This window comes from Panthera tigris, chromosome D2 (genome assembly GCF_018350195.1).
Source record: "Panthera tigris isolate Pti1 chromosome D2, P.tigris_Pti1_mat1.1, whole genome shotgun sequence".
NCBI lineage: Eukaryota > Metazoa > Chordata > Mammalia > Carnivora > Felidae > Panthera > Panthera tigris.
Window position 1 is genome coordinate 8,717,318 of NC_056670.1, and position 1,153,433 is coordinate 9,870,750.

Below are 1,153,433 nucleotides of genomic sequence, written 5' to 3' on the forward strand. Positions count from 1 at the left end.
GCGATAATCATTTTCCTCATTAGAAGTTTTCAAACTCCTTCATTTTGGACAAAACAGTTTTGACCATAAAGGCTTTAGTCTCTTTAGTGCAGAATCATCATTTAATGGAGGCTGAGCATACTGGCCATGTAGCAACCTTTAAGCACCTGGAAATCAGACATCTAGAAAGATTCTGTCTGTCTACAGTATTCAACATCAATTTTAATTTCTTGGTATTACTCTAATGAATGGAGTTATTTCAGTCTGTAGGACGTTTGTGACTTAAGCCGTTTTATCCATTTGTTCCAAAGTCAGAAATAAATGGATGACCTATTCTGGTAATTTTCCTCCATGCTTTTATTCTTGTAGCATTTAAGAATATAAATATAGGAAATGGTCATTTTCAGTGTGATTTTAAGACTAACATTGATTGGTGTCTCTTTTAACATATATAATATCTTTGTAGACTTTGTAGGTGTTCTGGTGACTTTACTGTTAGAAATGCAGTTTTTACCTTTCAGGCATATGACTGTGTACATGACATTGGCTATTTGATAAATCTAAACTTAAGCTTTATGAGGGGAAAATTCAAGCCAAATCTCAGATCATTTAGTAACAATTTTATGAGAATTTATAGGGATTTTATTTATTTAAAATTTTTTTCAGTGTTTATTCATTTTTTAGAGAGAGAGAGAGAGACAGAGCACAAGTGGGAGGGGCAGAGAGAGGGAGACACAGAATCCGAAGCAGGCTCCAGGCTCTGAGCTGTCAGCACAGAGCCTGATGTGGGGCTCGAACTCAAATCGTGAGATCGTGGCCTGAGCTGAAGTTCGACGCTTAACTGACTGAACCATCCAGGCACCCCGTGAACTTATAAGGATTTGAAAAGTATAGGGGCACCTGGGTGGCTCAGTCGGTTAAGCGTCCGACTTCAGCTCAGGTCACGATCTCACCGTCCGTGAGTTCGAGCCCCGCGTCGGGCTCTGTGCTGACAGCTCAGAGCCTGGAGCCCGTTTCAGATTCTGTGTCTCTCTCTCTCTCTCTGCTCCTCCCCAGTTCATGCTCTCTGTACCAAAAATAAATAAACGTTGAAAAGTATAGATCACATTGTCATTATCGTTAGTAATAGTTGTAGAACTCTGGGCTAAGGAATACTAAGCATTTCTCAAAGCATCGTGTATTAATCATGTTTTTTATTTTCTGTATTTTACGTTTGACAGCTTAAAAAGCTTGTTGGCCAGGGAGAGTCTGCCTCCCTTAGAGACCGCACAGGGCTGGGCCTGGAGCACCTCTTGCATAGGCAGACCAACTAGTAGCAGCCCCAGCCTCCTACTCTCTCTCGTAGAATCCAGTTCCCCTGCCCTAAATCAGCCAGCTAGAAATACCCCTTTGGTCCAACGCTATAATGCTCGAAGAGGGAGGGCCCCTAGCCCCGTGTGAACTTTACAGATAAAGCATGATCTGGTCAACTGTTAAATCTCGTAGATAGAATCTTTATTGTAGGACAATGTCTGGACAGTTCCCCCCCTGCACTTGGGTTTAGTCTTTCTAATACTCAGCATACAGCTGTGGCTGGGGCAGCAGCATGAGACAGTCTAGTTTAGCTAGGATCGCTTCTTTTTCGTGGCAATAGATTGTGGTGTGTGGGCAAATCCTTGTTAGGTGTCAGATTGAATGGCGGTCATTGTGGTGTTCTTCATGGCAGCAAGACTGGCGCTGCGTGTACCGTGAAACTTTTATGAAAGAAGAGACTGGTCAGTACCTGAAGCAACTTGACTTCTGGCTCCCTGTCGGTTTCACTCATCTATTACTATGTGACAGGAACACTCAACTTCATGGCTTTTATAGTGATTTGTTCTTGTAGGTAGAGTAGGTGGCTCCTGCACTTGGCATTAGCGGAAGTCTCGCTTGGCTGGGCCAGAAGATCTAAGAAACTTCGCTTCTGTGTCTGCGATTATATTGGGCTTTCACCTCTGGTAGCCTGAGTTTCTTCACAGCTTGGTGATTCCAGACTGCTTGGACTTTGTGCACAATGATTAGCTTCAAGAAGGAAAGAGGAAACTGCCACACTTCTGAAGGGTTGGCCTGGAATCTGTCACATTCTAGTGAAGCCACAGTAAGTCAGGAGGCTAGTCCAGATTGAAGGGGATGAGGAAAAAAAAGTATCTTTTTAGAACGGAGTAAGGAAGGGATTGATTCTGTCCACCGTTGGCCACCATACTAACCAGAGAAGGGCTATCCTCATAAGTCAGTCTGGGAAAGTAAAGTGATTCAGGGTTTGGGAAATGGATTCAGGGATTGGCAGGCTTTTAGAAGCAGAAGTGTTGGGGGACTGACTTGCTGGCTTTCAGTTGTAAAGGTTTGGTCACTGGAGTGAGGCTGCACCTGACTGACGTTCCGAGCACGGGCGAACTGAATGCTGGTGCTGATTGGCTTTCAGAAATGTGGAACTGTCAGGTTGGCTGGTCGTCTTCATAAGCATGTGTGGTGACAAGACACCGATCGTTTCTCTCTGATCCATCGATTCTCGTGGTTACTAATTCGTGGCTTGAGGCTCTTGCCAAGAAGCAGTCCAGTTCCCATCTTGAATTTGAAGACCAGGAATATTTTATTCTCATCAGAGTATTTTTAGAAGATTTTCATTAGTACAGACTTTATCCTTTTTTCCCTTTTTCGTTTTTTAATGTTTATTTTGAGAGAGAGAGACAGTGCGAACAGGGGAGGAGCAGAGAGAGAGGGAGACACAGAATCCGAAGCAGGCTCCAGGCTCTGAGCTGTCAGCACAGAGCCGGACGCGGGGCTCGAACTCATGAACCGCCAAGATCATCACCTGTGCCAAAGTTGGATGCTTAACCGACTGAGCCACCCAGGTGCCCCAGTACAGACTGTATTCTTTTTTTTTAATATGAAATTTATTGTCAAATTGGTTTCCATACAACACCCAGTCAGTGCTCATCCCAACAGGTGCCCTCCTCAGTGCCCTTCACCCACCCTCCCTGCCCTCCCACCCCCCCAGACTTTATTCTTAATTACAGGTTTGGCAGAGTTACTGGACTTTCCCCACAAAATACTAATTTTTATTTAACTTTTGGTTGCGAAGCCAGGGGAAATTTAGAAATATATTTGCTTTCAAAGCAGGTTGAAATAAAGAACTACCTTAAAGATGGCAGTTGTCAGGATGGCATGCTTATGTCAGTGTTGGGTAGAATATTGGTAACAATATTGTATTTGAATATTCGGAAGTTATATAGATCATGCAGTCACTAAATATAGTAGGTATTCATTAGTGGTGAACATTAGACAAATCAGAAGGAGGCCTGCGTAAGAAGTTGAGCATCATGAAAGGGCAGGATATAGATTGGAGCAGCATTTGACTACTGAAGGAAGTTCGGGCAGTTCAATGATTTTACTAGTAATGTGGTGATACTAGTAATGCAGATTACTGGTAACGTACCTGGTGGGATTGGCTTGGGTATTGTAAGGGTTTTGTTGTTACTAAATCACGTCAAGTGTGACATAAAGATGGTACTTTCTCATGGGACAGTGAGAAAATTATAAAATGATACAGGGAAAGCGGGCCATAGACTTGTAATAAAGTAAAGGAATATTTTAAGTAGGGACAAATTAACAATTCTGTTTAATTCAGACAATGTTTATTTCATACGTGTAGTGCTACATTCCATCAGAAGATGTTTGCATTTTATGATAGTTCAACAAGTAAAACACATTTCTTTGAAAAAAAAATTCTAATGCTTAGGCTTTTAACATATAAATACAATGTACAAAATAAATACACCACAAAAACCACCCACCCACAAACTGCTGTGTGCATCACTCCTGGAACATGTAGCATATATAAAAGTACACTGTATACATTGATTGTGATGTCTTCAGTCCTAAGTAACAGAAAAACTTGACTTTGTAAAGTGCCAGACAGTAACTGTCTTAGGCTCTGTGAGCCATATGGTCTCCCGTCACAACTACTCAACTCTGTTCTTACAGTGCTGAAGGCAGCCTCAGGCAGAACAGAGACAGCGGTCTCTGTTTTATTACTTTATTAGTGTTCCAGTAAAACTTTATTTATGGACACAAATCTGAATATAATCGGCACATGTCACAAAATATTTTTTTTTTTTTTCAACCATTTAGAAACGTAAAACCACTGTTGGCTTGTAAGGCTACAAAGACAGGCAGCGGGTCACACGTGAGTATCTGAACCATTCGTAGGAAAATGCACAACCAAGCCAAAGCAAGGCACTACAGCAAGAAAGTGAGTGATGAATGCTGGGAGCCAACCTTTTTGTTTTCCAGCATCATTCAAGAAATACAATTACAATGATAGTCGTAGCCAACTTACGCTTTTCTCGTGTCTCAGACGCTATCCTAAGTGCTTTAAAAATATTAACTCATACCTCCAAGCAATGCTAACATTCTCACTTCTCTTATAGAAAAGGAAACCGAGGCACAGAGAGGGTAAGTGGCATGCCCCATGGGATCTGAGCCTTGGCAGTGGGAGTCCAGAGTCCACACTCTTAACCACTGCCATGTTGTGTGAAGAACATCCTTCCTCACACAAAATTCTCCTGCAGACACCTCTGCACCCTCCTAAAACATCAACGGTAGGACACACACTACTTCTTCACACAGCACTGTTTATCATACAGACTGTTTTCATCAGCTGTTTTCAAAAATAAACTCAGTCTTTTCTTAGGAATAAATGTGTCCCTAATGCAAAATTTGGCTGACCACGAGACAGCTGGAGAATTTTACAAAAAGACTTTTAGCTTCTTTCCGAAGGATCAGTTCAGGAACACCTGAATTCACTTAAAAATGCCAGGAAATAGAGATGCGTTAAATTTTAAAAGAACAGTACACTTAAAATACACACTGGAACAACAGGAGTCGATGCCGAGGGTTGACGTGGGATCTCCTCACGCACGTGAGAGCTGCGGAGCTGAGGTTACGGATTTTCCTGTGTACACTTACGGATGGGATCCGTGCACGCACAGACATCTGTGATCGGCCTAGCAGCACGCGGACACACATCAGCTCCACTCAAGGACTTTTCACGTGAGTTCAAGGATGTCACCTGGCTTCTCAATGTGTTTGTGCTTTTTAAAAAGCTTCATCTATCTATCTATCTAGACATTTGCAGGTTTCTTCAAAGAAAAAAATAACCCAACCCTCACAATCCAGTCGCTGCAACATGACTTCTGGCGTAACTGTCACTCTCACCCGATACAGATACTGAGTTTTTGTCAGGAAACGGACGTATTTGAGATGTCTGCGATGGTTCTATCCTGGCATCGCTCATCTCAAGGTCACAGAGACGTCGCTTCTCAAGAAGGGCTTCTGGATCTGTTTCGACGTCTAGTCACCCCTTTGAGCGTTCGGAGTCCACCTGTTGTCAAGTATTTCTGAAGCTCAGGATGGACACGGATCGGAGGCTCTCATTCACGTGAGCTTTGGGAGATCTAGTGATGGCTGCCCTGACCAGAAGGTTCCTGACCTTCGTTTTTTTTTATTTGTTCTTCTCTCATGTGATTTCTGTGTTGTACAGTATACCGTGACTTCTAAAAGAATGGTCTCTCTCATGCTTTACAATTTGTAGGGTGTCTGACACTAAAGTCTAACATATGGGAAAAATTTCTTCCTTCTAGATTCAAAGAATTTTTGTGTATTTCCTGTCAAGAAAAACTCTTGTGACTAAAACTTTTAGATGATATTCCTAAGTTTTTTGGTCTTGTGTGAATTATCTGATTATTCTGAAGGATGAACTCAGAAAAAAGTTCCCAATTCATACTGTTTATAAGCTTTTTTCCTCTGTGTGTGTCTTCTGATGGGCAGTGAGTTTTGATTTCTGGATAAAAGTTTTCCTACACTCCTGACATTCATAGGGTTTCTCCCCTGTGTGTTTCCTCTGATGTATGATAAAATGTGACTTCTGAGAGAAGGATTTCCCACACTCCTTACATTCATAGGGTTTCTCTCCTGTGTGAGTCCTTTGATGTAATCTGAGGACTGAGTTCACAGAGAAGGATTTACCGCATTCTTGACATTCATAAGGCTTCTCCCCTGTGTGTTTTCTCTGGTGTTTAGTGAGGTCTGATTTATAGTAAAAGTTTTTTCCACATTTATTACATTCAAAGGGCTTCTCCCCTGTGTGAGTTCGCTGGTGCACTGTGAGAGCTGACTTCTGATAGAAACACTTCCCACACTCCTTACATTCATAGGGTTTCTCTCCTGTGTGAGTTCTCTGATGAGTTTTGAGGTGTGAATTTCTAGAAAAGAATTTCCCACATTCCTTACATTTATAGGGTTTCTCCCCTGTGTGGGTCCTCTGATGTACCGTGAGGTGTGATTTCTGGGAAAAGGATTTCCTACATTCCTTACATTCATACGGCTTCTCCCCCGTGTGTGTTTTCTGATGTACCATGAGGTATGCCTTAACATAGAAGAACTTCCCACACTCGTTACACTCATAGGGTTTCTCTCCTGTGTGTGTTTTCTGATGTTCCACAAGGTGTGGCTTCTGGTAGAAGGATTTCTCACACTGATTGCATTCGTAGGGTTTCTCCCCTGCATGAGTTCTCAAGTGTCTACTAAGAGAGGACAGGTGGTAGAAGGTTTTCGTACATTCTTTACATTCATAGGTTTTCTCTCTGGCTTGACCTTTCTGTTGTCTTGTGAGGTCTCCATTCCTAGGGACCGATGTCCCACATTCCCTGGGTTTGTCCTTTGAGTGAATATGCTGATGTATTAGGAGGATAGACTTCTGGCAGAAGGACTTTCCACATTCACTACATTTATAGATTTTCTCTCTGGCAGGAGTTTGCTGGTGTTTTGTGAGTTCTCCATTCCTAGAGAGAAATTCCCAAAGTCAGTAATACATAAGGTACTCTAGCTGAGAACCCATTTCTAGAGATGTTCCCATACTGATTCGATTCATGGTTTCTCTATTATGAATGTTCTGACACACACTGTGGTTTAACATTAAGTAGCAGGAACCTTCCTTTGCATTGTATGCAGTCTCTTAATTGCCTGAGATCTGCTTTGGGTAACAAAGCCTCCCTTCCTGTGCAACTGAAGAAATGAAAGACTGCTTCAAAGTTTGAATCTCCTGGTCCTACAGAAGATCTCCACTGGGGAAGAGGGCTTTCCCATTTGGAAAGTGAATTCTTTGGAATTCACTCCAGTGTTTTAGTTTTCTCACGTTTAGTATGAACTAGTGCCTTCCTACTTCCAGTACTCCCATCAACACTTTTTTTTTTTTTTTTTTTTACAAGTCTTTTCATCTTAAAATCAAAATCTTGAACTTGCCTTGAATTTTCAGCTTGGCTTCCCTGGGATCTTGCTCCTAAGTCATGAATCTTCCAAAGGTCTTCTACAAAGGAATTCAAAATTTAATACCATTTAAATCTTAACATATTATTATGGTTGTAGGGCTGATTCTTAGGCTTCAGGCCAATCTCCCCAAATAAAGGAATTCTTATATGCAAATTTCCTCTATGCCTTTGGTTTAGAAAAAATATAAACACTGAAGACGGTTGGAGCAGACAAGGGAAGAAATGTCATTATAAACCCAAGTACTCTGACACTTTACAAACATTTTAAAAACCTGGAGAAAAAAGTTAAGGAAAAAAGAAAAAGAATGGGGAGCAGAGAACAAAAGACATTCAGAGTGGTGCACAAGAATCTGGGACTCAGAATGCGGTAAGCCCATTACAGACAATGAACAGTAGGTAGGGTGACAAGAAAAATTAGTAGACGACTGTGTCCACTGGAAATATTGGGGAAAGATGAAACTGGATGCAAAGCTAAGCCTTTGTCAGCCAGAATTTAATTTACTGTTCATTAGTGACTACAAACTTCTACTTTATTTCCTCTGTACCCACACACGACAGTCTAGATGCCTAGTCTAGTCCCTACAGTGACTACATCACAACATGTGTGGAGGAACAGTTCCACACTCCGGGCTCTCTCCGTCTCACTGGTGTAATTTTCACCGGGACGGAAGACCCAGGAACACATACATCCCAAAGGAAAGATGATTAAACAGCAGTGTGCAAGTCATTGTACAACAGGATGAGTTTCCATTTGTAGCACAGACGTTTTCAAGCCTGACCACCAAAAAATACTGCATCTCCAAAGCAGCGTTACCACGACCCAATGCCAGTCTTCCACTGCTTTCCTGTCTTAGTTTCGACATTTCTGCTTCAATTTACTACATGATCTTTAAGGATTAATTATTCAACATGATCCTGGAACCTTTACTGACCTTTAGATTTACTCCTCTTTATTTTTTTTATTCTTTTATTTTTTAACGTTTATTTATTTTTGAGACAGGGAGAGACAGAGCATGAACAGGGGAGGGTCAGAGAGAGGGAGACACAGAATCTGAAACAGGCTCCAGGCTCTGAACTGTCAGCACAGAGCCCGACGTGGGGCTCGAACTCACAAACCGCAAGATCATGACCTGAGCCGAAGTCAGCTGCCCAACCGACTGAGCCACCCAGGCGCCCCAAGATTTACTCCTCTTTAAAGGCCTGAAAGGAAGCGAAAGATAAAGAGCAGGGGCTTGGGGTAGGAATTTCATGGCCTTTGCGGGGAAGATGTAAGAAGTTAACGTGACGGGACATGTGCAAGGTTAAGTGAGATGCACAGGAAACAAGAGCCTGTGTGTCTTTGGTCTTAAGAAAGGATGAGCCCTTGCAGGAGTGACTGTGAAGGGCACAGAGCAGAGGAAAGGGTCTGTCTCTTGTGAGTTCAGATTGAATATTTCCACAAACATCTAGTGAACAACTAAGAAATACCAGGCATTGTTCCTAGTCCTGGCAACGCAGAAGCTCACAAGTACAGGAAAAGCATTTAAGGAGCAGAGTGAGATCATCTTAGTGGTTTTCCTGTTTTTGTTTTTTTATCTTAGTGTTATCACACTCCAAATAAGGTGCAGATTTTAGGAGGGATAATCAGTACCTGTGTGAAAGACAAACACTATCTAAAAGGAAGTATCAACTCTGGAAATAATATAACTGATGAAAGGCATAATGACTTATAACCTAATTTCAGAGTTTAAAGAGAGAATAGGAAGTTAATAAACTGGTGCTGAAAATAACTGAGGCACATTTCATTGTTAATAAAAGGAGGGAAATGGCATTCGAAGAAAAATTTATGGTCAGATTTAAGATCTAACACTTTAGGGGTGCCTGGGTGGTTCCGTTGGTTAAGCATCTAACTCTTAATTTCAGCTCAGGTCATGATATCACAGTTTGTGACATTGAGCCCCACATTGGGCTCTGTGCAGACAGCGCGGGGCCTGCTTAGATTTCTCTCTCCTCCTCTCTGCCCCTCCCTTGCTCATGTGTACACGCGCTCTCTGTCTCTCTCTCAAATAATAAACTTAAAAAAAAAAAAGAATTGTTAAGATTTAATACTTTAAGATTATAGTGTTCTAGAATTCCCACTTAATTCCCAGGTACTGGAATAATGGGAATTCCAGAAAAAAAGACAAACATCTAAGGCAAGGTTAGGCAGGAATTAGTTTTGTATATAGGAAAGAAAAGCAAATCTATTTTACAAAGTCTGGCAAAGGACGAATTTATGTGGAAAGAATGACGACTGGAGGTGCGATTTATGTTGCTTGCATATGCAGACCAAGTGTCCTCAGTCATTCCCAGATGTATAGGGCATTTAAAAAAGAGATTCCTGAAACATATTTCAGAAGGCAAAAGGCACCAACCACCTCACTAGCGACAGGGGTTCTAATTTCTCACTCACCTGGGTAGTTCCGACGTGGAAATTCCACCTCCAGTATCCACGGTTCTTTTCCTTGCTTCAGCTTGAAGACCGCATTTGGCTTATTCACACAGTAACCTATGAATGGAGAAGAAAACACGGTTTACTTGGGATTTAGGGCCTGTGAAGGATAAGGAAGTACAGTTTGAGAACACTCAAGTCCTACTTTGGCTCGGCAAATTTAGATTCTTTCACTGGCGAGGGTGGGGACGCACATTCTTTCTGGTGCCCGAAACGGCCTCATCACATTTGACCCCTGAAACAAAGCCAATATGGCGCCGCCCTACAGGGACCTCACGTGTTGCAGCAACTGGGGAAGGAAATGCGAACTACTGGCAGTTCCATTCGGGGAAGTTTTCCTCACCCACTGAGACTAGGTGACCATAGTTCTCCCGCATCACTTCCTTGTACAGGGTCCTCTGAGCAGCGTCCAGTAACTGCCACTCCTCCCGGGTGAATTCCACAATAACATCCTTGAATGTTACAGGTCCCTGTAACAACATATTTTGGTTGAAACTGAAGTATTCAGAGTGGAGTACCAGGAGAAAACCACTTGTGAACTAGCTCTTCATGTGCCATCAGGTTTACTCTAGAAAGCTGGATACATTGCTACTCTGTACATAGATAAAATATCTGCTCACTCTATGTGCTGAGCTGTGGCTCCACGCCTGGAATCCTGCCAGGAGATACACAGATGAATGAAAGCAACTGTTCCTGCTGTGAAGGAACACACAGTCTGACCAGGAGGCAGAGACGTAAATACTCAAATGCGATACATATGGCAGGTGCCCTGACAGAAACATGTACGAGATATAAAATGGTCACAAGAGGGAGTGGTTACTTGAATTTTGTATTATCAAGTTAGATTTTCTAGGTTAAGCTGACTAATGGAAACTTTGGGAGCAAAGAAGACAGAATTGACAAAGACACGGATGGATGCATGAAAAATGGCAAGTTGAGGAAAATTACAAAGAAGACAGTCTGATACGAGAATAGGGTGTTGGACAAAGATCGGTTAGAAGGTAATACAGTCCGGTCCAGGTGACAGAATATGGAATAATTCTGAATGTGTCTCTGGACCATTAAAATGTATTTTGCATACCCACTGAATTGGTACCTGCTTATTAATTTATATTTGTAATAATCTGTTTATTAAAAGTTGGTAAGTTTTATTTCTATTTATAATTAAAAAACTAATTCTAGTATTATTTTATACTATGTGGACTGTCTTACATGTTTTTGGGGTGTTCACCCCTTCACTTTGTAGATGCGAGTATGGATAACGGAGCTACCGATGTGATACATGTGGGTGGCAGGAGAGCCACAGGAGTAGACCGGTAGCTTAGAAGAAAACACTAACGGGGCACCCAGGCGCCTCAGTCGGTTAAGTGACCAACTCTAGATTTCGGCTCAGGTCATCATCTGGTTTGTGAGATCGAGCCCTGCCCCGCGTAGGCCTGCTTGGGATTCTCTCTCTCTCTCTTCTCTCTGCCCCTCCTCCACTCGTGCTTTTTCGAAGTTAAAAAAACACGAAAGAAGAGGCAAGAGCACATCAGAAATATGGAGTGTTACAAAATTAAGAGGCATACGTGAGCAATAAACATTTAAAGCAGCAGCAGTGGGGGCACCTGGGTGGCTGTCGGTTAAGCGTCGGACTTCAGCTCAGGTCGTGATCTCACGGCTGGTGGGTTCAAGCCCTGCGTCCGTCTCTTTTCTGTCAGCTCAGAGCCTGAGCCTGCTTCAGATTCTATGTCTCCCTCTCTTCTCTGCCCCTCCCCTGCTCACACTCTTTCTCTTTCAAAAATAAACATGAAAAAAATAATAAAGTAGCAGCAGTGGGTAAAAAATAACTTCCTTGGAAATTAATTATTGAGAGAAGGGGGAGGTTACGTCCCATAGTACTTCTATAGTTTGATAATGGCTAGAACTATAATGCTAATTATTTTCATTCTCTCATTTTTATTGACAGGACTGTTTAGGGCTATGAAATTTCTTCCAATCGTTGCTTATATTTCATAAAATCTGAAATGTGAAAATCTGAGGAACTTCTTCATTGGCTATAAATTCTTGCTTCACATTTCTTTCCTGAAAACACCATTCTATTCTTTTACATACAAGTTGCTAATAAGAATTATGTCCATTCAAAAAGAAAAGAGTTATGTCAATTTTATTTTCTTTCCTTGCCAAGAGATGTAGACTTTTTCTTTGTGGCCTAGAGGACTCTTTTTTTTCCCTCTGCTTTTAGGTCTAATAGTTTTACTAGACTCTCTCTTGGTGTTTACCATTCTGGGTCAGTTCTCTCTGGCACAGAGTCTTCTCAGTATGTAATTCAGTTTTCCTTTTCTTTATGGAAAGTTTCCTCTGATTAAATATTAGTTTTAGATTTTGTTATTGACGGATCCTACTTCAGCTTCTACTTCTGTTACCCTGTCTTCCTCTTCCAGTTAATTCTTCCCCCTCCCACTCCCTGGGGTCTCTTTTCCATTTCTCCTGTGTATCATTTATCAGGCGTTCATTCATCTTCTCCCCAAGGTGCCCTGAAATTTAATCTTCTATTCTGAGATGATGTGCTGTTCTACCATTTCTTTCCTGAGTTAATTTGCTTGCATTTTATATCTCCTTGTTTATCCATTTCTGTTCTGAGGCTTTAATCTCTGGGGTTCAGGTTCTTTCCTGTCTGAAACACGTAATATTGGACGGCTGTACTCTCCTCTACTTTGTGTGTGTTTGGGGGAGGAGTATTGACGTCAGCTGAAAAAATGTCAATTCACAGATTCCACTTTTTCTTGTATTAGCATTGTATACATGTTGAGTAATATTTTTGGTTCATGATCAGACGAAGAGCTTATTTTATGTTGGGGAGGGGTGAGAGTGTTACTTAGTTCAAAAATGTCTCTATTGGCATAGTATGTTCACATTTTTTTTAATGTTTGTTTATTTTTGAGAGAGAGCACAAGCTGGGGAGGGGCAGAGAAAGGGGGAGACACAGAATGAGAAGCAGACTCCAGGCTCTGAGCTGTCAGCACAGAGCCCGACGCAGGGCTCGAACTCACAGACAGGGAGATCATGACCTGAGCGGAAGTCGGATGCTCAACCGACTGAGCCACCCAGGAGCCCCATATGTTCACATTCTTGAAGAAAGCACTACTGGGGGAGGTATCTTTAGATTCTGTGTACTGTTTTGTTTTTTTTTTTTAGGGCACCTGATTTCCGCTGCTGGTTTTCTTACGTGCTTTCAGTACGTAAACACAGGAATTCTCTTTCTTTTCCTCTGAGTTGCTGATGTTCCCGCACACATTCTGAGTCCCTTCGTTTTTAACCCCGGTGCCAGTACTTGGACCCCACGATTGCAGACTTTCCCCCCATCTTTCCCCAATCAGGGTGAGCGCCTCTGCTTGTGGCAGAGTCCACTTGATCTTCTGTTCCTTTGCAACTGTGACCTCACCGTCCTCTGTCTTTCATCAACCCCCCCTGACCTCCTGCTCTGGGGGCAGCTCCCAGCTGCTTCAACTTATACATAAACTGAAGTGTCCTGCCTCCTAGCTATATAGCAGGATCAGGTTGTGGTGTGTGGAGATGTTTGTATTTTGCCAGCTAACATTATTCTGTAAAAGAAACTGGGAAGATGAGAAAAAGAATCAGTTGGGCAGAAAGAGGCAATGAGTTGAATTTTGTTCACACTGTGAAGTGACCGTTGAACACACAGCTGGAACTGTCCGTTTTGGCAGATACATATGTAAGTGAATTTCCACAAATAATATTGTCATATATATTTAAGCAGAGTTCTGGAAGAGTCCAAAGAAAAAAGAAAAAAAAATCTGTGGAAATAGGAATTTTCAAGATGATGGTAGGAGAAACTAGGCCAAGACCGAAGCCTGACGGAACTTCTCTAAATAGAAGAGCAGGCCAGGAGGAGAGCGCTCAGAAACCAGAGACAGAGAGATTCACAACAAATGGGCAGTTCTACTGTGAAGCCAAATGTAAACATCCAAGGTAGAGTAATTGGGTAAGAGCACAGCAAGGGAGTGAAAGCTGTAATCATTAAGCACGATGATTGGAGAAATTTTGGGAAGACTTAAAATTCTTCAGAGAAACCAGCTTTTGGATGCACATCCTAACAGCTCGGGAAAACAAAGGCCTGGAGTTTGATAAGGACAGAACAACGGATTTGGCAGGGAAACTGATCAGAGTCAAGCTTCTAGGATTCCTTGTCCTCACCCCCTTTTTAACGAGCATTCAGTTGAAGGCAAGAACTGGTGAAATGAACTGACCACATAAAGCAGAGGAAGACACTGGCTCTAAGTGTGGGAACAAAACAGCCAGAAAGAGAAACACAAAATGGTGTCATACACATTGTATTCCTTTATAATACAAAAGGGTTTTTGTTTTTGTTTTGTTTTGCTTTACAAGGCAACACCTGTGATGAAATACTTACAAGTACTGTTTTCTTATAGCAATATCACTTCGGCAATTAAGAGAATATCTAAGATAATAAAATGGACATGTGACTTTTCATATGCGGAACCAAATGCTGCTAGACAAAGAAGGAACACCCACAAAGATCTAATGAAAACGTTTTGAATCTAAAATCCCATGCCTTGCCAGATTTTCAATCAAGGATAAATTTTGAAAAAGATGTCTTCTTGGGCACCTGGTGGCTAGGTCGGTTAAGCTTCTGACTGTTGATTTTGCCTCAGGTCATGATCTCATGGTTTGTGAGTCAGCCCTGTATCTTGGGGCTCCTATGCATCTATGTATGTATCTTTGTATGGAACCTGCTTGGGATTCTCCTCTCCCTCTGTCTCTTTGCCCTCCCCCTGCTCATGCTCACTCGCTCTCTCTCAGACTTTTTAAAAACAGATGTCTTTGTAAACATAAGGATACTAAAAGCATACAAACTATGCAAGTATTCTCCAAAGTACTTGGATACACTGGAAAGGAAACAAGAAGGAACAGCACGTGGTAAGCCAGAAATGACAGCTAACAGATATGAGATCACTAAGAACTTACTTCTGGTATAGCCATAATAGGAAGCTGTGGGGAGTTAAAATGGATTGCATTCAGAGACCATGAAAAGGAATAGACTATTGTGCATACTAAACAATCACACTGTCCTTTCTAGATACTGATTAGTATGTTAACAACGTGCTCACGTCTTTTCATGGAATACTGACAAGATCATTTTCTGACCAGAAGACAAATCTGAAAATAACTGAAATCATATAAAATAAATTCTCTGACCACAGCTGATTTAAACTTAGAAATCAATAACAGAATTATGTGGGAAAGTGCCAAATATTTGGAAATAATATTTGAGCACTTTTGTTTAGTGTTACTGGAAAACAAAAAGTTCTCTGAATGATCAAGAAAATTGATAAAATTATATCCAGAATGATGAAGAAAACAAAACAAGTTAACAATATCAGAAATGAAAAGGGTGACAATTCCTATAGGCCTTGCAAATGTGAAAATAATAATAAAGAATACTGTGAACCATTCTAAGTTTCTAAATTGGACAACTTCAATGGAATGGACCAATTCCTGGAAAGAAAATATTAAATCTCACTTAGAAATACCTAGAGCTGAATAGTCCTATGTATCTATTCAGTGAATTGCTCTTGCAGTTAAAAACCTTTCGATGTGAGTGATGGTAGAGAGCTTCAAAAATTGTTCCCTCCAACTGAGGCAACCACTGACAAAACTGGCAAAAACTGCCAGTTTTAAGCTGGCAAAAACTGACAAAATCAACTTGTTCAGAACTCTAGAATCTAAGTCTAAAAACTAATGAAAAGCTTAGAGCAACTAGTGAGGTACTTCAGAAAGAGGATGCTAGCCATGAAGAAAGCACTGGTATTTCTGCTTGCCCACCTACCAACCCCCTCTCCAGTGTAGCAAGGGCAGTAGGGACAGTGCCTATGTTCCTGGTGCAGATTGACAGGGTGAGACAATACAGATTTTGTGTTCAAAAACTGCTAAGCATATTGATCTGTCTAGTGGTTTCCTGGTGGGTGAGTGCAGAGGCTTGCCTGCCTTTTGCCCTTCTAGGTCTGGAATGGCATCCTGGGCCAGACTCGATGGAAACTATGTCATGACATGTACGGTCTGTGGCACGGTGGTGGGAAAAGCAGAGACAACTCCAGATGCCCGGGAAGGTGGAAGCTGAGGAGGAAGACAGTAGGGAGAAAAAGGGCCTGCACAGACTACAGTGCATAAACCAGGGACTCCAGAGAGCAATGTGCATGCCCAGGGCTGGACACAGGCTCAGAAAACACTTGAGAGGACACTAGGCTGACATCCGTCTCTGGCTAATTTTAGGGCTCTCCAAAAGAGGTGGAGGGTAAGGCAAAAGGGTAGACAGCATGGTTAAATGGAGAAGGAGTGCCCCAGTTTAGAGCCAATATGTAAATAACGAGTGAGTATTTGATTTTTCTTTTCGGTTCCAGAAGTTTAAGGAAATCTCTGTCACATCACCAGCTGACCACTGAGATAATGGAACAGAAATGGCAACGACCACACTTGACAAGAAACATAGCCTTTGAAAAATTAGAGAGTAGACAAATGAACAAGTCCAGCCTTCAGCGAGCAGCAAAAGCAAACCGTGGGGAGGGGGACAACCTGCTTTCCAGAGTTAAGCACATTATAATGTTTATTCATATTACAAAGCTTCTAACCAAAAGGTAAAGGCATAAACAAGTAGGCCCATTCACAGGGGGAAAGAAAAGGAAATTGACAGGAATCATCCCTCAGATAATGCAAATATTGGATTTACTAGACAAACAATTTAAATCAACTCTCTTAAACATGCTCGAAGGGCTACAGGAAACCATTGACAAAGAACTGAAAGAAACTAGGAGAACAATGTATGAACAAATAATATCAAAAAGATACAAGTTATAAAAAGAAACCAAAAAGAAATTATGAAATTCAAAGGTACAGTAACTGGAATATAAAATTCAATACAACACATCAAAACAGATTTGAGCAGGCAGAAAAATCTGTAAGACTGAAGACATTTGAAATGAATCAGTCTGAGGAGAAGGAAACAAAGAATGAAGAAAGATGAACAGAGCCTAACAGGACCTGTGAGGGCACCATTAATCATACCAACAGAAGCAAACTGGGAGTCCCAGAGGAGAAGAGGCAGGAAAAGAGACATAATATTTGAAGAAATAATGGCCAGGAACTTCCCATATTTGACGCTAGACATAAATGTGTACACACAGGAAGCAGTGAACTCCAAAAAGGAAAACTCAAAGAGCTCCATACCAATATACATTATAATTAAATTGTCAAAACCAGAGACAAAAAGTCTTTTAAAAGCAGCAAGGTCCTCACTATGATTAAATCCTCAACAGAAACTTGGGAGACCAGAGGCACTATGATGCATTAAATTCCTGGAAGAAAAAAACTGCCAAACAAGAATTCTAGCAACACCGTCCTTCAGTAGTGCAGGAGAAATTAAAAGGTATTTGAAGATAAAGGCTCAGGGACTAGCAGACTTGCCCTACAGGAAATGTCAAAGGGAGTTCTTCAGCTTGAAATGAAAAGACATTAGACAGTAATTCAAGGCCACATGAAGAACACAGGTAAATGTGACTGTAGAAAAATATAAAAGCCTATATTATTGTATATATTTTTAATGTTTGTTTATTTTTGAGAGAGTGAGACAGATCTGAGAGAGGAAGACAGAATATGAAGCAGGCTCCAGGCTCTGAGCTGTTAGCACAGAGCCTGACACAGGGCTAGAACTCACAAATCACGCTTACGGACTAAGCCACCCAGGCGCCCCTATTGTATTTTTTATTATAACTCCTCTTTATGTGCTGTATGGTTTAAAGTCAAATGAATAAGATAGTTAGCTGTAAATCTAGGTCAGTGGGCACACAAAATATGAATATATGTGACACTAACAAAATGAAGGGGGAAGAATGAGCTGTTTCAGCAGTTGCTGTTACGCAAGTGAAGCTAGATTTGTATCACTTCAAATTGTTAGGAATTAGGGATATTAATTGTAATTGTCAGGGTAACCACTAGAAGATAACTTTTAAAAGGCGAAAGATTTATACGATCTGAAGAGAAACCAGAGTATGAAGATAACTTTTAAAAGTAACAGAAAAATAAAAGGAAATGAGTAAATCAAAATGGTACACGAGAAAAAATTAAACACAAAAAAATAAGACAGTCTTAGAGAAATTAAGGGAAATGAAGGAATACACCCAGAATAGATGTCAAAATGCAGAAGAATTTAATTTAGGGTTTATGCTGGGTAAGCTGAAGATTATAGGTTTTGAGGGAGAATAACAAAGAGTCCTCATCATAATATATCAGTATGGGGGCGTCTGCTTGGGATTCTCTCCTCCCTCTCTCCGTCTCTCCCACTCACGTATGTGCACATACCCTCTCTAAATAAATAAAACTGAAAAGTGTATAAAGTATAAAAGTATATATCAGTGTGGGTACATAATACCACTGGTGATGATAACCTAGATTACTTTGTTAAGGTAGTTTTTGCCAGTTTTCTCCACTGTAGAGTAGCTTTTTCTTTTTCACACTGTATTCTTTAAAAGAAATTTACTAAGACCAGCACATACTCAAAGAGGGAGTAGGCCCCACCTGTAGAAGTTGGCACTATCTACATATATTGTAATTTTTCACAAAGAATATCCTCTTCTCCCGGCTTACTTATTTGTTCAGTCATTTTTTTGTATCACTATGGCTTCAAATATTTAATGTTTCGCGTTAGAATCCAATAGTGTGTGGGGCGCCTGGGTGGCTCAGTAAGTTGAGTGTCCGACTTCGGCTCAGGTCATGATCTCGTGGTTCGTGAGTCTGAGCCCCGTGTCGGGCTCTGTGTGCTGACAGCTCAGGGCTTGGAGCCCGCTTCGGATTCTGTGTCCCTCTCTCTCTGCCCCTCCCCCACTCATGCTCTGTCTCTGTCTCTCTCTGTGTCAAAAATAAACAAATATTAAAAAAATTAAAAATAAAAAAAGAATCCAGTAGTGTGTTATTTTGTTGCTCAATTGTTCCAGCTGAGCCTACGAGAAGGTCTTTCAGGCTGGCTCCATGTCCACTTGACACGTCCTCATCTTTCTGAGCACGTACGTTGTGACACTACAAAATTATATGGGCTTATTTTAAATTTCTATTACCTCATCCCTCAAATCAAACATTTCTCCATGTTATTCTAGTTCCCTTTCATTGGAGGATGGTAGTTAGAAATCAACACCTGTGAACCAAGTATGATCGTTGCTACTAGACTGTCGTCACTGTTTACAGGCACTTCACAGAGTTAGAAAATATATGTGTATGAACTCGTGTATACACATCCGTAATCATTTCTCTAAATATATATATGTCAAGCTAGTATATATTAAGGTAGTGTATATACATTTGCTTTTCAATAAATGGGAGCTAGAATAAATGAGCATCCATGTACAAAAAATGAACCTCAGCCAATAGCTTATACTTTATATACAAAAATCAACTCAAAATGAATTATAAACCTAAATGCAAAGTGTAAAACTACAGCATTTTTAGAAGATAGGAAAAAGTCTTCATGACTCTGAGCTAAGCAAAAACTCTTTAGATACAACACCACAAAAAATTTAGAAAGAAAATCTGGAAGTCAGAAAAATTTGCTCTGTGAAAGATATAGTTGAGTGGAAAGAGTAGGCACAGAAAGCGAGCAAATATTTGAAAATCACAGAGCACTCTCAAAATGCTTTGATCATATAAAGAACTCAAAATTCAGTAAGAAAATAACCTAATTTAAAAGATTCGGGCAGAGAAGACATATAGATGGCAAATAAGCACATTAAAACATTTCCAGTATATTAGTCATTAGGAAAAATGCAAATTAAAACCATGATGGCATACCACTACATCCCCATCAGCATCCCTTTTTTTCTTGGAAAAAAAAAAAAAAAAAAGAAACTGACAATACCAAACGCGGACAAAATGTGAAGTGAGCAGAGCTCTGCACATTGTGGTGGGAATACAAAACAGTACGGCTACTCTGGAAACGGTTTGGCAGTTTCTTATGAAGTTAATCAAATACTTACAACATGACCAAGCAAGCACTTGCCTAGGTACCTACCCAAGATACATGAAAATCTAAACATACGAAATCTAAGCACAAAAATCTAAACACAGATATTTGTAACAGCTCCTTTCATAACTGCCAGAAACCCAAATGTTTGTCAGCTGGTGAACAGATTAATGAATGGGGTACATACATACCAGTCCGTAGTCTCTGGCAATGAAAAAGGATGAGTTGTTGATACTTGGAACATGATTAAATCTCATGCATTACGCTAAATGCCAGTTGGTAGTCTTGAAAAGCTACATACCATTTGGTTCAATTTATACGACATAACAAGAAAAGGCAAAATTATAGGGATAAAGAATAAACTGGTGATTGCCAGGAATTAGTGGTGGTGGGAGGGACCAAGAAAGTTTTGAGATGATGAAACCGTTCGATATCTTGACTGTGGTGATGACTGTGCCTTTATGCATGTGTCAAAACTCACTAAAATGTATACCCAAAAAGAATGGATTTTGCTGTTAAGTTAAATAAGGAAGATAAGAACACAGCACAAAACAAAAACGACTTTACACCCCAGAAGATACCAAGTATTCACAAGGATATCGAGAAACTGGAACCCCTGTCCACTGCTGGTGGGAATGTGAAATTGTGCAACTACTACAGAGGATATGTGTCGATTCCTCAAAAACCTAAGCCTGTAATTACCATATGATCCAGTAATTCCACTCCTGGTTATATATCCAAAAGAACTCGGAGCAGGGACTCAAACAGATACTTGTACACAAGTATTCATAGCAGCATTATTCACAGTAGCCACAAGGGGCAAATGTCCCAGTGTCCACGAAGATGAACGCATAACGGAGAAGCTGAGAAGATGGAGTAGGAGGACCGTAAGCTCGCTCCATCCCATGGATACAAGCAGGTAACACATCACCGTGAATAACTCAGCAAACAACCAAGACGAGCAGAACAAACTCCACAGCTAAAAGTAGAGAAGAGGCAGGTGCCTGGGTCTGTTAAGCATCTGACTTTGGCTCAGGCCATGATCTCACGGTCTGTGAGTTTGAGCGTGCGTTGGGCTCTGTGCTGATAGCTCAGAGCCTCGAGCCTGCTTCTGATTCTGTGTCTCTCTGCCCCTCCTCTCCTCATGCTCTCTCTCAAAAATAAAGACACATTAAGAAAATAAAATATTTTTAAAAGTAGAGAAGCAGCTCCATCACAGAAGTCGGCTGAGAATATTATCAGAAGTGGATGCAAAAGTAAAGATGGAACTCGTTAACTCATTAAAAGTTATAGAATCTTGATTTTTAATAAAACATCAATAGCAAAAAAAAAAAAGATGAATGCATAAACTAAATAAATACAAACAGATGAATATCATTTTAAAGTCTTTAACAGGAAGGAAATCCTGTCACATGATACAGTGATGACACTATGCTGAATGAAATATGCCAGTTAAAAGGGGCAAATACTGTATGATTCTACTTATATGAAATGCCTAGAACAGTCAAGTTCATAGGTGAGTAGATTGGTGGTTTCTAGGGGAAGGGGGGAGGGGAGTTACTGTTTAATAGGTAGAGTTTTAGTTTTGCAAGATGAAAAAAGTTTCAGAGATGGATGGTGGTGATGGTTGTACCATGATGTGAATGTACTTGATGTTACTGAACTATGCAATCAAAAATGGTTAAAATGGTAAATTTTATGTATATTTTGCTACAATTAATAAAAGCAAAAGCCAATACCCACAAAACGCACTAAAAAAACTATGAAAGTATCAAACGTTGGCATACACACCAGACTTGGATCAAAATCCCAGAAAAAAAGAAATTGATTGGAATGAGTCCTATGCCTTTAATTCGTATTCTCAGGGCATTTTCAAATTTCATAAGCAGGGGAAAAAAGGGCAGAAAATATCTTAGAGCTGGCATCTCAGGAATAAGGATAAGAAGCTAGTTCTGAATAGAATGTAGAAAAGGAAAAGATAAGCTGATCTCACTATAACCATGAGAACAAGCCCCTAACCTAGAAAATTACAAGTTTTCCAAAACCTCTAAGAGAACCAAGAATCCAAAGATGAACAAAGGAAAAAAACTCAGAAGAGAAAAGAAAACCACAACTTCTTTCAGTTTTGGGGGCCAGTAGGGGACAGAGAGAGCCAGGCCAACTTTTCGCAAAATGTTCATGTTTGCTTGCGGGCTTCTGTGACGTATTAGAATCGCTAAGAGCTTTAGTCACAAAGCAAGTGAACGCCAACCTGCCATTTGACACTATCTGGTTTCACATTCAAAACAGAAGCCTAGTGTCTGCAGCACTTTTACTTCCCAAGTGTCTCAAGGTGATCAATTTACTTTGAGTTGGAGAACCAGGGAATATTTCAGCAGCACATATAGTAAGTTGGGGAAGCAGTTTCTGGAACCAAATAGGAAGGTCCATAACAGACACGGATGCTCTGAAGTACAAACAGCCACCAGTTTTCCCCTGAGGCCTCTACTGAGTACGTGGTGTCAACCCTCCAATGGCTGGGGGCAGAGACGATGGGCAGGACGAGAGGTCTCAGTTGGGGAAGGCTCTGCAGAACTTCTCAGTTACTCCTCAGTAGCCTAGCTGGTGGCTAGGCTGCACAGCAGATCACTGGAGACCTGGTGGCGCTCAGAGCCCAAGCTGTGCTGAAGAGAAAGCCTGCATCCTGCCCTTAAATCATCTGAAGCCAGTGGTGAACTGACCCTAACGTCCAGGGTCAGCTCAAGTATATCTTAGATCAGTTTAGCAACCAGACTGAAGAAGGGACGTGCCTTTTTCTGGAGCTATTATTTACTTTGACCTCTACTGTCCCTTTATAAAATGTCTAGCACATAATACAGAATTAGGGGACATGCAAAAAAGTAGAAAATTTTGATACATACTAAAAAAAGAAGCCTAGGGGTGCCTGGATGGGTCAGTTGGTTAGGCGTCCATTCAGGTCATGATCTCAAGGTTAATGGGATCAAGCTCCATATCAGGCTCTGCATGGACAGTGTGGGGCCTGCTTGGGATTCTTTCTTTCTCCTTCTCTCTCTGCCCCTCCCCAGCTCACACGCATGCACACATTCTCTCTCTCTCAAAATCAGTAAACAGACTTAAAAACAAAGAAGCCTATTGAAGCAGACACAACCTAGATGTTGGGATTAGCAGATAAGGACTTCAAAGTAATTACAATAAAATGTTAAATGACTTCATGAAAAAACAGACTGGAAATGAAAGAATGGGGAGTCATAGCAGAAAAAACAAAAACCCAGGAATTTTTAGAATTAAAAGATACAGTATCAGAAGTGGATTCTGTGGGCTTATGAAATGAAGAGAATTAATAAAACAGAAGGAAACTATGAACTTGAAAAAAAACTGTTCAACAGAAATATTCAAACTAAAAAACTAAAATAGCCTCCAAACTAAATACAGCATTTGAAGATATTCAGGACAATATGTACATGGTGTCTAACATTTGTGTAACTGCAATCTTAGATCTTAGGAAGAAAAAGAGAGAATGGGGCAAAGAAAATATCTGAAAGTGTTCAAGAATTTCCTGAAATGATAAAAGGAACAAACCATAAATCTTTATCATCCCAGAGGGATAAAACAAAATTGTACCTAAGCACATCACAGTCTAACTGTCAAAAACTAAGGATAAAATGGAAAATCTCTTTTGTTTTTTAAGTTTATTTATTTATTTTGAGAGAAAGAGGGAGAAAGAGTACAAGTGGGGGAGGGCCAGAGAGAGAGGGAAGAGAGAGAGAATCCCAAGCAGGCTCCCTGCTGTCAGCACAGAGCCTGATGCAGGGCTCAAACTCATGAACTGTGAGCTCATGACCTGACCCAAACCAAGAGTTAGACACTAAACCGAATGAGCCACCCAGGCGCCCCAAGATAAAACTGAAAATCTTAAGCACAAGTGGAGGAAAAAGACACATTATGTTCAGATGAATAACAATGAGACTGACATCTCAGAAACAGAAGACAAAGCCATCCTATAAATGCAGAAATGAATAAAATGCTCAGCATAGAGGTCTATATTTGGCAAAAAAATATCCTTCAAAAACCAAGGTGAAATAAAGACATTATCAGAAAGACAAATGAAGTGAATTTGTCGCCGTCACTCCTGCACTACATGAAATGATAAAACAGGCTGCTTCGGCTGAAGGGAAAAGACATCAGAGACAATCCCAGACCTGTAGGAAGGACTACAGATACCTGTATATACAGATATTTGTATAAACATGAAGCAGTATTTTATGTGCATACACACATGCATACTCAAGTTACTTAAAAAAGTCAATACCGTTTAAAGTAAAAATAACAAATATTTGCAGTTAAAACTGTATGTAAAAGTGAGATATAAGACAAGGACCAGAAAAACCAAAGTGAGAATTTTCCACCAGCAGATCCTCAGTAAAACAAGGAAACAAGCAGAATAAAAACAATAATTATAAGGGCACTTGGGTGGCTCAGTCGGTTAAGCGGCCGACTTCAGCTCAGGTCATGATCTCAGTTTGTGAATTTGAGCTCCACGTCGGGCTCTGTGTTAACAGCTCAGAGCCTGGAGCCTGCTTCAGATTCTGTGTCTCCCAATCTCTGCCCCTTCCCTGCTCATGGCTCTGTCCCTCTCTCTCTCAAATGTTTAAATAAACATTAATTAAAAAAAAAAAAAACAAACAGTAATTATAAAGGATGTTTTCAAAGAGAAGAAATTTATGCCAACACAACTTTAGGGATAAAAAAGATCTAATTTGACCAAAATGGCTATGAACAAATAAAAAAATACAGTACCTGCAGAAAATGAACTTTTCTAAGAGTTGGTCGTGATGACTGTACTCAAAGTTACTTCAAAAAACAAAAAGGCTCGCTAGTCCTTTGTGCTGTCCCAAACTGACCGTTCAACTCAGCAATTAGTTACAGAGCCTAAGGGAAACACTGTAGCACCATTGAGTGAATTCTGGATCAGGAGAATGGCACATAAATATACATTCAAAAATGACTGAAGCAGAACTGTAGAGTAGGTAAGTTTGGTTTTGTTTGGTTTTTTTTTGAGCTTCCTCCTACATTATTTCTCCCTCTTTCCAAAGCCTCTTTCTCCCACTATCATGCCCAAAAGCTACGATTTTTAGTTAATGACAGATAATGTCTACATAGCGGGGGTGCCTGGGTGGCTCAGTCGGTTGAGCATCTGACTTTGGCTCAGGTCATGATTTCACAGTTCGTGAGTTCAAGCCCCGCATCAGGTTCCACGCTGACAGTGGGGTTCTCTGTCTTTCTCTCTCTCTCTCTCCCTGCCCCTCCCTAGCTTGCTCACTCTGTCTCAGAATACATAACAAACTTAAAAAAAAGAATCCAATACCAACAAGCCCTGTGTAATAACTGGCTGTAAAATGTTTGGGGCACCTGGGTGGCTCAGTCAGTTAAGTGGCCAACTCTTGGTTTTGGCTCAGGTCATGACCACACGGTTCATGGGTTCAAGCCCTGCATCAGGCTCCACACTGAAGCTGGGGGCCTGCTTGGGATTCTCCCTCTCTCCCTCTCTCTCTGCCACTCCCCTGCTCATGCTGTCTCTGTCTCTCTCAAAATAAATAAACTTAAAAAAACTTCAGCTTAAAAAAAAAAAGATAATGTCTGTTCAAAAAATTTATGATACAGTAGAAATACCATGTCAGAAGGTGGGCTGTGAGAGTTATGTAAGACAGACTATGTCAAGTGCTTACCAAAGGGCTGGGAATTTAAAACAAAGATATGGTTACCACAGAACTCAGCATTCATTTTTCTCTGGGTAATGAATGGTGAGAGGAGATTAAGGTGGGGCACACAGGGGCTTCCAAGATCCTAGTAATAGTCATTTCTTAAGCCAGATAGGGGATACAACTGTGTTTCATTAATATTCCCTAAATTTTACATATACATTATGCACATTGTTTTGAACGACTTTTAAATAAATAAATAAATAAATAAATAAATAAATAAATAAATAAATAAATAAATAAAATTGAAATTCAGTGTTTCTCCAGCCCACAAGGTCCTACATATTCTAGCCCCTTCTTCATCTTTGATTTTACCTCTAGGTCATTCTTCCCTAGGTTGCCTCTAGCTTCAATGTGTTGAATACTGTTTCTGGAACACGCCTCAAGGTGCTTGTATTTATTGTTCTTCCTATCTAGAATGTTCTTCCCCTAGAATTCTACTTGGTTCCCTTATTTAATTTAGGACATTTCTCAAATATTACTTTTAAAAATTTTTTTTTAATGTTTATTTATTTTTGAGACAGAGAGAGACAGAGCATGAACAGGGGAAGGGCAGAGAGAGAGGGAGAATCTGAAGCAGGCTCCAGCTCTGAGCTTTCGGCACAGAGCCCGACGCGGGGCTCGAACTCCCGGACCGTGAGATCATGACCTGAGCCGAAGTCGGACGCTTAACCGACCAAGCCACCCAGGCGCCCCTCAAATATTACTTTTTAGAGCGGCGTTCCCCAATCAACTTATCCCCTGTTCCTCACTTCTCTGTATCATGCTGTCCTTGTAACTGCTTGTTTACCTCTGAGCACATACACGAGGAATATCACTCAAATGCTGACACATATAGAAAATATATCACATTTATTCGTATCCCCACCAATCTCCTCAGAAAAATCTTATATATTAGAAGTTGTCCGCTTCACAGCGGAGGATGCAAGTTTTCCAAAATTCTAAGTTTCACTTGAAACCTCAACTTTTAACATTGGCAATAAATACCAAGAGTCATTTTCCTTGAAGTGACAGGCTCACTTCAGCCATTTTTGGGAAAATGGTAAATACTTCTCCGAATAACTATAGTTTGTCTGACAGTTGCTCTTTCAAGCAAAAAAGGTGTCTAGGAGAGCTCACAAATCAGTTGCACAAGTGCTTTTCCTAAATGACCATCATTCCTCAGTATGCAGCAAAAAGAACTGTATGTGCACTTCCCATTTGGTCATACTGAATAGTAAAAAGGGGGGTGTTTGGGGGGCGCCTGGGTGGCTCAGTTGGGTGTCCGACTTTGGCTCAGGTCAGGATCTCACTGTTCATGAGTTCGAGCCCCACATTGGGCCCTGTGCTGACAGCTCAGAGCCTGGAGCCTTCTTCGTTTGGATGCTGTGTCTTCCTCTGTATCTGCCCCTCCCCCACTTGCACGGTCTCTCTCTTTCCAAAATGAATGTTAAAAAAAAAAAAAAAATGTGTATTCAGGGGTCAAAATGTAATAAAATTAGTTACTTTTACTGTTTTATCAAGGCTGTCCTTAAGGTGAATTTTTTACTGTTGAGTACACTGTTGAATACAGTCACCTGCTATCATTGCCTCATTCATGTCCAACAGCAATCTATTCACCACTGCTTTTACACCATCAGTGTAAAAGGCAATTTGCATCTTAGTATTAGGTTCTGACCTGATACACTCCTTTGAAAAGGTCTTGGGGAAGCCAGGGGTCTGCATTCTGGAACTGCTGTGTTATTCAAACAGTATTTTCCCTGAAGGTGATTTTTAACTATTTCCACTTTTCTAGTTTAATATATGGGCTCTTTTTCATAAAACTCACTGAAAATACACACACACACACACACACACACAGGGCTAAATAAATGACTCACCTGATACTTGTTCATTTTCTGCTGCTCTTGGGAAAGGATAGAAACTATGAAGCCAGAACAGGGAAAGGTGGAAGACAGAAGTCTTAAGAGACCTTATCTTGCCGCTCAGGAATCACCTGTGAGAAATTTCCATACATTTTAGTCAAACATAAACCCCTAGGAAAATATCCCTTTGAGCCATGAGAAGGAATAGAAAGGGGCATGATAAAGGAATACCCACCTGTCCATTGGTGACTCTGATACAACCTCGATGAATCTGGGAAATTTTTGAGTGAATCTAAACATTTCTTTCCTACTAGCTGTTTTGCAAATTATGTACCCATTTACTAAATAATACAAAAGAATTGAAAACTTAAGCATCCAGTAAGAGCAAGTTAGGCACAATGTATGACACATGTCCAAAGTGTGGATCCCTATGCTGGCATTACAAATGATGTTGAAAAGCACTGATAGAGAAGTGTTTGTTACATAACAATTGTTCCTATTAACATTATAAACCCCACGACGTTAGAAAGTCTTCAGAGCTCTCAAAAATTAACACGTCTCTTCTCCCTAAATTGCAGTTTCTCAAAAATCACTTCTCTAAGACACCAGTTTTGACTTAAGCGTGGTGCAGTGGACCTGGAGACTTTGGTGCCGTGCTAGTCTCTGGCATCAACAAACCTAGTGACTTCGTTTCAGTGCTATTATATTTAACGTGAGGAGGAATTAGATCTAATTTTGAAACTTTCACGTACCATTTTGATTCTGTAAATTTTCACTCAGTGCCACAAATCCCGACAGGACCCTGGAATTCACTGTCCCCTCCAAGCCTGGGCTGGGCCGAGGGTAGAATTTAATTAGGCCTCGAAGAATTACGACAGGGACACAAATCTAACTTCTAAAATAACAATTTGACACCATAAATCCCAGAACAGGCCCTTGATGCAGGTAAGCAAAAGGTAACTAGATGCCATAATGCTGAGATAGCAGAAAGCTCTTCCCGATGGCCTGATGCTTACAAAATGCCTAATAATAAGCCCAGATACACCAGCCAGAGGCATTATGATAGCACCTTAATAACACGGAGCAAGGATGAAATTCCAGTTTTTGTCTTTTTAACAGAGTGTGTCCCATTCCCCCTCTAGAAAGTAGTCTCCGGCTTGGAGAGGATTCCCAGCTTCTCCAATAACACGTAAGATTCAGGGCTCAATTTACATATGTAACAGTCCTCTGAGAATTCAAATAGGTTGGAGAATGAGGGAAGGGCCTTAATTATCATTTTGACACAAGGGTTCTGAGGAAACCTCGAGAATTTTTGTTAATTGAACACTAGGTTAGGTCCATTACTCTCCAGTTATGTTTAGGGGCAATTATTGTACTAAATACAGCCCAAGGCTGTAGGAAACAGCAGGAACCAAAGAGTAAATAAAACGAATTTACCCACCCCCGTCACCGCTAATGCTGAGTAAACCAATCAATTTCCGACCTTTCGTACTCCTGTCTATTAAAATGGAGGTGGTTAATGCCGATTCAAAGGATGGTCATGATGATTATGATTAAATGAGCCAAGAATGAAAAGAACAGCATACCTCGGGAATAATAAAAGCAGCTCACCTTTATTGAGTCCTTATCAAACTTTATATATATGGCCCTATTTAATACAGCAAACAACCCCAGTAGTAAGTGTGGTTATTATACAGATGAATGTCCGAGTCGTACCCAGGTCATCCTGCCCAGTTAAGTGGCGGGCACCGGACGCGCGCAGGTCCCCCGGGGCTGACACCGCCGCGGCGTAGACAGCCACGCCAGCAGCCACGCCAGCAGCCACGCCGGCGCGGACGCGGCGGGCCCGGGGTCCACGTCACAACAGCCGTTCCCCCCCGGCGTCCCTCCCCGCTGCTCCCGCGCCCCAGGCCAACTCGGGCCGCCCGGCTCCGCAGGTCGAGAGCCAGGCTTCTGAGGAGGGACGGCAGGTGGACAACGGGCTTCCCCGCCAAGCCCCCTGCCCGGCCCCCTCCCCAGTCCTCGGAGGCCAGCCGGGCGCTCAGAGGGGGGCGGCGCCTTCCAAGTTCTCCGACTCGTCGCAGCCGCGGAGACCCGGCTTCCCCCCGCCCCCGGCCTCGCACCCGCAGAGAGGCCTCCGACACACCTGCAGGGGCTCGGCCACCGCTCCCGGCCCGCGCAGGTTCCAGGCCCCGCCCTCTGCCGCACCGCGGACACCTGCAGGCCCCGGAGTCCTGTCCCGCCCTGGGGGCAGGAGACAGAAGATGGCGACTATCAAAAGGAGGTGGAATTGCGCATGCCCAAAAGCCCCGCGCGCCTCACTCTGGAACTACGCTTCCCAGAAGCCTCGATAGCAACTCCATTTCGGATGACATATGATAATAAGGCCTGGCCTCCTCCAGCCGCCTGAGCGCTGCTGGGATTTTCAGGACGCTCCCCCCGTGATTACTCACAGTGACAGCTGGTGACAAGTGGCAGCCCGCAGTGAGGGGGCTTGAAAAACAGATAACTACCCGGAAGCGGTGCGAATATTGACCAGGCACTTGGAACCAAGTACAACAATACATTCAAATAATAATGTCCACTAACATCTGACTTTTATCTTAGGAATGCTAGTTTTCAAAATTATGCAAATGACACGTGAAATCTGTAATAAGGAGAAAATACGTATAGGCTAAAACAGAAAACTAGTACCACACATACCATTGCCCCAAAGAAAGAAAAGTTTAATGTGAGTGCACAGTCTGAGATTTTTTTCTTATTCATTTTATGCTAATAGTATATAAAATAACTCCTTTCACTAGGGAATATGCACTGAATATGCAGTGATTTCCTGGTCAGTCACATTATGACATTAACTTAGTTTTGTGCCAACAGAACTGTGAGTTTCCATTCAGTGTAATGACAAAAAATTTTTTTTTGGTAAGATTAACTTTAAAACCTAAAATCCATGTAGACAAAAGATACATACACATTTGAGCATGTGTATATTATGTATACATACACACATAGCTGGCTTGCAGGGTGGAGCAACTGGCTGTGGGAGCCCAAACAGACCGGGTTCAGCCACCGACTGCCGAGAAAATCCAAAGGCAGAGAGACCAGCGGTAGTGAAACAAGAAAGGAATTTACTTTTAGTGAGGCTAACACTGGGAAGACAGCGTGGACTAGCATCTCAAAGACTGTCCCCCAAGTGCTAAAAATCCTTCCAGGTTTATTTTTCAAAATGTGGGGCAAAGGATGGTGGGCACTGCAGGGAGGCAGTGAGAGTCCAGTGATCATTGTCTTGGAGTCAAACATGGGTGGGGTCTTGCAGACTCGGGGTAGTCCTTATTCCTTAAAGGGGTACTGTCAGGTTTGGGGGGGGGGTGGATGCTTGGTCCTCAGGGTCCTCCACCCGAGCCATGAGACCAGTTGGAAAGAAGGATGCGACTAGAAAATCTGAGGTCAAAATGGAGGCAGCCCGGGTCCTCTTTCATATACCCCAGTGTTCTGGATGGGAGGTGTTGGAAAAATAATTAAAAATAAAGGGTCATCTTAATTCTGTCCAAACGAGTGATTTCAGATTTTGGCCTGCAGAACCATGGATGTAGTTACTATTTACCGATGAAGGATAATTCACCCATAGATATACAAGTATTTTTACACAATAAATGTATCATTTTTATTTACTGTTATATTTTATGACTATATATATATATATATATATATATATTTCTTTTTTTGTAACTGTTTTATATATTAAAGTACCTGCCTTATGTGCTCGCTTCGGCAGCACATATACTAAAGTACCTGCCTTATTCTCAAGAGAGTCTGTGGTGGTCACACCCACAAGCGATGGACACACACAAATATACAAGTCATACAGAAATAACCTCTTTAACAAAAATGCATACACCCAGACTCACTGACACGATACATACACTTACATAGCCTGACTGGAATGATGTCTATTTGAGTCCTTACCTTGTGACAGACACTGTCATATCTCCATGAATACATACATACGTTTCATAGATTGCTCCATGTTACTGGCGTGTTTCTTATTTTATTTATTTTTTAAAAAAAATTTTTTTTCAACGTTTTTTATTTATTTTTGGGACAGAGAGAGACAGAGCATGAACGGGGGAGGGGCAGAGAGAGAGGGAGACACAGAATCGGAAACGGGCTCCAGGCTCCGAGCCGTCAGCCCAGAGCCCGACGCGGGGCTGGAACTCACGGACCGCGAGATCGTGACCTGGCTGAGGTCGGGCGCTTCACCGACTGCGCCACCCAGGCGCCCCTGTTATTTTTTATTTCGGAATATATTTTGAATATCCCTTGTATGATTTAGTATACTTCTACTTTATCACATTTATTTTTTTTAAGTTTATGTATTATTTTGAGAGAGACAGAGTGTGAGCAGGGGAGGGGCAGAGGGAGAGAGAAGGAGACAGAGAATCTTAAGCAGGGTACTCATGGTTCCATGCACAGAGCCCGACATGGGGCTTGAACCCACAAAACCGTAAGATCATGACCTGAACGAAATCAAGTGTCAGATGCTTAACCAACTGAGCCACCCAGGTGCCCCCACTTTATTACATTTAAAGGCTGCTCTTTGAAACATAACAGAAACCCATGGGGGAGGGGAAGGGAAAAAAAAAAAAAAAAGAGGTTAGAGTGGGAGAGAGCCAAAGCATTAGAGACTGTTAAAAACTGAGAACAAACTGAGGGTTGATGGGGGGTGGGAGGGAGGGCAGGGTGGGTGATGGGTATTGAGGAGGGCACCTTTTGGGATGAGCACTGGGTGTTGTATGGAAACCAATTTGACAGTAAATTTCATATATTAAAAAAAAAAAAAAAATAAAGGCTGCTCTTTGTCATTGTACTTCATGGATTAGCGTATTTACCATAAAATCTACTGAATATTTGTATCGACTCCACTAAACTGTGAAGGACATTCTTTATATAAATCTTTGAATTATATTAGCATATAACCCAATAAGTGGAATTACTCGAGTGAATTATTGCTTATCTAAAATCTTTTTTATTAAAGTATGCATATATTTTCTGGCTTATTTAAAAAAATATATTGCGTCCTTAATTTAGAAAAGTTATTTTCCTTTTCTTCAATTTCGAGACCAACTCTGCTTGGTAGAGATGTTATTTTTTTACTGTATTGCTGGATTCCATTTTTTAACATTTTAATTAAATTCCCTATTCACAAGAACTGATAACTGATACATGCTTTCCTATTAGTTTTGTGTCTAAATGATACTCCTAGTTCTTTTTAGTTTTGCAATCTTTTATTGAAGTTTCTATTTTCAATCACAGAAAAAAGGGAGCACTCACATACCATTGTCTATATTGGACAAATTTCACCTTTTGCCGTATTTGCTTTATCTTATGTTTGCTGAAATATTTTAAAGTAAGTTAGGTATATTTCACTCCTTAATACTTCAGTATGTATCTCTAAAACTAAGTACATTCTTTAATAGCGCATCTATACTCAAATTCCCATAATTGTCCGCAAATGTCTTTTAAAGATTTTTTTTTTTTCCAAAACCAGGACGCAGTAAAGGACCACAAATTACATTTAGTAGTTCTTCTATGTAGGGCCAGAACCACAGACCTGCCAGAGTAACAATCTCCATACCCTTTGAATGGGATAGGTTTCTTTACATTTTTATTTACAGGAGTGCACGCGAAGGATTATGGTAGACGTAGTCTTGAATTTTATTTGCTTACCCAGCAGTACTTGCGCCCTAGCCGTGGAGAGTGCTGCGCACGCGCAGCTCCGCCATCTTCCTGGTGCCCCTCCTGCGCCTACAGGTTTAGCGAAGCCCTGTATTCCGTTTCCAGATTTCCCAATAACTCTCAAGGTCCTGGTTGCCCACCTTCTTAACAGCAGAGGTTAGAGCGTGGGCCGGGTGGGAAGCGGCGTTGACCCGCGGTGGGGAGGAGCGGGACCCCAGACAGCGGGCAGGGGCGTCCAGGTTCGCACCATTGGCTTGAGTTCGAATGGCCCCCCAGCTCTAAGAGGGTGGTTCTGCCGGAGCGTCCGCGGGACGGGGGTGGGGGGCGTGCGCATGCGTGAGGCTGCGCTCTGTTTGCGTGGAGAGCCCCGTGACTTTTGAACTTGGCTTACAGCTCTGTAACAAGTGCCGTGAACGTCATCACCTTTGTTTTTGTCCTCAGTGGCCCCAGTATCTAGGGGGACAAGAAGTTCCAAGAGGTGCAGATTTGGGGTCCTGGGTGAAGGTTCCAAATATGAATTTGCCTTCTAATCTTATATCCTAATTTCTAAAGAACCCGTGGGTTCTTGTGAAGTTAAAGACCTGGGTCTCCAGAAACAAATCGCATCCTGAAGAGACCCTTGGGACATTTGATCCCTCCCCAGAGTTTCAGTCCCAGAAAGGGGTAGATCCTGGAACTGCAGGGCATAGCATAGGAATTCTTTGTTTTCCTGTTGCGTAAGGTGCCACTGTAACCGAACTAACCTGAGTTCACTCGTTGGCGAGTGACAGATGCAAACTACACCAGGTCGAGTTGTACAAAGGAAAATTTGCAGCAGATAAGGAGCTCATGAGGCATAACTTTCAAAGCCTTGACTCCCTGAGTAAGGTTGAACGGGTTCCTTTTATTTAGGGTTAGGATGAATATTTAGAAAGGGGATCTTTGTCATTGTATTGTAGGTGGAGTAAGGTCCTGCAGTCGCCTTAAGGCAACCTACCTATACTCACACACATTCTGTGTTATGTAAATGGTACTCCTATTTGAACCAAGATGTTAGTATTATAATATGGTGGTTGCCCCACCTTCTAGAGGTCACTCCATGATCCCGCCTGCTCAGGGTTAAGCTCAAAGTGGTCCTGGCGGTGTTGGGGCAGTTGGTATTGGGGCATTCGCTATCCCTTGACAGGTGATTCCAATTTCCATTTGCCTGCGTTTAGAGAGGCCGGAAAGAGCTTAAGGAAAAATGTGGGACAGAGATTGGTGAGTACAAGCTGGTAAACAGTAAAGGTTAGGTGTTAGGGTCTAGCAGATGACAAATCCCTCCTCTAGTTTTTTTTGTTTTTTTTTTTCCCCCTCTTCATTCTTGAGGGGCACAGGGCAAAGGCCCATCTTCTGTAGTTGTTTCCTGGTGGACATGGGCTTGGTCATTAGGATTGTTAGTGGAGTAGAATTTTCCCTTAGCTCATTTTAGATATGTCTGTGGATCACCAGGTTTAACCTCCAACTACTCATATATTTGTGTTATGACCATCTGTAATTTTTGGCCTTCCTGAATTTGCATTTGAATTGTACCAGCCAGTTAACTGTGCAAGGTCCAAACAGCAGTAAGAGCAGTCGGATTATTAGTGGCCACAAGAAAAGGTGATCAACAAATTAAGGTGTACATACCCTGGGTGTCCTGGGTGTGCACAGGCTTTGCAGGCTCTACTGAGGTAAAGCCAGTTAAGCAGTTTTGGGCTCCAGGAGACTAGGGTCCATTCCCTGTATTACTTCGTGATTTACTGGATCTCAGGCCCTCATCCTCAATGCCTTGGGTGGCAAATAAAGCAGTTCCCAAATCCCCTAGGTCTGGCCAGTCCTGTTCATGCTCTCCATTTGATTTTTCCATGTCCCAGCAGTACTGTGATATTTCTTTTCTGCACACTAATGAGTTTTGTTTGGAGAGCAATCATCATTAACGTCAAAGGTAAAAGGAACTGTAGTTGTTGGCTCTTGGCTATCATTCCCTATCTCAGGAGTGTACTTGTAGCATGGCCTTTGCTTTGAGGTGGAATTTAAGTATCATGTTATCCTCTCTGCATCATTAATAACTGGCGTAAGGTGGACACTTTGAATTGCCCTGTGGGAATGGCTTAGTTGTATAGCTATGGAAGGGGGGTTTTCAAAGGATTTAGGGGAGCTCATAATGAAGTTAATGTTATGGTCATTTTTTATCGGGTGGAACACAGGCCATACGGTTCTTTAGTTTGTTTCCGTTTGCTATGATCCTCCTTATATATATTTTTTTTTAATTTTTTTTTTTTCAACGTTTTTTATTTATTTTTGGGACAGAGAGAGACAGAGCATGAACGGGGGAGGGGCAGAGAGAGAGGGAGACACAGAATCGGAAACAGGCTCCAGGCTCCAAGCCATCAGCCCAGAGCCTGACGCGGGGCTTGAACTCACGGACCGCGAGATCGTGACCTGGCTGAAGTCGGACGCTTAACCGACTGCGCCACCCAGGCGCCCCTGATCCTTCTTATATTTACTAGAGAATTTCGCTCCCAGGGATGCTTCTCTGTGTTTATGGCTTTTGACATCTCTAGCATATTGGTGACAAGAACTAATATTAAGAAGGTATTCGTTATAAAAATCAGAACAAAGTAGATTGGGCTAGATCATTAATAATCACGGAGATAATGATGGTCTATTATGGGACCTGACAGCAAACAATACAGGCTGAAGAAAAAAGAATTATTTAGAGTTGGGAAGCCTTTTTCTTTTCTTTTTTAAGTTTATTTATTTTAGAGAGCAAGTGAGCGAGGGGTAGAGAGAAGGAAAGAGGGAGGGAGAGAGAATCCCATGCGGGCTCTGCACTGTCAGCGTGGAGCCTGAAGTGGGCTGTAGTTCACCCAAGCTCAAAACTCTCAAACTCTCAAACTATGAGAGCACCACCTGAGCCGAAGTTGGTCGCTTGACCGACTCAGCCACCCAGATGCCTGGAGAACTCTTATTCTTTGAGGCTGCACTTATCTTGTGTCTCTGGAACAGAAGTCTCAGGCCCGTGAGTGGTTCACTGGAGTATCTGTTGTCATCTGGCACTGGTGGCATCTCCTTCTGGGTCTCTGGTGCAGACGCCTTCTTTACCATGGTGGATCTAAGGTACGACTCCCTCTAATTTTAAGGAGGGGTGTGTGGTTCCTAGTACTGGGTGGGGCCCTGTCCATATAGGGTATAGGTGATTCTGAGGTGACCCACTTTTCCAAGTTTGAGGTACACCCAGTCCCCAGGGTAAAGCTTGATCTCCTTGGCTAGAGGGAGGCCGAAATTCCCGTATTTGTTGAGCATGTCCATCACCTGTCGGGGATTAAGTATATGCTTAGTGTCTACAGAAACCTCTGGGTCTGGAGGTAAAAAAAAAAAAATCAGAACCTTTTGGGAAGGGCCTCTTGTAAGTCATTTCAAATGGGTTGAGCTTTAGTTTGCCCTTTGGGGCAGCTCTCATTCTGGTGAGAGCTTTTGGTAGTATCTTTAGCCAGTTTTCCTGTGTTTCCTGGCATAACTTTGCCAGGGTGTTTTTCGGGGTTCTGTCAGCACATTCTGTCTTCCTAGAAGACTCAAGTCTCCAAGCACATTGTCACCTCCACTTGATATTTAAGGTCTTGGCTATCTCAGAAATAATTATTGATGTAAACGTTGACCCGTTATTACTTCGGATTGACCGTGGCAATCCAAATCGAGGAATTATCTCTTATTACGGCCTTTCTTATTTCATTAGCTTTTTCTTTCCTACAGGAAAAGGCGTCAGTCCATCCAGTAAATGTATCTATAAATTCCAGAAGGCATTTAATCCCTCCAGGGGCCATTGGCATTACAGTGAAGTCTGCTTGCCACGCCTCCCCTGGCATTGTCCCCCAGATTTGAGTTGCTCTAACCAGAGGGAGTACCTAAGGTCTGGTTTGTACATTTTGTCCAGCAATAGGCACATTGGTTTGTTATTTTCTCAATAATTTCTTTCACCTTCAGGATGCTCATGATCTTTATTAACCACAGGTATAAAGCTCCTTTACCATAATAGGTTGAGTCGTGTGCACTCTTAGGGAGGACCCAGGCAGTCAGCTTGGGTACCCAGATTCTTCCATTGTTATTTATCATCCACCCTCTGATTAAGAGACCATTGGTAGCCCAATTTTAAGCCTCCTCTATCTCCTGGGGGTAGGTGGAGAAAACTTATTTAGTGATAGAGACAGAATTAGAGCTAGCTGCAAAATCTCCCTACTTGGCAACCCTTTTTGCGGCTGCATCAGCCAAATTATTTCCCTTTGTTATCTCTGAATTTCCCTCTGGATGGGTTCTACAATGAACCACTGCCGCTTCTTTAGGCTTCTGTACAGCTTCGAGCCGCCTGTGCATTTCCTTGCCATATTGAATTTCTCTATGGTTGCTGTAGTCCTCTTTCCCTGCATGTGGCTCCATGGACATGCATTATAGAGAAGGCATATTTAGAATCAGTGCAAATGGTTAACACCTTGTCTTTACCCAACTGGAATGCTCTGGTTAGTGCGGTTACTGCTGCTGCCGTTTGGGCTGAGGTGCCTGGGCCCAGGCCTTTAGCTTCTCTAGGAGGGTTTAAGGGTACTACTGCATATCCTGCCTTCCTAGTCCATTTTGTGTAAAACTGATTTCTTCTGCACTGGATAGACAGGTTCACTCTTGAGATCTTTGTGGCTAGAGTAAACTTGATCAAACACTTATGGACAATCATGGATAATCATCATCAGGGAGTAGGGTGGCTGGATTTAAGGTGTGACATGGCCTCAGTTGTGTCTGGGGGGCATCTCTCAGCATGGCCTGATACCATAGCATTCTGTTTTGGGACAGCCACTGGTATATCCCTTGCTTTCCAGTAAAGTGGAAACCTGGTGTGGGGTCCAAACAGCCATAGGTTGGCACGTAGTTTTTCTTTTTTTATCAAGATACACTGCTACAGCTCTTAGGCAAGGGGGCCAACCCTTGGCCATCATGTCCAATTGCTTAGAAAAATATGCCACTGCTCTTTTTACAGGCCCAGCATTTGTTTTAATACCCCTACAGTTATTGGTTGCCTCTCATTAACATGCAAATCAAACGGCTTAAGATCTGGCAGTGTGAAGGCTGGAGCCTTCCTAAGCAGGGCTTTAAGTTTATTGAAGTCTTGGCCCCAGGACTTATCGCATGCAGATGAATCTGTTTCAGATCCCCAAAGCTTATTACTAAGAGGTTTTGCAGTCATCCCCAAAGCAGGACTCCAAACACGGCAAAAGCCAGCCATTCCCAAAGACTTATGCAGTTGTTTGCGGGTTTTTGGTGGGGCTAGCTGACATACTACCGTTTTTCTCTCTTGGAGGAGGGTTCGCTGTCGTCTTGAAATAAACCCCAAGTACTTTACAGGTTCCTTAGAATTTTGGGCCTTTTCCTTTGAGACCATATACCATGTCTGCCAGGAAATTTAACATGGATCAACTGTTTTTGTCAGAAACTTTCTGGGTGGGACTAGTTATTGAAATATCATCTACATATTATAATACAGTGCTGTTTTTCTAAATTTAACTCTCTTAAATCTCGTCCCAGAATTTTCCCAAAGATGGTGGGGGAACAGTTCAGCAGTACTGTTGTGTTTGATGGGAGCCAGGATCTTCCCACTCAAAAGCAAATAGTTCTTGGAATTTAGAATCTAGTGGGATGCAGAAAAAGGCCCCCTTTAGACCTGACACAGTGTAATATTTGCCGTTACTCAGTAAGTTGGTCAGTAGAGTATAGGGATTGGGTACTATAGGATGTATGTCTCAAACAGCTTCATTGACAGCTCTGAGGTCTTGAATAAATCTGTATTCCCTACTTCTGGCTTTTTAATAGGTAAAATTGGGGTGTTACCTAGGGATCTACATGGCCTAATCAACCCCTGTGTTAAGAAGATCCCTTGTATAACATCTGGTTTTAAAGGGTATTGCCTTACCTGGGGCCAGCAATCTAGCTGTCTCAATTTTACTTTTACAGATGGGGCATTAATGGCATGCCCCCACCTGCCCTTACACCCAGACTTTTCCAGTTGACTTGGCTTAAGGTTTTTTTTGGGGGGGGGTGGTGGGGATTTCCTCTCTTTTAAATACTGGTATATGTTGTAATAATGCCATGAATTCGGTTCCTTGGTATCTAGGGAGTTGAATTTGTAATTTGCCCTGTCCTGAACTTAGAGTGACCCCTGTTTTGGCTAAAATATCTCATCCTAAAAGAAGAATGGGACATTCTGGCACAGATAGAAAACAGCGTTTTAACATGTTTTATCTTATTTCACAAGTCAAAGCCTCTAAAAACTTTGGTATCTTCTTTTCCCGAGACTCCTTTTATATTACAGTTTTTGTTAGAAAGGCTACCCTTCTGGGTGTTCAGTACAGAGAAAGCTCTGGAATCAGGTAAAAATTCAACTAGCTCTCCTCCTATTGGTAAGGTCACCTGGGACTCCTCGTAGGAGATGAGGATCTAATGGTCCAAGACCAGCTGGGGAGCCCCATGGCCCTCTCATACCTTCAGTGAGGGACAAGTGAACTGATTCAGCTTTGTGCTTCTTCCTTTCTTTCCAAGAGCAGTCTGAGCAATCCTGTTTCCAGTACCCTTCCTGCTTACAGTGTGCACATTGATTGGACCCCAACTTTGTTTCTGGTCTCTTGGTCCGCGGAGGGGGCTGGGAGCACTCACTCTCGGGGTGTCTTTCCTTCTCTTCTGTAGGCTGGAGAGCTACCATCAAAGGAGACCTTGCTTTCTCATTTTCTGGTCTTAACGTCTTCCATCACATTCTTTCTATTGAACACCTTGAAAGCTAGTTCTAGAAGCTGAGGGGTTAGTTTTGAGACTCACTGCCAAATTCTGGAGTTTCCTTTGAATGTCTGGAGCAGGTTGAGGTATGAACTAGGTTATTAAGGACCATATAAACTATGCTGAGTCTCGGGGTCCCAGTTTGTATTTCATCTTGAGCAATTTTGCAGCCTTTTCGTAAAGGCTAATGGATTCTCATCTGTCCCGTGTTGAATCTCCCTTAAATTTAAGGGACCAATTTATACGAGATATGCTTATCTCCTTCATAGCTTTTTATAAATATAATTTATTGTCAAATTGGCTTACATACAACACCCAGTGCTCATCCCAACAAGTGCCCTCCTCAATGCCCGTTACCCACTTTCCCTTCTCCCCCAGCCCCCATCAACCCTGTTTGTTCTCAGTATTTAAGAGTCTCTTATGGTTTGCCTGCCCCCCTCCCTCTCTGCTTGTAACTTTTTTCTTTCTTTCTTTCTTTTTTTTGTCCCTTCCCTTCTCCCATGGTCTTCTGTTAAGTGTCTCAAGATCCACATATAAGTGAAAACATAGGATATCTGTCTTTCTCTGACTGACTTATTTCACTTAGCATAATATCCTCCAGTTCCATCCACGTTGCTGCAAATGGCATGATTTTATTCTTCCTCATTGCCAAGTAGTATTCCATTGTGTATATAAACCACATCTTCTTTAACCATTCATTAGTTGATGGACATTTACGGTCTTTCCATAATTTGGCTATTGTTGAAAGTGCTGCTATAAACATTGGGGTACCTGTGCCCCTATGCACCAGCACTCCTCCATAGCTTTTAAGAAAAGCCCTGATATGCCCTAAACTTTGTCTCCCATCATGGGAGTGGGGATCCCACTCAGGGTCAGCTCTTACCACTGCTGCCTCGTTCGGTCTTCGAGGATTTGATCCTGGCTGATTATCAGCTTCTTGTCTGGCTTATGCTAACAAAGCAAATTTCTCTCGTTAAGACAGTGGTTAGCAAAGCTTGAATATCTGCCTACATTGGATTGTTGGTAGAAAAGACATCCTGCATTAAATTTGTAAATTAATCAGGTCAGCCCATAGCCCTTTAGTGTGTGCCTTCCGGTTATACAGGTTTGAGGTAAAAAATGGGATGTGAACATTATAGAGACTCCTGTCTCTTTCAGACTCCATCGGTCTCTGTCTGTCTCAATGGGAACATCCCATCCCTGGCTTAAAATTGATCCCTAATCTGGTAGTGCTATCTGGCAAAGGAGGATAAAGGGATACAGGAGACATAGGGGAAAGTTTGAGGAGGTTAGTCAAGGTTTAAGGGCTGGTGCTTATAAAACTGGGGGAGCCAAGGCCTGAGTACCAGAGGAATAAGGCAGAGGCTGATTACGATCTAACGACTTGGAGGAGATGGCAATCTGGGCAAAGATTCCCTGACTTTAGGTTTTCTGGAGCAGGTCTTCTCCATCAGAGAATATAGGAAGCATTTTTAGGGTTTTAGGTTCAACCGTCATTTTCCAAATCTTAGAATTCCTTTGCAACCCCACATTTTGATACAATGCCATAAAACACTGACCATATGAAATCTCTTCCCATTTTCTCTCTTTTACAGAATAAGCTCAGAAGAAAGTCCTATGTTTTCAGGTTAAGGGAGGGTATTTGAATAAATGCTTTCCATTTCTGGAGGTTATAGCCCAATGGCCTCTCCTTCAGAATAGAATTCATCCCTCCCATATTCTGGGTCTTTCTTAGGGTTTCCTCTTACCCTCCACAAAGTAATTTATAACGGTTAGTGGTGACACAAATGCCAGGCAACCTCACCCACAATATGTATGAGACTCGGTTGACTTAAAACCAGGCTCACAAGGAGAGAAAGTTAATGCTAAGGTGTCTGAGTGCGTGTGGGTAGTTGTGCCTTACAGAGTAGCGGCTGGGGCACAGGCTGCCTCTTCCATCCCCTCAGTGTCCAGGTGGTCCCAAAGGATTTATTGGCAGAGTGACTCAGGGAGAACCTGGTTTAGATTCAATAACTCAAGGCACACTTCCCTTTTTAAGAGGAAAAACAGAGCAGTACAGGTGTCCCCAACAGACAGATCAAACAGGTCAAACGGGTAAGATGGAGATATCCTTTACCATGACTGATTCTAGACTAGTCTCAGATGAGCCACTTTCTCGTTTGCCAGGCTGAGGCACTCAGCCTCTGAGTGGCCAGGTCTTGTCCTGTGCCACTCAGGGATGTCTGCACCCGACTCTAATTGAGTGTTCAGTCCCCCAGAGTGTTTACTGGAGAGGCCCTGTTCTTAACTGACTGCCGGCCTGCCAGGCTTTGTGAGACAACTCAAAGAAGATGCTCTTCTAGTCACACCATAGGATCCATACCACCTACCTACCTCTGTGGAGAGATTTCAGAGCAAGAGGCTCAGGGCAGCCACAGTTCTTCAAGGGGTCAGCAGTATCAGTCCAGAGGCACAGACCGCACAAAGGGAGAGTCCCCTCCAAGAATTCCTCTCCCAGTCCCCAGGGTGGATGCGTGAGCCCGGATGAACCGCTGCCAACTGCTCCATCGGTGGGGAACCAGGTAAGCAGACGGCAGGACCTCAGAAGGACAACAGTCCCATCTGCATTGCCAGATTTGTAACCCAAGTAACAAGAGTTTGCTCCTTGGTGTGTCCCAGATAGAAACTACATCAGGTGGAGTTGTTGCACAAAGAGGGCCATGGGGAGTGACTTCCAAAACCTGATTCCCCAAGCAAGGGTAAATGGGTTCCTCTGTTTAGGAATAGGATGAATATTTAGATAGGGAAGCCTCGTCCGCCACAGCTCACACACACACACACACACACACACACACACACTCACACACTCTCTCTCTCTCTCTCTCTCTCACTCACTCTCTCTCGCACGCACTTTCACTTTAATAAACTTTCCCACTGTGTTGTGTCTGTCCTTGAGTTCTTTCTTGTGATGACACCAAGAACCTTCGGCGACATCTTTGGGAGGGCTCTGGGGTCACGGCTCCATGGCCCAGGATCTCCCCAGTTCACCCAGCAGCAATTTCTATATATCCCATGTTAATTTTCCCTATTTTTAACATCTTACATAAGTGTGGTACATTTGTCCCAATTAATAAGCCAATAAAGTCTGTATTTTCTCATATTTTCTCAGTTTTTCTGTAATGTTCTTTGTTCTGTGTTCCTTTCTAGGATACTGTACTACATTTAGTAGTCTTATCTGCTTAAGAGCCTCATGGCTGTGATCAGTTTCAAAACTCTCACTTCCTAATTAATTTCCTTCCTTTTACTCATATCTCAGTTCTCTAGGCTATTTATCTATCAGTATGGTAAAAATACTATATTTCTTTTTTTTTGTTTTTTTGTTTAATTTTTTTTTTAACGTTTATTTATTTTTGAGACAGAGAGAGACAGAGCATGAACGGGGGAGGGTTAGAGAGAGGGAGACACAGAATCTGAAACAGGCTTCAGGCTCTGAGCTGTCAGCACAGAGCCCGACGCGGGGCTCAAACTCACAGACCGTGAGATCATGACCTGAGCCGAAGTCGGCCGCTTAACCGACTGAGCCACCCAAGCGCCCCAAAAATACTATATTTCTTCCCAACTCTATGCAGTGACATCATGTGGGTAGTTTGAAATTGGCCATGGCAGGAGTATTTATGCCTCCAAAATTGGCAAAAAAGTCAGAGCTTTTTAAAAAAAAAAATTTATTTTTTTGAGAGCCTGTTATTAGATATTTTCCTCTGTTGGCACTACCTCTATGTGGCCATCTCTTTTCAGGAGCCAATAGGACAGTGTCCCATTGGAAGGCATTTTACCCACTGGTGTACAGAGTATTTGTAGGAAGGTAAATCCAGGAACTGTAGGGGAGGCAAGATGTAGGGGAGTCATTTATGACTCATCTCTGTTTTGTTATTTCTCAGTTGTATCTGCACAGGACTCTCTGCTTTTGTAAGAACGGCAGAAAATGGACAAATCCCAGGTGAGTTGTTTTTTATTATTATTTCCTACTTTGTTTACACTAGATCTTCTGAATAAGGTATAGCCATTAAGATGTAAATGTAGAAATAGGTACATGTCAACTTAGGAGGAAATATGGAGTAGCAGATTAGTAACAGAGCTAAGGGCACAGTGTGGCAGTAACCTTCAAGTGCTTGAAGTTTCTATGCTGAGCTCTACATTTGTCTTGGATAGCAGTAGCAACCATTACTATAGGAAGTAGCAAACATTCTTACAGGAAGTGCAATGAAAATAAGAATAAACCATAATGATTCTTAATGGGACATAAAGACTGTCCTGAAACTGAAGTCTGAGAACATGGTAGAAAGAGAGGACATATTGCCAAAGCATAACTGGTTTAGATTATCAAGAGATCATACTACTCCGATGTAAACAATGAGCTGTTCATGGTTCACTCAAATCTGGGATAAAACCTTCTAGTATCTTGAGAAGTGATGAAGGGCAATAGAAATAATTTACTGTAACTCTTCATGAAAATGGTTTTGGTTTTTGTTTAGAATTTCATGTGCCGGTTTTCAGCAGGAAGTTCAAATTATATTCCCTGGAAAATATTTCTGCACCTCATGTTTCCATTTTAACCCATTGCGTGCAATTTTGGTTCTTTCCCACCACCTGCCTGAATTTGTTCTGGTGAAAATTCACCAGTGAATGTGATCTTATTGCTTGGCAACATTTCTTCTTTTCCAATAAAGCATTTAATATTTTAAATTTCCATCTAAGCACTACTTTAGTTGCATCTCACAAGTTTTTGTAAGTTGTGTTTTCACCTTGATTCTACGTAAAATATTTTCTATTTCTTTTGAAACTTCTGTTCAACCTTTTGAACTTCTGTTCAAGAATTGTGTTACTGATATCCAGAGATTTTTCTGTTACGGATTTCTAGTTTGGCCAACAACAAACATAATATGTATGATTTCCTTCTTGTAATTTCATCGAGATTTGTTTTATGGCCCAGAATACAGTCTATTTTGATGACTATCTCATTTGCACTTAACGTATATTCTACAGTTGTGGGGTGGCATGTTTGGTAAATGTCACTTAGGTTTAGTTAAGTGATGGTGTTGTTTAGGTCTTCTGTAGTCTTTCCAATTACCTCTTTACTTCTGTTAATTACTGAGAGAAATATTGAAGTCTCCGACTATATTACTCTGTTTCTCCTTTCAGTCTTATCAGTGTTTACCTCATATTTTGAAGATCCTTTGATAGGTGATATATATTTGATTTTGTCTGGGAAAATTGACCCTTTATCATTAAAGTAATGTGCCTACTTATCTTTGATAATATCTCATATAGTCTATTTTGTCTGATATTAACATAGCTACTCCAGCTTTCTTTGGATTATTGTTTATGTTGTATTTCTCCATTTATCTTTTTTTTTTAATTTTTTTAATGTTTATTTATTTTTGAGAGAGAGAATGAGACAGAGCGTGAGTGGGGTAGGGCCAGAGAGAGGGAGACACAGAATTGGAAGGAGGCTTCCAGCTCTGAGCTGTCAACACAGAGCCCAATGTGGGGCTCAAACCACGAACCGTGAGAACATGACCTGAGCCGAAGTCAGACGCCCAACCGACTGAGCCACCCAGGCGTCCCATCCATTTATCTTTAATGTATGTATTTTTATAGGTAAAGTTGAGTTTCTTCTAGACAGTATGTAATTTGTCCTACTTTTTTTAAAATCCAATCTGACAATCTCTTTATCTGGTATGATCAGAATGTCCACATTTAAAAATTGATTATTGACATGGTAGGTTAAAATCTTCCATTTTGCTAGCTATTTTTCTATTTGTTCTTTATCTTTGTCTTTTTCTTTTCTTGGATTTTAGTTGAGTGTTTTCTATTATTCCATTTTATCCTTGCTATTAACTTATTATTTATATCTCTTTTTTTAAGTTTTAAAATAACCAAGGACTTGGGTGCCTGGATGGCTCATTTGGTTGAGTGTCTGACTTTGGCTCAGGTCATGATCTCACCTTGAGTTTGAGCCCCGCATCGGGCTCTGTGCTGACAGCTCAGAGCCTGGAGTCTGCTTCAGATTCTGTCTCCTTCTCTCTCTACCCCTCCCCGCCCCTCACTCTCTCTCACTTTCTCTCTCAAAAATAAATAAACATTAAAAAAATTTTTTTTTAAATAGCCAAGGACTTATAACACACATTTTTAATCAGATTTATTAATTTAAGCCAAATATGAAACCACATGATGGATATAGTATAATGACCAGACAACAGTATATTTCCCAGTTCTTCCTTCCTGTCCTTTGTGTTATTTTTTACTTTACTTTAACATATTTTATTTTTTACTTTAACCTATGCTATATACCCATAGTACAGTTTTACTATTTTTCCTTTAGACAGTTTAGCAACCTACAGCCCCCGTGCAACCACCAGTTTGTTTTCCATGTTTATGGGTCTGTTTCTCTCTTTTTTGTTGTTGTTAGGAGTCTTTTTTTTTCTGTTGTTTGCTCGTTTTTTAGATTCTACATGTAAGTGAAATATAAATGAAATTATATGGTATTTGTCTTTCCCTGTCTGATTTCACTTAGTATAATACTCTTTAGGTTCAACCATGTTATCACAAATATGCAAGCTCTGATTCTTTTTTGTGGCTGAGTAATATTCCATTGTGTATGTATACTACATCTTTATCCATTCATTTATCAGTGGACACTATTGTTGCTTCCATATCCTGGCAATTGTAAATAAATATGGGAGTGCACATATCTTCTTGAAGTAGTATGTTTGTTTTCTTTGGGGGGATACCCAGTAGTAGAATTACTGGGTTGTATAGTATTTCTATGTTTAATTATTTGAGGAACTTGTAGATTGCTTTGCATAGTATGAAAAACAGTGGCGGCAACGCTTTACTTTCCCACCATTCTGCCCACTTTTTGCTTGGATTATTTAGGGTTTTTTAATGTTTTTAAGAATGCTTTATATATTTTGGATATTAACCCCTTATCAGACATGTCATTTGCAAATATTTTCTCCCTTTTATTTGGCTGCCTTTTTATCTTGTTGTTGGTTTCCTTCATTGTGCAAACGCTTTTCAGTTTGATGTATTTCTGTTTATTTTTGCTTTTATTTCCTTTGCATGAGGAGATTGATCCAGAAAAGTATTGCTAAAGTCAATATCCAAGATATTACTGCCTATATTTTCTTTTCAGAGTTTTATGGTTTCAAGCTTTACATTTGGGTCTTTAATCTATTTTGAGATTATTTTTGTCTGTAGTGGTCCAGTTTCTTTCTTTTTTGTGTAGCTGTCCAGTTTTCCCAGCAGCATTTATTGAAGCAGATGTCTTCCCCATTGTATATTCTTGCCTCCATTGTCATAGATGAAGTGGTAGTGTGTGTGTGTGTGTGTGTGTGTGTGTACACGTACACACACACAGACACGCACATACACATATAGGTTTGTCTCTGGACTCACAGTTCTGTTCCATTGACCTGCATATGTATTTTTGCAACAGTATCATACTGTTTTGATTACTCTGTCTTTGTAGTATTTCTGGAAATTTAGGATTGTGATACCTCTAGCATTGTTCTTTCACGACATTGCTTTGGCTATTTGAGATCTTTCATGGTTCCATACAAATTTTAGGATTTTTTGTTTTAGTTTTGTGAGAAACAGTATTGGTATTTTGATAGGGATTGCAGATCTGTACATTGCATTGCATAGTATGGACATTTTATTTTAATTTTTTTTAATGTTTATTTTTGAGAGAGAGACAGAGCATGAGAGGGGGAGGGGAAAAGAGAGAGCAAGGGAGACACAGAATCTGAAGCAGGCTCCAGGCTCTGAGCTGTCAGCACAGAGCCCGACGCGGGGCTCGAATTTATAAGCTGTGAGATCATGACCTGAGCCGAAGTCGGATGCTCAACCGATTGAGCCACCCAGGCGCCCCGTTTTCTGTTTTGTTATTAACGCAACAGATTTATATGATTGATTTTGTATCCTGCAACTTTACTGAATTCAATTATTAGACCTAATAGTTTTTTGCTGGAGTTTTTAGCTTTTTCTATATGTAGTATTATATCATTTGCAAGTACTGACAGTTTTATTTCTACCTTACCAATTCAAATGCCTTTTATTTCTTTTACTTGTCTGATTGCTATGGTTAAGAATGCCAGTATTATGTTGAATAAATTGATGAGAGTGGACATTCTTGTCTTGTTCCTGATCTCAGGGCAACAGCTTTCAGATTTTCACCATTGACTATGACATTGATTGATTTGTGTATATTGAACCATCCTTCCATCCCTGGAAGAAATCCCACTTGATTGCGGTGAATGATTTTTTGAATATATTGTTGGATTAAGTTTGCTAGTATTTTGCTGAGGATTTCTTTTTGTGTGTGTCTTTGTCTGGTTTTTCTATCAGACTAATGCTGGCTTCAGAGAGTAAATTAGGAAGCATTCCTTCCTCTTCTGTATTTTGGAATAGTTTGAGAAGGATAAGTATTAAGTCTTTAAATGTTTGGTAGAATTCACCTGTGAAGCCATCTGGTCCTGGTCCTGGACTTGTGTTTGTTGGGAGTTTGTTTTTTTTTTTTTTAAATTTATTTTTGACAGAGAGCTTGCATGAGCCAGGGAGGGACAGAAAGAGAGAGCATCCCAAGCAGATTCCATGGTGTCAGTGCCGACCCTATTGCAAGGCCTGATTCTATGAACTGTGAAATCATGACCTGACCAGAATCAAGAGTCGGATGCTTAACTGACTGAGCCACCCAGGTGCCTCTGTTGGGAGTTTTTTGACTTCAGTTCAGTTTCATTTCTAGTAATTTTTTTACCAGGTTTTTCTATTTCTTCCTGATTATGTCTCAGAAGATTGTATGTTCTAGGAATTTATTCATTTTTTTCTAGATTGTCCATTTTTTCTAGGTTGTCCAGTGTAACTTTTATAGTAATATAATCCTTTGTACTAATGTGTCATTTTTAACTTAGCTTCATTTCTGATTTTATATGTTGGAGTCTTTTCACGTTTTTTTCTTGATTAGTCTGGCTAAAGGTTTATCGATTTTGCTTATTTTTTCAGAGGACCAGCTCTTAGCCTCATTGACATTTTCTTTTTGTTTCTTTTTAGTCTTTATTTCATTTATTTCTGCTCTGATCTCTATTATTTCCTTCTTTTGTGCTAACTTTTGGGTTTGTTTGTTTTACTTTTTCTAGTTCCTTTAGATGTTGGATCATTTATTTGAGTTACTTCTTGGTTTTTGAGATAGGTCTTTATTACTATAAATTGCTCTTAGTATTGCTTTTGCTGTGTCTCAAAGATTTAGGACTGTTGTGTTTTCATTTCTGTCCAGATATTTCTTGATTTTGTCTTTTATTTAGGTTATTTAGACTTGCATTTAGATTTTACATATTTGTGTTTCCTCTAGTTTTTTTCTTGTAACTGATTTCTAGTTTTATCCTTTTTTGGTTGGAAGAGATACTTGATATGATTTCATTCATCTTTAAATTGTTGAGACTTGCTTTGTGGTCCAGCATGTGATCTGTCCTGGAGAATGTTCCATGTGCACTTGAAAAGAATGTGTATTCTGCAATTTGTGGGTAGAATGTTCTATAGATGCTGTTGTGTCCATCTGGTCTAATGTGTCATTCAAAGCCACTGTTCCCATATTGATTTTATGTTCTAGCGATCTATGCATTGATGTAAGCGAGTTGTAGTCTTCTACCATAGTATTAGTGTCAGTTACTCTTTTCATATGGTAATATTTCCCTTATGTGTTTGGATCCTCTTTACATTGGGTGAATATATTTTTTCAATTGTTATATCCTTTTGTTGGGTTTGATCCACATCCCTTTGTTATTGTGTAATGACTGTTTTTGTTTTTTGTTACCGTCCTTGTTTTAAAGTGTATGTTGTTTGATTTTGATAATCCCTGGTGCTTTTAGAATTATTATTTCATTTGCTTAAAGTATTTTTTCCATTCCTTCACCTTCAGTATCTTTGTTTCTTTAGTTCTGAAGTGAGTCTTTTTTTTTTTTTTCTTTTGACGTTTATTTATGTTTGAGACAGAGAGAGACAGAGCATGAAGGGGGGAGGGGCAGAGAGAGAAGGAGGCACAGAATCGGAAGCAGGCTCCAGGCTCTGAGCCATCAGCCCAGAGCCCGACGCGGGGCTCAAACTCACGGACCGCGAGATCGTTACCTGAGCTGAAGTCAGACGCTTAACCGACTGCGCCACCCAGGCGCCCCTGAAGTGAGTCTTTTGTAGGCAGCATATAGTTGGGTCTCATTTTTTTATCCATTAAGTCACCCTATGTCTTTTTTTTTTTTTTTTTTTTTTTAATTTTTAACGTTTATTTATTTTTGAGACAGAGAGAGACAGAGCATGAATGGGGGAGGGTCAGAGAGAGAGGGAGACACAGAATCTGAAACAGGCTCCAGGCTCCGAGCCATCAGCACAGAGCCTGACACGGGGCTCGAACCCATGAACTGCGAGATCATGACCTGAGCCAAAGTCGGACATTTAACCGACTGAGCCACCCAGGCGCCCCCCCTATGTCTTTTTATTGGAACATTTAGTTCATTTACATTTAAAGTAATCGTTGATAGGTATGTACTTACTGCTGATTTGTTAATTGTTTTCTGGTTGTTTTGTAGTTGTTTTCTGTTCCTTTCTTCTCCTGCTCTCTTTCTTTGTGGTTTGATGGTTTTCTTTAGTGTTTTGCGTGGATTCCTTTCTCTAAGTTTTTTTGTGCATCTGTTATATGTTTTCAGTTTGTGTTTACCATGGGGTTCAAGTACAATATCCTGTGTGTATGGTACTCTATATTATGTTGAAGGTCGCTTAAATTTGAACATATTATAAAAGCACTAAATTTTTACCCCCTCTTCCGTGTTTTACGTATGTGATGTCACATACCTTTTTATTTTGTGTATCACTTGAGTAATTTTTGTAGATATAATTGATTTTGCTATTTTTGCATTTTAACTTCCATAGTGACTTTATAAGTAACTAATCTACTACCTTTACTATATGTTTGCTTTTACTAGTGAAATATTTTTCTTTCTTAATTTTCCTACTTCTACTTGTGACCTTTTGTCTCTACTTAAAAGAGTTCCTTTAAAATTTCTTTTGAAGCTGGTTTAGTGGTGATGAACTCTTAACTTTGTTTTCTTTTGAAAACTCTTTATCTCTTCAATTCTAAGTGATAGTGTTTCTGGGTAGAATATTCTTTTTTGTAGGTTTTTTTCTTTACAGCACTTTGACTACATCATACCAGTCTCTTCTGGCCTGTAAAGTTTCTGCTGAAAAATCAGTGATAACCTTATGGGGTTTTTGTTATGTGTAACTGCTTTCCTCTTGCTGCTTTTAAGACTATCTAGGGGCGCCCGGGTGGCTCAGTCGGTTAAGCGTCCGACTTCGGCTCAGGTCATGATCTCACAGTTCGTGGGTTCGAGCCCCACGTTGGGCTCTGTTCTGACAGCTCAGAGCCTGGAGCCCATTTCTGATTCTGTGTCTCCTCTCTCTCTCTGCCCCTCCCCTGTTCATGCTCTGTCTCTGTCTCAAAAATAAAAAATAAACAGTAAAAAAAAATTTAAAAAAAAAAAGACTATCTTTTATCTGATTTGTGTCAATTATGTGTCTCAGTGTGGGCCTCCTTGACTTCATCTTGTTTGGGGCTCTCTGCATCCTGGACCTAGGTGTCTTTTTCCTTCTCCAGATTACAGAGGTTTTCAACTATTATTTCTTCAAATAATTTTTCTGCTTCCTTGTCTCTCTCTTTTTTTGGGTACCTCTATAGTATAAATGTTACTTGGCTTGATGATGTCACAGAGCTCTTTTAATTTACCCTCAATTTTTTCTTACACTTTTTTATTTTTGCTGTTTGGCTTGGTTGCTTCTGTTACTGTCTTCAGGATTGCTGATCCATTCTTCTGCGTCCTCTAATCTATTGTTGAAGAAGTATTCTAATGTATTTTAAATTTCAGTTATTCTATTCAGCTCTGAGTAGTTCCTTTTCATATTTTATATTTCATTGTTGAAGTTTAGGTTACTTCATTCACTCTTCTCTCAAGTTTGGTATCTTTATGACCATTACCTTGAACCATATGTAGCACATTGGCTTATGTTTGTTTCAGTTAGCTCTTTTTCTGTTGTTTTGTCTTGTTCTTTCAAATTTTATTTAAAAAAAAAAAAATTTTTTTTTTTTAACGTTTCATTTATTTTTGAGACAGGGAGAGACAGAGCATGAACAGGGGAGGGTCAGAGAGAGGGAGACACAGAATCTGAAACAGGCTCCAGGCTCTGAGCCGTCAGCACAGAGCCCGATGCGGCGCTCGAACTCACAGACCGCGAGATAATGACCGGAGCTGAAGTTGGTCGCTCAACCGACTGAGCCACCCAGGCGCCCCTCAAATTTTATTTTTAATGTTTATTCATTTTTTGAGAGGCAGAGAGACACAAAGCACAAGCAGGGGAGGGGCAGAGAGAGAGGTAGACACAGAACCTGAAGCAGGCTCCAGGCTCTGAGCTGTTAGCACAGAGCCTGACACGGGGCTTGAACTCATAAACCGCGAGATCATGACCTGGGCTGAAGTCAGATTCTTAACTGGCTGAGCCACCCAGGTGCCCCTGTCTTGTTCTTTAATTTGGAACATATTCCTCTGTCTCCTCATTTTGTCTACCTGTCTGTTTCTATGTAATGGGTAGGTCAGCTATGCATCCTCATCTTGAAAGTACTGGCCTTGTGTAGATAGGGTTCTTTTCCCTGTTGTGCAGTCCCTCTGGTCACTAGAACCAGATGCTTCAAGGGTGTCCTATTATTGCTGAGCTGTGATTGCTGTGAGCATGCTGATAGGTGTATCTTGCACTCTGTTCAGCTACCTGTAATGACCCGCTTTGCCTGCTGCATGCACACTGGGGTGGGAATCTTTCTCCCTGTCTAGCCAAGAGGCTTAGCTGCACCATGCCAGCTTGCTCACAGGTTGAGCCAGTACTCAGCCTGATTGTCTGCATTTAGCTGCTGGGACAGCTTGGGTGCAGTGATCACAGCTCCCTGCACGGCCGACTGAGAGTCTCGGCAGCTTGAGCTGTAGGTGCCTTGGTGTGTGCGGTTAGCTCCCCACCTCCCCAGGGCTTGAAGCACTTTCCTCACCGGGGCTGCCTGCCAGGTGGGTGGGCTGGGAGCGGTTTTGGAGAAGCACCCTCCTGGGTGGGTTGATGGAGTAGGTCTTTAGAGGAGCACTGGGTGGGGTACATTGTGGTAGAAACATAGATGCAGAGTGTTTGTACTGGCTTGTATAAATGTCTGGCCAGGCTCTGGGAGGGCAAAGAAAAATAGTGCCTTCTAGCTTCCTCGTTTTTGGAAAAAGCTTATGCAGATCCCCACCCTTCCTGCACACATCCTAAAATTAGTCAATAAATTTTCATGTATACCCCCAGGTGCTTTTCAAATGACTGCTTTTATGGTGGGATTATAATAACAGTGATTTTCTTCTAACACATTAGGCATGTCACTTTGTTGTGTTCTAGTTTTTATGGCTCCTGGTGAAATTGTCTTTATTCCTTGTCTGTAATGTTTCTTTGTTCGCTGGCTGCACTTAGGATTCTCATTCTTCTCTCTCTCTTTAGCGGTTTTAATATGTTGTGCATTGTTATGCTTTTGGGAGGCATTTATGCTACTTGGTATTGTTGAGCTCCTTGGATCTTAAGTTTGTTTTCTGTCATTAATTGGGAGAAATTTTAAGACACTATTTCTTGGGGTTGCCTGGGTGTCTCAGTCGATTAAGTGTTCAGCTCTTGATTTTGCTCAGGTCATGATCTCACAGTTCCGTGAGTTCGAGCCCCATTGGGCTCCATGCTGATGGTGCAGGGCTTCCTTGGGATTCTCTCTCCCCTTCTCTCTGCTCTTCCCCCACTCATTCTGTTTCTGTCTCTTTCAAAATAAATAAACTTTAAGACACTATTTCTTAAAGTGTTTTTCTGTTCCATTCTTGACCCCACCCCCCAGGTCCCAATTATGCATATGTCAGAACATGTTATTATATTTCACAGCTATCTAATGTTTTGTTTTCTGTTTTTCATTTTTTTCTTCTCTTTCAGTTTTAGTTGGATAATTTCTATTGACCCATTTTCAAATTCGTTTATTCTTTCCTTACTGGTGTTAACGGCTGTTCAGCCTGTTGAAGCTTATTTTTCGTCTGTTACTATATTTTTATTTCTAGATTTCCATTTAGTTCTCTCTGCTGAAATTATCCATTTGATTTTGCATATAATCTTTTCTATTAGAGTCTGAAACATATTAGTTATAAGTAAAATCTTGTTAGGTAGTTTCAACATCTCTGTATATGTGACTCTGGTTCTGACGGTTGCTTTGTATCTTAGTAGTATCTTGGTAGTTTCTTTTCGTATGCTTTGTAAATATGTTTTGAAATGCGTATATCTTGGGTCAGTCTCTAAACTGAGGTAACTAGATTCCTGGAATCTGGGCATGACTTTCCTGCTAGGCCTTTAGCCCAGGGGTTTGTTTAACTGTTAGGAGTTGGGCAGCATGTGAGGGTTACTGTTTCTGCTATTACTCATAATGCATCACAGGCTTCAAGTTTCTATAGAGACACCTTGTGTTTTAGGATACGGGTTTCTTTACAGCTGTGTCTGTTCATTTCTGAGTTTTAAGGGTTCTTTTTGCTTTCTGTCTCAGAGACAGTCTCGTTCCATGTATTTATTTATCTCCTGTCCATCAGCAATATTCTATTGATACTTGTTACCCCACGCTTGTTAGCTTGGTGGTGAGACGTCGTTGACAGAATGTGTCCTCCTTCTCCAATACAGCCTCAGTGTTAGGTCTGACCTTGTGGCCGTGGCCTTCTTGGTTCTCTTGCCCCACCCCCAACCCCAGCTGTACTTGGAGACTCAGTGCATAATCCTGCCCTTCCCCCAGGAGTAGTGTAAGTGCCCAGTGGGGTTCGCAGAGACAAAGCTGGTAAGAAGGGGCAAGTCTCAACGTCTGTGGTCTGAAGGGGTTTCACACTGTCGTGTCAGTTCACACTCAGTCTTCATTAATAAATGTGACCCCTATTCTGGTTGAGTTCTTACCTGTGGTGCACCTCAGGCAAAAACATACATTTTGTCTCTTCCTAGATTTGGGACACTTGGGTGCTTTGTGACCTTGGCTCTCCTGTAAGTTAGGGGGGAAAAAAGTTGTGAATTTGAAGTTAGTCTGGCTCATTTTCATCGTAGGAATGAGTGGTTTTCTTACTTGGTTTATATATCCTGGGGTAGAAGCTGAAGTCAACCCATGTTTTTAATGCTTTCAGTATTTTATGTATACTGTGTTGCTTCGTAATCATAAAGAACATTTATCCATCATGTTTCAAGCCCTACGTCTCTAACTCTTTAATTAAGCATAAGCTGTGACACAAAATAGTTAAATTTTTGACTCCAGTATACTTTTTACATATTCTAATACATTCTGGTAATAACCTTATTTTCAGTTTTGGAGTATGTCATGTTTGTATAATGTTTAACTTTCTAGGGAAAAAGAACAGTGTTTTATTTTTTTTAGTATTTATGACACCCAGAACATTTCAAGGCATAGGGTATTAATAAAGTAAAACAAGCATGATGTTGTTTCATTTTTCTTTCTTGTACAAAACCTAACCCAAACTAATGTACACAGTAAGCATATTGTAACAGATACTCAACAATGAACCTGACAAGAATTAGTTCCCATGTTTCTTTCCTGTGCCACTCCAATTCTGACCGCTTCAGACTGAGCAAAAATGTGCTGTTTCAGGGGTCGCTGTCATTCGGGGATGTGACTGTGGACTTCTCCTGGGAGGAGTGGCAGTGCCTGAACCTTGCTCAGAGGACCCTGTACAGGGACGTGATGCTGGAGAACTACCACAACTTTGTCTCAGTGGGTAAGCAATTTGCATGTCGAACTTTGTATAGCATGCGTTTTATTTCTTAGATACCAAAACGTTTGGTCTTTTGTGGTTAATATTGTTGAGACTTTTGCTTCAGGAGTCTGAGGTGGTTAATCTCTTTTGAGCACGAGGAAGAATATTTGTATTTTCACATCCCATGAAAGGTTTAAATGAGCCTCATCATGGTCCACCTCCTGAAAGTATACCTCTTCCCTCCTTTAGAATTGCTGTACCCATGCAGCTTTGCCCAAATTCTGTGTCATTTTTCCTTTTACAGGGTTTCTCATTAACAAGCCAGAGGTGATCTTCAGATTGGAGGAAGGGGAAGAGCCATGGATAGTAAAGGAAGAATTTCTGTACCAGAACTACCCAGGTGAGTTAGTGAGTACCAGGAAGGTTAGTGAGGAAGCCAGGAGAGATTACAATCTAAGTGGTCAGCTTAGGAGTTGGACATTTCAAATGTTTTCTAAGAATCTCTTAGTGGCACCTACTTTTCAAGTAGAGAAAGGATATGTATATGATAAAATTGAAAGCGAAAAGGGTAATGCCTGAGAATGTATGCTGGTTTTCTGATTATTCAAAGCTCGGGGTCCAAGGGTATCATTTATGCAGACGAGTCAAGTGATAAAGGGTTTTTTGTGTGTGCTTAATAGCACAAAGCTAAAACTTAGAAAGGTAATAAAATCTAAAATTTGGTTCTTGAGGAGAAGGGAGGAAATAATATTTTCACTGCTACGTGTAGTACTTGATACTATTTAAATAAATAGGCAATAAATTAATGGGATTACAAGCTTGTATTAGATTAACTACTGTAACAAAAGCACAGCCGTTGTTATTTTACAAGAGTATATCTTTGTACCTAAAAACAATGGGAAAAAGACCGATTATGTGCCCGAAGAACATTGCTAAAATGAAACCCTCAGTAAATCCTACAAAGTAGAAATAGGACGTTCCCTAGTTGTAGTCTGATAAAACCAGAAATCAGTAACAAAATTATGAAGCTCAGAAGACAAATTAATTCTTTTTCTTTTTCATTTGTATTTCTTCCTTGTAAACTTCTAATATTTCTCATGTTCTTACTTTACATCAATATCAGGTAGAACTACATTCCCTCATACTTTGCTTTATTCTAGTTCCTAATTGTAGTTGGTGAGAGGTTTTTTTGTTGTTGATGGTGGTGGTTTTGTTTGCCTTAGAACGTCTTTTCTTTCAGTAGTAAAAAAGACAAAGTAAATCTGTGTTACCCCTATTATTTATTTAAAGAAATTTAAATTAACTTGCCTTTTGCATTATGGCCACACTTGCCATACTCCATTATGGCCTTATTTGGCTGCTGCAATCTTATTTTTATCTTGCTTACACTCATGCTAAACACCATTTGATCCCCTCATCAAATATCACTTAAACATACTCTAATCATTCACACCTTTCTTCATTGTGTGCTTTCTCTGACTGAATACTAAATGAGCTAATGAATGAAAAGTCCTCAGAACAGTGTTTAGTATATAAATAAAACATTTTTATTGTTATTATGTTGAATAATATAATATTATAGTGTAGGTTATAATATAAAAATAACCTATAACAGTATAATAACCTATAATAGTATAGGTTAAGTGTATCTGCTTCCAAGAAACAGACCTTGAATGTTTGAGCCAATGTAATCTCTTCTTTCTCAGAGTGTCCAGCATGCAGTGGGTCTTTCACAAGAAACAAAAGCAAAATCATGATGTTTCCTTATTGTATCTATCTTTTTTCACACCTGATGAATGATATTACAGAAAATGGCAATCATGGTACTCTTTCTTACTTTGGTATATAACCTGAAATAGACATTTGATAAGCACGTGTTGATTGGAATCAAGTAGAAGAAAAATTTCATATTCTGAAAACATTGTGAGGGAACTCATTCTGATTACTTGCATGAACCTATAGTTCTGATTCATCGGGTATAAAAAGGCATAGTGTCGAAACATTTGTGTTTGAAAAAATTATCCAGCTGATACGCACAGCTTGTTGAAGTTATTAATTTAAAATTACTCAGGTTCAAAGGAAATCAGAGAGTTAACAGCACTTGTTATGAGTGGTTATAAACTATGGTCTGCAGACCTACCACATGTTATTGTAAATAAAAGTGGTTTTTTTGCAACACAACCATACTCATTTGTTTACATATGATCTTTGGCGGATTTCATGTACTAATAGCAGAACTCGATGTTGTGAAAGGCAGCTATGGCCTGCAAAGCCTAAAATGTGTACTGTTTTGCCTTCTAAGGATGTTTGCCATCCTCTGGATGGAAAAATGAGGATTAAATTACCTGAAACATTTCAAATTCAGTGTTTACTTAAGAAAAATTTGTTGTATTCCCTCAAATCTAAGAAGCCATAGTTTGTAACTGGACCATTATGTGATGAATCACTAAGGTAAAATACTATATTGTGACTTGTTGATCACAGATATGTGATCAGTTATAACATGCATTCTGAGTTTATAACTTAAATATATGTGTATCGTATTAGGTGAGATACAGTATGTTACAAAGCAGTGGTATTGTTGTGTTAAAACAGTTGATCTACGTAGGAACTACTTTTAGATTTAGGATAAATTTTGAAAGTCTTGAAGAAGATTTGAAAAGGAATTCTTGAAATTTTGGAAAAATAGTGCTATTTTGTCTTTTTTTCTAGATACTAAATTGACTATATCCTAGCCTTGGCTCTGAATGAGGGAACACATTTTGACCTTGTAGTCATGAATGAGTACTTTAATGAGATAACTGACTAAACTGGAGCAAAGGATATTGACTGGGGAGTTGTAGAATGGCAGCTTGAAAATCTGATATGCAGGGGGCACCTTGGTGGCTCAATTGGTTAAGCTTCCAACTTTGGCTCAGGTCATGATCTCACAGTTCATGACTTCGAGCCATGCATCGGGCCTGCTGCTGTCAGCTCAGAGCCTGCTTCGGATCCTCTGTCCCCCTCTCTCTGCCACGCCCCCGCTCACGCCGGCTCTCTCAAAAAGGAATAAACATTAACAACAACAACAAAAATCTGATGCGCATTTAGTTGGTGTAAATTTTGTTTGTCTGAATGGTGACTTGTAACAGTTTTCCATGTAGTACATGCTTCAGGCCAGTGGCACTTTTTTCAGCTCGGGGCAGACTTTGTTGCACTGGGCAGAAAATGTGGACAATACTTTTTAAAATGGTAAATCAACGTAAACATTACTCATTTTCTGGGATTTGGTTGAAAAAATATGATCCTTAAATTTTGATGATAAATAGAAATGTGGAAATGTGAGCTGTGAACTGTAAAGCAAAATTAAGTATTAGTATTTTGGCACAAGCAGTGTTGTTTCAAGCAAAAGCAAGTGAACATAAACGTGTCATGGTAGGTTCACCTATTGAATAGCTCCAGTAGAGGGATATGAAGGTATCAGAGCCAAAACAGGGTGATACATCCAATCTATATTGGCGCAAGATTACTTAATGTTGTCATTGTTTTATACTTTCTGTTGGTTGTTGGTATTCCTGTAAATCATAGTTGGGAGGGGAGTTATAATGCAATTCAGTGACTCTACTTAAACATCAGCCAGTTGGCTCATTCAGCAATTTACCTTGCTATTAATGCATAGGAGGAAACTTCAGCTGGAAGAATGAAAACTTGTTTAGATGTTACTAGAACAATATAGGTTTGAGAGTATGAGGTCTACTCTGTAGTCTCTCTCCTTAATGTCTCATGTTTTCCCTCTGAACACCTTTGTCTACTGGTTTTTCTTGTCGCTCCAATTACTTTTTATTAGCTCAGTTGGACCCATCTTATTTTCTGTGACTTTTCTCCTACTGAATCTGTCACTCCTATAGAATCTTCCATCCTCTGTACACTGCTAATTGCATTTATATCTTCATTTCTGTTTTAAATGTTTTATTTATAAAGGGCTAAATAATTACATGTCCTTGTGTTAATAGCTTTTCTCCCTTTTTCCACTTACGTTTTCTTGAACTAGATGGGAAAAAAGGCACTTTGATCCTAAGAGACTACCAAAGCCAAAAGTCAAGTATATAATAGGACATTTGTATCTTAGTCCAGTTCCATTAGACTGTGAAATCTTATGGTCTGTTCAATATTTTCATTTCTAGAAGACAACAAAGCTCATTACCTAACAGAGAGAATCCAGGAAAACCAAGACAAATATTTGCCACAAGTTGCATTTAAGAACAAAACACTGGCCTCAGAAAAAGTTCATGCTTTAAGACAACCATCTAATACGAGTGCAAACTTTGTTCCTTCGAGAAAAATGTCCTGTAAATACGACTTACATGGAGTGAGTTTGAAAAATATTTTAATATCAATTGGTAGTAATAGAAATTCTTCAAGAAAAAAATATGGCATTTTAAATGTGTATGAGAAATTACTTGATATTAAGCAGGAAAAACCTCATGCTCAAGAGATTTCTTGTGAAAATAATCAGGATGAGAAAACCTTTGGTCATAAGAATGGTATTATTCAGCACCTAAATACTCAGACTTCAGAGGAGACTTTAAAATATAATGATGGTGGAAAACCCTTAGGAGAAGAGACCATAATAATTCCACACAGGCAAAATGACATAGGAGAGAAACTCTGTGAATATAAGGAACATGGGGAAACCTGTGAGATATCTCTGTTGAAATATCATGCGGTCTACACAGAAATAAAACAATCCAAAAGCAATCAAATGGAAAATAATTTCAGTAAGATGTCACACTTCACTCAAGTTCAGAAAAGCCAGAGAGGTGAGTGTCTATTCAAATGTAATGAATGTGGGCAAACATTCAACTACAAGTCAAATCTCACAGTGCATCAGAGAACACACACAGGAGAGAAACGCTATCAACTTAATTTACGTAGGAAGACCAGTCACAAATCAGTTCTCACAGACCATGGGAGGACACATACAGGGGAGAAACTTTATAAATGTAGTGAATGTGGGAAGTCCTTTTACAAGAAGTCATCCCTCATTCGACATGAGAGAACATATACAAGGGGGAAGCCCCACGAATGTAATGAAAGTGGGAAAACTTTCTGTGAGAAATCCACCTTCACTCAACATCAGAGAACTCATACAGCAGAGAAACGCTTTCAGTGTAATGAAGACAGGAAAACTTTCTGTCAGCAGTCAGACATGAAGATACATCAGAGGATTCACACAGGGGAGAAACGCTTTCAGTGTAATGAATGTGGTAAAACTTTCCATTGGCAATCAGACATTAAGCTACATCAGAGAACTCACACAGGAGAGAAACCCTTTCTCTGTAACAAGTGTGGTAAAACTTTCTATCGGCAGTCAGATGTTAATGCACATCAGCGAATTCACACAGGAGAGAAACGCTTTCAGTGTAATCAGTGTGGTAAAACTTTCTATTGGCAATCAGACGTGCATGCACATCAGAGAACTCACACAGGAGAGAAACCCTTTCAGTGTAACAAATGTGGTAAATCTTTCCATAGGCAGGCAGACGTTAATGTTCATCAGAGAACTCACACAGGAGAGAAACGCTTTCGATGTAATGAATGTGGAAAAACTTTCTACCGGCAGTCGGACGTTAATGCACATCAGAGAATTCACACAGGAGAGAAACCCTTTCAGTGTAATCAGTGTGGTAAAACTTTCTATCGGCAGGCAGACGTTAACGTGCATCAGAGAACTCACACGGGAGAGAAGCGCTTTCAATGTAATGAATGTGGTAAAACTTTCTATCGACAGTCAGAAGTTAATGTACATCACAGAACTCACACGGGAGAGAAGCCCTTTCAGTGTAATGAATGTGGTAAAACTTTCTATCGACAGTCCGATGTCAATGCACATCAGAGAATTCACACAGGAGAGAAACCTTATAAATGTAACGAGTGTGGGAAATCTTTTTACGAGAAGTCATCCCTCACTCGACATGAGAGAACTCACACGGGAGAAAAACCCTATGAATGCAAGGAGTGTAGGAGAACTTTCTGCCAGAGGTCAGCCCTCACTCAACATCAGAGAACTCACACAGGAGATAGACCCTTTCATTGTAACGTGTGTGGCAAAACTTACCGTCATCTCTCAGCTTTTAATGTACATCGGAGAACTCACACAGGAGAGAAACCCTTTCAGTGTATTGAATGTGAGAAATCTTTTCTTACAAAGTCGACTCTTATTAATCATCAGAGGACTCACACAGGGGAAAAGCCCTATGAATGTAATGAATGTGGGAAGAGTTTCCGTCATAAATCTACCCTCACTACCCATCTGAGAACTCACTCAGGAGAGAAACCTTATAAATGTTGTGAATGTGGAAAAGCTTTTGGGCGGAAATCAGCCCTTACAAATCATCAAGGAATTCATGTAGGGTAGGAACCCTGTAGCAGAAATGTGCTATGTTTTCCCCAATACCCATTTCTCTTTCTTTATGGTTACACAACTAGTCCAGATTTGCTAGCCTGTCTTCCATACACATGAGGCCATATGACCTGTGACTCACAATATGGGCACAAATTCCAAGCCTGTAAAAGACCTCATTTGGAATTTTTCCTACTTTCGTTTTTCTTTCCTTATCAGGGGGTAATGGAGATATCCTCAGGACAACGTGGAAGCTAGTCATTAGAGATTACAGATTCTTAAGTTGGGAGAAACCAGGGTCCTGGGCAGAGTTTTGCCTTCACTAACATCACTTCGTAAGTCTTGTCATAGACGAGAAATAATTTTTTTTTTCAGCCATTACATGTTTAGAGCTTTCTGTTGTCATAGTGTATGCTAGCCATGCTTTATCCCATCTATCCTGTGAATCTAATGAAGGTATGAGAAACACTGTAGGTCAGAGAATTCATTAGGGGAGAAACCGCTCTCAATATCCTGCATTTTAATAAACCTTCATCAACAAGCCAAACATTTTATAAATCAGAAATTTACAGTGGAAAACCCCAAAAATGAATGTAGGAAAATTTTCACAGTCTGATTGTCCAGTAGATAATTGAGAGTAGAATAAAGCTAACAACCTGAAAAACATTTCAAGATTTATATATCAGAATACGTAACAAAAGAAAATTGTCAGTTTAGGAAACGAGGAAAACATCCTTACCTAGAAATGATCTTATTCTAGAAGCGATGTTTCGGATGCAGTATTAAATAACTTACAAATAATATGACACAGGATGCTTATTTAACGGTCTTGCTCATCAAGGAACACATCAGTTTGAGAAAGGCGTGAGTGAGTTGAGTCAAAGCAGCGGCATTAAATGTGTATGAGTAGCGTCTGTGCTAGGTCAGGCTTCCACACAGCAGTGCTCTTTAACAGCTGTTTTCTGTATCCTTGATTTTTGTTTTGTACTCACAGTAGTTACAGTAGGGGCATTGCACCCTTACCTAAGTAACTTTTGTAGCATACACTAGGATTTCTGACACTAAATACTATTGTCCCATCACATATTTACACCACAACATATATGAATTTTAAAAGGAACATTGAATGCGTGAATGTCATATGTGTTTTCTGCTTTTTGGTGGCATATATAACTCCATATAGACATTGTGAAGAAACTGTCCTTTTAGTAAATCACCCACATAACATTTAATAAAGTCAAGATTTATTGGAAATCTGCAACGATTCAGCACACAGTTGTTTATGATACACATATGAGTTAATTTTCAAAGGTGGCCTTGAACATTAGTACTTAGTACACTGTACGGATTGAAAGCAGGGCCCATTGAAGACATTTCCCCCATTTTTGTGTTTTCTAAAGGGTATGTTTAGTAAGTTTAAGTGCAAAGTGCAGATATTGTGAGCACAACTCTCTGCATTTGTATTTTTTGTGGTAGGCTGCCACGTTTCCGCCCTAGAATTATGCATGGTTTCTGCAAACTGTTTTATGCCTGTCACTTACTATTTGAGTGACCTGTATAGTGATTTAATCTTTCTGCTTCAATTTCATTATCTACCTCACAGATAGTGAACAGTTTGGGTTGATGTTTTCTGTTATTAGAGCCAAAGGCAGTTATGTTTAGAACTTGAACATTAGAAATAAAATAGTCATTCCATAGTATGAAGTGTATTTCTGCTTCTTGAGTTGATACAAGAAGATTCTTTTTAGAACTTTGTATTTTGTCAGGTTTGTCTTTAAAATATATGAAACAAATCTGTTTAGAATAAACAGAATAATCTATTGACCTCTTTGTGTTGTTGATTAAATGTGGTGTGAACTAAAAATCCAACTTTTTTTTTTTTGCAAATGACTAGCCAATGGATCTTTCACCGGTTCATTCATTTGCCCTTACTTCACTGATTTGAAACCCCATTTTTTGTATAGACACCCTTTGGTGTGGCTATTGCATTTCTAGGCCCTGCGTTCTTGTCCCCGTTCTTGTCGTGTCTACTGCTGGTCCATAAGCTAAATGGACCAACCACAGGACACCACCCTCCTACCCTACACTGAAGATTTCACTGCTGTTCACTCTCTGCTTTTTGCCACTGTGTATAAACTCAATGTGAATTTCAGTGGTTCTGGTAACATTTTGTCATCTTCCACACTGTGCCTTGAACACCATTTATTAAAACCAGCAAAATGGTTTTGAGTTATGACCATGTTTATATATGTAGCTTTTGTTCTTTTTAGCATCTTCTGCTCCGTTCTATTAAAATAACTTCATTCTGTTGAAAGGCATCTTGTTTCTAATTTTTCATTGTTCTGAACAATACTACTTTGGACACTTTGTGTTTATGCAGACTACAGCTGCATCCTCAACCCACAGTAAGAAACACATTTCTGTAAATACAGCCGAGCACTTGTTGATTCAATAAATATTAGTCACTATGTAGAAGGCGTTGTACAACAGTGAATACAACAGAAGTTCTAATCTTCCCAAGTTTAAATTCCAGTGAGACATAATCAGCGTTGTCGGAAGAGAGAAACCACAGCAGTGATTTGAACAGAAACAACATGATACAAGGAATTGTTAGCTTGGTGTACAGTTGTCTAGGGATCTGAAAGGGTATACAGGGAACCCTGAGATATGAAGAAGAATCTGAAAGGGGAAAATAAGAGTCAAGTGTATCCCTAGGATAGCAACTGCAGGCAGCAGCTTCAAGCTCTAGGCTGGTAAAATGAAGGGAACGGGGTAGGCGTCCCTCAGAGCTGAAGTGCAGAACTCCAAAGGAACCTGTTCCACTGCTGGGGGTATCTGAGCCCAGAGGAATGGCCCCACAGGTCTGGGACCCATATTGGCTGCCTGACGTTGGTACTTCTGATGGGGAAACACTGTAAAAGTGAATTCAGTGCCTTGTCCTCAGAGGACATTACACCTGACCGGGTGAAGAAGCATTGGTAAGGTGCTGACAGCACAGGACATAGAGGGGAAGCCCACAGGAAACAGGAGGAAGCATGTCCCTCTTCCCTCCACCCTTGCAACCCGCCAGCATATACTATTGGCAAAGTATGACAGCTGGCGAAACAGAAGTGTGGTTACAGTAGAAAAAGTCGGCTCAGCCAGCCTAGTCAAGCGATTAAAGTTAACATAAATAATACCGACAATTAGTGTCATTCGATAGTATTTAATTTGTGTACCATCTAATAGGATGCAGTGAGAATACAGCCAAAGATGCATAACCTGAGTCAAAGCAGAGAGGAACATCAAACCCATGTTGAGGCACACTCTTTAAAATAAATGACTTGTGGGGCGCCTGGGTGGCTCAGTCGGTTCAGCATCTGACTTCGGCTCAGGTCATAATCTCGTGGTTTGTGAGTTTGAGCCCTGCCTCGGGCTCTGTGCTGACAGCTCAGAGCCTGGAGCCTGCTTCGGATTCTGTGTCTCTCCATCTCTCGGCCCCTCCCCTGCTCATGTTCTGTGTCTCTCTGTCTCTCAATAATAAATAAACGTTAAAAAAAATTAAAAAAATAATAAAATAAATGACTTGTGGCATGACTGGGTTGCTCAGTCGGTTAAATGTCCAACTTCGACTCAGGTCAAGAGCTCGTGATTCATGAGTTTCAGCCCCATGTTGGGCTCTGTGCAGACAGCCTGGAGCCTGCTTCAGGTTCTGTCTCCCTCTCTCTGCCCCTCACCCGCTCATGCTCTTTCTCAAACAGTTAAAAAAAATTTTTTTTTTTAATAAATGACTTGTGATCTTCAAACATGTCATGATCATGCAAGTCAAGAAAACTAAGAAAGTGTCCCAGGTTGAAGGAGACTGAAGAAATAGCAAATTACAATGCAGGATCCTGGATTAAATCATTTTTCTGTAAAGGGAATTATTTAGAAAATGGGTGAAACTTGAATGAGGTCTGAGGATGAGGTGGTAGGTATTAGTGTTAGTTTCCTGATTTTGAGGATTGAAATGTGATTATGTATTCTTGTTAATAAAGTATATGAGGTGTTGGAATATGCTGACAACCTACTCTCAATAATTCAGAGAATAAAAGGTTATTTGCGCTACTCTTGCAAATGTGTTCTGAGTTTAAAATTATTTCCAAAGACTAATGTAGCTTGTACTTGATAAGTAAATCACCTACTCTTTAACTTAGTTAATAATGTTAAGCTACAAGTTAAAACACAGACTTAGTTAAAAATTGAACTGATTCTAAGAATCTTCCCTAGAGGAAGTCCGTGTATTCAGGGCAGAAGAGACAGGACTGTGAGCTGATTCCTGTGTGCTTATAACTCATACGTGGATCTTTGGGTCACATTCTTTGAAACAATAAAGGAAATTGGAGGGCATTGGCAGCTATAACTGGTAACCATGTTTACTCCCGAGTTGATGGTCTCTCGGCTCAGGCATTTTATTCTTGGGCTGACACTAGCCATCGTATGGGGAGGAAGAGGCATTGTGGATGTCCTGTGGGGAGGAAGGAGTGACTGGGTTATCTTAAGTAAACTTCCCCTCTGTGCCCTCTATATAATTACTAAACGTATGTTGTCAAACATTTACTAAGTATCAGGCCCTGTGCTATAAGTTGTCAAATTTAACTTTTAGTAAGCCAGGGGAGTGTGAATGAATGGCTATATTAGTGATGATGAGAATGTGGATCAGGGAGGAGACATCACTCTATCAACGTCATGTGGAACGTAGGAGCTATGGGTAGGAACCTTGTGGCATCCTTAATGTGACTAGAAATTAGACCCTGTAGACCGTGTTGTCTAATTGTACATTTTAGTTCATTCAGGCTGGTATAACAAAGTCCATAGACTGGGTGGTTTATAAACAGCAGATACTTATTTCTCACGCTTCTGGAGCCTGGGAAGTCTAAGATGACCGCCCTGGCAGATTTTGTGTCTGGTGAGGGCCTGCTTCCTGGTTCATAGAGGTCCGTTTTCTCCCTGTGTCCTCACATGGCAGACGTGGTGAGGGATCCCTTTGGGGCATGTTTTCTGAGGGCACTAATCCCATTCATGTGGTCTCCGCTCTAATGACCGAATCATCCCCCGAAGGCCCCACTTCCAAGTATTACGACATTGGGATTAGTTACCCACAAAATGATTTTTTTTTGGAGGGAAGGTGACATGGGGCATAAACAATCTATAGCATTATTTCATTTTTATTATTTTTTATTTTACAAATAATATTGGAATACATGTATATATTTTTTAATTACAACTATTCCTCTTTTTCTTCCTCCCCTTCCCAGTACAGGGACAGCAGTCCCAATGCAGGCCAGTGAGGGGAAGTGAAGAGGAACAGAATAGTGTGGCTGTTCCCATTACGGAAACACAGGACACTAGGGAGGTGAGGGTTAAGGAGATTATAGATAGAGGAAATGGTTGGCATGGGTGGAGATTGATTACATTGAGGGCAAGATGAAATGTATTGAAACTGATAGCCAAATTTCTCCCTGTTGAAAGTATTTACAAATATAGAAAGGCAGAAGACTAAGCAGAACCCTGAGGTGTTGACATAGAAATATTTATAGGTGCCTATGTCCACATATGTGTGTAGACACATGCATGTGTATATGCAAATGTACGTGTGTGTGTGTGTGTGTGTGTGTGTGTGTGTCCTCCATACATGTATTTCCTAGCTCTTTATACTGAGATTGCTTAGAAGCAAGTACATCCTCACAGCAATGAGCAGTACCTTCCAGAGTCTGGTGCCTAGATACTACCTTCCACTTAAAGGAAACAGAACTCTTTTGTAAATGGCTGATTCCAAACTTGGGCCAGGGAAAGCGGATGAACCTAAAATATCTTCTCGAGGGAGAAGGCAAAGAGCTGCTCAAGGAATAATGGGGGCATAGCAAAAGTACACAAAAGCCATCTCAAAGATGCTCCTGTTGGCCAAATCTGAAACAATTTGAGCATGAAAACAAGTAGTAAGAATGGAATATAATCTTTGGTACAAAACAGAAAACCATGAATCCGTACTGATACAGAAATAAATGAATGGGAGAAGGGGAACCTTTTCCTTACTAATATATGTATGAGGAATAATGGAAATAAAAAACCAGTATTTGGTAGTGACTGATTCAGGTGAGATTATTAACAGATACTAAGATTGGTGAGTGGATGAGGGACAGATTATTGGCATAATCTCAGAATATATCTCCACAAATACCAGTTTCAAAGGGGAGAATGGTGATTTTTTTGGCAGGGAAACCTACCAGACACCAAAATGACAAGATAATCAAGGCTAATATCACCACTGTCAACACTGCGTGTCCCATGACGCGACGCATTGATCTATCTTCTCTGTGGTTACTACCAAGAAAGCATGACCTAAGTCTGGTGATGAAACATAGGATAGACTCAGACTGGTGGCATCCAGGACCAGGAAGGAGAAAGATGTTGGGACAGCTGTTGAGATTTGAAGGGGGTTTGTGGATTTGACAGTAGTGTTCTGTTAAGGTTGATTTCCTGGCTTGCTTGTTTGGATGGTGGTTCTGTAGGAAAGTGCCCTCATTTTAGGAAAATGCATAATGGAGTACTTAGGAACTGTGGTGTATGGTGTCTGTTGTTTGATCTCAAATAGGAAAAGAATGATCATAAGAGGATAGTTGATTAAATAGATACATGCAAAAAGAATGCAGTGGAATGTTAACAGTTGGGGAATCTAGGTAAGGAGGATATCGGAATTTTTGCATTGTTCTTGGAACTTTTGTGAAATTTGAAATTATTTCAAAATGATTCATTAAAGAATTAATTTCTTTGGACCCACCACCTTTACATTGGTAGCCTGCCATGCTTTAACCATTGTTATTAGTTCAATGTGTAACCTTTTACATCTTCCTTTACCGTATAGTTAAAACCCACATATATGTATGTAAAAAGAATGTATAGTAAGAGTACTGTCTTACGTTAAGATTGTTTTAGTTACGCAAATTTTAAATGACCTCATGTAAACATTGATGAAGTCTGATTTATTATCGTAATGTTGAAAGAATACAAGTTCTGAATTATTATTAGTTGTCTGGAATAACAAAATGTTAAAACTGACATCTCAAACGAAGTAGAGATTGTCCCTCTCGTTGCCATATGGTAATGATACTTTAGCTAGTAAGCCGAAATGCATTCTGTAATTGGTTGTATCTTGTGAATGAACCCCACTCTTACATAAGTGCATAGGAAGTTTTATGTGCTGTTTGATGATTTGGGCTTCTTTTATTTATTTTTAATTTATTTTCTTTTAAATGTTTATTTTTGAGAGACAGAGTGCAAGTGGGGGAGGGGCAGAGAGAGAGGGAGACAGAGGGTCCAAAGCGGTTCTGTGCTGACAGCACAGAACCTGACGCAGGGCTCGAACCCATGAACTATGAGATTATGATCTGAGCTAAAGTCAGACGCTTAACACGCTGAGCCACCCAGGCGCCCTAGACTTCTTTTAAATTACAAATTGAAATTGAAAATATCTCTAAAAAAGGGAAGAAAGAAAATATTTCTTTTTAAAAAAAAATTTTTTTTTAACGTTTTATTTATTTTTTTTAATTTTTTTTTAACATTTTTATTTATTTTTGAGACAGGGAGAGGCAGAGCATGAACAGGGGAGGGTCAGCGAGAGGGGGACACAGAATCTGAAACAGGCTCCAGGCTCTGAGCGGTCAGCACAGAGCCCGACGCGGGGCTCGAACTCACGGACTGCGAGATCATGACTTGAGCCGAAGTCGGCCGCTTAACCGACTGAGCCACCTAGGCGCCCCAGAAAATATTTCTTAAAATCTTTAAAAGTCAGGTGCCTGGTTGGCTCAGTTAGTTAAGCGTTCGACTCTTTTTTTTTTTTTTCCAATATATGAAATTTATTGTCAAATTGGTTTCCATACAACATCCAGTGCTCATCCCAAAAGGTGCCCTCCTCAATACCCATCACCCACCCTCCCCTCCCTCCCACCCCTGGCATTCGACTCTTGATCTCAGCTCAGGTCTTTTTTTTTTTTTTTTTTTCCTTAATGTTTACTTTTTGAGAGAGTGTGAGCGGGGTAAGAGCAGAGAGAGAAAGAGGGAGACACAGAATCCAAAGCAGGCTCCAGGCTCCAAACTGTCAGCACAGAGCCCGATGTAGGGCTCAAACCCACAGACCGTGAGATCATGACCTGAGCCAAAGTCAGATGTTTAACTGACTGAGCTACCCAGGTACCCCTCAGCTCATGTCTTGATCTCAGGGTTGTGAGTTTAAGCCCCGCATTGGGCTCCATGCTGGACGTGAAGCCTACTTTAAAAAAGAACCGAAAAAAACCCAAAGCAAACCAAACAAACAAAAAAAAGCCCCCAAAACAAAAAACTTCAAAAGTCATCTAAATAAAGGAAATAAAAAACCATCATTAGGCAAACAACACATCAATGATTGCTGTAGACACTATCCATTAACAGATACTAATATTAGAAGGCTTTACATTTGAAGAGAAATGGCATAGTTGCATGGCCTGAAATGATCTCCTCCAAGATACTCACAATGTGAAAAATTGTAACCTTACAGCAGAGGACCCTGGCAGACAGAACTTTACCAGAGTGGTTAACGTCTCCAGTAATAAGACACAGCAACATGATGAACCCCGTGACCGGATGCTCTGAGAAGCACAGGTCTCTTCTGTGGTATTCTTGCCCAAAACATACAATATCCTCCCAATCATGAGAAAACATCAGCCAAACACATTGAGGGACATTCTACAAAATAACTGACCAGTATTCATCCAAGTGTCAAGGCTGTGAAAGATCAGGAAAGACTGAGGAGCGTCCCTCCAATCAGGTGGCATTTCCTGCACAGACTGCAGATACCACGTCTTAGAACTCCAGCTCATACTCTCTTCTGAATCTAGGACCAAACCTTCCACAGTCATAGTCCTCGATGGCTTCTGAGAATGGCAACATCTTCCAGGTTTTGCCCACTTCTTGGGAGATGAATCACAAATTCTGATCAGAAATATAAAATATGCTCATTTTTGGACTTCTCTTACTGCTCTTTAGCTCTGGAGAGGGAACTCAGGCTAGAGAGTGTTATCTTCCAGGTCGAATTCCTGTTCATTGTGCTGGGCCTTGGGTCCTTGAGAATGATACACTTGCGTAGAAACTTCATCCAGGGTGCCAAAGTCTGACTCTCTAAGGATGCTCAGTTCCCTAGAAACTCAGACTGTATTTTGTATAAACTCAAATGCCACTGGGGACACAGCGTGGTGGGACAGTGCAGGTATGTCCTAGGGACTTCAGTTATGCTGTGTTCTAAGGACTCTGAAGAGACAGCCAGAGATCACAGAAAGATAATGCCCATTTAGTAATCCCTGGTCCCATATCCATCCCAGCACGTCCTGGGGAGCTTGGAAATGCTAAGTGAGCTGAGAGCTCGCACAATGGACCTGTATTCTATAACGCATAGGGATTATATATATATACATACATACGTGTGTGTGTGTGTGTGTGTGTGTATATATATATATAGCTATACGTATAAAGATATATATATAGCTATATATATAAAGCTATATGTATAAAGCTATATGTATAAAGCTATATATATATAAAGATATATATATATATATATACACACATAAAGATATGTATATATATATATATATATATATTTAGAGCTTGGTTTCTGAACATGGGGCACTGTTGCCTTTAATCCTTTTGGTTGGGTCTTTCCTGGGTCTTGGGCACTTCCCTCACACACATGCTTATCGTCTCAGCCGCTTCCTGTCTGGGCCGCTCTGTCCTTTACCTTGGCCCTGCAAACTTGAGCTGCTCTCATGAATGCTATGTAATCGTGCCCTTTTACCTGTAAGAAGGTAACTTCATCTGGTATCAAAAACTTACAAATTAAGTACAAGCTTATTTTCTGTGCCTCGGAATCTTTTCAGATGATCTATTGAATCATTGTGGTTTCAACCTTTAATACCATTCTGATTGAAAAAAAAACAAACCTCTGGAGTAGAATTTTGATGCGAACATGATGCATAGAATGTGAATACCCCACCATTCTGCAAGTAATAATTTAGAGGAAGATACTTTGCATAATATACATGAAATGTTGAGAAAATAAAGTATTAAAATACAAGTACCTTATAATGCTCATAGATTAATGTTTTTGAAAACTGCACCCATCTTTCTTTGCATTTATTCTTGTTGTGGCGGAATAGTGGCCCCCAAAGAGGTGCACATCCTAATCCCTAGAATCTGAGAATATGTTACCTTACCTGGCAAAGGAGACTTAGCAAATGTGTTTAGGTTAAGGATCTTGAGATGCGAGACTATCTTGAGTTATCCCAGTGGGCCCAATATAATCACAAGAATTCTTCCAAGCAAAGAGGGAGGCAGGAAAGTCAAAGTCAGAGACATGTGACAACATGGGCAGAGGTGGCGGTGATGCAGGATGACAAGGCAAGGACAGCCTTTAGAAACTCGTAAAGGCAAAGAAGTGGATTCTCCCTCCCATAGAACATCCACAAGGAATGCAGCCCTGACACCTTGATTCTAGCCATGTGATACCTGTTGTGCCCTTCTGAATTCCAAGAGCATACTCAACTTGTGTTGTTTTAAGCCACTATGCATGGGGCGCCTGGGTGGCTCAGTCGGTTGAGCGCCGACTTCGGCTCAGGTCACGATCTCGCCGTCCGTGAGTTCGAGCCCCGCGTCGGGCCCCTGTGCTGACAGCTCAGAGCCCGGAGCCTGTTTCAGATTCTGTGTCTCCCTCTCTCTGACCCTCCCCCATTCATGCTCTGTCTCTCTCTGTCTCAAAAATAAATAAACGTTAAAAAAAAAAAAAAGATTTAAGCCACTATGCAGTAATTTGTTACAGCAGCAACAGGAAATTAAAACACCTCTAAACGGTTAATTTTGAATTATGAGGAGTATGAATTTGTTTTTCTTTAGGATAAGTGGGTACGTTTTTCTTGAGATATATAATTGACATATTAACATTGGGTTAATATGGACTTATATATCTACCAGCTGCTAAGTTTGTACCCTTAAACAACATCTCTCCTGTTCTCTGAACGCCCAGCCCTCAGTAACCAACATTCCACAATCTGTTTTTGTGAGATAAGCTTTTTTAGATTCCATATAACTGTTATCCTACAGTATTTGTCTTTCCCTTTCTGACTTCACTCCCATAATGACTTCAAGGTCTCTTCATAGAGTTGCAAGTGGACAAGATTTTCTTTCTCATGGCTGAGGAGTAGTGTGTTTTATGTATTTACCACACACCTTCTTTATCCATGCATCTGTTGATGGACACTTACATTGTTTCCATATCTCGGGTATCGTGAATAACAATGCAGTAAACATGAGAGTGCATGTATCTCTTCAGTGTCCTGTTTTCATTTTTTAAAAAAAATTTAATGTTTATTTTGATAGCGCATGCACACGAGTGGGGGAGGGACAGAGAGAGCGAGACAGAATCCGAAGCAGGCTCCAGGCTCTGAGCTGTGAGCCCAAAGCCTGACATGGGGCTTGAACCCACAAACCGTGAGATCATGACTTGAGCCAAAGTTGGACCCTCAACCGACTGAGCCACCCAGAAGCCCCCGAGAGAATATGCTTTTGTAAAGTACATATTAAAGTACACAAAAATCAAAGAGAAAAAAATATGTACAAAAATTTGTTCAGATTCTTAGTGGAATGTTGTCAAAGAATATTGAGCCTTTCATTGAAAGGGTCGATCTCTTGGGGTGCCTGAGTGGCTCAGTTGTTTGGGCGACCAACTTCGGCTCAGGTCATGATCTCACCACTTGTGAGTTCGAGCCCCGCTTCAGGCTCTGTGCTGGCACCTCAGAGCCTGGAGCCTGCTTCGGATTCTGTGTCCCGCTCGCTCTCTGCCCCTCCCTCGCTCCTGCACGCGCTCTCTCTCAACAATAAAACGTTAAAAAAATAAATAAATAAATAAATAAAAAACGGTCAATCTCCCATTTCTTCAAGTAATTTTAACGTCACAGAAGAAAGAATATGTAGACGAATAAAGAAATTTTGTTTTGGACTGTCGATTTTCTGATGTATCCTCAGTTATCATTCATTGTTGTCGTGATTTTGATGAACAAGCTTTCTTGATACCGCCCTTGACCCCTGGCTTTTTATTTCCTGAGAGAGTTGCTGATGGTGACAGATCCTAATTTTTTTCATATATTCTTTTATTGTGTTGATGGAGTCTATTTCATAGTATTTCAAAAAGTGAACTCGACAAACAGGTTCCTTTCCTTGACAGCTCTAGTCTAAATGGCACACTGGCGTCACATAGAATTCAGCTGCAATCCGCAACTTTTGGGGAGTCCCTGACGGGCTCTGACTGCTTGGGTAACTAGGTCAAGCTCCCCAAACTTCCCACGTGCTAGGTAAAGACTGCACTCTCAGCCACCCTCCAGCCACTGGTCGGTGAATCTGCAGGGAAAGGTAGTTTTCTGCCTTTCGGCGCGGACTGCTCACACTGTCCGGTTCTGCGCATGCCTAGTTCTGCGCATGCTTAGTACAGCCTTCTGCCTCTGGGCACTTCCGCCAGGCTTTTCCTCCCCTCCCGTTCTCCTCACTTCTCGCGTGGGAGGCGGTTCCCCGGCCGCCGAATCTCTGCGCTTTTCTGGGGTCAGTGCCTGATGACGAGGGAGCGATAGGTGAGCGCGGGACGGTTGGACGAGGGCCGAGGGGGGCGCTGCGCTGACTGGGAAGTCGCGGGCGGCTGTAGGCGGTCGGTGCCCGATCGCGTGGAGGAGGTCCGTGGACCGGTGACGGCGGGATGGGGACGTGTCCATCAGCACTAGAGGTCGGGCCGCCCCGGTGCTCAGTCCCTGCCGGAGCGGCCGGGGCCGTTCGCGGGGCCCGGTTCTGGAGGCCGCGGGAGGAGGGCGTGTGCCCGGAGGCGGTGGGAGAGGGACGGCGCCGCGGCCGGGAAGGGGGCGCGAGCGCGTCGGGCGGAGGCGGGGCGGTCCGGGAAGACGGGCGCCCCTGCCTGGGCTGAGTCGGTTACCGCCCCGCCTCTTGGTTCTCCTTGTCTCCTTCCTGGAGTCCCCCGAGCGGCTCTCCAGTCGGGTGCGCGACTGCTTCTTGAGGTGTGGTGTTACTCAGTCCGGCATTAGGGAAGGATCTCCAAGAATCCCTTACTTTTTGTCTCATTGAATAGAAACATTGTTTGTTTGTTTGTTTGTTTTTCTTCTCGAAGGTTACTGACTTGTTCAGAATCACAGTTAGTGGCGAAGCCTGGAAGTTGTGTCTCCCGACTCCAGAGAGACTGCCTGCTTTTCCACACGAGGAAAGGCAAATTGCTTTATAAAAAGATCCTTGTTTTTAAAATTTTTATTTTTGAGAGAGAGAGAGAATGACTGTGAGTGGGGGAGGGGCAGAAAGAGAGGGAGACACAGAATCTGAAGCAGGCTTCATCCAGGTTCTGAGCTGTCAGCACAGAGCCCGATGGGAGGCTTGAACTCAGGAAGTGTGAGGTCATGACCTGAGCGAAGTCAGGCGCCTAACCTACTGAGCCACGCAGGTGCCCCTGTAAAAAGATCCTTTTGAGAAAACCCAACCAGGACGAAGAAAACATAGACCTGTCCTTAAAGCACTGCTTTTTACCATTTTCTGTGGAATCGCTAACCAAAGGTTTAGTAACAGTAGGAAAATTGATAAACAGATCAGTCAGGAGTATTTTTTTGTAAGTTTATTATCACGACAGAGAGAGAAATAGAGCGAGTCAGGAAAGGGCAGAGAGGGAGAGAGAATCCCAAGCAGGTTCCACACTGTCAGCACAGAGCCTGGTGCAGGCCTTGGTCCCACGAACCCTGAGATCGTGACCTGAACCAAGAATCGAGGCTGAACTGACTGAGCCCCCCAGCTGCCCCAGGTCGGGAAGTTTTTTGTTTTTTGTTTTTGTTTTTGTTTTTGTTTTTTTTTCTTTTTACAGTAGTTTGGTGAAGAGTTAATGTTGCTTCACTGAGTATATTGTTTTATTTAAACTAGCTTTTTTATTTAAATTTTTTTTTTGTTTTGTTTTTTGTTTTTGTTTTTTTGTGAGCATCACGAGAGGTTTAAACTGTGAAAAAATCCCCAGGAAGCAAATATTTACATTTAGGTGTTCTTTGAGCATCTGCTGTCCTTTCTGAAGGTGAAGGGTACTGACACGCTTCCTATCTATTGGGTTGTATAGTTTTATAGGGCAGGAGCGTTCAGGAGCCACCAGGCAGGCCAGCTCTTTTAGGACCTCATTCCTCCTGTAACTCAGCACAGCACCAGAGTTGTCTACACTTTTCCAAGACAGCAGAAAATGAACAAATCCCAGGTAAGTTGTTCATTCCCCACTTTATTTTGCGACGGACTTGGTGAATCCCATTGCAATGGGAAATTAGCAATAGATAGAAATCTACCTTTACAGAAAATACAGAGTCACAGATCAATAGCAAGACTAAGGTGGTTTGTAGATGCATGCTGATCATTCTATATTTTAGAGTTTCTAAACTGACCTACAAATAACATCTCTGTTGTTTCTGATAACCATGGAGAAAGGAAGACACAGTCTTTTGCATACAGACAATTCTTTCAAGACACAAAGACTTCTTGGATGATATCTTTTTTGGTTTTAACATAGGGACGCATAGTGAATATCCTTCCTGTGACAGCCTCGAAACGAGTGCCTAAAACTGTTCCTCACTGAGAGTAAAAGGGTCTGAGAGATAGTTCAAGTAGTTAATTTAATGATGGTCATGGTCGATCCTGGTGTCAAACCCGATATGTTCAGAGGAATGAATGGTCTACATGCCTGTTAACAAAAACTCTCCATAACTACTTTAGCCAGGTTGTGTCTGCGAGTTTTATAGCAGATGGTTCAAAGTTAAATTCTCTGGTAAATGTGTCTGAGCTTCTCAAATTCATCCTATGGATTTCTGTCTTGGTTTTTCCCTTCCACTTTTTTGGGGTTTGTCCAGGTAAAATTGCCAATGATTTAATTGTAATTGCCTTCCTTCAAGAACTGCTCCATTACTCTTCTGACAGTCTCTCCTGGGGAGTCTGCTTTGTCTCTTCTGATGGCTCTTTCCTGTAGCCTTCCTCATTGTACCCCATCGTTCAGTTCCAAGTTTGTATCCTTTGTCTACCAGTCTTAACGTTTATCTCTACATGTATCCTGGAAAAATAATACTGCTTATTATTTTGAGCACTTCTAAAAATATGTAAATTATCTTAATGTTTATATGACAGGCATTTTCTCCCCTCAGTACACTAGTAATTTGAGATCTATCCATAGGAAGTGTATTTATTTACTTTTTTAAATAAATAGTTTTTTAAAAATTTTATTAGAGTTTGTGAGTGGGGGAGAGGGGCAGAAGGAGAGAGAGAAAGAGGGAGAGAGAGAGAGAGAATGAGAATATCTTTTTTTTTTAATTTTTTTAACGCTTATTCATTTTTGAGACACAGAGAGAGACAGAGCATGAGCAGGAAAGGGGCAGAGAGAGAGGGAGACACAGAATCCGAAGCAGGCTCCAGCCTCCGAGCTGTCAGCGCAGAGCCCGGTGTGGGGCTGGAACTCACGAACCGTGAGATCATGACCTGAGCCGAAGTGGGACGCTCAACCAACTGAGCCACCCAGGCGCCCCGAGAATGAGAATATCTTGAGAGAGAATATCTTAATCAGGCTCCACTTAGGGTGGATCTTGACCCAGAGCTGACTCTCAACAATCATAAGATCATGACCTGAGCTGAAATCAAGAGTCCGATGCTTCACCACCTAGGCACCCCTGTAGTTTGTTTCTTCTAATGTTGGATTTTCCTGCTGTCTGGACACAGTGTATCCTAAATACTATATTTCATTGGTCGACATTCAGGTAATTCCATTTTTCATTGATATAAATGCTGCTGTGAATATCCTTGACATTCTCTGATAAATGCAAATGTATCTCCACTCATGAACATTGCTTCTCAGAGTGAGGATCTTTGGCCAGAAATGGCAGCGTCCCCTCGAAACTTGTTTGACATGCAGATTGTGATCCACCATCCCAAACCTACTGGAAGAGAACTTTTGGAGGCCAGGCCCAGCAATCTGTGTTTTTAACAGGATGTCCGTGTGATGGTGTTAAGTTTAAGAATCATTGCTCCAATGTCCAGTGATTAATATTTTTGAGTTATAGGATATGAAGATTTCTAATTTTTCTAGGTAAATTGTTATTTATTAGAAAACTACTTTTCCTCCTTTCTCTCCAGATGTAAAAATTATTTTTACATTAAAGGGTGAAGAACTTCATTGTTTAATTTCCACGGGTCTGATTATTTAGTTTGTGCAACTTTCATAAATTTATGGCTTTTTAGGTTGTCTTATTCCGCTCAGTTTTGTAAGAATTCCTGTGTATTTTATTTTATTTATTTATTTTTTAAAGTTTAAAGGGCATTGAGGAGGGCACGTGTTGGGATGAGCACTGAGTGTTGTACGGAAACCAATTTGACAATAAATTATATTTAATATATATAAAAAATTTATTTATTTATTTTGAGAGAGACATAAACAGCGTAAGTCGGGGAGGGGCAGAGAGGGAGACATAGAATCTGAAGCAGGTTCCAGGCTCCGAGTTACCAGCACAGAGCCCGACTCAGGACTCAAACCCACAAACCGTGAAATACGACCTTAGCTGAAGTTGGACACTCAAGTGAGTGAGCCACCCAGGTGCCCCACCAGGCAGATTTCTAATGCATTAATTAAAAGCTTAAAATTCTACCTCAGTGGAGATTTAACATGCCAGTGTGATTTTCCAGGTACTTGTCAAAAATTGTTAAATTTCCCCCAAATCCTAGAGTCTTCACAATTAGATGGTAATTTCAAACAATACTACTTTCGGAAATCTCTTTTATTTAGAAATCCTGCACCTCTTTCTTTTGATCAGAAATTACATAGCTTTTCTTCAGCTTATAAAACAAATTCTACTTAAAATAAGTTTTATTTTTAAAATAACAAGTAGATTGCCAGCTTACAGAGACCTGGGGGAGCAGGTTCCATCCTCAGTTCTCTGCAAATGCTGCTGTCACTGTCGGTGCCCCGATGTCCCTCTCCCTGAAGCTACCAGTTGTTCCGTCTCCACATTTAATGTATGTGTAAGCCATTCCATTGCTTCTCGGCCACTCTTAGCATTTGCAGATGTTGTACTTACTGTCAGTCCTTCAAGGTAACTGCTGAGACAGACTCCTTTCACAATGATTATGGCTTCTTGAGTCAAAAGAGTTTTTTCTGGGTCCTGAGAATGTGGTTTGTATAGAAGTCTGTCATCCACTGAAACCATATTTGTAAATGAGATACTAGCAGACCTAAGTTCCTTGTTTTGTCTATGGGAACAACTACAGAATGTTTTTGCACATATGTTTTAGTTCTGCCGCACCAATAAGAGATCACAGTGGAAGGCAGTCCTCGCTCTGTTCCGAGAAGTCTTTGGCTGTGAAACTTTCCAAAGGGATCTGTATGTTCTGTCCAGTACATCAACTCCAACCTAGCTTGAGGTCATAGGGTTCAGGTATTTCTGCACTGCGACTGTTGAAACAGTTTCCCATGGGTGATTAGAAATGCGCTCTGAAGTCCGTATCTTCATGGTGCTGTCAGCCTGCATGATGACCCTGGCGTCCTGTAGGAGACAGACATCAGGTCACTTTCTTCCCATACGATTTGTCTGAGAACTCTTTTTGAAAACTTGAGTTTCCCCACTGTTTTGCAGTGTGATGTATGTCATAGTGCATACATCTATGTCTGGGTCCTTTCGCGCTCTATTCATTTCCACTGCTTAGTTTGGCCCTTCTTAGGCCAGTACCACATTTGATAAAAAATATTTCAAGTGAGTGGTGTACATCCTTCCACACTTTTTTCGTCTTCAGCAGGATCCTGGCTTCAGTTGGCCCTTTGTGTTCCTGTACAAATACTGTTAGCATTCACAAAATAACCTGCTGGAACTTTATTTGCAGTTGAATTGAATCTATAAGTCAATGTGGGAAAAATTGCTTATTTTCTGATATTGAATATTCTGCCTGTGAACATGATGTATTTTCTACATTTATGTAAGTCTTTAGTAATTTTAAAAGATTCTTTGTGTGTGGAATTCTTGCACACCTATTGTTAGAGTTATTTCTATGTGTTTAGCATTTTTATTAATATATATGCTTTTTTTTTTTTTGAGAGAGAGAGAAAGAGAGGGTGAGAAAGAGAGGGGAGAGGGGCAAAGGGAGAGGGAGAGAGGGAATTTTAAGCAGAGTCCACACTCAGGGCAGAGCCTGACAGTCCTGGATTCCATGACCCTGGGATCATGACCTGAGCCTAAATCAAGAGTTGGATGCTCAACCAAGTGAGCCATTCAGGATCCCCTAATATACCTGTATATATTTTTTTAATTTTTATTTTTTAAATTATTTTTTAATTAATTTATTGTTTAATTTACATCCTAGTTAGCATATAGTGCAACAATGATTTCAGGAGTAGATTGCTTAATGCCCCTTACCCATTTAGCCCATCCCCCCTCCCACAATCCTCCAGCAACCCTCTGTATGTTCTCTATATTTAAGAGTCTCTTTTTTGTCCCCCTCCCTGTTTTTATGTTATTTTTGCTTCCCTTCCTTTGTGTTCATCTGTTTAGTATCTTAAATTCCTCATATGAGTGAAGTCATATGATACTTGTCTTTCTCTGACTGACAGATTTCGCTTAGCATGATACCCTCCAGTTCCATCCATGTAGTTGCAAATGGCAGGATTTTATTCTTTTTGATTGCTGAGTAATACTCCAGTGTGTGTGTGTGTGTGTGTGTGTGTGTGTGTGTGTGTGTATACACACACACATACACATACATATACAGATACACACACACACACACACACACATACATACATACACATACATTCATTTTGCATCTTCTTTATCCATTCATTCATCCATGGACATGTGGACCCTTTACATACTTTGGCTATTGTCAGTAGTGCTGCTATAAACATTGGGGTGGATGTGCCCCTTTGAAACAGCATATCTGTATCCCTTGGGTAAATACCAAGCAGTGCAATTGCTGGGTCTTAGGGTGGTTCTATTTTAAATTTTTTGAGGAACCTCCATACTGTTTTCCAGAGTGGCCGCACCAGTTTGCATTCCCACCAGCATTGCAAAAGAGATCCTCTTTCTCCGCATCCTCGCCAACATCTATTGTTGCCTGAGTTGTTAATGTTAGCCATTCTGACAGGTGTGAGGCGGTATCTCATTGTGGTTTTGATTTGTATTTCCTTGATGATGAGTGATGTTGAGCATTTTCTCATGTGTCTGTTAGCCATCTGGATATCTTATTTGGAAAAGTGTCTACTCATGTCTTTTGCCCATTTCTTCACTGGATTATTTGTTGGGTGTTGAGTTTGATAAGTTCTTTATAGATGTTGGATACTAACCCTTTATCTGATATGTCATTTGCAAATATCTTCTCCCATTCCATTGGTTGCCTTTTAGTTTTGCTGATTGTTTCCTTTGCTGTGCGGAAGCTTTTTATTTTGATGAGGTCCCAATAGTTCAGTTTTGCTTTTGTTTCCCTTGGCTCCAGTGACGTGTTGAGTAAGAAGTTGCTGCGGCTGAGGTCAAAGAGGTTTTTGCCTGCTTCCTTCTCTAGGATTTTGATGGTTTCCTGTCTTGCATTTAGGTCTTTCATCCATTCTGAGTTTTTTTTTGTGTGTATTATACATATATTTTCAATTGTACTTTTTAATTGCTTGTTGCTGACATGTTATTTTTTATATATTGACCTTAAATCAACAATTTTTCTACACTAATTTACTATACCTAATAATTTATCTCAACCTTATTTGCATTTTTTATATATACACATGTGTAATCTGGTATTAGTGACACTGCTGTTTACTTTTTCCAATTCATAAAACCTTTTTTTCTTTATTGCCCTCTTAGGTCCTCCAATATATGATACTCAATAGATGCAAAGAGTAGGTTTCCTTGTCTTTATTCTGTTCTCAAAGGGGAAGTTTTCCTCTCAATATGCGATTTTTGCTGCATTTTTTTTTTGCATTTCTTACCACATCAAGGATGTCCACTTCTATTCCTAGTTACCTAAAGTTTTTATTTTCTTCATGAGTGCCTTTTAAACTTTATTAAATGGTTTTGGACATCTATTGAAATCATATTATTTGTCTCCTTCATTTTCTTAGTTGGTGAATTACATTAATTTTTAAATGTAAAACTACCTGGATATTTCTGAAATAAATCTAACTGGGTCATGCTAATATTTTGTTTCGGGTTTTTGTTTCTATGTCTATGAGAGAGATTGACCACTAAGTTTTTGGCCAGGGGGAGATATGTTCTTCGTAGGTTTTAGTATTTAGCATCAAAGTATGTTGAATTCATAACATGAATTCTTGAGTGTTTCCTCTTGGTTTCTCTACAAGATTTTGTTTTATTGCTACTTCTTTCTTAGATATACATCCATATGTGGCACCATCTGTGCATGGAGTTTGTTTCTCCTTCCTTCCGTCCTTCCTTTCTTCCACACCCAATCAGGGGCTCATTTTATACTCTGTTTGTATGATGTTGGCCTTTTCTTTCAGGAGATTCTACATGTAAGTAACACCATATGGTGTTTGTTTTCTCTCTTGACTTACCATAATGCCCTCAAGGTCTGTCCATATTGTCACAAATGGTAGGATTTCCTTTTTCCTTTGTTTTTATGGTTGAATAGTATTCCATTGTGTGTGTTTACACACCACATTTTCTTTATCCCATCCATTCCTCTGTTGATGGACACTTACACTGTGTCATGCCTCAGCTATTGTAACCAATGCTGCAGTGAACAAGGGATTAAGGTGTGTTTTGCAATTTTGATTCCATTTCTTTTGGATTTGTGCCTAAAAGTGGGATTTCTGGATCATCTGGTAGTTCCATTTTCAATTTTTTGAGGGACCGCCATAGTGTTCTCCAAGGTAGCTGCGCCAATTTACATTCCCACCAACAGTGAAGGGTTCCCTTTTTACGCCACATTCTTGCCATTTATTATCTCTTGTCTTTTTGATGGTAGCCATGCTGAGAGGTGTGAAAGTGATATTTCATTGTGGTTTTGGTTTGCATTTCCTTGATGATTCGTGATATTGAGCACCTTTGCATATACATATTGGCGTTTGTAGGTCTTTGGAAAAATGTCGGTTCAGGTCCTTTGCTCATTTTAATTGGATTATTTGCTGGTTTGCTTTTTGAGTTGTATGAGTTGTTTGTACATTTTGGATATTAACGTCTTATCAGATACATGATTTGTGAATATCTTTTCCCAATCTGTAGGTTACTTTTCAGTTTATGGACTGTTTGCTGGGCAGGGCTCTTAAGTTGGATGAAGTCTTGTTTGAGCTTTTGTTGCGTTCCTTTTGGCATCTTATCCAAAAAAACATGATCCTAGAGAACAATGTGGAGCTTCTCCCCTATGTTTTCTTCTAGGAATTGTATGGTATCAGTTCTTATGTTTAAGTCTGATTCATTTCAAGTTAATTTGTATGAGTGGTGTAAGATAGGAGTATAGTTTCATTCTTTTGCATGTTGGTATCCCGTTTTCCCACCATCATTTACCGAAGAGACTATCCTTTCCCCATTGTGTGTTTTTGGCGCCCTGTGAAAAATGAGTCGACCATATAAGCGTGGGTGTATTGGGGGGTTTCTCTTCTGCTCCATTTGACTGCAACTGTTTTTATCACTGAAATAAGTGTCCCTTTCGCTGCAGTTGGTATTCCCTGTAACGTACCTTAATTAGGCCTTCCTTTGCTTCGTTCATTAACCATTTATGAATAGTTAGTACGTGTCCTAATGTGTGCCAGCTGGTGAGGATTCTAAGAATGAGACCGCTCTTTATAAGGAGAAACTCTTAGAACTGTGTAGGGCATTAAAAGAAACTCACGTGATTTTGACGCTACTGTAAGTCCTACGGTGGGGATCCTGTTTTGTTTTCCTCATGATTTTTCATTTCTGGTTAAAAATGAAAAGACAAGATTTTCAAGGCTAAAATAACATAATTGTTTTTTGTATTGGGTGACGTACCCCATTTGTATTTGTTCTTGTGAGGCTTTAGTCCCTCCATCTGACAATGTATTTATTCCCTATGCTTTTTGTTGGTTGTGTGGGGCACCCCGATTGAGTGGGAGCCGGTAGGGGGTGCCAGTGAAGAATTCACTCAAGAGAGAACAGAGGAAATAGAAGTTTACCGGATACCCTGCAAGGGAGCAGCGGGCGGGATGGCAAAGGGGAGACCGTCTGCTACTAGGCGGTGGTGAGGGGCTGTAGTTCTAGAGTAGCTGTAACTTTTCCCCCTTTTTTGGTAATCTTAGGCCTGTGCCTGCCGTGGGCAGCCCATTGGTCAGTGAGGGCCTGTGGCTTAATGAGCCTGTTCACGTCAGCTTGGTGGTCGTGGTCGTGGTCGCTGTGGGTCCTTTTGCCTTGCTCAAGCTTTGACTGCTCAAGCCTGTTGTATACACAAGTGGTCTCTAGAGGTTGTTCGTTTGTATTTTATTGGATTATTTTGTTTTGTTTTTTCAACACTGCATCAGTCAGCTTGTGTCATAACAAAGGATTCCTAAATTTATTTTTTGTTTGTGTCTGTGATCTTAGGGGCTAAGGCGTGGCTCTGTTCCCTGTGCTGTGCATTGTGGGGTCAAGGATGAAGGATGATGTCTCTGAAAACTTCTCCCTGAAGTGACACATTTCCCTTGTACTACTTTTCATTGGACAAAGCAAGTCACGTGGCCCAGGTTCATGTCAGGGGCAGGATTTCTAATGTACCCTTATGGGCAGGCTGGGGGGCCAGGACTTAAAGTTTACTCCTACTAGAGTGGTTCAGTATTTAAGTTTTATTCTAATATTAATTATCATTTAAGTTTAAATTGTGGTTATAGTTTGTAATTTTCTATTAACATATGAAAGGACCTTTATTATTACTGCAATTCGACCTTTACATTTACTTCAGTCATCTTCTGCTATCCCGTATTTTGTGGAAGGCCTCTGAAGTATTTTGTTTCCCTTAATGAAGAATATTTGTAATACTGTTTTTCAGACAGTTTCATGGGGCACCTGGGTGGCTCAGTGGCTTTAGCATCCTTCTCGTGATTTCAGTCCAGGTCATGATCTCACGGTTCCTGGGATGGAGCCGTGCTTGGGGCTCCACACTCACAGCATGGAGCCTGCGTGGGACCCTCTCTGTCCCTTTCTCTCTGCCCCTCCCCTGCTCGTGCTCTTTCTCTCTCTCAAAATAAAGAAAGAAACCTAAAAAAATTTCTTGAAGCAGTTTCATTAAAGGACAGAGCTGGTATGTCAGGAATGATTTGGAATCGAATATATCTCTTGATTGGTGAATTCTAATTATGTGCCCGGATAATACTACGTTAAGTAAGTTTTCTGGATTAGCTAGTGCAATCCTACACCACCTTTATGCTGTAGGTACTGAAATTACAGAAGCGTATAAGGATTTACGTTCGGGATCTCTATAGAATAGTTCATTTGCAGAAAGTGCAGTTTGAGAAGTGGACAAATTTGAGATGTCCTGACTCCTAGTCGACCGGAAGATGCCTCTTCTGGCAATTTGCTACTTGAAACGTGGGAACCGGAACTCACATTACAAACGATACTGGAAGTGTTCTCAGTGGTTCCCGAGGTGCCTCCTGGTTTTGAAAATGACTCAGGAAGATCTTTGTGTGCTGCTGATTTTATCATCTTGCTCCCCCTCACTTCTTCATAGACTTGTCATGTCTCAGTGTGTTCTCCCACTTCAGATACTTAAGGAACCTCAGCCTTTATACTCACGATATGTAGCTGCATCAACAGGTAGAAACATGTTATTTACATATATTTTTTAACTTTTTTATGTTTATTTTTGAGAGAGAGAGAGAGACAAAGAACATGAGTTGGAGAGGAACAGGGAGAGAGGGAGATACAGAATCCCAAGCAGGCTTCATGCTGTCCTTACAGAACACGATGCAGGGTTCAAACCCGTGACCAGGGAGATGATGACCTGAGCCGAACTTAGCCACCCAGGCACCCCGTGGCTTTTACCTTTTAAACTGGAGAATAAAAATTTGTAACAAAATGTATTGATAGTGTATTTATGTAATTCATAAATATCAACTTCGATAGTACTCAAAAGTGTTCTTTTTTTTAACGTTTTTAAATGTTTATTCATTTTTGAGAGACAGAGAGAGACAGATCATGAGCAGGGAAGGGGCAGGGAGAGAGGGAGACACAGAATCCAAAGCTGGCTCCAGGCTCCGAGCTGTCAGCAGAGCCCAGCGCGGGGCTCGAACTCACGAACTGCGAGATCATGACCTGAGTCGAAGTCGGACGCTCAACCAACTGAGCCACCCGGGCGCCCCAGTACTCCAAAATATTCTTTAAAGTGGAACGTGATCACACATTGAAGACTCGGTCTAATTTACTCTGTGATCCATTCCATGAATTCCTTTCTGGCACTTCTTGTCATCACAGATCCAGGCTGGATTCTCAACTTTTCCTCCACCATTTGCCCTCTTCTCATTTCCCGAACGTGTTAATGGAGCCCCGCCTTTGCTTGCACCGGGGACCACGACCCTGTGTTCATGAGAGTACGGGTTTCCTCTTCTCCACCAGCCGTTCTTCAGTGAGGCCCCATAAAGAGCTAATTTTGCTGCTCGTTTGTTTTAGTCTGTCTTGTGCATACCTCACCTTAGCGATTGTAACCTGTTACTGCATGTTTTCTTATCAGATTATGTGCTCCTTGAATACAAGAACAGTTTTATTAATCTTAGCATTTCTTTTTTTTTTTTTTTTTAATTTTATTTATTTATTTATTTTTTTTTTTATTTTTGGGACAGAGAGAGACAGAGCATAAACGGGGGAGGGGCAGAGAGAGAGGGAGACACAGAATCAGAAACAGGCTCCAGGCTCCGAGCCATCAGCCCAGAGCCTGACGCGGGGCTCGAACTCACGGACCGCGAGATCGTGACCTGGCTGAAGTCGGACGCTTAACCGACTGCGCCACCCAGGCGCCCCTAATCTTAGCATTTCTAAGAATTGGAACAGTTCCGGATACGTTGTGGGATTTGGTGATTTTTACATTAATAATACCCTGAAGCAATGGCATAGTGTTTGTTAGATTTCTCGTCTTCCCTCAAAGCCTAAAGCCAAACACGCCTTCTGCAGACTGTTTTGGTAATCATGAGAAGGATTGGTTCCCATACAGCTTTTTCCATGTCACCCAATTCTGAACATTTCAGATTGAACAGAGGTTCCAGGGATCGGTATCATTTAAGGATGTGACCGTGGGCTTCACCCAGGAGGAGTGGCAGTGCTTGGACTCAAGTCAGAGGTCCCTGTACAGGGACGTGATGCTGGAGAACTACAGCCACCTTGTCTCAGTGGGTAAGGACTGTTTTTATATAATTCCAAGTAGCATGTTTTGATTGTGTTAATTATGAGGCGTATAGGCTCTGTGCCGCGTTGAATGATATTTAAGATTGGAATTCAGGAGTCATTGCCGATTGACCACTTTTGGGCGCCAGGAAGGTAGTTGTGTTTACCTCTCCAGTGAAGTGTTCCGTGGCTTCTTCACCGAGCAGCTGCAGCGGCTTCCTCCTCTTCCAGAGGCCCTGAAGTCTAGGCCACCTGGTCTGAATCCTGAATGATTTCACGTTGACAGGGTCCTGTGCTACCAAACCAGAGGTGATCTTCAGGCTGGAGCAAGGAGAGGAGCCATGGATATGGGAGGAAGAATTCCCAAGCCAGAGCCTCCCAGGTGAGTGGATACATACGGCACCGATGAACATCAGGACATTTATTATCTTCCCATGATTAACCCAGGGCTGGACAACTTTGGAATGTGTTTTTAAGGTACCTGTTTAGAAGTCATAATCCAGTGAGTGACTGAGAATACTGGTTATTGGACCAAACCTCCAGATTCTGCTCTCACGAAAAATCTTCTCCTGTTTGATTCACGTTTTGAATATTCACCATTCTTACATTTGTCAACAGACCAGTCTTTGCCTCCTCCCCTTTGCCATCGTTTTCCTGCATGAGTGTGTGTTTCTCAAAGCAGTGTCAGCCTCCGACCTTACCGGTGTTGTTGCACTGCATTCCTGCTGTTCCCAGGCATTGTTTCATACACTGATTTTCCGACTCAAATAATTTTTGAGTGCTTGCTGTTGTCTAAATTCCATCGTAGTGAGAGGCGCTTGGGTGGCTCAGTCAGTTGAGCGTCTAACTTCAGCTCAGGTCATGATCTTGCTATCCATGAGTCGAGGCCTGCATCGGGCTCTGTGCTGACAGCTCAGAGCCTGGAGCTTGCTTCAGATTCTGTGTCTCCCTCTCTCTTGGGTCTCTACCACTCATGCTCTGTCTCTCTCTCTCAAAAATTAATAAAGGTTAAAAAAATTTTTTTGATTAAAAACAATTAATAAATGCCATAGCAGTGAAAGAATAATGTGCCAGTGACTTTATACAAGTAGCACTAGTGGCCAAGAGATACATGCAGAGGTGGTCAACATCACTAACGTGAGGGACATGCACCCCCGAGCCACATCACACCATTTAGAATGGCTGGCACCAAGAAGACAAGAGAGAACAAGTGTTGGCGAGGATGAGGAGAAAAGGGAACTCTTGTGCACTGTCGGTGGTGGTGATGTAAATTGGTTCACCTACTGTGGAAAAGGGTGTGGAGATTCCTCAAACATTTAAATATAGAACTGTCCTAGGATCCCGCAGTTGTACTTGGGAACATACGCAAAGAAAATGAAAAGAGGATATCGAAGAGAATATACACATTCATGTCTATCACGACCTTATTCAAAATAGCCAGATCTGGACACAATCTGCGTGCTCGTCAGTTCATGAATGGCTAAAGAAAGAAAAGAGAGTAGTAGTATTCGGTCATGAGAAATGACATCTTGCCACTTTAGGTTAAAGACAGTTACCTTATGGTGTCACTTATATCTGGAATCCGGAAAAGGCAAACTCATGATAACAGAGGGTACTGTGGTGGTTCCCAGGGGATGGGGAGTGGGAAAGGAGCGATGGCACAAGATCGGAAGAGATAAGTCAGCTCTAGAGATGGCGGATACCATATCAAGAATGCAGACAGTATCGTATTGTGATAACCACACTTTCCAAGACACCAGAACTGAATGGTTCCAGTCACTAATAAGACTTGGGAATTGTGTAACATAATAAAGGTGCTGATTACTGGTACAGTAGCAGTCATAATACAGTTTATAATTGTCTGAAACTAACATGTGCACCTTGAATTTATATAGTTATATGTCTCATGCATTTAAAAAGTAGCACTAGAAAGAGATACTTCTGCATATTAACGCTGTGTAGTGGTAAAAAATGACCATGGAACTTAGAGCAGAGTTAAATTGTGCTGCTTTAAGAAGAGTAGTCAGGGGAGACCTGAAGTAGGAGATCAGCCACCATTAGAGCCGGATTTGAGTGAAATGTTTGTGTGAGTCGGGCGGTTTCTGCCTCTTCTCAGCAAGGGGAATAGCACCCACTAAGCCAATGAACAGGAATGTGTTTGGTGTTTTTTGGGAAATAGCGAATAAAAAAAAAAGTACAATGGCCAAAGGGGAGTGAGTGATTGATGAGTGTGGGACAGGAAATGACGTCAGGCAGTTGTGGTCCACAAGGTAAATATCATAAATCTTATTAAAGTTTTTAATGTTATCCTTTTTAGTATATTTTGGTTAACAAGCAATGTGTGGTTTATGTTTATAAGATCTTTCTCGCCCCTGGAGAAGATATTGGGAAGAGCATAAGCACTACAGATGTCGCTAGAGGACGCTTGTCGTTTTCCTTTAGGGTGATTATGGTCAGTCCAGATTGGAAGGCATGGAGGTAACGAGAGGAGGGTGGATTCTCTGTGTGTCGGGAAGAAGAGTAACAGAAAGGGAAGAGAGGGTGGGACTTGAAGGATTTTAAAGAATAATGGTTGAAAACTTCCCAAGTTGGGCAGTAGAGCTAAAAGTACTCATTGAAGAATCTGCGTGAACTGTAAGTAAGAAAAACGCAAAGGGATCCACGCCAATGGCATGTCATGTTTACATTTCTAAAAACAAGAGAATGTTTCAAAGTAGCCAGAGAGAAACATCTCCTTTTCTTTGGAAATGATAGTGGATGTTTCAGCCAAAAGCATGGAAGCTAGAGGGAAATAATGCCTTTTTTTCTGAGTACTGAAGGAAAAGAACTTTCAGACAAAACTGGTATCTTGTGAACATATATTCATGAAAGGAGAGCTGAAGATACCATAAAAAGGAAGACTAAGAGAAAGTGTTGTTAGCAAACAAAACTTTTAAAAATGGCTAGAGGACGTTCTCCGAATCGAAAGGAAATAACACTAGAAAGGTGGAACTTCAGAAAAGAAAGAAAATGGAAGTGGCAAAAATAAGGGTAAATATAATGGAGTTTCCTTCTCATGAGTTTCTACCATCATATTTGATTCAGGCAAAATTTAGAAATATGATTTGATGCTCTATGTGTGGAGAAATTAATATAATTACATTTAAAAGATAGAATAAAGGGCTTTAAATGGAATTAAAGTGTTACATTTCTCTTGAAGTGATAAGATGTTTTGATCCGAGAAGACTATGATAAATTATATATGTGCCTTTTACCTAGAAATGGTCTCAAATACCTAGAACAACCACTAAAAGATTATATGAAGTGGTACACTCAGAAATAGTGTAAACGGAAAAAAACAAAATAGTCTAAATTAATGAAGATGGAATGTTTAAAAAAATGTTCAGGTAACCAGTAAGAAAATAAGTTAGGAAGAGATGAATGAGAAACTGAGAAAACAACCGAAAAATAAAATGGCAGACTTAAACCTTGACGTTAGCAGTGTTCACCATCAATGTAAATGAACTAGATATACCAATAGGCGTATAAATTGGTAGACTGCATGAAACAGAAAACATGATGCAGAAATATGTTATCTACAAAAAATTCACTTCACACGGAGCATAGGTTGATAAGGAATAGAAATAGATGGGGGCGCCTGGGTGGCTGGGTTAAGCATCTGAGTTTGGTTCAGGTCATGATCTCACGGTTCGTGAGTTTGATCCCCACGTCAGGCTCTGTGGTGACAGTTGAGAGCCTGGAGCCTGCTTCAGATTCTGTGTCTCCCTCTCTCTCTTCCCCTACCCTGCTCATGCTCTGTTTCTCTCTCTCTCAAAAATAAACAATAAAATTTTCTGAAAAAGATGTACTATGCAAATATTAATGAAAACAAAAGCAAGATTGACTCCATTAATATCAGATAAAGTAGTCTCGACGGCAAAGAAAATTATTAGAGAAAAAGAGGCAGTGATCCAAAAGGTGACCCCACCAAACAACAGAACCTCCTAGGACACAAATCAAAACTGACTGAACTGAACGGATAAATAAACAAACCTTCAATTATATTTGGGGAATTCAGCACCTTACTCTTAGTAATTGGTAGAACTTGTAGACAACAGATATGAATTAATAGCAGATGTGGAAGAGCTGCAGAGCACATCCCTGAACAGGATTGAACGAAAAGGTAGAATACTACCTAACAGATTGGGGTACCTGAGTGGCTCAGTTGGTTAGGAATACTACCTAAAAGAGCAGGATATGTGTTCTCCTCCAGTGCTTGTGGAGCATTCAGTAAGGGAAACCATATACTGGGCCATGAAGAAAGCTTAGGAAATTTTGCAGAACTGAAATCATGCTATGTTGTCCATACATAAAGAAATCACACGGTGGGGGCACCTGTGTGGCTGAGTTGGTTGGGAGTCTGACTTCGGCTCAGGTCATGATCTCTCGGATTGTGAGTTCAAGCCCCGTGCTGGGCTCTGTGCTTACAGCTCAGAGCCTAGATCTTGCTTCAGATTCTGTGTTTCCCTCTCTCTCTGCCCCTCCCCGACTTGTGTTTTGTCTCTCTTTCAAAAATAAATAAAAACATTACCCCCCCCAAAAAAAAACCCTCACAAAACAAAAAGAAATCAAACTGAATCAGTAACAGGAAGTCACCAGACCTTACGAATTAAACAAGACCCATGTAAGTAAAGCATGAATCAAAGAAGGCTCAAAGGAAATTTTAAAAATACTAAGAACTAAATGAAAAAGTATACCAATTTGTGTGAAGCAGCTTAAAGTGCTGTTATGGAAGTTTATAGTAGTAAATGCTAACATTGGATAAGATGAAAGGTCTCGAATCCATAATGAACTTTCTACCTTAAGAAAGTTGAAAAGAACAAAGTAAATCCACAGCAAGTAGGAGAAAGAAAATGAAAAAAGCAGAAATCAATGAAGTTTATAATAGGAAAACAGTAGAGAAACCTAATGACACAAAGCCAGTGCTTAGAAAAAAAATAAAATTGTTAAACCTAGCAGTCTTCACACACACACATGCACGCACACCCCAAACCACCAATATCAGGAAGGAAACGGGGCTATCACTTCTGCATTCATTAACAGGATGATACTGTAAATGTTATGCTCTTAATTTGACAGTCGAGAAGAGCTGGATTAATTCTTTAGAAATCCTAAACTACCAAACTCAAGATGACATGGACAATTTGAATGGTCCATACATTGTCATAGAAGATGACGTAGATAATTTGAATTAAAGAAATTTAATTTAAAATAGATTAAAAAAACTACAGATGTTTTTACCGTCTATCAAACATGTAACCATTTAAGGAGGAATTAACACTGATTTTACACAATGTCTTCTAGAAAAATAGAAGGAAAAAGTTCTAATGGAGTTTTTTCTTATCCCGATACCAAAACCATGTAACGATAGCCCAGGAAACAAAATTAATCTATAGATCGATATGTCCCATAAATTTACTAGCACAATTCCTTAACAAAGTATTAGCAAATAGAAACTAGCCATGTACAAAAAGAATCCTACACCGTGACCGAGTGGGATATATTCCGAGTATGCAAAAGTGGTTCAACATTCCAGAACCAATCAGCGTAATCTACCGTAGGCTGACAAAGATGCTGTTATACATAAAATTGCTTTATTAATTTCCTTTCAGATTGTTGATTGCAGTTGCATAGAAGCCTCACCTGATTTGGGGGTGGTTATATTGTGGCTTACGGCTTTTCTGAATTTATTTATTATCTCGAGTGGCCTTTTTGTAAATTCCTAGGGATGATTTGTAGTTAGAGGGAACTTTTCCACTCTTTCTTTAAGGCCAAAGAATTGTTTCCTTAATCCCAAAAGCAGATGGTCACTCTTGGAAGAAAAACTACAAATAATTCTTAGGAATGTAGATGCAGAACTCCAAATAAAGTCCCAACAGTTAGGAAAAGAATTATATGCCATGACGAATTAGGATTTATTCCAAACCTGCAAGCTCATTCAACATTCAAAAATCAATGAACATAATCCATCCCATCAGTAAGCTGCAGAAAGAAAAATTGTATAATCCTTTGATAGGATCCTTTGATGCAGAAGCAGCATTTAATAGAATCCATGTATGATTAAAATTCAGCAAACTAGGAATAGAGAATTTCCTCAAGTTGATGAAAAACATCTACCAAAAAATCTGTTAACATCACTTATAATAAAAAACTGGGTGCTTTCTCTCTAAGATCAGGAGCAAGTCAGGGCCATGCGGTTTCACCACTCTTATTTGACATCTTAGTAGAAATCCTAGGTAATGCAACAAAACGGGTATGAAACGTGACAAGGGAAGAAATAAAACTCCTCTTTTTGCAGACATTCAATTGTCTAAGAATCCTAATGTGGCACACTCCTACAACATAGAAGTCATTTATAGGAAGGTTGCCGGATACAAGCTTAATATTCAACAGGCATTTGCCTTAATATTTTAGTTGTAGTTGTTTTTTTATTGGTGAGTTGTAAGCGTTCTTTACATATTCTGTATACCAGTCCCTAATTAGGTATACTCTTTACAAATATTTTCTCCCGTTTTGGCGTTGTCATTTTACTATCTTGGCTGTGTGCTCTGCAGCAAAAGAGTTTTTTGTTTCATGAAGTACAGGTTATCTGTTCTATCTTTTGTCACTATTGGTTTTGGTATTGTATCTAAAAGGGCTGTGTCTATCCCAAGGACAAAAACATTCACTCATATTTTCCTTAATAGTTGTTACATTTAGGTCTGTTACCCATTTTTGTGTATGGTGTGAGAAAGGGGTTTAATATTTTTACGTGTAGATATCCAATTGGTTCAGCATCAGTTGAAAAGGATTTGTGGGTGTGTGTGTGTGTGTGTGTGTGTGTCCGTGTGTCCGCGTGTGTGTACCCATTTCACCTACCCGCAAACCCACACCTCTGGAACCAGCAGTATGTTCCCTATATCTATAAGGTCCCTGTTTGCAGTTTTCATTTTTCAAATTCCATATATAAGTGAGATCATACAGTATTTGTCTTCCTTTTTCTGACTTGTTTCACTTTGCATAATGCCCTCAGGATCTGTCCATGGTGTCCCCACATGGCAAGATTTCATTATTTTTTATGGTTGAATAATATTCTACATGTATATAATGTTTGTAAAATGTATAGTAAATATACACATATATACGTATGTAAAATATGTATAATGTATATGTAATTTATGTAATTTAATATATAACTATTTACATGTTTATTCTTCATTTATTTATATAACGCTGCAGTGAACAAACGTGTGTATATCTTTTCAGGTTAGTGTTTTCATTTTCTTCAGATAAATACCCAGAAGTGGAATTGCTGGATCATATGATAGTTGTATTCTTAATGTTTTGAGGAACTAACTACCATGTTGTGTTCTATGGTGGCTTCACAATTTACCTTCCCACGAACAGTACCCAAGGGTTTCCTTTTCTTCACATCCTTGTAAACAGTGGTTATGTCTTTTCTTTTTGATAATAGTCATTCTAATCGCATGAAGTGATATCTCATTGTGGTTTTGGTTTGCGCTTCCCTGATGATGTAGTGTTCCTTTTTCAAGTACCTGTTGGTCGTCTGTATGTCTTCTTTGGAAACAAGTCTGTTCATATCCTCTGCCCATTTTAAGTCAAATTTGATTTTTCTTATTGAGTAATATTAGTTCTGTTTTGGATATTAACCCCTTATCAGATAAATGGTTGCAAATAATTTCTCCCGTTCAGTGGATTGTCTTTTGACTGTGTTGATGGTCTTTTTTGGGGTACAGAAGCTTTAGTTTGATGCTGTTCCGTGTGTTCATTTTTCCTTTTGTTGCCTTTGCATTTAGGGTCAAATCCAAAAACTTATTGCCAAGATTGATGTGTAACCTACTGCCTGTTTTCTTCGAGGACTTTCATAGTTTCAGGTTTTGTGTTCCAGTGTTCAGTCCATTTTGAGTTAGAGTTTGTGTATAGTGCAAGATAGCAGTTTAATTTCACTCTTTTGCATGTGGCTGTCCATGTTTCCTAACACCGTGTATTGAAATGGTGACTGTCCTTTCCCTATTGTGTATTTTTGGCTTCTTTGTCATAGATTAGTTGACTTAGATGTGGGTTTATTGTGAACTCCCTATTCTGTTGCATGGATCTGTGTGTCTGGATTTATGCCAATACTATATTGTTTTGATTACAATAGCTTTGTAGTATAGTTTGAAATCAGTGAGCATGCTACCTTTTGCTTTGTTGTTCCTTCTCAAGGTTGCTTTGGCTATTCAAGATTTTTTTGTGGGGGCGGGGGGGCGCCTGGGTGGCTCAGTCGGTTGAGCGTCCGACTTCGGCTCAGGTCACGATCTCGCGGTCCGTGAGTTTGAGCCCCACGTCGGGCTCTGGGCTGATGGCTCGGAGCCTGGAGCCTGCTCTGATTCTGTGTCTCCCTCTGTCTCTCTGCCCCTCCCCCGTTCATGCTCTGTCTCTGTCTCAAAAATAAATAAACGTATAAAAAAAAATTAAAAAAAGATTTTTTTGTGGGGGTGCCTGGGTGGCTCGGTCCATTAAGTGTCTGACTTTTGATTTTCGCCCAGGTCATGATCTCATGGTCCGTCAGATCGAGCCCTGCATAGGTCTCTGCACAGACAGTGTGGAGCCTGCCTGGGATTCTCTATCTGCCCCTTCCCTGCTCACATGCATGTGTCCTCTTTCTCTCAAAATAAATAAACATTTTGGGGGCAGGGGGAACGTCTTGTGGTTCTACACGCAAATTTTAGTATTATTTCTTCTAGTGTGACAATTGCTTTTGCCCTTTTCATAGGGATTGTATTAAGTCTGTAGGTTGTTTTGGGTTGTAAGGACATTTTAATGCTAATCTTCCAATCCAAGAGCATAGTATATCTTTCCAGTTGTTTGTGTTGTCTTCCATTTCTTTCATTGGAGTTGTATAGTTTTTAGAATACAGATCTTTTATATTCTTGGTTAAGTTTATTCCTAGTTATTTATTCTTTTGGTGCAATTGGAAATGTATTCTTAATTTTTATTAAGAATGTTTTCTTAATTTTACCTCTGTTGTTTTTTTGTTAGTGTATAGAAATGCAGCAGATTCTTGTATATTGATTTTTTTTTATTCTGCAATTTTACCTAACTCATACATCAGATCTAATAGTTTTTTGGTGGACTCTTCAGGGTTTTCTATATATAGTATGACTTCTTCACATAGTGATAGTTTCACTTCTTTAGCAATCTGGATGCCTTTTAGTTATTTATTTTTGTTCTGTGATTGCTGCAGCTAGGACTTAACTTCCATTACTGTGTTGAATGAAAGTAATGAGAATGGATGGACATTATTGTCTTGTTCTTGATGTGAGAAAAAGCTTTTAGTTTTTCACCATTGAGTATGCTGTTAGCTGTGGGTTTTTAATATATGGCCTTTATTATGTGGAGGTATGTTCCCTTTAGCCCCACTTTGTTGAAAGATAACCTTATGATTTTTATTCTTTATTTTGTAAATGTGTGTGTCATGCTAATGGATTTGTGGATTATGGACCATCCTTGAATCCCTGTAATAAATCCCACTTTGTTACCGTATATCATCCTCTTATTATATTGTTGCATTCAGTTTCCTAATATTTTCTTGAGGTTTTTTGCATCTGTGTTCATCAGGGATATTTTCCTGTAATTTTCTGTTCTTGTAGCATCATTTTCCGGTTTTGGTATGACGGTAATGCTGGCCTTGTAAAATGAGTTAGGAAATGTTCCCTCTTCTTCTATTTTTTGGTGGAGTTTGAGAATCGTATTCTATTTTAGGTGATTTGTGGAATTCACCAGTGAAGGTGTTTGGTCCTGGGCTTTATTTGGTGGGTGTGGGGAGGGGGCTTTATTTTTAGGGAGGCTTTTTTTCCTGATTCAGTTTCCTTAGTATTAATTGGTCTGTTCAGATGTTTTATTTTATCATGATTCACTCTTGGTAGACCATTTTTCTAGAGATTCATGCATCTCATCTAGAGTGTCAAATTTGTTATGACATAATTGTTCATAGTAGTCTCTTAAAATCCTTTGTGTTTTTGTGGTACGAGTTATAATGTTTTCGTTTTCTTTTCTGATTTGAGTCCTCTTTTTTTTGGCGAGTCTAGTAAAAATTCAGATGATTTTATCTTTTCAAAGAACCATCTCTTAATTTTATTGATCTTTTCTATTGTCTTTTCAGATCATATTTCATTTATTTCTGCTCTGATCATGATTATTTCCTTCCTTCTGCTAACTTGGGTTTCATTACCTCATCTTTTTCTCGTTCCTTGAGATGTAAGGTTAGGGTTTTGTTTTGTTTTTTTGTTTTTTTTGTTTTTTTTTGAGAATTTTCTGTATTCTTACTGTAAGTATTTATCACTATGAATTTCTGCCTGAGAACTGCCTTTGCTGTATCCTGTAAGTTTTGATATATTGTATTTCCATTTTCATTGCCTCAAGATATCCCTTGGTTTCTCTATTGAGTCATTGGTTGTTCAGGAGAGTGTCGTGTAGTCTCCACATATCTGAATTTCTAGTTTTTGTACTGGTAATTGATTTCAAGTTACATGCGGGAAAGAAGCTTGATAGGGTTTGGGTCTTCTTAAATTTGCTAGGTTTTGTTTTCTGTCTTAATATATGATCAGTTGTTGAAAATCGTTCATTTGTACTTGAGAATTTTTCTTTGTGGATGAAATGTTTGTAAATGTCTATAAAGCCCATCTGGTCTAACGAGGCATTTAAGGCCAATGTCAAAAGTTGACAACACCTGATGATTGAACATATTCTAAAGCTCTGTGTTTGTATTCCCCCCTCCTTGTTTTATGGTTTTGATGTCAAATCCATAACTTTTAATCTCCTGTATCTCTTAACTAATTATTATAAGTAATGTTTTTGTTTTGTACTTCGGTCTTTTATGTTTCATACTGCTTTTGTAAGTGATTAACCCACTATCTTCACAACATTAGGATATTCTGAATTTCACTATACATTTGTTTTTACCAGTGCGATTTATACTTTAATATGTTTTCGTGTTACTAATTTGTATTCTTTTGTTTCAGCTTAAAGAAGTCCCTTTAACATTTCTTCTGAGGCTTTTCTGGTGTTGGTGAATTCTAGCTTTTGTTTGGGAAACTCATTTATTTGTCCTTTGATTCTGAATGACAGCTTTGCTGTGTATTGTTGTCCAGTAAAGGTTTTTCTTTTCCCATTCTTTGAATATACCATGCCACTGCCTTCTGACTGGAAAAGTTTCTGCTGAAGGATCTGATAATCTTATGAGAGTTCCCTTTTCTAGAACCAGTTGTGGATTTTTTGCTACTTTTAACATTCTCTCCGTGTCTTTATAGTTTTTGGCACTCCATCTCATAATGTTTTTGGTGTGGGTTTTTTGAATTCATCTTACATGGAAATTTCTGGGCTTCCTGGGTATGGATTTCTTTTTTTCCCCTCAATTTGGGGAAGTTTCGGCTATTATTTCTCTCAGTGAATTTTCTGCCCCTTTCTTTTTCATCCCCTTTTGTGATTTCTATAATGCAAATGTTGGTCTGCTGTATATTGTCTCATATGTCTCTTAAGCTGTGTTCACTTTTCCCCCTGCTCTCATTGGGTGAGTTCCACTGTCTGACTGCAGATTACTGATTCATTCTGCCTCATTGTTCTGCTATTGAATTCCTCTAGTATTTTTCAGTTGTCTTACTGTATTTTCTGTTTGGTACTTTCTTGTACTTTCTTCATGTTGAGGTTCTCACCGTGTTCATCTCTTTTCTCCTGAGTTCGATGAGCATCTATATGACTATTATTTTGAACTCCTTATTAGGTAAATCACTTGTCTCCATTCCATTAAGAACTTATTCTTAGGCTTCTTCTTGTTCTTTTGTTGTGAACACACATTTCTTTGTGTATTTTTCTTGATTGTCTGTGTTGGTTTGTGTTCATTAGATAAAACAGCCACCTCTCCTAGTATTGGAAGAAGGGCCTGGTGTAGGTGATGAACCTTGTCATTCGACCCTGACTTAGCTCTTGGTTGCCTGTCAAATTTTCATGTTGTCTAACCAGCCTCTTTTATTTGTAGTGGCTTTCAGTAGTTGAGGGTGTTCCAAGACCTGTCACTGTCCCAAGGGGAGGATCTCACTCGGCATCTAGATTCAGGCTGATTGGAAGGGAGATCTTCAGATGGTATCTCTTAAAGTATGCAAATGTGTACAGTCCTGTGAGACCGGAAGCAGAAGTGATGCTGGCCACCAGAGCTGGGGAACCTAAAAGTGTTCACTAGTAGTAGGCGCCCAAGTATGGTGGAGGAGTATACACACTGCTTTCCAGAAGACCCTGGCGAGCTGGAGTGAGGCAGAGGGAGAACGCGGAGAGAAGATACCCTCCAGCTCGAGTGAATCAGAGGGAGAGTGCACTGTTGGTGCTCACTTACCATCGTCGGATGATAAACCCGCCTTGCGTTAGTAGGATAAATCTCACGGGGTCTTTGTGTGCAATCCTCGTAATGTGTTATTCGATAACATTTGCTAGTATTGTGCAGAGTATCTGTGGGTCTGTATTCCAAAGATGTTGCTCTTAGTTGTTTTAGACATTGAACTGTAGTCGTCTTCTCTCATCATGTCTGAGTTTAGTGCCGATGTAATATAAGGCTCATATAATTAGGTGGGAGGTGTTCTTTTCTATTGTTTGCAGGAGTGTTTGAATAATTAATATTATTATTTAAACGAGTTTAAAAATTCACCAGTGAAACCGTCTGGACCTGGGCTTCCTTTATGGGCAGTTTTCAAATGACTGCAGTGTGTTTACTTCTTACACTTTTTTTCAGATACCTTATTTCTTCTTGAGTTGTTATATTTTTTCCGATTCTAGGAATTTTTGTATTTCAGCCAAGTTATCAAATTAGTTCAAAACATTCACTTACATTTTGTTTTTGTAGCGTAGAAAACATTCCAGGTTTGTAATGTGAGTACATTCTATCCCTAGCGTGTGTACTGTCTTTATTCCACAGCTTCAGTAATTTATTTTTTTTAGAAACATTTATTTGTTTGTTTTTGAGAGAGTGCACATGAGAGTGAGCAGGTGAGGGGCAGAGGGATAGGTGGACAGAGAATCCCGAGCAGGCTCCACGCTGCCAGCACAGAGCCCAATGCGGGGCTCAGTCACGCGAATCATGAGATCATGATCTGAGCCGAAATCAAGAGTTGAATGCTCAACTGATTAAGCCACCCACCCAGGCTCCCCGTAACTTCAGTAGTTTGACTCTTATCTCTCTTATTTCCATGTCAGCCTAAATACAGTTTAGTCAGGTTTATTGATATTTTAAAAGAGTCATCTATTCCTTTTCTTTGCTGGTTGATTAATTTTTACTCTTCTCTCATTTCCCATCCCTGCTTGCTTTGGATTTATATTACTTTTTTTTCCCCATTGTTATCAGTTGTATAAGGCAGATTATTGATTTGGGATTGTTCTTTTTTAATGTGGTTTTTGCAGGATAAATTGACTTCTAAGTACTGTATTACTGTTTTGTGTGTGTCTCAAGTTTTTGTATATTTGGTCTTCATTTTTACTCAAAGTGTTTTCTTAAATTTCCTGGATATTTTTCCCCTCTATTTTATTCAGAGATGCATTGTTTAATGGTCAGTTTTCTTCATTCTTATTTCTTTCTAGTGTTTAGACTGTATTATAAGTTTACTAATTCTTTCCTTTATAACATTCAGTCAACTGTTGAGCCCATCTAAGGAATTTACAGTGTAGTTACTGTAAATTGTCAAATTTAGAATTTTCACTTAATTCTTTTCCTTTTTTTTTTATATTTTCTGTGTTACAGGGTATCAACACTACCTTCCTTTATCCCGTAAATGTGGTTCCCTTTGTTTTTAGTTTATTTTTGAGAGAGAGAGAAAGAGAGAGACAGAACATGAGCAGAGGAGGAGCAGAGAGGGAGAGACAGAATGCGAAGCAGGTTCCTGGCTCTAAGTCAGCACAGAGCCCCCTGCGGGGCTCGAACTCACGAGCCATGAGATCATGACCTGAGCCAAAGTCGGACACTCAACCGACTAAGCCACCCAGGCGCCCCAGTGTGGTTCCCTGTTGAACATGTTTATAATAGCTGCTTGGAGGTCGGCTAAATCCAGTATCCAGACCCTCTCAAGGACAGTTTGTTGCCTATTGTTGCCCCCACGTATGTGAAATTTTCCCGTTTGTCTTGTGAACCTGTAATTTTGGACGAAAGCATATTTTAGATATTTTGTACCGAGTCTGATAGGGCTTCTTGTTATTTTTGCTTGCTTATGTATTTGTTAAGTGACTTGATTGTATTATTTGATTGAAGTCTTTTCCTCTTGCAGTGTACTGTTGGCTGATGTCTCTTGTCAGAGGGCTCTGCCTTGGGCAGTGCACATGGTTCGTAGAATGGCAGTCGTGTTGAGAGGGTGCTCTTTGAGTGTGTCTATGATGATTAATTCTGGGTGTCAACCCGAGTGGCCTCAGGGATGGCCAGACTGGTCAAAGTGTGTCTTGGGGGGTGTTTCTGGAAGCAGCATTTGACTCAGTAGACTGAGTAAAGAGATCCACCCTCACCATTATGGTCAGATATCCTCTAATTCGTTGAGGACCTGAACGGAACAAAAGGCAAAGAAGGACAAATTCTCTTTCTCTTTTTGCGCCGGCACGTCCATCCTCTCTGGACAGAATCAGTGCTCCTGGTTGTGGGGCCTTCAGGCTCTGGGACTTACACCACCAACCCTCTAGTTGGCAGGCCTTTCATCTTTGCTGGGAGTTACACCATCACCTCCCCTAGTTCTCAGGCCTTTTGAAATACAGTTGGCTTTCCTGGTTCTCCAGCTTTCAACAGCAGACTGTGGGACTTCTTGGCGTCCGTAAGTGCAAAAGCCGGGTCCTTTAATAAACCTCTTCCTTTGTCTGTGTCGCTCTCACACGTACGTATAGTACCTGGCTCTGTTTCTCTGGAGAACCCTGATTAACAGTCTCTTTCACTGATCTCTGTGTTAACCTCCCTGCCTCTAATGGTGTCACATTCTGCCCTTAGCCTCTACTCATTGTTGGCTCTTTGCTCAATGTTTCCAACGTTGTCCTGAGTCACACATTCTTTAGTTTGGTCCAGTTAAATGTGAGTCCTTTCAGAGAGTAGCGTGTGAGGCGACTCTTTGGTACTGCCCTTCATGCCACCATTTTTGAAATCATCTCCTGGAAAACACAGTTGGAGGAAATCATTAGAATATCTTCATCTATCATAAGTGTATTTGTGTGAATGGTTCTGGTGGCTCGGAACAAATGCAACGGCCTGGGATGCCTCTTCTTTGTCTCTTTGCCTTGTTCCTTCTGGTGTAATGTCTCTTGTGTTCCAGAGCTGCACACGCCACCAGCTGAGTTTGCCAGGAGCCCCCAAAGAACCAGGTTTTTTTTTAAATTAATTTCTCTTTTTGTTTGTTTCTTTTTGAGATAGAGTTCACGCGTGAGCAGGGAGGTGCAGAACGAGAGGGAGACACAGAATCTGAGGCCGGCTCCAGGCTCTGAGCTGTCAGCACAGAGCCCGACCCAGGGCTTGAACCGAGCCCTGACATCATGACCTGAGTTGAAGTCAGAAGCTTAATCTACTGCGCCACCCAGTTGCCCCCCAAATGACCAGCTTTTTGAGTTAACACTCGTACAACTGTTTTTCTGTTTCTGTTTTATTAACAGAAGGGATCATGAGGGGCCTGGGAAAACTGACCTGGAATGACTCACTCTAAGGCATCCTTTAGTAAATCTGCTGGGCCTTAATAATGAATAAAAAGTTTTATCTGTATTATTATTTTTTAAGTTAATTTATTTTGAGAGAGAGAGAAAGAGAGCACGTGCTCATGAGCAGGGAAGGGGCTGAGAGCCCAGAGGGCTCGAATTCAGGAACTAAACCGTGAGATCTTCAAGTGTCAGAAGCTAAACAGAGTGAGCCACTCAGGCCCCCTCCTCTGTATTATTTTTAAGTTTATTTTTGTATTTCAATGTTTTTACCTTTATTATTTCCCTCCTTGTGGTTTCTGCTTCTTTCTTTTACATTATTGTTGCCTTTTTGTACTTTTTTTGGGGGGGCGGGTCAAGGATTCAGTTGTTTTTCATTCCTTTTCACTGATACATGTAATGCTATGAAATCTCTGATCGGTACGTGTATTCCACATAGACTCATAAGTAATATTTTCAGTGGTTTTTTTGGTGTAGCGATTCAGCTTTGGTCTGTGTTTCCTTAAGAAACAGAGTAGTTTAGGGGCGCCTGGGTGGCTCATTTGGTTAAGTGTCTGACTTCAGCTCAGGTGATGATCTCACGGTTCGTGGGTTCGAGCCCCGCATTGGGCTCTATGCTGACAGCTCAGACCCTGGAGCCTGTTTCAGATTCTGTGTCTCCCACTCTCTCTCTGACCCTACCTCACTCGCGCTGTGTCTCCTATTGTCTCAAAAATAAATAAACATTAAAAAAAATTTTTTTTAAAGAAACAGAGCAGTTTACTAGACAGTCGTTTGGTTTTGAAGTCCTGATGGAAGATGTTTGTTCTTCCTAAGTTCTAGTTTCAGTGCATTGTTCCCTGAGTGTGTTACCTTTATCAAGTTTTTATTTTTAAATGTTTTGTGCATCCTTGAGATGTAAGTGTATTTTGTATTACAAGTTTTCATATGAGAAAATTGTATATGGGTGATAATACATGTCTTCCTGATTGTTTGTCATTGCCTCTTCTATACCCTGACATTGTACTTTCTGATCTTTCTTGAAATACTCTTTTTTGTATCAGTGTGTTTTATTTTTTTCCTTGCTTCTCTGAGTTTTGCTTCTCTGAGTTTTGTTTGGTCTTTCCGTACTCCTCACTTTTATTTGTACATTCAGAGTTGTGGGTGTTAGCCTTGCAAAGTGTTTTGTTTTTCTTTTCTTTTTGTCCTTCCTGATAACTAGATTGTATCTGTTTCCTTATTGTTTCCCTTTTACTGGAATAATATTGCCCATTCCTTTGTTTTTAGCTTTTTGAGTCATTTTCTGTGAGTGTGTTTTCACTTTGCAGCAGAGATTTGGGATTTGTTTGTGACTCAGTTTAAAGTCATTTTATTAATTGGTGAGTTAAGCCCATTCACATTTACTAACGTGATTCCTGTTTGGTCTCATATCTGTCATTTTGTTACATTTCATGAGTGTATAATTTTTATAGAATCATTTTGTTTGAACATGTGTTTTTTTGTTTGTTTGTTTGTTTGTTTGTTTGGAGGCAGCCAATTAGGAAATATTGATGTTTTTGTTCTAGTAGTTAACTTTTACAGTAGTGTCTTTTATACTGGCCTTAGTTGCTCATTTCCTTATTTAACCTTTCATTTGGTGTTTCAGCTTTTAGTGACGTTCTTTAGACTATTCTATGGCTCTCTCTAACCTTATTCTTTTTTCCTTTTTTTCCTGTTTCCTGTAGGCTTTTTAGTTGCATTATTTCTGCTTCACTGGAATATGTAACATTTATATATTACTCTTATGTTCTTGTTCTCAATTTTCTTTTGGTCTTAGTCCTACACTGCTCAGCTTTTCTACCAGTGTTTCCTATCAAATACTGGTTGCTTGAAGTTTGTCCTCTTCTAGAAGGTTCCGTGATTACATTATTTCCTGATTTCTTGAATCTCTAATATGAATGACCTCTTCCCAGAGCCTGGATACTTTTAAAGGATCACGTGGCTGGATATACAACCCTTGACGTCTACTTGGTTATTTGTTGAAAAGGTTGCTGCACTGACCTCACTTTGTTTATTGGTGACAGAGTCTCTTGCCCAATCTACATGTTTGTTTGCTTATTGAGACTTGATCTTTCTGTCCAGAGGAGACTTCTTCACTTTTAAGGTTTACAGTTTCCTTAAAGCATGTCTTAGGAAGGACTGTTTCAGGTCAGCTTTCCTGACGGAAAAGGAAAGTTCATGGTGGTCCTTAAAATATGCGGGTAAGATCTCTTTTTATTTCTGGGCAATTTTCTTAGATAATGGTTTTTAATACTGTATTTATTCCATTGTTTTCTTTTTTTCTCTTTAGAGACTACAGTCACACATATAATTTTAATTAAAAACATGTATTTTATTATTTTGTAGATCACCTGCTTTATCCAGAACTTTCTCTGTGATCCAGTTTTCTTTCTTTGGTTTTATTGTCATTCTTTTTTCTGCTCTATTGTCATGTCTTTTTTCCATGCTGTTTATTAAAATTTCATTCAAGTCTCTTTTCTCTTCATGCTTCCTATGAGTTGTCCTGACCCGCTCTGACAAAACACCACAGAGTGGGTGGCCTATGTAGCAGAAATTTATTTTTTACTCATCTGGAGGTTGTAAGGCAGGATGAAGGTGCCTGCAGGGTGCCTTCTGGTGAGCCCTCTCTCTCCAGCTTGTGGCTCTCTCCTCACATGGCTTTTTTTCTGTGCACACAGGGAGAGCAGGCAAGTGCTGGTATCTCTTCGGCTTCTGATCAGGAGGTCATTCCTATCCGATAAGTGCTACACCCTGATGACGTAATTCAAACCTTAATTAGCCTCCTTAAAGGCTGTGTCTCCGGATGCAGTGACATGGGGGATTAGGGCTTCAGCATACGAGTTTGGGAGGGGGACAGCTGAGCTCATAACCAGGTTCTTACAATTTGAGTCATATTCTAAGATCACTCTGGCCTTTTGACAATTGAATTCGTCACCCGATCAGCCCTTGCCTCCGTAGTTCCCATTAATACTCCAAGTCCCTTGTGTTGGAGTTCTCGGTGGTCTGAGCTGTCATCTGTCAGAACGAAGATGTCTGCTCCATATTTTCCCTCTCACGGTGGGACTTCTCCTTTGAGGGAGTGATTTTATTTGCATTTAATTATCTGTACGTTCTAGGGGCGGCTGGGTGGTTTAGTCTGTTGAGCGTCTGACTTCAGCTCAGGTCAGGATCTTAACGGTTCGTGAGTTGGAGCCCCATGTCATGCTCTGTGCTACGAGCTTGGAGCCTGGAGCCTGCTTCAGATTCTGTGTATCCCTCTCTCTCTGTCCCTTCCTCGCTCACACTCTGTTTCCCTGTCTCTCTCTCAAAAATAAGTAAGTATTTAAAACAAAGGACTTTAATTATCTCTAAGTTCTCTGTCTCTTCCTCTACGTGTAGTTGCCACGGGCTCAAGCTCTTTCTATAGATGTGAGCTCTTTTATCAGTTTCTTCTGTATTAAATGTTTATTTCCTCAGTGGTGGTTTGAAATCAGTAGTTTTTGTATTTCCCAGTTATGCTGAAGTCACGGGTTGTCGATTGGTCATTTGATTTGCTCTCCTTATGTTGATCCTTAGAGGTATTTGGAGGATAGATGGAGACGTTCCGAATTTAGTAGCTGCCGTTACTCCTCAGACGTCAGAATGCAGATGTCTGGTTGTAGTAATTTCCTCTCCTTTCTTCCACCATGCCAGGCCTTTTGTTTCTTGTTTCCATTTTTGTATTTTCATGTCTAACAGAAGAAATCGAAAAAATAAGTACTTGTAGTTATTTTCTTCCTTGGAGACTAGACAAGAAATCAAAATCCGCTAAAACATAGGGCATTTGTATATATGTTGGATTCCAGAAGAAATGTGTTAGTATTTATGTGTACGGTTAATTTTTCCTATCTTTAGAAGTCTGGGAAACTGATCACAAGAAAGGAAGGAGGCAAGAAAACCAGCGTAAACCTATGTGGGAAGTTGCATTGATCAGGAAGAAAACGCTGACCAAGGAACGAGGTAATGTAATAGGAAAACCATTTAACCTGGACACAAATTCGTTTCCTTCCAGAGAAAGCCTCTGTCAGTGTGACTCATATGGAGTGAGTTTCAGCTGTATTTCTGAATTGTGTATCAATAAGAAAAGACGTTTGGGAGAAAAGACTGGTGAATTTAGTGCCTATGGAAAATTGCTACTCAGTATTAAACATGAGAAAACTACTAGCGAGAAAAGTGAATTTTTTAAACATGGGGAAACTTTCAGTCAGGATGAGGACCCTGTTGATCGTGAGAAGATTCAAAGTGTAGAGCAAAATTTTGAATATTACATGTATCAAGAAACCTTCCCCGAAAAGGCAACATTGAGTACGTACAAGAGAGAGATCACTGAAGAGAATCACTCTGAATGTATTGAATATGGGAGAACCTTCTTTCCTGACTCCTCTTTCCTGTTACATCACATGAATGCCTCCGAAGAGAATCACTGTGGACTGCGTGGTTGTGGGAAATCGTTATGTGTGAAGTCTACCCTTTTGAAACCTCATGGGGCACGTATGAAACCCTCGGAGTGTAGTGAGAGTGGGGATCGTTTCCGGGGGATTTGTGCCTTCCACAACTTGAAACAAATCATAAAGGAGAGAAACACTTTGAATGCAATGAATGTGGAAAAGCCTTTTGGGAGAAGTCCCACCTCACTCGACATCAGAGGATACACACGGGAGAGAAACGCTTTCAGTGTAATGAATGTGGAAAAACTTTCTGGGAGAAGTCAAATCTCACGAAACATCAGAGATCACACACGGGGGAGAAGCCCTATGTGTGCAACGAGTGTGGTAAAGCCTTCAGCCACAAGTCAGCCCTCACGTTACACCAGAGAACACACACAGGGGAGAAACCCTATCAATGTAGTGCCTGTGGGAAAACTTTTTACCAGAAGTCAGACCTCACCAAACACCAGAGAACACACACAGGGTTGAAACCCTATGAATGCTATGAATGTGGGAAATCTTTCTGTATGAATTCACACCTTACAGTGCATCAGAGAACTCATACAGGGGAGAAACCATTTGAATGTCCTGACTGTGGGAAATCTTTCTGTCAGAAGTCACATCTTACACAACATCAGAGAACCCACGTAGGGGATAAGCCCTACAAATGTAATGCATGCGGGAAAACTTTCTACCACAAGTCAGTTCTCACCAGGCATCAGATAATTCATACAGGGTTGAAACCTTATGAATGTTACGAATGTGGAAAAACCTTCTGCTTGAAGTCTGACCTCACAGTGCATCAGAGAACTCACACAGGAGAGAAACCCTTTGTGTGTCCTGAATGTGGGAAATTCTTCAGCCATAAGTCTACCCTCTCTCAACATTACAGGACACATACAGGAGAGAAACCCTTCGAATGTCACGAATGTGGAAAAATCTTCTATAATAAATCGTACCTGACTAAACACAATAGGACACACACAGGGGAGAAACCCTACGAATGTAATGTATGTGGGAAAACGTTCTGCCAGAAGTCTCAGCTCACTCAGCACCAGAGAATCCACATAGGAGAGAAACCCTATGAGTGTAATGAATGTGGAAAGGCTTTCTGTCACAAATCCGCTCTAATTGTGCACCAGAGAACTCATAGAGCAGAAAAGCCATATAAATGTAGTGAATGTGGGAAGTCTTTCTGTGTGAAGTCAGGACTTACTTTACATCAGAGAAAACACACAGGGGAAAAACCCTATGAATGTAACGAATGTGGGAAGTCCTTCAGTCACAAATCATCCCTCACAGTGCATTATAGGGCTCACACAGGGGAGAAATCTTGTCAGTGTAATGAATGTGGGAAAATTTTTTACCGAAAATCAGACCTTGCTAAGCATCAGAGGTCACACACAGGCGAGAAGCCCTATGAATGTAACACATGTGGAAAAACCTTCTCTCAGAAGTCAAACCTCATTGTACATCAGAGAACACATACAGGAGAAAAACCTTATGATTGCAGTGGGTGTTAGGAATGGTGAGCTGTGGTTCAGTAGCCGCTATGCTTCAGAGAACGCACGCTGTGGAGGAAGTAATGTCGATGTTCTGAATGTTGAGTAACCTTCATCCACAAACTGGCCTTATTTTACCCCGAAGCAGACTGCAAAACATATAGGACAGTCTTGTTAAATATATTCCGTTGAATGTACCCTAGCAAATGTGGGTATAAAACCTTGCAGAATTTTGCTTTTGTGAATGTTTTTTTTTTTTTCTTTTTTCTTTCGTGGCAAAAATACAAACTAGGTTATGTCAGAATTTCTATTAAGGAGAAATCTTCAATTTGAGACGTATAGCTTGAAGATTGTCTTTAGAAGTAATATAACATTGGAACTTGTGGTTTGGTTTTGATGCCATATTTGTCTTTAGGAAACATGAGAAATTGTAATTTATAGTTGAATATTGTGCAATGTACAAACAAAAAAAAGTAGTAAAATGAAACAATGAATTTAAAAGAAGTTGCAGTAATACAGAGAATTCTCATTTGCCCTTTCTCGAGCTACCTCTTAAGCTATCTTACATAAGTATGGTATATTCTCTAGCAGAAATGGGGATGGTACCATAATGCTAAGTCACATACGTCATTCACACTTTAGTCATTTTTACGTGCACTTTTGTGTATGTGTAGTTCTACAAAATATTGTCGCTTATGGTTTGAGTACCTGTCGATACAGGCTACAAAATCGAAAAGGAATCTGGAACCTGTGTTGCATTAGGATTACAAAGGAATCAGGATTTCACCACAAGAAGTTCCCTGGTGTTAATAACCATACCGTTTCTGCAATCTTAATCCTGGCAATGGATGAGAATATGAAGTTTTTAAAAAGGAGATATAATTCAAATATTAGGGCAACAGCGTTAAATGCTTACATGAAGTATCCCTTAAGTTTACAGGACTCCTGTATCTACACATGCTGCCTTCTATAAACTTTGTGTGTTCCATATGCATAATGGTAGTTAATATGATTGTGAATCGAAACCAGACACTCCTAGTTCAGCATCTCCCAGGTATGTCAGGGCCTGGAGGAACCTCTGGAAAGGAGGCCCCCAAAGCTAATATGTAAACGCTTAAAACACATAAATCAAAATAACAAAATGGTAAATAAAATGTGTTCTGTGCAGAGGGATATCTAGTCCGTAATCTCATTTTTCCCTTTCAAGCCGTGGGGTGCCTTGAGTGTACATATGTGAATTATCCAGCCCTCATCCTCAGTTGTACACACCCCTGGAAGTAACTGCCCTCTAAGGCAGACTTCAGAATAGAAGCCACAGACAGGCTATATGTCACTCAGGGTTGTAAACTAGGCTGTAAAATCACAAGTCCAGTGTACCCAGAAACATATCTGGGTCATGGGTTTTTGATCATATGAGAAGGTGGGTTGAGACTGGAGAAGAGCCAGAGTAAGGTCAGAGTGAGACTTTTATGGACCGACAGGTGTAAAGGTGGTATACTACATTTCATTATCCGATTTCATAAATCAGGTTACACAAACTAATGATCTTAAATTGCACAGATATTCTAAGTGTTCACCTTAGGAAACTAGAAACAGAAGAGTTAATTGAATGAAAAGGAGCAAAACAAAAGAAATACTAATTTTAGAGCAGAAATCAGATCTTTAAAAAGACAAAAACAATAAAATGAAAAGTTAATTATTTGAAAAGGTCAATAAAATTGATAAACCTTCAGCAAAGTTAACTACGAAAAAGAGTAGGGGCGCCTGGGTGGCTCAGTCGGTTGAGCGTCCAGCTTCAGCTGAGGTCATGATCTCACAGTCGGTGAGTTCGAGCCCCGCATCAGGCTCTGGGCTGACAGCTCAGAGCCTGGAGCCTGCTTCTGATTCTGTGTCTCCCTCTCTCCCTGCCTCTCCCCTGCTCATGCTCTACCTTTCTCTGTCTCAAAAATAAATAAAAACATTAAAAAAATTTTTTTTTAAAATAAAAAAAGAGTAGATACAACTCACCAATATCAGAAGTGAAAGACAGACATAACAATTGATTACATGGACATTAGACGGATAGTAATGTTACGGACAACTCTGCCCACAAATTTCATAACCTAGATCTATTCCTTGAGAGACACAATCTGCTTAAACTCACAGAAGTATAAATTTGTATAGGCAAATATCTATTAAAGAAACTGAGTTCATCCTTAATCTTCCAAATCAGAAAGTTCAAGCCCAGATGTGTTCACTGGTGACTTCTAGCAAACACTTAAGGAAGGAAGAAATGACACCAGTTCTCTACAACCTCTTCCAAAAAGGAGGAGTAGAAGAAATCCTTCCTAACTCATTCTGTGATGCTTATTATAGTAGCAAAACCAGACAGAGACATTATAGGAGAGGAAAGCAACAGGGGTGCCTGGCTGGCTGAGTCAGTAGAACACGCGACTCTTAATCTCGGGGTCCTGAGTTCAAACCCTAGGTTGGGTATGATTACTTTAAAAAAATTCTGAAAAGGAAAGCTAGATGCCTGTATGTCTCGGAACATAGATGCTGAGATCCTCAATAAATCGTCACCAAGTTGAATCCCACAATATATAATTAGGTGCCATGACCATGTGGGATTTATTCCAGGGGTGCTGTGCTGGTTCAACATTTGATAGTCGGGTAGTCACCTGTCGCATCAAGAGGCAAAAGAAGAAATAATCATATGATCTTATCAGTAGGTGCAGAAGAGCCTTTCACAAAACGTTAACCCACATCCACAATAAGAAATCTCAGCAGGCCGGGAGTATGGGAAACATTAACTTGGTACAGAACATCTCCAACAGCCCTACAGCTAACGTTGTACTTTCATGGTGAGACACTAGATGCTTTCCCAGTGAGAAGAGGAGAGCAAAGAGGTCCCTGTCCCTGCTCTTTCACCCTCCTTCTGGAAGTCCTCGCCGACAGAGCAAGACCAGAGAAGGAGAGAGACTTGGATTGGGAAGGAGGAGAGAAAACTGTGTACAGTCGCACATAACGTGATTGCCCATGTAGGAAATTTCCAGGAGTCGACAATAAGACGCGCTGACGCGAGTGAGCCAGGTGTTAGGATACGGTGATTGGGTGGGTGGTACAAAGAAAGGAGCCGTTCGGTAACAGGAGACATGCAGGAGCCTTTACGTGCATATTGTTGAATGAGACAAGCCAATCGGAAAGGCTTTCCACCTTACATTGCCAGTTGTAGTGCGTTCTGGAAAGGCACGTGGGGAGACAGTAAAAGGATCGGTGGTCGCCAGAGGATTGAGGCAGGGAGGGAAGGCTGAATAGGTGGATTATGGAGGGCTTTTAGGACAGTGGGAGTATGCTGTAGGATATTGTAGCGGTACGTGGCGTGCGGATCCTTTGCCAGTGCCCAAAAATGTAACACGGGGTAAGGCCTAATGTAAACTGTGGTCTTCAGGTAGTACTCCTGTATCGGCATTGACGCATCAGTTGTAACAAACGGACCACACTACTGCAAGATATGCATGATGGGGGGCTGCAGGGGGGAGGAGTGAAGGGGTGCATAGGAACTCGACTTTCTGCTCCATGTGTCTGTAACTCTACGACTACGCTAAAATGCAAAGTGTGTGAAAGAAATGAACCATCCTGTCTGCCTATAGCAATATAGAGGATTCTGCGAGGGCGTTTCTTCTATAATTACGAAGTTAGAAACACAGTATTCAGTACCACTTTTCCCATGGTGGGAGGCAGAATGCATTCTCAGAAATCATATACTGACCATCACTAAAGCCTATTTTCAGCTGTAGCTTCCTGTTGTTGTAAGCCTCCTTGTCTTTTCTGCAAGTGCCGTAGATTTCTCACCTCTCTTCATAACATCTTGTTTCTGTACTAAGTTTCCGTTGGTCCCGTGTTCCTGCACGACAAATATAATGGCCACTGATGAACATTTGAGCTGTGTCTATAGTCTTCAGAATATTTTTAATTACAGTAACTGTGGTCTGAAGTTAAGGCCCAGTGTCCTAGACTCTTGACATCTGAAACCAACATGGAGTGAACCCTCCGAGCAGGAGGCAGTTAACACCGTGGGCATCACTAAGAGGATGGTCCATCTAAGACCCGGGTCACCACATAAGACCTAGTTCACCCAGTTGTCATTAAGTGATTGTTGTTGACTAACGAGTTCTGAGATAGGACAAAGGCCACCTGGGACCGAGCTACCGGTTGCTGCAGACAGCCTCTTGCTGTGGACTGTGCTGCCTGCTTTGGGTGTCACTGTTCCCTCCCCTGGCAACAAGCTCTTGGCCCTAAGAATTGTTAATTGGCTGTACCCCAGGTGCCTGGGCTCCGGGTTCAGTCAGTTTGGCTGGTGTCGTGAGACGCTCCGCCTGTAGAGGCAGTGACGACACCGCACTTTAACTGGTGAGCATTTGAGCCCCAGGTACCCAGGGTCGAGGGTCTGGCTGGCACTCTCCGGTTACTGTGTACCGTGTGTTGGCCGTTCCCGGCTGTTGAGGGTAGCCACGCTTACCAGTTTTTGTCATTGTGCCCCAGCGGGGAGGGCATGCAGATGGCCCTTGGTGAAAGTTTGGAAAGCTGGGCTGCCCTGGCCCCGGGAGCATGAAGCGTGCACGGCCCTCGGTGTGTGATGAGCTGTTGTTCACGTGCGGGCAGCGGCCGTCCCCATCTCTTGCTGCCCCTTCCCCTGCTGCCATTGCACACACGCCTCACGCCCGAGGGTGCCGAGGTGCACACCTGTGGTGTCCTGTGGCCCAGAGGCTGATGAGAAACAAAAGGGGACGTCTTCCAAATGGCCAGAGGAAGGACCTCAACTGCGCTAATGCAGAACCCTCAGCCAGTGAACCTGGGGTTTGCGAGGCGCTGGGGTTTTTTCAGTTCACCAAAGGACTACCCTTGGAGTCCTGGGGCTTGATGGCCTTGACCCTTGCCATGACAGAATGACCTTATTGTTTGTGAACCGTGACCCCAGAGAGATTGACTGGCATTCCCTTCGGTAAGCGGCAGCTGCCTATGAGGTGGACTGCCGGGCTGTAGTCCTTTCCCTTGTAACCACCCAGGCCCCCGCCACAGGTGTCAGGATGGCGACAAAAACTGAACGCTGTCACTTCCCAAAATACTGTGAGGGAATTTGTAGAGAGAGAAATGAGAGAGAAGAAACCTGCACTGTTGTAAAAAGGCAGCCCTACAGAAGACATTCGGTCAACCGCCGGGTTATGGGCCACGCTTGCTCCTTGCAGCTGTGCTCTGCTGCCTCTGTTGAGAAAAGTTCTCATCCTCCTGCTCAGAGGGGAAAGCAGTCACCCTGTGCCACAGCAAAGGGGACCATTGGAATGCAGCGTAAGCCCAGGATCCTTAATCCGTATGAAGCAATGTAGCCGTTGCCATAGAGTGGGCTCTTGAGCCCGTAGATCCTCCCCGGAGGCTCTCTGGAGAAGGCAACTTGTACGTGCGATCAGAGTCAATAGAAACCCCCCTGACGTATATTGAGTGACAACAAAAAGGAAAGAATTGGCAAGAAAGAATGAGGGGTGGGAGGAACTTAGGTACAGGAAAAGGAAACAAGGAAATGACAGAAATGAAGGTGCACAGATTGCCCCAGCTGGGAGTCCAAACTATACGAAGATAACTTACGCAACAGAAGATCAAGGGCACTAACTGGCTTTTGTACCTTCGCTAGATCGTTTGTGAAATGACTTAAATATCTGCTGAAACGCACCGTTGACAAATTGTCATGACCTTACACAAGGCTTGAATTACAGCTGTATTTGGGCCTTCGGCTAAATTTGATCATATCATTCCCTAAAATCTTAGAGGAGTTACTGACTACAAAATGGAGTGCGGGTGACTGTTTCCTCAGAACTTATATGTTGAACTGCAGTCCTCAGTGTGATGGTCTCTGGAGGTGGGGCCTTTGGGATGTGATGAGGTTCTGGGGGTAGAGCTCTCATGAATGGGAGTAAAGCCCTCAAAAGTGTTGAGCGAACGCCTTTGGCTTTTGCACAAGTGACGACAGAGCAAAAGGACAGCTATCTGCGAACCAGGAGGCAGGCCCTCCCCACGTGCTGATACCGCTGGCCCCTTCATCTGTCTTGGACTTGAGGGCCTCCAGAACTGTGAGAATAAATTTGTGTTGTTTGTAAGCCACCCGGGCTGTGTTTTTTTTTTTTTTTTTTTTTTTTGTTTTTTGTTTTTTTTTTTGCCAGTATGAACAACCTGAGACATTCGGTTGAGTAGGTATGTTTTCTCCTAATCCAAGAACTATTGCCTGAGTTCTCCGTGGTCACAGCACCCATTGACTTAATTATAGCCCATTCCCATGGTGGGTTCCAGTCGAGTGAATATGAACTTTTGGCACGTAGAATTTGGGTTGTCAGAAGGGGACCCCCGTGTACTGTATGTCCCGGTTGAAAGCATGGTAACCACCTGTTCAGAGACGAAGTGATTATCACTGCTGCTTCTCCATTTAGTACTCCAGTTTACTGTGTTCTTAAACTTGGAAATAGTGTTGGCATGTCACAATGGGTCACCGCATCCTCAATGCTGTGGCCAGTTGTCCAGGACTCAACACCACTGTTCCTGAAATAACTGCCTTCGTCTAAGCAGCAACCAGTCCGTATTTTGTTACTATGGGTTTTGCCAGTACATTCTCCCCAGTGCTGTTTTCAGCAGCCTCAGCCACAGTTTGCCCTCGCCTCCAAAGGGTCCTGGTACACCTTCAGCAGGCTGCCAATGGGATATCCCAACAACTTTTTGCCATTGCACATTGTCTTTGCAGGCAATACCTTAATTGCACCCAGATTTCTTCAGGAACCCAGGTTTGATATATTGATGACCTCATCCTCCAAGGAGATCCTTCACCCATGTATTAGGCGTTCACATACAAAAGTTGTGATAATTCATTTTCCCATACATACTGCAAAGATCCACCTCAGGTAAATTCCCTGAAAATTACTTGTAAACCTTGGACTGTTGCATCCCTGCCACTGTGATGAAACTGCTACTGACTGTTCTTTGTCTTGTGTGTTCTTAGCACACAGAATGTTAATACAAATGTGTCTTTTCTTCTTGGGTTCTGCAAGCGACATATTCCCCACTTACACAGTTTGCTCAATTTTATTGATGGCTTCACCATCAATTGGCCCAACTTGTATAGGACCCCCTCCAAAAACAGGCTCTAGAATCAATCCACATTGAAGTCAACAGGCACTCCTGTGAGTGCCTTTCTTCACTGCAGAAACTTTGCCAGTATCCCCCCATTCCTCCTGGAGTTTGTAGACCCCCGCCTCCCCAGGGTGGCCATAGGTTGCCCAGTGGCTTCTGATGCAAGAAAGTACCTTCTTCAGCCTTGCAGTAATCCCCATTGGAGCATCAGTTGTTGGTCATATACTTGGTGCCCCAGCACAAAGAGGCTCCCTGAGCCTGGGACCCTCCATACCCAACTGCCTGTTGTAGCTTGGCAACAACAGTAGTAGTCATTGGAAGCAGTACCTTGCAAGCATGGTTACTGACGCTTCCTTGCTGCATGATGGAGCCAAACGTGGGGTCTCTGGAGTATCCCAGCTGCAAGGGGGCTGTGCTCTTCTGCTTCAGCCCAGCTGTGATGCTGGAAGATGTCTCCCTTCTCATGGACCCCGTTATGGGGACAGCCCCTTGGAATGAACTGAATGAGCAGCAGTAGCAGTTCGTAGACTTCACAGATGCCATCATCATCCTGACACGTGATGGAGCTCGGGGGAATGTTGCTGGCTTTCATCCCTTATCCAGGATGTCCCTGATGAAGGGAAGGACCCAAGAGTCTGCATAAGTGGCCATACGTCAAGTAGTCCTCTTAAGACTGGCGCCTCTGGCCAACAAGTGGCCCCATCTGCAAATTTTACGTACTCTTGGGCCATTAACCCAAGAGGTGCCCCACCGTGGGGTAAGGAATTCTGGAAATGTCTTGCCTCACAGTACAGCCTGAATGTAAATCACGGTAACAGATGTTTCTCCAGGTCCTATGGCTATGATACAGGAGCCGACCAGGATATTCCCGTTCCCTTCCTAGTTCCAGACGTTACTGATAGTGACCAAGGCACTCCTGTCACTTCTCAGTATGCACAATCCTGGGCTCTTGAAAAAGGCGTTCGTAGAACGTTGCTTCCCCTGTAAGCCGCCGGCGTTTTGTTTAATAGACCACCTCTCGCAGGTGGGATGCGAGTACGCCTGTGCAAGTGTCGCTATTTAAAGTGCCTGCTCAGTGCTGAACTTAGACAAATGCTCACAATTCTTGCAGTAGTGCTCATACATTTGCAGTTAATAAAACCTCAGGAAGTTTGAGATGTTTTTAACCTCCCAGCTCCCCTGCATCTTCCGTTGGGGAGATGAAAGAAGGCACTATTAAGTGGTCCCCTAAGTGTAAAGGTTTCAAAACATATTTGCAAATCTTTTGACCCTTATCTCATTGAGAGGGAAGGTATGTGTCCCTTTTTTTTTTTTTTTTTTTTTTTTTTTAGTATATTTATTTTTCAAGGAGAGAGAGAGAAGCTAGGGTAGGGACAGATGATGTGGGTGATAGAGAATGCCAAACAGGTTCTGTGTCAGCAGTCCAGAGCCTGAAGTGGGTCTCAAACTCTTGAACCATGAGATCATGATCTAAGCCAAAGAACGGTGAGATCATGACTAAGCCAAAGCCAGGAGTCAGACATTCAACTGAGTGAGCCCCTCAGGTGCCCCTGTGTCCCCTCCTTTTGAATGTGGGCACATTTGTAGATCATGACCTGAGCCATAGTTGGATGCTCAATTAACTGAGCCACCCTGGTGCCCCTGTTACATTCACTTCTAAGAACATTTTGTTTGTTTGTGGATTGCTTAGTGCTAGTGTATACAAATTCATTTGCTATTAATATATTGGTCTTGTGTCTTACAAACGTGTTGCAATGGTTTATTCTGATGTTTGTTGTCTGGATCGTAAGAATATTCTATATAGAAGCTCATGTCATCTGCAGGGAGAAAGAGTTTTAGCACTTTATTTCCAATCTGGATGCCTTTTCTTCCATTTTTATTGCCTAATTGTCCTTTCTAGGACCTTCAGTACCATATTAACTAAGTGGTAAGAGTGTGTAAAGGCATTTACAAATTCAAAACAAGAGGCTTAATATTCTGCTAAAAATGAAGAGACATCCCTCCTTGTAGATTATTTTCTTTTTTCAAGTTGTAAATTTTTTCTCTGCACCATTGAGAATAAACAATAAATCTTGTTAAATGTCTTTGACAGTTTTACACTTAGAATATCTTTCCCAAGGACCTCAGAACCATCTGTTTGGGAAGTAAACTTTGAGGGAGCTGGCAGTTCTGTATCCCATATTCTATGAGAGTGTAGAAGCCTAAACTTTGGTAGTGGGGGTCTTGATCCATGTTGCAAAACTACTTACTGTCATAAGGATATGAGAATCTTGTTTTTTAACTTGTTGTAACACCAATAAACTAACACAGGTGGTCATTCTAATTACCAGTTAAATTTAGGGGAAAGAATGTGTCACAAAATGATGGTGTGAAATCCTCCTGCTTGAGACTAGTTATTTTTTATCTTTGCAACATTTATGTGATGGGTTGTATCTGCTTGGCTATAAAGAAGGGTGAGCTTTCTTTGTCTTTGGATTGTATCTGATATGTATCCTGGCACTGAATTTTAAAATTGTTTTCTTTGTGTTCTCCCTGAGTGTTTAAGTTTATAGGTTTGGAGAAGATTTTGTTTCAAATCATATTCCCCTAACAATGTTGGTGATACGAATGGTGATTCTTGACCACTCATAATGCTGAATTGAGTATGCTTTCTCATCAATGATGTCTGAAAGGGCGAAGAACGAAATAAGAGAGGGATGGTACTGTCGATATTAGAATGGTTGCATCCACACGACTCCTGAAACAGAATGCTACGGGCACCAATGACAGTTGCAACAAAGTTTATTACAATGAGAGGCAAGGCTGACCGATCGGGACCAACACTCTTGATAAGAGTGTGGCCTCGAACGGCCGGGGTACAGAGTTTTTAAACCCGATCACATCGTTTTATCATTATCTGGGAACAGAACAGAGAAACAGTTCCCAGATGAGTTAGAAACAGTTATCGAATGAGGTGATTATTTTAGACTTTCTGCTGCTAAGTTGCAACCAGTGGATCTCCTTGTCCTCGTCTCTGACGCTCTTTTTTGAGCTTTTGTTTCCTTCATTGGTAAAGCCTGATTCACAAGAGTATGAAGTATGATTTACAAGAGTTAAAAGCAAGGCTGTTATCTTTTGACCTGCAGTGCTAGAACAAAGTTGTCATCTTTTAAGCTAAGCCTTAGCCCTACAGTACAATTTAACCCTTACACAATATAAATGGAATTCAAACTGTCCCTGGAGAAATTCTGCAGGTGTATTCTGCAAAAGAAGCAACCTCTAGGAGAGCCAATTCATCAGTGATATAGAATTAATGAAAGAGGTGTATGTTTAGGTACTTAGCATTCATTTCGGATAAACAGTGAGTCAAACTGTAGCATCATTGCCTCCTGCTTGTACCTAATTTGCTAAATCGGGCAGTTCTATCCAATGTCGCCTAAGAATGAAAGGTGTTTTCCAAGGAGGTGGCGCCAGGGACTTGGGAAACTCAGCGTGATCACCCTGGTCAGGCACAGGAACCGCTCGGGCCTTCTGCGCATGTGCACTGCTCTCTTCCCGGTAGTTCACGTTGGTGTACGCAGCATCGCGAGAGGACTGTCCCTGTTGCTCTCGCTGCTGAGCGCCTGGACGCAGGCGGGACTACCCCATGGTGAAGAAGTCGGGTGGCTGTGGTTGAATGTGGGTGACCCGTGGGACGGAGGCCCCGCGCGGGTGGGGCCGGTGACAGAGGAAACGGCTCGGTGCCTGAGCGCGGGGTGAGTCCTGCTCCGTCTGTATGCATCGAATGCGAACCAGCGCGTCCCCGCGCTTGTCACCCAGCGAAGGTTCGTGTTTTCGTCTCCGAGGTGAAGGGTCGCCCGCCCGAGGCCTCGGTGAGACCGGCGGAAACTGGCCCGGGGGCGCTCGTGGGTGGTCGCTTCTCTCCTGGGGGGAGGGGGGGAACCACGTTCTCCTCCACTCGGCTCCGTCTTCGTCCTCCCAGCCACCGGTGGTCAGTGTCCCGTCCCCATGGTAACCGCGTAACGCCTTCTGGGAGGTGACGGGAGCCACTTCAGTGGTATTAGATACATTCACATTGTTGGGCAAATGTCGCTACCATTCATCCCCGTACTCTTTTCATCTTGTAAAAACTGAAATTCTATACCTATTAAACAATAACTCCCCGGTCTCCCCTACCTCCAGGCGCTGGAAACCACCGTTATACTTCCTGTTTCTGTAATTTTGACTACTCTGAGGACCTCGTATTAGTGAAATCCTGTAGTCTTTGTCCTTTTGTGACTGGCTTATTTCGCTTAGCATTACGTCCTCAAGATGCATCCATGTTGTAGCGTATTGCAGGGTTTTTTCCATTTTTAAGGCTGAGTGATCTCCCATTGTACGTATATGCACATTATGCTTGTCCATTCACCTGTCCGTGGACACCTGAGTTGCTTCCATGTTTCCACTATTGTGAATAATGATGCTGCCGTGAACACGAGTGTGCAGACATGTGGTTGAGACCTCCTCTTGGGTATATACCTCGAAGGAAAATTGCTGGGCCGTAAGGTAATTCTAGTTTCACTTTTGAGGAAGCTCCATCCTGTTTCTACAATGGTTGTACCGCTTTACCCTGTCAGCAGCAGAGCGTGGGGGTTCCGTTTCCTCTGCATCCTTGCCAACAGTTGCTTTTTCTTTTTTTGGTAGTAGCAATCTTAATGGGTGTGAGGTGGGATCTTACTGTACCTTTGACTTGTATTTCCTTTGGTATCTTTTCTTGTGTATTGGCCATTTGTGTATCTTCTTTGGAGAAGTATCTGTTCAACTGCATTGCCCATTTTTGAATTGGATTGTTTTGGGTTTTGTTGTTGTTGCTGAATATAAGAGTTGTCTATATATTCTGGATATTAATTCCTTATCAGATATATGAATTATAAATATTTTTTCCTGTGGATTGACTTTGAACTCTGTGGATAGTATCTTTTGTAGTGAAAATATTTCCATTTTCATGAAAAGTTTGTCAATTTCTTCTTTGTTACCCATGCCTTTGATGTCATCGCCAGGAAAACCTTGCCAAGTCCAGTGTTGTGGATCTTTTGTCCTATGTTTTCTTCTAAGTTTTGTTGTTTTAGATCTTAAATTTAGGTTCTTGGTGTGAGTTGATTTTTGTCTATGGTGTTAGGTAAGGGTCCAACTGTATTCTTTTGCATGTGGCTATGCAGTTTTTCTAGTGCCATTTGATGAAAAGACTGTCATTTTCCCACTGAGTGGTCTTGACAGCCTTGTCAAAAATCATTTGACAATATGTGTGAGTGTTTATTTCTGGACTCTTTTTTTCTATTCCATTGGTCTTATTTGTCCCTTTTTATGCTGGTACCATCCTGTTTTGATTGCTGTGGCTTTGTACTAAGTTTTGAAATCAGGAAGTGTAAGTCTTCCAGTTTTGTTGTTTTTCAGGATTGTTGGGGATAGTCTGGTTTCTTTGAATTTTAGGATGGGTTTTTTTTTAATTTCTGCAAAAAACGTCATTGGGATTTTGCTAAGGATTTCATTGAAACTGTACATCACTTTGAGTAGTATTGACATTTTAACAAGAAGTTGTCTAATCCATGAACATGGGATGTGTTTCCATTTATTAATTCCTTCTTTAATGCCTTCAGCACTATTTTGTAGTTTTTATTGTGCAGATCTTTTACATCTTTAGTTACATTAATTCCTAAGATTTTGTTTGATGCTTTGGTAAGTGGAATTGGTTTTGTAATTTCCGTTTCAGGTCGTTCATTGTACCTATATAGAAATGCAACTGAATTTTGTGTGTTGATGTATCTCGCTACTTTGCTGAATTCATTTAGTTGATGCAGCCGCTTTTTTTGTGGAGTCTTTAGGTTTTTCTACATGTAATATTATTTCATTTGCACAGATGCTTTTCCTTTTTCCTTTCTAATTTAGATGCTTTTTATTTCTTTTTCTTGTCTAATGCTCTGACTAGAACATCCAGTACTGTGTTGAAGACAAGTGGTGAAAGCAGGCATCCTGACCTTGCTCCTGATCTGACAGGATTAGCTTTCTACCTTCTCATCATTGAGAATAATTTTCTTGTGCTTTTCTTTCTTTCTTTCTTTCTTTCTTTCTTTCTTTCTTTCTTTCTTTCTTTCTTTCTTTCTTTCTATATATGGATTTTATTATGTGGAAATGTGGAAGTAGTTCCCTTCTTTTGTTGAGTGCTGTTACCATGAAAGATTGTTGAACTTTGTCACATGCTTTTTCTGCATCACTTGAGATTGTCATGTGGTTTTTTTATCCCTTCATTGTATTGATGTGGTATATTATATTAATCGATTTTTGTATGTTGAACCATCCTTGCATTCCAGGAATGGATCTACTTGGTCATGGTGTATAATCCTTTTTGAAAACTTGAATGAAAGTAAATTAAATGTTATTAATTTTTTAGAGAGACAGTGAGTGTGGGTGTGAGCAGGGAAGAGGAAAACGGAAAGACAGACTCTTAGACAGGCTCCATGCCCAGTGTGGAGTGTGACATGGGCTTGATCTCATGACCCTGGATCATGACCTGAGCCAAATACAAGACTGGGTTGCTCAACTGACTGAGGTACCCAGGTGGCCTGGCCCTATTTTATTTTATTTTTTAATTGAAATATAATTAACATACAATTTTATTAGTGTAAGGTGTACAGCATACTGATTCAACAATTGTTTACATTAGTACTTACCACAATAAGTGTAGTCACCAGCTGTTGCCATATGTTATTACAATATTACTGACCTTATTTGCTGTTCTGTACTTTTCATCTCCATGATTTATTTAGTAACTCGAAGGTTGTAACTCTTAATCCTCTTTCTCGGTTTCACCCATCTTCCAACACTTTCCCTTAGCAACCACCAGGTTGTTCTTTGTATTTATGGGTCTCTTTTGTTTCTTTGTCCATTTGTTTTGTTTTTTAGATTCCACATAGAAGTGAAATCATGTGGTATTTTTCTTTTTCTGTCTGTTTTATTTCACTTAGCATAATACATTTTAGTGTCATCCATTTTGTCCCAAATGCCAAGATCTCATTCTTTTTAATGCCTATGTAATATTGCATTGTGTATATATACCAAATCTTCTCTATTCCTTCATGTATCAGTGGACACTTGGGTTGCTTCCATATCTTGGGTATTGTAAATAATACTGCAGTAAACATAGGGGTGTATGTGTCTTTTCAAATTAAGTGTTTTATTTACTTTGGCTAAATGCACGGTAGTGGAACTACTGGGTCATATGGTATTTCCATTTTTACTTTTCTGAGAAACCACCATGCTGTTTTCCACAGTGATTGCACCAGTTCCATTCCCACCAAAAATTTACATTTTTCTCCACATCCTCGCCAACATTTGTTATTTCTTTTTGATACTAGCCATTCTGACAGGTGTGAGGTGATACCTCATTGTGGTTTTGATTTGCATTTCTCTGATGATGAGTGACGTTGAACATGTTTTCCTGTATCTGAGAGAGAGGGTTACAGAGAGCAGGAGCAGGGGAAGGGCAGAGAGAGAGGGAGACACAGAACCTGAAACAGGCTCCAGGCTCCAAGCTGTCAGCAGAAAGCTCAGTGTGGGGCTTGAACCCACGAACCGTGAGATCGTGACCTGAGCCAAAGTCGGATGCTTAACTGACTGAGCCACCCAGGCGCTCCTGTATGTCTGCTTTAATCAGGTGTATAAGTTCTTCATATGTTTTGGATATTAACCTCTTTATTGGATATATCATTTGCAGATATTTCCTCCCATTCACTGGGTTGCCTTTTTGTTTTGTTGATGGTTTTCTTTATGCAAACACTTTTTATTTTGGTGTAGTTGCAACAGTTTATTTTTGCTGTTACTTCCCTTGCCTCATGAGACATATCTAGAAAAGTGTTTCTATGGCCCATGTCAAAGAAGTTACTGGGTGTAGTTTTCTTCTAGGAGTTTTATGATTTCAGGGCTGACATTTAGGTCTTTAATCCCTTTTGAGTGTCTTTTTTGTGTATAGTGTAAGAAAGTGGTCCAGTTTAATTCTTTTGCATGGAGCTGTCCAGTTTTTCCGGCACCATTTGTTGAAGAGACTGTCTATTTCACAAAGTTTATTCTTGCTTCCTTTGGCATAGATTAATTGACCATACAGGTTTTGGTTTACTTCTGAGGTCTCGATTCTGTTCCATTGATTTTTGTGTCTATTTTGGTACCAGTACCATGTGTTTTGATTACTATAGCTTTGTGATATGTAATAATCCTTTTACTATGCTGCTGAATTCTGTTTGGAAATATTTTGTTGAGGACGTTTTACATCCATGTTCATAAAAGATATTGTAGTTTCCTTGTTCTCTTGAAGACAGTTTTTTAAAGTAGAAAAGGATTCACCCATTTTCCCCACCCCACCCCCCACCAACTTGTTCTCTGTATGAGCTTGTTTTTTGTTTTTGTTTTTTTTACGATTCCACATGTAAGAGAGATCACATGGTACTTACTTGTCTTTCTCTTCCTGACTTATTTCACTTAGCATCATGCCATAAAGTCCATCCATGTTGTTGCAAATGGCAAGGTTTCATTCTTTTTCATGGCTGAATCATATTCCGTTGTATATACATACCACAATTTCTTTATGCATTCATCCATCAGTGGACAGTTAGGTTGTGTCCATATCTTGGATATTGTAAATAATGCTGCTGCAAACATGGGGTGTATGTACCTTTTTGAGTTAATGTTTTTATTTTTTGGGGGGGGTGGGTAAATACTGGAAGTGGAATGCCTGGATCATATGGTAGTTCTACTTTTAATTGTCTGGACAGCCTCCATACTGTTTTCCACAGCACCAGTTTACATTCCGACGCACAGTGCCCAGTGTTCCCTTTTGTCTGCATCCTTGTTAACACTTGTTCCTCCTTGTGTTCTTGATAGCCATTCTAACAGGTAGGAGGTAATATCATTGTGGTTTTGATTTGCCTCTCCCTAATGATGAATGATGTTGAGCATCTTTTTTATGGGCCTGTGTGTCTTCTCTGAACAATGTGTATTCATGTTTTTTTGGCAAGTGAGTTATGTGAGTTCTTTATATATTTTGACTATTAGTCCCTTATGAGATACAGGAGTCAGGAATATTTTCTGTGTTCAGTAGGTTTCCTTTCTATTTTTGTTGATGATTTTCTTTGGGGTGCAAAGAAACATTTTAGTTATGATGTACTCCTATTTATTTCTTCTTGTGTTGTTTTTTTGCTTTTGGTGTCAAACCTAAAACCATTGCCAAGACCTGTGTCAAGGAGCTCATTAGCACCTCTGTTGTTTTTTTTTTTAGGAGTTTTATATGGTTACATGTTTTCCTGTTTTCTTTTATGCCTTGTGATTTTTTGATTAAACATTGGGCATTTGAGTTTAATAATGTGGTGGCTTGGAAATCAGATTCTCCGCAATCTGTGATGTTTGCTGTATTTTCTTACTGTTTTTGTTTCTTCTTACTTATTTATTTTTATGGTGGTAGGCTCTCTTTGTGCCAAGGATCAGCCTGGTGTATAAATGTAATGCCTTCTTAGGTGTGGGTTCTTTAATTCCTGTGGCAGGTATGTCTTTGCGGGTTTCCTTATGAGAATATCTTCTTTGAGATCAGAAAGAGTATTTTATTCCACTTGGAATTGTCAGAACCAGGGTAGTTCCAAGTACATGTGTGCACTCAGATCGTTTGCATTAAAGAATAAATTGATTCGTCAGTGGTATTTCTACTCTAATCTCTTTTTTACTCGCAAAGTCTAACACAAAACAAGGTATATATATATATATATATATATATATAGTAGAGGTTAGTAACATTATCTGGTCAGTTTTTAACAGCAAAATATGCAAGAATTTGTCTTTGAACATCTTTTTTTTTTTTTTTTCATATTTCCTGATTCTGACTACTTTAGACTGAGCACAATGTGCTTTTGCAGGGATTATTGTCATTCGGGGATGTGACTGTGGGCTTCACTGAGGAGGAGTGGCAGCGCCTGGACCCTGCTCAGAGGACCCTGTACAGGGACGTGATGCTGGAGAACTACAGCCACCTTGTCGCAGTGGGTAGGTAGTGCTTGTTTCTCAGGCAGGCCTCCAGTTTTTTATTTACAGAAACGTGTAGAGTTTTTGTAGACTACAGTAATATTTAGCTTTGGAATTTGGAGGCCAAGGATGGTTTATCCCTTTTGGTTGTCACAAGGAATTTGTTTCCCTCTGTCCCATAACAGGGATTAAATTAAATTTTTTTTATTGTGTAGTCTTTGAGTTATACTGTCGTCCACCTTGAGGAGTCCTGAAACTCCTCCAGTTTGTCCCACGTGATCCGATTCTTATTCACAGGGTTATCCATTCCTAAACCAGAAGTGATCCTCAAGTTGGAGCAAGGAGAGGAGCCATGGATATTAGAGTCCCCAGGCCAGAGTGACCCAGGTGAGTCCGTCAGTGTGAGTCAGTTGGAGTTTAGGAGGAAATTAGATGACAAAGCGTTAGTTCAGAGCTTAAGACCATTGAAATGGTCTTTGAAGTGGTCTTCAGGAATCACTGTTTAGAGGCTCCGATGAACCTTTGGAAGTGGCATGTTGACTTGACTCAAATGTTCAGTGTCCCTGAATCACCCAGAATCTCCTACTGTCACTTTTATACACAAATGTTATCTTTTTTTTTATTGGAATAAGTTATGTTGAGTTAAGACATCTTAAGACATACTACCTAAAGATATGTATACTCTCTATAGTATATATTTCTATTTCTATCTATACTAAAGATATCTATACTATCTATAAAAAGATCACACAAATGTTATCTTTTTTTTATTGGAATAAGTTATATTGAGTTAAGACATACTGTCTGTATATGTGTATAACAACCATGTGTATTTTATATGTGTGTGTATATATACATATAGTACTGGGCATCTTTGGTTCAGTAGTGTATCTTTGAAAAATACCCATGTTGTGTGTATGATTAGTTAATTGCTGTATATGTCTGTGTAGCATTCCATTGTGACTATCCCAGAGTTTATCTCCTTATTTTTATGCTACATCTTTAGGATACGTATTGGAAACACACTTGTTTTGAAACTTATTTCTTTTGAGTTTTAAGGTATTTGAAAAACCTTGATGTAAATATTCTTCTGTGTGTGTTTTGGAGGACACAAACTGTTTTTAAATCTTTGAAATCTTTAAATGAAGTATATTCATTAATTTTGAGAGAGAGAGTGTGAATGTGACAGGGAGAGCAGAGAGAGAGGGAGAGAGAGAGTCCCCGGCAGGCTGCATGCTGTCAGCACAGAGCGAATGTGAGGCCCAATCTCATGAACCGTGAGGTTATCACCCGAGCTGAAACCAAGAGTTGAATGCTCACCTGACTGTGCCACCCAGGCACCCCTCAACTCTTATGTGTGTTAGATGTGTGACCAGAAATGGACTTGCTGGGTACAGAGTAGCTACATCTCTAGATTTATCAATGTGTGTTAGTTTTAACAGTTTTCCAACGTGGTTGTACTAAATCATATTGCCACTAGCAGTGTGTGAGGAGTTTAATTGCAGTTCATCCTTATGAGCACTTGATATTGTCGGTCTAATTAAATTTAACCATTCTGGTCGTTGTGTTGCTCTATCTCGTCAGGTTTTAATTGCCATTTCTCTGATGACTAATGATGTTGAGTATGCTTTCATATGTTCATTGGCTTTTTGGATGTCCTTTAGCAAAGTAACTGTTCAGGTCTTTTGCCGATACTAGTTTATTGGGTTACGGTCTTATTGAATAATTCTAGAAGTTTGATGAGAATGCAAACTGATGCAGCCGCTCTGGAAAACAGTGTGGAGATTCTTTAAAAAATTAAAACTAGAACTACCCTATGACCCAGCAGTAGCACTACTAGGAATTTACCCATGGGATACAGGAGTGCTGGTGCATAGGGGCACCTATACCCCAATGTTTATAGCAGCGCTTTCAACAACAGCCAAATTATGGAAAGAGCCTAAATGTCCATCAACTAATGAATGGTTAAAGAAGACGTGGTTTATATATACAACGGAATACTACTTGGCAATGAGAAAGGATGAAATCATGCCATTTGCAGCAACGTGGATGGAACCGGAAGGTATTATGCTAAGTGAACTAAGTCAGTCAGAGAAAGATAGATACTATATTTTTACTCATGTGGATCTTGAGAAACTTAACACAAGACCATGGGGGGAGAGGAAGGGAAAAAATAGTTACAAACAGGGATGGGGGGGGCAACCATAAGAGACTCTTAAATACAGAGAACAAACTGAGGGTTTATGGGGGGTGGGGGAGAGGGGAAAGTGGGTGATGGGAACTGAGGAGGGCATTAGTTGGGATGAGCACTGAGTGTGGTATGTAATCCATTTTGACAATAAATTATATTAAAAAAATTCCCTAACAATGAATTCTAGAAGTCTTAAAATATATCTTGGATATGATTTGTTTGTAGAAATATGTATTTATTGAAAATATCTTTTCTGAGTTATGTCTGATCTTCTCCATGCCTTCTGATGACGGTTGAAAAGACTGTCCTTTCTCCTGCTGATTGGTGGTTTTATATTTGTCATTTATTGGGTGAGCATGTATTTGTGGTTTTGTTTCTGGGCTTTCTGATTGTTGTATTGGCTGAGTTATCCTTCATGACAATACCACTGCGTTTTATTTATCGTAACTTAATTATAAGTTATGATATCTGGCAGCGTCACTCTTCTAGGTTGGCTATTTTCTTCAGGGTCGCGTGGGTATAACGAATACAGAAAATTGCTAAGAACATCTTTTGAGTTTTATTTATTTAGACTTATTGACTTTGAGGGAGCGAAAGAGAAAGTACGAGTTGGGAAGGGGCAGAGAGAGGAGTCTGATTCTGAGCTGACTCTGCACCTCCAGGACAGAGGCCGTCAGGACTCAGTCTCACAGAAACGTGAGATCATGGCCTGAGCTGAAACTCAGAGTTGGATGCTGAGCCACCTAAGCCACCCAGGTTCCCCATTTATCTTTTTTTAGTGTTACTGACTTATTTTTTAAGTACCTCTTTTTTTTTTAATGTTTATTTTTGAGAGAGAGAGCGCGTGGGGGCGAGGGTCAAAGAGAGAGGGAGACACAGAATTCGAAGCAGGCTCCAGGCTGTGAGGTGTCATCACGGGATGCTTTCCTTAACATCACCCCAGCGATGGCCCTGCACTTTGGCCACTAGTAGTAGACTACAGCTTCTTTTTAAAAATTGTTTTAAAAATTTCAAAATAGGTGAGATATAATTCACCTACCATTAAATTCACTCCTTTAAGAGTGGAAAATTCAGTGGGTTGTAAGTATATTCACAAAGTCGTGCAACCATCACCACTGTCGAATCCCAGCATGTTTTCTCACCAGCTTCTTTTAGGTCTCCCAGGTGCAGCCATATTGACCCCTCCCCGATGGGCACACCAGCTGGGAGGCGTGAGCCTCAGAGGCGTTATCCCCCCCCCCCCCCCCCCGCCCTTCTGAGCGGCCTGCGGTAACTGGACGACACCGCTCTGAAGGTCTGAAGGTCTGAAGGTCCGAATTCCAGTTCTGCAGGGCTCTTCTCTGAGTATCTGTAGTATCAGCATGACCCAGCACCTCCTCCGCTTCAGGTGTGGAATCCCAGTTCTGTGGGGCCGCTCTCCTGAGTGACTTCTTCCGTCATGGTACCCTGAGATGGGAGCTGCGCTCTGCCCGTGTTACGCCTGTGTTGCCTCAGTGTCCACTTTTGCCTTTAAAATGCCTGTTTTAACCTGCTCTATTAAATTCCCTCTCTCATAACATTTGGGTGGACCCTGACTGATGTAAACATTCTTGTACGCACATCACTGAACGTTAACTTTATGATAGCGTCGCGTGGAGTCGTGTACGTGCTGGACGTGCCAGATTAACAATCCGGTAAAATTTGATAGAAACGAGCCTCCAGGGAGTTTACATGGATTAAACTCAGAGTAACGGTGACTGGGAATAAGTATCTCCTCAACCACATACCAGAGAGAGAGAGACAGGGTGCAAGCAGGGGAGGGGCAGAGAGAGGAGACAGAATCCGAAGCAGATTTCAGGCTCTGGGCTGTCCGCAAAGGGCCCGAAGTGGGGCTCGAACAAAGGAACCATGAGGTCATGACCTGAGCCGAATTGGAACGCTTAACGGACTGACCCACCCAGGCGCCCCAAGGACTTGGGAAATAAAAACCAACAATGTATGTGTATTGATACATAAAATAAGAAGGATGAATCTGAAGTATATTGTACTCAGTCAAAGGTACAGACTCAACAAGATTACATACTGTAAGATTCTATATGCACGGGACTTTCCAGAAAAGGCAAACGTGTAGGCATGACGTGTAGATAGTAGCTGCCAGAGGATAGAGCGGTAAGGAAGTTTGACTTCAAAAGAGTAGCACGAAGGAATTTGAGGGCTGTGGTGAAATAGTTTTGGATTTTGGCTGTGGTGGTGGTTACACAGATCTCCGCATTTTGTCACAATTCCTGAAACTACACCAGAGTGAACTTCTGTGTATAGAAGTAAAATGAAAAAATTTTCTCTCAATAAATGATAGGTTACATGTTTTTACTTAAACATTTGCATTCTTTTAAATTCTCCTAATAGACTTTTACATACATTTGTCATTCACTGTCATTTCTTTTTTATCATGAGTGCTTAGTTACGTAGCCGGATTCACGTTTCTATTGACTTAAAGATCTCTTTATTAATTAACATATCTTTTCTTTCAAATATTAAAAATATATTTCCTTGTTTATTTGCTTTTAACTTAAAATCGAGCTGAACTACTTGTTATTGCTAATACTAAAACGCATCGGATACTAAATTTATGGTTTTTATTTTTGGTGTCACAGCTTGTCACCTTTATTTTCCTAGTGGTTTATTTTACACATTTCAAATCTTGGATCCCTGTGAATTATGCCCTGTGTGAACTATGTACCTAAGACTATTCCAAACTGTTGCGAATGACTTGCTGTTTGGAATATTCCATTCATTTCTCATTGCCTTGAAATGCTGTATTGATTAGACTACATTCAAAAAAACACTCTTAATCATGGCCATGTTTCCATGAAGCAGATGCCAGACTACTTGTAGTGGAGCAATATTATACGTGTTGATATTTCCTGGGAAGTTTTCTTTTTGAAATGTTGTCAGTTTAGCTTTTCATGTGTTACAGATGAAGTTACGAATGCTTTTGTAAAGTACCTATTAAAGTACACAAAAATCAAAGAGAAAGAAGTATGTACAAAAGTTGGTTGACAGTGTTAGTGGGTTTTGTCACAGAATAGAGTTTCAGTGAAAGGGTCTATCTCCATTTCTCCAAGTAATGTTAGTGTCGTAGAAGGAAGAATAAGATTATGTAGACGAATAAAGACATTTTCTTTTGGACTGTCGATTTTCTGATTTATCTACGATTTTCGTTCATTGCTTTCATGATTTTGATGAACTATCTTGCTTGATCCCACCCTCGTCCCCTGGCTTTTTATTTCCAGAGAGAATCGCTGGCGGTGTCAGATACTATTTTTTTATTTTAAAAATTGTTTTATTGCTTGATGGAATCTGTTTCCTAGTATTTAGAAAGTGAAGTCGACAAGCAGGTTCCTTTTCCTGACTGCTCAGCTCTGTGTCCAAATTGCACACTGGGTGCACATAGATCTCGGCTGTAATCTGCAACTTTTGGGGATTCCCTGACGCGATCTGATAGTTTGGGTAACTGTTTGGGTAACTAACAAGCGCCCCAACCTTCTCACGCTAGATAAAGACTACACACTCTCCACTAAAGCCCATCGCCGCTCAAGGAGTCTAAAAGGAGCGGTGGCTCTGGCTTTCAGCGCGGAACGCTCCCACTGCCCGGTTCTGCGCTTGCCTAGTACCGCCTTCTGCGTCTCTGCACTTCCGTCCTGTTTCTTTTTTTCCTTCCGTTTAACTCAGTTCTCGTTGGGAGGGGGGGTTCTGCACCCGCCGTGTCTCTGACCTTTTCTGCGGATTGATGTGCAGGGATCGATAGGTGAGCTTGGGACGATTGGACGAGGGCCAATGGGGGCGCCGTGTGCCCGGGAGTCTGTGCCCCGGCGGTCGGTGCCCGATCGCGTGGAGGAGGTCCGTGGAGCGGGGACGGCGGGATGGGGACGTGTCCATCAGCACTAGAGGTCGGGCCCCCCGGTGCTCAGTCCCTGCCGGAGCGGCCGGGGCCGTTCGCGGGGCCCGGTTCTGGAGGCCGCGGGAGGAGGGCGTGTGCCCGGAGGCGGTGGGAGAGGGACGGCGCCGCGGCCGGGAGGGGGGCGCGAGCGCGTCGGGCGGAGGCGGGGCGGTCCGGGAAGACGGGCGCCCCTGCCTGGGCTGAGTCGGTTACCGCCCCGCCTCTTGGTTCTCCTTGTCTCCTTCCTGGAGTCCCCCGAGCGGCTCTCCAGTCGGGTGCGCGACTGCTTCTTGAGGTGTGGTGTTACTCAGTCCGGCATTAGGGAAGGATCTCCAAGAATCCCTTACTTTTTGTCTCATTGAATAGAAACATTGTTTGTTTGTTTGTTTGTTTGTTTGTTTTTCTTCTCGAAGGTTACTGACTTGTTCAGAATCACAGTTTGTTAGTGGCGAAGCCTGGAAGTTGTGTCTCCCGACTCCAGAGAGACTGCCTGCTTTTCCACACGAGGAAAGGCAAATTGCTTTTAAAAAGATCCTTTTGAGAAACGGCAACCAGGATCAAGAAATGAAAACATAGACCTTTCATTAAAGCATTGCTTTTTATCGTTTTCTGTGTAATCAGTAATCAAAGGTTTAGTAACAGTGGGGAAATTGATAAGCAGTTTAATCAGGAGTACTTTTTTAAGTTTACTTATTTTGGGGAGAGGGAGAGAGAGAGAGAGCCCAGAAGAAGCAGAGAAAGAGGGAGAGAGAATCCCAAGCGGGTTCAACACTGTCAACGCAGAGCCTGATGTCGGGCTCACTCCATCCCACCATCCCTGAGATCTTGACCTGAACAAGAATCCAGGCTTAACTGACTGAGCCACCCAGGTGCCCCAGGTTGGGAGTATTTTTTGTAGCAGTTTTGGTGAAGACTTAATGTTACTTCACTGAGTATGTTTTATTTAAACCTACTTTTTAATTTAAAAATTTTTTGTGAACATCGAGAGAGCTTTAAACTGTTAAAAATCCCCAGGAAGCAAATATTTAGGTTTTCCCAGTGAAAACTTTTATGCCCAGCAGCCATTACATGATTAAGTCAGAGTCCTATTAGATAGTTGTTCTTTGAGCATCTGCTGTCCTTTCTGAAGGTCAGAGGAACTGACACTCTTCCTATCTATTGGGTTGTATAGTTTTATAGGGCAGGAGCGTTCAGGAGCCACCAGGCAGGCCAGCTCTTTTAGGACCTCATTCCTCCTGTAACTCAGCACAGCACCAGAGTTGTCTACACTTTTCCAAGGCAGCAGAAAATGAACAAATCCCAGGTAAGTTGTTCATTCCCCACTTTATTTTGCAGTGGACCTGGTGAGATTTGTGAGTCCCATACTAATGGGAAATTAGCAATAGATAGAAATCTACCTTTACAGAAAGTAGTGGCAGATCAATAGCAAAACTAAAGTGGCTTCTAGATACATACTGATCATTCTATAACTTAGAGTTTCTAAACTGACCTACAAATAACATCGCTGTTGTTTCTGATAATCACGGAGAAAGGAAGACACAGTCTTTTGGATACAGACAGAATTTTTATAAGACACAAAGACTTCTTGGATGATATCTTTTTTATGTTTTAACCTTCCTGTGACAGCCCTGAAATGAGTGCCTAAAACTATTCCTCACTGAAAGTAAAAGGGTCCAAGAGATAGCTCAAGTAGTTAATTTAATGATAGTCTTGTTCGATCCTGGTATAAAACCTGATACGTTTAGGGGCGCCCAGGTGGCTCAGTAGGTTGAGCTTTAGAGTTTGGCTCAGGTCAGGATCTCACACTCCGTGAGTTTGAGCCCCACGTCAGGCTCTGTGCTGACAGCTCAGAGCCTGGAGCCTGCTTCAGATTCTGTGTCTCCCTCTCTCTCTGCCTCTCTCTCGCTCACACTCTGTCTCTTGCTCTCTCAAAAATATATAAACAGTAAAAAGAAAATAAAAACCCTGATACGTTTAGAGGAATGAATATGGCCTGCGTGCTGGTTAACAAGAACTCTCCATGAGTACTTTAGCCGGGTTGTGTATGCGAGTTTTATAGCCGATCGTTTAAAGTTAAATTCTCCAGTAAGTCTGTCTGAGCTTCTCCGTCAAATTCATCCCATAGCTTTCTGCCTTGGTTTTTCTTCTTCACTGTTTGGGATCTGTCCAGGTAAAGGTTGCCAATGATTTAATTGTATTTACTGACCACTCTTTCCAGGAGACTCTTTGTCTCTTTTGATGGATACTGGAAAAATGGTTGAATAATACTGTTTATTGTTTTGAGTACTTATCTTAATGTGTAATTGACAGGCATTTTCTCTTCTTAGTTCCCTAGTAATTTGAGATCTATCCATATGTAGCTTATTTCCTTTTTTTTTTTTTTTTTAATTAGAATCTTAATCAGGCTGCGCTCTCAGTGCAGAAGTCAGTCTCACGACAGTGAGATCATGACCTGAGCCGAAATCAAGAGTCACATGCTTTACCACCTAGACACCCCTGTAGTTTGTTTCTTTTAATGTTGGATTTTCCTGCTGTGTGGACACAGTGTATTCTAAATACTATATTTTACTGATAGACATATAGGTAATTTGCATGTTTCCTTAATATAACAGCTGCTGTGAATATCCTTGTCATTCTCTATGGTAAATGCAGATGTATCTCCAGACCCTGGAGCATTGCTTCTCAGAGTGAGGATCTTTGGCCAGAAATGGCAGCGTCCCCTCGAAACTTGTTTGACATGCAGATTGTGATCCACCATCCCAAACCTACTGGAAGAGAACTTTTGGGGGCCAGGCCCAGCAATCTGTGTTCTTACGGGATGTCCGTGTGATGGTTGATAACACATTAAGTTTAAGAATCATTGGTCCAGTGTCCAGTGATTAATATTTTTGAGTTACAGGATATTAGGATTTCTCATTTTTCTAGGTAAATTGTTACTCATCAGAAAACTGTGTCTTCTCCAGATACAGAAGTTATTCCTACTTCAAATGGTTACAAACTTCACTGTTTAATTTGTATGCGTCTGATTATTGAGTTTGTGCAAATTTCATAAATTTATGGTGTATAAGTGTTCAGCAATTTCAAGAGTGGGTGGAATTCTTGCACACCCATTGTTAGAATTATTTCTTTGTGTTTAGTGGTTTTTTAAAAATATACATGTATCTCCCCCCACCCAAGAGAGGTAGCGTGAGCTGGGGAGAGGGGTAGAGGGAGATGGATGGAGAGAATTAAGCCGACTCCACACTCAGGGTAGAGCCCGACATGAGTCTGGATCCCACGTCCCTGGGGTCATGACCACAGCAGAAATCAAGAGTCTGATGGTCAACTGAGCCACCCTGTATTATGTATTAATATTTAAATATATTTTTATTTGCACTTTTTTAACTGCTTGTTGCTGGCATGTTATTTTTTATATATTGACCTTATTTCCAACAAGTTTTCTACACTAATTTACCACATCTAATTGTTTATCTGTATATCCAAAAATTTGGATTTTTTATGTATACACATGTATAATCTGGGAATAGTGACACTGCCATATACTTTTCCCAGATTTTGTACTTTTTTTTCTATATTGCCCTCTTAGGTCCTCAAATATATAATATTAAATAGAAGCAAGAGTAGCGGGGAAACTTTCCTTTCAGTATGGATTTTTGCTGTATTTGTTTACATTTCATAATGGCATCAAGGATGTCCAATTTTATTCCTAGTTACCTAAAATTTTTCTTTTTTTTTAATGAGTGCCAATTAAATTAAAAAATAATATTAATGTTTATTTTTGAGAGAGAAAGAAAGAATACCAGCAGGGAAGGAGCAGAGAGAGAGGGAGACAGAGAATTCAAAGCAGGCCCCAGGCTCCTAGCTGTTAGCACAGAGCCCAACCTGGGGATCGAACCCACGAACTGTGAGATCATGACCTGAGCCGAAGCTGGATGCTTAACTGACTGAGCCAACCAAGCGCCCCAATGAGTGCTAATTAAATTATTTAAAATGGTTTTGGACATCTACTGAAATCGTCATATGATTTGTCTCCTTCATTTTCTTAGTAAATTACATCAAATCTTATGCAGTTAAATTTAATGTAAAATTAATTACAACAAATTTAAATGTAAAACTAACAAGATATGTCTGAAATAAACCTAACTGGGTCATGACAATATTTTGTTTTAGAATTATGTATCTGTGTCCATGAGAGACATTGAGCAGTGAGGTATTTTTTCCTGGTGGGGGACATGTTCTTGTTAGGATTTAGTGTTTAGTGTCAAAGATATGTTGAATTCATAACAAGAATTCTTGAGTATTTCCTCCTGCTTTCTCCCCAAGATTGTGTTTTATTTTGTTTCTACTTCTTTCTTAGGTATTCATTCATAGGTAGGGACATCTTTACCTGGAATTAGTTTGTTTCCCTCCCTTCCTTTCTTTCTTCATTGTTAAGTAGGCTCTGCGCCCAGTGTGGGGATCGATCTCATGACCCTGGCTTACAACATCCCATTTTTTTCCTCTTTTCTCCCAGCCTCTGGCAGTCCCCATTTTATACTCTGTTTCTATGAAATTGGCTTTATGGTGAGTTATAGTGTATGATATTTGTTTTCTCTCTGACTTACTTCATTTAGCATAATGCCCTCAAGGTCTGTCCATATTGTCTCAAGTGGCAGGATTTCCTTTGTTTTTATGGTTGAATAGTATTCCATTGTGTGTGTGTGTGTGCGCGTTTATATATATATTTATTATATATGCATGTATGTATACACGCATTATCTTTACCCCATTCCTCTGTTGATGAACACTAAGCCTCATGCCTCAGCTACTATCAATAATGTTGCAGTGAACAGGGGATTACAGGGGTCTTTTGCAGTTTTGATTCCATTTCTTTTGGATTTGTGCCTAGAATTGGATTGCTAGATCATCTGGTAGTTCCATTTTTAATTTTTTGAGGGACTGCCATAGTGTTTCCCAAGGTGGCAGCACCAGTTTACATTCTCACCAACAGTGAATGAGGATTCCCTTCACGCCACAGTCTTGCCATTTGTCATTTCTTGTCTTTTTGATAATAGCCATTCGGAGAGGTGTGAAAGAGACATTTCATTGTGGTTTTGATTTGCATTCCTTGATGGTTCATGATATTGAGCACCTTTGCATGTACAATTGGCCGTTTGTAGGTCTTTGGAAAAATGTCGGTTCAGGTCCTTTGCTAATTTTAATTGGATTATTTGCTTTTTGGTTTTTGAGTTGTATGAGTTGTTTATACATTTTGGATATTAACGTCTTATCAGATACATGATTTGTGAATATAGTTTCCCATTCTGTAGGTTACTTTCCAGTTCATGGACTGTTTGCTGGGCAGAGCTCTTAAGTTCGATAAAGTCTTGTTTGAGCTTTTGTTGCCTTGCTTTTGGCATCTTATCCAAAGAAAACATCATCCTAGAGAACAATGTTGAGCTTCTCCCCTATGTTTGCTTCTAGGAATTGTATGGTATCAGTTCTTATGTTTAAGTCTGATTCATTTCAAGTTAATTTGTATGAGTGGTGTAAGATAGGGGTATAGTTTCATTCTTTTGCGTGTTGGTATCCCGTTTTCCCGCTGCCATTTACCGAAGAGACTATCCTTTCTCCATTGTGTGTTTTTGCAACCCTGTCAAAAATCAGTCGACCATATGTGCGTGGGTTTATTGGGGGGTTTCTCTTCTGTTCCATTTGACTGCAACTGTTTTTATCACTGAAATAAGTGTCCCTTTCGCTGCAGTTGGTATTCCCTGTAACGTACCTTAATTAGGCCTTCCTTCACTTCGTTCATTAACCATTTATGAATAGTTAGTACGTGTCCTAATGTGTGCCAGCTGGTGAGGATTCTAAGAATGAGACATCGCTCTTTATAAGGAGAAACTCTTAGAACTGTGTAGGGCATTAAAAGAAACTCACGTGATTTTGACGCTACTGTGAGTCCTACGGTGGGGATCCTGTTTTGTTTTCCTCATGATTTTTCATTTCTGGTTAAAAATGAAAAGACAAGATTTTCAAGGCTAAAATAACATAATTGTTTTTTGTACTGGGTGACGTACCCCATTTGTATTTGTTCTTGTGAGGCTTTAGTCCCTCCATCTGACAATGTATTTATTCCCTATGCTTTTTGTTGGTTGTGTGGGGCACCCCGATTGAGTGGGAGCCGGTAGGGGGTGCCAGTGAAGAATTCACTCAAGACAGAACAGAGGAAATAGAAGTTTACTGGATACCCTGCAAGGGAGCAGCGGGCGGGATGGCAAAGGGGAGACCGTCTGCTACTAGGCGGTGGTGAGGGGCTGTAGTTCTAGAGTAGCTGTAACTTTTCCCCCTTTTTTGGTAATCTTAGGCCTGTGCCTGCCGTGGGCAGCCCATTGGTCAGTGAGGGCCTGTGGCTTAATGAGCCTGTTCACGTCAGCTTGGTGGTCGTGGTCGTGGTCGCTGTGGGTCCTTTTGCCTTGCTCAAGCTTTGACTGCTCAAGCCTGTTGTATACACAAGTGGTCTCTACAGGTTGTTTGTTTCTGTTTTACTGGATTATTTTGTTTTGTTTTTTCAACACTGCATCAGTCAGCTTGTGTCATAACAAAGGATTCCTAAATTTATTTTTTGTTTGTGTCTGTGATCTTACGGGCTAAGGCGTGGCTCTGCTGTCTGTGCTGTGCATTGTGGGGTCAAGGATGAAGGATGATGTCTCTGAAACTTCTCCCTGAAGTGACACATTTCCCTTGTACCACTTTTCATTGGCCAAAGCAAGTCACGTGGCCCAGTTTGATGTCAGTGGGCAGGAGTTGTGATGTACCCGCAGGGGCAGGCTGGGGCGCTGGACCTACTGGAGAGGGGAAAAAATATTTTGTGAGTGGTTTGTCAGTGGTCACATGATTTATCAAGTGACCTTTGATGATACACTTTTAAAGTTACTCCTTCTAGAGTGGTTCAGTATTTAATTTTTATTCTAATACTAATCATCATTTAAGTTTAAATTGTGGTTATAGTTTGTAATTTTCTATTAACATATGAAAGGACCTTTATTATTACTGCAATTCGACCTTTACATTTACTTCAGTCATCTTCTGCTATCCCGTATTTTGTGGAAGCCCTCTGAAGTATTTTGTTTCCCTTAATGAAGAATATCTGTAATACTGTTTTTCAGACAGTTTCATGGGGCACCTGGGTGGCTCAGTGGCTTTAGCATCCTTCTCGTGCTTTCAGTCCAGGTCATGATCTCACGGTTCCTGGGATGGAGCCGTGCTTGGGGCTCCACACTCACAGCATGGAGCCTGCGTGGGACCCTCTCTGTCCCTTTCTCTCTGCCCCTCCCCTGCTCGTGCTCTTTCTCTCTCTCAAAATAAAGAAAGAAACCTAAAAAAATTTCTTGAAGCAGTTTCATTAAAGGACACAGCTGGTATGTCAGGAATGATTTGGAATCGAATATATCTCTTGATTGGTGAATTCTAATTATGTGCCCGGATAATACTACGTTAAGTAAGTTTTCTGGATTAGCTAGTGCAATCCTACACCACCTTTATGCTGTAGGTACTGAAATTACAGAAGCGAATAAGGATTTACGTTCGGGGTCTCTATAGAATAGTTCATTTGCAGAAAGTGCAGTTTGAGAAGTGGACAAATTTGAGATGTTCTGACTCCTAGTCGACCGGAAGATGCCTCTTCTGCCAGTTTGCTACTTGAAATGTGAGAACCGGAACTCACATTACAAATGATACTGGAAGTGTTCTCAGTGGTTCCCGAGGTGCCTCCTGGTTTTGAAAATGACTCGGGAAGATCTTTGTGTGCTGCTGATTTTATCATCTTGCTCCCCCTCACTTCTTCATAGACGTGTCATGTCTCAGTGTGTTCTCCCACTTCAGATATTTAAGGAACCTCAGCCTTTATACTCACGATATGTAGCTGCATCAACAGGTAGAAACATGTTATTTATATATATTTTTTAACTTTTTTATGTTTATTTTTGAGAGAGAGAGAGACAAAGAACATGAGTTGGGGAGGAGCAGGGAGAGAGGGAGATACAGAATCCCAAGCAGGCTTCATGCTGTCCTTACAGAACACGATGCAGGGTTCAAACCCGTGACCAGGGAGATTATGACCTGAGCCGAAGTTAGCCACCCAGGCACCCCTCGGCTTTTACCTTTTAAACTGGAGAATAAAAATTTGTAACAAAATGTATTGATAGTATATTTATGTAATCCATAAATATCAACTTCGATAGTACTCTGAGTGTTCTTTTTTTTTTAACTTTTTTAAATGTTTATTCATTTTTGAGAGACAGAGAGAGACAGATCATGAGCAGGGAAGGGGCGGGGAGAGAGGGAGACACAGAATCTGAAGCTGGCCCCAGGCTCCGAGATGTCAGCAGAGCCCAGCGCGGGGCTCGAACTCACGAACTGCGAGATCATGACCTGAGTCGAAGTCGGACGCTCAACCCACTGAGCCACCCGGGCTCCCCAGTACTCCAAAATATTCTTTAAAGTGGAACGTGATCACACATTGAAGACTCGGTCTAATTTACTCTGTGATCCATTCCATGAATTCCTTTCTGGCACTTCTTGTCATCACAGATCCAGGCTGGATTCTCAACTTTTCCTCCACCATTTGCCCTCTTCTCATTTCCCGAATGTGTTAATGGAGCCCCACCTTTGCTTGCACCGGGGACCACGACCCTGTGTTCATGAGAGTACGGGTTTCCTCTTCTCCACCAGCCGTTCTTCAGTGAGGCCCCATAAAGAGCTAATTTTGCTGCTCGTTTGTTTTAGTCTGTCTTGTGCATACCTCACCTTAGCGATTGTAACCTGTTACTGCATGTTTTCTTATCAGATTATGTGCTCCTTGAATACAAGAACAGTTTTATTAATCTTAGCATTTCTTTTTTTTTTTTTTTTTTAATTTTATTTATTTATTTATTTATTTTTTTATTTTTGGGACAGAGAGAGACAGAGCATAAACGGGGGAGGGGCAGAGAGAGAGGGAGACACAGAATCAGAAACAGGCTCCAGGCTCCGAGCCATCAGCCCAGAGCCTGACGCGGGGCTCGAACTCACGGACCGCGAGATCGTGACCTGGCTGAAGTCGGACGCTTAACCGACTGCGCCACCCAGGCGCCCCTAATCTTAGCATTTCTAAGAATTGGAACAGTTCCGGATACGTTGTGGGATTTGGTGATTTTTACATTAATAATACCCTGAAGCAATGGCATAGTGTTTGTTAGATTTCTCGTCTTCCCTCAAAGCCTAAAGCCAAACACGCCTTCTGCAGACTGTTTTGGTAATCATGAGAAGGATTGGTTCCCATACAGCTTTTTCCATGTCACCCAATTCTGAACATTTCAGATTGAACAGAGGTTCCAGGGATCGGTATCATTTAAGGATGTGACCGTGGGCTTCACCCAGGAGGAGTGGCAGTGCTTGGACTCAAGTCAGAGGTCCCTGTACAGGGACGTGATGCTGGAGAACTACAGCCACCTTGTCTCAGTGGGTAAGGACTGTTTTTATATAATTCCAAGTAGCATGTTTTGATTGTGTTAATTATGAGGCGTATAGGCTCTGTGCCGCGTTGAATGATATTTAAGATTGGAATTCAGGAGTCATTGCCGATTGACCACTTTTGGGCGCCAGGAAGGTAGTTGTGTTTACCTCTCCAGTGAAGTGTTCCGTGGCTTCTTCACCGAGCAGCTGCAGCGGCTTCCTCCTCTTCCAGAGGCCCTGAAGTCTAGGCCACCTGGTCTGAATCCTGAATGATTTCACGTTGACAGGGTCCTGTGCTACCAAACCAGAGGTGATCTTCAGGCTGGAGCAAGGAGAGGAGCCATGGATATGGGAGGAAGAATTCCCAAGCCAGAGCCTCCCAGGTGAGTGGATACATACGGCACCGATGAACATCAGGACATTTATTATCTTCCCATGATTAACCCAGGGCTGGACAACTTTGGAATGTGTTTTTAAGGTACCTGTTTAGAAGTCATAATCCAGTGAGTGACTGAGAATACTGGTTATTGGACCAAACCTCCAGATTCTGCTCTCACGAAAAATCTTCTCCTGTTTGATTCACGTTTTGAATATTCACCATTCTTACATTTGTCAACAGACCAGTCTTTGCCTCCTCCCCTTTGCCATCGTTTTCCTGCATGAGTGTGTGTTTCTCAAAGCAGTGTCAGCCTCCGACCTTACCGGTGTTGTTGCACTGCATTCCTGCTGTTCCCAGGCATTGTTTCATACACTGATTTTCCGACTCAAATAATTTTTGAGTGCTTGCTGTTGTCTAAATTCCATCGTAGTGAGAGGCGCTTGGGTGGCTCAGTCAGTTGAGCGTCTAACTTCAGCTCAGGTCATGATCTTGCAGTCCATGAGTCGAGGCCTGCATCGGGCTCTGTGCTGACAGCTCAGAGCCTGGAGCTTGCTTCAGATTCTGTGTCTTCCTATCTCTTGCCCGCCCGCCCCCCCCCCTCCCCACTCGTGCTCTGTCTCTGTCTCTCAAAAATGAATAAACATGAAAAAGGTTTTTTTGATTAAAAACAATTAATAAATGCCACAGCAGTGAAAGAATAATGTGCCAGTGACTTTATACAAGTAGCACTAGTGGCCAAGAGATACATGCAGAGGTGGTCAACGTCACTAACGTGAGGGACATGCACCCCCGAGCCACATCACACCATTTAGAATGGCTGGCACCAAGAAGACAAGAGAGAACAAGTGTTGGCCAGGATGAGGAGAAAAGGGAACTCTTGTGCACTGTCGGAGGTGGTGATGTAAATTGGTTCACCTACTGTGGAAAAGGGTGTGGAGATTCCTCAAGCAGTTAAATATAGAACTGTCCTAGGATCCCGCAGTTGTACTTGGGAACATACGCAAGGAAAATGAAAAGAGGATATCGAAGAGAATATACACATTCATGTGTATCACGGCCTTATTCACAATAGCCAAATCTGGACACAATCTGCGTGCTCATCAGTTCATGAATGGCTAAAGAAAGAAAAGAGAGTAGTAGTATTCGGTCATGAGAAATGACATCCTGCCACTTTAAGAGAAAGACAGTTACCGTATGGTGTCACTTATATCTGGAATCCGGAAAAGGCAAACTCATGATAACAGAGGGTACTGTGGTGGTTCCCAGGGGATGGGGAGTGGGAAAGGAGGGATGGCACAAGATCGGAAGAGATAAGTCAGCCGTAGAGATGGCGGATACCATATCAAGAATGCAGACAGTATCGTATTGTGATAACCACACTTGCCAAGACACCAGAACTGAATGGTTCCAGTCACTAATAAGACATGGGAATTGTGTAACATAATAAAGGTGCTGATTACTGGTAAAGTAGCAGTCATAATACAGTTTATAATTGTCTGAAACTAACATGTGCACCTTGAATTTATATAGTTATATGTCTCGTGCATTTAAAAAGTAGCACTAGAAAGAGATACTTCTGCGTATTAACGCTGTGTAGTGGTAAAAAATGACCATGGAACTTAGAGCAGAGTTAAATTGTGCTGCTTTAAGAAGAGTAGTCAGGGGAGACCTGAAGTAGGAGATCAGCCACCATTAGAGCAGGATTTGAGTGAAATGTTTGTGTGAGTCGGGCGGTTTCTGCCTCTTCTCAGCAAGGGGAATAGCACCCACTAAGCCAATGAGCAGGAATGTGTTTGGTGTTTTTTGGGAAATAGCGAAAAAAAAAAAAGTCACAATGGCCAGAGGGGAGTGAGTGATTGATGAGTGTGGGACAGGAAATGACGTCAGGCAGTTGTGGTCCACAAGGTAAATATCATAAATCTTATTAAAGTTTTTAATGTTATCCTTTTTAGTATATTTTGGTTAACAAGCAATGTGTGGTTTATGTTTATAAGATCTTTCTCGCCCCTGGAGAAGATATTGGGAAGAGCATAAGCACTACAGATGTCGCTAGAGGACGCTTGTCGTTTTCCTTTAGGGTGATTATGGTCAGTCCAGATTGGAAGGCATGGAGGTAACGAGAGGAGGGTGGATTCTCTGTGTGTCGGGAAGAAGAGTAACAGAAAGGGAAGAGAGGGTGGGACTTGAAGGATTTTAAAGAATAATGGTTGAAAACTTCCCAAGTTGGGCAGTAGAGCTAAAAGTACTCATTGAAGAATCTGCATGAACTGTAAGTAAGAAAAACGCAAAGGGATCCACGCCAATGGCATGTCATGTTTACATTTCTAAAAACAAGAGAATGTTTCAAAGTAGCCGGAGAGAAACATCTCCTTTTCTTTGGAAATGATAGTGGATGTTTCAGCCAAAAGCATGGAAGCTAGAGGGAAATAATGCCCTTTTTTGAGTATTGAAAGAAAAGAACTTTCAGACAAAAGCGGTATCTTATGAACATATATTCATGAGAGGAGAGCTGAAGATACCATAAAAAGGAAAACTAAGAGAAAGTGTTGTAAGCAAACAAAACTTTTAAAAATGGCTAGAGGACCTTCTCCGAATCGAAAGGAAATAACACTAGAAAGGTGAAACTTTAGAAAAGAAAGAAAATGGAAGTGGCAAAAATAAGGGTAAATATAATGGAGTTTTCTTCTCATGAGTTTCTATAATCATATTTGATTCAGGCAAAATTTAGAAATATCTTATGATTTGATGCTCTGCGTGTGGAGAAAATAATTAGATTTAAAAGATAGAATAAAGGGCTTTAAATGGAATTAAAGTGTTACATTTCTCTTGAAATGATAAGATGTTGATCCAAGAAGACTGTGATAAATTATATGTGTGCCTTTTACCTAGAAATGGACTCAAATACCTAGAACAACCACTAAAAAATTATATGAAGTGGTACATTCAGAAATAGTGTAAACAGAAAAAAACGAAGTACTCTAAATTAATGAAGATGGAATGTTTAAAAAAATGTTCAGGTAACCAGTAAGAAAATAAGTTAGGAAGAGATGAATGAGAAACTGAGAAAACAACCGAAAAATAAAATGGCAGACTTAAACCTTGACATTAGCAGTGTTCACCATCAATGTAAATGAACTAAATATACTAATAGGTGTATAAATTGGTAGACTGTATGAAACAGAAAACATGATGCAGAAATATGTTATCTACAAAAAATTCATTTCAGAGAGAACATAGTGAGGTTGATAGGGAATAGAAAAAGATGGGGGCGCCTGGGTGGCTGGGTTAAGCATCTGAGTTGGCTCAGGTCATGATCTCACGGTTCTTGAGTTTGATCCCCACGTCAGGCTCTGTGGTGACAGTTGAGAGCCTGGAGCCTGCTTCAGACACTGTGTCTCCCTCTCTCTCTTCCCCTACCCTGCTCATGCTCTGTTTCTCTCTCTCTCAAAAATAAACAATAAAATTTTCTGAAAAAGATGTACTATGCAAATATTAATGAAAACAAAAGCAAGATTGACTCCATTAATATCAGATAAAGTAGTCTCGACGGCAAAGAAAATTATTAGAGAAAAAGGCAGTGATCCAAAAGGTGACCGCACCAAACAACAGAACCTCCTAGGACACAAATCAAAACTGACTGAACTGAACGGATAAATAAACAAACCTTCAATTATATTTGGGGAATTCAGCACCTTACTCTTAGTAATTGGTAGAACTTGTAGACAACAGATACGAATTAATAGCAGATGTGGAAGAGCTGCAGAGCACATCCCTGAACAGGATTGAACGAAAAGGTAGAATACTACCTAACAGATTGGGGTACCTGAGTGGCTCAGTTGGTTAGGAATACTACCTAAAAGAGCAGGATATGTGTTCTCCTCCAGTGCTTGTGGAGCATTCAGTAAGGGAAACCATATACTGGGCCATGAAGAAAGCTTAGGAAATTTTGCAGAACTGAAATCATGCTATGTTGTCCATACATAAAGAAATCACACGGTGGGGGCACCTGTGTGGCTGAGTTGGTTGGGAGTCTGACTTCGGCTCAGGTCATGATCTCACGGATTGTGAGTTTAAGCCCCGTGCTGGGCTCTGTGCTTACAGCTCAGAGCCTAGATCTTGCTTCAGATTCTGTGTTTCCCTCTCTCTCTGCCCCTCCCCGACTTGTGTTTTGTCTCTCTGTCAAAAATAAATAAAAACATTACCCCCCCCAAAAAAAAACCCTCACAAAACAGAAAAAAGAAATCAAACTGAATCAGTAACAGGAAGTCACCAGACCTTACGAATTAAACAAGACCCATGTAAGTAAAGCATGAATCAAAGAAGGCTCAAAGGAAATTTTAAAAATACTTAGAACTAAATGAAAAAGTATACCAATTTGTGTGTGAAGCAGCTAAAGTGCTGTTAGGAAAGTTTATAGTAATAAATGCTAACATTGGATAAGATGAAAGGTCTCGAATCCATAATGAACTTTCTACCTGAAGAAACTGGAAAAAAACAAGGTAAATCCACAGCAAGTAGGAGAAAGAAAATAAAAAAAGCAGAAATCAATGAAGTTTATAATAGGAAAACAGAGAAACCTAATGATACAAAGCCAGTGGTTAGAAAAAAATGATAAACCTAGCAGTCTTCACACGCACGCACACACACCCCAAACCACCAATGAACGGGGCTATCACTTCTGCATTCATTAACAGGATGATACTTTAAATGTTATTCTCTTAATTTGACAGTCGAGAAGAGATGGATCAATTCTTTAGAAATCCTAAACTACCAAACTCAAGATGACATGGACAATTTGAATGGTCCATACATTGTCATAGAAGATGACGTAGATAATTTGAATTAAAGAAATTTAATTTAAAATAGATTAAAAAAACTACAGATGTTTTTACCGTCTATCAAACATGTAACCATTTAAGGAGGAATTAACACTGATTTTACACAATGTCTTCTAGAAAAATAGAAGGAAAAAGTTCTTTTTTTTTCAATATATGAAGTTTATTGTCAAATTGGATTCCATACAACACTCAGTGCTCATCCCAAAAGATGCCCTCTTCAATACCCATCACCCACCCTCCCCTCCTTCCCACCCCCATCAACCCACAGTTTATTCTCAGTTTTTAAGAGTCTGTTCTGCTTTGGCTCTCTCCCACTCTAACCTCCTTTTTTTTTTTTTTTTTTTTTTCTAGAAGGAAACAGTTCTAATGGAGTTTTTTCTTATCCTGATACCAAAACCATGTAACCATAGCCCAGGAAACAAAATTAATCTATAGATCGATATGTCCCATAAATTTACTAGCACAATTCCTTAACAAAGTATTAGCAAATAGAAACTAGCCATGTACAAAAAGAATCCTACACCGTGACCGAGTGGGATATATTCCGAGTATGCAAAAGTGGTTCAACATTCCAGAACCAATCAGCGTAATCTTCCGTAGGCTGACAAAGATGCTGTTATACATAAAATTGCTTTATTAATTTCCTTTCAGATTGTTGACTGCAGTTGCATAGAAGCCTCACCTGATTTGGGGGTGGTTATATTGTGGCTTACGGCTTTTCTGAATTCATTTATTATCTCGAGTGGCCTTTTTGTAAATTCCTAGGGATGATTTGTAGTTAGAGGGAACTTTTCCACTCTTTCTTTAAGGCCAAAGAATTATTTTCTTAATCCCAAAAGCAGATGGTCGCTCTTGGAAGAAAACTACAAATAATTCTTAGGAATATAGATGCAGAACTCCAAATAAAGTCCAACAGTGTAGGAAAAGAATTATATACCATGACGAATTAGTATTTATTCCAAACCTGCAAGCTCATTCAACATTCAAAAATCAATGAACATAATCCATCCCATCAGTAAGCTGCAGAAAGAAAAACTGTATGATCCTTTGATAGGATCCTTTGATGCAGAAGCAGCATTTAACAGAATCCATGTATGATTAAAATTCAGCAAACTAGGAATAGAGAATTTCCTCAAGTTGATGAAAAACGTCTACCAAAAAATCTGTTAACATCACATATAATAAAGAGAAACTGGGTGCTTTCTCTCTCTAAGATCAGGAGCAAGTCAGGGCCATGCGGTTTCACCACTCTTATTTAGACGTCTTAGTAGAAATCCTAGGTAATGCAACAAAACAGGGATATGAAAGGTGACAAGGGAAGAAATAAAACTCTTCTTTTTGCAGAGATTCGATTGTCTAAGAATCCTAATGCGGCACACTCCTACAACATAGAAGTCATTTATGGGATGGTTGCCGGATACAAGCTTAATATTCAACAGCCAGTTGCCTTATTAATATTTTAGTTGTAGTTGTCTTTGTATTGGTGAGTTGTAAGCATTCTTTACATATTCTGTATATCAGTCCCTAATTAAGTATATCGTTTACAAATATTTTCTCCCGTTTTGGCGTTGTCATTTTACTATCTTGGCTGTGTGCTTTGCAGCAAAAGAGTTTTTTGTTTAATGAAGTACAGGTTATCTGTTCTATCTTTTGTCACTATTGGTTTTGGTGTTGTATCTAAAAGGGCTGTGTCTATCCCAAGGACAAAAGCATTCACTCTTATATTTTCCTTAAGTAAATAGTTGTTACATTTAGGTCTGTTACCCATTTTTGTGTATGGGATGAGGAACGAGTTTAATTGTTTTGCATGTAGCTATCCAATTGCCTCAGCATAAGTTGCTGAAGAGCGTGTGTATGTGTGGGGTGTCATTTTGACAATACATCATTTTGATACACATACACACACACACACACACACACACACACACACACACACACACCCATTTCACATACCCCCAAACCCACACCTCTGACAACCACCAGTATGTTCCCTGGATCTATAAAATCACTGTATTTGTGTTTTTATTTTTCAAATTCCATTTAAGTGAGATCATTCGGTATTATTCTTCCTTTGTCTGACTTCTATGACTTTACATAATGCCGTCAGGATCTATCCATGGTGTCCACAAATGGCAAGATTTCATTATTTTTTATCGCTGAATAGTATTCCTCATGTATATCATGTTTATAAGATACGTATACATAATATATACATATGTAAAATATATGTACTTTAGTATACATAACGTATATAACTTAACGTATACCTATATATTCTTCATTTATTTGTATAGGAGCACAGTGAAGAAATGTGTGTATGTCTTTTCAGGTTAGTGTTTTCATTTTTTTCAGATAAATACCCAGAAGTGGAATTGCTGGATCATATGATAGTTGTATTCTTAATGTTTTGAGGAACTAACTACCATGTTGTGTTCTATGGTGGCTTCACAATTTACCTTCCCACGAACAGTACCCAAGGGTTTCCTTTTCTTCACATCCTTGTAAACAGTGGTTATGTCTTTTCTTTTTGATAATAGTCATTCTAATCGCATGAAGTGATATCTCATTGTGGTTTTGGTTTGCGCTTCCCTGATGATGTAGTGTTCCTTTTTCAAGTACCTGTTGGTCGTCTGTATGTCTTCTTTGGAAACATGTCTCTTCATATCCTCTGCCCATTTTAAATCAAATTTGATTTTTCTTATTGAGTAATATTAGTTGTGTTTTGGACATTAACCCCTTATCAGATAAATGGTTGCAAATAGTTTCTCCCATTCAGTGGATTGTCTTTGATTTTATTGATGGTCTGCTTTGCTTTTTAGTTTGATGCAGTCCCACGTGCTCATTTTTGCTTTTGTTGCCTTTATATTTAGGGTCAAATACAAAAACTTATTGCCGAGATTGATGTGTAGCCTACTGCCTGTTTTCTTCGAGGACTTTCATAGTTTCAGGTTTTGTGTTCCAGTCTTCAATCCATTTTGAGTTAGAGTTTGTGTATGGTGCAAGATAGCAGTTTAATTTTACTCTTTTGCATGTGGCTGTCCGTATTTCCTAACACCGTTTATTGAAGTGGTGACTGTCCTTTCCCTATTGTATATTCTTGGTCCCTTTGTCGTAGATTAGTTGACTTAGATGTGGGTTTATTGCTGGACTCCCTGTTCTCTTGCATGGATCTGTGTGTCTGCATTTATGCCAATAGCATACGGTTTTGATTACAGTAGCTTTGTGGTATAGTTTGAAATCAGCAAGCATGCTATCTTCTGCTTTCTTGTTTCTTCTCAAGATTGCTTTGGCTATTCAGGATTTTTTGTGTGGGCTTCTGGCTGGCTCTGTTGTTTAGTGTCCAACTATTGATTTCAGCTCACGTCATGATCTCATGGTTCATGAGATTGAGGCCTGTGTTGGCATCTGCGCTGATAGTGCAGAGCCTGCTTGGGATTCTCTATCTGCCCCTTTCCTGCTCACATGCATGTGTCTCCTTTCTCTCAAAATAAACAAATATTAAAAAAAAAAACAAAAACCTCTTGTGGTTCTACCTACAAATTTTAGTACTATTTCTTTTAGTGTGAAAATTGCTATTGGTATTTTCATAGGGATTGCATTGAGTATGTAGATTGCTTTGAATAGTAAGGACATTTAAAAAAACTTTTTTCTTAATGTTCGTTTCTGAGAGATGGAGAGAGAGCATGAGTGGGGGAGAGGCAGAGAGACAGGGAGACACAGAATCCGAAGCAGGCTCCAGGATCTGAGCTGTCAGCAAAGAGCCCACTGCAGGACTCGAACTCATGAACCATGGGATCATGACCTGAATTGAAGTCAGTTGCTTAAGGGACTGAGCCACCCAGGTAGCCCAGTAAGGACATTTTAATGCTAATCTTCCAATCTAAGAGTATAGTATATCTTTCCAGCTGTTTGTGTTGTCTTCCATTTCTTTTATTGGTGTTTTCTAGTTTTTAGATTACACATCTTTTTCCTTCTTGGTTAAGTTTATTCCTAGGTATTTTATAATTTTTGGTGCAATTGGAAAGGTAAATGTTTTCTTAATTGTTTATTATCATTATTATTTTGTTATTAGTGTATAGAAATGCAGCAGATTTTTATATCTTATTTTTTCTTTTTATTCTGCAATCTTAACCTAATTCATACATCCGTGCCAACAGTTTTTTGGTGGAGTCTTTACGGTTTTGTATATATTATATGACTTCACATAGTGATAGTTTCACTTCTTTAGCAATCTGTATACCATTTATTTATTTATTTTTGTTCTCTGATTTCTGCAGCTAGGACTTAATTCCATTACTGTATTGAATAAAAGTAGGAAGAATGGACATCCTTGTCTTGTTCTTTATGTTAGAGAAAAAGCTTTTAGTTTTTCACCATTGAGTATGCTGTTAGCTTTTGTTTTTTTATATATGGCCATTATTATGTTGAGGTGAGTTCCCTTTAACCCCACTTTGTTGAAGGATAACCTTATGATTTTTTTCCTTTATTTTGGTAATGTGTGTCATGTTGATGGATTTGTGGATGTTTGACCATCCATGCGTGCCTGTAATAAATCACACTTGGTTACAGTATATCTTCCTTTTAATGTATTGTTGCGTTAAGTTTGCTAATATTTTCTAGCATCTGTGTTCATCAGGGATATTCTGTCATGTTCTGTTCTTGTAGCATCATTGTCCGGTTTTGGTATGATGGTAATGCTGGCCTTGTAAAATGAGTTAGGAAATGTCCCTCCTCTTCTATTTTTTGGTGGAGTTTGAGAATGGTATTCTATTTTAGGTGATTTGTGGAATTCACCAGTGAAGGTGTTTGGTCCTGGGCTTTATTTGGTGGGTGTGGGGAAGGGGCTTTATTTTTAGGGAGGCTTTTTTTCCTGATTCAGTTTCCTTAGTATTAATTGGACTGTTCAGATATTTTATTTCATCATGATTCACTCTTGGTAGACCATTTTTCTAGAGATTCATGCATCTCATCTAGAGTGTCAAATTTGTTATGACATAATTGTTCACAGTAGTCTCTTAAAATCCTTTGTGTTTCTGTGGTACGAGTTATAATATTTTATCTTTTCATATTTAATTTATTTGAGTCCTCTTTGTCTTGGTTAGTCTAGTAAAAATTCAGTTTATTTTGTTCGTCTTTTCAAGGAACCAGCTCTTAATTTTATTGATCTTTTCAGATCATATTTCATTTATTTCTGCCCTGATCATGATTATTTTCCTTCCTTCTGCTAACTTGGGTTTCATTTCCTTGTTTTTTTCTAGTTCCTTGAGATGTAAGGTTAGGTTTTTTGTTTGTTTGTTTGTTTGTTTGTTTGAGAAGTTTCTGGATTCTTATTGTGTTTATCACTATGAATTTCCGTCTGAGTACTGCCTTTCCTGTATCCTTTAAGTTTTGATATGTTGTATTTCCATTTTTATTTGCCTCAAGGTATCCCTTGGTTTCTCTGTTGACTCATTGGTTGTTCAGGAGAGTGTTGTTTAGTCTCCACATATCTGTGAATTTTCCAGTTTTCTACCTGGTAATTGATTTCTAGCTTCATGCAGGAAAGAAGCTTGATTGGGTTTGGGTCTTCTTAAATTTGCTAGGATTTGTTTTTTTGTATTAATATATGGTCAATCCTTGAAAATTGTTCATGTGTACTTGAGAATTTTTCTTTGTGGATGAAATGTTTGTATATCTCTGCAAAGTCCATCTGGTTTAATGGGGTATTTCAGGACAATGTCAATTTTAAAATGACAACAACTGAGGATTGAACATATTCTAGTGCTCTGTGTTTGTATTTTCCCCTCCCTATTTTATGGTTTTGATGTCAATTCTTGTATCTTTTAATCTTCTGTATGTCTTAACTAATGATTATAAGTAATTATGGTTATTTTTTTGTACTTTGGTCTTTTATGTCTCATACTGCTTTTGTAAGTGATTAACCCACTATCTTCACAACATTAGGATATTCTGAATTTCACTATATATTTGTTTTTACCAGTGAGATTTATACTTTAATATGTTTTCATGTTACTAATTTGTATTCTTTTGTTTCAGCTTAAAGAAGTCCCTTTAACATTTATTGTGAGGCTTTTCCGGTGTTGGTGAATTCTGGCTTTTGTTTGGGAAACTCATTTATTTGTCCTTTGATTCTAAATGAGAGCTTTGCTGTGTATTGTTGTCCAGTAAAGGTTTTTCTTTTCCCATTCTTTGAATATACCGCGCCACTGCCTTTGACTGGAAAAAGTTTCTGCTGAAGGATCTGATAATCTTACGAGAGTTCCCTTTTCTGGAACCAGTTATGGATTTTTTGCTACTTTTAACATTCTCTCCGTGTCTTTAATTTTTGGCACTCCATCTCATAATGTTTTTGGTGTGGGTTTTTTGAATTCATCTTACATGGAAATTTCTGGGCTTCCTGGATATGGATTTCTTTTTTTCCCCCCAATTTGGGGAAGTTTTCGGCTATTATTTCTCTCAGTGAATTTTCTGCCCCTTTCTTTTTCATCCCCTTTTGTGATTTCTATAATGCAAATGTTGGTCTGCTGTATATTGTCTCATATGTCTCTTAAGCTGTGTTCACTTTTCCCCCTGCTCTCATTGGGTGAGTTCCACTGTCTGACTGCAGATTACTGATTCATTCTGCCTCATTGTTCTGCTATTGAATTCCTCTAGTATTTTTCAGTTGTCTTACTGTATTTTCTCTTTGGTACTTTCTTGCACTTTCTTCTTGTTGAGGTTCTCACCGTGTTCATCTGTTTTCTCCTGAGTTCAATGAGCATCTTTATGACTATTATTTTGAACTCCTATTAGGTAAATCACTTGTGTCCATTCCATTAAGGACTTATTCTTAGGCTTTTTCTTGTTCTTTCGTTTTGAACACACATTTCTTTGTGTATTTTTCTTGATTGTCTGTGTTGGTTTGTGTTCATTAGATAAAACAGCCACCTCTCCTAGTATTGGAAGAATGGCCTGGTGTAGGTGATGAACCTTGTCATTCGACCCTGACTTAGCTCTTGGTTGCCTGTCAAATTTTCATGTTGTCTAACCAGCCTCTTTTATTTGTAGTGGCTTTCAGTAGTTGAGGGTGTTCCAAGACCTGTCACTGTCCCAAGGGGAGGATCTCACTCGGCATCTAGATTCAGGCTGATTGGAAGGGAGATCTTCAGACGGTATCTCTTAAAGTATGCAAATGTGTACAGTCCTGTGAGACCGGAAGCAGAAGTGATGCTGGCCACCAGAGCTGGGGAACCTAAAAGTGTTCACTAGTAGTAGGCGCCCAAGTATGGTGGAGGAGTATACACACTGCTTTCCAGAAGACCCTGGCGAGCTGGAGTGAGGCAAAGGGAGAACGCGGAGAGAAGATACCCTCCAGCTCGAGTGAATCAGAGGGAGAGTGCACTGTTGGTGCTCACTTACCATCGTCGGATGATAAACCCGCCTTGCGTTAGTAGGATAAATCTCACGGGGTCTTTGTGTGCAATCCTCGTAATGTGTTATTCGATAACATTTGCTAGTATTGTGCAGAGTATCTGTGGGTCTGTATTCCAAAGATGTTGCTCTTAGTTGTTTTAGACATTGAACTGTAGTCGTCTTCTCTCATCATGTCTGAGTTTAGTGCCGATGTAATATAAGGCTCATATAGTTAGGTGGGAGGTGTTCTTTTCTATTGTTTGCAGGAGTGTTTGAATAATTAATATTATTATTTAAACGAGTTTAAAAATTCACCAGTGAAACCATCTGGACCTGGGCTTCCTTTATGGGCAGTTTTCAAATGACTGCAGTGTGTTTACTTCTTACACTTTTTTTCAGATACCTTATTTCTTCTTGAGTTGTTATATTTTTTCCGATTCTAGGAATTTTTGTATTTCAACCAAGTTATCAAATTAGTTGAAAACATTCACTTACATTTTGTTTTTGTAGCGTAGAAAACATTCCAGGTTTGTAATGTGAGTACATTCTATCCCTAGCGTGTGTACTGTCTTTATTCCACAGCTTCAGTAATTTATTTTTTTTGGAAACATTTATTTGTTTGTTTTTGAGAGAGTGCACATGAGAGTGAGCAGGTGAGGGGCAGAGCGAAAGGTAGACAGAGAATCCCGAGCAGGCTCCACGCTGCCAGCACAGAGCCCAATGCAGGGCTCAGTCATGCGAATCATGAGATCATGATCTGAGCCGAAATCAAGAGTTGAATGCTCAACTGATTAAGCCACCCACCCAGGCTCCCCATAACTTCAGTAGGTTGACTCTTATCTCTCTTATTTCCATGTCAGCCTAAATACAGTTTAGTCAGGCTTATTGATATATTAAAAGAGTCATGTATTGCCTTTCTTTGCTGGTTTATTAATTTTTACTTTTCTCTCATTTCCTATCCTTGCTTCCTTTCAATTTGCATTGCTTTTTTCCTCCATTGTTCTCAGGTGTACAAGGCAGGTTATTGATTTGGATCGTTCTCGTTTAATATGATATTGTAGGATAAATTGTCTTCTAAGTACTGTTTTCTGTTTGTTTCATAAGATATGGTATATTTTGTCTTCGTTTTTACTAAAAAGTGTTTTCAGTTTCCTGAATATTGTTTCCCTCTATTTTATTCAGAGATATGTTATTTAATCTCCAATTGTGAGTTTTCAAAATTCCTTTATATGATTGATTTATATTTTCCTTCCATTTTGGTGCAAGAACCTTTTAAAATGTATTTTTGGGAACCTTTTGTGTGTACTTTTGAAGAATGTGTAATCTGCTCTTTTTGAGTGGATTGTCTTATATATATTTGTTAGTCTGGTTACTTCATAGTGTTTTTCTATCTTTTTTTTTCTCTTGTTTGTATTCTATCCCTTGTTTTATCCATTACTTAATGGGGGATATTAAAATCTGTAATTGTTGATGTGTGTATTTTTGCTTTGAATTTTCTCAGTATTTCTTGAGACTCATCGTTAGTAGCGTATAATTGCTTGGATTTTTGTCTCCTTTACTGATGGACTGTTTTCATTATGTAATGTCCCACTTTATCTCTAATTATGTATTTTGTGTTAAAGTGGATTTTGTCTGATATTAGTATAGCCTGCCCAAACTGCTTACTGATGCTATATACTTGATTGATCTTTCTCTGCTTTTAAAATTTTCTACCTGTTTGTGCCTTTGAATACAGTGTGTCTTGTAGATACCATGTGTTTGAATTTACATATTTTCTACAAGCTGACAATTACTGCTTTTTAAAAAAAATGTTTTTTTACATTTATTTATTTTTGATAGAGACCGAACAAAAGTGGGAGAGGGGAAGAGAGAGAGAGAGACAGACACACACACACACACACACACACACACACACACACACACACACAGAATCCGAAGCAGGCTCCAGGCTCTGAGCTATTAGCACAGAGCCCGACGCGGGGCTCGAACTCACAAACCGTGAGATGATGACCAGAGCCAGAGTCAGACGCCCAACCACCAAGCCACCTAGGTGCCCCTATGCTTTTTGATTGGATTTCTAAATCCATTCCCAGTTTTCCGTTATTGATACGGCTGGATTTACTCCTGCCATATTACGTTTTGACATTTATCTGCCCTACCCAGCCTTATGACCTTGTAGTTCTTTTACATTACTGCCTTCATTTTCATTAAGTGAATATGGTTTAGCATAATATTTTAATTCTACGGTGACCATTTCACTCAATTATTTTCATGATGGTTGCTATTAAAATTCACCTAAGAAATTCACCCTATCACCATACTTCAGGTTTATACTCCCTCATCTACAGTGAATTATAGAAAGGTCATTCATATGTAATTCTACTTCTTCTACTCTATTTTTGTGAGGTTCCTTTTGTACATAGTAGATCTGTATATGTTTAAATTCCAGCAATACATTGTTGAATTACTACTTTATATAATTGGATGTCTTAAAAAGAAACTGAGAGAAGAAAGGATAGCAAATATCTCTTTGTGGAGTTCATTATATTAACTTTCTTATTCACCATTTCTGCTTCATTTGCTACTGTGGATTCCGGTTACCATCCATGGTTATTTTCTCACCCCAGTTTACCTTTGTTTTTCTGCCTCATTTTGCCTTATTGTCAAATACATTTATTTCTACGGTTACAGACCCAACAGTATCGTTATATATATAAAGATTGTTGCATGGCCTTGGCCAAATGGTTAGAAGAAATACTTCTTTATCCTAAAATAGTTTACTTTTAAAATAGTTACTTTTACCTACAATCTTTGTGGATTTGAAGTAATGACTGGGAATTTATGGGTTAATTTATATCGCCTTCAGTTTTGAAAGCAGTGCTGTTATTTTGGTTGACTGTTTTGGGGTTTTTTGTTTTGTTTTTGTTTTTGTTTCTTTTATTCCCCCAACACACTCTGTCATCCTACCTCCTGGATTCTGTGTTTCTGATGAGAAGTCAGGTGGTCATCTTACTGGAGTTCCCTTGTATGTGATGAGTTGTACTTCTCTTGATACTTAAGAAATTTTTTTTCCTCTTTGCTTTTTAATATTTTTACTGTGATGCTTCTTGACGTGGATCTGTTTATCCCACGTGGTGTTCGTCTATCATTTTGTGTTTGAATATTCTTTTTCTCTAAATTTGCAAGATTTCACCATAACTTTGTTGAACAATTTTTCTGCCCCTTCCCCTTTCTTCTCTTCTTTTGATATTCCCATTATGAGTATGTTGGTGCAGATAATGGTATCTTTCATATATTTGAGGCTTTGGTCAGTTTTCTTCATTCTTATTTCTTTCTAGTGTTTAGACTGTATTATAAGTTTACTAATTCTTTCCTTTATAACATTCAGTCAACTGTTGAGCCCATCTAAGGAATTTACAGTGTAGTTACTGTAAATTGTCAAATTTAGAATTTTCACTTAATTCTTTTCCTTTTTTTTTTATATTTTCTGTGTTACAGGGTATCAACACTACCTTCCTTTATCCCGTAAATGTGGTTCCCTTTGTTTTTAGTTTATTTTTGAGAGAGAGAGAAAGAGAGAGACAGAACATGAGCAGAGGAGGAGCAGAGAGGGAGAGACAGAATGCGAAGCAGGTTCCTGGCTCTAAGTCAGCACAGAGCCCCCTGCGGGGCTCGAACTCACGAGCCATGAGATCATGACCTGAGCCAAAGTCGGACACTCAACCGACTAAGCCACCCAGGCGCCCCAGTGTGGTTCCCTGTTGAACATGTTTATAATAGCTGCTTGGAGGTCGGCTAAATCCAGTATCCAGACCCTCTCAAGGACAGTTTGTTGCCTATTGTTGCCCCCACGTATGTGAAATTTTCCCGTTTGTCTTGTGAACCTGTAATTTTGGACGAAAGCATATTTTAGATATTTTGTACCGAGTCTGATAGGGCTTCTTGTTATTTTTGCTTGCTTATGTATTTGTTAAGTGACTTGATTGTATTATTTGATTGAAGTCTTTTCCTCTTGCAGTGTACTGTTGGCTGATGTCTCTTGTCAGAGGGCTCTGCCTTGGGCAGTGCACATGGTTCGTAGAATGGCAGTCGTGTTGAGAGGGTGCTCTTTGAGTGTGTCTATGATGATTAATTCTGGGTGTCAACCCGAGTGGCCTCAGGGATGGCCAGACTGGTCAAAGTGTGTCTTGGGGGGTGTTTCTGGAAGCAGCATTTGACTCAGTAGACTGAGTAAAGAGATCCACCCTCACCATTATGGTCAGATATCCTCTAATTCGTTGAGGACCTGAACGGAACAAAAGGCAAAGAAGGACAAATTCTCTTTCTCTTTTTGCGCCGGCACGTCCATCCTCTCTGGACAGAATCAGTGCTCCTGGTTGTGGGGCCTTCAGGCTCTGGGACTTACACCACCAACCCTCTAGTTGGCAGGCCTTTCATCTTTGCTGGGAGTTACACCATCACCTCCCCTAGTTCTCAGGCCTTTTGAAATACAGTTGGCTTTCCTGGTTCTCCAGCTTTCAACAGCAGACTGTGGGACTTCTTGGCGTCCGTAAGTGCAAAAGCCGGGTCCTTTAATAAACCTCTTCCTTTGTCTGTGTCGCTCTCACACGTACGTATAGTACCTGGCTCTGTTTCTCTGGAGAACCCTGATTAACAGTCTCTTTCACTGATCTCTGTGTTAACCTCCCTGCCTCTAATGGTGTCACATTCTGCCCTTAGCCTCTACTCATTGTTGGCTCTTTGCTCAATGTTTCCAACGTTGTCCTGAGTCACACATTCTTTAGTTTGGTCCAGTTAAATGTGAGTCCTTTCAGAGAGTAGCGTGTGAGGCGACTCTTTGGTACTGCCCTTCATGCCACCATTTTTGAAATCATCTCCTGGAAAACACAGTTGGAGGAAATCATTAGAATATCTTCATCTATCATAAGTGTATTTGTGTGAATGGTTCTGGTGGCTCGGAACAAATGCAACGGCCTGGGATGCCTCTTCTTTGTCTCTTTGCCTTGTTCCTTCTGGTGTAATGTCTCTTGTGTTCCAGAGCTGCACACGCCACCAGCTGAGTTTGCCAGGAGCCCCCAAAGAACCAGGTTTTTTTTTAAATTAATTTCTCTTTTTGTTTGTTTCTTTTTGAGATAGAGTTCACGCGTGAGCAGGGAGGTGCAGAACGAGAGGGAGACACAGAATCTGAGGCCGGCTCCAGGCTCTGAGCTGTCAGCACAGAGCCCGACCCAGGGCTTGAACCGAGCCCTGACATCATGACCTGAGTTGAAGTCAGAAGCTTAATCTACTGCGCCACCCAGTTGCCCCCCAAATGACCAGCTTTTTGAGTTAACACTCGTACAACTGTTTTTCTGTTTCTGTTTTATTAACAGAAGGGATCATGAGGGGCCTGGGAAAACTGACCTGGAATGACTCACTCTAAGGCAACCTTTAGTAAATCTGCTGGAGCTTAAAGATGAAGAAAAACTTTTATCTATATTATTTATTTACTTAAAAAAAATTTTTTTACATTTATTTATTTTTGAGAGGGAGAGACAGAGCACAAGTCGGGGAGGGGCAGAGAGAGAGAAGGAGACAGAATCTGAAGCTGTCAGCACAGAGCCAGGTGCGGGGCTCAAACTCACAAACCGTGACATCGTGACTTGAACCGATGTCAGACACGTAACCAACGGAGCCACCCAGGCGCCCCTGTATTATTATTTTTTTTAATTTATTTGTTTTGAGAGAGAGAGAGAGAGAGAGAAAGAGAGAGAGAGAGAGAGAGAGAAGAGTGTACGCGTACTCATGAGCAGGGAAGGGGCTGAGAGCGCAGAGGGCTTGAACTCACAGACCAAACCGTGGCATCATCAAGTGTCAAAACAACTTAACCACTTGAGCTCCCTTATCTATATTATTTTAAGTTTAGTTTTGTATTTCTCTGTTTGTACCTTCATTATTTCCCTCTTTGTGCTTTAACTTCTTTCTTTTACATTACTGTTGCCTTTTTGTAGTTTTTTTTTAGTTACGGATTTGCTTTTTTCATTCTTTTTCACTGATGCAAGACATTTAATGCTATGAAATCTCTGATCAGTACGTGTATCCCACATAGACTTATAAGTAATATTTTCAGTCGTTTTTTTGGTTTAGAAATTCAGCTTTGTGTTTCCTTTTTCAACAAAGAGCAGTTTTCTAGACAGTTGTTTGGTTTTGAGGTCCTGATGGAAGAAGTTTGTTCTTCCCAAGTTCTAGGTTTAGTGCATTGTTTCCTGAGCATGTTACCTTTATCAGGTTTTTTTTTTTAATGTTTTTTGCACCCTAGAGACGTAAGTGTATTTTGTATTAACGTTTTAATATTCGAAAATTGTGTATGGGTCATAATACATGTCTTCCTGATTGTTGTCGTTGCGTCTCTACATCCCGACATCGTACTTTCTGATCTATCTTAATACTCTTTTTATCAGTGTGTTTGCTTCATGAATGTTGTTTGGTGTTTTGATACTCCTTACTGTGACTTGTACATTCAAAGTTGTGGATGTTAGCCTTGTGCTTTGTTTTTTGTCCTTCCTGATAACTAGATTTTATCTGTTTCCTTATTGTTTCCCTTTGCCTGGAACAATATTGCCCATTCCTTTGTTTTTAGCTTTTTGAGTCATTTTCTGTCAGTGTGTTTCCCCTTTGCAGCAGAGATTTGATATTTGTTTGTGACTCCGTTTGAAGTCATTTTATTAAGTGGTGAGTTAAGCCCATTCATATTTACTACCAGGATTCCTGTCTGGTCTCATATCTGTCATTTTGTTACATTTCATGAGTATCATATTCACTAAATCATTCTGTTTCATCACTCCTTTTGTTCATTTTGAAGGAGTCCATTAGAAACTTTAGATGTTTTTGTTCTAGTGGTTACTTTTACAGTAACGTCTTTTATACTGGCTTTAGTTGCTCATTTCCTTATTTAACCTTCCATTTGGTTTTCAGCTTTTAGTGACCTTTAGAGTGTTTAGTGACCTTTAGACTATTCCATGGCTCTCACTTAGCTTACTGTTATTTCTTCTCCTTTTTCCTGTATCCAGTAGTCTTTTTATGTGCATTATTTCTGCTTCACTGGTATATATAGCATTTATACATTACTCTGGTATTCTTATTCTCAACTTTCTTTTGGTCTTAGTCCTACACTGCTCAGCTTTTCTACTAGTGTTTCCTATCAAATACTGGTTGCTTGAAGTTTGTCCTCTTCTAGAAGGTTCCGTGATTACATTATTACCTGATTTCTTGAATCTCTAATATGATCGACCTCTTCCCAGAGCCTGGATACTTTTAAAGGATCACGTGGCTGGGTATACAACCCTTGACTTCTACTTGGTTATTTGTTGAAAAGGTTGCTGCACTGACCTCACTTTGTTTATTGGTGACTGAGTCTCTTGCCCAATCTACATGTTTGTTTGCTTATTGAGACTTGATCTTTCTGTCCAGAGGAGACTTCTTCACTTTTAAGGTTTACAGTTTCCTTAAAGCATGTCTTAGGAAGGACTGTTTCAGGTCAGCTTTCCTGACGGAAAAGGAAAGTTCATGGTGGTCCTTAAAATATGCGGGTAAGATCTCTTTTTATTTCTGGGCAATTTTCTTAGATAATGGTTTTTAATACTGTATTTATTCCATTGTTTTCTTTTTTTCTCTTTAGAGACTACAGTCACACATATAACTTTAATTAAAAACATGTATTTTATTATTTTGTAGATCACCTGCTTTATCCAGAACTTTCTCTGTGATCCAGGTTTCTTTCTTTGGTTTTATTGTCATTCTTTTTTCTGCTCTATTGTCATGTCTTTTTTCCATGCTGTTTATTAAAATTTCATTCAAGTCTCTTTTCTCTTCATGCTTCCTATGAGTTGGCCTGAACCGCTCTGACAAAACACCACAGAGTGGGTGGCCTAAGTAACAAATTTATTTTTTCACACATCTGGAGGCTGTATGGCCAAGATGAAGGTATCCTCAGGGTGCCCTCGGGTGCCTTCTGGTGAGCCCTCTGTCTTCAGCTTGCAGACAGCACCTTGTGGCCCTCTCCTCACATGGCTTTTTTTCTGCAAACAGGGAGAGCAGGAAAGGGCTGGTGTCTCTTCGGCTTCTGATATGGATGTCTTTCCTGTCGTTAGTGCTACACCCTGATAATGTAATTAAACCTCACGGCTTCAACATACGAATTTGGGAGGGGGACAGTTGAACTCATAACCATGTTCTTACAATTTGAGTCATATTCTAAGATCACTCTGGCCTTTTGACAATTGAATTCCTTACCTGATCAGCCCTTGCCTCCGTAGTTCCCATTAATACTCCAAGTCCCTTGTGTTGGAGTTCTCAGTGGTCTGAGCTGTCATCTGTCAGAACGAAGATGTCACTCCATGTTTTCCCCTCTCACTGTGGGACTTCCCCTTTCAGGCAGTGATTTTATTTGCATTTAATTATCTATACGTTCTAGGGGCGCCTGGGTGGTTCAGTCCGTTGAGCGTCTGGCTTCAGCTCAGGTCAGGATCTTACAGTTCCTGAGTTTCAGCCTCATGTCGTGCTCTGTACTACAAGCTCAGAGCCTGGAGCCTGCTTTGGGTTCTCTGTACCCCTCTCTCTGCCACTTCCTCGCTCATGCACTGTTTCTCTCTCTCTCAAAAATAAATATTAAAGAAAAAGAACTTTAATTATCTCTAAGTTCTCTGTCTCTTCCTCTACGTGTCGTTGCTACAGACTCAAACTGACTCTTTATATAGATGTGGACTCTATATCAGTTTCTTCTGTATTAAATGTTTATTTCCTCAGTGGTGGTTTGAAGTCAGTAGTTTTTGTATTTCCCAGTTATGCTGAAGTCACGGGTTGTTGATTGGTCATTTTACTTGCTCTCCTTATGTTGATCCTCAGAGGTATTTGGAGGATAGATGGAGACGTTCCGAATTTAGTAGCTGCCGTTACTCCTCAGACGTCGGAATGCAGATGTATGGTTGTAGTAGTTTCCTCTCCTTTCTTCCACCATGCCAGGCCTTTTGTTTCTTGTTTCCATTTTTGTATTTTCATGTCCAACAGAAGAAATCGAAAAAATAAGTACTTATAGTTATTTTCTTCCTTGAAGACTAGACAAGAAATCAAAATCCGCTAAAACATAGGACATTTGTATATACGTTGCATTCCAGAAGAAATGAGTTAGTATTTATGTGTATGGTTAATTTTTCCTATCTTTAGAAGTCTGGGAAACTGATCACAAGAAAGGAAGGAGGCAAGAAAACCAGCGTAAACCTATGTGGGAAGTTGCATTGATCAGGAAGAAAACGCTGACCAAGGAACGAGGTAATGTAATAGGAAAACCATTTAACCTGGACACAAATTCGTTTCCTTCCAGAGAAAGCCTCTGTCAGTGTGACTCATATGGAGTGAGTTTCAGCTGTATTTCTGAATTGTGTATCAATAAGAAAAGACGTTTGGGAGAAAAGACTGGTGAATTTAGTGCCTATGGAAAATTGCTACTCAGTATTAAACATGAGAAAACTACTAGCGAGAAAAGTGAATTTTTTAAACATGGGGAAACTTTCAGTCAGGATGAGGACCCTGTTGATCGTGAGAAGATTCAAAGTGTAGAGCAAAATTTTGAATATTACATGTATCAAGAAACCTTCCCCGAAAAGGCAACATTGAGTACGTACAAGAGAGAGATCACTGAAGAGAATCACTCTGAATGTATTGAATATGGGAGAACCTTCTTTCCTGACTCCTCTTTCCTGTTACATCACATGAATGCCTCCGAAGAGAATCACTGTGGACTGCGTGGTTGTGGGAAATCGTTATGTGTGAAGTCTACCCTTTTGAAACCTCATGGGGCACGTATGAAACCCTCGGAGTGTAGTGAGAGTGGGGATCGTTTCCGGGGGGATTTGTGCCTTCCACAACTTCAGAAAACTCATACAGGAGAGAAACACTTTGAATGCAATGAATGTGGGAAAGCGTTTTGGCATAAGTCCCACCTCACTCGACATCAGAGGATACACACAGGAGAGAAACGCTTTCAGTGTGATGAATGTGGAAAAACTTTCTGGGAGAAGTCAGACCTCACGAAACATCAGAGATCACACACGGGGGAGAAGCCCTATGTGTGCAACGAATGTGGTAAAGCCTTCAGCCACAAGTCAGCCCTCACGATACACCAGAGAATACATACAGGGGAGAAACCCTATCAGTGTAGCGCGTGTGGGAAAACTTTTTATCAGAAGACAGACCTCACCAAACACCAGAGGACACACATAGGGCCGAAACCCTATGAATGCTATGAATGTGGGAAATCTTTCTGTATGAATTCACACCTTACAGTGCATCAGAGAACTCATACAGGGGAGAAACCATTTGAATGTCCTGACTGTGGGAAATCTTTCTGTCGGAAGGCATATCTTACACAACATCAGAAAACCCACGTAAAGGATAAACCCTACAAATGTAATGCATGCGGGAAAAGTTTCTACCACAAGTCAGTACTCACCAGGCATCAGAAAATTCATACACAGTTGAAACCTTATGAATGTTGCGAATGTGGGAAAACGTGTTTGAAGTCTGACCACATGGTGCATCAGAGAAACACAGGGGAGAAACCCTTTGTGTGTCCTGAATGTGGGAAATCCTTCAGCCGTAAATCTACCCTCTCTCAACATCACAGGACACATACAGGGGAGAAACCGTTCGAGTGTCATGAATGTGGAAAAATCTTCTATAATAAATCGTCCCTAAGTAAACATAGTAGGATACACACAGGGGAAAAACCCTACGGATGTAATGAATGTGGGAAAACTTTCTGCCAGAAGTCTCAGCTCACTTATCACCAGAGAATCCACATAGGTGACAAACCTTATGAGTGTAATCAATGTGGAAAGGCTTTCTGTTATAAGTCAGCTCTAATTGTTCACCAGAGAACTCATACAAAAGAAAAGCCCTATAAATGTAATGAATGTGGGAAGTCTTTCTGTGTCAAGTCAGGACTTACTTTACATCAGAGAAAACACACAGGGGAGAAACCCTATGAATGTAATGAATGTGGAAAATCTTTTGTCCAGAAGTCTAGGCTCACTCAGCACCAGAGAATGCACATAGGAGAGCAACCCTATGAATGTAATGAATGTCGAAGGGCTTTCTGTGATAAATCAGCTCTAAGTGTGCACCAGAGAACTCATACAGAAGAAAAACCCTGTAAATGTAATGAATGTGGGAAATCTTTCTATTTGAAGTCAGCACTTCTTATACATCAGAGAAAACACACAGGGGAAAAACCCTACAAATGTAACCAATGTGGGAAATCCTTCATTCATAGATCTTCTCTCACAGTGCATTATAGGGTTCACACAGGGGAGAAATCTTGTCAGTGTAATGAATGTGGGAAAATTTTTTACCGTAAATCAAACCTTGTTAATCATCAGAGGTCACACACAGGCGAGAAGCCCTATGAATGTAACACATGTGGAAAGCCCTTCTCTCAGAAGTCAAACCTCATTGTACATCAGAGAACACACACACAAGAAAAACCTTAGGATTACAGTGGGTCTTAGGAATGTTGAGCTGTGGTTAAGCAGTCACTACACTTCAGAGAACTCACGTAGAGGAAGCAATGTCGATGTCCTGAATGTTGAATAACCTGCGTCCACAAACTGGCCTTATTTTACCCCAAAGTAGACTGCAACACATAAAGGACAGTCTTGTTAAGTAACATTCCTTTGAATGTCCCTAGCAAATGCGGGCATAGAACCTTGAAGATGTTTTGATTTTATAAGATTTGTTTTTAGCTAAAATACAAAGTACGTTATGTTAATTTCTATTAAGGAGAAATCTTTCAGTTTGAGACATACAGCTTGAAGATTGTCTTTAGAGGTAATATAACATTGGAAGTTGTGTTTTGGTTTTGATGCCTTATTTCTTTAGGCAACATAAGAAGTTGTAATTTTTAGAGGAATATTGTGCAGTGTACAATAAAAAAATGTAAAATGAAACAATAAACTGAAAACAAGTAATTAGTAGTATTTATTAGTAGTAATACGTAGCATGCTCACGTGCCCTTCCCTGAGCTTTAGCTAAAGATATCTTACATGACCGTGGTATATTCTAGAGCAGAAATATGGACGATACCATAATACTCACTTACATTCACATGTCAGTAGTTTTTATATTCACTATGTGTATGTGAAGTTTTATGAAATGTTCTTGCTTATAGTTTAAGTATCAGTTAACACCGGTTACAAAATCAAAAGGGAATCTGTAATCTGTCCTAATTGCATTGGGATTGCAAAGCAATCAGGATTTCACCACAAGAAGTTCTGATGTGTTAATAACCATATCATTTCGGTGACCTTAATCCTGGCAGTTCATGTGAATATGAAGCTTATAAAAAGGAGAGATAAATTTAATAATTACGGCAACCCTGTTAAATGCTTCTGTGAAGTGTCCCTTAAGTTTACAGAACTCCTGTATCTTCAAATGCTACCTTCTGTAACCTGTGTGTTTCATATGCCTAGTGGAAGTTGATATAATTGGGAATTGAATATAGACACTCCTAGTTCAGCAGTTGTTTCAATATCAGGCACAACTCCCATGTATGTAGCAACCTGGAGTAATGTCTTGAAAGGAAGCCCAGAAAGCTAATAGGTAACCACTTAAAATATATAAATCGAAATAACAAAATGGTAAGTGTGTTCTGTAATCTCATTTTCCCCTTTCAAGCCGTGGGGTGCCTTGAGTGTACATATGTGAATCCTCCAGCCCTCAGCCTCAGTCGTACAAACCCCTGGAAGTAACTGCCCTCTAAGGCAAAGTTCAGAATAGAAGCCACAGACAGACTATATGACACTTAGGGTTGTAAACTAGGCTGTAAATTCAGGGGTCCAGTGTGCCCAGAAACAGATCTGGGCCCTTGGAGATTTTTGATTATATGAGAGGGTAGGTTGAGAGTCTAGCAGAGCCAGAGGAAGCTCAGAGTGAGGCTTTTATGGACCGACAGAGTGTAAAGATGATATAATACATTTCAAGCTCCGATTTAAAAATCAGGTTACACAAACTATCTTAAATTGCACAGGTAGTCTGAGCTTTCATCTTCGGAAACTAGAAAAAGAAGAGTTAACTAAATCCAAAATGAGCAAAACAAATAATAAGAATTAGAGCAGAAGTCAGTGAGATGTTTGAAAAGAGACCAATAAACCAAAAGGTAGTTATTTGAAAAGGTCAATAAAACCGATAAACCTTCAGCTAGGTTAACTAAGAAAAAGAGTAGATACAAGTCGCCAATATGAGAAGTGAAAGAGAGACATAACAACTGATTACATGGACATTAGAGGATAGTAATGTTACAGACAACTCTGCCCACAAATTTCATAACCTAGATCTATTCCTTGAGACACACAATCTGCCTAAACTCACAGAAGTATAAATTTGTATAGGCAAATATCTATTAAAGAAACTGAGTTCATCCTTAATCTTCCAAATCGGAAAGTTCAAGCCCAGATGTGTTCACTGGTGACTTCTAGCAAACACTTAAGGAAGGAAGAAATGACACCAGTTCTCTACAACCTCTTCCAAAAAGGAGTAGAAGAAATTCTTCCTAACTCATTCTGTGATGCTTATTATAGTAGCAAAACCAGGCAGAGACATTGTAGGAGAGGAAAGCAGCAGGGGTGCCTGGCTGGCTGAGTCAGTAGAACACTCGACTCTTAATCTCGGATCCTGAGTTCGAACCCTAGGTTGGGTGTGATTACTTTAAAAAAATTCTGAAAAGGGAAGCTAGATGCCTGTATGTCTCGGAACATAGATGCTGAGATCCTCAACAAATCGTCACCAAGTTGAATCCCACAATATATAATTAGGTGCCATGACCACGTGGGATTTATTCCAGGGGTGCTGTGCTGGTTCAACATTTGATAGTCGGGTAGTCACCTGTCGCATCAAGAGGCAAAAGAAGAAATAATCATATGATCTTATCAGTAGGTGCAGAAGAGCCTTTCACAAAACGTTAACCCACATCCACAATAAGAAATCTCAGCAGGCCGGGAGTATGGGAAACATTAACTTGGTACAGAACATCTCCAACAGCCCTACAGCTAACGTTGTACTTTCATGGTGAGACACTAGATGCTTTCCCAGTGAGAAGAGGAGAGCAAAGAGGTCCCTGTCCCTGCTCTTTCACCCTCCTTCTGGAAGTCCTCGCCGACAGAGCAAGACCAGAGAAGGAGAGAGACTTGGATTGGGAAGGAGGAGAGAAAACTGTGTACAGTTGCACATAACGTGATTGCCCATGTAGGAAATTTCCAGGAGTCGACAATAAGACGCGCTGACGCGAGTGAGCCAGGTGTTAGGATACGGTGATTGGGTGGGTGGTACAAAGAAAGGAGCCGTTCGGTAACAGGAGACATGCAGGAGCCTTTACGTGCATATTGTTGAATGAGACAAGCCAATCGGAAAGGCTTTCCACCTTACATTGCCAGTTGTAGTGCGTTCTGGAAAGGCACGTGGGGAGACAGTAAAAGGATCGGTGGTCGCCAGAGGATTGAGGCAGGGAGGGAAGGCTGAATAGGTGGATTATGGAGGGCTTTTAGGACAGTGGGAGTATGCTGTAGGATATTGTAGCGGTACGTGGCGTGCGGATCCTTTGCCAGTGCCCAAAAATGTAACACGGGGTAAGGCCTAATGTAAACTGTGGTCTTCAGGTAGTACTCCTGTATCGGCATTGACGCATCAGTTGTAACAAACGGACCACACTACTGCAAGATATGCATGATGGGGGGCTGCAGGGGGGAGGAGTGAAGGGGTGCATAGGAACTCGACTTTCTGCTCCATGTGTCTGTAACTCTACGACTACGCTAAAATGCAAAGTGTGTGAAAGAAATGAACCATCCTGTCTGCCTATAGCAATATAGAGGATTCTGCGAGGGCGTTTCTTCTATAATTACGAAGTTAGAAACACAGTATTCAGTACCACTTTTCCCATGGTGGGAGGCAGAATGCATTCTCAGAAATCATATACTGACCATCACTAAAGCCTATTTTCAGCTGTAGCTTCCTGTTGTTGTAAGCCTCCTTGTCTTTTCTGCAAGTGCCGTAAATTTCTCACCTCTCTTCATAACATCTTGTTTCTGTACTAAGTTTCCGTTGGTCCTGTGTTCCTGCACTACAAATATAGTGGCCACTGATGAACATTTGAGCTGTGCCTATAGTCTTCAGAATATTTTTAATTACAGTAACTGTGGTCTGAAGTTAAGGCCCAGTGTCCTAGACTCTTGACATCTGAAACCAACATGGAGTGAACCCTCCGAGCAGGAGGCAGTTAACACCGTGGGCATCACTAAGAGGATGGTCCATTTAAGACCCGGGTCACCACGTAAGACCTAGTTCACCCAGTTGTCATTAAGTGATTGTTGTTGACTAACGAGTTCTGAGATAGGACAAAGGCCACCTGGGACCGAGCTACCGGTTGCTGCAGACAGCCTCTTGCTGTGGACTGTGCTGCCTGCTTTGGGTGTCGCTGTTCCCTCCCCTGGCAACAAGCTCTTGGCCCTAAGAATTGTTAATTGGCTGTACCCCAGGTGCCTGGGCTCCGGGTTCAGTCAGTTTGGCTGGTGTCGTGAGACGCTCCGCCTGTAGAGGCAGTGACGACACCGCACTTTAACTGGTGAGCATTTGAGCCCCAGGTACCCAGGGTCGAGGGTCTGGCTGGCACTCTCCGGTTACTGCGTACCGTGTGTTGGCCGTCCCCGGCTGTTGAGGGTAGCCACGCTTACCAGTTTTTGTCATTGTGCCCCAGCGGGGAGGGCATGCAGATGGCCCTTGGTGAAAGTTTGGAAAGCTGGGCTGCCCTGGCCCCGGGAGCATGAAGCGTGCACGGCCCTCGGTGTGTGATGAGCTGTTGTTCACGTGCGGGCAGCGGCCGTCCCCATCTCTTGCTGCCCCTTCCCCTGCTGCCATTGCACACACGCCTCACGCCCGAGGGTGCCGAGGTGCACACCTGTGGTGTCCTGTGGCCCAGAGGCTGATGAGAAACAAAAGGGGACGTCTTCCAAATGGCCAGAGGAAGGACCTCAACTGCGCTAATGCAGAACCCTCAGCCAGTGAACCTGGGGTTTGCGAGGCGCTGGGGTTTTTTCAGTTCACCAAAGGACTACCCTTGGAGTCCTGGGGCTTGATGGCCTTGACCCTTGCCATGACAGAATGACCTTATTGTTTGTGAACCGTGACCCCAGAGAGATTGACTGGCATTCCCTTCGGTAAGCGGCAGCTGCCTATGAGGCGGACTGCCGGGCTGTAGTCCTTTCCCTTGTAACCACCCAGGCCCCCGCCACAGGTGTCAGGATGGCGACAAAAACTGAACGCTGTCACTTCCCAAAATACTGTGAGGGAATTTGTAGAGAGAGAAATGAGAGAGAAGAAACCTGCACTGTTGTAAAAAGGCAGCCCTACAGAAGACATTCGGTCAACCGCCGGGTTATGGGCCACGCTTGCTCCTTGCAGCTGTGCTCTGCTGCCTCTGTTGAGAAAAGTTCTCATCCTCCTGCTCAGAGGGGAAAGCAGTCACCCTGTGCCACAGCAAAGGGGACCATTGGAATGCAGCGTAAGCCCAGGATCCTTAATCCGTATGAAGCAATGTAGCCGTTGCCATAGAGTGGGCTCTTGAGCCCGTAGATCCTCCCCGGAGGCTCTCTGGAGAAGGCAACTTGTACGTGCGATCAGAGTCAATAGAAACCCCCCTGACGTATATTGAGTGACAACAAAAAGGAAAGAATTGGCAAGAAAGAATGAGGGGTGGGAGGAACTTAGGTACAGGAAAAGGAAACAAGGAAATGACAGAAATGAAGGTGCACAGATTGCCCCAGCTGGGAGTCCAAACTATACGAAGATAACTTATGCAACAGAAGATCAAAGGGCACTAACTGGCTTTTGTACCTTCGCTAGATCGTTTGTGAAATGACTTAAATATCTGCTGAAACGCACCGTTGACAAATTGTCATGACCTTACACAAGGCTTGAATGACAGCTGTATTTGGGCCTTCGGCTAAATTTGATCATGTCATTCCCTAAAATCTTAGAGGAGTTACTGACCACAAAATGGAGTGCGGGTGACTGTTTCCTCAGAACTTATATGTTGAACTGCAGTCCTCAGTGTGATGGTCTCTGGAGGTGGGGCCTTTGGGATGTGATGAGGTTATGGGGGTAGAGCTCTCACGAATGGGAGTAAAGCCCTCACGAGTGTTGAGCGAACGCCTTTGGCTTTTGCACAAGTGACGACAGAGCAAAAGGACAGCTATCTGCGAACCAGGAGGCAGGCCCTCCCCACGTGCTGATACCGCTGGCCCCTTCATCTGTCTTGGACTTGAGGGCCTCCAGAACTGTGAGAAATAAATTTGTGTTGTTTGTAAGCCACCCAGGCTGTGTTGTTTTTTTTTTTTTTACCAGTATGAACAACCTGAGACATTCGGATGAGTAGGTATGTTTTCTCCTAATGCACAGAACTATTGCCTGAGTTCTCCGTGGTCACAGCACCCATTGACTTAATTATAGCCCATTCCCATGGTGGGTTCCAGTCGAGTGAATATGAACTTTTGGCACGTAGAATTTGGGTTGTCAGAAGGGGACCCCCGTGTACTGTATGTCCCGGTTGAAAGCATGGTAACCACCTGTTCAGAGACGAAGTGATTATCACTGCTGCTTCTCCATTTAGTACTCCAATTTACTGTGTTCTTAAACCTGGAAATAGTGTTGGCATGTCACAATGGGTCACCGCATCCTTCAATGCTGTGGCCAGTTGTCCAGGACTCAACACCACTGTTCCCGAAATAACTGCCTTCGTCTAAGCAGCAACCAGTACATATATTGTTACTATGGGTTTTGCCAGTGCATTCTCCCCAGTGCTGTTTTCAGCAGCCTCAGCCACAGTTTGCCTTTGCCTCCAAAGGGGCCCGGTACACCTTCAGCAGGCTGCCAGTGGGATATCCCAACAACTCTTTGCCATTGCACATAGTCTTTGCAGGCGATACCTTAATTGCACCCATATTTGGTGGAAGAGATTCCAGCATTATTCCTGAAGGCCACAGAACTCACTGCCTTGTTCGCTATTAATACTTGTAATGGGAGCCCTTAGCCTCCATGTGAGTAGTACACCTGCAGTGAGACCTTCGTGTCAGAGGAAGCCAAGCCACACAGGGAGGTTTTGCATAGGAGTTCTGTTATATCCAGTCTTTGTTCTCCCAGATAATATATTGTGCATGGTAGCAAGCAAGTCTTCAGATGCCTGTAGCCCACCTCTCAGTGAAACCAGCTTTTCCTCAGACATCAAGGAGCAGGGAAAAGTTTTGTCTAGTATACTCTTGCTGCATTCTCCGGTGTAAGAAAATGGCGGATGTTTTAGGCCACTGTGGGATGGTTAATATTACACAACAATAGTAACTGGGTCACCCAGATCACTTGAAATCAGATGATCATCTTTAATCTGTGTGTATCTTTTTTTGTCACCTGAATCATATTTTATATAGATTTCCAGAGGCGTGTTAATGACCGCGATACAGGGGTATAATCCAAAAGCCCTAATACTGCTTGTTCATGTAGGTCAGGCCCTATCTTCAGACAACTGTTTGAAACATGATTGTTAGTGATGGTGGTAGTGGTGTAGCCTAGGAATCCTCAGCTTGCTTGGATCCGTAGGGTATATGACTCTTTCCTTGTAAATTGGGCACATAGTTCGTTAGGTGTTGATCATATACACAAGGCGTGCGAAGGACTGTTCAAAACTGGAAATATATGATGACTATAAATACATGAGCCAGAAGTAGTAATCTTGATTATATTCTTGAAATCACAGGTTTTTAAACTGCGTGTTCAGAATGTAAATGTCAGAGTTCAATCAGAGAAACAGAACCATTAGGAGACATGTAGACACAGATTTGTTACAGGGATTTGACCTTATGCATTGTGGGACCTTGTTAAATAGTCCCTGGAACACTCTTGTTTTCGTGTCTGATGCTGGAGCTTGAAAGTAACGGGGTGGGAGTGAGGAGCAGTTGAGAAGGGAAGACAGATGTGAGGTGGGAAAGCAAGAACAAACTAGAACTCACAAGTAACAGCTGGAACCTACAAGGGTGGACTGAAAGCCATGTTTGTTTGTTTCCTCTGACCTCAGTAAAGGACTTGTGCAGAAGCCAGGGTCCTTCTTAAAGCAAAACCTACCTTCCTGGCCCTGGAGTCAGCCCCAGGGAGGAGCCCCTGGAGGCAGCCCAGGCACTGCCTCATACCCATAAGTAAGTCAGTACATCCCCGACATAGGGTGCAAACTTCAACATGGTGAAAGCTTCACTTCTTGTGAAAGAATCTGTTGTAGTGAACCTTAGGTAGAAACGTTCAAGAAATGGAACTTTGGAAAGTGTAGTTTTCCCCAGCCATTGGCACATTACCATGCAACCTCAGTTCACCCTTGTCAAATTGAGCCCATAAAAACCCCTAAACTTAATCTCCAAATAAAACCAAAACAAAGTCATGCTTCCACTTAATGTGATCAACTATCTTGCAGACAACCAAAAACATGCTTATGCTTTTCTCAGGAGAAGGTATGAAGTCTTTCTTGTTTTTGTTGCTTTCTTTCTTTGGATGATGTATATTTTTCTGATTCATAGTCATCCACTGATACCCTGTAACTTAAATACTGGCATCCTTAAGTTGTAACTTGATTACTATTAACACATACGATGTTAAATGATACAGGGGTGAGAAAGGGAAATAAAAGAAAAAATATTTGGTTAATATTTACATAATTGGTCATTTAAAAATAAAGGAGGGGGCGCCTGGGTGGCTCAGTCAAGTCAGCATCCGACTCGATATCACCTCAGGTTTTGATCTCGCAGTCGTGGGAGTTGTGCATCAGGCTCACACTGAGCATGGAGCTTGCTTGGGATTCTCTCTCTCCCTTTCTCTCTGCCCCTCCCCAACAAATGCACTCTGTTCCTTAAAATAAATAAACATTAAAAAGTAGTAACAATATTGGGTGAGAGGCATTAAGGAGGGCACTTTGCAAGATGAACACTGGGTGTCACATATAAGGTAAATCACTGATGCCAAGTCAACTGTATGTTAACTAACTTGAATTTAAATTAAAAAATTACAAAAATAAAAAGTATTCATAACCATACAGTGCTTGTTTCTGCTATTGATCACATGGTTATAGCTGGCATTTATAATGACCCTCTAGTACATACCTACTGTGTTGTCCCTTTGTCTTCTGCAAGCACCCTAGCTTATCTTGGTTCTTTGGGTTGACCCAAACCTTCACTTCTCTTAATGATAGGACACAGAAGTAATATGGGGCAGCCTAGAGGATCTCTTGCAATCCAGGCATATTCCCCATTACTCCCACTGGGTAGAAGCTAACCAATTTCCTGCTAATAGTAACCAGTCACTCAGCCATTCCAGTAACCCAGCTCCCTGTTGATTCAGTGGCTTATGAGCACCAAAGTGGCTAGCTAGCAGTCTCAGATTCTAGGTCAGTGGAAGTGTTTCATGGTATATTCTTCATCTTGGAATAGGACTTCTAGACCAACAGAGCCTAAAGCTGAGGGAATTGGAAGCAAGGAGTTTGCTAGTAGATCTCTAGGAAAATGATAGGGCTGTTCTCCCATTTCCACCTCTTTGATGCCAGGCTCCATAAATTGTGGCTACGGGAGAAACAGGCCCAAATGTTGGGCACTTATTTAAAGCATATATCACATCTTGGAAGACATTACACAAGCCCAAAAAGGTGTTGCCACCTAGCTTGTGCTGCAACTGAGTCTTCAAAAGGCCACTCCATGTTGTATCACTCTGGATGCTTCAAAATGATGGGGAACAGAGTAAGAACACTGATTCCAAGGGCATGTGAAATGAGTTTCCCAGTATAAAACAGAGGTGTATGAGATACCATGGTGATGGGTTCACCGTTTTGTAAATCCACTGATGTTAGTTTTGACAGATGCATTGCAGATGGGGAAGGCAAATCCATGTACAAAGTAAGTATCTTCACCAGTATATACAAAGTATGGTCCCTTTGGTGATGGAAGTGATGTGATATAATCACTCTGGTATCAAGTAGCCCCTGATCCACCCAGGGAATGGTGCCAAGTTAGTTGTTAATTGGTGGTCTCTTCTGTTAGCAGTTTGGAAACTTAATAGTAACTTTTGTCAGATTGGCCTTAGTGAGTAGAAGTCCATGTTGCTGACCCCATGCATGATCTCTTCACTGCTACCAGGAATCTATCTTTGATTCATGAACCCACTTGGCAATGACAGAAATGGCTGGGGAAAGGGGCTGACTAACAGAAGGAGAGTCTTGTCCACAGAATATGTGCTTCCCTGCACCTAATTATTAAATGCTACTCTGACAAGATTACACTTCGGTGAACATTCACATGGTTAAACAAATGTCTTTATACACTGTGCCAGATTGGAAAAGTCTGTGCACACACTTCTTCTCCAGAACAACTTGTCACAAATTTTCCAATGTACTCCTTCCAAATCCTTGATCATCCAGTCAAACCATTAGCCCATGTGTATGAATCAGTGTAGACCTATAACTATGGCCATCTCTCCTTCCCTACAACATAAATAACCAGGTGCCCTGCTCAAATTTTTGCCCACTTGGATGATATCCTTTCACCACTGACTTTCAGGACCACCTCAGAATGAGGTTGTAGTTATGCATACCATGCAGAATTATCTAGCTCAAGCCTGAATTCTTTCTTTCTCAGTCATCTGGTCATAGGGAACTCCTTATGAGACTATAGCTGTGAATTGAGGGAAGTATATAGCAGCAGTAGGGGTCATGGGCATACTTGTGTTTTCAGGACCTGCTGGAGATGAATCGTGTATATCCCATTTCATTTCACGATGAAGTGCTACTGTGAACGCCCAAGTGTATGGCTTGATGGATGAGACAACACCTAGTTCTTGATGGGCGGTTTAGGTTGCATGGTAACTTGGTAGCCCATGGTTCGGTGTTCAGTCTCCACTATGACCCATTAGCAGACATGTCAAAAGGGGAATAGATGTTGACAGCGAATAGCATGGCTTTGCTTAAAGAATCCTAAGGGTATATGCTGTGATTCATGGATAGTTGCCTGCTAAAGGTTCTTAATGGGATCCTCATCCACTGAGACTTCAAGCAACATTAGGCCTTCTGGATAACACAATCCAAATGGCATGGCAGTTTGCTTGGCAGCTTGGATCTATTGCAGAACAGTCACTTCTTCTGGACTCTCTTCAAAATTGGTACCTTTTCTGTTCACTTAGTAGATGGCTTGGAGTAGCAGGCCCAGACGTGGCACATGCTGTAATCCAAGGTGGCCCAATAGCGCTTGTACGTCTTCCCTGGTGGTAGAAGGAGTAACTCCTTCTTTACCCTAGAAAGATTATCTTGGCATGCCCTCCAACACTGGACCCTTAGAAATCTTACCATGGTGGCAGCCCCCTGCATTTTTGTGGGATTATAGTTCACCCTCAGGCTCACAGCGACTTGCCAATAGGTCTTGAGTATTTTCTATTTCCTGTACATTAGGTTCAACCAGCATTGTATCATCAAAGTGATGAATCAACAAGACAGGTGGAAGAAAAAGACAATCTAGCAGCCTGTAGCCTGGACTATGATATTGGGCTGAAGAATTGATAGACCCCTGAGGTTGGACAGTGAAGGTGTATTCCTGGCCTTGCCAACATAAAGCAAACTGCTATGATGGTATTTACTAATAAGTATAGTAGAGGGGGATAAAAAGCATTTGCTGATAAATAGCTTCACACCAGGTGACAAGAGAAGTGTTGCTTTGTTCCAGCAACAAAACTCCATCTAAAAGCTCAGCTACAAACAGAGTTACTACCTGATTAAATTTATGATCATCCACTGTCATTATGTAAGATTAATATACCTTCTGCACAGGCCAAATAAGTAATTGAATGGAGACAATCACCACTGCTCTATCTTTCCAGGCCTTGAGGCTGACACTAATATCTGCAAACCCTCCAAAAATGCAGTATTGCTTTTGATTTAGTATCTTTGTAGATAGAGACAGTTTTACTGACTTCCATATGGTCTTTATGCCATAATAGCTCTCACTTGAAGGGTCAAGGAACCAGTGTGGGAATTCTGAAAATATCTGGCGTCTCTATTCCAATTATGTGTTCCACAGTTGAAGAAAGAACCACCCTTTAGACTTGGGCCCAGTGGGCCCACTGTGAGATAGACCTGAGCTAAAATCCCTCAATCACTTGACCCCCATTAGCTCCTTCTCTGGGTAGTGCACTACAAGTGACTTTTTGGGTCACTAGGCATTAACATCAGCTGAAAGCCAGTGTTTGGGAATCTTGAAAAGTCTGATTCCCCCTACCCACCCGCCCAAATGCCTACTCAGACTGGTAAATGGCTGGCTGTTCCTCTGGGGAATGCTGGGAGATAGATGAACAGTATACATTTTTGGCATTACTGGGTTTTTCCTCAAGAAGACCTGGAGACTCCTCTCTGAGTCTGTAAACTGGCTCAAGGCTGGACGTTGATTGAGAGGGTATGACTCCTTTGGTGGTTCAAGTCAGACTTCTGCTCATTACGCCTGCAGGTTTTCCACTTAGATGAAGACTATAGTGGACTTCCCATCTATTTTATTTCTGCTTACACCATGATCAACTAGTGAACACCAAATATCTGCAAGCCGAACTATTTTGCTTACTGCTTTGGCTCCACTGTCCCTAACAGTAACCATGTCCATGTTTTTGATGATTAAGTGCCATGTGTCACCCCTGGCACCTCAGCATCCTCATTGGACTTACACATCCCCATTTGAAGGTAGCAATTCTCCCTGTAATTTCTGATTCATAGAGAAGAGCAACCACAAGGCTCTTGAAGGATTCTGGGGCTTGCCTGATAAAAAAACATGTCCTCTGGACCTTCTGAGGTCGCTAAGCAAGCCTTACAGAAATCCACTTTAACATTCTAATCTTCCTGAGCCTTTGCATAGTTTTCTCTACAGTATATCAAGGAAGTTTTGGCATTTCAACTGCTTTAGTGCAGTAGGTCAACCAAATCAAACAAGAGACATTACTAGCCCCTCAAGCTAAATATTCAGTCCAGAATATCAATTTAGTGGGCCCGTGTCAATAAATTCAGCCTGATCTGACCTTATATTCTTTCCATTCTGATCCCAAACATATTCCCCAGATTCCTGTTAATATAAAATTATACATTTATTTTAGTGTGTATCACACCTCTTTATGGGTTGCAGTTTGTACTCTTTGACGTCTACTGGGACTTATGTCCAGTTACAGATCTAGAAGCAAGGGGAGATAATGTAAGAAAGTCCTGGAGAGAATCAGAAGATCTTTATGAGGGGCACCTGGATGGCTTGGTTGAGTGTTTTACTATTGCTTTTGGCTCGGGTCATGATTTCAGGGTCGAGGGATTGAGCCCTGCATTGGGCTCCATGCTGACCATGGAGCTTGCTTGAGATTCTTTGTCTCCCTCTGCCCCTCTCCCTGTATGTTTTCTTTTTATTTTTTAAAAATGTTTATTTATTGTGCTGTCAAAAATGAGTCTGAGCTTTCAGCACAGAGAATGCTGTGGGGTTCGAACTCACAAATCATGAAGTCATGCATGTCCTGAGCCGAAGTTGGATGCTTAACTGACTGAGCCATCCTGGTGCCCCTTCCCTGTATGTTTATATACACATGCTAGTATACACAAAATATATCCTTTTTGTGTCAGCTGACACAATATAAGCGCACCAGAGTCCTGGAAGGAACATGCACACATAGTGCCCAGATCTTGGTTTCTAATACCATATCCCATGTTTAATCTCCAAATAAAGACAATAAGAAAGTCCTATTTCCTCCATCTAACATTATACAACTATCTCCAGGGTACAATTAAAAACCATTAAACCTGTCCCTGAAAGAGGATGCAAAGTCCTTCATTGATGTTTACTTTTTTCCTTGATAACCCATAACTTAAATACTATGATTTAAGTTAACAGTACTTAAATACTATGATATAAAATCAGTACACCATATATTACAGATACAGGGGTAAGAGAAGGAAATAAACAAAGATATCTGCTTAATATACATACCCAGTATATTTTAAGTATATATTATACTAAGTGTATGTTAAGTAAATATTTAATATATACCTATATGTACATTAAGTACATATACTTAAGGTATGGGCACACACATATTAATGAAATAAAGAAGAAATACTCCTCTGACAATTATAGTCCTTATTTCTGTAACTGCTCATGCAGTCACAGCTGATATGTATTATGATCTTTCATGACTATGTTTATTTCTCTTATCCTCAGCAAGAACCTCAGCTGGTCATGGTTCTTTACCTGGTGGGGTGATCCAGACCTTCTTTCCTGAAGGGTCTGGGCCACTAGTAGTCTTTCCTGAATTGGGTTGTTGTAGTTTTCCATTGATTTTAATCACAGATCATGCTAGTACTGTGAGATGCCTCAAGGGATCTCCTGTATTCTAGACACACTTTTCCTGATCCCCAATGTGTGGTAGTAGTCCAGTTTCTTCTTAGTAGGATCAATCGCCTCAGCACAGTATCTCCCTTCTCTGCCTGTTGATTTGAAGGCATGGGGAGCCCAAATTCGCCAAGTGACAATCCTAACTTCCAGTTCAGTGGAATCATTGTTGCGTCTCCTGGTGGAAGCATTCCTCCATTTGGAACTAATATTTCTAGGCCAGCAGAACCAGAAGGTCTTGTGGACAGGAAACAAAAATTTTGCTACTGGACACTAGGGGTAATAATGCTGCCAATCCCATTTCCTCCCTGTGATTCATGGACTTGCGAATCCTGGCAATGGGAGAAATATCACCATATACTGGACACCGATTCAGAGCATATACAGCCTTCTGGAGAACTTGCCCCAGCTCTGTACTGTATTGCCACCCAGTGGCACTGTGCATTTTCAGAAAGTTATTCTGACATTCAATCAAGCTGGCTTCTTCGGGATGGTAGAACAGGTGATAAGATGAGTGAATTTCATGAGCCCTGGGTCCATTGCTTCTCTACTTCCTCTGTGAAGTGGGTTCCTTGATCAGAAGCAACACAGTGTAGAATCCCATGACAGTGGGATATTCTGTTAGCCCACAGATGGTTGTTTTGGCAGAAGCATTGTGTGCAAGGAAGGCAAGTCTATATCCAGAGTGTCTGTTCCAGTAAGGACAAAATGCTGCCCCTTCCATGAATTTTTGTCAGATTTATTTCTCATTCTTGGACACACAAATACATTTGCTTCTTTCCTTCTCTTGTCTTCTGGGACTCCCATTATGTGTATGTTGATTTAGTTGATAGTATTCCATAGGTCCTATAGGCTTTCTTCACTCGTAAAAAAAAAAAAAAAAAAAGTTTTTTTTCCTTTATGCTCCTCTGGATATTTTTAAATGACCTGTCTTTGAGTTCACTGATTTTTTTCTTCTGCTTGATTGTGTCTATTTTTGAAGATTTCTACTGAAGTTTTTCACTACAATCTTTGTATTCTTTGGCTCCAGAATTTCAATTTGGTGCTTTGTTGTGGTTTCTGTCACTTTGTTGAAGTTCTCATGTTGTTCATTTGTTGTTTTCCATGATCTCATTTGGCTATCTCTCTGGGTTCTCTTGTACTGAGCTTCTTGAAGATGATTATTTTGAATTATTTTTATTGATTGAGAGTTTGTTACTGGAGCTTTATTTTGTTCCTTTGGTGGTGGCATGTTTCCCTAATTTTTTGTGGTCCTTATAGCCTTGTGTTGGTGTCTGTACATTTGAAGAAGTGGTTACTTTTTCTAGTCATTACAGACTTGGCATCGTCAATAAAAGCCCTATACAAGTCAGCATGACCAGATATTCTGGGTGGACTGGTTGGCTGGGTCTGGGGGTGAATGGACCCAGTGCTGGCTCTACACTGAACTTGGATCCCCACTTTGCTCTCTTTTTTCCTACAGGAGAACTTATGGACTGAGGGGATCTCTTTGGATGCTGCACTGTGTGGGTTTTGGGGAGGAGTGATGAGGGTATAGTGAGACTGTTGTTCTCACTCTTTTCAATTATGTCTTTTTTGTTATTTCTGTGCTCCACCAATGTGCTTTAACCTCTCATCTAGATTCTGGAGATCATCTGAAGGTATTTTTATCTACGGGTGGTTGTTAAATTGGTGTTTCTGTGAAGGAACAAGGACTGGAACTTCATTTTTAACATCTTGTTGACCTCTCTCTTGATTTCCCGTTTATTTAGATCTCCAAAATCTTTCACTGAAATTTTTATTATACAAATCTTGTATAAACCGTGCAACTTTAATTGTAGAAGCCTTACGCTCATTTTTGTTCATTTCTTTTTTTTTATGCTTATTTATTTTTGAGAGAGAGAGAAGTGAGAGCAAGGGAGGGAGAGGGGGGCAGACAGAGGATCTAGAGTGGACTCTGCACTGACAGCAGAGATCCCCATGTGGGGCTTGAACTCACAAACCTGTGAGATGATGACCTGAGCCAAAGTTGGATGCTTTCAACTGAGCAACTCAGGCGCCCCTGTTAAATTCATTTCTAAGAACTTTTTGTTTGTTTGTTTGTTTGTGGATTGCTCAGTGCTATTGTGTACAAATTCATTTGCTGTTAATGTATTGATCTTGTATCCTGCAACCGTGTTGCAATCATTGATTAGTTCTGATGTTTGTTGTCATGTTCCTAAGTATATTCTACATAGAAGCTCATGTCATTTTACCACTTTATTTCCAATCTGGATGACTTTTATTCCATTTTATTGCCTAATTTCCCTTTCTAGGACCTTCGGTTCGACATTAACCGTAAGTGGTAAGAGTGGTGTAAGGGCATATACAAATGAAAAATAAGAGGCTTAATATTCTGCTAAAAATGAAGAGACATCCCTCCTTGTAGATTATTTTCTTTGTAAAGTTGTAAATTCTTTGCGCTTTTGAGACTGAACCATAAATCTTCTTAAATGTCTCTTGGCAGTTTTACAGCCTAGAATGTCTTTCCCAAGGACCTCAGAACCATCTGTTTGAAATGTAATAGGGAGCTGGCACTTCTGTCTCCCAGAGTCTGTGAGAGGGTAGAAGCCTAAACTTTGGTGGTTGGGGTCTTGATCCAAGTTGCAAAACTACCTCCTGTCATAAAGATAGGAGAAGCTTGTTTTTTTAACTTGTAAAACCAATAAACTAACACAGGTGGTCATCCAATTACCAGGCAAATTTAGGGCAAACAATGTGTGATAAATGATGATGTGAAGTCCTCCTACTTGAGAAGTAGTTATTGTTTATTTTTGCAACATTTATGTGATGGGATGTATCTACTTGGCTGTAAAAAAGGGTGAGATTTCTTTCTGTCCTTGGATTGTCTTTGATATATATCCCACCATTCAATGATAAAATTGTTTTGTCTTCTGCCTGAGTGGTTAAGTTTTCTAGGTTCAGAGAGGATGTTTAAAAATTTTTTTCAACATTTATTTATTTTTGAGAGACAGAGCATAAGTGGGTGAGAAGCAGAGAGAGAGGGAGACACAGAATCCCAAGCAGGCTCCAGGCTCTGAGGTGTCAGCACAGAGCCGGGCCTTGGGCCTCCAACTCATGAACTGTGACATCATGACCTGAGGCAAAGTCCCATGCTTCACCGACTGAGAAACCCAAGCGCCCCAAGATTTTGTTTTCAATTATATTTCCCTAACAATTTAAGGATGGGCTGAGTCTGGTGAATCCTGACCACTCATAATGCTAAATTGATTATGCTTTCTCATCAATGAACGTCTCAAAGGACGAAGAATGAAATAAGACAGGGATGACTACTGTCGAAGTTATGTTATAACATAAATGGAACACAGACTGTCCCTGGAAGAAATTCTGCAGGTGCATTCTACAAAAGATGGAACGGCTAGGAGAGCCAATTCATTAAGGAAACAATTAATGAAAGAGGTGTGTATTTAGATACTCATTTCGGATAAACAATGAGTCAGACTGTAGTATCAGTGTCTCCTGCTTGTACCTTATTTGCTAAATCGGGCAGTTGTACCCAACGTCTCCTAAGTCTGATGCCTGATTCCCAACAAGGTTGCTCCAGGAATTTGGGAAAAGGCCTGCACTAGCGGGTCCGCCACATGAGCCGCTCTGGGCCTTCTGCGCATGTGCACTGCGCCCCTCTCGGTATTTCGCGTCGGCGGCCTCGGGAGAAGACGGTCCCGGATGCTTCAGTTGCCGAGTGCCGAGGCGCAGGCGGAGAGGACGCGATGGTCGAGCCCCCGGGTGGCTGTGGTTGAATGTGGGTGACCCGTGGGACGGAGGCCCCGCGCGGGTGGGGCCGGTGACAGAGGAAACGGCTCGGTGCCTGAGCGCGGGGTGAGTCCTGCTCCGTCTGTATGCATCGAATGCGAACCAGCGCGTCCCCGCGCTTGTCACCCAGCGAAGGTTCGTGTTTTCGTCTCCGAGGTGAAGGGTCGCCCGCCCGAGGCCTCGGTGAGACCGGCGGAAACTGGCCCGGGGGCGCTCGTGGGTGGTCGCTTCTCTCCTGGGGGGAGGGGGGGAACCACGTTCTCCTCCACTCGGCTCCGTCTTCGTCCTCCCAGCCACCGGTGGTCAGTGTCCCGTCCCCATGGTAACCGCGTAACGCCTTCTGGGAGGTGACGGGAGCCACTTCAGTGGTATTAGATACATTCACATTGTTGGGCAAATGTCGCTACCATTCATCCCCGTACTCTTTTCATCTTGTAAAAACTGAAATTCTATACCTATTAAACAATAACTCCCCGGTCTCCCCTACCTCCAGGCGCTGGAAACCACCGTTATACTTCCTGTTTCTGTAATTTTGACTACTCTGAGGACCTCGTATTAGTGAAATCCTGTAGTCTTTGTCCTTTTGTGACTGGCTTATTTCGCTTAGCATTACGTCCTCAAGATGCATCCATGTTGTAGCGTATTGCAGGGTTTTTTCCATTTTTAAGGCTGAGTGATCTCCCATTGTACGTATATGCACATTATGCTTGTCCATTCACCTGTCCGTGGACACCTGAGTTGCTTCCATGTTTCCACTATTGTGAATAATGATGCTGCCGTGAACACGAGTGTGCAGACATGTGGTTGAGACCTCCTCTTGGGTATATACCTCGAAGGAAAATTGCTGGGCCGTAAGGTAATTCTAGTTTCACTTTTGAGGAAGCTCCATCCTGTTTCTACAATGGTTGTACCGCTTTACCCTGTCAGCAGCAGAGCGTGGGGGTTCCGTTTCCTCTGCATCCTTGCCAACAGTTGCTTTTTCTTTTTTTGGTAGTAGCAATCTTAATGGGTGTGAGGTGGGATCTTACTGTACCTTTGACTTGTATTTCCTTTGGTATCTTTTCTTGTGTATTGGCCATTTGTGTATCTTCTTTGGAGAAGTATCTGTTCAACTGCATTGCCCATTTTTGAATTGGATTGTTTTGGGTTTTGTTGTTGTTGCTGAATATAAGAGTTGTCTATATATTCTGGATATTAATTCCTTATCAGATATATGAATTATAAATATTTTTTCCTGTGGATTGACTTTGAACTCTGTGGATAGTATCTTTTGTAGTGAAAATATTTCCATTTTCATGAAAAGTTTGTCAATTTCTTCTTTGTTACCCATGCCTTTGATGTCATCGCCAGGAAAACCTTGCCAAGTCCAGTGTTGTGGATCTTTTGTCCTATGTTTTCTTCTAAGTTTTGTTGTTTTAGATCTTAAATTTAGGTTCTTGGTGTGAGTTGATTTTTGTCTATGGTGTTAGGTAAGGGTCCAACTGTATTCTTTTGCATGTGGCTATGCAGTTTTTCTAGTGCCATTTGATGAAAAGACTGTCATTTTCCCATTGAGTGGTCTTGACAGCCTTGTCAAAAATCATTTGACAATATGTGTGAGTGTTTATTTCTGGACTCTTTTTTCTATTCCATTGGTCTTATTTGTCCCTTTTTATGCTGGTACCATCCTGTTTTGATTGCTGTGGCTTTGTACTAAGTTTTGAAATCAGGAAGTGTAAGTCTTCCAGTTTTGTTGTTTTTCAGGATTGTTGTGGATAGTCTGGTTTCTTTGAATTTTAGGATGGGTTTTTTTTTAATTTCTGCAAAAAACGTCATTGGGATTTTGCTAAGGATTTCATTGAAACTGTACATCACTTAGTGTAGTATTGACATTTTAACAAGAAGTTGTCTAATCCATGAACATGGGATGTGTTTCCATTTATTAATTCCTTCTTCAATGCCTTCAGCACTATTTTGTAGTTTTTATTGTGCAGATCTTTTACATCTTTGGTCACAGTAATTCCTAAGATTTTGTTTGATGCTTTGGTAAGTGGAATTGGTTTTGTAATTTCCTTTTCAGATAGTTCATTGTACGTATCTAGAAATGCAACTGATTTTTGTGTGTTGATGTATCTCGCTACTTTGCTGAATTCATTTAGTTGATGCAGCCGCTTTTTTTGTGGAGTCTTTAGGTTTTTCTACATGTAATATTATTTCATTTGCACAGATGCTTTTCCTTTTTCCTTTCTAATTTAGATGCTTTTTATTTCTTTTTCTTGTCTAATGCTCTGACTAGAACATCCAGTACTGTGTTGAAGACAAGTGGTGAAAGCAGGCATCCTGACCTTGCTCCTGATCTGACAGGATTAGCTTTCTACCTTCTCATCATTGAGAATAATTTTCTTGTGCTTTCTTTCTTTCTTTCTTTCTTTCTTTCTTTCTTTCTTTCTTTCTTTCTTTCTATACATGGATTTTATTATGTGGAAATGTGGAAGTAGTTCCCTTCTTTTGTTGAGTGCTGTTACCATGAAAGATTGTTGAACTTTGTCACATGCTTTTTCTGCATCACTTGAGATTGTCATGTGGTTTTTTTATCCCTTCATTGTATTGACGTGGTATATTATATTAATCGATTTTTGTATGTTGAACCATCCTTGCATTCCAGGAATGGATCTACTTGGTCATGGTGTATAATCCTTTTTGAAAACTTGAATGAAAGTAAATTAAATGTTATTAATTTTTTAGAGAGACAGTGAGTGTGGGTGTGAGCAGGGAAGAGGAAAACGGAAAGACAGACTCTTAGACAGGCTCCATGCCCAGTGTGGAGTGTGACATGGGCTTGATCTCATGACCCTGGATCATGACCTGAGCCAAATACAAGACTGGGTTGCTCAACTGACTGAGGTACCCAGGTGGCCCTATTTTATTTTATTTTTTAATTGAAATATAATTAACATACAATTTTATTAGTGTAAGGTGTACAGCATACTGATTCAACAATTGTTTACATTAGTACTTACCACAATAAGTGTAGTCACCAGCTGTTGCCATATGTTATTACAATATTACTGACCTTATTTGCTGTTCTGTACTTTTCATCTCCATGATTTATTTAGTAACTCGAAGGTTGTAACTCTTAATCCTCTTTCTCGGTTTCACCCATCTTCCAACACTTTCCCTTAGCAACCACCAGGTTGTTCTTTGTATTTATGGGTCTCTTTTGTTTCTTTGTCCATTTGTTTTGTTTTTTAGATTCCACATAGAAGTGAAATCATGTGGTATTTTTCTTTTTCTGTCTGTTTTATTTCACTTAGCATAATACATTTTAGTGTCATCCATTTTGTCCCAAATGCCAAGATCTCATTCTTTTTAATGCCTATGTAATATTGCATTGTGTATATATACCAAATCTTCTCTATTCCTTCATGTATCAGTGGACACTTGGGTTGCTTCCATATCTTGGGTATTGTAAATAATACTGCAGTAAACATAGGGGTGTATGTGTCTTTTCAAATTAAGTGTTTTATTTACTTTGGCTAAATGCACGGTAGTGGAACTACTGGGTCATATGGTATTTCCATTTTTACTTTTCTGAGAAACCACCATGCTGTTTTCCACAGTGATTGCACCAGTTCCATTCCCACCAAAAATTTACATTTTTCTCCACATCCTCGCCAACATTTGTTATTTCTTTTTGATACTAGCCATTCTGACAGGTGTGAGGTGATACCTCATTGTGGTTTTGATTTGCATTTCTCTGATGATGAGTGACGTTGAACATGTTTTCCTGTATCTGAGAGAGAGGGTTACAGAGAGCAGGAGCAGGGGAAGGGCAGAGAGAGAGGGAGACACAGAACCTGAAACAGGCTCCAGGCTCCAAGCTGTCAGCAGAAAGCTCAGTGTGGGGCTTGAACCCACGAACCGTGAGATCGTGACCTGAGCCAAAGTCGGATGCTTAACTGACTGAGCCACCCAGGCGCTCCTGTATGTCTGCTTTAATCAGGTGTATAAGTTCTTCATATGTTTTGGATATTAACCTCTTTATTGGATATATCATTTGCAGATATTTCCTCCCATTCACTGGGTTGCCTTTTTGTTTTGTTGATGGTTTTCTTTATGCAAACACTTTTTATTTTGGTGTAGTTGCAACAGTTTATTTTTGCTGTTACTTCCCTTGCCTCATGAGACATATCTAGAAAAGTGTTTCTATGGCCCATGTCAAAGAAGTTACTGGGTGTAGTTTTCTTCTAGGAGTTTTATGATTTCAGGGCTGACATTTAGGTCTTTAATCCCTTTTGAGTGTCTTTTTTGTGTATAGTGTAAGAAAGTGGTCCAGTTTAATTCTTTTGCATGGAGCTGTCCAGTTTTTCCGGCACCATTTGTTGAAGAGACTGTCTATTTCACAAAGTTTATTCTTGCTTCCTTTGGCATAGATTAATTGACCATACAGGTTTTGGTTTACTTCTGAGGTCTCGATTCTGTTCCATTGATTTTTGTGTCTATTTTGGTACCAGTACCATGTGTTTTGATTACTATAGCTTTGTGATATGTAATAATCCTTTTACTATGCTGCTGAATTCTGTTTGGAAATATTTTGTTGAGGACGTTTTACATCCATGTTCATAAAAGATATTGTAGTTTCCTTGTTCTCTTGAAGACAGTTTTTTAAAGTAGAAAAGGATTCACCCATTTTCCCCACCCCACCCCCCACCAACTTGTTCTCTGTATGAGCTTGTTTTTTGTTTTTGTTTTTTTTTACGATTCCACATGTAAGAGAGATCACATGGTACTTACTTGTCTTTCTCTTCCTGACTTATTTCACTTAGCATCATGCCATAAAGTCCATCCATGTTGTTGCAAATGGCAAGGTTTCATTCTTTTTCATGGCTGAATCATATTCCGTTGTATATACATACCACAATTTCTTTATGCATTCATCCATCAGTGGACAGTTAGGTTGTGTCCATATCTTGGATATTGTCAATAATGCTGCTGCAAACATGGGGTGTATGTACCTTTTTGAGTTAATGTTTTTATTTTTTGGGGGGGGTGGGTAAATACTGGAAGTGGAATGCCTGGATCATATGGTAGTTCTACTTTTAATTGTCTGGACAGCCTCCATACTGTTTTCCACAGCACCAGTTTACATTCCGACGCACAGTGCCCAGTGTTCCCTTTTGTCTGCATCCTTGTTAACACTTGTTCCTCCTTGTGTTCTTGATAGCCATTCTAACAGGTAGGAGGTAATATCATTGTGGTTTTGATTTGCCTCTCCCTAATGATGAATGATGTTGAGCATCTTTTTTATGGGCCTGTGTGTCTTCTCTGAACAATGTGTATTCATGTTTTTTTGGCAAGTGAGTTATGTGAGTTCTTTATATATTTTGACTATTAGTCCCTTATGAGATACAGGAGTCAGGAATATTTTCTGTGTTCAGTAGGTTTCCTTTCTATTTTTGTTGATGATTTTCTTTGGTGTGCAAAGAAACATTTTAGTTATGATGTACTCCTATTTATTTCTTCTTGTGTTGTTTTTTTGCTTTTGGTGTCAAACCTAAAACCATTGCCAAGACCTGTGTCAAGGAGCTCATTAGCACCTCTGTTGTTTTTTTTTTTAGGAGTTTTATATGGTTACATGTTTTCCTGTTTTCTTTTATGCCTTGTGATTTTTTGATTAAACATTGGGCATTTGAGTTTAATAATGTGGTGGCTTGGAAATCAGATTCTCCGCAATCTGTGATGTTTGCTGTATTTTCTTACTGTTTTTGTTTCTTCTTACTTATTTATTTTTATGGTGGTAGGCTCTCTTTGTGCCAAGGATCAGCCTGGTGTATAAATGTAATGCCTTCTTAGGTGTGGGTTCTTTAATTCCTGTGGCAGGTATGTCTTTGCGGGTTTCCTTATGAGAATATCTTCTTTGAGATCAGAAAGAGTATTTTATTCCACTTGGAATTGTCAGAACCAGGGCAGTTCCAAGTACATGTGTGCACTCAGATCGTTTGCATTCAAGAATAAATTGATTCGTCAGTGGTATTTCTACTCTAATCTCTTTTTTACTCGCAAAGTCTAACACAAAACAAGGTGTATATATATATATATATATATATAGTAGAGGTTAGTAACATTATCTGGTCAGTTTTTAACAGCAAAATATGCAAGAATTTGTCTTTGAACATCTTTTTTTTTTTTTTTTTCATATTTCCTGATTCTGACTACTTTAGACTGAGCACAATGTGCTTTTGCAGGGATTATTGTCATTCGGGGATGTGACTGTGGGCTTCACTGAGGAGGAGTGGCAGCGCCTGGACCCTGCTCAGAGGACCCTGTACAGGGACGTGATGCTGGAGAACTACAGCCACCTTGTCGCAGTGGGTAGGTAGTGCTTGTTTCTCAGGCAGGCCTCCAGTTTTTTATTTACAGAAACGTGTAGAGTTTTTGTAGACTACAGTAATATTTAGCTTTGGAATTTGGAGGCCAAGGATGGTTTATCCCTTTTGGTTGTCACAAGGAATTTGTTTCCCTCTGTCCCATAACAGGGATTAAATTAAATTTTTTTTATTGTGTAGTCTTTGAGTTATACTGTCGTCCACCTTGAGGAGTCCTGAAACTCCTCCAGTTTGTCCCACGTGATCCGATTCTTATTCACAGGGTTATCCATTCCTAAACCAGAAGTGATCCTCAAGTTGGAGCAAGGAGAGGAGCCATGGATATTAGAGTCCCCAGGCCAGAGTGACCCAGGTGAGTCCGTCAGTGTGAGTCAGTTGGAGTTTAGGAGGAAATTAGATGACAAAGCGTTAGTTCAGAGCTTAAGACCATTGAAATGGTCTTTGAAGTGGTCTTCAGGAATCACTGTTTAGAGGCTCCGATGAACCTTTGGAAGTGGCATGTTGACTTGACTCAAATGTTCACTGTCCCTGAATCACCCAGAATCTCCTACTGTCACTTTTATACACAAATGTTATCTTTTTTTTTATTGGAATAAGTTATGTTGAGTTAAGACATCTTAAGACATACTACCTAAAGATATGTATACTCTCTATAGTATATATTTCTATTTCTATCTATACTAAAGATATCTATACTATCTATAAAAAGATCACACAAATGTTATCTTTTTTTTATTGGAATAAGTTATATTGAGTTAAGACATACTGTCTGTATATGTGTATAACAACCATGTGTATTTTATATGTGTGTGTATATATACATATAGTACTGGGCATCTTTGGTTCAGTAGTGTATCTTTGAAAAATACCCATGTTGTGTGTATGATTAGTTAATTGCTGTATATGTCTGTGTAGCATTCCATTGTGACTATCCCAGAGTTTATCTCCTTATTTTTATGCTACATCTTTAGGATACGTATTGGAAACACACTTGTTTTGAAACTTATTTCTTTTGAGTTTTAAGGTATTTGAAAAACCTTGATGTAAATATTCTTCTGTGTGTGTTTTGGAGGACACAAACTGTTTTTAAATCTTTGAAATCTTTAAATGAAGTATATTCATTAATTTTGAGAGAGAGAGTGTGAATGTGACAGGGAGAGCAGAGAGAGAGGGAGAGAGAGAGTCCCCGGCAGGCTGCATGCTGTCAGCACAGAGCGAATGTGAGGCCCAATCTCATGAACCGTGAGGTTATCACCCGAGCTGAAACCAAGAGTTGAATGCTCACCTGACTGTGCCACCCAGGCACCCCTCAACTCTTATGTGTGTTAGATGTGTGACCAGAAATGGACTTGCTGGGTACAGAGTAGCTACATCTCTAGATTTATCAATGTGTGTTAGTTTTAACAGTTTTCCAACGTGGTTGTACTAAATCATATTGCCACTAGCAGTGTGTGAGGAGTTTAATTGCAGTTCATCCTTATGAGCACTTGATATTGTCAGTCTAATTAAATTTAACCATTCTGGTCGTTGTGTTGCTCTATCTCGTCAGGTTTTAATTGCCATTTCTCTGATGACTAATGATGTTGAGTATGCTTTCATATGTTCATTGGCTTTTTGGATGTCCTTTAGCAAAGTAACTGTTCAGGTCTTTTGCCGATACTAGTTTATTGGGTTACTGGTCTTATTGAATAATTCTAGAAGTTTGATGAGAATGCAAACTGATGCAGCCGCTCTGGAAAACAGTGTGGAGATTCTTTAAAAAATTAAAACTAGAACTACCCTATGACCCAGCAGTAGCACTACTAGGAATTTACCCATGGGATACAGGAGTGCTGGTGCATAGGGGCACCTATACCCCAATGTTTATAGCAGCGCTTTCAACAACAGCCAAATTATGGAAAGAGCCTAAATGTCCATCAACTAATGAATGGTTAAAGAAGACGTGGTTTATATATACAACGGAATACTACTTGGCAATGAGAAAGGATGAAATCATGCCATTTGCAGCAACGTGGATGGAACCGGAAGGTATTATGCTAAGTGAACTAAGTCAGTCAGAGAAAGATAGATACTATATTTTTACTCATGTGGATCTTGAGAAACTTAACACAAGACCATGGGGGGAGAGGAAGGGAAAAAATAGTTACAAACAGGGATGGGGGGGGCAACCATAAGAGACTCTTAAATACAGAGAACAAACTGAGGGTTTATGGGGGGTGGGGGAGAGGGGAAAGTGGGTGATGGGAACTGAGGAGGGCATTAGTTGGGATGAGCACTGAGTGTGGTATGTAATCCATTTTGACAATAAATTATATTAAAAAAATTCCCTAACAATGAATTCTAGAAGTCTTAAAATATATCTTGGATATGATTTGTTTGTAGAAATATGTATTTATTGAAAATATCTTTTCTGAGTTATGTCTGATCTTCTCCATGCCTTCTGATGACGGTTGAAAAGACTGTCCTTTCTCCTGCTGATTGGTGGTTTTATATTTGTCATTTATTGGGTGAGCATGTATTTGTGGTTTTGTTTCTGGGCTTTCTGATTGTTGTATTGGCTGAGTTATCCTTCATGACAATACCACTGCGTTTTATTTATCGTAACTTAATTATAAGTTATGATATCTGGCAGCGTCACTCTTCTAGGTTGGCTATTTTCTTCAGGGTCGCGTGGGTATAACGAATACAGAAAATTGCTAAGAACATCTTTTGAGTTTTATTTATTTAGACTTATTGACTTTGAGGGAGCGAAAGAGAAAGTACGAGTTGGGAAGGGGCAGAGAGAGGAGTCTGATTCTGAGCTGACTCTGCACCTCCAGGACAGAGGCCGTCAGGACTCAGTCTCACAGAAACGTGAGATCATGGCCTGAGCTGAAACTCAGAGTTGGATGCTGAGCCACCTAAGCCACCCAGGTTCCCCATTTATCTTTTTTTAGTGTTACTGACTTATTTTTTAAGTACCTCTTTTTTTTTTAATGTTTATTTTTGAGAGAGAGAGCGCGTGGGGGCGAGGGTCAAAGAGAGAGGGAGACACAGAATTCGAAGCAGGCTCCAGGCTGTGAGGTGTCATCACGGGATGCTTTCCTTAACATCACCCCAGCGATGGCCCTGCACTTTGGCCACTAGTAGTAGACTACAGCTTCTTTTTAAAAATTGTTTTAAAAATTTCAAAATAGGTGAGATATAATTCACCTACCATTAAATTCACTCCTTTAAGAGTGGAAAATTCAGTGGGTTGTAAGTATATTCACAAAGTCGTGCAACCATCACCACTGTCGAATCCCAGCATGTTTTCTCACCAGCTTCTTTTAGGTCTCCCAGGTGCAGCCATATTGACCCCTCCCCGATGGGCACACCAGCTGGGAGGCGTGAGCCTCAGAGGCGTTATCCCCCCCCCCCCCCCCCGCCCTTCTGAGCGGCCTGCGGTAACTGGACGACACCGCTCTGAAGGTCTGAAGGTCTGAAGGTCCGAATTCCAGTTCTGCAGGGCTCTTCTCTGAGTATCTGTAGTATCAGCATGACCCAGCACCTCCTCCGCTTCAGGTGTGGAATCCCAGTTCTGTGGGGCCGCTCTCCTGAGTGACTTCTTCCGTCATGGTACCCTGAGATGGGAGCTGCGCTCTGCCCGTGTTACGCCTGTGTTGCCTCAGTGTCCACTTTTGCCTTTAAAATGCCTGTTTTAACCTGCTCTATTAAATTCCCTCTCTCATAACATTTGGGTGGACCCTGACTGATGTAAACATTCTTGTACGCACATCACTGAACGTTAACTTTATGATAGCGTCGCGTGGAGTCGTGTACGTGCTGGACGTGCCAGATTAACAATCCGGTAAAATTTGATAGAAACGAGCCTCCAGGGAGTTTACATGGATTAAACTCAGAGTAACGGTGACTGGGAATAAGTATCTCCTCAACCACATACCAGAGAGAGAGAGACAGGGTGCAAGCAGGGGAGGGGCAGAGAGAGGAGACAGAATCCGAAGCAGATTTCAGGCTCTGGGCTGTCCGCAAAGGGCCCGAAGTGGGGCTCGAACAAAGGAACCATGAGGTCATGACCTGAGCCGAATTGGAACGCTTAACGGACTGACCCACCCAGGCGCCCCAAGGACTTGGGAAATAAAAACCAACAATGTATGTGTATTGATACATAAAATAAGAAGGATGAATCTGAAGTATATTGTACTCAGTCAAAGGTACAGACTCAACAAGATTACATACTGTAAGATTCTATATGCACGGGACTTTCCAGAAAAGGCAAACGTGTAGGCATGACGTGTAGATAGTAGCTGCCAGAGGATAGAGCGGTAAGGAAGTTTGACTTCAAAAGAGTAGCACGAAGGAATTTGAGGGCTGTGGTGAAATAGTTTTGGATTTTGGCTGTGGTGGTGGTTACACAGATCTCCGCATTTTGTCACAATTCCTGAAACTACACCAGAGTGAACTTCTGTGTATAGAAGTAAAATGAAAAAATTTTCTCTCAATAAATGATAGGTTACATGTTTTTACTTAAACATTTGCATTCTTTTAAATTCTCCTAATAGACTTTTACATACATTTGTCATTCACTGTCATTTCTTTTTTATCATGAGTGCTTAGTTACGTAGCCGGATTCACGTTTCTATTGACTTAAAGATCTCTTTATTAATTAACATATCTTTTCTTTCAAATATTAAAAATATATTTCCTTGTTTATTTGCTTTTAACTTAAAATCGAGCTGAACTACTTGTTATTGCTAATACTAAAACGCATCGGATACTAAATTTATGGTTTTTATTTTTGGTGTCACAGCTTGTCACCTTTATTTTCCTAGTGGTTTATTTTACACATTTCAAATCTTGGATCCCTGTGAATTATGCCCTGTGTGAACTATGTACCTAAGACTATTCCAAACTGTTGCGAATGACTTGCTGTTTGGAATATTCCATTCATTTCTCATTGCCTTGAAATGCTGTATTGATTAGACTACATTCAAAAAAACACTCTTAATCATGGCCATGTTTCCATGAAGCAGATGCCAGACTACTTGTAGTGGAGCAATATTATACGTGTTGATATTTCCTGGGAAGTTTTCTTTTTGAAATGTTGTCAGTTTAGCTTTTCATGTGTTACAGATGAAGTTACGAATGCTTTTGTAAAGTACCTATTAAAGTACACAAAAATCAAAGAGAAAGAAGTATGTACAAAAGTTGGTTGACAGTGTTAGTGGGTTTTGTCACAGAATAGAGTTTCAGTGAAAGGGTCTATCTCCATTTCTCCAAGTAATGTTAGTGTCGTAGAAGGAAGAATAAGATTATGTAGACGAATAAAGACATTTTCTTTTGGACTGTCGATTTTCTGATTTATCTACGATTTTCGTTCATTGCTTTCATGATTTTGATGAACTATCTTGCTTGATCCCACCCTCGTCCCCTGGCTTTTTATTTCCAGAGAGAATCGCTGGCGGTGTCAGATACTATTTTTTTATTTTAAAAATTGTTTTATTGCTTGATGGAATCTGTTTCCTAGTATTTAGAAAGTGAAGTCGACAAGCAGGTTCCTTTTCCTGACTGCTCAGCTCTGTGTCCAAATTGCACACTGGGTGCACATAGATCTCGGCTGTAATCTGCAACTTTTGGGGATTCCCTGACGCGATCTGATAGTTTGGGTAACTGTTTGGGTAACTAACAAGCGCCCCAACCTTCTCACGCTAGATAAAGACTACACACTCTCCACTAAAGCCCATCGCCGCTCAAGGAGTCTAAAAGGAGCGGTGGCTCTGGCTTTCAGCGCGGAACGCTCCCACTGCCCGGTTCTGCGCTTGCCTAGTACCGCCTTCTGCGTCTCTGCACTTCCGTCCTGTTTCTTTTTTTCCTTCCGTTTAACTCAGTTCTCGTTGGGAGGGGGGGTTCTGCACCCGCCGTGTCTCTGACCTTTTCTGCGGATTGATGTGCAGGGATCGATAGGTGAGCTTGGGACGATTGGACGAGGGCCAATGGGGGCGCCGTGTGCCCGGGAGTCTGTGCCCCGGCGGTCGGTGCCCGATCGCGTGGAGGAGGTCCGTGGAGCGGGGACGGCGGGATGGGGACGTGTCCATCAGCGCTAGAGGTCGGGCCCCCCGGTGCTCAGTCCCTGCCGGAGCGGCCGGGGCCGTTCGCGGGGCCCGGTTCTGGAGGCCGCGGGAGGAGGGCGTGTGCCCGGAGGCGGTGGGAGAGGGACGGCGCCGCGGCCGGGAGGGGGGCGCGAGCGCGTCGGGCGGAGGCGGGGCGGTCCGGGAAGACGGGCGCCCCTGCCTGGGCTGAGTCGGTTACCGCCCCGCCTCTTGGTTCTCCTTGTCTCCTTCCTGGAGTCCCCCGAGCGGCTCTCCAGTCGGGTGCGCGACTGCTTCTTGAGGTGTGGTGTTACTCAGTCCGGCATTAGGGAAGGATCTCCAAGAATCCCTTACTTTTTGTCTCATTGAATAGAAACATTGTTTGTTTGTTTGTTTGTTTGTTTGTTTGTTTTTCTTCTCGAAGGTTACTGACTTGTTCAGAATCACAGTTTGTTAGTGGCGAAGCCTGGAAGTTGTGTCTCCCGACTCCAGAGAGACTGCCTGCTTTTCCACACGAGGAAAGGCAAATTGCTTTTAAAAAGATCCTTTTGAGAAACGGCAACCAGGATCAAGAAATGAAAACATAGACCTTTCATTAAAGCATTGCTTTTTATCGTTTTCTGTGTAATCAGTAATCAAAGGTTTAGTAACAGTGGGGAAATTGATAAGCAGTTTAATCAGGAGTATTTTTTTAAGTTTACTTATTTTGGGGAGAGGGAGAGAGAGAGAGAGCCCAGAAGAAGCAGAGAAAGAGGGAGAGAGAATCCCAAGCGGGTTCAACACTGTCAACGCAGAGCCTGATGTCGGGCTCACTCCATCCCACCATCCCTGAGATCTTGACCTGAACAAGAATCCAGGCTTAACTGACTGAGCCACCCAGGTGCCCCAGGTTGGGAGTATTTTTTGTAGCAGTTTTGGTGAAGACTTAATGTTACTTCACTGAGTATGTTTTATTTAAACCTACTTTTTAATTTAAAAATTTTTTGTGAACATCGAGAGAGCTTTAAACTGTTAAAAATCCCCAGGAAGCAAATATTTAGGTTTTCCCAGTGAAAACTTTTATGCCCAGCAGCCATTACATGATTAAGTCAGAGTCCTATTAGATAGTTGTTCTTTGAGCATCTGCTGTCCTTTCTGAAGGTCAGAGGAACTGACACGCTTCCTATCTATTGGGTTGTATAGTTTTATAGGGCAGGAGCGTTCAGGAGCCACCAGGCAGGCCAGCTCTTTTAGGACCTCATTCCTCCTGTAACTCAGCACAGCACCAGAGTTGTCTACACTTTTCCAAGGCAGCAGAAAATGAACAAATCCCAGGTAAGTTGTTCATTCCCCACTTTATTTTGCAGTGGACCTGGTGAGATTTGTGAGTCCCATACTAATGGGAAATTAGCAATAGATAGAAATCTACCTTTACAGAAAGTAGTGGCAGATCAATAGCAAAACTAAAGTGGCTTCTAGATACATACTGATCATTCTATAACTTAGAGTTTCTAAACTGACCTACAAATAACATCGCTGTTGTTTCTGATAATCACGGAGAAAGGAAGACACAGTCTTTTGGATACAGACAGAATTTTTATAAGACACAAAGACTTCTTGGATGATATCTTTTTTATGTTTTAACCTTCCTGTGACAGCCCTGAAATGAGTGCCTAAAACTATTCCTCACTGAAAGTAAAAGGGTCCAAGAGATAGCTCAAGTAGTTAATTTAATGATAGTCTTGTTCGATCCTGGTATAAAACCTGATACGTTTAGGGGCGCCCAGGTGGCTCAGTAGGTTGAGCTTTAGAGTTTGGCTCAGGTCAGGATCTCACACTCCGTGAGTTTGAGCCCCACGTCAGGCTCTGTGCTGACAGCTCAGAGCCTGGAGCCTGCTTCAGATTCTGTGTCTCCCTCTCTCTCTGCCTCTCTCTCGCTCACACTCTGTCTCTTGCTCTCTCAAAAATATATAAACATTAAAAAGAAAATAAAAACCCTGATACGTTTAGAGGAATGAATATGGCCTGCGTGCTGGTTAACAAGAACTCTCCATGAGTACTTTAGCCGGGTTGTGTATGCGAGTTTTATAGCCGATCGTTTAAAGTTAAATTCTCCAGTAAGTCTGTCTGAGCTTCTCCGTCAAATTCATCCCATAGCTTTCTGCCTTGGTTTTTCTTCTTCACTGTTTGGGATCTGTCCAGGTAAAGGTTGCCAATGATTTAATTGTATTTACTGACCACTCTTTCCAGGAGACTCTTTGTCTCTTTTGATGGATACTGGAAAAATGGTTGAATAATACTGTTTATTGTTTTGAGTACTTATCTTAATGTGTAATTGACAGGCATTTTCTCTTCTTAGTTCCCTAGTAATTTGAGATCTATCCATATGTAGCTTATTTCCTTTTTTTTTTTTTTTTTTAATTAGAATCTTAATCAGGCTGCGCTCTCAGTGCAGAAGTCAGTCTCACGACAGTGAGATCATGACCTGAGCCGAAATCAAGAGTCACATGCTTTACCACCTAGACACCCCTGTAGTTTGTTTCTTTTAATGTTGGATTTTCCTGCTGTGTGGACACAGTGTATTCTAAATACTATATTTTACTGATAGACATATAGGTAATTTGCATGTTTCCTTAATATAACAGCTGCTGTGAATATCCTTGTCATTCTCTATGGTAAATGCAGATGTATCTCCAGACCCTGGAGCATTGCTTCTCAGAGTGAGGATCTTTGGCCAGAAATGGCAGCATCCCCTCGAAACTTGTTTGACATGCAGATTGTGATCCACCATCCCAAACCTACTGGAAGAGAACTTTTGGGGGCCAGGCCCAGCAATCTGTGTTCTTACGGGATGTCCGTGTGATGGTTGATAACACATTAAGTTTAAGAATCATTGGTCCAGTGTCCAGTGATTAATATTTTTGAGTTACAGGATATTAGGATTTCTCATTTTTCTAGGTAAATTGTTACTCATCAGAAAACTGTGTCTTCTCCAGATACAGAAGTTATTCCTACTTCAAATGGTTACAAACTTCACTGTTTAATTTGTATGTGTCTGATTATTGAGTTTGTGCAAATTTCATAAATTTATGGTGTATAAGTGTTCAGCAATTTCAAGAGTGGGTGGAATTCTTGCACACCCATTGTTAGAATTATTTCTTTGTGTTTAGTGGTTTTTTAAAAATATACATGTATCTCCCCCCACCCAAGAGAGGTAGCGTGAGCTGGGGAGAGGGGTAGAGGGAGATGGATGGAGAGAATTAAGCCGACTCCACACTCAGGGTAGAGCCCGACATGAGTCTGGATCCCACGTCCCTGGGGTCATGACCACAGCAGAAATCAAGAGTCTGATGGTCAACTGAGCCACCCTGTATTATGTATTAATATTTAAATATATTTTTATTTGCACTTTTTTAACTGCTTGTTGCTGGCATGTTATTTTTTATATATTGACCTTATTTCCAACAAGTTTTCTACACTAATTTACCACATCTAATTGTTTATCTGTATATCCAAAAATTTGGATTTTTTATGTATACACATGTATAATCTGGGAATAGTGACACTGCCATATACTTTTCCCAGATTTTGTACTTTTTTTTCTATATTGCCCTCTTAGGTCCTCAAATATATAATATTAAATAGAAGCAAGAGTAGCGGGGAAACTTTCCTTTCAGTATGGATTTTTGCTGTATTTGTTTACATTTCATAATGGCATCAAGGATGTCCAATTTTATTCCTAGTTACCTAAAATTTTTCTTTTTTTTTAATGAGTGCCAATTAAATTAAAAAATAATATTAATGTTTATTTTTGAGAGAGAAAGAAAGAATACCAGCAGGGAAGGAGCAGAGAGAGAGGGAGACAGAGAATTCAAAGCAGGCCCCAGGCTCCTAGCTGTTAGCACAGAGCCCAACCTGGGGATCGAACCCACGAACTGTGAGATCATGACCTGAGCCGAAGCTGGATGCTTAACTGACTGAGCCAACCAAGCGCCCCAATGAGTGCTAATTAAATTATTTAAAATGGTTTTGGACATCTACTGAAATCGTCATATGATTTGTCTCCTTCATTTTCTTAGTAAATTACATCAAATCTTATGCAGTTAAATTTAATGTAAAATTAATTACAACAAATTTAAATGTAAAACTAACAAGATATGTCTGAAATAAACCTAACTGGGTCATGACAATATTTTGTTTTAGAATTATGTATCTGTGTCCATGAGAGACATTGAGCAGTGAGGTATTTTTTCCTGGTGGGGGACATGTTCTTGTTAGGATTTAGTGTTTAGTGTCAAAGATATGTTGAATTCATAACAAGAATTCTTGAGTATTTCCTCCTGCTTTCTCCCCAAGATTGTGTTTTATTTTGTTTCTACTTCTTTCTTAGGTATTCATTCATAGGTAGGGACATCTTTACCTGGAATTAGTTTGTTTCCCTCCCTTCCTTTCTTTCTTCATTGTTAAGTAGGCTCTGCGCCCAGTGTGGGGATCGATCTCATGACCCTGGCTTACAACATCCCATTTTTTTCCTCTTTTCTCCCAGCCTCTGGCAGTCCCCATTTTATACTCTGTTTCTATGAAATTGGCTTTATGGTGAGTTATAGTGTATGATATTTGTTTTCTCTCTGACTTACTTCATTTAGCATAATGCCCTCAAGGTCTGTCCATATTGTCTCAAGTGGCAGGATTTCCTTTGTTTTTATGGTTGAATAGTATTCCATTGTGTGTGTGTGTGTGCGCGTTTATATATATATTTATTATATATGCATGTATGTATACACGCATTATCTTTACCCCATTCCTCTGTTGATGAACACTAAGCCTCATGCCTCAGCTACTATCAATAATGTTGCAGTGAACAGGGGATTACAGGGGTCTTTTGCAGTTTTGATTCCATTTCTTTTGGATTTGTGCCTAGAATTGGATTGCTAGATCATCTGGTAGTTCCATTTTTAATTTTTTGAGGGACTGCCATAGTGTTTCCCAAGGTGGCAGCACCAGTTTACATTCTCACCAACAGTGAATGAGGATTCCCTTCACGCCACAGTCTTGCCATTTGTCATTTCTTGTCTTTTTGATAATAGCCATTCGGAGAGGTGTGAAAGAGACATTTCATTGTGGTTTTGATTTGCATTCCTTGATGGTTCATGATATTGAGCACCTTTGCATGTACAATTGGCCGTTTGTAGGTCTTTGGAAAAATGTCGGTTCAGGTCCTTTGCTAATTTTAATTGGATTATTTGCTTTTTGGTTTTTGAGTTGTATGAGTTGTTTATACATTTTGGATATTAACGTCTTATCAGATACATGATTTGTGAATATAGTTTCCCATTCTGTAGGTTACTTTCCAGTTCATGGACTGTTTGCTGGGCAGAGCTCTTAAGTTCGATAAAGTCTTGTTTGAGCTTTTGTTGCCTTGCTTTTGGCATCTTATCCAAAGAAAACATCATCCTAGAGAACAATGTTGAGCTTCTCCCCTATGTTTGCTTCTAGGAATTGTATGGTATCAGTTCTTATGTTTAAGTCTGATTCATTTCAAGTTAATTTGTATGAGTGGTGTAAGATAGGGGTATAGTTTCATTCTTTTGCGTGTTGGTATCCCGTTTTCCCGCTGCCATTTACCGAAGAGACTATCCTTTCTCCATTGTGTGTTTTTGCAACCCTGTCAAAAATCAGTCGACCATATGTGCGTGGGTTTATTGGGGGGTTTCTCTTCTGTTCCATTTGACTGCAACTGTTTTTATCACTGAAATAAGTGTCCCTTTCGCTGCAGTTGGTATTCCCTGTAACGTACCTTAATTAGGCCTTCCTTCACTTCGTTCATTAACCATTTATGAATAGTTAGTACGTGTCCTAATGTGTGCCAGCTGGTGAGGATTCTAAGAATGAGACATCGCTCTTTATAAGGAGAAACTCTTAGAACTGTGTAGGGCATTAAAAGAAACTCACGTGATTTTGACGCTACTGTGAGTCCTACGGTGGGGATCCTGTTTTGTTTTCCTCATGATTTTTCATTTCTGGTTAAAAATGAAAAGACAAGATTTTCAAGGCTAAAATAACATAATTGTTTTTTGTACTGGGTGACGTACCCCATTTGTATTTGTTCTTGTGAGGCTTTAGTCCCTCCATCTGACAATGTATTTATTCCCTATGCTTTTTGTTGGTTGTGTGGGGCACCCCGATTGAGTGGGAGCCGGTAGGGGGTGCCAGTGAAGAATTCACTCAAGACAGAACAGAGGAAATAGAAGTTTACTGGATACCCTGCAAGGGAGCAGCGGGCGGGATGGCAAAGGGGAGACCGTCTGCTACTAGGCGGTGGTGAGGGGCTGTAGTTCTAGAGTAGCTGTAACTTTTCCCCCTTTTTTGGTAATCTTAGGCCTGTGCCTGCCGTGGGCAGCCCATTGGTCAGTGAGGGCCTGTGGCTTAATGAGCCTGTTCACGTCAGCTTGGTGGTCGTGGTCGTGGTCGCTGTGGGTCCTTTTGCCTTGCTCAAGCTTTGACTGCTCAAGCCTGTTGTATACACAAGTGGTCTCTACAGGTTGTTTGTTTCTGTTTTACTGGATTATTTTGTTTTGTTTTTTCAACACTGCATCAGTCAGCTTGTGTCATAACAAAGGATTCCTAAATTTATTTTCTGTTTGTGTCTGTGATCTTACGGGCTAAGGCGTGGCTCTGCTGTCTGTGCTGTGCATTGTGGGGTCAAGGATGAAGGATGATGTCTCTGAAACTTCTCCCTGAAGTGACACATTTCCCTTGTACCACTTTTCATTGGCCAAAGCAAGTCACGTGGCCCAGTTTGATGTCAGTGGGCAGGAGTTGTGATGTACCCGCAGGGGCAGGCTGGGGCGCTGGACCTACTGGAGAGGGGAAAAAATATTTTGTGAGTGGTTTGTCAGTGGTCACATGATTTATCAAGTGACCTTTGATGATACACTTTTAAAGTTACTCCTTCTAGAGTGGTTCAGTATTTAATTTTTATTCTAATACTAATCATCATTTAAGTTTAAATTGTGGTTATAGTTTGTAATTTTCTATTAACATATGAAAGGACCTTTATTATTACTGCAATTCGACCTTTACATTTACTTCAGTCATCTTCTGCTATCCCGTATTTTGTGGAAGCCCTCTGAAGTATTTTGTTTCCCTTAATGAAGAATATCTGTAATACTGTTTTTCAGACAGTTTCATGGGGCACCTGGGTGGCTCAGTGGCTTTAGCATCCTTCTCGTGCTTTCAGTCCAGGTCGTGATCTCACGGTTCCTGGGATGGAGCCGTGCTTGGGGCTCCACACTCACAGCATGGAGCCTGCGTGGGACCCTCTCTGTCCCTTTCTCTCTGCCCCTCCCCTGCTCGTGCTCTTTCTCTCTCTCAAAATAAAGAAAGAAACCTAAAAAAATTTCTTGAAGCAGTTTCATTAAAGGACAGAGCTGGTATGTCAGGAATGATTTGGAATCGAATATATCTCTTGATTGGTGAATTCTAATTATGTGCCCGGATAATACTACGTTAAGTAAGTTTTCTGGATTAGCTAGTGCAATCCTACACCACCTTTATGCTGTAGGTACTGAAATTACAGAAGCGAATAAGGATTTACGTTCGGGGTCTCTATAGAATAGTTCATTTGCAGAAAGTGCAGTTTGAGAAGTGGACAAATTTGAGATGTTCTGACTCCTAGTCGACCGGAAGATGCCTCTTCTGCCAGTTTGCTACTTGAAATGTGAGAACCGGAACTCACATTACAAATGATACTGGAAGTGTTCTCAGTGGTTCCCGAGGTGCCTCCTGGTTTTGAAAATGACTCGGGAAGATCTTTGTGTGCTGCTGATTTTATCATCTTGCTCCCCCTCACTTCTTCATAGACGTGTCATGTCTCAGTGTGTTCTCCCACTTCAGATATTTAAGGAACCTCAGCCTTTATACTCACGATATGTAGCTGCATCAACAGGTAGAAACATGTTATTTATATATATTTTTTAACTTTTTTATGTTTATTTTTGAGAGAGAGAGAGACAAAGAACATGAGTTGGGGAGGAGCAGGGAGAGAGGGAGATACAGAATCCCAAGCAGGCTTCATGCTGTCCTTACAGAACACGATGCAGGGTTCAAACCCGTGACCAGGGAGATTATGACCTGAGCCGAAGTTAGCCACCCAGGCACCCCTCGGCTTTTACCTTTTAAACTGGAGAATAAAAATTTGTAACAAAATGTATTGATAGTATATTTATGTAATCCATAAATATCAACTTCGATAGTACTCAAAAGTGTTCTTTTTTTTTAACTTTTTTAAATGTTTATTCATTTTTGAGAGACAGAGAGAGACAGATCATGAGCAGGGAAGGGGCGGGGAGAGAGGGAGACACAGAATCCGAAGCTGGCTCCAGGCTCCGAGCTGTCAGCAGAGCCCAGCGCGGGGCTCGAACTCACGAACTGCGAGATCATGACCTGAGTCGAAGTCGGACGCTCAACCCACTGAGCCACCCGGGCTCCCCAGTACTCCAAAATATTCTTTAAGGTGGAGAGTGATCACACATTGAAGACTTGGTCTAATTTACTCTGTGATCCATTCCATGAATTCCTTTCTGGCACTTCTTGTCATCACAGATCCAGGCTGGATTCTCAACTTTTCCTCCACCATTTGCCCTCTTCTCATTTCCCGAATGTGTTAATGGAGCCCCACCTTTGCTTGCACCGGGGACCACGACCCTGTGTTCATGAGAGTACGGGTTTCCTCTTCTCCACCAGCCGTTCTTCAGTGAGGCCCCATAAAGAGCTAATTTTGCTGCTCGGTTGTTTTAGTCTGTCTTGTGCATACTTCACCTTAGCGATTGTAACCTGTTACTGCATGTTTTCTTATCAGATTATGTGCTCCTTGAATACAAGAACAGTTTTATTAATCTTAGCATTTCTTTTTTTTTTTAATTTTATTTATTTATTTATTTTTTTTTTTTTAATTTTTGGGACAGAGAGAGACAGAGCATGAACGGGGGAGGGGCAGAGAGAGAGGGAGACACAGAATCGGAAACAGGCTCCAGGCTCTGAGCCATCAGCCCAGAGCCTGACGCGGGGCTCGAACTCACGGACTGCGAGATCGTGACCTGGCTGAAGTCGGACGCTTAACCGACTGCGCCACCCAGGCACCCCTAATCTTAGCATTTCTAAGAATTGGAACAGTTCCGGATACGTTGTGGGATTTGGTGATTTTTACATTAATAATACCCTGAAGCAATGGCATAGTGTTTGTTAGATTTCTCGACTTCCCTCAAAGCCTAAAGCCAAACACACCTTCTGCAGACTGTTTTGGTAATCATGAGAAGGATTGGTTCCCATACAGCTTTTTCCATGTCACCCAATTCTGAACATTTCAGATTGAACAGAGATTCCAGGGATCGGTATCATTTAAGGATGTGACCGTGGGCTTCACCCAGGAGGAGTGGCAGTGCTTGGACTCAAGTCAGAGGTCCCTGTACAGGGACGTGATGCTGGAGAACTACAGCCACCTTGTCTCAGTGGGTAAGGACTGTTTTTATATAATTCCAAGTAGCATGTTTTGATTGTGTTAATTATGAGGCGTATAGGCTCTGTGCCGCGTTGAATGATATTTAAGATTGGAATTCAGGAGTCATTGCCGATTGACCACTTTTGGGCGCCAGGAAGGTAGTTGTGTTTACCTCTCCAGTGAAGTGTTCCGTGGCTTCTTCACCGAGCAGCTGCAGCGGCTTCCTCCTCTTCCAGAGGCCCTGAAGTCTAGGCCACCTGGTCTGAATCCTGAATGATTTCACGTTGACAGGGTCCTGTGCTACCAAACCAGAGGTGATCTTCAGGCTGGAGCAAGGAGAGGAGCCATGGATATGGGAGGAAGAATTCCCAAGCCAGAGCCTCCCAGGTGAGTGGATACATACGGCACCGATGAACATCAGGACATTTATTATCTTCCCATGATTAACCCAGGGCTGGACAACTTTGGAATGTGTTTTTAAGGTACCTGTTTAGAAGTCATAATCCAGTGAGTGACTGAGAATACTGGTTATTGGACCAAACCTCCAGATTCTGCTCTCACGAAAAATCTTCTCCTGTTAGATTCACGTTTTGAATATTCACCATTCTTACATTTGTCAACAGACCAGTCTTTGCCTCCTCCCCTTTGCCATCGTTTTCCTGCATGAGTGTGTGTTTCTCAAAGCAGTGTCAGCCTCCGACCTTACCGGCGTTGTTGCACTGCATTCCTGCTGTTCCCAGGCATTGTTTCATACACTGATTTTCCGACTCAAGTAATTTTTGAGTGCTTGCTGTTGTCTAAATTCCATCGTAGTGAGAGGCGCTTGGGTGGCTCAGTCAGTTGAGCGTCTAACTTCAGCTCAGGTCATGATCTTGCTGTCCATGCGTCGAGGCCTGCATCGGGCTCTGTGCTGACAGCTCAGAGCCTGGAGCTTGCTTCAGATTCTGTGTTTCCCTCTCTCTTGGCCCTCCCCCACTCGTGCTCTGTCTCTGTCTCTCAAAAATGAATAAACATGAAAAAAATTTTTTTGATTAAAAACAATTAATAAATGCCATAGCAGTGAAAGAATAATGTGCCAGTGACTTTATACAAGTAGCACTAGTGGCCAAGAGATACATGCAGAGGTGGTCAACATCACTAACGTGAGGGACATGCACCCCCGAGCCACATCACACCATTTAGAATGGCTAGCACCAAGAAGACGAGAGAGAACAAGTGTTGGCGAGGATGAGGAGAAAAGGGAACTCTTGTGCACTGTCGGTGGTGGTGATGTAAATTGGTTCACCTACTGTGGAAAAGGGTGTGGAGATTCCTCAAGCAGTTAAATATAGAACTGTCCTAGGATCCCGCAGTTGTACTTGGGAACATACCCGAAGAAAATGAAAAGAGGATATCGAAGAGAATATACACATTCTTGTGTATCACGGCCTTATTCACAATAGCCAGATCTGGACACAATCTGCGTGCTCGTCAGTTCATGAATGGCTAAAGAAAGAAAAGAGAGTAGTACTATTCGGTCATGAGAAATGACATCTTGCCACTTTAAGAGAAAGACAGTTACCGTATGGTGTCACTTATATCTGGAATCTGGAAAAGGCAAACTCATGATAACAGAGGGTACTGTGGTGGTTCCCAGGCGATGGGGTGTGGGAAAGGAGTGATGGCACAAGATCGGAAGAGTACTAAGTAAGCCTAGAGATAGCGGATACCATATCAAGAATGCAGACAGTATCGTATTGTGATAACCACACTTGCCAAGACACCAGAACTGAATCGTTCCAGTCACTAATAAGACATGGGAATTGTGTAACATAATAAAGGTGCTGATTACTGGTACAGTAGCAGTCATAATACAGTTTATAATTGTCTGAAACTAACATGTGCACCTTGAATTTATATAGTTATATGTCTCGTGCATTTAAAAAGTAGCACTAGGGGCGCCTGGGTGGCGCAGTCGGTTAAGCGTCCGACTTCAGCCAGGTCACGATCTCGCGGTCCGTGAGTTCGAGCCCCGCGTCAGGCTCTGGGCTGATGGCTTGGAGCCTGGAGCCTGTTTCCGATTCTGTGTCTCCCTCTCTCTCTGCCCCTCCCCCGTTCATGCTCTGTCTCTCTCTGTCCCAAAAATAAATAAAAAAACGTTGAAAAAAAAAAATTTAAAAAGTAGCACTAGAAAGAGATACTTCTGCGTATTAACGCTGTGTAGTGGTAAAAAATGACCATGGAAATTAGAGCAGAGTTAAATTGTGCTGCTTTAAGAAGAGTAGCCAGTGGAGACCTAAAGTAGGAGATCAGCCACCATTAGAGCCGGATTTGAGTGAAATGTTTGTGTGAGTTGGGCGGTTTCTGCCTCTTCTCAGCAAGGGGAATAGCACCCACTAAGCCAATGAGCAGGAATGTGTTTGGTGTTTTTTGGGAAATAGCAAAAAAAAAAAAAAAAAGTAAAATGGCCAAAGGGGAGTGAGTGATTGATGAGTGTGGGACAGGAAATGACGTCAGGCAGTTGTGGTCCACAAGGTAAATATCATAAATCTTATTAAAGATTTTAATATTATCCTTATTAGTATATTTTGGTTAACAAGCAATGTGTGGTTTATGTTTATAAGATCTTTCTCGCCCCTGGAGAAGATATTGGGAAGAGCATAAGCACTACAGATGTCGCTAGAGGACGCTTGTCGTTTTCCTTTAGGGTGATTATGGTCAGTCCAGATTGGAAGGCATGGAGGTAACGAGAGGAGGGTGGATTCTCTGTGTGTCGGGAAGAAGAGTAACAGAAAGGGAAGAGAGGGTGGGACTTGAAGGATTTTAAAGAATAATGGTTGAAAACTTCCCAAGTTGGGCAGTAGAGCTAAAAGTACTCATTGAAGAATCTGCATGAACTGTAAGTAAGAAAAACGCAAAGGGATCCACGCCAATGGCATGTCATGTTTACATTTCTAAAAACAAGAGAATGTTTCAAAGTAGCCAGAGAGAAACATCTCCTTTTCTTTGGAAATGATAGTGGATGTTTCAGTCAAAAGCATGGAAGCTAGAGGGAAACGATGCCTTTTTTTCTGAGTACTGAAGGAAGAGAACTTTCAGACAAAACTGGTATCTTATGAACATATATTCATGAAAGGAGAGCTGAAGTTATCATACAAAGGAAAACTAAGAGAAAATGTTGGGAAACCTTTTACTTATTTATTAAAAAAATTTTTTGTAACATGTATTTACTTTTGAGAAACAGAGAAAAAGCACAAGCAGGAGAGGAGCAGAGAGAACGGGAGACACAGAACCCAAAACAGGCTCTAGACTCTGAGCTGTCAGCACATAGCCCGACATGGGGCTCAAGCTCACAGACCATGAGATTGTGGCCTGAGCCAAAGTCAGACGCTCAACCCACTGTCCCAGCCAGGTGTCCCTAGCAAACTTAACTTGTAAAATGGCTAGAGGAACTCCTCTGAATAGAAAGGAAATAACACAAGAATGTTGGAACTTCAGAAAAGAATGAACATCGGAAGTGGAAAAAATAAGGATAAATATAATGGAGTTTCCTTCTCATTATTTTCTGAAATCATATTTGATTGTTGAAGCAAAATGTAGAAATATCCTATGATTTGATGCTCCATGTGTGGGGAAAATATATAATTCCATTTAAAAGATATAATAAAGGGATTTGGATGGAATTGAAGTTTTACATTTCCCTTGAGTTGGTAAAATGTTGATCTGAGAAGAATGTGATGAATCATATATGTGCCTTTTACCTAGAAATGGACTCAAATACCTCGAGCAACCACCAAAAAAATGTATGAAGTGGTACACTTAGAAATACTCTCAAGTAGTTACCTGTATAATCCTTGGCAAAATATTAGCAAGTAGAAAACAGTGGTGTATAAACAGAATCCTACACCGTGACTGAGTGGTTTATATTCAGAGCATGTAAAAGTGGTTCAGCATTCCAGAAACAATCAGTATAATGTACCATAGGCTGACAAAGATGCTGTTATACATAAAATTGCTTTATTAATTTCCTTTCAGATTGTTGATTGCAGTTGCATAGAAACCCACCTGATTTGGGGGTGGTTATATTGTGGCTTACGGCTTTTCTGAATTTATTTATTACCTCGAGTGGCCTTTTTGTAAATTCCTAGGGATGATTTGTAGTTAGAGGGAACTTTTCCACTCTTTCTTTAAGGCCAAAGAATTGTTTCCTTAATCCCAAAAGCAGATGGTCGCTCTTGGAAGAAAAACTACAAATAATTCTTAGGAATATAGATGCAGAACTCCAAATAAAGTCCAACGCTGTAGGAAAAGAAATATATGCCATGCCGAATTAGGATTTATTCCAAACCTGCAAGCTCATTCAACATTCAAAAATCAATGAACATAATCCATCCCATCAGTAAACTGCAGAAAGAAAAATTGTATGATCCTATCAATTGATGCAGAAGAAGCATTTAACAGAATCCATGTATGATTACAATTCAGCAAACTAGGAATAGAGAATTTCCTCAAGTTGATGAAAAACATCTACCAAAAAATCTGTTAACATCACATATAATAAAGAGAAACTGGATGCTTTCTCTCTAAGATCAGGAGCAAGTCAGGGCCATCCAGTTTCACCACTCTTATTTGACATCATAGTAGAAATCTTAGGTAATGCAACAAAACAGATATGAAAGGTGACAAGGGAAGAAATAAAACTCCTCTTTTTGCAGAGATTCAATTGTCTAAGAATCCTAAAGTGGCACACTCCTACAACATAGAAGTCATTTATAGGAAAGTTGCGAGATACAAGCTTAATATTCAATAGGCATTTGCCTTATTAATAGTTTAGTTGTAGTTGTCTTTGTATTGGTGAGTTGTAAGCGTTCTTTACATATTCTGTATATCAGTCCCTAATTAGGTATGTAGTTTGCAAGTATTTTCTCCTGTTTCTGGGTTGTCATTTTACTATTTTATCTGTGCGCTCTGCAGCAAAAGAGTTTTTTGTGTCATGAAATACAGGTTATCTGTTCTGTCTTTTGTCACTATTGGTTTTGGTGTTGTATCTAAAAGGGCTGTGTCTATCCCAAGGACAGAAAGATTCATTCCTATATTTTCTTTAAGTAAATGGTTGTTACATTTAGGTCTGTTACCCACTTTTGTGTATGTTGTGAGAAAAGAGTATAATTGTTTTGCATGTAGATATCTAATTGCCTCAGCATCAGTTGTTGATAAAGGTGTGTGTGTGTGTGTGGTCTTGACAATACATCGTTTTGATATACACACACACTCACGCATCCATTTCTCCTACCCCCAAACCCATACCTCTGTCAACCGACAGTATGTTCCCTGGATCTGTAACATCACTGTGTTTGTGTTTTTCATTTCTCAAATTCCATGTAAGCAAGATCAAACAGTATTAGTCTTCCTTTGTCTGACTTCTGTGACTTTGCATAATGCCCTCGGGATCCATCCATGGTGTCCCCAAATGGCAAGATTTCATTAATTTTTATGACTGCGTAATATTCCACATGTATATCATATTTATAATATGTATATATACATAATACATACATATGTAAAACATACAAAATATAGTATGCATAATGTGTTTAACTTATAACTATGTATTCTTCATTTGTTTATATAGTGCTACAGTGAAAAAACATGTGTATGTCTTTTGAGGCTAGTGTTTTCATTTTCTTCAGATATATACCCGGAAGTGGAATTACTGGATCACATAATAGTTCTATTTTTAATGTTTTGAGGAACTGCCATGTTGTGTTCTATGGTGGCAGCACAGTTCACCCTCCCACGAAGAGTACCTAAGGGTTTCCTTGTCTTCATATCCTTATAAACACTTGTTATGTTTTGTCTTTTTGAGAATAGTCATTTCGGTAGGTGTGAAGTGCTATCTCATTGTGGTTTTGATTTGCATTTCCCTGATGATGAGTGTCGTAGAGTACTTTCTTCAAGTACCTGTTGGCCATCTGTATGTCTTCTTTGGAAAAATGTCTATTCATATCTTCTGCCCATTTTAAATCAAATTTGATTTTTCTTATTGAGTAATATTAGTTGTGTTTTGGACATTAACCCCTTATCAGATAAATGGTTGCAAATAGTTTCTCCCATTCAGTGGATTGTCTTTGATTTTATTGATGGTCTGCTTTGCTTTTTAGTTTGATGCAGTCCCACGTGCTCATTTTTGCTTTTGTTGCCTTTGTATTTAGGGTCAAATACAAAAACTTATTGCCGAGATTGATGTGTAGCCTACTGCCTGTTTTCTTCGAGGACTTTCATAGTTTCAGGTTTTGTGTTCCAGTCTTCAATCCATTTTGAGTTAGAGTTTGTGTATGGTGCAAGATAGCGGTTTAATTTTACTCTTTTGCATGTGGCTGTCCGTATTTCCTAACACCGTTTATTGAAGTGGTGACTGTTTCCCTATTGTATATTCTTGGCCCCTTTGTCGTAGATTAGTTGACTTAGATGTGGGTTTATTCCTGGACTCCCTGTTCTCTTGCAAGGATCCGTGTGTCTGGATTTATGCCAATAGCATACTGTTTTGATTACAGTAGCTTTTTGGTATAGTTTGAAATCAGCAAGCATGCTACCTTCTGCTTTCTTGTTCTGTCTAGTTGATTTCTAGTTTCATGCAGGAAAGATGCTTGATTGGGTTTGGGTCTTCTTAAATTTGCTAGGATTTGTTTTTTTGTCTTAATATATGGTCCATCCTTGAAAATTGTTCATGTGTACTTGAGAATTTTTCTTTGTGGATGAAATGTCTGTAAATCCGTCTGGTCTAATGGGGCATTTTAGGACAATGTCAATTTTAAGTTGACAACAACTGAAGATTGTACATATTCTAAAGTTATGTGTTTGTATCCCCCCCTCCTTGTTTTATAGTTTTGATGTCAATTCTTGTATCTTTTAATCTTCTGTATGTCTTAACTAATGATTATAAGTAATTATGGTTATTTTTTGTACTTTGGTCTTTTATGTTTCATACTGCTTTTGTAAGTGATTAACCCACTGTCTTCACAACATTAGGATATTCTGAATTTCCCTATATATTTGTTTTTACCAGTGAGATTTATACTTTAATATGTTTTCGTGTTGCTAATTTGTATTCTTTTGTTTCAGCTTAAAGAAGTCCCTTTAACATTTCTTGTGAGGCTTTTCCGGTGTTGGTGAATTCTGGCTTTTGTTTGGGAAACTCATTTATTTGTCCTTTGATTCTAAATGACAGCTTTGCTGTGTATTGTTGTCCAGTAAAGGTTTTTCTTTTCCCATTCTTTGAATATACCGTGCCACTGCCTTCTGACTGGAAAAAGTTTCTGCTGAAGGATCTGATAATCTTACGAGAGTTCCCTTTTCTGGAACCAGTTATGGATTTTTTTGCTACTTTTAACATTCTCTCCATGTCTTTAATTTCTGGCACTCCATCTCATAATGTTTTTGGTGTGGGTTTTTTGAATTCATCTTACATGGAAATTTCTGGGCTTCCTGGATATGGATTTCTTTTTTTCCCCCCAATTTGGGGAAGTTTTCGGCTATTATTTCTCTCAGGGAATTTTCTGCCCCTTTCTTTTTCATCCCCTTTTGTGATTTCTATAATGCAAATGTTGGTCTGCTGTATATTGTCTCATATGTCTCTTAAGCTGTGTTCACTTTTTCCCCTGCTCTCATTGGGTGAGTTCCACTGTCTGACTGCAGATTACTGATTCATTCTGCCTCATTGTTCTGCTATTGAATTCCTCTAGTATTTTTCAGTTGCCTTACTGTATTTTCTGTTTGGTACTTTCTTGTACTTTCTTCATGTTGAGGTTCTCACCGTGTTCATCTGTTTTCTCCTGAGTTCAATGAGCATCTTTATGACTATTATTTTGAACTCCTATTAGGTAAATCACTTGTGTCCATTCCATTAAGGACTTATTCTTAGGTTTTTTCTTGTTCTTTCGTTTTGAACACACATTTCTTTGTGCATTTTTCTTGATTGTCTGTGTTGGTTTGTGTTCATTAGATAAAACAGCCACCTCTCCTAGTATTGGAAGCATGGCCTGGTGTAGGTGATGAACCTTGTCATTCGACCCTGACTTAGCTCTTGGTTGCCTGTCAAATTTTCATGTTGTCTAACCAGCCTCTTTTATTTGTAGTGGCTTTCAGTAGTTGAGGGTGTTCCAAGACCTGTCACTGTCCCAAGGGGAGGATCTCACTCAGCATCTAGATTCAGGCTGATTGGAAGGGAGATCTTCAGACGGTATCTCTTAAAGTATGCAAATATGTACAGGCCTGTGAGACCGGAAGCAGAAGTGATGCTGGCCACCAGAGCTGGGGAACCTAAAAGTGTTCACTAGTAGTAGGCGCCCAAGTATGGTGGAGGAGTATACACACTGCTTTCCAGAAGACCCTGGCGAGCTGGAGTGAGGCAGAGGGAGAACGCGGAGAGAAGATACCCTCCAGCTCGAGTGAATCAGAGGGAGAGTGCACTGTTGGTGCTCACTTACCATCGTCGGATGATAAACCCGCCTTGCGTTAGTAGGATAAATCTCACGGGGTCTTTGTGTGCAATCCTCGTAATGTGTTATTCGATAACATTTGCTAGTATTGTGCAGAGTATCTGTGGGTCTGTATTCCAAAGATGTTGCTCTTAGTTGTTTTAGACATTGAACTGTAGTCGTCTTCTCTCATCATGTCTGAGTTTAGTGCCGATGTAATATAAGGCTCATATAATTAGGTGGGAGGTGTTCTTTTCTGTTGTTTGCAGGAGTGTTTGAATAATTAATATTATCATTTAAACGAGTTTAAAAATTCACCAGTGAAACCATCTGGACCTGGGCTTCCTTTATGGGCAGTTTTCAAATGACTGCAGTGTGTTTACTTCTTACACTTTTTTTCAGATACCTTATTTCTTCTTGAGTTGTTATATTTTTTCCGATTCTAGGAATTTTTGTATTTCAGCCAAGTTATCAAATTAGTTGAAAACATTCACTTACATTTTGTTTTTGTAGCGTAGAAAACATTCCAGGTTTGTAATGTGAGTACATTCTATCCCTAGCGTGTGTACTGTCTTTATTCCACAGCTTCAGTAATTTATTTTTTTTGGAAACATTTATTTGTTTGTTTTTGAGAGAGTGCACATGAGAGTGAGCAGGTGAGGGGCAGAGCGAAAGGTAGACAGAGAATCCCGAGCAGGCTCCACGCTGCCAGCACAGAGCCCAATGCAGGGCTCAGTCACGCGAATCATGAGATCATGATCTGAGCCGAAATCAAGAGTTGAATGCTCAACTGATTAAGCCACCCACCCAGGCGCCCCATAACTTCAGTAGTTTGACTGTTATGTCTCTTATTTCCATGTCAGCCTATAGTTTAGTCAGGTTTATTGATATTTTTAAAAGAGTCATCTATTGCCATTCTTTTCTGGTTTATTAATTTTTACTCTTCTCTCATTTCCCATCCCTGCTTGCTTTGGATTTATATTACTTTTTTTCCCCATTGTTATCAGTTGTATAAGGCAGATTATTGATTTGGGATTGTTCTTTTTTAATGTGGTTTTTGCAGGATAAATTGACTTCTAAGTACTGTAGTACTGTTTTGTGTGTGTCTCAAGTTTTTGTATATTTGGTCTTCATTTTTACTCAAAGTGTTTTCTTAAATTTCCTGGATATTTTTCCCCTCTATTTTATTCAGAGATGCATTGTTTAATGTCCTCTTTGTGAGTTTTCAAAATTCCTTTATATGATTGATGTATAATTTCCTTCCATTTTGGTGGGAGAACCTTTTAAAATGTATTCTGGGGAACCTTTCGTATGTACTTCTGAAGAATGTGTAATCCTCTCTTTTTGCGTGGAGTGTCTTATATATATTTGTTAGTCTGGTTACCTGATAGTGTTATTTTTATCTTTTTTTCCTCCTATTTTTATTCTAGCAGTTTTTTTATCCATTACTTAATGTGGAATTTTAAAGTCTTTAATTATTGTTGTGTGTATTTTTCCTTTGAATTTTGTCAGTATTTGCTCTAGTCTCATCGTCAGCAACATAGAATTATGTGGATTTACGTCTCCTTTACTGATGGACTGTTTTCATTATGTAATGTCCCACTTTATCTCTAATAACGTGTTTTGTGTTAAAGTATATTTTGTCAGATATTAATATAGTTCATTAATTTATTCATTAATATGAATTCATTAATTCATTAATATTCATTAATATTAATTAATTCATTAATAGGAATCTAAGTGTGTCTCATGTAGACAGCTTGTGTTTGGGACCTGACAATTACTGCTTTTTGATTGGATTTCTAAATCCATTCCCAGTTTTCTGTTATTGATATGACTGGATTTACTCTTGCCATTTTGCGTTTTGTGTTTATCTGCCTTATGCCTTTTTGGACCCATAGTTCAAACAAGTACCTTGTTTTTCATTAAGTGAATGTGTTTTAGCATAGTATTTAAATTCTTCAATGACCTTTTCACTTAGTTATTTTCGTAATGGTTGTTATTAAAATTTCCCTAAGAAATTCACCCTAACAGACTCCACTTCAGATTTATACCCCCTCATCTACAGTGAAATATAGAAATGTATTCATATATAGTTCTATTTCTTCTACTCTATTTTTGTGATATTACTTGTATACATAGTAGATCTGTATATGTTTAAATTCCAACAATACATTGTTGAATTACTACTTTATGTTCTGAGATCAAGACCTGAGCTGAGATTGAGATCAAGAGTCAGGTGTTTAACCGGCTGAGCCACCCAAGTGCTCCTCTTCTCTTACTTTTGGGTTTTGTTTTCTCTTTCCTAGTTTTTAAAGGTGGACACAGCTGTAGTAATTGAAAACTTTCTTACTTAACACAAGTATATTTTTGTGTGTATGTATGTATCTCTAATACAAATACATATGTGAAATTTCTTTTTTTGGAATACGTATTATAAAGTATATTTAAGATATGTATATATTTCATACATTGAATTTTGTATATATGTGTGTACACACATCTAACACACACGTATTAAATTTGTGTCAGATAAGATGGACTATCACAAACTAATGGCCAACACAAGTACATTTTTGTGTGTATGTATATATCTCTAGCATAAATACATATGTGAAATTTCTTTTATATGGAGTATGTATTATATACAACATATTTAATATATGATGTATAAATTTCATGTGTGTGTACACACACATATATCTAACACACCTCTATGAAATTTGTGTCGGATAAGGTGACCATCACAAATTAATGGCTTCAGCTGCTTCCTGTTTAAGAATCTAGAAAAAAAAGGAACAAATTAAATCCATAGTAAGCAGAAGAAAGGAAGTAATAAAGATAAAAAGTGATGTAATTCAAATCAGAGGAATAAATGAGAAAATTAGTGAAACCAAAAGCTGGTTCTTTTAAGGCCAGTAAAATTGACAGACATCTAGATTTGACAAATTATTATTTTTTTTAATGTTCATTTAGTGCAAGCAGGGGAGTTGCAGAGAGAGAGGGAGACGCAGAATCCGAAGCAGGCTCCAGGCTCTGGGTTGTTGGCACAGAGCCCAACGCTGGGCTCTCACTCACAAACTGCCAGATCATGATCTGAGCTGAGGTCAGACGCTTAACCAACTGAGCCCCCTAGGTGCCCTGAGACAAATTATTAATGTCAAGAATAGGAGTGGCAATATCACCAAATATTCTACAGATACTACAAGTCAAATAAGGAAATATTATGCCTCTAACTTTATGAATTCAACGTTTAGATGAAATGGACAGTTTCCTTCAAAAAAACAACTACTAAAGCTCACTTCAGAAGAAATAGATAGCTATTCCGCAAAGAAGACCCAGGGGCTTCATTAGTGAGTTCTGCCACATGTGGAATAACACAAGTTTTACTAAACTCTTCAAGAAAATCCAGGAAAAAAGGTATACTAATTCATTCGTAGGCCAGCATTTTCCTAACACTGAAAATGGAGAAAGACAGTACAGGCATACCTAGGGATACGTTAACAAATTTCAGAACCTATGTGGAAAATTTTTAAAGAGATAATTTTGATGAAACTCATTTTCATGATAGCTATACCTCTGATTATGGAGGATTTTGTAGTGAAGGGAGGAGTTTTGTGTAGCCCAGAAGCACATAGATATTTGCAAGCTGTTGCTCCTCTTGAATGGATTATATGATGGGTGATGTATCATTGGAGGGTTTTCCTGAGTGTGATCATGTCTTCATTCTTAGGAAATACATGCTGACATGTTTGAAATAACAGGTCATGATGTCTGCACTTAAACCAAATAGTTCATGGTCAGAAAGCCTTTATATAAAGCAAATGTGGCAAAAATTTAACAATTTGTGAATCTAGGTGGAAAGGATGCAAGTGCGTGTTTTATGGCTCAGGCAAACTCGATATTTTGTTTCTTATGTGGAAATTATTCTATTTACATTTTGTTTCTTCCAAGATAAATTTGGTAAGTGGTATTTTGTTAGTAAATTAGTTGCTACATTTCTTGCAGATGTATTTGTATCAAGTTGAACAAAAATAGCCTTTAGGATTTTTTCGTACCATGTTTCAATGGTAGTTTCTTCCTTAATTTTTTTCTCAGTTTGCACACTTGAGATTTCATTCCCTTGTTTTTGTTGAAGAGGTTAGCCTATGATTTGCCTCCTTTGTTTCTTTGCAAAGAACCAGCTTTTTTTTTCAGACTTTATTTATCTCTACACTCAAGTGGGGCTCAGACTCCCAACCCCGAGCTCCAGAGCTGCACACTCCACCACCTGAGCCCGCCAGGTGACCCCCAAAGAACCAGCTTTTTGACTTACCACTTACTCTACTGTTTTTCTGTTTTTTGTTCATTAACTTGTTTTTTTTTTTAATGTTTATTTATTTCTGAGTTTTGAGAGAGAGCACGATCAGGGGATGGGCAGAGAGAGAGACACACACACACAGAATCTGAAGCAGGCTCCAGGCTCTGAGCTGTCAGCACAGAGCCTGACATGGGGCTCGAACTCACCAACCGTGAGATCGTGACCTGAGCCGAAGTCGGACGCCTAACCAACTGAGCCACCCAGGCACCCCTGTTTCATTAACTTCTAATCTAAGTAAATTGTCCAAAGGTGAAAAAAGACCTGATGCACATATTCAGAGGGACCATCAGGAACCTGGGAAAACTGACCTGGCATGGTTCACTCTAAGATATGCTTTACTAAAACTACTGGACCTTAAACACAGAAGGCTCGAACTCATGTACTGTGAGATCATGACCTGAGCCAAAATCAGTAGTTAGATCCTAAGCTGACTGAGCCACTCAGGTCCCCTTATCCATATTATTTTAAATTTATTCTTGTATTCATGTGTTTCTGCCTTTATTGCTTCCCTCTTTGTGCTACTTCTTTCTTTTATATTACTGTTGCCTTTTTCTAGTCTTTTACTTTTTGAGTTAAGGATTCACTTGTTTTTCATTCTTTTTCACCGATGCAAAACATTTAATGCTGTGAAATCTCTGATCCGTATATGTGTCCCACATAGACTCGTAAGTAATATTTTCACTAGTTTTTTTGGTTTAGAACTTCGGCTTTGGTTTGTTTCCTTTTTCACCAAAGAGCAGTTTACTAGAGGATTGTTTGCTTTTGAAGTCCTGATGGAAGAAGCTTGTTCTTCCCCAATAACAACTTCTTTTTTTAAAAATATTTTTTAATGTTCATTTATTTTTAAGAGAGAGAAAAGGGCGGAGCATGAGCTGGGGAGGGGCAGAGAGAAAGGGAGACATAGAATCCGAGGCAGCCTCCAGGCTCTGAGCTGTCAGCACAAAGCCCGACGCGGAGCTCCAACCCACGAACTGTGAGATCACGACCTGAGCCAAAGTCAGACGTTTAATCGACTGAGCCACCAGGCGCCCCATTCCTGAATAAGTTCTAGTTTTAGTGCATTGTTCCCTGAGCATGTTACCTTTATCAGGTTTTTTTTTTTAATGTTTTGTGCACCCTTGAGATATAAGTATATTTTGTATTATAAGTTTTAATATTAGAAAATTACATATGGGTCATAATACAAGTCTTCCTGATGTCGTTGCATCTTCTACACCCCGACATTGTGCTTTCTGGTCGCTCTTGAGATACTCTTTTTATCAGTGTGTTTTATTTTTTTCCTTGCTTCTCTGAGTTCTTCATGAAGGTTGTTTGGTCTTTCGATACTCCTCTCTGTTATTTGTACATTCAAAGTGTGGATGTTAGCCTTGTAAAGTGTTTTGTTTTTGGTTTTGGTTTTTTGGGTTATTTGTCCATCCTGCTAACTAGATTCTATCTGTTTCCTTACTGTTTCCCTTTGCCTGGAATAATATTGACCATTCCTTTGTTTTTAGCTTTTTGAGTCATTTTCTGTCAGTGTGTTTCCCCTTTGCAGCAGAGATTTGATATTTGTAACCCATTTGAAGTCATTTTATTAAGTGGTGAGTTAAGCCCATTCACATTTACTACCAGGATTCCTGTCTGGTCTCATATCTGTCATTTTGTTAACATTTCATGAGTATCGTATTCCCTGAACCATTCTGTTTCGTCTTTTTGTTCATTTTGAAGGAGTCCATTAGAAACTTTAGATGTTTTTGTTCTAGTGGTTACTTTTACAGTAACGTCTTTTATACTGGCTTTAGTTGCTCATTTCCTTATTTAACCTTCCATTTGGTTTTCAGCTTTTAGTGACCGTTAGAGTGTTTAGTGACCTTCTTTAGACTATTCCATGGCTCTCACTTAGCTTACTGTTATTTCTTCTCCTTTTTCCTGTTTCCTATAGGCTTTTATAGTTGCATTATTTCTGCTTCACTGGAATATATAGCATTTATATATATTACTCTTATATTCTTATCCTCAACTTTCTTTTGGTCTTAGTCCTACACTGCTCAGCTTTTCTGCCAGTGTTTCCTATCAAATCTCGGTTGCTTGAAGTTTGTCCTCTTCTAGAAGGTTCCGTGATTACATTATTACCTGATTTCTTGAATCTCTAATATGATCGACCTCTTCCCAGAGCCTGGATACTTTTAAAGGATCACGTGGCTGGGTATACAACCCTTGACGTCTACTTGGTTATTTGTTGAAAAGGTTGCTGCACTGACCTCACTTTGTTTATTGGTGACAGAGTCTCTTGCCCAATCTACATGTTTGTTTGCTTATTGAGACTTGATCTTTCTGTCCAGAGGAGACTTCTTCACTTTTAAGGTTTACAGTTTCCTTAAAGCATGTCTTAGGAAGGGCTGTTTCAGGTCAGCTTTCCTGACGGAAAAGGAAAGTTCATGGTGGTCCTTAAAATATGCGGGTAAGATCTCTTTTTATTTCTGGGCAATTTTCTTAGATAATGGTTTTTAATACTGTATTTATTCCATTGTTTTCTTTTTTTCTCTTTAGAGACTACAGTCACACATATAATTTTAATTAAAAACATGTATTTTATTATTTTGTAGATCACCTGCTTTATCCAGAACTTTCTCTGTGATCCAGTTTTCTTTCTTTGGTTTTATTGTCATTCTTTTTTCTGCTCTATTGTCATGTCTTTTTTCCATGCTGTTTATTAAAATTTCATTCAAGTCTCTTTTCTCTTCATGCTTCCTATGAGTTGTCCTGACCCGCTCTGACAAAACACCACAGAGTGGGTGGCCTATGTAGCAGAAATTTATTTTTTACTCATCTGGAGGTTGTAAGGCAGGATGAAGGTGCCTGCAGGGTGCCTTCTGGTGAGCCCTCTCTCTCCAGCTTGTGGCTCTCTCCTCACATGGCTTTTTTTCTGTGCACACAGGGAGAGCAGGCAAGTGCTGGTATCTCTTCGGCTTCTGATCAGGAGGTCATTCCTATCCGATAAGTGCTACACCCTGATGACGTAATTCAAACCTTAATTAGCCTCCTTAAAGGCTGTGTCTCCGGATGCAGTGACATGGGGGATTAGGGCTTCAGCATACGAGTTTGGGAGGGGGACAGCTGAGCTCATAACCAGGTTCTTACAATTTGAGTCATATTCTAAGATCACTCTGGCCTTTTTACAATTGAATTCCTCACCCGATCAGCCCTTGCCTCCATAGTTCCCATTAATACTCCAAGTCCCTTGTGTTGGGAGTTCTCGGTGGTCTGAGCTGTCATCTGTCAGAACGAAGATGTCTGCTCCATATTTTCCGTCTCACGGTGGGACTTCTCCTTTGAGGGAGTGATTTTATTTGCATTTAATTATCTATACGTTCTAGGGGCGCCTGGGTGGTTCAGTCCGTTGAGCGTCTGACTTCAGCTCAGGTCAGGATCTTAACGGTTCGTGAGTTGGAGCCCCATGTCGTGCTCTGTGCTACGAGCTTGGAGCCTGGAGCCTGCTTCAGATTCTGTGTATCCCTCTCTCTCTGTCCCTTCCTCGCTCACACTCTGTTTCCCTGTCTCTCTCTCAAAAATAAGTAAGTATTTAAAACAAAGGACTTTAATTATCTCTAAGTTCTCTGTCTCTTCCTCTACGTGTAGTTGCCACGGGCTCAAGCTCTTTCTATAGATGTGAGCTCTTTTATCAGTTTCTTCTGTGTTAAATGTTTATTTCCTCAGTGGTGGTTTGAAGTCAGTAGTATTTTGTATTTCCCAGTTATGCTGAAGTCACGGGTTGTCGATTGGTCATTTTATTTGCTCTCCGTATGTTGATCTTTAGAGGTATTTGGAGGATAGATGGAGGCGTTCCAAATTTAGTAGCTGCCGTTACTCCTCAGACGTCGGAATGCAGATGTATGGTTGTAGTAGTTTCCTCTCCTTTCTTCCACCATGCCAGGCCTTTTGTTTCTTGTTTCCATTTTCGTATTTTCATGTCCAACAGAAGAAATCGAAAAAATAAGTACTTATAGTTATTTTCTTCCCTGGGGACTAGACAAGAAATCAAAATCCACTAAAACATAGGGCATTTGTATATATGTTGCATTCCAGAAGAAATGTGTTAGTATTTATGTGTACGGTTAATTTTTCTTATCTTTAGAAGTCTGGGAAACTGATCACAAGAAAGGAAGGAGCCGAGAAAACCAGCATAAACCTGTGAGGGAAGTTGCATCCATCAGTAAGAAAACGCTGACTAAGGAATGTGATATTGTAATAGGAAAACCATTTAACCTGGACACAAATTCGTTTCCTTCCAGAGAAAGCCTCTGTCAGTGTGATTCATATGGAGTGAGTTTCAGCTGTATTTCTGAATTGTGTATCAATAAGAAAAGACGTTTGGGAGAAAAGACTGGTGAATTTAGTGCCTATGGAAAATTGCTACTCAGTATTAAACACGAGAAAACTCCTACTAGCGAGAAAAGTGAATTTTTTAAACATGGGGAAACTTTCAGTCAGGATGAGGACCCTGTTGATCTTGAGAAGATTCAAAGTGTAGAGCAAAATTTTGAATATTACATGTATCAAGAAACCTTCCCCGAAAAGGCAACATTGAGTACGTACAAGAGAGCGATCACTGAAGAGAATCACTCTGAATGTATTGAATATGGGAGAACCTTCTTTCCTGACTCCTCTTTCCTGTTACATCACATGAATGCCTCCGAAGAGAATCACTGTGGACTGCGTGGTTGTGGGAAATCGTTATGTGTGAAGTCTACCCTTTTGAAACCTCATGGGGCACGTATGAAACCCTCGGAGTGTAGTGAGAGTGGGGATCGTTTCCGGGGGGATTTATGCCTTCCACAACTTCAGAAAACTCATACAGGAGAGAAACACTTTGAATGCAATGAATGTGGGAAAGCGTTTTGGCATAAGTCCCACCTCACTCGACATCAGAGGATACACACAGGAGAGAAACGCTTTCAGTGTGATGAATGTGGAAAAACTTTCTGGGAGAAGTCAGACCTCACGAAACATCAGAGATCACACACGGGGGAGAAGCCCTATGTGTGCAACGAGTGTGGTAAAGCCTTCAGCCACAAGTCAGCCCTCACGATACACCAGAGAATACATACAGGGGAGAAACCCTATCAGTGTAGCGCGTGTGGGAAAACTTTTTACCAGAAGACAGACCTCACCAAACACCAGAGGACACACATAGGGCCGAAACCCTATGAATGCTATGAATGTGGGAAATCCTTTTGGATCAATTCACACCTTATCCTGCATCAGAGAACTCATACAGGGGAGAAACCATTTGAATGTCCTGACTGTGGGAAATCTTTCTGTCGGAAGTCACATCTTATACAACATCAGAGAACCCACATAGGGGATAAGCCCTACAAATGTAATGTATGCGGGAAAACTTTCTACCACAAGTCAGTTCTCACCAGGCATCAGATAATTCATACAGGGTTGAAACCTTATGAATGTTTCGAATGTGGGAAAACGTGTTTGAAGTCTGCCCTCACAGTGCATCAGAGAATTCACACAGGGGAGAAACCCTTTGTGTGTCCTGAATGCGGGAAATTCTTCAGCCATAAATCCACCCTCTCTCAACATTACAGGACACATACAGGGGAGAAACCGTTCGAGTGTCATGAATGTGGAAAAATCTTCTATAGTAAATCGTCCCTACATAAACATATTAGGACACACACAGGGGAGAAACCCTACGAATGTAATGTATGTGGGAAAACGTTCTGCCAGAAGTCTCAGCTCACTCAGCACCAGAGAATCCACATAGGAGAGAAACCCTATGAGTGTAATGAATGTGGAAAGGCTTTCTGTCACAAATCCGCTCTAATTGTGCACCAGAGAACTCATAGAGCAGAAAAGCCATATAAATGTAGTGAATGTGGGAAGTCTTTCTGTGTGAAGTCAGGACTTACTTTACATCACAGAAAACACACAGGGGAAAAACCCTATGAATGTAATGAATGTGGAAGGTCTTTCTGTGATAAGTCAGTTCTAGTTGTGCACCAGAGAACTCATAGAGAGGAAAAGCCCTATAAATGTAGTGAATGTGGGAAATTTTTTTGTGTGAAGTCAGGACTTATTTTACATCAGAGAAAACACACAGGAGAGAAACCTTACGCATGTAATGACTGTGGGAAATCCTTCAGTCACAAATCATCCCTCACAGTGCATTATAGGGCGCACACAGGGGAGAAATCTTGTCAGTGTAATGAATGTGGGAAAATTTTTTACCGTAAATCAAACCTTGTTAATCATCAGAGGTCACACACAGGCGAGAAGCCCTATGAATGTAACACATGTGGAAAGCCCTTCTCTCAGAAGTCAAACCTCATTGTACATCAGAGAACACACACACAAGAAAAACCTTAGGATTACAGTGGGGCTTAGGAATGTTGAGCTGTGGTTAAGCAGTCACTACACTTCAGAGAACTCACGTAGAGGAAGCAATGTCGATGTCCTGAATGTTGAATAACTTGCGTCCACAAACTGGCCTTATTTTACCCCGAAGTAGACTGCAACACATAAAGGACAGTCTTGTTAGGTAACATTCCTTTGAATGTCCCCTAGCAAATGTGGGTATAAAACCTTGCAGATTTTTTTGATTTTGTCATTTGTTTTTGGCAAAAATACAAACTAGGTTATGTCAGAATTTCTACTAAGGAGAAATCTTTCAGTTTGAGACATACAGCTTGAAGATTCTCTTTAGAGGTAATATAACATTGGAAATTGTGTTGTAGTTTTGATGCCATATTTGTCTTAGGAAACCTAAGAATTTGTAATTTATAGATGAATATTGTGTGTTGTACAAACAAGCAAAAAAAAAAGTAGTAAAATGAAATAAAAGAAGTTGCGGTAATACATAGATTTCTCATGTGCCCTTCTCTGAGCTTCCTCTTAAGATATTTTACATAACAAAGGTATATTCTCGAGCAGAAATACGGATGGTACCTTAATACTAAGTCACATACTGTCATTCACACTTCAGCGGTTTTTACGTGCACTTTGTGTTTATGTGAAGTTTTACAAACTGTTGTCGCTTATAGTTTGAGTATCCGTGAGCACAGGCTACAAAATCAAAAAGGAATCTGGAATCTGTATTGTATTAGGGTTAAAAAGGAACCAAGATTTCACCACAAGCAGGTCCCTTGTGTTAATAATACCCTTTCTGCAACCCTATCCTGGCAATTCATGTGAGTATGAAGTTTTTAAAACAGAGACAAATTGAATAATTAGGGCAACAGCGTTAAATGCTTATGTGAAGTATCCCTTAAGTTTGCAGGACTCCTGTTTCTACAAACGGTACCTTCTATTAACTGTGTCTCTTCCATATGTGTAGTGGAATTTAATATGATTGTGAATTGAAACTAGACACTCCTAGTTCAGCATCTCCCATGTATGTCAGGGCCTGGAGGAACCTCTGGAAAGGAGGCCCCCAAAGCTAATATGTAACCACTTAAAATACGTAAAATATCAAAATGGTAAATAAAAAGTGCTCTGTGCAGAGGGATATCTAGTCTATGATCTCATTTTCCCCTCTCACCCTTGGTCCTTTCAAACTGCCTTGAGTGTATTTATGTGAATCCTCCAGCCCTCAGCCTCAATTTTTAACAAACCCCTGTAGGTAACTGCCCTCTAAGGCAGTCTTCAGAATAGAAGCCACAGACAGGCTGTATGTCACTCAGGGTTGTAAATTAGGCTGTAAAATCACAGGTCCAGTGTACCTAGAAACATATCTGGGCTCATGGGATTTTGATTATATGAGAAGGTGGGTTGAGACTGGAGCAGAGCCAGAGTAAGGTCAGAGTGAGGCTTTTATGGACCGACAGGTGTAAAGGTGGTATACTACATTTCATTATCCGATTTCATAAATCAGGTTACACAAACTAACGATCTTAAATTGCACAGATACTCTAAGCTTTCATCTTAGAGAAGGAGAAGTGAGCTAATTAAATCCAAAGTAAGGAAAACAAATGAAATAATAAGAATTAGAGCAGAAATCTGTGAGATCTTTGAAAAGACAAAACCAATACACCAAAAGTTAATTATTTGAAAAGGTCAATAAAATTGATAAACCTTCGGTTAACTAAGAAAAAAGAAAAGATACAAGCTGCCAATGTCAGAAGTGAAAGAAAGAACAACTGATAACATGGACATTAGAAGGATAGTAATGTTACAGACAACTCTGCCCACAAATTTCATAACCTAGATCTATTCCTTGAGACACACAATCTGCCGAAACTCACAGAAGTATAAATTTGTATAGGCAAATATCTATTAAGAAAATTGAGTTCATCCTTAATCTTCCAAATCAGAAAGTTCAGGCCCAGATGTGTTCACTGGTGACTTCTAGCAAACACTTAAGGAAGGAAGAAATGATACCAGTTCTCTACACCTCTTCCAAAAAGTAGGAGAAGAAATCCTTCCTAACTCATTCTGTGATGCTTATTATAGTAGCAAAAGCGGGCAGAGACATTATAGGAAAGGAAAGCAACAGGGGTGCCTGGCTGGCTGAGTCAGTAGAACATGTGACTCTTAATCTCGGGGTCCTGAGTTCGAACCCTAGGTTGGGTGTGATTAAAAAAATTCTGAAAAGGAAAGCTAGATGTCTATATGTCTCGGAACATAGATGCTGAGATCCTCAACAAATCATCACAAAGTTGAATCCCACAATATATAATTACGTGCCATCACCATGTGGGATTTATTCCAGGGGTGCTGTGCTGGTTCAACATTTGATAGTCGGGTAGTCCCTGTCGCATCAAGAGGCAAAAGAAGAAATAATCATATGATCTTATCAGTAGGTGCAGAAGAGCCTTTCACAAAATGTTAACCCACATCCACAATAAGAAATCTCAGCAGGCCGGGAGTATGGGAAACATTAACTTGGTACAGAACATCTCCAACAGCCCTACAGCTAACGTTGTACTTTCATGGTGAGACACTAGATGCTTTCCCAGTGAGAAGAGGAGAGCAAAGAGGTCCCTGTCCCTGCTCTTTCACCCTCCTTCTGGAAGTCCTCGCCGACAGAGCAAGACCAGAGAAGGAGAGAGACTTGGATTGGGAAGGAGGAGAGAAAACTGTGTACAGTCGCACATAACGTGATTGCCCATGTAGGAAATTTCCAGGAGTCGACAATAAGACGCGCTGACGCGAGTGAGCCAGGTGTTAGGATACGGTGATTGGGTGGGTGGTACAAAGAAAGGAGCCGTTCGGTAACAGGAGACATGCAGGAGCCTTTACGTGCATATTGTTGAATGAGACAAGCCAATCGGAAAGGCTTTCCACCTTACATTGCCAGTTGTAGTGCGTTCTGGAAAGGCACGTGGGGAGACAGTAAAAGGATCGGTGGTCGCCAGAGGATTGAGGCAGGCAGGGAAGGCTGAATAGGTGGATTATGGAGGGCTTTTAGGACAGTGGGAGTATGCTGTAGGATATTGTAGCGGTACGTGGCGTGCGGATCCTTTGCCAGTGCCCAAAAATGTAACACGGGGTAAGGCCTAATGTAAACTGTGGTCTTCAGGTAGTACTCCTGTATCGGCATTGACGCATCAGTTGTAACAAACGGACCACACTACTGCAAGATATGCATGATGGGGGGCTGCATGGGGGAGGAGTGAAGGGGTGTATAGGAACTCGACTTTCTGCTCCATGTGTCTGTAACTCTACGACTACGCTAAAATGCAAAGTGTGTGAAAGAAATGAACCATCCTGTCTGCCTATAGCAATATAGAGGATTCTGCGAGGGCGTTTCTTCTATAATTACGAAGTTAGAAACACAGTATTCAGTACCACTTTTCCCATGGTGGGAGGCAGAATGCATTCTCAGAAATCATATACTGACCATCACTAAAGCCTATTTTCAGCTGTAGCTTCCTGTTGTTGTAAGCCTCCTTGTCTTTTCTGCAAGTGCCGTAGATTTCTCACCTCTCTTCATAACATCTTGTTTCTGTACTAAGTTTCCGTTGGTCCCGTGTTCCTGCACGACAAATATAATGGCCACTGATGAACATTTGAGCTGTGTCTATAGTCTTCAGAATATTTTTAATTACAGTAACTGTGGTCTGAAGTTAAGGCCCAGTGTCCTAGACTCTTGACATCTGAAACCAACATGGAGTGAACCCTCCGAGCAGGAGGCAGTTAACACCGTGGGCATCACTAAGAGGATGGTCCATCTAAGACCCGGGTCACCATGTAAGACCTAGTTCACCCAGTTGTCATTAAGTGATTGTTGTTGACTAACGAGTTCTGAGATAGGACAAAGGCCACCTGGGACCGAGCTACCGGTTGCTGCAGACAGCCTCTTGCTGTGGACTGTGCTGCCTGCTTTGGGTGTCACTGTTCCCTCCCCTGGCAACAAGCTCTTGGCCCTAAGAATTGTTAATTGGCTGTACCCCAGGTGCCTGGGCTCCGGGTTCAGTCAGTTTGGCTGGTGTCGTGAGACGCTCCGCCTGTAGAGGCAGTGACGACACCGCACTTTAACTGGTGAGCATTTGAGCCCCAGGTACCCAGGGTCGAGGGTCTGGCTGGCACTCTCCGGTTACTGCGTACCGTGTGTTGGCCGTCCCCGGCTGTTGAGGGTAGCCACGCTTACCAGTTTTTGTCATTGTGCCCCAGCGGGGAGGGCATGCAGATGGCCCTTGGTGAAAGTTTGGAAAGCTGGGCTGCCCTGGCCCCGGGAGCATGAAGCGTGCACGGCCCTCGGTGTGTGATGAGCTGTTGTTCACGTGCGGGCAGCGGCCGTCCCCATCTCTTGCTGCCCCTTCCCCTGCTGCCATTGCCACACGCCTCACGCCCGAGGGTGCCGAGGTGCACACCTGTGGTGTCCTGTGGCCCAGAGGCTGATGAGAAACAAAAGGGGACGTCTTCCAAATGGCCAGAGGAAGGACCTCAACTGCGCTAATGCAGAACCCTCAGCCAGTGAACCTGGGGTTTGCGAGGCGCTGGGGTTTTTTCAGTTCACCAAAGGACTACCCTTGGAGTCCTGGGGCTTGATGGCCTTGACCCTTGCCATGACAGAATGACCTTATTGTTTGTGAACCGTGACCCCAGAGAGATTGACTGGCATTCCCTTCGGTAAGCGGCAGCTGCCTATGAGGCGGACTGCCGGGCTGTAGTCCTTTCCCTTGTAACCACCCAGGCCCCCGCCACAGGTGTCAGGATGGAGACAAAAACTGAACGCTGTCACTTCACATGGCTAGAAACCCAAAATACTGTGAGGGAATTTGTAGAGAGAGAAATGAGAGAGAAGAAACCTGCACTGTTGCAAAAAGGCAGCCCTACAGAAGACATTCGGTCAACCGCCGGGTTATGGGCCACGCTTGCTCCTTGCAGCTGTGCTCTGCTGCCTCTGTTGAGAAAAGTTCTCATCCTCCTGCTCAGAGGGGAAAGCAGTCACCCTGTGCCACAGCAAAGGGGACCATTGGAATGCAGCGTAAGCCCAGGATCCTTAATCCGTATGAAGCAATGTAGCCGTTGCCATAGAGTGGGCTCTTGAGCCCGTAGATCCTCCCCGGAGGCTCTCTGGAGAAGGCAACTTGTACGTGCGATCAGAGTCAATAGAAACCCCCCTGACGTATATTGAGTGACAACAAAAAGGAAAGAATTGGCAAGAAAGAATGAGGGGTGGGAGGAACTTAGGTACAGGAAAAGGAAACAAGGAAGTGACAGAAATGACGGTGCACAGATTGCCCCAGCTGGGAGTCCAAACTATACGAAGATAACTTATGCAACAGAAGATCAAAGGGCACTAACTGGCTTTTGTACCTTCGCTAGATCGTTTGTGAAATGACTTAAATATCTGCTGAAACGCACCGTTGACAAATTGTCATGACCTTACACAAGGCTTGAATGACAGCTGTATTTGGGCCTTCGGCTAAATTTGATCATGTCATTCCCTAAAATCTTAGAGGAGTTACTGACCACAAAATGGAGTGCGGGTGACTGTTTCCTCAGAACTTATATGTTGAACTGCAGTCCTCAGTGTGATGGTCTCTGGAGGTGGGGCCTTTGGGATGTGATGAGGTTATGGGGGTAGTGCTCTCATGAATGGGAGTAAAGCCCTCACGAGTGTTGAGCGAACGCCTTTGGCTTTTGCACAAGTGACGACAGAGCAAAAGGACAGCTATCTGCGAACCAGGAGGCAGGCCCTCCCCACGTGCTGATACCGCTGGCCCCTTCATCTGTCTTGGACTTGAGGGCCTCCAGAACTGTGAGAATAAATTTGTGTTGTTTGTAAGCCACCCGGGCTGTGTTTTTTTTTTTTTTTTTTTTTTTTTTTTGCCAGTATGAACAACCTGAGACATTCGGTTGAGTAGGTATGTTTTCTCCTAATCCAAGAACTATTGCCTGAGTTCTCCGTGGTCACAGCACCCATTGACTTAATTATAGCCCATTCCCATGGTGGGTTCCAGTCGAGTGAATATGAACTTTTGGCACGTAGAATTTGGGTTGTCAGAAGGGGACCCCCGTGTACTGTATGTCCCGGTTGAAAGCATGGTAACCACCTGTTCAGAGACGAAGTGATTATCACTGCTGCTTCTCCATTTAGTACTCCAGTTTACTGTGTTCTTAAACTTGGAAATAGTGTTGGCATGTCACAATGGGTCACCGCATCCTCAATGCTGTGGCCAGTTGTCCAGGACTCAACACCACTGTTCCCGAAATAACTGCCTTCGTCTAAGCAGCAACCAGTCCGTATTTTGTTACTATGGGTTTTGCCAGTACATTCTCCCCAGTGCTGTTTTCAGCAGCCTCAGCCACAGTTTGCCCTCGCCTCCAAAGGGTCCTGGTACACCTTCAGCAGGCTGCCAATGGGATATCCCAACAACTTTTTGCCATTGCACATTGTCTTTGCAGGCAATACCTTAATTGCACCCAGATTTCTTCAGGAACCCAGGTTTGATATATTGATGACCTCATCCTCCAAGGAGATCCTTCACCCATGTATTAGGCGTTCACATACAAAAGTTGTGATAATTCATTTTCCCATACATACTGCAAAGATCCACCTCAGGTAAATTCCCTGAAAATTACTTGTAAACCTTGGACTGTTGCATCCCTGCCACTGTGATGAAACTGCTACTGACTGTTCTTTGTCTTGTGTGTTCTTAGCACACAGAATGTTAATACAAATGTGTCTTTTCTTCTTGGGTTCTGCAAGCGACATATTCCCCACTTACACAGTTTGCTCAATTTTATTGATGGCTTCACCATCAATTGGCCCAACTTGTATAGGACCCCCTCCAAAAACAGGCTCTAGAATCAATCCACATTGAAGTCAACAGGCACTCCTGTGAGTGCCTTTCTTCACTGCAGAAACTTTGCCAGTATCCCCCCATTCCTCCTGGAGTTTGTAGACCCCCGCCTCCCCAGGGTGGCCATAGGTTGCCCAGTGGCTTCTGATGCAAGAAAGTACCTTCTTCAGCCTTGCAGTAATCCCCATTGGAGCATCAGTTGTTGGTCATATACTTGGTGCCCCAGCACAAAGAGGCTCCCTGAGCCTGGGACCCTCCATACCCAACTGCCTGTTGTAGCTTGGCAACAACAGTAGTAGTCATTGGAAGCAGTACCTTGCAAGCATGGTTACTGACGCTTCCTTGCTGCATGATGGAGCCAAACGTGGGGTCTCTGGAGTATCCCAGCTGCAAGGGGGCTGTGTTCTTCTGCTTCAGCCCAGCTGTGATGCTGGAAGATGTCTCCCTTCTCATGGACCCCGTTATGGGGACAGCCCCTTGGAATGAACTGAATGAGCAGCAGTAGCAGTTCGTAGACTTCACAGATGCCATCATCATCCTGACACGTGATGGAGCTCGGGGGAATGTTGCTGGCTTTCATCCCTTATCCAGGATGTCCCTGATGAAGGGAAGGACCCAAGAGTCTGCATAAGTGGCCATACGTCAAGTAGTCCTCTTAAGACTGGCGCCTCTGGCCAACAAGTGGCCCCATCTGCAAATTTTACGTACTCTTGGGCCATTAACCCAAGAGGTGCCCCACCGTGGGGTAAGGAATTCTGGAAATGTCTTGCCTCACAGTACAGCCTGAATGTAAATCACGGTAACAGATGTTTCTCCAGGTCCTATGGCTATGATACAGGAGCCGACCAGGATATTCCCGTTCCCTTCCTAGTTCCAGACGTTACTGATAGTGACCAAGGCACTCCTGTCACTTCTCAGTATGCACAATCCTGGGCTCTTGAAAAAGGCGTTCGTAGAACGTTGCTTCCCCTGTAAGCCGCCGGCGTTTTGTTTAATAGACCACCTCTCGCAGGTGGGATGCGAGTACGCCTGTGCAAGTGTCGCTATTTAAAGTGCCTGCTCAGTGCTGAACTTAGACAAATGCTCACAATTCTTGCAGTAGTGCTCATACTTTTGCAGTTAATAAAACCTCAGGAAGTTTGAGATGTTTTCAACCTCCCAGCTCCCCTGCATCTTCCGTTGGGGAGATGAAAGAAGGCACTATTAAGTGGTCTCCTAAGTGTAAAGGTTTCAAAACATATTTGCAAATCTTTTGACCCTTATCTCATTGAGAGGGAAGTTCTGTGTGTCCCCGCCCCCCACCCTTTCTAAAGTATATTTATTTGTGAGAGAGAGGGTGGGGGAGCGACAAACGGTGGGGAGATAAAGAATCCCAACCAGTCTCTGCATCAGCAGTGCAGAGCCTGAAGTGGGGCTCAAACTCATAAATAATGAGATGATCTAAGCCAAAATCAGGAGTTAGACTTTCAACTGACTGAGCTACCCAGTCGCCCTTGTGTCCCTTCCTTTTGAATGTGGGCACATTTGTTACATGACCTGAGCCCAAGTTGGATGTTTAACCAACTGAGCCACTCTGGTGCCCCTGTTAAATTCATTTCTAAGAACTTTTTGTTTGTTTTTGTATTGTTCATTGCTAATGTGTACAAGTTCATTTGATATTAATATATTGATCTTGTATCCTGCAACAGTGTTGCAATCATTGATTAGTTCTGATGTTTGTTGTCATGTTCCTAAGTATATTCTACATGGAAGGTCATGTCATCTGCAGACAGAGTTTTACCACTTTATTTCCAATCTGGGTGACTTTTATTCCATTTTATTGCCTAATTTCCCTTTCTAGGACCTTCGGTTCGACATTAACCGTAAGTGGTAAGAGTGGTGTAAGGGCATATACAAATGAAAAATAAGAGGCTTAATATTCTGCTAAAAATGAAGAGATATCCCTCCTTGTAGATTATTTTCTTTGAAAGTTGTAAATTCTTTGTCTGCGCTTTTGAGAATGAACCATAAATCTTCTTAAATGTCTCTTGGCAGTTTTACAGCCTAGAATGTCTTTCCCAAGGACCTCAGAACCATCTGTTTGAAATGTAATAGGGAGCTGGCACTTCTGTCTCCCAGAGTCTGTGAGAGGGTAGAAGCCTAAACTTTGGTGGTTGGGGTCTTGATCCAAGTTGCAAAACTACCTCCTGTCATAAAGATAGGAGAAGCTTGTTTTTTTAACTTGTAAAACCAATAAACCAACACAGGTGGTCATCCAATTACCAGGCAAATTTAGGGCAAACAATGTGTGATAAATGATGATGTGAAGTCCTCCTACTTGAGAAGTAGTTATTGTTTATTTTTGCAACATTTATGTGATGGGATGTATCTGCTTGGCTATAAAAAAGGGTGAGATTTCTTTCTGTCCTTGGATTGCCTTTGAGATATATCCCGCCATTCAATGATAAGATTGTTTTCTTTGTCTGCTGCCTGAGTGGTTAAGTTTTCTAGGTTCGGAGAAGATTTATTTTAAATTAGATTTCCCTAACAATTTTGGCGATAAGGATGGTGATTCCTGACCACTCTAATGCTAAATCGGGTATGCTTTCTCATCAATGAATGTCTGAAAGGACGAACGAAATAAGAGATGTATGATACTGTCGATGTTACAATATAAATAGAACACAGACTGTCTCTGGAAGAAATTCTGCAGGTGCATTTTGCAGTAGAAGAAACTGCTAGGAGAGCCAATTCATCAGGGAAATGGAATTAATGAAAGAGGTGTGCATTTAGATTCTTAGCATTCATTTCGGATAAGCAATGAGTCAAACTGTACTATCGGTGCCTCCTGCTTGTACCTTATTTGCTAAATCGGGCAGTTATACCCAAAGTCTCCTAAGCCTGAAGGCTGATTCCGAAGGAGGTGTCGCCTGGGTCTTAGGAAACTCAGCGCGCGCTTCCTGCTCCGGCGCAGGAGCTGCTCGGGGCCTTCTGCGCATGTGCGCTGCGCTCCTCCCGGTGGTTCACGTCGCCGCCGCGGCATCGCGAGAAGACGGTCCCGGATGCGCTCGCGACTGAGGGCCTGGGGGCAGGCGGGGTGGACGTGGTGGGTGAGACCCGGGTGGCTCTGGTGGTTGTTGGTGACCCGTGGGACGGAGGCCCCGCGCGGGAGGGGCTGGTGACGGAGGAAACGGCTCGGTGCCTGAGCGCGGGGTGAGTCCTGCTCCGTCTGTATGCATCGAATGAGAACCAGCGCGTCCCCGCGCTTGTTACCCAGCGAAGGTTCGTGTTGTCGTCTCCGAGGTGAAGGGTCGCCCGAGGCCTCGGTAAGACCGGCGGAAACTGGCCCGGGGGCGCTCGTGGGTGGTCGCTTCTCTCCTGGGGGGGGGGACCTCGTTCTTCTTCACTCGGGTCCGTCTTCGTCCTCCCAGCCACCGGTGGTCAGTGTCCCGTTCCCATGGTAACCGCATAAAGCCCTGTGGGAGGTGACGGAAGCCCAGGTGGCGAACCAGTAGATGCGTTCTCTGCCTCATCCTCTGTCTCGCATCAAACCTGAGAGCGAGGCCGACGCAGTAGCTGCAGGAGCCCTGACCTCTCCTGGGGAGTAATTTTCAAGTGAACGTGGCCTTGCATTGGGGGAATTCATTGTTGTTTCTGGAGACCCCAAATGATGGCGTCCAGGTCCCGCCGGCACCCTGCAGCCTTGCCTGTGCCCTCGGTAGCAGCAGTTTGCGTTCCGTAGAAGGTCCAGCTTGCGATTCAGGGTTACAGGAAGGGCCAACAGCTTTCGATCTTGGGTAAGGATTCTAACTGGCTATGGTCAGTTTTCCTGGAACAGGGCAGCTCTTGTGAGGGAAGAAGGGGGCCCCCAAGAGCAGGAATCCCTCCTAGGACAGTCGGTCAGTTGGCCCCAGACCGCAGCAGAAATGCAGAGCGAATGTGGAAGGAGCAAAGACCCTTGCCAGTACCGCCGTCGTGTCGAGATCCTCGCAGACTGGGTGACGGTGTTCGTTCTGGGCCAGCTTTCAGGAGGGACGGAAGCTGTGGCTGGGAGAGGAGGGTGAAGCAAAAGGAACGGAGAATACTTAACTGCTCGCGAGGGACGTGTGGGGGCATCATGTGGAAGGAAGGGTTGCCAGCCGAGTGGAAGGAAACCACCTGTTTCATCCCTTCCTTCTTTGCTCCACCCCCAGATTCTGAGCCCTTCGCACAGGACAGCACAACTAGCCATGGGCTGCATGCTGCCTCTGTCCCGATCTGATAGAATCCGAGATGGTACTGCAGGAGAGGCCTTTAGGTCTCAGTGACCGCTCATAGTCACACATTTTGTGCTGGCAAAACCAAAAGCAGACATTGAGTCTCCTGATGGCCCTGGCAGGTGTTTTCTGCTTTGGCAACAGATGAGTCAGAACCAGTTTGTGGTGGTTGTTTTTAATCAAAAGATATGTTCAAGAACCTAAAACTGAGTTAAAGCAACCTTTTTTTTCCCCCCTTACGAAAAAGATCAGCCCTTAAAACTCGCTCCCTTTTTTCAGAACCTAGTGGGACTCTCTGGTGTGTAATGAATATTACGACTTGAGTATTTTTTGCTCAGCATCAGTTTTCATGAAATCCCTATGTTCCATTCCTTGGCTTGTCTTAATTTGCTTAATTAGTGTACTGTGTTGTTTACCTTTTTCTGGGTTAGAGTGTACGTTGTTAGTAACTCAGTAAAAAAATTTATTTTTTATTTTTTTTTTGAAAAAAAATTTTTTTGAGAGAAAGTGTGCGGGCACAACATGGGAAGGGGCAGAGAGGAAGAGAGAGAGAATCCCAAGCAGGCTCTGCACTGTCAACGCAGAGCCTGAAGCGGGGCTCGAACTCACGGACTGTGAGATCCATGACCTGAGCCAAAAATCAAGAGCTGGATGCTTAACCGACTGAGCCACCCAGGTGCCCCAACAAAATTTAAGTCTTTTATCTTTAGTACGTCTCTACCCAACATGGGACTCAAATCTACAACCCGAGATCAAGAGTCGCTGGCCCCACCTACTGAGCCTCCAGGCACCCTGAAAACAAATATTTTTACATTTAAAACCGAGTGAGTCTCAGCCCTCCGGAATTGTTCCTGGGCTGCTCCCTCCCTTCCTCTCATCCTTTCTGTCCCTTCTCAAAGCATCTCCCCTTCAGAGCTGCTTTGCCAGCAGCTACGTGGAATTTTGTAGGCCGGTGGCATCTCTCACGATCCGTCTTTCCTTCTCAGCTGTGCCCTCCTGGCTATCCCCACTCTTCCAGGGCCAGCAGAAGATGATCACATCCCAGGTGAGTTGTTCATTTACTCACAGTTTTGCCTAACAGTGATTATGTGAGGTTGATACAATTTGTGTGAGGTTTATTATAAAACGTCTATACCTTCACATGAAATAGTACAAATAAAAATGTTAACATCAGGGAAGATATAGAGCACAAGTCCACAAGTTACAGTACATGGGCCAGATACAGCCTGTTGCCTCTTTTTCTATGGCCCACAAATTAAACAGAAACAAATCAAGAGTGATTTTTTTTTGTGATATGAAATTCAGATTTAAGTGTCTCTGAAGCTTTATTGGGACATAGCTGCACTCATTTACTTGTGGCTGTGATTGCTTTCATATTACAGGGGTAGAGTTGAGTGATTGTGACAGAGATGGTATAGCTCGGCAATAGCCTGAAATACTCGCTAAGTGGCCGTTTACGGAAAAGGTTTGCTGTTTGCCGACCTCTGACACAGTAGGGCAAAGATGCCCTGTGGATAAATGCACACCTTGAGATCTTACTGAGTTTTGAAACTGGAACATAAACAGGTTTTTTGATAACCTTCATTTGGTGACATTGTGTCCCTTCCAGTGACAATCCTGCAGTTACTAAAAAAGTGGTAGGAATAAAGTGAATAATTCTCGTCCAATTCAGAGGAAAATTTGAGTTGCACGTGAATTGTGCCAGCATTAGGACTCATGGTTGTTCAAAGAAGGAGCGAATTTGGACAGACCATGATGATCTAGGATGGTCCGTAGGAGGAGGTAGGCTTTGTGACTGCCCTGGGGACTGGGCAGAATCTAAATTTTTGCAGAGTCTGGTGAGGGATTCCACTCTTTCAGTTGTGGTAAAATACACATGATGTGTAATTCACCCTTAAACCTTTTTAAAGTGTAGAATTGAGTTGCACTTAATACATTTACAGTGTTGTACAACCATAACTGCCATCTCCTGTCAGAATAGTTTCATCACACCGGAAAGAAACCTCATACTTTTAATAAGCAGTGCCGTGACTTAATGAACGATTCCTCCCCAGTCTCCCCAGCCCCTAGCAACCACTAATCTACTTTCTGTTCGTGGATTTGTCTGTTCTGGATATCTGATATAAATGGATAGTCTTTCATGTGTGACTTCTTTCACTTCCTTTAATGTTTTCTTTTTTTTTTTTTATTTTTTAAATTTTTTTTTTTCAACGTTTTTTATTTATTTTTGGGACAGAGAGAGACAGAGCATGAACGGGGGAGGGGCAGAGAGAGAGGGAGACACAGAATCGGAAACAGGCTCCAGGCTCCGAGCCATCAGCCCAGAGCCTGACGCGGGGCTCGAACTCACGGACCGCGAGATCATGACCTGGCTGAAGTCGGACGCTTAACTGACTGCGCCACCCAGGCGCCCCATTCCTTTAATGTTTTCAAGACCCACCCATGTTGTAGCATGTTATCATTACTTCATCTGCTTTTGTGACTGAGTGATATTCCCTTGTGTGTGTACACCACCTTTTGTGTGTCCATCAATTGATGGGCATTTGGAGTGATTCCATGTTTGGCTACTGAGAATAGTGCTGCTGTGAGCCTTCACGTACAAGCTTTTGTTGAAGACCTATTTCACTTTCCTGGGAGTAACATTGATGGCGCATTCTATGTTTAACGTATTGTGAAGCCGCCAAACTGTGTTCTGCAGCAAGGTCCCTTGCAAGTCCATGTGAATTTTAGATTAGCCTTTCTATTTCTACAAAACAAACAAAGAAACAAAACAAAACACGCACACACACACACACAAAACACACAACACACAAAACAAAAACCCTAAAGCTGTTGAGAATTTGATAAGGATTGCATTGAATCTGTATATCACTTTGGGGATGTTTTATAATCCGTGAATGTGAGGTGTTTTTCCATTTGCCTAGGTCTTCTTTAATTTCTTTCAGCAATATTTTGTAGTTTTCAGTGTGCAAATCTTACAACCGCTTGCTTAAATTTATTCTTAAGTATTTTATTCTTTTAGATGCTGTTGTAAGTGGAATTGTTTTCTTTTTTTTTTTTTTTAATTTTTTTTTTAACGTTTATTTATTTTGAGAGAGACAGAGACAGAATGCGAGTGGGTTAGGGGCAGAGAGAGAGGGAGACACAGAATCCGAAGCAGGCTCCAGGCTCCAAGCCATCAGCACAGAGCCCGATGCGGGGCTCGAACCCATGAGCTGTGAGATCATGACCTGAGCTGAAGTCGGACGCTCAACCGACTGAGCCACCCAGGTGCCCCAGTGGAATTGTTTTCTTAATGCAACTCTGATTAATTTCTCTTTCAACTTAGTTGAAAGCAGATAACTGAAAACACTTGATTGTAAAAGGAGATATTATCCATTCTCACTCACCAGTCAGTCGTTCCATCCTCTGATATCCTGGAGGTTTTGCCTCATGGGGGTAATGCACCTTAGTGAGATTTTACATGTTCTTTGTGAATATATTTTTTAGTAAAGAACATGTGACTAGACATTTTTAGCCCAGTATGAAATGCTATGTCTTTTATATTGGGAATTTAATGTTTCCTTTTTGTTGTAGTTAGTGATACGTGGTTTTAACTCCTTCATCTTTCATTGCAATTTTATTGTCCACACCTTCTTCTTACATATTAAAAAACTCCAATATATTGAGGTGAAATTCATATCGCAAAATTATTATTATTTTTTTTGAGAGAGAGAGAGAAAGAGCAGGAGCATGCATGCCAGGAGGGGTAAGGAAGGAGGGAGGGAGAGAATCTTAAGCAGACTCCACACCTAGTGTAGAGCCTGATGATGTGGGGCTCGATCTCACAACCATGGTATGATCATGACGTGAGCTGAAATCAAGTAGGAGGCTCAACTGACTGAGCCACCCAGGTGCCCCCAAAACAAAATGATTTTAAAGCAACCAAGTCAAATCAGTACATTTACTACACAGTGTTATGAAACCACTACCTTTATTGAGTTTCAAAATATTCCCATCATTCTAAATAAAGCCCTTTACTCATTAATAAGTTTCTCCCTGTTCTTCTATTCACCCAACCCCTGGCAACCGACAATTTGTGTTGTGTCTCTATGGGTTGATCTGTTGTGAATATTTATTACAAGTGGAGTCATTCAGCATATGGCCATTTGTGTCTGGCTTCTTTCACTTAGCATGTTTCCAGGGTGTGTCCCTGTTTAGTACATGTCAGTACATTATTACTTTTTTCTTTTTTAATTGTGGCAAAATACAAATAACATAAAATTTACCATCTTAAACACTTTTAAGTGTACACTTAAGTGGTATTAAATGCATTCATGTTGTTGTGTGTCTGTCACTACCATCCATCCCCATACTCTTTTCATCTTGTAAAACTGAAATTCTATACCTATTAAACAATAACTCCCCAGTCTCCCCTACCTCTAGGTGCTGGAAACCACTGTTACAACTTCCTGTTTCTATAATTTTGACTACTCTGAGTACCTCGTATTAGTGAAATCCTGTAGTCTTTGTCCTTTTGTGACTGGCTTATTTCGCTTAGCATTACGCCCTCAAGATTCATCCATGTTGTAGCGTATTGCAGGGTTTTTTCCATTTTTAAGGCTGAGTGATCTCCCATTGTACGTATATGCACATTATGCTTGTCCATTCACCTGTCCGTGGACACCTGAGTTGCTTCCATGTTTCCACTATTGTGAATAATGATGCTGCCGTGAACACGAGTGTGCAGACATGTGGTTGAGACCTCCTCTTGGGTATATACCTCGAAGGAAAATTGCTGGGCCGTAAGGTAATTCTAGTTTTACTTTTGAGGAAGCTCCATCCTGTTTCTACAATGGTTGTACCGCTTTACCCTGTCAGCAGCAGAGCGTGGGGGTTCCATTTCCTCTGCATCCTTGCCAACAGTTGCTTTTTCTTTTTTTGGTAGTAGCAATCTTAATGGGTGTGAGGTGGGATCTTACTGTACCTTTGACTTGTATTTCCTTAATGATTCATGATTAGTATATTTTCTTGTGTTTATTGGCCATTTGTATATCCTCATTGGAGAAATATCTGTTCAAGTCCATTGCCCATGTTTGAATTAGGCTGTTTGGTTTTTTTTTGTTGTTGCTGAATTTTAGGAGTTCTCTTTATATTCTGGATATTAATCTCTTATCAGATATATGAATTATAAATATTTTCTCCTGTCGATTAACTTTTAACTCTGTGGATGGTATCTTTTGATGTGAACATTACAATTTTCATGACAAGTGTGTCAGTTTCTTCTTTGTTACCCATGCCTTTGATGTCACATCCAGGAAGTCATTGCCAAATCCGGTGTTGTGTATCTTTTGTACTATGTTTTCTTCTAAGTTTTATTGTTTTAGAACTTAAATTTAGGTACTTGATGTGAGTTGATTTTTGTCTATGGTGTTAGGTTAAGGGTCCAACTTTATTCTTTTACATGTGGCTATCCAGTTTTTCTAGTGCCATTTGATGAAAAGATGTCATTTTTGCATTGAGTGGTCTTGACAGCCTTGTCAAAAATCATTTGACAATATGTGTGAGTGTTTATTTCTGGACTCTTTTTTCTATTCCATTGGTCTTATTTGTCCCTTTTTATGCTGGTACCATCCTGTTTTGATTGCTGTGGCTTTGTACTAAGTTTTGAAATCAGGAAGTGTAAGTCTTCCAGTTTTGTTGTTTTTCAAGATTGTTGTGGATAGTCTGGTTTCTTTGAATTTTAGGATGGGTTTTTTTAATTTCCGCAAAAAACGTCATTGGGATTTTGCTAAGGATTTCATTGAATCTGTACATCACTTTGAGTAGTATTGACATTTTAACAAGAAGTTGTCTAATCCATGAACATGGGATGTGTTTCCATTTATTAATGCCTTCTTTAATGCCTTCAGCACTATTTTGTGGTTTTTATTGTACAGATCTTTTACATCTTTGGTCACAGTAATTCCTAAGATTTTGTTTGATGCTTTGGTAAGTGGAATTGGTTTTGTAATTTCCTTTTCATATCATTCATTGTTCCTATATAGAAATGCAACTGATTTTTGTGTGTTGATGTATCTCGCTACTTTGCTGAATTCATTTAGTTGATGCAGCCGCTTTTTTTGTGGAGTCTTTAGGTTTTTCTACATGTAATATTATTTCATTTGCACAGATGCTTTTCCTTTTTCCTTTCTAATTTAGATGCTTTTTATTTCTTTTTCTTGTCTAATGCTCTGACTAGAACATCCAGTACTGTGTTGAAGACAAGTGGCGAAAGCAAGCATCCTGACCCTGCTCCTGATCTGAGAGGAATAGCTTTCTGCCTTTTCACCACTGAGAATAATTTTTCGTGTGTGTGTGTGTGTGTGTGTGTGTGTGTGTGTTTGTGTGTTTTACATTTATGGCTTTTGTTAAGTGGGGGTAGTTCCTTTCTATTCCTATTTTGTTGACTGCTGATACCATGAAAGATGGTGGAATTTTGTCAGATGCCTTTTCTGCATCACTTGAGATTGTCTTGTGGTTTTTTTTTTCCTTCATTGTATTGATGTGGTGTATTATATTAATCAATTTTTGTATGTTGAACCATCCTTGCATTCCAGGAATGGATCTACTTGGTCATGGTGTATAATCCTTTTTGAAAACTTAAAGTAAATTAAATTTTATTAGTTTTTTTAGACAGTGAGTGTGGACGTGAGCAGGGATGGGGCAGAGGAAAAGAGAAAGACAGACTCTTAGACAGGCTCCGTGCCCAGTGTGGAGTGTGACAAAGGGCTCGATTTCATGTCCCTGTGATCATGACCTGAGCCAAAATCAAGAGTGGGTTGCTCAACTGACTGAGGCACCCAAGTGCCCCTATTTTATTTTATTTTTTAAAGGAAACATAATTAACATACAATTTTAATATTAGCATAATGTATACAACATACTGATTCAACAGTTGTATACATTAGTGCTTACCACAATAAGTGTAGTCACCAGCTGTTGCCATATGTTATTACAGTATTACTGACTTTATTTGCTGTTATATACTTTTCATCTCCAGGATTTATTTAATAATTGGTAGGTTGTAACTCTTAATTCTCTTTCTCTGTTTCACCCATCTACCAACACCTTCCCTTAGCAACTACCAGTTGTTCTCAGTATTTATGGGTCTCTTTTTTGTTTCTTTGTTCATTTGTTTTGTTTTTTAGATTCCACATGGAAGTGAAATCATGTGGTATTTTTCTGTCTGACTTATTTCACTTAGCGTAATACCTTTTAGGTCCATCCATTTTGTCACAGATGCCAAGATCTCATTCTTTTTAATGCCTATGTAATATTCCATTGTGTGTGTGTGTGTGTGTGTGTATGCGTGTGTGTGTGTGTATATACATATATGTGTATATATGTATGCATATATATACACATATATGTATATACACACACACATATATATACATATATATGTGTGTGTGTATGTATATATATATATGTGTATATATATATGTATATATACATATATATATACATACACGCACACACACACACATATATATATATATATATATATCCACACTAAATCTTCTCTATTCCTTCATCGATCAGTGATTCTTCCTTCATTCTTCCTTCCTTCTCTATTCCTTCATCTATCAGGGTTCTTCCATATCTTGGGTATTGTAAATAATACTGCATTAAACATAGGAGTGTATGTGTCTTTTCAAATTAAGTGTTTTTTTTTTTTCTTTTGGCTAAATGCACGGTAGTGGAACTACTGGGTCATATGGTATTTCTATTTTTCTGTTTTTGAGGAGCATCCATACTGTTTTCCACAGTGATTGCACCAGTTCCATTCCCACCAAAAATTCACATTTTTCTCCACATCCTTGCCAACATTTGTTATTTCTTTTTTATACTAGCCATTCTGACAGGTATGAGGTGATATCATTGTGGTTTTGATTTGCATTTCTGATGATGAGTGATGTTGAGCATCTTTTCCTGTGTCTGAGAGAGTGAGGGTTGGAGAGAGCAGGAGTAGGGGAGGGGCAGAGAGAGAGGGAGACACACAATGGGAGGCAGGCTCTAGGCTCCGAGCTGTCACCACAAAGCTCAGTGTGGGGCTCGAACCCACGAACCGTGAGATCGTGACCTGAGCCAAAGTCGGATGCTTAACTGACTGAGCCACCCAGGCGCTCCTGTATGTCTGCTTTAATCAGGTGTATAAGTTCTTCATATGTTTTGGATATTAACCTCTTTATTGGATATATCATTTGCAGATATTTCCTCCCATTCACTGGGTTGCCTTTTTGTTTTGTTGATGGTTTTCTTTATGCAAACACTTTTTATTTTGGTGTAGTTGCAACAGTTTATTTTTGCTGTTACTTCCCTTGCCTCATGAGACATATCTAGAAAAGTGTTTCTATGGCCCAGGTCAAAGAAGTTACTGGGTGTAGTTTTCTTCTAGGAGTTTTATGATTTCAGGGCTGACATTTAGGTCTTTAATCCCTTTTGAGTGTCTTTTTTGTGTATAGTGTAAGAAAGTGGTCCAGTTTAATTCTTTTGCATGGAGCTGTCCAGTTTTCCCAGCACCATTTGTTGAAGAGACTGTCTATTTCACAAAGTTTATTCTTGCTTCCCTTGGCATAGATTAATTGACCATACAGGTTTTGGTTTACTTCTGAGGTCTCGATTCTGTTCCATTGATTTTTGTGTCTATTTTGGTGCCAGTACCATGTGTTTTGATTACTATAGCTTTGTGATATGTAATAATCCTTTTACTATGCTGCTGAATTCTGTTTGGAAATATTTTGTTGAGGACTTTTTACATCCATGTTCATAAAAGATATTGTAGTTTCCTTGTTCTCTTGAAGACAGTTTTTTAAAGTAGAAAAGGATTCACCCATTTTCCTCCCCCCCCCCCAAGTTCTCTGTATGAGCTTGTTTTTTGTTTTTGTTTTTTTACGATTCCACATGTAAGAGAGATCACATGGTACTTACTTGTCTTTCTCTTCCTGACTTATTTCACTTAGCATCATGCCATAAAGTCCATCCACGTTGTTGCAAATGGCAAGGTTTCATTCTTTTTCATGGCTGAATCATATTCCGTTGTATATACATACCACAATTTCTTTATGCATTCATCCGTCAGTGGACAGGTTGTGTCCATATCTTGGATATTGTCAATAATGCTGCTGCAAACATGGGGTGTATGTGTCTTTTTGAGTTAATGTTTTTATTTTTGGGGGGGGGGTGGGTAAATACTGGAAGTGGAATGCCTGGATCATATGGTAGTTCCACTTTTAATTGTCTGGACAGCCTCCATACTGTTTTCCACAGCACCAGTTTACATTCCGACGCACAGTGCCCAGTGTTCCCTTTTGTCTGCATCCTTGTTAACACTTGTTCCTCCTTGTGTTCTTGATAGCCATTCTAACAGGTAGGAGGTAATATCATTGTGGTTTTGATTTGCCTCTCCCTAATGATGAATGATGTTGAGCATCTTTTTTATGGGCCTGTGTGTCTTCTCTGAACAATGTGTATTCATATTGTTTTGGCAAGTGAGTTATGTGAGTTCTTTATACATTTTGACTATTAGTCCCTTATGAGATACAGGAGTCAGGAATATTTTCTGTGTTCAGTAGGTTTCCTTTCTATTTTTGTTGATGATTTTCTTTGGGGTGCAAAGAAACATTTTAGTTATGATGTACTCCTATTTATTTCTTCTTGTGTTGTTTTTTTGCTTTTGGTGTCAAACCTAAAATCATTGCCAAGACCTGTATCAAGGAGCTTATTATTAGCACCTCTGTTGTTTTTTTTTTAGGAGTTTTATATGGTTACATGTTTTCCTGTTTTCTTATATGCCTTGTGATTTTTTGATTAAACATTGGGCATTTGAATTTAATAATGTGGTGGCTTGGAAATCAGATTCTCCGCAGTCTGCAATGTTTGCTGTATTTTCTTACTGTTTTTGTTTCTTCTTACTTATTTATTGTTTGATGGTGGTAGGCTCTCTTTGTGCCAAGGATCTGCCTGATGCATAAACGTAATGTCTTCTTAGGTGTGGATTCTTTAATTCCTGTGGCAGGTATGTCTTTGCGGGTTTCCTTATGAGAATATCTTCTTTGAGATCAGAAAGAGTATTTTATTCCACTTGGAATTGTCAGAACCAGGGCAGTTCCAAGTACATGTGTGCACTCAGATCGTTTGCATTAAAGAATAAATTGATTCGTCAGTGGTATTTCTACTCTAATCTCTTTTTTACTCGCAAAGTCTAACACAAAACAAGGTGTGTATGTATATATATATATATATATATAGTAGAGGTTAGTAACATTATCTGGTCAGTTTTCAACAGCAAAACATGTAAGAATTTGTCTTTGAACATCTTTTTTTTTTTTTCATATTTCCTGATTCTGACTACTTTAGACTGAGCACTATGTGCTTTTGCAGGGATTATTGTCATTCGGGGATGTGACTGTGGGCTTCACTGAGGAGGAGTGGCAGCGCCTGGACCCTGCTCAGAGGACCCTGTACAGGGACGTGATGCTGGAGAACTACAGCCACCTTGTCGCAGTGGGTAGGTAGTGCTTGTTTCTCAGGCAGGCCTCCAGTTTTTTATTTACAGAAACGTGTAGAGTTTTTGTAGACTACAGTAATATTTAGCTTTGGAATTTGGAGGCCAAGGATGGTTTATCCCTTTTGGTTGTCACAAGGAATTTGTTTCCCTCTGTCCCATAACAGGGATTAAATTAAATTTTTTTTTATTGTGTAGTCTTTGAGTTATACTGTCGTCCACCTTGAGAAGTCCTGAAACTCCTCCAGTTTGTCCCACGTGATCCGATTCTTATTCACAGGGTTATCCATTCCTAAACCAGAAGTGATCCTCAAGTTGGAGCAAGGAGAGGAGCCATGGATATTAGAGTCCCCAGGCCAGAGTGACCCAGGTGAGTCCGTCAGTGTGAGTCAGTTGGAGTTTAGGAGGAAATTAGATGATAAAGCGTTAGTTCAGAGCTTAAGACCATTGAAATGGTCTTTGAAGTGGTCTTCAGGAATCACTGTTTAGAGTCTCCGATGAGCCTTTGGAAGTGGCATGTTGACTTGACTCAAATGTTCAGTGTCCCTGAATCACCCAGAATCTCCCAGTGTCACTTCTGTGTACGAAAGGAATAATTATATTGAATTAAATGCACACATCTTAATATATACTCTCTATATATGCTATATATGTGTATGTGGACCATATGTATGTTCTGTGTGTGTATATATATAGTATCTGGCTTATTTGGTTCAGTATTATGTCTTTGAGAAACATTCATGTTGTGTGTATGATTAGTTTATTGCTGTATATTGCTGTGTAGCATTCCATTGTGACTATCCCAGAGTTTATCTCTTTATTTTTATAGTACATATTAAGGTTACATATTCGTTTTGAAACCTATTTGGTTTGAGTTTTAAAGTATTTAAGCGTCGATATAAATAGTCTTGTGTGTGTCTTTTGGAGGAAAAATTGTTTTTAAATCTTTGAAATCATATCTTATATATCTATATTTATATCTATCTATTTATATATTAAAAGTTCATTCATTTATTTTGAGAGAGAGAGCATTCATGTGAGCAAGGGAGGGGCAGAGAGAGAGGGAGAGAGAGAATCCCCAGCAGGCTGCATGCTGTCAGCACAGAGCCCAACACGAGGCTCGATTTCACATGTCATGGTCTCACATGACCCTGAACTGAACGCAAGAGTTGAATGCTCACTGGACTCAGCCACCCAGGCGCCCCTAAACTCTTAATGTCTGTTAGATGTGTGACCAGAAACAGGCTTGCTGGGTACAGAGTAGCTACATATTTAGCTTTAGCAGTATTTTTTAAACAGTTTTCCAAAGTGGTTGTACTACGTCATATTGCTACTAGCAATGTGTGAGAGTTTTAATTGCAGTTCATCATTCACTTGGTATTGTCAGCCTAATTAATTTGCTATTCTAGTTATTGTGTTGTGCTATCTTGTTCGGTTTTATCCCATTTCTCTGCTGACTCATGATGTTGTGCATCCTTTCATGTTTGTTGGCTTTTTGGATTTCCTTTAGCAAAGTAACTGTTGATGTCTTTTGTCGATATTATTTTATTGGGTTATTGGTCTTACTGAATTCTAGAATTTTTAAAGTATATTTTGAATATAAATTTTTGGCAGATGTATGTAGTTATTGAAATCTTTTCTGAGTTATGACTTAGTCTCTTGATGACTTCTGAATACGGTTACAAAGACTGTCCTTTCCCCTGCTGAATTGTGGTTTTATCTTTGTCATTTATTGAGTGACCATATATTTGTGGTTTTCTTTCTGGACTTCTGATTTATTCTACTGGCTGATTTATCCTTCTTCACGACAATACCACTGCTTTTTATTTTTATAACTGAATTATAAGTTATGACGTCTGGCAGTGTTAGCCTTCTGGGTTGGCTATTTTCTTTTTTTTAATTAAAAAAATTTTACTTATTTATTTATTTATTGTTGAGAGAGCACGAGCAAGGTGGGGCAGAGAGAGAGAGGGAGAGAGAGAGACTGTCTCTCTAGACAGAATCTGAAGCAGGCTCCAGGCTCTGAGCTGTCAGCATAAAGCCCGATCAGGGCCCAAACCCACGAATGGTGAGATCATGACCTCAGCAGAAGTCGGATGCTTAACCGAGAGAGCCACTCAAGCACTCCTGTGTTGGCTATTTTCTTCAGGGTTCCTTGGCTATAACATGAATACAGAAAGTTGCCAAGAACATCTTTTTGGCTTTAGTTTTATTTATTTATGTATTTATTTATTTTTATTTATTTTGAGTTATATAGAGACAGCACAAATAGGGGAGGGGCAGAGAGAGAGGAGATCTTATTCCAAGCAGATTCTGCACTGCCAGTGCAGAGCCCGACCTGGGGCTTGAACTCACAGAACTGTGAGATCATGACCTGAGCTGACACCCAAGAGTCAGACACTTAACTGACTCAGCCACCCAGACGCACCCATTGTTTTTTAGTTTTCTATTAGATTTATGTATTTACTTTTTAAGAACATCTTTTTTTTTAATGCTTTTTTTTGTTTGTTTGTTTGAGAGAGAGAGAGAGAGTGCCTGTGCTAGTGGGGGAGGGACAGAGAGACAAAGAGACACAGAATCTGAAGCAGGCTCCAGGCTCTGAGCTGTCAGCACAGAGCCTGACACAGTTCGAACTCACAAACTGTGGGATCATGACTTGAGCTGAAGTCGGACATTTAATCAACTGAGCCACCCAGGTGCCCCAAGAACATGTTTAGTCTACAAAATATATTAAAATAACTTTTGTGATGCCAGATATTATGGATAATGCATTGCTACTATGAGCTTTTGCATTTTCATATACATGTTAAAAGCACCTTGTCAATTTGTACAAGTACACACACACTCCCTACACCTACCTTTTTAGGGCTTCTATTGGGATTGCATTGCTCATTTTGGAGAAAATTGACATGTTCATAATACTGAGTTTTCCAATCCATGACCATGGTATGACTCTATTTAACTCTTCTTTAATTTCTTTCTGGTTTTTTAGTTTTCAGTTTAGTAGTTTTTCCCATCCTTCATTAAATGTATTCTTTGTTTTTTTAAGTTTTATTTGTTTAAGTAGTCTTTACACCAAGTGTGGGGCTTGAAATTACAACCCCAAGATCAAGAGTCACATGCTCCTCTGACTGAGCCAGTCAGGTGCCCTTTAGTAAATATATTCTTAAATATTTTTATGTTTTCTTATGCTATTTTCATTTTTAACCTTATGCTATTCATACTATTTTATTCTCCAGTTGTGTAATACTAACATATAGAAAAACATTTGATACTTGCACCCTGGCTTTGTATCCTGCAACTTTGCTAAATTTACTGATTTTGGTAGTTTTATAGATTTTTAAAAATTTCATAGGTAAACAATTGTGTTCTGTAGGAATAAAAATAAGTTTACTTCTCCTTCCTAATGTTCATACATTTTTTTTTCTTAGCCTGTTGTACTGGTTGAGAATGCCAGTGATGTGATGTATAGAAGTGACGAAGGTGAACATTTTTGTCTTGTTCTTGACTTCAGGGAGAAACTGTTGGGTGTATTATTATTAATTTTGACTTTAGCTGAAGGATTTCTATAGATGTCTTTTATCATTTTGAAGAAGTTCTATTCCTAATTTGCTAGGAGATTTTTTTTTTTTTTAGATCATGACTGAGTATTGAATTTTGTCAAATGCTTTTTCTGCATGTATTGAGATAGTCAAACTTATTTCATATTTATTATGTTAATATGGTGAGTGATCTTGATTGATTTTCAAATGTTAAACCAACCTGATATGTTTGAAATACGTTCTTCTTCATCATAATGTATTTTGCTGTTATAATCACTGAGTTTGGCTTTTCACTATTTTGTATAGGGTTTCTCTGTGTGCGTGTGTTCACGAGAGCTGTTATCCTGTAATTGTCCTCATCGTAATCTTTTCAGGTTTTGGGTTGAAGACTGTACTACCTTCAAAAGATGAGTTGGGCGGTGTTTCATACTTTTCTATGTATGATATTATGTGAGATTATGTTATTTTTTTTTAATGTTTGAAAGGTTTCACCTATGAAGCCATTGGGTCTGAAGTTATCTCTTGGTGGAGATTATAAATTTCAGACTGTTAAATTTTTAGTATTTGTCTTTGTTAATTTTACCGTAAATACAATATACGAGTATTGGTACGAGTATCTGGATCAGAGCAGATGAATTATTATTTATGTAAAGCCAAGTAACAATTTTGTGGTTCTGGTGTACCTCGATTTCTTACTCTCCGAGCAATAAGAAAAACCAGGGGTCTTGCACATACATGCAGAATTGGTATTTTGGGTGCAGAACACCGATAAAATGAATCTGGGTGCTTGCATAGAGGAGAGAGGTAGTTGTCCCCCTACCCTTTTTAAAGCAGAGAGCGGAACCTTTGCTCCCTTAGAAAGGAGCCCAAGTTCACACTCTAATCCTTTGGACTATGAGTAAATTTCTTCAGGGAAAAAGATGGTTATTATCTCCAGCTATGTGTGTGTGTGTGTGTGTATGTATGTATGTATGTATGTATGTACTTTTTAAGTTCATTTATTTATTTTGAGAGGCAGGGGAGGTGCAGAGATGGAGGATCCCAAGCAGTCTCCACGCTGTCAGCACAGAGCCCCACATGGGACTCCAACTCATGAACCATGAGATCATGACCTGAGCCAAAGCTGCGAGTTGGACGTTTAACTGACTGAGCCACCCAGGCGCCCCTGTCTCCAGCTGTATACCCAGGATGGCATCAGGGTCCCAGGTCCAGCATGCCCACTGAACTGTAAATCTCTCTAGAGTGTGTCCCTATCTCATTAGTCATTAATTACTTTCCAAGCCTCATTCTTGCACCTTAAGCTCCAAGTTTTATCGAGATTTGCTCAAAAAGTCCTAACTGTTCAGTAACATAAAATTTATTTTCCCTACAGTCCCACAGTACCATTCGTCTTATTTCTGACTTCTGGGCAGTTTTTCTGTGTACGTGCCATTCTTCATTTTGTTTTAGTCTTGAAACAGGTTTGTATGCTGAAAGCTAGATGCTCTTCACGTTTTTCCATTCACCTTTTACCTGGCCCAAGCTGGTAAACCAGCTGCGGCAGCATTTATTGATATTTTGTACAGGCTGTGCCTTGGTCTGTGTGGAAGAAGTCTGTGGCACGCTCTGTGGTCCATACAGCCGTGGCCAGCCAGTTAAAACTGACTTGAATGCCTTCCAGGCTGAGGCAGGGTCATGAAGCATTTCAGCTCAAGGCAGGAAAAGATTCTGTCCCTCTTTCTAACAGAACACCTGCACTGTAGGTGACACTGCTCACAGAGTGCATGTCTGGGGTCTGTTCAGCACCAGGTGTTTGCTCACTTACTTGAGTGTTTCTGATAACCACCCCTGGGTGCAGATCACACTTCAGTTTCAAGTTAATGCCACACACACACACACACACACACACACACACACACACACACACACACAATCTCAGAGGGTATACTGGAAAATAAAAATTTTGCAGTTGTTAGCACCACCTGCCCCCCCTGCCTCCATCGTGGCTTCTCACTGTCTGGTAAGCTTTAGACCCCCACCCCGGTACCAGTCTAAATATTTGGTTTTGTCTTCTTTTCAGGCAGTCAGTTCCAAACAGTCCTGCTTGTCTATGACGCCATTTCGTCCATCCCCTTCCCTGTGGTATGCATGATACCCACAGGTGCTCCGAGCTGCTGTCTTGTGACACCAAGCAGGGATGGGAGAAGCAGCTGCCAACTTCACTGCCAGGGATTCGCTGCAGTTTGTAGTTGGGTTGAAGAGCACGGGCGGCATTTAGCGGGAGCAGCAGAGGCATTGGTCCTCTGGGAGGAGAACTCCCGGGAGCAGGTCTGACAGCCCTGTCCCCATGCTGCCATAAAGGTTCGCTTTCCAGGTGCCAGAGAGTTTGCTTTCCTTCGGTCATTACAAAGTCTGTGTGTCTTAATGGAAACTGCAGCTTCACAGTCTTTCCAGCCCTCCTCCACTCTTAGCCAGACCTTGCATCTGGAAGGGCCAGGTACAAGGGAGACCACAGCTCTGTAACAGAAGCGTTTTCATACAACTTAGAATTAGTTCTGATGCTTGAAACTGTTTTTTGGCTGTGTTCTGGCCTGGAGTCGCTGTCAGGGAAAAGAGATCCATCATGCCCACCTGAACGGTCAGGGTGAGATGTTGAATTTGCAAAAGAGGTCCGTGTACTACCCGCCCGCATATTCACCCTTTTTCCCCTAATCGTATCCAGGAAATAGCCTGGAGACCATCCCTTTTGAGGACAGCTGCATTTAATAGACTGCTTTGCTAAGGTGTGTGTGCCAAGAAAGAGGTAAGGGAAATAGACTCATTCTTGCTCATTATTGTAAAGTCACAGTAGTGAGATCTCCTCTAAAGGAGTTTAAAATTGAGATCGATTCCCTGTCCCAGAATGGGTGCTCCCTACCCCCCCACCTTGCACCTTCCACAGGAACATGAGCTAAGAACACAGTCAGCTCCTGTAGTCTGGGCGGTGCAGGCCCCGGCACCAGAAGTAGCCCTCTCCACGATTCTGCCAGGATTCACCGTGTTTCCATAGCCCACAGTGCCTCAGGGTGGCTTTCAACATTGTCATGGTCAGAGTCCTGCCACTGCACACAGGGACCACACCTGCTTTCACACCTGCCTGGCATAACTGAAGGACACAGCGGAGCAGCAGCCAGGAGAGAGCTCTGTGACTCCATCAAGGCCTTTCTTGCTGGGTTTTATTTTAAAAAGTCTTTTGGGGATATAGACGCCTGGGTGTCTCAGTTGAATGTCCAACTTAGGCTCAGGTCATGATCTCATGGTTCAAGAGTTTGAGCCCCGCTTCTGGCTCTGTGCTGACAGCTCAAAGCCTGGAGCCTGCTTCGGATTCTCTGTCTCCCTCTCTCTGTGCCCCTCCCCCACTTGCAAGTGCGTTCTCTCTCTCTTTCTCAAAAATAAATAAACATTAAAAAAATGAATAAAATAGAAAGGCTTTTTCACCTTGCCAGTGGTAGATTCCAAGTTGATCCACTCAAAAATGGGTTCAACAGGCTAGAGACCCATTATCACTCTCCAGTAAATCAGGCATCACAGTTTAACAAGAGCTCATTAGCAAGTTCAAAATGATTTTTCCAAAAGGCAGCTAGCTCCCAAAGTGTCTCCCTGTCTGGACAGGCCCTCCCTAGTTCTGTTCTCCTTCTGCACACGGCCCTCCCTTAGGCAGATCATCAGTCTTGCAGACTTGTTCTGTCTCCAGTACTGTAAGATTCTACACATGGACACTAAATCCTCACCCACAGACACTTCTTCCCTTGATAGGGACGACTGTCTCTGGGACTTACACCAAATTGTTTTCTGCCACATCTTTGGACGTAGTAGCCACAAGACAATACAGAGCTGTTTTTAAAAATTCCCCCTTTTTTTGCTTAGTGCAAAATTCGTACCTACTCCTAGAATCTAAATTCAGCGTTGGGTGTTGGCTGGGGCAGAGCTGGGGCTGCAGGGCTGCCATGGAAATCTTTTTAGGAACCCTCCCCCCCCACCGCCGCCTTTTAAAAGTTCTTCTTTGATCCATGGTTCATGGGTTGCTTAGAAGGGAGTTGCTTCTAAAATCATTCTTTTGTAGTTATCCTTCAGGTCTTGAGTTCTGATTTAATACAGAGAAGATTCTTTGTGTGATTTCAGTGGCTTGAAAGTTGTTGATGTTGTCTGTTTGTACTTTAGAAGGATGTATGTTCTACAATTGTTTCGTGTAGTGTTTTATAATGGTCTTCTGGTCTTCAGGTCTTGTGTTTCCTGATTGTCTTTTGTCAGCCACTCTGTCAGTTACTAAGAAAGGTGTTTTAAAATCTCCAAGTATGATATTTCTTGAAGCTGTATTATTAGGCAGGCAGAAATTTATGATTGTTATATCTCACCTTTTAATGGACTCTTGAACCACTATGTGGTGCCTGTCTCCGTATACGCAGTGATGCTCTTCCTTCGGGTCCATTTCTGGTATTAACATCGCCACACCAGCTTTCTGTTCTTTAGAGTTTGTAGGATATACTCTGTTTCATCCTTTACTGCCAGCCTTACCACACTCTAGTTGTTGTTAAATCTAGTCTGACATTTTAAATTTCTTGTTTAGACTGTTCAGTCCATTTATGTTTACTGGTATAACTGGGCTTAAGCCTGCAGTCCTATTTCGTGTCTTTATGTACCATTTCTTCTTTCTTCTGTTATTTCTCCTTTCACAACTCCTTTTGGGTTTTTTAATTATTACTTTCTTTTGCCTCTATTAGCTTTTTATAGTTATATAGTCTTTTATATAGACTAGTTATATAGTCTTTTAAAAAAATTATTAGCCTTTTAGGGGTTACGCTGTATGTAACAATATGCATTCTGTTAGGGCAGAACTGGAGAGACGAGTGGATGCCGGCTGTGTGGAGATGTTCAGTCGTGGGAGCTGTATGAGAGCTTCTTGCTCATGAGTGCATATAAACCAGAGGTGTGGGCTCGTGGCTAAATCCTGGGGCACCATGAGGTTTAGAAGTGATGACGATGAGGACTGAGCAGTGGGGACGGTGGGGGAGTCTGTGAGGATGGAGTAAATTTGAGAGAAGGTGATACTCTGGAGGCCAGAGAAGAATTTCAAGAAGTAAAGGACCTCAGGTTTGAAGACAGAAACATAAAGTTGGCATTTTAACCTTGACTTCTTAGAAACAGGAAGAGCTAAGACCCTAAGACCTGCCAGTCAAACCCCACTTTGAAAGAACAAGCAGAAAGCTTAACTGTCAACAACAGAACAAGTGAAGGGTTGCCAAGAGCAGGGAAAAACGGGGTGGAGGTGTGTGCCCAGCTGCCACGTCCGAAGGTGTGACCTCGGATCGTCGAACGTCATCTTACAGAACAGGAGGAAGGACTTTTAGGATGCTGGTAGATCTCTGTAGTTTCTTTGTGAGAAGCAGAGGGCTGGAGTGGACTCCACACTGGGGGCTGGATGAGGACTCACACACACAAGCTCTGTTGGAAAGATGCAGGCCGTCTGTGAAGTGGTAGAAAGTGCAGAAGACTTTGATACTTGAAACAAACCAAAGACTTCTCTCGGTTGGTTGGAGACCGTAGTAAAGATTGAGGAGAGCATGCAGTGCCCTTGCTAAGAAACATAACACGAGATGGATTCAAAGTTACTATGAGAAACAGGAGAAGACAGGACAAGCAAGTGGCAGGTGAAAAACAATTCACTTGAAAATGTTACCATGTAATGTCTGAATATTGTCACTAGTTTTTAATATAAATTAACAATGAAACATGGTTTCTGGTGTACGAGAACATAAGAGAGGCAGGTCGTTCATTCTGAAGGAGATAGTAAGACCACAGGAAGGTGTGATGAACTGTGTTATATCATAGGAAATAATACTATGTTATTATATCATAGGAAATAATTTAATTCTATGTTATATCATAGGAAATAATTGAAAAAAAGAATAAAATCACTGCAGTAATCAAAATTAAATTGATTAAAAAAATTAAATTAAATTAAATTAAATTAAATTAAATTTAAATTAAATTAAAAAAAAAAACAAAACAGAGGTAGAAAAGATATTGCAGGGGTGCCTGGCCGGCTCACTCGGTGGAACAGAAGATGCTTGATCGCAGGGTTGTAAGTTAAGCCCCATGTTGGGTGTAGACATTACATAAAAATCGAGGAAAAAAAAAAAGATATTGCTGAAAATAAGTAGGAGACATGGAGGTTGTAAATGAGAAACCTAAACAGAAAACAAGGTGTGGAAAGAGTGCCTGACATTGAGTAATGGCTTCTTGTGTTCATCACATGATTTATATTGCCAAGAGAAGCTCATCGACTACTTCAGCATACTTCTCGTTCCATGTCTGCCCGTCAGGAAATTAATTCCTGGTCATATAGTTAGGTAACTATAGTTTATAGAGGCTTCTCTTCCTATCAGTATTTTGATCCTCCAAAGAGAAAGATCTTGGTTTCACTCCTTAAAAATCTAGTATTACACATTAATGATTTTGCTTGACTGTGGAGCCACATAGAGCCAGATTTTCATAATAATGCAGAAAGCCATTACCACAAATTCTTTACAAACTTACATGCCAGCTCATCAAGCATGTAAGATTTGTTAGATTCTGATTTATTGTGTGTACACTGACACAGAGACTGAAAAAAATCGTGTCTATTATCATCCTTGTTTCTTATCAGAAGTAGCACACACTCATTTTAAAATTTACTATGGAGTGTGAAAGCCAACCCCGTGTCATCTCCCTCAGATGAACAGGACATTTTTGATGGGGTTTATATGGATGTGTTAATAGCATTTAAATATTTATTTTCATTATAAACTAACATTAATTATTAATGTCATAATATTAAGTACATTGTTCTATACATGCTTTTTAAAAAGTTTTCAGTGACGTTTTACCATATTTGCTGGTTTTTTTACAGAAGTTTTTTTTTAAGTTTATTTATTTATTTTGATAGCATGAGTGGGAGAGGGGAGAGAAAGGGGGAGAGAGAGAATCCCAAGCAGGTTCTGCACTGTCAGGGGCTCAAACGCAACAAACCATGAGATCATGATCTGAGCCAAAATCAGACCCTTCACTGACTGAGCCACCCAGGTGCCCCAGAAGTATTTTTAAAAGTACAGACGTTAAACCACTAAACCTTTCAGTATGATGCCTAAAATTTGTGTTTAGTAAAGCTGTGCAGTTAATTCTGATAAAAACCGTTTGTTAAATACCATTGACTTCATATCTGTTCAGTGTTGAAAGAAAATCATAGGTAGAGTTATGGTTGCCAGAAACATAGTTGAATGAAAATCAGAGCTGCATGAAATATTTAAAAATTTAGTATTTGGGGTGCCTGGGGGGCACAGTCGACTGGGTGTTCAACTCTTGATTTTGGCTTAGGTCATCTAGTGGTTCGTGGGATTGAGCCCCTTGTCAGGCTCTGCGGTGATGTCACAGAGCCTGTTTAGGATTCTTTCTCTCCCTTTCTCTCTGTCCCTCTCCTGTTCACACACACTGTCTCTCAAAATAAATGAATAAACATTAAAAAAAAAAATTAGTGTTTAACAAAGACAGTGTTACCGCAGTGTAGTTCATGTTTGTGGTAAAGTAAATTATACAAACAGATTTTTTTTAACTTTTTATTTTAATCACCCAGTGCTTATCACGACAGGTGCACTCCTTAATCCCCATCCCCTATTTTACCCATCCCCCCACCCACCTCTCCTCTGGTGACCATCAGTTTGTTCTCTATGGTTAAGAATCTGTTTCTTGGTTTCTTTCCCTTTTTTCCCCCCTTTGCTTGTTTGTTGTGTTTCTTAAATTCCACATACAAGTGAAATCATACAGTATTTGTCTTTCTCTGACCGGCTTATTTCACTTACCGTTACATTCTCTAGCTCCACCCATGTTGTTGCAAATGGCATGATTTTATTCTTTTTGATGGCTGAGTAATATTCCGTTGTATATATATACACATACCACATCCTCTTTATCCATTCATCTATCGATGGACACTTGGGCTGCTTTCATATCTTAGCTATTGGAAATAATGCTGCTATAAACATTGGGGTGCATGTATCCCTTTGAATTAGTATTTTTGTATTCTTTGGGTAGGTACCCAGTACTGTGAGTGCGGGATCATAGGGTAGTTCTATTTTTAACTCTTTTGAGGAATCTCCATGCTGCTTTCCGCAGTGGCTGTACCAGGTTGCATTCCCACCAACGGTGCATGAGGGTTCCTTTTTCTCCGCATCATCACCAATACCTGTTGTTTTATGTATTTTTATTTTAGCCATTCTGACAGGTGTGAGGTGATATGTCATTGTGGTTTTGATTTGCATTTCCCCGACGATGAGTGATGTTGAGCATCTTTTCATGTGTCTGTTGACCATCTATCCGTATGTTTTCTTTGGAGAAATATTTGTTTATGTTTTAGGTCTTTTTTTTTTTTTTAACAAAAGAGGCTGAAAATTATGGGGAGATTTGGGAAGGCAACTTTTTTTTTTTTTTAAATTTTTTTTCAACGTTTTTTATTTATTTTTGGCACAGAGAGAGACAGAGCATGAACGGGGGAGGGGCAGAGAGAGAGGGAGACACAGAATCGGAAACAGGCTCCAGGCTCTGAGCCATCAGCCCAGAGCCTGACGCGGGGCTCGAACTCACGGACCGCGAGATCGTGACCTGGCTGAAGTCGGACGCTTAGCCGACTGCGCCACCCAGGCGCCCCATGGAAGGCAACTTTTTAAAAATGTTATTGGACTGTAAGCTAATGGAGTGAAAGAATATAAGATTATGAATGAGAATGAGCAATTTATAAGGGACAAACAGCTGGGCTTACCAGAGTAAAATATATTCATTCTAGATTTGTAAATTGACAGCTTGATTCTAAGCTGAATCTGGATATAACTGATATGTTCTCTTCAGTGTGATACCATTGTAAAAAATATTGTCAGTTCTTAGGTTATAGGACTCAATAGTATTATTATGGGTTTTGTACAGTATCGTATGATATATCATTACAAATATAGTATTGTAGATAGCAGAGGAGTAAAGGTGAGCATGCATAACCAAAAAAATATTAAAGTAAAGGTAAATGACAGTTTTAGGACCAGGTTTAGAATTGTAGGTTTTCATGTTTTACAAAGATATAGAAGGGTGTGTGTGTGTATGCAGGATTGAAGACTAATGTTAAATCAGGTGAGATTTGGTTGGGGGAAAGCCAGAAAGCATTGGAAGAGGGTTTGATGGTTCACTATTGAACAACTCAGATGGAATAAAGGAAAATATCTATAAATCAGAAAAGAGCTGTAAATATGATCCTGTGGCAAGGCTGGCTTGACCACTCATTGATTTTGCTATTTTGTTGTATGTTTTTATTGCTAGTGATTTAGAGCTAGTAACAGAATTAGATATTAGAGATTGGGTTATAGTACTATTCTCTTTTGAATTAGAGTTCTTAGAAATTTGATTTGTTGCTGTTGTGTAGAATGGAAGAGAGAGATGAGACTGGAAATGTGTATACTGTTGTCATAATCTAGATGTGAGAAGATAATGACCTAAACTTACCCACTCCCCAAAACCTAACTAATTCTGTTTCTCCTAATTTTCCTGTCAACTAATCTTCCTTGTCACTCTATTTATATTTCAGAATTAATTAATAGCAGTAGAAACTATTCAAGAAAGAAGTTCAATGAGTTTAACAAAGGTAGAAATTGGCTCCATAATGATAAGCATGAAGGAATTTATTCTGAAGAGAAACTTTATAAATATAATAAAAATGGGAATGGCCTCCATCTTAATGAAGATTTTGTTCACCGTCAGAAAATTCAGATTTTGGAGCAACCTTTTGAATACAGTGAATGTAGGAAAGCTTTCCATGAGAATTCACTCTTTGTTGTACATAAGAAAACTTACACAGGAAAGAACTCCTGTGAACACACTGATTATGGGAAGATCTTCTGTGATATGTCATCCCTCATGGCTCATCAGAGAACACATCCAAGAGAGAATCAGTATGAATTTAATGAATGTGGAGAAAATTTCTTTGAGGAATCCATTCTCTTTGAGCATCAGAGTGTTCAGCCTTTCAGCCAGAAGTCAAACCTCATTCCAGTTCAGAGAAGCCACTCAATTGACAATGTGATTAAATATAATGAATGTAGAACGTTTTTCAGTGAAAAGTTAGTCTTTGGTGTACAACAGAGAACACGCACAGGAGAAAAACCTTATGAGTGTCATGATTGCGGAAAAACCTTCAACCAGAAGTCAGCCCACACAAGACATCAGAGAACACACACAGGGGAAAAAAATTGTGAATGTCAGGAATGTGGGAAAACTTTCTACAAGAATTCAGACCTCATTAAACACCAGAGAATTCACACAGGGGAGAAACCTTTTGAATGTCAGGAATGTGGGAAATCCTTCAGTGAAAAGTCAACCCTCACTCAACATCGAAGAACACACACAGGGGAGAAACCGTATGAGTGTCGTGAATGTGGGAAAGCCTTCTCGTTCAAGTCAGTCCTTACTGTACATCAGAAAACACACACAGGGGAGAAGCCCTACGAGTGTTATGAATGTAGGAAAGCCTTTCTTAGAAAATCAGACCTCATTAAACATCGAAGAACTCACACAGGGGAGAAACCTTATGAATGTAATGAATGTGGGAAATCCTTCTCTGAGAAGTCAACCCTTACCAAACATCTGAGAACTCACACAGGTGAGAAACCCTATGAATGTATTGAATGTGGGAAGTTTTTCTGCTACTACTCAGGTTTCACAGAACATCAGAGAAGACACACAGGGGAGAAACCTTTTGGATGTAATGAATGTGGGAAAAACTTCCGTCAGAAGTCAGCCCTAATTGTTCATCAGAGAACTCACATAAGACAGAAACCCTATGAATGTAATGAATGTGGGAAATCATTCTGTGTAAAGTCAAAACTCATTGCACATCATAGAACACACACAGGGGAAAAACCCTATGAATGTAACGTATGTGGAAAATCATTTTATGTGAAGTCAAAACTCACTGTACATCAACGAACACATTTGGGGAGAAACCCTATAAATGTAATAAATGGGGGAAATCACTCTGGGTGAAGTCAAGATTTTATAGAAAAAGAATGCAAAAGGGGAGAAAAATCTGTTGCTGTAATGATTTTGAAAACATCTTAGGTCTAAAGTCAGTTCTCACAATACAGGAGAGAACTTATAGAGGGGAGAGAATAATATGAAGCTATTGAATACAGAAAACTTTAGTGCTGGAATTTGAACCATAGAATATATCAGAAATCTCAGAGTGGAGAACACCTTATCAGCAAATCGCCCAAAGCCACACCTCACAAGTTAGAAACCTCTATTAATGTTCATAGGGTAGAAAATACTTGATCCACAGGCTATAGAACATGCACAGATTGTAGGAAGCTATAGGAAAGCATTGTGCTATTTTATTGTGTGTAGCATCTCAGTGGATATCAGTAGTTACTAGATAAAATACATTATTTTAAATGTGTGGGAGCTTTAAGTTAAAATCTAAGCTTATGCATCAGATATTTTGAATTGAAGGATCTCTGGCAATTTAAGGTGGAGGATGATTTTTCATTTAGAAATAGCTTTGTATTTTTGTTGAGATGCAATTTGGCCCATTGCTGGGCTTGTTATTCCCCACTGTTTAAGGTATTAGATGTGAAAACACAGCACGCTGGGACCAGCAGTTGGAAGCAAGTCAGAGGCTCATGCATCTGCAGAAGAAGAGAAGATTTTTAGCAAGAGGACCCACCAGGAGGACTTTCGGATGCCCAGGTAGAGAGAGAGGTTCTGGATTGTTGGCTCATGGACGGGCAGCTTGCCAGCAGGATGTGTTCATGCTTCTGGGGCAGACTGTTGAGAGCGGCTTATCCTGGCCTAGGGGGTCAGAGGGGAAAGGTGGGTTGCTGCACGCACAGCTTAGTGGAGGCAGTAGAAGTTGAGTGCGCATGAAGCGTCGGTGGTCTCTTCCCTGGCAGGCATTGACATTTGTCTCAGTGTCACCCTGCTGGGGTGACTTGCCATACCCCGCTCTGTCTCTCCACATACTTAATACTTCCATAGGTGATGTAACAATTTCCAAAAAACGTAATAGTCACATACAAAAATGTATTCTTTGGAGCACCAGCGTGGCTCATTTGGTTAAGCATTCAACTCTTGATTTTGGTTCGGGTTGTGATCTCATGGTTTGGGAATTTGAGCCCCATGTTAGGCACCATGCTGAGAGTGCAGAGCCTGCTTGGGATTACCTCTCTCAGCCTGCCTGCCCCTATCTCTCTCTCTCTCTCTCTCTCTCTCTCTCTCTCTCTCTCTCTCTCTCTCTCTCTCTCTCTCTCTCCCCCCCCCCTCCCTCTCCCTCTCCCTCTCCCTCTCTCTCAATAAACATTTAAAAATGCATTCTTAAATATAAAGCTTTAAAAAAGCACAAGTAAAAATAAGTAAATTAAAAAGCACAAGTAGATTCCAGTGCTGGGTAGTAACTTGTAGCAGGTCGGTGCCCTAATGAGAACAACTAGAGAAACATCACAAAAAGCATCTGTTTCAATGCAGCTTATTGCTGCAGGAGCAAAGAGGACTAAAGGTAAAATTCAGGAGAGGAGTGAGTCACAGAAAGTTCCCCGGGCAAAATGCACCTGTTTCCCCTGGGAGCATTTGCCAGCTTTGGGCACAGAGGAACCTGAGTCCTGAGCTTGGCTCAGGTAGAGGGTGAAGCTCGTAGCGAGAGGGCAGAGACCAGAAGCCAGCAGAACTTTCAGCAGTCAAGGCTGGAGTGAAAATTTCTTCAACATTAGAGGCTTAAGCCTCGTAGCTAGTCTCAAATTTTTAGAAGATTGACTCAGGACGGGAAGGAGCCTGAAAAGCTAGGCCGAAAGTCGATTTTATTCAGGACAGAGAAAATGATTGGAATTCAGTTCCAAAAAATGATTGGAACTGTTAGTAGGATGGGCCCTTGGCGAGCACAGCATGCTATCAGTAAAGGTAAGGTCATACCAGAGGTCAGTTGTACAAATGATACCTGATATTAAAAAAGAACCAAAACTGCCCAGAAAGAAAACTCTGAGTACAGTTGCTTTCACTGCAGTTATTCCAAATATTTAAGAAGGAAATAATAGGAAGCTCCCATGACCTTTTCCAGAGAATGGAAGATGGAACTTTTCTAATTCATTTTGGGGGCATGGTACAACCTTGATACCAAAACCTGTAAAAGACATTTCAGGAAAGTAAAGTTACCAATATTTTATGAATTAAGGTGCATAATCTTAAATTAAAAAAAAAAAATCCAGTCATATCCATGGACCAAGTAATGTTTATTAGGGGAATCAAAGGATTTACTATTTAAAATTAAATCGATTTGGCCAGTTCTTCTTCCTCTCACATCCTCCCTTCTCCCTTGTGCTTTCTGTGTTTCTCTTCTGCCTTCCGTTCCTAGAGTGGAAGTCAGAACAGGCCTGCCACAAGGGATGAGAAAGGTGTGGTGATGTGCACACTTGCATCAGACGTGTTGAATGCAGCTGGAAGAGATGATCATCGTGGCTAAAGTATCGATAACATTGAGCAGATGAGAAAATGTGCTGAGGATGATGAGAGCCAGAGCAGAGAAGGTTTTCATGAAAATGGAGAGGGGAAAGTTAGAAAATCCCGGGGCGTTGGATTGGAATGTAACTCACGGAAGTGTGTGTGTGTGTGTGGTGTGTGTGTGAGATGGATCTGTCTGCTGAGAGGGCCTACACACAATGACACCCCAGGAGCAGTGTGCACACCAAATACCAGGTTACTAATGTCTAAATGCTGTCCTCCACCAAAAAAGGGACTGTCTCCGGAGTGATGGCTGGTTTCAGGTAAAAGATGGGGAGAAATACACGATGAACCTGAATCATCTTACCTGCCAGACAGTAAAAAAATGTTCAAATAATCATGGAGTCAAAAGAACCACCTTGGTCAGGTTCCACTGGCCAGATTTGAGACAGTTTGAACATAGCGTCAGAATTATTAATTCCCATTAATAAAATGGGAGTCCATTAATGTATAGTGATATAGATAAATTTGTAAATTCATAAAGGAGAAGGGAAGACTTGTACAAAAGAATGCCAGTTAATAAATGTAGGGAGAATAATGGACATAGAAAAACACCATTGGGCAACCATTGGAGGGGCAGTTGATTCAGGAGGTAGTTGTCAGCATAGACTAGAGTCTGTGAGTAGAGCTTTGATGAAGAACAGGATATGGCATAATCTTCAGATATCTCCCCACAAAATACCCATCAGCTGCAGAGGTGAAAGGGTGATTTTGTGATTAAACCTGGCAGACACCGGCATGATCAGGCCATCAAAGTTCACCTCACCAGTGGAGTAGGACAGGTCAGCATGATGTGTCCCCTGATGAGATGCACTGAGAAGAGGCAGCATCATTTGTGTGGCATTTTCGCCAAGAAAGCACGACCTGTAGGATGCCTGGATAGCTTAGTGAGTTAGGTGTCCAACTCTTGATCTCAGCTCAGGTCTTGATCTCAGGGTCATGAGTTTAAACCCTGTGTTGGGCTCCACACTGGGTGTAGAGTCTACTTAAAAGAAAAAAGAAAAGAAAGCTTGACCTATGTTTATTTAGGAGGAAACATCAGGTGAATCCATATGAATGGTTATTTTAGTGAATGCAAAGCCTATAGTTTTTTATTATGTGAAAGATACGAAAAAGACCGAGAGGCTGTTTCAGATTAGAGGTGACTGGAGATAATTTTAAAATAAAAATGAAGACCAGACATTGGTAGAACAGTTGGCAAAATTCAGTGTATGGATTGGATGGTCGTGCTTATCAATGTTTGTTTCCTGATGTGGATGATTGCTGGGTGGTTCTATAGGTTAGTGCCTTTGGGGAAAATACACACTGGAATATGTAGAGGTAATGGAGCCTCATGGCTGCAGCTTGCTTTAATTTTTTTTAATGTTTATTTTTGAGAGCAAGACTGAGTGGGGAAGGGGCAGAGACAGAGAGGGAGGCACAGAATCCGAAGCAGGCTCCAGGCTCTGAGCTGTCAGCACAGAGCCCAACACGGGGCTCGAACTCACAGACCAGGAGATCGTGACCTGAGCCGAAGTTGGACACTTAACCAACTAAGCCACCCAGGTGCCTCTGCAGCTTATTTTTAAATGCTTTAGACAAAGGCTAATAGAGAGAGAGAGAGAGAGAGAGAGTGTGTGTGTGTGTGTGTGTGTGTGTGTGCGTGCACGCGCCTGCGCACACAGCGCAAAGGACTGATGGAGGAGATGCAGTGCGGTTAGGAGAATCTGACTGAGGGGGATATGGGAGTTTTTTGGTACTGCGCTTGTGACTTTTTTAAGTGTGAAGTCATTTCAGAATAAATGTTTACAAGTTTAAGGTAGTTGATGTAACCTACCACATTAGTAGAAAAAGTAAGTGAAGCCATTTGGTTATTTCAATAGATGCAGAAAACGTATTTGATAAAAACTTTCCTTTCATGGTTAAAAACCAACAAAACTAGGAACGGAAGGAAAGTTCATCAAACACAAAAGGAAACCAACATACAGCAAATATTATACTAAATAAATAAGTATTGACCTATATCTCCCTGATATTAATGAGACAAGAATGCTTGTTACCACTTCTGTTTCACATATGACTGAAGGCTCTAGCTCGTCAGTAAGGCAAAAAGGAAGAAAGTTTAAGGCCTGAAACTTGGAAGATTGAAGTGCCAACTCATTATTGGTAGGTGGTATCATTGCATGGAAAAGTGAAAAAAACTTACGGAGAAGTTACTAAAAATGGTGAACTAGCAAACTCACTGTGTAAAAAACTACAAATAGAAAACAAGTGATAGCAGGACAGTTGTATCCACCCAGGATACGGTAGCAGAGACCAGATCTACCTACCTGCCAAAAAAAACCCAAAAAAAACCAAACAAAAAAAAAACCGGAGAAAGGAAACCGATAAAATCCAGGAAATAACTGTTTTCATGACAGGGGACGTCAGGCAATAAAGGGGCAGTGATCCCTATAGGTGAAGGGTAGGTTCACTATATTGTGATGGTTTTTCAGCTATATTTATCAAATTATATCAAGATGTACACTTTAAATTTTTTAAAAATGTTTATTATTTTTGAGAGAGAAAGAGAGCAAGCATGGGAGGGGCAGAGAGAGAGGGAGACACATCGGAAGCAGGCTCCAGGCTCTGAGCTGTCATCACAGAGCCCAAGGCAGGCCTCAAACTCATAGACTGTGAGATCATGACCTGAGCTGAAGTCGGCTGCTTAACCGACTGAGCCACCCAGGCACCCTGTGAAGTTGTACACTTTAAATACTGTTACATCGCTGTTAAGCTTACAGTATTCCAAAAACGGTAAGTTCTAGAAATCCAAAAACTGCACCACCACCAAATTAAGGGATATTAAAGATCAAAATAAATGAAAGGATATACATAACTGTCTTGATGACTTTGAAGGCTCATTTCCCCAAAACTGAGTGGTAGATTCAGTGCAACCCAATCACCATCTCACAGCGGGTTTTGTTATTGGAAATTAGCAAATCTGAATTTAAAATGTATATTCAGGGGCACCTCGGTGGCTCAGTCAGTTAAGCATCTGACTCTTGATTTTGGCTCTGGTCATGATCTCCTATGGTCATGAGATCAAGCCCCACATCACACTCTGCGCTGGGTGTGGAGCCACCTCAAGATTCTCTCTCCCTGTCCCTCTGCCCCTCCCCTGCTCATGCTATCTCTCTCTGTCTCTGTCTCAAAAACATGTATATGCAGATGCAGTGACCATAGCTAAGACAATCAAAATAGAAAAATAAATCTGCAGGACTTAGATTTTGGATATCAAGACTGTGGTATAGGCACAAGGATAAACAATGTCCAGAAACAGGCCCCAATATCTTAATATATGACAAAGGTGACACTTTAATATTGTGGTAAAAAGATGGTAATTTTGATAAATGGTGAGTTAGCTGTGTGTGTGTGTGTGTGTGTGTGTGTGTGTGTGTAAAGAAACATTTTGACTGTAGCCACCCACTATACACAAAGACTTGTTTGGTGTGGATTGTATATCTAGATGTGAAAGTAACACTTTTAGAAGAAAGTATAGGCGAACATCATAGCTTTGGTTAAGACAGCTTAAACAGGGGCGCCTGGGTGGCGCAGTCGGTTAAGCGTCCGACTTCAGCCAGGTCACGATCTCGCGGTCTGTGAGTTCAAGCCCCGCGTCAGGCTCTGGGCTGATGGCTCGGAGCCTGGAGCCTGTTTCCGATTCTGTGTCTCCCTCTCTCTCTGCCCCTCCCCCGTTCATGCTCTGTCTCTCTCTGTCCGAAAAATAAATAAAAAACGTTGAAAAAAAAAAAATTAAAAAAAAAAAAAAGACAGCTTAAACAAAAAACAAAAACCATAGATACACTATATGTTAACTAACTTGGATTTAAATTTTAAAAAAAGTGTAGATAAATTTGAGAACATTAGAATTAAAAAGTGCTGTTTGTTCAAAAACAAAAACCAAACAAAAACCAACAACAACAACAACAACAACAAAAACATGAGTTAAAATGCCAGCCACAGCCTGGGAGAAGATAATTGCAATGCATATATCAAACCAAGGACTCTTAGAAGGCATATATAAAGAACTCCAACAAATCAGGAAAGGAAAAGTGAGCAGCAGATTGAACATAATTCACAGAGTGTATTTAAGTGACCAGTAAATGTGGAAAGTTGCTCAATTTCATTAGTCAGCAAGGAAAAACAAATCATAATGAATATGTGATTACCAGTATACACCAGAATGGCTAAAGTGGTAAAAAGAAAAGACCAACCGATGATGAAGATACGAAGCAGCTGGGACTAATACGAGTTTGGTAGGAATGTAAATTGTACACTGTGGAAAATAGGCTCTTTCTGCTAAAGCTAAACATGCGTGTACCTTTGGCTGTGTAATTCTACTTCTAGGCATATATCCAACAGAAATACATGTTTACTGAAAGAATATTCATAGTACTAGAATTCTCAACGGAAGTAGAAACGGCACACATGGCCACGACACTAAAATGAGTATATAAACTGTGCTGTTCATTCAGTGCTATACAGCAGTAGGAATGAACAAACCACAATTACACGCATGCAAAGAACACAGAAGACTTAAGTGCTGTATACATGTTTTTCATTCAAAAAGCTGGCAAATCTAATATGTGGTGTTAGAATCCAGTTGGTTGCCTGGATGGTAGCAGCTTGCAGAGCCTAATGTGAGGGGGCTCCTCTGGTGCTCATCGTGTTCTTTTTGTCTCAGTATTGATTGTAGGTGTAATCAATTTACAGATGTTGTTACTTGCGAATATTTACATATATATATATATATATCTACATGTCTGAGTGTAAATGTTCCTTAATAAAAGCAGAAAGTCTGACATTGTTCACTCTCTGCTTAGATTCCTCCAGCAGCTTCCCCATCTCACTTAAAAACACAACACAAGATGAATAATTAGGACAACAGCAGTAAGCGTGTGTGTGAGGGATCACTGTGTAGTAAGTGCTTATGTATGTGAGTTTACTACAGAAAGTATTTTGTTCCCTTCTCAATGTGCTAAATAACAAAGATACTCCATGTTAAAAGCTAACCAATTTCTCTGTCTTACCTATTCAATAAACATGTTAAGTGAAGTAATATTCCATGGTTTTACCATATATTACACATGTTCTCTCTCAGTTTCCTGGCATATAAAAGTGGATTCGGCCAGTGTTTTGTATTAATTCTTCAATAAAGAATTCAGACACTGTGTTTATGAAGTTGTTATCTGCGTCAGGATCCATCAGTGGGTATAATGAAAATACTGATTACACAAAATAAGCCATACCAATTAAAGAAAGCAGATATTAACAGTACTACTTGAGTTCAACACAGTATTGCTTTCCATTATATGAAGAAAATGTCCAGCTGAAACATTCAGATGAGCAATCCACTTAGGGATGCAAGCAATCCACTTGCATAGCCCAAGCGTAACGAACCATGTACATTTGTGTTGTGATGTTGTATATACATAGTTTGTCTTATTCCTTCCTTCCCAGTGTAGGGGAGGCCGTAGAATTAGTTACCAGATTGCCTGGGCTCATATGATGTCTAGCCCTGTCACTTACTAGATTTGAGACAAATTACCATCTTTTGTACTCAGACTCTCATCTGTCAAATGAGGACATTAGTAGTGGCTACTTCATAGGGGCAATTTAGTATGAGCTGTGTATGTGTTAGCTGTTATTTCTTAAGTTAACTTTCAAACAATTGATAGGTTCTTACAGACTCTTAATACCCAACACATTTTTCCCTTGATGGCAGTGCCTTAACTTGTAATTTCTCACCTTGGCCTTGAAAGGTTCAGAGGTAAAGAACAATTGTATTAAGCTAGTCATGAAAGACACTCCCCTCCAAGATTTGTTTGGGATTGGCCCGTGTTCTGGCTGTCATCAGAGTTGTTTGCAGAAGTGTTCTGAAAACTTCCGGGAAAGGTTTCTTTCTTGCCCAGCTGAAGTGTTTGATGCCTGGACTTGACACTTAGTTCTGTCTTGCAACTTGCAGAGGTAGGTGGTGGTCTGAGGATGGTGGGGCAGAGAGTGAAGGGTTCATGAGGATGTTACTGAGTTGCCTATCCTAACTGTTCTACAGTGAGAACGGATAGAGGTTGTATTCAGCGTAGGCAGAGCATGGAGTAGATTCCCTGCCCAGGCAGGACCATGCGACAGGCCTCAAGGCTGGCATATCTTGTTTGAGGAACTAGTCTAGCAGAATTGTAGTCCCAAGTTCCCTGGCCATATGGGCCAGTGTCCTCAACTCAGCAGATAAGCAGTGCTGCTGGCCATGATCTCCACTCAAGTGCTGTTTCCCTAGGCAGCTTCCCAGGTGCTCAGGTCAGGCTTTTTACCTGGTGGGCTGGGCATCTCTGCACTCAATAGTGGGTGGGGCTTTAACTGAGCTCCCCTGACTGGGTGGAAAAGGGAACCAGCTCCCAGCCCTGCGAGGCTTTGTGTGTGTGGTCTTAGGCTTGTTCTGTGGTGGTGCATAATTCTCTAACAACACTAGTTTAAAATTAAAAACAAAAACAAAAAAAACTTAGTAAAAATAACCATGAATACAATAACCTTTCATTCGATATACAATATATATAAACTGTAACATCAATAATGAAAATGTGTGACAGGAGAAATAAAAGTGTAAAGCTTAAGAATGCTGTTGGATTTAAGTTATCAGTTTAAAATAGACATAATTTTAATATACTTTATATAAGTTTCATGGTAACCACAAGGGAAAAACCTATAGCATTTATGCAGAAGAACATGGTAAAGAAGTCCAAGCATACTCACCAAAAGGCATTAAAACACAAATGGATAAGAAGCAAGGAACAGTGGAGCTACAAAAAAGAAAATAACAAAATGCCAATTGTAAGTCCTTATCTGTCAATAATTACCTTACAGTAAAGAGATTATAGTCTTCAAAGACCTAGAAAGGTTGAATGGATAAAACAATAAAATCCCATGATAGGCCGCCTACAAGAGACTCTAGCATTAAGTTGCATACTGACTGAGTGAAAGAATGGAAAAAATATTTCATGCAAATGGTAACCAAAAATAGCAGGGGTAGCTATCCTTATGTCAGACAAAATTGACTTTAAAAATAGTAAAAGAAAAGTTCATTATATGACAGTAAAAGTGTCAATCCATCAAGAAGATATAACGTTTGTATATATTTATGCACCCATCATTAAAGCAACTAAATATATAAGGTAAAAGTAGCAAAGCTAAAAGGAAAAATAAACAGCAATGCAATATTTGGGGACTTTAATACTCCTCTTTCAAAAAGGATACATCATTCAGACAGAGAAACAACCAGGAAATACCGGGTTTGAGCAGCACTGTAGGGCAAAAGGACCTAATGGACATATACACAGAACATCAGAATACACATTCTTCTCAAGCATGCATGGAACACTTTATACAGGAGACCATATGTTCACAAAACAAGTCAGCAAATTCAAGAAGACTGAAGTCATACCAAGTATCTTCGTTGACCACAATGGTATGAAATTAAAAAATCAGTAATGGGAGGATAACTGAAAAACTCACGAACACATGGAAATTAACACTCCCTCAAAAACCAGTGTATCAAATAATAAATGGGTAAAATAGTATCTTGAGACAAATGAAAATGGAAAGACAACATACCACAACATATTGCAATGTAGCAATACTTTCCCTTCTCAGACTATTCCAAAAAACAGAAGAGGAAGGAATACTTCCTGATTCATTCTATGAGGCCAGCATTACCCTGATACCAAAGCCAGAAAAGGACACTATAACAACAACAACAAAAACTATAGGCCAATATTTCCGATGAGTATAGATGTAAAAATTCTCAATAAAATACCAACAAGCCTAATTCAGGAGCACATTAAAAGGATCTTTTACCGTATTCAAGTGGGATTTATCCCTGGGATGCAAGGATGGTTCAATATATGCAAATCAATAAAGGTGATACAACACATTAAAAAAAAATTATATGATTGTCTCAGTAGATGCAGAAAAATTCAGTAGATGAATTTTTTTTTTTTTTTTTATGAATCCATTCATTTTATTAAAGTAAGGCTAGTGAAGCCATGGCATGAAAACCCGCAGTCATTTGGGGCAAGTGGATGATTTTATAAAGCTAAAATCAAAAGACTTAAGACATGAAAAATTCATAAGTAGGAGGAAGTAATAAAACGCAAAGTGACCACAAGAATTACAAATATATTTAAATCTCAGACCTGGGAAATGGACACAGCCTTCTAGGCGAGAAGAGAAACACCTTATATGTTCTGACAGCACTGCATCTTTGGCTTGTTTTCAGTGGTTGGCGGAACATGAATAGGAACCACATTGTTGCTTGGAGACATGTCATTTTCACATCTGTCTGACATTTGCTTTCTGGGAAACAATGCAGTAGATCTGTCAGAATTGTCTGAAGAGCAGCTTCTACGTTTGTAGAGTCTAGAGCAGAAGTCTCAATGAATGACAAACCATTCTTTTCTGCAAAAGCTCTTGCTTCCTCTGTAGGTACTGCCCTGAGATGACGCAAATCACTCTTATTGCCCACAAGCATGATAACAATGTTACTATCAGCATGATCTCTCTGTTCTTTCAGCCATCGTTCTACATTTTCATATGTGAGATGTTTAGCAATGTCATAAACCAATAAGGCACCTCAGTGGATGCATTTGACAAAATTCAACATCTGTTCGTGACAAAAACTCATGACAAATTAATTATGGAAGGAACATATCTCAACATAGTAAAAACTATAGGACAAGCTCACAGCTAATATCATACTCGGTGAAAGTCTGAAAGCTTTCACTTATGATCAGACAGGGGTGTCCCCTGTCACCATTCATATTCAACATAGTCCTGGAAGAGCAGTTAGGCAAGGAAAAGAAATAAAAGGTATCACAATAGGATTGGAAGAGGTAAAATTGTCTATATTTGCAGATGACATGATTTTTATATAGAGAAAATCATAGAGACTCCACCAAAATATTGTTAGAGCTATGATTTCAGGAAAGTTGCAGGACACAAAATTAGCAGCATTTTCATACACTAACAATAAATTTTCAAAAATAAAATTCTGTTCATGGGAGCATCAAGAACAGGAAAATACTTAGGAATAAATTTAACCAAAGAGATGAGAGATCTCTTCACTGAAAACTACAGGATATTGATGAAGGAAATTGAAGAAAACACAAATAAATGGAACGACATTCCATATTCATGGATATAAGAATTAATATTTTTGAAATCTCTATACCAACCAAAGCCATCTATAAATTCAGCACAATTCGTATCAAGATTCCAGTGGATGGGGCACCTGGGTGGTTCAGTTGGTTAAGCGTCAGACTTTGGCTCAGGTCATGATCTCACCATTCGTGAGTTAAGTCTCCTGTGTTGGACTCTTTGCTAATAGCTCGGAGCCTGGATCCTGCTTTAGATTCTGTGCCTCCCTCTCTTGCTGCCCCTCCCCCCACTCATGTTCTCTCTCCCCCCTCAAATAAATAATAAAACATTAAGTAATTTTTTAAAAGATTCCAGTAGAATTTTTTACAGAAGTAGCAAAAAAAAAAAAAAAATTATCCTAAATTTATATGGAACAACTTAAAGACCCTGAACAGCAAAAGCAATCCTGTGAGAGGTTCACACTTCCTGATTTTAAACTATGTTATAAAGCTAAGGTGGTCAAAACAGTATGGTACTGGCATAAAACAGACAAATAGATCAATAGAAATAAATTGAGAGCCCAGAAATAAACCCATGCATATACAGTCAACTAATATTTGACAAAACAACCAAGAATGCTCAATGGAGAAAGACCATCTCTTCAATAAATGGTGCTGGGAAAATTGGACATTCACAAGTGAAAGAATGAAACTTGACCCCTATATTACTCCCCCATAAAAATGAACTCAAAATGGATTAAAGATTTAGATGTCTTTTTTTTTAATGTTTATTTTTGAGAGACAGAAACAAAGCATGAGTGGGGGAGGGGCAGAGAGAGAGGGAGACAATCTGAAGCAAGCTCCAGGCTCTGAGCTGTCAGCACAGAGCCCAATGTGGGGCTCAAACCCACCAACCATGAGATCATGATCTGAACCAAAGTTGGACACCTAACCGACTGAGCCACCCAGGGGTCCCAACGAGTAGGACTGTCTTGAAATAAAAAGCTCCGCACAGCAAAAGAAATGATCGACAAAAGGAAAAAACAATCTATGGAATGGGGGAAAAATCTGTAAACCATATATTTGATGAAGGGTTAATATCTGGAAGATATAAAGAACTCATGCAACTCAACAGAAAAAAAAACAATTTTATTTAAAAATGGAAAAAGATCTGAACAAACATTTTCCAAAGAAGATATTCAAATGGCTAACAGGTACGTGAAAAGGTGCTCAACATCACCAATCACTAAAGAGTTGCAAATGAGAACCACAATGAGGAATCTTTTGCTCGTTAGAGTGATGGTCTATTAGAGTGATGGACATGAACAAGGGTGTTGAGAAAAGGGAAACTTGTATTCCTTGTGGGATTGTAACCTGGTGCAGCCACTGTGGAAAATAGTATGAACTCTTCTCAAAAGATTAAAAATGCAACTACCGTATGATCAGGTTATTCCTCTTCTGGGAATACATCTGAAGGAAACAAAATGTCGAAGAGACATCTCCATCCCCTTGTCCATTCCAGCATTATCTACAATAGCTAAGACATGGAAATAACTGAAGTGTTTACCAACGGATGAAGGGAAAGAGGTGTGGTACACACACAGTGGAATACTCATCCACAAAAAGAAGGAAACCCTGCCATTTGTGACAACATAGATGGACTTTGAAGGCATTATGCTAAGTGAAATAAGTGAGACAGAGAAAGACAAATGCTGTGTGATCTCACTTAAATGTGGAATTTAAAAACCAAAGAAACAAAAACAAAAAACAGACTCCTAGCAAAAGAATTGAGGTATGTGGTTCCCTGAGGGTATGTGGGGGATGCGAGAATTGGATGGAGGTGATCAAAATGTATAACCTTTAAGTTGTAAGATAAATAAATACTGGGTATGTAATGTACAACATTATGACTGTAATTAGCTCTGCTCTATGGTAGATATGAAAATTGTTAAGAGAGTAGATCCTAAGATCTCCCATCACATGGAAAAAAATTTTTTGTATCTACTTGAGATGATGGACGTTAAGTAAACTTCCTGTGATAATCATTCCATAATACATATGTCAAGTTGTGCTGCACACCTTGAACTTACACCGTACTGTGCATCAATTATATCAATAAAATCCAGGCAAAAACACTTGAAGTAAAGATGTCTATAAAAGTAGAATCTGTATTCTACCACAGAGGAGTGTCATTTAATGTTCTGCAATGCATTTAGAGAAGGACCTAAAACTTATATAATTATTATGATTCTATTAAGGCACCGGTAACCTGCACTAACAAGAGTGTTAGGGAACAGGTGTGATAGCTGTATCTGTTAACAGGTTAAGAGAATTTTTAAAAAGTAATAAAAATGTTTATACTGCTGGGTGTATATTAGTTTGAGAAGTATGTTGTTTCAAGGAATGGAAGTGATAGCCTTTCAGTATGCATTTAGAGAAGTGTTTGAAACACATGTGATAAAAATGGGTGTAAGAGTGCTATGTATAATGTGACTTGGAGTATGGTGTTGTATTAGGAAATTGATATGTTAGCCATTCTGTAAATTATATGCAGAAGTGTTTAAACAGACATGTAGTAAGATGGTCATCACAGTGATACATGAGTCCATCGTTGAGAGGGTTGTTATTTCAGAGCAGGGGTGTGATGTCCATTTTGCAAGGCATTTGGAGGAGAATTTAAAACCAAATGTAATAGCAATGGCTCGAAGAGTGCTACTTGCATTCTACTTTGAGAAGAGTTATTTCAGGACATGGATGTGATATCTTTTGTATTGAACGTAGAGAAGCGTTTAAAATCATATGCAATAAAGGTGGGTATTGGAGTGCTTATGGCATGAGCCCTGACAGTTGGGTTTTCTCTTTTTCATAATGCAAGCACGTGACTTAAGTCTGATTGCTGAGGGCCCACTTCACAGCTACTCTTTAAGTAAATACGTAAAGAGCTGGCCTGCACCCCACCCCTGAGGCTCCTTTGTTTTGGAGATCTTGGCAGGTTTGGTAACTGACCCTTTGGGCTACTTGTTCTTTCTCTTCCCAGTCTTGATTTTTCTTTACTTTTTACATTTTTATTTATTTTTAATTTTTTTAACGTTTGTTTATTTTGAGAGACAGAGACAGCACGAGTGGGGTAGGGGCAGAGAGAGAGAGGGAAAGAGAGAGAATCCCAAGCAGGCTCAGTGCTGCCAGCACAGAGCCCAACACAGGGCTCAATCCCACCAAATGGCGACGTCATGACCTGAGAGCCAAACCGGGAGTTGGACACTTAACCAACTGAGCCACCCAGGCGTCCCCTGTCTTCGAATGCTTTAAATTCGACAGTCTTATGTTCAAAATTTACCAGTAAAAAGCCTACCAATAAAAAGGCCCCCACTCTCAACTCCAAGAAAAGTAGAACTCTAGCTCCCCTTCTCCCCACCTGCAACCTTGAAGTGTGGCTTCAGGTGTGCATGTAATGTCCAGGACTTGTAAGTAATAAGCCTGGTTTTTGTTTTTGTTTTTGTTTTTGTTTCAAAGTTTCCTGATGGTTACTGCTGAGGGCATCTTGCAATCATACTAAGAGCCACAGAGGCCGGTCCAGCCACACTGGTTATCAGTGTGGTTATCAGGCTGAGCCTGGCACACGAAACAGTGCTCCCGGCAAGCTACGTTTACAAGAGTTCTTACGGGGAACGAATGCTGTAGACATTCTGTAAAACATTTATCAGCGTTTAAAAACACACAATAGGGGTGCCTGGGTGGCTCAGTCGGTTAAGCGTCCGACATGGGCTCAGGTCATGATTTCACGGTTCGTGGGTTCGAGCCCTGTGTCGGGCTCTGTGCCGACAGCTCAGAGCCTGGAGTCTGCTTCAGATTCTGTGTCTCTTGCTCTCAAAAATAAATAAACATTAAAAAAGTTTATTAAAAAACACACAATAGACATGGTTATGGGAGTATTATGTGGAAGCCAGTTTGACAGTATTATGGGAGTATTATGTGGAAGCCAGTGTTATTCCTGGGGATGGGGATGGTTGCTCTTCTGTAGTGCATTTATTTATTTAAAAAATTTTCAATGTTTATTTGAATGAGAGAGAGAGAGAGAGAGAGAGAGAGACCGGAGGGGAGGGGCAGAGAGAGAGGGAGACACAGAATCCGAATCAGGCTCCAGGCTATGAGTTGTCAGCACAGAACCTGATGCGGGGCTTGAACCCACAAACTGTGGGATCATGACCTGAGCCGAAGTCAGATGCTTAACCGACTGAGCCCCTTTATGGTAGCCATTCTAACAGATTGTGATTTTGATTTGCATTTCCTTAATAGTTAGTGACGTTGAGCAACTTCTTACATACCTGTTAGCTGTATCAATATCTTCTTTGTAGAAATGTTTATTCAGGATATTTGCCAATTTTTAAATTGATTTTTTTTTGCTTTTTTTACTTTTTTAAAAAGTTTATTTATTTATTTTGAGAGAGAGAGAGCACGAAATGTGGAAGGCAGAGAGAGAGAGAGAGAGAGAGAGAGAGAGAGAGAGAAAATCCCAAGCAGTCTCCATGTTGTCAGCACAGAACCCGATGTAGGGCTAGATCTCACGAACCATGAGATCATGACCTGAGCTGAAATCAAGAGTCGGGCGCTTACTGGACTGAGCCACCCAGGTGCCACTTTACATATTCTATTAATCCCTTATCAGATATGTGGTTTGCAAATTATTTCTCCAGTTCTTTTCCATTTTGTCGATCATTTCTTTCACTGTGCAGAAACTTTTTAGTTTGTGTAGTCCCACTTGTTTATTTTGTATTTTGTTGCTTGTGATGCAGGTGTCACATAAAGAGTATTGTCACCAAAACTCATGGCAAAACGCTTTTTCTCTACGTTTTCTTTCTGGGAGTTTTATGGTTTCAAGCTTGCATTTCAGTGTTTAATCCATTTTGAATTAGTTTTTTGAGTTTTTTAAATCTTTATTTTTGAGAGAGAGAGAGAGAGAGAGAGAGAAAGTACAAGCAGGGGAGGAACAGAGAGAGAGGGAGACACAAAATCTGAAGCAGGCTCCAAGCTCTGAGTTGTCAGCACAGAACCTGATGGGGGGCTTGAACCCATGAACCATGAGATCATGACCTGAGCTGATGTCGGACGCTTAACTGACTGAGCCACCCAGGCGCCTCTTGAGTTAATTTTAAGATGGAGAGCTACTTTCATTCTTTTGCACCTGACTACCCAATTTTCCCAGCGCTGTTAAATGGAGAGACTCCACAAGGGAGTGCTTTTGGCTCCCTTATCAAATATTACTTGACTGTGTATAGGAGATTTATTTCTGGGTTCTCTTTTGTTCCACTGGTCTCTACGTATCTGTTTTTATGGCAGTCCCATAGTGTCTCAGTTATTAGAGCTATGTAAGAATCAGGAAGTGCAATTCCTCTACCTTTGTTCTTCTTGGTAATGCCATATATATAATACTTTCTTAAGATCTTATGTATATAATGCTCTATTTTATGCTGGTAGCAATTTAATTTCGATGGCATTCCTAAACTTTCCACTTTTACTTCCTCTCTTCACATTTTAGGTTATTGATATTACAATTTACATATTTTTATATTATGTATCCGATGGCAAATTATTGCACTTACGTTTATAATACATTTCAAAACCTTAAACTACACTTATGTTATGTACCATTACAGTATTGAGGAATATGGCTTCTATTTATTTACCTTTAACAATGAATTTTACCCATGTGTCCATCTGTTCTTATGATGTTAATTTGCATCCTTTTCTTTCCACTCAAAGAACACCTTTCATCATTTCTTGGAAGGCAGGTGTGATGACCGTGAACTCCTTTGTTTCAGTTCATTTGGGAAAGTCTTTATTTCTCCTTGGTTTTGCCTCTCTGTAGGCCTCGGTTTCCCAGTTGTCCCGTGAGGAATTAGATTCAGAAACTGTATCAGTGTGAACCCAGTGGCCCCAGCTCCCTCTGCCCCGAGTGCTGTGTGGACAGGGTGTTAAATGCCCGTCTAGGCCGCTGAGTACTCACCCCACCCCCTGTGCCATCTCCACGTCCACATGCAGTCCCACTGACAGCCTTTTCCGGAGTCCCTGAGAAAACCTGGGTGCAGCCAGGGCCCCACCTGTGAGGACACAGTTGGGTTCACACTTGGCTCCACCTTCTTACTGGGATTCTGGGCGAGGCACTGAACCTTTTGGGGCCTTCCCCTCCTCTCCTCAGCGGCTCTCTGCGATCCCCACAGTGGCCACATCCTTGTGTGATTTCCTTCTGTGAGCGTGGACTGGACTTAGTGGCCTCTTTTCCATAGAAGACGGCAAAGCTATGCACCGTCACTCCCAAGAGTTGGAAGCGACTTTGAGTAATGTTTCGCCCACTCATTCTTGGGTTCTGTCTTCTTCCCCCTCTTTCTCTCTTGTGTCACGTCCCCCGTTGTGAGGCAGACACAGAAATTGCATTGGTGCGTAGGAGAGGTTCATGCAGTCCACAACTGAGAGACACTGACAGGGGCGTCAGGCCCTCGGTCCACACCGAGACCTGCCAGCACCCCCAGTGCACGCGGCTGCAGTCCTGCCCCGCTGTAGCCTCGGCTGACCAGAGCCCCAGCCTCCTGAGATTTCTTGGGGAAGAGGCTCCCGGGACCAGCTGGATTCCTGGTCCACGCAAACCGTGAGGTAATACACGTCCGTGGCTGCAAGTCGCCGTGTTTGGGGTAGCTTTTCCACCCAGAGACACATTGTTGACGCGGTCTCCCAGGCCCCAGGCCCCGGGTCCCAACCCTGCCCTCCTCCCCCGCCCCTCCTCTTCTCCCAGTGACAAGCCAGCGGTGGTGGTGCCTTGCTCGTGGCATCTCTGGCCGCACTCACTTGTGTCACTTCGTCTCCGAATCGCTGCAGATGAGTCCCCGCCCCCCCCCCCCCCCAACACTGTTCCGAGGCTCGTGCAGGGCTGGCCTTGTCCTGTCATCCTGGTCCCGGCATCCACAGCACCTCAGTGTGGCCTGTTCAGACCCGCAGCGCCTGTGGCGCCCAGCCCTGTCTCACGGCACCGTGCTTTATTTAAAGACAGCGTTTGGCCTTTGTCTCCCACGTGTATTTGTTTCTGTGCTGTTGTCCATCTGTCCCTCCAGCGTGTGAGCTCCTGGAGGGCAGGGCCTAAACCGGGATGAATGTTCTGGGCACAGTTGCCAAAATGAATAAATGAGCGGATCCAGGAGCCCCATCCCACCTCGGACCAGCTCGGACTGTGTAGAGGGACGCTCATAATTGAAGGTGCCTGTTGGGCCGGGGCAGGAGAGTGGCCAGAATGACCTCCGCGCGGATCTGCTCTGGCGCCCCGCTCCTGCCGAGCACGGCGGGCACCGCCTGCCCCCTGGTGGCCGGCACTGGCATTGCCGCCTCAGGCGGGAGAACCTAGAGCAGAACACCTTTGCTGGGGCATTTCAGACAGCAAGAGGGAGGAAAGGAGGAGGACTCAGGGGAGCGTGGCTGTGTGAGCCTCCCCAGAGGCCCACAGAATCTTCTGCTCACTGTAAGTTGGCCGAGACTTCACGTGGTCACTCTTAGTGACGAACTAGATAGAGTCCTTCAGCGTGGTGACTGGTTGCCCCGAATGAAACCGAATCTCTGCTGAGAAAAGTCGAGAAAAGGAGAAGGACGAGGCCAGGGCTCTTTTCCTGCACCAAACTCCGGGAAGAAGGGGGCGGCGGCGCCTTTCTCAGAGGGCTTGGGCGTCCACGTACCTACCACGGGCTCTCATTTCTTGGTTTTGTTTCCAGGGAGAGAGAAAAAGTCTTGGCTTCTAACCAGGATATTTGAGTAGGAAACCTGCTTTCGCACAGTACGCCATGGGGACAAGGATGGAAATTACGGAACGGGACCCTCAGGGGTATTCATAAGGTGTGCCTAGAATGAATCGATGGGCAGCCTGCCGGGAAAAAAGATCCAGATCCAGTGGTTGCTCCAGTGAGAAGTCACGGTCTCTCACCTAACCCAAGCCCCCGAAGACAGTGTTGGACCCGGAGCCCCCAGCCTGAGGGGGAGACTGGAGCTCCTCGGGTAACGACCCTGCAGTCATCTCAGGTGCCTGCAACGTCTTCTCCCCAGCTGTTGGGGAACATGAGCAAAACGATGTGACAACCGACTGACCCGTGAGCTGAACCTGGGCACTCAGGGGCTCCTCACCCCGTCCCCATCCTTGGAATGTGGGGTCCACTTACCTTTCCCTCCCCAGGGTCTGCTCGAAGGACAGCATGTTGAGACGGTGATGTGTTGAAAACACCTGCACAATGTGTGACTGGGTATTTTATTTTATTTTATTCTATTATTTTAGAAAGGGAGAGATAGAGAGTGGGTGCAAGCGGGGAGTAGGGGCAGAGAGAGAGAGAGAGAGAAAGAGAGAGAGAACCGCAAGCAGGCTCCACGCTCAGCACGGACCCCAACGTAGGGCTCCATCCCATGACCCTGGGATCATGACCTGAGCTGAAATCAAGAGTTGGATGCTCAACTGACAACCACCCAGACGCTCCAGGGCCTTTTTATAAACTTTTAAGATTTAGAGAGTGGGCGCAGGGGGAGGGGACGCATTTTTCTTGCTGCCACCCGAGACAAACCTCGTCTGCAAGTTCCCTTTGCTGTTATTAAAATTGCCACCTACCGGAATGGCTTGCCTTTCTCTTCTGTCTCTCCCCGCCCTCTGCGTATGGGGGCCGGTCTGAGATTACACCAGGAAAGCTCCTGAGGTTATGAACTTACACCAGCCTTCCCCAAGTGTCCCCAAAGCTGCAGACATTTACCAGTGTGACCATGCTCTGGGAAAAGGGAAATACTGCTTTTTCTCAGGACTTACATATAGTAGTTTTGAACATACTCTGATTCCCAAAGATCATACATACCACGCGGCCCATCAGTTGGCATAGGGCTTTGAGGTCTGGGGATAGAAGGAGTCTTAACCCACATTTAACAGTTTGTTTGTCAGGACTGTGGACTCTCTCTGTGCGTGTTTCTTCTATCCCAGAGTATAGGGAATAGATACATTAGCAACTGGTGGAATCCTTGCTGTCGTCTCTGGAACCTAGGAGTGAAGGTTTGTAGAGAAGAAAGGGCTAAGTAGACTAGTAGGTCCTCGGGACCGCCTCTCCCTCAGAGTAGACGGCAGGCCAGTCTGCATCACTGGGGGCGGGGGAGAGATGAGTGGCTTCCTTGGGCCCTGGGGGGTTACAGGGTTGGGCCTTTTTACCGTGCTCGTTTTACTCGCCTTGTTGGCTACTGTGAACGCCAGATGGGTCGTGGAGACGATGGTGGACCTTCACGGACTTCGTGGGATGCAGGAGGCGCCTGCAGCTATGACCCTGCATGTGGGTTCTCTACTGCTCGACTCCCCCAGTTGACCTGAGCCTGCAGAGAATCCAGCCCGAGCAGCTCACTGCTGTGGGAGGGGCAGGAGCTTGGTGTGAGACACAGGAAACCCCCCAGCCCCTCGGCCCCCACGTTAGGCAGCCAGCCCCCACCGGGGCCATTCGAAACCAGCCCAACTCAACTACCTGGTCTCAGCTCCCCACAGTACGGCCTGGGGGAGGAGGCACCCCCACTTCTGGACCAAAATCTGTTACCGCAGCCGCTGTACTTGTCTGTAATTTTACGTCAGCGAATTTGGAAATTTGAACCAAACGGACACATTTCTTAGAGGAAAAAAACCTGCATGACTGGTTGGTGAATTTTTCCTACTCAAAGAAATGTTCAAGAAATGTCAATCTCTTCTCCCTCTCTCACGGAAGCAAGATTAAGTTACTTTATTGTCACAATTGCAAGAGCCCATTTTAGAGTAACGCTAACGTTCTTTTTCAGCCATCCAAGTACCCGCTGCCATCCCTCCTTCCAGCGTATTTCCAGTGTTCCCCGGGGAGGTGAGGCTACTGCTTTCCGGGTTAAGACTCCAGCGACGTTGCCTGGAGAGGAGATGACTCCTGTGTGCTAACGTTTCCTCCAAGAGAGATGCAACCCACTGTTCGGAAACATTAGTTGTCCCTTCTGCCCAAGGAGCAGGCACTGGATGTGGCCAAATGACTGAGGCAAAACCTAAGGAATATGACAGGGGTGATGTGGATTGCGTCTGGGCCACGACCGGAAGGTGCAGCCATGCCTGCCCCGTGTCCTCCTCCCTCTTCTGCGGGATGAATTCTGGCCAAATTGGAGAAGTCTTTGTCTGCACACTGCACTGAGGGGGAAAACTGCCTCCTCGATAAAACAGGAACATCTGTCATGTGGATGAGCCACGAACGTCCATTATGGCAGGCCCCTGAAATGTGGGGGCTCTGGGTGTTAGCATAATACACATGTGAGGGGAGAGGACATAAGGTATTACTGATGTCAGATGACATGAAAATAATTTTGCTAGAGGGGCTCCTGGGTGGTCAGTTAAGTGTCTGACTCTTTTTATTTATTTATTTATTTATTTATTTATTTATTTATTTATTTATTTATTTTTTGAGAGAGAGAGAGAGAGCATAAGCAGGGGAGGGGCAGAGAGAGAGGGAGAGACAGAGAATCCCAAGCAGGCTCTGCACTGACAGCGGAGCTCAGACTCACAAACCATGAGATCATGACCTGAGCCAAAACCAAAAGTCTGGCACTTAACCGACTGAGCCACCCAGGTGCCCCTAGACTAGCTAGGTCCTGATCAGGGTCGTGAGATCGAGCCCTGTGTCTTGGGATTCTCTCTCTCTCTCCCTGTGCCCTTCTCCACCACTCATGCTTGCTCCTCCTCTCCCTCTCTTTCTCTCTCTCAAAATAAATTAAACATAAATAAATAAATAAATAAGTAAATAAAGGTATAAAGAAATAAAGTGATTTTGCTAGATAAATCTTAACCAGACGTAGCTAAGAGCAGTAGCTTCCCCCACTATTCATTGTTTTCTTCTTCCACAGTAATGACATGTCTGATTTTAGCTAGGAGCATGGGGGCTGAGAAAAGAGGTGAAATGACATTTTCCAGGTCCCATTGTGTGCCAGGGGTGTGACCATGTGACTAAAGGTGGCCAAGTGACTGATTCAAGCTAATAGGATGTAAGCTGCATCATCACGTGATAGCTGGTAGAATCCTTCCTTAGAAGAGAGAAGCTTTATGCAGTGAGCCTTCTTCTTCTTGATTCTTTTTTCCATTCTGCTCCCTGGAGTGCAGATCCAATGGCTGGAGCCCTGACTGCCATCCTGAGTAATGAGGGGTGCCCTAGGGATGGTAGTGTATGGGGTAGAGGGAGCCTAGGCTATGAGGATCTCATGGATTACCTACATTCAGACTTACCTATGAGAGAAAACTTACTTTGGTATAAATCACTCTTATTTGGGGGTCTCTATTACATGTAGCTATAGTGAATTTTAGTTGAAAGACTTGAATGGTAAGTAGGAGTTTACCAGGTTCGAAAACTTTGAAAGGACGCTGTGTGGGAAGATCAAACTATATTTGCTTAACCCTTGTTGCTAAAAGAAAAAAAAAGTTACCAATTGATCTCCTTAGTAAGTGCAGCCTAAGGAACAAATGAGTCATTCTTACAGATTGGAGAGCCATCGTACTAAAGGTCTACAGCTGTAAAAGTGAAGGTGCAAAAGGTCTGTGTTGACTGAGTGCCACGTTAGTGTCTCAGGGCTTCTGTAGCAGAGTTTCGCAAGCTCAGTGGCCTGAACAGCAGAAATGTATTGTCTCCCACCGCTGGGGGCTAGAGGTCCCAGGTCAGTGCATCAGTAGGGTTGGCTCCTTCTGAAGGCTCTGAGGGTGCCTGACCCTGGCCTCTCTCTTAGCTTCTGGTGGTTTGCTGGTGGTCTGGCTGCGGACGTCTCGTCCAGATCTCTGCCTCCTTCCTCCCGTGGCATTTTCCCTGTGAGCATGTTTGCATCCAAATTTCCTCTTTTTTTTTTTTTTTTTTTAACGTTTATTTATTTTTGAGACAGAGAGAGACAGAGCATGAACGGGGGAGGGGCAGAGAGAGAGGGAGACACAGAATCAGAAGCAGGCTCCAGGCTCTGAGCCATCAGCCCAGAGCCCGACGTGGGGCTTGAACTCACGGACCGCGAGATCGTGACCTGAGCTGAAGTCGGACGCTTAACCGACTGAGCCACCCAGGCGCCCCCAAATTTCCTCTTTTAGAAGGACTTCAGGGGTGCCTGAATGGCTCCGTCGGTTAAGCGTCCAATTTCAGCTCCGGTCATGATCTCACAGTTTGTGAGTTCGAGCCCCACGTCGGGCTCTGTGCTGACGGCTCGGAGCCTGGAGCCTGCTTCTGATTCTGTCTCCCTCTCTGTCTGCCCCTCCCCCACTTGCACTCTGTCTCTCTCTTTTTCTCTCTCAAGAATGAATACACATTGGGGTGCCTGGGTGGCTCGGTCGGTTAAGCGTCCGACTTTGCCTCAGGTCATGATCTCATGGTCAGTGAGTTCGAGCCCCGTGTCGGGCTCTGTGCTGACAGCTCAGAGCCTGGAGCCTGTTTCAGATTCTGTGTCTCCCTCTCTCTCTGCCCCTCCCCCACTCTCTCTCTCTCTCTCTCTCTCTCTCTCTCAAAAATAAAATGAACATTTAAAAAAACAAATAAAAAGACATCAGGCATTTTGGGTGAGGGGCCCCTCCTGTTCCAGTGTGATCACATCTTCACCTAACTAGTTACATCTGTATTGGCCCTGTTTCCAAATAAGGTCTTTTTTTTTTTTTTTTTTTTTAAATTTTTTTTTTTCAACGTTTTTTATTTATTTTTGGGACAGAGAGAGACAGAGCATGAACGGGGGAGGGGCAGAGAGAGAGGGAGACACAGAATCGGAAACAGGCTCCAGGCTCCGAGCCATCAGCCCAGAGCCTGACGCGGGGCTCGAACTCACGGACCGCGAGATCGTGACCTGGCTGAAGTCGGACGCTTAACCGACTGCGCCACCCAGGCGCCCCTCCAAATAAGGTCTTAATCTGAGGTCCCCGGGGTTGGTGTATCAGCGCCTGAATTTGGGAGGGGAACATAATTCAACCCCTGACACATCCTGACATTGGAAAGTTGATGGACTGAAGATCCTTCCTACTTTGTTTCTCTGACATTGCTAAATGTACATCGATGACGGCGTCCGTTACTCGAGGGTTGAGGCTAACGATGGATTTACCTGCCACGTGTTTTCTCGGGGGTGAGCGCGTGGCCGACACACGGTGAATGGGAACCAGTCCCCGTGTTCAGGACGGCGTCAGAGGCAGGGCTCCACGCACGATGCGGAAGCAGAGCCCAGGAGCCATCGCCACCAGAGAGCGACCATTGGTGGCGACAGCCCTTGTGGCCTCAGCAGATGGAAGTGACAGGGGGGCCCCTTGGAGCTGGGGGAACGGAGGGCATGGATGCGCCCCTTGGTCGGTCTGATGTTTATGCCAGCTTCAGAGAGTCCATGTGGGTGGGAGGCAGATGAGGTGTGGTGCAGGCTGTTCCCAAAGCTGAATTGAGGGCGAAGGAGCATCATCTCCTCCTCCATTTTCCATGACTTGTCTTAATAACGTCAGGCAGCCCCGGCGTGGGACCTCTCTCTCTGGCTGCCCGCAGACGCCCTTGGGCGCGGGTGCATCCACACCAATACAGAGGTCCGACCCGAGGCCCAGACGTGTCTGTAAAGCAGCCGCTAGGCGGGCTGGATCTTAAGCGCTTTGGGGAACCCTCCTTCCCCCGTGGCATTTGGAGTTAGCTAGCACTGCAAGACGGCAAAGGGATGGGACGAGCCACTTTGAATTTGACCACAAAGTCTGGGAGATAAGAAACTGGTGATCGTGGCGTCCAGGTGGTTCAGTCGGTTAAGTGTCCACCTCTGGATTTCAGCTCAAGTCATGACCTCAGGGTCGTGAGATCCAGCCCTGAGGTAGCCTCAGTGCTGGGCGTGGAGCCTGCTTGGGTTTCCCTCTCTCCCTCTCCCTCTGCCCCTTCCCTGCTGTCGTGCTCCCTCTCTCTCTCCAAAAAAAAAAAAAAAAAAGGAAACTGGTGATCTGAATCATGGAATCGTGGAATCCTGTAATAATAAAGACCTTCTAAACAAGTAGGGGGAAACAGTAAAAATTTATAGCAAAATATCCCTCTTCGGCTTATTTTGGTTCTCTTTTTTTCTTGGATTTAACTATAACTCATGACACAAAAGGAAAGGCGGTTTTTCTCATATATAAAGTCTGTTAGGTTTTCAGAGATGGAAGGAAAGAAGAGGAGAAAGAGGGAAATTAACATTTAATTGGTACTGATACTTCTGTGCTAGGTGGCTTAAAATTCACTGATTTATTACAAAACAGGGATTACTATTTCAATTTTAAGTAAAAGATGATGAAAACTTAGAGTAGTTAAAAATGCAATTCTGGAAGACCTAGAAAACCAAAATACTCTTAAAAAGAACAAGGTTGGAGGATCATGTTCCTTGATCCCACGACTACTGGAAATATATAGTAGTCATGAAAGTGTGGTATTGTTGTGTAAAGAATAGACATAGAGACCATAGGAACAGAATGGAGCTCAGAGATAGATCCACATTTATACCCTAGTTGTTTCTTGACAAAAATACAGAGACAATTCAGTGATGGGAAGGGGGTTACAATTCATGTACTTTCGTGTCTAATTTTTCCTGCGTACCATGATGTTTTTAAAGGCTTACCAATGTTATTGCATTTATCAGTAGTTCCTTCCTTTTACTGTGAAGTAATATTCTATCACACAAAAATATTATATTTGCATACTGACGCATTCTACTCTTGATGGATATTTGAGTTGTTTCCAGTTTGGAGCTGTTATGGATAAAATAGTCAGGAACTTTGTGGTAGAAGCTCTCTTTTTGGGCATATGTTTTATTTATCATCGTAAATACTGAGGACTAGTATTGTTGGATTACAGAACAGGTGCACATGTACTTTTATAAGAAAGCAGGGTGACTGTGCCATTTTACGCTCCAACAACAAGGTGGGAAAGTTCTAGCTGCTTCACATCCTCTCTGATATTTGGTGTCTTTAGCCCTTTTAATTTTTAGCCCTTAGAGTGTTGTGTATTGGCTCCTTTTCACTGTGGTTTTGTGTTTCCCTGATAACTAATCGTATTGAGATTGGGTCCCTATTAATTATTTGTATATTTTCCTTTGTGAAGGTCTGTTCAAATATCAGGCTGTTTTCTTTACAGGTGTAGGAGTGAATGATTATATAATATATATATATATATTTTTTTTTTTAATTTTTTTAATTTTGATGTTTTATTTTATTTTTGACAGAGACAGAGGGTGAGCAGGGGAGGGGCAGAGAGAGAGAGAGAGGGAGACACAGAATCCGAAGCAGGCTCCAGGCTCCGAGCTGTCAGCACAGAGCCCGACGCAGAGCTCGAACTCACAGACCGTGAGATCATGACCTGAGCCGAAGTCGGATGTTTAACCAACTGAGCCACCCAGGCGCCCCTATAATATATATTTTTATATAAATTAATGTTATATATAATTTATATAATATATATTATATATATCTTCATTATATATATAGGCTATCTACCTTTTGGATTCAAGGCCTTTAATAGGTAAGGCCTTAAACAGAAAAAAGGGCCATTTTTCTCTCTGTTTGATTTTTGGAGAGGGAATGTGTGTGTGTGTGTTATATATAATATGAAGATATTCTCCAAAATTTCCTTCTAAAAATTTCATAATTTTAGATTTCCTACTTGGATGAAATGTGTCCTTATAAAATTAATTTTGGGGAATGGTAAGTGGTAGGGGGTGTATTTATTTTTTCCCCACACAGATGGTAAAACCAAATTCTGAAAACTTTTACAATCTGTGTAATATAACAATAGTATTGTAATATAATCTTTGTAACCACTGCCCAAATGAAGATATAGAACATTTCTGTCATTCTAGATATTACACACACACACACACACACACACACACACACACACACACACATATATATATATATATATATATATATATATATATATATATATTTACATGTATATTTATACTAGAGGATTAGCTTGGGCTGCTTTAACAAAGATACCATAGACTGGGTGGTTTACAAAACAAACACTTATTTTTCACGGTTCTGAAAGCTGGGGAGTCCAAGGTCAAGGCACTGGAACATTTGGTATCTAGCGACAGCAGCTTCCTCTTTCATAGATGCCTGTCTGTCACTGTGCACTTCACTCACCCTAGAGAGAGGAAGCAAGCTCTCTGGTGACTCTTCTAAAGGCACTAATCTCATTCTTGAAGGTGGAGACCTAGGACCTCATCTAACCCTAATTACCTCCCAGAGGCCCCACCTCCTGATACATCACAGTGGGGCTAGGGTTTCAACATTCGGATTTTGAGAGGACACATTCACAGACATGCATAAATAGATAGATAGGGACATAGACACATATCTAGACAGCTAGATGATAGACCCATGTCTATCTGTCTGAATCTCGAGCTCTCTATGTAGCAAGGAAATGGGGGGGGGCGGTGCTTGTAAATCTGAACTCCCTGTCAGAAAGGGCAGACTGGACTCTCCCACAGGAGCTCACGCTCCAGGTCTCAGGTGGAATTTCTTCTTCCTCGGAAAACCTCAGTTCTGTTTTAAGGCCCACCCAGATTTTGGAGGATATACTCATTTATTTAAAGTCAACTGACTGTAGATGTTAATCACATTACAGCAACACTTAGTGTTTGGTAGATGAGGACTCTAGCCTAGTTAAGTTGACATGTAACACCAGCTATGGCCCCTTTGTACTTTCTGACGGGATTAACCTGTTCTTGGACTTCAGATAAACGGAATCATGGACAGTACTGTCTTTTGTGCCTGAGTTTGTCCTGGAATGTGTTTTTACTCAACAAAATGCAAACTGCTGCAGAGAAAGAATTTTAATGGAGGCAATGTCACTTGAGATCTTAAAATTTTAGCCAATATGTTTGTCAGGAAAAGGAGAATGGAGCACAATAAAGAGGAAGTGTGTCCATTTGTAAAATTTAGAGTCATAGGGAGGGAACACATTGAATCATTTGATCAAAATGTGTAGCCCAAATTATAAAAATTATGAGAGGCAAAATATTTGACTTATATTTTACATTCAGTTGCATAATTTTGTGCATTTGGGTCCCATTATAACCTATAATAATCTCATGTAATCTTTTAAAAATAACGTTTATAGTTCTGTTACAGTCTACACTAGACAGAAAGGTTAAACAGCAGACTGCCCAGTTCAAAATCAGACACGTGCTGCCTAGTCATGATGTTAAAAAAGTGTACCAGTCAGCACCTCCGCAGGGAACAGAAACCGAACCTGTAATCTGAACAGGGATAACTTAATATGATGAATTACTAAATGGTAAGGTGTAGAACTACTATTTAATAGGGATAAAAAAAAAATAACTAAAGATAACAAGAATTGCAGCTAGGGTGCAGACTCCACCAATTAGATCTGAATTTTAATTCGAAAGTAAGGTACTGAAGGAAGGAAGCTCTGCATTTTGCTGGAAAAAGTGGATGCAGGAGTGTTAGTTAGGCTTTTGGAAGCATGGAGGCCGCCAGGAACACAGGTCCCGGCGCGGGGAGCAGTTGGAGGAAAGGCTGGAGGTTTGGCGCCACCTTGTGGTTCTGAGGGAAAGAACCACCGGATGCTGGACAATACACAGTTTCGCTGCTTCGCCCCTGTGCCCTTGTCTCCATCAGCTGACCCCCTGGACCCCATTCCATGTTCCAGGACTTCCTTGATCCCCATTATTACCCCTGCCAATGTTTACCTTTTCTGTGTACCTTTTTTAAAGACCATTTTTTATTCACTTTTCAAAGTACCAACTTTTGTTTGTTGATTTTCTTTTAGGTTTATTGATTTTCCCTAGTGTATTGATTTTGGCTTCTTTTCATTGATTTCTGCTCTTACATGTATAATTTAGCTACTTCTGCCTTCTCGTTGAACTTGCTGTTCTTTCTCGGGCTTCTTGCAGTAGAACCTTAGTTAACTAATTTTCAATAACTCTTCTTTTTTAATATAAGTATTTGAGGCTACAGTTTCCCCCCTCAGCAAAATCCACAAGTATTAGTATATTATATTTTTATTACCATTCAGTCCAAAAAATTTTATACATTTTACTGTGATGATTCCTTTGGCGCATGAGTCATGTAGAAGAATATTGCTGCATTTCTAAAGAGTAGGGATTTCCTGGTCCTCTTAATTCTCACGTGTTTTTCACTGTTTTTTCAGAGAACATGCTCAGTGTCACTCCAGTCTTCTGAAATTTGTTGAGACTTGATTTACTGTGTAGCATACAGCCTATTTGGTGAATTTTCCATTCACAGTGGAAAAGGATGTCTATTCTGCCGTTGTCGTTGGGCGTGGTGTTTCATGAATCAGGTCAAGTTGGTTCATCAGGCCGCTCTGGGTGAATCAAACAAGATTAGTTAACCTGACCTTGATTGGGTCAAGTTGGTTAACCTCACCGTGTCCTGCCCGGTTGTGCCCGTTTGATCCCACAGCTAGTTCCAGAAATGCATAAAATCTCCAACTATGTTTTGGATTTATCTGTTTCTTCCTTTATCTTGAAGGTATATTATTACCTGCATACACATTTAGGATGTTTACATTGTCCTATTGAGCTGGCCCTTTTAATTATGAAATGTTCATCTTCATCTCTGGTAATAATTCTGTTTTATGGTAATAGAGCGACACAGTTTTCTTTCCCTTCATGTGTGCACGATCTTTATGTTTCTATCCTTTTATTTTCAAGTTTTTCAGGTCAATCCGTGTGTGCTGCTTGCCAACAGCATATAGTTGAGTCTTGTATTTTATTTCAGTCTGGCAATATTTACACTCAATTTCCTTTTATATACACTTAATGTAATTGTTGATATAGTTGAATTTATGCTCACTGTCTCGCCACTTTATTTCAATATTCTGCCCTTTGTTCCAGTATTCCTCCTTTCCTGCTTTTTTTTGGATTATTTTAATTATTCAACTTTCTCCTCTATTAGTTTTTTAAATTATATCTATGTCATAGCTTGGGTGCCTGGGTGGCTCACTCGGTTAAGTGTCTGACTTCGGCTCAGGTCATGAGCTCTCAGTTTGTGGGTTCGAGCCCTGCGTCAGGCTCTGTGCTGACAACTCAGAGCCTGGATGAAGCCTGCTTCGGATTCTGTGTCTCCCTCTCTCTCTGCCCCTCCCCCACTCACATTCTGTCTCTCTCTCTCTCTCTCAAAAATAAATAAACATTAAAAATTTTTTAAAAAGTTATCTATGTCATATCTCCCTATTAATAGTTTAAATTGCTACTAATTTTTTTTTTCTGACTCCCCCTTGAGATTTGGTTCTTTCCTTCTTTTCTTTTGGGTTCATTATTTTTTATAACTCCACTTTTCTCTTCAACTAGCTCTTTAGTTAGGTATGTATCTCTACATTTATATCTATTTCCATCTATGTATACATAGATATATGTAGTTATTTTAATTGAATTTGTAGTTACTCTAGAAAGTCAATATTTATAGTTACATGGCTGATATCACTTTTATTACTTTTGGTTTTTATTGTAAATAATAAAAACATTTGAAAACTCATTACATTCTTTTATCATCCTTTTTAAAATTTTATTTATTTTTTAAAATTATTTTAACATTTATTTTTGAGAGACAGACACAGAACATGAATGGGGGAGGGACAGAGAGAGAGGGAGACAGAACCTGAAGCAGGCTCCAGGCTCTGAGCTGTTAGCACAGAGCCTGACATGGGGCTCGAACTTACAAGCTGTGTGATCATGACCTGAGCCAAAGTCAGATTCTTAACTAAGGCACCCAGGTGCCCCATCCTTCTTTTTTTTTTTAAAGTGTATTTATTCATTTTGAGAGAGACAGAGAGGCCATGAGTGGGGAGGGGCAGAGAGAGAGAGAAAGAGAGAGAAGGAGAGAGAATCACAAGCAGGCTCCATGCTGTTAGCACAGAGCTGGACGCAGGGCTCGAACCCACGAACTTCGAGATCAGGCAGAAATGAAGAGCCAGATGCCCAACTGACTGAGCCACCCAGGTGCCCCTATGATTATTACTTGTTAAAGCCAATGGTAAACATTTTCTTTTTGCCTATACACATATATTTGTTCCTCTTCATATGTGTGTATTTTATACACGCACTCTCTCTTTTCTGCTTATTTCTTTCTGCTTCAAGTAGGAAAAGTTTTCTCCAGCCTGAAGAGTTTCTGTTAGTATTTCTTGTAGTGCAGCTCTAGTGATGAATTCTGTAGGTTTGGTGGAACATAGTTTTCCATGGACTGCTAGTTCAAAAAACTTGTCTTAAAAATAATGAATGGGGGCGCCTGGGTGGCGCAGTCGGTTAAGCCTCCGACTTCGGCCAGGTCACGATCTCGCGGTCCGTGAGTTCGAGCCCCGCGTCGGGCTCTGGGCTGACGGCTCGGAGCCTGGAGCCTGTTTCCGATTCTGTGTCTCCCTCTCTCTCTGCCCCTCCCCCGTTCATGCTCTGTCTCTCTCTGTCCCAAAAATAAATAAAAAACGTTGAAAAAAAAATTAAAAAAAAATAATGAATGAGGGTAAAGGTGGGCATTTTAGGCAAACAAGCAAAATATTGGATAAATACTTTGAATTAGGTGGGAATCTGATTACTTGTCAGATCACACTGGTATGGGCAACAAACTACTTTCTTTGTTCAGATGTCAAATGTATTGGTCACTGCTTGTCTTAATCATTTCTACATTAGCAGTTCTGTTGAACGTTGCATACGTTTCACCCAATAAGATATTGGCTTAATTCACTGCCTTGGTTAATTGATCTTAGCATAAAAGTGCCTGGGTTATGGTGAATCCTCAAATAAATATTTGCTACATGGGTGAACACAAAAAGAGATTTTTTAAAATAAAAATCGTTACGTTGTAGACCCAAAGATAAATATAAGCATACTCTGCCACGTCAGTTTCCTCAGACTATTTTGATCAGCGAGCGTGCCTAATAAACATCAGTTACATAAGCCAAATGTTGAGCAACAGTGAAGTGTATGACATTTAACAACAGATTTTCTGATTACAACCGCAGAAGAGATATTTGAGGAAAAACCTTGAATGTCAGAATTTTTTCTTACTATCATGACAAATATCACACACTTTCTATTGGATTTGATGCAGCATTACATTAATATTACATAATTAGACACATTATAAATCACGAGCCAACTCCCATCCAGATGGAAATGAGTGTATTTATAGGAAATGATCACATATTTATTTCTTGAAATTTAGGAGGAACAAATTTTGTATTTAGGACATTGGTAATTATCGAAGATACTCTTCATTTATGCCTGAATTACATTAAAAGGCAAATGAGTCATATCAAGATATGTCTCCTTTCACTGATGTGGGTAAATTCTCAAAATTCACCTCCCATCAAATTTGCCTTATGGTCAACATAAACATGTGATGTGTTTGTATGGAGATACATAAAACACAAAAGCTCACATTAATGAACCACGTCACAGTCTATTCACTTCAAATAGCTTTTCTTATATTGAGATAGTTTGAGGGGCATCTGGGTGGCTCAGTCGATTCACTGTCTGACTCTTGGTTTGGGGTCAGGTCATGATCTCATGGTTCATGGGATAGAGCCCCATATCGGTCTCTGTGCTGAATGCACAGGGCCTGCTTGGTATTCTCTCTCCCTCTCTCTCTACCCCTCCCCTGTTCGTGCTGTCTCTTTCTCTGTCTCTCAAAAAAAAAAAAAAAATAGTTCGGTTTTTTATTTGGTGCAAAAGTAGGCAAGTAGTCATATTTTTTCCCCTTCTGAAAACATTAACATAAACTTTAAATCACTATCTCTTGTTTTAGGAAATTATTGTCTCTCAACTCTAGTGGCCGTAAAATCAGACATAAAATTCTGTATGTCTCTGAATCTAAGTAACCACTTGTGAGCCCATTGTTTCATATACCAGAAAACTTCCTTCATTTTACTATTAACCAATGCTTTAAAAAAAAAGAAACTTTTTATTCTAGAACAGTATTAGGTTTACAGAATGTGGAGCTGTTTCATCATTACTATTGTTATTGCACATTTGGTGACAGCTCTTGGAGACTTTAGGTATGGATTTAAGTCGTGTATCTTTTTCATACATGTGGGAAGAAAGGAACTATCAACAAAATAAATTGTTTCGGGCATTCCCAAAGCTTCTTGGTGTCAGTGTTCCGCTTTTCTGAATCGAAGTCCCTGATGTCCACTTTTTCCCCCTACACTCTGCTCTCCAGAACCTTGGTGACGCCACAGCTCTTGAAAGCATCCCTCCCCCACTCTGCCATCTGATTGCTGACATTGTCTTCCTTTTTTATGTTCATTCTGCAAGTTTGACTACTGGTCCCCTCTCTCTGTATCAGGTGTCAAAATGATTTCAGATGATCAGGACGCATGTTCCTTTCATTAAAGGTCCTTCCTTTAAGATTCTGTTGACTCAGATGGCAAGTGGTGGTCATTGTCCAGACAGGTCCCAAGTAGTAACCACCGAAGTCACATGTTTATAGGCAACAATACGTCACAATCCCAACTGGACGACTGTGTTTTTATGATGCAGTCAATTTCAGATACGTGCGAAACTGTGAAAAGCATGTGACTCATAGAATGTATTCAATACATTAATTCTTTTCTCATCATCAGCCACCCTCCCCCCACCCCTTACCCCAACTGGGCTGGGTAATAAAACAATGCAACATACCTATAATTTTATTATCCCTATTTTGTTTTTTTAATTTCTATTATTTTTTAATGTTTATTTTTGAGAGAGAGCAGGGGAGGGGCAGAGAGAGAGGGGGACTGCACTGACAGCAGAGAGCTGTCAAAAGTGGATTTTACTGGTTATGAGTATGACCTAAAGAGCACTGCACAGGAAAAGTAGAGGAAACGAGAGGGGGTTATGACAAAATGGGCTTAGGAAGTGGGAAAGGACCCACCGACAGAGTCCATGGCATCTTCATGGAAGAGGTGCTAACAGCCTTTAGAATCAGACACACTAATGTCTGAATTCTAGGTCGGCCAATTCATAAATGTGTGATGTCGGGCAAATGACTTTTCTGAGACTCGGTTCCCTTTTTCTGGACTAAATGTCTCCTAGGATTGTAGGCGGAATAAATAGGATATGAATATATTCGCGTAACACCTCACCCATAGCAAGTGGTCAACAAAATGGAGCCTACCCCATGTCACTAATTAAAGAGTATCTGTGAATTTTTGAGGATTCTTTTATGAAAAACTGGCCTTTAGTGGTAAAAACGAACTTATACGGATTTGGGAAGCTCATTGTGGCTTTTCAGAGCACACAGACTCTTCAAACTTAATATACGTTCTTTCAGTTAGCAGGAAAATGTACACACATTTCGTATTACAAATCATTACAGAGCAGCTGTGGAAACTAGAATTTGTAATCCTCTGTCCACAATGTCACTGAGATAGACGTTTCTGTATCATTTTTAACACACTGGAAAGACCCCACTCGCTCCTAAGTCCCTCTTTCACACCCAGAGGTCGGCATGCCTTGAGTTCTGTTTTTTAGAAATCAATTTTATAAGCTTTTCTTTTGAAGCACAAACATCTGTCCCTCCTGGGGAGGGTGAAGGACACATTACCACTTCTGTCTGGCAGAATATTGGCCCCCAAAGATGTCCATGTACTAATTCCCAGACCCTATGAATATGCTTCTTAACATGGCAGAAGGAATTTTAAAGATGTGATTAAGTTAAGGATCTTAAAATGGGGAGATAACTGTGGATTATCTGGGCAGCCCAATTTAAAATATATTTAAATTTTTTTAAATTTATTTTTGAGAGACAGAGTGTGAGCTGGGTAGGGGCAGAGAGAGAGGGAGACAGAGGATCCAAAGCTCTGAGCTGTCAGAGGATCCAGGCTCTGAGCTGTCAGTGTAGAGCCCAGTGTGGGGCTCTCTCTCATGAACTCTCATGAACAGTGAGATCATGACCTGAGCCGAAGTCGGACGCTTAACTGAGTAAGCCACCCAGGTGCCCCTAGGAAGCCCAATTTAATCATAAGAGTCCTTATAAGGGAAAGAGGGAGGCAGAGAATCGGATTCAGAGAAACAGATGTAACAACAGGGGCAGAGGTCCAGGGATGAGATTGTTGGCTTTGAAGGGGGCAGGGGCCACAAGCCAAGGAGTGTGGGCAACATCTAGAACTGGAGAAGGTAAAGCCATATCCTCTCTTCGACCCTCTGGAAGGCATGCAGGCCTTTCAACACCTTGATTTTAATCCAGTGAGATTCATCTTGCTCTTTGACTACAGAGCAAGAAGAATAAATGTGTGTTGTCATAAGCCACTAAATTTGTGGGAATTTGGTACAACAGAAATAGTAACTAAAGCACCACTTGTATCTTGTTGTGAAGTAATTTAGTAGGTATTTCTTCTAGGTCCATACACAATTGGAACAAGAAGGAACTGGGGGAAAAAAGACCAAAGATCCCCTCAAGAAAGGGCAATGAAAAAATGCCTGAATATAAATTTGTATATTTTGCATTTCTTTTTCCTTGCCTGGAAATGACCACACAGAACCACCAGATTAAACGGAACAAAAGAAATAAAAAAAAATCCTGAAAGCAAACAAACAAGGACCTATTTCAAATGTAAGGCTGGGGCTGCCTGTCCCTGGACTGAGTCAGTGTGATGGATTCATCTGCACACACTTGCCCTTTTCATCCCATTGTCACTTTCAAGGTGTCCAAAACATTATCTTTCTCTTGTCTTGGCAAAGTGTATTTACATAACTGGACTTTAGAGGCATCTGGGTGGCTCAGTCGGTTGAGCCTCCTACTCTTGATTTTGGCTCAGGTCATGATCTCACCACAGTCGTGAGATCCGGCCCCGCATCGGGTGTCAGGCTCCTCGCTAGACGTGGAGTCTGCTGAAGATTCTCTCTCTCCCTCTGTCTCTGCCCCTCCCCTGCTTGAGTGCACGTTCTATTTCTCTCTCTCAAAAACAAACAAACAAACAAACAAATAAATAAATAATAACTGGATTTTACTTTTTCGGAAAGAAGAGAGAAATAGCTGATTCCCATGTATTCTTCTAGAGTACAAAGGATTTGGGGAATGGTGAGTCAGTGGCCATGAAATATAAGAAAAAGTCTCAGCCAGGGTGGGGAGTGTGGGACACATCAAGTCTTGGGGGATTTAATTGGGACATGTTTCTGGATTCCACCATTGAGGGTTTGGGGGCTCTAGGCGGAAGAGAGAGAGTTATTTTTTTGGAGTAATAACGTACAAGCATAAAGAGAAAATGTGGAGCATGACGTGTGTTTCAGAGATCACTATTGGTTTTGATGTTGAACTAGCTTCAAGCTAGAATAACTCTAAGGCAGGAGAAAGATGAACCATTTGGTGGCTTGTCAAATAGTGCGGAGTTTGAAGGGCGAAAGGAAAAAGACAGTAGTACCAAAATTGAGGAATTCAAATATATATATAATATGTATGTAATTATAATTACAGATAAATTATATATTTGTATATATTCAATATATAATTTATATTACCTTCATATAACATATACATGCTATATAAACATTTGCATATTTATATCTAAAACTATATGTACTTATATATATATCTATACATAAATCTATGTATATATATGAACAGTCATTAATATATAAATATACTATAGGAACATTTTACATAGTCATGGATAAATTTTCCAACTATGAGTACACTTCTATGTAAAATCTGGAAACAAATGTAAACTGTTATACTGAAGGCCTGAAAATGTATACAGACCATTCAAAATGTCACATCATTATTGAATATGTGATATTACATATTTCCTAAGCTTTTATTGCAATGAGCTCTTTGTTGTTTCTAGAGCCCTAGAAGTAAGAACAAAAATATGAGAATGGCCCATCCTGCAAAGAAAGGCCTCGGCTGGAGAGTGGGGGGCATTGTTCATTTCACTGGCTAGCGTGGAAGGCTGGAGAGCCTATCAGATTTCTCCTTGAGGAGTTATTGATCACACATTAGATAGGAAACTACATATACTGAAAAAAAGAATTCAAATCAATTGAAATGTGGAAGTTTGAAGACATGCTTTTAGATTTTATTCTGTTCATTCACTTAAATACATTGTAAGTATCTGCCTAGCATCAAAATACTTTCCTAGGCTCTTACACATGGCAGGGGCGGGGGCGGGGGGCACGCGGGAAGAGACAGGAAAAGTAAGCAAAAACCCAGTTTCCACAGAGCTTACATCCCAGTGAGGGGAGATAGGTCACAAATGCTTTAAAAATGTGTAACGTAATAAGTGCTGTGAAGAAACATCCAGTGGGGTAAATAAGTTGAGAATGGGGTGGCAAGGTGCTATTTTAGAGAGACCCTACGTGGTAGGGTCGTCGTAGGGTCTCTCTCTGAGCAGGTTCTATAAGAGCAGAGGATACACGCTTTCCCACCAAGCCACCCCCTGGAGAGCTGGGAGGGACATGATCTGGGTAGAAATGGCAGTAATGCCATTGGCCAAAGTCATGTGGTCACGGCGAGTTTCACCTGCACCTAAGGAAACTCCTCTATGCTCTTTCTCTCCTATGGGTGGTGACTAGACAGTTCTGGGCAGCACAGTCCCCAAGTCCATTTGCCACCCAAAGGCCTTATCATCCTAAAACCAGTTTGCCTTTTCTCCTGTTGCTTGACATGGAACTCTGGACTCTAGAACATCCCCTCTGCGCTATTCCGTAAAGCCCCCACTGCAAAATCCGAAGACAGGGCACCTGTAACCAACCTCCAAAGTGTGGCTTCCACTGTAAACGACAGCATCTGGTTCAGTGAGAATTCTGAGGACCTTCCCTTCTCTTTATTCTGAACGGACTTAACTGCACATCTTGTTCCACTATGTAACGTAAGATACAGCATAAGAAATAAAATTATGGAGCTTTCAGAAAGCTCTGCACTCCCCAGAGAAATATTTGAACACTGTCATCAGTGTGAGTGTCAGGTGCTGGGAGGTGGGGGTGCCTGAGCCGGGAGAGAAGACTATTTTGGGGGCTTTCCTCTCTGCACTGACCTCTGCTCTGTAAAGCAGCGGGAAGCCTTTATCAGACAGGAAACAGAAACGTCAGGGGTTGAGCTGAAAAGGAGCCAGAGTTTTGAATCGGAAACGAACAAGCAAACAACAACAATGGTCAGGTACCAGCTGAAGAAGCAATACCAGATGAAGACTTCAGGAAAATGTGGCTCTCGGGGGCGCCGTGAAGACTTAGCCATGACCCTGGTCGAGGACCCCGGCTCGGCTGAAGGCGAGAGCCAGTGGAAATTTAAAGAGCAGAGAAGCATGAAGGCAGAGACACATGTCCCTGGGTAGAAACCCAGGGAAGGTCTTAGAATTCCCAGGAACATTTTTCTCTTTGTCTCTCTCTGTTACCTTTGAAAGCTATGGCTTAACAACGTCTTTTTCTCCTCTAGGTTGGTTAAAAATCTGCTTGGAAGCTCGGAAGTTCAGAGTTTTGACTCTGTCTCTTTGCATCAGCCTTCTCCTTGAGCAGTACTTACAGAAACCATAGGTTCACGTGCAGGATTTGGCCAGGAGTGGGGTTGGGAGTGATGTGGTGCTAATAGGCAAATAGTGGATTAGAAGAAGCGAGGAACGTAACAACCTGTTCCCCTCGCAAAGTCAGAGCCTACGAGACGTGTGATGTCACCGTATCCAAAACGCCACTGACTCTAACCACATAACCAGTGGTCTTGCCTGTGGATGCACGCATCTTGGTGTAGGTGGGACACACACTCACTTTCCTTCAGCCTCCCTTCTTCCTCCCTTCCTACTTTTTGGCTCCCTTCTGCTTGTCGACTGTGCCTTGAGGCAGACAGGGCGCCTCTGGCACAACGAGATTCGCTGGAGTTAGGACAAGAAATTATGGTCAAGCCACTCATTGGTTCTTCAGAGGACGGAGCAGCTATTGTTCTCTGAGTGGCTGCTTTTACGTGCACTGAGGTTGGACAAGCCAGATTCGGAGGCTGAGTTACCAGGAGGGCTGGGTGGGGGTGTGAGCTTGATCCCAGGAAAGACAGAAGTGGGACTTGCTGGGATCACTCACTCCTTCCCCCCTCAGTGATGCCCTTGACTGTGAACTATGAAGAATGGCTCAGGCCGTCCAGGAGGTTTAAAGTGGAGAGAAAGTGCTGTACAGGAGAAATGAGAATTGTCTTCATATATTCAGGGATATGCCATGTGGATGAGGGGAGGTTATTACTCTGTTTTCTGTTTCACTGCTTTCTCCCCCCTCATTTACATAAAAATTTAAAAGCTGTATGCCTCTTGCCTACTTTTGTTTATAAACAGATTTAATATAAGTTCAAAGGGTGCAGTTTCCTGCATATGCCATATGATCTCTGTTCAATATATCAAAACTTTGTAGTGTAGATTTTTCTTTATCCACCTTATGGAAAATGTATACCTTATAATCCAACTGGCAAAGCCAGGCCCTCATTGCGAAATGAATCAACAGAATTCATTTACTTTATGTTACAAAAAACCTGACCTAATGTTCCCGTTTAAATAATTCGATTATACATGTTCTTATGACAGCTACCTCACCTTTGAATTCTAACTCATAGATTAGTGGATAGATGGATGGACGAATGAGTGGATGGATATATGGACGGACAGATAGACGCACGGATGGATAGATGGATGGACGAATGAGTGGATGGATATATGGACGGACAGATAGACGCACGGATGGATAGATGGATGGACGAATGAGTGGATGGATATATGGACGGACAGATAGACGCACGGATGGATAGATGGATGGACGAATGAGTGGATGGATATATGAATGGATATCATAGAGGCATGGGGCTTTGGTATAGGTTTGTTCTCTGGATAAAATAAGACACTCCACTCTTCAATATTTCTTTGAAGCTCTATTTGCTTTTCTGCTACAAGACACTCTCTGGGAAACTGTGCATTTTAAAACTGTCCTTTTGTGAGGCACCTGGGTGGCTCAGTCGGTTAAGCATCTGACCCTTGGTTTCAGCTCAGGTCATGATCTCGAGGTTCGTGAGTTTGGGCCCCGTGGCTCTGTGCTGACAGCGTGGAGCCTGCTTGGGATTCTCTCTCTCTCCCTCTCTCTCTTCCCCTCTCCTGTACACTCACTCTCTCAGAATAAATAAATTTAATAAAAATAAATAAATAAAACCGTCCTTTTGTTTATTGTCTAGATTGTGCACACGAGTGAGACTCAGGCTGGGTGAGATGTGTGTCATGTGAAGTAGCAGAAAGGCAGGTGTGATGGAGGAGATGATCTTCTAGTCAGGTCACCTTTGAGAACGAGTACCTGTGACACTTGAGGATCTCACAAATGACTTCCTTAAACTGACCCTACGCTAGTGCTCCCTGGAAAGTCCTCATGTATCCCCACTGATATGCATATACTGTGGAAGATCAGTGCCCTAGAGGGGAAGGCTAGAGCCCGTGGATACAGTGTAGCAAAACAATTAAAACCCTAAATAAAAAGTGGTCCACTTTGTTAATGAGTTTCTTGCCATTGGAATTACTTACACAGCATCTGGGTGGTTCGTGGTCAACAATGCCATAGGAGGAGGGACCCTTGCTTGCATTGATTTGACTGGAGAGTATTTAAATTTTTTTTAATGTTTATTTTTTGTAAAAAATTTTTAAAGTTTATTTATTTTGAGAGACAGAGAGAGCAGAGGAGGGGCAGAGAAAGAGGGAGAGAGAATCCCAGGCAGGCTCCTTGCTGTCAGTGTAGAGCCCGACGCGGGGCTTGAACTCACGAACCATGAGTTCATGGCCTGAGCTGAAGCTGGACGCTTAACTGAGTCAGCCAGGCGCCCCTTAACTGGAGAATATTTAAAGTTTTGTTGTTTTTTTCCCCCCAACTAAAGGATCTATGATATTTTATCCAGGAGTGCTCAAACTTTGTAGTGCATTAAGATCTTAATCTTATTTTGGAATCTTGAAAGAAAACAAAGGAAGCCATTATCTCTTAATGAACAGTGAGTGTTTATTTTCCTTTTCTTTATCTCTGTATCTCTGTTTTTACACATTGGTTCTATCTTCTGAAGTCAAAGTCACTTCTGTTTGCCAAGCTTAGCTAACACAATGAGAAAGAACTTGCTTACTAGTACACAGAATCATTTTTGTAACTTCAGAGGTGGGAAAGTGTTAAGTCGCGTTACAAAGCATATATGAAGTTTATATACTCGGTGCCAACAAGGTAGGAGTTACTTCTGGGTGTAGGGACACACAGAGGGCATGAGGAAGGGAATTGGGGTAGGGTGGGCAGGGGTAGCAGAGAGAAAGGTTGGTGTATTAACTCCGTTTTCCCACCTTGATAAGGAATCATATGTGCCCTTTTTGTTTCTGACAGAGCCAAGAACGAAATGTAGTTTCAGCAGGTATCCTCCCTGGGTTTTCGTGAAGCCTCTAGTGAGTCTCATCTTGAAGCTCGTGGGCGTGTGGATCGGTGCTGGAAGGGGAGGGGTGTGGGGAGCTGTCATGGATCTGACCTCTGCCCCACACGTGCTCCCACTACGGCTGGGAACAGCTGGAGGCGCGTCACTGATGCCACGGCCCGGGTGGCGATGATTTCTTGCAAAGCTACTGCGAAAATACTTAACCTCTGGCTTAGTGGCAAAGGACTGGCCTTTTGATATTGTTCTGAAGTTAATTTCAGAGGAGGCCCTTCCCTGTGATGTCATAGTTAAAGGTCCTCCCGACAGCTGGTAGGTAGTATTGGGCCTCCTTAATTATCTCTGCTAGTTATGAACTTCCTCCATATTTGGTTGGAGCGTCTACTGACTCTTTCCATTTCAAGCTAACCTAGATAGTGCGACAGTGTAGTCAACTCTTTCTAAATATAGCTATCCCTGCTGGGTGGAATCCATTCAAGTGGTCAGATTTCTAAAGGCACTTTGTGTTCTGGAAGCCAGGGTTAGTGGGGCGGGGGTGGGGGGTGGGATTGTGTCACTTAGAGATCTGTTTGTATCCACGTGCCAACAATGTAATGAAACAGATTATTATTCAAATTTCATTGGCCTTATCGAACTAAATGTTAAAGAATATTTCCTGTGGTGAGTATATGAATATATAGTCAGCATTGCTTTCTATCTGTCTTCCTAGCTTGTAAGTGGCTGTCCCATAGCAGAAAGACAAATCCCATGTTTGTCATCTTTATGAATTAATTGTTTGGGGGAGAATGATTGGGCTCAGAAAGGTAAGTTAGTTAAGAGGGGAAGTTAGTATGAGTCATGAGAAAACACTGTGGGATTAAGTCAAACCCATACCCAGCCTACACTGTTATTGCCAATAGTTTCCTCCAAATCCAATAAGTAAAATCACTTAAAAATCAAAATCCCTATCTTTTTATGGAAAAGAACAACCAGTAAAATGAATTAAGGGCTAAGTATGATAGATAACATCATTTACAAACAAGACATTATGAGAGATTTAGTCATTTAGTGAATGCAGAACATTAACATTGACTTTTATTTAAAACATCCCCACTGTCTAGAAACATTATACTGTCTGGAATGAAGAAAAATGCAATGAAGAGACCCCTGATGTAATGAGTTTTAAGAATTACAAAGATGCATATCAGGAAGATGACAGAAATGGACGTAAGCACAATTTTGGTCACTCTTGGCTTAAATGCTGGCTGGCTCATCATATTTGGGGGTTCCCGGGCGCGGAGCACATTCAGGGCAAACTTTGGATCCTCTAAAATATCTATCCTGTGGAAGCATGGAATCCCTTCCTCCCCCAACAGAGATTTGTGATGTCTCAAATATTTTCCAATAGCACACTGGTAAATGATTTGCTGTCAGAATAGGCCAAGTGGCAGTGCAGACGACGGGAATGAATCCAGGACTAAGTGCCATTTCTCCTTCCACTCTGCAGCAAGGTTAAGTTGGTAAATCTCTTATGAGCCCAGGGTAGATACTCTATTCTTAAAGCACATTGCTGTGGAGAGTGTGAGAGAGCTCCCATGGTCTGGGCTCTGATTGCAACAAGATTCTCATCAGTGTCCCCATGTAACTCGAATGAGAACCCATCTTTCACAGTCACCTTAAAAATTTTTTTTGAATGTTTATTTATTTTTGAAAGAGAGAGAGAGAGAGAGAGAGAGAAAGAGCACAAGCAGGGGAGGGGCAGAGAGAGAGACACATACAGAATCCGAAGCAGACTCCAGGCTCTGAGCTGTCAGAACAGAGCCCGATGCGGGGCTTGAACCCACAAACTACAAGATCATGACCTGAGCCGGAGTCGGATGCTTAACTGACTGAGCCACCCAGGTGCCCCCTGACAGTTACTTTTTATTGGTAATTACTTTTGCCTTTTATTGACTCTAATGGGGGTCCTCTGTGCTTCCTGGATTTTGATGTCTGTGTCTTTCCCCAGGTTAGGAAAGTTTTCTGCTATGATTTGCTCACATAACCCTTCTACCCCTATTTTTCTCTCTTCCTCTTCTAGGACCCCTATGATTCTGATGTTGCTCCTTTTTAATGAGTCACTGATTTCTCCAATTCTTAAATCATGCTCTTTTGCCTTAATCTCCCTCTTTTTTTCTTTTTTGCTGATTATTCTCTATAAGTTTGTCCTCTATATCGCTGATTCTCTGTTCTGCCTCGTCCATCCTTGCTGCCGCTGCATCCATCCATGATTGCAGCTCAGTTATAGCATTTTTTATTTCATTCTGGCTATTTTTTACTTCTTTTATCTCTGCAGAAAGGGATTCTAATCTATTTTCGACTCCAGCTCGTATTCTTATTATCGTGATTCTAAATTCTGTTTCAGACATGTTGCTTGTATCTGTGTTGGTTAAATCCTTGGCTGTCATTTCTTCATACTTTTTCCTTTGGGGTGAATTCCTTCATTTTGCCATTTTGAAGGGAGAAGAGGAATTAATGAGGTAGAAAAATTAAAATTAAAAAATTAAGATTAAAGAAATATTAAAATTAAAAAATCAAACACACACACACACACAAATCTAATAAATGATGCTAGATCCTAGGTGTGTTTTGGTCTGGGTGTTCAAAGTGGTTTGACAGATTAGAGAAAAAAAAGGGGAAGGGGAGGAAATGGTTTGAGAATTTGAAAAAATGAATACACTGAAGTAGACTAAAATGAGATGATGGGAGTAAAATAGAATTTGAAAAAAAATTACACAAAAGCAAAAAATATAGTAAAAAAATTAAATGAATTTTTTCTCTTTCTGCATTCAAGAAAAAGAAAAGAAACAAGAGAACAAAGAGAAAAAAGAAATCGTTTGAAAATTTGAAAAAGTGAATACACTGCAGTAGACTAAAATAAAATGATGGAAGTAAAATAGAATTTGAAAAAAAATTACACAAAAGCAAAAAATATAGTAAAAAATTAAATGAATTTTTTCTCTTTCTGCATTCAAGAAAAAGAAAAGAAACAAAAAAGAGAAAAAAAAGGAAATCGTTTGAAAATTTGAAAAGGTGAATACACTGGAGTAGACTAAAATAAAATAATGGAAGTAAGATGGAATTTGAAAAAATTTACACAAAAGTAAAAAATACAGTAAAAAAAATTAAAGAAAAATATTTTTAATAAAAATTGAAAATAAAAATGAATTTTTTCTCTTTCTGCTGAATTCTGTGGTTCAGGTTGTGCAGATTGTTGTGTTAACCCTCCAACCAGTTTTCTAGGTGTGTAGGATGGTTTAGTGTTGGTCTGGCTGCGTTTCATGGACGCGAGACACACGAAAAGCTTCCATGCTGTTCCGCCATCTTGGCGCCTCTCCCATTTTTGCCTTTTAATAATGTGAATGCTGTTGGTTAATTCTAGTGGCGAATACACTGACAGGTACACGTGGCATCTCCAAGAAGCGGGAATTAGGTTGAAGGGCGGTGTGCAAAAATGCCCAAGAAAGACCACAGTCAGACTAAGGAACTTCTGCTCTATAGAGAAGTTGGCTTCATTCTCTTTACAACTCTGTAAATGCTCTGGATGAGGGGACATCTCTTCCAGAAAAGTGCTATGTGCAGACTTACCTTTGTGAAGTATAATTTCAATAAAAAAAGTATGCTCATCGTTTAAACAATGTTAAATTCTTACTGCCCTTAAAAAGCATGCTAGATAGTTAAAAAATAATAGTGATTATTTTCATGAGAAATATATGGCTGTGATTAGAGAACAGGAAGCATTGAATTCAAGGGTGAAATTCTTCAGTTCAGCCAAATAAAAATTTAATTAATTGTGGGAATATTTAAATCAGCGGAATGGTCAATTACACCCGAATGACTAATCCCATAACTTAAGATTTCGCAAACATTTGTATTACCTAATCCCCTCAGCTTGTAGTGGGTAGTCCCGTTTAGTTACAAGTAATAGGTACTTAGCCCAATGCCTTTAAACTAAAATGCTAAGTTTTACAAATACCCGGGACAGACAAAATACATCTGAACAACCAGGCTTGGGAGAAGTGTGCAGATGCCATTGGGCCTTGGGGAAATCAGGGGTAGATGGTGTCTTTCTCTACTCTCTCTTTGTCTCTGGAATCTGATTCATCTCACTTTTTCCCACATCAGTTTCTGATGTGCTCATACGATGCATATGATACATACGATGTGTTCATGTGACAAGTCATGGCTGCTAGCTCCCGTGTTTCACAATCCTGGGTGCGTGAGATGAGACCGGCTCCAATCTATCCCTCAAATTAAAAATTCTTTGGTTAATTTTTTGATCAGTCCAACTGGGTACCAATCCTTGGATTCATTAACTGAGGTCGAGAGAGCAAAGTTCTGTTTCACAAAATTGCCTCCCATGTAACCATTCAGATTATGAAGTAGCAAGTCCTTCCCAAAGCTATTTATCAATTCCCTCCGGTGCACCACTCAGTTAAAAATCAACTCGTGCCTGGTTGTTCTTTCCAACATTAACATGTTCTTATGCCTCATTAATTTTCCATAGTCTCAGCCATTTTTTTCTTTCTATAGCTATAGGTTATATCTAGGCAATTTAGGTAGCAAATTATGGAAGACTTCAGTACAACAGAAAACTCTTCTTATTCAGTCTCAGTATTAATTTCAAATAAAACTGTTATTGGGGTACCTGGGTGGCTCAGACGATTGAGCATCTGACTTCGACTCTGGTCATGATCTTGCATTTTGTGAGTTCAAGCCCCGCATCAGGCTCTCTGCTGTCCGTGCAGAGCCCACTTTGGATCCTGTCTCCCTCTCTCTGCCCCTCCCCTGCTCATACTCTCTCAAGAATAAAATGAAAACATTAAAAAACTGCCTGTTATCATAGAGTGTAAGAAAAGTAGTTCATTTCCTGGCAATTTGCATTGATCTCCTTGAGAATCATGACAAAATGGTTCATCAAATCAGACAGGGCTTGCCCTAGAGAGCATATGTCCAAATGATAAACTAAGAATGAGGATTTAATGACAGATGAAGGAGATAGGAAGAGAGAGAGAGAGAGAGAGAGAGAGAGAGAGATTCAGAAAACTGTTTTCTTAACTGTTTTCTTGGTCTTGCTTACAAGGTGAAAGTTGGGAAGTTTCCACAATGAAGAGGCAGTGTTTGGTTTCTATGGCACGTGCTGTGAAATAGCATAATAGCCACAAATCAATTAAGCAAGACATTAAAAAAACCCCTCGCATCCCTTGCCTAGACTGACTTCAGTTTATACCTAGACTTGCAGAAAATTTAAAGTCAATGCAGTGAAATATGATGCTTGGTTTTTATTTTCAGGAGGAAAACATTTCTGATGGGTCCAAAAGAAATTAATAAACAATTCTTTAAAAAACGGGGAAAGAGGGATGCCTGGGTGGCTCAGTCAGTTAAGTGCTCGACTTTGGCTCAGGTCATGATCCCACGGTTTGGGAGTTCGAGCCCCCCTTGGGCTCTGTGCTGACAGCTCAGAGCCTGCTTGGGATTCTGTGTCTCCCTCTCTCTCTGCCCTTCCCCCACCCATGCTCTGTCTCTCAAAAATAAATAAAAAGTCATTTAAAAAAAGGGATTGGGGAAGATAAGCATTTCTTTTAAAAGGAGGAAAATAAAATTCCTTGTTCATGGGTTTATCTAGACAGAATTTTTCCTCAGACTCTTGGAATAAGGATTGTGTGTGTAGACACATTTTACACATGCTTAATACACACTCCTAAACACATTATCATATGTGTTTTTGGGTTATGGCGGCAACAGTATTGGCTGTTGAAGAAAATTCTAGCGTATATAAAAAGAGTAGTCAGTGTGCATAACTGCCTCTTCCAGAAGGAACCCTCCGTGTCTCTGCTCTTAGAGCAAAAAGCCGCAGCTGTGCAGACTTTGGATTAAAAAGCAAGCAAACCACATTCTTTGTTTATTAATAGTTTTATTTCCTTATTTCACTGTTAAACTTAGGGGATAATATCACCACACAGTTGCAGGCATCATTTTATAGTACAGACAATTGACGTATTTTCGGGAGAAGGAATGAACGTGGCATACGGCATACCAAAAATGATCACTGAGGAGGTGAAGGCCACCACCAGGTCAGAAAAACAGGTAAAATTCAGTGCCTTTGGTAAAGATGTGGACACTATTATAGATGCAACTATGTTACATGCCTTTTGCTTACAAAGCAAATACGTAGCCATCTCTTCTCGACAGTGGTTTCTCACTATACCTTCATAAACGAGAAGGATATGATGATCACTGGACGCATCGTAGATACTTCCCAGAAAGCTTCTTCCCAACAGAAATGAACTTGGAGGCCCATTTTAATTTAATTATCCCTCCAACCTGCACCAACTTAGTTCCCGTGTTTAAAAAAAAAAAAAAAGAAAGAAAGAAATAAAGAAAGAAAGAAAGGCATCGTTCGCAATGTCGCCTTCGCATAGTCTTCAGTACAAGCCCCGAAGAAGTTTCTCGGAGTGTTGTCTGTAGGAGGCTGAAAATGGCCATGTAGTGGGTGGGGGAGGGAATGTGAGAGAGGGCTTTTGTTTAACTGCTTGTGGAACAGAATGGATCCTCCCCTAACTTTGCACACCCAGCAAAGCTACACACGAAGATGTCTTAAGCCAAATGGCAGCTCTCACTTGCACAAACAGAAAACTGACCTTCATGGACTCTCCAGCCTCCCTCAGTACTCCTCGTACTAGGATGACCAAGGAGAACCAGATAGAGTTGACCAGTCCGGTAAAAAGTCCCCGAGTTCTAGGGATAAAAGAGACAGTTGCTCCCCCCCCCCCACTTCTGTACTCTTACTTATATCATTTACTTCAAGTCTATTTAAAATATTTCTCCTCGTTGCTTAGCAACATCTTATTAGCTAACCATTATCACATTTTCCTTTAAGTGACTTTTCGCAGCTCCACTGAGCTAACCCCTGACTACCGTAGCAGTGTGGGGCAGGGATGTGCACATAATCCTGATAAATATTTGATATATTAATTCATAAGGAGTATATATTACACATTCAACAACATTTATTGAATATCTGCTCTTTGACAAACACGGAACCAGTGACAGGAGACAGATGGATGGATAAGACCCACTTTGTATCATCAAGGAACTCCCAGAATTGATCACAAGTTTGGGGCTTGGTGTGTGAATTGCAGAGTTGTTAAGGATCTTGGGACTTCCAGAAGGGACAATAATAAACTTATATATTCTGGGGATAATATTTTTTAGGTTAAGATAGGGTTCCTGGGCTCTGATTTGGGTGAGGAATGTGTTATGAATATTTCTCTTTCATGGAGGCTATGGCCTCGTTTCCCATTGCCTTTTATGTGGGACGTCTCCTGTGGCTCAGAGGGGAGCCACCTCGGGTCTCAGGTCCCAGCCCAGGCCAGGGTAGGAGGGTCAGGACTCAGTGCTGAGTCTCTGTGGTTCTGCTGTGACCACCACAGACCTAATGTTCTGAAGCCTTGGTGTCCACTTCTACACGTCTCCAAGCATACTGTCTGTCCTTGGGTGTGTGAGGCTGTGAATGTACCATGTGTCCCAGTAAGGTTTGTAGCACCTGTCTGTTTCCGAGCCAGTCAATACAACGTTGTGCTTGCAGGTGCGAACTTCTGCCGAGTAGAGTCGCCTTATCAACTTGTCCCTGTCCATGTTCATTCCCTCAACAGCCTCCTTTCTCAGGCAGTAATGCTAAAGCCAGAAGAATACAATGGAAGTCTCTAGTTCTGGAGAGCCCTGGGTTACCATCCCCAGAACCAGACTGTTACGTCTGGAATGTTTACTCACATAGCAGGAATCCAGGCTGAGATCTACAAAACACAGTCATGAAGACACAAGGAGAGAGAGCACGCGGCTTAAATCTGCAGGGGGAAGCCGTGCAATTTTCCTTGAACCTGAAGTGTGGGCTGGATTGTTCACTGTTGAACCAAGCTCGCTGCACATTTCACTTGGGGAAAAGTGCGCTTTTAGAGGAGGACGTGGGAGGCGGGGTGAAGAAAGGATTGCTGTTTTAGGTGCTGTACTCTGCAGAGTTTTGGTCCCTTTAAGAGGAGAACCACCGTTGTGAACCCCCAAACACCTGCTCCCCAGCAGCTCTATTTGCAAGGCTGTTGGGCCTCAGGCGGGGGTCCCGGACTGGAGTGGTATTTCAAACAGTCCAATTTCAGGTTCACCCACAAAGTGTGAGTTCCTTAGATTCCGCTGTTTTGAAATGTAAGGAAATAACTGACGGATATAAAGTTTTCAAGCATTCATCAGATACACCATTTCACACTCCCCACTGTTCTCGCTTACCTCCCACCAGGCCTCAGTTTTGATCTGTTTGCGATTAATTAATTAGTACGAGCTTATGGAGATGACCCAGACAGTCTGAGGGTAAGTGACATGCATGGCAGGGGACATGTAAGTCCCTGGTGACAAAACTGAGCCAGGAGCTCCCCCTGTCCCCCCATGCTAGTTTAGTGTTTCTTTGTGCTACCTTCCTTTGCCCCCTGGAACTGCTGGTGACAGACTGTTCTCAGTGATATGTCCCCGTCTGGGTGGGAGTCATCTCTGCTCAGGTCACTATGGGACACCCAGGGTAACCCCCGGGTGTTCCCCCTGTTTCGTGTAGTCCAGATCAGGCTCCTCCAGCCTGCCTGAGCCCTGGCATTCTTCTTCCGTCCTGAGGTGCACCTGAGGCAGCCCCCTGCCTGACTCTGCCCTCCCACTTCTCTCAGTTGATGCCCAGGGGCTCTCCTCCCTCTCCAGAGCAGTGAACTTGCCCATGTGCGACAAGGGTGCTTGACAAAGTGGATATGCTTCTGGATCTTTACCCACGGAATCGTCTAATGCTTTTGCTTTCCTCTGTTTTCTCTGTCAGAGTGGAGAACTATTACATGTGAAAGAGTGAACAGAAGTGGGACATATTTAGAGTCAAGGCTGGATTTCTGGCAAGGATGATGCAGGATTCGAAGGAGAACCAGCAGAGAGACTTCAGGTGGGTCATGGGCTGAAGATAAGAGAGCCAAGGGAAATAGGGGACTGGATAGGTCAGTTCTCTTATTCATCTGGTAAGGCCTGGAGAACAGAGAATAGAATAGGTGTGTGTGTATGTGTGTATATGTGCTTGTGTATATGTATGTGTGTATGTGCGTGTATATATGTGTATATGCATGTACATGTATATGTGTGTGCATGTATGTGTGTGTGCATATGTGCATGCATGTGTGTGTGCATATGTGTGTGTGTGTGTGTGTGTGTGTGTCGGGGGGTGTTCTTCATGTGTGGTTTATTCTAGGCTTAATTATTTTGCTCTTTCAATTAAAGCGAATAATCGTGAAAGCTCTCTGCAAACCTCACTTCTGTGGAATAAAATGGTTTGAGGATAAAGACACTTTGATCTTATGGAAATGCTGAACCCCTCCTCTCATGACATACCCTTGGAGAGCTGCACGTGTAGCCCTGTCCTGTTAGAAACACTCTTACGGGGCACCTGGGTGGCTCAGTCGGTTGAGCGTCTGCGGTCATGATCTCACAGTTCGTAGGTTCGAGCCCTGCGCCAGGCTCTGTGCTGATAGTTCAGAGCCTGGAGCCTCCTTCAGATTCTGTGTCTCCCTCTCTCTGCCCCTCCCATGCTCATGCTCTCTCTCTCTCTCTCTCAAAAATAAATAAATATTAAAAAAAACCCCACTCCTACAGCTTTGACTACATATCCTGATTCCCCGTATTCGAGAGAGTCGAATTTTCCTTCTCTGGAAACAACCTAAGAGTTGGCCATACCTTTCTATAAACACAGTCCACAGATAGCACTGAAAAACAGCTTTCACCCATAAGAGATTTGAAAATGGTAAAGGGGAGCTAGAGTGTTGGATTTGATACTTTTCTGCCATTATCAGCGTTAGAGAAAGGCAAGGAGAGAATCATGTTCAAGAAGAACCGTTAGTGACCTTCGCAGCTTGGCCAAAGCTCGGGGGTTTCTCCATTTCTCAAAATCTAATCGTCTCTAATTTTGTTTGAAAAACAGGCTAACAGCCCTCTGGGAAAAAGGCAGGATATCAAAAAGATTCAGAATGATTGAAGCCCTGGGACACTCGAATCTGCATTCACGCATTTATTATTAGTGCCAGGCCAATGGGAGAAGTAAAATATGGATGTGGTTGCTCACTAGACATTTCACAGGTGGATCACAGAACATTCTGTAGTCTGTTCTACACGTTAGAAAATGGTCTCTGGTTTTTCTTGTTCTTTGGTTGAATGTGGGTCAAAACAAAACAAAACAAAACAAAACAAAAACCATCATTCTTTCAATGACACTGATCTGCTTTTTAACCCTTGTCATGTGACTTCAAATTTGCTCCGTTCAGGGTCCATCAGGTATCAAGTAAAGAGTGGTTTTCCACACTGACGTTAACGTTACAGTTGGCTTTTGATTGCCCAGGAGTTAGGTACTTGCTGACGCCAACGGGATGGCTGTCTTCTTCTTCCCGGCCTCATGAAAGCCCAGTTCCCTGCACGTGTCGCTCTAGAGGACCTTAAACAGTCTCTTGCAAGGGACACCACGGCTGAAGACTGAAGAGTAATATTTATCAACATTAAATAGACGGGTGGTGAAATATGCATAAATATTTCTTCATAGAAACGTAACACGAAATTAAATAGTTCAGCAACACGCACACCACTGAGTCCACGTCCGCTGATGTTGCTCGTAAACACCAGCTTACACTGAACACAAGCAGCTTCTGTTCTGGCTCCGGGTCCACGACACGGACGCCCTGTACAAGGTGAGGTTTCTCCTCAGCCCCCCCCCCCACCCCCCCGCTCCCCACACGGCCCCGGCAAAAGGAAGGAGAAGGAGCCCCGACAATTACAGCAGCGACGAAAACAACAGCAACGGCAGCACCCCTCCCCTCCCCGCCAAATACAACATTTAAGCTTTTGGATCAATTCGAAGGAGATACAAAAATCGTTGTCGCGAAATGTAAGGAGATCAATTGGAAGCGATACTTTCCAGAGTGCTAATGCTTTCTTCAGAGGACACTCGAGTTCCTAAACCCCACCGACGGCTGGGTGAAGGTCACAGAACGAACCAGAAAGCACTGGCCACTGCTAAGTAACACAGGTGTGAGCCCTTTTTTGTTTGGAAGGTGCCAGGTAGCAAGAAATCCAATCCCACGCTCTCCTCCCCTCCTCGCACACCCCACCCCCGCACCCCCCACCCCCCCACAGTGTCCCTTTTTGCTCTGCCATCTATATTGCTGTGTGTGACATTCAAGCGTGACACTAGTACTGAGTTTCAAGCAGTTTGGATAGCAGACATTTCGTTTGGAAACATTCAGATTTGAATGACTGAATTCAAACAATGTGCATGTGGTTCGTGTTTTGAGCTCAGAGGGGCCCCAGTTGGGTTGAGCTCTGTAGAGAACACCAGCAAAGGACGAGGCTTATGCTCACGAGCCTGGGCAAGCCGTGGCCGCGTAGGACCTGACTCTCAGGGGCTGGCCTCTCTGCTGAATATTCCCCAGGGTGGTTTGTGGACAAAGAGCCCTGGTTTCCAAAACATTACACTGGGTTTATTTCACTTTTATGTTGTGTTAGGATCCTAGAAAACTTCAGTTACCAAAGTACTGAAAACATATTGCAGGAATAATTTGCCAGCTCAGCGATTCCCACTCTATTATATACACTATGTGTGTGTGTGCAGAAGTCTCTCTCTCTCTCTCTCTCTCACACACACACACATATATATATATATACGTCTATATTTTTATTTTGTACGAGACTGGAACTGCACAAAACAGTACTTGGCAAGAATCAAGTCCACAAATAGAGTTTAACAACACACCAGAGAAGACGGAAGCTCTACTGGGACAAGAAGGTTCAGCTTTGCATGACGTAATTTCAGAACCACGGGGTCACTAGCCTGACGTGTTCCACGTGGAATCCTTGGAAAGGACGTGGCCAAGTGTGTCGGCTAGTTACGCTCATCTGAGATGCCAGCGCTATTGGGAATTACAAGAACCAAGCAGATCAATTTGGGTATGTAATTGCTACGAAACATTTTTTTTTTTTCCTTTCTTTAAGAAAAAAACACTTGAAGTCTATTTAAGAATAAATCTCTTTATATTCGGTAATACGCTTTTTTTTTTTTTTTTTTTTTTTTTTTGCTGAATTGGTATTTGACTTTCTCTATTAAAATGGATTTATTCAATGGGTCAGTGAACAGGCAGCTCCTTCCATATCTGGGTGATAAAAACCATATTCATCATGCCCAGAAATCGCCCCCGCCCTCGCCTCATTCCCTGCTAAGGTCTGTGGGCCGACGTGCGTGCGTTTGGTCACCGCGATTGGTCAGACCCCACTCTACGAGGCCTGCTCGGGCACGCGCTTGTGGAAGATCACGGACTGTCTCTGCTGATACTGCTGCCTGCGCCTCTTGCGTTTGTCACACTGGCACAAGAGCAGCATCTTGAAAGTGGTTCTGAATGTTTTGTTGCACAGGGCATAGCACACGGGGTTCACGGTGCTGTTGATATAGCACAGCCAGTAGCCCAGATTCCAATAGGTTTTGGGGATGCAGCTGTCACAAAAGGTGTTCACCAGAACCATAATATTGTAGGGGGTCCAGGTGATGATGAAGGCAAGCAAGATGGCGCTGAGGGTCTGGGCCGCCTTCTTCTCCTTGATGAGGGACATCCGCTTCCGCTTGGTGATCTGACTTCTGGTCTTCAGAGCAAACCTCTTGGCCAGAGTGGCTTCCTTGAAGGACAGGGGGAGGGTGGCCGTGGCCTTACCCACCGAGGAGTCGGCCTCAGAGGTCTTGGCTGTGTCCACGGCTGACTCTAACTGGACGGGAAGCTTGGAGAAGCTTTTCTGGAAACTGCCGCCATCGTCCACGCTCTTCTGGGTCTGCAGTTTGCCGGCCTTCCTCTCCAAGTCCGGCGCCCCCAGCTCCTCGTCAGGCACCCGCAGGTTGTCCGATGAGGGTAATTTGGTGGAGTTGAGGATGGTGCTGTGGCCGGGAAGCTTGAGCACGATGGAGTAGATGGCCCTCGTCTCGGAGCCGATGTCCTCCTCGTCGGAGGAGGCCGAGTTTTCCAGGGAGGCAGCAGCGTCGTTGTTGTTCCAGCTGTCGCTGCTGCTGTGGTCTGCGTCCATCTGCTCGGCACTGGGCTTCCAACTCTTGGTGGCGAACCAGAAGTGACAGCGTCCGTACTTCCTCCTGGCCGAGCGTTTCATACTTTGCTGTTGAAGCTCATAGCTGCTGCAGCTTCGAGAGCTGCCCGTGGGGTGGACAAAGTTTTCCGCCTCTGCTTCTGTCCCCGAGGCTTGCAGGCCGGCCAGCTCTTTGGTGCGTTTTTCAGTTTCCTTGTAGATCCTCCAGTATAAAATAGTCATGATGGTGACAGGCATGTAGAAGGCAGCGATGGCCGTGCCGAAGGTGATGGTGGGCTCGCTGAGGAACTGAATGAAGCACTCCCCTGGGGGCACAGTTCTCTTCCCAACAAAGTACTGCCAGAACAAGATGGCGGGGGCCCAAAGGATGAAGGAGATGACCCAAGCCAGACCTATCATCACACCGGCTCTTTTTGTGGTTCGTTTGGCTCGGTATGTGAGTGGCCGCGTGATGGAAAAGTACCTGTCGAAGCTGATGACCAGAAGATTCATGACCGAGGCGTTGCTGGCCACGTAGTCAATGGAGAGCCAGAGGTCACAGGCCAGGTTCCCTAAAGCCCATCGGTTCATGATGATGTAGGTAGTAAACAGATTCATTGAAATGACCCCAATAATCAGATCAGCACAGGCCAGGCTTAAGAGGAAGTAGTTATTGACGGTCTTTAGCTGCTTGTTGACCTTAAAGGCCACTATCACCAGGATGTTGCCGATGATGGTCACTAAGGCCAGCACGCCCGTCAAGAAGGCGATGAAGACCACTTGCCAGATGGTGTGACCTCCCAGAGGGTCATTGGTGGTGCCATTGGGAGAGGAGAAGTTCCCAGCTGCTCGAGAAATGTTGTAGCTGCCAAAGTGGGTGGCCGTTCCTGGGGGCAGCCCTGCATCTGAGGGGCCGTGTACCCAGGGGGAGCTGATGTTTGGAAACAAAGGCGAGGTTGTACTGTTATTGTGCAAGGTCATTGTGATTCTCTGACATAGTCTGGGGAGATAAGAGAGAAAAGACCCGGTTAGGAAAATGTCTGCCTTCGTTTGATTGGTTCTTTGCATCGACTGAACACTTTAAAAGACATGGAGACCTCTTACGGGATGCTGACCCTCAGGCAGGCTAGAGACACCAAGCCCTTCCTCTTATTTTTAAAGGTGAGGAGTCTAGAGCAGGTAGGCGTTGATTCGTTTGAGCACAGTTAGCTGGAGGCATGCACGGAACATTGTTCTTTCTCTCCACACTGTCCTTACTTTTAAGAGTCTGCCACCTACACTCGCACGTAATGCTGTTATCCAACAAAATCTTCCTTCTCTTAGTTTAAAGAGAAGGGGGAAAATATTAGATGCTCCTGTGATACTTATCTAGCATAGCTTTATCATCATGCTACTCCAGACCCTGATGTCCCTCATCTGAATTTTCTCCACCTGGGCACTTACCTATCCCAGGCTGCGGACGTAAGCAGCGTTAAAGAGGTGCCCGAGCACTGAAGCCTCACCAGCCTGAGCAACGTCAACCCGGAGCAAGGGACGAGATAAGTGTAAATGCCCTCACATTGTGTCCCCTCTTCAAGACACAGATAGGAAATAGCGTACTGGATCCGTGTAGTGGTTGGTAACAGTACGCAAGGCAGCTGCCATATGCTTGATAATAGGCAGGATCTTTACCAGAATATTCGGAACCGCCCAAACTGGTTTTGGATATTTCCAGTATTCGTAGATATTTTAAATTCAGCGATGAAAAAGTATTGTAGCACCACGCATGCACATTTGTGTACAAATAGTTGCAAAATTGCAATTAGTTCTTTTCGACACTTGTCACCAAGATATAGAAATGACTAAGAATCATTACAATTAATGCTTCACCAGGAAGACCCCCGTGCTGTCACAGGAAACCTTGGGGGAGACCTGCCCCATCCTCTTGGAGCCTCTGGGGTCGTGAGGCCTACAGATGCTCACGTCACCAGCCACTGTGGACCTGACTCAGTCCATCATTCCTCAGTGGGTGTCATTCTATGAATTCAGTGTTTGCTGATCACAGCAAAATACTACTGGGAACACTTCTGTTGTGTTTAGGCTCTTGATTTAAAAAGCGTTCAACCGGGGGCACCTGCGTGGCTCGGTCGGTTAAGCGTCTTGACTCTTGGTTTCGGCTCAGGTCATGATTTCACGGTTCGTGGATTCGAGCCCTGCATCAGGCTCTGAGTGGAGAGAACACAGAGCATGCTTGGGATTGTCTCTCTCTCCCTCTCTCAATCTCTCTCTCTCTCTCTGTCTCTCCCTGCCCCTCCCTCACTCTCTTGCATGCTCTCTCTCTCTCAAAAATAAACTTAAGAAGAAGCGTTCAACTGTAAGCTCTTACATATAAAGATGTGCACACGTCACACGGTAAGAGTCCTGACTCAGGCCTTTAGACACTGCAAGTCAGAGTCTTTCAATGGAGAGCAGTCAGAATGACACGTAGCCTCTTGGGGTGGCCTCAGCCTGTAGCAGGAAGACCTTGTAGTCCCAAAGGTGTGGGTTCAAATGTCGGTTCAACTACTTTCTGGTGGTGGGATCTTGGGTATTTCTTAACTTAAAAAATTTTTTTTAATGTTTATTTTTGAGAGAGAAAGAGAGAGCATGAGCAGGAGAGGGGCAGAGAGAGGGAGAACACAGAACTGGAAGCAGGCTCCACACTCTGAGCTGTCAGCACAGAGCCCGACATGGGGCTTGAACTCACGAACCATGAGAACGTGACCTGAGCCGAAGTCGGACACTTAACCTACTGAGCCACCCAGGCGCCCCTGTTTCTTAACTTTCTTGAGTGCCAGTTTCCTCACTGAAAAATAGGAATGAAACATTCTGTATAATGCAATAAACCATTGAGAAATTTAACACAGAATTCCATAGTAAGTGGTCAAAGAAATTTTGTTTCTCATCAAAATATTTTAATACGTGCAAAGAAAGTACTTAGTGCAGAGTGTGGCACACAGAACGTGCTACAGAAGGGTAGTGTCTAGTGTTGCTTTACTCTTCTTCTTACGAACAGTGAGCTCACTTTGCTTTCAGGATGCTCAAAGCTCAATTTAGTGCAATAATAGTGATTAAAACAGAACATATATTGGATACTTCCTATGTGGTACACGTGCAAATTGCCATATGTTTTCATCTCGCTTCATCTTTAAAATAATCACATTTTACAAGAAACTGAGACACAGAGAGTTACTTGTCCGAGAATCAAGCTAATGAGTGACGGAGGAGGGGAGCAGAGATTCATTCATACCCAGACAATCTCGAGCCCACCACCTCTGTGTTCCACTGGGATGTTTCTCTGCTTCCCACCAGCCTGTCCCAATGCTGCATACACCTGGCCTGACTAGCTGAAACTCTTGATGAACCTCTTTCAAGTGGAATTAATGTGTATTTAAAGATCAATGAGCTACCATTTGTCACCTACGAGGCAAAATATAAGTGATTTGATGCATGGAGTATTGACAACAGTGTGAAGGAAATAATTTCACGGTCTTGGCTGTAGGGTAAACTGGTCAACAATCCGAAAGGTAATTTAGCAGCATGTGTCCAAATAATGCACAAATTCCAAGATTCCGGAAGCTGACAGCGTGTGCCTGTAGCATGTATGTATTGTGTGTGTGTGTGTGTGTGTGTGTGTGTGTACTTACACATAAAATACATAAATGGCTGGGCATACAAAAGCATACACATACAATTTTACATGCACTTACATTCATACACATATACACATGTATTTACTTCAGGACTATTTGAAATTGTAAAAAAAATTTTTAATAGTCTAAATGTTCTAGTGTATTGTTCTATTACAGAGAAGAAGAGTTTAAGAACTCCTGAATACCCAACAATAGCACTACTAGGAATTTATCCGAAAGATACAGGAGTGCTGATGCATAGGGGCACATGTACCCCAATGTTTACAGCAGTGCTTTCAACAATAGCCAAATTATGGAATGGGCCTAAATGTCCATCAGTTGATGAATGGATAAGGAAGATGTGGTTTGGGGCACCTGGGTGGCTCAGTCAGTTAGGCACCATGACTTCGGCTTAGGTCATGATCTCACAGTTCGTGGGTTCAAGCCCTGCGTTGGGCTCTGTGCTGACAGCTCTGAGCCTGGAGCCTGCTTCGGATTCTGTGTCTCCCTCTCTCTGTCCCTCACCCATTCACGCTCTCTCTCTCTCTCAGGAATAAATAAACATTAAAAAAAAAAGAAGACGTGGTTTTTATATACAATGGAATACTACTTGGCAATGAGAAAGAATGAAATCCTGCCATTTGCAGCAATGTGGATGGAACCAGAAGGTATTATGCTGAGTGGAATAAGTCAGAGAAAGACAGATATCATATTTTCACTCATATGTGTAACCTGAGAAACTTAACAGAAGACCATGGGGGAGGGGAAGGGGAAAAATAGTTACAGAGCGGGAGGGAGGCAAACCATAAGAGACTCTTAAATACAGAGAACAAACTGATGGCTGATGGAGGCAGTGGGGGAGAGGGGGAAATGGGGGATGGACCTTGAGGAGGGCGCTTGTTGGGAGGAGCCCTGGGTGTTGTATGTAAGTGATGAATCAAGGGAATCTACCCCCAAAACCAAGAGCACACTATACACACTGTATGTTAGTCACCTTGACAATAAATTATATTAAAAAAAAGGAACATCTGAATAACGCATAGATGAAATCTACCGCACTGCACTAACTGCCAATCATAGGTGATGGAAGGGGTCCTCTTCCTTATTTATTTTCACCTCTCTGGGTTTTATTAGGTGCAGTCAACTCATCCTTATCTCCAGCTTTCTCTCACCGCGGGACGTCTGTCTTCGGGAAGCGAGACTTGCTGTTTGGGTACTCTGTTGCATTTACGGTTCCTTCCCAGATCCATATGCAGAAGATCTGTTTCTTCTCCCTCCACCCGGTTCCCAGCTTCCCATAGGACTCCTAAAGGTGTCTGCCCGTCTTCCCCATCACACTCGCACCCATACGGGTGGATAAGAACGGATCCGTCTCGAACCAGACACCTCAGCTCAACGTCCTGTCTCTGAGGTTTAACAGCCACTTTCTCCCGGGGAGTCGAGGTGCCTGTCCAGTGTCCTCCACTGCATGTGCTCGGATGAGCGTTACTTTTTTCTTCTTCACATCATCACCCGTTGTCATGCATTCCTCCTCTTCCTCACGTACCCCTGCTAATTTTCTACACACTGAGTGGCTTTTATCTCCCCAGCGTCTTCCATTCCAAAGCCTCCTGGACATAGCAGCAAGGTCCACGCTTGAGCTGCATTACAGCGAATGTCATATTCCTCCCTTCTTCCTACTCGCCCTCCCCACCCCAGCCCCTGCTGTGTGCTCTGAATCCCACATATCCTCTGCACCACCTTTCAGAATTCTTAAGAACGCTAAGTCTCTGTCATCGTGTCCCACGGAATTGATCATGTTCTGTACAGTTATTTTCACAGCTTCTGCCATGCTGATTTTCTCATACATCATGATAACGGCCAATAATCCCAGTGCTTTGTATTTGTGCTGATGGCACATCTGTCTTCGTTCATCTTTGTTTCTTCTTGCCAATGTCATGCAGAGGCTGTCTACTATGTGTCTCTCCTTCGGCCATTCTTTTAGAAATGGCCTGTCATCCACAGTATGTAATTTCTGGATGACCATCAATCATGTGGTCCTGACTCCTCTACCTCAGCAATGGGCCTGAAGAACATGCAAACAGGAGCAGCAAGAGTAAATTTAGGGAACTGATATGCGTCCTGGAAAGGGAGGGTAATTCTGTGTTCCTGGGGATTTCTAGGTGCCGGTGACCTATTTATATCCACGCAGAAAACCTGAGAAGCAAGCGTAGAGCGGAGATACAGGGGAAGGAGAGAGATGGCAGGCAGTGCAGAGCACAGAGACGGCATGATCATGATGTCTTCTCAAACCTGGATGGAGCCACTCCTGAGGTCAACCCCTCCTCCTTGACCTTGCAGGATATATATGTGAGCCAACCATTATCTTTGTGGCTGGGGCTACCTGAGATAGCTTGCTGCCGTCTGCAGCCGTAAGGGTCCCAATTAACATAACTGTCACCCTCAACATCAACACTTCTCATTAAGCCACAACTAGGTTTAGGCCATTATGATTGGTGCCATTGAATTCAATGACTCAGGACTCTCCCCTCCATGGGCTTACCCCCCGATGAGATATGGGATATGAATAAAATAGTTTTTAAAAAGCACAAAGTGTTTTAGGCAATGTCATATTGCTCCCCGCAGGTAATCACATTACGTTTGTAAAAATTCAAGAGCAAATTAATTTGCTCAGTTGACCCATGTTGATGAAGAAACACGTAGGAATTTAAAAAATATGCCTGAGATCAATTCTTTTTGTTTGGCTCACTTCATCCTGGGAATCTGTGGCGCACCACAAGTTGTATAATGTTCCATTCTAATTATACTTTGTTGGAACACAGGATATAAAAGAAACCAGAATTGAGAGAAGACACCCATGCATAGGACTATGTCTCTATCCCGGGCTCATTAAATACTCGTTCTGGTGCTGCTGGAGTCTATGGGCTTCTTGATTAATCACTAGAAACCCTGTGAATCACAAACTATCAGGCGATCTTTGACTTAAGTTCTTTGGCATATCTACCAGCGGCCATTGTTCTCTTTATAATTCAATGCTAATTCAATATCTAATATCCCTTAAAAGTTTCAGATATGTGCTTTTTCTTATTTTAAAAATATTCTAGTCTCTGTCCATCATACCATGGATATAGATTATGAACTGAGCAAAAATTTTACTGTTGCGAAAGAGCCATTCACAGAGAATAACCTGTAGTTATGTGCTCTCCCCCCTTGTGATACAACATCGAAAGGACAGTAATTAAAAGCTAATGGTTAATAATCATGTATTCACTCCCGAAAAATACACTTGTTTCCTTCTGATATCTTCATATGTGAAAGTGAAAAAGAAGAATGTGAATCTGATAGGTGAACAGGTCACTGAGGAGAAGAAAGCCTTTCAAATGGGAGATGGAAAGTAGTGAGCAAAGCAAATTACGAGCGAAAACCTGTTATGACTTCTGGCTCTGAGAGGGAGAAATGTCTAGGAAATCGTGGTTGCTCATCTGAAGCCACCACATAATGAGATGCACTAACTGCACTTCTCTCAATAAATATGATGCTGTTGTTATCAGTAATAACTTTTCCCTGGAAGGCAGCCAAAGGTAGTTGAAGAAGCATGGTCTTCAGAGCCTGTTTGATTTGGGTTTGAGTTCTGGGCTGGCTGAGAAGGAGTACAAACTTGGCAGAATGCCTGGCTTCTCTGAGACACATTTCTTCCTCTGTCAAGAGGGCTTCCCTAGATGGAACCACAAAGGACCCCAGAGAACGAAGACCATCTTGAGAGAGAAGAACAAAGCTAGAGGCAACACAATCCCTGATTTAAAAATACATCACAAAGTTGTAATTAAAGGAGGATGACACTGGCCTGAAGACAGACATACTGACCCAGGTAACCAGAAAGAGCTCAGAATGCCAAGGGCACACAATGAGGAAAGGACAGTCTCTTCCACAAACGATGCTGGGAAAACTGGACGGCCACGTGCAAAAGAATGAAACTGGACCCCAGTCTTATGCCATGCACAAAAGTCAACACAAAACAGATGAAAGCCTTATTGCACATAAGACCTGCAACTACAAAACTCCTAGGAGAAAACAGAGGATGGGCTTCATGACACTGTCCTTGGCAATGATTTCTGGGTATTTATCCAAAAGAACCGAAATTAGCATCTTGAAGCGCTTCAAGCCCTTACTCCAAGCCTTACTTCCTTACCACTGGCCCTTACTTCCTTGTTCATGTAGCACTACTAACGATCGCCAAGATACAGAAACAAACTAAACATCTATGGATGGATGAAGGGATGAAGAAAGTATGGGGGGTACGTAGAGCAGCATAGTTTTCAGCCTTAAAAAAGGAAATGATGCAATATGGGACAGCACAATGAGCCTTGAGGACATTATGCTGAGTGAACTAAGCCAGTCACAGAAGGACGAACACTGCGTTACTCATATGAGGCGTCAGAAATAGCAGAACTCGTAGAAGCAGACAGCAGATTAGCCATGGCGGGTGCAGGAGGAGAGAGGGAATGAGGAGTTGCTATTCAATGGGGCACACGTTATGCAAGATGAATGAGTGCTGGCGACCTTCTGCACAACACGGTGTCTGCAGTTAACGACACTGCAGCCCGCACTTAACATTGTCTTAAGGGGGGGGGGGGGCGCCTGGGTGGCTCAGTTGGTTAAGCGTCCAGCTCTTGACTTCATGATCTCGCAGTTCATGAGTTCTAGCCCCACGTCGGGCTCTGTGCTGACAGTGTGGAGCCAGCTTGGGATTCCCTCTCTCTCCCTCTCTCTGTCTCTCTCCCTTTCCCTCACTCATGTGCTCTGTTTCTCTCGCTCTCAAAATAAATATACTTAAAATTTTTTTAAGGAGGTCGATCTCATGTTAAGGGTTCTTATCAGAATAAAAACAAACAAAAACCCTGGCCACCGCCTGCTCTCTGTGGGTTATGAAGAGGGTAAGAAACATGGTGTGACAGGCTAATTCTCGGAAGTATTAACTGATATGCTGCCTGCTTTCCACTAACGCCAACTTCTCGTGTCCTCAGTGCTGGGTTGTGACCGCAGGAACACAAGGAGAAAGAAATCAGACCATGCTCAAAGTGTGCTTTTAAAAGCAGACTTCAAATACTCTGGTAGAGGGGCGCCAGGGTGGCTCAGTCGGTTGAGCATCGGAGTCTTGATTTCGGCTCAGGTCATGATCTCACACTTTGTGAGATGGATCCCGGAGTCGGGCTCTGTGCTGTCGGCTCGGAACCTGCTTGAGATTCTCTCTCACCCTCTGTCTACCCCTTCCCCGCTTGTGCTCTGTTTCTGTTTCTCCCTCAAAAATCAATAAACATTAGAAAAACTTTAAAAAAGAAATACTCTGGCTGAAACAGGGCTTTAGGGATAAGTTCTTTTTATCTACAAACATTTAAGTCTTTGGGCACCAGGGAATGGTGTACTGGCCTAATCAAATACGAAAGATCCCTCCTCACCCCGTTAAATCTAAGTAGATGGACAAAACGACCACAAAAAGTGATTCAGCAGGATCATGGAAAAAATAGGTACCCCATGAGCCAGCAATTTAAGTTCTAAGTATCTGTCCTCTAGAAAATCTTGCATATTCAAGGAGATGTGCATAGGATGTTTGCTGAAGCATTTGTTGGCATGACAACAATTAGGAAAAAAAGAACATCAGTTTGAGAGTGGATTAACAAAATTTGGTAATCCATAAAAGGGAATACAGCAAATAAAAGTTTATCTATCTATGATCTATCAATTTAAAAAATTTTAAATGTTTATTTATTTATTTTGAGAGAGAGATAGAGCAAGCTGGGGAGGGGCAGAGAGACAGAGAGAGAGAGAGAGGAGAGAGAGAGAGGAGAGAAGGAATCCCAAGCAGGTTCCACACTATCAGAGCCCAATGTGGGGCTCGAACTCACAAACTGTGAGATCATGACCTGAGCTGAAACCAAGAGCTGGATGCTTAACCGACTAAGCCACGCAGGTGCCCCTCATCTATCTATTTAAACATAAGATCTGAAGCTCTAATTCTAGAAGAAAACAAAGAGGATAAGTGAGCTTCATGACCTTGGTCATGGTGATGATTTCATGGCTGGATATATACGAATATAGTTCTAAAAGCTCTAAAAATATATTGTTGAGTAGGAAAAAAATGCGTGTGGGGTGATGAATAAACATGATATGATTCAGGTACCAATAAAACATATACAAAAATAGTATGTACCTTATATAGATGCTTATATGTTTAAAATTGTCATAAAAAGACAGATGCAAATCCCATAGTAGCAGTGATGTCTCAGTTGGGGAAGACGATGAGGGTGCGGGTGATGGACAAAGAGGACTTCAGCCTAATCTGTAACGTTCCTAATGGGAAAAGTATGCGTTTCCAAAGCCAGAGGGAGGCAGGGAAGAGAGTAAAGACGGGAAGATGCTGGAATTTTCCGCCCGCCACCCTGGTGTTGGTTCTCCGTGAGGAGAGGGTCAGGAAAAACCAGGTCTGAGGATGCTGGTGATGCAGGGGTCACGGGGGCCGCACACGCTCCCTGCCTGGCGCCCGGTGGGAGGTAGGGGGGCGTCTCTGCCTCTGGGTCACGAGGGTCTGCGACAGCCTGCACGCACTTGGAGCGGCTGGTCCCTCGGCCTCACAACTCCAGAGCTCAGCTCAGGCCGGCTGACACCCGGGATCTCAGCTTTTAACACCCCGACCCGGGAACCCTGCCACCAGCCGAAATGGCAAATGGGTGTTGTAAGCTGCTGTGTGGCGATTCCCCATGCCGAATGGGGCGTGAAAACGGAGATTGCAGTTATATACAGATGAGATTCCTTGCTGGCACGGGGCAGCATTCGTGGGTGGAAAAGGTAATACCCACGTTATACGTGAATAGTTAACGTCCTATCTGACACGTGGCAAACCCCAGTTCTCCAGTCAGTCGTGCACCCTGTCTCCCCACGGCTGCGGGGGGCCCTTCTCCCATTTGTTCCTCCGTGGGAACATCCACAGGGGCCATGCATCTTCACAGCACACTGTCTTCTATCCCCAGCCAGGGGAGTGCATTTCCAGCGCCCCCCAGTCCATCCACAGCGAGCTGTACCCATGGGATCTAGTAAGGGGGTGTCCGTATGTGGCCAGGAAACAAGACCTCCTCCTCCTCCTCCAACTTTCACTCAGGTACAGGTACCTGAGACATCTTCCATAACCTTCTCCCTGGCCCCCTGTGCCAGATCCGTCTTCTTAAAAGCACCCTCGTGCTCTCGGAGGTTCAGCGATGGAAGTCTTGTTGGTATGACATCAGAGAAACCGATCAGAAGGTCCTAAGGGCTTCCATAAGGACTATCTAAAAAGACTTATTAGACATGAAGTCACCTACTCTCTTTCCGTACATACCCCTGCCATTCAGAAGTAACATGTAACTTGCTAAGAACCAGGGGTCCTGGGTAAGATCCAAATGAAACGATGATAAACGTGGGGCTCCTGTTTAAGGCCTTTCCCCGAGGAGGGGATGTGATTTCGAGGCTCGGCACTCTTTCTCATCCTGACTCAACAGCCTACACGCTGTGGAGCTTGTCCATCAAAAGCCTACGTGCTCTAGGGCTTATTTCGAATCAAGGAAGTTCCTTATCTATGGTCACTGAACTGATGTCCACTGGTGAGGACACCTGAGGGAAGCCCCGCCTTCTCATGCTCGGGAAGGAACAGGTGGCCAGAGCAGAGATCCCTGCAAGCAGAAGGTCTAGGAACGCAGGCTGCCCAAGGGCAAAGGGGTGGTGAGGCAGGAACAGAACAGGGATCCAGAGATTTCCGACCCGTCGGGTGGGAGCCGGGGCCCGTGGGGGTTGGTGGGACATTCAGGGCATTGCTATGGAAGTGTTCCAGCCTGCAGACCTCAGGCGAGGCATTCAAAAACGAGCACGATCCTGCCAGTGGGTGGGGACACGAAGTCCTCCTCCACGATTCTGGGAGGAACGCCCTATCCTTCCACGTGGATTAGTGACATCTGTGCATATATAGGTTGGTTCCCGATTTCACCTCTGAGTGTATATTTTTCCAGACCATCTTCTCCACGTTGTATTTACGAGCACATACAGAATTGCTTCGCTGAGTTTTTCAAAACAGAAACCAGAAACCAATCAGTGGGCCAACCGGGGAATAAAAAAGAAAAGACACAGAATTGAACAGGGCATATCAGAACACATGATAACTGTAAGTACTGTTTCTGAAGACTTCTTTTTAGGACACACATATTCACATACACAGGTATGACATAAAATGTAATTTGTACTGTCGGTCCTGGTCAGCAATGTTTGAAAGTCACTGCAGTGGATAGTCTGGCCTCTTTTATTAGTATTTAAAATGAAAAATTGGAACAAAATGTGAACTATTTGAGAGTGCCAAGAGTTGAAAGTAACATTATGAGAAATTTAATCCCCCTAAGTTATGGGAAAAGGTTTTGGGATTATAAATCTGTAAACTACCTAGATGACGTTTTAAAAACTTAAAAAATGTAAATATCCAATATGAAAACACGTGTAAAAGTGCTTAGAGACACCTAAAAGGCCAATGTAAATGTGAGGCATTTTTTAAATGAATTCCAAGAGACAAAGTCATTTCATTTCCTCTAAGCCATCGTGAAAAAAAAGGATTGGGGGCTGTCAATTTTTAAACCTCCTGAAATGATTAAAAATGTGTAAATTAACTTTTTCTAGAAGTTTAATTCCACTTCTGTTGTTGTTATAACTATCACCATTACTATTATTATTATTAAATCACGAAGGGCCAAGGGAAAAAACCAAAAATACCTTTGCAGTTCACAACCATGCTTTTTTCTAAGATCAACTATTCAGCCCTTCCTCCACATTCAGCATCAAGTACGCATCACTTCTCAGGGTTTGCTGTGGGTCTCTCCTCCCCTTCTTTGTTCAGAGGGTCTCTGTGTCATTCACCAGTCTTCAATGAAAAGGACTTTCCCCAACGCTACGTTGTTCAGATGACAGGCAATTCCAGAGCCGGCCACTAGGTGGCGAAGCAGACCCGGAGAAGCGGCTCGGCGGGAGGGCGCGAGGCTGCAGCCCTTCTCCCCAGACCGGTGAGCGGGAACCTCCACGCGGCTCAGTCATGCGGTGCGTGGAGAGACAGCCAAAGGGTCAACAAACCCTCCGCAGTCAAACGTGTCTTTAAAGGGAATCAAACCTTTGCAGACTCGCACAGTCAGAACCAAACTTTGTGAACCCAGCTCTTGTTTCGAGCTGCCAGGAGGAAAGTCGTGCCCTAATATGGTGCAATTGCTCCCGTTGCGAACAGAACATTCCGGAATGCCAAAATGGGAATAAAACGCCACTTCAAAAAGAGAAAGCTTGTTTTTGAAAAGTCGATGGATCATGCCGCCTCCCTTGGTTGCTGCCTTTCATAGGTTTTATGCCATTTGACAACAAAAAGGAAGGCTGCTTGGCAAAGTATTGGCCTCACTACTGTCTATGCGCAACAGCTGGCTGCTGAAATAACACGGTGGAGCCTCAAAAACAAACGTCTACATTGGACTAATTATCTGCACCAGCACTCTCGAGCCGCACACCTTTTGTTATTAGAATTTTTAGAGCAACAGCAAGAAGTAGAAAACAAAGCTCAGAGGGGCTCACTCCCTATCCCTTTACTTACTCGCTTCCGAGGGAAAAGAGAGAAAGAGGGGCCAGCCGGATTCTGTTCTCCCGCAAACCTTCAGGATCTAGGATTTACTTCTTATTTTCTCGATATTCTGAAAACTTACTGTTACTTCTTTTGAATACGGTGTATGCGTTTGTGATGGGTGAGGAATCGAGTCTGTAAACTGCAGAGCTAATGCACTCAGAGAAATAACTCTGATGAAAAATCTAGTCAAAACAGACTTGTGGACTACATATTTTTTTAAATAAAAAATTTTAATGTTTATTATTTATTTTTGAGACAGGGAGACAGAGTATGAGCAAGGGAGGGGCAGAGAGAGAGAGAGGGAGACGCAGAATCCGAAGCAGGCTCCAGGCTCCGAGCTGTCAGCACAGAGCCTGACGCGGGGCTCGAACTCACAGACCGCGAGATCATGACCTGAGCTGAAGTCGGATGCTTAACCACCTGAGTCACCCAGGCGTCCCTGGACTACATGTTTCTAACGTGTCCATTTATATACTGATAGGACACCTGGCAAAGAATGTTCTTTTGACTTCACATTTATGTTTTTTGATTGCTTTCAGTTAGACTAGTTATGATTTTTTTCAAGGTCCGTATTTATCAGAGTATCTATTTTTGTAGCTGGACATATTTCATAGATCTGATTTCCTTTGAAACTTCAGCCGATTTGCACCTCCCCATCCCCACGTGCCGGAAGACTGTTTGCAAAGAAGTAGCAGTTACTTGGGGGCGTGCACATAAGGGGAGACTGAGTCCGGCCCGATCCCGTTAGGTCAGCAAACATACCCCTTCTGCCAGGTGGGCAATCTCCTGAGCACTCTGATCCTGCTTCCTTAACTATAAAATGAGGATTATCCTACTTGAGGATTGGATAGAATGTGTAGAGAACATTTAGCATAGCCTGACGGGTCCACAGCAGTTTCTTGAGAATGGTTAAGACTATTAAGTTTCTGTGATTGTTCAATTTTACAGAATGGTTTTTTCAAGGCTAAACGAGAGCCAGCCTCTGTGGAGTTCTAAACCCAGGGTGACTCTGCCCTCGGGGGACGTTTGGTAATGTCTGGACACATTCTTCTTGTCACAACTTGGGGAGAATGTGTGTAGCAGGGGCGGTGGGGGGGGGGGGCAGAAACGCCGATAAATATCCTACAGCACAGCCCCCGATGACAAAATTATCCGGCCCCAGAGGTCTGTCATCCAGAGGCAGAGAAACTCCCGTGTATAGACAGATAATAGAGATCCAGAAAAATGGATCCAGTGCCTGGAAAACGTCCTGGCACCCATGAACCTGGCAAGCCGGTTGGCAAAGTCTCTTCAAGAATCAGCTCACGGGGCGCCTGGGTGGCTCAGGTGGTTAAGTGTCTGACGTCGGCTCAGGTCATGATCTCACGGTTGGTGGGTTCGAGCCCCGCGTCGGGCTCTGTGCTGACAGCTCAGGACCTGGAGTCTGCTTTGGATTCTGTGTCTTCCTCTCTCTCTGCCCCCACTCGTGCTCAGTCTCTCTCTCTCTCTCTCTCTCTCTCAAATAAAATGTTAAAAAAAAAAAGAATCAGCTCACATCTAATTCCTCTGGAAATCCCACTCCCCACCTACGGGAATCAATCTTGTCATCATTTGATCAACCCTTCAGTCATCATCTGAGACAGTCTGTGCGTTTGAGCGCTTACTGTGGCCTTGGACAGGGGACAGGGTTCTTGCTCCCCAGAAACCACTCCTTAGGGACACCGTTAGCTACGGTGAATTGCCACAAGAGAAGGAGTCTGGTGAATAACCAGCTTTGCTTGAGTCGGCAGGGGTATTTGGCGAGTCTTGAGAAATAAAACCCCAGGCTGCCAAGCAGGAAACAAAGAGCACAGCATTCCAGGTAGAAGGAACAGCCTCTGCAGGGCGTAGCCGGCCACCCTACAGGCTCCCGTCCCTCTGAGCACAGTGTGTTTTAGTTTTTCTCCCTCAATTCACCGCAGGGGAGGCGCCTCGAGGGAAGGTTCCTGCTTCTCCCACTCGCCGTTTTACTCGGAGATCTTCACGACTTCTTTTGCACAGCAGACCCAGAACTGTGGCCTGAGCTCCCGCGTCCCTGGCATCAACGCAGCCGCACTTAGGACAGAAGCGCTGATAACAGAAGGGCCCGAGGAGGTGCGGGCGCCCAGGGTAAACGGCGGTGGCAGGGAGGCAGAGACCGAGGTCGCATCTGATGAGAGCCCACTGGAAGGGAAGGAGCACCGCGGGCTCCTCCAGAGGCGGCCGCAGGGGGAGGTGGAGAGATCGCCTAGTGCCCTTGGGCTGGGCTGGTCCAAGAAGATAAGAATTCGGTGGCACCTGTGACTCGGGACAGAAAGGAGGTGTGGCTGGGAGAGAGGAGTCCCCATCGTCAAGGGCCTGCCTCAGCCTCTTCCACGGCAGAGAGAGGGAGAGAGAGAGAGGGGTTCTCAACCACCCTGTCCCTCCAGATGTCCCTCCGTGGGGGGCACAGGGCAAAGACAGGCTTGCCTGGGGGAAAGAGCCACACGGAAAACACCATCTTCTTGTCATCGTTCTCCGCTGCCCCCTATGCACTCTGGTCCTCACACTGGTGACCCTGGACCCACACCCTGTGCTGGGAGTCCTGTGAGGCGATTGTCCGGGTTTGGGTGCTGCCTTGTCATTGCCTCAGTATCCGCACCAGAAAATGAGCAGGGGTAACACCACGTGGCTGTTAGGCACATTCAAGGAGATAACAGAGAAAGCGGGGGGCACAACCGTCATCACTCAATAGGCGTTTATTAAAAAAAATTTTTTTAAATGTTTATTTATTTTTGAGACAGAGAGAGACAGAGCATGAAGCAGGGGACGGGGGTGTCAGAGAGAGGGAGACACAGAACCTGAAGCAGGCTCCAGGCTCTGAGCTGGCAGCACAGACATGGGGCTCAAACCTGCGAACCGTGAGATCATGACCTGAGCCGAGTCAGGCACTTAACTAACTGAGCCGCCCAGGCGCCCCTCAGGAGGCGTTTTATAAGAAGGTGTCGGTCCTCTCTTGCCTGCTATGTGATCACGCCCAGAGCTGGAGTCCCTGGGATGTACCTGGGCCTTCCCCGGTCAGAGATTTGACACATCGCTTTTTGTTTCCACGGATCTTCATCCTCCTGACAGGTTGTAAGCCTCTTGGGGGCAATGAGCAAAGGCATTTTTATCCTTACTTTTTGAGTTTCCAAGTCTGTCTTAGAATTCACAACTCTGGTAGGAGGAAAGCGGCCCCTTGGTGGTAACATGTTCAGTAGATTGACCCTTAAGGCATATGGTTTTATTAATAATGTTCACTTTTGGGGCGCCCGGGTGGGTGGTTCAGTAGGGTGAGCATCCGACTCTTGATTTCAGCTCAGGTCATGATTCCAGGGTCATGGGATCGAGCCCCACGTCAGGCTCTGTGCTGAGTGTGGAGCCTGCTTGGGATTCTCTCTCTCTCTCTCTCTCTCTCTCTCTCTCTTTCTCTCTCCCTCTGCTCCTCTCCCTCTCTCTCTCTCTCAAAATAAATAAAATGAAAAAAGTAATACTCACTTTTTCTTATAAAAGCAAATCAGGCAAGAGAAAGATAGAGTACTTGTGATTCCTCCTTGAAAGCAAAAACCCCTCAAGGTTCAAATGAATTCTACTGAAGAAGAGGAAAAAATGGAGAACAGGGAGAATTAATCTCCAGTAACAGGAAAAAAAAAAAAAAATGAACACACTGGCGAGGTAGCTTTGGTACGATCGGCGAAGAATTTACACACGGCCGAGATATTAAAAGGCTTTGCGGGAAGGAGAAAAAATGGTGGAAATGTAAGCAAGACCCCACAATTTTATTTTGCCTTCTATTGTCCTTTGGGGGACATGCCTTCTTGGTTCCTTTCTCGTGATTTTAAAGACAAACACCACGATGACCCCAGGGGCTGCAGGTTTTGATCTCAGTTTCCCTTCCAGTGCTGCCATCGATAACATCTGTCCTCCAGGGACCCGGGCTCTTGCAAGTGAGCGTGTATTAACCCCTGCAGCCTTATAATCATCCCATGAGGTGGGGACGGTCAGGCCTCCCGCCTGCAGCGTGAAGAAGCCGGTGCACTGAGTGCCGTAGCGACCTGCCCCGGGTCCCGCAGCTAGCCGCGGCCGGCTCCCCGTCTTTTCCTAACTTCTACCCTGGTGGCGCATCCACCAGGCCCATTGCCAAGCAACACCCAAATGTATGAAGCACCCATGCAGGCCTCTTGCCCCGCCTCTCTCACGCCCATGCCCTAGAGGTAACCACTGGCAACAGTTCACTTGTTAAGTGAATACTTGGTAGAGGAATGGATATGTCCTTCCAAAATCACATATGTACGTGTTTAAGCACTCCCTGTGTGCCAGGCACCGTTCTCTATGTTTAAACACATATTAAGCCATTTAATCCTCACGACAATTCTGTGAGTTAAGAGTCTTTCATTTAATGGCCAGATGAGGAAACAAGAGGCACAGAGAGGTTAAGTCACCGGGCCAGGGTCACACAGCTTGTAGGCTGCAGAGATAAGATTTGCACGAAGGACGAAGGCCGTCTAACCCAAGGCATTGCTCCCAACCAGCCAATGTGTATTATGCTGTCTACCTTGCTTTTTTTTCATTTAACGGTATATCGTGGACATCTTTCTCCTTCAGCGCCAATAAATCTACGTCACGCATGCCTAAAAGGCACCCGGTACCATAAAGAGGGACGGACCAGGATTCGTTAATTAGCACGTTATGTCCTGGACTCCAGCAGGTTTTCACGGTGGGAGAGCGTATGAGACACAGCGTCCCCTGACGATTCTTCCTCCTTTTAAGTGACATGATGCCGAGTCAGCGTGAGCGTGGCCAATGCGAATCTCTGAGAACCTCCAAACAAGAAAATGACCGGTTTCCAGACTCCTGTTCTGCACTTGCTCTACTGAAATTCTAGTAAGAAGGCAGAGGGCCATGTCTCCACGTCCTCGGCAGCTGGCCCACATCACAAAGCCGTGTAGAAGTCAAACAAATGAAGAGATACGAAAGGACTGTGATGGAGAAGATGTGGTGGTGGGGGGTCAACCCTTTTCTTAAAACACTACCCGCCAAGAACGCTCACAGATTTTGATGAAAGAAAATGGACACTAAACTCTCAAACTATGGTAAAGTATAAAAAAGTGACTGTTCAAAGCACTACGCATCTGTTAAAATGAAACAATGAGAGCAGAAACTGTGAGATTTAAATAAAATAATAAAATGTATATTTTGGCACAGCCCTCACAATTAAATACTAGAAAACAATGATCTCTTGTTTTGAATTTCCTGAAACCAAATGGAAAGTAAAGCTCATATCACTATTAATTCTGGCTCCACAGGATTAAAAACAAAGGGCAAAGGAATAAGGTTGAACCGGTCTAACAAAACAGTGCAAATCCTTATTCTAAAACCGCACAGGAGTATGAATGCAAACATTAAATACCAGAAGTATGAAATTAATAAAATGAAAAGATTTATCAGACAGAAAAGAAGAAATTATACTGGGGATTCGGAATAAACACAAACAAAAAAATAATCATGGGCAGAATACTGAGGTTTGGTGCCTGGAATTATTTTTAGAAATCCCCATCAAACTGCCCTTCCTCTGGGCGATTTGGCACTTGCTGTCGGGGCTTCACTGAGGGGCCGTGGCACGGGGGGTCCCTGCCCCGATGAGCTCAGAAGTGTCACATCTCCCCACCTGCTTCTGAACTCCAGAGGGCAAGGAATGGCACCAACATGCATATGTAACCCAGCAAGGGCATGATTTGGAGCTGGATCCACATGATCGTATACCGCGAACACCCAGGTTGCCTGGGCGGGTGGCTTCACCCTCCGAGGCTTGTGTTTTCCTTTCCCGAGATAAGAAAGTTTAAGCTTCTGATGCAGTGGCCACGATGTGACGTCTCTGTCTGTGGTAGATATTTTTTTAAAGGTTATTTATTTTGAGACAGAGACACTGGGAGTATGAAAGGGGCAGAGAGAGAGAGAGAGAGAGAGAGAGAGAAAATCCCAAGCTGGTTCTGCACTGTCAGTGCAGATCCTGACGTGGGGTTCAAACTCACAAATGGTGAGATCATGACCTGAGCTGAAATCAAGAGTTGGACACTTAGCTGAGCCACCCAGACGTCTGTGTGGTAGATATTAACTGTATCTCACTGTTGATCTGCGAAGCAGCGAATGCTTCATAGAACTAATAATATACCACAATGGAGTGGCCATGCTTCTGTGAAGGACAAATTTATCAATGGCCAAATCCCAGACCCAAATGATTTTAAAGCCTTTATGATGTCGGCGATTCGACACGCCACATCACATTAATATTGGAGACTGAACTGCACATTGCACAGAGCTGTGCAGAATGCGGGATCGTTATGCTTCAGCAGGTGCAACATGACCCATGACATAACCAATTCTGTAATAACTGGTCATACTGTCATCTATCGAGCGCCTATCTCATATATGGCACATATATTATGTATATATTCAAAGTATATATTCATTAGGGCAAATCCTTAGAGTAATTCTATAAGGTGGATATTCTTAACATTTTATGTTTGAGAAAACAGAGCCTCAGGGGTTAAGAATTTGCCCAAGAGACATCGGACGTGTCCAATGGGATTATAGACTTTGTGTGTCAGACACTAAACCACAGTCTCCATGGTTTGCTTAACCTACTCTACCAATGGGGTCTTCTTGTAATTGGCATGAAGCACATCGTTAATGTTGTGTTCATACATTGCTAGTTCGAGAATCGATTCCTCTTTCTCTGTAATAGATGAAGCAGGAAACGGTACGTGGGAGAATCCCAGAATTACAGGGGCAGGCCCTTCCCGAGTTTAAATTTGTACTCTTTGCTGCAAGCGTGTCTTATTCATTCTTATCCCCCTCATTATGAGTTATTTTCTCTGGCAGAACCGTATTTTAGAATTGGTTACGTCTCTGACACAGGCTCAGCATATCCTAGTCTGGGACCGAGGGCTGAAACGCCACCTCCATGAGCCACTGATACAGTGACGGGACTGGCTCCCAGTTAGCAGCTGCCCCTGAACACGACAAAGTACTTCGTTGTTCTCCATTGCCGGTGGAGCCTGGTTCAACCAGTCTGCACAGCCTTCGGTAGAGCTGTACGCGGAGGTGAAGTGAGTTCGCGGGGCAGTTGTTACATGACAGAGGAAGCCACCCTAAGATTCCTTCCCTGGCCTGGCAGACTCGGGAACCCAGACTAATGACAATTAATCATTCGGGGAAGCTGATTAACGCCCTGCTTGTCTTCTCTGTGAAGGCAGCGGCACCTGCATCAGAATAGATCGCTTTATCCAGTCTATTTCTTGTTGCTGTTACTATTGACACATGAATGTTGGTGTCAGAACGCATTTGTCTCCAGAGGAGAACACCACAGTGACCGTGAGCACCACCACCTTGATGATGAGAAACCCTTTCCACTCCAAAAACAGGCTGTGAAAGAAAAGGCTTTCTATACGAGTTGATATTTCAATATATTCCAATCAGGGGCAGATACAGACTTTGTGGAGACTGAAGCTTCTACAAGTTTATTGTCCCCCTTTAAGAAAACGCATACGAAATTAGGAGTATAAGATGCCATCACTCTCCTCTCCCCCAGAGGCTTGCATAAAGGGAAAGAGCTTGCCGTTTTAGCTTTACTAGCTTCACAGTAAATTTTCTCCCAATTCCAACAAAAATTCAGACGATTATGATTGAGGAACTTAAAGTTTTTAAAACTCTATATGCAACTCACTCAATATGTGTATCTGTAGACTTAGAGGTAATGAAGTCTTCAAAAACACCTCAACGTGGGGCGCCTGGGTGGCTCAGTCGGTTAAGCATCTGACTTCGGCTCAGGTCATGATCTCGCGGTCCGTGAGTTCGAGCCCCGCATCAGGCTCTGTGCTGACAGCTCAGAGCCTGGAGCCTGTTTCTGATTCTGTGTCTCCCTGTCTCTCTGACCCTCCCCCCCCCCCCCCCCCCCCCCGTTCATGCCGTCTCTCCCTGTCTCAAAAATAAATAAACATTAAAAAAAAAATTAAAAAAAAAAAACACCTCAACAAGCAAATGCAAATACAATGGCTGGAAATTCTGATGCTGTGCAGAAGGAAATTGGAGTTGGCCCAGGTGTGATGTATTCCAATGAATTAGGTTTGAGAACGTTTACATTAGCTTCTAAAGTTAAGAACCCATGAGATCCCACTGTATGCCACCAAATGATCACATTCGAAAAAGGGTGGGCAGGGGAGAAGGGAAAAAGGAAGGGTTCCCCTGGCTGGCAGGCTGGTGTCAACGCAGAACCAGTAGTAAAGGGACCTGTCTGTCAACCCCGGGGAAGCTAGTCACCGAAGCAGTCTTATAAGGACACAAAGGGACAAATTGGGACATGCAAACCTCATATTTGAGGGATTTAGTTTTTCTGAGAATGATAAAAACTGACAGAGAGGAAGTCACTTTGAGTCAATCATATGCCAAAGAAAGGTTTATGGGAAAGTTTCCTCCACGTGTTTGGTACAATGTGGCTCACACGGTGGCCCAGCGATGCTGATTGGAACCAGGCTGGAATACAATTAGCAAATGTGTGACAAATGGTACCCTCTCTGGCTGTAAGCAGGTGTCCACTGGGGTTCCTGAAGGAACGGTCGTTTCAGCCAACTTAAAATTCTTAATTAGAGATTTAGAAATGAATGCTAATGAAATTTTCACGTGATATTCAACTAGCAACTATTGAAAGCACAATATGGAAGTCCACGGGACTGGCTGCAACGTTACAGTTTATTTCAAGAAAGCCTCTGACCAGATGACATGCTATCCATGGCCACAGAAGGTGGAGGACCTACGGAAGGGTTAAGTCGAAACTGATTCCAGGAAATATTTAAATAAGATATGATAATGAGACAGAAGAGCTGGCCTTGAGAAAATGTTTCCATGGGAACGTCTATTTTTTTCTTCCCCGTGATATTTTAAATTAGAATACATATCCATCAGGGTTGGAAGCCCTCATGCGAAAGACCCCAAATCACTGGTCATTAGCACTTCCCCTGTGCCATTCTGCTGGCCATCCAACACCGCTCAACACCCATCGTGTGCTGCCTACGACTGTAACCCAAGACTGCCCTCCGCACGTCCTCCAAGGTTTGGGCGCCAGAGAAGATGAAGTCAAGGCTTAGGTTCTGCCTCAAGAAGCATCAGGAACCAGACCTACCTTACTGGCTTCCTCAAAAAACGTCTGTCACGTGACCGGCTCGGAGTACCAAAAGCACATGCAATGGAGAACTCAGGGAGTAGCCTCTGCAGCACTAACCGTCGTAACAGTTTTGTTGATCGATCAGAAATAACTAGATCGCTTAGCAATAGCTGTGAGAGCCTTTTAGTTGGCAATCCCCTCAACTCTCTGGTCGGGGAATCAGAGCCAGGTTAGCTTCCATATGACCGACCAGAGAAGGAGAGAGGCCGAGGAACGATTTTAAGCCAGTGCACTTGGATCGGTTAGCTGTTTCGCGGAGTCACCTTGCCCTCTGTCGAGATGGGCCTGGTAGGAGCCGAAGATTCCCTATGTGGCCTTTGAGGGAAAGGCCACTGTTGGTGTTGCGCTGACACGGGATTAATGGCTTAGTCACCGTGCGAGTGTGGGAGGCAGGAAGCAGATGTGCCCTCTACTTGAAAGCACAATGTGGTTGCTGGAGTGCCCACCACACAGTCATTGTTGCCAAAGTTGTCACCAGATAAACGGATCTGCACTGAAAAATATACTGAGGACTTCAGCACAAAAAGCATTCAGTGGTATTTCTCTCAGGGTACAAGAAATGGTCCCAAGATAACCGCAAGAAGCCAATCAATTTGACTAGATGAGTATATCCTTCCCTCATATAAGCTTCCTAGACTAGTGGTTCTCAAAGTGTGGTCCCCGGACCAGCAGCATCAGCAACTGGTTGCTTGTTAGACGTGCACATTTGTGGACCCCACGGAAGACATCCTGTTTCAGAAATTCCGCAGCAACGCGTGTCTCACCAAGCCTTCCAGGCATTTCTAATACATGGTGAAAGTTTCAGAACCCACTGTCCTCAAGACACCCACCAGGGAGCCTGGGGCTATTTCGGGGACATCAATTATTTTCCATTTCTTCTAAGGCACCTGCCTGTTACAGTTTCTCCAACGATCTCTAAACATTCTCTTCAGGTGTTCCTCCCGGTCACCTCCCCGCCCCAATTCTTATCAATCGGATTCTAAATAGACGGCCGACTGCAAGCTCTTTGGCAGTAAGAAGGAACCAAGACCGGCAGCATGATTCCCATCTTCTATCTGGTAAGACACCTGCTGCTGGTGGCTAAATACAGTCCACTTGTTTTCTACCAGCCACTCAGCAAGAATTCACTCTGCACCTACGAATTCAGCCTCCCAAGGCTTTGGGGGATATTTACCAAACTTCAAGGCATGTTTTTAAACTCAAGAAATTAGAGTCCCGCTGAAGAGAAGGAAACAATCAGAAGCATTCAAGTCATAGACAGGCTTCTGTTTTACTTTCCCTCCGCAGTGCCCAATACAGTGAAGGGCCAGGGCGGACCTTTGGTACAGACCTGCTCAGTGCCAAACCAGGACGTGTCATATTTATTTTTTTTTAATATTTATTTATTTTTGAGACAGAGCATAAACGGGGGAGGGTCATAGAGGGAGACACAGAATCTGAAACAGGCTCCAGGCTCCGAGCTGTCAGCACAGAGCCCGACGCGGGGCTCGAACTCACGGACCGCGAGATCATGACCTGAGCAGAAGTCAGACGCTTAACCGACTGAGCCACCCAGGGGCCCCGGACGAGGCATATTTAAAACTTAGTAGCAAGCACCAGACATATGTTGGATTTACTCTGCAACCATCCACAGCCACGCATAGGAAAGCTAGAGTAACTAAAAGAAAAAAAGAGATTTCAAGATGCCCGAGGTAAGCTGTTTTTCTTACCCTTTATCATTCATTTATACAAGACACATGAACCAAATCGGTTTCAAAAAGCTTCATTACTGGAACTAATAAGCACCTACTCAATCTTCATAGGTCAGTGTATTAGTTTCCAGTGGCTGCCTTAATAAATTACAACTTGGGTGACTTGAAAACAGCAGAAATTTAGTCTCTTGCTGTTCTAGTGGTTAGACGTCCAAAATCAAGGTGTCTTAGGGCTGCTTGTCCTCCAGAAGCTCTAGGAGAGGGTCCCTCCTGTGTTTTCTTCCACTTTCAGGGGCTCCCGGCACTCCTTGGCTCATGGCTTTCTCTGCCTCCCTGGTCACACTGCCTCCTCCTGCTTTCTCCTCTGTCTTTTGAGGATACTCATCACTGGACCCTCATAGATAATCCATGAGATGATCTCATCTCAAGCCCCAAATTACACCTGCAAAGACTCTTTTTCCAACTAAGGTAACAGTCACAGATTCGGGGAGGTGAGGATGTGGACCTATCTTTTGGGACCTGTTGTGTGCAAACAGAAATCAGGCAAGTTTAGCTTTCTTGAGGATAGAACTTGCATCAAACCAGGGCTGATGTTTGTGTCTGTTGACGGGTTTCTCTTTTCATATGATAAATATATTTCCTTTGGAACTTCAGCTTTGCCAAAGGTTTTTCATTTGCATTCGAAAGATTTTAAGAGGAGAGAAACACTTTCAATAATACTTCAAGAAAAAAGAAAAGACCAAGAGATTAGAGGTGGGGATAAATATAGATCAAGATGTAGGAAGTAAAGCCGACGGGAAAACAGATACAGTTAAGTAGGAGGTATTTCATTCTTTGCTTCTTTCCTGGCATTTTAAAAAAGTTTTTCATATGTCCAGCAGATAAGAATTGAGTGTGTCCATATTTGTTAAAAGGGATGGTTTAAGACAAACCCAGAGCTCGATTCTGTGGGTTCAAACCCGCATACTAGTTTTGTGCCTTTTGACAAGTTACTTGAACTCTCTGGGTGCCTTAATTAATTATTAAATTAATAAAGCACTTAAAATACCGAGCATATAGGGAACAGGTAGTGTTTGCTAAGTAGATAAAACAAATGTGTCAGGTTCTGAGCTAGCTTTTGGGATGAACAAGACAAACGCAAGGTATATATCCTGGTAGAAAAGAGAATCCTTCACAAAATAGATGGACACAATTGAGATGCTGTCGAGCAAATAAACAAGGGTCTGTCGTGGGGTTAAAGGTTATGTCGGATAAGGGGGGAGGCCCATTTCAGAAAACGTGGGGTGGGCTCGGCTGTCTAAGAAGGTGACCATTAAGCGTAGCACAAAAAAGGAGCCATGCAGAAAGTTGGGGAAAGCAGTATTATGGACTGAGAGATGTGCTTCCTGATAAGACTAACTGTTTCATACTTTACAAGGATGGGTCAGATAAGAGGGGCACTCATTCTATCGAGTAACTGATTCATTCATTGTTACCATTTGTATGTTTCAAGAGAAACATACAGAGGGTGGAAATAGGCAGGAAATTCTCCTGAACCACAAGGAAAACATCCCACCTGAGAGAAATATTTGGATACGTAGTTCCTAAACTACTATGGCAAGATGATCCTCCAATAATCTTGAAGTGGAGAATCCTTTTTTTCCAAGGCAGCAAAGAGGAAATGAAAATAGTTCCTATTTCACACGACTGTGTTGGGATCAAATGAATTAATACATGTATTCTGAGCAGTATCTGGCATGTAGTGAAAACCCAGTAAGTGTTAAATGATGATAGTTATTATTACTAGTCTCCCCAGGACACCGTAATTCACCACAAAGTAAAAGCAAACAAAATAACTAACAACAATCACATACACACGCAGGAGCAGCTTTGTACTAATTAGCATACGATTTGGGCAAGTAGTTTTTCCCTGTGGGCTTCGAGTTTTCTCCTGGGTAAAACGAGGACAATGAAGGTAATGAGTCGTTCTCTAGCTGTAGCTTTGTAGAACTCTGTTTCTAAATTCCCCAGTGCTTCTGGCTCTGTTGGGCTTTGCTAATGGTCCAGCTCTTCTGCCTGGCAGGGGAAGAACCATAAAAAGGTTTTCTCCCATTGGTGAAACTCTAGCTCGAAAAACTTACTTTAAATAGTTATTCAAAGGGCATAGGAAGCAGATGGTTGAGTGTGAGTTCCAAGTCAGTGGCTTGGGGAAGAACCCTGGGAAAATTAAGGTAAAATCTGGAGATGTGGATTCTTCTGTCTGATTTAGGACATGGCGAACTTTGGGGAAAATGTCACGGAGGGCAGGGTGAGGCAACTGACGGTTACCCGAACCACAAGCCGGTGCATTTATGGATGGAGCCCGAAATAGATTTGCATCTTATTTTTTCCCCCATTTCTTTCATTATTTTCCCCCTTTCACTCTCTTTACCCCTGTGAAAAGTAAGGGAGATGATTCATTTTCAGAAATACCAAATAAAAGCTGGGCTGTCTAGTTAACATATTAGAAATATGGACACACACCTCCTTCCTGGCAGTGGAGTCCCAAACCCTAGACACTTCACTTTCTGGTTCTTCTTCCCCTCTCTGTTTCATGGGCATTTTTTCACAGGGTTTGCAATGAGCACACGCCAAGGTCCCTGCCTCACCTCAGGGAATGTACATTTGTTCCAGTCAGACTACTTTTGGCCTTACATGGGCATAGGTAACTTCCAGGTGAGGCTGTAACCGCTGTAGTACTCAGCCAATGAAGAATCAGGGGAGGGGCTTGTGCGCTAGGAGCCAATGAGGAATCGGGGGAGTGGCTTGCATGCTAGGAGACAAATCGTCTGCTGTAACTGCCCCAGGATGTCTGTCAATCAGACACCTGCTCTTGCAAGAACGTTGATTAAAGCCTCACTTCACTGTGCTGAGTCTCCCTGTCCCTCCATCGATTGGGTTGGGGGGTTCACACCCCTCTCCCACTTTCCTCGCTAGACCATTTGCAGCAGCTTCAGCAACAGGCACTACCCTCTGGTTCCTGGTTTTTTTTTTCTCTAGTGCTTGCTTGCTGCTGTTACTACTAAGGAGCTTACCCTCTGCTTCCTCAGCTGAAAACTGGGATTGCTAGTTTCCTCTTCTGAATGCTCAGGCATATACAAATTAGCAGCAATAAGCAGATGTTTGAAATTACCCGTTTTGTTTTCATGGCGCTCAGACACAGATAGACGTCTGTCTAGAGCTACTGATACGACTGCAGAGGGGAGATGTTTCTTGAAGCAGTCAGACCCCACAAGAAGCTGGGTGTGAGCCAGGCAGGGTGGGAGGTTGACCACCTTTGGTCTGGACCAGCAGGCCGTTCTCTCGGGGTGGCGGGAGGAGGGAGGGGGTGGGGGCAGAAGGGGTGAGAAGCCTTCCTCCAGCCCGTGGCCCTGTGCTGGGACCAGCTGGTTCATCCAGAAGCCTGATTTTCAATCTGATGATTCATGATTCGTGGCTTCCTTGCCAGGGGAATTTTCAGATCGAAAAAAGGAAACTCGGCAGATTTATGGATGTCTTAGCAAACATAAGCAATGCAAAGTTGGTTTCTGAGGTAACACGTGGGTATGAACATCAAATTGATAAAACCTAGAAAGCATAGCCCAGCTTGGATGACCTACAGAGACAGTCCAGCGGGGCTGATCAAAGCTGTTCTTCCCAAGGGTGGTCTGGTGGCACCGGCATCATCGGGAGCCTGCTAGAAATGCTTGTTCTTGGGCCCCACCTGCTGAACCAGAAAGTCCGGGGGTGACACCCACTCATCAGTGGTGTTTTAACCAGCCCTCCGGTGATCCTGATGCACACTTGAGACTGAGGACTTTTGGTTTAAAAGAGTCTAGAATCGGAGCCCCTGGGTGGCTCAGTCAGTTGAGCGTCTGACTCTTCTTGATTTTGGCTCAGGTCATGATCTCACGGTTTGTGAGATGGAGACCCCTGTCGGGCTCTGTGCTGACAGCGTGGGGCCTGCTTGGCATTCTCTCTCTCCCTCTCTCTCTCTCAAAAAAAAAAAATTAAAAAGTAGAAAATAAATAAAAGTCTGGAATCATTCTCTCTGCCATATCCCTGTACTTGCCACCCTCTCGACCTGGAAAATCCTGCCTCACCTTCCGCGGTCACCTGGTCAAGTCCAGGAGGATGCTGCTGGAGCCTCGCTTCCTCAGGCTGGGACAGGTGTCCCTGTGGGGCAGTCACAGAGCACACAACACACATGCTCTCATGGCAATGATGAAACCAACTGTCTTTCAGCTGATTCTTGCCTCCCGTGTCCCTGTGGTTTATCTGAGGGCAGCAGCCTTTCCTGAATGTCTGACAAGCTGCCTGGTATGGAGGCAGTGAATGGACGGACATCCGGTGTGGGGGAGAGGGGAGAGAGATTTTATTTTTAAAATCTAACAACTTAAAAAACACTGAGAAGATAGTCATCACATAAAATTTTCTGTTGAAAGAAATTCTGGATTTTCCCCTCCTGGGAAGAAGCAGAATGCAATGAAATGACCCTCGGGGTTTGAATTTGGTCACAAAACGATGTGGCTTTCGGCAGTTCAATTTCTCTCTTGTGGACTCAGTGTCTTAATCTATAAAATGGAGAGACTGCACGTCTGCTATAGTTTTGAAAGTGAGAAACAACGTGTAGAAGTACGGGGCACCTAATACTAAAGAAATGGCAAGGGGTAGGGGCGCCTGGGTGGCTCAGTCCGTTAAGCATTCAACTTCGGCTCAGGTCATCATCTCGGGGCTCATGAGTTCGAGCCCCACGCCAGGAATGTGTGCAGCCTGGAGCCTTCTTTGGATTCTCTGCCCCTCCCCTGCTTGCACTCTCTCTCTCTCTGCCCCTCCCCTGCTTGCACTCTCTCTCAAAAATGAATAAACATTAAAAAAAATTAAAAAAAAGGAAATGGCAACTGGTGTTATCATTCACCAGTGAGACTTCACAGACTATGTAATTGAAAGCAATGTATTTTATCCTTTTTAAATTATAGGACTGTAGTTACTCAAAGTCTCCAACTTCTTTTAAAGAAAAAAAAATGCCTTTATGTTTCAAAATAAAAATCTTGCAGTTAAATTCTGAAGGAATGATTATGATAGAAACTGTAACTGAAATCAAAATTACCTGAGTACCTTCGATGGATTAAATTTGCAAGCAAACGCAGACTGGTGCGTGCGTGTGTGTGTGTGTGTGTGTGTGTGTGTGTGTGTGTCTTTCTGAGAGAAAGGGAGGGAGAAGGGCAACTTTTTAAAAAAAAATTAAAAAAAAATTTTCGTGTTTATTTTTGAGAGACAGAGTGTGAGTGGGGGAGGGGCAGAGAGAGAAGGAGACACAGAATCCGAAGCGGGCTCCAGGCTCTGAGCTGTCAGCACAGAGCCTGATGTGGGGCTCGAACCCACCGACTATGAGATCATGACCTGAGCTGAAGTTGGACGCTTAACTGACTGAGCCACCCAGGCGCCCTGTGCAGGGCAATTTTAACATAAATTTGCTGCATTTTCTGTAAACCCCTTCTGATACAGCTCTTCTCCCGACATTACACAGTTGCTTTCTCTGTTGAAGACGTCAACCAGGAGGCAGAGAAGGTGAGGACAAAGTGACAGTTCTGTCTTCTCCCGAGGGCTGTTAATAAGCAAGTGACTCTTGCCAGCACACTTGGTCTGTGGAACCCCTTGGTGACCCCGAGAGCTGAGCTGAGAAGAGTAAGGGCCGCGAAGCGATGGCTGAATAAACACTATGGGGAACGGACGGTTGGCACAACCGAAGTTACAAAAGAAAATTATACGGTGCACGCCGAGTGTAGAGTAACGTCCCTAAAAATCCTCTGACTTTCCAGTTCCTGCTGTGCAACCTCATCATGCTGGCGTGTGACTGGCCAGGGCAAAGGGACTGGAGAGGTTGCATGGCATTCTCTCTCCCAGGAATGCGTCTTTGGGACCGAGTGGCAGCCAGCAGTGTGTGGGGACCAGTCTCCCGTACAGTGGGGATGCACACTCGGGCTACGGCTGTGTTGCCTTCTGCGTACCATTTACACACACAGAGATGTAGGGTGAGTTCGTCCACAGAGGCCACTGGGGCTCAGATGAAGACACTGTCCTGCTCGGGGTCCCAGTGGCTTTCCAGGTCCCAGTCAGGGCCCCCCCCATCAGCCTGCCCCTTTTCCGGGCTCCCCTGAAGTCCCTCGTCGTCATACGTGAGTTCTGCTTTGTGCTTACACTGCCTGCAGCTGCCTTCTAAGCTGACCACCGCCTGGGCTGTAAGCAGTGTTGTGCCCACAGCAAATGCAGACCAGCACTTTAACATTCAGAAATCAGACCAATATTAAGGATGTGGGGCTCCTTATCTTTGCACATAACTAAAAGTTAAGTCAGGAAGAAGATCCCTTAAGGCAAAGCTGGTTATTCAAATAATTCCTATCTAATCGTGTTCAGGAGAGCTAAACCTGAACATGCGTGGTTTTGCCTCTTCCGTTTGCTTATGAGCAAAAGTGGAGTTATTCAGCAGGATACCAGTGGGAAAGCTGTGGAAATCAGCTTTCTGAAGCCTTCTGTTGCCACAATGTAAGGATTAAGATGTCCTCGATGTCATCACAATTTAAGGATTAGGATACCGTCAAAAGATGTGTGGTCAAAAGATGTCATCAAGTACCTAGCCCAATCTTCTGGTTACTTCACTACATGAAACTACCTCCAAGGGGGAGTTTGGAGAGATGGCTGGGGTGGCAGTAATGCTCTGATCTGGGGACAGAGGGAGCACTTCGGTGTAAGCTTCTTTTCTTTAATTCATTTGATATTATCTTGGAAGAAACAACAGGAGAAATCATAAGAAGCGTTAAATAGAAAGATATTGATATACAGTTAATTTCGACCAAGTGCTGGTCATTTCTGCCAACAGGCTAACTCAAACACCAAGAACACCGATGATGTGTGCCAGAATGAACATAAATCATCAACGGCTATACAACATCGTCTTAAGATATAGCCTCTTACATCATTATTGTCAATAAAAACCACAATTCAGCTAGGTCTCGACTGTCATACTGTCCCATAGATCAGGGGTTGACTGTGGACCAAATCTGTCCAGTCTCCTTTTGTAAAGCCGGTGAACTGAGAATGGTTTTTACATTTTTCTTTAAAGAGATGCAGGCTAATATCAGAGGAATAACACTTTGTGATACACAGAAAGTATACGGACTTCACCCTTCAGTGTCTATAAAGTAGTTTACTGGAACACGGCAAGGCCCATTTGTTTATGTGTTGTCTGTTGTCGCTTTCCCGCTACAACAGAGCTGAATAGTGTAATCAGGACTGTGTGATGGCAAGACCTAAGATATGTACTCCCTGGCCCTTCCCAGAAAAAGTGTGTGGACCCCTGCCACAGAAACATACTGAGCCTTCTTCGTAACACTCATTCACTCTCCAGCGTTACAGGTTCTGAAGGGCGGAAATCATGTCTGTCTTATTACCGCTATTTACCCAGCACGTGACATATACTTTGCACATACTTGGCATTCAGATATATTTGTCAAATGATTGAACTTCTGGGTGTTTTTCTAGTCAGACACATACAAAGGTATATGATGTACTGACCCTGCATTGGATTGAACGTGTGGGTTTGGTCCCAACGAACGTTGAGACCCTTGAACAACACGGGTTTGAACTGCACGGGTCTACATATACGCAGATTTTTTTTCAATCGGTACAATATTGTAAATATATTTTCTCTTTCTTATGATTTTGTGGACATTTTCTTTCCTCTAGCTTACTTTATTGTAAGAATACAGTATATAATGCATATGGCATACAAGATATGTGTTCACCAACTGTTTATGTTATTGGTAAGCCTTCCAGTCAGTAGTTAAGTTTCTGGGGAGTCAAAAGTATATGTGGATTTTTGACTGTGCTGGGGGGGCGTTGGTGCCCCGTATTGTTTTTTGGTCAATTGTTTTATGTATATGGCTTAAAACTGAAGTTGCAAGGAAGCTGTGTGAAGGAAGTCTACACTCAGTGAAGTCGAAATTGTCTGAATTAAAAACTAGTTTCCTAGATTGGTGCTGGTGTCTCTGGCCTGTCTCCCGCCCTCCTGGGCCTCACTTTTCTCATCTGTAAGATGGGGATAACGCCTACCTCTCTAGGCTCCTGTGAGGGTAACAACAGAAGATATACATAACGTACCTAGTTGTGCTGGGCACACGGTGTGCACTAGATAAATGACAGTCCCCATGTGGTGAGAGTTCTGTCAACACCGCACAGAGAGCGCCTGATGGTGGGGCATACCACCGGGGAGGCGAGGGGCACCTTGCCTTGCCTGTGAAGAGCCAGTTCCCGGATCCAAGAGGGCAGGCCAGGGTCGGGAGGTGCCTGGCACAAGCAGAGAAGGAAAATGAATCGAGGGTCCAGGCACAGGGAAATGTGAAAAAGACAGAGACTTGCAGGAACAGTGCACCGTGTGGGTCCCCAGTTTGGGAAGTTTTGACTCTTAACTAAAAAGAACAGAGATCTGCTAAAAGGTTTTTTGTTTTTAATTAAAAATTTTTTAAACGTTTACTTATTTTTGAGAGAGAGAGAGAGACAGAGCATGAATGGGGGAGAGGCGAGGGAGAGGGAGATACAGAATCTGAAGCAGGCTTCAGGCTCTGAGCTGTCAGCACAGAGTCTGACACGGGGCTCGAACCCATGAACTGTGAGATCATGACCTGAGCTGAAGTTGGACGCTTAACTGACTGAGCCACCCAGGTGTCCCTTACTGAAACTTTTTTTAACGTGTATTTATTTTTGAGAGAGACAGAGAGACAGAGCATGAATGGGGAGAGGTGAGAGAGAGGGAGACACAGAATCTGAAGCAGGCTCCAGGCTCTGAGCCGTCAGCACAGAGCCTGACGCGGGGCTCGAACCCATGAACTGTGAGATCATGACCTGAAAAGAAGTCGGACGCTCAACCGACTGAGCCACCCAGGCGCCCCTAAAAGTTTTTCGACAGGGAGTGGTAGGCCCAAGGGAGTGTGTAGAAAATTCCCCTCACGTTATCATGTCACCAGTGCAGTGTTTCAGCTTCTGGAGACCCCAGATGTGTCTGCCTGTGTCCATCCAGACTGTACTGGCCTCCTGGTCATGACTTTACAACTAGGTGGGCATCTCACGAAGGGCTGTGCTTCCCTAGCAATCCCTGTCTGGGCATCATTTCCAAAGTGCTTTCTGGAAACAACCATCTTCCGGTCCTCGATTCTAAATGCAGTTTAGGAAGAAAAATACCAACAAACTTTCAAGCCGAACTAGAGGAACTCGGACTAAAAACACAGTTTTGTGCAGGTGGCTACAGGCTCGGAGAGATTCGAAGCCTGCTGAGTTTTGAGGTCTGTTCCTGACATCTATCCCAGCATGTATAGGACTTGAAAAAAACATACCCACGATGCTAAAAATACTCCACAGTCTCCCCTGTCGGCAGGCTGTCAGAATGTTATATTCCGATTTTTATACTTCCTGCTGATATTTGGACATCTTCACAAGTATAGTGTTTACCATTTTTTTTTTGGTTTTGTTTTGTTTTTCTCTATAAAAGTAGATCGTGGCGCACTCAGGCTTAGGGAGGGCAGCCTCGGAAAAGGATGCTGTGGCCTGTCATTCCGAGTTGCCGCGGGTAAATCATTCATCTGTGGAGTTGATCTCAGGTTTGGGCCCCTTTCGCCATGTAGGGGTGAGTTAGTTCTCTTTGCAGGATTCTCACCACGGCTACACCTCTTCCTGGGCCCGGCCAGGCCCACATGTCCTTTGGGAATCACTAGTGCTGTGATTTGTCACAGGGTCTGAGCTGGAGGGCAGTCACCGGCTTGCCAACCTCGACCAACACGCTGATTATCACCTCATTTTACAAACATGAAGACCGAGATCTCCAGGGTTCCTGTCTCTGAGTGGAAAGTGGAGATGTGACAAAGGTTCAGATCCTTGGACTCACAGAAAGTCTGCGTTCTGACCGCACTGGCTGGCACGTTTGTAAACACTCACGTCTCCCCTTGACCCCGCGTTCCAACCTGTAGCTTTCAGGTTAGACGGGTCCCGGGACACAGCCCTCGCCAGTATCCTTAACACCAATCGTTCCCAAAGCGACCAGACCAGGGGCGAGGTGTCCTGGCCACCTGACCAAATCTACCAGAACAACCACAGACTAACTGATCTTTGTTTCTGTTTTCAGAATCCAATCCACACAGTTATTCTAATTAATTAGTGAGAAGTACCGAGACTGCCTATAAACATAGGCAGATTTACGGCCCCGATGACTTTTTTTTTTTTTTTTTCTCTTGGACCCACTTAAAATTCTCAGCGCGTCCCTCATAGTTGGCAATATTTGGGAATGCTGCCTTTTACTGATGAGAAAAGGAGAAACTAGGTTCTGTACGGCACTTACAGAAACTCCGAAGCAAGCAAGCATTCAAGCTCCAGAATGCCTTCTAGGCTGGGTAGCTCACAGACAGCAAGGATCCAGACAAAATGGGACAACGGGGACACATGACTATGGAGCAAACCAAAACGAAGCAGAGGGAAACCACTAGCCACGTATTCAGATTCAGGTTTATGGTGGTGCTTCTTTCCGTCTGTCCTGTGAATAGATCACAAGCCCACAGGCTAGTCTGCGGTTCATCCCAGCCAGCCTTCCAACTTTCAACCAGAGACGTTCTCTTTATACAGAATATCATGTGTTCACGGCAGCACTATTCTAACTTTTCGCTCTCCTCGATCATCTTCTCTCACTAGTACATTTGGAGTGATTCCACGGTCCCAACTTTGCAACCCCCCCTGGGGGCACATCTTGACGAGGGGATACTGCTGGGGTGGTCGGACGCGGTGCGTTGGCTCAGCATCGCGGCACGCTGACCGGGAGTCTGGACAAGCCAAGGAAGGGAAGGGAAACCCCAAGTCACCCCCGTAGCTGGTTACCGTTTTCTATGCCTGCTCCCTTCCAGCGAAACTATCTTTCAGGAATGCCTCAGGCAAAAACTAACGATTGTCACCGGAGTCAAAAAAGAGGATAAACATGCCCAGCACCTGCGATGACTGCTCAGGTATTTCACGCCCCAGTGAGAAGGTATGGAAAGCAGGATCTCCTTGGAGCAGTTAGTTTGCTTTGACCAGATGTGAATATTAAGAAAAGTGGCCAGCGAGGTCAACAGCTCTTCTAGAAGCCTAACCACAGAGTGAATGCCGAGCACAGAAACGCGCGGGAGGGAGGTTTTTCCTTCCCAGAACAGCAGGTGGAATTTGGGGGGGGGAAATAACCAGAGAACAAACAGTGAACTAGCCCGTAAACCCTGAAACTGCTCACCTCTGAGCTTGAGCCACCCCGTCAGCTGGTCCCTTTTATGTTTGAATTGTGCGTCCGTCCAGCGCTCCCAGGAAGGGACGGTGTTGTATGTCTGACATTCAACAAACAATATTAATCCTTATCATATGACTTAATTGAAGGCCTGCACAGGAAACTGGAAGACAAGGTTTCCTCTGCCCTCCCTGCCCGGAAGGGGCACTTCTGCTTATTTGGACAACTGTACGGACCTGGGAGGTGGACAGCCACTCGGTTTTTCACCCCTCGCTTCTTTCCGTGTGCCTGTCTCTACAGAGATGCGACCTCTGGTTCCATTTGCTTCTGTCAGCATTGCATACAAATGCCTATTCTTTCCCTCTTCAGATAATAACCTCCTTGTGTGCAAAGATGGTGCCATTTACACACGTGGAACCTTCCCAGGAGCGCCTCGGAGAAGGGACCTCTATCCTATTCATCTTCTAGTACCTAGGAATAACTCGAGAACAAGAACGCCAGAGCGGCCCCGAACTTAGAGTTCACGTGGCAGTGAAAACAGTAATCCCGTGGGGCGCCTGGCTGGCTGGCTTCGTTAGCAGAGCATTCCATTCTTGATCTCAGGGTTGTAAGTTTGAGCCCTGCGCTGGGTGTAGAGATTACTTAAAAAACAAAACCTTAAGGATGCCTGGGTAGCTGGGTTCAGTGTCCGACTCTCGATTTCGGCTCAGGTAGAGATCTCATGGTTCGTGAGATCGAGCCTCAGGTCAGGCTCGATGTTGACCGCGTGGAGCCTGCTGGAGATATTCTCTCTCTCTCTCTCTCTCTCTCTCTGCCCCTCCCCTCTTCTCAAAAATAAATAAACATTGAAAAAAAAATAAAACCTCAAAAACCGCCCCAAACAAACAGTAATCCCAAAATTGTTTGTTCTGAATAGAAGGCAATGTTCACGAAACCAGCCATCAGAGAGTCGGCAGTGCCTCCCGAGTGCTCCTTCTCTTTGCCAACTGTCCCCGTCTTTGTGGCTGCCGGAAATCCCTGGCACCCTACCAGTCAAACAGCAAACATCCCATTGAAAAGTATTTGCCAAACACCCTCGGAGGAGAAGGCACAGGAAGATGTTTAGACACAGCCCTTCCTTACAGGAATTCACAACTGGGCACATGAAGAGACGATACCTAATAAGAAGCAATAAATCCTATACCAGGCACACATCCAGCTGGAGAGCTGGAGGAAAGAAACCTTGGGGGCAGGCTGGCCGGGGAAGCGCTCAGCCCAGAGAGTGGGGACCGAGGGCCCCAGGCTGAGCCAGGCCACGGGGGACTTTGTCGTTGAGGCTGTGTCCCCGGGGGAGGCCCCATAGAGGCTGACCTCCAAAAAGGAAGGACAGGCCTCAAGATCCAGTGGATCCAGTGTCCCACCTAATCGCCTGATCACGCCCCAGGCTTACAAGGCTGTGTCTGACTGCGCGTGGTTTCCAGACGGAGAGGTGAGAGCCAGAAGCCGGACAGCGCTGTGGGCCCCCTCCCAGCTGGCCCCTCCATCATGCTGTAGGACTGACTCTCACCTCCTTCATCTCCTTCCAAGCCTGAGCCTTGATCGTATCACTCCAAATCATACCTGGTCGACAGTCTGTAAGGTATGACATTTTGTGGCCGCTTTCAGTTCACGCTGCTGGTGTGCTGCACAGAACCCCCCTGGTACACAGCCCCCCGATGACGAGCAGCCGACACTGGTGGGCCTCCCTACCCCCTAGCTGTGCTGGGCCTTGCTCCACGGTGGGGCCACCTCAGTGGGACCGGCGGGCTCCAGAGCTGTCCTGGAATCAGGCTGAAGCAGTCTCCAGCCCAGACCCATCCTTGCTCAGCTCCTGAGAGCACGCCCCCACCACCGTGGGCACAGGAACCCTTGCCTCAAGCTCTGCTTCCAGGGAACAGGGCCTAAGGCTCCAAACGCAATGACACAGGCGTGCTTATTTGAAGTGGGCAGTCTTGAAACTGAGGCTCACGGTCACGAAGTCACAGTGACAGGAGCAGTCTCACTAGGAGCCAGGGCTCCCTCTTGGCATCGAGCATCACAAATTCCTCTCCCCTTCCTGCGGGGCTGAGGGGGGACCCCAGGCTCAGGGGCCCTTCCCTGATCCCTGGATGACTCTGTGGGGGAAGAGAGCACCAGATCTTCTTACATTCATCTGGGCAAGGAGCGGGGAGGTGGAGGAGGTTGTTGAGTGCCAGATGGCGCTTGAGAAGGACGTGAGAACCTTCTCGATCGGGGTCATGGACTTGGCTTGAAGCTGTGGGTGAGGGACAACAGCCCCTGAACGTTCCTAGTGAAGTGGGCTTTGTTTGGGGTGTTTCTTTTGAAATATCTGCACCTATTTCATTTACCATTTAACTTTTGGAACAATGACTTAGAGAGAGAGAGAGAGAGAGAGAGCGTGTGGTCGCTGGGGGGCACTCTGGCCGTCCGTGTGAGTACATGCAGCATTTAGTGACGGCTGTAAGATAAACATGCCCACGGGAACTGTGCACGGGGTCCCCCCTTGCAGGTAATCATTTCAGGTCCCGGGAGGTGTCTCCCAGGGACTTGCTCTGGCAGTTCCCTTCTGTTCCCTGGAAGCCCTCGAGGCTGTCGCCGAGCAGTGTAGTGTGTCCTTCCCGAAACTCCTGCAGAGGTCTGGCTTGTGGATTTCTCTCCAGTGCGTGTCAAAGGCAAGGTGGACTTTGGGGCCGGGCTGCCATGGGCGTGCCATCGGTGGGCGTCCGCCCTGCCTCGTTTTCCTCCGTGGCTCACCCTGGTCTGGCCACGCTCACAACACATACATGGCAGCAGGCTCCTCTAATGTCCGCGTGGAAGGACACTCATAGCCAAGAGAAATGCGCCCCCATCCCTTCTGGGGACTAGGGACTCTGCCAGATTCTACAGGCAACCTAAGGCCACTCGGAAGGGAGCCGTGCACGGTGTCTGGGCCCACGGGCAGGCCACAGCCACAGCCGCAGCCACAGCCACAGGAATACACCCTATTTCTCTGGTATGCACTTGGTTCCTGTGTCACAGAAGTCACACACTTTATATGACCTTCCCTGTGTCTTGCAAATCCCTGCTCCTAGGGGTATATTCCAATTCTTTACCATCCGATTAGTGTTCACATAGGCAGAACATGCACACACCCGCTGATTCTGTAAGTACAAGGTCTGCTGTCCTCAGCACAATCTCCACTAAAAAACTATCCCCTCTAGGGATGGTGTCAGGGAAAAGCCATTCTATTTATGCTTTATAACTCTATTTTTTAATGTTTATTTATTTCTGAGAGAGAGAGAGCGAGCATGAGTGTGGGGGGTGGGCAGAGAGAGGGAGACACAGAATCAAAAGTAGACTCCAGGATCCAAGCTGTCAGCACAAAGCCCAACACGGGGCTCGAACTCATGAACTGTGAGATCATGACCTGAGCCAAAGTTGGATGCTCAACCGACTGAGCCACCCAGGCTCCCCTATAACTCTATTTTTTAATGTTTATTTATTTTTGAGAGAGAGAGAGAGAGAGAGGGAGAAAGAGAATGAGCTAGGGAGGGGCAGAGAGAGAGGGGGACAGAGGATCTAAAGCAGGCTCCACACTGAAAGCAGATGGCCCGATGTGGGGCTTGAACTCACGAACCATGAGATCATGACCTCGAACTGAAAGATCATGACCTGAGCCGAAGTCAGACGCTTAACTGACTGAGCCACCCAGGAGCCCCCTGTTTTGATTGGAATAGAGCAATGTCCCTCTGTACTGTGGGTGCCTGATTGAGGCTTTGGGTTAGGACGGATCTGTGCAAACATTCCTGCCCTGAGGTGGGCAGGGAGGGGAGCTGTAGTGGGCAGCCCAGGGCTCCAGCAAAGGCTCCAGACTCAGGTAGATGCAGGTTTGAGCGTGGTCCTACCACGCACTAGCTGTGTGACCTGTGGCAGTTTTCATGAGTAATTATTCATTTTTCCGATGTAAAATGTAAGTAGGGATATCTATTTTACCGTACGATTGCTGAGTTTCAATAGAACGGTATATACAAATCCCAGCTAAAGGTTTATTAATCTCTGGTGATTCATAATAATGGATATTTGCTGTTTTTATTTTTTTACGTTCATTTATTTTGAGAGAGAGAGTGAGCACTAGTGGGGAGGGGCAGAGAGAGAGAGAATCCCAAGCAGGCTCTGTGTGTTGTCAGTGCAGAGCCCAACATGGGACCCAAACCCACCAATCACGAGATAATGACCTGAGCTGAAACTGAATCAGAAGCTTAACCAACTGAGCCACCCAGGTGTCCCTTACTATTTTTGAAATACATAATTTTTGAAATAAGGCTAGTAGTTATTATTCATCCTATATACAGTCAAGTGAATTCCTCTGCACACAGTAATTAATAATTTTTGCTCAATGAAAAAAAGCATATGCTACATTATCTCTTCCTTCTCAAACTACTTTCACGTTCGTTACCCTACTCAACTGTAAGGATGTCACCCTAATATTTCCCGGCTCTTGGGTTTCCTCTGAATTTTTGCCTTCCAGTTCATGTCCACTGCCACAATCCTGGTTTACAGAGGCATTTAAAATTTTTTTATATTTATTTTTGAGAGAGAGAGAGAGAGAGAGAGAGAGAGACAGAGGTAAATGGGGGAAGGAAAGAGAGAGGGAGACACAGATTCTGAAGCAGGCTCAGGCTCTGAGCTGTCAGCACAGAGCCTGACGCAGGGCTTGAACTCACCAACCGTGAGATCACGACCTGAGCCGAAGTCGGACGCTTAACTGACTGAGCCACCCAGGCGCCCCTAAAACAGAATTTAATATTCTTTAAAAGCAGAGACTATATAGCCAGAGTGCTTGGTGAATCCAGGCTTCACCCTGCCTGGCTGTGACTCTGGGCAAACTTTTAATCAATCCCAGCCTCAATTTCTTCCATTTGTACAATGGGGACAATAGTAGAGCCCCTTCATACAGTTATTGCCAGGATCAAATCAGGCCCTTCATGGAACATGCTAGAAAGGTATCTAGTGTGTGGTAAGTGCTCTAGCTAGCTCTGCCTGGATGTGTGCCTACCAGTCGCTGTTCTGTGCAGGGGGGCTAAAGAGCTGAACCAGTGTGAGTTTCTGTGCTCAAGGAACTCACCTGCTGTGCCTGTTCCTTTAAATTCGTTCTCTCTGCTGGTAACAGGTTTTAAGCCCTTAATAGAACAGTTTTGATCACGTCTCTTCTCTAATGAAAAGCCTCTGATGGCTTCCCATTGTCTGCCAGATAAAATGCAGCCCCTTTAAGCCTGGAGCCAATGTCCTCTGCAATGCCACCCCAGTATTTGTACCTTTGAATCTTGCCCTGCTCATTCTGGTGAGACCTGAATTGCTGTTACCCTTTGAATGTCCTCCCCTCCTGCGCTTTCCGGCCCCCACTCCACTCCTGTATTCCCACCACAGACAACGCCCACACTGCTCCTCTCTCCCTCAACCCTTCTCCACATGATGTGCCCTTCTAGCTGCTTGGACTAGATCAGTCGCTCGATGCAATTCCTGCCACCACCCCCCCACCCCACCCCCCCCCGCCCCGCTTTCTCCTTTCTTCCTTAATTTGCACTTTATTCATTTATTTCTTGAGAAGGTAATATATTCAGATGGTTCAAAAGTCAAAAGCTCCAACTGAAACTGTTTCGCTGACATCCTGTCCCTCAGACACCCAGCTTTCTGCCTCACAGACATCCAAGGCCTTCCGGGTCTCATGACTCCTTTTAGAGGATGTTTTATGCATATACATGTTTTTGCACAAATGGGAACATGCTACATACAACATGAGCTTACTGCAGATACTGTTCTCCATCTTGTCCTTTCTCACTTGATAGGACATGGAGGAGAATGGGTCCGTATCCATTCCAAGGAGATTCCTCCTTCCCCGGATGCCTGCGTTAGACTTCACCGATGGACCGTGGTGGATGGATTCGTGGGTCATAATTTAGTCAGCTGACGGCCACTTAGGTTTTTTTTCTGTGTTTTTGCCGTTACACGCAATGCTGTAATCTACATTCTTCACTTTACTTATGTAGCACGTGTCACTGGTACATCTACATACTCCCAACAGTGGACTCGATGGTTGAAAGACGTGCACACTTGGGACCGTGACAGAGGTCATCACGGCCTCATTCGGAGAAGACGTATCCCATCAACACCGTGTCAGAGCGCCAGAGCCTTCTCACCCTTGACCGCGTCATGTGTCACGACGCACGTGAGTCTTGTCTGATCTGACAGGTAACAAATGAGATCCCGGAGAGTTTACTTTGCACGTGAGTCCGTACTTTGAGAATCGCAGAGAATCAACTAGTAACACGTTCGTACTTCTGGTACTTCAGGACAATTTTAGTGAGGTGGGGGTAGTGACCGCCCTTGTCTCATTCCTGATTAAACGTATTCCTGATTTCTGTTTCTGGTCTTTCCCCTTTAGGCTCAGTGTAAGTCTCAGAGTTAAGAAGTGGCGTCTATGTAGAAGATCTTATCATTTTTCTCCTTAGGTCTCTTGTGTTGAACTATACTAATCAGTTTCATAATGGTAAAACCATCCTTATTTTCCTGGAATAAGCAACACGTGGTCACGGGGCGTTTCCTCCTAATCCCAATTGCTGTAGTGTCCTGCCTGCTATTGTCATATTAAGGGTTGGCCCATCGCTCTTCAAAAATATCTGTTTGTGGTTCTTGTCCTTTGCTGAGTTTTATAACATCGGATGCTTGTGTTGGTAGGGTTTCCCCGCTCTCCCCGTCAACTCCACACTGTGTTCTGGAACAGTATTAACAGCACTGGGGAATCTGTTCTTAAAAGGTTTGGTAGAATTCCCCTGGGAAACTGTCTAGATCCTGTGCTCTTCACGTTCCTGTGTCAAGGAGTCACCCCTGATGGTTCCACCTGCCACCCTGACCTGCCACCCTGGCTGCTATGCTTCCTCTGGGTGACACCAAGGAGCTAGAATAAGGCTCTCTGGCCAGAGGTCACCCACACTGTAAAGTGACTCAGGACCTGATGCACTGTGCTCTCGGGGATTCTGCATCCGAGATGCCCACACAGAAGGAACAGAAAGCGGCCAGGGCTGCCCATCATGAAATGACGGCTGGGTGGCTGCAGGCATTACAGTCATAGACTGAATTTAGACCAGCCATTATCTCCATGCTCTCAGAGGAGGGCTGAACATGTCATTGTGCCTTTAGAGCAACAAGGTCCGAGCTTAGATCTCAAGTGTCTCTTCCTTGAAATAATATTAAAAAAAAAAAAGAAATAATATGAAGAACTTAAATAGGGGCACCTGGTGGCTCAGTTGGTTGAGCGTCTGACTCCTGATTTCAGCTCAGGTCATGATCTCAAGGTTCATGAGTTCAAGCCCCACAAGGAGGGTGGGGATTCTCTCTCCCGCTCTTTCTACTCCTCCCCGCTGCCACATGCATGCATGCTCTATCTCTCACAAAATATATAAATTAAAAAAAAAAGAATCTAAATAATATGAGAAGATGTGGCTTAGCCATAAGGAGTGCAGGTTTTGGTGCTGAACAGGCCTGGGTTTGAGCTCTGGTCCCATCTCTGTCAGCCTCTTGACGCCCAAGCCAAGATGCCGAACTAGCCTGGAAGGCTCCTCAGGGCAAAAGCCCCTCTTGATATCCTGAGGCTCAAAGACATTTATGAAAATAAATGGGTTCTGTAACCTACTGTCCATATTTAATGATTCAAAGTTAGGGGCATTCTTCTGTAAATCTTTTTTTTTTTTTTTTCCCACAAGTCTTTTGATTTAGAATTGGTAGGCTGAAAATAAATGAGAAAACTGATTGTCTCTGTAAAGTGTCACTGAATTTCACAGGAATGTATGTTTTGACCTACACAGCCGAATGGGAAGAGGGCTGCATTAATGCGGGCAGCACCTGGGTGATTCAGCCCACGAGTTCCTACTTTTGCTTTCTGCCGGAATGCAAAGGTTTTCATCATATTTATTTTCACAACATGTTACTAAGTAATAGGCCACTTATAGAAAGCAAATTAATAACTATCAAAACACTACATTTAATGACTAGCCTACATTTTTAAACCTACGCTACTTGAAAATCTCTACTCGAAGTGCTATTTTTAAAATGTCAATCCTATTTTTCTCTCGTGTTCTACCACCCTCTTGGGACTCAGTGAAGAAAAGAAGTAAAAATAACCATGTCGCTGGACTTGTCGTTTAACGACTTCCGGAGTCTAGTCATCGCTGCTTGGATAAACCTGCCCTTGTCAACGTTCTTCTTTGATGTTATCTGTAAATGAAGTCAAAGGACGATGAACGTCCAAGAAGGTGATGCTCTAGACACGTTGCAATTTTCTGACACAGCTTCCTTTTTAATAGCCTGGATTTCTCACGTAAGAGGGAGACAGGCTGGCCTGAGAGTTGTGTTTTCTAGAAGTCAGCATAATTACTGAGACTCATCACGAACTTCCTCTTGTGTTTACATAAGATTATAATACTCCCAATATCCTGAGAGAATTCCCTAGGTTTTAATTTTTTTAAATGTGTATTTATTTTTGAAAGAGAGAGAGAGGTTGAGCGAGCAGGCAAGGGGTAGAGAGAGAGGGAGACACAGAATCTAAAGTAGGCTCCAGGCTCTGAGCTGTCAGCACAGAGCCCAACATGGGGCTTGAACTCACGGACTGAAAGATCATGAGCTGAGCCGAAGTCAGACGCTTAACCAACCAAGCCACCCAGGTGCCGTAAGAATTCCCTAGATTTTAGAAGGCTGGGCAACCTCTTTGATTTTGCAGCCTTCGTTCAAACAAGCGATCCTGTATGAGCTGAGAGTCTGGGTCTAGAGGGAGGCCTGTCGCCGGCTACTGGAAGCCAGGGACAAAGCCTCCTGTATCCTAAACTGTCCTGGTGAGTCTTTGCAATAGCTCCAGCATGGGCTCCACAGACAGTCCCAGAGAGAAGTTAGTTTCGCATCTGCAAAAGTGTTTCTCTCTTCAAAAACCATTCCTGTCTTTCTACTAAAACAGTTCATGTATTTTTCGATTTTTAAAAAATGTTTATTTATTGATTTTGCGAGAGAAAGAGAGAGCATGAGCAGGGGGAGGGGCAGAGAGACAATCCCAAGCAGGCTCTGCACTGTCAGCGCAGAGCCTGATGCAGGGCTCAAACCCACGAATCATGAGATCATGACCTGAGCTGAAATCAAGAGTTGGACGCTTAACCGACTGAACCACCCAGGTGCCCCTGTTTATACATTTTTCTTAGATTTGATCAGCTTAGTCAATTACTAAAATCACTCAAATTAAGAAATACCAGAACAAGAAAACACATTGAAATAGTGGGCTGGGGGATCTCTATCTGAGTTTCTCAGGGACATTGGCAAAGTCCTCAGAGATGTGCTTTCACGGAGCAAGGCGGCCTCTGGACAGGGGACTAAAGGGTCCATGTGACCTTGAGCACGAGACTCGCACCTGCTCTCCCGCCTGGCCCTACTTGGTCACGGGCACAGTTCTGAGGCCCCGCTGGCCTCCCCAGCCTCATCTTGGGCCTTTCCCTGCCCCCTCCTTGCTCTCCAGCCCTGGCCGTGTTGGTCTTTCCACCCCTACCCTGTTTCTTTTCCCTGCGGTCAGCTCAGACTGTTTCCTCTGCCTGGACCCAGCTTGCTGCCCATTCTTGTTCAGCCATACACAGCCATCCCTCAGATGTCAACTCCACCTTCTCTTCCTCAGGAAGTCCCGCCCAGTCCCCATCTGCCTCCGCTTCCACTGTGGACCCCATGATTCCCACACGCAAGGGCGTTTCTCCAGTTGTGGCTTCACTTGGTTCTATGGTTCCTGGACCACAGGGCTCCCTCCCCCTTTGCAAGCTCTGCAGAGTCTCTTTTGCTCATCGTGTCCCCGGGGCCTAGCCGAGGGCCCGACCCATGAAGTATGCTTGGTAGAATATAAACTGAATGTTATTAATAACAGATATCAGTGACAGGAAGAAAACACAACCTCCTAAATCTTAGTCGTGATTCTCCCACTAAATGACATATGAGGTACTGGTGGCTGCATTTCTTTGCTCTTTAATTTCTCACCCTGTGAATATGCACAATAATAATAGCATTCAAAGGATATTATAAAAGCGAAATAACATATTATGGTAACTGCTTGGGATTAGTTAAAAAATTTTTTTTAAGTTTATTTTTTGAGAGAGAAAGAGAGAGAGAGAGAGAGCATGAGCAGGGGAGGGGCAGAGAGAGAGAGGGAGACCCAGAATCCAAAGCAGGCTCCAGGCTCTGAGCTGTCAGCACAGGGCCCAATATGGGGCTTGAACTCACCGACCTTGAGATCATGATGTGAGCCAAAGTCGGACGCTCAACCGATTGAGCCGCCCAGGTGCCCCTGCTTGGGATTAGTTTAAAGGATATCTGAAATGCTTCAAATTTCTTTGATAAACTATATTACTGGTGTGTCTGATGCCAGGCATTTGAGCTGCATGGACTAATTTCTCACTTCCACCCTATCGGTTTCTATCTGTATATTTAGAAACAATTAACAGACAAGCATATTTGTAATAATTTATGGTTTAAAAGGCTTGTATACCTTTGATACTGTGCTTGCTGCTAAATGCAGAAATGTCGGTATTCATACTTAAAAAAAATTTTATTTTAGAAAGAGCGTGAGAACAGGGGAGAAGGGCAAAAGGAGAGAGGGAGAGAATCTTAAGCAGGACCTGTTCTCAGCACAGAACCCCTCATGGGGCTCCGTCCCACCACTGTGGGATCATGACCTGAGCTGAAATCGGGAGTTGGACAGCCACCCAGGCTCCCTGGTATTCACACATTTTAATTAGAATCAGCTTTTTGTATAGTGTTTTGTAGTTTACAATGAGCTTTCACAGACATTATTAGGGTTCCATCACCTGGTTGAGATAATATTAGGCCCAAGATCACGGACCTAGGAAACAGAGAGCTGATACTTGAGCTGAGATCTTCTGCCTTGAGTGTGGGGTCAGCTCAGACTCCCCGAGCATCCCCGCCACCTGCCTGGTTCCTAGGCAGCTTTCTTCTCCTTGCAGCTGCAAACACAAGAGAAGGGGGACTCTTCTTTCCAACTGCTGAGTGTCAGGTTCTTGGGCTACATATTTCAGCCTTAGCATAACTTGAGGCTGGGTTTTAGAGTGTCCCTGAAGCTCTTCTCATGCCCAGCTGGGGTCAGGGCGATTTTGGCCAGATGCCATCCATAATGGTAAATTCCGACCACTGTGATGTGTGGGTGCCCACTCTCTTTCAGATGTTGTCCCGGCTCCTTTTTATCCATTTATATGTCATTTTTACAATAATCCTGCAAACTAGGCGTTACTGTATCCATTTTACGGTAAAGCCGTGGACTTGCCCAAGGTCAGGCTACTTGGTGCTAGCATTAAGAATCGAAATCAAGTCTGTCCAGGTATAATTTCTTCCTAATACCCTCCTTCCTCTTTCACTCATACCAGAGGATCCAAGTACAGAAGAGAAAAGAGTGATCTCAGACAAAGTGTGCGTCTGGCTGATACACAGTCGTGGCCACACCGGTGTTCAAGGCCAGAGTCTTTCCTGAATGTTAGCAGCCCAGCCATGTCTGCTGGTAAATGCTTTAATACTGACCTCTGACATAAGGCACACACTTAGCACCATATCGTTTGCCCACAACCTAACTGGACGTTTCCAAACAATTAGCTGGTGTCCCTGCCGATGCCAAAGCTTCCATTTCTAGCTACTCTAAATGGGCCGTGATAGATGGAATGAGCAAATGTTTGAGTCACATGCAAACACTGAAGGAAGGAAAATAGTCGTGTTCTCAGTCTTTCTCAAAATTAGGGGTATGAGAATTAGAGGTGCAGATGTTCTCCCCTAGCAGATTAAAGGGGTGGCTGCTTTCGAGGTAGTTGCTGCTGTGCCCACTCCCCCCCTCCCTCCCTCCTGCTCCCAGCAGTGGAGGTGAGGAGGGGCAGGAGGGCGAGTCCAGCTGAGATCCAGCAGGAGAGGCCTGGATCTCACTTCCTCAGCTGACCCTTAGTCATGCTTCCCTGTGTCACATCCCTTCTGTCCTCCCTTTTCCTTTTCCTCCACAGGACTCAGCACCACATGCTACACAATGTATCCATATTTATTATCTGTTTACTGTTTGTTTTCTGCCCTGAGGATGGTGAGCTCCAAAAGGAAGGTCCTCCCCACCCCCACTTTTTTTTTTGTTTTTTGTTTTTTGTAAATTGCTATTACAAAGCGCCTAGAACAGCATCTGGCATATGACAGGCACGATGCGTATTTGTCGAAAGAATGAATGAACAAATGAACATGTAGACAAATTAAGCCTTCTTTCAGGTTTACGTGCAAACAAAACCCTAAAAGCACATCTGGTCTTAAACAAAATCCTCATCGTTGGTGAACTGAAAGCAACAAAGTGGTCATTCTACCTCTGGCATGTTCTGGAATGATGGTGGGGTGGGGGACAACTTCGATATCTTTTGGGTATTCAATGAAAATGTAAATTAATGGTGTAATAAAAAAAAAAGAAGACGTCATGTTCTTTTCTAGGCTTGTTCTCTCTGGTTTTCCATTGTAACTCACATTTATCATTTGCAAAAAGCTTTGCATAGAATAATAGTATACCTGTTTTGAGATTACATGATGATACGTGTATGTGTATATATATGTAAAGCACTTAACACAATGTGTGACACACCATACGCATATTATCTATTATTCACTCAATCAATCTTTATTAAAAAAATGGTATGAGGGGGCGCCTGGGTGGCTCAGTCGGTTAAGCATCCGACTTCAGCTCAAGTCATGATTTGGCAGTTCATGAGTTGAAGCCCCGCGTCAGGTTCTGTGCTGACAGCTCAGAGCCTGGAGCCTGCTTTGGATTCTGGGTCTCCCTCTCTCTCTGCCCTTCCCCCGCTCATACTCTGTCTCTTTCCCTCTCTCTCTCTCAAAAATAAATAAAACATTCAAAAAATGATATGAAGTCAACAGGAATATGAAAAGATGCTCACCCTCATTTATTATTAGGGAAATGCAAATAAAAACCACGAAGAGATACCACTTTACGGCCACTGGGGGTTAGGCATGATACAAAATAAAAAGAAAAAAGAAAATAACAACTGTTGACAAGGATACGAAGAAATCAGAACCTTCATACACTTGGTTGGAATGTAAAATGGTGCAGTGAGTTTGGAAAACGGTGTGGTGCTTCTTCAAGTGGTTAAACATAGAGTTTCCATGGGACCCAGTAATTCTATCCGAGGTACACACCCAAGAGAAATGAAAACATATGTCCATTCACCAACCTGGACCCAAATGTTCTCAGCAGCATCATTTATAAGAGTCAAAGGGTGGAAACAACCCAAATGTCCATCAGGTGATGAATGTGGTATTTCCATGTAATGGATTATTATTTAGCCATTAAAGGTGATTAAATAATGACACGTGGTACAATGTGGATAACCCCCCACATCATTACGCCATGTGTAAGAAACAGGAAACAAAAGGTCACGCATTGTATAATTCCATTTATACGAAGTGTCTAGAATAAATAGACGGAAAGCAGATTGGTGGTTGCTAAGGGCTGGAGGTAGGGGGATATGGGAAGTGACTGTTTAATGTGTATGCATTTTGCTTTTGGGGTGATGAAAATATCTTGCAACTAGGCAGAGGTGAGCTACCAACATGGTGAATGTACTAAATGTCCCTGAATTAAAATGGTTAGTGGTTAATTTTATGTTTTGTAGGTTATGTAAATTTTACCTCTGTTAAAAAAAAAAAAATCCCCCAGACTATATGAAGCACACATGATAACTATTTCCATTTTTTCAAATGAAACTCCTCAGACACAGGAAGGTTAAGTAACTCATTGCGGGTTTCACAGGGAGTTAACGGAAGAGCCAAAATAGGAAGGTAGGCAGTCTGATTTCAGAACATGTACTCGAACAACTACACGCGAATGCCCCTCTTATTATTCCTTTCTCCTATTCTTTGATTTGACAAGTGACAAGAAAAGCTAAGAGCCAGGTCTGAAGGAGGAAGTATGGAGAAGGAAAGGGATGATCCAATATACACTTAAAGGGAACGCATTCATGTGTGCGATTAAAGAAAAACATCATCTGGTTGTGCAATACTGTGAAATTATGACGGATGTCAGTTCGTGAGAGCTCTTGAAAACTGGTCAAAGAATTTACCTGTTGTCGCTTCCAGCCCTCTAATAAAATGACCAGTGCAAAATTAAGTGAGTTACTTTGAAGTCATTTTGCTCTTTGGCAACTGATGAGGGTTATGATGGACACAGAGTGAGCTATATAATCTCCACCTTATATTTACAGCTTTATTTCCGAAAGATAAGCAATTTCAAATAACATCTGTGTCACATAACTGCCTATTTTCCTGAGGGAACACAAGGATACTATCCAAAGCAAGTTCAAATCATGTTATAACTAAGACTTCAGATAGATAGCAATAGTGGCAAAGCATGATTAAAGACCACAGGTAGGGGCGCCTGGGTGGCTCAGTCGGTTAAGCGACCTGACTCTTGGTTTCAGCTCAGGTCACCATCTCACAGTTCATGAGATCGAGCCCCGTGCCTGGTTCTGCACTGACAGCGTGGTACCTGCTTTGGATTCTCTCTCTCTCCCTCTCCCTCTCTCCAGCTCACTCTCATTCTCTCTGTCTCAAAGAAATAAATAAACAAACAAACTTAAAAAAAAAAAGACCACAGGTAACTAAACAAGCCCTTTGTCAGCTGATAAATTATTTTACCCCTTGTAATCCGACTGGTTGAGAAAGTCTGACTGTGCTCTCATCCCTCAGGCTTACCCTGCCGCCTTCCAGGTGTGGTCAAGGTCCTAGACAAAGTAAACAAAAGCGCTTCGGGTGATGGTCCAAATTACTTAAAGCGAGCTTCTGGCCACACAAAATAATTAGAATCACTTAAAAATGATATAAATAGGGGCGCCTGGGTGGCTCAGTCGGTTGAGCGTCCGACTTCGGCTCAGGTCATGATCGCATGGTCTGTGGGTTCGAGCCCCGCATCAGGCTCTGTGCTGGCAGCTCAGAGCCTGGAGCCTGCTTCGGATTCTGTGTCTCCCTCTCTCTCTGCCCCTCCCCTGCTCATGCTCTGTCTCTCTCTCTCTGTCAAAAATAAATAAACATTAAAAAAATTTTTTTAATGATATAAATAAATAAAAACAAATGGCACGTACTAGGTTCAGTAGCCAGACACCCAGTTTATAACTTCAAAAATATTTTGGAATGATAAGACAAATTTTAGAAAGATGTTCTATTTTTATCTTCATTTTTTATTATTTATATACATATATGCACACACAAGGTTTTCTTTTTTTTTTTGAAATAGTGATTTTCTTTTCTTTTCTTTTCTTTTAAATATGAAATTTATTGTCAAATTGGTTTCCATACAACACCCAGTGCTCATCCCAACAGGTGCCCTCCTCAATGCCCATCACCCACCCTGCCCTCCCTCCCACCCCCCCCCCATCAACCCTCAGTTTATTCTCAGTCTTTAAGAGTCTCTTATGGTTTGCCTCCCTCCCTCTCTAACTTTTTTTTTTCCCCCTTCCCCTTCCCCATGGTCTTCTGTCAAGTTTCTCAGGATCCACATATGAGTGAAAACATATGGTATTGGTCTTTCTCTGTATGACTTATTTCACTTAGCATAACACTCTCCAGTTCCATCCACGTTGCTACAAAAGGCCATATTTCATTCTTTGTCATTGCCAAGTAGTATTCCATTGTATATATAAGCCACAACTTCTTTATCCATTCATCAGTTGATGGACACACAGTTTTCTTGATTATTATATATTTTCAATCCTTGAAAGCAACAAACCTCTTTTCCTCATTTTTAGGGAGCACCCCAATATTTTGTCTGTTTGTTGGGCTATCATCCATAGATCAGCTTGGGAAAGTACCTTCGTTTTTTTTTAAATTTTTTAAATTTACATTTATTTATTTTTGATAGAGAGACAGAGCATAAGTGAGGGAGGGGCAGAGATAGAAGGAGACAAAGAATCGGAAGCAGACTCCAGGCTCCGAGCTGTCAGCATAGAGCCTGACGCGGGGCTCGAACTCACAAACCGAGAGATCATGACCTGAGGGGAAGTCGGACGCCTAACCGACTGAGCCACCAAGGCGCCCCGGTACCTTTGTTTTTATGCTCCAAACAGGAGAGATCCTGGTTCCAAATGGAAATGTCAAAAGCATTTTTATTTTAGCTCTCTCTGTATAAGATGTGTGCTGAGACATTATCACCTTCCTTGTAAACACTGGGACCAGTGACTGAAAGTTATGCATCTGGTTTTCGCTTTGGCAGCTTTCTGTATGTCCCACACTTGTCCCACACTCACTCATCTCTACCCTTGCAGCTTCTATCTGAATCTTAAGTCCTTCAAACAGCCTCCTACGGAATCATCCAAGTTTTAAAAATACTCTTGAATGCTACTTGTCTTCAGGGAGCTTTCCCCAGGCAAGTTTCAGCCACCAGAAATACAAGTGCTCATTGGCCACCTCCACTTTTAATCAATATGCTAACGAGATTGTGTTCAGTTGAGGGTTTGGTTGAAATTTTCCACTGAGATGAGTCTTACCTACTCTCTTGATGAAATCTCATTCATGTAAGTGTCAGCTTTTCCAAGAAGCCTTCGCTTATCATCCTAGGTAATGGCGTCCTTTCCTCCCTTTCCCCCTCTCTCCCTCCCTCTCTTCCCCTCTCTCTCCTTCCATTTTCCTATCCATAATGTTTATTGAGTCCCACCTATGTGTCAGACACTGGGTGAAGCGCTTTGTCAACTACCCCTGCCTTTCATGGTTTATAATACTCTTTGGCCATTAACTGTCTTTCTGGTGGTGATTTCATACCACCCGCACAGCTACACGCACCTTGGTTCAAGAACTCTTAACTGATTCATGGCTGCATACACAAGTCTGTGGTACAGGGGAAGGAATAGAGATGGGAGCACAGGCAGAGTTAGGACAATTCGCGCCAGGCTCAAGAGAGCAGTCGATGAAGAAAAAAGAGAAGGGAGAACACTGGAACTTCACAGAAGCCGGAACAACTGGACTAAAATTCTGAGTAGCTTATGAGATTTAAGATCACCTGAAATGATCCCTTCCGCGAAACTTTTACATAAAAATTACTTAATTCCATACATCTGCTGACATATTTAGGGGAACTGATGTCCACAACTAACTTGGAAATGCATTGAATAAATATGATGGGTTGTTGGATGGATAGATGAGGATATGTACTATACCAAGTACAGCACAACACTAATTATTCACTCTAAGAGGTTTGTTTAGGGATGCCAACTGTAAAATTCTTTGTTTTTGAGGACTGAAAAAATTTTATAATCAGTGTTGGAAAAAAGCTAGTTATGACGTAAAAAGAGATGACCTCTTATTTTGCCCACTGGTCAATCTATGAGCAGACATGTTTACCCGTCAATAGAGTCTATGCACACAAGTGTGTGTGTGTGTGTGTGTGTGTGTGTGTGTTGTGCATCTGAGAAAAGGTCCATCGGTTTGCAAAACCCATTAATGTTGACCAGTTTCACAGGGCATATTGATATATTAAGCTAATGTGCATTCAGTTCATTTATAGTCTTCCTTGTCTTCATATAGTGAAGAGAATTCTTGTCTAAAGGAGGGAGTGTTTTGGAAATAGTAATTCGTATGAGACTTACATAAAGATTTCTGTGTAAAACTGAGGTAGTTTCTGAATAGATTTCACGATGGAGCTGCTAATCAAAAAAGGTCAACTTCAAATCTAAAAACCCCTCCGTAGTTTTTGTGTGTGCAGAGATATTTCAGGAATGCATGAGGACTCATGATCATTTTGACCATTTCAAAGCCATTACTGAAAGGCAAGGATTTATCCAAGGGACACTCATGTTCAAGGAGGCGTCACTAAAGTAACTGGAATATGCTGGAGAGTGTCTGAAACACTTAGTGCTTCTGGATCGATAAAATATATTTCCATCTGCAAAGTCAAGAGTGAAGGGCATTACCAGAAAGAACTGCATAATAAGCCTGTTAAACCTTCGCAGACTTTATGAATGAAGTGACATCTGACACACTGTGAAAGAAGGACCCGACAAAAACTAGGAAGTGGCTTTTACTCCTGAATTTGAGCAATGCAATTTATAAAATGGAGCTATTAACTTTAAAATGTCTTCCACTTATCTGAATTCTTTTGAGTAGTGTAGCATTAAGCTTTCACAGAGGGGAGGAAACATACTAGTGCTCACAGTAAATTTTCCACGTAAAAATATTTCTGATATCTCTAATAGCCTTAGTGATTTAGAATGAACAGACTGGTAAAACCTTTGGAATTATATTTCTTCTTTGGGAATAATAACGGCAGAGAGCCCATGTTTCATGCTGGATATGATTCCTTAGACATGAAACACAAGGCAACAGGTGGTTTGGAAAGTATTTGGCCTTTTTCATTATGAACCCAGGTGGCGTATGAGTCATGTTTTCTGTAAATCACCTGAAGGCTAAACAGAGCCCATAAAAGTTGAGCACTTTGGCATTTGCCTTATTATCATTTTTTTTAACATGCCCAGTAGAAGCTTTTACACATCGGACAGAACAAATGTAAGCTTAAATGCCTACGAGTCAATATATCTTGATAAACGGTCTCATTACAGGGACATGGCCACCATGACAGATGGTGTTGTTTAATGCTTTTGAACCATAGAGATGTCAGAGTTTGTTTAATAAGAAACCAGATGACTTGAACAGACAAAAGTCTTCACATGAAATTATTATTTCTTTAGCTTCTTTACATTTGGACTCCTAGGGTATGGCCAAGAAATTTCCAGGTGCGATCAACAAAGAGATTCATACATAGAATAAAATGTGTATCTCGAGGATAACCAGGGAACAATCCACTTAAGCTTTCATAAATCACTGACTGTTCTGTTCACACACTGCATGCATTTTTCAAGTGATCAATCAAGTGGGTATTAGGGGCCAGCTCTGTGCCCATTGCTAGGGTGAAATGTAAGAGCCCTAAAAAGCACACAGCATGGCCTTTCAAGAGCTTGTAATCTGGCTGGAAACAATTAGTGAGTGACAAAAGATCCAATATAAAAGAGTATTAATGACAGCACAGACTATAGAAGTTTATTATTGGTGAGACAAAGAAAGTACACAGAATTGATACAGTACTTGCTATAAACTCTCCTAACAGTTATCAAGGCACTGCTAACCTTTGTCAAGTGAGATCTCCACAGCACTGGCAGGGTCGAAAGCTCATGGATGAAAGAGATTCATCTGGGTCAATTAAATTCAATATGCATATTAAATAGCTTACATAGGAAATATAATTGCTTCCCTTGTCATATTTCCCTTTGGAGGAATATCTCCAGTCTTACACAAAGGAGAGAAAAAGCAGGAATCACGGAATTTAGTTTTCAAATCATCTTTATAGGTCCTGTATCTTTGATGTCAATTGGAAAGGAACAGCATGTGGATGATTTTAGATTTGCTAATTTACTCTTATGTAACTACATTTCAAAATATTCACAATACACAGCTGGCTCTCAATGCATATCTGTCCTATATTCCTCCTAATAATTATTTGCAAATCTGATCACCTTGTAAAATGACTTCCTTGTCATTATTTGCAAATCTGATCACCTTGTAAAATGACTTCTAAAGTTGCATAGTATGACCCAAAGTAACTTCCATTATAAAAATACTTTGAGCTCTATTTTACAATAGAGTTCACTATTTCACTGTTCCTTACGTAAAAAGGAAATATGAAAACATGAAGCAATGCAATTACAAAGTGGGCAGAGGATCTGAATAAACATTTTCTGAAAGAAGACTTTCAGATACATAAGCAGGTACATTAAAAGGTGCTCAACATCACTTATCATCGGGGAGATGCTAATCCAAACCACAGTGAGATGTCACCTTATACCTGTTAGAATGGCTATCATAAAACAGACAGGCGATCACAAGGGTTGGCAAGGATGGGGCGAAAAGACAACACGCGTATTCCACTGGTAAGAACGTAAGTTGGTGCGACCACCACGAAAAATTCTACAGGGGTCTTCAAAAAATTAAAAATAGAAATACCATGTGATCCAGTATTTCCACTACTGGGTATATATCTGAAGGAAAGGAAAACAGTAACTCAATATATGCAACCACATGTTCACTGCAGCGTTATTTACAACAGCCAAGACATGGGAGCCACCTAAGTGTCTGTCCACTGATGGATGAGTGGATAAAGAAAGTGTGGTGTACGATTTCACTTTTATGCGGAATCTTAAAAAAAAATAAGCAATATCAAAAAAGACAAGCTCATAGATACAGACTGGTGATTGCCAGAGGTGGGGGCAGGGGTGGGAGATTGGCAAAATGGGTGAAGGAAGTCAAAAGGTACAAACTTCCAGTTATGAAATGAGTAAGTCCTGGGGATGTCAGGTGAGTACAGTTATAGCATGGTGATTATAGTTGACAATAGTGTATTATATATTTGAAAGTTTTTAAGACAGTGGATCTTAAAAGTTCTCATCATAAGAAAGTTGTAACTACATGTGGCGATGGGTGTTAATTAGACGTCTGGGATAATCATCCTGATATATACAGATATTGAATCATTACATTGTACACCTGAAACTAATATGTTATGTTTCAGTTATATCGTAATTAATTTTTTTTAATGTTTATTTATTTTTGAGAGAGATAGAGACAGAATGTGAGTGGGTTAGGGGCAGAGAGAGAGGGAGACACAGAAGCAGAAGCAGGATCCAGGCTCTGAGCTGTCAGCACAGAGCCTGATGTGGGGCTCGAACTCACGAGCTGTGAGATCATGACCTGGGCCGAAGTCGGACGCTCAACCGATTGAGCCACCCAGGCGCCCCAATTATATCTTAATTTAAAAAAATAGTAAAAAGCCCCAATTAAAAAAACAAATAATTCAAATCCTTTCCCACATTCTTTCCTCATTTATTCTATATGTATATTGGTTTCCATAACGTGATGTGAATGTGATAAAACCTCTACATAAAGCCTAAAAACACCACATTATAGATGAACTGCATTTATTTATGTCTTGACCCAACATTTATCCGTTAAAAAATCATCTTGAAATCATTCTACTCAATAAATCCATGAGTGAGGGAGGGGCAGAGAACGAGGGAGACACAGAATCTGAAGCAGGCTCCAGGCTCTGAGCTGTCAGCACAGAGCCTGATGCAGGGCTCGAACCCATAAACCATGAGATCATGATCTGAGCCAAAGTCGGGCGCTTAACCAGCTGAGTCACCCAGGTGCCCCAACTCTTTAGGAATTTAAAGCCACTTTCTCAAATATTCATTTAGTTGTGAAGGAGGTATTTAAATTTAAAAAAACCAAAACCTCACAGGTGAGACCAAAACTTTGTAAGAGACTAATTTTTAGTCATAAATGGTTTTGCTATATTAAGAAAAGCAAAGAAAATAAGCATGGTATGGTAGCATTCAATTTAAGAAGTTCTAAAAAGAGCAAAGATGAACATCTCAAGGAGCAGAAAGAAAAAAATGTGAAAATAAAGTAATAAATTTATCTTAACAGAAAAAACAAAAAATAAGTATAGTAACTGTCCAAAAAACCCCAACAAACTATGTTAATTTCTTTTAAGAGGCATTATGAGAAAGTGAAGATACAAGTAAAAATTACCATGTAATAAACACTTGTCAATACGTGAATTAGAATGTGCACAATGCTAGACAAATTTCCTTTAGTAATACTGACTGCAAACTTGTTTTCATTTCCATTTAATTTCTTGAAAGTAATTTTTTTCTTATTTTAAAATTGTAATTTATTTTAGGGACGCCTGGGTGGTCCAGTTGGTTAAGCATCCGACTTCAGCTCGGGTCATGATCTCAAGCCTCGTGGGTTCGAGCTCCGTGTCGAGCTCTGTGCTGACAGTTCAGAGCCTGGAGCCTGCTTCGGAATCTGTGTCTTCCTCTCTCTCTCTCTCCCCCTCCCCCGCTCATGCTCTGTCCCTCTCTCTCCTTCAAAATAAATATTAAAAATATTTTAAATTTCAAAATATTTTCAACATTTAATACAATCTACACAGTACCATGAGAATCATATGCCTACCCTCAGGTATAACAAATTTGCATTTTGCCCTATGTGTTCCAAATTAAATATCGTTATAATTTAAAAAGGAACTATTAAGATACAATTTAAGTTCAGTCCCTCGATTCCATACAGTCTGTCCCAGAGATAACCATCATCCTGAATTCTAATCCTTTTAAATCAGATCTTCTCAGTTGACCAATACATGGATGCATTCATGAATAATGTATAGAACTGTTTTATGAGTTTTAAATACATATATATATATATATATATATATATATATATATAAATTATCAAAAGAGTATGTAGTTTTATGATCTGCTCTAACTATTCAACATTGTGTTTTTGTAATTCATACATGATGGAACACAGATCTAGAATGTTCATCTGAGCCACTCTTCAATATCACTGTTTGAATAAACCATTCCTTATGAATCCATTATAATCTCGAAAGTATTTTTTAACGTGTCAAGTTACTCATTCATTCTCTTTTACTCATTCATTCATTCATTCATTCACTGTTCATTTATTTTTTCCAGTTTTATTGAGACAGAATTATCATATGTCATTGTGAAAGTTTAAGGTGTATGGCATAATGATCTGACTTACATGTATCGTGAAATGATCACAAGAGGTTTAGTTAACATCCATCACCTCCTATAGATAGAAAAAAAGAGAAGAAAAAGAAGAAAAACACTGTTCTTCCTTGTGATGAGAACTCAGGATCTACTTTCTCAATGACTTCTGAATATACTAGACAGCTGTGCTGGCAATTGCTTGAAAACATTTTATGTCATGATTGGAAGTATTTGCTTAATAATTCTGGAGTATATGAAGAATGAAGAAAATAGGAGCGAGTGGAACAATTGAGATCGGCTGTCCATAATCCAAGCTTCTACGCACATCTTTTTCATTTACACATTACTTTCTGGAGAATTTACTGGCATTGTGGGTCTGAATGCTGGGTCAAGAGGCCTGGAATCTCATCTTGGCCATTAGCTACGACTTTATGGTCTTTGTTTCAAATGAAAAACTCTCTCTCTGAGGGAGGGAGGCAAACCATAAGAGACTCTTAAATACAGAGAACAAACTGAGGGTTGATGGGGGAACAGGGGAGAGGGGGAAATGGGGGATGGGGATTGAGGAGGGCACCTGCTGGGAGGAGCACTGGGTGTTGTATGTAAGCGATGAACCATGGGCATCTACCCCCCAAACCGAGAGCACGCTGTATACACTGTATGTTAGCCAACTTGACAATAAATTATATTAAAAGTAATAATAATAGGGGCATCTGGGTGGCTCAGTTGGTTAAGCATTTGATTGCAGCTCAGGTCATGATCTCACGGTTCATGAATTCAAGCCCTGCGTTGGGGTGCTCTGTGCTGACAGCTCAGAGCCTGGAGCCTGCTTCGGATTCTGTGTCTCCCTCTCTCTCTCTCTGCCCTTCCACGGCTCGCACTCTGTCTCTCTTCCTCCAAAAAGAAACATTAAAACAAATTTTAAAAAATAATAAAAGAAAAGAGAAACTCCCTCTCTGGAAGGACAGGATATTACTTGTATCTGAAACCGCTCAAAACACTGTAATTGAAGACCTGAATAATATGCCTTGTACATAATCATTAGATCAGAAGGGACCCGAGAATCGTTTCAAGAGGTGGAAACAGGCTGAGTTGTAACGACTAGACCAGGCTCCCATTACAGTTAAGGGCAGTGTCACATTTACCACGTTTTCAAATTTGTCACCCAGCCTCCCCCTTTCCTCCACTTCTCTTCTATGAAACAAACATAGATGTAAAAAATAAGCCTTTCCCAAGATACTCAGAGCACGATTCCTTGACTTGGTGAGGAAAAGATCTCCTTTACAACCCTTCAACACATTCAGTGTTAATAAGAATAGAGTGAGTTACTGGGTGTTGAATGGGAGCTACTGTCATGTGTTTCTGCTCTTATGTGAAGGGTGACAGTGAAGATGACCCAATCAGCACTTCACAAATGTGAGCGTGCCTGCAAAGGAGCTGAGGATTTTTTTAATTTTTCTTTTAACGTTTATTTTTGAGACAGAGAGAGACAGAGCATGAACGGAGGAGGGTCAGAGAGAGAGAGGGAGACACAGAATCCGAAACAGGCTCCAGGTTCTGAGCTGTCAGCACAGAGCCCGACGCGGGGCTCGAACTCACGAACCGCGAGATCACGACCTGGGCCGAAGTCGGCCGCCCAACCGACTGAGCCACCCAGGCGCCCCGAGGATTTTGTTCAAATACATGCTCTGCTCCTGGGGGCTCAGGTTGGGACTTCAGATTCCTCACTTCTTTTTTTTTTTAAATATGTTTATTTATTTATTTTGAGAGAGACAGAGATAGCATGAGTTGGGGAGCGGGGAGAGAGAGAGAGAGGCAGAGAGGGAAATCCCAAGCAGACTCCACACCGTCAGCGCAGAGCCTGGGGAGGGTTCGAACTCACGAACCATGAAATCATGACCTGAGCCGAAACCCAGAGTCAGACGCTCAGCTGACTCAGCCACCCAGGAGCCCCGAGAATCCTCACTTCTAACGAGCTCCCAAGTGATGCTCATGTTGTCAGTCACTTTGAGAAGTGAACGTCTACCAGATGGAAGGAAAGCCATTTGGGACGAAGCCTTTCATTTAGTCACTAATTTTATGGAGACTCATCTCTAGGGGGAAGGGAATGACACCTTTCCTATGCTAGCTTTATGGAACAGAGCAAAGACTCAGCAGGCAAGCAGATGGCAGCCACACTTCCTTATACACGAAGTTCTAGGCCACTGCTGAGAGCCACACACGCTTTCTCCATATCTACATTTCCATGATCCTGGTTCCTGAGAAGGTGTCAAATTTTGCTATTTATTTCCTATTTGGAAAGGGCTGTGGGAGTTTAATATGTTGCAGAAAGGGTTTTTCACCGAATGTGATTAAAATCAAATCTGGATTCCTAAGGAGCTAAATTTCATTTCTTGGACAACTGCATTAGACGGAAAAGCTTCTTCTCAAAGGAGTAAGAAGAGGCTTAAGCCTGTTTTCTACAGCTTTGCTTGCTCCTGCCACAGAATATTGGAAGATAAAAACGCTTTGCTTGTAGGTACAGTCATTTAGTAAAGAGACGCTCCTTCTTGAATAAGAAAAAGATGGAAATTATTTTTTCTTAGAATTTCTATATTTCGGTGATGGGAATTCTACCTAAACAGCTAGTTGTTTCTTTCTTTTTTTTTTTCAACGTTTTTTATTTATTTTTGGGACAGAGAGAGACAGAGCATGAACGGGGGAGGGGCAGAGAGAGAGGGAGACACAGAATCAGAAACAGGCTCCAGGCTCCGAGCCATCAGCCCAGAGCCTGACGCGGGGCTCGAACTCACGGACCGCGAGATCGTGACCTGGCTGAAGTCGGACGCTTAACCGACAGCGCCACCCAGGCGCCCCAACAGCTAGTTGTTTCTTAATGAAGGATTAAAGATCACTAGATTGCTTTCTTGAGTTTTTTTTTAATTTCTGAAATCAATGATTAAATTTGCTAGGTAACCATTACTTCTCAACATGAATTGCAATTTTTTTTATTCATTCAGCTCATGTTATGTATTTCACTAGGAAGTAATAGCAGTAAGTTTACCTAATCAATATTATTTTTCCTAAGCCAGACTTGGTTTTACTCACTTCTTCCAGAACTTCACTGTCCTTTGGGATATAGACTCTGAATCTTAGGGTTTATGACAGATATAAGAGTGCCACATGTGTCATAGATGTCCATAGTCAAGAAAACATGGATGTTGCTTTTCTTCTGCTTGATATAAATACGTGGAATGGTAGAATCAGTATTTTTTTCCATTATGGGTAATTCCGTTTATATCTTAACAATGGGAACATACAGCAAATCATATTGTTAGAGGCTGGTATATCCCATAGTTGGAAACCTACTCTCCATAGATGGCTTGTTACAACAGATTTCCCACCAATGATGTGAAAGTTTTGAAAAGATTATATACTCCTTAAGTATTTCCCCAGTAATTCAGCAAATTTATATTAAAAGTGTGTGGTGGGGTGCCTGGGTGGCTCAGTCAGTTGATTCTGGCTCAGATCATGACCCTGGGGTTGTGGGATTGAGTCCCATATCAGGCTCTGTGCTGAGTATGAAGCCTGCTTGACATTCTCTCTCTCTCTCTCTCTCTCTCTCTCTCTCTCTCTCTCTCTCTCTTTCTCTCTCTCTCTTTCTCCCTCTGCTCCTCTCCCCTGCTCATGCTCTGTCTCTCTCTAAGAAAAAAAATGTTGAAAAAAAAGTGTATGGCAAGTGTAGAAAAGGGATCAAATACATTTCGATAAGAAAACTAGGGCTCATGAGTCAAACATAGCAATTACATCTATTACTAACAGCCAACATCCATTGGGCACTTACTAGCTGTTTTCCTGGTATTCTCTTATTTCTTTTTCTTTTTAAAAATTTAAAGGCTATTTATTTATTTTGAGAAAGAAAGTGCATGTGCAAGTTGGGGAGGGGCAGAAAGAGAAGGAGAAAGAGAATCCCAAGCAGGCTCTTTGCTGGCAGTGCAGAGTCCGATGTAGGGCTTGAACTCACAAACCCTGAGATAATGACCTCAGCCGAAATCAAGAGTCGGCCCCTTAAGTGAACGAGACACCCAGGCGCCCCTATTCTCTTATTTCTTGGACAAACTCTATGAGACAAATGCTGTTGTTATCTCACTTACAAATGAGGAAGTTGAGGAAGGAAGAGTTGAATCTACAAAGTTACACAGCCAGTGAAACAATTAGCTTTATTGATCGAGTCAAAATCAAGCAACTTCAAACATCTGTGCTTTTAAATACTACCCCAGAATAATTGGGGTGAATGTCAAAATATTTTAATGGGACCTCTTAGTATTTTACTGCATGATAAATATCTGTATTTTACTTCTTGCAAATTTTATCATTTCCTATGACACTTTTTCTAGTATTCAAAGAGATGAAGTCAACAACTCCATTATGCAGTCAGGATTTTGGTTCTGTTTTACGACTCAACCCCGAGCATGCGATGCACCTATAATAGGAAATGTCTGTAGATGGAAGAATGTGGCTGTTGGTCTTAACTTCGTGCTACAATGATACTTGAATCATCACCAGTCATAGACTCCGAGGACCGTGAAGCAAATATGCAAAATCAGAATGGTATTCAGCGTTTTCCTTCATTGATGTGTTGGCTTTGCTAAAAACAGCCCAGATTTTGCCTGAATTGTAAACTAAGCAAATACGACTGGAGGGTACACAGGGAACAGATGTTGATTTTTAAAAGACCACTTATCCATCATCACTTTTTTATATAATCAGCTGAAACCAGCATTCGATCCCTTTTCTTAAAATTGTTGAGAGTTTATCTATGAACACTAAGCCTCAAAGATTATATGGTGAAAATGGAATAATTTCTTTTCAAGACTCTATACCGTAATGATGATTTGGTGAAGCTATTTATAGATGATCCAATTATTTTCAATCTTATTGGGCCAAGAATGTGGGGAATTGTATTCCTGTATGTGCTGTGGGAGCACCATGACAGACGTGCACCATAATTAGATTGAGTCAAGGGGCACTTATTTATTTACTTACTTACTTATTTATAGCAAGCCAGGGAGGGACAGAGAGAGAGGGAGAGAGAATTCCAAGCAGGCTCAGCACTTTCAGTGCTTTGGCTTGGTCTCAGCCAGTGTGAGATCGTGACCTGGGTTGAAATCAAGAGTCTGACACTTAACCGACTGAGCCACCCAGGCACCCGCTACCTATTCTTAACAATAAACAATAGGCGTGTGTTACTCTGTTACACACACACATGGAATACTGAGATTCCCTTGCAAAAATAAATTCAGATATGTACAAATACTTCTGAACCAGTGAAGAGTCTCTTCCCAAGTTGGAGAAATACAGCATAGGAGTTCAGAAACGGAGACCAAAGCCTGCTCTGGCTGCTTCCTAGGTAGGAATATCAGTCAGGTTATTTTGAACTTCACGGGTTCACTTACACATGGACTTTGTTTTTCAATAAATACACATACAGTTCTGTAAATGCATTTTCCCTTTCTTATGATTTTCTTAACGTTTTCTTTTCTCTAGCTTACTTTATGGTATGAATATAGTGTATTATACATAGAACATAAAAAATGTGTGTTAATTGACTATTTATATTGTTGGTAAAGCTTCCGGTCAACAGTAGGCTATTAGCAGTTAAGTTTTGGAGGAGTCAGAAATTCTATAGAGATTTTCAACTGTGCAGGGGTCAGTTCCCCTAAACTCTGTGTGGTTCAAAGGTCACCTGTAAAATCGACCTGTGCCCCAGGGTGTTTGGGAAATACTGATGAGTAAAGTATATTGTAATTTGCTAAGAGTCTGAACCAAGCAGTGAAAATGACAGAGCGAACCAAGATAATTTTGAGGTCTATCTATTTCCAGAATAATTTTGAATGTCAGAAAAGATTGATCAGAACTCCCTCTCCTCCTTTTTAAAAGCATGGGAGGTGGGTAGGAGATGGGCTAGATGGGTCATGGGAATTAAAGAGGGCACTTGTGGTGAGCACTGGGTGTTGTATGTAAGTGATCAATCATTGGGTTCTACTTCTGAAACCAGTATTGCACTGTATGTTAACTAAGATACAAAAAAATAAAAAAAATAGATATTTCCATACACACACATAAGCATTAAGGTAGTGATTGATTCCTTATTTGAGTCAGAGCCAATTCTATTACTGGATAATGAAAATTTTCTGAATTAGGACAATGTCTCCCCAGCCATGGATAGATGGATGTTATCTATTATAATTAGGCAAATTTATGCATAAAAGTCTTAACAAAAAGGTATTTTTAATATGAGGGTAAAGACTGTGTTAAATGGCGGTTATTTCTATTTCTTTAAAAAATTTTTTTAACGTTTATTTTTGAGAGACAGAGAGACACAGAGCATGAGTGGGGGATGGGCAGAGACAGAGGAAGACACAGAATCCGAAGCAGGCTCCAGGCTCTGAGCTGTCAGCACAGAGCCCGACGTGGGGCTCAAACTCATGAGTCGCAAAATCGTGACCTGAGCCGAAGTCAGATGCTTAACCGACTGAGGGTGGTTATTTCTGTTTCAAAGAACGAGACCAGCTTCTCACTACCATGAACTCATGTAGTTATTTTTCCTTTACTTGTTTCCCTCATGTAGTTCAATCCTACATCTATTTTTGTTGTTGTTATTATTGGTTCAAGAAATTCATACCAATAAAAAAAATCAAAACCTTTGTAAGTAATACTTAGATGTATCTATATCAAATATAAATACTTATGCTATATATTATTTTGATTATCTGTTCAGTGATTTCTGAGTCAGGGCATAGATTCTAACAGTCTGAAAATACTCCTTCTCTCTATCTGTCTGAAATATACAGACCCTCTTCTTGTAGCCATGCATATGACCACCTCACTAAAAAGACTTAATTTCCTATCATCCTGGCAGTCAGGACTAAGTTTGGCTAATGAGAAATAAAAGGAAGCACTGAATGTATTTACAGAAAGTTCCTTTAAAAGACAGGTGGGATACCATACCTGCTTTCATCTTATTTTTGAAACACAGATGTGATGGGTGGAGCTACAGCAGCCACCTTGGATTATAATACCACGGATCAAATTCTATGGTGAACAGAGCATAACACTGGAAGGAGCATGAGTACTCTATAAAAATACAGTCATGTCAGTCCCGGCCTGCTTCTAGACTTCTTTTACATGTGAGAGAAACAAGTCATCATTACTCAAGCTTAAAACTCTGTCTCCCACAGCTGAACTTAGCCTTAATCAATGTACAAGGTATTTTTTAAAAAGTTTATTTATTTGAGAGAGACAGTGTGTGTGTGTGGGGGGGGGGGCGGGGAGCAGAGAGAGAGGGAGAAAGAGAATCCCAAGCAGGCTCCACACAGTCAGTGCAGAGCCCTATGCAGTGTTCAGTCTCCATCTCACGGACTGTGAGATCATGACCTGAGCCGGAACCAAGAGTCAGGCGCTTAAATGACTGAGCCACCCAGGCGCTCCTCAATATACCAGGTATTTTATGTAGGGTGCTCATCCAAAGACATTCTATCGAAAATGGATTTAGTTTAGGAATTACTGTATGCCATATATCTTCCCTGGGAATTCACCATTCATATTAACATAATAACATACTAGACACTCAGAGAATCCTATAATAGAAGGAAGATGTTTGACTTCATTAATGCATTGATTCCCAAATGTATATGACCAGAGGTTTTTAAATGTTGGGAACAACACTTACTAATATCCTGGATTATTAGTATTCCTTCCACACAGTGCACTCTGGGAAATGCCGATCTATTTCTGTCGCTGTTCCTCTGAATTAGCATTTGTCATGAATTGTCCATATTGCTCAGTCTTTTGCTCACTTGCTGCTTGGGGGGACCTGTCCCTCAGTTTTGTCTCAGATCTTGGCAAAGCTGGCACTTCTGGAATATTTTTCATCATCTGTCCGTTGATGCATTAGACTGAGAGTCTTTTCTTTCTGTGACATGGAGGCGATTAGTTTGACTGAATTTAGATCAAGTCTGTTGGATTTTTCTTGAGTTTATAACAACAAACTACTAGGTATATACTAGGAGTAATAATTTTCCTTTACGTCTAGATAAATGTTCAGGCCAATAACTACAGTAGTCCCAAGAATATAATTTTTCTTTTGGGCCCTTCAAGAGAAAGCATTTTCTGGAATTTACTTTAAAAATGACATTAACACTGCCATCTATGTCAGAAAATTTACAAGGAAACAAAGTGCACATTTATTATATCAACAGGATCCCTGGCCTAGAAAATGTCTATTAAATCATAGCTTTAAAAAAAAAACTATAAAATTAACTTTAAAATCACTGAGCCTGAGGTAAGTATATCAAGAGACATGCTTCTCTTCCACAGTTAAAATTTCATTAGTGTGGATTGAAAAAAATGTTCCCACCTATCTGTCTATTGATAAATTACTTTCTACCAAACCTTTATTCTGTAAAATCAATATAAATTTAAGATGTATTTCCAGAAAGGCAATGCTTAAGATGCTTTTTCTTTTTTTAGAAAAGCAAAAGGGAAGTAAGGTTAAAATCAGTAAGGTTAAAATCAGAAGGATCTATCTGGAAGTATATGGCTGACAGTGATATATAAATGTCCACCCTGGAAGTATGTTTTGGCATGTATCTGTAAAACAGGCCAGAAATTGGAATGTGGTCTAGAAGACCTAAGCCTTCAATTGTTTAGTGGATGTTCTTTAGATATACCAAAAGTTTGTTTTCTTTTATGCATAATGTATGTCCCCTTATGAAAAATTGCTTCAGAAAGAAAATTATGCCTTGTCCATGTAGTGAACTCCAGCAACTTAAAAAGTATTCTTCAGGTTGACGTAAGGGGTGGGGTAGCACCCAAATGATAAGAGCTGGGTCGATGACATACTGAGTGAAGCAGGCACACTACAAGATGACAGGGCATGGTGGGAACCTTCTGGAAACATGGCACTGTTGACCTGTGGATTCAGGTCCAGCGGTGCTGGGTTTGTCTCTTCAAGAAAAGCACGTAACCATCCCGATTTTAAGATATTGGCAACTAACGATTTAAAAAGCAAGAACAAACAAAAACCCCCACAAAAATGAGCAGGGTAAAAAAAAAAATCAACCCAAAACTATAGAAAGCCAACAAATTTGTGGTTCAATTCCTAATTTGGCCCAGGGGATGCAGTTTGCTCCACCTTGTTTATACCATCCTATTTCCTCAGTCAATACCTCACTGGGGAAGAATTTCCTACAGTTTTCTAGCATTTCTTTCTTAATTGGCTCTGTCACAGGCATTATGTAACTTCTGTATCCTGCGACTAAATGGAAAATAAGGAAAAACTCACTGTGAATGGACTACAGCCTCTTACCTGTAGATATCAAGCCATTCAGCCTATCTGTGACCTCTGTTATCTTTAAAAGAAACATATTTTAAACAGATTAAATCTCCCCTGAATCTGGAGGTTAGAAAAAAAAAATTCCAGAATCGTCTATAAGCACCTTCCCTTTGTTGGCATTGCATTCCATCTACAACTTTCTCAGACCATCTTCTCCCCACCCCTGCACCCTGATTAACAAAATGGGTATCAGTGTCTTGGTTAAGAGCCTTAGCATTGAAGTCAAACGCATGGGGTGACTTTCTGTTCTGCCACTTTCCAAGTAACTCAGGATAAATTATTCAGTCTCTTTGCATCTCAATATCCTTATTGGTGAAACAGGCTGGATAATAACATAATCTACTTATGGGAAGGATAGAACCGAATAACAAATCACAGTTCACTCCATTTAATAGTAATTATTAGTAAGGGCAACCCATTTAATGATTACATAGCTGTAATTCTCAGGGAATTCTCCGTGAATTCAAGTTAAAATGGCACCCATTAGCCTCATTGTTTGGGCCTGAGCAATCAAGTTTCATCTTAAATGTAATCTCAGACTGAATGGGTGTAGTTTGTTGCATAGAGAGAGGGGATTTCCTCTCACTGCCTTTATTCTAGACACTGCGTTTTCCCCTGTAGTCTGGGATCACCTCTGCCATAAGAAATAATAGGTACACCATACCAATGGCTCACACTGAACTCATTAATACATCAAATCTTTAAACCTTGATTTTTGTATTCAAGCGTAGAACCTCACATCTTATCCCTCTTAGGCCTCAGTGAAAAAATACATAATTTCAGAAAAAACTGGCAGCTAATCTCTTCTAGATATAAATGACCTATCCACGATCCGTTGAAAGAGAAACTAAAGCTAGCATCTTTAGGTTCTGGTTTTTAAACATTTACCTATTTCATATGGAGTTTCCTTAGAAAATTTAAAATAGAATTACCATATGCACTTGTAATTACACTACTGAGTATTTACCGAAAGAAAATGAAACCAGCAATTTGAAGGGATACTTGTACCCCCATGTTTGCTGCAGCGTTATCTACAATAGCCAAATTATGGAAAGAGTCCAAGCGTCCATCAATTGATGAATGGATAAAGAAGATGTAGGATGGGGTGTGTGTGTGTGTGTGTGTGTGTGTGTGTGTAAAATGGAATATTACTCAGCCATGAGAAAGAATGAAATCTTGCCATTTGCAATGGCACAGATGGAGTTAGAGAATATTATGCTAAGTAGAATAAGTCAGTCAGAGAAGACAAATACTATATGATTTCAGTCATATGCGAAACTTAAGAAATAAAACAAATGAACAAAGAAAGAAAGAGACAAACCAAAAAACGGACTCTTAACTAGAGAGAGCAAACTGATGGTCACCAGAGGGAAGGTGGGTGGGGGGATGGGTGACAAAGGTGAAGGGGATTAAGAGGACACTTATCATGATGAACACTGCGTAAAGTATGGAACTGTTGAATCACTGTATTGTCACCTGAAACTAATTTAACATTGTACATCGATTATACTGGAGTTAAAAAAACTAATCTTTTGTCCGTTTCTTCCTTTCATTGGGAGAGGAATAGGGGCACAGTACTTCTATGTGGACAATTACAGTTTTTTAGCTGGTAACGTGTGGAAATGCGACAGGTACTGGATTACTATCTGTTAGTGTGGGCTATACTTTTTCTTTTACTGATCGCAAAATCTTGTGCTGGATTCCTTCCTCTGTCTATATAAGACCACTGCTGAGTCATTCATGCCTTTAGCTAATCTGCTACATCAAGGCTAATAAGGCCTCAAAGGGATGCTAAGAAAAGTGAGAATCCAACAGAGTTTATAGCTTAATGGAGTAGGTAAGAGACATCTATAAGTAATTATGACATAAATTGTCATGGGTCCCTAGTGCTACAATACCACATTTTACAATTCTGCTGAAGTTTTGGAGGATGGGCAGAATTTAGTCAATAGAGGTAAGGAGTATGGTGATGAGTGTATGGTCAGGAGGATTAACACAAGCGAAGCCACAAAGTCACCAAAGCATGGTCCTTGTTTTGGGGCAGGACATCTATATTGCCTGGAAAGTAAGAAGTAAAAAGACCTAAAAAAGCAACAAAGTAACTAGGAACAAGAAAGCCACATAAGGGGTTTTGTCCTTATTCAGGGAGTGGTGGGATCAGATCCCCTGAAGTTTACAGAGGAGAGGAAGGAGGTGACCACAAAAGTGTAAGCTGTGGTCTAAAGAATGGTTAAAACATGGAGGGTCTAGGGGAAGGAAGACCATTTAAGAAGAGTCTATTGCTATGGTGTAGGTGAGGGGTGATAAAGGTCTGAGTCTTGGATGGTAGCCGTGAGAATGGAAATCTAACAGTTCCTGAGATATTGGGGCCATTATTTTAACACCTCTCCCCTCCCAAATCTGCTGCTATCCCTTATGTTTAGTGTGTGTGTGTGTGTGGGTGTGTGCGCACGTGTGTGTACATGCATGTGTGTGTTGGGATCTTAGATGATCCATCCAACTTTGGGATTTTATGAAGACATTTGGATTCCTGATAACTCAAAGTGATCAAAATCCAGGCCAAAAAGATGCCTCTAATTCTGTACTCTTGTAATGTGTTGATCAATCCTCCCCCTTTCTTTCCTTTTCTCCCTCAGCTCTCCCCACCCATCATCAACAACGTAGAAGAAAATGGGATTTAAAGGTGACATATTATAATTCCATGATATACAACAACCATAGGACTTAGACTCAAATTCTAGCTTTGTTTAGTTATGTAACCTTAAATAAATCTTTCAGTATGCCTGAACCTCATTAGTAAAACATGGGGCAGCCCATTTCAGCATCACCTAGAGATTTTCAAAGTACACAGCCTACCCTACAGGTGTCTCCCCCCTACCCCCAGCAGCTGACAATCCCTAGAGTAAGTGAACTCCAAGTTTCCTTCCAGATATAAAATCTTATTATTCTAGAATTCTATTTTGCACAACTTCTCTCTGGGCTACTTCCTCATTCTACCCGGTTTACTTCCTGTTGTCAGGAACTAGAGATGGCCACTACTTTCTGGGGCTTCTGAGACTGTCCATCTTCCCATCGAGATGAAAATAAGCCAGTTATGCTAATGCCTTAAATGGTGCTATTCAAGAGTCACACATTACTCTGGACTCCAAGTAGAAAATGAAGTGCGTCTAGTCAGCTTCTGTGGCCTTGATCATCTCTCATTCTTTGAGTTCAGTTTCTACCTTGATAGCCAAAGAATTTAGGATGCCAAGTCCTACAGCCTTTTGGGTTTCTAACCACGTGGAACTTCTCTTCATTGCAGAAAAAACTGGGGTCCTGCACATCTAATGAAAAAAACAGCAGGTCAACAAATAATGGAGTTGTACTCTTTGTTGTCCTCCCTTAGAGAGAGCTGACAGTCTGTGAATCTGCACACAATAGAATTCTACAGTGAACTGTAATTGATCATTGAAAATGAACATCGTTCTGTTTTGTCAAAATGCAACGTAAGGTTCAGACATGCCTCACCAAACCCCACATTTCTTCCAAATTCATCTCCAGAGCACTCTGGCTCAAGGTTCATACCGAAAGTTCTGGCAAATTGTCCCCCATGTGCCAATATCTAACACATACTACACTGGTATTATTCAAGGAGAGGCTGATTCCATGAGAAAATTCAGCGTTGTGTAAGGAGCTTGATCACACCTAAAGGCATTTCTCAGCCTTTACGGATCAGTAAAAGGCAACACTCATGTTCTCAATGCTTGCTCAGTACTGAAGAAGACACCGCGGGTCAGTTTTGTAGCAGACAAGACAGGCAGGGTGTCTTGACGTACAATGTAGGTGGGTGGCTTCTGATCAATCTGTTCTGGTAGCTGGGCCTTTGTAAATGGCCTAAAATTATGATGTTTCCTCCGCGTCTGCTGCTGCCCACACGTGCACCATGAATCAAGAGACAATCACTTCCTATGCCAGGGTGACAGCAATGAATATTAATCACCCCAAAATGGAACAAGCAGTGACCGTGCTCCGTCTCTGAATAGCATACTACACATCGAAACAATCCTCGACGTCCTGAAGCGAAAACACCACACTAACTCTTTTTCTTATTCTAACTGCTGCTCCTCGAGTTGCCAGAGGAGCATATAGATGCAAGAGTGAGATTTCTGTTGTTCCCAAGATTTTGTGTGATTTGGCTTTTAAAGCCGGATCATGGAAACTTTTTCTTTTCATTCCCAGAAAAAGTCTGTACCTTGGTCAGCAACAATTCCGAGGTCTTGCCATACGTCAGTGGTGTCCACTTCCTCTGCCCGAGCCGCTCCTCTGGGCCAGGGGACCACATTTTGACGTTAACTGTAACTTACTTGTTTGCATAACTGGAATATTGTTTTGTGTATTACCGTCACTGTCTTCCAAGTATCAGTTTATTAGGAGTTAAACTGGAAGAACCAGACTGCTTCTTTGGGCATGACTGAGAATAGGAAACCAATGCCGTGTGACATGTCTGAGTGTTACAGACCAGTGATTGGCTCTTAAATGAATTATGAGGCCTAGAGATCATGTTAATGGGGAGAATTCATTAAGGTACATGCTGTCTTACGGTAACTGACTTCCCATTAATATCTTTAATGGGATGCAAAAAAGAGAGACCACAATCAAAACAGACTGATATGTTTCCAAATGTACATACAGCATAAAGATAAATTTATGGGCAATTATCTGGATGAATATGCCCAAAATTGAGGGAGGAGAAAACTCTCTGGGTAGGAGAGTGAGACTGAGTGTTGGTCAAGGGAGATGACAGTTCCACCTTTCCTGTTTGAAGTTTTTCTTTTTTTAATTGAAAAATTTTTTTGTGATGTTTAGTTTTTGAGAGGCAGTGAGCAGGGGAGGGGAGACAGAGAGGGAGTCACAGAATCCAAAGCAGGCTCCAGGCTCTGAGCTGTCAGCACAGAGCCTGATGCGGGGTTTGAACCCACGGACCGTGAGATCGTGACCTGAGCTGAAGTTGGACACTTAACTGAGTGAGGCACCCAGGCGTCCCTGAAGTTTTTAGAGTAAGAATTCATGCATTATTGTTGAAGTTAAAAATAAATAACACTTGTAACGACTGCATTAATGGATTTAAAAACCGCGGTGTGAGCTAGATTGGGCTCTGCACTGGGGGATGACATTCTTCCTCGTGTGCTGGGAGAAGAGCCTGGGTCTACCTCTTTCCTCTCTCTTTGCTTCAGCTCTGGCTCCAGGAGTGCTATGGAAAAGAACTGTCCACACCTCCCCCTGAATTCAATATCAAGGTTCCCAAAGCATTTATGGCCCAAGCTGCTTCCTGGTAAGCCACGTCCTCCTTGCCTCTCTGTTTAAATGATGGATATGAATAAATGGACCCTCATGAGGTTCTTCTCACTGACTTTGATATTTTAAAGCATATAAATGGTAATGTTCCTAAGCATCCTATTCTGCCTTGGGTAATGCTTCCCAAAGCCCAAAGAAAAATCTATCCCAATAAAACCTAAAAGATACGGTTGACCAGTATGCAGAACCACTGGAATAAATTATGTATCTCAAACCAAATATACAGTCTGTAACACCTTATTATTAAATCATCTCAAAAGACTTTCATTTGTGAGGCAGATCTAAGGGCAATGAAAGTGGCTTTGAATTAAGAGCTTCAAGAACCACCTGAGTTCCAGTCCCAGTCCTATTAACCAGCATGACCTGATTAATGAGCCTTAATATTCTGATTTACCAAGGAAGGCATAATAATACTTACCATGCCTATCTTAAGGGGTTATTTGGAGAATCAAGTGTTTTGAGAATGCCCTGGAGGGCAAATCAAATGGAAGGGGGTATTTATTTTGCATTCTGTATTTTCAAAGATGAATCTAATGCTCCCTTCTTTTTACATGACCTCTTAGAAAATCTGTCCCCAACCAAGTTTGAATTTTTTAGATGACATGATGCTTTGCTTGACATCTTCCTTAATCTAATTTGAATTTTCTTGGTTCTCTTCAGAATAGATAAAAGAATATCTAGCCGCATTTTTTCAGAAGTGTCAGTCTCCCAGAAAATAATTTCACATTTCTGCAAGGAGAGCTCACTTCTTTACCTATGATAATATTTTACACATAAAAGGACCCCATTGTATTTTACAGGGCTCGTGGTTAACAGTCCAATAAGAACTAGGTTCTGGGGACCCTGTCATATATTAGGAGATTCTCTGGATCTGCAGGCAGAAGATTCCAGTGTCTACTTTGTCACGAACCAGCTATGTGACCAGAAGAAACCTCTTGGAGCGTGGTTTTCCTCCCCTACGATGGGCTAAAACATCATAGGCTGGCAGTAAGGAACAACCAAGATCAGGTGCTTGCAAAGTGGGCATGGCAATTTTAAAGAGTTTACAAATGTTGAGAGGAGCAATGAAATAAGGAATGTGTTCTGCTTGCCAGTTACAGCCGACATGATACCTATATATTGTGGTGTTATCCCAAACTGGGTGAAAACAGATGGTGTTTGTGGTGGAGCTTGGAATCTTCAACCACACACATCTGTCTCCAATCACATCGCTTCTGTCTGCTCCGACACCTTCCGTGGGTCCCCACCACATAGACTCAAGTTGACGCTCTGTTGCCTACGCTTGTCTGACTCCACGCTGCCCTTCAACCTCGTGTTCCAGGCTTCCATTTATAGACCCCATTCTTGGTCAAAGTGAACGTCTTCCCATCTGCCAAATATTCCCTGAATTTTCCAACCTCACTGTGTATCCACTGCTAAGAGGGCTCTCTCCCATTTAAAAATTCTTTTTCCTATTTATTTATTTATTTAGAGAGAAGAAGGGGTAGAAAGAGAGAGAGAGAGAGAGAGAGAGAGAGAATTCCAAGCAGGGTTGGTGCAGTCAGTGCAGAGCCCGATGCAGGGCTCAAACTTTGGAATCATGAGATCATGACCTGAGCCGAGACCAAGAGTCGGATTCTTGACCGTCTGAGCCACCCAGGCGCCCCCTCCCGTTTTTATACATCCTGGTCTTAAGGACTCAAGCCAAATGTCACTTCCTTCATGATCTTTCTTTGAGTCATATGTTTTGAAGTATGCTCTTCTTTAAAATTCCACGGAGGTTTGCCATTTTACGATTTCTGCCTTTTAAGGTTGTTATCTATCCACACGACTTATCCTCACAATTGCATTGCAAACTCTTCTAGGCTGAGTCAGCCTGTTTCAGTCTCATTGTACCTGCACAGCTTGGCCCGAGGCATCACACTTAATAGAAACTCAGCAAATGAGGAATGAACGAATGGATGAATGAATGAACGAATGCACGAATGAGAGGGGCTTCATTCAGTTGATACAGGTAACAGAATATCAAAAAGAGACCCCCCACTCTAACCCTCTTTAAGGGATTGGCGATTTTAGATAAACAAGTGAAGTCAGCAATCTATAAACTTCTGAAGGAGAAATGTCTAGCCATCATTATGTAATTGTGTGGTTAGGTGTGTAAGTGCAAAGATATTTTGCGGGCACTGAAATTCACTATTATCAGACAGTTCTGCCTGTAGTGTTTCACCTTAAGCTCTGTGGAGTCTCACGAAAACTTCCATAACATAATGTAGCCATTAGGTCTCTGGAATTAATTGGCTGCAAAAGTCTGCTAGGGTCTGTAGTTTTCTAAGGAGGGCAGGGCAAACAGGGGGAGGCGGTGAGGACCAGCACCTGACTCCCTCACCAGGGTCCGTGCCTGCTCAAAACTAACCGGTGATGTCAGCTTCAGGAAGATCTGGACACAAGAGGCTGGACTGGACAACCTTCTGTGGATTCGTTCTAATTTTGCAACTCTAGGCCCCCGGATATTTTTCTGGCTCTCTCGAGCCATCATTAAGGATGTGTCGAATGTGTCATTTCATTGGCTCTAAACAGACACTTCAAAGGGCAAGCATGGAAATGAGAGAAAAGTAAGATGTGTTCTCTGCTCATACACCGTGAGGCATGACAGATTCTCAATTCACGGTTTAGCTAGCATTTCAGTGGGTGATCCATGAAGCACGAGGCACAGTACTCAATTTCTTCTCTTTACAACCCTATCTATTATGCACTTCTGACAGCAGGGAATGATGGTGACTCTATGCTCCAAAGATCCCTTGCCCACTTCTCTCCATCTTATCCTTTAAAGAAACTTTCCCTTTGTGGCTGCTTCCTGTGAATGTCAGCAGGGTTCCAGGAATTCGAGGAGGGTCGGCCCTCAGGTGAAAAGGCGCTTTGAGGTTGGTGTTCAGCAACAGTGGGGATGAATTAGGATCCCACACTTCTCTCAGAGCAGGATGTTAAGGACAGAATCGGCTCCTATGGCAGCTTCCCAGCCAAGAAATATACTGGGATAGGAATAACAATCACAGGTTTTTTTATATTTTTATCAACTGAAATATATTTATATGCTTCTCTTTAAAAAAAGGAGAAGGATTTGACATGGCTTCATTCAGCAAGCACCGTGCCAGGCTCAGACACTCAGCCGGGCACAGAATGAGGAAAGCACACTCCCTCCGAAGCCACACCCTCTCTTGGTCTGAGGATAAGACTTTGTTTTTGAAACAGCTTCGAGAGATGGGCCTAGAGCAGCTTGCGTTTCCTGATGCTGTGTTAAGTGTTCCTATTTCTCACTTATGAATTTGCTGGATGGGGAGCTGGTCACGCGAGCTCCACCAATTCGAAGCCAACATACTCCTCGGTTGAAACAAGAGGTCACAGCAGGGTGACCGTCTGGAAGCTCCATCCATGAAATACCATCCATGCTTGTGCATAAATGGCAGTGACCACCTTCTTCTCTACTAATGCATCTCCATCAACCCACAGGACGACCTCCTCTAAACTACCCCGGGTAATCACAGTCTTTTTGCGCAGAATATATTATGGGTGTGTGTGCACCTGTCCTTCTGCGTGGCCTGTACAGGCTATATATGGTATTATTTACTGGGCATTTATGTAGATGTTTCACGGGGAAAATGCGTGGGTTTCCTGAGACATAGGTGGGGTCTGTAAATCCAAATATGAGACAGAAGAGTCTGATTTACTCCCTCATCATACTTTGTTCTTAACTAGTTTCAAACTTCGTTGCTAGCATTGGAAGTTACTCTTTTTAAAAAATGTTTATTTTTGAGAGAGAGAGAGAGAGAGAGAGGGAGAGAGGCAGAGAGACAGAGGATCCAAAGAAGGCTCTGCACTGACAGCAGAGAGCCCAGTGCAGGGTTCGAACCCAGGAACTGCAAGATCATGACCTGAGCTGAAGTCAGATGCTTAACCGACTAGGCCACCCAGGCTCCCAGAAATTATTCTTGAATTGGCTTTTCATTAGGTAGGTTCCCTACAGCCGGGCAATTCCAAAAGCTGTTCTCTACCCAGGTCAGCTTCTGGAACACTTCCTTTGATAACACCAAATAAGCCAGATCATTTTCTCCTCTGCACCTGGTACTTAGCTTTCTTTATTGTGCTCACCGCATTGTTTTGATGGTGATTTAATGCTTTTTTTCCCCCTACCGGACTATAAACCTTTTAAGGGAAAGGACCATGTTTTATACCTCTGTGTTCCCACTGATTAGCACGTGGATGGTTAATCCTTATTTGTTACATTTAATTTGAAAATAAAACTAAAAATTATTAGCTTGAAAATCTTTAAGGCGTTCCTTCAGCTGTTGCAAAAGATATGTCAGGAATACGGTTGGTTCTTTGTAGAAGACAATACCTGAGCTTTACTCAGACCCATTTACAGATCCAAAAAAGTGATCTGTATATAAATGTATCTTATATGATATGTATGTAAAATGGCCTCAAGGAAAATATCAAAAGTGATTACCTCTGGGAAATGAGTTGTACGTCATCTCTCTACATATTTCACTGTAATACGGTGAACATGTATTATTGTTATAACTGTAATAAAGACAGTAAGTATTAATCATGTGGCAGAAGACATAGGTGAGATCTTTTCATCTGTGTCCTCCTACATGTTATGAATAACAACTGAAACATGGCAGCCAAAGAGTTAGTTCATCAAAGTTCACTACTGCATGAAGGGATGTTTATACAGAGCTCACTGGTCCCGGGAAGGGAGAGAGAGGCAAAGTGGTACAAATATGATTCAGCTGGGGTCGCGTGGATCCTTGACGCTTGTTTGACATTGGATACTCTCATATTTCTCCTCACAACTTTAGTTTCTTACAACCCAGGGGCACCTGGGTGGTTCTCCGTTGAGCGTCCAACTCTTGATTTTGGCTCAGGTCATGATCCCAGGATCATGGGATCGAGCCCTGTGTTGGGCTCCACACGGAGCGTGGAGCCTGGTTTCTCTTCCTCTGCCCCTCCCCTGCTCATGTTCTGTCTCTCTCTCTTTAAAAAAATAAATAAATAAAATAATCTCTTACAACCCAAATTGCAATGACTTATGTACATGGTCATTGGTTCTTCTGAATCAGCGGGCTTCTGAATTTTTTTGTCTTACAGAAGGAAAGACAACCTAGACTGTTATCTGGGGCACACATAGCCACTCTACTGAGCATAAGTCCCATGTGATAATATCTTCGCTTTATGGGAGGTTCTCGGATGCATTCTATTCTGTACTATTCTAAATAAGAATGTGCTTCCTGATCTACTAAATTGATTTCATGTCTTGTAATTTGAAAACCACTGTTTGAAAGTTTAAGGGCTCTGAGGTCGACAACCATGCTTTATTCATCTCTGACTCTTAAAATGCCTTTACACATAAAAGAGAGTCAAGAAATGTTGTTACCTAATTTTTTTCCCCAGTAAAAAGAATAACCTCCTGAACAGCACTGCCCAAATGATCTTTTGATTCCCCGCCCCGTGCTTCCTATGGTGCACAGAACATAGTGGGCATGAGCCAGTTGCTTGCTGAAAGACCACGAAATCTATAAAAGACTCACACTTGAATGTCTTCATTGAAGGGAAGAATAAGGAAAGGGGAAAAAGGAAAGAAAAGCAGAACCAGATCTGTGCGTCTTCAGACAAAAGTTACAGGAATGAGTTGGCATGGAGAATCCCAAAAGACGGAAGATTTGCTGAGTCTCATGTTGGCCAGAAAGAGTGCCATGTGATTTATATTCAATCATTACTAGACAAAACTTTGCTAAAGGGAAAACACCTTAAATCAAAATGGCAGTTTAAGATAAACTAGTACTTTTCCCTTGATCCCAAGCCCCACCACCAGAATCTAGCACACTGTCCTCTGACATCTCCACGTAATGAAAATGAACTAATCAGCCAGAAATCAAAGCTTGCCCATATCTTCATTTGCCTTTCCTGTAGCATCGACATTAAGCATATAACCTTGTGTATGTGTTAAACTTTAACCTAAAAAGATTTATTTTGAGAACCTTTCCCCTGATGGGACTTGTTCAAGCTGTACTCAGCATGTGTCATTAAGAACTTGGTGCTACCTTTTGGGATGAGCACTGAGTGTTGTATGGAAACGAATTTGACAATAAATTTCATATATTGGAAAAAAAAAGAACTTGGTGCTAGATCATGGCAGGAGAAAGGTAGGTGATACCTGAACACCTCTCGGTCTATCTTGGCAGCCATATCCACAGAAAGCTTCGTACGATATTTCTTTTCTTTAATGTTTATTTATTTATTTTTGACATATATATAGAGAGAGAGGGAAGGAGGGGCCGAGAGAGAGGGGGGCAGAGAATTCTAAGCAGGCTCTGTATTGCCAAGGTGGGGCTTCAACCCATGAAATCACAAGATCCTGACCTGAGCCAAAACCAAGAGTTGGATGCTTAACCGACTGAGTCACCCAGGTGCCCCTTTTGCTACCATATTTCAAGAGTAGTACCATAGGTCTGAGCAAAGCGTCATGGATACACAGAGAGGGAGCCCAGCCTTCTGCTGAGTGTAAGAGGTAGCGTGGGGAGGCGGAGGGTTCACAGAGGAGGAGCCATTCGAGCAGGGCTTTGAAGACTGGGCAGGAGTCATCAAAAGTAGAAGTTACTGGTATGGGGCATTCGGGTCAGTGGGGACTATGTGAACTTGGCTGCCAGCAGCAGGTTAAGTGCAGGACACTTGGGCGATTGCTGAGTGGCTGGGTGTTCTTGTTGCCTAAAGGTTTATGGTCGAGGTGGGGCAGGAATGGGTTGATACCACGTTGAGAAGGACCTTGAGTATTATGGTGGGGAGTTGAGTGTTGAGCATTTAAACATGTACCACTTTGTCGATTCTCTAATTGTCGAGTGTGTGCAAAGCTTGTCCTCTCCAGTGTTCGTGATGTAGAATTATACAGCTGGAAGGGGACTCAGGTTATTTTATACAAACCACTAATTTTGTACGTGAAGAAACAGAAGTATAAGTCATTTGGTTAAAAGGGTCTTTTCCCAGGGCTTGGAGGGAATTCAGCCTATTTGCATATAGATAGAAAGCAATCTTCCTGCTGCTGTTGTATAGACTGGCTCTTAGTCAAAAAGAAAAACAACTCACTGTTTATTTAAATTAAGCAGGAAGGAAGTGTGGGAGCAGGCGGGTATGCCCGATAATCTCACTATTCAGGACAGAGAGGAATTTGGTGTAAAGGTAGCTTTGATTTGGACACGGTCCAAGGGAACTGAGCTACAGAAAGTACCGGAAGGACTTGGTAATGAGGCAGTTTTATGCCGAAAGTAATCACAAGTAAGAGCCTCTCTTGGACTCCACCAAGGCATCTTTTGCATTCAGGCACGAACAACACACATAGGTCATCTCCTTGGGGATTTAAAACAAAGTTCTCCTTAGTGAGAGTACAGAATTCCTCTGTTGGTAAAAGTAAGTTCTGGGATGGAGGCTGAATCCCATGAAGACCTTGGGTTTGAGAGTATCAGCCTCCTTCGAGGGTCCTTCCGACCTCCACTGGGATATAGTGTGAAAATCATAGGACGATGTGACCCAGGAAGAGGCTCTGAAAAGTAACCGCCTGGAGGAATTTGAGAAACCTCTCCTCTCCTCTGGATCTCTCCTTCAGGCCCACTACCTCCTGATTTCCATAGACATCAAGCTCTGGGTTGTAGGGCGCCATCTTGAATCTATGCCATATTCATCATTTATCCTAGAGACAGGACAAGCCTGGTGTTTTTGCATGAGCAATAAGAAGTCTGCTGAGAAAGATCTTATCCTGAGGCAGGACCGAGTCAAGATACTAAGCTCTGTGCCAGGAAAAAGCCTGGTTTCCATGGGGAAACACCAAGTCATTTAACCCTGGTTCAGCCCCAGCCTCGTCCTACAAGACAGACGAACCCTAAATCCAGACAACACAAAAGCAGAGTTTTACTAACTGTCTAGGAGAATGGAGCTACAAGGCTTTGAACCCAGCTGCTGCGTTCTCATTGCTAAGGAAGGCTGGGGTGCCTTCTCAGCATGTCCAAATAAGGAATGGACACAGCGATGGGTGCCTATATCTCCAAGAATGAAGACAAATGCCACGGATTTTGCATTCGAAGTCGAACAAGTAGCCACGGACATCTAGAGGTTCTCATAGGCAGCATTGATTCCAGCAGTCCGCTTTTGTCTCGGTTTGACAATATTATAAGTGAAGGGCAAGAACATGAGAAATGTAACCGGCTGGGAGCTCACCGGTGGAGAATCATCGCTTCCTCCGGAAGTCAGGAGGCCGGCATGACGACGGAGGGACCACAGGTGTTCACACACAGCACTTCCCTCTCAAGCGATTTTACCATAAAACAGTAAGTGACAGGCTCTGTCCTGGACCACACGCAGGAAGATTTAATTCTTCTCCTTGTTTCCATAAGGGTCGTGAGCAAACACTGAGCATGAGGGCTGAGCCAAAAGCGTAGTGGTCTTTTCGTAAATATATAAAGCATAAGCATATAGAGAATATTAGTGCTTGTAAGAGGAAAAGAAAAAATATTTCCACTCGCTTTCAAAGTCCTGCTGTTTCATGCCTGGTAAGATATAAAAATATCGCCTTCAACCTATATAACACCTGATTCCATCACGTGGCACTTAGTAAATTATGCCCCCAGAATATTCGGGTGAAGCATCCCCCACCACTTGCGGGCGCTCTGGGCAGGGCACCTCTGGACCTCATGTTCTGCTGAAATTCGAATGTCATTTGCAGAGAATGGATAGTCAAGCTGATGCTGAAATGAAAAACCATCCCCTTTCCTTGGTGCCTTCTCAACAGCTCCATCAGGGGCTGCTCCTTCTTCTATAACTGGAGACCAAACTGTGGAAGACGAGTTCCCATTTTTCTGCCCAGAACACTTACCATCAGACCGCCAGGGACAGAAATATATTTTTTAAAGTCCAATACAGAGAAAAACAGCTCCTTCCAGGTAGTGTGTTTGTTCCCCCAAGTCGGTCAAGAGGTATTTATAAAAACACTCGGTGACAAGAGACTGCTGGAGGAGGGAACCTCAGACACCCCCAGCCTGCCGCTCCGTCTCCTGGCCCATCTGGGCCCGGAGTGTGACCACTTCTGCATTTCACTTCTCCAATAATTTAATCACAGGGAATCCAAAGGCCTTAGGGAGCATCTCGTTGGAGGTCTCCCACGTAGAGCCTAGAGGATGCAGAGATCGACCGATTCACGGCACAGCCTCACCGGTCCCCCTCCTGGCCACGTCCCTCCCCTCGGCAATGCTGCCCTTAGCGCTTTCAGGGACACGCGGAGAAAAACAAAGAATGCGGTGGTGCCCAGTAGCACCCTTTCCCACGCGTGCCCCGAAGACACAGAGCCCAGATTAAAAAACAAAAATCCCAAGCGCAAAGACAATTGTGAAAATCTCCTTGTGGAGTAAAGGGCTCTTCCCCGTCCTCAGCCAAGGGGGGCTGAGGAGACGCCACGCACACGCCCAGCAGTCTCAGGCAGGGAGATCTGTGGACACCGCACGTGGGCAGGGCCCCCGCGCGGGGCACCCTCTGTCCCCCACCGCCCATGCCCACACGGCCCCATTTTCTTGTAAGCGACCCTCACCCGAGAGAGACACGTTCCACCGAGACACCTCATTTCGGAACCTCGGGGCACCGTGTTACATTTCACGGATGCGGCTTTAGGGTGCTCGCACTGTGACTGAGCGAAGAGAGAGATAAAGAGTGATGAAGCTATTTCCCAGCACTTCCCACCCATTCTCTCTCTTAATCCTTACGACAACCTTGAGAAGCACACATTTTCATCTTTATTTGACAGATGTAGGAAAAGAACCTCAGGAAGAATCTCCCCAAACGTATAGCGCCAGTAAAGGAGCGGGATGGGATTAGCGGAGTTCTTTCTGAGTTGAAAATCGATGGTGTTTCCAAAGGCACGTTTCACAAACGGTCTGTCCTAAATCACTGGTCCAGGGCACGGGTATCATTTCGCCACTAGAAAGAATTCTTTGAAAGAGATACAGAGATTTTAAGTATCAAGCATTTTTCAAGTTCTTTAAAAGTAGAGGTGGGTAGGTAGAGTATTTGAGTAGAGAAAAGAAATAATAATTATAAGGAACTCCTTCATCAAGCAAGGTATCAAGCAATCTCCAAGTGCTTAACAGGCATTAATTTTTGTGGTCCTCAGAGCAATCCTGTGAGGGAGTACTGTTGTTATCTTCATTTTAGAGATGAGCAAACAGAGCACAGAGAGGTTGATTAATTTGCCTGGGATCACACAGCTAGTAAGTAGCAGAGCTGGGTTTGAAATGCCAGCAGTCAGGCTCCTGAGACCCTGCTTTAACCACTCTGTTACATGCCATTCTCCAACCTGCAGACACACTACATGGGTCAGAGGGTTTTTGGTAAAGCTGGTATAGACTAAAATTTACTTGAAAAGAAATGCTTTTTAAATATGGAACGTAAAATATGGTAATGGATAGCAGGTGTTTTAGAACCCCAATGATGGAATAATTCTTTAAAAAAATTTTTTTTGACATTTATTCATTTTTTTGAGAGACAGAGAGAGACAGTGAGAGCGGGGGAGGGACAGTGAAAGAGAAAGATACAGAATCGGAAGCAGACTCCAGGCTCCGAGCTGTCAGCACAGAGCCCGATGCGGGGCTGGAACCCACGCGCTGTGAGATCATGACCTGAGCCGAAGTTGGACGCTTAACCGACTGACTACCCAGGAGCCTCTGTTTCTTGATCTTAATGTAAACCAGGCTAATCAAGTTTAAAAATTCTAAAAGCTCTAAAAAAAGAGGAGGGGGAGGAGGAAGAAAGAAAGAAAGAGAAAGTGAGAGAGAAAGAGAGAAGGAAAGAAAGAAAGAAAGAAAGAAAGAGAAAGAGAGAGAGAAAGAGAGAAGGAAAGAAAGAAAGAAAGAAAGAGAAAGAGAGAGAGAAAGAAAAGAAAGAACGAATGAATGAATTCATTGAGTCCCCATATCCAAGCAACCGTGGTAAAGTTTGGTGTGGTTGGGAAGCTCTCTGACCGAGCTGCAACGATACCTCTGGTAGAGGAAAGAGGTTTGCAGTTTACATACAGCTTATAGTTGGGGAAACCAGGCTCAGAGAGGTCAAGATTTCCACTGCTGGAATCAGACTTGGAACTGTTAGTTCCTCATGTATCCACAGTTCACACAGATTCATTTATTTCACGAAGAGATGGAGTAAGTTACAACCAAAGCAAACCACAACAAAAACAAAGCGAGCTGACATGAAGGACATTTTGAGAAAGCAGGTTTCTGCACACCTGTTGAGGCAACTCACATTCGGCGGTGTCCCAGTCAATCGACACTGGCATCTACAACGTGCATCCAGCACATCAGCAGACCCCGTACTCTCTGCTTAAAATGGACCCAGAATCCTAGTCCAAACTGTGACCATCACACTGTACCCACGGCAGCCAGAGTGGCACTTGTAAAATATAAATCATATCACTCCCAGGCATAAAATCTCCCCGGTTTCTTCCCATTCACTTAGAGCAAATCCGTATTACAGCTCCCAGTTACTTTCTTAAATTTCTCACATACCATTCTTCCCCTGCCCCACTGCTCTCTGACCTTATATGCTCTCTCTATGCTGGGATAGAGAGATAAGAGCTTGAAACAGGCTTCTACCCCAGGGCCTTTGCACCTCCTGTCCCCTGTTCCTTGAACGGGTCTTTTCCCAGAGACCATCACATCAGTGCGTCGTTTACTTAAGTGTCACTGTATCAGCGTCCATCCCTGACTACACTAGATAACCATCCTCTCCATGCAATGCTCTCTGTAATCATTTTCCTTCATGGTCATTATTGTTCCATAACACACACACACGCGCGCGCGCGCGTGTGTGTGTGTTTCCAAACAGGAATATAAGCTCCATGAGAGCAGGGGCTTTGTTCCATTCACCACTGCATCCCTGTGTCTAGAACAGTGCCTGGAACATAACAGGTGCTTAATAGCATTGTGTCTACAGAGGACTGAATAATTTATGATCACAATAGTGAATCTGAGACACAGAGAGAAAGTTAAATTTTCTTCCACACGTTCTGAAAAAAACTTAAAGAATTACATGGTGTCCTTCATAATGATTTTTTAATTTAAAACACATTAAAATTATCCTAGCGTTTAATACTTAGGTACCAAAAAAAAAAAAAAAACCCCATCTTTGTAGTTGAAATCACCTAACATTTATGAACAGTTGAGGCTCACTGTTGGGTGAAAACTATGTTGAATTTTTCTGGTGGGGTAAAACTGTGTTTTTAAAGATTTCATATTCTCTATGCACCGTGAAATTTATGATGGTCTCCAAGTATATCTTAGCAAAAGGAATAACTTAACAAAAATAGCGTGAGAAACAGCTGATATTTATTGAGGTATGTTCTTTGTAGGCACTGGTCTAAACATTTTACCTGTTCCCTTTCATCGAATCCTTTAAAAACCCCTGAGGTAGAAACTATTATTATCCCAAATTTACCAATGAGGAAACTGAGATACACAGAGTTAAAATATCTTAATCAGTCACACAGCTAAAGAGCAGTGGAGTTGGGATACAGTGGCAATTTGCTTACTTCCACTTACCAATTTTTAATGAAAAAAAAAAAACCCACCTTTTCATAGCTACAATATGGTGGCACTGAGTTAGGTAAGGAGGGGCACAATATAGTGATGGGACTCCTCCCCTTCCCTGGAACAGAGGTATGAACAAGATGGCGGCCTGCCCAAGAGGCTGACTCCATGTGGGGAGATGCAAAGAAGGAATAGTTCAATAGTTCTGGTCAAGGACTCAGACCCTTCTCTATCTTTATTCCCACTTGTTAAAAAAATGTATTTATTTATTCTGAGAGATAGAGAGGGGGAGGGAGGGGGGACAGAGAGAGGCAGAGAGAGGATCCCAAGCAGGCTCCATGCTATTAGGGTAGAGCCCGATGCGGGGCTCGATCTCACGAATCGTGAGCTCGTGACCTGAGCCAAAAATCAAGAGTGGGACGCTTTAACTGACTAAGCCACCCAGGCGCCCCCTTTTTTCCCATTTTAATGGTGGAGTCATTGAGCATCACAGAGGGATCCCTCTTGGTTCCCTAGCGTCTTCTACTGAACCCAGAGAAGAATGGGACTATTTGAGCAGTGAGTTGCCTAAGGTTTAAGGTTTGGTTCTGGGGGTGGCCTTGAATTTGTAACTTTGCAGCCTGCCACTCTTCCGCACGCTTCCATCCAGGTTTTTCTTGACATCTGAAGAGGCAGTGTCTCTAGAGAGTATATTTTTGTATTTCTCCATATGCTGCTTTTTGTCTCCTTATGTATACTGCCAATAAAACGTGTGAGTTCCACCACAGGCCAGCCCTGCAAACTTGCCTGTGGTGTTGGCCTGGAAAGGAATATATTATTGTTGTTTCCACTGATTTACATCCTTCCCTCTATTGTGGAAATGATACTTTCTTGCATTTTCCCCTCGATGTACTAACGCACTTTCTCTCATCTTATTTTACCCGTATTTCTTCAGAGTACTCACAGGTTGCTTTTGCTGATGATTGGGCTTGCTTCCTCCTTTTATCAAAAATCCATTTAATAAAGTGCCCTGCTTCTATGTTTATCTCAAAGCTTTCCTTTGATTACTTTATCTGATTCTTTTCATTTTTCCAACGCTGTGGATTAAGGTAATTTTTTGCTTATTTGGTTCTTTGCCACAGTCTTCTCAAAACATCAGTGACATTGACCTTGGTTTAATCAGACTATGGCTGCACATAACATTGAGGTCAGAGAGAGGTCAGGGATGCTTTGATGTTGGAGAAATTTCTCTCTCTCTCCTTCCCTGCCTCTCCCTGTCCTTCCTTGCCTCTCTCCCCCTTCCCCATTTCCCTCCCTCCCTCCCCATCCCCTCCTTCTCTCTCTCTCTCCTTCCCCACCTTTCCCTCTCCTACCCTCCCCATCCCCTCCTTCTCTCTCTCTCTCTCTCTCTCTCTCTCTCTCTCCTTCCCCAACTCTGACTCTCCTTCCCTCCCTCCCCATCCCCCCTTCTCTCTCTCTGCCCCACATCCTGCATTTTGCAGTCATTCAAGTATGTCTATTGAGTACCTTTGTTTATCTTATGTTTTCAGGGCCTGGAGAACATAACAAATGACACCAGCATTGTAAAATAGCAAAAGGCAGGGACCCTTAAGTTCTTCACAACTGAATGCGGTGGGGAAATGAGCATCAGTAATTTTTAAAAACATATATTTAAGTTGTGGCAAAATACACATAATATAAAATATACCACCTCAACTATTTTTATTTTTTAAGGGTTTTCTTTTTTATAAAGTTTATTTGAGAGAGAGAGAGAGAGAGAGAGAGAGAGAGAGAGCGCACAAGCTGGTGAAGGGAAGAGAGAAAGAGAGAGGGAGACAGACAAGAATATCAAGCAGGCTTCATGCAGTCAACCCAGAGCCCGACATGGGGCTCAAGCTCACAGAACTGTGAGATCATGACTTGAACCGAAATCGAGAGTTGGCCCCTGAAATGACTGAGCCACCCAGGTGCCCCAATATTCATACTGTTTTACAACCATCACGAGAACTCTTTCCATCTTGCAGAACTAAACTCTAAATCCCCATTAAACACTAAGTCTGCATTCTCCGCGCCCCCCCACTGCACCTGCCATCCCTGACAACCACCTTCTATGTTCTGTCTCTAGGATTTGACCCCTTTAGCTACCTGCTACAGGTGAATCATACAGTGCTTGCCCTGTTGCACCTGCCTTGTGTCACTCAGCACAATGTCCTCAAGGTGCATGCATCTTGCAGCAGGCGTCAGAATGTCCTTCTTCTTCACGGCTGCATAGTACTCCACTGTATATAAATGCCACCCTTCGCTTATTCACTCATCTGTCCACAGACTCTTAGGTTGCTTCTATCCGTGGCTCTCGTGAATAATGCTCTGTGAACATGGGTGTTCAATGATCCCTTCAGAGCATGTGTAATTTTATTTTTTTATAGTTTTTTAAAATGTTTATTTATTTACAAAATTAGTGTTTATTTATTTATTTTGAGAGACAGAGAGGGAGAGAGGGGAGACCATGAGTGGGGGGAGAGGCAGAGAGAGAGAGGGGGAGAGAGAGAATCTCAAGCAGGCTCCGTGCTGTCAGTGCAGAGCCCCGTCTGGGGCTTGAACTGAACTCACGAGCCATGAGATCGTGACCTGAGTCAAAATCAGGAGTCGGAGGCTTAACCACCTGAGTCCCCCAGGCACCCCAGGAGCATGTGTAATTTTAAAGGCCCAGGGTTCACGGAACAGCACAGACATGTGATGAACACCTACAGGTGCACACAGTGCCGGGGGCAGGCGTGTATTGCACAGAACGCATCACAAGAAGGACTAGGGCCGGGTGGGGGCTCTAGAAGGGGGGGGGTTGTGAAGTGGCACTTTCAGTGTGTCAAGAGAAAAGGTCTGAAAGGGAAGAGAGCGGGAGGGCACTTGGAATGGCCCTGGGAGCTGGGAGCTGAGTGATGAGGTGGACTGGGGGATGGGGCATTCTCGAAGCGAGAACATACAGTGCTAGCTGGAACGAAGGAGGGGCCGGCTAGAAACTGATATAAAACAGGAACGACTGTGATTGCAATGTTTTCCAAAGAAATCAAGACGACGAAGAAGCTGTGAGCGTCTCAGAACTGAGGAGGCATCCATCAGACGGTGCCTGCTGTGAAGGCAGGTGCAGCCTGTACTGTCATCCAGGGCCCAGCACAGAACTTGCACCGGGACATGTGCAGCAAGGACCTGTCAATCAGCCAACCGCAGGGCATGACTGTGGCGGAGAAGATGGGCCAACAGAGAGAGCTGGAGTCGAGGGTTTTGTTTGCAGGGATCAGGGTTGCCGGGCACGGCTGTGGGAAATAACACAGCTACTGAATCTGAAATACGCTAAGAAGGAAGAGTCCGCGGGACAAAACGCTGGAACTCTTTGGTTGGGATTTTGTTTATGTCTCTTGTCCATCCCAAAACACGTTGGTCTGTCCTAAGAAAACTCATTTATCACCGGTGGGTATTTAAAAAAAAATGTTAACACTTATTTTTGAGAGACAGAAACAGAGAGCGAGTGGGGGAGGAACAGAGCGAGAGAGGGAGACACAGAACCCGAAGCAGGCTCCAGGCTCTGAGCTGTCAGCACAGAGCCCGACGCGGGGCTCGAACCCACGAACCACGAGATCATGACCCGAGCCGAAGTTGGATGCTCAACTGACTGAGCCCCCCAGGCGCCCCACTGGTGGGTATTTTGACAGGTGTTAATATCCTTCCTTCTGCCCTGAGTGTGCTCTTAATCATTCATTTTTCTTTACAAGGCTCACTCAATATTCTCACACGCAGTCAACATTTTCACATGAAGATACAAGGCTGAGGGACGCAGAAACACAAACCCGACCCTAGTTAGTGGATATGCTAATTTCATCATCTCAGACCGGCCTATCTTTACTTCTTCCAGGGAAAAAGAAACAATACATTCGTTAATTATCTTCTGTTTACCCACAAACTACAGAGGTTTTTATTTTTCGCACTGGGCTGTGTGATTAGCCAGCAATAAACGGAATGCTATTGGCATTGGATAAGCACCGAAGGTTGGGATTTGATAGTTTGGCATGTCAGGCCAGGAAAGGAAGGCTCGTTCACAATGGCACGTTGGAACAGCTTCCGCTGAAGGCATGGAGTCCACTGTGTGCCTTCCGGGACCCTAAATGGAAGACGATAAATAGATTTGCTGACTGCTGCTCTCTGTAGTGTCTTCTCACCAGCAAGGTGCCTCTGGTGACAAAGTTACCAAGTTTTCGATTCGAGAGTCGGGATATGAAATGAATGCATGTGTGTTGGAGTGGAGAACAGAGACGTCTGGCACACAGGGCACGAGGGACTGGAGGAAGTGAGGCATCGCCCGGCCCGGCCCTTTGCAGGTGCAGGCGGGGCAGGGGAGCCCTCGGCTACTCCCCAGCAGTTACCAGTCGGGGCTGCGAGCTTTAGGTATTTGCAGAGTTCCCGCCCTCTGATCTAACACCCCCACGGTCTCCTTTACTCCACTTACGTCTCTCAGTGGCTTCTGGCATTCTATCTGCTTGCCCATTTTCTCTTCAATCCCTCTGGAAAACGATTTTATTTCCCTAGTTTACTATTGTACTTAAAAAAAAAAAAATCACAAGAGTCTGCTGTGTTCTTGAGTTGTCCACTTTTTTTTGCCTTTCCTCTTCAAAACATCTCACATAAGCCTCTCGTTTAGGAGAAAAATAATTTTTTATTTTTATTAAAAATTAAAAAGTTTTTTAACATTTATTTATTTTTGACAGAGAGAGAGAGAGAGAGAGAGAGAGCGCAGGAGTGGGGCAGGGTCTGAGAGAGAAGGAGACACAGAATCTGAAGCAGGCTCCAGGCTCTGAGCTGTCAGCACAGAGCCCGATGCAGGGCTTGAACTCATGAACTGTGAGATCATGACCTGAGCAGAAGTTGGACGCTTAACTGACTGAGCCACCCAGATGTCCCTTACTGAAATTTTTTTATGTGTATTTATTTTTGAGAGAGGGAGAGAGAGAGAGAGAGCGAGCACACGGGGAAGAGGCAGAGAGAGACAGAGGGAGACAATTGGAAGCAGGCTCCAGGCTCTGAGCTCTCAGCACAGAGCCCAACACGGGGCTTGAACTCACAAACTGTGAGATCATGAGCTGAGCCGATGTTGGCCCCTTAACCAACTGAGCCACCCAGGTGTCCCTATGAGAAAAAATAATTTTTCAGTGTCATCAATTCATAAGTATTTTCTGAATTTTTCCTAAAGATGAGCTGACTCCTCAGTAAGTTATTTAATTGGGAATATTTTGGATAATCAATTGTAACATATTCTTCAGGTGATAGTAACTTGAGGCTGAGAGGGGAGGGAGCAGGAACGCAGGTATATGGGTTGACACGCTGTGAAACGGGACCCAGAGCAAGTGGGCAGAACCCGGGCATCTCACAGGTGGCCTTCCTGCAGCAAGGCTGGGGGATTTATCATCACTGGCTTGTCACCGTCCTGCTTAAAGGCACAAGGCATGAGCATATGGGGCCTGGAGGCTTTTCTTGCCCTATCGTTCCGTAAGGTTGTTGGTTTTTACATTCCTAGTTGCATGTGATGAGGTGACTGATTCCAAGCCTCCTTTTCCAGAAAGATGTCATCTGTCTCCCTCATCAAACTGTCTTGATAATCAGATAAGGTGATGCAGGACATGTTGCTTCGAAATTTATAAACAGCTAAACAAATGTTAGAGATTATTACTGGAGATTGGGTGATATATATTGGCCATGATCTCACTCTGACATAAATCTGTGATAAACTTTCTGCCATTGGTTTGTCACGCCTCAGCCTCAAACTCCGAGTACCTGACAGAACAATTCTTTACGATGCTCATTAAGTAACACATTTTGGGGGAGGGGAAGCCACAGTTCTAATCTATTTCTTTGCCACTTTACCTGCGGGGAAATGAGAACTACTGGGTCTGTCCTTTTTCTCTTTTTCTTTCACTCTGTTTTCTGCGTCATTGCTTCTCCAAGACCCGTGTTAACTTGTGTAGTGATCCCAACCTTGTAATTTCCTGGGTTCCTCAAAGGGGTCACTTAATGCAAAACCCCTTTCCACGTTTCATTTATCAGCAAAGGTGTTAGTGTCCACAACACAAGTTTACCTCCTATTGATTAATTATATTCTTGGGCGCCTGTGTGGCTCAGTCGATTAAGCGTCCGACTCTTGATATTGGCTCAGGTCATGATCTCACGGTTCATGAGATGGAGCCTTCCATCGGGCTCTGTGCTGACAGCACAAAGCCTACTTGAGATTCTGTCTCATTCTCTACCCCTCCCCCGCTCGTTCTCGCCCTCTCTCTCTCTCTCTCTCTCTCAAAATAAATAAGTAAAAAAAAAGTCAGATTCTTTTGCTTCGCATGTTAAGGTAAAGGTGTAGATAATAGGAATCTCTGTGCGTAGCAGGGTTACGATAATTTATTGAAATATAACAGGATAATTACCTTCCCAGATTGATCCTGAAAAGCAGGATCCGGGTCTCAGTCTAAACTTTTCAGTCGGTGTCGGGAGTTTTTCTAGTTGTAAAAGTTATTTGAAGAAGTGCTGATTGGTTTCTGGAGAATGACAGGTCTTCAACAGGCTCACATTTGTCGCTGGATCAATCATTACCCATGACGGTGCACCCACCTCTGGATACGCTGAAGCGGATTCTGGTTAAGCAAACGCACCATCTCTAGAAAGGAGCAAAGCTTCTTTCCTGCTACTCCTACTCAGTTTAGTTATCTTTGCACTAGTCTCTAGCACAGATACAAGTTACAGGACACTCTTCAGGAGTGCCAGCGTCACAACTGAATTCCACGGATCGTTTGTTGGTTATAAAAGAGGAACTGTTATTTAATCATGTTGGCTGTGGTATCATAATTTCTGAATGATGCTATAATTTCACGGATTAGATTTCCATCTAGAAATACCTAACATGAAAGCCTGTCCTTTATCTCTTATGTTCTGAATGCTCACAGAGCAGTTTTAGAAAACTATATTCTGATTCTGGAATTTAAAAATTCTGTTCCAGCTGAATTTAACCTTCTGTAAAGTAGATCCAAATCTGACCCTTTTTGTTCTTTATTCCATAAGGAACTGAGCACTGGTGTGCAGGTCGAGGGGTAGTTTCTCATTCCAGCGCCTGGGGCCTGGGAGACTGGCAGAGACAAGGCTTGTGTCCCCACCCTCCACCGCCTTGTCCCCTTATCACTCACATCTCCCATGGCTCCTGTCACTTGATTCCTATTTCCCACCCAGCACTGGGTAGTGCCTGCTCTCTGTTGAGACTAGAAAGCAGGTGCAATCAGAATGTGCACCAGAGGATTTCTGGGAATATCCTGATGACTGATAAGACTGGAGTGTCATCTAAAGACTAAGAATTACATCAAGGTAATGGCAGCAGAAGGACCCCCTTGCCCTGTTTTCTAGGAGATGCCTCGGATCTTCCCCACGTGCTGAAGTAGGCTAAGTGGAGGGGGATCCCGACAGCCACTGTTCTTTTGGATCAGACAGAGATCAATGTTTATGTGGCTGATTAGGGACCCTAACCATAGTATTGCTGCTTTATCCTGCATGACGGAAACACTGCCAACTGAATAAGGTGCATTGAATTGTATTTTATTTACTTTTTAATGTTTACTTACTTTTGAGAGAGAGAGAGAGAGCAGGGGAGGGACAGAGAGAATCCCAAGCGGGGCTCGAACCCATGAACCGTGAGATCATGGCCTGAGCCAAAATCAAGAGCCAAATGCTTAACCAGCTGAGCTACCCAGGTGCACCTGAATTTTAAAGAGAACTGTACTAGTTGTGCTCAGGTGGCTCAGTCAGTTAAGGTTCCGACTTTGGCTCAGGTCATGATCTCGTGGTTCATGGGTTCGAGCCCCGCGTTGGGCTCTGTGCTGACAGTTCAGAGCCTGGAGCTTGCTTTGGATTCTGTGTGTGTGTGTGTGTGTGTGTGTGTGTGTGCGCCAGCACCCACCCCTCCTTGTGCTCTCTCTCTCTCAAAAATAAATATAATAAAAACTAAAAACAACTGTATCGCAGGGTGGTCTTCTCAATTTTGGGACGGCCACTGGCCCTGTTAGGTCAGAACATGTGGCTCTTCACGCTGTCCTCCTTGGAAGGTTTGCAGACACATCACAAGATGGTAATAAGCCCACAGAAATCACAACAGGCTGTGACTTTTCCAGCGTGACAGTGTGAAAGAGTGTAAGTAAGGAGAGAAAGGAAGAAGTCTCAACTCAGTGCCCCCACGGTGAGTCTCTAACGAGTCACATACAAATCCAGCTATGACCATTTCTAAATGGCTATTTTCTGAATGGCATTAGTGAAATTGTTTAGAGAAACACATAGTTTCTTCTGGCAGGCAGAACAGCAAGGGCATGCTCTTTGGCCACTTGTTTTGTGTCTGTCTTTTTTTATTTTTATTTTTTTTCCGTTCATTTATTATTGAGAGACAGAGAGATACAGAGCATGAGCATGAGAGGCGCAGAGAGAGAGAGACACACACACAGAATCCGAAGCAGGCTCCAGGCTCCGAGCTGTCACCACAGAGCCCAAGATGGGGCTCAAACTCACAAACCGAAAGATCATGACTGATTTACCAACTGAGCCACCCAGGCGCCCCTGTTTTATGTCTGTCTTAAGACCAAAGTGGCACCTTCGCATTCACTGTACTTTAGAACCATTGGTTCTTGTGGGTTCAGGGATTTACAAATGAATGATCTGAATACCTGAGAGGTCTTATCCACGTACTAACCACAGGGTGTAGCCTCCCCTGCGTCCTCACTGCCAAGTGGGCACGGGGGCGGACAGCAGTGTCCGGGGCCGCCCCCTAGGCTGTGTCTAGAAAGTGAGGTGGGTGCGTGAACCGTAAGCTGGCCAGGGTGGACGGGGGGTGGAGGATGCCAGATCGGTCTCGGAGCCGCAAGATGACTGGCAGGGAGAAAAGCCCTTCAGCACCTCTAGCCCACTCTACTTCAAGCCTCGCTGTAAACAGCACATTCACAAGACGATGGCATTTCGATTTCGCAGCCTCGCATATGTCTCCGCTCACGGTATTGGGGGCTCCAGCGCCATTTTTTACCGTACAGGTTTCTTCAATGAACATTTCAGTGTCCCCAGCAACTACGTCCACAGCCACACTATGCCACCATCTGATCTTTCCATTTATCTTCCCTGCGGGCTTTTATACATTGATTTAACTTTGTGATCAGCTTTCCCTGATTATTTACATGTATGCGCAGCTCCACACCTTTCACTAGTTTCCCAGAACTGCCAGGAAATAACAGAAAATCGAGGTCGAGTGTGGGCTGAACGAGGAAGGGGCTATGGACCCAAACATCTGCTATTCTTCTCCCTCAGGAGGGATGACAGGTCCCAAGATGACACCTGATCTCTAGAAATAGTAGAAACTTGCAGCCGTGGACAGTGTTGACCCTACCCCTTCCTATGTGTGTGATGACATTCCTGAGCAGGGACCGCTTACAGGGTACCTAAAATACCCACCTGCGACTTTGGGGTCACAGGCCTCATCTGTTTGGGGTGCCACTGGTTGGAGGGAGGGCAGGGCCAGGGTGCAAGGAGGTGAGACAGAGCTCCCATGGGAGCACAGCTACTCGGCTTGGGGGACACCCAGTCAGCCAGGCATGCCCAGCAGCAGAAAGGTGAGGAAATGAATGGCATGGGAACAGGTATCCCAGGATACAACATACTCTCAGGAGCCCAAAGTGCTTGAGCTGCTGGGATGCTGGCCAGGTGTATGAAGCAGGTGCTTGAAGCAGGTGCTTGAAGCAGGTGCATGAAGCAGGTGCATGGGACACGTTCATGAAACAGGTGCATGAAGCAGGTGCATGAAGCAGGTGCATGGGACACTTTCATGAAGTAGGTGCATGAAGCAGGTGCTTGAAGCAGGTGCATGAAGCAGGTGCATGGAACACGTTCATGAAGCAGGTGCCTGAAACAGGGCTATGACTCTACATTAACGGGCTGCATCTGAAGCCCGGGACTCCAGGGCAAGAGGGACACGTGCACTTGACTTAAAGATGAAAACCCACGTGCTGTCAGGATGTGGGAGAAGCAAGGGAAGAGTGAGCAAATGTCACTTACTGTGTACCTGTGCAAACCTGCCTGGTCAAAACTCTAATGTCGAAGTCCCCCTTCCTGATGTGACCATTTTTGGAGAAAGAGCCTTTAAAGAGGTTAATTTGGGTTAAATGAGGTCGTAAGGGTGAGGCCCTAATCTGGTAGGATTGCTGTCCGTATAAATTTTTTTTAACGCTTTCATTCATTTTTGAGAGAGACAGAGTGCAAGAGGGGAGGGGCAGAGAGAGAGGGAGACACAGAATGTGAAGCAGGCTCCAGGCTCTGAGCTATCAGCACAGATCCTGGCACGGGGCTCGAACCCACGAACCGTGAGACCACGACCTGAGCTGAAGTCAGACGCCTAACCGACTGAGCCACCCAGGAGCCCCAGGGTTGGTGTCCTAAGAAGAGGAAGAGACCCCAGAGATCTCTGTCCAGGCATGCACGGAGAGGCCACTTAAGGACACGGTGAGAAAGCTGTCATCTGCGAACCAGGAAGACAGGTCTCACCAGAAACCAACTCTGCTGGCACCTTGATCTTGAACTTCTGTCCTCCAGAACCATGAGAAAATAAACATCTGTCGTTGAAGCCTCCCGCCTGTGGTGCGTTACAGCCACCTGAGCAGACTGGGACCACGCACTGCACACCTACTGTTAGCTCACCGGTTTCTCAAAACCTCCGTGCAAGGCAAGCTTCTCACCTCCATTTCATACACACAGAAGGAGCCTCAGAAAAAGAAAATGATTTCTCTAACATTGCACGGCTGCTAAGCGTCAGCGGACATTTGAACAGGGAAGGGGGTGCAGTAATACAGGAGCTCATTGACTAAATCACAGTTCCCCGAGTCTGGAGAGGGGGGAATCTCTTTAAGATTTAAAGAGCTGTGGGAGTGTGTGGGTGCAGGTGGATGGGTAGTGCTTTTCTCCTGGGGAGGGGATGGGGGTTTTGCATGCACGCACTCCTGTGTCCGGGGAGGCATCAGCTGAGGAGAGCTGAGGGAACACGGAGGCAGAGGGAAACAAAGGCAGCACCCCCAGTAGCCTGTGGCAATGTCCACATGCCTTTGAGAGACTGTAGGAAGCCCTAGGGACCCACAGGAGCTCTGTCCCATGGCCATCTCGGTGGGGCTGTGGCCTGTCTTCAATATTTTGATGGTTCTGCTATCCTATGACCCAGCAATTGCACTACTAGGTATTTATCCAAAGGATACAAAAATGCTGAGTTGAAGGAGCACATGTACCCCGATGTTTACAGCAGCACTATCGACAAGAGCCAAATTACGGAAAGAGCCCAAATGTCCATTGACTGATGAATGGATAAAGAAGATGTGGTATGTATATACGATAAAATATTCCTCGGCCATCAAAAAGAATGAAATCTTGCCATTTGCAACAACGTGAATGGAACTAGAAAGTATTATGCTAAGCAAAATAAGTCAGTCAGAGAAAGACAAATATCGTATGATTTCACTCATATGTGGAATTTAAGACACAACAGATGAATGTAGGGGAAGGGAAGGAAAAAGAAGGTAAAAACAGAGAGGGAGGCAAACCATAAGCGACTCTTAAATACAGAGAACAAACTGAGGGTTGCTAGAGGGCTGTTGGGTGGGGGGCATGAGCTAAATGGGTGATGGGCATTAAGGAGGGCACTTGGGATGAGCACTGGGTGTCACATGTAAGTGATGAATCACTAAATTCTACTAAATTCTACTCCATTATCACACCATATGTTAACTAACTTGGATTTTTTAAATAAAATTAAAAAAAGAATTTGGGTGGTTCTCGAGGTGGGACAGTTAGGGAATGTGACTTCACATCAAACTGACTGAGGAACCCCTATTAGGCAGGGAACAGTAAGGGGAAAAGACTCAGGGAAGGAGACCTTGAGGGAGGGCTGGTGCAGGGGGCTCCATAAGTTCTTTGTGGGTGTCCCTGGCACTCGGTCAACCTCAGGACCTTCAGAGCCTGGTCCCACCACCCCGGAGAGGGTGACAGGCACCGGTCCAAGTACTGTGCAAAGCTTCAGGCGTACATCCATTCCCACTTGCGTTTTGTGAGGCAGGTACTAATACCCCTAGTTTGGAAGGAAAGAAAGTGAGGCTCAGAGAGGTTGGATGTAGCTTCTCGGGTCGTTCAGCCAGCAAGGAGAACAGGCATTGAGCCCGGGTGGCCCCACTCCCCTGCTCTTGAGCACCAGATTACAGTGCCTGGTGACTCCCCGGAGAACCCCACTTTCCCCCATGCGTCCCGGACCAGGAGCAGGACAGGCAGGCATGGCGGCCAAAGTTCCGAGCGGGGTCTTAGAAGGGCTGACGTTGAACCCTTTCTTACTCCACCTGTGTCTGAGTTTGCCTGGCTTTCAACAGGGTCATTCACTATAGATTTTGCGTACAGACGCGCTGCGCGGATTAGTGAGCGAGTGCTTAGACATTATGAAGAAAGCTCGTCAGGAAAACAGGATTACGTGGATAAAAAAATGTAAAAAAGCAGCCAAGAGCTGGACTAGTAGAGCAAGACTGTATTAGGAAAGACTATCTCTTTGAAGCAAGGCAAACACATTCCCTCAGCCTGAATCAGCCTCACGGGAGTGGGCAGCAGCAAACATCAGTCACGCTGAGGCTCTGCCTTCCCTGCATTCTAGATGCTTCTCTGCAGCCCTGCAGCTCAGCCGGCTACCAGGGCATCTAGATGGTAGCAACTGGTGGGTGAATCCTCCCGAGAGATGACCGTGGGAGGAGAGTCTGAGAGGAGGAGACTGACATGGAATCCCGGCTTTGTTTTTTGTGTTCCCGAATGAGAAAGGCTCAGCCAAAAACAGAAACAAAAACCCAACCCGAATGGCATACACGGATAACCTCCAAATGGCAGGGACCTACTGTTCAATTTGTCACTGAGGTACAAGGGCTTGCATCGATTTGGCCGAACTGCTGTCACTACATAACCTTCAACTCCAGAAGAGTCAGTTAAAAGTGCAATTTAAAGATACATAAAACCTGTTGTATACATAGCATCAGACCACGCACCATGTGCCCCCACGGCACACACGAGTGTCTAGATGAACACGTCTTCCCCTCCCGACGTCAGTGTGTCCCTGTTCGATGTTCCACTAACATCATTTCATTTTACCTTTGACTGCCTGTAGGCCGAGTGGGACCTACCCTGTAGTAAATATTCTAGCATTCTCTTTATACTTGGGTGTGTGAGAGCTCACCTTCTTCCGTTTTTCAGATTGTTTTTTTTTTTTTTTGAAAGAAGTAGGTTTTCAGAAGGATTGTACTGAGCTTACAGGCTTGCTTTTAGTTACGGTCACTTCCAAAATGGGTACTAATTAAATAAAGATACGGGTTAATCCATAGTTTATGGAATGAGAGGCAACGGCAGAAGAGGTCTCAGCGTGTTTTAGACAAACCTCTTCATTTTACAAATAGAGTAACTTGATTACAAATGGAAGAGGGGCGTCTAGGTGGCTCAGTCGGTTAAACACCCGACTTTGGCTCAGGTCATGATCTCACAGTTCGTGAGTTTGAGGCCCGCGTCGAGCTCTGTGCTGATGGCTTGGAGTCTGGAGCCTGCTTCGGATTCTGTCTCCCTCTCCCTCTGCCTCTCTCCCACTCGCTCACTCTGTCTCTCTCTCTCTCAAAAATAAATAAATAAAATATTTTGAAAAACGGGAGAGAAAAAGTTGCACAAAACAACATTCAGACAGTTTAAATGCCGAGTTCAAAGTCACACATTCCCTTTACTGGGTGAGTCACGAGAATGGGTACACACGAACGGCCATGACAATACAGGGAGTCAATACAGGGAGATCTGTCAACACAACTATTTTCAATTTTATTCATGAATCCTTTTCAACTCTTTGACTTGCAAAATTCACTTTATCCCTACCTTCTGGTAACAAGATAAAGAACTAAAATGTATACAAGGGATCCATGGGTAGGCTGCCAGAGGAAAGAGAACGAAAGGCAAAAGGCACGGTAACATAAGAAATCAGGAGGGGCTGAATCCTGCCCCTATCTCTGAGGCTGGCTGTCAGTCACCCTCGGCAACCACTTGCTATCAATGTTATCATTTACAGGACTTTTGTGTGGTGCTTCCCATGGACTATCTTCCTCACGAGCTCAGTGGCAGGTCGGAGTGCCTCACGCCTGAGATGACTGAATCAGCATTCAAGCCAATGTCACTAGCTTCCACAATGCCGAAGGTGCCAGCAGGTACATGTGGCAGTTCCCACGGATGAAAGAAAAACACCACCTCCAAGGGTGGCGGGGGGAGGGAAAGGAGGATTTGGGTGCCTCTGAAAGGGGCCATATTCAAATATTCCTCTCCAGGCAACTTTGATGTGACTCAGGACTATTTCTCTGGCATGAGGCTAAGAGGAGAAGCAGCCAAGACTGTAAGGCAGAGAAGCCTGGGTTTGCTGAGAAATACATCAAACAAACCCTACGGTGACCTTCTTAAAAATCAAACTTTGTCTCCCCTGAGCAAGACCTAGGTAACAAATGAATTTTATGATATTGAGACAGGGAGAGAGGGAGGCAGGCAAGGAGAGAGAATCGACATACTAACCTTCCTCTCCACTTTGAAATTAACCATCTGACTTCTAGTCCATGGATACACAAAATGATTTAAATTCATTTAAATTTGGACTTAAATAGCCAAAAAAAAAAAATATCCCAAATTGGCCTTTTAAGATGGTTTCATCAATGTTTTCTTAAAGAGAGTTAATAACTTTCACCCGATTGTTGGGGAATTGGAGTGAATAAAAAGAAAGGGCTTTGTCAATAAGAAGGCAGTTTACAATTCTAAGTGTGACGGCTGCTGTTACTTTATGTGGTGGGGATTTCCCAACGCCCTCCCCTCCCTTTGGAACAAGACTGGGGAGATAAGGTATTTGCCGAAGCAGCCAAGGAAGATAAATATTTGCCAAAGTTAGTTCATGGAAACAGTTCTTTTTTGTTTTGTTTTGTTTTGTTTTTTGGTCAAACAAGGGATTGAAATGCTGGGTAGTCCAAATCAGGTTCTCCCCCCCCATTTTTTAACTGTAAATTTTGCTGCTTAGAATCACTAACCTACTGACACATATTGTGAATCTCTGAACAGGAGAATACAGTGGGCATCCTTGACTAAATGGGTTTTTTTAAAAGGGAATTTCACATGGTCAGCTTTCTGCAGATGCTCTTTTTTTCTAATTTTTAATATTTATTTGTTTATGAGAGAGGGAGAGACAGAGTGTGAGCGGGGGAGGGGCAGAGAGAGAGAGAGAGGGAGACACAGAATCCGAAGCAGGCTCCGGGCTCCGAGCTGTCAGCACAGAGCCCGACTCGGGGCTCGAACTCACCAACTGTGAGATCATGATCTGAGCTCAAGTCAGACACTTAACCGACTGAGCCACCCGGGTGCCCCTCTGCAGAAGCCTCTTTATGAGGTGGTGCAGTAATGGAAAGAAGGCAGATTTTGGAAGGGGGTACACTGGAGAGCAGACCCCGGCTTTGCCATTTCCCACGTATGTGACCTTGGGCACTTTACTCCCGTGAGCCTCTTGTCTCCTCTGCAAAATAAAATACCTGTCCGTCCAGGTTGCTGGGCTGGATACTGTGTAGTGTGCTTGGCCAAGCGCCAGCACAGGGAGACACCCAACTAGGTGGTGGTCACATCACGACCTTCATTTCCGTGATGGACTGATGGCTTGCTCATTACGACCCGGTGGGTTGCAACTAGGTATTTTTTGCAGTTGTAGAGAGATGTGATTTGTGGCCAGCAGCGTCAGCCTTTTATAACCCTATGGTACAAATCCATGTGATGCGGCATCTTGGAAATTAAAGCACCTTCGACAGCACTCCTAATACAATTGTACTTCATTATGCAGAAACCCTGGACTCCTCCTGTGCTCATTTCTCATTTCAAGGAGCCTTTTGAGTTATCCTAGGCAGTAGGTGGGGCTATCTTTCTTATTACCTAATTTCGCCGTTGCTCAGGTGGTCTTGGGTTGCCTCCTCTAAAATATTATCAAATTAATATCTTTTTCCCCCTCTGTGAAATGTTTCACAATATACTCTACAGTTTCTAGGAAGCCCTACCACATGCCACTTATAAGTAAACACGGACATGCTCACAGGAATATTCTCCATTTAACAGAGAAGATACCAAGAAAAAAGTGGCTAAGGGAATTTCCTCATGTTTCACCATCAGCGCTGGGGGTGAGACCCCAGACCTCGCTGCTCAGCAACCACCAAGGGGCCTGCCCGTCCCATTGTAAGTTTGTCACAAAAGCAGAATCAGGTCGCCTTTCCTCTACAAGAAGTGATGGTTTATAGTGATTATAGCAAGAGACTCCAGGGGACAAAAATCTTTCCCCAGGAGGGAGGCGATCGGCCAGTTCATGCATGACTGAAATGAAATCAAGCTTTGCTCCTGGTGTTGAGCTGGGGATCTGTGTTGCTGAGTTGGTAGCCATGGTTTCAAGGTCAAGCACACAGCCTAGGTGTGGTCTATATACAGAAGATATCCAAAAGTCTAAGAGATGGGTTGAACACAGCACAGACTCAACTGGAAAGAGATTAGTATTACTATAAATCTCACCCAAGTTCTCTTGGTATAAACCAAGAATCTTAACTAGTATTTAAACGAAGTAGACATCCTTATGTAAAAAGACTTAAATGGGGGCCCCGCTATGGTTTCTGTCCTCACTGTAATATGTCACATACTGTCCTTCTTCCCTGGAACCAGTGACTTGCTTTGTAGTCTTGGACGCCATTTTATTTTTATTATTATTTTTTAATGTTACTTATTTTTGAGAGACAGAGAGAGAGAGAGAGAGCGTGCAGGGGAGGGGCAGAGAGAGAGAGGGAGACACAGAAGCTGAAGCAGGTTGCAGGCTCTGAGCTGTCAGCACAGAGCCCGATGCGGGACTCGAACTCACAAACTGTGAGATTATGGCCTGAGCTGAAGTTGGAGGTTTTAACCCACTGAGCTACCCAGGCACCCCTATTTTTATTACTTTTTAAAAGTTTATTTATTTTCAGAGTGAGAGAGAGCAAGCCAAGGAGGGGCAGAGAGAGGGAGAGAGAGAGAATCCCAAGCAGGCTCCATGCTTAGTGAGGAGCCTGACATGAGGCTTGATCCCACGAACCATGAGATCATGACCTGAGCTGGAATCAAGCCACCCAGGCACCCGCCTTTTTATTTTTTGAATTCCACCTGACACAGATCAATCAGGCTCTTGACGTGTTTTGTCAAATAGAGGACGAATGCGTACGGGGACATGATTAGAAACCGACCTGTGGCCTTGGACTTTGTCTCATGTTTGCTCACTTGCAAAATCTACCCAGTGGCCACTGAATAGCTTTTCCTTCTATTCATTCTGGTTGCCTCCTCATTGGTGACACTTTTTTGCTTCTACAAATTGTTTTTTTTTCTCCTGTCTTCAAATGGCTTTAGAACATCTTTAAACTGTGCTTAAAATAATACGGAAAACTTCCTTCTCCCCCGAAACCTTTCCCTGGAGGGACTCTGACATCGGGTGGTCTGGTAGCCGTACAAAACCTGCAAAGTGTGAGTCAACGACATGCAGGTCTCATTCAGGTGCCTCCTTTCCTAACTCGTAAAGGTTAGGAGGCCAGTGGAACTAGCCCATGTGAGAGAGAGACTTTGGGTTATGTGTCCTCATTCTGTTTTGCTCAACTGTCCTAGTGAAAACGAGGTACCAGATACATCAGATTGTGTCCAAGGAGTCTGAGAATAAACTTGCTTGGCTGAATTAGAGGAGACGGAGGGAGGTCAGGGGAAGGCAGGCGACGACCCACAGTCAGGGAAGCGCCCGGCTGTAGCAGCCAGAGGGAGGAAGCTGAGGCTGGCACAAAGGGCTTTAGGAAGCAGCGAGAAGCTTTCAGGGCAGGAGTGACAGGATCAAAGTGGCTGGCAAGGAAGACGATTTTCACAGCGGTCTGGGACGGCCTGAATGGGAGACAATAGGTCTCGTGGTCAGCATGCTATCAGCTGCCAACAGAGCCCCCACATCGCAAGTGCTAAAAGAAATCTAATCGCAGACTTCCTTGGAAACAAAAGGCAGAGCCTCCCTGTAGAGTGGGTCTGCTCACGGTTCACAGACAGCATTCTCAATGAAACCCTGAAATGTTACCTGGACTTTGAATCGGGATGGCTTCTACCGACAAAATAAAAATCACGGCCATGTGCGAAATCATACACTGCATCTCGCTTTAAAAGGAAAGAGACTTTTAATTCACACGTATGTATTGAGTATGCTTAGCCACGGATGAGGTAAGGTATCAAGTTTCCTCCGTGCCCTTAGAAGCGAGTGGCACCTGGGTGGCTCAGTCGGTTAAGTGTCCGACTTCTGCTCAGGTCATGATCTCACAGTTCATGAGTTCGAGCCCCGCGTTGGGCTCTGTGCTGACAGCTCAGAGCCGGGAGCCCGCCTCAGATTCTGTGTCTCCCTCTCTTTCTGGCCCTCCCCTGCTTGTGCTCTGTCTCTCTCTCTCAAAAATAAATAAAAAAGAAAAAAGAAAAGAAGCAAAATTTATGGTGGTTCTAAGGATTTCTTTGGAAACTGTGTCTCAGAACCACATGCTGGTACAGGTACTCGACAGCTAACTTCACTCTTACGGATGGGCGTTTTCAGAAGCACCACCATGGCATATTACAAGGTGTGAACGGTCAGTTGAGGACAGCCCCTTCCCTTAGCCTCGGAGCGCTGATAAGCAGGTGGCGGTGTTTAATCACAACTCAGAGCCGACCCCATTTGTTAGCTTTTACTAACAAATGATGAAGGTGCCTTTGGACTTGACCAAGGATACAGGAACCATAACTGTGATTATGCCAAAGCTTAACATTTGTCACTTGGCCCTCAAAGATAGCTACCGGGAAATGAAGCTTCCAGTAAATTCCAGAGAGATAACATTGGAAATAACTGGTGTGGCTTTAACTTCTGGGATCCTAAGCACCTGATTTGGAAGTCCTCCCCCTTCCTAGTCCGCCAGGCCCAGGCCCGTTCTTCTTGATCCTGGGATGTGTCCCACCAGGCACTGCCTTTTTAAAAAAGTCTCACAGCAGGAGGTCAACATTCCCCTGACCAGCCTCGCTTTCCCCTGAAAGACCATGCAGTCCCGGGGGCCACGGGGAAACTACGGCTGTGCCTTGGCCCCCCATGTGTCCGGGGGTGCCTCGAGCGCATCCTCAGGATGGCAAAGCATGACCTCAAGTTCTCCCTCATCCCTTTAATAGCCCAGGAATCCAAAGCATCACAGATCCCTTTTTGGTAAGGGAGCTGGCATCTCATCCTGGCCCCCAGTGTTGCAAAAGTATGTTTGGAAGAATAGTCATTACACTGTGGAAGGTACAGAGCACAGAGCAGCGTGGGTCCCCCAGCCCGTGGCTTGGCCCCGGGGCAGAGAAGCACAAGAACAGCAGTGGCCACCTTCTGCACGTGGGCCTCCTGTGAGACCACGGATATTAAGACAAAGGAGGGAGCTTTGCTGGTCTCAAGATCAAAAAACGCAGTGGCCACACACCCTGTTCCTCCTTTGTTGAGCGGATGGACCTCACCTTTCCTGGGCCTCTGGACCACCAGGTGCACAAGTGTGCCGACCTCCTCACGAGGTGCAGCGAATCGGCTCACAGGGCAAAAAGGAGCCTTTGGTGAAACGAACAGGAAACAGCAAGGAGTGGGCAGGAGATTCACTCCTGGGGAGGGACAGGGCGGCGGGGACAGGAATGGAGAAGAGAACTGCAGGGTGAAGACCCCCGGAGAGGCCGACCTCGGAGATCCTGCGGGTTTGGTTCCAGACGGCCGCAGGAAAGCTAACATCACGGCGAAGGGAGTCAAGTGAATTTCTTTTTGGCTTCACCGTGCCTGTAAGAGTTACGTCTACACTACACTGTGGCCTGTTGGGTGCACAATTAAATCATGTCTAAAAAAAAAACAAGGTGCACACCTTAATGAAAAAAATCCTTTATCGCTGAAAAATGCCACCACCTGAGCTTTCATTGATCACAGATCACCATAACAAATATAATAGCAACTGATCATAGAATCTTTGAAATACTGTTTCCATTACCGAAGTGTGCCACAGAGGCACAACGTGAGCAAATGCTTTGGAAAAAGGGGTGAGGAAAAAAACCCCAGCAACGCGTGAACTCCCTTATTGCTCCTTTTGTGAAGATTAACACACGATGCTTAACTGGGAACCTGCCAAGACGTTAGTAACAGGAAATTACTATTACAAACAAGCCTTTCAACAAGTGCTTGTCCCCTGCATCAATACAAACCATCTTTGATGGGCTTTCTAGAAGAGTGCTGATGAACTCTTTTTAGAATCAGTGTATTTCTAAGACATGAAACTACTCTGGGCAACTGTCTGGAAGGCTTTTAAAGGGTCTACGTAAAGTCTAAGGTGATGAATAACATCAGAGGTTCGCCCTGATTTTTTCTTCATGATCCATTTCGCGTTGTAGGAGACAGGAAGCGTGGCAGTCTTATCACACTTGATTCATCAGCCCTATAGACACGGCAAAGACTATCACTAGGCATTTTCGAGGTGATAAATAAGAGGCTGTCTGCTTTATTCCTCTAGATTTGATGTATCACTATACCTAGAAAAGATCACCTGTGTCAGAGTGAAGATGGTTCACACAGCATGTAATTAAGGCAGCATGACATTGCCTCCTGAGCCACAGCGCGATTTTAGGGCAAATTCACTTGGTCTCCTTTTGTTCAAACATCCCACGTGAGTTCCCACCTTCTAGGGGGCAGGTTGATCCTGCCCATAACAGAGCCTGGCATTTTACTGACAGAGATCAGGACTGTATGGATTTTTCATGCCTGGTAGGTCACATGACGGGGCAAACGGGAGAGGATCGGGTTTCCTTTCTGCTCCTCTGACTTCAGCTCTGGGTTTTCATGGGTAGGTGCGTGTGTGAGAGCTTTCTCTAAGGCTGCCTTTATGGAGCTCCCACGGAGAAGTCACTTCAGAGGAGCCTGGTTGCAAGGGGCGATTCTGAGGCTCTTCTGATTTGGGTCAAAGCAGCCAGTGTCTCGAAATGGCAAGAGGTGGGCGATGACTCACAAAGAATTCAAATGATTTTGGGATAGGTTTCTTTAAAAAACATCTTCATTTTTTATAAGTATCACGCATAGACATTGCAGGACGGCTTGGAAACAGACGAAAGAAAGGAATCAATGAGATCATCCTTAACACCCATGATGCCGCCTCTGAGCGGTTGCTAAGTGCTTTCAAGATTCCAGTGTATTTCAGCATTTGGGGAGATGTGTGTGTGTGTGTGTGTGTGTGTGTGTGTGTGTGTGTGTAAAACAAAACAAAACAAAACAAAACAAAACAAAACAAAACAAAACAAAACAGAAACTCGATGGCGTGTGTTTCCAATGCATTATAGCAAATTTGCCTCTCTTACATGTACTGAAAGGTATAAATTAGGTCTTTTATTTGGTGAGGCTGATGAGTTAAAATACAACAGAGCGTGTAAAGATCAAAGACAAAGTGAGGAAAGCCAGAAAACATTTCACCTAAATATTTGAATGCAATGCATGATTACTAAGCCAAAGGAAAACTATTTATCTGGCCTGAAGAATGTTATTTAAATCCCAGGCTCATTCATGCTAAACAGAGGCAACATTTTCCATTCACTTCTCCAAGGGTTCTCTTCTCCTGGAAGTGACCCCCTCCTTTCTCCCTCTAGCATTCCTATTTATGGGCTTAATGCCCACAACTCAGAAGGGTAAGTTTAGAAGGTGCTCATTGCCAAAATGATGATGTTTAAGTGTCAGGTCAATTTTAAACAGGGTGATGTTTTTAGGTTGTGCCAACCTATAAACATTTTTCTTGCCATAAAACTATAAACTAAAACCCACTAATAAAAAGGCCAGAAGGATAATTATTTACAATGATGTAGTAACGAGTTTGAGCTACCTTCCCTTTTCCAAAGAAGTAAAAAGGAACTGAATTTTTTAAGATGGAAAAGTCACACCGTCTTCTACCTAAGTGAGCCGTTTGCTCCTTTCCTTATATTTTCAGTGTGTTAGTGGTTAAAACGTACAGAAAAATGCATTTGGCAAATCTCCCTATCTTGCTAGACACAACCCAATGCTAACGTCAGATAAAAAAGATTTCATTAATAAGAATTTTCATTATCATCGCCATCAAAACTCATGTGGAGCCACAGTCTTTTGGAATATTCCCTGACCAGAGACGGTGGGTGCTACTCTCAAAACAGAATACATGCTTCCTTTTGGTTCTTCTGCCAACTATTTACTATTTTGAGGTCTGAAAGATAATGGAAGTGCATCTAATATTACCAGATTTCTTATATTCCTAGCTCTTCTTTCCATGTTTCTCTTTCTTTGCCCAAACTGCCTGTTCTAAACGATGAAAGAAAAAAAAAGTTAAAATATATCTGTATTTTAGAAGGGGAAATAGCATGTAGGTATGTATTTGTTTTCTACAAGGTATTTGTTTCTGGAAGTGAACACGGTGATGGTCCATCTCCCAGAGGAGGCCCTGCCAGTCTGGCTTTGCCACACTTGAGGTCACGTGACCTGCAACGCTGTCTGTCCGCCATTACTCTGCAGGCCTAATACGTCTGGCTTACTAATTCCCTTACTGCTTTCGGCTTAATTCCCGAAGTCAATCCTATTTTCTTGCTAAGCAGGCCATCTGCTCCCGATGGACGCAACCATTATAATCTCTGGCTGTCCACAGATGTGTGTGTGGCATGTCACTCTGCCCCGTATCGCTGGGCCCTGCTTAACACCTAGGCACAGGTGGTTTTTGGTTTGAGTGAGTGAGGTCAAAGCAATTTGTAGGCGTGCAGAATGCTGGAGGAGCAGAAACTCGAGATTTTCAGTTCTCTTTGTCACTAAGTGGTTGCTCGACGCCAGGCAGAAGGTGTCACTGAACTGGAGGCTGCCGGCTGAGGGCTGATTACAGCATCTCAGAACCTCTCTCAGGGATCTGCAGGCAAGAGTGGGGTGGGGGTGGGGTTTACGTGGGGCTGTGCCAAGGTTTCTGAGCAGACTGGGTTCCCTGATGGCCATGGGAATCAAAAGCTTCCAAAAAACAGATTCAAGCCCCAGGAGATCTCTCTCTCTCTCTCTCTCTCTCTCCCCCTTAAAATGTGGTAATGAAATGCCAACTATTAACTATTTTTTTTAACGTTTATTTATTTTGAGACAGAGAGAGACAGAGCATGAACGGGGGACGGTCAGAGAGAGAGGGAGACACAGAATCCGAAACGGGCTCCAGGCTCTGAGCCGTCAGCCCAGAGCCCGACGTGGGGCTCGAACTCACAGACCGCGAGATCATGACCTGAGTCGAAGTCGGACGCTTAACCGACTGAGCCACCCAGGCGCCCCTGAAATGCCAACTATTAAGATGCGGGAAAGAAACAGTGGAGGTGAACTTCTTTCGAATTGACCAATAAGGGAAATCAAGTGCTTTAAAGTTAGTACCGTTAATAATAATAAAAAATGGTGATGCTAATAATTACAGTCTCCCTTGGAGGGTGTTTTATACTTTACAAAGCGTTTTAAAGTACCCTAGTTCACACAGTCCTTACAGTAACAGAGAGGATATATGACGACGGCGTTCCCATTATTCAAAAAATGTAAACCCAGACATAAATACGTGTATGAAGTGACAGAAGGGATGGAGTTGGGGCTCAGACCCAGGTGTCTGTTCCACTGATGCTCACCCTGCTAGTTAACCACTCACCCTGCTAGTTAACCACTCACCCTGCTAGTTAACCCCTCACCCTGCCAGTTAACCATTTTCCCTCTTTCTGCTGCTTTCTTTCTTTCTGCTTATTTAATGGTTTCATGATGGATTTGGCATTTTGCGGGGTGATATTACAGCTGAGGGAAGCGAGCCATCGGAAGGTACCCACTCCACACGCCACAGGGTGACTGTGAACTCCGTAAAAATGTTGTACATTTTGCCTGAAAGCCAACCTTGTGAATTTGTATGCTTAGTTAAACCAACTTGACAGCTGAAGAATATATTTATAGTTTTCTTTACTGCAGACACAAATTCCTCCAGCCTTATGGGAAGGGGTGAGCCCAATCATTCCTTGCCCATCCACTGGAAGGCTGTGACTCCTCACCTCACCCCTCGTCAGGCCCCAGATTCCAGGGCCAGAGGCTTTCAAGTCTCAGAAACGTCAATCCTTTTCACATGTTTTTCTTCCCCAGCTACTTCTCTTGACCCGGACTCTTCTCTTCCTCATCCCACTTTGCCACTCTGCCTACCTGTTAGTGCCTGAATTTATGAACTGCTTAGATATCCAATATATAATTATTGAAAGGTGTGCAGTAAAAGAAATTTATCTGCATCAAAGGGTACAGGTCAGTGAATGGCCCTGAGTGAAACGGTGTAAATATTTATCAAGCTTCACTCCAGGCCTATGAGTTATAGCTCACAATTAAGCAAGCCGTGTCCTTTTTCTGCACACCAGGAGTCAGACAAACAGCACCAGACCGGAAGCTCTGTACGCTGATCATGGTACGAACCTCGTCGAATCTCATCAATTAAAGGGCACGGTGCCATCCTGTCATTTGCAGGGATTAAGTGAGATGTCAGATGTGAAGTGTGTAGCCCAGTGTGTCCTGAAACATAATAGCTTAAAGTACAAGCATTACCACTCTCATCATTGTGACTTATTTTAGGTCTAGAAGGCGAATAATGTTAAGACTTAAGGAAATGAGCCACGGGTGACTGCAGAACAGAGAAGGAGCAAGAGGTGGAAATGAGTTAATAATCTTTGGGATAAATGAGGAGAGATTAAACAGAAGTACTAACACAAGGACATGATAAAAGAGAACATTTTAGAGAGAAGAAAAGAGCTTGCACAAGTCACGGCCAGGCAGAGAGAAATAAAGGGGAAGATATACACGGCGTAAAGTGATGCAGAGAGGAAAGGACCCTTGTGAGAGGAGCAGAAAGAAGATTCAGAAGAATGAATACCCTGTCTTCTGCTGCCCCCTGAGCCCCAATTAAGAGGAAGGGGCTGCATTTGCCTCAAGCTAAATCCTAAGATTTGGGAGTGAACTTGCACATGGCCCTGTGGACCATTGACTCTCTAGGAAAGATGCTGTGAAGTTCAGAGTCACCATCAACTTGGCTTCCTTAGAAACTCAACTACAAAACAAACTCCTTCAAAAACAAAAGGCAGTTTTGGGCCAAAGGAGGACGAGACTTGCACCCTTAAGAAGTGGTAGGTGGGTCCTCCACATATGCAGCTCAAAGGCTGATAACTTTGAGGAACTTCCCCAGGAGAGAATGTCAAACAGCAAACACACAGGTCTTTACCACAGGAAGAGCATTTTCCACAACACGGTCCTTTATGGATAAAGGAAAACAGTGGCTGACACGTGAAGTTGCAATGGGATAAATCAAGGGGGGGGGGGAGTCAATTTCCCTTCATGGAAATGACATCTCGTTTATCACCCCTGAGTTTTATTCAGCTTTTACTTCATAATGTGCTTCCTCTTTCCTATGCCACTGCCCTTGGAAATATGTCAAAAGACGGTTGATTTTGTGAAAGTACCTTCCGTGGATTTTCTCAGTAAAATCATAAAGCTGTCATCACTGAGGAGAGATAAATGTTTCCCGAGAGGGGGAATGCTCCTCTCTCCCATTACCACGATGCCTACTGCTTCTGGTGGCCATAAATCCTCTGATCACCAGAGTTTAAAGGTAATCGGCTTGCTTGGCAAGTCTGACAAATCTTAGAATGGCAAGATACCAGCCTGTCTGAGGCAGGACTGAGAGTTAAATTCAGACAAATGCTAAGGAGATGTAAAGCACTTACCGGGATCTCCAACAGGCCATCCTCACAGGGAGGGCTGAGGCCTTTCTTTTCTGCTTCAATTAATCAGAGTCCCCCTCTGTCTGGCAATGTGGTATATACTCTTAGCCTGTACCATTTAACTTGTTGGCCACGATCACCTGCCTTATGCCTTTCAGATTGGAGTTTAGTGCCTAAGGCTATAATATTCAGACTAAGAAAAAAGAGCTGGTATTCCAGAATTTGTGATTATCTGACATTGAAATGATAATTTTGAGGATCAGTGAAGTATGGGTAGAGAGATCAAGTACCTCTTGAAATGCAAAGCTCTTTGTGTCAGCTTCAGCCGATACAAAGGGAAAACATTTCCCAGGACTCTTGCCTCATAGTGATAGAACACCCTCTCTGGGAAATGTATGTCTTTTTAAAAAAAATTGTTTATTTTTGAGAGAGATTTGGGGGAGGGACAGAGACGGAGGGAGACAGAGGATCTGAAGCTGGCTCTGTGCGGAGAGCAGAGAGCCGGACGCGGGGCTTGAACTCACGAACCATGAGATCATGACCCGAGATGAAGTCAGACGCGTAACTGACTGAGCCACCCAGGTGCCCCAAATGTATGTCTTTTAAAAATGAGTTGGTAAACAGATTCACGTAAACAGATTCACGGTTCTGAAGGCGGTGTGATGATGGACATGCTTGCCTTGTATTTTAACTACCTCCCCCTTCCATTTTCCTCATCCCAGCCAATGGAGTAAGTGCTGAGAACACACGTACTTCCACTCCACGTGCTCGAAGGAAAGTGTTCTCGGAATTCGCTGCCGTGTGTTGGGCTTTGTGTTGAAATAACGGACCATCAAGATGGGCCAGCACGATGGAGACCTGCCCTCACCAAAACCAGCAAGAAGGTAAGACACGGGGATGCCTCCGTGCCTCCTTGTTCACTGGGGGAAATACAGCTTTCTACTCAGTTACCCTGTGAAAGTTTCTACTCAGTTACCCTGTGAAAGAAGCGTCTAAATGTGTTTTCGCACTACGATGTGAAGGACTCCATGTCACCTTTCTTAGGGACATTTGTCTTTTCAAACAATGGGATCAGATTGCATACGGTGGACTGTAGGCTCCACTAGAGGAAATAGTTAGCTTCCCTTGCCTCTCAATCAAATCTCAAATTAAGATTTGGAGACGACTCCATGTGCCATCTGCATGTCTGAGTGCTATGCCTCTCAGCTTCCTTCCCTCACAAAGGCTGCCTGCTGCTTCACTGCTTCTGGGAGACCATAGAGGGCGCTGCTCAGCCATTAGATAGATCGTTAGCAAGGAACTCACAGGGGTGGTATCACTTTGAACTGGTGTTCTCTTACATTTCTCGTGTAATCAACTGTGCTGAATTTTTACGCATTATCAGCTACTGGTATAAAATAATTTGCAAAATTATGGTACTGTATGGTTCAGAACAATATTTTTCTTGAGGATAAGCCTCTGGGTTATTAGCTTAAGGACCCACACACAAAACTTCAGGGTTCCTGTTGACCCTGGGGTCTAACCGATGGGTCTCAACAACATCAGACTGCATCGTTCCAAAGCAGCTTGACTTTCTCCAAACCTGAACCTCTACAGAGTCTCCCTTAATCGAAAGGATCAGGGTGTCTCACTTTTAGAAAAGTCAGGGATTCGTGATAAGGAGAAGGAGAAAATTTAGTCTATTTTTGAGGAACAGAGAGCCGTAATGCATAAGAGAAACTGGCCTGCCTGGGGCTACGGCTCCTGCCGCACTTCCCTTGGCCACCAGGTCAATCTGTGGGCAGCAGGCATGTTCATCCACATCCCAGAATGAGCATGGTGTGTATCTGGAAAGAGTGGTATCACAAGCATGGAAAAATACTACAAATGATTAGCTTGGGGTGGGAGATGATGGGCATTAAGGAGGGCACTTGTTATGATGAGCACTGGGTGTTACATGTGAGTGATGAATCACTAAATAAAAAAAACCCAAAAAACATAGGAAGTAGGAAACAAAAGAAAAAAAAAGATTGCCTTGTATAGCTTCTAGAATGTGGACTTGAAATGCATAGAAGAGAATTTCTTCTTTATAACACTCAGTGCTACCCTTTTAAATTCCATTTGTGTAAGGAGTGAAACCCATTAACTGTCACCTAGTAATGCAATTTATAAAAACTCATTACAGACCGTCTTTTCCTTTAACTGTGATGGCTGCTTGGCAGAGGCACACATTAGTGAGAAAGTATTGATTGTCTATGAGCCTAGAACCCCGGATCGGATACTGAACAGAAAAGCCAGTCAGTCTGCTGATTGTTACCATGAAAGAACCAGAAGGAGTAAATATCCAGGTTCATACAAGGCACATCTCTATGATTTTCAAAGTCACTCTGCCAAATGCATCGACCTGCTTTGTCTCAGCTTCTCCACTGAGTCTTGGACGGGAAGTGAGATGCTCTGGTCCCAGCCCCGGGTCTCCCTTCCTCGGGAGGCTCAGAAACCCTGTGGCTGACAGCAGGGACTTTGACGAAAGATAGATGTGTGCTCTGGGACAAACCACCTGGGTTCTCTGAGGCTCTGTTTCCTCAGATCCAAGTGGAAACAATCATAATATGTACTTCAGAACACTGCCACGAATACTGAATGTGATAACGTATATATCATGCACCATGCCTGGCTCGTACACAGGAAGAACCCAATAAACGTGAGCTGTTGTCCTCAATGTTGTTGTAAGGCTGACTAGCTATTCAAACCTCCCTGGTCCCCATTTCCTCATTGGGATTATATTAGTGCTTCTGAACCTTTTTCTCTAAGGTACCACAGCAGCTTCTGATCAAAAGCATCCCCTGGAGGCCAGCTGGGAGTGTAGCCTGCAGGGGGTGATCTCCACCACAAAGAAATATATATATATATATACATATGATTATATATTATATATATAATATAATAACAAATATATATTTTTTACAGTTTACATTTTTCCTTGCAATTTTAAAAACCAAATTTTGCATTTACCATCATAGTAAACCTTTGTTTAAATATTTAAGAAGATACCAGAGTTCAAACTACGTTCAGCCACATTTGACGCTGCAGGAAGAGGAATCTGGATCATCCTGTGGGTCTATGACAGCAGGGGTTGGCGGAACCTGTGGGGGGTGCATTCCACAAAAACCCCCGCTGCGTAAGGCATGGTCTGCAAACCGGCATGTAGGCGCCCCCTTGGAGCTTGTGAGAAATGCGGAATCAGGTCTCGACACAGACCCACAGGGGCAGGACTGCATTTTATCAAGATCCCTGCGTGGTAGTATGCCTATTAATGCCGAGAAGCATTGTATTCGGTTTCCAAGGAACCACTGGTGCTAACCTACTCTGATTAAGTCAGGTGAGGAAATCAGCACACGGTCATTGAGCGTGGGAGGCTGACACTGTGCTAATTAACGTGGGGAACGCAGCGACGACAATGCCATGCCCCTCCTTTGAGGGTTTTCTAGCTGGGAACGGGAAGAGCAACGACCTGGCCCCACAGGAACCTGCCAGCTGCCCCACTGGAAATTTGGTCACCTATTCATTAGAGATTGTCCACCTTTAAAGGGAAGTGAAAATAAAGGAGGTTGGTGATCTGAATCTGGAAATCTTAGAGAAATGGCCATCAGCCTCTCGCCTATTCCCCTCTCCACCTCCCTCCCTATCTCCAGCCCTATTAAAATACTGTTAGTGGTTTTTTTTTTTTTTTAACGTTTATTTATTTTTGGGACAGAGAGAGACAGAGCATGAACGGGGGAGGGGCAGAGAGAGAGGGAGACACAGAATCGGAAGCAGGCTCCAGGCTCCGAGCCATCAGCCCAGAGCCCGACGCGGGGCTCGAACTCACGGACCGCGAGATCGTGACCTGAGCTGAAGTCGGACGCTTAACCGACTGAGCCACCCAGGCGCCCCTACTCGTTAGTGTTTTAACATATTATTCTTACATCCCTACACATACAGTTAGTGTTGAAAAAATTTAACTCCCTGGTGTGAAGAGGAACTAAAAATCCATTTTGACCAGACTGGCATTAAGTAGTTTTCTTAAGGCAGCTGTTAGGGTGCGTAATGAGTTGTCTGTGTATCCCAGACACCTGTTTACAGTCTAAGCTTCTGACACCCTCTCATTTGACTCTGCCGCTAATAATTCATGGGTTCATTGAAAGTTGCAAGGGAAGGAGAGTTTTTCTGAATTTTATAGAGCCCTTATGTTCTCCCTGAGACAGGCCTGCGTGGAGCAGTTCAAGTTTGATGTTGTGCAGAGTAACATTTTCACCCGAAGACCACAGGATCTGCGCTGTTACGAAAGACTGTCAAGGCAGAAAAAGGAAAAAGTCCAGGGAAGCCCAATCTGACTGTTTCTCTTGACGTCCACATGTGGGACTGTGTCACTAAAAGGGGCAGTGGTGGCAAAGTGTCATCGGTGGCTCCGGGCTCTTTGGAGAAGAGGAAGATAAGGACAGAACTGGTGGGCTGTTTGAGGGATTCTGTGAGGCGATGCTGGGTTCCTAGGAGTCTGGGTAGGAGTCTGGGTACAGGGAAGGGAGGGAGAGCGTCTACACTGCCCATCAGAAGTGCAGATCCACAAATGCAGTCTCATTCCTCGATGGTATCAATGACGTCTTGATTCTTTCCTGTCTAACGTCATGAAGACATTACCAGGACTAGTGTCCCTCCTTCCCACAGGCTCATTTAAGCCCGTTCCATCTGGCTCACACCTTCCCACTTGAATCCCACAGATTCTGCCCATGACCTCTTAGGCCTCAAGTCCAATGGCTTTCCGAAAGGTCTTCTCCCACTAGATTTTACTCCAATATTTGACACAGTTTGTCTTTTACCATCCTCTCTTCCTTTGGCACCTCATTAATCTGCTTTTTTTCAATGTATCCAGTGTTCTCTTCTGAGTTTCCTTTAATGGCTTGACCCCTGAGCCTGTCTGTTAAACAGCCACTTCCTCAGTCCCAGCCCCCATCTTTCTGAAGCTACGCTCTCGTTTTTAAATATGCATCCACTCCAACAGCTTCAACGGACGTTTCATTGAATACCCCCAGAATACACATATCAACAACTGAGGTCTTTATTTCCCCGGATCGAGTAATAAATCTCCCACTGTCTCCTGGGCATTCGCATATGACTAATAATCTCTCCATCTACCTTTATCAACTCGATACACTACCACCACCCCGGGCTGAGCGTTGGTCTTATTAGTACCATGAAGCCTTCAATGACCTCAAAGCCTAGAACAACCTCTCTCTCCCTACTGAAGTGTGCCAGTTGAGATTTGCATAGTAATATCTGCTCTTTGGTATTTCACAGAGCTATTGTTCTCCCCAGGACAGTGCAGGATTGAGCAGAATGATGTGCAGAGTAAGATTTCTGCCTTGCATCACTCACTTATTTAACAAATATTTATGGAGTGTCTACTGTGTGCCAGGCACTGTTCACACAACTAGGAATAAAGAGGTTACCAAAAAATACTTCGTCTATCCAATGACCCAACAATTGCATTACTAGGTATTTATTAAAAGGATACAAAAATGTTGATTCAAATGGGCACATGCCCCCCCCCCCAATGTTTATAGCAGCACTATTGACAATAGTCAAATTATGGAAAGAGCCCAAATGTGCATCAACTGAGGAATGGGTAAAGAAGACGCGGTTTATATATACAGTGGAATATCACTCGGCCATCGAAAAGAATGAAATCTTGCCATTTGCAACAATGTGGATGGAACTAGAATGTATTATGCTAAGTGAAATAAGTCAGTCAGAGAAAGACAAATATACAATTTCACTCATATGTGTAATTTAAGACCCACAACAGATGAACAGGGGAAGGGAAGGAAAAATAAGATAAAAACACAGAGGGAGGCAAACAATAAGGGACTCTTAAAATACAGAGAACAAACTGAGGGCTGCTGGAAGCGTATTGGGTGGGTGTTGGGTGGGGGGATGGGCATGAAGGAGGGCACTTGTTGGGATGAGCACTGGGGATCATATGTAAGTGATGAATCACTGGGTTCTACTCCTAAAACCAATACTATACTGTATGTTAACTAACTTGGATTTAAATAAATAAATAAATAAAAATAATAATAGCAGTAATTATTAAATAATAATAAATAATAATTAATAAATAAAAAAATAATAAAAAACACTTTGTCATCAAGAAGCTTACATTCTAGAATGGGAGGGGGATCTGACCAATCACCTGTCTGCCTACCTACCTACCTACCTATTTTAGGTGGTAATAAGCACCATGAAGAAAAATGAGGAGAAGTAAGAGGGAAGGAAATGATGTGTTTACAGAGGAGGGCTATTCACTTAGGGTTGTAAAAGGGACCTTTCTGCTGGACTGATATTGAACAGAGACCTAAAGAGAGAGAGAAAGTCATGCACGAAGACATCTGCAGGACGGGCATTCGGTGCCAGGCGCAGAGCACGCTTGCGGTGGACAGGACACGGTGGTGAAGCCAGTGGGGGCCAGGCAGGGAAGGAAGGGGATGGTGGGAGGAGAGGACACTGGAGAAGCAGCAGGGAACACATCACTAAGAGCCTCAGGTTCCAGCAAAGACTTTGGATGAGAGAAGAAACCATGACAGAGTTCTGAGTAAGAGTGTTTGGGCATGATGAGCCAGCTTGCGTTTTGTAAGAGCTGTTCAGGCTGCCATGCTGAGACCAGGCTGGAAGGACTTTTGTATCCAAAGACAGAAGCAAGCGGTGCAGTGAGGCGATGATTAAAATAGTTCAGATGGGGGCTGATGGTGAATTGGGCTGGGAAGTGGTGTGGGGCTGGTAGCACTGAATAGATACTGAATATATATATTTTTAAAAGGACAGTCAACAGTAGGAGAGAAAGAAAGAAACAAGGAGGACCACGAAATGTCAGATCTGAAGACCTGGAAAGAAGAAGGTGTCAAAGACAGAGGAGTCGGTTAATGGCCGTTGGAATGTGGAATCTGGCGTCGGGCTTTCTGAGTTTGAGGCACGCGCTGGGTAAGGAGGTAAAGAATCAGAAAGGCGGTTTGTTATATATGCCCTAGTTGTCTCACTCTCAGAAAACTAGTGCATTGAAAGCACAGCTTTTCAAATGCTGGGTAGCAAAAAGAAACCGACTCTACAGGGGAAGGGAGGAGGCATATCATACAACCTGCGAACCGCTTTTTTGCATGCCACATGCTGAAAACAGCCATCTACCACATGAAGCTGTTTCCATTTCATAATCGAATTACTCCCTCAAATAGGCCTGACCATTTTCATTTTTAAACCATTATTTAAAACACACATTATTTTGGGACAATGCAATCCTTCTGCTTACTCCTACTGCAGAAACTATCAGTGTAGTAGTGGAAGATGAAATATTGACAGAGTTGTGAATCTGTTAGTTTCCAAACAACAGTGGGTCAGACATTTTCTACTACAACATGGTGCCCGCCCAAGAAGGGATCACGGGGTGATGCCTTTCAACACCTGAAAGCATCTGAAAGGTGGATCAGCCCAGTGCTCCGACCATGGACGTTTGCTAGCACACACACGAGTCTAAAGCATGTATCTAACTGTGCCAGAATGTACATGGAGTCCACACAACTGATTTCCAATTTCTATTAGCGATTTAGGAAGTACTGGAAACATCACACCAAAACTCTGCCTCTCTGACAGAGCATTTCTGTCAGATGTTCATTTTGAGACCTGCATCCCTTCAAAAGTGTGGTGATTCTTCTCTCTCCTGTGACTTATGGGCAAAATCTCTGCTTTCCATTTCTCTTTTTTCTGTGATCCCCCTTCCTTCTCACTTCATCTCACTATACTTTCTTTCTTCAACTCTAAAGGAAAAGACAGAGTACAGAGGAAGGAGGAAAACATTAAAATTCCAACATTTATATATACATTCAACCTCGGATGCTCTAGAAAGATGAGGTTCCATCTGGGTGCAAATTTGACATATATTAGTTCAAAGCAGGAGTATTAACAAAGCCTTAAAACAAACCATAACAACAACACAAATTTCAACATATTGCATTTCTTTGATGAACTTAAAAATACGCTTAGCCAGAAGACTCCACAAAATGTCTCGTTTGTGTTCCCCACGCCAGAATGTAAATGTCATGGAGCATAGTCAATGTGGAAATAACAGCATAAAGTCCCCTTATACCTTATCACGTGGAGACCATGGTTTATTTTATACTCAACTCCGACAAAGATGAACTGGTCAGACCTAATGTGCTGCCAGACAAGCAAATAACAATTTCACTTATTTAAAATGTGATCCCTCTAGGGACGCCTGAGTGGCTCAGTCAGTTGAGCATCCAACTTTGGCTCAGGTCATGATCTCACAGTTTGTGGGTTTGAGCCCCAGGTCAGGCTCTGTGCTGATAGCTCAGAACCTGGAGCCTGCCTCGAATTCTGTGTCTCCCTCTCTCTGCCCACTCACGCCTCTCTCTCTCTCTCTCTCTCTCTCTCTCTCTCAAAAGTAAATAAACATTAAAAAATTTTTTTAAAAATATGATCCTTCTAAATCTGAGAAGAAAAAAAAGCCACACTGTTCACAAAAATGCAAGGATGATCAACCTTCAATAAAAATGGTGAAGCTTGTCAATATTTTCCCAATTTCTGAAGCTACAGTAAATCCACTCAGGAAGCATATTATTACAGATTAACAAAGCATTGTATAGGATGAAAGAAACAAATGAAATAATTAAGAGAAGGCCTTCATCTGTGTTCTCCTGCCTGACTCCAGTGAGTTTTGAGCACTGTATTTGGACAGTTAACAAGGACTGAAAGCCACGGGGACAGCATGGAGAAGACCCGCTTCACACGGGATTAATCACAAAACAACCCTGGAGTCACTGATGTGCTAACTCACAGCATGAGGGGTTGAAATCCTCATGAATGAAATCCCTCATTAGAGAGGGAGGGAGCCAAAACATAACAGACTCTTAAAAACTGAGAACAAACTGAGGGTTGATGGGGGGGTGGGAGGGAGGAGAGGGCGGGTGATGGGTATTGAGGAGGACACCAGTTGGGATGAGCACATGGGTGATGTATGGAAACCAATTTGACAATAAATTTTATATTTAAAAAAACCCCACATTTTTAAAGTTTATTTATTTATTTTGAGAGAGAGAGAGAGTGTGTGCATGCAAGCGAGTGAGCGCAAGCAGGGAAGGGGCAAAGAGAGAGGGAGAGAGAGAATCCCAAGCAGGTTCCGTGCCATCAGTGCAGAGCCTGATGAAGGGCTCGATTCCATGAACTATGAGATCACAACCTGAGCCAAAATCAAGATTCAGACGCTCAATGGACTGAGCCACCAGGCACCCTGAGAAAAATTACTTTAAATGATCATCCATAAAAGTAACCATTAAACCCATCTACTTTAGTAAAATTACTCTTAAAGACCATCAGAAAATACCCATTATCTCCCACCTACTTTTTATACCAGCTCACTTTCAAAATACAATTTAACAAAAAAGCAGTCGAAGGACTTTATATAAGTTAACACCAGAGAAGCCAATATTTTCTTAACTTTTGGTCAAAAGAAATGTGGTTGGTGCAGGAAATGTAATAATTTGTTTTTCACACAAAAAAGGGAAAAATAGTTATTAAAGATAATTCTACCCTCTTATGATTAAACAGTACCACAGCTAGATATAATGGAATGAAATTGGACCACTTTCTTATACCATACACAAAAATAAATTCAAAATGGACTAAAGACCTAAATGGGAGACCTGAAACCATAAAAATCATAGAAGAGAACACAGGTAATAATCTCTCTGACATTGGCTGTAGCAACATTTTTCCAGCTATGTCTCCTAAAGTAATGGAAACAAAAGCAAAAATAAACTATTGGGATTCCATCAAAATAAAGCTTTTGCACTGCAAAGGAAACCATCAACAAAACAAAAAGGCAACCTACTGAATGGGAGAAGATATTTTCAAATGATATACCTGATAAAGAGTTAATATCCAATATATATGAAGAACTTCTACAACTTAACACCAAACCCAGAAATAATCTGATTAAAATGGGCAGAGGTTCTGAATAGATAGTTTTCCAAAGAAATGCAGATGGTCAACAGACTCATGAAAAAGATGCTCAACATCACTCATCATCAGAAAAATGCAAATCAAAACCACAAGGAGATATCACCTCATACCTGTCAGAATGGCTCAAATTACAAAGAAATAACAAGTGTTGGCAATGGTATGGAGGAAAAGGAACCTTTGTGCACTGTGGTGGGAATGCAAACTGGTGCAGCCAGTGTGGAAACCAGTAGGGAGGTTCCTCAAAAAATTAAAAATGGAAATACCATATGATCCAGTAAGTCCACTATTGGGTGTTTACCCAAAGAAAACAAAAACACTAACTTGAAACCTCTGTGTTTACTGCAGCGTTAGTTACAATGGCCAAGATATGAAAACAGCCCAACTGTCCATCAATAGATGAATGGATAAGGATGATGTGGGGTGTGTGTGTGTGTGTGTGTGTGTGTGTGTGTGTGTGTGTATGTATGTATGTATAATGGAATATTAGCCATAAAAAAGGATGAGACTGTGCCACCTGCAACAACATGGATGGACCTAGAGGTTATAATGCTAAGTGACATAAGTCAGACTAAGACAAATATAAGATCTCAGTCATATGTGAAATCTAAAAAACAAAATGAAACCCTAAATGTATAAACAGACAAAAATCAGAATAAGACATATAAAAACAAAGAACAAGGGTGGCTCAGTCAGTTAAGCGTCCGACTCTTGATATTGGCTTAGGTCATGATCTCATGGTCATGAGATCGAGCCCTGTGTAGGGCTCTGCACTGAGTGTGGAGCCTGCTTGAGATTCTCTCTCTCCCTCTGCCCCTCCCCTGCTTGTCTACACAGGCTCACTCTCTCTTTTTCTAACAAAACAAAACAAAACAAAACAAAACCCAAAACAAAGAACTGATGATGGCCAGAGGGAAGGGGGGAGGGGTATGAACAAAACGGGTGAAGGGGTGTGGGGGGTACGGGCTTCCAGTTATGGAATGAGTGAGTCATAGGCTAAAAGGCTCAGCATGAGGAACAGTGTCAGTGCTATTGCAGTAGTGTTTTATGGTGACAGACGGTAGCTACAGTTGTGAGCTGAGCATAATGAACAGTCTTGTTGAATCACTCTGTTGTACACCTGAAACTAATGTAACATTGTGTGTCAGCTATTCTCAGATGGGAAAAAATGATGCGCAATGTCATCAAAGATAAGATCAGTTCTATATTGACAGATTTTCAATATCAACAGCTAGTGTGCAAATGTGAGTTAACAGATTAACAATCTGTTCTCATGTATGGATACTAGAAGCTAATTTGGGAATTATCCAAAATTGGATGTTTACAGAAATGTGACAGCAATTGAATACTGTTATCTGGCCCACATAATGGTTGTTCTGATGTTTAAAAGACATTAAATTTATTTATATGACCAGAAACCTCTTGAAAATGTAAAACGAAAGAAAAAAAATGATGGAATGGGCATACAGCAATGTAATACCAGTTACTTGCTTAATATTAAAAGTGGTTTAATAGCTTATAAAACTTGTAAATTAATAAACGGAAACACTACTGCTTGTTCAGAGAGAGTGGTAATTAAAAGCACGGAGAGCCGAAACAAGCCTTTGAATTCATACAGCCTACCCAACTCCCACGTTTTTACTGGTAGGAAAATAAAAACACAGGTTGATCAGGTTAAGACAAAGCACAGGATGTATACAGCAGACCCTCGCCACTCTTCCTGCTCTAATGTCTGAACTCTTGGCTTGGTACTGAAACATCCATTTGAGTTATTGAATGGTCACACGATCTAATACAAATTACAGGTCAGTCAAAGGGAAAAAGACAAAGAAGGGAACAACCTTGTAAGTGGGAGAGACAAAGCTCAAGTCGATTCGCAGGCGTGTGCTATCCTTGTGAGGTTTCTCCCTACCCATGTCTATACAGTCACCGCGGCAAATAGTGTACCTCTCATTGCTGCATATTCCGTCCCATGTACAGTCAGCAGTGTTAGAGCCGACACCTGTATCTAATTTGTGTTACTGTAATCTGTATATTTTCCATTCGGAAATACTTGCCGTCCAGAAACTAAAAATTTTCTGACCTACACAGCTGACGGGGGGTAGTCTGGGAGGAAGCACGGGTTAGATTTCTCTGAAAGTTACACATCTGCTGGCTTCCAGTGCAGAAGGTTGTGATACAGTGAGAATTCCCCGACGTCCTCAGAAAGCCGAGGCCGTAGGCCAATTTCCCGCCTTAGAGTGTTCTGCGTAGTCCAAGCAGACGAGATGTTTTCACGCTGAGAAGCTCAAAAGATAAGAGCATCCACAACAGCTTTAGATGCAGGACTGCTAATCTGATATGTTTAATTCCTCTGCCTGAGCAGTTAAGTAAAATTTTGGTTGTTCCTAGGAATCATTTTGTTTCATATTAACGGTCTCACCGCTGACCACCAGTTTTTTAAAAGTCCCTAATGTGGGCGTGTTCCCTCTCATTCTTTTCTGGAATTAGGATAACTTGGTGGATATTCCATGAGGTGACTGTCCTCAAAGGGAAGGCCACTGATCTTGCCGGGACCCTCCTGACAGCTCCATCCCAGCGAAAAACGATAGGGTCATTGTAATTTTATTTATTTAATAATTTTATAAATTACAAACTTATAAATAAATGTATTTACTTATTTAAAAATTTTGTGTATCACTACCAGGAGCAGACAAAATTGTTTTTTTCTACATTTTTTTTAATGTTTATTTATTTTTGAGAGAGAGAGAGAGAGAGAGAGAGACAGAGTGTGAGCAGGGGAAGGGCAGAGAGAGAGGGAGACACAGAATCCGAAGCAGGGTCCAGGCTCTGAGCGGTCAGCACACAGCCCGACATGGGGTTCGAACCCACGAACCTGTGAGATAACGCCCTGAGCCAAAGTCGGGCACCTAACCCACTAAGCCACCCAGGTGCCCCAGGAGCTGACAAAATCTCAACCTTTTGAAACAAAAGATAAAACTACATTAAAACAAACAATCCTGAAGGAATCCCTAGAGAATTAAAATAACCAGTGCCACACCATCATTCAGAATGGATACAGATTTTAAAAGCAGCTCAGTAATTCACATGCTAACACTGGGAAGGTATCCAAATGTGTGACAAATAATGAGAAATAACTGAAGCCCATTTGTTGTGTTTTCTGAAAAATAACTCAGAGGCCAGTCAAACGGTCTCTAGCCAGGAAGAACGACCAGCAAGTTCAGGATTTGCCTTCCTATTGGTACTTGTTTTATAAAAGATAATCATTTTCTATTGAATGGCATCTGTGGCTAGACCAGTCACAACTACAGGCTAGGTCTTGCTGTAAAATGCAAATCAGAGCTGTGTCACTTACTCTTGTCGTAAGTTACCAAAGACCATAGCAACACCACAACTTGGCTAGCAAAGTGTCAAGCTCAGGGTCCAAGGCTTAGGTGTTCAACTGGACTGTGTGGTCCACTATTTGAATGTCCTTAGAAAGAACCAGTTATCCTCTCTGAGCCGTGAACTTCACCATCTTTAAATTCCATTCAAGTTCTAACATCCTGTGGCTTTATACAAACACATTTTGGTTTTCACAGACAGCTAGAAACAACAGGAAAACAATGAATTTGAAAGTCATCTTTATAGTTGGTTGAAGATGAAGACAATCTTATAAAACGATCTCATCCACTTGTGAACATTAAAATGCATGTTAATATTGAAAGTTTCTCAGGAATTGTTTGGCTGGGACCCACACAAGAAAAGGAAGTGGCTTTTTGTCTGTCTGTTCCAAGGCTTTTCTCAGAGCCTGCCAGCTAGGCTTTCTTTTTCTTTCTTTCTTTCTTTCTTTCTTTCTTTCTTTCTTTCTTTCTTTCTTTCTTTCTCTCTCTCTCTCTCTCTCTCTCTCTCCCTCCCTCCCTCCCTCCCTCCTTCCCTCCCTCCCTCCCTCCCTCCCTTCCTTCCTTCCTTTAATTTTTTTATCTTTATTTTTGGGAGAGAGAGAGAGAGAGAGAGAGAGAGAGAGAGAGAGGGAGGGAGAGAAGGGCAGTGAGAGAGGGAGACACAGAACCTGAAGCAGGCTCCAGGCTCTGAGCTGTCGGCACAGAGCCTGATACAGGGCTCAAACCCACAAAGTGAGATCATGACCTGAGCCGAAGTCAGACGCCCAACCGACTAAGCCACCCGGGTGCCCCTTTTCTTCTTTTTAAAAAATCAATATTCTGGGGCGCCTGGATGGCTCAGCTGGTTGAGTGTTCAGCTTCGGCTCAGGTCATGATCTCATGGTTTGTGAGTTCCAGTTCTGTGTTGGGCTGTGCTCAGAGCTCAGATCCTGCTTGGGATCCTCTGTCCCCCACTCTCTCTCTGTCCCCCCTCATCCCCCCACTTATACTCTCTCAAAAAAACATTAAATTTTTTTTTTTAAAAATCGGTATCCTGAGTAAGAATTGTAAGACTAATGACGTATATTTATAGACAACATATACATACTACTGTAGACCTCCTTGCCCCTGTCCACCTATCCAGGGTGCTTCTGGAATCCTCCTGCCCCATTTCTTTCTCACTTTTCCAGCTGAATCTGTAGACTTCTGTCCTGTGTCTTCACTCAACTCCATGAGGACCTGGCCCCTGCCCCCCTTCCACATCATCTTAGTGTCCGTGCCTAATGAAATACATTTGGCTTCCCCCCCTCACGTTCTCAGAGCTGGCAGAGATCATACTGAGCCTTCTGTTTGGCAAATCTTTGGATGGCCAGGAGGATGTGTCATGATCTCAGACATCAAACGATAACATTGACTAGAAAACCAGAAACACCAATGGTAGCACTTGTATGGCTGGTAAAGATGCAGAGATATCTAGACGTATTTGCTCTTCTTAATTCATCTTGCTTCAGCACGTCTTTAATTATATTACTGAAACTGTTCAGCCCGCCCCTTTTAAAGAAAGTCTACTGATCTTGACAGACTGTGGGACGTGCCTTTTTTTTTTTTCTTCAGAAGAGACTGCTGCGTATATCTTCCTGTATTTTTGTTTGTGGACTATTACCAGTTAACGATAATAATCTAACTGTGAATAATTGCATTGTACATTTTTCTTTTAACAGTTCCTTCCACGAAGTCACACCCTTTGTACAGCTGCAGAGTCGATGTGGCTTTGACTGCCAGTGTGACTTTCATGTCAACAGAGGTACGTTTTGAGGCACAAGCCCAGTCTTGGCTCTACTGTGTCTGTGCTCCAGGAGATTAATTGACTTAGAAACCAATACTCTGTGCAGGAGGTCAGGGAACTCACCTTGCGCTTTTAGGTCTGCTATTAACAGCTTTGTGTCTGCCTCTGTTTAGGTTTGCACAATTGCCAGGCTAAAGAAAGGGTATTTATCGTTAAGTAATCCCCAAAAGACTGAGGAAGAATTTTCTCGGGTAATCCCCAAAAGACTAAAACGGAACTAACTGTGTATTTATTCAGTGTGGCTGGGAAGGTGATACTCTGGTTAATAACAGCTGAAATATATGCATTATTTCCTATCACTTACATACTGTGCATTGACTGGCTAATCTTCACATTAATTTTCTCTTCCTCTGGGCATACAGCTAGATAACATTCTCTAGCCTCCTTCATAATTCGGGAGGGTCTGGGGTTACCAATGGGCTACGAGCAGAAGTACTGAGCACCACTCCAAGCCTGGCTCACAGCATCCTCCCCTGAGCAATTTTATATGCTCTTTTTCTCTTCCAAATTGCTGGAGTGGAGACACCCTTACATGATGGAGCCGGAGGATGGGACAATCATCATCAAATCACTGTTCAGAGAAGAGATGCCTGACCAGGAAAACTCAAAGTGGACTCTTGCATGAGCAAAACATATGCTAATACTGTTTTTCTTTTCTTTCTTCCTTTTTTAGCTTCTTAAAAAGTAACTTTCATTTACTTCATGGACATGAATTGCATCTTAATTTTCAGATTTAAAAATTTTAATTTGTTTTTTTGTATTTTACTTCCAGTGCAGTTAACATATAGTGTGTACACTATAGTGATTCAACAATCCCATACATTACTCAGTGCCCATCATGATAAGTGTCCCTTAATCCTCATCACCTAGTTCACCCATCTCCTCCCTCGCCTCCCCTCTGGTAACCATCAATTTGTTCCTTATAGTTGAGAGTCTGTTTTGGATTTGTCTCTCTCTCTTCCCCCCGCCCCCTTTTGTTTGTTTTGTTTCTTAAATTCCATACACGAGTGAAATCATATGGCATTTGTTTTTCTCTAACTGGCTTATCTCACATAGCATTATACTCTCTAGATCCACCCATGTTATTGCAAATGGGAAGATGCCATTCTTTTTTATGGCTGAGTAATGTTCCATTATGTATTCCACTACACACACACACACACACACACACACACACATACACACACACCACACCTCTTTTTGACAGTTGGGCTGCTTCCATACTTTGGCTATTGTAAATAATGCTGCAATAAACGTAGGGATGAATATCCCTTCAAATGAGTATTTTTGTATTCTTTGGGTAAATACCCAGGTGTGTGATTCCTGGATCACAGGGTAGTTCTATTTTTAATTTTTTGAGGAACCTCTACACTGTTTTCCACTGTGCCAGTTTGTATTCCCACAAACAGTGCAAGAGAGTTCCTTTTTCTCCACATCCTCGCCAACACTTGTTGTTTCTTCAGTTTTTGATTTTTAGCGATTTTGACAGGTGTGAGGTGATGTCTCATTGTGGTTTTGATTTGCTTTTCCCTGACGGTGAGTGGTGTTGAGAATCTTTTCATGACTTCAGGTTATATTACAAAGCAGTAGTAATCACAAGGGTATGTACCAGCACAAAAATAGGCACATCAATGGAACAGAATAGAAAGGCCAGAAATAAACTCACAATTATATAGTCAACTAATTTCCAGCAAAGGAGGAAATAATATGCAATGGGAACAAGACAGTCTCTTCAACAAATGGTGCCGGGAAAACTGGACAGCTCCATGCAAAAGAATGAAACTGGACCATGTTCTTACACCATACACAAAAATAAACTCAAAATGGGGTAACGACCTAAATGTGAAACCTGAAACCATAAAAATCTTAGAAGACAGCCCGGGCAACAATTTCTTTGGTGTCAGCCACAACAACGTCTTTCTAGATTTGTCTCCTGAGGCAAGGGAAACAAAAGCTAAAATAAACTATTGGAACCACATGAAAATAAAAAGCTTCTGCACAGAAAAGGAAATAACGAACAAAACTAAAAGAGAATCTACTGAATGGGAGAAGATAGTTGCAAATGATATATCCGATATATAAGCAACTTATACAACTCAGCGCCAAAAAATCAAATAAATAATCCAATTAAAAATGGGCAGAAGACATGAACAGACATTTCTCTAAAGAAGACCTACAGATGGCCAACAAGCCAATACTGTTTTATTCCACTGAGTTTTTGGAACTTATCAATTATATTAGCTAGAATTGTCATAATTAATACGTATTCAATACCCTCTCAAAGAATTAAGGTAGCATAAAAAATACTTCATAATCAAATGAAATTTAATCTTTCTTTGGTGATTTAACATATTCTGCAGAGTCTTTCATTCGGGGTCATCCAAATAAAAAACATAAGAAAGTCTAGTTGCTGAAGCTCAATGGTTGTCTGATTTCCCAGTATTAAAATATTGGCCCTACTTGGGATTCAGGAGAAAACCCTTGATTATTCAGTCTAAAATTACAGCAAAAATGACAACTATTCTCATTAACAATGTACTTTATATACATGAATGTACATATTTTTGTGTTATAAACATATAACATATTTTATACACAAAATCTTTTTTATGCATATCGGCACATTTAATCCCCCAAATATTCTCTGAGATACACGGCATTAACTTTACACACTAGAAAGCTGTAGGTATGGTATGTGGTCACTTACCTAACGTCGGACAGGCTTGTTCAATGCCAGAGCTACAATCTGAACTCAGTTGTGCTGATCATCACACTCATTCTTATTAAAAGATGAGTCGGAGAAAGTGGTTCCCACATCCTCTTGCACGGGTCGGCGTGTTCACACTGCAGTGTGGGCTGTGTTTCACCCCACTGACCTACATTCAGGTCACAAGGACCTCTGGCTCGCCAAATCTGATGCCCCTCTATTGACCACTTCCGCCATTGGAACCTCCTGTCTTGGCTTCTAAGACTTGATTCTCTCTTGGCGTTCTCTCCTCCTCACAAGCTTCTCCGAAGCTTCCACACGGCTTCTGCCCCGTGAAGTTCTCACCCCGCATGTGGGTGGCTTTACTTAACTGCCCGAGTCCCCTGCTTCTACCGGCCACCTCGAGGCGGAACACTTGTCTCTTCACGTTCCAGACACGGCTTTAGCTGCCTGGTGGGTCCACCATGATGTGATGACTCTGGCACTTGAGACTGTGGGCATCCAGCATCTGAATTCACAGTCTTTCTTTTCCCACCTGGTCTTACGGCATGCTCTATCTGAATTGGTATCATTGACCTATTTACAAAAGCCAATACCCTAGATCTGAATCTTCTCCTGACGTTCTCCCGGGTTTACTGCAATCACCCAGTAATTAGTCTTCCTGCCTTCTGCCTGGCCCCTCTGCCAGCTGTCTCTGCGTTCAGGCCGGAGTGGTCTTTCTGAAAAGCACGTCTTCTCGTTGAATTTGCTTGCACAATGTCCTTTAATGGCTCTCTCTGACTTCCAACTCCCTGGTTCTACCACAGGATTTCCACAACCTGGCATACTGTTCACCAAACCCCTCTCCTGCACTCTTCTCACTCGGTTCTCGCCCTGCCTTTCACTGTGCAGTGTGGACACCTCAAGCGGGTGGACCCCACAGAGCTGAGGTTTTGCCTAATTACAGTGTCTACCCACAGGAACGTTGTGAAGTTGAAAGAGATAGCACATGTAAAGTGATCGGAATGGTATTTGGTGCACAGTACTTCTAAGTGTTGGTGATAGTTATGATTTGCTTTTGCCTCACCGTAGCCTAGCTCAGTGGAGAGAAAATGTTAATACAATGGACCATATATAACTGGGGAGGGGAGTGTTCTTAGAGTGCATTTTAAAAATAAAACTAAATCAGGGGCGCCTGGGTGGCTCAGTCGGTTAAGCATCCGACTTTGGCTCAGGTCATGATCTCGAGGTTTGTGGGTTCGAGCCCCACGTCGGGCTCTGTGCTGACAGCTCAGAGCCTGGAGCCTGCTTCGGATTCTGTGTCTCCCTCTCTCTCCCTGCCCCTTCCCTGCTCGTGCTCTGTCCCTCTCTCAAAAATAAATAAACATTAAAAAAATAAATAAAATAAAACTAAATCAGACTGCATCTTGATAAAAGCAACACCCAGCCCTCCTGAAACCAAACCGACATCAGGAGAATGACAGGCTGATGCTATTGTAGGGCAAACAAAAGATGGTTCAAAGTGTAGCTGATGAATCCCTTCACGTACAGTATGGTTGGCCCTTGACCAGCATGGGTTTGAACAGTCCGGGTCCACTTACACATGGATTTTTTTTCCTAATGAATACAGGACAGTACTGTGAATGTATTTTCCCTTCCTTGTAATTGTCTTCATAACATTTTCTTTTCTCCAGCTTACTTTATCAGAAGAACACAATATAAAATACATATAACATAAAAATACGTATTAATTTACTGTTTATGTAATTCGTAACGATTCCAGCCAATAGCAGGCTATTAGCAGTTACGGTTTTGGGGAGTCCCAAGTTGTAATGTGCAGATTTTCAACCGCGCTGGGGTTGGCGCCCCAACCCCTGTGTTGTTCAAAGGTCAACTGTGTACTCAAACAAGTCACCTGAGATAATGTGTTTAACATATCAGATCTGTTGGGGCACCTGGGTTGCTCAGCTGGTTGAGCGTCTGACCTTTAATTTTGGCTCAGGTCATGATCCCAGGGTCATGGGATCAAGCCCCGCATTGGGCTTCCTGTTGAGAGTGGAGCCTACTTAGGATTCTCACTTTCCCTGCCTCTTTCTCTGCCCCTCCCCTGCTCACGCCCTCTCTACAAATGAAAGAAAAAAGTATCAGATTTGTTGATATCATGAAAGCACTTGGACCCACTTTCTAAGATTACTTATACCCACGTGTGCACACACACATGCACACTTGACAGGGTTTGTACAATGTAATTTTACTCAAAGAAAATATTTCCACCTCCTCGTGAAGGAAAGCCTCCTAAGTGCCAAAGAAGGAAGGATCTACAAAGTAATCTTTTCCATGAAGATTAAAATAAAAACCATAGCCCATTGGCGATGGCTGCTTCCACAGTTAGTTCAGTCCCCATGTTTTCATGAAGGAACTAACTCTTGTCAATCACAGATAATACATGTGGAGTCAGGAGAAATCATTATCCAAGGCAAAAATTAGCTGAGGAAACCACAAGATATCAAGAGATAATAAGAAATTAGAACCTAAAAGAAAGAAGGAGGAAGGAACAAAGGAAGGAAGAAAGGAAGGGAGGGAGGGACAGAGGGAGGGAGGGAGGAAGGAAGGAAGGAAGGAAGGAAAGAAGGAAGGAAGAAAGGAGGGAGGGAGGGAAAGAGGAAAGAAAGAAGGATGGGCAAGAAAGAAATCTCACACTGAAAGAAGAGAACGGATAAAGGCAAACAAGGACAAGGAGACTGAGGGGCACAGAGAAGTCAGTGCAGCTGCGAAAGAAGAGAGCCATCCATCTATGTGGTCTCCATGCGGCCAGACAGAAAGCCAAGGGTTTAGGTGATTTATTTTTCTATGTTTGTATCCTCAAATTCTCATCCCAACTAAATTCCCAAATCCATTGAAAATAATACAACCTCTATAACTCAGAATATAATTTTAAGAAGTCACATAACCAAGTCACATCAGGCTTCCCTACAGCATTAATTTCACCTTACCTATACAAAAGAAATACTCCTAAATGAAGTTACAGGGGGTTCATCTATGATCATGGGCTGCTGGGGATGCTGGCCTCGGGCTGTGTGGCTTTATACGGGAGTGGTCACACTGCGGAGGCTGGAAGGCTTGCCTCTATCTCCCTGGTTCTGATTGTTCTGAGACCCTCAAATCACACAGAAGGAGCCACAGCCTTGCTGAGCGGTCGCAGAGCTGGCACGTGTGGCCGGCAGAAATCTCGCCAAGTCAGCAAACTGACAGATGACAAATTGGAAAGCGAGCAAGGGGACAGAGGGAACAATGGGAATGCTGGACACCTGTAGGACACAACGCTGTTTGGTTTTAATTAACAATTTGGTATGCAGATCTAGTAAGCAATGGAAGGAGAAAGAGACGAAACCAAAACCACTGAAAAACAGACCTGGGAGAGACATCAAAAATAAGTGAGGACCGCCTCCCCCCTGCCCCCGCAAATATTTATCAAGGGAGGAGACACATGTCACAGGACTTGTGTAAGGCTTTGCTGCTGAGAAGTTAATTTGGTCCCTAAAAAGATGAGCAAATAGAAACGAACAAACCCATACATCAAGGTTGATTAGGATTAGTAAGTGATCACCGTAAATACAGAGAGAGGAAAAAGTGTCCACTCGTCCTGACAAGCGACGAGAAGATAATGATAAACTACCCTTCTGGAAGGAATAAGAGTGGAAGTGGAACCACAGTCAGAGACATCACCTTGTTGAACCTATAAGTGAGTCTCCTTTAAGGAAAGGGCTTTTTATGGTCATTGTGAGTGTTTATAATCAGGGAGGGAAAAGTTGGACAAAAAAGGCCAAAATGAATAGGATTTGGCATCCCCTGTAATTGTGGCTCGAAGGAGAGGAATGACAGGATCGCGTGTGGGTAACGTCCAAGTCATTTCTGAATCACATCCAAATCCCCTAGCTGCTATCAGGAAAACACTGTGTGCGAACCGACCGGCCCACCATCATCCACCTCGCGGCAAGGGACGCGCAGTCCTGAGGCTGCCCTTCCAGAATCCTACAGTGTTGCTGGAAAGGGGCCAGACAGAGGCGGTGGAAAGGAGGAAGGTCGGGAAGGGGGGCTGTGAAGTCTGTATAAATTCTCATCTGCCAGGATGAGTGTGTTCTTACACAACAAGGGATGCACGTCTAGAAGATCATGAAGGCGTGGGTAGGGTAAACATGGAACATTTATAGCCAGATGCTATGAAAACCCAGAGCTGGGGAGAGGCTGGTGGAGGTGAAGGTGACGCCCTGGAGATGTCTGAAGTAAACTGAGGATAAATCAAAGTATCACTTAATCAGTATATAGTAAACCTCCTTCACTCAGTACTTCAAGAACTGGTAAAGGCTGAAAATACATAGCACTCCAAAGGATGGCTTATGTCATATCAAGTCTAATAGTTCAACCTGATGTTTTGAGAGTATATCCCTATTGGGTTCCCCTGAAGAAAAGAAGCTGGTATATCATCTAGGTGTCCAAAAATGCGACCTTTCAATGATTTGACGATTCAAGTGTGTTGCTAATGCCTTTCATCCACCCTAGAATACAGCCTGATCTCTATGAGCGACGGTTCCTTTGTTCTTTTCTGCACTCATTGGTGTCTGAATAGCACAGATTATTAGGCAGCCTTATGACCTGTGTGCTCAGCGAACAGAAGCCCGTGTCTTCTCGCTTTGTGCACACCCGTGCCCTAATCCCTTTAAACAAAACTTTGTGCCTTTCTCAGATCTGGAGCTTACTGTTTACTGACTTATACGTGATATACTTAATGTTTTATCGGCCTGAACCTTTGCTGCAATTCGGTTGGTTATAACTATCCCACCTCAAACAGCACAATCCCAGAACAAAGTTTTATGGCATGACATTAGTTCTCTTTGTTATTTGTGATGGCAATGACTGGTCTAATTCCACATCCATCTCACTGCATTATTAAGCAATCCATATTTCGTCCCCAATCACAGTGCCTCGAAAAACTGCCAATTGTCTTTCTGAAATCAAGACGCTCTCATCTGAAACCAAGATGCACAATGTTTAACGATACCGATCTCTTCTGTCAAATCCGTGATGATGTTGTTGGGGCTTGACTTTTGGTGAGCTCTTGTTCGTCCCACTTCTAGTTATCCATTGTTCACAACAGTGTTTAATAACCTTTTCTAGAATACAAACGGTACAGTGCATTACAGAGACAGCCAAAAGCTTTGGTTGAGGGAGTAAGTGCTCCAGTTCATGGATGAAGGATGTACCATTTTACATTGTACTAGATGGGCAGTCCCCGGTCGTGGACCTCATCTAGCAGATCCTGTCCTAGGGCTGAGTCTTTCTTTCCTGTCCTTCCCTTTCTTAAAATTGTGTGAAGGGGAAAGGGAGACACGGATTATGGCGTCTAGTTTTGAGCGGCAATGTTGAGAGAGACGAGAATGTATTGAACGATCCTTTATAGCATTATCCTACTGAATACCTGGCACTAGTTTGAAAGTTTTACTTAAGATACTATGTTTTCGATATGGTTTTTAGGACTTTAGAGTCATTACTTCATGTAATCTTTTGCAACAACTTTATAATGTAGAAACCAGTATGACCCCCATTTTACAGATGAGAATAGTCAGGCACAAAGCTGGTAAATGGTGGAGCCTGGATTCAAACCGAGGGAGTCTGGCTCCACAGTCTGTGCTTTAGGCCACTCTACTATGCTGCTCCGGAGCTAAGAGGAGACATATCCACAGAGGCTGTATCGTCACGTGATGCCTTTTTCAACAGAGAAGACAGCGCGAACAGAATGAATGGAGAAATGGATAAAGCACACAAGAGAGCCCACATGCGCAGAACGGGTCAGACTTCTCGAACTACAACATGCATAAAACATGTATAACATGTATACAACATGTATGATGAGCCTTCAGGTGTACAAATACCTCTGCAAGGTAAAAGCCTCTTAGGGCTAAGAAGCCACACCAGGGCCGGATCCATCAAATCTCCCTTCTTACAAACTCACCGGGATTGCCCTAAAAACTCCACCTGCCGCCCCCACCCCCAGCCCTGTCTGCTGTCACTAACACCGGCTGCATTAAACCTCAGGCTTCTCCTCAAATTCGGCTCTGGGATTATCTATTTCTCCTCTCTGTTTTCCACAGATAATACAATGACGGTTGCAATATGCCACAGGTTTGTGGCATATGGTAACACGATATGTTCAACAGTTGGTCTTTCACAATACCTTGTGCTTTTTTCCACCTGAAAATGGAAATCTTGAGCAAACGTGTTACAGGCATCCCCGCAGGTACACAGGCGGCCGGGGACACAGCAACTACTGCTTGGTGAGGACTTCTGGGAAGTTCGGAGTACAAGCTAAAGCTGTACTGAATTTTCTGTGTAAGGGGGCTTGGAACACTTCTTTATTCATGCTATGAAAGATAATATGTGTTTTTAAGGCATTTTTCACGGCAGGATTTTTTTTTAATGTTTTATTTTATTTTTGAGAAAGAGAGACAGAGACAGAGAGCACGAGTGGGGGAGGGGCAGAGAGAGAGTGAGACACAGAGTCTGAAGCAGGCTCCAGGCTCTGAGCTGTCAGCACAGAGCCCGATGTGGGGCTCGAACCCACAAGCTGTGAGATCACGACCTGAGCTGAAGTTGGACGCTTAACTGAATGAGCCACCCAGGCGCCCCTCACAGCAGAATTTTTTAAAGTAAGGTTTGAAAGTTGAAGAAAATCCCTCCCACCTTGGTAGAAATCCTGAACATTTTTGCAGACAGTCCTTCATGTTTTTTCATTGATTTTTTTAAAAGTTAATTTATCTTATTTTGAGAGAGAGAGAGAGAGAGAGAGAGAGAGAGAGAGAGAGAGAGAGAGAGTGCTGGGCAGGGAGCAGGGTGGGGAGAAGGACAGAGAGAGAGGGGGAGAGAGAGAAACCTAAGTAGGCTCTGGGCTGTCAGTGTAGAGTCTGATGTGGGGCTCGATCTCACAAACAGTGAGATCAGGACCTGAGCCAAAATCCAGAGTCAAGCACTTAACCAACTGAGCCACCCAGGTGCCCCGGTCCTTTTAGAAAGCTGACTGTATTACATAGAAAAACAGTACCTGGAGTTTCCCAAATAAGTCCTTTTCCGGGAGTATTACTTAGTTGTGCAAGGCTGCAGTTCAAATATGGTTGGAGAAGTAAGTAGGAAAACTTTCAAGCTTCAAACTACTTCTTTAATAATAACTATAAAAGTGTTACTGGATTATTAACGTGGACGTCAGACATAAAGTCATTGTTTGATATTTTAGTAATTTGCAAAACTGATCTAAAATCTTTTTTTAACTCACCTAAAGAAATAAAATAAACTTCTTTTAGGCCATGATCCCAAATTGGATCAGACAAGGGAGGCTGTCAGATAAGGGAAGAGTATCAAAGAGCATTTCTTGCAAAGTTTCAGTGCAGTAGAGTTCCAAAAAGGCAGAATTCATATAAAGAATACACGTGAGGTTTTTGGGTTTTTATTTTCAGATCTTCTTTTCCACGAAGCTTGACCTTCTCTCCTTCCCCAAATCTTCCTTTCCTGCATCCCAGACTGGCTATTAGGAAATGCCTGAGTGGTACCTGATGTCCTTTTTTTCTGTGAAGGGAATACCTTCTTGATTCTTTTCATTAGTAGAAATATCTGACAAGGCAGGGATCAGATCAGAAGTTTCTAAATTGAGAAACTTCACCCACATCTTTCTATGAGCCAATGCAACCCCAGATTTTGGAGAAAGCTGCTGGATAGAAAGTCTGGGTGGAGAACCCCGGAGAGTCAGCACTATTCTGAAACAGGATTCAATCCCTCAGACTCATATTTTATTTAATGGTATGTCTGTCATTGTGTTTGTTTTTTGGTATGTCTGTCATTCCATTTTATCAAAATATGTCATCCAAGAACTTCGGATTCAAAAGAAATTTTATTTTGCATTGGTCCCTAAATTAAATGTTCTTTTTCTATATCTTGACTGTACAAGTCTTTCTTTACCCCACACTGAAACTACATTCAGCTTTCATGATTAAGCAACATAGGAACCGCTATGCGTTGTAAATACCTCACTTCTCTCTTTTATTATTTTTTTAATGTTTATTTATTTTTGACAGAGAAAGAGAGAAAGGGGTAGACACAGAATCTGAAACAGGCTCCAGGCTCCGAACTGTCAGCATAGAGCCCCATGCGGGGCTCGAACCCACAGACCGTGAGATCATGACCTAAGCCAAAGTCGGATGCTTAACCAACTGAGCCACCCAGGCGCCCCTGCCCCACTCCTCTCTTTAAATAAACACGTTGCCTAGGTATTCCTACTTTGACTTAGAACTTTAAGAGCGCCTAAATGAGGCGACACAGCCATGACTATACTAAGAACAATGACACCAGTGGACTCATAGGGAGACGAAAGCTCAAGGGCACCGAAGAGTCTATCGAGAGCAATCCCTGCCCCAGAGCAGTGGCAAGGGGCCAGGTGTTGCTAGCATGCCGACCATGTGGCTCATGGTGCTTGGCCTGAGGCCGGCCACCTGGATTCGGTCCTCACGATAATCCCATGAGATACACGGTATTGTCTCCTGTTTCGTAGTTAGGACAAAAAGCCCAGAGAAGTTAAATAATTACCTCAGGTTCCCCTAGCTGCTAAATAGTAGACCTAGAATCCTCCTGTCTAACTTCAAATTTCATGATTTTTTTTCTCTAGTACGTCTAAATCCAGTGATCTACGAATCTGACAGTGCTAATCAACACCGGCACAGACAATCTTCGCTCACCAGACACTCTTCCTCCCTCCTTCTTCCATTCTAACAAAATCCTTACGTCCAGAGGTAACGAGGAGAGATTCCTTTAATTAAGGGAGGCTATACTCATCCCCCCAAGTCTAGGGGTTGACTCACATTCGATGTAAACTAGTTATCTTCATTTCACTGCCCTGGACTAATGATTGAGAGGTGAGTGGCCACGGGTAAGGGGACAAGGAAATGTAACGCAAAGACTTCTCTGTCATAATTAAAAGAGCAAGAAGAGAGGTCTTTGCGTCTATACTTTAGTTCCTGCCTCCAGTGTGGATGTGATTCTTGGTGACGCATAGCCATCCTGCAACCATGAGGCAACACGCATGAGATAGAAGCCAGCTTGCTAAGAAACAGTGAACGTCAAGACGAAAAGGGCATTTGCCCCTGATGCAAGCAGTGAGCCGGTAATTCACCATCAACACTTGCCTTCCTCCAGACCGCATATCTGAGAACAGTAAGCACTTAATTATCTGGGCCATAAATAGAGGATTCCTTTACTTGCAGCTGAATACATTCACTACGAATATAGCTATAAAATCAACATCTTAGAAGGTGCTACTTGACTTCCAATGCAAAAAGCTTTGGGTTGTCTTGGCCACTCAGGTGATGCTGAAAACATCCGAGTCCACAAAGCAATAAGGCAGACCCACATGTGCACCCCTCTCTTACAGATCATTCACGAATAACCCTTTTCTAGATGGGGATATTTAAAACATTTTGCCATACGAATCTGCATTGTAGACTTCACTGAACATTTTAAAATTTCAGTGTAAAAATCTCCCTATCACATCCCTAAGATTCTTAAAATATTTCCTTAACTAGGAGCCTTCATCTGCACAGATTTAATGAGTGTTTACTGTGCGCTAAGCTGTGTGCTGAGTATGGAGATTCAGAAATGGCGAGACAGAAGCCCTGCCTGAAGAAACCCAGCCTAATGGAGGGTGTGAAAATGGAAACAGTTATATATTAAAATGATGGGAACAGCTTCTGGATTTAGGAGATGGGAAAGATGTGGGCACCAGTGGAGAGACAGAGGCTCAGATTTCAGGAGATTATTCATTATTTCAGTATTTTTTTGTAATGGAAATACAACACATAATCATGTACAAGTTTAAACAATATAGAAGTATATAAAAACATAAAGCACATAAAAACAGAAAATTTCCTTGCCTTTATACCTATCCTCTCTCAGAAGAGCTCTCAGTAATATTTGGTGCATATTCTTCTGGATTTTTCTGTTTTGTGCATAATGTATCATGTATTTGATTTATTTCTATTTGCATTTGTTTCTATCTCCTTCTGTCTGTATACATGTATATCTTTTTAACAAAGATTGAAAGGCAAAGAAAGATAGCATAACAAACATAGGATATATCAGTAGTATACTGTTTTCCCTAAGACTGTATTGTGGATATCCCTCCGGGTCAGCACATGCAGACTTACTTAATTGTTCTAAATATCCAGTCCTTAATCTATACCAGGGCTTGGGAGCCTACAGGTCTAGGGGCCAAATCAGCATGTCCTTGTTTTTATAAATAAAGTTTTATTGGAACACAGCCATGCTTATTTGTTTACGTATTGTCTGTGGCTACTTTCTTGATATAAGAGCAGAAGTTAGTAAAAACGGTCGAGATCATATGTCCTGCAAAGCCTAAAATACTACTATTTGAACTTCTACAGAAAAAGTTTGAGGATTCCTGGCATCCTATGTATTATGCACTAGAATAAATTTCATTGTATCCATACTGACAGACACTTAGATCACCCAATTGTTTTGTCACAAATAAAATGGTAACAAATGTTTTGAGTATTTCTGTTGAAGAGCCTTCTAGAAGTAGATTTGCTGTATGAACAGATTTTCTTTAGAAATTTTTATTTTCTTCTTTGGAGAGGATCCTGGTGGCAGTGTGGAGAAGAGTCTGAGTAAGGAGTCTTGGGGCAAAGGGATCAATTAGGAGGCTATTCCTATCGGCCGGGACAGAGACGAGGGAAACACAAAGGTTGGAACGGGCAGAGGTGTTAGAACTGATGAGGGGGTGCCCGGGTGGCTCAGTCAGTTAAGCTAACAACTCCTGATCTCGGCTCATGTCATGATCTGACAGTCTGTGGGTTTGAGCCCCACATCGGGCTCTGCGTTAATGGCATGCAGCCTGCTTGGAATTCTGTCTCTCCTTCTCTCTGCCCCTCACCACTTGTGCTCTCTCTCCAAATAAATAAATGAACTTAAAAAAATAAAAAAACTGGGGCACCTGGGTGGCTCAGTCATTGAGCGTCCGACTTCAGCTCAGGTCACGATCTCACGGTCCATGAGTTTGAGCCCCGCGTTGGGCTCTGTGCTGACAGCTTGGAGCCTGGAGCCTGCTTGGATTCTGTGTGTGTCTCTCTCTCTGCCCCTTCCCTACTCATGCTCTGTCTCTCTCTCTCTCTCTCTCTCTGTCAAAAATAAATAAACATTAAAAAATTTTTTTAAATAAAAGAAAATAACTGAAGGAGGAAATATTGAGAAAAGACTGGCTAAAGTCAAGATGCAAGAGGGGGTAAGAAGAGCTTCTGGGGTTAAAATCCTAACTGAAATAAAAAAGTGGGTAACTCATCCCCTGAGAAGAAAGGATGAACACCACCAGAAATGTGAATTTAAGGAAATATATTTTCTTGAACATCACTTTTCTGACAAATCGATGTAAAACTCACGTATACGTTCATGTCATGATAAGTGACATTGTGAACAGAGATTTGTGATTCTTTATACTGCCAATGTTAGCTGTTTTATTTTAATTTTTAAATGTTTTTTTAAATATTTATTTTTGAGACAGAGAGAGACAGAGCACAAGCAGGGGAGGGGCAGAGAGAGAGGGAGACACAGAATCCGAAGCAGGCTCCAGGCTCTGAGCTGTCAGCACAGAGCCCGATGTGGGGCTTGAACCCACGGACTGTGAGATCATGACCTGAGCCAAAGTTGGATGCTTAACCATCTCAGCCACCCAGGCACCATTATTGTTACAATTTTTAAGAGGGAAGGAGCCACCATAATGGAATTTGACTAAAAGAAAGCTAAACGTTGGCCTAAAAGGAATAGATGGACCCCCAGAAAAGAAATGATTCTGGATCCCGAGAAGAAAAAGTGATGGGCTTACTGAGTGATCTAGGAGAAGAGTTACAGCAACAAAGCTGATGGCAAAATGTCATGATTCTTTTTGGAACATGGTGTTTATACAACTTTTCCGTATACTGAAGAGGTCAGTAACCATATGATGAAAGTTCACATTTTTAAGCAAAGAAGATCTTGTGGCTCTGTATGTGAGAACCAGAAACCGATACCAGAGTTCTTAGCTCTGAATGACATAATGGCAGCATGGTGCCTTTGCCTGAGACCTCTGAGGTCAGATCCAGGGAACTGGGGTAGGACTCATCAAATCCTGGTTATAATGATCAGTCAAGGGTGCCAGAGGCAGGTGGTGACGCACAGCTGTCCTTTGCTACCCACTGCCCTGCTTCCTCCCACACTGGAAGGGAAAAGCAAATAGATCCCCGTCTTCATCACTCCCCCCATAAAGCAACTGAACTAAAGAAGAAATTCAAAATGCTGATGTGCGGGGCGCCTGGGTGGCTCAGTCGGTTGAGCATCTGACTTGGGCTCAGGTCATGATCTCACAGCTCGTGAGTTCGAGCCCCGCGTCAGGCTCTATGCTGACGGCTCAGAGCCTGGAGCCCGCTTCGGATTCTGTGTCTCCCTCTCTCTCTGCCCCTCCCCAGCTCATGTTCACATTCTGTCTCTGTCAAAAATAAATAAACTTAAAAAAAATTCAAAATGCTGATGTGCAAATATCATGCAGGATGTGTTCTGAAGAAAAAAAAATCACTGATGTTCTGGCCTGGCCCCCGTGGAGAAGTAAGGAAAGGAAGGAGTTTCTAATACGGGAAAAGGTTCAATCTGGAAAATGTTCTTAGCTCCTACAGTCTCCACAAACAATCCCTGCAGTGTCTAAGGGCTTCAGTAAAGGAAGCATCAGATACAGGAAAAAAGGAGAATTTGAAACTACTAATAAAGTTTACAATGAGCAATTCCTCCCTCTATTTCTTTCATTTTCTTTTTTTTTTTAAGTTTTGTTAGTTGGTTTGTTCTGACAGAGAGAGAGCAAGTGAGGGAGGGGCAGAGAGAGAGGAAAAGAGAGAGAGAGAATCCCAAGAGGCCCCCTGCTATCAGTGCAGAGCCCGACATGGGGCTTGATCTCATCAACTGTGAGATCATGACCTGAGCTGAAACCAAGAGTCAGACGCTTAACCGACTGAGCCACCCAGGTGCCCAGCTCCCTTGAGTTCTTACTGCATTTTTCTCAACCTCCATTTAGAATTCATTTAATCCTGCCCTGAAGTTAATTTTTTACACATTTATTTTCACCAAGTTGAGCTCTCCTTGAAGGCACGGGTCCTGCTTTATTCTTTTTTGTATCTCCCCCCTCCCCCGCCCCTGCCATTGCCTTCCCAGCTCCAGTAACTACTAGGCATAATAATGGTTATATAACTTTACCTTATTCTGACCACTGCCAAGTCTTTGTTTTAGTGTCTTCCAGAAAAGGTCAGTCAGCATGATGGAAAGCAGCACTTCTAAAGAGAACCCTAATCCTCAGGTATGCTGGATAGGGAAAAATTTCTATTACCAAACAGATTTGAAAAATGGGATATATGCTCCCCTCCTTTTAGATCACAATGCACATTAACAAATTAAAGGCTACTTTTTTGTTTTGGTCATTTCTAGGGAAATACTCTGGGATTATTGCACTTTACAGCTTTGCTACTCAAAGTGTGGCCAATGGTCATTAGCACTGACATCTGACAGCTTGTTAGAAATACTCAAAGGGATTCACACACACATCAATGTTTGTAGAACATATCTAAGGAAACTCTGGTGTTCTGGAAAGAACATTCATTAGCTTTGGAACCAGGTAGATCCATCTGATTCCATCAGTTACAAATTGTACGAGCTCCTGCAAGAAAATATATATCTTGTGTGGTCGTTGTAGAGATAATATATAAATCACCTGGCACACAATAAATACTAAATAACTTCTAGGAATTAATACTATGGTTACTATTCATGCTCTATATATACTTCACTCATTAGATATTACATAATATATAATTATAGTTTTTCATTTCAAATGATCACCAGAATTAATTTGTTAACAGTTTTGATTTTAGAAGTACACATTAGTGTAACTAATGTTTACTGTAATGAAAGGGGAATTTCATAATCCTGGCAAGTCCCCTTGGATTCTTCTCCGTTGGAATTTTATTTATTCACTTATTTTTAATTTAATTTTTAAATTTCGTTTCCAGCACAGTTAACATACTGTGTCGTATTAGCTTCAGGTGTACAATATAGTGATTCAACAATTCCCTACATCACCCTGGGCTCATCACGACAAGTGCCCTCCTTAATCCCCATCACCTATTTCACCCTGTTTTGCCACCTCCCTTCTGGTGACCATCAGTTTGTTCTCTATAGTTAAGAGTCTGTTTCTTGGTTTGTCTCTCTGTGGTCTTGTCCCCTTTGTTTTGTTTCTTGAATCCCACATATGAGTGAGAGCATATGGTATTTGTCGTTCTCTGACTTATTTATTTAGCTTAGCACTGTACTTCCTAGCTCTACCTATGTTGTTGCAAATGGCAAGATTTCATTCTTTTTATGGCTACATAATACTCCAGTGTGTGTGTGTGTGTGTGTGTGTGTGTGTGTGTGTGTATCACCTTTTCTGTATCCATTCATCTATCAATGGACACTAGGGCTCCAGGAGTTGTTTTTATTATAGGGACCTACACTTTTAGAGGAAAAGGACATTGCTTTATAGAAGTTCTAGAAAGTTCTCTGCGATTGTTTGTTTTTTCCTGCAGGAGAAATGAAGGACACAGTCTTGGAACTTAAGTCTTGAATCTGAAAGGTTTACACTCCTGAGACCCAGATTTTATGCCATTAAATTAATAATCTAATATTTAATTAGCCATTGAACTTCAGTTTATCTTAGGCACATAAACAATATGCATTAAAAAAATTCAGCAGCCTGATTTTCATGTAGCATGTAGCAGACATTTACTGAACTATAATTAGAAAGAAAAATGTTCAAGGGTTGTCTGGGTGGCTCAGTTGGTTGAGCATCCGACTCTTAATTTTGGCTCAGGTCATGATCCCAGGGTCGTGATCCCTAGGATCCCAAACATAGGGTGTGGAGTCTGCTTAGGATTCTCTTTCTCTCTTCCTCTGCCCCTCTCCCCCACTCATACTCTCTCTCTCTAAAAGAAAAAAGAAAAAAAAGTATTCAAGTCAGTTGGGAAAGAGGTGAAATTAAATGAAAAAAATTTGACTAGCAAGCGAAAATCCTTCCTGTCCACATTTCTAGATTTGCTATGTTATTTAATATACACCTTGTGAACCCTGTTTGCATTTTGTACCCACACAAGCTTTAAATGGTCAACATTGTAATTTTTTCTTAAGATTACAAAGTCCCAGAAATCATGTGTTTCACTCTCTCTCTCTCTCTGTATGCTATATTTTATGTATAATATATAACACATATAACACACATATAATATATATTTTTGAAAGCTCGGAAGGTCCTTTCTCAATGACCTCTCTTTAAATCTCGCATTATTTCCCAAGAAGTAGAAGAGACACGGCAGTTTTTTTTTAATAGGGAATTTCAGAGGCCTTGGGGAGCATAAGGGACTTACAAAGGAATATAGTGTTTCGCAAGCAAAGCCAGGATAAGAATTCAGGTTTTCTGCGTGGTTCCTGTCGCTGCTGTTGTTTGTATTCAAGACTTTTTCTAAACCTAGTATTGCATCAACGCTACATCTTCTGGGATATGGTATAAATGTACAATGGAATATTACTCAGCCACAAAAAAGAATGAGATCTTAACAGTTGCGACACCATGGATGGACCCAGATGGGATTAGACTACATGAAATAAGTCAGAGTGTGACTATGATTTCACTTCTGTGTGGAGTCTAAAAAAAACAAACCAAATGAACAAACAAACAAGCAAAAGACAGAAACAGACCCATAAACACAGAGAACAAATTGGTGGTTGCCAGAGGGGACGGGGGTGGGGGGGAGGGGATGGGCAAAAATGGTGAAGGGGAGTTGGAGACAGAGGCTTCCAGTTCTGGAACCAATCAGTCACCGGGATGAAAGGATGTGTATAAGGAAGGCAGTCCATGTACAGTTGGTAGTTCTACTTGTGAGCACAGCCTAAACTATGGAGATGTCCAATTACCATGTCTCACACCTGGAACTAATGTAACACTGTGTGTCTACTAAAAAAAAAAACCCAACTTCCTCCCCACCCCCCATCCCCCACCGGAAGTTTGATTCTACCGCGTGGGAGTCTGCACGCTCTGAAAGTGGCTTAGCTGTTGGAAGCTTGGCTGCCTTCCTTATGCGAGACCCCCCGCCCCATCCACCTGGCCAGGAGGGTGAGCATGAGCCACGATGGGGACAGCATCTTCCCGCTGGACTCTCTACATGGCATGTCACAAAGACAGAGCGTCTGTGAGCAGGAGGGCAGGGTATTTTATGAACTCTCCACAGTTCCCTGTGCGCGCCTAACACATGTCAAGCAAAACCACAAATGACATTAATAGTCTACTGTCTCCTAAAGTTGAAGAGGATGATATTTTAAACTTTACTCAGAGTATTGGCAGTCCATATTTACTTATGATGCTTAAAGGAATTTGTTATTCCTCGTGTGTTTCAACAAGCCTCAGAGAGACACTATGCTGTGGTATGCGTACTGATTTTTCTCGTTTTCTGTTCATTTTGTTTTCTCTATATGACAACATATCCATTTACAGTAATCCCACATTTGATGATAAGCTCTCAGAATTTCAGTTATTTATGCATACCATTTGTTCTTAGGTATCTCTCCCATTTCCCGCATTTATTTTTGGGAAGAAAATATCCTCTGATTTTATTAAGTTCATTTCATTGCCAGTTTGATTCTCGTTTGACCATTTAAATGCAAACTGAATATACTGACTGCTTGAGAGTCTTTCTACTATGGTTCACACATTCTTATATCAAATAAAAGAGGTAAAAGTCAGAAGTTGGGCTCCTCCCCTACAAAGCCGCTTTTGGTGTCAGGTAAGAAGGAGATTTCAATTTTTATGGTCAATCTGACATCAGCAACACCAGGAAATTAAACTACTGGTCTTTTAGCCTCAAAATGTGCCGTCAGTTAATTTCTGTCAAATATAGCTGTCGAAATAAGAGTCTGCAGACGTTTCTATTGTCTGTTGCTATAAACTATTGGCATTACAAATGTCATAACTAGAAAATAATAAAGCATTAAATGCACCTGACCCTGAACAGGACTTATTGCCATAAGGATGAGGATTTAAAAGCAGCCAGCTAAGACCAAAGGCCAGTGGCAGAGGGACATTCACGCTTCCCAGGAGGCAATGGAGAACGGCAGGGTTGGGGGCAGAGAGGGGGTCCCAGTCTCTGTGAATAGACAGAGATCTGTAGAGAGGTTTGTTGGGTTCCACTGTGAAAGATCAACATCTCCCTGGAGAAGCCTGGCCAGCACAATTGCGGCACCACTAGCACCTTCCAGAACATTCCGAGTAAGGCACCCTGTGACTGATACAGTTCCCTTGTCTCTAAAAGGAGGGAACAAAACGATGATCTCCAAGTTTCTTTTCACTTCCAGATTATTATAAGTTTATGTTTCCAGGCAGACCTAGGAATTCTTTTCCCTGGGATATCCTGAGTTCTACAGTATGGCAAAATGGCAGAAAAATACTTTCTAGAGTCATATAACTTCACCTCAGCGGTGGCCAGTCGACGTTGTGACTAAATTCCTTCACACGATCACACGTGTCCAACAAGAGGCAATTTTGGGTTCGCTGGATAAGACTCTTTTGAATAGTAGTGTGTAGAGTTAAGTCTTTACCTGTTCAGAATTTGTCAAGCCAGGAGATAATTATGAGGAGAAGAAGTGGCTAGAATAGCCTCTCTTTGCTAAAAATATTCTATTGAGTTCCTGCAGCCTAATTTATCAACCCATTCTGCTATCACTGGACATTCACAAGCTAGCAGAATCCTTGTGTGTTGTGAAAAACTGCATGAGCATACAGAGAGGACAGGAAGGGATTCTGAGAAGTGGAATTTCCATAGCAGCTGCATAAAGCCCCTTGCATTCACACCCCACCCCACTCTGCCACCTGTCCTGTACCCAAGTTTCATGCCCAATGCACACATTTGTGGACAGCTGATCTGCCCCATGGGCTCACTGAGAAAGCAGTCCACCTCAGCTGGAAATCACTCAAGGTCCACCTACCACACAACCCTCTGTGCTAATTCACTCCTGTCCCCCTCTGTTCAGATGGGAGAGAAGTCTTCTGCATGAAAAGGATAATTCTTCCAAGTCAACATCAATTTTTTCCCCCACTTTTTTTTTTGGTCCAAATTTTCAACATACACTTCAAGAGACCCTGTTATTAACTTATCATTATTTATTTATTTTTTACCCTTTGAGAAAGATACAGACGGCAAGCAGGGGAGGGGTGCAGAGAGGAGACAGAATCCCAAGCAGGCTCCACGTTGTTAGCCCAGACCTCCACATGGGGCTCGAACTCACGAACCATGAGGTCATGACCTGAGTCGAAATCAAGAGTGGGACGCTTAACCGACTGAGCCACCCGGATGCCCCTAACTTCTCATTTTTAAAGAGGAATACAAAACAACCTGAAAATAGATAAATGATCGGAGGTGTCACGGTAACCTACATCACTAACTCAAGCTCAACCGGGAAGGAGCTGGTGGCATCGTCGGCTTACAATATTAACGGTCATCCTACCCCCCAGGAGTTAATGAACTAAACGCTCACTGAGGACAAACGTCTTAGGTTGTCTTTTCAATTTTTAGCGCCACAGTATGGAAAGTGACGAATAGGTTTTCTTTTTCCCTGAGAGTGGAAGGAATTCATGGGAATTCACAGCAGCACTTTTTTTGGGGAAGATCCAGTCTCCAGACCACAGACACATTTCTCATCTTCCATTTTATAGCATTTTGGTGCCTTCAAAGTACTCCACCATGCATCCATCCAGGCATTTGGGATTACCATTTGTTTGACCCAGTGTTTGTAGAAATTTGTGTCTGTGCAGACAGTGCTGTTAATTAGCTACCTGCCTTGAAATGGGATTCATTTCTTTCAGACCACTCAATTTCATCATCTGCAAAATGGAAATAATATTTCACGAAATGGCTGTGAGGTTTAGATGATATTATACATTCTTGAGACACTGAGAAAGTAAAAAAAAGCTATTTGGACGTCGGGCTTTCTTCTGCACACCCGCACATGGTTAGCGCAGGGCCTGCTGAAAACCTTTCTGATGTTCATAACAGTTTGTTGTGTTTTTCATTTACTGGCTCCCAATGCTAAGGCTCCTGTTTTGGTTTCGGTTAAAGGCAGTGGTTGTTCTTTTTTGTTTGCATGTTTTCTTTGATACAGCATGCTATTTTTCTGTACACACAACTCGTTCTTACAGAGAGGCAAGAAAGCAAAAAGGGAAAATGGGAATAAGGTTTCTTCGTGGGTTCCATTTGCAGGAGTTTAACAGCTTTCTTCTTAAAACCCTATATTTGCTAATGCTCTTAAAATAAAAATAGATCTCAAAAATGCCACAGGATTTTTATATGGGTTGTATAATTATGATTGTGAAAGGATAATTATCTTTGCCACTTTTACAAAGCATCCTATAACAACAGGAAATTTCATTTTTGACGCGTTTTCAGCTTGTGATTCACCACGGCTCTTACAATCTTATGTGGTTCCAACCCTCTCTATCATGGCAGGTGGCTTAATTCCTTTCTAAAACTTAATAGCTTGTAGTTTCATTTAATTTTACTTACTTTGTGATCACTCATCCTACTTGCCAAGGATATAATTAACCCTAATCTTATATTTTGAGATTACGATTCCCTTCGGGTTTGGTATCCTCTACAAATTTAATGAACATGCTTCTTACTCCCTCCTTCCTGTCACTGGTAAAATTATGCAGAAGGACTGAGGGGAGAAAGCCGAGCAAAGGTAACTATTGGAAAATGTATTTCGTTTATCTGCAATGTTAAACAGAGGTCCAAATTCTCACGTATTAACTAATGTGAACATATTATAAATGCCTTTGTTCGTTCACTCTATTGGGCTGTGGGACACACCATGGACACATTCTGTGATGTGCAGTGGGCGACTTAAAAAAAGGGTGTATCACAGGTACAGTTTATTGAGAGGTCATTTGTAAGACTCAAGGAGCAACGCAAAATCGACCAGAGAGGTGCTATAATGCTGGAAGAAATGATGAACTGAACCACTGTAGATGAAGTCACAATCAATTCTCCTGGGGAAAAAAAGAGACTCCTAGACTTTCATTAGGGATGTGATGGCTGAAGCAGGGTTTAAGGAGCTGCAAAGAGAGAGGGTTCCGGAAATCCGTCGGGTGTGACTGGCCGGTGCATGTGTAGAAGGAAACTATCTGAGGTTGGGGAATGCATCCCAGGGAAGGAGCAGCAAAGCAATCTTCAGACCACACAGGCCAGGAAGAATTCACATACACACACCTTAACAAAGCACTCTGAAGACACAGTCAGTCATGGGGAACTAAAGACCTTGGGTCTTTCCTGAAAAGCAAGCCTCAAAAAGATTGAAATGTTTCCGACTTAAATGCATCCTCCAACAAAGAGAAAACATTTAGAGGGATACAAAACATCAGGACCCCATAGAATAAAATTCACAATGTCTGGCATCAGATGTTAACATCCTCAGACATGCAAACAAGAAGAAACCCACAATCCCTAGTGAAGAGAGAATCCACAGAAATGGGTCTGGACATGAAATAAATGGCATCGTTAGTAGACAAGGACATTAAAGGAGCGTGCGCGCGCGCACACACACACACACACACACACACAATGTCTGAGAAAGTAAAGTATGAGCATGGTAACAGAATCACACAAGACATAAAAAGAACCAATCAAACTTCTACAGAAAAAGGGGTGCCTGGGTGGCTCAGTCAGTTAAACATCCAACTTCAGCTCAGGTCATGATCTCACGGTTTGTGAGTTCAAGTCCCGCGTCAGGCTCTGTGGTGACAGCTCGGAGCCTGGAGCCTGCTTCAGGTTCTGTGTCTCCCTCTCTCTCTGCCCCTTCCCCACTATTGTTCTGTCTCTGTCTCTGTGTCTCTCTAAAAAATAAATAAACATTACAAAATATTTTTTAAAAATGGGATGGTATACTGCACAGTATTTTAGAAACCATGTCCTGAATAAAGACTAAAGAACTAATTGGTGTGCCAAATTTTTGGTGTGTGTGTAAATATATGAAATTATATACTATATAACAATATTATACATTATAGAAAAAATATAATTATCTTAAATATAAGTATTAAATACAAATGTATCAATAGACATTAAAAGGCACATGTTAGAAGGTGGTGGCTCAGTCGGTTAAGCGTCTGATTCTTGGTTTGAAGTTTGAGCCCCATGTCAGGTTCTGCACCAATGGTGTGGAGCCCGCCTGGAATTCTCTCTCTACCCCTCCCTCTCTCTCTCTCAAAATAAATACATAAAACTTAAACAAAATTGTTCCACTATGCCTATATAAAAAAATAATGTTCTTATTCCTTGATCAACTCAGTACTCGACATTTTGTTACAGGAGAAAGAGCAGGGGGCCCGCGCTCATTTTCTCTGTGACTTCCCCACTGAGTAAAAATGCACCGCAGAGGGCACAACCACACCCATTTTCCCTTTCCAAAATCTCCTTATTTTACAGTCTCTTTTAAAACAAATTGGAAGCAACAATATGATTATTGTTGCTATTTTTGTATACAGATTGAAGAACAAATTCAGGCATCTAAAAAGACATGGTCAGTATTATTTCACCTTGGCTCGACAGGCTGCAGTTTAATTGTCTAATCTCTTCGGTCTTGTGGTTACACAGGATTTACCTGGCATACCAAAGGCCTGTGACTACTTGTGCTTATAACTCCTTCCTCAGAGGATGACAGGCATCCATATCTATCGTCGCTCGCTCCTTGATACATTAACATAACACAAAAGTCTAGGTAAAATTGAACAGATAATATATTTTAAAAAACTTGTTCCAAAATAGCTTATTTTTACTGAGTTAAAATCCAGCCCAAACTGTGTATGTAAGTGTTTTAAAATAGGAGTTTCCTCTCTGCAAAAGCCCACAGACCTGTGGGATAAGGCTCTTAAGCGAAACACTGAGTTAGGAGGAAGATGTCGAGGTGCTGATTGGTCCTCCGCCCCTGCTTTTCTGATGTAGGTATGGAGCCATTTAATAAATCGGACTCTCCACTGCATATACTCTGGGAAACCTACACATTCAAGAACCAAGCACTTGATTATAAGACAATCCATACAGCTCATTCTTTGATTTCTTTTTTAATTTTTAAAAATGTCTTATTTATTTTTGAGAGAGAGACAGAGAGACAGAGTGTGAGTGGGGGAGGGGCAGAGAGAGAGAGAGGGAGACACAATGCAAAGCAGGCTCCAGGCTCTGAGCTGTCAGCACAGAGCCCAACACGGGGCTTGAACTCATGAACCATGAGATCATGACCTGAGCTGAAGTCAGATGCTTAACTGATTGAGCTACCCAGGCACCCCTCATTTCCTGATTTCTTAGAAAAGGCTTTGAGTTTCCTGAAAGGTCTCCTTCAACGGCCAGATGTATGAGCACTGGGACCACATCAAGTCCAAGCTCTGTTTTGTTTTGTTTTTTAGTTTTTTTCTATGTTTACTTATTTTTGAGAGAGAGAGAGAGAGAGAGAGAGAGAGAGAGAGAGAGAGAGAGAGAGAGGAGCAGAGAGAGAGAGGGAGACACAGAAACTGAAGCAGGCTCCAGGCTCTGAGCTGTCAGTACAGAGCCTAAAGTGGGGCTCGAACCCACTAACTGTGAGATTATGACCTGAGCCGAAGTCAGGAGCTCAACTTCAGGTGCACACCACCCCCCCCAACCCCCGGCTCTCTTATGTGAATGTTTACAAAACAAAGTCATCCACATCTGAAATTCATCATAACTACAATATGAAAAAACAATATACTCAGGAAGATAAGAGCTTTCCCAAGGGGGAAAAAAACAATAGAATTACAAAATATAATCTTTCCTTTGAGTCAGTTATATTCCAAACTGTTTTTAACAGACAAGCCAATTAAAAAAAATTCAAGCATTTAACAATTTCAGTAACCTCAAAATTATGAAGCATGAAGACAACTCCTACAATTTGGATAAAATTGGAATCATTTACATATATGTCTTTACATATTCCTGTTCCAATAAGCAATTGTCAACCATTTTCATGGAAATGTGCTGATTCTCCTACAATGCCATCACAATCATTATACACCACCTTGTTTGCTGGGGTGGCAAGGGGAGACACCATGCAAGGTGCCATTCTCTGACTCATCCAGCATTCATTCCCCAAGGGCTATTAGGTGGGGCACAGCCCTAGAAGCTGTGGGAGAATACCAGGGGAAAACAAAATATATCTCTTGCCTACCATTTAGGACACAATTATTAAAAATCCTGGATGCAAAAGGTTCTTTCTTAGTTACTATTTTGAAACATTTATTTATTTATTTTTAAAGATTTTTACTTTTAAATAATCTTTACACCCAACGTGGGGCTCGAACTTACAACCCCGAGATCAAGAGTCACATGCTCCACCGACTGAGCCAGACAGGTGCCCCTTAAGACATTTATTTAAAGTTTCAAGAGCTACAATCCTTGGAAAGAACTGTTTAAAGCCAACTCAAGCTTTTCCTTATCCCCAGCCTACCCTCACCTGGGGTCTTAAATTTGGATATTTGATTCTCTTTTTTTAAAAAAAAATATTTATTTATTTTGAGAGAAAGAGAGGGGGAGGGGCTAGGAGAGAGAGAGAGAGAGAGAGAGAGAGAGAGAGAATTTTAAGCAGGCTCCTGTCAGCCCAGAGCCTGACTCTGGGCTTGATCTCACAAACGGTGAGATAATGACCTGAGCCGAAACCAAAAGTCAGACACTTAACTGACTGAGCCACCCAGGCATCTCTGAGTCTCTTTATTAAAAATATCTAAATAGCTAAATTTTTATATTCATATATGGATTTTGGGGGGGATGGTCAGAGGCTAAAGTTACATTGGTGACACGCAAGAGAAAGTATTCCTCTGCAAGGTGTCAGTCTTGATTATGATGGCCAATGAGACCAGGCAGTCTTGGCCCATGCGAAGTTCAGAAGAGTTACGCGGTAAGATTTGCGGTGTTACAAGCCACTATCAGCAGTTGTTATTTATGCAACAAACTGCTGAGATGTAGCACTGTTGGGTTGGGCAGTGCTGGGAATTATTTAATTCTGCAAATTAACTTGGATTTCTTAACCACACATAAGATGTTTGCAGTTGACTGACTGCTTCTGACCTATGAGTCACTCAGGAAGAGTGAGTGGCACTTAAACATCTTCATTTCACTAGGATTAAGCGCTTAAGTCATTGCTGCTTGTATTAAGGGGACTGCCTCCCTTTGTCTATTTCATGAGATGGGCAAACGGAATGCATTAACATTCAACATTCATTTACCAAATGTTTATTGAGCTTTAAAGTAAGAAAAGCAAAGGATTAAAATGGATTGCTTATATTGAACTTCTACTTTAGATAGCCCCTGGCAAGTACATAAAAAACAACTTTCACATCTACCATCCAGACATTCTTAATAAGGACATCTTCCCTACAGTTATTTTAAAATAGGGTGTGCAGGGGCGCCTGGGTGGCTCAGTCAGTTGAGCCTCTGACTTCGGCTCAGGTCAAGATCTCATGGTTCGTGGATTGGAGCCCTGTGTCGGGCTCTGTGATGACAGCTCAGAGCCTGGAGCCTGCTTCGGAGTCTGTGTCTCCCTCTCTGTCTGCCCCTCCCCTGCTCACGTGCTCTGTGTCTCCCTCAAAAATAACTAAACATTAAAAAATTTAAAAAATTAATAAAAAAATTAAATAGGATGTATAGACTGAATGAGGACATATACACTCGTTACTTAGAGGGGATAAGGTAAGAAATGTGAACAGTTGATTTTCAGTATCTCACTCCTTGAATTAACAATCAAAGGAAGTTTGGGATAAATATGAATTTGACACTCATGGATGAGGGAGACAAAGTAAAAATTGTAACAACATTCATTTTTGTTCTCAAAAACCTTCAGCACCTTTGTCTTGAAATTCTCAAAGTCCCTCACAAATAATATTCATGACATTGTCATGTGAGGGAAAGTGGTATTTTAGTCTCAGGCAAGAAGTAGGAGGCCATAGAAAAGCATGTGGTCTATGTTAAATTCCATTTAATAGACTGTGTATAATTCCAAAACTCTCCAATGATTACAAGTCACTTATTGAATGCTTAAAAATGCAGATTACCTATATCTCAGAATTTCCTCATAAACTAATATGAAAGTCTACAATATTTACCTCTGTGTAGTAAAAGGCCAGAAATATTATGTAAAAAACTCAGGCAAGAATAAGATGAGAAGAGAGTAAGGACAACGATTTAGTTCTGCTGCCCACTGTGGGCACCACAATTTAACCCCAACTGGGTGGTTCTACACCTCAAAACTTTAGGCAGAGAACAGGTCAGCCCTCCCCCTCCCCACCTTTGCTCTCATAGGATCCAGTTCATTCTCTCATGATTTATCATTATTTCAGTAACTAGTATATTTTTCTTCCCTATTAGACATTGGGTATTAGAACAATAGTGGTCCAGTATATACAAACATTTTAGGGCTATGCATTGTACTCTATCTGCATTGATTAGTCCTTCTCTGGAATAAATCCATAGGCAGGACATACTCCATAAATGCAATTACTCTAATCTAAGGGTTACTAACAAAGAGAGAAGAATAACCTAATCTGTAAGCTTTAATTATTATGTAACACATATTTCCCATTTTGGTAGCATTTGATTTCAGTCCACTTCCTCAATTCTTTTTACCTGTGATGGTGCAAAATGAATAAAAGACGTTCTCTCCCTCAACTTACGTACGGGGCATTGGAAACTATGGTTTCACCCATGCACCAGCCTGATGACGCAGGTTCTCATGACACTGAGTAACTTTGAGTCCCAGTGTGCACTTGAGGCAATCAAATGAATAACATATAGTATGAAGACATCTGTAGGTCAGGAAGACACATATCCCATGATGGGGGATAAGAGGTATAGAATTTGCTGTGTTTAGTTTCGAATAGTTCCAACTTTCAAAGGAAGATTTCCAAACCGAATTTCCCATACAACCGTCTCATTGATCCAGCTTTATTAGGAAGTAAGATATTCTAAATCAGTGGTGTTTTCCCCCCAGACTGTTACAGTTAGTCTTATAGCCGGCACAATTGTAAAAAAATTACAAATTTGGAAAAAAATTATGAAATTTGAGGGAAACCTTGTAAAAGGGGCTACAAACTTCTCTTGCTTCTTTCTATTTTTTTAAAATTTATGTTTATTTATTTTTGAGAGTGAGAGAGACAGAATGCGAACAAGGGAGAAGCAGAGAGAGGCAGACACAGAATCGGAAGCAGGATCCAGGCTCCGAGCTGTCAGCACAGAACCCGACATGGGGCTCGAACCCACGAACTGTGAGATCATGATCTGAGCCGAAGTCGGACACCAAATGGACTGAGCTACTCAGGTACCCCTCTCGCTTCTTTTCATATGGTTAGTGTGACCACCAGTGTCTATACCTAGGGAACCAGCAGTGTGCTGTAGGAAATGCCTAGCTGGATGGCTTCTCTGAACAAAACACCCTGGTTCCAAACTCACATGGTTTTAGAGTTCCTTTTTTGTCTTCCAATAAAAGTGGGGTACCCTTTGCCCATACCTTTTCCGTGCCAGGCTATAGGAGGTCCTGCTGCAATCCTTAACCCAAACTAAATAACTCCCTGGCTGTCCATTTTTCAATCTGTCGCGAGCCAGGGAAGCAGATAACAAAACTTCTTACAACAGTGTGTAAATTGAGAATACATCGACTCCCAAGAGAGCCTGAAGTTTCTCATTTTTGGCATAAAAATCGGGCGCTTTGTTGCTTGGGTTACTATATCCTAGATATTCGAGATTCACAGATAAGGCACTTCCTGGTAAGTGAGGTTTTATTGTGTGAACTGAAATAAAACACAATGATTTACAGAATTCAGCCTGGGGGCTGCCTGACATACCTAAGGGAAATGAAACTTTTCAGAATGTTGATCATCACAACATCCCCAATGGTTTTGAACAGATTTCCTTTAAAAAAGAGAAGGATAGAGTCAGCTGGAATATTTAACCTGGTTATAAAGCACTGATAAGGACCTGCTTTGGATTCAGTTTTAAGAGAACAAAGAAAGGATAAATCTCATTAAAATTAAAGAGAATTCTACCTCAATAAAGTAGGAAAGTTCTGTAAGCTTGGCTGGAACAGAAAAGTCCCTTAATCCAATCCATAATCCTTTTAAGACAGGGTAGGACAGCCTTGAGTCTGCACATTTAAAATTCATTAATGGTCTTAACCTGAGAATAAGACTGGGCATTTTTTTCCATCATCAGACAAATTATGAAAGAAAGTCTTCCTTCTTCCTTCTGCCTCTTTCAGCCTCTGGAGGACTAGCCCATAACTCATGGATTTTAAGTTTTTCTTCCTCATTGCCCTCTGGTTGGGGTTACCCCAGGATCACACTTCCCTTCCTGAATGCAGCATTAATTATCACGGATTCTGGGTCCTGTGTTCCAGTGTGTGCATGGTCTGCCCACGCTTAGCCTGAGACAGATACCTAAAGTTGGATCTTCAGAACATAGAAATGGACGAAGACTGACTTGATCTCCCCGTATGCTTCTGGATGGGAAGCCAGTGATAATCTGGACAGGACAGTCCCTCATGGTACGGAGCTGTCCGTGTGCTGCCAGCATGTAGGGATTTCAGCCTCTGTCCGAGGTGCGCAGTCATTGCGAGAACTGAAACGCACGAACATATTTGCAAATGCCTCCTAGAGAGGTGGTTCTGGCCCCACGTGAGGACCACTTAGACACGGTGCTGTGCTGAAATGTCTGCAGAAACCATCACAGCCACCACCATCTCAACAAAACCCATACAGGGGAAAAGTGCTATCTGGTGGTACCAATAAAGAGCCGCTTGAGCCAATGTGCAGAAGATGTTCAGGTTCTAAGTTATTTGTTCACGTAGTACTCAGATATTTATAATCGTGGTTACCAGACACATCTCCTTGGTACTGACCACTGCAATTGAAAGACATTTGTCTGGAGTCTCTCTGTTACACAGTCTGCATATACTAACAGCCTGGTATTTGCTTCTGAGCTGTAAGCTCACTGAAGGCAGTCTCGCCTCCCTCGTGTGTCACTATAGTAAGTACTGAAAAGAGAACAAATGAATGAGTAAGCGAATGAACACAGAAAAGCCTCTACCGACCATCCAGGACACCTACAATCCAATGGGCTCTGTCACACAGGATTGACTGTATTAAAAAGGTCAACAGATACACAGGATGGATGATGTTAAAAAGGTTGACAGATGAAACTGTCTTCTATTGAGTTACTTTTCTTACTCTGTCCAAAGTGTCTTTTAAAAAAATCCCTTGGAAATACCCACTGTTGTCTTTGTAGTGACTATGGTCATTTGCCTAATGACACCTTCCCCATCTGCAGGTTTGGCTTATACAACCCAGGAGTAAACCGAGGCCTCCCTGATGCTCAGACTTCTACAATCATCCACTCATTCAACAAAATATGGGAACTTGCCATCTCTATCTATATCGGTAGCTATATCTATATATCTATATTTATATATGTAGCTATATCTATATATTTATATCTATAATGTCTCAAGCATCCCTCTAAATCCTGGGACTGTACTCTGGTGAACAAGACAGATGTAACTCCTGCCTTCAGGACACTATAATGCAATTTCTATATTCTTTTTTTTTTTAATATAGTATTTATTTATTTATTATTTATTTTTTTTTAATATATGAAATTTATTGTCAAATAGGTTTCCATACAACACCCAGTGCTCATCCCAAAAGGTGCCTTCCTCAATACCTATCACCCACCCTCCCCTCCCTCCCACCCCCCCTCAACCCTCAGTTTGTTCTCAGTTTTTAACAGTCTCTTATGCTTGGCTCTCTCCCACTCTAACCTCTTTTTTTTTTTTTTTTCCTTCCCCTCCCCCATGGGTTTCTGTTACGTTTCTCAGGATCCACATAAGAGTGAAACCATATGGTATCTGTCTTTCTCTGTATGGCTTATTTCACTTAGCATCACACTCTCCAGTTCTATCCACGTTGCTACAAAAGGCCATATTTCATTCTTTCTCATTGCCACGTAGTATTCCATTGTGTATATAAACCACAATTTCTTTATTCATTCATCAGTTGATGGACATTTAGGCTCTTTCCATCATTTGGCCATTGTTGAGAGTGCTGCTATAAACACTGGGGCACAAGTGCCCCTATGCATCAGTACTTCTGTATCCCTTGGGTAAATTCCTAGCAGTGCTATTGCTGGGTCATAGGTAGGTCTATTTTTAATTTTCTGAGGAACCTCCACACTGCTTTCCAGAGCGGCTGCACCAATACAATTTCTATATTCTAAGTGCCAAATTCCTTGGAAGAGGTTTCTGTGCTCACTCTCGTGGATTTCAGAAAAAATATAAATCATTCTAATCTTACACATAGTAGACTATGCAGTCTTGCTCTCTACCTTTGGTGGCTTATCAAAGTAGTTCTTCCAACAAATACTTCTGCTGTCCAAAAGAGATATTTAAAAAAACATCACCTATCTCCTTATGCATAAATATCAATAAAAATAATGCGTTATCTTGAAGCTTCACATTCTCTTTACCAAGATAAGAATAAGCTAACACTAACCCTGACCTTAACCCCCTTTTGCTTTGATTTGTTTCTTTTTTTTAATGTTTCATTTTTATTTTTGAGATGGGGGAGGGGCAGAGGGAGAGAGGGAGACAGAGGATCTGAAGTAGGGCTTGAACTCAAGAACTGTAAGATTATAACCTGAGCTGAAGTCAGACATTTAACTGATTGAACCACCCAGGCACTCCTCTCTGAAGCCTAGTGAAAAAATATTTAAAAAATACGATTATCACATCTAATAGACAATCATAGGAATTTCAGGATTTTCCAATTTAGAAAAACAGCTTAGGAAAACTGGCATAGCTAAACTATTCTATTTGTTTTTAGAAATGTTTGAATGGATAAATTTGGCAGTTGTTTGTCATAAGCTCACTTAATGTTATTTCATATTTGAAAATGGAAAACAAAATAATTCTTACCCTGTATTTTTGTTGGCAATTTTTCAATTAGGAAAATATTTAACCAAAGTGGTGTTTTGCTAAAAGTCAGTAGTCTCTAATTCTCTAATACTGAGAACTGGAAGTTATCTCATAAATGACTTATTCCCATTCCTCATTTAAAAAGAAGAGGGGTTTCTGGGTGGCTCAGTCGGTTAAGCGTCCAACTTCGGCTCAGGTCACGATCTCACGGTTTGTGGGTTTGAGCCCCGTGTCGGGCTCTGTGCTGACAGCTCAGAGCCTGGAGCTGCTTTGGATTCTGTGTCTCCCTCTCTCTCTGCCCCTCCACTCCCCCACTCTTCTCTCTCAAAAATGAATAAATATTAAAATATTTTTTTTTAAAAAAGAAGAAAACCACAGGGGCGTCTGGGTGGCTCATTTGGTTAAGTGCTCAACTTCCGCTCGGGTCATGATCTCGTGGTTTGTGGGTCTGAGCACCGCGTTGGGCTCTGTGCTGACAGCTCGGAGCCTGGAGCCTGCTTTGGTTCTGTGTCTCCCTCTATCTGCCCCTCCCCCATTCACGCTCTGTCTCTGTCTCTCAAAAATAAAATAAACATTAAACAAATTTTAAAAAAGAAAACCACAAAACTATACACTTTAGACAGGCTTGACTCACAAACTCTCCACGTAGGCAATTTCCAGGGACCTGTGTGCGCTCTGCCAATCTCCCAACAGAAGACTGACGGCTCAAGGACAATTCACTGTCCTTCTCTTCCACAGGAGCAGAAGTGAGGGCGCCCAGCAGTTGTGTGGAGTTCTGTGATCGTTCCCCCCCGGTGCAGTCCGATGGGCCTGACAGGTGTCACTTCCACACCCGACCCCTGATCTCCCACATTTGCTGCTCCATGTTCTGTGTCCTTTCCCTGAAATGGACGAACTGGAGAGACCTTGAAAATGACCTCATGAAGTAGAAACTCGCTGACTTGGAACGTCTGTTGAGCATCTTTAAGCAAACAGTACCTACACTTCTGCATGCCTTGAGCTCTAGAACTATAAGGGATCTTTTGCTACAACGGCATAGCATTCCCTATCTAACACACAGTCTTGATGGACTCTTCCAGACAAATTTGTGTCTTGCCACTTTGCTTTAAAGTAATAATGTGTTATTAGCATGGCTCCTATTTTAAAAAATGCTATTTTAAAAAGTGCCCCACCCAGTGTCAAACGCTTGGCCCGGGTCATATCATTTATTCACACAAACCCTCTCAGGAGGATTGTATTGTTGCCCCATTTTGTAGATGAGGATATTGAAGGTCCTTGAATAACTTGGTGGAGCTGAGATGAGGGTCCTCGTCTGTCTGACTCCTTATGCTCTTTCTTCTGAGCTGATAATTGCTTGTTTCTATGGAGTTACACTAGCTGGCTATGTTGTAAATGGGCAGCGGCCCATGGTTCCAGCGTCTCAAAGAAAGATGTTAGAAGTAAAAACATTTTGATACAAATGTCCTTAAGAATCCCCAAAACACGAACTTTATTGAGAGGATTGAAGTCTACTAGCTCTTAGCTCACCAGCACAAGTCAGTTTCAGATGACTGATGTGAATTGCAGATGTACACAGCAGAAATCAAATGGCAGACATCGACAGGTGGTTGGTGCCTTTAGCCCAGAAACCAAACCTCACCCTCATTTCCCTTGGAAGCAACTCAAAAGCTGAAAACAGGAGGTGGCAATGACTCCTCAGTCACATCCCCTCGGAGGATAATTATTTTGTACATCATCATTTGGCATATCATCTCTGTTTAGGGTAAGGTGAAAGAATCCACCAGGAGACATCTGGTGAGAAGAACACTTTCGGGTGACGGCAAAGTAGATTCCTTGAATAAGTCCTCACACAGATATGGAATTTGAAGAGTTGACCGAATGATGGCAGCAACACAAGTCCTTACAGAAAGAAATCTCCAAATAAATTGCGAAAATGCATTTGACAATAAATGCACATCACTGGTGACTTCCTATTCATTCATTATAGGTCTTGCATATGTTTCTTTTCCGTTTTCCTTTTCATAGCCTCTGCTGTGCCTTCTTTCAAGCACATTCGTATCTACTTGTCTATCGGTTTTCCATTTATATCCTGCACATATCTACCAAACCCTGTTGCAGCCGGTCCATCAAGAAGGTTGCAAACCCTGATGCTGAGTTACAGGCACAAAGATGGGGGTATATACAAATCAGAACAGTGAGGAAAGTCAGTGCTCCCGAAGGGAGGGGTCAGAAAAGTTGTCACAGGACGGGTGATAGTGAAGATGAAGCTTGATGTTATACAACCAGTACTGTCTCCACTAATAAAAATTCAATCTACAAATAACTATTTCTTCAACAGCAGTCATGGACTATCCTAACCCTTAACTGCCACTCAGTGCCACAGTCTTGTGTTCCTTTGTATCCTTCACACAGGCCCTTATAACTCAAGTAGCCTCCTTCCATTTGGGCAAGTAAGTTCTTCGATGCCTTCAATAGACCTTCTCTAATCTGAGGTCAGGATGTCCTACCTATGTTTTAATTTATTTACAATAAAAACCCTTACATAACAAATGCCATCACTCTGGTTGGTGATTAAACTGCCCTTGTTCGAATGCTCCCTGAAGCCCGGACGCTCACACACGATGCAAAGCCACCCCTGAAACTTTGCGCCGAGCACGTCAGAGTTTGGAGTGATAATGAGAACAGGTCTGTTTTCCTGCTTTAGGATTTATCTGGCATAATTCGGCATGCACAGCAGCCTGATCAAAACCAGTCTCCCAAAAGGGGGCGGCGGGGGGTGGGGGGGTGGGGAAGATTCCATTTAAGCTCATTACAGCAAAGTTGTCAAGGGTCAAAAGGTAAAGTTTCACTACTGGTAATGATTCCTCTTTCTTTACCAAAGAGTGCCGAATCCAAACCCACATTTTATTAAAATATAAAACAAATATGGAAGGGGAAAAAAGTATGTCCCTGGCCTAATCAGAAAAAAGTATGTCTGAACCGGTGGGGAACACATCCTGTGGTCTTGGTACCCACACCGCTCATCACCTGGGTTTGCCTCACCAGTACCGTAATGAGGAGTCATCTCTCGTGCGCATTTCAGTATCAATGCTCATTTCCATGCCTGTTTTCACAGGGTTGGACCTCTTTCACAGAACTGCCAGTACAATCTCGGTATTCCACAGAAATCATTTTCCCTCAATAAAGCTATCCACTCCACGTGAAGGTTAAATATCTCAGCCCTGCATAAATCTAGACAAGGCTAACTTGCAAAATAGAAGGCACGCTAGAATTTGCATCAACCTCTTTTGTCTTCTGCAAATTGTTCCTTGTTTAACGACGTTGGTGTTTAAGGGCTAATTATATTTACCAAGTGAATTCAATCCATCCATTTTGGACTAATCACACATTCCCTGGCTGTTCCTTCTTTCCTTCCTAATACTGAAGTAACAATGAAACAAGATCTATGCAAATTGATTCCAGTTAATAACTTCATAGTTTAAATTTTTCTGACTTAGAAATCGACTTCTGCACAGAATTTATTACTTAACTGTCCAGACATTTCATTAACTGAAAAACACAGTATACTTAAAAATTCTATGGAATTAAAGAGAGTCAAGGACAGATGGGTATTGTGATTTATCTTTTATGGGAATAACGGCTGAACAAAAGTCCACCATAAAATGGGAGGTTGATCGGGCTGAGAATTGGAAAAAAGTGCCCATAAAACTCTGTCTACAGAACAAGAGAGAATTGATGTTTGGAAAACCAAAATAAAACAAAAATGAGGAATGTGACTCTTAAGATGAGAATGAATGATAAGTAGTTAATAATACCCAATATATTTTGAAGCAGTGTCTATAATGGGTGAGCGTGTGCACACTTTCTTCTTGGGTGGTGGTTTGAGATACCCCAACAGTTGATAATCTAGTACAGTTTTACAGAACGGTGAAATCTACAGGTGTCTATTCAAGTTAAAATAACATCATTTCCTTATTCCTATTTTGATAGTGGTCCTTTGCACAGCACTATTTCTGCTGGATTAAAAACACCATTCTACTTATAAAACTGATTTGAAACATTTCACAAGTGTAAAATACTGACCAAATTACACATTTTTTAACAGTTTTTACTTAAATTCTGGTTAGTTAACATAGATGGTAAAATTGATCTCAAGAGTAGAATTTAGTGCTTCATCATTTGCAACACCCAGTGCTCATCACAAGTGCCCTCCTTAATGCCCACCCCCCATCTAGCCCATCTCCCACCCACTTCCCTCCATCAACCCTCAGTTTGTTCTCTCTCTCCTTGGGTCTCTTGTGGTTTGCTTCCTCTCTCTCTCTTTCTCCTTCCCATATGTTCATCTGTCTGTTTCTTAAATCCCACATATGAGTGAAATCATATGGTATTTATCTTTCTCTGACTGACTTATTTCGCTTAGCATAATACACTTTAGCTCCATCCATGTCGTTCTAAATGGCAAGATTTCATTCTTTTTTATGGATGAGTAATATTCCATCGCATATATACCACATGTTCTTTATCCATTCATCAATCAATGGACTGAAAATTACACATTCTCAAAGAAGAACTCTGTGCCCTGTGTTTTCTCAAGTTGCTCTCCATGTTTGACCAAAAGCTGGGAATTTGATAAGAAAAGCACAAGAATGGTTTGTAATGGAGGACCAATATATCACCACTTGTTTCCACAAAAGTTTCCCGGTCCCAGTCCTAATCAGAATCCTGTGTCTTTTAAATCACACAAACGTCCTGGGGTCCTGTGCATCTTCAAACTGTTCCATGGACAATTCTTTTTTTGTTTAATATGTACTTTTAATGTTTATATTTTAGACAGAGAGAGACCGAGTGCCAGTGGGGGAGGGGCAGAGAAAGAGAGGGAGACACAGAATCCGAAGCAGGCTCCAGGCTCCGAGCTGTCAGCACAGAGCCTGAAGCGGGGCTCGAACCTACGAGCTGTGAGATCATGACCTGAGCTGAAGTTCGATGTGGGGCTCGAACTCATCAACCGCGAGATCATGACCTGAGCCGAAGTCGGATGCTTCCCTGACTGAGCCACCCAGGTGCCCCTCCCCCCCTTTTTAAATTTAAATTTAAATTTAAATTTAAATTTAAATTTAAATTTATTTAGTAAGGCTTTTCAGTCTGGGAGAGCAAACAAAATCTCTTTACTTAGTTTTGTTTATGGACGTTTTGCTCTTCTACCTGCATGTTGACCAGGGAGGGAATGAACTACTTAGAAGGAGAACTGATATTTACCGACGAGATGGATAAATCTTCCTGAGAGCGTTCCAAACATTCTATGAGAAACAGTATTGGCAGGACCCTTCTACCTGTCGATGCGCATTTTGCTTTACATACCCGAGTACGCTTTCTCATAACAAGCAAAGCAGAGGCAAGTGGAAATAGCCATCACTTTGGATATGAGGCGTGCATCCAAGTTATTTACATCGCTTTGGAAAAGAGGCGTGTATCCTTAGCCAAGTTATTTACATCTCTGAGCCTCAGTACTGTCACTTGTAAAATCACACATGGAACACAGCTTTTTAAAAATTAAATAAAAATTCATGTGAAAGTGCCCGGCATAGAAAAGACACGCAAGAAACGCGGTTTGGTATTCAGTCTCTATGGACACAAAGGATAAGCTTCTGTTGATCCTGGGGAGTTCCCTTCAACAAGCTTTAAGACATGCATATTCCCAGCTCCTCTGGCTTGTGTTTGGGGAAAATGCTGTGCTATTTTTCCAAAATGAAATACTGCAATTTGATCAGTATGATACGGGTAATGGTATTCAGGGATAGAAAATATGAGGGTGTTCTGAATTGTCGCCTTTCTTTTTCATATACTAAATAAAAATGGGATTTAGTGGCAAGGAAGTTGGATCAGTTTCTTCAGGAACTCAGTAAAGAGGGTAATTAACTGTGACACCAGAGGGTCCAGCTCTGTGCAGAGAAATGTGATTGTTTATAAGGTACTCACATTTCAAAATAGATCATCATTTCAGAAGGGAAATTGTGTAAGGCCTTCAAGAAAAAGAAGTCATATCCTATTATGCTCTAACAAAAATTACAACAATAAGTAACAGTAAACACAGGCCATTATTGTTTCTTTCAGGAGTGTTTTTTCAACACGAAGAGGTACATAGCATCTTTGCATAGCACTTGACCTGTCCATCGCATGACTGTCACTTTCAACCTTGTTGGTAATTATGATGTACGTGACTTAAGTCTCCTCGTCTGCAATTTAACTTTCACTGTGCTGCCAGTTACTTTTCTTAATGATGTGTCCGGTCATGTTACACGCCTGCTTCAAAGACTTCCATGGCTCCCATCTGGTTGCAGAAGAAATACTAAATTCCTCGGCACGTCCTATAAAGATGGTCGCAATCTGGCTCTCCAATCTGTTTCTCTAACCTCCCCACCACCCCCTTCCGCCCCCTCAGTGTCTTGTCCTGCAATCCAGCCACATCTGATACCGCTCCCTGAGCGCCAAACCTCTCCTCGCCCGGGGTCCTTGCTCAAGGTCAGTCCCTTCACCTGCAATGTCCTCATCCCCAATTTCTGCTCCTTGACCTAATGCAAGTCCTTCAGGATCTAGCAAGTCCTAGTATTCCCTCCCCTGTCTGGGCTGCCACAGACTGAACCGGTCTATGAACTGAGGAGTCCCACACGGTGTGCCAGTCCAGATGTGCTTCTGACATCCTTCATTCCTGCATCTGTCTATGTGCTTCCTCAACCTCTCCCCTATGGATGTTTAATAAGCATCTCAAAATGAAAACATCTAAAACAAACCCTCCCCTCCCACCTGTCCTTCCCAGTCTCCGTAAACCTCCTCTTACTGTCTGCCTTCCAGCCACCCGGGCCTCCTTGATCTTTCTGGAACTAGCCATTCACGCTCCTGCCTCCGGACATTTGCACCTTTCCCTCTGCTGGGAACAGCCTTCCTCTCTAGCCGCTGGACCCTATCCCAACTCCTCCAGGCCTCTGCTCAGCTGCCGTCTTCTCAGTGAGGCTTTCCTTGACCTCCCTACCTAAAACCACAATCCGGTGACTCCCCATCACTAAGCCCAACCCACACACACACACTCCCTTTTCCTATTTTTTCTACTTTCCCTATACTACTAATGATCTACTTATATGCTGTATATTATCTTACTTACTTTTGTCGTTGTTCTTGTACCCCTGATCTGAATGTAAGTTTAATAGCAGGAACTAGGCCAGTTTTGGTCACTGCTGAATCCCTAGGGCCTACAGTAGTGCTGAGGACATACAGTGGCTCAATGAATGCACATTGAATGAGGGAGGTATTAGCTGTATCATTAAAAATGGAAAACATGCGTGTTAAGATTTAAATAAATAAAAATAATTTGATTCTTTATATAAAAAAAAAAGGAAGGCACTGAGACAGAAAGAAATTGAATGGTCACTTCTGAGTAGTCTGGAAAGGGAATAAAAGTTGGTGGTTAGAAGCGTAGGTTTGGATCTGGGTTCTAATCCTGGCCCTACCACATGGTAGCCAGGGGCCCCAAACATGTGGCCAAGCCTCCCTGCCTCGGTTTGCTCTGACGTGAAATGGGAGCAATGAGACCCCTCGTTTGGAGGCCGTGGGGGACACGTGTGTCAAGTGCCTGCTAGTGGTCCAGCAGGTCATAACGGTTCCATCAAGGTCAGCTGTTACTGGGATCGCATGCAACTGAAACGGTAGTTTCAGACCGTCCCCTTTAAGACCACACCACTATTTCCATAGGTCAGTTATCAAGGAACGTTAAGTTGGGTGCTCTGTCAGGGTCTGGGAGCTGAAATGCAAACGAGAAATGGCCCCTGTGCTCAAGAGAGAGGACACTTGACCAAGAGGACACCGATGTGTAAAGCAACAAACAGAGCCTGATGGGCTAGAAGTTCAGTTCAGGGAGGCCGACAGAGGAAGTTTGATGGGAGGCGTGATGCCTGCCCTGATTCTAACTGGGGAGTAGGAGTTAGACCTCCCAGCTTCTCATCTACGCTCTGTGCACAGTCTTTACGATCCTCAAGACGCATCTACTGTGACCTGGGATTACAAGGGAGAGCTGACCCAAAGTGCAGTAGGTGTTCAATGAATACTAGGGCAATGGCAGCGGCCATTACCGTTTTCACCACTAGCTAACTGTATACTAGCACGTGGTCAGATGATCTCACCTTTGATGATTCAAACTGACAACTCTCTAAGAAATAAACTTGGAGAGGGGTGCCTAGGTGGCTCAGTTGTTTACGAATTGGAATCTTGATTTGGCTCAGGTCATGATCTCACGGTTCGTGAGTTCAACTCCCACATCGGGCTCTGTGCTGAGAGTGTGGAGCCTGCTTGGGATTCTTTCTCTCCCTCTCTCTCTGTCCCACCCCCTCCCCAAAAAAGAAAGAAACATGGAGGGCTTGTGAAAGAAATCATTGTAGCCTAAATCATGGTTAAAAGCAAAGATACTTGCCCTCCCCCCCTCCCCAAGAAGAGGAAAGAAGAGAAAATTTAGGAAAATAGAGTCAGGATCACTGGTTGAACTGTCCCCACCCTAACTTTGTTTTTTCTTAAGGACCCACCATTTCTAGAAGCTTAAAGTCCTTTTGTATGTGCTGTTAATTAAGGACGCCTTTTCTTTCCAAAACATTCACGGAATAAAGACTTTGGTTAGAAGGACACTGGGGCTGCTACTATACCATCTGCAAATAAAAGCAGGTGGGCTGCAAGAAGAAAAGGCACATACGGAGAAAGCCGCAAAGAGTGAAAGGTTAAAACTGTAAATTACAACAAGGCACAGAGATTTGGTAGGAAAAAAGATATACATGTATTTGTGTTAAAATACCAGCTGAGTACTTGCCAAGTGCTACACCTGAAGCAAGTTAGCTCGAGGGCACCGAGGCTTGGTTCTTTCATCTGAACCAGGATAGCGACACTTTTTGGACTGATGGCATAGACTGGATCACATTGTAGGATACAAGGAAAGTGTGGTCCTTGGCACCCCAGCCACGCACACTCTCCACAGAAGTGGCTGAATGAATCAATGACTGTTTGATAGAGCTCCTGGGACTATACTTGGTTACTGCATGGATATAACAGAATGCCCTCTCTCTAACAATATTGTTTGGAATTTTCCAGATTTGAGACAAAATATTCATATTTTTCACAGATTTAAAATGACTTGTAAGCTTCTGTGGTCATAGGCCATACATTTGTAATTGGCCTCTTTATTTGGGTGGTGGGAGTAGGGAAAATTCTTCTCAGGAAAGAAACGTATGCCGCTTTTCTTTTTAGCTTTATGAAGGAAATTGTGAAATCTTACTGTAAATTTTCCCTACAAATGGAGGAATATGCTATGTTCATGAGTAAGAATATCATCTTTTGTAGAGACGTCCCTTTTTCCCAAACGATGTCCACCCCCAGCTCTCGTGAAGCCCAACTGGCAAATGTATGCTGTCTTTCTATCGGTTGTAGCTGAGATTTGAAGTGATGGGGCTACTTGATGGGTCTCTCACACACAGCAATCTCATTGCCATGTCTCATAAAAGTGCAGTGTGGATAGGTTCGCGTGAATTTTATTAGGAATTGATTCTCCCCAGCAAGAAAACATCAATGCTAAAATGATTAAAGGGTATTTATGCTTAACTGGAGTTTATTGAAAAAAAAAAAAAAACACCTGGGATACAAGAATAAATAATGAGGAACGGCACCCAATGCTTGCGCTATATTATGTGATGAATATTAGAAAACATTGTTTTTTCTGGAAACCAGTTTCAACTTTGAGTTCAAATTATAAATAAAATGAGTAGTAAAATGGAGCCATCCTCATTACTTAGACAATTGCTAGGGTTTCCACTTAAACAGAAGCTATTTTTTTAATTGATTTTACTTTGGGCTCCAAGTCATGGCATCTGTTGAATATGACTAGGCATTCAACATATCCCCAGACTGTTTCCCTTTTCGATAAATTATAGAAACTGGTAGCTTTCTAAAAAGACCTATATTCAGGAGGTGAGGTTAGTGAAGGCAGACGGTGGTACAGATGAGTAACATAGGCAATAGCAACAGAGATGTTTGGTTTTCTTTCAATTACCACAGGGTCACGGGTTTTAAGCGAATCTTGTCAGAAGTTTAAAGATGACACCGGACTCTTGTTTCCTTAATGTTCAGACTTGCGACATGCTGCTTCTTTCATTTGCGTGTCTACTACTAACGAAATGAATTTGACAAAAATTAAGATGGTAGTAGATTTTTAAAAAAATGTTATTTAAAACATTTTTCATGTTTATTTTTGAGAGAGAGAGAGAGAGCAAGGAAGGGCAGAGACAGAGAGAGACACAGAATCCGAAGCAGCCTCCAGGCTCTGAGCTGTCAGCACAGAGCCCGACACAGGGCTCGAACTCAAGAACTGCAAGATCATGACCTGAGCAGGAGTCCGTGGCTTAACTGACTGAGCTACCCAGGCTCCCCAAGATGGTGTAGATTAAACATGGTCACAGATGATTTCCTGTCTTTCCCATCTTGGGAGTGTATTTCTTCAGCCTAGAATCCAGGCTGGACTCGGGACTTGCTTTGACCAAGAAGATGTGAAGGTCCTGACATTGGTGACATCCAAGTGTGGCCCTAGTAAGGCCTGTGTTTCTGCTTCCCCCCCCTCAGACTGGCAAGACCATCATCAGAAGCCTGACTATCCTGTTGGATCAGCCATGCAGAGGGGAACTCAAATACCTGCACAAAGTCCTGCTAACTGCCATACAGGTGAGTGAGACAAGCTTGGACCATCGGGCCCCATTTTGGACCCCTAGATGACCTGAGCTGAAGTCAGACATTCAACCGACTGAGCCACCCAGGCACCCCTAAAATATGTCATTTTAATATAAACTTTCTCTGGTATCAAGTTCAGCCAAAACTATATAAACAGAGAAGGAGTAAAAAAATGTATGCAGATTGCCATGATAAGACAAGACCGGTAACATTTGTTCAGGACAAATACGTATGGCAATTGTTTTGGCTTACCTTTTTATTTTCCCAGAAAAAAAGAGCTGGATTCATTATTTCACTGAAGAAATTCAAAAGTGTAAAGGAATTTCTCCAAAGGTGTATTATAAAACCAACACTTATATTAGGTTTCCACTGATTCAAACTATCACGTTCCTTTTTGGTGCCTCGCGGTGTCCTCGGATCCGTGACTCATGAGGCCCAGAATTCATATACGCTTTTACACATGACATGATTAGAAAGCAGTAACGTCCAATTATTTAAGGAATAAACAATGCAAACTACTGGGGCTTACAGGTCAAAATCGAAGTGCAACCGACCTTTGCACGACTGAGAGAGAGGCCTGGGGTTGGGAGCCGTGGGCAGAAGCATTGACTGGCAACGGGGGCTGGAGGAGATGGTGACGAGGTGAGGGGACCAAGAGACGGGCGGGAGCAAGAAGTGCCATGATGTGTGGGGCCGATTCTGCCTTGAAGGGACATAGGCAGAGATGCGGTTGACCAGCAAGATGGAATTAGATTTACTTTGTACAAAGAAGTCTTCTTTCGTCTGCCACAACTCTCGCTCTGTGAAGTTAAATATAGCTTTGGACGATGACACAGAAATATAAGGGGTGTGTGCATAGCGTGACTATAAGTATACAGGAGGGGGCGTGGAGCTTTATTGTAAATAGATAAAAAGGCTTTAACTGACTGAATTCAGCCACTACTCAACTGGCTTCAGTGTCAGAATTCCTTTTATTTATTTGTTCAAACCCAGATGTCTTACTAAAAGGATACGAGATTGCTTATAGATCACATACAAAGGGCTGGGAAGAAAATACACGAATACATCAAGAAAAAAGAAAAACAGGGAATCATAACAAGATTAAGCTGGGGGAAACGCTTTTAAAAACAACGGTGATTTATTTTTACTAAACTTGACCTTCCCCCTCACCTCAGCAAGTATTTGTGAAAACACCCTCAGTGTCAATTTCCTCAGTAGCCAGTGGGACCTCAGAGCAAGGAGCCTGCATGTTTCCTGCTGAAGCTCCTCAGACTGAGCCTAGAACATCTTGTCAAAATTCCAGACTTCCAGTTTTGAAAACGGGAAAGCAATGGTAATTAAAATAAAAACAAAAACGTAATTTTTCCTCAAATCCTAAACAAAGCACTTCACAATATTATTTTGAGGAGATTTCCAGTTGTTGTGTTAAATAATAAAACAATAGTTTTCTCAACTTTGGTTGTAGCCTCAAAAATTCCTGGCCTGGAGAACATCCTATTCCCTGACAGGAAGAAGGTTGTATGACAGAAAGTGACCTTACGAGAGACACCCAAATGCCTCAGAGCAGACTAACCCTTTTCTGGCGACAACCCTTCTCACGGTGCTCCACTCTTTCTGGAATACTCCCCCCTTCCCTATTGCCCTTCTGACTTGGAAACCAGCACACTTACTCCGTGAACACCCACAGAGAAGTGACGTCCCACACGGGCACACACCTCTCTCGATAGCTGTCCCATGTAAAGCAGCTCGCAGTCTTGGGAGCTGAGTGGCTCAGTTGGTTGAGCATCTGACTTCGGCTCAGGTCACGATCGATCGCTCAGCTCATGAGTTCGAGCCCCACATGGGGCGCTCTTCTGTCTGTGCGGCGACTGCTTCAGATCCTCTGTCCTCTTCTGTCTCTTCCCCTCCCTCGCTCACTCTCTCTGTCTCTCTCAAAATAAATACACTTAAAAAAAAAAAGCAGCTCACATGAAGCACCAGGACAAAAAGCAAAGTCAACTGGCTTCCAGATGCCGAGCACCCACCAGCTAGCAAAGTATAAGAGAAATCAGTTTCTTTGAAAAAAATATTAGGCTGCTAAGGAAAAGAGACATTAAGTTTTTTGACATCATGTGTACTGTTCTTCGAGATGACTGGGACATGCCCCATTGTACCCAGGACAGTGTTTAAAATATACCTCCTCCCGTGTGACCAATGCTCTCTGGGTACATAATATGATGCTGAGCTCTTCACAATTGTACAAAGCCCTGATGCCTGACGTCACAACTGAGCTGGGTGTTTTCCAGACTAAGTAGGGGGATCTCTGCACTCACCATCCTCATTCACTATAAATTCTCTATCTCGGGCACAACGGAAGTATCCTGCCTAAAAGTGACTGTGACTCAGCTCTCCTGACCAAACTTTTAGCAGCTACGTGATGTTCTGTCCAAAGACCACTACCGTTGGCTTGATTTGTACTGTTTTGGAAGAGAAAGGCTTTCGGATTTTTTTCTTCCAGATGAAAAGGGCAAAACAAGTACGAGATTTGAAGTCCTATTAATAGTCCGTCCAAGTGCCGCAGCAAAGCCCAGTACACACCCGTGTTCAAGTGCTTCTGAAATGACAGGGAGCTTTCAAACAGAACCGGGCAGTGCATTTTTCCAATGCCTACCCGGGCTGGTGCTGCCGTGCAATGTCAAATACACACTACTGAAAAGCCCAATTGGACACCTATTCGCTGCAATGTTCTTGGCTGCTCTCCACCCATCCTGTCTCAAGATAGAATTTGCTCCGAGCAGCAAGTCTATTCTTAGGTGTTTCCTGTAGTGAGCACTAACAAAACGATTGAAATCGACGGAGGCAGGTAAGGATGGGGAGGAGAGCCCGGAGGAGAGCGAGACCCCCCCCCTTCCACAGCCCCGCCCCGGGAGCAACCTCAAAAAAGACAGAATGTGTAAGATGCTTCCTAGTGTGGATGGGGACTTCTACATCAAAAACGTGTCCTGAATGACACCTATCTTTTCCAGAGCCTTGTGTGGATTTTTCAGTCCTTTCCAAAGAGATCCACCACTCCGTATTTACACGGTGTTCGGCCCAGCACACAGAGTCCACACTACATACCTTTAGAGAGAGCAGAAAGAGTGTGCCGAAGTGGTTAATTTTCAGTGTCTGTTCCCAGAGCACAAGAACTAGCAAAAGAAAGTGAGTCATGGATCTGTCTGGACCAGGCTTTGTCTCTCTCTCTCTTTCTCCCTCTCTCTCATTTCATCCCTTATGTCCAAACATCTACTTCACGCGTTTCTAATACCAAACTGATGTCATTCGCTCGCCAAACATCAGAGTCACACTTGCCCGAGGACAAACGGGTTTGGGGCCATCCTGTCAATGTCTCATTTGCACACAACCCCTGGCCCCCCAAATCTCTCTGGGCCTGACTCTGGGATGATAATCCCCATCTGGCTGGCTGCGATCACCCGCTGTCCCTACCACTAAGCCCCGGTGCTGACCACCAGCCAGGGCTGTCCATATGGGGCGTGGGTGCTCGCGTGCTGAGGATCCAGCTTTTCTCTAATTCTGTACAAACAGAGGTGGATCTTGCAACCACAGATGGCACCAGAATGAGGCGACGAAGGGCACGGGGTCACCGGGGCGGAGGATGGGGCTGAGAGAACGGATCAAAAGCTGTTTCCCAAAATGCAGATATAGAGTATGATTAAAGGAAAGTTCAGTTACACGGACGCTTCCCTGCAAAACCATCATGGAAATAAACCTCATGAACCTCAAACCCTATTAGGTATTCAACCTACTCCTCTTAATTCTTGCTGGCAACAAAAGAAAGAGGCAAACTAAAGAAGCTATATCCGTGAGTAATTTTTTTAGGAAAAAATTTCAGTTCAAGAATGAACTGACCAAGAGAAATAAATACAATGTTCACATGTGTTCAGAAAGGTCAGTTTACTTGATTTGCTGACTCTTGGCGGTGTGATCTCAGATACTTGGACGGGCATCTTTGTAATCCATCATGATTCTCTCTTTGTTGGAATGTTTTAGAGTTTTCGGAGTTAGCTGTTACTTCAAACAACTCCAAAGAGCAGAGAGAGCAGTGCTGAGCTGTGATGCTCTGTTCTGGAAAACATTGCTCTGCCCCCGGGTCCCCCCCACAGGGCCAGGTTGAGGCTGCAAAAAGTAATGATACAAAAATGCAAGAAGAAAGTGGTTGTGTTTTTAAGGGTGAGGAGCAGAGGACATTTCGACAAAAGCTAGCGAGGTCAAAACTACCTGGCAGAGCTCTGGCTTTGAACTATGTGTTTGGGACACTGGTAAATGGTGCTGGACACATCTGAGCACCTATACCTATGGTTAGTCATGTTTTCTGACATCCTTTTTCTCTAAATGATTTGTAGCAACAGTAACATTCTTACTTTCTATGACTGATGCTGTAGTTAGTAGTTAGATTCAAGTTCCATTATTTGCTCAGATTTTCTGTGGAAAATTCATTTTGTCTAAGTAGATCATTACAAAGTGGCTATACTCATTACCCACAGTGACAAAGGGTAACAATTAAATTATAACTTATTTTGTCAAAATGTAGTTAAAAATTGTCATAAATAATATACTAAGATAAAGATGTCCTGGATGACTAACGATGGTGGGCAGACTCAGGCACATCATCCTTAATATGTATGTAGTACTTTACAGGGACATGGTTGAAGAGATATATATGTGGAAAATTAGGTATTTATTTATTTTTAATGTTTATTTATTATTGAGGGACAGAGCGAGACAGAACATGAGCATGGGAGGGGTAGACAGAGGAGGAGACACAGAATTTGAAACAGGCTCCAGGCTCTGAGCTGTCAGCACAGAGCCTGACGTGGGGCTCAAACCCACCACCAACTGCAAGATCATGACCTGAGCCGAAGTCGGATGCCCAACCGACTGAGCCACCCAGGCGCCCCGAAAATTAAGTATTAAATAAAATACAGACTAATTGTCCAGAAGTTAGTGTTTCGGGGAAAAAATTCCTGAAAGGAACCCCAAACATTAAACTATTTAGAAATACTTCTGTAAAGACCATGGGGGAAGGGAAAGGGGAAAAAATAGTTACAAGAGAGGGAGGGAGGCAAACCGTAAGAGACTTTTAAATACAGAGAACAAACTGAGGGTAGATGGTGGGAGGGGTGGGGAGAAGGGAAAATGGGGGATGGGCATCGAGGAGGGAGCTTGTTGGGATGAGCACTGGGTGTTGTATGTAAGAGATGAACCATGGGAATCTACCCCAAAAACCAAGAGCACACTTCACACACACTGTATGTTAGCCAATTTGACAATAAATTATATTAAAAAATAAATAAATAAATAATAAAAATATTCTGCAGTAGTGGTAATTCCATACAAATATAAATGTTTTATATAAATGTATTCCCACATTTTTGGTAAGACTGAACTTTCACACAAAACTAAATTAAGAGCAGAGAATTGATTTCTGTGATAACCCAATGGATTGTTGTAAGTAGATTCCAAGTTGGAGCCATTTTATAGGCAATTTCTTTACAAGTGACTTTACTATGTTTAAGGAAATAAAACATTAAAAATTGAATGCTGCCAATTTGATGCTGGAAATGTAAATTTTATTGACATCATTTGTTACAGAACCAGTATGAGCAAGATCAGCAATTAAGCTTACAAAATTTTCAAGAACAACAAAAATGAGATCGAATTTCCAATCTATGACAAAGCAAAACTGACAGCATTCAGTGTGCATCCGGCAGTCATTAGGTTCAGTGTCTGATGGTATATCCTAAAACAAATCCTTTATTTTTATATATTCAAATTTTTTTGAACATTTATTTATTTTTGAGAGACAGAGAGAGACAGAGCATGAGCAGGGGAGGGGCAGAGAGAGAGGGAGTCACAGTTTTCAAAGCAGGCTCCAGGCCTCAGCACAGAGCTGGACGTGGCCTCGAACTCACAAACTGCAAGAACCTGAGCCGAAGTTGGATGCTCAAACGACTGAGCCACCCAGGCGCCCCTAAAATAAATCCTTTATTTCCAGAGCAATAGCTGTGGACACACCCATGTCTTTATGTATAACACAAATGAGGTTGGTATCATTTGTGTTCTGGGCAGTATTACGGTCAAGATGGAGTTAAATGATAGATCAACATTTTTAAATTCTTCTTTTCCTGCACATTCCTGTGTTATTTAGTGATTGGTTATATTTTTATTTACTTATTTTTAAAGTTTATTTATTTATTTTTCAGAGAGAGAGAGAGAGAGAGAGAGAGAGAGAGAATGAGCTGGGGAGGGGCAGAAAGAAAGAGAGGGAGACACAGGCTCTGAGATGTCAGCACAGAGCCCAACTGCAGGGCTTGAATTTACAAACTGTGAGATCATGACCTGAGCCGAAGTCAGATGCTCAACTGACCAAGCCACCCAGGCACCTCTGGTTATGTTTTTAACTACACCTTGTTTTTTTCCGGCTGATCGTAGTAAGCTATTCACCCTTAGGGAGGCTGTACCAAGTAGAGATGAAAAGTGCAAGGTTGAGCTCAGACTTCAGAGTTCAAATCCTGGTTCTGTCACAGTCCAGCCCATTGGCTTTGGGCAGCTTATCCTATACCACCAGCTCCTCATATGAGATACATGTCTACAGTAATAACATAACCCCTTCCTCACAGAACTTCTGTGAACGGCACACAGGAAGGGTTCAGTTTCTATCCACTGTTGCCATGTAATCGAGAATATAACATTATAGAGTTGGTTTATTTCTCCTTGCCTTCTAGGCTCCAATCTCACGAGGGCAGTAGTGATGATGGGTATCAGCACGTCAATAATTTGTCCCCAGTGTTTACAGAAGGAGCCCTCACTGCTGAAGGTGGACATTATGCACATTACAGCACATCCATGCGTCTCTGAGGAAACCCCCCTGTATGGTCTCAGCTGCTAAATTATTTCAGCGTAACTGCTTTTCCGATGCATTTTATTTGTGCAAATTACATAATGGCGTTAATTTGTCAGCATTCATTTTAGGGGAGGCAGTTTTCTCTGGATGGCAAATTTCAAGGAGAAAAGAAAAGAAGTGACTCAACCAAGTCCTCAGGAAGTAATGAGCACTGTAACATAGGTGGTCAGAAAAAGAAACGTGACAACAATTTACACCTCAAGCTAAATTACTGCTTCACTTACGATTTGTTGTTTTTATTCACTGCTTCAATTTTATTCAAAAGTAATGAGTCTGTGCCTGGGAAAGAAAAAGGTTGACAGTGCCTTGTTTTGACAAAAACATTCAGAACTACTGCATGATTTTTTAAGCTGGAGTTATCATTTTTAAAAGAATAATAAAAGCAGGGGAAAAACGGTCTTTCATTTTATACTTGTCAGTGACATGAAACATGTTAGTTGCAGCGGATAGACAGGGCTGAACAAGATTATTTGGCAATACAGGAAGCAGACACAGACAGTATGTTCTGAATACCCAATTTCTGCATTAAGCAAATCAGCATCATCTATAAAGCAATGATAGAAACTACTTGGCTTGCTTTGAGAGAAGACCCATAAAGGACCACTGGACTTTGATATCAGTCACATGATCTCAACCAGGGTGATATTAGGGATGATAAACTCACGTTACACTGATTTTATATCAAAGTTTTATGTTTCTGTGTCTGAGCACCTTTATTCTGTTTGCTTTCTTGCCTACACAATGGGTAAATTAGAAGTATGATAATTCTTTCCCTGTTTTGACATCACCACCTTTTTTTGGGAGCAGGCGCAAATGCCCTGATGTATTTCAAATGGGTACACCTTATGGAATAAAAAATATCTATTTTTATATTAAATAATGGAAAATTTCCAGTGTACACAAATGTAGAGATATCGTATTGAGCTCCATCACTCAGTTTTAACAACTGCCAACATATGGCAATCTTATTTCATCTAAATTCCTACCTACTTCTCTCCATCTTGGATTGTATTGAAGCAAATCCCAAGTATATAACCACTATGTCAAAACCACACCTAAAAAATTAACAAATATTCCTTGATGCCCACTAATAGTATTTCTCTCATTATATATGAGTGTTATTTTATGGTTGGTTTGCTCAAAATCTGGATCAAAATAAGGTCCACATATTACATTTGTTTGGCCTCAGTTCTCTTTTAATCTATGCATGACCCTTCCTCCCCTGCCCTCCTCCTTTGTTGAAAATCCTGATTTATTTATCATGTGTAAGTTTCTCATCAGCTTTTCTGCTAATCGTCTTGACAGTGAATGAGGATTATTGCCCAGATTCATGATTTCATTTACTGGTTAAAAAATAGTGATGTCTGAAGTTTTTCCACTTGTTATATTCTAGTTATTAATTGGAATTCTTCTAAAAGGATAACATTTCCCTCATCAGTTGCTTGGGATAGCCTGAGATCCGGTTTGCAGAGAGGAGTCAGGAGAAACACTTGAGTCCTTGCCTTCAGTTACCAATTTCCAGAATGCTGCGTTGAGTTCCTAACATTCTTCCAAAGCTCAACTCAATCTCCTCTTCAGTCCTCACCCTTTAATTTTACTTCAAATGTTCCCCTGTTAAATGACAATAAATGTGCTTTGTGATAAAACTACAGTACCTCTGTGTGCATTTAAAGAGGTGATAACAAATCAGGGATTTATTGCTAGTCTCTAACTTAAGACTCTTTACCTGGAAAATTACTAACTACTACTACTACTAAAACATTTCTTGGATGCATAGTGTATGCCAAGTATATACCTGCAAATCGCCATGTGCCTTACTGTTAATAGAAATTTTTGCTTCAATTCCTTCCATTTGTTTGTAAGTCTTTGAGACAGCTGGAGAATCCTTGGGGGTCTTTATTTCTGTTCTACTCTGCATCTCTCTTGCCCTTGGAGCCTCCTCCTCCTTTGCATACTCAGGGAGCTGTCCAGATGCTGGTGCTGGACCCAGTCTCCACTTTAGCTCAGGGCTGACTGAGGTAGTTGGTGGTATGGTTCGGGATTACAGGCCACGGAGAAGTAACTCAGACAGATTAGAGAGCTAGGGGGAATGGAAGAATTTGGGGAACTTGATTAAATGCCCAGAAAAATGGATGGTGAAAGGGTCAGATGACATAAAATCTTTTTGGAATAAAATGGCATTTAGACACTGGAGACATCTGGAGGGAAAAGATCACTTCCAAGAATGTAAGCAATGTTAAAATGACATTTGTTCCTCTTTTTAGATGAAGTTATCCCAATTAATCAAATTAAATGAGATATTAACTATGATTATCTAAATGTGATATGTTTTAGACAACTTCACATGAATCATTGAATTTATCTGTATGTGGATAAAGGGTCAACCAAGTGAAAGAAAGTCTTCTGCTCAAGCCAGCTGTGTCCTATAGTTATGTCACTGAACATTTTCTAGACTCAGACTCAGAGATTTTTCTTTGTTAGAAGGTTTAAATTTAAAGGTTGCTAAATGTGTTTGAACCTAACTGTTTATATTTACTTTTTATATTGTAAAACCATAATCCTCATAAAGCAGTTTAGTTTACATTTTACATTACAATTTAAAATATAAAACACAAGCACATATAGCTAATTACTGGTTAATTTTTCAGTTTTGGACCAGTGTTTCTGCCAGACCATTGAGGCCAGCACAGCAGTAAAGATTTCTAAGTGTTTTAATTTTTTTTAATGTTTATTTTTTTTTGAGAGAGAGAGAGAGAGAGAGAGAGAGAGAGAAAGAACGAGTGGGGGAGGGGCACAGAGACGCAGAACCTGAGGCAGGCTCTAGGCTCTAAGCTGTCAGCACAGAGCCCAATGTGGGGCTCGAACCCAAAAGCTGTGAGATCATGACCTGAGCTGAAGTCGGGCGCTTAGCTGACTGAGCCACCCAGTCAAGATTTCTAAGTGTTTCTGAAGGAACAATCTTCATGGCTATTTACAGATCATAAATGGTTGGCAAAAGGTACATTTGAATCTAAACCAAAATTTAAATGTTTTAAATTATCTAAATGCTGCCAGATATTTAACAAGAGTAGATTTGTACTAGAAAGTGTTCATTTTCCATATACATTCACATTCACTGCACCCCTCCCTCTTTCTCTTTCTCTTCTCACTCTCTTATTCTTACTCATGTGCAAGAATTCATACAGATCTCAACATATATGATAGCATGTGAAAGCTATCTGGGATGTTCTTTAATCTCAGGGAAACTGAAGGTTGAAAATGAAACTCTCCTAAGTAACACAACAGTCACTACAACAGACAACATCATCTGCAGTATAGTTCCTTTTGTCCCATGTAGCTCTTTGACACTGACGCTGCTCTACTCTCATCCTATGCCTGATGTCTAAGTGATCTCAGCCAGAGCCGTGGAGCCAGTAGGTGTTAACGTTTCTGTACCGATAGCATCCACATCTTTACTTTCAGCCTCTGTGTTTTTCCTAATAGAGGTGGACATTCAAGAGCTCATTGGCTCTCTCCATTTGATGATCCAGTCAATCAATAGCTCAAAATGTTACAATATATTGATCAACACCATCCTTCTCCAGTTTTTCCCTCATTTTTTCTTCCACGCAAAGAACGGCACCATTGTTATCCAACCACCCAAGCCGAAAACTTAAAGCCATATATTTTTTATCTTCTTCCTCATCCTCTGCATTCAGTTAGCTATAAATCTGACCTCACTGACACGGATCAAATCCATTTCTTCATTCTCCCTGCTTCCACCTGCTACTGCCAGTTTTTCTCACTGCCCACAACAGTCTCCAGGGTTGTGCTGGAGTCGGCTTCTTAGGATGGGAATGTTTCTGTTGTTTCCTCCACGGTCAGAACCATGTGCAAGCTATACTGCTCCAGTGTCCGCACTGTGGCTCACTCATGCAACCTGAATTTGCAGTTTCCAGAACATAGCATGTTCTCTTACCATCAGTTTCTCTAAACAGTGTGTTCTCTCTACAAGAATGCACATATTCTTCTTATGGGCTGAATGTGAACTTGAATGTCAAGATTCAGACAAACATCAAGAGTCAGATAAACTTAAAGACTCAGGCACATTGTTATGTCCTTTAAGAAGCCTTCCCTGTAGAAGGGAAGGAAAAATAAGATAAAAATAGAGAGGTTGAAAATCTTAATGGCTATTTACAGATCATAAATGGTTGGCAAAAGATACATTTGAATATAAACCAAAATTAAGATGTCTTAAATTATCTAAATGCTGCCAGATATTTAAAAAGAGTAGATTTGTACTAGAAAATGTTCAGTTTCCATATACGTTCACATTCACTGCACCCCTCCCTCTTTCTCTTTCTCTGCAAACCGTAAGAGACTCTTAAATATGGAGAACAAACTGAGGGCTGCTGGAGGGGAGGTGGGTGAGGGGATGGGCTAAATGGGAGATGGGCACTAAGGAGGGCACTTGTTGGGATGAGCACTGGGTGTCATATGTAAGTGATGAATCACTAAGTTCTATTCCTGAAGACATTATTACACCAATATATCAACGAATTTGGATTTAAATAAAATTAAAAATAAATGATAAATAAATAAACAAACAAGCAAGGCTTCCCCATAACTTCTGTGACTTATGAGTCCTGCCTCTCTTCCCATAACCTCCTTACAGAACTTCTATTTCAGTGTCACACGCAAGGGAGTAGCTGAATTGTTCGTTCTACTTCTACTAAATTGTGAAGATGAAGGTTATGGTTTTGAGTCTGCATTGCCCGTATCTAAACCACTGCATCTCAAAATTTTGGGCCTTATTCCTCTCTAAACCATTAGAATTATTGAGCACACCAAAGACCTTTTGTGTGTGGGGTATGTGTGTATCAATATTTACTATATTAAAAGTTAAAACGGACAGTTTAAAAAAGAATCTAGAAATAAGCCGATTATGTCAACACAAATCATGTGTTTTTATTGAAAAGTGGCCATATTTCCTAAAGCAAAAAATGTATTGGTGAGAATAGTATTCTTTCACATTTTTACAAGTTGCATTAATGTCTGGCTTTATAGGAGACAGCCAGATTCTTGTTTCTGCTCCTGAATTGAATGTATTATGAGAGATGTAGCTTTGGCTGACATACACAAAGAAAATCCAGCTTCACACAAATATATAGTTAGAAGGAGAGTAGTATTTTAATAGCTTCTTCAGATACTTGTGGATATTTTACTTTGAAAATACACTCAAACTCAACAGTAGTTTCTTAAATATGAGATGCAATGCAGAATCCAAAACCATATCTATAGAGTTTTCACGATGTTGTATTTGAATCCCTTGTATTTTGACTGAATTTTTACCCATGACTCTTGCATTAAAAAAACAAAAACAAAAATAAAAACACTGGTCCACTGAATTATGCAGATCTTTCAGATTTCAACATGTTTCATTATATAATACAAAAAAAATCACATTAATCAATATCACACAATATCATCAGAAAACTTTTTAAATACCATGAAGCCATCAAACTCACAGTGGTGAATATAATTTTTTCAAAATTTTAATTTTTGCTTTTCTGAAAACCTTGGCAACAAGCAGTCAAGTATTTTCCTCAAAGTAACAGCTCATTTCATTCATTATTGAGAAAATAGCTGTAAAATACCCAAGTCTTAATAACCCGAGTTTATCTGTTAGTCATTCTAGATCCCATGAAAAAAATGGTTAGTTCAGCTTGCATCTCAAACAAGCACACATGTTCTTCTTTTTTTAAGTTCACTTATTTATTTTGGGGGGGGGGCAGAGAGAGAGAGAGAGAGAGAGGCAGAGAATCCCAAGAAAGCTCCATGCTGTCAGCGCAGAGCCCAACGGGGGCTCGAACTCACAAACCATGAGATCATGACCTGAGCCAAAAATCAAGGGTCACACGCTTAACCGACTGAGCCACTCAGGGGCCCCACACATGTTCTTTTAAGACAAACATCACACTTCAGTATGAAACAGAAATTTGTGCATACCTCACACATATTAAAAATATTACATATTTTAAAGTTTTGTGGCTGAAGGATGGAGATTTAGCGACATTAGTTGGCTTTAAAAAAAGAAAAAAATTGCTACACTGCAAATGTTTTTAAGTGAAAATGTGTGGGAAGGGGTAGTGGTGGAGGATGGCCGCAACTAGTACAGTTCTATGTCCCTGCCTGGATTCCTGCTAAGGAACTAGCAGTGTTACATACTATTGACTTAACACCATCAGTGCGAACGTCAATGGAGTGCACATCCTCTTAGTATTATAACCTAATGATTTCTGACCTGTGTACTCCCTGAGAGAGTCTTGAAAACACACACAGTTCAACAGACCACAGCTTGGAGAAGTGTTGGTCTGAACTCAGTGAGCACTCAGAATATTCCGAGTGAGTGGATCCATGTTGGTTTCATCTATGAACGATAGTCCTTCTGATGGCTTGAAGGACATATGTGAGTGCGTTGCATCTAAGTGTGTGTGTGTACAGAGAAGACCTTGTCTGTTTGAGGTACAGTTTAGTAGACCCTTGAGTCAAGATTAGAATAAAAGACAGACTTTGTGCCAAAAATTTCCATTCTGATTTGGGGACGTGCTAATGAGAAAGGTCTAGGTTATTCCATTAAACGTGCTGCCTTCAACTACAAGGAAATACAACATTGTTGCTTCATTTTATATAGACTTGTCAATTAGTGCTATTTTAATTATTTTGAAAAGAAATTTAATCTACATAATCTTTAACTGAACTACTCTTGTGAACTTATAAAATATGGGACAAAGATGGAAAGATTTGAAAGACTTGCTCAACCAAATCGAGCCAAGAATATTGACAGATGGACATAGCATGTTCCAGGCAATTTAGCTTCCTCTCCTACCATTGTATCTACATTACTTCCTTTCCTAGAGAGTTGGCCCCAAATATGTATATCTTAATGTTACATGAATCACAAACTTGGGATTTTCACCAGAACCCCTGAGATCTCATTCTCTTACATCCTAATCTCATTCAAATGGCGTGTAACTGTGACCACTAATGTTAAGTTTAGCTTCTGTCAGTGGGGGTGACATGGAGTGTGTGTCCATCCTGAGAGAGGCACAGCGTTTGCTCCACTTAGGGGAAACCCTTATCAGTAAGAGGCAGAGGTGGTGAACTCTATAATCCTGCTGACACCGTGTGAAAAGGAAGTAGGTTATGTAAATTATTTGGCTGGGGGTGTCCCCTCTGTAAGAGAGGGATTTCTTCCTTGTACTCTTGAAGTGACAAGGGTCATCTTAGAAAAGTTCAACAAAGAATCTTGGGAGGCAGCAAGAATTCCCGACAAAATAGTGAGTAAGTGTATTTGGTACTGTGTGTTTGACGTGCCCTGGTCCCAGCATTGTCAAATTTGGGCAGGCGCAAACTTAACAGACGTGGGGTGATGGGCTGTCCACTCTAGGAGAATGCATGTGGTGAACTTGTCTGTCAGTGGAACAGGTTTGCAAATAGCCAACATGGGAGACTCACCATTGGCCTTAATGAAGCATATGCATAATTCAGTGCTGAAAGCAAATGGTAAGGTTGTTTTTTTTTTTTTCTTTTTTTTTTTTGTTAACCTCCCCCTCTGTATTACTTCTCTCATGTTTTTAAAAAAGTCATTTTGACCCTTGCTGATCTGTGGAGGCAGAGTGCCCAATTAAATTACTTTCATTATAAAAGCACATACAGCCAAATACTTTTTATAGCACATGATTCCAAACCTATAATAAGCATCAAGGAAAAGGAGCACAAAAGCTTTTTAAAATTAAATAGAGACTTTTAAACAATTGGGGATGCCAAAAAAGGTCAGAGAGAGTGCCTCACTCTCAAGGGTTCAATTGGCAAAGAAATTGTGAAGCTGACATTTTGAAATGAGAGAACATTTTCATACTCATTTCTGGGGGGGTCAGGGGTAAGATACTCAGAATAACAATTATATCCAAACAGAAGATGAAGACCTTCCAGGCAGAATTACATTCAGAACAGGTTATCCTTCTTCACTTAAGATTTATATATTAAGACATGATAATAACTTACATTTACTGAGAGTTGCCTATGTACCAAGTGCGTTGTTAGAGCTTTGTTTGAAATTTACCATTCGATCCTCACCAAAGGTCTATGAAGGGGACACTGTCATTACCCTTCTCATACACATGGCTGCGGCTGGGAGTTTAACTGCAGTTAAACTCTGTGAAAACTGTGACACAGAGTTTCATTAACATGTGTGGAGTGACAAAGGTAGTGAGTGATGGAGCCAGTATCCAAACCCAGGGCTGCAAATTTTAGAGGCTACACTTGTAAGTACTGTTCTGGAAGGTTCCCTACTGCAACAGTATTAATTTAGACAATTCAATCTAGATACCAAGTACCTGATAAGCACTGCTATCTGTCAGGCATTGTGATAATAAATAAGAAATTGATCTTATTTCTTCACAAACACACAGTTTCATGAGCACATGATTTCTTGGAGTTGGCTCAGTAAGACATTTATTGTCATGTCTGTTTTCGCAGAAGGAAAACCCAAACAGAGATTGTCCAGGATTTTACACTGGGTTGGTAATAGAATTCCTGCCCATTGATTTCGGCCAAGTGTTTTGTCCACTAAACATCACTGTGTCTGGTAGAGAAGCAGGAAAATAATTTTTGAGGCCATAAAAATGAGTTCTGTCTTCCCAAACCTGGTACAACCTCTTGGTCGGAACTCTCTAGATAAAGAAGCTATTTTAATACTTTAAATTATATGGTAGTCATATTTTTAAAAAGGTAAATCAGAATCATTCAAAGTACAAGAAAATAGAAAAAAAAACTAAATGGTTAATAAATGAAGCCTTGTTTAGTAATATGCACATTAATTCCATGGGTATTACAGATTTACGTAACTTCTAATCCAAAAGTTCTTATGATGCACCAAAATTACCTATTAATATAACCACATCTAGACAAAAAAACCATACAACAGCTAATATACTAAATCAGTGGTCAGCAAACTTCTCATTAAAGGGCCTGAGAGCTTCTAGTTTGCAGCCTCTGTTGCAATTAGTAGTCAAGCCTGCCATTTTAATGCAAAAGCAGCCATGAACAATGTGCAAATGAATGAGTGTGGCTGTGTTCCAATAAAACTTTATTTACAAAACAGGCAAGTAGAGCGGGTTTTAGCTGAGGGTTGTATGTGCTACACTATGGGAGTACCAAAAGAGTTTAAAGACATTTACACTAGTGTTTGTAGTAATATTTTCTGATATTGCTTAATACATTTCAAAAAGGGGAAGATGCGCTCATCTCAATAATCAAGGTATGCATTTGCTCATTTGAATTCAAACTAGCAGCATGAAAAAAAAATCCAGTCCACATTTATCCCCTTGAAATAGTTTGCAAATTCTAGCCTAGATTTTAGGGAAAGGAGTCTTCTTTTTTCTTTTCTTTTTTCTTAAAGTTTATTTATTTATTTTGAAGAAGGGAGGGGCAGAGAGAGACAGAGAGAAAGAATCCCAAGCAAGCTCCATGGTTTCGGCACAGAGCCCGAGCTAGGGCTCGATCTTATGAATCGTGAGATCATGACCTGAACAGAAATCAAGAATGGGACACCTAACTGACAGAGCCACCCAGGTGCCCCAGAAAGGAGTCTTTTTAAAATGTTTAGCCAGGCAGCAAAACTCTCATAATTTTTTGTTACGTAAGTGAAAATTAATTATCTGACTGTCAGTGAGTGAGGCAACAGGCGTTTACAGATTAGTTACAAAGTGTTTTGCATTTTCTAAGCACAGTGGGAACACACACTTGTAAGAGTTCCTTTGTTGTCAAAAAGCTTAGAATGTAATAGATGAGGCAACTGCATTATTTATGTGGTGAGACATCTGACATAAAAGGAAAAACATCGAGAGAAACAACTTGTACATCCAACAACAAGAAACAAGTACATCAAACTGCGTAGGGTGGAATCACTCCAGTATACAAAGAATTTATACTGTAGTATAGTTTAAAAATTACTGTACTATATCTGCATCCATAGAAGTATAGTCAAGTTTACTTTATGTATGAACATTTCTACCTAATATATTCAAACTTGAAATATTTCGAAGACAAATGGTCAGTAATTTATTAATTTTAGGCTCTTAATATTCATTTTCCAAGCCTCAATTTCACTGCAATGGTAGTAGTAGACAAATGGCATAATTATTTGGTAAAGTATCTTATGTTACACCACAAAAGCAAAGAAAATATAGTGTCATTATTCCCCAGGCAATGGTAAAGCTTGAATTTTTCTAATAGCGAAAGACTGTAAAAACTCCTTTCCTAAGTAACTTCCAAAGTGCAAAGCATGTTGAAGAAGGAAAATATGTAAGAGAGCCAGACAGTAGCTAGATCCAAGAAGATGCCCTCCATTTCCAGGAGGGCGGCACAGGGATCACTGTGTCCGTGGGGGACGTGCTGGGGGAGGAGGTGATGAGAGATGTCAGGCAGGACTGCACCTGAGAATAAATGATTGACTGCTTTAGTAATCAGGTCCAGAGATGATAAGGGACTGAAAGAAGGCACTGGTATAAGAATGCAGGAAAGAGAGCAGATTGAGGAATATTTTTAAAAAATTTTTAAAGTTCTATTTATTTATTTTGAGAGAGAGAGTGAGCAGGGGAGGGGCAAAGAGAGGGAAAGAGATAATCCCAAGCAGGCTCTGCACTGACCGACACGGGGATTGAACTCCCAAACCGTGAGATCATGACTTGAGCGAAAGTCAAGAGTCGGCTGCTTAACCGACCAAGCCACCCAGGAGCCCCCTAATGAGAAACATTTCCATGGCAAAATCATCAGGCTTTGGTAATTGATGATATGTGGGAGATAAGAAAGAGTAAGCAACGAGAATTCCCAGCCGAGAGGATTTGGTGAAAAGTTGAAATGTGACACAAAGAAATGACTGGATCAGGGGAGGGTGAGGAAGGAACTCTATTTGAGATATGTTTGCAGCATCTGCATGGAGAAAATGCCAGATTGGCAACTCATCATCATGAACTATCCTAACACTGGTGTGTACTGAATGAGTCCTTTGTACCAGGGACCGTGCTAAGCCCTTTGCGTGTATAACCTCACTGACTCCTCGCAAAAGCTCTACTGGTGTGCACAACTTACAGGCCGAGGAACAAACGTCTAGTGAGGGTTAGTAACTTCAAAGCATAAACAGTTAAATAAATGGCATACCTGGACTTTAACTCATTCATCTGCAATCCTAAATTGAGTCTTAACCATTACCACACTGTGATAATAAAGCAACTCTGTCCGAAGAAAACTGCGAGAAATGATTTCCTTTGCCCAGGCCAGCTGCACAGGTGTGCTGTTTGGGCTTTGCCATATGTCTTATCAGCAAATGACTTGATAAAGAGAATTACACTTCCTGCACTCCACCGAGAGCTCAAGACACAATTCTGTAAACTGGGGAGGTTTATAAAAGGACGAGAATGTATTCCTATCCTCCTAGGTCAACATTCTTGCCAAAGTGACACTGTTCCAGTGTTCCGACATCTACGGCATGGCCAACAATGGCAAGCCTTCTGACTCTGGCCAGTACTGATGCACAGAGAGACCAAAAGCCAGATTTGCAAGCTTTCAACCATATTTGAAATACCCAGAGACTGTGCAGCTTGGTTTCAGTGAATATCAACCAAGGGCCAAAATACGCCCATTCGTAAAATGGAGTTTGCTTCCTGACTAATATATTTAGGGGTGACAGCCCCTGGATTTTTGGCAAGCTCCACAATTTGACACTCCATTGAATTGTTGTTGTAAGGAAGCAAAATGCTACTGGTCTGTACCCTGGGGCCTCATGTTCTAGAATCAGTAGAATAAGTGGTGTATCAGCCCTAGGTCAGTCACGCTGAACACGGCAATTCCCAATCTAGTTCTAGAAACATCTCATGAAATTTGCCCCAATGGGCAGGGATCATATTTAGCCACTTTACATCTTACGGGACTGGTCTAGTGAGATACAGCATATGATGTACCAAACGCCGCCTGCATACACAAATTGTTCAATATATGTTAGCTATTATCACTACAAGTTGTTAGCTGAAGTATGGTTTAGTAATACCAGCCGGGAGCTTAATACGCATTTGCCTAATGGTTGAATTTGCCAGCCCCCACGACCTGTTATGTACTTTAAAGATAAAGTTGACAATAACACGTTCAAACTGAACTAAAAAAATCATCCCTATCAAAGATAACATAAACTATTGACCTTCCAAAAAATACTGATATATTAAAATTCTTAAAAGTAAAAGTCATAATTCGATTATACTTTAGGGGACACTTAATTTTATTCTCATAATTAAGTACCTATAGAAATCACTGAGGCACTGTTGTATTTAGTATTTAGTATTTAGTACTAAACAATACGTATTTAGTATTTTTGGCAAATAGCTGAGTCATGATGCCTTATATATAGCTTAATAAATTCAAGTGATGACCTCTTCCTCATGAAAGCAGATTTAGAGACCACCAACAAGGCAACCCAGCAAAATCTCTCATCAGGAAGTAAGAGAGAGAAAACAGAGGATGTTGAGTAAATTCTTGTCTCCATAACTCCAAAAGCTAATCTAAGTACCATACATACGTCAGTAAGGAACTGTCAGTCTTTACTCAAAACGAATTAACCAGCCAGAACTTAGTTCGACTTTTATTTCCCTCTTGTACTCACATTTAAGAACCCAAGGTAAAAGAAATATGAAATTCAATAAAGCACAATCACATTGACAGATGTTCTCACAATAAGTGCGTGGCTTTTCCAGGCAAGAACGCATTCATTTGAATGATCATCTTAAATGCCACGCATGGTTGCATGGTTGGCTCTAAATTAAATGTATTATCTCTACGAAGTATTTACGACTTTAAACAATGAAGATTCCTAACGCCAACGTACTTGCATTGCAGACAATGCATGTACATTTCTCAGTGTGCCTAGCGAGTAAGTGCTCAGTGAGGAAAAACGAAGTTGAAGACACGTTAAATGACTACCAAAGTCACCAGTTAAACTGCAAGAGGAAAGATTATGTAGGCCGATAAAAATAATACTTAAACGGGGGAGAGAGCAGGTAACTATAATGTCTGTTCATGCAACTAACTGGGGGTATGTGAGCGGTTGAGCACATATGGCCAATAGGCACTAAGAAACATGTCTACCGGGTTCTTTTTGTTTTGCTGAAAACTGTCAAGTCAACCTGACTGAAACAAAGGCACATGTCACAAGAGTGGAAGAAAATTGGTTTCAGCCAATCCTGTTAGCATTTTCTAGGCGAGTACATCTTTATAAATCTCCTGGCAAAAACCAAGTGGTTATATTGCTTCACAGACTTTGGCTGGAACATGAAAGAAATGGAATGATTTATGCAGGAAAAGATCAAATAAGTTGCACCGTATCTAAATGCTTGTCCCTTGAACCAAAAGCTGAATGTGGATTGGAAAAGTAATTATTTTTCACCTTTTTTTCCTAGGATTTCGTGGTCTGGAATGTCTTTCCCTACCTTCTGTTGAGGGGACAAATTTTGCTCATTTTCAAGGTCCATCGTAAAAATCATTGTCCTGGAAACTCCCCATATCACCGCTGGTCCCCTCCCTCATCTTCTGCGATACTTATTTTTTTCATGCTCCACTGTTAACATTTTTTGGGGTCCTGTTTGTATCTTTCTCCAGCTGTTTCACGAGTGCATGTAATACACACGGGCGCATACAATTCCCATGCAGGTTATAGGCACTTCTTGTTTTGTGTTTCCCATACTGTACGGAGATAATATACATTGAATATCCCACGATGAATTTTCAATGTAGGAACCATTTCGGTGAAATGTTCTTCATTTGAGCTGACGGTATGTAAGAGATCTTTTCCCATTCTTCTGATCTATCAGGGGGTAGTTTTTCTGTACTCCATTAAAATAGAAACTATTATTTTGACTTTCAGTTTGAAACTTTGTACTGCTTGTTAATGAAATGTGTTTATATCACCCGTGGGTTTCTAATGTTTCAGAAGCCCTGAAAACATGAATGATCATTCGGTATAAACGCCATTGCTAAGGTTCGATGCCATGCCTGTCATTGAAAGGTGCTTCTTCCCACTTGGTCTTAAATACCTGGGGTTGCGATCTAAGCAGAGCCATCTGAGCCAGTGGGAAAGGTGAGTCCACCTACAAGATGAACCGGAGAAGACAGTTCTTTCCCATCGATCACTAATCTCATCTTCTGTATTCAATGTTCCCTCTAAAGAGAATTTCACTCACAGCGTTAGACAGGAACTCCTTTACTCTGTCTGTTTTAAGATCTAAAACACACTCAGTTTTCTGAGAAACAGGCATCATCTCACTGCACAGAGTTTGGGCTTTTGACACATTTCTCATCCTTCACGCGAGTACTCCTTTAATTGGATAATCTGAATACAATTATAATTATTTTCAATTTCACAATACATAATTTCCACATAATTTTTGGAGACCCTCATTTAAATAAATAAATGTTCTTCTCACAGATCTATTTCGGTCAAATGTAAGTGAAACAAAAATAAAATTAAAAAGTGCACACTGCCTCTCAACAAAATCACTCTCTGGCAGGGATGTTTAAAGAAGGAAATTTGATTCACACAGAAAAAACTGCATTCAAATAAACCTAAGGGGCTATCACTTGTTTTTATTTTCATTATATTCAAGGAGATGACCCCTCTGATTATATGTAAAGAGACCTAATAGTCATGATTTCCAACATGAATTACATAAGGCTTTGTTTTCTCTTTAAATTTTTTTAACGTTTATTTATTTTTGAGAGACAGAGACAGAGCGTGAGTGGAGGAGGGACAGAGAGAGAGAGGGAGACACAGAATCTGAAGCAGACTCTAGGCTCTGAGCTGTCAGCACAGAGCCTGATGCAGGGCTCAAACCCATGAACTGCGAGATCATGAACTGAGTCAAAGTTGGACACTCAACCGACTGAGCCACCCAGGTGTCCTGTTTTCTCTTCAAATCATGCCTGTTCCATGCATTTTATAGTAAAGGTTCTGGAGAATTGCATAATAGAAAATCAAACAAAACAAAACACAACCCCCCCAAAACCCCACTCAAATTTCCCATATCTCTACAGACAAGCCCATTAAAGTTTGGGATTAAACTTTTGGAAATATCAGGAGCATTTAAAACATGCTCACGTTTACTTGCAATGTGGAAAGTTCTTGATTTGCACCTTGAGGAAGATGGAGGCAGATGGGCATGGGAGCATTACTAGTTTACTTCAATAATGCAAGCTTCATTAAAAATTTTTTTTTTTTACATTTATTTATTTTTGAGAGACAGAGACAGAGCGTGAGCAGAGGAGGGGCAGAGAGAGAAGGAGACACAGAATCCGAAGCAGGCTCCAGGCTCTGAGCTGTCAGCACAGAGCCCGACGCGGGGCTCGAACCCACGAACTGTGAGATCATGACCTGAGCCGAAGTCCGCTGAAGGACGCTCAACCCACTGAGCCACCCAGGCGCTGCGCAAGCTTCATTTTTAATACAACTTTCATTTCTACTTTACACTTGTTTTGGGATTGGTGCTACTCTGCCTCCAAATAAATAACCAAATCATTAATTGCTAGTGGCTTCATGAACATGCTAGGAACAAAACAAGCAAAGAGAAGAAATAGGGAATAGTTTTCGGTTCCAGCAAAACATACGCTCACGTTCTATCTGTTCTGGACGTCCTCACTGAAACAACAAGCAGTAACTCAAAATGTTCCTACAACATGGCTCATTAGTCTGCAGGTTGGATACACGACATGTCAAATCCCTTCCCCTGAACCATAATAATTAGAGTAATAACACAGCTATAACAAAGTTTGCAAGCCCTCGCCCTGCTCTTCAAAACTTAATGCTATCATAAGTCTCCTGTGTATGTATTTTTAGTGCCCACTTCCTAGTTCAGTGTTTAAAAATCCTGCTGATCCTGGAGTTGGAACAAAGCTTTCGGAAGCAATCAACTGCCCTTGCCATCACAGGTGCCAAACACACACACAATGTCCTTTTATTTATGGAAATACACACAGATCTATTCTGCATGTGCTCAGAGTGCAACACAAATACCACCCCTTTCCCACAGGCAGCAGGAAGGATGTGGTTTGAAGGGACACGCTTGCTTCATCTGAATGTTCAGTTCTTCAAAGACCTCTTGTTTCTGCACTGAGTCGCTGAACTTCTATTTGAATTTGAGAAGATACAACCGGGCCATGCCTGAAATCCCACTTTTATTTAACTGAAATCGGCATTAAGGCAGATCGTGCAATACTCTCCCCCCCACCCCTTGTGTTCAATGGATGCGTGCTCAAAGTATGTCCATAATCCGAAGGCATTTCTGTGAGCTGGTGACCCAGTAATTCTCTACATATACAGGTCAGCTGCAACAATACAGTACTAAAATCGCCAGACGAAATGGTCAGAATTACCCAGCGGTTTGATAAAATCAGCTTACTTTGAGTCTAATCCAGGGATAAATATACAGAAAGCTCCAAGCAGTGGAAACTGTAAACATTGTAGAACTGCCCGTGAAACTGTGATGCAGGCAGATCCGTCACTGCCAGAGAAATAAATATTTGCTGAATTATAGGGCATTATCTTGGTTTTTACCTGAATGCAGACGAGGGCTAAATAATCACAAGCTGCTGTTTACAGTGGAAAAGTGTTACAAGCGGTACAAGGGACTAATTCCATCCCTCCAATCAACGACGAACTCAGAACATGCAAGCCACTAACCCTGATTATTAATTCTACATCTTGCATCCCGGAGCTCACTGACTTCATCATCTCACTTGCAAAAGGCTGGAGGTCTACGCATGAACATTTAATCCACGGCCCTGCACCCTTTATCTTCTCCATGATTCTCGTCCTTACCCCTTTCTTCTGTGTTCCACAGACGATTTCTTTTGTTGAAGCCCAGCACCTTGCACCTGCCTGTAGTCCCACCTGACCCAGTATTTCTGTGCTCCTAAGAAATATAGAAGTCGTTCAACACTGCAGATTAAGTCTTTTGTGACCTGAATTTACCTTACAAAGGATGTATTGTTAGTTACCAGTTGCTTCTTCATCCCTGCACACAAAGGCTATTCTCCCTTTACGATTCCCCTGCAAAGTTACCAGCTCATGGGAATCTAGACTTTGAGAAAATAGCTTTGGCAAGAAAGTAGGTAAACTGCTCCTCATGGTTACTTCTGAATTACTGGAAGTTGACTCTTGTGTTTTCTCTTGGGTTTTCTCATCCCCCCGCCCCTTTTTTTTTCCTAATCAGTTTTACTATGTGCGATACATGACATTACTTAGAACTACCGAAGCAGATATCAAGAGAAAGAAAAAAATGGAAATATGAGGAAAATATTTTATGGGGAACACCAAACTAAAAACCCCACCTTCTGGGAAAGTGCGCACAACTCCATCTGTCAGGTGGAATATTACTCCTGCCCCAGGGTTTTATTTTATTTTATTTTTTAAAAAATTTTTTTTTTCAACGTTTTTTATTTATTTTTGGGACAGAGAGAGACAGAGCATGAACGGGGGAGGGGCAGAGAGAGAGGGAGACACAGAATCGGAAACAGGCTCCAGGCTCCGAGCCATCAGCCCAGAGCCCGACGCGGGGCTCGAACTCACGGACCGCGAGATGGTGACCTGGCTGAAGTCGGACGCTTAACCGACTGCGCCACCCAGGCGCCCCCTGCCCCAGGGTTTTAAATAAACATCTACGTTTCCTTTCCCAAATAGAAACAAATTGCTCTTGACCAAATGTCTGAGCCCTGGACTTTCCAAAAACCCTATCTGGCTCTCAGATGCCAGGAAAATTTCACCTAGTGTCATGTTTCATGCTGAGAGTCTTGTACAGCTCTTGTGTAAACCTTGCTCTCAGAGACACATTCCAGGCTGCATTTATTTCGAATTCCCAACCAAGTGTATTCCATCCCACTCACTTAAAATTCCTATTGTGATTGGAAAATATATATTTCATTTACCTTCTGCGCAGCATTCAATGAACCGCTTGTCATGTTTCACCCTTGAAAGGTGCATTTCAATCCTGAGTGGGTCTATCAGTGGATTAAAGCTTTGTTATTACTTGAACGGAACATCATAACATCCACTGTTATCTTTCTCGACAGTTTTTGATACTGTCACATGAGAGTTCTGGCAAAATAATATGGTGGTTGCTACTCTTTCCCCTACACTATACCATTTACTTGTCAGTCCACAAAATCATGTTTCAAATGAAGTAGAAACACGTGTACAAAATCAACCTCCCTGTCCTGTGAAATCTATGTCACTATATATGCTGACATGATCTAAAACGAGATTGCTTGATAAAGTGCTTTAGTTAAACACAGATTACTACCATTTAGCTATAGCAGGATGAGTCATTTCAGGACATGGCCTCAGGGAATGTCAAGTTTAGAGGAGGAAGGATAAAACTCAAGCAAGGGAGCCGGTTCTTTGTTCAGTGGAGGTGAATTTCCCGGACAAAGTTTAAGCCACAAATGACAGGCAGCATAAAAGAGTAAACTACACCTCGAGAAAGGGAATGATTTAAGCACTTGACCCCCAATAAGGTCCACACAAGGTCCTTACTACATAGATCATTTCTCAGATCTGAAGAAACATAATTCTAATCTCTAACCGATGGAGAATAACCATCAACCATGTTTAGTTACTGTTTACTAACAACAGTGAGAAACGTGTGTGCATATTTGTCTCTCTCTTTTTTAAAGTTTATTTATTTATTTTGAGAGAGACAGAGACAGACTGAGTGAGGGAGGGGCAGAGAGCAAGGGAGAGAGAGAATCCTGAACAGGCTCTGTACCACCAGCACAGAGTCCGATGTGTGGCTTGAAACTGTGAAATCATGACCTGAGCGGAAACCAAGAATCACACGCTTAACTGACTGAGCCACCCAGGCGCCCTGTGTATATGTCTCTTAAGTTTTGTTTTAGGATTTTCCAGTGGTGATGGAATGGTCTGTTAATAAAATATTTCAATCTGCCCAAGAAATAGTCCTGGCTCCCCTCTGTGACACTGAAATGTCCAGCAAGACTCTGGGTTTTCTTTTCTTCTTCTAATTAAAAAAAAATTTTTTTAATGTTTATTTATTTTTGAAAGAGAGAGAGAGAGAGAGCAGGGGAGAGGCAGAGAGGGGGGATACAGAATCCGAAGCAGGCTCCAGGCTCTGAGCTGTCAGCACAGAGCCTGATACAGGGCTCAAATTCGTGAATTGCGAGATCATGACCTGAGCCAAAGTCGGACACTCAACCATCTGAGCCACCCAGGTGCCCCAAGGCTCTGGGTTTTCAAAAACAATCTGTTCAATGCTTTCCCAGTGCCAGCATTACAAAATCAATACAACTGACTGCTTTTGAAGTCAGTGGCTATTTCCTTATCAAGCTACAGGTCCAACATGTGTATAAACCTTATTCAGGGTCCCAAAATTCGCAGTTAAGAAATTTACCCAGGGGCGCCTGGGTGGCTCAGTCAGTTGAGTGTCTGACTTCAGCTCAGGTCATGATCTCAGGGTCCATGGGTTAGAGCTCCGCGTCAGGCTCTGTGCTGACAGCTCAGAGCTTGGAGCCTGCTTCAAATTGTGTCTCCCTCTCTCTCTCTGCCCATCCCCCACTGTGCGCTCGCACTCTCTCTCTCTCTCTCTCTCTTTCTCAAAAGTAAATAAATAAACATTAAAAAAATGAATCCAAAAATACTTTTTGAGAACCTCATCATTCATCTCGGATCTTACCCCTTAAACATTCTCTTTTTTATTGGAAGATGTACTCATGGCAACTTTTTCATGCAAGAAAAATGAAGGTGATTAAGAACACCTATTTCTTTCTGAAACTGAAGACATTTCAATTATCGTTCCCGAAAGTGTCACTCCCTAACTATCTTCTGAACAGTCTTCAAATATGCTTGTGTGGATGGTGAAAATCAAAGGAAACTAACAAGCCTAAACCAAGTCAAACAAACATACACACAAACCAACCACAACCCTCCTATGTGTTCTTGTATTCAGAGAGAGCTGCCTTCTCCTGCTTTCCCCCTTAGCTGTACCTGGGCTCTTCTCTGTGTCTACTCACATTTTCTAAAGTTCAGGCTCTTCATTAAAAGAAATCCCTATGTTTTGCCTCATAAGAGACTCTTAAATTCAGAGAACAAACTAAGGGTTGCTGGAGGGGAGGTTGGTGGGGGTTGGGCTAAATGGGTGATGGGCATTAAGGAGGGCACTTGCTGGGATGAGCACTGGTTGTTGCATGTAAGAGATGAATCACTAAATTCTATTCCTGGAATCATTTTTACACTGTATGTTAACTAACATGGATTTAAATAAAATTAAAAAATAAAGGAAAAATTTAGGAAAAAATTCCTACTCTCTCAGGACCCCTTGGCTAGCTTTCTTCACTACCACCTTAACAAATAATATTTCTTCACTCTCTTGTAACTCACGCTCCCTTCTAAGGAGCACACTGTTCAGCTATACCCCATTTCTCCCTGCAAGTGGCCACAATCTCAGTGAGCTCCTCCTACATCTAACAAAGACTTTCACACAGGGTTTAAAGTCTTAATATCCAGTACAAGATCCTGGGTGACTTCAGTGTCCTTTTGAATGACTAACACCCTTGCTTATTTGTTGTTATGGTCCCCACCCTCCCTTGGGCTTTGGCCCATCACAGTCATGACCACACAGGGCTTGGTTATCTCTGTACCTGTTTACTCTGTGATATTGTCCAACCTGCACCTCTCAATGTTTCAGCTGTCAACTTCATATTTCTATTAGATCTGTTCTACAACCTCGTTAAGACTTTCAATCTCTTAGAAATAGCATTTCTTTTCAGTCTAAAAACTCCCCTTGGCTCTCATTTTTGTTCTTGCTCTTCATCCTAGACACCCTAGCCTATCACTTCAAACATTCTCTTGTCAATAGCCACTGTTTCCCTGAATTCTTGCCCTCCCTCCACATTCTCCAGCAAAATTTCAATCCAAGGACAATGCAATTGTTTGGTTTCTGTGTTCCAGTACCTGTGCTGCTATGTTCTGGAAAAACCCACATGCCCCTGCTAGAGACAGCCCTGGCCATGATATCGGTAGAACCCCAACTAACCTACCACATGGACGTTTCCTTCCAACTTGGACTATTCCTTCCAAACCAGTATGATATACCGACCACAACTTCCCTGCTCTCAGCAAAGCCCTCGTTTCCTCACTTTATTTTATAGATAAAATAGCCCAAGAAGCGAGACCTCTTTCAGCTCCCTCTCCTCTCTCTGAGTTTGTTCCAACCCCGTGCTGTGTCCCCCAACTCCTTAGAAGCGATGTCTTTTCTCTTGCCCAGCACTGATCTTTCCACTTTTATTCTTGCTGCTACCCCTTTCCTCTCTACCTGCTCTATTGCGTATTTCATTCCACACACAAAGCTCCAGCCACTCCCACTGTGCTGGAGCTGTGGCTGATTCTGTGTCTCTGCTTGTATCTGCACCACTAAGATCACATGGACAGCCTGACGTCAGCCATGGTGGAGAACTGAAACCATGGCAGTGAGCCAAAGCTATAAATCAGGGGTTGGGTTATCAACCCCACCCCGGAGAGAGCTGGTTTATCAGGACGCCGCTGCACATAAACTCTGCTCAAAACAAACAAAAATACTGACAAAAAAAAAAATCATTGTGTCTAGCCTATGTCCTCTCTTTTTCCTTTTATATTCGACTTAAAAATGTAGTGTGGGGGCGCCTGAGTGGCTCAGTCGCTTAAGTGTATGACTCTTGATTTTGGCTCAGGTCATGATCTCACGGTTCGTGGGATCAAGCCCCCCATCGGGTTCTGTGCTGCAGCCTCTCTTTCCCTCTCTCTGCCCCTCCCCCACTTGTGTGCTCTTGCTTTCTCTCTCTCTCTCAAAATAAATAAGAAAAAACTGTAGTGTGTACTCAGCCTGTAATTTCTTCCTCACCAATTCAAATATGCCTTTAATTCTTACCATTTCTTCACTGAAATTGAAAGTAATAAGTAACCTCCCAGTTGATAAATCTAATGGCTGCTTTGCAGTTGTTACTAAGCTAATCTGACCCTATTGGCAACTCCCTCCTTATAATCACTTGCCTCAGCTTCTAGGATATCAACATTTCTTGAATTTCTCCTTACATCTCTTGTCATTTTTTTCTCAGGGTCCTTTTCAGGGAGCCTTCATTTATGTTCTTTCCTCAGTCTGCCCCCTCCACATTTATTCAATACAATAATATTTGTTTCTCTCTTTAGATGGTGACCTCTCTGAAGGCCGAGACTGTCCCTTCTTGCTCATAAATACACACCCAGCAGTTTATGTCACGCTCACAGTGTTAGTCTTGTGAATATGTACTGAATGCTCGAGTGCAGGTCCTGGGAATTTCCAAAATTTCTTCAGGTGGGGAAACTGGTAGAATGCTAGATTTCCTGCAGACAAGCAGAAAGCAGTTCTAAGCCAGGAAATTAAGGCCTCGACAGAGATATAACCTGATTTAGTAAACATCGCTGGTGAGGCACAGACAAGATGAGTTACTGAAATGACAGCAGAAGAATGTGTCGTCTTCACACCATGTCTCCCCCCAAGATCAAGGTTTAAAACCATAAAGCGCTATATACACTTTTCTAGTTTTATGCTCAGTCTGTCCTCCATATAAAATACGATGGAATATCATGATATATGCTCACATAGGGTAACAATACAGTTTATTATTCACACCTGGCATGTTGGTCAGTGACGGGAGGTGATATTAATAATTATGCCAGGACAACAGAGGTAAACCGTGGAGCTGTCCAGACAACTGGGATTCACGGTCACCCTAGCGCCAGTTGACAGAGCAGAACAAAATGGGTAAATGCAAAATTCTCTGTCCATGGTGGACCGTCATTGGGGTCACAGAAGGACCAAACCCATCACAGAAGAGAGCTTCTCGCAATGTGGTGCTGCTTCTGTGCAAACTGTGCAGTCGGTAGTGTATCCACAGCAGCCATCACACAATTGCATTAATCATTTGTGTTTTATCTGGAGCTTATGCCGTTTGGCACATTATTGGGTGACCCCCTGCAATAAACCCAGACTCCTCTCAAAACATTTACTGAGCACGGGGCCCGTGTGAAGGAAGAACAAGATAGAGACCATCCTGAGAGAAGCTATTGTTTCATTACAAAGCAAGTAGTATCGGGGTGCCTGGGTGGCTCAGTGGGTCAAGCAACCCACTCCTGGTTCTGGCTCAGGTCATGATCTCACGGTTCATGAGATCGAGCCCTGGGTCGGGCTCTGCGCTGACAGTGCAGAGCCTGCTTGGGATCTTCTCTCTCTGTCCCTCAGCTGCTCGCATGCTGTCTGTCTCAAAATAAACATTAAAAACAAAGCAAGTAGTGTTGCCCATATTTACAGATGAAGAAACTGGCGCCCAGAACTCCGAAACGCAGATAATAAATTGCACAGCTGGAATGGTGCCATCAGGTCTCTGACTTCCAGTTCAGAGATCGGTTCATTTTGCTAAGCTGCCTCCAAAAATGGACATGGCATACCTCAAAGTATTTTATGACCTTGTCTGCTACTGCACAGAAATGCCCGTAAAGAACATTCACACAATCTTTGCAGAGGCAGACAGTGCCCATGCACAGCGGGCAGTATTTGTGGTGTCTGTGCAGACTTCCTTTTTAGGCGCTGAGAACTGGCCCTGCGATGAGGATTTAAAGGGGCTTTAAAATGTCAAATGCACAATCTCTGATTGGCTTGTCCTTGTATCATACCTGTACTTAAATCCTGGGTAAATTAAAAGGGCAAAAATATGTCCTTTACTGTGCGGTCAAATCTCATACAGGACAATGAAACAGCCCAGCTATGGTCACTCTAGTCTTGTTGACAAGACACCACCTGTACCACACGAAACGTAGGTATTTCGCCAGGATTTGTCCATGAAATATTTCAACCTTGCAGTTAACAGATGAATTCTTTTTTAAAAACATCTGTTTATTTTTGAGAGAGAGACAGAGAGAGAGAGAGAGAGAGAGAGAGAGAGAGAGAGAGAGGGAATGGGCAGGGGAGGGGCAGAGAGAGAGGGAGACACAGAATCCAAAGCAGGCTCCAGGCTCTGAGCTGTCAGCACAGAGCCCGATGTGGGGCTTGAACTTATGAACCTCTAGATCATGACCTGAGCCAAAAAGTTGGATGCTTAACCGACTGAGCCACCCAGGCGCCCCCAGATGAATTCTAATTTATTGGTGCTTTGGGGTTCCTCTTCAGTCTTTACAAAATACATCTATCTCTGTTCTCAGGTTCTCAAGGGAAATCGTTTTTGAGATTGCGATCAGGGTGTTAAAGGCAACGTGTCACCATGCTACATTCACCTAAATGCTGGCAAGAGGAACTCATTACAATGTTGAGAGTTTTTGGTAGTCAAATCCCCCCTGCCCCACCCCCACCCCCCAGATACAAAGACCTCTGGGTTTTCATTCATTCCAATGACAGAGTTCTGTTAGTATAAGATCCCAGTAATAAACTCCAAGGTGAATTTTGTTATTTTCTGTTTTTCAGAATAATATATTTCACTTATTTTAGGAAAATATTTCTTAAGTAAGAGATGGTTTTCACACCATCTTTTTTCTCTTCTGATCTGAGAAGAATTCTGTAAAGGACAAAAGTAAATTAAAATAGCTCACCAATCAATGAAGTCATTCAAATCACAAGCAAGGATAACTAAAATAGAAGGCTTTCAAAATTACCTGAAATTGATCAGGGACCGAGTTAACTGAGACAATAACAATCAATGAAAGTTTTTTTTTTTTTTAACATCTGCAAAAATCTTGATCCTATGCTCATGACAGAGATGAATAAGACATATAAGTGAGATAAAAGGAATTATTCCCTTTATGGAATGTCTGAGAGTTTCTCTTAAAAGAAGAACTTTTTTGGGGGTGGGGGAAGGGACATTTCTGAACAAGCTTGCTGGGGATAAAAGCTGAGATAATAAGGAGTCTGCCTAAGTGGGCTTCCCTGAGTGAGGTCTGGGAGGCACCTGGCTGCAGGGGGGAAAGAGGGAAAAGAAGATAGAGGCAGAGGGAGACTGGCAGGTAACTCAGGATTGGGTGGAAGGAAGTTTGCTGTGTTTTGTTTGAGGATTTTCTCCTGGAAACCCTCAAATCTTTGACAAATCATTAACTAGTTCATCAAATTCCAGAGAAAGTTGATACTACTTTCCTGGAAAATTGCGAAGGGACTGAGTGGTGGGTCTGGGCACTGGATCATTGCTAGACACATGGAGGTAGGAATGAACACATCAGTGATACAAAGAAATAAACTCTTGGGGCACCTGGGTGGTTCAGTCAGTGAAGCGCCTAACTCTTGATTTCAGCTCAGGTCATGATCTCATGGTTCGTGAGACTGAGCCCCCAGTCGGGCTCTGTGCTGACAGCATGGAGCCTGCTTGGGGTTCTCTGTCTCCCTTGCTCTCTGTCCTTTCCCCGCTCGTGTTTTCTCTCTCTCTCTCTCTCTCTCTCAAAAACAAAGAAATAAACTCTTCACTAAATTCCAGGACTTGTAGGGAGAACTCTGGACCATAAGAGGATACAAAGTTGGATGCAGTAAATACTGCTTACCAAATCTCAGAGGAGCAGGAAAACCCCAACTTAATCATCAGGGTAATAGAGATCCATATAGGACCCCAATGCCTCATGGTGTGGAGGGAAAGGCAGGTGGGCAAGCAATGAACAAAACCTCAATACTGTCACCTGTGCCACAGTGGCTGTGTCCATATAAAACCATGTGGCCCCAGAGAAGGGCTCCTTTATCCTATCTTAGGACTCAGGGAGGTGTCACCAGGGAGGTGACCTTTTTGGTAGGTATTGCAGGATGAGCATGAGTGGTCAAGTAATTTAGAAAACTCAGGACCGTATCCCTTCACTTCCCTCAAATGAAGCCAAACAAAACTGGAAAAGAAGAGGAAGAGCTTTCCAAGCAAAGGATATAGCACAAATGAAGTGGGCCAGGGACACCCACAGGTCATTTGGGGGACAGTGAAAGGTGCTGGGCACATGGTTGAGCAGTGCTCAGAGGCAGCACTTAAAGGCTCTATCTATTGTCCCCATGCTTAGGAAGAAGTGATTTCTCCAGAATGAGACATAGGGAAAATCTATTAAATGACTTAACCCAAACTTGGTATTCAATTATAGTCATCAAATTCTCTGTACTATATCTGGTTAAATAATATTCAGCAAATTATTTTAATTTGCATGCTTAATTGAAGCTTGTTCTGAAGTGAACCCCAGCCCCCTCTTCACGTCTCCCTCCCCTCATGTCACATACACAGACCCAGAACACATCTATCTCTGCAGTTTTAACAATCTTAATCACGTAGAATGCTATGTCATTCTTTGGACTGTCACAATGTATTTTCTTGCATTAACGGCCTTACCTATTGATATGAAATTATTATAACTTTATGAAATGTCTGCCTAACTTAGATCAGAGAATTTTTCAATGATTGATCTTGATATGAATATATAGTTGTATAGGGGGTGCCTGGGTGGCTCAGTCGGTTAAGTATCCAACTCTTGATTTTGGCTCAGGTCATGATCTCATGGTTCTTGAGCTTGAACCCCACATAGGACTCTGTGCTGATAGCGTGGAGCCTGCTTGGTTTTCTGTCTCCCTCTCTCTCTGCCTGTGTGCTATCTCTCTCTCAAAATAAATTTAAAAAATTAAAAAAAAAAGAATATAGTTGTAAAGATGATGTGTAGATATCAACAGATGGAAAGACTATTTATTTGTCTCTTGGTCTTTAGTCGGGCTATTACATTGTCTAATTCACAATGGTGTATTCCTGGGGTCCCATGACAATCTCAACAACATTAACCAGCCTTCAAGGTCAATGTTGGCAAAAAGAAATTGCCAGTATGAGCTTTTCGATCAGTGCCTTTCTTACCTGATCAGGGTATAAGAGGACTGCAGTTTCTTTTATTAGTAGCTCATGATACAGTGACATTTCATGCCAAATGCCCATTAAAATCATTTTTAACTTATCCCCATGTGGATACTGTTTCGATATATTATAGCAACTTTTTAAAAACACTTAGGCTTTAAAGATAAAGCAAGGTCACTTAGCCATCAAGGAGTATTTGTTAGTAGTGAAGAATTTAGGTGTACCAATGGTTATCTCTTTAAGCTTATTTGGAATTTAGCTACTGAATACAATTTTACAACAAATAATGAATTGCAGAAATAGCCTCATAGAGGACTCTTAAAAGCCTGTCTCTGGCAACATTATTTCCAAAAGCAACTAGTGAACAGGATAAAAGGACTTGTATACTCCTTTAAGCAATTCCATGTCTATAAGAAGGATTTCATTCATTCATTCATTCATTCATTCATTCATTTCAACAAATACAGTCTCTACAACACTGGAAGGGCTGTTTTAGCTTTGGACATATAGGTAAAAGAGATAAAGTCAGTCATTAAAAGGAATTTTATTCTAGTAGGGGAGAAAAAAATTGCACCTGAATTTATATGATACATTAGCTGCTTTACTGAAGAAATAAAGCAGGGTGTGGGGGTAAAAAGGGCAGTGGAAAAGAAGAGGATGGGCTGGCAAGGGCATGGCCATTTTGGATCCAGTGGCCAGTGAAAGCTGCCTGAGGTGGAGTCACATTGAGCAGACCACTGCTCACCAGAGGGCAGTCTATGAAAACATTCCAGAAGGTGGAACACAGGGGTGCCCAAGTGGCTCAGTCGGTTAAGCTTCTGATTTCACCTCAGGTCATGATCTCATGGTTGTTGGGTTTGAGCCCCATGCCCATCTCTGCACTGACAGCTCGGAGCCTGGAGCCTGGAGCCTGGAGCCTGCTTCAGATTCTGTGTCTCCCTCTCTCTCTGCCCCTTCCTTGCTTATTCTCTCTCTCTCTCTCTCAAAAATAAATAAATGTTAAAAAAGTTTAGAAGCTGGAACACAGAGAACAAAGGCCTGGGGTGGGAACAAACTTGGCTTGTTTGAGAAGCTGCAAGATCAATGTGAATGTGTTTGATAAAATCTTTGATAAATACCAAGCTTAGATGCAGAAAATAGGAAGCAAAAGAAAGCATTATATTTCTCAGGATATGTAAATAACCAGGCAGGACTAGATGGAAAAGACTTATGTTTTGGTAAGCTCTTTTGTTTTTAATGGCAATGTCTTTTTGCCAACGTGGACCTTGAAAGCTGGTTAACGTTGTTGAACTTGTCATGGGACCCGAAGAACAAACTACTATGAATGAAACAGTTTAATAGCCCCATGAGAGACACAGATAAATAACTTAAGTCTACCTTTAGCCTTCAGGTTTGGAAACCATTTTTACACCCCAATTGAGGAACAAGATGGACACTCATAAAACTTCCTTCATTCATTAACCATTCTAGCCCTCTGCCTCTGAGGAATAGCTATCCTTACATATTCCACAAAAGAAACTTAAAAATGTATCTTACTCATTCATGAACACCATTTCCAGGGCGGAAGAAAAGCTTTCTCAGCCTCTTTTGGCTTAGGCCTACAAAGTAATATCCATTTGGACATTCCCATTTTTCAGAAAATTAATTTCGTTATTTCTTCATGGAACGTTTAATGCTTACATTGTAGGGGTCTCGGTCCTTCAAACATCCACACATTCGTAGTGACTCTACCATGACATTCATGTAATTTGAAATATATTTTCTTTCGTGGCTCTGAGAAGTGACAACCTAAAAATTCCAACCTCAGGAACGGCATTCTAAGGCAATTCAGAGACAATGAATTCTTAGCTATTTAAAAGGGAACTCCCTGCATGGTCACTCATTATGTTGAAAATCTTGAAACACTAAGACTGTTATAAATGCCCAACAATAGAAACTTACTCAACTAAGTGGAAAACTATTTTCTGAAATATTACAGATCTGACAAAACGAGAATCATGAATCCAATGAAGCACCAGAAAACTCCACTATTATGAGAAGTTTAATTAAGGTTTGCAGCATGTATGTAAACTTTTATACATAATCTGTTGTAAATAGGGACAAGGAGAAACATGCGAAGAGCTGAGGGAAACGATGAGTATTTGTTTCTATTTTCTAAAAAATTATATAGTGTTACATTGCTAGTGTTGGATTTTGTTTTATTTCATCTTCCGGTTATGTTTCTTTTTTTAGTTTTTATTTAAATTCCAATTAGTTAAAATACAGGGTAATGTTAGTTTCAGGTGTATAATACAGTGACTCCACACTTATCACCCAGTGCTCATCCCGACAAGTGCACTCCTTAATCCCCATCACCTGCTTCACCCATTTCCAACCCATCTCTATTACATAGACTCAAACACCCTGAAGGTCGTATCTTCTCCCATGCTGCAGAATTACTACATTCAGATACTGACACAGTCCTTTTTAAGGAGATGAGTAGGTATTTCATGTAATGAAATATTCCATAGTATTTATTTAGCAGGTTAAAGACAGGTCGAGGGAAATAGCTAAACTAGTGTACATAAAGGCATTTAATGTCTATAAGTGTATAAAAAATTACTCCAAGACCAAAGATGCCCAGTACTTTTCTATATTAAGTTATCCCAAGGTATGTTTATTTTCAGTCCATGCTTAAGTTTAGCTACAGAGTCAGGGATAAAGTAGGATAAGTGAAGGTATTTAATTACTGTTTTCTCTTCTGCATTCTCAACAGAGTAATTGCTGACAAACTCTGTTGCCCAGAAAATGTCGGTTGGAATTATTGAGTCCAAAAAATACAAAAGCAATGAAAAAAGGAGGATGTTTTATTTACATCTTTTTTCAAAACCAGTGCCTCTGTGTGATTAATGTCTTTGTGGGACCAAGATCACACATCTGCATGAAAAGTTTAAAATCGTTCCTTAAGTTTTCCTCCAACAAACGTTGGTATATTCATTTGAAAATGTAGATTTTATTTCCTTCTGAAACAAGTATCTCACTATTCAGAACATCTAGGTTTGCAAAACGAAACAAACAGAAGGAAACTTGACACGAGCAATAGTTGCCAGTTTTGCTGAGAATCATCCCAGTCCTACAATAGCTATGGGTTTTTCCACCGGAGATTCAGATTTATTTTTTTATTGTCCAGCTAGTTTATTTTCACCTTATGAATACGACAGCAAATCAGTCTGTGCATATGCATGTGTTTAAATCTATAGGCAGAAATGTCTGGAATCTTTTGGTTATGAAAATTATAATTCATGATAATGAAAGAGAGATATAACACTTATTGTATCCTTCATACAGCTCATTTAATCTAATTGTCCAAATGACTATATGACATATTTGTCCTCTTCTTACATGGCACATTAACCAAAGTTTGTAAGATAGGCTCATATGTCCACAGCCACCTAGAAAATGCTGATGGAGCTCATATACAAGGCTGCCTGCCAGACTCCAAGCCTTTTGTTTTTAAATTTGTTTTGAGAGAGAAAGACACACACACACACACACACACACAGAGAGAGAGAGAGAGAGAGAGAGAGAGAGAGAATGAGTGCAAGCACTGGAGGGGGAAAGAGAGAGGGAGAGACAGAATCCCAAGCAGGCTCCGCAATGTCAGTGCAGAGCCCGATGCAGGGCTCAAACTCACGAACTGTAAGATCATGACCTGAGCCAAAACCGAGAGTCAGACACTTAACCGACTGAGCCACCAACGTGCCCCAAGACTCCAAGACTTTGCTCTTTCTTCTACCATACCCTGCCCTCACTTTTCTCATACAAGTTGAAAAATAGCATTCTCTTTTTCACATTTCCCTGGAAATTACCCATGATAATAAATCGAGTTTTTGTAGTACCTCCTTAGTACTTCCCAACATCACCCTTATACATGTGTGCTTACCTGTACACGCCTCTGTGTGTGTGCACGCACACGTATGGAGGGGATGTGTGAAGCAGAATGGGAGTGAAATTTTTTTCTAGATTTAAGTATCAGGAAGTAGTGGAAACCTCTCCAAATCATGCTTCATGACTAACAAATTCTACCTCTTTGAAATCCGCAAGGAGACAGACGATCTAACCCAGGACGCAGGAGGTGGTACCTCGTAACAGTGCTTCAGGTATTTTACATAAAATTTGGAGTGGGCAGATGGTCTGCACATTGGATCATGGGATGTCCTAGCTGTGTTCAGTGCCTTTAACAGTTCTTGGAAGTTGAATGAAGGTATTCTTTTCCTCAGTTTAATATTCCTTCCATCTCAATAAATTAGCCACCGTCCTTGACATTCAACCCCCTCCTCTCATATGTCAAATATTTAATTATAATTTCTCTTTTATCTCCAATATCATCTACTGCCACCATTCATTTCACAACTTTGCATCCTAATTGTGTATGAAAGCTTACTTAGTATCCCAAGGTCACTTAAACACCTTGTACAGATTGCCCACAGAACTCCAATGCTTAGAATAATGTTTATATTTCTTATTTTAAAAATCAGGGCCACTGGATATATACAGTGAATCTCTCAGTCTGTCATTTTCCCTCCTTTAGGTACTCTTGTGGGTTGATTTATGTCCTTCCCAAAAGATGTGTTTAAGTCCTGACCTCAGGACCTCTGAATGTGATCTTATTTGGAGGTAGGATCTTCACAGAGGCAACTGAGTAAAAACAGGGTCATCAGGGTGGGTCCTAATCCAACGTGACTGGTGTCCCTATAGAAAGTGGGAATTTGGACACAAACGCATGAAAGAAGGCCATGTCAAGCTCAGCCTCCAGAGCTCCAAGACCATAAATTTCTATTGTTTGAGCCCCTCGGGCTGTGGTGCTTCGTTAAAGCGGTCCTAGCAAAGTAGCAACTCAGGCTGCATTCAAAAAGGGCGATTTGCTTTTCCCCAGCCATGTTCCATACTTCTCCTTTTCCAAAATTCATTTATTTCATATACGCCTAGACAATTCCTCATTATCATTTATGATTAGCCCGAAGATGGCTTCTACCGTAAATTCTGCAAAATCGCTAGCTGGCATAAACGTATCTCCTCCAAGCTCCCGGTAGTGCTTTATTTGTATCTTAGTATAAATATTAATAAATTCTACCTTGCTTTGTTGTTACTTGTATACATATCTTCCTCTAATAAATAAACCAAGTTCTTTGTGGCAAGGACTACTTCTTCCTCCTTCTGGTCCCGTTCATGATTCTGCTCACAGCACTCTGCACAGAGAAGGTACTTCGTGTTTATTTTGTTACCTGAATTGCACAAGAGAAGCCCAGCTACTTGGGAAAAGGTTGTGGTGAATTGCGTTTCTGCTTCTGTGATAAGAAGCTAAAATACACTTCTGACTATTTATTCTCTTCTCAATGTCCTTTCATGGTATATCTTCTCCCTGGGTCTGGTGTCCCAGATTTTCCTTTTTTGTAATCAATACAAAAATCCAAGTCAAAGTTCTGCCAGAAGGTCTTCTTCAACCGATTCATCAGTTCAGTGGAAGAAAGAACTGCAGGTTCTTCATAATTTCCACGGCCAGCATTTCATCTCTTGTTACATCCCACACCTCTCAACGGGGCCAGGTGCAGACCCGCCTTAACAGTTGCAGATGCTTCTGGTTTGCATATACATCTTCCTCTGCCCTTTTTGAGGAATTATTTATTTTCAAAGTTATTTATGCAGAAAGCATAATTATAGAATAGTTGGGGGGGCGCCTGGGTGGCGCAGTCGGTTAAGCGTCCGACTTCAGCCAGGTCACGATCTCGCGGTCTGTGAGTTCGAGCCCCACGTCGGGCTCTGGGCTGATGGCTCGGAGCCTGGAGCCTGTTTCCGATTCTGTGTCTCCCTCTCTCTCTGCCCCTCCCCCGTTCATGCTCTGTCTCTCTCTGTCCCAAAAATAAAAATAAAAAACGTTGAAAAAAAAAATTAAAAAAAAAAAAAAAAAAAAAAAAAAAAAAAGAATAGTTGGGGAAGGGCATTTCTAAAAATTTTACACCAGAATTTCTTCTTTAAAATGAACAAAACAGGGGGTGACTAGGTGGCTCAGTTGGGTAAGCGTCCAACTTCAGCTCAGGTCATGGGTTCGAGCCCTGCGTCAGGCTCTGTGCAGACAGCTTGCAGCCTGGAGCCTGCTTCGGATTCTGTGTCTCCCTCTGTCTCTGCCCCTCCCCTACTTGCACTCTGTCTCTCTCTGTCTCAAAAATAAATAAACATTAATTTTTTTTTAAATGAACAAAGCTGGATAGAGCCTCTGTGACCTTCATGAAAAGCCTAGAGGCTAAATGCTTATTAGCCAAAGAAGTGCTCCCCCAAAGTTATTCCACTTCTTTCCAGGTGAAATGTCAAAATTGATGCAAAAATGAGTTGCTCTCACGTTAGTTAATAAACAAATACATTCTGAATAGGAGGGAACAAATACAAATATTAGGTAGATTCACCAACTCATGCTTACAAGATGACATCATCACTCATTAAAGGGATTCCTAGATCTATCAATTTTCACTTAATTTGATTAAACCATTTATGGCCTACAGCTTTGAAGACAAGTATATCAAACAGGTTCAATGTAATGCTTATTATGTCATCATCTCACAAAAGCCATAAGATTTTGCTTGCTTTAACCTGAATAAGAGGACATATATTTGGGGGTAAAAAGAAAAGGACAGATTGCCAAGTAACAGTCATTAGTTGGGTGCCTTTATGAATTTCTTGATTTGTACTGTAGTCATTTCTCACACTTCTACCCCAAACAACAAAGATCATATTAATAAGTATCTGTCATTTTGTTTTCCTGAACATGGATGCCTCCCAAATGCGACCGAAACCCGACTCCATTTTGCTTTTAGTCCAAAGGCACAGTAGCAGGGAAAGTTAACTCATCTAGCTAAAGGGATTTCTGTATGTGGGTATATGCAATCTCTAGACAATGTAGAAACTTCCTCTGTCTCCCAAGAAACCAGAAACTGATGTAAACTCGTAAGAGAATCAAGCAAAATAGAGTTTCCCAGGAGAGCAAAAATATGGCTCATCCACATTGCTCTTTTTTACAGAGCATTGAGCCCAACGCCATGCCTGAAGGGGCCTAATCAATATATTTCTGCGGTGGTGGTACAACTGAATTAATTACAACACAGGATATAGGAGGATGAGATAACAGTCTGTGAAATTTTTGGAAGCAGTTTGCAATGCTATCAATCCACAGAAGATATCTATTGAAGACTATATGTGAGGCTGACATAGAAACACTGAAAATCGGGACAGACAAAGAAAGTTACCTGTTGCACGCCACTGTTTTGGAATAGAGATTCAGGTCTCCATAGGAACTCAATGGATCGAATTCACATTTTAAGTTACCACGTAGCAAAAGAGATGAATTTTATTCTTGCAAAGGTGAGACTGAATTAATAGATAAGACAAGAAATTTCTACAACGCTTTATAATACTAAAGTTTTTCTTTTGCGTTCCTTTCTGAAATTAAAATGAAAGAAAAAAAGAATAAAAATAAAGACAATGTTGGGGCGCCTGGGTGGCTCAGTCGGTTAAGCGGCCGACTTCGGCTCAGGTCATGATCTCGCGGTCTGTGAACTCGAGCCCCGCGTCGGGCTCTGTGCTGACAGCTCAGAGCCTGGAGCCTGTTTCAGATTCTGTGTCTCCCTCTCTCTGACCCTCCCCTGTTCATGCTCTGTCTCTCCCTGTCTCAAAAATAAATAAAAACGTTAAAGAAAAATTAAAAAAAAAATAAAGACAATGCTCACTTTTCTAGATGTGAAGTGAAAAATACATGTGATGTACCGTGAATGACATCTGTGAACGTTAGCTCAGAGTAGCACCCCATGTTCAGTAAAGGGAAAAATCTGTGGACAAAGTATTTAAAACAAGAACTACTGACATTCACATGAATGCCAGGATTGAATCTGAGATAGCCATGTCTCCGGGGCACACAGAAGGCTCTTCAGAAATACTGTTAGAAGGGTCAGATAGAAATTGCCCCCAAACACTGTCCTCAGTCTGAAATTCCATAATCAATCAAGTTAGTTGCACAATGGATCAGTGATAAGTTTAAGCACCACATTCCTTTAAGTGTAAGTGTATCAGCTTGAGAGCAACATTCACCAGGCATCCATCATGTGTTTAATACTATTTCAGGAAAAGTGTTTAGACAAAGCATTAAAGGACATGGCTCCTTTTCGACGCGCTTACCCTTCAGCCCAGAAGGAGGAATAGAACCCAACTGGAACCATTAAAGAAGTGATAGTAGAATCATTAGGAGATGACTTAACGTTGATTAGTATAGGGTGCCTGGGCGGCTTAAGCATCCAACTTAGGCTCAGGTCATGATCTTACAGTTTGTGAGTTTGAGCCCCGAGTAGGGCTCTGTGCAGACAGCTCGCAGCCTGGAGCCTGGTTTGTATTCTGTGTTTCCCTCTCTCTCTCTGCCCCACCTCCACTTGTGCTCTTTCTCTCTTTCTCCAAAATAAATAAACATGAAGAGTCTAGGCTGCCCAGGACTCTGGGTGGGTCAGAATGGAATGGGGTCACTGAGGCCATGCCACCCACAGGGAAGAATGTGCATTTCTTAAAACTTTTTTTAATGTTTATTTATTTTTGAGAAAGAGAGAGAGACAGAGTGTGAGCAGGGGAGGGGTAGAGAGAGAGAGAGGGAGACTGAGAATTCAAAGCAAACTCCAGGCTCTGAGCTGCCAGCACAGAGCCCAAAGTGGGGCTTGAACCCACCTACTGCGAGATCATGACCCAGTTGGATGCCCAACTACTGAGGCACCCAGGCACCCCGAAGAGTGTGCATTTCTAACTACAATCTATTAAAATATCAAGAGCAGAATAGACATGATGAACGTGATATTTTAGGAAAATCATCAGGCAATGCCACACAAGGTGCACTGAAATTCAGAGTTAAGAGCCAGCTAGCCAAACAAGGCAGGTAATTGCTGGCAAAACCCTAAGCCTAATTTGACAAGGGACAGCTCTGAACCATGAAAACGAAGGGGACAGCCTGGTGGCCATTCTGAAATCAGACCTCCCACACCCTGGTGACAAGCTTTGGGGAAGGAGGACAGACTCAGAGGAAGAGCAAGGAGCATGTTGAACCCACGGGGAAGAGGAAGGTATACAGCACCGTGCTCGTGGGTCTCTCCTCAGTCGGGTCCTGCTCACCTGTGCGCCAGGACACGATAGAGACCACAAGCTTTCCCCAGACAACACAGTCCTGCAAGGGACTGACAGATGCAGGACACAAAAGTTGTCAGTATTCTGCCTTGGTGGACCAGCTCTAGGAAGACGTGCTCACTGGTCATGAGTCCGAACTCCTATGCTTCGGTTCAGAAAACCGACTGCACAAGTAAAGGCAGAGAAAGGACTTAACAGGACACCGAACAGTGGAAAAATGTCTTAGGAACTTAAAATGAAGAGTAAACAAAAACCAAGTGTCTTAATGGCTGATATACATTTGGGGAATGTCATTAAAATGAGGGAGATCACAGCTCTCTTTTCCTCCAAGCGGTTCAAATCAGATCAACAGTGCTGTGTTCATTTGAGGGACCTGCCCTTTAAGACAGAGGTCACAAACAGACAGGCGTCCAAAAGTCTGCAGGTAACTTAGATGAGTAATAACTTCAAGAAGTTAAGAAAATTGGGAGGAACATGCCAAACTAAAGAAATAAAGCCCCTCAGATCTTACCTTTTTTTTTTTTTTCCCCCTCCCAAATACTCAAGGATCAAAAGCCAGCCTGCAGGCTATGGGTTTATGACATCTGCTTTAACAGGAACATGCCCACAATGGAGAGCATTCTGAGGGTGACAGGATGCTAATAGGACTCAAAGCCACATCTCCCAAGGGAAAGGGGATGGACTGATAAGATTTATCCAGGAGAAGGTTTATTTGACAGCTCTTTTCAAATTTCTGAAGGCTTTTGAGTCAAAGTGGAATTAGATTTGTTTGTGATCCCTCCAGAGGATGGATATCAGCAAACGGGACTGACCAGTGAGATGACGAGTTTCCGTCACTGAAGAGGCTCATATGCAGCTTAAATGAACACTTGGCGAGGATGTGATAGAGGGAATAACACGTTGTAGATGGGATGTTGGGATGACAGCCTGCGAGATCCTTTGCAAATCTAAAATTCTAACACTGTATGACATCAACGTCTCAGGCGGGAGAGAGCGGAAAGGAACACTGGTCCCTTGACAGAAAGGTAGAGGAGTCGGTGAGGGACAAGCCCAGAGTTTTTGTCCAGCATTTCTGTCATGAGCCTCTATTTATCAGACACCATATTCCTCCGTGAAAGAGTGAATTAAAAATCTGAAGGCATAGGATCCACGATTCTTTTTCCTTCCAGAATGAAGGAGAAAACAACCCTGCTGAATGGCAGGCATAGGAAAAAGGAACGACGGAAGAAAAGAAACTTAAATTTCTTCCCTATTTTCTTAAGGCTGGTTCCAAACACGGTTCTGATATTCTAGCTAATATTTTGAGGGTTTCTGTCACGCATTTCTTTTTAGTGCTGTTAGGCCGAAGACATGCTTTCTCCATATTCCTTTTGGCTATGTAATTTGGTCCAACCGATTTATAAACACTTAGCAAGTATTCTCGTCTTTGATCAGATAATTCCACTTCTGAGAATTTGCACAAAGGAAGCAATGTGAACTACAGAAAAATATTTTATGCACAAAGATGTACACCACAGTGACAGAGGTTGCCTGTGAACAATTAGAAATAATCAAACAATATATGATGGAGTCACTTGTCCTAGGCAGCTCAGGCTGCTGTAAGGAAATAGCACAGACTGGGTGGCTCAGGCAATGGAAATTTCTCTCTCATGGCTCTGGAGGCTGGGAAGTCCAAGATCAAGGTGCCCACCAATTCAGGCTGGTGAGGGCTCTCTTCTCTTGGCTTTTAGACGGGCATCTTCTCACTGTGTCTTTACATGACCTCCTCTTTGTATTGGCATGAAAAATGAGCTCTCTGGTGTTTCTTCTCCTAAGAGCACTAAACTTTTCAGACCAGCACCCCACTCGTGACGCCCTTTAACCCAAGTATCTCTCAGGGACCCCACCTCCAAATACCATCACCCTGGGGGCTTGCGCTCCAACATACGCATGTGGGGAAAGACCCAAACATTCACTCCATAACACCACTCACTCAACAATGAGTTTTCCCAAACTATGTAATCACGCGGAACATAACTTTTGATAGATTAAATAAAAAACAGGATCCAGAAATTATATAATATTACTAAAAGCACACTGAGAAAACCTCAGACATAGGAAAAAAAGTCTTCAAAGTATCAATGTGCTAGCTGTGGTTGTGTTAGTGTGGTAGGACTAATGAATGGCTTTTATTTTTTTATTTTTCCTTTCTTTTTTTTTAAACCTTTTTATTTTCCAGGCTTCAAGAGAGAAATGTACAACTTGAACATGGTGCTAGGAGAGTTAAGTTTGTGGGAACACTCCTGCTAATCAGTTCATCAAGACCTGGATTGAGAGTCTATTACCTTTGTTAGGTAAATGGCCCTGAGGAGCAAGAGAGACCAGAGGGTCAGGACCGTGGCCACCTGGAGATAAAGGGCCCCCACACCGGAATCAGAGCCTACAGGACACAGAGTTGACCCTCAGTAACTGTTCACTGAACTCACTGTTTCTGCAATAAGATAGCGGCTGACCATTCATTATAAGGGCCACGGGAAGTAGGTGTCGCTCTGACAAGAAAGGGTCTGTGTTGTAGTTAATTAGCTTTTCTGTTTGGAAGAATTAAGTTCTGCCAGTTAACTGTATACTTCACTGGAAGTACAGTATATTTATTGTGGGTTTTTTATTTTATATTAAAATTTTTTTTTAACGTTTATTTATTAAGAGACACAGAGAGATAGAGCACAAGTGGGGGAGGGGCACAGAGAGAGAGGGAGACACAGAATCCGAAGCTGTGACTCTGAGCTGTCAACACAGAGCCTGATATGGAGTTCGAACCCACGGACCGTGAGATCATGACCTGAGCCGAAGTCAGACGCTCTACCGACTGAGCCACCCAGGCGTCCCTACTGTGTTTTTTAGCTTTTATTTTTATTTTCTGTTTTTGAGAGAGAGAGAGAGTGCAAGTGGGACAGGGGCAGAGGGAGCAGGAGAGACAGAACCTCAAGCAGGCTCCATGCCCAGTGCAGAGTGCAGAGCCTGACACGGGGCTGGATCTCCCTTCCTTCAGATCGAGACCTGAGCTGAAATCAAGCGTCAGATGCTTAACTGGCTGAGCCATCCAAGGGCCCCTATTTATTGTGTTTTAAATCCTACGTTCTAATGAACAATCTAGTAGCCTCATAACAATATGTATTTTATTTCCAAAACAAAACAAAAAAATGCAATTGATTCACATCCTTCTTTGTCAATGAAATAGTGAGTATAATTCCTGAATATGAGGCATATCAGGTAGGCGTGATTCTGCTCTTTGAGGGGTCCACGCCATAAATTAAATTAATGCAGCATGGAAAGAATAAATCTGCTTTAAACTTTTATGCTGTTTTCCTATATGCTACTGAAGTACCTTAAATTTCATTTCAGATTAATGACTTAGAAATAATGACCTTTGAGGAGGAAATGGGAGAGTGATTTCTCGAGATCTGCAATAATCTCTTCTTAATTATGCAGTAATGTCAAATGTAGACGTCGTAGCATTCTTAATGCCTGTCATGGTGCAGTTTCACAAAATAATAATTACCTCTTAACGCCTGTTTTCACAAAACGAATGTGGCAAACTTGGTGTGTAATTCCTTTCTTAGAATCTTTTTTTCTTAATTGCCCCTGTGTATGAATAATTCTCCAGTTCTGTCTGCACAAAGCCAGAGATGTCAAATTTAGTCACTTCTCTTCTCTTCCGGCTTTTCTCTGCGGCCACTTTCCCCTCCCCACCCACCAAGGACAATGGTTTCTGATGTCACAGGTGTGAAGGGAATGATTCAGAGGACTTGGTTTTCTTTTCTTTTCCCATTTTATTTTTTAGGGAAAACACTGGTAAGTGGTTTAATTTTTTTTTTTATTTTTTAAATGTTTATTTATTGAGAGAGAGACAGAGGGAGGGAGAGTAGGGGAGGAGAGGAGAGGGGCAGGGAGAATCCCAAGTAGGGATTCTCAGCATGGAGCCTGATGAGGGACTCGATCTCACAATTGTGAGATCATGACCTGAGCCGAAATCAAGAGTCAGGCATTTAACCGACTGAGCCAGGAGCTCCATGGAAAATGGTTTATATGTGTATCTCTTGACCCCCTCCATGTGGCTATGGTCGCATCCCTGCCAGTAGAGTGGTCAAATACTACAGGGGAAATGGTGAAATCAGGGTGATTCTACCCTAAGCAAGGGCATATGTTTTAGTTATTTAAAGTAGTTTTCAGTCCTTATTAACACAACCATAGTTTTGTAAGTCAGTTGTTTCTTTCTCTCATATATTGTACTTCCTGAATTCCTCCCCCTCCACTGGTTTCCATTCTTAGGGACTGGTTTCTCTGCAACCCAAATCCATCCCATTTCTATCAGAGAAAACTTTGCTTTTCTCTGAAATTATTTTTGTTCAAGTACTTTTCCATCTGAAGCATGTTAAATAATGATTCTACCTGGCAATTGGATTGATGGCTGTTTTTCTTTTCTTCTTGCTTTTCTGTACGTTCTGAGAGTTTAGAGCAAAGATGTATTATTCAGTTACCAGAAAAATAAGTCTTAACAAAACTAAAATAAAAATTCATGTTTTCTTTTTAACACATATCCCATTCTGAGCAGGTAATACCAATGCCAGCTACAAAACTGTGCTAGTATGATGCTGAATATGTGTGTTTTAAAACAAAACAATATGAATTATTATTTATTTTATGCTCATTACTTGCCAGATTTGTCTGTAAGTACTTTGCATGCATTTTCTAGCTTAAACTTCACTTTGCCTTTAGAGGGGAATATCCTCAAAATTCCTAGTTTAAAGATGAAGAAACTGAAACTCACAAAGGTTCAGGATCTTAACCCAAGTCACAAAATTGTCAGAAATGACTGGAGAGAGATCACCTACACAAGGAGGACACCAGTTTTCATCTGTCAACCAAGATACCTACACTACTGCCCCCGTGAGAACTTGTATTTTTTAAAAATATTTAATCATGTGTTTTATTTAACCTTATATATCCAAAATCTTGTAATTTCAACATTTAATCGAGTAAAACTTACTAATGAGGTAGTTTACATTGTTTTCATAGTCTTTAAAATATGGTTTATTTCAGGGGCACCTGGGTGGCTCAGTTGGTTAAGCGGCCGACTTCGGCTCAGGTCATGATCTCACGGTCCGTGAGTTCGAGCCCCGCATCGGGCTCTGGGCTGATGGCTCAGAGCCTGGAGCCTGCTTCCGATTCTGTGTCTTCCTCTCTCTGCCCCTCCCCCGTTCATGCTCTGTCTCTCTCTGTCTCAAAAATAAATAAACGTTAAAAAAATTTAAAAAAAATATGGTTTATTTCACATGTGTAGTGCATTTCAAGCACTGAATTGTCATAGGTGGTTGGTGGCTGCCATACCGGATACTACAGTTTTACGTACAGATAATTTTCGACACATAATTTAAAAAAAATTTTTTAACATTTATTCATTTTTGAGAGAGAGAGAGCATAAGCAGAGGAGGGGCAGAGAGAGAGGAAGACACAGAATCTGAAGGAGGCTCCAGGCTCCGAGCTGTCAGCACAGAGCCTGACACGGGACTCGAACCCACGACATGAGACCATGACCTGAGCCGAAGTCAGATGCTTCACCAACTGAGCCACCCAGGGGCCCCTTGACACATAATTTTATATTATTTCCTATAATGCCTGTTTTTGTTACTTACTCTTTTTTATTTTTTTAAAAAATATTTCCAAGTTTACTGAGATATTATTATTGACATAGATGTAAGTTAAAGGTGTACAGGATGATTATGATACATGCATATATGGCAAAATATGACCATACTAAGGTGAATGAACACCTCCATCCCCATACATAATTACATATTTTTTGTGGTGGAGAGAACATTTACGATCTACTCTCTTAACACCTCTCGACTTCTGATAAAAGTGACAACATACAAGAACTTGCATTTTTTAAAAATTCCAGTATAGTTAACATACAGTGTTATATTATTTTCAGGTATACAATACAGTGATTCAAAAATTCTATACGTTACTCAGTGCTCATGATGATAAGTGTACTCTTTTTTTAAAATTTTTAACGTTTATTTATTATTGAGAGACAGAGAGACACAGAGCGTGAGTAGGGGAAGGGGAGAGAGAGGGGGAGACACAGAATCTGAAGCAGGCTCCAGGCTCTGAGCTGTCAGCACAGAGCCTGAGACAGGGCTTGAACCCATGAAACATGAGATGATCACCTGAGCCGAAGTCAAAGGCTTAGCTGACTGAGCCAGGTAGGTGCCCCTATTTTTATTTTTTGAGGAACCTCCATACTGCTTTCAACAATGTCTGCACTGGTTGACATTCCCACCAATGGTGCACAAGGATTCCTTTTTCTCCACATCCTCACCAACACTTGTCTTTTCTCCTGTTTTTGATTTTTGTCATTCTGACAGGTGTGAGGTGATATCTCATTGTGGTTTTGATTTGCATTTTCCTGATGATGAGTAATAATGAACACTTTTTTCATGTTTCTGTTGGCCATCTGTATGTCTTCTTTGTAGAAACATCTGGTCTGGACTTCTGCCCAATTTAAATAATTTGTTTTTTGGGTGTTGAGTTGTGCAAGTTCTTTATATATTTTGAATACCAACCCGTTATCAGGTATGTCCTTTGCAAATATCTTCTCCCATTGAGTAGGCTTTTCGTTTGTTGATTGTTTCCTTCGTTATGCAGAAGCTTTTTATTTTGATGTAGTCCCAACAATTTAATTTTGCTTTTTGTTTCCTCCTGTTGCCTCAGGAGACATATCTAGAAAAAAGTTGCTATGGCTGATGTCAGAGAAATTACTGTCTGTGCTCTCTTTAAGGGTTTTTATGGTTTTAGGTCTCACATTTAGGTCCTTAATCCACTTTTAGTTTATTTTTGTGTATGGTGTAAGTAAGTGGTCCAGTTTCACTCTTTTGTATGTAGCTACAGTTTTCCCAACACCATTTGTTGAAGAGAGTGTCTTTTTCCCGTTATGAATTCTTGCCTTCTTTACGAAGAAGATTAATTGACCACATAACTGTGAGTTTATTTCTGAGCTCTCTATTCTGTTCCATTGATCTGTGTGTCTATTTTTGTGCCAGTACCATACTCTTTTGAGGACTAGAGTTTTGTGGTATGTCTTGAAATCTGAGATTGTGATACCTCCAGTTTTATTCTTCTTTTTCGAGATTGCTTTGGCTATTTGGAGACTTTTATGGTTCCGGAAAAATTTCAGGATTATTTGTTCTAGTTCTGTGAAAAATGCTACTGATATTTTGACAGGGATTGCATTAAATCTGTAGATTGCTTTGGGTAGTATGGACCTTTTAACAATACTGGTTCTTCCAATCTATGAGCATGGAATATGTTTCCATTTGTTTATGTTGTCTTCAGTTTCCTTTTCAGTGTTTTATTATTCTCAGAGTACAGGTTTTTTCACCTCCTTGGTTAAGTTTATTCCTGGATATTTTATTATTTTTGATTCAACTCTAAATGGGATTATTTTCTTAATTTCTCTTTTTGCTGCTCCATTATTAGTATATATAAATGCAAAGGATTTCTATATATTAATTTTGTATCCTGCAATGTTAATTAATTTATCAGTTCTAGTAGTTTGTGATGGAATCTTCTGGATTTTCTCTATATAGTATGTCATCTGCAAATAGTGAAAGTTTTACTTCTTTTGTACCATTCTGGATTCCTTTTATTTCTTTTTGTTGTCTGATTGCTGTGGCTAGGACTTCCAGTACTATGTTCAATAAAAGTGGTGAGAGTGGACATCCTTGTCTTGATCTGAGGGGAAAAGCTCTTAGTTTTTCATCACTGAGTATGATGTCACATGTGGGATGTCTTTCTTTCTTTCTTTCTTTCTTTCTTTCTTTCTTTCTTTCTTTTCTCTTCATTCTTTCTAATGTTTATTCATTTTTTGAGAGACAGCATGGGTGGGGAAGGAGCAGACAGAGAGGGGGACAGAGCATTCGAAGCAGGCTCTGCACTGACAGCAGCGAGCCTGATGCAGGGCTCAAATTCAAGAATTGTGAGATCGTGACCTGAGCTGAAGTCAGATGCTCAACTGACTGAGCCACACAGGTGCCCCTAAATGTGGGTTCTCTATATATGGCCTTTATTATGTTGAGGTATATTCCCTCTAAACTTATTTTGTTGAGGGTTTTTATCATGAATCGGTGCTATACTTTGTCAAATGCTTTTTCTGCATCTATTGAGGTGATCATATAGTTTTCATCCTTTCTCTTGTTGATGGTGATGTATCACATCGATTGATTTGAGAATAGTGAACCACACTTGATTGTGGTGAATGATTTTTTAAATGTATTGTTGGATTTGGTTTACTAATATTTTGTTAAGCTTTTTGCATCTACGTTCATCAGAGGTATTGACCTGTAGTTCTCTTTTTTTTGTAGTGTCTTTATCTGGTTTTAGTAATGGGGTAATGCTGGTCTCATAGAATGAATTTGGAAGCTTTCCTTCTTCTTCTATTTTTTTGGAATAGTTTGAGAAGAATAGGTATTAACTCTTCTTTAATTGTTTGGTAGAAATCACCTGTGAAGCTGTCTGGCCCTGAACTTTTGTTTGTTAGGAGTTTTTTGATTACTGATTCAATTTCATTGCTGATAACCAGTCTGTTCAAATTTCTATTTCTTTCTTTTTTTTTTAATTTTTTTTTTAACATTTATTCATTTTTGAGACAGAGAGAGACAGAGCATGAACGGGGGAGGGTCAGAGAGAGGGAGACACAGAATCTGAAACAGGCTCCAGGCTCTGAGCTGTCGGCACAGAGCCCAACGCGGGGCTCGAACTCACGGACCGCGAGATCATGACCTGAGGCGAAGTCGGCCGCTTAACCAACTGAGCCACCCAGGTGCCCCTTTCTATTTCTTTCTGATTTTGAATCTTGGTTTTGGGATGTTATATATTTTACATCTTATAATCTTTTGTATTTATGTGGAGTTAGTTGTTATTTCTCCTCTTCATTTCTGATTTTGTTAATTGGAGCCTTTCTCTCTCTCTCTCTCTCTGTCTCTCTCTCTCTCTCTTTTTTATTTTTTACTTTTGGTGATGAGTCTAGAGAAAAGTTTATCAGTTCTATTCATCTTTTCAAAGAACCAGTTCCTGGTTTCATTGATCTGTTCTATTTTTTTGGTTTCTATTTTGTTTATTTCTGCGCTAATCTTTATTATTTCCCTCCTTCTACTGGTTTTGGGTTTTGTTCATTCTTCTTTTTCTAAGACCTTGCATTTTTATAGTATTTTATGGTTTATTAGATATAGCACTTATTTTGACATAAGATTTTCATTCAAGCTGCAAGGCAGGTATTATTGTCTCTATTTTAATAGGGCAGAACCTGGAATTTAATGAAGTGTCTTACTCAAGGCCAGACATTTTAACAGATAGCAAAGTCAGGGCCAGAAATCATGTCTTTTGGCTTCAAATCCAGATATGTACTTTCTATACTTAACATGATAAAGATGGTCTACACCCTCACTGTATTGTAAATCAAAGTCTTAAGAGAAAATGCTAGTGCATATATGGAAAGCATGGAAAAGATATTGGGTTTGGAGGTAACACATATATTATGATGACTACAGAGGTAATCCATTCATTAGAAAAGGAAACAGAAATCAAGATAAATAATTTTGAGGTAATAAGGGCACTTGAGTTGGGCGTATTCTCTAGCATGTTCCCCAACCACTGAATTTAAATAGCTGTGTGAGTCTAGTTCAACATCTAATTAAAGAACAGCAAATCTGAAATAATTCAAAGGTAATGAAAATTCTTTCTCTGCTTCTTAAAAATAATTTTCTAAATGAGTTTTCTTTCCTTTTCATTTCCTCTAACTAGGACTACTCTGAGGGAAAAAGTCATTTCGTGTAACTATCATAATAGCTTAAAAATTCTTAGAGCCTAAGTTTGAATTTCGATCACTAAAGCTTATAATGTGCACTAAAGCCTTTCTTGTTTACAATGTAATTTTGCATGTAATGACTGTAGCTGACCACAGAGAGCATAGTGTGATGATTTTAGTCTCTGGTCCCTCAAGATCTTCCAGATTTCTTGTGAAAGTAAGAAAAATTAAATATGTGAGTAATAACAATGTGCCAACATGTCAAAGCAGTAAACTAAATTTTCCCAATTAAAAACAATCTAAAAAAAAATAGTAATTTACTTTGCTAGTGGTGTATATAAGGTAAAATACACAAAATATGAATATTTTCCCAAAGTAAAATAGAAGCATCTTTAATAATCAACTCCAATTTTACCCACATCATTTCTATTGCAATTTTTTTTTGTAGGGTAGTTTTTTGCTCTGCAACATAGATGTCAATGAAAAACCAATGTATAGGGGCACCTGGGTATCTCAGTCAGTTAAGTGTCTGACTTCTTCAGCTCAGGACATGGTCTCACAGCCTGTGAGTTAGAGCCCCGTGTCAGGCTCTGTGCTGACAGCTCTGAGCCTGGAGCCTGCTTCAGATTCTGTCTCCCTCTCTCTCTGCCCCTCTCCTGCTTGTGTTCTCTCTCTCTCTCTCTCTCTCTCTCTCTCAAAAATAAACAAACATTAAAAAAAATTTTAAAAAAGAAAAATCAATATATAACTCCAAAAGGTAAAAATATCTGGAAGTGAAAGTTTTTATTATAAGTAGCTATACATATTAATAAAGGATACCCTTTTTAATACATTGATTATGCAGAACAAGATTAGTATAATTATTTTAGGATGTTAAATTTGTATTAAAATGCAGATGATGACTCAGAATTTTTTCTTCAGTATCATTTTTATATGCTTATTAATGTGTAAGAGAATGGGACATTTTAATTCTTTTGATTTTTAAGCCCAGAGTCTCAAGGTAAAAATGAAATAAAACAAAATATTTTTAAAACAGACAGATGGCAGTCTCTACTATTCTAACACCACTCAGAAAATATAATATTTAACTTACCATCACGCAAGAACAAATTCACATTCCATATGCACTTTACTCAGGAATGCCAAAGACCTTTTCTTATTTCTTGGAACATCTAAGCTCCTTTGAAAGTCTCAGAACTTGGATGGCCCGTTTGCATGAGGCTTGTGGAAGCAGAGACACGGTCGTATGCCCGATTTGTCTGAGCTCCCTTCCTACAACCTGTGACACATGACTTGCGCCTTGTTCTTTCTGACCCAGGGGAGCTCCTGTGTGCCCTGGTGGAAAATGAAGCAGACCGTGCCTTCATTGTTTCTTCACATCTTAAGATGATGTTAAGTTATCTTCATTGTAACCATAGGGTTTGGTTCCATACTGATCTCATTCTTACGATCAGCACAAATTTAAGAGGTGGAGAAGTGTGTGGGTAAGCAGTACTGAGTGCCTGTAGACCAGAACTGCTGACACAGTATACAGGCTAGAAGCACGATGGACCCAGACTGCTGAGGTTCAGCCCCTATCCTGAGACTTGGGCAAGCCGTTATTTTCAGCCTTGACTCCCTTATCTGAAAAATGGGTGTGATGATCATAACACCCACCTCAAAGAAGAGCGCTAAGAGGAAAAGAGAAATTAATAATTGCAAAACCCTTTGGAACTTCTGTGGCTCGGTGTAGGCTGGGCCTGATGCTTCTCTAAATCACCAGATCATACGGAATCCAAAGACTGTCATAAAGACTACATTTAATTACAAGCTTCTATAGCAAATGTGTGAGTCAGTGCCTAGATTAACATCTACACCTCATGGCAGTCTTTCATTCTGAGCATTCACTCCTTCACTCAAGATATTAATGCGCAACTGTTGTCATCTGTATGCATATACAAATGTAAGAACAAAAAGTCTTAAACAGTGATAATGTCCTAGAAGAAAACATGCCTAAGTTCCATCTCTTTGAGTTATCATCAAAACGTTATTCGTAACGATGCCTTTCTTGGCTGAATTCCCATTGTACTGGGAGTAGGTATCGGATCAAAATCTTCAACTGCCAACTACTGTCTTAACTGGTTTTGATACGTAATTCTTGTCTCATTGTATTTTGAATTTCTGAGTGTTGACTTCTGTTCTTAATTCTCTTAAACTTCATAAATATGTAAAGGCCTGAAACTTGCATACCATACAAATAGTGTAAAGCTCAATGCACCCCACTACACAGTGTCTAATATATAAATTATTGCTATGTGAAAAGGAATCGAAAATCATCTTCCTGAATGTGGCTGTCTGTCATTTATATATTGGCCAGAGGCTAGCCTGTCTTTTATTCCTAATGGAAGAATAATTCCCACCGTGTATGAAATCAAAGGAAACCCTGTAAGTTTATCTCCTGATCTGTTCACCAAAGTATTAAACAAGTCTGATTTAAAGAGTGTTCTGGCACGTCCCAAGTATGGCATAAATAACCCAAGTCTGTTTCTGTTCTAATGAGAAACCTTCCAAGGTGGACATGCCCTGAGCCTTTCTTCTCCTATCGCCCTCCTTTTGCCCCCACAACCGGAACTCCGCCCTGCCCCTCACCTCTACGGAGATACTTATGGGAAAAGCCTTGCCTAATTTCTAAGGTTTCTGCTAATTAAAGCCAGCTTCAGACATATGAGATTATGATAGTCGAGCAGCAAACTTTCCTCTTATTGGTCTACTCAGGTTACCACAACCAAATGCTATAGACTGGGTGGCTCACAAATACAGACAGCTCATGTTTTTGGAGGTTGAGGAAGTCAAAGATGAAGGCAGATTTGGTTCCTGGTGGGAGGGTTCTTTTTATAAGGCTACCAATCTTATGGGATTAGGGCCCATTTTTAGGATCTCATGTAACCTCCTAAAAGCCCTATCTCCAAATAAAATTGCACTGGGGGTTAAGGCTCCAACATATGGGTTTGGGGGCACACAATTCAATCCACAGTGCTCTGAAAAGTCAAAAAGCTATCATAATCTTGTGAAAAAAAAGTAAGTGGCATCTGTTTTGAACTATTGGGTCATGATTGTGTAAAGAGCTGAGGGTAGCAATCACAGTACTTTTCTTAAACACCTGTGTGAAGAAAATGGGGGCAAACAGAGGCGTACACGAATTCAGAGCAGTGATGCCCAAGCTGTGCACCCTCTGACAATCTGATTTCTTACTTGTAAATGCACTTGAGACGTCCTTCTCTGGAGCAATGAAGAAAGTCATAGCAATGCTTAGAAAAGATTAAGGAGTCAATCTGAGGACAGGACTTACCAAAGCAAAAACAAGTAGATGAAAACACATTTTCTCTACACCCTAATTCTTTGAACAACTAAACTTTACAATCTTTTGGCTCCCACTCCTGCTGTTTCCAAGTTTCACGGTCAAGAAACCAGTTTGGTCCTGGAGTGTAAAAGCCCTTACCCCTAGTTGCGGTCTGTTTGGTCCCGCAGAAAGAACGCAGACGTAACCATCTCTCAAGGAGCTGTTGGTGACTTCAAAGATCACTCAAGTTCTTCTAGAGAAGTTCTTTGCTTTTCATAACTTTTCCTGCTTTTTGTTTTGTTACTCACCTTTGTGATTACCCTTTAAAGCTTTTTCAAAATCTCCACGCTCCTTTGGAGTTATGGAACCAATACACTCATTAGGGTCTTTTCAGTATTGAGCATGACAGCAGGGTTATCTCACTGTTTTTGCAAATGTCTGACAACATTCCCAAACAGCCAGGCGCAACAGGTTCCTTATCGTACCTCAACTACTGTTTCTTATGTTGTCTTTTTTTGGTCTTATTTTCTCTTTCAAAATTGCAACTAACCCTAGGCCTTCCACTATTTTGACATGCAAATCACCTCTAACTAGAGTTTACATGTCAGAGTGTTGATTCTGGAACCTTAATTTCTCTTCAACTCCATAGACACACTGCCCCCTACAGAGTCATTTGGCCTGAGCACAGGCAGAATGATTCGGCACCATCATCAAGGCAGATTTCTTCAAAAGACATTCTTTTTTCCTTGCCTGACTGATTCTAGCCTCTGAATATTTATCTCAAAGATATATGTGTTTTGCTCAAGATGCCTAAGAGAGAGACCACCTTTCAGACTCAAGAGAAAGAAACTGGAACAGATTCCAGGCAACTAGCCTAGAGGGAACAGACGAGATACTGGTGACATCTAAAGTTGCTAATTCATTTTGAGATACTTTTGTCCCCTAAGGTCTCTTGCCTTAGGATCCTTGTCAAAACACTGAAATAAGTACCCTTTCTTTGATTTCATTACTTCACGACTGATCTTTCCAGACACTTGGTCTTGGGGGAAAATCCTCAAATGATGTGCCTTGGGGAGCTGTAAGCCCGGAGCCTAAAAGTGGACATTCTATTTCACAACAAAATATGGAGAGAGCCATTTAATCCACTATTCATATGCACATCCAAATTGGGAGACATCAGCATGACTGAACAGAAAAGGCGAATACAACGTAAAACGTTTAGAGTTCATTTAAAATTATGATTGACTATTTTCTCCCTAGGAACAATATTTAAAACGTAAAATGGATGAATTACTATATGATGAGATCCCCAGGTGGACATGAGGGACACGGCTTAATGTCACTCTAATCTATCTTCAGATAATTGCTTCGTTGTTACTCCCTCAAGCTGACATTTTATTTAAATTAAACTGAATACATGGACTATATTATCTATGTCTCTTGGCTAAATGATGAAAAGCTTGTAGCCTCTGACCTTTAAAATATTTTCTTTTTCTTTTCTTTTTTTCCTTTTTTTTGGTAAGAGTCAGGATAATTTTCTAACATGTTGAGTAAGGTAAAATTCTTTGAGCAAACACAAGGCAAAGCCAAAACATTTTAAAAAGTTACTCTTAGAAGCAAGCTTTCTAAGAAAGTTCTTAATCACATTTACCCATGCCTCTGTTTATAAGACTAATGAGCTCTTCCTACAGGCTTAAAATGAAATCCAACTCTTCCTGAAAATCCTGAGTCAGCCCTTAAAGCCCCTCACTGCCCAGAGCTCACTCTGCCTCTTGGTTTATTCCTCACCCGATCTGCACAATCTCGTGGCTTCTCCAACCCCAGAGTGGCTTCCTCTAGCTGACCCTCAAGGGCTCAGCCCTTAACAACTCCCATCCGAGCCTGGCAAATGTTCCTGAGCCATGCTGGACCAAAGGTTTCTGCTTTCTGCTGCTCTTAGCTGGTATCCAAATATCATAATTACTTCAACTTTGGACACTTTAAAGCTTTTCATTAGCTGGATTCCTTTCTCTTGGATTCTCTGTCTCTATAGTTCTATAACTACATATACACTTAGATATAAAATACTTAAGTATACCTATATATATAGGTATATAACTATATATATACTAATCTAAGAGATATACATGTTTCTTACATATACACTTATCTTATAAATACTTAAGTATATATCTATGTAAATATATATTATATATATTTCCTCTGCTTATAACAAAATGCCTGTAAAATACTTCAGTAAATATGTTTATATAACTATATATGTAGTAATCCAAGATATATACATACATATATATCTTATACGTACTTATCTTATAATACCTAAGTAATTATCTACCTAGGTATATACATGCATATTTCATCTGCTTATAACAAAACACCTAAATATACATACTTCAAAATTACCAGCTACTACATGTCACATAAACATTATGAATTTTTAGGAATACTAACACAAATAACCCTATGCAACTTTTTAAAATGATGATCCTCTCCCAGAGCAGACAAAATAATTTACTGTGATTTGCATATAAGGGGTAATTTTTGAGAAAAACAGTCCTATTTTTAAGTGATTTCACCCTTTAAGATGAGAAAGTACTTTTGCGTGAAGTGTGTTCAATTCAGGTTAACACAGCCCCCTTCTTTTGATGATTATTCTGCCTTGCTGGGATCATCTTAGGGATTTCAAGTATTATATATGCAAAAGCTTGCACTCACACTGAGTTGGGAGAGAGAAATTGGAATGGGAATCCATAGCACTCTGAGTGTTAGGGCAAAAAGGAAATGTGCAGACCCTGAGGAAAAAGAGAAGGCCACCCACCAGAACCTTCTCTCCCTCTGTGGGTGAGGTGACTCTTCAAATATATTCTCAAACCACGCTCAGAAGCAGGGACATCCCTAGGGTTCTTGTCTCTTTCCCTTTACATGCTCGTGTTTCCAAGCTTCGAATTGACATATAACAATACAAAAGAACCCCAAATCCTCCCCAACCAAACAACTCCTTTGTGCCCCTCCCAAATATTTCATTGGGGTTCACCTGAGCATCTCGTATTTTTCCTGCACAAACCCTCATGACTTCCCCTCCACAAACTTGGTCCTTCTACCCCATGTCCTACCTCTGAATGACACCGAAACTGCTCTTTTCACACTCACATCCATTCTTCCCGTTCTTGTAATAATAAGCCCCTGACTCTCAGCTGGTCACACGGTGACCTTCCTTGCAGCTGGGCGTGGCTGTGCAAGGAGAAATGTTCACGTCTGCTCCTCACGCTCCCATCTATTACCGATGGTCGGCAACCCTTTCCCCGTCTAGTCTTCTTCACAGAAAAGCCAGAATGATCCTTCCATAAAACCCTTAGATTATGTCACTCTTTTGCTCAAAATCTTCCAAAGGCTTCCCAGGTCACTTCGTCTAAAATTCAAAGTCTTATGATGGTCTACTTGGCCTTCCACCAATTTCTGACTTGCTTCCATTTTCTCAGTGTTTTCTTCCTCTCCATCCTGAGCTTGTGGTTCTTCCCTGCCTCTCTCCAACATCTCAAGTATACTCCTACCTCAGGGCCTTTGCTGATGCTGGTCCCCTGCCTTGGTTTCTTCTGGGGTTTCTCTTCCAATGTGACCTTAACTGAAAAAGGACTCTGAACACTCTCCTTAAAAGAACACTGCACCATATCCCTTTAGTGCCAAGATTCTCTCTTGCCCTAATATGCTTATTAAGATTGATCTCCCTGTACACTCAACATTTGTATGTGTATCTCTGTACTTTCTATCTGCCCCTACTATAACATGACCTCCATAAAGGCACAACCTTTTTGTTTCATTTGCTGTCACAGCCTCAGTGTGTAAGGATGTCTGACCCAAAGCACATGGTCAGTAAAAATCCTAGTTTTAGGATCTCTCAGAAAGAGGAAACATGTCTGAAGACACGGTGCAAGGCTAACGAAGCACAGGAAATTCCAAATACAAAATAATTTTACATTTGGGGACCGATTTTATGTGTTTTAACACGCAGCGTTATCATAAGTCTAATTCATGAGCTCTGCTATTTTATAATTCTTTTCACTATTAAAAAACTTCTAGGGGCGCCTGGGTGGCTCAGTCGGTTAAGCGTCCAGCTTCGGCTCAAGTCATGATCTCGCAGTTCGTGAGTTCGAGCCTCTGTCGGGCTCTGCGCTCACAGCTCAGAGCCTGGAGCCTGCTTCGGATTCTGTGTCTCCTCCTCTCTCTCTGCCCCTCCCCTGCTCATGCTCTGTCTCTCTCTTTCTCCCAAGAATAAATAAACTTAAAAAAATTTTTTTTTAATTCTAACTAGAAAAATTTACATTTTTATTCATATTCTTATCACCTTCTTATGCAAACATTTACTTACCCTATGCCTGAATGTAAACCTGTCTGTGCACAAAGGAAGTGCTTCAAGTTAAGGCAACAATCGGTCCCATTAATATTTTATTACGTGTCATTCCTCCTGCATCTTTTTTTGTCTTTTTTTATTATTAAATATAATTTATTGTCAAATTGGTTTCCATACAACACCCAGTGCTCATCCCAACAGGTGCCCTCCTCAATGCCCATCACCCACTTTCCCCTCGCCCCCATCCCCCCATCAACCTCCTGTATCTTTAATTTGTGACGCTTCAATTAGAATCCTCCCCTGGGGGGGAAAAAAAAAACTAACTGCGAAAAATCTCATTCTGTGTTTTCCAACAAAACAAATTAGTAACATTCAAACAGATCACATTTTCACTGTAATTGTTATTAAAAACTCCAGTGGAGAGAATTGAGGAGGTTTACTTTATTTTAAAACAAATCAGCATATATATATATATATATATATATATATATATACACACACATATGTATGCACACATATATATGTGTGTGTGTGTATATATATGTATATATGTATATATATATATATATATATATATACACACACATATGTATGCACACATATATATGTGTGTGTGTGTATATATATGTATATATATATAAATCTTATAGAGTATTTTTAAATTATTATCTTCAAACTTTGGTTTTCGAGTTAAATATTTTCTAAAAGATTTTATTTTCTAAGTAATCTTTACACCCCACGTGGGGCTTGAACTCACAACCCTGAGATCAAGAATCACGTGCTCCACTGGCTGAGCCCGCGGGGGCCTTGTGGTTTTTGAGTTAAATCTTCAATTGTGATGTTCGATGGTGAATTTATCACAGTCCTCGGGTCAAAGTGATACATTCTCTTATTTAAATATCAAAAACAAGAGAAGAAGTAAGACAGCAGTTCCTCCTTGACTATCCTAAGGATACACAATAATTTAAAGGACTTCAGAAGTATCTGTGCTATTGAAAGTCATGGTGTTCCTTAAGGATCATTCTTCTCTCACTTCCTAACATAGACACCTCAAAAATACCACTATCCACAGTCCCGGAATTTCAGTTACATTTTATACATAAAACAAAACAAACAGGGGCGCCTGCCTGGGTGGCTCAGTCGGTTAAGCGTCCGACTTCAGCTCAGGTCATGATCTGACAGTTTGTGGTTGGAGCCCCATGTCAGGCTCTGTGCTGACAGCTCGGAGCCTGGAACCTGCTTCAGATTCTGTGTCTCCCTCTCTCTCTGCCCCTCCTCCTGCTCACACTTTGTCCCTCTCTCAAAATAAAATAAAAACATTAAAAAAAAATAAAAAAACAAAACAGACGACTATGTCTCAACTTTTCTTCATTTAGTACACATTAACAAAGTTTTATTTTATTTCAATAAGAGTCTTAAGAAAAAGATAAATATTTTTAAAATATTGAGAAAACAAAGTCCAGTTGTTTATAAGCAAAACAAATGGAGGAAAAAAGCAAAGGAAGAATTTTATATTGCACATAGAAAAGAGGAATACAAGGAGACCTGATGATAAAAACCCACCCAAAGGCATATATTCTTTCCAAAACGTTAGTGGCAAAACAATAGTAAGAATAATAAAATTTTTATTTCAAAACTTCAAAAGGTTTTTATTAACACTTCCTTCTAGTTATTCAAGTTTATCCATTTGCTCTATCAGTTATGAAACGAACAGATATTGAGTGTCTGTCTATACCAGGCACTCTCTTACATCAATTAAGACAAGATTCTTGCCCTTGGGATGTGATGTAACAGAACCTTAGCAAAAAGACTAGCTTCTGCTGTACTAGTGTGGCTCAAAGACTCTCAGTGTATTCATCCCTAACTTTAATTTCCCATAGGAATTCTTACAATCACTAAATTGTCAAAATTTTCTTTAACTGCATTACTACCCAGCATTTCTGGAGTGCTTACTATGTTTCAGAACATTGAGGATGTAAAAATCCATCTGGCCCACCAGGGGCTCGGGGCTAGAGGCAGGGCAGGCATGAGGGAAGCCCACATTCAGGGGCACTCCAAAGCTCCGTGACCTGGAGTCAGATACTTCCCAATCGCTGTGGACATGGCTTTTTCCCTCTCTCTCTCCCTTTGACACAAAATTGAACTATTAAAGGCCTTTGTGAGGTCTAAATTCAAATCACTATTCTCTGTACTCTAACCTGCACAGGCACGCAGAAAGTTGTTTAACTTTATATACCCCATCTCATGGAATCCTTTCCATGGTCTGTCCATAAAATGGGCCTGATGACCCTCCTTGGCAAAATGGGAAAACGGGGGCTAAGATAAGTCAGGAAACAAGGAAACTCCATGGATAGGTTTTGATGGGGAACTTGAACCCAGAGCTTCTGGGTGCAAAGTTTATGCCCATAACCGCTACACTATGGTTATGGAAGTACTTTTTAAATCGCTGATACATCGACTTACAACATTGTTAGTCTTAGATGGGCATGTGTACAAATAAATATGCACAAATATGCACTTAGTGGACTTGAATAATCTTAGCAAAATACAGAGCATATAAAAAATGAAATTTTGCACTGATAATGCAGTTTGAATAAAGTTAAAAAATAGTCATTAAATCTGTGTTGAAAACCGGTATGGTAACATATTTTTTAGGAAAAAATCCAGGACAATGCTTCGAAGTCAGCGAGAAATACATATATAAAAATATATTATATATTATATAATAATAACATATAATTATATACACTAGCAGTTATACACTAACATATTTATATTGGTGCTTTCTGCAAATAGATCAATGAAAAACACTGCAATATATTACAAGAAAAAGTAAAAGAAGGTACCAAACTCCCCAATTTTTTTTTCATTCTCACAACTATCTTAAGAGAAGAGAATTTTTATTAAGTTTATTTATTTTGAGAAAGAGAGAAAGAGAGAGAGAGCATGCACGTGCGAGAGGGGGCGGGGCAGAGAAAGAGGGAGAGAGGATCCCAAGCAGGCTCCACACTCCGTGCGAGATCACGACTCGAAATGAAATCAAGAGTCAGACGCTGAACTCACTAAATCACCCAGAGGCCACAAGAGCAGAGACTTTTGTACATCAGTGTAAACATCCAGCATGGCGTGATGCATTAATAACAGTGGTATTTGGTAGTGATCACAATATAGTTATATACTCAAATGCATATACTTCTTGAGTGTATAAACATGTCACATTTATATTAGTAAAGGCAGGTTTTTACAATTTTGCGACACGAAGACCATAAACTTGTTAAATTTGTTCAATGGAATGTAAAAGGAATGGCTTTATGCAGTAAACTAATTACAAATTTTTTTTTAAATGTTTATTTATTTTTGAGAGAAGAGAGAGACAGAACACGAGCAGGGGAGGGGCAGAGAGAGAAGGAGACAAAGAATCTGAAGCAGGTTCCAGGCTCCAAGCTGGAACCCAGCCCCATATGGCGCTTGAACTCACAAACCATTAGATCATGACCTGAGCTGAAGTCCGATGCTCAACTGGGCCACCCAGGTGCCCCTGAAGTGAACTAATTTTTAAAAAGTATATCTAAGTATAAATATGATCTAACTCAGAAAGACATGATGTAACAATACCACATGATGTTGTTGTTCTGGAATATTCCTGCTCATAAAGTAGAGTGAGGAATAATCTCTGAACCCAGCACCAAGATATATAGGTAACATCAGCTTCCTTTAGAAGGAGTTTATTAACAGATAAATTTAAAGTCATAGATCAAATATAAAACTTGTAGAAATCTTCTTAGCACAAGTGAGTCAATTAATTATTCTTGGGCATTAGAGGATACATTTTACACCTCATTCATTTTCTTTTTTTAAAAATGTTTATTTGTTTTTGAGAGAGTGAGAGAGACAGAGCATGAGTGGGGGAGGGACAGAGAGAAAGGGAGACACAGAATCCAAAGGAGGTTCCAGGCTCTGAGCTGTCAGCACACAGAACCCAACGTGGGACTTAAACTCACAAACTGCAAGATCATGACTTGAACTGAAGTTGGCGCTTAACCTACTGAGCCACCCAGGCGCCCTACATCTCATTAATTTTCAAAAAATAGTACGATTATTATTCAAATATAGTATTAATAGAATAATAATGTTCCAGGCAATCTGGCACATATTCAGCAATCAACACAAATCTGTTGAATGAATGGATGACATCTGTCCTTAAGTGATAGCTTTTTTTCTTGAGAGAACGTAATATCTTAAACGCTTCCTAAGTACTTATGTTGATAATTTTGAAAGAAACTGGATGACACCACATCTTACAAAAAGTGTCAAAGTCTTAGGAGGTAGGTACATTACATTTTTCTCTCTCTGCATTTCTTCCCAGCTGAAAAATGGTGGGAGGGTAAAAGCTGAAGTTAATGAAACTCACTGCTAATCTTTTTGGATGCTCCAGAACGTTGGGCAAATTAATTTATTGCACCATTTCCCTAGCTGCAAGGGAATGATAAATTAACAGGGATTCATGGGTCGCTTAGCATTTATTCAACAATAAAGCATGTATTTAGTGGCCGTTATGTACTGCCCTAGGAATACTATGATGAATATGAGGGCGGTCCCAGGGAAATGACCGAGGAAATCAATAAGTTACAATACAAGGTGCTAAGTGCTGGGTAACTATGAAGGAAGAGTTCTGGGGACACAGCATGGTAAACCTAACTCTGCTTGGGGAAGACGAGCCAGGCATGTGAAGAGGCATCAATGAAAAAGTGAGATTTAATCAGGGTCTTGAGAAGAAGACACACGTGGCAGGAAAGGAGGTTCAGCATACTGCAGGCAGAATGGGGACCGTGTGCAAGCACAGCGTTTGGATAATTCCCAGTGAACAGTAAGACACCAGCGTGATAGAACTTACGTAGGATTAATGGAAGGGGGTGGCTCTTAGGAGCTTGCATAAAATTCTCCAATTTCAGTTTGTAGGATAGGCGCCTGTGGGCACCATGGAGCCAACAGATTTTATTTTTTAACATTTATTTATTTTTTGAGAGAGGGAGACAGAGCATGAGCAGGGGAGGGGCAGAAAGAGAGGGAGACACAGAATCCGAAGCAGGCTCCAGGCTCTGAGCCGTCAGCACAGAGCTTGACGCGGGGCTTGAACCCACAAACCGCAAGATCATGACCTGAGCCGAAGTCGGGTGCTTAACGGACTGAGCCACCCAGGAGCCCCTGGAGTCAACAGTTTTTAAGGTAGAAGCGTAACGTTATGTGGCTCATTTAAAAACATATAGATTATTCTGGAATCAGTACCGAGGAAGGACTGGAGTGAGGTAAAACTGGTGGCAGAGAGATAACTGAAGAAATCGTTAAAGAAGACTTCAGAGTCATTCAGTTGCAGTGATGACGACTCGCACAACAACGGGGGAGGGGTGTGTCAAAGACGGAACCCGATTCTGAGAGCTGGCGAGACCCAGCCTATGGAGGAAGCAGAGCAGCAAGTTTTTATTATTGCTTTTGTTTGTACTGTTTGGGGATGAGAATGGCAGACCACAGAGCACCAGTGGTTAGAACTCTTGATTTTGTTTTTTTTTTTTGAGAAAGCCAATGATATGCCACTTAACTGAGGAGCTAATAGGACATTTAGGAAGAACTTGCTTTCTAGTAGAGACTCTTCTATTCCTTACGACAATCCCAGGAAGAAAATACTACTATTTCCATTTTTACAGATAAAGATACCGAAGCTCAGGGAAGTTAAATATCTTCCCTCAGAGTAGATACAGCCATCCAGTTCCCGGCTGGGGTTGTATGCAAAGTACAGCTGAAATGCAGATTTGGAGTAAGACAGGGTCCCCCAGTAGGTAGTGGGTCATGACACTTCTTAGAGCTTACATGCCCTGTGGAATCAGAATGAGCTGCAGAGGGGAAACGGCCAAGAAAGTCCGGCGAGATGCTAAGTGAGGCTGGAGCATGAAGAGGGCAGACAGGTTGTCCTGCATTTGAAAGGAAAGAGAGGGGGCGCCTGCCTGGTTCAGTCGGTTAAGCCTCCAACTCTTGGTCTCAGCTCAGGTCATGATCTTACAGTTCTGTGAGTTCGAGCCCCGTGGCAGGCTCTGAGCTGAAAGTGTAGAGCCTGCTTGGGATTCTCTCTCTTTTTCTCTCTCTCTGTTCCTCCCTTACTTGTGCTGTCTCTCTCAAAATAAACCTTAAAAAATAATAAAAATTATGGGGCGCCTGGGTGGCGCAGTCGGTTAAGCGTCCGACTTCAGCCAGGTCACGATCTCGCGGTCCGTGAGTTCGAGCCCCGCGTCGGGCTCTGGGCTGATGGCTCGGAGCCTGGAGCCTGCTTCCGATTCTGTGTCTCCCTCTCTCTCTGCCCCTCCCCCGTTCATGCTCTGTCTCTCTCTGTCCCCCAAAAAAAACAAAAACAAAAACAAAAAAACGTTGAAAAAAAAAATAAAAATTAAAAAGGAGGAGAAAAGCTCCCTTTCATACATGTTTCCACTTGTCTCCTGGCTCCATCCGCAAAGCCTTCCTGGCCCTGACACTCCCCCTCAGCTCCCAGACTCACTCTCCCCAGTGTCCCTGTCAGAATACTCACTTCCTATACACTTTCCTTTTTTATGCACATCTATAGCCTTTCACTAACTACTCAATACTCTCCACAAGGCACTTTTTAAAAATTTATTTATTAAAAGAAATTTTTTTCAATGTTTATTCATTTTTGAGAGACACAGAGCGTGAGGAGGGGAAGGGCAGAAAGAGAGGGAGACACAATCTGAAGCAGGTTCCAGGCTCCGAGCCGTCAGGAGCCTGATGCGGGGCTCGATCCCACAAACTGTGCGATCATGACCCAAGCTGAAGTTGGACACTTAACCGACTGAGCCACCCAGGAGCCCCTCACAATGCACTTTTTTAGAGCAGGGTGTCTCCACCTCAGCACTGCGGACATTTTGATCTGCATAATTCCTTGTTGGGAATATGGGTTCCCTGTGCATCGCAGGAAGTTTGCATCATCGCTAGCCTCCGCCCACTAGATGCCAGGGACGCTTCCCCCTGACAACCAAACACGGCTCCATAAACTGCCCAATGTCCCACAGGGGACAACACAACCCTGATGGCGAAGCGCTGATGTAGAGGATAAGAGTTTTGTGCTGAGAAAGCAAAAATTCTGGTTTTCTTGGGTTATCCTTCTTAGTAAGGAGATGGGAATCACTCATGACATAACTTTCCTGTAATACATTTTTGTTTATTACATGCAGAGTGAAGATATTACCTATCTCCCAGTGCTGCTCTGAAATCAGGTAATGTGAAGTAATGATATGTGTTAGGGTTCCCACATGGGGACTGGACCATAGCAGTGTTTGGAAAATGGGAAAGAGTCGAGCAGATTAATGGTGATACTCAAGTTTTAACTGCATAGCAGTAAAAATAATCAATTTAATAAAATTAAAAAAAAATGTTTCTCTATTTTTGATGGGAGGGGGGGAGGGGCAGAGACAGAGGAAGACACAGAATCTGAAACAGGCCTCAGGCTCCAAGCTGTCAGCACAGAGCCCAACATGGGTCTTGAACTCACAAACCACGAGATCATGGCCTGAGTTGAAGTTGGACGCTTAACTGACTGAGCCACATAGGCACCCTCAGAATAATCAATGTAATTAGTTAATTAATTAATTGTTATATTTTTAAATGTAATTTATTGTAAAGTTGGCTAACATACAGTGGGTACAGTGTGCTCTTGGTTTTGGGGGTAGATTCCCTTGATTCATCACTTACATACAACACCCAGGGCTCCTCCCAACAGGCGCCCTCCTCAAGGCCCATCCCCCATTTCCCCCTCTCCCCCACTGCCTCCATCAGCCATCAGTTTGTTCTCTGTATTTAAGAGTCTCTTATGGTTTGCCTCCCTCACTTTCTGTTTTTAACTATGTTTTCCCCCGTCCTTCCCCCATGGTCTTCTGTTAAGTTTCTCAAGTTCCACATATGAGTGAAAACATGATCTCTGTCTTTCTCTGACTGACTTATTTCACTTAGCGTAATACCCTCCAGTTCCACCCACATTGCTGCAAATGGCACGACTGCATTCTTTCTCATTGCCAAGTAGTATTCCATTGTATATATAAACCACACCTTCTTGATCCATTCATCAGTTGGTGGACATTTAGGCTCTTCCCATACTTGGGCTATTGTTGAAAGTGCTGCTATAAACATTGGGGTATATGTGCCCCTATGCATCAGCACTCCTGTATCCTTTGGATAAATTCCTAGTAGTGCAATTGCTGGGTCATAGGGTAATTGTATTTCTAATTTTTTTGAGGAACCTCCACACTGTTTTCCAGAGCAGCTGCACCAGTTTGCAAAAATAATCAATTTAATTTAAAATGGTCTTTGTAAGTTGAAAAAATGTCCCAGAAAAACAGCATTCAGTACCACCATGTTGACCTTTTGTTTAATACCTGGAGACAGGCTCTCAAACTTATCTTTTATTCTAAATAGGGAGAACTTATATGGCAGCCACTAGTTAAAAATATGCTCAAAATAAAAAAAACATAAAAAGGTTGTTAGGAAAAAAAAAAGAATATGCCCAAAGTCATAAGAAATTAGTGGAAGAAGAATATAAATTTCAAATTTTGGCCCCTCATTACTTAATTCTACTTTGTGTTGGTTACAATGCAATATTTGGAAACAGGCTATATGTTAACATAGAAGAGCGTGTTTTACTGACGATTCATTCTTTCTTATGGATTCATTTCCATTGTTTTTTCCTTATTGAAAGTAGTCCTTTCAATCTTTTAAGACCAGAATTCATGCATAGGGATTCCTAACTCTATCTTATACCATGTGGCTTACATAATATGTGATTCCCTTTTTTTCCTTTTTAAAATGATCCAGTTGTGTGCCATGCTTTTACAAGAATTAATCACAATATTCATATTGCAATAGATTAATGCAGGAAGTTGTTGTTTAGGGAAATATGTAGCAGTTTACTACTCTTTGTTCAATGATCCTAATCAAAAAAATATAAAGACTCATTCATTTTTTTCCCCCAAAGCTTACAGAGTAACAAAATTAAAAATATGTATGTCTGGTATTAGCCAACCTAATAAAAACAGTGTTAGGCGGCCATATGAATTTATGCCAAATGAAATAAACTAAAGAATTTGAAACAATAAAACTACCTCCACTTTTGTGAGAATCTAGACAGCAATTTTGAAACTATAGCTTCAACCTGATTCCATAAACCATCATTCAAAATTTAATGCTGACAGGGACACCTGGCCGGCTCAGTCAGTGGAGCATGAGACTCGATCTCTGGGTTGTGGGTTTGAGCCTCAAATTGGGTGTAGAGGTTGCTTAAATATAAAATCTTTAAAAAAATTTTAATGTTGACGGTGGTAGAGAACAGAAGATATGATCAAGACCTCTGTGCCCATTGAGGTTAAAAGGCTAATGTAATTCAATATACAAATTCCTGACTTCAATGGATTTCATTCAACTATTAGCTGAAACATGACTTCAAATATAAATAGATGCTGATGATAGATACACACAGTTCAGGATAGCTGTAGCTCATTCCTCCTATTGTGATGGTTTAATATGAGTTCAATCGTCCCACAGCATCATAAACAATTTCCATTCCTTCAAGTGTGCAATTTCTCTTTTTACAGAATGAATATGATAATGTTAGGCAGTACAGTACTTACTTTTTGTGAGATTTTTTTTTTCAGATAACAAAATTGCTTAACTAAATTTTGCTGCCAGGAAACTCAGAGTCAAGCTTAAAGACCAACAGTAGTAACTTCTGGTCCCTAGGGTCTGCTAATTGTGACTGATATTTCTTTCTTTCTTGGTTCTCTGGTTTTAATTACACTTTTTTCCTCCCCTAATTTTCTTTTTTTAAAAATGTTTATTTACTTATTTTTGAGAGAGAGAGAGAGAGAGAGAGAGAGAGAGAGCAAGTGAGCACACTGAGTTGGGGAGGGGCAGAGAGCAAGAATTGCAAACAAGCTGTCAGCGAAGAGCCCGATGTGGGGCTCACTCTCACCAACCATGAGATCATGACCTGATCCAAATCAAGAGTCTGACGCTTAACTGACTGAGCCACCCAGGCACCCCTTCCCTAATTTTTTATTTCATTTATAATTATTCTATTTTATTATTGTGCTAACCCATCTAAAGTCTTTTTATTTTTTAGGTTAGAAAAGCATAGTAGAGATACACAAGTAAAAAGAAGAGTAGATGAAAATGTTTTAGAATATTAATAATGTGAAGAAAAATATGATTGAACATTGAAAAGGCAAAGTTAAATATGGAAGTTCTTTATTTCAAAATATTCAGTATCAAAGTTATCACTGATCATATTATTATTCTGATAAAGAAAATGTTTTGCTTTGTTTTTAAATTCTCCCAAATATGAGGATATGATTTAGGAACCTTAAATATATGAAACTGTTTCTTTCCCAAGGCACTGTGTGTTGTTACACTATGAATGCAGTCCAATTTTGAAATGAAATTTCACTACTATTGAGAAAAATAACTTTCCGTATGAAGGGCTTAAAGTATCATGAAGACCATCATATCCATTTGGACCATCTACTCTTTTTCTAAAATGCAAAAGAGAAGTAATATAAAGTCTGTCTTCTTTAATTGGGTTTGAACTTTGCCAAGAGAAGTCAGAGATTTAATGGATAGGTAGATGGAAATGTGGAAGAGATTCAAGTACTTCCTAGAGTTTACTTGGACAGCATTAGAAGCCACCAAACTATTCACTAGTGCAGCTATTTCTATACCAGACTAGTATTTATAGCCACTCTGTAGTACTTTACATTTTAATGGTTGTCCACATGACTCTAGAAAAGTTTCAAAAGATAAGGCATCTCAGTTAGGAATCTTCAGGCTAGAACATCTCCTCAACATAGCAGAAAAAAATTAAAGATGAAAATATTGGTGAAGAAGGAAGTCAATGGCCATGGCCTTAATAAAATCAGGATGAGTTCTTAACCAAAATATTAGCCTTCTTGGCTTTTTTACTTTATCCAAATCCTTTAAAAATGATGTCCATCTCTGCTTCAGCAGAGCGTATCAAATATAGCCTCTGATCTGATGAATTACCATTTCCATTGCTCATTATTCTATGTACCAAGTCCGTTCCTAGCTTTGGTATTTCCTCTGCTTGTGTCTAATATCAAAATGCATTTGAATTATTCATTCTACAAATTCTAAAAATATTTACTAAAATCTAATGTAGAGTCCAAGCATGGAGGATACTGAAAGACTATATGTTTCATTCTAAAATATTCACTCTCAAGAGGCAACATGATTATTCTCAAGAGGTCATGATTATTATGACCAGTGGGATTTATTCCTGGGCTTTGGGGCTGGTTCAATATTCACAAATCAATCAACATGATACACCACATTAATAAAAGAAAGGGTAAGAATCATATGATCCTCTCAATAGATGCAGAAAAAGCATCTGACAAAATACAGCATTCATTCTTGATAAAAACCCTCAACAAAGTAGTGATAGATGGAACATACCTCAACATAATAAAGGCCATATAAAAAAGACCCACAGCTAATATCATCCTCAATGGGGAAAAAAAACAAGTGTGTCTACTCTCTCCATTGTTATTTAACATAGTACTGGAAGTCTCAGCCTCAGCAATCAGACAACAAAAAGAAATGAAAAGCATCCAAATCAGCAAAGAAGAAGCCAAACTTTCACTATTTGCAGATGACATTATACTGTATGTAGAAAATCCAAAAGACTTCACCAAAAAATTGCTAGAACTGATACATGAATTCTGCAAATTACAGAATATGAAACCAACGTGCAGAAATTTGTTGCATTTCTATACACCAATAATGAAGGAGCAGAAAAAGAAATCAAGGAATCAATCCCATTTGCAACCAAAAACAATAAGATATCTAGAAATAAACCTAACTAAAGAGGTTAAAAGGTCTATACTCTGAAAACTATAGAACACTTATGAAGGAACTTGAAGAGGACACAAAGAAATGGAAAGGCATTCCATGCTTATGGATGTGAGGAACAAATATTGTTAAAATGTCTATACTACCCAAAGCGATTTATACATTTAGTGCAACCCTTATCAAAACACCACCAGGATTTTTCACAGAGCTAGAACAAACAATCCCAAAGTTTGTATGGAACCACAAAAGACCCCAAATAGCCAAAACAATCCTGAAAAAGAAAAACAAAACTGGAGGCATCACAATTCTTGATTTTAAGCTCTATTACAAAGCTGTAGTCATCAAGGCAGTATGGTACTGGCACAAAAACAGACACATAGACCAATGGAATAGAATAGAAAACCCAGAAATGGACCCACAACTATATGGTCAACTCATCTTCACAAAGCAGGAGACAATACTCACTGGAAAAAAGACAGTCTTTTCAACAGATAGTTCTGGGAAAAATGGATAGCTAGATGCAGAAGAATGAACCTGGACCACTTTTTTACTCCATACACAAAAACAAGTTCAAAATGGATGAAAGAGCTAAATGTGAGACAGGAAACCATCAAAACCCTAGAGGAAAACACAGGCAGCAACCTCTTTGACCCTTCCACAGCAACTTCTTACTAGACATGTCACCAAAGGCAAGGGAAACAAAAACAAAAAGGAACTACTGGGACTTCATCAAGATAAAAATCTTCTGCACAATGAAGGAAACAATCAACAAAACTAAAAGGCAACCGACAAAATGGAATAAGACATAATTGCAAAGACATTTCCAATAAAAGGTTAATGTTCAAAATCTATTAAGAACTTATCAAACTCAGTACCCAAAAAATAAATAACTCAGTTAAGGAATGGGCAGAAGACCTGAATAGACACTTTTCCAAAGAAGACATCCAGATGCTAACAGACACCAGAAAAGTTGCTCAATATCACTCATCATCTGGGAAATACAAATCAAAACCATGATGAGATACTACTTTATACCTGTCAGAATGGGTAAAATTAACAACACAAGAAACAATAGGCATTCGTGAGGATGTGGAGAAAGGGGAACCCTCTTGCACTGTTGGTGGGAATGTAAACTGGTGCAGCCACTATGAAGAACAGTATGGAGGTTTCTCAAGAAACTAAAAATACAACTATCCTATGACCTAGGAATTGCAATGTTAGGTATTTACCCAAAGGATACAAAAATACAGATTTGAAAGGGTACATGCACCCCAATGTTTACTGCAGCATTATCAACAACAGCCAAACTATGGAGAGAGCCCGAATGTCCATCAACTGATGAATGGATAAAGAAGATGTGGTATATATATATATATATATATATATATATATATATATATATACACACACACACACACACACACACACACACACACACACACACAATGAAATATTACTCAGTCATCAAAAAGAACGAAATCTTGCCATTTGCAAAGATGTGGTTGGAGCTAGAATGTATTACGTGAAGCTAAGTTAGTCAATCAGAGAAAGACAAATACTGTATGATACCACATGATTTCACTCATATGTGGAATTTAAGAAACAAAACAGATAAATATACACGGTGGAAAAGAGAAGAGTGGGAAACAAACCACAAGAGACCCTTAATGATAGAGAACAAACTATGGGTTGACTAAGGGAGGTGGGTGGGGGATGGGCTAGATGGGGGATGGGTACAAATGAGGGCACTTGTTGGGATGAACACTGGGTGTATGTAAGTGATGAATCACTGATTCTACTCCCGAAATCAATATTGCACTGTATGTTTACTAAAAAGAATTGAAGTTTAAAAAAAGGTAAAAAAAAAAAAAAGAACAACAACAAAAAAAGAGTCAACACGAGGTGCTAGAGGAATGACAGTACTAAGAAAAAGTCTGATGCAGTAGTAAATATCTGTGACAAACGTATATTTTTGGAGCCATTTGATATAACAATACAAGATAATATGAATTTTCAGAACGAATTCAGTATTCACAAGCATTCATGGTGTGTCTGCTCTTTAACAAACACAGTATGTATTTATCTTTTATATTAGATTTTAAAGATTAATCTGAATCAACTGTATGTTTTAGGGAGCTCTCTGATTAAAAAGACTTAATAGAAAACGAGCAAAGTAGTAGAAAATACCAAGTGAAGGACGCTTAACACAAGGCTCATTTCAGATGCTATTAATTTCTCCCTCAATAGCTGGTTCATGTGGTCGCAATATGGTACATTTTATAGAGATTTTCATCTTCCTCTGTCCAGATCCCAGGGACTCGGGGACATAAGGAATTTAGAAAAATGGCTTTATATTATTTGAAAAGCTTTGTCTGTACAAATGTGAAACTCTAAAACACAAGGGGTGTCACTGCCTGAATCCTTTCAAAGAAATTCCTAAAACAGCATGAAAGGAATCTGTGGCCTTATTAAAGCTCTATTCACCACAGAGAATTCCATACAAGACCAATCCACCTTGATCCCAAAAAGAAATGCGTGGGCATCTCATTAGCAAGCAGGGTCCTGTCCAGTGTCTCTTGGGATGGTCCCTGTGTGTGTGTGTGTGTGTGTGTGTGTGTGTGTGTGTGTGTGCGTGCACGCATGTGTGCTTCTCTCCGCACATTTTGTTTTCCATTTTCCCCCAAAACTAAACGTTTAGGGGAAGCTTAAAATATCAACTGTTTTCTTAAATGAAGGATAACTCTGCACGGGCATATTATTTGGGTAAATTAGGTCCCCAAACACACTTTAGCTTCACTGATGAAAATAATGTAGGGTAAAGAAGGTAGCCATGCCCCCGGCCTTAATTCAACACCTAGGTAGCTGCATTTATAACCTCTTTACTGGTCTCCATTACCGGAATGTCAAATGCACATTTTTGTCAGGTTCTTAAAGCAGCTCCTTGAACTTTTTAATAATGGAAATGGTGAACTGCAGAAGGTTCTGTATATAAGACAGCATGAAATAAAAGCACGAAATAAAAGTTGATTATGCCACGTGCATGGGGTGCCGACAGGGATCCAAGTTTCCACTCAGCACCAAAGCGGTTTGCATTTACTGGTATCTTTTAAAACTCTGATGAAACAACATCACTATACCTCAAAGAATGTACTTTTTGATGAAAACCTTATTTTCTGCCCTCCCAGTGGAAAGTGCAACATCTACAGTGATGGGGTGCTTAGAATCTAAAGAAAAGATTTCAGGGGCTGATACAGTGGTCTATAAAATCGCGATACAGTCACATGAGGAAAAAATGTCTCCACTGCATCTCAAATAAATAGCTGGATTTACATTATTTATTGGCGAAAAGAAAGACCTACACGTATGAGCTATAGGAAAAAAGATCCTAGCTGTAACCATCATCCCCCGCCCCCCAACAAATACACACCCTTAATTCTGTTATTTTGCCTAAAAATTTACCAATATCATTGTATTTTGCTGGGTGAATCGTGCAACTCTGAGGGAGTGACATTTAATAAACTTTGGTGGCTGTGCCATGAAATTAATCTTATAATAGTGTCACTGACAAATTATGAAATCCCTTTGCTCCTCCTGATGGTCATGGGAGACCAGGATATGGACTGGGTGGCAATTTGTGGGAAAGGTCAGCACTATTTTTGGCCTCTGGGTCACTGCCTAGAGGAACAGGCCAGCAGAAGATTCGGCCAGAAGCCTGATTTGGGGTGGGGGGGGGGGTGGAACAAAACTGCCTTGGTATTTTCAGTTATACCTTTTATGTCCTTTCCCCCATTTGTCCTGAAATTCACCACTTCGGTGACTCGGTCTTTCAACAAACCTGAACTTCATCCCACCAAAGCATAAATGATCATTATCCATGATCTTCATTATTGCTGTTATTACTGAAGAGGTGTAAGCAGGCACTGACCAGATATTTTTCTATTACAGACAATCGTTCTGGCTGTTGGGCAGAGAATGGGTTGACTGGGGATCAGAATAGAAGTGAGAAGGTGAATTCAGGACCACTGCAGGGCACTGGTGAGACGGGAAGGTCTCACTTGCGTGGGGGGAGGGGTGGTGGCATTTGACACAGACACGAATGAAGATTTTGGAGCAGTGGCTCTAAACCCCAACTGCACATATGAATCTTTTGAGGAGCTTTTTAAAAAAAAATTCTGCCTTCCTTTTCTGGGGGCAACCTGGGAACCAGCATCTTTTCACCATAAGGGCTGGGAACCACGGAGTCAGGGCTGAACTTGGAGAACTTGATGGGGTAGATGTGGAGAGGTTAAGAAGAGGGAAGTCTCTTGTATGGCAACTAGATTTCTTAAATAAGTATCTGGTTTAATTGTAGTGTCACTGACCAAGAAAGAGAAGACTGGGAACCTAGATTTTTATGTGAACTCTCCTGGGTTTTTTGATTTGGTAATTGTTTAACATACATACATATCAACTTTGTGTGGGCCAAAACCCAAAACAAAACCTTGTAAAAATAAACAAACGAAGACAGATCTAACATGTAGGTGACCAGCTGCAAATTCTGTTTAAATCAGGCAGTTAAACTCTAATTATGGATTTCAGACGCTCACAGAATGTAGGAATGAAATTCTTTGGAGACTCTTGGAAACACAATCCTTAATTACCGGATACTTCATTAAGAATAAAAGTGACCTCGTGGACTTCATACATTGTACCTGTGAATTAATTTATTTTCTTCCTCCCATTCAAATTAAGTAATAACACTCTTCCTAAGGAAACATAAAAGATTCTCCTAGGGTAATGGGTTAAGTAGTAAAGCTAGGTCCTCATGTCTCATTAACTCTCAAGTCTGTGCTACTTCTGAAATGTGGTTTTCAACACTTTTTTTTGAGGGGCGGGGCACGGAAGAGTTGTTATAGAGTTTTACTTTTGCAAATACAATTTATATAGATGGGACACTTTTCTAAATTTTTGCCAGCATCTCAACAAGCCTACCATATTCCTAATAATATTTTAAAAGTCCAATACAAGAAAGCAATGAATCTTATAAAATATCCCTTAGTGATAATATCTCTCTCTCATACACACACACACACACACACACACACACACACACACACACAGTAGTTATCCAAGTAGTCTTAACTGGATCAAATCAAGAGTTACAAGGCTTACACCTTATAAGAATCTAATTATAGAATATTTCCTTCAAAAGAATTCTGTATATAGAAAAACTGTCAGATACTATATTTTGTGGTTTTTATATCATATTTATATGATGATACACCAAGGGAGTAATTGTCACAAAACCTCAGTGATCCGGGGATGATTAATTAATTCACATGTGCAATTATTCAGTCTGTAATTTAGTATTCAGTTTTGTCTGAGCCTGGCCTAATTTTGGGGAAAAAGAAGTTTGTATATTTCCATTACAGCACTGAACTACAGATATTATACTCATAAACATACCAGAGCATCAGTCATATTTCATATACTTGATGTTCAAAGAGTTGCAGATAAATATTATTTTCAGAATCCTACGAGCATAGAATTTCCTCCCTCTCCTGGAATGACTGTATTCTCAATGTGTATTTATCACACGAGGAAGAAAAGAAAGGCATCTTCCGGAGCCTTGCAAGTCATAAACACAGACTTCGAAGCAGAAAAGACAAAGGTCATCTCTGACCCATCAGTTTTACCCCTCATAGCAAATTCCATTGTCAGTGAGCAGGAATGGTTCCTGTTGAATCATAAAAAGGGTTCAAAACACTAAGTAAGAAAATATTGAAGTTCTACATACCTATTCCAAGTGGGATCATCAAACTAACCCAGTTTATCAAGGACTCTGCTGTGTGCTGAATTTCTCTTGTAGAAGGAAAACAGGGGCCATGTTACCACGAAAGCTGAAAATCGAACAAAATAATGAAAGAGGAAGTTAATCTAAACCAAAACAAAAGACGAAATGATACTCGGAAAGCTAAATTGTGAGATGGCATTTCACTTTCTTCCAGTCCTGTTGAGATATAACTCACATACATCACTGTGTAAGTTTCAGATGTACAGCCTAATAAATTTCATTTACATATATTGTGAAATCATTATTGCTGTAAGTGTAGTTATTAGCATCCATCATCCCATATAGATACAATAAAAACAAAGCAAAAAAGAAAAGAAAAATAATTTCTCTCTCCTTGTGATGAGAGCTCTCAGAATTTATTCTCTTAACTGTTTTCATATATGTCATATGGCAATATTATCCACAGTCATCATGCTGTATATTATATCCCTAGTATTTTTTTATCTTATAACTGGAAGGTTGTTACTTTTTGACCAGCCTTCTCCTACTCCTCCAGAGATGACATTGTAATTAAATGATAAATTTTATAAATAGAGATTTTCCCAGAATTTTCCAAATGTTCGTCAAGAAACCCTACTCTTCTATAATATGTGTTGGTGTCTTGCTGAATGAGTGATTCATGGCAGCTACTGGGGAAACAACGAATTTGTATAACTTACCTCTCCACATAAACATCACATCTTATGGTCTCTGTCACATGGTCACATGTCCTCGGTTTGAAACTTCAAATAATTGGGAGTATTTTTTAAAGTTATATTTTTTTTTGAGAGAGAGAGAGAACGCATGAGCAGAGGAGGAGGGGGAGGGAGAGAGAGAGAGAGAGAGAGAGAGAGAGAGAGAGAGAGAGAGAGAGAGAATCCCAAGCAGGCTCCACCTTGTGGAGCCCGATGTGGGGCTCAAACTCTCAAACTGTGAGATCACGACTGGAGGTGGAATCAACAGTCGACTGAGACACCCAGGAGCCCCGGGAGTATTTTATTAGCTTTCCCCTTTAATATGTACACAAAATGAATATATATGTATACCACTTATAGAAAGCTGAGTGATGAGTTTCCTTCATAAATTTATAGCGAAGAAGCAAAGAATCCCTCACCTGATTAATACAATTGATTTCATGGCACCAAGTATTTGACATTCACTCACCATTTTGATCAACATTTGTTGAGTGAATAACATGAACCAGGTATTGGGGTGAAAACTGAGTAAGACTTGGTTCTGCCTTCGACAAGCCTGGTCCAGTCAAATGGAAGAGACCACACTGGACACAGATCATCCCAATACAGGCAAGTAATTGCCCGACTGTGGTACAGAGAGGGTACAGAGGTGGGCATCACCAGTCAGGAGGTCTTTAAGCTGAGTCTTGAATGCTGAGTAGGAAAGTGGCAGACAGACAAAGGGACATGGGGGTAGAGGGGAGGAGAAGGATATTCAAGCGGCATATTCAAACGCAGGAAGCTGTGAGGGAGAACGGCGTGTTCTGAAAGCCGCCTTAATTGGTGCACAACAGGGTGAGGAAAGTGGAACATACACAAACAAATGGCAGAACATCTTTTTACAGATTTAAATTACTGTAAATCAGCCTAACGGCGCTAACAAAAACAACTACCCTGGTAATTGTAGAGAATTTGAACCCTGTTCCAAAATCCTGTATGCACATTATCTCCTTCCAGCTTAATGAGCTCTTTGCAGGACAGTGTGACCTTACCTGCACTGTGTAGGGGAAACTGTGGCTAAGGGGACTTGATCAAACCACAAAGCGAGTCATGCGGACTGAGGATCAAGCTGGGGCCAGTCCTCCGTCAGCCGCAGGGAGAGGCTCAGGATGCCAGGGTTCATGAAGAAGTGTGTGCGATACAGCGATGAACGTGGTGTGGCCATTACAGTCACTGTCCTGTTTCATGTCAACAGCTTTCTTGCTGTGTGCAAGTTGGGCTCTGGGCACAAGTACAGCGTTTCTAATATCACCCTTTCGGGTCCCAGCTTCATGAATGCAAGTGTGGGGCAGAGAAACAAGACCGTGATTGTAAGTGCACGTTTCGTTCACCTTGTGAGTTTGGGAATTTCAGTGCTAGATGTCTCTGCGCAGGCATATTGCGGGCATGGTGGCTGCTGTGTACCACTCACCAGCAATGGAAAAACCGGTCTTTGTGTCTAAACCCAGCTGTGATCCTTGAATTCCCTTTGTTGATTTAACTATTACACAGGAGCCTCTCTCAGGCTTGGTGGAAATCATCAGTACTTGAACATTTGTTGGTGCAGTGTGCGGATGAAGGGCTTGGATGTGGGTAAGAAGGTAGAATTGTTGCATCTGCTCAGATAGGAAAAGAGGCCAGCACTCATGTGTAACATCTAAAAATGGGGAGAGTGGGCACAGAGATGCAGGAAAGCAGGTTTAGCAATGCAAAAATGAAGCCTTGCCTGTGACACATAAAGAGGAGGCTTATGTAAGAAATAAAAAATCGAAAGGAGCCCGTGGCATTCTCTAGAGGATGAGAAATACAGTTGCTGAGGCTGGAAAAGACTGTAGAGAACTCTTCTCCCTTCTTCTCCCTCCTCCCCTTTTGCTCTTTTTAAAATCCCAAAGTGGAACTGCTTAGAACACATCTTACTCAGTTCGATTTCTCGTTATGAAGGTGAGAGATTGGAAGATCTTCTGGTAGACCCCAAACCGCCTTGCCCTCATGGAAGAGGACAGGAACTTACAATTTTGATGCTTTTCCAATTGAGAAACCATATGCTTGCTCACAGGTTTTCTCATACTTTATAATGTATTTGGAATTATTTTGGGTTTAAGGGAGAATGACTGCTTGAAAAGACAGCTCCTGCCACAAAGGTCCTCAAGATGGAAACCAATTCAGGCAACCGCTGGGCGATAACGCCTGGAAAACACACTAGACGCAAGATGGACAAAATCCAGATGACAGTATCATCTAGAATGCAACGTCTAGCGATCGGCTTGTCTTACGACTGTCTGACCAACTGCACTTGTTACCAGAAGAAGGACGCTTGTTCTCAGGTGGGACACAATAAGTGGAAGATTAAGATAAAGTATTACCCGAAACCAGCACAAAGAGGCAAATAAACAAATAAAAATATCTCTGAAAAGACTAGTGGAAGGAAACTCGGAGAAGAGACATTTAAAAGAGAAACTGGGCTATACACAGAATCCTAAAGTGAGTAATTTATAGAAAGACATTCATACTGAGTGTATTACCCACATGTTTGTGTGAACACTCAAGTAAGTTCAGACGTGGTCCAACAGATCTGGCTTCAGTGATGTGCAATATAAGTCAGCACTTGCTGGCAAGTCAGAGATCGGTTCTCTAGAGAACGCTGACAAAGAGCTCCCATGGATGTAAACTCTGGAAGGACAAGGCGGGTCCTATAAAACTGTGTACCAAGAGAGCGTGAGTGCATAATCCATGCGAGAGGAAGTCAGGGGCACGAGGGTTGGTAGATGAGATGAGGGAGGCAGAGACAGAGAGAGAAGTAACAATTCCCCATGTGCTGCTAACTCATGAGGCATTGATTAATTCATCCAATCGTTTCAACAACTTTGTAATGCGAGCCTCATTGTCACTAAGTCGTAACTGAAGAAATGATTATTTTTTTTTTGAGAGGCTAATTCAGAGTTGGAACTTGAACCTATGCTTGAATGATACTTCAGTGATTTCCCTGATTAAGCTCACTAATAGTAAGGCATGTGTAAAGCAATATGTAAACTTTCAAAATCTGAATGGCAATTAAAGAAATACAAATAAATTTAAAAAGTGACACATATTATGTTAGTTAAAATTATAAGCAAGAAAATATAAATGCAGATGAGGTTACTGGGAAAACAACTGATAAATTCATATAGTTCTGGTGGTACTATACATATATGTAGCCCATGGACCCCCCCCCCCCCGCCATCTGATGCATCTCTATATTAAGAGTCCCTAAATATATTCATATCTTTGGACTATTAATCTTACAAATTATCCCAAGGGAATAATTCAAAATTAGAAAATGGCATACTTAGGAAAATGTATATTGCAGCCTTATTCATTATAGTGAATAATGGAAACAATCTGTGTGTCCAACAGGGGAGATTCTAAGAAAATGTTGCTAGATTAACTCCATTAAGTTGCAATATGGAGAATGATAAAGAAAGCTATATACAAAATTACATGTTCTGATTATAAGTAGGAACAAACTACATATGTGAGTAAATACTAGCTGGTGACCAGAAAAAGAAAATAGTTGTGCTAGGGGTAGAGTAGGGATGAATACATTTAAGAAATCCTAATCCCCTTCGTACCATATAATTTAAAACTGTACTCATTTAAAGTATCCATTAAATTAAAATATAGACCCACAAACACAATACAGTTGGAGTACGTGTTTATATGGTTAAATGATTTCCACATACACAATATTATTTTGTTACATAATTAACTATTTGATGGTAGAGGAAGAGGGAAGGAGGCACGGTTTGTATAATGCTGGGACAAAATGCACATATTTTAACATAATGGTGTAAACAAATGTTTTTAGTATTATGGCAGCCATTGGAAATTAAGATGAGATTACAAGATTTGTTGACATAATTGCTAATGAATGTGATTTGAAATGGATCTACGACCAGTAGTCTTTCCCACTATGTATTATGCTTTCATCTTCTCACATTCCCTCCAGCCCATGTTCTAGGGAAAGTAGGTGGGCTGGAGAATTCTCCCACTGCTTCATCTTCTGCTCTAAGACATCACCCTTGGCCCCAGCAAGGTCTCCTCCATCTTTGGGAAGACATTTTGTCTTTGGCTGGGCAAGAAGAAGGAGCATTTGAAGAAAAAAGAGCCAGTCTTGGTGCTTCCTTCTGCCTTGTGTAAGACTAAGGATGAGCAAGCAAGTGCTTAGATGGTGTCATATTCACCCCTGTCCACTCTTGGTCTCATTCTTGGTTCTAGGCAGTAAAGTCATGGCATTTGCTGCTCCAACACACTCCTTGTCTTCTAGAGATGAATGCAGAGAAACTATTACCCATCTCATGTCAACAGTTCTTGGAAAGCAAAGGCACTTCCTAAGTGTATAAATCTTACAGATCATTAGAAATTCACAAACCGCATCCCTGCCCCTCTGCCTGCATTGTATTTATGCATTTGTGTATAAAAAGAAACACAAAATTAAGTGTAATTCAGGTACCATTAATCTTTTTTGGACAAGTTAGCATCTCCGTCAACTTCCTCTATTTCTTTTCTAAAATGTGTGTGTGTGTGTGTGTGTGTGTGTGTGTGTGTGTGTGTGTGTTATGCAGAGTGGAAAGAGGTGTGCCTTCAATAAATTTAGGAACAGGGGCACCTGACTGGCTTAGTTGGTATAGCAGGCAACTCTTGATCTCAGGGTTTTGAGCTCCCAAAACTCAACTCAAGATCTCAGGGTTCTTAAGCCCCATATTGGGCGTAGAGATTACTTTAAAAAGAACAACAGCAAAAGAATAAATCTAGGAACAGAAAAAAGGGTCTCTGTCTCCAGACATGACTTTTTCTATCTGTTCTGACCTACGGGACCAGGCTCCTTATCCATCTGAGTGCTCCCGGCTTGGTGGACTTTACAGTTCAATTCACCACTGGTAGGTATGCCATCTGCTTTTTCTTGCCCTGCTACGGTGGGTAGACATCTCTATTTAACTCATCCTGCCTCCTGCTGACAATGCAGCCTTTTCTAGGGTGTGGCTGTGATGCAAACTCAGCCCTCGAGTGCTGCAGCCCTCAGGTCAGAAGCACCCTCCCCCACGTGATGGAACCCCAGCCCCAGTGACAGGTTCTCCGGCTATCTCGGGGTCCTTTCTGTGCCACACGGGAACCTAAGTTCCAAGGCCTCCCTGTGACCTAGCAGGCTGAACTGCCGAGTTCACGATGCTGCTGCACGGGGCTGCACGTGAAATAGCTCCCTGTCCTGTGCACACCTCGTTTTCACTGACACACCTCTCTTTCTCTGGGCTAAAACCCAAGAGAGAAAGTCGGCAGGCACACATTCTGCAGCTTTACTTTCCTCCCTGCCACTGCCATTCCTGCTTGGCAGAGTTCCTCAGGCTCAGCAAAGGGGCACGCTTTCCTTTCTCTTTCTTGGTGTCATATTCTTTTACCATCAGACAGTGAGCCCAGAAGTGATAAGTTGAAGGGTTTTTGGGTTTTTTTTTCCATACAATATGACTTGAGTTTTCTGGGCTTGGCCCTTGATAAACTAAAAAAAAGAATATGGAAAATTGCCGAAAATAACCTGAACTTCTATTTATAACCATGACAGAGTAACAAGGATGGAGAGTAACCTAAATCCTTTGCACACGGCACCGGCTTTCCCCCTCCCCCCAAAAAAAGAACCTTAGAAGACTGTGCAAAACAAACGAAATAACTGTTTTCAAGAACCAGACAACAGGTACACAGGACTGTGATGACTGAGGGAAGGGAAACCAATGAGGGAAGACAACATCTGGGCTCCCTGTTTGGAAAAGATTTCTGGAAAGTGGACAGAAGAAGTGGGCAGAGCACAGCTGCCTCACTGAATTGAGAAAGTGACGACCCGAGTTTGAGGAGTCCGGTAAGGCGACGAGTGAGATGCTCAACACCATTAGTAATCAGGACACGCAAAATAAAACCTCCATGAGAAGCCACCAAGCCCCCACAAGAATGGCTCACATTAAAACGACTGACTATATTCGTGCTGGCCAGACAGGACAGGAAGCCACTCTTGTCTCCATACACTGCTGATGGGAATGTAAGGTGATGTGACCACTTTGGAAAACAGGTTTGCAGTTTACTGTATAGTTAAACATGTTTAGTACAAGGCTGTGCAATTAAACTCCTAGTTAGTTTCCCAAGAGAGATAAAAACATATATCAATACAGAGACTTTTACACCCATGTTCAGAGTAACTACATTCACAATTATACCAAACTGAGAAAGCAGATGTCCATCAGAGGACACAGAGGAGCAAATCTAGATACTTTCATACAATGGAAGAAAAAATGTAATGAAAGGGAATGAACTGCTCATATTCACAATACTATGCAGAAACTTCAAAAATATTACGCTGAGCAATAGAAGCCAGGCACAAAAATATATATCGTAGGACTCCATTTAAAAAAAAATTTTAATGCTTATTAATCTTTGAGAGACAGAGAGAGACAGTGCATGAGTGGGGAAGGGGCAGAGAGAGAGAGGGAGACCCAGAATCCGAAGCAGGCTCCAGGCTCTGAGCTGTCAGCACAGAGCCCAATGTGGGGCTCGAACTCACGAACCGTGAGATCGTGACCTGAGCTACAGTCAGACGCTCAACCAACTGAGCCATCCAGGCACCCCTCATAGGATTCCATTGTTAGAAAACTCTAGAAAAAGGAAATCTAGAAAGCAGAAAGCACAGCAGTGATCACCTGGGGCTTAAGGTGGGCTGAGGGCGTGTGTCAAGAGACAAAGAAGGGGCATAAAAGGAACAAGGTGTGGTGATGGAAGTGCACTGTTAAGATTTGATTTACTGGTAATAACATGGTTAGATGAATGTGTTTCACCTCATCCAAATATACATTTAAATGGGTGCTTAGTATTGTATATACATTATACCTGACTACAGTTCATTAAACAGAACCTTAACTGGCTTCTTAATTCTTATATAATATCAGAGATGATCTCTTAAAGATTAAATATTTTTTTAAAATTAATTTTTAATATTAAAATATCAATTTAGAGACACTTGGAAATATGCATATCTCGCATTTCTTTTAACATAATCCAGCGCTGGGAGCTACGGTGGCTTAGTCAGTTGAGTGTCTCACTCTTGATTTTGGCTCAGGTCATGATCCCAGGATCATGGGATCGAGCCCTGAGTCAGACTCTGTGCTGAGCATGGAGCTTGCTTAAGATTCTCTCTCTCTCCCTTTGCCCCTCGCCCCCCCCCCCCACTCTCTAAATAAATAAGTAAGTAAATAAATAAATCCAGTGTTTGTGGGAAAAGAGGGCCATCTACAAGAAACAAGCTGGCCATGTGCTGCTAATTACTGAATGAGGCGGTGAGTACAGGGGGTTGGTTATGTTCTGCCTGCTTTTGAGTAAGCCTGTAGTTTTTTTTTTTAATTTAAAATGTTTTAAACATCTAGAGGACTGCATTTCTTTAAAAGAGTATCATCGATATAGCAGGTGGCTTTAGATGTATGTCTTAATGCCCTCCTCTCCACATTCTTCTTCTTGGATTATGTGGTGAAGTCTTTCTGGGTCTTTCTCACATCCTCTTTACTGTCCTTTCCTTATCTCCTTTCATAGCTTAGTCGACCACAGCTCTCAGATGAGAATCAGCGTGTGTCACATGCACACGTGAGGTTCTGAATAATTTGAGGAGAAATTGGTTAAGTCAGAGTCTGGTTCTTTGTATTAAACAGTAATGAATTTCAGTAAAGCTTGGCCTGCAGAAGAGAGGTCCTTTTAGGAATAAACTAAGCAAGGTGCAGAGAAACGCCCACTTTGTTAAATGAAGGGGAATAATGAGTCTGCTTTCACCAGTTGATCGAAACAAACAGAACCAAGACACCAATTTAACACAAGGAACATCAAGAAGGAGCCGGTGCAAAGAATTTTTGTTAAAGGGAATGGAAATTGGCCTTCACTGTTTTCATCTTACTTTTCCCTTTTAAGGCGTTAGAATGCTTGCTAACTTTGGGGAAAGCTGGCTGCAGGCTCGCAGTCACATGAGTGGGGTTTGGGTCCGGAAGTGCTGAGCCCCTTCCTGACTAACAGGAGCGTGAACAGGCTCCATGCTGACAGAGCCTCCTGAATTTTCCAGGGAGATTGAAGCTCAGGATGAGGTCAGTCAGAATAGAAATTGATGAACGATGTAGAAGGTGGTGTTCAGCTATGTAGGCAGGGATGCCCTTTAGAGAAATTAATGTCCCTTTCAGTTTCTCAGTGTTGTATAAAATGGAATATGGCACTTCCTGCTTGATCTGATTATCTCTAGAACTACCCGTTCTTTCTGTGAATAAGACCCCAAACTGTTTTACTAATGAGCAAGAATGGACACAAAAAACATGTACTAATTACCAGCAAAGAACATAAGCTTCTGCAATCACACTCTGATGTGATAAATTAGAATTCTGTTTTCCAGAAGCCAACACATTATGGATGAACTGGGAATTGTTCTTATTGTTGAACTAGAACAATCAAGCACCAGGATATTTAAGAGTGCAAGTTGCAGAGAAGTAATGCATAATCCCACTATTTTGGAGCTTTAATTTTCCTGTGGACACAATTTTTTTAAAAAATTGACTTTATCTGCTTGAAAAAATGTTTCGTCTTAGTAATAGGAGCTTAAAGGAGTCCAATAGAAAGAGTGTGACTATATAGAACAAAGGTCAGAAAAGTTTTAGAATAGAGACATTGCATGTGTTTCTTTTTCAAGATGCTCTAGATTTAATTATTCCAAAAAAACTCAAATAGAGAGTATGATACACTAGGGATCTAGTGTCTCTGTGGAATATAAAGGAGTGTAAGTCATCATCCTTGCCTTTGGGAAGGTTACACGATGTTTTCAGCAAAAAGATAATCATGTTGGGAAAATAACAGAAAGTTACATATATGCATACAATGTGTATATGGTGTGTATCTATTTATCTATCTACCTATCCATCCATCCATCCATCCATCCATCCATCCATCCATCTTCTAATGTGGTGCTCAGCGTTATTGGCAGTGAGTCTTACGGCGCCATGGGAAAGGCGTAGATTCATAAAGAATAAACTAAAAAGGAAGAAAATGCTAGATCTTAAATTCTCAATGTAATTCATAAAATAAGAGGAGGGAAGTGGTTCAGGGACTGGGGGGTGGATAATAAGAAAAAAGACTCAGAATCAAGAATCAAGATGATATACTGCAAGACCAAGGGGAGGATAACACTGAACTGATTTACAGGCATCTAGGCTGGAACCAGACTGAGAAAGTCTTGAATGCTAGTCATTAGGAATTTGTGCTTTATCCTGAGAGCAAAGCAGAGTCACTGAATGTTTTGAGTAGAAGGTTCATGTGATAGAGATGGTCTTTCTGGGAAAAAAGATCTGTAAGCAATGCTTAGTAGATACAAAGAACAAGGGACTAAGGAAGCAGAGGCCAAATTAAATTTGGAAAGTGTATCCTTAAGTGATGAATGAATAACATTTCTAAGTAGCGGTAAACTTCCAATAAAATTAGGTGCTTCAAGTCTGCACATATTGTTGAATTTCAGAGCAATTCAACGCAAAACACTAACTGCATATTGTGGGAGGAAGACAACAGGGTTTGTGACAGAATTACAAAGCTACCTGAACACAGAGAAGGATGAGTTCTGTTCTCATCAGGCATGAGAAGGCAATGGCAGATCTGTGTTGGATCCTGCAAGGTGGGGAAGAGTTTTGGCAGGAAGACATGGGAGACATGGGATTCAGGTACAGAGGAACACAGGAAAATGTCCACAGGCTGCGGCACGGAACATGACAGGTAGCCTTCCTGGTGCATCTATACTTCTGGAAGGTGGCACATGCAAAAGGAAAGAATGAAGCGATGCTTCTTTGAGAAAATTATTTTTCCCTTTTGGGCCTCAGTCTCCTCATGGAGCTCTACGTTTTTATGGCTTGAATTCACACTGAAGACATGTCAAAAAGTTGAACGGTAATCAATCTGTTACAGAGAGGTGAAACAGAGTCATGATGGGAGTCAGTCACACTGGGGATCATGAGAAAGAATGAGGCCTTGGTAGAATCTGGAGAATGGTGCCAAGGGTCTAGGCACACAGTGACTGATGCAGGTGCTGAGGCTGGGGTGGAAAATGAAGGACTGAATATGCCAAAAGGCCTCATGAAGGACACAGCTGACTAGGCTTTGGTAGTGCAAGCACCTGACCAGACACTTTTGATCGCTGAGGCTTCCTTTTCAATGACCCCCATCTCAACTCAGCATACCAGCTGTTGTGTGACTGAGATGCTAATAAAACCACCAGATAAGGAGCCAGGCCTCTCCCACGCATGAAGTTCCCCTTCCAGAAAGCCCCGGGGAACCTAGGTAACTGACCACTTGGGTGACCCCACTCTTCTCTTCCTACATTCTAATTCCCACTCTTATGTTTTCAAGTTATCAATACTGAACCCCCTAAACCATGGGCACCCCACCCTTGGACTCCAAAAAAGGCCAAGCCTCAGGCCATGCTCCTTCCCTCTCTCTCTACCTGTGACCTCAATGTGTGGCCCTTAGGTGTGCCTTCCACCTTCCAGAACCTGTGAGGAATAAGTCTTCTTCCTCAAACTTCCCTCACCTTGTTGCTAAGATGTGTTTAGAAATGAGAAGAACCACAAGGCCAGTGCAACCCCAACACAGGCTCCGACTGGGGAAATGTCAAGGGGGGCTCGATAAGCCCCTGGCTCAATGGCTACAGGTAGGAGGGGCCCAGGTGAGTCCCTCAGGCAGAGATCAACACAGCAACTTCTCAACTAACTGGATATAAAAGAAAAAGGAGATTATTCACATATTTTGATAAGGCCAAGTTACTAGGAGAATAGCAATTTCTTTGAGATAAAAAGGAGAAGAAAATGTGCGTGTGTGTGTGTGTGTGTGTGTGTAAATTTCAAGAAAAATGGTAAATAGTTCTGTGTTTCAGAAGTGCTGATTTTTACTCATTCAGCCATTGAAACAATTGATAGCACAAGAATTAAGCCTTGGAGAGAGAGTTTAAAGATTAAAATATAAAGATGACCTACCTGCCCAACAGCCATGAGAGTTATGTGAACAGAGCACGTAGAATAGGAAGAAAAGCATGTAAGACAGGAGAGGCAGACTCAGTCTTAGGGGATAACTATTTTAGGAGGGCAGGAGGTGGAAAAGAAGACTCCAGCCAAAATCCAGGAACCAACCGGAGAAAGTGGAAAAATACAAGGATTCACAGATCTGACTGACGGCAATGTCAAACAAATAGGTAACTATGGCCTCAACTTCTGAAAAGTTTTCAGGTAGAAAAGCTGGAGAAAAATAGGTTTAAAAAGAGAAGGGTTCACTGAAAACCTTTAAGACCAATGTTTCTAGATAATGAAGGACGAGAAGTCAAATGGCAGTGAGCTAAAGAAGAGAGGGGACCGGCAAGGGCAGGTGACACCGTGGAGTCTGGAGGAAACGCATGCTCGCTGGAGACAGCACGGGGCACGCACTAGGGCACTCACGCCTTTTTGAACAAGCGAGAAAAGACAGGGAGGTGAGGTCAACACGCATCTTAAATCTTTTAAGAACAAATTTTTAATGCTTAAGATAGGAGGATTAGAACTCAGTAATTGGCTAAAAGGTCAGATGTTGAGGACCAGAGACACAGGACGGAGAGTCTAGGTTGGAAATCGGTTAGTTTGAAGGGACACTTCTCCAGAGACAGAGGGAGACATGAGACAGGAGCGGAATAAGGGACCGACGTGTTGAAGACGCCTGGAGCGCAGGTGTGGGAGCTCTGGGTGTCTCCGTCAGGCAGGTGATGAGGTGTCCCATTCCAAGAGAACTCAGGTTGGAAGGGCAATGTACAGGACTGGGGGCAAAGAGTGAAGGAGAACTGGAAAAGCCACTGTGAAGAGTAGACTCGGCCATTATGGACAGTGGGCAGACCCACATTTATAACGGGACTTGTCCACAAGGCTTGTGGGAGTTTCCAGTGTTCTCAAGCCACCGAAACATGGGAAAAGCTTCAAGGAGGGTAAAAGGGGAAGCCCCTGAGTGGTGGGTGGGGAGGGGGGCTGGGCAGAGGAAGGAAAGAGGCTGGAGGCTGGAGTGTGAGAGAAAGGCAGTGAAGGGGCTGGATGAGGCGCCTGTGTAGTCTGAAAGGGACTCTCAGAGCAGTCTCCACGGACTCGGAGGAAGGAAAGGACCTGCAGTCTTCTTGTGAGGAGAGATTCTGAAGATAAGGGGCGCAGGAGAGCAAAATAAACTTTTAAACTGTACTGGCCCCTCTGCCCAAGGGGCAAGGGCAATGTCTTCTCCATTTCACAGAATAAAACGTAAGCATGTGTGGAAAGTATCTGGATATATGTAGGATGCCCAATTTGTTCTAAGGAAGCAAGAACCAGGGTGCTTGTGACTTTCACTGTAGAGCCCAAAGAACAGGGCCATACATGCAAGAATTTAAAAAATGCTTTTGATAGTGTTCAATCAGGGATAAATCAAACATGGATCAGAAGCTACTTTGCCTCCCAGACTATGGGCACGGGCTAACAGAGCTGGGTAAGTAGGATGACTTCCCTGAAGATAGTGCTTTATGCTCAGAAAGAACTCTGTAAATATTTACAGACAAAGAGGGTTCTTGGACAAGTGATTGGTGGTCTATTGCTTTCTGATGTCATGAAAATATTTTTTGAATGAAGACTGCATTAGGATTTCGGTAGCTTTCAATTCCTCATGGGAGCCAGAAGGGACACCCAGAGGGTAAAGCCAACCATCATGTTCATAAAACTTGGGTTCACGACTAAGAAAAAAAATCAGCGAATTTTAAAAAGGGTTACATATATTTTAAAAGCTTTTTGATATTTAAGTAGTTTTCACTTACCACCCAAGATTGCATGCCACTGGTTTCCTAACCTGATGAAATCATCAGAATTCCTTTTCAAGAAGACATTGCTTGCTTGCTTGTTTGCTTGCTTCCTTCCTTCCTTCCTTCGTCCCTCCCTCCCTCTCTTTCTTTCCTTTTTTCTTTCTTTTTCAAAGTTTATTTATTTATTTTGAGAGAGAGAGGTCTCGAGAGAGCCTGAACTGGGGAGGGGCAGAGCAACAGGGAGAGAGAGAATCCCAAGCAGGCTCTGCACTATCAGTGCAAATCATGAGATCATGACCAGAGCTGAAATCAAGAGTCAGATGCTTAACCAATTGAGCCACCCTGGCACTCTGAAGAAGAAATTCCTTGAAAAGGAAAGATTTCTAGGTACCACGCTCAGAGACTCTAATTAAAGGGGTGCGGGGCAGGCCACAGGAATGTGTATTTTTCAAAAAAGTCTCCAAAGGAATCCTGAAAGAGTTTTCTACTGGTAAGGACTGACTATAATTAATCAGCTGCAAAAAAATATATATTTTGACTGGCATTGTACACATTTTTTTAATGTTTATTTATTATTTTGAGAGAGAAAGAGAGAGCACAATTGGGGGAGAGGCACAGAGAATTCAAAGCAGGCTCCGGGCTCTGAGCTGTCAGCACAGAGCCCGACGCAGAGCTCGAACCCACAAACTAAGGTCATGACCTGAGCGGAAGTAAGACGCTCAACTGACTGAGCCACCCAGGCACTCCGGAATTGTACAAAATGTAAGAGTAAATTGACATTGCTCAACTACCATCCCAGATGGATTAGCTTCTTGTTTCATTTGGAGATCCAGTATATATGGTTCTGGTTTTAGTTATTCCTCCTTAAAAATATAAATAGGTTTAAAGATAATTAGGCAGTAAACAAGAAGTAAATTTACTGTATGTTCTTCTTTTCTCTTATGATTCCACTCCATTGACTATTATGACATTGATATGGGATGAGATCACCTCCAGCATATTTGCCTCAAGGAGGCATTCATGTTTCCTCTTCCTGGGGATGTACAGCGAGGAAAAGAAATGTGAGCGTGTCGAAAGTGAATTATACGGAGTCCGGGAGTTTGGCACATTGTTGACAAAATTCGGTATGTCCATTCTTTTGATATCCTTATAAGTGTGTTAAGATGAAAGTCACAGGTCTCATGGTGATCTGTATTGAAAGAGGGGAGGGCGCCCGGGTGGCTCAGTCAGTTTAGTGACTGATTTTGGCTCAGGTCATGATCTCGCGGTTCGTGAGTTTGAGTCCCTCATCGGGCTCTGTGCTGACAGCTCAGAGCCTGGAGCCTGCTTCGGAGTCTGTGTCTCCCTTTCCCCGCTCACACTCTGTCTCTCTCTCTCAAAAATAAATAAAGATTGAAATTTTTTTTTTAAAAAAAGAAAGAAGGGGGAAGACAAAGGAAGAGCAAAAGAGGTGAGATTGAAAGCCCTGATGAAGCAAACGGGGCAGAAACTCCTCCTCAGCTGCAACTTGATAGATGTCTCAGCACCATGACAGCCTAGCTACTGAATCAAGACCTTCTATTCCCCAAACACATGAATCTACGTGAGATATTTAACAAAAGAAGAAAAAGGAGGGAGGGAGTGGGAAGAGAAGTGGGAGGGGAAAATGGGGGGAGAGGGGGAGGGAGAGGGGGAGGTCCTTGTCTGGAATGTAGCAAAACTTCAATAGATATTCTTGAAAAGACTGAAGGATTCCAATTTTTCATAGGCTTCATTTTTTAGAAAAACCCAGATGTGAGCCTCCGAGAATCTATATAGTTTGGTAAGCATAGAGAGGAGGCAGAATACAACAGTCTGAGGATAAAGTATAATATGAGGCTGGAAAGTAGAAAAGTAAAATTAGCATTTGGAGGATAGTGATGAATTCCATTAAGGCAGAGAATTAGGAGTCGGGATTGAGAAACTTGCACTGGACTGCCTTTTAGAGATGCTGATGACCTTTGCAAATGGTATATATTTGAACTTCGTCTTTCAAGGGGCTGGAAAGGAAGACTTCAGTTACCTTAGCAGAAAGAACAAAGTCCTGACGCCCTCAAGCACCTACTACATGTGCTGATTTAACTTCTCTGCATCTTGGGATAATACCCACTATGTACTATCCCTGGGAGAATGGAGACGATACATTCAAATAATTTTCTGTGTTGTGTGGCTCAGGTGAGGGACTCTGGCTTAGAAAGTCTACCCGTTGTCCCATATTGCAGCCATTTGCCCTGTATGACTGGTTTAAATTTAAATTAAATGCGAAGACGTTCCTCAAAAAACTAAAAATAGAACTACCCTACGACCCAGTAACTGCATTACTAGGTATTTATCCAAGGGATACAGGTGTGCTGTTTCGAAGGGACACATGCACCCCAATGTTGATAGCAGCACTATCAACAATAGCCAAAGTATGGAAAGAGCCCAAGTGTCCATCGATGGATGAATGGATAAAGAAGATTTATATATATATATATATATATATATATATATATATATACATACACACACACACACACACACACACACACACACACAATGGAGTATTACTCGGCAATCAAAAAGAATGAAATCTTGCCATTTGCAACTACATGGATGGAACTGGAGCGTATAATGCTAAGTGAAATTAGTCAGTCAGAGAAAGACATATGACTTCACTCTTATGAGACTTTAAGAGACAAACCGATGAACATAAGGGAAGTGAAGCAAAAATAATATAAAAACCGTGAGAGGGATAAAACTAGGAGACTCATAGATATGGAGAACAAACAGAGGGTTACTGGAGGGGGTGTGGGGGAGGGATGGGCTAAATGGGTAAGGGGCACTAAGGAATCTACTCCTGAAATCATTGTTGCACTAGATGCTAACTAATTTAGATGTAAATTAAAAAAATTAAATTAAAAAAAACCACAAAAAATAAAAAAAAATAAAGAGGAAAGAAAATGAAAAAATAAAAAAATATATATTTGATATAAATGCACTATACCTTTTTTTTAATGGAAATGCCACATTTTTAAAGTTTGACTATACCATTTTAACCGCAATTTGGAAAAGACATTTCAATAAAAAAAGTGAAAAATAAAAAAAATAAAATAAAATGTGTAATTAAAAATAAATAAATAAATAATTAATTAAATGCCAAGAAATCACAGTTCATTTCTTCAAGTTACAGCAGTCACATCTCAACTGTTCAAGAACCACAAGTGCTGAGTGGCTTGGACAGAACAGGTACAGAACATTTCCGTTACTTCAGGAAGTACCTCGAGTGAAAGAAGGTCAGGAGGCCAGAGAGGCCTGTCCTGTGAGAGGACAGAAATGATATGGTAGCTGGGAGTGAGGGACAGAGCTAAGTGAAGTGAAGTTTCTACTGAAACAGAGAGACTAGTAGACCTTTAAGGAGAGGGAAAGGCTCCAGACAAGAGAAAGACAGGGCGGTTACTACAACTCTTGGGAACAACTGAGGCACAAGATCCCAGGAGGGGCAGGAGAAGGTAAGAGCAGAGTGGGTATATACTTAGAGGTGAAGGAGAGAAGCGCCTTCGCCCCAGAGACATAAGGAGCAGACAGCAGGTACAAAAACAGTGAGTTTGAAATAAAAGACACAGAACTCACATCTGTTTAAAAATTTTTTTAAATTTTTATTTATTTTTTGAGAGAGGGAGAAGCAGAGTGCAAGCAGGGGAGGGGAAGAGTGGGAGAGGGAGACACAGAACCCAAGGCATGCTCCAGGCTCTGAGCTGTCAGCACAGAGCCCTATGTGGGACTCTGAACCCACAAACTGTGAGATCACGACCTGAGCCAAGGTCGAACGCTTAACCAACTCAACCACCCAGGCACCCCAGAACTCACACCTGTTAACCTTGAACAAACCACCATGGAGGATGAAAGATTTAGACTTTGCTAGTGTTTACACAAAGAGAGCATGGGATAAATGCACTTGCTGAAAAGCAAAATTGTAGTATTATTTTGAAGAAGCTACGAGGACACACAGATATACTGTACAATTTGGCAAATTTTAGGTGCTAAATATTTGCTAATTTGTCAATCCATTAATTAACCAATCAATTATCATTGCTTACTGGTTCCTAACATACCAGATGTTTTGGGAAAACGTACAACGAAATTGAAAAGTCTGGACTTACAGAAGAAGCTTAGAGAACAACATAAAGATACTAAATTTTAGAGTACAGTTTGAAAATGTTACCTCAAATTGGGTACAACAACACCCTGGCACTCGGGTGCACCTCGTGGTTCCTGTCTTTTGTAGACAGTATGAATCTGTCTTGATATTCTTTCTGGTTGAGCCCAAGGAAGCCTTGGGATGCCTTTCAACACAATACCCATTATTTCTTAAAAAAACATTTTTTGAATGTTTATGTATTTATTGAGAGAGAGAGAGAGAGAGAGAGAGAGAGAGAGAGAGAGAGAGAATAAGTGGCGGAGGGGCAGAGACAGAGGGAGACAGAGGATCACAAGCACTGTCAGTGCAGAGCCTGATGCAGGGCTCAATCTCATGAACCTGTGAGATCATGACCTGAGCTGAAACCAAGAGTCGGATGCTTAACCAACTGAGCTCCCACCAGGCGCCCCATAATACCCGTTATGGAGCCTGCCACTTAGTATGAGAACTAAAGATTATTTGTAAATCTAGCACAAATAATATTAAAATTGTGTAGTGAGTCACACAAAGGAAGCCCTTGGTGAAGCAACAGCTTCTTTTTCCAATAATAAACTCATCTCATTATTAAAAATCCAAAAGTTAATCACTCACTTGCAATAAAAAAGTAGATCTGAACAGTTGGTCTCACTCTATTAGACATTTAATCCCTAATCAGGGACTTTTCCTCATTTGAGAGAACCACACACAGAGCATACTAAGAACTGCAAATTAATATTAACAAAGGGGCGCATACTAGACCCCTTAAGAATAACCCCAATGAAGTACATTGCATTGTTCTCAGTTTTTCGGTACTTATGCAATAACACAGCTGTCAGAGTAATAAGATAAATCTTGTAATTTCTCTCCAAGGACCGTAGAGGGAAGAACATAGACATATTAGCTCTATAAAGGACAAAGGCACCAAGGGCAGTGGAGACAGATGTTATTCTTAATGGGATTTTGCCTTATTTGAAAAATTTTTTAATGTTTTTATTTATTTTTGAGACAGAGCATGAGCATGAGCAGGGGAGGGGCAGAGAGAGAGGGAGACACAGAATTGGAAGCAGGCTCCAGGCTCTGAGTTGTCAGCACAGAGCTCGATGCAGGGCTCGAACTCACGGAGTGTGAGATCATGACCTGAGCCGAAGTCAGACGCCCAACCGACTGAGGCACCCAGGCGCCCCGCTTTTGCCTTATTTTAAAAAGCAACCTACCGATGTGAGGGCCAATGACTTGCCTGTCCATACTTCAAATCACAGAATCTAGCTAGAATTAAAATGGCTTTATCATGAGATTTAGTACCTAAAATATATTTCGGACAGCAGGGGGAAAATGACTGAGGATAAAAAGGCAGTGAAAGAAGAGGATTCTCAAATGCCTGTCTGGTACCAACCTTGATGAATCGTTCATATAAGCTGCTGACTTTTCTGTGTTGAATCAGCAGAGTCCTTAACTGCTGAGGCCACCTTGTCAGCCAGTCACCTGACTCCTGAAATTCTAGGTTCTTCAAGGGGAAAATTTTGGCAGGATGTGTGGTTGTACCTTGGTATCTCTCAATTTACCTGGAACGTTCCAAATTGAGCGCAGTGAATATTACGGAGTATTGTTCCATTTTCTTCAATATTCTTGTGCAGAGCTGGGGAATTTTATAGTCACAATGACACAGAGAGAAAATGAGACATTGTAGGCACTCCATCTCCATGTTTCACTGTAAAATGGCTGTCTCCAAAATAACTTTATTTCACACTAATGTCATTAAATAGAATTTCAATGGATTTGAAATGGTGTATATACGTGTTAATATAGTCCTCATAAAAGTTTGTAAAAATATACCTATTGGCCCTTCTCCTGAAGGGTCCTTTTTGTTCTTAGACCAAGTCCTTTATATTAGTATAGTATTAAAATATCCTTTCCTTTTCTTAAAACTTAACAGCACAAGGTTAGTTGCTTTTAAAACATTATTCCGTTTTCAAAACCAAAAATTCATAAGAATCGTTACTATAGAATAAAATAATGTGCACAATCACCAAAACGTACCAAAGGATGTGTCTTTTAGAAATAAAACATCAAGCGGCGCCTGGGTGGCTCAGTCAGTTAAGCATCCAACTCTTGATTTCGGCTCAAGTCATGATCCCAAGGTCATGGGATCGAGCTCCACATCGGTCTCCACACTGAGCATGGAGCCTGCTTAAGATTGTCTGTCTCCCTCTTCCTCTACCCTTCCCCTCCCTCACCGAAGCACACTCTCTGTCTCTCAAAAAAAAAAAAACATCAAAATTATAAAAATAAAGTATGATGGTTATGCTTAGGAAAAAGCTTTTTAAATAATAGATTTTTTTCCCCATCATTGGATGAATGATAAAGAAAAGATGATAGGTATATGTATACATATATATGATGAAATATTACTCAGCCATAAAAAAGAACAAAATCTTTCTGTTTGTGATAATACTGATGGACCTTGAGGGTACTGTGCTAAGTGAAATAAGATGGGGAAAGACAAATACCATATGATCTCGATTATATGTGGAATCTAAAAAACAGAAAGATGTTACAAAAAAAAACCACAAACAAAACCAAGCTCAGAAGTACAGAGAACCGACTGGTAGTTGCCAGAGGTGGGGGTACAGGGTGGGTGAAATGGGTGATGGTGGTCAAAAGGCACCAACTTCCAGTTGTAAAATAAGTAAGTACCGGGATATAATGTACAGAATGGTGACTATATTTAATAATACCATACTGCATATATGAACGTAGCTGAGAGTAAATCTTAAAAGTTCTTATGACGAGAAAACAAAAATTCTGTAAGTAGGTATGGTGACGGACACTAACTAGACTTAATACGGTGATCATTTCACAGTATATACAAATGCTGCATCTTTATGTTACACGCCAGGAACTAACATCACTCATATGTCAGTTATCTCTCGTAGCTCTAAGAAATGGTTTTCTCATTACAAAGATTTGAAAAGAAAAAATGAAAACATTTTACAAATCACTTACAATCCCAAATCAATATTTTTACGTGGCAATACTTTTTCTTTGCATTTTCTTAATATTGACTTTTACCAAACAAACAAACAAACAAACAAACAAACAAACAAACAAAAAGAGATCGCATTAAGTTAAATGTTTCATTTCAAACTATTTGGTAAGCCGTTAGAAAGACTGCCCCTATAGAGAAGACATCGAGATGACACTAAGATCTAAGATCGAGCCTGACGGGGCAGGTTAACAAACGTCAAGGAAATGACAAGTCAGGTGGGCACCCAGCTCTGAGAGTAAGTGGACCAGAGTGGCTAATCGGTTTCAAGAATTTACACCAAGAAAGAAAGCTGGTCTGCCACCATGTGTATGAGGACATCCGAATTATGTTTAATTTTGGGTATCTGGAAATACCTGGAAACCAAGGCACTCAAAAAGCCTTTGTTACAAAGACAGGGATATAGATGAAGAGTATGACTATCCCCCATTCAACAGATGGAAAAACCCCGGCTCAGCCAACAGTTCAGGAGGGCATAGAATGGATGCAAGTTTTTTGATGCAGTCTTGAGATCTATTGTTAGATCTTGCAAATTTTGGTGAGAAACGAGAAACAGTTTGACTTGACTTTGCTTGGCCTTTTGGCCTGCAAAAATACTAAGTCAGGCTGACATTTCGGCTACAGATTTTGCAGCTGTGTAATCACTGGGGTCTGGGAGACCTTACTATAATAGAACTTATAATTAGCAAACTACCATAAGTCTCAGAGTATGACACATCAAAAGAACGCTTCCTTTTTCTCTTTTCCTTACACAGGGACATAAAAATAGAGCAAGAAACTAGTATATTTGCACTTCTACTCACACTGACTTTAAAATATATTGAAACATGGAAGTTGGCAAGAGCATTGCTCACTATGAAGGGAGTGATTTCTATTTTCCTCTAACACTGATGCCTCTTGCTGACGACGAAGAGTCATGTTACAAAGGCATTTGTTCGAAACTGTCCTTTCCTTTTCATTCCCAGCATTACAAATCCAGCTCAGGGCCTGATTACTTTTCCTGAGCCACTCCAATACGGATTTAGTCTCTCTACTTATTCCTGGGTTAAGCCACATCACACATGGATGCCAAATAAATGTTCTGACACACATCCCTGATCATGTCAGCTCCCAAATCAAGAACAATCTATGACCAGCCGTCACGCAGAAATTAGGAGTCGAACAGTCAGGGTCCTTCAGAATCTGATCCCCACCTACCTTCACGACTGATTCTTCCTCTCCAACCCTGTGCAATCTGGAGCCTCCAAATTAGAATCTTCACTCTTCCTTCATGAGCATCAAGCTTTTCTGGCTTGTTCTTCTCATGCTATTTCCTCCACTAAGACTGCAACTCCCTCTCAACATTCTCTCCATCCCCCAAGGCCAACCATAAAGATCTTCTCTCTCAGAAGCTCTGCTGAGACCCAACCAGATGCAATCATTCCTTCCTCTGATCCTCTTTAGAAACTTTTCCTCTATGCCTACTTCCTTAATTTTGTCTCGCTCTTTTGCTGCTGCTACATAGGTAAAGAGCAAAATACTTAAGTATCCCTTGAAAGTCTACGTTATTTTTTCAAGAACAAACTTCAGAGGCCTCTGTCTCTGAAGACGGAACTAACTCCCTCTCCTCCCCATCTGCCAGTAGAATCCACCTGCTCTCCTCTTATCAAAAGGGAACGCCCTATCATTTATTCTACCCTGCATTACTCTAAAGTGATGTAATTCACCACCTTCAGTTATTTAGCCTCTCATGGTAAGATGATTTTCTTTCTTTCTTTCTTTCTTTCTTTCTTTCTTTCTTTCTTTCTTTCTTCCTTCCTTCCTTCCTTCCTTCCTTCCTTCCTTCCTTCCTTCTCTCTCTCTCTCCTTCCTTCCTTCCTTCCTTCCTTCCTTCCTTCCTTCCTTCCTTCCTTCCTTCCTCCCTCCCTCTCTCTCTCTCTCTCTCTCTCTCTCTTTCTTTCTTTCTTTCTTTCTTTTCAGTAGGCTCCATGCCCAGCATGGAGCCCAACGCAGGGCTTGAACTTATGACACGGAGATCAAGACCTGAGCTGAGATCAAGAGTCACACGCTTAACTGACTGAGCCACCCGGGCACCCGAGAGGATTCTTTCTAATTGTGAAATCCATCATGCTACCTTCTCCAGACTCGCTCTTTGAACAATGAAAAGAATCTGCTGTCTTATGGACCCCTTCACTTTTTTTTTCCCCCACAACTGTGATACAGGCTAATGTGGCCATCCCATGCTACTGGGGAGGACACTGAGGCTCAAAGAGGTTAAGTGACTTGTCCATAGGAATGTAAATAGAAAAAAAAAAAACCTTGTGGTGGCAGAAGGAAACTCTGAGAAACTATCAGATCTGCTTGCAAGTTCCTGCTGAGTCTGGGATTGGGAAAGGAGAGAGTAAGGTCATAGTGAGAACCCTTCCTCACTATTTCCTTTTCTTCCTGCTCTGTATTAGAGAAATAATAAACATAGCTAAGGTTTATTGATTGCTTACTGAAAGGCAAGGTACTACACAAATTCTTTACGTGTACCTATCTCATTTACAGCAAGATAAGGGTATTTATGACTTACCTATAAGTGCAGAGGGCAGATGATAAAACAGTATTATATAACTGGCCTGCCCGAGGAGGAATCAGGATTTGAACTCAGATCGCCTTGCATTAAAGCCCACGTTTCTAATCCCTAGAACAATACGTCTCAAATTTTAATTTAAGATTGAAGCCCACACACCTTGAGAACTTGTTAACGGCAGATTCCAATTCAGTAAAGAGTTGCTATGGGGTCTGAGATTCAGCATCTGCAGTAAGTTCCTGGGTGATGCTGATGTTTGTCCATGGATCACACTTTAAGTACCTGTTGCCTTTTTTTTTTCAATTTTTTTCTAATGTTTATTTATTTTTATTTTTTTTAACGTTTATTTATTTTTGAGACAGAGAGAGACAGAGCATGAACGGGGGAGGGTCAGAGAGAGAGGGAGACACAAAATCTGAAGCAGGCTCCAGCCTCTCAATTGCCAGCACAGAGCCTGATGCAGGGATGGAACTCACGAGCCATGAGATCATGACCTGAGTCGAAGTCGGACACTTTAACCGACTGAGCCACCCGGGTACCAGTTTCTTCATACTCCCAAAGTACCAGTTTCTTCATACTCCCCTCAGAAAGTACTAAGCTAGTCACTCAGGTCACTGACGTTCTCATTCTGGAGACTAGCCTGGGGAAGGGGAAGAAGGAAGGACAGAGAATCCCCAACTCTGTCTTAGCCAGGACTACTATTCAAGCTTCTCTGAACACCCCCTCCCTGTTCCCGTGCTGTGCTGCATCACCTCCAGCTTTAAATCTTGCCTTCCTTGGGGCGCCTGGGTGGCTCAGGTGGTTGTGCATCCGACTTCTGCTCAGGTCATGGTTCACGAGTTTGAGCCCCACGTCAGGATCTCTGCTGTCAGCACAGAGCCCACTTTGCATCCTCTGTCCCCCACCTCTCTGCCTCTCCCCTGCTAGCACTCTCTGTCTCTCAAAAAATAAGTTAAAAAAATTTAAAATCTTGCCTTCCTTCTTCTCTCATAGGAATGTTTTGATTTTGCAATAAATACAACATTATTTCAGGTAATACTTTAATGGTATGATTTTGTACCATAAACCTTTTTCCAACAGTCTGGAACACAATCCTACCTACGCTTACATGATATGTACTTCAGAATGCCTTGCCCTTTTTCTTGGATTTGATACATCAACTCATACAAAATTCCTTCATTATAGTGCTTTCTAGCATTAAGCACAATTTTGTGTTACATTCATTTGTAAGAATCGAAATAGAATGCATTGGCTATTTTTTCCTAAGATGGAGACCCTCCAATGTAAGCTACGTAGGTTGCAAACAGGGGTTTTATCTGTTCATTTATTCATCCACCACCATCTGGTAGCTCATGTCCCAGGCACTGTTCTAGATTTGCCCTTGGACACTGGTGGTTCCATCTGGAAATCAAGACACATAATATGCACATTTTTAACACCCTGTTTTTATATTATATCCATGATGCTACAGAACAGTATATTTTAGGGGCGCCTGGGTCTGTTGGGCATCCGACTCTTGATCTTAGCTCAGGTCACGGTCTCACGATTCATGGGTTTGAGCCCCAAGTCGGGCTCTGCACTGACAGCTCAGAGCTGGCTTGGGATTCTCTTTCTCTGTCTCTCTGTCCCTCCCTGGCTCATGCTCTTTTTCTCTCAAAATAAATAAACATTAAAAAAAACCCAGAGTATTTTAATTAGTTAGTTTACTTAGTTTTAAGTGTTTTGCATGATGCTCTGATATAACATGGTAATTAATGTCCTTTCCCAGTACAAAATCTCATTCAATTACAGATACGTGTTTGGAAATGTGCCTGCGCACACACAAAATCTCCCCTGGCCTTTACTGAAGTGAAAATGGAGAAATTTTTATTAAATTTATCAGCTTCAAAACAAAAGCTGGGCCTTGCCCACCTCACCAGGCTTTAATTGGCTGCCATTTGGTTAAAAATTAAGTTTTTAAAAACCTTGCCTTCAAACCGTTAATCACTTTGTCTCTCCCCCATTTCTGTTAGGATGTCACCAGTGTCTGGCTGTCCATTCTCTTTACACTCTCTTGTAGTGTGCTGGGAAATTTATGTGCAATTTCTTTTTCTTTTAAAAAAATTTTTTTTAATGTTTATTTATTTTTGACAGAGAGAGAGAGAGAGAGAGAGAGAGAGAGAGAGAGAGAGAAAGACAGAGTATGAGTGGGGGAGGGGCGGAGAGAGAGGGAGACACAGAATCGGAAGCAGTGGGGCTTGAACTCAGATCATGACCCGAGCTGAAGTCAGACGCTCAACCGACTGAGCCACCCAGGCGCTCTTATAGCAGCGTTCTTATTTGTTGCTCATTTGCATGACCAGCTTTAATCACCATGTTACATGATAAGCGCTGAGGTGGAAAGGGCTAAGTGCCTGGCCCAAGTTGATAGGGACAGTCATGATGGGGCTGGCACAGGAGTCCGTTCCAGAGTCCAGACCAACCCGGTCCAGTCCTCACCACCACCAGCCGTGACGAGAGCCCTGAAGCTGAAGGAAGGGGGCAGAGTCAGGACACAGAGGTCTGCCTGAAAACAAGGCCCCTGAGGTCAGTTGCTGGGCACGCGGCGTGCTTTCTCCAGACCTGTTCTTCTAAATCCAGAAGGTTTAAATCTGCACCCCACTTGAACTCAGGGACACAGAGCCCTGTTGCCCAGTCTCTTAGGGTTGGGGCGACAATAAGCGAGAAATGTATTTGCTCTTCCTTATGATTTCCTTAAGAACATTCTCTTTTCTCTAGCTTACTTTATTGTAAGAATAGAGTATAGGATACATATAACATATGAAATACGTGGTAATCGACTACTGTGTTACCAGTAAGGTTCCCAGTCAACAGTAGGCTATTAGTAGTTAAGTTTTTGCAAAGTCAAAAGTTATACATGAGTTTTTGACTGCATGGGGCATCAGCACACTTAACCCCTGTGTTTTCAAAGGTCAGCTGCATATAAAAATGTATATTTATAATATACTATTATACATGGCATTACATCCACAAATACCATAACAAAAAAAAAACCTGTAACTCATTAAAACTGTGTGTATATTGTTATATCTCAACTTCCTATATATCACAAATTTATGTATGTTTTGTCCTTTCCTCATTCTTCACACTGAAAGCCTCTCTTTTTTGGAATCTTCTTCCGGAAGATTTTATGCAGATATAAATCCATCACAGGTCAGCATGAGCTCTCTTTTCTTGCCAGCCACCCCTTCCACTGGGCCCCATGGACCTCTCCTCCACTGTGAACCATCTACCAGCTGGCTTCCATTTTTCTCCTCACATCTTTGACTTAGCTTTTCCTCAGGATCCCCATATCCCTTTTGCCTTGTCCTCTTCAAACTTTCCCTTTTGCAGCCACCTCAGACTCCGCTGAGGTGAAGGCTGACTCAACCATATTCAGGGCCATTTCTAGGTGCACAATTGGCACATCCAACGGTTATTCTCTTTTGTCCACACTCTATTGGTTATACTTCTTCTCAAAACCACTCCCACCTACAGATAAATAGGACATCCTCTACCACCAAGAAGCTGATAGTACAGAGGTAGAGATAAAGATCTGTGCTCGATGGCAACATAGAAGGAACAATCTCTGAGGCAATGGCTTTCCAGAGGCACATGGAGGAAAACTAGTTGAGATCGAAGAGAAAAATGCAAGAAGAGCTAAGCACCTACACTTAAAAAAAGTTTATTTATTTTTGAAAGAGAGGTAGAGATAGAGAGAGCAAGCAGGGGAGGGGCAGAGAGAGAGGGAAACAGAGAATCCCAAGCAGGTTCCGGTCTGTCAACACAGAGCCCAACGTGGGGCTGGAACTCATGAACCATGAGATCATGACCGGAGCCGAAATCAAGAGTCAGACGCTTAGCCAAGTGAGCCACCCAGGCACCCCTACCCACATACACTTTGATGATCAGGGGAAATTATCACGGTTAAGTCATGATCTGATACCAGGAAGAGGCATTCATGAGCTTGGGGGATGGTGGGCAGAGAATGGCACCTTAGAGTGTCTTCTATAAGGGTGGAGAGCAGGGTGGAAGTTGGGAAATGGTGAGAAAGAAGTTTGAGAATTAGGCAAAAATCCAATCACATGCTAAGAAAACTAGGGTTTTTTTTTTCTTTTCAAGTCTATGGGGAGTCAGATTATTTCAAACAATGCAATAGCTATACGTATTGAGGGCTTACAACGTGCCATTTTTTATCTTCACAGCCCTTCTGTGAGAAAAGTGTTACTATTCTGTCCATTTTATAAATAAGCAAACTGAGAGCCATAGAAGGTAAGTAACGTAGAAGGTCACATAGCTAAGAAGTGGCTCAGTGGAATTAAGATTAGATTTTCACTTCAGAAACAGAAAGGGTTTATCTAGTTTCTGGGTTGCACCTGTATAACACACACAGCACTGAGACAGAGACACGGAGAAGCAGAGAGTGGAAAGAGGAACAGGGGAGTTCAGTTCTGCTGTTCTGAATTTGGAGCATGTGGTGAAACCCTGTAGAGAGAGTGGTCTCTACAGATACAGATAGATGAGAACTAGGGAAAGGTGTCTAAGCTAGAGGCACAGATTTGAGGTCATAGTCTAAGCCTGGAAGTTAAATGAAATAAGGAGAATTCTGAACAAAGCTTTGCGGGGGCAGAGGAGAGAATTTGCACTTAGGCAGCTGATAGAAGGAGAGAGAGAAGGAAGGAAGGAAGGAAGGAAGGAAGGAAGGAAGGAAGGAAGGAAGGAAGAATGGCAATGAGGGAAAAAAAGGTACGAGATTCAAGGAGAGGAAGTTCCTTGCATTCCAAGCAAAGAGAAAATTTCAAAAAGGCAGCAAAACTTGCAGAGATGTCAAAAAAGTTGTGGATCAAAAATTCTTAGGGTTCATCAACCAGGAGATCTTTGCTCATTTTAGCCACAGTTCCAGTGAGGCAGGGGGACCAGCCACCAGGCTATGGAGGGTTGAGGACTGAGGAGGAGGAAACCTAAGGAAGGAACTAGGGTCACTGGCGGGTTGGAGGAAGAGAAGGAGGGAGAGACAGAAATCAAAAGAGAACCTAGGCAGGGTGTTGTTTGCTTTTTCTTTATGATTTGAACCCATTTGACATGTACATATGAAAGGCAAATCACCAAAAGAACAGAAAGGTGTGAAGACAGGAGAGAGCAAACACCACACCGACTAGGAAAGAAGAAGACAGAGACTTCGCTGTGCTGTTTTCTGAATCCAGGCTTTCCGCCCTCCTGGGGGTAGCTTTCTCTTCAGCCTTTGACATTCTGGTTCCTGATTAAAGTCACCCACATTATTTTCCCCACTTTCCATCTAGCTCCACATAGTGTTGCCTAATTAATTTTTCTCACGTTATCCCCCAGTTCGTATTCTTTCAGTGGTATTCCATGATTTTTCAGATAAAATCCAAGCTGCTTTAGAATTACAAAGTCCTCTTCATTCTGCTCATCCCCTTCTCTCACCATCCTTGAAAACCACCCCCTGCACGCACACACACACACACACACACACACACACACACACACACACACACAGGGATGATACCTGCATTCTGCCCTGTGATCCTTTGCAATGTTCTCTGGTTTCTTTCTGCCTATGTAAGTCCTACTCTCTCTCCAGCCTCTATATATGTCATCCCTTTTTATTGAGGGGTGTCTCTGTGCCCCTGAAGCCATGAAAAATGTTACCTTTTATTCTGCTTTGGCATGTCATTAACACATCCTTTTCATAAACATGTTCTACAAGCTCACATAGGTCTATCACTGCGAAAAGCATCAAGGAAGTAAACACGCTAAGGCTATAGCCCATGACCACAACAGGTCAATGATCTGTTTGGTACTTAAACTACTTAGTTACACTGCTAATACCCGGTCTTGTATTTAACACTTACAACATTAAAAAAAAAATGTGTATGGCTTCCCATCTAAACGGAACTGCACGTTCTTTGAGGATAGACCCTGTGTATTAAAGCATTGGTATAGATCATCTGAAATTTCTTAGGAACATCCAGCAGGAATTGAATAACTCCTTTGCTGTAAAGAAAACTGGATAGAGTTTGCAGTCTTGGAATAATAAGAAACTGTATAGATGGATTTTCTTTTTTTCTCCCCTCTGACACACTAGAATGTAAATATAGCACTTCGGCAGCTTTTGCCTTTGATCACATTATGAGATCTTTTCTTTCCAAGTCATCCTTATACGCACTTTGAATTTATTTCTTCTTATACTTCCATGTACGCTGCATGTTGTCTGGTGTGAAGACGGTGGCTTGTGTTTAATGTTCCTTTCTACGGGTTTTAAAAAATTTTTTTTACATTTATTTATTTTTGAGAGACAGAGAGAGACAGAGCATGAGCAGGGGAGGGCAGAGAGAGAGGGAGACACAGAATCCGAAGCAGGCTCCATCCAGGCTCTGAGCTGTCAGCGCAGAGCCTGACATGGGGCTCAAATCATGAACCGTGAGACCATGACCTGAGCCGAAGTCAGAGGCTTAACTGACTGAGCCACCCAGGTGCCCCTCTACAATTTTTTTTAAGTTTATTTATTTATTTTGAGAGAGAGATAGAGAGAGAGGAAGAGAGAGAGCATGTACCAGGGAGGGGCAGAGAGGGAGAGAGAATCCCAAGTAGGCTCTGTGCTGTCAGCACAGAGCCTGATGTGAGGCTTGATCCCAGGAACTGAGATCATGACCCAAGCCAAAATCAAGAGCTGGACGTGTAACTGACTGAGCCACCCAGGAGCCCCTATGATGTTTTTATTCTAACGAGCTCTTTCATTTCTCTTGGAATGTAACTGAATTTCTCCATGTTATGGAATTATGTCTAAAACCCTCTTTTATTTAAAAAGTATCACCTACTAACTCCAAACTTGGATTTTAATGAAATTAATCACCTTTATTACTTTATCTGATTTACTCTAGTTTTCTAGAGCTGCTCTTTTGTTACAAGTTTTTATAGTCATCCCATAATATTTTTTAATTTTTGATTCCCATCTCCCGATACTGTTTGTGTGTTTGTCTTAAACAGGATTCTGTGAGGGGCGCCTTGGTGGCTCAGTCGGTTAAGTGTCTGACTTCGGCTCAGGTCATGATCTCATGGTTCTTGAGTTTGCGCCTGGCATCGGGCTCACTGCTGACAGTGTGGAGCCTGCTTGGGATTCTTGCCTGCTTTGGAATCTCCCTCTCCCTCTCTCTCTCTCTCTCTCCCCCTGCCCCTCCCTTGCTCATACTCATTCTCTCTCTCTCTCTTAAAAATAAATAAACATTAAAAAAAATTTTAAAGTGGGATTCCGTGATATATTTTGATGATTTGATCAATTGTTGGGTAGCATTTTATTTCTTTTGTATATGGCGTAACACCTATATTTACTTCCCAAATGTTTCTTTTCTAATGTTTATTTATTTTTGAGACAGAGGGTGACAGAGTGTGAGCAGGAAAGGGCAGAGAGAGAGGGAGACACAGGATCTGAAGTAGGCTCCAGGCTCTGAGCTGTTAGCACAGAACCCGATGCAGGGTTCGAACTCACAAACCGTGAGATCATGACCTGAGCCGAAATTGGACACTTAACCAACTGAGCCACCCAAGTGCCCCCAAATGTTTCTTTTTTTTGTTTTGTTTTCTTTTGTTCCTAATTTGGATTTTCTTTTCTCTTTGGTTCAAAGGTTCCTCTGAGAACTTAATCATTTTTTTATGCACTGCTTTTATTTGGGTCACTTCTGAAAACTTTGTAATCCAATTTCATATAATGAGGTATAATCTTGCTAGAGAACTATTAGATTTACCATTTCCCCCTAATGTGCCTTTTTGAGCCTGATTGTAGGACTTCCCACAAGCTGGGTGAAGTGCCCCAGGGTGTAAGATAGGCGCATATGCCCTCAGGGACCTGTGTGGTGGAGGGGGGTGGGCAATCCCCAGGGGCAGGTGTGCCTGAGCCCCGTCTGGTGCTGAGCTCTCCCTGGCTGCAAGCATGCTGGGGACACCTGGCCTTGCAACACTCTGAGCACAGCCAAGGTGGGCTCTGACACCTGGACATCAAGTTCAGTGCCCAGCCCCTGAGTGGGCTGCTGCCCACGTGGACAAGGGGCTGGGAGCTGATGGAGGGACAACTGGTGACACAGGTTGCCAAGGGACATGACATAGAATTGGGCTGGGAGGTCCTGGGGGCGAGGACAGCTGTCTGTGGCAGGCCCATGTCTCTGTGTTCACCCAAAGCAGATACTTCTGTCCAGTACTGCCCTGCAACCCAAACAGTAGGACGCTGGCCTTGACCTTGTGCATCACCATCTTGCTCCTCAGAGTTTAGTCAGTATCAGCATCAGCCTCACCTGGGAGCATATCAGAAACGCCAAAGCTCGGGCCCACCTCAGCCCTTCTGAATCAGAATCTGTATTTTAACAGGTGCATCCACGTTAGTGTTAGAGAAGTGCTGTATCTGTGTCCACTCTGGACTTCCTCTGGCCATGACCCTCTGCATGGGAATTGCCCACAGGGAGTTGGGTTTCTTCTAGACCAGGCTTCATCTCTGCAGGTCCCTAGAATCTCTCACCAAAGGTCTGCTCACTTCTAGGGCTTACGTGGTGGCTTCACCAGATGCATCCTTAGGTGCCGCTGGGACCCCATGGCTGGCCAAGGGACAGCTGTGACACAGTGGGAGGGGGCGTGTTAGACTTTCACAGGGAGTGTCTACATGAATGGTCCCAGAGCAAGGCCCCTGGAAAGACAGGGAAGAGCCAGGGACGGGAAGGGGGTGGGCCCTGGGCCTCCAACTGCACTTTTTCTCCTGGTTCCACAGATAAACTCAAGCCCACTTTGGCCCATTTATGACTGACATGCCCTTTTAGTGGGGTCCAAACTATGTGCAGGGTGATGGCTATAAAAGAATATATGTTTTATACAAACTTAATATACTTGATACTAAAAAGTTAGGTTGGATTCCAAAATCATTTGCCTTACCTTAAGAAACTTCAACATAACATTCATCAGTAAAGGAAAGTAATAGCTGTTAGATACTTCAAACATAATGTCAGTTACAGGAAACCCTTGAATGGCTATAAACTAGGTTTCAAATTTTCTATCACCTACTTGTTCTTACAAAGCATCACACAGACAGTGGCTGTCAAGATTTTAGACAGATACTGATCAAGAATTAGAGGTCACTGTTTCTAACATGATACCTGATAAAGAAAAGCTGCATGTAAATTTATACTTCTCATGAAAAACATTTAAAATGATTTTATTTGAAAATTCGATATAAATTCAATAGTTAGTATTATCCCCAATACTTTTTATTTTCTCTTCTTTCAAGTACTAAGAATATATATTGAATTCTTTTTCTGTAAAATTCCATAGAGATGCTCTCAAATCCTGTCTAATTCACCCAAGTACCATACAAACATTATGTATGCCCAATAAAGTAAAGAAAGGTGAGAAACACGTGTCTAGCTAGCCAGAGCTGACTGAGAAAAGGTAAGATTCCCAGAACAGGCGAGGTGAAGAAAGATACTCCCTTGTATTACACGCAGTATGTCTTTGGATCACAAATGTCTATTATTCCTGACTTTTATTAGAAATACATCCTTTAATAAAGTAGATTTCCTTCCTTTGTACAATTTGAAAAAAGCCAGATATTTTTTCCCCTCAACAGATCAGCTTCAGAATTTTTTTAACGTTTTCCTAACATATAATTATCATCTTCCAAAGACCCAAAAGTGTTGTCAATGTGACTGAAATCAGAATGTAAATATTTTATAAACAGCTGTCAAATCTCAATTGGCAGAAAACAAAAAGCCCCCGAATTGCTGTAATCGACCCACGAGGCTACATCATTTAATTGACAGATAAGACATTTTTCTAGTTTCCATTTTCCCATCAGCATTTTAATACGTTACCACGGTATGCCATCCTGGAGAGTCACTGTGACAATTTACTTGAAGATGGAATAAATTCTGAAATGCTCTCAGGGAGATGCCTAGCGCAGTAACCGAATTCTGCTTCATGGAACATTCTTCACACTCAGTGTATTTGGAATGGCTGTTACTAACACGGACTAAATATTGGCATCAAGGGAATGTTATCCTGCCCATTTAAAAAAAAAGGCAAAATGCTCTTAGCAGTTCAATAATTTATTATTTCATTCTTTTGGGCCTTCATTCAACAAACAGTTCTGATCGTCCACATGTCAGGCTTAGCTAATAAATCTTTGTAAGATCCAAAGAACTGGCCTCCGCCACCCATCACCACAGATCAGAAATACTGCTCGTAAAAATACCTGAAGCGATCCCTCCCAAAGATTTACTGTTCTTTCCTTGTGCCCTGCTGTCTGTCCCTCTCCCCAGAATTTTTTTTTTCATCTTTACTTTTATTTTTTTTTCCTTCCTTCCTAAGCCATAAACTCTTCAGGGACATCTGTAAGCACTGCTTAATTTTGGGGGGATATTTGATCTACAGCATTTTCTGCCTCTACATTCATTCATTCACTAAATATTTACTAAGCTTCTTGCAGGGACCAGGCATCCTTGTAGGCACTGTGGGCTTTGGCAAGGAAGGAACAGATAAGGCCCTGCCCTCACCGAGCTTAGATCACACTATGGCAAGAGATAATAAACCATAAACAAACATGGCTGAATTCTTCACGTCTGGCCTAAATCCTTTATTTTTCACGTCTCTCCTAGATCCCTTAAGTTCTATGCGTACGTAGTTTTTGCCATACATGGGTATTTTTGTATGCTTTACAAAATAAAATTTCTAGTTTTTAAAAGGAATTCAATTTGGGTACCTGAGCTGGCGCTCATATCCAGAGAGTGGTCAGGGAAGGCTGAAGCAGCCGAGATCCGAAATTGGAAGGACCAGGGACACACAATGCCAGCCAGGGGACTATACTGCCAGGGCCCCGGGGGTGTCGGGGGAAAGAACACAAAGAAACATTCAAGGAACAGTGAAAAGGACACTGGCTGGAGTTGGGAAGCAAGGAGTCAAGTACAGGTAGAAACCAGATCGTATGGGATGTATAGGTCATTGTTGTGCACTGGGGGTTTTGCTCTTAATGTAGAGGAAGGAGCTGAAGGGTTTGCAACAGGTCTCCAGCAGGAGAGTAATGAGATGTGCTCCGGGCTCCCCAGTCTCCTGGAAGCCAGGAGACCATTGGGAAGCTCACACCGTTGTCCAGGAAAGACAGAATGATGACCTAGGGCAGGGTCGTGACAGAAGAGACACAAAGAAATGAAGAGATTCCGCATCTATTTGAAAGAAAGGAAAGGAAAAGGGAAAGTACTGAGAAATCATAGCTTCCGTGGCCAAAAGGAAAGTTTGACTTCAGTAGATGCAGCGTTTCCCTGCCTTAGCAAAGGAGATCTGACAAAGAAAGCTATTATTTTACACGAAGAGAATATCAGAATATCTGACACCCTCCATTTACAAATAAAGAACAAAGGTCCAGAGAGGTGAGCTGGCGTTTTTCAAGCCTTGGAAGAGCTGGCTGTCACCTGCACTGCCCCTCTCGTATTTTCCAGCCCAGAGACTTTTCCATTACAAGCACCTCCTTCCCTGACTCAGCTCAGTACCTTATTCAATATCGTGCATGACTTTCTTTGGAAAGGAGTTCTTTATATAATTTATCTCTTACCTGCATTTTCCCCCGATCCCAACAAGTGCGAGTAAAGAAACAGAGATTGTTGGAAGGAGAACATTTAATATTTGGACCATAGGTTAAAAGCTGAATTGTGGTGGCCTTATTGAGACCATGAGTTCTAAACTTTTACTGCCAAAAAAACCCCAAAAAACAAAAAAAAAAAACCCACCTTGGGATTAATATTTCCTTCACTTGCTTTCACAGGCAATTCCAATCAAATCTGATCCCCAGAGTTTTTTCTCTTCTCCTTTTTTTTTTTTAATGTGGAATAGCCTAAGTTCACTTGGTTTTTTTTTTTTTTTTCAACGTTTTTTATTTATTTTTTGGACAGAGAGAGACAGAGCATGAACGGGGGAGGGGCAGAGAGAGAGGGAGACACAGAATCGGAAACAGGCTCCAGGCTCCGAGCCATCAGCCCAGAGCCTGACGTGGGGCTCGAACTCACGGACCGCGAGATCGTGACCTGGCTGAAGTCGGACGCTTAACCGACTGCGCCACCCAGGCGCCCCAAAGTTCACTTGGTTTTATAAGTGGATAATCCAGTGGAAATTCTGGCTTATCGAAGAGCAAGCATTCAAAGGGGTAATGAATTGGCGATGTTGCTGACTAGCCAGCAGATGTGAATACCGAAAGCACAGGCTCCTGGCATATACTGTTAGGATAGGCATCAGGGTAACAGAGGACAGGGAAGGGCACCGGAAGGTCCAGCTCAAACCTCAACCTTAACACTCAGTGTGTGAGTTTCCCCATCTGTAGATGGGGATAATAACACTTACCCTGACTGCACACTACTGCCAAGATTAAAGACAGGCATGTCTAGCACAACCCCCGGGTATGAACGCCCGTGAATCAGTGCTGTAAGAACTGGGCTCCGAGTGTCAAGAGATCTAGAGAATCAGGGATTTATCTGAGTCATCCCACAGGAGAGCTGATGGTAGGCTCACTGGAGGGCAAGAATGTCATCAAGGAGTCAAGTTCATTTTACCTTCCTGCTCTAACATCTCTGGCTGTGGCTTTCGTCCTTGGGATCTCAAGATGGGGGGGGGGGGGGTTGTGCTGTGTATCAGGCATGTTCTTTCCTTTCTGTATTTTATGATGTTCTGAGATCTTAAAACCTTGCTGCTGAGGGAGAGCCTGCCTCTGTCAAGGCTAGCCAGTTCTTTTCATTTATTTTTATTTTCTATTTTTTTTGGAAATAATTTATTGTCAAGTTAGCTAAGATACAGTGTATATAGTGTGCTCTTGGCTTCAGGAGTAGATTCCTAGGTTTCATTGCTTGCATACAACTCCCAGCGCTCGTGCCAACAAGAGGGCTACCCAGGTCTTAGAGACAGTGAAGGGCGTGGCCCAGAGCACATCTTTCATGTGTAAACCAAGCAACCCTGGATCCACAGTCCCAGTTCTCCTCTAACTCACACACCAAGCCGGTGTTTCCTCAGCCCTAAGTCACCCAGCGGCCAGGGACCGCCCTTACAGCCCAGAGCCCCTCACACGGTTTTAACTGGCCAATCCTCAACCGTATGCCCCACCCTGCACAGCTGTTCCCACAGACACTCCCAGGAGAGACTGTTGACTCAGACTCTCTCCTCTTCCCGTCTTCTGCCTCTTGACCAAACCCGGTGCTTCCTGGTGGCACAGAGTGGCCCTTCTCTCAGCATATGTACGGAAGAAATTCTCCTTTCAATGGCATTGACCTCTCCATGTCAACACTCAGTCACCTCCACAAATTAAAATCCGCGGCTACAAATGTTAGAACAGCTTTCCAGGTAAGAAGATGAAGTAGTAACAATATTCCCAAAATATTCTGCTCTTGAAGCTCTGATCTTTTAAGTCAAGAAGGGAATGAGTGCAGGAAGGGAATAAATTCAGGAAGAGAAGCCCTCCCTGGGGCCCACCATCCAGAGTCATTAGTGACAACCAGGTTACGTGGCCTCAGTAAAGGAGTCTGGGAAAGTGACGGTATTTAAACAAGGTATTTCACTGCCTTTCAAAATACCAGGATGATGATGATGGTGATGATGACGATTTTTGGAAGGAAGAAGGGAGAAGGGATATTGACTAGGACAATAACACTGTCTGCTGAATAGAGAAGGGATTAACAATAACATTGAGAGGAAATGGAGCTTTTTCACAACATTGCTCTGTCTTTATATTCACTATCAGATTTTGTATGGCGTTTTATATAAGGTGATATCAATCAAGGGATAATATGTAAGCTTCTGTAAATTAGACAAGCTATAACATTTTATAGACGCTAAAAATTCAAACATTTGGCACTAATTTCCAGTAACCCCGTCTTGCTACACTTAAGAGACAAATGAGTATTTGAAAGAAAACAACATTTCATATTTTAACCAACATGCTTTCATTGTAATTTTGAATATTATGAGCAAAAAGCCAAAAAAAAGTATCTGTATTAAGACAAAAATCAAGCATGACTGTGTTACCTATGTTGAGATGCACAGAGAGCAATTATACATCATACTTGAAAACACCAACTTAGAAATTCCTATTCCTCATTAATCTGTTTCACTGATCAAGCCATACATCCTTTTTTTTTTTAAACCAAAGAACTCAACCCAGAAAAAGATCTTACCTCATAGTACCTCAGTAGAAGTTCTGAATGTCATTTATTTGGCCTCTGAGCAGAACACAGTTGCTAGAAGAGAATTAAGAACATAAGGTTAACATAGAGCCCCGGGATGAAAAAAATCAATAGTTTAAACAAAAGATTTGAGGCAATGTACGAAAATTATGGAACTTTCTAGGGAATGTGATCCCGGTACTGAACCACCGCATATCACTGATGAGGATACAGGTGGTCAGAGAGTTAAGATCCCTGTCATTGGCAGAAGAAACACATCTACTGACTTTCTACAAAAGGATCTTTGTACAGTTCCACTCCTCATACCCATCGAAGCCCCCGTCAGAGTGAAGGGACACAAAGGGAGAAGAACAGAAAACAAAAGATATTGCACATCCCTTCATTTTACAAGTTAGTGATGGTACCCTCCTTTGTTAGCAAAGGGTTAACAAATGGTACCCTCCTTTGTTAGCAAGTGGGTTAATGCCATCTACCCTCCTCAGAAGCTTTGGTCGGCTACCTTCTCCAGACACGATGGACACGTATACACGCAGTTAACTCCTGCTTAGCCCCCTTTTCACATTGGGAGAGAGTCAAATCTTAACATCCCCCAACCCCGTTTCAGATACTGACATTCACATTTTTTTTTAAAAGTATATTTATTTATTGTGAGACACAGAGAGAGTGCACGTGGGGGAGGGGCAGAGAGAAAGGGAGAGAGAGAATTCCAAGCAGGTTTCAAACTTTCAGTGCAGAGCCCGATGCGGGGCTCAAACTCACAAACCGTGAGATCATGACCTGGGCCGAAATCAAGAGTCAGACACTCAACTGACCGAGTCACTCAGGCACCCTTGACATTCATATATTTAAAGTGCATAGAGCCTGACATTTAGGCTAGAACCTTAGGAAAGCTTTTAGAAGGTCGACTAGAGAAAGAAAAAGAGACACCACGTTCCACGGGGAGAGAGTGAAGGAAGCGTGCTCCTGTGAAGGACGTCACAGACAACACGGGGTCGGGAGGGAACCATAAGTGCTATGGCAGAATTGGGGGTGGGGACTGACAAGATGTGGCTGGATTTTTAAAAGGAGAACCTTGCAGTTTCCTGAGAGGTGACAGTGAGGTCAGACCATAGGAGGGGAAGAGGCCGTGAGGTGAGAGGGTGAGGGTTCCCAGGGTGCGCAAGACGAGAGGAGCTCAGGGCAGCCTCCGAGAGTGTGGTCTGCAAGATAAGCCTGGAGACAGAAAGAAATACTTCATCCATAATGCAAAATAGATGCGTGTCTTGTGTGTATCTTTTGTTGAAAGTATCGATCTGCAGAAGATTGGGAAAAAGGAAAGGAAAAAGTCGCTGGTGCTGCCTCAGTCTGAGAAGCATTATCCTAGAGAACATTCCTCCTTTGCTGTCTCATTCTCCCTGAGGGCCTCTCACTCTGCTATTGCCTGCACTGGCAGAGCTCTCAATCAAGGGACCTCTCCCACTCTGGGAAGAGGGCCCCGGACCCCAGTGAAGCCTCACACGGTTCCTCTCCCTGCAGCCCCAGCAGAGGAGGGCATCCTCGGGAAGGAACAGCTGAAGCTGATCATCTCCCGAGAGCATGGGGAAACCGAGGCTGTGGCTGTGAGTGAACAGAGGTCACTTGAATCCAGGCTCTCTGGCCTTTTCCACCTATGGCCTTGCTTCTGGTAGATCCCAGCATCTCCTCAGGAAATAATACATGTATTATGGCACTTCAAGGGAATGTGTGGCAGCATTAACACTCCTGTTGTAACTAGAGAAGTGCTAGGAAAAGCATCAACTAGCATGTCAGTGGGAGGATGCAGACTTTTCTGTCTCTGGTCTCTAACAAACCGGATGTTTTCTGCCAAGTGGGGCATGCCAGGGAGCCTAGACTTCATCTTTCACCATTGATTCCTTATAGAATCTAGGGAACCCAAGGGCAAGTGGATCTCACTGAGGCCCGTGTCAGTCCTGTCACTGTAACCTGCAAAGTCCCCCACGCACAGTAATTGCTCCATACGTATTTGTCATATGGATTTTATCATTCAAATGAATGGTTTTCCAGAACACAGTTGAAGTAGAAGTCCTAACATGCCTATGTATTAGGATTATGATCACTTGAATATGTAAATACGTATCTCAATAAAATAAAATTAAGTCACACATTTAATGATAAAATAAACACTATCCAGTCATTCAAGTGTCTGCTAATAAAAATATCTCATTCACTACATGAATCAGAGAACAATAACTGAGACTGAATACCTCGAAGAATCTCTAAGTTTCTCTAGTGTTTGACTAGGCAAAGCACTCATTGTGAGAACCAGTGAGGGAGCTGGCTTCCGTCATAACTTCAAATTACTTCTATTGCAAATTAACCGCATATGACATTCATTGAGGGTGAGCGTCAGCTCTCGGAGTGTAGATGACAGGCTCTACCAAATCCCAGCAGACACGGCTCAAAGGGTTATATGATGAAAATATGATTGGCGATTCCAGAGATTGTTGTCGTAGTCTTGCAGTAGGCCAAATAAAGAGAAACACAAAGCCAGACACAGAATAATAATTAAGGAACCACAGATGAGAAGATTCTTTCAACAGGCCAACAAAACATTACTTTTAGGATGTATAGAGAATAGGCCAACAAAACATTACTTTTAGGATGTGTACGCTCTTTTGTTAGTGTCTTTAATTGTTTCTTTGTGTCGTATCAGTGGTTATTTACAGAGGTAATGAGATAGCAACAAGGTGGCAGGTCTGGACTTTTAGTATAACCATCTGAACGGTCCCATTTCCTTCAATCTTTTCCAAAAACTCACATTATTTGCCTACTTTCTAATTATTGTGAGCATGCATATTGCTCTGATCTCCTGGGAGACACAGAACACTTGAGCAGATGTTTTGCAATCTAAGTGAGTAATAACTGAACCCACAGCCATCTGATGTTTAAAATTGTTTTTAGTTTATTTATTTATTTTGAGAGAGAGAGAGCATGAGAGCAAGCAGGGGAGGGACAGAGAGAGGGAGACAGAGAGGATCCCAAGCAGGCTCCGTGCTGTGAGCACAGAGCCCGACGCGGGGCTCGAACTCATGAACTGTGAGATCATGACCTGAACCAAAATCAAAAGTCATATGCTTAACCGACTGAGCCACCCAGGTGCCCCACAGCCATCTGATTTAGACAGCATCATGCCTGCTCACAGCTCGGAAATAAATAAGCTTAATTAACTAATTTAACTTCTGGTATTCAGCTGAAATTAAATTCCAGCCTCTTCGGAAAGATCTAGAATATTCTCCTTTTTAATTTCATGATATAGCTTTAGTTTTTAACTTGCTTATCAAAGACCAAAATAACACGTGTTTTGACAAAGTTGTGTCTGACAGCCTGCTTTATGGGAATAGGATAAATATGGTTCTAAAAATGTATATATTATGCTAAGTCTGGTTTGCATTAAGTTCTTATCTAAACACAGGATTCACTAAGTATCTACATTCATTCAGATGTTGTGTTGGACCCTCACTAGTTCCTTTCAAAGTCTGTCTTCTCATTTTTGAGCCAGCCTATCCAGAAAAAGGAAAGACAGATAATTAAAACATGAAATTGTTCTTATGAATGAAATGATTCATTCTTTTGTTACTCTTCCCAATTTGCAGATGAGGCTCGGGGATCAAATCACTGTCTCAGAGTTGTCCTGTGAGTGGTGGGTAGAGCTGCTGTCCAAGCTTGGCTCCTTTGCATTTCCAGTCGCACATAGTTGTAGCGGTAACCACAACAGCGACAAGTATCTACGAACGCTCACCATGTTGCAGGTGCCATTCTGAGCCCCCCCCTTTTTTTTAACGATTGTTTATTTTTGAGACAGAGAGAGACAGAGCATGAATGGGGGAGGGGCAGAGAGAGAGAGAGGGAGACACAGAATCGGAAGCAGGCTCCAGGCTCTGAGCCATCAGCCCAGAGCCCTACGCGGGGCTTGAACTCACGGACCGTGAGATCGTGATCGGAGCTGAAGTCGGACGCTTAACTGACTGAGCCACCCAGGCGCCCCCCGAGCCCTTTGTATACACCCGGTCATTTTAATCACCACAGCCCTAACTATTGTTGTCTACATTTCATAGATAAAGAAACAGCTACTTGTTTGCTCTGTGTTGGGGCACCGCAGCTCCACAGGGATCATTGAGACCAAATTTGGCGTTGCTTCATCTTTTTCCATTTACCATTCCCCTTCTATGTCCTTTCCTTCTTATTTACTTCATCCAAGACATACAATTAACACCACTCTCGGTTTGAATGGGCAGAGGTGCAGCAGGTCCAGCAATATCCAAAACATTTTTGAGACGTTGCTTTGCCTGTGTTGACAGTCAATGGATCTTGATCCGGGCAGCACCGTGAGAATTTTTAGTGGATCCTGAGCCCTCTAAGATAGATAGGCTCTACTTTCATATTCCTGAGAACAGAACACTCTGGAAGGGGAGGGGCAGTAAGTGGGAATGGCATTTGGGAGCTGAAGAAAAGCTCCCACTTTGGGGGTTTGCTGTCCAGGAGAGTGTTGCCACACTGCAGTGTCTAAGGAGCCATTGCAAAGCCAAGATGGTGGGCAGTGGGCCCGCTTGATGGGGGACACAGTCTTAGAAGCCTTCAAGGCAGGTTCCGTACTCATGATCAGGATGGGAGCAGACTCGGTGGCTCATCTGAGCTGACAAGACCTCAGCCAGTGGCTGGGAACACGGGCAAGGTTTAGTAGTCTGGAGCGAGTGCCCTGGTCATAGTGAAGCAGATCCCTGGGTCCCTAGCCTTCAGAGGTGTGTTGAATTGGGGGGTGGGGCATCTATTTTAAATAAGAATGAGAAGAGCAAACCAGGATTTGAGGATGATGAACTGTAAACACTGGCGCTACCAAGGCCCACCCTGGACCTCTTGGAGGTCACAGGATTCTCAGAAGCTGCCAACTGGAGAGGACGAGTCTGCTTCTTTACTACTCGGGACCTGGGCACGGCTGAGTCTTGGTGGCTGGCAGTGGTCAATTCTCACGGCTCCCGGAGCCTGAGGTCAGTAGGAGTGGCTACTGAGATTCTTATAAAGTCTCATTACACCCAGAGTTCTGGAAATTTGAGGCAGCATCAGCAGACAATTGAATGAAGAGAATTTCAGTTTTGGTAGAAAGCGGTAATGGGAGAAGAAAACTCTCCTACGTTCGTGGAAAAGGACCGCCTGCCAGTCCAATTTTCGCAGACCTAATCTCATACCGTTGAGATAAAGGTTGGAGGCTAGATTCGACTAGACGTACAAAACAGTGTGAAGGGTATTACTCAGACTTTACAATTTCGCCTTTCTCCGTCTGTACACAGAAAAGTAACAAAAAGGAGCTTCACCAATAATGTTAACGCCTGTTGGCCGGCTCTTTCTGTAATTAGATGTGATTCTTGTGTACTTCTTTGTTTCTATAAATTAGAAGAAAATATCTTTCATATAAACTAACTAGTGTTTCTACGGGGCCCACGAAATGGCTAGAATGTAATAGGCTAACCAGTGCTTTCCCCAGAAGCTATTTTAAAAGCAAAAGAAATAATTCTAAAGAGGCATCATTTCAAATATCACTTTCAAAAAAGATGTACGTATGTATCTCACATATTATGTTCAATATAAAGACATTTTAACAATGTAATGAAATAATTCATGACCTTCTAAAATTGGACCCTGTAGATTATACCTGCTGGCTGTGGCAAGCTGTTAAATGTCAGTTCAATTTGTTTCTTTTACTAAAAGACACAAAAAACTTAGAAGGGAGAAACTTAGCATAATGTAAAATATACACAAATTTTGTATCCCGTGGTAGCCTATGTTTGTTTTTCTCCCTGTTATGGATGAATTTTGTCCCCCTGAAATTCATATGTTGAAGCCCTAAGCCCCAGGTGTGACTGCATTTGGGATGAAGTCTTTAAAGGGGTAATTAAGGTTAAGTAATAAGGTTAAATAATAAGGGGGGGCCCTAATCCAATAGGATTGGTGTTGAGATAAGAAGAGAAAGAGATACCTCAGCTTGACTGTTCTTCTCTTGCTCACTCTCTTTCTGCTTAGGTACAGAGAACACAGCATGTAAGGACACAGTGAGAAAGCCCGGTCAACAAACCAAGGAGAAAGGCCTCACCAGAAACAAGTTCTTCTGGCCTCTTGACTACAGACCCTCAGCCTCCAGAACTGTGAGAGCAGGGGCTCCTGGGTGGCTCAGTCAGCTGAGCATCTGGCTTCGACTCAGGTCATGATCTCACAGTTCGTGAGTTCAAGCCCTGCATCAGGCCCTGTGCTGACAGCTCAGAGCCTGGATCCTGCTTCAGATTCTGTGTCTCCTTCTCTCTCTATGCCCCTCTTCCACTCATGCTCGCTCTCTCTCTCTCTTTCAAAAATAAACATTAAAAGATTTTTTAAAAAGAATAAAAAATAAAACACCCCATCTGGGATATGTCATTACAGCAGGTTGAATAGACTGATACACTTCCATTCAGGTCTCCAGTGAGCAAAAACCTCCTGGAGATTATGTCTGGCTTCACCGGTAGTTTTGGCTTTAATTTTTCTTTACAATCATCGAATTCGAGAACTCTGAAGCTAACAAGAATTAAAGGACAATTTAGAGCGAAACTTCCCATTTTTGAATTTTGTCCTTTGGTCACAAGTGGTGGATTTAAAATGAAATTTGAACTTTATGTGGAGTATGTATGATGACAAAACGAAATATCTTCCTCTGCTAGCATCTTTCAGGAGAAGGATAAAAAAAGAAAGTTTAAACATCAGTTCCTTTTGTAACATAATTAATTTGAAGCCAATGCACCACATTGAATATTATGTGTGGCCTATATCTGAATTAAAGAGTGAAAGAGTCATTTATCACATGTGATTCATGATTATTTTCATCTGTTTTTTAAAATATTTATTTATTTTCGGGAGAGTGCAAGCTGGGGAGACGCAGAGAGAGGGGGACAGAGGATCAGAAGGGGACTCTGTGCTGACAAGCTGACAGCAGTGAGATGGATGTGGGGCTTGAACTCACAAACCATGAGATCATGACCTGAGTCAAAGTCAGAGGCTCAACCAAGTGAGCCACCAGGTGCCCCTCAACATAGTTCTAAAACTTGTGAGTTAGGTTGGTCGAAAAGTAGTTAATCTGTATTGCTGGTAGAAATGAGGTGGGAAGGGTGCTCCTGGGTGGCTCAGTCAGTTAAGCGTCTGACTTCGGCTCCAGTCATGATCTCACGGTTCGTGAGTTTGAGCCCCGCATCGGGCTCTGTGCTGACAGCTCAGAGCCTGGAACCTGCTTCGGATTCTGTGTCTCCCTCTCTCTCTGCCCCTCCCCTGTTCATGCTCTGTCTTTCTCTGTCTCAAAAATAAATAAAACATTAAAAAAAAAAAAAGAAATGAGGTGGGAAGGAAAAAGAGCCATGGGTTTGTACATTTCCACTTTTCCTTTTATACAGAAAAACTATTATTTTCCACCTTTTTTTTTTATTCGAGAGAGAGGGAGAGTGACGAGCAAGAAAAGGGGGCAGAGGGAGAGGGAAAGAGAATCCCAGGTAGGTTCCATGCTCAGTGTAGAGTCCGAGGCAAAGCTCGATCCCATGACCCTGGGATCATGACCTGAGCTAAAATCAAGAGTCAGATGCTCAACTGACTGAGACACACAGGCGCCCCAGTTTTCCGCCTTTGTATCCCCATTGGATATAGAGGTATTTATGAGTCGAGACATGTATTTATGGATAAGCCTAGGACAATAACCTATCTATAATTCCAAGGAGTCTATGGAAATTGAGTGGGAAGAATAAGGTGGGGGCAGGAGGTAGTTTTGTTCACCTGGGTTCCACCATTAACTTTTTGTTCTGGAGACTTCATCTCGGTCAGCCCAAATCCCAGGCAACCTAACCTCTTAGAAACAGGATTCAATGGCCACTCATGCACAATAATACATAACAAAATGTTGTCTATTTTGTATTTATAAAGTCATAAAGCTCATTTAATAAACCAAAATATACTAGTTACATAAAGAGAAAAAAAAATCAATAAATTTGTCTTTTCCTCATTTTCACTCCCAAATTCAATCCCTTGAATTTACTAGTTTGATGTTTATTGTTCCCGGTGTCTTGTCTTGTCATTCTGTACTATTACCCTAACATTCATGTGACAAAGCATATGCTGTTCTCAGTAATATTCCTCATCAGTGGGTCTAGGTCTGACTCATGCTTTGTAAGAGCTGGTGAACCCACCTCGGCACAAAGTGCCATAATTTATTCAATCCTTTTACTGTTCATGGGATTAGGATTGTTTCCTTTTTTTCTATTAAAACAATTTAGCAATAACCATCATTGTGCATAGTATGTTCATTTTGGTAGTTATATCTTCTTAAAGCTATAATTTGTGGATCATACGGTCTTCACGTTTTATGTTTAAGTCAATCATGCCAGTTACTTATCAAAAAGGTTGTAGCAGTTTTGTTTCCCGTTTCCCATAATTGTGTATTTATCTCTCTCTATCTTTCGATCAATCAGTAAATCTATCTTATTTTTGGCAAGAAAATCAGTGTTCTCAGTGTTACCTCTATCTGTTGGGATTCAGAGATAGTTTTGTTCTAGGGGCACCTTTGGCCAATGTTCCAATGTGGTGGCATAAGAGGGAGATAGTCCTTGGAAAATGTATCTTAGGAAAAACAACAGGAACCCATTCAGAGATAGAATTTTTGTACTGAGTGAAAACAAGTAAGTGCTCCATTCAGTGAGTTGCTCTGAATGGAAAAAACATTCTGATTTAAAAGCCACTGCTATTATTTTCTCCATAAAACTATAATTTTAAAAATGCCTAACCCACTCAATGGTTTCCTGTATTCTCTAAAAGTTTAAAAAAATATATAACAAAGGAAAAGGTCCAGTCTTGAAGTTCCTTAATTTTATAAACAATATTATATCTTTAAAATGCTACCCTTCAGCCAGAAATGACTCAGTTCACATGCCTGGAAATGTTAATCACCCTTTTCTTCAGGTAACCTTTCAGGAGTCCTTACTCAGGTGGCTTATAATTATAGCCCTTAAAGCTCAGTCTTTCTCTCTTTGAAGTTAGGTCATAATACAACTGTAAAAGCCAGAAAGGAGTATTTCTTATTTTTGGTCAAACCAGTCTTACAAAGCCTGAGCAAATAATTGTGTTTACCGGGATGAATTTTAAGGGGGAAAATGTACCTACAGCCTAGATTCTTATAAAGGATATTCTTTTGGGGACTTCCATTAGGCATCTGAGAGACACCCAAAAAGACCACTGGTGAATGTGGAGCCCAAGATTTCTTAGTAGTGGGGCACCCACACTCACTGACTACACTTTGGAACAGATTTGTGATGAACAATTAGTCATAATGCCAGCTTAGTTTACCACACCTCAGGTAGATAGACTCCTTAAAACATAATAATGAAAATAGACTTTGCTCTATGCCTATTATTTGCTTGTTTGGAGAAGAGTTTTTTTCCCATTTTCCCCCCTTCTTTAGTCTTCATTTCAGTACTCAGGAAGTTTCCATGTTCTTGAGCCCTCGCTGAGTCTGGACTTTGGGCAGGCGCTTGATTCAGTGTTTTGGTTTTCTCACCCACAGCCTGAAGTTAAAAGCATGAACTCAGCTCAGAGAAGTGATAAAAGAACTTGTAAGACAGAGAAGGAAATACTACCTCCTAATGACAACATGGCTGTCTTTTGGATAAAGGGAATGTGTGTTCTGTATTCTGTATCACTCTTGTTTTCAACTTCTTTTTTTATAAGCAGATGCATTTGATGCAAAAGTAATCTGAAACAAATCCTCTGCAATATGAAGCCTGAGTTCACCTTCAAGTCTGACAGGATCTTCCATGCCTGACGCCCTCTCTGCGCTTCCTCTCTTCCCAACATTCCTGCTTTGTGCCGCTCGCTTCATCTGTGGTTACCATGCTGCCTGTAATTAAAAATCAGCCCTACTTCCTATTCTTGTGTCTAGCTCTTCCACAGGATTGTAGATAAGGACTGCGTGCACCAAATGTTCCCTGAAGTCGACACTGCTTCTCAGGTAGACATACAGCTAAGGCCAGAGGAGACAGTGAAGTCATGCCTGGTAAGTTCTTAATGGCGACACTTCTCAGAGTATACTACAGCTAAGCCAGATTCCTCAGGGATGTGGCTGATTAAACGAGCAAACAAAAGCAGACACTTAACAACTGCAGGCAGAGTCTGAGATTTCTAAATGCTTCTATAAGACACAAGAGAAGCACAATACTTAGGGACACGGTACCTGAAACAGTAATAGTGTGGGGATGTAAAAGGGACTATCACAGACTATTCAAATCCAGACACAAAAGGACAAAAGGACCCTCCAGTGGACCGCTACAGTGGTCTTCTTAGCTACAGATTGTTATCCATTTTGTGTGTGTGTGTGTGTGTGTGTGTGTGTGTGTGTGTGTGTGGCAAGCAAAGGAAATTAGTATTAGTATATACAGCATACTGTATATAATATACATATAAAAATATAGACTTTTTTTTTTTGAGAGAGAGACTGTATAAGCAGGGGAGGTAGGCAGAGGGAGAGAGAGAAAGAATCTTAAGCAGGCTCCACACTGAGTGTGGAGGCTGATGCAAGGCTCAATCCCAAGACCCTGGGATCATGACCTGAGCCAAAATCAAGAGACAGATGCTCAACCGACCAAGCCACCAGGGCACCCCTAAAAATATAGACATTTTAACACCACACTGTAGATTCAAATTTTTTGGCACAAAACTATCTAATTTTATAAAAGTTAACTTGTGCTGGCATTGCTGTAGTGAGCCACCTTAACTGTCTAGATTCTGATACGTGACCAAGAGGATAGTGTTTGGAGTAGACAAAATCAGGCGATCAGAAGACTCTTCACTGGTGTTTACAACCTTTTCTAGACTGCACCTGACATCTAGGAGCTGCACAGTATTTAAAAAAGAGATCTGGTGCTCAAATAAATTTGGAAATTACTGGGTTAAATACTACATTACCATTATCTTTACAACAGAGTCATTCAGAGATTAAAACTGAGGTACACATCATGAATTTCCTAAAGACAGATGCATTCTGATACTTGCTCGTCCAATTTTGTTTGGCCATGTGAAGTCTTCCTAGGAGGACAAGGGCAAATGCTGCATTGCACAGCTCAGGACTCTTCTACTTCACTACAGAAAAAGACATCTATTTCTTTTCTAGCCTAGCTTGAAAATGAATTTGCTCTTGAGTCTGGACTGGTATTTTCTCCAAATTCATAGACTCTATAACATCATGAAAAATAAATTTGTCTGTCTGAAAAGAGAATACTGCCTGCTGTGTTACACAACAAAAACTAATTGATTTGGGATAGGAAAAAAATTCAATAACAATATTCAAAATACATATTTTTAAATGCCACATTTTGAAATGTAACCATGATATTCTAGGATACACTCTTGAAAATCTAATGAGCTCCTGAAACTGTAGTTTGCTAAAATCTCAACCTCTTAAATATTTGGAAAGGTCAATTTTGATGTGATGAATTACAATTTTGGCAATTCCTATTGTACAGCTGTTCTTGGGAAATAGAATACTGTTGGGGGTGCAAGCAACAGATTTAATCAGCTCCCCTGGAGCTTTTCTTGTTAAATATCTTTCAGAAAATGCTCAAGTGTTCTGAGTTAGTATGGCTTTTCCCTACTGGATTGAACAGTATCTTTGGTAGGTAAAAGGTTAACACATACCGCCTTCTCATAACCAAGGCTATATTCTTGTCTTTCCAGATCAGAAGCAGCCTGAAGGATCCCCAGAGTCACAACGGTGATGCTTCAAGACTAAGGGAGTTCTCCACACCCGAAAAACAAATAACCCAGTGAAGAAATGGGCAGAAAACATGAATAGACACTTCTCTAAAGAAGACATCCGGATGGCCAACAGGCACATGAAAAGATGTTCAACGTCGCTCCTTATCAGGGAAATACAAATCAAAACCACACTCAGATACCACCTCACGCCAGTCAGAGTGGCCAAAATGAAGAAATCAGGAGACTATAGATGCTGGAGAGGATGTGGAGAAACAGGAACCCTCTTGCACTGTTGGTGGGAATGCAAATTGGTGCAGCCGCTCTGGAAAGCAGTGTGGAGGTTCCTCAGAAAATTAAAAATAGACCTACCCTATGACCCAGCAATAGCACTGCTAGGAATTTATCCAAGGGATACAGGAGTACTGATGCATAGGGGCACCTGTACCCCAATGTTTATAGCGGCACTCTCAACAATAGCCAAATTATGGAAAGAGCCTAAATGTCCATCAACTGATGAATGGATAAAGAAATTGTGGTTTATATACACAATGGAATACTACGTGGCAATGAGAAAAAATGAAATATGGCCTTTTGTAGCAACATGGATGGAACTGGAGAGTGTGATGCTAAGTGAAATAAGCCATACAGAGAAAGACAGATACCATATGGTCTCACTCTTATGTGGATCCTGAGAAACATAACAGAAACCCATGGGGGAGGGGAAGGAAAAAAAAAAAAAAAAAAAAAGAGGTTAGAGTGGGAGAGAGCCAAAGCATAAGAGACTGTTAAAAACTGAGAACAAACTGAGGGTTGATGGGGGGTGGGAGGGAGGGCAGGGTGGGAGGGAGGGCAGGGTGGGTGATGGGTATTGAGGAGGGCACCTTTTGGGATGAGCACTGGGTGTTGTATGGAAACCAATTTGACAGTAAATTTCATATATTAAAAAATAAAAAAAAATAAAAAAAAAAGACTAAGGGAGTTCTTTCATTAGAAAGAAGTGTCATTTCTCCCCAGGGAGCTGGGCAATGGGAGGAGCTTATTCCTGACTGATGGCTGATGGCATGAAGGCATTTGTATTTTTCCCTAGAGAGGGCCATCTGGAGTTCACAGAGATGGTTTCCTTCTAGTAACACCCATTTTATTGAGATCGCCCCCCAAAAACGTGAGCAAGATGGGGGGAGAAGAAAACAATTAGACTGAAATAAAACTACGAGTCATTCAAAAAAAAAAACCCATGAGAATTATTAATTAAGAAATAGTCAACCAACCCTGTGTGTTAACTACACAGGAATTAAAATAATAATTTTTAAAAAGACAAAAAAAATAGTCAACCAAATAATAACTCTTGAAAAAATATATCAACTTTTCCCATATTATGAAGACTAGACAGAAGTGAATACTTTTCAAGCTAATAGAAGGGTATTTTTATTTGAATCTAATATCTTTGTATTCCATTTTGCTTTTCAAACTTCTGTTGATCCTATTATATCTGAGATATTCATTACATTGAAAAAGATGACATGAATTTTTGGCAATTAATTACTCAACTAGGGATTTAAAAATACTCTATATGTAAATGCTTCCGTAATCCATGAGATCATCTCCACCTTTGCATGAATTAAAGCACAGTTTTCCTTCAACCACATGGAGTGCCACCCATTTTGGGAGAGCACAGGTTTTACTGGATGAGGGAAAAACTGGACATTTTGACTGCCTGTGGTAGACAAGAGGAGTCACTGGGAATCTGGGGTACAGCAAAAGACAAGACATTTAAACTTAGGTTCAGGATTTATTTTTCTCAAGCCCAGTGTGAACCTATTCTGTGCATAAGCATTAACATTATAACCATTATTTCTGTGTCTTCCTAGCGGGACTTGACAACCAATCTCCCACATATACAACGTGATGAATCCTTAACTTGGATTTTTATTTGTTTGTTTTTTTATTTGAGAGAGAGAGAGAGAGAGAGAGAGAGAGAGAGAGAGAGAGAGACAGAGAGCGAGAGCGAGCATGGGCAACAGAGAGGGGCAGAGGCTTCATCTCATGAGCCATGAGATCATAACCTGAGCCAAAATCGACAGTTGGATGCTCAACCGACTGAGCCCCCCAGGCCCCACCTTGGATTTTTATTTGAAATTTCACATTATAGAGAATACTGTTGTCTTGCATCTTTTGGTTATTCATTCTAATAATGTTATCCAATTGATATTTTTATTTGCTTAGTTGTAAGAAATCAGTAAGACTGCACATACTTTTGAAATAATTAGAAACTTGGTCTTTAAGAAAGTACAGGCCAGACACAGAGGCACTGCAGCGACCTGACTCTTCTTTTTCTCTTAAATGAGATACTGCATACTTCTTGATTACTGCTGTCATGACTTTACATTTCTGATTAGTGATTAGAGTCATTAATGTGGAGAGAGTGGGTCTCATTGCCCGTGTGCATGTATGTGTAAAAGAAAGAGACAGCAACAGAGAGTAAGAAACACCCAAGCAGAAAGACTGACAGAGGGAGAGAGACTGACACACAGACAGATGCACACATACCCAATGACTGACATTTGTTTTTATTCTCTTACGGCCCCTTTAGTTTCATTTCTCTTTACCTACAGATCTTTCATCAACTAACATCACTTGTTTTGAGACCTGTAACTCCTTAGGCTTCAACTTTTTGTCCATGTGCATGAGGCTGACAGTGAATAGTGCTATATTATGTGGTACCTGAGATTGGGAGATTTTTAGAATATATAATCTGTGTGATACTCATTTTTCTATAACTACAAACCCTATGTCTAAATATGCATAAAGCTATATGTTGTCTTAATTCTACTTAAAAAAAAATCACAGCACTTTGTTGCTCTGAAATGGCTCGTTCTCCTCCAGCTCACTCGTGGCTCCTTAGCGATGATCAGTAAAGTGGCAGAACTGGCCTTAAGAATGACAGCGCGTTCAGCCTTTGCTTCCTGTGTGCACAGAGGTGAAATCTGTACCCAGCTTGGCAAAAACTTGTGTTTGATGAGCTATCACATCAGCTCTTTGTTGCCTGTCACGTCCTCCCAGCACCACGGGGACAGCCACAGGGAGGATGAGGTGAGGACGCCCCAAGTCACATCGGCCTATTTTGTGCTATGCTTTTAGGGCGCATTCTCCTAGTCTCAAGTTCATGGTCAGAGAAGCGGATTAGCTTAGCCGTATAGCATCTGACGTACTCCAGACGGTCCTCAGGAACTACCTCTAATTCTCATAAAAACTCTATGCCAAGGTGTTCTTATCCTCCCTGCCCCTGAGAAGGGAAAATCAAGGTCTGGAAGGGAAGCTTACTCAAGATGACCCAGGTAGTAAGTGCCAGTGGCCGAGTTTGAAGCCGGACCGTGCGGCTCCACGGCTGGGGCGCTTAACCGCTGTGCTTTTCCACACCACTGCCAGCTCACACCACAGGGAAACATTCAGTGGGGACAAAGTTCCATAGTGGTTCCGGACATTTAATGTGAGACAACGGGCAGCATTTCCTTAAGTGCATCCTGTAGGAAATGGAAAAAAAAAATGATGGAGAAGGAAAAAATGAAACAACTAGAAATCAAACTGCTTGTGAATGATACCCTGTCAGACCGACATTTCTCAGTGTGTAATGAAGAGTGGGGTTGGCAGGCAGTGAGGAATAGGCCGGTTTCTGTTATCTGTGGGTTTGATTGCTTTTTCCTTATCTGTCTGAGGAAGACGGCATGCAATTTATAGAAGAGGGAAAAACATATTTTCTGCTTTAAGGAAGAGTTCTAAATGCAAAACTCAGAAAATGTTGATACCCTTGATTCATCAGAAGTGGCCGTTCAAGACACAAAAATGCTCTCTACAGCTATATGCCAATTAATAAAATCACCTAATAATTAGGCAAGAACTGCTAAATTAGATGTGGTATTATGTCTCGTGACATACTAATTAAAATAAAAATTAAAAATCTGGCCCATGTCTTCTACGAGTCTCCTCTCTAAGAAAGTCAGGGCAGTAGGAATTATGATTATCCCTCTGATATGACAAAACACTCAGATTTATGATTTAAAATAAAGACATGGTGTTTCCATCTCTGAATATCTTTAAGCAGAGAGAGTTTATTGTCAGATTCATGAAGACATGGTAAAGGGAAAGAACCAATTTAGAAACCCGTGAGAGCAATCCCACCTCCATGACCCAACGATTAAGTTATTTTACAAATGACTCCATGTGTATAAACTCAATCCTGTAAATTAGAATTTTATAAATTGTACTTAGAATTCTTTAAATCTGTGAGAATTTTCTCTTCATTTTTCATTAACATCAATATCACACATTTAATATTGAGAGAGAGAGAGAGAGAGAGAGAGAGAGAGAGAATGCATGAGTAGGGTAGGGGCAAAGAGAGAGGGAGAGAGAGACAATCTCAAGCAGACTCCACACTCAGTGCAGAGCCCCATCAGGGGCTCTATCCCATGACTGTGAGATCACTACATGAGCCAAAATCAAAAGTTGGATGGTTAACCAACTGAGCCACCCAGGTGCCCCAATATCACACACTTCTTAATTATAACCCATTGACAATAAATTTTAGTAGACTTGTCTGAATTTGCCATGTTATGAAATTTTGTCTACAGAAATGGTCAATCTTAAATTTTCTCTTGGATGCAAAACATGTCACTTACAAAATTTGGATTTACAGGCGTCTGGTTGGTTCAGTCTCCAGAGCACGCAACTTTTGATACCCGGGTCGTGAGTTTGAGCCCCACCTTAGGCATAATGGTTACTTTGAAAAAATAAAGTCTGGATTTATCCAATGTTTAAAGAATTGTCTATTTATATGATATTATACTACTTCCATTGTCTATTTATTCTATTTACATGTTAGAAAAATTAGCACATGAGTGCATGGTACTCAGTGAATTTAATGGATAAGAGCTTGGTTTAGAATTCATAGATTTTTCCAGTAAGCTTAACTTTGTTTTCTTTTCTCCTATACATTTTGATATTTCCACTACTTAGAAAGGGCAACAAAGCTAGCACTCAAATTTGTTTATTTATACAAAGGTTAATTTGGTGACAGAAAAATCATTAACATCCATAGCTTTTTTTAAAAGAAAATTTCCAAGCCTTTAACAGAGATCTAGAGTTTGTACACTCAGACCAGACAGTCCAGATGTGAAGTGAGTCCTAACTCTGCCCCCTACTCATTCGTGACTTTGGGCAAATGTCTTTCCTTTCTTTTACTAGGCTTTCTCATTTCTAAATGGGGTCACATTAGTACACTCATGGTGTTGTGAGGACCAAAGTATTTAATGTATGTAAAGACCTTAGAATGATTTAGAATAATGCCTGGCAAGGAAAAGTGCTATTCACTTTTAGCTTTTACCATATCTATATAAAGCTACAAGGTTTTATAAATACATAATAGATCAGGAACAGCATCAAGGAGAACTTGATAACTATGGCATAAAAAAGGGGACAGAAATACACCATTTCATGAGAAATTGTAATCTAATATATAGAAGACATAGGCATTAAAAAAATAAGAGGCATAAATAATGATAGCACAGTTTTTTTCTGTTTTAGAGAGACGGAGAGCACAAGTATGCAAGTGTAGAGGAAAAGGGTAGAGGAAGAAAAAGAGAGAGAGAGAGAGAGAGAGAGAGAGAGAGAGAGAGAGAGAAAGAGAATCTTAAGCAGGCTCCATGCCCAGCACAAAGCTTGACTCAGGCCTTGATCTAACAATCCTGAGAACATGACCTGAGCTGAAATCAAGAGTCAGATGCTTAACCGACTGAGCCACCAGGTGCCTCCTGATACCATAGTGCTTGGAGCATACACAGTAAAACAAGAGATGATTCATACGTTGAATCAATTTAAAAAGCATTAATTTTAAAAGTTATAGGACTTTGGGGCAGCTGGGTGGCTCAGTTGGTTAAGTGTCCAACTTTGGCTCAGGTCATGAACTCGCGGTCTGTGAGTTTGAGCCCCATGTCGGGCTCTGTGCTGACACCTCGGAGCCTGAAGCCTGCTTTGGATTCTGTGTCTCCCTCTCTCTGCCCCTCCCCTGCTCATGCTCTGTCTCTCTCTGTCTCTCAAAAATAAATACACGTTAAAAAAAGTTACAGAACTTTAGTTTGATGAATTTATGGATGAAAGTTTAAATAGCATCAAATTAGCTGTAAATTCTAGCTTATAGAACTTTACATGAAATATATGAAGAACTATTAACACTCAATAATAGAATGAACAGCCCAAGAGAAAATATGAACAATACGATAAAAAAGATTTTATCAGACACTTCACTAAAAAAATATATACGAATGGCACATAAGCAACATGAACAGATGCCCAAGGTCATTAGCCATTAGGGAAATGCAAATAAAAATAAATACCAGTATCCATCTGCTAGGAGGACTAAAATGAAAAACACTGACCACAGTGAGCGTTAGCAAAAATGTAGAGCACCTGGGACTTTCATTTGCTACTGGGAATGTAAAACCTATAACCACCTTGAAAAACAGTGTGTCAATTTCCTAACAAGTTCAACATATACCTACCATATGATTCAGACATTTTGCTCCTGGGTATTAACCTAAGAGAAAAGGAAGCATTTTCTATGCAAAGATATGTACACACTATTCACAGTAGTTTTTTTTTTTTAATAGTTCAATGCTGGAAACAGCCCAAATGTCTACTAAGAGGTGAATGGATAAATAGTAGCATATCAGCATACTTGAATACTAATAAGCAGCAGAAAAGAAGAAACTACTGATGCGCATAAAAGTATGAGGAAATCTCAAAATAATTATTCTGAGTGAAAGAAGCTAGATCAAAACAGAGTACCCATTATATGATTCCATGTGTATAAAATTCTAGAAAATGCAAACTGAGCTATACTGCCAGAAAGCACATCAGTGGTTGGTTGATGACAGGGAATTAAGGGTGAATGGAGAACGGAAAGATTGCAAAAAATTACATTACAAAACATTACAAAGTGACAAAACATTCTCAGTGTCTTGTTTTTGTTGATGGCTTCACAAATGTATATATTATGTCAAAACTTCAACCTGGTTGCTTTAAATATGTGCAGTTCGGAGATTCAATTATGTTTCAATACAGCTGGAAAAAAATAATAAAAAAAAATCCACTGTATGTTTCAATTTATTGTATTTTCCAATGTCCTGCAATGTATGCGATAGAAAATGAAGAAAAACTGAGGCTCTATAAGAAAAATGATTTTGGCTGAACTGCTATCTATATAGTATGTCAAATTTATTTGTGAGGTTAAAATTTTTCTTTACGCAAACCTTATGTACGCCTAACAGTTTTGTACTAAAAACCTTTGTCCTGGTGAAAATCGCCACATTTTCCCCAGAACTGAGTAACGGGACTAATCAACTTTGACTTTCATTAATGTTTCTGCCCATGTGTTACTGCTTACTGGTACCCATGGTCACTATCTGCATTTGCAAGGTGATATTATAAAGTACCAAACGGGGGGCCTGGGTGGCTCAATCCGTTAAGGGTCCTGACTTCGTCTCAGGTCGTGATCTCGCCATTGGAGTTCGAGCCCTGCATGGGGCTCTGTGCTGACAACCCAGATCCTGGAGCCTGCTTCCGATTCTGTCCTGCTTCCGATTCTGTGTCTCCCTCTCTCTCTGCCCCTCCCCTGCTCACACTCTGTCTTTCTCTCAAAAATAAGGAAACATTAAAAAAAAATAAAGTACCAAACGAACCTGTCCATATTCTAAACCACAGAACTATCAAGGTTTATTATTTTATGGTTTGGCAAGTCAGTTCTGGCACTTTCTTGCAGGTGAAAGTATCTATGTTAGCTCTCTTAGAGCGTACAGAACAATTAAAACAGATGGAAGTATTTAGAAGGACATATTCTTGCCAGCAAGGATTTTGTCAGAGCTGCTCTTTTCTGAAACTCAGAATTATTAAAGTCCACAAAAGTTTATTTAAACAATAAGTATGTGGGGAACATTTTCCAAAACAACCTTTGAACAAAGTAGGTACATGTGATAAGCACATAAAGCTGGCAGAATTATTTAATCCTGCATTTACCATGATATTTACCAAGAAACTTCAGCCAGTGAGTGATAAATGAGTTTGATTCATTTATAGCTAAATGATTTCAAAATAGAATTATATATAAACTTCAAAGTTTATCCACAACAAAAATTATATTTAAGTTAAGGTGCAGTTTATTCTGTTTATTATCATACAGAGTGGGGCTTATTAAATAAAGGAACACAGGACCTCAGAAAGTCTGAAAACTACTTTGTTTATTAATACATACTTGGTCATTTCTTCCAGTGAAAAAGCATCTTCCTTTAAAAGTAAATACATAAACTCTTAGGAGCCCATGGGAAGCCACCTAATGAAAGATTTCCCCAATTCTAAACACAAATAAAAGAAGGCATAATTATGTTACAATCTTAAAACAGAATGCAGGGAATAATGTGAAGCATGTTTTCATTATCAAGTTAACAGAATAGATAGTTTCCTTTGCTGTGTAGAAGCTGTATATGTAGTTCGATGTAGGTCCACTTGTTTATTTTTCCTTTTGTTGCCTTTGCTTTTGGCATCAAATCCAAAAAATCTTTGCCAACACCAATGTCAAGGAGCTCACCAGCTATGTTTTTCTTCCAGAAGTCTTATGGTTTCAAGTCGTACATGCAATCTTTAATCCATTTTGAGTTGATTTTTGTTTATATGATAGGGCTGTTTCACTCTTTTGCACATGGCTGTCCAGTTTACCAACACCATTTATTGAGACTGTCCTTTCTCCAGTACATTCTCAGCTACTTTTTTGTAAATTAATTCACCACATATGCTTGGGTTTATTTCCCGGTTCTATATTCTGTTCCATTGGTCTATGCCTGTGTTTTTTTTTTTAATGTTTATAATGTTTATTTATTTTGAGAGCAAGAGAGAAAGAAAGCAGGGAAGGGGCATAGAAAGAGGGAGAGAGAGAATCCCAAGTGGGCCGTGTACTGGCTGCACAAAGCCTGACATGGTGCTTGATCTCATGAACTATGACATCATGACCTGAGTCAAAATCAAGAGTAGGACGCTTAATCAGCTGAGCCATCCAGGCGCCCCAGATCTATATCTATGTTTTTATGTCAATATCATATTGCTTTGATAACTTAGCTTTGCAGTATAGTCTGAAATTTGAAAGTGTGATCTCTCCAACTTTGTCTTCTGTCTCCAGATTGCTTTGGCTACTCAGAGTCTTTTGTGATTCCACACAAATTTTAGAATGGTGTGTTCCATTTTTGGTAAATGCCATTGGAATTCGAATAGGGATTGCACTGAATCTGCAAATTGCTTTGGGTAGTATGAACATTTTAATAATTTTAATTGTTCCATCCCATGAGCACAGAATATCTTTTGCTTGTGTCTTCTACAATTTCTTTCATTCAATGTCTTATAGTTTTCAGTGTATAGATCTTTCACCTCCTTGGTTAAATTTATTCCCAGGTATTTTATTTTTTTAATGCAACTACAAATGGGATTTTTTTTCTTAATTTCGCTCTTAGTTTGTTGTTGGTGTACAGAAAAGCAACTGGGTTTTGTACACTGGTTTTGTATCCTGCAGCTTTATTGATAGAGTTATTAGTTCTGACTTTTTTTTGGTGGAATCTTTACGATTTTCTATATATCACATCATTTCATCTGCAAATAGAGGCAATTTTATATTTCCCTTTCTTATTTGGATGCCTCTTATTTATTTTTATTGCCTAACTGTTTTGGCTAGGACTTCCAGTACTATGTTGAGTAGAAGTGGTGAGAGTGGGTGTCTTCCTCTTCTTCCTGATCTTCGAGGAAAAACTTTCAGTTTTTTTTCAATGTTGAGAATGATGCTAACTGTGGACTTGTCATATATGGGCTTTATCATGTTATGAGATCTTCCTTGTACACTGAGTTTGTTGAGAGTTTTTATCAGAATGGATGTTGAGTTTTGTCAAATGCTTTTGCTCTGCATTATTGATATGATCATATGATTTTTATATTTCAGTTTGTTAATGTAGTGTATCACATTGAGGGTTGATGAGGTTGAACCATCCTTGCATGCCTGGAATAAATCCCACTTGATCTTATACTTTCAAATTTTACAACCACGACTTGCAGTGAAAAAAAAATTTCAAATAAATCTAAGGAACGCATGCTAACTTTTGTGTATTTTTCAGGTCAAGTAATAAATTCCCAAATTAATTTGTGATACACACACATATAACAGAAAGGTTGATTTAAACGGAGTCTTTTTCATTTGTATTTGTTAAAGGGAACTAGACAACTCTTTTTTAACAATCAAAATAGATCTAGCAGCACTTGCTGTACAGCTGTCTTATGCTAGGCATTATTCTAAGCTCCTTAAATGTATGAATTCATCTCTCACCACCACCTGATGCAGGATTACTGCCTTACTCTTCTTGCACAGGTGAGGCCAGGGGCCCAGAGTGATCCCTGGCTCTAGGGAAAGAATGAGTTTAGCCTGTTGGGCTGGCCCATAGCACATGAACTTTTTTTTTATCATTCTGCTGATCTGGAAACCTTTTTTTTGCTGTTTAAGTTTAGAAAATAATACATTTCCACCTAAATGGAATCTGAGTGGCAAGAGGGAAGAGAGGCCAAGTGGATGAGAGTAAGAAGCCAGTGTTCCTTCTCAGAGGGCGTGTGGGATAGGACTGCAGTCAGGAGGCTCACATTTTTGGGTGCAATCCTGTTTATGTAATGGTACATTGTTTGATGGTCTTAAGGGCATCTAGGGTGCATAGAAGAGACTACTTAGAGGTTGACTTTGGATTTAAGAATTAATTTTCTTTTTTTTTTTTAACGTTATTCATTTCTGACAGAGAGAGACAGAGCATGAGCGGGGGAGGGGCAGAGAGAGAGGGAGACACAGAATCTGACACAGGCTCCAGCCTCTCAGCTGTCAGCACAGAGCCCGACGTGGGCTTGTGGGCTCAAACTCACGGACTGTGAGATCATGACCTGAGCTGAAGCTGGACACTTAACAAACTGAGACACCCAGGCACCCCAAGATTTAATTTTTGACTCATTAGAGTTACAAATCAAAATCATGGCTTTCTTAGGCATTCTACTTAGCCACCACCTCTACACCCCATGAATGTGGTAACTTTAGCAATTAATTTAGAGTAGTCTCAAGGTTGTAGGTTTCAGGATGCGTTTATATGCTCAAAAATAACACCAATCAGCTGTTCTTTATGTTAATTATGCCTATAAATATTTACTGTATTAGAAATAAAAACTAGAAATTAAAAAAATTAATTCACTTAAAAAATAAATTGACCCCCCAAATTAGCATGAATGATTTATCTTTCAGTGAAAAATAACTAGACTTTCCAAAGCAAAAAAAATTTCAGTAAAAAAGTGGCATTGTTTTACATTTTTGCAAATCTCTTTAATGACTGGCTTAACAGAAGACAGCTGGATTCTCCTATTTGCTTCCGAATTCTGTCTGTTGCAATATCGCACTTGGGGAAGCCTCTGGGAGAGTCCACTGGACATGCTGAGGCAGCAAGAGTGAAAAGGCAAGTAGTCTAAAATTTTAGCAGTGTTATGAAAATAGTTTTGACCATGTGAAATCCCTAATGGACCTGGGGACCCCACAGAATCCCAAGGCACGCCTTGGAAACTCACAGCAGTGATGACCTTGAATGCTGTTTGTTACCAGCTGATATGTCTAATCCTTTTTAAGTGTCACAAATGCCCAGATGAGAAACTTCCCTAAGCACATAAGTAGTTCCCATGCATTTAATAAGTTAACCTTATAAATGCCACAAACCTTAAGTTATCTTAAACATTCTAATGAAGAACATAAACTTGGTTGAGATTTCTGCCCCAAATCCCAAGTTTAAATGATTATATATTTTAAACTGGAATTATCAGGCTGTAATTACACTAGGGTGACCTTAAAATTACATGTCTGTAAGTTACCAGTTGTGCACAGATTCTCCTTTAAACAAAAATATTAGCATTATGGTTTTGATTCTCTTAAACATTTATATTTTAATTCCCTATCTTCTCAGAGGTGAAAAGTGCTTGCTTTCTAGGGAAGACAACCATCTTCTCAGTCTCATTGGGATTCCCTTTGACATGTTCCTTTGGCCAATGTTTTCATGGGACTTTGTTAGCTGATCTTATGAGAGGTACTAGACTCCACATGGTCAATATATCAATGGCTCTGTACCATCAAGAAGGAGAAAGAATGTAGCCCATAACCCTACATGGGCATGACCTATTTTTTCCTTCTATTGAAAAGTCTAATACTCTCACACAGGCTGGTGGCTTGATTGGATTTTGAATACGACTGGATCTTAAACTATGTAAATGTCTTCTTACCTAAGGACCTTTGAATTTGAAAATAATTCATTCATCCACATTATCTGGACTATGCAAACGTACAAGTATTTAAACTCATACCTGATAAAATTTTGGATTACTCATGTAGCTCTTCCTGGCATAAAAACCAGTGTTACTCAACCTATATATGATCTCTCGAGATACAGAATTCATCCTAACTTTATAAAAATAGTATTAAATCAAATTTTTCTATTAAAAATCTTAGTCATTAAAGGGAGCACTTTGATTGAAAATAAAGAGACCTTAATGAAATTAACGCATATAATCATAGACTAACAAGGTAAAACGGAAGGAATTCACTCTGCAATTAAACAGTCTAACAATCTTTAAACGGCACAAAAATTTAAAAATATCATTTGGCATTCCATTTTCCCCAACTGTACCATTTCAGAGGAAAATGAGCTGCAAATCCCTGGATTAAAGGAACAATAAACGTATCCGAATACTCTGAAGCTAGAATGTTGTAGAAGACATCTACGTTGGGACCGACTTCTCTGGGACTATTCGTAAGCCACAGAAACCGAGCCTCTGTCTGGAGATCCACAGTCTGTCACTTCATGAGAGGGCAGTTGCTGTCTGACATGCAGAGAGCCAGCCAAGATGCACGTGGCTCTAGACAGGAGTCTTAGACAAGTAAGCATAATGTTAGACATATTGTCAGAGACTGGAGAGGATCTTACCATTTTTTAATCATTTCAGTCCTATCTGAAGAGAGGTGGAAATATGTTCAAGAATTCATCAAGCCCGGGAAATACAGGAAGGGGCTAGATGAAGTGAATGTCATGGACAAACACCATGACAGTATTCTGAAGTTGTAATTAGTGAAACTGACTTTGTTCTGGTTGCTTTTCCTTGATTGAAAAAAACAACTAGCCTCAGTTTTCCCAGATGGGCTAAGAGTTTGCTATTCCACTTGAATTTCATTAAGTTTCCAATTTAATAAATGCTACTTCTTAAGGTGCAAATAATCACCATCTTTCATGCACAGAGCACAAAAGCACGGGCAGGAAATGTTTAATCCATCATCTGAATCTCTAACTTGAACCACAAAGATGTTTGTTTGTTTGTTTGTTTGTTTTTAAAGTTTATTTTTATTTACTTTAAGAGATATAGAGAGCAAGCAGGGGAGGGACAGAGAAAGAGGGAGACAGAATCCCAAGCAGGCTCAACACCACCAGTGCGAGATGGGCCTTGAACCATGAGACCATGACCTGAGCCGAAACCAAGAGTTGGATGCTCAACTGACTGAACCACCCAGGCACCCCTCACAATGTTTAATTCAAAGGAAAAGGATTTTCCCAAGGAGAGAAATTTTTAACACTGTATTTCAATTTAAAAATTTACGTATTATGGATCTTCTTCATTTTTACTAACATATAACTAGGTAACCTGTGGTTCTTATTCGAGTTCATCTTTTACTACATTGTTGAAGCCTCATAATACCATTGAGGAAAATCAAACAGAATTTGGGCCATAAACTACCATCTCCAGTAGCAAATGTCTAAGTTATAGAAAATTACTTATAGTTCTAATTTTCACTCCCAACAGAACTTAATGTAAAGCTATTCATTTTTTATTATGAAATTTATTGTATCTATAGACTGTCCGTAATGTGTTTATATAATGTGTGTGTGCGTGTGTGTGTGTGTGTATGTGTGCATGCATGTGTGTTTACATGTGTGTGTGTTATGTGTGCATAAAGGTAAAAGAAAAACACCCATGCACCCATAACTCAGCTTACCTTTGAGGTTCCCTATCAATCTGTCTACATTAATCATATAAGGCTATCTTTCATGGGGAATTAATATATTTTCTCTGGTAAAGAAGAAAGTCAGTTTCTAGATGCAGATTCAAAAAGAACAAAAGAAAAACCATTGGTTATAAGAAGGTCAAACTCAGAGCTCATTGGCTTACTATCCATGCTTACTTACTTACTTAAATTATTTATTTATTTAATTCATTGTCAATTTGATATAATTCATTGTCAAATTGGTTACATACAACACCCAGGGCTCATCCCAACGAGTCCCCTCCTCAATGCCCATCACCCATTTTCACCTCTCCCCCAACCCCCCTCAGATTGTTCTCTGTATTCAAGAGTCTCTTGTGGTTTGCCTCCCTCCCTCTCTGCTTGTAACTTTTTTTCCCCTTCCCCTCCCCCATGGTCTTCTGTTAAGTTTCTCAAGATCCATGCTTACTTTAGTGTAAACTTACCAACAAAGGCTGAGAAAGTCTGAACAATCAACTCCGGTAGAACAGAGCAATAGCATGTGCCTTCTTTGTCCAAGCAGACAGAATGCCTACCAGGATACAGGATAAATGGCCCTATCACTGAATGGTAATAACATTCACATCTGTTCAGAAAAACCCAGTTATTTCTGAAATATTGCCATGTTATTTATTCTTCCTTTACCTATCCATTCCAAAAAGTTAACTTTTCTAAGTTCTTGCCTTTGATTGTAGGAATTCCTTACAAAAACTTGAGATGAAAATAAGAAGCATTATATTTTTAAAAAACATTTTCTGGGGCGCCTGGGTGGCTCAGTCGGCTAAGCATCCAATTTCGGCTCAGGTCATGATCTCATGGTTGGTGAGTTCGAGCCCCATGTTGGGCGCTGTGCTGACAGCTCAGAGCCTGGAACCTGCTTTGCATTCTGTGTCTCCCTGTCTCTCTCTGTTCCTCTCCCACTCGTGCTCTGTCTCTCTCAAAAATAAATAAATTTAAAAAATAATTAAAAAAATAAAAAAAACATTTTCTTTTTATGATAAGGGATTTTTAAATATTCTTACTGCTTTTAACAACAAACAATAATAACAAATGAAAGTGTTATAATGACTCCATATTTCTTCACAGCAAATGAAAACAAAAATTAAATAATTATAAAAAACAGAAAATCAGACTGTACTAAAATTTAAAATTTCTGTGCATTACAGAGCATAAACAACAGAGTGAAAAAGAATGGAGAAAATATTTGTAATTCATAACCTAATAGGAGATTAATGTCCAGAATATATAAATAACTACTACAAGTCAACAACAACAACAAAACAAATTTAAAAATGGGCAAAAGACGTGAATATGTATTTCTCCAAAGAGGACACACAAATGGCCAACGAGCATATGAGAAGATGCTCAATATCACTATCATTAAGTAAATGCAAATCAAAACCACAATGAAATATCACTTGACACCCATTAAGGTGACTACTATCAAAAAAGAAAATAACAAAAGTTGCTGAGGATGTAGAGAAATAGGAGTGTGCTGTTGGTGGGAATATAAAATGGTGTATCCACCATGCAAAAGAGTATGAAGGCTCTTCAAAAAATTAAAAAAATAGAATTGCCATATGATCCAGCAACCCCTCTCCCGGGCATATATATGAAAAAGAATTGAAAGCAGAATGTCAAAAAGATGTTTGCATACCATGTGCACAGCAGCACTGTGCATAACAGTCAGAAGTTCTGGAAGAACCAAAGTGCTCATCGATAGATGAATGGAAAAGCAGATGTGGTATATACACGCGATGGAGTACTGTTCAGCCTTCTGACATCTACAATGTGGATGAACCTTGAGGACACTATGCTCGTGACATAAACTAGTCACCAAAACACAAATGCTGTGTGATCCCACTTATATGGGTGGGGTATTTAGAGTAGTCTTTATCAGAGACAGAAAGTAGAAGGGTGGTTTCCAGGGGTTGGGGGTGATAGGGAATTTTTGTTTAGTGGGTATAGGGGTCAATTTTGCAAAGTGGAAAAGTTCCGGAGATTGGTTGCACAGCAATGTGAATGTACTCAACATAACTGAACTGTGTACTTAGAAAGGGTAAATGTTTCTCACGGTGCCACTGCAAATAGCTCTAAAAATGAATTGTCCTACAGATGTTTAGGGAAATGCTTCTAGTTTTATATGGACACACTTCCAGCAGGTTTCAAAAATAATTATTTGCACACTAAGCATTAATTGAAAAAATACATATTCAGCTCCTAGTATTTGCCTGTTGTTGAAAATGTTACTTTTATTGCATAAAGAGCTATCAATAGACACTTTCATTAATTTTTCTAGAGCTGAGGATGGGCTTTTCAGCACAGAGAGACTGTCTATTTTCTCTCATCTAAACTCTTCAGTAATGGAAATCTCTCATTAGTTCAGCATTTCACATTCTCAGTTACTTACTTTCTTTTCACACCAAAATCCATGATCTTAAACGGGTACTTCATCTCCAACAATACCTCAAATTGTCTGGGTTTGTTACCAGGATGGGATTTTAATTATAAAATCATATTCTTAAAGTCCAAAGTGACTCCTCCCACTTAAAAAACATTTTTTTTTTAAATAGGGCCAATTTAGTAGCATTGTGGGCATTTATATATTGAAAGTTTTGTGAGCAACAAAAGAAGGAAGGAGGCTACCATGGAAGTCATAACCTGCCGATCAACAGAGTGGAAAACAGTTATTGCACAATGAAGAACAAAGGATAGTGAGTGGATTTCATAAAAAAGCACAACAATGGAGCACATGAAAAAGCATAGAAATGTCTAAGCAACAGCAATGAAAGCAGCCACGGGAACACAGCAGAAGTCATCATCTGTCCATATATTGAGCCCTTATGCTTTGCACTGTATTCAATACTTGATAGGTTATCCGTTGATTTACTCCTCACAATAAGCACATGTGGGGGACTGTTGCCCCCATGTTCTAGAAGCATAACTGACAACCAGAGAATTTAAGTAATTTGCCCAATGTCACACAGTTGGTATCCATGAGCCTACCACCCTTTTTCTAATTGGTCTTGGGGTCTATCAAACCGATAGAGCTGGACGTTCTTCTGAAATGCATGTAACTTGATCTGGCTCTAACCTCACTCTTACTCTTTCCCACTTTATTACTCAGTAAGCTCATGCATATTGACATTTCCTTGAAGAAAACACAGTTTAAAAACCACTTCCATCACAGAGGATCAATCAGGTCACAAAGATTATTTGCTTGTTTTATGGATCAGGAAACAACCCCACAGTGCCATCGGTCATGTCACCACGACTCACATCCCGGGCCTCTCTACGGTCTCCCATCAATCACCAAACAGCGCAGACCTCAGCGAATTAACCGAGGAAAACATAAGATTTGAGAGCGGAGGATGAGGGAAAGCTGTTCCAGCATGGGATTCAGTCCCTTGGGATAATTAATAATTAGCTTTCTTGAAATATGAAGTTTCACTTAAGGAATGACATAATCCTCTCCACTGGGTTCTTAAAGGCAATATTTCAGATGAGAAAGATGAGTTCAGCCTCCTATCACTGGGCTTTAAAATCACTCTTCCCCCTCCCACTCCCTGAGCCCACATACTTCAAAGTCAACGGGTTCAAAAATCTCAAATATACTTCGTACAATGTGGGGAAATGTTCCTTTAATATGTTCAGAGGTCACTGCACATATGGGAAAATACCTGTCTTGAGCTTCCATGAGTAACCCATCATTTCAAACTTCCTCTCTGTTTAAAATAAAATATGCCTTGGGGTGCCTGGGTGGCTCAGTCGGTTAAGCATCCAACTTCGGCTCAGGTCATGATCTCACGTTTCACGAGTTCGAGCCCCGTGTCGGGCTCTGTGCTGACAGCTCAGAGCCTGGAGCCTGCTTCAGATTCTGTGTCTCCATCTATCTCTGTTCATCCCGTACTGGTACTCTGTCTCTCTCTCTCTCTCTCTCTCTCTCAAAAATAAATAAACATTAAGAAAATTTTTTTAAACAGAAAGTGCCTTATTTCCAACTTAACAAATTGGAGGAAACAAGCCATCCATCGGGAAAAACAGTCAAACTTCTTGTTTTCAACTGTTTTTTGGAACATTCACCTAAGTGACAACAATCTGAAAAACTCCCTATCGGTTCACATGGTGGTAGCAACGCTGGGAGAGGTGAACGAGCAGGTCAAATGGAGCATGGCCAGAGTGTAGAGTCCTCAGAGCTATGGAGCAGGGCTCTCCCTACCGATTCAGGTTTATAAGCACTTAGACTCAGCCAGTTCCACCCTGCAAAGGGCCAAGCAGGGTAGAAGAATCCTGGAGAGGCAGGAGATCATGGAGGACACTGCCACAGAAACCGCCCTGCCATCCTCATTCTTCAACTGAAGGAAGTCATGGCGGAATTTTAAGTATGTGGATGATAGATTTACAATTAAAAGTTCATTCTGCATAAAAGCATGGAGGACGAATGGGGGAAGGGCAGAGCTGAAGACTGAGACCAGTTAGAAGGTGCATCAGCCCGAGTCCCGGCAGGAAACCCACTGGCACACCCAAACAGAGGTAAAAAACCACCAAGGGTGAAGTGCCCAGGGAAGTTGCCAGCCCAAAGAAGAAGGGGAAGGAGGGACACTGTAGCTGGAGGCTGGAGAGAACCAGGGGTGGATGAACAGCTCCCCAGATGAGCCGTATCCTCGGAGGAAGACAACCAAAGCCAGAACCACGGGGACCGATCTCTCCCCTCATGCCCTCTGCCATCTTCTAGGGCCTCCTATGGATTTAGCTCAAGCACAAGAGCCCACATGGAGGTCACTGTCCCAGGACACAATCCCAGATGAAGGGCAGAGAATGTACTGGGGTGGGGGTGGCCGGTGGGAACTAACCATCCAAACAACTCTTGATAGAGTCACAGGACAGATGCCAGGGGTCTGAACAAGGAGAGCGGCAGTGATGACAGACAGGAAGGGGAAGGCAGCAGAGATTATGTGAGAGTTAAAGTCCGTGTGACTCAGTTCTGAATTGGATGTGAGGAGGGAGGAAAGGGAACATTCACAGATGACTCTGGGGTTTCTGGTTTTGGGGGTGGGGGCACTGCTTTTAATCAGAAGAAGGCACATACATTACAGTGTAAGTTTAGAGGAAAAAATCAGTTCTTCCGGGTGCATGTTAGGTCTGAGAAGCAGCCCAGTGGGCATAAAGTGTACATTCTTGGCTTTGCAGTACCCCAGTGTAGGCATGGGTAGGAAATAAGCTTTGGGCATAATCATCAAATGGACAGAAGTTAAAGCCAAGGGAATGGATGCAAAGCCCGTGGATATGACATCAGAAAAGAAAAGCAGGGGGTCAGGGAGGACCCCTGTGGAACATTAATAATGTTTGACTCCAAGAAAGGAAAAAGGCCACCAGGAGCCTGCCAAAGAGACCGAGAGAGGATGAAAAGTGGTGGAAACTGTAGAAGGAAGGAGAGGTCTGTGCAGGGCGTCACCGTGGAAGATAACTGAAGTAAGAGGGTGTGGGGGCATCCAGTGGGTTTGCTGAGGAGGTGGTCATGCCGACCTTGGGAAGAGCAGCTATCCGGGCGACCAAGGGAGAATCCATCGCCATCGGTAGGGCGGAGCACGGGAGACCCAGAAGTGAAAGTGAAAGTCCTCTAACCTTTTGAGAAGGTTGCTGCTGCTGGGCAGCTGTGGAAGGCAGGTGCCTGCAGTGGGAGGCAGGACCAAGGGCGGGGGAATGTCTTCTCAAAATAACAGTTGAGGACAGTCTGCGGAAGGGGGCTAAGAGAGGGGTTGAAAACACAGAGAAGAAATTAGATCCCCAGAGAGATGTCACAAGAGGAGGGAGCAGCTGGGAACAGATGAGGGAAGAGCCAAAACATGAGCAGGTGGTTCATGCAATTTCAGGTGACATCCATCATGGGGGGTCGAAGTAGCTCATGCTTGAAGGCCTCTGTGCAGACCTGATGGTGCATGGGGCTGGGGCTGGGGCTGGGGGCCGGCGGGGGTGGGGGGAGCACAATTAGTCCGTAGTCTCACCTATTCCCGCCCCAGAGCCCACACTCTCCACTTTGGAAAAAGAGAGAGAGGAGAGGGAGAAAGGCAAGAAGCACGTTGGTGTGCAAAGGAGAAAATTTGGTTCAGAACAGTTTGTAGACTTTCAAAATCAGGAAACCCAAAGAAAGTTTGAAACACTGAAAACTTTGTCACTGCTTCCCCAAACGAGTCAGGTGCGAACCCCGCTCTGATTGACCAGTGACTCTGCTCGCTCTTTGAACCACAGTTGTGCCTTATCCTTAAATCGGGAACCTTTAATTCAGGAGCCCCACCTTTAAATTGGGGGGCATGGGGCGCCTGGGTGGCTCAGTCGGTTGAGCGACCGACTTAGGCTCAGATCATGATCTCACGGTTTATGAGTTCGAGCCCTGTGTCGGGCTCTGTGCTGACAGCTCGGAGCCTGGAGTCTGCTTCGGATTCTGTGTCTCCCTCTCTCTCTCTGCCCCTCCCGCACTCATGCTCTGTCTCTCTCTGTCTCAGAAATAAATAAACATAAAAAAAGTTTTAAATTGGGGGCATGGATGAAGCATCTTGGTTTAATGCCACTTCAACCAAAACAGAGTTTCGGAGGCACGTATGTGTCGCGTTCTCCTGAGACAAAGGTGCGATCGAAAGACAGAGCCGAGACGAGAGGCTGAGAATCCGTCTCCCGAGTGCTCGGTCAGCAACCTTTTCATGATACCAGTTTCAGAAGAACACAAAGGTACTGGGTACGGATGTATCTCAGGGCACATTCAAGATGCAAAGAAGCCAAGGAAAACACACTTCTTATTTTCTTTGGCTCAACAAAGATCCAGCTGATCCTGCCAGCCCAGCAGGGAAATTCAAGCAATAACAATAACACAACCACACCAATCTCAATGATGACTGGGGCCTTTCCAAGGTCCTGGTGTCTCCCATAGAACCAAAGCGTGAGGGAGCCCCTCGCCCCCCGCCTCTGAGTCCTGCCTGCTGTCCACACTGGCTTTTGCCTTCAGAGCCCCTGGCTCTGTGCCATGATGAGGTACAGGAATTGATTTTACAATTAAGAACCCAGGTCTGAGTCCAGCCTCCTGCTAGAGCATCCTCGGAAGTCTTGCCGTGTCCCCAGGCAATGCCACTGAATTACTCAAGGGACCCCTCTGCTCAGAGATCCCAACTCTCAACATTGTATTTCAGGGGCAGGGGAGGCTCTGGCAAATCATTTGTGCTCTCTTCCCATTGCCCTCAGAGACCTACAGGAGCAAAAACCCCATCAACAAGTTTAGGCTTTTACAGAAGCCCCGAGATGCTACTGACAAAAAAAAAAAAAAAAATACACAAACGGAGACGTAAGGAAATGCTAAAGTATAAATGGGTCTCTGCTCGAAGTGAGGTGAGGGACAGTTGGGTGAATAAACACAAGTCAACACTACAATCCCTTGCCTTGATTTTCACAGGACATGAAAAAGAACAAATCAGGGGCGCCTGGGTGGCTCAGTCGGTTAAGCGGCCGACTTCGGCTCAGGTCATGATCTCGCGGTCTGTGAGTTCGAGCCCCGCGTCAGGCTCTGTGCTGACAGCTCAGAGCCTGGAGACTGTTTCAGATTCTGTGTCTCCCTCTCTCTCTGCCCCTCCCCTGTTCACGCTCTGTCTCCCTCTGTCTCAAAAATAAATAAACGTTAAAAAAAAAAAATTAAAAAAAAAAATATAAAAAAAGAAAAAGAACAAATCAAAAGGTATCAGCTAGAAACAAATTATGATGAGAAACGGAACTTCAGTCATGTCATGAAAAAAAAAAACCTCAGCAAAACACCCCACTCGATCAGAATCTGCTACAGGTCAGCTGCTGACGTAGTTTTATCGTATGCCATTTTAGCTTTCTGAAATACATCGCCCTCTTGATGAAGCCAGTGAAACGAAACTGAACGTGCCATTATTTTTCTGTAACACACAAAAGAATCAAAACGTTGGAATCACGGAAGGGCAACTCATAGGAAATGTCCCAGGATGCATTTTGATGATGATGATAATAAGATGGCAGGATGATGAAAGACAGGAATGTTCCACCCCCTCCCCCCAAATACACCGAAGCGAATTATAGTTGAATTTTCATCCATAAAGTCTCTTGGTTTGATTTTATTTACTCAGTTGTGTTTATTTTATTTTATTGTTTTGTTTTGACTCCTCCGTTTAAACCGTGAGCCCTCTGGAAAATCAGAACCTAGCTCATCTCTTTGTGAAAAGGTTCGTGTTCTTGGATTCCCCCTCACTCCCTCCTAGAGAAGCACAGAGTGAAATGAAGCCTCTTTTGCTTTCTCTGTCCCGAATCTTGTTTTAAAAACAATTCCGGTCACTTGTGCAGCACTTACACTCACACAAAGTATCTGTATATATGTGCAGACACTCAAAGAAAAACCATTTAGGGGCCCCTTATCCATTAAATTTTAATCTCTTTAAAAAATCAGCAACAGAGATGACATCCGTTTCCTCAGAGACTGCTTCACATTCTGGAACAGCGGCGTGTGCACTGTTGCAAGAAAGGATTCTTCCCCGAATGGGATGATTCGGGCTGGATCCATCTTCCGACTTACAATCAATCAACTTCTTAATTGAAATTAAAATTTATCAGGGGATACACTTGTCTTTGATAGTACAATTTTTATCCATGAAGAAGAAACAGCATAGTTTGGTATGTAGCTTTTTTTTTTTTTTTTTTTTTGTGTCGTATTCTCCGAGTTTGTTAGTTTTGCTCAGAATTTTTTAAACAATGGACATTCTACTTCAGTCCTCTTAGCGACCTTCCTTACGTACGAGCTGCTGACTGTCTCTCATACTGGCAACAATTCTTTCACTCAAAAAAATAAAATAAAACTTTTAGGGACATATGGCTTTTTTTCCACCTCCAGGTTTCAAATTTACTTGAAAACACCTACACAGAGTTGGAAGTTCCTAAAGTGTCAACAGCTGAAATGTCCCAGGAACTGCGAACGCTTTTCATGTAGAATCAGAGATGGAAAATTACTGGATTTAAAGAATGAAGAAGAAGGTAGGAATTATCTCAACATTGTTTTATTTCTCTGCGACTTCTCACAGTCTAGCGAAACGAGAGATGGAAAAAACAGCCCACATAAAAAATTTCAAACTTTGAATTTTGTAAATCCAGCCAGGTGAAATATACTTTAAGGAGGATTTTTTTTTTCTAATTAAAACTAAGAAGCATGAACTAACACTGATTCTTAGTATAAAGGCACTGAATGTTTTGGGCAACGTTCTGTTTCCTAAACATAACATGAGTCACATATAGTACAACAGACTGGTCTAACTTAGTATTCAAAATCATGGGACTACTTGTAAAGACTTTCAGTATTCTAAAAACCAACTCTAAAATTAAGGAAATAGAAAGTAGAAGAATATAGTAGTAAATTTTGGCATTGATGTTTATATCAGAACATATTTCCCCTGGTACACAATTCAATTTTCAAACACCCTGGCACTAACTTGGCCATTTTAGAGTAAAATGGTTAAAACAGATTTAGATTTGTTTGTCTAAAGAAAATTCTAATCTCTGCCACCCAAATGGATAAACATTAAACATTGTTTCAAAAGCCTACAATGTTCAGAGCACTGGAGAATTGAAAAGGGAAGTTTAGAAAATGCTACAACAGGGGCGACTGGGTGGCTCAGACAATTAAGTGTCTGACTCTTGATTTTGGCTCAGGTCGTGGTCTCACGGTTGTGAAATCGAGCCCCGCATGAGGCTCCACGTTGGGCATGGAGGCTCCTTAAGATTTTCTCTCCCTCCCTCTACCCCTCCCCACTCATGCTGGCTCTCTCTGAAAGAAAGAAAGAAAGAAAGAAAGAAAGAAAGAAAGAAAGAAAGAAAGAAAGAAAGAAAGAAAGAGAGAGAAAGAGAGAAAGAGAGAAAGAAAGAAAGAAAGAAAGAAAGAAAGAAAGAGAAAGAAAGAAAAATAAAGAGATGCTCTGATTGAACAAAACATCTTGGAAATACATGGTTTTCAAATACTTCAATAAATCCAATGGTTTTGTGCCTTATAAAAATATAAATAAATGATTAAGTTGAATACCTTAAGTTATGGGAGATATTTCTGAAGACATACTCTTCTCTCAGTTATCAAAATAATACTATTTCCTGGGGCGCCTGGGTGGCTCAGTCGATTGGGCGGCCGACTTCGGCTCAGGTCATGATCTCATGGTCCGTGAGTTCGAGCCCCGCGTCGGGCTCTGTGCTGACAGCTCAGAGCCTGGAGCCTGTTTCAGATTCTGTGTCTCCCTCTCTCTGACCCTCCCCCGTTCATGCTCTGTCTCAAAAATAAATAAACGTTAAAAAAAAATTAAAAAAAATAATACTATTTCCTTCCCTAAAAGTCTTTCTTAAAAGCTACTGGAATTCTATCTACTGAAATTGGAACAGTGAGGATTTGCTCAAACTGAGAAACGGCCACAAATGTATCTGAAGTTATACATTCTCAAAACACCTTAAAAGTCTGAAACACTGAGTTGAACTTAAGTGAACCTTGACACCAATGACAAGTTGATTTTGCAACAGTAAATCCACAGGTACAACAGTACCACTGCTAATATTCACAACAGAGATGTGCCCGTATAGATACAAACACTGCTTCTTATAAACACAAACATCTTGCAAAATGTATTCTTTGCCAATGCATCTCACGATCCATACCAAATATAGAAAATCCAAACATTTGGGGAAAAGCTTTGTTGCTACCACTTTTAGTCTCTCTTAAACAAAAGTCAACAAACTCCTCAAGTAGTACAACTGTGCTTATCAAATTTGTCTGGTTTTAGAAATGTACTTTTTATTCCCGTGCTTGTAAATCAAATGAGTCATATTGAAAAGTCCTTCGCTTCTGATTTCCAAATATTTTCTTTTTTTTTTTTTAAATATTTGTTTATTTTGGGGGAGAGTGCAAGTGGGGGGAGGGGCAGAGAGAGGGGGGCAGAGGATCTGAAGCGGGGTCTGTGCTGACAGCAGTGAGCCCGATGGGGGGCTCGAACTCACAAACTGTGAGATCATGACCTAAGCCGAAGTCAGATGCTCAACTGACTGAGCCACCCAGGTGACCTCTGATTTCCAAATGTTAAAGCTAATAATATCAAGCTATATCATAACACAGAATGCAGAAATAATTTGTGCCTGGCAAAAATAATTTAGACATGAAAAGGGAGAAAAAGCTGATCCACTTACGTGTTTTACAATACTTTCTGACACATCCTGTGCCTGGATAACTGTTAATACGGCTTAAAAGGGGGAAACATATTAATAATATGGAAAATACCTAAGAGCACAATTAAAGTGGTTATATAGAGCAGTAAATGAGGAACTTGCTTATCAGTGGATTTGAACATCAGGGTTTAATTACAATTCTGAAGATTTATTTACAACTTAATGGCAAGTGCCGCTAAGTAAGGATTATAGGTGCTAAGGATTGCTTTTGAACGAGATTATAATCAACTGCGGTGATATATCAGATGCATTAATGACTTCTGCTTTCCTTGGGCTTGGATGAAGGTCTCCCTTTCAGTGATGCTTGCTTAACCTGGCGGTTCCCTGAGTGTTTGACACTGTATCTTCTGGTGGAGAAATGCTACCTTGCTGGCCTAGTCATAGTGTTCATCGTCTTTAACCTCAAATCACTGCAGGTTGTGCTTCTGGTAAAATTCTGAGCCTGATAAAGAAGTGTGTATATTCTCTTGGATGAGTTTACAAAGAGGCAACAAGTTTGAAATTGTTACCTTCTGCATAGAAGTTGGTCCATAAGTACACTCTTTGAGAGAAATCAACAGAAATAAGAGAACAGATAAAAACCTGGCCATTTGTCTTTGAAAATGGACAGGGGAAAAGGCTGGGGCAGCTACTGATATTAACATAGTTATTATACTTTCTAATATAAGTTAACACAGTTTTCCTAGGTAGTATGAATTCAATATTGAATTATAACAACCTCCTAAACAGATCATAAAATTGATCTCAGGCAAATGAAATAAAATATATGAGCTTTATTATGTTTTTAAAGGAATGGACTAAAGTAAGAAATAACTCAAGCAAATCCAATTATTACTTTTGTTTGACACCCAAACCGATTTTGGAGACCAAAGGAGAAATCAAGGCCTTCAGGCATTAGAGTGAAGATCCAAACACAAACAAAAACAAAAAACTTGACAATTTCTGGTAAGGAAAAAAAAAATGGCAGGTATATTATGGATGAAGAATAAAATCTTAGTTTTAAGGTCAATCAATCATGGTAGATCACTTTGTGCTCAGATAATTATAAAGAGCACGTTTCTAGATTAGCTATATTTTTGAGAGAAAAAGGCCAAAACCTCTTCACCGCAATGATGCTTTCTGAGAATAAATTTTCTTTTTCTTTTTGTTTAATTAAAAAAAATTTAATGTTTATTTATTCTGAACTCAGACCTGATGGTCCATACATTTACTTAAGAGGTTATGAAAACTCCAGAATATTCATTCAGAGTAATCTTTCTGTTCATTTGTTTCAATAAAGACTAGCATGGTAAAGGTTGCTACGGCGCTTTAAAATGAAAAGAAATAACACATCTTAAGTAGTAAATATAAGTCTCTGTTTTCTCCCACTCAGATGGTATAACCATATTCTTTCACCTCTGCCGTGAACTATCTATTGGAGACAAAAGGACAGGATGATTCACACTATGGGCAAGACAGTGAAGTGTGTAAGCCGCCTGTCTCGGGCACCGGGGGATATCAGAAAAGCAGAGGCCAAGGGGAAAGTGTTTTTAAAACAACAACCACCACATTTTCCATCTGGGTGGATGTTAGAGCAGTGGTGTCTAAAATGGATGCATGCCTTAGAAGGAGAGGAGTGTGTCACAGGGAAGGAAGAGTGATTCAGTTTTAGAGAACTGACTGAAAATTGCTGGGAGTGAAGAACTGACTGAACAATGGAGAGTTGTTACAAACCAGGCCATGTATCACTGGGTAGTACGAGATGCTACACACTCAGAAGCTTGGCAGTTGGTTGAAACTGAAATTCAAGATGGAGGCCAAGGTTACTCCAGAGATACAGGTGGGGAGGTCTTCTCCATACAGAGCTTTCAGGTTTTCTGTTATTTTAAATGTGACACACAGAACCAAACGGATTATTTTCCAGCTGTGCTCTGACCAGTGCCTGGGATAATGAGCTTAATACTTACTGTGATATGAAGCCTGTTTCCATTAACAGTAACTGTGGACGAGAGGTTGAGTTGGGATTTCAGCAGCTACATCTTACAATGGGCTTATACTGAAGTTTGTGGTCAGCTAAAATCTTCAGACCTTTTCATTTAAGTCAGTGCTTCTCCTGTCTTTTATCTGTGATAACATTTTTAATTTAAATATAGGATTTTATGTTTATTCCTGTTATATTTAATCTTTTTGGTTTTGATCCAGCAATTCAAATTCAGCCTGCCAAAAATTCAGATTGCTAAATAAGGGATACCAATCAGCAGTTTTCCATCTTCCCTGGAGAAACTAAGGAACTTCAAGTTAAAAATGCATCCTGAAAAATTTCAGTAAGATACAAAGAATTTCTTAAAAGAAGGGTCAGAGAGGCAGAATAGATACAGGGAAAGTTTTTGGTCTCTGCTTTGTAAAAAATGAAATTATCAAGACTTTTTTTAACATTTATTTAAGACAGAGCAGGGGAGGAGCAGAAAGAGAGAGAGGTGGGGAGAAAGTATCCCAAGCAGACTCCATGTTGTTAGCATAGAACTTGACACGGGGCTTGAACTCAAGAACCGTGAGGTCATGACCTAGATGAGACCAAGAGTTGGACACTCAACCCACTGAGACACCTAGGCACCCCTAAAGACATTTTTTTATTATAAAGTTTCATCTTATGCAAAATGGTTAAAACATAGTTCTTTAAGTAAACTTGTATCCCTGCCTCAAGGAGAACTGGCCATCCTTTCTTTGTGTCCCAAATGTATCTTGTTTTATATGTAGGTCATAATACTGGTAAGATGTATTGCCCATTTTGCCCATTGGTCTACTTTTTATGCTCAACTGTGCGGTCTTGGGGATATTATATTGGTCTTGAAATCCCTAGATGTATAATGGGCATTTGAAAAAATTTTTTAATGTTTATTTATTTTTGAGAGCGAGAGAGAGAGAGAGAAAAAGAGAGCACGAGTGGGGGAGAGGCAGAGAGAGAGGGAGACACAGAATCCTAAGCAGGCTCCAGGCTCTGAGCTGTCGGCACAGAGCCCGATGCGGGGCTCAAACTCACGAACCATGGAATTATGACCTGAGCTGAGGTCGGGTGCTTAACCAACTGAGCCACCCAGGCTCCCCTAGATTTTTTAATGATCAACTTAATAAATCACTGAATGAACTGAAGGCAAAGTATGAGGTAAAAGGAATCAGTCATTTCACCTACAAACATTCAGCATCTCTGACTGAGCTTGAGATCCTTAGGGACAAGGCCACTGCTTGACCCGAGGAAGCGAGTCAGACAGACCAGATAATCTATGAAGGTGACCTTGAGTCTTGTGGATCCATCACACCCACGAATTTAGGTCTAAGGCCATTTACATACAAATATTATAACATGCCTCAGAGAGAAATATAAAATAATAGAAGATTTAAAAAAAATTAGTGATGCCTAAAATGTGGGTTTTCATACAAAAATCAAAGACCCTATTATTTTATATTTATCACTAAGGTATTTTATGGCACTTGTAAATGAATGGTCTCACTTCTGAAGTCATGGACTTCACAGGGACTTCTGTAGAACTTCAGACACAAAGTCAGAAATATATAGTTTTATGTAATTTTCATGTACTAATATATGATTTTTTTTTCATGAACGGTGCTTGCATTTGGTACCTTGAATCATCTTTGGCAGAGAGAGGTCTACGAATGTAGGAGGCTATTTTCACTCAGTTGAGTGAGTTAGTAGATACGAAATTTGGTTCCTCATTGAAATCAGTACATTAACTATTCTTAAGTTAATACACTGTTTGGTTCTCTTATAATGGTGCTTCAAAAACTCAATAAAGTAAGTGTTTTGCTTTTTTGTAACACCTGAAGGTCTATGATGGCTTTATAAACCCACTTCCTTTTCTACAAAGTTGTACGGGCACTTGTGAACTATCATATACATGTGGGTATATGCAATCCACTTCTCTACACAGCTAAAGCCTGTATGTTTGTTTGTGTGTGTGTGGGTTTTTTTTTTGTTTGTTTGTTTGTTTTTGTAAAATGCTGTTATAAGAAGCATTTCCCCCAGCTTGTACACTGCTGGCCTTCTGGTTCCTCTGTTGCAGAGCATGACGAGCACAAGAGAGCTAAAAATATATATATGTATTTTTTTAAGTATCCCAGCGCCTTTCCTTTTATTTTCCTTTTGTTTTTTTCCTTTTATTTTCCTTTTGATTTTCAAAATCATCCTTTGTTCGCAAAAGTAAGATGATTGTCTACTCACGCCCTGCAATAGAACATCTGAAAATGGAAAATGAAAAGACACGACTGAACACTCCTAGTGGGGGTCTGATTATAGCCACACATCGAACAGATGATCCTTTACTCAGTCAATAATTGCTTACTGAGCTTCTCTCATACTATGCACTATGCTACCTATTGGAGGTCTATGAATTCTAGAGACAACACTCTGTTAAGGATAATAAAAATACCTCCATATGGTATATAAGCACTTCCAGACGTAGGACCTTCATCTCCAAAGACCAGTTTCAACCAGACAGTGTGAAGGCTGATCAATATTCTAGATTACAGTTTCATAAATATTGTCCCCAGGCTCATCCACTCCTTGGGAGCTGCAGGAATGGTATTCTAACTAGCAAATGAACCAATCTGCATACATGCTTAAATCAAGTTTGTTTAAAATTAGAAAATGGCATAATGTATTCAAAAGTTTTTATGCAGTATTCACATAGAATTAAAAATATGCCACATGGTTTGCATTAAGAGAGCAGAGATGTGTGGCTCGTCTACGGGTCTAATAGAATGTTCAAAAACCAAACTTCAAGAGACCTTTGTACTTAAGTAAAAATGGAAAAATAAAACCAGAATGTAGGAGTTTGTTTTACCGGTCTACTAAAAGTATACTTAGCACCTGCAAGAAAGCTATATTGGTGGATCAGATATGTCAAATTTAAGCCAATATGAAGCTTCTTTTGTTGCTTAGCCCCAGAGAAAGTTTCTTTATAAATGAATCTCAGAAAATGTTTCTCTTTGCCAGAACACGCTTTTGTAACTGTGGCTATAATTCCTGAATTAAGCCCTGGAAAAATGACTTTGTTGCTGCTTAGGGGTTAGAGAAATGGAGAGAGGAAGGGAGGAGTGTAGGGCAGAGAGACAGGCAGATAAACAGAAAAATAAAATAAAGACTAGTGTCTGTAGGTAATTTAAACAGTTTTGCCAACCTCACTATTTTAATTGCATAGCTGGCTTAAAATTCCCCAGGGTGCTGACTCCAAGGCCACCCTCTGCTTCCTCATGTCCCAACCTGGCCTGTAAATGATGGAATTTCTTGATGAGAAGCAAAGTTCTTTCTGGTGTGTGTGTGTGTGTGTGTGTGTGTGTGTGTGTGTGTGTGTGTGGTGTTTGGGGGTGGGGTGAAGTAGGAGGAGGAGATCCTTCTATCTCGCTTTCCACCATATTTTCCATGAAAAGGAAAAGAGCAGCAGTAAACCGACTGGTAAGAGGCTAATCTCTCTGGTGCATGGTATTTACAGGACGGAGGGCTGAGCTCTCCGCTCAAGTGGGAACTGACCTCCAATCCATGTCTGTCTGTGGCGAGTGTCACAGCCCTGCAGGAAGCAACCGGGACCTAACTGGCTGCTCCGATGGACACCTGTGGGTAAGGCTGAGGGCGCACCTGCCAGAGGGAGGGCCTGGAGGGTCACACCGAGCTCGGGGGCTTGACTCTGGTCTTCCTGTGACAGACTGTGGTGGGTAGAGCTGAGGTCAATCCTCCCCTGGTTCAGGTGAGAGGACATGCTCCAAGCTTTCTCTACAAGCCCAGAAAGGTACAGCCCTCAGAAGTTAGTAGGAGCCCCAGATTTCTCCATTAGTCATATTTTCAAATCCAACTTCACCAAAAAGACCTGTGTTGGGAGATGCCAATACCCACCCTAAATAAAACTTAAGCTTTCACCTTCCTTTTTCTCTTCCTGTCTACCAGACAGAATCTAGAAAGAAGAGGCAATATACCAGCACCACAAACCTCCAGGACCAATCCTAGAACTGGCTGTAGCTCATTATGTAGCTCAGAAAGTGCAAGAAAATGATTTTAACTTACTCCAAAAATTTAAGAAGCCTCCTAGCACATTTTTTTTCCTTGAGTGCCAAAGTTATAATCTTCACACAGAAATAAGAAGGAAGCATGAAGCATATCTGCTTTATAACATCCCAAAATATATAATGAAAAGCGTTGAAGTGTTTCTCAAAGAACACCTGAATAATTTCTAAATAAATTAATGGCGAATTTAAGAATAATCTCCCTGAGACATTGAAGAATGGGAAGGGGATTATTTTCTGGCCTTGAATTTTGGTCCTAAGAGGTAACTATAATTTTATTTCTGCCTGTGTTTTGATTCGTATGAGTATCCAAAGCCCTGACATTTGCTTTGAGAAACTTCCATGCTGCAAAAAATAGACTGCAGTCCGAGTTCACCTCGGCAGTTTTTGCATAAAGACCTGTGGCTGTGTGGACCACAGTTATATATTAATAGGCTTTGGTGTAATTCTAGAGCTGAAATCCACTAAGAAATGGCAACAAAAAAAACGATATGACTTTCCATCAGTTCCGACTCGGCTTGGCCTCAGATACTGTTTTATGAACAATCTAAACATCTTATCACATCAATTCACAGACACCAGGGTCTCTGGGCCTGTCTACTTCTTGAGGCACAGCAGTTTAGATAGAAATGATTCCTATGGAGCATGGAGGGTGGAAAGTGGATGGAACACTGCCGTCATCAGATCAAGATTTGCATCACGATCGATTAGCTGAGTTCCCCTAGCAAGACTGTGCCCCTGGGCTTAACTATTCCCATCTCGAAACTGGGAATAATAAATAAAACCGACATCATAGAGGAAAACCTTTTTTTTTTTTTAGAGTGGAAGCAAGGGCACATGAACACTGAGTTCTTTTCTTTTCTCCATGCATCCTGTGCAAGATTTGAAAGGAAGTGGTGACCAGTTTACAGACCGAGTTAATCTTGATGTGGCCATTTAGAATTCATATTCTGTCTCTTAAAGTACAAGGACTTCTTGAACTACAACTCTCCACTGGCTTTCATAACATTCAGCCTGCAAATCAGGAAAGATCGGCCTGCCAAGCATTTATAGCCACCTTCAACTGTGATCATTAGATGTAGGCTACACTGGACCCATTCAGCTCAGTGTTTACTCTTGAATATTGCTGCTTAGGGAAAGGCTGACATGGGTACTTTTGATGACAACATGATCAAAGGCAAGGTGTTTCTCCTACATACCTCCGAACTACTAAGGGCTGCCCGGGTCCCAGTCCATGAATACAGCACATCTTATCTTCCTGTAATCATCTTGGTCTTTGTTTTACTAATGTTAGATATGCTGCTCAAAATCTTTGCCTATTGACCTCAGCTTCAAATCTCTTTCTCCTATCACCAAACAAAATACCTTATAGTCCTGACCAGCCGGTTGACCCTCACAAAGGTCTTGACCACCTATTTTTTTTCTCCCAGAAAACACATTCGGATATTCACGAGACAGGAGCCACAGTGACTCTTACTCAAATGACATGTCCAGTTTATCATCCTTTTAGTATCAAAGTTTTTCGGCATTTTCCTGTTAATTTATGACTGAAAGTATGCATGGATCTATATACATACACTGTGTCTCCAAACAATCATGTAGGTCATTTTTCAACTTTTATTGGGTTCATTTCATGAAGAACTATTGCCTCTTACGGCTGTAAGTCATGGGCCTATTTGAATTATTCTAACCAGAACCAAGTGCAAACGTTCACAAAATAATCTGAGCTTAGAATTATAACACTGGTATCTGATATATGAATTCTAGGTCTTAATGAGCTTCTAGACTATCAGAGAAGACAACTTACATATTGCTGGTCAACACAATGCCCACACAACCGACAGACGCTTTTCCAACTGGCATTTTGAACGAATTATGAGGAATGCACCCTGAACTGAGGACAGAAGGTGTCACTACAGGTGACACTTTGTGGGCCTCAATCTGAACAGGAACAAGAATCCTCTAAACCTAGATCTTCCTGACTCTCTTCTCAACACAAGGCTTTACCCCTCTCAGCAGCTTCCGATTTGATGTATATCATAGCATTTTTTTAGACGATTTCATGTTCACCCTTACCTTCTCTCTTCTTCTAGAGGCTCTGAAGCACACTATTAAAATATTTCAATTAAGCTTAACAAAACTATAAAATAATGGTTATTTTTAAAAATCTCAAGAGCCCAAGAATTTGAAATAGACACTAATCATCAGTATTTTTGTGTCTTCCATATCAGCTACCCAGATGGCTATTCCAATCAAACCTGAGAGAAACACAGCTTGGCTTTGACATTCTGGTGCTGAGCATGGTCTGGGAGGGGGAAGGAGGGCTCTGGGGCCAGATGGCAAGGGCAGAAGCAGATCTTGTCTACTACCCAAGGCTTCTTCATCTTCATGGAGTCATAAGGTTTGAGTCTATGGTGTGTCCATTGGGCAGCAGGCTAGGAGGGAACCCATAATTTAAAACATTTTTTTTCTTTTTAAAAAAAATTTTTTTAACGTTTATTTATTTTTGAGACAGAGAGAGACAGAGCATGAACGGGGGAGGGTCAGAGAGAGAAGGAGACACAGAATCTGAAACAGGCTCCAGGCTCTGAGCCATCAGCACAGAGCCCGACGCGGGGCTCGAGCTCACGAACCACGAGATCATGACCTGAGCCGAAGTTGGATGCTTAACCGACTGAGTCACCCAGGCGCCCCAAACATTTTATTTTCTAAATAGTCACAAGATTTTTGCAAAACTTCCCCAGCTAGAGTAAATAAAAATGAACGATTAGTAACCATTCTGACAATAAAAATGTGCTGGGTGATAAAAATTAAAACAAAGTCCTCTTATGGTGATTACACTGATGACTTTATACTGTCATGATGCCAAATGAGAGGAATTAAATAAATCTTACGTTACTGCTCAGAAAAGGGGGTGAAAGGGAGGAGAAAGGGAGAGAAGAACAATTCAAAAATTGTGAAATTACTTTCAAAGTAATTCTTGGCTAAGTAATTAACCAGTAAAAATAGATACTGAGACTTAGTACCCCTATACTAAATTGACCTACATTACCATGTCTTTGTGTCTGTGTCCTATCTTCTCAACTACATTGTCCAAAACTTTGAAGACACACACTGTGCCTTATACCTGCTATATTTAGCACAGTCCGAAGCATAGCAGAGCATTTACTAAATACTTTTTGAACAAATGCATTCTTTCTTATGCCTAGCATTCAGTAAGACTTAGTAAATATAAGCATTTTTGAGACTGATGATATATTCCACTGCTTCCATGTTTTATAAACTCAATGAATCATTCATGATTAAGCTATAAACAAATACATATGCATATTTAATATAAAATACTACAAATAGTATTAACATACTGGTTTCCATATGGTTCATTCATACATGAGACCTGCCCTCATAGAATTTCACTCTCCCAGGAAAAATAGGCACTGAACTATGAGCTAAAGTGTGGCGAGTGGTGGTGTGGGCAAGTCACATGGTCCATAGTGAGCAGAGGCTCACTGAAAGGGTGACAGGGGAGATGCTAGCCAGCCCAGTGAGCCAGCTTGAGTGTAGGCGTGGGTGTGAGTGAGCTCTCATGCCAGAGAAGCCCAGACACATGCAGCCTCTCGAGAGGTAGCAGGAAAAGACAGAGTGGCTTATGGGGGCTCTGGAGAGCTCGCCAGGTAAGGTATCAGAAGGTGTCTTGCAAATCAAATAAAAGCCATAGGACTTGATCCCAATGGAAGACACTCAAGACTTCTGAGAGAATTCACAGCTTGAACCCGTCAGGAAGATCCATGTGATTTTAAAGGTTCCCATTAGTTGCTGTGTAAAGAACAGATTCCAGAGGGGAATGACTTAGTTAGGGGGCAGGCTACAGTGCTGTTTCAGTAACTCAGGTGACAGACCATGATGGCATGGACTTGGACGGCATTGGGGAGATGAATTTCAGAGGCTGGAGGGGGAAAGCATGTTTAGTCTGAGAGGTGGTATGTTTGAGATGCCTGCAGAATGCAAGGGGTGATGTGCAATAAAATGTAGGATGTACTACTCTGGAGCCCAGAACATCTTTGCTATCCGGAGAAATTGTTTGAGAGCCAGGGGCACGTGGCTGGTAACCGAAGCCACACTGTGCATGGGCTCTCAACTGGGAGATTTTCCACTTGAGTGAACAATGATTCTACAGGTAGAAAACCGAGTTTGTGATAAAATAATTCAAATACTCGGGGGCCTGGGTGGCTCAGTCGGTTGAGTGACCGATGACTCTCGATTTTGGCTCAGGTCTTGATCTTGTGGTGCCCGAGTTCGAGAACTGTGTCGGGCTCTGCACTGACAGTGTGGAGCCTGCTTGATATTCTCTTTCTCCCTCTCTCTCTGCCCCATCTCCTGCTCTTGGTCTCTCAAAGTAAATAAATAAACTTAAAAAAAAAAAAACTCAAACACTAAAAAGGTAAGTACTATGGACCTCCTTATTTTACACAGAGATGGTTCGTTTTTTTGAATGAGACAATATATTGATTAAAAATAAGTGTTTTTAGCAAAGTAAGCCTGCTAATTCTCTAGGGTGATGGTGCAGTCGAAATCCTCTTTAGTATGACATTTTCAGGCTGGTTAGAGCACAGAGGAAAAAGTCATAAAGGTTGGCAGGCTGGCATAATTTATACTACCCAAGAGTATCCTATGTTTGGAGCACACAAATGGTTTCACTCAGCACACAATCTACCTTTACTGTGCTCTCGCTCAAGAAATTCAAAACTTTAGTTATTTAAGTGACATCTACTTGCAAAACGGTTAGGTTAAAAAGTCCTACAGATATTGGATAGTTATATGTATTCATTTCTATGTATGCTTTTATATTATTGTGACAACATTATGGCAGAGATGAAAAAGGATAAAAAGAAAGATATTATAAATCATTCATAGAATTTATTTTCTCTGCACTGTATATAGTGAAAAGTATGAAAATGTTTCTCCTAATTTCTTTACAGAATAGCAAAGTGAATAGACGCACAGAATAGATGCACAGGCTTTGGAATCAGGCAACCTAAGTTCAAGCCTTGAACTCGAATAACGCCCTAACTTAATCTCCTAAACCTCAGTTCCATCATCTATAGCATGGGATATTACCTAACTTTTAGGATTACTGTGAGCTTTAAATGAGATCATGTAATTAAAGCATTAGCATAGAGCTGGTCACCCACAGATCACTCAACACATGGTTAACCATGGTGAATTGTGTTCAGTTAATGATTGTGCCTTCATCATGTCCGTATCCACAAGGTGACCAGTACAGGGAGTCTGGCTTTGCAGGTGCTCAATAAATATTTACCCAATGGAAACTCAGTAAGCATTTGATACACACACTCACACATGCACACGCATATACACATGCACACGCACGCACAAACAGGCAAGTCTCAGCAATAACTCTCCTTAAGAAGAGAGTGTTGGTATCAGACAGGCCTGGATTCAAATCCCAGCTTTGCCACTGACTAGCTGTGTGATGTTAAGCAACGTCTAACCCTCTAAGCCTTGATTTCTCCCTCTGAAACAGAAGGATAACCATATCTGCTTCATAACAATGCTTTAAAATTTAAATAAGAACTTTTTTTTGAGCAGTACAGTTTATTTGGTAAAGGTACCTTTTTCATTGTAAGTCCTCACCATATTCCTCTTCCTCCTCATTACTAGTATTCTCGTTCGAGAAACAAAACCACGCATACAGAACTACAAGTTCTGTGGAGTTACTACGTGGTTTCTATAATAATTTCTTACCAAACAATCTTTAATTAAAATGAACAGCAAGGGCCATCTTGAGAGGGTTAAAAAAAAAAGGTGATAAACCACAACTTTGGAGTACTGTGAGGTCTGTGTAAAGGGCCATGTCCCTGGGTCACTGCCAAGTGCTCGGAGTATGACCCCAAAGGCCTATGTTTGGTAGTGAAATGCCCTAGAGGTAAGGAACTCTGTTCCAACAGAGAGATATGTTCATCTAAAAAAGCCAATCTGAAGAAGCACATTCACTGAAAACCTCCACATGTTAAAATCATATCAAAGTTCTTTACTTGTGCATAACAAATGTGAACATATATATATAGTATCTACATATATACATAGAGTATATATATACATAGTGTATATATAGTATATAGTATATAAATAGTAAATATATTTGGCAAAGCGGTGCATCCAATCTCACATACAGGTAACAACAGGGAGAGAGCACAGGTGGATATTCTGACACTGGGTCTGAAAATCAGAGCAGAAACATTCAACTGTGCTGTCAGGTTTGATAACCTCTCAATGACTACAAATCAATCATTTAACAGTTTTTTCTTTCGTTGAGTGAGAATCTAAGAGTGACTTTCCAACAAGGCATAAACAGTCACTAAACTCTTTGCCAAAATAGAATATTATATAAATAGTCACCAAGTGAGAACAGCAAGGAGGAATTTTAGTTTCCTTCCTTGTTAGATAATAGCATCTGAATAATTTGATTAAAAAAGAAAACATGGAAACTGATCATAATACTCACTTGAATATATTTATTTAGTCAATTTCGTCTCAACTAACAATGTGTTGGTGTGCACGAGTGCACACTGTTTCCTGAAGAGCACAGTCTAGTTCCTGGTTCAAAGAGACTTGGGTTTAAAATATGGGGAGAAAGAATGTCATCTGTGTATTTATAAATCCCCTTAGTGACAGAGGAGGGGTAGGTAATTAACAGAAGCGATGTGGATGCATCCAATAATCTTCACTGAGTCCATACAGCACCAAACTATGGACAAAATATACGGACAAAGGGCACATAACTGAGGATAGCATAGTGTCCTCAGCATAGTGGTTAAGAATACTCGGGCTTGTGGGTTGCCTGAGTGGCTCAGTTGGTTGTGCGTCTGACTTCGGCTCAGGTCCTGATCTCACAGCTCATGGGTTCGAGCCCCCCATCGGGGTCTGTGCTGACAGCTCTCAGCCTGGAGCCTGGTTCGGATTCTGTGTCTCCCTCTCTCTCTGTCCCTCCCCTTGCTCGCACTTTGTCTCTCTCTCTCTCTCAAAAATAAATAAACATTAAAAAAAAATTTTTAAAGGAATACTGGAGGTAGGCTGCTTGAATTCAAATCTCAACTCAAATATCTTTGGGCTGTAGGACCCTGGACAAATCACTTAACATCTCTGTGCCTTGGTTTCCTCCTCTACAATATGGTGATAACCACAGTTGCCTACCTCCTAGTGTTTTGGGGAAGATATATAAGTTCATACAGAAGTACAAAATACAGCAATGCCTGCCGTAGAGTGAGGACCAAGTATTAACTATTAGGAAAGACTGATAAAAACAATTTAGAAGATCTAAAATTCAAACTAAGTTATAGGGCACAACTCTCATTAAAGGCAAGAAGAATTATCTCGGGAGTAAGAAAGCTCGCACGGACTGCTTCTGGACAAGCGGGTTGTGTTACTGGATGAGAAAGGGAAAGTGGAAGAGACTAAAACATCTCCAGCTTTTAACGGATTTTTTTTTTTTTGTCTTCTCTGTCAAGAAAAATGAGCTCCTAAGTGTATGTGAAAATCGCTAAGATGAAATTCAAAGTCAGCTACACGAAAGCAGGGATTACACAGGTTGCTCTAAGGGAAAAATCTACTATCCTTGCCTCCGGTGAAATAACTTTACAGGCACTGAAGAATCCACAAGTAAGAATATTTAGCTGTGACTGGTGACCTTTAAAACCATATACAGAACATCAAGAGTTCCAATGGCTCTGGAAAATTATACATGTTGTTCCAATTCCCCAAAAGCAGTGTCATTTCCAAATATTGAGACTAATCTGTTTGATATGCCAGAAATGATTCTATAACAGATTAGCATAGTAAAGGACATCATGAAAAGAGACTGGGGAATCCCTAAGGACCACTATGGGTTTAGTAAGATAGTACATGTCAAACTAATTTCAACACTTTCTTTGTTAGGCTTGGAAGATTGGTAATTTAGGGAAATGTGGGATAAAATAAAACCTGGGGCCAGAAAAGCATTTAATAAGGTCTGTCTTGATGCCTTCATTCAGCCACTTCATCATTCATTCAACAGCTCTTTCATAAATGCTCAAATTATGCCAGAATAGAATTCAAGTCTCTTATTGGAGACAAGTGGTGAGACATTCATGCTCATAAATATAATAACGAGACAGTGAGATATTTAAAATGCAAAGTCAATAGGATCTCATTATTCAAGAAAACGGGGATGAAAACATCCAAGTCTCTTCAAGTTTCCTGAATGGGGGTAGCTGTACATCAAGGGTTCTCAGTAGCCCCCACTGGTGTTGATCTGGAAGCATGGGAATCACTTAGGGAACCAATTTCAATCATGCATTCTGGGCGGGAGACCAGGAAATTCTGGGTCAGGTCTCCGGGCTGAGTCCTGGTGGTCTCTTCATGTAAAATGCTCTTGAGGTGGTTTTGAAATTTATCTGGGCTTTGGAACTGCTGAAAAGACGGTATTTAGTAAAGAGCTTAACCCAGGATAATGAGATTCATTTTATAAAACCCTACACACCCCTCTCTATCCATTCTGGTAATTCAGGTCATTTTCAAGGCAGTCACATAAGAAGTCATATACTAATGACAAAAACAGTATCATTGAGTTAAAATACGAAAGACTGCTTCTGCTGAATGTCCTTCTGATTCTGCAGCATCATCATTTGAATGTTGACCATGCTAGTAGATTCTGACCTTTATTGATAGATTTGACTTTTGGAAAAAGTCCAGTTATTCAGAGTTAAATAATACCAGTAAGGTGCATCCTTAACTTTATTTTTTGGAACAAAGTGGTATCACTGAGGTAGATGCACTATATATATATATATGTATATATATATACATACATATATATATGTGTATATATATATATACACATATATATATGTATGTATATATACATATATATATATACACGTGTATATATATGTATGTATACATATATATATATACACGTGTATATATATATATGTACACATATTTACCAGAAACATTCCCTGAGTTTCACTTATATATATATCTATATATATATCGATATATATATAGATATATATTGATATATATATTGATATTGATATATATCGATATATATATATTGATATTGATATATATTGATATATATATATATCAGTGAAACTCAGGGAATGTTTCTGGTAAATATAAAAATATGAAATTTAATTGAAAACATACAAAAATGTGCACAAACATTTCTTGTACCAGGAACTGCAAAGCCACAAGACACAGAGTCAGAAATGTATTTACTATAATTGCACCCATAGATGCGACCGTAAGATACTGTAACTTGTCAAAAGAATTAGCTGGTCTTCCATAAGGACAACCATCTTTGTGATCTGATTTCAGGGGTATTCCAGAGTTTACATCTTAAAAGAAAAATCTCATTTCTTTGGTCCCTTGCAGATACCCAAAATCCAACCATAAGCGTTCTATTCCTCAGGCCGAAAGCATTGATCGTTATAAAAATGCACATACCCTTGGGAAGAATGACATAATAAGCCTTCTCACATATTAATGTCTTCACATTAATAAGTCTGTCATTTCCTTCATGAACAGGGTTTTGCTAGAACTGTAATGATTCTCCTGAGGGGTCAGAATACCCGTGATGGGCACTTTAGGTGAGTGCCATTGACAGGAAAGTGAGCATGCTGTAAATGAGACCTGCCTCCTTCAGGATGATGCATGGCTGAGGCACGTTGGAAATGGCAACCAATACATAAATCCGACAGGAAGCACGCTTTGGGCAAAAAAAATTTAGAATGTAACATTGAAACGTGGTGAATTTTGTGCAGAATTTTATAACAGAATAGGTACCAATGCCAAAGTTAGTAAACAGTTTGTACTCAGAAGCAATCATTATTCCAAAACCCAAGTGCACGTTGTTAACAGTTTTAAGAATTTGTATAACCCGTCACTCTTTAACTGTGAGGCAGGGGAGAGGGTGGCGCATGTGGTGGTGACAACACCAGGACGTGACCCCCTTGCATGAGAAGATCATGCATCAATCCCAACGGAGCTGGCCTGCAGGTTTGGCCCATCCTTATCTCAGATGTGAGAACTGCATTCGTTATGAATATTCTCTAAACAGCTTGTTTTCCACTATGTTTTTCGAGATGTAGATGAACAGGGAACAGTTTCTCATTTTAAAATAAAATTGGGGCACCTGGGTGGCTCAGTCAGTTAAGCCTCTGACTTCGGCTCAGATCATGATCTTACGGTTTGTGAGTTCGAGCCCCACGTTGGACTCTGTGCTGACAGCTCAGAGCGTGGAGCCTGTTTCAGATTCTGTGTCTCCTCTCTCTGCCCCTCTACCTCTCATTCTCTCTCTCTCTCTCTCTCTCTCTCTCTCTCTCTCTCAAAAATAAAAAAAACGTTAAAAAAATTTTCAAAAATAAGATTAAATTAAAAGGGGGCACCTCGGTGGCTTAAGGGTCCGTCTTTGGCTCAGGTCATGATTTCGCAGTTCACGAATTGGAGCCCTACGTCAGGCTCCTTGCTGTCAGTGCAGAGCCCTCTTTGGATCCTCTGACCTTCTCTCTCTCTGCCCCTCCCCCTCTTTGATTCAAAGAATCAAATGCCCTCTTTGATTCAAAAATAAACATTAAAAAATAATTTAGAGGAGGAATCACAAACCAATGAAGTTTCTAATATGTCAGTTTCAATTTAAAGATCTCAAATGGTCTTGAAAATTCTGAACTGTCTGTGATAATTTTTCCCCCTGGAAATGTTTTTATATCGAGAAATAAGTAACTTATCTTTAAAGGTAAAATCTCTATGTGTTTACTCTTTACTCTTTGCTGGTGCGTGTTTGCGAGCACAAGGAGTGTTGTTCAGAGGGTCACAAAGAGGAGGTGTTGGTCTTTTTTTTTTTTTTTTATTAAGTTTATTTGTTTATTTAGAGAGGGAATATTCACAGGAGGGGCAGAAAGGAAGAGAGAGAATCCCAAGGAGGCTCCGCACTGTCAGTGCAGAGCCTGACTTGGGGCTCGAACTCACGAATTGTGAGATCATGGCCTGAGCCAAAATCAAGAGTTGGACGCTTAACTGCCTGAGCCGCCCAGGTGCCCTGTTGGTCTCTTTGCTGCGTTGAAGCACATGTGGCCCACAGTAACTGTGCAGACACTGTGTACTTTCATTATTCCCTCATCGTGGACCAAACCTCTCACCAGTTACATCTCTCAAACTTGCTTTAAAATAAGGGTCATTCCAATGTTCTTTCTGATAACACTTCCCAAAATAATCTCAAGTACCTCTTCTAACCATCACAATTTCACTTATAATTGCCACTAACTACAGACCCTGGGAGGAGGGGCGTAGGATGAGGGGAGAAGTCTAGTCTCCCAGAATGAATGGATAAAGAGGATGTGGTATATCCACACAACGGAATACTACTCAGTTCTAAAAGAGGAAGGAACTTCTGAAACAGGCTACATGGATGAACGGAAAGGACATTAAGCTGAGTAGAATAATCCCATCACAAAAAGGACAAAACCCGTATGTTTCCATTTTTATGAGGTACTTAGACAAGCCAAATTCAGAGATGCAGAGAGTGGAATGGTGGTTGCCAGGGGCTAGGAGGAGGAGGGGAAGGGGAGTCACTGTTCAAGGGGTATGGAGCTACAGTTTTGCAGGATGAAAAGTTCTAGAGGTGGTGGAACAACAATGAATAAAACTCAACTGGGGGGCTCCATGGGGGCTCAGTCAGCTAAAATTCTGACTCTCGGTTACAGCTCAGATCATGATCTCACGGTTTGGGGATCAAGCCCCGTGTGGGGCTCTGCACAGACAGCATGGAGCCTGCTTGGGATTCTCTCTCTCTCTCTCTCTCTCTCTCTCTCTCTCTCGGTCTCTGCCCTTCCCCTGCTCACACACACTCTCTCTCTCTCTCAAAATAAATAAATAAACATTTTTTAAAAACTGAACCACCACATGAAAATAGTTAAGGTGGTAAATTTAATATTATGTGGGTTTTTTGTCACAACAAAAATCATTAAAATGTGTGTGTGTGTGAGTGTGTGTGTGTGTGTGTGTGTGTGTTTAAAAACTGTAAATTGTACACAGCCTGTGGGACTGCACACCCTCTCCCGATTCAGGATGTTATCATGCGGCTGGTGACTAGTGGCTGTACATGGGTGTCACTGAGCACAGCTGTCTGAGTCAGACCAGCCACCTTTCTGGCTCTGACAGCCTATAGTTTTTCCAGTCTCTAGAAAGGATGATTTTAGCTTAGAACCCAAACGACTGGCTCACCCTAAGAGAAAACACAAATCCCTTCACAAGACACCACAAAGCATCCAGGACTTGTAACGCACGCCTATGTCTACAGTGACCTAAATCAGAAGTCAGAATTAACTCTGTGTCCTGGGTGTGATGCAAAGCTGATCATTACTCTCAAAGGTGTTCTACTTTCTCTAGAAAATGAGATGTGGTGAGATCCGACAAATTCAGAAACCCAGTAAGTCAAAAATACTCTGGTTTCCTCCTCTGACATTCTTATAAAAGATTAGGATTACAATAATATGAATTATTTCAGTTGCCCCTGGGCATTATTAAGACTTGTAATTTCTCTCTCTTCATTCACAACAGACTGATGATGACTTTGGTGAACCAGAGGTGTAAGAACCGTTCCCGCTTTCTGTTCTTTATTCAAAGTATTCCGCCTTTTTTAAACAAATTTTTTAAGTTTGTTTAGTTTCTTTCTTTCTTTCTTTCTTTCTTTCTTTCTTTCTTTCTTTCTTTCTTTCTTTCTTTTCTTTTTTTTCTTTCTTTGAGAGAGAGAGAGTTGGAGCATGAGCAGGGGAGGGACAGAGAGAGAGAGAGAAAGAATCCCATGCAGTCTCCATGTTGTCAGCTCAGAGCCCGATATGAAGGTCAATCCTACTGTGAGATTGTGACCTGAGCCGAAATCAAGAGCCAGAAGCTTAACCAAATGAGCCACCCAGGCACCCCTCTACCTTTTTAAAAGAATGAATGCTAATAAACATAGGGAATCTATATGTTTTAATCTGTTTTCATAAAAGGAGAGATTTAATAATACCCCAGTTGGAAAAAAAAAAAAACCCAAAAACTTAGCTCTACTTAATTTAAATCCCTTAATTCTTATCTTTGTACATAATGAGGGCATTAAAGAGTTTTGGGGCTCCTGCGTGGCTCAGTTCGGTTGAGCATCTGACTTCAGCTCAAGTCATGATGTCATGGTCCGTGAGTTTGAGTCCTGTATCAGGCTCTGTGCTGACAGCTCAGAGCGTGGAGCCTGTTTCAGATTCTGTGTGTGTGTGTCTCTCTCTCTTTGCTCCTCCTCCACATATGTTCTCTCTCTCTCTCTCTCTCTCTCTCTGTCTGTCTCAAAAATAAATAAATAAACATTAAGAAAGTAAAGAGTTTCACTATACTGACATTTATTTGACATCAGAATCAAGGCATAGTTTCTGACACTATAAAATTAGCATTGTAAACTCTGAAATAGTGTCCTGTAGTCTAAGGATAACATTAGGGCCAAGTTGTCAATTGGTGAGATGGGTACTTCCATTCAACAAATAGTTTTGCATACACATTATGTGCCAGGCATTGTTCGAGGTGATGCTGTTGCTGCTGGTGGCAACTGTCATAATCATAATCACAAGATGAAAATCACTACACTTACTGGACATAAATTATGGCAGAGGGAATAAGAAAATAAACGAGAAATCAAATAAAAAAAGTTAATTATCAGGGTGCTTGGGTGGCTCAATTGGTTAGGCGTCTGACTTTTGCTCAGGTCATGATCTTGCAGTTCGCCCTTGTCAGGCTCTCTGACAAGTTCGAGTTCGAGCCCTTGTCAGGGTCTCTGCTGTCAGCACAGAGCCTGTTTCAGATCCTGTCTCCCTCTCTTTCTGTCCCTCCACCACATGCACGCGCTCTCTCTTTCTCTCAAAAATAAACAGAAACATTTTATTAAAAAAAGTAAATTATTGGGGCACCTGGGTGGCTCAGTTGGTTAAGCATCTGACTTCAGCTCAGGTCATGATCTCACAGTTTGTGACTTCGAGCCCTGTGTCGGGCTCTGTGCTGACAGCTCAGAGCCTGGAGCCTGCCTCAGATTCTGTGTTTCCCTCTCTTTCTCCTCAACTCGCACTCTCTCTCTCTCAAAAATAAATAAACGTCAAAAAAAGTTTAAAACATTTAAAAAAAAAAGTAAATTATTTAGAGTGACAGAAAGTGATAGGAACATGGCAAAAAAAAAAGGCATAAGTAGAGTGAGCTGAGAAAAAAAAGTAAATTATTTAGAGTGACAGAAAGTGATAGGAACATGGCAAAAAAAAAAAAAAAGGCATAAGTAGAGTGAGCTGAGAGTGACAGGAAGTGTCCGTTGCGGCTTTGGGGTGGGGGAGGGGGGATAGCCTGTTCTATTCCACGGGACAGTCTAGGCAGGGCTGGTGGAGGAAGTGACATTTCATCAACGACTTGAAGGGAGTGAAGGGGTTGTCTCCGTGCGTATCTGGGTAAGAGTGTTCCGGGCCCAAAGCTGGAGCATGGTCCCAAGGGGGAAGTATGTGTTGCATGTACGAGGACCGGTGGGGCCCATGAGCTAGAAAGTCATGAGAGGCCGAAGCAGGAGGGGAAGTAGATGGGAAACTGACATCCAACCACGCTGGGCCTTTCAGACTCTGTAAAGACTGTGGCTTTGACTCTGAGTGACATGGGGAGCCACAGCAAGCTGATGAGCAGAGAAGTAGTGTGCTCTGGCTTGTTTTACAGAAACACTTCAACTGCTCTGCTGAGCATCAGCTAAAATGGGGCAAGGAATAGGAAGACCAAATAATCTCTCCCCCATACCCAAAACTAGTTGTGTAGGAATGCAAGACTCTTTTTTTTTTTTTAATTTTTAACGTTTATTCATTTTTGAGAGACAGAGGGAGACAGAGCGTGAGTAGGGGAGGGGCACAGAGAGACACACACAGAATCAGAAGCAGGCTCCAGGTTCTGAGCTGTCAGCATATAGCCTGACGTGGGGCTCAAACTCACAAACCACGGGATCATGACCTGAGCCGAAGTTGGATGCTTAACCGATGCTTAGCCACCCAAGGTGCCCCCCAAGACTAACTCTTGATGGACCAGCAGGGTGGGCTGGTGTGGACTGCTCTCAGACATGATGACAGCAGGGAAGTCCTGGCATTTTGCAATGAGTGTTAGATCAGGAGACAAGAGACGAGACCCAGCCTCCACCACTCACCGAACCTCTAACTAGGAGTCATTCTAGGGGGTGGTGGTGACCTGGAGTGGAAGACGAGGTGAAGAATGTTAATGCTCTGGTGAAGGGTTATATGAAAACTGTGTTCAGAAAGGAGAAAGTTAAAAGAAGGACAAGATTAATATATCTATAAAATGGGGATTTCAGCTCAGAGATATGCTTTGAGCAAAACTCAGTGACATTGTTTAGTAGAGAACAGGACAATTACAGAGGGAGGAGATTTAACGGGGGCCTGCGGGCCAGGAAAAGGAGATCCTCGGCCAGAAGAGCTCTTACCCACAGGAGAATTAAAGCAGATAAAAAGCATGGTTTATGGGGACCTCTACTGCATTGCTCTATGAGATTACGGGCTTTGACAAGCGACTGTTTTCAATATAGGTTATGTGCATTTAATATAATTTTGTTCTTACCCAATAACTCTTCCCTACATAGTAAAATCATTAAAGGACTTTAGCAATCACTTGGGGGAAGAATATGGCTTAGAGAAGAGAATTTCCGGGGCATGCCAGAAAGTCACGGCCAAGTTTTGGCCCTGGGATGTATCGGTGTTAAGTTAATCAGAGTAATTTTCTATAGAGAATGTTTTCTTGATGATATTTCAATATAATATTACCCAGAAGCCTCATCTTTTTGAGTTTCATCTCACAGAAGGCACTTAGCAAAACTGCCTGACTAGCTGATCAGCACAACGCTGGAAGGGGGAAAGCAGAGATTGGAAGGGAAAAGGGAAAGTGAAGTCCAATGTTGGGAGAAATTGGCAGTGAAGGGCAGTCAGAGAAGGGATGCCGGACAAGACAAATCTGGTAATGAAAAGAGATACAGAGAAGAAGAAAAAGTATGGGGAGGGGGAGTCTGTGCTCTATATGCCCATGGAATAGTGAGGATCGTGTCAAAGCCCTCAGAATGCCAGAGAACCCCTGGAAACGTGGCAGGAATGGGAGGGGTAAGAACCACCTGTTAAGTGAAGCAGAAGGTAAGAATGTTCTGGAGAAGAAAGAGTATTGGAAGTGAAAGGTAAACTCAAAGGGGATATGAAGAATCACGGACAAGGAAGGGCTCAGTATAAAGCATGCCAGCTTGTTACTCTCTCTGTATTTCGCATGTTTTGTGTAGTCCTTAACAACATGATTTCATTTCTCTTAAATAAAAATAGTTACTGTAGGGGCGCCTGGGTGGCGCAGTCGGTTAAGCGTCCGACTTCAGCCAGGTCACGATCTCGCGGTCCGTGAGTTCGAGCCCCGCGTCAGGCTCTGGGCTGATGGCTCGGAGCCTGGAGCCTGTTTCCGATTCTGTGTCTCCCTCTCTCTCTGCCCCTCCCCCATTCATGCTCTGTCTCTCTCTGTCCCAAAAATAAATAAAAAAGCGTTGAAAAAAAAAAATAGTTACTGTAAAGGAAATATGAAACAATAGATATGGGTATGTCACAAACATCCCAGATCACATCCATTAAAGGAATGGCATTCATTGTCACTACTTAGTGACCAGAGGCACAGCAGGACATCAAAACGATGCATAAAAATCAAATAATTCTTGAGAAGAAAGATTTGATGTATTAAGTACCTAATGGAAATAGAAAGCTTCATTTAAAAAAACTGGTTTACAAGAGCAGTGTAGACAAATAAAAATGGATGAATTTGCCCATTGCTGATGATGATTAAGTATGATGCATGCTGGCTGAAAAACACATATATTCTCCTGGTACAACTTTATACTGAATTAGGAAATCTCATTCAACATGACCTTCGTCAACATCACATTTCTAAAAATAATTTACTGATACACTGTCTAGAAATGATAAGCTTCTACATTTCAGACAGAAACTTAGCAGTATCTCTGATCCACCTAAGAGTCTGGAAGACAGGACTGAATTTATGAAAAGCTTATTCATTGGTATCTCTTCTCCACTTCATCAAGATGGTCCAGGATCTTCAGCAGTCACTGTGGGAATCCCCAAGGGCTCAGAATCATTCTGGGTAAAGGAACATTACCCCCAGCCCCTGTACCTGTACTCCTGCACGCACGAGTCTAAGTCTCAGGTGGCAACTTGCAGGAGATTTGGTCACGAAATGGATAATCATACAGCCTTAGGTCAAATCCCAGTTAAAATGCAAAACGCTGTAACCTCCATATAGGGTGCTTGTAAAAATAATTTGACATTATATATAAGTTACTTTGCATGCCTGGCACATAATACTTTTATAATTAAATGGTGGTTGGCGGGACATACTGGCTGAGCCAGGGCTTGGGAAAAGAAGTTCAAGAAGTCAGCCTTGTTGCAATGCATTGATCAGTTATGGAGAGGTTGAATTCTAGTGGGAAGAAATGTGCTATTGCCCAATGCCCACATATGTACATGTATTTATGAATTTATGTATTAGTGCACTGATTACTTTCAAGAGAAAGGTAACTAGAGCTTTGGCCACTTCCATTCGGAGTTGAGCATTTTTGAGACCTCTCTGATGGCCTGAGATTGCCCTGACAGAGCAGGAGAGAGTAAGGGATTGTGGTAGATGGAAATCATGGAGAATAAAAGAAGTCTGAAGCAGAAGGGGCCACAGGGAATGTTACCATGGGAAGGGACAACTGATGGTGACCTGGTCTTCACCCAGCCACCCCCAAACGGGCATGTGTCCATGGTGGTTCCTAGGGATGTAATGGAGGACATGTCTCTGAGGTTTCTCTGTACCAAAGAGCAGGGTTCCCAGATGCTCTGAAATTTCACGGTCATGTGCCTCAGTGTCGATCTTAATTCGTTCTGGTGCAGGGCAAGGGCATGCCTCTTCAAACTGGAGACTCTCGGAGTGCCTGGGTGGCTCAATCTGTTAAGTGTCCACTTTTGGCTCAGGTCATGATCTCATGGTTTATGAGTTCGAGCCCCACATTGGGCTCCATGCTAACAGTACGAAGTCTGCTTGGGATTCTCTCCCATCCTCCCCCACTAACGTGTTTTTTTTTTTTTTTTCTCAAAATTAAAAAGAAAGAAAGAAAGAAAGAAAGAAAGAAAGAAAGAAAGAAAGAAAAAGAAAAACTGGAGACTCTTGTCCTTTAGTTTTGAGAAATGTTTTTGCATTGTTTCCTTGTTAAAATTTTTCCCTGCAATTTTCTCTACACTATGTTTCTGGAACACTTCTGTTCGAAGCTTTCCTCAAATAGCTTGTGCTCCGTGGCTGTCTGTCCTTATTAACATGCAAAACCCTAACAAGCTCATTGGAAGGTCTGGTACATAGGGGACGGCTTGTCCACTTCATGGTACAGAGATTTTTAACTGGTGGCCCTTTAATTGTTACGATCTTGAGGTGCTTTCTCTGGGTAGAATCGGTATATCCAGAGAAAGGTCCTGCCCTGTTCAGGCAGCTGCTTGTCAACTAGAACTGGGCAGACAAGAGGTTTGGCCCCAGGGTCTCCATTCACTGCAGACTTTCGTGTATATCCCTGAATTTTATCCAGCCCCTGCCCCTCTTGCCATTTTCCGAGTATTATTGGTAGTCATACCTCCTACCGTCAGAGAAGATGGAGTTTGGGTTTATTTCTTGTTATTTTGAGTTTATCTTGTTATTTTCTTTATTTAAGATGAGAAGGATTGAAAACATCTTTACTCCATCTCAAAGCTAGAGGTTGCCATAATCTGAATATGCCCTGTTCGTTACAGTGACCTCCGGCCGAGTCACTTATCGCTAAGGTGACCTCCAGCCGAGTCACTTACTTCCCTCCAGAGTGTATTTCATATTAACCTACCTCACATTTTTGAGCAAACTATATGATTGAAGGGAACATCCTTTATCTGGTTCACCATTTTTATTTAAAAAGCGCCCTCAACTATCAATTATTGGAAAGAATGAGCTTATCAATGTTTGGTCTCAAGAAAATAAAACTGATCTGCAAGTGTTACTAGAGATTCACGTATGCCTGACAAGCTGGCCCTTCACAAATCGCTGCACCGTTTGACATTGGTAGAAACCCAAAGGAAGTGAAAGGAGGAGATTTTCCATGTCTGTGTCAGCCCCTCTCCCCTCTCCCGGGGACAGTGGGAGTTTCTGATGAGTCCATTCGAGAAGCGTCCCCCTGACCTCTCTTTCTTTTGTTCTTGTTTTTTTTAAACGTAAAACATAAATGTCCTTTTTGATTTCCTAGGAAGGTAGCCAATTTTAGACGGATCTTCAGAATTCAGTTAAACTACTGAAATAACACACAGTGGGGGAAATCGTAAACCTACAGAAGTCATCTTAAAATACAAACCTCTTAGGGCTCAAGCGAGCCACCTCTCCGTCCTTCCTCTCTTAATGTTCATATGAACGATTCCACCACCGCGGGGGGTGGGGGGCACCGGACTCATCCAGCCCTGCCATCTATTTCTGACTGTCAGTATCGGGAAACCCTCTTCAGTACCCACATCAACCAACGTTCCTCTGCTTTGGCTTTGGGATTTGGGATTCTCTCTGATCGCAAAGATGGGAAAAGACAGGTAAAGATGATGTCTTGTTCTGCCTCCTCTCAATTATTCTTTATTTCTCATTAAAATCAGGACTCATAGTATGAAGGAAAGTATATTTTTTTTCTTTTAATGTTTATTTTTATTATTTATTTTGACAGAGAGACAGTGTAAGCAGGGGAGGGGCAGAGAAAGAGGGAGAGAGAGAGAGAGAGAGAGGGAGGGAGGGAGGGAGGGAGAGAGAGAATCCCAAGCAGGCTCTGAGCTGTTCATGGAGAACCCGATGTGGGGCTCGAACCCATGAACCATGAGATCATGACCTAAGCAGAAATCAAGAATCAGACACTTAACTGACTGAGCCATCCAGGTGCCCTGGAAAGTGGATTTCTTAAACAACAATGGATACAATCACTTTCCAAAGGCACAGCTTTGACAAACTGGTTGAAATCACTAACCTACCGCCAATACATACATGTACTGCCTAATAATCTGCATTACTATCATATTTACATTTTCTTAGTTTAAAATAAGTACAAGGGCCCTTTTGATAGATTTCCACAGCAGCCATCTGAGTTATTACACAATGAGTTAACTGTGCCTGTTTGAAGTGTCTCTGAGTATAGAGTCAAAGATCATTAGATCTGAATTTAAGGTTCTTAAAGACCTTACCTGTCATTTCACCTACTAAACCCTGTTTACCACTTTAAAAAAAAAAATCTTACAGGGGCACGTGGGTGGCTCAGTTGGTTCGGTGTCTGACTTCGGCTCAGGTCATGATTTCACTGTTTGTGAGTTTCAGCCCCACATCGGGCTCTGTGCTGACAGCTCAGAGCCTGGAGCCTGCTTTGGATTCTGTGTCTCTCTCTCTGTCTGCCCCTCTTCTGCTCTCTCTCTCTCTTTCTGTCTCTCAAAAATAAATAAACATTAAAAAAAAAAAGCCCTACAGAGTTATGGGCTTTTATAGCTATATCTTAGTGCAAACCGAAGCTTACAGAGTAAAGCAAATTTCTTACAATCATATAGCTGGCAGGTGACAAGACTGTTATATTTACATATGTATGTATATACACATCACATATATAAATATTGGAGATAATGACTGTAAATATTAAACCGACATCTTCCTCGCTTTCTCCTTTCTGTCAAGGGTGCAAAAGGCAAAGAACCCGATTCTCTTTAGTAAGAGGCAATGGGAGCCAGGCCTGATACGTGGAGACCAGACGTATTGGTCTGAATCGCTGAATTGCAGCTGCTCTCATTTAGTTCATCAAGAGCTAAGCAGAGGGGTACTTGGATCCCAGGTACCCCGGGGAGTAGAGAGAACACCCCTATTCCTCCTCAGGGATTAATGATTAGGCTTGTATCCAGAAGAAGTATGTGATTCCAGAAAATCTGCCTTTTGTGGTTCCTAGGGAAGACTGGAGTAAGAAAGGAGGCCGAGCCAAGAAGAGAGAAGGCAGGAGGCTAAGAGTGAGGGGTATGTACTCTCCCATTCTGCTCTTCTCTCTATGTTGTCCATGGGGTGGGAGTGCAGGTTAAAGAAGAGAGCTAAAGCAAAGCAAAGTAGGGCTTTTGACTCACTTCCTTACCTGAAAAGAGGCTGCCCACACCAGCCTGGGGTACAGTCCCATGAATGGGAATTTGGCTGTCCAGCATGGCTGGGTGGGGGAGACCAGGCAAATTCCATTTCATGGCCTGGCTCGGTTCCTAGAGACGGAGACAGGCTCAGAGGTGGCTGAGGGGCTGCCTGAAGAAGAGCCAGGGCAGGCCAATCAGAGCTAAGTGCCAGCCCAGCTGGAGCCGAAGGGGATAAAGTGAAGACCCCATGAGGGCCTAGGGAGAACCCACCAGCGGGTGCCAGGGAGATGGGGAGTGAGCCAGGGAAAAACAGACCCTGTGCCAAAACAGACCAGCCTCTATGCTACTACTTATCCAGGTTTCATAGATGCCACAGGACAAGTGGGGATGGGGGGGTCAGCATCCTGGAGCCCAAAGCAGACCGCCCCATGCCCAGAGATGGGCATCACACGCTCCGTGATATAACGGAAGCCCCACATTCACCTTTGCTCACAGAAGTAACCCTCACCAGCGGACAACTTAAAGATCACGTCCCCTAGACAATGGGCAGTATCTAAGGCACTGCTTAAATTATGGCCCCAAAATAAATCCTGAAAATGTTTTAATCAGTAGTTTAGGATTAAAATAAATAAAATGTATTTTTTTCTGCATATCTGCGTTGCAATGAGAATGAAAATTTTAACTATAGCACCAAGAGGATGTCACCAAGTTCTTTATTTAAATTAGAGAGCAATCACTTTTAATGAGGTCATAGGTAGGCTGGAAGCCCCTAAGAGTAGTTCTTAAAAAGTTTTTTTAACGTTTATTTATTTCTGAGACAGAGAGAGACAGAGCACGAGTGGGGGAGAGGCAGAGAGAGGGAGACACAGAATCCGAAGCAGGCTCCAGGCTCTGAGCTGTCAGCACAGAGCCCAGCGCGGGACTCAAACTCACGAACTGTCAGATCGTGACCTGAGCCGAAGTCGGATGCTTAACCGACTGAGCCACCCAGGCACCCCAGCAAAGAATTAATTTTAAGTTCCTGAGATACCTATGAAATGTGTAACTATAGCACATAATCATCCTAATACAATGATGCTTTCCTTAGAATAAGCTCTTCCAGTCACCCTGGAATAAAGATCTCGATCTAGGTAATTTCACCTTGCACAAATTTGGTACATTTCTGCAGAGACTCTTTTTTTTTTTTTTAATTTTAAAAAAAAAAATTTTTTTTTAACGTTTATTTATTTTTGAGACAGAGAGAGACAGAGCATGAACAGGGGAGGGGCAGAGAGAGAGGGAGACACAGAATCTGAAACGGGCTCCAGGCTCTGAGCTGTCAGCACAGAGCCCGACGCGGGGCTCGAACTCACGGATCGTGAGATCGTGACCTGAGCCGAAGTCGGCCGCTTAACCGACTGAGCCACCCAGGCGCCCCTGCAGAGACTTTTTAATCTATCATTGTGAATGCACTCGCATCGGACACAATTCGTATTTGTGGTTAGTGAAAGGGATCGTATTTGTTACCAAATGCAGTCGCGCTTTTTGGGGACCTTCCTTCTCTGACCGCCTGCCTCTCTGACACCAGACCCTTACTGTTCCGTAAGCGAGGAGCCCGGCTTGCTCTGAAGAGCCTGAAACGTCCTAACTGAATCACCAACATTTCTCTGTGAAATTTGGGTCAAGTGGGAGCAAACTAGACTCCTCAAAGTACCCTGCAAATCCACACTCCTAGGAGAAATGTTCATGTCCCACAAGGAATTCATGTCCCATTGTATTTGACAGCAATTTAGAATTAAAAGTAAATAATCTGGGACCAACGAATCCTTCAAGGTAATAAACATCCACAGAAGAACTCGAATTAAAAGGAACTGAAACCAGGCATCCAAGTAAAGATGAACAACTCTGATGCAAAAGATAGAGTGTGTTTTAATAAACAGCTTCCCTTTCCATTAGTAGGTATAATTGCTGCCACTTAGGGAACTCACATGTCTCTTCGAGCTCTTATTACTATGATAAATTGCTAGTGAAATGCATTCCAAAGTGAGTAATGTCTTGCTGGACATTGGTAATTCACTTAAGCTAATTAACATAATAACAGATACGATGACCTAACCTCCGGATTCGCGTTATTATCTATAGCTTGGTCTGCTCTGGCAGACACAATGCTGAATCAAAATCAAAGATGCTTGGAATGAAAACAGTGTTTGGCGAAGGTGGTGTTTTAACATATATCATTTTCTCAGTGGGACGTGCTATAAAAACAAGACCAGATCAGAGCTGTTATGTTGTCTTCTTAATTCCTTTACCGTGATCACAAATTGCCTGAATGTGAGGAGATTGTCACTGGAAAACAGAACAAGAAAAAGGGAGAGTTAACCACCTAACTGTGGAATTTAAAAAAGGCCTAACGGCAGGTATTCTAATCTACTTCTCATATACATCCCCAAGGACCAGTAAGGCAAAATGGGTCAAGGAACTTTGGGAAATAAATTTCTAATAGATGAAATAAATGTGACTCGAACATTTAAAACTTGATTTCTATCATATTTAATTGGCACAGAACAATAGAGCTTTATGGCATGACCTCAGTAATTGAGAACAGATGAAGTACGGGGGGTAAAAATTACTCTGGGTACAAAGCTAGTTTTTTTTTCACCCTATTACAGCTATGATAGCTTTGATTAGTTTTATTTAACTAAAAGTTCTAGTTAACACCTACATTTTAATATATTCCACAGACTACATTAGATTTAAAGCTACTTGAGAATCGGAAACTCCATGCCTCAGCCTGTAGTAGATAAATAATGCCTCCCTTTATTACAGAGATGTCAGGCCCTAATCCCTGGACCCTGCAAATGTGACCTTATTTGGAAAAAGAGTCTCTGCAGATGTGATTAAGTCAAGGATCTTGAGATGGGGAGATTATCCCGGATTATCTAGGTGAGTCCTGAATGTGTTACATGTGTTAAGAGGAAGGCCACACGAGATCTGACCCATTTGGAAGAAGAGGTGATGTGAAGGTCCAGACAGAGATAAGAGTGATGTGGCAACAAGCCAAGGAATGCCTGCAGCCACCAGAAACCGGAAGAGTCAAGAATTCTCCCCCAGAAACTCCCATGGGGGATGAAACCTTACCACCATCTTGATTTCGGACTTATGTCCTTCATAACTGTGAGAGAATAAACAAGTTGGTGGTAATTTTTTTTACGCTGGCATTACGAAACTAATACACAGAATTTGATTTTTGTCGCCCACAACCCAAATAAAATCTAGAGTCAAGAAGACAACAACTCCAGTGAAAAATGCATTTTGTTACTTAAAAATATAGTTGCGGTGGCTAACTACTGCAATAGAACCGTATATCCTAAGAGACATATATATATATATGTATATATATATTTCATATATTCATCTTATAACTGAAAGTTTGTGCCTTTTAACCAACCCTTTCCTAGTATCCCCTTCCCCCAGCCCCTAGTAAGGAAATATTTTTTATTCTTTTGTTGTTGTTGTTGTGGGAGAGAGGGGCAGGGAATTCATAAAGAGACTCCACTCAAATCTTTTGGAATCATTTTAAAAAACATAGTCCTACCTATAGGTTATTAGTTGCATTAAAATATTTTTCCAAATACATTTTTACGTTGTATGATTTATGTTTCCTTCAGTTCTTGTGTCTTTGGGATTCCAACTCCTAATTATACCAGTCCTAATATTTCTTTATTTGGAACAATTAAGTGCAGTTCTATAAAATGTTATGTATGTTCTACTTTACATTAGGTCTCTGGATCGTTTTCTCAATGGTTAGCTAAAATACTCATTATTCTGTAAAACTGATTCTAAGTGTTGAGTTCAATACAGAACACTTTCTATGAATGACATAAGCAGAGATTTCTTTCCTCTTATCTTTATGCTATTCGAAAAATCTCCATTCTAGTATAATTTCTGAGTAACTAAAATTAGAAATATATGCATTGTCTCATTAAAGAGTCCCCCAAATGGCTAAGAACTGAGCTTCTAAAACTCATTTTTTTTGCTATTAAAGTTTTACAGAAATCTGTTAGAGGAAAAGGCAGCATGCTTTTTGAACGATTTCCTGTCCTTGTTCCAGTGCTCATGAAAAAGAGGAACGCTTTAGATAAACCAGCTGCTGGATTGCCTAGAATAGTAAATTACTCTAACACTCCTATTTGATGTGATCCTGTCACACTTTTTTTTTTCTTCCAGCAGGATTTCCTCATTTTTCACAACTATTTGTTTCTACTTTAAATTAGCTTCCTACAAATAGCCTCTTGTCAAATGTGTACTGAGCAATCTGCACAGAGTTACCATAAATAAAGACACTCTAGTCCACAATGCCCACCTCCCTTTCATTAAAGGGTTGCCTCCTCCCTGCCTTGAGATAGATCACTTCTATAGTATAAAAACTTCAAATTCTGCGAACCCATCTGGAATTCTTCATGATTATTGAATTATACTGTGAAATGTTTGGGATCAAAAAAGAACAAAAATGAAAAGGTCATTCGTATATCTGAAGAACTAGTCTAAAAGTAATTCGTCCTCTTCCTTTTTTTTAATTTTTATTTTTAGCTTAAGCCACTCTTAACTCTTCTCATTTTATTTACCCAAACATTCATTATGTTAGTGACATTCTGAGGGCTCCTTAGAAGTTAGCTATCTGGGGAACTTGAACAATTGCATGCACACGCCACACTGACCTCATCTTCCTGATTTGAACTAAGCCACCTCTGTGATGATCTGCTTATTCTTAGAAACAAATAAATATTCATAATTTTGATTATATCATCTGAGAGAAAGAGTTTGCACCTGGATGGATCCCTTCCTGGTTTCTTCTATGTCGCTCCACGCCAACCTTGGAGTAAAGGACATCTTAACCTTCATAGGAAGGAAGGCAAATCTCTGCGCCCGTAAGCATGTCTAGAATATGATAGAAATCTCATCGGCACCAATTCTGATGACATGATTTTATTAATGCGTAAATAAAAGGTTTGCTGAACTCTCCAAAAGCAGCTTACCATTTCTTCGCTTATATAAATGATGGATTCCAGTCACTTCCAGGTCTCTACCTGTGAAATTTCCCTTTATGTAGTAAAACAGATATGTGAGTCTGTGGAAATCTCCTAAAGGAATGACACCTGTTTGTTTAAAAAATGTTCTGAATAAAGCACTAATATCCAGAATCCACACTAAAACTTAACGGTTATGGCTCAGAAAGCTTGTGTGGTGGTGGATATAAACCTTTATGTTTATGATGTCGCATTAACACTTCAGATTTCGGCATCAGCCAGACTTGGGTACAGATTTAAACTATACAACCTGTTAGTTTCCATGAACCATAATCGCTCAGAGAACATCTCTTCATATGAAAATTTAAAAAAGGGATAATATCTATTTTCTAGGGTTACTATGAGGGTCAAATGACTTAAATGTAAATACTTCAATGAAAAACAGCAAGTATATGGTCCCTAACAGACTCTCAATAAATGTGTCTCCATTTGCTTTATCCTTTCCTTCCGGAAGTCTTCAGATTGGATCAGAAGCCTGGATTGGGTCAGAAGTGAGTGGGCTTCAAATGAGAAAGATTTCCAAACTTCTTTGGGCCCCATTAGCAGACACTAATGTGAAAATGAAAACCATTGGTTAAATGCTGTGCGCTGAGCTGGCAAAACAATATTATTCATGCAGTGTTGGATGGGGAAGGCAGTGTGGTAAATTTAGCCCTGCCACATAATGCGCGGGGACTAAAGACTGAGAAGCAAAAGGTTAAGAAAAAAAATTTTTTTGACTGAGAAATTCTATTTAATACAAATTCTAGTAGTAAATCTTCACGGATTTATTTGTTCACTTGGTAAATATTTAGTCTTCTCCACACAGTAAGCACTATTCTTGGTTCTGGGGATAGACTTGGGAGTAAGACCGAGTTTTCTCTCTGCTTCCACAGAGCTTACATTCTAATGAGTGGATGTATAATAAACAAACACAGGAGTATTTAAGAAATAATGTACATACACAGGAAACAAAATGTGCAGGTCTGTTGGAGGCCTTCTTTCCTACTCGTTGGGCAGGAAGCCACAGAGGGCAATGGCATGTCTGCTGAATCCTGAACAAAAAGGAAGAGGCAGCGGGAGTGTGAGGGGAGGGGATTTTCTACGAGGCAGAAAGAAGCCAGTAGACAAAGCGCGAAAGAGGAAGAAGGTGGTGAAAGATGAGGGAAAGCACGCCTGGTGATGGTCACATGGGGTCCCGGCAGCTGTGGAAGAGAGTCTGGATTTTATCTGGGTATACCGAAAGCCCCTGCACGATGGCGAGGGAAGGAGAGACGTGACAGGGGCCAAGAGTGGGCTCAGGGAGAGCTGATGGGAAGTGCCAGGTACCAGCTCAGGTGAGACCAGACGGACTCGGCAGTGCTGGAGGAGAGCACATCCGGGATGTGTTATGAAGGCTGATTTAATAAAATGTGCTGGTGAATTACATGTGGGAAATGAAGAAAGAAGAGAAATAACACCTAGGCTTTGCCTGGTTCTCCTGGGAAAGAAGTAAAGTTTGGGGGCCCCTGGGTGGCTCAGTCAGTTAAGTGTCCAACTCTTGATTTCGACTCGGGTCACAGTCTCACAGGTCAGGAGATCGGGCCTCCCATCTGGATCTATGCTGACAGTGTGGAGCCTGCTTGGGATTCGGTCTCTCTCAGCCCCTCCTATGCTTGTGGGCATTCTCTTTCTCTCTCTCAAAATAAATAAATAAACTTAAAAAAAAAAAAAAAGCAGTAAAGTTTGAAAAGGGAAACAAGACATTGTGGAGAAGCATGTTGGAGGTGGAATGGGGGAAAATCCATAGTCCAATTCTGCACATGTTAATTTATCACTAACTATCTATTAGGCCCTCACGTGATGATGGCATGTTTGTTACATAGGAATGTATCGTTATACTACTAAGAGGAAAAAGGTAGGAGTTTTGTAATCCCACCGGTTCTGTAAAAGTATGTAAACTTTAGAAGTCTAGAATATAAAAAATATTTGAAGAGTTACTTTGTAGTTTTTCAGTGGTAAGGTTTGAGGTGTTTATATTACTTTTTGTATCTCTTTTTATATTTTTTATATTTTATATTTTTATATTTTATAAAAATCTGGAAAAAATAAGGAGCATAAAAACTTCAGTTAGCCTATGAGTTACAAGAAAACAGCAGAATATATTAAAGAAAGATTTAGCAAAACCAGTTTAACGGTATTTCATTTCCTAACATTACTATAAATTTATTAATTGAGAAGTAGCATATTGATATATTTTCTAATTAATGTGCTTATAGAATGGTATTGTTTAAAATTTTGTTTTTACAACACAAAACATTTCTCTGTATCTTTCCCTATTCTTTGTATACATAAATTTTTGGTCCCAGAGAATTGTTGCACACTAGTTAATACACTTCACCATTTGTATCTTTTCTTACAAATAAATGGTATATAGTTAGTCTATCCATCACTCTTAAATCTACTTGGAAAAACAAATTGTGACATCCGTTGCTATTCATTCCAAAACAAAAAGGCCATGAAATGTTTTGTTTCCCCTTAACGGTTGATTTGGATGAAGCATGGGAAATGATCAATTGTGTGATCAATTGTGTGAGTTCTGCAATGACAAAAAAGGGGGAAAGTGTGCATAAGACATTTCATAGTCATTGGGACAATGTTATATATATTTATAATTATAGAATGAATGCAATATTTTCCCTTATTAAACATATCCTATCATGGCCAGTGAAATGTAACAAGGTAATCAATTCATGCACGAGAAATGCTGATTAGCTTCCTGAACTAACAGGAATGTCTTCTTTACTAAATTAAACCAATCAGTGTTCTCTCTTGAAATTCTTCCTCACTTTCCCTGAAGTCTTATGAAGAAAATATTATACTTAAAGCAATCGGCTCCTCAGAATTTAAATCTGATGCGGTGGTTAAACGGTCAGTTGTTGACATTCAATGAAAAAAAAAAATGACTATAATAAAACAATCAGGGAAAATGCGTTGTATAACACTGTTCAAGATGAAGGGTAAGGTCAAGGGTAAGCTGAAACCCAAGATCTCATTTTAAATTCTAGTGTTGAAATAAGTATTTGTGCCCACATTGGAACATTACTTTAGGATATACACTGTAAAAGCATGAACTGGTGAATCCATGTAAGATGATCTTAACCCAAGTCCAGAGTATCGACGGAATAACGTGAATAATGGAGACATATTGCTTTGCTTATATGACCTTTTCAAAGATTATAAAAGTCATAGATGGGGTGCTTGGGGGGCTCAGTTGGTTAAGCATCCAACTCTTTTTTTTTTTTTTTTTTTTTTTTTTATCCAACTCTTGATTTCAGCTCAGGTCATGATCTCACAGTCCACAGATTTGAGCCCCACATCGGGCTCCATGCTGTCGGTGCAGAGCCTGCTTAGGATTCTCTCTCCCTCTCCCTCTCTCTGCTCCTCCCCTACTTGCATTGCCTCTGACCCTCTCAAAATAAATAAATAAATTAAAAAAAAAAAACTCACAGATATAGGGAAAGTGATGGAGAATGGCTATGGTGAATATTACTTTGTGCCATACTTATGAGTCTAGCAAGAATCTGTGTCAGTGGTATAGTGGGAGTGAGAGGATAAGGAAGGCCGTACCAGTAAAAGAGGACTGGCAAATATCTTCAATGATTCTGGCACAAGGGTTCACTCAGCCCATATTCCCTGAGCATCCTTCTAGTGTTCCGCACTGTGACAGCTTCTATCTCTGGTTACAAAGGGAAACTGGCAATAGGTATGCAAGAGAAGCTCTGAGTCTAATCAGGGATAGGAAGACGAGCATATAGACATTGAGGGATTTCAGTTTCGTAAATAGTAAGTAATGGCAGAGAAGCTGACTCAGGTGACTCGGAATTCTTACATAAGGCAAAAAACCTGAACCAATATGTTAATGGATGTGTAGGCATTTTCCAGGCATAATAGAAGGTGAAGGCATTGTAGGCAAGGAGAGCGTGGGCGAGCCCGATGGTCCAGTCACACAAAAGATTTTAACGTGCTTAATAGCTGAGAATACCGACCTGAGTTCAAATGTTAGGTGTAGAAGTGGGTAGCGCTGGATATGTTTGGAGAATTTCCTGAAGTCACATATTGGAGGGCCTCTTATTCTCACTGAAATGTGTCTGGATTTTAATCTCAAGGCAAAGGGAATGTGGCTATGGGAAATGTTTATGCAAAGAGTGAAATATTCAGGTTTGTGTGTTAGAAAAGATTCCAACGGCAAGAGCAAGGACATACCAGAAGGGAGTCAAATAGACTATTGCAATGTTTACTGTAATAGCTTAGGTATAAAATCACAGGGCCAAATAGTAGTCCTGACAAGGTAAAGAATAGGATTGTTTTAAAGGATATTAGGGGATAGAATCATCTGGATCGATCACTCATTTTGATTAAAGAGGCCGGGGAACTTAGAAAATGACTCAGAAATTCCACTGGGTAACTGCATGGTTGGTGGTGATTACCACTGGTCATAATAGGGATTAAAGGAGGAAAAGGAGGGTGGGATTAAAAACTAAATTCACAGTTGGGACTTACAAAATCGTAACTGCTTTTAAGAATGCCAGTAACTCATTATTTCAAACAACATTACGAGATCACTCCAGTGATCTCTGTACTAAGTGTTGGCTATCATGACAGAGATACTGAGGAACTAAGGAGCTGTCTACACTGGCAAAAAAAGAGTTAATGAAATGAAAATTTTGAAAATGTATGAGTTAGAAAAGACAAATTAAGAAGACAGAACTAAGAAGAGAGGGGAGGGGATTAGATAAATAACAGGGGTTTTCTAACTTTTTTTTCCACTGTGACCCCCAATAATAAACACATTGTACCCTTGACCCGGCACATATACATACAGATATAAATGAAACAAAGACTTTATAGAAAGTCATCATGGGATACACTCTGACACTTTTTCTTTTGCTGTGTTGCATTTTAAAATGCTGGTGGCAATCTACCAACCTGATTTTATGATTGATTCGCAGGTCAGCCTTGAAGTATGAGCAAGGCTGACAGAGAACTCAGATGGAAAGACCAGTTTTGTTCAGCAGCTAGCTGAACAAAGAAGTTTTAGTGTCAGAAGAGATGTGATTGAGTTGCCTTTCTCATTAGCAGGCAAGAGAGAATCTGAACAAAGGGAGAGGGCTCTCTCCACTAATTAAGTGGCTTTTCCTTAATCTGCACAGCCCCTGAGGATCTCCTAGCCCAAGGCATAAATGAAAGAATGAGATTAAAGTCCATGATCCAATTACTTTTTAAAGTTAAAAAAAAAAAATAAACACCTTTAGTAATATAGTCTGAGCTTGTAGCCGATCTTTTAAAGAAACTGAAAAGCAGGGGCATCATTCGATTGAACTAACATTTATTTGCTTCCTCCTGTGAGCCCCACTTGGTGTGAATTCCCCCCTGAGAGTTACAACAAAACTGAAAAAAACAACCTGGAACTCCTTCTACACAATGAGTTTTTCCTTGTCTTGGGCTTACTGGTTGTATCTTGCAACTTATCTTACATACCTCCTCCCCGAGGAAGCTGGAGACACATCTCCAGCTTAAGGAAGACTGACGTTTCTATAACATGTCTAATGTATTTTAATAGACAAATGCTAGGAGTATGAGACACTGAAATGCAGCTTTAATTACTCTCCTTATTAGACTGCTACACTTTGCAGGCTGTTAGCACACAGGATGGGAACTTGGTGATAATCACTTTGTCAACAATTTTCACTTTGGCGGAAATTCTTTAGTTTTGTTCTCTATACAGAGTAGTAGGGAAAAGGCAAAATTAGCACTGATGAGCTACTCATGGCCCTCTGCCTCGGCCCTGTTTTCGTCCCATCGTCTAAAAGCCATTAGACATTACCATTTGACTACATTACCATATTATTTTTTAATCTAGGTTATTTTAAAGAGCTAACTTTAAAAATGCACTCTCAAGAATGGCTGCAAAGTCTTGTGTAGCACTTTTTTGCATCAAGCATTGATTTTCACATCAGTGGCATGAGAGTTAAGTGATCTGGAGTTGGGAGAGCCACCAAAACCACATATTCAGAAAACCTAGAAAGTAGACTAAGTTGTCAAACATGCAACTGGGCTTCATGCAAAGAAAAGAAAAATTTTTTAAAAAAATGAATGCAGTTATGATGTTTATCATCTCCCCCAAGAGGAATGGGCTATTTTTATTTATCACTGCAATCTAAGTAAACAGAGTTTAATATCTACTTACTTGCTGAGCTTAAGAGGTCATTATATGGCATCCAAAAATCACTAAAAATCTCTGACTCACTTTCCTGTTGGAAAGCTGGTTCAGCACAGTGCATGGCTGCCACTTTACCCAATTTTTTTAAATTTTTCCTTTTGTCACCAGCTCTACATCAGATACTACATTTCTAATTAGGTGATGGATATCAATCAATGAAGGGTTCTGGTTCTATACCCAACTTCCATGGGATTAGGTGATACAAGGACAACACATCCATGCCACTCGGTGCTTCAGCAGAGGAAGAACTTGAACTTCGACCGAAGTTCCAAAACACTGGAATTGCTTCTCTTCTGTTATTTTTTCCCTTTTGGGCCTCATAGTGTGCAAGCTATCTGTCCCCCTCAGTCGCCTTTAGCCACTCTCGGTGTAATCTGATGATGTACACAATAGTCTTGAAGTTTTCTCTTTTAGGTTCTGGAGCACCTACCAAGTTATCTTACAGTGAGTAAAGAAAACAAGGCAGAAAACACACGAATCATTTTCCAACGAAGGCTGAGATAGGTTATCAAAATTTTCGTTTTTGGAAGCAATCAAAATAGGAAGTTTTGGTGAGTAAGAATTTCCAAGTTTGTAATCTAAAATTATGCTTTGGAGGGGCGTCTGGGTGGCTCAGTCGGTTGAGCGTCCGACCTCGGCTCAGGTCATGATCTCACGGTTCATGGGTTCAGGTCCCACATCGGGCTCTGTGCTGACAGCTCAGAGCCTGGAACCTACTTTGGATTCTGTGTCTCCCTCTCTCTCTGCTCCTCCCCCACTCACGCTCTTTCTCTCTCTCTCAAAAATAAATAAACAAGGGTGCCTGGGTGGCTCAGTCGGTTAAGCGTCCAACTTCAGCTCAGGTCATGATCCCACGGTTTGTGGGTTCGAGCCCTGTGTCGGGCTGTGTGCTAACAGCTCAGAGCCTGGAGCCTGCTTCAGATTCTGTGTCTCCCTTTCTCTCTGCTCCTCCCCCACTCATGCTCTGACTCTCTCTCTCTCTCAAGAAGAAATAAACATTAAAATTTTTTTTAAAAAATAAATAAACATTATAAACAAATAAATAAAATTATGCTTTGAAGAAAGTTTTTGCTGGTACAAAAAGCAACTGCTTTTATGTAAACTTAAATTCATTACTATTTGTATATACATATATTTAATGATCTATGTCACTATAGAAAAGGACTTTATATATATGTATACACACACACACACACACACACACACACACACACACACACACACTCTAGTCTCGTCCTCCATGCCTCCTGCTCACCAGTGGCTACCTGGAAAAACTACGAGGACAAGGATTTTGTCTGTTGTTCACAGCGGCAGGCAGGGCCTGCTGCATAGAAGGAGGTCTAGAAATATTTGCTGAATGAATAAACAGAATACCTCAGTTCTCCAGCTTCAAATATTTAACATGTCATGTAGGGCATGATTTTCTTTCCAGATAGTTTAATCCCCTCGAATTTTAAATGACTTCAAAATATTATAATTATCTCCTTTATTTAAAAGCAAGTGTTTCTTCAAAACTCTCTCTGCTTCCCAGGCTTATTTTATTGTATTTTTTTTATTCCATTTAGGTGTTGCTTGCTGGGGTTAACAGATCCTCTGAGTGAGCATCTAAGGGACAGTAAAACACTGTTAATATCTCTCCATCAGAGAGAGAGAGGCAGCATATGACATGAATCCACAAAATTCTTTTCAAGCATAACTGAGCTGAAAAGAGGGAATTAATGTGAAAGCATTTGGTGAGGTGACTGGTGTACAGAAGACAGTTGTTGAGAATAAGAATTTTAGTCTGAATTTTGTGGGAGCAATTAATTATAGTATGGAACACATGCTGATTTCATGGCACTTACACTGACTGTTAATATGAAAAAAAAAAAGATATAAGGAAACATGTTGAATAAGGATGTCGTTGAACTTTGCGGATAAACTGTCCAGTCTTAAAAATGCATTTCTGATGCATTTTCCTGGAAGACACCTGCTTGTATCTGTTACTGAAGACATGACTGAAATAACTGCAGATTCTCATTTTTATTCATATCGGTTGCTGCAGAAGGATAGAAGGGGAAATCTTTAATTATAATTTTATAAGCTATTGATTCTCCAGGATATGAGAGAAGCATGGCTCAAAACCCGAAGCACATTATATTTTCAACACTAATTTTATTTTAAAAATCAAATTAGTTTTCTAATTTCATAAGATATGATATGCCTCCATACATATGTGCCCCCCTGTAGGGATGAGGCTGTTACAAATTTAGGTTATGTAAGTATGGGTGTGAATCAGTGGGGTACAGGGTACAGTACTCATCTCCTTTGTGAAAGGAAGATGATGAGGCCATTGTTGCAGAGTTTTGTGAGGATGACACAATGATGTGACACAACATGAGACCAAAGCCTACCGCACAGTTACTAGCTCAGTACTTGGTAGCCATCACTGTCATCGCCAAGTTTCGCCACACGACTGTAAGTTCATTAGCTAAAAAGAATGTCAGGAAATAGTCACTAAGATAGTCGAATCTTCAAATACATAAAATAAAGACTTAAAAAGTTACCAGGAAACAATCTCGAAAATTTTCAAGTGTTACCTCTGGGAATAACAACAACAACAACAAAATAAAAACCCCTACTTCTTCCGATAATATGTTATTCTTGGCATACCATGCTCTACTTATTGGAGCATACCAAAGCTTTAATATTGTGATTACCCGATCCCTGTATTTCTACATTAGTCGTATATTTCTGCTTATGCAACTGGATGAATATTCATCACTCCTACATTAGTCCTGTATTTCTGCTTACACAACTGGATGAATATTCTTGATACATGATTCATTCAAACATTATCCCTTTTTGCCAGAAGCATGTCAATCTAAAATAGCTCATGCACTGAAAACTGTCAGCCCATTTTCCTCTCTGAAATACGTCTTTACTGGCTCAATGCCTTCCGCTTACCTATCTACAGCCATCTGTGAAAGCTGAATGGCTTAAGATACAGTATGTCACAGTTCTACGTTAGCCTGTAGTGACTCCTCTGTGTGAGACTGATGTACACGAAGTAACAAAAGATGAATGTCGAGTGGAAAATACCAGTTTAGCGGATTTGATGGTCTTCCCTGTTAACATGGGTACTATTCAAGTATAAATATTAAACTAAACAATTGTAAGTCCACTACTGTGTCGTATACGGCCACCAAAGTTAAGTTTCAGATAGAACTTCATGCGGCTACATCATGAGGGTTTCGGTTATTGACTTGGAGGGAATTTTTTGGTTTGGTTGTTTTTCTCTGTATTTCTTCAAAAACAGCTCAAACCTATAGGAATGTTGACTTACACAATATATACATCCACCTTTCCCCATTCAGATTAATAGTAGGTATCTTCCATGGTTTCCATGGGTAAACTATGTTAAAATATCTTACACATTTTAATATATTTTATAATGAATTGAACAAAATCAATTTTAAATATATGTAATAATTACTATAATAAAACAAAACCTTAAGAACTCTTTAATGTTTTTTTATATATTAGTAAACTATTAATTAATCTATTAATTCCTTAATTAATATATAAATAATTTCTTACATATTAACTTACATGAAAAAAATCATTTCCCTCTCAGTCAAGAAAAGGTCAAATAATTCTCATTATTGTTGAAATGCTGTTCTAAAAATAATACATTTAATGGTAAACCCATAAGGAAGTTAGTAGAATCAGTTTTACATTTTCAAAACTGTGTTCTGTTTTTCTAAAAGTGTTAAAAATGATGCAAATCTCATAATATGTTAAAAGTTGCCAGTTTTCATTTTTCTGGTTATACTTTTTGCAGATCTATATATAACATATAATATTGTAATATATAATATAAAATTATATAATGTATAATATATTATAATATAATATAAAATTATATATATATACTTTTTAATGTTTTATTTTATTTTTTGAGAGACAGAGAGAGACAGAGCACGAGCAGGGGAGGGGCAGTGAGAAAGGGAGACACAGAATCCCAAGCAGGCTCGAGGCTCAGAGCCGTCAGCACAGAGCCCGATGTGGGGCTCGATCTCATGAATTGTGAGATCGTGACCTGAGCTCAAGTCGGACGCTGAACCGACTGAGCCACTAGGTGCCCCTGCAGATTTATATTAATAACAATTTGAAGTAATATCCATACTGAATAACATTTCGTAGAAATCTTTTGATGTGGCAAATGCAATTATTTCCTCTTCAGTCTGAGGACAGAGAATGGTATTGTTTCTACCATTAATTTAATCAGGAATTAGTTGTTGAGCACTAGACCCTGGACATAAGAGACTGAGTAAGACGAGGAATGCCCTCAACAAGACTGCAACGGGACAGATGGATACTTGTTATAGACTGACTGTGGGCCCCTCACCCAAAACTCAGACGTCACATGCAAATGTCCCATGTGGTGGCATGTGGAGGGGGGCGGGGTCTTTGGGGAGGTGATTAAGTCATGAGGGTGAAGCCCTCATGAATGGGATTATAGTTATACAAGAATACGTGGGAAACTTATAAAAGGTGCCCCAGAAAACTCCTTCGCCTCTTCCACCATGTGAGGACGCGGAAAACATGGCTTTCTAAAGGGCAGACCCTTACCCTACATGAAGTCTGCTGGTGCCTTGATCTCAGAGTGCCCAGGCTCCAGAACAGTGAGGAAGAAATTTCTGTTGTTCATAAGCCACTCGGTTGATGGTGAAATGGAAGCCAAGTATTGCAGAAGAAGTGAAGAATGTGATCTCTCACTAAGGCGCGTCCGCAGTACAGAGGTCATGAGGGGACGGTCAACTTTAAGAGGAGGATGGGGGTAGCTTTCACAGACGGCAGCGAATGCCAAATGAGTCTGGAAGGAAGAACTGGAATTTGATGGACGGCGAGCACGAGGAGATGGCGACGGGCAGGTGAGACGGGGGCGCCTCCGGGTGGGCGGTCAGCGCAGAGGCTGAGATCTGAAGCCGACAAAAGAGAGGGGGCCTCATCCACGAGTCACAACCTCTTCTTGAAAGTCCCGCCAAGACAGATTTCATTTCACGTCTGTCTCCGAACGACAGCCGACTTTAGTTCTGGACGCCCCCCCCCCTTCCAAACTCTGGCCCTGTGACAGGGAATGAAACGTCTCTTCGTTTTCAGAGACACGATGTGATGAAGTATTAGAGTGATAACTGACTAGATCAGACCCCTTTAAAAGGACACTTCTAAAGCCACAAATCACTTTTGAGACAAACATCGCAAGTGCGCAATGGCCGCGGCAAGAAGGAGGGAGGAAGGAGGGCGATGTGAGAATCCACTTGTTGGGATGAGCACGACGACTCTGCTTCTTTTTATTACACTCTAACTCCTAATACGAGACTTCAAAACGTGAATGGCGACCATACCGAAGGCCTGAAGTATGCAGCAATGCAGGGCCCTCCGGAAGGAGGTCAGAATGACCAAAGTCATCTCTCACCAAGGGCCCCAAGCAGGGACAGCCAAGCCTATGTCTGCATACATGGACATAAGAATGCACTTCCCCGGGGCGCTTGCAGGGGGGGGGGGGGGCGCTCAGTCGCTTAAGCGTCTGACTTCAGCTCAGGTCATGATCTCACAGTCTGTGAGTTCGAGCCCCGCATCGGGCTCTGTGCTGACAGCTCAGAGCCTGGAGCCTGCTTCGGATTCTGTGTCTCCCTCTCTCTCTGCCCTTCCCCCGCTCACGCTCTGTCTCTCTCTGTCTCTCAGAAATGAATAAACATTAAAAAAAAATGCACTTCCCAAACGTTTACACCCAAAAATCTCCTCTACAACCATGACTGTCCTCATCGTGGGCAAACTCTTAAAGGCTAACGCTATTACAAAAATAAACAAGAAGAATAACAGGCTTGTAGAAAGCAACTGTTGATAATATCACTATCTGAATTGTCAACAAGTCAGGTTAAATTTGCATGTGAAAGAGTCTCTGGGTGGTGATACTGAGGGACAGAGATGAAGTGACCAAGCACTGTCACTGTTCCAGACGGTTTATAATTAACACGTGATGGAAAGAGACTTGGTTTTCTGTTCTGAGTCGTACACAGCAGCCAGGCAATTGGCTCTTGGCTCAGATCACTGCCCCAGATTATCAGCATTTCCCACCTTGAGAACAAATAATGACTCATTTGAAATATACCACCCAGTACAAGCACTGAATTTTGTCCAATATGCTCCCAGAGGACAATACATTAAGTTTATTTATAACAAGAATAAGTATGCAATATGGTTTAGACGAAATGTTCATGGAAGTGAAAAAGCAAACCGTCCTCCACATCGTTTTGTGACATACATTCTGCATTTCCACCTCTTTCCTCCCCCCCACTTTTTTTTTTTTAGAAAACAAATCATTTTAAATGTGGTAACAGCCCAATCTTTATAACAAAATAAACACTGAGTTGATATTCCCTGATAGGCTTAAAAAAGGCAACGAATTTTTTTTTTAATCAGGATACCATATTTAAGTTATGTTTGCATTTTTTAATTTGAGTTAAGTTATTCGTTTGTCTTTTTTGAAATTCTGGATCTCACAAAGTAAATCATATAATTGGGCACATTTCTAAAAGTCCCCTAAATATAACATATGGCAAGAAGGACATTTTCAGAATCGGAGTATCTCTGATTTACATGACTTTAAAAATGCATTCTATAATAATTTGTGACTATATTTTCACAACTCTCGATTCAGGTGTTGGCTACCACTGCTTGCCAGATGTTGTGTTAAATCATCCTAACAAAAGCAGTATGGAGTATTTTTAAATTCTTTCTTTCTTTTTTTTTTTTTTTTTTTCCAGAAACTGAGACTTCGAAAGGTTCAGTAACTACTTTAGCTTCCACCGTAACATAATGAATGGTTTTGGACTTAGGGCTTTCTGATTCCAAAATCTGTGGTGGTTACCATAATCCCTCACTCTGTCCAGTGAATAATAACCATAAATATTGATTAGTTACGAAGCATCACACAGCGCTCCTAAGCACTTGACCCTATTAACTCATGTAATCCACGCAAAAACCCTATGAGATAATCCTGGGTGCTGATATACAGATGGACACAGAGATGCGGTGACCAAGCACTGTCACTGTTCCAAATGGGTTATAATTAACACGTGACACAAAGAGACTTGGTTTTCTGTTCTGAGTCATACACAGCAGCCAGGCAATTGGCTCTTGGCTCAGATCACCGCCCCAGATTATCAGTATTTCCCATCTTGGGAACAAATGATGACTCATTTGAAATATACCACCCAGTACAACCACTGAACTTTGTCCAATATGAGCCCAATGGACAATACCTTAAGTTTATTTATAACAGGAATAAGCATACAATATGGTTTAGAGAAAATGATCGGGGGAAGTGAAAAGCAAACCGTCCTCCACATCGTTTTGTGACATACATTCTGCCTTTCCACCTCTTTTCTTACTTTCTCTCTCTGTCTTTTTTTAGAAAAAGAAATCATTCTTATTATTAGACCCATTTTACAGATGGGCAAACTAAGGCACAGAGAGGTTAAAGGACCTGTCCAACAGTGCAAAGCTGGAAAATGAAACAACTGGGTTGGTTGCAACCCCATAAATCTGACTTTAGACAGCTCCTCCCCCCCACCCCCACCCCCCCTTAGGGACTATGCTACAATATTAGCAAGTGAATATATATTACCTGTTATTAAAGATTTTGTTTCACCTAAATGCAAACACTTTATTCATGTAATAAGCCATTGTCCCTTCAAAAATAATCATATCCAATTCCTGGAGAATAATCTGCAAACCAGTGTCATTGCATGGTCCCGGTTATATAACAACTTTTAAAATTTTAGTGAAAAAGTCTTTTTCCGTCTTACTAAATATATTCGTTAAGATTCTCATTTTCAATCTTTTAAACACACTAACTGTATTCCATTAGCAAAAAAGAATGGCTATATGAGGCACTGAAGAGGTTTCGGTAAAAAGGAATGTAATATAGTAAGCTAAATGAACAATATCTGGTTGAATTTCTCCATTATCTCTTAATGTCCTGAAATTAAACTGTATACAAAAAGCATCTAATGTATCTTTTCTCCTCCGAGTGTAAATACCCAAAAGTAGTCTAATAAAGTGTATCCAGGAGAACAGTGTAAATACCCAAAAGTAGTCTAATAAAGTGTATCCAGGAGAACAGAAGCAGACATCTAACACCCACAGTTGGTGGGGACTGGGGTGCACAGTATGTGTGAGAAACATGGTTGGTTGTTTTTTTTTCATGTTTAATTTACACATAATTTTCTCAAATATGAGAAATTTATTTGGTTCATGAATTAAAGTTAAGTATGATTCTATCATTTATATTTTGGGTGAATAACACACAAAATATCAAGCTGTATTGGCCAATTTAAAAAGCTGAGCACCAAATGTATGGAAGTCCTGAATCACTAAATTGTAGACCTGAAATTAATATTACACTGTATGTTAACTAATTAGAATTGAAATTAAAAAAAGAAAAACTAAAGAAAAAGCAAAGTATGATCACAACTCTTGTCCAACTCCCTCCTTGAAATATTAATCAGCCACAGATAACGTCATTTTTATGGGGTTTGTAGTTAAATAATGACTTCACATTATTATCTCACTGGACCTATAAAGTAACCTTATGAATCAGGTAAAACAGAAATTCTCTCTCATTTTGCAGGTGAGGAAACTGATGCCTGGAGACCTGAGGGTCTGGTCGGATGATCCAATTAAGGTTTTCTGACACAGTATAATTCCCTTTCCATGACACCATAAACATCCCATGCCAATTACCACATGATACTTGTGTAAGTGGACACATTATCAGATATCTTGTTAGTTAAAACTGCAATAAAATTGAACCGTTTCAAAACATCACATTAGGTAAAATTTTTTAGGCTTTCACTGCCAGATTTATATGATGATATTAAAGAGCCAAAGGACAGTGAAAATTTCCAGTGACATCAGTTTTACTCAGTTAAAAGAGAGGGAAAGTTCTATACTTCTAAACTCTGCTATAGGGATACATATACGCTTCCATACTCATATACACACATATACGCAACGGGTACATTTTAACCTGCTCTCTCATTTGACAACTGGCTGCCACATAACCAGAATAAATCTAGCCACGTTCATAACCACAACACGAACACAAGTATTCTGCTTCCCTTTCATTATAAATGTAGACTCTGTTGACAATCTCCATATATAACCACGTAAACAATACTGAATAGAAAATACCTACTAGTGAAGAGGCTTAGTGGCATACATCACGACAGGCATGTTTATCGTTCTGTCGATCCACAGCTCACTGAGCGACTCATAACTGAAATGTGTGCCATCACTGTTCAGATCTAAAAAAGACACACAAAGAGATAACAACGTCAGTAAAGAGTATTTCGTATCATTCATGTAAGAGTATGCTTCCAACCTCCAGCTTGAAAAAATGTTTGATGATACATCACACTTTTCTGATTTCTCCCACAATGCATAGTACAGCCATGGACACGCACTGTGCAGTCAATAAATAAGTCTGATTTAGTAGTAAGTTTAGCAGTAAATCGGTAGGACTTTACTGGAAGGCTATAAATTTATCAATAAAGAACAAAACAAACAAAAGGCAAATTTGACATCCTTGGATGTGGGTGGTTTTTTAGGGCCTATGTGCTAAACATTTATATCTTGCCCGTGTATGACATTTCTTTTAGTCCTCCTAACAAAGCTCCAACACAGGTAGTCTCCTCGTTTACAGCATTTAGGGTTCAGAATAGTAGAGCAGCTGGCCCCAGACTCTGACCTCTAGAGCCATGTCCTTTCACTTATCATGGGCAACGTGTAGGAACACGTGTCGTCCTATGCTTAATTGTGCCCCCTACGTCCTACATTATGAGTGACAGATGCCAAGAGATTCAAGGAAAGATGGGTCTCCTTGATCTCTGCCTCCCCTGGGGTTCTCGGGAGACAAACGTGGTCCTCTGCTCATCACTGTATGTAGACCTCCAAAGCGAGAGACCTCATGTGGGGGTGCAGAGTCTGGCACATGTAAATATTTGCTGAGTAAACGAATGAATAAATGGCAACAAAAGTAGGAACTGGCATATATTTTTTGTCTGAGTTCACACTTTTGTTTGATCAACCCTTTCATTTACTTGCCGACATTACCTTCCTGTCTGCAACACAGTCTCGGGAGAAAAAAAAAGCAGAATACATAATCTGAAACATCAAGTGAGCTAAGGTCAAATAGCCCTCATTCAAAGAATTACAAATTCATTAGGAGTCAGTTCAATTTGCCTCAATTGGAGAGGTTCCTGAAGAACAGCAAAAGGTCAATAACAAAGAAATTTTCCAGAGACGGAAAAAGAATTCGGCTTTCACTCCTGGATCAGATATCAGCGTGCTAACAGAACTTAACCACCTTCCCCTGCGGCCAGATCTCTTCATGCAGTCCTTCCCTTGCACAAAGACGGGGGCAAACAGAAATGGCTAAAGACCCTAGGAAGAAACTGCGTGACCACAAGGAACTAGGAAAAGCTGGAGAAGCTATAGAGAAAGAGCCACGTCAAAGACCCCGATGGTCAGACCCAATTTACCCCACTGAAGAAGCAGTGAGTGCTGTGGCTGACTGTCTGTCTAGAGCAGGGCCTGGCGAAATGCAGCCTGCCGCCTGTTTTTGAGCTAAGAATGGGTCTTACATTTTTAAATCACTGAAAGGAATCAAAAGAAGCATGCAGATTATTTGAAATTCAAATTTCGGAGTCTATAAATAAAGTTTTATTGGAACACAGCCACAGCCATTCATTTACATATCGTCTCTGGCGGCTTGGGTGCCACAACGGCAGAGTCAAGAGGTTGTGACAAACAGCATGACTCACAACGTCTAAAATACAGACTATCTGACCTTTTATTGAAATGGTCGGTTGGCTTCTGATCTAAAGAATCGCTCTCCTTTGGGCGGGGATGATATTAGAGAAAGATGGGTGTTTTCAGGCAGACTAGAGGTAGGGGGTGGGAATCCAATCCTCGCAGAGGATGCAGAACCCCAGGGGCAATGCAACGGCTGCACTGAGTATGGCCAGGCTCCTCTGGGGACAGTGGGGCTTTTCCTTGGAGGAGGCACTGGAAAGGTTAGACTCAGCCACACTCAATCTGGCATACAGGTCGTGCCAATGAGGATGGATGAAGAAATCCGGCCACCAGGATAAACGGGCCACGGTGTTCTCAACTGGCCATGTCTAAGGATGGATTAAGGGGAGACGGAAATAAACAGACAAAAAAGCATAAAGCCTGTAAACAAGAATCTGCTGTGATGAGCACCAGGTGTTGTACAGAAGTGTTGAGTCACTAATCTGTACACCAGAAACTAATATTACACTGTATGTTACCTAACTGGAATTTAAATAAAAACTTTAAAAAAGTAAAACATAATTTAAAAATCCTATTTAAAAACCAAAAAAAAAAAAAAAATCTGCTACAAAGCACAAGGAAACCATGCCGTCTTTATGAAGAGGAAACATTTACATCTGAAAGATACCAAAGAAAGTTAAAGTGTTGTAGAACATTCTTTGGACTCTCAGTGAAGTTTGAGACAACACAGAACAAAATCCCACAGTTCTTCGCAGAAATTAATTAAACATTAATTAATTAATTAAACATTCTAGAACATTCTTTGGACTCTCAGTGAAGTTTGAGACAACACAGAACAAAATCCCACAGTTCTTCGCAGAAATTAATTAAACCCAAATAAATGAGAAGACATTTAAGTGGCTTCCCATTTAACTACTAATTGCATCTTGGTGAAGAAAAGAGAGGTTCTGATCTCAAAGACGTGGCCCTGAACACCAAATCCACCATATTCTTGCTGTATGACCTTGAACAACCTCATAATCAAAGTCTCATTTCCATTACCTCTGAAACAGGGTTATTTTGAAAGTTGTGAGACAAAATATGCCTAAAATGTCCAGGATATTGCCTGTTACATGGGAAGTATGATATTTACTAGCTTGCTACCTTCCTTCTGGTCTAGCCCTGTTCACCTTCCCACCCTCCTGTTCTAAAACTCATCCATCCACCATGACAATTACGACCATAGGAAAATCGTTGCTGGACATGTAAGTCTCACCTGCCTTTGCATTTTCTGCTTTCTTTGCATAGCCTATGCTTTCTAACATTGAATCTTTTCTCATCTCACTGGTAAACTGCTATTCACTTGAAAAAAATAAATTTTGTAACCATTCTTAATCCCTTGGGCAGAAATATACAGGCACAACCTTTTTGTGCAAAAATCTGTTATTATTAAGTCATAGTGTATTATCTGTTAACATCTGTCTTGCCCAGGACGCTGTATCTTGGTCATTTTCATTGGTAAGATATGATGTGATAGCAAAATGACCAACTATAGCCTCCTGGGAAACACAGACATATAAACACACACACACACACACACACACACACACACACACACACACACACACACACCATACCTTCCTGCCTGCCTATTACTGGCCTAGTGTTGGAGACCACATCCGAGTCATCTGACACTTATTGAATAGACAACACCTTCCTCATGCCAGCTGCAACCTGAGTGTAATGGCGACTTCAGAAATGTCTGGTGCCCAAACACTGGTTATTTGTTGAAAGAGTAAGTGAAGAATGAGTGCAGGAAGAATGCAACAGCAAACCTAGTAAGGATCTGATATGTAAGAAATGGGGGCGCCTGGGTGGCGCAGTCGGTTAAGCGTCCGACTTCAGCCAGGTCACGATCCCGCGGTCCGTGAGTTCGAGCCCCGTGTTGGGCTCTGGGCTGATGGCTCGGAGCCTGGAGCCTGTTTCCGATTCTATGTCTCCCTCTCTCTCTGCCCCTCCCCCGTTCATGCTCTGTCTCTCTCTGTCCCAAAAATAAATAAAAAACGTTGAAAAAAAAATTAAAAAAAAAAAAAAAGAAATGGACTCTTAGCAAGTTCTCAGTAACACTGACTGTTTAATTACCCTGGAAATCCATCTGGAAATAGACACAAAGTAGTATACATCTTTTCATCTTATAGATTTGGGCAAAAGAGCTTTTGAAGTAGATTTCAATGACAATCTTCCCAATTTCCCAAACATCTACTATGTACCAGACTCCAGTGGGTACAGCCTCTAAGTCAGCTATTTCCATTTTTATTCTTTTTCAGAGGAGGAAGTTGAAGGGGAGCAAAGAGTGGGAAGCTTTTTCTTGACTAAAGTCACACAGTGAGTGGAACCTTAAGTATATCAAAGTCTAGGCATTTCCACATTAAAACTCCTTTTTGGTCTCTACTTTGTTAAAAGATGCTCTTAATGGAAGACTTCTTGTATAAACAGTCAATAAGTGATAGTTGTTGTTACTACAATTATTATAACCCAACAAAAGGGAAACAGTTTATCACTATGGAATGTTATAATGTGAAACTTATATTATGCTTTGTTTGCTGTAAGTATCGAAGTTATGCTAACATAAGGATCTGTGTCCATAAATGCAGAATACAAAAAGCTAAGAAGGCTCATCAAAATTATGAGCAATTTCATGTAGAATAAATAATAAATATTGGAAGACAGTATGGTGAAAGCAAGACCGTGTGATTATAGGTAACTTATTTGAAATTCATCCATTTATTTGAGAAAAGTGCAAACATGCATGAGTTCAAATTTATATTTTAAAAAAGCTGACATGTATACATTTCTAAGAGTGGTGGTAACATGCCAGGCTTCTCCACATTTGAAATCTCACTTTTTCCCTGAGCAGGAAAATACTTACTGCGGTTTTAGTAAGAGCTATTAGTTTGTCTATTTATTTTGCTACCGGAAATGGAAACATTTAGAGGCGGATTTAAAAAACAAGGATTACTGGAGCTAAGTTCTCTCTGAAATGGAGTCATTTAAACTATCTACTCGACTTAAAATAGAGTTTACCTTCACATTTGCCAATTAGGATAAGCAATCAACACAAGATAATACTGACTATGGTACTCCTGCAAAAAAAAAAAATATACACACACACACACACACACACACACACACTTGTGTGTGTGTGTGTGTGTGTGTGTGTGTGTGTGTGTGTATGCATACCGCATATAGGGAGCGTGCTATTTTAACAGAACCACAGCAAAGACAATGATGAAAGTTCTTACCCAAAAAGGGAGACCATACTGGACAAGAGCAACAGCTGAGGCTCAAAAACATGTTGACGTGTGCTCAGTCAGGACCTGATATCCACACCAGCAGATGCCCAGGTCACAGACCACCTGCATCTCCAACTTTCATCTGAAGGCAGTTCTAACCTGTGTCACTTACTCATGAAGCAATTAGTATTCTCTTATGGTCATTGCATTACAACAGAAGAAAGTCACAAAAACTTAAAGAAATCTGTTTACTTATTTTTGATAGAGAGAGGGGAGGGGGCAGAGAGAGCAGGAGAGAAAGAATCTGAAGCAGGCTCCAGGCTCCGAGTTGTCAGCACAGAGCCAATGGGGGGCTTGAACTCACAAACTGCCAGATTATGACCTGAGCTGAAGTTGGACACTTAACTGACTGAGCCACCCAGGTGGCTGTAAAGAAGTCTATTTAATCAAAAGCATCTTCTAGGAGGCTCCTGGGTGTCTCAGTTGGTTAAGCACCCAACTTCAGCTCAGGTCATGATCTCACTGTTTGTGAGGTCAAGCCCCGAGTCAAGTTCTGTGCTGACAGCTCAGAGCCTGGAGCCTGTTTCAGATTCTGTGTCTCCCTTTCTCTCTGCCCCTCCTCTGTTGGCACTCCGTCTCTCTCTGTCTCAAAAATAAATAAACATTAAACATTTTTTTAAAAAAGGCATCTTCTACCAAAGAAAGTACAGAAAAGTGATCTTGATTATACAACCATGAAACCTAATCATCCAGGAAACAGGAGCAGCTTCTTCTGTGTGAGTGGGTGGCTTTTCTCCCATACAAATGATTATGCCCAGAGACCGACATCTGATATATACATGGTTTAAGCGCACTAATGGTTATACCCAGGATATTCCGGATGAAAATACACATTTTAGCTAGGTTTCCCACTATATAAAGGATAATCTGATGGGTATTTTTCCTTCTCTGTTAAGACTTTAAAATTAATTTTCATGAAAACTATTTTATTTTTCAATGTTCATTTATTTATTTTGAGAGAGGGAGAGAGAGAGAGAGAGAGAGAGAGAGCAAGCAGAGAAGGGGCAGAGAGAGAGGGAGAGGGAGAATCCCAAGCAGGTTCCACACTCAGTGCAGAGCCCGATGTGGGGCTCAAACCCATCAACCATGAGATCATGACCTGAGCCGGAACATTGAGTCGGATGCCTAACCGACTGAGCCACCCAGGTGCACGAATTAACTATTTTAGTAACTGCTGTGGACAGCTACAGTGTTAAGGTAGGAAATAATAAATCAAAAAGAATGATAGCCTTGGCAAGAAAGGCTCAGGCATAGCCAAAGTAGGAGGTATATTTTTATTTCTAAGTTTGTTTTAACTTGCTACTGGGTAGGTTTATATGTGTTTACATTTGTAATGAGGTAACTGTCACTTCATGTTTATATTTATTGGCTATTAAACTTTAAAGACTAGTTGCACTGAAAATTAACTTCCATGCTTATTCTACATTTGCTTTCCTGATGTGCCAATTAGTCTTTTATATTAATTTTAAGTAAGGACTGTTAAATTAGCTAGACAAAAATCAGTAGATTTTCTCATATGCCATTTACAAAACAGACAGCAGCTTCTAACTCTATTTAAATTTTAAATCTGACTCCAATATTATCTGATTGGGTTGAGACATCCAGTTTGGCAAGCTGTGGATAAAGGGCTCTCTTATGAATCAAAGCTGTCATGGTGGTAGAGAAATGACCAAGCCTTTTGAAGGAGGGGTGCTGTGGAGGTTAGCTAATGCAGAAAGGCGATCTACAGTTGGGGCAAAGCACCAATAGAGGGGAGGTGGGAAGCATTTTCTATCAGCATCTTCCTGAAAAGAAAAAGCCTTTCAGAGGCTCTCATCGCCCTTTGTAATCACACTGAAGATGAGAGCTAAGGTAAATTGAAGAAAGAGATGCTTGGGAAAACCCTCCCCGAAGGCTATCGAACAATGGAGAATCTCCTTATTTGGGCCATTCCAAGCTCCTCCTCTCCTCTCTCTTCTATCCTTCCTCTCCTCCTCTCTTTTCTCGTCTTTCTCCCGGTCCTTTTTAGCAGGAGCAATATCACAGTCATTACTCACGAGCCTACTTCTGTGCCAAGCACATTGATGGGTACTTTACATGCATCTTTGTTTTCTTTTTCAGTCTTCCAAAACTGTTGCTACTGGTATTTTACAGAAGCTGAGGTTCTTCCAGACTGAACTTCACAGCCAAAGAGCCACTGAGGGGCAAAGGTAGAAACCAAACCCCAGTTGAACGGATTCTTTTAGTGAGAAACGTAAGAGCTCTGTGTAAATGCAGAACTCACTGCGACACTGCAGCCCCTGAGCATGTAAGGAATCATGATGGAAACTGGCAGCTGGATTGTTATCCTTCAGAACCTACTTCCATATCAGAGAGCTACTCAATTAAACATTCTTAAATCACAGCAACAGAATAGTAGTTCCAGAGCAAATGGAATTAATGTCTGAATCTTCATGTTAAAAAGGACCATGATCACTACCAACGTTCCAGTTAATTTACGGATGATAAAAGGAAACAAAAATAAAATAATGGTTACCAGACCAAGAGGTGTCTAGACTGGAAGGAGTGGCTAAAATTTAGGGTATTTTTTTTTTTTTTTTTACCGAACTACAACAAAATTAGCAATCTATGAATATCTCAGTCATTTGATATCTGCTAAGGATTCCAGACATAAAGCCCAAGGAAAGCAAACTTCAAAGTCATCTTTGAAGCCCAAGAAACAAAAGAAAAGAAAAAAAAAAAAAACAAGCTTCATTGTCCTCTTAAAACCCCATAGAACCTACTACTGGAATGCGGAAGCTTTTGACTGGAATAGATCAACAGAGACAAAATCTGCATTTATATCTAAATAAGAAAGGCTTCCTTAGGACTTCTAATGCCGTCTGCTGGAGTGCATGGTAACTTTCCAGGACTGAGAAGCCAGTGCACAAATTTTTCTGAAACCCGGAAAGGCCTTGGTTTCCTGGAGGCACGGTAATGAGGAAGGCAGCCAAGAGAACACAGAAATGATTAAAGATGGGGTTTTCTCTTTTCGCCTTACCAGCCTGGATAGTTAGATGGCTATCATCATGAATGCCTTTGGACACTTTCCTAGTTTTGCGCTTGAAAGGAAGTGATTTAGGACTCTGAAATCACACAGTTACCTCACATGGATATTACAGTTTTCAAAATGATGACAGTTTACTAGTAATTTGGGTGAAGAGATGTCTCAGGTACATTTTGCAGTCAGAACATTTACACATTTCACAAATGCTCTTGAAGTCTTTGGAAGTGATAACACTTCCCTTAATGTCACGGAAAGACAAATGCATAAGCATTCCTTAGTGCTGATACTCAGCATTCTCTTGACTAAGTAAGGAAGACTACAGCAAACGTTGAGGGCAATAGGATACTGCGCTCTTGGGGCAGAAAGAGGACGTCCTCATGGCTTAAAGTGGCAGCAAGGTTTGCTTATGGCAAAATGTATTCAGGATTTCAGTGTGTGGCTTCAAGCAGATGTCTCTGGGCAAAGCCCCTCTCTACCCTACACATTTAAGCAAGGAAAGTATCACTCAAAATGTGGATAGAAGGAAGGACTTCCACTACATTAGAGAAAGTAGGTTTCCAGTCCACCTACAAATTGATATCGAGGACAGGACTAAGAAACTAAGGACAAGCAACAATCCTGTGGTATGGGGCATACAAGCTTTGGAAAGGAACCTCCCACCATATAAAAATGCACCATATGTGCATATTATTAAGCTGCTCTTAAGCTATGCATTTATACAATGAATACACTCAATAAGATTATCAACCTCTGGGCAGGGATCCACTGAATTCCATAAGCATACAGCTGGTTAATGAATGCAGAAACACGCTAGTTGGAAGCCTCACCACTAACCATCAGGGCCAGTGGGTCGAATGCACCTTTTACACATCACCTTTTCCCCAGTCCATAGCTCCCGAGTATCAATCTCAAAACTATGGTCTCCATCTCAATAGAGACTGCTTGCCATAGGAGGACGATGGCTTTGGCCAAGAGAAAACTAGTAACCACGTCCTCCAGTTAGAACGTGGAAATAAATGATTGAGATTGAATGGAGGGCACACAAACCACCGGCCCCTCAAATACTCTGCATTGTGGGAATTGGAAAACCAAAGCCACGGTGAGAATTTTCGTAATTAATCCAACCAAAGCAAACTTGAAACCATGAGGATACACCGTGTAAGTCCCGTGTTAGTCCCGCCTCCTGGACCCCAAGCGTAGAGTGGAATTGGAAGCAACAGACCTCCAGATGCTCACACCATTCTCAGACCCCGTAATCCGAAGATGGGGTCTCAACAGTGTCTCTTCACGTGCGCAGCAGGCTTGCAGCTTGAAAGCACTGAACACTATTCACCTATCCTGCTTAAAATACTCAGTCCGCTTCATTAACAGTTCCAGGGTAGGTGGGATCTCTCTGGGTCAAGGTCAAGCTGCAGCAGCCTGTGCCCAAAGGCCCAGGTGACAGCCAGTTTCACAGTCCTCACCTTTGCTCAGGCCTAACAATAGCCCTGCTCTCAACAGCCGACTGACCTCCATGACATCGACTCCTTGATGCTGGGGAACATGCCTCACAAGTATCGACAGCAGCTCCAGGCCACGAATCCGATGGGAGAGATCCCCAAACAGAAAAACAAACGCAGGCAGGAGAGGGAGAAATAATCTTCCCAATTAGACAGGTTACTTTAACCTAAGCCAAAGCCAAGGGCAACACAGGAGCCTGAAGAATTGCCTGACCAGAATGTGAAAGCATTTTCACAAGGCAGATCCCACATTCCATATGGTCTGGGGTGCTAGAAACATGGGGCCCAAATAGGAAAAAAGAAATGTAAAGGGCTTAAAATATATCCTAAATGGGAAATAAATATATACTAAATGGGTTCCACTCAAAGTTCTACATGACAGCAATATGGTGAACTCTCCCCTTTGGAGAGAGGAGACAAAATGCATTATAAAGAGCTTTTTGCCCCAGATGTGATGAGTGCATAGTGCCAATATTAACTATTAGAAGATTGTTCCCAACTGAGTTTAAGCCCACAGCATGCAGACTCTGGACCACTGGCACCGACTTGTGGGCATCCTCATCAATGCCAAGTTTTAATCTGTCCGTCTTCCTTCCCTCAATGAATACTTGGTGCTGAATGAATTCCAGGACTGAGGTTCTGTTAAAAGTTCAATCACTTGGTGCAAGAAAGTTGTACAGGCAGAGCAATGTGCACATGCTAAGAGACACGGTAAGCTGCAGGAGAGCAGAGGCTCTTTCTCACTGCTGCATCTCCAGTGCCTGGCACGGAGTCTGACACGTAGTGGGACAGTTCTCGATGGAGGAGCATCCTTACAGAAAGATGCTATCTTCAAAATAAGCCATTACTCAAGTTCAGCAGCCACCAGCAGTGGTAGGACCCTTCAGTTAAGGAGAACCTTACTGCAATCAGAGTTTATTGCTTTTATTATACACTGTTAGTTACTGAGGTTCTCCCAGGAACTAGACCAAATGCCAATTGTTCCAAATACGGACTGTGCCATTTAGTCTTCCTTACTACCTTGAAAATGTATATTGGCCCCCTTCTACAGATGGGAAAACTGGTGATTCAAACTTAGGTTGGATTATGCCAAATCCCATTGACCCTCCACCTTATGAGAACTTAAGTTTTTGTTTATTTTCTGTTTCAGAGAATGTCCCTGAAGCTGGAAATGATTGGTAGACTTCTAGATGTGAGAGGTGGTAACTAATTCTGCCCTCAGCACCTAGACATATGATAGTGATCTAGCCTGGGACCCCTTTCCCAATCCGCTACGTGGGATCCAATAAAGCAACATGCATGTGAAAAAGTTTTGAAAGTTAAAGACCTAGAAATGCAAATCAGTGTGTGAGCTCACCTGAAATGCACATCGCCATTTTGACGTGCGTGTAATGGCGCGGAAGGAGGAAGGGATCTCCGGCTGTCTAGTCAAGGCTACTGAGTCAGCCCCACGTTCAGTGGGGCAGCACAGGTGACAACCAGATTAGCCTCATCGCTGATGTGCCCATTTACCAACATGGAAAGTTTGGCCTAGTCATGGGGACCTTAGTATATTTTCTCATCATGTTCCCACAAAAATTGAGGAATGGAAGGAATACAATGCTTTTCTTTTCTAAAAATTTGGAATAATTTGATTTGTTCCCTCCCCTAAAGGAGAATGATAATACATCAAAATATGTTATTTCCATCAGAGTTCCACAAATAGTTAAAGGATACTCCAGAATTATTTAAGGTTTTGATTATGGGGCCTTTTGCAAAACTAAAAAAAAAAAAATCATGAAACAGATGAATTCAAGTGAAAATCAGCTTAAAACCATAAATAATATTTTAAAGTAATCTGCTTCGGTCATTTTTGTTCTCATTTTCTTACAGGTGATTATGTCTACGTTTGTAGCAAAGATTATATTAAACTTCACCAGACAGTCTTCTTTCTTAATTACCTTCTTTTAGCATATTGTGGTTTTTTTTAAAGTTTCTATTTTAATTCCAGTTAGTTAACATACAGTGTTATACTACTTTCATGTGTACAATATAGAGATTCAACAATTCCATAAATCACCCAGTGCTCATCACAACAAGTGCACTCCTTAATCTCCATCACCTATGGCATCCATCTCCCCACCCTCCTCTGGTAACTATCAATTTTGTTCTCTACAATTAAGAGTCTGTTTCTTTATCTATCTATCTATCTATCATCTATCTATCATCAACCTACCTATCTATCTACTATCTATCTATCTATCTATCTATCTATCTATCTATCTATCATCTATCTATCTTCATCATCATCATCATCATCTATCTTTTCCCTTTGCTTTTTTTGTTTTGTAAATTCAATATGAGTGAAATCATATGGCATTTGTCTTTGTCTGACTCATTTCACTTAGCATTGCAATCTCTAGCTTCATCCATGTCATTGCAAATGGCAAGATTTCATTCTTTTTCATGGCTGAGTAATATTCTATATATCTATCTCTCTACATAGATCTATATCCATAGGTACATAGATATACACCACCTCTTCTTTATCCATTCATTAATTGATGGACACTTGGGCTGCTTCCGTATCTTGGCTACTGTAAATAATGCTGCTATAAACACATAGGTGCGTGTAACCCTCTGAACTGGTACTTTTGTACTATTTGGGTAAATAGAAGTGCAACTGCTGGATCGTAGGGTAGACCTGTTTTTAACTTGTTGAGGAACTTCTCTATGGTCTTCCACAGTGGCTGCACCAGTTTGCCTTCCCACCAACAGTGCACAAGTGTTCTTTTTTCTCCACATCCTCGCCAACACTTGCTGTTTCTTCTGTTTTTGATTTTAGCCATTCTGACAGGTGTGCCATGGTATCTCATTGTAGTTTTGATTTGCATTTCCCTGACGATGAGTGATGTTGAACATCTTTTCATGTGTCTGTTGGCCATCTGCCTGTCTTCTTTGAAGAAATACCTATTCATGTCTTCTGCCCATTTTTAATTGGATTGTTTCTTTGAGTGTTGAGTTTTGTAAGTTCATTATACATGTTGGATACTAACTCTTTATCAGATATGTCATTTGCAAATATCTTCTCCTATTCTGTAAGTTGCTTTTAGTTTTGTTGATTGTTTCCTTAGCTGTGCAGAAGCTTTTAATTTTGATGAAGTTCCAGTAGTTTGTTTTTGCTTTTGTTTCCCTTGCCTCAGGAGACATATCTAGAAAGAAGTTGCTATGGCTGATGTCAAAGAAGTTACTGCTCGTGTTCTCTTCTAGTATTTTTATGGCTTCAGGTCTCCCGTTTAGGTCTTAAATCCATTTTGAACTTATTTTCATGCATGGTATAAGAAAGTGGCCCGGTTTATTTCTTTTGTTGCTGTCCAGTTTTCTCAACACCATTTGTTGAAGAGACTGTGCTTTTTTTTAAAGGTTTATTTATTTTTGAGAGAGAACAGCATAAGTGGGCAAGGGACAGAGACAGAGGGACACAGAATCCAAAGTGGGCTCTGCACTGACAGCAGTGAGCCCAATGCAGGGCTTGAAGTCACAAACTGTGAGATATAACCTGAGCTGAAGTCAGACGCTCAACCAACCAAGCCACCAAGGTGCCCCAAGACTGTCCTTTTCCTATTGGATATTCTTTCTTGCTTGGTTGAAGATTAATTGACTATATAATTGTGGGTTTGCTTTGGGTCTTCTACTCTGTTCTATTGATCTATGTGTCTATTTTTGTGCCAGTACTGTATGGTTTTGATTACTAAACTTTGTAATATAACTGGAAGTCCAGAATTGTGAAGCCTCCAGTTTTGCTCTTCTTTTTCAAAATTGCTTTGGCTATTTAGGGTCTTTTGTGGTTTCAATTTTAGAATTGTTTGTTCTAGTTCTGTGAAAAATGCTGGAGGTATTTTGATGGGACTGCATTGAATGTGTAGATTGCTTTAGGTAGTATAGACATTTTAACAATACTTGTCCTTCCAATCAATAAGCATGGAATGTTTTCCATTTCTTCGTGCTGTCTTCAATTTCTTTTATGGTTGTTTTATAGTTTTCAGAGTACAAGTCTTTCACCTCTTTGGTTAAGTTTATTCCCAGCTATCTTAATGTTTTTGGTGCAATTGTAAATGAGATTGATTCCTTAATTTTTCTTTCTGATGCTTCATTATTGTTGTGTAGAAATGCAACAGATTCTGTATGTTGATTTTGTATCCTGCAACTTTATAGACTTCATTTACCAGTTCTAGTAGTTTTTTGGCGGAGTCTTTGCGTTTTTTACACATAGTATCATGTCTTCTGCAAATAGTGAAATCTTTATTCCTTCCTTATATACTTGGATGCCTTTCAATCCTTTTTGTTGTCTGATTGTTGTGGCTAGGACCTCCAGTGCTATGTTGAATGAAAATGGTGCGAGTGGACATCCTTATCTTGTTCCCGAACTTAAGGGAAAAGCTCTGTCTTTCACCATTGAGGATGATGTTAGCAATGGGTTTTATGTTGAAGAATGTTCCCTCTAAACCTACTTTCTTGAGGGTTTGTATCATGAATGAATGTTGTATTTTGTCAAATGCTTTATCTGAATCTACTGAAATGATCATATGGTTCTTTTCCTTCTTCTTATTGATGTGGTGTATCACGTTGATTGATTTGCAAATATTGAACCACTTTTGTAAACCAGGGATAAATCCCACTTGATAGTGGTGGTATTTTTTAAAATGTATTGTTGAACTTGGTTTGCTAGCATTTTGTTGAGGATTTTTGCAACCATGTTCATCAGAGATATTGGCCTATAGTTCTCTTTCCTAGTGGTGTATTTATTTGGTTTTTGTATCAGGGTAATGCTGGCCTCATAGAATAAATATGGAAGTTTTCCTTCCTTTTCTATTTTTTTGGAATAGTTTGAGAAAAATAAGTATTAACTCTTCTTCAAAATAAGATTCACATGTGAAGCCATCTAGTCTTGGACTTTGGTTTGTTGGTAGTTTTTTGATTACTGATTCAATTTCTTTGCTGGTTATCATTCTGTTCAAATTTTCTATTTCTTTCTGATTTAGTTTTGGTAGGTCATATGTTTCCAGGAATTTATCCATTTCTTCTAGATTGTCCAATTTGTTGGCATATGGATTTTCATAATATTCTCTTATAGTTGTTTGTATTTCTGTGGTGTTGATTGTTATTCCTCCTCTCTCATTTGTGATGTTATTTATTTGAGTCCTTTCTCTTTTTTTCATAATAAGAACCAGCTCTTGGTTTCACTGAGCTGCTCTATTGTTTTTTAGTTTCTAAATCATTTATTTCATCTCTAATCTTTAATTTCCTTCTTTGTGCTGGTCTTAGGGTTTGCTTGTTTTTGTGTTTTGTTTTTTTTTTCTAGCTTCTTTAGGTGTAAGGATGGGTTATACATTTGAGACTTTTCTTGCTTCTTGAAGTAAGCCTATATTGCTATACACTTTCCTCTTACAACCGTTTTTGCTGCATACCAGAAGTTTTGTCCCATTGTGTTTTCATTTTCATTTGTTTCCATGTACTTTTGTATTTCATCTTTTATTTCCTGGCTGACCCATTTATTGTCTAGTACCATGTTATTTAATCCCCATTTATTTGTGACTTTTCCAAATTTTGTTTCGTGTGTGTGTGTGTGTGTGTGTGTGTGTGTGTGATAATGTGTGTGTGGTTTACTTCTATTATCATAGCTTCATGGTCAGAAAAGATGCATGACATAACTTTGATCTCCTTGAATTTGTAAAGATTTGTTTTGTGGGCTAATGTGTGATCTATTCTGGAGAATGTTGTATGTGCAAAAGAATGTGTATTCTGCTGTTTTAGGATGCAAGGTTCTAAATGTATCTCTTTAAATCCGCCTGTTCCAGTGTGTCATTCCAAGCCATTGTTTCCTTGTTGATTTTCTGTTTAGATGATCTGTCCATTGTTGTCAGTGATGTGTTAAAGTCCTCTACTATTATTGTATTACTATTAGTTCTTTTATGTTTGTTATTAATTGTTTAATGTATTTGAGCATCCTATGTTGGGTGCATAAATACTTACAACTGTTATAGCTTCTTGTTGAATTGTCTCCTCTGTGATTATATTGTGTCCTTCATTGTTTCTTGTTACTCTCTTTGTCTTAAAGTCTATTTTGTCTTATATAAGAATTGCTCCTCTGGCTTTCTTTTGCAATCCGTTATAGATGTTTTTCCATCCCTACACTTTCAGTCTGCAGGTGTCTTTAGGTCTGAATGAGTCTCTTGACTTTTCTATCCATTCTGCCACCTTATTTCTTTTCACTGGAGCATTTAGTCCATTTACATTTGAAGTAATTATTGAGGGATATGTATTTATTGTCACTTCATTCCTTGTTTTGTGGTCATTTCTGAAGCTTTTCTCTCATCCTTGTCTTTCTCTTTCACGGTTTGCTGGTTTTATTTAGTGATGTATTTGCTACTTCTTTCCCTTTATTCTTTGAATATTTATTAGCAGTTTCTGATTTGTAGTTACCATTAAGTTAGCATCTAACCTTTTCTGCATATAGCAGTGTGTATTAAGTTGATGGTCATTTAAGCTTGAACCCATTCTTTACTCCTCTCCTCCCCACATTTTAGGTATATGTTATTATATTTTATATCCTTTTATTTTGTGAGTTACTTGATTTTTATAGAAATATTCATTTTTCCTACTTTTGTGTTTTCTACCTTTATACTGTCACTTTTGGTTTTCCTTTCCACTCAACGAATCCCCTTTAATATTTAATATTGCAGAGCTAGCTTAGTGGTCACAGACTCTTTTAGTTTTTGTTTATCTGGGAAACTCTTTATCTCTCTTTCTATTTTGAATGATAGACTTGCTGGATAGAGTATTCTTAGCTGCAAATATTTCCCACTGAGCACTTAGAATATATCATGTCACTCCCTTCTGGCTTAGTATAATCTCTACTACTTCCATGCTTATTAACCTCTCAGTTTTCATTACACTGCTTTTGTTTCAAGGTCTTAATGTTAAACTTTATCAAATAGAGTGGAACTCCTACATATCTTGTAAGACGATTTCTTCATCTTAGAAACCAATTCTAGAAATGTTCTTTTCTACAACACAAAGTGAATAATAGATATTTTTTCTTAGAATTAACCAAGTTCATGATATCTTGAAATACTTAATTCATAATAAATCCATTTTAAGTAGAATTACAAAGAATGCTGCTCTCTGACATTTTAGGAGTACCGACATCATCTAACTATATGATTTATGTTCAGTCCCTAAATACAATTATTGGTTGCCATTAAACTACTTTTAAAAGTTTCTGATCAGATGTTCTCATGATCCTCCAACATTTTTAAATGCAATTTTCCTCATGTAATTCATCATCTCTATCACATATATGTAGTTTTTTCAAACTTGTTTTGGACTTCAAAACTCTTAAAAAATAGTGGTCAACAGCAATGGCATAAAACAAGTTCTTAAATGAGTCCTATTTTTTTATTATCACTATCAAACACATTAACATGTTGAGCTTGGCACAAACCATGATTCTAGGCACCATGAGGCTCACAGGCTTTGGCTGCAGAAAATCTTACTCCTTCAAGAGCATATTTAGCAATGCAAAGAGATAAGTCTTGACTTAACTTCACGATGTGAACAAGTAAGACAAATAATTCAATATATAAAAGAAATAACATATATCCAAATTTGTGTACATTTTAATGAGAGAGGTTATTGGAGATACTGACATGCCATGCATGCCAAACTGGTTTGGTTGATAAAAACTTCCCACAATACATCTGTCTGAGCTTGGACTGGACCACAGAGAAACACAAGAAATGATGGCCTGTTCTGAGCATGGGAGAAAGGTCTTTGTCAGCTAGTCTGGCGTCGGGAACCAAATTCCCTGCACTAGAAAATAAAGTTTGTTGAACAGGATAGGCGAAGGGAAGAGAAATGTACTTCATTCAAGTTTTGTATCTTGGAAATGGCAAAAACAGAAAAGAAAGAAATGAAAAAGCCCTCCACTCTCAGTTGATACTTTCAATATTTTAAGATAAAGGATAAAGAAAATTAATACAAAATTATGAGGCAGTCACATAACTGTTCTAGATGTGTCATTTCCAATAACTGAGAAAAAGTATCAAATTTATTACATGGCAAATATTGCTATTGCATTTTAATGAAGAGAAAATAAGCTTCTCAGTAAGTGGCAAAGCCTACGTGCACATGCATCACTGTGCTTTGATTCAAAGGCTCATGCCCTTTTCATGAAATTGTCAATATTTGCTAACATGTAATTATAAATAAATTCAGGATGTTTTCTCTTCAGTTTTAAAGTTGGATTTGTTTAGAAATAATTTTCAAAGAGTAAAATTCACCCCTTTTTTTATCATATGGCATGTTGGGTTTTTATAAATGTTCATGGTACAGTAGCCATGCCTAATATCACAAAATACATTTCCATTACGCTAGCCAGTTACCTGTGCCTCTTTGTAGTCAGTGCCCTTCTCCCACTCCAGTCCTGACAACTTCTGCTCTGATGTATATTCTTTTTTTTGTGTTCTTAAGTTTATTTATTTTGAGAGAGAGAGAGAGAGAGAGAGAGAGAGAGAGAGAATCCCAAACAGGTTCTGGGCTCTCATCATGGAGCCTGATGCAGGGCTTGATTCCACAAACCATGGGACCATGACCTACACCAAAACCAAGAGTCAGACGTTTACCTGACTGAGCCACCCAGGCACCCCTGCTCTGATTTCTATTCTTTAAGTTTTTCCAGAAGGCTATACAAATGAAATCATAGAGATAAAAAAGTGTTTTGTATCCAGCTTCTTTTACTTAGCATATATTAAGTAAAATCAATGCTCTATGCATCTGTCTTTAATGCTATCACACTGCTATGATTAATGTAGTTTACATTAAATTCTAAAATCAGGAAATATTAAGTCCTCCAACTTTGTTCTTCTCTTCCAAAATCACTGGATTACTTTCAATGCTCAGAATTCCCACATAAATTTTTGGATCAGTTTATCCCTTTTGCAAAGATTCTAGACGGAAATTGATAGGACTTTTTCAATTGATTGATAAAGCTGGCAAGAACTGCCATATTAGCAATAGTGAGTCTTTCTATCTATGACCATAAAATGTCTCTCCATTTATTTAATTTTCATTAATTTCTCTCAGCTAACCTGTTCTTTCTCTCAGAAAGTTTCTTTTTCTTAGCAGTGCTTTGTAATTTTTGTTGTTTAAGTATTGTACTTCATTGTTAAATTTATTCCTACATATTTATGGGGGGATGAAATTATTTTAATTTCATTTTCAGAAAATTCATTGACAGTAAATAGCTATGCAATTGATCGTGCTTGTTGATAATATATTCTCTGGTATTGCTGAACACTTTTATTAGTTCTAACAGTATTTTTGTTGATTTCTTAGGATTTTCACACACAGGCTCAATCGTCTGCCAATAAAGGCAGTTTACTACTCTTCTAATCTGGATGCATTTATTTATTTTATTTAAATTTAATTTTTGACCTTACTGCAAGTGATCAGCATGTTCTATACAATGATGAGGAGAACACTGAGATTGGATGTCTCGACTTGTTCCCTGTCATAAGGAGCAAGTATCAATTTCTCATCCTTTTGTATAATGTTAGCTGTATGTTTTTTGTAGATGCCCTTTAATAGACTAAGAAAGTTCCCTTTTATTTCTAGTTTGTTGAAAGTTTTTGTTTTCATTTTTGTTTTTATTTTATTTTTGAGAGAGAGAGAGAGAGCACAAGTGAGGAGAGGGTAGAGAGAGACAGAGAGGGAGAGGCAGAGAGAGAGAGAGAGAGAGAGAGAGAGAGAGAGACAGAATCCCAAGCAGGCTCCATGCCTAGCACAAAGCTTGACCTGGGGCTCAATCTCATGACAATGAGATTATGATGTAAGTCAAAATCAAGAGTCCGAAGCTTAACTGACTGAGGCACACGGGTGCCCCTTCATTTTTATTTTTAAATTAGGAATGTTAGGGCGCCTGGGTGGCTCAGTTAAGTGTCTGACTTTGGCTCACATCATGATCTCATGGTTTGTGAGTTGAGCCCTGTGTCAGGCTCTGTGCTGACAGCCTGGAGCCTGGAGACTGCTTCAGATTCTGTATCTCCCTCTATCTCTCTGCCCTTCCCCTGCTCATGCTCTCTCTCTCTCTGAAATAAACATTAAATTTTTTTTTAATTTAAATCAGGAAAGGATATAGGATTTTGTCAAGTGCTTTTTTGTATCTTTTAAGATGATCGTGTGTTTTCCCTTTTATTCTATTAATTTGGTGCACTACATTAATTGATTTTGAATATTAAACTGATTTTGTTTTAAAATGACAAATTGCAATTAATTTATACATGTTGGTCAACTGACACATTGATTTGGTTTGTTATTTTGTTGATGATTTTTGCACCTGCATCTATGAGGGATATTGGTCTAGTTTTCTTGTGATGTGTTATCTGGCTTTGGTATGACAGTGATACTGGACTCAAGGAATTATATGGAAAATAATCTCTTTAAATCTTGAAGTGTTTGTAAAAGAATAGTATTATTTCTTCCTAAAATATCTGACAATTCACCAAGGAAGCCACGTAGGCCTGGATTTTCCTTTATGTGAAGATTTTATTTATTTATTTATTTTTTAACTTTTTTTTTTAAATTTTTTAATATATGAAATTTACTGTCAAATTGGTTTCCATACAACACCCAGTGGTCATCCCAAAAGGTGCCCTCCTCAATACCCATCACCCACCCTCCCCTCCCTCCCACCCCCCATCAACCCTCAGTTTGTTCTCAGTTTTTAACAGTCTCTTATGCTTTGGCTCTCTCCCACTCTAACCTCTTTTTTTTTTTTTCCTTCCCCTCCTATGTGAAGATTTTAAATTGTTAATTCTATTTTTTTTTTTTTACTTATCATCACCCATTCAGATTTTCTATTTCTTTTGAGTCAGTTATGGATTTCTATCTTTGTAGGTATTTGTCTATTTCATCAAAATTGTCCATTGATGGCAGAAAATAGTTCAAAGTTTTTTCTTATAATCCCTTTAACTTCTATAGGATTGGTAGTGGTGTCTCTTATGTTCCTGATTTTGACAATTTGTATCTTTTCTCTTTTTTCTTGGTCATTCTAGCTAAAAGTTTATCCCTTGTTTTGATTTTTTTCAAAGAACCAAACTTTGATTTTCTTTTCTCTATGTTTTTATTGGTTTTCTTTACTGCCTTTCATTTCATTGATATCCACTGCAATCTTTATTATTTTCTTTCATATTTTATTTTAGTTTGCTCCTCTTTTTCTAGTATGTTATGAAGTTTAGATTATTAATTTTCAATTGCATTTTACTATGTTGTGGGCACTTAAAAACACAAATTTCCTATAGCACTGTATTAGCTGCATCTCACAAATTTGGATAAGCTATATTTTCTTTTTCAGTCATTTCAAAATATTTTCAAATTTCCCTTGTGAATTCTTCTGTGACTCCTTGGTTATTTGAAAAGTATTTTGTTCAATTTTTAACTTTTGGAGATTTCCCCAATTTTTGTATTGTTGATTTATAATTTAATTTTGTTAGGGTGAGGGAACACAGGTTATGTGACTTGAACCCTTTTAAGTTTATCGAATCTTGTTTTACGGGCCTAGCATATGTTTTTTTCTGAAAATTCCCCATCTGCACTTGACAATAATATATATTTTCATGTTCTGGGGTGGAGTGTTCTACACTCCACTTGTTCTTTTGTTTTAAGTTAGTTGATAGAGTTGTTCAAGTATTTATATACTTGTTGATTTGGTCTTATTCTATCAATTATTAAGGTCAGAATTCTCAAACTATTTTTGTTGAACTGCTTGTATCTCATTTCAATTTTGTCAGCTTTCACTTCCCATATTTTAGGGTTCTATTGTTAGGTGTCTATATGTTTTCAAATTTCTTATCTTCCTTAATAGACACTTTTGGCATTATAAATATCTTTGTCTCTAGTAAATGTCTATGGTCTTTCTGGTAGTCTGTTTTCAAGTTTTTATCTTTGTTTTTGGCCTTCAACAGTCTGATGATGATGTGTTCAGGCATGGATCTCTTTGTATTGATCTGACTTGGAGTTTGTGGTGATTCCTGGATATGTAGATTGATATTCTTCATAAAACTTAGAAAGTATGGCCATTACTTTTGCAAATATTTTTTTCTATGTTTTCTGCCTTTTTCTGGAATGCCTAATGTTGGTACATCTGATGTTGTACCACAGTTCCTGTGGCTCTGTTCATTCCTTCACTCTTCCTGTTTTTCATGACTTATTCCTTCCTATTCATAAATCTTCATGTTCACTGATTCTTTCTTCTACCATCCAAGTCTATTTTTTAGTTTGTCTAGTAAATTTTCATTGGGCTTTAATATATAATTTCTTCCTTTTTTCTGATATTTTTTATTTTGTGATATGTCATTCACATATTTCCCTTTACTTCTTTAAAGCATAGAGCCCTTTCATTCTTTGAACATATTTATCATAGCTCCACTGAAGTCGCTATATGCTAAATTCCACTCCTGGCCCTCACATTGACAGCATCTATTAAATGACTCTTCTTTCTTTCTTTTCTTTCTTTCTTTCTTTCTTTCTTTCTTTCTTTCTTTCTTTCTTTATGGACCACACTCTTAAAGTCCCACTTTCCTTAAAATTTGTAATTATTAATTTTATAGGCACACTACTTAGAGCTGTTCCCTGTCTTAAGGTCAATATAAATTGTACTGGAATAACCAATATAGATAAAAAATACATCAAGTTAGTTTTTGCTCATATGTTGGGATAGAAATTTGAATTTGAGGAATTAGGAACTTAGTAGCTAATTCAAGTGTGCAATTATTTAACTTGATGTATTCATGGAGAAGTTTATTATCAAAAGTAATGAAAGACACGATAGCTCGGTAGGGTTGGAGGGTAGGGCTAAGAAAGGAACTTGTTCATAAATTAAAAGTGTTTTTATTAGAAGAACAGGGGTGAGACCAGCACCCGAAGCAGCTACCACTGAACGTGCATGGGGTGATCTCTGACCCAAATGACGATTGGGTTGATGTAAAGATGAATGATAAATGGACAAAAATGAGAAAATGCGCAATTAATCAAGAAAAGTGACAAATAATTAAAAAGACATCTCCTAATATACTAGCTATTTAAATTTAAAAAATGAAAGACATTTGGAATTAGAACTTCATATATTTACTTCCCAAACTACCACATCAAAGCAGCTGATAATCACTAAACTGATGATCTGCTATATTCTCTGACATGGAATATTCTCCACAAACAAAGCCAAGACCTGCAAGTGTTTCTTCAGTAACAATTTTCCAGTCACATTTTCTTTCTCTACAGGCAACTACGGCCAAGCAAATTGCTCAAAAAGGCATGAGTGTATGAGAAGTGAACGGAAGGTGGGCAAGAGGATCCAACAAATAAAGACTTCTCTTTTTAAAAAATATGTGTGTTAATGTTTATTTATTTTTGAGAGAGAGAGAGAGAGAGAGAGAGCATGAGCAGAGGAGGGGCAGAGAGAGAGGGAGACACAGAATCTGAAGCAGGCTCCAGGCTCTGAGCTGTCGGCACAGAGCCTGACGCGTGGCTCGAACCCACGGACAGCGAGATCATGACCTGAGCCGAAGTCAGACGCTTAAACGACCAAACCACCTGGGCGCCCCAAGACTGCTCTTTTAAGCTTGAATAGGAAGAGGAATATTCATACTGTTTTGGGGAGTTATTCCAGAAGAAAAGATTTTGTTATGGTTGTCTACATCCCAAATTAAATGAATGTCCTTTTAGTTCCATCTCCAACCTCTGCTGCTCCAGAATGTGTAAGCTTACTTGTAACAGAGATTACCAGGTACTCTCTTCAAGTCATGTTTTGGAATTTACTGTAGATGAATTACTAGAATTTACAGGAAAGTACCTTATTTCCTTGGTCACCATTATGTCCTGCACCTTCAAACAAATGGTCTACCAAAATTCCAGGGCAGAACAGAAAGAATCTATGGAAAGGGTTTATCTTATTGTCAAAAGAGACATTCGGCAAGACTTGCCAGGTCTCTCGCTGATCAATACAATACTTACTCCCTGGACGACTGCAAAACTCAGTCCTGCTGCATACTGGTAAGACAAAGTCTAAAGACTGGTCATATCCCATCACACAATGAGGTCTATCTAGGAGGCAGCTGACACAGACAGCTGTGATTTGCCATCATCTCAGTATAATAAATAGAAACCAGCAGCATAAGAACGTTTTACTCGCTCCTGAATTCATCCATCCATTTATTCAAACTTATTACATAACGATAGTTGCTGACACTTATTAAGATATTTCCATGCTAATCAGTTTAACATTCTCTCTTAATCCACATATAACCTCATGGGGTCCTCATTATTGACAGCTGGAGGAGTTAGGTAACTTGCAAGAGCTCATAACTTTCTACTGTGTGCTCAGCACTTTACATAATATGGAAATACAAAATACAAATCACTGTGCCCATCCTCACAGAAAGAGAAAATAGTTTTTTAAGACATTGTGCTATGAACACTTTCAACAATAGCCAAATTATGGAAAGAGCCTGATCCATCAACTGATGAAAGGATAAAGAAACTGTGGTTTATATACACAGTGGAATACTACGTGGCAAGGAGAAAGAATGAAATATGGTCTTTTGTAGCAACGTGGATGGAACTGGAGAGTGTGATGCTAAGTGAGATAAGTCATACAGAGAAAGACCGATACCATATGTTTTCACTCTTATGTGGATCCTGAGAAACTTAACAGAAGACCATGGGGGGAGGGGAAGGAAAAAAAAGTTAGAGAGGGAGGGGGGCAAACCATAAGAGACTCTTAAAAACTGAGAACAAACTGACGGTTGATGGGGGGTGGGAGGGTGGGTGATGGGTATTGAGGAGGGCACCTGTTGGGATGAGCACTGGGTGTTATATGGAAACCAATTTGACAATAAATTTCATATTAAAAACAGAAAGAAATTGTGCTATGAAGAGATGGTTAATAATAAAAAATATAGTGAGGGGCATCTGGGTGGCTCAGTCAGTTCAGCGACCAACTCGTGATTTCAGCTCAGGTCATGATCTCATGGTTCATGAGATTGAGTCCCACGGTGGGATCCATGTGCTGCATAGAGCCTGCTTGGGATTTTTTTCTTTCCTTCTCTCTCTGCCCCAACCCCCTGCTCACGTACTCGCTCGCTCTCTCTCTCTCTCTCTCTCTCAAAATAAATAAATAAACTTAAAAGAAAAAGGTTGTCTCTCTCCCTCTCTCTCTGACCCTCCCCTTCTCATGCTCTCTCTCTTTCTAAAATAATAATAGTTCATATTTTTTAAAATGCTTACTATACAACATGTTGTTAAATATCTTAAATTCATTATCTCCTTTTATCCACATAAGACTCTGAGGTGAACCCTCTGATTAACTGAGGAAACTGAGTCTGACAAATGAATCATCAAAAGTCATTAGCTAGAGGTGCCTGGGTGGGTCAGTCGGTTAAGCATCGGACACTTGATTTCGGCTCAGGTCACGGCCTCATGGTTCGTGGGATCGAGGTCCACGTTGGGCTGTGCACGGACAGTGTGGAGCCTGCCTGAAATTGCTCTCTCCATCTCTCTCTCTGCCTCCTCCCTGCTTGTGCATTCTCTCTCTCTTTCTCTCAAATAAATAAATATTTAAAAAAGTAATTAGCTAGTCAGTGATGAATGCTGTGATTGAGACATTTAACATATGCTGTAAGAACACAGAGAAAAGAGCAAATAGCCAATGTGGGAGCTCAGTTGAAGCTTCACATAGAGTCGTTTGACACTTGAACCGAGGTTTGAAATTGTGAGTGGGCGTCCACCTTGAAGGAGGGAGCAAAAGTTTCTGGCTTAAGAAACAAGATGTGGAAAGACACGCCGTTGTCACAGTTGGGGTCAACCAGTAGGTCGGCAGGACTTGAGGAAACGATAAGTGAAGATGACCGTGAGAACACAGAAGTTGGAGAGTCGGTTTTTTGAGGATCTTGCATATTTTTTAAGAAGCCCAGGTTTCACAAGACCACGGGTAATTCTCAGGCTCTGGGAACTCATCACTCCTAGGCTGGATCCTCTTAGCTCTGTCATTTATCAAATATGTTACCTTGGTCAAGAAACTTTGTTTCCTCATCTGCAAAATGGGACTGAGTAAAGTAATTTATTTTGTAAGTTGTTACAGCAGCAAATGAGATATAAAAGGTGTAGAAGGCTTATCAGGGTGTGTAGATGTAGAAAGAATCTGATGAAAGTGAGTTATTTTCATCATTGTGGTTCTTGCCATTACGGATGAGACAGACTTAGTTTGCAGCTGGTGGAAAATAAAAGTAAAAAAAGGAAAGACTAATAAATGGAAATGGGCTTTTCTTCCCTGCTCTGCGAGCTGGTCCTATTAAATACAGCAAAAGCTGCTGGATTTCACTTGCACTTAATTGTGGTAAAGGAATCAGAGTAGGAGTGTGTTTGCTGAGGCCAGAAAACGTCTTACTCATTAAAGCTATGGGGAGGCCAACCCAGCCCCGGGCCTCTAGGAAGTAGTGGTGCCCAGGCCAGTAGCATTCATATTCATTGCAAAGGTCAAATCCTGTAGAAGGTGTGCCCTAAAACTACTGGGATGAAGTAGGATCGTTGTGGCTCCTGATTAATATAAAAATATCAAGTATTCTCTGAGAATACAACTTCAGCCAGGGTTTGGAGGTTCGGGAAGCAAGATGTAGCTCCGCAGGCAAAGAATCAGAGAAAAGTGTGCAAGCAGTCAGAGGCGGTACCAGTGGGGCTGACAACAGTAAGGAGGGACCATTATAGGGAAGGATACTCAATACGGAGAGACCAGCCAGGCAAGGGTGTAAGCAATACGAGGAGATTCAGGGTCAAGGTAGGGTTTGCTTCCGCAGAATGGAACCAAGTAAGACAAGCAACTCTGCTTAATTCTGATTGCCCCAGAAGATGGAACTAAGGCTATTTCTCTTTTTCCAGTCCCCTGTCAAACCCAGAGACAACTTCACAACCAGCTTAGTCCAGTGCTCCCCAAACCCAGCCAAACCTGATTCCAACAGAATCACTTAAGCAGATTTAAAATGTAGGGATGACTGGGCTCAGTTGGTTAAGCGTCTGACTCTTGATTTCCAGCTCAGGTCATGATGTCACCGTTCATGAGATCGAGCCCCACCTCGGGCTCCGGGTGCTGACAGTGTGGAGCCTACTTGAAATAAATAGATGAACTTAAATTTTTTGTTTGTTTGTTTTAACGTTTATTTATGTTTGAGACAGAGAGAGACAGAGCATGAAGGGGGGAGGGGCAGAGAGAGAGGGAGACACAGAATCCAAAGCAGGCTCCAGGCTCCGAGCCATCAGCCCAGAGCCCGACGCGGGGCTCGAACTCACGGACCGCGAGATCATGACCTGAACCGAAGTCGGACGCTTAGCCGACTGAGCCACCCAGGCGCCCCAATAGACGAACTTAAAAAAATGTACTGATGCCTGAGTTTCACTCGTAAGGACTCTGACTTAAGTGGAATTGGAATTGGGGTGTCCTGAGCATCAGGGTTTCTAAAAGTCCCCCAAGTTAATTGTAATATGCAGCCAAGGTGGAGAACCACTGGGCCTGACAGTATGTTATGAACAGTATCTCATTTCCTGCCATAATTAAAAAGCCATAAATTTAATCTTTTAGGCATTAAAACAAAAAATGTAAGCTGTCGTGAGATAGAGGATGAGGGAAGGTGGGGTGGTATAGACACGCATGTTGCCAGTTAATCTGTTCATTTGCTCTAAGAAAAATCTGGGAGGGGATCCTGGGTGGCCCTGCTGGTTGAGTGTCTACTCTTGATTTCGGCTCAGGTTATGATCCTGGAGTGACGGGAACAAACCCCCGTGTGGGGCTGTGCACTGGGTGTGGAGTCTGCTTGGGATTCCTTCTCTCTCTCTCCCTCCTTCTGCCCTCTCCCCTCTCTGTAAAAAAAAAAAAAAAAAAAAATCTGGGAATGTGTTGTAATTTGTATTATTCAACTTCAGCTGAACTTTTCTATTCAACCCCAAATAAATAGCCTAATCTGTATATAAGTGCTTATACTATATGTTATTTAAAGGTTTTTAAAAAGAGAGAGAAAAGGAAATCAAAATGCTTAGCAAGACAATAGCTGATAATCAAGTTAGGACACAGCAACACGGTATTACGTGGCTAAGAAAGTAAAAATTAGGTGGACTATCTCAAAACACAAAAACCTGTGTAAGAAAAATGAAGCAAAATGCACAATAATATATTCTGGATAGTGTTATATAAGGATGTGCATGTGAACAGACTGCAATGCTTGAATGTGCTCAGTTTTTCACTTTGCAAAACCCAATATGAAAAATTCTTAATTTATCCAACTAGAGAGGGAATAATTAATTTTTTTTTTCCCTAAACAATAACAGGTTTCAGAACAAAGGGTAGTACTGGAAGTAATCTTTGTTGATCAGGCCTCTGACCTGTGCCAGGCTTACACAGAAGGGTGAAGAGACTATAGCTCAAAGAATCCACTTGCTTTTAATTCCCTTGCCTTTGGGGATGTGTCAAGTAAGAAATTGCTCTTGCACTGTTGGTGGGAATGCAAACTGGTGCAGCCACTCTGGAAAACAGTGTGGAGGTTCCTCAGAAAATTAAAAATAGACCTACCCTATGACCCAGCAATAGCACTGCTAGGAATTTACCCAAGGGATACAGGAGTACTGATGCATAGGGGCACTTGTACCCCAATGTTGATAGCAGCACTCTCAACAATAGCCAAATTATGGAAAGAGCCTAAATGTCCATCAACTGATGAATGGATAAAGAAATTGTGGTTTATATACACAATGGAGTACTACGTGGCAATGAGAAAGAATGAAATACGGCCCTTTGTAGCAACGTGGATGGAACTGGAGAGTGTGATGCTAAGTGAAATAAGCCATACAGAGAAAGACAGATACCATATGGTTTCACTCTTAGGTGGATCCTGAGAAACTTAACAGAAACCCATGGGGGGGGGGGGGGGGGCGAAGGAAAAAAATAAAAAAAAGAGGTTAGAGTGGGAGAGAGCCAAAGCATAAGAGACTGTTAAAAACTGAGAACAAACTGAGGGTTGATGGGGGGTGGGAGGGAGGGGAGGGTGGGTGATGGGTATTGAGGAGGGCACCTTTTGGGAGGAGCACTGGGTGTTGTATGGAAACCAATTTGACAATAAATGTCATATATTGAAAAAAAAAAAGAATCCACTTTGATTTTACCACTGTCTTTTTTCACATTTTTTTGTTTGTTTAGTCATTTAATTTTATGTATATTTATTATTGAGGTAAGACATGGTTCACTTTGATATGAATTTAAAAACAGAAGAGGGGACACCTGGCTGGCTCAATCGGTGGAGCGTGCGACTCTTTGATCTCGGGGTTGTGAGTTCAAGCCCCGCGTTGGGTGTAGAGATTACTTAAAAATAAAATCTTAAAAAAAAAAGTGGAAAGGAAACCTGATTTTCATGCTCAGGTTATAAATTCAATCTGTGGAATTCACTGATTGGATTTAACAGAAAATCCCCTACGATAACAACGTTCTTAGCTGCATTTATCCCATTTTAGCCTGGCATGTGGTTTGCCAACCGTGCCGAAGGACTTGGTAATAAATAATGGAATGCGCTGTCCGTGTTTTCAAGAGAACACCCACTGCAGAGATACAGAGCAATTTCATTGGGGTGATACCTCAAGTACTACAAAGTGGAGAATAAGTTGCTTAAATCAAATGACAGATTGTTGAAAAGAACAATGACAAGGAACCGTCTTCTTGAAGAGATAAAAATATATGCTGTCAGTAAAATTTGCATTTATTTAGAAAATCACAGAAGGCCTGTTTTGGTGGGGGGAAGGCAAATAATTTTATGAGAAACTCATATATATATATATATATATATATATATATATATATATATATATTCTTTTTAAGTCAGTAGGGTCTAGAATTATAAGTTGGGCAGGTCTATTAAAAAAGGTGGGATGTGGACTTAATGTTTTTGGTGGGTTGAATACTTAAAAGCTGAGCAATGTGACTTTACCTTTTACAGGAGAGCCAGGACTCAGGCACTTGGTTATCAGTTCTGCCCTATAGGTCTTCCTTTCTAACAGATTTCATTGACTCGATATCCTCTGTCTGGTTTCACCTCACAAATATTGCACTTATTAATTTATTCTTTTATTTCTTCTATTTCCTGAGCTGAGCATGCCTTTTCCGATTGTAACTTCTGCACAAAATCACACAAAAAAAGCCAAACAACAATGTTTTATTTGACACCACACTGCTTGTTCCCATTAATTCCATCTTACTTTCTGTCATCTCGTTTTTGCATTCAGTCCTTCTGAAACATACTGTTCTACCTAACACACAGTAGTCACTTGCTAATTGTCACTGGGGGCCTCTATGGCACCTTAATTTCTGGTCCTGGCTCTATTTTGATCAAGAAAATAAGCTGAAATCAGAATTTCTGAATTATAGTATGATAATAACAGAGAGACACCAAATGGGAATGTAAAAAAAAAAAAAAGCTAAGCTAACAAAACATTTCCACATATGGGGGACAAAGGATTCAGATTTTATTTTTGTCTTCAACCACATCTGTCACTCCGACTATCTGCATTCATCAGCTTATCTGTAATTTTTAAATGATATTTTCATTTGCAAAGCATCACTGCTGAGAAATTAATTTTTTATTGCACTGCGAGTATCTAGAGTAGTGGCTTATGAGCCAGATGCCTAGTTTGGACAAGTGCTCCTAATGCTGGTTAACCTGGACTTAGCTTTGCCTTTAAGATCTGTAACTTCAGCTATTAAATGATGGAGCAGGACTCACAAGATGATAAGGCTACTTTGGTCTTCAGGATTCTAGGATTCAAGAAGTCTCACTGTGCCGCACCTTCCTTGGTGACAAGGAACAGGATATACCAAAAAAATAGATAAATAAAAGTACTAGGTTTATTATGGAATATTAATAATTCTATAGCTGATGAAACACTAGGCTCAAATAAAAGCCAATCATTCATTAATTCACCAAATATCTAATGAATGCCTACTGTGCGCCAAGCCCTCTGCTAAGAGCCCTGGGTAGGTCACTGAATACAAAGCACATGGAGTTGACATGCTCGCGGGGAAGACAGACAGCACCCAAGTGAACAAATACATCAACAGGGAATCACACAATGACAACCGCTACGAAGAAAATAAACAGGAAGATGCAATTAAGCAATGGGGGATGGGGTGGCTTCAGGTGGATAGTTAGGACAGCCTTTCGAGGGGGCAGGGCATCTGCGTGGGATCCTGAGGATGCCATTTAGTAAAGTGCAGAGGTGGAGGTTAAACTTTCCAGCAATGGGAACTTGGACAAGTACACACGCCCATGTATCTGTGTCTCTGGTTCTACATTCACGCCACTGTCCTTTTACTACAAGACCTCACGGAAGGCCCCAGGTCGAAAGTCTCATACATGTGGGCAATAAGGAAACACAACTGGGTCAGAAGAATTGTTCACGATTTCTCAGTAGAATTAGCTGATTGCATTTGATTATGCTGAATGTGTAAAGAGAGTGAGAAACTCCAAATGTAAGCATAACGTACAACTCCTAACTCTGCTAAACATTATCTTCTAATACACCTGGGAAGGCAAATTATGAGACCACAGAAAGGAGTCACGATGGTCTGCCCATCAAACAGCAGGACACATCACTCAACAACATCCCGGTTCTTCCACCACAGAATGCACGTTAAGATCGCTGTGACAAATTTCTGGGCAGTGTTTGCATTGCACCGTGTAGACATTATCCCTGTTTTTGATATTAAAAAAGTTCACAGTACTTACTCTTATTTGGAATCACTACAGAATGAACGGTTTTTGATCAAATAACGCACTAATAGCCGAACGGGCATTTGTAGAGAGATACCCTATTTTGCAGTAACTCCATGGCATAAATCCTTTGATAATTCTGCATGAACTTCAGGTCACCATTTAGAATGTCATTACCAATTTCTGCTCAGATAACAGGCACAGCTGTGGAATAAGATGTTGCCTGTGATTCACTCTCTAAAAGTTAAGCCTAGGTTTTGGAATTACTTTGCCACAAAACTTTTCATTACGTAATTTTGAAATGTGGTCAGTCCCTCCACTGGTATACTCTGAATCAAGACCGTTAGGTGCTAGGCACACTTATACTATGGAGTTTTTTAAGTCTTAGAAGAAACTAACAAATACAATTATTTCTTGAGGTCACATGATACACATTTCTGAGGCATAATGGGAAGATTTTAAAATCAGACTGGTTTCAAATTGTAGCTCTGAAATTAGTTGAGGGATGAGCCTACTGCAAATAACTTCTTTATCTCAAGTTTCTTCATCTATAACACATGTAAATAGTCGTCATCAAGATTTTTGAAAGAATTTAAGTAGGTAGCATGCTATTATTCTCTGATTTGAAAATGGTTATTTATTGAATATTGTAAGGGGTCAATAAATGGTTTAGATACATGCAAGTATATATGTATTGTATATGCTGTGTACCTATATGTTGTGTATATATTGTCAAAAAGAGGGGTGCCTGGGTGCAGTCGGTTGAGCATCCGACTTTGGCTCAGGTCATGATCTCTTGGTTCATGAGTTCGAGCCCCACGACGGGCTCCGTGATGACAGCTCAGAGCTTGTAGCCTGCTTTGGATTCTGTGTCTCCCTCTCTCTCTGTCCCTCCCCAGCTCATACTCTGTCTCCCTCTCTCTCAAAAATAAATGAAACATTAAAAAAAATTAAAAAAAAGAAAACCATTATATGCCTGTACATACAACATATATATTATGTACTGTGATGGTTAAGGTTTTATCAACTTGACTGATTACAAGGTGCCAGATATTTGACTAAACATTATTCTACGTGTGTCTGTGAGGATGTTTCTCGAGATTAACGTTTGAATCGGCAGACTTAGTGAAGTCAATTGCTCTCCCCAGTATGGGAAGCCTCATCCAATCCATTGGGACCAGACTAGAAGAGGAAAACGAAGAGTGAGAATTTCCTCTCCCTGCTTGAGGCCTTGAGCTGGGACATCAGTGTCTTTCCGCCTTTGGATCCAGACTAGAACTTACACCATGGGCTCTCCTGGGTTTCCAGCTTGCCAGCTGCAGATCTTGGGACTTCTCAGCTTCTAGAACTGCATGAGCAAATTTCTTATTATAAATTACTTCCTGTTTCTCTGGAGAACCCTGATTAATACATCTACAGATGCAATCAACTTGATTTTTGTCATTTTTTTTTATTTCACTGCTGCTCTACACGTGAGTTAGATAGGTGGGAAGAGCCCGCACAACACCAGCCATGGGGGGTAGATTAATTATGATGTCTGATCTTACAAGGCAAGGCTGGAGCTGACTCAGTCCCTTAAAGCAGGGACTCCCTGGACCCAGGAGTCCATACAGACCTACAGGGGGAATAACATTTTACACCCAAGAAAGGATTTTGCCAGGTCTGAGAAACTCAATTTTTTTGCTAGACCACTACTTCTTCTTCTATGGGCTTATATGACCTTTCCAGAAGGACTTAATCTAATAATGTATGAACTTTTGTATGGGAGTATTTAGAAACACTGAGAGTTCCTACTGCTTAAATCAAGCTCAGCGTCTGCAAGGCCACGTATTTCTTGGAAGGAAAAAGTGGTTTCAAAGCCTAAAGGCCTCTATCCAGAATGTCCCTACCACCTGATTTTCAGCAACCAGAAAGCTCACTACCCCTCATGCACAAAAGCAGAACATATAATGAACCCATATGCCCAACCCAAATCAGTATCTGCGATCTACTGCTATAAAGTAATCACCTCGAAACCAGGTGGCTCCAAACAATATTAATGGTTATTATTCTTCATGTGGTTTCTGCTGGATGAGAACTTGGGAAAGATTTGGCTGGGTGGGTCCACTTTCGGGTTTTTCATGTAGCTGTAGTTATGCGTTGGCTAAGCCTGAAGGATCCAGTAAGGGTTTGAGTGAGGCTTAGGCATTAGCTTCCCAGGAGGCTCATTCAAAAGGCTGGCAAGCCAGTGCAGGCTGGGGGCTGAGGGTCTCCATCCATATGCCCCCCCACCTCCACAGGGTGGTTTCAAGGTCCTCATGACAGGGTGCCCGCCTCCCCAACTGAAACAATCCAAGAGACCAAGATGGATGCTGTAAAGCCTTTCAGGACGTGGCTTCAAGTCAACGATCTTATTCTAAGACCTGAGGCAGCAATGACAGTCTGCCCGTGTTCAAGAAATGAGCGCATATTCTTATCTTTGGATTGGAAATTTTCCGTGTCACACTTTAATGCTAGTACTATAACCAAAACAATACACATCCCTTCCTCAAACAAAGCACAGACTAAACCTGTACATCCAGCTGTGCAAGGGAATTTCACTATCTTTCTTTAAAACTGATGCAGTGAAAATAATCATTTGGCAATTCAGTATAATTCACATGGCATATTATTTCAATTTCAGAAATGACTTCATTTAGTGAATAACCAAAAAGGGCATAGTGCATATACATTCTACTTATGGGAAACCATTGTGACTATGCCAATACTGGAGAATTTCAGAGAATTATGGAGAGCACAAATCTTCAGTGAATAATTCCTAAGCTGCCTTCCACAAGGATGAGAAAGACCCATTGTCTTGTATTGCTCAGGGACCCAATGTTTTCACAAAGACACCCATGCCTTCATTGGAGCTGTAACTCTTCTAAAGGCCTAATGACCAGGAAAATAGTTTGTGTGCATGTCCTAAGGGAAGTAGGAACAGGGCAATGCTGACCTTAGCAATGACCATCTGCTGACCACCAGAGAGCTTCAAACTGCACTATGTACTGACAACTACAAAGGAGGCTCTTTAGTCTTTGGCTGACAGATGAGGTCTAGGTTAGTTACTGTGATTGGAATTAAAGATAACAGACTTCTGGATGGTGCTACGGCAATGTGGGAGGAACATCTAATCCAATTATTTTTAATACTAATCTGAATAATGAAAAAAATTCTAAAGGATTTCCTGCAAGTCTATTTTTGCACTCTCACTGCCAACCTTGATTCCTTTAAGTTCTTATCGGGTCAAATCTCTGTCTTTTCTGTGCTTTATAATTATGTAACTCCAAAGAGACAGGAGTTTTATTAGGATACATTTGAAACCCTTTGTAAGACTGTACTAACAGTATGCCATGTATGTACGAATGCTTTGGATTGAAGTTGCCTTTTGAAAGTCAACAAATGCCTCAGCAAATACATGAAAGTGTCCCTAAAACGAGGTCAATATTACATCTGTCCAAAGGAGCTGAATCCTGCAAAGCTTAGAAGAACCAGAAGAACCTGGCTGGGATATTGTTTCAGTTACTGATTTGACTTGCATTGACATACCTGCCTTGCTGTTATGAACCGGAGTTCTTGATGACCGTAAAACATTCCCATGCCCCAAGTAGTCCTGATTTTAATTTAATTTCCTGTATGCATTTCTTAGATGCTAGAATATTAAATACACAATGGGGATTAAGCAAAATAATTTTTTTTCTCAGCAATAAGTGAGCACACTTAGAGTTAAACATTTGGTATTCGGATGGGAGACAATATGTTTTGAACTTTAAGAGACAGGGAAAGCAAAAGAATAAGAACCGAGGAGCTAGTTTTTAACCATGTGAATATGGCAAGTGAGTTCAAATGGCAAGGAACATGGGAGAACAATTCTCTTATGGAAGGATATTCAAGAAATCAAAATAAAGTTGATAAACACTAAATATTCTCTCTGTTAAAATCTCTCTGCTAACAACTATTTAGACATTTCAAAATAGGTGTTGTTTTGATGATAAAAAGAGTATTTGTGCTTACCTGAACCCAATGAATGAACTGCTTAATTTACGAATCACTAACAATTCACATGTGAAACACAGAAAATTGATATTCCTAATATCAACGAAAAAAATCACAAAAATATCTGCTTAATTTTGGTAGGTCTTAAAACATACATGGGGCGCCTGGGTGGCTCAGTCAGTTAAGCGTCCAACTTCAGCTCAGGTCATGATCTCACGGTTCGTGAGTTCAAGCCCCGCGTCGGGCTCTGTGCTGATGGCTCAGACCTGGAGCCTGCTTCGGATTCTGTGTCTCCCTCTCTCTCTGCCCCTCCCCCACTCATGCTCTGTCTCTCTCTGTCTCAAAAATAAATAAACGTTAAAAAAAATTTAAAAAAACATACAGAAGACACTATATTTGTTAATACTGTCTTATAAGGGATGGCTTTATTTGAACTGCAATATACAATCTTAAAACCTGAGTTTAAATTACTACAAAGGAAAATCTGTATAAATTTTTACTTATCTAGATAAACGTGTGTACCACATGCTAAATTTTTATACTATTCACATTGAAAAAATTGCATTCAAAGTATCTCTAGATTATACTCAAAGAAAAACGTATGTTGATGACCTCTCAAAGTCAAGTTGTTATGATGCAAAAATCATCAGTCCATTATTCTGTGGCCATAGAAACATTTGTATCAAATATGCACTGGGCTAAATTCAGGGGGAGAAGGAATGAATACAGCAGATCACCATAGACAGGAAGGCTGTGCCTTAGCAGCTCAACCACTAGTCCTCTGTCTTTTAGATAAGGAGATTCGTGTGGGGGCACCTAGGTGGCTCAATCAGTTTGGCTCAGATCATGATCTCACGTTCATGAGTTTAAGCCCCATATCAGGCTCTCTGCTGTTAGCACAGAGCCTGCTTCAAATCCTCTGTACCCCCCGCTCTCTCTGCCCCTTCCCTGCTCAGACTCTCTCTCTTTAGCTCTCTCTCACTCTCAAAAATAAACAAACATTATTTCTCATTGCCAAGTAGTATTCCATTGTATATATAAACCACACCTTCTTTATCTGTTCATCAGTTGATGGACATTTAGGCTCTTTCCATAATTTGGCTATTGCTGAAAGCACTGCTATAAACATTGGCGTGCATGTGCCCCTGTGAATCAGCACTCCTGGATAAATTCCTACTAGTGCTATTGCTGGGTCATAGGGTAGATCTATTTTTAATTTTTTGAGGAACCTCCACACTTTTCCAGAGCGGCTGCACCAGTTTGCATTCCCACCAACAGTGCAAGAGGGTTCTCGTTTTATATATACGACGGAATACTACTTGGCAATGAGAAAGAATGAAATCATGCCATTTGCAGCAATGTGGATGGAATTGGAAGGTATTATGCTGAATGAAATAAGTCAGTCAGAGAGAGACAGAAATCTTATGTTTTCACTCATATATGGATCTTGAGAAGCTTAACAGAAGACCATGGGGGATGGAAGAGGGGAAAAATATTTCCAACTGGGGGGGGGCAAGTCAAAAGAGACTCTTAAATACAGAGAACAAACTGAAGGTTGATGTGGGGGGGGTGAGAGGGGGGAAAACGGGTGATGGGCATTGAGGAGGGCACCAGTTGCGATGAGCACTGGGTGTTGTATATAAGTGACGAATCATAGGAATCTACCCCCAAACCAAGAGCACACTGTATACACTGCATGTTAGCTATTTGACAATAAATTATATTATAAAAAATAAATAAACAAACATTAAAACATTTTTTAAAGGGAGATAAGTGTGGAATAAATGCACATAAAGTTTCTCCTCATAAGCACCAGTATGTAGGTTTTCCCATCATGACCCTAAATCATGCTATTGCCTTCACTGTATTTAAGTTAATCTCTAACACCAGTTACCTTCCTGGAAACAGCTTCTGCTTTCTGTGTTCCGTCCACCACATCCACCCTTCTGATTTTGGAAACCTTCAAACCTACAGCAAATTGAAAGGGCCTTCACTCAGGGTGGCAATTTACATTTGGCCACACGCGCTTTCTCCATCACCCACCATGAGAACCTCATGGGAAGCACCTTTTGTGGACCTCAGTTTGGAAGACTATACAGCGTAATGTCACTGACACCAATCACCTGTCCTTCTATTTATATGATGCATCCAGTCCAGGTGTAAAGTTGAGAATGACTTGGGATAACAGAAGGGGGTAGTGGGGTTCATTGATGACTGAATTGAGACAGGTTCCAATGCACATTCACTTGATTGTCTCTGATACATGGGAGAATGTTTTCACCTATATTTACTATTCTTCTGCATATATTTAAGGAACTGATTACTTCTGCTTATTAGAGGTAGCCTGGGAAATTTATATGACTGTTTAGTCTTCCCTTGTGCTCTTTAGAAAGCAATTACATCAGGGGCACCTGGCTGGCTCAGTGAGTAGAGCATGTGACTCTTGATCTCAGGATCGTGAGTTAGAGCCCCACACTGGGTATAGAGTAGGGGTAGAGATTACTTTCAAAAAAAAGAAGTATAAAGATTTTTTTTTTAAAGCAATAAAGTCAAAATGTGGGGAAAGTGTCTTTATCTCATCAGATATATTGATTATTTATCCCCGGTCTGCCATAGTTAATTTTAAAGTAGAATATATAAAACAAAGACAATCAAAATAGTGCTTCCTAAAATGTGCCTTTTGAAAATGCTCGTTCCTAAAGATACAAGTAGTCCCTGGAGAAAAATAAAAAATAATTTAAACATTACATTTTCTTAAACCCATGACTCTCCTAGAAGATCTGAATGATGCTCTGTGCCTAGCTGTCATTAATGTTGCTGATAATTGGCCACCTAATGTATTATACTTCACTGAATTCGGGAACTACTTTATAAGGTATATTATGTCAATGATAAACTCATGTTGTTTATTTATGGTCTAAATGCAAAGCACAACAGAGGCAACAGATGTCAAATCAATGGGAAAGTGAAGATTTTCGAAGTGGGGAGACAAAGTCTTTGCTTATCAGCTGAGCAAACTTGGACAAGTTATTTATCTCTTTTTACCTCAGCTCTCACACCTAGGAATGGAGATAAAGAACAAATCCTAACCCAAAAGCCAGGGTCTGAGGTTTTAAGTGATATATTTTCAAGGTTGTAAGAACTACTTGCAAATAGCATAATTCTTTCAGCTTCTTCCCTTTATTTGATATGTTTGCATAATTGCTTACAATGCTTCCCCTGCTAAGAAGGCCACTCTTTCATATGGTGAAAAGTCCCTCAAAAAAAGAGAAGAAAGTATTACACCAGAAGGACTAACCTACAAATGGTTCTTGCTAACAAGCAAAAAATAAGCTCTCAGTTTTCTGGCAATCTAGACAGAAAAGGGGGGAAAGCAATGAGTTATCCAGCTCTTAATGGCTATTAAAAGGAAGATTACTAGGGGTCAGATTACCATGGTCCCATTCAACAACCAAACCAAAGAGCAGCACTCTTAATTTCATAATTCATACTCCCAAAAGTCCCTAAAAGTCATTCTGCACTTCCTTGGCAAAAAGATGACAGTTCAGTGTATTCCATCACATTTTACTCATTTCGGATGCAGATTGCTGCCTGCCCAAAAGTATGATGCAGGGAGTTAAATACATTGTCACTTTTCATTTCTCACAATCGTTGTTCGTCTGCCGTGTTTTTGAAGCCATGCAACATGGTTTTAGAAAAGTCAATAATTTAAAGTCCAGAAAAATAATTCCCTCTGTTTATGGCAGAAAACAGGTTTGCAACAGACATTGCTCTTGTTCAAATATAAATATTGCGAAAAATTTTAACTTAAGATAAAGTATTTTCCCTACCCCATCCTTATTCTAGAATTTTAAAAAGACCTACAAATAATTATAAATTATTCTAGATGTCCCATTAATAGTTGCAATTATATGGCATATTTTCTGCTTTTCATTTGTATATCTATTTTTAACTTACTCAATGCTTACTTGTAAAGTCAATGTAAGATTTTTAAAGTCACAGGGTGGGGTGCCTGCCTGGCTCAGTCAGTCAAGTGCCCAACTTAAGCTCAGGTCATGATCTCGCAGTTTGTGGGTTCGAGCCCCGCGTCGGGCTCTGTGCTGACAGCTCAGAGCCTGGAGCCTGCTTCGGATTCTGTGTCTCTCCCTCTCTCTGCCCTTCCCCTGCTCACGCTCTGTGTTTCTCTGTCTCTCAATAATAAACAAACGTTTATATATATATATATATATATATATATATATATATATATGTATATGTATATATATATATATATATACAGGGAATCTTTATGGGTTTTTAGAAAAAAAACCGTATGTATTGTTTTAATAAGCATTTTAAAAGACTTTGAGTTTGAATATCTAGTTTATTTATAGGTAAATATATACAGTTATCCAGCAGTGGCAACATGTTAAGCTTTAAAAACATGACCAATAAATACACGAATTGATAGAGAAAATCAGTGTATTTTTGTCTTGTATAGTTCAGCATCACATTTAGTTACATTTCTCTTCTTTCTACAAACGTAGGGAAAGTTATTAGCAAGGGAAAATATTTTTAAGTTCTTAAATATTCAACTAAGTAATTTTAATTTTCACTTCTGTAGTGATGCTTTGATTTAGAGAGGATTTTATGATGGATTGAATCCCAAATTTTAAAAAATTTCTTTCTGCTATGGTCAAACACCTAACAATGAAATGCTTCCACCTGTAAATTTTCTTTTTGCTCAAGTTCAGTGGACAGTAGTCAAGGTGGGGGACTGAAATAAGTGATGCATGTAAAACACTTAAATTCTGCACAGAAAAAAACATTCAAAACCAGTAAGCTTAAAAAGGGCACCCAGAGGAGAAACTAGAAGCTTCCCTAATTAGATCAAGAACAAGCCAAGGAAGTCCCCTCTGACCATGCCTTTTCAACATTCTGCTGGAAGTCCTAGCTAATGCAATTAGTAAAGAGAAGAGAAGAGAAGAGAAGAGAAGAGAAGAGAAGAGAAGAGAAGGAAGAAAAGAGAGAAGAAGAGAAGAAGAAAGAAAGAAAGGAAGAAAGAAAGAAAAGAAAGAAAAGAAGAGAAGAAAAGGGAAGGAAGAAATAAAATTGTCTTTGTTTACAGAGAACATGAATGTCTATATAGAAACCTGAAAGATTAACTTAACTCTTGAACTATTGCCAAAAAAAAAAAAAGTCTAGACATAGACCTAAATCCTTCATGAACTCAAAATGGATCACAGACCTAAATGCAAAATGCAGAACTATAAAATTCTGAAAAGTTAACACAAGAGAGAAAATCTAAATGACCTTGAATAGGGTAATAATTTTTTAGATAAAACACCAGTGGCATGATCCATAAAAGAAATGATTGATATGCTGGACACTTCATTAAAATTAAAGACTTCTGCTCTGTGAAAGACTGTCAAGAGTATGAAAAGACAAGCTACAGACTGGGGGAAAATATTTACAAAAGCCATGTCTGATAAAGGATTGTTATCTGAAATATATAAAGAAGTCTTAAAGCTCAAGACTAGGACAATGAACAACAAATTTAAAAATGGAAACCAAAAGAGACTCTTAAATACAGAGAACAAACTGAGGGTATATGGGGGGTGGGGTTGGGGAGAGGGAAAATGGGTCATGGGCATCGAGGAGGGCACTTGTTGGGATGAGCACTGGGTGTTGCATGTAAGCCAGTTTGACAATAAATATATTTTTAAAAAGGCAAAAGAAAACCCCTAGCTTCCTAATAAATAATAAATAAATAATAAATAAAAATGGATAAAAGACTTAAGTGACTCCTCACCAAAGATGATATACAGATGGCAAATAAGCATATGCAAAGACACTCAACATCTCATATGATTAGGGAACTGAAAATCAAAACAAGATACACACCCATATGAATAGTCAAAATCCAAAAACACTGGCAACACTGACTGATGGTAAGGATACGGAGGAACAGGAACTCTCATTCATTATTGATGACAGTATACAAGGATACAGCCACTTTGGAAGACAGTTAAGTAGTTTCTTACAGAACTGAACATACTCATACCATATGATCCAGTAATCGCCCTCCTTGGTATCTGATCCAAATCGGTGGAAAACTTAAGTCCATACAAAAATCTGCATGCAGATGTTTATAGCAGCTTTATTCATAATTTCTAAAACTTGGAAGCAGTCAAGAGGTCCTTCAGTAGGAAAATGCATCAATAAACTGTGGTCCATCCTGTCAATGGAATTCAGTGGTAGAAAGACAAGAGCTATTAAGCTATGAAAATGCATGGAGGAACCTAAGCTATATATGCCTAAGTGCAGGCGGCAACCTGAAAAAACTATATCCTACATGATTCCAACTATTAAGACGGTCTTGAAACAGGAGAACAACGGACACAGTGAAAAGATTATTGGTTGTCAGTGGTTAAGATGTCAGTGATTAGAAGGATGTCAGTGGTTAGAAGGGAGTGAAGGATGGATAGGCAGAGCACAGAAGATTTTTAGGACAGTAAAACTACTCTCTATGATACCATAATGGTGGATAAATTATATATTTGTCAAAAACCATAGAATGTATAACCCTAAGAGTAAACCCTAATGTAAACTAAGGACTTGGGGAGACAATAAAGTTCAATGTAGTTTCATGGATTGTAACAAATATACCACCCTGGTGGGGAATGTGGAGGGGGTGAGGCATATAGGGACTTTCCCTTCAATTTTACTGTAAACTTGAAACTTCTCAAAAAACTAATGCCCAACTATAAAAACAGGCACTCTGTACATAAGCTGTACTTTAAGGCACAGTTTCTAACAGTATCCAACAGTTTTCTAACACTAAAAGCAGTATTATTTTCGTTCACAAAACAGACTCTAGTTGAAACAAGTATATAATGTGTTTTTTTTCCAAAAGAAAGTAAGCCCTGTGATATCAGGAAGTTTACTGATAATTGACTTTCCAGTGCCTGGAACAGAGTCTGCCCCCTGCCATGAACTGGTCACTTGTTAAATGACTAATTATCTGACTGAATTAGCTAATTAACCTTTCAAATATTAGGAGCATGGCTTATAAAAAGGTAATTAAAAAGTTTAGAATTCGATATATCTAATTTAGAGAAAATGTTTTATTTCCAATTGTTAGAATGTTTATCAAGTTTGTAGGAGAAAAAAATCAAACCAATGCACATATAAATAAATCAAAATGTTATTTTGAAAAATGGCAAAATTAAAATATACAGATTTAAACTAACTAAATCAACACCCCCCCCCAAAAGGGATCAGGTTAAGATGCCAAAAGACTAATAATATGTCCTTTTTCTCTCTTCTATTATTATGTCTTTACAATACCTATAAAAACATTTAAGATATATTATTGGAAACCCAGTTGGCATTGGGCTAACTGCCAAAATCTAGGTTTCTGATATTAGAAATAAGACCTAAAATGTAAAAGCCGTTATGAAAAACATTTCAGTATAAAACGTTTCACTATAAAACGTTTATTAATATCGAGGTGAGGGGCATGAGAACAGGCATTCCTGTAGGCATGGCATAGCCCAAAACAACAAGAGAGAAATCGCCAGAGTGAGCTATGAGTGAAGGCGAAGCTGACCAGGTGGACTGGGGAGTTGGCACAGAACCCACAGATACTCTGGGCCATCTGCCAGATGCTCAACCAAAGGTCTTGCTTCTTACGGTTTTTCTAAGGGAAAGAGATAAGGACTTGGACTCACACAAAATATGGAACTGAAAGTTTCACATACAGCTAGGTCCTTAGAGGATGGTTACCCATCAAGAAACCAGAGCAACAAAAGAGAATATCCATCAGCAAAGGGTTATGACAAGAAGGAAGGAAGGAAGGAAGGAAGGAAGGAAGGAAGGAAGGAAGGAAGGAAGGAAGGGAGGGAAGAAGGGTGGAAGGATGGAAGGAAGGGAAGAAGGAAGGAATGGAGGAAGGAAGGGGGAAGGAAGGGAGGAAGGAAGGGAGGAAGGGAGGGAGGAAGGAATGGAGGAAGGGAGGGAGGGAAGAAGGGTGGGAGGATGGAAGGAAGGGAAGAAGGAAGGAATGGAGGAAGGAAGGGAGGAAGGAAGGGAGGAAGGGAGGAAGGAAGGAAGGGAGGAAGGGAGGAAGGAAGGAAGGAAGGAAGGAAGGAAGGGAGGAAGGGAGGGAGGGAGGGAGGGAAAAAGGGTGGAAGGATGGAAGGAAGGGAAGAAGGAAGGAATGGAGGAAGGAAGGGAGGAAGGGAGGGAGGAAGGGAGGGAGGAAGGAAGGGAGGGAAGAAGGGTGGGAGGATGGAAGGAAGGGAAGAGGGAAGGAAGGGAGGAAGGAAGGGAGGAAGGGAGGAAGGAAGGAAGGAAGGAAGGAAGGAAGGAAGGAAGGGAGGAAGAGAGGGAGGGAGGAAGGAAAGGAAGGAGGGAGGAAGGGAGGGAGGGAAGAAGGGTGGGAGGATGGAAGGAAGGGAAGGAGGGAGGAAGGGTGGGAGGAAGGAAGGGAGGGAGGAAGGGTGAGAGGATGGGAGGAAGGAAGGGAGGAAGGGAGGAAGGGAGGATGGGAGGAAGGAAGGGAGGAAGGAAGGGAGGAAGGGAGGGAAGGAGAGAGGGATAGGAGGGAGGAATGGAGGAAGCAATCACAAGCTTCCAGATACAATAAACAGGCCAAGTGCTCCTAAAAGACAATTAATACCCTGAAGTTAATATCAAACTGTGGTGAAGTCAACAAAAGAGACTGGGACAGGGACTCAGGGATACAGTCATGATGCTCAGGCTCTGCTGCTTCCTGTGCCTTCACCTTTAGCCACTTTCCCATGAGATCTACATAGATGAGGCTTTCATTCAGGTAAAATTAGTTGAATGGAGTTAAAATCCTTCAGGGATCACCCAGAGCTCAGATAGCTCCATTTCTCTGAGCAGTCACCTGACTGAAGCCCTGAATTCTACGCTTAGCCTGAGAACCTAGACTTGACTATCCCACTTTTACATCAATGGCTGTCTAAGAGTGAATTGGGGTTTCCACCCAAAGCGTACCCTTACTGGACTGCCCTTTTTCTGGATTCATATTTCTCTGTTAACTCCTCCTTCTGCAAACTCAATCTTTCACCTCTCACTCTGGTTCCTTCCATCCAGTTGCCATGCCAACGTACTAGCCCAAGCCCTCAACTAGAGTAAGTGGCTCCTTCCATCTTTCTTCTTTCAGTCTTAACCCTCCAATCCGTGTACATATCATAACCAGTTAATAGCCCAATAATATTCCTCTCTCTGCATAAATGAGTTCAACATGCACTTGCAATAATAATGTAAAGTGCTCATTCATTACAATTTCAATTACCTTACAAAAAGCTTATTTTGCTTCCTTGATCTATTGATTTGGCAATGGTAGCATTTTTACTTTTGTTGTGTTCCACTTAATTTCCCATGAAACACGTTTCATTCTGATCAAGAAGTAAATCTGAAAATAAGTATCAGCTTGTGCTTCATGGAATTAAACTTAATAAAAAAATAAAGTTTTAATTTGTTACATGTCAGGCAAAAAGTCTCCAAACTCTTCTCCTAAAATAATGTGGTGCAACTTCCAACTAATTGAGCCTGATTTATTTTTTAAATCCCATAGAGTTGAAATCATTTAACAAATTCATGACAAAAATGGAATAGACATATCTAATATTTTTGGAAAGTTATTTTTAAGGAGAAAAATAACCATAGAAATCAGATTTGACACTTTCATTTTTTGAATCTTTTAAAACACTTAATTCTACCAGAAGAAAGTGAATATTTACTTTAAGTTGCAGTGTAACAAAATTACAACAAATAATAGACCTCACCTTTATAATAACTTGATATTAAATGTATCTACAAGACAACAACTTAGAGAAAACTAGAAATAATAACCCACAACACATCTACAGATTATTTACTCTGTGTTTAATTAATTTTGAAAAGATATTATCAGCAGTATTGGAAAGTAACATCCATGTAGTTCTAGCCAGTCTTCACAGTTAATAAAACTGTATGCAATCAATCTGATTAATCTCTCTCTCTGATTTCTTGTATAAGAGTGCATAACCTATAGCCACATAGATGTGATTGACGAATGCTGCTTAGTTCTTTGCATCTGGTACTTTTCTTTAAAGCCCTTGGACATTTCATTCTCTTTTCATGTAAAGGTGTTTCTGTCTTTCTGTAATATTTTATTTCTCTTTATTGCTGTAGTTGCATTGTTTTCTTCTGGACAATTCCATCTCACCCCTAGAGTTTCATGGTGTATTCTGTGTCTCTTAAGAGATTTCAAATGTAGATAGGAAAAAACCTCAAACTAGCTAAAACTTATTATCTCATAATACAAAAGTCTAGAGGGTTAGTTTGGGCTTCTGGCACATTCTAATCCAATGATGCTACTAAAGATCCCAGTTCTTCTATCTCTCAGCTGTGCCATTAGCTTCTCAGTGATAATCACAACATGGCAGCCACATTTTCATGCCTCAACATCCAGGGGAAGAAGAGGGAACAATTTTTGCTCATTTCTCTTTCTAATGAACAAGAAAACTCTGCAGAAGTCCCAAGCTGATTCTGCTCATGACTCAGACCTAGATTACTGCACATGCTCTTTCTAGACCAATATTTGCTAGGAAAAAATTGAGATACTACATCTACAAAAAACAAAAACAAAAAACCCAGAGTTACTTTGTTTGGTTTAAACTAATAATCTTGGAGTAAAATATATTTTGAGGCATCAGCCTCCCTGAGAACTACATACAGCTTCTTCTATGGTATCTCAGATTGTTTACATAAGGTAAATAGCTTCTACTTCTTAAAACTTCTCAGTTGTTGACTAAGCAAACAAACAAACAAAAAAAACAAACTCATAAACACACACCAATTCCTAAGCGATGTTCAAAAGCCACAGATAAACATCTTTACACACCGAATTTAGTCTAAAACATGTAAAAACAAACAAATAAACAAACAAACAAACAAACAGAAACCTGTTTCTATCCAGAACCTATAGTATCAACATTGCTATGTAAACAGGCATGGATGATTTCACAGGATCCCAGAAGCTTTTGAGTTGCTGGCTGGGAACCAACCAACCAGATTACATGGAAATGAGCTCCACCTACACCTTGGGGAAAAACATTTGCAAGTATTTTATACATAGATTTTACCAGAGTAAAAAGCATGAATGCTGCTGGATAGAAATTCCAGGTTAATTTCTTCTTTGTATAGAGGAAAATAGCATATAACTGGGTATTCCCATTGATGGAATTTGATGGAATTTATCTAAAATCACTTCAAGACCTGAACAGGATGTGTAATTACTCAACAGTAAAAATGAAAAATTCTTGTTATAACATATCCAAGGAAGAGCAGGTAACAAGAAAGAATATTTCTCCAGAAAAAATATCCATCAAATGTATTTATCCACACCCCTGCACATTTTTGCTGAATGGATGAGTTAAATTAAGAAAAATATAATACTGGATCGAGTCTGAAGAATTTGTCCTGGGACTATAGTGAAAATTTCTCTCTCTTTATAATACCTGGTTTAGATAATGTAGTAAATGTTTGCAGGCCTGGAGACACTTCACACTATGTGAGGTGGACCTAGCCCTTCAAATGTTTATCCAGTATATTTATTTGAAACATTTCATTTGAAATAAAGTCCTGCTTCTCCTAGTCTTCTCTACTGCTTACCATTCATGCAAAGGCTGATGTTTTTTCACATTTTCTAAACCATCATCTCACAATACACAGCTGAAAGGGCCCTCAAGATAGTCCAGTAGATACAAAAGCCTAATTTGAAGGAGACTCAATGACTTGGTCCCACGTCACAACACAAGTAGTCACACAGAGAGCTGGAACTAGAACGCAGCTTGCAGGGCGCCTGGGTGGCTCAGTTGGTTAAGCGTCCGACTCAGGTCATGATCTTGCGGTTGGTGAATTGGAGCCCCGCGTCGGGCTCTGTGCTGATAGCTCAGAGCCCGGAGTCTACTTCAGATTCTGTGTCTCCCTCTCTCTCTGACCCTCCCCTGCTCACTCTCTGTCTCTCTCTGTCTCCCAATAACAAATAAACATTTAAAAAAATAAAAAAAAATTTTTTTAGAACAGAGCTTGCTTGATACTTGATTCATGGTTCGGTTAATTAATAATTATATATTGAACACCAACTATGCTGGAAGCTCTTTGCTAAGGTTTAGGGCTGATTCTAGAAGCATCACACATTTGTCTGTGTATTTAAGGAGTTTACAATGTAAATATGGAAAGAATACAAACAAGAAAAAGTATTTTAAAATAAATAAAGGAGCCAGCTGAAGTTCACGCAGGATTAATTTGCTACGTGAGTTTGGAAGTCCTTAGGTACGAAAAATTTACAGGTATCTATGGAGTAGAGAACTGAGTTCAAGGAAGGAGAAGTTCAGTGAGGCATGCCTAGAAGGGTAACATACACATAGGTAAGAGGAGTGTCTGAGCTGGTTATACTGAGCGGGGAAGGGCATCCTCAAAGCCTTCGTGTGTGCACTGTTTCTGGACGTCCCATGTCAGAATTGCCCATTATGCTTATTGGCCTCAACATGAGGCTGTGATTCAGGAGATCTGGAGCGATGCTGAGAAATCTGAATTTTAAACAAGCAGCCCAGGTGACTTTAATAAACATCCAATTTAAGAGCACCAAAATGTTTAACTTGTCGACCTTGTCAAGTGTTACATCGCTCAACTCTGCTGGCATCCACTGAAGTATTCCATAAATATTTGTTGGAGGATGGTGGGCACAGGAGATAGATGATTGTAGAAGATGATTGACATAATTCTTGTTGCCTGTGTTCATAAGAGATTCCATACAGTTTAACTTTCACGCTCTAGAAATAAGTACCAATATGGGAAGCATTCTAGTCTTCTCTGTAAGCTTCTAGTCCTTTCCATAAGAATGTACCCATTGGAATTATAAATAGGAAGTTATTAGTGATTATACTTAAGGCAGAAAAGTAAGGGCAGAAGCCAGACTGTAGTGAGTTGAGGAAGAGAATAGAGAGCAAAGATGTAGAGTCACTTTTACCCTAAACCTTAGAAGAGGAAAGAATATCACACGTATTACATTGTAAACGACAAAAACAAAAATAATGAGAGCATGGCCAAAATAGAGCTGGTGCTGTAGGTTTTCAAAATGCAAAGAATTCACTTACATTCATATTTGCTGCTTAAACACTTATATTTTAGTGAAGACTTCTGGTATTCAGGATGATCCATCCATCTGGATGATCCATCCAGATTCCAGAAAACACTGAGGTATATATACAGTTTGAGTTCACTGTACAGAACTGCCCAGCTTCATAATTGCCCTTCCACATTAAACTGTCAACTACTCTTAAACCGAAGACATATCGCTTCACTTCTCATTTTTCTCTGACTACTAACCTGGGGAGAGCCGATCTAATTCTTTTCTCTGGAAAATAAATTTACATATGATTAATAGTCATTTCCAATGACTTCAAGATTTACAGGAGAAGTGTGTCTGTGAACTCTTCCTGTCCCCCCCCCACCCCGCCTCCGTCAGAGGGAATATTTTCAGCCTCGGGCTCTGTAGCATTGTGCTTGAAATAATTACTACATCCTGCCTTGTATTCTTATCAGCCACATACCATAGAGATTCTCGCCAATTGTGTCTTCAATAGTCACCCAAATCTCTCCTTTTCTCATAAGCACAAAGCTCCTATTTTCAGGGACTTCTATATAAGTTTTAGGGATATCCCCCTCATATCCTAAACCCCAGAAGATCCAAAATAGAATTTCTCGTTTTCACTCGGATGTCTGTTCTTCAACAGTCCAACAAGCACAGCTGTGCTTGACATACAAAAATAAATGAGACCAATTCCCTGAATTCAGTGAGTTTCAGTCTATTCACATAAACAGGCCCATAAATACATCATGGAAAATATAATACAGTAAACACTTAGCCCAAGTAAAGGTGATCTCTTTATGTTTTTGTCCTGCTCATCAACACTATCAAGAACCACCATCACCAGCTTCATTGTTATTATCACAACAAATAGCTACTGAGTCTTTATATGTCTCAGGCACTTTTCTAGGTGTTAATTCCACTTATTTCTCACAACACTAAGAGGTAAGTACTAATGTGACCCTTAGTCTTAAGGCTGAAGAAACCAAGGCCAACAGATGTGAAGAATTTTCCCCAAAAAACAGAACTGGTAAACAGTGAAGTCTTTAGTTATTATTAAGCTATAATTTATTAATATTATCAATTATGATACAGTATTAGCATCAACTGTGTATTAATGTAATGTTACATAAGAAACCATTATACAGGGGCACTTGGGTGGCTCGGTCGGTTGGGCGTCCGACTTCGGCTCAGGTCATGATCTCACGGTCTGTGAGTTCGAGCCCCGCATCGGGCTCTGTGCTGACAGCTCAGAGCCTGGAGCCTGTTTCAGATTCTGTGTCTCCCTCTCTCTCTGCCCCTCCCCTGTTCATGCTCTGTCTCTCTCTGTCTCAAAAATAAACATTTAAAAAAATTTTTTTAAAAAAAGAAACCATTATACAATATAAATTATGTACAGAATTATATGTAAGTATAGAATATAGACTATACATGATTATTTGTATACTGATAATATAATTCATCAATAGAGCTAAAACTAGTCATTATTAAACTCCATTTTTAAAAAATTATTTTTGAGAGCGTGTGAGTGGGGAAGGATCAGAGAGAGGCGGCGGGGGGCAACAGAGGATCTGAAGCAGGTTCTATGCTGATAGCAGCAAACCTGATGTGGGCTCGAACTCATGAACCGTGAGATTACGACCTGAGCCAAAGTCGGGCCTGAGCCAACTGAGCCACCCAGGTGCCCTTAAACTCCCTTTTAATGTGGAGTTATTAAGCACTAACAACTCACGTTTTGTTCACAGGTCTGCAGGTTGGGCGGGACACAGTGGGGATGACATTAACCAGTCTTTTTACAATCCTGGGAGAGCTGAATAAAATGGAAAGTCTGAAAAACTGGGGTGTTGAGCCCCTACCCCAAAGCGTAAAAAGAACGACCATGGTGATCACCAGCATTCTCCCAAAAGTGTTATCATCACCTCACACTCCTTGGGATAACATTTGTCTAAATTTATTCTCCGAAGCCATGATCCAGTTCCCAGATTTGGGAAAGTTAGTGCAGTGATACTTTCTTGGTCTGCCTCGTTATTGTAGTGTATGCCCAACCCCAAACACCCCTCGCTAGAAACAGAAGCATCTAGCTCAGTGTCTGGGTTACACACACAGATGAGGAGACTGGCTGGGGAAAGAGGAATTATTCTAAGGGGACAGTGAGGCACAGAAAATGGATTTCATAGCAGCCTCTCTTCAGCAGAGAACATCGGTGATTCATGCAAACAGGGTTCCGACTGCCCTGTTTATTAAATTTTTTTTTTAACGTTTATTTATTTTTGAGACAGAGAGAGACAGAGCATGAACAGGGGAGGGGCAGAGAGAGAGGGAGACACAGAATCGGAGCAGGCTCCAGGCTCTGAGCCATCAGCCCAGAGCCCGACGCGGGGCTCGAACTCACGGACTGCGAGATCGTGACCTGAGCCGAAGTCGGACGCTTAACCGACTGAGCCACCCAGGCGCCCCCCGACTGCCCTGTTTATTAAAAACAAACAAAACAAAAAATCTTTTAAAAACCTCTGGACTGTATAATTATGATACACATGAGAAGTTGTGTGAAATTGTATTCGAAACACGTCACCCAAGTTGGAGAATTCTGAATGTCGACACAAGGAGCTGCTTCAAAATTCATTGGTGGTGTGATCTGGAGATAAAAGAAGACAAGTGTGGTCACTGCAGAAAATTCTTCATCGTACTCTTATTTGTTGAGGCTTGGAAAGTGAAAATAAGCTCGTAAAACTAGCAAACGTAGGACTGGTGCTTGGCTAAGTGTGATTCCCACATGTAAAGCAGAAGTAATAATACGTGTCCTGCAGAAGCCAGTTCCTGCTAGCTGACCTGGTGATGATGCAATTCTGCATGGTGTTTTCACCTAGCTTGTCCCCTTGGTGATCTCTGCATGTATATACCCAAGAGAGAGATTGTGATGTAGACAGACATCTGAAAATAGAGTGCTTGAGGTATGATTGTGCAGACTGCATGAAAGGGGATGAATGTCCTCAGGTTCCAACACAGCACAGACCCGGACGATAGTTAGCAGTAGACAGGAAACACTGGAACAGAATCCCCGCTCCCTCTCACCTCCCAGTGACAGTATATACACGTCGTACCCCTTTGCCCTCTTATTCCTAGTTTTGGTATAGGTTGTCAAAAATAGGGACAAAAGGATAAGAGATCAGAAGAAATTATGCTTGCTTTTGAGCAGAGAAGGAAACTCCAAGATGGGGTGTGCAGGAATTAATAAGAACAGTGGCAGCGATAATTAATAATAATAGCTAATATTGGGGTGCCTGGGTGGCTCAGTCGGTTAAACGTCCAACTTTGGCTCAGGTCATGGTCTCATGGTTCATGAGTTCAAGCCCCGCATCCGGCTCTGTGCTGACAGATACGAGCCTGGAGCCTGCTTCGGATTCTGTGTCTCCCTCTCTCTCTGCCTCTCCCCCGCTCGTGCTCGGTCTCTCTCAAAAATAAATAAACATTAAAAAATAATAATAACAGCTAACATCTATTAAGTTGTTACTATGTGTAGGAAACTTGATAGATAGGTTCATTCATTCTTCAGTATCGCAACTGTAATTATCACCCGCATTTTATATGTGAAGATCTGAAGCTGAGCCTACTGAGGGCTCACGGTTGGTGGAGAGCAGAGCGGTGGTCAAAGGGAGGTGGACTGATCTCAGTGCAACCTCTTGCTCTTCCTGCAACGTCCTCCCCTACACTCCACTGTGAGCACAGAGAACATAAATCCAACCTCAGATGCAGAAGTGTTTCACAGGTGGATGGAGAGACTGGTTCACAGAGAAACCAGCCAAATTTGTACCTGGGAGGGAGTGGTACAGAGGGTAGGAAGCTAAAAAGAAAGTTAATTAGAAGAGAGACAGGGCTACAGGTCCACTGTCTGCCTGTTTCTTGGGCTGCTTTCTTGCTCTTCCCTTTTGTGTAGCAGTTGATGGTTTGCATTTTTTTAACGTTTTTATTCATTTTTGAGACAGAGAGGGACACAGCATGAGTGGGGGAGGGGCAGAGAGAGAGAAGGAGACCCAGAATCAGAAGCAGGTTCTAAGCTCTCAGCTGTCAGCACAGAGCCCAATGTGGGGCTCAAACCCACAGACTGTGGGATTATGACCTGAGCCGAAGTTGGACACTTAACCGACCTAGCCACCCAGGCGCCCTGGTTATGTGGTTTAATGTGGAGAAAACCCAACCATCTACATGAATTCCCAATGAGTTCCATTCTAAAGATATTGATGTAGGAGTTCCTATGAGTATCCTGGTTGGTAGACAAGCCAGTAACTATACCTGAAACAACATAAATACATGTCGAGTCCGGGTCCTAGTAACTGAATTTCGAAAAACTGCCAGCAGATGCACTAAGAATTTTGTCTCCATTAGAGTCACAGCTGTCACAAAAGAAGTGAGTGTCCCAATCCGGACAGACACGAAAAATGAAATACTGAAAGATGCCCAATGCTTAGATACAAAGAAGACCCAGGAGAACCAGGACAAAGGCATTGTTTTATCTACTTGGGAGAAGGAAACAGGACTAAAGATATAAACTATACAAATATTTTTGGCAACTTGTTGAGGTGGCATGTATATAAATATCCACACACATTTTCACTATCAAGTTAACTGTCTATTGAAGTGAACATGAGTATGCAGTTTGTATTTAAGAATGCTCTTGGACAGGCGGGCTTGGGTGGCTCAGTCGGTCGGGCATCTGACTTCGGCTCAGGTCATGATCTCGAAGTTCATGAGTTCGAGCCCCGCGTCCGGCTCTGTGCTGACAGCTCAGAGCCTGGAGCCTGCTTCGGATTCTGTGTCTCCCTCTTTCTCTGCCCCTCTCTGGCTCGCGCTCTCTCTCATATATATAAATAAACATTAAAAAAAACAAATGATGCTCTTGGACAGTATCGAACAGCAGTACCTGGACTAGTGGACTTTGGCTGAGCATGAATACTGTCCAGCGTCTGAATGCCTCTTCCTCCTTACACACAGTTACAGAGTTGAACCACACTGCAGGTCAGAAATTTTAATTTTCTACTCAGTGGGAACCTATTAACTAAAAGTACAAAGCTTCTAACGTGTATCATTAGCTTCACTGCTTTTGAAATGCCTACTGTGTGTTTGGTATGGTATTCAAATAATTTTTAAAGCTATTTTTGAGCAGAGTTTTCAAGAAACTTCAACCATAAATAAACTTCCAGCTTATAAATATGTGATAACAGCAACTTCCCACAGAGATTAATTTAGCTGAGATGTTTTCAGTACAGGATGGACTGAATTTTTTTGAAACACATCTGACGGGGTTGGGATTAAAGGCGACAACGGGCAAGCCCAGCAGTGAGAACTCAGCTCCTCAGCTAGTAACTGGGGTCTCCCAGGGGGACCCCATGGTTCTTACTGAGAAACTGCATTGGTCTGCTGGCATGAATCTACATGAAAATACTGATGCATCTGCAGTGTATAACTTCATCACTTGTGTATCTCCAATATTTAATTACATTAAGGTAAACATAATCCCTAAGAGTCCTTTGTTTTTAATATCAGCTTTTCCTTGCAAAATCTTTTGATTGCAACTCTGTGCTCTAGCTTCAGTCCAGCTATTGTCTCAAACTGTCCAAGTTTCATTTCCTGGAACTTCCGCTTCTTTACCTGCGAGCCTGCAGTGGTAGGCTGGTGTGATGCCTAAATAGTGTGATACTGAGTTCTGAGCAGACTCCATATAAACCAGTGGGCTTCTCCAACAGGTTTCGGACAAATGAAGAGTTAAGACCAAAGAGTCAGCAAATTCCCCTGAGTCTGATAAAAGTTGGCCTGGACCAAGGGACAGACTGAGATCAGCTTCACTCACCTCGTTGCTGGTAGCCCTGGACCCGGCAACCCCCCACCCCTGTCCCAGGGCAGGGACCTCACCCCCATTTTCCCAGCCTGGCCACAGCCACAACAGCCCCGCTCTCTGCAGGCTGGCAGAGAAAAGACAGCACTGCCAGTCAGAAAATTCCAAGTTGTTCTGTCACAATTTCTGCTACGACACTTTTACCACGGGAAGGAGGAAAGAGTGAGGGATGACACAGAGGTCAGGTGTATTTGGGCAAAAGTGCCTTCCAGGAAATCAGGAATAGGAACGTTTTCCTTGAAAAAACTAAGCTGTGATTCCAGACATATCCAGCTATAAATATAAAGCAGGAGGTCCTGTAAACACATAAGGTTTCGATTACAGTCATGACAGTGTGAGAAGCTGGGTTGTTTCTAACTTATCAAAGTATTTTTCTTGCTCAAAAAAGAGTAGTCAAAAATTGGAGCCTGCCTTTTCTCCAGCAACAAAGTATCTAGGCAACACGTGATGATCTTTATTTGCAACCAGATTTTTGTTACAAAAAATATCATTAGGTTGGAAACAGGCAGGTATAAGTTTAGACATATATAATATGAATTCCCATGTGACCTCCTAATTTAATATCTAGAAGAAACTACAAGCCTAATTCCTTACCAATTCTTCTGAAACCTTTACGAGCATCAAGTGCAAAACAATTTATGTAGGAGAAATTATAAACCTAATTATAAACCTATACACAAGTTACAGCTTGCTTTCTTCTCACTAGGTATTGAAAATTGTCCTCTACCAGCATCTACAAAACTAGCTAATTAATCTGAACAGCTACTCGGGAGCCCAAAATAGGGATTTACCATAATTCAATAGTGGTCTCCTATTAATGAATGTTTAGGTGCGACCACTGTAATGTCAATAATACCTTTCACACCTTTACCAGTTTGTAAGTACAAAATCTTCGTACGAGGGGAATCTGGCTGTTAAGAGGGGTCAAAGAGTCTATGCACTTCACCTTTTGAAAGTCAGCCTCATGGAGACTGATGGTTCCACACCAGTTTAAACTCTTGCCAAGAGGGCAGGGGGAGTGCCTGAGATTATGTAACTTTAATCTTTGCCAACCTCATAGGCTAAAACATGCCTCGTTTTTTTTTTTCTTAATATTTATTTATTTTTGAGAGAGACAGAGTGCAAGTGGGAGAGGGGAAGAGAGAAGGAGACACAGAATCTGAAGCAGGCTCCATCTAGGCTCTGAGCTGTCAGCACAGAGCCCAACGCGCAGCTCAAACCCACGGACCAGGAACCATGATCTGAGCCGAAGTCGGATGCTTAACCGACTGAGCCACCCAGGCACCCCTAAAACATGCCTTGTCTCAGTGTGCATTTCTCCGCTTAGTGATGAGGTGAGCTTCTTTTTTCCCAGATGATCACTGACTATTTATGCTTATCTTGGTAACTATGAATTGCTCTTTGTGTAATTTTCTACTGCATGGTTTGTATTTATCTCTGTATTTTAAGGATAATTTCTCTTTGTTTTTTTGTTTTGTTTTTTTTTTGCAAATATTAAATAATCATGTTTTGGTCATTTGGTTTTGTATATTTAGTAGTACAGTTTTTTTTAAAGGAATCATATTTCTCTTTTCTAGATTAAGATTTATAGGTTTGATAGGATTGATCAATGTGCTATCATCTTAGGTTTACATTTCTTGTATCCTTGTAAGTGTTCCCGAGATAGTCTCTTTTGTTATTTTGACAAGGAATTCAATGTAGTTACAGATTAATTCATGGAGAACTGGCATTTTCACAATAACCAAACTTCCTATCTAAAACCATGCCATGTGTTTCCACGTATTCAGCCATTCCTGTATGCCAAGAGTGGGGTCTGAAGCTCTTCATGTTGGTCTGACATGTTTCTGACTGAATTTCTCCCTAGACGTGCTTTTTTTGTTGTTGATATTCTACATGGAGGCTCTTCTTCCAATTTTTTTTTTTTTTTACTTATTTTAAGTTTATTTGTTTATTTTGAGAGAGAGAGACAGAGAGCAAGCGGGGGAGGGGCAGAGAGAGAGAGGGAGAGAGAGAAAACCAAGCAGGCTCCATGCTGTCAGTGCAGAGCCTGAGGTGGGGCTCAAACTCATGAACCGTGAGATCATGACCTGAGCCGAAACCACAAGTCAGACACTTAACCGACTGAGCCACCCGGAAGCCCCTCTTCTTGCAAAATTTAAGTGTTTATTTGTTGTGTGCATGGAAAGTTACTTAGATTGAGTTATGTACAATTTCTTTAAAGCAGAACCTTTATTAAATTCTCTTTTTTTGATTTTTCCGTGAGATTTTCAGGCTTACTAGAGACCATGTTACCTGAAAATAATGGTAACATTATAGTCATTTGAAAGGCTAACAAGATTATGACAGGGATTCTGAATGTGACTTCAATTATCATGCACAAAAATTAAAGGAAATAGCTTTGTCTTTTTATATACTCCAGTGTCTTAAACTAGGGCCGTTTTCTCACATTTACTTGGAGTTTATTGACTTTATGAAGTTCAATACATAGATGGTTTCAATTTTCCTTACTGACTTTTATATTTGAAAGGAGAAAAGATTAGCATAAATATGACAAGAATTAGGTCTTCCCTGCATCATTCTTTATTGCTTTTCCCAGTAAGTTCCATCTACAAGTTGGTATTTGTAATACATATCCAAACCCAGAAACTTCAACGACAGAGCAAACGGTTCTTCATATTTTCACGTAAACGCTATTCAGTACAGGAGATCCAAAGAAGAACGACACGTGGCCCTGTCCCCCAGGAATCTGCCCTCTTGTTGAGGAGGACACCTCAACAAGCGGTGTTTACTACAGCCTTCCAGGTGTTTACAAGTTGTTGCCCTGAAGGGTTATGCTAATTACTCCCCCATTTATGGTGAATAAGAAAGAATTCCTGATGCTTCACATCTTTGCCCACAGTTTCTATTACCAGACTTTTAATTAGTAAATGTGGTAGCCGTGGTGTCCACAGATCTGAAACCAGGATTCTTTTCTAGGGGTGATGATGAGAAAGCATCAGAGGGCAGGAAGTTCAGGCACACAGAAGTAGGGGAGGAGATTCTAAGTCAAGGGTTAGTAAACTACAGCCTTTCAGCCTTCTGTTTTGTAAATAAAGTTTTACTGGAACACGCGCTCTCCTTTACATGTTATCTGGCTGGTTTCACCCCACAGCTACGGAGGTGAACGGTTCCAAGAAAGACCATACGGCCTGCAAAGCCGAAAATATTTACTTTCTGGTCCTTTACAGATGAAGTTTGCCAACCCCTATCCCAAACCATGTCCTGACCGAGTTCCCACAGACAGAACAGAACTAGATCTTTTCCGTGGTGTGTGTGTGTGGGAGGGGGTGGGGGACGGCTGGAACTAAACAGGACTGAGAGCAGACTGGGTTTACAGAGAAGCAAGTTGGGAGCCATGATGTCTGCAGTAGGCACCGTGATGAACGAAGGCTGAAGTAAAGGACGGACCACAGCCAGACTGGGTAGAGCCTCGAACGCCAGGCTAAGCAGTTCAGAATGTATTTGGTAGCAAGAAGGATTTATAGATGTTGCTGGAAGGCGGGGCATGATCCATATAGAAACTGAGAAAGATAAACCTGATGTCTGCGCGGGAGTACTTGCAAAAAGGGATGCTGAACGAGAACCAGCGTCGTAGTCAGAGAACACGGTTTTGTGTCCCGGGCACCTCACACAGGGTCCAACACACAGAGTGTAAATTAAACTTCTCTCCTTGAAGCCAAAGCATAAGAGACTGTTAAAAACTGAGAACAAACTGAGGGTTGATGGGGGGTGGGAGGGAGGGCAGGGTGGGTGATGGGTATTGAGGAGGGCACCTTTTGGGATGAGCACTGGGTGTTGTATGGAAACCAATTTGACAGTAAATTTCATATATTAAAAAATAAAAAAATAAAATAAAATAAAATAAACTTCTCTCCTTGAGAGAATAAAAACAGAAAATCTATTGCAGTAATTGGAAGAATGGTCCACACGAGACCCTGTTCATGCATGGTAGTGACAAGTAGGAGATGTGTAGGAGGTCCCCCTCAGTATAAGCATGGGCCTTGGTATGTTATAGTCCACTGTTCCTGATGCTTCCCAACATTGAGGTGTCATTTCAATTAATCGTTGAACTGGAATTTATATTTTCCCTTCATGGAGACACATTTTTCCTTTCTTACATCAAAAGAAAGAATGAAAAAGGCCAAGATTGCAGCACCTGGGTGGCTCAGTCGATTGAACACCCAACTCTTGTTTTCCACTCAGGTCATGATCTCATGGTTCGTGAGTTCAAGCCCTGCGTCAGGCTCCGTGCTGACTATATGGAGCCTGCTTGACATTCTGTCTCTGTCCTTCCTCTGCCCATGCTTGCTCTCTTTATCTCTCAAAAATAAACAAGCTTAAAAAAATAAAAGATAGACCAAGATTGTTACACCTTTCAAGAAAAGAATTGGGAGGTAGCATATTGTCTGACACTGAAAAGACGAGCCTTGCCGATTTAATAGCAAACTCCTGGCCCACTCTGTGACTCCTGGAGACAGTTGAGACTTTGTACACTAATCCTATTCGTGCAAGACAGAGCAAAAAATTGGGCAATAGCTGGGTCCTTGGGCATTCCAAGATGGCTAAATTAATCTATAAAGTTTTCATAGCTTGATAATACAGATCAAGGCAATAGCTAAAAACTAATAATGCTTTGTTTCAGAATATTAAGAAAATGCTAAGGTCCACTGAGGAACCTGAAGGTCATCATGAAAGGGATCCTGTTTAGCAAAAGCAACTTAATTTCAAGATTGCCATAATGGAGGTCCAGAAAAGGGGGCACGTGAACGTACAGGTTTCTAGAAATGTATACATTGGGAGTTTATGTATATTTTCTCTTATATAATGTTTTATGTTCTAGAAGTCTTTGTAATAAGATTCCTTTTAGATTTTATCCTTGCTTTCTCAGAGCACAGCAACCTGAGGGTATATCACCTTCGCAATGTGAGTTTCACACCATATCTCTGCTTCCTTAATGCAAAATCCCAGCCCTACACGGTGTCCACACCTGTCCCCTACTCCCATGTCTGGCTTTCTTCCATTCTAATAGCCATGTTCTTCAAGTTGGAATAATATCCTAGAAACATATTCCAATGAAGATCTTTTGGAGATCTTGAAAGGATGTTTCAGAGCCGAAATGCCTACACATTTATTTTGTTGGTAATGTTATGCTATTAACAAAACGTCCACTGCCGTGAATTGGTTTCCTTCTTGTACAAAATAAGCACCCGAGAAAAAAAGAAGTTAAATTAATAGCTGCATTAGAAGTAGACCATATCCTGGTTGTGTTAAAACCTACACTTGCTGAGATACCAAACCATCTTTTCAACCAATGTAAGGGTGGACAAAAAGTAAGGACAATTGTTTACCCAGAGCCTTCTTATTCAGCCAAGAAAGGGGCATGATTTGCCTCCACTTTGTTCATACCCCCTTCTGTTTACATAGACTCTGTCTCTGAGGTGCTCACATAATTTTTCAGACAGTATCCAATTAATCTCTCGCTACGTAGGTGGCAGCATTTCAGATTAAATTATCTTCCAGTCACTCCCTCAATTAAAAAAAGAAAAAAGATGTCAAGCATGTGACAAAGCATCTTGTCAAAAACAATTTCACAGTTAAAGAAGCTTTGCAAAAGCAGGGCAAACCACTCCCATTTGCTCCTGTGCAAAGCCAAGTTTGTGCTGCCACCACCATTTACTCTTTTGAGAGGCTGATCATCTCAGATTACTAGGCTCGGTCTTATTAGGGAAGTCCAGCAGCATATGATTAGTTAATTTCTACAGAAGCCCATGGAAGTACAGTGTAGAATTACAATGAGAGCTTATGACAATGAGAGTTCTCAACAGCTTCTGGAGAGGTGCATTTTTCTACTGGGGCAACATTCTTAAGTCTCTACTTGGTCAGTTAAATCTTTAATACCTTCTTGTATAATGAAGGTTAGAATGATTACAAGTTAGAAAATGTAGAACAGACATGTAATAGTTGTAAGACATGCGGTACTGGCTTGCTGTTGAAGTAGGTTTTTCAAACACTTTAACTAGGCTGTTAATTACTGCTGTGTTAACGCTAGCATCCTCCAAGTACTCCTCTTACGTCTTTCAAATTTACTTTGCGAGGGCCATAAACCCAAAGAGGAACCCTTAAAGATCCATTTGATTCAAAAAAAAGCCTTTACAAACATGATTATGAAGTCAGCACAGATTAGGAAATCACCTTCTTTCAAGGTGGTGGGGGGGGAAGCAATGTTGTAGAATCACATGAATACAAAGAATATTGAGGACACCAAAAACGTTCTGGGGGGGGGGGTTTCAGTTTCATGAAAACAACCATGAAGCACTTCTCTGTTTTTTCTATCACGCTATTCATTCATTCATTCATTCATTCATTCATTCATTCTGACAACAGAGTCTACTACGTTCCAGCTACTAAGCTAGGTACTGGCCATAAAAGATGAATATGACAAAAACGATACAGAGCAGTACGAAATTTATGGCTCAGTGGAGAAGAGAAACAGGGAACTGTACCTCAGTGTGACAACAAAGGGCACAGTGCAGGCCTACGAAGGAGCAGCCTGGGTCTGGGGTGTCAGAGGAAGGCTCCCTGGAGAAAGGGATCTCTGATCTGATATATGAAGGATCAAGGTTTAGCCAGGGGAATCGAGGGTGAGGAGGAGAGGGGGGACCACAAGGGTACTTCAGGCAAAAAGGTTCTCTTGCGTTGCAGAGCAAAGAACCCGTAGTTCAAGTAGGGTACGTAGCTTTCCAAGCTCAGACAAGTTCACGTTTGTGGAAAAGAAACACGAAAACGGTCTTGTTTGGCTTAAGCCCTGTGGGTGTCTATCTCCCTGAGGGGGCCAGTGTTCCCCACCACAGTTACATGTCCATGCGGACAGAGGTTAAGAAAAAAACCAGACATGCAAAAGAAGAGAAAGGCTACAATCATCAGCAATGTGCGAAAATACTTGCTCTATGAGTAAGCAGAGCAGCTGTGAAAAGCACGAGGCTGTCCTTGGGCTGTTACTGCCATGGCCAGGCCGGCACAGACGGGCCAGAAAAAGAGAGAGGAAAGAAAAGGGAAGCGTCGCAAGGACAGGGCGGGAGGGGGCTGGGACAGAAAGGAGAAGAGACTGTGAAAGAAGAGAGTCTTTATAATGGCAAAGAGGGCTGGCTTCAAAAGTTACTTGAAAGAACTTCTTGCCATATTCATTGTCCTAAAGCAGTGTTGTGTCTGAGGCTCAGAACCCATCAATGACCCCTCACCCCCACCCCTCAGCCCACAATACAGCACTAACCTACCTTCGCCTGTTCATTATTTCCCAAACAAGACTGCGCTTCACCAACACGTATCTGCACTTCTCAGCCTCCCCCACCTATGTCTGTATCATTCTTGCCTACGGTGGTATATATGGTGGAGCTCAGTGATATATGTGATATATCCCAGACCTCAACCCCCAAAATACTGCCCATCCAGTATCTGTTCAACTATTACCTCCTACATTATGCTTCTTTTTTTTAATTTTTTTTATTTTTATTTTTTAAAAAAATTTTTTAACGTTTATTTATTTTTGAGACAGAGAGAGACAAAGCGTGAACAGGGGAGGAGCAGAGAGAGAGGGAGACACAGAATCTGAAACAGGCTCCAGGCTCTGAGCTGTCAGCACAGAGCCCGACGCGGGGCTCGAACTCACGGACCGTGAGATCATGACCTGAGCCGAAGTCGGACGCTTAACCGAGGAGCCATCCAGGCGCCCCACCTACATTATGCTTCTAAGCAGTCCTATGTATTGCTGGGCTTGTCTCATCCCAATATTTCAAAGAATTTTACTCTATCATTACCAACATCCTTTAAATTGAAAGTTCAACAAACAGTAATGGCTTTATGCCAGGGCATTCATTATACTGGGTACACAGGAAAAATCTAGATTAAAAGAATGGCCTCTGCCCCTAATAAGTTCATGTTGTGAGTCCTCTGCTAGTTTACTACAGTGAAACGAGCAAAACTAGGATTTGTTTAAAAAACTAGGCTTTTCAAAATTGGGGGGAAAGTGCAAGTGTGTAGCAAAAATTTTAACAACACCAAAAGAGAGTGTTGAAAAAGTAAGTCTCTCTTTCAGTTCTCCCCCTCAAGTTCTAAAGTCCTTCTTAGATTCAAAATCTCTTAGCAGTTCTTTTGTTTTGTGAAGGGCTAGTTTCTCTACATGTATACGTATAGATGGGCGTTTGTGCACAAAAGCATAGAAATAAACACACATATATGTGCATAGGAAAATATGCTATTCTCACTGCATTAATCTGACTTTTCCCACTTAAAATTATGTCATGGATATTGCTCCAGGTCAGCACATTTAGATATAGGACCCTTTTTAACAGCTGTATAATATTCCATAGAATGGAAACACCATAAAAAAAGAATGGAAACATCATGGCTTTTTTATTAGTTGCTTCCTGGTAGAATGGAGTTATTTTCTGTATTACGTTTATACAAACAATTTTATAACTTTGTTCATGCATTTGGAGTGTAGAAGAGCTTTGCAACTACGTGGCTGTAGGATGTTAGGCAAATTACTTCAGTCGTCTGAGCCTGAGTTTCCTAGTCTATAAAGTAAGGGCTATACACCTGACTTTAAATGTGTAAAGTACAATACTTCGCACATAGGATGCACTCAATACATTATATCTCTTATTTTTATAAGATTGTATTAAGTATTATGAGATGCTGTTCACGTGTTATAAATCTCATGGTGTAATGCTATATATAAGCTCTGAGTAGTTAATATGTTTTAAAGATACACATACATACACACGCACACACACACAAACACAAGTATATGTAAACCAAAAGCAGTCCTCTGTTTTATCTACATACTTATCCTTCTTGCTGTTCTTCATTCTTTTCTATGAATCTGGGCTCTCATCTGTTATCATAACCTAATCATAAACCTTTCAGACTAAATCATTTCCTTTAGTATTTCATTTAGTGTAAGTTGTCTTCATCAAATTATCTTAGCATTTGTCTGCCTGAAATGTTTTATGTAGTCCTTATGTTTGAAGGATATTTTTTTTTTCCTTGCTGTAGAATCCTAGGTTGACTGGTATTTTTTCAGTGCTTTGAAACATTCCATCATCTTCCCAGCCTCCACTGTATCTTCTGAATAGTTATCTGTTTTTCTTACCTGTGCTCTCCTGTAGGTCTTCTAGTCTGGCAGTTTTTAAGATTTCTTTCATTTCGTTGGTTACAGCAGTTGGACTACAATGCATGTTAAGTATGGTTTTCCTTGTATTCACCCCATTTAGATTTACTGAGCTTACTGGATTTGTAAATGGCAATCTTTAATTTTGAAAAAAAAAAAGGCCATTACTTATTCAAATATTTCCTCTGCCTCAATCTGTTTCTCCTTCCCTAGAGGGATTCCAGTTACACTAACATAAGATTGTTATTGTCCTATAGTTCTTAGGTATCTATTACATGTTTTCGCTCCTTATTTTCTCTTTATGTTTAAGTTTACATAATTTCTACTTATCTATCTTAAAATTCACTGATTCTTTCTTCTGCTGTATCCACTCTGTTGTTAAGTCTATGGAATTAATTCTTCAAATCTTATTTTTTTTCTTATTTTTAAACGTTAATTCATTTATTTTGAGAGGGAGGGAGGGAGAGAGAGAGAGAGAGAGAGAGAGAGAGAGAGAGAGAGAGAGAGAGACATAAAGTGCAAGCAGGGGAGGGCCAGAGAGAGGGAGAGACAGCATCCCAAGCAGGCTCCACACTGTCAGCACAGAGCCTGATATGGGGCTAGAACCCACAGACCGAGAGATCATGACCTAAGCCAAACCAAGAGTTGGTTGCTTAACCTGCTGAGCCACCCAGGCACCCCTTATCTTATAGTTTTCAAGTTCATCATTTCCACTGTTTGTTTTTAATATATAGTCTCTATTTGTTCTGCTAAAATTCCACATAGTGATTCACATTATCTACTTTTTCTAGAAAGATACATCTTTTGGAATATACATTACAGGTATTTTTAAATTCTTTACCTACATATACTAGCGTTTCTAGGTCTGCATCAATTTGACTGTTCTTGTTTTGACTACCAGTGACCTTTTCTTGCTTCCTCAACACTTTGTCATTATTTTATGCTGAATATTCTGTGCAAAGAACAATCAGGACTGAAGGCAGCAGCATATTCTTCCGAAAAGAGTGCCCCCTTCTTCTGTCAGGCCGCTGGTGTGGAGATAAGTCGCTCTTGTCTAAATTTGACCTTTGTCTGGCCTTTTTATATCTTTATTCAGTTAACCATTGAGGGAAGAATCAGACTTTCCTTTCACCAGGACTTGAGAACTTAACACCAGAAATAGGCTAGAGATTTACTTTCGCTTACAGAGCAGCCACCTGGTTTCCACACTGTGGACGATCTTTCTCTGCTTTATTAACTTTCCTGCCAGCTCTTTGTTTCACTTGTAGATATTCCTCACAGACACAACATGGATGGTTTGTTTTAACTTAATTGTTTCTTAACCACACTGCACCCTATTTTGTCAACTTAATTTACTTACCAGTTACATCATCCCATTTTCCTAACTGTTTTGTTGTTTTTCACATAACTTCCTCTTAACTGCATATTTCTATCCGGTATTTTGGTGCCCCCAAACAAATACGTAAGTAAAAATATGGTTTAACCTCATTTTTGTGAGTGGGTGATATCACTGTCTCTGACTATAACCCCAGTAGTAAGTATTACCAACTTATTTAAATGCCTAGTTTATCTTGTTTGCTGTAAATGTGGTCTAATACTGTAAAATTTTATCAGCTTATGATATTCAAAAAAGTTGATGCTTACTACCTCTCAGACTCTAACTAAAAGTGAGTTTAGATCACTTTTGGAAGACATCTTTTATCTGTAATGATTAGGTTCTGTGTAGGCATAGCCCATCCCTGCAAGCAAATTGCCATTGATTACATTAGTTCTCAACACTGTCTTTATCTTTTAAAAATTATTTGCTACAGGACACCTGAGTGGCTCAGTAGGTTAAGTGCCCAACTCTTGATTTCCACTCAGGTCACGATCTCATGGTTGTGGGATCCTGAGAGTCTCTCTGTCTTTCTGCCCTTTCTCTATTCACATGCATGCATGCTCGCTCTCTCTCTCTCTCTCTCTCTCTCTCTCTCTCTCCTCTCTGAAAAAAAAAAAGAAAAAACTGTATCATTATATTTCCTCAATATATCATTCTACAATAATTCAGTGAGCACAATTAGACATCAGTCAGTATTCCCAGTGCTGGTGACACGGTAACATAAGAGTAAACAAAATAAATCAGCAAAAACATATACATGTAATAGTCTACTCACAGATACACCAACAAACAAAATTACATGTATATATAAATTTATACTTATACATACAATATATATGCAATAGCCACTTTTTCACTTTTTATTGTTGTGATTTTATATATTGCTCATATAGCTTGGACTACATCTCTAATTATTTATTTATAACAATTAGGGAATTGGAAACAATAACAGGGCAAAAGGCATGAGGCATTAAGTACTGCCATGTTAACTTCCAGGACTTTTACCAATTCAGTCACAATGAAGCTTAGGAGGGCTATGTTTCAATGTATTTTTGTTGGTTCTTCTTTCTTTTTTTTTTTTTTTAAAGGCTTTTGTCATTTCATTAAGTAAAAATGACATCTTTAGATGCTTTAGATGTTATCTTTTAAAATAAAATGGAACACCTTTATGTGGATAAAGACTTTTTATTTCTTGTTTTGCATTGTGAAATACTTTGGCAAATCATTCTCTTACACACAGCCTTTCCAAATCTTACTATTGGCTGGTTTGGGTTCTTTTCTAATAAGACAATGATTCTACTGAAGCCCTTTCTGATACCATTTCTTCTCTGTTACTCTCTCAGAGGAACCATGACCTCGAATTTGGTATTACTACAAACATATGTACACATAAATAATACCAGTGTTTTAACAATACTGAAATGGTATAATACCATAGGTACACCTCTGAAAATTCCTTTCCTTATTTCACTTGCTTTTGCTAAATGTATTTAGGAGGTACGTTTATCCACATTGACTTCAGAACACAGGTCCATTCATTTATGTTATTCCACAACATCAGTATACTATAATTTATTTACCTGTTTTGTTATTATCATGTAGATTGTTAACATTTTTTTTCATTATTACAAACAATGTGGTCAATAATAGATCAACATCTGGGAATAAAATTGCATTACTATGTATTGTAAAATTACAGTCCAAATTAATTACACAAATGATTCACCCAACATTTCACGAGAGCTCTGCTTGCTTCACATTTTTGCAGCCATTTGGACCATCTTCTACGTGAACTGCCTATTCTTATCTTTTCTTTATTTCTTTTACTGAGTTATCTTTTTCTTGCTGTATGTAAGAATTTTTTTGATAAAAAGAATTTTCTATATACTGGAGTCTAAATATCCATCCGTGCTTGATAATGTGTGCTGCAGATGTATTTCCCCAATCTGTGACTTGTTTTTAATTTTTTCATGCATCTTTTTAAAAGCTTTGCTTGGATATGCTTACATTCTATTTAAAAATTTCAGCCTTTTTGCTTATGAGATGGTTTTTGCATTTGACTTAAGAATTTACGTATTTCCCTTCATTCACAAAAAGATTCTTGTATATTGTTTTCATATTGTAAAATTAGTATTTAATGGACCAAAGATTTACTTTTAAATTGGTTTATTTTTGTCTTTACATACACCCATTTATTCCACCACCATTTTTAAAAAAATTATGTATTCTTTTTATTTTTATTAAAATTTTTTTTTAACATTTACTTATTTTCAAGAGAAAGAGACAGAGCGTGAGTGGGAGAAGGGTAGCGAGAGAGGGAGACACAGAATCAGAAGCAAGCTCCAGGCTCTGAGCAAGTCCGCACAGAGCACGACGTGGGGTTCGAACTCACAAGCGGTGAGATCGTGACTTGAACTGAAGCCACCCCAGTGCCTCATAAAGTTATGTGTTCTTCTTAAATGCCAATTTATCATACATCAAGAATGCTTTCGTATGTGAGACTATTTCTGATCTTTGTTATTTCCTTGGTTTACTGTTTATAACTGCACCAGTGCCGTAATATTTTCACTAGTCTAGATTCTTAAGTTGATATGTGTAAAAGCAAAATGTTCCCTGCTTTATATTTTTAAAATAAATCTGTCTGGTCTTGGCACTTGGGCCTCCCCCATTTGAAGAGAACTGACCTATTTCTGATACTGCATTTTGCCTGCTGTCAATGAATATGGCCTATCAGTCTGTTCATTCTTTTCAGGAGTTTCTAGCAACGAGGGTTTCCTATAGAGGCAGGCTATGGCAAGCAGGGAGCAAATCACAGAATGTACAATATTAGGTGACCACAAGCACCGAATCCATAAGAAAAACAGAGTCGGTATAGAACCATTTAAGATGAGTGCTAAGAAAAGTTCTCAGTGCCCACACCTGAGGACAAGAAAAGGCCATTCAGGGCTGTCTGGAAGAGGCTGGGCCAGGAATGGTGCCTTTAGGAGAAGAGCAGAGATGTATAATAAGCTAGCTTTGTATATGAGGCTCATAAGCTTCCAGTCACTCGTGCTCCTCCCTGAAGTGATGTTGGACCCAGCATGATAAATGCATGTGACTCCAAGGAGCTGTTTGCAGAGTATTTGGTTACCTGCCCCCACTCGGCGGGGTGTCCTTCCAACCTGGAAACAACAAAACAAAACAACACCACTTGGGGAATTGGGCTCTTAGTTAAAACCTATGTGTGATTTCTTCAGAACTGACCACAGGCGGTTACGCAGGCTTTTTCTGGCAGGTGTCATGGGGGGCAAGCTGTCCTCTCCACGCCAGACTTCGTGCACAGACGGTGCGCTCAGTGTCTACAAGAGGGGAGTTACGGTCAAAACTCCGGGCCCCCCAGCCCCTTGCTGGTCATGCTCTTACCCACGTTTGCATATCCAGCCCTGGGCCTTCATTCCTAGGTCTCTCTGTCTAAGACCCCAGGCAGAGTTTTCCTCAGGTGGCTCTGCCAGGACCTCCTTATGGGGAGGGGGGGAGGGAAACACATGAAGACAACTTGCCCCCACCCTGACTCAGTATCCAGTGCTTTTCCACTACTAGGTTTTGCCTGCCTTGTTGTTTTGTGTCCCCGCCCCTGCCAGGGTCATAAATCTGCCAGAGGCTTTCAATCAAAGCTCTGCCTACAGTGAGACTTCTGTGCCGAACCACCTGACCATCAACTGGTGCACCATTTCACGGGCAAGGTTGCAATGGGCGAGTTCAGCACCTCCTCCAATATTAGACAGTTGCTTATAGTGACACCTCAGTGATGAAAGGTTTAACTCTTTCATGCTTGGCTTTTTGCCTTCATCAAATATTCCAGCTCCTCCAACGCTTGGCAGCCCAGCTTTCTCTCTCCCTCAGCTGAGCTCCTGACCCATTTGCTAGAGAAAGGAAGTCTAGCAACAATGAAACAGTAACAAAAATTTAGTTTTGTAAATGCAGACGTTATTTTGAAATTCTTCAAAGTGCAATTAATGAGTCATTGAGTTCTCTCATATAATTCATGGTCATGAATTTATGCCCATTTCTTAGGGCTATTTAAAAAAACATTTTTAACATTTATTCAGTTTTGAGAGACCAAGAGAGACAGAGCACAAGCAGGGGTGGGGAAGAGAGAGAGGGAGACACAGAATCCGAAGCAGGTTCCAGGCTCTGAGCTGTCAGCACAGAGCCCGACACGGGGCTCGAACCCCCAAACCGTGAGATCATGACCTGAGTCGAAGGTGGATGCTTAACCAACTGAGCCACCCAAGTGCCCCCTCTTAAGACTGTTTATATCCTAACTAAACAGGACTATTTAAACAATTAAAAACATATAGCCTTTACATATAATTATAGGAAATCTTATTGTTTATATAAATGATATATTTGATTCTAGGCGAGGAATTCAGCCCCTAAGATTGTTTCTGCTAAAAACTATTCTATTTCACCAAGAAGTTTTCAGGAAGTGAATTCAGTAAAAATAAAAGCCTCGTTGTAATTCTTCAACTTAATACACACACTGTCTTAGCTAAGTCTTTTACAAAGCAGAGCCTGAAGCAAGTATTAAAATACTGATACTTTTGTTCTGTGAGGTGCAATTCTGTGGAGGTGATGGGGAGGAAGGAAGGAAGTGAGGCAAAGTGAAAACACAAAACAATGCCATGTGATGTTATTACAGTGCTGGCCTCCACGATGAACTGGGGGGGAACGCTGTAGGTAGCTTGGGGAGTGTGATAGGTAGGCGCTTCCCTGGAAAGCATGAAATAAGAAACCACACAGTGGCATGTTCCAAGAAAGGATGAACAGAGGGGAGCACTTTCTGACTGGCTGCTCCTATTTCCAGCTGGCTCAAGCTATACGGGGGTCATGCATCCACACTTCTGAGATGCTTCCTGAGGACCACTCTGGGACCCAGATCCAAGCCCATAGGGTAACATTTCCTCTACCAGAATGGAGCGATGTTTATTAGTTTTCTGGGGCTTCCATGAACGACTACCGTAAACTGTGTGGCTTGAAACAACAGAAATTTATTCTCTCACAGCTCTGGAGGCCAAAGGTCAGAAATCAAGGTATGCTGGCAGGTTGGTTCCTGAGGGAGAATTTGTTCTGAATTTTTGGTGGCTGCTGGCACCTCCTGGCATTCCTTGGCTTGTAGCTGTATTTCTCCTTCTGGGCCTGCACCTTCACATCACCATCTTCTCTGTGTCTATGTGTCTCAGATGTCCCTCCTCTTTTCATGTAAGAACAGCAGTCATGAATTCAGAGATGATCTCATCTCAAGATCCTTAACTAAATCACATCCACAAAGACGCTATTTCCAAATAAGGTCACAATCACGGGTACCATGGGTTAGAATGTAGACACCACTATTCAATCCTCCACAGGGTGAATGGCACAGGTAAGCCTCAGTGGGTGTGGTGTAAGAGCCACACAGCCCCTGGGTATCACCTCAGACTCCAGCCTACAGAGGGAGCTTGACAAGGGAGGGTGGACACAGTCCCAGGAACAGGTGGGGCTTTTGGAAAGAAGGAGGCCATCGAAGGAATCCAAGAAAGTGCTCAGAGTTTGTATCCAGAACATCCACTAAATTTACTTAGCATCCAGGCTGAAGATTTGCTTATGTAGTCATGATTGTGCAAATAATGCTCATTCCTTCACTCATATTTATTAATAACGTTTATTAAGAACGTTCACTGTGTCAGGAGCTACAGATACCAAAATGATTCAGATATAGACCTTGAAGAGCGTACAGTCTAACAAAGAGAGAGACGTGTCAAATAAATGGGCGGAATTAACTGCACGCACAAGGTATGGGAGGGAGCGGGTCGGAACCCAAGGTACCGTCTGTTTTAGCTAGAAACAGTCAGGAAAGTGCAAAGCACTTTAACATATAGTGTATCTGTCTGACCCTCCACAGAAATGCTACAAAACAGGCTAGTTTGAAGGAAGGAGACCATGAGACCCAGGCTGAATAAATTACCCAGATTTCTCTGGAAGATAAATGAGAAGTACAGTCTAGTACTCAGGCTTTTTGACTCTGAGTCTAATTTCTATTTCTCATTACGCCTGACTTTCATTGGAATTAACAACCTCTGGTCTTCCCTTACTCATCTTGGCTTTTATAATCCCAGAATAACTTTTCCTTCTGTAGGAATATGGTAGTTAGATGACATCATTTACTAATAATGGTCTGTTAATGAAATTCCTGGACTTGTATACAGTTATCTCCTGCTTCATTTTGTCTTCTGGCCATTTCTTTCTTAAAGTGGCTAAGACACATCCCCAAAGACAAGGGAATTAAAAGCAAAAATGAACTATTGGGACCTCATGAAGATAAAAAGCTTCTGCACTGCAAAGGAAACAATCAACAAAACTAAAAGGCAACCAACGGAATGGGAAAAGATAGTTGCAAATGACATATCGGACAAAGGGCTAGTATCCAAAATCTATAAAGAGCGCACCAAACTCCACACCCGAAAAACAAATAATCCAGTGAAGAAATGGGCAGAAAACATGAATAGACACTTCTCTAAAGAAGACATCCAGATGGCCAACAGGCACATGAAAAGATGTTCGTCACTTCTCATCAGGGAAATACAAATCAAAACCACACTGAGAGATCACCTCACCCCAGTCAGAGTGGCTAAAATGAACAAATAAGGAGACTATAGATGCTGGCTAGCATGTGAAGAAACGGGAACCCTCATGCACCGTTGGTGGGAATACAAACTGGTGCAGCCACTCTGGAAAACAGTGTGGAGGTCCCTCAGAAAATTAAAAATAGATCTACCCTATAACCCAGCAATGGCACTGCTAGGAATTTACCCAAGGGATAGAGGAGTGCTGATGCATAGGGGCACATGTACCCCAATGCTGATAGCAGCACTTTCAACAGTAGCCAAATTATGGAAAGAGCCTAAATGTCCATCAACCGATGAATGGATAAAGAAGTTGTGGGTTATATATACAATGGAATACTATGTGGCCATGAGAAAGAATGAAATCTGGCCTTTTGTAGCAACATGGATAGAACTGGAGGGTGTCATGCTAAGTGAAATAAGTCATACAGAGAAAGACAGATACCATATGTTTTCACTCTTATGTGGATCCTGAGAAACTTAACAGAAGACCATGGGGGAGGGAAAGGGGGAAAAAAGTTAGAGAGAGAGGGGGGCAAACCATTAAGAGTCTCTTAAAAACTGAGAATAAACTGAAGGTTGACGGGGGTGGGAGGGAGGGAAGGATGGGTGACGGATATTGAGGAGGCACCTGTTGGGATGAGCACTGGGTGTTGTATGGAAACCAATTTGACAATAAATTTCATATTAAAAAAAAAGTGGCTAAGAGACTGAACTCCAGGAGCCACACAGTAGATACTTGAGTTTCCTTATTTGAGATCTGTGTCTGAAGGCCTGTTTCAATGTATTTTGTACATGAGAATATATTGTCATTACACATTAATCGCTTAAAACATATCTGGCACTAAATTCTAAGATAAAGTCATAGGAATGATGTCCAATTCTCCTGTTTCTAATTTCAGTACTTCAAATGCTAAATACTAAGATGGCTTTGTTTCAAATACTTGAGTGCACCACCTAAAGCAAGGAATTTAAAGATCCTCATGTAAAGACCGTAGTGTGGTTTCTAGGAGTTGACAAAAATTCCTCCAAAAACAGGAAATTTCAATCGTATAGAATTGGCACCTATCACTTTCACGTTTGCCAAAACCATCATACCAGACATGAACTTCAACAAATTTAATTTACAAAAAAGAAAAACCATACTTTAAAATAAGTTCATACTGAGTCACTATTTATAGAAAAATATATTTAACGTTTATGTAATGGTAAAAAGACATTGCAGGGGTAAAAGCATCTGAAGACTTCTCTTGGTCACCAAAGTCAGAAGAAAATTTGGTAATAATCTTATAATTTGATATACTTTATTTCCCGTATCCATAGAGTTACCCACCTTGGTCAACCTTTTCTGGAAGTCTATTAAATCAGCATTTCTCAATGACTGATCCAAAATGGACATTTTGCACTCTGGGAAAAGAGCAGTGAGTCAGAATAGGGAGAAGCAAAGATTTCTTTATGTGTTACTCAAGAATAGCAAAGTATATTCTATTACTAAGCCTAAGTTTTGGATCTTTTTAAAGAAAAAATTATAAGGGGCCATGTGCTTTTTAGCACAATTCCATCTGTTTTACCACTCAGAACTCTTTAACACCCTCAGACTTCGAGGAGACAAATGATCACATTTTGTCATCTTTTCATCTTGGAATAAAGTTGGGAGGGGGTAGGAAACATTGGTGGAGAAAATGATGAGTTCTATTTTAAGGATGGCATTCTGGGAAATACTGAAAATAAAAGTGAGCCAACCCACTAAGCAAGAGTATGTCATTAATCATAATTCTCTTCAACCCAAGCGATAACCTATCTCAGCAAAGGTGTCACGTGCTATTCAATATTAGCACAATAGCTGCATACTTTAAAATGAAAGCCAACAGGTAAAACTTGTAGAATATATTCAATGCCTCCAGATATTTTTTTCTTCCTGTCTGTGCTCTCTTAAGATCTAAAGGCATTTAAACTCATTCACCCATCATTGGAAACTGTTCATCACAGAGAACTTTTTAAAAAACAAAAGGAAAACAAGCACGCACGTCTAAGCATGAAATCTGTGTTTCAAGTCCCGAGGGATGTAGAGTTCAACGTGACACGGCCACTTTCTTAATGGCTAAGTGTACTGTGTTGAAGAAAAAAAAAAAATGAAATAACCAGAGGAAAAGATTCGGTATACTTAATCACCTATTTAAAGAGGACAACAATAAAACACTTGTTTAGTACCTTAAAAACTGCATTACTCTTTCTCCAAGGATTGTAAATACCTTCTAGAGAGACTAGGAGAGGCACAGAAAAAGACCCAAACATCTGAACATTAGTCTCAGGCCTGCACCTGCTCCAGTTAGAGACCATGAGAAGCTGATAGAAACCGCCTGCGTCCGGTTTCTCCACCCGGGTATTAGCACAGATGATAGCATCCTCCTGTCCATCTTAGATGTACATGAACCCAAACGACTGGAGTAGAATTGCAACTTGCAATTTACAGTAATAACTACTACATAATACAAAACTGATACTGGAAATTAAGACCCCTTTTTCTCAGAAACGTTATCTCAGCACCCAGGTGGGAAGTTTGCAATTACGCAGGACGACGGGGCGTTACCGGAATCTAAGTTCGCTGCCCCTCCCCGAGGCAGCGGTGACCCAGAAGAATCGAAAGTGACCCTGGACCTTACACACCTCCTGGCTCAGCTGTGGAAGCAAACGCAAGCGCAGTGCTGCATACGAACGGCAAACACAGGCAAGAAGTCCACGGAAGGAACCTGACGAGCACAGCACGGTCAATGCCATCCTGCTCGACTTCCTGCTTGCCTGCGTCAAAAGCTACTTTCCTCAGCCGCGGAGGAATATTTAAACTCCTCGCCTGTCATTCGAGACCTGATACTACACATCGCCCATCCAACGGCCCGTCTCCTCTTACACATACCCTGCGCCGTAGCCAGAATGAACAACTCCCTGGCCTACAGATGTCTTAGGTCATGTCCAGATTTTTGCTTTTCTTGATGGCATCCCGTAAGCCTGCAAGGTGCTTTCTGTTACGTCACTTACCTCCAGCAAGCCCAGAGCACAGCTTTCACTAACGCACTGTGAACTGAGAGACGGGGCCACCCCTTCCCCAATTCTGGAAGGTCGGCACACAGTAGCACAGAGCTGCACTGGCTTATCCTGGGTGTTAAGGATTGAGCAGTCACTGTATAAATAAAGAAAACTTGGAAAACACCACCTCTCCGTTTATAGGCTTTGATATTATTACGAAACATTCGTGGAGAGAAATTTTGTAGGCACCTAAAAAGAAACCGAATTCGATTCTGGGGGAATAAATCAAATCAGAGGCATAACTTTGGAATTCTGCAAGGAGAGGCCTTGGCTCACTGCCTTTTATTTGTGCGTTCTCCCTTTCAGGGACTTGCAACGCTACATCAGCAGTTAATTATTGCTCTTCTTTTAGGAAACACTAGTGTGCGTATACACACATAGGTTAAAGATGATTAAAATTTTTTTTAACATTTATTTTTGAGAGATGGAGAGACAGAGCACAAGCTGGGGAGGGGCAGGCAGAGAGGGAGACACAGAATCCAAAGCAGTTTCAGGCTCTGAGCTGTCAGCACAGAGCCCGACATGGGGCTTGAACCCACAAACCGTGAAATCATGACCTGGGCTGAAGTCAGACGCTTAACCAACTGAGCCACCCAGGCGCTCCAAAGATGATTTTGATGTTTACAGATTCATAGACTTTGATCTTGTTAACAATTCAACTTTTCCATTAAAAAATATTTATGCACATGCCTCAAATAAGTGTATATTTATACATAAATCACAACCATGTATTACACATTATAATGTCACTAAAATAGAAATGATGCACCTAAGGGAAACTTAAAAATATGCTACAAAAAAAAACCATAGTAACGCAAATGATAATATTTACTTCCTACACCTAAGTAGATTGTCTTTTGTACTTTGGAGACCACTGTTTCGGGGAAAGTCTCAAATATAAACATAAGTTAGAGTCAGGAACCCATTATAGTCACTTATTTTTTTTATGTTTATTTATTTTAGAAAAAGAGAGAGCACGCACACATGGGAGGGGCAGAGAGAGGGAGAGAGAGAGAGAGAGAGAGAGAGAGAGAGAGAGAGAGATTCCCAAGCTGACTCCGCACTCTCAGCACAGAGCCCGACATGGAGCTCAAACTCAGAAACTTCAAGATCGTGACCTGAGCCGCAAATCAAGAGTCGGATGCTTAACCAACTGAGCCACCCAGGCACCCTTACAGTCACTTCTTTAGTAAAAGGAAACAGGACCACCTAGGGTAGTCAGACTTTTTAAATAGAGGCTGGGGGAGTGGACAGTGAGTGCTCCAGGAGAAAGGAAGCATAAGCTGCCGATCTCTTGAGCCTCAGGACTGGAAATCAACAGTGTCCCTCCTGACATTCTGTGTTAGTCAGAACAGTCCAGGACCTGCCCATGTTCAGGGGTAGGGGACACGGTCATCACATCTCGGCAGGAAGAATGCGCCATAACTTGTGGTCATCTTTAATCCATCACACCCAGAAACAAACCCCAACCGCAAGCATGTCGCTAAAAGCATCACACAGCTTTGGGGATGAAAAAGAGCACATTCTGGGCAGAGGGAGAAAGACCCCCCGCGGAAAGCAGGGAAGGAATGAGTTCACAGGATTGGGAAGTGAAGTCCAGCACGAGAGGAAGACAAGTCAGACGGAAAGAGAGAATGCATGCCAGTGACAAGTGGGGAAGGAAGACACACGGGTTTTTAGATTCTAGCTCTAAGAGCAGACAGGTAAGAGCTAAACTTACATTTGCAGAGAAGAGTCATCGTGGGAGCAGTATTTAAGAAAGATGAATGTGACAGTGACAGATTCAGAAAGCTCCGCTCGGGTGCTCGCACAGAATCACAGAGCAGAGGAGCACAGGTCCAGGAAAAGAACAAAGGAACGGGCAAGGAGGAAAAAGGAGAGCCCGAATGGATGTGATCACGAAAGCCTCTCAGGGCACACCCCAAAATTTATGAAAACTGGATTATACGTGGAAACAAGTTCCGACTTTGGTTGGCAAATAAAGTCTCCCAAAATTGCCACACGAATACAATGGGCCGTTACTTATCTATTTGTTTATTTGCTTCCTATTACCTATTACCTATTCCTATTACCTATTACCTATTACCATCCTCTGTTACATACCATCCCAAGGCTGGTATCATTTCTTCTCATCACTGCAATCACTACAGTGTCAATAGTCTCCACTCTGGGAACTACATTGTTCAGTTAATGAAGGCATTATACATAGTCCGGAATACTATAAAATGGGAGTTATGTATTTTGGCTGCATAAAAGTGAACTGCTTTTTCTAGGAATCATGACTCACACATTTTCTCTATTCCTCTCATTATGTATTTACTGACTGGCGATCAGAAAATTAATTTTGTCAACCTGAAGTCGAAGAGACGTAACACTGTCTACGACCGATTCCATAAAATGTCTGAAAAGAGTAAGTTTCGTTCGTTGTCTGGAATTTCAAAACACTATGCTAGTAAAATATAACTATCAAGGAAGGAAGCCGAAGAAATAGCTGTCAACTAAACTTGAAATATAAATTCAAAAGCTAGCAAAATCATTTTTGGTGTCAAACACACTATATGTAAAGTTAATCTAAAAGTATTTTACACATTTAAAAATTATCTCTAATTAGAGCATGTCTGAGTAGCTGAAAATCAATCATCTATTTTGCTATCTTAATCTGCCAGAAAAGTGAACTCGTAGTCAAGTTATTTTTACACATAGCCTGTAAGCAGCTGTAAAAGTGTGAATGCACAAAATGAAAGTCTGTTTTTTATATCCCTGGGATGCATTGTATCATAAAAACAAAACCAAACAAAAGCATTTATGATTTGGCACAAGAGCATAAATTGAGAAAAGTTTTTCGGTTTTCTTTTGACAACTATGGGATTTCAGAATTACAACTTTTGTTTGTTTGTTTTTTTAATTTAATGTTTAGTTTTGAGACAGAGAAGGAGACAGACAGATAGACTGTGAGAGGGGGAGGGGCAGGGAGACAGGGAGACACAGAACCTGAAGCAGGCTCCAGGCTCTGAGCTGTCAGCACAGAGCCCGACGCGGGGCTCGAACCCACGAACTGTGATATAATGACCTGAGCCGAAGTTGGATGCTCAACAGACCGAGACACCCAGGTGCTCCAGAATCACAACTTTTGAAACAGATCAACTTTGGGTAACAAAAATGGGTTCTTGTATTACCAGATGTACATTATTTACCTACCCAGTGGCATAACACACAATAAACACTTCTGCTCACATAAACCTGCCTGAAGCAAAATAAAATAAATGCCCCTCAGTTCTCAAATATAGTAAATGCCCCCGAATCCCTTTGTTTTCCCTTTGAAGCAAATTTAGCATTCATACATTTCACATTTCAGGACAACCTCTCCCCACCCCACCCCCAATCACAATTATTTACTTGTTTAAATGCATGCAAGAAACAGAAGTTCGACTCATAGCTACATCAAACACAATTTTGAAAATTAAAATTTCTACTCATCTGTGAAAAGAAGTGGTATTACCTGAGGGTGGAGAGGCCAAGAGGCAGGTTCAACATAAGGTTCTTTTTTTCCTCACTTGTTCAACTTTTGAAAATGGGAGAGAATCGAGAATGTGGAGGAGAAAGAACTTGCAGGAAGCAAGATGACAAAAAAATGAAGTCAAGGTGTCATCCACGAAGATGTCCCCAGAGGAGACAGGAGGAGGTGTCATACGTGGGTGGGGTCTTGGCAGCAGTTGGGAGTGGGGGACGGAAGAGGGGCAGAAAATAGTATCAGTTACCTTCCTGGGCAAAGGGTGTATGTTTCCAAGTGCTGGATGGAACCACACCCCAAATCAACCAGAAATACCACCTGAAGAGCTCACTTTGTCAAGGGAATTGTATTATTTACTGCGTGTTTATGGAGACAAGCACATTCGCTAAGGTTTGCTTGCAGAGAATCTGCATTTCACATACACAAAACAAGAGGAGCATAGAAATAAAGGAAGTATGACAGGGTGAAGGAGGCCAATCCTCCCACACTGTACTTTGTTTTAAAAAACCGACAGGGGCGCCGGGGTGGCTCAGTTGGTTAAGCATCTGACTTTGGCTCAGGTCACGATCTCGTGGTTCATGGGTTCACGCCCTGTGTCGGGCTCTGTGCTGACAGCTCAGAGCCCGGAACCTGCTTCGGATTCTGTGTCTCCCTCTCTCTCTGTCCCTCCCCCGCTTGCTTGCTCTCTCTTTCTCTCTCTCTCTCGCTCAAAATAAACAAATGAACTTAAAAAAAAGAAACAGAGCAATGAAATTCATTTTTGTCCTTACTGTCAGTATCACAGATACTACTCATCACATGACACGATGTCTCTGCATAAGGAACCATGAAAGTCCTCTCTGCCGCGTGGGGATGACTACACTCTTCCTATGAGTCTTCTTTAACCCAAAGACCACTGCATTTTACTTTATATTTTCCTTTGTGTGTCGACTGTTGAGAGACTATAATCCTATTTCTATCCCATCACTTTTAAGCACAGCCAAATTGATGTTAACTTATTGCCCGTTTTGCTAATTTATTTTTCTATCTTTACTTCCCTTAACAACTTCATTTAATTTTATTGTGTTGTAGTTCAAGTATTTTTGGAAATCACCTCAAATCTTTTTGGGGGAAGTGTACAGAATTTTTTTATGTGAAGGAATATAGAATAAGAAAGGATCAATAATATATAAACACAGAGAAGAATTGCCCAAAACAGAAATGAAGAAGAGAAAAGACCATACAAGATCTAACCTTGAGTTGAAACCAACCACTAGTTTCATTGGTTACAAATGACTTTTGAATGGAGTTTGGTAGGAAATCCATCCCCTAACATGAAAAGATTTCACTGGCTTTGATCAAGGATGGCAAGTTCAGGCAGAGATCTCTCCTTAACACTGCAGAGCTTCTCCCCAGTAAGCATCAATGGTTCCGTTATGACTGAAAAATGGGGGTTAGAAGCCCATGCCCAAGAGAGAACAGAGGGGGAAAAGAACATGGAAAATAAATGAAATATATAGGGGCACCTGGGTGGCTCAGTCGGTTAAGCTTCATGACATGACAGGAGTCCAACTTCGACTCATGTCATGATCTCGAGGCTCATGGGCTCGAGCCCCACGTCGGGCTCTGTGATGACAGCTCAGAGCCTGGAGCCTGTTTCGGATTCTGCGTCTCCCTCTCTCTGCCCTTCTCCAACTCGTGCTCTGTCTCTCTGTCTCAAAAATAAATAAATGTTTAAAGAAAATTTAAAAAACTAAACAAAATATAAAAAATATCTATATTCTAGGGAAAGGTTCCTGTCCACAGGGTATAGAGAAGTTTAAGAAGATTAAATAGATTCTTACAGACACTTTCAAAGACAGTTTATTTTCATCCATATTATATCATAATCTGAGTAAGTAGAAAAATGAAGGGAAACTAATACAATGATTTTTTCCTTGGTAAGCTTTATTTCTTTCTTCGTTTTAATTATGACTATCTTATGGAATTAATGGGAAATAGAAAAGATTCAACTCATGTAATAAAAAACATTTAAGGTACTTGCAGAAACAGAGAGAAGAAAATTAATATTTTCTGTTCTCATAGCCCATTACATTCTCTTCTAGTAACCTCAGTCCATTCAAAAGACTTATTCTTTTTTAAGGCTCTACCTACTTCCAAGAAACTTCTGTTCCGCGTGTAACTTACTGACTATGTTACAGAGCATCAGAATTTGGCCAAGTAAAACGGGATATTACATGAAAGTATTTCCTCCTGCTAGAAAGCTGCCCCATCCCCCTGGCAAGCCCCTCCCTGTCCTGGGATGTCAGCCGCCTGGTCAGGAAGACTCTCCTTGTGTAGGTCCAAATACACGGTGGGTCTGAAATAACCGGAGGTGGAAAGGTTATTGTTTAAAAAGTACTTGAGGGGCACCTGGGTGGCTAAGTCGATTAAGTGCCCACTGTGGCTCAGGTCACTATCTGTCAGTTAATAAGTTCAAGCCCTGCATCAGGCTTTGTGCTGACAGCTCAGAGCCTGGAGCCCGCTTCAGATTCTGTGTCTCCCTCTCTCTCTGCCCCTTCCTTGCTCTCTCTCTCTCTCTGTCCCTCCCCAACTCACACTCTGTGTGTGTGTGTGTGTGTGTGTGTGTGTGTCTCTCTCTCTCAAAAATAAACATTAAAAAAAAAGTACTTGATTTTTCTTTTACATTTGGTGGGGGGAGACCCCAGACTCCAGGTGATAAACGTCATCCTGGTTCTTTGGAAATACCACCACCACACCTCTAGTCAATGGCCAACATCACCAAATCCCCTGTCTCTAAAGCTCTCCTGTGCTACAAGAAATCCTGAAATCCTGACACTTAGCAAGAGGAAGAACATCTAATCACAGGGGAAAGACATCTAACTGCGGGGAAAACCACTGTTTTCACATTTATTTATTTTTGAGAGACAGAGACAGAGCGTGAGCAGGGGAGGGGCAGAGAGAGAGGGAGACACAGAATCGGAAGCAGGCTCCAGGCTCTGAGCTGTCAGCACAGAGCCTGATGCATGGCTCGAACTCACAAACTGTGAGATCATGACCTGAGCCGATGTCAGACATTTAACTGACTGAGCCACCCAGGTGCCCCGGGAAAACAATTCTTTTAAAGGAATTCTTGACAGCTCTGTTGAACATAATGTGCCATTTCTGTATAAAGGGTATAAATAAGGCCCATATACCCAAAGTATCAAGTAGCCAGAAGACTTTGATGGCACTTCTCCCATTTCTTCCTCTTGCATGAAGATTATCTGCGGGGTCTCTTTATTTCACTTCATTTCACTTCACTTCACTTCACCTCACTTCATTTTTTTATTGTTTTATTTTATTTTATTTTATTTTATTTTATTTTATTTTATTTTATTTTACATATGTTTTTGAAGTTTAGTTAATACACAATATTATGTTAATTTCTGTTTAATTATGTTAAAAATTTTTGAGTCTGTGGTCTTTATTTCCAGAACAGTACCAAGTAATTTCTGACTCTATGTGATGAGGACCTTACAAAAAAAATAAATAAAATAAAATAAAAAATAAAGTAAAATAAAATAATAACAATGCAGACTAAAAGCAGTCATTGTCTAAATCAAGGGTTTGAAAAATTTGGAAATTCCTTTAAATACATTCAAGAATAAAATCCTTTGAGTTTTAAGGCTTGTATATTTATGATACCTTATGTAATCTAGACATAATATGTATGCCTTATTATTTTAATTATTCTGCTACACCTTATTTATTTTCCTTCCAGTTTAATTTTAAATACTATGCTTTTAAATATATTGGTTTAGTACCGACATACTAGGGACTTCTGTTTGGAAAGCAACATATGGTAAAACCTTGGTTTTCTAGCATACTTCGTTCTGGAAACATGCTTGTCATCCAGAGCACTTGTCTATCAAAGTGAATTTCAAAAACCATTGACTCAGCTGTGATCATGTGACGTTCAGAGTCACGTATGACTCGTATTGCAAGACACTGCCCATTTGTCAAGTTAAAATTTATTTTTTATTTTTTTTTTATTTTTTAATGTTTTATTTATTCTTGAGAGAAAGAGAGACAGAGCATAAGTGAGGGAGGGGCAGAGAGCAGGACACAGAATCGGAAGCAGGCTCCAGGCTCTGAGCTGTCAGCACAGAGCCCAACGCGGGGCTCGAACTCATGAGTGGTGAGATCATGACCTGAGCTGAAGTCGGACGCTCAACTGACTGAGCCACCCAGGCGCCCCTCAAGTTAAAATTTATTAAAAATGTTTGCTCATCTTACAGAATACTCACAGAACAAGTTACTGACTATCCAAGGTTTTACTCTATTTCTTTTTATCTGCAGCTTATTGTGTTAGTTAGAACCATAACAATAGAGTATGGATCATGCATTTAGCTTTGCTTTCCAGCCACACAGAACATCCCTATACCCAGCCAGGCATCTTAAAAATATGGATCCAATGGCTTGAATGTGCCTGGAAAAACAGTCACAGTCTATGGTAGGTCTTGTCTTCTTAAACCCAATGGCTTCTCAGCTTTATTTTTCTCCATAGGTTTATCACTACCCAACATACGATATACGCTACTCTTTCCTTATATAGTTTCTTACTTTTCTTTTCTCTTTTTTTTTCTTTTCCCAAATACAATGCAAGCTTCCTGAGAACAGGTTTATTTCTGAGACCCTAATATTCAACTACTATTGTAATATGTAATTTCCTGGACAAAACACAAGGAGAGCATAACGGACCTTAGTTGTCCCCCACAAATGTATCGAATGAGAAGCAATTTCTGTCAACAGCAGGGGCAAGTGATAAAACAGTTTCACCAGTCACTTGGGTTGGGTCCACATGAGAAGCTGTTGTATTCAAACCCACTCTTTATAATCTCTTTCTCAAACAACTGTACTTTTCTTATATTTATCAAGGGCATTCCCAAGTAGATAATTTTATGGTGAGCATTTTTCACAAAGCTACAAAGGTAAGAAGACATGTATCATTTTTTCATTAATAAACCAAGCACCTCTGTGCTGCAGATGTCTTGCCCTCTGTCCTGACAAGTACTGGGGTTCCTTTTATCTGTAAGCCTCACAGCCCTCAATATTTATTTTTGTTCCTCAGAAATATGAAATCACAGTACTCATCATGGAACTTTGATTTGGCTTGCCAATAGACAAAACACCACATTGAAAATCCACAGCATTAGACAAGGTCCTCATTTGGCATTTTGTAGATCTCTGACATCATTTGTTCTATATTTTCCATTAAACTGAAGGATACAATTGGAGCTTTCAAAACAAAGCTCGTCAGCTCAAATGGAAGCGTACAGAAACTCAGATATTTCCAGATAAGAGTATGAAACGTATAGATAACAGAAGGATACTCAAAAAGTACAGTTACAATGAAAATTGTTAATGTTTTCAGATGCTTGAGGTAAGCCAAGCATCATATTGAGAGGTTTCTATGTGTTCTGTCTTTAAACCCTCTCTTTCAATACTTTATATTTTCCTTCCCAGTTGACAGTTGAGAAAACTGAGGGTTAGAAAGTTAAGTAAATGGGGCATCTGGGTGGCTCAGTTGGTTAAGTGTCCGACTCTTGATTGTGGCTCATAAGTAGAGAAATATTGGAAGCTCTGAATGAAAAATGAAGCAATGGAAATGTCATCTCATCCCTCCGAATCTTTCCAGGGACAAGAGATTTTTGAATGTCTTCATAGATAGTGACAGAAGATACAAGTACCTACAACCTTACTTAGAATGGCACAGAAAGGGGCCTGGGTGGCTCGGTTGGTTAAACATCCAGCTCAGGTCATGACCTCATTGTTCACGGGTTCAAGCCCTGTGTTGGGTTCAAGCTGTTAGCGCAGAGCCTATTTGGAATCCACTCTGCCTCTTTCTCTGCCCCTTCCCTGCTCTCTCTCTCTCTCTCTCTCTGTCAAAATAAATAAACTTAGAAGAAAAAGAAGTTAAGTACGCTGCTTATGATCATACAAAGAAAACCAGGTAGAGAGCCAGATCCAGACCCGAAGGACCCCTTGGTTTGAACTCCGAAAGTATGACACAAACCAAAGACACAACAAGACAACATGTTGAACACACTCCCAGTCCTCAGCAAAGGGAGGGCTGAAACTTAGAGACCAGACCACAAAGTGAAGACGTGGATCAGTAACTGGATATAAAACAAGGTAGAGGTAGATACACTTGCAGGGGCTGTGCGTGTGTAAAGGCAAATCTGTACTTTCTCCATGGCGGTCAGCAAGACGGTCACAGAATTCTGCTCTGGGCTCCCCGCAGCAGACCTCGCTTTGTGGAGGGTCGTCACCTGGCAGCCTCTAGTCCTTGTGCTTTTTGATCCACTGTGGCGTCTCTAGCAGGCCACGTGGCCTTCCCCCAGGTCCAACCCCTACCCCCACTCCAGCTGCTCCAAGCCGGTAATCAAGCAATGGCAGACTACCAGACGGAACCAGCTACTCTGGGGGCTCCTGGGTGGCTCAGTCGGTTAAACGTCCAACTTCGACCCAGGTCATGATCTCACGGTTCGTGGGTTCGAGCCCCGCGTTGGGCTCTGTGCTGACAGCACAGATTCTGTGTCTCCCTCTCTTTCTGCCCCTCCCCTGCTTGTGCTCCGTCTCTCTCTCTCTCTCTCAAAAATAAATACACATTAAAAAAAAAAATTAAGAATCAGCTATTCCGGCCCGACACTTAGGCTCGGAGCCTTTCTCCAAACCGCACTGCCCTCTGAGGCTCCCCCATCCTGAGACTCCTTCCCTGCTCCCTTCACAGATGCCAGACCTTCACTGTGATCTGAAGCTCTCCCCACTTGTCCCTCCTCTGTCCTTACCTTCACTGGCTTCTCCCCCAGGGAATCTCTCCTACATCTAAATCCGTTTTGGTGCCTGCTTGCAAATGGACATATATTTTCTCATGAGAGTAATAATACTTTAACTCTTCTAGAATCTTCACAGTATCTAAGATTATTTAATAGAATGCACAATCAATGTGTTAGTTCGTATAAGTCATAATTTATACCTGTGTGTACCCTTCTGTTTTAATGGCTAAATTTGTTCATTCCTTTTGGAAGATATCTGTGTTCCTTGTGTGGAAATAGAAGTGAGCAACATCTTGTTTGTAACACGACATAATGTGTCTGCGTGACAATTTTGTGCAAAATTGTACAAAGATGCACCTTTGTCATTTAAAATGAGAACCCGGATGGTGTGGCAGACATTTGCATACATTTGGATGAAACCACGTTAAAGAAGTCGACCTATTCCCCAAGGTAGGCATTTTAGCTTAGCTCTTGCTACAACACTTGGGATAGCAACATACCCGTCTCCATTTATTATTCTGAATTCCCTATAATTTCATACTGACAAACATCGTGAGGTAGGAATAAAAGATCACTAGTTAAAATTCCATTTTCTCTCTCTCGTTTCTCAGAAGCCGAAATAAAACGGAGAAGTTAAATTATCTTGATGACACCATAGCGGGCCTGAAGTTTTTCAGGCTTCTGGAGCTGTTTCCTCGTTCTCTTAGTCTCTTTTATCAACACTACCCCGCATCAGTTAATTAGAAGCAAGCCTAAATACAGAAGAAGTCTGTGTCAGCTTTTTAACTTTCACTGCTTTCTGGAATCGGAATGACTTTCTTTGTAAATATAACTGTCAGGTATTAGTCTAGAGTTCTGCTACAATTTATACTCCCTTTGGGTAATGAATTTGATACATGCATTTATTCTTTGTTGGCTGACATCAGGCACTGGACTCTGATTGATTCTATATCATTATGGGGATCTTACCTCAGTGAAATATCTTGGCTACAGTGGAAATTAGTACTAGAAATATTGGAATATATTTAGTAGCTCGGTGGTTCTTCTGGCCGAGATTCTTTTTTTTTTTTTTTTTTTCAACGTTTTTTATTTTATTTTTGGGACAGAGAGAGACAGAGCATGAAGGGGGAGGGGCAGAGAGAGAGGGAGACACAGAATCGGAAACAGGCTCCAGGCTCCGAGCCATCAGCCCAGAGCCCGACGCAGGGCTCGAACTCACGGACCGCGAGATCGTGACCCGGCTGAAGTCGGACGCTTAACCGACTGCGCCACCCAGGCGCCCCTGGCCGAGATTCTTAAAATAAGCCCACCTTTAGAATCTGGGCTTAATGAAGCAATTAATTTCCAGAATTCCTGAGGTCTTTTTCTCACTATGGTGTCAACCCCCTGGAAATGGCATCAGTCACTTAATGTTGCAGATATTCACAGATGGGTAATGAGAGTACTGTTAATTATTTAACAGTAAACTATATAAAATTTGTAAAGAAACAAATTGTAACCAGCTTCTATAAAAGGCCAGTGACTTCTGCTACATTTATGGAATCCAAACCCACGCTAAACTAATTCAAACGCATGTATTCACAATTATTTTAACATGTGAATTTTCTTTCCTTCATCTGGCCTAAATCAGGGTAGAATGTAATGTATTTGAATTATAATACGTGGGCATCAGTTTGTGTTGCATAGTTATGGGAAATGGATAAACACCATTTTTTAAAGGATGGGCGTAATACTGTATGGAAAGTATATTTAAGCAAGAATGTCGTGTGACAACAAGACATTGTTGTCTTGTTGTACAAGAAAGTGTGTACAGGAAAGTGTGTTCAGATTTCACATTCTCTTATTTCAAAATGTACTGCCTGTTAATCAATGAATAATTTTATTTCTAAAATCTAATAGAATAAGTATCCTAAAATGTAACATTCAATTTTAATAGGCAATAGAATTTAGGAAAACAAGATAAAATATTTTATGTATTTAGAGTTCGTTCTGAACACTCTTAGTCATATATTCTGCGGTGTGAAACGTATTTCATTTTTCCATCCCTTTGCTCAGTGTTTTCCTACTGGTTACCAAGTTTATTAAAAATATCTTCTTGGGGCGCCTGGCTGGCTAAGTCAGAGGAGCCTGCGACTCTTGATCTCAGGGTTGTGAGTTTGAGCCCCGTGCTGGGTGTAGAGATTACTTAAAAATAAAATCTTAAAAAAATATCTTCCTGAGGTTAACGATCTTGCTTCAGTAGATTGTCTGATTTTTGAAAATGTTCCAGGCACTGTTTAAAGCGCTCCATATCTGTGAATTCGTTTAATCTGTATGAGATCTGTGAAGTGGTACTCTTCTTGTCCCTGTACCCCAGTGAGGAAAGAAAGGCACACAGGTTGAAGAAAGCGGCCTGAGGCCACACGAAGCTGGATCTCAATCCGAGACACGTCCTCCTGAGCCCGGTCTCGAGATACTGTGAGAGGCCAGCCCTCCACATTCCTGACTTAATCGATCTTTTCTTGCCCACATACTCATTCTTGGCAACAATGTTGGTATTGTACCATATAACTTACAAATTCAATTCTGCAGAATTATAAAAGTCAAATTCAGACTGCTGTGGTGTGCTTCTTAGACTCACGGAGCAGTTCCTGGCCCTATACTTACAATGCCCACATTTAATATATTGATATTGATGGCTGAACACTGATTTCATCTATCAATTCACTACTGTAATGCGATTTTTAGGATCACATCCACAGACACTCTAATTTTATAAGTAATATGCCTTGAGAAGTGTCCTTAAAAGATTTAAGAAGAGACACTTAACCACAGATAAATTATTACATCTTATAATTCCACTTGATACGAACCAAACGTGTAACCAACGTGGACATTTATAAGCCTGAGTTACCTGGGACGGTCACACTAGCTGTATGGGATTCCCTTGCATTGTCGAGAAAGTCTATACTTTTTCTCCAAAGATATGTTTATATCTAGCTTCACAGAATCTTTCCACTAAACACTCATAATCGAAAGTGAAACAGGGCCGCCTGGGTGGCTCCTCAGTTAAGCGTCTGACTTCGGCTCTAGGTCATGATCTCGCAGTTTGTGAGTTCAAGCCCCACGTGGGCTCTGTGCTGACGACTCGGAGCCTGGAGCCTGCTTCGGATTCTGTGTCACCCTCTCTCTGCCCCTCCTCCCACTCACGCTCTGTCTCTGTCTCCGTCTCTCTCTCCAAACTAAACATTAAAAAAATTTTTAATAACAAAAAAGGAAGTGAAATAGATACAAACTCACTTTTCATGACCATATTTATTCTCGACACAGCTAACACTGTCTAGGGGAGGAAATCTCCTGTTGCGGGATGTAACAAAGCCCGTCCAAAACGGAACACGTCGAAATCACAGGGTCGTTCAATGAAGTGGCAGAAAAGGCAGCCTTTGCGTATTTTTTAAGATCACTGACGATTAGAATCAAGTACAGAAAACTGTGACAGAGTGCAAACAAAAACCGGAAACGCATAATTCATTCTCCAAATTTTAGCTCCCCACTTACTTTCCTGTGCTAGGTTAGGCTCTGAGCTGGACCCTGGGATTCATAATGAGTAAGACACAGCTCCCGTCACCTAGAAGTCTGCAGTCTCAGAGTGAGCGAGACGAGTAAATAAATTGTGAAAAGACGGCGTGATGAGGGCCGCTGTCACAGGAGGAGCCGTGAAAACAGGCCCCAGAGCGGAGCTCACTGGCAGACGAGCAAAATGCTGCCGTCTCCCGAGGGGCCCGTTTGGCAGTATGTTTCCAGAGTACGAAATGTGTACACACCCCGGAATTCCTTTTCTAGGAATTTGTCCTGCCGAAAGAATATTAGATGCGCACAAGAGTGCTTTGCTTGTCAAAGCAAAATATTCTACACGGCCTCAATGCACAACAAAGAGAGGAAGCATTACACTAATCACACTCTAACCTGTGTGATGGAATATCGGAAAGGGATCACAGCCATGTTTTCTCAGAACACTGAAAGACACGATCTAAGGAGAAGTGGAAAAGAGAATGTAAACATACATGCACATCGGTTCCCAAGTTGGTTTTCTTTGCGGTTGTGACTGCCTGTATTCTAGAGCGGTTAGAGTCAAATACAAGGTGAGTATACTAAAATAATAATGTTGTGGGGATTTGACAGGATAAACTAAACTGAGCTGTCATAAACTCTCCTAACTTATTTATTTATTCATTTATTATTATTTTTTTTAAACGTTTATTTTTGAGAGAGAGACACACACACACACAGAATCCAAAGCAGGCCCCAGGCTCTGAGCTGTCAGCACAGAGCCCGAAGCAGGGCTCAAACCCATGAACCGCGAGATCATAACCGGAGCTGAAATCAGATGCTGAATGGACTGAGTCACCCAGGCGCCCCACTAATTCATTTATTTTTTTTTTAATTTTTTTTTAACGTTTATTTACTTTTGAGACAGAGAGAGACAGAGCATGAACGGGGGAGGGTCAGAGAGAAAGAGGGAAACACAGAATCCGAAATAGGCTCCAGGCTCTGAGCCGTCAGCACAGAGCCCGACGCGGGGCTCGAACTCACGGACCGTGAGATCATGACCTGAGCCAAAGTCGGAAGCTTAACCGACTGAGCCACCCAGGCGCCCCACTAATTCATTTATTTAAGTGGGTTTGTATAAGGTTAAGTTGGTAAAATTATACTAAAATACTAGGGGTATTTATCTCTTTTCATGGAGTATTGGATCATATTTATTTTCACTTTTTTATTTCTGTATCTTTATGCAATGTACTTAAATTAATTTTTTCAATTAAAAAATTTTGTAATGTTTATTTACTTTTGAAAGAGAGAGACAAAGCACCAGCAGTGAGGGGGTGGGGCAGAGAAAGAGGGAGACACAGAATCTGAAGCAGGCTCCAGGCTCCAAGTTGTTAGCACAGAGTCCAATGCAGGGCTTGAACTCACGAGCTGTGAGATCCTGACCTGAGCCGAAGACAGACGCTCAACTGACTGAGACACCCAGATACCCTTTAAATTAATTTTAGAATCCAAAGATGTTTTTAAGACAAAAGAAGAGATAAGTAAAAAGTAATAAGAAAAGCTTTAGAATGGAGGGGGCATCTAAGATGGGCCCAGAAGGACGACAAGTGCTTACCTAGGAGGGAGCAGGAAGGCATCCTTGACAAAGTCAAGGACTTGTGCAAATGCAGAGCCATGAGATGCTTTAGACAAGTGGGACCTACTTGGTTGGAGGGAAATGTAAAGAACAGCGGCTTGAAAAGGCATAAAATGCATAATTTGCCAAGGTTCCTGTGTTATTAATAGGCCCAGGGCACCCATATTTACCATGTAACTCTGAGTTAACAGAGATGAGAGCCTCAACTAAGCCCCCAGTAATTTCGTTTGCTTAAGTGGTCATCTACAGAAGATGTGGTATACATTTACAATGGAATATTACTCAGCCATGTAAAAGAATGAAGTCTTACCATTTTCAACAATGTGGTCGGAAATAGTATTATGCTAACCAAAATAAGTCAGAGAAAGACAAATACCACATGAGTTCACTCATCTGTGGAATTTAAGAAACAAAACAAATAAGCAAAGGGAAATAAAGAGAGGCAAACCAAGAAACAGACTCTTAACTATAGAGAACATAATGGCGGTCACCAGAGGGGAAGTAGGTGAGGGGAATGGGTGAAATAGGAATTAAGGAGGGCACTTGTGATGAGCATTGGGTGTTGTATGCAAGTGCTGAATCACTAAATTGTACACCTGAAAGTAACATGACACTAACACTATATATTAACTACAGTTGAATTAAAACAAAAACGTAATTAAAGAAAGTGGTCACCTACCTAACACATGGCTAAGCAGGGACTTGAATTTAGGTCTTCTTACTCCAAACCCATGAATCTTTCCATTCCGTGTTCCTACCCTGTCTCTTTATGTTACAATTTTACGCACACACACACACGCATACACACACGCATACACACACACACACACACACACACACACACACACACACTGACAGACCTACACACCCAGAAAATGAAAATTCATCCTAAGTAACAGAAAGCTGAGAAAATTAAGTCTAGTTAAGTGAATAGTGTAATGAACTAAATTTCTTGTCTTGGTGTCATCTATTGTAATTACTACAAAAGAGGGGAACGTGGGTGGCTCAGTCGGTTAAGCAACTGACCTCAGCTCAGGTCAAGATCCCATTCACGGTTTGTGGGTTTGAGCCCCACTTTGGGCTCTGTCCTGACAGCTCAGAGCCTGAAGCCTGCTTTGGATTCTGTGGCGCCCTCTGTCTCTGCCCCTCCCCCCCAAAAAAATAAATAAACATTTAAAAAATTTTTTAAAAATCACTACAAAAGGGGGCGCCTGGGTGGCTCAGTCGGTTGAGCGTCCGACTTCGGCTCAGGTCATGATCTCACAGTCTGTGGATTCAAGCCCCGTGTCGGGTTCTGTGCTGACAGCCCAGAGCCTGGAGCCTGCTTTGTATTCTGTGTCTCCTTTTCTCTCTGACCCTCCCCTGTTCATGCTCTGTCTCTCTCTGTCTCAAAAATAAATAAACATTAAAAAAAATTTTTTTTAATTACTACAAAAGAGAACCTGGAGCTATCTGCAAAATTCCACACCATACGCCCTCCAACTTGGGCGTATCTTGGGTCTAAACATCGACTCAATCTTGGGTCTAAACATTGAACCTGTAGGAAGGAGAATGAAAAAATATTATTTTAATACATTACACGTCTTTCTGTTTTTAAAATCTCCTTCAAGCTCATATAAGGACCTTTATATTCCTTTATAATCCTCCTCTGCAAGGATTCTGTATGTTGAATTGTATTGTTCAGGTTTTTGTGCAGTAATTTTATATTTTTGCTCTCTTTTTCTACATCATCAGCTAAAACATCCTTTCCTTAAAAAAAAAAAAAGATGGTTGAGATTGCATTATAAAATACCTATATAAAGTTAAATATGCTAAAATTATACTAATAATGTCTTTGGGGTTTGACCAGATAAACTAAATTGAGCTGTCATAAGCTCTCTTAATTTATTTGCCCAGCAGAATTGTAAATGCAGCAGAAAACAGCTTCCTGTAATGTAAACAGAACTTTCCATGTACTGCGCACAGGACAAGTTTATTTAATGTAATATATTACACTCACCCATCATTGCTACCTTTCAGTTTATACTTTTATGGTAACAAACGGTTATAATAAACAGAGCCGTTGTGTTAAAAAATCAAATAGAAGAGTCAGCGTTCATCCTGTAGTTGAAAAGGATTGGATATTCCTCAACTTTATAATTTGTGATATTAAAGACTCACAGACCAGAGTATTTTAAGACTAGAAAGACCCTAAATTCCTGATATTGACCCATAGAGAATTTTGGTCTAGACTTTTTTTAAAACTAGTCTATCCTTTAGTATCTCTTTCATGGTTTAGCTGAGTGGTAAGCAGGTTGAAAAAAAAAATGAAGATTTGCCTGTAATAACATTATTTGGGTGTTTTATACTATTAAGTATTACCAATGCCTCTGTCTTCTTTTAAAATTATCTTGTAACAAAAGTGATACATTAATCATGACAAAGAAATCTGTGAGTATATCATTTTGAATGTTTATAAAGGAACATTTATTTCCTTTGTAGAGAACTTAGGTAACCTTTTCTTGTATGAGGTAAAATTGGGCTCAATATTTGTTACAAACTTGATAAAGTGTTCAAGTTCTAAAAATCAATTACCTTTGATTCACTAAATTTGAGATACCCTTTAATGAAATACATGCTAGGCTCCAACCTATTAATAATTTACTAAACATATTACTCTATGTATAATTTAATTTTTAAATTGAAGTGAATGCTTTGACTAAAATGCCTACAACTTTGATCTAGCAAGTGAATTACATAGGACCATCATATCCATCTTTCAGAACCAAGAGCAGAGTAGCCAGTGGCTGCTTTAGGAAAGATACACTTCTTGAACATTTATGATGTGGTGAATGCTTTGCTAAATCTTACTCCATGTTGTTTCATTTTGTCCCCTCAAATCACTTTTCAAGGCACCTTCTTCAGTTTAAACACAAGGACACAGGGCCTTAGAGAGCTTCATTTGCCCAGGACCTTGTAATGGTCCTGGACTATAGCAAAATTCGGACTGGAATCCAGATATGACCGGAACTGCCACTTTTTTTCAAGAACAAAGTGGTGGGTTGGGTCTACCTCCAATGGTGTGGTGGGGATGGAACCAGCATTGAATGATGGCGCACCAAACCCAGTGAAAAAACAAGAGTATATTAAAAGGAGTGCAGGATGCCAAGAAAAACACTCTGATTAACACTGTCAACTCCAATAATGTCGTCTCAATAAACAGATTCCAATTTTAAGGCCCTTCTACTTGGACACAAAGCTCCTGGTCTAATACGAAGCATTTGTAAATTTTGTTTTGTTTTGTTTTCCTGGCACTTAGCTGCTTTCAAAGAAAAAAAAATGCATGCAATTTTTTCCCTCCAGAACTTTCTCTCTGACCTTCCTTCTCTCTCTCCCCAAATTCTTAGAATATTGTAAGGAAATATATCTAGAAACTAACTTAGCAAACTACTTTTACTTAATCTTTTCCTTCCACATCTTTTTTTTTTTTTATAAAGATTCTTAAGACTTTTTCCAAAATAATATTTTCAATATTGGGCAGTCATGAAATCTTCTTGTTTAATCTCTAAAATATATTGCCAGCCTTATCTAACTTACAAGTCATCCTAAAAAATCAAATGGAAATCATTTAGTGAATATTTTAAAATACTAATTAATGTTAATCTGGTGATGAAAATGATTGCATGCATACATACTCATAAACTAGATTCTAATTAAACATAATTTGTAAAATGTGGAAAACCCGAAAAAAGTCACTTATAGACCTGTGCCCCAAGACCCAATACAACCACAAAAATAGATCCTCTCTCCGTTTTTAATGACCATATTTTTACGTACATAATTTTTGTGATCTGCTTTTTCTTTACTGATTCATTATTGTTATGTGGGTTATTTCCATGGTGTTAAACAACATTACTAACATCCTTCTAAAAGGCCCCTTAGTACCACTGGTACCTAGTCACTCCCCCTGTCTAGATGAACATTTAGATGATTCCAGTCTTCTCCTACTTTAAATACGCTGAAATTTGGATGCACACTGCTCTCACCATACTTTCTTATATTTCACTAGAATGGTCCATTCAGACTTACACATTGCCAGGCTGTTTTTTCAAGGGATTGCACCATTTATACTCTCATTGGTAATGCATGAGTGAGCTCATTTTACTGCACATTGACAGTCACTGAAAATGTCTTAAAATTTTGTGTCTAGTCTGCAAAGGAAAAGTTAGGTCATAATGACTTTATATTTCTCTGATTGCTGTTTAAGATGTAGTATTTTTGTTCTTGTTTAGATGTGTTGACTACTCTTCAGCAAATGGCTGGCTATCCACATTGATCACTAATCTGTGAGCTGTCCACTAATTTCCTAACAGTTTAACTGATATTATATACTAAATACAGTTTCCTTTTATTTGCTACAAGTTACATTCACAGCTTAATCAGCTCCAAATGTGATTTCTTATTTTGCATAAAGGTTATAAATATGAAAGCATTCAATTCTATTTGCCTTTGTTATTTTTTTCTGTCTTCAAGGCTTAGAGAGTGTTTGCCACTTAAGATGTTTGGTAATTAACTCAAAATTTTCTTTTTTTTAATGGATCAGTACCCTGTAGTTGGCTGTTTTACATTCCTCTCCCCACTGGACTGTTTCTGGCAGGCTCTTTCTTTCATCTCTGAGTTCCCCAGCGTCTAGTAGATAAAACCCCATATTTCCTGGTTTTATAGATGGATGAATGGATGGATGGATGGACGAGGATGGTAATAACACCGGCTAATGTAATTTGACTTCTTAAGCACTGTTTCAATCATGTTTATAAATACTAACTCCACGATGCATTAAAGTTTCTAGTCTTAACCACACTTATATAACAGTTTTAGAAAGAAACTGAAATCCACCTCTAAGAGCCTGCTCTTCTAATGAAGGGCCATTAGAGAATACTTGTCAAACTTCTACCTCCACCCTGTGTCTTGGATGATGGCCGCACTGTCCACTAGCAACTACAAAATAAAGGTGTGTGCAAAGTGCCACAGCTTCTGTTGTGAATGCATTTTCTCACACTTAAAGCTCAGATGCTTTAGTCTTAGAAACATGTCTGTCATATGGATGATCGCACTCCACTGAGTTTCCGGCATCTTCTTTCCTTCATCAGTAGAAAGAAAATAATGCCGTCTCCTTCATGAGGTTGCTATGGAGAGTAAATGGGACAGTACTTAAGGCAATGCCAGGCACCTGGAAGAACTCCATAACACTTAGCCATTATCATCAACATCATTGTCAGATCAGCTAGCATTACCCAGGTTGTCACTCCTTCTCCTCTGCCAAGCTAGACAAATTTCTGAAAAATAATTATTTCATGACTATGCAGTTCAACTTCCCCAACTTTCACATGCTCTCCAACACTGCAATCCGATTTCCATTTGTGAAGGCACTGCCTCCAGTGTCCATCATCTCCTTACTGCTAAATCTGCTGGTCTGCTGCACAAAACGAATCACTGATCGCCCTTCACCTTCCAAACCTTCTGTCCTCCCTCTCACTAATGCCAGAGACCTCAGTACCACTCTCGTTCTTTCTCTTTCCACCTGCCCCTACAGGTAAATAATCATCAAACAAATATCCATCAAATCCAATCCTTCCATCTTGGCGAGCTTCCCTTCCTTCCTTTCTCTCTCTCAGCTCCCATCACTCCTAGAGGCCACTGGGAAATATGCAATATTCTCTGCTCTCTTTGATCTGTGTTTTTCTCCAAGAAAAAAAAGTATGTATATACATATGTATACATATATATATATATATATATATATATATATATATATATATTCAGAGTTATAATTCTAATTGCATCATCCAATTGACTTTTTCCCTCAAATTCTCTGAAATCAACTAAATTGAAAACACTCCTGGTCTTCTATGATCTAGTTTCAATCTCCTTTTCCAGTCTTCCATTTTTCCTTTCCCGTCTGTTCCTCACCCCTGACCTCTCTCCTTGACAAAGTTCTTTTTCTACCCACCTTTCAAATCCCGGCTCCTACAGCAGGGCCTCTAATGAAGTCTTTCTTTTGTATTCTTTCCAGCACAAATTAAGTGCCTTATCTTTTATAAATCCTTAGTAATTTTTATACTCCTCAATTAATCTAAAACATTATTTTTATTTCAGTTGTATATAAAATGCCTGTCTCTCCTATCATATTGTAAAATTCCTTGTTTATCTTTGTGGGACCCATTGTACCCAGGAGAGAGAGAGAGAGAGAGAGAGGAAATTGACCGAGTGTCATTTAACTCTTTTAGATCTTATTTTCTTCTTTTTTAAAAAAGAGACAACAATTTGATACACATAGAGAGCAACCAAGTGGGGTAAGAAAATAACGGGCTTTCGTATTTTCATCGGTACATACAAAGTGTGTGACTCTTGAGGAAGACCCATGACCAGCCTGAGGAAACTTTACTCATCAGTAAAGCAAGAATACTCATAAATAGCTTGAAGGATTCTCCTAAGAACTGGAGAAAACATAGGACATGCCTCGTGTGATGCCTGGCTCTTAGTATTCAAGGTCACAATTGCAATTATTAAAAGCAAATTCCACACAAGCTATTTTTTGGTAGGCATTACATAACACAATAAGTGGAGGAGGGTTTTGAAAACTATAAAATATAGAACACATATGTCCCACAAGAGAGCTCAAGTAATAGGAGGACAGGAAGACCTCCACAAAGGTTTAATTGAACCTTCCTTTAGTCTCTCCCAAATTCTCTGTGATGACTGAAGCTTCTTTCACTCAAGCAATTTTGCATGTATCTAGCCTCTGAGGAGTCAAAATATTACAATGACTAATGCTCAAACAAAGAAAAATATTTTTCTTCACATTTTTCACTTTCTAAGCATTTCTTCAGATTCTTCACTAAAGTAAGTACTTTCTAAAAAAATACTCTGGATTTATTATAGGCAGCTTTCAACGTGACAGTCACCTTAAACAGCCGGAAAAATCTTATCCTAACAGCAGGTTTTCTTCTCAGACACGATGATATGATCTTTGCAATTCCAATTCCATTTGTGCTTACATAACTGCAGTCCATCGGCAATTTTTTCCCCAGAGTTGATGTTCTCATAATTATTTGTTTAGAAAAACCGATATCAATTTTATGTTCGTAGCACTACAAAATCAGCTTTCTTTAGTAAACTGCAGAAGACTTCAGTACGAGATATTCACTTTAACGCCATATTAGGATACATGACTCGTGACAAATTATACAATCATCAGATTATTCCTCAAATACAGGACTATTCCATAAATGACTTAAATCCTCTCTGAACACCAAAAACTGCAAGTCACACATGGGGGTGGAATAATACTGTAAATTCACTCTAAAATATCTTTATAAGTGACAGCAATGACCTCAGGCTTTTGTAATTCACTATTAAATGAAATAAAATAAGCTGTGTTATATCACAGTAAATTAACCACATAAAACCATCAAGAAGTAATACTCTGTACAATCAAATGAAAATGTTAAAGATCGGTGGGTCAATTAAAATTGGTAGTTTTATCCTTATTTGTAAATACACTTTTGAGAACCTCAGACTCGACAAAACCATAGCCCAAGGATTTGTGCATAATAACAACACATATACCTATTGCCAGGGAAAAAAGGCAACTAGCACACAGAACTCACCAGGAAAGAAACGACACAGGTTCTAAGTATAAAAAAAAGTATTCTGATTTTCTCTTCCCATGCCTGCTGGCCGTGGGAGAAAGTTTAAGTCTCTGCCACTTCTGGTCCCTTCCTAAACTAAAAAAATAAAACCTGTTGTAGGTTTAATTAACTTTAAAAAGTTCCCTGCTTCTATTTTTTCTTTTCCTTCTTCTGTAATCAGAGCAAAAGCCAACAGTGAGAGCAGGCTGTTAGGGCCATCTTACAGGGTCCGAGCCACATTCCCCATTTCTGCTCAAGTTACCGCTGACGGGTAAAGAAATACAACAGGTGTGTGCCCCACACATTTGTTTCCAAGACAGTTCATAATCTCTCAACCTGAAAAATTCGTTAACCTCAAGAACACAAAAAGAAAAAACAAATGTCTCTATCCATGCATTCATCGAGAACTAGCATTACTTGTTTTTAATGCTAAATATAATCTGAGACAACTTGATATTCAACCTCTGCTAGCTGAAAGGAAGGACCGGAGACAACATACTTATATGCCCTTTGGCGATTAATATATGGGCTGTCTCCTTCTAGGTATACAGTAAAATTCAAATAGAATTTTTATGCTAAGAAAAATGATCTATCTGTAATTTTCTTAACTTCTTAATTTCTGTTAAAAACATTTATTTGTTATCAAGGATTTTAAGATTCTTCATCTGTACATGGCAACAGGCAGCAAGAGTTCAACTAATGAGAAGTGTATGAATTCTTAAACATACAAGCAGCTTTCGAAACAAATTGGTCATGGCACAATCTGAAGAAGAATTGTCTGACTGAAAATTATTAGCTGCAACTGTGAAAAATAAACAAAAGCTTTAACCACCTGGGAAAGCCTTCCCCTAGTTTCTCGGAAGGACTTATTTGAAAGGACCCTCACTGGGGCAGCAGGATGGCTCAGTTGAGTGTCCGACTTTGGCTCAGGTCATGATTTCCCGGTTCATGAGTTCAAGCCCCACGTCGGGCTGTGTGCGGACAGTGCAGAGCTCATTTGGGATTCTCTCTCTCCCTCTCTCTGCCCCTCCCCCACGCTCTCTCTCGATGTCTCTCAAACTATATAAAGAAACTTAAAAAAAAAAAGACACAGAAAGTCATGCAATTTGCTCCAATTTAGGTAACAGTTGTGTTTTTGTTTGCTTCTCTGTTTTGACTTACGTTTTTTAAAAATTTTTTAATGTTTTTATTTATTTTTGAGACAGAGAGAGACAGAGCATGAGCAGGGGAAGGGCAGAGAGAGGGGGAGACACAGAATCTGAAGCGGGCTCCGGGCTCTGAGCTGTCAGCACACAGCCCGACACGGGGCTCAAACTCACAGAGTGTGAGATCGTAACCTGAGCTGAAGTCGGACGCTACACCAACTGAGCCACCCAGGCGCCCCTGTTTTGTCTTACTTTTGCTTAACTTGCCCAAGAGCCAACAGCTCTAATGTGAACTTTTCCAGTTATAAATGTTCTTTCACCTTTTTGTTCCCATTTCGGATCTATTCATCAGCAATTGATGACACATGCTTAAAATAATAATTAATACTTCTGGAAAACTGTGTGAAGCCTTCCACCAGTTAAGAACCATTATCAGGAGAGTTTACTTTGCTTATTTTTCTGTTTCTGGCCTCAATCTGCCGGTTTATGAATTTAACTGTTGACACTAGGAGTACTAAGCAGCCAAAAGACTATCAAAGAAAAACACCATCCAGAGTAACGTCTGCCTCACAAGTGAACAGTAAATGCAAATTCAACCGCCCAGGGGAGGCTGAGCTGTTTATGGAGTTGAACCACAAAGATCTGAGCTAGTATCACAGGTTTCCAGGCAAGGATTAAGGGATTATTTAATTAGGTACAATTCTGGGGCCGTTAATTAGTGTGCCATGTTAGCACTCCTGTAAAGGATACATTTGTTAATTGGCTGAAGAGCAACAGGGCGTTGAGACCTGTTCTCTGACAAAAAATAATAGTCAAGAAATACTGCTATTGATGAGGAGATAGGAATATTCTGAGCGATGGAGCTAAACATCGCTTTGATGATGAATACGCCTTATATTTCTCCACCGTCCAAACTGGAACTGAACCCCCGAGTATAGAGTTAGCCATGCGCTTAACGTTAGTATTGCTCGTAAACAGAATACATACATCGTACGAGGTCAGCAGTTCAGCTTCCTAGTTGGATTTTCTGATCTTCTGCCCTTTTTCTTTTCTTTGTGACTCACTTTCAAGAACTACCTTCTAGGGGCACCTGGGTGGCTCAATCGGTTAAGCATCTGACTTCGGCTCAGGTCATGATCTGTAGTTTGTGAGTTCAGGCTCTATGGCGGGCTCTGTGTTGACAGCTCAGCATTAAAGTAATTTTTTAAAGAACTACCTTCTACACTTTACACTCAATGTCTAAACCCACCGGGTTCCTAGCCCTGAAGTGAGGTCTTTTAAACTTCCTGATATCACCTTCTTGCCCATTATTTCCTAAAATCGAACAGGCTGATGCCACACCCTAGTGAAAGGTACAAGGACTGACTTCTGCTCCCTACAGAATGTTCTCCACGCAGATGGCCCCACTCTGTGTCCTAGACACAAGCAGTCTGTACCATTCAGTACAAAGACCCAGGCACAGTGACACTGAAGTGACCACAATAGATCATAATAAACCCATGAAGCCCAAATTTTCAGGAGTTTTAACAACCTGTGTTCTTTCCAAGATCAACTTTTTGTAGTGTGTTGACTGCCTTCTCCATTATTCTAAGAAAAACTAACAATAATTAGAATTTGTCCAACAAGCCCTTTCTTACCTTTCTTTGGACCCTATTTCGAATTCTCCGTTTCACTGCCCTTACAGGTGTTCAGTGTCCTCTGGCTGCTCCCAGTGCGGTCGGAAGCTGACTGTAGCCTCCCATCAGCTACCGTCCTCACAAGTACCAAAGATGCTAATATGAGTTCTCTCTCCCCAATACTCTTTACCCTTTCCCATGAATGACTAAATAGAAAAGCTGTGAAGTGCTATTATTACTATTATTATCAACATCAGCAGAGCCATTCATGTTCATGTCACAGAAGACAGCCACAACCTTGACCTGGCCACCTAGGAAATCCCAGGACTTCCAGTGCAATGTAAACCCAAGGAGCATGTTTCGAACTTGTACTTGTACTAACTAGTGGCCTTCAGTGGAAATGCTAATTCAACCAGGGAAATGTGCCTTTTCAGTAACTGCCATTAACCTATGTGAACCTGTCAATTTTCACACTACGTTTGCCAGGAGAAGGTACTGCTGTTTAAGAACCTGGGTATTCAACTAGGCTCGATTTATACAACTATCTGTTGGGGGAGGGGGCGGGTCACTATGTTCATCAGAGTCAGGGTTACACTTTGATTTTGTATGGAACATTCTTTGCTTCCAAGTCTCTAAGTTACATCAGTTTGGTTTTCTATTCTTTGATGACTGGGGCACATTTGTGCAACCTTTTGCTTAGATAATATCAAAATTCTGAAACAGGTTTCAGAAGCACATCACTACTGAAAAATACTGTATAACAACTATTTTTTTCTTAGATCGCATACTTAATCAGAAAGCCTCAAGGTTCTTTAGAAGAGATTTGTAACTTACAAAAGTAAATATCATCTCTCCTAATGCAGAGGTCTCTTAAAGCTTTTGTGGCTTAGGAAAGCTTCTCGAATCTCAAATATTGAGTCACTATTGTGACTGACACAATAGTTCTACCAAATTTATTGTAATGACAGATTTACTGTAATCCACGTCATATAGACAATATACAAGAAGGAGATTATGTAACAAGCTTTGGTGTATAAAAGTAAAACACAGAAACAGACTGTACCAGAGTCAACATGCCAAGATGTGGCAGCAGAATGCCGTGTTTAGCTTGGCCAAATTGAAGCAGAATCTTGTCCTTTATTAGTTAGCTTATAAAGTGCGACTCCATTTTTAAGTTGCATATGGGTTTGAAGTCACATACAGAATTAGCCTTACTTGAATGTGTCTCTGTGTGTTTACGTGTGTGTCAAAAATCGGCACCATTTATAGATAACTTCTGTAAAAGTTTCACATCTCAAGACTTTGGCTACAGTTGCTGAAAACATACCTTCCTTACCTATTAAGAAAATACCCTGGGGACCTGGTGTGGGGGCCACAGAGAAACATGACATCCCCGGTGCTATGTGTGCTCTGAGAACAGCTCATCTGATCTCTTGGGGAGATGGGACTGGTCAGGACCAAGTTTCTGGGAGCTGGAACAGAAGCCAAGGCAATGAATATCAGGGGTGGAGTGACCAGGGGTATACTCTGTGGCCATGCAACTACCACATACCTAGGATTGTCTGGGCTTAAGACTGTAGTAGATAAATCCCACACTGCCTCTGCCCATGGGGCTGGGGCCTCTCCATTGCTACCCGACTCCATTCTTGGTAGCCTAAGGCTGAGGGCATTTGAGCCTTTCTGCTGCCGAGAATCGGAGTCTTTAACTGGGCTGAGCTGGGGAAAGTCAGGATAGTTTGCTGCTGCTGTGTGGCACCCTAAATTTGAGGTCACCCTAGTGTGCCCCTAAGATCCAGAGCACTGACACAGAGTCCAAGGTCCTGACGTCTGGTAGACCTAACATCAGTGTTGGGTAATGTTGGCTAAGCACTTGACCTCTCTGAGTCTCAGTTTCTATCCTTTAATGGAGTTAGTCTGCCTTGGGTTGTGAGGCATGAGTGAGTCCCCATAATATTTAAAATTGACATTAAATACAAACAAGAAATTCTTTTTTTATTGTCCCCATTGCTTGCAGGTACTCTGCTATGTTAAAACATTATTTATATACAAAACCTTTGCTCCATTTTGTACATTTCTGTGCCTCCCCTCTTTAAAAAAATAGGCTCCACTTATCTACATCCTATCAATGCTTTCAGGCTGAGGTCTTTGTTGATGCCAAATCAAGAGTTGGGAAAAGAAACATAATTGTTGGTATCTGCCCTAGTGACTTGTCTCTGAACAATTGTTTGCCATTTCATTCATTCAGTAAACTTGTATTAAACTCTTAAAAAAAAAAAGAAAAAAAATACCCTGGGGTGGAAATAAGTGTAAATGTACTTAAGATACCATATCGTGAAATATGTTTTGTTCTATTTTAAAATGTAACGTGCGTTTGCCGAAGAAGAAATGCAATGAGCAAGAAGTCATTAATGAACTTTAAGGTCTATTAGAGTTAGAACTTCCAGTTCTCTCCATGTGACCTTCACCCTGTGATTCTTCCAGTCCCCATTTCAATTAGCCCAAGGAAGATCTCAGCCCCACACTAGGCAAAACATTAAGAACGTTAGGAAGACCTTAAAATTTTGCTAATATTGGGGTATGTGGGTGGCTCAGTCGGTTAAATGTTCAACTCTTGATTTCAGCTCAAGTCATGATCTCACAGTTCATGAGTTCAAGCCCCACATTGGGCTCTGCACACTGACAGTGGGGAGCCTGCTTGGGATTCTCTCTCTCTCCCTCTCTCTCTGCCCCTCCCCTGCTTGCACACTCTCTCTCTCTCAAAATAAGTAAACTTAAAAAAATTTGCTGACATTATTCAAAACTGCTTCTAGCTTTCATTTAAACAGATAATCTTTATTCTTTTAGTACCAGCTAGACTCTCGATGGTCTCTGGTTTCAGATTTCCTTTCCAGATTCCCTGAGTTGTTTGGTGAACCTTTGGGATTATTTTGTCAATTTTCATCTTCTGCCATTGCTATGGGGTGCACAGGTCCAGTAAGAAAAGCTCTACCTGCCTGGGGTTCCCCAAGGCCATTAAGGGGAGCAGACAGAGCAGAATCCCACAGCAGAGACTGTGATGTGACTTCAATGCTCTAAAAGGGGCGTGACCAAGCATTAGCAATTACTTAACTGGAAGAGAGATAAAAATTTTCCTTACCCACTAGATTGTAAACTGTGTGAGGCCACTTATTAAAAAAACAAAAGAGTTTATATGTGAGATATGTTGTGTCTAGCGAGTCATTCATGTGTGGTTCTGGAACTGGAAATCCCATGAGAGGTCACTTCATTGGGGCATCCTTCATGATAAGGTCAAACAAAAAAAGGGCAGGCAAAGGCCTAACTCCCAATAAAGATGGAATAATAGCAACACTCAAGGCAAAGTTTAATCTGGGAGAGGTACTGGGGTGGGGGAAACAAACGAGTCATACAGATAAAACCCTGCATTGCTACTAAAATTAATATGTTTGCCCTAGAAAAAGTAACTGTGTATCACTCTGAGGTTTCTCAGTAGGAAGCCTTTCAAGGCAGAAAGTTACAAAGTAACAGCATCCAGAAAAGGTATCTGAGCGCAATTAATGAATGTGAGAGCCATTCATAAAGCTCTCCCACTTTTGATCAAAATAAGGGCAAGTGACTAACCCCTGGCTGGTTCCTACAGGTTGGGGAGATGGATGAACAAAAGCAGCAGTGGATGCAAAGGAACAAACAAATCTGTGTTATCTCGGGATTGCACACACCACGGTCAATGCCATGGGCAGAGGCTGCCCACGGTCAATGCCAACAGGCAGAGGCATCCTGCCGGTTCATCTCATAATGGTCTAGTGAGAACAGCACTGGAAGCACAGCTCGGTTTACTGGGAGGAGAACAGGCTCGCGTCGTGCAGTCCTTGCCCCAGAATGTTGGGGACCGACTGTACATCGAGACCTCCGACTTCCATGTGGCTTGTGTCCTCAATCTCTCCAGATTAGAAATGCCCTGACCCGCCAAGCTATTTGAGGTTAATGTGTTTCCAAACTGTTGGGCAATGTCAAAAAAACAAAAAACAAAAAACAACAACAAAACTCCTCCTAACCAACCTCCCTGCCTTTCAGAATACTAAGCTAAAATAGCCAAGAATTCTCTTTCTTTCTTATATGCCCATGAGCATACACATAACACGTGCATACACAGATTCATTTTTTAAAAATTTGTCAAATATTATTATTTACGGTATCTTTCGAAATTATTTTTTAAAAATACCACATATCTAAGGGCTCCTGGCTGGCTCACTCGGTAGAGCATGTGACTCGATCTTGGGGTTGTGAGTTTGAGCCCCATGCTCTCGAGTAAAGAGATTACTTAAAAATAAAATCGTTAAAAATATACCACATCTCGTTAATTCTCAACAGAGAAGTGTGATCTTCTGAACCATGCCTTGCATAAAGCCCTCTGCAGTGCAAACTATCACAGGATGGAAATGTTGAAAAATAAAGGCATAAAATGCTTTTTAGGAGAATCAAAGGTCCATCTGAGCTCAAAATTAAATCTCCGTAGTCTATAAACATGGTGGAATTCATTACTTCTAAACATTATCTGTCAAACATGGAAAGCACTGAACACATTTTTTACAGTATGGACACTTACTAAAAATAAATAAGAAACTTCTAAATGCCTAGCCTACCTTAGGTATTAATTGGTAGGAAAGTTGCAGATACATTCATTCACTTACTCACTATTTCTTTGGGATAATACCAAGTGGTGATCACACCAATAATAGTGAGAAAAACTTTTATTGCACCCTTAAAAGCACTGAGCATTATTAACTAGTATTTTTATTTCTAAAAAATTAATTGGGCAACCGTTCATATAATTTTTGCTACTCCCAGTTTTATGAAACATTTAACATTTATTAACAGGAAAGAAATGGGAACAATACTGTCTTCCACAGGCAGTAGAGTCCTATAATGAAGTCCTAAAGCAACAAAGAGCATGAAAGAAAACAAAACAAAACAAAGCAAACAAACAAACAAACACTAAGAAATTTGCTTCCCTTTCCACAGACTGATAGATGGCAATCTCAAATTCCCAACCAAAATACCCATTATTGTTTCCTTTCAAAGCGATTCCAATCCCATAATTTAATCTGTGTATCCTTCCATCCTCCCTTCTTTCTCTGTTCTCTTTCCTTCTCTTCCAATACCAGGCAAATATTATACGCTAGAATCGAAATCCGTATGTGCAGCGATTTCGGTTTTGTTCACTGATGTGTTACAAGCACTTAGCGCCTAGCATATAGTAGGTGTTCAGTAAGTATCTGTTGCATTGAACTGGATATGCTGGGACAAGAGCAGTAAATCAGACCCAGTTCCTGCTCTCAAGGAAGTCACTCTATAGCTGAGGAAACAGACAAGAAGATCATATAAACCATGTGTTACATGGTAAATCATAGCAGGCACTGCGCAAAACGTTCTTGGAATGCAGAAGGGCATTCTATTTCTATATAGTAATTCTATTTCTATATAGATGGAGTAGTCCTATGAAATATCCAAGTGAAGATGATGTTTATCTTAAGTTAGGAGACAGAAGCAGGAATTAGCTACACAAACAAGGCAGGAAAGGGCCTTCCAGGTAGAAGAAATAGGGCACATAAAGGAATGAATTATGAGATCACAGGGCACTGCCTGCCCAACTAAGGAGAGGCTTGTGTAGAGGTAAGAGAAGTAAAGTTATCAGGCGTCAAGGCTCAAGTGTAACTCATGGAAACCACCGAAGAATTTCAAACAAAGAAGCAATTTGATCAGATTGTGATCTTCGAAAGCCAGTTTTGAGGGTGGGGAGGAGGAAATGTGCGAAGACTGAAGGGCTAACGTCTAAGTGAGGATGAATTACATTTGTTTAGGCCAGAGTGTGGTGGGTAGAGGGGATGAAGGAGGGGACAGAGACGGATAAATAATTGTTGAATTAATAGAAAGACCAAGAATCCTATCCTAAGAAGCCCCAGTATTGGAAAATAAAAGAGCCTATAAACTTGGCTGAGAAAGTGATAATCGAATATTAACAGACTTACTATCTTTGGGTAGGAAAATGCATTTGACTGAATTTGACAGTTTCTCTTCAGTTCTGAAGTACCAGAGAAGACTGAATCTTCTCTCTAGATTATTAAATAATACCATGCTTGGTTTTCATACATTCTATTTTCAAACATATCTTGTTGTTTATCACATCACAGTTTTCACAGGATGAACATCAAAATCAACTTTTCAAAGGAAACAGCGCAGACGTCCCAGCACAGCACTTACAGGTGACGTACCGTGGGGTCAGCATAAGTAATCCCCAATTAGTCCACTTGTGCAAAGACAGCTGTCCCCACAGTCTACCTACAGAGCATCTTCCCCACTCACTCTTCATATAGCAAACAGCAGCCACACAGCAGCAGCTCATTAGGTAAGATTAAACAAAAGTGAAACCCAGGTGACTAAGGAGGAGGATTAATATATTTCGATATAAATACAGAGTCTGAATGTCATGTCAAATTATATGTGCACAGACCAACTAATGGAATGCCCCTGAGACGTTACCACCCAATAAAAGATGCTCCCAGGAATCTCCCAGGAGGTAACAAAACTGCTTATGAAAACTGAGTAGGTAATCGCCAAACAGACACTTCCAGATGGGATTTTGAATTGGAACATGTCGTTTATCTGTCTCCCCTCCCCCCCTTGACAGTCAACCTCTATAAGCCATCTTGGGGTGGCACATTCCCCATGCACAACTCCTGTGACAGCCACATTCTTCAAGGATGAGGGAGATGGTTACAGAGAAGGAGTGTCGAGGGTTACAGAGAAACGTGTGCTCTCCCTTACAGCGGGGGCTTGCTGGATTTTTATAACTGCTCACAGTACAGTTTTTAGCACTCTAGCAGACTGACCCAAAGCAGCGACTTCCTGACTCTTGGGGGAAAGTCTCTAGACCCAGTAAAATCAAAATGGAAGTCGTTCAGGACTAGAGTCCCATCTCAAAAATCCCTAAAATGGAGGGAGGGGGGTCTCTTGTTGGCAAAGTTTCTTCAAAGGATGCCAAACAGTGTTCTCCACCTCTCTGTATCTCTCACAGTACTTACTAAGCACTAAATAAATGAAATGAATCACTCAAGTGGTAACCAACACTATCCTTGACTGTAAATTACAGAGCGTGGCAAAGGCAGGGAACTTCAGGCAATTTACACTGACAGTCAGTCTTCTCTTCAAAAGCCAGGGCCTGACCTTGAACTCTGTCTGGGTTTATTTTGCTCCAACCTAAGTCCACATGTAGTAACTTTGAGGGATAATATTTATTTCCCTGTTGGTAAAGAGACTATTGTGTCATGCAGAGCCACTGAACCTTGTTAATTTCATTATTTGGCATGCCCGGTTATAACCTCAGGCATTTTAATTGCTATTTTATAGCCCTTAAAAATCCTTTTCCTGAAAATGAAAATCAGTGAAGCAGATTTGATAATCTGTGGAGGGTTGATAGAACAAAAAACTGTTGTGTGATCCTTATGTTCCTTATAAATTTATTTCAGAGGGAAAATTAACTAGGTTGCATAGATTTATTATGTAAATTAATCTTTCTCCTTCTGTATCCCAGAGCATTTTATAGGCATAGTAGGTACCTATCAATATGTCGTGCACCAGTGAATAAATGAGTTAATTTCATTAGATTTTTCAATATGGAAGGATTATGAAGGTCACATTCTATCATTCATAGTGAAAGTCTGGCACAGTAGTACAATGTGTGGTTCAGAGGGATTGGTTTAAAAGCAGTTTCGGGGGCAGCTGGCTGGCTCAATCAGTAGAACATATGACTCTTGATCTTGGGGTCATGGGTTCAACAAGTCCCATGTTGGGTGTAGAGATTACAAATAAATGGGGATTACAATAAATAAATAAATAAATAAATAAATAAATAAATAAATAAATAAAACAAAGAAACAAGAAGCTCTAAGGTCAACTAAAGTTAACAGATGTTATGATTTTCAATATGCTGAAAATACTTTTCTATTATTCACTTAATATTAGAAGTAACAAAGATATTCTTAGCTGTTATCTTTCTCTCAGGCTCTGAAAACTCTTATATTACAAAAAATCTACTTATAGAGAAATCAATATACCAGGCAACGTGTCAAGCAAAAAAAAATGTTAACAGAAAACCAAAACAGCAAACAGTAAAACTCCTATCAGCCATTTGATATATGTATTTGGGGAAGTGTGTGTGTGTGTGTGTGTGTGTATGTGTGTGTGTGTGTGTGTGTGTGTGTACATGTTTACCTGTGTGTATGTTTATATCTGGGGAATTAAAAAACAGTATGATTTTAGGTATGAAAATTGTGTCCTGTTTTTTTTTTCTTTTTTTAAGCAGACTCCATGCCCAGCACAGAGCCCAACACAGGGCTTGAACTCATGACCCTGAGATCAAGACCTGAGCTGAGATCAAGAGTCTGACACTTAACCAACGGAACCACCCAGACGCCCCTAAAAATTATTATTTTTTTAATTGAATCTACTCTCTACATCATGTCGTCAGGGAAATGTAAATTCAAACAATAATGAGATATCTACCATCACATACTGATTATAATGGGCAAAACCCAGTACAATGACAACACCAAATGCTGACAAAGGTGTGGAGCAATAGGGACTCTTGTTCACGGCCGGTGCGAACACAATATGGTGCAGCCGCTTGGAAAGACAGCTTGGTGGTTTCTTACAAAATGAAGGATACTCTTCCCTCTTACCCACCTCCATGGGATTTTCCCAAAAGAGCTAAAAATTTATTTCCTCACGAAGACGTGGATGTTTATAACAGCTTTGGTCATAATTGTCAAAATCTGGAAGCAACCAAGTTGTCCTTCAGTAGCTGAATGAATCAGTGAGCTGTGGTCCATCCAGACATGGAATATTATTCAACAATAAAAATAAATGAGTTATTAGAGCACGAAACGACATGGGAGAAACTTAAATGCATATTATTAAGTGAAAGAAGTCAACCTGAAGTGGATAAGTACTATACGATTCCATCTCTAGGACATTCTAGAAAAAGCAAAATCATGGAGAGAGTAAAAAGACCAGTGGTTTCCAGGAGTTGGGGGCATGACAAGGGGTGAATGGATAGAGCACATAGGGTATGATACTATAATGATGGATACATGTAATCTTTATTTGTCCAAATACATACAATACACAGTAAACACCAAGAGTGAACCATAATATAAACTATGGACTGGGTGCTAATGATGTGTCAATGTCACATCAGCTATAACAAATGTACCCCCCTCTGGTGGGTCCATGTTGATCATGGGGGAGATTATGCATATTTGGGGGCAAGGGGATATATGGGAAATCTCTGATCTTTCTCCCCACTTTTGCTGTTAACTTACAACTGCTCTAAAAAAAAGTCTTAATTTTAAAACATTGAGTCTCCCATGTTTAATGCTTAGCCAGTTATCTATAGTAATATTTTCCAAAAATTCAGCTAAACATGGTTTTCTTCTGATTATTTTGGCCAATGAGTGGAAAAAAATCCAGCAGTCACATGAAAATCATACCTGCTGATTTATAAACGCTGAACTCATCTTAAACAGATGTATTTAGGGGTAGTTTGTGAGAGTCTGTGAAACTTACATGTATTTTAGGCATTTATTTACTTAATTTAGAATCAAAAGTGAAAAGTTAAAAGATGTGTTAAGTTATGGGTTTTACTTATTTTTATAAAGTGCAAAATATTTACAGGACTGTCTGGGTGTTTATTTACTTGATCAAGTGGTTTTATACCATTTGAGCACATGTTTTATTTAATTGCAATGAAAGGTTTAATAGGTTAAGAAGTATGAAGAAGGCAGAACCCATGTGTAGGTAGCTCGGGAAAACATAAAGGAATTACCATTGAGATGTTACAGGAGAAAAACTCATGATAATGAAGATGAACAGAAAATAGTGACAGAAGGGGAAAAATAATTAAATGCAAAGAGAAGAAAAATGCAATCAGACTAGCCAGATAAAAACACCAGATATGAAAAAATCAACACATTGTCAGAAGTGTAAAAGAGCAAAGCACAGAAAATATGTGCCATCCACTTGAGTTCTGCAGTGTAAAATCACAGGGCAAGAGTGAAACACATTAAGTAAGCATTGGTATATAACAATCACATCCTAGTTTTATAGCATATGTTACACTGGGTATGAGCCGGTCACAGCTAGCCTTTTGATCTAGTTTGAAGCACTGTAGCAGATGGTAATTGGACTGAAATAAATCACAGATAATGACTTAAGAGTCACGTATTAAAACCTGGGGCACCTGGCTGGCTCAGTTGATTAAGCATCCAACTTCGGCTCAGGTCATGATCTCACAGCTCCTGAGTTCAAGTCCCGCATTGGGCTCTATGCTGACAGCTCATAGCCTGAAACTTGCTTCAGATTCTTTGTCTCCCTCTCTCTGACTCTTCCATGCTCATATTCTCTCTCTCTCTCTCTCTCTCTCTCTCTCTCTCTCTCTCATTCTCTTTCTCAAAAATAAATAAACATTAAAAAAAAGAATCACGTATTAAAATTTACTCACTAGATTTAATCCAGTTTAATAAGTATCTGTCCTTGCGTTCAGGGATGAAGGGTTTCAAGTCCTTTTGTTAACTTCCCTCTTACACAGAGCTACCACCGTTAAGCATTCTGCAGGCCTACACACACAAACCACTAGGTTTTACTTAGTTTAGGGAGTTGTTAGGTATTAGAGATACTGAAAATGTATTCATTCAAAGGCAAACTTAAGAAATAGTAATATCAACGTGCCTTAAATTGCATCAAGATCCATAACAATGTTTCTGCTCTTGGACCTAGTAATTTGATTTCAGAAAATCCAAAAAAAAAAAAATTCCTAACAACCCAAAACTCAGTGGGTAAAGTTCTGGGTTCAAAAACCTCATTATAATATATATTTGTAAGAGTGAAAAACGTGAAAAAAAAACCCAGTAACAGGACAACTAAGAATACCATCTTGTATCTTTCAAACAGGCTATTTTTCTGCCACTAAAAATGACGACTAGAAATGAGGTGGAGAATCCCCACTATATAAAGCTGACCCAGGAAGCAGTTAATCCATAACTGTGTATACAGTAAGTAGAAAAAGGACGTAACACAACAATCTAGAAAGAAATTTCTCAAAGTGATAAATATGGTTATGTTGGCATGTTAAAAACTGCTGTTGTAGTTGTGCTGTTAACAGATTTATATTTTGTAACAGGAAAAATAAACTTAAAACAAATAGTGAAAATGGTACTTTGGCTAATCCTTTGGTGAGATGTCGAACAATACAAAATGAGGACTTTTCCTCTACCGAGTATTCTTATGACTAAATCTGGTAGCATCTCTCCAAGTTTTCCTTTGCTCCATTCAACATACATTTATGGAACGTTTGCTCTGTATTGTGCTGTTCCCTATATGCATTTCACTCACACCTCCAAGGGCCAGTCTCCTGACATTTCATACTAAATACAAGGACTTTTGCCTTTCTTCTTTAACGTGTTCTATGTAACGATTTCTGACTCCCTGTCAATTCACAACCAGGTCATATTTTGTATTCTGAAATACCACTGCAGACTGTGCCAAAGACAAGAACTACTAATCACTTGTGCGAAATAGTCTACTGCCATTTCTGAAATGGAAAACACTGTGTCTGCCACTCCAGGACGCGTGTCAGACTCCAGGGGGTTTCAGAAAGCGGCAGGCCCCTCCTCTCTTGCTGCTGGCAGTTACCACTGCCTTCCTTTCTTGCACAGCATCCTGGTGCACCAAAGTTAATCATTACCCATCTTCCCTCACGCATCTTTCAGAGCGTATGCTTGGAGAGACAGGGGCACAGGTGGCACAGGTACAGTCCCACTCTTAAGGGACTCTCCATCCTCTTCATGTTTGATGCAAGAACCACGGTGCCGAATTTTACAAATACGTTCCTGTGGCCGCCACCAATTTCATAACCTCGTTTGTGCACATCACAATGCGAAGTCACAAGAGTCACCAAGGACCCTCAGTGACTAATTTGGTGGACACTCTCTGGAGTTTTGTTATTAGATTTTTCTCCTGTATATGACAGTGTTGATGGTTTCCTCCTCCTTGCAACGTTCTCCTTCCTTCCAGCAAAACCACCCCACCCGTCCCCTTCGGTTTCCATCTAGCCCTTGATGCCCTTACTCAGGCTCCTCCTCCTTACCTGTCTTTTCATGTTGGTGCTTCTCAAGGCTCTGTCTTGCCCCAGCCTCTTCAGATGACCTCACCTGTTGTCTTCCACTCACCATTCCAAGTCCACAATCTCATTATACCTTTCCCTATCCTGCTCTGTGCTCAAGGAAGATGACCTCTAAAGAGCCTCAAAGCATTTCCTTGCCCTTTGGTTTCACTGTGGATTTGGCCAATGGAAGACCAGAGGTCAGAGAGTGGGAAGGGAGAGAGGTCATAATATGTATTCCCCAGCCTGTTGTCCTGCTGGGCCAAGTCTGGTAAGGGCCAAATTCCTCTACTGAAGGCTATAAATACTATTAGGCATTTCTCTCCTACAGCCATATCTACAGCTTTCGCTTCTACTTGTCCATGTTCTGGTAAGTGCTCCTTCCCTCTGGCTCTCCAGACCTAATGTGGACAATGGCTCTATTCTGTTGCTGGTCCCAGTGTGTTTTATCAATCCAGTTGGCTTCCTTAAGCCTTCCCATAACCTCCATGAACCATCTTATCATTGAATTCCCCTTAATTACCCCATTTGCACATGACCTCTGTTTCTTGTTGGGATCTTGACTCATACCCCATCTTATTCTCATTCAGCTTGGACTGCCGCCACAGGGCAATGACTTTAAATCACTATCACCCATCTCTTTCCAATTTCCAAGTATATAGTTCAAAGCACCTTCCAGGTATTCTAAAATAACTTCAGATTAACACACCCTAAATTAAATCCATCTCCTTCAAGGACCTCTGCCTGCCCTACCCACATCTCCCTTCAAGCCATTGCTCTCCCTGTAATTCTCATTTTGGGGACAGACAACCATCCACCTGCCTGCATAATCTGGAAAACTGGCAATTATCTCATTCTCTCTGGCCTTTTATCAAGTATTTTTCGTTGTATCTCCTACGTAGTTCTTAAGTCTCTTACTTCTCTGCAACTGCATGGCTTCCACTTCAGTTCAGATTCCATCCTCAATATATTGTACAGGAATCCCTGCCGTCTCTCACCAACTAGGTTGGGATCAATTTGAGGAAAAAGACCCTCGTTTGCTAGAGTCTCCAGTAAATAAATGCATTGCTTGAGTGAGTGAATGAGTGAGGAGCAAACTGAACATGAGAATAACAAAATTTCGCTTTTCCCATAGGCCTTAGAAATAGTCCCGAACCATTTCAATCTGTATGTGCCCGCGCGTGCTCACACACACACGCACACACAGCACACATGTGTTTCAGAATTAATGCAATCCATGAATCGTAATTGTTTTCTTTGTTTTGTGTGTGTGGGTGCGTTTTGGATTCAAAGCAGTGGTGTGCTAGAAAGTAATTCACAATCAGCTTTCTGAGGGAAAAGGCCAAAGCTCTGATCTGTAGCACTTGCAGTTTCCGTGCTGACAATACGGCCATCACTGCCAATTTCAAGCTACCAAGGCAACATCAGTAAATAGGAGCCAGCAGACAGGGCTCTCCTGAGCTGCAACGAGCTGGTCTAGCATACACTGAGAGGCACGTCTGACACAGGGAAGGCTAGATTCCCCAGCTCATCAGAGATTTCCGAAAGAACACAATTGCATGGAATGGAGTGTTTGAAGATTCTACGTGAACAATCATGTGGATTAACAGTCATTTGCCAGGGAAATAATAAAAATAACACATACGGTTACGGATATCATCAGAATCTGATCATCATTTGACCAGATTTAAATGATCATCATTCAAATTAAACAAAATTTAATTTCGTTTCATGGAAAACTCCCCTCCTTTGTTTTCTTCAGTTTATTTTAACTTGATCGAATAAGCATTTACCACGTGCCTGTATTTTGTGGGTCTCTGTTCCAGTGGGAGGAGCCAAATCTGAAAAAACAGCACTCTGTCCACACTACTGATCAAGGAGAATGCCTTACTGCTTGAGAGCTGCGATGTTTCTACCCGGTGGAAAGATGGGTAAAAGCTGCTATTTCTAACTGGGAAGACCCACAAAGTGGTCTCGGGAGAACAGGCTTGAGTTGCACTTGGGTAAGAAAAACTACAATAAACTGAGAGACAGAGCAAAGGGAGACTGAGGTTAGCAAGGGTACATGGTTTTGTTTGTGGCACACACAGTAGGCACACAATAAGTATTTATTGAGTGAATGGATGAATATGTAAACGACTCACCTAATAAAAGATTGAGGGAATGAAGGAAAGGTAAAGGCAGAGATGTGACAGGTCATTTGGTTTGGGTTTGACCCATTGGACCTAAGGTTTCAGCTTGCAGCACCTGTCCCAGTATTACCTATTCAACCTTAATTCCTGTTACTCCTAGATCACTTGTAGTGACGTTACTAATCCCTCCTTATCCCAAGGTACATCTATCCTAAGTGCGGTCTCCATCAGAAGCACTCGTGGCCAAGCCTCCGAGGGAGTGCAACAGCCCTCCAGGCCCTCAACCAGAATCCACTCTGGCCCTTCCCCACAGTATCACCCAGGCCGCAGGCAGAGTCAGCTCTTCGAAATGCCAAAGTGAAAGTCTGATGATTTCTGCCATTCCTTCACTGCTCACGCAAGATTAAGACTTCTCAGCGGTTTGGGCTGTTCTTACAACAAAGTCAAAGCTCCTTAATGTGGCTCACAACGTCTATCTGATCTGGTCCCCACTGCCTTCTTCAGGCCAACACCTTCCCCCCGCCACCGACCCCCTTGTACCGGCCCACAGCCTTCTTTCAGACCATCATGTTGTGTATGCAACACTCCTCTTCGTAGGAGTCCTCTCCCTTCCTCCTGTCACCACACTGCACCTAACACTCTGTCCTCTGCGACTAGGTCAGACGCTTAGAGCTCCATGTACCTTTCCTTTGCGGAATTCATCCCAGCTACAAATGTCTACTTACTGTCATGACTGTTTGATTAATGCCCATCTCTCCCACTAGTCTGTATGTTCCACAGGGAGAAGCTGTATCTGCTTTTACTCAGGGGCTTGGCACCAAAAAGCTGCTTAATAGATGTTTGTTGAATGAATGAATGAAATGGCATGCTCATTTCAATCTCCGCATCTTTAAAGATTGTTCCCATTCTTCTCTTTTTTTTATTTTTTTGATGTTTATTTTGATGTTTATTTAATGTTTATTTTATTTATTTATTTAATGTTTATTTAGTTGCAGAGCATGAGCGGGAAAGGGGTAGAGAGAGAAGGAGACACAGAATCCAAAGCAGGCTCCAGGCTCCCCCAAGCTGTCAGCACAGAGCCTGACTTGGGGCTTGAACCGCGAGATCGTGACCTGAGCAAAGTCGTATGTTTAACCAACTGAGGCACCCAGGCGCCCCAAGATTGTTCCCCTTCCTGAAGAGACTTCACCCATCCCCACCACCATGAACAAAATCCCGCCATGAACAAAAATCGAGTATTTCCTTCATGCCCAGCTCAAACCTGTTATTTAATTCAACAAATATTCATTAATGAATTCTCATGTTCTGAGTCCTGTGTTACAAGGACACAGACTATGCGGTTACACGAGATCTTATCAGCTCCCCTGAGGAATGCCTATTCTACCCAGCAGGATCCCCCACCAATTGTCAGACTATGTGTAAGTGCACTAATATAGGTGTGGTTGAAATCTGTGGATACATGGTGGAGAAATAGGTCGACAGTCTCTGGATATTCAATATGGTTTCACAAAGAAAGAGGCATTGGGTCTGAAGTTACAAAGCTTTCTTCTTGAATGTTTTTCTATTTCTTAGGGGAAAAAATCACAATAATATGTGTAATTTTTAAACCTACTACTTACAGGGGTGCCTGGGTGGCTCAGTCGGTTGGGCGGCCGACTACAGCTCAGGTCATGATCTCACGGTCTATGAGTTCGAGCCCCACAGCGGGCTCTGTCCTGAGTGCTCAGAGCCTGGAGCCTGCTTCCAATTCTATGTCTCCCTCTCTCTCTGCCCCTTCCCTGCTTGCTCTCTGTCTCTCTGTCTCTCTCTCAAAAATAATAAACAATAAAAAAAAAATTTAAACCTCCTACTTACTGGGTTTCTGCCCTGTGCCAGTCACTCTGATTGAGGCTTTTTATAAATTTACCAATTTAATCCTACTTTATAATCTTTTCGGACTCTACCTTTTAGTAACACTGGTCTACAATAAAAGTCCACTCAAGTATACATTGAATAATTGTTAAATAGTTTTACTGAATGTCCTGGCTTCCCCAAATATGGCTCAAAAGCTGGGATCTGATACTGTGTTTCTTCCTCATTCTGACTCTACCCTCTTCTACCAGGATGCTACCCTAGACACAGGCTAAGTGGTTAATGGATACCTTCAGATGAGTGGAACCCAGGTGGTCTTTGAGCGTATGTGGCAAAGAGCTGCTATTCTAGTCAAAGTGTTCCATAAACAAGTTATCATAATCATGAGAGTTTTAACTTCTTGATTGCATATGATTTTCTTTTAAATGCAAAAATATGAGGATTAACAGTACACACCTGCCGTACCTATTTTTTTTTTTTTGACACGTGTCCTAAAAAGATCAAGAAACACTGAGGAAGAAATAAATTGGAATTTCAATCCATTTCCCAAGAGTTTCCTAGGTACAGGTGCCCTGCAGGTGACTAGCATGCTTTACTTCGCTTTGTCCTCCTACAGCCCTTTGAGAGCGATAGTGCTATCTCTGTGTCACAGATAAGAAAACCAAGGATCAAATGAAACTTACGCAACTCAGTGGAGATCAAACAGAACTGGCACCCACGCCTTCTTTTTAATTTTATTTTTAAAAGTAAGCTCTACACCCAACGTGGGGCTTGAACTCATGACTCTGAGATCAAGAGTTGCATGCTCTACTGACTCAGCCAGCCAGGCACCCCAACACCTTCTGATCTTGAGGCCTATCCTCTCCTATCATACTTACATTTCCTTAGATGCAAAGCTGTCCCATAATGACCTGTCCTACCTGATCCCTTGCCTTCCTGCATTAAATGGGTTTTATTCTTGGCAAAGTATTTCGTAGACAACTTATTGTCATTACAAAACCTTTGTCTTCTCAATTGTTAAGGCAGTCTTTTATTTATTTTTAATTTTTCAAAGATGGTCTTTTAAAAATAAAAATGTGAAGCTTGCCATAATACAACTTCATTACGCACTCTTCCAATGTTTGTTCTAAAGAAACAAAGTAAACTAAAAAACAGCAGTAACGGCCACAGAGAAAGAAAGCAAACGATGATTTACTGACTTCCCAGAACCTCCCTACTTACATACACCGGGCCAGGTCACTTTCTCAGGATTTGCACGGCCTAGAACACGAAGTTATTGAACACAGTCAAGCTTCAAACTTCAACAGAAGTCAGCAATGGGAAAAACACAGTCTATGTCCAAATCCTGTGATCCCAACACTTTCTTACGGTAGCATCTTTGAAATCGTCACAGGCATTAAATAAAAACGTTTTATGAAATATAAGAGTAAGATAAACTCCCCTTTTCGGGCCATTATAGATAAGTGGCTTCTGGCCTCATTTATGATCTCTTGGCTAAAGGATCACACAGCCTTCATTCTCCTGGGATGTTATCTGTGTTATAACTTAACAATGGAGACAAGTCATGTACAGAGCAGAATACATCTACGTGCCTTACAATTACTGCATTATGTGCGCTCCATGGTGTAATATGAATTATAACTTTCATTCTTCACAAGATAAAAAGAAATTTAAGCACATTTGTTAGTCCAATAAAAAAAAAAAAACCATCTGGCATCAGTATGGTGTGGTTTGGCAATGAAGACCAGAGACTGTAAAACTAGCCTAATATAGACAAATGGAGAGATAAAGAGCACATTAGAGGTGAAGCATTCCACAGGGTGAGTTTCACACGGATGATTGGAATTTCTCAATAAAAGCATAAGAGCACTTAATATTTCCTGACCTATGTTTTGGAGGTCAGATCAAGAATGACTGGTTAATATATCTGGAGAGCAAAGAAATTCTTTTTATAATACCAAGTCACACACGTAAACGTATATAAAAGCAATATACAAATGCAAATTTTTAAGTTAACATTATTTACAGGGAATCTGAAAAGGGAGTTTAAGATTTAAAATGTAATTAAATGATAAATATTTATTAGCCAAAAGCGAAGCTTATACAATCAAATGCAAATCGATACCTCCCTCTGTCATTTTACTGTAATAAAAGGTCAGTACCCTCCAAATAAAAGACTAATAACATTGTGGTATTTCATACAAGGAAGTCAGAAAATAAAATGGACAAATGAGGCTACTAATTGTGACTAATCACACAATGTTTCCAAGAATTCTTTTTTTTTTTTAATTGAGTAGGCTCCATACCCAACATGGGGCTCAAGAGTCACATTCTCTACCAACTGAGCCAGCCCAGGTGCTCCAGGAAGAATTCTTTCTAACAACCATTCTAAGGGCGCCTGGGTGGCTCAGTCTGTTGAGCGTCCGACTTCAGCTCAGGTCATGATCTCATGGTTTGTGGGTTTGAGCCCTGTGTCAGGCTCTGTGCTGACAGCTCAGAGCCTGGAGCCTGCTTCGGATTCTGTGTCTCCCTCTCTCTCTGCCCCTCCCCTGCTCATGCTCTGTCTCTCTCTCTCAAAAATAAATAAACATTAAAAAATTTAACACATGAATTCTTTTTAAAAAGTAGACTAACTTGTAGGAAATTAGATAAACTTATCAAATGACAGAGCACCAGATCTATGGGTCAAATACGAGAAGAAAAAACTATCTGCATCATGTTCCAATGTCCTAATATCACAGTAGGCTTATCCAAGTTTTATTTTCTTTCTTTCTTCAAAAACAAAGCTAATAAATACATCTAAACTTCAACCATTCACAGAAAACATATTAAACAAAAAACTGGGGAAGCCAGCATAATTGTCCCAGAGGATTTATACTGAAATCAATACTATTTATCAGTCTTAAAAGATACAGAGTATTTTCAATAACCTTACTCAGAGTGAGGAAACACCTCACTAAGATTTCTTATTATGAAACTCATTTTTAGACTAAAATTGAAATGTTCCTTAATTAAAGTGTATCAACATTATTAAATTTACAAAAACTTAATAAATATCCAGCTTGGTGGCTTTCAACTCTGCTATAAATCAGGATCCCCTGTGAAACTTTTAAAAACCTATTGAATCAAAATCTCTCAGGTAGATTCAGAATGCCTCAATTTCCTTAAAGCTTCATAAGAGCTTTGAGAATTGCAGTCTATGCTTTCATTCTCTGAATCAGGGGCACTTCGGTGGCTCAGTCGGTTAAGTGTCCGACCTCAGCTCGGGTCATAATTTCATGGTTTGTGTGTTCAAGCCCTGCATCAGGCTCTGTGCTGACAATGCAGAGCCTGCTTGGGTTTCTCTCTCTCTCCCTCTGTCTCTGCCCCTCCTCCACCCATGCTTTCTCTTTCAAGAATAAATAAATAAATCTTTAAACAAACAAATAAAATAAAAGTTTTCCGAATCAAGTGTTGTGCAATAAGATCACGAAGAATGATAGAATTTGAAACGAAAGACTGAAGTTATTTTACATTTGATCTTTTTAGACAATAAATTGTTCCCCATTTGCATCCTGATGGTTATATGTGAACTGTTACATCTAATTTTATTAAATTCCGTAACATATGAACAATATGGACCACAGACGCCTCAAGTCCAAAAGCTTTAAACACACACGATCTGATCCTTCTTTTTAGCTATCTTCCTTCAAAACAACAGGCAGATAAAACTTAAAAGTCTTATAAAATCCTTCCTTTGTGATTTCCTAACATCAGATCTTAAATCCAATTGTACATGTTGTTATCACTTAAAATCCAAATGTCAAGATGAGTTATATCTCCACGTGGTTAAAGATATGAAAAGCCTAACACTTTCATCCTAACTCTTCCAAAAGAGTTAATCCATATGGAAAGGTTGGGTGGGAGCTTATGGTACTAAAATTTGTTTGACTCTAATAAGTAGGTACTTACAAAAACCCTTTTGAGAGCTGGATATCTAAAGTCAGATCAAGTCAAACTCACAGATTCATTGAGGCAATACTATGGATTAGGGAAAGAAGGGATTCATGTCTCTGCCTTCAAAAATATGACAAGTCAGGGGCGCCTGGGTGGCTCAGTCGGTTAAGCATCCGACTTTGGCTCAGGTCATGATCTCACGGTTTGTGGGTTCGAGCCCCACGTCAGGCTCTGTGCTGACGGCTCAGAGCCTGGAGCCTGCTTCAGATTCTGTGTCTCCCTCTCTCTCTGCCCCTCCCCTGCTCATGCTCTGTCTCTCTCTGTCTCAAAAATAAATAAACGTTAAGAAAAATTAAAACAAATACGACAAGTCAGAGCACATACCAGATAGAGATGAGCAATTCAAGGACCCTTCCACTAGAATGTGGCTGTGAGTCTTGTCTTTCACTTCTTTCCTTCCTGCTTTTATCCTATGCCGCAGACAACCTGAGCCAGGTACCCATCCTCCACCCCAAATGTGCCTACGACACATACCAGCATGCCCCTCTCTATAAATATCATTTCTGCTGCAGAAATCCTACAGATCCTTCAAGGTCTATTTAAAAGACACGTTCATGTTTAGCACACACTGGATTTGTTCTTTCCCGCCAATGATTTCCCATCTCATTAAAGAACAAAGTCACCAAGAATGGTGTGCACCAATGTCCCATGAGGCAGCACTGAGGAAGCCACTCATGAAGTGACTGATTATCACGGCCAGTACACTCCTTCTCAAGCACTACACTTGTCCTACTGCAGTACCAATGTCAACATAATTTCTCTCTAAGAAACACCCAGGCCAGGAGGACAGATGCGTTCGAGTTTTCAGCTCCTTTATTTAAAGAAACCAGGTTTTGAAGAATATAATTTTTTTTTCAAACTGTTATTTATTTTGAGAGAGAGACAGAGAGAACACGAGCAGGGGAGGGGAAGAGAGAGAATCCCAAGCAGGCTCTGTGCCCTAAGCACAGAGCCCAATGCAGGGCTTGAACTCATGAACTGTGAAATCATGACACGAGCTGAAATCATGAGTTGGACGCTTAACTGACTGAGCCACGTAGGCACCCCAAAGAATGAAATTTTTAGTCATTAAAAACCTTCCAAACTTTTCAGGGTGCCTGGGTGGCTCAGTCGGTTAAGTGTCCGACATTGGCTAAGGTCATGATCTCACAGCTTGTGGGTTCAAGCCCTGCGTCAGTTTCTGTGCTGACAGCTCAGAGCCTGGAGCCTGCTTCGGATTCTGTGTGTCCCTCTCTCTCTGCCCTTCCCCCTCTCCTGCTCTGTGTGTCTGTCTCTCAAAAATAAATCAACATTAAAAATTTTTTTTTCAACTTTGAAAAGGAAAAACAAATATGTTACAATTGGTTATCTGCTCTCAAATAGTTCTAACAAATTTCATGACCCGATTGCTTATTTTCATCATTGTATCCACTTGTCTAGGGTTGAAAATTTGTGCTATTTTTCCAAACTGTCTTTAGTCAAGAAGGAAACCTATGGAATTCAAAATTAGTAAGTCCTGTCGACTTCAAAATATAAAATTAGGAATATTTTAAACAGATGTCTTCAGATAGTTCAAAGTAACTTCTGACCCCAAAATATATTCTAAAGAGATATACATATACATGCAAATTATGAAAAAAAATCAAAAATTAAAATGGAATTTTTTAATCTGTACACTGGCTTAAAACCTAGAATTTATGAAGAGTGACTGGGATAATAACCAATTAACCTATAATTTATTTTAACTTATAATTTATTGCTCATTAGGAGGTTAACCTTCTGTCAGCTTCTGTGGCAATATTCTGAAAAAAGGAGTATGGAGGAATCTCTTTTTCTTTTCTTTAGAGAACTAAATGGAACAAACTTAAAGTTTACCCAGGAGCCCAGACTACTTGTTCTAAAATATACCAGACTATATTCTTTATTCTATCTTGAAGTCTATGAATTTCACATCTTAAAATTTTCTCCATTCACACCTTTTTTTTCTTTTGAAAACAGCATGTGTGAGCAACACATACTCCCAGCCTAAATTGTTTTCTTCTCATCTTAGAAAAATGATGAAAAGTTCACATGTACCTCTTTTCCCCAAATTCAGAAACAGATGGTAGGGTGATTGTAAAACCACCTAGTCAGTTTGTTATTAGGTAGCCGCTGATACTGCACAATTCTGTTTTCGCAGACCTTTCTTTTTATTGTACAAACGAACCCCTGGATCCTCACAATAGTTTACCCTTTTGTTCCATACTTTTGCTCCATGAATTCCAAAGCAATTCCTGCAATTTCCTTCTTACTGGCTCTCCTTCCTTCTTACTGGCTCTCCTTCCTTCAGCCTTATCGACAATGGCATGACCCAGCACCTTGTCTTCCCCAACTACACAACTTCGTATCTAAAGAGAGAGTTGGGGCGCCTGGGTGGCTCAGTCGGTTAAGCGTCCAACTCTTGATATTGACTCAGGTCATGATCTCACAGTTTACGGGACTGAGCCCCGTGTTGGGCTCTGTGCTGACAGCATGGAGGCTGTTTGGGATTCTCTCTCTCCCTCTCCTTCTGCTGCTCTCTGTCTCTCAAAATAAGTAAACATTAAAGAGAAAGGAAGGAATGAAGGAAGGAGGAAGGAAGGAAGGAAGGAAGGAAGGAAGGAAGGAAGGGAGGAAAAAAAGAAAGAAAGAAATGAAAAAAGAGTGAGTTTAAAGCAGCTTACTAGCCAGCAGCAATCTGGGCTCCCAAACCATATCCATGGGAGAGGAGGAAGGTTACATATAAACCCTTCGAGAAAGTCTCCTCACCTTCCAACACTGGAATGAGTGTGAAATGTGAGGGCATATTCCTTGCTCAGTTTTACACACTTCTTTCATTTACGCTTTTCCCCTCCATTGTCTTGACTTATAAACCAGAAGCCCACGAAATCATTTTCTGAAAAGAAGGAAAATATTAATTGGCAGCAAAAGAAGAACACAAAGTTAACAACTGCTTCTGATACCTCATAGTCATTAGTATTGATGGATATATTTTCACCAGAAAGAAGATATAAATATATTTCATTCTGGTTCCTATTCTCGAGGCTTTATCACTCAAACAGTCAGATCCCATAGAATGTGAAGGAAATGCCCATATGAGGCTCTACTGGTCACCTCAGAGAACAACAATAGTGTTCTACAGAGAACACCTCTCTTTCGTGGAAGGGGAAATTCTTTTATTTTACTACATAGGCCAATAGTTAGTTTCTGCACTGACAACATCTTGTCATTTTTTTAATATAATCTAAACTTTAGGGGAAAATGAATGACACAGTCAGATAAAAATGAGTCCACAAAACTAAATTATCATTTAACAAAAACCAACCCATGATCATTGAAGACCGATGTTCAAATGAAGAATGGTCTTTATGATTTTATTTCCTTCAGGTAGATTTTGAGATTCAGATCAACTGTGGTTTCCCCACAATATTTAATTCTGTTCCTGAAGAGCCTTCTAGAACTCTCAACAACTTGAATTATCAGAGAAGCTGAGCACAGTGGCAGAATCACTAATACACGTTCCTATTTGAAAAGTCTGCTCTTCTCCCCTTAAATGTTTACCGTTTGGAAAATCCATACCAAACACGGAAACTGAGTAATTCCATCTGTCATCTTTTATAGCCACAATGCATTATTTACATAAGATCACTAAATTAGTGTCCAAGTTGCAAAGAGATCATATTGAGAGCAGTAGATGATCCTACTTAGATGAATAAAATAACCTCTTATTGTAACATTATTATGAGTAACTTAAAAAAAATTTTATGTTTTTATTTTTATTTGTGAGAGACAGATACAGAGTGTGAGTGGGGAAGGGGAAGAGAGAAAGTGAGACACAGAATCTGAAGCAGGCTTCAGGCTCTGAGCTGTCAGCACAGAGCCTGACATGGGACTCAGACTCACAGACTGTAAGATCATGACCTGCACCAAAGTCGGACACTTAACTGCCTAAGCCACCTAGGCACCTCAATAAGTTTCATTTTTTAGTCCGGAGATTGCAAATACCTTTAACCAAAACCACAGTCATACCTGGACTGGACAAGTTATTTAGCGTATGTGTGGTTTATTATGCTCACCTATTAATCAGACAGGATACCTACCTTGCAGTATTGTTTTAAGGGCAAATGAGATATTACAAAGGAAATACTTAGCACTGTTCTAACACAGAGCAAGAACCCAGCATTTTTTGGGTAAATATTAGTGTTTATATTATTGACAGTGAATCATTCTGTATGACAGGGTCAAGCTTGGGGCGCCTGGGTGGCTTAGTCAGTTAAGCGTCCGACTTTGGCTCAGGTCATGATCTCACTGTCTGTGAGTTCGAGCCCTGTGTCAGGCTCTGTGCTGACAGCTCAGAGCCTGGAGCCTGCTTCAGATTCTGTGTCTTCCTATCTCTCTCTGCGCCTCCCCACTCGCTCTCTGTCTCTTTCTCTCAAAAATAAATAAACATTAAAAAAAAAAAAAGGGGTCAAGCTGGTTTCCTACAACTCACCACCACCACCAGTATTTCCACTACTAGCCATATGTTCCATAAAGGCAGGAGCTCCCAAGAAACTGATCATAAAATAAAATGCATGTTCAGTTTCTACTCTATATATTGAATCAATCCTCCTTGATCTCAGCTGAATTGAATTTAGGAAAATATATGAAATTAAGTGTACTATCTATGCTAGTCCATTTTTCTGAAATGGATGTTATCTGCTCTGAACTATTTTGTTCTGTTCCAGCTGTTTTACTACCTGCTTTGGAGCAAACATAAGGTAGAGGCTGATGTTTGTTGAATGTCACATAGCACAGGCAACTTGGAAAGTGTGTTCCAAATAACATCAAACTGTTGGAAACACTTGCCTGAGGTAGATGCAACCTAAGTGAGTATTAAAAATTACCTAGGTTTGTTAAAATCGAAGTAAGGAAGGGATGAACCCCTTTAAAAAAAAGGTAAGCCACAGGGGCGCCTGGATGGCTCAGTCGGTTGGGCGTCCGACTTCAGCTCAGGTCATGATCTCACAATCCGTGAGTTTGAGCCCCGTGTCGGGCTCTGTGCTGACAGCTCAGAGCCTGGAGCCCTCTTTGGATTCTGTGTCTTCCTCTCTCTCTGACCCTCCCCTGCTCATGCTCTGTCTCTCTCTGTCTCAAAAATAAATAAAGGTTAAAAAAAAAAAGGTAAGCCACTTGTGTGATTCATCGTAGAATTATTCTTTTGATTGACGTCAAAAACAAGTATTCAGCTGTCACAAAGCATGTGTGTTCAGTATAAAATTAATTGTGAATAGAAAAGAAACCAAGGATTAGATGAAACAAAGAGCATAGTAGTGAAACAAAACAAAACAAAACATAGCAGTGATGAGGTGAGCCAGTGCCCTACCACCCACTCAAACACATTTGGATTTTCAGCTACAGAGACACAGCAAACTCCGGGATTGCTCACAAAATTACCACAAATGACGAGGTCCTAGGTTCAAATTCTTTTTGAACTTCAGGGAGAACATTCTCAGGGAGAACCTGAGACAAGACAAGAACCCTCGTTTCTTGTCACCAAACACTCCCCACCTTGGGTCTGCATTATTCTGGTATCATTCATATGATTTAAAACCACCCAAGTAAACATTTGCAATGGAAATAAGAACAACAGAAAACAAGCTGATGTCTACTTCTTTAGTTTAAAAAAGTGTGTGTCTATGTGTCTTGTGTATTCTCTATACCCCCAAACCACTCTAACTGCACAGTAACATCTAAATCCACTTATTTTTGAGTCCTTCCCTTTATTAAAAAAATTGTTTTTGATGTTTATTTATTTTTCGAGAGAGAGACAGAGTGCAACTTGGGGAGGGGCAGAGAGAGACGGAGACACAGAATCCGAAGCAAGCTCCAGGCTCCAGGCTCTGAGCTGTCCACACAGAGCCCAACGCAGGGACTTGAACCCACAAAGCCGCGAGATCATGACCTGAACCGAAGTCAGATGCTTAACCGACTGAGCCACCTAGGCACCCTGAGTCCTTCCCTTTAATTAATTAACTAAATAACCTGTGCAAGTGAGTTCTGTGTTTCAACACAGCCATTCATGCTTTTATGTTCTACAGTTTCATTCAAATTAATATTGAAGTAGTTGACTGACGTTCACAAAAAATATAGAAGACTATTAAAAGTCATGATGGTTTAATTTCAATTTGGATTACGGTTCAGTTCTAACCCTCCCAGGAAATGGGCCTTTCTTTTGAGGGTCAAAGTACAAGCGAGGTCTGGACAGCAGCGGTCAGCCAGCAACCCTCAGCCAGACTCTCCTCCATGAGGCATCTGCTCTGATTTATCCATGAAAGAAGTCTGCAGTACCATTAATAGTAATTGTAATAATTATGGCTACATAATCATTCTGCAAGACTCTTAACTTATTCTACAATAATCTCTTACTCTACTCACATCATGTCATAGAGACGGTGATGAGACTGGTAAGATAATAATAGAAAAATAACAACAAAACAGTAGATACAGCAGTGATAATAACACTGTTTTTTGGGGCACGTACCACGTGCAAGTTCTACTTAAGGGCTTATACATATACTCAGTTTAATCTTCCTGATAACCAGAAGAGGCAAGGAATAGTAATTATCCTTCTCACACTACAGATGGTAAAATTGAGGAACTCTGAAGAAAAGGGGTAATTCAGGGAAGAGTAGAGTGAAGGAATATCTTAAGAGTGCAGATATATGGCAGGTCTAGAGAGCAAACAGTTCTGGAACGCTCCTAATAAATGAAAGAGGACAGGAAGGAAGGAAGGAAGGAAGGAAGGAAGGAAGGAGGAAAGAAGGAAGAAAGGAAGGGAGAAAGGGAGGAAGGGAGGGGGAAGGAAGGAAGGAAGGAAGGAAGGAAGGAAGGAAGGAAGGGAGAAAGGAAGGGATAAGGGAGGAAGGAAGGGAGAAAGGGAGGAAGGGAGGGGGAAGGAAGGAAGGAAGAAGAAGAAGGAAGGAAGAAAGAAAGAAAGAAAGAAAGAAAGAAAGAAAGAAAGAAAGAAAGAAAGAAAAAGAAAGAAAGGGAGGGAGAGAGAAAGGGAGAACATGAGACAAGTATTACTTCCTAGAAAATAAAAAAAAATACAAAAAGAGAAAATATCATAAGAAGTTCACTAAATGGTTCAGTAGTAACATTTATATAGTCAAAACATGTTAACATTGAATATTCCTATAACCAAAATTTTAATGTGATTTTCTCAGTATAAGGATGGAGGTTTTCTATAGTAAGAAGTAAATTCTAAAAGCCAGAAAGTAAGGGGTGCCTGGGTGGCTGGCTAGGTTGAGTGGCCAACTTTGGCTCAGGTCACAATCTCGTGGTCTGTGAGTTCAATCCCTGCATCGGGCTCTGTGCTGACAGCTTGGAGCCTGGAGCCTGCTTTGGATTCTGTGTCTCCCTCTCTCTCTGCCCCTCCCCCAATTCATGCTCACTCTCTCTCTGTCTCTCAAAAATAAACATTAAAAAGTTATTGAAAAAACTAAAAGCCAAAAAGTAAGACACATCAGTCAAAGCATGGTATTTACAAATATGAAAGTAAATAAGAGGGGGAAAAAACAGCCTAAAGAGTTAAAAATGCTCACCTGTCAAGACTGGGAAGCTGGGAGGCCTGGGGCGCTGAGGGCTGCTATAATTTTCTCACAGCCTTGGGAACCATGGGACTTTGTGAAGGACTGAGGTATTACAAAAGCTTCAAAACTCTTTGATGACACAGGAATGCAACAACTGTGTAAATCGTGTAAGAAAACAAAACAGAGTGGCCCTATCTAGGCTTCCCTTTATCTCAAGTGTACTTGGGTGGTGAGAACAGGCAGATTTGCCAGGCAGAACAAAGCAAATTTAAGGACACCCACAGCAGTGGAGCTGGAGAAAAGCAGTAAGAAGCTGGAAAATAAATAAAATTGTGCTTGGATTTTCTTATTGTGCCTCAGAAGAACACACTGACCTTCTCCACTGCTCAAAAACCCAGTATTAAGGGGCCAGAGTGTAGTAGAGGTTTACTGGAAATCCTTTTTTAGGGACAGCAGATGCGTCCACTCTAGCACGAGTCCTGAGGGATCAGAGGATTCCAGCAGAGAGATGGTGGGGAAGGGATCCTGCGTGCTTCCATGAGAGAATCACGTCAACGGTACAGAACTTTTCTGGGGAACGGCAAAGGAGACTAAAAGCACCATGAAGTGTGAGGGGCCATGGAACCACTTCTGCCTTGATACTGTCCTGGTAAATGATCAAAGTATGTAAGGGCATACCCAGCCTTTAAAATGGGTTCTTAGAGGGAAAAAAAAAAAAAGTTTTAGAGATTGCAATGGTTTCCAAATCTCTGAATGGCCACATTTTACAAACAGCTACACAGTGAATGCATGGTATTAAATTTTCATGGGTTACAGAGATTAGGACCAAAAAAAAGTCCGAATAAGAAACACTTAATTAAAAGAAGGTTAAGAGGGAAAATAATGGTGGGAGAGCTTCAGAATGGAAATTGGTAACAATTGAGAAGGACCTTATAATTCTGGGAGCATGACAGCATTTTGTGGTTAAAAACATTTTTAAGGTTGGGATGCCTGGGTGGCTCAGTTGGTTAAGTGCCTGACTCTGGATTTGAGCTCTGGTCCTAATCTCACGGTTTGTGAGTTTGAGCCCCACATCAGGCTCGAACTGACAATGTGGAGCCCGCTTGGGATTCTCTCTCTTTCTCGCTCTGCCCCTCTCTCACACTGGCACTCTCTGTCTCAAAAATAAGAATAAAATAAAAACTTTAAAAAAACTATTAAAAAACAGCAACAACAAAACATTTTAAGGTTAATATCAGCCATCTGATACCATACAGCAAAATGTTCTTTAAAAGGTTAGAGCAGCAGATGCCCTCAAATGAAAATTGCTTTAGTATCTACATCACTGATTTTGTTTTAACAAAAGATATTCTCTGTTCAGTGAATCTCTTTTTTTTATTTTTTTTAACCTTTATTTTTGAGACAGAGAGAGACACAGCATGAACAGGGGAGGGTCAGAGAGAGAGGGAGACACAGAATCTGAAACAGGCTCCAGGCTCTGAGCTGTCAGCACAGAGCCCGACGCGGGGCTCAAACCCGCGGACCGTGAGATCATGACCTGAGCCGAAGTCGGACGCCCAACTGACTGAGCCACCCAGGTGCCCCTCAGTGAATCTCTTGCTACCAATTCCAAGCATCTCACTGTCCTTTTAGCGATCAAGAGGTCAAGCTTGTGACAACCTCACATTCTATTGGACAATAGCTTCCATGTGATTCCAGTAAAATATTTTCCTAACTTCCAAATACCTGTTTTGAAACCATGCCTGTACAAGCATCGTTTCCCACTTTGATTCAGAGCCCAGACAAAAGTTCTCACCTACACATATGGTTTCAAGACCTGAGAGATGGGAGAGATTCAGCCCCAACCGAGTTCTGGGTGCTGCTAAGATGGTTCACACAGTCGAGTGTGTGTGCGTTTTGATCTGCAGGTTCCAGAGAAACAGCGTCTCCAGGGAATGCCTCCTATCCCACCATCATCAGAGCAAAATTTACCATATTAGGAATGTCAATCTCACGGTGATGCCCACGGATCAGCACCCTTCAAGCCAGATTACTTATTATAATATTTATATTATATTTATTATACTCTTATTACATTTTTTTAAAGCTACTTTTCTGCTAATCTTTTTTTTTTTAACGTTTATTTATTCTTGAGACAGAGAGAGACAGAGCATGAACGGGGAGGGTCAGAGAGAGGGAGACACAGAATCCGAAACAGGCTCCAGGCTCTGAGCTGTCCGCACAGAGCCTGACGCAGGGCTCGAACTCGCGGACCGCGAGATCATGACCTGAGCCGAAGTCGGCCGCCCAACCGACTGAGCCACCCAGGCGCCCCTTAAAGCTACTTTTCAATAGCAAGAACAATTAGTTGATTCACTGAAGCTTGAAGCTCCTCTTGAGGGCAAGACCCTGTCTTTTTTCGGCATCACTGTATCCCTGACGTGGAACAGCATTCTGGCATGGGCAGTTGCTCAAAAAAAAAAAATCTGATGAATGAAAAAATAGAATACATTATTTTCAAGTATGTTTGGCAATATGTCAAGACCTAGATTTTGCTGTGAAAAACCTAACAGAGTATGATACTTGGTTATTTTTAAGAGCCTCAGAATCACCAAACTGCTAGAAAGCATATTAGCCAAGTAATGTAGAAAATTAAGTATCTTGTGGTACTTTGGGCCAACACACTCGTGATTATGTCACTTTTTGCACAGTGACACATAGTAGGTACTCACTGGTGACTTCCTAATTACGCCACAGAATCAAACTCAGAAAAGTCCTTCGACTTCCCCTTCCATTTTATAACCCAAAGAATTTCTTGACTTCCTTTTTAGTGCATATGCTTATAATTAAGTGAGCACTTATTTAATACATTTTATTTATTTATTTATTTATTTATTGTGAGCACAATAAAATTTTAAAAAATTAGAAGGTAGCAAGTTGCTTCTCTCTTATGTAATTCTAAGGGGAAAATAGGGGAAATAACATTATTAGAAACAAGGCTAGCCATAATCAGGTAAATCTGAGTGAATGTGCTAGTTTATTTCATTGTTCTGCACATCTATAATTCTATACTTCACTGTAAATGATGCTATGAGTGATGATTTTAATATGAATGTACAAAAGAAAGGGCCATGGCTGAATGGACAATACGGGGTAAGTTTATCAGTGTTTATGTGACAAGAAATGCAAAAGTGGCACTGAGTATTCTCTTAGTCGGTTAGTGTTTGTTAAGAGCCTATGGTGGGCCAGGCAGTGTTCTAGGAACTGGAGATTTAGCAGTTTAAAAAAAATTAAATTCTTGGTCTCAGCTCATATTATGTGGATTATAAACAGGCAATAAATGAAAAAATAAATACACATGATGTCAGGTGGTGATAAATACTATGAAGAGACGAGAGATTGAGGAGACAGTGAATAGTGGAAGAGAATTCATACTATTTCAGATGAGGTGGTCACAAAATGCTGGCCTGATCAAGTGACATTTGAGAAAAACCTAAAGTAGGTGCAGAAGCATGCTGTACAGATTTCCAGAAAGAGTGTTCCAAATGGAATAGCAGGTGCAAAGACTCTGAGATGGAATGTTTCTGACACAGACAAAAAATAGCAAAGAGTTTCCACATGTAAGGTAAGTTTTGCCTAATTAGTGTACCTTGCATGTCTGCCTATTTAAACCTCACCAGTTCTTTAAAGTATTTCTCAAGTGAAATTCCTTTAACTAAGAAGTTCCTGGAACCCCTCCAAAAAGATTTGGCTTCCCCACCCTTTAAATCCCAAGAACAACTTGGCTCAGATAATTCTATTTCACCAATTAACACTTTTATAGGTTATAAACACATATCTAAGGGCAAGACTTTGCTGCACATTTTTCCCTTCTGAACCTCACTGCCTTAAAACAATTATTTCCAAGCTGCTCTGGAGGTCAAAAACAGCATCTACAGTTGGTATTGGCTTTCTAAAATTGTAAGGAGTCAGTGGGCACCACTTTATAGCTTGGTCTGGTTTCGGCTTGGAAAACACACAAGATGGCGCCTTCAGTCTTCTAAACGACACACCGAATGTCATGCTTTGGTTAGTTATTTCTTCTTCTTTTTTTTTAATATTTATTTATTTTTGAGAGAGAGGGAGAGAGAGACAGAGAGAGACAGAGAAGGAGAGAGAGGGATGGGCAGAGAGAGAATCCCAAGCAGGCTCTGGGCACAGAGAGCTCATGACATGAGCCAAAATCAAGAGTCAGACACTTAACCGACTGAGCCACCCAGGAGCCCCTGCTTAGTTATTTCTGTGCTAAAAAGAAGATACATTGGTGGGATCTTCATTAGCAGGATCTGGGCCAGCTTTCTACTCTGTAATGGTAATGTTAATCTTGGTTTACACATATGAGTTGCCTGATATAACTTCTGTTTATATTTGATTTTTTTTGGATTCCTATAACCAATGGCAGATAAAATTAATTAGTCAGGCTTAAGGTTTCTAGTATCTTTGTTTCTTCTGTCACCCCCCCCCCAACACACACACAAATGAAACCTTTGTTTCTCACACATTTGGAATAGTAGTCTACTCCCTACAGCTACTAAATGTGTTCATCTAGGTTTCAACTTGCAAAGTCTATTTTAATTTTTTTCATATGTAAGAAACACTGGTCAAGGTATGTTAGGGAATTTCTATTCTAGCTAATATCTTATATTTCATATATTTATTATATCATAACTTAGATATTATAAGGTTATTATAAGATATTAGAGATAATGTCTTATATCATAATTCCAGCAATACACGTGACTTTCAACATAGGTTTCAAAAATGGGCTGTCCTGTGTTTGGAAAGAAAGAGCAGATAGCCACATTAAAAACTAAATCCCAACAAAACAAAACAACAAACTAAATGCCAGAGAGTAAAGAATGACCATAGTTAAAGCATGAAATCTATGGAATATAACAGCAACTCCTCCCTCTCCCTCACATGGAACTAACAACATTTCCCCATATCAAGTGACTCATTTTGAACCTCATTTTAATTTTTCAAGACTTGACCCATTCATTGGACACAAATGCTGATGTCTGCCATCTAGTGGCAAAAATCAGAATCGGCAGCCTAATTTTTCTAGAAAACAGTCTATATATATGCATATATACATGCATATATATACACATAGATTTTTTTGAGAAAAATCCAATCTAAGCTCTAAGCTTAAAAGATAGAGGAAAAGTCAAACCTAGGAAGGTCACACATCTAAGTGACCATGCTACTGTAATACCCATATCTGTCTGACTTTGACATCAAGTTAAGGAAGGCCTGTGTAAAACCCCTTGGGATCCTATGGATCCTATGGATTTTCACAAAAACAGAAATTTCATGAAACTTCTAGATCTTATGTCTAGATCCTATGGATTTTCACAAAAACAGAAGTTTCATGAAAGCAGCATCTTATCCTGTTTATTTCTCTCTTTATCTCTGGCACCTAGAACAGGGCCTGAAACAATTTAGGAACGTGATAAATTTAATGAGCTAGTGAATGGCAGTAGAGGAACTGGAAACAGATCAGAACAGAGTGATTGATAATTTTGTTTAATTGTCTTAGAAATTAATATAATACTTTAAATTTGTGAAGTACTATGAAATGTATTACATACGCTTTTTAAAACTTATTTATTTCTAGATGATCTAGACGGAATGACCTTTAATCAATGAGCAAAATGAATCTATGCTTATTCTATGAATATTTACAATAATTGAATTATTAGGCACATAGGTAGCAGTTCTAGACTATACCGTCTCACTTTCCTGACATTATCTTCTTCATATCAATAATGCATATGATATACTTTCTCAGAAAGGTAATCCTTAAATATAGTATTAAATACATGCAAATATATGGTCTGCGTATAATAGCTCCATAATATAAATCAAGAAACAAAGAAAAAAAATTGTCAAGGACTTCCTGTATTCGAGATCAGAACTTCTGTTTTAATACCACCTATAAACACATATCCGTACTTTTTAAATACAACAATATATTTAGATACAGTGGAGGACATTTGATGGAAACAGTTTCATCTTATTTCTACACCTGAGATCTCAGTCCTTGCTCGATTGTGTTTAAATTCCAGTGGAAAAGAGCACTCCACCCTTCCTCACAGCCTGAGAAACACCCTAAATTGAATATGACTCATCTTACCAGAGAGAACAGCCTAAGATAATGCACCCCTTGCCAACCAGGCTACTCACAATCTACACAGAAAAAAAAAAAAAAGGAAAGAAAGAAAATGTTTCTTTCTCAATTTCTTTCTATGTCTGTCTCCCTCCTGTTCGCTGTTAATCCTCACTAGTGGGTCTTAAAATTGAGCAAGCGTAAGTATCCTTCAAGGTATTTATTTGAAATGCAGACTGACAGAACCTGATTCGGCTGGTCTGGTTTCAATCCCCAAGAATGCATTTTTAACAGCCACCCCCAGAGAATTCTGGGGCACTCAATCCTGGGCTATGTATGGCTTTAGAAACATCACCATTTCTAAACCTGTCCGGTGGTTACAAGAATCCCCATGAGAAGCTGCTACTTAGGAAGCTCGACCAATAATGACTACTTCAAAAGTACAATCAGCATTGGCCAGTGAGAGGAGCCACATCTGGAGGTGGTTCTCTGAAAGGATTATACCTCTCAAAATGTTAGGGTCACCCGCGTAACCATTATATCTACACAGACAACCCCCCAAGCAAGTGACACTCTGGGTCTGGCCTGGGATAATTCTATTATGTTCTGTATGATACTCATCAAGAACTGGTTACTGTTTATAAACATGTCAGCTATTTTGTCATTATTAAGATGCACTGAAAACTGGTAAACCTGAGATTTAATTCAAGCCCCCCCCCTTCCCGCCCCGCAAGGGGAAAGGTGAGAGGGAATTCACTCAACAACAAGTACATAACGAGAGTCTATCATGTGCCAAGCACTGTTTTTGGCCCATGGGAGACGCTGGCGAGGAAAACATAACATAAAAATCTCTGCCCATACAGGGACAGATTTCGAGAGCTTCTCGTTTGGACTTTACAGCGTGAAGTCCTAGGCATTGAAAAATAAATAATGGTGGGTCCTGATGAGACACAGAAAATCTAAAGGAAAAGACAGTTATTCACGTAACTTATTCTAGCGCAAACATATGTGGCAAATGTGATAGCGGGCATGGGACTAATACACTAAAGGGGCATGGGGACTGAAAAGGTGACTTTTGTCTGGGGAGGCAGGCCTCTAGCATCTGTGGGTCTGCTAACAGTCAGAGCAGGAGTAGAATGTCAGGAAGCATGGGGGGGGGGTCTCTACAGACACCCGGAGGGAGGAGAATGGGGGCCAGTGAGAGGGTTCCCCAGCAGGCTGACATGGATCTAAGAGCCGCAGCAGAGGGAGGCAAGGAAGACCGTATGGACAGTTGCATAGAGCCAAATGTGAATGACTTTGACCTCGTTACAGAATAGGGAAAAGCCAAAGCAGAATGAAAGCAGGGAGCCACGTTCGAGGCCATGGGCACTGTGGGGGGGAGATGGGAAAGGCAGTGGGAAGGGGAGGGAAGGAATGGATGAGACAGCTCAAGAAAATCTGTTAGGATGTGGAGACTGCATGTGCAGAGTGAGGGTATAAAGGAAATACAGTGGCAAAAGGTCTGAGATCCTAGGGGGACTGATGCAATCAGCTAATATAGGAAAACCAGGCAGAATGGTATATTTCGGAGAAAGGTGATGGGTTCCAATGTCCAAACAGGGCATGAGAGGTGCCCGGTGGATATCCTTTGTGGAAATGTTCAGCAGAGTGCCAGAAATGGATGTCCCACACTCAAGGGAACGGACCTGGGTCTGCTGTCACCAAAGCCCTAAGTGCAGCTGAGATCTCCAGGGGCGAGAACACACACAGACAGCAGGTGGGATGACTCTTCCCTGGAAGAACCGAGAAACCCTGATGTGCAGCCCAAAGACCCAGGCTTGTTAAGTTTGTGTCCTTGGGTGAATCACTCAAAGTCTTGGGACCTTATTTTCCTCAAATAGAAGAGATATGATCTAGAAGTGTTCTTCATACGATTTCACAAACTCAGACCACAGCAGCCTCACACATGTCTAAGCATCAGCCCCTTATTGTCTGGCATTCTGCTTTTAGGTTTTTTCTTCATGAGACATAGCCAGCTTCAATGATAACTGTAGGTTCCCCCTACATACTCCACCTGACCCACTACCCAGGCAAAACGAACTTCCAGAATTCTACCGCAAAACTGATTTTTCAAAAATTGACAAATAACGGTCACAGTAACAAACATTCGTCGTTTGGAGCTGTCTCTCCAAAATCCTTAGAGGAATTTTGATTTTGACTTCTATAGGAATTTTCTTTTCAATCAATGTCTTACATTGTGCATTCATTTATTGGCATTCTAAAACATAGCTTGTATGACTTTGTGGGTTTTTTTTTTTGCCCTTCCTCTCTCTAAATTGCACTTTTGTTAAATATACAACATGATTTTATTAAATCTTTGTTAAAGAATTTCTGGGGGAAAAAGATTTTCTGGGCTTTTTTACTCCAAGATTACATTCATTCATGAAACAAAAACTAATATACATTATATGTGTGTCTTCAATAAATATATCCACATTCAGATTTCAACATGAATCATCCGCTTTCCACAGATCTAAAGTATGTGAAAGATTAGGGGCACCTGGGTGGCTCAGTCAGCTAAGCGTCTGACTTCAGTTCAGGTCATGATGTCATGGTTGGTGAGATCTAGCCCAGCGTCACATCACGCTCTCTGCTGTCAGCCAGGAGCCCGCTTCAGATCCTCTGTCTCCGTCTCTCTCTACCCCTCCCCTACCTGCACGCACGTTCCCTCTGTCTCTCAAAAACTAAAAAATAAACTTAAAAAAAACTATTAAAATATAAAGCATGTGACAGTTTAAATTTCAATATGAAATTCAACTATCTGAAAGTACAGGGCATCAAACCTGAGTGGTCACTACATCACCACCAGTCTACGGTCCAACATCAGCCTGAAGGGACGTGAACAGCTTGTGCCCTCTGGGGCAGTATTATGTCTTACTCTCGTAAATCCTAAGTGTCTAATCCTGGGGGCAGAGAAAGTGCTGAATAAAGACATGCTTAACTGATCAGAATTTCAAAGCAAACATATTTCTATACCACTGGGCCATCTTAAGTGGATTGATTTTTATGCAGCAAAATCAGTAGATCTTTTAGAATACATTGCAGATTTAAAAAAAAAACAGGGAGAGGTAGATTTACATTTAAAGTCAGGTCACAAAAATCTATTATTATCTCAGTTTTGTATAAGATAAACGTGAGGGTGTATATAGAAAAATCTCAAAGGATTGGGGCGCCTGGCTGCTCAATCAGTAGAGCACATGACTCTCGATCTCGGGGTCATGAGTTCAAGCCCCACGTTGGGTGCAGAGCTTGCTTTAAAAAAAGTATTAAAGGATTTTGCATCAAATTGTTAACCATGGTTTTTTAGGGGATATTAGGTCACGGTGAACTTTTTGGTTTTACTTTTGACGTCATATACATTGTTGTAATGCTTGATTTTTAGTGTAATCCCTATTACTTACATAATGAGAAAGCAACAAATACAGTATATTTACACAGTTTATAGGTTGATGAGTATACTGAGCATTCGGAGGAAGACTCCACGCAGGGTACTTTAGGGCAATAAAGGACAAATGAGACACAGTGTCCTCAAAGGACTTCACACTCCAGTATCTGAAATAATTTACACACACACACACACACACACACACACACACATGCACGCACGAGTAAATGTGACCGGTGATGACACTGAATGTCTGATAAAGTACTAAAAGATGAATTCATGGTAAGAAATGTCAGTTCAAGCAATCCTTGACAAACTGCTAAAATCCGAGCCCATGAGGATATGGAAGAAAGGGCATTTTGTGCAGCACTGAGAACACATGAAAGTCAGGGAAATGGCAGAGCGTATACACAACAGCAAGTGCCAAGGGTACCGTGAGAGGCGACCTTGAGACTTGGGATTGAATTTAAAATGTAAATCCAAGCTATGGAACAAGTGGAATGCTAGTTGAATGCTGATAGAATACATTTAATTGTCATTCAATGATAATAGAAGGGGATGTCAAAGAAGTTTTGTGAGGATAGGAGAAAACAACGATCAGATTGGGTCTTCAATAAAAGTGATCTGTATAAAATGGATGAGAAGAGGGCACAGTCATCTGGGAGGCCCAGAGACTGGATGAACGAGGTGACTCGAATCAGCATTCGCATCACCTGGGCTAGTTAGAACTGCAGATTCTCAGGCCCCAGCCCAGACCTCCCGAATCAGTCTGCCTTCTACCAAGATCCCTATGTGATCTGAATGCACAATAAAGTTGGAAAAGCAATAAATCAAGGTGCTGGTGATAGGGAAGAAAAGAAGCCAAGAGGTTTGAGCTATTACTTGGTTGAATTATTACAATTTGGCATCTGACTAAATGTGGGAGGCAATGGAAGGGAATAAATCAAGATTACTCAGACATTTTGAGTTGTACGATGGCCATGCTATTTATAGAAATAGGAAACCGAAGAGGAGCAGGATGAGGAGGAAACAGATGAAGGCTGTGCTGTCCGGCAAACTCATGGAAACACTCCTTCCAGAAGCCAAGCTGGGCGTGGAGACCATGAATGGGTGTGCTCCACACTGGAGGCATTGGAAGCCATGAAAACAAGTGCAGTTACCAAGGGAGGAGGGGGCGAGGAAGGCATGGGGGTCAACAGAAGAGAAATTCTTGGAGAGTCTCACTCCGCTCAGGAGATGGGGTAGGGAAGCTGGGAGAAGGCAGAGGAACCACAAGAGAGAGAGAGCCAGGGAAATACGATGCTTTGAAAATAAAGAGAGGTACAGGTGTTGCTAAGAGACTAAAGGGGACACCTGGGGAAGGGCTACTTGTTTTATGACTAAGAGGTCAGGGGTGACTTTTGGTAGTGGTTTTACTCCTGGTGAGGAGGGAAGCTAGAGAGCAAAAGGTTAGGGTCGGAGGGTAGTGAAATTGGGGGTGGAGGGAGGTGGCACTGAGCACGAATGAAAAGATTAAGAACGAAAATGAAAATTCTGAAGGGGCGTAAGAGACCAGGTTGAATGAACTTTAAACTGTTGAACTTTAAAGATTTGCTTATGGAAAAAAGATGAGAAGTATTCTCATCATAATTCTCAGAATTATTAGGAGGGCAAACAGTAAGAATTAGATTTTTGGCTCAACGTAAGGAGAATCTGCTCAGGGCTGTCTGAAAATGGAAAAGGCCACCTTGTATACATTCATTTCTCAGAGCTCACAGATCGCACAATTCAACAGCGAATCACAAAGTAGAATGTGGTTCATCACTGACATCTGTAGCTGGTTGAATGGTGTCCTCTCAAAATATATGTCCACATCCTAATTTCCGAAACCTGTAAATACTACTTTATGTGGTAAAAGGTATGATAACATTAAGGCTTTCAGAAGGAGAAGCTTATCCTGGATTTTCTGGGTGGGTCCTAAATGCAATCACATGTATCCCTGTAAGACAGGAACACAGAGGAGGAGGCACACAGAAAAAGAGGTGGTGACATGACCACAGAGGCAGAGACTAGAGGCAGTCACAAGTCAAGGAATGTAGACAGCCATCAGAGGCTGTGGGTGACGAGGAAGGATTCTCCCCTGGAGGCTTTGGAAGGACTGTGCACCTGCCCACACTTTGATTTCAGACTTCTGCTCTCCAGAATTATGAGAGGAGACATTTATTTTGTTTTACGCCATAGTAAATCAATATGACACCTGACATCACCTTCCAACTCTTAGATTTCTGGAGCTGCTCTCAACACATGCAGATCATAAACTCTTGGAAGGCACAGCCCTGGACTCACCCTCTTGTGAATCCAAAGAAGGATGTCTGTGGTACCCGGCACATCAGATAACACTGAACACTGTCAGGGAGAATTACCACAGAGATGTACACCCACATGTGTAAGCGGAACACAGAGATGGATACACAGACTCACAGAGAGATAATAGACAGATGACTGATAGATATAGATAGATAGATAGACAGACAGACGGATAGACAAAGCAACAGGGAAGGAGAAAGGCAGATGGATAGACTCATCCTACTCAAGCAAGTAAATTAAAATTTATTTATACTCTCATGAAGTCAACTTCATAAATACTACCTGGGTTATCCTCGAATGCCACATTTACTATTCAAGATAGAGGGTACAACCAGAATTTGGAGGAAGGACACGAGGCTTATAGTTGCTTAGACAAGTTTTCTTACTATTACATGAACTAAAGGGTTTTAAATAATTTATCACAAGGAAAACAGAATGATAGCTGCATTCAAGGAAAGTTGAGAGAGGTTGGCTGAGGATTTGGGGGTGAGGAGGGAAGAAAGGAGGACTTCATAGGAAGGGATACTGTGGCAATTCCAGTTTTCCCAAATGTCTCCCTTCTGACAAGGTAATGCACACGGCACAGGTCATTATCACGTGAGGAGTCACAGGCAAACTAGACAGGAGGATCTCTGCATCCATTTCATGTATGAGAACTTCTTTTCAATGCAGATGATTTGAGGGATTTGCACATGAGAGAAGTTGTGCTTTTAGACTATGTTGAACTGAAAAAATTGAAAATAACAAAAAAATCACTGTGTTCAACACTTCTCAATGAATACACATATATATAAATAGATAGATACACAGACACATAGAACCCAGTAATATTTGAAATTTATGTGGATTCTTGGATTCTGCAAAATACAACTGGATTGGGCCCCACGGGAGGTTAAGAGCCGGCAAGATGAAACTCCAAATGGCCATGGGCAAGAAGTGGTTCTTAGTTGAGTAGTAACGGGGTCTCTCTCCAGACTTGGTTCCATGGGCAAGTCCAGAGCAAATATCACTACTCTAAAGTGAGAAGTTGAAAAAAAATGGACAAAGGCTGTCCATAGGTCCCTCTCCCTAAAGCTTACTGGCAGGATATTTTGGTGTGAATCTAATTCCATGGCCATAGCTACCTGTGATAAATTAAAAGGCCTCAGCAGAAGAACACCTCACAACCATAAACGCATGGTCCTTCACAGCCTGCTGGCGGTATTTTACTTTGGCTTGATCCTACCTGAATTTTATCTGCACAGCAGTAGTGGGAGGATATCCTGCCTGACCCAGGATGTCTACACTAGCTCTACTTCCTGCAGTAGAGGTGACTGAAGGTAGAATATGTCAGGGCTCAGCTGGTGTGCCAGATTTCAAGGGAACACTGGGGACAGGAAATAAGCTAGGGCTAGGCCAGAACAAATGACCTAATGAAGAATTAATTCTGTAGTGGATAGTCAGCAACTCAAATTACAGTGGCCAGGAGGAGTGTGGAGAACTGAGATTTGATCCTGCCAACAATGACACACAAGGAGAATTTATTTGTCAGGTTGGAACTTGGCAGCACGACTCTTCAGGCAGAAAGGATACACTGTCAGGAGGGTGACTGTGCCTTAGGCCTAGGGGTTTGTCCACTTTAGGGTTGCATCAGAGACTAAGAAGAGAAAGAATGCAGTCTTGCTCCTGGAGAAAAGTTCTTGGCAAGGGTGAGGCTAACTGCCAAGGTCACAGCTAAAGCCCTTCCAGGCAACCCTGTGGGACTAAAACTGCAAACATGAGAAAAGCCTAGCCTTGGAAAATATGACAAGAGTAAGAGAAACTGAGGCTAGCTTGGCATGGGAAACACTAGAGCTCACTAGGGTTAGGGCCAGTGAACCTCACACTCCCTTCTCTGCAGTGCACTGGTTGAAGAGTCCAGAAGCCCAGTCTCCCAGTGTCACACAATGCAGGGCCGGGGAAGGCAAGAGCTCAAAGCCCATAGGCATCAGCCAGCTACTGTCTGTCTAATCGTATTCCCCCATTTCCCCCCCATCGTTGTTTCTCCTCAAAGTGTTCACATTCTAGCTGGCTTCAGGATGAACTGGCACAGTTGGTGAGAAGAAGATGGCAGGAGCTCAAATATTCCTTCTGTTGGCCTGCCATCACCACCGGCGGATCCCGGGGCTCTGTCGATGTGGGGAGCTACAGCCTCGGCAGAGAGAAGTCAAAGAAGGTGCATGCCAGCCAGAGGACTTAGCCTTCAGGAGTGCATGAGCAGGACGTTTCAACAGGTGGGAGAGCAGAAGTGCCAGCCGGAAGGGGAGAGCCTGCCAGAGGCCAGGGAGTCTACAAGCCGCCAAAACTTCCGGACAGAAGGGAACGCAAGTGCAGCCAGCTACTTAGCCAGAGGGGAACCTGTACTCTGGCTCTCCGGGCTCCACATCAAATAATATTAAGGGTCCAAACCGTGCGCCACATTTAATAGTGCTTTAGAGATTGTTCGAAAAGCACTTCCACAAAAGTCATGGCTATGGATGGCCAAAAGCATTCTGCAACGTAGACAGGAAGACTTCTATCCCCTCCACTTGCACATGGGGAAAGAATTGCTGGGGGAGGGCACCCCATTTCCACTGTACGGCCCATTGTGATTCAATATTTCCAATAGCTTCACTGCAACAAAACTGTCTTCATTTCCTTATTTGATGACAGTGCTAATGCAGGTCTAAGTCGCCCAGGATATGCACTTTTTAGGGAACGGGGAAATCTAATGGAGCACATGGGATGTGGGATTACAACCAAAAGGGGATGCCTTTTGCACCTGCACAGCCTTTCTGTGGCGTGCTGGTGGAGAGACAAGGGCCATAACTACTGATTTAGGATTCAGAGTCTTTAATTTGATCTGAACAAGAACCCCTTCCTTAATGTTGAAGATGGAGTCTTGTCAGACATGAGAAATTAACTTCCAATTTGACAGGTTTTGCCTCTTGTCAAATTCATTAGGTGATCTGTTCACCTTTCTCCCCTAAAGTCAAAACTTTCCACCGAGGCTACAATTCTATCCCCCAGTTCTGTTCATACCGGCAACTAGGACAGGGATTCCACTGGACTAAATGAGATTGATAGGTTAAAAAAAAAAATCCAGTGGACCATTTCATGGCCATGTAGGGAAGCACTGCCATCAAAAATTAAGCATAAGGCACATTTTATTATGCTGATTTTTTTTTTTAAAATAACCGTGGTGGAAGCATTTGCTTAATTTTTTTTTATTGGAGCCATACAGGTCTTTTTGATATTCTCCCGTACAAAAAATGTATTTTTCAATTCACAAACATATTGCATAAAGTAAAACATTTCCAGTTACTCACTGATGCTTCAGAACCACAATGTGAGGATAATGCTATGGGTCATAATATATTATGACATAAAAGTAGGTTCCCTCAGTGAATGACAGGTGCATCTCTCAGCATACCCACCAGAGACTCTGTCTTCATATGATTCACCATTCATTCATCTCATGTCTGAAGTGCCACTAGACCACAGCTGTTCTCAATATAAACTTCCCTGCATTGCAAAGACCCAGTTCCTTAATAGCTACACTGACAATGTCCAGGCCATTTAGGAGTAGGCAAGTAATTCTTCCAATGCTAACAACTCTATTAGGCAAGAACAGTACGTGGGCTCAGGAAATGCTAGAGGAAATTTTAGGTACAAATATGAACAAAATTATTACTTTAGAATTTGCAAATACACAAGGGAATGTTGCTTTTAATTATATCACGGAAATTTCCTTCTATTCAGTGGACTGGTGGGGATGTAAGAAATTTTATATTATTGTGAATTTCATATATCCCCCCCACCCCCACCGCCAAGCTCATTTTCAACAGGTTGCCCTCAATTAAAGCTGAAACACAATTAAAAGAAGTTCACGCTTTTACACACTGTAGCTTAAACAACACACTCTTTCTGTAAGGAAGTAAATCATTTGTCTTTATAAGGAGAAGAAAACGGGTGCATCCTAAAAAAACCCAGTATGCCTAAATAATCTTCAGAAATTGGTAATACTTTTGATGTGATATTTCCCTTTTTTCCCAAAAAGAAAAATGTACAATTCATACATTTCACTAAACTTTAATAGGAAGTTTCCTAAATAAGTTTAAATGTAGGGTTTAATGCAAAACTACTCTTATAACACAATCTTTCTCTATATGTTGACCAATTCCACACACGTTTTCCCTTTTCCCGAATTACACTTTCCTCTTACAATAATTTCCCATGCAGTAGATATATACATTGTCAAAGATTCTTTTCAAAATCTTTTTCTCTTTTCCTTTTTAAAATATTAAGTCTATTTGCATAAATATTTGTTATTATTTTTAAAAAATGGCATTTCAGTAGTACTATTTTCATTTTGGAAGTCAATGTTATTAGCAAACCCACCCCCCCCAGCCTATAGAAACAGTCTAAATCAGACCTGCAATGTAATTAATTTTAAGTCAGCAATTTAAGCTAAAGGTATATTTCCATATGGAAACCCATTTAAAAATAACATGCTTTCTAATGCAACAATAGCTAATTATACATTAAGCTAATTGAGACAAGCTATGTAAACAAAATCTCAAATAGGCTATTCAAGGATAGGAGCGTATGATCTAAACCACAATTCTGTGGCATGTTGAATGCACACAGAAAAGGCAGGCATGTTCTATATACTGTTCGCAATACCAGCTCCCATAACAAGAGGGTGCACCCAACGCCATATCTATCCCACCACGTTTGGAACAGAAAGACCTCAGTTTTTTTTTTTTTTTTAATTAATACGTGACTACCACAATCTTGTCTATATGCTGGTATTTGTCCTAGGTTCACCTCTCCCCTTTCTTAAGTGTATATTCTTAGGCAGGGTCTCTTTCTTAAGTAAATACAGGGGCATTGTTTTAAACACAGGAAATAGTGCTGAATGTTTCATGCAATTTAATGATCTCACAATATAAAATTATTTGGGACCGCAGAATCAACAAATACATTTTTTTTTGGAAAAAAAATTATTTTTCAAATAGTAACACAGAAAGACCCAAAATGGGGGATCAGGCTATCTGTTTTGTTGGGACTCAGAGGCCAAGAGAGGCATGAAAAGGTCTGTGCAAAACATACAGTGAAATAACCAGTGTCTTTAACAACACAAACGCTTGGATACATACATTTACCTCCTAAGAAGAGCCATCCCGTTCAACATCGCAACACAGCCAGCCTGAGGACAGCATATCCTTACAGCCATCGGACAGGTTCAAATAACACTTGCAGACACATGAATGTTTGCATTCTTGTAATCTGTCCATATGGGTGCAATTCCCAAACCCCTGCTTCCTCTCCCACTTCCAACCTGCGTGCTAGGAGAGTCGCACACATGCACACGCAAGCCGAACAGGATCACAATTCCAACACGCACAGCGCGAAAAAGACAAGTGCATTTTGCTGCACGAGTCAACTGTGCCCCCACCCCGCCCCCCACACCACCACGGTTTAAAAACACGCAGAAATTAACCCAGCTGTAAGGAGGCTGTTCTGGGGGAGGGTTCCAGAGAGAAGATCCGGTGCGGTCTAACGGCCACGGCTCCGCGAGTGTAGACTCTCTCTGGGTCAGTAAAGATGCGCACCGGGGCTACCCACCTTCGCCCAGGTGTTACACTAAGTGCCAAATTTGCCTCTTCGCCCCCTGAAATGCAATCCGAACAAGCCACCCTATTTCGAGGTTGGCGGGTGTCTGCTTTAGCTTTCCTAAAAGCGGTAGGAAATCATCTGAGGGAAGCCACACACGCACATCACAAAGGCGCGCGCGCACAAGCACACACCAAGCCGAGTAGCTCCTCTTGTCCGGACTCTTGGTGCCTCAAATCCGGCATTTGGGGGAGAGAGGATGCAAGGCTCGAGGAGAGCCCAGTGGTGCGACCCCGCTCTCTCCCGGCCACCGCTCCTGTTACTCCCGTCATTTTCCCGGCACTTGCGGTGACCCCAGCATTCCCACCCTGGGTCCCAGGCTCCAACTCCGCACAATATCGCGCTCTCTCTAGGTTCAAGTTTCCATCACCCACCCCCCTACTCCCCAAATCGACAGACCAGCTCTCTCCAGCGTCCCCAATACCCTGTTTGCATTCCCCAAAGCAAAGACATTTCCTACCCGGGCCGAAAACTTTTTCCTCCCTTGGCAACGCGATCAGGCAAGAAACCAGGTCAGCCGCTACCTCCACCCGCTTCGCCCAGCGCCCCGGTGGCGAGCACCGTCTTTTACCTGGCCGCTGCGCTCCAGGTGACCGTCCCACGCCGGCCGCCCGCGCCTCCTCGACTCACGGGGGTCGCCGGGTCCCCTGTCCTTTAGTCGCCTCCTGCTCGGCGCTCCGGGAGCGAGTGTCCTAGGACCGCACGCCCATGCCCGGAGCCGCCCTTCGGTTCATCGCGCGTCTTTGCAGAAGCGAGGCTGCCGCCGGCGATCTCACCAGCAGCGCGGGGATCCGGAGGCACCGACTTGCCCCGCGGTGTGCGCTCCCGGGTCCGAGAGCGCTCCGCCCGCGGGCAGCTGCGGCCGCGTCACATGCCGCCTCCAGGCAGCGGCCCGGCACCTGCCCAAGCGGCAGCGCTCTTGGCTCGGCACCGCCGCCCCCGCGCCTCGGGCGCCCGGCACGCTCCGGCCCTCTCTGTTCGCGTCTTTTTTTTCTCCCCCCTCTCTCTCTCCCTCCTCACTTTTCCCCCTCCTTCTTTCCTTCTCCTCCTTTATCTTGTATTCTGTCTTTCCAAAAGCAGACACAAGGCGCTCCAAGTGGAAGGAGGGTCTCTCCCTCCTCACGAACTCTTTCTCTGCCTGGTGGTGGCGGTCGTGGCTACTGCTCGCCGCTCCTCCTTCTCTTCCTCCCGCGCTCCTCCTCCTCCTCCTCCTTCCCCCAGGACGGCGAGCACGGGTGTAATGCACAAGCTGCCTGCCACAGACCCAAACCTGCCCGGCTTCTGAGCATGCCCAGTGGCTTTGCTGGCGCGCGCTCAGCTCCCGCGTGCGGGCTCCACGGGCTTTCTGCGCCTGGGGGCGGGGGAGACCGGCGGCGGCGGGAGAGCCCCGCCGCCTCCGGGCTGGGCTCGCTCTGTCCACGCGTGTCCCCAACTCGGGCCCCCGGTGCTTCAAGGACAGATCTTGTGGGTCAGTGTTGCTGTGTTCTCTCCTGAGTCCATTTGCTTGGGCTGCTTGGAAGGATTGAGAGGAAGTGGATTCTTGGGCACAACTTACTGCCGAGAGAACCCCAGCGCGGTTATAATAAACGACTCCGTTGAGAACCTTTCCTTAGAGAGCAGCCTGAGTCTTCCCCGCCCCCTCCCTGATGATAGTCTCTTCATTACAGAACAATGTAATAGAGGACGACCTGGCTTTTCCTCTTCCAGAAGTTGACGCCTTAGTTGTAAAAAAGGTAAACATGCATTAAAAAGACGCGCGCGTGCACACGCACCCAGACCCCCTTTTTTTTTTTTTTTTTTTTGTAATCAGAAGATAAAAGATAGGATCTTGCTAGCCAGGCTTTTATATTGCATAGGTAGCTCAAGAGGAATGAGAAGTTCAAAAGAAAGAAAGGAGGAAAGAAAAGGAGAGAAGAAGGAGGTGGGAGAGGGGGAAAATGTCTTACTATACTACTTTCAGCTAACTAAATAAGGACAAAGTGGAAAGAGGCCAAAGTTGCAGAGATACCAATGAGGCTGCCCCACAGCGCACTGAAGGTTTATAGAAGATCATGTAAGGAACAATTGCAGGAGAATCCCTTAAGGAAGGAGAAAGGACTCTGGAGGGAAGGGGGGAAAGAACTTAGAGCACAGCATGAAATTAAAGTTTTAATAATATGGGAAGAGAAAAATGATTTTGTTAAATCTATTTGGAGCAAGAAAATAAACAGGAAAAGAGCTCTTCTTTGAGAAAGTAAGTCATGCTAAGAGAGAAATGAAAGTGTACATATTACATTCTGAGTCTATCTATATATTCTCTTCTAGGTAGAGCAATCTTCAGGACAGAAGACACTAAACATTGCTTAGAGAGAATTAAGGTCAAAATAGGAAAAATCTAGTGAGAAAGCATATGCCTACTTAAATTTAAATACCCAAACTCAAATGAATTACATGCAAAATACTAGAATGATGATAACTATTAGTAAGGTAGGCATCTTGTTTGGATACCTCTCAGACTGAAATATAATAGTTGCCTTCAAATATATATCCCTAATCGTCAAAGCAAACATAAAAAAAGTATGTTACCCCCATTTAATAATGGACAGAAATTTAAAGGACTAGATAAATACCCATTACACAGCTAATAAGAGCTAGTAAATTCAAATTTAAAATATCTTTCCATTACACAAAATTGCTATTTACTTTTTATAATTTGATATAAAATATATATTTTGGTAATGTTTTGTAAATCCATAAATAACATACAGGAGGCCAGAAGAATGGACATATAGAAATATACCAGTTTTTTTTTTTAAGGTAGATTTTCTTATCTATATAGTGATTAAGTGTCAGAGGGATTCCTGGCAATACTCTAGAGAAGATCATGAAATAAATCATTTGCCAGTAGTCAGAAAACAACTATAATTTAGTAAAAATATCTTCCTAGACCTTGCTTCATTTATTTCTTTCTTCATTAAACCCATACATGTGGCATTTCCCAATTCCACTTAAATTTCTCATTATCTTTATGGACAAGGCAGGTGTAAATTGTATGGTCATATTGAACAAAGTGAAACCAACAGTTTGGAGGGTTTCCTGAAGTGTCTTGGTAATTATATTCATGCTAGATCAGAGTAGTGTCTGGTTTTGAGCGTGGTGCCCTATTGTTCAGCAAATTTATCAAATTATATGGCTACTTCTTAGATTTGAGAATGAACCAAATTAGGGGCAGTGATAATTTATAAGACACTAAATGTCAAATCTAAAGAGTTCTTTATTTTTTTTGTTTTGTTTTTGTTTTACTTTTTAATTTATTCATTTAAATTCAAGTTAATTAACATACAGTGTAGTATTGATTTCAGGAGTAGAACCCAGTGATTCATCACTTACATGAAACACCCACGGCTCATCCCAACAAGTGCCCTCCTTAATGCCCATCACCCATCCTGCTCATCTTCCAAACCACCTCCCCTCCAGCAACCCTCAGTTTGTCTCTGTATTTAAGAGTCTCTTATGGTTTGTCTCCCTCTCCATTTTTATCTTATTTTTCCTTCCCTCCATGTTCATCTGTTGTATTTCTTAAATTCCACATATGAGTGAAATGTATTTGTCTTTCTCTGACTTACTTCACTTAGCATAATACACTCTAGTTCCATCCACATTGTTGCAAATGGCAAGATTTTACTCTTTTTGATCACTGAGTAGTACTCCACTGTGTGTGTTTGTGTGTGTGTGTGTGTGTGTGTGTGTGTGTGTGTGCGCGCACGCATATACATACATACGTATATTCCACATCTTCTGAATCCATTCATCAGTGAATGGACATTTGGGCTCTTTCCATAATTTGGCTATTGTTGATAGCAGTGCTATATACAATGGGGTGCATGTGCCCCTTCAAATCAGCATTTTGTTGTAGGGTAGTTCTACTTTTAATTTTTTGAGGAACTGCCCTGCTCTTTTTCAGGGTGGCTGCACCAGTTTGCATTCCCACCAGCCGTGCAAAAGGGTTCCTCTTTCTCCACATCCTCTCCAACATCTGTTGTTGCCTGAGTTGTTAATTTTAGCTATTCTGACAGGTGTGAGGTGGTATTTCATTGTGGTTGTGATTTTTATTTCTCTGATAGTGATGTTGAACATCTTTTCCTGTGTCTGTTAGCCATCTGGATGTCTTATTTGGAAAAGTATCTATTCATGTTTTCTGCCCATTTTTTCATTGGATTACTTTTTTTGGGCGGGGGGGGGGGTGTTGAGTTTGATAAGTTCTTTATAGATTTTTGGATACTAACCCTTTATCCCATACGTCATTTGCAGAATGAACTATTGGGACTTCATCAACAGTTCTTTACTTTAGATGTTGATTTATAGCAAAAGGGATGAACTAGATAAAATACATTTTGAAATCCTGCCTTTTAGGTTCGTTTTTCAAAAATAAAACACAGGGGGTGTGTATAAGATTTATTCATTTATTCAATGAGTCAATTATTAAATAAGGCTTTGGTTTTGGACAAGAGAGAAAGCTAATAGCACACTTACCCTTCTACCATAAAATAACTACACAAAGTGGACAACATATGTAAAACTACATTTTTCGGTTATTAACCTGCAACCAACTTAGGGCTGCAATGTTTGAGTAGGGGAGGCACAGGAAGAACCATTTCCACGGATTTTCCCTGTGGGCCATTTTCTTTCTCCAGCAGAAGTGCCAGGGGCCGGGGTTCAAGATGGCGACACGGGAAGACCCTAAGCTGCTCTCCTCCCACAGAACCGCTGAATTCGGTTCTTTACGGAATCGTTTCCTCCCAGAAAAACCTTCAACCCGACAGAGGAAACGCCTTCCCATCAGCAGGCAGGAGGGAAAGCACGCGGCAGCAGGTAGGAAAGACTGAGACACGTCCCACCATGAGGACCACCCCTTGTTCCCCAACCCCAATACGTGGGAGGGAACTCAAAACTTGAGGCTCCTCCCTGAGGGACACCCCAAGTTTAAGACCGACACCTGAAGGATGAGACCCCAAAACCTGTGGCCTTGCAGCCCAAGGCCACCGGCAAGCAGGAGACGCAGGGCGCTCGTTCATAACGGGTCTGCGTCCAGGCCTGCCCGCCCAGACTTGATGTGAAAGGGACTCGTTTGGTCATTTCATTTTATCTTTTTTTTTTTTTTTTTTTTTTTTTTTTTTAATGTTTACTTACTTTTGAGGGAGGGAGAGCTAGCACGAGTGGGGGAGGGGCAGCGAGAGCCGGGTCAGAGGATCCCGCGCGCTGCCAGCAGGCAGCCCGAGGCGGGGGCTCGAACTCACAAACCCCTAGATCGCAACCTGAGCCAAAGTGCGGCTCTGAACCCACGGAGCCCGCCACCCCCCAGGCGCCCCTTGTGTGGGAGTTTTGAACCCTCCTTGGCCTGGGGCCTCCTCGAGCTGGGGAGGAGCTGGGAAACTCCCCCTGGCGGCGCTGGTGGCGCCATCTCCCCCGCCTCGCCAGAGCCAGCGGGCGCCCTGCCTTTTCCTCTTTTTTCTTTTCTTTGTTTCATTTTCTTCTCTTCTTTTCCTTGTTTTTTTCTCTTTTCCTTTTTCTTTAGCGGGCGCCATCGTCGCACTCGCTCTCCACCGGGCTGCAGCCAGTGGGCCCTCGCGGGGCTCTTGGCTCTGGTGCATTTCAGGGCACTGGCCTCTCTCCGGAGGAAGGGTCAGGGGACCCCCGTGTTCATGCCCGGGGCCCTGGGTTTTGCACATTTCTGGGAACAGTATTAAGATATTGTTGGGGCGCCTGGGTGGCGCAGTCGGTTAAGCGTCCGACTTCCGCCAGGTCACGATCTCGCGGTCCGTGAGTTCGAGCCCCGCGTCAGGCTCTGGGCTGATGGCTCGGAGCCTGGAGCCTGTTTCTGATTCTGTGTCTCCCTCTCTCTCTGCCCCTCCCCCGTTCATGCTCTGTCTCTCTCTGTCCCAAAAATAAATTAAAAAAACGTTGAAGAAAAAAAAAAATTTTAAAGAAGATATTGTGCCTGATGCTTACTGTGGCGTCTTACTACACTATTATGTCTATTATTGTAATCTCTCGATGAAATTCCTTTCGGAGCGCTGAAAACAGACTCACATAGTCATGAATGTCTTGTTAAATGTGACAGAAGCAAATAGATGGCGGAAGCTGTGATGGGGTTTGGGGGGGGTGGGGGGGGGGATGTTCAGAGCCCAGGGCCAAGAAAGAATTCTTGAAGATGGCTTTGGTGCAAATGGGTGATTTTATTAAAGCACGGGGACAGGACCCTGGGCAGAAAGAGCTGCATGGGGGTTGTGACAGGTAACTGATTATATACCCTCAGGTTGGTAGGGGGTCAGGGATAGAGTAAGTCTGTTGCTAGGGAAACACCATTTAGTACCTTTTAGTAAAACCTCAGTCATGAGACCCTTCAGATGGGACACCAGGGGCCATAAGCTTGGAGTATGATTGCCAGCCTGCATTTGGGGGAGTTCAGTTAAAGGACGTTTCCAACGGAATTTTTATACGTTAAAGTAGGATCCTTGGCGGTCAGGATAACGTTAGGCCAAGATTCCCTTTTGCCCCAGCAAAGTGTCATCATCAGGGCAGCTCAGCTCCTAGAGGGAGGTCACTCTGCCTGTTTCAAGGACTTGTCAATGGGCTGTGGGCAGTAAGGGAATTTAATTTTTCATTTGCCTTAGTTTCCTGTATCACCATACAAGCGCTTTAACTCCTTTACGTCTTGAGGGGGGTGATATTAGGGCTCCAGGAAACGGAGTCTATAGGTTTCTGGAGATTAGGCTCTGGATAAGATTACCTTTTTCTTGCAGTTTACTAAATTATCTGTAAACTGAGGGAGACTCCTGTCCTGCATGACTGTGATCTGTATCAGTCAACCATCTGCTTTCTTTCCTTTCCCTGTTCTTGGGCGGCCAGACGTGTCCGAGGAATATCACACATGTCCCACCTGGGGTGGGGAGGTGGGGGAGGGCTGCTGTTAGCCTATACTTTGCTCTCAGCTTGCCTTATGCTCCCTCATCAGTTGGGTTCATATTTAGTTTTCCACACACACCCCCCTCCCCACCAAGTCACACAGTGGTGATATCTGCCTACAAATAATATTGCTCTGGTGATGGGACTGTTGTACTTAAGTAAAGCAAAATGAAACAAGACTACGCTCCCATAGCTGGAGCCAATTTAAGGATGCAGTCTTGAGAAATAAAGTATCATTGAAACCAGCTGGACAGCATATGTGACTGAACCCTGTGAAGGCCTCTATACACACTTTTTTAAGATTCTGGAAAGTGGGTGCAGAGATTTACTGGGCTTGTGGTTGCCCAAGACAAGCTTCATATGTAAATCCCCTTGCTTATTAAATTAAACCCGCCATCTACCAATGTGGAGTGGTCTGCCTCTTTCTTTGGACTCTCCTTGCCCTCTGTGTATCGGGGCTAGTTTTGAATTTCACCTGGGGTAATCCCAAGGTTGTCTGTCAACATCAGCCCCTTGGCTCAAGAAAGCTCTTCTAAAAGAAAAGTAATGACTTCTATCAGGCTAACTCAAATGTGCTTTTTGCTTCTAGAGGTCTTGGTCCCTGAATCCAGGCTACTTTGTTTAATGTCCTTGATTTTTTTTTTTTAATCTACAGTTTTTAGTAATTCTCCTTGGAAAAGTTGGCTTGATTTCTATAGATGTCGATAATGGAGAGTTACATTTGAAGGTTATGTATTCAACAAGTGTAAGGCCATTTTAAACGAAGAGTTATAATTGCAAAGGGGAGGCTAGAGATGAAGTTACGTTGACACTTGTCAGTGACAGTGGTGTCTGACTCTGTATTGTCGTCAATATTGTGGTCAATATAGTGGTCAATATTGTGGTCAATTTCTTGACTCTTACTTGTACTTGGTATCCTGTTCTTATATGGATGCTTTTAGGATTAAATTTGATATATATAAAATAAAACCTCAGATTAACCTCAGTATTAGACCAGATGGAAGCTTATTTCTCTCATCTGTAAAAATAATCCAGGAGTATGGTAACACCACACCACAGTCATCAGGGAGGCATGTTCCTTCTGGCTTTCTGTTCCACGAGAAATTTGTAGCGATTATCAAGAGCTCCTCATGGTCTACAATGGCTGCTGGAGTTCCTGTAATAATGTCTGTGCTGGAAGCAAGAAAAAGGAGGACATGGTAATAAGACAGGATAAAGGGATAATCTCTACTCTGGGATTGCCCACTGTAAGGACCCATCTGCCCCTTTATACCTGATTGGCAACTCCATTTGCAAAGGAGGCTATGGAATGGGGTCCTTTGCTCAGAATATGATTGGAGTTTTATAAATAAGAAAATTGAGGAAAATGGATATCAGATAAAAACACTAAAAATCTTTACTACATTTCCTCTTTGTTCTTAAGATTTATATATAACATATTTTGAAGCCTTACTACCTTCTAGCCATAAAATAGTCTCCGACTCAGATAATTTTATAATCCTACTTTTGTAATTCTACTGTAATCATCACTGCCTATATCAGTGTCTTTATAAAATAGATTAATCTGTATAACTACATTGCATTGCTGTATATACATATCTATACTATCCTAAACAAGCCTGATCTAAGACTGAATTAAACTTAAGTAAAGAACATAGAAAAATAGCTGGTACTAAAGGCATTTGCCTCCTCTAAACTATAGGTTCCTTATAAGCAGAAAAGTGTTTTTATGTACTCTCACAACTTGGTCAAGACTTATTAAATATGAAAACCATGAAATTAGTCAAAATGAATTAAATGAGAACACAAATTAATTGAGAAAGAGCAAAACTTATCTTTTAGGACTCTCAGAAGTTATGGAGCTTTACTGATAATGGCAACCTGACTTTTATTTTATTTTTATTTATTTAGTTTTAAGTTTTTATTTTTTAATTAAAAAATTTTTTTGAAGTATGCTCCACACCCAGTGTGGGGCTTGAACTCACAACCCCTAGGTCAAGAGTCAGATGCTCCAGTGACTGAGCCAGCCAAGCACCCCTTAAGTGTTTATTTTAATTCCAATTAATTAAAATATAGTGTTATATTAGTTTCAGGTGTACTAGCAACTTGACCTTTAAAACCTTATTAGCTGATTATTTTTTACCTCCCTCTTTGTACCTTCTGCACAGGACTAGGCATGCTTTTTAACAAGTGTATCTTTTAGTAAGTTTATATGGTTACATACAGTTCTTCTGCTTTTCCTGCATGCCCACGTTAAACTTCCTTCAAACCAAAGAAAATGCAAAGTACACAGAGGTATGAAATCAATTCCTTAGCTCCAAACTCTTCGAGCTCAGCGAAGGCATACTGTTTCAGGATTCACATGACTATTGGCATTAGAATTCACCCCACATCATTGCTTCACATTGACTCGAGTTTTTTCTTTAACTTCCTTTAAGTTTGGTATATATCTTCAAGTTGTTTTTGAGGACATTTAATATCAAGCCTTTACCAACATTTCAACCACTTTTTCATTTCTCGGTCTTTTTTTTTTTTTTTTTTCTCTACCAATTCCAAAATTCTATACCCAGCTTGGTCTTCTGATATAGAAGTCAGCAAGTAAGTAAGTAAGTAAGTAAATAAATAAATAAATAATATGAATAACTTAGAATAGTGTTTTGTAAATCTTAGCAGACACACAGTAGTTATCCAGAAAAGTAGAATAATAGAATAAGAAAGCATTTGAGGCACGGAGGTTAATGGTAACAGAGACATGGTAGCATGATGTGTGTGTAGAACTAAAAGCTATTTGATGTTAGTAAATGTAGATGTTTGTTAACTAAATAGATGGCAGCCAAACATTTGAAGACTTGTGTCTTGATTACTATGATAAGGTGTTTGCATTTCATGTTGTGGTTAATAAAGTACCACACAAGGGTATTCAACTGAAGAGTGAAGTGACAAGCATTGTGTCAAGCATGGGCTTGATGGAGAATTGACCAGAAGCAGAGGGATTACTTAGGGGGCCGTTTCCGTTAATTATAAGCAAGAAATAATGAGTGAGGAAGTGACTTAAGAAGATAACTCAAGGGTGATTCCCTGGGGGATAAGTAGGCTCTGATGTTTAAAACCGTTAGTCCTAGAGAACGGCTTTGGTTGAGTGAAGACAATTTCAGTGTTTCCTTTGTTGTATTCACTTTCCTTTGGGAAATGAAACTGGAAATGTCCATCAAGCATTTGGAAATAATACTCTGAAGATTAGTGTGGGTCTCATGCTAGGGATGTAGATGTGGGTCACCTCCATCTTTGAGACATTGGGTCAATGGGAATTGAGAACAATATTCAGGAATAATGTTTACTTTTTTAAATGTTTATTTATTTGAGAGAGAGAGAGAGAGAGAGAGAGAGAGAGAGAGAGAGAGAGAGAAGGGGAGGGGCAGAGAGAGGGAGACAGAGGATCTGAAGCAGGCTCTTCGCTGACAGCAGAGAGCCTGATGTGGGGCTCAGACTCATGAATCGTGAGATCATGACCTGAGCTGAAGTCAGAGCCTCAACCCACTGAGCTACCCAGGTGCCCCCAGGAATAATGTTTAGCTTGAGGCGAGGTGTCAGTGAAATCCTGAGAAACAACTACAGTTCAGAAATCTGAAGAGAAAGCGGAGTGCATACAGAAGAAAGACCAGAAACTCAGAGATTGTGATGACAATTAGAATACCACAGTGTCACAGAAGTCAGCAGAGTAAAGGAATTCAAGAAGGTAGAATTATCACAGTAATCAAATGCACTGGAGAGATCTGGTAAAATTAAGGATTTAAAATATATACATATAGATCGATGGCAACTCAAATATTAATGAAGATCTTATTGAAGCTGTTTCTCTAAAGTGATAGGGTAGAAACCAAATTTTAATGGGTTAAAAGATAAATGGGAAAGCAAGCGTATGAAAATTTTAATAGATTTACTGAGGTATAACTGACATTAAATGAAATGTACCTATTAAAGTGCACAGTTTGATAAGTTTTGTCGTGTGTGTGTGTGTATGTGTGTGTGTGTGTGTGTGTGAATAATCAGATTATGGGGAAAAATGTATATATCTATCTTTGCCCCGGTTCCTGGAGCAGAGCTCCTAAACCTTGCAATTTCCTAAGTAATAAGAGTATTAAGAACATCTTTTGTTCTAATATTTGGTCTTTGATCTGGGTTCCTGACCCAGAACTCCTAACTCCTTTGGAATGTCCTGGGTAATAGGAGTGTCTTTTGTTCTAATGAGGTAACTCTTGGTAGGCTCCTGGATGGGGACTCATCACTGGAAAGACCAAGGCATGATTAGAAGCTTGGGTCCTTCACGATCCTTCCATCCTCATTCTCTAGAGAAGAGGGAGGGTCAGAAAATGGAGTTAATAATCAACCATGTCTACATGATGACGTCTCCATAAAAAACCCTATAGTACAGAGTTTGGACAGCTTCTGTGTTGGTGAACACATGGAGGTGCTGGGAGAGTGGTACCCAGAGAGAGCATGGAAGCTCCATGTCCTGTTCTGTGTGCCGTACCCTATGCATCTCTTTATCTGGCTGTGTCCTACCTATCTGTACTCTTTAGTATATCCTTTATCATAAACCAGTAAATTTAGCTCAGCATTTCCTTGACTTCTGTGGACCATTCTAGACTATTGAGTCCACAGAGGGGCCTATAAGAACCCCCAATTTATAGCTCATTGCTCAGAACCACAGGTGACATTCTGGGACTCGACATTGACATTCCAAGTGGGGGGCAGTCATGTGAAATTGAAGCCTTAACCTGTGGGATGTGATGCTAACTCCAGATAGCTAGTGTGGCAGAAATGCTTACTATGTGGAAAGCTTACCACTACAAGTGGTGTGAGTGTGCTAGTGGTATGAAAGTAAAGGAGAAACACAGGAGTGATACACACACACACACATACACACACACACACACACACACACACACACTACTTGTTCTTCACCCCCTGTAACCGCCAAGCAACCTCTGATTTGCTTTTTGTCACTATAGATTAGTTTTTCTTTTCTAGAATTGTATATGAACGGACTCCTACATTATATACTCTCTTTTTGGTCTGGCTTCTTTCTTTATTTTTTTTAATGTCTTATTTATTTTTGAGAGGGAGAGCATGAGTAGGGTAGGGGCAGAGATGGAGGGAGGGACAGAGGATCCAAAGTAGGCTCTGTGCTGACAGCAGCAAGCCCAATGCAGGGCTCGAACTCAAGAACCACAAGATCGTGACCTGAGCTGAAGTCAGACACTCAACTGACTGAGCCACCTAGGCACCCCTGGTCTGGCTTCTTTCATCCAGCATAGTGTTGCAGTATTGATCATGATGTAGTTATTTTAAGTCATCCATTTCTTTTTGTTTGGTGCTGAGTATCACAGTTTATCCACTCACGTGTGGGCTTAGACTATTACATGTACAGATTCTGCGAACATTTCTGTACAAATCTTCTTTGGATATATACTTTGACTCCTCTAGGATAAATACCCAGGTGCTGAATGGTTTGATCATGCAAAAAGTACATGTTTATTTTTCTAAAAAAACTACCTAACTGTACCATTTTACATTGCCATAGCAGCCGTGTATGAGAATTCCAGTTCTTGCATAATCTCGCCAACACATGATGGGGTCAGTCCTTTTCGTTTTAGCCATAGAGGTGCGTAGTGGTATTTTATAGTGGTTTTAATTTGCATTTCCCTAATGACTATTAATATTGAGGATCTTTTTATGTGCTTACTTTTCACTGGTACATCTTTGGCAAAGTGTCAGTTCCGTTCTTTTGCCCATTAAGAAATTTTTTTTTTCATTACTGAGTTGAGACAATTTTAAAAACGTATTCTGTTTACAAAGGCTGAAGACAGAAATCCTGATGGATAATGTCTTAGAGACAGAAAGACTTTGGTCAAAGGAATAGGTAGCAGGGTTAGTTGAAAAGAGCTGGCATAGTTGTCTTCTACCTGGAGGAGAAAAGGCAAAGACAACCATGGATATAGAAGCATGAATACTCGTCACATCTCACGATTTTTATTCCATCCCAGGATGGAGTATTTGCTTACTCTGTGACTTGCCACAGAGAACTTTTGTGGTGACCCATTGGAAGAGGGCTCCACAGAAAAACTGAGATACCAAGGAAAGACATGGTAATTCTCTCAGAGAGGAAATTCTAGCATATCTGAGTGAGGAAGCCACAGGCAAGTTTTTTTAGAGACCCACACAAAAGAGATGGTCCCAGTAGCTGTAATGATTAGTGGAAGTTTGGGAAAGTTTTAGAACATCTTGGCATTTGTATAATCCTGTTAGTACTTCCTCTGGGAATTCAATAAAGATTTTCATCACTCTTCAATGCTTTTGAAATAAAAGTTGTGTGTCTTTTGGATACAAAACTCTTGTACAAGTAACTTAAGGCCAAGACTTACACACTCACACACACACATACACAGTTTGTAATCAGTGTGATGAATATGGTCAGAGATCATGCATACTGGGTAAGCCAAGTAGAACTCATGAATTAGAGGATACATTTTCTCTGATAGTGTGGAAGATGGAGTTTGAATAGAGAGTGAAAGGAAGGGAGTAAAGAATAGAAATCTTTGGAAAAGTCATTGAAGAAGCTGACAGAAGAAGCTGAAAAAAAATGAAGTGAAATTTTTACAGGTTCCCCTGAGGTCTCAGCTAACTTTTAATGCCACAAGATTTTTATGGTTAGGCAGCTATTTGTAGCAACCCTCAGCTTCCAGGGTGTAGGAGCTAAGAAGTTAGATCATCATAATAAATGCACTGAGCCTGGATGGTGGAAAGATAAGACTGCAAAGGAACCAGGGTGGCAGATAAGAGGGGAGACCAGATGTCTCCGCAACAGGCTGCGTAGGAAAGAGAAGAGCAAAGAAGAAGGTGGCGGTTCTGGGAGTACATGATGCTGATACTGGGGTGAGTAAATCTTCCCCTGATCCCTATCCTTCAACTGAGCTTTGACAAGAGACTGCCCAACAGACTCAATCACTCTGTCACCTTTAGAGCCATTGTAACCAAGCATTGGTACACTAATCCTCGCATATTACCAATTCCTGAACGAGCCCGACATGGCACACATGTGCAGTATGCTAGGAATGCAGAGATGCCCAGTACTTGGCCTCGTACTGACGGTGTTCTCAGCTCTTGCACTTCTTTTTACAAACCCTCACGTCTCCTGTAGCTTCAAAACAGTCTTATTACATCAACAGCCGACAATCAGGTAGCTGCTAACGTTTCTTAAAACGCTTTTTGACTGCTGTTCCCCCGCACTACTCACCGCTTCTGTTGTAGGCCTGTTTCTCCACTTTATATTTCTTCTGCCTCAATGAAACAAGATACCTCTTTTGAGAAGAAAATGTATAAAGATAACAATTTTGGTGCCCTATAAACTGCCCACTGTTTGAAATTCTGTCATATATTTCTCTATCACTTTTCTAGAAGTTACACCTTTAGTTCTTACTCTGTATTTACAGTTGTCTTTCCTTTGTAGTAGTTCACTTACCTTTCCCCAATATTATTACAGCCCTGGGACATAAAAGTGTATTTAATTGCTCCATTAACCCAATCTTTTGTGCTTGCAAAAATTAGGGCTTCTAGCCAGATATCTTTACCACTCCAGGCATTTGTTAACGGGCCAATAAAACATACCTTAAAGTGTCTTCATCTAATAGAAATCATAGCAGACATCTATATAGAGGTTTCCATTCTATGAGATCCAAAGTGCTTGGCAGATTTTTGCCATCAAACTCACCGAATTTATGTGTAGCAGAGTAATAATTGATTAGGCAAGGAAATGTGATGATTTCATGAATACAGAATTCAAAGAGACTGGCTAAAGGGAAAGGGAAAAGAATATCTCTGCCTTTCTTTAATGCACCAAAACAATGGTATTTATCATACAGGACAATGTGGGGTGGAAACAAAATTACGAAAATATGCTATAAAGCGGGCAGTGATGAGTTTGCAAAATAAAAGGAAGGAAAAGAGTGAGTTGGTGAGGTACAAGGAAGTCAAAGGAATATAGGGAGAGAAATGAATGTTTCTGTTCCACATTGTGTGCTCACTTTGACCCTGCCCTCCCTGTTGTGGCAGGTCAGATGCTAGCAGCAAAATAATAATTTCCTGGGCTTATTCAGCTGGTGCAGGCTATGTATGATGCTAAACATATGAGTTCTGAAGTCTGAAGATTCAAAGACCATAATATCACCCCCCCTTTTTTTTTCACTTTTACTTGATAAGCATTGAATTTTGATCCTTGTGTTTCTCTCGAAAGGATAATGGAGTTGACATTTGAATTTCGTATTTATATATGATATGGGATTTCAGATGCACAAAAACAGGCTTCATAATGAATGGGGAAGTCTTTCTCCTAGGTTAATATATGATGCAGGAACAGTTTAAAGGTATCATTGGAAGAAAGAGAAACATTTCTATTTTACCCTTATAAAAAGATGAAGAGTACAAGAATAAAACATAAAATCCAAATTACATTATTCTTCCTTAGACGTGTTGATGGGGTAATTAGTAAATGACGCACACATTATGTTGAAATTAATATAAGTTGAGGTTTACTACTGCGTAGTAGGCAAATTCACATGAACTTTTAAGATAAAGGATAAGGCTTTGGAGAAATTTCATGCTTGTGGCCAAACATTTTGAGCTACATGGTGACCCCTTTCCTCCAAGATACAAATCCACTTTCTTCTATCTTAGGAGGAATTTGCTGGATAAGTTTGAGCTTTATTGCTTTAAAAAAACAGGTTGTAAAAGAGTTCTTACAAGACTCTGGCAGCCAGTTTGGAGTTACCAAATTGTTGATAAATCTAATTAATACAATTTGAAAGGTAAAGAATGAGAAAATGGGAAAATGAACCATTTTATTGCAACAAAGCAGTGTTAGTGACTCCATGTAATGGCCTCTAATAAAGCTTGTTTAATCACCTGCTGTGAGCAGGAATTTCCCTTCAGCATTTGTAGAGTCTGAACAAAGGAACTATTTTACTTTCTCCTTTTAATGCCTCCTGCCAGAGCCAGCCTTCGGTGTGGCTGAATTGGCAACCCAGCTACATGGGATGATTTGCAAAGTTCAGTAAAGCCTTTTCTGCCTCTAAGGTCCGCCCACCCCTGGGTGTCCCTCTCCCTTTTGTCTAGAAACTTCACCTTTGGAGTCACTGTTGAGTAACAAATGGTTACTTTGTGTGTTGCTCAAGAATATAAGAAAATATAAGAAAAGAGAAGAACCTGGGGTTAACTGTGATTACACAAATCAAATACGATGTATATTTAAAGCTGCGGGCTACTGGGGCATTGGGAACTATTCATACAAGGGACAGATTTGAATTGGATGCTGGTCGGAAGTTGCTCTAGGCATGGCCACAAGTGCAGGTGACCATGATGTGAACATGACCAACTGCCCACCTGGCAGCATGTCAGATTGACAGCTTCACCCACAGCAGGCCTACCTCTATAATTTATTTCATGGAATCATAAAACCAGTGCCTATGAATAATCTTCTACACCAATTCCTACATTTTAGTAAATTGGGAGCTAAGATTTTTAGAGAGATACAGTTGCTTTCATTTAGTCTCACCACTAGTTACTACAAAACCTAAGACTAGAATATGGGTTTTCTGGTTCTTCGTTCAGTGTTCTTTTATGTATCAGTGGTGAATATTCTAAATATAAGTAATCAATGCTAATAAATAAGAAAATACTTAATTTTTAATTATTCTTCATATTTTAAGATAAAGAGATGGAAAAGGTGGGATGCCGCAAATTCTGTGGAGTTAAGAAAAATAAGTAGATAGTAGAGGCACATAACTAGTTAAGTACATGTTTTATATTGATTTTTTCAAAGGCACAACCTGAGAACAGAAATGGGGCATAGGTAAATTATTCAAGGGGAAATTTCAAGGAGCAGAAGTAAAAGAGTGGGAAATATGAGAGAAAAAGAGGGTAGAGGAGCAAGCTCTGAGTTTTGAGAGTCCAGTTACCCCTGTGAATGAGTGAAGCTCGGTCCTACCATGGACCCTGGTGAGGAGCTGTATCCGACCTCCCTTCCACAGTCTCTGTAGAGGATAGGAAGGGTGGGCATTTATCAAGACTCCTGTCTTCCACTTGTAGAAGATTGTTCTCAAGGGGTTAATTCCCCTACCTTTGCAGGTTGAACCAGGTTCAGTTGAGTGACCTCCTGTGGCTTAGGAGAAGGCCTTGAAGACATGGGGCCCTGGCAGTGTGGTTGGAACTGTCCACCTCTCATGGGCTGAAGTCAGCTATGCTCAGGAGAGTTTGCACAATGCATCACAACCATCAACGATAGCCTAATTCCTAACGATGAAAAAAGACTCTTTTATGAGTTTTCTACTAAGTAATTATTCCTGTGAAATTGGAATTGAATCTTCTGGGGTTCCTGTGAAGTAGATTTGTGGGTTCCTTGTAAACTAGATCATTAGATATGCATATTATTCACAGAGAGGGTGCAAAACTCCAGGAAGAAGGTAGAATCAGTATCAATAAAAAATGCTTCTTTGAATTTATGTAAACTTTTAACTTTTTCCCCAAATCTAATACATTATCTTGGTTTTGTCCTCTCAAATATCTCATTTTTCTTTGAACATGTTGGTCTCCTTTCTGCTTCCATTCTTTTGTGATATATAATACCCTCTTTTATAAAGGTAGGCAAATCTCTCAAGATACAGATGACATATCAGTTCTCTTATGAAGCCTTCCCTAATTCACCAGGAAAGCTGAATTAGTTGCTTTCCTCTTTGGTTCTAAAGACCTTTCCTCCTTTCTCCCTTCCTTCCTTGCTTCCTTTCTTCTTTTTTTCAGAAAACAGTAACAAGTCTGGATTTAACTGTGCAGATTCAAATAAGATGCTACTTTTTCCCCATACTACTTTCATTAATATTTATAATAGAAGCTATAGTCCCATGGATATGGGAGTATAGAACGCTGTAAACATTGCTATTAATTTAGAGTTCCTGAAAGACAGTATCTTCAGGAATCTTGACTGTCAAAAGGAACTGTATTATTACCATTGGATTTAAACAGTTTCTCGTATAAGATGGAAACTTAGCAGTGTTGCTGCCTCTGCCCATAAGTAGAAACACTGATTTCATCTCTTATTAAATTATGAGAGATCTATAATTCTGAATTACAATGTGTGACGATGGAAAGAAAAAGTAGGAATTTAATTATTTATCAAAGTAGAAAGAGACGAGGGGCGCCTGGCTGGCTTGGTCAATGGAGCACATGACCCTTGATCTCAGGGTTGTTAAGTTCGAGTCCCATGTTGGGTGTAGAGATTACTTAAAAATAAAATCTTAAAAAAAAAAGTAGAGATGGTGTACATGGAAGTCTACAAAGTGGGTTATCCATGAGGAAGAAGCTGATTTGTTCTTTGGATACTAGAAAGACAAAGCCGCGGCACCATAACTACAAAAGGGCGGTTGGAGAAGGCTCTAAGCCTGGGGCAGTTTGGAAGTAAGTTTACATAAGAAGCAGCTAGATTTCCTGCTCTCACCTCCACCTCAGCATTGTTAGAAAACTATAGCCGCTAGGTTTCCTAGGAATGTGAAACATGCTCTATGGAGGAACTGAACCAGAGAGGCTTAGATTAAGGTAACCAGCTACAGAAGAATGTAGGACGAGGTGCAAGATTAGAAGAGAGCTGTTCAATGGGAGTCCACATACTAATTACATGATGCACTGCCACCCTCCTTCCAACCTCTTTCTGCTACTTGGCTGTATAGACCACCCGCCATCAGGTTTTTGTACAAGATCAATAATGTGAAGCCTCCACCTCTAGATAAATTGAACCATGCCAGAGACAAACCTAGATCTTGCCATGTAGTGTTCTCCAAAGGCCACCTGCTCATTTTACAATGCATCTCTCTGGTCAGTGTTCTCTGCCATGCACACAGAGCTTAAAGGCAATTTTTACTGTGAACAGATGGCTATGTATCTCAAAACTTTTGAGAGAAATCTGTAACATGAAAGGGGAAAACCAACAAACAGATAATACCTGAGAAGCTCAGAAGGGGCAGGGACAACTGTGAAAGCAAGAAAACTTCAAAGAAACAGTAATTAGTGTACCCAGAGTCATTAGATAAGACACTGAACCCATTAAGGAAGAGCCAAATGCTGTGAAGAAGGAATAGAGATCAAAGTAAGAGCTCCAGGAAATTAAAAATTCCATACCAAAAAAAGCCTTTTTTAAGTTTATTTATTTTTGAGACAGAGAGAGAGAGAGAGAGAGAGAATGAATTCCAAACAGGCTCCACATTGCCAGTACGGAGCCCAATGCAGGGCTTGAACCTATGAATTGTGAGATAATGACCTGAGCTGAAACCAACAATCCGACACTTAATCAACTGAGCACCCAGGGTCCCCTAAATTTTTTCTAACCAAAATGGTTTCAGTGTTAAAATCAAGGAATACTACTAGAAGGTAGAACACACAGGCAATAGGCAACCAAGTAGATACTGAGATATAAAGTTGTGATCATTCCAGGAACAATCCATGGAACATCCAACTAATACAGATTCCAGAAAGAGAGAAAAGGAACATTGGAAAGGAGGAAATAATAAAAATAAATAAATAATACAGAAAATTCCCCCAAATGCAGGAAATCAATCTTCAGATTGCAGTGAATCATTGAGCATTCAGAATAATGAATTAAGACTTAACCAAGTCAAATTTTTAGGAGATTTTAAATATCGTATCATAAAAGTTCAAGAAGTTTCAGATGTACCTCATAGTGATTCAACATCTCTATACGTTAAACACACACACACACACACACACACACACACACACACACACACAGTGAGTTTTCTGTAATGACATTTGAAGCTAGAACACATAGATCTGTGAATTCAGAATTGTGTCTACAAATGTTACAAATTGATAAATTTGATATGATACAAGCGTTGTAAACACATGAAGGGAGAAGACAGAGAGAGAGAGAGAGAGAGAGAGACTCACCTTTATCTGTTTCATTCATCTACACTATCTTTTGTTCAGATACAACAGATCTATGATACAATGAGATCCTAGTTTCATCAAAAGTCAATCCTGTCTTTGAGATCTGGATCCTGTTCCAACTAGTTCACTCAAGAACCTTGAACAATTATCCTCTGTACTACATCATTTTCTCCTGCTTTGCTGAATAATTCCCTTTAGCACACAAGGGAAGCCCTGATAGGTCGAAACTTTTAAAAGAAGGGCAAATATCATGTCTTTCCCCAGCTACTATTCCTTTAGTCTGCTTATCTTCACAAAGCATTTTTTTTTGAAATTTTATTTTCTAATTTTATCATCTCTTATTTACTGTTCTATCCGCTTCAGTTGAACCTTCACTGTTACCACCATAAGAAACGACTGTTACCAAGGTTCATCACATTGCCAGGTGTACTGTCTAATTCTCTGTTCACATTTTCCTTGCTTACTGAACAGAATGTAAAATAGTGAACCACTATTTGCTCTTTGAACCAAGTTATTTACTTGACTTCTGGAACATTGTCATGTACTATTTTCCAGCAGCTTGCTGGCTCATCTTCCTTGGTGTACTCTTCTTCTACTTGATTTCTCTTGTGAAGTTTACTTGGATGTCTAATAGGCATCTGAAAATGTCTCCAACATGTTTCCCCTGCTCTCAAGCATGTTCCTACCCCAGTCTTCACCACCCCATGCAATGGCACCACAATAATTCATTTACGTAGTTGCACAGTAAGTGGGAATCATCTCTTTTTCCTAGAGCTCAACTTTCAAAATAAATTCTGAAACTACCTTCTTCGTTCCATCTTTATTTATGGTACCCTGGTCTAAATAACCATCAGTAATCTGATGCCTCGTTTCCCTGTTACCATTCTTATCCTTTCTCAACACAACAACAATACAATCTCATTAACGGGTAAATCATATTAAAAGCTAACTCTTACACCTCCTTAGAATCTTCTAAATACTTCTCATTGTACTTAAAAAACTGCAATTCCTGACTATGACATGCAAGTCTCCATGTTGGTGCTATCTATAAAGGTATAACGTGGACTGCAGATGCAATCTAAAATTTTCTGGTAACATCTTTAGAAAAAGTAATTAAGTTTTTTAGTTGGTTCTAGTTCCTTATATCTGCATTTTTACTTGTTTTAATAGTGTACATGCAAGTATTTATTTACTTTCTTATTTTATTTTATTTTATTTATTTATTTACTTTCTTATTTTAATTTTTAATTTGTGTACAGTTGACACAAATGCTATGTTAGTTTCAGGTGTACATCACAGTGATTCAACGTCTCTACACATTACGCTACGTTGATCACAAGTGTAGCTACCGTCTGTCACCATTTACCACTATTATAATACACTGACTATATTTCCTTTCATCCCCATGACTGATTCATTCTGTAACTTGAAGACTGTACCCCTCCCCACCTTCATCCACTTTGCCCATTCTCCCAACCCCTTTCCCCTGGCAGCCATCAGTTTGTTCTCTGTATTTATAGGTATTATTCTGCTTTTTGCTTGTTTGTTTATTCATTTCTGTAGTGTTTTAGATTCCACACATAAGTAAAGTAACCCCTTTACTTAAGGTAACCATCAGCGGAACAAAAAAGCAACTACGGAATGGGAGAAGATATTTGCAAATGATATATCCAATAAGGGGTTAATAGCCAAAATATGTAAAGAACTTTTACAATTCAACACCAGAAAACCCAATCAAATTCAATAAAAAGAAATGGACAAATAATCTGAATAGACATTTTCCCAAAGAAAACATACAGGTGGCCAACAGATACATGAAAAGATGCTCAACATCACTCATTGTCAGGGAAGTGCAAATGAAAACCATAACCTGTCAAAATGGCTAAAATTAAAAAGACAAGAAATGACAAGTGTTGGTGAGAATGTGAAGAAAAAGGAACCCTTGTGCATTTTTGGTGGGAATCCTAATTGGCAGAGTCACTGTGGAAAACAGTATGGACATTGTTCAAGAAGTAAAAAATAGAAATACCATATGATCCAATAATTCCACTGTTGGGTACTTACCTAAAGAAAATGAAAACACTAATTAAAAAAGATATATTCAGGGGTGCCTGGCCAGCTCAGTCAGAGGAATATGTGACTCTTCATCTTGGGATCATGAGTTTGAACCCCACATTAGGTGTAGATATTGCAAAAAAATAAACTTTGGGGAGCCTGGGTGGCTCAGTTGGTTAAGCATCCGACTTCAGCTCAGGACTTGATCCTCCCAGTTTGTGAGTTCAAGCCCCGCATTGGGCTCTGTGCTGACAGCTCAGAGCCTACAGCCTGCTTTGGATTCTGTGTCTCCCCCCTCTCTCTGCCCCTCCCATGTTCATGCTCTGTCTCTCTCTGCCTCTCAAAAATAAATAAATGTTAAAAAAATAAAAATAAATAAACTTTAGAAAGAAATACATGCACTCCTATTTTTATTGCAGAATTCTTTGCAGTAGCCAAGATATGGAAACAACCTCAGTGTCCATCAATAGATGAATGGATAAAGATGAAGTGACAATTGTATATATAGAACTTATATAACTTTATTTATGTTATATAATGTATAAATAATTTATATGTAAATGTAAATAAAATACAAAATTATGTAAGTAAATATATGTATTATATGTAAGATATATATTGTATGTATAACTAAATATTGCATAGCCATAGAAAAGGATGAGATCTTGCTATTTGTGACCATGGATGGACCTAGAAGGTGTTATGCTAACTGAAGTAAGTCAGACTGAGAAAGACAAATTTTTTTTTTACCATATTTTTTTGCTTAGAAAAAGTAATTTAATAGTAAAACCTAATAAGTCATTTAATAGTAAAAATATATTTCATTTAATCCAATATGTCCAAAATCATCATTTCAATATATAATCAATGTAAAATTATTTAAATTTATTTTTAAGTTTATTATTTATTTTGAGAGAGAGAGCAAGCAGGGTAGGGGCAGAGAGAGAGAGAGAGAGGGAGAGAGAGAGAACAGTAAGCAGGCTCCACGCTGTCAGCACAGAGCCCAATGTGGGGCTCAAACTCAGAAACTGTGAGATCATGACCTGAGCTGAAACCAAGAGTTGGACGCTTCACCAACTGAACCGCCTAGGTGCCCCAAGTATAAAAATTATTAATGGGATATATTCTGTTTCTACACTAGACCATCACATCCCGTGTGTATTTCAGTTCAGACTAGCTTGATTCAGACTAACTTGATTTCAAGTGCTCAGTAGATACATCTGACTAGTGGCTCCCATATTGGACAGTGCAGCTGTACAAGGCTTACCCCTAATTAATTCTGCTGCTTCTGTTATTATCAGTCTCCACATCTTCAGACTCATCGAACTGACCTCCTTTCATTCTTTAAATATGCTAAGCTTATTCCCATCTTAGGCCTTTTGCACTGACAGTCCCTCTGTCTGGATTTTGATTCCCCAGCTTGTCTCAGGATGAACTACCTCTTACTCAGTTGTCGGCTCAAATGCTACTCCCTTGGTAAGGTCTTGCCTTATCATCCAATGTAAAGTCATGCTCCCTCTTCAGACCCTCTTAGTCCCATTATTCACGTTTGTCTTCTTCATAAAACTTCCGTGTTTCATTATTACCTGGCTCCTGCACTGCAGTACTGTTGTCTTGACCATACAAGTTTTAGGTAGCTTGTTCACAGATGTATCCATAGGACTTAGAACACCTCCTGGAATGTTTACAGAAAAGATGGATGAATGTATATGTGAAAGAATAAAGGGATCGTTAAAACGTGAACAGTAGTGATCAAATATTATTATTTATCCCATTGCTTTTTCTAAGTTTGCTTTAGCAAACACATGTTCCTTTTGGAATAAAAAATAACAATAAAAGCCTTTGTAGTAAACTAGCAAAAAACGTTACGAAGCCACTGGGTGCTAGACTAGGTGGGCAGTCAGAAGTACCAAAAGTGTGTTCCCTTCCTGGTGAAGTGGATGCAGTTTCCTCTGAATGAGAGATGTAGCTGCTTTGCAGTATACGTTCAGTGAATGTTCTGACACTTGAACGTGAGCTGACCAAAAGCACAGTTTATCTCAGATGTTGTAATGGATGGATAATGCTCATTATCTGATTCTGTTCTTCTTGGCATTTGGCATCGGGCCAAATTATAGCACTCATACACTATATCCAAGGTTACTGTAGAGAGTGTGGTGGAAAATATTTGAGAGGTACTAAAACCCCTTGCTTTAATCCTGACTATGTAGTTGAGTGTGGTGATGTCACATGTGTTTGCTCCAGGTACATGGTTGTCATTTCCCCGTCTCAGTCTCAGGAGATTCTCTAAAGCATACGTGTTTAATCTGGTACCCTGCAAACCTGTATTCCTAAACATTCATTCCAAGAGATTCTGTTGATCTTACTTGAGAAACACAGCCTGAAGTCAAAGATCTCTTCCCTTTTATGGCACAAGTTCTTCTGAGGGGAACAACCGTGAACAACAGTGAGCTAGTCACAATTTAGAGGACGAGATTTTCAGATCTTTCTACATTGGCAACTTGCTGAAAGCAGAGTTTAAGGAGAAAGGGGTAAAGATTTCTGTAGAAGCTGAGGACTGCCTAGGGAGACAGTCTATTATGATAGAATTTTCTGAGCTGCCAGGACTCGGATAGCATAAGAATCCTGGGCATAGCTAGTCTGCAAAAAGATGGAAAGGCACCAAAGAGAACAGTGCCCATCATACAATTTTTCCAAGATATGCAGTCATTTTGGGGAAGAATCGTCTATACACAGACACACACTCAATTACAAAGAAGAAAGAAGAAAAAATGTTAGGACTTCGGAATATAGGGTATAAGTAGCACCTGCCCAGACCCCTGTTAGAGGCTTGTGTTAGAGATTTACATAACTGAGGTGTGGAAAGATAAATTGTTTGGCATGACACTTCCACATCCTATCGGTGATGAGAAATGAAGACTGAATCAGGGCTCTTAAGGACTCTGAATCACCTGGCTATTCGCCTAAAGTGGAATAAAGAACCCATTCTGTCTCTTCTTTCCCTTTAAGCTTTAGGTTTAGTGAACCAGTTCACACCTACTGCTGATGAATCATCTTTCTAAATGACCCTGCTAAATCATATGCAGTTAATTATAAAGATTTTAGTGCTATGTTTTGTGTGTGGGTTGTAGATTACCATTGCCTGACCACATCCTCAGTAAAACTTTCAACTGTCATCAGACTATACATAAAAGAGTGAATTCTTCATTTCCTGTAACTGCAGAGGAAGAAAAAAATAAGGGATAAACTCTCGTGACAAAATAAGACTGTAAAGCCTTAGCCCTTTGTCCTCACTGCACACCGTTGATGCAGACTGCGTCCGGGACTCTTTGGTACTGTTACTTTAATTATCTGCTTCTTCGTGAAGGAGAGAACCGGTAGAAATAGAACAAACATCTTGTTAAAAAGTAAATAAGTCTCACACCAGGAAAAGGGAATTACATAGGGCAAAAGACAGGTTTGTGGGGCCAGATGATGTGAAGGGCAAATTTTTCTTGTAAGTGATAACTTCGTTGGCAAAGACAGATTCATCTCAGCATAAAATTATTTTTCCGTATCATAAGGAATAAAAGTTATTGGGGTGTGGGGTGTTTAATCCTGGATACCTGAACTGTCTTATTAGCTTGCAGAAAAAAAAATCTGTATTTATAATTGCACTCCTTGGTATTTACCCTAAGCAATTCAAAACGAATGTCCATACAAAAACCTGCACACAAATGTGTAATAGCAGCTTTACTCATAATTGTCAAAACTTGAAAGTCACCAACATGTCCTTTAGTAGGGTGAATGAATAAATAAACTGGTACATCCGGACAATAAAATTCTGTTTCGCACTGAAGACCGAAGAACTGTCAAGTCATTAAAAGACAGGGAGAAACCTTGAAAGAATGTTACTAAGTGAAAGAAGTCAATGTGAAAGGGCTTTATACTGTATGATTCCAGCTATATGACATTCTGGAAAAAGGCAGTGAAAAGATCAGTGGGTGGGGAGGGCCGAATACATGAAGCGCAGAGGATTTTTAGGGCAGTCAAAACCCTCTGTTGATACTAGAAAGATGGATATATGTTATCATCTATTTTTCCAAACCCACAGAGTGTACGAGACCAAGAGTGAACCGTAATGTAAACTATGGACTTTGAGTGAAGATGATGTGTCCATGCGGGTTCCTCGGCTCTAGCAAATGTACCCCTCTGGTGGAGGATGTTGATCATTGCGGGATGGGAGACAAGGTATGTGTGCGGCAAGGGGGTGATGGGAAATCTCTGCAGCTTCAGCTCAGTTTGGCTGTGAACTTAAAACTGCTCTGAAAAAGTAAAATCTTCATAAAAATATGGCTGGCCATAAATTTTACTATTTACCCACAAACCAAGAAGTCACATCAAACATATCAAATTCAGTTATTTCATTTTACATTTTAACAAAATGTAATACTGAATTAATTTAATGGGAAAAAAATACATACTTTTAGAATGCCATTTCCTGTTAAACAGATTTTTAACCTGGCTTGGCACTTAGTTTTGAAATATTTTTATTGTAGAAAAACCTGAGTTGTTTCCCCCTACTTAACTATAGTAGTAATGCATGTAGAGTTTTGGTATTAAGCACAAATATTTCCTAATGATGGGAAGGGAATGTATGAACTCCCAAATCAAAAGTCAACTTGGGGCACCTGGATGGCTCAGTCGGTTGAGCATCCGACTTCGGCTCAGGCCATTATCTCACGGTTCGTGAGTTTCACCCCCGCGTCGGGCTCTGTGCTGACAGCTCAGAGCCTGGAGCCTGCTTCTGATTCTGTGTCTCCCTCTCTCTCTGCCCCTCCCCCACTCATGCTCTGTCTCTCTCTGTCTCAGAAATAAATAAACATAAACAAGTTTAATAAAAAATTTTTTAAAAAGTCAACTTTAGTTATCTGTGTGAAAAGAAGCAAAAGAAAATACATTAGGAGTCTAATTTTATTTGTCATAGAACAGATAATAAACAGTAGAGCTTTTCTTCTAGAAGAATTCAATTTTTGAAGCTCCTCCCAATTAATTTTATCCTGATATTTATTATTATTATATTTTGCAGAAAATAATACGTGTTAATTGTAGAAAGATTTTAAGAGTAGGGGCAAAGAGAAAATTTCTGTTTCATCAACTCTCAGTGGCTATATGATATTCCATTTCTAATTTTTTTTTTAATGTTCATTTATTTTTGAGAGAGAGAGAGAGAGAGTGCAAGGGAAGGGCAGAGAGCAAGGGAGACACAGAATCCAAACCGGGCCCTAGGCTCTGAGCTGTCAGCACAGAGTCTGTGTGGGGCTCGAACCCACGAACCTCAAGATCATGACCTGAGCCGAAGTTAGATGCTCAACCAACTGAGCCACCCAGGTGCCCCTATAATACTCCATTTCTGATATAGCACTTGTGTGATCAAACCCATAAGTGTTAATTATTTATCCCCAGCTGTTAGCTTCTATAACGAACGTTACAATAAATACTTTTTTTCAAATATTATTTGGCAGCTGAGTGGTCCAGAAATGTTCTCCCACTGTCTAGTGCCATTAACAATGGCTATGAATGATACTTTTTACTCGATACCACAGTTCTCAATAGACTAGTCAATAAATAAACACAAATCAATGTCTGTATTAATCTGTAATTGTAACTGTTAGTAAAAATGAAATTCTTTTTAATATTCTTACTACCTATTTATGTTCCTTTGCTATTAATTTACCAGGTCTTGTCTTAGCCTATTTTTAAAATACTGGTGATATATTTTGACTTCAAGTGTATTGAGTTAATTGTACTCATCAATGGTCTGGCATGATATTATGATTGTTCTTTGCAAAGTACAATAAGTGCAATTCTGTTGTTCTTTGTTTTTGTTTTTCTACTTATTTATATATTCCATTTCTTCTATTGCATTTCTAATCTCCTCCCACACAGATATTCATTCTAAAGTACTTAATGTACATTTTTTGTATATGTTTTTGTTTGTACGTATGTTGTTCTTTATGCACATACGAATTTACGTAAATTTTATATTCCCATTTTTACCATATTAAAAAAAAAGCTCAACCCAGATTATTGGGTTTATGTCTAGTTTATTACTTCTGACTTTTACAAAATAATTCTGTGTTCATTAATCTCATTTTGTGAGTCTTGGCTCCCAGGAAAAGTCACACAGATTGCCCATAATATCCCAGTAGTGAAATAAAACACTTTTACAAATAATCTTTGCTTAATTTTACCTAGGAGTGTGATTGCTATGCTATTGGATAGGCTTACACATTTTGATTGAGCTCTGTTACATGTGTCACAAATATTTCCCCTATTTTGAAATTGACTGATTGATTGATTTGGTTGATTCACTGTGTAGTCAAATCTGTCAGTTTACTCATAACTCTTTCCGGTCTTGGCGTCACATTTAGAAGGCCATCCTAATCCACTAGACATATACCATTTGTCTATGTGATTTATTTTATTATAGTCATAACTGTAATGAATCTGGAATTAATTTTGCTAAAAAGAAGAGGTATAAATTTCGCTTAATCTTTTTCAAATGTTTAACCAATATATTAGCCTAATTCATTGAATAGATATTTCTTTTTGCCAATGGTAAACTCATCTGTACTCAATTCTATTTGAATCTGTTTCTGGACTTGCTGTTCACTTTCTTTGATCATTTTGTTCTCATGCATATATAATATTTTTCAATAAATATAGAATTATAGTATGTATTATTATCTTAAGTAGACTTCATGCCCTATGTGGAGTCCAGCCCAGGCTCAACATGGGGCTTGAACTAACAACCTCATGAAATCAAGACCCGAGCTGAGATCAAGAGTCGGATGCTTAACTGACTGAGCCAGCCAGGCACTCTTTATCATTTTTTTTTAAGTTTATTTTATTTATATTTAGAGAGAGAGAGAGGCAGAGAGAATGGAGAGAGAGAATCCCAAGCAGGTTCCGCACTGCCAGCATGGAGCTTGACATGGGGCTGTAGCTCACTAACTGTGCCGAAATCAAGACTCAAACGCTTAACTGACTGAGAGCCACCTAGGCACCCCTCACCCTTTATTATTTTTAAGTTTAGTTTAGAAATAACTGCTTTTTGTTTAAAAAAATAAAAGTACAATGTGTATAGGAAAAATTATTACTCATAATTTCTTAATTTCTAGAAGTCATCAGTTGTTAACATTTATAAGTCTACCTTGTAATATTTTTCCCTGTCTCATATACATCTCATATATGTATATATTTTTCAAAGTTTTTTAAAAAGTAAGATTCTAACATACATATTTTTTACAACTTGCTTTCCCCACTGTTCAGTATATCACAGCCATATTTTAAGAACAAAAATACTTTATATCAGTTATGGTAGGCTGGGTTATGCTTCAGTAATAGTAAATATAATAATAACAGTAATAATAAACCATTTTTAAATTTCAATGTTTTAAGACAATAAAGGCTTATTTTTTGTTCAACTGCATATTTATTAAAGTTTCTAGGATCTGAACTCTATGTAATATTCTTAATTCAGTGTCTTGGAACAAGTTATATTTATGCTAGAGGGAAAGAAAACAAATTATACACGAGCTTCAGCCTAACACAGCAATGCCATTTCATTGGCCAAGGCAAGACACATGGCCACACCAAACTTTAAGAAGGATCCCAAATCTCAAAGTATGTTACATGCCCTGAAGAGGATAAATGACATATTTTTGAGCCATTCTTTAAAAAAATTTTTTAATGTTTATTTATTTTTGAGAGAGAGAGAGAGAGAGAGAGAGAGAGAGACAGAGGAATGAGCAGGGGAGGGGCAGAGAGAGCGGGAGACACAGAATCCAAAGCAGGCTCCAGGCTGTCAGTTGTCAGCACAGAGCCCGATATGGGGCTCCAACTCATGAACCGTGAGTTCATGACCTGAGCGGAAGTTGGACATTTAATAGACTGAACCACCCAGGTGCCCCTTGAACCATTCTAATAACTACCATAAAACAGTTTAGTTCATATATGAATATAGTGTCATTTGTTCAGACATTCATTGATACAAACATTCAGAATATTTCCATTTTCCCTTTGACACACTACTGTGAGAAATATAATTTACTATAAGTATTTATTGGAAATATGCTTGTGGATTAAATATTTATATGAATATACAGTGGGTTTTTAAAAGTTATGTTGCTGGATCAAATAATTATTGTCAAATTACTTTTTGGAAAGTTCAAGGCAATTTACCATTCAGTGTCATGTGAGCAGATTCATTTCCCTACATCCATGGCAACATTAATTAGATAGTATCAATCTTTTGATATTTTTATTTTGTGTTTTTGATTATCACATTTTTAGTAGTAATAAAGTAGAAGATCCATTCACAGGTTTACTAAACTTTTATATTTACTATTTTGTGAATTGCCTAATAATATTTTTTGCCTAATTTAAAATTGCTATTTAAACATAAGTTTATAGTGAAGCCAAAAACCTAGGTACCTAAATATACATCACACTTATCAAAAACTCTTGTGTGTTCCTAAAGTCTTAGTGAAAATATGACTTTCTTTATTCTTACCCCCTACCATTTCAAAACAAGTGATTATATTATTTTACTGGTTTTACAAAATTCTTTGGCTAGGGTTAGATTTATTTTTTTCCTTAATGCTATTCATAGCATCAACTACAAGGGGAATGTGGGGAATAGTTTACGTAAATACTGTATCCTGGGAGTGATCAACCAACAGCCTGTTTTTAACTAAATTGTCAAAAGACAAGAACTTGATTTTAGTTTGTTTTTTTGCTTTGTCCCCTGCACAGTGATTGCCATGTATTTTATTAGCAGTATCATCAATAGTGTTTGATGAGGTATGTGAATGTATTACTGGGAAAGTCCAGGCATTTATTTATATCACGGTACTTGACTTTTTAGATCATTCAACTACAACTCCATAAATACTACACATATATCCTTTTTTTTTTTTTTTTTTTTTTTAAGACAGAGAAATGTTTGTTTAAGTTCCCAAGGATTAAACTCTGGGGTTATGGAACATGTTTGTTCTCTTTCCTCTCAATCAGGATGACAGTAAATCGAAAAGAATTTAGGGAACCTGCTCTGAGGGCCAGGGACCCTGTAGCGTCATTGCTTTTGATAATCCAATTATGGCAGGTGGTGAATCAGGTAAATCTCCCAGAGCTTCTGAGGGCTCCACAGCTACAAAGAGATGTAAGGCAGGAGGGGTTTACAAGGAAGTTTATATGAGTGCCAGTTATATTGCTGTGCAAATAAACACCTTCTTACATTATTACTATGTCTAATCATTAACATGTAGGCATAAACTTTCCAGTTGTTCACACCTCATTCAGTTCACGACTCAAGGAGACTGGGATTCGCCTTCTTTTTTTCAATCTACCAGCCTTTGCTTGGGAAATAATCTGTGCCCGTGTCTCTCAAAACTTTTCTATTTTCTTCTCTACCAACAAAACTTCTGAAGACACTTCTGCCTAAAGTAAACAATAAAAGACTAACAAGTTGACAAATCTTCTCTAATGTTGCTGCCTCTTCTCACATTGGCCCGTTTCTCCTCTTTCTTTTGCCAGTACAGAACTTCAAGAGGAGAACATAGCCCCCCTCCATTTGCTCTCCTTATAGTTTTTAATTAAACATTTTTTTTCAATCTGGGTTTGCCCCACTCTTATTCCTAAAACTTGTCTCTAAGTACCAATCCAGTGACCTTTTTCTCAGTCTTCATCCTTTTTTTTTTCCCCCAGCCAATGGCAATGTGGTCTATGTCCTCTGGGGTAGATTGTTGCAATAATGGAGCCGAATGACTCATGTCTGCCTCCTTTCTCAAGCACATGTGGTCCTTTCCCACGTTCTGTCAGTGCTTGGCCAATAGAGCCAATGGATTCTTGAAAAGACTTTCTTCCCAGACTAGAGAACATGCTTCCTCTTGAAACATAATTTCTTTAGCTTAATGTCATGTTATCCTATGCTCCTGGTTCTTTATATTACTGTGTCAGTGCTCAACCTCTCTCCTCCTCCTCCTCCCCTTCTTATTCTTCCTTCTTCTCTTTTTTTTTCTTCTCCAAATGTAGTAAGAAGTGGGATGTACCAACTTTAGCGAAACTAGGTCACAAAGTAGAAATAAAGATCACGAATATGCAGGCAATTCGTATCAATACCCATCCCTATGGAAAAATGCAAACGAGCGGTGGCTTTTGGGTAGTAAGAAAACCACTCTTCTTTGCGTCCAAAGCTTGCCAATGGTGGTTATCATTACCTGTATGCTGCTTACGAACATTAGACCTTCCTAATATTCCTTTGAATGAAATCACAAAGGTTTTAAAGTATCATCTGTGTGAATTATCGATGCTATGCTATATCAAGAAAAAGTGAATCATTTGGTTTTTGATTTCCCACATGTATTTTTCATCATTTGGTGCTATTAAAATGGCAAATGTACATATATTCTGTGCATAATCAAAGGTTATTTATATACCCACAGTGAATCACTATATAGCATATTTAATTACTTATGCAATCTTCTTTATGGTTATTTATGTGCAGTAGTAAAAGCCAGAGCTTTGTATGTTAAATAATGGTTTAGTGTGGACATATACTTGATGAACTGGATATTTAATTAAACAGGAAGAATGTTTCATTCCACTCCGAGTGCTGTGTCACATTTCTGAGTTCAGTAAAATCGGATGACAAAATGAAGTAATACTCTCGTAAGTAGATCTGCCTATATACCTTTTCAGGTAAGAAGTAGACCTACACTAAGGCCTTCCTGTTGGTTATCCCAGTTAGCATTTATTCCTGACATCATCTTATGCTGAATTGAAGATATGGAAGGATTACTCTTTGGCTGGCCCACCTGAAAATACTTTATGATCATTATAAAACTACTAACTGCATCAAGGTATGCCCACTTCCTTTGTATTCCCCTTAGTTTATTAAATACTGACAAAGCTTCTGAGTTATTCTTCCAGTAAACAAAATACAATATTTATAAATTACAGAATAATAGCTTGGTTCTATTAAAAAATCATCGCTCATTTAGTTTTTCTCTAATATATGCCTGCATGCAGGACAAAAGAACATGTTTTAGCTTGTATGCATAAGGAGTAGTAAACCCAATTAAAAAAAAGTCATTGAATAGGAAATGTGTTTAATTTCCTATGAGTTATTATGATACATTGGGTAGAAGGTATTTAGGGGAATTCAGTTGTATGTCCTGAATCTTTAAAGCTCTGCATATCAAGTCGTTCAGGGAGAACTACCTTGATGGTATTCATCGTAAGCCAAGAATAATACAAATGCTTTTAGCATGAAATATATTTTATTTCACCAAATCAAAAATACATTCATGAGACTCTTTTTTCTTAGTCCTTTGGACTTCAACATTTAAATGTTTTTGGTTCCCTTTTTTCCTCCAATAAAAGCAAAAATAAATACATACATACATAGATACGTACAAAGTTAAGCAGTAAAAACCCCAAGGCTTGGACTAGTCATATAGTCTTTCCTTGTCATCTGTGACTATTCCTGAATGTATGATTCTTATTTTCATTGAATTTTTTAGTCTTTAAGGATGTCTTTTTTTCTTCAATACAGGCCTGGCCTGAATAATGTGATTTCTTCAGAATCATTTTTTTGCAGCTATTTTTACTGTATCAACTTGTTTTCTTTGTCCAATTTCAATAGAAGCAGTTGGAAATAAAACTAGAAATAAAGCTTATTTTTTTTGGTATAATTTTTTTCCCTCTTTAGATTTGAAATAGTTAGTTTCCAGAAAAGACATGGAAACATAAGTAGAATTCTAACCTGGGCCCTTGAATTAGTGATTCACCAGTATGGATTCTTGAATTAAAAGCATAATGTCAAATATTCTTTATAAATGTAAGCAAGTTTGAGATAGTTTGAATTGTGTTCTTTTTCAGATTTATAAAGGAGATATTCTATTGATTATATTAGAAATTCCAAAGAAACAAAACCTGAATAATTAGGTGTTTATAAAAGTTCTTACAACCATACATTTTGGAATTATTTTAAAATTAATTTTCTAGTTGTGATATATTTATGAAAAGAAGTCAAACTGTATTTTAAAAGCCATAATGGGGGTGCCTTGGTGGCTCAGTTGGTTGAGTGTCAGACTCTTGATTTGGCCTCAGGTCGTAATCCTAGGGTCATGGGATCAAGACCTGTGTCAGGTTCCAGGCTGAGTGTGGAGCCTGCTTGAGATTCTCTCTCTTTTTTTCTCTCTCTGCCTTTCCCCCAGCCTGCTCATGCTCTCTCTCTCTCTCAAATAAATAAAATGAAAAAAAGTTAAAAACCATATTGTCACAAAACACTTCTTATCACTTCTTTCCCCTCAAAAATAATAAAAGTTGGGGCACCTGGGTGGCTCAGTCGGTTAAGCATCCAACTCTTGGTTTCAGCTCAGGTCATCATCTCATGATTTGGTTCGTGGTTTCAATCCCCACCCCTCCGCCCCCTTGCCACTGGGTGATTCTCTCTCTGTCTCCGCCCTCCCCCCATGCCCTCTCTCACGCTCTATCTCTCTCAAAATAAATATACATTATAAATACATAAATAAATGTCAACATACTCATTTCTTTTTTTTAAGTTTATTTTACTCTTAACTTAGAATGCCAACTTCAGAGTTACCCTGCTGTGAAGGTGAAAAGTAGTATTCAGGCCTTGAAATGCTGATATTTGCTGAAGCTGCCCACTATAGCCTAATCAGTGGTCATTCTAGAATTTGATCCTGAGTTCCTGGGTTTGTATCCTGACATTCTCATGTAGTTGTGTGGCATTTGGAGTTATTTGCTCCTCTGTTTTTTGACTGTTAAGTGAGCTATGAGTACCAAATATGTCAACACCACCACAAATGGACCATTGGTCCAAACATGGTAAGGAGTATGGAGCTCATTATTTTGCTATTATTTCTATTTTGTCTAATGATTTAAGATGAGCTCTTATAAATAGTAAACTAAAAAACAAGTTTATCAATGATTTTGAGGGAATATTCTTATTTCTAAGGAAAGAACATAGAAATGAAAGACTGAATCACTAATATGAGCTGTGTAGGTCTCCACTGTATCAGAAAGGTCCAAAATAGAGTTATAACTCTGTTAAATTGAAAAAATGTTATTTCCTTGCGTGATCACATAATGGTTGAAGGCTTCAGTAACAGTGACACAAAGTACAGAAGGGAAGTCAACATCCATAAACTAAACTATTCACTACAAAGTATGTGCTGCTTGCTTTTTTCTTGCTGTTTTGGATGAGAAAGAAGTATGGTTTCAATTATATATTATATTGCATTCTGTAACAAAGAATGATTACTTAATCAGCAGATAAAGTAATGAAAGAAGGAAGGCTTTAGATGAATTTAGGGAAGGGAAACTTCTCTTTTAATTCAATTCTCTTATGTAATTAAAAAGATATTATGGAAGTTTATAAAATAGAAAAATATCAAGTCAGAGTTCTCACTGAAACCCATATCATTTAAACCACCAAGAATTATAGAAAATTCTAATCACCATTTACCTTACTCCTGGGATATTCACTAATACCTACAGTTATATATCCGGTCTAATATATGAGGTGAATCCTGTTAGTCTGGTTAGCCGTCAAGAATTAAGCTTATTGTCATCAGTGGTTAAGTTAGAAACATGCCAGCCTCCATATTTAAGGATGGTCTGAACCACTGCAGTAAGAAATAGTCCCTAGATTAATATTCTAGTAATGGAAATAGATTTGATTTTGTGTAAATGGATTCTGTTGTCCAATGTTCCTCTTAACCAATGGTGAAATATTAAAGTTATTCTGGTTGAGCTGAGAGATCCTGGTTGCAAAGGTTGCTCATAAAGGCTCCAATGAATCAACATTTAGTGATTGAGTCCCAAATGTATTCAATATTATCAAAAAGATAATACTAATCAAATGTAAAATACTAAGTAGAGCACTGGGTGTTATATGTAAGTGATGAATCACTAAATTCTACTCCTGAAACCAATATTACACTGTATGTGAACTAAATAGAATTTAAATAAAAACTTTTAAAAAATCACATAAAAAATAAAATAGGGGTGCCTGGGTGGCTCAGTTGGTTAAGCATCTGACTCTGGGTTTCAGCTCAGGTCGTGATCTCATGGTTCCAGAGTTCAAGCCCCATGTTGGGTTCCACATTGGCAGTGTGGGCCCTGCTTGAGATTCATTCTCTCTCTCTTCCCCTCCCAGCTCATTTCCTTTCTCTCTCTTTCTCAAAATAAATAAATAAACTTAAAATAAAATAAATGAAAATAGTTGTATGAGAACAGTTTTGAAACACAAGAAAAGTAGAACCTTTGGGGCTCTGGGGTGGTTCAGTAGGTTGAGCGACTGACTTTGACTCTGGTCATGATCTCTTGATCCGTGGGTGTGAGCCCCTCTTTGGCCTCTGTGATGACGGCTCAGGTCCTGGAGCTTGCCTTGGATTCTGTGTCTCCGTCTCTCTCTCTGTCCCTCCCCTCCTCACGCTCTGTCTCTCAAAAATAAATAAATGTTTAAAAAAATCATTTAAAAAACAACAGCAAAGAAAAGTAGAACCTTTTATAATAAACATTTGTGTATCTACTTCTGTAATTTTAAGATATGTTTCATTATTTTATGTTTTTAATGTCTATTTATTTTTTTTGTGAGAGAGTGAACCACCCAGGTGCCCCTATGTTTAATTATTTTAATTTTTGAAAAATAAAAGATAACGGATAAAAAATAAAATAAAAAACTAAATAATACCTCCTCTAATACTAATATTAAAAGATAATGTTCATTGATTCAGTTTTTTTCCATTTCAATTGCTACCTTTGTTTACTAAATTTTGTTATAATTATCATACAATCAAAATTTTATTTTCATTAACTTTTCATTAACTATTTTCCCTATTAATTTTCCTTAAACTCCTTAAATCATGCTCAGGGAGCACTGACGTCTCTCCTTGAAACAATTTTAGAAACATCTACAGCATTATCTTAAGAGAAAATTATCCCCAAATCCTCAAGATGTCAGTTCTGTTCTCAGAGGGTAAAATTTATGGAATTATTATGATTTTCCCCTCATTTTACTTCAGCTTTCCTTTGAATTTTAATTAGCTGCAGAAATGGGTTTATACTTTGGGAAGAAGTCTTTGACTCTTATAAATTCTTTTTTTGTAAATTGTTTTACTATAGACGGTGAGTCTCAGTGCTTTGGTGACTAATTCATCAGCTTTTTCCCCTATGCTGTCAGTCATATAATGTCTTTTTCTGAATGGCATTCACCACTGATGGGAGCAGATTTGTCCAAGAAAACCACTGAATCTACAAAAAGAAAAATACCTATCCTGAAACAGGTGCTATTTTGGTTGTTCCTTTGCCCCAATCAAATATGAAATTTAGCATGTCTTATAATTTACCTTTCTCATCTTCCAATTTATTTTCCTCATCAGAAGGGGAAACAATTCCAGTGCTCTGAACAACACTCACTGTTTGACATCTCTCTATACTTGTTTCAGCATTCCGCATTTATTAGATTATAATGAATCCCTATGTGGGAGGTAGGGACCCTTTATTCAAGAAGTATTTATTAAACATCTAAGCAAAACATAATAGAGCTGCATATCTAGAAGGAGATCTGTTAGCTTCCTAAATGACTACTTAGTGATATTGTAGCTTGTTAGAGATCTTTTGATCAGAGTCCTTCATTGTTTCAGTGAATATTCTTAAGGCCAGTCCAGGGAAGTGACCTTTCCGGAGCCACACAAATACCTCTCCAGTTAGGACAAAATCAGCAATAAATGCAGGAAGGGATGGAGAACTGAAGCATTTGACACATTTTTCTTTCTAACCTTTCTGTTGACTGGACCACTGAGAGACTTGCAAAGCATTTCCTTCATTATGTTCCCCTTCAGGTCAGCCTGGCCTTGGTCTCGTTATTACCATCAGACATACCCTTATGTTTATAACTTGAGTTCGGTTTATTCCAGTGCTTACTATTGGGGGTCTTTGTCTGATTTCCGGTACTGATTCCAGGGCTTCTCAACCGTGTGCTGAGGCACCCTGAAGAGCTTCAGTCAACCCAGGGGGAGGAGTGGGAGCGTAGTTTTGCTTATGTTCAGCTCCACTTAGAATGTTTTCTATACCATCTGTCTATCTGGTAAGGGTTCAGTTTAGTCCTGGGTGACCAACCCATCTCTGTCATTCTTTTGATGTGATAGCATTCACTGTAAATATGTCTCATGGTTAATGAGAAAAAAGGCAAGACTGCCTCCAACAGACTGGTCTCAGATGTCAGCTCTATTATTTCTAACTCTATAGCCTTAGGCAAACTATATAACCTCTTTGAGGTTGTGTCTTCATCTGGGTTATGGGAATAAAAGGCATATATTTTTTAAAGGTAGAGGTGAGGATTGGACAATATAATTTTTTTTTAAGTTTATTTATTTTGAGAGAGAGGGAGAGGAGAGAATCAGGCTCCAAGCTGTCAGTGCAGAGCCAGACACGGAGCTCAATCTCACAACAGTGAGATCACGACCTGAGCCGAAATCAAGAGTCACATGCTGAACCGTCTGAGCCACCAGGCGCCTAGAACAATTTAGTATCTTAAAAACATCTAGAACCACCTATTTCATAGAAGGCACACCGAAATTAAAGTTATCTTTTACATTATTACTTCTTTGTATCATTATATTTTTTCTTTATATGGATGCATTTTCTCCAAACTTGAGTCTAAAACTCAGAGGATTTATGTAAGTTTCTGTATTTTCACTATTTGAAGCTGGGGGTTGGATAAGAACAAAACAAAATGAAAACAAAACAAAGCAAACAAAACCATGAATTTTGGGGATGGAATAAAATACTAAATTTCTAATTTTAGTAGTTCTGATTTAAAATTTTCACTTTTGGGTCATCTGAGTTGCTCATTCGGTTAAGCATCTGACTTTGGGTTTTGGCTCAGGTCATGATCTCATAGTTTTGTGAGTTCAAGCCCCACATTGGGCTCTGTGCTGGCAGTGAGGAGCCTGCTTGGGATTCTCTCTCTCCCTCTCTCTGCCCCTTCCCTACTCAAGTTGTCTCTCTCTCTCAAAATAAATAAATAAAATTCAAACAATTAAAAAATTTGAAAAAAGTCACTTTTACTTTGAGCTGGTTTACCTCAAGTATGATTTGGTTGCCCAGCTAAGAAAATTATTTTATGAACATATTTTCAGGAAAAAAATTTTTTAATTTAAATCCAAGTCAGTGAACATATAGTGTAATAATGAATTTAGGAATAGAATTTAGTGATTTATCACTTACATGTAATAACACCCAGGGGTCATCCTAACAAGTGCCCTCCTTAATGCCCATCACCCATTTAGCCCATCTCACCACCCACCTCCCCTCCAGTAACCCTCATTGTGTTCTCTGTATTTATGAGTCTCTTACCATTTGTTTTCTCTCTGTTTTTATCTTATTCTGCTTCCCTTCCCCTATGTTCATCTGTTTTGTTTCTTAAATTCCACATATAAGTGAAATCATATGATGTTTATCTTTCTCTGACTTATTTTGCTTAGCATAATACACTCTTATTTCTATCCATGTTGTTGCAAATGGCAAGATTTTTGATTGCTGAGTAATATTCCATTGTATATATACCACATCTTCTTTGTCCATTCATCAGTCAACGGACTTTAGGGCTGTTTCCATAATTTGGCTATTGTAGATAGGGCTGCTTTAAACATTAGGGTGCATGTGCTCCTTCAAATCAGCATTTTTGTATCCTTTGGATAAATTCCTAGTAGCGCAATTGCTGGGTTGTAGGGTAGTTCTATTTTTAATTTTTTGAGGAACCTCCATACAGTTTTCCAGAGTGGCTGCACCAGTTTGCATTCCCACCAGCAGTGCAAAAGCGTTCCCCTTTCTCTGCATCCTCACCAACATCTGTTGTTAACTGAGTTGTTAATGTTAGCCATTCTGATGGGTGTGAGGTGTTATCTGAGTGTGGTTTTGACTTGTATTTCCCTGATGATGAGTGATGTTGAGCATCTTTTCATGTGTCTGTTAGCCATCTGGATGTCTTGCTTGAAAAAGTGTCTATTCATGTTATCTGCCCATTTCTTCATTGGTTTATTTGTTTTTTGGGTGTTGAGTTTGATATGTTCTTCATAGATTTTGGATACTAACCCTTTATCTGATATGTCATTTGCAAATATCTCCCATTCCATCGGTTGCCTTTTAGTTTTGCTGACTGTTTTCTTCACTCTGCAGAAGCTTTTTATCTTGATGAGGTCTCAGTGGTTCATTTTTGCTTTTGTTTCCCTTGCCTTCAGAGACATGTCAAAGTAAGAAGTTGTTGAGGCTGAGGTCAAAAAGGTTGTTGCCCATCTCTCATCTAGGATTTTGATGGCAGGAAAAATTTTAATTACATCATTTTTATTTTAAGATGATTACAGTTGCAAAGAATTCTTAGAGCCATAATGACTACATTTTAACTGCAGTTCCGATATCAACTATAGTCTTGGCAACAATCTCTATGACTTTGGATAACATTACACCAGTCTCTTGCCAATCCTGTAAGATGTACGTAAGCACTGTTGTGCCTCCTGCCCCCTCACAAGAGAATGTGAGAATTATTAATTCTATGTAAAAGTGTTTGAGTCTTGAATGCAAACAGGTCTGAGCCAATATTGAAAGCATGTGGGTTTCAGATTGTTGAATGCCAGGAATGTGCATCATGTTCTATTCCTAAATCTCAGAGTAGAATTGAGTAGGCGTTTTTCTTTCTTTCTTTTGAACTTCTTAGTTTAGGAATTGGCCAATATTGGACATCTATTATTATAATGTCTTAAGTCTAGTCTTCAGCATAAAACTTAGTTCCTAAGACACATTGATCCTTTTCATGTCCATTTCCCCACGTTGCAGACAAGCTTTGAAGGTGAGATGCATGGCATAAGTTCTCTTTTCAACTTGAATGCTGAAAGTACTAGTGTTTATAAAGTGCTGGAGAAATGTTTGAAGAATGTTTTACTTCCTTCCTCTGTTACTTAGAATGAGACAGTCCACTCAACTAGAGCCTAATCTTACATCTTCAGTTTTGAACAAGTTTTGCTTCAAATATTTAGCAAAAACACTTACCTAGAGTGTGATACTTTACTAAATGAAAAAAACTTGTGATGTTTATATCTTGCAAAAGAATTCATCCGCTTTCAAAAATAACATTAGGTTTTAGGGTGTGAAAAGCAATAGAATTTTTTTTTATTTAATTTTTGAGAGAGAGAGCGAGCGAGCAGAGGAGGGGCAGAGAGAGAGGGAGACACAGAATCTGAAGCAGGCTCCAGGCTCTGAGCTGTGAACACAAAGCCCGATGCACGACTGGAACTCATGAGCGGTGAGATCATGACCTGAACCGAAGTTGGACGCTTAACCAACTGAGCCACTCAGGTGCCCCCAAAAAAGAAATAGAACTTTTTGCCAAAATACATAGAAAGAGATATATGGAAGATATCTCTGTCTATTCTTGCTTTCCTCTTGCTCTCAATTCTTATAATAACCCTGCAGGGTAGGTATTATACCATGTCAAAGATGAGAATGTTGAACCTCACAGAGGTGGAGTGATATGCTCAGGGTCTTGGAGCTTATTACTGACAAACTTGATATTTCAACTCAATCCTCTGATAATAAATTCAATTCCTATATTGCATCATAATTAATAAGGGTGTTAAAACTGTTTTGCCATTCTCTTGCTCATTACTCATACACCATTTTTGATAAAAATTGTGTTAAACTAGTTTGAATGCCATTACGTGCTCTACAAACATGTTACTGAAAATGTTTGTTTTTCCCATTCTGTAGGACATGTGTAATGTAAGTCTGAGAGGTTAAGGGATTTTGTGCCTTCCTATATCTCCAAAGGGGGGATAATAACTTCACTAGAAAACCTATTTTAGGGGCGCCTGGGTGCTCAGTCATTTAAGTGTCAGACTCTCGATTTCAGCTCAGGTCATGATCTCGTGGTTCTCCATCTAACACCTTGTTCTGCTCAGCACGGAGGGCGGAGCCTGCTTGGGATTCTCCTCCTCTCTCTCTGCCCCTCTCTAGCTCATGCTTTCTCTCGAAAGAAAGAAAGAAAGAAAGAAAGAAAGAAAGAAAGAAAGAAAAAAGAAAACCTATTTTAATCACTTATCGGGCAAGAACTTGAATTTAAAGTTGGCACAGTGTTAATGGAAACTGTACTATAAACTATTTTGCAGTATATGCTAGGAAGCAAACATGCTGGGAAGCTCTGTGTAGCAACTTTTTTCATGAGTCAGTGCTCAGTTCAAATCCTAACTGCATTTAGAAATGTCTCATCTTTAGTTTTCTCAGCTCCTTTTGCAAGCCGCTTTTAATATTTTTCCCTATAGTATATGTCACATTGTAATTTATGCTTTAATGTCTCATTTAGACTGTGAAATTCTTGGGGACAAGGTCCAGTCTTGCTATCTTTCCTCATCAACAGCATTTATTAGAGCATTAGGCACAGAATAGGTGTTCGATGGGTGTTTATTCAAATGAATAAACAGACTTTTATAATATAAATTGTTTCTCAGGAAAGTTAAATTTCTAAGGTCATTGATCTAAAATTCACTTAGGTTCTCTTTACTCTGACAGAGTCCCATTAGTTATCTAAACTGTACTCCATAACTTAACGATAATCAGTGACACCCATGTCCCAGGTGTCGTGTGCTTTGCTGTGTGAACCTCATCTCAGTGTTCTTCCAGGGGTCTGGATGTACTAACCAATCCTATACCCATTTTGAGTTTTCACATTTACCTCCTTCTCACGACTGGTAAATACTCAAGACAACTCTATTTCTGTTGTCAGACTAATTTTTTTTTCAAATTCAAATGTATCTCAAATGCAGGCTTAATGGATCCTAATATAAAAATAGATATGGGGGCACCTATGTGGCTCAGCGGGTTAAACATCCAACTTCAGCTCAGGCCATGATCTTACAGTTTGTGGGTTTGAGCCCAGAGTTGGGCTCTGTGTTGACAGCTTGGAGTCTGAAGCCTCCTTCAGATTCTGTGTCTTCTCTCTCTGCCCTTCCCCCACTTGTGCCCCCCCCCCCAATAAACATTTTTAAGAAAAGAGATCTGTGCTAAGTTTTCTTTAGAGAGAGAGCTGAACTGTGGAGAGGGGTCAAGGGAGAGAGAGAGAATCCCCACATGGGGCTTGATCTCATGACCGTAAGATCATGACCTGAGCCGAAATTAAGTCAGACCGTTAACAGACTGAGCCACTCAGGCACCCCGATGTGTGCTAGTTTTATACCAAGTTAAGGATAAGAATGGAATGTGGAGAGAAGATAAAAAAGTCTCTCAACAACAAAAAATTTCCTAAGGACTTTATTTATATGTATGTTTATATGCATGTGCATATAAGTACACGTGCACATACACAGACACACATTTTTGAATCATTATATTTAATTATATTTAATTTAATTCCAAATGGTTTTTAAATGTTTATTTACTTTTGAGAGAGAGAGAGAGAAAGCAGGAGAGCAGCAGAGAGAGAGGGAGACACAGGATCCCAAACAAGCTCTGCGATGACAGCAGTGAGCCTGATGCAGGGCTCCAATTCACAAACCATGAGATCGTGACCTGAGCCGGAGTGCAGCACTCAACCCATTGAGCCAGCCAGGTGCCCCGAATCCCAAATGTTTTTAACTTAAATTTTATCAAGTGAGATAAATAAATCTTTCCCAGATTAAACCATATCTTAATTCTGCACTTACGAATTCCAAGGCTACAATTTTTATTTTTCCCACTCCTTTCTTCATGGTTTAGAACAGTGGTTTACTGTAAACGGATGAGTTTACCCAACGTGTGTGACAAGACCAAAGTACTACTATATTGTCCAGTAAGTCATGAGCTGACACAGACTTCACTTGTGAAATATTGGAAATGTTGCATCATCTCAGGTGTGGGAACTTCCTACTACTGATTGCATTGTACCACTATGTTTAAGTGTGGTCTCTGAGAAAAAAGTTTCAAGTACTTGAATTGCACTCTATATCTCCCCTGCTCCCTACAGAGTCATAGAGCTGGTGACAATTTCTAAAGGGTGAGTACTTTCTGAGGCTCTTTACTAGCTCAATTAACAAGTTAAAGCCTGGGATTTAGAGTAAGGCTGATTTGGAGCCAGGTCTTGGCTTCCACACTTAATCACTGTGTAAATTTGAGTCAATGACTGAATCCCACAGAACCTTATTGTTTTCAACCATAAATTTGGAAAAATATTAACAGTTTTCCTAGTTTTGGAAGGGACCGTCACTAATATGTCTGGTCCACTCAATAGATGAGTGACAAATGATAGACACAAGAGATATGGCCTGGCCCTGGGATGCCTGTAGGAAACTGGGAAGTGTTCACTCACCCACATGAAGCAGTTAGCAAACCATACAGGGTCACAAATATATACATGAAATCTAAGATGTGAAGTCTAAAGTCTTAACAATAATAATTATCTGTGATATGCAGATCATTAGTTGAATAGGATTTCAGAAAAGAGTGAAATGATCAATAATATGGATCATTCCTAGAAGACTTCATGGAGAAAGGGGTTTTCAAATAGGCAATTTAGTTGTTTATAGGATATTGGACGAAAATTTCTAAGAGGAGACTGTATAAGCAAAGCTATGAGCAGAAAGGGCAAACGTGATTTTTTTTCTCAAGCATTTAGGGAATTGGGTTTAGAAGTGCAGAGAGTAAAAGAGAGTGGTAGAGAATGTTCTTGACAGGTACGCTAAGCCCAGATTGTAAAGAGTACCGAATGCAAGAAAACAGAAGTTAATCTCAATATCTTAAATAAAACAAAGTTAATCAAATTTTCAGAAGAGCCAAATACTGTGATAAAAACTGTATTTAATGAAAACAAGACAGATGGGAGAGTGTATAGTCATGGAGGAGACACAGGAGTGGAAGAAGGAATGACCAACTGAAGAGGACAAAGTTAGGAAAAGAAAGAGGAAATGGTTGGTTTTAATCATACTGACTTGAAAAAAACAGAACCGTGGAACAAGGAGTGAAAATGGTCACAAGGAAGGATCTGAGATGCAGATTTCAGTAGCTAGTGAATATTTTGGAACAGTTGCCTTAAAGAAAACTATTCATTGGCAAATGAAAAATTGAGATCTGGAGAAGTTGAGAAATTGGCCTGTGGGTGGGGACATGACCTGGCTCCCAGTCCAGCACCATTTCCATCAAAATGGTGAGAATGAATATGCTCCCCAAAAGGCAAAGAGAGGAGGCTTACAAGTGCGGAATGCAAATGTTTAGAGCAACATATGTGAGTACTCCGTGAGTGCTAAGTGAGCGAGACCAAGTCCGTGAGGAACATCACAGGTGGTCAGAGATGGAGGCAGGGTCAGCATATTATAGCTCGTGGGAAGGAATGGAAAAGAGGAAAACATTCTGTGGGGAGGATGATGTTCACCTGATTCCTGATTCCAAGAAGCACAACAAATAGAAAACAAGCATGGAAAACGTGAGGGCAGAGGCCTAGGGTCTGAGTGAGAGGGAGAACTCACAGTAGCTGTGGAGACAGATACCCTTAAGGATGGAAACAAAGGACATCAACACCAGTTAGCTTTAGCCAACTAAAGGGGGGCGTTTATTTCAAGACTCACGGGAGGAATAAAAGAATACATATAATACAAAACATAACTATTAAACTAGAAATAGGTAAACACATATCAAATGTATTCATTTACTGGTTTGTTGGGAGTAGACTAAAAGTCAAACTCACTTACATACATAAGAAGGCCATGAGGGTGGTGAGTTGTACTTTGAGAAAGAGTAGAATTGAGGGGCACCTGACTGGCTCAGTCTATAGAGCACGTGACTCTTAATCTCAGGGTTATGAGTTTGAGCCCCGTGATGGGTGTAGAGATTACTTAAAAATAGACTCTTAAGAAAAAAAAAAGGTAGAATTCATGCAAAAGTTGGTATGTGGCAAGTAGAATTAAAGGGATTAATAAACATATTGTATTAGCAATGTGTTGGGATGAAAATAACAACATAGCTAAGTAACTGCGACTTTAGATAGATATCTCTGATTATAAGAAATGTAGAGAGAGGTAGTTCTCGAATTGGCTCAACACTCAATAATATCAGAGTGTTGTGTCAGCTGCTGTAGATTTTTCTTGGCTTTTCTGCCATCCCAATGGCTGTACGTTCATAGGACAAAAAAAGGTGGTGTGAAAATAGAATGTCTCCTCGTACACCTTTTTCTTTATTACTAGAAATAAAATGTTGATCTTGCTCTAATGAAATATGTTTTATCTACGTCCTGTGAAATAACTGAGGTGAAAGAATGAGTTAAAGTTGGGTGGTTGCCAGGTGCGGAGGGTGGGGTGGGGGTGCTGGTGAGGGAATTGTATGAAAGTTACCAGAACAGACAAACTTCCAGTTGTAAAGTGAGTGTGACTGTGGGGATGGAACGTACAGCATGGTGACTGTAGCAGTCCTCTATTGTATGTTCGAAAGTTGCTAAAAGAATAAATCTAAATAATTCTCATCACAAGGGAAAAAACGGTAATTATGTGAGATAATGGAGGTTAAGTAAACTTATTTGGGAATCACTTCACAATGTTTACATAAATCAAATCATTATTTGTACACCTAAAATGAATACATGTCAAAATATGTCAATTGAGTCTCAAAAAAACAAAACAAAACAAAACAAAAAACAAAAACAGGAAAAAAGAGGTAATTCAAGGAGGTAGTCTACATCTGTTGGTGTATATATGGCTCAATAAACTTGGGCTAGTTACTCAGCCTCTCTCTCTCTCTCTCTCTCTCTCTCCCCCTCTCTCTCTATGTATATATATATATATATATTTTTTTTTAACGTAGTATTCAAATAGTATGACAAACAGTGCAAATCAACCAGATTTCTCCTAATACTGAAAATGAAGAAACATTTGCAATTGAAATTCTATCTGCAGAATGGTATTCACATGAAGGTTCTAAACAGTAGACATGTTGCATTGATTTAAAAGTGTTTTGCAGGGGGCAGGGGTGGTGCCTGGGTGGCTCAGTTGGTTAAGCATCCAACTCTTACTTTCAGCTCAGGTCAGAGCTGAGCCCTGGCCCACAGGCATGGAGCCTGCTTAAGATTCTCTCTGTCTCTCTGTCTCTGTCTCTGTCTCTCTCTCCCTCCCCCCACTCTTTTTCTCAAAAAAAAAAGTGGTCTGCAATGATAAATGGTCATTTTGGTTTTCTTTATTATCATTACTTAGATCCCCTAGTAAACAGAAAAAATTTCCTGGCATTGGTATTGGGGGTACTGGTATTAGTGAATTTCATCAGCGATTATAAAACCACAGAAGAGCCTCAACAGAATGCATACTTTATTTGAACTCCTAATGGAATAAATAAATACAAATATATTTGATCAAGTCTTTACTAAGGTTTTTTTACATTACTCTGAAATGATACATGGCAAGATCCAACATGCTATCCTGTCTCTGTAATGCATGTGAGAGATGCGGGGTTATCAATTTTCTACAAAGATCAGAATTAGATATGTGGTTCTCCTTGTTTACGCAGACTCTGTCACAGAAAGGAAGTGATACTCATATCATATACCCTGAACAACAGATGGACCGAATATTTGTTGAATAAGGACAGCTGGGTTAACAAATATCTGGGTTCCAGACCCAGCTTTGCCTCTGTGCAAATTCGTAGTTGCTTACACTTTCTGAACCTTAGTTTCTTTATCTGTAAAATGGGAATAATCACAGTAATTCAGTGACACGATACATACAAAATACTTTACGTGGTATCTGCATGTTCTAAGTAATCGGTAATTGTGAACTGTTAATACTGTTAATTTATTATTAGTTTTACACATTTTTAAAGCATGTATTTCTTTTAAAAAATTGCTTTAGAAGAATCAAAAACAGCTTCCCTAAGAGTCCACATTTCACCTATATAGCAAATTAATGCAAGAAGTCAGTAAAAAAAGAACAATACAAAAATTCTTCCATCTCATTTAACTGATATGATGCCTCTGGAAGAAAGATGTTCTACGTAATCAACTATTACAGAACAATTGATCTGTTAAGGTAGGGCCAGAGAGGGGCTTGCTTCAGTTCTTCCTGCTTCACAGCAAAATATAATCTGAAATGTCCTTATTTCCTGTTTTTTTTTCCTTCTTAGTTTCCTGGTGCCCCTCTACAGTCCATCTCTAACGCCCACAAAAAACTGTGTTGTGATTTCTGTCATCATAGATTGGTTTTGCCTGTTCTGAGCTTTATATGGTCTGTACCTTTAGGATCTGGCTTCTTTCACTCAACATAATAATAACGAATTTCAACCATGCTGTGTGTATCAGTGTAGCTTTTTTGAAAACTTTTTAAAAGATACGTAAAAGTTGCAAGAATCAAGGGATTTCTGCATACCATTCATCCAAGGTGCTAACTGTTAATATTTTACCACATTTGCTTTCTCTTTCCCTTTCTGAGTCATTTGGCGTAAGTTGTAGACTTTATGCCTCATTAACCCTAAATATTTCCTGTGTATTTCCTCAAAACAGCATTCTCTTGCAGAACATTAGTGTAATTATTAAAGTCAGAATATCAACATTGATATAATACTAACATCCAATCTAGACACCTTATTAAAACTCTACCAAATGTCCCAATATTTTCCTATATAGATGGGAAAAAAAGTGGTTTTTGGCTCTTTTTGTTTGTCATTTGCTTGTTTGTTTTTGGTTCAGGATCCAATCCAGGATCAAGTATTACATTTACTTTTGAGGTCTCTTTGGGATCTTTTAATTAGGAACAGTTCCTCAGTCTGACATTTTCTTTCATAACCTTGACATTTTTGAAGAGTCGGAGGCATTGTATAATGTCTTTGAATTTGGGTTTGTATGATATTTCCTTATTATTAGATTTGGGCTATGCATTTTTTGACAGGAATAGCATAGGAGTGATGATGTATCTTTCTCAGTGCATCCTATCAGGAGGCTCATAATGTTGTTTTGACCTATTAGTTGTGATGTTTACATTGGATACCTGGTTAAGATGATGTCTGCCAGTTTTTTTCTTCTGAAAAGTTATTGTTTTTACCTTTGTTATTAAGAAACGCTTTGAGGGGCGCCTGGGTGGCTCAGTCGGTTGAGTATCCGACTTCAACTCAGGTCATGATCTTGCAGTCCGTGAGTTCGAGCCCTGTGTCGGGCTCTGTGCTGACAGCTCGGAGCCTGGAGCCTGCTTCCGATTCTGTGTCTCCCTCTTTCTGACCCTCCCCCGTTCATGCTCTGTCTCAAAAATAAATAAACATTTTTTTAAAATCTTTTAAAAAAGAAACACTTCGAAGAGAGTTAATTTATCGTATTTGAGTTTTTAATTTTTTTTAAGTAATCCCTATACCCAGCATCAGGCTGGAACTCACAACCTGAGATCGAGTTACATCCTCTACTGACTGAGCCAGGCAGGCACCCCAATTTATTTTTTAAAACTAAATATTCTCATCCCACAAATGTCCAATTTATTAATCCATGTGTCTGTTAATGGGAATTGAATTGCTTCCAGTTTTGAGTTATTACGAATCTGCTACGAGCATTCTTGTGCAATTGTTTCTGTGGACATACATTTCCATTTCTCTGTGTGGATCCTAAGAATCAAATTGTGGGATCATGTGGTAAAAAGTGTACATTCTTTTGAAGAAGGAAAAATGTCTTCCCTCCCTCCCTTCTTTCTTTCTTGATTTCTTTCTCTCTTTCCTTTTCCTTTCTTTTCTTTCCTTTCCTTTTCCTTTTCCTTTTCCTTTTCCTTTTCCTTTTCCTTTTCCTTTTCCTTTTCCTTTTCCTTTTCCTTTTCCTCTCCTCTCCTCTCCTCTCCTCTCCTCTCCTCTCCTCTCCTCTCCTCTCCTCTCCTCTCCTCTCCTCTCCTCTTTACTTTTCTTTTCTTTTGTTTCTTTCTTCATTTTTTAAGTAAGCCCTATGCCCAATGTGGGGCTTGAACTCATGCCCCTGAGACTGAGTTACCTGCTGTACTGACAGAACCAGCCAGGTGCCCCTGGTAGATGTGTATTTCATTAACACACACACACACACACACACACACACACACACACACACACACACGAATGGACAGAAGGGTTTCCAAACTGGCTGAACCAGTTAACATTTCCCTCAGCAGTCTAAACATGTTCCTGTTGCTTCACATCTTTGCAATATTTGGCATTGACCTCGTTTTAAATTTTAGCCATTTGAGTGGTTGACAAGGCATCTCATTTTGATTTTAATTTTAATTTCCCTTATGACTAGTAATATTGGACATTTTAATGTGCTTACTGGCCACTTATATATCTTCTTTTGTGAAATGTCTTTTGCAATGTTTTGCCCACTTTACATAAGGGTTATTTTTCTGTTGATTATTGTTTTGTAGGAAATCTTTATATATTCTGGATACAAATTTTTCTTTTATTATTTTTTACAAGTTCTTTGTATATTCTTTGTCATTGATTGTCTATATTTTCTTCCAGCCTGTTGCTTGCCATTTCATTTTTTAAATGGGGTCTTTTGATTAGGAGAAGTTTTGATTTTAATGAAATCAAATTTTCATGAAAGATTTTTCTTTTAACGTTTATTTATTTTTGAGACAGAGAGAGACAGAGCATGAACGGGGGAGGGGCAGAGAGAGAGGGAGACACAGAATTGGAAGCAGGCTCCAGGCTCTGAGCCATCAGCCCAGAGCCCGACTCGGGGCTCGAACTCACGGACCGCGAGATCGTGACCTGAGCTGAAGTCGGACGCTTAACCGATTGAGCCACCCAGGCGCCCCATGAAAGATATTTTTAACTAATAGTTTTGTCACCCTAAGATGTTTTTTGTGTAACTTAAATTCATGAAGGTGTTTTTGCATGTCTTCTAAAAGCTTTATAGTTTTGGCATCTACACTCATTATTATGATCCATGACAGAATGATTTTTGCATATGGTATGATGCAGAGTTCAATTTAAAATTTTCCCATATGCTGGGGGTGCCTGGGTAGCTCAGTCGGTTGAACATCCTACTCTTGATTTCTGCTCAGGTTATGATCCCAGGGTCATGGGATTGAGCCCTGCATCCGGCTTTGTGCTGAGCATAGAGCCTGCTTAAGATTCTCTCTCTCTCCTTCTGGCCCTCCCCTTCCCCCCACTTGTGAGCTCTCTCTCTCTCTGTAAAATAAAATTTTAAAAATGATAAAGTTCCCCCAAATGTTAATTCAACTGTTTTTGCCCCACTTTTGGGAAGACTTTCTTTTCTCATTTAATTATCTCAGGCGTTGAAAGCTTATTAATTACAAATGTACGGTTCTGTTCCCATACTAAGTCTATTTTGTTAATATATTTGTTTATTCTTACACATTATCAGTTGCCATAATTAGTGTAGATAAATAAAAGGATTTTAATTTGGATTATATAAAACATGAAATTTTTAAGAGATTATTTTGGCTATATTTGGCAATTTTAGCTAATCTTTGGCTGTTTAAGGTTATTTGGTTACTTTCATTTTTATATAAATTTCAGAATCAGCTTTTAAATTTCTATTAAAAACCTATCTGGATTTTGAATCAGATATACTAAATTTATACATTAATTTGAAGGGAATTGGCTTTTTAATAATCTTGAGTTTTTCAGTCAACAGGTACAATATATCCATTAATTTATTTAGGTCTTAAAAATTTTTTTTCTGTACCATTTGGTAGTTTTCAGTGTTGTGTTCTTGAACATCTTTTTTATTTATTTATTTTTTAAATTTTTTTTAATGTTTATTTATTTTTGAGACAGAGAGACAGAGCATGAACGGGGGAGGGGCAGAGAGAGAGAGGGAGACACAGAATCGGAAGCAGGCTCCAGACTCTGAGACATCAGCCCAGAGCCCGACGCAGGCTCGAACCCACGGACGGTGAGATCGTGACCTGAGCTGAAGTCAGACTCTTAACCGACTGAGCCACCCAGGCACCCCTTGAACATCTTTTTTAAATTGAATCCTAAATGTTTTATATATTTTATGCTATTCTAGGTGGATTTGTTTTAAAATCCACTTTTCAGGGCGCCTGGGTGGCTCAGTCAGTTAAGCATCCGACTTAAGCTCAGGTCATGATCTTGCGGTTCAGCTGGAGTCGGGCTCTGTGCTGACAATTCAGAGCCTAGAGCCTGCTTCGGATTCTGTATCTCCCTCTCTCTCTGCCCCTCCTGCTTGTGTTCTGTCTCTCCCCATCTCTCAAAAATGAATAAACGTTTAAAAAAAATAAAAAAATAGAATAAAATCCACTTTTCAACTTTTATTGCTTCTCTATTGAGATACAATTGATTATTTTGTAAATTGGAGTCGCGTCCTGTAGCAGTTTTCCATTGGGTGTGAACTTAGCTATATTTTTTTCCTGGATGCCCTTTCCTGGATGCTGATAAATACCTTACCATTTTTAGTTTGTTATGGAGTTCTTTTTTTTATCTTTAATGAGTATCAAACTCAGTCCCCTGCTTTATCTGATAATCAGTGTTTAATCCTTTATTCAATCATGGTGGTGAAGTAAATGATTGATTTTTCTAATGTTAAACTAAATTTATATTTCTGGAATTAACCTCACTTGGTCATGAAGTGCTTCCTTTTTATATATTGCTTGATTGGGGTTTTTTAGCTAACATTATTTTAAAGGGGTTTTGCATGTATGTTTCTGAGAGATACTTATGTACTGTTTTTTTTAATGCTACCAAATACTTGTCTTCATTTGGTATCAGGGTAATTCCAGCATCATAAAATGACTTGAGAGGTATTCTCTCTTCCTTTATTTCCTGGAAGAGTTTGTGTAAGTCTGTATGTTTGACAGAACCAGTAGGAAAACTATTTGTGCCTCAGGTTTTCTTTGCGATATTAGCTATTCATTTACATTTTTTAACCTAGTATAAGGCTATTTAAATTTCTTAGTTCTTCTTTTTCTGGCTTTACAATTTACTGTTTTCAAAGAATGTGTCCACTATAGTGTGAAATTTATTGACATAAAGTTGTTTTAGTGTTGACTTTATCTTTTTAATGCTTATACAGTTGAGTCTTGAACAATATAATCCACTTATACATGGATATTTTGTACAGTACATTACTGTGAATCTATTTTCTCTTCCTTATGATTTCCTTAACATTTTTTCCTCTAGATTACTTTATTGTAAAATACAATGTGTAATATATACAACATACAAAATGTGTGTTAATTGTTTATGTTATCGGTAAGCCTTCTGGTCAACAGTAGGCAATAGTTAAGGTCTGGGGGAGTCAGTTATATGTGGAGTTTTACCTGTGCAGGGGTCAGCGCCTCAACCCCTGCATTATTCAGAGGCCAGCTGTAGTGTATTAGGAGTTGAATTGTGCCCTCCCAGAAGATAATGTTGAAGTCCTGTGAATGTGACCTTATCTAGAAATAGGGTCACTGCAGATATAATTAGTCAGGTTAAGGTGAGTTCATATTGCAGTAAGGTGGCCCTTAATCCAGTATGACTTTGTAAAAAGAAGAGAGAGACACGGAGAGGAGAGCACTCTGTGAGGACATAGAGACACGCAAGGAAAAGATGGCCGTGTGAAGTGGGAGGCACAGACGTCACCCGTGCTTGTACCCGGGGAATATGCTGGGGCCCTCAGAAGCCAGAGACATGCAAAGAAGGAGCCTCCCTAGAGGCTTCTGGTTTTGTAATTCTGTGCTCCAGAGAATAAATTTCTGTTATTTAAGCCACAAAGTATGTGGTCCTTTGTTATTGCAGTCTTAGGCCACGAATATGAAATTATATCCACTCTTCAGTTCAAATACTGGCAATTTCTGTCCTGCTTTCTTTTGCAGGCAGAAGACTCTTATGAGAAGTTTATTAGTCTTTTCAGAGAAATTAATTTTGATATTGTTTAACTTTTCTACTGTTTTTCTGGTTTTTATTCATTGGAATTTGTTCTCATCCTCAATCTTTTTTTCTTTCTACTTACTTTAGATTCAATCTGCTCTTTATTTTCTAGATTCTTTTTTTTTTATTAAAGTTTTAAATTTTAATTCCAGTGTAGTTAACATAGAGTGTTATATTAGTTTCAGGTGTGCAATATAGTGATTCAACAATTTCATACATTACTCAGTGGTCATCAGATGAGCGTCCTCTTAATCCCCTTCATCTACTTCACCCATCCCCCCACCCATCCCCCCTCCCCTCTGGTAACCATGGGTTTGTTCTCTGTTTTTTGTCTGTCTCTTTTTTCCTTTGCTTGTTTATTATGGTCTTTTTCTGACAGACTTACTTCACTTAGCATTATACTCTCTAGCTCCATCCATGTTGTTACAAATGGCAAGATTTCACTCTTTTTATATAGAATAATATTCTATTATGTGTTTGTGTATTACATATATGTTATATATATTATTATAATATAGTAATATTTATTATACAATTTATTACTTATTATTTATTATATATTTATTTACTTTTTTATTACTTATATATTATATAAGTAACTATTTATTACTTATTTATTATATATTTATTATATATTTATTACTTATTTATTACTTATTTTTCTTATGGTTCTGGAAGTCAGGAGTTTAGAAAGGAGTGTCAGCAGGACTATATTCTACTAAGGGGTCCGGGGGAGAGCCTGTGTCTGTACCTTTTCCAGTTCCTCAGGGCCATCTGCACTCCTGGGTGCCAGAATGCTTCCTCTAACTTGCAAGTGCCTCACTCCAGACCTGGACTCCATTTTTGCATCTCTTGTTCTGACTCTGGCCCTCTTGCCTCCCTCCTAGAAGGTTCCCTATGATTACTTTGGTCCATGTGATAATCTAGGGTAATGTTTCTATCTCAAGAATCTACCAACCCTTAATTTAATCACATCTGCAAAGTTCTTTTCCATTTACAGCAATGTTTTTATGGATTCCAGGGATTACAATGTGGACTTTTTGGGGAGGCCATTATTCTGTTAACTATATTGAATATAAACATTATATATATTAATATATATTATTTTATTATTTATTATATTTTATTAATATATTTTATTTATTATATATTAATTTATTTATATATTAATATATATTAATTTATTTACTTATTTGTTTATTTGGTTGTTTATTCTTAAAGCTTATTCAATTCTGTAGCCTTCATGGGTTTGTGCAGAAGGCATGAAGAGGCTATAGGATGACCTGGTCTGGAAAGAAGAATATACAAGGAAAGTTATCTGGGCTGGTGTTCAGGGAGAGTATACCTTAAAGTTGACCTTTAAAGAGGATAAGCATCAGTACCAATTGCAAAACTTTTAAGTGGATGATTTGGGTTCCAAGACAGCCCATCTAGTTATCTGATGAGGGAAAAGAGTTGAGGTACTTGGTTTTAATTCACCATCAGGTGCAACAGATAGAGACCCATGGCAGGAAATGGCAATGTGTCATCTCACGGGACCAATCCCATTGGGGATTCATTACACAGATAGGGAGTCAGAACAGCAGTATAATTTGGAAGTTTTGACATTGAATCCAGAAGGGAAGCATATGGATTCATACCAGGTTTGGGGGAGGATGACTCTGTGGATTTCATTTGAAAGTGAGACAGTATGAATTCAATGAAGTCACAGAATTGCTTCTTAACTGCTTGAGGATTAGCATGGGCTGTGTTTCCTGGCTTCAGGTTTTCAGTAATCACAAATGTGCAGTCCTGGGACAGTGAGAATTTAATAATCAACAAATATAACCAGTATTAACCAACTTCTGTTTGTTGCGTAATGGACAGCAACGGATGAAGCTCTGGGCAAAGCTTTACATGGTATAAATGGTTAACAATATTCATGTTGTGAAGATTAAGCATAGACCCCACACACTGCTTGTTTTAAGCCTAATCCTTAAACATAGTAGGGGCTCATAGTGCACTATCAGCATTGGTCTTATTATTAGCTTTCTGTGTCATGTGACACCTCTTTCCTGCCTTATCTCCTACCTGAGCCAACATAACACATGTTTCAGCCAGACCAGCCACCCCCTGATCCTCAGATTGGGCTTTTCACCATCTTGTGTTGGCACAGGCTGGAACTTCCATTGCCTTGCAAACTCTTTTCATCTTCAAATCTACTCTGTGTACCTGTTTCTCCGACTTACTTAGGTAAGGTTTGCCCTTCTCTTTCCCAACAGACTTTTCTATGTCCCATAGAACCCTCGTCACATTGACTATAATTGTCTGTGTCTTTGCCACTAGACAAAAAGGCCATTCACCAACCATATGTGTTCCCCAGGAGCTAGAATCTAATAGTGGTGCTTGGCACCTGCTTGGTGACTATTTATTTATTTATTTATTTATTTATTTATTTATTTATTTACGTTTCATTTATTTTGGTTTCTAAGGAATCTCTACACCCAATGTGAGGTTCGAACTTACAACCTTGAGATCAAGAGTCCCATACTGTACTGATTGAGCAAGCCAGGAGCCCTTGGTGGTACTTAAAAAAATTTTTTTTTAACATTTATTTATTTTTGAGACAGAGAGAGACAGAGCATGAACAGGGGAGGGGCAGAGAGAGAGGGAGACACAGAATCTGAAACAGGCTCCAGGCTCTGAGCTGTCAGCACAGAGCCCGACGCGGGGCTCGAACTCACGGACCATGAGATCATGACCTGAGCCGAAGTCGGACGCTCAACTGACCAAGCCACCCAGGCGCCCCCCTTGGTGGTACTTAAAAAAATTTTTTTTAATGTTTATTTTTGAGAAAGAGACAGAGCATGATAGGGAAGGGGCAGAGAGAGAGGGAGACACAGAACTTGAAACACGCTCCAGGCTCTAAGCTGTCAGCACAGAGCCTGATGTGGGACTTGAGCCCATGAGCCTCGAGATCGTGACTTAAGCTGAAGTTGGATGTTTTCCCGACTGGGCCCCCCAGGCCTCCATTACATTTAAGCAGTTCTTATATGCTACATGACAAATCTTTGATGCAGTATTTCATTATCTAGTAGCAGTAGTAGTAATTGCATTAGTTTTAATGTAATTAATATATTAGCAAAGTAGTTAAAAAAAAATTTAAGAGCCTCTACCAAGTTTCAGTGTTAAGTGCCACTGATACAGAAATGTTGATCAGAGACAAACTAAAATACACTGCTTATATACTTAAGCCATTTACAATTGAACTGGTGACTCCTGGGGAGTAATTAGCAGGTTGTGTTGTAATTTGCTCCAGCTGGCCATTCTGCTAGCCTTTCTCCATCCACCACCTTACCTTGGACCCAATAGCACTTTCTCACAAGAAATATTCCCAGGGCTCAAGGTCGGGTCCAAGTGGCTCCCCACTGTGAACTCCCAGGATGATCCGGCCCCCATCTCTGTGATTGTAATCAGCACATTGTGTTATAATTGTCTGCTTCAGTCATCCATTCAGTTGTAAATGCCTTAAAGCATAAGCAGTGTGTTTAATTCCTTTTCTTAATCATTTGTTGTTGTTGTGTTTAAGAAGTAAGTACACTCCCTATCATGCCTGGTAACCACACTAAAAGTGCATGGTTTCTTGGGAGACGGCATGCAGCAGGGAATAAAAGACAGAATTCCGAAGGAATACTCCACACTGGCATCCGGAAGCCTATGGTTCAAACCAAATATGAATGAGGCAAAATTAATTTTTTATTTATTTTTATTTTTGTTTTTTCAGTTTATTACAACAAGAGATAAAAAGACAATTTAGCTGGGGAAAGAGAGAAGCAGTAGAGAGCAAAGTTGAAGACTGGACTTTTCTTGGTCCCTTTGGTGGAGGCTGTGTACTCAACCTGTCTCTGCTTGAAAATGGGGGCCACTAGGGTCATTGCTGGACCTTGGGGAGGCCATTCTGGGCACAGGGGACTAGAGTTTAGGGATGTCTGCTTCGCAGTAAAACATGCCTAGAGACAAGTGCAGTGATTTGGCAGTGTGGGTAGTAGAGTTTGGGGAGTGACAGAACTTGGTAGGAGAGGGCAAGGATGAGCCCCAAATTCCCTCAAAGCTGAGTTTGATTCACCAGTTGCCAATAGGCCTAGAGTCGCCTGTGAAAAAATCAGGAAGGGCGAGCCATTTCCCCAGCATCACACGGGGCCACCCATGGCATTAAGAGAGCTCTGTCACCAGAGGGTCTGCCTGGAACCCCCTCTACCGCGGATTTTGAGGGGGGCAGCCATGCTTCCCTGCACTGGAGTCCCGCGGGGGACCCACACACATGGAATGCTTCATATGCTGAGCCCAGCTTCAGATACTGTCCAGGCTGAAACAGACAGTTCCAGGGATGGATTGAGGTTTGACAGCAGCAGTAGAAGGCAAAGGACCACCCAGACCAGACATGTGGTGTCTCTCCTGAGGGACAGTCCCATCAGCCCACTCCCCTTTTCCCACCTGCAGCTCTAACAGAGAGACACCAGCAGCTGAAGAGAAGGAAGTAAGAGCGGGAGGTGAAGGCCACAAGACAGGGGGAAGTAAGGCGCTGTGGATAGTGATGGAAATAATAATACTTGAATTTGACTGAATATTTACCCAAAGGAAGTGAAGTTTTAAACTAAAAGAAAAAAGAATACCTGGAAATGTCATGATTTTGTTAACCCTTGGCCACTGAGAAAGAATGAGGCCTTGAGAAAGGAAACCCGTTTTATATCAAAACAAAGAGATTTTTTTCCCCCTGCAAACATTTGATTTTGCTGTCGAATTCGTACCTGTAAAGAACCTCAGTCATGCACTCCTTTGATACTCAAGGAACTTTCCCAGGGAATCAACAAGCTTTCCCTCTTGTGACTTGTAACATGAATAGCGATCAATGAATACTATAATCATGGTCTATTATATTAACTTGACAGTAACTGAAACGGGAAGGATAGAATTAATATTTTTTAGTTTGAATAAACAGCCTTAGACAAGTTGTGACTTCTGACATACAGGTCGATGATTGTTCTGCTGGCCCAAGCTGCTTACTAAAGATCAGTGATAAGAATTCTCCAGGCTAGGGCGCCTGGGTGGCTCAATCGGTTGAGCATCCAACTTTTGGCTCAGGTCATGATCTCATAGTTTGGGAGTTTGAGTCCCACACTGGGCTCTGCTGACAGCTAGCAGCCTGCTTGCTGATTGGGATTCTCTCTCTCTCTCTCTCTCTCTCTTTCTCTCTCTTTCTCTCTCCCCCCCCAACTGCCCCTCCCCCATTTATGTGTGTGCTTTCTCTTTGTCTCTCAAAAATAAATAATAAACTTAAAAAAAAAAAAAGAATTCTCAAGGCTTCATCCAGGAACTCTCTGCATCAGAACCAATTGGGATATTTGTTAAAAGTGGAGATTCTTGGCCACACATCTGATCTAAGGAATCAAAATATATAGGAGTGAAGCCTAGGAAAACAGCATCTTAACTATTGCCCAGATTATTTGATGCTTGCTAAAATTTGAGCACTACTGAAGACCACATCGCTTCTCTAACTGATGTGTCACCTTGAAATGACATTAGGGTTTGGTTTTGAATAGGGCTGAAAATACATCATATTCTGTTTTTGACCTTTGTAATTAAGGATGCGTTTAAAAACCCTTTCCTTTTACCTCTAAAACATGCATGTTAAAATAAAATTAAAGTCCAAGACCTCAGACACAGGAAATTGTGATTAAATCGTTCATGCTCTGAAATGCTGTAGGTGACAACTTTGATCTGTGCACGCAGAAGTCGCTGTGAAGCAGAATGTGCAGATGACTTTTCCTCTACTTGTTGGGTCATTAGTTTTCCTGTTGGTTATTCTCAGCTTCTGTTCGTCCTTAGCATCAGACGTTTAAGCCGTTCGGTATCTGGCAGGAAATAACTTTGTACTTTCTTCATGTACTGCTTCTAGTAACCCCTGCTATTTATTCACATATGTGATAAGTGGTTCCCTGGAGTCCTGTCCTGTTTCACTTTTGGTTTTATGAATGTTTCTTCATTTGCAAGTTAAAAAACACTGCAAATATCTTGAGACAATAAAAGAACGGGGAGGCTTATGATATGAGAGCCTGTGTGTACATGAATTAAACACACACACACACACACACACACACACACACATACACACGGGGATTCTCAGACCTATGCACAGTCGGCCATGCCTCTGGGCTTCAGAACAGGTTGGAAGTAGGAACTGAACATGGCAAGGGGCTGACTTTCTTAGGCTCTTTCTTTTTGGAGGCACGCGGTCTCTTTACCGTTCCTTCTCTTTGGACATCAGTTATATTCTTTCTATTTTGTGGATGATGGGCACGCAAGACTTACTATGATTGAATCTTGGTCCTCCTTTGAGCCCTTCTCTTACATCATTTTTTTTGTTTTTTTTGTTGTTTTTTTTTTGGTTTCATCAAAATAGGTAGCTTCCTAGTGACTTATGACAGCCTGTGTTTTCCTTACTCTGGTCCCTCTCTTTGCTTTGGATTCTTAGCCTTTAATCTCCCATGTGGAAGGCCTAAACATCCTCTCCGTCAAATACCATATCCTTGGGGAATCTTCTTCAGATCTGCTATCTAGGGGATACCTTTTCCTCCTCTCGGAAGAGGGTATGTTATTTTTCGGGTCAGAAGCAAAGTGTTTGTGTCTCTAGTTTATTTTCCGTGATAGATGACATGTTCACTGAGGTTATATACTTTGTGCACTTCAGCGTCCCTGGTCGGTCCTGTATATACAGTAGCTACCCAGTAAATATTTGAAAATGAACAACAGGGAAAAAGACCAACTGTGCTTAAAAAAAACAACACCAACACAAATGTACCGTTCATCATACATCCAAGATGCACCATGCAGCTTCATGTTCACTTTTGTCACATTGTCACATGATGCTTTTCAGTGTAAAGGCTAGGAAAGGAAAGGATAATTGTCAAATAGTTACAGTTAGATTACCAATGCGCTGTGGAGAGTACTTTTAATAAGATAGTACACAGCACTGAAACGCCTCGTGGAGTAGAAAATCGTTAGGGCGAGTAGTCAGTACTCTTGTATAGCAGCTGTTTTTCAAAGTTACATAGTCTGTTTTACAAAAGGAATTATTTAAATATAAGAAAAAGCTTTTGCTTGTAGAAATCAGTAACTAAAAAAAGATTATTCTCAAAAACATCCTTCCTTTTGCCGCTCTTAGGGGAAAAAAAAAAGACAACTTAAAATAAATAAAATGTCATCCAGCTTCCCCTCAAACATGCATAGCAGTTAAAAAAAAATCGAAGAACAAATGTGGATGGAGCCAGAGCCAAATTGAACCAAATGCAAATGGGAATGCTTTCCTAATAATACCCTTCCTGATAATCCCTCCAGAATGGCCTCCCGGTGAACTTGTTGACATATCATTTTGTTACCAGGGCCTAGTATTTCGTTACTAGGGCCAATATAGGTGCCAACTGTGAAATGTCACTATGTAAGAAATGAGAGAATGAGAGAGAGAAAGAGGAGAGAGCGAGCGAGAGAGAGAGAGAGAGAGGGAGAAGGAGGGAGAGGTGGGCATGTGCCGACACACACACATGCACACCGGCAGGCTTTAGAGGAGAGCCGATAAAAACTGCCAGATCAGTGGCATCTAATTGAATGTAACTGCTCTTATGGTATTGGTAACGGAGCCACAAAGTAGGTCATACAACCCATTTGACTTCTTTCCTGGGATCAATCAGCCTGAAGCTTTTGCATTCCTTGAACAAAAAGGGAGGAAAATGATCAAGGCAGACATCTGAACAAACACACGCTGTTTATATAGCGCAGGGTGGCTTCTAGAACTGATCCTTACCTGATTTGGCATATCAGTTATTTGTACCCTACTGCCTCTTACGTAAACTCAAAGCTGTGCCTTGCCTTGCTGATTTCCTCTGATAACATCTCACTGCCTGCCTTTAGCACCGGTTTGCACAACCTTGGGTAATTCATTCGCCTAGGGTCCATATCTGACCGAGTGTACATCAGACACAGTGAATTAACAACACTAAGTCCTCAAATATGGTTTTATGTGTTCCAAAATACAAGTGAAGGACCAGTGGTAATTTAGAGCAATCAATCAATTAAAGATTAAAAAAACCTGATCTATAACAAATGCAGACATAAGTAATTTGGTATATTTCCATGTATACTGTAACTTATAATGTATCTAAAAATTAAAGCGGGGATAATTCTTACAAATCAAAACAAAAAAAACCACTCAGGTAATACTAAACCACTCTCTTAACTGCACACTTCAGATTTTCTTTCACGAAAACAGATCGGTTGCCAATAGAGAGATTCATTTGGGTCGCGGAATGTACGAAAAAAGCCTTTGGCAACGTTATAAATAATAATTACCATCACTGATAGCACACAAAATGTATTACTGTAGATTCGGTTATAATAAAGAGAGTCAGAAATTTTAGTAGGAGGGAAACCTTGACATTCTATATCAACAAGCACATTGTATAGAAAACACAGTCATTGGACAGAGTCTGGATTAATATCCGGATACTAGTTCCCTTTATATCACTGTCCTGTTTAGATTTCTGTTTTACTTTAATATAAAAGCTGCAGCTTTGATAACAGAAATAAAGTAACTCTTGGTGAAATGCATTGATGATGTTTGACTTGCTTTGCAGTGCAAATAAATGTGTATATGTGAAAGCACGCTAGTTCTCACACTGTAGGTGTGTAATAAAAGTTTGTTGAATGAATATGATAAATCAGTATATCTTAAACTATAATTCAGTTATAACTTTCAGAACACAAATGACCGGGGTGCCTGGGTGGCGCAGTCGGTTAAGCGTCCGACTTCAGCTCAGGTCACGATCTCGCGGTCCGTGAGTTCGAGCCCCGCGTCGGGCTCTGGGCTGATGGCTCAGAGCCTGGAGCCTGCTTCCGATTCTGTGTCTCCCTCTCTCTCTGCCCCTCCCCCATTCATGCTCTGTCTCTCTCTGTCTCAAAAATAAATAAACGTTAAAAAAAAAATTAAAAAAAAAAAAAAAGAACACAAATGACCAATTCCTCACAGGGAAGTCAGCCTTTCAGCGGAAATTATTTTATTGGAAGATGGATTTAAAGCACTATAGCTATAGAGTCAGTATTTCATGAATGCCTGCAGTTCTAGAAATACGGTCATTGTTGATTTAGTGCAGCTCAGATTATTTATATTTAAAATTACACCTATTTTTTTTCTCTGTACATAGTATTAGAGAGGCAAATTGAGGAAATCACACTTTAGTAAAAAACTATAAAAATAAATTATGAGTGGAGAGTGTTTGTGTTTTTAGTTTGTTGAATGTAATTTTACTAATAGTATACTTAAAATTATTCAGTGTGGGGGTACCTTGGTGGCTCAGTCAGTTAAGCATCTGACTCTTGGTTTTGGCTCAAATCATGATCTCACGGTTTGTGGGGTCGGGCCCCATGTCGGGCTCTGTGCTGACAGTGTAGAGCCTGCTTGGGATTCTCTCTCTCCCTCTCTCTCTCTGCCCCTTTCTGCTCTCTTTCTCTCTCTCTATCTCTCAAATAAATAAGTAAACTTAAAATACATTCAATGTCTAAGCACAGGGATGACACTATTTTGGACTTAGGTTTAAAAATTTTTTAACTTTTGTGATTTAATCCACAGCTAAGCCTATTGCATAGTGACTCTTTGGGATTTTAGAAGGCCATTTTATTCCCCCACGTTTCTCACATATATGAGAATTTCTCATCACCAGAGTGCATCGTTCCCCACTTCCATTCCCGTCCTCATCAAGTGGCATTGTAGTAGGTGGCTCTTCCCACTCGAGCGGTTCCTGCTTCACACACTTGTGTCTCCTAACAAAGCCTTCTTGACTTTTGTCCTCTGACTTTTCACCTCCCATTGATAGGTCTGGCCTTAGCTGTCAACTCAGGTCATTTCTCTACTCATGTTCTTCACATCATGGCCAGGACTCATTGACAAGGTTGAGTGAAGCAAGCATGCAATTATTTGGGTAATTGAAGCTACCACCATGCTTTGTCTCTATTACCTGGACAATTGACTTGCTAGGAGGTCAGTAGTGAAGAGATTATTAACTTGCAATTATTCAGGCAATTCAAGTCAAAGTAATGTTTTTGCTTGAATTATCCAGATAATTGCTTCAAATCTATATTTTGCTTTGCTGATTGAGAGCTAACCTTGGGAAGCATGGCTTAGCAGCAAGTAGCCTCAGAGATTCCAGTTCAAACTTTCATCCCTGGGACTTCTATTGGTAGCTGATTTCATTATATTTTTATAAGGTGAATACAACATCTAAGTTCATAGATAAGGAACAGGTAGTTAAAGTGCCTTGTGTGACTTATGGATAAACATGAAATTGCATGAACCTCATAGACGATTAACAGAACTCTGCCACTTAACCTATAGTCGCCCTTCCTGTCAAAAGCGAAAGAAGGGGCGCCTGGGTGGCTCAGTCGGTTAAGCGTCCGACTTCGGCTCAGGTCACGATCTCGCGGTCCGCGAGTTCGAGCCCCGCGTCGGGTTCTGGGCTGATGGCTCAGAGCCTGGAGCTTGCTTCTGATTCTGTGTCTCCCTCTCTCTCTGCCCCTCCCCCGTTCATGCTGTGTCTCTCTCTGTCTCAAAAATAAATAAACGTTAAAAAAAAAAGTGAAAGAAGACTATGGATGATGTTCCATAGTTCTTAGTCCACTATGTAGTTCTTAGTCCATAATTAGGCAGATTATGTCATGGTTTTCTTGGGATCAAGGAAATGTGGTCTACCTCAGTGCCTAAAGAAACTCGGGATTTATTTTTAAGACACACAAAGGCTGGAGCTGAATTGGGAAGGTGGTCTCTTCTCTATGTCCCTCCTAGGACTCTCCTGAAAGATCGCCAGGGAATCTCGGCATCGCTCAGCACATTTGCTTGTCATCCTACTCTTTGTCTTTTGCTTGCAAAACACCTAGAATGGCTGTCTGCTTTCAGTTTCTTAAAATCATCCAGCTCTGTTCATTATTTCCATCTCAAACTGTCCTATCTCTAAACTCTCAAGAGATGAATATGATTGGTTCTGTCCAGTGTTCCAAGGAGGTGGTGTCTGTGGGCTGACCGTGAATCTATCGACCATAGGTAAGCCAGTAGGCTGGGGCAGGCCATTGGGTTCATGCAGAACAGAACTTTGCTCTGGAGGCTCACCTGCAGGGATGTAGACACGGTTTCCCCCGGGAATGTGTGCAGTGGGTCAGGTAGCGACTCACTTCTGTAATGCTAAACGTACGCCTGAGCAGTATGGTTGAAAAACTGCAGGATTCAGTTAGTCTTGTTCTTCAAATGATGGTAATATATAAAAATCATAAATATCAAACGCATACTGTCTTGATTAAAAAGTAGGGCTCTGGAGACTAATAAGCGTTAAATGCAAACATCTATCTAGTGTCCGTTATACTCCAGGCCCTGGTGCTTGGAACACAGTAGTAAGACAGATGGCATGTCCCATACCACTTAATTTGTAACAGGGGGAGACGTACTACAGGCAAATACACAAGTTCTACAAAAGGCAGGGTCTGCAATGATAATTGCAATGAAGAAAAATAAAGCTTGGTAACGGAACAGAGAATGCTTAAAGTTAATATTTAGATGAGATGGCAGAGAAGACTTTTCTGAAGGGGTGACATTTGAACGGAAACAGGAAGGAAACACGTGACTAGGGGGTGGGTGTGCCAAATAGGAGGAAGAGGAAGTGCAAAAGCTCCCCCCGCCCCACAGTGGGAATGTGTTGTCTGGTGTTTTCCAGGAATATATGAGGGAGGCCACTGCGGCTGGAGAGCAGGCAGCTAAGGGGCAAATAGTCATAGAAGAGGTGAGGTAAGGGAGGAAGGTAAGGGCTGAGATCATGTCATCCTTTAGGTCATGGGATGGAGTTTGGAATTTATTCTAAGTGAAACTGCAGGCCTTTGAGCAAGAGAGTAGCACTAACTTTTTTATGTTTTAAGAGAGTAATTTTCTCTACTGTTTGGATTATAGACGGTGGAGAGTGAGAGAAAGCATGGCGGCCATTTAAGAGGCTGTTGGAATTTGTCAGTGTGACTAGCACTGTAGCGTAGGAATGGTGAGAAAAGGTACATTCAGTTTTAGGAAATATTTTGATAGGTAAGCTGATAGAATTTGCTGATGGTTTGATTTGGGTTGTAAGTGAAGCAAAGGAGTTGAAAATGATTCCAAGCATGTTCACCTAACCGAAGAGTGACGTTTCCTGAGATGAAGAAGACTTGAGGCAGCAAGGACTTGGGTGCAGGGGGGCAGAAGTTCATTCTTGGACACATTAACTTAGAGCCTTGACTTATATTAGCCATGCAAATGTGGATGCTGAAGAATTCGTTGTCTAATTCTAGAGTTGAAAGATTAGACTGGAGAATAGATGAAAAGCTATCTTTAAAGTGAAGCAAAGATCACCTCTTTGAGATGGTTGTGTGAAAAGAGCTACCTCTTATTCAGTTCCTAGATTGCCTTACCTCTTTTTCTTAGGTCTATATACAGAAAAATTTCCAACTTCGTCATCATCACAAATATTGACCCTAATTGTGATCCTTTAGTTACTGTCTAATTCTTTGCACTTTTATCATTACAGTTCCCTGCTTATAATTACTCCTGCCATTTTTAATTTTGCCAATGCTCTTTGCCTTATGTTGTCTTCCCCACCAAATTATGAAGTTCTACTTCTCACCTTTTGAAGAAATTATCTTAATACTCACTTTCCACATTAGTTTTATGAGGCTCTGGCTCACCCTTTATTCTGTACCCACATTCCACTGTGTTCCGTTTGTAGCATATTGATTTTATATTTGATTCAATAAATACTATTGAAGAATTATATGCTAAGAATTGTGATCTTATGCTTTATAAATGTTCCGATTCTTTTTAATATCCATTACAATGTTTAGAGCAGCATCTTATAAATAATAATGTTGATGTTTGTAATCATAATAATCTATAACGTATAAGCAGTGCTTTACTTTTTAAAAAAAATTAATTTATTTAAGTTCTAGTACTTAACATAGGCAATCATAGTGCAATATTGATTTCAGGAGTAGAATTCAGTGATTCATCACTTACATACAACACACCCAGTGCTCATCCCAACAAGCTCCCTCCTAATACCCATCACCCATCACACACCCACGTCCCTCCATCAACCCTCAGTTTGTTCTGCTTCATTAAGAATCTCTTGTGGTTTGGGGCACCTGGGTGGCTCAGCCAGTTATGTATCTGACTTGATTTCCTCTTGGTCATTGTCTCATGGTTCGTGGGTTCGAGCCCCATGTCGGGCTCCGTGCTGACAGTTCAGAGCCTGGAGCCTGCTTTGGATTTTGTGCCTCCCTCTCTCTCTGCCCCTACCCTGCTTGTGCTCTTTCTCTCTCTCAAAAATAAGTAAATAAACATTAAAAAAAATCTCCTGTGTTTTGTTTCCCTCTCTTCTCTTTTTTTGTTGCTCCCTTCCCATATGTTCATCTGTTTTGTTTCTTAAATTCTACATATGAGTGGAATCATATGGTTTTGTTTTCTCTGACTTATTTTGCTTAGTGTAATACATTCTAGCTCCATCTACATCATTGCAAATGGCAAGATTTCATTCTTTTTGATGAGTGAGTAATATTCCATTGTGTGTGTGTGTGTGTGTGTGTGTGTGTGTGTGTGTGTATCACATCTTCTTTATCTGTTCACCAGTTGATGAACATTTGTGCATTCTCCATAGCTTGGCTCTTGTTAATAATGCTACTGTAAACATTGGGGTCCATGTGCCCCTTTGAATCTGTATTTTTGTATCCTTTGGGTAAATACCTAGTAGTGCAATAGCTGGTGAGCAGGGTAGTAGTGCTTTACTGTTTACAAAGAGTTGTCATGTATCATCCCTCACTTAAACTTCTCGATAAGACTATGAGGGTGACATTACTGTTATCTGTGTTTTATAGGTATTTATATTGAATATCTATTATGGCACCTGCTCCAGGAAATAAAGAAGATGTAGAGAAGGGTGGGAAGATGACACCTCATTCCATTGGCTTACAATGTGAAATAATATTTACATTTAATTAGATAGAAAATGAAAACAGATCAAAGGTACGGTTGTGCAGCAATTAGAGGTGCAGTGGCCTGTGTCATATGAGCAAACACCATTTACTGTGAGGAGAAGAGACTGGATGTCCAGCAGCTCCAAAGCCGTAGTTGTCTTAGGAGCCTGCTAAATACATTGCCAGTCACTTTCTTCTCATTGTCATTTTTGAATATAAAAATGAGTGTGAAATGCTGCCGGAAGTTGGATTGTACCATTTTGAATTATTTAAGTCAACATACACAGAGTCCTTGGCTACAGAGAAAACAAAACAAACCAAAACATTACTCTTTTATTAGTTGACTGGATGATTGAGGAGTCAACAGAAACAAAAATACTCTATTTTTTTCTGTATTTGACATTCTCAAATGAGGCAACAAAAGGCTACATAAAAGTACAAACCATGGGGATTTTCTCTTCCTCTTCCTCTTCCTCTTTCTTTCTCTTTTTATCATTGTCATGAGCACTCTCCTTGTGTGGTGGCTTCCAACAAGGGTTTAATGTGCTTTGTCCACTCAAAACGTTCCCTCCTCATTACGAGAAACTGCATGAAGGAAGGAAGGGGCCCAGTAGATTCCTTCGTCTTCTATATTAAGAAATTATTTTAACGTACTTTAATGTCTTGCAACCAGAACGTGCTGCTTTTGTTCCATGTGAGTTTCGTTAGGCTAATACATTGATTTTGATGAGCAACCAGGAACCAAGCTGTGTAACTTTAAGTAAATCACCAAATTCTTCAGTCCTTAATTGCCCTACCTATGAAGTGAGGGAATTGAACTATGTGATGTCTGTTCTTCTTACTTTAAAATTTTTGTGGGTCTACAACATGCATAAGAAACTCAGTATAACACCCCGCCTGTCCTGGAGCTTGTGGTGTCCTTCTGCAAAGTTCCATTCTGGTCTGTCTATTGTCTGGGAACCATTGCATATAGTCTCAAGGATTTAATACCACAAGAATATTGATTACTTCCAAACACAGATCTATAGCCCAGCTTCCCCAAGTCATGTTTGTGGGACATTAGTGTTCCTCAAGATAGTAATAGTAATTTATTCAAAAACAGTTCCAGTGGATGTAATTTTTAGTATTCTGCTTACTGTATTCCCAACTGGGAGATAAACAAAGCACATAGAGCATCAAGTTCAGTAAAACTTCGGTTGGCGAGTACAGTGCCTTCTAGAAACATGCTTGTAATCCAAAGCACTTGTATATCAAAGTGAATTTCAAGAACTATTGGCTCAGTTGTGATCATGTGACATTCCGCGTCAAGTACGACTCACATTGCAAGACATCGCTCGTTTATCAAGTTAAAATTTATTAGAAAGGTGTGCTCGTCTTGCAGAATTCGCAGAACAAGTTACTCACAATCCAAGGTTTTATTTGTACTTTGAAAACTGTTGCGGTGTGGAAAGTTGCTTAGGACAATGTCTCAAGACCTGTTTGGGGTACCAGCAGATGCCTTTGTTTACTTGTCTTCTCTGGAGCCCTGCAAATCCTCAGTAAGCACAGAACATACAGGTCCTAGTGCTTTGAATAAGTCATTTGAGGTTAGACTCCTTTCATGTTTGCTTATGTGAGTCACTGAAAGACTAAGATCTCACATTTTTATTTCTCAGAATTCAAATATGTTTTTTTTTTGCATTCATATTTTCTGCAGTGAAAAAATCAGTATAGTACAAAAGATCTAATTGATCAAAATCTGGATGATTGCTCAAGTCAGACAAATAAAAAAAAGGAAAGAAAGGAAAAGGATGCATCAGATTGTGCATTTCCATTTGCTCATCAAACAAATGCTGCAGTATTTATGATTTTCCTTCTACTTCAATGGCAGAAAGAACAGATGTTTAGCATGGTTGGAAATCCTTAAATGAATACTTACTGTAGAATGCAAAAAGCAATTGATTGTTCGGATGTACAAGCTTTTGAAAGCCAAATATTTCAGATATGACATGAAATTTAAAAGATAGTGTTCCTGAAATCATATCACAAAGACTTTTTTTAGCTCATATAAGGAAGTAAGTCAGATGATATTATTTTATGAAATCCAACCATGTAAAATAAACTTCACAATGACTGATTCTGTCACTGAAAAATAAAATTTCTTGTAAATATTGGAATAAAGTTGGTGAACACTGTAATTTTTGTGTGCACACATATATTAGGGCATATGCAGAGCTTATTCTAAGCCTAGCGCTACCTAAACCTCACTGCTCACCTGTGAACTGTATTCTTAAACAAGGTCATTCTTATCACAAGACACAATTGCAGCTTACCTTAGTTAATTGTTAATAGCTCCGACCTGTGGCTTTCAGTAACCAAGTTATCAGGTCAGTGCCATGTGGGACAGTTACCTGCAGTGCAACTAATTCCTCACTATCTTTATTCTGGGCATTAGACAAATTATCTTTCATGAGATAAAGTTAAATGCATAAATTTAAGTGTCGGAAGAATATCTTATTCCTTGTGAAGATAATAACGGTGGTCTAAGAAAACAGTGTTGTATCTTCAAACATATTCTCCATCTGCTTTCTATGGCTACAGTTTTGGTTTAACTCTGAGAGGAGATTTTGTCATTCCATTAGTTTCCCTGCTTCTTTAATCTTTTCCAAAAAAATGAGATTTCTACAAGGAGAAAGTTTAAGAAAAGCAAATAAGAGGTCTATGCTTGTTAATCAACAAAAATGAGACATTTAAATAAATTGAGCTTTTTCGGTCTTAATCCAACAAATTCCCCCCAACGAGGTTAGTATTAAAGATTAATTTGGCCAGAGGAAAGAATTAACACCAGGAAACCAAGTAAAATATACTGTAGCTGTCCAGCCCAATAATTGTATCATAATTTCTTTTCTCCTCTCCCAAGTATATGCCTAAGTGGTAAATCTTATGTAGGAAATATGCTGAGTTCTTATAATTTTTATTTTTTATTCACTAAAGTTTATTCTTTTTGAGAGAGAGAATGCACTGTGCAAGCAGGGGAGGGGCAGAGAGGGAAGGAGAGAGAATCCCAAGCAGGCTCCATGCTGTCAGCTCAGATACTGATGTGGGGTTCGAACTCATGAACTGTGAGATCATGACCTGACCGGAAATCAAGAGTCGGGTGTTCAACCAACTGAACAGCCCAGGAGCCCCAGGTTCTTACAATTTTTAAAATTCTCTTGCAGAGCCAAAGCATTAGAGACTGTTAAAAACTGAGAACAAACTGAGGGTTGATGGGGGGTGGGAGGGAGGGCAGGGTGGGTGATGGGTATTGAGGAGGGCACCTTTTGGGATGAGCACTGGGTGTTGTATGGAAACCAATTTGACAGTAAATTTCATATATTAAAAAATAAAAAAAAAATTATGCTGTGGAAAAAAAAAATAAATAAAATTCTCTTGCAGCTCTTCTCACTTGGTTTCAGAGGTATGGAGAACACTTTCTTCTTCTTCCTCAGACATGACTCTCACCTTCTCTGAAAGTCCCAGCTTTGTTTAAATTTCTGGGTCGGGGTGATGTGGAATTTAACTTGGCTCATTCTTTCAATTCTAAGTAAGCTCTTCATGTGTGTTGAGATGGAAAGTGAGGAAGGGTTAGCAGGGAGGTGCTACATTCTGACATGTTCTCAGGTTTGAAGCAGAGCCTCGGAAATCCCAAGTTCTGTGCTTCTGAGCAGGAATAGTCTGCTAAATGACAGAAAGTATGTTATACTTTAACACTGCTGTGACACCAAGGAGTGAAGCTGCGAATTGGGGCAGATGTTGGGTAGACAGTTACTCCCCAAGGAATCTGGGAGAAATAATTTGCAGTTTGGTGATAGTATTATCAAATTTTGAGAAAATAGCCAATCCTCCATCATACAAAATTTTAAATTTAAATGCCCATATTTTCACGCTTCATCCTTTGAGACTTGCAGCCTAGGCTTAACTGGTTCCTTAGATGTTAACAATGTAATCTACACTTTCAATATGTGCACTTAAAATGTTGTAAACTTTTTATGTCACCAAATGTGTAATGTTTTAACTCCATAGTCGGTGATAAACATTAAAAAAAATCACATGTGAAATCCATAAGAAAGAAAGAAATTTCACATAATATGATAGTCTTGAAATACCTGTGATATATTTTTATGATAAGAAATGTGTTATATAATAGCATATTCTCTTTTTTTCATAACATGACTTCAAGTGAGTAATTTCCTATTTACAGATGTATTCTAACTTTGTGTCTATTTGGAGCGGAGATCCTAAAGGTCACTATATTTTTTTAATTTTTTAAAGTTAATTAATTAATTTATTGAGGCAGGGAGAGACAGAGCATGAGTGGGGGAGGGGCAGACACACACACACACACACACACACACACACACACACAGAATCTGAAGCAGGCTCAAGGCTCTAAGCTGTCAGCACAGAGCTTGACGCAGAGCTCGACGCAGGGCTCGACGCAGGGCTCGAAGCAGGGCTCGAACTCACGGATGGTGAGATCATGACCTGAGCCCCAGTCAGATGCTTAACCGACTGAGTCATCCAGGCGCCCCCTAAAGCTCACTATTTAAAAGTGTGGTATTTGGGAGCACCTGGATGGCTCAGTTGGTTAAGCATCGAACTCTTGGTTTCAGCTCAGGTCATGATCTCGTGGTTTATGAGATCAAGCCCTGTGTTGGGCTCTGTGGGGACAGCATTGAGGTTGCTTGGGATTCTCTCTTTCTACCTCTCCCCCCACTTGCACTCTCTCTCAAATAAATAGTCTTTAAAAAAATAAAAAAAGTGTGCTATTTTTAAGACAGTATAAATGAAATTTTTTGAGAGTATTTTTTTAAAGATTTTATTTTTAAGTAACCTGTGTACTCAACATGGGGCTCGAACTCACAACCCCAAGATCAAGAGTCACATGCTCCATGCACTGAGCTGGCCAGGTGTCCCTAAAAGATACATTTTCTAAGAAATTGTACCTCTGCTTTGATTTTTGCCAGGATACTGTAGATCCCAGGCTAAAAAAACTTCCTATGACTTTAAAAAGCATTCAGTGCAGCTTGAAGCTGGACAAAATGCAAAATGTTTATAAACTAAAGTTTTCATATGTGCCTTAGCCAAAATTCAATTTTAGTTCCTCATTTTCCTATTTCTAATCATACCTACAAGAAAAACAAAGACTAGTTCTGTGCATATAATAGCACAAATTCAATTATCTTTTGAAACTAGGTTTCTCTCTTTGTAAATTGGATTAGTTATAACCTCATCATTTGTGAAAGGAAATAAAATTGTTTATAAGGAAAATAGTTTTTTTTTAGTTTTTCAAAGGTTGTCTCTTGGTATTCTTATATTTTGATGAAATTGTGTGTATATTCAACTTTCTAAAAAACTTAAGAAAAAAAATCATTGTTAACTTTCTCTTCTTCCAGTACTGCCCTACCTGTAGACACCTGGAATTCTCCTCAAGTTCTGAGAGTGTCGTCTGTGCTTTCTCAGAGTTCTACTTTGCCTCAGGCTTGTCTCTTCCTTTTTACCCAAACTTGCTTATCTCATATTCTAACATGACAGACATGCAGTTATTCACGCCCACCCCAGGCAGTTTATTAGAGATTCCCAACACATTAGTGTATCTTAGTGCAAATTTATACAAGGTCTTTCTGAGAGAGTGTTATCGTCTGGTATTTTATCAGCTGGCGTGTGAGTAACAATCCCGCCGACAGATGTTGATACGTGCCCCATTCAAAATATAAAAACATTTCAGAAATGGTGCATTGCAAGTGTGCTCTCTCTGCTCCATTTTCTTCAGTTAATTTTAATCCAATCTGATTGGAATGGAGAAAACATTCTTTTATAGCATTTGTACAAGTGTGTAGGTATTTGTATACACCTACATATAGTTTCCTCGTAATTCCCACTAGGGAAATGCTGGCTTAACCCTATGGTATAATTCTAAAAGGGACAATTTAAAGTGGCACCCCTGTAGCCAGGAAAGTAGACACATGGACCTTTGAGAAGGACGGAGGAAGAAACCAAAGAACTTCAGTGTTCACAAGACAAACAGAGAAGGAGAGAGAGGAGTTGAGAAGGAGCAGAGAGAGGTTGGTGTCACACAAAACCAAGGGACGAGAGAGAAGTCTAAGGTGGTGACGTAGTGCATAGGCTGGTAAGATTTATAAGGAAGTTAATTGACACGTGCCTAGAGATGATGGAAGTGTCGGCTGTTGTGGGAAGAGAGGGCACAAACCAGATGATGCGGAGCGAGAGGAGACAGATGAGAAAGTGTGACTTTAAGTAACCTCCCATGAAGTTTGGGTGTGGAGGTAAACATTTTGTGCAAGGGTGGAAAAGACTTGGGCTTTTCTTCAGCTGAGGGGATGAATAAAAATGGGAGAATCCTAGAGAGAGCCAGAGAGCCAGGCTGAGCGTGTTCAATTGGGACAGGTGGGTTCTGAGCACAGGTGAGGTGGGGCAGGTGAGCTGTTTCAGGACCCGTTGTGTGTGGGCAGTAGGGAACTGAAGACATTGACCTGTGATCAATTCGTGTGTGTGTAGTAAGAGAGGGAACAACAACAACAACAACAAAACCCCACAAAACTATGCTAACCATGAAAGTGGTTCTTTTAGGACAGAAGACTTAAAACTTTAAAAGTAAGAATGATCATTGAGGAAGACGATATGAGACTAACCAGTGATGTGTAAAGACTTTATTTTGCATCCAGCTAAGTGTAACTTCAGGTTAACATTCCGTTCCACCTCCTCTGCCAGCTGACTGCCTTACAGAATTTCTAAGAAGATATTTAAGAAGAAAAAAATGAGGAGCTACAGAAAACACCGATTATATTGCATTCATTGTTAAAAATGTACCAGGATTTGTTTTTTGTTTTTGTTTAATTGTTTTTTGATTTTTTATTTATCTTCCAGAGAGAGAGAGAGAGAGAGTGAGCGAGAGAGAGAGCGGAAGAGAGGCAGAGAGAGAGGGAGACACAGAATCCAAAGCAGACTCCAGGTTCTGAGCTGTCAGCACAGAACCCATCATGGGGCTCAAACCCATGAACTGTGAGATCATGACCTGAGCTGATGTAAAGAGTTGGACGCTAACCAACTGAGCCACCCAGGCATCCCCCCACCCCCTGCAAAATGCACCAAGATTTGTTTTAATCAGATATGGTAAGACACACAGACAATGAAATGACTGTCATGAAGAAAGACACTTTTATGCTCGAAGATCCCTCGAAGCAGGAGTCATGGGAGGTCATGCAGGGCCACATGAGGAAGCAGTAGGGGCAGTCAGGAGGCAGGAGTAAGAGGAAAATTTGGACGAAAGCCTTTATCATGGTTTCTGTGAGAAGGAATGTGTGAGGCGGTGAAAACAGACATAGCATTGGCTAGTTGGAATAGTGTCTGTGGGCTCTGAAGTGTAGGGACCACCCCAGCTTGTCTGATAGCTGGCCGTGGGGTGATCAGAGCAGCTGGATGGTAGCTATGAGTGTGAAAGTTCTAGAAAGGAGGTGGTTGGCCTATGTAGGCTTTGGATGGTTTAGTTTGCATGTGAAAGGCATGCTCCACAGAGGAATTGTTTGCTGTCTCTAAGAACTGGCTAGCCTGGGAAGGGTAGCCTCATTAGTGGGTGAGGCTTCAGATGCCAGAGTATCAGAAATGTAGAAAAAAAAATGAGGGGCACCTAGGTGGGTTCGGTCGGTTAAGCAACACTTGGTTTGGGCTCAGCTCATGATCTCACAGTTTTGTGGGTTCAAAACCTGCGTTGGGCTCTGCACTGACAGTGCGAAGTCTGCTTGGGATTCTCTGTCTCCCTCTCTCTGCCCCTCGCCAACTTGTACTGTCTCTCTCTCTGTCTCAAAATAAACAAATACACTTTGAAAGAAAAAGACATATAGAAAAATTATACATATAATTATAATACTTCCATAAAATTACATAAAATATACACAATTTTTTTCTGTATTTCCCTTTTTAAAAATATTTTATATAGGGGCGCCTGGGTGGCTCAGTCGGTTGGGCGGCCGACTTCGGCTCAGGTCATGATCTCGCGGTCCGTGAGTTCAAGCCCCGCGTCGGGCTCTGTGCTGACAGCTCAGAGCCTGGAGCCTGTTTCGGATTCTGTGTCTCCCTCTCTGTCTGACCCTCCCCCGTTCATGCTCTGTCTCTCTCTGTCTCAAAAATAAATAAACGTTAAAAAAAATTTAAAAAATAAAAAAAAAATTTTATATATAAATATAAAATGAACAGAGCCATCAGAGCTATATTTGCGGGGTGGAGAAAACAATTGGTGGTCTGTTTCAATATTGCCTTCCTCCGTGCCCTAACAACACCAACCAAGAAGGAGGTGGAAAGATTCAACTCGATCCACAGCCTGTGAATCAGCGTCCACCAGCAAAACAGAAGCGACCCTGGTTCCTTCTGACTGTAATAGTGTAATTCAAACAACGGGTCACACGGGTGAGGAGTGGCTGACAAGATAGAGACAGCAAGGCGTCCTGAACTTCGCTACCGCGTGAAGCCACGATCTGCCTAGGACTGCAGAAGCAAGAGGTAGGGCTAACAGAGCTCAGACGCCAAGGGATGAGGGCAGGAGCAGAAACCAGGCATTTGGCTCCCTCCCTGCTGGAAGCTGTGAGATAAAGGAAGGTCCTATGGAGTGGGAGCTGAAGCTACTGAGCAGATGTCTGGAGGCCGAGGGGGCAGAGACACACAGTTCAGCCCTGCTTCCCGTGGACTCAAAAATGCCCAGAAGCCAGAGGACAAGGGAGCGTGGAAAATACTGTCCTGAGGTGAGGGGCAGGCAGGAGACTGTCGGGAAAGGATCCGAGAGCAAGCAGGGCATATCCTGCAATGCAGAGACCAGGCTCATTGCGACTAGAACGACAGGAAGCCTCCCGGGTGCTTATTTCCGAGCAGCTATGTCCAGGTCGCCCAGCTGCTCTCCTCACATCTGTTATGAGAAAGTGGAGCCAGAAGGAGAATACGGGCAGAGTTCCATGCCCCGCAGAACCCCTGACCCTCAGTCTTCCACGCCGCAGACGCAGACGGGGTGACAAGGGCCTGTCAGGAGGCAGAATTCCTCAGCTGGATCCCTCAAGGGAAACCCCTTCTTCAGTCTTAACAGCAGGCTCCTCTCTGCAGCCTGGTTGTTTTTGCAGGACAGACTGTCCTCATCAGTTCCCATTGTGAGAACCTAAATGCAGCCTCTTGTAAGCTTCCTTTGACTCTGCTAAAGCTTGTTTAAAATGTGCGTTTTAGACTGCATTGCCTGTGAACGACTTTGTCCACAGGTGGGAAGGAAGGGTGGTTTATACGCTGCCCTCTGGCTTCACATGAGCATCAATTGTCCTCTGATCCCTGTGTTAGCAGAAAACATACTAAATTAGCTGTTTCCCTTCTCGTTCTTTCCTAACTAGATTCATTTGGTCTAGGACTCCAGACTCAGGACAGAAAGAAGCTCTGTGCTCTCTCAGTGGGAGTTGAAAGGCAACCTCTGTTTCATGTGGGTTACAGTAGTATGACTGTATTATTATTATTATTATTATTATTATTATTATTACTATTACTTTAGAGGGGAGGAGGGGCAGAGGGAGAGAGTGTATCTTAAGCAGACTCCATGTTCTCTGTGAATCTGAATACTATAACCCCACGTGTGGGTCTGAGAATTCTGCTGGATCATTCCCTTCTTGGAGGCACGGGGTCTGCTCAATAAATAATTGCTGATTAACTAGTAATTTTCTTTAGTGCTGTGACAGTGTCTTCAAACTGTAGCCAAATGGGGAACAGCTAATTACAGAAATTACAATGTCCACCTAGTTCCAGAAAAAAGCAAGAGTTTTGCATACACTATGCCTCTCAAAATGGAGAGTGACCGTTCTACTGATAGCATGAGTCTCCACTGACCACAGTGAATAGGCACAAGATGAATTCATCTTCAGTTTTATCCAGTTCGAACCCTCATAAACTGACTTCCGTGAAGGGAGAGAAAACATCAGGAAATGTTCCTGACATACCTTGGCCAAAGTGGTATTATATATAAAAGTAAAAAGAAGAAATATGTACATAGACATAGTTACGTTTCCACTAACATCTAAACTTTTTTTTTTTTACTTTTATTCCCCGAGAACCAAAGTACAGTCTCTGCCTGAAAGGAACTGACATATTCTTTTTGACTTATTTAGTGGTTTTAAATCAGAATGTCTTCTCAGCATGGGAGGGTAGGTCAAACAGCAAAATAAGATTGGAACAAAGGTCAGGATATCTGACAGAAGCCAACCGTGTAGGTGGACCATCATTATTTACAAACATAAAGAAAGTAGGTGGCAGGAAACTTGAAAAGGAAAATTCAATGCTTGTGCTAAAATAAAGAGCAGCCCAAGCTGTCCAAAACAATTCTCCTTTTTCGAAATCAAATGTGAAGACCAGAAAAGAAAATGATATTGTACAGTCCTGGTGCCTTTCTCTTTGTCTTCATTGTCCTTTCTCATTTTAACTTTGTCCTATCTGCCTAAGCTTTCCTTTTCACTTCCATAAACGTTTGCTGTGTTAGTGATCCATCATAGAAATGAGGTTAGGTCATGCAAAATATTCATTTGTTCTTTCATTCACTCATTCAACTTGTTTCATACTTCTGCACATACTTTTTCTGCACATACTTTTTTTTTAATGTTTATTTATTTTTAGAGAGAGAGAGAAAGAGACAGAGTGTGAGCAGGGGGAGGGGCAGAGAGAGAGGGAGACACAGAATCCAAAGCAGGCTGGAGGCTCTGAGCTGTCAGCACAGAGCCTGATGTGAGGCTTGAATCCACGAGCCACAAGATCATGACCTGAGCCAAAGCTGGACGCTTAACCGACTTAGCCATGCAGGCACCCCTATGCACATGTTTTTTGAGTACCTTCTGTGTATTAGGCACCAAGTGCTGAGAAAGCAGTGGTGAGCAAAACAGACAAGATCCCTGCCCTCTGGATTTTACATTCTAGTGAGGGGCGAGAGGCAATCAATTAATTAAAAAACTAAAATATATAATAGACTGCATGGGTGGTAAGTTTTAGGAAAAAGATAAAGCAGGAAGGGGGATAGAGGTGGTCATGGAAATTTCACCTTAGAGAGGATCAAAGGGGCTGCTCTAGGAAGCGAACATTTGAGTCAAAACCCGAGAGAGGTGAGAGAATGAGCCATGTGGATATTTGGGAGAAGAGTGTTCCAGGCCAAGGGAACAGCCAGTACAAATACAAAAGGCTTTGCCTGGGGAATTCCAACAACCTCAAAGATGCCTTCATGGATCCAAGTGAGCAGGGGAGGAGCGAGTAGGTGTAGTGGGCTGTGGGGTGACAAATCCCGAGAAACCCTTGGCCCGTGGCAACAAGTTTGTCTTCTACAGTGAGAAGTGAAGCCATGGATTCTTTGAGCTGCCATATTGAGAAGAGGCTGAAGAGAGTGAGGGTATCAGTTGGGAGACAAGCTCGGAAGCTGCTACAACAATCCAGGTAGGGGGTGATTGTGCTGTGAGCCAGGGTGGTAGCCGAAGAGGAGGTGAGAAGCGTGTGGGTTGTAAACAATATGCTGAAGATAGAGGTAAAAGAATTTGTTGATGGACCAGCTCTAGGGTAGGAGACAAATGAGCAGAGCCAGAGATGACTCCAAGGGTTTTAGCCTGAGCAGTGGGAGGCAAGGGATTGTCCCCACTGAACGTGAAAGCCTGTGTTAAGAAAGGATTTGGGAGCAGGGAAAAGTCGAGGCTCATTTTAGGACAGGCTAGGACTTGGATGTCTATCGGATATGCAAGTGGAAATGTCAGATAGGCAGATCGATTCAAGAGGTTGGAGTTCATGGAGGAGTCTGTGGCTAGAGATAAAAATGCAGGGGTTGTCAACATACAGATGGTTTTGAAAGCCACAGAACTGGGCAAGATAGTGAAAAGATTTAAAGTAAAAGGAATGTAAATGTTCAAAGGATTGGTCCTGGGAACAGGCCTACCACAGCCAAGGGCACAACCATGGGCTGCAGGACTCCTTTAGGGAGGGACTCATGAGCAGAAAGAGGCAGAGAAGCAGGGCCAGTGCAGGCCCAGGAGAGCTGAGAGTGTGGTGACCTGACGGCCGAACACAGCAGTGGCTTCAAGGAAGAAGAGCCCACTGTGCCAAACGCTAAGTGTTCTAATAAGCTGAGGACTCAGCAGAAATCACCGATGGCTTTGTGATACAAAAGAAGTAGGACACGGCCGTTCCCTGGGGATGATTCAGAGTCTCGCAGACTCCAACAGGCCAAGTTTTACAGCACAGCTCTATGCAAAGTGCCAGGAAGTACAGAGGGGTAGGTAGGTAGCCGCTCTGACAGAAGGCGGTGGGAAAGAGTGGAGGGGAAAATGTGACATAACCACGCAAGTGTTGACAGGAGAAACTGTTAAGAGCTAAGGCAAGTATTTGAAGATATTATGCAGTAAGTGACCAAGAATAAATCATTTCTGTTCAGTGGACTTATCTTTGTGAAACTTGGTCTGGAAGACGTTCCTTTCCTGTCGTAACTAGGGCTGACCTCCCGCCCTTAGTAATCCTGTTTTGGATGCTCCTGAAGGCATTTCAGGGAAACAAAGACAAACACACCTGACAGTAAGCATATGGCAGAAGAAGCCTCGGAAAGTTCTGTATCACAGACACTTGTGCAGGGGCAGCCAGAGACGGGGACGTTTGCAATGGTGTAAACGCACTTGAGGCAAGATGTATTTTGGGATCTGGACTTCAGCAGAGATGTGAAACCCTGTGAAATCGGTTTAGCAGTGCAGCTACTAGAAAGAGTTCATTCTATCACTTACTTGTAAGAGAAGAGAAAAACACTTAGGACGTAATGTAGAATATAAATGGAGGGGCACCTGGGAGGCTCAGCTGACCTTCGGCTCACGGTTTGTGGGATCGATCCTCATGTTGGGCTCTGTGCTGACAGTGTGGAACCTGCTTGGGATTCTCTCTTTCTTCCCTTCTCTGTCTCTCTCTGTCTCTGTCTCTCTCTGCCCCTCCCCCAGTCCCGCTCATGTGTCTGTGCTCTCTCTCTCAAAATAAATAAGTAATCATTTAAAAATAAAATTAAAAAAATAATAATGTAAATGGGAAGTTGGTAAGATCTGTAAAAAAACCAAGACAGAGAAACTTGGCTGGGTGTTTCGCCACTTCCTCAGCGAAGTGGTTTTAGAAATTCCGACCAGAACCGCAGCGTGTGCCAGTCGTAATTCGTTGTAAAGATGAGTGACAGGGTGTCGAGAACAAGAGCGCTTTCTGAATTTGCACTACTTTGCTTGAAATTCCAGCTTTCTAATTCACTAACTTTGAGACTCTTGGAAAGCTAACTTAACTCGTTATAGTGAAAAGAACAAAAAATGGGTGACTAATACGACTTTTCTGCGTTAAATGAGATAATACATTATAGTGTCCAGGGCAAGATAATCACTCAATACAATGTATCTATTATTAACAGGGTGTGTATGCCTAATGTAACTCTCTAGTAAACTCCTACCATTCCCTCCAATGTTCGATTAGTCATTCTCGACTAATATTTTCTTGCCTTTATAGGTTCCAGAGTAAAGAACACTTGAGATTTGGTTATTAATTGGTTAGACTTCCACTGGTTTTTGACAATAAGATTTTGTCACTCTCTAGGTAAACTGAGTAAGACATACCCAACAGATATTATTTCCTTATTTTTGTTGTTTGGTTGCACTGTGTTATTAATGGCATTTGAATTGTATTTTGAAGTATATTTAGGTATTTTTCAAGGATAAAGTCTGCTCTAGAAAGAAATTCTTGATATTAAAGCATGGTGACATGACAAGGGTTCTTAGAGCACAGTAGTGGTACAACATTGATTGCAGGATAGGATCCGTGCATATGGCAGGTAGGAATTAAGGCAATGCACGTAAGAGCACTTTTCATAATATGCGGAAGAACTTGCACATTGAATTACAGTTTTTTTCCCACAGAGGTTTAATTAATGTACAATGAACTATACATATTTAGAGTATACACTTTGATAAATGACCTTTTTTAGCCCTAGTAATATTCCTTGCTCTGAAAGATACTTTGGCTATAGCAACTATAGCTTACTTTGGATTAGTGTTAGTATGCTATGTTTTTTTCCATCTTTTACTTTTAACTCTCTGTAGCTTTATACTTAAAACTGGGTTACTTATTGGTAGCATATGGGTTATTTGTTGGCACAAAGTTTGATCTTATTTTTTTTAATCCAATCTGAAAGTCTGTTCTTTAATTGCAATATGTAGACCCTTTACATATCATATGAATATTCATATCTGTGTCCTGTTTAGTCCTATGTGTTCTGTGTTCAATTTTTCTTTTTTTTAAATATCTTTTGAATTCACTGACTATTTTTTAATGGTTCTATTTTAGGTACTGTCTTGGCTTTTGAACTATAATTCTTTGTTACTATATAAAGGTATATATATAAGGTAACAAGAATGTTTCTAGTTATCTCATCCTGTCTTTTTTTGTTTGTTTGTTTTGTTTTGTTTTTTTTTGGTTATACATTCTACTTCTGACAACTGTTACCAGTCCTACATTACACTGCTGTTACTTTTGCCTTCAACAATCAATTACCATATGAAGAGATTTAATTAGTAAGAAAAAAGCCTTTTGTATTTACCCATGCTATCACTATTGCTGGTGCTTTACATTTCTTGGTGTAGGTTCAAATTCATAGCCTCCGACGTCTTCTTTTCTTCTGGAGAACTTTCTTCAGTGTAGATTACAGTGCTGGTCTACTGACAGCGAGTTCCTTCAGCTCTTCTTGGCCTAAAACAGTCTTTATTTTGCCTTTTCTTTAGAATGTTAATTTTCGTCAAATTTACAATACTGATTGGTGGATTTTTTTTTTCCTTTCCATGTTTTAAGATTTTGCTTTACTGTCTTTTGGCTTAAGTTGTTTCCAGTGAGAAATCTGCCATTATCCATACTTTTGTTCCATTGTGTGTAATTGGACTTCTTCTCAAGTGATATTATGATTTACTCTTCATCTCTTTATCAGTTTTTTCCCTGCCCTCTCCCATCCTCTTGGGGCTATAATTAAATATATACTAGGCCATTGAAGACTTCAGGATTTTTACAATTTTTTTAATGTTTATTTATTGTTAAGAGAGAGAGAGAGAGACAGAATGGAAGCGGGGGAGGGACAGAGAAAGAGGGAGGCACAGAATCTGAGCAGGCTCCAGGCTCCGAGCTGTCAGTACAGACAGCCCCCCCTTATGTGGGGCTCGAACTCACAAACCGTGACATCATGACCTGAGGAGAAGTTGGAAGCTTAACCAATAGAGCCGCCCAGACACCCCAGGATTTTTACAATTTATAAAGTATTTTTTAAAATGTTAAGTTTTAGGGGCGCCTGGGTGGCTCAGTTGGTTGGGCTTCCGATTTGGGCTCAGGTCATGATCTTTCAGTTCATGAGTTTGAGTCTGACATTGGGCTCTGTGCTGACAGCTCAGAGCCTAGAGCCTGCTTTAGATTCTGTCTGTCTGTCTGTCTCTCTCTCTCTTTCTCTCTCTGCCCCTCCCCCACTCATACTCTTTCTTTCTCAAACATAAATAAGCATTAAAACAAAATTTAAAAGTGTTAGTGAAAAATACTGAGGCCCTAAATGTAAGCAGTGGAAAAGAAGCACAACCAATGGAATGATATGTACAAAGTAGAATTTACTGTTCGGGACATTGGGCAGGGTTAATGAGGCACACGGAAAAATCTAGAAAATGTCATTTGCCTCTAGTTTGAGCATTTGAGGGCTATTTAGTTCACTAAGCAACACACAGAAAAGCATTAGCAATAGCTTTGAGGGTGTTAAGAGAGATGATGATTCTAGATGTCCATCCGAGTGTCATGCAGGGTATTCGGGTTGAAATGCACATTTGTCAGCTGATATGCTTGGCAGGCGAGTTTGATGGGGAGACAGCAGCAGAGAGGAAATTATTCATGTTGTGACAACTTATAACACTGCTCTCTTAAGGTAGACAGAGTGCAAATGAGACAAAGAAAAGGGTGCTGGAACATACTCCTATAGAAGCAGGAGCTAAAAGTAGGGCAGACAATGAAGGAGACAGAGACTCACCATGTTAGAAGGAGAAAATAGTATTGTGTCGTCCAGGCCCTGAAGGTGAGATTTGCCAGGAGGTTGGAGAAGTGGGATGGGTCCTGCAGAAACTGGTCACTGTTAATCTTGCAAACAGAAGTTTCAGTAACAGAGCTGGGGGTTGAGTCAGCTTCTTGCAGCTACAAGGACGCACGGAAAGCTAAGGAGATATGGACAGGAGAAACATATTGGGCCCTGTGGTTAGACGTCAAAGAGAAGTAGTAAGGAAAGCACCTTTAAGTTTAGGATAAAGGAGGTAAGGGTGTGATTTGGGTAAAAACAGAATAAAAATAGGAAAACGAGAGACTGAAGATGTTAGAAATGAGAAGGAAAAGAATTGTGTCTCATCGAGGAGCTACTAAGAGACAAAGACAATTAAATTTAAGACAGAAAAAGATGCAGACGAAGAACACCAACATTTTTGTAGGGCCTGTATGTTGCTAGTTCCTTGACACATATTATATAATCTATAATGTTTGTAACCATCAGTCTCTAAGGTAGTACTTATTATTTCCCTCTTACAATTGAAAAAGAAAAGACTCAGGCAAATTTAATAACCCACTGTGCCGTGGTTAATACGTGATAGAGCTGGGATTCATATTGAAGTTTTAAAATCAGGTGTATCTAATATTCTTTTTACTCCACTGAGCCCAAGTTGGAGACGGCTTTAAAAACATTTTTTAACGTTTTATTTTATTTTTGAGACAGACAGTGAGCAGGTAAGGGGGAGGGGAAGAGAGAGAGGGAGACACAGAATCTAAAACCAGCAGGCTCCAGGCTCTGAGCTGTCAGCCCAGAGCCTGACACGGGGCTTGAACCCACAAACTCTGAGATCATGACCTGAGCCGAAGTCGGACATTCGGCTCAATCGACTGAGCCACCCAGGTGCCCCTAAAAGAAGGCTTCGAGTTTGAAAATGGGATACTTTCTTTGGTCTTTCACAGGAGGAAAAGAAGTAAATATAAGTGAATAGACAGATCTTTGTGACTGGAGGCAAAGGGAAATGCAAATGTTGATGTCTGATGTCCTTTTTTGTCTATAGATGTCTGTCTTTGCAGGTGTATACCTGGGGACTTGGGGTGAGCAATAAAGATTTAAATTGTCTGGGGCACTTGGCTGGCTCAATCAGTACAGCCTACAACGCTTGTTCTCAGGGTTGTGAGCTCAAGCCCCACGTTGGGAGTAGAGATTACTTAAAAATAAAATCTTTAAAAATTTTTAGATCATTTATTATGGGAAATAGAAAAGATGACAGACAAGAAATAAATCAAGAAATTATGTTTGTTCAACTTCTAAATGTATTTAGGAGAATTTCTTTGAAGTTTCATCGGTATTTCTATTATTAGAAAATGAAGCATATGAAGTTCTTAGTAAGAAATTAACACTTCTGACTGTCATTGGAAAAGTAGATGTAAACCATAATTTGTTATAATTTTGGATTAGCACTCTATTTTTGGGTATAAACTATTTTAAATTTATTAGAACTATCCTGGAAGTCATTGAATTTATTGCACTTTTAAATTTATAAATCTTCTGAAAAAAACAGCAGATAACCCATCCATTTGGATCAGGTATACAGATTTTTTTCATTGAATTCAATAACTTCTTTCCTTAGAACTTTCTTTTGGATGATAAAGAAATAAATATGGTACAGTAAAAAAATGAACATTTTGAAGTCTCTTGAAAAGACAAATGACTTGAAAAAATACATGTGATATTTTCTCCTCTCTTCATGAAGACCAATGATCATGACAAAGAAGATTGCTTTTTTAAAAAAATTTTAATGTTTATTTATTATTGAGAGACAGAGAGAGACAGAGCATGAGCGGGGGAGGGGCCGAGAGGGGAAGACACAGAATCCGAAGCAGGCTCCAGGCTCCGAGCTGTCAGCACAGAGCCTGATGCAGAGCTCAAATTCGTGAACTGTGAGATCATGACTTGGGCTGAAGCTGGATGCTTAACTGACTGAGCCACCCAGGCACCCCAAAGAAGATTGTTTTAATCAAATGTTTTAAATAAATATTTTAAATAAATTGAAAGAGTGAGAATTAATTCCACTTATTTGGAGAAAAATAAATTTAACCATAAATGAAGTGGCTCTAAGAAGGTATTAGAAAAATTCATGATGGGGGCACATGGGTGACTCAATTGGTTGAGCATCTGACCCCTGATTTTGGCTCAGATCATGATCCGAGAGTCGTGGGAATGAGCCCCATGCTGAGTTCCACGCTAAGTGAGGAGCCTGCTTGAGATTCTCTCTCTCTCTCTCTCTCTCTCTCTCTCTCTCTCTCTCTCTCTCTCCCTCCCTCCCTCTCCCCTGCTCATGCTCTCTGTCTCTCTCTCTGTCTAAAATGAAGAAAAAAATCACGATGATTCTTTAGTGTGTGTTATAAAATGAAATCATAAACAAACAAAGCAAGTATTAAAGTGTTTACTAAGTGAACAGAATGAAAGAAATTACTCATGTTTGTGAATTATGTTGGGGAAGGACAAGGTAAGTGGAGATATAAGGAAGGGCTTGGTACAAGACCTAGCATTTGCCTGAAGCCTTGGAGCACAGTTAGGATTCACCAGCTATTGACAGAGAAAGATGCTGATACAGAATGAAAAAGAAATAGTAGCAAACACCTGTGTAACGGTTAGTACGTGTCAGGTTCTTCCCAGAGACGCTAGATATACCTAACATAGGCACTGTTGTTATTGTTTTAGTTGAAGAAACTGAGGCTTAGGGAAGTTAAGTAACTTGCACACGTTTTCACAGCTAGTATATGATGTAAACATAAAACATGGAAGAATGAATAAAATTCTTCTAAAATATTCCTGGAGGAAAAGTTTCAGATAATGAGGCATTAAATCTAAACATAAAGCAACAGTCTGTGAGATAGACAGGGTAGATGTTATTCTCAGATTATATAATCTCATATCAGAAGCAGAACTGAAACAAGAATTCTAGTTTCAAGATCAGTGTCCATTCTCTTTTATTTGAATGTTGACCACGTGCCGCTCAGCAATCATTTATTTGGCCAACAAATATTTATCTTGAATTTATTATGTTCCAGATATTCTCCTAGGAACTGGGAATTCAATGAAGAATGAAGCTTTCCTTTTTTTAAGGACAATGAATAAATATATAACTAAATGTAAACCACGTAAACAAAAATGTATGATGGTGATAATTCTGGAAGGAAAAATAAGACTACTACAGGGTGACTGGGCAAATTTAGACTGGATGGTCAGGGCAGGCTTCTCTGAGGACGCGATGCTTGCTCAGAGAGTTGGAAGAGGAGAAAACACACATAAGCTGAGCAGTGCAGGCAGGGAGAACACGAGTGAGGAGGCCCTGAGACAGAGATGAGCTAAGTGTGGTCAAAGGGTAGAAAGCAAGTCCGTGCTGTTAGAGGTAGCAAAGGGGGGATGGGGAGAGTGGAAAGAAATGGGGGAACGGAGTTATTCTGCCGGATTATGTGTAGCATGGAGACCACTGGAAGGAGTTCAGGGGTTTTAAAATGTGAGTGGGGACACTGGAAATTTACCATTTAGTGTGCAAGTATAAGCCACCATTTCCAAAAGCATACATGCTGAGTTTCATGTAATCAGTATAAACTCTTTTTTTTTTTTTTTCTGGCAGTATTCTTTATAGACTTCTCTTCCTATAAATATTCAGAAAATTCCAGAGTGATTCACATATCATTGTATTCAGGATACAGAATCTAAGAAACCCAAACGTAGCTAGTGGGGGACTGGAAAAATTCTAGCAGAGCATCTAGCAGGAAAGCACTACACAGTAATACAGATGTGAATACTTCTGGAAATAGAGAAGGATTTCAGGCTCTAGTATACTGTGTGGCTATAGATTCATAGAATCATAATGTTAGAACTGGAGTGGAGCTCAGTGATCATCTCATTTTATAAATGAAGAAATTGGAGCCCAGCCAAGGTATTCACTTGCCCAGGGTCATAAAACTCATTAAGCAGAGCCAGAATGAAATTATTCCTGTAAGTAAGATGCCGAAGAAGGGAAATAGAAAAATCTCTCTTTCATATTCATTGACTTTGCCAAAGCATTTCATTCTGGACTATAGTAATTCACTGAGGTTGAAGCCAGTATTTTGTGCGACTCAGTGATGGCCCCGTCGACAATGCTTTTGTGTCCTTCCTCTTGCCCTAGGGAGACCGACCATGTCCTCATTTGTTTACTCACTGGAAACCAGATGGTGCTGCTATAGCCTACGTGGGACGTGTTTGTATGTGTCCCACCTCACCTTCCCTCACCTACCTCTTTACAGTAGGTTTGTGTGGCTACCACTGTTTAGTTGTGACCTGAAATACTGGGCCTTAACTCAATCACAAAGTTCTTACTTTTGGCCCTGAGAATTCTCTATTGCCCTCACCCCTGGCCCCCATGGGCACCTTAAGGGATCCGCTTGCCGTTCTGATGTAAGATAAACCAGGACGATTGAGGAAACCGTTGACCAATGAGGAGGGGGTATTGATGGATAAGTACACCATTTTTCATGGTTCCCCAGAGTCCCCAGTGGAACTGGTCCCACGCTGTCCATAGCAGCAATCATTTAGCCTTGAATTCTTCTTCTGTCTTTCCCTGCTTCATGCTTCCCTGTCCTGCACCTTTGTCCCTTGAAATTACTTCCCCAAATAAGCGAGCTGAGGGCCATCCTTTGTTGAGGAGACTCACACTATGGTATCACCCATATGTTCGTACTGCAGTTAGATGAAAACTCAGGTGAGAGATAGCATTAAATAATTTCAAATGATCCCTGTTATTTATAAAATTATATTTTAATTTATAAACAAGTATAACCAGTTTATGGAATATGTGATCAATGGAGAAAAAGAACAAAAATGACATATGAATCTTAGCATCCAAACATAACTTCTTTCAGAATATTAATGTATTTCAATCTAAGCTTCTATTGTAAGCCTATTTATTTTATATACATGTAATCATAGTTTGCTAATGTTTTTGGATCTGTGTTTAAGCAATTGCTATATTAGTACATAGTATTTATTAGAACAGTAATAATGATTGGGGTGTCTGGGTGGCTCAGTCGGTTAAGGGCCGACTTCGGCTCAGGTCACGATTTCGCAGTCCGTGAGTTCGAGCCCCACGTCGGGCTCTGTGCTGACAGCTCAGAGCCTGAAGCCTGCTTTAGATTCTGTGTCTCCTTCTCTCTTCCCCTTTCCTTCTCATGCTCTGTTTTGGTCTCTCTCTCTTTCAAATGTAAGTAAACATTAAAAAAAAAGAATAGTAATAATGATTATATAACCAGTTGGCTTATGGGGTGTCTCAACTGCTTTGGGGATGTGAACATAAATTTTTTTTTATTTTTGTTTCAGTCATTGCTTCCAAATTACTATGTCAAATCTCTTTTCCTGGCTACATTTCAAGCACCTGATGACATCTAGATCTGATTGTAACTCTTCTGTCATTTTTTATCATTGAAATTAGTTCTCTCATTTAAAATTCTAATTTCTTATCCAATTCAAAGCCCTTCTCCCTCCCTTGTGAGGGCTAGTTAGCAATGCGCGGAATGGGGTGGGAACTTGGCATCATCTTGAGAAGTCCCTTTCTTTTTGGTGCTAAAGTCCTTCCAGTCCCGGGGGCCACGGAAGAGGGTTTGGAAGGAGCAGATGTCTCTGTAGAGTGAGCGAAGTCCAGTCCTCTGCCTGGTGGTTGTCTCTGCGCCTCCAGTCGATATTGACACGCTCTGTGTAGCAGATGCTGGAATGGCAGTTCCAGTACGGGATCTGGCTCTGTCTCTGTTTCCTTCCACCTTGTTTCATCTCCGATGCCTGAATTCTGCTGCTGGCTGGATCTCCTTGCCATGTGGGTAGCGTTCTTAGTTGGGTTATGAAAAATCAGTTGAAGCTCTACTGTATGAAAACATTTTAAAGGCAAAACTTCAAAACCAATGCTTCTAAATATACGGTGCTGATCGTGAGGAACACAGTTAGTTACAAATTAACCTCTCCAGCTCTATCAGCTTAAAACCTTTGGCTGGAATAAACCCTGTATTTTAGAGGGAAGTAGATTACCTAATTTGCATGCATACATGAACAATTTCATGATATCAAAGTCCAGATTGAATGAGGTTCATGGGGAAGAGGGCAATGATGTGTTTGCTCTGATATTGTAGAGTCAAGACCCTTGAACAGGTAGCAGGGAACAAAGTTGCCGTAATGTTAAAGGCCTGTATTATATCATGGGCAGGGAGAGAATCTGAGGTTGCATAGAGCTGAGGCTCCTCTGACCATCCTGAGACCCTAGTCATAGATCACAGGGAAGAGAAGATCAAGTGTGATGGTGTCCTTTATTCCCTGCTGGAGGGAAAGCTAATGATAGTAATAGCTACCATTTATGGAATACCATGTACCAGGCACGTTATGCACATAATTGTTAAATTATTGAGCAAAATACATATCATTTGCATCTCATTGATGATGCTCAGCATTAAATTGTTCAAGGCTACAAAGCTAATAAGAGCCTTTAATGTTTCCTTCTCAGAGACAACACGATCTGGGGAAGAAAAAGTCTTGTAATTGTTGTCAGTGCTTAGCTTTCCCTTTACCCAAATTTCAAGACCCGTTTAAAGGAAGAGATGATAAACATGTGTATTGAAAAATAAATGTACCTTCAAAATATTTTGTTTTGGAAGGTGTAATATTTAGGGCAAACACATTTGGTTCTCTGTCAAAGAGAATAATTGAAGGTTCAGGCAGCTGAAGCAGAATGCATGGCCTCTGAGGAAAGCGGGCTAGACTTGGTGCCTTTTCACTTGAAAGAACAGAGGCAGAGCTTGTGGAGAGATGAATGTGCTGAGGGAAGCAGGTGGTCTGTCCTCCCAAGGCCAGGGTCAAGGTGATGCAAAAGACACCGAAGGCCCAGGAGATGGAGTCCTGCCCAGCCACACTGCTGAATTCAGACACACAAGTTAAGCCATGGGCGGGAGAGGGGAAAGATGCAGAAAAGAACCATGACGAGAAATTCCTTTTTGAAATGTGCACAGCCAGGTTTGACATTAGTCTAAGGTCAATTACCTGCTTTTTTTTTTTTTTTTAAACAAGGTTAGCGGCTGCTTTTCTTTCTTCTGACATCCTCCACTGTGGCTTGAATATTCAAACAGCAAAACTGACATTTCAAGAGAATAAACCATTGACAGGTTGTTTTAATCTCCCCAAGGGGCAGTAGAGAGGGGGTTGTTTGGTTGAGGTAGTTGACTGAGTGTTTTGAAATCACAGAGAAAAACTAAGGTTTTCAGTACATCTGAACAAGTGAATCATTTATGGTTACCAAAAGTCTACTAAACGCTTCATGTGAGGGTTAGCAGTTCATAACTGAGTAAAAATGATTGAGAAGTTTTGTTAATGACGTTATTATTCCCACGTGAGTTTATCAACTATCTACCTAAAATTATCTTCCCCTCTCTGTATACTTGCATCTATGAAGATATGTGCCCATAAACTAACCCGCACAGGTGTGAATTGAGAGAATATTTATAAAATGAGGTAGATATAGACTCATACATAAAGCCACCTTTCTATAGTAATGTCAGAAATTCAAAACAGTGGATTCATAATAGAGTAAAACAGACCAAGATCCTCTTTGTTTTCTTGCGATCTGTCCTACTTTATTATTATTTTTTTAAGGTAGGCTCCATGCCCATGTGGGGCTTGACCTCATGACCCCGAGATCAAGGGTCACATGTTCCACCAACTGAGCCAGCCGGGTGGGTACCCTTGTCCTACTTTAAACCAAATTCACTATTGGTTTTAAAAGTACTGATCATTTTGTTCATAATTTTGATTTTTGTTTTTGACGTTCAAGAATTGGGGGTTGTATCAGTTAGGGTTCCGTTAGAGAAATGGAATTATATATGCACATGCGTGCACACACACACACACACACACACACACACGTACACATTTTTTTCAAGGAATTGGTGAATGTACTTGTGGAGTCTGGCTGGGTAAATGTGATATCAGAAGGTCAGAACAACAGGCTGGAAACCCTCCAGCAGGATCAGCGGATGCTTTTGAGAGGTGGGATTTCTTCTTTCTCAGGAAAACCTTCAGTTATGCTCTTAAGGACTTTCAGATGATTGGGTGAGGCTCACCCACATTATTGAGGGTAATCTAGTTAAAGTCAACTGACTATAGGTGTTAACCACATCGACAAAACACCCTCACGGCAATATCTAGATTAGTGTTTGAAGTACTGGGTACTAAGCTGTAGCCAAGTTGGCACACGAAACTCGCCATCACAGTGGTTGACCCAAATTTACATTTAGAATTTGACTTCAAGTTTCCATAAAAGCATAATGTAGAAATTGAACAAAGAGACATTTAAGGATACAATATATCTTTAGAGGTCTTTGGAAAGTCTCATGTATAGGAAGAAGGGAAATAGAATACAGTTTGACATGAGAATTCTTCTGTTTCACTGTTTAGTTTAAAAGTTTGGTGTTCCTCAAGTGCATAGATTTGAATTTGTGTACTCCTCAATTCAAAGCACGCTGTTTCATTAGTTTGTGCAAAGATGTTGGTTTGCCATTTTATTTTTCCCTGGCTTACTTTGTTTTGTCTGTTTTCACTAGGACCACCTTTTACCCTTCCTCCCATTACGCTATGTTACACTACACTACTATAATGTACAGTGTTGTGCTATGTAATAGCATGCTAATGTCCTTAATACACATATTATGTTAGATATACATACATCCTTTAATAATGATGTATCATTTCTATATGTATATATTTTAACATATATTAAATTACACTATGCATTTCATTCTGTTTTCTACTTCTGTTACTCATTACTATGCACGGAGTTCTACCCATGATGCTGTGCATTCATCACATTCAATCCTTCATTCTACTGGACAGTTTCCCCTTGACTGCATCCACCATATTTTATTTTTCAGTGTTTCCATTTATGGACACTTGTGTTGCTACCAAACCATCACTAATCTACATGCAAAAAATAGAGTGATGAAGTTTAAGTACATGTCTCCTTTTGGATCTTTGCAGACATTTTCTGGTAAATATAGACCCCAGCAGTTAAAGCAATTTGCAAATGTAATTTGTCACATGAGCAGACGAAAGAGAATACCATGTATTTTGTTCAATGCATATAAAATACAGATAAAATTCAATACATATTTTGGTTAAAAGCTCTTCAGTGTCATGGATAACTTTTTAAACGTATTTAGTATTTTTAAACTATAATTCTAAGTGCAATGAACTGATAGTTTACTTCTTGCAGTCTTCTTATTGTGGTTTTGACATCAAGTTTGCGTAAGTCTTAGAAAATGGATTAAGCAGATTTGTCTGTCTCCATTCCTTGAAATTTTGGTATAATTCATCTGGTCAGGGGGATTTCAGGAAAGAATGGAAATTATTGTTTATTATTCTTATTGCTCAACTTTCCAGGATATTTGTTCCTTTAGGATTTTTATTTCTTTTCTCACCAACTTTGTTGTTTTGTAAATTTTTCAGAAATCCATTAACTTGGTTTAGGCTATTGAGTATATATCTGATCAATACTATTCTCTTGTTCCATTAACCTCCCTGAATCTAAAATTATCCTTTTCTTCTTGTATGTATTTTGTTTGTATGCAATTTTTTTTTTTGTTTTCTATATTGCTAGAGGTTTCACCATCATGTTGACCTTTTCAGTGAATCAGAATTCCAATATCTTGCTATTGTATCCACTTTTTGGTTGTCTGATATGTATGTTTTGATCTTATAATTATTTTTCTTTCATCTTATTACTAAAGGAGTTGCTACATTTCTTTTATCCACGTTCTTAATTTGAGTGCTCAGTTCTATATTTTAAATATTTCTTGTTTTCTGATAAGTACATTTAGAGCTATATATCAAGACATAAATATTACTTTAGAACCATCTCACAAATATCAGTGTATAGTGTTTTCATTGACAATTACTTTTATGTACACTTCCCTTTATGTGACTGTCTTTAACAAAATTAATTAGCAATATGTTATGAATTCATAAAGCAATTTCATTTTGAGGTATTCTTTGGTAATTGATTTATTTTCTAAACATTTTTAAAAGTTTATTTATTTATTTTGAGAGAGAAAAAGAGAGAGCAAAGGAGGGGCAGAGAGAGAGAGAGAGAGAGAGAGAGAGAGAATCCCAGCCAGGCTCCATACTCTCAGTGTAGAATTCTACCTGGGGTTCAATCTCAGGAACTGTAAAATCATGACCTGAGCCGAAATCAAGAGTCAAACAGTTAACCAACTGAGGCACCCAAGTGCCCCTGGTAATTGATTTTTAATTTTATTGTATTGTGGCTAGGGAAAAAAGACTACTCTATGTTGATTCTTTGCATTTTATTGAGACTTGAGACTGTTTTTGAGAACTGGTTCATAGTAAAATTGGTGAGTGTTCCAGGTGTAGTAGAAAAACACACAACTGTTGTGAAGTTCTCTGCCTATTTATCTGTTCTGTCAGTTTCTGAGAGTGTGCCTCCATAGTCTGCCAGTTGGTGCTGTATTTACCTGAAATTATTATATTTTGCACACATATGTTATAAAATATAGGTTTTATTGTTATTGAGGTATGGAAAGGTCAAAAGATCAGGAAATGACCACCATTGAAACGATTGTTATGCTCACAGATTGTACAAGAAGGGGGCAGGCCATTCTGTGGGGGCAGGCACATAGGGAGGCATGAGAGTCAGGAGGCAGAAAGAGGGAGACAAAAATGTGGGCCGGACCTTTTATGTGCTTTCTATGGGAAGAGTGAGTTCATGCAGAGTAAACCGGTTTGGGATTGGCTAAATTGAAGAGCTTCAGTAGGCTCTGGGGCATAAGGGTGGTCCCTGGTTGTCTGGTACCTGGCCCCGTGGTGATTAGTGCAGGGGACTCTTGGCTGGGAATGTGAAAGCCTGATAAAGGAGCTGGTTGGGGTATTGTTTGATTTGCATATGAAAGATGCACTGGGGAGGAAGGGCAATGCTGGTGTGTGAGTCCATTCATTTAATATGTCTAGGAATTGGCTGACACTGGGAGGGGCAGTCTGTCCAATGTCAGCAAGGTCCCAGATGTCAAAGCATTAAAAATATAGAAGATAAAAGTACACATATATATACACATATATGTAACATTATAGAATTAAAAATATAGCATTAAAATGTAGAATATAAAGGTATATAAATATATATAATTATAGAATTAAAAATATAGCATTAATATATTGAACATAAAGTATGTAAATATCTGACTATACATATATATATAAATATATAAATATGTATAATCATGTTTCCATTATGCCTTTTGCCACCATAGATATGTTCTTCCTTATACTGTGTCATTTTTTTAAATACTACTATTGCCTGATACTAAAATTGTTTTCTGGATAATATAGTACTATAGGTATCCAGGTGATGTAATACCTTAAAGTTAATTAAAAAAAAAAACCCAAAACTGGAACATTATATTTTCCTTCCTACCCTTTCTTCTACTCTGTGTTTCCTCAGCTCAGTAAATCAGAACCCCATATTTCCAGCTGCTCAGACCAAACACTTGGATTTCTCCTGAACTCTTTTCTTTCTGGAGCACCCACATCTAGTGATTTGCATCCATGATCCCCCCTGGATAATGCAGCAGAGAATGAAGAACACAGATCAAACCTTGTCACCTAGCCTGTATCCTAAGTTTGGCATCAGGCCTTCCTCTGCTCAGAGCCACCATTTTTGTCTCCACACTAGACCATAACTGATACCATTATCAAGGGTTCTGATGGGTTGTTCATTGGTTAGTTGGTTGGTTTTTCTTTGGCTTGACAGAACTATATATATATTCCTTTTATTTATGTGGCTACTTCTGGGTTTGTCCAGTAATAGGAGCCAATGTCACTTTACCGTCTTGTCAAGAGCCAAGGTTTCTTTTTTAATAACTTGTTTTTAAGTTATCCAAGTGTATTATGGTAGGAAGGAATATCTTCTCAAGTAGACAAATCTACTTAAAACATTTTTTTAATATTTATTTATTTTTGAGAGTGGGGGAGGGGCAGAGAGAGAGGGAGACAGAATCCGAAGCAGGCTCCAGGCTCTGAGCTGTCAGCACAGAGCCCGACGTGTGGCTAGAATTCACGGACTGCAAGATCATGACCTGAGCCGAAGTCAGATGCTTAACCGACTGAGCCACCCAGGTGCCCCATAGACAAATCTACTTTTATCCCAACTCTAGTAGGATCAGTTGTGGTATCTTGCGAAAGCCATTTAAATTCTTTGAACCTCGATTTCCTCTACTGTAAAAAGAGAACAATACTATTTCCCTTGCAGGGGTGTTTAAGTGTGTGAAATTCTCTCACGTTAAGTGCCTGCCTTATAGTAGGCACTCCTTAATGACTATTCTCTTAGGTATATCTGTTGTTTGTTGAGTCTTGCCTGCTTCTTGCCTGAAGTTGGTAAATCACCTTAGCTGCAAATTCTCAAAGCCAGTGGAAATTGTCTCAAGGACAAAATAATTTTTCCAACACTGTATGTTTCCCAGTATTAATACTTCCTCTTATCAGTGCTGAACTACTGCCATTCTTGGAGTGTTTAATAAGGACATGTTTCTAGGAGAAAACTCCCTCTCTCTTCCTCTCTGCCTCTGTTTTTCTCTCTCTAGCTAAACCTAGATGCTGCCATGAATCCTTCCCCATTAACTGTGACAAATTTCTCAACACTTGTCTTCCTCAGATCTGTTAAACTAGAACAGCGAAGGCCCAGAACCTTTTGTCTCACTCCAGCCCATTTCTTGAAACAATCGTAAAAAGGTAGGAAATACACAAAGAGCTTTACCTTAGCAATAAATGGGACTTGAAATTAGGCTTATGTATAGTGTTCAATGATCAGGGCTGATATTTACAGAACAAAAATATCCACTGAGTTTTCTAACTTATTTTAACTCTGGGACAAATTTGTTTCCGCCTTGGTTTTCACTCAACTTCTTTGGGAACTTCTCCAAACCTCAGCCTACCTGACAAAGGCCCTTAGAGCATACTGATTCTTGCTAGCCCCTATTCTCAAAGTTGGGAAACTCTGGTTGAATCCCATCCAAGCCTGAACGAAGTTGCTGGTAATACTGTGGGGCATATCTGGAGACTCCAGCTTCATCAAATGTACCCCTCATTCACCAAATGTACCCTTTTCTCTCCCCACTACACTTATACATACCAATAATTCCTTTGCTTTATTGTGCATAATAATTATAGAGTGAAGAAGAGTGTTTAGTTTTAAATGCATACTTTCTTCTTTGTCTGGATTCTGATATACAATATGTCTTGGTTGGGACCCAGGGATCAAAACTTTTAGTAAGCAGACTGACTGATTCTGACAGTCATGGTCCGAGGAAGCTGCTTTAAGAAGCATTGATACATCCAGGCGTGGATAACTAGTTTCTGAAAGTCAGCTCTGTAGTGATGGTTTATGTCTGTCTTCCTGCTGACGACCCTCAGTGCCAGAGCATCCCCTGTCATTCAGCCTCGTCAATATTTGTTCAAAGACCGATGCCTGTTGAGGTCAAATGTGAGCAAGGGAAGTTAGGAGGCCTCAGTAGCCATAACAATCTGCAAGAATAGCCAAGGGAGCTTGGGAAAGGATTCATAAAGCACCACGTGCATAGGGCAACATAGGGGGGCATGCAGCACAGGTGCTGGTTAACACCTATATGAAATAAAAGGGCGAGAATGGAGGAGCGGAGGCTAACGGTGGTCACTCAGACTAAAGGTCAGTAATGTGGAAGGGCGTCTGGGTGGCTCAGTTGGTTAAGTGTCTGACTCTTGATTTTGGCTCAGGTCGTGATCTCACGATTTGTGGGGTCGAGCCCCATGTCAATGTTGGGATTCTCTGTCTCTCTCCCTCTCTCTCTCTGACCCTCCCCCCCTGCTTGTGTGCTCTCTCTTTCTCTCAAAATAAATAAATAAACTTTTAAAAGAGTCAGTAATGTTGACTGACTACCAAAAGAGATAATCATTGTAGGCAAGGAAAACTCTTAAGCCAAAGCATCTAATAGTACCTATTGGAATAGAGTACCTTAATCACAGTAACGTTTTCAAACTGGTGAATGATTTGTGATTCATTTAACCAGTCTGCAAGGTTGTTTTAATTAGGGTGGCCTAGATGCTGTGGAGACTGCCTGTTAATTGGTTTCTGCTTATATCTGATGTTTTTTTCATATCTCATTATTTTCAGTGAATTGGGATGAGACAAAAAAATTGTTAAAAATGTTTGTCATGGAGTATGGTTTCAAGATCTCATTTCCCCATGAGAAACTGTAGTTTTACTTCTCTAACTGGAAGGCTTGTACATTTCCAAAGCCTTTGGAAATAGTATATCCTGCTACTGCCCTGTAGGTTGGACAGGAGAAGAAAGTAGGCTTTCACTCTATTATTCTGTCTAAGAGGGCTGCCTGCTTTCCACCTGAGTGAATCCTGTTAGACCTACTGGGCATGGTGACTAATTCTGAGCAGATGTCAGGGTGACTTAAATGAGTCAGGCACACAATACCAGGGGACTTAAGACCCAAAGTAGCTAAATTCTAATGAAGGAAAACGTGTGGGGAATTTGAAATCTGTAACGTTTTTCACTATGTTGGCCAAATAGGCAATTGCTACTTTGCTCTCTTAGAACACTTGTTACCATGTTGACATGGTATTAGTTTAAAGCCAGGAGATTTGGTTACTATATTCCAAGAATTTTTCTTGTAAAACAGGTAAATCCAAAGTCTTTTTGTTCTTTCCAGTGATAGAGGAAATTTATATTGATTGCGAAAGAAGTTTTACTCTTAACTATCTGGTTGGATGTAAAAAAAATAAATGGAAAAATAAAACCATAGTGATTTCACTACCATTTGCTTTGTGTTATTTCATTACATTTTCTGATTATTCTTCTCAGCACAGATATAGGTATCTATTTAATATTAAAAGCCAGTGCTCCATAGGGAAATTAATAAGGCCACATAAGAAAAAAACACCCAAATATTTAGAATACACATACACACCACACACAAGAGTTTCACAGATGGGGAGAGAGTCACTTGGACATACGAAAACGGAGTAATAAAATAAAGGAAGCTAAGGAAAAAGGCAGGGACTATACTTGTGTGTGTACTTCATAAAATTATATCCATGTACATATTTGCATATATATTTAATATTTGCAAAATATTTAAAATGGCTTTACCTAATAGTTACCTAATGCTTTGTATTTTTAAGAACATTCTTTAGGGACAAGAGCCCCCAAGGAAAAAAAGGGAATAAGAATCCTCACTTTCAATAGAGTCACTGCTTTTGAGATTACAACAGATATCATCTTTTTTTTTTTTTTTTTAAGTATAGTTGACACACAACATTACATTAGTTTCAGGTGTACAACACAGTGACTCCACAACTCTGTGTGTTGTGATATGCTCACTACCTGTGTAGCTATCACATGTTTAAATAGGGTCTTGCTTAACAAGATATGGCACTCGGTGATGCTGTGTGGTTGCACTGTTTAACTATCATTGCTTTAAGTTGCCTGCGTGCTTGTGCTTGTCAATAGGCCAGCATATGCCAAGGTTAGGTGCTATCCCTACCCACCACATCCACATGGGTCTCACCTTGAACTCTGGATCCGCTGTATCCTTTAATCGGCCAGGAGCTATGACTTCACCTCATTTACAGTTTCTCAATTCGTTATGTTTTCCTTCTTGGGAAATAACATTTTATTTTTGAAAATAGCTATAACCAGACGACTTAGTTCAGGGCATAGAGAAGAATAACAGGGACATCTTACAACACTATTTCTATTTGCAGACATTTCAAGAAAGAGCTAGCTAGGTATCCCAGACTCATGTAGTAGAGAGTAGGTACATATATGTCTTGACATTCACTACAAACGAAGGAAAATCGTAACCTCTTTTCTCTGTACCCACATTATAATGCAAAATTCATTGAAAAGTGAAAAGAATTTTAAAATGTTAGATAGTTTGTGGGGAAGGGAGAGGAGAGAATAAAAAGCCCATAACTTCATCACTCTAAGAAACTGTGATGATATTTGTGGATTTTCTTCCAAACTTTTTTCCTAAATAAGATACCTTACATGGTTAAATGAAATTAGATTAGATTAATATTGAATTTGGTATTGAAATATTACTAATTTTGTACAAAATTCTCTTTTTCGTTTTAGAGGTATCAGTTTTGGCCATAATATCATTTTATAGCATATTTTAAAATACTTCTTTATAATAACATGAATAGAAATTAAAATGCACAAATATGTATTTTAATGCCTACTTATAACCAAATTAGAAATTATTGTAAATTTTTTTAATGTTTTTAAATTTATTTTTGAAGGAGAGACAGAGACAAAGAATGAGCAGGGGAGGAGCAGAGAGAGAGGGAGACACAGAATTCGAAACAGGCTCCAGGCTCTGAGCTGTCAGCACAGAGCCCGACATGGGGCTCGAACTCACGAGCTGTGAGATCATGACCTGAGGTGAAGTCAGATGCTTAACAGACTGAGACACCCAGGCACCCCAAATTAGAAATTATTCTAAAAATGGAACTATAACTATAAACCATAAGCCACACCCAGATACTCAAATAGAAAGACTGATAAATAAGATTACAATGGCTGTATTGCAAAAAAAAAAAAAAAAAAATAGCTTAAACAAACTGAAAAAAGATATAACCCAATAGGAACATATTTTCTAATTTCCTCTGTTCTAAATAACAATAGAAATCTGGGCAGGGGTGCCTAAGTAGTTCAATGGGTTGAATGTCCAACTCTTGATTTTGACTCAGGTCATGATCTCTTGTGAGATCAAGCCCTGCATCAGGCTCAGTGCTGAGCTTGCTTGGGACTCTCACCCTCTCTCTTTGCCCTGTCCTCCCACTTCTCAAAATAAATAAATAAACATAAAAAAAATAGAAATCTGGGCAAAGACATGACCTAGAATTTTAAAGAGGGAAATAAATACAGAATGTGATGAATAAATTCATCTTTATTGAACCTTATAAAACTTATAAAATATTAAGTATTACCCTAAAATTTAAGGAACCTAAATAAGTTAGAGTGCTCTTTTTAAAAACAAAGACTTGGGAGCCAGACTATCAGACAATCTGTATACGAATGTCAATTCTGAAACCTGGCTGGTCATGTGACCTTAGACTAGACACGTAACCTTGCTGTGCTTCAGTTTCCTTATCTGCAAAATGGGGACAGTAGCAATTCCTAGTGTTGTTTTGGGGGATAATAAGCTAACCAATATAAGCATTCACATGTGATGTCTTGAAAAAAAAGAATTCTCATGGGAGAGGAGGGGCCGTAGGAATTAGGACCTCAGGGTGGCTTCTAGGAAAAAGAGTGGCCCCAGCTAGCAGCCAGCAAGAAAATGGAAAACATGATCCTACAATCCCAAGGACCTGAATTCTGACAACCAGGGGCCCCTGAGGGGAACCCAGCCCCCACCGACATGTTGATTTCAGACCTGTGGGCTCCTGAGCAGGGGCACCGGCTGACTGGCACCCACCATCGGGGCCCACAGAAACTGTGAAGTGATAAGTTTGTGCTGTTTAAGCTGCTAAATTTGTGATAATTTGTTACACAGCATCTTGTCATTCACTGAAGGTCACAGGGTCTAGTCGAGTATATGTAGAAATTTGTGAATAAATGTTTCTTCAGGCAATAAATAAATAAGTGACCAACTCTGGCTTTTAACTGGCTTTTGAATATTTTATAATAAAATATAGAATCCTTTTAGCTAAGTCTTTCCTATGATTCATAAGCCAAAAAATTCCATTAAAATCAGTACTTACAGCCAAGGTGAAAAAAAGAATAAAGAATAAAAGTAAAATACTGAGATTCATTCCATAAATCATCTGAGAATTCCTTTTCTTTCTTTTTTTTTTTCCTTCATTGTATTATAGTCATACCAAATATTTTGGAAAGGAAATGGAGAAATGATTATGAAATATATCCTTGGTTGATGAAATAGGAGAGAGCATCAGTAAATTAAATGACACCTTTACAACAAACTGAACCTTATTTTGTTTGTAGTAATATCCAGTAAGGTAATAAAATGAAATAAAACTCCTTGTTTCTTGATAACAACTAAAACCAAAACATGAACTCTCTCCCTTCTTAGGTTTGCACATTGACCTAGAAAATTCCTAAATCCCCCTCTATCACACTCTAGCATGAGAACCTGTTTAATTTTTAATCATTTATTCAGGCATCTCCATACAATGAATATGAACAAGAAAAGGCTTTGTTTGTTCTAATCATTGCTCCCCACCTGTCCCATATGGAACCCTATTTCTTGTTCAGTACTAGATTTCTCAGTAACATCTTGACAAAATTTCAGAATTTTTCTCCTATTTTAATATTTGGATATTTTCATTAGGGTATTCAAAGTCACTGAATATGTCCTCACGTGGTGGAAGGGTGTAGGAAAGCTTGGTGGGACATCTCTGATAGGGCACTAATACCAGCCATGAGGGTCTCACATTCATGGCTTCATCACCTCCGAATACCATCGCATTGGGGTTAGGGTTTATGGATTTTTGAGAGGATGTAAACATTCAGTCTATAGCAGGACTTCACATGAAACCAACTTGAGCCTCAGCCACTGACTTAATAATCAAGGAATGCTCTTTGTCTGTCCAGAGTATTATTGGCTCCATAAATTTGGGCAGAATATTGCCCATGGATATAGCATATTAATGTATTTTTACTACTAGTAGTAGCTATTAAATATTGTGGTTATGGAACACTCTCACCTTCATTATTCTTTGAGGAACTAATAGTAATTACTGCAAAATTAATTATTTATTACTGAATTTATCTATCTATCTATCTATCTATCTATCTATTTTAAGAATTTTTTAAAAAAAAAGTGATCTCCACATCCAACATGGGGCTCCACTCATGACGCTGAGATCAAGAGTTGCATATTCCACCAACTAAGTCAGCCAGGTGCCCCCTTTTTTACTGAATTTAAATATAAATCCATAACCCTCATACCTAAGATAAGATAACCAAGGCTCAATTTCATATTTACCTGGTGAGTTTTGTTCTGTTATCTGCAGGAGATATATTAACCTCTTTGTTATGCATGATTATTTTGAGTTGTCAGCCATATTGCCAAGGACTGATAGAAAATCATTGCTGGGTGCCTGAGTGGCTCAGTTGGTTTAACATTTGACTCTCGATTTTGGCTCAAGTCATGATCCCAGGGGTGTAGGATCAAGCCCCACGTGGGGCTCCGTGCTGAGTGTGAAGCCTGCTTAAAATTCTCTCTATCCTTCTGCCTCTCTCCTTTGCGCCTGTCCTCTCTCTCTCAAAAAAAAAAAAAAAATGAAAAAAGAAAATCACTGCTATGTCAAAAATCTCAATGGAACATGTGTCGTTGCTTTAATGGATGTTTTCCTTTGACCTGGAATTACTATGCTGAATGCCCATACAACCTCATTATCACTTACTTGTGACTCTCTGCTCTGGATAATATATGAAGAGCTTGTCACCTCTATGCATTTGAATTTATCCAAACTTTCCCTCCCTGCTACAAAAATAAAAATATACATTATATAACTATCTCAAGGAGGTGGAGCCCATATTGTCTCTGAGGGATTTTCCCTACTAGGAAAAGATAGTGCAGCAATGTGACAATGAAGCACATGGTTCTTTGAAATGGAAGACATGGAGAGAAGATAAAAAGGCTTTCAGAAATAATACCTTTGATGTTTACCAGCAGCCCAGAAACACGAGGGCAGCACCCTCTCTAACAAATCTATTAAATTGTTTTGGCCAAGGTGGCAATTTTTTAAAAAGTGCCTCTTATGTTCGTATTTTTTTTTTATTGGAATACATGTCAACTTTTACCATTTTTATCCTCTCAGGAGTGTTTTAAGAAGTTGATTACTGAAGGAAGTTAGTTTAATAATGGACACAACCTCTCCTGTCAACCCAGTCATCTGTCGTGTTGCCAGCAAAGCCGTGCATTATTTCAAGTCCAGGAAATAAAAAGAACAGGTAAGATGTGATTAAATTGGCTGTTATGAAATTTGGCTAAAGCCTGGGAATATATGCCTTTACCTTTTTTTTTTATTAAGTGCCAGAGGACTTGGAAAATAATAAGTTTATTGCTTTGAATGTAACATAGCATAAAAAGATACAACTCTGAGAAATTACTTTACCATTCATTCATATTGAGGAATAATATTTATCTCTCCAAATTCATTTTTACCTTGTTCTGATCTATTCCCCACATAGCAGCAATAATTAACTTAAAAATGATTGAGAAAATGTACGGTATTTTCAAATTTGTAGACTCAGCTAAAACTCCTACTTAAAAATACCTAGGAGCACTGGGTAAATTATAACCACACAGAAAATAAGGGCAGGAAGTTTCCAGGTGACAGAGATGGGAAGACAGATAGAAAGCTAGAACAATAGTAGATGAACTGATGCAGTTATGGGGGCCTGAGGGACAAGTAGAGATAATCTGACCAGGAGCCAGGAAGAAAGATGAAGCCTTGTATACTTGTTAGTTCTGAATTTACCTGTGACCCTTGTTTTAATGTGAGACCCTCTGGATGCTGCACCCTCAGTAAAACGAAACCATTTAATAGTCCAGGGAATTAACAAGTTGCTTGGATATTGAGCATAAAAAGAAAAATAAAGGATCTTGTGAACAATAGAATCATGTGTTTTTTGTAGATTTAGAGTAAATTTCAGCAAACCATGTATCAGGATTCTCTAAAATCAAAAGTGAGTGTAAGTTCTTTAATATCTATGACAACTTTGGTGCCCGTGATAGAAAGAAACACAAAACTAGTCTGAGAGATCTTTCAAACACCAGACTTAGGATATCTCCATGAAAGAACACAAGCCCTACTTTAGATAAATAATACAATTTCAGAGAACATAAGTAAAATAAAACATTATACAAATGTGATCGACTGACCCAACACATAGGCAGTAAGAGACTTAAAAAAGACAAGCAAACAGTGACAACAAAAACAATAACAAACTGTAGCAACAACAATGGGGGGTGGGGAAGAATCTTATTTCAAGAGTTGTATATTATTTTAAAAATACAATTTCACACACACAAATTTCTGTGAAATACAAAGATAAAGAAAACTGTGGCTACATACAGGTAAAAAAAAACAGCTAATAGAAACTGCTCCTGAGGTACAGTGAGGCTGTACTTACCAAACAGACTTTAAGTAAGCTATTAAAAAATCTTAAAAACAAAGGAAACCGTATCTCAAAAATGAAAGGAAAACATGTGAATGATATCCCTATTAAATAGAAAATGTCAACAAAGATAAAGGAATTGCTATCACCATCAAGCATCCTAATATATACATCATGTGAGTCCCAGAAAGAAAGGAGAAAGAAAAAAGAGGGAAGAATATTTAAAGAATAATGGCTGAAAACTTGCCAGATTCATGATAACGTAAACCAGCATCCAAGAAATTCAGCAAACTCCTAATAGGATAAACTTAAAGAAGTCTGCAGTTTGATACATCATTATTAGATTATTGAAAGACCAAAAAACAAAACAAAACAAAAAAACGAGAGAATCTTGACTTTAGCAATGGTAAAACAACTCATGTTGTAGGTAGGTGTCCTTGACATGATTAACTGATGACTTCTAATCAGAAACATGGAGGTCAGAAGGCAGTGGAATGATATATTTAAAGAATTGGAGGGACAGCTGGGTGGCTCAGTCAGTTAAGTGTCCAACTTCGGCTCAGGTCATGATCTCACAGTTCGTGGGTTCGAGCCCTGCATCGGGCTCTGGGCTGACAGCTTAGAGCCTGGAGCCTGCTTTGGATTCTGTCTCCTTCTCTCTCTGCCCCTCCCCACTTGTGCTGTCTCTCTCTGCCTCTCAAAAATAAAGAAACGTAATAAAAAAAATTTTTTTAAGGACTAGAAAAAAAAAGGCTCCCAACAAGAATCCTGCATCTAAAAAATCTCTCCTTCAAAAATGAGGGAAACTTAAGACATTCCCAAATAAACAAAAACTGAGAGAATCTGTTGCTAGGAGATCAGTTTAACAAAAATTACTAAAGGGAATTTTTTGGTCTGAAATGAGAGAACACTCAACAGTAACTCAAATCTCCACAGAGAAATAAAGAACACCAATAAAGAGAACTATGTGGATAAATATAAAATACAATACCAATGTATTTTTTTATTGTAACACTTATCTTCTACCTGATTTAAAAAACAAAGGGCTTATAATGCATAAACAGGTAATGTAGATGAAAATAATAGCTCCAAGGATGAGGAGGGAACAGAGCTATATTGGAGCAAATCTTTTTATGTTATTGAAATTAACTTGGTGCTAAAATGAAATGGATTTTGTTAAGGTTTTAATTATAATTCCCAAGTAAACTACTAAAAACATAACTCAAAAATAGTCAGTAAAAGAGACAACAGAGATTTACAACGGTATACTAGAGGGGCACCTGGCTGGCTCACTCTAAAGAGCCTGTGACTCTTGATCGCTGTGTTGTGAGTTCAAAACCCACACTGGGTGTAGAGATTACCAAAAAAATAAATAAACAATAACAACAAAAAATACTTAGCTAACACAAAATAAGTCAGTAATGAAGGTAGTAAATGAACAGCAAGATGGCAGATAATGCATATTCTACCTTCTCAGTAATTACATTAAAAATGAATGGATCATCAGAGCACCTGCTAGCTCAGTTGGTTGAGCATCAGACTTTGGCTCAGGTTATGATCTCACGGTTTGTTAGTTTGAGCCCCACATTGGACTCGCTGCTGTCGGTACAGAGCCCATTCAGGATCCTCTGCCCCCCTCTCTCTGTCCCCTCCCCTGCTCATGCTCTCTCTCTTTCTCTCTCTCAAAAATAAACATTAAAAAAATAAAAAATAATCTTACAAAAAAGAATGGATCAAGCATTCCAATTAAAACGTGGAGATTGGAAGAATGGATAAAGATATATGATTCACCTATATTCTGCCTGTAAGAGACATGTTTTAGACTCAAAGGCACAAAGAGATTAAAAGCAAAATGATATAAAAATATGCCATGTAAATTATAACCAAAAGAGAGCTAGCATAGCTATAATCATCCCATGAAAATACACCTTAAGAGAAAAATTATTATTAGAGAAAATGAAGAATATAAAGAACAACAAAACAATAGGAAGTATCAACGAAAAAGAAAGTTGGTTCTTTGAAAAGATCAGCAAAACTTAGCTAGGTTGTCCAAGAAAAAAAAGAGAAGATTCATTTTGGTAAAATCAGTCATGCATGAAGGGACAATACTATTGACCTTACAGAAATAAAAAAAGATTATAAGAGAATCCTATAGTCAACTATATGTTAACTAACTAGAAAACTTGGATTAAATGGACAAATTCCGAGGATGAAACAAAGTACTGACTCTGCATGAAGAAGAGATAGAAGGTCAGAGTAGACTTGTAACAATAAAAAGAAATTGAAATGGTAATTAAAAACGTCCCACACAGAAAAATACAAGATAAAATGGCTTCAGTGGTGATTTCTCCCATAAGTTTAAGAAAGAGTTAGTATCAACCCTTTACAACCATGTCAAAAGAATGAAAGTGGAAGGAACAATGCCCGACTCATTCTATGAAGCCAGCATTACTCTGATACCAAAACTAGACAAAGATATCTCAAGAAAACAATAGGCCAGTACCTCTTATTAAAACATAGGCAAAAATCCTCAAAACTATTACCAAACCAAATCCAAGAATGTGTAAAAATGATTATATATGCTAATGAAGTGGGATTTAATCCATAAATAAGAAGCCTGGTTTAAATATCTGAAAATCAATCAGTGTTGACAAATTCAACAGCACTTTGTAATTAAAAAAAGAATCAACCTCAACAAAATTAGTGGTAACTTACTCAACTTGATAGATGGTATCTACATGCCAAAGATAGCATTGAATCTATGATAAGAGACTGAATGCTATTTCCCTAACATAAGGAACAAGACAAGGATGTCTTCTCTTGCCCCCTCCATTCACCATTGTACTGAAAATTTTAGCCATGGTGATTAGGCAAGAAAATGAAACAAATGGCATTCATATTGGAAAGGAAAAAGCACAGCTTTGTTTGTAGATGCCATCATCTTATACGGAAAGCCCAGAGGACCACACACACAAAGTATTAGAACTAGTAAATGTGGTAAGCAAGCCTGCAGGATAACAAGATCTATACATCCCAAAGATCAGTTGTGTTTCTACATATCAACAATGAACAATCAGAAAATGTAATTAAAAAGGAAAAAGTTATAGGGGCACCTGTGTGGCTCAGTCAGAAGAGCATGTGACTCTTCATCTGGGGGTTGTGAGTTTGAGGCTCATGTTGTAGAGATATACTAAACAATAAATAAACCTAAGAAATTCCATTAATAATAACAAGAAATAAATTCATCTCTAAGTAGATGAATTTAACAAAATATGTGAAGCCTTATGTGTTGAAAGTTACAAAAAAAACCATTAAAAGAAATTAAAGATGGTGAAAGTAAGTGGGAAGACCGTCCATATTCATGGATGGGGTGACTTAATATTGTTATCATGACATTACTCCCCTAATTGGTCTACAGATTCAATACTTCTCTCATCAAAAAATACAAGGAACTCAGAATAGCCATAGTAATTTGGAAAAAGAAGAAAATGTTGGAGGACTCAACCTTCCTGATAACAAACTTACTAAAATACTACAGTAATTAGTAATCAAGACAGTGAGTTATGAATATTCAAATATATATTAATGAAATAGCACTGAGATTAACACATATTTGAGGTCAATTACTTTTTGATAAGGGTTCCAACTATTCAATGTTGGGAAAGCAGGGTTTTTAAGAAATGATGCTGGGAAAACTGGATACCCATATGCAAATAAGTGAAGTTTTACTCCTTTCTCACAACATACACAAAAACAAACTCAAAATAGATTAAAAATACCCCTAAACGTGAGTGCTAAAACTATAAGCATGTTTAGAGAAAACACAAGTATATCAAATGCTAAATTCTTAAAGTATGGTCCCTCATCACAACAAAATTAAAGCAGAAATCAGTAACAATAGCATATTTGGAAAATCTCAAATATTGGAAAATAGACAACAAACATCTTAGAAACCCAAAAGACAAACAAGAAGATGATTCAGATGATTATAATGTGAATGGTAATGAAAATAAAATTTATCAGAATTTGTGGAATACAGCAAAATCTGTGTTTTGTAAAAAATTTATAGCTTAATGTATGTATTGTTTTACTCAATGATCTGAATTTCCACTATTAGAAATTTGAAAACATAATAGTAAGAGTTAAAGTCAGTGGACAGCAGAAAATAATAAAGGAAGAAACAATAGAATTTAAAAAAAGATAAGTAATAGACACAATTAACAAAGTTCCAAATGGATTTTTTTGGAAATACTAATAAAGTTGATAACCTGGTGAATGGGTGAACCAGAAGAGGCCAAACCAGAAAATATTAATAGTAATGACCAAAGGGCGAGCATGCATGGACTACTCCTTCCAGTGCTGCCTTCTCTTCTGAGAGCCCTTCTGTCTTGTAAATCCTCCCGTCTTCTGACACATGTTGCCTGCTGACCGAGCGGCTCTTGATCTGGAGTAAGTGAAACTGTCAGCAAGGACTTTGGAAGTTTCAGCTCCGAAAGCTTTATGCCTTCAGTGGCTGAAAATAATTATGGCTACCGTTTCTTGGTTACCGTCTAGCCAAGGGAGCCTGTCAAATTGTGTATGATTTGTTGAGTCATTGGCAAGATGAGACAGGTGTGAGGAAGGGAACTACTCATTTGTCGCTTAATCACAGAATGAAAGAGCTGAAAAAGGAAGAGTAAATAGTTGGGACAAGATGGGCAGTGGATGCCCCACAGCTCATAAAGATTTACCATGTTGTATTGATCCTGTGTGTGGGTGTATGTGTGGTTACTATGATGCTAATAACCTGAATGAGCCCCCGATGAGTAGATTCAGAACTGCTGTGATGTCTCTAGAATAAAAGGAGGGCAAAGCAACACTTTTGGTGCTTTCTACACCCATCCTGTGTCTTCTTCCCTTTAAAACAAACGTCCTGGGGCACATGGGTGGTTCAGTCCGTTAAGCGTCTGACTTCCACTCAGCTCATGGTCTCTGGGTTGGTGAGTCCAAGCCCTGCATCGAGCTCTGTGCTGACAGCTCAGAGCCTGGAGCCAGTTTCAGATTCTGTCTGTCTTGTCTGACTCTCTCTCTCTCTCAAAAGTAAATAAACATTAAAAAAAAAAACAAAAATAAAAATAAAACAAATGTCCTTTAAAAATGACTTGGCTATTAACAAAACTGACAATTGATTGTTTGAAAGATAAATGAAATTGATACAAAGAAAACCAAAACACTGTATTGAAAAGATATCTGCACCCACGTTTCAGAATATATGGAAGTCAAATAATTATGCAGGACACCTTAAACTTACACAGTGTTGTATGCCACTTATATTTCAATAAAACTTGGAAAAAAGAAAAAAAAACAATGACTTGGCTATGCTTATGAATCATCACCTCCCAGTCTTAGATTACTTCCTTCATTATCTTCATTGAGATCCCTATCACTTTTATCTTGGTTATGGATTTATAAATATAATACATAATTCTAAATTGCCATCTTACTTGATGTCTCAGAAGCCTGCAAATTGTCTTTGTCTTTCTTGAGACGTTTTACTCCAGGACAACCACTTCCCTGTTTTGTTTTGTCTTGTTTTTAATGCAGTGTTGGTCCTTTTCACCCTCCTTTGTTTATTCTTCCTCATCCTTCTGACTACTTTCTAGTGCCCTAGTGATCAGGCATTAGACATCTCATCTTATCTATACTGACCCTATATTTTCACCCAATCCGATGATGTTACTTACAATCCATTTTCTAATATGACCAAATTTTGTATCTCTCTTGAGTCCAAACGCATATACCTTGCCACAGACTGAAACTTTCCTGTTGGATTTCAAACAGGCATTTCAAACTTAATGCATTTAATCTCTGCGTTTCTCCAAATTTGCTGTTCCATGAGATTTTTCCAGTAAGTGGTGCCTTAATTCCTCCTTTACATGCAGCATCTAGTCCACCAAAAACTTCCTGGCATTTCCATTAAAATGGATCCATAACACAAATACTTCTCTCTACCTTCTCTCTTACATCACAGTCCCAAACGGCCATGCTTCTCTCCTTTCTCACCTGAACCTTTTTCTGCAAAAGCCTCCTGATTGGTTTTCTGGTTACCCCTGGAGAGCGACAGAGTTAATTTCCCACATGGAAGGCTGTATGAGTGTTTGAATACGCAAATCAGATGATGCCATTTTTTCCAAATCCCTCTGTGGCTCTCCATAATATGTAGAATAATATTTTCAGTCTTTACTGTGGTTTACATAATCCCGACTTCTTACTTCTCTGATCTCATTTTCTTTCATTATTGCTCGTGTTCACCTTGATACAGAGATACCTGTCTTGTTGATGTCCCTTGAATAAATATATCAAGCATATTTTTCATCAAAGATATGCTTCTTCTATTCCCTCTCCCTGAATGCTCTTCCCTAGAGGGCGCCATGACTGACTCACTACATGTGAGAGAATGTACCCTTCCCCTTCCCCATTGCTATATGATTTGCAGTACTTGTCTCAGGGAGGAGAACCCATTCCTGCCCCAGTGACAGTAAGATTAACCCTGTGATTTGGTCTTTCTAGTGGAATGAGAGCAGAAGCAATAAATGCCACTTTTATAGAATCACTGAGAGCTGTGGTTTGGTTTTGTTTTGTTTTGTTTTGTTTTGTTTTGTTTTGTGTGTGTGTTTATTTTTGTTAAGGACTATGCATACCTACAGTTGACCTTATTTTTATAAGTGCCTCTATCTTACTTACGTTCTCAGGGAAACACCTATGTAAATTCTGGAAGGAGATTAAGGAATTGGACTGGGTTTCCATCTGTAGAATTTACAATAAGGACTAGATGAAAAATATGTTGAAATTGAGCAAATTCAGCAGAGATGGGAGCTTAAAATCAGAGGTATCCCTGAGAATATAAGGGCTACCCTCCTTCAGCCCAGTTACTTCACAGAAATTTGGGGGAAGGCATTGGGCTTTTCTCTAATCAATAAATGTGGGTCTGAATGAATCTTGTCCAGATCTTAGGGAAAAGAGTGTACCTGTTTATATCTAGGGCACAGTTAGAGAAAACTTATAATGAACTCCCAATTTTATGTATTAAATATAATTATTAATTAGAAATATTTTTAGTTTTTCTTTTTTTTTAAAGTTTTATTTATTTATTTTGAGAGAGAGAAAGACAGAGAGTGTGAGCAGGGGAGGGGCAGAGAGAGGGAGAGAGAAGATCCCAAGAAGGCTCTGTGCTGTCAGCACAGAGCCCAATGTGGGGTCAATCTCACAAACCATGAGGTAATGACCTGGGCTGAAATCAAGAGTCGGAAACTGGCTAAGCCACCCAGGTGCCCCTGGATTTTCATTCTTAAAAATAAGATAGTTACACATTTGTAAGTATCCTGTATGCAGACCTACTTTATAAAGCAGAATCCAAATTTAAATGAAGCAAATTAAAGATCATTTGAATATCTCCATCTCCAGTCATGTAAAATTACACCAAGAGGACTGCATAAGTGATTTTGCTTTTATCACAGTTATCCAGAGGTCAGAAAAGAGAGCTGAATTAGACTGAAAGATTGGTTTCTGAGTTCACTGGTTTGTGGGTATCTATTATTATGTAATAAATGACCACCAAACTTAGTGGCCTCAGTTATTATCCCTTTTGGTTTTGTGCACTGCTGAGCTTAGCCATATGGTTCTCCCTTGGGATCTCTCATGTGGTGGATGAAGTTGCAATTAGCTGAACCCTTGCTTACTGGCTACATTTTGAATGGCTCCCTTATATGACTGAAATTTGATGCTGTCTCTAGGCTGGGAGCTCAGCTGTAGTTATTCATTGGCATGTTACACAAGGGCTCACCTTGTGGCATGGGATTCTACAACATGACAGGTGGATTCTCAGAAGAGGTCCAAGAACAGTCATTCCAAAAGAACCAAGCAGGAGATGTTATGATTCATATGATGCAGCCTTGGAAATCATGCAATGTTATTTGGTTTTGCTTTTTATCAGTCAAGTGAATCATAGGGTCCATCCAGATTTAAGGGGAAGGAAACTAGACTCCACCTCTTGAAGGAACTAAGAATTTGCAGCCACCTATAATCTACTATATGCTATGAGTTTTCATTTGCATCTGTGGTTAGACAAGGGATACGTGCACCAATCAGTATTAATATCTAATATCACAAAACAGATCATAAGTAGGCTTCTAAGAGGATCCATGAAGTGATTAAGCTCTTGGAAAGACACACACACATATTCTCACTGCTAATGGAATACTACTAAGGTTGAATGAGGGCCAGCATTGTGAGTCAGTTTTCTTTCCCCCTCACTGAAGTTAAAGAGCACTTTAAGAAATGAGAAATAATTTCAAAAGCATTCCTATAAACTGCTGCTCCATTAATTGACTCTTCTGTGATAAATTTATTAGATATGCTTACCCTAAAATGTTCACAGTTACTGGAATAATTGAGATGAATGAGTTGGTAAGTTTACCCATCATTATGATACAATCATATTTTGAAAGTTTGCTTGAAACAGCATATTGACACTTAAAGCCAAGGATCTAAAGGAGGTGTTCATCAGGCAACAGTTGACTTATACCTAGAAGAGGAACTACTAGGAAGGACTTGGTATATATTAAACTTGAAACAGAATTGCCTGTCAGTTTTCCAGAGTAGTTACACTATTTTACACTCCCTCCAAAAATATGTAAGAGTTCCCAATGCTTCATACCCTAAATTCCAGCTGGTACTGGCTGGTTTTTATTGTTTTCATTCTTGTTCGTGTGAAGTAGCACGTCCTTGTAGAGTTAATTTGAGTTTCTCTGACGCCTAATGGTATTGGACACCTTCTTCTGACTTACTACCCATCGAGGTATCTTCTCTTGGGAAGGGTCTGCTCATGTCTCCTTCCAGTTTCCATTAGGGTTTTGGCTCTATGTTACTAAGTTGTTGGAGTTCTTTGTGTAATTTTTGTTAGTCTTTTGTTAGACATATGGATTATGAATAGTTTCTCCCAATCGATGGCTTTTTCTTTTATTAATTGGCATCTATTTATGGGCAGTGTTTCAGTTTGTTGTTTCTTTCTGTTGTCATTGGGACTTTTTATGATGTGTCTGAGAAATATGTGTACCCCAAGTTGAGGAAATGATTTCCTTTTAGAAGCTTTGCTTTTAGAAGCTGTGCTTTTAGAAGCTTTATGGTTGAATTTTTGTTCAGGTCTGTGATATCTTTGGAATTAATTTTTGACTAGTATGAAGTAGAGCCAGGGTTCACTGCTCCACTTGCTCAACCCCATTTATTGCAAAGACTTCTGTGTCCCCACTGATTTGCATTGGCTCCTATGACTCTCTTTTCTGTTGCATTGATCTGTTTGCCTCTTTCTGTCAATACCATGCCGTCAAAATTAATGTAGGTCTATTGTAAGCTTTATAATTAGAGAGTAAGTGTATCTTATGATGGAGTATGTTACCCTGAAACCAAGCACTGAAAGCCCTCTAAAATTGTTTTTCTTTTTCTAGATTGTCTATGGCTATACCAGATCCCTTTCAATTTCACATAAATTTATTTTATTTTATTTTATTTTATTTTATTATTTTATTATTTCATTTTTGTCTAGTCTAATTTATTTAATTTGGGGGGGAGAGAGAGAGAGAGAGAGAGAGAGAGAGAGAGAGAGAGAGAGAATCCCAAGCAGGCTGCACACCATCAGCACAGAGCCCAATATGGGGCTTGACCTCATGAACCCTGAGATCATGACCTGAGCTGAAACCAAGAGTCAGATGCTTAGCTGACTGAGCCCACCCAGGCACCCTTCAATTTCACATAACTTTTAGAAACACCTTATATTTCTACCAAAAAACCCAAACAAACTAGGATTTTGATCTCGATAGCATTGAATCCCTAGTTAAATCAGAAAGTGAATATCTTAATACTACTGATTTCACTTTATGAATAATTCATACCTAATAATTCTTGCAACTCATCATTAATATCTCTCAAAAATTTTTTTTTATGTTTAGTGGTAGAGTTCTTGCATATCTTTCAATAAATTTATTTTTAAGTGTTTTGATTTTGGTACTCTGTTATTCTTAAAAATTTCATTTTCTTGGGGTGCCTGGGTGGCTCATTGGTTAAGTGTCTGACTCTTGGCTTCAGCCCAGGTCATGATCTCAAGGTTAATGAGATCGAGTCACAGGTTGGGCTCTGTGTTGATTGCATGGAGCCTGCATGGGATTCTTTCTCTCTCCCTCTCTCTCTGCCTCTCCCCTGCTCATGCTCTCTATCTCTCAAAATAAATAAATAAACTTAAAAGATATTTTGCTGCAAATTGAATGAAGGGTTGTATTTTTCTTCTTTTGTGCATTAAAATTATCGTTTTGTTGTCTACCAGCTTTTGTTGTATCTAATGAGAAGTCAATTGTCGTTATCATTCTTATCATTCTTTCAGGATTTTAAAATTATTTTAGGGGTATCTGACTGACTCAGTCAATATAGCATGTGACACTTACTCTAAGGATTGTAAGTTTAAACCTCACATTGGGTATGGAGCCTACTTAAAATAAAAATTAAAAAACAGTGATAAAATGATTTTGGATTGGATTGTCAGTAGTTTGGTTTTGTTATGTCTAAGGGTGGTTATTTATGCCCTGGTTGAGTTTAGACTTGCTATGCTACTTGGACATGTATATTGGTGCTGTAAATAAATATGGACATTTTAACCTTTATTTCATGAATTCTTTTTTCTGTTATATTCTTTCTCTTCTCTTTTTCTGACTCTAATTATAATAGGTTAGAAATTTGATGTTTTCCTACAGGTCCCTTTTTGTTGTTTTATTTTTTAAATTTATTTTTGCCTCTACTTTAATTTGCATAATTTCTATCAATCTGTATAAGGATCACTAACCCTTTCTTCTGTTGTGTCTGAGCTATGTCCAAAATTATCACCTAGGATAGGGGCAGGGAAATTGATTTGCACTACTTTAAGTTTCTTATTTTTCAGATATATTTTTTAATGTTTGCTTATTTATTTTTCAAGGGGAGGGATAGAGAGAGAAGGGGAACAGAGCCCCACATGGGGCTTGATCCCACGAACTATGAGATCATGACCTAAGCCAAAATCAAGAGTCAGATGCTCAACCTACTGAGCCACCCAGGAGCCCCAAAGTTTATTTTATTTAAGTTTAATTTATTTTAAATACATATTTAAGATATGTGTATTTGAGTTTGAGTTTTTGTTTCATTTATATAGTTTCCTTTTTTATTCCGTAATTCTCCCTTTCTTCTCCCAATCTGTCCTTTTTCTGGGTTTGTTTTGTGTTTTTGTTTTGTTTTTTGTAATTCTTAACATTTTTATCATAGTCCTTTTAAACCTCTTCCTGCTGATTGCAATATCTGGATCTCCTGCTGCTCAGCCTGTGTTGACTATCTTTTCTCATAATTATGTAACATTCCCTGTTCTCTGCATATCTTTACATTAAATAGAGTGGAGATTAGATCTGTAATATTTTTTTGTTGTTATCATGTTGTATCTTTTTTTTCCCCTAGGGATTTCAAGTAGTATTTCTCTCTGGAGGGGTGAGTAGTATAAAGGAAGGAGTTTTCAGATTTCATGAAGAGTTTGGTTGAGTTGTTTGGCCTGTTACCATTAATAGATTGCCTTCATTCACTTGGTGTTTCAAATTGGGTTCAGACCCTCTCTTTACTCTCCCGCTAATCTCTTTGATCTTGTCAGGGGTCGGGTTGGAAGCGGTTCAGATGGCAATTTTAGGTAGTCTTGATTCACCTTTCGATTCTACTCTTGCTGATCCCTGGAATGTGAAGCATTAGGAGCTGTGCAAGTCTTCGCAAAGACTGCTTTTCGTTCTCACCTCTGTTGTCTTTACTCAGCAGTACTCTACAAAGGGAAGTGCAGATTGACAAGTTAAGAGATTTAATTTTTCTGTTACTGATTTTCTGTGTTCTGTCATTGGCTGATTTTACAGTGTCTCTGCAAGCTCTTTGTCTTTGACAGGCCTACTTTTCTACTTACCTATTCCCACACTAGGCCCTTGATCCCAGGGGTGGAAATGGCACTTTGATAACCTATGAAGGGCTCATCTCTATCCAGAACTCAGTTCATTAAGACATCTTTGTGTTCAGTGCCCTTCAATAGCTTTATAAAAATTATGCATGTTAGCATATCTATTTTCGTCTTGCTGCTACCATGGGAGTGAAATTCTTTCATGTATTCCTACATCCTAATTGGAAGTAGAAATCCAATTAACCTTTTCCAAAACACATAAAACTCTAACTTGTATTAACACCTTCCGTGTGTAGACTGTAATATCTTCTGCAGCTGTCAGGTTGTATTTACATAGATTTTGCCTCATTTGTTTGTCCATCTCGAAAGTGTCCGTATTTGTTAATGATATCATCAGCCACATTACTGATTGCAGGAGAGCAGTGTGGGACTTCTTTTGAGAGTATGTGTTTTGCAGTATGGAGGTTCCTCAGAAAATTAAAAATAGACCTACCCTATGACCCAGCAATAGCACTGCTAGGAATTTATCCAAGGGATACAGGAGTACTGATGCATAGGGGCACCTGTACCCCAATGTTTATAGCGGCACTCTCAACAATAGCCAAATTATGGAAAGAGCCTAAATGTCCATCAACTGATGAATGGATAAAGAAATTGTGGTTTATATACACAATGGAATACTACGTGGCAATGAGAAAAAATGAAATATGGCCTTTTGTAGCAACATGGATGGAACTGGAGAGTGTGATGCTAAGTGAAATAAGCCATACAGAGAAAGACAGATACCATATGGTTTCACTCTTATGTGGATCCTGAGAAACATAACAGAAACCCATGGGGGAGGGGAAGGAAAAAAAAAAAAAAAAGAGGTTAGAGTGGGAGAGAGCCAAAGCATTAGAGACTGTTAAAAACTGAGAACAAACTGAGGGTTGATGGGGGGTGGGAGGGAGGGCAGGGTGGGAGGGAGGGCAGGGTGGGTGATGGGTATTGAGGAGGGCACCTTTTGGGATGAGCACTGGGTGTTGTATGGAAACCAATTTGACAGTAAATTTCATATATTAAAAAAAAAAAAAAAAAAAAAAAAAAAAAAGAGAGTATGTGTTTTGGTGTTGAGAGACTTGGATTTGAATCCAACACTGGCATTTGTCAGTGATCTGAGTTTGCCTCATCTGAAGACGGTGATACCCAATAGCAATTTCTTCCTTTAGTTGTTACAAGAATTAAATGTTATTGCACATGAAATGTACATGTCTGGCGCATAGTAAACACTCAGTAATAAAATCTATTATTGTTCTATGTTATCATAAATGTCTTTTGTTTTCTCATCACCTCCCTGTTTCACTTTCAAGTTAATCTAATTAGAATTTAGATCTGTTCTGGTGGGTGGTCTGGGAACTTCTTTGCATATCAGAGTACAGGGAACTCAACTTTAACAGACATGCAGAAGAAAGACAACTGAGAAAATGGTTGCAATGCTTAAGAAATTTTTTACACATAGTTACTTTATTTCTCTGTCAAAACTGTGGTTTAATGAATCATACATATGATGATTTAATAAATGAATTAATCAACTCTTCAGATAATGTAACCAACAATCAGCGATTTCAGGTGATTATTTTAGAGACAAATGTATTTAAATTTCTACATGTTGCCAAGGCAAATTATTGAAATGATAACATTTGTAAATGGGAAGAACATACCATATGATGATGACTTTATATTTGTAACTGCCATATTGATGTAATATGCTTAACACTCATAATATATTGTTCTGAGCTGCTACACATGTTGCTTAAGGTAAGTTATGAAATTTATTTTGATATTTGGTGAATCTCTTCGTTGTATCTTCAGAAGAAGTTAGCGGACTTTATAAAGAAAAAAAATATTCTAATTCTTTATTATTTTTGAATATTGACAAGATTGTTTGTCAGTATTATATATTGCCAGGCAACTTAGTAAAAGCTTGCATGGGTATTCTTTTTGCCTTCATCTTAAGGCCCAAATAAGATGTTGGCCAGGGAAACTCCCTCCATGCCAGCTTCCTTGTAAACCACAGTGGCTATAAACATCATTTTCTTTAGGCCAGGAGCAAAGCTTGCCTAAACTAATTTCTAGTACATTGGGCTTTTGTATTGTGACCATTGGTTTACCTTCCAAGTGTAAGGACACCTGCAGGCAAAAGTAATCTGCAGGCCACCTTATCATAACGAGCAGGAGAAGAAAGGAACAAAAAACACAAGAAGGAAGAACGTTCAGACCTTTTTTGGTATCACCCCTAAAGCCCCACCCACTGGCACACTGATTAAGCTTCTTTCAGCATTTCCAACTTTGCCTTGAGCCCTTTCTCCCAGAGGATGAAATGAAATGAGCTCCCCCAAGAGGTTAGAAGGTGACCTACAATCCAACATGCTTTTATTGAGATGAATTTTTGTTTTTAAAGCGTATTATTAGAATTGCTTTTGGTTTTTTTCTCCAGGATTATTTAATCTGCATTGGGATGCTATGCAGATTTTTCCACATTAAAGTCCGCTAATTATTTAAAGTTCTGTTCTTTAGGCTAAAGATCCTTAATTTCCCCAGAGACCTCTCCGAGCTTACTAACAAATATGGTTGCCTTATATGGACAAATCATGGTTTCTGCAATTTAGTTTCCACCACACTTGTGAAAATATTGTGTGCTACCATCCCTTCTCAAACCATTTTGTCATTAAAAAATCATACCTTTACGGAGCGTCTGGGTGGCTCAGTCAGTTAAGTGTCAGACTCTTGATTTTGGCTCAGGTCACGATCTCATGGTTTGTGAGTTTGAGCCCCACATTGGGCTCTGCGCTGACCACGTGGAACCTGCTTGGGTTTCTCACTCTCCTTCTCTCTCTGCCCCTTCCCAGCTTACTCTCCATCTCTCTCTCAAAATAAATAAAAATAAAGTTAAAAAAATCATACATTTACATTTAAAATATTAAACATATTTGTAATATGTTAAAAATATAATAAACCAACTTAGAATATATGAAACATGGGTTCAAATTTTTGATACGTCAGATTCATGAATAAATAGTTGAGGGTAAAAAACTATATAAATGGGATTGTTTTATAGTTAATGAGAATATCATGGCTAATCTTCATTAAATTTTCTTTTTACTCCATAGGCTTGTATTTTCTTTAACATTTCCTCTAAGAGAATAGTTGCTTGCATTATTTATTGAAAATGAAAATATCACTTGCAAAAGACCAGCTTTGTTCGCTTCTTTCGTGGTTCTGGTGATGATTTAAAGAATGCATATACTCCAACCTGTGTAAGGGTAGCCTTTAGGGATAAACTGAGTGGACAGGCTTCTGAACTCTGGTGGCCAGTGTAAAAATTGTAAAACCATGTTTTCTTAACTGCTGTCTTGATATGATTGCTTGCAAATTCCACGCTCACCAGTAGAACCTTCAATATTCCCTGTATTACTGAGAATTTTGCATTTGGCTGTCATAGCTAATGAGAGATCACGGTGGTGTCTGATTCTGGGGCAACAACAGTATGAGTTAAAGTTAAAAATGCAAGCAGAGAAGTGGCCTTCCATTATGTAAGGTGGAGAGAAACTGAAATTCAGATTTCTAAATGCACAGAAGAAAACCCGAATGTCACTTCAAGGGCAGAACCTCTGCTAATGTAGATTAGAGCCTCTTCAAAAGACTAAAAGCTTTTAAGGAAATTATAAATATTTCTCTTTACCAGTCTTGAGTCCAGGCACAAAATCTTTCTTTGTCATATTCTTTTAGTTGAATCTCAAGATTTATTTAATCTCTGTGGCAGCATTCATAATGCTTAGAGATTCTAGTACTTAAAAGCCAAAATAACTGTACAAGTTTCCGAATGTTCTGTTGATTAAAAATAAAAAACAACTTTTTTTTCCCCTTTTCTTCAAAGTTGGCTCTACCATTTATTAGGTATGTGATCTTGGGCATGGTTTTTATACTTGTTGAGACTAAATTATATCATCGATAAAACTGTTTAAAAGGGCACTTATGTGAATAATTTAGAAAATGCCTAATTGCCCATCAAATGCTAAATGCTATTGTTATTTGTTATTGTTATTTGTTTGTGTATTGTATGTTGCCTCACCAGTCCTGACAAAATAGGCAGAATCCTATTTGGAATTGAGAATCATCTCAGCTCCATAAATAGAGGTTATGCATCCGAGGTTATTTCGATGAAGCCAGGACAAAATTGGGTTCAGATCATTTTTGTGCAGTTGACTGAGCCATTCTGCCTCAGCTTTTTGGCTTGTATTCCTTTATCTTCCAATGATGAGGTTCCTGGAATGAGCTTTAGACCAGTACTCCTTATGCTTTAATGTGCACGGATCCCATGAAGATGTAGTAGGGCCCAAGTTTCTCCATTTCTAGAAACTTCCAGGTGATGTCAATGCTGCTGATTCATGGACCACACTTGGAGTAGCAGGACTCTGGCTTAGCACTGCCCAGATGACGGGAGGTTTCCGTATCTGTGCCGTCCAGTAGGTGTGCTGCTGTGGTGAGTGCTACGGTGGGACCCAACTTTAATTTTACCTATTTTAAAACATTTACATTCACCTGTAGCTAGCAGCTACTGTATTGGACAATATAGCGATAGATAATTTGCTGATCCTGCTCTTTTTCAACATTCTTTTTGTATTACCGGGCTCTGGGTGGGTTCTGTTCTGACACAAATGACAACTGGTACGCACAACCCTTATTAAGGATTGTCACTGCCCAGAGATCTCTGATCCTCTATTTCATGTAATGGATAAGACCTCCTAGAATCTAACCAGGGCTGGTATTAGGCCACCTAACTGGCTGCTGAGTCCGGAAGTCATCTGAGTGTTCTGGATGAACACTCTGTCTACCTTTCTGACTTCCTGCTAAGAGTTGTTTGAGGATCATTACCTCTGGAGGTTGAGTTGATATGAAATTCGGCAGTAAGGAGTATTTCTGCTTTCTTTTTTTTTTAACTTGGTGATTCATTGCTTTGCTCATTTTGTATCCAAATTATACTTGTACTTCGTCTACCTAATGAATCACAGTTTTTATAGAGAGGTGCTTAATGTTGCTAATGGACAGATGTTTAAAGAGATAGAGACGGAAGAGGGAAGTGATCTCACTGGAATTATACAGTCTGAAGGACTGTAATTACATCTTAAACTCATATCTTTCCTCATGATCAACAAAGCAAAGGAGTGTAAAAATCACGTATTTATGTAGCATTTTGTGGGTTTTGCTTATTTTTATTTATTTCACTGGAGTTTAGCCTCTATTCAAAACCTCATTCATTCTCTTAAATAACATGCCCTATTAGTTTACGGTTCCTCATTTTCACTTGCTTCTTTGCTCTTGATTTCCAACGTGTACAACCTTGAAGATGTGAAAATACTGAATAAATGCTAAGAAAAGCTGGACATATACACATACTAGTGTTTGACACAGCTACATCAATATATTAAAGGAGAACTATTGAAATAATGCCAATGATCTGGTAAATATTTAACTCAAAGCAGTTATTGAAATGAATCTTTGATGAGGACAAATTCTGTCAAGATTTTCTGTCACATTACCCAAGTCAAATGGTTGGTTCTTAAGCAATACCTCAGTTGAAAAATATATTTCTTCTGTTGCTGTTGAAGTTACTTGGTGTTCCAGTGACTTTATCTTTCTTTTGAATCAAATAAACTGTTAGGACACTTATTTTCCTAATTCTTATTTTACCTTTGCAATGGGAAATACCTGATAGATAGAAATACAACAATGCACATGGATTGTCTTTTTCATGTGGATTAGAGAATAGAAGTCAATCTCAGGTGTGATTATTAGTTGTGTCATATTCTGACTCCATTTCTTACATTTGTTTCCTAGACATCCCTGGAAACTGTACTCTTGTTAATGAATGAGATATGCTGGAACAAACATTTAACAAAAGAGGAGGAAAAATAGATTTTGTTCAGTGTGAAAAATACCCTGAGAATTAAAGGAAGTGTTTGAAAATGAATGGAGACCACGATCTTTTAAGAGAACAAGGCTAAAAATGTTGGTCTGGAGTTACAGGAAAGAAAAAAAAAAATGCCATGATAGATTTGGTGGGGGGGGGGAGATATTTTTTTCTAAAAAATTTTTTAAACGTTTATTTATTATTTAGAGACAGAGAGACACAGAGTGTGAGCAGGGGAGGGGCAGAGAGAGGGGGAGACACAGAATCTGAAGCAGGCTCCAGGCTCTGAGCTGTCAGCACAGCGCCCGATGCGGGGCTCGAACCCACAAATCGCGAGATCATGACCTGAGTTGAAGTCAGACGCTTAACCAACTGAGCCACCCAGGCGCTTTTATTATTTTAATTCTAAGAATAAAATATTATAATTAGAAATCAAGAGTAATCCTATGCTTTCTAAAGGTGGAGCTACAGACGTCTGTGCAAATGTGGCAGGAGTAATGTCGCTAAGAGCTCACTTGGAAACCATGATGGGGGGAGGTAGGTTGACTTTCTTACTAAATTCCTTACTGATAGACAAAGCCAGGGAAGAACCCAGCCCCCAGTTTCTCCACTCACCCCACGCATTGTTGGGAGGCAACCAAGGTTCATCCTTACAAGGCTCATGCCAACATTTGTGACCTGGAAGCCATTTCCTGTTGCTTCTTGCATTGTGTTCTTCCTGGTGGTCTGCACCATCCATCTGTATCCTAACTGATCTGGGTAACGTTTCATGGGTTCATTCTTGCCCTTCAATCTCACCCCACTCTTTCCTTCCGTCTCCATGTTTTTCAGATTGGCTTGAAATAGATATTCAATTTCTTCATCACCTACTTACCCATTTTTTAAAATTAAGAACTAATTCTACCATACCTGAAAGTATAGAGAAGAATATCATAAGCATCCATGTAGCTACTACCCAGCTTAAAAATAAAACTTACCATATGGCTACTTGTGTTTCAGAGCATTCATAGATTCAGTTGACAATACTTGTCCTTAGCACCATTTAATTCCCTCCCCTCTCTTCCCAAATAACCTGGATCTTGAATTTAGTATTTATCACGCCACATCTGTTTTTTTTTTTAATTATTATTTATTTATTTTGAGAGAGAGAGAATGTGTGTGAGCAGTGGGAGGGCCAGAAGGAGAGGGAGAATCTCAAGCAGGTTCCATGCTCAACAGAGTCCGTCATGGGGCTTGATCATGACCCAAGCTGAAATCAGGAGTCAGATGCTCAACAGACTGAGCCACCCACGGCCCCAGGCCACATGGGTTTTTATACTTTGAAAAATTTGTGTGTATCCAGATGCATTTGTGCGCATCATATTTTTATGACGGTAGTAAATACTTATGCTCATGTGTTGATGTGCAATTGTGTGAATCTCTTTAGTACTTAAATCCTGATTTAACGACTATGCACAGTTGCAACTTTATTGTTTTTTTTTTAATTTTTTCAATATGATTTATTGCCAGATTGGCTAACATACAGTGTGTCAAGTGTGCTCTTTGGTTTTGGGGTAGATTCCTGTGGTTCATCGCTTACATACAACTCCCAGTGTTCATCCCAACAGGTGCCCTCCTCAATGCCCATCACCCATTTTCCCCTCTCCCGCCCCCACCCATCAACCCTCAGATTATTCTCTGTATTTAAGAATCTTTTATGGTTTGCCTCCCTCCCTCTCTGTTTGTAACTATTTTTCCCCCTTTCCCTTCCCCCATGGTCTTCACATATGAGTGAAAAACATACGATATCTGTCTTTCTCTGACAGACTTACTTCACTCAGCATAATACCCTCCAGTTTCATCCATGTTGCTACAAATGGCATGATTTCATTCTTTCTCATTGCCAAGTAGTATTCCATTCTATATATAAACCACATCTTCTTTATCCATTCATCAGTTGATGGACATTTAAGCTCTTTCCGTAATTTGGCTATTTTTGAAAGCGTTGCTGTAGACATTGGGGTACATGTGCCCCCTATGAATCAGCATTCCTGTATTGTTGCAACCTTAATACATATTGCCTACATGCTCTTCAAAGTGGCTGGACAGATTTCTATTCTTACAGTCAACATATATTTATTCCCATTGGTCAGTATCCTTTGTAACACTAGGTATTATCAGACTTTTACATTTTTACCCACTTGATGGGTGTGAAATAATGTCATACTTTTGCTTTACTTTTAATTTTTCTAATGTCAATTTCTTTAATCCTTACTGAGGTCTTTTATGTGCTTAGCCATTTGCAGTTTATAATTCTGTAAATAATCTCTTCCTGTCACTTGTCTTTTGAGTTGCATTAGGTAATATGTTGTTTCATTTGTCTGCATGCTAATATGTTATTATTATATATCCTTATCCTTCTACAGTGCCTTTATGTATGTAGGTAGGTAGGTATGTACGTACATATTTATAAAATAGGCTCCATGCTCAACATTGGACTTGAACTCATGACCCTGAGATCAGGAGTCCCATGCTCTACCAGCTGAGCCAGTCGGGCACCCTTACCCTGTTCATTTTTATATGTAGTAAGTTTTCTAGAAACTTGTCATGAATTCTTCAAAATTATCCTATGGAATTCTAATACATTTCTGATAAAATAATCTATTGATTTCATTAAGAAATTGAATTTACAGCCCCCTTCTTGGAGGACTCTGTTCTCCTATTCATATCTGGACTGATTGCTTTCTAGTCTAAGGACACATCTGTTCCCTAACTCTGTCTGTCATTCACATCCTGGGAAGTCCCTTTGCTTGAATTCCATGTTGGGTCCTCTCTTTCCTGGATTCTATGTAATCTTCTTGACGCATTGTTTATTTTAGTGGAGGTAATTTTTTATCGCTGTCATGAGAATAAGTGTGGTGCCCATGAGGATAATTTTTGAAAACTGTTAGATCTGAACATCTGTTTATTATATCATCTCATATGATCTTTTATTTCCCATCTTTCTTTTCGATGTATTTTTGGAAGATTTTCTCAACAATAGCTTCATATTTCGTACTGAATTTTTAAATTCTAATTATCATATTTTTAATTTAATAAAATTCTCTTGTTATCTATTCCCCTTTATTGTTTTTCTTCCTCTGTAATGTGAAAATTATCTTCTCTAATTGCTATGAAGATATTAATTCTAACTTTTAAAACTTTTCTTCTTGCACTGCCATTCTCTCTTCGGAAATCTTCTTTGATCTATGTTATTTGATCTCACAGATTTTCCTCAAATGTTTGTTTTCTTGGTTTCAAGCATTATCAGGATTGAAACTGTGTGTTCATATATGGGACGTGTCAACTGATGGACTTCTTTATAACGAATAGGATAGTGATCTGGGCTTTTCTTTCTTTGCAGGTGTATTTTAATCAGAGTACTCCAGAGAAACAGATTCAGCAGGGTGTGTATGCACGTTTGTGTGTGTGTGTGTGTGTGTGTGTGTGAGAGAGAGAGAGAGAGAGAGAGAGAGAGACTTTAAGGAATTGGCTCATGAGATTATGGAGGCTGACAAGCCCCAAATATGCAGGGTGGCTGACAGGTTGGAGACCCAGGGAAGAGCCACTGCTGCAGTTCAGATCTAAAGGCCTTCTCCTGGGATGCTTGGATGACTCAGTCAGTTAAGCCTCTGACTCTTGGTTATGGCTCAGGTCAAGATCTCACGGTCTGTGAGTTTGAACCCTTAATCGTGTTCTGTGCTGACAGTGTGGAGCCTGCTTGGGAATTTCTGTCTCCCTCTCTCTCCCCTTACCCTTCTAGCTCTCTATCTCTCTCAAAATAAATAAATAAACATTAAAAAAAAATAAAGACCTGGCACAATTCCCTTTTGTTCAGCGGAGGCCAATATTTTGTTCTGTTTAAACCTTCATGATTGTATGAGGCCCACCCACATTATGGAAGAAAATGTGCTTTATTCAAAGTCCACCAATGTAAATGTTAGTTTAATGCAGGCTACCTTCACAGAAACATCCAGAATAATGTTTGACCAAATATCTGAGCACTGTGGCCCAGCTGATTTGACACATAAAATTCAACATCACAGTGCGATACCTAAATATAAGTAAGGGTAAGTATTCTTTTTTATCCCAGAGGATTTCAAGAGGATCTCTAATCCTTTGCCCTAAGATAATTAGCAAGCATTCCAGCAGTCTGGGAACTAATGACGGAATTAGGGCTGGGGAAGAGGTTGTCACCAGCATTGTATAGCGTGCCTCTTTATCTTCCTGCCTCAGTCATGCTCTCTGCACCGACTTATGTCTAGAACCTCTTGGTTCAAGTTCTCCAAAAACTAAATGCCAGTCTCTGCTGGGGTATGAGAAGGAACTTGGAACTCTAACTGGTGCTTTATACAGACATCCAACAAATGACCCTGTGTTCAATGCCCGGTTCACCTATGCCTGCTGGGTAACTTGGTGCTCCTATTCTCCATCATCATTTAGGTCTTAGGGTATGAATTGTATGCCTCTTTTTATCACTCCTTTAGCAAGCCCTTAGATTTCAACTCTTTTTATTCTGCTAGCTTAGTTGCCAGTCTTTTGTCAGACAGTCAACTTCCAAAAATTTGTTGCCCAAGTTCATCCATCAATATCTTTTCTGTTCTCTTTATTTTCAAGTGTTTATGCTTTTTAAAACAGTGTGTGTGTGTGTGTGTGTGTGTGTGTGTGTGTGTGTGTGTGTGTATTTATTTATTTTGAGAGAGAAAGAGAGGGGGTAGAGAGAGGGAGAGGGAGAGTCCTGAGTAAGCTGAGTGCTGTCAGGTCTTGATTCCCTCTATTGATTTTTTTAAACTTCTCCCATGATACTCTTTAAATTTAGAATTTCTACATGATTATATGTGTGTGTGTGTGTGTGTGTGTGTATGCATATATATATACAGGCAGAATATTAATATATTTATATATAAACAAATTATATAATATAAATATATAACTAAAGTATATAAATGTTTATATATAAATTATATCTTTATATGTTTCTATGTCTTTGTTGGTAATCTCTATTTGGTGGGACATTTTTCTTATACACATCTTTAGTTATTTACACTCGGTTTCTTTGAACTCTTTTAAGCATTTTTAAAATAGCTGATTTAAAGTCTTAGTGCAGTAAGTCTAACACCTGGGCATCCTTACAAATTGTTTCTCTTTATTGATATGGGCCATAGTTGTTTCTTTCCATGCCTTATGTATTTTTGTCGTTGGTGTTGATAACTGGAAATGTTCAATAGTATGGTGTGGTAACTCTAGAAATAAGATTCTCTCCCTTTCCAACATCCACTGCTGTTGCTGTTTGTCTTATTTGTTTCATCATTCAGTGCCTTTTTTAAAAATGTTTTTTTATTTATTTTTGAGACGGAGACAGAGCATGAACAGGGGAGGGGCAGAGAGAGTGAGAGACACAGAATCTGAAGCGGGCTCCAGGCCCTGAGCCATCAGCACAGAGCCTGACGCGGTGCTGCAGCTCATGGACTGTGAGATCATGACCTGAGCTGAAGTCGGACGCTTAACCGACTGAGCCACCCAGGTGCCCCATCATTCAGTGCCTTTTGAAGTAATTCTGTGAAGTCAGTAGCCTTTCTTCTAAGTGGTCACGGAAATCTCTACTCTGTTTGCTTAGTTTTGGCTTTACTAATGGTTGGATAGATGTTTACTTATACACCAGAAACCAGTCAATCCCTGTTTTTGTTGAGGGACCTTGTGTTTATATCCAGGCACATTTCCAGCACTCAGTGGAGCAGTTAACAGTTCTGTCCTTTCCTTCACTTCATCGTTAGGTAGAACTTCAAAGTCAGCTAGAACTGAGAGCTTATGGCTCTCTCAAATTTGTTCTGTTCAAGTGTACGTGTGTATGACCTTCTAGAAACTCAGAACGGGTCACAACTCTTCTTTGCGTGTTTGTGTGTATGTGTGTGTGATAACTTTTCAAAAATCATGTGGGCATCTCATTTCTCAGCTTTTCCTTTTAATCTTTTTGGTCTGTATTCTGTTTGTACCAACTATTACCCTCCATTACAAAAAGCAATGGAAGGTTAAAACACTTGCCTTTAATTGCTTTTGACAAATGCCTCCTAGGTGAAGAATTTTTGCTTTGGGTGAGCTTCTAATTAGGTTGAATGCAGACAGCCTTATAAGTGGGGTCTTCAGGGAATGACCAGCAGGTCAAATAATACCAACAGGTTCATTGGGAACGAGGCTGTGGGCGTGACCCAGTCCTATTTCGCCACCTCCAGTGGCTGGTCCAGCTGAGTCACGGTGGTGGGCTGCTGTTTTTCAAGGCTGCCACCGAGCTGGAGAGCAGAGGGTGGGACGAAGGCAAGTGAAAATGCAACAAAAGTTGCTGCCTTCACTGAGGTCCCACTGATTGTCTTGAATAAATTCCGCCTGCATTACTGTAAACCTTTAGTGGATTTTCAGAGTTCTGATAATGAAAATTCTGTCAGCTAAAAAAATTCCTGTTATGGAGGAGCTCATTCTCAGAGGTCCGTGCTTTGCCATTTTTGCTGATGTCACTCTGTCATTGGTGTTTTGGTGACCGAACTTGAGACTTTTGGAGAGTTATTTATGATGGAATCGTCTAGTCCATGAAGGGTTAGCTGCCTGATAAGGCCCACAGCTAGCCAACTTTTTCATTTGATGTGGTCTGGTCTAAGAGCACATATATTCCAGTCTACAGTTTTTGTCATTGCATCTGCTCTAATCCGTGGACATGATTGTTTTTCCTCCCTTGACTAGGGAATGTGGAACAATGAATTTCATATCCAGACATGATTAACATGTAACCATACTGCCTGGAGTTTTGAGAAATATAACCCTTATGCTCTCCAGGGCCAGGAAACTCAACTTCCTCCTCCACTGGTCTAGGGTGCAGAGAAATAGTAATGAAAATGTTTCAATTTAAAAAGTCTCTGTTTAAGGGTCACTTTTGTTAGAGGAAAGGAACCAGCTGTTAGTTTTATCTTTGATACTAGAAAGTAAGCACATTTTTTTCTTTAAGCATATTAACCTTATGCTTAACCTTCAGCTGCCCAACAAGCTATGAGAGGAAAACGATTAATGTGGTACCACCATGATTACTTTAAGTGGGGACATCTATTATGGATTCCTCCAGGTTGGTTCCTCCAGGACCAACATTAGTTGGGACAATAGCCTTAAGTTCCAGATTCTCTGGTCTCTGGATTGCTAACCATACTTGTTCAGCTCAGGAGACAGGGGTGATTATTTTGCCCTCCATAAGACTTCTTACCCCGCCTGTGAATGGAAGATGGCTGTCTATGTCATTTCCCAAAGTTTCCACAAGGGGGAGTTTACCCAAAACACGCTCAGGTAATTTATGTTGATGGCACTTACTGGACACTTCTCTATTTGCTTTTGTGACTGTGCTTTCCGGTATTACCTCTAGCCCTGTTGAGAAGAAGTAACCACTTCCCTCAGTCATAGAAAAGGCTTAGATCAACTTATCGCTTTCGTGCCCAGGTCTTCATGAGCTGCCCGTGCTGTTCTGTTGTTCTCCCTGTCTGTGTAAGAGTCCTGTGACCAGCTAAGCATAAAATTTGCAGGTATGTATCCCGGCTTGACTAGTAACCACTACCAGTGGCTTACAACTGATCAACTCCCTGACACCCTCTGTGGTCTTTCTGTCTTTTTCAAACACTATTTTTTTTAAGTTCTTGATATCCCAGAAACAAGTCAAGAAGCCTGTGGTACAGGAGACAAGAAGATTCCTAAGGTTTGCTTTCTGAATTTCTGTCACTTTCCTGTATCTTCTTTCCCTCATTGAGAAGGGGTCCTTTAGCGGATGGCATGTGCTTGACATTGTTAGTTGCTCTGACACTGCTTTGGGCTGCCTATGAAAGACTCCCTTAGCAAGACCAGTGGTATTCCTTGCTACCTGCCCAAGGTATTCGGTGGGTTCTTCCTATGATGGGTTGTCATATCTGCTCCTGCAGCTTTCACAGTTGGAGGGAGATTATATAAACACATGTGCTGTGCCAAATTGAACATCACAGTCCTGATCAGAAGCTCCCTGCCAGGACTGGGACTTTGGTTTGAATCCGTGGTGTGGATGTTCCGCAAGCCTGCTTCATCCTCTGTCATTATGGGAGTCAGGAGTATTTGGGTCCCTAGGAACCTTTACAAGCTTGTAATGATACTCTCCTTTCATTGTTTTCCTGTCGCCAGTCGTGAGGCAAAGGTAACAGACCTGTTAACGAGGACTGAACCATAACCATGCAGCTCTGTAACAGAACACATCTGCGTGCAGGCAGAAACCTGGCCATAATCCCAGATTTGGGTGGCATGACTCCTGACACGAGCAACCTACTGGCTCAAAGTCATTATGTAAAGGCCAGCTCCTTGTTTCTTGGCTTTAGTGGTATGGATGATTCAGACACCAGTTCAGGGGGACCTGGCTTGACCCAAGAAAGCCTCTGCATCATCTGAACAGAGTGCATATGGCCTCATATAACCCAGAAACTAGGGTGATAGTACCTGTATCAGTCTCCCAGGGCTGCCATAACCTCGTACCACAGACTGGGTGGCTGACAGAACAGAAGTTCATTTTCTCACAGCTCTCAAGGCTAAAAGTCCGAGGCCCACGTGTTGGTAGGGTTGGTTTCTTCTGAGGCTTCTCTCCTTGGCTTGTAGATGGCCACCTTCTCCCTGTCGTCTTCACATCGTCTTCCTCCTGTATCTTTCTATAAGGATGCCAGTCAGAGTGGATGAGGGCCCACTCCAAAGACCTCATTTTTAACGTAATTATGTCTGTAGGGACCCTGGCTCCAAATGCAGTCACATTCGGAGGTATATGAGGATCAGGACTTCACCATGTGAGTTGTAGAGAATGTAATCCATGTCATAACAATAGCACTTGTGGAACATTTTATTAACTCAGATCTATTCTGTTCCCTGAGAAAATCCTTATCTGACCATTATCAGAAAGTATGAATATCCAGGGGCGCCTGGGTGGCTCAGTCGGTTAAGCGTCCGACTTCGGCTCAGGTCATGATCTCGCGGTTCGTGAGTTCGAGCCCTGCGTCGGGCTCTGTGCTGACAGCTCAGAGCTTGGAGCCTGCTTCACATTCTGTGTCTCCCTCTCTCTCTGCCCCTTCCCTGCTCATGCTCTGTCTCTCTCTGTCTCAAAAATAAATAAACATTAAAAAAAGAAAGTATGAATATCCATTCTCATTCTCAATAAGATCACCTATAGCAGCCATTGTGTATACATTTGAGGCTCTGATTTGAGCCTGTTGTCTAAATCGGTGTCACACGCATGTAAGAAGATGTTTGAAATTGGCTTCTCCCAAACAGCACACCTTACTCTAAGTTGACTAAGTTGCTTGTCAACTAACTTACTGAAAACCTGCTGTGTGCATGTCTGCCCTGCGTGTGACCCGCCAGACAGCTCTCCAACACAGTGAACCGTGAGGAACCCCCACAGCAGTCTTCCTTAGGGAGTCTACTCTTAAGATCTCAACTATATGAAAGGTTTCCTTTTCATTTTTTTAATGTTTATTTATTTTTGAAAGAGAGAGACAGAGCACGGGCAGGGAAGGGGCAGAGACAGAGGGAGACACAGAATCTGAAGCTGTCAGCACAGAGTCTGATGCAGGGCTCAAACTCACAAACCACGAGATAACGACCTGAGCCGCAGTCGGACGCTTAACCGACTGAGCCGCCCAGGCTCCCGTAAAAGTTTTCTTTTAGAATGAGCATTTATTACTTGTGTAATATTATAAGTCATCCATTACCCTTTTAATATCCGGGCAATAGTTATTTATAAGAGAATGTCCGCAGGGATTTAAGAAGACCAAGCAAGGAAAACAGCCTCACAGTTTTCCAAGGAAGACCTTAGTACATGAGGCAGCTCCTGAGAGGTACCTTTCTTTGTTAGGTTGCTGTTCAGAATGTGTGAAATAACACACACGTGGCTGGCCTGATCCTCACATGTGGGAGAAGCTAACAAGTGTCTCCTGACGGAGTGAGCATGTGACGGTCAACCGTAAGCAATCTCCGTCCGAAAGGTCTTGACTAAGTGATCAAACTCTGCGCTTACAGAATATCAAAAGAGAGCTTTGCCCTTTCACTTCACTTTTCCACACTGTTCCTTCTGCACCTTCTTAGCATTCTTTACTGGATGAAGAGAGATAAGGTGCTAGATGGTTTCTGTGTTCTCCTCATCCCTCCCTGACCCGTAACTTATGAGGCCCCTAGCCGTGACCTGTATCAGCAGGGCTGAGCCCTCTCTGCTTTTTTTTTTTTTAAACTAATAACCGTTTTGGGTTATATATGATGTTCCTCTCTTCAACAAGGCTTTTAAACTACAGAAGAAAGTTATCAACGAGTCTGGTGTTCCTTGTCTTCTCCCAATGTCCCTCTAAATATGTGAAGTGGCATGGGCCAGGTCCTCCCTTTGGATCTCGACTCACAGTCTGCTCAGTTATGTCCAGTGGTGTCCAGGTATAGACATAATCTGGTTTTCTTATCTAAGTGAGCCTTAAATTCTGCTTACAGTATAATAATTTTATTTTTGTGTACAGTTTTAAGAAACCTAATAATTTGGTAGCTTTCTTCGCAGTATTTTGATAGAGGAGTGTGTAAATGTATGTGAAACCACTTATTTTAAACTACTAACTCTTATTTTACTAGCTAATGCGAGTAAATAATGGTAGAATCTTGTGATCTATTTCACTCTGTGTAAATGCATAATAAAATTTGGCAGTGATATCTTGCAAAAAAAGTGTCAGTAAAGTCTTTTCATTTGAAATACAATAAATACTATGCACTAGGGACACAAGAGGAAACGAACAGGTATTTAAGTGTCCCTGAAAGCAAGTATTAACAGATCTAATAATTATCCAGTGTGCTGTTTGCATTTCAAGTTCTAAACTTTTAGAGCTGAACATCTGGAGTACTTTCACAAAAGCCCAGTTTTCTTTCAGCTTTCTACCATCCTGAGAATAATGTAAGTGAACTAATAACTCCCACAGATCAAATGGTGATGCATATGGTTGGACAAGATGGTTATACAAATAAACCTTGACATGAATGAGTCTGTTGTCAACTCAGTGTAAGTGAACATCTGCTGATCATGTAGTATGTTAATAAAACCCATGTAGAATGACTGACTCACTCAGAACATTGGCAAAAAAGGGATAAAACCCTAAAACTCTGGGCAACTGGCACTCATTTGTCTAACAATGGAAATTAACCATTGTAGTATTTTCTACTTCTATACTTTTATTAATATTTGCTAAGGGCTTGTTAACCAAAAGCCTTCTACTGAGTGCTATAGGTGTAGGTCATTTTTAAGGTCATATATAAGCTAGAGCACTTCTCTCAGAAATTTCATTACCATGTTTAGACAAGAGCTAGACACACAGAAACTGAGCATATTAATATGGGACATATGGGCGAAAAAAAAGATGTATGCTCTTCTTTGAGGGGAAGCCCCACTTTTCAGTGACAAGCAAGTATAAACTCTAGGATAGATTGCAAAAGATGGAAGGAAGCCCTTCCCTGTGGAGGTGGTCGTGGTTGTTGAGCACAAGCACAGTTAAATCACAATTAGGAAATGAATACATTTGTAAAATAATGAGAATCTACAGAAAAGGACAACCACGAGATCAGATTTAGAAGGTTTAATATGGTCGCAAGAGCAAGGAGAAGGTAGTGATGAATTTTTAAATTATGTTTACCACATGGTGAGTTGTGGATCCAACAGTTGCTCACCTAATCTAAACAGTCACCTCTAATATGAAGATCAAGTTGTTAGTCAGTTTTTACAATGCTTTACAAAAGATAACTTTCTAGCAGGCATTCATTCACTACTGATTATTACTATGTATAAAATGCCATGTTAGGAACATGTAAAAAAGGCATGGGTCTTCGTGGAAGTTTAAAATCTCCAAGAGTATCCAGGTTAAGTGTGTGATATCTATAATAAACGTAGACTGAAGTAAGGCTCATAAATGTAATAAATGCTCTGGAAGTTCAATTACAAAGAGATTGATTCCAAAAGGGGGCGAGAAGGCCCTCTATGTCACTGTCACTGAACAGAAGAAATTATGCCATCAGCTTAATGTCATGCAAAATATGATATAAAAAGGACTTAGAATCCTGGATCCCACATTCACTTGTGTGACTTTAAGTTGTGTTATTTAATATCTTTAATTACTTGTGTGTTACTTAATATCTTTAAGTATCAGTTGTTTTAATTTGTAAAGTAAGGATACTAACGCTAACTTTGTTTGCCTGAGAGTGAACTGAAATCATTCATAAAAATCATATACTCAGGGGCACCTGGGCGGCTAAGTCGGTTAAGCGTCTGACTTCAGCTCAGGTCATGATCTTGTGGTTCATGAGTTCAAGCCCTATGTCGGGCTGTGTGCTGACAGCTCAGAGCCTGGAGCCTGCTTCGGATTCTGTGTCTTCTCTCTCCCTGCCCCTTCCCCGCTCGCGCTCTATCTCTCGCTCTGAAAAAATGAATAAACATTGAAAAAATTTTAAAAATCACATATTCCAAGAAAGGCACTTGTGAGTACCCATTAATGGTTGATTTTTCAGATAGTTTTACCTTATGCATTAGCCAAAGAAAATAAGATTGCTTTTTCTGCTTTCTTTGAAATTATTTTCACAGAAATTCTCAAGGTTTTATTCCTTTGAAGGGTTAGAGTAAGATTACTTTTACAGAGCCATTTGTATCCTACACCTAAATGATACTGGGCAAGGTTTCCTATTTTGATTGCATTCAGAATTTAGAATATCATAAGCTGTTTGATACTGATCATACTTTAGCAGTACCTCAGATATTTATTACTTAAAGAGGGCACTGAGTTGATATTGTTAAGGGATTTCATTTGCAAAAGAACAATACATGATAGAATAAAGAGAAATCTACGTAAAATACAGGAGACCAAGAACCAAATATTCATAATTGTAGGCTTGTCAGCACTCAGATTCTTTTCATTAGACAAGACAGTCTGACTGCATTCCTGTGTGTCAAATGGGGCTCTCTGGTTAAGACTCACAGTGTTTTTGCATGTTTGGGGGTTACTTAATGAAGGAAAGCAATGTAAAAGTTAAAAAAATTTTTAAAAATCTCTTGGTATTTTACTCATTTGGCCTTTCCTTAAGAGTTTACATATAACTCTTCTCTAGACAGTCGTGAGAAATACATTTTGGGGGGTTCTCTTCAGAAAGTAAAATGAAACGTTTATAAATAGCTGTTGTAATAGGTGAGCTGTATAATCATGCAATATTAGAATAAATGTGTAAGGAGAAATCGTAATAATAGGACATGATTCTTAATCATTAGTGTGGGGAATTTAGGAAAAAATTAAAATCTTGTTTGCTGCATTTCAATCTATTAGCATTTGGAAGTAACCTCCCCCCCCCCCCCCGCCAGAATCTCTGACTTTAAACATTCAGTTTTAATTTTTGAGGATGTAAACTAGGAATCATTTACGAGAAATGTAAAAGATGAGCCTTAACCATTTATCAACAGAACAGAAGACCACCAATGGCTTCTTTCCTCTTATTCTCCCAAAAAGGACAAATGGTCATCCTTCTTTCCAACTCCTCTGTTCTCCGTAGTTGTATAAAATTCAACTTCTGGTGGCTGAGTGACCTCTCCTACAGACCAAAAGAATATGTCTGGCAGGCGGCCAAGCTGCCTTTTTCGCAACACAAGGCTAAGATAAGTGTCAGCATCCTAACATCTTCTGCCAGATCTGGCTCCATTGCCTCCTCAGTGGTCTTGGTACCCAGTGGCCAAAATCCTACTACGGAAGAATCCCCAGGGAAAAGGTAAATACCAGAGGAATGACTCCTGGGAAGACAGAAGAGGTTCTATTTCACTCCAAGTCATCTGCTTAGAAAGAAGAATATTTTATGCTCTAGCAGTGTTTCATCGTCAATTGATGGAAAATGTTTTTCTCTAAGTGCTGGCAACGGTTTTTCCTTATCTAATCAGTGTTCACAGTAGCAGTTCCATAAAAAATGAAATTGGTTTTGGTGGCCACATTCAAGTATTTCTGCCAATTTTTCTTGCATTGCTGAAGCTTACAGGAGTCATGCATATATGTCTTTCACCATGAATGAGGGAGTCTTTGTTCCTTTGTGAGCTTTTTCTCGTTGGCTATGCTGTTGTGACCACAGTCACATGAACTGGTCTGAGCCTTTATCTTCAGAGACTTTGATAAAGTTAATCTCTTATACAAACTGGACTTGTGCCAGTATTCATAAGTCTCAACAACAGAACAGCCTGTTATGACAAAGCACACAGCAATATTTTCAGCCAATTGATCACAAAGCATATGGATATTTTCCCCTTCTTGGGAAAATTTTCTGAGGATGGCAGAGTGCTCATTTGGAACATTTTATTTTGGACCATAACACTCCTTTCAATACCTTATAAGTTTAGTTGTGGCAAGTGATGTTATCCAGGTATTACAAAACTTGGTAGAATTGAGACAGCATTCTTAGCACTGTATTTCTGATACTGGGTTAACTGGTACAGATATAAAGAGGACAAGGTTGTAGGGCAAATGCATGATCCCAAGATTTAATAAATTTGGCAATCTAGACAGAGAAAAGTTTAGAGCTTTTAAAAAGTTGCATCTAGTTTCCTTTTGCATTTGTGCTTATCATGGGATCAGAGGAGACTCACTTTCTCATTATTCCCAGATGGGGTCCAATGTCAGTTTTTTTATATGGAAAAATATATTGTCTTTTTTTCTGTATTTTCCAAGCACTATTATCTTTCATGCTAACATGAGTATGCTAACATACTCAAATTGGCAGATGTTAAGTACTTCGAGATTTACCCAATATACCAACGAATGCCTTTTGCTCTTAACTTGGTGGTTAATTCCACTTATTTCATAATACCTAGTAAATACAACTACTAGAAGTCTGTACTTAGAAGTGTATCTAGGAACAATATTTTCGTTGAACACTGGGGTGAAATACTGATGATATATGCTCCTTCCTATGGTTTTGTGTTAGGTCATCAGTGAAAACAACAGAATGATGGAGTTAAAATGGTGAGCTTTAAAAAAGTTTTTAGGTCCTGTTAAAATTGAATGAGGATTATCAAGTTTTTTTTTTAATGTTAATTTATTTTTGAGAGAAAGAGCGCAAGCAGGGGAGGGGCGAAAAGGGACAGAGGATCTGAAGCAGGTTTTGCACTGACAGCAGGGAGCCCGATTTGGGGCTCAAACTCACAAATCGCGAGATCATGACCTGAGCTGAAGTCAGATGGTCAACGGACTGAGCCACCCAGGTGCCCCAGGATTACCAAGTTTTAAATATTAAAATATTGGTGCTCTGGGGTGCCTGGGTGGCTCAGTTGGTTAAGTATTTGACTCTTGATTTCTGCTCAGCTCATGATCTCCTGGTTCATGGGATGGAGCCCCGGGTAGGGCTCTGTGCTGACATCACAGAGCCTGTTCGGAATTCTTTCTCTTCCTCTCTCTCTGGCCTTCCCCCAGTCTCTCTCACTCTCTCTCTCTCTCTCTGTCTCTCTCTCTCTCAAGATAAATAAATAAACATTAAAAAATGTTGGTGCTGCATACATTTTTATATAGTTCATAGATTTTGCAAAGCCCTTAGCTCAGAACTAATGTTCAGTATTTGAATGAATTCATGAGACAAGTTGCTGTGAAAGAGCTATAGATTTGCAATTATATATGGATCCATTTTATCTTCTATTTCAATCTGACATACACATTTGCTGAGTGGAAGCTTGCTTTATATTCAGGAATTCATCCTTGGGGAAAGAGTTGTAAAATATTAGTAGGATATTTCAAATATTTACAAACATTTTGTCTCAGTTGTGTAGACTGAGATGCTTTCATTATAAATTTTTCAGTTTTCATGAATATCAGTTGGTTTTTAAAAATTATATTGCCACAGCTCACGTCAATTGCATTAACCTCTTTTTTCTTACTTGCTTTGTTGGGTGGAAGGGAGCAGGGTGTCTGGACAGAACAGTACAACTCAGAATTTGTGTTTCAAGAATGCTGAGCCAATAGCATAATCATGGTTTATAAAAGTCGCATCTATCTTCCAAGGATGGAAACTTCCTAGTGGGGAAAGAACAGTATTACATGATCCAGATTCGCGACTCTTTTTCTTGCCGTTTACCATGTGTTTGAATCTCATTGAATCTCATCTCTGAAGGGAATAAAACAATGTCTTTCTCACAGGTACACTGAAAGAAATGGATGATGTGATATATTTGAAAGCATTTTTAAATGTTAGGAAGTATTAACATATCCACGCCTTTTAGTAGGTGGGTATTTGGTTCTGGTTTTGAGAATACTGTCTATTATTCTGTATTCACTGAAGGCAAACCTGGATGAATAATATCACTGGGTGTGGTTTCTTGATTTTGTGTGTGGCTTGTATTTTCGTGATACGCGGTAATCTTTTGACTAATAGAAAACAGTTCCTAAACTGTGGTTGGAGGCACTGAAAGTACAAAGTCGAAGTCTAACGAGCAGTATGGCTATTTGAGTAATTTTCCTATCTAAAAATATCATTTCTGATTTATGTGTGTTGACTTCAGTATTGTGTTTAATTTAGGAATTATGAGGTTTGCCAAGAATAACTCGGGTAAGGTAGCTCAACGTGTGTGGCTAAAAGACTCTTGTTACCACTCTGATACTAGGTACACACGTCCCTATCCAGGACTTCTGTCTCACGCCTCCGGAAGATTCATCTCCGTTTCCTCTGTGGTCATGTCGTTGGCCCTGGCTCACTCTAATATTGTTCAAAATCAGGAAATTTTATTTTATTTTGTGTTACGTTTTAATGGAGATGTAATTGACACGCAACATGGTATTAGTTTTAGGTGTACAACATAACGATTTGATATTTGTATATATTGCAAAATTATCACCACAGTCATTCCAGTTACATCCATCCTCATACATAACTACATAATTGTGTGTGTGTGTGTGTGTGTGTGTGTGCGTGTGCGTGTGATGAGAACTTTTACATTGTCTTAGCAGCTTTGACATAAGCACTACAGTGTTATTAACTATAGTCGCCATGCTGTACCTCACACCTCCATGACTTATTTATCGGGTAGCTGGAAGTTTGTACCTTTTGACCCCTTTCATCTATTTCAGCCACCCTCCCACCCTCCACCTGTGGCAATACCAATGTATGCTGTGTATCTTATGAGTTTTTTAAGTTACACATATAAGTAAGGTCATATGGTTTTGTCTTTCTCTGACTTATTTCACATAGCATATTATCTCCTAGATCCATCCACATGGTCGCAAATAGCAAGATTTCTTTTTTTCTTTTTTAAAATCAATTGATTTAATTAAAAATTTTATTAATTAAATAATTAAATTTTAATAATTAAATTTTATTAATTAAAAATTTTAATTCCAGTGCAAGTTAAAGTACAGTGCTGTATTAGTCTCAGGTGTACAATATAGTGATCTAACAGTTCCCTGGCACAGCCACTGGGGAAAACAGTAAGGAGGATTCTCAAAAAAATTAAAAATAGAACTACCCTGTGATCCCCTAATTGCGCTACTGGGTATTTAAACAAAAAATGTGAAACCACCAATTTCAAGGGATGTATGCGCCCCTGTGTTTATTGAAGCATTATTACAATAGCCAAAGTATGGAAGCAGCCCAAGTGCCCATCAATACATGAATGGATAAAGAAGATGTGAGATGCACATACACACACGCATACACACAATGGAAAAGAGCAATTTCTTGCCATTTGCAACAACATAGAAGGGTATTTTCTTTCTTTTTATGGCTTAATAGTATTCTATTATAACATGTATGAGTATATACACATACCTTCTCTTTATTCAGCATCCGTAGACATTTAGGGTGTTTTCGTATCTTGGCTATTATTTATTGTAAATCATGCTGCAGTGAACATGGGGGTGGATATCTAAACTTACATTTTAATTATAAGTTTCTGTGGTCAAATTATAGGATTTAGGTGACTTTGAAATGTCAACATAATTTAACTTTCATTGTAAGTGAAAAAGTTCAGTGTTATGAAATAAGCCTGCAAAAGGACGGGGTGGGGGGGCGAGTGTGAAGTTGATTTGGAGAAGTACTCATGACGTGTCTTGTAGTGAAAATGCCAGTGGAGGTGAGTGGTCTGGGTGTGTAGGGGATCCAAGGTTTCCAGTACAAAATTTGGCATAGCCAGGCCCATTAGTTTCTTGGTACCTCTTCTTGTAAGGAAATTGAGGGTCTCGTTCCAACATGCTAAACTGAATCTATAGGAGAATCAGGCTTCTATTTCCTTTCAGTTTACCTTCCAACACCCTGGCTATTCCTAAAAAATTCATAATGCTGGCAAATGATCAGAAAGATCATACTGAATACACAAAATGTGTAAAGCAATGATTCCAGGAGGTATATTCCAGCCTTTTTCATCATTGGCAAATTCACAACCAGATGCTTATAGCAGATTGGTTTGTAAAGTTAATGAGACTGAACAGCTTCCCAGTGTCATTTGCAGCAATGCCATGGAAAGGTACTCCCTTAGCCAGCGTGAGATGACATTGATTATATTCAATCTTCTTGCCCCATTTTTTAAAACTTTGGCTGAAAAGCAAAGAAAAGCAGATCTTCCTGAGGGATAAGGAAATGGCAATTGAAGTGTTATTATTGTTATTGTTATTATTATTATTATTGTTATTATTCTCTCTTTATAAGTAAGTCTACAGACCATTCCAATCCCACTGGGAAGGAGATGTTTTGGGTAGGCAAACATCAATAAATATTTAATGTTAGAGTAGAATCTCATCAATTTATTATTCAATAAAACATATTCAAAAAGCATGAAGTGGAAATGAAATTCTGTATTGCGCTATTTGAATTGCATCTCCTTGCAGCCCTCACTATACTTGCAAGGCATGAGCGGAATGTCTGTTGAAACAGATAAGGTGGCACTCACAAAAATCTCTCCAGGTGTTGCCTTAGCCTGTTCAGGCTGCTATAGCACAATACTACAGACTGAGTGGCTTATCAACAACGGAAGTTTATTTCTCGCAGTTCTGGAGGCCGGGAAGTCCAAGATCATGGCACAGGCAGATTCAGAGACTGGTGAGGACTTCCTGGCTCATAGGCGGCAGTTTTTTCACCATGTGTCATATAGTGGAAGGGGGAGGGAGCACGGTCAGGTCTCTCTTCCAAGGGCACTGAACCCGCCCCCCCCCCACCATGGGGGCTCCACCCTCATGACCTAATCTCCTCTCAGTGGCTCCCTTCCTAAAACCATCACTTTGGGGTTAGCATTTCAGCGTAAGAATTTTAGGAGGATGCCAACATTCAGACCATAGCAGCTATATCAGTATAATTTTTTTCTAGGAAGAAGTTTGACTGCTTTCCCTAGGTCTGGGGGCCCATGGATAAGTTAGTCATCATCTGTTACAGTCAGCATATATTATTTGTGTTATTTATAGTATTAGTAAGCTGAACTTCCACAATTTAAGTTTTCAGCCCTGAGTTTGATCTGAACTTAAGACACATTTATGCAATTGCTTATATAACTTTCCACTTAATTTCATATTTATTAATTGGAAAAGAAGTTGTTTTGCATTCCTTTCCTTTTTCATAGGAATCATTCCTTATTCCTCTGTTTTCCTAAATACTCACATCCAGAGGCACCTGGGTGGCTTAGTTGGTTAAGAGTCTGACTCTTGATTTCGGCTCAGGTCATGATCTCACAGTTCCTGAGATGGAGCCCCATGCCGGACTCTCGGCTGATAGTGTGGAGCCTGATTGGGACTCTCATATTCTCTCTCTCTCTCTCTCTCTCTCTCTCTCTCTCTCTCCCCTCCTTTGCCCCTCCTCCACTCACTCTCTCTCTCAAAATAAATAAACATTTAAAAATCCATTCAAATCCATCAACATGCACCTATATGCTATACTTTTAAAATATGCTCCCAACCCATCTCCTTGACGCCTGCCTTTGCTTTCCCATTATTCCCACACAGTCTCACCTGTCTCTCGCATTATGGCAGTCCCACTGGTCCCAGCAGTCCTTCTGCCCCACTAGTGATCCAACAGTACAGTCCTGAGCAGACGGTGCAGGTGATCATTTTATTTTTGAAAATTTTAATTCCAACACAGTTAACGTACAGTGTTAATCCAAATGATCATTTTATGTACGTATTTATTTATTTATTTATTTTGAGAGAGAGAGAGAGAGAGTGAGAATGGGGCAGAGTCAGAGAAAGAGGGAGAGAGAGACTCCCAAGCAGCCTCCATGCGCTGTCAGCGCAAAGCACTACGTGGGGCTCAAACTCACCGTGAGATCATGACCTGAGCAGAAATCAAGAGTTGGCTGCTTAACTGACTGAGCCACCCAGGCGCCCCCAAGTGGTCATTTAAATAATAAATTCATTCATGCCATTCATATGCTCAGAACACTCCAATGGCTTCTCCTCACATAGAAGAAAAGAAAAATCAGCTGTCTTCCTCCTGGGCTTCCAAGGCCTACATGACTGGCCTAAATGTCTGTACACATTTCCCTCCATATCTCCTTTTATAAATGTGCTCTGGCTCACTGGTTCCTCGCTCGTCCTTGAGCAAGCCTGTGTGCTTCACTCTCATCATTCGGTTGTCTGTTCAAATTTCATCTCCTTAGATAGGCTTCCTTGATTCTGCTTCCCAAATTAGGTCTTTTGTCTGGTGTTCTGAAGTTCCACTATGATGTGTGAGGCGTAGACTCTGTATTTTTCCTTCTTTGTGTACATTGAGCTTCTTGTGTTCATTAGTCTATATCTGTCATTAAAGGGTTTATGTCCTTCATTAAATATAAACAATCTTGAGGCATTGTCTTAGTCAGTTTGGGCTGCTGTAACAAAATGCCATCAACGGAGTCGCTTACACAAACATTTATTTCTCAGCTCTGGAGACAGTGAGGTCTGAGATCAGGATGCCGACACGCGACACGATTGGGTTTTTGGTGAAGACTGTCTTCGTGGCTTGCAGAAGGCTGCCTTTTTGTTGTGTCCTCATGTGACAGAGAGAGAGAGAAAGAGAGAGAGAGTTTGGGAGACAGATTAATTGCCAGGGGTGGGGGGAGAAGAAACACTCTGGTCTCTTCCTCTTCTTATAATGACACTGATCTCATCATGGAACCTCACTTTCATGACCTCATTTAACTCTGATTACCTCCCAAAGGCTTCACCTTCCAATACCATCACACTGGGGAGTAAGACTTCAACATATCAATTTGGGATGGGGGGAGACAAACATTTAGTCCATGGTAGGCATTATTTTTATAAATACTGTCTCTTGTACATTATCCCTATTCTCTTCTTTATAATTATGACTAGTTGCCTCTTCATCTCCCTTGTTTTCTATAAAACTATTATTGGTAAGAACCTTGAATTCCCATTTAAAACAATTAAGATGACCGTGTCACAGCAAAGAAGAAGTTTTAATGATTTTTACTCCCACACTGAACTAATAATTGAATATTCATATTGGGTAATACAAAGATGAGTTCTTCCTAACAAATAAAATTAGATATTAAATATGATAGAAATCTATATATCAATTAAAAAATATAATATTCTGAAGTCTAACAGATACAAAAAGAACTACCCAAAACATAACTGTGGATGGAGCTCAATAAGAGGTGAACTATGTAAGGGCACCCGGGTGGCTCAGTTGGTTAAGCGTTTGACTCTTGGTTTCCATTCCGGTCATGATCTTATGGTTTTGTGTGTTCTAGCCTCACATCGGGCTCTGTGCTGACAGCATGGAGCCTGCTTGGGATTGTCTCCCTCTCTCTCTTCCCCTCCCCTACTCGCTCTGTCTCTCTCAAAATAAATAAACTTTAAAAATTAACAAGAAAAAAACCAAGATATGAACTGTGTCAAGACTTTCAGATCAAGAGCCAGAATGTTGCCGGCATTAAAGTTCCAAACAAATAAAATGTAATTATTACAAGTTTTGCTAAACGCTCTGAAGAAGCAAATGAAGTACTGTGATTTAGAACAAGAGGGGCCTCTACTCTAGCAGGTAGATACAGGTGCATATCTATATGCTGGGGGAGTGATGGGCAAGGCAGGAGGAAGAGAAGATCACATATGGCCTTGAGAAGAAGGTAATGTGTAGAGTTCTGAGTAGATTTTCTAGGGGTAGCATTGACAGAAGGATGAGTACTTTCTGCATTAAATTAGGAAAGAAGAGGGAGAAAATGGGCACAAGAAAGAGTATGTTTGTAGGTTTATTGGTAAAAGTTCTCATCTATGAGGTTCTTCTATGAGGTCAGTTTGTCTCCTGAATATGGAGATATGGAAGGAGTCTAAATGTTTTAAAGAAATAGGAGAAAATAAAGGAATGATGCTGCTATGATGGTTTCAATGATGGGAAAGTTGGCCTGGAAGGACAGCTGTAGAGTGAGGAGGGCCCCACTGAATTTAGGCACCATTGGTTTAAAATACCATCAGCTGATCTGATTCAGTATTTTTAATATTTTCTCCCCCCCTGAGTGGTGGATCTGTGAAGGTAAAGCTACGGGGAAGGTGGGCAGTAGGATTCATTCAACTTTAGCCTTTTGACTCCTGAGTGTAATGGGAGAAAATAGTGATAAGGAAATTAAATGTTTTGCAAAAGACCATCAATACATTGTAAAGTCAACCTACTGAGTGGGGGAAGATATTTGTAACTGATATATCTGAAAAGGGTTAACATTCAAAATTTATAAAGAATTCCTAAAACTCAATAGCAAAACCCACCAAAGAATCCGTTTTGAAAATGGTCAGAGGAACCAAAGAGACATATTTCTTTTCATATATATCTTCCTCTTGTTCCTTTCCTTTCCTTTATTTACCATTTCCTTTCTTGCCTTGTTCCCTCTTACTAGTTTTTGGTGTTCTCATATTGTCTCATGGGCTAAATATATATGCATATAAAGTTACTATAGTGTAGATGTTGGTTTTGGTTTCAACAGTCCAGGAAGCTCTTTATAGCCAGAGGTTTGTATGTTAGACATCTTTTTATCTTTAATACCTTGTATATTGCTTAAAACTTAGTAAGCACTCAATCATTGTGAAATCAATAAATGGGTGAATGAATATGTTGGGCATATCGTCGAAGATATTGGATGTCAGGACAAGGTGAATGGATTTTGTCCTTCTTGTTTTGTTTTGTGTTAGGTCATGACAGTTCTGGATTGCCAAATTCAGGGAAGTTACGTGAGAAGGAGTGATATCTAAGCAGGGCTTTGCCAGGTAGACAAGATGCTTGCCAAACAGACAAGAAAGAGAGAATGGCATTCCTGGCATAGGAAACAGCCCGTGACAAGGTGCAGAGTCAAGAAACAATAAGTGTGTCTGCATTCTAAGTGGCTCTAGTGCTGGAGCACAATTGTCAGGTGGTGTAGGTGAGGTTGAGTTGAAGAGATAGGTGGGAGCAGGAGAGAAGTAACACCATTTTAGGCAGAAAGCCTTGTAATTTGAAGCCTCAACAGCCTGCAGCATCCCTGCCGCCAGCTCATCTTTATAGAGCTTTCTACATGAATAGGCAATGACCTGCCAAGACAAGCGTGGAACCCAACCAGAGGGCAAAACAAAGCAAAGTCAGCCAGGCCCTGGCCCGGTCTGAGAGCTGTCTTCTGGCGAGTCACAGAAGACTTAATGAATCCTCAGTTCAGAGAGCTTGGCGGGAAGCAAGGAAACAACTAGGTGATGTATACTTTGTCATTAGTTATATCTGTGTCTATCAAGTTTAACAGTTCAGGAAGCAGACCTATAACTCAAATAGAGGTGCATTTAAGTTCCTCACCATGTGTTGCTTGTTATTGCCAGAAGTGTAGAATAACGATGAGTATTGTGGAATTATTAAACAAACAAACAAATCCAGAACCTGAAATAGGATGTGTCTGAGCAGCTGTCCATCACAGTGTTCACCTGGATGAGTCGACCAGCTACCAGGGAGCTCACTTGTACAAACTCTTTGCTGAGCTGTTCCATTAAGCTAGGTACCACCTACACAGCCATAAGGAAGATGCAGTTCTTGACCTTGAAGAGCTGACTGAGTTTACAGATGCTGACTAATCCGCATGGTTTCTGAATGGGGACTGTCTCTGATTTTGGTATCACCTGGGAAGAAGAGGCAAGTAGTGTAGGCAGTGATAAAGTTGAAGAACAGAGACATGTTAGGAAATGGGACCTGTCACAAACCTTTAAACTACACAGATTCGTTATTAAGTGACACAAACACACACAAAATAACAGAAAATAAGACATAGCCAGTGCGCCTCAGAAATGTTTACCATTTTTTATTTTTTATTTTTTTTTAAATTTTTTAAAAGTTTGTTTTTGAGAGAAAGAGAGAGAGAGAGAGACAGAGCATGAGAGGGGAGGGGCAGAGAGAGAGAGAGGGAGATACAGAACTGAAAGCAGGCTCTGGGCTCTGTGCTGTCAGTACAAAGCCCTACATGGGCTCGAACTCACGAACGGTGAGATCATGACCTGAGCCGAAGTCAGACGCTCAACTGACTGAGTCACCCAGGCCCCAGAAATGATTACTGTTTTTTAAAGGCCTATTATATTACAGATGAAATTGAAGCCACCTGCCAAATTTCATTCACTTTTATGTCCTCCTAGATACATAATAAATCAAATTTGCTGTTTATCCTTTCCATTTGTGTTTTTATACTTTTTCTACATATGTATGCATCTGTAACTAATATATAGTATTTCTACTGTTTTAAAATTTTACAAAAGGCAACATATATTGTAATTTCCTTTACACTGCTGTTTAGTGGTCCACTTGTCAGTATATCACAATTTAATTACTCAATCTGTGGTGGATGGGATTTTAAGTTGCATCTTCACTCCTTTCCTCCGTCCTTACCTCCCTTCCACCCTTCCTCCCTCCCTCCCTTCCTTCCTTCTTTCCTTCTTTCCTTCCTTCCTCCCTCCCTCCCTCCCTTCTTTCCTTCCTTCCTTCCTTTTCTCCTCCCTTCCAAACAGCATTCTAGTAGACATTCTTTTATACATGTATGGATATTTCTACAGTGTATATACCTGTGGAAATTCTTGACCTAAGAATTTCTTGACCTAAGATATTCACATCTTTTTAAAAATTGTTACTTTTGAAAGGGGGGGCAGAGGAGGGGGGGAGACAGAGGATCCAAAGTGGGCACTGTGCTGACAGCAGTGAGCCTGATGCGGGGTTCGAACGCACAAGCAAAACTGTGAGATCATGAGCTGAGACGAAGTTGGACTAACTTAACTGACTAGGCCATTCACGTGCCCCTATTCACACCTTTGTTAAATTGGCCTGACATTGGGGAATTGCTTTCCAAAGTGGTTGAACTAATGCACACTCGCGTGAGAATTATCAGAGCATTCCCTTTTTTCCATATAAGCATCAGCACTTGGTATTATAAGATGTCCAGTATTTATGCCAATTTGTTACCTGTGAAATTGCATCTCAGTTTTAATTTGTCTAAAAACTGACAGCTAGTGAGGTTGAGCCTCTTTTCGTGTTATTAGCCACATGAATTTTCTCTTTTGAAAACTGTCAGCCAGGTGACATGTTGGTCGGGAATCTCGGGGAGAAAAAACACCTGTGAGCTGACTCTTACTGGCAGAATTCAGTTCATTGTGGTCGTAGGACTGAGTTTCCCATTTCATTACTGGATGTCAGTCAGGGGCCCTTGTCAGTTTCAAGGGGACACATACATATCTTGCCACATGGTCCCACCCACACTTAAGCCAGCAATAACATGCTTACCCTTCTCCTGCTTTGAGTCTGTGACTTTCTCCTCTCCCAGACTGATCCAGATTTAAAGGTCTGGTGTGATTAGGTCAATCTCACCTGCATAATGTCCCTATTTAAAATTTTTTTAAATGTTTATTCATTTTCAGATAGAGAGAGAGAGAGAGACAGAGCACAAGCAGGGGAGGGGCAGAGAGAGAGGCAAATACAGAATCCGAAACAGGCTCCAGGTTCTGAGCTGTCAGCACAGAGCCCGACATGGGGCCCAAACCCACAAGCTATGAGATCATGATCTGAGCTGAAGTCAGACACTTAATCTACTGAGCCACCCAGGCGCCCCATAATTTCCCTATCTTAAAGTAAACTGAAATGTGACTTTAATTCCATCTCTAAAATTCCTTTTGTTATACAATGTAACATAACCACAGAAGTTACTTTTCATCATATATACAGATTCTTCCCACATTCATGGGGAGGGGATTATACAAGGGTGAGGGCCATTGACTATTGTCTCCCACAGGCCTGCATGGGAACGACTCGAAAATATTACTGTGAGAAATTAAGAAGACACAAAGAAAATCAAAGGAATAGATTATATCCACAAGTGGAAAAGAAGCTGTATCACAGGTCTGTCTGTTCTTTCAAACTGATCTGTAGTTCAATCACAAAGTCACATCAAAGAATAGAAAATAAAAGATTCACTTGAAAACGTACCTATAAATATGAATACATAAGAAGAGCCAAAAATTATGGGGCACCTAGGTGGCTCAGTCAGTTAAACGTCCAACTTTGGCTCTGGTCATGATCTCATGGTCTGTGAGTTTGAGCGAGTTTGGGCCCCACATCGGGCTCTGTGCTGACAGCTCAGAGCCTGGAGCCTGCTTCGGATTCTGTGTCTGCCTCTCTCTCTGCCTCTCCCCTGCTCATACTCTCTCTCTCAAAAATATATAAACATTAAAAAAATTTTTAATAAAGAATAGCCAAAAATTAATCTTAAAAAACAAAGCTGGAGAACTTCTACCAGCAGAAAACTTTACTTATTCCAAAGCTATACTAACTAATACAATGCTGATAGGAAAATAGACCAATGAATACAATAGATGGTTCGACAACATTTCCACACATACTTTAGATATTTGATGTACAGTAAAGATGATCTATAGGATGAGGAAATAACAGCATCTATAAAACAGTGCCGCGTAACTTGGATATCTATATGAAAAAAATAAACACACAACTGATTTTGACCGTTTCATCACATCATACAGTAGAATCTATTTCAGGTGGGTTGTAGTTTTGGTGGGGATATGGAATATCATCATTTGTGGAAAAAGTTGTTAAATCCCTTTAGCTGGGGCGCCTGGGTGGCTCAGTCGGTTGAGCGTCCGACTTCAGCTCAGGTCACGATCTCACGGTACGCGAGTTCGAGCCCCGCGTCGGGCTCTGGGCTCATGGCTCAGAGCCTGGAGCCTGCTTCCGATTCTGTGTCTCCCTCTCTCTCTGCCCCTCCCCTGCTCTGTCTCTGTCTCTGTCTCTGTCTCTCTCTGTCTCAAAAATAAATAAATGTTAAAAAAAATTAAAAAAAAAAAAAGAAAATTGGCAGCATTTAGTAAAGCTGAACATCTGCCTCACCTATGTTTGAGCTGGGGTACTGCTGCCTGAGAAAACATCAGCAGACATGTGTCTACGGGGGGCACATATGAATATGTTCACAGCAACATTATCAAAACAGTTCCACGCTGAAAACGACCAAGTAATCCATCAACATTAGAGTGGGTAAGCGAGTTGTAGGATATCCACAAAATAACAAAACGTTATATCGCAGTAAGAATAAACCAATGTGTGCACAAAACAACGTGAATGACTCTCAAATACATGAAGTTAGAGGAAATAGCCCAGTCATTAAAGACCGTGGACTGTGTAGCACTATCCTGATTTTACTGCAGATACTGAGCTGAAGAATGGTGATCCACATTGATGTTTATAATTTCTAATAATAGGCATGGTGTTGCACTGTGGGGATTCAGTAGCAAGAAGTGGCTGGACGTGTGTGTTTGGCTTTTGCTCCCTAACCTAAGATATCGATCACTAGACTTCCTCCCCAAAGAAAGTGATTGTGAAATCATTAAATATACATATAAGTATAAAATAGAAAAACTACATATCCCTGACATTTCCTTACTTCTCTGATCACCATGTATAAGTTACATCCAAAAGGTGATTCCTCTTGGGGCATCTGGGTGGCTCATTCTGTTAAGCGTCTGGCCTCAGCTCAAGTCATGATCTCGTGGTTCATGAGTTCGAGCCCCGCGTCGGGCTCTGTGCTGACAGCTCAGAGCCTGGAGCCTGTTTTCAGATTCTGTGTCTCCCTCTCTCTTCTCCTCCTCTGCTCGCACTCTGTCTCTCTCTCAAAAGTAAATAAACATTAAAAAGTGATTCCTCCTTCATAATAAAAAAAATACTGAATAATTCATGTTGCTTGGAGATGTATGTAAGTGTGTAAAGTAACAGTTTGTGAGGAATATAGGAGACAAGTACGTTGGGAGATGTATTTTACTCAATGGAAAGGAGAGACACTTGAAATGCTTCAACTCTTCTCAAATTCCTTTACATATTTATTACAGTCCTGATCAAAACTGGCAGAATACTTTTAAAGAATTATTAATTTGACAGAACGCAAAGTTTAGACGATGTGACTATTGAGATGTGAAAGGCGAAGGTGATGGTAAAAGCACATGAACACATGTCACAATATAATCAAGAACAACATATAACATTGAGTGTTTCTGAGACACAGTAAGATATTGCAGTGTATAAAAATTGTTGAATAGGGGCACCTGGGTGGCTCAGTCGGTTGAGCGTCCGACTTCGTCTCAGGTCATGATCTCATGGTCCATGGGTTCTAGCCCCGCGTCAGGCTCTGTGCTGACAGCTCAGAGCCCGGAGCCTGCTTCGGATTCTGTGTCTCCCTCCCTCTCTGCCCCACCCCCGTTCATGCTCTGTCTCTCTCTGTCTCAAAAATAAATAAACATTAAAAAAATTTTTTTAAAAATTGTTGAATAAATGTAAAGATATAAATTTCTGGATAAAAGAATCAATTTGATATGTACTATGTAAGGAGATCTGAAAACAAACAGGGATAAGGGGTTCCAAGGACTTTGATGTGTGAAAATATAATGAAAACACCAATTGTTTTGGTTGTAAGAGTTGAAAGGGAATTATACTATGTAGAATTTTAGTTTTCACAGATATAAGATGGGCATGAATTTATCGCTGTTCAGTGTTGCCCAGAAAATTTGAAAATGGACAAATTAATATATTGCATCGATCTGCATAAAGAAAATTGTTTGTATTGTAGTCCAGAAAAAGATTAAAAAAAAAAAAAGTATGCATTACATGGTTATATTGAGGAGATTCAAAACCAATCATGTCATAGATTGCCTAAAGTGAATTCTCAGAAAAATCTAACATTTTAGTTAATTTAGACCTTCCAGTTCCCTTGTGGCCACAACAACTAGAAATTACCTGGCTTATTTCAATAAAAAAGAAACTTTGTCAATCTTATTTTTAATCAGTTAAGACATGCCAGTATGGTGTAGTTGTTAAGTGCCCTAGGTCAGAAATCAAGACATTGAAGTGTATATGGTTCTAAATAAGCCCTTTAATATCTGTGTTTTGGTTTCCTAATCTGTAATTAATGGAGACGGATTTGTGTTTTTCTACCTCTTAAATACTGATGTGGGCTGGCCAAAGACAGGTGACCCGGCAACATTTGAGCATACTTTGAACCCTTATGGGACTTTTTTAGCCTCATTGGAGTTTGGTTTGCTTTCCTGTGAAATGAAGCAGTTGGAATAAATGATGTTTAAGATTTTTTCCATCTTTCATACTCCACGTCTCTATTCTGCTGCTTCTAACTGACAGGTGATTTATGATATAATCACTCAAGTAGTTTTTTGACATTCCGGGATCAAAAAGCTATGAAGGCGTAACTAATATAACATCTTAAAACATTATCATTTCTTAATGTCTTTCCTTCCCTTATCCTTCCCTCAAGTTTGTAGCCAAAGGCATTTTCTCACCTAGACAATTTTATGCCCTTACATCATACTGAACCAGAAAAGAAATAGCCCTTTCCAAAATATAAATACATGGAATAGGTCTTTCTCTTGTTTCTCCTTTGTCAGGCTGTTAAACGGTTTATATCATCTTAAAACACAGGCATTAAATTATTGATGTGTGAAATTGTCCATAAAGCACAAAGGAGTTTTAATTTTAATTTTCTCCACAGAGATTGTTTGGATTCTGGGCGAATTCTTACATACTTTGTAGGTTTTTGCTGATGTTGCTGTTGTAAGTAGTACCTAATTTCCATTGCTCTAGGGTGGGGCGTGGGGAAGGATTGTAAAGGGGTCCTCAATAAATCATTGTGGCATAAAAATTATTTTGAACTGAAGGCATTTGAGTTCCTGAAATCCCTAGCTGCCTACAGGTAGAGCCTCCAGAAAGAACTCAATTGTCTTAAATTCCTTCCCCAGAGCAATTCTAATCTCTTGTCAGAGAGGGGCAGCAGGCTACACACACAAACAGACATTGTCACAAAACTATCATATCTCCCTTCTATTCCCCTAAGGGCCCATTTTCTTTCCAAAATCCACTTGTTTTTCTATAAGTGTCCTTTCTCCCCCCCCCACCTCTTCAAATAAGTCATTTGATTTCCTGGAAGTACCTCTCTGTACCTCCTTGTCCCCTGTTAAGATGGTATCTAAGTCCCAAATTCTAAAGTCCTCTTTGAGTCACATTTTTCTTTGTTGATTTAGCTTTTGTCAGTTTAATTTGCAGGTTCCCAGAAAAGAACATAACAGAGTGGAGGAAAAGTTTGTTCACAACACTTGCTACCCTGTGGGTTTCTTGCTTATCACAGAATAACTTGGCAAATCTGTGATCTCAGTATATAAAGGTCATTTCTTTGGGAACTTTCAGTGTCTTGAGAAAAGAATCCTCAAATCTCAGGTCTTAAGTCATGTCCTAGAGAGGGAGAAGGTGCAAAACCTCTCACCGTTCACTAGTGTGTCTTTCTCTTAATCCTCCCGTTTTCATTTCTGGGCTAACCCTCTTCCACATCAAGTGCTGAGCCCGGAGCCTTTCTGGTTAAATTTCTATAAAATTTAAAGCACGGATGAATCTCCTTAGGGAGGCAAGGGTTACTGGGATTACACACTGCTCTTTGTAGGATGCCACTAGCTTTCTGGTGGTCCGATTTTCTGCACGGACATTCTCTTTATGTTTGAGGGAGGAAGTCCCCCCCCCTTTCATTTCTGCATTGTCATTTAGTGAGGTTTCAGAGGGATAGGAGGTACATATTTGTTAGGATTCCTTTAAGTTTATTGTCTGTGGTTATCTCAGTCAAGTTAGTCAACTCCTCCTTTGATCGTTCTTTAAAATTCAGTGTTATTAATTAAGTAAAATTAGATAATTTAGGGAAAAAGAGTGAAAGACTTGAAAATGCATGAAAAGATCACTGCGAGTCTTTAAAGTAAAACTAGGATGGGGTGCCTGGGTGGCTCAGGTGGTTAAGCTTAGGTCATGATCTCACGGTTTGTGAGTTTGAGCCCTGCGTTGGGCTCCGTGCTGACAGCTCAGAGCCTGGAGCCTGCTTCAGATTCTGTCTCTCTCTCTCTGCCCCTCTCCCACTCACACTCTGTCTCTCTGTCTCTCTCTCAAAAATAAATAAACATTAAAAAAAAATAAAGGTAGGCATTGAGTTTGTGCTCCTGTGGAATCTCTGTGCCTTTCATTGTCTTTGAGCTCTTCTGTAAATTGTCAAATACTGATATTAATACAAATGACTTGACCATAGGAATGTAAATTTCCTTGGAGATAGGGACAACTATTGCCTTGTTAATATTGGCCAGTTCTGCATCTATTAAGGGGATTTATGTCAGTCTTTCTTTCTTCTTACATATGTACGTGCTCTTTGGATTCTCCTTTGAAACCCTTGTAACATCTTACTGGTCCCCACATTAATGAGTTAATGTTTGACATGTGTCCATTTCAAATTGATAAGAGACATTATTTTACCTTTTAAATATGATTCTTTTAAATATTAAGTTTATCAATGTGAAGTCCTGGAAAAGTAGTTTTTATTTCATAAAAATGGTTTCATAAGAGTGAAATTACAGTTTATAATTTCAATTTGCAAAGAGGGAACATTATTTAAGAAATAGGGAATTATGGAAGGACTCACATAAATGAAACTGATGAAGGTTTAAGAGAACATATGGAAGCAGCTTTCTCATGGAGACATTAGGTCACTGTTCTGAACTCGATTACCAGATGTGCATTGTTTTAAACGTAAACTTCACTAGTTACACTGAGTGATCCTGGAGGGCCATCTTCTTACGTATCCGTTTTCACAAGTGCAAAATCAAGATGATAATAAAAATCACTTCAAATTGTTGTGAGAAGTAAATAAAATAATCTCTCTAAATTAGCAGAATGCCTGTTATGTAATAAGCATTAAATATATGAGATACTAGATATCTGTGCTCAGAGATGTGGGAAATTAATAGAATTATTGTAAATAGTCACAGTCCATTTTAAAGGTAAAAGTATTTAAAAATGTCTTCTGTCAAGAAAGTATGATGAATGACATTTTATACTTCTGCATTATCAAAATGATATGAATATTTCACATCAACAGGAAATTAACTATTATGTTGAGTTTTCTTTCCCCTCTTGGAGTGTCAGCCATCAGAACATTCATTAGTTTAAAAAGTAATTATTATTATAAACTTCTTTTGATATTTTCAACCATTTCCGTGAAAGATTATACAAATTTACTACTTTTGCACAAGGCCCTTGAACATTTTTTTCTCTTCTCTTAAAACTCTTCACATTCTGTCCTCTCAGTTTCTACCTTCTTTTCTGTATGTTGACCTTGAACAATGATAATAGCTACTGCTTATGAGAGGAGAAGTACCTAAATTAGCCTTTCTTTTGGCTGAAACGATTTTTGATGCTGCTGTTGGAGATAATAGTCGTGAAGGTGTTTTGGCTAATGAAGCGTGGTCACAAACATACCACAAGATGTTTTTGTACTGGTTCCTGAAAAACAGGTTGCTCTTAATTATTAAAAATTCATTTCCTGTTGTTGGTAATTCAAACACTTTTTTTTAACCTTTTTTCCTAAAAGTGTCTGATTGCTTTTATAATACTTTACAGCTTTAACGTATGGTCAGAAGGGATCTGGGGAAAAGAGGAGAGGAATGGAAAGGAGAGAAATTTGTCATATTTTTACTTGTTCCTTCTTGATAAATGGTCTGTTTTGGAGGGAGGTTGTAACAAGGAATGTAATGGGTTGCTACTTAAGGTTTCTATTGTTTTTATGTCACTGGTTGTTCCCATTAACATAAATAGGACAAAATTGACCATTTTCCCTCTGTCCTGATGTTATGGATTTTGAAAAAGAAAAACCAAAAAAAAAAAAAAAAGGTGAAGGACAATCCGAAGGGACAGTGAAAATGCTAGCATTATCTGTAACACACATTTTACTTAGAGCGGTGGTAAAATGATTGTTACCCTGAATGGTTCTTGGAGGACTGAAGAAAAGCTAGACTGGCTAGGGACACAAACAAAATATCAGTTTGATATTCAAGAAAGAAAGGAGGCTAAGGTCTTAAAATGACTGCTGTCAGACACATTGTCCCTATGTTATCTTGCTCAGTGTTTACATTAGAAAGTATTCTCCACCCCACCTTGTTTTTCCTTTTTGATAAGACCAGGACCCGGAATATTTAAAAGACTTGCTTCAGGTAACCCAGCTAATAAATGGCAGAGCTGATATTTGAACACAGCTCTGTATGCCTTCCAAGGCCTTGTTCTTCCTAGAGCGCCAAGTCAATTTAAGAAGGCAAAAGAAACGCAGGCAAGCCGCAAGCTTGGCTTGAGAAAGCAAGACCTGAAAACACAAGAATGAGTGAGCTGTCTAATCTTTTGTTTTGTTTGAGCTTTGAATAGGAGGATTAAGTATTATTTTTTCATGATATTCTTTTCTGAGACTGGTTAAAACAAATACTCTGTTCTTCATTGATGAAAACGGAAGGCATCTTTTATCTGGTGGGTAACCAGTCATTTTCAGGCTCTCTGCCTGGCAGGGAGATTACTTTTTTCTGATAACTCCTGAAGAATATGAGCTCCTTGTCTCTGACCGGAGCGATTTCAACCGTCAGAAATGACTAGACTTTCCCCTTTATTTTCTTCTAGAAATTTTATGGTCTTTGCTTTTGTGTATAAATCTATGATCCTTTATGAGCTAAGTTTTAAGGATATTGTTCGGTAGAGGTCAAGGTTAAAATAATTTCTTACTTGTTTCATCCTTTGACAAATTGTTTTGGAGGTAGGTTTTCACATAGAAGGTCATGTGTTAGAGGCTTTGGAAGGTTAGATAACTTTTCAAAAACCATAGTGCTATTAAGTGGTGGAGTTAGCATTCATTGTAGAAAGTCTTTGCTTATACTCTGTGCTCTAGGCCACTGTGACCCTACCTTTTTTCACTGGATTATTGATTTATGGTGAATAATTCATTTTTCCTACATTGTTACAAATGTCACTCTATTCTTTAGTAAACTCATATACTCTTCCCTATTTCTAGAATTTCACTGATTTACTTATCTCTAACCAATACTCAACTGCTTATTCTTTCAAAATGGTGGAAGAAATACTATTTATTTATTTTTGCCAGCTTTCATAAGGTAGAGCTGACATACAATAATCTGAATTTTCCATTCCCTTTCATCTCTGTCCTGTTCTGAAGCAACCATTGATCTGCTCTGTGTTACCATAAATTAGTTCCCATTTTCACTCTGGAATGAAAATGGAACCTTATATAAATGGAATCGTGCAGTATGTACTCTCTTTTATGTGACTTCTTTTACTCCAACTCATTATTTTGAGATTCATCAATAGTTTATTCTTTTCATTGCTGAATTATGTTCAGTTGTATCAGTGTACCACGACCTGTTTGTTGTGCAACATAAACTTGTCAACACTTAGAATGGTCAGATATTTATTTATTTATCTATTACATTAAGGAGTGTGTTTTATTCTACCAGGTGCATTTTGATCTCTCATTGGGATTTTAATTTTCATTTCCTTAGTGAAGGAATGATGTTGAGGACCTTTTTAATGTGCTAATTTGTCGCCATTTTTGGCGAAATGGCTTTTCAAATCTTCTTCTGCCCTCTTTTTTTAGTGGTGTGTTTTCTCCTTATTGAATTTCAAAGGCTCTTTATATGTACTGGGTTTAAGTCCTTTATCAAGTAAATGGTGTGCAAACATTTACTCTTAATCTCTGGCTTGTCTTTTCATTATTCTTTGAAAAGAATTTCTTAACCTGGAAAAGTCCAGTTTACCAAATTTTCCTTTTATTGGTTGTACTTTTGATGTTGATCTAAGAAATCTTTGGCAAAACCAAGGTTGTAAAGACTCTCCTTTTAGTTCTAGTTTTGCATTTAGGCCTGTGATCCAATTTAAGTTAATTTTTATATACAGTTTGAAGTATGAAGTTATTTTTAAAATCTTTTTAGTGTTTATTTTATTTTTGAGAGAGAGAAAGAGAGAAAGAGAGAGAGCAGGTGAGAGGCAGAGAGAGAGGGAGACACAAAATTTGAAGCAGGATCCAAGTTCTGAGCTGTCAGCACAGAGCCCAAGGTGAGGCTCTAACCCACGATTCGTGAGATCATTACCTGAGCTGAAGTCGGATGCTCAACTGACTGAGCTGCCCAGGTGCCCCATGAAGTTACAGTTTTAATGGATTTCTAACTTCTAGTGTCTTTTGTTGAAAAGACTAGCCTTTCTCTGTTGAATTGTGTGAACCTTTGTCAACAATGAATTGACTGTGTATTTTCTGGTCTGTTTCTGTGCTCTTTTTCTAACCCGTTGATACATTTGTCTAGCTTGAGGGTAATACCACTGTCTTGGTGACTAACTTTAAAATCATTTCTAAGTTGATCTGGCTTTTCTTGATCCTTTGTATTTCCATAAGAATTTTAGAAACAACTTGTCAACTGTTTAAAAATGCTTGCTTTCATCATGATTATGATTGTACCATATGTATAGATCAATTTGAGGTTTGTTATTTTAACAGTATCAGTTTGTCTGGTCCATGACAGAAAAGTTTATCTCTTCACTTATTTACATATTCCTTAATTTCTCTCAGGAATGATCTATAGTTTTCCGTCAAGAGATCTTTCTCACATGTAACCCAAACTATTTCATATTTTCTTAAAATATTTTTTAAATGTTGATTTATTTTTGAAACAGAGCATAAGCCGGGAAGGGGCAGAGAGAGAGGGAGACACAGAATCCGAAGCAGGTTCCAGGCTCTGAGCTGTCAGCACAGAGCCCAGCACAGGGCTTGAACTCACAAACTGAGACATCGTGACCTGAGCCCAAGTCAGATGCTTAACCGACTGAGCCACCTGGGCACCCCTCATATTTTTGAGGCCATTTTAAAAGTTACAGCTTTTTAATTTCAATTTCTTATTGTGCATTGCTAATGTACAGAAATAAAATCCATTTTCATATTGATCTTTTATCCTGAGACCTTGTTGAATCATTTCTGTTAGTTTTTAAATAGATTCCACAGGATTTTCCACACAAAAAAGTGTGTCTTCTATGAATAAAGACAATTTACTTATATTTCCTCTCTGAACACCTTTTTAAAAAATATTTTTTTGGGGCGCCTGGGTGTCTCAGTCGGTTGGACGTCCGACTTCGGCTCAGGTCATGATCTCGCGGTCTGTGAGTTCGAGCCCCACGTTGGGCTCTGTGCTGACAGCTCAGAGCCTGGAGCCTGTTTTGGATTCTGTGTCTCCCTCTCTCTGACCTTCCCCCGTTCATGCTCTGTCTCTGTCTCAAAAATGAATAAATGTTAAAAAATAAAATAAAAAAAAACCACACTGGCTATTACCTCCTTTAAAATACTGAAGAGAAGTGGTAAAAACAGGCATCCTTGCCTTGCCTCTTTTTTTGTTATTGGGGAAAAGTATATCATCTGTTACCATTAAATATCATGTTAATTGTAGGTTTTCCATAGATGCCCTTTGTCACACTGAGGAATTTCTCTTCCTTCTTTGAAAGTTTTTTCATAACCAGGTGTGGGATTGGTTAAATCATTTTCTACATCTGTTGTACATCTATTACATTAATTGATTTTCAGATGTTAAAACAACTTTTTATCCCTAGAATAACCCCCACTTAATCATGTGTTGTAATCCTTTTTACATGCTGATGAATTTGGTTGGCTAACTTTTTTTCAAAGACTTTTGTATTTACATTAATGAGGGAAATGTGTTCATGGTGTGCTTTCCTGAAAGAGATGGTGAATATTTTTTTCCTCCTTTAATGTTTCTTAGATATCACCAGTGAAATCATATGATCCCTGGTTTTGCTTTGTGGGGAGATTTTTAATTACTAATTGAATTTATTTACTTATTATAGTTTTGTCAGGATTTTCTAGTTCTTCATGAATTACTTTTGGTAATTTGTTTGTCCCTAAGAATTTGTCCCCTTCATGAATGTTGTCTAAATTTCATTGTGTAAGATTGATCATAATATTTCTTTATAATCTGTAAAGTTGGTGGTAAGGTTCCCTCTTTCATTCCTGATTTGGGTCATTTTCTTCAGTATTTTTCCTTGGTCAGTCTGGTAAAAAAAAAATTGTCAATCTAGTTCATCTTTTCTGGAAACCAAACTTTGGTATCCTTATTTTTTTTTTCTGTTGTTTTTCTGTTTTCTATTTCCATGATTTCTGCACACATCTTTATTGTTTCTTTTATCTGCTTGCTTTGTATTTATTTTGCTCTCCTTTTTATAGTTCATTAGGTGGAAGATTTTAAGTTTATTATTTAATACCTTTAAAAAAATTTTTAGGTGTTTATTTATTTTGGGAAGAGAGAGAGAGAGAGAGCACGCAAGCAAGCATGAGCAGGGAAGGGCTAGAGAAAGAGAGGAAGACACAGAATCTGAGGCAGGCTCCAGGCTCTGAGTTGTCAGCCCGGAGCCCAATGCAGGATTTGAACCTACAAGCAGTAAGATCATATCCTGAGCTGAAGTCAGACACTTAACCAACTGAGCCACCCAGACGCCCCTGTTTAATACCCTTTTACTTCTCTAATGTAGGCTGTTAAAATTTAACTGCTCCTTTGGCTGTGTTCCATAAATTTTGATATCAGTTTACAAACATATTTTATTCAATTCACATATTTTACGATGTTTCTTGTGAAATCTACTCTGCCCTATTGGTTTCCAGAAGTTTGTTAATTGACTGATTTGTTTTTGGTGTCACGTAAGAACTTACTGCCTGGTTCGTGACCATCATGACTTACAGCAATGTTTTCATCTAAGAACTTTAACATTTTAGCCCTTACATTTTGTTCTCTAATACATTTTAATTTTTTTATATGATATGAGATATGGGTCAAAATTCTTTTCTTTTTCTTTTTGCATAAAGATGTACAGTTGTTCAAGCAGCATTTGTTAAAAAGACTAATCCCACCCCCACCCCCACCCCCATTGAATTATCTTGGCATTCTTGTAGAAAATCATTTTTTTCTGGACTTTTAATTCTATTTTGCTGATGTATATGTCTATTCTTATGGCAGTATTTATTATATGCCTTGCTCACTGTAACTGAGTAGTAAGTGTTGAAATCAAGATGTGTGAGCTCTTCAGATTGGCTCGATTGCATACAAAACTTTGTTCTTTTGTAAATTCATTCCCTCTGCTTACTTTGTACTAGTATTGTTACGTAATGTACATTTTGTGCCCACTAACACAGATTTGTAATGATTGCTTTATAAGGTTGTGTTTTAAATCAGATAGGAATTCAAAAACATATTTATACTTTCTTTTTTATATTTACCTATGCAGGTGTCTTTGGTGGAGTTCTTTAGTGTTTCATGTAGATTCAAGTTAATATCTAGCCTCCTTTCATTTCAGACTGAAGGACTCTTTTCTTAGAATAAATTTCTTCTAGAGACTTACTGTCTCAGTTTTTGCGTACCTGTGAATGACTTAATATTTCCTTCAAACTTGAAGCACAATTTTGCTGGACATAAAGTTTCTGATACATACATACATATATATATATATATATATATATAATTATATAAATATACTATATATACATAATAATATAATATTTTTCTTTCAGTACTTTTATTATGTGTTTCATCTACCTTCTGGCCTCCATGATTAATCATGAAAAATCAGCATTTACTATGACTGAGAATTCCTAGTATGTGAAGAGTCACTTTTTCTTCCTGCTTTTATATTTCTGTCTTTTTCTTTGGTTTTCAACTATTGAATTTGCTGCATCTAGGTGTATATGTCTTTGAATTTATCCTACTTAGAATTCATTGACTTCTTGGATGTACAGGTTTGTGTTTTTCATTATGTTTAGAAGTTTCCAGTCATTATTTATTCAAACGTTCTTTCTGCCTTTTTCTCCCCTCTTTTTCTAGGATTTCTGTTACGCTGATGTTGGTATGTGTGATGGTGCCCAAAGGACTTTTAAGCTTTTTTTTCCTTTTTAAAAAAATTTTTAAAGGTTTATTTTTGAAAGAGAGAGAGAGACAGAGCATGAGCAGGGGAGGGGCAGAGAGAGGGAGACAGAATCCAAAGCAGGCTCCAGGCTCTGAGCTGTCAGCACAGAGCCCGACATGGGGCTCAAACCCACGAACCATGAGGTCATGACCTGAGCCGAAGTTGGACACTTATCCCAGGCACCCAAAAGCTTTTTTTCCTTATTTATGTTTTTTTTCTGTTCCTCAGACTAGATAAGTTCAACTTGTCTATGTGCAAGTTTGTTGGTTCTTCATTGTTCCTGTTCAAATCTTCTGTTGAGGCCTCCCAGTGAATCTTTAATTTCAACTTTTCATTCCAGAATTTTAATTCATTATCTAAATAATTGCTACCTCTTCATTTCTCTTCTATATACAGTGAAACATTATTCACACATTTTCCTTATCTCTTTAGACATGGCTCCTTTTAATTTGGGGGACATATAAAATAACTGAAGTCTTTGTCTAGGAATTCCAATGTCTGGGTTTCTTCAGGGACAGTTTCTACTTATTTTCTTGTGTATAGGTGATACTTTCTTGGCTCTTCGTTAATTTTTGTTAAAATCAGACATATTCATTAACACTGTGTGGCAACCCTGGACAACAGACTCCCACTGCCTCCTCTCAGAGTTTACTGCTTTTGTTGTTTGTTGTCATAGTTGTTGTTGGGTTAGTGGCTTTTCTGATATAATTCTGCAAAGTCCACATTGTCATGCGTGGCCATGGGAGTCTTCGCTTGGTTAGCGTAGAGGTGTGTCAATAATGGCATAGACTGTTTCTTCAGTGAACAGCCAGTGCATCTCCACCTTTGCTGAGGGGCTCTGAGTTCACGTTGGTTGTGTGCTTTCAGTGTTTAGCTAGCCACTTGACTGCTCTGCCTTAGCTTCTGCTTTCTTTTGCACAGAGCCTCGAGGTCAGCCAGAGAGGAGAGTTCGGGGCCTTTTCAGATCTTTCCTGAGTGTGTGCACAACCCCGGGCATGTATACCCACGGCCTTCCAGATTCCCAGCATCAAGTCCGAGCTTTTAAAATCTCCTATGAACATCTTGTGACCCAGATGTTCCTCTTAAGCTCCCTGATTTGTTTGCCTCGGCCCGGCAGCTTTTCACCACCTAAGAAAGATACTATGTTACTCAATTGCCTGGAATATATTTGAAAAATCACTCCGAGGAAAAAGCTTTTCACATGGAGCAGTCTCCACGTCAGGCAAACACAGACAGCCTTGCGAATGCGGCGTTTCAGGAAGCCGGAAGCCGCCAGAAACGGCCAGATAGCGACCACCCCCTAGGCATGGAGCTTTGGAGGCACTCCTTAAGTGTGGGCTGTTATTTTACAAGGCCACCACAGAGCTGGAGGGCAGGGGATGTGACAGAGGCAGATAAAATGCCACAAAGCTTGCATTCTCACTGAGATCCAGCCACTTTCCCTCAACAAACACTCCCTGGGTAGTTTCAAGCCTTTGCTTAATTTCTAAGGTTCAGAAAAAGTTGATTCTAACGTTTTTTGCTAGTTTTCTTATTGCTTTTATGGAGGAGTGAATTTTGGAGGTCTTTTTGTGTCACTTAAAAAGTAGATACATATATACATGTAAGTATATATATATATATATACTTACATATATACATACATACATATATATACATATATATACAGATATACATATACATACATATACATACATATATATACATATATATATGTAAGTATATATGTAGATATATGTATGTATATATGTGTATATATATGTATATCTTTCACCTTTTAAATTTCAACCCATTAGTATATCTGAAACTTTAGTGTGTCCAGTATGTATTTGGATATCATTTTTTATTCCGGTCTGATAATCTCTGTGTTTTGATTGCAGTGCTTAGTCCATTCCCATTTAATGTAATATGTTTTTTTAAGTTTATTTATTTATTTTGAGAGAGAGAGAAAGCACAAGTCTGGAGGGACAGAGAGAGAGAGAGAGAGAGAGAGAGAAAGAGAATCCCAAGCAGGTGCCAAGCTGTCAGCATGGAACCAAACTCAAGGCTCAGTCTCACAAACTGCGAGATCATGACCTGAGCCGAAATCAAGAGTCAGACATTTAACCCGCTGAGCCACCCAGGTGCCCCAGTGTAATATTTATATGGTTGGAATTATGTCTACATAATTTTGCTATTTGTTTTATATATATATTTCAAGTGTATTCTGTTCCTTTGAGTCTTGTGTGTGTTTTAAATTATGTATACACACATATATTTTCTTAAGATACATATATATGCATTTATGTATATATGTGTATGTATATTTAGAATCCTATTTAATTTCTCTGTTGATTTTTTTACAGTAGTGTACTGTATAACGTATCTACTAGATTTTAAATTATTTTCTTATTTCTTGCCCTGCTTCCCAGAACAGATCTGTGTGAATATTCCCAGAATGTGCAGTTATTCACTGAGCGCAGCCCTTGTGAAGTGTGTCCTCCGTGCGAATATATCAGTAGATTTCTGGGGGCAGGGCTAGGGCCTTCGCTCCGACCCTTGCAGTCAGAGATCTGAGAGGTGTATTCACTTGTCTTACAGACCTCCAGCCTCTCCTCTGTATCACAGTCTAAGAAATAGCCAGAGGGAGAAAGAGATGGTGTTACAGAATGAACGTTTATGTTCTCCTCAAATTCACATGTTGAAGCCCCACCCCCTGATGTGACTGTACTTGCAAATAAGGCCTAGATTGAGGTAATTAACGTTAAACTAGGTCATAAGGGTGGAGCCTTGATTCAGTACGAGAAAAGACGCTAGAGACCTCTCTCTTTCTGACATGTGAGGACACAGCGAGAAGGCAGCCATCTGCAAACCAACAAGAGGGTCCTCACCAGGAGCCACGTCAGTGGGCACCTTGATCCGGGACTTCTACTCCAGACTGTGAGAAAGTGAATTACTGGGGCCTAGGCCACCCAGTGTTTGGTATTTTGTCATGGAGGCTTGAGCAGACTAAGACACAGGATTTGCCTCATTTGTTTCTCTTCTCTTCGGGGATCCTGTCATTCCTGTCTCCTGTCCAATGTCTGCTAATGACATTTTTCATATACTTTGTCCAGGTTTCTAGCTTCATGTGTGTGTGTGGCTAAAGGACATGCCCAGTCCCAGTGATTTAATCGTAGCTGTAGGTAGATGTCTTTTAGTAAAGTATCTGCTTCTGCTTTGGGGTTGGACAATATCCACTGAAGCCGGAGGACCTGGGCCACTACTTCCAGTTTTAGAATTCGTTGCCTCTTCTTCTGGCCCACAGCATTAAGTTTCCTTAAAGACTGTCCACCTACAGGAAGCCCTAAGATACTTCTTGGCATATGTCCTTCCTGTCCCTCTTTGTACATCCTCCCCACATTCCTATTTATAGGTTCGTTGGAATGCTTCCCATAGCACATACTCCAACTCGATATATCCATAAGGATTCATGAAAACAGACTTAGGCTAAATATTTTGAGAAATCTATGCTGTCATTCCTTCTTGGTTGTTCAGAATGCAAGTTAGCATATCTGCAGCTATGAAAACTCTTTTTCTTCGACTTCCCATTTTTCTTTGTTATGGATGATGAATGGTGTCCAGTTTCTATGGAATCTTTGCTTTGCAGAATGCTATTTGAGAAATACTACCCATCTCTGTGGAAAACTTTAGAGGTGACGCAGAGTTACTTTAACATCCCCTATTCAGCACATAGTAGTTCTTGGACGAATGTCACAGTGAACTTTTAGAACTTCAGTATTTCGCCTAAATAACGAAGATGTCATCGTTCGAATCAAATGAAATGATGCGTGCCTGACTCATAAGGAGACACTTCCTCTTATTCCACCATTATTTGTCAAATATAAGAAATTAAAAAAAATTAAAGCTATGAAATACATTATCCAAATGTCCTATATTTCTGTGTCATTAAAAAAAAAAAAAATCTGTGGCTCTGACCAAAGAGGGCCTTTCTCTCTTGTGTTGGCTTTTGGTGCGATCAGTGCCTGGCAGCACGTCTGTGCGATGCAGCAAATAAATGCTTTAGTGAATATTTGCGATAAGTTTGGAAAGAAGTGTAACTATAGAAATGTTCCCTTTTACGAAAAGAAATTGTAATTGATCTCTATCTCAGATTCTATGGAATTTGAACAAGTGTCGGAGCTGAATATAACCTAATACAGGAGGCTCATTAGAGCCATCGAATAAATTTGCTGCCCAGATACCTGTGAGATGTCAGCGTGTGCTCCAGCAGGCCACCAGTGGAGGAAATCCCGTGGTTTATAGTGATGACCCTGTACGGGTAGTGACACGGGCCAGTCCCCGTCCCATGGAACCAAACACCCTCTGCTGGTGACCCCACAGTCCTCCCCTAAGAATTCCAGAAAAGATCCGAAATATTTTACTTTCTCCCCTTTCTGTTTCATCATTTGCATATTTAATTCAACATCTTTTGAGACCCATGGGGCAGGAGTGCTGCTTTAGTTTTGTTTCTTTTCCGAGGGTATAATACAGGGCTTGATGAGAAGAGGATATTTAGTAAATGATGTTAATTTAAACATTCGTCTGCTCCCTATCACATCAAGACTAGCATTTGGCGTTAAAACTTTGTCTCAGCTTTGCATTCGGTTTGCTCCAAGTAGAAAGTTGAGATCCAAATAATAATAAAAATTAATTTTAGGGGCCCCTGGGTGGCTCAGTCGGTTAAGTGTCTGACTCTTGATTTTGGCTCAGGTCATGATGTCATGGTTGGTGGGATGGAGTCCCATGTCAGGCTCGGCACTGACAGCATGGAGCCTACTCAGGATTCTCTGTCTCTGTCTCTCTCGCTCTCAAAATAAATAAATAAATAAATAAACTTAAAAACATAATTTTCCTGTGCAATATCCATTGCAAGTTAACTGAGAACAGCAACTATGTCAATGTATTTCCCTAGCAATGGAATAATGTATTTCATATCGTTGATAGTAAGCCTTTGTTGAACTGTGACATTAAAATTTTAGAGAAGCTGGTACTCTATGTTAATATATTTCAGTTTTGAAAGATATTAAAGAAGCAAGCATTTTAAATAAACTTCACAATTAAGGGATTATATTATGCTAAAGTATTTTTTTAATGTTTATTTATTTTTGAGGGGGGAAGGGCAGAGAGGGAGAGAGAGAGAGGGAGAGACCGAGAATCCCACGCAGGCTCTGCATCCGCACAGAGCCCCACGTGGGGTTCCAGCTCATAAACCGTGAGATCACAACCTGAGACAAAATCAAGAGTCAGATGCTTAATCAACTGAGCCACCCAGGCGACCCACATGCTAAAGTTTTATGTTTAAATTTCATTTTTCTATTCAACATTCTTCCAATTTTGAGGGATAAATTACTTTTATTATATTTAGAAACTTACATTGATTTTTAAATTCTTTTTCAGACCTTGCAATTTCACTTCTGCAAATTATTATTAAAATTTTCATAGCACTTTATTTTCAAAATGCTTTTGTTTTTCCTTTCACTTTCAGGGCACACAGTAATCCTAAGCAAAAGCTCAATATCATCTCCAATATAAGGAGGTGAACAGAGGTGAAAATAATTTTAAAATGACTTGTATTTGTTTTCATAATGAGTCAGATACACCTGGACTCCATCCCAAACTATTACTAGGTCCTGATCCAGAGTGCCTCACTCCTGGAAATGAAGGCTGCAGCTCTCAGCCAAGTGTTTTTAGATGAGCTTTTCAAATATGCAAGCTAATTATTTTACCCCATTGGGCTCATCTTCCCTCTAAATATAATTTTTTGTTGTTAGAAGTTTCAAGTGGATTGTAAGCAGACTGATCTGAGAATAATTGTGTGTGCTTAGTATTGTTGATGACTATAGTAGTAAAGGCACTCTGTTCATAGGGAAGTGTGCTAGGATACCATCTTCGTGGGTAAATATGTTACCTTGAAAGTCACTGGCATACATCCTGAGAGATGATGCTTAAATTTGTCTATTCAAAGTTTTCCGGGGCGCCCGCGTGGCTCAGTTGGTTGAGTTTGACTTCGGCTCAGGTCCTGATCTCGCAGTTCATGAGTTCGAGCCCCACGTCAGGTTCTGTGCTGACAGCTCAGACCCTGGAGCCTACTTCGGACTCTGTCCCTCTGCCCCTCTTCTGCCTCGTGCTCTGTCTCTCGCTTTCTCTTCTCAAATATAAAATAAAACATAAACAAAAAATTTGTTTTAAAGTTTTCTAACAGCAACTTGATTTGCACTTAATGCTGGTTCATGGGTCTTATGAAATATGACAGCTTAAAATCATCTAGTACCTGAAATATTTTCGTTAAAGACTATCTTATTTTTATGAATTATGCATTAATTCTGGCAGCAACATTTTTGTAGATACAGTGGAAAGCTGTATAGATAATACACATGTAGTGTAGAAGTTCCTTAACTCTGTTACCCACTTTCACTTAACTGACATGCTAGATTGCTACACTCTCTTCTCTCAGTAAAATAAAATTATGACTGCACATAGCACCTCCTTTTATTTATTTTTTTTTTTTATTTTATTATTTTTTTTTTAATTTTTTTAATGTGTATTATTGAGAAAGAGAGACACAGAGCATGAGCAGGGGAGGGGCAGAGAGAGGAGGAGACACAGAATCCAAAGCAGGCTCCAGGCTCTGAGCCGTCAACACAGAGCCCGACGCGGGGCTCGAACCCACAGACCGTGAGATCACGACCTGAGCTGAAGTCGGAGGCCCAACTACTGAGCCACCCAGGCGCCCCTAGCGCCTCCTTTTAAAAAACGCTTTTGTTAAAGATGTCACACTTAGGGCTATATGGAAGGCTCAGAATTAGTAGGAAGTTGATTAGTGTCTCTGTATTTTTATGCTTCTAATTGATTTGCCAATGGTCAGTTAATTGCGTTTTCACAAAACTTATTTTTAAATAATCTTATTTAATATGGTGATAATTTTTGTTTGTATGAAAATGAAGTTGACTTCTGTGAGAAGAATCAATAATGGTGACTTACTAAAAAATCACAGTCAGGTTAAGAGTGAGTGAGACAACTCTAAGTTTGGGAAAATGTTCTGCAAATACAAATCCAGAAGTCTTTGGCACTTAACGTTGCAAAGCTTGTGAGGCTGTCGTAATTTCACTGAACCTGAAAATCATGGACAATCCCTTTCAAATATGTTTATTTTTAAACAATAATGCCAAAATAAATCTCAAACCAGAGAACTTCAAAGAAAAAAAATCTTTATCCTTATCAAAAAATGTACAAAGCACATATACTTGTTTTAGATTAAAATAATACATTTAAAGTACATTAAGAAAAAACTCACAAGTTTAGCTAAATTTTTTGATTGCCCAGGTTCAGGTCGCCATATTTTGGCAGGGGACTTTTTTTGGTCTTTTCCCTGAAAAGTATTTGCAAGTTTCTGAGGATGTTTTGAGGCTTTTTGTGTTATTTCAGCACAAACTTCTCCTTTGTCTGTCTTACAAGCTCAACAATGCAGAAGTCGTAACATTCAATGTCACGTGGGCTCCAAGGGCACTCTGGAGAAGGGTATGGATGCCTTTCCAAGATAAATTTATTAAATGCATAGGACACAAAGGAAACTATCAGTTATACATCTGTATTTAAATCTGACTTTACAGCCATCTCTTTATGTTAATTCATGTGTACATATACATGTGTAAATACATTTGGGATATAATAATACATGAGTTTATAAACCCATTAATGGAACTGTCTTGTACATCAGAAATGTAACTGTGGACCTACTCAACATAAATTCAAGGTGATGAGTCTACATATTGATTTTAGGATATTTCCAGCAGCTGTAATGTCACAAGAATATGCGTGTGCTTCTATCTGTGACAAATCCACATTCACTGATATTACTACTCTGCTTTGTTGACCGATTTACAAGTGACAGAAATGATGAATTTTGGTTACATGTCAGTGAAAATAACCCATCCATATTCATGAGCCTACTGACATCTAATTATTGGACCTTAGGTTAATAGTGTTGTAATGGATCAGGGTGGCTGCATGGCTCAGTCGGTTAAGTGTCCCACTCTTGCTTTCAACTTAGGTCGTGATCTCACAGTTCATGAGTCTGAGCCCCACATTGGGCTCTGTGTTGACACCATGCAATCTGCTTGGGGTTCTCTCTTTCCCTCTCTCTATGCCCCTCTCCTGCTCATTCTCTCTCTCTCTCTCTCTCTCTCTCTCTCTCTGTCAAAAATAAATAAACATAAAAAATGAATGCTGTAATAGATCAAATGAGGATGGGTGCAGTTGGGAATGTGATATGGTTAGCACCTACTAAGCTAAATATCCCATTGGTTTCCCTTGAGATTGCTCAACGTAGGCAGTGGGGATTTTAAACAATTAATAAACGTAACAACAGCCCAAAACATGCAAAAATACATTGCTTTCCTTGAAAAAAAATCTATTAAATTAATGATAGAACACTTTTATGTGAATATTAGCATGAAAATTGGTAAGTAATCACAAGCAACTTATTGACCAGGAGAAACTATGGCAGCAGTTATTTGAGGCATTGTCTAGAAAACTTAGTAGAAGCTGTGATCCTCACTAGAGAGATCTGGCTTTGTCCTCTCGTGTTACAAAATAAAGATGTCTTTAAGAGTGCTGGCCCCCAATCACATTTATTTTACAAACTTCCAGAGGATAGAATGGGATCAATTTCATTCTCAATTACAACCCAAAATGCAGGCTAATTTAATTGTACTAAGGGTTTACTCATTTAAGTATTTCGTGGGTGGCATGATTTCTCCTAAAATATGTTCAAATCATTGCCATATAAAGGAAGATTAAGATAAAACCTTTTGTTTTTGTTTTTGTTCACTGTCAAAAGTGACTTTGAGGGAAATCAGTGTAGTGAGAGTGGCCTTTTTATTATTCTAAGTGCACAGGATAAAACACTAATAGAAGGTAAAATTATATTTTATTTTTAATTTGAATTACATGCTTTCTAACAGAAAATAAACTATGCTATATTTAGTGCTATAATTAGGAACTAAATTATTATCTTTTCTTAGTGATTTTGATGCAAGGCTCCTTGCTGCAAAAAGAAGAAAGTGCCTCAGTTAAAATCTGCTATGAGATTCTTCCTTTAACATTGCTTTTTGGTCCTCATTTTGCAAATTATCACTCTTTATACACACAAAATAAATGCTTTTCTTTACCACGTAGAAACATGAGAAAAGTAGCCATTTGTTGTTAGAAGACACAATAGGGATAGAACAATGAATTATTTCAATGTTCAGTGAGTTGACTTCTACAATTTTCAAATTTATTACTGCAAATGATTAGGTAGATAAGATACTAATATTAAATATAAATAATAGAATCTGTTAAAAAATAATATTTATCTGCCTCCCGCTGCCGATGCTTTCCTGAAAGTGTTAAGCAAAGGTCAAATATCAAATGGAACTACCTTATAAATCAAAGCAAATATGGGAAAATGAAAAGAGAAATGCTGGGCAGAATACAAAAATGTCTCCAACATTTCACACGTGAAGCCTTTAAAGAAAGACCTTGACTAATGTCTCAGAACCTCCACTGCATGTCCAACCATGGAGCTAGGTAAGGACACCGTTTTTACCTCCAAGAGACCTACAGCCCGGCTGGGAAAGTAAACATACCGACATGGACACAGTTTTGCTTCTGGGCTGTCCTTACTAAATAGAAGATCAGCACTGAGGAATGGGGACATGATACCAGGAATCAGAAAAATATCTGGTGTCAGAGGAGATATACAATAGTATGCGTGGAATGTATAAAACAAGAAATCATCCATGACTCCAATTTTAAGGCAAGACAGAGCCCAGATTCTGGAGCTGGTCAAATGCCCTACTTTCAGAGCTAACCAAGTTCCCTGACCTGTCATGTTCATTCATTCATTCATTCATTCATCCAGTAGTTCTTTTATTCAGGCCATCACATATACACTCAGAGATGTGCTCAGACACAGTGAGGAAGACAAAGTCTGTGACCCGATGAACGGGGGATGGAAAAAGACAAAATAAGTAATAGAAAATATGCGATCTACAAAATTAGACAATTCATATGCTAAGATTTCTAAGAGGTGAGTTTCAATCTCATAGAGGGAAGCAAATATTAATTTAGTTTTCAAATTCTTGGGTATTAAGGCCACATGAAAAAGATTTTATATAAATGAATAGAGCAGGAAGTATCACATTCTTTGTATTCTGAATTGCCATTTTCTGTGTGATAATGAGGTCTCCCTGCAAGTTGCTGAAAAGCCGTAACACTAACTTTCCAGCTGTTTTTTTTTTTTTTTTTAAGGCCTTCCTTCATACTCAGATGTCCTTTACAAATATTATGGTGAAAAAGAAAAAATGGAGTGTGAAGAAAAATGGGGGAAACGAATCGATCTGATAACTACAATGATGTTACATTGATGAAACCATGAAACTGATGGTTTCTCTCATGGAGAGGAATAAACTATCATTTCAGTTGGTACCAACTTCCCCCCAGTAGCTACTAGAGATGGGCATTTGAGCTTTCTTGATTAAAATACATTAATCTTCCTACCATTCTCTGAGGAGTGAATTTGAGCAGAGTTCCTAACTTTGGGTTTTTAAAGTAGAGAAACTTAAAGTCATGGAAATTAATTACCTTGTTCCTACATTGCCCAGCCCGATTCTGGTAGACTTATTTATCTTGCCAGAACAGATACTACAGTATACATTTTCCTTATAAATCTTTAGGCTCTTCCTTTTCCTAAACCAGCATTCCTGAAATATGTTTCTCATAAACCAAGGCCTTTTCCAGAATCCAAAAAATTTAATGATCATTGCATTCTTCCAATCACCCCAGAATAAAAATGGAGTTACTGTTTTCCCTCTGGTCACCATATTCAATCTATTGCCTACTCATGAAGAGCTTATACCTGCAATATTTATATAATTGTACCCATTATTTTAATACCTGTTTATTACTTCTTACAGCTATAATCTCTATATTAGTGCTTCCTAATATATAACAAGGAAAGTATAGAAAAAGTACATAAGAACACAAGCATTACAGGAAGATTTTTGGGTGAGAAACACAGATGCCAAAACTAGAACTTGGTGATTAAGAGGTAGACATGCACATCAGAAGTCAAGTGACAGAAGAGCCTCAAATGTTGACTCTTCCATTTACTGCTTTTGTGACTTTGAACGATTTAACCTCTTTGATCCTTAATATCTTCATCCCTGTACTTGACAATGATGAAAAGAATGCCTATTTCAGAGAGCCGTTGGAAGAGTAAAGGAGAGAAGGTATGTTGGTTGCTTAGCATTCATGTTGACATTTAGAAAGAACTTAAGGGGGCGCCTGGGTGGTTCAGCTGGTTGAGCGTCCAACTTCGGCTCAGATCATGATCTTACAGCTTGTGAATTCCAGCCCTGCATCGGGCTCTGTGCCGACAGCTCAGAGCCTGGAGCCTGCTTCAGATTCTGTGCTTCCCTCTCTCTCTTTGCCCCTCCCTCGCTCACACACTGTCTCTGTCTCTCAAAAGTAAATCAACATTAAATTTTTTTTTTTTTTAATTTTTTTTTTCAACGTTTTTTTTTTTTAATTTTATTTTTGGGACAGAGAGAGACAGAGCATGAACAGGGGAGGGGCAGAGAGAGAGGGAGACACAGAATCGGAAACAGGCTCCAGGCTCCGAGCCATCAGCCCAGAGCCTGATGCGGGGCTCGAACTCACGGACCGCGAGATCGTGACCTGGCTGAAGTCGGACGCTTAACCGACTGCGCCACCCAGGCGCCCCAACATTAAATTTTTTTTAATTAAAAAAAATCTTTTTTTTAATATATGAAATTTATTGTCAAATTGGTTTCCATACAACACCCAGTGCTCATCCCAAAAGATGCCCTCTTCAATGCCCATCACCTCCCCTTCACCTCCCTCCCACACCCCATCAACCCTCAGTTTGTTCTCAGTGTTTAAGAGTCTCTTATGCTTTGGCTCTCTCCTACTCTAACTTTTTCTTTTTTAAATTTTTTTAAGAAAGAAAGAACTTAAAAATACTAGCTATTGTTATTATACACAAATAGCAGGTTTGACCTGGAGCCTGCTCACACAGGCTCTTCCAACTCTTAATTCAGTGACTTCTTATTGGTAGCTCAAAATTGGAAGGGGAAAGGATATTTACACCATAGAAATTAGCGAACAATACAAACCAGTTTTGTTTTTGTTTTCATTTTTCCAGAGAGCCTACTGCTCAACACTTAGCATGTCACTTATGTTGGGTTGTCAATGTTGTGCTTTGATATAGTTATCCTAAAAAGGTCAGAGATAAAACAATGAACAAGTGAGTGAACAGAATGAGTTCATCCTGTTTAAGTTGGCCAGGATATGAAGTAGGTCCTCAAGCAGTAAGCTAGAACTGAAAGATAACACTCGGACGTCATCTCAGTATCTAGGTGGTTGTATACTTCCTTTGACTTGGAGTGTATTCAGATGTGTGCCACTCTGGTGATTATCAGGAATCTCCTAAGCTGCAGCAGCCTTGAGCTAGGTCTTCTTCTGTGGGTCATCAGCCAAACATGGTGCCATATTTTATATGCCACGCCATCCAGATTTTACACCTTGGATCAACTTGCAGAGTGGTCTTCAGTAAATTATTTTTTGTTGTTCCAGTTCTGTCTCTGCTCTGCTGGGGGCTGTGGAGAAGAAAACTCAGGTGTCCATTCTTGGGTCAGAAAAGAGAGAGAGTGCAGTGGCAGCATAGCTATGGGTGTGGTGAGCACAAAATTCCCAAAGGGAAGGTGAATATTGGGGAGGTAGTTTTGGCTTAGTCATTGTTGTGTCTCTTTGAATAAGAAGATTCTCTTTCAAATACCTACTTCTGTTTTATGCTTTAGTTTTTACTAAGTATTTTTTTTTCTTATACTAACAACACTTTAATTCAGGCTGTTAATTTTTCATATTGTTTGTGTTTTACAATCTCTTTCTTAAGTATATTTTCAGCCTTCTAATATTTTTCGGTTTTAATTCTTCCTGTGCCAGCTTCTAAAAGGAAGAAGGTGGGGCGCCTGGGTGGCTCAGTCGGTTGAGCGTCCGACTTCGGCTCAGGTCATGATCTCACGGTTCATGGGTTTGAGCCCCACTGCGGGCTCTGTGCTGACAGCTCAGACCTTGGAGCCTGCTTCGGATTCTGTGTCTCCCTCTGTCTCTGCTCCTCCCCCACTTGTGCTCTGTCTCTCTCTGTCTATCAAAAATAAATAAAACGTAAAAAAAAAAATTAAAAGAAAGAAGGAAAGATAGAAAGAAACTTCTCATTAATTTGCATTGTCTAAAATATTTTCTACAAACTCACTTGTCTGATATTCAAGATTTTTCCCAGTGTGGTTTTAACCTTTTCATCCTTGTCTCCCATTAGTCTCTCCTATACCATGCAGAGAAACCAAACCAGGTTATTTTTTTCGGTACATGATTTGGATGTGTTAAAAAAATCAAATTCAACTGAGTCAAATTTAAGGATCTCATTGGCTCTATTCAGCAGTTCATGAGTTAGGCAGCATCCAATCTGGCAGACAGAAAAGAGCTCTGAGGAGCCGTATAAAATGAAAGACTTTCATAAAAGTCTTTGGTTATTGCAAGATTACTTTTCCTTTAGAGGACGGCAGAGGTTTATCAGGCAGATGACGTAACTAGTGCCAGTGAGGTAGTTCCTGACTTCCTGGCTTAAGATTCCATTTTTGGGAGATCCCAAAACTGTAATTAAGTGAAGTCTCTGTTCAGTGATAAGGAGCTTAGCACAAGCGACTCCCATTTGGGTCTCTCGCCATGTTGTTAACAGACTTTTGTGCCCCATGCAGTTTGTTAAGGCTATTTCTTTTACTAGCATACTCTTCTCTACAATCTCTGCTTGTCACAGAATTTTAAAGCTTGTACTACACGTTTCATGGTCCAAAGTACTTCTCGTCATTTTTTATAGTGAGCAGTTCTACTTAATCTCTGAATACACTTAGCACTTTATAAACATTTGGCGATTGTTACATTTGATTTTGTATTATAATTATTGGGGGAATGATTACATTTGGACAGAGAGATATGAGACAAGATGAGGGAGCCAGCACAATTCCCTTTAAGACTAGAGAACTGTTAAGGAAAGGAATGAAATTGACTGCAGACCTTGCGGACAGCTGGATGGCTGGACACAGGGCTCAGAGCAGGTGGAATGTGCAGATGAAATTCAGACCATAGATGGTGCCAGAATTTTTAAATGGGAGTGGAGTAGGGCATGTAGTGTGTGACATTGAGGATCCAGGATAAGACAATGTTGAAGAAGTGAATTAGCATCAGAAAAAACTCAGGACACAACTCCTCCCATAGAGGGGTCATAGAAGAACCAGGCCAAATGTCTGGGTGGAAATCAAAGTACACTCCATATAATTTCTGTGTTTGGGCAAGTATGAGGTCATCAGAGAAGGAGGACCAGGTGAGCCTTGACTAATGTAAGCACTCAAGGATAGTTCCTGGGGGTGTATCTGGCTTCGGTTCTTAGCAAAACCTAGCACTGTTGCCTGAGCTCAGATATGAGATGTTAACTCAGGACACACTAGAATAAAGGGGGAAACAGAAGGAGGAACTGGATCTGAAGCTTTAATGTACACACTGCCTCTATCAAGATTAGCTCAAGAACAGAAAAATACTGAACCCACTGATGTAGATGCTGGAGGCATCTAGGCAGCAGACCCTCAGACCATAACACTTTCTGAGTGGCAGATTCTATAGGGGTAGGGTTGTGATGCTTGATCTTCATTTACCTCTGTTTTGAACCTACAGAGAGTAGCAGCTTGCCTCAGTAACATGTCTGTTGCTTGACATGTCTAAGACCTTGCATATAGAAGCTTCTCAAAAATATAAGAATTAGTCACAGTACAGGGCATTGTGGCAGAACATCTTTGTCATAGGTGAAGCACAAGATCTAAGTCCTATGCCTCTATTGTCTCATCTCTAAAATGTGGATAATAATGCTTATGTTGTAGTGTTATTGAGAGGATTACATGAGATAATTTATATAACAAAATGAAAATGTCTATTAATGTCACCATCATCCATTTTTTTTTTTCAATTCTTAGGCTTTAAAAGTTAGACCAGTTACGATAGAGATGAGATGTCCCTATTGTATTTTCTGTTCCACAGAGTGAGGATAAGATTGCTATTAATTATTCATAGTAAATCTACACTTCAATCAAAATTGTGGTTATTTCTTTGAGTTGCTTATAATACACAACCTACATAGATTACAGAAGAGTCCAACATTTCATGTTTGTTTTTAATGGATGCTCATATTCAGTGTTAAAACAGGACATCTACATTGAATGTGGCATTATTTTCAATTAAAGCAGAAAAAGTATAACATTTAAAGGTCATATTGTTTGTATCCCTAATAAATACAGTAAAATAAAATGCCAATCTGAATATTTCATTAAGTAGCTAAGTTTGCTAGGCTGTCATGCTCAGAATTTAATTTAGAAGAAAACATCCACATTTTTCTTGGATGTTATCTCTTAGAAATACTGACTGCAGACAGAAAACTAGTTAGAAAGCATAGCGTTATTGTTCCTGAAGGGTGACAGGTCTGTGACAAGGAAATACATTGAAAAATAAATCTTTTTGTGTGGACTAGAGTCAACGGCCACCAGAACCTGGGGTTTAGCCAAATCTTTTGGATGATCTTTCACCTGTAAGAGGATTTCTAAATTTTGACATTTATATCTGAACAATATTCCCATACGCATGTAATTTATCCATGTTCCCTGAGTTGGACAAAACTACCAGCATATTGCCAAATGTAAATAAGCAGTTAATAATGTACTTCTATATATAAACGCATTCTTGTTAACAGTGCTATTTAGTTTTCAGAGGTCAACAAAAACTTCCAGACCAGTCTCCTCAGCTGCCCCCTGTATTGTCAGTACACTTGAGACAATTCACTCATAATCTGTTCAGAGGTTTGGCCTCAGAAACAAACATTTTTTCAGTCCACTGGAAGTCTTATGTTGAAAAGTCTTGTCGAAGTCTGGAAGAGTAGTTGTATCTCCTTGAATGTGATGCTATTCATGCAATTACTGACTTATAAAAATTATAATAGTAATAAAAGATATTAATGTGTATGACAATGTTGATGATTTTTTAATTTGAATGCTTACATAGACCAGGCTTTGTGTTGAATGCCTTTTTGTGCATTATTGCCTTTATTTGAATTCCTACAATATTTTGGGGGAGTAATATTATTATTAATTTATTTAACACACATTCACTGAGTGCCTAAATACCTCATTGGTATTTGGAGGTGAAAAAAAACGCAAATTCCCTCCCTTTATAGCGCATGTATCCTTGGGTAAGTTAATGCTGACAGTTTAAATTTTATTATTTGTATATAATTAGGCTTCTTAAGCTTTTTTTTTTTCTTCCTTTTTTTGGTTTCAGGAGCAGAATTTAGTGATTCCTCACTTACACACAACACCCAGTGCTCATTCCAACAAGTGCCGTCTTTAATGCCCATCACCTATTTTAGGCTTCGGAAGCTCTTAAAGGTTAGATGAGTTATCCAAAGTTGCATGTCTGGTTTTCAGTGCCCTCCTTCCATTGTACTTAAGATCGCCTTGGTTACAATTAGTATGAACAGTGAAAGGTGTTTTTCTCCCCTTAACTGATATGCTGTTAATAATGGGCCCTGTATCTTATAGCCTCTTCCTTTTTTTCCCATTAATTAATTAGATTTTAACTTTGCCTTATTCTTGATTTTAGGGAATTCATGATACCTTCCCCACTAAATGTGAAACTTGGTGGGATACATTTGGTGGGTTTTTGTTTTGTTTTGTTTTTTGTCTTTTTTAAAAGATTTTGTTTCATTTAATTTTTTAAGTGTTTATCTGTTTTGAGAGAGAGAGTGCATGTGTGAGCAGGGAAGGGGGAAGAGAGAGGAGAGAGAGAATTCCAAGCAGGCTGTGCCCTGTTAGCGTAGAGCATGATGTGGGGCTCCAGCCCCTGAACCGTGAGATCAGGACCTGAGCCTAAATCAAGAGTTGGACTGAGCCACCCCGGTGCTCACTACCAGACAGCACTACCAAAGACTCAGCTCACATCTCTGAAGTATGAGGATATTATCCTACAGCTTCAATGGTATCATCATGCCTTAGAGAACTAACAATAATTCTATAACATTATACAATATCTAGTCTATAGTTTTTCATTCTCAAATATTTTCCCCTGCCCCTCAAATCAGGAGCAAATCAAGATTCTTCCATTGTCTTTTTCAACATAAATTTTTTTTTTCATTTTTCACATTAATGTCTTATACTGAAGATAGTGGGAATTTAAAATTCATATACAATCATGATACCAACTCACATCCTAGGCCAGAGTCAACTTCCATTCGTTGATCATTAAGTGGAGTTTTCTTCTATTCTCTTCTTTACAGACAATTCTGCTATCCTTGTCTCCAAGATTTACATAGAAAATGCATTTCCAGGTTATTTTGATAATGGATCTGACTCTAAAGTGGCATCACCTGTGTTTGTGAGACCATTCAGATTGCTCCAAAGGCTTAAATACAGTGCTGATATCTACATGAAACTTTTGGCTTGATCTGATCACCAACATTTGTGTGCCCCCTTCCTTGAGGAAGCCTTCATGATTTTCCTTTTTTTTTTTTTCTGGGATTCACCCAAATAATTTTTAATTTTTAAATATTTTATCCAGTATTTAATTGTGTTTGTAGTGGGGAAAAATACTTGATTTTTCACCATAGTCTGCTATATTTTGTGTAGAATTCTATTTTCTGTTCTATTAAACATCAGATTTATGAATAACAAGTAGATACCCTTTGGTAAAACAATATTAATTGCAACAGGGACTTCATGGATTAAGATATGTGAAAAGAATGAAAAATAATTAGGGAACAAAAGCACCAAACAAACACTTAGATGCTTCTATGTCAATGACAAGGGAAATTATGGAAATGATTTTTTAATTAGCTCTTTGATGATTTGAATCCTATTTACAGCAAGAAATCTAACCTATATTAGGATTTAACATTTGAAGTTTCAGTACTTATGTTTGTATACATATTTACACATACATTTGCACATGCATATTAAATTCTTTCCATCCTAATTTATATGAATTCTAAATAATTTTTTACTTCACTGAGATTTCATCCAAAGTTTGGCACACTTCCATCTGATTGAGAAGTCACTATAAGGAGTTTGTCCTAGACCCGACATGTTTTTATATAAGTACTGAAAGTAACAATCTTAGCAAAGATTTACTGGTAATAGAGACACATTTGCACATCAGCTTAGCATTTCATTGGATCACTTTCTCGTATGAATACAAATGAGGTCAGACGTGTCAAATGGATTATCTTCATAATTTTATGTATCTCCTAGCACACTACTTTCTTTTAAAAGAGGATTTGGCAAATTTTCTAAATTATTTTTTCTTTTAAATTCACTACCTTCTACATGAGTATTGTGCAGGGGAATGGAAATGATATTCTAAGGTCAAAAAATAAACAATGTACTTTAAGGACATGGGAAGAATAGATCATATCCCAAACACTGAATACATAAAGATATAATTTTATTGCGATAACCCCAAAGAGTAATTTTGGGGAAAAATAGCACAAGGTGTGTATGAAAGATTATTTCCTCTCAGGGCTTAGACAAGGTAAAAATAAAGTAAAAAGTAGAGTATCTAAAGTAAACAATATATAAAAAATCCATGAAAGCAATAAATATCTTCAAGTACAGTATCCCTAATGTGTCATAGGGAAAATAAAACAAACAAAAAGAATAAGGATGATATGAGCAAAAATTATCCAAGTACTTTCACCAACTGAAATTGCTCTCCCTTGACTGACCATCATTCTACTTCCCAAATCGAGTCCCCCAATCTTCTCACAGTAGATGAATATACTCTACAGGGAATCATCCATCATGAAAATGATGTGTTTATTTAAGTTCTGAATGTAAGAAAAGGGACATATGGCATCTAATCTCATTCCATATCACTCAACTCTGAAATTTAACGCTAAAAAACAAAACTGCTCAAACCAGCCATTATGATCTTAACTGTATTTTTGAAGAAAGCAGCTTGAAATTACACCTTTCAGCTCTTTGAAGTTATTTTAAGGTAAAGAGTTCACTACAGATTCAAAGAAGCATACTTAACTATATAAGAAAAGTTACGTATTTTTCACATATTTTTCTAGAGAATTAAACATGGTATGAAATAATTCCAAACTATTCAAAATTCTACTTTATTTAAAGAAGTAAACCATAACAATTCAAATTAAAATAAATCTCCTCACTCAAAGCATGGCTAGATTCCCTTTTTAAGTCTCGGAATGGATGGATATATATTTATAGGGGTATTTATTCAGTGGAATCACTTTATCAATGATTTTTTTCAAAAAATATCCAATAATTAATTAGATTATACAGATAATTTAAATTTTGTACAGATTACATTTTAGAAATTGTGTAAGGGTTATAAAATTTGCTTTATCACATGTACAATATTAAAAATTCTCTATTTCTTCCATGAATGTATTTTATTATTTATTTATTATTTATTTGAGAGAGAAAGAGAGAGCATGAACAGGGGAGGGGCAAAGGAAGAAAGAGAATCTTAAGCAGGCTCCATGATCAGTGTAGGAATCAGTTTCAGGCTAGATCTCACAATCATGAGATTGTGACCTGAGTTGAAATCAAGAGTTGGATGCTTAACAGACTGAGCCACTCAGGTGCCCTGTCCGTGAGAATATTGTAATCACCGAATTGCCCTTACTTTTAAGTTCTCATATCTGCCTTTTATTTTTTAGTTTAATTAACTTTGCCTCTCACCTGTTAAAACAGTGAATTCTAAGGTTGATCCAGTTATAAAAATGTAATTTATTAAGAAGTTAAGGCTGGGGCTACTGGGCGGCTCAGTTGGTTAAGTGTCTTGGCTCAGGTCATGATCTTGCAGTTCGTGGGAGTCAGGCTCTGAGGTGACAGCACGGAGCCTGCTTTGGATTCTATCTCTCCCTCTCTCTGTCTCCTCCCCTCAAAATAAATAAGCTTTAAAAAAAAAAAGTTAAGGCCAATATTAAAACATTTGCTTCCTAACGTATGTCCTAAAATTACGCTAAACTTTAGAGGTAAGAACTATGCACATCTTATACCATAGTGTTAATGAACAAATTAATCTTATACTATGATATAAAGACAAGGATCTTTCTTTTGACAATTGCTAGTAGTAAATATTTATGTGATCACAGAATAAGATGCTTTTTTTAAGTTTATTTATTTTGAGAGAGAGAGAGCAGGGAAGGGGCAGAGAGAAAGTGAGAGAAAGAATCTCAAGTAGGTTACACTCTGTCAGCGCAGAGCCCAACTTGGGGCTCCATCTCACAAATCATGAAATCATAACCTGAGCCTAAATCAAGTCAGTCACTTAACTGACTGAGCCATCTAGGTGCCCCCAGAATGAATTGCTTTAAATCCACCCAGAAATTTGTGGTCACACAGTACTATTCCATGATGTCCTCTCTTCATTCATTTAAAATATAATTTACTAAACAGATCCAATGGGGTATGTACCTTGCCGGGCACTGTAGCTATAAACACCAGAAAGCTAAGGATCATAATTGGGTTGACAGGCACACAGGAAGTCAGTGGTCGTCTTGGTCAGTACTATGATCGTCTCAGTGGCATGTTCAGTGGCAATATAGAGGAGGGTCTAACTTAGTCTTAAGTCAACATAGGATCTTCAGGGGATGTGCTACCTTCACTGAGACTAACATATCTTCTACAATATGTCTCTGGGTGTGCATGTATGCATATGTTTTAATGCTCTCAATTATAACTTAAAATGAAAAGCTAGAAGTAAATCTCCTCTGAAAAACAAAACAAAGCAACTGGCAGTATTTATGATGATTCCAATGGACTAAGAATGACCATAGATGTTATTTAAATGGAGAATACTCAGATATTCTAAACCCATGTAATTGAGAATTGATAATATAATATAAAAGACATTGATGAGAATTGAATAACACTGTTATTCATTCCTCCCCATTATCACAACCACAAAGTTCAGTAAAATTCTTATTACTGAGTTTTAAAATTATTTTTTATTTTTACCCCTACAATTAATTTGAAGGAGAATTTGTTTGGAAACTTTGATTATATGCTTTTAGCTAGTCATGTTATGCTGTGGAAAAGCATAACAGTTTTTACCTTGAGCTAGGACATTTCTGCATACTAAAGCAATATGGTTAAGAATCACATAGATAATGGGCTGTGAAGAAAGAAATAAATTAAATTTAATGATGCTTTTACTCTTAATGGTCTATAATCACTTCTTTATAATTTTTTTCACTTACTAAAATAAATTTCACTGACTACTACAATCAGTGTGTTAATGCCAGGTGAATGAATGGACAAATGGACAAGGCCTTGATATTTACATCAGGATTCTCTAATTTGTATAAACTGCGATTTGGATCTGGTGACAAATATACTAAGCAACTTCACTTAATTGTACCTCTTCTTTTTGTTTTGGTTTTGAACATGTGATAAAAATAAGCCTTGGAAACAACAAACCTCATCAGAATGTTCCTCATGACGCTTTCCGCATGACCAGAATGGAAGTATACCTACTCTGTGACATGATACAGACATTCAATACTGACATGAACCCAGAACAATTGCCCTTCAAATGGTCTAATTTGATGTGGATTTGTTTTTTTTTTTTTTTTTTTTTGTCAAAAACCAGATTAAAAAATTAAATCAGGAATGTTAAATGTAGTCTTGAGAGGCATGCCTATTAAAATAAATGGTTAAGAAATTTGTTAATTTGCAGTTCTTGTTTTGTTGACCAAGAAAGGTCATTACATCTTTTTTCACAAACTAATAAGCCTTTATTTTTTTCCCTAAGAAAGATTGTTATGAGAACAGATGACTAGTGAATTCAAGTGTTATGAAACATTTTATATATATCAATGTATTGATGCCACTATTTCTGTAAGAACTTTGCATTTCTTATAGAATATATATTTCCCTGAGCTTATAGTGATTTATAGATTTTTACCTGGAAGGGAACTTACCGCTTATTTGCCTACTCCCCTAATTTGCCACCCGAGAAAACTGAAGTATAGCAGTGTGGCTTGAGCTGGGTCACAAAGCTAATTAATTAATGGCCTATAGCAAGAGAGGTTTCCAGGACTCTTGACTCCTTATCAAGTGCTCCTCTGAAGGCCAACCTGTGTCAAATAATAGAAAGTTCATTCTTTAAGAATTCACTGTTAGCATGAAAAATGAAATATAGATGAAAAAGATTTCCTTGTTTAAACAATGTGCATCACACTATCAACAAAATATTCTAGCTGGACACCTGTTCAGTGATTCTTCTGCCATATGATGAGGTCTTGATTCTTACAAATTCAACTAAAGTCCTAAGTAGCTGTGTAACTCCATCTATAAAAGCAGTAGGCAGGTCCCTCTTCGCTAAGATTCAAAATATTTTGTGAGTGAGCTGTTTATGGTATATTATAAGTGCCAGTAAGTCCTCCCCATTCCTTGGCATTCAACAACCTTTTCTTTACCAAGGAATAAGTTTCCCTCCTAACTTCCCATTCTGTACCTTCTCGCTCAAAGCCATGGAAAACATCACTAATCAGCCTTGGCCCTCTTTTTGACTTAGTCTAAATGTAGCTCCACACCTCTTAGCCACGCAGTGCTCTGGGAAGTCCCTAAGAATGAAATGGAGTTGCCAAATGAAATCAAGCTTGTTTAACATCAGGATGTTAATCCCTGATGCTTATTCCCTGACATTTATTACTTTCTTTCTGCCCTCTTCATCTCTATTTACCTTGAAAGGGACTGAAAATTTAATACCGTGGACTTTCTTAGAATGTACAGAAACATACTATTTTTTTTGGACACGACTATTTACAGAGCCATCATAGTATAGTGTGGCAATAGAATTCTCCATTTCTTAGTTCCTTTTGTTCTGTTCATTGTTATGTCTTCATTTCTCCTGCTATGAGTGATCTGGCAACAAATAGTTGACTCTTCCTGTGGCGTGTGCCAGTCATCCTTCAGATCTCTGCTTCTAATTTCCCTTTTCAGATATTGTAAGCTGAAAAGCAGCAAACTAAACATGTTGTAGTTTTTACTAACCAGGTAAAGGAAGTATCCATATCATTGTGGACGGTCCAGGTAGAAAGATGCATGGACTTTGGGACTGCTGATACAGAGGCTCAAAGTCTCTTCCTTTATAACCTGGGTGTAAGTTGGGTTGTGGTGCATGGCACAGAGGATTAGGCCAGATTAAATGGAACCCCTCAATTCTGTCTGTTTCCTGCATGTGTCTATTCGTTATAATTCAAACATGATTCTCCTGAGAGCAGAAACCAGAGGTTGATCTTCCCCAGTGACCACAGGTCAACATAGCTCAGGTCAGAATTATAAGAGATATGTGGGTTGGCCTCGATGTGTATACAGTGATAATGGCCAAATCAAATCCCCAATCTATTTTCAAGAGGAGAAGCCCAACATTGGTTGAGCTAATATCTGAAAGCGGGGGTGAGGAGCAGACAGGACTCGGGGAGCAGCCTCTGGTGGGAACAGTGTTTCAGCTGTCATCCAGAAGGTCTCTCAGTAACCAGAAGATTTCAAACGTGGGGGTTTGATATAAAGGTGTTACCCCAGGATGTTCCTTACAAGGGTCCTATTATGTATCAGCAGAGTCGGTTTCATGGTTAGCTTGCAGTTCTGCTGTGGTTTTCCCAAATTGGAGGCAGTAATCATGGAGTCTTTGTCAGCACTAGCTTTGAACTGCTAAGTGCCTTAATCCTTGCCAGCACTGATCAGGATTAAGGGGCTGGGCCGAGCAGTTCTCAGTCTGCCTGCACAGTCGTCTGACTTTGGGTTTTCCGCTGAAAGTCAGCAAGTTGTTGGGGCTTGGTTTTCTCTGTCTGAGTTGGATTCTTACTTGGAATGATCTTTGATTTCATATTAATTAATGAGCCCTACGATGCAGCCACTCAAAATATCTCCCTGGAAAGCTGTCAGTGCTGACCATGAGCAATAAAAGTGTTGCCATCTTGAAATTCCTTATCCAACGTGAAGCTCCTAGCCACCTCCTCTCTGCTTGTTATCATGATATCCATGGGCTATTTGCCGCTTGTTTTGAGAAAATGCTAGCAGTCACTCTGATTTTTCAGCCCTCTTTTGATAATCGCCATCATCTTAAATATTATATTTTCATATAAAAGTTGTGAATATTGATTGGTTCTGTTTCCCCGAAAATGCTTCCACTGCCTTTTTCAGAGCATGGATGGACACGTTTGGTGAAGCACCTTTATTACTCTAAGTCACAGAACGGGGGCTCCTCCTTGAAATGCAGTGTCTTCTTAGATGCTTCCAGATCTTTCCTGTTTGTTTACTTTTATACGGTATAAATGGAGATATGAACAGTATCAGTGGTGGCTTTAGAATGATTCTGAGTAGAAACTGGATATCTCTACTCTGTGTAGAGACAGCCAGTGCTGAGTGCCCTCTTGAGTATCTTGCAAGTTGAAGGCATCTGTTAACTGGGGCTCGCATCTGTTCACCGTCAGGTCAGTGCCCTGTTTTCTTGGCCAGACTGACATCAGGGACTGCGTAGGACAGGTTTGGTAACACACTGCAGTCATGGACTGATAAAAAGGCTACAGAGTGGTTTATAGCAGACAGCAATTTAGAGCTGGGAATACGAGTGATGCACATTTTAGGGCACAAGGACCAAATTTTAATAATTTGGGATATTTAATGTCTTCCCAGATGATCCCCCTATCTGCACTTTAAAAGTCTCAATAATGGCATATGACACCTCATTCCCCCTCTCCAAAGAGTTTTGCTTTCTTTTCATTTTTTTCATTCCAGTCTTAACACAGATGCTAGGCAATACAAGACAAAGCTTGGACAACTAGGTTCTAGATCGAGTGGGCATATATGGTCTGCAAAATCCTAGAATTGACTCCACGGTATTGTTTACCTTCTTAGCAATTCCTGTGTCGTAACTTCAAAGGGATAGTTTTTACTCTTCAGGAGGATAAGCGATAAAAGAAAGATGGTATTTTAGGGAGGCATTGCTCTAAGACATCCTACCAAGCACCCCTGTGCTCAGGAAGCAGAATGTGACTCTCTGTAGCAGTCTACCTGCTTCTTATGAGAAACATTTCTTCATGGCTCCTGGCCCTTCCCTTCACAAACATCCACAGCAGGGTGAAAAGCCCAGACCAGGGAGAAAGGTGGCATTCTTCAGACCAGACAAAAGAACGTACAGGAATACACTGCACCAAAGGACCAAGGTGATTCCTGGCTAGAGCTCTGTTCTCTGACTAAATTGTGGCCCCTTTCTTATACTGACCCTCTCAGCTGTGCTGTCTGCCCCTCCTTCTGCCTTGAACAGCTTCCCAGGACTGAGACCCCCTTTGCCTTTCTTGACCCGCCCCTAGGCTCTGCCCTAGACTTTCACTGCCACAGCCTCTTGCTGACCATTGCTGCATGGCTGAGGATACCCCTGGACAGTATGAGGAACAGACACTCAAATAGCTGTGACAGATTAATCACCTGTTCCTTTGCTAACACGAATTCCCCTCTGTCCGCCCCAGCAATACCACCAAATTAATCAGGATCGAAACCTTATCTTAGAAGGGATGCCATTTGCCAAGTTGGGCAAACTGTTAATGTGCCAACACGCAGTCCTTGATCACAGACAAAATTTCTTCAGGGAAAGAGTAGTCGTATCTTCTCCAATATTTTCATACAAGAGCCAGTGCTTTCGCTCTGGTGATTTTACAGCTCGTGGGGGATGTATTTAAAGCTTGAAAACAATACTCAGGGAGAAAAGATGGACTGCATTCTTATTACTGTCATTAAAAATAATAATGTTTTTAGTTATGTATTGTAATGACTCTAATTCAGGGTCTTGTAAGCTGCTTTAGTTGAGTTGCCTCTAAAAATACATACGGAATGTATTTGATGCTGTTTATTTCATATTTTTGGTAATATTTTGTGACTGTCCGCCAGACTTCATGCTGTTACAAGCAGAGGTATTTTGTGTTTCTCAAGACCAACAAAGTACCTTTGCTTCAGGGACATTCTAATCCCCCTTGAGAGAATTTGGCCATACAGATTCTCTTATTTTGGTGAGGTACGCTTTGTAAATTATTTTGTTTATTGCACTGTGCCAATTTTATGCAGTCTAAGTACCAATTAGTTTTAGAGTGAATTCCTTTGCTCTTAGTTATTTTTGAAATGTTACAATAAAAAAAAAAATACGGGAAACTTTCATTGAATTGCACACTTCCAAAGAAGGTAAAATGCATTTCTTATTGCTATTTTATTTTCCTACTAATGGATATTAACTTCTGTTCTCTAACTGGTGTCTTGTATGATTGGCTAACCAAGAATAACAAATTGACTTAATTTGGGGACAACTGTCATGGACAGAGCAATCGAGAATTTTAAAAAACGCTTGTGATGTAAATTAGGAGAGCGGGCAGTGAGGACCCTAGAAGGGACAGATTTGTTGGGCCAGAGAAGGAAAGATTTGGTAATGTGTGAGGGGTATTTGATTACTGTGGAGATTTAAACTAACGTGACAAGAGATCAATATTTGCTTCAAGAAACTTCTCTGTTTAAGTAGGGGAATCTACTTAACCTTTTGAGGCAAAATTGTTTGTAAATTCACCTGAAACCAATAAAAAGATATTCTTCTCATACTGTAAGCCAAATACATTCGAGATTTTTAAAAAAATTTTGAAAGAGGCGGCACCTGGGTGGCTCAGTCGGTTAAGCCTCCAGCTCTTGACTTCAGCTCAGGTCATGAACTCAGGGTTCATGAGTTCGAGCCCTGTGTCAGGCTCTCTGCTGTCACCATGGAGCCTGCTTAGGACTCTCTCTCTTCTCTCTCTCTCTGCCCCTCCCCTGCTGGTGCTCGCTCGCGCTCTCTCTCAAAATAAATAAATAAACTTTAAAAAATATTTGGAAGAGAAAAACAAAAATAAAAGAACTGCTGAAGGAAATATAAGTGAACGATAATATGACTGTATGGTAACAATGGAGTATCTAGGTACAACAACAAAAAATTAAATTGTAAGGGGAGGTGTTTATACATGTTTATTTATTTCTGAGACAGAGAGAGACAGAGCATGAGTGGAGAAAGGGAAGAGAGAGAGGGAGACACAGAATCCGAAGCAGGCTCCAGGCTCTGAGCTGTCAGCACAGAGCCCGACGCGGGGCTCGAACTCACAAACTGTTACATCATGACCTGAGCCAAAGTCGGTCGCTCAACCAACTGAGCCACCCAGGAGCCCCAAGAAAAATTTTTTAAATTTCCATTTGGCAAAATGGTTGCAAACAAAAATAAACTAAGAAAACTGTGCTTTGTGCTGTTTTCCTCTGCATGGAATGTTCTTCTGTCCCTCTTTACCTGGCTGACTCTCATGTACTCTTCAGTCTCAGCCTAAGCCTTATATCCATGGGTGGTCTTCCAGGATGCCCTGATGAACTGACTGTTTGAGGTCTCCCACCATACTTTCTTCCAGGGAAACATTTACCAACTACGTCACAGGTGACGTTATTAGTGGCCGTCTTCGCTGCTAAACTTGGGGCACAAAGGAAAGGAGCCACGCTTGATACTCACAATGCCAGCTGCAGCTCCTACCACATCTTATCTAGCATATAGTAGGTTCTCAATAAATACCCCTTGCCATTGAAATGAATGAGTGTTTCAAGAGCTCATTATGAAAGAGTAGATGAAGGATATGAACTAGTAATTCCAAACACACACACACACACACACACACACAAGTGCCCAGAGACACTTGTGACATTTCAATAATAATCAAATAGAAGTTAAATCATATTAATGTACATCTCAGTGGTCTATAATTGTGTGTGTGTGTGTGTGTGTGTATAATCTTTGTCAGAATACCTAAGAAAATGAATAACGTCATTAATGGCCTGTGAGGGTGTGATAAAACAGGCATCTCATACACCGTTTGTGGCGAGCATTTCAATTGGTACAGATTCTCTGTTAAACTGAATGCTGTTCACACAGAATTTTATCTTATGAAAATAATTTGTTGGGGCACGTGGGTGGCTCAGTTGGTTGACTGAGCTGGACAAACTCTTGATTTTGGCTCAGGTCATGATCCCAGGATTGTGAGACGGAGCCCTGTGCTCAGGCTTTGCGCTGAGTGTGGAGCCTGCTTGTGCATGCTCTCTGTCTGTCTCTGTCTCTTTCTCAAAATAAAAAATAAAAAAAAAGAGAAAAGAATTTGTTTAATGGAACAAGGATGCATGTAGAAAGTTAAACTTCTGATGACAGTGTTTTGTAAGAGTTCAAAACTGAAAATAAATTAATGCTTATTTGTCAATAGGACACATCGGGGTGCCTGCTGGCTCCATTGGTTAAGCATCTGACTTTGGCTCAGGTCATGATCTCGCAGTCCATGAGTTTGAGCTCTGAGTCAGACTCTGTGCTGCCAGCTCAGAGTCTGGAGGCTGCTTCAGATTCTGGGTCTCCCTCTCTCTCTGTCCCTCCCTCACTTGCACTCTTTCTCTCTCAAAAATAAATAAACATGAAAAATTTTTTAAAAATAAGACACGTGTATTTATCTGCATGTATGTATGTATATATATATGATAGTAAAACCCCATTTTTGTAAAAATGCATCATAAATGCATAAATTTTGAAATATCTTAAGAAAAATTCTGAAAAGTATGGCCAACATATTAAAAGTATGCTATGTCTTGGTATTTATTAGCATATTACACTAATTATCCATTGATCTATGCTTTCCCTCAGTCTAGCTGTTTTGGGATAAGTTATAAGGTCCCTAAGAAGGATGGGTGTCCAGATAGAAATTTAACCAGACAGGGGCATCTGGGTGGTTCAGTCGGTTAAGCGTCCGACTTTGGCTCAGGCCATGATCTCACAATTCCTGAGTTTAAGCTCTGCATCGGGTTCTGTGCTGACAGCTCAGAACCTGGAACTTACTTGGGATTCTGTGTCTCCCTCTCTCCCTGCCCCTTTCTGGCTCATGCTCTATCTCTCTGTCTCTCTCAAAAATGAATAAACATTACAAAAAAAAAAAAGAAAGAAAGAAAGAAAGTTAACCAGAGAAATCAACTGACATGATGAGACATGAAGGTATAGACGACTCCTCCTCTTCCTTCTCCTCCTTCTCCTCCTTCTCCCCCCCTCCTCCTCCTCCTTCTTCTCCTTCTCCTTTTTTTTTGGTTTTTCTCCCAAAAGCAGAACTTGAGAGAAAAAAATGTATGTGCCTGTGGTTGGTTCTGGAACACTGTTCCTAGAGAAAGCATTAGGGACAGGGGTGTGAAGCAGGGAAAGAGATAAAATCCATTAAAGACTACATTATCAATTTGACTGCCACTTTGGTGACTAGCTGCTTGATTTCATGGGCTTCGGAGGTAAGATTAATTTCATCTGCCTTGTGGCAGGTGAAAAGTCTGACTTTCTTGTTCCCCCTGTGCACACCCGTCTCTGTGGGGCTCAGGGGCTTAGGAACCAAGTTCTGCCAGGTGGATGTGACTGAGCTGTTTGGAAGGCAATAACGAGAAAAAATGCAAATAATTATTGCAATTGCTAATTTTGGAGGGAACATTGCTGTGATCATAAAATCCTAGCAATACAATTAGGCTTCAAAGCATTCCTTTGGGAATATTAGTTACTCCTTGGGAGAATTTCCTCGGCAATCCACAACAGTTGTAGCTGATACTGTTGAAGGCCAGAGAAAGCCCACACAAGGAAAGCTGCATTCAGTCTTTCCTGAGTTTCTAGCATGAATTACTAAGACTTCAGAAGAGACATCAGCCCCACTTCAGAAATGAAATCTAAAGAGCCTAGTTTGGGTTGCTAAAGAGAAGGGATTGCAGTGTAACCTAGTGAAACCTAGTTTGGGTTGCTAAAGAGAAGGGATTGCAGTGTAAACCAAGCAGGGGAGTGTCCTGATAAGCACACCTCTACAATTAGGGATGCATTTGTATCCAGAAAATGTTTTTAATTCCTGAGCCCTGATAAGGAGTTGATAACTGAGGTCAACCATACTGAGAATGGTTTTTATTTAGGATTGAAGGGGAGAAGTGCGTCCGGGTGGCTCAGTGGTTGAACGTCTGATTTCGGCTCAGGTTCATGATCTCACAGTTGTTAGACGGAGCCCTGTGTTGGGCTCTGCACAGAGTGTGGAGCCCGCTTCATTAAGATATGTCTCTCTCGGGGCGCCTGGGTGGCGCAGTCGGTTAAGCGTCCGACTTCAGCCAGGTCACGATCTCGCGGTCCGTGAGTTCGAGCCCCGCGTCGGGCGTCGGGCTCTGGGCTGATGGCTTGGAGCCTGGAGCCTGTTTCCGATTCTGTGTCTCCCTCTCTCTCTGCCCCTCCCCCGTTCATGCTCTGTCTCTCTCTGTCCCAAAAATAAATAAAAAACGTTGAAAAAAAAAATTAAAAAAAAGAAAAAAAAGATATGTCTCTCCCTCTGCCCCGCTCCCCCACTAGTGCGCTCGCTCTCTCTCTCCCTCTCTCTCTCTCTCTCTCTCTCAAATAAATAAATAAAATGAAAAAAATAAGATAAACTTTTTGAATCAAGAATTTATTTTTTGAAGATAACATTGGCATGCAATTTGTTCAGTTTTGGATAGCACAGTAGAGGTGGCTTATGCACTAATTAAATATGCTTACCTTGAAGAGCAGATCTATTTGCATGTAGAAAATGTGAACAGACAGGAATGGGAACTACTAGCATTATAAATGAGTAACTTTCATTTATGTAGGTAGATGAATGAATCTGAGGTTTAAAAATAAATGAATCTTACTAGGCCCATGCTCTTACAATTGAAAAGTTAGTATCATTGAAATTCTGGTTAAATTAGAAGTGTTCTAAAATGGGACTAATTGCCTTTTCGAAATGAAGAACAGTGTGGAGGTGAGCCCTTTTTTCTTTCTTTTTAATTAAGGCATAGTCATTCATTTCAACTATTTTATATTTAGTTTGGCATAATTCAATTAATAGGAACGTGATCCAGTGGTAAAGGAGAAAAGCTGGAATAATTTGCGTAGTGCTGTTCAAACTCTATCACGATTGGCCATTCGCTAGGCCAGTTCTTCCAAAGGAATGTGGGATGCTTGGCCAGAAAGGACTCTATTAAGTCGTTCTGCTCTAAGGGAGAGAATTTGAAATAAAGGGTATTTACTTCTGTCAGCTTTAATTTTTCTCAAGTCTCCAACCCATTATAGTTTTTAATTGGAGAAATTGATATCCATTCGATGAGTTAATTGTCTCTGTACACTGCTCAAGATGCATGTCTTTCTCTTTCTAAGGAACTAGAATCTCCATCTTGGGGAAACACTTGTGGCCATCCATCTTTTGCTTTAATTTCCTTGCCAACCTGTTCTTCTGACCTTTTCAGCCCCTACTAATTTCCATACCTTCCTCTACTGGTTATTTCAGTAGTGACTGTTGGAAATGTTACCGAAACACCAAGAAGTTTTCTGACATCCTTCACTTTGCCTTAAATGTCTGCTGTGGCATTAAACATTGGATTGTTTGGATCTCAATCTGTCACTTTAAGGTTTTCCGTTAAGTGAGCAAACTATCCCTCACCCATTGATCTTGTACTGGCCGTGGCATTTGCTTTGTCCAACAGAATATGGGCAGAGTAGTGACTTGTCTGTTCCATGCTGAGGCCTCAGTGTCCCTTGCTGTTTTCCTGCTCAAGCGCTTGTCCTCTGTCATCCAGTGACCGCTTGCCTCAAGTAGCCATGGCTCCAGGGAAAGGGAAGAGATTCCTAGAATAGATCGAACTGAACTCAAAGTCTAGAAGTAAATCCAGGTGATCTGTAGGCTGAAGCAGAACAGCCCCAGACAAACCTGTGGGTAAGAAAAATGAATGTTTGCAGTTGTCAGCCACTGACTTTTAGGATGGCTTGTAATGGAGCATTGTTATGGTGATGAATGACCTCAACCTATTCCTTTTACCCACTCAGATGAACTGAAACCCAACAACGTGTACCCCTCTATCCTCACCTAGCTAAAAATTGCTATTTTACCTATGTCACTTTAAAGCGATTGAATCCGTTTGGAGACGTATAACTGTTCTGGAGTGTAAGCCAACATCATCGATTCAAATTAAAACTAAGCCTCTCCTACAACCATGCACTCCTGGGTATACATTCAAAAGAAACGCTCACCCAGGCCCACAGAGGAGCATCCACGAAATTGTTCATTTAAGGGTGATGTGCTGCAGGGAGTTTGTTAGAACTGGAGTGCAGTCAGTAGCAGGTAAAGGGTTTATTGGGTTTAAATAGATGAATAGGCAATCAAACTAATCAATAACAAAACAGATTCTCTGTCGTCTCTCATTCAAGAGATAACAGGTATCTATAAACCATCCATCCATTTACAGTGATCATCAAGTAATCAGACCATAAAACCAAATTCTCAGTGGCTGTCACCAATGGGGAATAATAATTATCCTCCTGTAACAAACCAAGAGCAAAATCACTCCATGCCCATCTACCATGGAGAATCTCGCAGCAGTTTGAAGCGACGTTGTATTTGTACACATGGCAACCTGTGGAGTTTTAACAACATAATATCCAATGTGTGTGCGTGTGTGGGGGGGACAAGGAGCTAGACTAGGATATCTATCATGTGTGCACACATGAACACATGGAAAATAGCAACATTTAAAAACATCACAATAATTCTCTAGAAGGGAGGCAGGAAGGGAGTGCGACATGAGATGAACGTTAGCACATTAAAAAACATGGCAAGGGGAGAGCCTAGGAGGGATCCAGGATGAGAGTATACCATGGACCGGGAGCATCACAGAATCAAATCTGCCATCTGAGTTAAAAAACAAAACAAAACAAAACAAACAAATAGGTTATTAAAGTCTTGCCACGAACAGCATAAAAATAGTCATCTTATTTTTTTTCTCTGGGAGCTATTAAAATGATTGATTTTTCTCATTTCGTCTTTTGATATACTTGAACTTGCTTATACTAGATAGCATAAAAGTATGATTTAATTTTATTTTCTCTCCAAATAACTAAATCTCTCAGTCTTTTATGGAATAATCCTTATTTTTTTTCCATCTGTGATTCCTCTGTTAAGATAAATGATTCTATGTCCTCTATGGACTTAAGGCTACTTCATGTTGTATTGAATCATTTGCCTATTTTCCATATTACTATTTCAATACTTCAATATTGTAACTTTATATAATTTTAGATGTCTTCCCCTGAGACATTCAGTGCATTCACCTGACAGAACTGGATAAACTTCCTCTCTGGAGACGTGGGGAACCTCATGCCCAGGGTAAGTCTCAGTATGATGAATCCAAAGTGGCAGTAGAAAAATTAATTTCTCCTCTTCAGTAATTTTTTGTTTTGCTGTGTTGTGCTTTTGGTTTGTTTAAGGGAGATAAATTATGATCCACTGGTGTCAGCACGATTGGTAATTTGCTTTATGGTCTGATGGCTTGCTGATCTCCATAAATGGATTAATGGTTTATTGAGATATTTTATCTCTTGAGCACAAGATGATGGAGAATCTGCTTTGTTACTCCAATTTATTTGCTTGCCTATTTGTCAATTTGATTGCAAATCAATTATAAATTTTATGACCAATGGGAAGGAGAAAAATCCTTTAATATCTAGACTTGTGGATTTTTGTGTTTCCGTATTTATTCTTGCCAATATTGTAGAATGCTACTAGAAACATCCTCTATGTTTATGTGTCTACGCATCATAATTTAGAACCGCCTTTACCTCTTATGATTGTGTAGTGTTTTCCTGTTTCTCAAGAGTATTAATGATGCAGGGACACCTATCTGACTCAGTCGGTTAAGCCTCTGATTTTGGCTCAGGTCATGATCTCACAGCTCGTGGGTTCAAGCCCCATGTTGGGCTCTGTACTGACAGCTCAGAACTTGGAGCCTGCTTTGGATTCTGTGTCTTCCTCTCTCTTTGCCCCTCTCCCGCTTGTGTGCACTCTCACTCTCTCTTTCTCTAAGATAAATAAACACTAAAAAATAATTTTTTTAAAGAGTACTAATGATTTAGATTTAAAAGATCCAGTTTTGAGAGGTATGGATGTAAACAAAGGGGCTATGTTTACCCATAAATAAACACTAAAAAAGATTTTTTTTAAAGAGTACTAATGATTTAGGTTTAAAAGATCTAGTTTTGAGAGGTATGGATGTAAGCAAAGGGGCTATGTTTACCCATAAACTATCCAACCCAAAGTGGGAGAGCATTAAGTCCCTGTATAATTTCTCCAGGTAGAAATTACTGGCCATGGTGAAACTAACCACATCTTAAAACATTTTTTTAAACGTTTATTCATTTTTGAGAGACAGGGAGAGACCGAGCATGAGCAGGGTAGGGACAGAGAAAGAGGGAGACACAGAATCCGAAGCAGGCTCCAGGCTCTGAGCTGTCAGCACAGAGCCCGATGCGGGGCTTGAACCCCTGAACTACGAGATCATGACCTGAGCTGAAGTAGGAGGCTTAACCCGAATGAGCCACCCAAGTGTCCCTAAAACATTTTTCTTTTTTTTAGGCAGGGTAATGATTGCAGTTCTCTCTGCTGTTTTGTAGCACCAGTGTTACAAATTTGGGTAGATATTTCTCAGATGAATTTTATATGCATTCCATATTCCATTCTAAGTCATATGAAAGTTGTATTTCTTTTTCTTTTAAGTTTATTTATTTATTTTGGGAGAGAGAGAGAGAGAGAGGGAGGGAGAGAGAGTGCTATGAGTGCATGTGCAAGTGGGGGGAGAGTAGAGAGAGAGAGGGAGAGAGAGAGGATCCCAAGCAGGCTCTGAGCTATCAGCACAGAGCCCGATGCGGGTCTCAAACTCACAAACCATGAAATCGTGACCTGAGTCGAAGTCAAGAGTCCAACACTTAACCAACTGAGCCATCTAGGCACCCCAAAAGTTTTATTTCTGAGAAAGATGCACAGAGATGTTCGTATGGCATAGCTGAGATCGATAGTTAACAGTCACAATTTATTATGATTATGATTTTCCCAAGAGGAAAAGGAGAAAATCATGAGAAGTTTGGAAGGTGTTTGGATACTTCAGGATTGGCCCAGTGGTCACCTGAAATACCCAGTGCAAACACACGCACAGCCACACACGTGGAGCTCCCCACACCCAGAAGCATGTCCCCGAGGGTCTGTGTTGGGTTTTACTGAGAGCTCGGAGATGAGCAAGGGCATTTCCATAGCCCAGACAGAAACAAGTCAAAGTTCAGTTTTAAATATTCCTCTTCTCTTTCCCTCCTTTTTTAGGAGACAGAAATAACAATTAATGGGAAAACAAATTCCCCTCATTTTCTAATTCAGAGAAATGTTGTTCTATCTCAGACCTCCAAAACCAGCTCTGAGACTCCCTAGTCCTACATCGTGCAAAAGCTAGTTAAATTGCTTCGCTGTACAGAGAGCTGTCCTTTCAAGGCCCCTCCCTCCCCTCCTCCTTTGCACCAAGGTTTTGAAGGCAGTGGAAAGATAGTAGACCTCTCCTCACAAACAGGTTCCGTCACCCAGGCCAAAAGGGCACTATGGCTGATATTGCAAATCTCTTCTTTTGCCTACATCAGTGCAGTCTGATATTTGTATTTCTGTTTCTCTTCCCCCTCCATTTATGTGGCAATTGTTTCCCTTTCCCTTATTTATTTTTAAACATTCCGTATATTTCAGAAGTGTTTCTTATAACTGGCAGATAGGTGGATTCAGTTATGTAAAATAATTTATATTTTCATTTTTTTCTTTTCTTTCCTTTGTGTCTACTCCATTCCCACCCTCATTTTTTAAAAATTTTTACATGTTTTTACATTTTTTTACTTTTACATGTATATTTCAAAAGCGTTTAGTATAATTGGCAGTTAGTTGGATATCATTATGTAAACTAATTTGAGGGCTGTCTCAGTTTATCAGGATGTGATCATCTGTAACCATTGTGCCTCATTCTTGGATTCTGAGGATAGCATTTTTCTGCCTAATCTGACACTCTAAGCTTTCTCTTAGATTGTAAGCAAAATGTAGGAAACACTTCAGATTCCTTGATGCGTCACTCCCGAAACGACAGACTTCTCATCCAGATGAGATCCACCCCTGAATCCTATTTCTCACCTTTTTAATGAAAAGCAAAGGCAGGAAACTAGGAGCCCAGTGAGAGAGAAAGTAAGGCATCTTGAAGAAGTGGCTTCATCTGTCGTATTTTCCTATTTCCTCTACTGGAGATTAATATTAGTACCTGCCTCCTGGGTTTTGGGTTAGAATTAACTGAGATAATACATTGTAAAATTCCTGGCATAGTGCTTGCCACAGAGCAAATAAAATCGTATGTATATACTTACTGTAATCACTATTATTATTATCAATCAGTATGGCTGGTTTTTAAGCACCTTCATTCCTTGGGCTGAAACGTATGGTGCCTCCCCAGCAGGTACTCGAGGTACTTGGGGGCACCAATCACTGTCACCAGGGTGCAGGAGGGATAAGGCTGAGTGTGAAGAGACTTAGGGCAGGTACAAGTCAGGAGATGTTACCATAGTTCAGGCAAATCAAGATGACTGCCTCCTTCTTGCTTGCAGTCCTGGAAATTCCTACGTGAAAGGAAGCATCACATTGGTGACGGGACAGAATATTTGCGGAGGGGGGGGGGTTCCTTCACAGTTTTGTCACTTCCCTTTGTGTAAGTTTGGGGAAAAATTTCACTTCGGGCAGCCTAAGTGCCCTGATCATTAAAGTCGGTAATGACAGTATCTCTCTCGTGAGTTACTTTGGAGTACTCAGGCAGATAGTACCCACCAAATGGTTTCATAACCAGAAAGCACTATTCACATTTCAATTATTTAAGTAAAGAGCTTCCAGAATGTCAAACTCAATGCTGCAAACAAAAGCTAAATCTGAGTTCTTGGAAAAGTCTGGTAACAGGGCAAGAAATAATTTTCACATCCCTTCCCCCCCAACCCCCCTCATAGAAGAACTTCCTGGATGTTTATTTTCCTTCTTAAATAGATACTTCCTTTCTATCTAATTTTGCAGCATCGTACAGCTTCATCAGCTATCAGCAAAATCAAGCTGTCCTCACTTGACTTAGAATATCATAGAAATGATAAACTGAACAGCTTAGAATAGCACAAACTGGAGAGCATAATGCAAGCGTTTGAAGTTCAGAGTCTTAACCGTTGTACACAGGCTGTATGTGTTAGCTTTCCAGAGCTGATTAAAGCCACGCAAGTTCAATCGTGCCATTGTTTGCATTACACAGCATTTGCTACGTTCTCATTAGCGTGTGGTTTTCATCGCAACAGTGTAAGCCGTACGTTAAATTTAAAGTGTGGCTTTAAAAATGCCTTCAACACTGATGTCAAAAACAAAAATCTGCCCATCTCCAGGCTTTGAACATAACTTGTACAATTTGGGAATAACTTACTCCTCAGCTTCTCAATATTTACGCTTTAATGGCCATGTCTCCCTGAGAAGAAAGATGTTTATCAAGAATCACATTTTAAAAATGCGAGAAAGATCACTTTTCTGCTATTTTAAAACAGTCTTCAGAATGAGCATAATGCACTCTCTCAGACAACTTTTGGGCTTCCATTATGAACATTTTCTTCTGTAAGCCTTGAAGAATGTGATTTCTGAAGACACAGACATGTAAATATTTAAAGATTTGAGATGCCCCGCCCCCTTCCTGAGGGTGCGGACCGCTTCCCATCCATCACTTCCTTGAAGGAAGGGTTGCCTGAGCTTTCTCTAAGATGTCTCATTTAGGCCCAAAGTGGTAGGAGTCATTCAGATTCGCAAAGCACATTGAATTCTCATCCGTGTACCATCCAAGGAGGTAACTCTCTGATCTAGCTCTATATCTCTCTGTCCTTAGCCACAACCAGCCCAACTCCCAAGGCCGAGCTGGTCTGCAAGATCCTAGGAAGGTCCATCTGGACTGAAATGGGTGCCTGTGGTGTGAAATCACACTTCCTAGACAGAGAAGAGTTGGTTGTATTCGGTGAACATTGAAAAGAATCTCTAGAGCTCCCACATTGCTTTACGAGGCATTCTGTCCACTATACCTTCGTGAGGGTGAGTCCGCAGTTCCCAGCCCATAATTAAGGAGACTCCCCTCCCACTGGCATTTTCACGAAAACTTTGCACTGTCGCAACAGACGTTCATGCTATAGGGGCAGGACGTGACAAGTCCACAAATGATCATTTGGCTAATTCCGTATGCACGTATGACTCACGACTCAAAGCATCACCGTCAAGCCGCCTTTGTGAGAGCGACAGCTGCTTTACATTAAGCATCATTATGAAACAGCTTTTCCTTATAGAAGATGTGCAGAGAATAATTTCTTTGTCTTAAAACAGGGTTGAGAAGACCAGATTGAGCAAGGTCTCCGTATTTCATGGCAGGATCATAAACTCTGACACTGGCTCCCTTTGCCCCCTCGGGGAAGGGAAAGGCAGTGTGGAGCAAAGCAGTTAAGAGGCATGGCCCCATTTGTAGTTTGATTTGCTCACCACGAGCTGGATGTCTTTAGGGCCTTTGATTCAGATGTTTTCCAGGTTAACCGTGAGCCTCATGGAAATGTATTTCTTTCTATATGCTGAGCACTTTTGCTGTTTTTTTTCTCGGATGTCCAGGGATTTTATCAGATTTTCAACAGAGTCTGATTCCCAGCAGGTTAAGAACTACTCTTAATATGTAGTGAGTCTCATAATGGGGTTTCATTTCATGGATCTTTTCATTCTCTCCCAATCTCATCTAAAGATGATCAAAATAACAGATCATGACCAAAAGGAGGAGGCTTCATTTTCATTAAAAAATGCACAAATCCAGACTTCATTGCAAAAGATTATATTTTCAGTTACTCTGAACAAGGCTAAATTTTGGGTCAGTCACGGAGAAGGAAAATTATTTTGCTGATGGTACACAGTGGAATTTACTACACTAATGGACTTCAGAATTTTATTTTGACTTGTGGAAGTCTGCTTTCTGCTTGGTGCTTTTTAAAACAAAGGGAAACCATCAAGTGGAAGTTTAATTATCTTATTTATTATAATAACAATTAAAGTCGTCCTCCTTTTTCATCTCTTAAGCGTGTTACTGCTAACTTATGAGGGTAACAGGAAATCCAGACTTTCTGCCCTTAAATCTAGAGAGTTGGTTACTTCCGTAGCTCTCCCCTCATGGTGGCCTGTACATGGTCACTGATGAGTGCTCTGTACGCGGTCATTCCAGCTACCAGTCTGCATGTCCCTACGGGAGCAGGTTAGGTATGAAGTGCTTACTGTCCTTTCCACTGTCCCCAGATTAAGTCAGCTATCGATCAAATGTCACCCATGTCTCACTGAAGAATCGGATGTTTTGTGGTTGTTTTTTTAAGATCAAACAATGAGAAGGATAGAGGCTGTAACTTTAACAAATTTACTTCCTTTTCCCACATTAGGATTAGGGACCTTTTCCGTGTTAGGATTAAAATACCCTTCTATCTGGATATTTAAACGTTACTTTTTTTCCAGAGGTGACTTTAAGCTTTCCAATACCATGCTCTCTCTGCTTCCAGTGAACGTTCATTCTTCTCTGAAGAAGGAAGAGTTTCTCTCTCCAGAATGGCTCAGATCTCCCCTGATGCTAATCACAACCCTCCCTCCAGAGTCTCCCCCAGACTCCAGCAGTCCACTCACCATTGCTCTTGGATGGCTGACTGGTGCCTTGGTCTTAAGATGCTCCAAACTGACCTCATAATCTTCTTTCCCAAAACGGTTCTTCCTCCAGTCTTTCCCCACTGCCTTCTCCTCTCTCTCTCTCTCTCTCTCTCTCTCTCTCTCTCCCTCTCACTCACTCTCTCACCTACTTCCTACCCCTTTTCTCTTGGCTCACTCCCCTCTGGCCACCCCGCCTCCTTGCTATTCTTCCAACACAAAGCACTGGAGACATTTGCTGTTGCTCTGAATGATCCCTCAGATAGTTTGTGGTCTTTGCTCAACCTACAACCTTCAGGTCCTTGCTCAAATGTGTCTTCTAAGTGCAGATTTCTCAGGACACACTGTTTAAAGTTACCACCCCTCTGCCTATGTCCCTGGTCCCCTTCTCTGCTTTATTCCTCCCTGTAGCACTTATGTCCTTGAGTCATAACATATAGTTTACCTACGTATTTCTTTGTGGACTGTGTCCCCCAAATCCAAGTAAAAGGTAACCTCCGTAAGGGCAGGGATTTTGTCTCTGATGGTCACTGCTGTATCCACTGCACCTGGAATAGTGCTTGTCACAGTTTTTAGGCTCTCAGTGTTTGTTGAATGAAGTTATGAAAGAATAAAACTAGCATTATATTTAGAATAGCCATTTACCTTAGGAGTTTAAAATCTGTAATATTAGTGGGAAACTGGCCATTTATGGGTGGACTTCTTTGTATTGGAGTGGAGAAAAGTCCTGTATTAGACATTTACAGCTATTGTGGTCCAACTAAAGAAATACCCAAGCTCGGGACCCTGCACAAAGGTTTCATCGTCGGATTGAGGTAGCCAATATGTTTGATGTTATATGGCAACTTGGATTGATTCATCAATCAAAGTACGTATATAAAGGCATACAATTAGGACTTGACATCAGTTAGGATTAGGAGAATCTCCAGAAGTTTCCATTTTCAAATAAAATTTTACAAATCAATTCTGTGTTCAACTTCACATTTTATTTTTCTTAAAAATGGTGTTCATCACAAAAGAAGTAAAGATCACTGTTTATTAAATATCTTTTTAAAAATGTAGCCAAGAAAAACTATTTAGTTTTAATTTTTTTTAAGATAAAAAATACTGGTGATAGGAAACAAAGCATGACTATTAACTATGGATTTCTTTTTAATTTACAAAAGCACTGGAAAGTAAATCACCTTTCTCTCTTCCAACCCACACCCAACATTGGCTTCGAATCAGTTGTGAAAGTACAGGTGTGTCATTTTATAGATCCCAACTTCAGAATAATGGTGGATGAATTTATGGTCACTCTGGATTTTCACGTAATTAACCTACATAAAAATTGGTGATACCTCATGCCATATGACATATATTTAGCATTTGCTTTTATTTTGCCCAAGGCAGAATACCCATGGTTGCACTGTATTTGGGGGTTGAGCAGCGATGGAGCTGGATTTTATCTCCTCAAACGTTTGGTTAATCACTTCATTTTTTACATAAAGGGAAAAAAATGCATCCAGTGGAGTTCCTGGCACAGGGAAGGCATGCTATGATTGCATCTGTGTGTGCGATTAGAAACAGAGGCAGTTGGTTGTGTTGGTTTTTATATTAAATTATAATTGCTCTAAAAATTGTATTCAATATAAAGACAATTGAGAATAAGTTTTAGAGGTAATGCTAAAGTCCAGTCCCATTCTTTCACAGTGAATTATGTTGAATTTATCAGTAAACCATTTACCATTTTTACAGGAGTTAAGGACTCAGATGACTTTAAAATGTGGTGAAAATTCATGACCTGTGTCATGAAAAAAAAAAAAACCCAAAACCCAGATTGTCTGTTTTTTAGTGATATTCAAAGGTCAGCACAATTCATCATTATCTTCTGTGGCAAAAGGTTATTTTATGACAAAAATTAAGGTAATAAAATGGTTTCAAAAAATTAGCACATGTTCCCTAGTGGTAACCGGCTGCTTGAAATTGCAAACACAAGAAGGGTTTGTAGGATATCCATGGTGGTTCCATCTATTTTGGGAGAACCAGTCTGTGGCACCAAGTGGATACTTCTAGAATAGTGGAAACATTCGATTTCATGCACAGACTTATTTATTTAATTTACATATCTGTGCTCAAATTCCAGCATCCTAAGAGCAAGTAGGAATTAAATGTCCACAGGCCGGGGCGCCTGGGTGGCTCAGTCGGTTAAGCAGCCGACTTCAGCTCAGGTCACGATCTCACGGTCCGTGAGTTCGAGCCCCGCGTCAGGCTCTGGACTGATGGCTCGGAGCCTGGAGCCTGCTTCCGATTCTGTGTCTCCCTCTCTCTCTGCCCCTCCCCCGTTCATGCTCTGTCTCTCTCAGTCTCAAAAATAAATAAACATTAAAAAAAAAAGTTTAAAAAAAATGTCCACAGGCCACCTGAATAAGATGCAGGGGAGTCTGCTTTGACGTGCTGATAATTCTTGCTCAGCCCTCACTGAAGAGCAGCGAAAAGCTTTGCCTGGCTTCCTGGGGAAGGGATTTACCTGGGCACCCAGGGAGGTGCAGAGCTCGTGACTGAGGCAACTTATACTTGACTGCTCATCTCTGTCCTTTGGTCAAAGGGCAAGTTTTTGTTTGTCTCATCCAATCTCCTCACCTTTGCTCTTCTGTGGAACAAGCCCAAGCTGACTTGCTAGCAAGGGAATCATCTTTTCTCAGATGTGTAAGGGGTTGTATATCGGCACATCGAAAACATCGTCATCTTCTCTCCTTCCATCACTGCATTTCATTTTTGCAGGTGAGGTCTCTGCTATCCATACAGTTCTACTTGGGGAAAGAAAAAATCAGATTGAATGAAGCAAACCAAAACAGAAGTAACACTTTTATTTTCATTTCATTTCCTCTGTCTTAAATAGCCTGGTTTCCATGTGGAGATACTGCTTAATTCCTACACCCTTATTTTGTATTTCTAACTAACATACTGTTTTCACTTTGATTGTCTACTCTTCAACTGCTCTTTTCTAGAGAAGACGATAACCATTTGCCATTTGTGTAGGTAGACATTGTCCTAATACTTTAACGTAAGCATGGATTTTTTTCACTTCTCTCTGCTATTAAACCTGTGAGGCAGAAATTATTATTCCCATTTTATGGATGAGGAAATGGAGGTTCAAGAGGTTAAGTAATTTGCCCAACATCTTAGACTCCAAAATTTCAGGTATGGGATTTAATCCAAGGTCTGTGTTTCTTACCATTACTATGCAGCCAGGATACATGAGCAAATCTACTGGTTTCAAGGAAAGACTACAAATGAGACTAAAAGAGTGCAGAATGACTTAAATTCTAAATCAGCTTTCAGTCCAACTTTCTCTCCATTTCCAGCACCATTTGCTCTTTCTAATTCCTTCTTAAAGGGCTTTGTGTTTTCCATCTTTTTTCTGTCAAATTTGCTCTTCCCACAGATGCTAGACATGCCTTTCAAATGTAAATCTGATAGTATTATTTTCTTCCTTAAGCTTCTTTGGTGTTTCCCTTCACCTACACTAGCAGTTTTCCAACTGTTATTGCACGCAGGTGCTCTAGTGATTCAGCAAATGCTCGATTATGATTTTAGTTTGAAATAGTTGTAATCTTCTATACTGTTTCAAGAGATCAAGTGTGTTTAAATGAAATTTATTTTTAACCTTTTAAAACTGGTGTGGGATTAAGGGGCAGTCTACCAGCTGATTGCTCACAATGCCTGAGGAGAAGAGGCATGGAAACCTCCCTAATAAGAATAGGTGTTTACATATATATATATTTTTAATTTTGGAAAGAGAGAGAGAGAGAGAGAGAGAGAGCATCTTAAGCAGGCTCCATGCTCAGTGTGGAGCCTGACGTAGGGTTTGATCCCACGACCCCGGGATCATGACCTGAGCTGAAATCAAGAGTTGGACACTCAACTGACTGAACCACCCAGACCACCCCCCCCCAAAAAAAAATAGGTATTTTTAATGCCAATAAACTCAGATTTCTATGAGGCACCTTTAACATCATCAGCAGAATGTAAATTTGTTCTTCCCTCGAAGTATTTAGTGCTCTCAAACAAAAATAAACAAAATAAATCCATAACAAAAAAACCCCGTAATTTTTACTGGTGCTGACCTACATTTGCTAAATATTTTACAGCTGGCACAGACTAAATGCATACCCCAATCCCAGTCCCGTTGCAAACTGATGTAGCCGATGTGGTTATTCTGAATTATCAGTTCTTTTTGATGGATATGGGCACTGGCTAATTTTTAGAGATAGCTGAGGTCTGTAGGTTTCCAAGCCTACAGCTGTGCCGTGATAGGAGCCATTAAAATGATGGTTGAATCTCAGACCGACTCCTACCACACATACAAACCATCTATTAGCAAGAAATGACAAAAAGTTGTAGTATCACTTCTGAAAATTTGAAGTCCCAGCTCTCTGTCCTTGCACTTTACATAGAACATTCACTCAAGCCAGATGTGACAGCGTTTTAGCAGCCAGTTTTCTGGTCAAGGGAAGGAAATATTTTTCTGATGATGCGCTGCAGAATCGCAAGCTTAGAGCTTCGCTTTGTAAGGTGTAGGACTTTGAGCTCATTGGATTCTTGGGTGGGTTTCTTAAAAATTTCTAGTCAATGGGCATATCTTGAAAAATGTTAAGATCCATGATGCTACGTAACACAGTGTCCTCTGTAGCTGATGGAGAAAGCATTAGCACTTAGAGTAGCTGTATTTGTTTGAACTGCGAGTTTGTAAATAACAGACTTCTAAAGGATAACTAAGACTGGAGTTGTTTACTAACCACCTGTAAGATACGGAGTAAAACAACTTGAACCCCAGCCTCACTAGAATGAAGTAAATGGAATCCAAAAATTCATTCACGTAACACACAGGTGATCTTGGGATATGGGGCCTAGAGAACATGGGGGAGGCTGCCTGATCCCCCAAAGGGTAAGAACTACTGGACACTGGCAGAGCATTGGAGAAGAAGGACTGGTCAGGTGATGGGAGACAGTCCCAACCAATTCATGATTCAATATGAGTTTTCATGGGATATTTTTTGGCATATATCAAACTGTCTCTGTTGAAGTATTTCAAGATAAACTGCAAACCATAGAAGACCTCACTAGCAATCAAGTGAAATGCCTACCAAGAGTCCCTTGAAGTTGACTGTCCCAGTAACCATGAGCTCTAACCTAAGTAAACGGTCACCCACTAGTATTTATTAGGAATATGTTTTATTTTGTACCTCTGTATTTTAAAAATCTTTAAGATGTGTTTCAAGAAAATGTTTAATTTGGAAAATTTCAAAAGAGCATTGAAGGGGCACCTCGGTGGCTCAGTCAGCTGAGTGTCCAACTCTTGATTTCTGCTCAGGTCATGATCTCACAGTTTGTGGGATCGAGCCCCACATTGGGCTCTGAGCTGGCTGTGCAGAGCCTGCTTGGGATTCTCTCTCTCTCCCTCTGTCTCTGCCCCTCCCCACTCTCACGCTCTCACTTTCTCTCTCTCTCTCTCTCTCTGTCTCTCTCTCTCAAAATAAGTAAATAAATTTTAAAAAAGAACATCAAAGAGAATATTAGGAAATATTTCCCACATAAAACACTGCAAAGATCAAATATATTTTAAAGAAAATTTGAGAACTATTAGCCACTGTACTTCAAGGGTTTGTGTAGCCAATGTTAACTAGTTAGGAGTGATGAGCAACTTGAAAAATAATTCCAAAAATTATATTTAGTGTATGGAATGTCTTCATTTTTCATGCAGAAATAGTTGTTATCAATTTTAGTTTGCAGGCCCTTGTGATAAATGTAGCATATAAGCTACAAAATGGGCTCTGGAGATAGATGGCCTGGATTTGGAACCTGGCTCTTCTCTTTATTTACTGTACAATTCTGTTGTTTAATTTCAAGCTTTATTTTTTTAATTTTATTTGAGGGAGAGAGAGAGGGAGTGCATGCACATGTGCTCGAGAGTGAGCAGGGGAGGGGCAGAGGGGGAGAGAGAGGATCCCAAGCCGGTTCCACTCTCAGCGTGGAGCCGGACCCATGACAGGGTCCCGTGACCCTGGGATCATGACCTGAGCTCGAATCAAGAATCGGATGTTCAACCAACTGGGCCACCCAGGCAACCCTGTTTAATTTCACTGTTTCCTACTCCCTTGTGAGTAAAATGGGATAATGTTAGTACCTACTACATAGGGTGATGTGAGGATAAAATGAGTTGAATATGTAAAATGCTATGACTATTGCCTGGCTCATAGGAAGTATTTTAAATTAAGCTTTTTTTGTTTTCCTGAACATCTAAACTATCTGATATACTCTGACTTACCCACTGACTTGCCCTCCCTAAAAATGTTTGAGAGTCTTATAATAAAGAAATTTCAAGGAATGACTGTTCCTGAAGTTCAGTACATGTTGGTAGTAACGTCTGTTGTCAGAATAATGATGTCCTATAAAAGTGGATGTTTCTCTGACTCTATGCCCATTTCAGGCATTTTCCTGTTGTAATCACAGGAAAGGTCACCAAAGACCAACCACCTTAGGTTACCAATCTGATGTTTATGAATCCCCTGCGGTGTTGGGGAAAGAACAGGTAATGAGCCCCTGCTATTCACAGAATGGGTAATACTCTCATTCCCTTCGGAGTTGCAAGGGAGAACCCTGGTGATCTCTTTCCTCAGTGACGGACTGACTTCTACAGTCTAAACTTGACGCATAAGCTCGTGTTCTCATTGGCAGCCACCATTGCTCAACCTGTGACTCCAGAAGCTGCAGAGAAAAGTTCTTTCTTCTCCCTGTCCCCAGAGAGCCAGGGATGGGCTCAGGATCTGAGCTCAGCTGAAAGGACATTGATGACCAAGGTAGGGTAGGAGTCACTCATGAAGCCACTGCAGTGTCCCTGCAGTGGAGATGGTGTCCTGCTGCACACAGATGCGTCCTAGCTGGATTGTCCCTGCTGAAGGTTGAGTTGCCATCATCCTTGATTTGGGAAGTTCAAGGTTGTCTCAGTTCCCGTGCACTTTCTAAGCTGTGTCTCCCGTTGCCAATGCTCTGAGTCCCCATACCTTCCAGTAATCTGTCCTGCTTGTTTCAATATCCAGACTTGGAAATTTCTTACTTGGTAATGAAATTTTTTGAATATTTATTTATTTTGAGAGAGAGAGAGAGAGCATCCAAGCAGAGGAGGGGCAGAGAGAGAGGGAGAGAGAGAATCCAAATGCTTAGTGCTCAGCGCGGAGCCCAGTGCAGGGCTCGATCCCACGACCATGAGATCATGACCTGAGCTGAAATCAAGACTCAGATGCTCAACGAACTGAGTCACTCAGCACTTGGTAATGACAAATTTTGGATACAAAGAAGAAAACTGTTTCCTAAAAGAACTCCAACCCTATCTCTGTCTTTAGTAAATGTTAAGCAAGTATTAAGGCTTTTGGTGAAAGGACTATATAAATCCTTAGCCAGTCCTGGGGGCTCCCCTGAAGGACTCATCCCTGGTCAGTTTATTAACCCCTTCTTCAGGTTTGCTGGCACACAGGCTCTCCCTTTGTCCATCAAGGTCCCAGAATAAGGCTTCTTTTGCCACTTCTGCTTAATACAAGTTGTTGAATGACTATTTGCAAAAATTTCTCTCTATGACTTAAGAGTTAATTTGGCTAATATGCAACCAAAATTCAATTTAGAAATAAATATGCTGAGACTGTGATTGGTGGGGTTCACTGAAGTGGCCTCATTGCACTTGATGCTTGACTATTTAAGTTGATGTCACCAACTATAGCTTGTGTAATTATAGTAATAAGGGACTAAGTTTTTTCGTGTTTTATAAACTGGATCTCTGGGTAGCTATTGTTGGAATAAGGGGTTAATCTGCCTCAAAAGACTGAAAAGCGATGCCCTGCAGAATATGCTTCAAAGTATTTAGCAAAGGGTTAGAAAGCCCTCTATGATTTGGGCCCAACTACACTCTTCAGCCTCGTTTCTGTCTACATAATGACTCATTCTGAAAACGTTCTGACAACTGCTCAGCTTGTAGTCCCGCTTCTTCCCTCCCACACAATGTGTTGTTTTTGCCTCATGTTTTGCCTTCTGCCTGCAATGCTTTCTCCTCTCCTGTGAGTTGGTTAAGTGCTGCTACCCCTTAGGACTCAATCATTAGCAGCGGTGTCCTTCCTGCTCATATCTGTGTGGCCGGTGTAGGATCCCTTTAAGGTGGCTCCCTTGTACCACAAGGAAAGAGATCATAAGAAATACATATTTCTTATTTCTTACATATCTCCGTCCCTATTTCTGGCACAGAGCAACTAAAACCCCTGTAAATTCCTAAGTGATAAGAGCACTAGTAACCTTTTTTGTTCTAGTATTTGGACTTCCATCTGAGTTCCTGACATAGGACTCTTGACACCCTTGAAACTTCCTGGGTGACAGCAGTGTCTTTCGTTCCAATGAGGTGACTCTGGGTGTATTCTTGGATGAAGGCTGGTTACCAGAAAGACCATGCCGTGAGTTAGAAGCTTGGAATTTTCAGTGCTTGCCCCTCCCCCCCCCCGACTCCACTCTTCTTTTTTTTAATAAACAATTTTATTTTTTATTTTTTTTCAATATATGAAATTTATTGTCAAATTGGTTTCCATATAACACCCAGTGCTCATCCCAACAGGTGCCCTCCTCAATACCCATCACCCACCCTCCCCTCCCTCCCACCCCCCATCAACCCTCAGTTTGTTCTCAGTTTTTAACAGTCTCTTATGCTTTGGCTCTCTCCCACTCTAACCTCTTTTTTTTTTTTTTCCTTCCCCTCCCCCATGGGTTTCTGTTACGTTTCTCAGGATCCACATAAGAGTGAAAACATATGGTATCTGTCTTTCTCTGTATGGCTTATTTCACTTAGCATCACACTCTCCAGTTCCATCCACGTTGCTACAAAGGGCCATATTTCATTCTTTCTCATTGCCACGTAGTACTCCATTGTGTATATAAACCACAATTTCTTTATCCATTCATCAGTTGATGGACATTTAGGCTCTTTCCATCATTTGGCTATTGTTGAGAGTGCTGCTATAAACATTGGGGTACAAGTGCCCCTATGCATCAGTACTCCTGTATCCCTTGGGTAAATTCCTAGCAGTGCTATTGCTGGGTCATAGGGTAGATCTATTTTTAATTTTCTGAGGAACCTCCACACTGTTTTCCAGAGCGGCTGCACCAGTTTGCATTCCCACCAACAGTGCAAGAGGGTTCCCGTTTCTCCACATCCTCTCCAGCATCTATAGTCTCCTGATTTGTTCATTTTGGCCACTGTGACTGGCGTGAGGTGATATCTGAGTGTGGTTTTGATTCACTCCATTCTTTTAAGAAAGGAGAAGCGCTAAAAATGGAGGTGATGATTGATCATGTCTATGTGATGAAGCCTGCCTAAAAATTCCAAAGGTACAGAGTGTGAAGAGCTTCCGCGTCATGAACCACAAGGAGGTGTGGAGACAGTGGCACACCCGGAGAGGATGTGGAGGCTTCCCGCCCCTTCCCAATACTGTGCCCTAAGCATCCTTTCCACCTGGAAGTTCATCTGTATCCTTTATCATGTTCTTTTATAATAGACTGGTAGACGCTAAGTAAACAGTTTTCCGGAATTCTGTGCACTGCTCTAGCGAATTAATCAAGACTGAAGAGGAGACGGTGGGAATCTCAGATTTATAGCTGATTGGTCAGGAGCATAGTTGACCGTCGGAACTTGCCACTGACATCTGGAGAAGGGGGGTCAGATGCAATCTTGTGGGAATGAGCCCTTAAGCTGTGGGATCTGATGGTACCTCCAGGTAGACAGTGTCAGAATTGAGTGAAATTGTAGGACACCCAGTTGGTGTCAGAACACCACTTGGTGTTGGTGGGGAAATGCAATCCCCCCGCATTCGCATTGGTTCCAGAACACCCTTTTAGACTCCATGAATGTTAATACGTGTCATGACAGCGTCATGTTAAAACAGCTAACACGTCAAATTTTCCACATTTTTGTTTGACACTGCATACATATATGTTAAAAAAAATGGGAATGTGCTTAATATTCTCTAACTTAACCTGCTTCTCCTGCTTTTGTTTTCCCCGTTGAACTCTAGTTTGAGAGGTTTGCAATGGTTTTTCCTAATTCAGTTAACACTGACTGTGGTATTGCAGATAAGAACCACAAAGCCGTTGTGGTTCTCTTTCCTTTGTAAACCTGGGTTTTTTGTTTGTTTGTTTGCTGTTTTTGTTTATCTTGGTGCTATGTTTTGTGCATGTGTACAACGTGTGTATCTGGACACTCATAGGAAGTCAAAAGTTCTAGTAGGATATGTGTGTGTGTTTGTGTGTGTTTTCCCAAAGTGTTTTCATCAGCTATGGAAATTTGTCATACATAATTTGATTATTAATTTCCATATTTTTTCCTTTTGTTTAAAGTGTGTTGGCGTGCCTAGATTTACCAAGCACGTATTTTACCTTGTACGTGTTGGATCTTTTCACTTTTCCATAGTTTTAATACAGTTGATCTTCACAAATTGAGTTTCTAGAGCTTGCATTTTGTTCTTGAATTATTATGGGGTTATGGATTTTTTCATTCACGCTTTCCATTTCTAAGAGCCCTTCCTGCAATCTGATTGCCTCTCTTTGCAACTTGCTCTTGTTCTTATCGCTGCCATTCTCGTGAATCTGGCTGAGAATACTAATTAGATATTTGCAAAGACCTCTCTAATTCCTTTCACGAATTCTGTTTTCTTTCATAGTTTTTGTTCTCATTTTCGAGTGCGAAGTTATCATTTCTGGCTGCTCTTTTCCTCACATGCCCAGTGTTGTGTACTGATTGCTCATGTTTAAGCAAAAATGAAAAGGTAGCTCCTTGTTTGGAGAGCTGGTGCTGGTTCCTCCAGGGATCCTGTGGCCCAGTGATAATCTTTCAGCAGGCGCTGTGGCCGCAGGTCTGTCTCCACTTCCTTCTCGCATCTTTTGTATTTGTATTGGGCACCATGGTGGCAGCAACACAGGGAGAGAATTCAGAATCCAACTCTTCTGTGTTCAGATGTTTGCTGGAGATCCTAGAGAGCTGATTTTTCCCCCTAAAAGTATAGTCAGTTGATTCTACACTATTTTTGATTAACTTCATTCTCAGCTCTTTGCAATGGAAAGGCAATTATGTACTCAATTCAGATAAATAAGAATAAATAAGAGTATAAATAGAAATTCTTATAAATAAGAACCCCGAGTTCTATCTCTCCAGAAACACGATCCATTGAAGTTTTATTAATATTTTTGCATAAGTAACCTGTTGTTTTAAGGCCCTTCTTACATCTTATTAAATATCTTAGCTATTTGGCCATTTATGATTTCACAGAATTTGCACTCTCCCTGGGAGTCCAAATTAAACCTCTTGAGGTTTAGTTGAAATTAAACAAAATTATTTCTTTGAAGAATTAGCATCTGAAAAATTTCCTTCCACCTGTTCAGGCACATGTTTCTATATTGTTATATGTGATGCATATTTCCTATTAAAAAAATTCCTACGAACTTTGAAATTTATATTTATTTTGAATGTAATTTTTTCCATTACACATCCTCACTGGTTAAAATGGTGCCTAAGAAACAGTTGATGTTTCATATTATCATTTGCAAGTGTTCATCTTACACATTTTTTTTCCTATTTCTATTAGGCTTTCAGGTAACTTTATTGTATTTTTTTATTTAAAGAAGACATACTTCAGGGGCCCCTGGGTGGCTCAGTTGGTTAAGCGTCTGACTTCAGCTTAGGTCATGATCTCGCAGTTTGTGGGTTTGAGCCCCTCGTCGGGCTCTGTGCTGACAGCTCAGAGCCTGGATCCTGCTTTGGATTCTGTGTCTCCCTCTCTCTCTGCCCCTTCCCCACTTGTGCTCTGTCTCTTTCTCTCTTTCTCTGTGTCAAAAAATAAATTAATAATTAAAAAAATAAAGGAGGCTTTTCAAACACATAAATGATATAACAAACATTTGTATCCATCTCTTAAAAATAATATTTATCTATATTTATTTTTTATATTTAAAAGTTATATGGGTGTAATTAAATAAAATGGTTGAAAATCCTTTTACAATGCCTCTTCTCAATCTTGTTACCTCCCTTCATTATGAGAAGAAAGCATGATCATCAATTGGTTGATTATCCTTCCTATCTGTGATTTAATAATTTTACTATCTATAAATTTGTCTGTGAACAAGGCACAGTATTATTTTAAATGGTTTAAAATGTGCATAAATTATAATATATTGCATATATGCTTCTATATATTTCCAAAATTTTTTCACATGACCAACCCTATATTCAAAAGGAAGTGAAATAGACCACAATTCTTGAAAAAGTTGCTACAAAAGACTGTGGCCATTAAAAAGCAAACCAACAACCAATCAACCAAAAAACCTACTACAATACAAAGAATTAGAAACAACATAACAGTTATCCAAATATTAAGATATAATTTGATTTTTAAAACATGATAATTACAATTGTATAATATTTTGCTTCTTGGCTATTCTAAATTTTTTTCTACCATTTTTCTTAAAAAATTTTTTTTTAACATTTATTTATTTTTGAGAGAGAGAGAGATTTTTCAGAGCATGAGCAGGGGAGGGGCAGAGAGAGAGAGGGAGACACAGAATCCGAAACAGGCTCCAGTCTCTGAGCCGTCAGCACAGAGCCTGACATGGGGCTCTCAAACTCACAAACTGTGAGATCATGACCTGAGCTGAAGTCGGACGCTCAACCAAATGAGCTACTCAGGCATCCCATTTTTCTACCATTTTTCTATCATTGTATATCTAAATTATGTATTTTGATTTTTTCCCAAGAGGTCTTTGTGTAATAAATTTTTGTGTTTATTTGTAATTATTTCTTTATGATAGATCTGCGAATTGAAAATACCTCCAAAATGCGTGGTTTATTTAAAAATATTTTTTCCTAATAAGTAACTTTTATTTGCCGTCTATAAAAATTGTGGGGTTTTTTTTCTCTGCCACCGGCAGATAATTAAGATGGTTTACTTCAGTCAGGGTCCTTCAGAGAAATAAAACCAATAGGATGCATAGAATATATGCATATGTATATAAACATATTTGTCTATCTGTCTATCTATCTATCTATCTATCTATCTATCTATCTATCTATCTTCTGTCTATCTACATATCTATTTGTCTGTCTTCTGTCTTTCCTTTCATCTGTAGAAAGACATTAATTTAGGGGCGCCTGGGTGGCTCAGTCGACCTTAAGCTCAGTCGAGCTTAAGCCTTAAGCCTTAAGCTCAGTCGAGCTTAAGCATCCGACTTCAGCTCAGGTCACGATCTCACTGTCCGTGAGTTCGAGCCCCGCGTCGGGCTCTGGGCTGATGGCTCAGAGCCTGGAGCCTGCTTCTGATTCTGTGTCTCCCTCTCTCTCTCTGCCCCTCCCCTGTTCATGCTCTGTCTCTCTCTGTCTCAAAAATAAATAAACGTTAAAAAAAAAAAAAGAAAGACATTAATTTATTATAAAGAAATGGCAAACTGGGGACCCAGGAAGGCCTGAGTCCAAAGGCCTGACAACATACCTGAGTTATGATGGTGTAAGTTCCTGTTTGAAAACCAATAGACTGGAGACTCAAGAAAAGTCAGTATTCAATTCAAGTTCAAAGGAGGAAAGAGATCAGTGTTCTTGCTCAAGCATTCAGGCAGGAGAGGTTCCTGCTTACTCAGCATTTTTGTTCTGTTCAGGTCTTCACCTGATTGAATGACACCCGCTCACATTACAGAGGGCAACCTGCTTTACTCTGTCTCCTGATACATGTGAATCTCATCCAGAAACACCCTCACAGAAAGCCCCAGAATGATGTTTGACCAAATGTCTAGGCATCTTATGGCCCCATCAAATTAACACCTAAAATTAACCATCGGATGAATATATTTGTTATTGCTCTATGGACTCCTATCTTCTATTCATCATCATATCTCATATGAACAGCCACTTAACATCTTTAATCAGTATGTCATGATTACTATTTGCCAAATGGAAAAAAAATAATTACAAAACATCTCTTTAGAAGAATATATTAAAGACCGTGTGTAAAATTTTACTTTTTGGAATCTTCTTTTTATGTTTTATGTGCTCTATGCACTTAATTTTAGTGATAGAAAAACTTATCAAGGACATTCTTGTCTGTAATTTAGAGCTTAAAATTCAAGAGATTTATTTCCTTGGAATACGTCTCAGCTCACAAAGAAGACTGGACATATTTGAATGAGAACATGGAAAGTGGATGCCGACGGGGTTGGATTTGACCCCTGACTTGTCCACTTTGGCCAGTGTCCTTGGGCCTCAGAGAGGCTCAGTAAATGTTTCTTGAGCGAAAAATGAGTCCGTAGAATTTAGCATTCTATTTTGCATTTAAACTGTTGCAAAGATTAAGTAAACTTAAATGTGAATATATACAGAAATCCTGGCAGGCAGTAGTAGTTTGATAAATGGTAATAATAATTGTTGTTATGGTGGTGGTGGCTTTTATTACCCTGAAGCTGACATTGGCCTTTTGACCACAGGTAGTCGACACGAATATCTGCATTGATACGAATGCCTGAGGAGACTGAAAGCCTTATTCAACTGAACCTAAAAGCTGCACGTACAGTACATTCCCTATCAATAGATACCACGTATTTTAGCACTTAAGACAGTTTTTGTAACAATGGTAAAAAGACAAGTTGATACATATTCTGAGACATTTTCATACAACTTTACATACATGATTTAAAACGTAACAGGGCTATTTTAGCCATACATATGTATTTTCATGGGCTTAAAATTATATGCCTGAAAAACAATTTAGTTAATATAGGAGAGAGCATAAAAAGTAATAGTAAATAGAAGAAACCAATTGTAAAACAATGTGTCTAAAATGAGAGATGATCAGGGGCCCCCGGGTGGCTCAGTCGGTTAAGCGTCCGACTTCCAGCCCAGGTCATGATCTCATGGTTCATGAGTTCCAGCCCCGCATCTGGCTCTTGTGCTGACAGCTCAGAGCCTGGAGCCTGTTTCAGATTCTGTGACTCCCTCTGTCTCTGCCCCTCCCCTGCTCATTCTTTCTCTCTCTCTCTCTGTCTCTCTCTCTCTCTCTCTCTCAAAAATAAACATTAAAAAAAGAATTTAAAAATATTAAAAAAAATAAAATGAGAGATTAGCAGATTGATTTGCATTTTCTTAGAAATAAGACTTGTCTATTTCTTCTTTCACTGCCCAAAACCATTATGAATTCAAATTCTATTGGGGCAATATTTGTCAGAGATTTATCAGGATGGAAACGGAGAGACTGAATACAAATGGACAACAGCCAGACCACATGTAAAAATAGAGCTCTCATCCGCAATCCACAGCAACCAGAGCAGGGAGCCAAACCACAACCTCTGTAGCAATCAGTCCAAAATGGAAGTAATCAATAACTGCCAGCTTCCCTAATTTTTGCTCCCACCTCTAACTTATGCCCAACCAAAGAAAGCCAGATATGCTTCCCTAACCATTCACTTAGAATGCCTTACTTCTAACGAGCCTGTCCCCAGTTTCCACATGCCAACAGCCCCCAATCAGAGCAGACCTGAAACCTTCCATTTTTTCCCCAGCTGTAAAGCTATCTCACTCTTCTGTGTGCCTGTGAGTCTCTGCCAGGCACAAGTGGTGGTGACTGACTCTTGTTACAGCAAGCTCTGGACAAAGCCTTTTGTTCTCATTTGGATGGGCTTTGTATATTTCCCCAGAACAGAAAAAGGCCATTTCATGTAAAGGATTCTATGAAATCATTTCATATAAAGGATTCATATCATCCTTATAAAAAGGATTTCAAGCAATGAATAATTCTAAAGATTTACATGCACCATGTTAGTTAGTTACTACCATGTGATTTTGTTTACCTTGCTTTTATGATGCCCTGGTTGTTTTACTGCTCTCCTTTCAACTACATTAACTTCCCTTTGTAATACCTAGAGTGGCAAGTTTACTAGCTGTTAAGCTCTCTCCCATTGTTAGCAGTATAGTTAAGTATTACCGTGATAATCTCAGAGATAGCTTCTTATGTGTAAAGCATGGATTGTGATAATTTTTCCTGGAACAGTTAATGTTTAATGGATACTTGCAGCAGCTGGCTGTGTTTAGTTTGCGCACTGTTTTTAGAAAGCTTTTGAAGAAAGAGTGTACTTACAGAGTGTACTCTATGACCGCCTAGGTGTCAAAGTCCTTCTTAGGCTATGTGCAGCAAACAAGTTCAAAATTACTCCTTAACTAATAAAATGATTGCTAACTTGCTGTGCACATAAACATTTATAATAACAGTGAAGTATATTGCAAAATTGTTGTGCTTGGCTATGACACGGGATTAATTTCAAACTGAATAGAAGAAGTTCTAGGATAAGGAAAATACAAAATCTGTGATGGGTATTGCTATGGATTGAACTGTGTCCCATTCACATGTTGAGGCCCTAACCCCCAATGTGATGTAATCTGAAGTAGGACCTTTAGGAGATAATTAAGTTTAGATGAGGCTATGAGGATAGAGCAATATGATGGGATTAAGGTTTTCATAAGAAGGTAAAGAGACCAAGCTCCCTATTTCTTTCTGCCATGTATGGAAGGATACAAGGAGAAAGCAGCTGTCTTCAAGTCAGGAAGAGAGCCCTCACTGGGGATAGATTGGGTGGCATACTGACCTTGAACTTCCCATCTTACCAGAACTGTGAGAAATAGATTCCTGTTTATTTTTATTAAAAAAAAATTTAAAGTTTATTTTGTATTTATTTATTGAGAGAGAGACAGACAGAGAGAGAGAGAGAGAGACAGAGAGGGAGAGAGAGAGAAAGAGAGAAGAAAATACCAAGCAGGCTGTGCTGTCAGCACAGAGCCTGACTTGGGGACTGAACTCACGAACCATGAGATCATGACCTGAACCGAAATCAAGAGTTGGTTACTTAACTGAGTGAGCCACCCAGGCACCCCAGATTCTCATTGTTTTAACCATCTAGTCCGTGGTGTTTTGGTATAACAGCCCAAGCTGATTATTACAGGTTTTAAAAATTCACCAAATTATCCAGTAACTTCACACACATGCTCTTATTTTAACATTTTAATGAATGTTTCAGTTTTCACCCAATAACCTACAGTGTTGAGTATTTTCTAGTAGTTTTTTCTTTTGCTTTAAGAGAAGACTTCTATCGAAATTATTCAATTGATGGGACAGATTAAATTTGGATATCAAAATGAGTGAAAACCATGAACCTTAAAAGATAGGTTGAATTAGATTCAAAATAAAGTATTAAAATTGTGTTTTCATCACGAGAAATTTCAGCTATCAATTACTTTCTTTATAATTGTTTTCTTTAATAATTAAAGCATTTAAGGCAATACCATTTTTCCACTTAGTTTTGCTAGACTCTATGGGCTTTGGCATGATGTATTCTTTCCATACCTTTCCAAAGGGTGTGTATTTTCTATTTTGATCCAAGAGTTATCGTGGACTATTATGCTTAATTTCTAAGTAGGTAATATTATGTTAGTATGGTTTTTGTAATTTATTTCCAATTTCATTGGTTTCTGATAGGAATGGGATCTATATTTCTTTCTGTCTAATAAATATCTTGCATGGGTGTTCATGTTGTTGATTTCTAATCTATTGATTAGAAATTAATTAAATTATTAGAAATTAAAAATTAGAATTTAAAAATTAGAAATTAAATTAAATCTATTGATTTATAATTTCTGTCTAATAAATATCTTGCATGGGGTGCATGTTGTTGATTACTTATTCAATTGTTTTCCTCCTTTTTATTTATTTGTACTATAAGAGGTCTGTTTCTATGCAGTTTATTTTCTCTTTATCCTTAAATGCTTTTTTTAAAAGAATCAAACAAGTTGTATTTCTTTTTCTTGGAGCCTTTATTTCATCAGTAGTTTCATCTCTGGCTGGGCTGTCACCACCATGCTCATGTTTCACTACTATGCTTGGGGACAAGTCACCAGTCCTGCCCTCATGAGGACTTTACCCCCTGCTCTCTAGAACCCTTCTCCACAAGCTGAGATTTTTAGAACATACTTATTTCCTTACTCTCCTTTCTCACCGCAATCTGAAAAAGACTTTCTTGTTTTGTTTTCTTTTCTCTCTCTCTCCTTTACCACACTCTAATGCAGAGTTTTAATTGGCATTCTATATTTTCAATCCCAGATCCTTTTTATTTTTTATTTATTTTTATTTGTTTTTTTAATGTGTGTGTGAGAGAGAGAGAGACAGAGCTCCAGCGGGGGGAGGGCAGAGAGAGAGGGAGACACAGAATCCAAAGCAGGCTTCAGGCTCTGAGATGTCAGCACAGAGCCCAAAGCAGGGTTTGAGCCCATGTACTGCAAGATCATGACCTGAAATGAAGCCAGACACTCAGCCAACTGAACCACCCAGGCACCCTTCCAGTTAGCCTTATGAGGAAAATTTGTTTTTTTGGTAAATACGTTAAATAGCATTCAAAACCGAATAAATGTTGCTGAGTACGGCAGGATGCCACCATTTTGATGTGCACACAATTTCTATAAATATCTCTTGTTTTAGATTAAGCATAGTAGGGAGGAGAGTGCAAATCATGCGAATAACAGTGGCACTCCCACATGTGTTGTAAACACTCCATGATTGAATCCAGCATCTATGGGACAAGGAAAGCCGTGAGGGTCTCACTCACTTCCCTTTGCAATTCCTAAGGTTGAATAATACATTATAAAACACTTCTCTGGTAAAAGAATGTTGTTATATAGCTTTATTTTATATAGCTTCCTTATGTAACTTTAGAGAATAGATCCAAGATCTTAGCGAAAGTTTTTTCTGTAAATTTTGTGTAATGTCATATTTTCTGAATTTCTTTCTGAGGCTGGATAATGATGACCTGAATAGGACATTCAAAGAAAAATATACAATCCTAGGAGCATGAACATCTTATTGATGTATCAGTGAAGTTATGAAAATATTCTAGAACTCTTTTATGTGCTTGCTGGTATAAGAGTGAAACCAAGAATTCCACTTAAAATGAGAAGTTAAAACTTTATGTACAAAAAACAAACAAACAAAAAAACAGGTGCCTGCCCATCGACCATAGTTTATCATTTTGTTTCTTTGAAAATATTGCATTAATAATATAATTTATCTGGGGGCAGCTGGGTGGCTCAGTCGGTCAAGCATCTGACTTTGGCTCAGTTCATGATCTCACCTTTCGTGGGTTCAAGCCCCTCATCGGGCTCTGTGCTGATGGCTGAGAGCCTGGATCCTGCTTCGGATTGTGTCTCCCTCTTGCTGTCCCACCCCTGCTTACGCTGTGTTTCTCTCTCTCTCAAAATAAATAAACATTAAAAGAATTAAAAAATATATAATTTATCTGAAAGCTTTTACTCTAAGATCAGGAATAGGACAAGGATGACCATTCTTGACAATTTAATTCAACTTAGTATTGGCAGTCCTAGCCAGAGCAATTGAGCAAGAAAAACAAACTAACAAAAAGGCTTCCAAAACAGAGAGGAAGAAGTGAAACTGTTTTTATTTGCAGATGAAATCATATTATATATATATTTAAAAACCCTAAAGATTCCATCAAAAAAAAAAAAAAACCCAACACCTGTTAGAAGTAATAAATTCGGTAAAGTTGCAGGATACAAAATCAATATGCTAAAGTAAGTTGTGTTTCTTACACTAATAATGAAGCATCAGAAACAGGAGTTAAGGGGCGCCTGGGTGGCTCAGTCGGTTGGGCGACCGACTTCGGCTCAGGTCACGATCTCGCGGTCCGTGAGTTTGAGCCCCGCGTCGGGCTCTGTGCTGACAGCTCAGAGCCTGGAGCCTGTTTCGGATTCTGTGTCTCCCTCTCTCTCTGACCTTCCCCCATTCATGCTCTGTCTCTCTCTGTCTCTAAAATGAATAAACGTTAAAAAAAAAAAGAAAGAAAGAGGAGTTAAGAAATCAGTCCCATTTACAGTTGCACCCAAAAGAATAAATTTAACCAAGGAGGTGAAAGACCTGTACCTTGAAAACTAAGTCACTGACGAAGGAAATTGAAGAAAATGCAAGTAAATGAAAAGGTGTTTCATGCTCATGGATTGGAAGAATTGATATTGTTACAATGTCCATACCACCGAAAGCAAGCCTTATCACAATTCACCTAGCATTTTTCACACAGAAATAGAACAAAAAAATCTTAAAAGTTGTATGAAACCACAAAAGACCCTAAACAGCGAAAGCAATCTTGAGAAAGAAGAACTAAGCTGGAGGCATCACATTTCCTGATTTCAAACTATATTGCAAAGCTGTAGTAATCCAAACAGTGTAATATTAGCATAAAAACAGACACATAGATCAGTGGAACAGAATAGAGACCCAACACATAAACCCACACATATACGATCAATTAATTTATGACACAGGAGGCAAGATTATACATTGGGGAAAGGACAGTCTCTTCAATAAATGAAATTGGGAGATCATGACCTGAGCCAAAACCAAGAGTTGGGTGCTCAACAGACTGAGCCACGCAGGCTTTCCAGAAGGTGACTTTATTGAACACTGACTTTATGCATTACAACACATACTCCATGGAACACTCCTGTGGGGGAGGGTTTGTAGTCCCACTTTGCTCCAAGGAAACTGAGGCTCAGAGAAGTTAAGAAGTAAATGCAGTCTCTGGAAACTGGCTCCAAGCATATCTGTCAGATGTCACTTAATCTCCTGGAGCCTCAGGTTCCTTTCAAGTAAAATCAATACACTTGTTGTTGCTGCTGTTGTTTTTACTGTCATGTAATTGGCCAAAGGTCAGAAGCTACTGGGAGGCATGTCTGGCTACGACTAAACTCACAGAATTCCTTCCTTCAGAGGCTTGGCCTTGACCCTAGTTGGGTGGGAGCATTAAGGGAAAGGATATCTATTTACTTCTCTGTGACAGCTTTTGAAATACCACAGATACCATTTTCAAAATGTATCATGGCCTTGACCTTTCCCATCCGTTGAGCTAGCTCAGGGAAATGGCAGCTGGAATAGCTCCCTGGGTCCGAGAAGTGTAGCCACAGGGAGTCCTGACATCTGCACCTGCTGTACAGCCAAGTTTGGCCAACAATGTTATTAACATCTCTTCTTTTATTTTTTTAAGTATTTATTTATTTATCTACTTATCTATCTATCTATCTATCTATCTATTTATTTATTTATATTTAGAGACAGCGGGGGAGGGGCAGAGAGAGAGAGAGAGAGAGAGAGAGAGAGTCTCAAGCTTAATCGGCGGATCATGAACTGTGAGATCATGACCTGAGCTGAGATGGAGAAGGATGCTTAACCAACTGAGCCACCTAGGCACCCCAATCCCAGATTCCTTTTAAACATTTCCTTTCGATGTCAGTTCTCTTGAATTTCGATAATTTACATTCATTGGATTTCAAGGATTTCTCTTTAATCGTGAGCATCCTTGTGATCATTTGATTGCATTCACTTCAGTTATATGTATATGAAATACGAGATCCATCCCTCCTGTCCTCTCCTGGTCCCCCCTTTACCTTCCCATCTCTTGAGGTTTTTCCTTGATACAGTTTTGCTGGTTAGTTGAGGAAGAAAAATAGTATATTTCCTGTAGGGTAGCATATCCACATATATCTTTCTTGTTTCCCTGTCAGGGATTAGTGTCTTGACTAGGAATGGAATGATCAGGCTGTAATTCTCACTTCTCAATATTCTGTGGGTGGTCTTCTGCTGCTTTGTTGTTGCCAGTGTGGCAGAAGACTTGCCTATGGCTGGTCAGATCCACTTTCATTTTTAGGCAATGTGTTTCTTCTCTCTGGAAGCTTGTAAGTGTTTTCTCCTTTTCTTTGAAGTTCTTGAATTCTTCCAAACATTTCTTTTTAATCATTAACTTTGCCTGGGTTGTCTAATGAATAATTTTAATCTGAAGGCTTGGCTCTTTATTCAGCTAAAGTGAAAAAAATACATGTTTATTTTATTTCATTTCCTGTCTTCTGTTTCTGTCCCTCCCTCCAGAACTCTAGAAAATTCATGTGTAATTCTGTCAGCTCTCTCCTCCAAATTCTCATGTTCCCAGTATGGTTTTCTGTCTCTTTATATTTTTGACTCTGTGCTTTAAGATACTTCTTACACTGTATAATCTAGGTCACCAATTCTGATCTCACCAGTAGCTGTCCTATTTTCCAACATCTATTAAACATTTTTAGTTTTATATTTCTATAAAGTATTCTGTACCATGATTGAAACTCCTTAAATGCTCACTATTCATGATCTGACCTGTCTCATTTAGTAGTTTTATTTTCATATTTTTGGGGTGCTTAATCTAAATCTAGGCTTGTTTTCTCCCTCTCTCTCTCTCTCTCTCTCTCTCTGCTTGCTTGGCTGTATTAGATGTGTTAGTATTGTTCTTTCCATGCTTCCTGATGTTCTGATTTACCTTCCAGGGCACCTCCAGAGGAAATAGTCACATTAGTGGCAGAATTAACAGGATTCTTTACTTACGGTCTAGTAGGTGAGCAGCAGCAAGTTCTCAATCCCCCATTACAACATGCAGAGTTGACTCTTTGTTCTTCTATCTCTTCTCCCTCTTTTATCTGGAAAAGGGATTGAGACAGCCTTGTGGCTTCTCAGCAGTTTAAGATTGAGAAGACCAACTCATACCAGCAGATGGACACATTTTCCCTTGGAATGCACAGAGCTGTTTTCACTAGGGTAAACTATGTTAAGAGTCTCTCCTTGGGTATCTCCACTCCAGGTTCTTCTATGGCCCAAATATAAGATAGTCACATATCAGTTATTTTGGTCACGTCTCTCTTATATAGTCCAGGTACCAGCAGATACTTGACTCCAAAGAGGTATTTATACCTTGGATATAACTTGAATCAAACTTGATTTAACTTGAATAAAATAACATGGTTTGGTGCTATATACACTTTTATTTATGTATCTTCCACTGTATAAATAGCCTCTGTCTTGTGGTTCCCAGAGGATCCTAGACATCCTCAGAACCAGTTCATTTTTCTCCTTCCATGGAGCCTTTCCTACCCACTGTTCTTTCCTGTGACTGTGTCTTGTGTTCACACCCTCTTCCTTTTGACATAAAGTTTGAAGACTTTATGTATTTTGTTTACTGGCTCTGACATTGTATGACACATAGGAATAACTCAATACATATACATTTAATGAATAAATAAGTGGGTGAATTCATGCTAAGATGAGTATTTTTAATGCAAGATCAAATATGGAAAACGTATATATGTCACAGCATATGCTACACTTAATAGTTAAAAAAATAGTATTTGTGGAGTATTCTGTAAGAAGCAGGAAGTCGCTGGTCACTGGGAATTTTTTAGTGCTCCTTTTCATATCAGTACATTTGTATAATTTTACTAAAATATCATTGGCAAAATGTATAGACTAAATGGGTTGGAATCACCTCATATCAAATACTAGGTCTTTTTCCATAAGTTTATTTATTTATTTTGAAAGAGAGAGTGAAGGAGAGAGAGAATACCAAGCAGGCTCTGTGCTGTCAGCACAGATCCCGGCGCGGGGCTCAATCTCACAAACTGTGAGATCATAACCTTAGCTAAAATCAAAAGTAGGATGCTTAACCAATCAAGCCCCCCAGGCGCCCCTCAAATACTGTATCTAAATCACCATCTTATCTCCAGACCTTAGTCAGGGCAGACCTCCGATTGACAAATGTTAGTGTGCATAAGAATAACGCAGAGGCCCTATTGGGGTGAAGCCTCCTTTGTCCCCTCGAACTAATTCAGTAGGGGTGAGGTGGATCCCCAATTTCTCCATCTTTATAAAGTGCCCAGGTGATTCTGTTTAGGTCATGCGAACTCCACAGTTGGAGACATACTGGTTAAATGTCTCAATAAATATTTCTTGAAATGAATTAAAGAGCTTAATCATTTCATAGTATATTATTCTTTGAAAAATGAGTAAAGAATTCTTCTCCTAAAAATTAAAAAAAAAAAAGATTCAGAGAACAGATTGGTGGTTGCCAGAAGCAGAGGGTGGGGGTATGGGAAAATGGGTGAAGGGGGTCAAAATTTATAAACGTCCAGTTATAAAATAAATGAGTCCGGGGGCTATAATGTACAGCACGGTGACTGTTGTTAATAATACTGAATTGCATCTTTCAAGTTTGCTAAGAGAGCTCATCTAAAAAATCCTCATCACAAGAGGAAAAATAATTGTGTGATTATGTGTTGTGACAGATGTTAACTAGATTTATTGTGATGACCATTTAGCAATATATAAAATATGAAATCATTATGTTGTACACCTGAAATTAATACAATGTTATATGTCAGTTATACCTCAAATAATAAAAAAAAGGAAAAGAAGAGGTTTTTAACATATAATTTCTCTATAGAGATATAACTCTGATTTAAAAGCCCAAGTGAGGGGCGCCTGTGTGGCTCAGGCGGTTAAGCGGCTGACTTCGGCTCCGGTCACGAACTTGCGGTCTATGAGTTCAAGCCCCGCGTCGGGCTCTGTGCTGACAGCTCAGGGCCTGGAGCCTGTTTCAGATTCTGTGTCTCCCTCTCTCTCTGCCCCTCCCCTGTTCATGCTCTGTCTCTCTCTGTCTCAAAAATAAATAAACGTTAAAAAGAATTAAAAAAAAAAAGCCCAAGTGAAACATGCCATGTGACTAGTGTTGAGAAAAATCTATGTAAGTGGGTAACAGACAAGGAGCGATGTGAAATGTCATGTCTGGAAGAGATAAATTCATGGAGTCAGAAGGTAGATTAGTGGTTTCCAGGGGCTGCAAAGAGAGTGACTGTTAATGAGAATGGAGTTTTTTGGGATGGAAATTGTTCTAAAACGAGGTAGTAGTGATGGAACAACTCTGGGAATATACTAAAAACTGTTGAATTGTGACCTTTAAGAGGATGAATTTTATAATATGTAAGTTATAATTCACTTACCCTATCTTACAGTCTCAATAAAGCTATTATTTAGGAAGAATATGAATGAGGGGCCCCTGGGTGGCTCAGTTGGTTACGCATCTGACTTCGGCTCAGGTCATGATCTCATGGTTCATGAGTTCAAACCCCATGTTGGGGTCACTGCTGTCAGCACAGAGCCTGCTTGGGATCCTCTGTCCCCCTCTCTGTCCCTCCCCTGCTGATTCTCTCCCCCCCACCCAAAATAAATAAATAGACTTAAAAGAATAGGAATGAGTCCAGTTATATAAAGGTTAATAAGTCAGGTGCCTGTGTGGCTCAGTCTGTTGGGTGACCGACTTCACTCAGGTCATGATCTCACAGATCGTGAGTTCGACCCCCACGTGGGGCTCTGTGCTGACAGCTCAGATCCTGGAGCCTGCTTCTGATTCTGTGTCTCCCTCTCTCTCTGACCCTCCCCCACTCATGTTCTGTCTCTCTCCTTCAAAAAATAAATAAACATTAAAATTTTTTTTTAAAAAGATCAATAAGTCAAGTGAAAAACAAAAGACCAGCTGTGCGCTTATGTCTGACTTCTTTGAGTCACAAGACTGACACCTTTGTGGAAGACATTCATATAAAGAACTCTTGTGGGTATCCAGGGAACTTTATATTCAAACCTGACTTATTTGGAGAGAGAGAGAGAGAGAGAGAGAGAGAGAGAGAGAGAGAACGAGCCAGGGAGGGGCAGAGAGTGAGGGAGAGAGAGAATCCCAAGCAGGCTCCACACTGTCAGTTGTCATCTTTTTAAAGTAAAGTCATACATAGCAAAGGGTCTTAACCCTCGCTGAACAAACTCTGTCAGTAGAGCTCAAATATTTAGTGAGATTTTGTACATGGGATCAGAAAGAAGAATTGTATTTACCATGGGAATAAGCCCCCCCCACACACACACACTGTGATGTGTTATTGCTCTCATGATCCTACAGAGAAATACAGAAATAAATCCCATGCAATTGGTCTATCTAGAGATAAAAACTGAAGTTAGCCTGTTAATATTACTATTAATATTTTCTTTTGGTTTACTTGATTTTTGTTCCTGCTTTTTAAAGGGCAAGCGTCTACCTTCATGTGCCCTGAGCATTAACAAAAGATTCAGAAACCCGTAGCTGCTATTGTATCTTGATAGCGAGCGGCAGAAGGAGCAGAAAGGATGTTTTCAGGCAAGGTCTGAGGAACGGTGACCGTTTCTTTTGTTACCAGGTGGCCTCATAGGCAAGGAGGTTTGTTTGTTTATTTATTTCTCTTTTGTGTGAATGTGAGAGGAGGCCAGCCATGTCCTAAAAGGACTAGATACTCCTTAGATTGATTTATTTTTCAAAATCGGCAAAAAACATTCAAAAGATGCCACAAGCCATTCGAAATGAGTGAGTGAGAGGGCAAGAGAAGAGACCTGCTAGATTTTGTTTAAAGCTCTGATTTTTCTTACAATGCAAGCACAATAATAAATATTTTTGAAATTGCCTGCCTGCAGATAATATAAAATTTGCTACTATTCTTTGCATATTTTATAACAGAACAAACTTTAAAAGTGGAAGTGGATTATTTTTATTGCTATAATCATCCTAGAAAGATGATAGTGTATTAAGTAGGTAGTTGTTGTTGTCCCTCCTTGGTGCGTAGGAATTAGTGAATTTACAAGAGTGTTTCTTCAACATGGGCAGAAAATTAATGCCTAATGAACTTTTATTAGATGCTCAATTTATCTCTTGAGGAAGGCATAGGAACTGCCAGTTCTCTTTCTAGAAATGTTGACTAACATATCCTCAGAGTGATAGCTGGGAATTGACAACATGTTAATGTGAATAACTTGGTTGACCACTCTTCCTGGATTGCTGTGTGCTAACAAATGGAGCAGATGTGTTCTGGAATGCATAGTTACACTATGTGTGAGTCTTCAGCTGGAGTAACAAACTGCATGTTGATATATATCCTCTCTATGCCATTGGGACATATACACATACTTTGTGGCATCATGTTATTTTTGTATGCCTTGAGTATCAAATCTGCACCGCAGTATAAATAGTTTTATTCAGTTGCATAGGTTTGGTTAAAGAAAGGCATTTGCATACTTAGCTAGGCAATTGCAACAGACATAGAAAGGATCAGAGATTTCCTCTACTCTTTTTTTGTTTGTTTGTTTGTTTGTTTGTTTTTGTATTTATTTTTGAGAGAGAGGGAGAGAGAGAGCAAGCAAGCATGAGCAGGGGAGGGGCAGAGAGAGAGAGAGGGAAATACAGAATTTGAAGTAGGCTCCAGGCTCTGAGCCCATTGTGGGGCTTGAACTCACAAACTGTGAGATCACGACCTGAGCCAAAATCAAGAGTTAGATGCTTAACCGACTGAGCCATCCAGGCGCCTCTGTAATGAGGAGTTTTTAAATAATATATTTAATTTTTAGAACATTATTATTTTTTTTTAAAAATCTTTATTTATTTTGAGGGAGAGAGAGAGAGAGCACACGTGTGAGTAGGAGACAGAAGGAGAGAGAGAGAGACAGAGAAAAAAAAGAGAGAATCCCAAACAGGCTCAGTGCTGACAGCCCCTGCTGATGTGGGGCTCGACCTCACGAACTGAGAGATCCTGACCTGAGCCAAAATACAGAGTCTGACGCTTAACTGACTGAGCCATGCAGGTGCCCTTCAGAGTGCTTTATTTTTAATTTTGTTTTTAATGTACAGAAAAATTGATACGGTAGTATTAGAATTCCCATATACCCACAAGCCTGGCATCCACTTTCCCCTATAATTAACACCTTATGTTTGTATGATACATTTGTTACCGTTAATAGATAGATATTGGTACATTCTTATTAATCATAGTTTATTCAGATTCCTCATTTTTTAGCTAATGTCGTTTTCTGTTCCAGGGTCCCATTTCAAGATACTGCACTGAATTCAATTTCCTTGTCTCCTTGGTCTCTTCTTGGTTGGGATAGTGTCTCAAAATTTCTTTTTTTTCTTTTCTTTTTTTCAACCATGATAGTTTTGAGGAGTACTAGTTATGTATTTTGCAGGATTTCCCTATATTTGGATTGATATTTGCTTCATGATTAGACTGGGATTATGGGTTTTTAGGAGAAAGACCACAGAGGCCAGGTACCATGTTAATATCATATCAAGGGTATGTGCTATCTCTCTTGGTATTGACCTTGACCATCTGGCTGACGTAGTTTTTGTTAGTTTTCTCCACTGTAAAGTTTGTATTTTCCTCCCTTTTTCATATACACTTTTGTATATGAGAAGGAAGTTACTGTGTGTGGTTCATACTGTTAAAAAAGAAATAACAGACCTCAAATGGAGTGGTTTACACTAAGCCCATGTTCCAAACCAGGACTTAATGTATCTAACATAATTGCACTATTAGCCTCTTCGAGGAATGTAATCCTAAATAATCAATCTGGAATTACCTGGTCAAAACTAATAGGGTTATATGCCGGATAGATTCCTGTTGTCCCTCAAAGAAAGGTAACCTTGCCTGAAGCAATCAACTCTGAGTAGAAATACCTTTTTTCAAAAAATTAATTAGTTAATTAATTTTTATTTTTTTAACTTTTTGTTTTAATCACCTAGTGCCCATCACAACAAATACACTCCTTAATCCCCATCACTTTTTTTCACCCATCCCCCCATCCCCCCCATCCCCCCCCCCCCCCCCCCCCCCCCCGGTAACCAACCACTAGTGTGTGCTCTATAGTTAAGAGTGTGTTCTTGGTTTTTTTTTTCCTCTCTTTTCCCCTTTGCCCAATTTGTTTTGCTTCTTAAGCTCCACATTATGAGTGAAGTCATATGGTATTTGTGCTTTTCTGACTGTCTCATTTCACTTAGCATTACACTTTCTAGCTCCACCTATGTCATTGCAAATGGCAATATCTCATTCTTTTTTAACGTTTAATTGTACATATATATACACACATACATAAATGCATATATACATATACATATACATATACATATACATATACATATACATATACACCACATCTTCTTTATCCACTCATTGATCAGTGGACACTTGGGCTGCTTCCATATCTTGGCTATTGTAAAATAATTCTGCTATGAACATTGAGGTGCATGTATCTCTTTGAATTAGTATTTTTGTATCTTTGGGTAAACACCTAGTAGTACAATTGCTGGATCATAAGGTAGTTCTAACTTTACCTTTTTCAGGAAACTATACCGTTTTCCAGAGTGACTGTACCAGTTTGCATTCCCACCAACAGTGCATGAGGGTTTCTTTTTCTTCACAGGTGTGAAGAACACAGGTGTGTTTCTTGGCAACACCTATTGTTTCTTGTGTTTTTGATTTTAGCCATTCTGAGAGGCGTCAGAATGAGATGATATTTCATTTTAGCTTTGATTTGCATTTTCTTGATGGCAAGTGATGATGAGCATCTTTTCATGTGTCTGTTGGCCATCTGGATGTCTTCTTTGGAGAAATATTTGTTCATGTCTTCTGCCCATTAATTGGATGATTTGTTTTGAGGGTATTGAGTTTCGTAAGTTCTTTATATATTTTGGATACTAACCCTTTATCAGATATACCATTTGCAAATATCTTCTCCAGTTTCGTACGTTGCCTTTTAGTTTTGTGGATTGTTTCCTTTGCTGTGCAGAAGCCTTTTATTTTGATATAGGCCCAATAGTTTATTTTTGCTTTACTGGTAACTTCCTTATCTAGCCTCCTTCTGCCTGTAAACATCTCTTATTTTGTACAGTTCTTTGGAGCTTTTTTCTATCTGCAATATGGGATGCTGCCCAATTCATGAATTATTGAATAAATCCAATAAGATCTTTAAAATATATTCAGCTGAATTTTGTTTTTTGATAATACTTAACGAGGTGGGGGAGTGGTTGTGCTCTCCCTCTGAAGAAAGAGTATCTATATAAATTATGCAGAATTCTACAATGGAAATTTGTCTCTTTTCTTCCTTTTATTTATGTATCCAATCACTTATTTATATCATGTGTTTGTCACAATTATTTATATCACATTTGTAACTGTTTTCTATTTGTTGTACTTCTTTGTTTATTTTTTTAAGATTTTATTTTTAAGTAACCTCTCCACCCAACATGACGCTCGAATTTATAACTCCCGAAATCAAGAGTCGCATCCTCTACTGACTGAGCCAGCCAGGCACCCCTCTTTGTTTCTTTTTAAAAAAATCATCCAGATGGTCAACAGACACACGAAAAGAGGCTCAACATCACTCCTCGTCAGGGAAATACAAATCAAAAACACACTGAGATACCATCTCACGCTGGTCGGAGTGGCTAAAATGAACAAATCAAGAGACTATAGATGCTGGCGAGGATGTGGAGAAACGGGAACCCTCTTGCACTGTTGGTGGGAATGCAAACTGGTGCAGCCGCTCTGGAAAACAGTGTGGAGGTTCCTCAAAAAATTAAAAATAGATCTACCCTATGACTCAGCAATAGAACTGTTAGGAATTTACCCAAGGGATACAGGAGTGCTGATGCATAGGGGCACTTGTACCCCAATGTTTATAGCAACACTTTCAACAAAAAACAGCCAAATGATGGAAAGAGCCTAAATGTCCATCAAGTGACGAATGGATAAAGAAGAAATGGTTTATATATACAATGGAATACTAGTTGGCAATGACAAAGAATGAAATCTGGCCATTTGCAGCAATGCGGATGGAACTGGAGAATATTATGCTAAGTGAAATAAGTCAGGCAGAGAAAGACAGATACCATATGTTTTCACTCATATGTGGATCTTGAGAAACTTAACAGAAGACCATGGGGGAGGGGAAGGGGAAAAATTACAGAGAGGGAGAGAGGCAAACCATAAGAGACTCTTAAATACTGAGAACAAACTGAGGGTTGATGGGGGGTGGGGAGAGGGGAAAGTGGGTGATGGGCATTGAGGAGGACATCTGTTGGGATGAGCAGTGTGTATTGTATGGAAACCAATTTGACAATAAGTTATATTTAATATGAAAAAAAACCTTTTCTTTTTATACCTTGTCTAGCTTTGAATATGTTCATTCATTCATTTATTCATTCATTCATTTTTTAAATTTATTTTTATTTATTTTTTTTTTGAGAAAGATACAGAGAGCAAGTGGGGGAGGGACAGAGAGAGGAGATAGAATCCCAAGCAGGCTCCACATTATCTGTGCAGAGCCCAGTGTGGAGCTCAAACTCAGGAGCTATGAGATCATGACCTGAGCCAAAATCTAGAGTTGGACGCTTAACCAACTGAACCACCCAGGCACCCCATTTAGTCGAGTAATTATATGACCTTATTTTCTCTCCCCCTTTGCATATTATATCTCTTTTTGATTTTTTAAATTATAGATTGCCTTATAGCTTACAGTATACACTAACAACTAATCTAAATCCACTTTCAAATTCTGTTATACCACTTCATAGATAGTGCAGATCACTTATAACACAGTATTTCCAATGCTTTACTCCCATTCCTTGTAATATTGCTACAGTTCATTTCACTTATCCACACAGTACATCACCATTATCATTATCTTGAGCAGAAAAGTTACCTACTATATCAATTAAGAATGCACAAATATTTTATTTGACTACTTTATCCTTTTTCTGACTATTTTTCTTTTTTATGTAGATCCCAGTTTCTGACCTGGGTAACATTTATTTTTCTTTCACATTTGAAGTGTAACTTTTTGGATATGTAGAGTTCTAGATTGGTGGATGTTGCTTTGAACACTCAATATGTCACTCCATTCTTCTCTTGTTTGCACGGTTTTTGACGAAGAGTGGGCAGTATGTCTTATTTTTTTCTTGTAGATGAGGTATGGTTTGCCTGTAGCTTATTTCAAAACTTTCTCTTTGCTTTTGGTTTTCTATACTTTGAATAGTGCATGACTAGGTGTAGATGTTTTTTTGTTTGTTTTTGTTTTTGTTTGTATCGTATTTTGTATTCTGAGCTTCCTAGATCTATAGATAGGTGTATGTCATTAATTTTGGAAATTTTTAAGCTGTTATTACTTCATATATTTCTTCTGCTCTATTTTCTGTTCCTTTGGTACCCCGATTACATGGGTATTATACCTTTTGAAATTTTCTCATAGTTCCAGGGTGTTTATTTTCTTTTTTTCCATTTGTTTTCTCTTTGTATTTCAGTGTGTGAAGTTTCTATAAGTTCACTACTACTCTTTTAAAAAAATTTTAATGTTTATTTATTCTTGAGAGAGAGAGAGAATGAGAGCAGGAGAGGGGTAGAGAGAGAGGGAGGCACAGAATCTGAAACAGGCTCCAGGCTCTGAGCTGTCAGCACAGAGCCTTATGAGGGGCTCAAACCCAAGAAATGTTGTATCATGATCTGAGCCGACATGAGAAGCCCAACCAACTGAGCCACCCAGGTGCCCCAAGTTCACTATACTCTTGATGAACACATCAAAGGCATCCTTCATTTCTGTTAGTATTTTTACTTTAGCCTTTCTGTTTATCCTTTCTTAGAGTTTCTACCTTTTTGCTTATATTACCCATCTATTATTGTATGTTATCTACTTTTTCCAGTAGAATTCTTATAGTAATTATAGTTATTTTAAAATGATAATTCCAACTTTCATGTCATATATGAGTCTGGATCTAATGCTTTGTCTCATTAGATTGCATTTTTGTTGCTTATTAAAATGTCTTGTAATTTTATTGAAAATGGACATAACATATTGAGTAATAAGAAGGAGGTCAATGAGGGGTGTCTGGGTGGCTTAGTCAGTTAAGCATCAACTTCGGCTCAGGTCATGATCTCCTAGTTCGTGGGTTTGAGCCCCATGTCTGGTTCCACACTGACAGTGTGGACCCTGCTTGGCATTTTCTCTCTCTCCCTCTCTCTTTGCTGCTGCCCCCCAACTTGTGCTTTTTCTGTCTCTCTCCAAAGTGAATAAGTAAACTTAAAAAAAGAATGAGGTCAGTGAATGTGAAGTCTTACATTAATTGAGCCAGGAGTTGGATGGTGTGTAATATTTGCTATTGATGCAGTTTCCAGGGTCTTCAGATGCCTCTAGTATCTTTGTCTTTTATGTTGTCTTTGATTTCCCCCAAGAACTTCCTAACGTTGTGCCTTGCCATTCATTCAGCTGCATCCGCTGTTTTTATCCCGGAGTCTTTGATGTGGTGGTAAGAAGTAGGGGATGGGAAGTATCCTGTCCTCTTTTGATTAAATCTCAGTCTCTTAGTAGCTTGTGTGCCTGGGATATGACTTTCCTAAGTGTATCTTGGCTTTTGTTTTCCTTTCCCACTCTGGGTGAGACAGGAAGCCTAGAGGGGCCACCAGGTGGGTACATTGCCCTTACTTCTAGGTGAACTAAGGTATTTATTTATTTATTGGAGAGCAAGCTGTCCTCATGGAAAACATTCTGGGCATATTTTTGAATGGCTGCTTCTCCCTACCAGAGCCATGAGGGGCTTTCTTGCCTCTTCACCATGAGAATTCTGTGGGGCTCCTGGAGGCATAACCCACATAAAACTAAAGCCTTTGGGATTTTTTTGCTCTTAAGCTGGTCCACATTCAGGCTTTGGTTGTTTGCGAGTATTACCATTTTAGTGTTCCTACCTGTGTCTGGATTTCTGCTCCAGTTAAGCTGATCGGGTCTGTGATTCTCTGATCTGGGGCACATAAGGAATCTTCCTGCTCTCTCAGAATTCTGGGAGAATATTTTCCATATGACCTCAATTCTCGGATGGGTTTAAGAAAAGCCATTAACTTTGTTTAGTTTATTTTCTTTTTGTGAAAATGGGACTCATGCCTCTCAAGCTCTTCATGTGACTGATCTGAAACCAGAAATATGGATAAGAGATTTACTAAATAGCCATCACATTTGGGTTGGAAGAACAGCATAGACAATACTTACCTGATTCATGATTACAGTTTTACTTTAAAGTTATATATTGTCATGCAATGACATCGATATAGTAAAGTGAATTTGTAGAGCCCTCACAACTAATTCAATTAAGTTGATCCCCAAATCTCAAATACTGGCATTCTGATAACACTCAACATACCTAGCTTGATTCTTGGATCTTCCAAATTAGGGGATAATTATTACTTAGCTTCATTTGATAGTTTATACTGCAGGCATACATATGTAGCCTCCAAAATATTTAAAATAACACACTATTCTGTGCTTGTTCCAGGGTGTATATGACCCATCTCCGTTTCTGTTGTTACACAACGGAGAAAAAATCATTAACCTGGCCTGTCGTGAAGAACAGCTGGTAACCTTGTCTGCCAAATACGCCATAGATAAAAGTGGCTAAGGACAGCTTTTGACCAAAAAAGTTGTAACTTCCAACAAATACATAATACACTCTCTGTGCTGAATAAATACCCACGTTCTTATTTCTATTTATACCCCATTCACTTAGCAACACTTTCATTACCCATCTGAATTCATTGGAGACTTGATTGAACGTTCTATTCTTAAATTGTAAGCAGTAATCTAATCTCAAACTCAGAAATGCAGGGTGAGGGGCACCTGGATGGCTCAGTCAGTTAAGCGTCCGACTTCGGCTCAGGTTATGATCTCGCAGCCCGTGAGTTCGAGCCCCACGTCGAGCTCTGTGCTGACAGCTCAGAGCCTGGAACCTACTTAGGAATCTATGTCTCCCTCTCTCTCTGCCCCTCCCCTGCTTGCACTCTGTTTCTCTCTCTCTCTGTCTCTCTCTCTCTCTCTCTCTCCCAAAAATAAATAAACATTAAAAGATTTAAAAAAGAAACATCAAAAAAAAATGCAGGGTGAGTAGAAAAGTCACTACCAAAAGTAAGATTTGCATCTGTTCTGCAGTGTTGCTCCCGCAGTCAGACTCTGACAATTCACCCTATACTTGAACTTCTCTCTCATCCAAGGCAATTGTCCATCTGCTCCCATAGCTTTTGCTTTAAGATAACACAAATGGTATATTTCTTAAATGTGTATACTGCTTTGTATTCTTTTTTTTTTTTTTTTGGAGTATATACATTTATTAGAGCATACATGGAATGTTGTAAAAAATGTTGTAACAAATGACATTTATTAGACTCCAACAAGTCTCAATGTGTTTTGAAGATTGACATAACATACAGGTAGCAAATCTATCTATCTATCTATCTATCTATATACATGCTTACAAGAATGCTTATTGAAGTATTTTTAATAGTTACTGCTTTGTATTCTATGCCATATTGCAGAACATGTACAGTGCACTTATCTACACGGATGAGTAAAATATACACCATGGCCTGGCCTGGGACCTGTAGTTTACTTTTCATTCATACACACAAAAAAGATGTGAGTGCAGTTTGGTCTTTTATCATTTTTAGTTTGAGTGCGATGAGTAAGACACCTTCAGCCTGAAGGTAATCGGGAACTAGGCTCCCAGACTGTGTTTCGGTTTTCACATTTGTTCATAGGACACATACGCGATAGCCCACAGTGACAGAATAGTCATTTATGGAATTATTCTTATTTGTAAATTCATAGTCCCATAGCAGACAGTGTTTTAGCAAATTTTGACATGAATATTTTGGGGGTATAGGTGACACTTAACATCAATCTTGATGCCAAGATTAGGAAAGGTTTTTTTTAAATGTTTATTTATTTATTTTGAGAGAAAGAGAAAGAGACAGAGAGAGAGAGAGAGAGAGAGCGCACGCGCTCAAGCGGCAGAGGGGCAGAAAGAGAGGGAAAGAGAGAATCCCAAGAAGGCTCTGTGCTGTCAGCGTGGAGCCCAAGATGGGCTCAGACTCACAAACTGTGAAATTATGACCTGAACAGAAACCAAGAGTCCAAAATCAAGAGTCTGACACTGAACCGACTGAGTCACCCAAGAGCCCCAACATTAGGGAAAGTTTTGAGCAGGATGACCTAGAAGATGGTTCCTCTGGTTTACCTGCTGCCTAAGGTGGGGTACGTTGGATTTAGTATTTAGTTACTTGCTATATTTAGCCTACTCTGAAAACTTCCTCTAATTGTTTTGGCACATAAGCCTCATTTCCTGGGTCAAAAGATATAATATTCTTTTCGGGTAAATGTACAGAATGCTTTCGCCATTTTACTCATCTTCTTAGTAAGAACTTAACTCTGGAAAACTTATTTTGGTGATTGTACAATTAAGAAAATAAAAGGTTCCATAGAAGAAGGTAAAATAATCTGAAGGTAAACAACTCTGCTGTTTTGCTGAGTAGCACAAAAAAAAATGTCAAGGAAGCTACTTGATAGTATTTGTGAAATGTTCAGAAAACTTTAAATCATTCCTATGTGTAACATGCCAGAATGTATTTATTACTCTTACCTTTTTGAAGTCTCCCCTTTGCTAAAGGGAGGTAAGCTCTGGGAACTGTTTTTCTTTGAATTACTTTCCAGCAGTATTCCACTTGGATTTTGCTAGTAAGAGGCATTTGGCATTTAAGCAAGATGTGAAGATGAAAGACAAAGGGAAGCTATTAAGCTCTGATTTTTACACTGTAACTGATTTGATTAATGGATCATATTCTGCAATGCACAGCATCACATAGGTGTATGAAATGAGAGAGAGTAGGTTTCTTTCCCTGGATATTTACATCAAAAATAATGCATTTTCAGGGGCTCCTGGGTGGCACAGTCGGTTAAGTGTCCGACTTCAGCTCAGGTCATGATCTCACAGTTGGTGGGTCCGAGCCTGGAGCCTGCTTGGGATTCTGAGTCTTCCTCTCTCTCTGCCCCTCCTCCACTTGCTCTCTCTCTCTCTCTGTCTCTCTCAAAAATAAATAAACTTTAAAAAAATAATGCATTGCCAGAAATTGTGAGCTTATGTTATGCATAGGTGGGTACATTTGTTCATTGTAAGATCCTTGAAAATATAAGTGAAACTAGTGAAGGAGGGAACCTCTAGAATTGCCAAAGGTAGTCAGAATCTTCCAAATGCCTGAGAGAATCTGGCTCTCTACCTAGAGCTGAAGCTCTCCCAGGAGACAAAAATACAGCTGGAATCCTGACTGGGGATGACCCCCGACTACTGTCCATGATCAATAGTTAATTGACTTTAGTCTCTGGTACCAGAAACAGTGAAGGTATAGTGACAATTCTTTTGTTTGAGCTGCCATTTGAAATGTGTTACTGAAGGGGATCTGAATATGCCTTAAATATGCCACTTTGGAATGTGAATTATTTTGAGCTGATGGCAATTGAGAATTAACAGGCTCAGAAAGGAGTCTTCTCAGAGCTTCCCTTATCTGATGAGAAACAGAAATTTCTGAGGAATGAAGACTGTCATAAATCCCCTCTCCAAAGGACTTCTATGGCCATAGAGAAGACTCAAAACAGTGAAATGATTCTGCACAAACAAAGCTTCATAAAGTCACCCTTATTTGACATTAGTTTCACCATATACTTACCCTCCCACAGTGTATTTTCCATAGGAGCCCCCAACCCCCCTTTCCTTTATCTAGTTACTTCTCCAGAATTTATCGCCCTTTGTTAAAATGGTATGTAAGCTCTCAGGTCCAACCACCTCTTTGGATTTTCACTTCTTTTCTGTGAAATCCCCTTGCATAAAAAAAACATTAACATCAACGAAATTTGAGTGCCTTTTATTCTGTTAATCTGTCTTTTGTCAATTTATTTCATAGGCTCTGGTCATTAACATTAACAGGATAGAGGAGAGGTTTTCCTTCCATTTATTACCCCATAGAAAGAAATGAGTAATAATATTTTTCTCTTTGCAAGATGAAAAATTATAAGATGAGACAAAATGACATTACAAGATTTTTAAAGAGTTGGGAATAAAATTATTCATGAAATGTTAAAAAAAACCCTTATTTTCTAAATTCTTTGTTGATTCAAGAATCCTATCTTGCCCATATAATCCTTATTCTTCCATATATCCTCATTTCTGGATTTTTATGAAATGGGATAAAGGCATGGGTGCTCTAATTCAAAGCAGACTATGAAGGAGTGGCAGAAGGGAAACACTATTGGAAATATTTTTGTGCCAGCTCAGACCAGATTTGAAAATTTAACTTTGATACTCACTATTTAGTGTGTCTCATTTTACCTTGTTTTATTGTTTTTCTGGGAAATCATAATTTAAAACATATTTGCCTCTATTACAGTCAGTTATAATAACCAATCAACTTTGAAAACAAAAATCAACCCAAACTTGCATAATAGCTGAGTGAATTTTTTCCCCTTGGGATATATATTTGAAGTGTTCTATGATTATTGCTGTCTAACAGGTAGAAGTAAACATTGGCCTGCCAAAAAACAAAAAAAAAAATGTTTTTTTATCTTTCTGCAAATTCTGATCTGAACCTTCAGTTTCTAATCTTTTTCCTCCATCCAAAACAGAGCAAAACCAAAAAGACCCATAACAATGCTAAACGCACAGCAGTGGTTCAATAAATACCCAATTGTTTATCTTTAGTATAAAATTTAAATTATTTTAATGCTGATGTTGTAACTTCATTTTTATTTTTTGCAACTGCCTTTATTGCTTTGATATACTAGCTACTCAAACATGTATTTTGATTTGGAATAAATTATGATTTCTTTAGCTAAGCACATCCTAATCTAATACTTAAGAAACATTTAATATTCATATGAATATGTCCTTTTTGTGAATTTGCAGTTTTATATGTATTTTTCTTTCTTCATTTGAATGTACTGCTATATTCATCAGGACAACTGCTGAGGGGTGCCTGGATGGCTCAGTCAGTTGAGCGTTGACTCTTGATTTCAGTTCTGGTGATAATCTCATGGTCATGAGATTGAGCCCTGCATGAGGGCTCTGCACTGAGACTGGAGCCTGCTTGGAACCATCTCTCTCCCACTCTCTCTGCCCCTTCCTCACTCTCTCTCTCTCTTTCTTTCAAAACAAATAAGTAAACATTAAAAAAAAAAAAGAACAGCTGCTGATTTTTAAAGGGAAGGGACATTTGTATGTATATTATTGCCTGAGAAAGCTTTTATTTAAAATAGGAATAACTAAGTGAAAATGGAAGAAATAATAGTAATAAACACCTCCAGATGATCTCGGACATTTAAGAAAATACATTGCAATTGCTTCACTTTACTTATGTCAAGACTGGATGACTAAAGAATATGATCTGGAGTCTGTTCAAGGAAAAGAAAAATCTCTTATGTCCAACATTTTTCTAACCTTTGTATTTTTCAGTATAGGTATCTAGACTATATTGCCTTTTGTTTTCCATCTATGGTCTTTGGATGTTCAAGGATACTTGCTTTGGGGAAATGGAGAGCTAAACTGCTAATAGTTTGGAGCTAGCATCCACAAAAAAGTGATGGAAAGGTACAGAGAAGGATGTAGAAAATAAGAAACCAAGAGGAATGTGGCCACATAGAATTCCCATAGTAGTAAATGCTCAGTGATTTTGAAAATAGTGAACTCCTTGAGGTCAGGGGTTACATCTTAATTATCTCTTTTCCTCTAGTTCTTAACCAAGTACTGGCCTTTGTTTAGGACCTAAGTAAATGTTGAAATGAGTCAACCAAGTTAGCTTATGGCATTTATACAATGGCCTTATTTGTTCAATAGTATTTCCTATTTACAAATGATGATATCAAGGCTCAAAGATTTAATTAACAGAGGCAGGACTGGGAGGGATTGGGATGTAAACGTAGTCTCCAGAAATCTGAAAACTCATAATATTTCCACTATAACAAGATTTTCGAAACATGTCTTCAGTCCTATGGTAAAGTTGAAAAAGGAACAGTTCTGTTGGGGAAATTTTTTTCCTCTACCTTTCTAGGTTCTTTGATCTAATAATTAAATTGGCATGAGACAGATCAACAGGTGGAAAACAAAACTTCAATGATATGTATATTTCCTGTATACATGAAAGAGACGCAGGAAATGAGTAACAGCTCAAACTGACCAAAGCCATCACCTTAAATACCAATGTACTTAAATTTGTCAGCTAAAGACAAAAGAAGACATTGGAGGTGGGGTGTTAGTTATGGGAGGCTACCAGGAAAAGCATAGTCAACAATGGTAAGGTTGTTGCATAGATTGAAGTCATTGCCTTCTCCATAGATAAATTTCTATACACTGAGTCATTCCCTTTTCCAGGTATAGTGGGGGAGACATCCTTACAACTGGAGATTTCTCTTATAAATGTATTTTTCTTTTAACAAAAGTGTGACTTCTCAGTTTTCAGAGCTTCTCTTGTGTCTGCAGTTTCTTAAAAATAACCAGCTTAAGGGGCGCCTAGCTGGTCAGTAGGTGGAACATGCAGCTCTTTATCTCAGGATCATGAGTTCAAGCCCCAGGTTGGATGTAGAGCTCACTTAGAAAACAATAACCAGCTTAAAATAATCAGTATGCCAAAGAGCCATATCTTGGGGTGGAAATTTTTCTGTCCTTCAGTTCCATGTTTATAGATTTCCAGGAAGTCCTGTACAGAGTGTTGTCCCTTCTGAAATTCATAAGGCATATTAAAATATTAAAATCTCTGGGGCGCCTGGGTGGCTCGGTCAGTTAAGCGTCTGACTTCGGCTCAGGTCATGATCTCACGATCCGTGAGTTCGAGCCCCGCATTGGGCTCTGTGCTGACAGCTAGGAGCCTGGAGCCTGTTTCAGATTCTGTGTCTCCCTCTCTCTCTGCCCCTCCCCTGTTCATGCTCTGCCTCTCTCTGTCTCAAAAATAAAATAAACGTTAAAATAATAAAAAAAAAATTAAAATCTCTGATAAAACTTTATTATTTATTTATTTATTTATTTATTTATTTATGTAAAAAGACACAATCTATTCATATCCTGATTAGACTATTACATTTAGCAATTAATACCATGGGTGCAAAAATAAATCTATATTAAAACCCTTTGTTGGAAAGCTTTACACTTTCCACAGAATAGAAACTAAAATGTCCTGTTATACAGTTAGTCACAAATACAGTCCTCGAGTTTTGTGCCCGTATACAGGAGTACTGTCTAAGACATGTCTTCTTTGTAGCAGCTAGGCCTCGCCACCACTATGTTCGGCTGGGCCCACAGACCTGTTGTAACCTGTAGCTTCCCTGTCACTTCTCTGGCTCTCCTCTCCTGCTAAGTTTTGTTTCCTGGCAGTAATTAAAACCTTCGGCTTCTGACATAGCTGCTACTGCTGCTGGAACCGCCACAGCCACCTTGGTTTTGTGGTTTGGCAAAGTATTGGCCTCCACCGCCCAAGGGGCCGGAACCTCTGCCTCCAAAATCTCCTCTTTTCATGAGTCCAAAATTTGAAGAGTGATTGCTGTCATTGCCAAAATCATTATAGCCTCTGCCACCTCCAGAGTTGCTTCCAGCATTACCAAATCTGGTATAGCCATCCCCATTGCCACCATATCCACCACCACCTCAACTGCCACCAAAGCCACCCTGCCCTCTCAAGTTTCCTCTTAGACCACAGCTGTCCTACTCACCAAAACCACCACCATGAGCACCATCCAAGTTTCCAGAACCACTTCAACCTCTTTGCCGGGACGAAGCAGCGGTCATCTCCTGCTTAGATAGAGCTCTCCTTACTTCACAGTTGTGGTCATGCACAGTGTGGTATTTTTGAATGGCAGTCTTGTCTATGGAGTCATGGACATCAAATAGTACAAAAGAACAGCCTCTCTTCTTGCTGCTGCCTTGGTCACTTACGATTTCAACAGCGTCAGTTTTCCCATATGTCAAAATAACCTTTTAGATGGTGTTCTTCAGTGTCTTCTTTAATGCCACCAACAAACGTCTTTTCCACGGTTAAGTGGACACTGGGTCTTTGAGAGTCTTCTCTTGAGAGAGCCTTCTTTGGTTCCACAGCTCTTCCATCTACCTTGGGTGGCCTTGCATTCATGGCTGTATCCACCTCCTCCACAATGGCGTAGCTGACAAATCCGAAGCCTCTGGGGCCCTTGGATCTCTCATTACCACATAGTCTGTGAGAGTTCCTCCTTGATCAAAATGGCTCCTCAGACTCTCATCAGTTTCTTCAAAGCTCAAACCTCCAATGAAGAGCTTCTACAGCTGCTTGGGCTCTTCGGGAGACTCTAACTTAGATATGATGGCAGTGGGAGGGGAGACTTCAAGGATGCTTACACAGCATCATCCACAGGCAGAAAACTCTGATGAAGCTTTTAGTTAAGCAATTGCTCAAACTTTGTTTCTGTCAGAATTTCTCAAAGGTGATTTATTATAGTTTTTATGTCTTTTTTAGATGGCTTATTGTTTTGAAAGGCAGGAGGAAAATGGCAGGAGATGTTTACTATCCATAATAGTAAAAGAAATTATTTACTGGCAAGAAAAAAAAGATGAAATATCACAGTATTGACATTCTGGAAGAAAATAAGCTTAGATTACAGGAAGCTATTGAGAGAACTGATAGTTTTTAAATTCTCGGTACTTGTAAGGGTATTTTTCTGAGCTTAATTAGCTATCTATATCCATATTTCCTGGAATAATAGGACCTATAATTGGAAACATCCATTTTTAGCATATTCTACTTCCCTGAAATAAAACGTATGGAAGAAATGGATTATTTTACCTTCATTTGTTCAAATATTTGTCATTCAATTTAATTACAAACTTCTATGGGCGCTTGGGTGGCTCAGTGGATTAAGTGTCTGACTTCGGCTCATGTCATGATCTCACAGTTCGTGGGTTCAATCCCAGAGTAGGGCTCTGTGCCGACAGCTCAGAGCCTGGAGCCTGCTTCGGATTCTGTGTCTCCCTCTCTCTTTCTGCCCCTCCACCACTCTCTCTCTTTCTCTGTCTCAAAAATAAATAAACATTAAAAAAAAAAAACTATAGACTTCTGTATTTGGAATTACAAAATCATTCATTTAGGGAGTTTATTCTGAGTGTTGTATCATTAATGGCTGCTTCCAATCTTTACTTGGTAAACCTGAAAATAAAAAGCCACAATGAGAGACAAATGAGTGTTTATTTGCAGTTGAAGTATGGAAATTTAGGGAGCTCAGATTCAGGTGGTTACCCAAATGGTGCTCCTGCTTCTAGGGTGGAGGCAAGGGTGTTTTATGAGTTAAAGAAAGGGAGGGGGGTGCAATCACATAAGTTGAAGAAAAGAAAAAAAGAAAAAAACGTTTCTCTGGATGGTAACAAGTTAACTCTGGGTTAGGCATTGACTACTGATTTTATCTTTCGAAACTCCACAACCATCAGTCTTGTGACCAGAATGTCCCTTGTCTCATTTTGACTTCTCAAGCAATCGCTTAAAACAATTGCCATTTTGCTCAGTCCAAAGGTTTTGACCCAGTTCAAACAAAGGTGAGTACGGCGGTTTCTCTGCAGTGGCTGCTCCGATTCTATTTTAAAATGGCTCTAGTCACGTCAACCTTTCACACTTCAAGTTCAAAGAGATCAAGCTGTAGATGAAGTTAGAAATACTGCAGTCTTGAAAGGAGGTGGGTGGAGGCAAATTAATTGATTCCTAAGTAAATTGGTGAGCTGTAGAAATGGTACCTTATAAATGGTTAGTTACCTGTAAGATGCTAACCTAAAATATTCTCTTTTATAAATAAGGTGTTTGACAATCAGAGGCATATATCCCCCTTTATTAATAGGCTTATGAGAAAGAAATAAGTAATGTATACTTGTAAGGAAGTGTTAACATAGCTAGCTCACTTAATGTTAACACCAAAGTGCTGATGCTTTATTCTGGATTTATTCTGAATTCTTACTCTGTTACGTTGATTTGGAATAAGGCAAGCCATATTAATAAAGATAGGCAAATCAGACAAAATCTGTATTAAGTTTCTGGCATTTTCATTGTACCATATACATATTTTTCCATAGAAACCCTATAATTTTTATAAAACGTCCTACATTAGAGAGAGAAAAAATGCTTACTCACTTTGCCTTCAGGGGAGGTACATAATGCACGTAAATATGTACATTATATGTTTAATATGTGCACAGTTACTCTATTGCAGGAATTGAACAGTAAATAAAGGAAATTAATAAACAAGTATTCACTGAGCAGCTACTATTTTTTAGGTTGATGCATTTACTTTTGGGATGCAAAAGTCCCATTTGAAACATACCAAAGAGGTTTGGTTGCAGAAACAGTATCTGACCATGTTACAAATTCAATCCATTACTGTTGATAGATGAAACATAAAAACATGAAAACAGCACATTATGTACTCTTCTGATAACATAAGCATGTGTAGAATCATTACTAAGGAATTCAGAATAGTGAGCTATGAATGTGGGTTGTATAACAGGAGAAAACCTCAAATCAAAACGGGGCTTAACTTGGATTTCGAAGGTAAGAGTATTTTTTTTTTTCATATGGGAACTATGGGCAGGGACAAGTGCTTAAGACAGAAGCATTCAGAGATATGAACGAATGTGGCATGTTGGAGTAGGAGCCAGAGGTGGTGAACATGCCCGCTGGCTTGATGGGAGAGAAGGATACAGAGACAGAAACAGATTATAAGTATAAATTGTAGAAGCTCTTCTTGAGGAGGTTAAATGAGAGGGAAAATCTAATAGGATGTGAATTTTACCCATTGAACATTTTTTTAAATTAGGGAATAAGGCCCATTTTATTCATTAAGAAATTCTGTATGGGCTAGATTAGGGTTTGTTGAGCAGTAGACAATAGATAGATTTGAGAAGATATTCTGGAAATTCAAGTCTTGATGTAATGGGGGCCTGGGATAAGAAAGTACTACTGTGTGCAGGCTGGATGGGCATGAAGAAGGAACAGATGTGAGAAGACTTCCAAGAGAAACTCTGCAGGACTTACATACCATTAGTAAAATAGCAAATATACTGAAAGGAATGGCAATATTAAATAATGAACTTCGTTTCTCCTTCGTTTCTCCAAAGAAAAATTTTACCTAGCAGAGCAAGGACAGAAGAATCCGAAAGTACCAAAGATTATACCTGAATGCTATTAGAAGCTTGTAAACAGTACTCAACAAAAAGTCTATTTTGCATAGTAAAAACTATAAGTACCTATGAATATATATGACAAAGTTATGTAAAGCTTTATGGAGAAAATTGGGAAGCTTCGATGAAAGATAGTAAATAAGGCGCACCTGGGTGGTTCAGTCGGTTGCGTGTCCGACTTTGGCTCAGGTCACGATCTTGCAGTTCATGAGTTCGAGCCCCACATTGGGCCCAGTGCTGTCAGGGCAAAGCCTGCTTCAGATCCTCTGTCTGCCTCCTCTCTGCCACTCCTCTGCTTGCAGTCTCTCTCTCAAAAATAAATAAAAATATTAAAAAAAAAGAAAGATGATAAATAAGATTGAAATGGACTGAAGAGACATAAAATGCTCATTAGGTGTCATAACTTTGTCAATGTTTCTGAAAACATTACATCAGTTCTGTGTAATTCCAACAAGAATGAGAATTATATATACATTTTTTTTCAATATGAAAAGCTGATTCTAAAATGTGTATTTATTTTTTTTTAATTTTTTTTAACGTTTATTTATTTTTGTGACAGAGAGAGACAGAGCGTGAACAGGAGAGGGGCAGAGAGAGAGGGAGACACAGAATCTGAAACAGGCTCCAGGCTCTGAGCCGTCAGCACAGAGCCCGACGCGGGGCTTGAACTCACAGACCGTGAGATCATGACCTGAGCCGAAGTCGGACGCTTAACCGACTGAGCCACCCAGGCACCCCTCTAAAATGTATATTTAACAGTGAGTAGGGGGAGCATTTGTACTTGGTGTGTGTGTGTATTTGTAGCAATTAAGGCAGTATGCTTTCGGTTAAATGATAAGAAAAGTGAAAATGGAACGGAAAAAAACCCAAAATCAGATTCACGGACACATATGAATGAGATGATATTGCAGATCAATAGTTACTGGGCAGACTGTTTAAGAATAATAATCGGGGGGAAAAAAGAATAGCATTCTAAAAGAATTATTTAATGGGGGGCCACCTGGATGGCTCAGTCGGTTAAGCATCTGACTTTGGCTGAGGTCATGATCTCACAGTCTATAGTTTGATACCCATGTCAGGCTCTGTGCTGACAGCTAAGAGCCTGGAGACTGCTTCAGATTTTGTGTTTCCCTCTCTCTCTGTCCCTCCCTGATTCATGCTCTGTCTCTCAAAAATAAATAAACATAAAAATTCCTATAAAAAATAATTATTTATGGGGCGCTTGGGTGGCTCAGTTGGTTGAGCGATCGACTTCGGCTCAGGTCATGATCTCACAGCTCGTGAGTTTGAGCCCCGCATTGGGCTCTATGCTGATGGCTCGGAGCCTGGAGCCTGCTTTGGATCCTGTGTCTCCCTCTTTCTCTGCCCCTAACCCACTCGCATTTTGTCTCTGTCTCTCTCAAAAAATAAATAAACATTAAAAAAATTAAAAAGAGAATTATTTAGTGGGATCTTTATTTCATACAATTCACAAAAGTAAATTCCAGATAGGTTAAAGACAAATGTAAAGAACAGAATTTAAAAATTTTATCAGAAAATTAATCTTAGGGGAGTGTGGGATTCTCTAGACTATATAAAGGAGCATAACAGATTAAGAGAATCTTTGAAAAATTAATAACATTCAAACGAAAACTTCTTTTCATTCAACCAAAAAAACTATTAGAACTAACCAGTGAGTTCAGTAAAGTTGAAGACTTTAATTAATTATTAATTATGTACAGAAATCTGTTGCGTGAACTAGCAGAAAGAGAAATTAAATAAACAACCCCTCTTACAATTGTACCAAAAAGAATAAGATGCCTAGGAATAAATTTTAGCAAGGTGGTGAAGGACCTGTACCCTGTAACTATAAGACATTTTTGAAAGAAATTGAAGATGACACAGAAAATGGAAAGATATACCATACTCATGAATTGGAATAATTTATATTGTTAAAGTGTCTAATTCGACTCTACTGTACTATCATTCTCAGATTATCATTTCATATTTTTGTTTGATTGTTTACTTGTATGTTATTTCTTTTTTTATTTTTAAAAAAAAAATTTTTTTAACATTTATTTTTGAGACAGAGAGAGACAGAGCGTGAACAGGGGAGGGGCAGAGAGAGAGGGAGACACAGAATCCGAAACAGGCTCCAGGCTCTGAGCAGTCAGCACAGAGCCCGACGCGGGGCTCGAACTCACAGACCGTGAGATCGTGACCTGAGCTGAAGTCGGACCCTTAACCAACCGAGCCACCCAGGCGCCCCTGTTATTTCTTTTTTTTAAAAAAATTAATGTTTATTTATTTTTGAGAGAGAGAAAGCATGCACAGTGAGTGGGGGAGGGCTAAGAGAGAGGGAGACACAGAATCTGAAGCAAGCTCCAGACTCTGAGCTGTCAGCACAGAGCCCGATGCGGGGCTCAAACTTATGAACCGTGAGACCATGACCTGAGCTTAATCGACTGAGCCACTGAGGCACCCTCTTGTATGTTATTTCTTTCTTCCTCTAGACAGTAAACTCTAACAAAGAATATGTCTGTTTCATCTGCAATTGAATACCTAAATCAAAGCCTATGTATGGTCATTTCTAAATATACATTTGTTAAATAAGTGAATGAGGACTGTGAACCAACCAAAACTGGAGAGAAAACAGACAACTTCTCACCTCTATATGACAGAGAGAGCAAGGCCTGGCTAATTTCCTGAAGGCTGATATTTTTTCTCAGTGAGATAGATGAGCCTTTGTATGATGGGTGATCCAGGACCTGTTGGTTCAAGGATTAGACACCAGCCACATCTGACTGCTCCCTTGACTGCTGTACCTCTTGTGGACTGAGGTTAGAGGTTCATTCTTTGGGATCATGCATAAAAAATAGGGTCACTCAAAGTATTCTTTTGTCATGACTTCACCAGAACTGCTGCCACTTCAATACCTTCTTCTTTTCAAGTATAAGGTCAGAACATTGGATTCCATATTGCTTCACATTTGCTCTCTTTTTCCATTAATACATGTGCATTCTTACTTCTCTGGGCCCTCAGGCCAGGTCAGTCCATTAGCCATGCCTCAGACTGTGACAAGACATTAATTTGTATCTGCACTGGGGCCTCAGTGGCCACAGTCCTGAGCATCAAACCCATAATTTCCCTAAGTGTAGCAAATTCACTTTTCAAATAAAAAAGCAGACCATACTCCTATCACTGTATTTCTCCCATCTGTTTCACAGAGGAAAAACACCAACCTTAGGGAATTCATCGGGACTTGTTCTCACAGATATGGGGAAGTGAAAAGTTACCTCTTTGCTCTCAGCCATTGGTCAGGTCATCGTGGTCTTCATTCATCAGATTGCTTACATTCCTCCAGTGAACTCCCTTTACCTGCTACCCAAACTTGTGTCCTTTTTTTAAAAAAAAAAATTTAATGTTTATTTATTTCTGAGACAGAGAGAGACAGAGCATGAGTGGGGAAGGGGCAGAGAGAGAGGGAGACACAGAATCTGAAGTAGGCTCCAGGCTCCTAGCTATCAGCACAGAGCCTGATGTGGGGCTCGAACTCAGAAACCATGAGATCATGACCTGAGCCGAAGTCGGTCGCTCAACCGACTGACCCACCCAGGCGCCCCAAACTTGTGCCCTTTTATGGATCTATTGTGTTGTACAAGGGAATAGAGGTACTACTAACTTAGACTATTATGGTAAATATCCCATAGGACTAGAAAGATCACATCAGAAATTTTCAAACTCAAAATTAAAGGTTGAATGGGTTAAGCAAGTGAATCCAGAATTTGAGGGAATGGCAGAATGATTATAATGAAACCTGAATCTTGTAGAAAATGCTGGCCATGTTATCTGTGTATATGGGATGGTGTGTGTGTGTGTGTGTGTGTGTGTGTGTGTGTGTGTCTTTATATTTGGTGGTGCCCAATATTCAGGGACTTTTTCAATAAATATTATAAAAGACAATGATGAAAATTGTAACTGGCAAGGCAAAAAGAATTTGGTGCTCCATAATTACAAAAGGCGAAGAAAGCAAATTATTTCAAAAGGAAAATACTCACATCCTTTAAATCTGTTCTCCCAGTTCCCAAACAGGCTAATAATTTGCTTGATTTCTTTCTTTTATGCTAACACTACTGATGAATTGATTGAAAATTGTGTATAATACAGCAGGTGTTTCTTGTTTTTGTTTGGGGATAATACTCATAAGGAGGCAGTGAAAAGCAGTACGGAATGAGAATAATCAGAGAATAACAGGTGGAGCTCTTTCTCTAGTAGCTGAGGGCTCTATTTTCACAAAGTCATTATAGTTGCATGAACCACACACTGGGAAAACAAAAATCTGGGAATAAGCTAATATTAAAGTATGTATTTTACACCACCAAACTTGATGAAAGCAATATATTTATTTCTTTTATTCCATTTACTTGAAATTTTCTGTTTGGGGTTTCCAATTTCAAATTCTTAGTTCATCTTAATCTTTCTGTGATAATCATATTATCCCATGCCAAAAAATGTATCCTTACCTTACCCCAAAGCATACAAACCAGTCTCATGCAAATGCACATGTAGACACACACACACACACACACACACACACACACACGCACACACCCCTACAAACACATACAAATAAACACAACTCATACATACACACACATGCTCACTCAGATTAGGAAAATCACCTTGATGTAGCTATGTTTTATAATTCAGCTTTGTATTTCAAAAGTACAAGTACTCCAGCAAATGATAAAAGGAGGCTACAGAATAAAAATTTTTTAAATGTTTTTCAGAATGTTTGTCTGTATACCTTTTTTAAATGAAAAATTGACACACAGTAAAACAAATGAAATCCAAATGTAGGCTTTATGAGTTATTATAAGGGAAACATTTGTCTAAACTCCATCAGGATCAAGAAAGAGAATATTTGTAGAATCCCTGAAGCCTTGATTCTTTCTTCTCCTTATAAGTAACAACACCTTTGAAATTTCTTTAGAGTTTCACCTCCTGTGAATATCTGGCTAATAATGACAGTTTAATATGTTTGGGATGTTTTGCGAGTGTGTTCATAGAGTATGTATCCCCTTATGTATGTCTCCCTCTCCTCAGTTTTATGTCGGTATGATTCACTGTTGTTTCATTGTTTTATTTTCATTAGTAGTATAGCAATCTATAACAAACTATATTCATCCTTCTAGTTTTGAGCAATTGGATTCCCCCCACCCCGAGTTTTACTGAGAAATGACTGACACACATCACTGTATAAGTTTATAGCATGATGACTAAATTTACACATATTGTGAGATGATTCAGCCAACATTCAACATCTCGTATGGATACAATTTAAAAGACAGAAAGAATAAAAGAAAAAAGGGAAAAAAAAGTTTCACCTGTGTTGAGAACTCTTAGGATTTACTCTCCAAACAACTTTCCTGTATATCATACAATTCAAGCAATTGGATTGTTTTTTATTTTAACCTCATAATGTAGCTGTGAACGTCTTTGAATCTATCACTTGGTGTTTCTGTGCATGAATTCTTCTGGGTAAATAATAAGAATGACATTACTCAGGCATAGGCAGTATTACTATGTAAGTTATTATAGACACTGGGACACTTGGAAAGTTAAAGGTGTTCTAAAACAAATAACATTGTATAATTTTAAGTTTTGTGACATTTATTGACTGACAGATTGGTTATAGTACATTAGTTGACTCATTAAATAGTCCTGTCTTAAACGGTTTTTAGAAACAAATTAGTTCTGAAGAATAAGGATAATATCTGTGTAGAATGAATAAAATTGAAAAATGCCTTTATATTTATATTTAAGCACTTAAATGAATTTTGCAAAATGATCTTCTATTTAGGTAAAATAATATTAAAAAGTTCATTAATCAGTCACTATTTGCATGTTGAATGTATTTTTTAATGTAGTCTTAATATTTTCAGATTTCTTCCACAATTGCTATGTGTTCCTTGAAATTTTATTTATAAATCTAAATTTTCCACTCTTCTGTATAATTGATATGATTAATAATTAGTTACTTTAGTTAATGAATCTAAATTTTACACTCTTCTGTATAAGTGATACAAGATATTCTGTCTGAAAGGACTAACATAAATCTAAACTCAGAACAACTTTTGGTGACTGGAGGATATTTTGTATTGGAAAATTTCAATATTCTACACTAAATATTTCACAGATATTGTTTTTGGTGCTCTACTAAGAATCTTTTCCTTTTTCCAAATAGTTTGATTAGGAAAAAAACCCTCACACTGTTTATGTTGCAAAATTATAGGCCTTCTTAATTTCATTCCTTTCTAGTAAAAAAGATACATATGTATCCTGTTAAAAGTAGAAACTCCATGAAACATTTCCTCCTGCAAGGCAATATTTTATAGAAAGGAATTATATAATTTAAAAATGAGATTTTATGAATAGGTAGATGCTCTTTGTTTCATTTATTCATTTTCTCTCTTGACCTTATTATGTGTTTTTGTTTGTGTAGATCTTCCTTGACTTACGATGGGATTATATTCTGATAAACCCACAAGTTGAAAATATCATGAGTCAAAAATGCATTTAATACACCTAACTAACCAAACATCATAGCTTAGCCCAGCCTACCTTAAACACACTCAGAACACTTACATTAGTCTACAGTTGGCCTAAATATCTAACACAAAGCTGGTATTATAATCAAGTGATGCGTATCTCACGTGACATATTAAATATTGTACTGAAAGTGAAGGACAGAACGGCTCTATGGGTACACAATGGTCAAGTGTGACAGTCGATCACCCTCGTGATGGTGTGGCTGCCTGCCAGATGTTGTCACTCGGCATCACGAGAGGGTATCATGCCACATGTCACTCACTGGGGAAAGGATCAAAATTCAAAATTTGAAATATGTTTTTTATTGAATGCATATCACTTTCACACCATCACAAAGTCAAAAAATTATAAGCCAAACTATCATAAATTAGGGGTTGTCTGTACACTTTGTTTTCAATAACTAATTCAGCAAAAGTTTCCAAGATTCTTGATACTACATTTATTAAATAATTTAATTGAATACTTTTACTCGTGTTAGAAAAACAAGGCTCCCTAACTTCAGAGGGCCCGTTTACAAAAAAAGTTCAAGGTAGTATACTTAGGTTGATTTACCAACTAACTCTTCAAAGTCTCAGATATTTCTAAAATAACTGTGTGGTGCATACTGTGGTGTCAAAAGATTTTTTTGGTTTTCAACATCAAGTATATTACAAAGACTTTATAGTTAATTTACTCAAATCACGTATGTTGTAAAATTTGACAACCACAGCTTCTGTCTAGGGCATTGGGATATTACAATTTGTTTAGATGCAGTTATGAATTTTGTATGCATCACAGATCCGAGAACTTTTATGCTATCCAGGCTTGTTAATTTTGCAAGAATTTTGTGTTTACCATGATACAAATGTTCGTTCCATCAAAATTTGTATTTCTGTTATCACCATAAAGCAATCAGTTTTATCTTTAGTGTTAAACTTTTTTTTTTAATATTTACTTATTTATTTTGAGAGAGAGAAAGCAAGTGGGGAAGGGGCAGAGAGAGAGAGGGAGAGAGAGAATCTCAAGCAGGCTCCATGCTCACCACACGGAACCCAGCTTGGGCTCGAATCCTCGAACTGTGAGATCATGACCTGAGCCAAAAGTAGGAGTTGGATGCTCAACTGATTTTGCCACCCAGGCACCCCTAGTGTTAAACTTTTAATAAACTCACAAAAGGATTTATTATAAAGTTGAATGTTTTACCATTGTCAGAATGAATTGCTGAACACTTTGACTCCTTAAATTCAATGATAAATATACTATGGGAATTAACTGGTTTCTATTTGAAGTATCTGATGAAACTTCTGGAATCATCACATTAACAGGTGCCAATTAATTTTGTAATTACTCACCATAACTCCTTGATATAGAAAAAGTTTATTTAAGTGTTTAGCCATTTGATCTGAATGAAGAGTTATGCTTCACAGGCGTATGTGTTTTACCTGTAAATGCATCTTCCTCAGTTTTGTATGATAAATCACCATTTTTGGGGTAGTTGTGTTAAATGTACTAACTTACATATTTTATTCATTCATTCATTCATTTATTTATTAAAAAAATCTTTTCTAATGTGTATTTATTTTTGAGAGAGAGACAGAGAGAGAGAACATGAGCCAGGGAGGGGCAGAGAGGGACTGAGACACAGAATCTGAAGCAGGTTACAGGCTCTGAGCTGTCAGCATAGAGCCCGACACAGGGTTTGAACTCAGGAACCGTGAGATCATCACCTGAGCCGAAGTTGGATGCTCAGCTGACTGAGCCATCCAGGTGCCCCTGAATTTACTAACTTTTAAAGTGGATATTGATTATCCTTCCACAGGATTATCTTATATCGTTTTTTAAAAAAATACTGATAACAGTATCACTTTAACATGTAAGGAAATCATAAATACTGTAAACAGTTTATAAAATGTTTGTACATTTCAGCTTTCTAAGAAATGAAAATCCCATAGTTCACTTTTCAGTTTACATTACTTGCATTTTATATGTAACTTTTGACTCTTGAGCCATTTATTCTGAAAGGGGTTATTTCAAAATAAAAAGAATATCATCAAACAACCGAATAAAGTAGTTTAAAGATGTACAGTTTATGATAAATGCCAAACGTACCGTAGCAAAAGCATTCAGATGATTACTTAGAAATTCCCTGGCAGGATGGCTCAGCTTCTTTTTTATGTATAGTTCATATCTGTTTTAAGTATAACTTCTTTCGTTTCCACTGACCCACTAATTGGTGGCCTGATCGCTTTTACATGTTGCAGACTGCATGCTGGTATAGGAACAGCTGGCTGGTAAGCCAAGTGGCTGGCAAGGGCAATGATGGTGAATAATCCTCTGGTCAGTACTCTAGACCATTAGTACTAACTGGAACAGGATGCTAGAACAATAGGTAAATTAGGACTGTTTTGGAAAAATTATGATCACGTTCATCATCAGGTCAGTAGATAATGCCAGATTATTCCAAGTGTATGTATAAATGGTTCCATTGTTTCATATTGTCTTTGATGTAGTAGAATGGGGCTTGTCTCATTCAATGTTTTGTTTTTCAAGTTCATTAAATGATATATATTTTATTTTTATTCTTCATCTCATCCCCCCCCCAAGAGTTTCATCTTCTTTAACAAAGAAAAACACATTTTAAAAATTCAAATTCATCAATATAGAATACACAGCATTAAGATATCCCAAGGAATGGGGATGCTTGGGTGGCTCAGTGTGTTAAATGTCCAACTTCAGCTCAGCTCATGACCTCACAGTTCACAAGTTCGAGCCCTGCAACGGGCTCTGTTCTGACAGCTCAGAGGCTGGAACTTGCTTCAGATTCTGTCCCCCTCTCTCTCTGCCCCTCTCCCATTCATACTCTTTCTCTCTCTCAAAAATAAATAAAACATTAAAAACAAAAAAAAGATATGCTGGCGAATGCAATGTTTATAAGTGGGCAAAATTATCAATATTACCCCTTGTCGGAAAAGTGTGTAAATTATAATAGTCTCTTTGGAAGATATTTTCACAATATATGCTCAGATTGAAAATATGTATATCTTTCATATAAAGACTAGGGTTCTTCCTGTGCATCCCAGAGAAATATTTACCTGTTAACAACAAGGCTGGCAAAAATTTTACTAAAGCTACAATGTGACGACTTAACAGAAAAGTAATATGCAATATTTTAAATAAATTATGTGAGCTGTATATTATTTTGCAGTGAAAATATATCCCATGTAAATGTTTCAGTGCAAAAGAGGAAGTCGCTGTATTTATAGACAGGTAGGTTTACCACAGAGCAGAGGAAGCGTAAGAAGCAAGCACTTCAGAGACGCGTGGATGGCTCAGTCGGCTGAGCACCAACTTTGGCTCAGGTCATGATCTCGTGGTTTGTGTGTGTGGGGGTTCAAGCCCCATGTTGGGCTGTGTGGTGACAGCTCAGAGCCTGGAGCCTGCTTCAGATTCTGTGTCTCCCTCTCTCTCTCTTGCCCCTCCCCTGCTTGTTCTCTCTCTCTCTCAAAAACAAAATAAATGTTAAAAAAAAAAAAGAAGCAGAGCACTTCACTTGCATGGGGGGGCCTGTCCAATTCTTGGATCTGCCCCCCCAAGATATGTACTTTATAATTTACATGTGTAAAAAAAAGGCTTTCATAAAACAAAAATGTATTTCTATATGTTCATGTATATATACATTGTTCTAGCAAACTCTAAATACATAAAGATGAATATACTCTAAATATACTCTAATTGGGAATTAGCATTCAGAGTCCGGGTAGAGGCAGGGGAAGCTGGAAGATGATTTAACTTTATGTACCTCACAAGACTTCTGTAGATTGAGAATATATTATTGTATGAGTAATGCAATTGAAGTAAAACTGCTAATTTTATATATCCAAAAAGTAGGAAAAAATACTTCATGGAATTTCATTTTCTTTTCAGGTATAGAAAAGGGATATGGAGTCAATAGAAAAATCATGAAAAATAAAATTGGGGCTTGGAGTATAATTCGACAGTCTGCAACAGATTTCTAAAGAAAGCTACAGAGGATGAAAAGAGAGGGAGTGGAAATGATATTCTAAAGGATGAAGTCTGAGAATATTTATACTGAAGTGGGCAGGAGGGTTTTCAGCTTGGGAATAACCTACAGGATTATGGTGGAATGAATTCTAGTCCCCTTATTGAGACCTTCCCTTTGTCGTGCTGTATAGCCCCTCCGCTTAGGAGAAAAGTCTACCTCTCTACTTCTTGACTCTGTATTTGATCGCACGACTGGCTTCAGCCTGCCATATGTGGGCTGTTATATATTGTGAGAGTATTATATCTTGGTCCAGACTGTAGTGGGCGCTACATCTTGCCAAGTCCCATTAGGTCAGTTAACCCCCAGACGAGCTGTAGCTGCCTGAGTGTCCGTGAGTGATGTTTGAAAACCACCGGGTCTTTTTTGTACAGTAACTGGCTAATGCAAGTGCCGTGTGGGGTACATAAAACAGACCCACACATGGACATAATGCGGTGAAAGATTACAATATCAGGGATAAAAATAGAAAATTCTTAAAAGCTACCAGAAAAAGGATTATCTTCAGATTCACAGCAACTATAGTATTAGCAGACTTGACATTCAAGGAAAACAGAATTATATGTTTAATCTAGAAATGTATACCCAGGGGCGCCTGGGTGGCGCAGTCGGTTAAGCGTCCGACTTCAGCCAGGTCACGATCTCGCGGTTCGTGAGTTCAAGCCCCGCGTCAGGCTCTGGGCTGATGGCTCGGAGCCTGGAGCCTGTTTCCGATTCTGTGTCTCCCTCTCTCTCTGCCCCTCCCCCGTTCATGCTCTGTCTCTCTCTGTCCCAAAAATAAAATAGAAAAAAAAAAAAAAAACGTTGAAAAAAAAAAGAAAAAAGAAAGAAAAGAAATGTATACCCAGGTAAAATACTCTTTAATAATGCAGGCGGAGCAAAAGAGGTCAACATGTGCAAATACCTTCACCTAAAACTCGGCGCTGCTAAAATAAAGGCACCAATCAACGGCTGCCCTGTGCCCAGTGTCCCTGGACGGAGTTATTACCTTGAGCAAGGCAGCTCCCTTTGGCCCGAGGCCCTTACCCAGAGAGGGACTCACCAGCTGAAGAATGAGTGTCTTGATGCTGAGGAGGGGGATTGGCCAGTGCAACAGCCAGTATGACTGCTTACCTGCTCACCAAGCTGTAGTTTCTTTTTCTTTTTTTTAAGTTCATTTATTTATTATTTTGAGAGAGAGAGAGCATGTGCACAAGTGGGGGAGGGGCAGAGAGAGAGAGAGAGGGAGAGACAGAATCCCAAGCAGGCTCCACGCAGTCAACACAGAGCCCACGGCGGGGCTCAAACTCACGCAGGGTGAGATCATGACCTGAGGTGAGATCAAGAATCAGACGCTTATCCGACTGAGCCACCCAGGTGCCCCATAGTTTCAAGCAGAGGTGATAAATAGTATTTATCCTTTTGTGCGTCTCACCGTTCCAGAGGTGTTACTCCTCTCCGACGGTGAAAAACTGCTGTGCCTAACTGTTCCTTACAGTCCGCCAAGGCTTAGGCATCATTCTCCTCTCTTCTGAAGGTGCTTTCTTTCCAACTGCATCCTGTATAGTCTCCTCAATGTAGTACTTCCTACTTCTCCGAACTGTGCTGTGCTTTGGTTCTTTATTCATAATACGAGGCGACCCAAAGCCAGAAAATCAAAGTTTTTATCACATGAAAAGCAATGCATCTGTTAATACAAGGAACACCTATTCCACCACAGTCATGTTTATCCTGCCCGGCTGCTAGCAGTTTTCCTGAGGGTAGGAAACTTGTAGTTGTCCACAGCGCCCTGAGCTGTACAGTTGGTATTTTTTATTACTTGCTTGTGGTGGGGTCATAGGGAAGGGGTCAGATGACAGAAGATTCTAGACAGCGGCTTCCCCTGAGCTCCCGCTCTGAGTAGCAAGCGGCCCTCCCAGCAAGCTGCAAGAGTGTTCTAACCTTTATTTCCATGGCTTTGAGCATAAATTGTCGATCCCTGAAGAAATGAAATGTCAGCATTGTTTTGACCGATTCTGGATGCTAAGGCAGAGTTCTTCCTTCTCTCTACACAAGGAAAAACAAAGAAGCAGAATTCTTAAATGAAGGGTTTCAGTGAGGGGATAGTGTTCATCCTCTGTGAGTGTAAATAGGACTCGGCTGATGTGAAATTTTCATAGCTTGCTTGCTAAAAGTTGTCCTTCTTCCCATTTGTTTCATACGCACCTTTAAGAAGGATATCTCATTTACATGTTTGTGTCCAGAGTGTCAGGCCCGATTTTTGTCTTTTTCTAAGCATCCCCCCGTAGCATATCACCAGGAAAAAAAATCTCTCTATCTTTTCTGTGTTCATATAACAGTCGTGATCTTGACTCAGTGTTTTGTATCAGTAAAAGGAATCTGCTGGTCAGCAGAAAGCTTGAGTGTGAGTTGGGGCTCTACCAGTTCTTTCTTATTTGATTTGAGCAAGATAATGTAGGAGAAGATTAACCAGGCCATGTTAAACATAAGCCTTTATTTGTAATACTTTGGCATGAGAGCTCTGAAGTAGTGTTTTACCTTGGGAAAGAAAGGTGGAGTTTTTACAGAGCGTTAGCCAGAGGCATAACCTGAAATTCAGCTCGTTTTAGGAATAGTAGGTCAAAATGGTTTTTGGAAGAGGGAAGAATCAGTCTTGCAGTTGGCAGTTGCTGGTTGGACAGTTTAGGTGGAAGGTGGAATAGGAAATGTAACGGGGGCTAAATTCATTTCTAGAAATGATGGGAAGAAAAAGCTCCGGGGGTCAAAATAATGCTAGTGCCACAGTAGAAATTCTTAGTCTTTCAGGCTCTCCTATGGGCTGTCCTCTGGGTCAACAGGGAGACTGCTGCTCTAATCTGACCTCTGAAATAGCTACCTCTCTTGGGTCCATTGTGATCTCAGACTAACTGGGTGCGACTGCCGTCAGGACTCCTTGCCACTTTTGTCATTGTAAGTGGAATTCCAGTCACTGGTTGAATGAGTAGCCGTGCAAAAGCATTTAGGAATCAGGAGAAAACACAGTGAACTGTGGTAAAAACAAGCACGGGCATGACAATTATTAGAAGGCTTGGGATCATGCCTCTCAGACCAGATTCTGTCCCAGCTGCTGTCAGCCAGGACAATATATCCCAGCCCTTCTGGAGTCTATAGATGAGTCAGGTTTGATACCCATGCATTTGTGTGCCTTCTCTAGATTTGCCTACACAACCGGGGTTAGGAGAAGAAACGTGCAGAACTTCATTCTAGCAATCAGAAACTTTAATGCGAGAGAGAGGGGGAAAAGGTGACAGAAAGACAATGGTGAAAAGACTAAATAAATAGGCTGGTGGTCAGAGGCCTGAAGTGTGAGGGTCTCAGTCTAGAGGTGTTGGGTCAAAGCCATCTGTTGTCTACTTGGACAGTGGATTCGGAGTTTTGGGGAGAGCTACCTCCTTTCTGGTGAAGTTTGACTCTGGAGAATCCTGAGAGATTCTGTCCATGTGGATATTTAGGAGGTCAGTGTAGGAAATCCCTTATACTTTGAAACAAGAAAGAGTGGAAACTCAAAAATAAAATTGAATACTATATGATACTTTATTAAATAAAACAAATAAAATCCTAGCTATTGAATTGAAGTAATGGGTGGGTGTGCTAAGAGATATGCTATCGTTAGTCCTCTCCAGGCCTCCACCTTCCCTTAAAGTAATCCCCGTGTCCTCCTACTGGATCCTATGAACAAAGCTTTAAAGTGGTATTATGGACAACACAGCATAAATTTACGTATGTGTGTATATGCGTGTGTGTAATGCAAGCTAGAACACACGAAATGCAGCAATATTTTGGAGCAAATTTTATAGCTTTTCAGGATGGAACCATTATCACTACCTATTAATAGGCATAATGTAAACACAAAAAATCTCAAAATGATGCTGGTAATAGACCAATGGCAGGGTCCTATTTAGGGAGGAATAGACAGTGAACGAAAAGGTTTACTGAAAGGCAGTTGGAAAACAGTTTTTGGACAGTCTGCTATGTTATGCTAATGAGTTATCTTGTAGGCAAAGGGGAGTCCCTTCCGAGTGTTTGATCTGGGAGAGAAGGGAGTAAAGTTCCTATGGCAACGGTGTGTGGCTTGGCTTCAACCGAGAGAGCCTAAAGGCAAGAGTACAAGTTATAAGTTACTGGAATAGTCCAGATAGGTAATAGGATTTAAACCAGGTGGCAAGCATATATATATAATATATATAATATATATATATATATATAATATATATATTATATATATATATATATATTATATATATTATATTATAAATATATATAATCAGAGATATCTTAGAAATAGTGTTTTTTAACCTATAACAGCTTTGTGACCAACCAGATTTTGAAGGGATAAGGGAGAGAGGAATTTAATTGAAACACAGTTTTGAGGTTTAAAGCTTGAATATCTAGAAGGATAATGGTCCTATTAACAGAAATAAAAGCAACAGCAGTACAATCAGGTTTGGTGTGGCTGGCAGATATACCAAGGATTTGATTTGGGACATCATGAGACTTGTCACCTTGCTCACTCGTTCTCAGTGGTATCATATTATTAGATATTAAATCAGTCTTTTTGATGAAGCTACATTTGCAAAATGACTAATAGGCCTGAAGGGTGCGTAGCATTATCTTCTCACAGTTGATAATTTAAAAATCAATTTTTCAGTAGCTTTTTGATGACCATTGAGGCAATCTCCACTGTATAATAAGTTTACAAAGCCATTTATCATAATGAATTTTTACACTCGGAAAGGTCGAAAAGTCCCTGTGCGTGTGTTAGGAAATCAACTGGGTGGGACATTTAAGAGAGGGGGCTTGTCCTTTTTCTAGGCCCAAAAGGAAGGCTGGGTATTTTAAACCTCAAGGCCAACAACTTAAAACATTCTTCTTCATCATTGCTATTTGCAAAACGAAAGCTCTCCCTGTCTTTTTGTAACTCATGAACTTGTTAAAAATGTGTGTCTATTGAGAGAAAAAGTAGGATTTGTACGCCTTATGGAGGAAAGTCTGAGCCTCCCAGACATTATCCTAAAACACAGATGTGCATACAATAATTCTTCATCTGGGTAGGGCTATCTGAAAGAAACATTGACAACTCCACGTCAACACCCGCATAATATGTCCCAAATGAAGCTTTACTCTCCCCAACCCCCTCCACCTCTCACCAAGACTGTACCTCAGTGACACCGATGCCATCTTTCCCCAGATCATGCTCTTTATCCTTCTGTTTTTGTACATGACGCTTCTTACATATAAATTTATCTTGCAATTTACCTAGAAAACATGTATTTATTCTTTGAGACTAAATTCAAATGTTATGTTTTCTCTTATCTTACTGGAATTTCTCTAGGTGACATTAGATTTAAATTAACTATTATCCTGTCCTATTTTGTTTTCCATTTGAACACTTAGCACATTAGTGTGTTTTTGTATATTTATGTTGATTGTTCAGTTGTTCCGTCTGTTCTGCTTCATTATATGCTTCCAATTCATGGATCCCACAGAAGTCCAGTTGCATGCATGTCTTTTTTATTACCTTCACCTTATGACGTTTTGCAGATCTTATGTTTGTTACAAATTGAAGGTTTGTAGCGACCCTGTAGCCGAGCAAGGCTACTGGTGCCATTTTTCCAACGGCGTTTGCTCCCTTTGTGTCTCTGCATCACAGCTCGGTAATTATCACAATATTTCAAAGTGTTTCGTGATTACTATATTTGAATTACAACGATGTCAGGATAAAACTGTAACAGATGAGGAGTTGCTTCTTACGGATGAGCAAAGAAAGTGATTTCTTGAGCTGGACCCTAGTTCTGGTGAAGGTGGTGTGGACATTATTGAAATGACGATGAAGGATTTAGAACGTGACACAAACTTAGTTGATAAAGCAGCGGCAGGGCTTGAGAGGATGGATTCCAACTTTGAAAGAAGTTCTACTGTGGGTCAAATGCTACCAAACAGCATCCCATGGTACAGAGAAACCATTGAGTCAATAGATGTGGCAGACTTTATCGGTGCCTTATTTTATGAAATTGGCACAGCCACCCCAACCTTCAGCAACCACCGCCCTGATCAGTAGCGGCCATCGACGTGGAGGCAGGACCCTCTACCAGCAAAAAGATTACAGCTCCCTGAAATCTCAGATAATAATTAGTATTCTTTGCAATAAATTACTTTTTAAAATTTAAGACACATTCATTACTTTATGAATTATTGCAATCATCATTTTTATTTTTTAGCAATAAATTATTTTTTAAAATTAAGATATGTTCATTGCTTTGTGAATTATTGCGATAATTCTTTTGCACACTTAAAAGGCTACAGTATGTTTAAATGTAACTTTTATATGCGCTGAGAAACTAAAAAATTCATTTGACTCACTTAATTGCAGTATTTGCTTTATTGTGGTGGTCTAGACATGAACCCAGAATATCTCCGAAGCATGAAAAATAAAAGACTCTACATAACAATTATTATTGACAGTTTATTATGTATCACAAGTTGTATTCACATTATCTCATCTAACCTGAGAGCAACATACTATGTGGTAAGAATTATCCTTAATTTACAGATGAAATGGAGGTCCCAGAGATGCCTAGTAACTTGTCCAAGATCACACAGCTAGAGAACAATTAAGGAATCAAACCCTGGTTTACCTGACTCCAAAGACATTTCTTCTCAACGCAGTAGTAGATGTTTCCTTTGAGGTGATCTTACTTCTGGAGAGTTATTAAATTATACATGTCTTTGGTCAGTTTCTGATGTACCTTTTTGAAAATACAGCTATGGTTCCCAAGCTTAGTATGGAACATTCATACTGAAGTTCAGGATGAAGCCTGCTCCACTACTGAGACTCCTGAAAAATCCTACGTGGAAACATTCATTTTCAATCACTGTCTTAGCCACTGAGAAGAGCTTATTGAGATGAGTAGTGAATGAATTATGAAACACATTGCTTGCTATAAACCGACTCTCAATAAATTATTGTTGAATTCAGTATAATGGATGAATTATGCATTGGGATGTGAGTTAAAACTTTTTTCCTTTTTCCCAAAACCACTTTTTATATATAAATATTGCATAGCTGAATTTGTGGTATGCAGTTAATTAATGCGTAGTATTGATTGCTTCAAGTATTTTATCTGGGCTTCTCTGGTAAAGACAAAGGGTGATAATCACTTACATAGATCATACCCAAACTCTCAAAAGTACTCAACTAGCAGATACTTCTGATCATTGGAAGCTAAAAGAAAAACTGCCTCTGGATATAAGGGTAAGTAGATAAGTACATGGGAGGACTTTCTAAATTGCAAGAACTTGGGGTGCCTGGGTGGCTCAGTCATTTAAGCATCAGTCTCTTGATTTCAGCTCAGGTCATGGTCTCATGGTCTGCTGATAGTGCAGACTGCTTTTGATTCTCTCTCTCCTCTCTCTCTGCCCCTGCCCTGCTTGTCTCTCTCTTTCTCTCTCAAAATAAATAAATAAACTTAAAACATAAATAAATTGCAAGAACTTTCTTCTTTCTTTTTTTAATGTTTATTTTTGAGAGAGACAGAGCACGAGTGGGGGAGGGGCAGAGAGAGAGACAGAGACAGAATCTGAAGCAGGCTCCAGGCTCTGAGCTGTCAGCACAGAGCCCGACGCGGGGCTCGAACTCACGAACCGTGAGATCATCACCTGAGCCAAAACCAAGAGTCAGACGCTTAACCAACTGAGCCACCCAGGTGCCCCAGAACTTTCTTCTTTCTTATGTGATGTACTTGAGGCTTCTGCTTGAAAGATGTTGGTACTGACAGTGATTCTGTCTTTGACCAAATTCCAGCCAGCCTTCTCTGAGCTCTTTTCTCTGCAAAGTCTAAACTCTGCCCAACATAGTTTCCAATAGCTCGAGGTCACATCCCTAGAATGACCCCAGCCACCTTGAAGTTGGCCTGACAAAGCTCAGGACCAGTAGAAGAATGGGCCATTCTGGCCAACACCTGAGAATACATCCCTGGTCATACATTCTTGAAGCATTTAGTCGAAAGGGCTGGCAAGTGGGAATCCTTCATTTGACTCTTTGAGATGTATATGTATCTACTACCATTTAGGAGTGTCTTTCTCAAGGATCTGAAAGCCATCCTTTCAAATATAATAATCAGGAAGGATATGTCTTCTGTCTCCCAATCACTGTGGGTTGATGGAATCCTAACCAGCTAGCAGACACAGCTGGCAGAACTGCGTCTACACTAAGCAATCCTTGGTGATTCGTCACTTCCCAGATTCTACTGAGCACCCACTTGCCCTCCTCTCTGCTCCCGTCATCTCTACAAATCAAAGTGAAATTCAGTGCAGGATGCACTCTTTTCCCCATTGCAATAGTTACTACTGATTAGAATCTGTCCTTATCACTTTAACTGGTGTCCGGCTTGGTTTATCTTTGACAGTAGCTCAGCGAACACTTGAAGTCATTAAACTTAGATCTTGGGAAACTGAATCAACATTAGTCAACATTATGCGATGAGATATCAACATCCGTGTAAAATAATAGATTGCTAAAAGAAAAAAATGATTTGCACCATACTGAAATTAAGATAATGTAAAGAATACCAGCAGTGATCTGCACTTTGACTAGCGAGAATGGACACAACCTAAAATACATTTATTGCATGAAATGTTACCTCTAAGAGGGCAAACATTTTTGTTCTGCAATTCCACTGCATATAACAATGCTCAACTTTCTATGTAAATAGTCTTTGTTTATGACAAACTTAATGTTTATCCTTTGGAAAATACAGACCTTATCAATACGTGGAAAATCTTACAAGTGGAATCTTATAAGTGGAAAATATTCACCACCTTTAGTTAGCCACTGTTAACATATTGTAGTATTTCTGCTAAGCATTTTCTGTTTTCTTACAATTAACATTATATCACAAAAAAGTCCCTTATGTCATTAACAATTCTCAAAAACCTGTATTTAATGCCTACATGTTATATCAATACATGTATGTAGCACAGTTAATATAACACCCCTAGTCTATATTGGTTCTGATATACTTACTGTAGAATAGTGCAGAAAGTATACCTGGGTAGACAAATAATGTTTTCATTGGATTATTTTTTAGGCTTCATTTGTGGACGTGACATTATGGATTCAAGGCACAGAAACACATTATGCTTTTGACATACATTACCAATTTACTTTCTTTCCCACGAGTCTGTCCCAATTTACAACCTCTTTGGAAATATAAGAAATTGTTGTTTATACACATTCTTAAAAAAAAATTACTCCTTTTAAGTTCTTTTCTCATCTGACAGACGAAAATTGGTCTTTTATATGGGCATTAGTTCATTTCTTTGATTACTGGTGAAGCTGAACTAAATTCCCCAAAGAGGAGACATTTTACAATGAAAGTGAGGCTGAGGAATATAGCATGAAAGCCATGATGAATTCTTCCTTTCTGGACAGCTATTTATTTATTTGTTTATTTATTTATTTATTTAAGAAAATAAATTAGCGGGGGAGGGGCAGAGGGATAGAAAAAAATCCCAAGCAGGCTCCATGCTCAGTGTGGAGCCTGAGTGGGGCTTGATCCCATGACCCTGAGATCATGACCTGGGCCCAAATCAAGAGTTGGATACTCAGCTGAGTGACCCACCCAAGTGCCCCTTCTGGACACCTTTTAAAATAGAGCGATGTTTATATCCCTTGAAAGGTTTCATCGAACGCCACCTGACAAAAAGAAACATCACATTCCTAGGGCATCGCCTTTTGTAGTTCACTAAACCAGTGGATCTCAAATTGTTCTTCAGTTTAGCAATCCTCAGCTCAAGAGCAATTTGATGCAGACTTCCCGGAGAGAATGGTTGCTCAGGTTGAACCAGAGTGAAGGTGACAGGCTTCACACTTTGGGGTGCTCCCATTCCGAGAAATGCCTGAGCGGACTCTAGGCAACGCGGGATATGGTTAAAGAACCATAAAGAACAGGGGAGCCTGGGTGGCTCAGTCGGTTAAGTGTCTGACCTCGGGTCAGATCGTGGTCTCACGGTTTGTGAGTTCGAGCCCCATATCGGGCTCTGTGCTGACAGCTCAGAGCCTGGAGCCTGCTTCGGATTCTGTGTCTCCCTCTCTATCTGCCCTCCCTCACTTGCGCTCTGTCTCTCTCTCTATCAAAAATAAATAAACATGAAAAAAAAAAGAAACATAAAGAACAAACAAAATGGAGGAACAGAGAGATTATACAATTTGTCAAATGTCGCACAGCTCTTAGCAATACATCCAAAACGTCTCACAAGATTTTACAGAATTATATATACCATGTATATGCTCTCACTTTTTCTCTCTTCTACACCCCTATTGTCCCCGTTCTATTTGGCAAGAGGCAGGTTTCCTAAAAACGCGCATCCTACATGTTGACAATATATGCTTCAGATGTTACTTGTGCCTAACTTCACAGCTGTGGATTTCATGAAGCTCTTCCTATAATCCGGGTTTTCTCTGTTCCTAAAACACACTCATATGCAACTATTGAAGAACAGAGAAATAAAAAGACAAACTAAAGAAATGAGTGAAAATGGACAGAATTTTAATGTTGCAGAAGTTGCTGCATTAAAAAAAACGTAAACGTCCTGTGGTTGCATGAAAGGAAGAAACGCGGGAAGTGCTGGTTTCTTTCTAGCCATTTACAGAACATTGGTAGCTTTCTGGTCGAGTTCATGTCAAGGCGCTATTTTTTTTCCACGCGGAAGTAGTAGTTTTCACTACTGATTTGGCAACTTTTTCAGACCCTTCAAATATTGAGATCACTGTTGTGGTCAAAACAATCTTTCTTCCACATGAAAATAATGAAAGTACATTTTTCCTTCTTATCAATTAATCCTATTTCCTCTCTTTTTAAATGGTATCACATATGATTTGCAATAAGACACATTTCAAGAAATACATAATTTATTGCTTTTTGAGTCTTTAATTGGGTCTCTGTCAGCTAAATAACTAGACTGTGACATCCTGGGTCAACTCATTTAGCTCAACTGGGTTAAAGTTCTGGGCAGTTGCACATAATTCTCTCACTTAGTCATGTATGTTTGTATCAAATTCCACAGCTCAGAAAAACAGTCCTGACTCATGGTGACCTCTGGGTCTTTGTGTGCCCAATTAGCCATTAAATATTTAACAATCCTTTTCCTTTTCAATATTGCCGCTTACATAATAGGGCCTAGAATCCCGGTAACTCCATTTCTCAGAACCTCTGCCAGCACTCGGAGGCATCAATCAGAGTCACTTGTATGAGATTTGGGAGGTGGAAAACAAACAGAAGGCATGATGCCTCCTGGCAGGTTGGGGCAGGAGTGTGGGCCTTGGCTTTCGAAGCCAAGAGGCATTTCCAGTGATCCAAGGCATCCCCCAGTGAGCCACACGTGCAGGGTGGTGGGCAGCTGGATTCACTGACGGTTGTCTCCTGCAGTTTCTGATTTCCTAAACATCAGCAGATTTTTCCTGACCTTGGTTGCTAGGTCTCCAAATTTTTTTGTTTAGTTTTATTTATTTTGAGAGAAAGAGAGAGCATGAGCAGGGGAGGAGGAAAGAGGAAGAGCGAGAGAATCCCAAGCAGGCTCCCTGCTATCAGTGCAGAAACCTACACGGGGTTTGAACTCATGAACCTCGAAATCATGACCTGATCCCAAACCGAGAGTTGGATGTTTACCCAACTCAGCCACCCAGGCACCCCATTCAAAGCTGTCTTGAGAGCTGTTAGTTTTCTGTATTGGATGCCTTCCTTCTTGAAATAACTGCTGTAATGTCCATTTTCCTAATGAAACACTGAAACACTAATTTTCTTCATTTCTGAAGAAAACTGATCTCAAATTTCATGCTAGAATAAAATTTATTGCTAAGTCAGATGAGGCCTTGTCTTTCTTTCTTTCTTTCTTTCTTTCTTTCTTTCTTTCTTTCTTTCTTTCTTTCTTTATGAGAGAGAGAGAGAGAGAGTGCAGGGGAGGGGCAGAGAAAGAGAGAGAGAGAATCCCAAGCAGACTCCGCACGGTCAGTGCAGAATCTGATGAGGGACATGGGGCTCAAACTCACGAGCTGTGAGATCATGACCTAAACCCAAACCAAGAGTCAGACACTCAACCGACTGAGCCACCCAGGCGCTCCAGACAAGGCCTTATTTTATTCACTTCTCAATTTCATGTGACATACATACTTCTCTAGCTGCCATAGTGTGTGTGTACTATTTATGAAGAGCATTGCCTGTGGTACTCATGAAGCATAAAGTTAAATAAGATTCAGAAGCTTGAAAAACACACGCTGGAAGAGAAAAAGCACACAGCTTCTGTGAAATGATCTGAGAGGCATAATGGAAGCAATTCAAATAGAAATTAAAAATACTTGAACTAGGGAGGTTTCGGAAAGTTTCTTAAAGGACATGGAATTTATATGTTACAAAGCTGGCAAAGGTTACAGTTAGAATTTAGTAAAAGGAGGAGTGCCTGGGTGGCTCAGTCAGTTAAGCGTCCGACTCTTGAATTTGGCTCAGGTCATGAACTCAGGATTTGTGAGTTCGAGCCCCATGTTGGACTCTGAACTGACAATGTGGAGCCTGCTTGGGATTCTCTCTTTCTCCCCCTCTCTCTGCCCCTCCTCCTCTTGGCTCTTTTGCGCTCGCACTCTCTCTCTCTGTTGCTCTCTAAATACATAAATAAGCTTAAAAATAATTTAATAAAAGAAAAGGGATAGTGTCACGGAGGTGTTTGAAATAGTTGTAAAATAATGTGAATTTCCATGGGGGGTTGAGGGTATGTTGGCAGACAGAAGGAGGTTGGGGCCAGTTGGTAGATGGCTTTGAATGCCTTGCCAAGGACTTTGTTCTGTATTTTATAGCGAGGAGATTTTGCATAATCCTTGAGCATGGTGGTGACATAATTCTATTGGTCTTTACATCACGGGACTGTTTAGGAGAGCACAGTGAGCCATATCTATACTTAGGAGACGAGTAGAGGAAGAGCCACCATCAACAGAAAGGTAGTCTGAGAGTTGGAGACATAGATAAGGGGTGCCCCAGGTGTCTGGAGAAGAGATTAAAAAGTTGAGGCTGAACACGGCACTTACTTGTTATTTCTTTCTGCTCATCTCAGGTGGAAGGAGTCCAGAAATTTTACTATGTATGCCAGCTACCCTGTATCTTTGATAAATGCGAAGTACGTGAAAGGAACTGCTCGCTTCTTTACTCTTTGCTATTCTGGTCTCAAACGTTATTACCGAATCTCATTTATCCGGGGAAGAAAGGAGGCAAAGAGAGCCACTGCAGGGGACCGTCACTCACTGGCAAGAAGGGAATGGATCTCAAATGCAATGTTTCATCCAGTAGACGGCTTTCTTGTTCAATTAGCCTAAACTCAAACACCAGCACTTAACCTCTACCCTCCTGTCAGCTTTTGTACTCAGCTTAGAGTAGGGCTACTTCTTAGGGAATAAAAACAGGGTTTCATAGACACTCACAACTATACTACTGAAGGCATGATGGAGTGGGTTGACAAACTGGAGATATAGAACTCTCGTATTTAAAGAATTATTTACAAGAAAGGAGACTGACCTTCCAAGAATCACGATGAAAAGAAACACACAGTGATTCTAGTTAATGTCATGAAGGCAAAGCCTGGGGAGAGTAATTTGTTTTTCATAGCTGGCAAGGTTGGATCCAGGGCACTGCGAGTTTTGGAAAAATTACATTCATTTTCTTGTAGCAATGCATAGGCAGCGTGGTCCTAGCAAGCCGCTATCACTCACGATTGGAAGGAGCACTCCTAAAGAGACAAAGTGTGGAAGAGTAAATGAATCATGAATGACACAATCAGGAGACTGGGGTTCCAGGGCCGCCTCTGAAACCGGCTTATTATGTGATTTGAGAAGTTGATTTGTCTCTGCTGGTCACTTGTTTAAATTGATAAAGTTGAACTGAGGGGGCTTATCTTGAATTTTAAGTTCTCAAAAATTCTATCACTCTCATGGGAAAAAAAATAGTGAACTCTTGTGTGTGTTCCTTTATTTTAGAGTATTTTTTTTTTTTAATTTCCAAAGACTTAATTGCTAAATTTCTGATGGGGAAAAGATTTTGATGGGGAAAATATTTCTGAAAATATTTCACAGACCATTTTTGTTTCTGAAAGACGCTTCAAGATACTGGATAGTGAGTGAGGGGTGGAGGTGGAGGGAATAATATGAGCAAGTTTGCCAAAGACATTAGTACAGGAATTGTAGGTACTTGGTATGTGTTCAAGTTAAATTTTATATCAGCTGGCAAGTGTTTGAATAGTTTAACAGGAAGGATAGTTACAAATAAAATGGGAACCATACTTGTGCAGATAATGGACATCAAGCCAAGTCTTCTTTGCTTTTTGGTTTTTTTGTTTTGTTTTGTTTTTCTTTTTGGTGAATTTCCATTTTTTTTTATCACCTGCAATTCACATGCAAATGGGAAGACATTTTACTTTGACAGAAATAGCATCACCATTTTATTTTTACTCTGATTGCCTATTTTTTAATATTTTATCCTATTCATCAACTTTAAAGTGGACAAAAATTTGTGGAATTCCCATTTGTGTGGAAGGTATGCTCTATCAATTACACAGGGGAGAAACCATTTGGCTTTGTACTATTTATAGGAACCATTGTATTCGATTAATATGTTTTCAGTATGTTTTTCATGCTTATATATTTTCCCTGTCCCTTTCATTCATTTGCAATGGTCCTTAACTTTTCATGAATAAGATCCGGAGTTTTCTCTATACCATCAAGCAGATGACTCAATCTAAAGGAGAATTTTTTCTTTGTTTTTTTACTATATTAGGGTGTCTTATATCTCTATCTGAATTGTTGAAAGCCATACTGTTTGAGACCTTTTCTCCAGGATTTGTCAGCCTATTACAGAAAGTAAACTCCAATTTGAAAAAATATCATAAGCAGTTGAAAACACCTTGCACAAAAGAAACAGATAAACAGTATTTGTTTGCATTTCACATGATGATACTGGGATATCCAGGGAAAGTCCTCCCTGTAGTAACTTACAATGTCAGCCCTGCGATAGTACTGTGGGCATCTTGAATATTTGCAGTGAAAAGATCCAGAAATCTTTTTGTTTTTAGGACCAACTTAATAAAACCAAACCAAAAGCTATTCAACTAGATAATGCATCTCTGAGGAAGTTGGGGTGAGTATATAGAAAACTGATTTTCATACCTCCATAAATAATGTTTCTCTGGCTAGCTTCCTGTTCTCTGTCCCATCATCAGTCCTTCAGGCTTTTTTTTAATTGTTTTTCAATGTTTATTTATTTCTGAGAGAGTGAGAGAGCATGAGCAGGGGAGGGGCAGAGAGAGAGGGAGACACAGAATCCAAAGCAGGCTCCAGGTTCTGATCTGTCAGCATAGAACCCCACGCAGGGCTCGAACCCATGAGCAGTGAGATCATGACCTGAGCTGAAGCAGGACGCTTAGGGACGCTTTACCGACTGAGCCACCCAGGTGCCCCAGTCCTTCAGGACTTTGATGTCATGTTTTTAATAATCAGATACTTCTTTCTTTTTCTTGGGTTGCTTTCTTTAATTTTTTTTAATGTTTATTTATTTTTGAGAGAGAGAGAGACAGAGCACAAGTGGGGGAGGAGCAGAGAGAGAGACACACACACACATACACACACAGAACCGGAAGCAGGCTCCAGGCTCTGAGCTGTCAGCACCAAGCCTGACGTGGGGCTCGAACCCACAAACCTCGAGATCATGACCTGAGCCAAAGTCAGACGCTTAACCAACTGAGCCACCCAGACGTCCAGGCATCCTTTCTTTAAAAGCAACTTTTCTTAAAACATAGTAAACATTCCAGTAGTGTGCAGGTTAACAAAATTTTCACAAACTGCTCACATCTTTATAAATAGCATAGAGATAAAGAAACAAAGCACAAACTCTCCTTTCGTCCAGTGACTTTTTCTGCCAACAGCAGCTACTGTCCTGATTTCTAACAGCATTGAATAGTTTTGCCTGTTTTTCCGATATTTTTAGGAATAGAATTATGCACCATGTACTCCTTTTTTTTTTTTTTTTTTTTTTTTTTTTTTTGGTCTGGATTCTTTCACTCAACTCTTTCACTCCAATTCATTGCATATAGTTGAAGAATATTCATTGTCTATGTTTTATAGAAATCCAGTGTCTGATTACACTACAGGCTACTTTCTCACTCAACTGTTGATGAGCATTTTTGTTTGTGCCTAGTTCTTTTATGTTTACAGTGAGTCTTTACCTGAACATTTTTGTGTTTGTCTTCTGGTAAATGCAAGTGCCTACCTTTCAGATGTATCCCGAGGGGTGGGATTGCTGGGTCTTAGGCGTTGTATGTATTTAGCTTTATTTAGTCACTCTCAGATAGCTTTCCAAAGTGAATACATCAATATACCACCAGTAATATACAAAGAGTCATACTTTTACTACAGTGTCACCTAAAATGGTATGTACTTTCTTCTCCTTTTCCTTCATCTTTTTTCAGACTGTATCTATTCTTAGAGGAATATAATTGTATGGCATAATATTTGCATTTTCCCAATGTCTAAGAGGCTGAGCACACATTATGTTTCTTGGCCATTTGAAGATACTTGAATGAATTTCCTGAAAAATTTTTTGGGGCATATTTAAATTTTATCTTGGCTTCATATCACCTTGTAAAAATTCTTTATATTGTGGGTTTAAGCCCTTTGTCAGATACCATAAATATTTTCTCCAATTTTATTGAGGTGAAAATGTTGCAGAACAAAGTTACTCCAATCCAAGGTGTAACTATACATGGACTCTATGGATTGGTTTGGGGAGAATTTCCATTTTTACGATCTTGAATTTCCCTAAACATGCAATATTTTGTATTTTTTAGTATATTGATTTTGCATTTTTCAGTAATTTCTCAAATATTTTGATGTTATTATAAATGGAATTGTTTTTATTTTCTAATTGTTCATTGCTACTGTATATGAATACTAATTATGTTTGTATATTTATCTTGTATTCTGTGAAGTAGCCCAGCTTACATTTTAATTCTAGTAATTATTATTATTTTTTGGTAATTAAGAACTTCTACCCATTTGAGCATGTCACTTCAAGTTAAGAGTTTTACTTTTCCTTCCAAATGTTTATGGAATTTCTTTCTCTTTCTTTTTTTTCTCTTTATTTTCTTACTGCATTGTTTAGGGACTTCAGAACAATATTGAATAGAAGTGTTGAAAGCAGATATTCTTGAGTTGATCCTGGAATATCTATTGCAGTGATTATGTATTTTTTTCTCTTTATTCCATTAACATTTATTCCATTACATTTGATTATTTTAATGGTTATAAAGACTTTAGTTTCTGAAACAAGCCTTATGTGGTCATAATCTATTGTTATTTTTATATTGTGGAATTCATTTTACTAAAACTTTGTTAAATATTTTTTACCTATCTTCATGAGGAATAATTATCTGTAGCTTTCTTTCTACTACATTAAAGTTAAAAAAATGTTTATTTACTTTGAAGGAGAAAGAGAGAGAGCATGAGGGGGGGAGGAGCAGAAATAGAGAGAGACACAGAATCCGAAATGGGCTCCAGGCTCTGAGCTGTCAACACAGAGCCCAGTGTGGGGCTTGAACTCACTAGCTGTGAGATCATGACTTGAGCCGAAGTCGCCCACTTAACTGACTGCGCCACCCATTGACCCCCCCCCAATTTTTTTTAATGTTTATTTTTGAGGGGTGGAGGGGCAGAGAGGGGGAGGGAGACATAGAATCGAAAGCAGGCTCCAGAAGCTGAACTGTCAGCACAGAGTCTGACTCTGGGCTGGAACTCATGGACCGTGAGATCATGACCTGAGCCGAAGTCATATGCTTAACCGACTGAGCCACCCAGGAGCCCCTCTTCTTTCTATCTTTGATTGGTTTGGTATCATGGTAATAATGGCCTCCTAAAATGAGATGTGAACCATTCCTTCTTCTATTTTCTGAAAGTTTCTGCTAAAATAGTAATAATTCTGCCTAAAATATTTGGGAGAACACAACAATATAGCCATAACCAAATTTTCTTTGAGGAAGGTATAATATTTTGGATTGCATATTTTTGTATTGATAGAAACCTTTATAGGTTTTCTCTGTTTTTTAAAAAATTTTTAAATTTACATCCAAGATAGTTAGCATATAGTGCAACAATGATTTCAGGAGTAGATTCCTTAATGCCCTTTACCCATTTAGCCCATCGCCCCTCCCACAACCTCTCCAGTAACCCTCTGTTTGTTCTCCATATTTAAAAGTCTCTTATGTTTTGTCCCCCTCCCTGTTTTTATATTAGTTTTTCTTCTCTTCCTGTGTGTTCATCTGTTTTGTATCTAAAGTCCTGATATGAGTGAAGTCATGTATTTGTCTTTCTCTCACTGACTAATTTCGATTAGCATAATACCCTTCTAGTTCCATCCACATAGTTGAAAATGGCAAGATTTCATTCCTTTTGATTCCATTGTGTATATATACCACATCTTTTTTATCCATTCATCCATTGATGGACTTTTGGGCTCTTTCCGTACTTTGGCTATTGTTGATAGTGCTGCTATAAACATTGGGGTGCATGTGTCCCTTCGAAACAGCATCCCTGTATCCCTTGGATAAATATCTAAGTAGTGCAATTGCTGGTTCGTAGGGTAGTTCTATTTTTAGCTTTTTGAGGAACCTCCATACTGTTTTCCAGAGTGTCTGCACCAGTTTGTATTTCCACCAGCAGTGCAAAAGAGATCCTCTTTCTCCGCATCCTCACCAACATCTGTTGTTGCCTGAGTTGTTAGTGTTAGCCATTCTGACAGGTGCCAGGTGGTATCTCATTGTGGTTTTGATTTGTATTTCCCTGATGATGAGTGATGTGGAGCATTTTTTCATGTGTCGACTGGCCATCTGGATGTCTTCTTTGGAGAAGTTTGTATCTTTTGGGTCTATTTATGTCTTTTGCCCATTTCTTCACTGGATTATTATTATTACTATTATTATTATTATTATTATTATTATTATTTGGGTGTTGAGTTTGATAAGTTCTTGATAGATTTTGGATACTAACCCTTTATCTGATCTGTCATTTGCAAATATCTTCTCCCATTCTGTCAGTTGCCTTTTAGTTTTGCTGATAGTTTCCTTCGCTGTGCAGAAACTTTTTATTTTGATGAGGTCCCAGTAGTTCACTTTTGCTTTTGTTTCCCTTGCCTCTGGAGACGTGTTGAGTAAGAAGTTGCTGCGGCCAAGATCAAAAAGGTTTTTGCCTGCTTTTTCCTCAAGGATTTTGATGGCTTCCTGTCTTATGTTTAGGTCTTTCATCCATTTTGAGTTTATTTTTGTGTAGGGTATAAGAAAGTGGTCCAGGTTCATTTTTTGCCTGTCACTGTTCAGTTTTCCCAGCACCGCTTGCTGAAGAGACTGTCTTTATTCCATTAGATATTCTTTCCTGCTTTGTCAAAGATTAGTTGGCCATACGTTTGTGGGTCCATTTCTGGGTTCTCTGTTCTGTTGCATTGATCTGAGTGTTCTTGTGCCAGTACCATACTGTCTTGATGATTACAGCTTTGTCATACATATTGAAGTCTGGGATTGTGATGCCTCTTGATTTGTTTTTTTCTTTTTCAAGATCGCTTTGGTTGTTTGGTGTCTTTTCTGGTCCCATATAAATTTTAGGATTGTTTGTTCTAGCTCTGTGAAGAATCCTGTTGTCATTTTCATAGGAATTGCATTGAATATGTAGATTTCTTTGCGTAGTATCAACATTTTAACAATATTTGTTCTTCCTATCCAGGAGCATGGAATATTTTTCCATTTTTCTGTGTCTCCTTCAATTTCTTTCATGAGCTTTCTATAGTTTTCAGTGTATAGATTTTTTTACCTCTTTAGTTGTATTTATTCCTAGGTATTTTATGCTTTTTAGTGCAATTGTAAATGGGATAGATTCCTTGATTTCTCTTTCTGTTGCTTCATTATTGGTGTATAGGAATGCAACTGATTTCTGTTCATTGATCTTATATTCTGCAACTTTGCCGAACTCATGGATCAGTTCTAGCTGTTTTTTTCGTGGAATCTTTTGGGTTTTCCATATAGAGTATCGTGTCATCTGCGAAGAGTGAAGGTTTGACCTACTCATGGCCGATTTGGATGCCTTTTATTTCTTTGGGTTGTCTGATTGCTGAGGCTAAGACTTCCAATACTATGTTGAATAACAGTGGTGAGAGTGGACATTCCTGTCTTGTTCATGAACTTAGGGGGAAAGCCATCTGGCCTTGGACTATTGTTTTTTGGGAGATTTTTGATTGCTAATTCAATTTCTTTACTGGAAATTGGAAATGTCTGTTCACATTTTCTGTTTCTTCCCTTTTCGGTTTTGGTAGTTTACGTATTTCTACGAATTTGTCCACTTCTTCTAGATTGACTATTTTATTGGTGTATAATTGCTCACAATATTCTCTTATTATTGTTCTTATTTCTGCTCTGTTGGTTGTGATCTCTCCTCTTTCATTCTTGAGTTAATTTACTTGGGTCCTTAAGTTTTTCTTTTTCATCCAACTGGCTAGAGGTTTATCAATTTTGTTAATTCTTTCAAAGAACCAGCTTCTGGTTTCATTGATCTGTTCTAATTTTTTTTTTTTTTTCATTTCAGTAGCATTGATTTCTTCTCTAATCTTTGTTATTTCCTGTCTTCTTCTGGTTTTGGGTTTTATTTGATGTTCTTTTTCCAGCTCATTAAGGCATAAGGTTAGGTTATATATCTGAGACCTTTCTTCCTCCTTTAGGAGGTCTGGATTTCTATATACTCTCCTCTTATGACCACCTTTGCTGCATCCCAGAGGTTTGGGGTTGTGGTGTTATCATTTTCCTCAGCTTCCAAGTACTTTTTACATTTCCTCTTTAACTTCTTGGTTAGTCCATTCATTCTTTAATAGGATGGCCTTTAGTCTCCAAGTATTTGTTAGCTTTCCAAATTTTTTATTGTGGTTGATCTCAAGTTTCATAACGTTGCGGTGTGAAAGTATGATCTTGATCTTTTTGTACTTGTTGAGGGCTGATTTGTGTCCCAGTATGTGGTCCATTTTGGAGAATGTTACATGTACACTGGAGAAGAATGTATATTCCACTGCTTTAGGATGCAATGTTCTGAATATATCTGTTAAATCCATCTGGTCCAGTGTGTCATTCAAAGCCATTGTTTCCTTGTTGATTTTCTGATTAGATGATCTGTCCATTGTTGTAAGTGAGGTATTGAAGTCCCCTACTATTATGGTATTATTATCAATGAGTTTCTTTATGTTTATGATTAATTGATTTATATATTTGGGTGCTCTCACATTTGGAGCATAAATGTTTACAATTGTTAGGTCTTCTTGGTGGTTGGCCCCTTTAATTATGATATAATGCCCTTCTTCACCTTTTGTTACAACCTTTATTTTAAAGTCTAGGTTATCTGATATAAGTATGGCTACTTTGGCTTTCTTTTGTTGACCATTAGGATGATAGGCGATTCTCCATCCCCTTACTTTCAATCTGAAGGTGTCTTTAGGTCTCAAGTGGGTCTCTTGTAAACCCCATATAGATGGATCTTGTTTTCTTATCCATTCTGTTACCCTGTGTCTTTTGATTGGAGCATTGAGTCCATTGTCTTTTAGAGTGAGTACTGAAATATGAATTTATTTCCATTTTGTTGCTTGTAGATTTGGAGCTTCTGGTGGTGTTCTCTGGTCCTTTCTATTCATTGTTGCTTTTGGTCTTTTTATTTTTCCTTTTGTCTTTTCTCCCCTCATAGAGTCCCCCTTAAAATTTCTTGCAGGGCTGGTTTAGTGGTCACAAACTCCTTTAATTTTTGTTTGTCTGGGAAACTTTTTATCTCTCCCATTTTGAATGACAGCCTTGCAGGATAAAGAATTCTTGGATGCATATTTTTTCCAATTCAGCAGATTGAATATATCCTGCCACTCCTTTCTGGCTTGCTCAGTTTCTGTGGATAGGTCTGATGTAAACCTGATCTGTCTTCCCTTGTAGGTTAAGGACTTTTTTTTCCCTTGCTGCCTTCATGATTCTTTCCTTACCTGAGTATTTTGTGAATTTGACTATGAGATGCCCTGTTGAAGGTCGGTTTTTGTTGAATCTAATGGGAGTCCTCTGTGCTTCCTGGATTTTGATGTCTGTGTCTTTCCCCACATTAGGAAAGTTTTCCACTATGACTTGCTCACATAACCTTTCTACTCCTTTTTCTCTACCTTCATCTTCTGGGACCCTTATGATTCTGATATTGTTCCTTTTTAATGAGTCACTGATTTCTGTAATTCTTAAATCTTACTCTTTTGCCTTAGTCTCCTTCTTTTTTCTGCTTCATTACTCTTCATAAGCTTGTCCTCTATATTGCTGATTTGCTGCTCTGCCTCATCCATCCTTGCAGCCATGGCCACCATTAGAGATTGCAGCTTGGTTATAGTATTTTTTATTTCATCCTGACTAGCTTTTACTTCTTTTATTTCTGCAGGAAGGGATTCTATTCTATTTTATTTAATTTTTTAATGTTTATCTATTTTTGAAGAGAGACAGAACATGAATAGGGGAGGGGAAGATAGGGAGACACAGAATCTGAAGCATGCTCCAGGCTCTGAGCTGTCAGCACAGAACCTGATGTGGGGCTCAAACCATGAGATCATGACCTGAGACAAAGTTGGACGCTCAATTGTCTGAGCCATCCAGGCACTCCAATTCTAATTTATTTTCAACCCCTGGTAGTATTGTTATTATCGTGATTCTAAATTCTGGTTCAGACATCTTGCTTGTATCTGTGTTGATTAAGTCCCTGGCTGTCATTTCTTCCTGCTCTTTGTTTTGGGGTGAATTCCTTCGTTTCATCATTTTGAAGGAAGAAAAGGAATTAATGAGGTAAAAAAAAAATAAAATTAAAAAGTTAAAAACAACACACACACAAAATCAAATAAACTATGTGAAATCCTAGGTGTTTTGGTTTGGTTGTTGAAAGGAGCTTTATAGATTAGAGAAAAAAGGGAAAGGGACTCACTTCTAAGGGACTGTGGCTTTGACCCACTCAGACCTTCTGGGGGAGGGTTTCACCAAGCAATGGCTGGGTGCCAGCTGCACCTAGGAATGTTTGCGGGACCATGCTGCTGTTGATGTGCAGAGACTATGGCTGGGTGCTAGACCACTCCAGAAAAAGTTCATATGATCATGTAGCAGCAGCATTTCAGGGATTAGGGAAAATCATAACACACATCTGGCACCAGGCCTCACCCTTAATATCCTTGTTCCAGTACCAGGGAATGTGGTTGTTCTTTGGGGTCCGTTGGGACCTTGGCCTGTGGGGTGGCTGCACATCCTTTACCTAATGTCCTCCCAGCAGGGGAACTGCCTCTCCTCTTGTGGCCCAAGGACCCCCGGACCTCACTCTCTGCTCCTGGGAATTTGCCCTTCCCATCAGAGCACCGCCAGGTATCAGGCTGCAGCATTTCAGACTCTGCACTCTCCCCGTTTATAAAGTCTTAATGGAATTTAAACCCTCTCCTTTCTCCTTTTTTTGTTCAGTCCCTACGGCTGTTTCCACTTTTCCACTTTCTCTCCAGTGCTTTTCCCGTACTATCCCCCATCTCTGTCCTCTCTCCGCTAGCAAAAAGAGCTCCCTGCTTTCCGTGGCTTCTCTTTCCCCTAGTTCACCTCTCCACGCCATGTACCTGCTGAGTTCTGTGGTTCAGGTTGTGAAGATTGTTGTGTTTAATCCTCCGATCAGTTTTTTAGGTGTGCAGGAGGTTTTAGTGTAGATCTGGCTGTATTTCATGGACGTGAGACACCAAAAAAATTTCCATGCTGCTCCACCATCTTGGCCCTTCCCCCTCCCAAATGAGTTTTGAGTCTCTTTGGTTTTCCCCCAAATTTGTCTTCTTTGTGACTTGATGGCAGCTAGGTTTTCTCTCTTTTAAATTCAGTTTTGATAAGTTTTTCCTTTTGAGGAATGTGTCCATTGTATCTATATTGTCAAATTTATTGGTATTATATTTTAATAATACTCTGAATAATACTATACCAGTTCATACAAAACATAGGAAACCTTGTAATTGTATATTGCCCTATCCCCTATTTTTCGTGTTTTAATTGTTATATGTATTATATCCACATTGATTATAAACAATACAAGAAAATGTTGTATTTTTTTCTTGATCAGTTATATGATTTATACAGAACTGAAGAAGAAGAAATTTTTTTTTCACTTTTTTTGTTTACTTTGACATTTACCATTTTTAGTATGCTTTGGCTTATTCTATGCATCTGAGTTTTTGTCTGCTATAATTTCCATTCATTCTAAAGAACTTCTCTTTTTAATGTTTATGTATTTTTGAGAGAGAGAGAGAGAAAGAGAGAGAGAGAGAGAGAGAGAGAGAGCATGAGAGACAGCATGAGAGAGGGAGGGGCAGAGAAAGAGGCAGACACAGAATCCAAAGCAAGCTTTGTGCTGCTATTGCAAAGCCTGACTTAAGGATTGATGTGGGGCTTGATGTGGGGCTCGAACCCACAAACCTAGACATCATAACCGGAGCTGAAGTCAATGCTCAACTGACTGAGCCACCCAGGCACCCCCATCTTGAAGAACTTCTTTTATCATCTCATATGAAACAGATCTGCTGGCAAAGAATTTTGTCAGGTTTCTTTTATCTGAAAAAATTGTTTATTTTGCCTTAATTTTTGAAGAATATTTTCATTAAAATATAGAATTCTGGGTATTTCTTTTAGCATTAAAAATTAATTAATTAATTAATTTTAAGGAGGGTCCATGCCCAATGTGGGGCTTGAACTCATGACCCTGAGAGTTGTACACTCTACTGACTGAGCCAGCCAGGTGCCCCTCTTTTATTGTTTTTTCTTAAACCATTAAAAATAAAGTAATGGTTATTTATTTTTGAGAGAAAGAGAGACAAAGTGCAAGAGGGGGAGGGGCGGAGAGAGAATGAGACACAGAATCTGAAGCAGGCTTCAGGCTCTGAGCGCTCAGCCCAGAGCCCAACGTGGGGCTCGAACTCATGAACCATGAGATCATAACCTGAGTTGAAGTTGAATGCTCTACTAACGGAGCCACTCAGGCACCGCCCCCCCCCCTTTTAGTATTTTATAGTTGTTCTTCTCTAACCTAATATCCATGGCTTCTTATGAAGAATAAGCCACTAATTTGCTCATGGTTCCCGTTTGTAGTGTTATGTTTTTCCCTTGCTGCTTTCAAGATTTGCCCTTTATTTTGGCTTTCAGTAGTTGAATAATGAGAAAATCTGAGAAACCAACCAGGTCCAGCCACTTTAGATGGGACACAGTGGAAAAGATTGCAAAGAGGACTAGAGAAAACCATTGTCTTTGTATAGCTGCTTCCCCTGTAGGCACAAGTCCAAGGGTCTGGTGGAGAACCTGGGACTGTTCTTGGTCAATAGGTATAGAAGGTGGAAGGTCAAAATGTACATGGAACAGGGAAGAGGGAATGAACTGAGGCCTGCTGGACACCTTTGCTTTTGTTTGTCACCCTATCTGACCCATTATGATTTCTTTTTTTTTTTTTTAATGCTTATTTTATTTTTGAGGGAAAGAGAGCAAACATGAGTGGGGGAGGGGCAGAGAGAGAGGGAGACAGAGAATGCCAAGCAGACTCCACATTGTCAGTGCAGAGCCCGACATGGGGCTCGATCTAACAAACCCGTGAGATCATGACCTGGGCAGAGGTCAAGAGTCAGACGCTTAATTGACTGAGCCACCCAGATGACTCCTGACCCACTGTGATTTCCTAAGAGCAATGACTTGTATTCTCCAACTTTCACTCAGGATTAATTAGAAGCAATTCAGGTGTTTAAGCACTCATGAGGGTGTTGTTTCATAGGTATTACTCTGGCTTCATTGTGGAGAATGGCTTGGAAGAGAGCAGCCATTCTACAGCACAACTGTACAAGCAAAAGAGATTAAGAGCTAAGACAAGAATGTGACTGTGTAGGTGGCATGAGGAAAATGTCAGTGAGGCACATGCTAGAGCGAGGTCCAATCTAGCAGTAGATTGGATGTGAAAAGAGGGGGTGTGTGTCCAAGTTGATTCAAGAATAAATGAGTAGGTGGTGTAGGATGGGAGTAGTGAAGACAGAGCTGGTCGGGAAACAGAGTGAAGAGGGAACTGACTTGAGGGCAGAAAGCCTTAGGTTTCTGGTGTCACATCCACATCGAAATGTGCACCAAGCTGTTGGATATATGCTCCAGGATCTCAGGGCACTGAGCAGAGATAGGAATCTTGATCTGAGAGCCAACAGCAAGCTGACCATGGTTGAAATCACTATATATATATGATATCCTAGAAAAGTGGCAACCCAGCACTAGGATAGAAGAGATGGCATTGGAAGAAGAGTCCATTACTGGGCCTGAAAAGATGATTATCTGTCACACACAGCATATATATATTGCCAAGATGGTAACAGTTTGGAAATCATACCCTGTTTCTTAATGTGTTAAAAGACAGATGTGATGCAATACAGAGGTTCTTCTTTCTCTGGGTTTCTGTTGTCCATTCCATTTTTTATTTCACTTCAATACAAATTACTTAAAGCATCTTACCAATAACCTATATCATGCCTGTTTCACGAGTCTATATGACTGTCATCTCAACACAGATGACCTGTCAGCATTTCACTCTGGGTGTTCTAATTACATGTTTTCTACTTATGATGCAAATTGTACTCTACAGCTTTTCCCCAACTGCAATCTTAGTTTAAATTGCTACCATTTTTTTTTCTTTTCCAGTGGAAAGGAGAGACTGCATTAAAAAAAAAAAAGTACAAATGACTAGCATTCTTGACTTCTACATTATGGTAACTTGGGTGGTAAACAGTATTACCACCATGTCTAGTTAGATACTTACTAAATATAATAATATTATTTGAACACTTAAAGATTAAATTCTATAAATTTCTATTTCATTGAAACAAAGGTGATAGTGACTGTCCCTTAGGTAGTTGCTTAAGATTTTAATTTGTATCTTGTCTATTGTCATTATAGCTCAAACTTTAAATGTAAGCAATGATCAGGATTCACTAAATTAAATATCAATGGTCTGTCTCCTTGAAGAATTTTCCTTCAGAGAATTTCATTATGCTGCGATGTTGATGCTCTATCTCTCCCCTTTTCAAAAATTATCCTATTATGAAACAAAAGGTCTGAAGTACAATCATCCAGTGACTTTGTCTGCCTCTGTAGCATAGTTGTGTAAAAAATAACATTCACAGAAGCAGGTTAATTCAGACACTATGTGGAATGATTACCTTGAAGTAGTGCCTGGTCACTGGCAAAATCATTAAGGATACAACTGTGAACATAAAACTTGTTAAATTAAAATACAAAATGCTACTGTCATCAATATTTGTGTGAGATAAAAGTCTTTATCGACAGTAGTCTCTTGTAGGTAGTCAGGTGGTTGTCTTTACGTTCTCATGAAGGAAACAACCTGTTGATGCTCTTTATCTTATTTTGTTGTGCAAACCCACGAATTAGAAGAAGTAGAAGGAAGTGCTTTTTTTAGACGAAACAGGGAAGAAAGTGCTTTTGTTTGATATCTTTTGCTCTTTTTTTCCCCTCATGTTGCTTTCCTTAAAAAATTGTGTATGCTAACTGGCTCTAACCTTTGTTGAGCATCTGGATTTGTCATTTTTGTGATGATTTCCTCATGTGGGACCTTCTCAGTGTCCATTTGAAAATGCATTCTTATGTTTCAGATTGAGTATTACCATCATTATTAGTGTGTCAACACACAAATCCTATTAATAGGGCATCTTCCAGAATAAATTAGTTGATATGGGGTATGATAAGCTAATGTCAGGGGTCACAAATTAGCCAGGAAGGAGCCTGGCTAATTTCACATTCTTTCCGGAGAAGTGTTTCTTTGGTCTGCATAATCCATGCATGGACATTTTTATTGAAGTGGTTATTTGTGCTAATTTAAGTCCAGTTCTCAATCATAGTCATAAAAACTCATCATAAATAAAAGAAGGAATTGAAAACACCTATCCACACAAATGCTGATGTTGGAGTGAGAACTTGATATGCTTTATATTTTATGGCTAATTGTAATTTTGCACAAACATTTAAAATAATATAGAGATAGTCCTGTCTTAACATAATGTTTCCTATTAAGAAATTGGCTAAAGCAATATTATGTAGGGAGTGGGTTGCTTCTGTTTTATTCTGACATCCAAATACAGTTGCTTCTCTTCAGAGTGTTGCATGTCGTTTGTGTTCTCATCAGACTGACCAGTACTGTCTTTTCTTAGTAAAAATAGCATTATTTACTGGCTATAGAGATGTCTCATGTTGCACACGTCATTACTCAAACTTACAGTTTTTCAATGTTGCTTCCTCTTGAATTACGTTATTTCACAGTCATGGCATTTGTCAAATCCTGGATGCTATCTATCCACTGCCTGAAGGTGTTTCTCTTGTGGGCCTCCCCTCTCTGGTCTTTCTCTTCCTCCACAACACACCTCCTGCTGCCGCAGTGGTCTATGGTCTGATCCTGGCAGTGGGTGAAATTTAAATGAGTAGGAAAAGTAGGAAAAGTAAACTAGTAGGAAAAGTAAACTGAAAGCTGATTTAAAGCTGAAAAGGACCCCCCACTGAGAGCACTGATTCTATGGCAATTTAGATACCCTTCTGGCTATAGCCGTTTGGTTTCACTCTTGTCTGGAATTATATAGAATTCAGTTATTGTGTTTGAGGTAGGGTTAAACTAGTCTTCTAATATATTAGTAGTTTCATTTAAATGTCAGATAATACTTCCATTAAACGGAATTTATTTAATTGCAAAATAAAAACAATCTTCAAACTTAGACAAATATCACTTAACACATAGTAGGTCTGAAAGGAAGTATTACAGATTGCAGTTGGATTTCACTGATTTGGTTTATTTGCTTGAGATACACACACACACACACACACACATATGTGTGGATATATATGTGTGGATATATATGTGTACATATATATTAATAATGTATCTCTCTATATATTAATATTAAGACTATCATATGTGGGCTGCTATCTATATGCTTGTGCTGGGTAACTCAGATATTTGGGCTGGACCTGATAAGTAAAGAGCAGGATGTAAGCCACAGTTTCTCGGTGAGGCCGGCAGCCTGCAGAAGTCATATAGGAGCAAAATCTCAGTGTTGGTAGAAAAAGCCACACCTGTTATTTCACTGGGTTCAGATCTGACGAATCAGGGTAGTCGGCTGAGGCTGTGGGTGAATGAAAGGCAGGGTCCCATTTGGTCCCAAAGAAGGAAGGCATGGAACTTAAGATAGCTGTCAGTTGCTGCTTTCAACTGTGTAGCTGAAGGTTGCCCCACATCAGTGCCAACAGACCTGGTTTGAAAAGAGGACTGTTTGGTGTTGCGATTTCTTACCATATTCCAATTTTCTAGATTTCTCATGAGGTGCTCCCTAGATTCTCCCTCAGTGAGTGATGGAGCAGGGTTCCCTTAGTGTCACAGACTATGAGTCTGGAGTTCTCTCTTGTCCATCAAGAGAGCAGATGCAGAATTGAATATGAGAGAGGCTAATATCCAGGAGGAAACTAGAGCCCCAAACACAGATCTCGTCTTTGTATTTATTGAGCGCTCAAGATCCTACGTGGTGAATGTGAAGAAAACAAGATCTTACACACGTGGTGAACGTGGAGAAAGCAGTCAGATAGTAATCGATAACTTGTATGTGTAAGAAGCAAAGGGTCTGGGAGCAAGTGGAGTTTATGATAAAAATACAATGGTATATTGGCACCAGATGGAAAGTAATTTTCTGCAGGTGATATAACAACTTACTCATGATCCCATTAAAATATCTTGCTAGCTAACCTCGGGTGCTTCCGCCCCATGATGGTGGATTTCCACCCTAAGCTTTTTGTTAAACCATTTGTGTAAGTAGAACCTATTCCCTGACACCTTACTGCATGTTATTTCCTTTGTGGTTAAGGCACACATCATATACTCCTGGACATGGATTCTGCACGGACAGTTGTGTAGAAATGCATACAAACTCTTTTTGAGTAATCAACTAATCGGCTATCTTTCTCACTGAATATTACAACACATTACAGTTAACTATAGTTATAGACTGTGGTGTCAGGCCAACAAGTTCAAATGGCGTTTCTTCCACACACTGCTATATAACTATGGCAAATAAATTGTTTGAGTCTTAAGATTATTTTCTTGGGGAAAATTTTCCGTACTCCCTAAAGCATATCAGGTCATCTTTATACCTGCTTCTGTCATATCTTCTAGCCAGGAGACTGTACCAATGCTCTTCACCAAAAGACCCTTGGAAGTTAGCACCATGCCCAGTACATGAGACTTTTTGGGTAACTGACTTAGTGAGAGTTGGAATAAATGATGCCTATTTCCTTATCTTTGAATTGGAGAGAATATAATGCTTAACTACAAGATTGTTCTGAGAGTTAAGTGACAGAATATGTTAACACTTCCTGGTTCTTAGTAGATGTTCAGTATGTGCTAATTAACTTCCTTTCTCTGAGCAAACTGTACACATAGGAGGAGAACTTACTTTTACTGAATTTATAGGGTATTTTTAAAATATAGTTATTTATTTTACAGAAGTGTTTCAGTAATGTGCTTTTGAAAAAGTGCTCTAATGAATCCCTGACTCTGACTTCTACCTGTCTGGATTTGACAATAACCCTAGCTGAATCTAACAGCAAAATATTTTTTTTCCCACTAATGCCGCATTCACTAACCTAGTTTAGGAGTGTTCACGGGAAAAGGTATATTGTCTTCATAAAAGAATATATTACTTATCTCTTAGCTTCTGTCAACCTGATATATTGTTCTGTCTCCCTGGGCAGACTATCCTTCAGTGCAGAGCATGGTTCAAGTTCTTGTACAGTCACCATCCATTACAGGACAACACTCTTTTCCTCTCTCATTTAAACTCAGTGCACAGAGTTTAATCCATAACACAATTTTTCATTTCAACAGAAAAACATTAGCGTTTTATAGAAACAGTTGTGTCATATAGGAGAAACCCTACCAAAGGAATGGAAGTATAAGCAGTATTTTTAACACTGAAGAAATGCAAAGTTGGCGAATTGGGCCCAGGAACTCAGTACTATGTCTCTGTCTGTGGGATTGAACCCCACACTATAGAATCATTTGAAGGGTTTTAGCATGACTCACACTTGGAATTGTTTCTAAATCATCCTACATTTTAAAAATTGTCTATTTGTGTGGTGGGACATGTGAATCTTTTTTTCCTATGAACTTTGACTTTATAAATGTCAAGAATCTTATCTTGCCTCTTTCAGAAACTGAACTGCAATAATTTCACTACCTATTCATGACCTACACTTTCCTTTAAGTTATGGAATCTTTTTTTTAGACTTAGTGTTGAAGAATGCCCGTTTTTCAAATATTTAAAAAATTTCTTATATGATTCTCTGTTAACAGTATTCATAATTTTTATACATCACTATTTCCTTTTATTCTATGAAAAATTTTTTAAGTTTATTTATTTATTTTGAGAGAGAGAGAGAGAGAGTGCTTGAGCAGGGTAGGGGCAGAGAGAGAGGGAGAGAGAGAGAGAGAGAATATCAAACAGTCTTCTCACTGTCAGCACAGAGCCTGATGCTGGGCTCGAACTCACAAAAGATGAGATCATGACCTGAACGGAAATCAAGAGTCAGAAGCTCGACCTACTGAGCCTCCCAGGTGCCCCATCACTATTCCCTTATAAGCTTTGTCTCTGTGGATAGAAAGGTTTCTCTATCATAGTCTTTTTGTTACTGTTACTGTTTTTAGTGCTACAAAAACCCCAATACTTTATGATTATAGGCTCCTTCTTTGCATGTCTTCTGGCTCCGTTAAAATTTTGTGACTGTTTGGCAGTAGGTGTGGCATATGGTATTCCATTTCCAAACGTCAAGTGTGTTAGGAATTGTTTTTCTATCTTTCCTTGTAAGAGCATTCTGAATGGTGGTAAATTTATTTCCAATAGAAAATTTTGTATTGTGATCAAATTGGTCTTAGGAAATTTTGAGTTTAGGACTATACTTCAGGAAGTACTTTTCAGATGCATTTGTCCTTAAGGTAATTTCCTCTTTGTACCTTAGTATTTAGACAAATTCATTTGCTGTTTACTGCTGAAGATTCTTCCAGACCAAGTGCCACTTTACAGATCCTGTTAATGTTTAGGTAGGACATGAATCTGGTCATACTCTAAGGTATTTACTTTTTCCTCAGTGAAAGGCCATTTGCTTTTGTTTTGTTTTATACTTTTACCATTAAAAATTGGTTTCATAACTGTGCTCAAGAAACAAATAAGAAGGAGGTTGTTGTATTGGTTTCAATGCAGGCTTACTCAGTATAAAGGAATATCAATTGGTTAGTACACAGAAAACAAGTATACTTAAAGTTAATATACACACACATAAAAACATAAAATGAGTATATATATATATGTTATATATATGTGTTATATAATATATATTATATATGATATATATTATATATGTTATATATAAACACATACACACACATATATGTTTGCATTTTATATACATATACTGACATTATTGCTAGATAGAAAATATAATTTCCCTTATTATTTTGATGCCAATTTTATGTCTGCATTCTTAGAAATTTAAATTCATTCTGATGATAAACCGTAGATTATACTGAATTAAGAAACATTTTAAGAGCCATTTATTTTGTCTGATATGTCAGATTTTAAAATGTTCTCATTTTATTAATTACTATTTTTCTTAAAGTTTCTTGAAAACTGATTTCTGAATAACATTCAATATAATACAGTAAAATAATGTAGTCTTTTGCTATACTTTCTTCAAAAGACATTAGAAACTGCCTTTTCCAAGTGAATTATTAATTGGAATTTGAAGAGACAATTAAGAACATTTTCTAAACCTTAAAAGTTTAGTAATTTTTTTCATTGATCTCTTGTAACCAAGTGAATACACATATCTTTGTGATGATTAAACCTTGTCTTCTCATTGTTTTTACTCTGAGATTGACAATCCTATTCACAAGTACTTATACAGTAATTAAAATAAAGCCAACAATGGTATTTCAACTCAATTAAAAACTCTAAAAACACACTTACAAGTTTTATTTAATTTTGTTATGCCAGATTCCATTGATTTTCATTTTCTCTCCTTTTTTTTTTCTTTTTTTTTTTTTGTTAAGCTATGATGCATCTCTCTATGTTCAGTTTGACTGTCATCTCCTCAGAGGACCCTTCTTAGACCCCAGACTCATCTTTTATAAGCTATGATTATGCGCCATATCCTTCTTTCCCACTTACTGCATTTGATTATTTACTTATTTGTTCAATTTTTTTTCTTGGCATAGGTTGTAAGTTCTATGAAAAGGAGACCCCTTGTGTTCTTTTCACCACTTTACCCTCAACTCCGTGATGGCACCTTGCACATAGTACATGGTAAATTACTGCTGGGGAAGATCCGTGAGCCAAAAAGAATCACTTATTGACCTCCATACTGAATGTGGTAGAACACCTATCTTGGAATTTCAATTCCATGACCTCACCATTGGGAACATTGCTTTGTTATCAATAGCCAGAAACCAGTCAGCATATAGTAACCAGTAAAGAAGATCTCCTGAGAGAGTTGACCATCTTTCGATTCTGAATGGACTCTTGCAGAAATCTGAGAGGATTTAACTAGCATATATAACCACAAGAATGTATTTCTCAAAAATGGCATTGATGTTTCAAGAAATTTAAATAAATGATGATGATATTTTGTAATTTTTAATATATAAGTAAGCAAACCAATGAAAGACTGTTTAAAAAAAATAATAAAAATAATAACCCATTGATGAAAAGGCTTCAAAAAAAAAGATACAACTCTGGTTAGATCCTTGGGTATAATTTTGAACTGTGAGGTGGTCCAGGTGAACTGTGTGTGAAAAGTATTGAATGGAAGAAAAACTAGTCAGATTCATTTTGCCTAAGTCAGACAGGATTAAATAATCAGAGAGAGAGGAGACAGAGTGAGTTTCTTTGTTGGTTTTAGTTTTAGTAAGCCTGGTGGACTTCATGTTTAAGCTCAGGGGTGTTAAAACTGGAAAGAACATAACTCCCAGTCTTATGACAAGGAAAATGCTGGATAAATCACACATTAATGCCTTTTCTCGAACCCTTCGGAGAACAGGGATTGCAGAGCAAGCAGTCTGGAGAGACAGGTGCCTAAGGAGAGACACAGGACCCTAGCAGTTGTGCATGCATGGGGCGGACATTTGCAAACCATCGAAGCTGCTAAAAAGATTAGTCTAGAAAAACGAAAAGAAAATGTGAGAGTAAGCCATGGAATTTTCAGGATCATTGCTTGTCAAACACGTGTACTATGTGACAAAATCTTAAAGGAACATTCTGTTTCTAAAACACTTTTTCAGGGATTTTTCCTGAAATCCTGAAAATCCTGAAAAAAGGACCACCTTTTTCTGGATTGCAGCTCTTCTAATTGCTCTAAGTCTCATGAAAGGCAAAGAGTATATATTTTATTCATTCTCCCTTTAGGGCAATTACTAACTCAATTTCTCAGTCTAAAACCTTTTCATATGTTACAGATTTTCTCATATTAATTCAAGAGGATGTTCCCTCAATTTGTATCTTATAATCAGAAGTTTTTTATTATTTTATTTTCTTGAAATGTGCACCCCCAGACTGTGTGACAAAGTGCCCTGGGGCATCATGACAGACTCACGTGGCACCATGGAATATATTTAAATTTTAAAGTATCAGGGGCACCTGAGTGGTTCACTCAGTTAAGCCTCTGACTGTTGGATTCTGCTCAGGTCATGATCTCATGGTTTGTGAGATGGAACCCCACATTGGGCTCAGTGCTGGCAGGTGCAGAGCCTGCTTGGGATTCTCCCTCCCCACCCCCCACAATAAATAAATAAACTTAAAAAAAAAAGAATCACAGTGATACTAGCCATGTTGAGAACTGTGTGAACTACTAGCTTGAGCTCATTAAAAATTTGAACATTAAAATGTGCTACATTCCAATCTGATTCTGAGGTTTGAGAAGTTGCGAATGCCCCCACAGATGCCCACATCTCACAACTCAGTAATTGGGATTTTTTCAGAGTGAAAACAAAATGTTATCTTGTGTTTAATTCATCTGTATATATTTTTAAATACTTACTAAATTGTTAGGACATAAATATTATTAAGCTGTTTAGTGTTATCTACTTAATAAAGAAACAGATGTTTGCTTTGCTGTAGGGCTTCTGTGAAACAATTACTGAGATGCTAAGGGAGCCATAAAATAAGAATGTATGAGACCCTCTGTACTATGACTTTCTCTCGATTGGCCATAACAGTGGAAGTAGTAACAATGTTATATATAATACATACATATATACGTGTGTGTGTGTGTGTATATATATGCATTATATATATGTATATATGTATTATATATATGGTATTATATATATATGTATAATATATATATATGGTATTATATATATGTATCATATATGTATTATATATATATATGCATCTTCTTTTTCAGTAGTATTATATGTCATATTTCTCATGCATTCTATAAAATTATAATGTTAAAACCTTTTCAAGATTCAGAAAATTGAACCTTCTTCCCCTTAACTGCATAGTTATTAAGCGACAGGCAGGACTATGTTTTAAACCTGTCTGGAAATGATAAAGCTATTTATCATCTTTTTTCATGACTAAAAGAAAATGACATATGATATAATAATTACCCAAATCTCATGAGTTAGAAAGTTGAGTTTCTTTCTTTACTAAAAAACTTATTTCCACGTTAAAAGTGAAGACAGGGTCGCCTGGGTGGCTCAGCTGGTTAAGCATCCATCTTTGGCTCAGGTCATGATATCACAGTTCATGAGTTCGAGCCCCACGTCGGGCTCTGTGCAGACAGCTCAGAGCCTGGAGCCCGCTTTAGATTCTGTGTTATCTTCTCTTTCTGCCCCTCCCCTGCTCATGCTGTGTCTCTCTCTCCTTCAAAAATAAATAAACATTAGAAAATAAATGAATAAAAGTGAAAGAGAATGGAAAAGAAAATATTGTTGAGGGCTGGTCTTCTATAGCTTCCAGATCCCTATTCATCCACTTCAAATTACCAACATCTTTGGTCATTTTACATTTGGTATTACCTCAACTTTTTATTCAGTCCCATACTTTGTGTTATGTAAGAACTGACAAATGAAACTGCATTAAGTTTAAGGCAACTGCCTACTTACTGAGATCTATGCAACATGTCTAAAAAAGGTTTGAAGTAGTGAAATGTGGTAGGAATTAAAATATAATAAATCTTTGTTATACCAATTAAAAAAGCACTACCTTGTTAACTTGAACTCCAGAACTAATGCAATAATCTGAATTAATAGAATACAGAAATACAGATTTTATTTTTAAAAATTTACTTTCATTAACGTAAAATACATTAGTGGCTTATTAGAGACTGTTCCAGCATTATCAAACAGAGACCCTTTACTTCATTATTTCAACTAAAGATTTGTGAAACACATTAGCTATAAAAATGTGTCCAATTTAGATTTTGCCAAATAAAAAAAAAGGATTCACGAATAACGAGATTATTCAAAACTACTCTGATTTACTATACTGTTTCCAATCTCAATGTTTTAATAATTAAAGCAAGTGATTATGGAATGAAAAAATAGTTCATTGAATTTAGTTTTCCTGAGAAGAAACCAACAAAAAGAAATATACACTAATTTCTGGAATTAAAAATCATGCAGAGTTACAGAGCAAAGTGCAGAGATCCTGAGTGTAGACTTTGATGAGTTTGGCAAATAATTACACTTGTCTCACTCTTGACTCTTTCCAAGATACAGAACATTGTTGTCACCACAGAAATCCTCTGTGATTCCTTCTAAACTATCCCCTTCACCTTGAGATCCAACAGTTATCCTAATTTTTACCCACATAGATGAGGTCTGCCCTCTAGACCTTCATAGATGGAATTACATAATACATTCATTTTTATATGGGGATTTTTTTATTTAATACAGTGATTGTGAGATTTGGCTATGCTCTTACGTGTATCATTAATTCATCTTTTAAAAATCTAAGTAGTTCATTTTATAAATATACCACAATTTATCAATTTCATTGATGGAGATTTGTATTGTTTCAGTTATTTTGTTATTATGAACACAGATAGCACATTTTTGTGCAAGACTTTTGTGGGCATATTTTTTAATTTCTTCTGGGTTAATACCTAGGAGTTGACTTGGGGAGCCTGGGTGGTTCAGTCAGTTAAGCAGTTGATTTTGGCTCAGATCATGATCTCGTGGTTCATTAGTTCAAGCCCCACACTGGGCTCTGTACTGACAGCTCAGAGCCTGGAGCCTGCTTCAGATTCTTGTCTCCCTCTCTCTGCTCCGCCCCTGCTCATGCTCTCTCTCTCTCTCTCTCTCTCTCTCTCTCAAAAATAAATTAAAAAAAAAAAAACATTAAAAAAATACCTAGGAGTTGCCTTGCTGGTAGATAAGTAGGTGTACTTTATAAGAAGCTTCCAAATAGTTAATCAAAGTAGCATTATATGTCCTAACCAATGATATATGAGTTGGACCACTTGATATTGTACCACAGATCTTTGAGGCTATATTCCTCTTCATTCAGTCTTTTCTCCGTCTGCTTTTTGGGGTGTGTGTGTGGAGGGGGGCAGGGGAAATACATCATTTCTATTTATCTGTCTTCAAGTTCATTGATTCTTTTTTCTCTTATCTCAAATCTGCTCCTGAGCCTATCTAATGAATTTTATATTTCAGATGTTATGCTTTAGAGTTCTTGAATATCCATTTCAATGTTTTAAAAAATATTTTTCTTGTTCTTTTGGCATTGTTTGAATAACAAACATATTTTCTTTTAATTTGTTCTATTAATGGCTGATTTGAAGGCTTTGGCAACTAAGTCCATCATTTGAAACTATTCAGTGTCTTTTCTTATCAGCTGTTTTTCTTACCTAAGAATGGTTTACATTTTCCTCCTTTTTTCCATATCTTGTGATTTGGGGGTAAAAAGCAGACGTTATAAATAATAGAAATCTCTGGAATCTGTTTTTCTTATTTGACAATTATTGTTTTCTGTTCTAGGAGGCAGTTATTTTGCACTCAAGCTGTGAGTTGAGTCCCATGCAATGTATAGCAACGCTTTTGCTTCCTGTCACTGTGTAACAAATTATCTTAAAAGTTAATGGCTCAAAACTATCATTTTATTATGATTATGGATGTTGTGGGTTAGTAATTTGAGAAAATCAAGTCAGGATGGCTTGTATCTGCTCCACTGGAACTGGTTCTTTATCTGTGAAGACTCAAATATTTCTATGACTTGTTGGCTAAAAGCTGGATTTAGTCAAGGAGCATTTATTGCACTGGGCCTGGGATAACTGAGACACTAGAGTTGCTGATGAAATGTCTAGATGTGGATTTTCCAGAAGGCTTGGATTTCTGACACCAAAGAAGACTTAGGGTGGTGAGACTGTTTTTTGGCGGCTTAGAGTTCCACAGATGAGTGGCCCAGCCAACACGGCAGAAGCTCCCGCCTTTTCTGTCCCACCTTTACAAGTTATGCAGCATCACTGCTATCACATTCTATTGAGAGTGAAGAGCAGCTCTCCAAGATTCAAGTCAAAAGGAAGAGATTTTGCCTTTGGATGGGAAGAGTGTCAAGGTCACATTATAGAAAATAATGGAAGAGGGGCTCCAGGGTGACTCAGTCGGTTAAGTGTCCGACTCTTGATTTCGGCTCAGGTCATGATCTCGCGGTTTGTGAGTTCAAGGCCTATATTCCTATGCTGACAGTGTGGAACCTGCTTGGGATTCTCTGTCTATCTCTCTCTCTCTCTCTGCTCCTCCCCCACTTAAATACATGCACACTCTCTCAAAAATAAATAAACGAACTAATAAAAAAAGTTATAAAAAAAGATAAAATGATGAAAGATATTCCTGTGTCTGGGTTATTGTGGTTTAGTTTTTGTGATTTTTTGTCGTACATTCTTTCTTTTCTTCGCATATTTGTATTCTTCACATAGTTCATCATATTTGATACTGTAGAGTACTGTGTTTAAAAAATAGTAGAGGTTGAAGTAGACTACAACTTTGCTTTTTATTTTTTCCAAACAGTGTAATTTTATTTTTCTTATATGTGGAAGATAAAGGGAGATGATGATCTCTCAGATGTTACCAAACTTTTATTTTATTGAGGACGGGCTGCAGCTTTAAAAATATTGAGCTACATGAGTTCATTTTATTTTACAATCTCAGTTGCTTGCTCTTTTCCTCAGCAAAAGTCAGACGTGGTTGTAGGGGAAAATAATTGTAATGCTATCCTAAGAAAGTGGCATTTAGGAGTCTTTCAGACTCTAATTCCCTTCCCATTGCCAGTGGCTCATCTGTCTCTTTGTATATGCAGGATTTCTAATTTATTTGATTACAGAAACCAATTTTTGTAGAGTTTTGGGAAAGCAGTGTTCTCAGAAAACACTTTGAAAAATATTATATATGAATTCTGAGAATAGAAAAATACTTCTGAGCTGAGGTCATCAACGGGAATTCCCAAAAGAAATGGAACTTCAGGTAAACTCTAAGAAGGTAGAGAGGTCAGAAGAGAGGTTACGACAATTCCAGAAAAAGTCTGTGGGGGATGGAACATCTCAGCAAGAGGGAGCAGGTACATCGGTAAGAGCTTGGGCTTGGAAATTGGGTTCACCTGGATTGGATGCAAGTTTTGTCTCTTAAGTGGTTTAATTCACTGAGACTGAGTTTTTGTTCTGTGAAATTGGCACTTCACTCTCCTCCTAGACTGTGGTGTGGATTAAATTAGATCTCAGTGTTCCGTTGGAGCAAAAGTTAGCATGTGGGGACACTCACAATGTTGGTTTCCTTCTCTCACCAGTGAAACAAAGAAGCAAAATATGAGCAAGTGGAAATTAAACAGGAGATGAAATTAGTTTAGGAATTTTGTTATTCCTTTCTTTAGAAAAAAAAATTTGCCACTGTTAACTCATGTCTGAGGCCTTATGACCATTGACATATTACAGAAAGAACAATCTAGTCATTCTTTTCTCAAGTCTGTAACACTGCTTTAATTATGTCACTCCTCTGCCCAGTATGCTTACAGAACAAATATTAATGATGCTTAAATTCTAATGTGTACCCTGAAATGAACTCTGTCTACTCTACCAGGAATACATGCCTCAGACCAAACCCGGTTCTTTGGTTAATTTCTGATCATTTCCACCTAACCTGTGCTTCCTATGTTTATTCTCCTCTTTACAGCAGTCTTAATACTTAATACTTATACCCCCCTGTTCTCCCTCTGCCTTCAAATTCCTTCTTTACCTTAATGGATCCCTTTGCCTCTCTGGGTGACTTCATCCACTCTTGTGGTTTCAGCTGTATAAGGATTCTCTCTAGAATTCATGTTTCAGTCATCAGCTTTTAAGTTTTATACCTAGCTTTCCAATTTATACCAGAAATCTTCAGCTGCAAAACAGAGGGGGCACCCCACATGTGCATATTTTGAATTTATGATCCGCAGTCTTCCTTTCCCTCTGTAGCCAAGTCAGGACCTGATTCTATTCTGCCTTAGTGAATAGCAATATTACCCACCTGTAGCTCAAGCTAGAATGCTGAAAATCATTCATAACTTTCCTCTTTCATTCCTACCCTTGCCACTAAGCATGAAGTCCTTTTGATTCTACTATCTCGACGCCTTCTTGAGTTTATCCGTGTGAAGATGGACATGAAGTTGCATGAAGGAAAAGATTTACTGGAAGTATCTCGAGTTCATCACGACATTGAAGACCCTAGTTTTCCATGTTGAGGGCTCAGAGACATTATCTTCTCAGTAGTCAGTCAACAAAACCATGAGAAACGTAGACAGAAAGGGGAACTAACCAGTGGAACGGACTATTAATCCACAATGAGAAAATACTTATGCCTTTTTTTCCTCTTGTGCTCTTTGGATAACTTCTTTTGTCATTTATTTTTTTCCCTTTCGGGGTATTCATAACATGCTTTATTTTTATAATGTATTCATATCATAACAAAGCCTAACATGCTAGTAAGGGCAGACTGCATAATGCTGCATCCTATTGACAGACTCAGGAGTGATTATTTTGTCACACAAGTTATTATTTAGGCCAGTGGGTTTTGAACTGACCAAACTCTTCCACTGTGTGTTACTTTCATAATTTAAATATCAAGGAGAAATCTATTTTTCCTCATTTTAAAAACATTAAAAATCCTTATTTATTTTTGAGAGAGAGAAACAGACAGAGTGCAAATGGGGGAGGAACAGACACAGAGAGAGGGAGCCACAGAATCCAAAGCAGGCTCCAGGCTCTGAGCTGTCAGCACAGAGCCTGACGGGGGGCTCGAACTCACAAACTGGGAGATCGTGACCTGAGCTGAATGAAGTTGGACACTTAACTGACTGAGCCACCCAGGTGCCCCATATTTTTTTCTCATTTAAAAGGATTTTTCAGACAGCATGCAACGTCCTCACGTTTCACAGTAATTTTATAACATTGCTGCTATCTGATTTCTATACAACGTCCTATCAGATCTCCCTCTGAAAAACCTTGCCACTCTCCAACAATTTTTTTCTTCTTCCACCAGCATGAACTTTCTAAAATGCAAATCTGTCTGTGTGATATCCTCCTGAAACCTCTTTAATTGTTTCCTATTACCTTAGTGATAAAGTCTGCCCAGCTTAGAATGCCCCAGGGGCCCTTTGGGATCAGCCCTCTGTCTTCTCTCCCATCCACACTCACGGATGTGTGTTTTTCCTCACTAAGACATGTAGGTGCTGCCACAAATGTTTCATTTTATCTTTGCCTCTAGTCCTTTCAATGCAGTAACTCTTTTTGGTTTGAACACCCTGATCTCTTAAGAAGGATAGTTCAGGGCGCCTGGGTGGCTCAGTTGGTTTAGCGTCCAACTTCCGCTCAGGTCATGATCTCATGGTTCGTGATTTTGAGCCCCATGTATCCGGTTAATCATTCAACACATAAATAAAAAGAAACCAGTCATATCTTTACCCTTCTAAGTAGGAATTTGTTTTCCCTGACTATGAGTCTGCCTCCAAAAATATGTCTGAGGTTCCTGGGTGGTGGCTCAGTTCGTTAAGCGTCTTTCAATTTCAGTTCAGGTCGTGATCTCGCTGTCTGTGGGATGGAGCCCTGCATCAGGCTCAGCACGGAGTGGGGATCCTGCTTGGGATTCTCTCTCTCCTCTCTCTCTCTGCCCCTGCCAGGGTTGCACGCTCTCTCTCTCTTTCAAAATAAATAAATAAAAACTTAAAAAAACATGTCTTGTATCCCTTTTATATCTTTGACAATGCCTAGCATAGTGGTGAGCGAGCAGTAAGTGCTTAAAAATCATTTCCAATAGATAGATCACATTCTATAGTTTTCCTAGTTAACATTATTTTGTACTTGTGTATATGTATTTAATTTATACTGTGTGTCCAAGACTAGTAATAAAAATATAAACATATCCAAAGTGATTACAAGCCTGAAAGATTGTTCTTAATTAATGTGCTGTTTTTCATAATCAAGGGCCCTGAATTTCAAGTCTTCTACAGCCATTTAAATCATATCTTTTTTGCACTTAATCTCTTCATTCAAAAGGGAAGAACAATTGTGAAATGCATGAATGATTTTTATTGATAATAAAATCCCCTAGGTCAATATTCCTTTAAGCCAAGCTTTATATTTTGATGAAAGGCCAGAGATTATGAGATATTTGTGTGAGGTGGAAACTGTAAAATGAAAGTCTGCTTACGAAATTCAAATGCACTTCATCAGTGAATTCTAATGGACTCACTTAAAAATGAAACTCTTAGAAAGCAAGATTAAATTGTAAATAGCTGTTTCGGATCTTGCAGTAAAAATAAAATAGGACAAAACAAGGGGCTTTAGATCAAATACACAAAAGCCTGCTTGCCAGGATGGAGTGCCCTTTGATAATTTCCGTATTTTCTGTTCGTGGTTTATCACCACAAATTTTGTGGCTTAAAACAACAGATTTATCATCTCACAGTTTATGTAAGTCAAGAGTCTGGGGGGGGGGGTGGACTGGGTCTTCTGCTTAGGGGCTGAAATCAAGGCTGCAATCAAGACTCTGGGGAAGTAATTGTGTGCAAGTTCATTCAGGTTGATGGCAGAATTCAGGGCCAGGCAGTTGTTGGGCCAACATCCCATTTCCTTGCTGGCTGTCAGCCAGGCTTTGACTCCTTCTCATGCTTTGCATATGTCCTGCAATGGTCGGTCAAGTTCCTCTCACACTTTGAAACTCTTTGACTTCCCTTCTGTCACATGTGCCTTGAATCCAGCTCGAGAAAGTTCTCTGCCTTGAAGAGGTCATTCAGTTAGATTCAGCATTCCTGGATAATCCAGGATGATCTCTCAATTTTAAGATCCATATACCTAATGACATTTACAAATCCCCTTTTGTATTGTAGTGAAACAATTTAAAGATTCCAGAGATTAAGGTGTGGACATCTTCAGGCAGCCATTTTTTTTTAACCAAGTAATCTAGGATATAAGAATAGGAATAGAGGGGCGCCTGGGTGGCTCAGTCGGTTAAGCGTCCGACTTCGGCTCAGGTCATGATCTCGCGGTCCGTGAGTTCGAGCCCCACGTCGGGCTCTGTGCTGACCACTCAGAGCCTGGAGCCTGTTTCAGATTCTGTGTCTCCCTCTCTCTCTGACCCTCCCCCATTCATGCTCTCTCTCTGTCTCAAAAATAAATAAACGTTAAAAAAAAAAGAAAAAAAAAGAATAGGAATAGAAATCTTCACCACAACCCAAACTCTTAGGGCTTGGGAGATTTGGTGATAGAGCCAGTGAATTATCTCAACTGATGTTTTTTTGAGGAATACGTATTTAATTTTGATCCATCATTTTTATTAGCATCTCCATTTAAGTACTTAGTTTATAGATTTTTAACATTGAAACTAAGAATTTCAATAAGTTATTTTCATATATAATTATTTTAATTAAAAATATTAAAATTTTAATATCATAAATTTAGTAAGATGAATTGAAACAGTCTAAACTATATTTCACTGAGACTCACTTCGTGTTGACTGGCTCCACTTTTAAGAAATGCAGGGGAACACTGAAATGGCCAAAAAAAAAAAAGCACCAAAACATGCTAACATCCTATGATTCAACAGGTGGTATCCAAATCATTGAGAACTAGTTGGAGCTCTTCTGAGAAGTCTGTGGGTTTTTGGAGAAGAGATGGGATTGTGTCGCAAATTTCTTTTCAAGATAAATTTTACTAAAGAAACAATAGCTCGAAGAAGATCCCTGAAGGAAGCAATTAACCTAAGTTTTTCTTGATATATGGCTTTCATAAGTTGTAACTGAAAGTACTTAGAAATATTTGAATATAGAAAAATGATAAACAATCTACAGATTTTTACAATGTTCAGTCTTAAGGCAATTGAAGATATGTGATAAATTTAGGTTATAATTTGGTGGAAATCATATAATGTGTGCAAATAGCCCAGCAGGAACTGCTAATATCCTTTTCTTACCATTTGTCGATCTTTCTAAAGAAAACTTGGCCATGATGTAGCTGGTGTAGTAAGCTTGCTTCTGATGTGCTACACATGGTCTCCCCACGTTCACGTTTTAACCTTGGCTGGCAACTCTACCCCTACCACATCATTGGGAGCCTTTTAGAATCATCCAAACTACATAAATCACTGAAAACAGCTTCTTGGAGGTGATTTGGGTTATTAAATATAAACTTGAATTTGAGACTTTTTTTTCTGAAATGTGTATCAGATATTTTACACTGTGCTACCATGGACCTATGATGAAATGGGATAATATCTACTGGTCTTCTTTGATTTCCAAAGCTTGCAAAGTATTGCTAAGTGTGAATGTAACATTTTCTTAAGAGGGGCCAGACTGAAATTAGATTAAAAAAATTGTCATTGAAGGCAATAAAGAGTGTAATCAAGTACTCTTAGTCAACAGTGGGAAAGGACAGGAAACGCCAACATAGTCAAAAGTAGGAAAGGGCAGGAGATACCATCACAAATGTCAAATATTCTTTTGAGGTCTTCTTGGAAAGCTGGCTGGTTAATATTCAATATTTTATAATTTTCATTACACAGAAAATTTGAAGTAAGGCCTGAGGAACAAAGGGATAGTAAAGTAAGCGAAAGGAAAAAAAACCCAACATGCAGTGTCAGACCCCTAAGATAACTTTATTAATAAATTATACTTTGCTTATATATGTATGTATTCCTGTGCCAGCTTTAGGCATTAAGATTATTTTATACTAACATGAAAGCTAAAATACGATTTTATTCTTTAAATTACATTCTTTGCAACATATGTTTATGGAAATACCTTTTTATGTTTTTTGACCACTTGGTTTCTTCTTTCGTGACAGATTTATCCAATTGCCTATGTTTCTATTGGGCCCTTGTTTTTTCCTTAAATTTGTATGATCTCTTGATTTATTGGGGTCTTTAGATTTTATCTATGACATATGAAACAAATGCTTTTTACCAGGAGCCTATTTGTCTCTTGGCTTTATTTATGGGGTTTTAAACTGAATAAATTTCATAATCTTATTTATTCATTTCTAGCTTTTAAAACATACTCAAAAAGACGTTTATATCATAATATTTAAAAATCCACATATATTTATTTCTGCTTTTATGTATTCATATTTTGCATATAAATATTCAGTCTATCTGGGTAATACTTTGGTGTTGGAGATGTATTTTCTGAAATAGTGTAACTGAACACTATTAATTAAATATACTGATAAATTTATCAATTCCTTTGATTTCAAAATGATGACTTACTGTAGACTAAAATTTATATACTCTTGAATCTGCTTCTTGACTTTGTTTATCGATCTATTTTCCTGTTATGAGCCTAGAACATACTCTTTTGCTTAATTAGCTGTCTACTTTAAAAAAGTGATAGGGCTCATTCTCTGTTATGTAAGATAAAATTCATAAATTTCTTGACTTTTCTTTCATGTTTATTCTTTCACATAAATTTAATCTGTATTTTTTAAGGTCCATCAAAATTAGAATGATATTATAACTGGAATTATCTTAAATTTTTAGATTTATTTTGAAGAGTGTCTGTCTTTGGTACTCCCTTCTTTCTGAGAAACACCCCACTTTCTATTGGGAGACATTTTTTCATAAATATCATTCATAATATCATAGACTGTATGTCTATCCTGGTCATATTTTTTGATTTAGGATAGGTCTACTGGCATCTACCCTTGTAAAGAAATCTAAAAATACTTTTACTCTTTTTAGTCTCCATATTTAACAGATTTTCTCTGTACCTCAATCATCCTATTGGTTCTTGAAGCCAAATATTTTATTAATTATTAAATTATAATCTAGATGCTACCTGTTGATGAATAATTTTATACAATGAACTCCTTTGAGGTTATAGTTTAGGAAGATTTATGTTTCTAATATTGCTCTTTATATTGTTAATTTTACATTTAGTCTTCCCTCTTCTTCAAGAAAACTTGTATCTACATATTAGCCTTTCATTGCTTGTAATCTTTCATTAATGTCTTCTCTATAATGGATCCCACATCTTTCTTACTTTCCTCTGTATGCGTGTGATTTTCTCAATGCCATTCTCCTCATCATTGGTCCAGATTTTGACACTACTGATTTTACTCTTTACTTCGTTTTTAAATATATTTTTAAAAGTTTATTTATTTATTTTGAGAGAGAGAAAGAGAGCGTGCATGAGTCAGGGAGAGAGAAAGGGAGAGAGAGAATCCCAAGCAGACTCGTGCTAACCGCAATGTGGGCTTGATCTCATGAACCGTGAGACCACGACCTGAGCCAAAATCAAGAGTCAGACACTTAACTGACTAAGCCACTCAGGTGTCCCCTCTGCACTTCTTATATGTTATTTTCTTCCATTATATTTTTCTAGTTTTAAATTAATCTCATATTTCACTATGTTCTGTTTTAAAACATTATGTACTAGGATTCAGACCACCTCCACGTAATTTTTTTTCACATATCACAGAAAATATTGACTTGCATTTCCCCTTATAACTATGTTTTAAATATTTTCATAAATGCTTTCTTAGTTCTTCAGGGGAAAAAATTAGCCAGATAAATTCATGTGCTATAACCATGAAATCAACAGTATATTCTAAAAGAACAGAAGATGATGATCTTTCATTATCATGTGTACTGATAATGCAATAGTACTCAATTAAATATAGAGATATAAATGAATCAAAGATTTTTAAACATATCACCCTTTTCTCCTACACATCTATCAAAATGTCAGTTAAACTTCAGAATCTATATTTAGTTCACAGAAAATAATGAGTTGCTATAATTATATCTAGCACAATTCATTCATCTACATAGAACATTTTACCATAATGGCAGAAATCGTCACATCCCCTGGCTTGTTACATTGACATCATGCTTCAGGCTTAGAATCTGCCATAAAGAAATCATCTTATAGAGTAGTTGCATACTTTAAAAAATATAAGTAAATGTTTTATAAAATTTAACATACAGAAATAAAAGTACATACATTACCTCATTTGACTTAGTCTTCAAAGAACCAAAATGGCCCTTATTGCAATTTTTATCAAGCCTGTTTGTGATGGTTAATTTTACAGGTTATAGATCATGGGACTCCTCAGCCTGCATAATCACATGAAATAATTCCTTACAACAAATCTCTTTATGTATCTATGACTATGTCTATTTATCTGTCTCTTTCTATTTATAAATTTTATATATATAAAAATTATATATATACATATATAAAGTATACACACACACACACACACACACACACACATATGTGTATATGTATTTCTGTTTCTCTGGGGAACCATGACTAATACTCTTTCTTTCACAATATTAAAGGTAAGCTCAAATTGTATGTATCTTAGGTTACTCAGACAGTTTAGAGATGGTATTAGTCCTCAAACAAATGTCTTTAGACTCTGAAATAATGACCCTTTCCATTGTAGTATGGTGCCTCTCCACAAAGGTGATGCTCCCAGCTTTTATAAGTTATGGAAGATTACAGTTTTTATAGATGGAGAGAGAATATATTTGAGCAAATGCACTAACACTCTGTCCCTTATGACTAAATATTCTATTTTCTCTGTAGGCAGCTGAGATTGGAGACTATAGCAAAGTAGAAAAATAGCTGGATCCCAAAAAAACCTTAACCTTGGCTTCATCAGTCCCATGCTTTAACTGAAATAAGTAACAGCCAGTAGTATCTTGGTTTTTGACTCAGCAATAAGTGGAGAATAGAACAGTTATGCCTAGTCAGATTTTAAAATTGCGTTTGTGCTTATATCATTTTTTTTGGTTCTAGGTCATTTCGAATCCCTCACTTTGAACTTCAAATCTTTGTGGGGAAGAGTTTTTAATTTTCAGAGCTAAAACAATGAGTTTACAGAGTTCAAATTTGAGTTACTACCCTGCTAACCTCTAGCAGAAGTTTTCCATAAGGTCTCGCTCAAACAAAAATGTAAATACTTTCCACAGTAACATCCTAATTTCTGACCTAAATGCAACTTGCAGAGCTTTCTGAAGCTTTTGTTCTTAAAAGACTCAAGCAAGGTCAGCTGACATGGAAAGCAATCCAACAGGGCAAAGACAGCTGAAATGATTAGATTAGAACTGACAGGACGACGCAGTAAAAACAAACCAGAAACCTCAAAATATCTTAGGAGTACTTTCCTAACTAAGTTCTAACACCAAATTACACCTTACTCTTTAAGGAAAATTGAAGATGAGTTATTTATGTAATGTTTTACATTTTGTTTTTTGAACTGCTTTTAAAATAATTCAGGATTCTAACGCGGAGTTTTTAAATGTGTGGAAAACTTGGTCATCCAAACATAAACCACTAAAATACACCAGCGACTGAGGTAAATTAATTTGACTTAATTGGTTAAATTAGTATTGATTTTCCTCTCTAAGTTAAAAATCATTGGCTAAGGGAGGTAATGCAATTTCTTAGAAAAGCCTGAGGCAAATAGGATTCTAAGGCAAAATCACGCATACCAGGCAATTTGGATTGGTTTTCCTGAAGTTGTTGGCTTTCTAATGCTTCCTATTCTAGAATTTCCTTGTTGATTTCCAAAATAAAGAAAACCTTTTTTCCAGTTAGAAGCAGGTTCTAGATAAAGATTTTCTAGGCTTATGGTGGAAAAAAGAAATCCATGTCTGTTGGGCTCCATCATTTTATCTACCTATCACCTAACTGTGTCTACATAGGCACAGAGATATATAGATAGATATCTACATAATATATATTATGTGTATATATATATATACGTATATATATATATCTGTCTCTATCTATGTCATATTATATATATGTAGGGGTGTGCATATCTGTGTGTGTGCGTGTGTGTGTATAAATTTAAGATATGTTAAGACATCCAAGAAATTTTTCCAAATATTTCCAAAGAGTAGAGATTGTTTCCCATCAAAGAACTTTTTTGCAGTGACTGTAAGCAACGTGAGTCATTTTTTTTATAGTTATGCTCTACAACAAGCTCCCTCGCTTATACTTCCTGGATCCCCTTAAAGTACATCCTAAGATCTCATGGCTTGTGAGTTTGAACCCCGTGTGAGGTTCTTTGCGGCAGCTCAGAGACTGGAGGCTGCTTTGGATTCTGTCTTCCTCTCTCTCTCTACCCCTCCCTGCTCATGCTCTATCTCAAAAAGAAGTAAACACTAAAAAAAAAAAAAAAAAAAAAAAGATCCTTTCTACGAATAAGGTTGTTTTTGCAGGTTCCAGGGGTTAGTACATGGACATATCTCTTGGGGGCCAGTACTCATCCCACAATAAAGACCTTGTTTCAGTTAAAAAAAAAAAAAGTACATCCTAAGAGCACGCTACCTATAGTATTAAATCAGTAATAATGATTAATACATGACAAACTAAGCAGTAATTATGTTTTGAAGATCACATTGTAAATAGAAAGTATACATTACATCGATGCAAAGATTTTCATTTTCTTTCTTTAAAAAAAATTTTTTTTTACATTTATTCATTTTTGAGAGATAGAGAGAGACAGAGCACAAGCGGGCAGAGGGGCAGAGATAGAGGGAGACACAGAATCCGAAGCAGGCTCCAAGCTATCAGCACAGAGCCTGACGCGGGGCTCAAACTCACAAACCATGGGATCGCGGTGTGAGTAAAGTCGTACGCTCCAGGGAATGAGCCACCCAGGCTCTCCAAAGATTTTTCTTTTCAATGATAAAATATATTCTCCCCACTCTTTTTTCTTTTAAAAATTAGTGAAGTATAATTGGCACACAATGTTCTATTAGTTTCAGGTGTACAATGTATTGATTCAACAATTCTCTAGATTACTCCCTGCTTTCTATAGTTACCAGCGGTCACCATACAACATTTTTGACTATATTTCCTATGCTGTGCTTTTAATCACCATGATTTATTTATTTTATGACTGAAATTTTGTCCCTTTTAATCCCCTATATCTATTTTGCCTATTTCCCACTATGCCCCTCTCCCACCTACTGTCCCTCTGGTCACCATGTTTGTTCTCTGTATTTAAGAGTGTGTTTTTTTTCTTTATTTGTTTTGTTTTTCAAATTGCACTTATAAGTACAATAATTTGTTGTTTGCCTTTCTCTGTCTGATTTATTTTACTTAGTATTATACCCTCTAGGTTCACTCATGTTGTCACAAATATCAAGATCCATTCTTTTTTATGGCTGAGTAATATTCCATTACATATATATCATAAATATATATGTATATATTTATACCACATTTTCTTTATCAGTTCATTTGTCAGTGGACATTTGGGCTGCTTCCATATCTTGGCTATTGTAAATTATGCTGCAGGAAACATAAAGGTATATGTATCTGTTTTAATTAGTATTTTGATTTTCTTTGGGTAAATATCCAGTAATGGAATTATTGGAATTACTGGATCATATGATATTTCTATTTTTAATTTTTTGAAGAACCTCCATATTGTTTCCACTGTGGCTGCACGAATTTACATTCCCATAAACAATGTATGAGGACCCTTTTTCCCCCACATCCTCACCAACACTTTTTATTTCTTGTCTTTTTGATACTAACCATTCTGACTGCTATGGAGGCGATATCTCACACTTCCCCAGTTATTTTTAAAAAGCTGAAAAGACTGCCAGGCAACACACACAAGGCCTTAGTTAGACACTTGTTGCTTTAAAACCAGTTTGATAGAACACAGTCTCATCTCCAACAAAAGAGAATAACAAAAAACCCAGCATGTAATGTTTATAATTTCCTTTTTATTTTCCCTGTGGTATATTTTTTGTCACTAGAAAAGTAAATACAAGCTGTTTTAATAAGTTGAATTATATATATACATTCAATAAATTAATATGTATTAAATATATAAAAGGGAATATGCATATATGAATCTTACTTTTGCCCTTAGTTAATTTTTCATATTAGGAGTTTATTTGTATCATTCCATGCAATATATTTTCCAAATATGTACACATTCTATAAATTTACTACTTTATGCTTTTTAAAGTATTTTCAAATATATAGAAGTCAATGTATATGTATTTGTGTATACGTAGACTCACAAACATGTACAGCTTAATTTTTGTAATAGCAGCTCTATTTTACAATTCTGGTTACTGACTTGAGAAACAGATCCAATTTTGTTTTGGAGAATGGCAGACAATAGTAAAAAAAAAATCCTTCTGTCAGAAAATGTATAATATATGTGGCCCAAAATGACAGAGGTGCTAATACACTATGTAAATGCAGGCTATGAACAGAGAATATAGTTTTCTTTTCTACAATTCTTTCCCACAAAAGTACTCACTATCACACAGAGGAACACTCCTTTTGCACCATTTCAAATTCTCTCATGCTTTGAAGCTTTCCTTGTCTGATGTGTTGAATAGGAGAACAGTTCCTCTTCAACTCCCTCCCTTTGCAGTCAGGTGGGCACAATATTCAAGAGGGGGGGTGGAGGTAAAACCACAGGGGGTGGTGCTTGATCAAAGAAGACAGGAACCAATAGATAAAGTTCCTTCCTTTCTCTTTCCAAGAATCTGGTCCAAAACAGGTGGCATGTGATCAGCAATCAATCACCTATTGGTCAGATTCTAATATTATATTCTAATATAACTTGATAACACATACTTGTACTGACTCGTTCTTTTTTCCTGTTTCCATCCCTTTGTTCCTGACTCCAGATACTAGATGGCATTTGCAAATAAAATATCCACAGTAAACGTTTTCCTTAGGCTCTGACTTAGGAGAAATGAAGTTTCCTGACATATTGTAACATTTGGATATGAATCAATAAGGATAGAATATAAATTCATTGATTTTAATACTATTTTACTTAAAAAAAACAGATTCTCCACATTTTTACATAGTATTCTTTGCCATAAAAAATCCTGGAAATATGTTACTTCTTTTTGATTAAAAACCTACATAGGAAGAGGAATGAAAACAAGATTGTCAAAAGGCTGACTCTTCCCCATGTTAGCCGTCAATATAAAATTCACCTCTAGATATAAAATACTAAGCTATAAAAGTCTGATTTCCTAGATGAACAGAAGATTATAATTGAATTGGTATTTTTAAGATTAAAGTTATTCATTTATTTATTTAACTTTTAAAGTTTATTTATTTTGAGAGAGACAGAGACAGCATGAGCCAGAGAGGGAGAGAGAGAAAATATCAAGCAGGTTCTATGCTGTCGACACAGAGCCCCATGTGGGGCTCGAACCCACGAGGCCGCGAGATCATGACCTGAGCCGAAACTAAGAGTCAGACGTTTAACCGACTGAGCCACCCAAACACCCCAAGTTTAAAGTAATTTAAACAAACTAGTTATAGTGAAAAGACGTGTCATATGACGCAGCCATGTAAACCCCAATTATTCACCAGTGGGGCCCCTCCTATGTGTAATTCCATAAGACAAAGTAATCACATTTACCTGGAAACATTTCCTTTATAAATATCATGAAATGGTGGGTAAAATATAATAATTAACATTTAAATGCGTATCAAAACTCAGAGGAGGCATCTACTGACAATGAAGGAGAAAGCTAAGACCAGAACAATGAATGGAAGCTTCATTGTGTCACTGATAACACCCCAGCTGCAGAGTAGCGTGCATAATTATATGTATAATGAATGATTTAAAAAGCCATTCTAATGCATTTATAAATGCAAGTTAAATGGTCAATGATCCAGACAATGGGTACCAGGCCAGGGTGCCCATCACGAGCTCTAATATTAGATTGAAAGGTTGTTGAACATATGGTTTCCTCTGGTATGACTTACAAGTCAGAATCTTCTGATAATCGGCACTTTTTATGAGTTTTCCAGGTGACTATTATGCATTCAACTCAGCGGTTGACTATAGACCAAAGTATGGGCATCAGTACTTTAGAGAAACATTATACCATTAAAATTTATTCGAGAATCTCAGGAGAATCAAGATCAAATCTCAGAATCTGACACAAATTCAAGAAATTTTCAAGGAATAACCTCTAATAAGTAGTTCCGGAATCCAAACCAGAAACATTGCAGGTAAATTTATCACGATTTTAAAGAACAGAAACAGGTTTTTGTAAACTAATTTGTAAGTACAGAAGATAATATAGGCCCTTTTAGATTCTTTTTATAAAGCTATTAAAGTCTTATTATCAAATTTCAGTAATTTCCTCTTTAATTCACATTTGATAAATAGCTAGATTCCTATAGATAGAAATTTAAAAAACAAAAATAGAAACATTGGACCCTGATAGCAAGAAAGACTTCAAATTTTTCAGAAAAAAAATCAACAAGACATGTATAGGACTCTAGGAAAAAAACTATACACTATGCTGAATGATAAGAAGACAAATAACTGGGTGGCTCAGTCAATTAAGCATCCCACTCTTGATTTTTGCTCAGGTCATGATCTTAAGATTCATGAGTTTAAGCTCTTCTTTGGGCTCTGTGCTAGCAGTGTGGAGCCTGCTTGGGATCCTCTCTCTCTCTTGCTCTGTCTCTCTCTCTCTCTCTGTCCCTCCCACAAGCACTCTTGCTCTCTCTCCCAATATAAATAAATAAATTAAAAAAAATAACTGGGGACTTTTAAAAGTACAATGGTAGTTGCCAAGGGCTGGAGGGGTAGAGGAAATGGGAAGATGTTGGTCAGAGTATGAATTTTCACTTATTAAGATGAACAAAGTCTGGGAGCTAATGTACAAAATGGCGATTATAATTAATACTGTATTGCATACTTGAAATTGGCTAAAATTGTCGATCTCAAGTTGTCTCACCACACACACACACAAATGGTAAGTGTGTGAGGTGACGGATGTGCTAATTTGTAATGTGTATGTCTATTAAATCAACACACTGCACACCTTTTAAAAAATCACATTGCACAACTTACATATAAACAATTTTTACTTTTCCATAATACCCCAAAAAAGCGATAAAAATTTTTTAATTAGATAAAAAAATTTAAAAAGTCGATGTGGGAAGAAAATAAGGACAATTTAGACAATATAAAAGTGGAAGAAAGGGGGCGCCTACTGGCTCTGTCTGTGTATTCTGCAACTCCTGATCTTGGGGTTGTAAATCAGGCCCCACTTGGGTGGAGAGATTACTTAAAAATAAAATCTTATAAAAAAGCACAAAAAGGGATTGTACTTTCATACATCACAGTACAAATGATCAACATTTGTACTATTGGTAAGAATAAACAAAATTATTAGACAGAAAAGAAAATCTGAAACGGGGTAAAGTTTATCATTCAAGTTAATATGATTTGGAAATTTATAAATAATAAAAAAATTCTCTATTAGATGATAAACACCAAAAGAACATGGATTCGATCACTAAGTGTCAAAATGGAACTTTTGAGCACATGGAATGATTATATATCAGGCCACAACGTATATTAGTGTATACTGAAATATTGATTTATAAAAATATATGTTTCAGCATTCAGATTAATAGCGATTCCACAACAAAATATCAAATCTATAACTAGATCTTTACCTTAAATAGGCCTTCATTATTACCCAGAGAGTTAATCTTTTTTTTTTTTTTTTAGATAATAAAACTGGATCATTCTCTTGAGTTCTATTGGGTGTCAGCAGACTCTGTTGTATCATCCTCTCATGAAGCAATGGCACCTAAAACAGCACATCCAAACCTGAACTTGTGATCCCCAATTAACTTTCCATTTAATCTTTTCTTCTCAATTTTCCCACCTCAGAAACTGCCACCCCATTGACACAATTGTCCATGGCTGTGATGAGTCTGTGATAACTGGCTCGTCATCATCCTTCAGATCCCATCAAATATGAAGGTCTAGCCAGGGACCTCTGAAATTTAATTTTCATTGAATCCAAGATGTCCTCTTTAAAAAAAAATCACAAGTAACATATGTATCCTTAAGAGAGATTGAAATTAAACAAACAAACAAACCCCACTAACTATACTATGGCACATCTTAAATTTTAAGATACGTCTTAATTTCAGAGATCTTAATACTTGCCAAGTTCTCAACTGGAACTTGGTGGAAGCTTCTCTGTAATTCATGATGCCCCAGATGTGTACCTGTAAGTAAGTCATACTTTCATGATTCTTCTTTCCGTGTGTCTAACTTACTCCCTTGCCCTCTCTTTCTACTCAACCTCTCTAATCTTGTTAATATTTTGGGATTCAGTCTTTTCTTCCCTTCGGACGAGGTAAATGTCTCTTGTTTTAGACTCTAATGTTTTTGTGCCTGTCACAGAACATCATAAAACTACATAGAAATATCACTGTAGTCGCTGAATCGTTGGATGATGCATATAATTAAATTTGAACTTTTATTGTATTGTAGCACACATACCCAAAAGAAATAAAATGTAATGAACAGTTAAAAAGATTATCAAAAAGGAAACACTCATGTAACCACCACCATCAAGAAAGAGAACACTAAGGGCATGATAGAATGTCCACCCGACATGTCTATCTCAATAGCTAACCTCCCCGCCCCCGGCAATGATTTCAGCTAGTCACTTTTCTTTTTATACCACAGTTTAGGTATGATTGTCTTGAACTTTTCAAATTTACAGTCTCTTTTATTTTGTGTTTATTTTTATGCCTAACATTATTTTTGGGTTATTTATCAGTTGTGTAAGCAGTTCTTTCTCACTGCTGTAAAAAAAATTATCCAATCTTCTATTTTTGACTAGAACACACATAACATTATATCAGAAAATTTGATGAAATATAGAAAATAACACATTATATTAGTTTTAGGTATATAGCATAATGATTTGACATTTGTATGTGTTACAGACTATCACTACAATAAGTTAACATCCATCATAACACATAATTACTTTTTTCATCTTGTGATGAGATCTACTCTCTTATCAACTCACAAATGCACAACACAGCATTATTAACTATAGTTATGCCTTTTTAAAAGGTATTTCCCTCCTCTGGGGCTCCTGGATGGCTCAGTCAGTTAAGCATCTGACTCTTGGTTTTGGTTCAGGTCATAATCTCCTGGTTCCTGGGATCAAGCCCCGCATTGGGCTCTGCCCTGACAGCATGGAGCCTGCTTGGGATTCTCAGTCTCCTTTCTCTGCCCCTCCCCTTCTCATGTTCTCTCTCTGTCTCTTTCTTTCTCAAAATAAATAAACTTAAAAAAAGTTATTTCCCTCCTCCACATCACAATATTCTTACATACTATATTTAAGGAGGTTCCTTTTTTCCATTTCCATTTAGTGCTGTAATTCATCTAGTACTCATTTTTGAGATTTTCATATATGCTCCAGTATTACCCAGTCATAAGTCATATATCCATATAGATGGATCTGTTTCTGTAATTTATATGCTGTTGTATTGGTTTATTTATCTAACATTGCTTCACTTCAATAGGATACTCTCTTAAATACTGTACTTTCAAAATAATATTTAGTAAAGAATCTGCTCCCACTTTATACATCTTACTTAAGAACATTTCTCACTTTTGGTCTTTTAAACTTCCACATAAATTGTAGACTGAGTTCATCAAGTTAAAAAAGAAACCTGATATTTTCGTGCAACTGCATTTGTTTATTATTTATCTTTTCTTATGGGACTTTTAGTTGATTGCAAAATATATGAAAAAGCTTCAGAGATAATTTGCAGATAATCATAATTTGTAGGATCTTACTATTTTCCATTTGTCATGACTTAAGTCTGACTTTTAAAGGTAGCCATCGATGCTAGAAATGCATTCTTACTTTAATCCAATAACAAAGAATAATATGATTAAGCTTTATTTCCTTTTAAGTCTAGTATATTTCTGCCTCATGCTTTCTTCATGGCAGAGGTTTGCAAACTACAGACTGTGTGTCAAATATGGCCTGCTGCTTGTTTGTATAAATAAGGTTTTATGAAATACAGTGATGTCCATCTATTAATATTGTCAATGATGATGCGTTTTTACTACAAAAACAGAACTAAGTAGTTGCTACCAACAGCATAACCTACAAAACCTAAAATATCTAGTGCCTAGCCCTTTACAGAAAAAACTTGCTGACCTCCATTTCAGGATATAGTGCTTTATGGTCTACACAAAGAATGGGGGTCAAAAAGGATTTCCCTCTTTGGCATGGTCTGGACTCCATTTGTGCTCTCCAGCCCCTGGAGCTTGCCCCAATCACTTCTCAGTATCTCATCCTCTCCTCTCTTGAATGGCAGATGTCCCTTATAGAAAAGATGTCCCAGATGCTAAGTTCAACTACTTGTGTTTTCTTCTCTTATTTCATTGCTTTATATTCTTCATTATGCTGCAGCATTGCTATGTCTTCAAAAGCATTTTAAAAACATATTTTCCAGTATGTCTCTCTGTTCTCAGTAAAAAGGTTGGTACACATTCCATAATGTGCCATCAGTAGAGGCAGAATACTCTGTATTTAAAAACATATATATGTCTTCTCTAGGACATCAGCTTCATGAAATTCTGGATTGTATTCCTGTTCTTTCTAGAAATGTATCTCTAGACTCTACTGTAGAATTTGCCTTGTGTTAAATTAATGACTGGAGTCATACATAACTTTAGAACTCAGGTGCATTCTTATCCCAAGGCTCTTGTTGCACAGAGCATCACTTCCCCAAATTGAACTGTCTGCCATCAGTGGAAGCAAGAACGGGCAAGAACTTGATAAACACTATTTATGATATGAAATATTAATAATCCTGAGCTGCAACAAAATGGTACTTTATAAGCAATGTAAAGCTGAACTTTATTGGTTAAACACTTGAATGAATTGAACGGCTTGTGGATGTTAAAACCAAAGAACTTGTTTTCAACTTTGGAAAAGTGCCTTTTCTCCTTCTGGGAATAGATCTTTCAGATAAATAATAAGTAGGCTCAATGCTTCCCCTCAGAGAGAAGACCCAGATGTCTGCAGAATAGAGCTTTAGTCCCAAATAAGATTCCTTTTTCTGAGGGCCTCTAATTGTAATTCAAGAGCTTTTGAGATGATTCCATACTGGAATGAAGAGAGGGTCTTATAAATAGAATCTTTTTAAAGATTTTAATTTATATGAAGTGGTCATTCATGTTGTAGGGTCAATTAACCAATCTGTGATTTCGAAGAACTATCACATGTGCGATCCCCTTTTCAGTAGAGTTCTGAAGAGCATGGTATGACTTTGATGATATATGCTAACATGGCTCGTCCAGCTACACATGTTAAAGAAAGTAGCACAGATAATGAATGTAATTTGTAATGAATGAATGTCATTCCAAAATCACATTCGTTTTAAATTTTTTTCTGTTAATGACATGATCAGTACATCCAATGACGATGGGAAAAACACTCACAAAATCAAAAAGAACCTATTTTATTTTTCATTTTACTTTGACTCCTGAACTTAAAGAGATTCTCTAGGTGACTGTTTTGCTATGTTGGAGGGTTAGGGTTCCAGACCTCTTCTGTCCCCCCACTTTCTTCTTTAATAGAGTACTGGTATGTATGGGAGAAGGATCTGCTCGTGATCTCATGGCAGCCGAGAAAAGACCAGATCTTAAAGATCCCTGTACTGTTCGCTGTATCTTCCCGGGGCTGCTGTGGAGCTAGACTGATCTACCACTCGATATTCTGAACATGGTGGAATACTCTGGTTTCTCTTCAGATCGTATAAATCTTTCGCCTCTGAACATGGTGGAGCGATCCCTTTGGATCCCTGGCTTGGTTATACCAGTTCCATTACTGCAAATGAGATTTAACCTCTGGTCCAACAGTCCTGCGGTCTACAAGCATTCAGGTGTGCCGCTACCTAACAGTACCTTGGTGCCACCCGATGGGCCATTTCCAGGATCCTTGTGCCCTATGTACAAGCATTATGGAACCAAGGATCCTATCTTAGTTCATTTACGTACTTTCCTTCTGCTAACACTTCCATGTCATATCTTTTATGGTGTCATCAATGATTTGCTTATATATATCTTGAACTAAAATTTATAAGTGCCTCCTATATACAGGTTGGTGCTATACATATATATTAATATATAGCTAAACACCTAGAAGCATGCACATAATGCTAATGGTGTCTATGCATAATCTGGTTCTATCTTGCTTCAGATTCTGTGTCTCCCTCTCTCTGCCCCTTGCCTGCTCTCTCTCTCAAAAGTAAATACACATTAAAATTAAAGAAAAATAGAGTTTTAAGGAAGATGGCGGCGTAGGAGGACGCGGGGCTCACAGCGCGTCCTGCCGATCACTTAGATTCCACCTACACCTGCCTAAAGAACCCAGAAAACCGCCAGAGGATTAGCAGAAGGGAGTCTCCGGAGTCAAGCGCAGACCAGAGGCCCACGGAAGAGGGTAGGAAGGGCGGCGAGGCGGTGCGCGCTCCACGGACTGGCGGGAGGGAGCCGGGGCGGAGGGGCGGCTCGCCGGCCAAGCAGAGCCCCCGAGTCGGGCTGGCAAAAGCGGAGGGGCCGGACAGACTGTGTTCCGACAGCAAGCGCGACTTAGCGTCTGGGAGGTCATAAGTTAACAGCTCTGCGCGGAAAGCGGGAAGGCTGGAGGACAAAGGGAGGGAGAGCTGCTGAGCCCCCGGACGGCAGAGCTCAGCTTGGCGGGGAACAAAGGCGCTCGCCAGCGCCATCTCCCCCGCCCATCCCCCAGCCAAAATCCCAAAGGGAACCAGTTCCTGCCAGGGAACTTGCTCGCTCCGCGCAGACACCCAACTCTGTGCTTCTGCGGAGCCAAACCTCCGGAAGCGGATCTGACTCCCTCCTGCTGCCACAGGGCCCCTCCTGAAGTGGATCACCTAAGGAGAAGCGAGCTAAGCCTGCCCCTCCAGCCCCCGTGCACCTTGCCTACCCACCCCAGCTAATACGCCAGATCCCCAGCAACACAAGCCTGGCAGTGTGCAAGTAGCCCAGACGGGACACGCCACCCCACAGTGAATCCCGCCCCTAGGAGAGGGGAAGAGAAGGCACACACCAGTCTGACTGTGGCCCCAGCAGTGGGCTGGGGGCAGACATCGGGTCGGACTGCGGCCCCGCCCACTAACTCCAGTTATACACCACAGCACAGGGGAAGTGCACTGCAGGTCCTCACCACGCCAGGGACTCTCCAAAATGACCAAACGGAAGAATTCCCCTCAGAAGAATCTCCAGGAAATAACAACAGCTAATGAACTGATCAAAAAGGATTTAAATAATATAACAGAAAGTGAATTTAGAATAATAGTCATAAAATTAATCGCTGGGCTTGAAAACAGTATACAGGACAGCAGAGAATCTCTTGCCACAAAGATCGAGGGACTAAGGAACAGTCACGAGGAGTTGAAAAACGCTTTAAACGAATTGCAAAACAAAATGGAATCCACGATGGCTCGGCTTGAAGAGGCAGAGGAGAGAATAGGTGAACTAGAAGATAAAGTTATGGAGAAAGAGGAAGCTGAAAGAAAGAGAGATAAAAAAATCCAGGAGTATGAGGGGAAAATTAGAGAACTAAGTGATACACTAAAAAAAAATAATATACGCATAATTGGTATCCCAGAGGAGGAAGAGAGAGGGAAGGGTGCTGAAGGGGTACTTGAACAAATTATAGCTGAGAACTTCCCTGAACTGGGGAAGGAAAAAGGCATTGAAATCCAAGACGCACAGAGAACTCCCTTCAGACGTAACTTGAATCGATCTTCTGCACGACATATCATAGTGAAACTGGCAAAATACAAGGATAAAGAGAAAATTCTGAAAGCAGCAAGGGATAAACGTGCCCTCACATATAAAGGGAGACCTATAAGACTCGTGACTGATCTCTCCTTTGAAACTTGGCAGGCCAGAAAGGCTTGGCACGATATCTACAGTGTGCTAAACAGAAAAAATATGCAGCCGAGAATCCTTTATCCAGCAAGTCTGTCATTTAGAATAGAAGGAGAGATAAAGGTCTTCCCAAACAAACAAAAACTGAAGGAATTTGTCACCACGAAACCAGCCCTACAAGAGATCCTAAGGGGGATCCTGTGAGACAAAGCACCAGAGACATCACTACAAGCATAAAACATACAGACATCACAATGACTCTAAACCCGTATCTTTCTATAATAACACTGAATGTAAATGGATTAAATGCGCCAACTAAAAGACATAGGGTATCAGAATGGATAAAAAAACAAGACCCATCTATTTGCTATCTACAAGAGACTCATTTGAGATCTGAGGACACCTTTAGATTGAGAGTGAGGGGATGGAGAACTATTTATCATGCTCCTGGAAGCCAAAAGAAAGCTGGAGTAGCCATACTTATATCAGACAAACTAGACTTTAAATTAAAGGCTGTAACAA

At 40.5% G+C, this 1,153,433-nt stretch overlaps 6 protein-coding genes, 2 long non-coding RNA genes and 2 pseudogenes across 37 annotated transcripts; 6 read left to right on the plus strand and 4 right to left on the minus strand.

Moving 5' to 3' along the window:
- Positions 1-4,820: 4,820 nt before the first annotated feature.
- LOC102955603 (zinc finger protein 25) lies at positions 4,821-33,239 on the minus strand. Of its 8 annotated transcripts, none has more exons than XM_042959811.1 (7): positions 33,153-33,235; positions 30,430-30,498; positions 27,441-27,556; positions 10,139-10,265; positions 9,757-9,852; positions 7,300-7,363; positions 4,821-6,839 (listed from the first exon to the last, which is right to left on the minus strand). In XM_042959811.1, exons 3-7 carry the CDS (start codon positions 27,453-27,455, stop codon positions 5,786-5,788), a joined length of 1,356 nt encoding a protein of 451 aa, XP_042815745.1. In that variant the 5' UTR covers positions 27,456-27,556; positions 30,430-30,498; positions 33,153-33,235; the 3' UTR covers positions 4,821-5,785. The 8 variants fall into 8 exon arrangements, with proteins under 8 accessions (XP_042815745.1, XP_042815743.1, XP_042815741.1 ...); XM_042959809.1 differs by lacking the exons at positions 30,430-30,498; positions 33,153-33,235 and adding exons at positions 28,178-28,257; positions 29,572-29,660; XM_042959807.1 differs by lacking the exons at positions 30,430-30,498; positions 33,153-33,235 and adding exons at positions 28,178-28,257; positions 29,037-29,123.
- LOC102954924 (zinc finger protein 525-like) lies at positions 33,229-76,482 on the plus strand. 10 transcript variants are annotated; one of them, XM_042959792.1, is made up of 8 exons: positions 33,262-33,317; positions 34,327-34,400; positions 36,171-36,281; positions 42,222-42,532; positions 43,889-43,947; positions 55,726-55,852; positions 56,136-56,231; positions 59,995-64,037. In XM_042959792.1, exons 5-8 carry the CDS (start codon positions 43,933-43,935, stop codon positions 62,226-62,228), a joined length of 2,472 nt encoding a protein of 823 aa, XP_042815726.1. In that variant the 5' UTR covers positions 33,262-33,317; positions 34,327-34,400; positions 36,171-36,281; positions 42,222-42,532; positions 43,889-43,932; the 3' UTR covers positions 62,229-64,037. The 10 variants fall into 10 exon arrangements, with proteins under 10 accessions (XP_042815729.1, XP_042815728.1, XP_042815727.1 ...); XM_042959793.1 differs by lacking the exon at positions 34,327-34,400 and having other exon boundaries at positions 33,242-33,317; XM_042959798.1 differs by lacking the exons at positions 33,262-33,317; positions 34,327-34,400 and having other exon boundaries at positions 35,973-36,281; positions 59,995-60,179; positions 61,518-64,037.
- On the plus strand, positions 76,446-109,787 carry LOC102965272 (zinc finger protein 33B-like). The gene is given in 6 exon segments (XM_042959801.1): positions 76,446-76,533; positions 87,472-87,616; positions 87,894-87,989; positions 107,213-107,890; positions 107,893-109,280; positions 109,282-109,787. Coding segments are annotated over 6 exon segments (2,436 nt in total). The 5' UTR covers positions 76,446-76,518; the 3' UTR covers positions 109,396-109,787.
- Positions 79,259-79,816, minus strand: LOC102956452 (annotated as a pseudogene).
- Positions 109,788-119,774: 9,987 nt separating the features above from the next.
- On the plus strand, positions 119,775-265,201 carry LOC102954361 (zinc finger protein 37A). 8 transcript variants are annotated; one of them, XM_042959790.1, is made up of 10 exons: positions 119,778-120,289; positions 126,350-126,476; positions 126,753-126,856; positions 190,164-190,290; positions 190,567-190,670; positions 246,550-246,676; positions 246,954-247,043; positions 259,835-260,905; positions 261,865-261,990; positions 263,645-265,201. In XM_042959790.1, the coding sequence occupies exons 2-10, from the start codon at positions 126,443-126,445 to the stop codon at positions 263,677-263,679; spliced, it is 1,818 nt and encodes a 605-aa protein (XP_042815724.1). In that variant the 5' UTR covers positions 119,778-120,289; positions 126,350-126,442; the 3' UTR covers positions 263,680-265,201. The 8 variants fall into 8 exon arrangements, with proteins under 8 accessions (XP_042815721.1, XP_042815723.1, XP_042815724.1 ...); XM_042959789.1 differs by lacking the exon at positions 263,645-265,201 and having other exon boundaries at positions 119,777-120,289; positions 261,865-262,341; XM_042959787.1 differs by lacking the exons at positions 261,865-261,990; positions 263,645-265,201 and having other exon boundaries at positions 119,775-120,289; positions 259,835-261,373.
- LOC102965255 (zinc finger protein 33B) lies at positions 126,757-166,624 on the plus strand. Of its 5 annotated transcripts, none has more exons than XM_042959780.1 (5): positions 126,757-126,842; positions 133,737-133,868; positions 141,905-142,049; positions 142,327-142,422; positions 163,850-166,624. In XM_042959780.1, the coding sequence occupies exons 2-5, from the start codon at positions 133,854-133,856 to the stop codon at positions 166,171-166,173; spliced, it is 2,580 nt and encodes an 859-aa protein (XP_042815714.1). In that variant the 5' UTR covers positions 126,757-126,842; positions 133,737-133,853; the 3' UTR covers positions 166,174-166,624. The 5 variants fall into 5 exon arrangements, with proteins under 5 accessions (XP_042815714.1, XP_042815715.1, XP_042815712.1 ...); XM_042959778.1 differs by lacking the exon at positions 126,757-126,842 and adding an exon at positions 130,577-132,433; XM_042959779.1 differs by lacking the exon at positions 126,757-126,842 and adding an exon at positions 132,563-132,860.
- Positions 265,202-315,459: 50,258 nt separating the features above from the next.
- Positions 315,460-834,793, minus strand: CHRM3 (cholinergic receptor muscarinic 3). Its single transcript, XM_042959802.1, has 5 exons — positions 834,145-834,793; positions 687,658-687,766; positions 602,577-602,639; positions 564,976-565,078; positions 315,460-317,443 (listed from the first exon to the last, which is right to left on the minus strand). Exon 5 carries the CDS (start codon positions 317,422-317,424, stop codon positions 315,652-315,654), a length of 1,773 nt encoding a protein of 590 aa, XP_042815736.1. The 5' UTR covers positions 317,425-317,443; positions 564,976-565,078; positions 602,577-602,639; positions 687,658-687,766; positions 834,145-834,793; the 3' UTR covers positions 315,460-315,651.
- LOC122231706 lies at positions 792,674-803,524 on the plus strand. Of its 3 annotated transcripts, XR_006208935.1 has the most exons (5): positions 792,674-794,066; positions 794,422-794,493; positions 799,238-799,338; positions 802,274-802,450; positions 802,780-803,524. It is a non-coding gene; the product is annotated as an uncharacterized LOC122231706 (long non-coding RNA). The 3 variants fall into 3 exon arrangements; XR_006208934.1 differs by lacking the exon at positions 802,780-803,524 and having other exon boundaries at positions 794,422-794,636; positions 802,274-802,667; XR_006208933.1 differs by lacking the exon at positions 802,780-803,524 and having other exon boundaries at positions 802,274-802,667.
- A 42,802-nt stretch (positions 834,794-877,595) lies between the features above and the next one.
- On the plus strand, positions 877,596-1,029,952 carry LOC122231733. Its single transcript, XR_006208970.1, has 3 exons — positions 877,596-877,677; positions 937,582-937,714; positions 1,029,509-1,029,952. It is a non-coding gene; the product is annotated as an uncharacterized LOC122231733 (long non-coding RNA).
- A 46,916-nt stretch (positions 1,029,953-1,076,868) lies between these two features.
- LOC102963571 lies at positions 1,076,869-1,087,650 on the minus strand (annotated as a pseudogene).
- Between the last annotated feature and the right edge of the window lie 65,783 nt (positions 1,087,651-1,153,433).

Bases quoted from the DNA above. Each gene is read 5' to 3' on its own strand.
- LOC102954924 (XM_042959795.1), top strand. The intron at 55,853-56,135 runs GTAAGCAATTTG...TTCCTTTTACAG, and splicing joins CCACAACTTTGTCTCAGTGG to GGTTTCTCATTAACAAGCCA. The intron at 56,232-59,994 runs GTGAGTTAGTGA...TTTCATTTCTAG, and splicing joins TCTGTACCAGAACTACCCAG to AAGACAACAAAGCTCATTAC.
- LOC102955603 (XM_015536274.2), bottom strand. The intron at 9,853-10,138 runs GTGAGGAAAACT...CTCCATTCATAG, and splicing joins TGGTCACCTAGTCTCAGTGG to GTTACTGTGTGAATAAGCCA. The intron at 6,840-7,299 runs GCAAGTTCAAGA...ATTTCTCTCTAG, and splicing joins AGCCAAGCTGAAAATTCAAG to GAATGGAGAACTCACAAAAC.
- LOC102965255 (XM_042959780.1), top strand. The intron at 142,050-142,326 runs GTAAGGACTGTT...TCACGTTGACAG, and splicing joins CAGCCACCTTGTCTCAGTGG to GGTCCTGTGCTACCAAACCA. The intron at 142,423-163,849 runs GTGAGTGGATAC...TCCTATCTTTAG, and splicing joins CCCAAGCCAGAGCCTCCCAG to AAGTCTGGGAAACTGATCAC.
- CHRM3 (XM_042959802.1), bottom strand. From the start codon at position 317,424: ATGACCTTGCACAATAACAGTACAACCTCGCCTTTGTTTCCAAACATC.
- LOC102954361 (XM_042959783.1), top strand. The intron at 205,865-206,141 runs GTAAGGACTGTT...TCACGTTGACAG, and splicing joins CAGCCACCTTGTCTCAGTGG to GGTCCTGTGCTACCAAACCA. The intron at 206,238-222,780 runs GTGAGTGGATAC...TCTTATCTTTAG, and splicing joins CCCAAGCCAGAGCCTCCCAG to AAGTCTGGGAAACTGATCAC.